The sequence below is a fragment of the Odocoileus virginianus genome, unplaced genomic scaffold (genome assembly GCF_023699985.2).
Source record: "Odocoileus virginianus isolate 20LAN1187 ecotype Illinois unplaced genomic scaffold, Ovbor_1.2 Unplaced_Contig_27, whole genome shotgun sequence".
Lineage (NCBI taxonomy): Eukaryota > Metazoa > Chordata > Mammalia > Artiodactyla > Cervidae > Odocoileus > Odocoileus virginianus.
Window position 1 is genome coordinate 1,267 of NW_027224344.1, and position 1,066,465 is coordinate 1,067,731.

The 1,066,465-nt window shown below is 44.4% G+C and overlaps 19 protein-coding genes, 3 long non-coding RNA genes and 3 other non-coding genes across 59 annotated transcripts; 11 read left to right on the forward strand and 14 right to left on the reverse strand.

Moving 5' to 3' along the window:
* Positions 1 to 16,035: 16,035 nt before the first annotated feature.
* MC5R (melanocortin 5 receptor) lies at positions 16,036 to 20,629 on the reverse strand. Its single transcript, XM_020913699.2, has 2 exons — positions 20,478 to 20,629; positions 16,036 to 19,537 (listed from the first exon to the last, which is right to left on the reverse strand). Exon 2 carries the CDS (start codon positions 19,510 to 19,512, stop codon positions 18,535 to 18,537), a length of 978 nt encoding a protein of 325 aa, XP_020769358.2. The 5' UTR covers positions 19,513 to 19,537; positions 20,478 to 20,629; the 3' UTR covers positions 16,036 to 18,534.
* Positions 20,630 to 21,950: 1,321 nt separating this feature from the next.
* Positions 21,951 to 22,416, forward strand: LOC139034129 (uncharacterized). Its single transcript, XR_011486572.1, has 2 exons — positions 21,951 to 22,130; positions 22,277 to 22,416. It is a non-coding gene; the product is annotated as an uncharacterized lncRNA (long non-coding RNA).
* Positions 22,417 to 33,523: 11,107 nt separating this feature from the next.
* RNMT (RNA guanine-7 methyltransferase) lies at positions 33,524 to 56,738 on the reverse strand. Of its 3 annotated transcripts, none has more exons than XM_020913698.2 (11): positions 56,632 to 56,738; positions 51,526 to 51,980; positions 49,288 to 49,423; positions 46,586 to 46,711; positions 43,941 to 44,056; positions 42,707 to 42,888; positions 42,062 to 42,226; positions 39,068 to 39,185; positions 37,966 to 38,067; positions 36,917 to 36,950; positions 33,524 to 33,852 (listed from the first exon to the last, which is right to left on the reverse strand). In XM_020913698.2, the coding sequence occupies exons 2-11, from the start codon at positions 51,937 to 51,939 to the stop codon at positions 33,815 to 33,817; spliced, it is 1,431 nt and encodes a 476-aa protein (XP_020769357.1). In that variant the 5' UTR covers positions 51,940 to 51,980; positions 56,632 to 56,738; the 3' UTR covers positions 33,524 to 33,814. The 3 variants fall into 3 exon arrangements, with proteins under 3 accessions (XP_020769357.1, XP_070320642.1, XP_070320641.1); XM_070464541.1 differs by lacking the exon at positions 56,632 to 56,738 and adding an exon at positions 56,249 to 56,565; XM_070464540.1 differs by lacking the exon at positions 56,632 to 56,738 and adding an exon at positions 55,879 to 55,932.
* A 58-nt stretch (positions 56,739 to 56,796) lies between these two features.
* On the forward strand, positions 56,797 to 70,860 carry FAM210A (family with sequence similarity 210 member A). 3 transcript variants are annotated; one of them, XR_002317829.2, is made up of 5 exons: positions 56,797 to 56,949; positions 62,450 to 62,966; positions 66,664 to 66,775; positions 68,859 to 69,156; positions 70,676 to 70,860. XR_002317829.2 is itself a non-coding variant. In XM_020913715.2 (4 exons), the coding sequence occupies exons 2-4, from the start codon at positions 62,491 to 62,493 to the stop codon at positions 69,090 to 69,092; spliced, it is 822 nt and encodes a 273-aa protein (XP_020769374.1). In that variant the 5' UTR covers positions 56,797 to 56,949; positions 62,450 to 62,490; the 3' UTR covers positions 69,093 to 70,860. The 3 variants fall into 3 exon arrangements, 2 of the variants coding, with proteins under 2 accessions (XP_020769374.1, XP_020769375.1); XM_020913715.2 differs by having other exon boundaries at positions 68,859 to 70,860; XM_020913716.2 differs by lacking the exon at positions 56,797 to 56,949 and adding an exon at positions 57,014 to 58,385 and having other exon boundaries at positions 68,859 to 70,860.
* Positions 70,861 to 73,504: 2,644 nt separating this feature from the next.
* LDLRAD4 (low density lipoprotein receptor class A domain containing 4) lies at positions 73,505 to 234,098 on the reverse strand. Its single transcript, XM_070464542.1, is given in 8 exon segments — positions 73,505 to 79,273; positions 79,276 to 79,744; positions 81,070 to 81,120; positions 93,040 to 93,194; positions 126,919 to 127,059; positions 137,857 to 138,307; positions 200,900 to 200,997; positions 234,009 to 234,098. Coding segments are annotated over 6 exon segments (915 nt in total). The 5' UTR covers positions 137,897 to 138,307; positions 200,900 to 200,997; positions 234,009 to 234,098; the 3' UTR covers positions 73,505 to 79,214.
* A 16,183-nt stretch (positions 234,099 to 250,281) lies between these two features.
* Positions 250,282 to 347,841, reverse strand: LOC110150681 (nucleoporin SEH1). 9 transcript variants are annotated; one of them, XM_020913721.2, is made up of 51 exons: positions 347,598 to 347,841; positions 344,811 to 344,861; positions 341,992 to 342,138; positions 339,729 to 339,940; positions 332,755 to 332,853; positions 330,758 to 330,898; positions 329,915 to 330,072; positions 328,555 to 328,702; positions 321,715 to 321,885; positions 317,008 to 317,175; positions 315,788 to 315,913; positions 313,570 to 313,745; positions 311,679 to 311,728; positions 310,749 to 310,869; positions 309,155 to 309,303; positions 305,819 to 306,179; positions 305,248 to 305,391; positions 304,217 to 304,281; positions 303,439 to 303,648; positions 301,452 to 301,578; positions 300,222 to 300,340; positions 296,741 to 297,572; positions 296,518 to 296,644; positions 291,015 to 291,186; positions 289,230 to 290,136; positions 288,753 to 288,901; positions 286,445 to 286,675; positions 281,958 to 282,083; positions 281,626 to 281,769; positions 281,462 to 281,525; positions 280,903 to 281,042; positions 280,713 to 280,805; positions 280,144 to 280,262; positions 279,325 to 279,501; positions 277,967 to 278,057; positions 277,643 to 277,819; positions 275,001 to 275,261; positions 274,653 to 274,768; positions 273,045 to 273,154; positions 270,196 to 270,346; positions 267,715 to 267,890; positions 267,068 to 267,191; positions 265,585 to 265,690; positions 264,978 to 265,182; positions 264,143 to 264,222; positions 263,209 to 263,304; positions 259,566 to 259,685; positions 259,061 to 259,182; positions 257,522 to 257,651; positions 257,009 to 257,067; positions 250,282 to 250,728 (listed from the first exon to the last, which is right to left on the reverse strand). In XM_020913721.2, the coding sequence occupies exons 1-51, from the start codon at positions 347,706 to 347,708 to the stop codon at positions 250,587 to 250,589; spliced, it is 8,601 nt and encodes a 2,866-aa protein (XP_020769380.2). In that variant the 5' UTR covers positions 347,709 to 347,841; the 3' UTR covers positions 250,282 to 250,586. The 9 variants fall into 9 exon arrangements, with proteins under 9 accessions (XP_020769380.2, XP_070320633.1, XP_070320632.1 ...); XM_070464532.1 differs by having other exon boundaries at positions 257,522 to 257,648; positions 329,915 to 330,075; XM_070464531.1 differs by having other exon boundaries at positions 329,915 to 330,075.
* A 72-nt stretch (positions 347,842 to 347,913) lies between these two features.
* On the forward strand, positions 347,914 to 362,001 carry LOC110150680 (uncharacterized). 2 transcript variants are annotated; one of them, XR_011486571.1, is made up of 3 exons: positions 347,914 to 348,125; positions 360,053 to 360,202; positions 360,983 to 362,001. It is a non-coding gene; the product is annotated as an uncharacterized lncRNA (long non-coding RNA). The 2 variants fall into 2 exon arrangements; XR_002317831.2 differs by lacking the exon at positions 347,914 to 348,125 and adding an exon at positions 348,150 to 351,371.
* Positions 362,002 to 370,721: 8,720 nt separating this feature from the next.
* On the reverse strand, positions 370,722 to 370,828 carry LOC139034132 (U6 spliceosomal RNA). Its single transcript, XR_011486576.1, has one exon. It is a non-coding gene; the product is annotated as a U6 spliceosomal RNA (small nuclear RNA).
* Positions 370,829 to 378,639: 7,811 nt separating this feature from the next.
* LOC110150664 (uncharacterized) lies at positions 378,640 to 380,355 on the reverse strand. Its single transcript, XR_002317821.2, has 2 exons — positions 380,267 to 380,355; positions 378,640 to 380,054 (listed from the first exon to the last, which is right to left on the reverse strand). It is a non-coding gene; the product is annotated as an uncharacterized lncRNA (long non-coding RNA).
* Positions 380,356 to 380,403: 48 nt separating this feature from the next.
* Positions 380,404 to 443,549, forward strand: PTPN2 (protein tyrosine phosphatase non-receptor type 2). Of its 5 annotated transcripts, none has more exons than XM_020913703.2 (11): positions 380,404 to 380,489; positions 398,992 to 399,082; positions 411,016 to 411,116; positions 416,079 to 416,177; positions 420,302 to 420,439; positions 426,388 to 426,597; positions 427,808 to 427,960; positions 432,768 to 432,949; positions 436,716 to 436,817; positions 437,597 to 437,689; positions 442,141 to 443,549. In XM_020913703.2, exons 1-10 carry the CDS (start codon positions 380,421 to 380,423, stop codon positions 437,646 to 437,648), a joined length of 1,197 nt encoding a protein of 398 aa, XP_020769362.2. In that variant the 5' UTR covers positions 380,404 to 380,420; the 3' UTR covers positions 437,649 to 437,689; positions 442,141 to 443,549. The 5 variants fall into 5 exon arrangements, with proteins under 5 accessions (XP_020769362.2, XP_020769363.2, XP_070320639.1 ...); XM_020913704.2 differs by having other exon boundaries at positions 443,179 to 443,549; XM_070464538.1 differs by lacking the exon at positions 437,597 to 437,689.
* Positions 443,550 to 455,084: 11,535 nt separating this feature from the next.
* Positions 455,085 to 464,528, reverse strand: PSMG2 (proteasome assembly chaperone 2). Its single transcript, XM_020913719.2, has 7 exons — positions 464,399 to 464,528; positions 461,601 to 461,772; positions 460,098 to 460,156; positions 458,781 to 458,899; positions 457,707 to 457,880; positions 456,209 to 456,329; positions 455,085 to 455,383 (listed from the first exon to the last, which is right to left on the reverse strand). Exons 1-7 carry the CDS (start codon positions 464,453 to 464,455, stop codon positions 455,291 to 455,293), a joined length of 795 nt encoding a protein of 264 aa, XP_020769378.1. The 5' UTR covers positions 464,456 to 464,528; the 3' UTR covers positions 455,085 to 455,290.
* Positions 464,529 to 464,609: 81 nt separating this feature from the next.
* SPIRE1 (spire type actin nucleation factor 1) lies at positions 464,610 to 638,504 on the forward strand. 5 transcript variants are annotated; one of them, XM_070464511.1, is made up of 28 exons: positions 464,610 to 464,925; positions 465,524 to 465,679; positions 466,705 to 466,786; positions 467,387 to 467,611; positions 468,843 to 469,028; positions 470,368 to 470,465; positions 471,027 to 471,155; positions 472,582 to 472,770; positions 474,804 to 474,970; positions 476,001 to 476,334; positions 478,166 to 478,383; positions 478,804 to 478,919; positions 508,394 to 508,428; positions 565,261 to 565,494; positions 573,644 to 573,769; positions 599,103 to 599,180; positions 601,255 to 601,419; positions 607,200 to 607,286; positions 608,371 to 608,500; positions 617,756 to 617,928; positions 622,024 to 622,114; positions 626,095 to 626,237; positions 628,870 to 629,043; positions 632,496 to 632,633; positions 633,149 to 633,219; positions 633,736 to 633,763; positions 633,860 to 633,996; positions 635,462 to 638,504. In XM_070464511.1, exons 1-28 carry the CDS (start codon positions 464,863 to 464,865, stop codon positions 635,718 to 635,720), a joined length of 4,032 nt encoding a protein of 1,343 aa, XP_070320612.1. In that variant the 5' UTR covers positions 464,610 to 464,862; the 3' UTR covers positions 635,721 to 638,504. The 5 variants fall into 5 exon arrangements, with proteins under 5 accessions (XP_070320612.1, XP_070320613.1, XP_070320614.1 ...); XM_070464512.1 differs by lacking the exon at positions 628,870 to 629,043 and adding an exon at positions 612,540 to 612,581 and having other exon boundaries at positions 464,613 to 464,925; XM_070464513.1 differs by lacking the exon at positions 628,870 to 629,043 and having other exon boundaries at positions 464,614 to 464,925.
* LOC110150678 (ADP-ribosylation factor-like protein 2-binding protein) lies at positions 502,494 to 503,890 on the forward strand. The gene has a single exon (XM_070464521.1). It carries the CDS (start codon positions 502,758 to 502,760, stop codon positions 503,247 to 503,249), a length of 492 nt encoding a protein of 163 aa, XP_070320622.1. The 5' UTR covers positions 502,494 to 502,757; the 3' UTR covers positions 503,250 to 503,890.
* On the reverse strand, positions 550,615 to 550,686 carry TRNAC-ACA (transfer RNA cysteine (anticodon ACA)). Its single transcript has one exon. It is a non-coding gene; the product is annotated as a tRNA-Cys (tRNA).
* A 9,550-nt stretch (positions 638,505 to 648,054) lies between the features above and the next one.
* PRELID3A (PRELI domain containing 3A) lies at positions 648,055 to 689,305 on the reverse strand. 6 transcript variants are annotated; one of them, XM_020913718.2, is made up of 6 exons: positions 660,775 to 660,883; positions 651,483 to 651,651; positions 650,821 to 650,910; positions 649,703 to 649,773; positions 649,507 to 649,609; positions 648,055 to 648,299 (listed from the first exon to the last, which is right to left on the reverse strand). In XM_020913718.2, exons 1-6 carry the CDS (start codon positions 660,804 to 660,806, stop codon positions 648,246 to 648,248), a joined length of 519 nt encoding a protein of 172 aa, XP_020769377.1. In that variant the 5' UTR covers positions 660,807 to 660,883; the 3' UTR covers positions 648,055 to 648,245. The 6 variants fall into 6 exon arrangements, with proteins under 6 accessions (XP_020769377.1, XP_070320619.1, XP_070320621.1 ...); XM_070464518.1 differs by having other exon boundaries at positions 649,507 to 649,624; XM_070464520.1 differs by lacking the exons at positions 648,055 to 648,299; positions 660,775 to 660,883 and adding exons at positions 648,306 to 648,703; positions 689,217 to 689,305 and having other exon boundaries at positions 649,507 to 649,624.
* LOC110150683 (pyruvate dehydrogenase [acetyl-transferring]-phosphatase 2, mitochondrial-like) lies at positions 661,552 to 665,793 on the forward strand. The gene has a single exon (XM_020913733.2). The coding sequence runs from the start codon at positions 661,658 to 661,660 to the stop codon at positions 663,251 to 663,253; it is 1,596 nt and encodes a 531-aa protein (XP_020769392.2). The 5' UTR covers positions 661,552 to 661,657; the 3' UTR covers positions 663,254 to 665,793.
* Positions 689,306 to 689,478: 173 nt separating the features above from the next.
* Positions 689,479 to 707,739, forward strand: AFG3L2 (AFG3 like matrix AAA peptidase subunit 2). The gene is made up of 17 exons (XM_020913706.2): positions 689,479 to 689,721; positions 693,541 to 693,640; positions 694,032 to 694,109; positions 694,413 to 694,516; positions 694,658 to 694,810; positions 696,844 to 696,918; positions 697,965 to 698,089; positions 699,764 to 700,037; positions 701,207 to 701,344; positions 701,809 to 701,962; positions 702,274 to 702,381; positions 702,483 to 702,608; positions 703,114 to 703,224; positions 703,637 to 703,752; positions 704,120 to 704,320; positions 705,556 to 705,750; positions 707,138 to 707,739. The coding sequence occupies exons 1-17, from the start codon at positions 689,605 to 689,607 to the stop codon at positions 707,375 to 707,377; spliced, it is 2,415 nt and encodes an 804-aa protein (XP_020769365.1). The 5' UTR covers positions 689,479 to 689,604; the 3' UTR covers positions 707,378 to 707,739.
* Positions 707,740 to 709,797: 2,058 nt separating this feature from the next.
* TUBB6 (tubulin beta 6 class V) lies at positions 709,798 to 718,273 on the reverse strand. Its single transcript, XM_020913710.2, is given in 6 exon segments — positions 709,798 to 710,388; positions 710,391 to 711,012; positions 711,014 to 711,108; positions 716,143 to 716,253; positions 717,836 to 717,944; positions 718,167 to 718,273. Coding segments are annotated over 6 exon segments (1,338 nt in total). The 5' UTR covers positions 718,224 to 718,273; the 3' UTR covers positions 709,798 to 710,044.
* A 10,026-nt stretch (positions 718,274 to 728,299) lies between these two features.
* Positions 728,300 to 739,548, reverse strand: CIDEA (cell death inducing DFFA like effector a). Its single transcript, XM_020913712.2, has 5 exons — positions 739,133 to 739,548; positions 733,504 to 733,648; positions 732,508 to 732,654; positions 729,405 to 729,586; positions 728,300 to 728,678 (listed from the first exon to the last, which is right to left on the reverse strand). Exons 1-5 carry the CDS (start codon positions 739,168 to 739,170, stop codon positions 728,531 to 728,533), a joined length of 660 nt encoding a protein of 219 aa, XP_020769371.2. The 5' UTR covers positions 739,171 to 739,548; the 3' UTR covers positions 728,300 to 728,530.
* Positions 739,549 to 747,143: 7,595 nt separating this feature from the next.
* On the reverse strand, positions 747,144 to 768,968 carry IMPA2 (inositol monophosphatase 2). Its single transcript, XM_020913711.2, has 8 exons — positions 768,697 to 768,968; positions 761,800 to 761,933; positions 758,574 to 758,678; positions 756,680 to 756,725; positions 754,789 to 754,897; positions 749,463 to 749,571; positions 748,847 to 748,998; positions 747,144 to 747,640 (listed from the first exon to the last, which is right to left on the reverse strand). The coding sequence occupies exons 1-8, from the start codon at positions 768,790 to 768,792 to the stop codon at positions 747,525 to 747,527; spliced, it is 867 nt and encodes a 288-aa protein (XP_020769370.1). The 5' UTR covers positions 768,793 to 768,968; the 3' UTR covers positions 747,144 to 747,524.
* Positions 768,969 to 781,735: 12,767 nt separating this feature from the next.
* On the forward strand, positions 781,736 to 807,097 carry MPPE1 (metallophosphoesterase 1). Of its 8 annotated transcripts, none has more exons than XR_011486573.1 (12): positions 781,736 to 782,029; positions 782,361 to 782,423; positions 789,071 to 789,453; positions 789,879 to 789,987; positions 791,796 to 791,899; positions 792,444 to 792,518; positions 793,174 to 793,282; positions 793,395 to 793,460; positions 793,547 to 793,669; positions 794,155 to 794,295; positions 805,631 to 805,881; positions 805,976 to 807,097. XR_011486573.1 is itself a non-coding variant. In XM_070464530.1 (12 exons), the coding sequence occupies exons 3-11, from the start codon at positions 789,164 to 789,166 to the stop codon at positions 794,648 to 794,650; spliced, it is 1,029 nt and encodes a 342-aa protein (XP_070320631.1). In that variant the 5' UTR covers positions 781,736 to 782,029; positions 782,361 to 782,423; positions 789,071 to 789,163; the 3' UTR covers positions 794,651 to 794,694; positions 795,201 to 795,286. The 8 variants fall into 8 exon arrangements, 7 of the variants coding, with proteins under 7 accessions (XP_070320631.1, XP_070320629.1, XP_070320630.1 ...); XM_070464530.1 differs by lacking the exons at positions 805,631 to 805,881; positions 805,976 to 807,097 and adding exons at positions 794,639 to 794,694; positions 795,201 to 795,286; XM_070464525.1 differs by lacking the exons at positions 805,631 to 805,881; positions 805,976 to 807,097 and adding exons at positions 784,612 to 784,730; positions 795,201 to 795,806 and having other exon boundaries at positions 781,738 to 782,029.
* Positions 797,122 to 866,900, reverse strand: GNAL (G protein subunit alpha L). Of its 2 annotated transcripts, XM_070464523.1 has the most exons (13): positions 846,087 to 846,218; positions 845,290 to 845,532; positions 844,986 to 845,058; positions 844,266 to 844,320; positions 843,897 to 844,016; positions 815,594 to 815,691; positions 802,157 to 802,211; positions 801,308 to 801,381; positions 800,840 to 800,898; positions 800,475 to 800,595; positions 799,486 to 799,616; positions 798,300 to 798,367; positions 797,122 to 797,829 (listed from the first exon to the last, which is right to left on the reverse strand). In XM_070464523.1, the coding sequence occupies exons 2-13, from the start codon at positions 845,429 to 845,431 to the stop codon at positions 797,683 to 797,685; spliced, it is 1,143 nt and encodes a 380-aa protein (XP_070320624.1). In that variant the 5' UTR covers positions 845,432 to 845,532; positions 846,087 to 846,218; the 3' UTR covers positions 797,122 to 797,682. The 2 variants fall into 2 exon arrangements, with proteins under 2 accessions (XP_070320624.1, XP_070320623.1); XM_070464522.1 differs by lacking the exons at positions 845,290 to 845,532; positions 846,087 to 846,218 and adding an exon at positions 864,250 to 866,900.
* Positions 806,798 to 809,798, reverse strand: CHMP1B (charged multivesicular body protein 1B). The gene has a single exon (XM_020913694.2). It carries the CDS (start codon positions 809,670 to 809,672, stop codon positions 809,073 to 809,075), a length of 600 nt encoding a protein of 199 aa, XP_020769353.1. The 5' UTR covers positions 809,673 to 809,798; the 3' UTR covers positions 806,798 to 809,072.
* On the forward strand, positions 828,685 to 829,308 carry LOC110150659 (cyclin-dependent kinases regulatory subunit 2). The gene has a single exon (XM_020913696.2). It carries the CDS (start codon positions 828,783 to 828,785, stop codon positions 829,020 to 829,022), a length of 240 nt encoding a protein of 79 aa, XP_020769355.2. The 5' UTR covers positions 828,685 to 828,782; the 3' UTR covers positions 829,023 to 829,308.
* A 168,544-nt stretch (positions 866,901 to 1,035,444) lies between the features above and the next one.
* Positions 1,035,445 to 1,035,549, forward strand: LOC139034133 (U6 spliceosomal RNA). Its single transcript, XR_011486577.1, has one exon. It is a non-coding gene; the product is annotated as a U6 spliceosomal RNA (small nuclear RNA).
* Positions 1,035,550 to 1,066,465: the final 30,916 nt, after the last annotated feature.

The window sequence follows — 1,066,465 nt, forward strand, 5'->3', positions numbered from 1 at the left end:
AAGCGACTTAGCAGCAGCAGCACACTGACAGAGGAGAAACTATTCTACAGCGTAAGAAACTGCATTTACCTTAGAGATGAGAATATTGAAGTTCAGGGAACCGTTGCTGAGCAAATGCGGGCTTAGGGTTGGTGGGCGACAGGTGTGGAGTCCTGTCGTCCAGCCCAGGTTTCCTCTCAGCGCCATTTGGACCCCAGGGAGACCAGCTTTCTCTGGATTGCTTTTTTGCTATTGTTTTTTTTTCCTATAAATTCAAGGGAGTATGTTCAATCTTTGACCTTCTTTGACCTTCTTTGTCACATTTTAAAAAACTGTGTTCTCCTCACCCAGGAACTTGGCATAGGGGAGGGGGACAGGCAGGAATGCTACCCTCCTATCTGGTGTACTGACTTCTCATGTATTTCCTGTGAAAGAAAGGTTTCTACCACTTTAAGGATGGGGTGGGGGTGGGGGGAAGGCAGGGATAGTCGGCATGAAAGAAAACAGATGATTCAGGATCTTCTTAATCAATGTTTTCTACATCTCTAACTTCAAAGCCTGAGGAGAAGGAGGAGGAGGAGTAGTTTAGTCTAAGTCGTTTCCGACTCTTGCGACCCCACAGACTGTAGCCCGCCAGGCTCCTCTGTCCATGGGATTCTCCAGGCAAGAATAGGGAGTGGCTTGTCATTTCCTCCGCCAGGGCATCTTCCCGACCCCGGAATCGAACCCGGTTCTCCTGCATTGCAGGCAGATTCTTTACCCACTATAAGCTAAAAGTCTGGGAGTGAACCAATAATAATAACAAAGAGTTGCCTAAAAATCAGTGCTTTGCTGTTTATAATAGCCAGGACATGGAAGCAACCTAGATACCCATCAGCAGACGAATGGATGAGGAAGCTGTGGGACATATACACCATGGAATATTACTCGGCCATTAAAAAGAATTCATTTGAATCAGTTCTAATGAGATGGATGAAACTGGAGCCCATTATACAGAGCGAAGTAAGCCAGAAAGATAAAGACCATTACAGTATACTAACACATATATATGGAATTTAGAAAGATGGTAATGATAACCCCATATGCAAAACAGAAAAAGAGACTCAGATGTATAGAACAGACTTGTGGACTCTGTGGGAGAAGGCGAGGGTGGGATGTTTCAAGAGAACAGCATCGAAACATGTATATTATCTAGGGTGAAACAGATCACCAGCCCAGGTTGGATGCAGGAGACAAGTGCTCGGGCCTGGTGCACTGGGAAGACCCAGAGGGATCAGGTGGAGAGGGAGGTGGGAAGGGGGACCGGGATGGGGAATGCATGTAAATCCGTGGCTAATTCATTTCAATGTATGACAAAAACCACTGCAATGTTGTAAAGTAATTAGCCTCCAACTAATAAAAATAAATGGAAAAAAAAAAATCAGTGCTTTGGCACCTCTCTCTGGTTCTCCATTTTCAGCTCTAGCAGAGAACACAGAAAGCAAGAAACAAGCGGAGCGGAGAAGCAAGCGCTCAGTACATAGCTGGTGAGTCACAGCGGTGAAAACAACTTAGTTCATCCGCACTGGTAGAAAGTTCCCAGCCGCCTCATCTTACCTTCAGGAGTCCAAACATATCAAGCATGTTTCCGGATGAAACCAACCCAGAAGTCTTTAAGTAAACATAAAAAAAAAAAAAAAAAAACAGAAAATAGTAGTTCTCTGAGTATCTCCGGGCTCTTCCGGGAACAACCGGCTGCTCGTCCGGCGAGTGGGAGGCGCCTCGGGGGGCCTGGCCAGGCGCTGGCGCTTGATCACCTGGGTCCAGCACACCGGTCCGCACCCGCAACCAGGGTGTCTGCGCTGGGCCCAGGTCCCAAGAACAGGGCGCGTGGCTTTGGTGGGCCGCTCTGCCGCCTCCTTTCCCTGCGGCACTGGCACCAGCTAGGGAGGTAGAGTGGGAGGCCGCAGGAAGACAGACACCAGCCGCGCTCGCAGCATCTCTGTCCCTCGACGCCTCCACTATCCTTCACGTCTGTAGAGCAACTCGGGGGCGGTTTTCTACACAGAGGAGCCTCAGAACTTCACGTCAGAGCCATGTGGGGAGCAGACACATGCATACCCCCCTCAACTCACCTGCTGCACCCAAGCAGCTCATTCTAGAACCCAGCCTTCCAATCCAGTGGCTCCATCACACCCTGGGACTTGGAGTCCTTCCCTGGTTCCTCAGCGTTTGGCATCTGAGAAGAGAAGAAAGAGGTTCTGAGAAGTAAGCTTGTAGGTAACCTGCCCACATGTCACTGGCTATACAGGACACATGGCTGCTTCCACATGCAGAGGAAGCTAGAAAAGTGTGTCCAACAGGGAATGGGGGCAGCTTGGGCAGCACCTACTAGTTCTACAAAGAGATGTGGACAGCAGTGTGGGTGCTGATGTGAGTGTAGATGGGGGTGCAGGAAGCGATGTGGATGTAGATGTGGTACAGGCCAGATGGCTGGGACATGCCTGTGTAGTGTGGGGACAATGTAGGTGCAGGCATGAATATGCTTATGGGGGTGTGTAAGGTAGATTCTTTCCATAAAAAATGATTCATAGCCTTCATTCCTTTTTATCTAAAATATCTTGAGTGTTTTTCTAAGTCATTAAGTGCTTCATAAAGCAAATACTGTAATAACATGTAGTGATAACATGTACAGAGTCTCCCTCTTAAATAGGAAAGGGAAAAGTGCTAGTCTGTTAGTCCCCTCTGGCTCTTTGCGACCCTATGGATTATAGCCTTCAGTGGTAAAGAACCTGCCTGCCAATGCAGGAGATGCAGGAGAGGTGGGTTCGATCCCTGGGTCTGGAAGATCCCCTGGAGAAGGAAATGGCAACCCACTCCAGGATTTTTGCCTGGAAAATCCCATGGGCTACAGCCCATGGGGTCACGAAGAGTCGGACACAACTGGGCATTCAAGTACAAGAAGATTAGTTTAACAGAAAATAATCCTAGGAAACACACTGAGGATGTACAGGTCTCCACCAGCAGGGAGGGTGGAACGTGGATGTCCCAAGTAGGCAAAAGCCTAGAGGCCAGGGACAGAAAGTGCAGTTCCAGCCCAGGACCAAGAGCCCAAAGTCCAGGGACAGAGGGACATGACTGAGGGGGGAGAGGCGGCACCATGAACTGGCACGGAATCTGGGTGAGGATTTCTGGGGTACAGGGGGAGGTTTCTGGGACCTGCTGGTGTGTGCTCCTGTGGGGTGAGCTGTTTGGAGGCAGGAAAGCGAGAAATGCCAGAGCCAGTTTGTTACCAGTGGGGGTGAACGAGGAGTGGAAGCATATCCTGGACCACTATCTCTGCAGACACGAGGCCGCAGCCTCACTCCCCACTGCAGCCAGCCAGTCCCCTGAGTCCAGTTAGTGGGTGGCTGTGAATTTTCTGAAGCGCCCCCCCACCCCAAGTATCCCCAAGGGGTCCACCAGGACCCGCACCACCGACCCCCTCTCCCACACTCAGCCTCAAGCTCTAAGGAAGAAGGAGGAGAGACACAAATGCAAGAGAACAGGGCAAGCATTTGTCAGAGGAGACCAGGAGCTCCTTCGTCAGCTTCCAACCCAGGGTCCCAGGGCAGCCCTCCCTCTTCCCAGCGTACCTGCTGCCTGGCTCTGCCCTTGGCCGCCACCCATCCCACTCCTGCTTCAGCTTTTATATCTCTCTCTGGGCTTCTGCCTCCTTTTGGGTAAGAATGGTAATGTTTAACTCTTATTTAAGGTGATTGGGGATTTTAAAAAAGACAATCCTTTAAAAAACAAACAGCAAGGAGGAGCCAAGATGGCGGAGGAATAGGATGGGGAGACCACTTTCTCCCCTACAAATTCATCGAAAGAACATTTGAACGCTGAGCAAATTTCACAAAACAACTTCTGATTGCTAGCAGAGGACATCAGGTGCCCAGAAAAGCAGCCCATTGTCTTCAAAGGGAGGTAGGACAAAATATAAAAGATAAAAAGGGAGACAAAAGAGCTACGGATGGAGACCCGTCCCGGGAAGGGAGTCTTAATAGGGGAAGTTTCCAAGCACCAGGAAACCCTCGCACTGGCGGGACTCGGGGAAGTTTTCGGCAATCTAACTGGGAGGAAAAATTAAATAAGGCCCACAGATTACGTGCCTAAAAGCAACTCCCAGCAGAAAAGTACCCCAGATGCCCGCACCCGCCAGCAACAAGCGGGGGCGGAACGGAGAGGAGCGGGTGGCATTGCTTAGGGTAAGGACCGGCCCGAAGACCCTGAGAGCAATTGGAGGGAGCTTTTTTAAACTGTGGGATAGCAAGGGACAAAATTAACCGGCCCGAACACACTGCCGGCGGTTCGCAAAACAAAGGGACTGAGAAACTCCAGAGAAGAGCCGGCCCATCCCCGCTGGAGGTAGGAGGCAGGGGGGAGGGGAAAAGGGCAAACTCAGCCCCTGAGAAGCCACCCCCTCCCGACACTGCAAACAGGCCCCCGGTTCCTATCTAAAGACTTCCTGAGACCCGACTGGCGGCGCGCGCTGGGGCCGCAGAGGGAAAAAGCGCGCCGTACCCGGGGAGAGTGCGCCCAAGCCTCTGGCTGCCTGGGCCGCTCGACGCGGAGGGAAAAGGCGCGCTGCACCCGGGGAGAGTGAATTTGCGCTTTTGTGGAGTACCCGAAAACTGGAAGCGCACTCAACGCAGGGCCCGCTCCATCTAGAGCAGCCGGGAGCCTGAGCAGTGTAGACGGGGAAAGCACTGACACCTGTGAGCGGGGCAAACCCAGTGTGGCCGGAACACGGTGAGTGCTATCCACACAGAGCGGTATCTGTCTGCAGCGCCCCGCCCTCCCCGTAGCAGGACTGAACTGAACTAGCGAACCTAAATAAGAGATCACCTCCGCCCGCCTGTGTCAGGGCGGAAATTAGACACCAAAGAGAAGCAAACAGAAGTCAAATAAACAAAAGGAACCTCTTCAGAAAGGACCGGTGCAACAGATTAAAATCCCTGAAGGTAACACCGACTACACCGGAAGGGGCCCATAGATATCGAGAAGTATAAGCTGGAAAGAGAAGCTATCTGAAATTGAACTGAACCTACACTGACCGCAACAACTCCAGAGAAATTCCTAGATATATATGTTTTTTTTTTTAATTTAAAAAAAATTTTTTTAATTTTTTTTATTTTTTATTTTTTTCTCTTTTATTTTCTTTTAATATTACTCCCCCATTACTCCTCAACTTTCATTTTCATATATTTTTACAATTTTTTTAATTAGGAAAAAAAAAATTTTTTTTTCTTTTTTTTTCTTTTTCTTGTTTTTCTCTCCTATTTCCTTTTAAAGTCCTCTAATACTCCTCTATTATTCCTTAATTTTCATTTTCATTTCACTATAACCTTGCCAAAAAAAAAAAGAGAGAGAGAGAGAAACCCTATTTTTAAACCAAACTTCATATACATTTCTAAATTTTTTGTGTGTTTTTGTTTTTAAATATTGTATTTCAAAGAGTCTAACCTCTACACTAGATTTTTAATCTTTGTTTTTCAGTATGTGATATAAATTTTGGACATTTAAGAATCCAATATTCAGTTCCCATTTCTATTCAGGAGTGTGGTGATTACTCTCCCACTTTTGACTCTCTGTTTTCTACCTCAGAACACCTCTATTTCCTCCTTTCCCCTTCTCTTCCCAGTCCAACTCTGTGAATCTTTGTGGGTGTCTGGGCTATGGAGAACACTTTGGGAACAGATAACTGCGTAGATCTCTCTCTCCTCTTGAGTCCCCTTTTTCTCCTCCTGCTCACATCTATCTCCTTCCTCCCTCTCCTATTCTTTATGTAACTCTGTTAACCTCTCTGGTTGTCTCTCACGGTGGAGAATCTTTTCACCATTACCCTAGAAGTTTTATTATCAGTGCTGTATAGTTGGAGAAGTCTTGAGACTATTGGAAGAATAAAACTGAAATCCAGAGGCAGGAGACTTAAGCCCAAAACCTGAGAAAACCAGAAAACTCCTGACTACACAGAACATTAAGGAATAAGAGACCATCCAAAAGCCTCCATACCTACACCAAAACCAACCACCACCCAAGAGCCAATAAGCTCCAGTACAAGACATACCACGCAAATTCTTTAGCAATGCAGGAACATAGACCTGAGTGTCAACATACAGGCTGTCCAAAGTCACACCTAACACATAGACCCATCGCAAAACTCATTAATGGACACTCCATTACACTCCAGAGAGAAGAAATCCAATTCCATGCACCAGAACGCTGACACAAGCTTCCCTAACCAGGAAACCTTGACAAGCCAACCGTCCAACCCCACCCACAGGGTGAAACCTCCACAATGAAAAGGAACCACAGACCACAAGAATACAGAAAGCCCACTCCAGACACAGCAATCTAAACAAGATGAAAAGGCAGAGAAATACCCAACAGCTAAAGGAACATGAAAAATGCCCACCAAGTCAAACAAAAAGAGGAGGAGATAGGGAATCTACCTGAAAAAGAATTTAGAATAATGATAATAAAAATGATCCAAAATCTTGAAAACAAAATGGAGTTACAGATAAATAGCCTGGAGACAAAGATTGAGAAGATGCAAGAAATGTTTAATAAAGACCTAGAAGAAATAAAAAAGAGTCAATTAAAAACGAATAATGCAATAAATGAGATCAAAAACACTCTGGAGGGAACCATGAGTAGAATAACAGAGACAGAAGATAGGATAAGTGAGTTAGAAGATAAAATGGTGGAAATAAATGAAGCAGAGAGGAAAAAAGAATCAAAAGAAATGAGGACAACCTCAGGGACCTCTGGGACAATGTGAAACGCCCCAACATTCGAATCATAGGAGTCCCAGAAGAAGAAGACAAAAAGAAAGGCCATGAGAAGTTACTCGAGGAGATAATAGCTGAAAACTTCCCTAAAATGGGGAAGGAAATAGCCACCCAAGTCCAAGAAACCCAGAGAGTCCCAAATAGGATAAACCCAAGGCGAAACACCCCAAGACACATACTAATCAAATTAACAAAGATCAAACACAAAGAACAAATATTAAAAGCAGCAAGGGAGAAACAACAAATAACACACAAAGGGATTCCCATAAGGATAACAGCTGATCTGTCAATAGAAACCCTTCAGGCCAGAAGGGAATGGCAGGACATACTTAAAGTAATGAAAGAGAATAACCTACAACCTAGATTACTCTACCCAGCAAGGATCTCATTCAGATATGAAGGAGAATTCAAAAGCTTTACAGATAAGCAAAAGCTGAGAGAATTCAGCACCACCAAACCAGCTCTTCAACAAATACTAAAGGATCTTCTCTAGACAGGAAACACAGAAAGGTGGTATAAACGTGAACCCCAAACAACAAAATAAATGGCAACGGGACCATACCTATCAATAATTACCTTAAATGTAAATGGGTTGAATGCCCCAACCAAAAGACAAAGACTGGCTGAATGGATACAAAAAGCAAGACCCCTATATATGCTGTCTACAAGAGACCCACCTCAAAACAAGGGACACATACAGACTAAAAGTGAAGGGCTGGAAAAAAATATTCCACGCAAACAGAGACCAAAAGAAAGCAGGAGTCGCAATACTCATATCAGATAAAATAGACTTTCAAATAAAGGCTGTGAAAAGAGACAAAGATGGACACTACATAATGATCAAAGGATCAATCCAAGAAGAAGATATAACAATTATAAATATATATGCACCCAACATAGGAGCACCACAATATGTAAGGCAAACACTAACGAGTATGAAAGAGGAAATTAATAGTAACACAATAATAGTGGGAGACTTCAATACCCCACTCACAACTATGGATAGATCAACTAAACAGAAAATTAACAAGGAAACACAAACTTTAAAGGACACAATGGACCAGCTAGACCTAATTGACATCTATAGGACGTTTCACCCCAAAACAATCAACTTCACCTTTTTCTCAAGTGCACACGGAACCTTCTCCAGAATAGATCACATCCTGGGCCATAAATCTAATCTTGGTAAATTCAAAAAGATTGAAATCATTCCAGTCATCTTTTCTGACCACAGTGCAGTAAGATTAGATCTCAATTACAGGAAAAAAATTATTAAAAATTCAAACATATGGAGGCTAAACAACACGCTTCTGAATAACCAACAAATCATAGAAGAAATCAAAAAAGAAATCAAAACATGCATAGAAATGAATGAAAATGAAAACACAACAACCCAAAACCTATGGGACACTGTAAAAGCAGTGCTAAGGGGAAGAGTCATAGCATTACAGGCCTGCCTCAAGAAACAAGAAAAAAGTCAAATAAATAACGTAACTCTACACCTAAAGCAACTAGAGAAGGAAGAAATGAAGAACCCCAGGGTTAGTAGAAGGAAAGAAATCTTAAAAATTAGGGCAGAAATAAATGCAAAAGAAACTAAAGAGACCATAGCAAAAATCAACAAAGCTAAAAGCTGGTTTTTTTTTTTAAAAAATAAACAAAATTGACAAACCATTAGCAAGACTCATTAAGAAACAAAGGGAGAAGAACCAAATTAACAAAATTAGAAACGAAATCGGAGAGATCACAACAGACAACACTGAAATACAAAGGATCATAAGAGACTACTACCAGCAGCTCTATGCCAATAAAAGGGACAACTTGGAAGAAATGGACAAGTTCTTAGAGAAGTATAACTTTCCAAAACTGAACTAGGAAGAAAGAAAAGATCTTAACAAACCCATCACAAGCAAGGAAATCGAAACTGTAATCAGAAATCTTCCATCAAACAAAAGCCCAGGACCAGATGGCTTCACAGCTGAATTCTACCAAAAATTTAGAGAAGAGCTAACACCTATCTTACTCAAACTCTTCCAGAAAATTGCAGAAGGTAAACTTCCAAACTCATTCTATGAGGCCACCATCACCCTAATTCCAAAACCAGACAAAGATGCCACAAAAAAAGAACTACAGGCCAATATCACTGATGAACATAGATGCGAAAATCCTTAACAAAATTCTAGCAAACAGAATCCAACAACATATTAAAAAAATCATACACCATGACCAAGTGGGCTTTATCCCAGGAATGCAAGGATTCTTTAATATCCACAAATCAATCAATGTAATACACCACATTAACAAATTGAAAGATAAAAACCATATGATTATCTCAATAGATGCAGAAAAAGCCTTTGACAAAATTCAACATCCATTTATGATTAAAACTCTCCAGAAAGCAGGAATAGAAGGAACATACCTCAACATAATAAAAGCTATATATGACAAAAACACAGCAAGCATCACCCTCAATGGTGAAAAATTGAAAGCATTTCCCCTGAAATCCGGAACAAGACAAGGGTGCCCACTCTCACCACTACTATTCAACATAGTTTTGGAAGTGTTGGTCACAGGAATCAGGGCAGAAAAAGAAGTAAAAGGAATCCAGATAGGAAAAGAAGAAGTGAAATTCTCTCTGTTTGCAGATGACATGATCCTCTACATAGAAAACCCTAAAGACTCTACCAGAAAATTACTAGAGCTAATCAACGAATACAGTAAAGTTGCAGGATGTAAAATTTACACACAGAAATCTCTTGCATTCCTATACACTAACAATGAGAAAACAGAAAGAGAAATTAAGGAAACAATACCATTCACCATTGCAACAAAAACAATAAAATACTTAGGAGTATATCTACCTAAAGAAACAAAAGACCTATACATAGAAAACTAGAAAACACTGATGAAAGAAATCAAAGAGGACACAAACAGATGGAGAAATATACCGTGTTCATGGATTGGAAGAATCAATATTGTCAAAATGGCTATACTACCCAAAGCAATCTATAGATTCAATGCAATCCCTATCAAACTACCAACGGGATTTTTCACAGAACTAGAACAAATAATTTCACAATTTGTATGGAAATACAAAAAACCTCGAATAGCCAAAGTAACCTTGAGAAAGAAGAATGGAACTGGAGGAATCAACCTGCCTGACTTCAGACTATACAACAAAGCCACAGTCATCAAGACAGTATGGTACTGGCACAAAGACAGAAATATAGATCAATGGAACAGAATAGAAAGCCCAGAGATAAATCCACGAACTTATGGTCACCTTATCTTCAACAAAGGAGGCAAGGATATACAATGGAAAAAAGACAACCTCTTTAACAAGTGGTGCTGGGAAAACTGGTCAACCACCTGTAAAAGAATGAAACTAGAACACTTTCTAACACCATACACAAAAATAAACTCAAAATGGATTAAAGATCTAAATGTAAGACCAGAAACTATAAAACTCCTAGAGGAGAACATAGGCAAAACACTCTCCGACATAAATCACAGCAGGATCCTCTATGACCCACATCCCAGAATTTTAGAAACAAAAGCAAAAATAAACAAATGGGACCTAATGAAACTTAAAAGCTTTTGCACAACAAAGGAAACTATAAGCAAGGTGAAAAGACAGCCCTCAGATTGGGAGAAAATAATAGCAAACGAAGCAACAGACAAAGGATTAATCTCAAAAATATACAAGCAACTCCTACAGCTCAACTCCAGAAAAATAAATGACCCAATCAAAAAATGGGCCAAAGAACTCAACAGACATTTCTCCAAGGAAGACATACAGATGGCTAACAAACACATGAAAAGATGCTCAATATCACTCATTATCAGAGAAATGCAAATCAAAACCACAATGAGGTACCATTACATGCCAGTCAGGATGGCTGCTATCCAAAAGTCTACAAGCAATAAATGCTGGAGAGGGTGTGGAGAAAAGGGAACCCTCTTACACTGTTGGTGGGAATGCAAATTAGTACAGCCACTATGGAAAACAGTGTGGAGATTTCTTAAAAAGCTGGAAATAGAACTGCCATATGACCCAGCAATCCCACTTCTGGGCATACACACCGAGGAAACCAGATCGGAAAGAGACACGTGCACCCCAATGTTCATCACAGCACTGTTTATAATAGCCAGGACATGGAAGCAACCCAGATGCCCATCAGCAGACAAATGGATGAGGAAGCTGTGGTACATATACACCATGGAATATTACTCAGCCATTAAAAAGAATTCATTTGAATCAGTTCTAATGAGATGGATGAAACTGGAGCCCATTATACAGAGCGAAGTAAGCCAGAAAGATAAAGACCATTACAGTATACTAACACATATATATGGAATTTAGAAAGATGGTAACGATAACCCTATATGCAAAACAGAAAAAGAGACTCGGATGTATAGAACAGACTTGTGGACTCTGTGGGAGAAGGCGAGGGTGGGATGTTTCAAGAGAACAGCATCGAAACATGTATATTATCTAGGGTGAAACAGATCACCAGCCCAGGTTGGATGCATGAGACAAGTGCTCGGGCCTGGTGCACTGGGAAGACCCAGAGGGATCGGGTGGAGAGGGAGGTGGGAGGGAGGACGGGGTTGGGGAATACATGTAAATCCATGGCTAATTCATTTCAATGTATGACAAAAACCACTGCAATGTTGTAAAGTAATTAGCCTCCAACTAATAAAAATAAATGGAAAAAAAAATAAAATAAAAATAAAAAACAAACAGCACTACCATTTGCACTCAAAGTATTTTTGAGCAACTTTGGAGCACTGAGGCCTCCAAAGAACTACGCTGGGGTTTACTTTAGCTCCTTGACCGGCTGGTCAGAGGGTGGGATGGAAAGTGGAACTGTAATTCTGAGACATGTTCACTGCCACCTGCTGGCAGAAAGAAAAGTCTGACTTTAGAAGGGCCACTAACCACTGAACCTATGTGAGGGGGGACACCTCAGGGACCCTGCCCTCTCCTCTGCCCTGGGCTATGGTCTTTGAACTGACCATGGTTTTGCTCACTCTAGTCAGGAGTAAAGACAAGAAAAAGGCCAACAGAACCATGATCAAGGTGCCAGGGTGAGGCAAGTTTCCTGCCCCCCTTCATGGTGGCAAAATTCTCATCCAGGGAATGGCCATGTGCTTGTGCTAGAATCACAGTTGGGCAGTGTCGTGCCTTTCTGCTTTGCACAGGAAGCTAGTCCTGCTAGCCCCAAATGCAGCTCGAATTGATTTCTCATTCAAGTATCTATCTCCATTTCTTCCTGAAAATCCATGGAAATGACCACCAAAAGTATAAAGGGGAAGGAATTCACAAAGGTACCGAGACCAGGTTGGGAGAGGATGTTTCTGTAAGCTCTGCTTTCTACCCTGTCATTTCCAGTGATTGTGTCCAGCTCTGCCCATGTGGTCAGGGCTGCTGTAGAGTGAAGCAAAGAAGCCCCTTGTGGACAAGGCTCCCTCCGTGAATCACACCCTCCACTCCAATGCACACGTGACTACCAAGGACAAAGCCCACATGTGGGAAACACAGTTGTCTTTTCCTTAGAACTAAAAAGTTCATTTGTTCTCCAAGTGAGCCCAGGATGCAAGGAAAAAAGGAAGGGAGGGTGAATAAGAAGGAAAGGGACAGATGCAGGACGTTGGAATCTGAAAGGTCTCTGGAAAAGGACAGTTAAGAGTTGCTCCCAATCAGAGGCCAGACAGTGAAAGTTGCTCAGCTGTGTCTGACTCTTTGCAACCCCATGGGCTATACAGTCCATGGAATTCTCCAGGCCAGAATACTGGAGTGGGTAGCCATTCCCTTCTCCAGGGGATCTTCCCAACAGGGATCAAACCCAGGTCTCCTGCACTGCAGGCGGATTCTTTACTATCTGAGCCACCAGGGAAGCCCAGAGGCCATAAACCTTGCCAAGATCTCAAGGAACCTACGGTGGGCAATAGGAGCAATAATGGCAAACTGGAATTCGAGTCCTTCTATGTAAATCTTGGTAGGTAGTTGGTAGACAGAGAGCCCCCTCCTTCAGCCTGACTTCCTGCTCACACCTAGTTCAGGCCCTCAGGCCTGCACCCACCCAACTGTGACAGCCTCCTCCCCTCCACCCCACTGCCCCTGGCTGTCACTTGAATTTGCCGTCAAACTCATTGACAAGCCATGTGTTTTTAAAGAGAGAAGAGAAAGAAAAACTTTCAGTGTCTCCCTAGGAAAACAAGTGTAAAACAGATTCCTCCTGGTCCTCAAGCCCCACATAATCCCCCCTCTATAATTTCCAGCACACTTGAGTCGCTTTCCACTTCTACCCCAACTTATTCCCTCGGCTCTTTTTTCTTCTTAGTCGCTCAGTGGTGTCCGACTCTCTTCGACCCCATGGATTGTAAGCCGTCAGGCTCCTCTATCCATGGGATTTCCCAGGCAAGAATACTGGAGTGGGTTGCCATTTCCTTCTCCATGGGATCTTCCCAACCCAGGGATCGAACCTGGGTCTCCCACATTGCAGGCAGACTCTTTACCACCTGAGCCACCAGGGAAGCCCCTCGGCTCTAGTCAGGCTGTTTCACCACAGACCCAAGTAGCTCCCCACCCCTTGCCTCCTCTCCTCCACAGCAGTGCAGACCTGCCCCATCCTGCAAGGCCTTACAGAACATGCCTGCGCACAGATCACCTCCCCTGACTTGACCAGCTCTCGTGTTTCCTCCCTCAATTGTTACACAACAGAGGGTGGAAGGACGCTAACCCTCGGGGGCTCTTCCAGCCTCGGCCCTCGCGTGCCCGAAGGCCCCACACCTACCTGCGGGAGTCAGTCCTGCCAAGGGGAGAGCACAGCCCGGCCCCACAGACGGATGTGTTTCCACACAGCACCCTGCGGATCCCGGGTGCCAGCCCACTTCTGACACAACAGGCCTGGGGGCAGCTTCTGAGCCGAGGTGGCACCCCTCCCGTGTCACACACTAGCTAGAACTCCAGCTGTCCTTTCTAGAAAGCCACACAGAACTCAAGACACATTTTACATACTGGAGTGTGCACTTATGACTCAGGAGCAGCAGCGGGAAGAGACGAGGAGGGCAAGGTGTGTGGGAGGGGCGTGGAGCTCCCATGCCCTCCAGGTGCCACCAGGTCTCCAGGTGTTCTCCATCCCAGAAGCTCTCGGAACCCTGTCCGTTAAGGGGGTTATAGAGGCTCCCGACACAGGAGTGACTGATTTAAACCTCGGCCCTCAGCAGCTGATCTCCCCTCCCTGACGGTGGGAGAGGGGGTAGGGATGGGACTGAAAGTCCTAACCTCTAACCTGTGACTGATTCCTCTTAGGTGATTCCAGCTCCTTTAGAGGGCATTTCAAAGGTCCCCTCATCAACATAACAAAAGACACCTTAATTGATCTCAAGGCTTAGTAAATTCCGAGAGTTCCAAGAGCCCTGTGCCTGGAATGGTGACAGAAAACCAGATACATATTTCCTGTTATACATCACAGTATAACTTTGTGCTACACAAGTTCATTTGTAGTTACACGGAGTGCACTTGCCCTCTCAAGTGCCTGTTAGAGTGGTTCTTGCCCTGTCTGCTTCTGGAGGACAAGGCACTGATCAGTCACACTCCTGGCCTCATGAAATGTACTGCTTACCCCCGTACAGCTCACCCCTTCCAGGGCCAGAGTAGGGTTGATTTCTCCAGCTCACTTTGATGTTGGGTTACATGGTAAACATGTGATCGGAAATAGGAACTCACATGTGTGTATCAGGATGAGGCTTCTATCGGTCCTGTGTCCCAAGTAGCTAGGAGACTCCTTGCTAATTTGTGCTCAATACATGACATGATGAAAATTAAACCTTTGTTAAGATGCTGAGACTTGGGAGTTGTTTCTTCTACAGAATAACCTTGGTTCTCTAAGTGGGAATCTTTGACCAACAGCAACTAAGAGGTTATTCAAAAGGTGAAATCTCAGTTCCTGCTCCAGGCCCACCAGATAAGTATGGAAATTGTTACTTCAAAGTAGCTGAATCAAAACCAAAAATGGATGCTCAGAGAGCATGGAGGACAGTACCTGTAATGTGGAAGAAGAGAGCTTGGCTGATGAATAATCTACTACAGTTGGCTGCATTTGATGAGATCCTCCAAGGAGATGAGCTATGGCGACAGTGACCTGAATACCAGCAGGAGTGAAAGGGACTCAAGATGGGAGCACAACAATGTGATTGCACCTAACATCCCATAACTGCCGACCTAAAAATAGTTAAGATGGTAGGTTTTATGTCGTGTATTTTACAAGTGTATAAATAAACAAATATGACTCATCAATGATGCATCTAAAACCATCTTTAAAAAAATTTTTTTCAGGAGAATCCGGAGTCAGGGGCTTGAGAAAGGGGAGATAAAGCTCTCTGGACTCAATAAGAAAAAGTAAGCAAGTTGAATAAGTAGTTCAGTTAAATCTCCGATGTGGCACAGGATTAAATCAAGGGGATGGCTTTCACCACCATCACAAATCCTCTGAGTGGTTCCAAGAAAGCTGTCAGTGTAAAGTCCTCAGAGTTTGTCAGAAAGATCCAGTAAGCCTTTCAGCTGGGCAAAATGGTTCAGGAAAAAGAAATTAAAAGCATGACTCCCTCTGAGTCGGAGAGACTCAAGCATACATATTTAAGATGAGAGCAAGAACAAGTCTTGGGAGCAAAAAGGAGAGATGTACAGCAAGCCTGGGAAGTAAACAGGCCAAGGTGGGTCCTGAACAACAGGGTTGCACTGGCCACAGGCTGCCGCTGAGCCCTAGGTGGGTGAGGCCGAGTCTCCTACTCACTGCTCCTGGAAGGGGTTCATGTCTGTGTGGCCCCTCTGCCATCATCATTACATTGGGAAAAATATCGGATAAGGTGGCCTTTCAGTTTATTGGTCTCCAGATCAAGAGGAGCCACATCTGAGCCTGATGTAGAGACTACCTACTGGAAATTCCAGGGAGATTTCCTCCCTGGAAATCTCAACACACACCTGCCACCCACCTGTGAGAACTCAGCCACAGCCCTCTTTCCACAGTGCACACAATCCATGCCTCCTGAATTCACATTTAGTTGTAGGTAGCACCTTGGGCTTTGCACACTGCTTCCACACTTCTTGAGATAATTCATGTCCCCCAAACTGTAATGGCAGAGATCCCTGAATGGCACTTTCTCTACCCCCCTACTGAGAACAGATAATAACACCAAAATACTTCCTGAAAGACAGAATTCTGGAAAGCATATAATGTCACGTGTACAATTTTATTACCAGGAGTTAAATCATTTTGAACTGATAAATGACCATCCTACAGGTGATAAATACCATCAAGAAAATACCATCACACCTCATCAGTGAACATCACTCCTCATTTTGCAGCAGCTGCTGACAAATAGAAGACCCAAAACCCTCTGATTATCAGAAGTCAGAATGGCCAGTTAAAACAGGTGGTCTGTTTTATTAACCTTTTTTTGAACACATGTTTTTACATCAAATAAAGTTGCTACAAAGGCAGAAATAGTTAATATACAATAGCGTACAACAGTTCGGTGGATTTTTTTTTTGGTCTGGGGGCTGTGGGCTGGGATTCCAGGCTCATTTACAGATATTTACTGAGTCTCTGCATTCCGGTTACTTCTTCCAAGTGAAGACTCATCAGAACACTCGGCTATTTCTGCACTACTTATACAGAGATTACAAGATCTTTGAGCATTTCCTCAAGGACCTTTGTAGAGAAGATCAGACCTTGTCTGCAGCCAGTAGCCACCCAGAGCAGCGAATCAGCCTGATGAGAGTGAGTCCCCAGAAGAGCCACAGGGCAAATCACGAGGGCTGAAGTGTGATCTGCCTATGGGATCGCGGCCCTGATGACCTCAGTTAGCACTCCGAGAGTGCTGGCGGGCAGCAGGCTAAGTACACATTTGGTTAGCAACAACGACAAACAACAGCCGAGCACCAGAAACTGCTGTGGTAACAGGGCCCCGAGGCGAGTTGGGCAGCGAGAAGCACATGTTCCTGGAGCCAGGGATCCTGACACAACCCACATAACTCGGACTGGTGGTTCCCAGCACAGTCATGTGGAACTCACTCATGCCCATGGGTACACATGGGAATGTCAGCTAAAAGGACAGGATGCATTTGAAGGGTTAGTTGCCTCCTCAAACCTCAACTGTCAATAACCTGCTAATTTGCCCTTTCCAGAAGATTCGTATGTTTTATGCACTTTCCTGCTTGAGCCAGCACCGTTTTTCTCTGGACTCTGAGCTGATGAGTGGGGGTCATGTCTATAGGTTTTGCTTGTGCCTGGCGCCCAGGGAGGTCTTCTGGTCAATAGACCCTCACACTCACCATCTAGTGACCCTAGTGGGCCACTACTTATTTACATATATTCCTTCATTGGGGGCAGTTTAGACATGAATATTCACAACAAAAGAGAAGCTATTAACATCAAAGACAAGAGAATGGAATTCAGAGCCATAAGAACCAAGCCTTTCAGATGAGAGCCCTGGGACACAGAGGTTAGAGCCATGCCCAAGGCCCATACCTGCTCCATGGCCAGGCAGGCCTCCTGGCTTCCACGCCACTGCTTTGACAGCCCTCTGCATCCTCTCCTAGCACCACCCATCTGCAACCTTCCTTTAAAATAAATAGACAATCTCTAGGGTGCTTTCCGAGTTTCAAGTGTTCTCACACTTTCTCATGCTTGCCCTGTGGGGTCAGCACAGATGCAACCTGAAATGAGATGATTAAGGAAACACTGCCCATTAGGGGCAGAGTTAGGACTGAACTCTACTTTCCCAGTCCATTCTGCACTGGAAAAGATTTGACTTAGGGGGCTAGCGCTGGGTACCTTGACTTCTGGAGTCAGACTGCAAACTGCAGACTGTACAGTAACAGGGCTTCAGACTCCAAGACAGACCCCATCAGAGAAGGTCAAAGATAGCTTGCCTGCAGGTTGTGTTCATGGCAGGTACCTGGGGGGCCCCCCATGCCCCCAAAACACTCACTTGGAAACTCTGGACCGAGTCAGAATAAGACGGTAAGAAAGAGTCACAAAGATGTTCATGCCATGTAAGGGAAAGTTTGTGGCAAGAGGTTTTCTGTCCAGACAGAAATGTTTTGCATTAGTGCAAAAACATGACTGACAGAAATATAATTAAAGAAATGTCATCCCTGTACAATCATGGACACAAGCCATGAAACCAGGAGTTCAGGAAAGGAGAACTGTGGAAAATTCCCATAGCAAATAGACAGGAGATTTCAAATGGAAAGAATCTAATCGCTCTACTCTGCCCCGAAAAGCATGCCAAACTCCCAGGGGCATCATAGAAAGTTAGGCGCTTCTGGGGCAGAAAGTGATCACGCACCGTGGTGTGTTCACAGCTTTTCTCCCAGATCCAGCCACGCTCATCATGCTTAGACTTGCTCACTGAGTGTCACCTCCCCTGAGCACACACTCAGAAGATGGAGGGTGCCGGGGACCCCAGAAGTGGGTGGGAGCGGGAGAAAGTGCAGGAGGAAAGCAGGCAGTAAGAAACTGTCACGGGTATTCTCAAGGCAGAGAAGTGGCACGTGCACCTTTGACCCAACGACTGCCAGTCGGGGAAAAGCTGCCTCTTAGACACAGATTCGAGGTGGAGAAAAGATGAAGGGAATGCATGGCATAATTTCCAGTTCTGACTCTTCCTAATCCACCTTGTCGTAAGAGCGATGAAGGTGAGAAGAGCTGCAGAGAGAAGGACTTTTAGTTTAGTACCTGCTCGGGAACCTACAGGGGGTTCTGAAGCCCTGAAAACAAACAATCTCCTTAAAGGTCTTCCGCATCTCTTGGCTGCGGAAGGCGTATATCAGAGGGTCAATTACAGAGTTGCACATGATGAGGATGAGGTACATGTTGAAGTAAGACATGAAGCAAGAACAGTAGAGGTTCTGAGGACACGAAATCATCAGGATGAGGTGGAGGAAGAAGGGGGCCCAGCACACGATGAAGACGCCCAGCAGCATGGCCAGGGTGACGGCCCCCTTCACGCCAGTCCTCTGCCGCACGGAGCTGTGCCCGGGCAGGGCGGCGATGCGCCGGACGTGGGTTCGAGCCAGGAGGAACATGTGGGTGTACAGAGACGCCATGAGGAGCAGCATGGTGAGGAACATGGCGATGAGGCAGACAACCACGTACGTGGACTCGTAGTACACGATGAAGACCGTGCCGCAGCTGGTGCAGAAGGCCCAGATGCCAGCGATGATGGCCCCCGAGCGCCGCCCCGTCATGATGCGCTGGTAGCGCAGGGCGTAGAAGATGGTGACATATCGGTCCACAGCAATCGCCAGCAGGCTGCACATGGAGGCCACCACGGAGATGCAGATCATGGAGTCGAACACGTTGTCCAGGTGCCGCACAGAGGCATCGGCCATCACCAGATGCTTGTTGGTGAGCAGGTAGATGGTGATGGTCTCCCAGGAATTGGACAAGCTCACCAACATGTCAGCCACCGCCAAACTGCCCACGAAGAAGTACATGGGGGTGTGCAGGTTCCGGTTCCTCACGATGGCCCCGATGACCAGGATGTTCTCCAGCAGGCTGATGAGGCCCAGGGCCAGGAACACCTCCACCGCGATGCCCATGTCCTCACATGGTGAGGATGCATTCTGGACACTCAGTCCCGAGAGGTTGCCTTCCGTGGCGTTCAGCCCAAGATCCAAAAAGTGCAGGTGGAATGAGGAGTTCATCGCTCCTCTTCTGAGCAGCAGATCACTGTAAAACAGGTTTTAATTCATGATCCAGAGGGGTTAGCAGTCTATAGAAGTACATGCATGTGGAGAGCAACCACACTTGAGCAACGTGCCCTGTGTGCCTGGGTCCTGGATCCCGGAATAGAGTCCCTCTGATGTGAAGGCCCCTCTGCCCTTCTCCCCTCCTTCCACAGACCTCCAAGCAGAGTCATCAGACACCTCAGCATGAAACTTTCAGTCTTATTCTTGTCATCTTGGTGTCCATGCGTACTCTCAAAATTGCCCCAGCTCACAACCTGCAGAACCTCTCCAGTCTCCTGGTTGCATACACATGGTGACTGCCCCACTTTTCCTGAGTGGACTGAGTCCCGAAGGACCTGCAGGTCTCAAGAGAGGCAGATAGGTACCTCCTGTTCATCCTGAAGCCCCGAGGATTCATCCCTACAGTTGTCACTAAGATTGTAACCAAGGTGATCGACTAACTTGAGCATAATCACAAATAAAAGTTACCGCCTTCAATACATAAGTTTAGGTTTCACATACACACTCAAATTGAAGCCCTCAATTAAAATTTCCCTAAATTCTGTGTTTGAAATTCCATGGAGTCAGATTAACAGACAGTTGTATAAGTTTCATGGAAATGAAGTACAAACAAATGAGGCATTTAGATTTATCAAGAACTAGAGCAAGATACTTTCCTCCTCTGTTGCCCAATTCCTCTCCCGTGATTTATGTTCAAAACTCTCTTTGCCCTCAAACTCAGAGCATATCTAGGGAGAGGGTCACAATTTCTGTCATCACCTCCATCGTCAACAGTCACTGTGTGTTATTTGTCTAGTTCGGTTTCAGGGATAACGGCCACCACACTGACGTCCCCAGCCAGCTCTTTTCCACATGCAGGTCAGGCACAGTTTGCATCCATTCAAGCCAACTTGAAGCGAATAGAAAGCGTGGCTATTTACCCGTCTCCCTTGTCGCCCTGGCGCGGCTCCTCTTGCACAGCAGCCGTCAGGCTGCACTCGGGACGGGAGCTTGGCCTGGGCACCGGGGGGAAGGGCCATCCCCGCAGGATGAGGACTGGGTGGCAGAGGCGCTGCAGCCTCCCTGCGGCTCGTCCTTTATGCAGCTTCGCAGGACCGCCTCCTGCCCGCCACCACCCCTCCTGTCCCCGCTCTCCAGTCACGGCCTGAGGTACCACCTAGTGGTCAGAGCAGGGCCCTTCCTCTCCCGGCCGACACCTGCACCTTCTGTTTGTGGAAAATCCTTCCCCCAAAGTGTGTTCAAATGCATTCTCAAGCAGGTTGTTCTTTCTGACTCTGCTTCTTGTCTCTTCCTCTTTGAACTATGGAAATACTATGGGATCCTGTGACAGCCCAGGACACCAGTCACTGGTCCCCTGATGGCTGTTCTCTGGAACTGACCATGGCGACCCTCAGCTGTGAGCCTGATCCACCCCTTGTGGGACCAAAATTAGTCCTTTGGCAAGGACTCTGCCAGGTCAGGTCCAAGACAACAAATGTAATTTTGTTGTTGCTTAGTCACCAAGTTGTGTCTGACTCTTCACAACCCCATGGACTGTAGCACACCAGGCTTCCTGTTCCTCACCATATCCTGAAGTTTGCCCAAGTTCATGTCCGTTGCATTGGTGATGCCATCCAACCATCTCATCCTCTTTGTTACTCAAGTAAAAAGGGAAAAGAGACTTTCCTTTGGCTGAACATCCTGGCCTTGGGCAAGAACTTCTGGATCCCCCATTTCTTTGGGACTTAGAACACTGACCTGCAGCCCTGCTGGACCAGGCCTGATAGAAATGCCCAGGGCTGCTCTGCTGTCAGAGGTGTGACCAGACGCCCTTTCCAACCAAGTCGTTGAAACCAACACACTGGTGTCCTAGGGCTGTGCCAAGGGTTGCAGGATGGAATGGTAAGAATGGTGCTGTGTACACACAAAGGGACGGTTGACAGAAAACGGATGATTCAAACCTCCCTTACTTGTTTCTCATGCTCCACCAGCTTGGGCTCTACAGAAGAATCTGGCTTCCCAGTTAAGTGGTAAAAGTGGAGACTTCTGTTAAAGATCATTAACCATCCAGATGACACAGCACAGTTGCCATGGGTGCAGCCCTCCCAGCTTGCGGGCTGGTGACTTTGTGTGTGCTGTACATGAATTGGCTTCCCCGATGTCTCAGGGGGTAAAGAATCTGCCTGCAATGCAGGAGACACAGGAGATGTGGGTTTGATCCCTGGGTTGGGAAGATCCCCTGGAGAAGGAAATGGCAACCCACTTCAGTATTCTTGCCTGGAAAATCCCATGGACAGAGGAGTCTGGCAGGCTACATACAGTCCATGGGTCACAATGGGTCAGACATGACTGAGCAAATAACACACATACATGAATTACCTTCATCATAACAGGAGCCTTAGGAAGTGGGTCCTCCCATCACCTCATTTCACAAAGCAGCAAACCCAAGGTCCCAGGGCTGGAAAGGAGCACAGTTAGGGCTCAAACTGACTGGGCATGAAACTGCCACCAGGGGCCCCTTGTAGTCATGGGACTCACTCTGCACCAGTCCCAGTGGTCACTGGTTTCCTACTGTTTTAATGCTGCTAAATTTGGTATGTGGCGTTCTTGTTTTGTTCCATTTTTATCAGGTTTCGGTATTCAGGTTACCCTGGCTTGGTTAAGTAAACTGGGAACAGATTTCAATTATTTCCTATTCTGAGCCAGTTTGAATGAGGTGGGATTTATCATATTCTTGCAGGAGAGAGATCCCATCGATGCCAACAGGGCTGAGCGTGGCTGTTGTTAACAACACTGTACTGTATACTTGAAAGTTGTTAAGAGGGTAAGATCTTCAGTGTTATCAAAAGGCAATTAAATGACTTGATGGATGTGTTAATACTTTTCTATGGTCATCATTTTGCAATATCTACACGTATCAAATCATCACCTTGTATGCTTTAAGTCTACGTAAGTCATGTGACAATAATATTTCAGTAAAGCTGGGGAAGCAAAGACTGATGCCGCGAGCCATGAACATGGATGCATGCTGCCCAGACCCCTTCAAGGGAGGCCATGCTGCCCAGCTGCAGGGGTGGTCAACAGCCTGCGCCGTGTCATTCCCTCCATTGTGCCTGCCAGACCTCACACCTCCCCGGGGCGTGGGGAGGCTTCTGGTGACCCCTCCAGGCAGAGCAGAGAGGCTGTCTCACTCACCTCTCAGAGCTCTGAGTAGGGTTGACTGAGCTGTGGGCCCGCTCTGTTGCCCACCTGCCCCACTGCTCCCATTCCCCCAGGTTCTGAGCCCAGGTGCTTCCTGACGGACCCCGTGGTGTAAACCCCCTGAGTCGGCATCTGGTAACCAGCTGTGCTGCAGGGCGTCCAGCAGGTCCCACCCTTGGGCCTCACAGACCACCCAAGTGTCTCCCCTGTGCCTTTGAATCGACGGTTGTTGAGTCGTCCCTGCTTGGGCAACAAAACAGAAGGACACAGGATCCTTCACAGAGGAGGGGCACCCCCCCCCCCCCCCGCCAGGTGGAGTTGGTGCTCTCGGGGCGCCCTGTGTGTGGTCTGTATGTTGTTATGAGGGAGGAGCCAGGAGGCAAGAGCTTAGTCTACATTCCTTCCAGTGAATATTCAGGGTTGATTTCCTTTAGAATTGACTGATTTGATATCCTTGCAGTCCAAGGGACTCTCCGGAGGCTTCAGCACCACAGTTCGAAAGCCGGATCAGATGGTAGTACTGTTTTTCAATATTTTGAGGAATCTCCATTGTTTTCCCCAATGGCTACATCAATTTATATTCCCACCAAGTATGAACAAAGGGTTCCTTTTCTCCACACCCTTGCCAGCATTTATCTTCTGTCTTTTTGATGACAGTCATCCTAACAGCTGTGAAGGGATAGCTCACTGCGGGTTTGATTTTCAGCAAACTCTTCTTCGTGCCATCTCTGTGCTGAGGCTCCCTGGATTCCATTTGTGGGTCCAGCCATAGAGGCAAACTTACCCGGGTGAGACACAAGAGACAGCAGCATGTATTCACAGAAGTTTGGTTACAGATTTTTTTTAACTCCAAGGTGTATAAAACATTTTTGTGTATCAACTCACCTGATCCTCCCAGCAGCCCCGGGAAACAGTTTGTGTGTCACTCTCTCTGCAGATGTGGACTTGGAGGCTCCAAGAAGCTGAGTGGATTTTCTGACACTGCTGGGCTGAGAAATGATGCCACCAGCTGTTAAGTCCAGATCTTCTTGCTCCACAGTCCAGGTTTATAAATAGATACAAGCCCTGTACACTAGGTCTGAGCACTAGACAGTGGAGTCCTAAACAAGCACCAAATCTCCTATGAACATTTGTCGAGAGCCTACAATGCCTGCAACTGGTCCACAGGTCTAGAATTTCAGCAAATCCTCCAGCAACATATAGAATCAAAACCTTTAGCACAGGCTTCCATACAAGAAAACCGAGGCTCAGAGGAGACTGTGACTTAGTTATTGATGAAAGCAGGACCCGAATTCAGGCTTTTTGCCGCATCTATGCTTCATACAGAGTCTGGTGTCTTCTCGTGACTCAGTCACATGCCATAGGTGGAAACTAGGGTGCGACAGAACTGCAGAGGCCATGGGAGAGGAGCAGGGAGAACATGAAGCCAAGGGGCAGAGGGGGGCACTGAGGGCGGGGGCAGGGCCCAGCCATGGGGCCACGGGGGAACCCTTGGCTGGGGTGCTAAGGTCTGCAGGCTGTTACTTCCCCAGCCCCAGGGCCAGCATGGGCCGGTCACAACATGCCCTGTGGTTGGCTGGAAGGTTTGGACATGGTTCTAAGAGCAGTGGGAAGGCCTGCAGGGTTTCAAGCAGAAAATGGAAGCAGCCGCAGTGAGGAAATAGGAGTCAGGAGGTGAGAGCGCTGCGAGTTGAGAGCAGTGCCTCATGGTGAGATGTTTAGATCCCTGAGCGGAATTTGTTTATCACCCAGGATCCTGTGATCTGGTTGATTCATGCTCAGACCATGCTCCCCTGAATATCAAGCCTGAAAACCAAGGCAGCCATGAGCCAACAGCTTACAGAGCCCAGACACTTAAAATGCCACACCCACCCATGTGTGTCCACAGTTAAAGGGACAGCTTGGGGTTCGGGGATTCAACATGGGGCTGGGGTGGGAGGTAATTTTGTGTCTCAGGTTTGTTTGGGCTGCCAGGACAGAGTCTGTGAGTTCTCACACATTCAGCATGTGAGTCGAGGTTCTGTTAGTTCTTGGGAAGCTTATTTTTCAAATCCTATGCACTTTTCTTCTTTGAAAAGGACTCAATAATCATCCTTTGATTCAGTATAAAGCTAAGAATCTTAGCAGAAATCTAAATTGAGACAGTCCTTTCCTTCTAGAAGTGTATAAAGCCTAGTAAGCAGGTTGAACTCACTGTGTTCCTATCAGAGGCATTAGTTACATCTCTCCAATATTCTCAGCCTGGCACTTGGATGATTGTTGGGACATTAGCCACAAGCTCTAGGAGGGGGTCTCTGCAGGTTTTAAATCTTGCCTTCCTGTTCATGTGGTTGCCCCACCAGCTTTGTTCAGGAAGGTTTTCTTCACTGCCTGCTACTTCAGGTTTCACAATAGGATTACTGTTTCATTAACACAAAATTTGGGGTTCCCTCTACTTTGCCAACAAAGGTCCATCTGGTCAAGGCTATGGTTTTTCCAGTGGTCATGTATGGATGTGGGAGTTGGACTATGAAGAAAGCTGAGCGCTGAAAAATTGATGCTTTTGAACTGTGGTGTTGGAGAAGACTCTTGAGAGTCCCTTGGACTGCAAGGAGATCCAACCAGTCCATCCTAAAGGAGATCAGTCCTGGGTGTTCATTGGAAGGACTGATGCTGAAGCTGAAACTCCAATACTTTGGCCACCTCATGCGAAAAGTTGACTCATTGGAAAAGACCCTGATGCTGGGAGGGATTGGGGGCAGGAGGAGAAGGGGACGACAGAGGATGAGATGGCTGGATGGCATCACTGACTCAATGGACATGAGTTTGAGTAAACTCCGGGAGTTGGTGATGGATAGGGAGGCCTGGTGTGCTGCGATTCATGGGGTCGCAGAGTTGGACACGACTGAGAGACTGAACTGAACTATCCCAAATTCCTCCCTTTTCTCCTCCTGTGCCCACTGAACTCTTATTCATCCGTTTAGATCCAGGCAACAGTACTGGAGTAGGAGGGCATGGCAACCTACTTCAGTACTCTTGCCTGGAGAATTCCATTGACAGAGGAGCCTGGCAGGCTACAGTCCATAGAGTCACACAGTCAGACACGACTGAAGCAACTAAGCAGCAGCTACCCCAAATTCCTCCCTTCTCTCCTCCATGGCCACTGAACTCCTATTCATCCTTTTAGATCCAGGCCAGCACCTCTTGCTGGGAACCTTTGGGACCAGGTGCTGTGCCCTCTAACCTATGTGATGTCTGTCTGACAATTTCCTGGTTGACTGTGAACTGCCTGGTGCAGGTCTCCCCTCTGGGCCATGAGTACTTCAGAATCCTGCTCAATCACTAAGAAGAAATGAATTCTTTAAATGTTTCATAGTAATCTCTGCCATTGTGTAAGTTCCTTCTCAGAAAAGTCCAGTTTCAGAAAATGAGGTCTGAAATCAGCTGCCAAATAAAAGAAGTAAAATCCTCCTGTTTATAACCTGGATGCTGAAGACACCATGCTGACATTTCTTCCTTATCCCCTTTCTAAACCCGAAGAAATTTAGTTAAGGATGTAGGGAGGGAAATGAAAAAATTTTACATATAAAGAAACAGTCCTTAGAAATAGGGTATGATGAGGGCACAGGGTAGGGAGTCTAGCCAAGTGGAGGAGAGTTGAAGACGTATCATTCAAGGAACTTAGGATCTACAACAGAATTTCTGAGGAGCAGTCTATGAACCATCGGCATCAGATTTACCATGGAGTTTCTTATGGACAGGTTGCAGGCACCTGAATTGGAACTTCTGGGAGAAGGATTTTGTGGTTTTAATTAGCTTCTAGCCTTAGGCTCAGTCAAATTTGGGAATAACTGTGCATTGAATGCATGTTATTTGCCATGTATGTGTTCTTATGTGTAATATCTGTAAGACAGGTGTTACCCCATTTAACAGGTGTGGAAGCTGAGGTTCAGTATGATCCACTTACAGGCCAAGGTCACACAACTAGCAAGTGGTGGCACTAGAATTCTCAAAGTCTAACTCCAAAGTCGCTTATGGAAGAAATTCGGTTCTAATAACGAAAAGGTAAATGGGATGAACTGAGATCTTCCTTCTCTCCTTCAACTGTTTTATTTATGCTATTCTGAACAATCTGTTTTCAATGGAATTCTGTGTTTCTAAGAAGCAGAGGCAGCAACCTCTGTGTATAAATAGCTTCTAATTCATGTGAATGGGATTTAAAATGACAGCCCTTCTCCACTGAAATGAAGTGACTGAGCCTTTAGTGGAGTAAAATGACCTTGAGATAAAACAATTAAACAAGGAAGCATCTTGACATGAATTTCTATTTTCAGAAAATAGAGATGAAGTGGAGGAAAGAAGAAAAGCATAATATTTAGCAAACGTTCCCTCATGTTAAAACCTCTGCATCCCTGGAGTAAAGTATCCCTCTCATGGGCGATCTATAAAAGTATAGACATTATCCTCTATTTCAAGATCTGCCCTTTCTCAGCAAATGGGAGGTCCTGCCCACAGCCTGGTGCTGGGCTGTAGGAGGGGCACAGGGATGAGGAAGCCCCACCACGTCCCTGGGGAGTGTGAGTCAGGCCCAGTGGGATTCTTCTGTGTTGCACACTGCAAACCCCAGGCCCCACAAAAGGCACCATTGCAGGGTGGAGGCTGCAGGACTCTGGGCTGCAGGCTGGGGAGACTAGGGGTTAGGGTTAGGGCGAGGGCTTTCCTGGTAGCTCAGATGGTAAAGAATCTGCCTACAATGCAGATCTGGGTTTGGTCCCTAAAATGGCAACCTACTCCAATATTCATGCCTAGAGAATCCCATGGACAGAGGAGCAGGTTGGGTACAGTTCATAGGGTTGCAAAGAGCTGGTTACAACTGAAGTGACTTGGTACAAGCATGCTAGGGGAGGTGCCCTTGAGGCAACTCAGGGCCTAGTCAACTCCTCAAAGCACCAGGGTCAGCCTCCTGGAAATGTGGCGCCCACACTTAATTGCAGCTCCTGAGCTCAAGAGCTGCAGCTCATGGGCTTAGTTGCTCCGTGGCATGTGGAATCTTCCTGGCCCATGTCCCCTGCATCGGCAGGCAGATTCTTATCCACTGTGCCACCAGCAAACTCCTATCCTGTATTAAGACCATTATAAAGATATAAACTGATCAGTGAAACAGAAGAGAGTCCAAAAACAAACTCACACATATATGACCACCTATTACATAAAAAAGGTGGAAAACTGGTATCATAAGGATGGTTTTTCTCAATCAATGATGCTGGGTCAGCCAGAAATCTGAGAGAAAACTTATACTCTAAATCCTAATTCACACTATTAGCAAAAATCAACTCAGTAAGATTTCTGATTTAAAAGTGAAAGGTAAAACAAAAAAGACTAGGTGAAAACACAGACCATCTTGGAGTAGACATCTTCACCATCTTGGAGTAGACAAAGACTTTTTTTAAAATGCCAGCTATAAAGAACATCAGTAAATTGTATATTAAAACTCAGAGCTTTTCACTTGGAATATACAGGCTCTGTGGTGGGGTTAATGGCGACCTCCAGGGCTTACTTGCCAAGGGGTGTCTCCCAGGACTGCTTCTGCCAGTGGCACTGTCCCTGTGTTGAGCCACTGCCGATTCACACCCCCACATGAGACCTTCCAACACGAGCAGAACCACTCAGCCCCTGCTCCAGCTGCTCTATCAGGAGGTAGACACGTGTGAATCACATTGATGGGATCTCATGCACTTGGACTGCTAGTTAGTTTGGTCAGTGGGAGGCACCAGCAGAAGTGGAAGCAGCATCCACAAGTGAGATCAAGGAATGTCATGGGGAGTGTGAAGCTGGCCTGGGTGTCCACTCCATGCAAGCAGTGATGGTCTACCTTAATCTGTGCTGCACCTCCAGCCCCTTGCCTGTAACCTGGATAGTGAAAGAATATACATAAAATAGACAAATGAACAATTATGAAATGGATGAATAAAATTAAATACTACATGAGCTCTGAAAGTGGTGTTCGATATAAAGGCATATATCACAATTCAAAAACAAAAAAGAAGAGCTTTTTGCCAAATACGTTCTCACAATACATTCAACAAATAACTTGTATCCAGAATATACAAAAAGACAGTCCACCCAGTAGAAAAACAGGCAAAACTTGAACAGACATTTCACAAGAGGACAAAGGCCAATAAGCATATGAAAAGTGCTCAGTCTCATTGAGTGTGTGGTGTGAGTGATAGTCACTCAGTTGTGTCCAACTCTTTGTGACTCCATGGACTGTAGCCTGCCAGGCTCCTCTGTCCATGAATTTTCCAGGCAAGAATACTGGAGTGGGTTGCCATTTCCTTCTCCAGGGGATCCTCCCGACACAGGGATCAAACACGGGTCTCCTATATTGCAGGCAGATTCTTTACCATTTGAGCCACCAGGGAAGCTTATTAAAACAGACATTTCTAAGTATAAAGACAGGTCAACTTAAAAAGTATCAGCAGATACATGCTTGACTTTATCTTAGCTAATCTATAGATAATCTATAGACAATACATTAGAATATGTAATGAATCCATATACAATCTCATTAAGAAGCATTAAAATGAAACCTAAAGCCAGTAACATACCACTATGTGCCTTCCAGAATAAAATGAAAAAGACTGACACTACTGAGTGTTGGTGAAAAAATGGAACAACTGGAACTCAGAAAACCTGCTGGGGCAAGTCCAATAAAGCTGAGCACAATGTCTGTACAGTGACCCAGGAGTTCCACTCCGAGGCAAAGAAGAGTACCCATGCTCTAAAGTTCACAGACTAGAATACCTGAAGCAGTACTATTAACACCTTAATGACCAGAGACTTATTAATATGTTTTTTGTTACCCGAACATTATTGACCCAGGACGTATCAATAAGTTTTTAAGACAGTGATACAATTAACATCACCATGCAAAGTTTCAGAGCTTAAAATTGATCAAGGGTTCATCATACAACTTATGATTGTCATTATCATTCACATTTTGCTCCATCAGGTTTTTGTTCCAACCTTGTACTATAAATGCAAGTTTATTACCAGGAAAATTTTCAAAAATGACATGTGGCTAAATTTTGAGTGAAGAATCTTTTGGTGAAGTTTATGCAGATACTTTGCTTGATTATTCAAGAGACATATACACTGGTATATCAGAAGATAACAGTTCTTCAGAATATAGTTCTGACTTACATGATATGATTATTATACCAACAAAAAGACAAAAAAACCTTAGTGATTGACTCTGATACAGAAAGTGGAAAAAAAAAACTCACCATACTGGAGAAGGCTTTACAGGTATTTCAGGCTTAACTATTGAATGTAATAACCCATAAAGTGTTAGTCAAATAACAGAATTAATTTTTGGCCAGCCACAGGCATTAGCTTCTGCAAAAATCTCCCAGTCAATAATGAGTTAATAGCATTTCCAAACTGGGAATGAACCAAATGAACCAAACATCCATTAGATAAATAACATGTGGTTTATTCACGTGACAGAATACTATGCAGTCATGAAAACCAACCATGTACAAATACATGTGAGAAATCTCACAGTGTTGAGCAAATAAGCCAATACAAAGGAAAACATATTGTTTGATTCTATTCATAAAATGTCCCCAAACAGACAAAACTATCCCATGCTCTTGGAAGTCCAGACAGTGGTTACCCATGGGAGGCAGCAAATAAAAGGGAGAAAGAGGGACTTCTGGGGTGCTGGGAACACTGTTTGATATGGGTCCTGACTGTATGCATGTTTTCCATCTGGAGCTTGCCAGGCCAGCCTGGGAGAGTACTGCTGGGTGCCCCACACTTGTTCAGTAGTGCAGTGAGAAGTAGGCACACATGCCTCAGGCTAAACGGGAACAGAGATGGATGTGAGGTGAAGAGCTGGCTGTTACCCAACTCCAGTCCCGTGTATATCTGCTGAAATAAGTCTATCACTAAATAAATGAGTGCAGCAGCCACTGTATCAGCTACCTTCAAAGAATCAGGAATAATGTTGTCAGAGGGCAGGAAATGAAGAAGCTTCCTATCAGATGTGCAGCATTTGATGTTGACCAGGGAGGTAGTGATATTATACACTCATGCTTCCTGTTTGATCAAAGGGCCAGTAGGTGTCACAAGCATTATGGTACTGTGATTACAGGGCCATGGTCCCTGGGTCTGGCCTCAGGTAGAGGTAGACAACAGAAAGTCAGTTCGTAAAAGTCACGTTCAGTAGCTTTAACATTTACACTGGCAGTTCTTCCCCATACAAAGATTTGCACAGGAAGCCAAATACTCATTAGAAGGATACTTGAAGACTTACCAAACAACACAATGACAATGAGCTAAGACAGGCTGAATCAGTTCCCAGAAGAGCTAAAGGGACTGCAGAGCTGGTCAGCCAACAATGCTCCTGTGATCTCTCCTGTGCTGACCCGTATCACACCCCTGCCTCCAGGCCCTTCTCACTTCTACCTCTCTGTTTGGATGCTCTAGAAACACCATTAACATGAACGTAGATGGCAATCGTACTTCTCAGAATTCCAAGTTTGGTGAGGGGTGAGTAGGAAACCCTGCACTGACAATCTACCTCTCAAGAATCATCACAGCCTCTAATCAATTCTTCTCTTCCTGGATGCAGATTTCTCTGGGGAGTCACACTGGAGTGGAGGCCTGGTGGTCTCAGGGCACAGTTGCCACCTGTAGGCTGCTTCAGCCAGCAGGTCAGGACACTTTCCTTTCGGTGCAGTGGGAAATGGCCAGTTTCTCCTCCTGAACACCGGCCATGCAGTGCCCTTGCTTTACTAAGATTCCAGGCCCAAAGAATTCCATTTGATTGCTCTTAGTTACACACAGCCAGGTTCCCAGTCCATTCCTCCCAACTTCTTTCCACAGAGGCTGTTTCTGATCCTCATTTCTACTTCCATTCTCAGCGGACAGGTCTGAAAGTGCCCTTCAGTCACTCCAATGAGGGCCTGACATCACTGGCCTGATAATGAAAAGCCCACTCTCCTTAACAGTTTCCCCAGGTCTTGGATAGAAAATCATCAAATATTTAGACTGCAGATGTGTGTGGGAAGTCCCATCAGCTTTTACACTGGTGATGGGAGTTCTTCTTGAGTCACTGCCCACCGCTAGCTGCAGCAGGAGACGTCAGGGAGGAGAGCAGGGAAGGCAACAACGTCATAAATGTGCAAAGTGCAATGTACAGGACGCCACACCTTCCGGGGAGGCTCTGAGCACCTCCAAGCACACACCAGCTCGTTCAGAACCCGGAGCCCACCCAGCTCTCTCTGTTCCTTTTTATCCTCCTTTTCCACTTGGCTTTGCCACCACAAATTATTCCACCCAAATTTTCCATGGACTGGAAAGAGCAGGAGGAGGCTAAACATATGTCTTATTACTTGCTTGGAATACACTAAGATCACTACATGAGAACAGTGATAACAGAGAAGCTTTGCATTCTATACCAAACTATCACAGTACTTCCTAGCACTTTCCCCCAGAACTGATGTAATACTAAGAGCTCACAAGCCCACCTCCCAGCACTGTCACCAAACCTCAGCTGGCGAATGGCAGCCACCAGTCAGAAGTGCTATTATTTATTTCCTCTAACAACTTATGGTGGATCACATTTTTATAAACTGGTAACAGCTGGAGATGCACAGATTGTGGAAGGAACAGAAATTAGGTAATCTGTGTTACCTAATAGCTGAAATGTCTGCTATTCTAACATAATGAACAATCAACACATGTAAACAAACTAAGAGACAACAGTTTCTTAACAAGTACTCTGGATAATTACAGAAAGAAATGTCTTTTAAAACCATGCATGAAAGAAATTATTTTTAAAAGAGTATGTATAAATTCTCTGCTTTGCTCTTTAAATTTTTTTCTATATATCAAAACTGGTTAGTTTTGTAAATGGTGATAAATCAAGGACAACAGTTCACTTTGGTGTCAGCTTCAGAAGAGTCATGCGAGAAGCCAAGGCTGACAACTCTTAAGGGTTCTGAAATGGCAAATGAAAACTCCAAGTGGGGATGAGACACCAGATCCTACTGCGCCAAGCACAACACTGTGATGGAGGAACACGTACTGGTTCTTTCTGGGACAGAGGGGAACAGATCGACAGCATGCAGCACCACAGCCCAGACCTCCATCAGGAGGATCCCTCAAGCCTCTCTGTCAGCTCCCTTCACAGCCACACACTGCCCACTGGCCCACCCCCATACCTCCATGCCTGCGGGATCCTTGCCCCTGCCCCACCATCCGCCCCCCCAACCCGGTTCCTTATATAAATCTGAGAAAAATGTGCAAACAGGTTCACATGGGAGACATCCACTAAATCTTGAGAAAAATACCCACGGCATTTTGGTTCAGTAAAGAAATGAATTACATCCTTGATAACTAGAAACATTAACTGCTATCATTGGGAACTCCTATGAGAAAGCCCCCCAAATGCAAAACAATTTTATGCTGGAATCTGAAATGTTCTGTTCAGTTCTAGAACTCAATCATGTTAGCAAATGAACTAGTTGCTATTTAAAATGAAATTTAATAATTGGCTATAATCCTAAGTTAATTAACTTTTATCACCATGTAAATTTTAAACTTATTGAACACTGACATTCAGTTGTACAGAGAGCAATTATTTTAACCCTGAAAAACACTAACCAAACTTCGGAAATGAGCACGTATCCCTGCGAATTAGTACACTCCCACCAATTCTACAACTGCAAAAGTTTAATACTGTAAATAAACACGGGACAAAGCAGAGCACTGGTGAAAGAACTCAGGCTTTAACACGTCATTTTATAATTTTTATGAGCTACGAGAGTGGAAGCAAATGGAATTCTTAGAACGTTACTTAAAAATAGATTTTTAAAGACAAAGGTCCCATCTCATTCTTATATACACACACAAAGTTCATCTGTCACAGACAGCAAAAGTTCCATTTATACACTGACGTTTCCAGCAGCATCCTGCCCACTGAGAATAGTTACATTTAACAAGGGTGTCAGATCTATGGAAGGTAGACCGTTCAAATCTGTATAAGACAGAACACAGTTGTTTTGGTGCCACTGCACGTGTGATGTGCTCACTGCTGCTTCTCAAATGCAAAAACCAAGTAAATACCTAAAAAGAAAACAAATAAAATTAGAGGTTGGTTTCTCATATCCTCAGGGCAACAGTCTTGGTCTCATTCATAATTTGGTGAAAATTCTCAAGCAGCTTTTGAAAGAAAAGTTCCATTATTTATTTCTAAGAGTTCTTCAATAATTGTGAGTCATAGTTAAGTAGATACAAGATCATATCTATTTATGTGAAAACAAATATCCACCTACTGTAATACTCTGACATCAAAGCCATGGAGCAATCCAACTTAGCAGCTCTAAAATCCCTACTGACAGTTTGAGGAGAAAAAAGTATAAAATGAAAACTGGAAACTTTATGATTTAATTATTTTTACCTGGAATGACTACACTACTGAGAGTGCAGGGGTACTCTTAAGCTTGCTACTTGGGGGTAGGTGAACCCTAAAAAAAAACTGTAAAGGAATATAATGTGCATGTTGAAGTTCATCCAATTACCCAGCTGCAGTGCTAAGGGCATGGTAAGAAAAGTGGGCCAAGGCTACCTGATGACTCACAACCCCTGAAGAGACACACCCAGCCTCAAGAGCATGCTCCCTGAAACCAGGCCTCCTGCTCCACATGTGTTCACTCAGACATCCAAATGCACCTGCAGCTCCTCATCCTGAATCACTGAGGTTCAAACGTATCTTCTTCTAAGAGACTGACAAACGTTACAGTTACGAAAACGACAGAGATGACAAAGTCTCGATATCACAAGAATGTTCAGGATGTTCACTAGGACATTCAACCAGCAAGTCAAGATAAGAAGCCATGTGACAAGGAAGCCGTGCCCCTTGGGTCAACTGTGGAAGAGGGGACGGATGAAGGATGGCAGACCAAGTAAGGGCCTCCCAATCCTCGAGCTCTCTGCCCCCCAATCCAGTCTGCACAAAGGCACCAACGCAGTCTCCCATAACACCTCTCTGATCATGCTGCTCTTTACTCCTCATCTACTACCTCCTGAGCCTTTTAGGAGAAATGAAAGATGGCTGGCAGCAAAGCAGACAGACGGGCAGAAAACAGGCAGAGTGATCATTAACACTGTAAATTCCTCTAAAGGGTCAGATAGCAGAGCAACCTAAAGCTCTCATGAGCAAGTCCTTAGGCTCAGGACAGTTCAGCATCAGAGCTTGCCCTGCACTCCAAGTGTTCTCTCTACAACCAACCCTGCCAAATCCACCCCAAACACTTCTGCACCTACTGCAGGTAATCTGGCAGTCCTGAGCTGCTCTGACGTAGGGTCACTGAAAACTAATGCCCGATTTCAGATGAGCAATGAGTAACTTTCTCTCTTTTCTAACTCAAAAATTCTGGAAGTCTCACTAATTATATTATAAAATGCCTTCTGTGCCAGCATTTCAATTGGGATTTAAACAAACAAAACCTGAACCACTTCTGATTTGTCAGCAACACATTTAAAGCATGTTCTAGAGGAACAGCAAGCTCTGGAAACACGAGCTCAATGATTAGATCAGTAGTTTAAAATACAGCTTCTCAGACTGTGGCCAACCCAAAGCCCTCTAGGCTTTAAGAGTGTAACTCGTTACAGAGCGGACGGCCCTGACACGCTGATCCTGGCTGCCCTGTGGCCACTGCTCCTTTCTTAATGCTCTTCTCATCTCTAACCCCCCTCTTCTTCAACTGTCTGGAGGCATCTAATTCATATGCACAGTATCACTAAAGTCCACATTTAGTATAAAAAAAAACAGTCCTGATCTGCAGCCAGCACCACCACCACAACCTTTCCCAAGGCTATCCTGCTGTACCGCCCTCTGGCAGTGACAGGACAGCTAAGGCAGCTGCGTTATCTGTACTCCAGGGAAGCCAAAGAAATGTGTCAGTTTCTGCACACATTCCCACATTCATCAGAGCTGATGTCTCTAATGTCTTCCAATCCCATTTCTACTAAAGGAAACAATATTCTGAAACAAACAAGCTCAAAGTGTTAGCCCTTGTCTTCCCTTGTCCTCTCTTTCCATTCAGCAAGTCTCAACACTCTTCCTTTCACGTGGGCTTCTGTGAGGCGAAGGCTGCGAGTGTGAAGCGCCTGGATTAGCTCTCTGACCTTAGCCAAGCTATCTGCCTGATTGATTATCTGTGAAAAGAAGACATGATTAACAGTAGTCTACTCATGAAGCTGTGAGGATGGAATGAGGCCTAACACATGAAAGCATCCAACAGCGACCAGGCCCAAGCTAAACATTCCATAACACCATCTGTTATTATTTTCCAATTTCTCTAGTTTTCACTGAGCACTCCTTCATCTGTTTTCCTCATTATAGGAACTTAAGCGTGTGGAACAATTTGCCTAGAAGTCAGTTATTTTTGTTTCTTCCACTGCAAGTCAGAGAGGTAGTAATTTTTTTTGTATCCCCCAAAGCCCTTTCATAGATCTTTATGCAACTCAATATTCAAAGTGTTCATCTCTGATTACCTCTGATTTTTTCTTCAATATAATCAACAAATATATAAGCGAAGAATGGGAACTACCTTGTAAGTCCTCAGGGTGACCATATGCGGCACCACCATCACTCCGGCAGGGAGGCTCTGGGACCTTGAGAACTGGCCGGGCTCTAACTGCTCATCCAGAGACGAGTGCCTCACTCCAGAATGCCTCCACATCATGGCTGTTCCCAACCGCACATCCTCCGAGACATCCTGCTCAGTGCTGTTTAACTGAACATCTTAGCATTTACTAAGCCTTCACTGTCAACATCAGGGGCCACAACCAAGTGAAACACAAGGAAGTAGTCCATAAGCCAAAATTCCCAACAGAAATGGGAGGTAAAGATGTAAAATACAGATGGCTTTGCAGTAACGAGCAGACAATGGAAATATTTAAGAACGCTCAAAGTTTACGTTAAGGAACACCCTGCATATGCTTTCTTTTGGCACTGAACAGCCTTGCAAGACAAGGGGAACTAGACATTTATAGGAATTTTGTGTGAACACAATCATCCCCTCACAATCTGTGTCAGAAAAATTTCTAAAGTCTTCCAATTTTAACAATCACTTTGAAGCAATCTTTGCAAATGTCAGTAAATCTACACTGACGATATACTCACTTGTAGCTTCCCATTCTGATTTACTTAAGGTCCCCTAAAATTTAAAAAAATAAGGAAGAAAATTTCAGATTGAATATAGAAGTACACGTCTACTTATTTTTCAATAATGGTCAGAGGTGCCCCAAAACCCTAACTTCATTATAAATATACATACAATTTACTGTTAATATTTCTGTGATCTGAATATAAAATAAATCAATGAGATTAACTCTTAATGCCATCTTCTCATCACTTTTGTGCTCCTGCCAATTCTCTAAACCACTGATTCTCAATCAAAGGGTGAATCCGCATAAACAGGGTATTCATTTGTAACTGGAAAAAGTACTGAGCTTATATTTTTAACTTGGGAGATAAAAGGTCTATCTTGAAACATCAAATAATACTGCAGGAGGGAATACGACTTTTGTGTTTTTACAAAGGAAATCACAAAATATCTATCATACAAAGGAAATAAACTGCATTTAGTAACATACTTGCTATTTTGCAAAGACACTGAGTAACAAGATACAGTGACAAGTCTAATAACTAAGGAATGAAGAAGTGATAAATGTTGAAGAAGTGATAAATAAACATCAATACTATAAAATGTCAGCAAAAATGTGTTACACAAATATCTATAATTTCTATTGATAACAAAGTCACAGCTACAACTAGTAATACCACTATGGTTGTGGAGCATTCATAATTAAGGAAACTTCCACATAGAAGTCTGTGAAGATGTAATTTTTCCCCATCTAAGTTCAAGCTCCTGAATTATATCTATGGAACACTGCTAGTCAGAAGTGTCCAGGCTAAGACACAATGATACAGCAAGAAAACTCTTAAGCCAAGCCAAGAACATTCCTCCCATCCTTACTCTCTCAAATACTGCACCACATTTCTCAGCATTAAAGTACATTTTATTCTGTATTCTACAATTATAAAGTCATAACTTAGGAGAAACAGGCTAAAGTGTATCTATTTATAAGTCAGTGAACCAGTATTGTAAACCAGTGAAATAATTTAAGTTTCCATTTTTCTATAAGACTTGTCAAAGAATGAAACCTTACCAAAGGTAGCTTCACTTGACCGTTCTTCATGTACTTCACGGCATGTTCATAGTCACCCACCTTCTCAGAGGCAAGTCTGGAATTCTCGTTTGCAGGATATGGCTAAGGAATCAAGGGAAATTCCTAGTTAAGTCGTTACACTGAAATTTACAATTCAGAATGAAACACCCTAAATCACTGAAATGAGATAATAATCTTTAAGTATTACTTCAGAAATAGAAACTACATATACTTTTGAAATATAAAAAAAAGGAGTGGAGGGAATCCTCTCTGAACAAAGCAGCTGCTGTGGTCAACAATGAGCATGGCCGGAGTACCTATAATTATAGAGTGTCACAGAGGAACTGAACGTGTCCTGAATCGCCACCAAGACCACCTGGCAGCAAACACCTGTATCTCCGTGACTCCCGGGCAAAGGTTTTTCCTGCCACAACTCAACTCTGAAGGAAGTTATCAAAAGAAGAGTTAAACATTCATTTGAATGTTATGGTGACTTAACCGCCATGGAAGTACGAACAGCAACTGGAAATAATACAAATAAAATGTTCAGTCAACAGAACCTTGGGAGTTTCAGAAGAGAAGGAAAACACTAGCCTCCAATATAGATCGTCTCCACAATTACACAGAATATGAAGAAGGGTCTCAAAAAAATGCTGTGTTTTTAAAGATATGGTGACCAAATGTCTGATATTCAAATTACTTCAAGCATTATTTTTAATCCATTTTAAGTATTAGGTTGGTGCAAATGTAATTGCAGTTTCAGACCGTGAATTTTAAATCATTATAACTAGGCTCAAACACATCTTTATTAATCAAAATAGGAACCATTACAATCAACACATTTTTGCCAATGAGAAATAAGTTTGTTTATTCCTGTAGTGTAAAAATCCATGCTTCAGATACAGAGCAGCCCCAAATGCCGACAGTCCTGACAGCCCATGTTAAAGCTCTGTTCTAGGTGCTGAACAGTCTAGCATTGGCACCAGTTATCTGGGCAGTTTATATAAATACTGAGAGTGTCCACGGCCTTGAAAAGAATCTCAGAAAGAACCAAACAAGTCTGCGATAACCTGGGATTTTTATACAATTTCTAAATACTCACCTCCAGGGCCTGCATTCGTTTTAACAGCATTTTATTTTCATTGTTCTTAATCTTTTCCTCATAGAATTCCAGAAATGTTTTTTTGTAGACTAATTTCATATTGTACTTCTTCGCCATTCTGTCCAAAAAAGATTCTTTCATGAAAAGGCTTCCAAAATATTTGTAATTCTTTACGCAACAGTAACATCTTTCTGGGCTTAACTAATAACCTTACAAATTCACAAGAGGACCATGCAAAATAAGTGAAGGGCAACACCCTAGTGACCTGAAAGAAACATGCAGTTAGATCTCCCTGGGTCACAGGGAACTCCAGTAACCTAACAAACAAGCCAGGAAGTGAAATGAAAATATTCCCTTTCATCTACTGGATTTCCTGGCAAGACAAACTATTAATTTTTATCCTACATCTTGAACTGCGTCTCCACAGTAAGTTTTCTACAGGTCTCTTTTCCCAAATTCTAGATGTCACGGTTCTGAAGAAAGTGGCCCAGATCCTTGCTCAATGTCACTCCCTGATGTACACAGCTTGCCAGCAGCGGTGGCAGCTAAGTCCTGGCTTTTGTCACATTCACTCCATGTTCTCTAGAAATCTCCACCAGGATGATCCCAGGCGTGCAGGGCTGAATCCCACCAGCCTGTTCTCCTGCCAGTCTTTGCTATTTCAGTAAACCATCTAATGCTCCTTGCCGCCCCACCCTGTGCCCAGCATTCAGCATGCCACTGCATCCTCTCCATTAACCTGCAAAATGTACTTGGAACAGGCCCGCTTCCAATCCCAACACTGGCCACCAGCCTGCTCTTTCACCACCACCATTCAATGTGGTACCACTTCGTTTGCTTGTTTCCCTGCTTTTATTCTTACTCTCCCTCAACCAATTTTCCAACTGCAGTCAGATGATGCTTCATAAGCGCACAGGTCATGTCCTTTTAAAACCCTCGTTGGCTCCCCAGCACACTTAGGGCAAAACTGGCCAACTAGACACCCTTTAGATGTTGACTTAGATATCATTTTCTCCCTTAGATGTTACTTTCTCCCAGTGGCTTCCTCAAGTCTAATTAGGTCTATCTTTCCCACCTCAATTGCCAAAGCAGATTACTGCACATCTGTAGACAACAAAAGGGAACCTGAGGATGATTTCAAGCAGCAGATAAAAGATGAGAGGAGAAACAGGAAAAACCCTGAAAGAGGACCCCTGAGGTGACGGACGAGATGACAGAGTGAAGGGAACATCAGAGGGCCATTCAGCTTTGCACGTAAGAGCCGCGTGTACAGCAGGAGTCCCTGCCACTTGCATCAGACCCCTTGAGAAGACAACACAAGTCAATATAAAGCCTCTTCTATTCCAGGCATTCATTTTCTATCAAAAAATATCCAAAATAAACCTTTACAAGGGAAACTGAGCTTTACATCTACAAATATAATTACAAAGAACAGAGACTCAATCTGACCGATTTGAATAGGTCTGCATATGAAAGCTAATTAACAAGACAGAAAAGGCAGTTTGGATCCCTATGCATTTGCAGATCATCTCTCTGAACGAATACCTATCTCAATAAATAATTTATAAAAATTTGAAAATTAAAGTGACAATTTACTACTTGATATGTTTATCATCATTAACAATTACAAACAGAAAAGATTGCTAATGTTTGCTTAGCCATTTGAAAAAAAAAAACACTTTTGTTTCATTCTTTATCTTTTGGGGTATACTCAAATCACCAACTGTCAACCAAAAGCACCAAGCTAACATACCAAACATATAACATACTAAAAACGTTTTAATTTCTTCAAGCATAACATTTCCCCAAAGTTTGCTAATTATAAGGAAAATGTGATATAAATTAAACTTTCATATTTATAAATTGTGCATAGTATTTTCCATGTTTAATCACATGCTACTTCATTTTCTTATTTTCTTTCATTTTCTTCATTTTCACTTTCTTTAAAAGTTTTATACACTGTAGAACTCCTGAAACTCGTACACCCGTAATTTTACAAGCTGACTGAAACACAATTCAAATAAATAATCACTATCTAAAAATAAGCAAAAGAATAAAGCTCATCCTTTTCCTCAGTTAATGAAGGCTTTGTTTGAAAAAGAAGAAAAAATAAAAAGAAGGAAATACACTTTGGTCAGCTGTGACATGGCCCACATATAACTTGACTCTTCCATACTTCCTCTCCGGGAAACCCCCAAGACCAAGCTGTCTCATTAGGCCTTGGTGCCCTACCTGTATAGCCTGAAACCTCAGCTTTCCCTGGGCCTATGGTTTGCCAGGACTCCCAGGAATTCAGGTTCATGAATACATTCCTGAATCAGGATTTTACTATCACCACTGCCATGAGTCAGTTTCATAAGCTACAGTGAAATATAAAACAATTTTTAATATACCTATTCGTGTCAAAAGGAGGATCCCTACTTTGAGACGACTAATTTTAGTTACCCAAGTACCAATAGTTACTTAAAAACAAATCTTTGCTATTTCGAGTTGTCAGTTATTTCATGCCACAAGTTGTAGGCAACAGGCCCCTTTTCTTGCCTACAGGATAAAATAGTTTCAGGAATAAAAGAAACTAAATGAATAAGGCTGTAAGTGACCTATGGCACCAACTGTTGAGTCTTAGTTTTGTCATTATTCAGGCTATACTTCTTAAGATCCCACTTAAAATAAGAGACAAATAGAAATACTGATTTTTCCCCCTTTACCTTCATTCTTACGCAAAAAGAGAATGTGCTATGTGCTAAGTCACTTCAGTCATGTCTGACTCTTTGTGACCCCATGGACTGTAGTCTGCCAGGCTCCTCTGTCCATGGGATTCTCCAGGCAAGAATACTGGAGTAGGTTGCCATGCTCTCTTCCAGGGGATCTTCCTGACCCAGAGATCAAACCCTCAACTTTAACATCTACTGCACTGGCAGGTGAGTTCTTTACCACTAGACCCACCTGGGAAGCCCCCAAATGAGAATAGTAACAGATTAATGACATTCTTACTCATTTAGCAATGGAAAATAGACCAAGAATTCAGGGACATCCACAACACCTTCCAAGTTGAAGTCATATTTGCAGCCAAATAAAGGATAATCTCCTTTCTTCTGAAATTTCACAGTATATATTTCATTTCCAAATGATTCTGTTTCTGAAGCTTCAAGGCGTCTTCTGTAAGTTACCCACCCCCCCAAAAAAAAATCAAATCTATTATTAGGTCAAATTTATTTTGATCAGATTAAATATGGGGAGGAACACACATGATGCAATTTATAGCTGTGAAGTGGGTCTGAGCTACTTTTAAGAAGCAATATGCTAAAATATCATTAACAATATCACTAACGAAATTATGCTAGAAGTAGGCTTCATTATCATGACAGCTGGTTAAGTCTCATCTGATCTGGAGTTTATCTAGCAATACCACCTCTGGCTTTTTGGCTCAATGCAACATCACTCCCCAACTAATAGACAAAGATGTTTTAAAGGTTCATCTGTAAGTTTGACTTTTTAACTTAAAACCAGATTATCTACACAAATACATCATCAAAGTGCTCAGCCCTTCTATAAACTCTATTTCTGATAAACATCTGCTGCTCTAAAATAAGCTTAATTTTGAATATTTTATAAACCACAATATATGAAAGTACTTACATCAATTCAAAGCTATTGGGAGTGGTACCAATAAAATAGCCTCCAGGGCTCAGTCTCTCACACGCATTTCTGAGCATGACATCAGCCTGCTCATAGGACTCGAATGAGTAATGACAGACAAACTGACAACTGCAGATGTCAAAGCACATTTCTCGGTCACGAAACTTATCAGTCAGGAGTTCCTGAGACAAATTATAATGGGTCAAGATTTTGAAGTTGGCTGCAACATAATTAGTGAATTTCTAATATTAGGATCCCTAAAATAAAAGTTGACATGCCCTCCAACCAACCTGTCCTCTATCATTATGTATCTTAAGGACCATAATAAAAATGTTCTTTCTGGTTCAAGAGAATTTGATTCCCACTTTCAGAGTAACTTCAAAAACTAGAGATTCTGGAATCATACTAAAAATACATCAAACATGACATTTAAAGGAATTGATTCTTTAATTGGCTTTACTGGGAAACTAAAGTAAAATGATGTTGACCTGTATACTTGGGTTTATGAAAAACACAAAGCCGGCCTTTGAGACATTTTTTTATTTTTTAGGTTTTGCCATGCAGCTGACAGGCTCTTAATTCCCCAACCAGGGATTGAACCTGGGCTACAGCAGTGAAAGTGCCAAATCCTAATCACCGGACTGTCAGAGAACTCCCTGGGAAATTTTGAAAAATGCAAAATGTTTTTTAAAGGTTTCTAACTTTCTAGCAGTATACTATTACCTCTTTCCACCTTCACAACTGCCAACAAAATGTGTAGTTAAAGGTATCTATAATAATTTAAAGAGCTAACAAGTCAGAATAGAGAGATAAAGTTCAAGGGGGAGATTTTCAGCATTTCAAGTGCCTCTGTAGTCTTGAACTTCAGCTGTCAAAGAGATCCAGAAATAGGTGTCACCGGACTGTAACATGTTGAGAAGCTGGCCAAACAAATTACAGGGTAAACAAAACCTAAACACAGATCTATTTCAAAATACGAGAAAACAGTGTCCAAACAGAAAAGCAACCAACAATTTCCAAAGTAAAAGTATTAAAAGCTAAAAATTATCAGAAGTATTCGGTGGGTCATTTAAGGAAATGTATCATTAATGGAATTTCTAGCTGAAATAAAAAATGCATGTCCTAAGAATTTTAATGTTTCAAAGCACATTTTTAAAAAATGAGCTGATTTTTAAAACAAATCACTTATTAAAACTAAAAATATAAAAAGACATACTTCTAAAAAAACACATACCTTTGAACAATCAGCAGTTATAAATTCTGCACTGAAAATATACTCATTATCACGACAACGATTTTTCATGTCCTCATACCGCTGCTGACACTGTCTGACAGAAACATCAGCGATATCTGGAAGGGGAAGGGGCATCAGTGACGTCAGCAGAGGCCCACAGAGTTACATAAGAAACACAAAACTGGCACAATCTAGATTTCATCTCAACTGTTAAACTCTGGCAAGAAATCTAGCCTTAGAAAAGCAAAAAGGTTCTATTTCCTTCAAAACAAGGGAGAAGGAAGTCTTCTGTACCAATGCAAATGACCGATATTTTTCAGAACGAATTAAACACTTTCTCAATAAGTACTGACAACAGAGAAGTTCTATCATGATTTTTAAATGCTTATTCAAAGTTTAAAGCAGACAGTTTAGATTCCAATTTGAATTATAAAACCTAACTCTGTACATTCAGCTCTTTATATTTTCCTAATACAATGTTATTTGTTTTTTCCGTGTTGAGACTTGCACTGCAGGTACAGAAGCACCAGTGGATGCTGCTATTCAGTCGCTCAGTCCTGTCTCTTTGCAACCCCATGGACTGCAGCACACCAGGCTTCCCTGTCCTTCACCATCTCCTGGAGTTTGCTCAAATTCATATCCATTGAGTCAGTGATGCTATCCAACCATCTCATCCTCTGTCGCCCCCTTCTCCTCCTGCCCTCAATCTTTCCCAGCATCAGAGTCTTTTCCAATGAGTCAGCTCTTTCCTGATAAGTGTTGGAGCTTCAGCTTCAGCATCAGCCCTTCCAATGAATATTCAGGGTTGACTTCCTTTAGAATTCACTGGTTTGATCTCCTTGCAGTCTAAGGACTTGCCTGGTGGTTCAGTGGTAAAGAATCTGGCTACAATGCAGGAGACCCAGATTCAAACCCTGGGTCAGGAAGATCCCCTAGAGAAGAGAATAGTTACCCACTCCCATATTCTTGTCTGGGAGAATTCCATGGACAGAGGGGCCTGGTGGGCTGCAATCCATGGAGCTGCAGAGTCGGACATGACTGAGTGACTAACACAAAGAAATAGCAGTTGATACCGTGTCATGAATATAAGGTAGGAGCACCAATGATATTGGTAATTCTTGATATATTTTTCACTGCTATAAAGCAGCTCAGAAAGAAAAAAAGGGGAAAGGGGGAAGCCAATTTCATTTAGGAATGTTCGTGATAAAGCAGTAAAAATTAATCTTATAAAATCTTCAAAACATTTCTGCTACATAACGAAATCTATCTGAACAGGACTGGTGTGACTGTTTGCGAGCTGTACTGGCCAATTTTTTCATACAAAAATTGTTTTCACTTGAAGAACCACAGAGAGACAAACTGGTTATTCAGACCTGGTAATCTGGCAGACCTTTTCTTCAAAATGAAAAAAGTGAAAACCACAGATGGTATTTGTTACCAATGATAAACCTGAGCGTTCAACTGAAAACTATAGCTCTGAAAAAACTGTTTATATCACAATGGGCTGGGTATTGTCCCAATATTAAAAACTTTTCTGATTGATGGTGATATTAAACCAATGTGATTTCTTGATGCCAACTTGTAGAAGATTTGCATAATTTTAGTGAACAAAACCTCGCAGAGCAAAGTGCAAGACAGATTTAATGGAGTTTCCCATCAAATAATTCCATTTCACTGCTCATCAAATAACACATTACAACATACTGATGCAAAAACAGGGGTGCAAATTCAGCTGTCTTTTATTATTACAGACTTTAAAAGAAATTGCAAAAATATTTTTAAAATGCTAGTCTTCTAAATTTTATTTTTAATAAATTAAAGCTATTTTTAAAATTGTTGGTTTTAATTTCCATAATCAATAGATTTAACTACACACACAAAAGCTTTCTGGGGTCCTTAATCATTTTTAAGAGCGTACTGAGATCATAAACCAGAAACTGTGAGAAGTGCCGATTTAGGCAACATAACTCCACAGGCAGTGCCATGCGTGCCCATGACTCCAGACGGGAAGGAACATGTCATCTGCCTGCCCCTCTTCTGGGTTAAGACTGACTGGGAGGTTCAGATGCTTGATTAATCCAGTTACGTTCCTTTCAACTTTTCTCCTAATAGCTTCAGCTATTAATGACTACGGCTTAGAGCCATTATTTCATCAAGGGTGGAAAGATTTATTCATCATGATTTTTCAATAAACAGGAATTGGTCTTTTCAACCATTTGGTTATGCATGGTTCATATAGGGTTAGAAAAGATAAATACCCTCTGCCTTTGTTTATACATTTCAGAATAACTGAGTAAGTTTCCTTGCTCCCTCCAAGTCTGAACAATGAGATTTTCCCCCTTTGTTTCATGTGTTTCAATCCACTATAATTACTGTTTTTTTAATTTAAGAAACTGTCCTGTGACCAGTGAAAGCCTTTCCAAGTTTGTGCTTCAAACATGGAGTCCAACATGACTTCAATCATCTGTGGTCTTAACACCATCAGTGAATTCGCATTCCTCGTTTAAAAAACACCCGTCTCATGCGCAGCCCCCAGACATCTCATGGCACGGTTATTTCAGTGTTATGCCCATAATAGACCTTTCTCATTTCCATTTACCTGGATGACCACAAAGCATTCTTTCCCATGTCATTCTCTCTCTTACCAGTACAAACTAGCTTGTCAATTCTTCCTTTTTTCCACTTGAGCAAATCTCCACCTTTACCACATCCTAGGTCCAAAACAGTGATGTCACGTTTCTTTTTCTGTCTCACCTTTTCTAAAAATTCCCCTAAAAGAGAGAAATAAGTTATAATAAATGCTCTTCTACATTTTCACTAAAGCATAAACTGTTACCCTTAATAATCTACTAACTTCTGCATGACGTGTAATATAAACACATTCATTTATGTAATTAATTCATAACCTTTGGGAAATATTTCAAATTTGACTAAGAATTAACTTGACTCTTCTTCAGCATTAAAGAAGAAAGAATTTGTCTCTGTTATGTTAGAAACTAAACAGGTTTTTGAAGGTTATTTTCAGAATTTGATTCAACATTATACAGTAAACATTTTGTCTCTCTCATTTGATTAAACAGAAGTTTAACAGTATAGAAACAGTATAGAAAAGCTGCATGATCTTGGCAGGTCAATAGCAAACATTTTAAATTCTAATTAATACAAGAATATCCAACACTTATTCCCGGTAAGAGAAAAATTAATTCATAATTTGTTGTAGTTCTCTTTACAAAGCTAAGTGTTTGGCTTCTTATACACTTAATAAGATGAAAATAATTATGGGATCATGAGAGCGTGACTTTGATAAAAGATGCCAAGCTTACCTCCAAAAGAAACACAAGAACTAGTCAAAAAACTATATAAACCTCTTTACTGTCATCAGAATTCTTAAAACTCTGAAGTAAAAATGGAATCTTTTATCTCAATCTACCAAATCACATTAATAATCAATGGATGATATTAGTAGGTCCCCTACATCAATAGCCAAATGGTTCAAATATCAGTTAAAGGCATATTAATATTCTTAGACAATGAAATATTTAGCAATTCTAACACTGGATAAAATACTGAATCCTAGATCTACTCTATCTTTATCATTCTGAGCTTAATGCTTTTTATTTCCTATGTAATATTTTGCCTGCTAGAATATTCTGTATAAATACTTCTGCTTTCACCGTCCATAGGATTTTTAAGTGATTTCAACAGATGTACAAGTGTTCAATATTTACCTTTCTGCTCTGAATTTAAAAAAAAAGCATAATATGTAATATGCAAAGAGTAAAAAACAGCAAGAATGATAAAACCTCTTTACTTCCACAAAATAAGATTAATGAGGGGAAATCTTCATGAAACATTATTTAAGATACCTTTATCACATTCAAGCATCACATTCAACTATCACTAGCTATAAACAGCAAGGAAGAGAAAATGAATGGCAAAAAATGGGTGCTAAGAAGACCAAAAAAAAGACAGCAAAGGAATCTGGCATAGAGCACATCAATTACAGCAAGACCAGAAAGACAGGTGCAGACAGCAAAGCACCCATTGAGAAAGCTGCTGGAACAGCTGAAGAAGAAACCACCATCAGGAATATGCTGAGAGATACATTTTTGCCTGACATAGTGTTTTTATAATAAAAACTACCTATTTCCCTGTTTATAAAAATAATACAACTAATGATGTGAAAAATATGACTGAACATTAAAATATTTATTCAATGACTAAATAATGAGTAAGTGACACCTAAGGAAAAATACTCAATAAGCCATCTACATTACTAAGGATGATGAAGAAAGGAAGAAAAAAATTGAGAAATTAGGAATAGGGTCCAAAGATTACTTTATGAGTACAGATTTTAAAACGCCATAGTAGTAGCCCTAAAAAAACCCTTTCTTTAAAGAGTTTATTCATTTACCCTAGATGTACAAGTAGCACAGTCAAATAAGCCTTATTTCTGTAATAAAACATAAACATTAAAAACAAAAGAGAGAAAGAAAAATATTAAAATGTATCTGAAATGAGTCTAGTTCCCATTCCTAACACTTTTCAGGATGGATAATTTATTTTTTAAAATTACTAAAATATTGTCAAAACGAGTAGAAAGTAGTCATAAACGGCACTTTACTCTTTTTAGTTTAACTATGAAAGCATTCTCACTTTTTCTGAGGCTGGCTTTTGAAAAAACGAAACAGAAACCAAAACTGAAAAAACTTTTTGTGAAAAACTTCAACATTTACTGGCTTTTATAAATCCTCTAATCTCAGGTAAGTGTCTGACTAACATATTTGATACAGAAAGCAATAAATATTTTCAGAATTAAATTTCCTCTACTGACTTCCATTTTAAATTCAAAAATGAGTTTTCATAGACAAAAATGATGTCCAAAAAGCTGAATGTCTTCATCAATCCTCAAAATAAACTTTATTTCTCCCAAGAAGAAAAGAACAAGTTCAATGGACAATCAATACAAATGATGACCTTTACCAACTCATTAAAGGCCCAGAGATAAAAAATCATGCCACTGCCCATCTTCTTAACTTAATGGAACCCAAATGTTTCATTCAATAATATAGGATTGCTCCAAAACTACTACAGTAAAACATATTATTTAATAGCACTAGGTAACCTTAATTCTAAATATAAAAGCACACTGCCTTCTGAAAACCTAAATAACTCAAAATTAATGTCTTATATAGTCAACCATTTTTATAAAGCCAAGGTCTGATGATTAAATGAACAGTAACTAAAGACTTTGTCACTTTGTGTATGATTAACCACTTAGGGAGAAAAAAATGAAACATAAGCTGAAATTAAAAATTCAAAACTGTAAATCAAAAAACAAACACACCAATGAGGACACTTTTCATCCAATTATTAAAATTTCTTAGGTAAAAAATTCTACTTTGGCTACGCTTCTCCAAACCAACTTCCTGGAGTTCATTGTAGTGAGCAGCCACTGCTGAGCTGTGTCCTTCTTCCAAGTTCTGAAAATATAAGAATGGCATAAAATTAAGCAGCTGAACATGAAACAAATAAGTCTAAAAGAGCATCTGACCTATATATGGATAAAATACTACTGAGATTGGTATACTTCATTAAGTTGGAGTAGAATCACAGAAATTCCACTAATTATAATCACATGAAAGATTTTCCCCTGCTCCCTATTTTAAAAAACATCTCTTAAGAAATTTTCATCTATAGAATTATGGTGTTAATGTGTTAATAAAACCAGTATATTTCCAGAGTTCTGATTTATTCAGTTCAGTAAATGTCAGTAGTGAATGAAATTCCTACAAGAAAATAAAATGGAAATAATATACTTACTATATTATTATAAAATTATTGTGGGCATTACATGAGCTAATATTCACAGAGAGATGGGAACGCAACAGTCTACGTTTGGTGTCAGTGATTTCTATTATCTGCTATTAACCTAACTCAAATTTCAACTTGTACTCTCTAAGACCTTAAGCATTCTGCAAAAATGCCAGATAAGTAAAGGGCCTCAAATCCCCCCACTTTCTGTTCAACCAAAGTGTCTCATCTGGTATGTAAAATAGGTAAAAGGTTGAAGATTTTCCTTTGAAAAAAGGTTTCCACTGCTAGTAAAAGTTTGAAAACTATGTTTACAATACAAGCTTCTCTCTATTACAAAGGTTTGCAATCCACCAATGACAAACACCTGGCTTATCTGCCACTTTCTTCCTGAGGAGTGATAACAGAATTTTACTCATTCATTGTGTAGTGCAGACTCCATTTCAGGTCCCATCACAAAATAGTATTCCCAGATGAAAATGATTTGCTATCCCTTGCTTTATACTACTCTTGTTAAATACCAGGCTTTACGTAACTACACTAATAAAAGTGGAAATAACACAGTTTAAGGAATTACATTAAGAAAGAAATGTAAAACTGGGTATCATCTAGAAATTTATCATTTTAAGTGATAATCTCAAATACTTCAGACACAAAAAAGAGATAAACACCTAGTTAAAAAGGAAAAAGGTAAATCATTTGAAACTTACACTGGTCTTTTTAAAAACACCAAGAAAAAAGCAAACTATAAAAACTCCCTTTCTAGTGTTTAGTCAAGATTTCCAAAATAAGATTAAAATTATCTCATTAGCAGAAGTTTTATATAAATAAAAGAGAAATGAAAATCAAAACTACAATGAGGTATCACCTCACACCAGGTCAGAATGGCCATTATCAAAAAGTCTACAAATAATAAATGCTGGAGAGGGTGTGGAGAAAAGGGAACCCTGTACATTGTTGGTGGGAATGTAAACTAGAACCACCACTATGGAGAACAGTATGGAGGTTCCTTAAAAAACTAAAAATAGAGCTACTATATGATCCAGCAATCCCAGTCCTGGGCATATATCAGAAGAAAACCAGAATTCGAAAAGATACATGACCCCAATGTTCACTGCAGCACTCTTTACAATAGTAAAGATGGGGAAGCAACCTAAATGTCTACTGACACAAGAATGGGTCAAGAAGATGTAGACAATGGAATATTATGCAGCCACAAAAAAGACTGAAATAATGCCATCTACAGTAATGTGGATGGAGAGAAATTCAGTCAGAGAAAGACAAACATATGATATCACTTAAAGGTGGAATCTAAAAAAAATGATACAACTGAACTCATTTACAACACAGACACAAACTCGTAGACTTTGAAAACAAACTTATGATTACCAAAGGAGAAAGGTAGGGGAAAGGTGGGGGAAGTGGTAAATTAGGACTTTGGGATTAACATATACACACTACTGTATACAAAATAGTCAATCAACAAGGACCTTGCAAGTTTCCTGCTATACAGGGGACTCTACTCAACATTCTGCAATAACCTATACGGGAAAAGAATAGATATATGTATAACTGAATCACTTTGCTGTACACCTGAAACTAACACAATACTGCAAATCAACAATACCCCAATATAAAATAAAAATTAAGTTTAAAAAACAGGACCCTTAAGTTATTAAAATTATGTTTTTTAAAAAAGGTATTTCATAACTGCTCCACATTTCAATCTGACATATTCTATTATGAACCTTAAAAAATGCATTCAAAATACCTTTTGCTTTTCAGGAACATCTTCAAGTTCTATTTTTCTCCTTTTCTGAGTGCCATCTCCAGTAGGTTCATCTTTTGGAAAACCATCAGTTTCTATTCTTCTTCTTGAAATGCCTTCATCATCACCAGAACCTTTTTCCTCTGGGGCAATTTCAACATCAAGTTTTCTTTTCTTGGGTGGAGTGTCTTCCCCACAACTAGAACTTTCCTTTACAAGATCATCCTCAAACTCCATTTTTCTCTTTTTTGGTGTGTTTACTTGCCCACAAGTAGGAGCCTTTGCAGAAAGATCAGTCCCAGGAGAGGTTGTATTTTCATTAATAATGAATGATGACTCTGTTTCTGAATCTAATGATGTTTTTACTTCTTTAAGAAGGATTTTTTCATGTTCTTCTGCTTTTGCAGAATTTTCCATTTTTGATTACTTAAATGACGATCAAACTTCATGAACTGACACTGGAATGGTAAAAATTTGATATTACTTGTAAACACAATGTTGAGACTTTAAAAGCAATTTAAATCAGAAGTTGGCATTTAGTTTCAGTGATCAACTAAGAATTTTTAAAAACTCATTAGAGAATACTGAAAGCAATACTGATACATATTGCATATGAATTTCTAAATATGCTAATGAAGTACTAATTATAATCCCCAAATACTTCCACAATCTAATCCATAAAAGTCACCACTGACATTAAAGCTGACATAAGTCATCACAGTAAATGAAGTCAGTTCCATTTCTATCCTGACCCTTACTCTACAGCCTTGGGTCCCAAAATGTGTGCTGGACACTATAACAAATTCATATGGGCACAGCAGGGTATTTTAAAGTTTAATGAAAACCTAGTGATACCTGACACCTAGAAGATATCACAGATACACCATCAAGTAGAGCACAGTTTTAACTGAGTAGCTTGCACTATATTTTTCTTTAAATGACAACAGAACCCTGTGAAGCTAAGACTTTGGTGGTACCACAGAAAATCAATGTAAAACAAGAAACGCAGTTGGTGTCAAATCTAATCTCAAGGCTTGAGAAGTCCAGTACTCAACAGATGTACACATTCCACTACTATGCATTTGTGGTAACTAAGAACTAAACCCTATCTCTTTCAATCTGTGTATTATTTTTTAAAATAAAATTGTTAAGACACACTTAAATTGTTTGGACTAAACCACTTAGGGAAACTATTAGGTATTTCTTTTGGCCTAGGGACACTGAAAACCAAGAGCAGGAAAAGTCTGGGACTAGTAAAATCCTTAAGTTTGCAATGGATGTCAGAAAGTGAAGAGAGTAGAAACAAGTTTCAAGACACAGCCTGCTACTTAATGACCATTTTTGTTGTTCAGTCGCTAAGTCGTGTCCAACTCTGCAACCCCATGGACAGGCTTCCCTGTCCTTCACCATCTTCCAGAGTTCAAACTCATGTTCATTGAGTAGATGATGCCATCCAACCATCTCATTCTCTGTCATCTCCTTCTCCTCCTGCCCTCATCTTTCCCAGCATCAGGGTCTTTTCCAATGAGTGGGCTCTTCACATCAGGTGGCCAAAGTATCGGAGCTTCAGCATCAGTTCTTTCAATGAATATTCAGGGTTGATTTCCTTTAGAATTGACTGGTTTGACCTCCTTGCTGTCCAAGGAACTCTCAAGAGTCTTCTCTAGCACCACAGTTCGAAAACATCAATTCTTCGCCACTCAGACTTCTTTATGGTCCAACTTTCACATCCATACACGACTACTGGAAAAATCGTAGCTTTGACCAGACGAACCTTTGTCAGCAGAGTGATGTGTCTGCTTTTTAATTTGCTGTCTAGGTTTGTTAGAGCTTTTCTTCCAAGGAGCAAGTGTCTTTTATTTTTTATTTTTTTTCCATTTATTTTTATTAGTTGGAGGCTAATTACTTTACAATATTGTAGTGGTTTCTGCCACACATTGACATGAATCAGCCATGGATTTACATGTATTCCCCATTCCGATCCCCCCTCCCACCTCCCTCTCCACCCGATCCCTCTGGGTCTTCCCAGTGCACCAGGCCCAAGCACTTGTCTCACCCATCCAGCCTGGGCTGGTGATCTGTTTCACCCTAGATAATATATATGTTTCGATGCTGTTCTCTCAAAACATCCCACCCTCGCCTTCTCCCACAGAGTCCAAAATTCTGTTCTGTACATCTGTGTCTCTTTTTCTGTTTTGCATATAGGGTTATCGTTACCATCTTTCTAAATTCCATATATATGCGTTAGTATACTGTATTGGTCTTTATCTTTCTGGTGTGTTTTTTAATTTCATGGCTGCAGTCACCATCTGCAATGATTTTGGAGCCTAAGAAAATAAAGTCTGTCACTGTTTCCATTTTTTCCCCATTTGCCATGAAGTGATGGGACCAGATGCCATGATCTTGGTTTTTTTTAATGTTGAGTTTTTCATTCCCCTCTTTCACCTTCAAGAGGCTTTTTAGCTCCTCTTTGCTTTCTGCCATTATCAGGGAATCATCTGCATATCCGAGGTTGTTGATATTTCTCCTGGCAATCTTGATTCCAGCTTGTGATTCATCTAGTCTGGCATTTTGCTTGAGGTACACTGCATATAAGTTAAATTAGGGTGACAATATACAGCCTTGATGTACTCATGTTCCAATTTTGACCCAGTCCGTTGTTCATGTCCAGTTTTAACTGTTGCTTCTTGACCTGCATACAGGTTTCTTGAAAGGCAGGTAAGGTAGCCTGGTATTTCCATCTCTTTAAGAATTTTCCACAGTTTCTTTCGATCCACACAGTCAAAGGCTTTAACCTAGTCAATAAAGCAGAAGTAGGTATTTTTCCAGAATTCTCTTGCTTTTTTCTATGACCCAATGGACGTCGGCAATTTGATCTCTGGCTCCTTTGCCTTTTCAATTCAGCTTGTACATCTGGAAGTTCTTGGTTCACAAACTGCTGAAGCTTAGCCTGAAGGACTTTGAGTACTACTTTGCTAACATGTGAGTAGTAACTGAGCAGTAGTTTGAACATTCTTTCACATTGCCATTCTTTGGGACTGGAATGAAAATTGACCTTTTTCAGTCCTGTGGCCACTGCTGAGTTTTCCAAATTTGCTGGCATATTGAGTGCAACACTTTAACAGCATCATCTTTTAAAGAGCTCAGCTGGAATTCCATCACCTCCACTAGCTTTGTCTCTAGTAATGTTTCCCTAAGGCCTACCTGACTTCATGCTCCAGGATGTCTGGCTCTAGGTTAGTAACCACATCACTGTGGTTATCTGAGTCATTAACACCTTTTTTATACAGTTCTATGTATTCTTGCCACTTCTTTTTAATTAGGTGCCTCTGCTACGTCCTTACCCTTTCTGTCCTTTACTGTGCCCATCTTTCCATGAAGTGTTCCCTTGGAATCTCTAATTTTCTTGAAGAGATCTCTAGTCTTTCCCATTCTATTGTCTTCCTCTATTTCTTTGTTCACTTACAAAGGTTTTCTTATCTCTCCTCACTATTGTTTGGGACACTGTATTCAGTTAGGTACATCTTTCCCTTTCTCCTTTGCTTTTTGCTTCTCTTCTTTTTTCAGCTATTTGTAAGGCCTCTGTTTAGTCTCTTTCAAATGTTCTCATGCTTGTGTATGAATCGGGAGGGGAAAAAATAAATGAGCTATTTACTAGACAAGAATTTATTAAGCCACTCAACAAGTTCAGTGAAGTACTACAGAGAAGCTCAATAAGGCACTGTGTGAATTAGTCCTCAAGAAGTTGCTTCCCCCCCCGACCCCTGGCTTTTTTTTTTTTTTTTTGCAGGGAGTAGGGGCTACTCTCTAGTTGTGGTTGACCGGCTTCTCATTGCAGTGGCTTCTCTTGTTGTGGAGCATGGGCTTCAGTAGTTGCAGGCACATGGGCTCAGTAGTTTTGGTTCCCTGGCTCCAGAGTACAGGCTCAACAGTTGTGGCACAGGGGCTTAGCCACTTTATGGTATGACAGATATTCCCAGATCAGGGATGGAACTCATGTCTCCTGCATTGGCAAGCGAATTCTTTACCACTGAGCCACCAGGGAAGGTCAGTCTTCAAGAAGTTTACAACTGATACAACACTTAAAATGTTAGGCTGAATTAGTCAAACCAGAAAAGAAAAAACAAAAGTCGGAAAGTTAGTGAGATTCCATAAATTCAGAACCTGAAAGTTACTAAGTGTTCCATATAAAGAAACAGAATAAGAAATAAATTTGTTTAATGGAATGGGTAAAAACAAGACACTCTAAATCAGGAAGGATTTCAAAGGCTATTAACTTTCACTATCCAAGGTTTGAGGTAACAAAGTATCAGTAAGTGCCAAAACAAGAATTGAATCAAAGAGGAAAAAACTTACCCAGAAATGCAGTTTTCTAAATAACTGTTTAAAATGATTATCGAGTAATCATTTTCCTAATAAGGAAATAAAATTGGCTTTAATTTCAAATAAAACGATGTAACTTTTCCCTAGCTAATGTAATATCTAAATTCACCACTGAGAATAAGTTATATTTCTCTGAGACATTTCCACCAATGAAACGTCCCACAGACAATTCGGTCAGAATAAATGACACAGATTTCCAAACGACCCCACAGATGGATAAGACTGTAAGCGTGAGAGTCCAAGCTGAGTAATGAGTTAGGTCCCGACACAAGAGGGTTGCCTCTCGGAACCCTCAGGGAAGGACTGGGCCGACACGTACAAGAAGGCGCATAAACGACCAAACCTGCATCTTGGTGATTTGCGAAGCAGTCACACCCGAGGTTTCTCAGGAATCACCCGGCCGAGGGCTGGAACTCAAGCAGGTGAGCTCCACGCCGGACCCACCGTGGGGCAGTGGTGTCCTCGGGCCCGAGGACGCACTGAGCCGTCCCGGCGCGGCCCGGTTGAGGTTCCGGCCCGTACCACGCAGAGCAGGCGGCCGGCCGCTCTGACAGACGGCCGGGCCTGAAGCGGCTCTCGGACCTCTCGAACCCGGGCTGGCTCCGAACCGAGGCGCGTCAGCACCCGCCGAAGCGGCACAGCCAGTGGTTGGAATGCCCCTTCCACCACAGCACCCACGGCTACACACAAAGAAGACGGAGCCCAGCGCTGCGACCCCACACTCACCTTCCAGCCATCCGCGACTCTTGTTTGCGGAAGCCGCACCACGCCACGCGCGCGCTATGACGCCACTTCCGGAGAGCGCACGTCGCTTGGCCCGGAATCCCGAGTCCCGGCGTGCCGCGCGGGGCGTGCGGAGGGCGACGGCTCGAAGGGACGCAAGAACCTGGTTGGAGGGACGGCGTGGCGGGCGGGTGGGAGGCTGGTCGCCTGAGCCCACGGCTTCCGGCGGCCAGACCCACGTTCTGCTGGTCGCTCTGAGGAGTGACGCGGAGGGGTCTCCGAGCGGCTCCTCCGGGCTGCACGGCGGCCTCAGGTCTTGAGGTAACGGGGGTTGAGGCCTCTGGGGGCGGGGCGGTCGGCGGGGCCTCTTCAGCGTGATGCGCGGCGCGAGCGCCCCTGGGCGGACAGAGGTCACCCCGCCCTTCGCAGTGGCCCGGTGTCGTGCTAACCCTGTCCGTGGGGCGGTTTTCCAGCCTTTGGTCTGCCCTTCCTCGGATGCCGGCCGGGAGGAGCCGGGAGCCCCCGAGCTCGGACTTGCCTTGGAAGCGCGCGGCGACCTGCTTCTCACTGCCTCGCGGGTCGCTCCGTTCCGCCGCACTTGGAAGTTCTGGCCAGACTTCCCTCGAGAGGGCCGTGCTCGGTCAGTCTCTGGAGGAGCAGGACAGCCCATACAATTTTTTGAGAAACGCTTCAGTGATAGTATCTGTTGGCTGGACTTTGGTATGGGGTGGCTGGGGAGTCAACTCTTTTGGTTCATCCTCTCCCCCCAAATTTCCACCGGAGTGTCGCACGTTCCTGCTTTCCACCCCCTACGCTAGGGTCAAAACTGTGCCTGTGAAATAAGGTGGTTGACGCCTCAGCACCTTCCACCGAGATGGTGTAAAGACGTGATCAGAAACGTGTCTTCTATTCTTCGTTACCAAACTTGAATCCTTTAAAAGCAGCTGTGGAAATAGGTGTGCTAGCCTGCATACCTGTCAGTAGGCGCAGTTACAGCAGCCTGTAGACTTCGCTTGGGGGAAAGCAAGCAGTGTCTGCAGCATGTACTTTAGAATCCAGTCACTTCTAAATTGTGGGCTTTAACCTTTCTGAGGTTGTTGACTCTTTATAAACTTTGGCCCAAGAACGAAGCCTGTTTTTAACAAATGAGGATGAGCCATCAATTTCCGATGACTGTACTTGTAATTTTTTTTATTATATGCAGTGAGCTAAGTTGAAAATTAACTTCAGTTCATTTTTTTTCGAAGTTGGTTGTTTTTATAGTGATGCATGCACCTTTTAGATCATTACTGTCCTTATATCACAAGGTTACTTTGAGTATGTTTGTAAATACTCCATGCATAAAAAATACAGTGATCCTTCCAAGAAAGTTTAAGTATCAAACCTAAAAATTCAACTAAACATCTTGCTTATTTTTCTAAACATAAATTAATGGCCTGCCACCGCTGACATCTGTAAAAAATCACTATGACAAACAAAATGTGTCTTTTGTTGCCTGGAGAACTCCGTGGACAGAGAAGTCTGGCCTACACTCAGAGGAGTCACAAAGAATCCGACACGACTGAGCAAATAACACTTTCACTTTTTCACTTAAACTGTGATTTAAAAGTACTTGTTACTTTGCACAACACATTGGGGAAATAGGTTTTTCCACATGGCATATTCTTACTTTGATCCTTATTTTTTTGATCCTTAATTTTTATAGTAGATTTTTTGCTCTCCACCTAAAGTTCATTTGCTCTCCACCTAAAGCAAAGGTATAGTGCTGGAGATTGTGCTATCTACATATTCATGCATTTAGAACTGTGTAATTACATATCCATATTTGTGGGTTCTGATGCTAAAGTTTCTTAAGAGAATTGCTACTGTAATTTTACAGAAAATGAGTCTAATTTTGACTTAAGAAATTTTCTCATTAGATTAAAAACCTCCTAACTATATTACCTAGACTTTACCATGAATTGTTGTGCATAAGATATATAGAGGCCTACCTGGTGGCTCAGATGATAAAGAATCTGCCTGCAGTGCAGGAGACCTGGGTTCGATTCCTGGGTTGGGAAGATCCCCTGGAGAAGGGAATGGCTACCCACTCCAGTATTCCTGCCTGGAGAATTCCATGGACAGAGGAGCCTGGCAGGCTACAGTTCATGGGGTCGCAGAGTCGGACACAACTGAGCGACTTTAACTTTTTACCCTAAGGTGAAGGGCTCTGGGTATTTATGGGATAAAGAATAAAGAAGTAGGGCACTCTGAGATGGCAGGGGGAGTGTAGAGAAAGGTGACTGGAAAGTGGTGTAAGGCAGGTTATAGGTGAAATGAATTTAACGATTACCCATTGGTTTCAAGAACAGGAAGAACTCTTGAGGATAGTAGAGATGGAGGGAGTAACTTATTGTTTAGTGAGTAACTTAGTCATGTCTGACTCTTTTGTGACCCCGTGGACTGTAGCCCACCAGGCTTCTCTGTCCATGGGATTTCCCAGGCAAGAATACTGGAATGGGCTGCCATTTCCTTCTCCAGGGAGGGGGTAAATGAGTTAGATTTTAAAAAGTTACCATTGATGTTATTTTTCCCCACTATTGCCTGAGTAATAACTGCTTTTCTGGAAATCGAATTAAAATAGTAATAGCTGATAGTCTGCTAGTACATTTTAGTACTTTTATATATTTGAATTCATTTTTAACTTGTACATGACCCAGTGGGATAGTTGTTATGATTATTTTGTTTTATAGATGAGTGGTAAGTAACTTGCCCAAGGTCATGCAGCTGGGAAGTAGTAGTGGGCTAGGTTTTGGATCCAAGCAGCCTGACTCCAGAGACCGTGGACTGTGCATGCTCAGTCATGTTCCACTCTTTGCAACACTTGGACTGAAACCCACCAGGCTCCTCTGTTCATGGGATTCTCCAGGCAAGAATACTGGAGTGGATTGGATTGCCCTTTCCTTCTCCAGGGGATCTTCCAGACCCAGGTGTGGAATCAGGGTCTCTTGCAACGCCTGCCTTGGTGGGCAGATTCTTTTATCACTGAGCCACGTGGAAAGCCCAGAGACTGTACTGTGCTAATAATGAAACAGTGCCTCTTTAAGGCCAAACTCAGAACTGGAAGTTACCTGGCACGTAGTAGATTTTCAGAAAATGTTTTGATACTTCATACTGCTTGGGTTATTATGTTCAGAGAGAAAATAGCTGGATAGATGTTGTCTTGCTAGCATGTGCACTCTAGCAAGACAGGGATCATCATTTTGTTCAGTGATTTAACCCAGGTGCCTTGAACAGTGCCTGGCACATAGTGGGATGGTTATAGATGTATGAATCACCTAGAAAGATTTTTCAAAATCTCTCTTTTTTTTTTTTTTTTTTTGAAAGGACATACAGGATTTATTTCAACCCATTTATAACATTTCTTTATGTGCTGTTTTGATTATTTGGTCCATTCACCCAGACTGGTTTGGAATTCTCCTGTTTTGTATTAGACTTTTGTCCGCTGACTCTTTGTGACCCCATGGACTGAATTCTCTAGGCCAGAATACTGGAGTGGGTAGCTTTTCCCTTCTCCAGGGGATCTTCCCAACCCAGGGATCGAACCCAGGTCTCCCACATTGCAGGGGGATTCTTTACCACCTGAACCACAAGGGAAGCCCACGGGAAGATCCCCTGGGGAAGGCAATGCAGCCCACTCCAGTGTTCTTGCCTGGAAAATCTCATGGACAGAGGAGCGTGGTAGGCTACAGTCCATGGGGTCGCAAAGAGTCGGACACGACTGAGTGACTTCACTTTCACTTTTTCTGATGAGAGAAAAATGTAGTGGTAACTTGTAAGTTCTCTGGTCAAAGGCAAGCAACAAATTCCGTAGATAACATCCCTTAAAGTGAGAGCACTCAGAGGTGTGTAATTTTAAGGTGTCATTTCTATTGCAGGGTTGAAGATCACATTTTTTGAAACATAAAAATTGTTTTTTAAATGTAGATACAATGTTACAGTTTCCCAGGAATGATACTGTTCTTGGGGTAGGAAAAAGAGGTGGTTGTGGAAGGTGTGTTTCTCTAGACAGTTTTGGAAAAACTGTTCATTCCTCCAGTTCACTCAACCAAAGTGTCCCTACTGAAATTTTATTTCCTTTTTTTGAGCACATAAGATATCATTGTTTAAAAGGTTTTTACTATAGTAGAAAGTAAAGATTTGGTTGAGAAATCTATAAGCTTGTATGTGTGATGAGTAGCTTTGTCAACTAGACCTGGTTATGGATGGTTTCCCTGGTGGTTCATTAGTAAAGAACCTGCCGTAGACATGGCTTTGATCCCTGGAGTTTCAGCTTCAGCATCAATCCTTCTAATGAATATTCAGGACTGATTTCCTTTAGGATTGACTGGTTGGATCTCCTTGCAGTCCAAGGGATTCTAAGTATCTTCTCCAAGACCACAGTTCAAAAGCATAGTTATTTAATCAAACACTAATATAGGTGTTATTTTGATGGTATTTTGAAAATCTGTTAACATCTAATCAACTGTCTTTAAGTAAAGCAGATTACCCTCCATAATGTGGGTGGGCCTCATTCAGTCTAAATTTCAAACTGAGGCATCTCAAGAAGAAAAAATGTCTCAAGACTGTAGCATCAGTTCTTGTCTGAGTTTCCAGCCTGCAAATCTACCTGACACATATCAAATGTGTAGCCCCCACAATTGTGTGAGCCAGTTCCTTAACATAAACATGTATCTATTTAAACAACCTTATAATAGATACCCAATAGATAGAAATATCTATCTAGATAGAGATAAGCCAAAAGATAGGTGCATGCCTGTTAAGTCGCTTCAGTCATATCTGACTCTGTGTGACCCTATGAACTGTAGCCTACCAGGTTTCTCTGTCCATGGAATTCTCCAGGCAAGAATACTGGACTGGGTCCTCCTTCAGGGGACCTTGCCAACCCAGGGGTCGAACCTACATCTCTATGTCTCCTGCATTGGCAGGCAGGTTCTTTACCACTTGCGCCACCTGGGAAGCCCTATAGAGATAAGTAGATAAACATCTGTGTTTTTTTCCTGTTGCTTCAATATCTCTGGAGAACCCTTCTGATTCAAATTTTGGTACTAAGAGTGGTTCTAAAGGAGCAGAATTGTAAGGATGAATTTTCTGAATTGGTTATGGTGTTCCTGGAATTAGTGCTCTAATCTGATTAGACTTAAAAGCACTCTTCACTATTTTCAGTGGTAAAGAGGGCACTGCCCATGATGTGATGTGACAGTAGAGATATGCAAGATATCACCACTGGATACCACTACTCAGATACTTAACAAAAGACCAGGTTCTGGATGACCATGTATTTGAAGATTTAAAGCATTTTTGCCAAATAAACAAGTATAATGAGACTTCTGTTTTCAGAGAAGGGGGATGTGGAGAGTGATGAATTCAGGTCTTGAAATTCCCATCTCAAGTTCAGTCTAAGAGATAATTGCACAGAATTATGACCCCAAAACATTACAGCCCAGCTCTTTTACTTCCAGATATGATTGTCCCGTTATATTACACTACTTCTTTGTAGAATGAGAGAAGCCCTAAAGATACCCCTTTTGTAGCAATAAAACAGCCCTGAAACCTTACTCTTCATGATGTCTGCTGCAGTGGTTTACTGTATCATATTTAAATGATGTGTTTTAATGAAATTTAAAAATTGTGATGTATTAGAACTATATACGTTAACATTAATTTCTATGGATTTGGTAATAGTGTCTGTCTTTTAACTTCCTAAGAGTTAACAATTTATGTTTAAGTGGATGGGTTTACAATGGAAATCTATGTATAATCTATTTTTTTTTAAATCTAGTGTCTATAGAAGCTGAGGTCCATCAATCTCCATTCTTCAAAATGCAATGGAATGTACCAAAGACTGTATTCCGACTGGCACATAGGACGTGCATGGAACCACATAAAGCCGGTCTTTTGGGACACTGTCAAAACATAAAGGGACCGTTACTTTTGTATACCCCGGAATCCAGAGTGGTTGTGGTACAGGGCCCTCAGAAACGATGGCTGCACTTACCCACTGCCCAGTGTGTTGCAAAGGAAAGGAAGCCATTCATTACTGTTCCATCCCAACCAGGGGTCTTTCACCATAAACAGTGGGAGCAGGATATCTTATCCAAGAGAGTTCTGTCATCCAGTGCCACATCCTCAGGACATCCCTCCGAAAAAAAGGAAGAACCTGATCCGTTACAAGACAGATCTATTAGTCTTTATCAACGATTTAAGAAAACATTTAGACAATATGGAAAAGTTTTGATTCCAGTGCATCTAATAACTTCTGCTGTTTGGTTTGGAACATTTTACTATGCAGCCATAAAGTAAGTTTTTGCTTGATTCAGCATGTTTTGTCAGAATGTTAATTATACTAATGAAAACCTTTAAATAGGTTTTTAAATGTCTTCAACTGATAAGAGGATGATTATTTTTCATAGCTGTTTTCCACATTTTAATAACAATAGCTAACATTTCCTTACTATGTACAGCAGATATTATACAAAAATTTTTGTAACTGTATCATCTTATTTAATTCTCATAGCAACCATATGAAGTAGATAATGTAATTATTCCTCTTATTAAGGAGAGAGCAGATTAAACAAGAATAAGTCAAAATACCTTAGTTTTTCCCCAAAATAACTCAGTCTGATTTCAAATCTTTTTTTTTTCTTTTCCATTTATTTTTATTAGTTGGAGGCTAATTACTTTACAACATTGCAGTGGTTTTTGTCATACACTGAAATGAATTAGCCATGGATTTACATGTATTCCCCGTCCCGGTCCCCCCTCCCTGATTTCAAATCTTAATCACTGTGCTCGTGACAGACACATCAGCATCTAGGATAGCACAGAAATAAAATAACCGATTCCAGAAATTTGACAGCACCATAAGTTAGCTTCGTACTTAAATAAATATTGCTAAAAGTGCTAATCACTGTGAAAAGAACTTATTTTGCCACGTGCATGATTTTGGTTGGAAATTAGTAAGATTTTTACAAAGCTTGACTTGTATCTGTCATAGACACAAAAATGAACAAGTTACAGACTTATACCTTAATGTTACATCTGATGAATGTCAAGGTAAGGTCTTTTGTTCTGATCAGAAGTTGATTTGTTGTGCACTTAAAATATAGAATTTCTAAATATACCTTTCTTGATAAATACCTTTCCTTTCTTTTAAAGTGAGTTGTGTTATTCACACTGTTTTAGGAGCAGGAGTTTCATGTACAACCAGATTCCCTATGATTTCCAGTTTGTTTCTGCCACCAGCAGAACTGGGTGTGCCAATGTATGCCTGTTCCCTGAGTGCTGTGTGGCTTTTCTTGCTATGGCCTGGGTGTGACCAAGCGGGCAGGATGCTCATCATCCTGCAGGCGACGAGATGCACAGTGAAGACCATTTTGATGTTTTCCTGAACTCCCCTAGTGGGTTTAGAATTATTCTATACTTTCCAAAAGACTGCTGATTTTTCAGTTTTGGGTTATAGTTAATGTTTGATAGGTATTAAGTATTATAATATAAAGCTCACTTGTTGGAAAGAGCTTATACTTTACTAAATTAAAAGATGATGGAATGGAGACTATTCTTAGGAAACACAAGTCTAGAAATGTTTCTTTGCCAGTGTTCTAAAAAGGATTATTTTTAACCTGTGGTTGATGCTGTTTTGTTTCTTTTCCTTTCTCTGCATTTTGTTCTTGTTACTCAGTTACTTCCTTCTTCATTATGTATCATTTTCTTTAAGAATTGTTCCTTTCTTTGCAGAGGTTTTGTATGTGCATTTTATGGAGTTACCTTTTTGTTTATTAATGACATTTTCTGGACATTTGTAATATAGAAATCTTCAGAACTGCTGTTAGTTTTTTAATGGAGCCTAAAATTGTGTACCATTTTACATAAAAATTTCATAGACATTCATTTCTTCTATTTAATGAATGGCTTTCTACATACCAAATTTTCTTTTTGGAGCCATTGAGGATTTTTCTGATTTGGTTTTGTGACTGATAATGAGTTTCTTCCTTATTTCTTTTGCCTTCCCTAGGTTGTTTTCAATAAGCATGCAGCCTCCTGACCTGAGGGGGAGAAAGTTCAATTTTTAATTAATTGAATATGAGATTCTTATTTGGACTATTAAGAGGACTTTTTTCCGTTTATTTTTCCTTGCCTTCTGTAACAGAGTTCTGTAACCAAAAAATTAGACCCTCAAATAATCTAGTGTTGTTAATTAGGCTTTAAAGTCCTATGCCTTATCCACCACCACCTACCTTTGGCTTTCTGTCAGCATGGAAATTTGGTTTCCAGACCCAGCTCTATTGCCCAGCCATGACTGCTGGTCCAGTTCTGTTACAGCATCACATAGCTCAGTTATATTAGGTAGGATATGTTGCTTTCCAGAACAGTCCCTAATGTTTTTGTTAGATCCTTAACACTTGAGAAATTAAAAGTCAGTTTGTTCTAAGGGAAGTCATACTTAGAAAATATTAGTGTATGTTGGAATGGCAGTAAATCTTACTGTGTAATCTTTGACTGTGAGATGATTTTATTGTAAGGTTGGAGTTGTGTTAAATATAGGTTTTCAATTCAACCAACTAGATGCTGCATTTATCTGATTTGATTTTAGCTGGAAAAAGTTCTCTGATCTCCTAGTATTATATAATGAGATCAGAGAGGGACAACTTCCCAGTTAATCAAATTAATTTTTAATGTTAAAAATAAACTAGGAGATTATAACCACTATAACAATAATGAATCCAGGCTATTCCCCTTCTTTACTATAAAGAGCAAGAGTACTTGTGCAGAGGAGTAACCTGTGGACCAGACCTTAACCACAAGTCAGACTCACATCAGTGATGGGACTGACTGATCCTGGGGCTCCTGCTGTGATGCTCTGACGGCACAGAATCAGCTCTGCAACTTTCTTGTCAGGAAACATTTACCCCAAATCTAATCATGAGGAAACAATCAGGCAAATTCAAGTGGAGGGGGCTGTTGTACCACACAACTGGCCCAGGAGCTTCAAAAGTCTCAGCGTCAAAAAAAGACATCCTGCCTTCCTCCTCAACAGAATATGCTGGGTAGCACTTCTGGAGAAAAGCTGGAAAACATGGAGAAGATAGTGACAAGGGACATGGGACAATACAGGGAATTTTAACATTAAATAACGTACTGTTGTATTAACTATATACTGTCCTATATGTTAAGTTTCTTGTGATGATTGTGCTTATGAAGGAGAAGCACAGAATGAGAACCTTGTGATTTAGGGGTGAAAGCAAAACTTTGGGTTGGCCGGAAAGTTCATTTGGGTTTTCCTGCAATGTTTTGGAAACATTTGGCCAACCCAGTATGGATAGTGAGGGAGAGAGCAGGAGAGCACAAATATGTCAGCGTGGCAGACTCCACACTCAGGGAAACTAAAAAGCAATTAGGGTTTACCAGCTAGATGAGAGACTATATCTACTTTCTCTCCCTCCCTTCAAAAATTTCTTGCAGTTTATGGCAATTGCTTCTTCAGGTGCCTTTTGAGCCTGATAGCAGAAGCATCTTTTTAGAATCATTGACGTTTTATCAAATCCATAGAATCATTTATTCTTTGCATAATAACACAGTAAGTGATGTTATAATATCCCTTGCTTTTATGGTAATAGTATCGTTTGACATGTAATTTTAGAGATAAAAATATTAGGTCTTAAAAGTTTGAGTTGGATCATTCTAAGGAACTAAAGATTCCAAGATCAGGTGAATGATTCTGATTTTCCTCACGTTACCTAGTGCTATTAATGTTGCTCTGATAAATGATTCTACTTTTCTCAGTGTGCTAATGAGGGATGTCCCTGAGCAGAAGCTGTGGACAGTGGGATGCTGGTCTTCATGCACGTTGTTCCTTAGAGTGGAGTTAGTGTATGCTTGGTGATGCAGAACGGACTATTAAACAAAATTTGGTTTTGATGTTTTCAGGTAATCTTTTGAAAATAATTACCCCCAAAAGTTTATATACATATAAATTACTTTCTGTTTCTTTCTTAGAGGAGTGAATGTCGTTCCTTTTCTAGAACTTATTGGGTTACCTGACAGTATAGTGAACATTCTGAAAAATTCCCAGAGTGGAAATGCACTAACAGCATATGCCCTGTTTAAGGTAGGTACTGCTGTGGGTGACGGCTCCTCACACTGAACCTCCATAACACTCCCTGCCTGTTCCCAGGCTTACCTTTATAACTTAGTGTATTTCATCTCTTACATGTCTAATGACTAAAAGTAAAGTATACATTTTTTAAGGGTAAATAAAATGATGGTTTAAGAAGAAGTGCCCTAAGAATAGGTAGGTTGTTCATAGCCTGCTCTGCTGAGACACATGTGAGACTTCTGAGTTTCTAGCAGGCAGGTCATTTCTGACATTTCTCCTATTGACAGTACATTAATTTTCCTTATTCAGAGATCCATATGCCACCTGACATATTAGTGAAATTTAGCATTTATTTTACTATTTATAATAGTGCATCTTCCTAAAAAGTAAAATAATAAAGTTTAAATCAAACTGATTTATGTGATAAACCTTAGACTTAGTTGTTGATGTTACATATATTTCATTTGTTCATTATCTTTACAACTGTTGTCTAGATTCAGACAATGACATCTTTGTAAATAGATAGTTTTTATACTTGTGGTTATTTTGGAAGACTCATTGTAAATTGTGGAGTTTAGCTATATTAATCTAATTTTTCTCAATTGACAAAAAATTATGAGGTTTTTCAAAGCTTTATTATAGGAAACCAGGTAGAAAACATTGGGAAACTAGATGTTAATTTATCTTTGTTATAAAAATACTTAGAATTATGGGTTTATAGTAGTACTTTAATCCTCATTAAAGTCCTCTGAAATACTAGATTTCTTATATGATAATTTTGACTAGAGGCCTAAAGCGTAATTGCTGAGTTTTTCAACATTAAAACTTATTAAATTCATATGAATTTGCAGTTTGTGTAGTTTAACCTTAATAAATCCAGCTGTCCTGATGGTTTAAACCATTTCCCTAATTATAACTCTTTCTTATCTCATACTCTTAATATCACAGTCTGTGTATTTCTTCTTTTCTGAATGTCTGTTGTCTTTGCTCATGAGTGCCTCGGAATTCAGAGTTCTGTCTTCTTCCTCTGCGTTTCCACTGTGCTAGTGCTGTGCTCTGAAGGAACATCAGTGCTCAGTGCCTGTTGGTCTGCTTAGAATTGAAACACGAGGCTGGCACGCAGGTGGGCTGATGTCAGCAATGGCTCTACTCACGTTCCTCTGGGAGGAGGGAGGTGTAAATTGTCCACTTGGGTGTTTCCTGTAACCTGACTTTTCAGGTAGAACATCAGATAGGGAGGTTCCTTGCCTCAGAATGTGATGCAGCCTCTGCTGTTACAGTTCTCCCTTTGAACCAATTAGTCTACTAGTTAGTTCGGGACTAACTAACCTCTGGTCAGTTGACCTGTACCTGTCTCCTACATGTGTGCCATTTTACCATTTGTTCGCCTCACAAAGTTCCTGGTTGGGATTCCAGACTCAGTGTGGACTGTGATGATTAAGTATCATAAAGCCTGGGAAAGTTAAAGAAAAGAGACTTACAAGTGAAACTAAACTCCGTGAAGAACAAACATTTGGCTCATGTTTGCCCCTCAGCTTGGTATAGTGTGTGCAGTTTGACAGGGTTTCTGAGACTGGAAATGCATATGCCTTTGTTGTCGGAGGGTCCTGAGCCCTCACTGATTTTCAGGGCTCCTGTCCCCCAGGTTCATTAGCATGTGAGTACAAACTTCGGTGCTGCTACTGTGTATGTTCTCTGATCCTGGGTCAGTGTCTAGGTGACAAATACTTATGGAATGTTAGGGAAAACCATATAGCATGTAACTATGTTAGCCTTGTGAAGCAATAAAGTAATTGATAGTTATTACCAAGAGTTTTAATTTCACACTGTTTTTGCTTATGTGTGCTCAATAGTGTCCGACTCTCTGCAACCCCATGGACTATGTGGCCTGCCAGGCACCTTTGTCCATGGGATTGTCTCAGCAAGAATACTGGAGTGGGTTGCCATTTCCTCCTCCAGGGGATCTTCCTGACACAGAGATGTGGAACCTGCATCACCTGCATCACAGGCAGAGTCTTTACCACTGAGCCAGCCAGTTTTTGCTTAAGATGGTAGTTATAATCAGTACTAAACTGTCTTGTTTTCCAACATGCAGATTGCAACGCCTGCGCGGTACACTGTAACCCTGGGGGGGACCTCCTTCACTGTGAAGTATCTGCGTAGCCGGGGCTACATGTCGACGCCACCCCCCGTGAAGGAGTACCTGCAAGACAAGATGGAGGAAACAAAGGAGCTCCTCACAGAGAAGATGGAGGAGACAAAGGACAGACTCACTGAAAAACTGCAAGAAACCAAAGGAAAGGTTTCTCTTAAGAAAAAAGTGGAATAGGGTGCCTTATATACCAGGTTTTAGACAGCTCTTGCACTTGAACCTTTGGAGACTATGGACAAAGGTACATGCTCTTGATTTTTTTTTTTGGTTAGCAGCCTAAATATAGCAGTTCTCTTGAGTTAAAGAACTGAGATAACTTTAAACATTACTAGAAAAATCAGTTTTTTGAAAAGAAAAAATGAACCCAGTATAAGAAGCACTATAAGAATTCATGGCAGTAGCAGCATTAAGCAGTGGTCCCTGTCTTCAGTCATCCTTGCTTTGGACTTAGTTGCAGCTGCTGACTCCTTGAATAGCTGGTGTGGCTGTAAGCAGATTTAACACTGGATCTTCATCTTTATTATTCACTGAGGCTTTAACTGTGTTCAGTTCTCAATATGGAGACAAAGGATTATCATCAGAACTGCCTGTGACTGTGAGGATATGTAGTCCTTCTGTGAAGACTATATAATGGTTACATATCAGTTAAAATGTAGACTTCAAATGAAGAAAGCTGAATGAAAGTTGAGTCATATATATATATGTAAATAAGATGTATGGTTACATGTAAATGAAAAATTGACCCTTTAAAAATGACTTTTACCTGAAGCTTGCCATAATCAAATTTTTAAGCAAATCTATGTGGCCATAGCACTTTGTCACCCAGCACATAAAACTCTTGTTATTCCTACATCATGTCCTCTCCAGCTGATCTCTCAGAGGAAAAGAGAAATCATTATACCTGAAGTTTATAGTGGGGATCAAATGCCCACAGCAGTGCCTGGAGCTTGTGTTCTCAGCAGTGCAGTTCTGGGAGTGTGGGACCTTCCTGTCCCTGCCATCTGGTCTCCACCTGCCAGAGTCAGGCTTGATTCCATTATGGAGTATCATTTAAGATTGTAAACACTGTTTGCTCCTTGCATTGAAACATTCTTACTTGAACATTTTACTTAATTTTTTTTAAATAGCAAAGCTTTCATTAAAACCAGCTTCAAATGAAATTCAGTCATCGTCAGATGAGAAAGTTGTCACTTCTAAGTGAGTGTGATTCCTTCTGCTCTGACTGCCTTTACTCCAGTTCTAACCTTAGAATTGAAAGTGGGAACGGCCTCTTTTGTAGCTTGTCTGTTGTGAGTGATCTGATTCAGTAAGAGGATGCCAGAGGGATTGCCAGAAATAGTCCCACAGGCATCACCGTCACTTTGTGTGCCAAAGTGGCCAAATTTAGAGAATATTTTGAAGGGAAAAAAAATGTTTACATTTGATATGTCTCTTGTGTTGGATATGCTGTGGTAACTCTCTTCTTGGTCGGGGAAGGCAGAGTATGAAGGGGCAGAACTCACTCTGCCACACGAAGGGTTCATCAGGCAGGATGGTTTATCTGCTAATGCAGATCAAACGTGTGATTCCAAATTCACAGCCCTTTTTCAAATCCAGAAACAGTGAACCTGTTTTAACTTATTAAATAATTCATATCTTGTGAATGTTAAATGCTGAGATAGATATTAACAAATTTCTTGTTTATTTTTAGTCACTGAGACTGCCTGGTTTAAAAATCATGTGTTAAATGAAACTTTCTTTTTACTTTTCATGCTGCATAGGGCATGTTTTCCAATGAGGATAAATCGTGGGTCTAAGAAGCTGCGTTTCCACCTTTGGTTCAGTCCATTGGAGATCTGCTGCCATCCAGTTTCATAACTCTCTTGTGTTTATTCAATTACAGAAAGTGAGATGCTGGGGAGTGCTTTGAAATTCTCTAGTAAAATGTTCTCTGAAGGTATAAGAAGTTCTTTTATCATATTTGGTATCAGGATTACTTGATCTTGTCAAACACTTCTGCTCTTATCTTGCCAACCTAGTCCTTAAGGGAAGCTACAGAGAGCCGAAAGGGGGACCCCTGGAGTGTCTATATGGAGTGTTTATAGCAGGCCAGTAGCACACATAGTGGGCACTGAGTTAAATTATCCAGAATGTGTATGTGGGGTAAGTATCACGACCCATTTCATTTACAGTAAGCCTAAACTTGCTGTGTCTGGTGTGTGCATCTGTTTTTAAGTAGGATTGCTGACAAGGTAAAGGAGGAGTCATGGCTGAGACTTAACGTCTACAAAATGGAAAAAAGTGCTCAACAAATTAACGATTGAAACAAAAAATAGATTAGGTTAAAAAAAAAGAGACCATTCAAGAAAAATAGTGAAACCAACCTTTTAAAGTATCAAAACAATTTTATTTTTTTTAACTGAATCAACATTTTGCATATAGCGGGGTGCTGTTTGCAGCTTCCAACAAAGGGAAGAGTACATATATTAAGGTCACCTTCCTGCCACTAGTGAAAATAAGACTATGCCTTCAAATATAGTCTTTAGTTTGTTTTAGAATCTACCTTCTGTTTACTTATGGACGGAAGATGTTACTGTAGTCCTTTATGCTCCAGTGAGATATGAAGCTATTGGCTGTCTTATTTCAGTAATATTAGGAGGTAATTCCAGGAATTTTACAAAGATCTTAACAGTTTGGGTAGAAGAGGTATATAAAGAAGAGAGACTATTAGATACATCTAGCTCTTTCAAAGCAAAATGTCAAAACACTATAATGAAAGATCTTTAACTATGATGTTTTAAGTAACAGGTTTGTTATAAACTGTTATGTGCAAGTGTCATCATGGAGAGTCAGAGTACCTGTTCCAAGGCCACCGTGAGTGGATCGCTGAAGGTTCTAGAGGTTTCTCAAGCACACCTTTTTTTTTTTTAAAGATGTCTCCCGAAGGTTCAGTGAGAGGGCTGCCTGAGTTACTAGTCCATTTGCTTAGCAGTTGGCAGCTCTGCTGTATCACAAACGACCCAATGAACAGAAGTCGGTCCAAGAAAGCCAGAGACTGGGGGGTGGGGGTGGGTCTGGGATCCAGTACAGCCCCCAAAGTGCAGTGGGAGCTCCCCATGTGTGTGTGTGGGGGGGGGGGGGGAGGAGCCCATTGCCCACCAAGGAGGGAGGTGTTGGGCTCTGTCACATCTTGTGCTAAGTGTAGCCCGAGCGGAACATGGCAGGTCCAGACCTTGGCATTTCCTTCCCTGGCCAGGCAGCAGGCAGTACCTGGGCTTTGAAGAACCCATGTGGGGTTCCTTGGCCTCCAGTGCTTCAGCTCCAGCCCGACAGACAGCTCCTGGGCCCCTAGCAGCTTCCCGTCCTCTTGTCTGCTTTCGGCCTGGGGCTTCTGTAATCTTCAGTCTTCCAATGCATAGCCAGCCAGGGCTGCAGGAAGGGGTCCCACAGGCCCTTGACGATGGAGATCAGCGTCCCTCCCGCCTGCTGTCCTCCAGCACAGCCCCTTGTTCCTCAGGGCTACGCAGAGCCCTGCTGCCTAGATGGACACCAGTGGGCCCACTCTGACCGTCTCCTGCCACCTCTGGAGCAGCTTGAGGTAACCTCCCTGCACTCAGACCTTAGGCCCAGGCAACCTCACATAGAAATGGGTTTACTGAACCCAACCCAGTAGGAATCAAGCCCAACTGTGAGCAAAGTTTATATACTGGTCTTACTTCACTGAGGGATAGAAGTTTGGGGAAAAGGCTTTAAATTTTCTTAAATAACTGCTGAGTAAGAGATTATAAAATGTATTCAATAGCACGAAGATCCTGCAACCCACATGGTGTGACCAAAACAAAAATGGGTTTATAACTAGAGATTTGTGCCCAGGCAGTTATTTAAGTGGTATTTTAAGATTTCATTTTCCAAAGTTCATTTACTAATGTATAGAAATGCAAAAATATATTAATTTTTTATATTAATTTTTTTCCCTGCAATCAAACTAAACTCAGTTATATGCACTTAAATATTCTTGCTCGAAGAAGTCTATGGACAGAGGAGCCTGGTGGGCCACAGTCCATGTGTCTCAAAAAGTTGGACACAACTGAACGACTAACATTTACACTTCACTTTTGATGGATTGTATGAGGTTTTATACATTCTCAATCATGTGATCTGTGAATCTGTGTACTTACTTGGAGCTCAGAGTTATCATTCTCTTAGAGTTATCATTCATCTCTCAGTGAAGGAATCTTGAATTCCTTTTGCTCCATCATCATGAACTGAAAACTTCTGATACAAATGACCTCAGCCTCTAAGGGCATCTGCTGAACAGTTCCTATTAGTTTCATTCACCAGAAGCCTGAAGTGACACCTGTCAGGTGACAATCCCTGAATGTTCTGTGTAGAAACCAGAACTGTATGATGTGATCTGCCAGTGTTGTTTATAGCAGAATGTAATGATTTCTGAAAAGTCAGAATAATAACCGAATAAGATGGTTATGTGGGAAGCATAAGAAACATTTCTGAGACGATTTTCTAAGTGCTGACAGTCCCCACCACCCCCGGCCAATATATATTGTGAAAGATTTTTTGTAAAAAAAAAAAAAAAAAACAGGAGACACATGTATTACTGATTATTTTTAATGATTTTAAGCTGCAATTCAACCACAGCATTAAAAACTGAAAGGGCTGATTTCGTAACACACAGCACTAGAGCATCATTGTCCTTTAAGGATTGCGATTACAGACCTTGGGTCTAGGAACTGTATCATTGCTCAGTTAGAAAGGCAGGTACAAAACAGCTGGAAATCTTTCTCTTTATAACTGGAAATTATGTTGAACAGCAAGCACAAATGGCTGTTTAAAAAAGACTTCATGATGTTGGATTATCACAGGTCATGTGAACTATGATATTGAACCTATGACTACTGAAAAGTTCAGATACAGCTGTACTTGTCATTATAAAGCAGTCTAGTGAAAGTGAACTAAATGCTATTAATAGTATTACACATATTTTAAAAAAGCTTTTATATCAGAAAATGTGATTTTTGAAAGCCATGAAATGAAGAATAGTAATACAGGAGCAAGCACATTATAATGAACCAGCATCATTAAACAGTAAAGTTTAAGCCTCAATTAGTCCTGTAGAAAGGAAGCCATGCTGTGTACCAGGTTTAGTGCTTTGGACAACATCCTGCTCAGCATCCTCCCAAAGGCAGAGCCTTGGGGGGTGGGTTCTGACAAGGAGAAGCCTCCACCCTTGACTTGCACTACCAGGACCCTGCTGCTAGCAGTGAGCAGACACAGGGGCTGTGGGTGCAGAAAACACAGACCCTCATCATCTTGTGGCCCCTGAAAAGTAGAGCTGAAGGACTGACCTCTGATCTGTTAGCATCAAGAGCTGCAGAGGCACTTTCAGTTTAAGGAGAGTCAGTACTTATTTTGTGGACAAGAGTATGATTCCGTCGTGATTTTCAAATCAGAACACATACCACAGAACAAATAAAAAACAATTAACTAGAATTGACATCCTTTGATGACAGACTAAACTGGAAGTATGGATCAGATGGGCAGAATTTCACCAGTGACTTCCATGGACAGAACTCGGAAGTAGGCCCACAGCCACAGTTTCATCAGTGGTTTTAGTAAATGTTGTCACTTCTTTTTTTACTATTAGAATATTTGAAGATAAACACAAAGGTCACTGTCAGAATCGACAGAGCTGGAAGTAGATGCTTTGTCAGGGGAAATGACGTGGTCCCTGGTCAACGGCAAAGCCTAGTTTGGTTCTGGGGTAGTTATCACCAGGAGACAGCAAAGGGAAGGGCTATAAGACTTTACTCAGCTGACTAACTGCCAGTCTGCTCACTATAACCCGTAACAGACATTTTTCTGAGAATGGGGTCTTCTCAAGTGGACTGGTTTGTCCAGAGTTACTTTTCTGCAAACACTACTGCTCATTCAATGATTCACAGCTTCCATTTGTCAAAAAGGCACAGAGAGACAGATGATCACAAATGCATCTAGACTGCACAATCCTTGCTGCAGGCCACTGTGCTCACTCTGACCTAAGTTTTGCAATTTTAATGAAAAGTGCATTCTTCACTGGGTCTGCCCTCTTCATTCTACAATGTAAGATAGAATATGTTTTCATAAAGCAAGTTGAAAAATCAGCATTTTTTCTGACTATAATATTGGTCCAACTGAACTTGAAGGGATTAAAAATAAGCATCTGGTGGCCCCAGAAGGCTACAGAATTTTAAAAACTTATTTCTTAAAAAGTGTTTTCACAATAAAGATGCAACTCTGATTGCTGTACATAGGCTGCGCTAGCTTGTTCACACTTATTTCCCTTGTTATAATATCAATATTTAATAAGAAAATAAATGACATAGACCTTTATCTGTATGCATCCACTCGCAGATTTCCTTACAAAAGAGGACAAAGCACATAGGCATTCACAAATTCTATGCCATTTCTGTTAAATCTGGTACCTGTACATTATATCACAGTACCAATGTTTTTGTTCCACCCATCGGGTAGGATATGTGCATAATATAGTCAAGTTATCTATACAGCACCTTACAAAATGAATACATGACAGACACTGAAAGCACCGTTATGAGTGAGGCATCACGACGCATCAGCTGAAGTTAGAACATGTACTTCAGTCACTATAGAATTGCTGCACTCTGAGCTCTGTGAAAGGATGAGGATCTTCATCACCTGCATCTGGACAGTTCTCACGCAGCACTGTGCACGCTGAGGACAGCACTGCTCACAAGGCCTCCCTCCCTGAGCCAACCCAAAGGCAGTAGCAGCACATGACTGTCTAACCCTGACCATGAATACAGACCCAAGATGCAGCACTTGGGGAGTAAAATAACCTAAGCTGAGATCCTGATTTCTAAGGAATCTGCGTAAGGCAGTGAGCCGCTGGGACCCTTTCATGGTTGGGGTGAGAGTAGGTGTTTCATCTGCTTTTGTTGGGCCCCTTTAGACACACTGTCCTCACACTGGGGGTACTTGCTAATGCATCTCCACTTCACCAAAGCCATGGTAACCAAGGCGACCATGCAGAAGGGAAACAGGTGTCTGTCAACACAAGGCCACACACCCAGCACCAGTATCCTTCCCAGGTTTTTCCTCATTGACACTGCTGAGGTTTGGAAATTTTAAGAAAAATGCAGGGTAGCAGGGTACACCAACGTGTTGTCATTCTAAGCAGCAGCCTCAGCACCACAAATACAAGGCTTGGGGAGCAGCCCCCAGCTGCCACATCTCAGCAGGCACATAAGCCATGTGGCCAGCAGCAGACAGAAGCTGCTTTGGAGGGGCATACGGCCCCCGCCAGTGTCTGCAGGGACACCCCCACCAGAGCGCAGGTGGAAGTAAGGCCCTGGCCAGCCTATCAGGATGCAGCCTCTGGATCTGAGGAAGGCAGAGACTGGAATGGATTCTGCCAGGTCTGAGCATTTCTGAAAAGTGCTGGTCTTTGAGCCCTTCTTAAGACGATAAAATACAAGTAAAGAGCAGTAACTCGAAGTTGGAGACATGCTTATCTGAGCACAGATCCCTGTGCTGGGGTGAAAGGCCCGCAGTTTCCCGCTGGCCCCTTCCTACTAGCCCCTGTCCTCTCCCAGTTGCAGTTAGTGGATTTAAGTGTCCTTCTCAGAACAAACCTGCCTGTGTTTTGCATGTTTTCCTCTGCTGTTTGGGCTGGTATCCAAGTGTATTTGTGGTGTGGAGGACAGAGAGTAGGCCTGTCAAGCTTTTTAAACACTGAATTTTGGTCACAAGAACTTTGTAAATGCGTGGCTTGTTTAGCAAAATCTCTTTTGTAGGAAAGGACAACCTCAGTGTCTGAGGAACCAGGCTTCCTGAAAAAGTCAACAGATGCGTGAATCTTCCTGTAGGTGGGCCTGCTCAAGGCTCACACCCAGGGTGTTGCTGAGATGGTGGAGCCCAGCCTCCACCCACTGCTCCCTGGTCACCTGACTCTGGCATCTAACCTGGACCCTCAGGCCCCACTGACTAGGCTGCAGCTTCAGAACCATGTCTCCTATACATGCCAGGCCACACAACCTCCGAGAGAGTCAAGACCTAAATCACCTCCCTGTATGGAAGGGAGACTGACCTAATTCAGTTTAGGACCTCAGCTTTTAAACTAATTCATTACAGAGGCCCAGCCTCAGAGACCATTTAAGTCATGCTTTGAATAGTTACAGATGCAGACATCTTTAACTGTTTACATTAGAGGCAGTTATCTAATAGGGTGGCTGAAAGAGAGCAACATCTGTTTTAAAGGACAAAGTTATTTGAATTAATTGTTTTGCCAGTACTGTGGACAGGTGCTAGATGTTCAGGTACTTGCAGAAATTTACTAATTTCTAAGCGTAACTCACCATTTTGAGCTAGAACCGTAGACTGGGCTCACCCACTCTCCCAAAAGTGCTGGCGAAGTTTGGAATGACGACACCATCAGGCAACCTCCTCGTTCTGCACCTGGGAGGATGCCTGACTGACAATCTGCTGCAGACAAGGAGGACAAGCACTTCCCCAAATTCACTGCCAACTCAAGGTGAGGCCTCCATTAACCAAGCGCAGGCTCGCGGTCAAGCCCGTCTGACCTCATGGGGGGATGAAGAGGTCCTCTGGTCAGGACCCCCAGAGCGCTGCCTGTCCTAGAGCTCCCACTGTGGCCCTCAGCAGACACACTGCCCAAAAGGATCTGAAGCATGAGTGACAACTGCTGACCATTTTCTCCTTCTGAGAAAGACAACTACTTGTGTGGATGTCACTGTGAAATGGATTAGGATTCCAATCCTCCAGACAAAACCCAGGACTTACCGGCCAAGAGGGGCCTCAGAAAGGGTAGCAGACAGGATCTGAGGTTGACAGTGCTCTGCCAGTGGCACAAGGGCACCTCGCCAGACAACCACACCCAAGATGAAACACTTGGAACTGAGTGGACACTCGGACCTACAGGTCAGAGACCAAGCGGGGGCTGCACAGAAGCCCCCACTCAGGTGCAGAAAAGGCAGATGCCCTGCAGAAGGAAGTTACTGTGTTAGGTGAGAACGAACGTTACAAGATTTAAGTCTTCCAGCTGAGTTTAGCAGCAGGTTGTGCTTTTCATTTTCACCCAAGGCTCTGAGTCACCCTGCCCAGCTCTGGTCTCCAGGAGAGGCTGAGTGACCCAGGAGCGTGGCTGGTTCTGAGCCCTGTGTCTCTCCCAGGCGCTGGTTCCCATATGGGGCTGGTTCTCTTCCTCAACCCAGGAGTTTCTACACACACAGAACCTGCAGTCAGCATTAGGCAACACTGGGGCAGCAGGCACACGGGAGCCACTGCCGAGTCTCACTGATCAGCCATCCAGGCCTGAACTCAACTATCCAGGGAAAGACAGGCCACAGGAAATCACATGTTTCAACAGTATAAAAATAACCACCTTGCATTTTAAACAATTTATTGCATAAAATAGTGTATTATCTGAGTATATTTCATGCTACAGTGAAAAAAAAAACAATTACTGCAGAAACTGCACTGCTGGAGGACTAGGGCAGCACTGCATGATGTGTGAATGCAGGCGTAAAACACACAGCTGGAGGGACTCGACCCACCAGGGATGCAGGAGTTTCCTCTGCTCCATCCAGTCTGCAGGTGCCTTGGTGATGCATGCCCTGTGATGCTCTCTTCACAAGTGTAAGTTAGCAGTATGTTAGGCTACCTCCCCAAACACCCTTTCCTGCATAATTACGGGGGGAACATTATTATGGGGCCTAATAATGATGCACAGGTGAGAAAACAACATACAGGACTTCACATAAAGCTTCCTCATGTTAAAACAATGAAGATAGTGCAATTTTTAAAAACACAGCATCACAACACAGATTTAACTCCTTGCATTCATCTGACTTCACTTTATACCTTGGCACACAAACCAGGAACTTAGAATCATATTTTTAAAACAAAAGTTCCACAGTTCAGGGGGAAAGCAAACTAGTGAGTCTTCCCCATAATGTATAACTTTCCTCTGTATTCGGTTAATTGTAAACCAGGCATTCTGGCCTCTGCTTTCACAGTTAAGTCAAACACCTCGTGGGTTTTATTTCATGGTGTCTTCAAAGCACCCTTTTGTGTTCTCATGCCCACACTTTGCCAAAACCAACCCTGTCCCATCTCTGCCACAGAGGAATACTGTTGTGGCCAGACTGGAGGTTGGCACTATTCCCTTCTGCATGTGGCTCCCCTGAAAAGAATTGTTCTGTTTTACTGAATTCTGCTGTGCTGCAACTCCCCCATTTCTTTTCTCACATCAGGTGTGCTCGAAGGTCAGACGCACTCCCTGGGCTTCCTGTCCGTGCCCTGGATGGGCAGCTCCGTGCTCCGAGGCCTTCCCGCTGGAGCAGCGGTCTGCTCCCCCTGTGCGCACTGCTGTGCTGGGGATGGGAGGGAGTGGCGCCCGGGTAGTGGCCCATCGCCTCACTGTAGGCCGGGGGCGGCCCCGCCATCCTCCCGGTACTACTGCAGGTGCTGGCACTGATGCCTGAATTGCTGCTGGGTGGGCACGGGCCCCCACTGTACACGGACACGCCTATCAAGTCGCTGTCAAATACAGTTCGGTTGGGCGGTGCCCGCACCGACTCTCGGTTGAGTTCCATCTGCTGTTCAGGGTCCCGGAGCTGCAGGGTGCAGGGCCCCTGGTAAGGAGGCGGCTCCTCCCCGTCCGACAGGGAGATGGTAGGGGGAAGGTCAATCTCGTGCTGCACGTAGGGGTAGGTGGGCTGGAAGCGGCTGAACCGATCCCTCTGGAGAAAAGGCGGGGCAGTCACCCCATCCCTGGACCGCGGGGCATACATGGTCTGCAGGGAAGAGAGGAACGGCTGCGAGATGTTCTCAGCACAGTGATGACCACGGACGTGACGGCCGCAGGGAAATTCACGCCTGGTCTGTTCTCACCCGTCTGAAAACTTCCCCCACCAAAAAAACAAGTAAAGACTATTCCAGAAGAAAAGTTTTCTCATTCCTAATGACTTACATCACTCACCTTGCCAAACCCAGGATGGTTCAGCAACGGATAATTGCAGTTACCTGAAAATGTAGGTTTAATGGAGTTATTGTATGTGCTATGTGTACATTTCCCACTGGGTTAAGAAGAATACAGGAGCCCCCACCCCCAGGCCAGCCCCCCACATGACCTGCTCCAGGTCCCACTCTTTTTTATAAAAAGTAAGGACAGCCCCCTGCTTTCTCAAGCCCCTTCTAGCTTCTAGTCCTATGATTCAGAGAAGTGGGGAAGGGTACAGAATTTCCTTTGTAATTGACAACTCCACAGGCCTGTACTTGGAGCAGATACAAGGCTGGGACAACTTATGACTTATTTATAGGAACTTGTTGCCCTATCAGTTACTTTAAAATATGAAACAAGTGACTTTTTCTTTCTGGCTTCTAGAGTTTTCCAGTTATTTTGGATAAAATTTCCTGTAATTTTTAGCAACCAACATGAAAAATGTTTTATATTCCAAAGTAAAGATGATTATAGATTTTTTTCCCCAAAAGAATCGACATTTCTTAACATAACTTATTCACCATTCGACTTTCTTCTAGAGGAAGACATACGTATAAAGATAAATATTCATCCATCAACTTCTCTCATACCATATTTTCAACTTAAAGGCAAAAAACTTATTTTCCCAATTGTATGTGTGTGTGTGCTCAATTGTGTCCAACTCTGTGCAGCCCCATGGGCTGTGGTCCACCAGACTCCTCTGTCCATGGAATTTTTCAAGGAGGAATACTGGAGTGGGTTGGCATTACCTACTCAAGGGGATCTTCCCCATCCAGGGATCGAACCTGCATTGGCAGGCAGATTCTTTACCACTGCACCACCTAGAAGGCCCCTTCCCAATCATACCAAGTCTTTATTGACTCTGTTACAACACTTTCATGTTTGGGTTATACTGGCCTCCAGGCATGTGGGATCCTAGCTCCCTGGCTGGGGATCGAACCCCTTGCATTGGAAGGTGAAGTCTTAATACCACTGGGCCACCAGGGAAGTCCCTCCTCCACCTCTTAAACCAGGTTATTGGCACACATCTTAGTCTTTGTCTGTGCTGACACATTCAGCCCTTCCACCAATCTTGTTCATCTCCTGCCACCCACACCTCGCCAGTGTCCAATCGCTTACCTCTGAGGTGGGCCGAGGTTCAGAGCCGTCTGAAGGCCACAGGTGCCGTTCCTGGGTGGGGAGCAGGGAGTGGACATCACAGGAAGATAATTAGTTTCACACAGCAGCACCCGAAGCCAAAGGATCACACACACTCCGCTGAACAGAGGCTGTTTAACACCCAGGACCACAAAGCCCCAGCCCTTAATCTGCACCTCGAGGAAAGCTGTGGCCACAAGTACAACAGATCTCCCCACTGTAGCCTTGAGACAGGTCTGGAGTCTCAATCTACATGTGTGTGTGTGTGCAACTCTGGTATCAAGCCTTCCGAGCTGGGGCTGCCCTGCATTAACAGCGGCAAAAGGAAAGCACTGCCCATGCACACCAGTGGGCTTTCAAACTGAAAATTGAGTTTCCCAAACCTAAGAGCCCTCTAGGCATCTTCCAATGAACTGATTCTTCAGTACAAATATTCACCAGGTACGTGGAACCTGAGATTGAGTTGTAGTATCTTTTTTCACAAATGTTTGGCCAGACTGACAAGGTGACAAGCAAACAAGAGGCATGACTAAAGATCATTTCTAAGACCATGAACTTGTCAACAGAGTATTTCCATATGGCATCCCTTCTGAACTCATTGTTGGCTACAGCAGGGTTTGCTGGGCTGTTGTGACTGATAAGAACTGAATCAGAGCGAGGTTAGTGCCCACATTTTTGGATTCCAAAAGAATACGCACACACATGATCTGCCATCATAGCCTCCTGTGACCTGTGACCTGAGAGTGACCACAGGCAGACCTAGCAGGCAAAGGTGACCTTCCAAGGCAAAGGTAACCTTCCCTGCTCCCTGCAGGCCAGTGTCCAGCACAGCCCCCCTCACTGCAAGCAGGTGGCATCCTTAGGTCTGACTATACAACCATATAATGGCGACAGGCCACAGAGCGACTAACCAGGTGTCCAGGCCCCAGGCATCGAGAAGAGCACAGAACACCTTCCACTGTTTCCAGGACTCAGAATTCTACTCGTGGTGACAAGAGCAGTAGATTAAAGCACAGGGAACAGCCTGATGGCCAGAACTCACAGTGCCAAATGAAGCAGGTGAGGAAGGACCCGGGAAAAGGGTGGCACATTTTCTGAAAATGGCAGTAACCATTCTCAATGGTTTTATTTCCCTAGAAATTAGCAAAACTGGAAAAATGCCTGAAAAACATCCACACCAAACCCTGTACACACTCAGTCCTATATTTCACCAAATTCACATCAACCTCTCTGTTTCTAAACCCACTTGCTTCCCAGCCCCTCTCTCACAGTCCCTCCTGTCAACCCCACCCCTCCAGACCTCCCCTCCCCCTGCTTCTCTGGCCACTCAGCCTGCTCCCCCTGGGGACGCATCTGCATCACCACTGCCACAGCAGACTGCGGCAAACACCCTGGGGAGCCAGGTCCTCTGGCCACGGCGGAGTAAGCTGAGAAATATTAGCAGTTAACAGAATTTACAGCAACAGGAATGAAATCAAGCCAGCACCACCACCCAGGCCCATGTGCACTGCGTCTCTCCTAGCTGTGTGCCTGTGAGAACTGCTCACTCAAGCTGTGTCCACAGAGCACCTCTTGGTGACCTAAAGATGCCCCCGTGGGTGCCGCGGGGAGCAGGGCCACCAGGACCCAGGCCCACAATGGCCTTGGTCCACCACGAGGGGCTCCAGGGAATCTGCATGTTGTGGAGAAGGGATAGCACAGCTCTGGATCTCACAGGCCAAGATGTGTGTTTTCAGATACCCTTTACCCTGAGGAATCTGCTTTGTGTTTTACTCCTCCAGCCACATTGGCAGAAAACTTTCCCGTAAGTTGAACCTGACACTAAAACATCTGTATTAAAGATTAAAAAATCACGTGCTCTTCCAAGTGATTGTCTTTACCATCCCAATGATCCAGATATGCCGGCTGCAGACCTGGTGGAACACAATGACTGCATTTCTTCCTTTTAAATCTCACACGTTTTTTGGGCTGGATGGTGAGTGGAAAATCAAAACCGTCTTTTTTAAAGTTGTGGTAAGTTATATGTAACACTTACTATTTTAGTCATTTGAAAGCATACGGTTCTGTGGCATTAAGTCCATCCATTTGCCATGCATTGATTGCCCCATCCATCTCCAGAATTTGTCTTCTTCCCACACTGAGACACCACACTCACTAAACACCAACTCTGTATTCCTTCCACCGAAGCCCTGGTGACCAGCACTCTATCCCCTGTCTCTATGAATCTGACTGTTCTAAGGACCTCATCCAAGTGGAATCATACAATACTGTCCTTATTTCACTGAGCATAATGACTTTATGGCTTATCCATGGTACAGCCAATGTCAGCATTTCCTTCCTTTTTAAGGATGAGTAATAATCCATTGCAGGGACATACTGTATTTTGTTATTCATAGGTACCTTGGTTGTGTTCACCTTTTGACCATCATGAATAATGCTACTATAAATGGGGGTGTACAAATCTCTCTCTGAATCTCTGCTTTTCATGGAGGAGAACTTTTGGGTCATGTGGTAACTCCATGTTTAATGTGGAGGGGCGGGGGGAACCACTACTGTTTCCCACAGCGGTGGTACCATTTCACATTCTCACCAACGAGCACAGGGTTCCAATTTCTTGCCAATCCTGATCTTCTAGTTTCTTGATAACCAGTCCAAGTGGGTGTGATGTGGCATCTCACTCAGGTTTTGGCCTGTGTATGGTTAGTGTGTTAAGTCAGGGTTCTCCAGAGAAACAAGAGACAAACTGATTATAGGCACTGGCCACATGTTCATGGAGGCAGAGAGGTCCCACATTTGCAATGTGTAAGATGGAAAACCAGGAAAGCCAGTGGTATAATTCAGTCCAAATAATGAAGGACTGAGAACCGGGGGGGCCACTGGTATATGTCTTGGATTTCCAAGGCCCCAAAACCAGGAGCTCTGATGTCCAAGGGCAGGAGAAAATCAACATCCCAGCTCTAGAAGAGAGAGGAAGAAAGAACTTGCCTGTCCTCCACCTTCTTGTTTTACCCAGGCCCTCAGGGATTGGATGATGTTCACCCACACTGGTGAGGGCAGATTTTCTTCATTCCGTGCACTGAGTCAAATGGTTATCTCTTCTGGAATGACTGTGACAGACACACCCAAAAGTAATGTTTTATCCAGGCATTGCTTAGCTCAGTCAGTTCAGTTCAGTTCAGTAGCTCAGTCATGTCCAACTCTTTGCGACCCCATGAACCGCAGCACACCAGGCCTCCCTGTCCATCACCAACTGCTGGAGTCCACCCAAACCCATGTCCACTGAGTCAGTGATGCCATCCAACCATCTCATCCTCTGTTGTCCCCTTCTCCTCCTGCCCTCAATCTTTCCCAGCATCAGGGTCTTTTCAAATGAATCAGCTCTTCGCATCAGGTGGCCAAAGTATTGGAATTTCAGCTTCAACATCAGTCCTTCCAATGAACACCCAGGACTGATCTCCTTTAGGATGGACTGGTTGGATCTCCTTGCAGTCCAAGGGACTCTCAAGAGTCTTCTCCAACATCACAGTTCAAAAGCATCAATTCTTCAGTGCTCAGCTTTCTTTATAGTTCAACTCTCACATCCATACATGACTACTGGAAAAACCATAGCTTTGACTAGATGGACCTTTGTTGGCAAAGTAATGTCTCTGCTTTTTAATATGCTGTCTAGGTTGGTCACAACTTTCCTTCCAAGGAGTAAGCATCCTTTTAATTTCATGGCTGCAATCACCATCTGCAGTGATTCTGAAGCCCAGAAAAATAAAGTCAGCCACTATTTCCACTGTTTCCCCATCTATTTGCCATGAAGTGAGGGACCAGATGCCACGATCTTAGTTTTCTGAACGTTGAGCTTTAAGCCAACTTTTTGACTCTCCTCTTTCACTTTCATCAAAAGGCTCTTTAGTTCTTCTTCACTCTCTGCCATAGGGTGGTGTCATCTGCATATCTGAGGTTATTGATATTTCTCCTGGCAATCTTAATTCCAGCTTGTGCTTCATCCAGCCCAGCGTTTCTCATGATGTACTCTGCATATAAGTTAAATAAACACAGTGACAATATACAGCCTTGACATACTCCTTTTCCTATTTGGAACCAGTCTGTTGTTCCATGTCCAGTTCTAACTGTTGCTTCCTGACCTGCATACAGATTTCTCAAGAGGCAGGTCAGGTGGTCTGATATTCCTATCTCTTGAAGAATTTTCCAGTTTGTTGTGATCCACACAGTCAAAGGCTTTGGCATAGTCAATAAAGCAGAAATAGATGTTTTTCTGGAACTCTCTTGCTTTTTCGATGATCCAGCAGATGTTGACAATTTGATCTCTGGTTCCTCTGCCTTTTCTAAAACCAGCTTGAACATCTGGAAGTTCATGGTTCACATATTGCTGAAGCCTGGCTTAGAGAGTTTTGAGCATTACTTTACTAGCATGTGAGATGAGTACAATTGTGTGGTAGTTTGAGCATTCTTTGGCATTGCCTTTCTTTGGGACTGGAATGAAGACTAACCTTTTCCAGTCATGTGGCCACTGCTGAGTTTTCCAAATTTGCTGATATAGTGAGTGCAGCACTTCCACAGCAACATCTTTCAGGATTTGAAATAGCTCAACTGGAATTCCATCACCTCCACTAGCTTTGTTCATAGTGATGCCCACTTGACTTCACATTCCAGGATGTCTGGCTCTAGGTGAGTGATCACACCATCATGATTATCTGGGTCGTGAAGATCTTTTTTGTATAGTTCTTCTGTGTATTCTTGCCACCTCTTCTTAATATCTTCTGCTTCTGTTAGGTCCATACCATTTTCTGTCCTTTATTGAGCCCATCTTTGCATGAAATGTTCCCTTGGTATCTCTAATTTTCTTGAAGAGATCTCTAGTCTTTCCCATTCTGTTGTTTTCCTCTATTTCTTTGCACTGATCGCTGAGGAAGGCTTTCTTATCTCTCCTTGCTATTCTTTGGAACTCTGCATTCAAGTGGGTATATCTTTCCTTTTCTCCTTAGCTCCATCAGGTTGACACATAAAATTAACCATCACATTTAGTGATCCTGAGTTCTTCTCATGTGCTTGTTGGCTATCTGTATTATCTTTCTTGGAGAAGTATCTATTCAGGTTCTTTGCCTATTTTAAATTTGCCTAAATTAAAATTACGTTGACTTACTTTGTTGTTATAAAAGTTCTTTATACTTTTTGAATATCAATACGTGATTTGCAAATATTTTCTCCCATTCTGTGAGTTGCCTTTCAATCTCTTGATAGTGTCCTGTGGTAAGTTTAAGATTTTAATTTTTGAAGTCCAATTTACCAATTTTTTTCCTTCAGTTGCCTGTGCTTTTGGTGTCAGATCCAAGATATCACTGCCAAATCCAATGTAATGAAGCTTTTTCCCTATTTTTTAAGAGTTTAATAGTTTTAACTTGTACATTTAAGTTTTGATACATTTTGAATTAACTATTTGTATATGGTAGCAGATAAGGGTTCAATGTCATTATTTTGCAATGAACACCCAGTTTTCCCAACACCATTTTTTAAGAGTGTCCATTCTCCTTGAATGGTCTTTGGAACACTTGTTGGAAATCATCTGACCATACATGGTAGTTGCTAAGTCATGTCCGACAAATTTGCGACCCTATTGACTGTAGCCCACCACGCTCCTCTGTCCATGGAATTTTCCAGGCAAGAATACTGGAGTGGGTTGCAATTTCCTTCTCCAGGGGATCTTCCTGACCCAGGAATCAAACCTGGGTCTCCTGCATTGCAGGCGGATTCCTGCATTGCCAGCGGAACCTTTTACCGACTGAGCTACAAGGGAAGCCCCTCTGACCATACATGGGGGAGTCTATTTCCGGGCTCTTTATTCTATCCTGTTGGTCTAAATGTCTGTCTTTATTGCTTTCTGGTAATTTTTGAAATCAATACGTATGCAATTTCCAATTTCGTTACTTTTTCAATAATATTTTGGCTATGGGCAGGGGTGGGAGTCCCTTGTGACAGCACATGAATTTCAGGATGGGCTTTTCTATTTCTGCAGAAAAACATCACTGTGATTTTGACAGGGATCATACTGACTCTGTGGTTTGCTCTCGGTAGTAATGACATCTTAACAGTATCAAGTCTTTCGGTCCATGAACCCAAGATACCTTTCCATTTACTTGAGAATAATTTTCTTTCAGCAACACTATATAGTTCTCAGTACAAACCCTTCATATTCTTGGTTAAGTTTACTCCTAAGTATTGTATTCTGTTTGATGCTATTATAAACTGAACTGTTAATTTCTTTTTGAATTGTTCAGTGTTAGTGTAAACAAACACAACTGATTTTAGGGGGCTGATTTTGTGTCCTGCAACTTTGCTGAACTTAGTTCTAGTGGATTTTTTGTTTATTATTAATTAGAATGCTTAGAGATTTCTTAAACATTTTCTTAAGCATTTCTTAAGCATGTAGATATCATGTCACCTACTAAGAGAGGTATGTTTACTTTTTCCTTTCTTACTGAGATACCTTTTATTTCTTTTCTTGCCTTGCTGCTCCAGCTAAAACTTGAATACTATGTTGGACAGAAGTGGTAAAAGCACATGTGCATCCTTTCCTTGTTCCAGATCTGAGAGGGAAGCTATCAGTCATTCACTGTTGTGCATTATGTTCACTGTGGGCTTTTCACAGACGACTTTATTATGCTGTGGTAGCTTCCTTGGATCTTAGTGTGATGAATGTTTTTATTATGAAAGAGTGTTGAATTATGTTAGATTTTTTTTGTATCAATGAGACAATCATGTAGTTTTTTTCCTTTCACTCTGTTAATGAGGTGAATTACATAGATTGATTTCATAATGTGGAACCCTCCATTTATTCCAGAAATAAACCCCACTTGGTCATGGTGATATAATCCCTATATTATGCTGCTGAATTCTTATTTGTTAGTGCCGTTGAGGATTTTTGCATCAATGTTTATTTGGGATGTTGGCCATTGGTTTCTTTTCCTGTTGTGTCTTTGTCTGGTTTTGGTACTGGGGCAATGCTGGCCTATAAAATGAGTTCAAAAGTGTTCCATCCTTTCAATTTTGGGGGAGGAATCTGAGGACTGGTGTCAATTCTTTGAATGTTTTGTAAAATTCACCAACTAAGCCATTTAGTCTAGGAAATTTCTTTGTTGGGAGGTCTTTGATTATTGATTCAATCTCCTTACTTACTAGTTATAGATCAATTCATATTATCTCTTTCTTCAGGACTCAGTCTTAGGAGGGAGTTTCTAGGAATCTGTCCATTTCATCTGGGTTATTATTTTATTCAATATGTTGATATACAAGTGCTCAGAGTACTAATACTCTTTTTTTGTCTGTATCTCTTAGACTTTTTGCACCCAAAGGATACCATCCTTATAGCACTGAAAGAGAGCTATCTGTGCCCATGGCTCACTGGCTGGTGCTGTGAGCTGTGGCTAAAGCCCACTTGCTGTCTTGGGGCCATAGGCACTGCGACCACATGAGACCACCCCATGCCCCGAACGTTCTTGGTGTAGCTCTCAGCTAAACTCTCCTTCCAATACACAGAGGACCACAGGGATCATCAGATTTGGGCACTGGAAACACCCAGTACAGTGTTTTCCATACTGTGAGTTGCAGCCTCTTGAAGAGCTAAGTGGTATCAATTTAAGTGGCATGTCTTTCCCACACATTTGGTTAAAGTGGTCAGACAATCTAAAGGTCTCTGATCTAAGCCAATTCTCACTCATTTTGGATGGAAGGAAACTGAGGCCCAAGGAGGGTACATGACTTGCTGGAGGTGACAGGGCCAGTTTGTATAAAGCAAGATCACTGCTGGATATTTCAGTTTCTATCCAAGGGTTCCTCACAGCGAATGAACATTATCATATGGCCTCAAATATTTGAAATTTTTTTCTACTCCCTGTTCCAGGGTGAAAAGCACAGCTAAAGCTGATGTTGGGATATTTAGCAACACCTTTACCATCTGATAAAGAAGGCTGAGTGCCGAAGAATTGATGCTTTCGAGCTGTGGTGCTGGAGGACTCTTGAGAAGCCCTTGGACAGCAAGGAGATCAAACCAGTCAAACCTAAAGGAAATCAACCCTGAATATTCATTGGAAGGACTGATGCTGAAGCTGAAGCTTCAATACTTTGGCCATCTGATGCCAAGAGCTGACTCATTGGAAAAGACCCTGATGCTGGGAAAGACTGAGGGCAGGAGAAGAAGGGGACGACAGAGGATGAGATGGTTGGATGGCGTCACTGACTCAATGGACATGAGTTTGAGCAAACTCAGGGAGATAGTGATGGACAGAGAGCATGGCGTGGCATTCATGGGGTCGCAAAGAGTCGGACACAACTTAGCGACCGAACAACAACAAAAGTCCATTTTCTCTTGTCTCCTCCCTTTTCCCAGACAGATTCCTCAGTCGTACTGGCTTTTCCACCCAGGTGACACTAACAGCTTAGGCGCTGGTGACTGTCCTCTCCAGCACTTCCTCTTATCCACCTTGGGCATCCATCATCAGACTTCTCAAAGACTACTTCCCTCCCAACTGGATTCAGTGTAGAGCATATCCCTTAAGGGAAAGACAAACAATGAAGGAAGTTCTCCTGGGAGGAGAACAAAGGGACTCCTTTATTGTCCAGAACAATCAACAGCTAGAGGAAGCCTACAGGCCCAGAATCAAACCCAAGAGGAGGACTGTGACGCCTCCTGGGCTGGGGGCAAGGCCGGTGAGCAGTCAGGCTTCTAGAAGAAGCAACCTGGGAACCAGAGAGCTCAGGACCAAACACTGTGAGCCTCCTTTCAGGGCACACACATGCCTTCCCACGGTGGAGCTGGTGGGGGAGGAGCAGAGCCATCCTAGCCACCTCCCTTAGATGCCCAGGTCAGCCACCCCAACAGGGGTCACTCAGAATCAAGATAATTCAGAGAACACTTTTCTTCCCCAGAACAAACCACATCAAGTTTTAAGGACTAAGTAAAAGCAAACTTTACCAGCAGATGAGCAGAAGTAACACATGAACACAGCCTTATCACAAGAGCCTTACCAACAGGGACCAGGCTTCTGTCCACCACCCCCTCCTGGGTCCTGGCCTTTCTCTGCAGCACTAGCCTGTAGCCTAAACAACATCAGGCTTACTAATGGTCACATTTGACTTTGCAGCAAAATCGTATCAGTAACTTGATCAACTGACTCGTGAGATTTAACTCTAAATGGATTTTGGCTGGTACCAAAAATCAAGTCCATCCTCAGAGAACAAATAAGAAAATTCCAGATTCACATAAACCAGGCTCTATAGGGATTCCCTTATGGATCAGTGGATAAGAATCTGCCTGCCAAAGCAGGGGACATGGGTTCGATCCCTGGTTCAGGAAGATTCCACATGCCATGGAGCAACTAAGCCCATGTGCGACAACTACTCAGCTCCTCTAGAGCCCACAAGCTGCAACCACTGAAGCTGGAGCAACTAAAGCCAGTGTTTCACAACAGGAGAAGCCACTGCAATGAGAAACCCATGCACCACAACTAGAGAAAGCCCACTGCACAGCAACGAAGAGCCAGTGTTGCAGCCAAAAATAACTAAATTTAAAAAAAAAAAAAGGTTCTAAAAACTAAGAGCGGACTCCCTCAGAAAGAACACATGGCTTTTTATCACAAACCCACTTACTGCTGCTACCACTACTGAAGCATTTCCTTTTCTTGTAACTTAACTGCAGCCAATTGATTGATAGCTCTTTTTCATTTTCATCCAGAAATGGCTGCTTCTACCAAATTTAGTGTTTGTCCCTCCTACTGCCCTGGCCCCTGAAACGGCGTTTCAGGGACACTGTGGTGATGCAGGCTCACTAGCCTTGCCAAAATAGCCTCCATCTGTCCCTCTCTTGGCAAAGAAGTATGTCCTTCCACAGGTTGTGGGGGCAGCAAGGGGCCACATGAGGAAAGGGCTATGACTGCACAAAGCAAAGCCTCCAAAACTGAGCAAGCTGGGCCCAAAGGGGCCACTGATCCAAGCCACCTTTTCCCAGAGGGCTCTCTGTGAGAACCTGGGCTGTCACAGCTACCGAGGCCCCGGCTTGCCTTTCCCTTCTGGATAAAGGGAAAGTCCATTAGTGCAGAAAAGGAGTCAAGTTTCCTCAACCACATCAGAACATCTACATGTTCAGCCTCTCCTCAAAAACAAAACCTGACTACTGGGCTTCATTGTTCCACCTTGACTATCAACTCTTCCCCCAAGAAATATGTAAAAATAACATTAACCAACAGTGTTAAACCAAACTTCCTAGAAGCTGATAAGTTAGATGCCCAGCCCTTCTCACACCACTTTAAAATAAACACACTCTTTACTAAGTGTGGTTGTAAAGAGTGTGGTTGTGGAGACCTCACATGGTTCCAGAACAAATGGGCCAAAAGGCCCACAGAAGTGCAGGAGTCCCGGCAACGCGCTGGCTCAGAACCCTGGATGCTCAGGCACAGGGAGGCCGGCAGGGGGCGCACCACACCCACCAGCTGCCAACAGCAGGCACGGGGCTTCTGGGATGCAGACAGCAGACACTGCACCTCCGAACCCTGGCCACCTCCAAAGCAGCACAAACCACACGAGGCCACGGGGAGCCCGGCCCCTCTAGGCCCCTTGTGGGGAGCCTGGCTGGATGTTGGGGCACTCAGAAGGGCACCTTGAAGCTGCCTCACCCCACACCCTCCTTCAGTTCTCAGCCTCCTGCTGTGCACCCCTCCCCACACACAAATGGCCTCTGGAGACCCCCAGCCTCCCCCAAGACAGAAAATAGCACCAAGAATAGCCACAGCACTGCTGATGAGGGGATGCTGGGGTTCGCTGTGACGTTTCTTCGACTGGTGGGTACCAGGCCCATGTCCACTCAATGACCTAGGGAACGAAGGCAGGCAGAGCCCACACCAAGACCCTCTGATGAGGCAAGTTCCCTGTGAACACTCCTAGCTTGGGGAACTGCAGGCAAAGGCTCTCACCACTGCTGTCGTCCCCGAGGCAGTCATGAGACCCACATGTATTAGCAGCATCAGTGGGACTACCGAAGGGCCCCTAGGCAGGATGGGGTGGGGTGGAGGGGGTGCGCTCAGGCCTAGAGCATCACTGCAGCAGCGTCCCCGCACCATGACAGCCACAGATCGTCCCCGGTGGGACCCTGACTGTGAGCGGGTCACACTGTTCTCCCAGAGCCACATGAAGGGAGGTGGCACCTCTCAGGAACCCTAAGGGAAGAGGTGGTAAATTAGGGGGAAGAAGTGCTGCCAGGAGGGGGACACGTTCCTGGGCAGCGACCCCCAGCACTCCAGGATCCCATCTGTGTCCGTGTCCTGACTAGACATGAAATGGAGCTCTGGCCTGAGCTGAATGGTTTCTGGTCACTGTGTAAATGTGCATCATGAGTTTGTGAAACCTCTGGGAGCGGTAGTCACACCTCCCTGGTTTTATTGAAGAAAAATCCAAGCCCTGGGACGCTCCTGCCCGGCACGGGGACTCAGGGAGGAAATGCGGCAGGAAGGGGAGGCAGAGGACGAGGGGAAGCGGGGCAGAAGCCTCCCTCAGGGCTGACCTGCAGGCCCCTGTCCCTGTGGGTCTGGAGGCACCCACACTGTCCCTGTGGGTCTGGGGGCAGCACCCAGCAGTCCCACTCTTTCCCAGGCTCTGGCTGCCAGGGACACAGGACACTGGAGAAACCTCAGCTCCACTCAACGGGGACAACAGACCTGAAGCCCACACAACCCGCCGGCCCTCATGCCCTGGCGGCTGGTACCCTCACAGCCCTGCCCTGCTGAGCCGCCGGCTCACAGTGCAGGCAGGGATGCAGGATGCATCGCTGACCATCGCGCCCTGAACTGGGCATTCCTTGCGGTGGATTTATGAGCTGAGCCCAGTGCCGTCCTGGGCCCGTGCTCCCAGCCCCAGTCTCACCCCCAGGGAGACCCAGCCCCAGTCCACACTTACCAGCTGCGGCCTGTCCTCCTGCCTCTGGTCCTGCCCCGGGCGGTGGATGAAAGACCGGGTGGATGCTCTGTAGTGGTTCAGCAGGCAGAAGACAACCACGACCATCACTGTGACCACCACCACCACCACGACCACCTGGGCGAACTCCAGCTCCGCTGTGACGAAAAGGAGAGCCGTCAGCCGGGCATGGGGCCACCCCCTCCCAGGCCCTCCAGGGACAGAAACTTCCCTGGACCTGCTGCCTGAGGGTATCACCATGTGGCTAACAGGTGAGGGAGGAAGGCCCCAGCTGCTTAGACAGGTTCTGTCCTGAGACGGACTCATGTAACACGGGACAGGCAGCCACCACTCGGGGACCTTCCAGGGCAGGCGGCTCCTGGGTTCCATCTCCTGGGACATGAGAGGCTCAGGGCCCGGTCCCTGCCAGACCCCCCTGTCCCTAGAGGTTGAAACTATGATTCCCAAAGCATCTCTCCAAGGCTGCACAGCACCCTGGAGGGAAGAGGCACCACCCAGGGAAAGGACGGGACACGTCTCCATTGGGTTCCCACTGCGCTGTTACAGAAGCCTGTCTAAACCACACACTCCCCACCCGTGCATTCACCAGCAGTGTGTGTGGGGGTGTGGGTGCCAGTGCTTCTGTGGGAAGCGGAGCCCAGGGCCAGCCCTGCGTCATCCTGTGGAGTTAGAAGGAGGGTCTTCCTGAACCCACAAGTCCCATCCTGTGGCACCATCCTCCACCCCACCCTTGGCCCCCACTTCACACCTGAGGGACAGAGACTGACAAATGGGCCTGCCAGGCCAGGCGAGGGATGGGGCAGCGGCAGGGCCAAGGCGGGTGGGCTGGACGCACCCCTGGCCCATGACTGGGCTCCCTACGGTAGCTGTCCGCTCTGCTCTGCTCTGCTCTGCTCTGGACACCCAAGGCCTCATGGCTGGTGGGCAGAGGCTTGTCTGCACTTGTACGTCCCTGGGGAGGAAGCCCCCAGAAGCTACAAAGCACTATCAGAATCATCATGGCAGCAACTCCGGGAAACTGAAATCACTGCCTGTCCGAGGGCAAGGGCTGAGACTCTGCAGCTGGGCTGCAGACACCCACGTGACCTTGTCTGTCCTCACACACTGTGGGCATGACACACCTGTGAGGCAGAAAACACGTCTTTACAACACTCTGCCTGCACACAACTGTCTGTCTAGGACACAGTGGTGCCCGTGTGACTGGACCCCAAACCCCATCCCTGAGGACACAGATGAGGCTGCGTGAGCAATGAGGAGCCCACCTCCATCATTTTGTGTTCCTGATGGCAGGCAAAGTGGTGGACTGAGGACAGATTCTGGAGCCCAACCTGGGTTCTGGGGCACCCATGGCACAGGTGCCCACCTGGAGGATCGCTCCTGCAGGAAGGGGTGAGGCCCACCCTGGCCGCCAAGACCAAGGTGGGCATCTTAGGAGGGGACCACAGTTCCAGGGACAAGCAGACAGGAAGCACGGAATCAAGGGCAGCCAATGCGGCACCGAGACTGAACCTAAGAAAATGCCTTGTTTTACCGACTTTTATTTCTATTTTGTGAATGAACAGCAGAGTATTCAAAACTTGCCTTTCAGGTTGCCTTGTGCCCTGGAATAGACAAATGTTTTCTCTTCTCAAGAAAACTGTACTACTTTTTGGATGACTTCAGTGAGGGGCCTTACATGCCTCTACACACGTTAAGGCTTCACTTGGAGCTGTCAGCCCATGTCATCTTGTTCTGAATATGGAAGGCTATGCAGATGACCATTTGCAGCAAATCAATCAAATTACATTGTCATACTTCTATGGACATTTGGGGATATGTATTGGTTTCATTTGAAACATATTTTTATTATAAAAAAATAATGAAGACTCCTTTAAAATTTAAAGAACATATATGGAAATAGTGTATAATATACAAGTTCCCCTACACAATCTGGCAGCTCTCACCGTGATGCCCACGTCATCCAGGGCACAATTCAGCCATTGTGTGTATCTGTCTTTCCCCTCTTGAATAAGGGCTCTCTTCTTTTCAATGAATGGAATTGCTGTACAAATATATTGTTCTTTTTTTCCACTCAATACATCACAAACATCTTTAAACAAGACCTCATTCCCCAGTTCCTAACACGAAACACTGGACCTTGCATTCTCTAAGCAACTGCTCTTTACTTGGTTGGATTTCTTTTTTCTACCAAGATCAAAAACATTTTGTGTGACCCACACTTGTGAGCACCCCTAAGCAGAGATTCCACACCCTGACACGACCTGTACACTTGCTCTTGTCAGGGAGAGGGAAGGGAATCTCTTGCCTCGTGGCCCCAGATGCTGGGCCCTTTCCATTTGTACTAATTTGGGGAGGGGGGCAAAAACATGTATCTTGTCATTTGTTATTTCCCTAGTTACTAGTGATTGTGATCTTTCTCTATGATTAGTGGTAATTTGTATTTTTCTTCATATTAGTTCATATGTTCAAGTAAGTTCATATGTACATATGTTCATAAGTTCACATGTACAAGTAAAGTACATATAGAACTTTACTTGTACATACAGAACATAAGAACATAAAGTTCACTTTACTTGTAGCTTTCTCATTTGTAAGCAGTCTTTACATATTATGGCTACACATCTTATCTGCTACACGTGTTACAAATACTTTCTCCTGGTCTGTCACTTCTTGAAACTTTTCCGTGGATTTATAGATAATATAAATTTTTATGCCATCAAATATGTTATCAAATATCTTTTTCCTTTATGACTTCAAAGCTTCTCATTGATTAGAAAGGTCTTCTCTCCAATACTCTAAAAATATTTTTCTTCTAGGATTTTTATGGCTTGTTTTTTTACTTGCTCTGGATTTTTATTTCTTTTGGTCTGAACAGGACAACAGCACCTAGAACCTTATGTATTATCTGACTCTTCTGACCTAACATCACACTAAAAAGTTCAGTACAAGCAAGGGGAGACCGTCTTCAGCTATGGGGACTGCACAGAAGCCTTCACCTTTCTCTCAGAGGCAAAGAACCATCTTCAAACAACACCTGCTCTCAGGCCGTCCTGAGCCAGCACTCTGGCCAGCGTGCTCCCTCCCGGGCCCTCCCTCCTGCACTGCTGAGGCCGGCGGCCCTCCAGGGCCCTGGTCCCACTGTACCCTTAAACATGACTCATTACCCCAAAGACAGCTACCAGCATTTACCATATTTGAGCTTAAAACCGAAGATGTTAAATATTTATTCATTAAAAATAAACTCACCACATGTTAACACAAGTAACAGAATCACTTCCCAGTGCCATCTCACTTGACACCATGCGCATCGCTACTCCCTGTGCCCACCCCCGACACGCCCCCCAATGGCTTCACCTGCACCCACAGGATGTGTGGCTAACCATGACAGATGAGTGGTTCTTGTCTGTTCTTCCTTTCACAGGGGCTGTGGCGACCACCAGGGCTGAGCCCCCACCTCTGGCCCCAAGGTTCCCTCTGTGAAGGCCCTCCGTTCACTGACCTGTGTGACACACACAGTCCTGGAGAAAATGCACAGACCTTGAGCATGACTGACCTACAAGCATTCACAGTTGGGTGGGACTCGTCCTGGGTTCTGTCTGCAGACAAAGGGCCCTGAAACTAACCAAAGCAAGTCAGTGGGTCCCGGGGGAACTATTAGCATTCCACTGAGACACTAACTCTCAAAATCTGTAAAGACTCTGTGGCTCTACGTGAGCCAGAGGCTTTTGGAGACATTTATGTGTCTTGTGTGCCTATTAGGGCGACTCTGGTCAGAGGTGATGGCTCTGTCCATTACAGATTCCCATTCTTTGAGGTTTATGACTATGCTATAAAATTCTGCCCTGAGATGAAATTTTCCACATAAAACTTATACCCTGGAATTTGGCCTTTAAAAAATAAAATAGTACATTTTAGTAAGTTTGCTACACTTAAAGTCATGAACGAGGATTTTAAAAGAACATGAACTTCACATTCCTACAGACTCAAAACACAGTAGTAGTTTATTTGATATTTGTGGACATCAGCCTATAGCAAGGAATAATTCACTAATGTATTCTTGGTGTTTAAAAAACTGCAACACAGAGAGCTATTTATCTAGAAATGTTCAATGCCCTATATGTGTTCCAACCACAGTGCCTCATGCCCCATCATTTTGTAAAAACGTTAACATGGTTTTTGACTCAGCTACCAAGCTGACAGCAGATTAAAGATTTCTTAAATAAATCAGTCTAAGTTAAATAACCCTAAAACAGCTGCATAACAGCAATGAAGTCCCTGTGTTAATGCACTATGGGGTTTACCTGAACACTACTGATACCATGACAGTACTTTTTCCCTCTATTGAAAAAAAGAATTATTATTATTCTGTGTTTGTCTCAATATTTACTTTCACAACAGTTAAGCTTCTCCCTACTAAGTGGCTTTTACAGCTTTGAGAACCACAGTTGCTCTTGCAAACCCAGGAGAAAATGGAAAGCAGTATGAAGTTTATACTTCACGTGGATAAATTCAGGGCCAGTTAGACCCCAGTCTGGTTCCAGTTCTGCCATCTGACTCCATCAGCTGCAAAAGCTGTTTCCTCATGTGTAAAACAAAGCCAAGTCCTCCACTGTATGGCCAGTGGGAGCATGAAATAAAATAACCCCTCGAAACTGTCTACTCAAAAGTGTGGTCCAGAGAGATGGTTAGAAACACAGGAAATTGGGTGCCACCCTCTCTTTTCCGGTTTTGCGGTGTAGGGAACCATGAGCAGCAAAGTCTCCCGCGACACCCTCTACGAGGCGGTGCGGGAAGTCCTGCACGGGAACCAGCGCAAGCGCAGGAAGTTTTTGGAGACTGTGGAGCTTCAGATCAGCCTGCCAAAGAACTCAACAGACATTTCTCCAAGGAAGACATACAGATGGCTAACAAACACATGAAAAGATGCTCAACATCACTCATTATCAGAGAAATGCAAATCAAAACCACAATGAGGTACCATTATACACCAGTCAGGATGGCTGCTATCCAAAAGTCTACAAGCAAGAAATGCTGGAGAGGGTGTGGAGAAAAGGGAACCCTCTTACACTGTTGGTGGGAATGCAAATTAGTACAGCCACTATGGAAAACAGTGTGGAGATTTCTTAAAAAGCTGGAAATAGAACTGCCATATGACCCAGCAATCCCACTTCTGGGCATACACACCAAGGAAACCAGATCTGAAAGAGACACGTGCACCCCAATGTTCATCGCAGCACTGTTTATAATAGCCAAGACATGGAAGCAACCTAGATGCCCATCAGCAGACGAATGGATGAGGAAGCTGTGGTACATATACACCATGGAATATTACTCAGCCATTAAAAAGAATTCATTTGAATCAGTTCTAATGAGATGGATGAAACTGGAGTCCATTATACAGAGTGAAGTAAGCCAGAAAGATAAAGACCATTACAGAATACTAACACATATATATGGAATTTAGAAAGATGGTAACGATAACCCTATATGCAAAACAGAAAAAGAGACTCAGATGTATAGAACAGACTTGTGGACTCTGGGAGAAGGCGAGGGTGGGATGTTTCAAGAGAACAGCATTGAAACATGTATATTATCTAGGGTGAAACAGATCACCAGTCCAGGTTGGGTGCATGAGACAAGTGCTCGGGCCTGGTGCACTGGGAAGACCCAGAGGGATCGGGTGGAGAGGGAGGTGGGAGGGGGGACCGGGATGGGGAATACATGCAAATCCATGGCTAATTCATTTCAATGTATGACAAAAACTACTGTAATGATGTAAAGTAATTAGCCTCCAACTAATAAAAATAAATGGAAAAAAAAAGAAGCTGGCCAAGAAATATGATGCCTTTTTGGCTTCAGAGTCTCTGATCAAGCAGATCCCCCGAATCCTGGGCCCAGGCCTGAACAAGGCTGGCAAGTTCCCTTCCTTGCTGACCCACAATGAGAACATGGTGGCCAAAGTTGATGAAGTGAAGTCCACGATCAAGTTCCAGATGAAGAAGGTGCTGTGTCTGGCAGTGGCTGTTGGCCACGTGAAGATGACAGATGATGAGCTTGTGTACAACATCCACTTAGCTGTCAACTTCCTGGTGTCATTGCTCAAGAAAAATTGGCAGAACGTCAGGGCCTTGTACATTAAGAGCACCATGGGCAAGCCCCAGCGTCTGTACTAAGGCACAGCTTAATAAACCATACTAAACCATCAAAAAAAAAAAAAAGAAAGAAATTGGGTGCCACCCTACACTGGCTCAACCAGAGCCTGCATTTTAACAAAACCCCTAGGTGGCTTCTGAAACTTTGGACTAATCCAGAGTCCTCATCTGGATTAAACAAGCAAACTGGAGTTCAGAAAACCTGTGACCTGTGCACCATACAGAAGAAACAAGGTGGAACCAGGGCCCACGATTGCTACTCAACACGACTTTCAAGAGTGGAGCTCTCTTAAAGAAAACTAGAGGTATCAAGGGAACATTTCATGAAAGAATGGGCACAATAAAGGACAGAACCAATAAGGACCTAACAGAAGCATAAGAGATAAAAAAGAGGTGGCAAGAAAACACAGGAGAACCATACCAAAAAAAAAAAAGGTCTTAATGGCTTGGACAACCATGATAGTGTGATCACGTACCCAGAGCTTGATACCCTGGAGTATGAGATCAAGTGGGCCTTAGCAAGCATTACTATGAACAAAAGCTAGCAGAGGTGATGGAATTCTAGCTGAGTTATTTCAAATCCTAAAAGATGCTGCTGCACTCAATATGTCAGCAAATTTGGAAAACTCAGCAGTGGGTTCAGGACTAGAAAAGGTCAGTTTTCATTCCAATCCCAAAGAAGAGCAATACCAAAGAATGTTCAAACTACCATACAATTGTGCTCATTTCACATGCTAGCAAGTTATGTTCAAAATCCTTCAAGCTAGGCTTCAGCAGTATGTGAATAGAGAACTTTCAAATGTACAAGCTGGATTTAGAAAAAGCAAAGGAACCAGAGATCAAATTGCCAGCATCCACTGGATCATAGAAAAAGCAAGCCGAATCTACTTTGGCTTCATTTACTACACTAAAGCTTTTGACTGTGTGGATCACAACACACTGTGGAAAATTCTTAAAGAGATGGGAGTACCAGACTACCTTAACTTCTCCTAAGAAACCTGCATGAGGGTCAAGAAGCAACAGTTAGAATCGGACATGGAACAACTGACTGGTTCAAAATTGGGAAAGTGAAAGTGAAAGTCACTCAGTCGTGTCCAACTCTTTGCGATCCCATGGACTGTAATCCCATGGCCTGAAGTTCTCCAGGCCAGAATACTGGAGTGGGTAGACTTTCCCTTCTCCAAGGGATCTTCCCAACCCAGAGATTGAACCCAGGTCTCCTGCACTGCAGGTGGATTCTTTATCAGCTGAGCCACAAGGGAAGCCCAAGATGCTGGAGTGGGTAGGCTATCCCTTCTCCAGCAGATCTTCCCAACCCAAGAATCAAACCGGGATCTCCTGCATTGCAGGCGGAATTCTTTTACCAACTGAGCTATGAGGAAAGCCCCGAAATTGGGAAAGGAGTACATCAAAGCTGTATACTGTCACCCTGCTTATTTAACTTACATGCAGAGTACATCATGCAAAATGCCAGGCTAGATGAATCACAAGCTGGAATCAAAAGTGTCGGGAGAAATATCAACAACCTCAGGTATGCAGATGACACCACTCTAATGGCAGAAACTGAAGAGGAACTAAAGAGTCTCTTGAGGAGGATGAAAAAGCTGGCTAAAACCCAGCATTCAAAAAACTAAGATCAAGGCATCTGGTCCCATCACTTCATGGCAAATAGAAAGAGGAAAAGTGGAAGCAGTAACAGATTTTATTTTCTTGGGCTCCAAAATCACTGTGGATGGTGACTGCAGCCATGAAATTATACTTACTCCTTGGAAGGAAAGCTATGACAAACCTAGACAGCATATTAAAAAGGAGAAACATCACTTTGCTGACAAAGGCGCATATAGTCAAAGCTATGGTTTTTCCAGTTAGTCATGTATGAACTTAGAGTTGGACCATAAAGAAGGCTGAGCACTGAAGAACTGATGCTTTCAAATTGTGGTGCTGGAAAAGACTCTTGAGAGTCCCTTGGAGAGCAAGGAAATCAAACCAGTCAATCGTAAGGTAATCAACCCTGAATATTCACTGGGAGGACTGTTGCTGAAGCTCCAATAACTTTGGTCAACTGATGCGAAGAGCTGACTCATCACAAAAGGTCCTGAGGCTGGGAAAGACTGGGGGCAGGAGGAGAAGGGGGAGGCAGAGAATGAGATGGCTGGATGGCATCACTAACTCAATGGACATGTTGTTTTTTCAGTCATTCAGTCTTGTCTGACTCTTTGAGACCCCATGGACTGCAGCACACCAGGCTTCCCTGTCCTTCACCATCTCCAGAGCTTGCTCAAACTCACGTCCATTGAGTCGGTGATGCCATCCAACCATCTTATCCTCTGTCATCCCCTTCTCCTCCTGCCTTCAATCTTTCCCAGCATTAGGGTCTTTTCTAATGAACTGGCTCTTCATATCAGGTGGCCAAAGTATTAAAGCTTCAGTTTCAGCATCAGTCCTTCCAATGAATATTCAGGGTTGATTTCCCTTAGGATTGACTGGTTTGATTTCCTTGCTGTCCAAGGGACTCTCAAGAATCTTCTCCAACACCACAGTTCAAAAGCATCAATTCTTTGGCGCTCAGCTTTCTTTATAGTCCAACTCTCACATCCATACATGACTACTGGAAAAACCATAGCTTTGACTAGATGGACCTTTGTCAGTAATGTCTCTGCTTTTTAATATGCTGTCTAGGTTGGTCATAGCTTTTCTTCCAAGGAGCAAGTGTCTTTTAATTTCATGGCTGCAGTCACCATCTGCAGTGATTTTGGAGCCCAAGAAAATAAAGTCTGTCACTGTTTCCACTTTTCCCCTTCTATTTGCCATGAAGTGATGGGACCGGATGCCATTTAGTTTTTTGAATGTTGAGTTTTAAGTCAGTTTTTTCACTCTCCTCTTTTACCTTCATCAAGAGGCTCTTTAGTTCCTCTTCACTTTCTGCCAGATGGGTGGTGTCATCTGCATATCTGAGGCTATTGATATCTCAATGGACAAGAGTCTGAGCAAACTCCAGGAGATAATGAAGGACAGGGAAGCCTGGCGTGCTGCAGTGCATGGGGTCACAAAGGGTCAGACATGACTTAGCAACTGAACAACAATAATGTATCATGACCAACTGGGATTTATTCCAGGACTGCAAGGTTGGCTTAACATCCAAAAATCATTTAAAGTGATATACTATTATAAGTAGACAAATGAAAAAAAGCTGGCTTAAAACTTAGGGGGGGGGGAACCAGAGAAAGTATTTGGCAAAAACCCAACACTTTTTTTTATTATAAAAACACTCAACAAACCGGGAACAGAGAGGCATCTACCAAAGCTCACAGCTAATATCATACTTGTGGTGAAAAGCTGGCTTTCAAACTAGCTCGAAATGAAGCACTAATACATGCTACCACATGAGAGAACCTTGAAGATACCATGCTATGTGAAAGAAGGCTGTCACAAAAGACAATGATGTGAAATATCCCAAGTAGGCAGATTCAGAGACTAGTAGGAGATGAGTAGTGGGCTAAAGCTGGGAGCTTGGGAGAAAAGGTGGATGGCTAGTAATGGGCTTTAAGTTTCTGTTTAGACTGACAGAAATGTTCTAAATTTAGATCATGGTGATGGTATTGCAATTCTGTGAATATACTAAAAACTACTTAATTACATACTTTAAATAGGGGAATTGTACTGCATATGTGAAATGTCGATATAATAAATAAATTATTAAAACTTATATTTATTAATTTATTATTTAATTAATTTATTAATTAAAATTTATTGATATTTATTTATTAAAATTAATTAAATTAAATTATTAAAATTATTAAAATTAAAATATAATAAATAAATAATGCCACTATAATAAAAGAACTATGAAATAAAAGTATTCTGCAAATAGCACTTTGTAAGTTTAAAAACACCTCTACATGTAAATGCTGACTCATAAAACCAGTTTCACCTATGCAACTCAGATAATAAACTCCTAAGAAACACCTCGAACTTGGATTACTTCACCAAGTTCTGGTTTCCTTCTATACTCCAACTTGGAACCATGACTTCCTGATAAACTATTGTAGATGATAAATTTTCTTTTTCATGGCCTTGTTTCTCATCTCAGAATTCCAAGAGTGAAATACAACATTAAAAACTGAAGGGATCACACCACTAATCACCCCACCATGGAAGAATCATACCTATGCTCTTTACTGTGTAAGAATTTTCCTTAAAAGGGTTAAAAGCCAGGCTGACTACCCAGTGACAAGCCCATCAAGCCTACAAGTGACAATATGTCTTATACACTCTACCAGACACTACTCATGCTTCAGCCCACAGCACATCTCCATGTGGCTATGACAGCTCATTCCCTTCCCTAACCGTGGGGTTACACTTCTGGCCTTCAGAGAGAAAGGAAACTAAACAGCGATTTTAAGCCCAGACTCACAATCCACAAGGCAGTGAGTGCAATAGTGAAGGTGTGCTTGGGCTCTGCATGTATGGGTCCGTGTTTGTACTGGGTTGGGATAACAGATGTATTTCTCACTCCAGGTCAGGGTTTAAAAAGTCAGAAAGACACCCACTGAAAAAGTAACTGACTATTCAAGTATTTCATTTCTCCCAATTAAACAAGGTAAGTCATCTTCTTCCCCAAAGCTCCATCGTCATGGGAACATACTAGAAACACACTGATGAAGGTCTGACCTGCATCAGTCACACCACCTTCTTCCTCATCACCCCTTGATGCCCTAAGAGTGTCAAAGGTCCAACAAAGCCACGTGTGCATAGTAAGTGGCAGACAATACAGAGTGCTGTTGAGTCTCACTGGCCTCACCCACAGGTGACCACTGAGCTCTGCAGTGCTGTTTTCATGCCTGCTAACACAATATACATTCTGCAGCCCATGGGTCAAGGAATAAGTTTTGATTTCAAGTCTCAACATTTAAGAAATACATTTCATAAGATGATAGCTACCATGGTGATTCCTCTGATGGATCTGGGCACAGCAAACTGAAAGCCTTCTTGAAGAGATTCACACTCCAGATGCCATTAAGAATACTCATGAACCATGAAAAGAGCTCAAAAGATCAACATTAATAGGAGTTTGAAAGAAGTTGCTTCCAACCTTCATGGATGACTTTGACAGGTTCAAGATTTCAATGGAGGAAGTTAACTGCAGATGTGGTAAGGTTCAGTGCATGAGCTCTGAATGAGTGTCACCATGCTACGTGCCTCTGGACAGCTTTCCTGCACTAGAGTCAGGATAGTCCTCGGGATGATGAAGAGCACTCCCACAAACACCTCCTCCACTCATCAGGTTCCTCAGCTGTGGTGTTTAATCACTGGCAGAAATGGTTTATCCTCTCATGTATTTCTTGAAAAATCTTAATTATCTCATTTACTCAGAAACAGTGCTCAACAATTTAACCACAAGCACACGATCTTAAGGAGCTGTAAAGTGTGCATCTATTTCTTACTGAGAAATTTTCAAAATTCCAAATTTTATGACCTGAGGAAACGTAAGTGGGTGGTGCCCTAAGGAAAGGATAAACTGCAACAGCTACACTGACTGAGGCCCATTTCAGAAGGACCAACAAGACTCATTATCTGCTGATGTCACCCAAATAACTGTACCAGTTCATGTCCAGTTAAAAGCCCCCAAATCTTTCAGCTTTTCAAACACAGAACCTGAAGAACAGCTACAAGATATGGCCTCTAATACCAACTTGGGTTGTCCCCTGAGATGTAAGATCTGCAAACTGGGAGGTTTCACACACCCCTGACATGGGACACAATCAAGGCCAGTTTACAAGTGCAAAAACAGAAGCACAGACACTCTCCTAAGGTCACAGTGGTCATGTGGAAACACAGGACTAGAATCATGGTTTTCCTTTATTCCACACATACTTGAAGGATGTGACAAAAGAGCCGGTTACAGCACCGAACAGCTCATGGCTCACCTGAGGACTCTGTGGTAATTTCGATTCCAGCTCTGCATTCCAGGTTCTATGTCTCATCAACCACATCAATAGGAGCTGCTGCATCCTGAACATTGATACTGAGATTGGAGTCTTTAAAAATTATTCTCAAGATAAAAGTCAAGAATGAAAAAGGAGGCTTGATCGCATGAAGACCCTTTCACAGAGAAGCTAAGATAAACTGACTGATTTCTCGTCTTGTGGAAAAAAGATTAAATTCAAAACTCATGGACAAGGAGAAAATTTTTCTGTTTTCAAAATCCTGTCACTTCAGTGACCTACTCAGACTTCTGGGTCATGTGAAATGCACCTTCTCAGGGGTCCCTGGAAGAGAAGTGAGCCCCACTTCTTCCTGCCAGCCTGAAGACACTAAAAGATGCCAGTTCTCTGGGGGCTAGTGAAGCAGAGTTCTGGCCCAGGAAGCAAGAGCCCAACTCCTTTAGGTTCTGAGATGGTGCCGTGTTATCTATCACTCCAAACACCTGCCCAAAAGCCGCAGAGGGAAAACCAGTGATCTGAGTTCTTCTTGCAGTTGCCTTGCCTACAAAGCAAAGGGGCACTCTTGCCATTACCTGACCCACTGAGGGTTTCAAATCCTTGAAAATCTTCCCTGACTCCTCTATTTGAACAACATAATTTTGGAAAGAAAAAATAAAAGCAAACCAGGAACTGAGGAGTTCTACTCTTTCTGCTTCCCTGGTAGCTCAGATGGTAAAGAGTCTGTCTGCAATGTGGGAGACCGGGGTTCGATCCCTGGGTTGGGAAGATCCCCTGGAGAAGGAAATGGCAACCCACTCCAGTATTCTTGTCTGCAGAATCCATGGATGAAGAAGCCTGGTGGGCTCACAAAGAGTCGGACATGACTGAGCAACTAACACAACACTTTCACTCTTTTTGCTAATACTTAAGCTAAAATCTAGAAAGTGCCAAGCAGACAGAGAGATCAATCAAGGGGATCCTTGGTTATAACACCCAACCCAGTCTATTCTGAATGGCAGACTGGGCATTTCACAAGCAGAAGCTGATGCATTGCCCTGGTTTGAGGGTGCTAAGGCTCTGTCCAGATGCAGCAGTAATCTCGAAAACCACGTGAATATCTTCGAGCTTGAAGAGGCCTAACTAACCAGCTCCTGAGACAAGGAATTTGAAGCCAGGAAAAGGCATGATTTGGCCAAGGTCACTGAAGAAGTAAACTGTGTAGCTTCTACGAGAATTCCGTTTCCCCACTCTCAAGTAGTGTGACCTTGGTATCCAGACTTTGAAGAAATAATCCAGACTCTGAAGAAATCCAGACTTTGTACATATATACATATATGCATATATATATAGATAGATGTGTTTATACATATGTGTATATTTACACACAAACATGATATGCACACACATATATTTAGAAATTCTAAAGAGACTAACATGCTCATTGCAGTTTTAGTGGACTGGGCCGCAGTCCACTATGTAATTAACAGTTCATAAAAATTACTCGGCTGGAGCATCCAGATATTCTCCATGAATGCTGTTTCAAGGCAGGTGCCATTCCCAGGTCCCTGCTGTTCCTTCATAGGTCAAGGAGTGAGTCCCAGAAACAAGCAGCAATGCTTCAGAGTCCTGTTACGAAGCAGATGTTGTTCTAATTGGGCTGGAAAAAGTTTGTTATTAGTCAACAATTATTTTTTGATGAAAAATCATAGTAGGGATTCTCTCTTTCTTTCAAGAGACCTTTAGAGTCACTAATGACAGGGGATCATCGTCAAGACTCAAGTGTTCCTTTCATCCACAGTAATAACCCTCAGTGGCCTTGGCAACCATGGAGGCGATCACATTCTCCAGCAGCAGTGCCTCTGACCTGCTTCAACAGCCCGCCCTGCTGGCCAGAGCAGCTAGGGAGGACGGAGAAGCAGGGCCACAGTTAGGCCCCATCCTGGGCTGGTCTTCCAGGAGTCTTCCTCCTCGTGAGGACTCACTGCTTCTTGTTTTTTCCTGCCAGAGAGATGCCTCTGGAAGGGATGCTTGAGTGCAGCCAATTGACACGGTACAGTCCTGCTCCATCCTCCCTGGTCTATTTTGGTACAAGGGTAAGAATTCCAAACATCTTGGATAACAAACAAGTTGTGTGATGTGCAGACAAATTTGGCAGTGGTTGCTTAGGAACTGCAACAGTGCAATCAAGAGGCGATCTCCCAGAGCAGCCCTCGCCAACACCTCTTAAAGAGACAATCAAAGTTCGCAAAAACCATTCATTATATTTCAATAATGAAATTTGTTATACCTTGAAAAATGATTAAATTTTTTGTCTTAAAACTTTTTTAGAAATTCAAATAAACGTGGAAATGATGAGAACAGTTGTTAAGAATCTGGATGCACTGGTGTCCGGTGTACAGGCTCTTCAGTGATTCAAGGACAAGGAAGATGATGATGATGGAAGTGTTTGTTGCCTGACATTTACAGAGTGAGGACTTCACACCAGACACTAAGACATGTGTTACCTCTAAACTCACTTCTTAACTACTTCTTGCCTCCCTATTAAAACCTTTATCTAAAGGAAACCACCATTAGGTACCAATTTTGGAGAAGGTCAACTTTAGATGAGGATCTTTTTCAAAACGCAGGTAAAGTCTAGCATTTGTTTGCCATTTTCTTAGGCCTGATAACTGGTCTGGAATATCCATCATTTTCATGGATTGGTTTTTATCACAATATGTTGATAATACCTATATTTTATACAGCATCAGTCACCTCTTAAAGGTTGGCTCTCTTTGAATAACGGAAAGAGATTAACTTTACAGTGAAGAGAGCTGACTGACACACGTGACCTCAGCCAGGGTGAGGGCCCCGTAAACAGTCATAAATCACATCAACAGTATCACCCTTCATCTATTACAAAGACTAGGATTCAGTAACAGTCAATCCCCCATCATGGAATTTTCCAAATATATTTCAACTTTTCCCACTGGCATGTCTTTCTTTAACAGCTGAAATTCCTTTCTCCCCAAAGGCATCTCACACCTCTGGAAACCTCTTGACACTGAAGACCAAGCCTCCAGACCACTGGCTCCATGGAGCCATCCTTGCTCTCAGTTAAAGTCCCTACGTGGCCAACTGATCTGGGCCTGTAACTCCTCTTATGAAAAGCTCATCTGTTCAGGCAAAGCCAAGCACCGTGCCCACCTCTCCCAGAGCATCCTTGTTACCCGTGTCCTCTGTATTTCACACGACTCAAGAGATGTACAGCACAAGTAACCACAAGCTTATCTGGACAGCAAAGTTCTTGAGAGCAGAGTTTATACCTATCTCATTTCTGCCAGTTCAGACACACTCACTTCAGCGAGGCCCTGTGGCCTCTTGGAACATGTGCAAAGAATGAGGACCCACCATAAGAAGGAAAATGCTGCTCACTAAAAATGTTCCCCGACTGCCCAGAAACGATAGCCAGGAGTCTCAGAAATTCAAAGTGACAATAAATAACTCATACTTAAATCCAGCTTCTGGACATGATGAACGATAAAAAACAACGTCCATTAATGCTAAAGAAAACAAGTGTTTTTACCCAATTTGTGGTAATTTATGCAAATTGTCACTCTCAGAAACTGGCCAGGTAGGGCAGGAATGCTTTCCAAAATGACTATCAGCCTCAGGCCAGATGAGTAATAAATCTAATGATCAACACAGACTTATGTTCTCTCTAAAATTACAAAGTCACAAGGAAGACACTGATGAAGCTACCAAAATGGAAGAGACTAATCCACACAGAAAAAACTACCTACCCACCTTCTTAGTAAACAACTGTCAAACAAGCTCTGAGTCATCATCTAAGTCTTGATTCACTCCATCTATAAAGTAAGATAATTCAACTATATATATACCCTATAAGCTTCTCTCTCAACTTGTAATTCTGTGTCTTTGTATGAAGACAGTTAGTTTCTCTGAGGCATGCCTGGCTTGCTTATTAGGACAGACCAAGTAATTTTTCAACTCAAATACAACTTATTTACATTTTTTTGTGTCTAAGGTAACAGCTGGTATTCACCTTACTAAGACATACAACAAAATTTAGATACTTAAGGCTGCTATCTTCCAATCCACTTCAAATGAAAATAGCAACCCCCAAATCAGCTATTTATCTAATATTTCATCTCACAGGTAAGAAAAGACTGAGACATTTCATCACAAGTAATCTAGCAGAACAATTTAAAAACACAGAAGAGGAGTAGAGGAGATGAGGAAGAGGAGATGAGGAGGAGATGAAGATGATATGGAGGAGAAGAAGAAGAGGAGGTGAGGAGGAAAAGGAGATGAGGCGGCGGCGGAGGTTCACAGCAGATCCCATCACAGCTGCTCTGGATGCTATGCTGAGCTCAGAAAGGCAGCAAGACTCAACTGATGTCAACCTTCCTCTTATGGATTGTAATTCAAAGAAAAACACCCTGCAGTCCACAGTGTATTTGTATTTGCTTTCTTACATAATGTCCTCTTTCTGTTCTAGTACCTCACCCAGGACACCACATTACATGCAGTCATGCATCTCCTTAGGTTCCCTGCTGTGAGTTTCTCAGACTTCCTTGTTTTTCATGACCTTGGCAGTCTTGAGGAGGGATGGTCAGGCATTTTGTTGAATTCCCCTTGACTGGGATTTGTCTGCTTTTTCCCCATGTGATGAGATTGCAGGTCTGGGTCTGGGGGAGGAAGACCACAAAGGCCCAGCATCATGTCTGTCATGTACCAGGAGTGCTCTCTGCAGGGCTCCCCGCTTCCAGAGGAGCATGTCTTGCTCACAACTTCAAAGACTTTAAAGAATGATACTCTTCAACTATGTCTGCAAACTGCCCTCTTAACACAGAAATAAACTACTGATTTAAATCTTAAAAGGAGTCCTTTCTTGGAAAGTAATTATTTGCATGATTTGAAGTTTAAATTCTTGTCTCACATCTTCAGGGCTTCCCTGATAGCTCAGCTGGTGAAGAAACCACCTGCAATGCAGCAGACCCAGTTTGATTCCTGGGTTAGGCTACCCACTCCAGTATTCTGGCCTGGATATAGTCCACGGGGTCACAGAGTTGTGTCCTACTCACTTTTTCTCACATCTTCAGATGCTTTTCTTTCACTAGACACCCAAAGTAAGTACCGTGAACCCAGCAATGATCAATATGTCCTAGTGCCTTCGTGTGTACACAAGGTCATAAACACTTCAGTGGACAAATAATTTCAATGTGCACAAAACAGGAAACCTTAATTTGTGGAAAAAATACTGATGCTGCTAAGTGATACTGAACAAATCACCAACTATGAATCTTTACTTCCATCTATTTCCCACTCATAAACAATTTTAACACTGTTTCAGGTCTACAAATATTTAGACTCAACTAGAACAGCACATTTACTACAAATGTGTAATAACAAAATACTAACCTTTTATCATTTTTCAATCCTTTCCTAAGAATATTTTAAAAATGGGGGAAGTCCTAACTGACCCACATGATAAAGCAAATAAAAAAGAGACTTTCACGATGGTTCAGTGGTTAAGAATCTGCCTTGCAATGCGTGGGAGGAGTTCGATGCCTGAACAGGGACCTAAGATCCCACACACCATGGACCCATTAACAATTCTGTTTCCTTTGCTCAGACACATAAAAACACAGTTAGGTATCAATGTTTGCTGTTCAAAGCAAATGCCTCTGTGAGTAAAATAAATTTAACAGAAATATTGATCTTTCTGAATCTTACTCACAAAACCTCCTGCCCTTCAGTGCCCAAAACTCCAACTTCTTACTATAAATGTTTAATAAAATCAGCAGGTCATTAAAAACTGCCAGCAGGGAACTTAGTCTTTAAATGCTTGCATGGTGCCTCCCTCTACACCTCAAGGCAAACGTTTCCCCTCTCAACTCAGTTTTTCTGAGGCACCACTGTGCTGTCCCAACCAGGCCTCTCCCAAAGGTGACGGCCTCAGGAGCCCATTACAATGACAGTCAAATTCGATTAGGTGGCTGCCTACTCTGGGGAAATGCAGGAAGTTGCTCTAGCCTGGGGCGTGGGGCCGGGTGGGGGGCGGGGGGCAGTTGGCTACAGCAGAGGCAGCGCTCAGTACTCTGTCCAGGATTCCACCCAGGACTTAGCATGGACCCACTGCTGAACAGTGATGGATTTTCCAACAAGCCTAAGTAAGACGCTACTCTTGCACTCAAGCAGCTTATGCAGGAAGTTAATTTTTCAAATAGTTCTAGCTTTCAAATAAGACCAGAATCTGCAATTCCAACTTTAAGGTATAAGTATAAAGCACACTGTGTTTTAAATGGATGCCAGTCAAGTAAATAACAAAATCCTACATACTTCCTTCCTTTTTACCTCACAGGATGATTTAACTGAAGCTAAGTCAGTCCAGAAAGGAGATTAATCAAGGGAGACATGGTAGCTGAGAGATGTTTATGTGTGCTGTCATCATCTTGCAATCTTACCAGCACCAGCGCATTTCAAGATAACAAAAACAGTCACAACAGTGCACAGCTATACTCACCAACCAGAATTTCAAATGAAACCATTCAAAGTGGCATAAATTCAAGAGAAGGGGATGCCCGCATCAAGAGAAATGGAGTCCCAGCTCCTTCCATGCTCCTTTCCTGGGGTTTCTAATCCTGGGACCCACCAGCACGCAGCCCTGCACTCCCTCTGCCCCTCTGCAGGTCAGGTGAGCAGTGGGGTGGGCCAGCCCTCAACAGCCCCAGACCAGATCAGTCCTGCACCCTTAGTGCACACACGCCCCCTACAGGTGGCATAGAGGGTTAGCACTTTTGCTCCAGATGCCAATTTGTTGTTTAGTGGCTTCAGGATTCCCTTATAGATTAGCTGGTAAGGGATCCACCTGCAATGCAGGAGACCTGGGTTTGATTCCTGGGTTGGGAAGATCCCCTGGGGAAGGGAAAGGCTACCCACTCCAGTATTCTAGCCTGGAGAATTCCTTGGACTGTAGCATGCCAGGCTCCTCTGTCCATGGAAATCTCCAGGCAAGAATTCTGGAGTGGACTGCCATTTCATTCTCCAGGGGATTTTCCCAACTGAAGGATTGAACCTATGTCTCCTGCATTATGAGGCAGATTCTTTACCAGCTGAGATACCAGGGAAGCCTGAGTTTACTTAACATCGACTCAATTTTATATACAGATTCACCTGGCTTCCCAGGGGTGCTGCAAGTGGCAAAGAATCCGCCTGCCAATGCAGAATACACAGGAGACTAGGGTTTGATCCCTAGATTGGAAAGAACCCCTGAAGAAGGAAATGGCAACCCACTCCAGTATTTCTTGCCTGGAAAATTCCATGGACAGAGGAGCCTGGCAGTCCATGGGGTCACAAACTAAACAAAGAATTACAGAATCCTCAGCTTCTTAGCCCCGGTCTCTTACCAGTTTTTCTTGAACTTACATCTTTTCCAAAAAAAAAAAAACAAAACCCTTAAACAAATACAGATATATCAAAAAGATCTGGTGCAAAAACTTAAAAAATCAAACCAAACCAAAAACCAACCCTGTTTTACATAACCTCCACTGGCAGCTGGTCGTTTCATTTTATTTCCTTGTTCCTGGGCCAGGGTTAGGGTTAAAACTCATCTGCTCAGTGACAGTCTCTGTGGTCAAGGGCAAAGGCAGTAATCTTCTGGGGAAGTCTCCAGAGTGTTCAGTGGACAGGGTGGCTTCTCAACCCTCATCAGAGAGACTTCTATGTTTGTTTCTCTGCCTACCTTTCCTCCCTTTAAAGGAGCCAACTGACATGTAACTAAAAAGGATAAGGACCCAGACACCCGACCCCTCCATGGAGGGTGTGAGCAGTGTGGCTCGAAAGACCGGTGAGGAGGGATCTGACTCCAGCCTCTACCATTGGAGGTGCTGCTAGAGCATTTCTGCTCTTCTTTAAGATTATAAAACTTCTAGGCCTCTTTCTTCAAGTCCTCCCTATTTCAAGGTATTTCCCTCCAAACTACAAGGGAAAATAAGCAAACCTTCTCATTTATTTAGATTAAAAAAGTAAATAACATTCTTCTTTATTAAAAAAAAAGTAAAATTTCTGTTTACAGGAGGATTTAACTATGAGCTGCATTAAAAATTTAACCAGCTTTCTGAAAATAAGTTTGACACATGTGGAGCATCATCAGGAAGCCCAATTACCAAACATCCCCAGACCTGCAGTGAGGCAATCACCCTATGATTTTAAAAAGCACTGATATATTCATGCGGACGCTACATTAGGAAGAAAAGAGAGTTATAGGAAAGCACAGGTAAGAACTGCCTTGAAATAAGCACCCATAAAATGTGAAGAAGGCAGCAAAGTGTAAAACCACAAGGCGTTTCAGTGGCAGAAACCAGAAGGAAATGACTGGTTCTGACTACCCACAGGAAGCAAGGAAGGCCGGCCACACGAGAGTCAGGAGGTGCACCGGAAGCTCTTACAGGGAACCACACACAAACAGGAATGCAGCAATCCCATGCACCATTCAAATCAAATGAATTTTAAATAATCTTGCATTTTAAAGAACCGTCGCATAGTTTTCACAACATCATTGTACTTTGCCTCTTAAGAGTCAAGAGAGATGAGCACATTTCCTCAGGCCTCCCTCAGTTCAGGGAAAGACACAAGGTGTTCAAGAGAAAAATGGAGAAGTCCTTTTAATTCCCAAAGTGGAACATCACTCACCTACTGAGGTGAGTCATTAAACTGAATTTTTAAAAAAGCCCACTTCTTTCTCCCTCCTTCCAGCTATAGACACAGACACTTTCAAACCTTTATCACATAAATTTAGACATACTGAATGCTACTCCATGGTAAGGATTATAGCACAATAACAAATCATCAACAGTCCCGGGCAACTAGGGTACCACTCATAAATAAAGTCAATATTCAAACTAAACCCAGATTCGTAAAACCTTGCTAGGCGTAGAGGGGAAATGCTCTGATTTTGTTGCAGGAAGGGAAACCCCTTCCAGGGCCTGAAAGTGGGCTCTGTCTAACACTTGGAAATGAACTGTCCAAGGAGACACATGCTGACAAAGCAAGAGATTTTACTGGGAAGAGGCAGAGCAGTAGGGTAAGGAAATCCAGGAGGACTGCTCTGCCACATGGCTTGCACTCTCAGATTTTATGGTGATGGGATTAGTTTCCGGGTTGTCTTTGGCCAATCATTCTGACTCAGGGTCCTTCCTGGTGGCACACGCATTGCTCAGCCAAGATGGATGCCAGTGAGAAGGATTCTGGGAGGTGGTCAGACACGTGGTGTCTCCTTTTGACCTTTCCCAAACTCTTCTGGTTGGTGGTGGCTTATTAGTTCCATGTTCCTTACCAGGACCTCCTGTCATAAAGTAACTCATGCAAATGGTTACTATGGTGCCTGGCCAGGGTGGGCAGTTTCAGTCAGTGTGTGCCCCGTGCCCCCCCCCCAAAAAAAAACATGAAAAATTACGATCATAAGCTATATGTAAATCCTTAATTCCTTCTACTTTCTTTCCCATTAAGCCTTTTTCCTTGAGATGTTCTACAATCCCCAAATCTACTAGTCTCAATGTTGTTTTATCCTCCCTTCTTACTCTTTCAAAGAAATCATGGAAAGTTAAGCAATCACGTTTGACAATAGTTGAAGACCAAAAATATATCCAAGTGGACTGATGGATTATCGGTCTGAAATAACAACTCTGGTAAGAAAAATATCCCTCTCTGCAGATTAACGTACACAATTCAGTCAGAGGATCTTCAGGCTGACACTACACTTGAGCCTGTAACTACAACAGTGTCAGAGAGGACCTGTTCACCAGCTTACCCCTGAACCCCCAACACATAGCAGGTGCTCAGAAAATATGTATGAATTAATAGCTGTTATTAACCAAAACCAAGAAAAACATGAAGCACACTACTTTGGCCAAGTGAAGCTCATTTCTATTTCACTGTTTTGTTTTGCTTTCCAGCCAACAGACTTGACAGGGGGTCTCAGAGCTCCTGATCAAGGACTCCTTCTGCTGTCCCCACACTGGATGGGTTCCACTGGCCCTGGCCTGGGGCCAAGCGTGCCCTGCCTGGTAAGAACCCAGGAGCAAAGAGGGCTTCGCTGAGTCACTAAGAAGCCAGGATGTTCACAAGTACTCCTGCTATTAAAGTTGTTACACCAATGAACATGCCTCTGCCCTGCTTCTGCCAAGCCTGCCGGCAGCCAAGTCTTCTCCATGAACATAAAACCACTCTCCAAGTGATAAGCATCAAAATCTGGGGTGAGATCAGCCCAGTTTACCAAGGTCATCTGGTTGCCTGACCACTGCATTCCTTGGACAAATGTCTTTATTCCACTCCCATCCACCTGCCTCCTTCACAATTCTTCAGCCCTGAACATTAACATTCAGTGGCATTGGTAATGTTTCTCTATGACCAGTGAAGTTTATGGGAATATGTTTTCCTGGGGACCCTGAAATTACTGAAACTCCAAAACTAAAACCAAAAGCACCCTGGGATTCAATGCTGGGTTTTTATGAAATTGGGCTCATTCAAAGAAGTAAAGCTATCTGCCCCCGATAAAGAAGTCAGCTATGGCTTTGGGCTGACGCCACATCACCACCCCATTCCACTGTGGGTAAGCCTCCCCTGAATGACGTAGACGAGGACCGGCAAGGACTTCCAGCCAGTACCCAGCCCCCAGCACCAGAGAACACACACACAGTGATTTCTTAGGTGGAATTCAGTCTTCAGGGCCATCAAGTGCAGACACGCTGTTAAGCACAGTATCACCTACACAGTATGAAACTGGTCTGGTGTTGAGACTTTCTACCTTCTGTGGATAATGTTCCATCTTGAGGGGCTGCCTGGTGGTGGCACCAGAGGCCCATTTGTTCTGCATCACAGCAAGGCTACCAAATAAGCTGATCCTGGGAGCAAGGATTAGCCTGGTACAGCCAGTGCTCAAGAACAGATTAGACAGGAAAACGGAAGCACTTCTTACTTTAAACCAACTGATAAAACTAAGTCACTCAGTAGTAACAGCACAAAACCTAAACAACATGAAACTGAGAGTCAAGATCTAAGGAAAATAAAGGGTGACTTGGTCTGAGCAGTAGACAGACAGCATGGTTCTCCACAACCTGTATGGAAACTTATGGAAGAATATTTGGTACTTTAAGTGACAACTCAAAGCCTTCCCAGTACTTTCAACTCAAAGACTTTACTTTCCAGCCCAGGTTTGTCTCCTGTGCTGACCCAGAACTTCTACCCTCTATGTAGTACTAATTTCAAAGAGATCTGAGGCCAGTGGAATAGATGGTTTCAAGTATGTTTTCTTAGGTTAGAAGCATCAAAAACCACATTTTTAGTATAATTTCAAATGTTTCAAAATATTATTTTGGTTGCTATTAATCTTGAACTAAAACATCCTTTACTGTGGAACATCCCCTTGTACTTATCATGAATTAAAACAAACCACAACAAAACAAGAAACCTGTTTCATTCACCAGTTCCTGACTCTTAATAAGAGGGGCATGTGTGCCTATGTGTGGGGACATTTGCACACACACACGCACAGAGGTACCTCACTTTTCCTCCTGATAATTCTGACCTTTCAGGTTTCTGTGTGTATTAATACCTGCCCACCTGGCTGGCAGACCTTTTCACAATGTGCCCTTCAAGATTAAAAAAAACAAACACAAAAACCCAGCAATTTGAAAATAGACAATGACAACCCTATGGAGAGCTAAAGAAACAAAGAAAGGAACTAAGGGCAAGACCCAGACAGACAGACAGACACACTCAAAGAAATCACTTCCCACCAGGGTCTGGGCTATGCAGCCAATCAGGCAGGTACACGCAGCTCTTCACTCTGCAGACTTGCTTAGCACTGAAGTCGGCTGTCTGCCCAGGAGAGTGAGGTAATGTCTAGGTTTAATGCCAAAATCTCTCTCACTGGCAGGACATATCGGGTAAATATTTCTACTGCAGGAGACCACATTCATTCGCGCTGCTGCCAGTTTTATTGTTGTTATGCTCATTAATATTTACACTCAGTCCATCGTACCTGGTTAAGGCTGAAGATGGGAAAGTCAGGGTTTCGCTGAAACCATGTTACCAGGTTTGGGAGAAAAAGAGTCCATCTCTCACCCTGCTCCCCACCCCTCCTCCCTGAACCATGAGGGCAGCAGCACTGGCCTCCTGCGTCCCTTCACATACCCCGGGTCACACACAGACCGCCCCCATCAGCCTGTTCTGGTGGCTGTAAATCTGTAAACTGCTGGGGTTTCCTCCATGCCATCCTCTCACCAAGAACAAGAAGGGGCCGTGAAGCCCACTTCAAGCTGCCTTGGTAGCTGTAGTATGTGGAAGCCTTGTAGACTGCCAGGGGCAGGCAGAGGGCTCGCCCCCGCTGAGGCAGCTCTCACTACCCATCTACCCATCTTCTGCTGTGCGTTCACGCATTCCTTTCAAAAATGTTTTAAAGATATTTGTGATAATCATCACAGCAATAAGACTCTTTTCAAAATCTGCTGAAAAGCCAATCCCTCCCCTCCCACTGCTATGTCTCCTTAGGCAGCTGCAAGTTCACCTAAAGCCCACCTGCTCCATGGACAAGGCTGGTCCTTCCAGGGGCTACCCCTCCATAATGTTCCCCTGCCTGTAAAACAGGCTCAGGGCTGGTGCTCGTTAGCACTTGCCCACATTAACTGCCTCGTCTCACAGCCTCACTTGCCTCCTCAAAAATCTTCAATAGGGCTTCCTGGTGGTCCAGTGGTTAAGAGTCTGCCTGCCAGTGCAGGGGACACAGGTTCGATCCCTGGTCTGGGAAGATTCCACACGTCTTTGGGCAATTAAGACCATGTGCCTCAATTACTGAACCTGCACTCGAGAGCCTGGGAGCCACAACTACTGAGCCCGTGCTCCATAACAAGAGAAGCCACTGCAGTGAGAAGCCCGCACACCACGACTAGAGAAAGACCTTGCCGCAAAGAAGACCTGGTGAAGCCAAAAATCAAATAAATAAATAAATCTTTTTAAAAAATCTTCCATGAGTTCCTTCAGAAAAGAGAATAAAAACTGTTTGGCTTTACATCCTGATTTTCTAGAATCTGACCCCAATTTACCTCTCCAGTAATGTTCCTTAAAATCAGCCTTTATCTCCAAGTAAGCTGGCTTTTTGTGACCAATTCCCAATTCCCCCACCTGTCAGGCTGCTTGGGAAAAACAGTCCTCCAAGACATCCCCACCCCAACAACAGGGTCTGCCCTGGGCACCACCCACCGGTGCTGTCCCACACCCAGCACTGGAGAAACTGCCAAAACCTTGAGGATCTTCTCAAGGCCAGTGGGTTAGCATTAGATGGAGACCATACTGCACCCCCACACCCACACCACCTTCCCTGCATACGCTGCATCCTATACTCCTCACAAACCCAACACTCACAGAAATACTCTCCACAAAATAGCCCCAAAGGGTGTGCTATTACTCAGGACACCACTTTCTACAGGTAACCACCCAAACACATTTTCTCTACAGCACTCTCCAGCTCCCTGTCCTGTTCTTTTCAACAATCTGAACATGAATCATTTCTGGCACCTGGTTTTTCTGGGAGAAGCTACCTGCACAGTCCACTGTCCCTGTCACTCCAGCTTAAAGGTCCTGACATGAGAGCAAACACCAAACCACAAGGGCCTAAGGAGGCAGCCACCATGGCTTCTGCAGCCTCATGAGGCTGAAGGTGCCCCAGGACGTCTTCTAAGGTCAGATGGGCCTTTGAGAACTTAGATTCAGGCCAGTCCCCTCCCCAAGGAGCAGACTTGGCATTTCTATCTCCAAAGCACATGTTAACAGGAAGGGGTTGCATTTTCTTGGTTGTCCTGTGGAAACTATGTCAAATTCAAGAAGGGACATCACTGTCTCGGCCTCGCTCAGCCACACCCACCTCCAGCCACATGGAGAGCCGCTTGCTTCCAGTCCAGATGGCAGGAGAGCCTGCCAGTCTGAGCGCCTTCCCAGGAACAGTACCTGTGTCTCCCCCACCTCCCTGCAATGTGTGCCTCCCCCGTTCTTGGGGATCTAAGGAAAAAAGGCTCAGAGGTTTAGATCAAGTTCCTTTTTCTCCCATTTTTTAGAATAAGTGAGTAAAGAAGCACAGAAACTACAGTGAAGATGGAGAGATGAAGAAAGGAAGCAACACGCCCTGGCACTCCTTCAGAAGGTGTTGCCTACCTGAGGCAGGGCCTCTCCCCAGGAAGGGGGCCACACACACACCCCCCTGTCCCAGCCCATCCCCCTAGGAAAGCCTAGGGGGGCTGACTCAGGTACCCCACATCTGCTGATGTGGACAGAACCACTGTGATGGGGTTCACCCTCCAGACGTCCAGGCTGTGGTCAGCTGGCATCACTCCCTTCAGCTTGCCCAAAGTGGGGAGATTCACACTCTCCATGGAGCTGACAGGACATAGGCAAGAGGTTCAGGGAAAGACAAGACTTTCTGAGAGACAGCTGTGCCTTGGGGATGCCTGGGAAGATCTTCTGAGAGCAGCTCTGGGAGGCCGGCCCACTCACTACCTGGAGCTCTGATTCCTCCTTCTCCAGGGATCCTGTGCTAAAAGATGTTTTCATCTCTGATCTTTTCCTTTCCAGGCAGGAAGATGCACAAACCATCTAGTTTCCCCTCTATTGTTCACTCTCAGGACATAAGAACGGATGAAGGAGAGAAAAAAACAATTATTGCTAAATTTAGGTTGCTGGGAGATTTTTTCCAAATGAAAAGCCTTCCTGGGTATCTGCACTGAGATGTAACTATTAATGAAAGAGCCCAGGTGACTGACTCTGGGGTCAGACCCACAGGGTCACTGCATCTCTGCAGGACAGGACACATGCTGTGATGACTGAATTTCAGCTTTATTTCTGCAATTCCTCAAAGAGGGCCCCTTCCAAGGTTTATGGCAGACCCTTTTGGGTAATTTTTTTGAGGCAAATATTGATGCATGGCTATAGACTTAAAGTCCAGCACCCGGGCCTCTCTCTCCCAGTGGAGAAGAGTGGGCTCCTGCTGTGGATGCCCCATCCCACTCAACCACACTCAGACCACGTGTTTTCTGGGTAGAAACGCACTACTTCCATCCTGTAAGCCCCACACAGGCCCTGAGTGAAGTGACCCTCTGAAGGTGCCGGTGTCCCTGTGAGGCCAAGCGCTCTCTGCTGAGGGCTCCACCTCCCTGCCTTTATCCGAGCTGCCGTGACAAGATCTAGCTCTGCAAAGTGCTCAGAGATTCACAGAAAGAAAGCCAGCCAGGTGAGTCTCTAAAACCTTCTATAATTAAGAGACTAAACTCTAGAAACCAACAGTCAGGGCAGACAGTGTCAACCGGAGCAGCATGGGGCTCAGCAACACACACGACCCACCGGTCCAGCACCTGCAGCCTGCTGTCCAGGGCTGGGTCTGTCTTGGGGCGGTTACCCCGCGCCATCCTCTGCACCTCTCCCAGCTCAAACCCCTAACGCCCATACTAGCCGAGTTTGCACAAAACTGACCTGGAAAAGAGAGCATCTTCCCTCCCCCACCGCACGCCCGCATCCCCCTCCCCCAGGAAGCCGGCGCGCATTGATTTCTGTCTGATTACACAGAGCCTGCCCTGACTTTCCCGTTACTCGAGCCGGCGTCTCGGTGCGTGTCCTCAGAGACCGGGCTCCGCAGGCAGGGCGTCTAGACAGTATTCATGACCCATCTGTCTGGCAGGCCCGCGGACGGCCGGCAACTCCATTAGGACTGCAGCCGCGTCTCCGCCTCCGCCCCTCCCCCGCCCGCTCTCCCCTTGCAAAGCAGGAATCTGACACTGAAAATTACTATCATTGTTGCAGTTCTCAAAATAGCACTGCCAGACTGTCATTAACATCCACGCTAGACTACTAAATATTTAAAGAAGTGGATAAATCTCATCTGAAGTGGGACAGCCCGCACACAGGAAAGCAGTAACAGAATCAAAACGTGAATCTTAAGAGGTTGTTTTCATCCAGTAAATTTAGTGTCACAGCAGGAAGAAAGGGTGCCTGGGTTTACTGAAACCCCTTCCTTTGCTCTCTGCCTTTGTTTACTTGTAAACGCAGAGTTGCCTTTCATTACCTTGCAAGATTTTAATTGATCAGAAATCCATCTGGAGAAACAGAGGCACAAACCAAAGGGGCAGGTGAAGGGACCCTCTTGGCTGGGGAGGGGGTAAGCCTGCCCTTCCCAACCCAATCTTCCTTAAATGCCATCTTGGGTCATTTACACAATCCAGGTAAGGGTTTTGCCCATGGATTCTTTTTCCTTTTTTGAACTTGACACTGGAGTGGGCAGCCCTGTGAAAAGAACACACAGTGCAGCAAGGACAGCATGGCTCAAGGCCAGTGGCTTCTCCTACTGGCCTTGACTGAGGCAGGACCACCCCCAGCCTCCCTACCTGGGGCAACACAGCACTCTGGGAGACCTCCCACCCTCCCTGTGGAGGCAACATCAATCTGACCACAGGGCGTCTGGAGGGGCATCAGGGGACCAGAGCTAACGGCCCGCGTCTGGCTAAGGGGTGCTGTGCACACAGCCAAGAGGGGTGAACAGTGGCAGAAATGCACACATTCTGCTCACTGGATCCCACCAGATTGGTGTTCACATTCTCACCTCCTGACAAGAAAGGAGAGCGGAAAGGGGAATGGACTTCCTGCAGGACATGTAAACAGGACACATTGGGCAGAATGAAGGACGGATTCAGCACTCCATCTCAACAAAACCATTGACCCTTGATATCTGAGGGCTCCTGGGTTCAGTTTTCAGAATCTATTTGAAAATCCAGGATGAATCCAAGAATACTATTGTCTATGTATCAATCAAAAACTGCCATATAAACAACAGTCTTCCCTGGAGACTCAGACAGTTAAGAATCCACCTGCAATGTGGGAGATAGGGTTTATTCCCTGGGTGGAGAAGATCCCCTGGAGAAGGAAATGGTAATCCACTCCAGTACTCTTGCCTGGAGAATCCCATGGACAGAGGCGCCTGGAGGGCCACTGTCCATCAGTCCGCAAAGAGTCAGACACAACTGAGCAAGTAACACACAGACATACACACAAACTAACAATTGATCGTGGGGCACTCACTGATATGGTCTTTCATAATAATGCATTGTTTGATCTTCACCCTACAAACCTTTAAAAACTGAAGTATAAATTCTTATCTTATTTTTAAAAATCATGAAAAAAAACAAATACCTAGAAGCTAAAACCAAAAACCCACAGCCTGAGTTCAGTTCCTTGCTCCAATACGCAAGAGCTATGTGACCCTGAAAAAATTATTTAACCTATCTGAGCAATGTTTCCTAGGAAACCTTTGTAGATTTGCAGGATTTTAGATAAATGACAAGATGCATGTAAACAGCCAGCACTCAGCAAATGGCAGTTCTCTGCCCACCTGATCCCTAGCCTAAGAAGCCTGGATACAGGCCTTCAGGTAAACTCGCAAGACTAATTGCCAAAGAAACGGGGCTGCGTCTCCTCTAGTAAGTGAGAATGAGATTCAGGGGAAGCAGCAGTGAGGGAAGGCCCCGCACCTGGCCATCAACATTTAAGACAAGGAGAGAGTGGAAGGAGGGCTCTCCCAGCACCATGCCCTCCACAGCCCTGTTCCGCTACTCATCCTAGGCCCTCTGCTGAAAACACGACAACTACTTAGAAAGACAAGACTGGGGCCACCAGCAAGAGTTTAAGGGGGCCGCCTGTCAGAAAGTAGGACTGTGTCCACATTATGTTTTCTGGCCCCTGGTAACGATACTATGGTTATGGATCAGAATGTCTTTTTCTTAGGAAATACACACTGAAGTACTGTCAGGTAAAGAGACGTGGTGGGTGCAACTTCCTATGTGCCAGGCATTATTCTAACTGCTTTACCTGAACTATTTTAGTAAATCCTCAGAGCAATCCTCTGAGGGAGATAACAAAACTAGCACTGTCTTCATTTCAGAGAGTAGAAAATCAAGGCATGAGGAAGGTGAGCAACTTGCCAAAAGCCACAACCAGTGAGGGGAGACCGAAGACTGCCAACTCAGGGCCTCACCCTGGACTCTATAGTTAGAACAAACTGCGGGGTTGTCCCCAAAAGCCAGTAACAGTATGAAGGCAGTGCCAGGGACATTCTGGTAGGAGGTGGAACCTGTGCTGGGATACTGACCAGATCACTGATGCGACAGGCAGCGTGTCTGCCTCATTTAGTCATGTTTCCTCTGGGGCCCACAGGAGTCAACCCTTCCTGAGCCCCACAAGACTTGTCTCCCAGACTAGGGCACAGGGGGGAACAGCCTAGTGACAGGGAGGGAGCTAGTCCCTTTGGAAAAAACTGAGAAAGGTGGAAAGAACGACATCCAGCTCAGAATTTAATGTGCTGAATTTATCTTATTTGTTTGTTATTACCCTAAATGACCCTAGGCAAAAAAGAACAGTTTCCTTCTGAAAAGTCCTGAAATTAACATCCTGGCTGAATCCAGGAACCTGATCAACCTTGGCTCATTTCACTTTGAGATTTCCAAGGCCACCGATCAAGACCCCAGTATGGACTGAAGTGCCACCACCCTTGACCAGGACCCCATCATTCACTGGAGGCAAAGCTGTCGCAGGGACCCTCAGTCCCCTACTCTGAGGTCTGCGGGGGACTGAGGAAGACCTGCCCTCACCAATGCCGTCACAGCACACAGCACTTTCCACACTCCTCAAATCCTGTTTCTCAGGAGCCAGAGCTGTGGAGCATGTCCAGCTCCACAAGCTGTGGAATACAGGGGCTTCAAAGTGCAGGTTCACAGAGCCAGAGCCCAGCGCGCAGGGCCAGCATTTAGGGCAGCAGGCAGGCCGTGCAGCTGCGGGCCCGCAGGCTGTCTCTTCAGTGACAAGGGCGGAGGGGTGGCGTGACCAGCTTGCCCTCCCCCTCCAGCCACCCTGCCATCCTTGGCCCTGACACCCCACTCGCCTCCGCTGTGAAGCAACCATGACCACGTCCTGGCAAAATGGTTCTCTGTGGACTCCTGGACCACAGTCACTCAGACCGCTCAGCCCAGTACCCTGTGTCCATGCTGACTCATCTCTGCACAAGTCTTTCAGTTCCCCAGTCTGTCTGTCGGCACCTTGCTAATGAAATCTGTTGTCCTTCATTCCCTAGGATGCTGGGTACAATGACCAAAGAAGGCACTTAATACATATACCTGTAAATATAATCATTTGTATTGTAAAATTTTATTTTTATAAATAATAATTTTATTTGTTTGATTTGTATTTGCAGTGCTCAGGAATACAATGTTTTGATAGAGGAAGATACGGAAAAGCCAACACTGAGGCTGACAGTATAGCCCTCTTCCTTGAAAAGATACACCAACCACTTCTTGCAAGATACTCAAAACAGCCCCACACCCACATGTGCAGACCATGGGGCTCAGACCCAGGGACGTACCTCAGTCCACTGGTCAATGAGGCAGAGGAGCAGGTGAGACACACAGTCTAGGTTCCAAAATCGTTTTCAGAAGGATAAGTTAGAGCTGTTACTCTAAGGGCTTCTACTATCATTAGCACTGTTGCCTCACGAATGACAGTGACATTTTCTTTCTAACCTTGCTAAATTTTAGCAAATACAACATGAGAGAGATAATCAAGACACCTGAGTCAGAGCGCATGCCCACAGCCAACAACACAGGCAGAAAAGAGATTCCACCGTGCTTGACCCTAAGTGCATTCAAAGAGTAGAACACAGCCGAGTTTCCTCTATGCAAACACAAAGCAGATTGAGTAAATTGACTCTTATGCAGGAGTAAGGAGAAAGCACGCTTTGTTCTCCAGGATTACACTAATTTAGAGACAAGAAGTCCTGTGATATTCCAAATTCTGAAGGCGGAGAGGAAATGGCACCCCCACAAGCAATCCCCCTAGGGACACTGCCCACCTGCTGCAGACGCAGGCTGGTGGGGCCTACAGACTCCCTCCCCCAAGCCTCGCTGTGCAGCTGAGGGTGGAAGCAGACACTCTCTGCTCTTGGCTACAGACCAAGGGGAGAATAGTGCACTGATCTGATACCAGATCACCCTTAGTACCACAAACAACAGACCAGCCATGGCAAACCCAAATGTGACAAGCAGCCCAGCTGCCTGTGAGCTGGCAGAGAGGCCAGGCCCAGCGAACCCCTTCAGCAGGCAGCCCCCAGCAGGTCTTCCCCAAGAGGCAGAGGAGGCGGGAAATACCCAGCACCTCTGAGGATGAACTGGCCTTTGGACACCTGAGCCCATGCTTCAAGTGAAGGAGGCCCGGCCGTCAGACAGACAGCAGCAGGCACACAGCAAGCAGCAAGATGATGATGCAGACCGCACTCTTCACGTGAACCCCCAGAGCAGCTGTACACGGCAGGAATCATTCCCATTTCATGGACAGAGACACTAAGCCTTAGGGGGTTCAGCTGCCTTCCTTAAGCAAGAGCTTGAACCCAGGTTTAGTTGAAGCCAGAGCCCTCATCCTGCCCTTTGTCGTTCTGTCTCCCGACCCTCCCATCTTCTTGAAAGACAGCATGTTGTTAACAACCTCCCATTTTGGCTACAAAGGAACAAGCCTAGTTACACCTGAACAGTAGGGACCAACAGTTTGCCAACAGGATCTTAAGATTCCTCTGCTGGGATACAAACTAATACAGCATATGTAAGACAGACAAGGTCCTCCTGTAGAGCACAGAGACCTGTTTTACCTGTATCTGTGGTAAACCAACATGGAGAAGAGGAGGAAAAAGAAAATATATATGTATAACTGAATCGCTGTGGTACAGCAGAAATTAAGACAACATTGTAACGCAACTATATTTCAAGTTAAAAAAGAGATTCTTCTCTTCGGACAGACTCTTAGAGGTCTTAGGGCAATGCTGGGCAATTTACAGATGGAGGAAGCTTCACTTGGCTTCTAAACAAAACTAAAGATGTTCACATTTTTAAAATGAAAAGATATTTGGAAATTGGCTTTAAACACCAGGAAATATTCATGAGAAAGGGGGAGAGGCAGGGAGGAAGGGACCTGAAGCAGGGAGAAAGACCCCTGGCGAGGGTCAGTGCTGTGAAGCATCCTTGACCTCGACACACTTCCCGAGGCTCAGGAAACAGGACATAACGAAACATATGACACAACAAGCCACTCTCAGAGTCGCCCAGCCATATTTCCAGGTGCCTTCTCTCTCCTTCCTCTTCACAAAAGCCACAAGATCAGTCAATGAACTTCATACTTCGACTTCATGTTCTTCCAGCTCAAGAAATGCTCACAGCCTCAACCTGGGGCTTTACCCGAGAAACAACCCACTCCAGTACCAAATAGAAAAACACACAAGTACAACCTTTTTAAACTCCCAACAAATTGTTCTTTCTATTTTCTTGTTTTAATTACATGCTTGAACACAGACTCTATATATCCTTCTTTATTTAAAATTATTTTAAAATAGTGACTTAAAATTACTTCAAAAAATTCTCTAAAACCAGGATGAAGAATACTAGGTCAATAATTATTTCTTGGGATCAGTCAGTGCTTCTCAGATACACAGCAGAAAGCCTTTCCCAAACACAGGTCACTCAAAGTGGAAGGAACTTCTGACTCTCAGACACACCCTCTTTCTATCCTAAAAGAAAACATTGCCTTTGTGACAACACAAACCTCTTCTTTTTACCAAAAACAACAACTTTTGCACATCCCAGGGTCAGGACCGCCTACTATTTGCAAACACACCACAGCAGAATGACGCAAAGTGGGCAGGAAGGACTTACAGCTGAAGATGCCGGGAGGTGGGTGCTCTGTCACCAGGAGACAGTTTTCTTCGTCACTGTTGTCCCCACAGTCGTTCTGCTGGTTACAAACCAGGGAACCCAGATACAAGCACTGCCCGCTGGTGCAGGTGAATTTGCACTCTGAAAAAGCACAACACAAAGCATGTGGTTGTCAATGCCAGCCTGAGGCTCAATGCCAGCCTGAGGCTCCCCAGCTGCCACTTCTGCTCCCCCATCTGTATGCTGTGATGGTCTGGAACCCATCTACCTAGAGAACCCAGGGAACCGAGCTCAGACAGGGCCCAGGAGCACCCAGGCCTGCTGGACCTTACTCACCCCCTACCTCTGACCCACAAAATAATAGCACAGGTGCTTTCTTTACACAACATGCCCAGCAAAAGTCACAGTTATGGAACTCTTTGCTTGAAAAAAAATCCTTGTCAGTCTTCACCGCCACCAAGGAAGGAGGAGCCAGTGCAGCAGCAGTGAAAAATGTGCTCTGAACAGTCCAAGGTACTCTGCCTCAGACTTCCAGCCCAAGTGCCCGTAAGAGCAGCCTGAAAAAACTACCCAACTGTCATCAGAACACCATCAGGTATTTTAAAAGTCCTTCAGAACTGGCAAACAGCACTATTTCTCTTCTACGTTCAAAAGCACTGAATGAAAGAATGAATGGATGCTTTTCTGTGTTTTCCTGTGTACAGAATGTGCAGAGGTGTTCTCATTAGCTTCTTAGAACAGTAATAGAAGCACCCATGGAAGCAGATAAGAATGCCTTAACATTCTCTGCAAACAAAAGGTGCAACAGTACATGCAAGGTATCAAATACATGGGAAATAGTCTGAAAGGATGCTCGCCAAAACACAAACAGTGACACTTCTGGGTGCTGGGATCATTGGTAATCTGTAGTTCTTTGTGACTTTTATGTACCATTTTATAATCAGGAAGATATAAAGCCTATTTTAAAGTGAGAAAAATCTCTGAAATCAAATGTTCATAGAATTCGAAACCCACCATAATGAAGTACCTATAACATCACACAAACAGAAGTCTAGACACACAGTTCCAGCCCCACCGTCCCAATCACACTGTAAGGCACAGACCTCACGGGGGCACCCCCAGAAAGAGCAGCAGTAAAAGCACAGACACCAGCTGGCAGTTCCCTCCTGAGGACTCGCTGCAGAGTGCTGGCAGGGGGGTGGGGGGGAGAGAATCCCGCAGAGCCACAGCCCGCAGTGCAGGAGTAATGTCGAGGGCCAGACGGCATGCTGACGACCAAGCTGGTACCGTATCTACAGGCTTTAATAAGGGCCTCTAAAAAGGATCTAACCACACAGCCCTGAGCATTTAATGTACATCCGTGAAGACTAACCCTGCACACCCCACTCACAACAGCTCCACGGAGGAGCAACAAGAGTTCTGAACTGCCCGCTGACATGTGCGCACGTCCCTGAGGACGATACCCAACCTGCAGGACCCACTAGATGGCTGCACAGGCATTCACGGCACAAACCTGGGCCCCGACGGGGGAAACAGGGGTGAAAGTGCAGCGGTGACCCTCAGGTATTGTGACCACTGAGCCTCAGGACTCTTTCCCTCAAGTCACTCTTTCATTCATTCTTGCAAGAGTCCTCACTACTCTGGCAAGGAGCGTGGCCACAGGTGCCAAGGACCGAACAGACAGTTCCATCTAAGAGTTTCTCCTTCAGCTCTTCAACTAAACACTGTGCTTTCCTCAGGCAAGAACAAGACTCTTAGCCTCTCAACTGCTTCCTGGTCAACGTGGTGCTGGGACTAAAGCAGTGACTCTGCATCCTCCTCTGACAGCCCAGGGCCCAGAGGATATGAGGTTTGGGGTCAGTGAGTGTCCCCACAGGATTGCTAAATCTGTGAGCAGGTAGATACCCTCAAGATTTCTCTGCAAGACAGCATCCCCCAGCTGAAAAATCTGACAACTACCTACTGCCTTACATTCTAAAAGTCCTTCCAGTTCTTAGAAACCACAATTCCACAGTTTTAAGAAAGAAATGTTAAAGAATGACACTCTACTTGAGCCCTTCAGTACCTTGAGTACCAAAGGTACTTCCGGTGCTCACTCTTCATTATTCTAATGATTATCCTAATGACAGGTGCTAACTCTGGACAGGGATCACAGTGATCACCAGTGGACACGGTGATCAATACACTGACTGGACACATTGATCAGAACTGGAAATAGTGATCAATACACTGACTGGACACATTGATCAGAACTGGACACAGTGATCATCAATACCACCTCCACGAGATCCTTTGCAGCAGCATCACTAAAGCGCTGTAAACTCCCTGTCTTTTTTTTTTTTTTCATTTATTTTTATTAGTTGGAGGCTAATTACTTTACATCATTGCAGTGGTTTTTGTCATACATTGAAATGAATTAGCCATGGATTTACATGTATTCCCCATCCCGGTCCCCCCTCCCACCTCCCTCTCCACCCGATCCCTCTGGGTCTTCCCAGTGCACCAGGCCTGAGCACTTGTCTCATGCACCCAACCTGGACTGGTGATCTGTTTCACCCTAGATAATATACATGTTTCGATGCTGTTCTCTTGAAACATCCCACCCTCGCCTTCTCCCAGAGTCCACAAGTCTGTTCTATACATCTGAGTCTCTTTTGCTGTTTTGCATATAGGGTTATCATTACCATCTTTCTAAATTCCATATATATGTGTTAGTATACTGTAATGGTCTTTATCTTTCTGGCTTACTTCACTCTGTATAATGGGCTCCAGTTTCATCCATCTCATTAGAACTGATTCAAATGAATTCTTTTTAATGGCTGAGTAATATTCCATGGTGCATATGTACCACAGCTTCCTCATCCATTTGCCTGCTGATGGGCATCTAGGTTGCTTCCATGTCCTGGCTATTATAAACAGTGCTGCGATGAACATTGGGGTGCACGTGTCTCTTTCAGATCTGGTTTCCTTGGTGTGTATGCCCAGAAGTGGGATTGCTGGGTCATATGGCAGTTCTATTTCCAGCTTTTTAAGAAATCTCCACACTGTTTTCCATAGTGGCTGTACTAACTTGCATTCCCACCAACAGTGTAAGAGGGTTCCCTTTTCTCCACACCCTCTCCAGCATTTATTGCTTGTAGACTTTTGGATAGCAGCCATCCTGACTGGCGTGTAATGGTACCTCATTGTGGTTTTGATTTGCATTTCTCTGATAATGAGTGATGTTGAGCATCTTTTCATGTGTTTTTTAGCCATCTGTATATCTTCCTTGGAGAAATGTCTGTTTAGTTCTTTGGCCCATTTTTTGATTGGGTCATTTATTTTTCTGGAGTTGAGCTGTAGGAGTTGCTTGTATATTTTTGAGATTAATCCTTTGTCTGTTGCTTCGTTTGCTATTATTTTCTCCTAATCTGAGGGCTGTCTTTTCACCTTGCTTATAGTTTCCTTTGTTGTGCAAAAGCTTTTAAGTTTCATTAGGTCCCATTTGTTTATTTTTGCTTTTGTTTCTAAAATTCTGGGATGTGGGTCATAGAGAATCCTGCTGTGATTTATGTCGGAGAGTGTTTTGCCTATGTTCTCCTCTAGGAGTTTTATAGTTTCTGGTCTTACATTTAGATCTTTAATCCATTTTGAGTTTATTTTTGTGTATGGTGTTAGAAAGTGTTCTAGTTTCATTCTTTTACAGGTGGTTGACCAGTTTTCCCAGCACCACTTGTTAAAGAGGTTGTCTTTTTTCCATTGTATATCCTTGCTTCCTTTGTCGAAGATAAGGTGACCATAGGTTCGTGGATTTATCTCTGGGCTTTCTATTCTGTTCCATTGATCTATATTTCTGTCTTTGTGCCAGTACCATACTGACTTGATGACTGTGGCTTTGTAGTATAGTCTGAAGTCAGGCAGGTTGATTCCTCCAGTTCCATTCTTCTTTCTCAAGGTTACTTTGGCTATTCGAGGTTTTTTGTATTTCCATACAAATTGTGAAATTATTTGTTCTAGTTCTGTGAAAAATACCGTTGGTAGTTTGATAGGGATTGCATTGAATCTATAGATTGCTTTGGGTAATATAGCCATTTTGACAATATTGATTCTTCCAATCCATGAACACGGTATATTTCTCCATCTGTTTGTGTCCTCTTTGATTTCTTTCATCAGTGTTTTATAGTTTTCTATGTATAGGTCTTTTCCTCCCTGTCTTTAAAATACAATGCTCTGGGCCGCACTCACATGTTTCCACTCCCAGGGCTCAGGCCTCTGTTTCTTTCCAGCAAATCTGGTCAGGCTTTGGCCCCGTCACTGCACACCAGGCCATGGACACCCTCCACATCAACTCCAGTGCAGCACCTAGGCCATATCTCGTCCACAGGGTCACAGAGTCAGATGCGACACAGTGACTGAAGAAGACTGCATGTATGTTTCTGATAAAAGTGGAAGTGGAGCAGCCGTAGCAGCACACTCAGGTCGCCTGCATGGTAAGCAGGTGCTGTCCAGCAGTGAGGCACAGTAACACGTGCATCTGAAACAAGTCCGGGTGCCAACCACAGAGCTCTGTCCCAAACACTCTTCAGAGGTAAAACTGAAGGAAAACTCCCAGAGAAAAGTCTTAAAATCCGCAGCAGCATGTGGTTTATTATCCTCCATAGTGCATCAGACCACATTAAATTTATGGGCCACATGCAAGAGAAAAGGCCAACAGTCCTGGCCTAAAACTGCCATTAACAAACAGTCATTTGCTTTTATTGCTAAATCAGTGTCTGGGCTCCAAAGGTCAAGGGCTCAAATCCACCTTCAGTCATCACACACTGATCTGAGTGAGCACTGTCATGATCCTAACTCACCTCATGGACCATCCGCCTGGAGTACACGCACTGCACCCTGTGACCCACCCTGCATGTCCCCTACCAGTGCACCAGGGAGCCACACCCTGAGGTCCCACAGTGAGCAGGGGTGGGTCTGAGCACTGGGGAGAGTTAGGGTTACGCTCTATCCCGGCCTACACCAGGCTCCCTGTCAAAGGCAGGCAGGATGGCTGAATACGCTGGGACTCCAGAGCGGGCGGGTCCAGCACTACAGAGAGCAGGCTCCCTGGCATGGCTGGGATGAACAACAGACTAGCCCCTCAACATCCTGTCCTGTCTGGGTCCTGCGAATGCCAGAGCCTCTGTCATCTCCGAGACAAAGAAAATGCCTCGCCGGCACTGGTCACACCACTCATGTCACCACTTAATCAAGATGGTTTATAGATGGTTTTGTCATCTCAGAAAGCCACAAGACCTCAGCAACACTTCCCAGTCGAGACACCTGATCCTCACCAGCTGGGGGTCGAGGTCACCTGAGGGCTGGGGACTCAACAGGTGTCAGCAGTTAGGTGGGCGGTCTGAGTCCCAATGACACCATAGCAAGAAACGTGCTGCACAACCAGACACAACTTTACCAGCTGCCATAAAGAAATAGGAAATTGGTGTCTTTAAAGCTATACAAGGATCATCACAAAACTTCACTCCGTCCAGGGGAAAGGACTAATAAGGGAGGAGCTGTCTCTCACACTAAGCGAACCGTCCACGGCAGAGGTGTCAGCGGGACAGGGTCCAGGAGCACAGGGTCCTCACACCCACCCTGCCAGGGAGGCCAAGGCCAACAGGTCTCCAGTGAGACACCCACACACCTGCATACCGGCGCCCTCTCATTCGACATAACCTCCATGCCTGTGGTACTGACGTATGAGATAGAGAACAAGACTTGTGGCTGAGATTGAGTTATCATGCCAGCACTGTCTTCAGAGAGGTGGTGATACCCTCCTGTGAGCTCACGGCCTCCATTCTCAGATCGCACATTCTCGTCAAGGCTACCAGTCTAGTCACAAACTCCAGCTCTGCCATCAACCAACTGCACTGCACGGTCTCCTTCAGCCTCAGTTTTTTCACATATAAAATACCTGCTGTGAGACTGAACAGATGCCATACATGCAGTGCTCAATATAGTGTCTGACTCATGGCATATATACAACCAAACGGAAGCTAACAACACATCTGATATTATAATCATTATCAGCACCTCAAAAAACAGACTTGGGATCATGGAAGTACTTCTGGATTTGACCAGTGCAGATGTGAACTCTAAAACTTTTCCAAAGCTAAATAGGTAACTATCATAAAAAAACAGATTGGGAGCCACAGTTATGATGTCCACGTGATCTCCGCGGGGGGCCCCCTTGCATCAGGGTTGGCATGTCTGTCCCTCATGAATGAGGCTGCCATGTCACAGCTACTTTTATATCAAACCAAAGTATGTCTTCACCAGGTTTCTCTCAAAACTATATTTTTCTTTTATTACTTTTATAACCCACATATTAATGATTTCCATTCTTTGCATGCATTTCTAAAATATTACAATTGAAGTGAACATTAAAATAGTTCCTGAATATGTATGCATGCAGGCTCAGTCGATACAGTCAAGTCCAACTCTGCAACCCAATGGACTGTAGCCCGCCAGGCTCCTCTGTCCATGGGATTCCCAAGCAAGAATACTGGAGTGGGTTGTCATGCCCTTCTCCAGACCTGAATTTGTATAATTACTTTTTAAAAATCTAAATGCAAATTTAAAATAACAACTAAACATAGTTTGGGGGAAGAAAGTTTTATAGAGCAATAGTTCCTGTGGACCATACTCTGACAGCTGACTCACAGTGTGAACAGCTCCACACCTGGCACAGTGGATGCTCGAGGTGAGCAGTCCAGGCCAGAGAGGGTTCCAAGGTTGAGCCCAGATCCGAGGTCATAGGTCACTGCACCCCATGCCCTCAGACTTCTGGACACAGCATCAGGAACACAGCAAATGGCACAGATGCAAAGTGACAGCAAAGCTGCTTGAGACACAGCATGTACCTCTGACAAGAAGGGTTCACAGTGCAAAATCACACATCTGCAATGTTCAAGAAAGGATTCCAGTTTTCAAAGCATGTCTTGGCCCTATAGCATACTGATCAAGAAATAACAGAATTTTAAATCTCTGGCTTTTTAGTAAAATATACTTAAAAGAGGAAGTAAAAGTCATTTCCCAGGCCACACTAACTATGGGGGTGGGGGTTGGAACCATGACATCGAGATTTATCATAAGAAATATATATTTGGTCTCAGTCACAGTTTCTGACCCAGGGCTCCTAAAACCCTTGGAATTTCCTAAATGGTAAGAGCCATGAAGGTCTTCTGTTATTCATGCCAAGGCCCCGGTCAATGAGGTGACTTTGGGAAGCCCCTAACGGTTCCCGAAGGGAACCGCCCATGGGATCAGAAGGCTGGCACTTTCAGCCCCACCCTCAGGCCTCTGTTGGGGGAGAAGGCCTGGAGACTGAGCCAGTCCCAATAGCCAGTGAGCTCACCACTCCTGCCAGGATGGTGAGACATCCATAACACCCCAGAGGACAGGGTCAGAGGGCTTCCAGGCTGGTGACCATGGGAGGTCTGGGGAAGACGGTGCCTGAGAGGATGTCAGGCTCCACACCCTTTCCTTACGCCACTGTGCCCTGGCCTTTCTTGACCAGTAACATTATACCTCAACTGCTTCCCTGAGTTCTGTGAGCCGCTCCAGCAAGTCTACCAAATCTCAGGAGGGACCACAAGAACCTCCAAATGATCAGCCAGCTGGTCAGAAGCACAGGTGATCACCTGGACTTGGGAATCGTGTCTGAAGAGGGCAGTGCCTCGGGGTCTGGGCCACTTCAGGCAGAAAGGGTCAAAACCAACAAAGCTGCAGGACATCAAGCTGTATCGCAGTTGCCTGGTGCGGGAAACACCCACATGTCTGGTGGCCAGCACTGTGAGTGCTGTGTGTAGACACAGAAAACAGAAGAGTTTTTTCCTTTACCAACAAAAACCCTGGCCCATAGCCTGCATGTGGCTCTGAAGCTGACCAGTCTCTTTCACCAAAATGGTCCCTGTCCTCCTCCCAGGCCTTGCCACTCTCCCTTCATTCTGGGACCTATACACAACAGGAAAAACCCATCTTAAGGCCACAGACTTCCCATGCCTTTCTTGTAGAGATGAAACCTATGAGGACCAGTCTGAAGTCTGTTGTTTACACTCCAGGTCCTTCAAAGACACAACCATGAGGTTTCTACAAAGACACCCTCCAACCAAAGACAACTACAGAAGGTTGGAACCCAGTGGTACAGAGTCATCAAATCACACAGGTGACCATCATATTAATTCCTGACTTCACAGAGAAACTGAAGCCCAGAGAAGTTAGGTAACTCACCCAAGGTCACACAACTAAGTAAGGAAAGAAATAGTAATGTACCCCCTCATCGACCTCTGGTAACAAAGCAAATGGCCAGGGGTTTAGTATTTGTTCTCAGATGCACTCTTTTAATATTATAAAGCAGTAATATTAAACTATACTGGACACATACAAATAATTGTTCTTTTTTATCACAAAGAAACAGTAATTTTGGGTTATGTTTATATTTTCAATTTTAAAAAAAGAAAAATTGTAAGATATGGATAAGTAAATCTAAGAAAGGAAACTTCATTATGTATTGCTATCACTTGAAGGTAGCCACTAGTAACATTTTGGTGCACATCTACCTATATTGTCTTTGTTCTTTGAGTATCAAAATAAAAGGATCGCCTTCTTCTTATTGCTTTATGACTTTTCACTTGACTTTTTTCACTTAAAAATATAAGCATTTCTCCAGAACGTGAAACACTAAAACATCCTTTGTAGTAGCTGCAGGGAATTTCATCACAATGACATACCATTGTTACTTAGCCATGTGTTATTCTGGGACTTGGAGAAGGAAATGGCAACCCACTCCAGTTCTCTTGCCTAGAAAATTCCATGGACAGAGGAGCCTGGTAAGCTACAGTCCATGGGGTCGCAAAGAGTCAGACACAACTGAGAGACTTCACTTCACTTCATTCTGGGACCAGTTCACTCTATCTTTTTTTTTTTTGCTTGTGAGATATTAGTTCCCCAACCAGTGATTGTACCCAGGCCCTCGACAGTGACAGCGTGGAGTCCTAACCACTGAACTACCAGAGACTTTCCCATTATATTTTAATATTGCTATATTTCTAAATTTCAATTCTGCCACCAGGGTCAGCAATTCCCTTTAGTCTCCTATCATCTGCAAATCTGATAAGCATGTTTTTTTAATCACCTTCGCCCAAGTGCTCCACAAGAAAGCCTGGAGACACAGCCATTAGAGTCCCTACCTGGCTAATGCTATTCATTCATCGACATGCTTTGAGATCACCAAATAGAAACTCAGGTTATTCAGGAGTCTCCCAGTCATGACAAATATTCAGTGCTTCCTCAATTCACTATATGTATTAAATGTATTATAAGCAGCACTGACAAAGGAGCTATAAAAATGACTGCAAAGAGTTAGGAATATTTACATAAATGAGAACTTTTATGACTCCTGTTTACAAAAAAGTACCTAGATTTGGCATTCCAAAAATTGTTTTTCACTTAAAAATAAAAAAAAACTTTAAAATATTTCATAAACTTCTTTTTAATTAGAAAAAAAAAATCCCTGCAATGCCAGAAACTATTTGGGAAACACATTGAGATGGTTAAAATTGTTTAAGTCACTAGAGATAAAAATCTTTTAATTCAAGATTTAGCTACTGGGCAACTTCCACTGCCAAGCCATGAGCTTTTGGAAACAGATATTCATATGAAAGCATGATTCAGGCCACAGCAGCAAGTCCTGGAACCAGAGCAGTAGCTTGTCGGTTCTGACCCTGTCTGCCTGGACCCACAGCACTGCCCCTTCAGACACCAGGCAGTCACCTGTGCTTCTGACTACCCAGCGATCAATTGGAGAACGGCTTTCCGGGCCAGGCTGGGCGGCTGAGGAGGGTTCTGGAGAGCTGAGCTCCACATGCTCCTCTGAAGCAGCCACCACACTCAACTTCCTGGGCCCTGAACACCCACGGGCCCTCCCCGAGCTGGGCCCCCAGGAGGGGGCTCCATGTTTCACATGCTTGGCTGCTCCAGTCGTGGTTCTCCTGTGAGAGCTGCACATGGCCTTGTTGGCTGTCAAACCAGCAAAGGGAGCAGGGCTGACCCTGGTGAGTGTCCACGAGCAGGGCAGGCAGGGGGGCCGAGCCTCAAGCTCTCTCCAGGCACCTGACACCCCAACCTGCCTGCTATACACAACGGGGAAACCTGCAAACTTGTGGGGCTCTCAGAGTGAGAAACACAGTCACTTCTTGTAATTTCCCCACCATCCCTACCTTAATAGGGAAAAACCTATTTTATGTAAAACTGTTTCCCTGGATTCCATGATGTTCTTCAGCTTCAAGATTCCCATTTTATAAACGAGGAGTGAAAGGCCCATAAGAATTAGTGGCTTCCTGGGATGTTAAGTGATTCAGACAAAGAACCAAGACCCAACTCAAAAACCCCTGATCATGCCCTGGCTCTGTGCACCATCCAGACAGAGTGGTTCCCTTCAAGGGGTGCAGACCAGATGGGGCGGAGAGGGGCTCGTCCACAAGTCCTTACAGGAGCAGGTCAGCGCTCAGAGTTGCCGCCCACTACCGCCTGCATGAGGGTGAGGCTCAGAGGGAGAATGTATTCATCGGCCGTGACTGTTCCCTCCGAGTTCCCCAGCTCTGGGCAGACAGATCCCCTGACATATGCACTGCAAGGGATGGATTTTTTTCAGGGTCAGTGGCTCGTGGGACACTGTGCCCTACGACTCAACAAAGCAGAATCATAAAATGTCTGATGCTGTTTCAAATTCCTCGCTACAGAAAAGGATAAAACACCACAGTTTTGCCAAAATCATTCCCCGTGGCAGCCTGAGTCCCCAGACACTGTGGGGCTTGAGCTCCTAAACACAGATATACATTCAACTCCTACAACTGCTCAGTGTCTCGTTACCTACTAAGAGTTAAATAACATGCTCAGTTCAGCATGGAGGATTCTCACCTGTGAAAGCATTCGTGGCCTGAAAGCCAGCTTCCTGCATACTGCTCCCCAGCAGGCCTGGCTCCAGCTCCTCAGCTGTCCTGTCCCCAGGAACGTCCAGGAGGCCTCAGGTCACCTCCATCTCAGCTTGCTTGAGGCCATCTGCTGCTGTCTGGCTTCTGGGAGCATCTGACACTGACCAGCCTGGCTCCCAGCCCGAGAGCAGGTGGTACCTGACACAGCACCCAGTCCAGCAGCACGCACGCTGGGGGCACTAGTCACGTCAGCTGTCCAGTCAAAGAGTGGAGGCCATGGTGGACCCAGGAGCAAGGAAGCTGTCCCATGGACACTGGCCTTCCCACCTCAGAGGGAGGGCCTGGCAGCCAGAATTCTCCAGAGGTCTCAGCTGCTCCAGGCAGGGGGGCTCAGGAAGGTCTGATCTGCAGTTCTCTGTGCTTTGCCTCTCCCCTTGCTGAAATTAAAAAGAAAGAGATCACTTTCCTGATGATCTGTAAAGCCTGAATTCAGTAGACCACAGAGGCCAAGAAAGAAAACAAAGACACCCCCAGAGCCATGCCTGAAACGACACTGCAGGGACAGTGGGGCAACCTCTCCCGCTACTGTGAGGAGCCGGATGAGGGTGTCCTGTCCCCAGAACAAAACGAAACCGGAGGCTCCGAGAAACTCCAAGAACAGTGACAAAGGTCACACGCATCCAACACAGACACCTGGAGGAGAAACCCATTTCCTCAGCAGGTTCCCAAAGTCTTGGAAATGGATCTGAGGTCCACACCCACTGCTGCCAGCATATCAGAAGGGATGGGGGTTGAGCTGCTTCAAAAAGTGACCATCAGGGGAGAAACAAAAGCCAGTGATAAATTTATTGAAAGAATATGAAGGAAAAGCAAATTTAACCTATAAACTGTTTAATATATATTACATAGAACATGATAATAAAAGTACTTTATAAGTACTTATCAGCTATTTTAATGCTGTTAAACTATATAAGAAGCAACATCAACAACAAGAATGTTAGAAGCCCAAAGGACCAGACTTTTAAAACAGAATCCCAAATACGAATCTCCGGTATTGGAGAAAAGGAACCTTTTTTTCCATTATTATCACTTCATGCTAATCAATTTATAGAAAATATAACTTTATTCCTCTTTTTCAAACTAGAGAAAAGAAAAAAATTTAAGAAACCAGCACATAACAGAAAGAAGCCCTCTGTTAAAATGCTCCTGCTATAAATATAAGGTAATAAAATATCACTCATACAGATGCACCGGAAGGAAGGCCTTATGTATTAATGAAGCACCTTAATTATATTACGAAAGAAATTTAACTGCATTGCCCTCACGTACTTGCAGTAATAATCTCAGTTAATGAAGTGCAGCCCAGTAGGAGTCCTCAAGTTTAATGAATAGGTTAAAAATTTAATTCACAATCATTTATGTAACTGGTGGGTCTGGAGTGCTTGAAAAATGTGAGAAAATGTTCCTTCTCTGAATTTAAACATTCCATACTGAATGACCAATACCCATAGTTATCAGCATCCTGCACGCCGACACCAGCATCTGAAGTGCCATGTGCACTGGAGTCGTCCACCTCAGGGAACAGAACTGCCAGATAAACAGAAAAGTCCGCCTGCCCTACAACCCTGATAACCCTTACTCTAGTCTAGGGTGCTCTCAATGCACAGGAATACCAGACTGTATTTGTTCTCTTTTTCTGATCTCAAAGAGAAACACAAGTGTGGTGAGGCTTTTGCTGCTTTATTGAGGAGTTTTGTTTAACTATCCTGTTTTGTTGCAAAAGGCATGCTACCTCAATTTAAAAAAAAAAAAAAAAGGTTTTTTTTTTTTGCTGTGGGAAAGACTGAGGCTGATATGGACTGAAACAGAAGAAACAACACACTCTTCCTTTCTTTTCTCTTCCTGTCTGTCACAGTCACTAATGCTTAACTTTGCTTCTTCAAAAAAGAGAGATGGAGACAGGTGTGTAACAACTCCCTGAGGTCTTGGGCATAGATGGTCTTGGCCTGGATGTTTAGGGAATGACATGTGTGATTCCCAACACAGGCTGAAGGGACAGCATTTATTTCGATTATCTTCACTGACTGATGACGAGCATATTCCTACATACATTTGAAGTCTCCTTATAAGCATTTTCAAGTGAAAATGAAACTGTAAGTGCCATAAAATGTTTTCTTCCTAACCACTAACAACACAGATAAGATGCCCTTTCTAAAAACACACAGAAAGAGGGGTGGGTCTCCACTGGGCTGGGAAACAAGGCAGGGGTGACTGGGACCCAGGGTCAGCAGAGGCACCACATGTCCATTTTCACAACTCAGCAACCAGTCAAAAATCAGGAAAAAGGTGCAGAAGCGGAACACGTCTCAGTCCTGCATGCCTCCCACCATTACAGACCCTGCTTACCTTCTGGTCTCAGAGATGGACCCTCCCCCACCCCTGGGGCTAAAGGCAGACAGAGCCAGGTGATCTGGTTCAGGGCGCTAGAAGAGTTGTGGCTGCCTGCAAGGTGCTGACGGCTCAGCCATCTCTCCGTGGGCCAACAAGCCCCACAGGGATATTTCCCTTGAGCACCTAAGGTGTTGCCTGGCGGGCATCAGTAGGATGAGCCCATTGAACGACAGAGGAGTGGACCAAGGCCGCTGGTCCACTGAACAACAGGTGAGTGGACCAAGGCTGCTGGTGCTGGGAGGTCTACTGAACGACGGGTGAGTGGACCAAGGCCACTGGTGCTGGGAGGAAGAGTAGAGAGGCTCAGCTGACCCTACAAACCAGCCTGCCGCCCTGAGCGGAGCTGAGAGATGGCATCCGGGCTGATAGGCTGTTCTCCTCTGGCTCTGATCTCTGAAGGGACAGGGCCTCTGTGACCACCCCACGGTCACCACACAGCATAGCGCCCACACAGGCCCACTGGAGCTCACTGCTCTGAACCTTCTCAAACTGCAGGGACGACTCTAACCCTACAGAGGTCACAGACTGCCCTGAAACGAGTGCTCAGGAGTCAGGATCAGCGCCTGGTCTCTGACCCTTCCAACCACTGTTCTTCCCATGCTACTTCTGAGTCTCAGGTTATCTCCAACACCCTGGTAACACTCAAATTAGGAAAACCTGGAGGGAAGAGGAAGAATAAAGAGAGAAAGAGGCAACTTACCCAGGATGCAAGGTCACAGAGTAACCTGGACTCATTCAAGAGCCCCCTCTACACAAGCACACTATCATTGCCCTGTCATGGACACACTCACACACACATGTGCTGTTTACACCAAGAAGAAGGGCAGGACTAACCAGGAAATAAATCAATTCAACACTACACTTGAAATATATGGTTAAGTCCCTCCCATAACAGAGCAACAGTTACTAAGGAAATAGAGCATGCAAGATGGATAAACACTCCCACAGGAAGAGACTTTTTTTAAAAATGTGAACACCCACAAAACCCTAACTAAGTAAGCTGCAGAATATGTTTACCACTTGTTCACAACAATTCATATGAAACGCAGTGTCCCTAGAATCACTAGGGAGAGAAAAGAACTGCATTCCACAGACGAACCCTATCATGAAAGCTCAACTGCAGAGACACAAGGTTCAGGCAACACAAGGTCACACACTGGGCATAGAGGCCAAAGTCAACAGAGAAGTCAAACCTCCTTTTCTAAAAACCTAGCAACATGAGTGCAAGTGCAGTGTATCAGGGATCAGCACCTCAGTTTCGTTTCTGACTTCCGCACACCATGGACTGCTGGCCTCTCTGGCGTGCCGGTTACCTGGGTGACGGCCAAACAGCAGCCGAAGGCTCTGGGTCAAAGCAGCCCCGCCTGAGGCCCCACACTGCTTGACCCTCAGAGTAAGCAGCACTGAGGGGTGAAGGATGGTCCCACCCTCGACAAATCAAAGCACTTGTAGCAGCGTACCACACTGCTTACCAGAGGGAAAAAAAAACTCAACTACTGACTGGTTGGGCTTCCCTTGTGGCTCAGCTGATAAAGAATCCACCTGCAATGCGGGAGACCTGGGTTTGATCCCTGGGTTGGGAAGATCCCCTGGAGAAGGGAAAGGCTACCCACTCCAGTATTCTGGCCTGAAGAATTCCATGGACTATACAGTCCATGGGGTTGCAAAGAGTCACACGCAACTTTCACTTCACTGGTGGGGTCATCAAAGGTCAAAGTGGCAACGGACCCTGAGCGAGACAGAGGTGAGAAAAAAAAAGGACAAGAAACCTGAGGGTCTGCTTCTGGCCCAAGCCTGAAGCCCTCCACCCCATGGACAGACACACAGACCTGGGCAGTGCCGGTCCATCTAGGACTTGCTCACAGGAGCCACCATCCTGCCCTGGGTCAGGCTCAGCCAGGCTACAGCATCCTTGCACACCCTGAAGTGGCAGAGCTAAAGGTCCCTTCTGATCCAAGCAGGCCCCAGTGGCCATGTCTCTGGTCAAGGGAGATAGGACAGATGTGCACAAAAAGGACACAGCAAATAGGCCCAGAAAATCTGCACAGAACCAAGCCTGAGACAAAGGGCTGTCTGCATGACAGTACAGGTCTTTCTCACTGTTCTTCATCTCTGGGATTTGAGTATACGATAATCTGAGCTGATGCTGAAGCTGAAACTCCAATACTTTGGCCACCTCATGTGAAGAGTTGACTCACTGGAAAAGACCCTGATGCTGGGAGGGATTGGGAGCAGGAGGAGAAGGGGACGACAGAGGATGAGATGGCTGGATGGCATCACCGACTTGATGGGCATGAGTTTGAGTAAACTCCAGGAGTTTGTGATGGACAGGGAGGCCTGGCGTGCTGCGATTCATGGGGTCGCAAAGAGTTGGACATGACTAAGCGACTGAACTGAACTGAATCTGCAGCTGTTAAAACACAACCTCAAAGCTATCGAGCTCTGGGCAGCTCGATGGGCTCCAGGCACTCAGAGGTAAAACACTCTTCAAATATGCACACAAGATGCAAACAGGGAAGGCAGCAATTCCATTAGACCATCCTTTAAAATGTCACCTCAGCTAATCCAAACACTTGATAAAACCTAAAGGACCTACAGTCTGAGCTCTACCCAAACTAAGCTGGAGAACACTTCCCAGATACTTAAGCAGGAAAACTGCCCCTAATAAGTCAGCATAGATACCACCACCTGTTCATGCCATCTAAGAGCTGGGGGAGAGGGAGGGTGCTGCCCATGGTGTCGCCGTCTTCCCTTCATTCCAGGGAGAAGGACAAGGAGGCCCAGGAGGAGAGCACACACTCAGGGGATACGGGACGAGGACAGAGCTGGACGAGAATGGGGTGTCAGGCTGGACCTGAGCTGCACGTTCTCCCACAGACACAAACCGGCTGCAGGAAGAGGCTGAGGAGGGGCAGAGTGCACACACGGACCCCCCACCTGTGGGGCTGAGGGGCCCTGAGACAATCCCACTGTCCCAGGCCCAGCTCAGGCCAGGCCCACAACAGCAACTCGCCCAAAGGGGAAGGTGCAGAAGGGCCAGGGCCTTGGTGCAGAGCCAGAGTCCTTGGGCGCACATACACTGATCAAAGGGCCCTTGATCTAGGCTGAGCATGTCAGGTCACCTCAAGAGTAGACGCCAGACAAGGTCACCTCTCCCAGCCTGGAGTGAGGGGGCAGGCCAGCTCCTCACCTAGCACTCTCCCTCATCCCACTTTTCCACATATAAAGTCAGCTTACAATGGGCATGGTAGGCCAAGAAAAGGGGGCCCTGCAGGAGTAACAAGTGTGAGAAGCAAGGGAAGGCGGCTGGGAGCAGAAGAGAACATGGGCCACAGAGTCCACCCCCCACACACACCTCCTACACCCCTGCCAGCCGTCACGGCCACTGGGCCAATGCCTGCACCCCTGTGTCTCCCCCATGACCTCCTCACACTCTGGCCTACAGAACACTTCACATGCTGCATCTTCTCGTTCAGTAACTTGTAGGGTCCCGACTCTTGCACGGCACTGTTTTAAGGTGCAGGGAAGACAGCAGTGAGCAAAGGAAACCCAGTTCCTGTCCCCATGGCACCTGTCCCTATCTCTGTGGAGGTGTTTCTAATGGAAACTTTTCTTGCTAATCTTTGCAGTCATAGCACTGACTACGTGGACTAGCATATAGCAGGTACCAAATAAATGCTGGTTCTACTGCACTAATCGCATTGGGGCTTTGGTCAGTCACCCATTTGTCACTCTACTCCCTCTGCCCTGCCTCAGCTGCACAAAGCACCAAGGGCCTAGGACCCAAGGAGGCTCTGGCCACGAGGTACGCATACCAAGAGGGTGCTCCCCGTGGAGGGTCAGTCTGGGCATCTGGAGCACAAGCAGGGCCAACCCTCTTCCACTCAAAACACACTGGAAGGAGAGCTGTCCATACAGACAGGCCAGAGGGCCAAAGGCCAGGCTCTGAGGCAGACAGCCCAGGATTTACCCCGGCGTAGCCCTCCTGCAGCTCTGCCATTACTTAACCCGGAGCCTCAGCCTCCTCATCTGTCAAGTAGATGGCACCACCCTCAGAGAACTGCTGCTCATTTAATAAGAAGCCATGTATAAAACACATCGCCAGTCAATGCTAAAGAAACAGTACAGGACTTCCCTGGTGGTCCTAGTGGCTTAGACTCCATGCTCCCAATGCAGGGGGCCCAGGTTCGATCCCTGGTCAGGGAACCAGATCCCACATGCTGCAACTAAAAGATCTTGCATGCCACAAGAAAGAACGAAGATCCCACGTGCCACAACTAAGACCCAGCGCAGCCAAATATATATATATATATTATATATATATTTATATATAATAAAATATATATATATATTATATATATTCTTATATATATATATTTTAATGACAGAAACTTGCCTTTAAAAGGCAGAGTCAGCCATTATGGAAACACAGAGAGTTTCCTGGCTCCCTGGAAGGCTGGATGGGACAGTGCACCTGTCCTGAAGAGCAGCTGCTGAAGGGGCAGAGAATTCAGGGGAAAGGCTGCGTGGTATCTGACTAATGGGACTACACTACCTACTGCTGTGCGCCTAGAGGCCTCTGGCCAAGCAAACAGGGCTCATCAGACCCAGTTTCCCCTACCTTGGTAACAAAGGCCAGCATGTGTGCTCATCACACCAGAAGCAAACGAGTGTTATCCACAAGGGAAGCACCACTGTGGGTACCGTGAGTCCCATCAAGCGTCCCCAGCAGGGGAGACAGACCTGTAACACAGGACCGGCCTTCCCACCACCCAGGGGTGGGTGGCGCTGTCCTGCAGCAGCTGGGCCAGTGTGCCTACCGTTGCTGAGTTCCCATGGCTTCAGAGCACACACCACACTACAGAAACCACTGCGTCCTCAACAGTGCACTCAGCCTGCTTCGTGCTCACGGTACTGAGTGAAGCTGCCTGTCTTATGCAGCCACTGTCAGATCTGGACAAGAGAATTCTAGGAATCCAACCAAGAAAACCACAGGGCTCTGGCAGCAGGAGGAGACTGTAAGCACCAAGTCTGGAGCCTGACATCACTGCCCCTGCTCCCACCACTCGCCACAGTGGGCCAGGGTCTGGCAGCCCCAGGACTGAGGGCCCCCCTGCCACTGCACTGACAGCCTGACGGGCGACCTTCTCCACACTGAAAAAGGTGTCTTCTTTCCCTCTAAAACCAGCCCTTTTCTATTCCATTCTTCTCCAGAGCCTCTTCCTCCAGATGGGAGCCCTCCTGAGGGGACAGGAGCGTCACAGCAGCATCGTCATCCCCCCACCCACTCCACAGCAAGGCGGCGGCGGCTTGATCACCACACAGCCTCTCTGAGCCTCAGTTTCCTCATCTATTAAGGGGGATATTAATGTAACCATAAGGCAGCAGTGCTGAGAAAATATATGATGGCATGCACGTAGCCTCAGAACACCTAAGAGGCCCTCAAAACACAGCCAAGACAGGAATGGGGAGTAGGGAAGAAGGGCACAGACAACACTGCCTGGTTGTCAGATCCTTGGGTGCAGTGAGGATGGTGTGGTAAGTCGACTGGGCTGTGAGTGGGTGGGGTCCACTGAACATCACTCTGTGGATGAAGAAATACTCAGTTCCAATCCAGGGCCTCCTAGACCGGAATTTAATATTCTCATCTTCAATTACTTAAATGGGTCACCATCAGGTACACTTCTTTTTCCTTACCACGGGCCAAATGTCCATCTGACTTGGCAACCCCCCACCCCAGCCCTGCTGTTCACCCCACAAGGCCCTTGTCCTGCCCAACACATGAGCCAGGCTCACCACTCACCCACTAGCCGTAGGTAATCCCTACATCAGAGAAAACACTTCTATTAAAGTGATTCATATCTTCACCTCCTTTGAATAAAAACATGTTATTACATTCAACAAAATCATAAAAGAAATAATAACAAAGGATGACATCTCAATAACTTAATCCAACACCCAGAAATGGTGGCCTGGGGGAAAAGGCAGTGATTGGCACCTTCAAGGGTGCTCTAGCAGGTCCGCCTTTCCCCTCCCACACACACCGTCTCCAGGGTGAGTCCCAGCCACACTCAGCGGCTTGCATCCTGAGCTCAGAGGTACACTGGGCAGAAGAGGGTTGTCTGTGAGGACGGGGGTGCCACTAAGACTGGAAAGCAGTCTAGCTGCTCCACTACCATCGTTTCCTTCCCAGTTCCCATGGTAACACAGAGGCCTCAGATCCCCAGAACAGAGTAAGATAGCACCGTGCCCAGTTTCCCTGCAATCTGTTTCCATGGGAACTGGAAGAGAGGGGATGGAGGCTGGGCAGCAGGACTGCCTGAGACGTGTATCTCCATCAGCTGGAGCCGCAGACAGGCTGGCACCCTGGGCCAGTGGTCTGCAGGCCTCTTCAGGAGTGCCATGTCCACTCAGGGATGGAGGCCGAGACACAAGAATACTCATAGCAGGCTAGACGTAGGCTCTCTTGACATATTCAGCAGGTGACATCCCCTCTCTCTAAAAGGCCCCCACAAGCCAGGGGTGACCCACCTCAGACCAGCAGTCACACATCTGGCCAGGTAACCCCAGATCTAGTCATTAGTCTGTCAGGAAACTGGGTCAGGATCCTAACCAGCTCCACAGATGACTGTGATGCTCAGCCGTCTGGGAAACAATGACCTGGACCTGAGCTCCCTGAAGTTGAAGGTGCTTGTGCACCCTGACGAGCCTGGTGGGACACAGGTTTTAGACCAGCAGGTCTGGGAGGCCTGAGACCCTGCATTTCTAACCAGCTCCCAGATCGTGCTGTTGCTGCTGGTCCCTGGACATGTGAGTAGTAAGATCTAAAATCCAATGAGTTTGGCCCTAGAACCTTCTCAGAGACCCAGACAGAGACTCTAACCATTCCCACGGGGCAGCCTATTCCATCTTCAGCCAGCAGTCCACTCCATGTTGGGTCACAAAGGCTCTGGGGTCAGCACCTGCAGAGGAGTTGAGTCATGGTTCACATTACCCTCCCTCTGCCTGTTTTCTGTTTTCTCAGCCTCTGGAGACAATCCTTTCTGGATAAGGTTAACAGATAGTTGGATTCTACATATAATCATCAGGGACAACATGACTGCCTCTTCCAATTCTGATTACTCTAAGAAAAATAAAAGTAAATTCTGCATAGTTGAGCATTAAACTAGTGGTGGAAAATGTTTAAATGGTTAAGATAGTTATTAATATAGATGTATTATCAAAGAAGAATGGAACTGTTCATGTATCACTGTAAAAGATGTAAAAATTTTGGAAAAACTCTACAATTATTATAAGGAAGTAGCTCAGCTAGCCTTAAAATCCCTGCTCTTAAAAAAAAAACTCACAGAGTAAATAAGACAGCCTTCACATTTCAGCTAAAAGTAACATTTATTTCAATACTGAACCCACAAAATAGTTTAAAACACGTAAAATGCCAGTGTGTTACTCAAAAGCAAGTTACTGATTTTCTATTTTAAGAAACCTCCACTTTGCTTATGTATAAAAAGGGAGCTATTTCAGTCTTCCATTACATATACTTTACATCTCTCTTCAGAAAGCCTAACATATATCAATCTTTGAAGATTAAAATATGAGCAAAGAATCCAACTATAAATCACTGAATTATGCTGTAGCTTATTTGAAAGATAATCTTCTAATTCTAAACACAAAAAAGGGAGAGAAACCCACTCTGTGATTAGTCGGCACACAAGCAGCGATGAGAGCCCAGAGTCTGCGGTCCTGTCTGGAGGGTCCTCAGTGGGGTGTCCACTGTGTCTGTGAGTCCACTCTGGGTTGACAAGAAGAAGCAATTCTTCCTGTGAAAGGCTGGATGGCAGGTGGCTCCGCAGGGCCTGAAGTTCTGTCCCCATGCCCCATGCTGTCCTCACAGCACAGACCACATAGCCAAGCATGACATGTAAAAAGGACTTCACTTCACACAGACGACAGAGGCCCCCGAGCCCTGACTTACCACCATGGGCCTAGAACAGTGTCTCACTCAGCTTCTCTCCACAGCTTCAGGGATGGGGAGGGTGGGTGGGCCGCTGGATCTACCCCAGATCTGGTTCCATAGTCCCAGGAGCCCTGGGCCCTCAGGAACCCAGTGACCCAGTGCTTCCTGGCACCTGGACCCCAGCCCTAAGCGGCCACTACTGACAAACTTTCGACGGTCTGCTGTGTCCTGTGCTTCTTCATTCATCCCGTCTCCTTCACAGATTCTAACGGTCCCACGGACAAACCATTTTATTTGCCTTTTCCCTCTGAATTTAACATAGTGTTCAGCAAAAGATACAGCAAAAGCAAAATCCTCCCTCCTTCTCAAGAGGCAGGTAAAAATGTGGCTAAAGAGAAAAACCACCGCCTTCGACAGTGACCCCACACAACTGCAGCAGAGAGGACGATGGCAAAGATCCTGCTCATGGAAACACCTTGAGCTCAACAACACACCCACGGATGAGGAACTGCCTGGTGAATAACCTGGGGTTTGGGAACAGGAAATGCTCCAAAATATCATCCATTTCAACTCATCCTCCCCAATAAGTAGAAATTACGGCTCAGTTATCACAAGTCATACAGAGCTGGGCTGAGAACGGAGTATAAAACGGGCTAAATCCAACACCCTTTTAGACATAACACAAGCATATCTCGTTTTATGGTATGTTGCTGTACTGAGCTTTTGCAGATATTGTATTTTTTTAAATAAATCAAAGGTTTGTGGCAATTCTGCTTCAAGTAAGTCTGTCAGCACCATTTTTCCAACAGCATCTGCTCACTTCGTGTCTCTGCGTTACATTTTCATAATTCTTGAAACATTTCAATCTTCTCATTACTATTATGCTTGTTTCCATGACCTTTAATATTATTATTACAATTATTTTGGGGTGCCATGACCACAGCCATGTAAGACGCCGAGCTTAACTGGCAAATGCTGTATGTGTTCTGACTGCTCCCACATCCCCCTCCGCAGTCGGGTCTAATTCCTGAGACAGAACAGGATTAGAATTAGGTTGATGAGAAACCCTGAAATGGCCATGAAGCATTCAAGTAAAAGGAAGAGTCACACATATCTCACTTTAAATCAAAAGCTCAACATGATTAAGCTCAGTGAGAAAGCCGAGAGAGCCCAAAAGCTAGACCTCCTGCTCCAAACAGCCAGCCACGTTGTGAATGTTAAAGTTCTTGAAGGAAATTGAAAGTGCTGCTCCAGAGAACACAGGAATGATAAGAAAGCAAAACAGCCTTACTGCTGATACAGAGAAAGTGTTAGAGGTCTGGATAAAAGACCAAACCAGCCATATTATTCCCTTCAGCCAAACATAATCCAGAGTAAGATCCTAACTCTGTTCAATTCTGTGAAGGCTGATAGGTGAGCATGCTGTAGAAGATAAACGTGAAGTTAGCAGAGGCTGGTCCATGAGGTGGAAGGAAAGAAGCTGTCTCCATGACATACAAGTGCAAGGAGAAGCAGCAAGTGCTGATGGAGAAGGCATCACAAGCTATTCAGAAGATCTAGCTCAGATCATTAATGTCTAGATGCTACACTAAACACTAGATTTTCAGTGCAGATGAAACAGGCCTCTACTAGAAGAAGATAGGTTTTTCACAGCTAGAGAGGAAAAGTCACTGGCTTCAAAGGGCAGGCTGACTCTCTCATTAGCAGGTAGTGCAGCTGGTGACTAAGGTGAAGCTAGTGTTTATTCGCCATCTGAAAATCCTAGGCCCCTAAGAAGGATGCTAAGTCTGCCAGCCAGGATGACAGCCGATCTGTTTACAACATGATTTACCTACCTAATGTTTTAAGCCCTCTGTTGAAAAAAAAGTTTCCTTTCAAAATATGACTGCTCATCAACCATGAACCTGGTCACCTGAGAGCTCTGGGGGAGATGGACAATGGGATGCATGTCTCTAAGCCTGCTAACACAACATGCACTCTGCAGCCTATGGGTCAAGCAATCATTTCAACTTTCAAGTCTTATTATTTAAGAAATACATTTCATAAGCCAACACTGCACTGACAGTAACTCCTCTGATGAATCTCATCACAGTCAACTGAAAGTCTTCTGGAAAGGATCCATCCTTCTAGAAGCCACTAAGAACACACACAACTCATGGGAAGAGGTCCAAATACCAACAGTAACAAGAGTTTGGAAGAAATGGATTCCAGCCCTTGTAGACTACTTTGAGGGGTTCAAAACTTTGGTGGAGGAAGTAACTACAGATGTGGTAGAAACAGCAAAATAGTAGAAGGGTAGCCTGACAAATGTGACTGAATTGCTTCAATCTCATGATAAAACTTGAACAGATGAGGAGTTCCTTCTTATGGATAAGCAAAGAAAGTGGTTTCTTAAAATAGACTCTACTCCTGGTGAAGATGCTGTGAAGACTGTTGACATGACAACAAAGCATTTAGAATATTACATAAACTCAGTTGATACAGCAGCAGCAGGGTTTGAGAGAACTGACTCCAGTTTTGAAAGAAATTTGACTATGGGTAAAACACTGTCAAACAGCACTGCATGCTACAGAAAAGTAATTCCTGAAAGGAAGAGTCAATCAACGCAACACACTTTACTGTCTTGTTTTAAGAATCTGCCGGAGTCACCCAACGCTCCAACCACCACTGCCCTGATCAGTTGGCAGCCAGCAACACTGAGATAAGACCCTCCAACAGCAAAAAAATTGGGACTCACTGAAGGCTCAGATAATGGTTAGCATTTTTTTTATAAATAAAGTATTTTTAAATTAAGTTTATAACTTTTTTCTTTAGACATAATGCTACTGCATTCTTAATAGACTACAGTCTAGTATAAACATAACTCTTATATGTGAAACCAAAATATTCATGCAACTTGCTTTATTATGATATTTGCTTTATTGTGGTGGCCTAGAACCAAACTTGCAATATCTCCAAGGTATGCCTGTACAGAAATTCCTGCTGTCTTAAGGAATCCTATAACAAATCTTCCCTCATAAATAAAAATATACACTTCATTCAACACGGCTGCAATGAGATACTATCACTCATAGCTTCTATCGTGCCAAAGAGAGCAAATTCTGATCAAGTTTCTGGACACAGCTACAACTTACAGGAATTACAGGAAGGACAAACATGTGCAGGGGCACAACTCTGAGTGAAGGAAACTATGGGTGAACAGGCCCCAGATTTTTAACAAATAATCTTCAAGGAAAACAAAAGGATAGAGGACCTGTATACTAAAAGAAATTTAAAAGATATAGGAGGCTTTTTTTTAATCAGGAAAGATTAAACTTATTAAAGTCACTAGTGGCTGCTTTTGGAAGGAAAAAGGAAGGAATGGGATGTGATGGGAACTCCTGGGCAGAAGGCAAAGCTCCTCTACCACTGACTTCAGATGTGGTCACAGGCACTTTCACCAGAGAACATTTTACTTAGCTATTTGCTTGTTTTACATGTTTACCTGTTTATTTTACAATAAAAACACAATTTTTTTCATCAGAAAAGAACTCATTTTTAATTTTAAACAATCATTCTCTAACCACATGATGATTCCCTATCTCTCAACACTTATGAGATGCACACTGAGGAAGACTTTAGCAAACCCTCCACAAAATGACTACAGAATCTATTTTACAAGAAATTCTGCTTTAGATCCATTAACAGATTCTGGGTTCAGAACACCAGCTGAATAATCTCTGAATCACACAGCCAGAGGCTTCAATGGTTACTTCCACATTCCCCTTCCTCCCAGACAGTACAAAGTCAGCACCCAGTTCTGTCTGCACCTTGATTTACTGGAGCCACAAATTAGTTTGGACTGCCCTAAGTTCTCATCTTCCATCACACAAATAAATGTGTCCTAAATCATAGCATCCAACAGCAGTGAAAGAATAGTCCTGACTTATGTCCATTCCATGCTGTTTGTCCCCCAAATCAGACAGAAATTCATACCACTTCTAAGAACAATTGCCTTTTCTTGAATAAAAAGAAATGTTGCAGCTAAATCAGCAGAATGAAGATTTCAGTATGAGAAATTTTAGTGTAAAAAACTGAAAACTTCATACTGCATTTCCCAAAATATTGATAGTTGAGTAAATTTAACTTTAAATGCTTTCAGTCCTTTGAGTTAAATCACTGATGTATTAGTTTAGCAAAAACGAATATTATCTGGAGAAGCGATGTCAGCAGTACAGCAGACCAAGAGGCTCCAGGCCCTCGTTCAGCCACAGAAACATTTAAAAGGCAAGTTCATATTGGCTACACGAACTTCACAGGCGCTATGGAAACAAGGGTCTACAAAAACCAAGCAAATGTCCAATCAAGAAACCACATTCAGAACAGCAAGAACTTGTGGTTTTTTAAATTCACCCTTACCAAGCCATTCCCAGCCAAGTACAGCCCTGACCTGGAAGAAATGGGAGCCCAGTTCCCAGTTCCTTCCCTTGAACCAGAGGGAGCAGAGCAATCTGCAGGGCTGCCTGAGGGACTGGTCTCAGTGTCGCCCTAACTGAGAGCTCACACAGCAAAAGAGCAACACGGCTCAACGCTAATGTGAGGACAAGCCTGAGGAAACAGGAGGAACAGTAAAAGCTGCCTGTGGCAAGAGATTACAAAAGAGAGGAACACAACAGAATATGTAAGGCCCAGAGAAAAAACCAAGGTAAGACTCTAAGGGAATTAAGACATGTATAAGCAGCCATGTATAAGGGGACATCAAGAGAGCACATACACATGGCCAGCAAGACGCACATCCAGAAAAGGCCTAAGAAGACATTAAGCCCTCACAAATGGTTGATCCCACAACACATGAGGGTCTTCCCTAGGAAGTAGCAACTCTGAAAAGAAATGGAGAGTGACTGTGTTTTTTCCAAATGCATTGTTTTCAACAAAAAAAAAAATAAGGCATGCAAAAAAACAGGGCCTACAGTATGTATGTCAATAATAACACAATAAAACTACAAGCAAACAACAAAAAACCCCAGGAAAACATGACTTATTCAAGGAAAGAAAAAAAAAAATGGCAGACTTTCCAAAGAAACAAAGGTGTAAGACATACTAGACAAAGAATTTAACATAAATTGTCTTAAATATGCTCAAACAGCTAAAGAAAAACACTAAAAAAAGACCTAAAGGTAATCCTCATAGTTCAGTTGGTAAAGAATCTGCCTGCGATGCAGGAGACCCCAGTTCAATTCCTGGGTCGGGAAGATCTGCTGGAGAAGGGATAGGCTACCCACTCCAGTATTCTTGGGCTTCCCTTGTGGCTCAGCTGGTAAAGAATCCGCCTGCAATGCAGGAGACCTGGGTTCGATCCCTGGGTTGGGAAGATTCCCTGGAGAAGGGAAAGGCTACCCACTCCAGTGTTCTGGCCTGGAGAATTCCATGGACTATATAGTCCATGGGGTTGCAAAGAGTCAGACAGGACTGAGCAACTTTCACTCACAAAGGTAAGCAGAAAAATTATACAGCAACAAAATGAGAATATCAAACTGAGAGATAGACACTGTAAAATGGCAACTATAAAAAGACATTTTAAAACTAAATTCTAGAGCAGAAAAACACATTAACTGAAATGAAAAGCTCACTAGAGTGGCTTAACAGTAGACTCCAAAGGTAGAAAAATGAATCAGAGAACCTGAAGATAGGTTATCTGAAATTATGGAATCTGAGAAGAACTTATGGTGTACCATCAAATGGACTAATGTATACACACAGGAGTCCCAGAAGACAAAGACAGAAAAGACAGATACTACTTGAAGAAATAAAAGCCAAAAAATCCCCAAATCTGAGGAAAGACATAGATCTACAACTCCAAGTAGTTCAACAACTACAAGCAGGATAAACACAGAGACCCACACCAAGACACATAATATAATCAAACTGCTGAAAGACAAAGAGAACTGTGAAAATAGCAAGGGAAAAGCATCCTAACACATGCAACAGATACTCAATCAGCGTGTCAGTGAATTTGTCAACAGAAACCTAGAAGGCTAAAAGAGTACAAAGATAAATTGAAAATGCTGAAAGGGGAGAAAAAGTGTGAACTAAGAAACTGTATCAGGCAAAACAGCCTTGTTTTTAAGGGAGGGAAAATTAAGACATTCCTTGATAAACAGAGCTAAGGGAGTTTATTATCACTAGACCCACCATACAAGAAATGCTAAAGGGAGTACTTAAAGTAGAAATGAAAGAAAGGACACTAGACAACACAAAGCTGCTGAAAAACAGGAGGTCTTCCAGGAAAGGCAAATAGGCAAATACATGAACAAATATAAAAATCAGTAACACCCTAATTTTGGTTTTTAATTCCACTTTTAGTATTTCTACAGGATTTAAAAGGGTCCCTGGTGGCTCAGACAGTAAATAATCTGTCTGCAACACAGGAGACCCAGGTTCTTAAAAAATAAATGCATAAAAAATACTTCTAATTCTATGTAAATGGATACAACATACAAAGGTGTGGTCCAGTAGCTAAGACTCCATGCTCTCAATGAAGGGGGCCCAGGTTCAATCTCTGGTAGGGGAACTAGATTCCACATGCCACAACTAAGACCCAGTGCAGCCAACTAAATAAATAAATAAATATAAAAAATAAACACAACTAAGTGGGCAACAGTAGTATTTATATGAAATTGATGTTAAATTAGTATCAATTTAAAAGGAATCACTATAACTGCAGGATATCTTCTATAAACTCCATACTGACAAAAAAAATTCATAGAATATTTATACAAAGGGAAATAATGGACAAAAATGCTATAAGATATACAGATATTTAAAAAACAAAAATAGTCCTTCCTTACTGCAAATGGATTAAAATCCCCTGTAAAAAGATATAGACTGGCAGAGTTTGGAATGTAAAAACAACAATAATAAAATCCAACTATATTCTTTCTATAGGAGACTTACTTCAAATATAAGGACACACACAGGTTGAAAATGAAACAATAGAAAAAGATATTCCACGCAAATACAAACGAAAAGAGAACAGAAGTGGCTATAATAGACACTAAGTCAAAAACAATTACAAGAGACACAGAATATTACATATGACAAAAGGGTTGATAAATTAAGATATAACAATTATAAACATAAATGGACCAGTCAAAGATTAAAAATATGTATCTACATTGACAGAATTAAAGAATTAGCTCTATCAATAATAGAAGATTTCAATACCCCACTTTCAATAATGGATGCAAGGAAGTCAATAAGGAAACACAGGATTTAAACAACCCTACACACCAGCTGTACCCTAGCAAACACATACAGAACAAACACGCCGCTCAACAACAGCAAAATACACATCTTTCCAAATGCACAAGGAATATTCTTCAGGACAGAGTATTTGTTGGGCCACAAAACAAGGTAATGAATTTTCAAAGATTGAAATCATGCAAGGTATTTTTCTGCTCACAATGGGAAAACACTAGAAATCAATAGCAGAAGTGGAAAATTCACAAACCTAAGGAATCTAAATAGCATGCTATTAGACAACCAGTGGGTCAGAGAAGAAATCATAGGGGAATTAGAAAATAACTTGAGACAAATGACAATAAAAAAGCAACATATCAAAACTTGTGAAATGCAGCAAAGCAGTGCTAAAAGAGAAATCTACAGATATATATATATATATATTTTAAATCTCAAGTCAACAACCTGGCTTTACACCTTAAGAACTAGAAACAAAGGACAAAATAAACCAAAAGCTATAATGATAGAAACAGATTAGAGATAAATGAAATAGAGAATAGAAAAACAGGGGGGAAAAAGTCAATGAAACTGGGTTATTTAAAAAGATCAAGAAGATTGTCGAACTTTTAGCTAGACTACCCAAGCAAAAACAGATTCAAAATAATAAACTAAAAAATGAAAATGGAGAAATTACTACCAATTTTAGAAAAATAAGGATCATAAGAGAGTGCGTGTGTGCGTGCTAAGTCCCTTCAGTTATGTTCAACTCTTTGTGACCCAATGGACTATAGCCCTTCAGGTTCCTCTGTCCATCAGATTCTTCAGCCAAGAATACTGGAGTGGGATGCCATGCTCTCCTCGAGGGGGTCTCCTATGTCTCCTGCATTGGCAGACAAGTTCTTTACCACCAGCACCACCTACGAACAATTAAATTCCACATATTGGATACAAAGAAGAAATGCACAAACTCCTAGAAACACATAACCTACCAAGACTGAATCATGGAAGAAATGAACAATCTAAATAGACATTTAACCAGTAAGCCAACTGAATCAGCAATCCAAAAAAACTTCCATTAATAAAAGCCCCAAATTAGATGGCTACACTGGTGAGTTCTACCAAACATTTAAAGAAATTAATACCAGTCTCTCCCAAATCCTTCTAAAATATTGAAGACGAGGGAATACTTTCTTAACTCATTCTGTGAGACCAGAATTACTGATACCAAAGCCAGATAAAGACACTATAAAGGGAGGGAAAAAGGAAACTACAGACTAATATCCATTATGAACACTGATGCAAAAATCCTCAACAAAATACTAGCAAACACAAATTCAACAGCATATTAAAAAACTATACAGCATGACAAAGTAGGATTATTCCCTGAATGTAATGATTATTCACATAATTGATTTAAAAAATTAATGTGATACGACAGATTAACAAAATGAAGGGGAAAAAAAACAAATGATCATTTCAACTAAACGCAGGAAAAATAACAAAATTCAATACTCATCCATGATTAAAAAAAAAACAATCAACAAACCTAGGAAAAGAAGGAAAATATCACATTATAAAGGCCATTTATGAAAAACTCACAGATACTATCACATTCAATGACGAAAGAGTGCATCAAAATACACTATCAAACAAATGAAAAGGCAACCCACAGAACTGGCAAAAACACTGCAAATAACCTATCTGATAAGAGATTTATAGTAAGAACAAAATTCAACAGAGTAAATTTTAAAATGTAGGGTGGATTGGGAAACACCCCATCTAACAGACAGAAAGGAGCTCAGACAAGCTACACAGCAAGAAAGACGTTTACATGCAGAATGGGATGGAGCAAGGAAGCTATAGCAGAATGGACTGTCTGTGACAAGGCCTCCTTCCTTTAGGGGTTCGGGGGTCTATTGGTCAGATTACCTCAAGTAATTTCAAACTGACTAGATTCCACAGGTGGGAGAGGCTGAAACTATAATAAAGTTAGGTATTAGGTCTTGGTTTGGTGATGTGAATTTAGCACAAGTGACTCCACTTTAGAAAAGTTGTTTCTTTTTTAACAATATTCAAAATATATATTTTAAAAGAACACCTACAACTCAAAAATTTTAAAAGCAAACAACCTGATTAAAATATGAACAATGCACTTGAAGAGACATTTCTTCAAAAGAGAGAGCAAATAAGCACATAAAAAGATGCTCAATGTCACAAATCACTCAGAAAATGCAAATCAAAACCACGATGAGACACTAATGCATCCATCATTATTCTCAAAAAGAAAACAATGAAATAGAAAGTAACAAGTGTTAGCAAGGACATATAGAAATAGGCTGGTAGGAATAAATAATGGCACAGCTGGTTTGGAAAACAGATTTTTTTCCTTCAAAAAATTAAACAGAATTACCATATCCTCTAGCAATTTGACTTCTGGGTATAAGCAGTAACTTGAACAAATATATTTACAGCAATGTTCACAGCAGCACTATTCACAGTAACCAAAAGGTAGAAACAACTCAAGTGTCCCTCAAAGGATGAATGGATAAACAAAACAGGATATACCACAGCAGAGTATATTCAGCCTTAAAAAAGAAGGAAATTCTAACATTTAGTACAACACGGATAAACCTTGAAGACATTATACTAAATAAAACAAATCAAACACACGACAAATACTATGATTCCACTCAGATGAGTAGTCAAATTCAAAAAACAAAAGCAGAATGGTGGTTGCCAAGAGGTTAGTGGAGGAGGGAAGGAGGGCTTAATGTTGAATGGAAACTGTGTCTCATGGGAAGAAGAAAAGTTCTGCAGAGGGACAGTTGCACAACTCTGTGGATGTACTTAATGTCATGAAGTTATACAATCAAAATTAGTTAAAATGGTAAATTCTGTTATGCATATGTAATCACAATGTTAAAAATTAACAATTTAAAACACATTAAGATTGAGTGATCTTTATTTCCTTTTTAAAACTTTATTTTCAAAGTATTTTCATAAACTTTTATTATCACCTTAGTAATAAAGAAAAAACCTTGTTGTTTCATTACTTTTCAAAAAAGAATATCAGCATTACACTTTGGCACTCTATTCTAGCCATATATAGTTTTACTTGTGTTTTTAATGCTAACTTTTAACCTTTACATATGAAAAGGACACAAAACTTAAGAAATAGACATATAAAAGGAAAACAGATTTAAAGAGATGGAATGTTCATTATATAATGCCATGAATTTTTTAAAAGCCATCATTTTAATCACTGAATGCTATTCTCAGCTGCAATAGAAAATAGTCCCTGAAATATGGAAAATAAAATTTCAAATGCCTCCCTCTTGCCTACAGATATACGGAGCTATGTCACAGCCTTGCCACAGGTATTATAAATTAAGCATAAACAAAATTTTAATTATCTTATGAATTCTTTAAAAAAATGTGTCTTCTCCCTCATCCAATCCCAAATAAATATTCACAAAAATAATATTAATAATAATCCCTTAGACTCACCATTGTCCTCTTCAGAGGAAATAGTCAATGAGATACATCATTCTGAAGCACCATCATTTTCCCTGTCTACTCTCCACCCTGAGTCTCTCACAAATCTTCCCAGGCAAAACCAAAAAAACACACATTTCAGAATTTATATACAAGACCTGCATGTATAAGCGACTAAATCTGGCCCACAGTGACCTTAACTGTTAGCAATCAAGCCTTCTTTTTTTTTAAAAATAGAGTAACAACTACCAATAATCTCTGAAAACTAGACTCTTCTTCACAGAAATACTAAGATGGAGAACATGGCACAGTTCAATTCTATTTTCACCAGAATCTTATCTTCACAGAGTAAACATATGTGTGAGAGTAACCTTTACACTCTCAGAAACATTCACAAACAAATCCACCAACACTGTATTCAAGAAGGGCACAGCAATGTTCAGGGCTGAGGAGGCTGTCAGAGTCAACAGCAGCAGTTACTGGTTTTAGATCTCTCTGTTTCAAGAAACTCAACCACTCTAAACTTGTGAAAACAGATAAGAAAAGAAACTTGATTTTACCCACTTATCCCTCAGCTTCATAGGAAATCTGACTAGAGGTCCCCTTTAACAAAACAAAGGGAGAACACATATTACATTAATGAGTCCAGTTCTAAAAAGGAAAAATCAAAAGAAAATAAAAAATGAGAATAGAAACTTTACCTACCTATAGTCTCCTTTTTGGGTCACACAGAAGGAAGGAAAAAATGAAAGAAAAGGGTGGGAGGCAGTAAGAAGCGAGGAAACTTGGAAGCTGTAAAAGATCATGAAGTTCCTAGTGGTCCATAAAGCGAAATTTGAAAAATGTTTCCGGACATCACTTGCTGCTTAAGATGTACCCACCTCTATGACAAATATCCAGTGAGACCAAGGTTCCTTTGATCATACAACTACAATCTCCTGTGACTGTATTCCCAGCCCTGAAGAAACACCATGGTATGTATAAGTAACAGAACATAAGCTTTTAAACTTGGTTTTGAATCCTCACTCTGCATTTTGCTGGCTGACAAGGATCAAGTTACTTAACCTTTGGGAAACTACTTTCCTTACCCAGAATCAAATAAACAACAGAATGACTTCCTATCTCGTCTGGATATCAAAAAGACAATGAAAACAAGTTGTATGGAATTTCAAACTCCATTTTCAATGGAACTATGAGACTTAAATCTCTGTAATGAAAGGCTACACAGGGCACCCCATGTGACAAGGAAACTGATCCAGAATGATCAGCATGCAGTAAAATCTAGTAAAATTGGACTTACTAAGTTTGGACTTTCAAAATAATAAACAACTCCTTGAGCTGGGCAAAAAAAAAGAAATCAAGTCACATATCAGAGGTAAAAGCATTAATCTGGCCTCATATTTTTTCACAGTAATATGCAATGCCATGTATCAGTGGAATAAAACTTCAAAATTCTTACAGTATTTAAGCAAAGTGTGAGTAAAGGATTTCATATCCAGTCTGGCATTTCTTCAAGTATAATGACCACAGACTAATATTTCTGAACACACTGGAACTCAGAAACTATGGTCCCTTTGAATCCAAAAGACAACTGGGGAAGTAAAGCCAAAAAAACTGGCAACTGAATTCATTTCACTGTAGAACTAAGATTACCACAAATATAAAGATGAAAGTGATAAGCCAAATGTAAATTTTACAGTGTGTGATAATATAAAAATGATACAACTGACAAAAATGACAACTATGTAGGAGAGCGGAAAAAGATGGCAGGGGACAGGGTAATGCCACTGCCTAGTGGCTGAGAATCAAAAGATATCGATTGTACCAAAAAAGGTACAATCTGAAGTATCAAAAAAAAAATCAAATTTTCAAAAAGACCCCATAACAAGAGACTTGAAATTTTTTAACATAAAACAGCATGACAGAACTTAGGCCAAACATATGAGCATAAGTAAACATGTCACATAACGAAAAAGCCTTAAAGAAAACATAAAATATGTAATGGAACAGATTTAGACAAAATATATCTATCAAATCAATAATGAACTTAAATATAAAGTTCAGTAAACTTAATTCACCAATTTAAAATATTTTCAGATGAGGCCATGAAGCAAAATTCAACTCATTCTCACCATACTAGGAATAGAGGGGAACTTCCTCAATTTAATACAGAACATCTACAGGAGATCTACAGCTAACATCATACTTAATGGTGATAAACTGCCCTTCCTGCTAATATCAGGAACAAGGCAAGGGTGTCTTCTCTCAACACTCCCTTCCAAAACTGTACTGGAAGTTCTAGGTAATTTAGCAAGACCTGAAAAAAGGGGGCCAGGGAAGGTAAACAGACTGGAACAGAAGTAATAAAACTGTCTTTGCAGAGGACATCGTCTATGTAGAAAATTTTAAGAAAGATGAAAAACTCTTGAAACAAGTAAGCGATTATAGCAAGGTGGCAGGACATAAGGTTAATATAAAAGAGTCAGTTACTTTCCCAGTACCAGCAATAAGCAAGTAGAATTTGAAATTAAAAACAATATTTAGATTAGCAATATCATTATCAATATCTTCAGAGTACATCAAGGCTGTATATTGTCACCCTGCTTATTTAACTTATATGCAGAGTACATCATGAGAAATGCTGGGCTGGATAAAGCACAAGCTGGAATCAAGACTGCCGGGAGAAATATCAATAACCTCAGATATGCAGGTGACACCACCCTTATGGCAGAAAGCGAAGAGGAACTAAAGAGCCTCTTACAAAAGGTAAAAGAGGAGAGTGAAAAAGCTAGCTTAAAACTCAACATTCAAAAAACTGAGATCACGGCATTCAATCCCACCACTTCATGGCAAACAGATGGGGAAACAATGGAAACAGTGACAGACTTTACTTTCTTGGGCTCCAAAATCTCTAAAAATGGTGACTGCAGCCATGAAATTAAAAGGCGCTTGCTCCTTGGAAGAAAAGCTATGACCAACCTAGACAGCTTATTAAAAAGCAGAGACATTACTTTGCTGACAAAAGGTCCATCTAGTCAAAGCTATGGTTTTTCCAGTAGTCATGTATGGATGTGAGAGTTGGACCATAAAGAAAGCTGAGCGCTGAAGAATTGATGCTTTTGAACTGTGGTGTTGGAGAAGACTCTTCAGAGTCCCTTGGACTGCAAGGAGATCCAACCAGTCCATCCTAAAGGAAATCAACTCTGAATATTCATTGGAAGGACTAATGTTGAAGCTGAAGTTCCAACACTTTGGCCACCTGATGCAAAGAACTGACTCACTGGAAAAGACCCTGATGCTGGGAAAGACTGAAGACAGGAGAGAAGTCCATATTCCTGGAAAGAAAGACTTAATATTGTCAGATGTCATTTCTTTCCAACTCAATTTATGGATTCAATTAAATCTTAATGTCTCAGGGAACTCAAACAGGGCTCTGTATCAAACCTAGAGGGGTGGGATGGGGAAGGAGATGGAAGGGAGGTTCAAGAGGGAAGGGACATATGTACACCTATGGCTGATTCATGTTGATGTTTGACAGAAAACAACAAAATTCTGCAAAGCAATTATCCTTCAATTAAAAAATAAATAATTTTTTTAAAAAACCCAAAGTACAAAAATAAAAGTTCCTAACCAACACAATACTAAAGGAGAAAAACAAAGAGAATTAGACACTACCTGACTTCAAGATTTATTATAAAGCTACAGTATTCAAGACAGTATGATACTGTTGGAAGAACAGACAGATAAACAGGACAGAATAAAGAGCCCAGACAGACCCACATAAATACAGTTAGCTGATCTTTGACAAAGGAGCAAATGCAATACAATAAAAGGGGAAAAAATACTCTTTTCAACAAATGGTGCTGGAACAACTAAATATCAATATTGTATGGTTCTAATTTTATGACTTTCTGGAAAAGACAAAACTATGGCGACAATGAAAGAAAGAGTGAAAAAAAAAAGAAAGAAAGAGTGGCTACCAAGGGTTAGGGGAGGAATGAAAGAACAGGCAGAGCACAGAGCATTTTTAGGGAAGTAAAACTATTCTGTGAGGTACTATAATGGTGGATATATTTATCAAAACCCATAGAATGCAAAAAAAAACAAGAGTGGACCACAATGTAAACTAAGGACTTTAGTTAAGAATTACGGGTCACTGATAGGAAATCCCAGAACAGCATAAGAAGTAACTCTGATTCTGAACAATGAGGACAACACTGTTCTGAGTCAAACCAAAAATATTTCAAGACTTAGCTAATGGTCCAATAGTTAGGACTCTGCACTTTTACTGCTGAGGGCGTGAGTTCAATCCTTGGTCAGGGAACTAAGATCCTGCAAACGACACAGCACAGCCTAATTATGGCCTGTGAACTAACCACGGTTGTTTTGGTCTTACTTTCTTTTTCATCCCTTCTTTCATTTGGAAATATAAGTCAAGAATTCTTTTATTTGTAAAAGCATCATTAAAAACAATTCAACAAAGTGATCCTAATGTCTCCCGATCTGAGCATTAAACCAATCAGTTTTAGGGCCAGAAGCCAACCATGTCTTGAAATACACATATTTAGAGATCATTTCATTCAGAGTTCTGAATGTTTCAGTCACTTGGGTGCCCTTTTTTCTCTTTCTAACAATAGTTACAGACCAACTGTACTAGTTACTACCAACCTGATTGCCTTGGGGCTGAAAATAAGATTATGTAAAAGGAGAGTTCTTGGTCCCAGAGCTAGAGCTGCCCTAGCTGTTTGGTTTCAGGATCAAGCCCTGTGTGAATTACTGCCCCAGTAAGCACAGATGCAACCATGAAGGCTGAACATCCTTCAAAAGCAGCTGCATCTGCTCTGAGAAGGACATCAAGTAGAGGACTTCTGATGCTGAGCTCCTGAAGAAGTACAGCTTTGAGCCCACACAGAAAGGAAAGCTCTTCCAGCCAAACCCCAAGAGCTTTCCATGCCAGAAGCAGAGAAGCAGTAACCTCTGGGTTTGCACATGACGTGATGATTGCTCAGAACAAACCTCACCAACCGCTAAACCCAGGGAGGGCAGGGAACGAATGGGGAGACATTTCCCTCATTTAGTTTTTGTTAAAGATCTTGACTGCAGTGCCAAAAAAAAAGGAGATGTTTATCTGTACATAAACAGAATTCTAGTATACCAATCAAACTAAAAGCAAACCTAAAAAGAGATAACAATGAAAAAAAAAAATAATCCAGTAATAACTTTTAGGAAAAAACATTTAAACTATTAACAAGTGTCTCAAATGAATAATGCACTTAGCTTCTCTGCAGGGAGAGCATTCGATTCTTGCTGCCCTCAGCCTCTAAAACTCCAGCTCCCTCAATCCACCAGAGGTCCAGAGGCGTAGCCACAAAGTACCACCAGATCAAAGCAAGAAAACTCAGCACTACCCCTACTCCTGCTCAGAAGCTGCAGGGCCCTGGGCAGGCCACCCTACCTCCACACACCTGATTCTTGCCAGTGAACTGAGACTAACATCACCTCCTGTGGCTACTTCACAGGACTGTTGTTCACTATGAGGATCAATTCATGCTTTTATAAACTGTTAAGCCCGCACCAAAAAAAGTGGTACTACAGAGAGGAAGTGAAGTGAAAGTCACTCAGTCATGTCCGACTCTTTGCAACCCCATGGACTATACAGTTCATGGAATTCTCCAGGTCAGAATACTGGAGTGGGTAGCCGTTTCCTTCTCCAGGGATCTTCCCAACCCAGGGATCGAACCCAGGTCTCCCGCATCGCAGGCGGATTCTTTACCAGCTGAGCCACCATGGAAGCCCGAGAAGAACAGCAGTAAATTAACTGATACAAGTAAAGTATTAAACCAATACAAAGGACTTTATGAAGAATAAGAGCATTCCTAAAAATTCAGTGAATGACCTCACATACTAACCAGCTTGATGCGTTACAGATGCAGTGGGACCTGAGTTCATCAACAATTCCTGCTAGCACTGATTTCTCCCTTTTAGCTCTGGGCTTTCCTCATTTAAACCCTGAGTTGTTTATGCAATAGTCAAGTCCTCCTCCACTTCCAAGTCAAGATGAGTGCGTATTAGGGCCAGAGCCAGGGCCAGGCTAGGGAATCAAAGTTGTCAATTTGCAAATGAAGTGACGTGCCTGCAGCTATCCTATCTCCAAAGTGAGTATCACAGAAGACAGGAGGAACTGCCCCAGGAGATGTAACTGCAGGAGAGCTGGGCCCCCAGCCAGTAACCAGAACGAGGAAAAACAAGATTCTGAGGCCCCTCAGAAAAAAAAGGGGTCACTGAGTCAAGAGAAAAGAGGAGACCGCTATCCTTGATGGGAAGGAAACATGATTTAGTCTAAAGCAAGAGGGCTTTTCTAACCTGGTGCATATGCACTGCACACATTCACCCACAAGCCCAAGGGACACAACTCCATCAACAGCTCCAGCATCCTCCGTGGGTCTGTGGCAGCACACCAACACACTGGTCTGTAACTGTTGCAACACCTAATATCATATTAAAAGTTGCATGAAGCTTCCCATTGTCATCCAGGCCCATTTAACAGACAGATGAAGGAAAAACAAGAACTTTTAGTCTTATTGATGGACACTTACTCTAATTTTTGAGGACACACTTAAGATCCACCATGAATCAAAGCTCCATGCCTGAAAATGCAGATGGCCACAGGCAGAAGAGAGTGTACCCCTCACTCACAATGGGCATCTTAGTCTGACACACAAAGGTTCCCTCTGTGTGCACAAAAATCCGTTGCAGTAAGGTGCATATACCCAAAGGTACTCATTGTATAACATGAACAAGGCGATCCTATTACAAGATGAGCGATTTGCTTGTGGTTGACTTAGCTCTGCAATCAGTGTAAACACCTTTAAAAATGGAATCACAGTATGTCATTATTTTACCAGGTCCAGTGGATTGAGGTTTGGGTAAAATAAAACACTTTCCTATTTCTCCAAAGACCACAATTCAAATTTAACAAGAAAGGCTCCTGACAGACAATGCACTAAGACACATCCTACTTCACCCCCCAACACAACGGCACTGGCTGGTCAGCTACAGGCTGAAAAAATTTAGTCAGAGATAAAAACCTCCTCTGAATTCTGACTCCAGTAGAGGTCTTTCTGATCACCAAGGTGTGCTCAGCAGTTATCACTGTTCTTATCACTTTGAGCACATCACTGTCTATTTATCTACGAAATGTTCCTGAGGACACTCTCCTTAAGGCTTTGACAGTGTTTACGTTCTATAAATCAGTACACACAACTGCTCCCCTGACACCTAAGGTACTCAAGTCACCATTTATGTGGTAGGTGAATCAATATCCTCCACTTAAAAGATGTATGTACCAAGATAATTCCAAAGGGAAATGAACATTACCCATTGAGAGGGTCAAAATGCAGGGGATCTGGAAGATGAAAGCCACTGGATTATTTGAAGGCCCAGATGGCTGAAGGCCAAGCTGGCTGGACAAACAGCAAAACGCCATCTGAACATCATTTAGAACCTCCTGACAGCCATACCATTAAAGCTACATCAATCCCAAATCAAAATTTAACCATCAGCTCCAGATATGCCTAGTTCTGAAGTTGCTCAAAAAGTGAAAGAGACAGAATTCCAAGGAAAGATGTGGGGGAGTAGTGAGACCCAAGACAATGGTGAGAATTATTTAATGCATTTCCTGGTCCACATTCACATCTGGAACAAGACAGGGACTAACGAAAACTGAATACAAATCCAAGTTCATTCTGTCTAGGTAACAAAGCTTCCAGCAAGAGAAATATCTCAGAGTTAGGGGGCTCCAGGGTCCACAGCCGCTCCAAGGGCCTCCTCGCCACTCCAGACTCTGGCTACCCACCTCTGAAGCCTCAGGAATGGGTTCAGCGAATTTATTCTTGCGGGGGGAGAGGGCAGCTACCTACTTACATCCCTTAAGCAGGTCTCTTCTTCTCCACAGACTCTAGAGCACACATGCCCACGGTTCACTGCTCCAATCACTGTGTCTTCTGCTAGTGAACCCACTGTACTACATACGCTAGCACACACCACTGGCTGCAAAGCCTGCCCTACACATCAAAAAAAAAGGGGGAGTTCCAAGGGACCTGGGGAATCAGCAGTCTAGTGTTCTGAAGGCTTGTTGACTCATTACTATCTCTTATGGCCTGATGAAAATACACAAGAAAAAGTCAGTGGAGGGTGCTTTCTCAAGCCAGTGACCCAAGACGCCATGAAGCACACCTAGGAAAGGGATCAGCTCTGTGGGTCACACAGAGCCAATCTGTGCCCGACCTGGCAGAGGTCTGCTGACTGGATGCACAGTCACAGGCTTCTGACGGGAAGTCAAACAGCTGGTTTCACGGTCATCCCCGTAACATGCAGCCAACGTGCTGAGCTACGGCCCAAGCAGTTCTGAGGTGCGCTGAGCCTATGGGACTACTAGAGAACTCTAGCTGATGACACCTTCCCAACAAATGTGTGAGTTTTCACGTTAATTTTTAAAAAACAGTTAAGTCATTTTTATTTCTCATACACACATGCATATTATTCTAAGGTTAACAGCCATATCACGAAACTGTTGACATTAAGAGAGCACTTTTAAACTAAATTATTTGGCATGGTATAACTAACTGGAAGGACTAATGCTGAAGCTGAAACTCCAATACTTTGGCCACCTCATGCGAAGAGTTGACTCACTGGAAAAGACCCTGATGCTGGGAGGGATTGGGGGCAGGAGGAGAAGGGGACGACAGAGGATGAGATGGCTGGATAGCATCACCAATTCGATGGACATGAGTTTGAGTAATCTCCGGGAGTTGGTGATGGACAGGGAGGCCTGGCGTGCTGCGATTCATGAGGTCGCAAAGAGTCAGACACGAATGAGCGACTGAACTGAACTGAACTATAAAAACAACTACTTAAAACTCTTGCAAAAACACAACTCACAGCCCCTTGCTACCTCTAATACATAGACCATTTCATTGACTTGGGTCAAAACAGTCTCCTTTAAAATGTCCCTTTAGACAAATCACTTGGCAATGGAGAAATCCCAAGCCATTGGAAAATGCAACAAAACCACCATAAATCACACCAAGATTTTTTCCCTCCAGCCCCACCTCTCAAACTCATTACCAAGAAGATAAGAAGCTATTGCTTTTTCACCTGAAAACAGATGTCTAAACACTGACTTTGGGCTGAATCTCCTCTGACCACATTACTAAGGTATAGGTGGAGATCAATGGAAAGACATTTTTTGTTGCATTTAGTTCATAATAAAACAATGATTTCTCCTGCTTTCTGATTTCTACAATATAAAAACTGGGGGAAAAAAGAACTCTCCTGAACCAACGCATTGAAATATGGAGGAAGGAGAGGAGCAAGCCACCGCAGCATGCAGCTGGGTTGAGAACATGGCCGTGCAGACTGGCATGAAACCATCACAAACTGTCACTGTCCTCAACATCCTTGTGGTTTACAAGAGGAAACATTTCAAAGAAAACAGCGGTGAACAACTAAAAAGCAGCACATCAACAGGTGCAAAATGTTCCTGTTCAAATGAAATGCACACAGGAGTGCCAAGGAGGCTAACTTCATGCTCCCCAACGGGAGGAAGGCAGTCCTTTAAACAACTATTTACCTCAGGGAAATCGGTGTCACTCAGCTATGCAAACACCCCAAACTTGCACTCTTGACACAGGAAAAAAACAGCTCAAGGTCAAGTCTGAGTGGTCCTGGCAGCCCACGTCCATCCCCTTTTCACTGCTCAGCTGAGGCCCAGGGAAATCAGCATGCTGTCTGCTAGCTGGCTCTTTGTGGCACAGTCAGAATCAGGAATAACTGATTCCAGCATCTGCTGCCAGGCTAGCAGAGCATCCCAACAGGCTGGCCAGACCTCTCTCGCTGACTCACATGGGCCTCTGTGCAAATAAGGACACAAAAAGTTTTGCAAGCTTGTCCTTCCAAAGACCAGAGGTAGTGTGAAATGAACCAAGTAACAGATCCTTTCCAGTAGCTCCAAAATTCTATGAAGCACGCGGCCCTCTTTAGCCCTTGGTCCTCAAAACTCCTTCCATACGTAGATCAAGTCCCATAGCTGAATGCAAAGCAGATCACCTCCCTCCTATTTTTAATCAAGTTAGTAAAAAGATGACAAAGAACTAAAAACACACAAACAGAACATTTGTTATATTATCACCATGTTTTTCAAGCTCCAGGCTTAAATAGTCCAAAACATGTCTTTTAAGACACACACCATGCAACGGAGGCTTAAGAGGTTCGCCGGTGGTTTTATGATTATGATTATCTGAGATTTCTCATTCATATACACATAAAGGAAAATTATCCAGTGTTATTTTAACCTTGAAATCACTTTCTTAACGATGCTGTCCTATAGTTCTTCTAGGTACACAGCTACTCCTATGGACTTTTATCGTCAGGTCGGCCAGCGCGGCCTGAATGACTCCCTCTGGGCAGGCCTGGAGAGCTTGCTCCACCACCAGGTTAACCCGCCACCTTCCCTAAGAGGGTGACAAGGAAACCAGAGGCACTGCCAAGTTGTCACTGTGCCGACACCGTCAGCGTTTGAAGACCTCCAGAAAGGTGATTTTGAAATGTTCCCTGAGAAAACTGTAATTACCAACTGAAAACAGCATTCCCTTCAGCATAGTTAGCATTTTTGAGGATGACACTGGAGTCAAAGTCGCCTCTGCTGGCAAAGCGAGGGGTGCCCCTATAACCAGGAGAGCGACAAGACCTGATGGACGTCAGATGGTCCTGCCACCACTACCACTCTGCCCAGCGCTGCCACCAGGACACACAGCCACCTCTCCCACGAAGGATGCCTCTGCAGGCCAAGTTATCACCCACTGCCCTACACTGACAAGACTGGAGTGGGCCCCTGGGCGGCCTCTTGTCAGGGGGCCAGCATCTTATCTTGTCTGAATCCCACCCGTCCCAGGTCCTGGCATAGAGGAAGCACCTCATAAACTGACTAAACAGTAAACTGAACAGATGAATGAAAGATTCTGAAATGTAAATAGAAAAGGTCATGTGGACCCCCGATAATATAGTCCTAGCTTTTCATCTGTTCTCTTCTTTACAAAAGCCCTCCAGTAGGCACTGCTCTCCACATTGTGCGGAGCAGGGACCCAGGTTTAGTGAGTTAAATAAATTATCTAAGACCTCAGTAATACTACGAGTAGAGCACAAATGTGAATTTTTGTATCTCTAGTTCCAAAACCTTTCCAACATATCAAATCATCTTCTTAATAAAAGTTTGCCTCTCTAAAGCTTCCCAAGTAAATCAAGAGAATAAGCAAAAGTAAATATGCTAATTTCAGAATTAAAAACTATTTCTCATACTGTCCACTATAAATAATACAAACCAAAAAACGTCAAAACACAAAACTAAATGGACCCAAACAGTGACTGAAGCCCCGAAACCTCCGGCCCCGTGAGGAAGAGGAGGCATCCGGGGGGGTAAGAAGGAAAAGTACACAGCCCTCCCCCCGAGGAAGGGTTTCCCACTGTTCCATGCCATGCCAGGGCCTCTCTGAAGGAACTGTGTCTTCTACTTATATATTTTCTCTGACCAGATCTATCACCACACTGTATATACCATAAAGGTTCAAAAACAGCTGGATTAGAATTAGCAAGTGAATAAACAAATAGTGAACTCTGTAAGCAAACTGAATAAAGTAAAAGCAAGAAAAAGCTGAGGTGCTCCCTGGTAATAGAAAGGGTTATGCTTCTCTGGGGTTATTGGGAGCAAACACAGTCCTGTGCCTCCTTCTTCCCTGCCTGCAAGCCCAAGTAGACATGCCAGCAACTCCTCTTGGTTCTGACAGGAAAGAAATAGGGAAGGCCAGCAATGCAAACCACAAGGCCAGGCATCTTGGCCATTCATCCAGTGATGAGTGCTGACGCAACATTTGGTGGTCCTGTCGTCCCTCCAATGATTGTCTGAAGTTTGGTGATGGGATGCTTTGAAGTAGGTGTACCCTTGGAGTGGAGGCCACGACAAAGGGCAATGATCCCCCCAAATTCATGCCTGGGTGTCCTCATAAATCTCAAGTAGAAACTGTTTTTTTTTAACTCGATGTCTGGCAGTCGGTTGGAGGTGGGTCACATGGGAATTGTACATCTCACCAGGAGGTCCAAGGACAGCTCTGTGAGCATTTATAGAATAGCTCAAAGCACAGGCACTCGTCCAATAACAGCCTCCACAGGTCAGCCTTTCTTTCCAACAGTGTCTGTGAGGCAGGAATTCTGCCTGCATCCCACAGCCAGGCTGCTGGAACTGCTCTGGCAAAGCTCTCAGCACCCTCCTAAGTTCCAAACCTGACAAGTCTCATCAGGTCCCCACCATGTGCCCTCTCAGAAAGTATGTCATGCGCTAACACCACTGCCCGGCCCTCCATGTCCCGTCTTCCTCTGACCATACACGGCTCTGATACCCTCACCAGCATCTCTTCCTCCACTGGAGAAATGCTACCTGGACAGCTGGAAAAAGGGGGTGTGAGGAGGAGGAACCAGAAGAAGATGGACCATGGGTTTGCTCACTACACCCCGATAACTGCACACACATTCAACCATGTACAGATTTCCTTTTGACTGTCCTATGGCAGAATTCGGGGCCCAACACTGAGAAACAACCTTCAGTTGCTTTATCGCTGTATCTGTTTAAATGATACACAGTTAAGATGGCTACAGGCTAACAGACAACTACAACATGAGCCTCACTATGACTGACATGACAGCACCCAGGACAGGCCGGCAGGAGGCCAGGAGAACAGGCTGAGTCCTCAATAGATCATTCTTCAGAAAGGCAGGCACCAGACCAACCGGTGTTTATCAGTCTTATAATATAATCATCTCAAAGTCCACCTCTCCCACATCACTCCCTGACTCTCTCAGATCCATTCTCATCCCATCTTCCAGTCCCAGAAAATGCTTACTCCACAAAGATGGATCCCACATAAGACCATATAACTGGTCAAGGTCTAAACAGTTTTCTGATTACAGCTGAGGAAAGAAGAGAAGTGAAAGACGAGGAAGACAGGAAAAGATATACCCAACTGAATGCAGGGTTCCAGAGAATCGCAAGTAGAGATAAGAAGGCCTTCCCAAAAAGTACAGTGAAAAGAAACAGAGGAAAACAAGAGAGTGGGAAAGACTAGAGATCTCTTCAAGAAAATTGAAGATATCGAGGGAACATTTCATGCAAGGATGGAACACAGTAAAGAACAGAAGTGGTAAAGACCTAACAGAAGCAGACGAGATTAAGAAAACGTGTCAAGAATACACAGAACTAGATAAAAAAAAGGTCTTAATGACCTGGATAACCACCATAGTGTAGTCACTCAACGAGAGCCAGACATCCTGGAGTATGAAGTCAGGTGGGCCTTGGGAGGCATTACTACAAACAAAGCTAGCAGAGGTGACAGAATTCCAGCCGAGCTATTTCAAATCCAAAAAGATGATGCTGTTAAAGTGCTGCTCTCAATATGCCAGCAAATTTGGAAAACTCAGCAGTGGCCACAGGACTGGAAAAGGTCAGTTTTTATTCCAATCCCCAACAAGAGCAGTGTCAAAAAATGTTCAAACTACAGTACAATTGGCCTCATTTCACATGCTTGCAAGGTTATGCACAAAATCCTTCAAGCTAGGCTTCAGTTGTATGTGAACTGAGAACTTCTAGATATACAAGTTCGGTTTAGAAAAGGCAGAGGAACCAGAGGTCGAAACTACCGATATTTGTTGCATCATGAAGAAAGCAAGGGAATTCCAGAAAAGTATCTACTTCTGATTCATTGCCTAAGCTGAAGCTTTTGACTGTGTGTTGGTCGCTCAGTCATGTCCGACTCTTCGCAATCCCCTGGACTGTATCCCACCAAGGATTCTTCACGCAAGAATACTGGAGTGGGTTGCCATTTCCTTCTCCAGGTGATCTTCCCAACCCAGGGATCAAACCCGGGTCTCCCACACTGCAGGCAGATTCTTTACCATCTGAGCCACCAAGGAAGCCCCTGATCATAACAAACTGTGGAGAATTCTTAAAGAGATGGGAGTACCAGACCACCTTACCTGTCTCCTGAGAAACCTGTACATGGGTCAAGAAGCAACAGTTAGAACTGGACATGGAACAACGGACTGGTTCAAAATTAGGAAAGGAGTACGTCAAGGCTGTATATTGTCACCCTGCTTATTTAACTTACATGCGGAGTACATCATGTGAAATGCCGGCCTGAGTTACTCACAAGCTGGAATCAAGATTGCAGGGAGAAATACCAAATACCTCAAATATGCAGATGAGACCACTAATGACAGAAAGTAAAGAGGAACTAAAGAGCCTCTTGATGAAGGTGAAACAGGAGAGTGAAAAGGCTAGCTTAAAACTCAACGTTCAAAAACTAAGAATCCGGTCCCATCACTTCAGGGCAAACAGATGGGGAAAAAATGGAAACAGAGACAGGCTTTATTTCCTTGGGCTCCAAAATCACTGAGAATGGTGATGCAGCCATGAAATTAAAAGACGCTTGCTCCTTGGAAGAAAAGCTATGACAAACCTAGACAATGTATTAAAAAGCAGAGACATCACTTTGCCAACAAAGGTCCATATAGTCAAAGCTATGGTTTTTTTCAGTAGTCATGTATGGATGTGAGAGTTGGACCATAAAGAAGTCTGAGTGCTGAAGAATTGATGCTTTTGAATTGTGTTGCTGGAGAAGACTCTCTTGAGAGTCCCTTGGATTGCAAAGAGATCCAACCAGTCAATCCTAAAGGAAATAAGTCCTGAATATTCATTGGAAGGACTGTTGCTGAAGCTGAAGCTCCAATACTTTGGCCACCTGATGTGAAGAGCTGACTCACTGGAAAAGACCCTGATGCTGGGAAAGATTGAAGGCAAAAGGAGAAGGGGATGACAGAGGATGAGATGGTTAGACAGCATCACCGACTCAATGGACATGAATTTGAGCAAACTCCGGGAGATAGTGGAGGACAGAGGAGCCTGGCATGCTGCAGTCCATGGGGTCACAAAGAGTCAGACACAACTTAGCAACTGAACAATAACAACAACATCTTCAAAGTAAGAGTGCAGAGAGCCTGCTGGAGATGGGGGGGCTATGTCCTATGGGCCTCATCTCCACAAACCAGCTTCCAAGTCCTCAGTAAACTCACGCAGAGAAAAATAAAATTATCAGTAATAAACATAAAAGATTTGGCACATCTAAAAATTAAGGGCAAGAAAATTGAAGCCAGAATGCACAGAGAATAACCTACTAGGAATTGGATTTTCATGGACAAGGCAGCCTCTCCCAGCATTCTGAGGCCCTGGAGCCACATTCAGAGCCCGCTTCCCAGCAGAGCTCGGTATCTGCCCATTGACACGGCCCGTGCACACCAGGGCGCAAGGCAGGGCATGGCCAGTCACTCAGAGGCCTCCAAGTCAGTACACCAACAAGCTGAACCCACCAGACTGAGAGCATATCTGCTCCAGGTGGCAACTACAGTATCTTTCCAATTATGGGAGCTGGAAAAATGCAGTAAGGATCTCTTATTATATTAAATAAAGTGAAGCAGAGAGGATAAAAGCAAAGTATACAGGAAACAAAAGGCAAATACAACTCGAGTAACCTGTGTTACTTGGGGGAAACCAACAGAATCTCTAAAACCAGTTAATTCTAAACAATAGAGTGGTTCTACAGCCGTGGTGTCAATTCCTTCCAAATGAGAACACAAAATCCAGAAGCCACAAAAGAAAAGATTGATAATATAACCATATAAACATCAAAAACTTCAGCCTGGTAAAAATCAAAGTTTAAAGGCAAATGACAAAAATTTGGAAACAGTAGGTGCAAGTTTTATCACAAAATCTACTTCTCAAACATATAAAATGCTCCTAGAAATCCAAGAGAAAAAAAAAGTACAACAGCCTACATACACAGAGGGCACCAAAACTCATATGAAAGATACACAATCTGACTCATAACAATAGAAATATAAATTAAAACTACATTTAGATACCATTTTCCACCTACCAGGTTGGTAAGCTCCAAAACCGTGTGGCGATACGGTCTATTTCTGAGGATGTGGCAAACAGGCGCCCTCACCCATGGCTGGTGCCACCCCCCACGGAAAGCGACAGGCAGTGTCAGCCAAAACCACAAATGCACGTGCTCTTTGACTTGACAACTCCAGTTCTGTAAACTTATCCTGAAGGCACACTTCACACGCAATTCAATACAATGAAATTAAGCCACAGGTCCATCAATAGAAAAATGGTTCAATAAATGACAGAGCATCTATTAAATGGGACACCAGACGCTGTAAACAGGAGGGGAGGGGAGAGAAGGAAGCTTTCTGTGTGCTCACGTGAAGGATCTCCAAACCACGTCAAATATAAAAAGCGGTCCAGGAAAACGGAGGTGACACCTTCCAGACACACAGAGGTGGTGGTGGTTAACACATTTTCAAGTCTGTCATGAGTGAATGAAATGATTCTAGAAAGACACACAAGAAACTAATGGCCATGATTTTAAGACGGGACAGGCATAGAGTGGACAGAGTAGGCTTTTGAGCCAATACTTTTTGACAACTCATTTTATTTTTGAACCATGCGATGATACTGTCTAATCAAAGCGGTAATAATAATAGTTTTTAAACTCCGTATCGGCTGCAGCTTAGGCGATCCTGTCCCCCACATTGTTTACACCCCCATCTTCAGGGGACCCTTAACATCCCCTCACAGTACTTGGTTTGACGGTCCTCTATCCTCAAGTCTGTTTCCATGACAAGAAGTTTCAGAAAACATAAATTATTCTTGAATATCATACTTCAAAACTAAGAAGGAATACTTCTTCCTAAGTGTGCACCAGGCAAACCTGAAAGGGCTGAACCCTCTTGGATTAATCAGAGAAGCTGGCTGACCTCCTTACACCAAGCAACTTTGGGGGACACCCACTTCCCAACCCCTTCCCATCACTCCAGCCCACAGCCTGCACTGTGCCAGACCTCTGGAACACCTCAGATCAGTTGCCTTCGATAACCAAGACTGGGACTGAGCACAGAAACCTGGAAGCCGCCCACAGCCCTGGTGGGAGAACCTCTGCACTGGAGTCCACAATGACCACCTGGATACAGGTGCCTACATTTCCACTACCATAGTACAGAACTGCACCCAAACCCTTTTAACTGTTCACCTTCACCTAAAACCTCAGAAACAACTCTCACTGCTGACAACACGGTCAGGCCATAGTTTTTGCAAAACTACTTGGCCTCTGTACAATCTAAGTTAGTTCTTCTTATCACCGTATCTTATAGAACAACTAGGACCATTTTAATTCTTTTACTATTAGAGTCTAGCACTCATATAACTAAACCCTTTTCTCAAGAGATGCACAGAACAATATACGTGCATTCCTTTCATAAGAGAATATCTGCAACAAGTTCAATGATGAAGCCTCTTAAACCTGCCCCCAATTACCTGTTCTCCTCCTGGAAAATCAGGCAGCATCAAACCATCCTGAAGCAGTTGCTTCTAGCGCTTTTCTTGGAAAGTCAACACCACCCAAGCAAGCCATCGCTCCCCTCCACAGGGCTGCTGGAAATGAGTCCCCAGGTTTGGCAAACTACAGCTCCAGAAAACCATTAATCTCGCGATGCCATTCTGGAGATCGCCACAAAATCATATTTCCAAATGAAATAAACCCAGTCTCCCAAACTGGGCTGCTTTGGAACAAGGAAACAAACAGCCGGAGACGGCAATGAATTACAAATGGCATGCTAATTACCAGTTACTTCCAGAAATAGCTGAAGACTGCAGGATTTTTGCTGTTGTTGTTAAAATAACTACAGCCTTTATTCTAGGGCTGGGCAAAAGCATCTGATTTATTCAAATGCTTCAGCTTCTCAACATAATCACATTTATATGTTCTTATCTGGAAGGGGGAGTAAGTGGAGACAAACCTTAGGATCTGAGGGCATGGATCCCCAGAAACAGCAGTGGGGGATCACCAAGCCCACTCTGTAGCTGACGGAGGGGGACCCTCCCACTTGCCCTCTAGTGGAGAAAGGAGGGGCCAGGGAGGCCAAGTCTCCACACAGCATCTCAGCACCTTCACCATTTACTCCATGGCAGGTGGATAAGCAGCAACTGTGCCTGGCAAGTTTTAGAGTTTAAAATCCTCCCTTCAAGAAACTCACAATCTGTTGAAAACAGGAGAAAGGGCATGAGTACAGCAGAAACGTGGTCACTCCGTCCACCACCCTTTGGTTCACTAAGGACAAGACACACACCTCCCTGACACGAGTTCAGCTCCAGGGATACACACCTCGCCCCAGATCCCCATTTGTGCTGTGGATGCAGAGCCTGCCAGGTTTAACTGTGGATTGGAGGTCTGAGCCCTGTGTAGAGACTAACCCACCACCCCCACGCCTGCCCCAAACCTTCTGCCACCTCATTACCCCTCTAAATACATCCAATCCGCCCACCCCTGCTCTCAAATTCCAGAATGTTCCAGAAGGTGGTCTCCCTCAAGGTCACCTGGTCTAGCAAAAGCTCCCCCAGGCTTAGCAGAGTCAAATGGAGACAGTTCTTGGGTCAAACACGTTTAAGGAGATTCTGGGTTAAACAACACTACAGTTTTCTCTGCTGCCAAACTTCTCAGAGCCTCTAGTATGCTAAAGGTACATTAAGAATCTCCAAGAAGGTGGTCTGACAGGGAACACTTACAAATCTGATCGACTAGAAATCTTTTCTCCTGCCCCCTCCTGAGACCAGACTCCTCTGAGTGCCACACTCTGGGCTCTGGCCACCTTCCCCACTGCCTGGCAGAGGTCTGGCTGAGTACCCACTCCAGTCAGGCACAGACTGGCTGCTGAGGACGCAAAAATAGAGAAGATACAGAGGCCTCCAGGTGCTCACTGCGAGACTCTGGGGAGTGAGCTGCTCAAAGCCATGTGGCTTATTACTGGATGGTCTCCGAGCTCCAACTAGCGGCCAGCTCCCAGTTCACCACACCCGTGCACACCCAGCTCTGACTGGAAGAGGTGTTCAGCTGTGGTGTGATCAGATGGAGTTCTCCAGAGAGACTCAGCAGCAGCCAAGATCCCCCATTAAAACAGGACACACCGCATCTGCTTCACTTATTTAAACCCTGCTTAGCGTTACTATGACAAGAGAATCCTAGGGTATAGTGGTCGATAATATAAAGATTAAATCATTATACCAAATTCACACCTGCTATCACCTGAGCTTTCACCTCATGGCCAGTTCTCAAATATGTCCACCAAAAATAAGCAGAGATGGTTCTAAGCACCTTCACTGGGACAGATCTGGAGGGAGCTGACCACAGCATGCAGCAGCCACCCAGGACAGGGCCCGGCCCCTACATCACGGCCCTGTCTCTAGATGGGGCTAGTGGGTGACTCCAGAGACACATCCTCAGGACAAAACGTCATCAGAGCAGAGCTGCCCCTCTGGCTCCCAGGTAGGTCCCCAAAAAAACCACGAGCCCCCCTCGAGAAGCTCGGCAGGCAAGGAAGGTGGATAGCATGGCAAGAGAAGCACCAGTCTGCGTTCTACCCACAAGCCCCACCCCGAAGAAGGCACCTGCTGGCTCTCCTGAGACAAGCCAAGGCCTGAAGCCAGGCCTTGGGAGGGCAGAATTCCTCCAGAGCAGCCAGACAGGCTGCCACCAGCTGTTCCTATTTCCATGCACTCCGGCAAGGCGGGCGCCTCTCTCCAGACATAGCCAGCTACTTGAACATGGAGGCACCAGGTGAACACAGGCAGGCAGTCCTTCAACCCACCCCTCCCAGGGGAACACCACCCCCCAGGTCCCAGAGGAGCTGGACTTTCCTTTGTTTCTACACCATTCACTGGGACCCTAAAACATACAGACATCACCAACAGCATCCACTGAAGTCCCTAAGTTGTAATGTCTACTTGGAATTCACTTGTAATTATCACATCAGCCTGGCCTCCCCACTAAAAACTGAAAGTGGTATCACAGAGGGCTTTCATCTCAAATCCAGGTCTGCTACAAGAGTGGTCCAGTCCCTGTCCTACACACCTTGGCCCATGAAGTCAGTTACGGGGCCTTTCTCTTCCTCTGAAGCATGGAGGTTTTGAAGGGCAGCTGCCACTTAACTTGATGATGAAAGGAAGAAACAGGTGTTCTAAAACCAAAATTCTGAAGAAAAAAATTTTAATGTTTTTGCCTTAAGATATCAAACAGGCACACCCTAAACGTGAAAGCTCCACAACTTCTACTGAAATGTGTTTAACTTCCAGCAAGAGGATCTGGCCCAACATTCCTCTCCCACAGCCACACACCCAGCTCCACACCCACGGCAGGAGCACAGCAGGTGATGAGGGCAACCCGGATGCTCTCACTCACTGGAGTGGGTTTGGAAAACTGATCTTCACTTTTCTAAGGAAATCAAGCTCCACCTTCTTTTAAACTACAAACCACTTAAAATGCCAACATGCTATATAAAATCATCACTCTAAGCATTCCATCCTAGAATTTGAGAAGGAAATTCCCCCCAGAATTTCAATAACAGTGCAATTTGGGACAACATATGTTCACATCACATGTGACTTGCCAGCGCGTGCCCCAGCTGTGCCCAGCCAGGCCTCAACACAGTGTTTGGCAGCAGCAAGAGGGACCCACAGCTCAGCAGCGAGTTCCCAGGAGAGGACTGACACTGCTCTGAACACAGCACGGTTTTGTCTAAGCTCCCCAGAACTTCTCCCAGAGTTTACATGATGCCAGCTTCCTGTTAACAAATGCTGCAAGTCTTGTCTGTAAAAGCTAAGCCACTCCTGCACCACCTCACCTGAGGACCATAGGCTTCCCTCACGAACAGGAGCAGGAGGTTCCCCTCCACAGCACCTGGGCTTCCCCATAGCTATGCCAGGGCTCTGGCACCACAGTGCCCTGTGCGGCCCACTGCATGCCTGCTCCAGGGAGCCCTCCTGGTCAGCACCTATAAATAGGACATGTCGCACTCTACTTCCAGGTTCCAAATCCTGACCCCACACCATACATCTTCTTGTCTGAGCAATCAAGGAAAGGCTTGTCCATCACCTTGGACACAGCAGACAGGCCTGGTAAAGACCTGACACCAGACTTGAAGTTCAAGCACCAACATGTGGCTCAGGAGCTCAGGAAACTATGTGTCGGTAACTAGAACATGTACTTCCTTTCAATCTGGCCCCTGTGTTTACCAGGGCTGACTCACCTCAGTCCTCCACAGGATGCTAAAGAAAAGGCTGGATGACTTCCATGGGCTAGAAAACACCAAAGGATATAGCAAAGCAAAGGTCAGCAAAGCAAAGGTCCCTCCAAAATGCACAGACCCTCAGGGCCCTAAGTCACTCAGTCCCAACCCCCTGTGTGAACATTCTCTATGGCCAGCCACAGGAAGTTGGGACTCATAAAGAAGGTGGTCATTTCCCTTCAGACCAGGCAGCAAAAAACACATGCAAAAGGAGGACATTAAGCAGTGAAAGGCACACCATGACAGGCCACAAAGGCCAGGCACTTCCTCTACAACCCCTCTCCACTTTACAAGAATCCTTGAGTTCAAGGTTTGCCTCATTCTACAGATGGAGAAACTGAAATGGAAAAATGAAGGGACCTGCCCAAGGTCGCGGAACCAGGAAGTGACTGGCTGCATAATTCAACCCATGTATTTCTGCCTCCAAAGACCATTAACTCTGCTGAAGGCCATGACTATGACCTTGTAGAAAGCATGTATTATAAGACTCTGAAATATTAAAAAACTGAAAAGCACAAAAATGAAAATAGTGGTTATGTGACAATAATGAAATAATGGCCCTTGTATGAATAATGGCCCAATAATGAAATCTGCCCTTTCCTTTGTATCTAAATTTTCTTGCTTTTATTATTTTAAATGTTAAAAAGATAAAATGCTGTTTACAAATAAAAACTATGTTTATGAGTGAAAGGGTATTTTCCATTAGTTATATTATGATTTCTTAAGAAACCAAAGCAGGACCTGTCACTAGTCAGTGCCACTCCCAGACAGGCACATGGAGGCAAAGACGCTAGCCTCTATGCTTATACGTCACTTCTGGACCAGAGCCTGGACTTGCTGGGACAAGACTTTCCAGAGCTCCCGCTCCTTGTTTCATGCAAGCTGATCTTTAAGAATTCCAAAGTTTCGTTTTGAGACCACCCTGCTAAGTGGAAGTAACTGACTGCATCCTATTCCTGCCATAGCGCACTGGGGCAGGCCACCTTCACCTCAGCACAATGCCCCTCCTCCCACTCCCCCCGCCGTGAGCTGAATCGCAGGGATGGCAAGATGCAGCGTGGGGGGACAGCCTCTCAGGGACACCAGGAGCCCTGGACTGGGAGGAGAGAGCTGTGTCCGCTCCTCCCTCAAGACTGGGGCTACAAGACCCTGCAGTCACTCAGCCTAGGCGTCAGGTTTTCTTCTTTATACAATGCAAAAAGGGAAATCAGTGGCCTTCACAGCTACTTGAAGTTCTAAAGCTGACTTTATTACTTCTGCCTTTGTCAGCGTGTGTAGTGCTCAGTCTTTCACACAAACATAAACTAAACTCTTTCTGTACAATCATGAGAAGCACACATACCAAACTATACACTAGAGTTCACTCCTATTGGGGAAGTCTTTCAGCCTCACAGAAATTCACATATTAGAAAACAAAAACAAAAATACAACAGTGGCTGTGCCCTTTGTTTCAGATATTGAAGAACAGGTATCACCTGAAACACAATGCAAAGATTCTTAACACACCCGGAAATCAGTGCACCCCCTCCCAATGCACTAAGTAGACAGGGCCAACCCCTTCCAGGTGCCACCTGATCCTTTAAATTCATTCTACGTCTACAGGTACAAGCTCACACACAGGCCATCTGGACAGAGGAAGCTGTGTTTCAGGTTAAGTAAACTTCAGTTACAGGCGGCCCTGTACCCAAACCCAGGATTCACAGGAGGGGCTGGTTTTTCCTGGGTCGGGCTCAGGCACATTTGTGGGGATGAGTCTACAGAAGGATCAAATTCTAGGTCTCTCCAGCCACCAGGTCCACCACAGCTTCCCCGGATATTGGGCATACCATGCGAGGTCATGGGTGTTGAGGGCAGGAGAGTAAACGTGTTGCACTTCTACAGAGTCCAGATGCCAGGGGGCTTCACTACTCCTGATGTGTCTGCTGGGGCCACTTCCTTTGGAAAGCACTGGTGTTGGATTCCTCAGCTGCAGACCAAGATGGCACAGCTCATTTCTTTAAGGGAAGAAGGGTTCACCTACAAGTCAAATGCTTCATTTTCACTGTGCCTGATTACTACAATACATAGTGTTTTTATGCATATCCCTAAAATCTGACCCTCCAGTTACCAAAATGTTCTTTGTTCTTAAGCATTTTCTACTAACGAATCAACAAATCTGACAGGATTCACTTTTTTAAAAAAATTAATTTATTTGGCTGTGCTGGGTCTTCGTTGCTCCGTAGGCTTTTCTCTAGCTGTGGTGAGTGGGGGCTACTCTCTAGTTGCGGTACATGGGTTTCTCATCATGGTGGCGTCTCTTGTTTCTGAGCGTGGGCTCTAGTGTTCACGGACTACAGTAGTTGCAGCTCCCAGGCTCTAGAAAGCAGGCTCAACAGCTGTGACACACAAGCTTAGCTGCTCCGAGGCATGTGGGATCTTCCCAGATCAGAGATCAAACCATGTCTCCTGCATTGGAAAGCGGATTCTTTACCACTGAGCCACCAGCAAAACCCCAGAATTCACTTCTATACCATGTTGAGAGTACTGACAATCTCATGGCTATTCTGCATAAGACCAAACTAAAAAGATACACATTTTTTTTACTAAACAAAGGGCTGGCAGGCAAATAAGTAGGCAGGCTGTTCTTACATCAATATGGTATAAAAAAGTGTGCAACCAGAATTTTCCCAGCGATCATTAAAAATATCATTTTCACCTGGCCCGGTAACATCCTTCATCCACATCTTCCAGTGTCAGACAAGGTCTGCAAGGGCACAGGCTGTAGTGAAGGCTCTCGCTTCCAGGTTCACTCCACCACTTAATAAGGGTCTGACCTTAGGCAAGTCACTAAGGTCTGACTTCCATTTCCTTACTTGTAATGGAAGTTTCTGAGTATATGCAATAGCTGTGGTCTCTCAGTTCTAAAGAAAAAAACATAACTTCCTCTCGAGTTAATAACACTACCACAGACATCCATCTGATGACAAAAATCTCTTGCTAAGTATTCAGATTGAGTGATTAACTTTTTAAGAGGAGACCATTTGTCATAATTATTTCCTATTTAAGCCATTTCTGGTCCAGTCCTGATGTGCTCCCAGCTGACAGCCTCAAATTGACAGTCACCTTGACCAACATCAGCCCTTTCAGGATGGGCAGAAACTAGCATTTAACATGTATATTCCTCAGCTTACTATACAGAATTAAATAGCCAGAGGTTAAAAGGAGAGCCACTAGGACAAATCTGTCACTAAAACCTCAGAAATAATTCAGCATGAACTGAGGAAGAGCTAGCACTAAACTTGTACTAAAGGACTCTGCCAGCCCCCAGCCTGTGGGCCTGACTCCCCCAAGATCCCTAAGGAGGATGGGACAAGCTTCAAACAGTGCCATTTACATATGATTTTCCGGGACTGAAAGCAAGGTAAAATGCAATACTTTTTAAAAGTTTAAGAGTAAATTTTTAAAAAGGCCTCAAAGGGTGATCAGGAGAAATGACAATGACTAATAAAATATCTACTTCTGCTTTACTGAGTATGCCAAAGCCTTTGACTGTGTGGACCACAACAGACTCTGGAAAATTCTTAAGAGAGGGGAATACCAGACCACCTGACCTGCCTCTTGAGAAATCTATGCAGGTCAGGAAGCAACAGTTAGAACTGGACATGGAACAACAGACTGGTTCCAAATAGGAAAAGGAGTACATCAAGGCTGTATATTGTCACCTTGCTTATTTAACTTATATGCAGAGTACATCATGAGAAACGCTGGGCTGGATGAAGCACAAGCTGGAATCAAGACTGCCGAGAGAAATATCAATAACCTCAGATATGCAGATGACACCACCCTTATGGCAGAAAGCAAAGAGGAACTAAAGAGCCTCTTGATGAAGGTAAAAGAGGAGAGTAAAAAAGCTGGCTTAAAACTCAACATTCAAAAAACTGAGATCATGGCATCCAATCCCACCACTTCATGGCAAACAGATGGGGAAACAATGGAAACAGTGACAGGCTTTATTTTCTTGGGCTCCAAAATCACTGCAAATGGTGACTGCAGCCATGAAATTAAAAGGCGCTTGCTCCTTGGAAGAAAAGCTATGACCAACCTAGACAGAATATTAAAAAGCAAAGACATTACTTTGCTGACAAAGGTCCATCTAGTCAAAGCTATGGTTTTTCCAGTAGTCATGTATGGATGTGAGACTTGGACCATAAAGAAAGCTGAGCGCCAAATTATGCTTTTGAACTGTGGTGTTGGAGAAGACTCTTCAGAGTCCCTTGGACTGCAAGGAGATCCAACCAGTCCACTCTAAAGGAAATCAGTCCTGAATATTCATTGGAAGGACTGCTGTTGAAGCTGAAATTTCAATACTTTGGCCACCTGATGTGAAGAACTGACTCATTTGAAAAGACCCTGATGCTGGGAAAGGCTGAAGGCAGGAGAAGGAGATGACAGAGGATGAGATTGGTTGGATGGCATCACTGACTCAATGGACATGAGTTTGAGTAAACTCTGGGAGTTGGCGATGGACAGGGAGGCCTGGCGTGCTGCAGTTCATGGGGTCGCAAAGAGTTGGATACAACTGAGTGACTGAACTGAACTGAACTGAATGAGGTAATACTGACACCTGAAAATTCACTTGCAATGTGAAAAAATAAAGAAGGAAGGTGACATTCATCTAAAACTTCTTAGTGAAGCAGTCACTTTTTAAAAGAAAAAAATTATCCTAAAGTTATGATTTAATCCGAAAGTGAACCATAAGATAACTGTATTCCCATTTCTTCTTCTGTGACACAATGAGGGACTGGTGTAAAACAGTATTTCAATCATGCTGAGCATTTGCACAACTTCTGCATGAGTAGTTCTCTTCACACATCTAGATGTATTTAATTTCTATATCTCTTCGGAGATGGAGGAGAGGAAACACAAGCCATAGAATACCACATTCAAACTACTGCTGACTGAGACACAATACGCACACACACCAACACACAGGATCAGCTACGGTTTGTCCACATGGCAAGAGCCTCCCAGCAGCAACCTAGACATTTCTAGATGCTAAAAATGTTTTATAACTCAAGTTTCCATCATCTATACTCATCTCAAGCCATATGATCCCCCGAGGGGATTGGCAAAAGCAACAGCAAGAGAGTATGGGTCATAGAATCTCAAACACACACAGAACACATCCAGGGATAATGTCAGCAGTCAACCCCCAGGTCACTTGTGTTCACACCCAACACTGCTGTTACCGTTTGCCATATCTTGTGAAACGCCTAAGATGCAAGCGAAGCAAAACATCAGACTTCAGAAATGCCTTATTATTCTCTCCATCCACTCCACCATCCAGTGCCCTGAGGCCAGGAAACTTCTGAACCCCACCGCACTTCCTTGTCTCTAGTTGAGCCCTTAATGGCACACAACAAATACATGAGGACTGTTTCAAACACCCAACGTCGAGCACTTCTTTTTTGGTAGCCTATAAGGGAAAATTTTGTTTTACTGAACATTTTCCAAAATTTTATCTCACTGGCTAAAAAGTACCCTAGTCAGTTAGGCCAACAGACTTTGGGGCAATATACCCCTGGTAAACAGGAAACACCCTAAGACGTAGCCTCTCCTTGGGACACCGTGTCTCCACCTCAAGCATAACAAACACAGTGTTCAAAAATAAAACTGTAAGCTTATGGATGCAAGAGAGGGACTTCCCTGGTGGTACAAGGGCTAAGAGTGTCCTCCCAATGCACTGGGCCAGGTTCCATCCCTGGTCAGGGAACTAGATCCCACATGCCACAACTGAAGATTCTGTGCACTGCAATGAAGATCAAAGATCCCACATGCCACCATTAAGACCCAGCATGGGGAAAAAAAAAAAAAAGACCTGGCATGGCCAGATAAATAATCAAAATAAACATTTTTTTAAAAGAATGGAAGAGAAAATTAAATTGGTCATGAGATGACACATTTGTATTCCTCAGAAACACTGCTTTGTTAAAATTCAGGATTCTTAAAGATAAACCACATTTACACTGAATGTGACGCTCACTGCTCCCAGGAATCCTAAGATATGAGCTGCTGAGGTCTGGAACAGAGCAGCTGTGACTGAGACTAGGCCAGTCTGCCAGGTCTGCCCTGAGAGAAAGAAGGGACGGACCTAAGGTGAGGTGACAGGTGCCAAGGCCCCACAGATATGAGCCGGGTCCCTACAGCTCCCGCCACTTATGTGCCCAAGCAAGCCTGCAGCTGCCCAAGTCACGGCCTATCCAACCACTTCGCTCCATCTGCAAAGGCCTTTGCCATGACTAATCAAGTTCTCAGTAATATTTGTTGAGTGAATGAACGAATGAACGAACAAAAAGAACGAAAAAAACCAACGACTGATTTTGCTTTTGAATGTCCCTCCTGGTGGACGAGGTGCTTTGCTGCTGACAGTACTGTTTATCGTTCTGTTTCCTGGAGCACATGAGACTGAGCCTGAGTCAAGAGGTGTGAGGACATCTGTGAACACAAACTGGCTGGAGCACGAGTGTTCACGCCACTGCTCACAAGTACTCTCCGGAGGGATCCAAACTCCATCCAGGCTTGATACACAGTCCACTGCCTAGAAACTGACAAAATACCTCAGAGTTTAGTTAGCCTCAGGAAATTAAAATCCCTGTGTTGGTGGACTCTCAGGGGCCGAGATGCAGAGCAAGGCCTCTGATGTGCCCACTGGTGCTGGCAGTTGACAGTTCTTATGCAGACTGTTTCCTTTTTGTGGCCTACTGTAACTTCTTCAGATATATACAGCATTTGACTTCAAATTAGTTTTATATCTCACTAAGTGTTTTGCTGCTGCCCACGAATAAGTAGATGCTGAGATAGGAGAACACAGACTATAAACACAATCAGGTTAATGAAGAGGTTGCTGCTACAAATTCTCCAGGGAAATGGGACCAACAGGACACACACACACAGAGGAGAAAGATTTATTATGAGGAACTGGTTCCACAATTATGAAGAAGTTCCTCGATCTGCCATCTGCAAGCTGCAGACCAAGGGAAACCAAGATTGTCAGAGGCTTGAGAACAGGCAGAGTCAAAAGACCTGAGCCATTAATGTCAATGCCAACCCAGAGCAGGATATCACACCTGAAGCAAGCAGGCAGGAAGCAGAGGGGCGAAATTCCCCCTTCCTCTGCCTTCTGCTCTCTGCAGGCCTTCAGTGGACTGGACAATGTCCACCCACAGCAGGGAGGCCATCTACTGAGTCTGACTCATCTGGAAACACTCTCACAGACACATCCAGAAATATTTAATGTGAGCACCCCCTGGCCCAGTCACACTGACTACAAGCTAAACACGTTAAGCACTCCAAGTATTAACACTTTTCTATGGAGAACCATGGACAGGAAGGAAATCCAGCTACTCTAACTCTGTGAGGATCATGGGACTAAGGCTGCTGAGAATCATAAGGAAACAAACTCCCGCGGTCTGACGATCAGTGGAAGAAATGGACTCCTCCATCACAACTGTCAGGACCTCACTCACTCCTACAGCCACACACAGTGACGAGGATTCCCCTGGGGCACAGTACCACCCAGTTCATGAGCCCATCACATCCACCAGTGCATAAGAACCGCACGACTGGACACACACAGGGCCAAGAGCCAATCTTGTGGTCCTAAACTGAACACAGAGAATGTCACAGTGGTTCACCCAGAGGAGGCTGCACCTCCACCAAGACCCCCAACACTCTCAAAAAAGGCTAGACAGAGTGTGTTTCTTCCTGAGGTGACAGGAAGCCTGTTCTTGAGCATGATTCTTCACCCCAGGTAGCTGAAGCACCAAACTTCCTAAGGAAGAGTTTTCATCTTGTGGTCAAGCCACAAGATCCGTTCTTTCCGTAACTTTATCTCTGCAGCCATTCCCGCAGCTCAGGACTGGGTAGGTCTGCAGGTGAGCAGCACTCTCCAGGACAGAGACAGATGGACCCCAAATGGTTTCACCTCATCTGTCTTTCCCTTTGCAAAGTGTTACAGTGGACGACTAACTCTCAATCCTGGTCTTATTTATGCTTTCTCCACTGACAACTCAAGTTCCCAAAAGATGGAGTCAATGTTTTTCATTCAACTGTAAATCAAAGATAACATTCCTGAAGAGGGTTTGAAGTTAACTGATTAGAAAACTAGACAAATAACAGTACTAAGTCTTACATATATTTACACATTTATGAATCCTTGAACAGTTCAATGTGCTGCAACCTATGATCCCTTTAACACTGTAAGAATCATCACAGACAGCAGGACACACCTCATATCCTCTCCCATCCTCTCAGTTTACCCATCCGTATGACAGGGACAAAGGAGATAATGAACAGAATGTGATTTTTTGTGGCTATGCTGGGTCTACATTATGGTAAATGGGCTCTCCTCAGTATGGGGATCTTAGTTCCCCAACCAGGAATTCAACTTGTCCTCTGCATTGGGAAGGTGGATTCTCAACCACTGGACCACCAGGGAAGTCCCAACAGGATATAATTTAAGTCCCTATGAGAAGTTATCAATATGCACTCTGGAATGGAGTTCCTGTATATATACAATATATAATATAGTGCAAGCTCAGGGTGTATTTAAAACAACTACTAAACAGTTCAGGTGTTGGGACTCTCACTACAATGTAGAAAACACCAGGCAGCACAGCATCCTGAGTTGCCGCAAAGCAGAACAGAGCCCAAGTTCCTCATGAGGTCTGACTGTGTTTTTAGCAGCCCCCACCTGCCAAAATGCCAAAGTGGTGGCTGCTGTCTCCAGCGTTTCAGTTCTCCTGCCAAAGCGCCATACTTGTTCACTTTTTCCTAGCTGGTGTCTTAACTGCTTCTATGCAGGACAGTTATGTCAGCGAGTCTTAGTGCTTTGTTACTGTCACCATGGTTGCCAGAAGTGTTATTATGACCTTCAATTCACCTTGTAGCAATGGTTTCTAAAGCATTTTTCTAGGTAGTCACAGTACTGACTGATTCCTTTATAGATCCTTTTTTCAGATTATTAAAACTGTTACTATTTCTGCAATATTTCAGTGTGAAATAGACAAAGTTGTATAACTGATCCTACTAGCATCAATTAAACTTTCCTCTGCTAGAAACTCAAGACAGTTTTAGTGTAAATAAATGCTAATATGGATGGCCACATAAATCTTTCCATTTCAATAATCTCTTGTCCTTTAAACAGAAATGGAGTAGACCTTTATTGATGTGATTTCGGCTAACGACAGGGGATGGTTTAAAAAAAATCTTTTTCGTCATCGGAAATTGAGGTCAGGGCACTTGCCCACTTTATTCTGGGCTATATTCTACTTACATACAATTGAGGAATTGTAAAACTCAATATGTTTCATCTATAAAAAATTCAAATTGCTACAGAAGTAAATCTTCACTTCAAAATGTGAGAGAAATATAAACTGATCATCATTCCTTTTCCACCCCCTTCATAGAACAGAGTAAACATTTTGGAGATAACAGTGACAGTAACTAGTTATTTATCTGATATAAATATAAATCTGATATTTATCTGATATAACTGGTTTCTTGGTCTATATTAGATTTTCTAACAACTCAACCGATTAAACTGATATTAGCTATACAGGTACTTTTTTTCTTAATCTCTCTGCCTCCTTTGATACAGGTTTTTACCATATTCTCTGCACTGAACCAATGACAACAGTATTACTTAACTGATCTCCTTTGAATTTTTCTTAATTGCAAGAGGTTTATATTAATTACTAGCATTTTCTCTGAAATAAATATTCAATCATCTGATTTTAACCTGGAGTTATGTCCACTCCTCATAATACACATTTCTCAGTTTCACACGAGATCAAAATAAAAACAGTAGTAAGAATTTGGGCACCCGTTCCACAATGTGAGGGCAGATGGTGCAGAAAATGTAAGAGCTCACTCAATAAAGTCAAGTCTTCACAGCCGGGACTTGAGACAAGCAAGTAATAAGCATGCTTCTTTATCCAAAAGACGTCCCCACTCCCTCACCCACCATCCTATGATGAGCAAGGGCTCCTTTCTCACATCTTTATTTATGAGACCCAACCCAGGAGATACAGAACACAAGCCCCATTTTATCCTTACCTCTGGCAGCACATTAATAAAGTATGTTCTTTAAAATGGAAGCAACCTAGATGTCCGTCAGCAGACATGTGGAAAAGGAAGCTGTGGTACATATACACCATGGAATATTACTCAGCCATTAAAAAGAATTCATTTGAATCAGTTCTAATGAGATGGATGAAACTGGAGCCCATTATACAGAGTGAAATAAGCCAGAAAGATAAAGACCAATACAGTATACTAACACATATATATGGAATTTAGAAAGATGGTAATGATAACCCTATATGCAAAACAGAAAAAGAGACACAGATGTACAGAACAGACTTTTGGACCCTGTGGGAGAAGGCGAGGGTGGGATGTTTCGAGAGAACAGTATCAAAACATGTATATTATCAAGGATGAAATAGATCACCAGCCCAGGTTGGATGCATAAGACAAGTGCTCGGGGCTGGTGCACTGGAAGACCCAGAGGGATCGGGTGGAGAGGGAGGTGGGAGTGGGGATCAGGATGGGGAATACATGTAAATCCACGGCTGATTCATGTCAATGTATGGCAAAAACCACTACAATATTGTAAAGTAATTAGCCTCCAACTAATAAAAATAAATGGGAAAAAAAAAAACGTATTTGTGAAAGAAGAGTTACTGCAAAGTTTCTGAGTATTCTCAATTTCTAATGTTAGAACATCAACAGTGAAGTCTTTCCAATTACATTTAGAGATGAGGTGAGTTTCTTTTTCTTCCAGTTTTACTGAGCTCTCATTGATAAATGGGGTGAAATTCTTAAAAGTACTTCTGAGTAGTTTTAGAGAGAAAGCAAGATACTAAGGGAATTTTGAAACCAGGAGTTCACTGGCCAAAATCATCCAAATTGAACGTTGATGATACTGTGCACTGTCTCGGGTGATTTCTGAGATGATCTATACAAGAGTGAGTGTGAGTTGCAACAGGCCTAAGGTGTCCAGGTATAGACAGGAAATACTAGGGATAATGGGCATGCCAAGGGGACAGTCTCTAAGGCTGTGCTATGACTAGTTAAAATGATACAAAGCACTAAATGTTAAAGCTCGATGTCTGTGTTCTGATAGCTCATGAGAAACAGAAACCTGACAACAAAATCGACCTTCATCACTGTAACAATACAAAGCAAGTTACGTATCTGTTGTCTTTACACCTGTTCCAGGAGGCCAACCCTTGGATTTGTCAGATGTCTCTGGGGTGATTGCGCCTCATGCTGACAACCCCAGATCCCTCTTCCAACCCAGCCTCAGCCTGTGGTCTGACTGACCTCCAGCCTCTCACAACAGGTCCTCCAGGCCTGTCAGCAGAGTCTTATGCTGCAATCCCCACCTCCTAGCCCACCTGTCTCTGCTCACTTGTCTCCCACTTACCCAAGCCTCGAAGTCATTCTGTGTCTCTCACTGGACACTCATGGCCTCTTGCCACAGGGCCCTCTCCTGTCACCACAGCCTGCTCAGGCCGTCTCAACTCTGCCTGGAGAAGCCTCCTCGCTCTTCTCCGGGCTGCTCTTCTCAGCTCTGTCTCCTCCTCCACTCACCCCTCCCACGGCTCCCAGACCCAACTGCCTCAACTAATGACACCTTCTTCCCCAAAAGGTCTCCCCTACCACATAACAACCTACACACAACATTTAGATACTTGGGGTCTGGCCCCCACTTTCTTATCCAGCTTTCTGTTTCTCACCTTCCTTCCCAAGCCACCTCAGCCCCAGGCATATTCACCTTCTCATGGCTGTGCCTCTCACTGAGCCTCCGCCTGTGCCCAGAATGCTCTCTCCTTGCACGTGTCCATCTGCAGACACACAGCGTGTGTCTTCACATGTCACCATCTCCGTGAGGGGTGTGCACAGGCTTCTGTGCCTGGGCCCCTTGGGCAGCACATGCTGAGCACACAGCAACGTGGACTGCAACCAGGGACATGACTGCAGGTCTCTTCCATCAGACCCCCTGTGCTGCAGGGCCTGTTTCCCAGCCATCTCTGAGCCCAAGCCCCCCGGAGGGCCCAACACACAGCTGGAGCTCTGAGGTGGGCTCAAGATGAACTTTATCACCAACAGCTGGTCGTCATCCTGCTCATGTCCCACTGCTCCTCTCCCAACAGCAGCTTTCTGTCTTGGTGACAGAGCATCTTCGCACCCTTGTGAAGCCCAGGTCTGCCGAGACAGAGACAACTCCCTGTACGTCACCATGAGCATCACCCTTGATCTGCCCGGGTGTCCCCTGCCCTGAACACAGGCTCCTGAGGGCGGGCACTGCTACTGCCACACGAAAGCCTTCCTACTGCACAAGATCGCTGTAAATCATTACAGTAAAGAGCTCGTGGAATTCTTAATGCACTATTATCCATAAAAGACCACAATTTTACATGCTTCCAATCTTCAGGAAAAACAAAGAGTCTGACCAGAAAATTCTGCAATTTTTCCATTTTTTTCACATTTTTTGTCAGTTTCCCTTATCAGCAGCCCTGACAACACAAGAGCAACTTGTAGGCCAGGTGGGTTTTTCCTGGAAGTTGGCCCTACCTGGAGTCTTGTCTAAAGAATAATGCTTCACTCAGAACATGTACGAGAGGTCTGCTGATATTATCATTATTAAACGATATTACCTCTAAAATATTATAGGATAATAAAGGACCGCTCCCAACTCTGTTTATTTGTGGGTGTTAAATCACTTCAGTCATGTTCGACTCTGTGCAACACTATGGACTGCAGCCTGCCAGGCTGCTCTGGCCACAGAATTCTCCAGGCAAGAATACTGGTGTGGGTGGCTGTGCCCTCCTCCAAGGGATCTTTCCAACCCAGGGATCAAACCTGAGTCTATTATGTCTCCTGCACTGGCAGACGAGTTCTTTACCACTAGTGCCACCTGGGAAGCTAATTTTAAGAAGATCACCTCCATACTTAAGTATATCTTTCTTTTGGATTCCTAATGGTGTCTTTTTGCCTTTTTATACTGTTCATGGGCTTCTTGAAGCAAGAATACTAGAGTGGTTTGCCATTCCCTTCGAACTGTGTGCTGGAGAAGACACTTGAGAGTTCCTTGGACAGCAAGGAGATCAAATCAGTCAATCCTAAAGGAAATCAACCCCAAATATTCATTGGAAGGACTGATGCTGAAACCAAAGCTCTAATACTTTGGCTACCTGATGCAAAGAGCCGATTCTTTGGAAAAGACCCTGATGCTGGGAAAGATTGAGGGCAGGAAGAGAAGGAAGTGACAGAGGATGAGATGGTTGGATGGCATTACCAACTCAATGGACATGAGTTTGAGCAAACTCCAGGAGATAGCAAAGGACAGGGAAGCCTGATGTGCTGCAGTCCATAGGATCGCAAAGTCAGACACAACTCAGCAATTGCATAACAATAGCATCTAATTGAGAGTGTGCTTTTAAAAATAAATTTTGGAAAAAATAATTTTGGGACTTTATTTTTAAATGAGGATACCCAAAGAACTGAAAGCAAGGACCTGAAGAGGTGTTTATGGTCACAGAAGCACTATTTCCAACAGCCAAAAGACGGAAGCTACCCAAGCACCCATCGACAGATGAACAAAATGTGCCCTATACATACCATAGAATATTATTCGGTCTTAAAAAGGAATGAAATTCTGACACTTGCAGTAACATGAGCCTTGAGAACACTATGCTAAGTGAAGTGAACCAGTCACAAAATGACAAATACTCCACGATCCCACCAGTACCAGGTCTACAGCAGTCAAGTTCCTAGAGCCAAAGAGCAGAGCACTGGATGCTAGGGGCTGGGGTCGGGGATAGCAGTCAGTGGTTGATGGAAACAGAGCTCAAGGTTTTCAAGATGAAGACAATTCTGAGGATGGAACTGCACAACAATGTGAATGTGTTAACGCCACTCAACTGTACACTTTAAAGTGGTTAAAACATACTGTTTTCCCCAGCAGCATGACCATTTCTCATTACCACTAGCAGTGCACAGTGTTTCAAATTGTTATATATTTTCTACCATATTTTTTGAAAAAAGGGAGCAGCAGAAATGTTTGAAAACCAGCTAAAGATCAAAAATTAGGTAACTGACTTAAATACCACAATACTAAGTGGTAACAAGTTCTTAATGACAACCCGAAAGCACTCTCATATCTTGCAAAGCACTAAAAAATACTTCCCATACCCACCCGGACCCTTAAAACAACTTTTCTCAAATGACTTAAGAACCTGAGCAGATTCCCTTATCTTTAAAAAGTCCACAGGGGTACAAAGAGATGAGGAGTGAGGTGACAGGACATGGCAGCTGCCCGACTGGCACCAGGGAAGCAGAACTGCCTGCCCAGTCACTGCCCTGGGCAATCAGGAATCAACTCACGCAGAGAACTCAAGAGAGCCTACATCATTATTATTCTCAGAATGTAACTGCTCAGGTAAACTATTACAACAGAACAGAACTTCCATCTCAGGTAGCAGCTGTGGAACTTTTAAAACATAAGCACAGAAGCAGGTCATGTTTGCGACAAGTCCTGCCTGCTCTAATTCACCCTGGCTCCAGGGCACCCCGACATTCTGCTCTGGAGGAGAGGTGCCCAAGTAACGTTCCTGGCTTCTCCAGCTCCACTCACAGACTCCACACAAACACTTCTGCTCCCAGTGGACCATGAGGCCCAGGCAGCATGGGTACCACTCCCATCCTGGCTGAGGCACTCTCACCCACCTTGTCCTAGGGCAGCTGTAACACTTTGTGTTTGCAAGTCATCAGCATGATTCCCCAGTGATCCTGTCCCCTCAAGGTGACTGGCCACTCAGAAAGAACGTGCAGAAGTGGGAACCTCTGAGCAGTGCCAAAGCTACAGCGAGCAGTGGAAGTGCAGGTGAAGTACCTGTCGCCGAAGGTTTCCGCCATGCCCTCTGACAGCTGCTGGCCTATCATAATCACCCCCGAGAGTCTCCAGAAAAACTGTAGAGAACATGGTACAACAGACCCAGCGAAAGAGGGGAAAACTGATTAAATGTCGGACTGAGGGGCTTCCCTGGTAGTCCAGTGGTTAAGAATCCACCTTGCAATGCAGGGGACACAGGTTCAATCCCTGGTTCGGGAAGATCCCACATGCCAAGGGGCAACTAAGCCTGTGTGCCACAACTACTGAGCCCATGCTCCAGAGCTACTGAAGCCTGCATGTGCTCCACAAGAGAAGCCAGCACAATGAAAAGCCCACACACTGCAACTAGAGAGTAGTCCCTGTCCACTGCAACTACAGAAAGCCCACGTGCAGCAGCAAAGATCTAGCACAGCCAAGAAAGGGGGAAAAAAAAAAAATCAGTAAAAGTTTTTTGTGTTTTTTTTTAATGTCAGGATGAAGTCACAGAAACCCCCAAAAATGTGCAAGCAGCCAGGCCCCCTCCCAAGTGCCAAGCTTGCAAAGGTAACCAAGCACTGGCAACTGGCCTTTGGCAGGAACCACTCCCAATACAATGTTACAGAAAGTTCAAGAAAAAAGCCCACAAAGAAAAACCCCAGCAGATGCGGGTCCCCTCTTGTGCTGCCACATAACTTATAAGCGGACATCCTGCCAACACCTCCTCTCCCCACACTCACTACGTTTCCAAAATGACTTTCCCAAGTTAACTGAACTTTACCTCACCTTTACGGAGATCAAAATCTTACTGAGAATCCCATCAAAGCCCTGGCCTTCTCTACAGTAACAGGCACAATTTCAAAGAACTCAAATTCCTGGGTCCCCTGGAGTTAAAAATCTGTGTCCCAGCGGCTACCTCTTTCCATTTCCTTCCTGCATTGAACCTGAGAAACACTGGGAGACCCACCTCCATCTGTAAGAATTACATAACTAACAAATTTCAAAAATCCCTGAGGGCCCCTTCTGAAGGAGTGGCCTCCCCACCCCGCTGAGATTAAGACTCAAAGGAAAGCCTGGGACCTAAAAAAAGAAAAAAAAAAAAAGACTCAAAGGAGAGGCCAGCTCACAGGGACCAGGAGGTCCAGCCAGCAGACACACAGCACCCCCAGAGGATGTCTCCCAGATCACAGCACCCACGCCTGGCACCTACCCTCACACACGCACCCGTGTGACTCTGTGGAACCGCTGAGGCTCCATCTGCTCCAGCGGCATCTGCTGCCACAGGCACGTCCCCACAATAGTCTAACCTTGGAGATCACATTCACACATGAGCACTGTTCATCCGGGTGATAGCTGCAGGGGGAGGTGGGAGGGGGGGCGGGCAGGCGGGTTGGTGGGGGGTGCAGACAGACAGGCACTGCCTCTACCCTGCAGGCTGCTGGAGCCGCCTCACCCACACACACAGACCAAGCCCACAAAGCCAAATCTTTGAGCTGCTGCTGAGAAACCCATAAAAAGTAATGCTATTTCTAACCTCCTCCACCATGGAAAAATACACACGCCACCAAGCAACCCAGATTCTCTAAAAGATTTATTTTTATACTCTCCTCCACACCCCCCACCTTTACCTCCCCCACAAAAATTTTAGGTGTAACATTTGCTAGCTTTTTAGCAGTTTGACACTGTGCGAGGCATCGACTGACGAAGTTGTTGTGTGTTTTGATTTAACAAGAAACATAAAGGTGTTTTTCTAAGTGTCTCTGAATGTCTACTTGATGAGAAAATAGTCTAGTTTAACAACACAAGGACAGCACCCAGTGCCCAGGCAGAGCAAATGCTCAATTTCCCAGGTCACAGACAGAGATGGCCGAAGCAACAGGACTCTCCTCCCAGTTTCTAGAAGTGGTGTCTGCCTGCTGGCCTTTCCCTTTGCCTTGCTGGGTCTTCCTCCTTACCGTAAAGCATCCCTGATGCCCTTGATGAACTCTAGTAGCTTTTCTCCATGCCACTCTTCACCTTAGAGTGGAAGAATGAGGGGAAAGCAGTGAGATGGGACTCAAATCTGAGTCCCCTGATGCTGCACACATGGCTTGGCGGGGGGCGGGGAGGGAGGAAGGAAGAACACAGAAGGTGGGAGAGCCTGAATGAGACCTGGAGAACCAGGAAACTCTCACAAGCCAAGAGGGACCCTGGACCTGGTCTACCTGGGATCTGTCCCAGGACACCCGCCCCCGACTGGGAATCTTGGTGTCACCTCCCCTGATGACAACCTAGAAGGACAGAGAGGCACCGAATGACCCCAACCTGACGACCAACACTGCCTGGCTTCTCACAGTGCCAGGACATCTTGGTGCAGCTTCCAAATGACCCCAACCTAACTGTGAGGCAGAGTTTAAATCCTCCTTCAAATTAGGGAACCCCCAGCATAAACCTTTCACAGTTTAATCTGTTTTACTGGACACTGGCAAAAACACATCTGGAGAAAGTAAGCATTCCTTCAGACAGTGTGAACAGCAGAGACCTGTACTCGGAGGTGATGCTTCTCCCAACACTACTGATCTTCTCTGATGTAGCCTAAAAGTTTAAATGTAACACAAAAACAGAAGCTCAGGTAAGGCTACATCACCTGTATCTACAGTCATGTTCTGACTGCTGGAGCACCTCCCCACTGGGAACACACGTCTTACACTGGAACTTCCACTTGGCTCCCTGGTCCTCATCATCCACTTCACATTCTTCTCAGTGCTGAAAGCTGACCATGTCTACATCTCATGAAGAGGACAGGAGAAGGTACAAGAAGCTGCAATTCATGACCTGTTCACCCCCATCCCAGCAGCTCTGTCCTCAGCCAGGGCTTCAGCACTTCACCCTCCTGACCCCAGCAAGACACCTCATGGAACTCTTCAGCACACCTCTTACTCCTGAAATCGAATGGGAAGATCCACCTCCACTGTCTTCCTCTGACCCAGACAGCCATGGTCCATGGGTAAGAGCTAGCATTTGGATGAAAAACAAGAGCTGAAGTTTCATCGAGCTCTGACTATGCACTGAATGCTGAATTAAGCATCTTCACAGTAATTCCACAAAACAATATCCTACATAAAGATGAGAAGACCTTAGACCCAGAGGAGGTTAGGGTTTCCCAGAGTAACAAAGTGAGTGAAAGCAGCAAGCACAGAATTTGGGCCAAAGGTCGTGTTTCCAACTATACCTTATAGACGTGATATGGCAAAGAGGCACCTCTGTTCAGATTTATCAAAGCGGTCTAAATTTTAAAACACGTTTAATAACAATCCAGACATGGGAGCTCGACCTGATTCTAAAACCAAGTCCAAAAATTGCACTGTACAGTAAAACAAGCTGTAGTTAATCAAAGTTGTAGTTAATGAAAAGCCCAGACCTCCCTGGGCCTTCCCAGCCCAGCAGACAGAGCACTGTGGTAATGCCACCAGTCCATCCATCAGCATGCATGAATGTGTCCCAGTCCAGCTGTGAGATTCAAGGGACAGAATTTTACAAGTGACAGAGAAAGAATAAACTCCAGAACAGTCAGCTGTGAGAATATATCTTAGGGATAAAAGCTCTTACAGCACCTCAGAATCCAAGTATGTGCCTAAAAATGACCTGCACTGCACCAACCTGCTGCCACACTGCACCAGGCAACATGCAGTTCTGCAGATGAGAATCTGCTCTTAACTCCTGTCATAGTCAGAAGGAGCAATACAGCTTTACTTTTAATTAAAATCCATATACAGTAATGTAGTCAAGAAAAAGTTTTCCATTACCAATTCTGAAAGTTGCTTAAAATAGCTGACAGAATGAGGTAACTCCATATATGGGAGAGAACTGGGTACTTATGTACTTTGCAAGAATTATTTCTACTTCTGTCAAAATTCTGTAAATCAATCACAGAATCACACTCCTTAGGGAATCAGTCCAGTGGTGTGTTCAGTTACCCAGCAAAATTTTATTTAAAAACAGTTCCAGGTTTTGGTGGGTGAAGTCAAAGAGGTCTACATCTGAGATGACAATGAGAAACCACACTGTGCCCACACTCTCTACGGCTCTGTTGGAAACGAGCTACGACGTTCCACCTCAAGCTGGTGGTCAGTGTGCCAAATTGCAGAAGAAAAACAGTACAGCTCAGCAACACTCCCCGTGTCAGGGAAGGTAAGGGATTTGCCAACATCACACTGCCCTGGCAGGTAATGAGAACTTCAGGAACAAGAAGTGCTCCATCGGTGACTGACCACCCGCAAGGCCCTTGGCCTGAGTGCCCCTATGGAAGCGTACCCCGCCCTGGGAGAGACTACCAAATGGGCTCCATGTTTGCAGATCCCTGATGGTGAAACCCACTCAGCAAAGAACTACATAGGAACTGCAAGCCACACTGACTCAGAGTGTCTGTTAAGTACAGCATGCTTCTGAGCACCTTCAATTTCAGGAAGCTTCCAACTTGTGAAAAGTCCATGTAAATCGAAGGGTCTGTGTGCCTCAGTAAGGAAACACATTAAATCCTTCCCGATTCTCCAACTGCCTCATCTACTTCCAACAACCACCATGAATAAGAAGGCTTGCATGAGCTCTGAGAGCCTATCAATCATTCCATCTGACAAAAGGCTCACTGAACTACTCCAAGCTAGCGGGCACCACTTTCAGTCCTGGAGGAAAAAACAAGTGGGAGGGAGGGAAATTCTTGCCCTTATAAAGCTTACATTCTAGTAAGGAATATGGCATAAACAATGAGTCATGCCTGGCACATAAAAATTTAGGGGGAAAAAAATCTTATGTTTTATAGAAGTTTTTTACTTTCCTAAGAGTCTCATATTTCTTCATTTGAAATTCTCCACAGCTTGGGAACTAGGGAGAAGATGAATCATTAAAATACTTAAGGTTGATGAAACAGAGGCACACAAAGGTGAAGAGGCAGACTACTGCCTCTTCAGTCAGGTAGGCTGCTCCTGACACCACAGTCCCCTCTCCCAGGTACCTTCACTGACTGTCCCCCATGAGGGCTGGCTCTGAGGAGGCATCTAAGCTCCTACTTCCAGATACACCAAGGTCAGGCCACTCATACCCCGCCTTTAAGAAGTAAGACAGGAACAAACACAGCAGATTAGGAGGCCAACATCCCCTTACGGTACAGATCACATCAACACAGAGAAAGGAAAACCTGCCCACTGGCTGCTACAGTAGCCGTTCTGAGTGCACTACACGCCAGGTGTCATAGGAAGCACGGTGGCTCCTCACGTCCCATGGCAATCCAAATATTATTTCCATTTTACAAAGTTGGAAACCAAGCAAAACAAAGAATTCAGAATGAGAAAGAAAAAAATCCCACTTCTCACCAATCTTAAATGTTTTTAAACACCTGGGTATTAAATGCCCAGGTGGAACAATAAAGACAAATTGAATAGCAAGATTATTATTTCTCTTTAGCTATTCTACTAAATCTAGAAATATTCTATATACATTCACAGCCCACTATGAATAATACTTGGTAATACTTGGGTATTAAAAAAGAAAAAGTCCCATTTAATCTGATACCATGCAACTTTCCTTCAATCCCGGTTTCACTGGGAAGATATTAATAGTTTTTGTACCTCGGAGTTGGGACCACATTCTTGAGAGGGACACCATCTCATAACAGTCAGTGGTGTAGCAAGCTCTGCTTCACAAACATTATCAAAGAGAAGAGTCTCAAGCTCTACTCACCTTTTTAAGCATAAGCTATATGAAAATTGATGTCAGTTCCTGAAAACAGTCCAATGAGGAGAGAGCACTTTGATGTTACCGACATGGAGCTTGAACTGCTGAAAGGAAAAATAAAGAATTCCAGTGAAACATTTCTTGGCTTCCCTTAGTGAACCATTCCCTTCCCCAAATTCCAGAAAATATTAGAGAGGACTTCCCTGGTGGTCCAGTGGTTAAGAAGCTGCCTTCAATGCAGGGGACACGGGCTTAATCTCTGGTCGGGGAACTAAGGTCCCACATGCTGCAGAGCAACTAAGCCTGCACAATGCAACTACTAAGCTCCCATACTCTGGAGCCTGCCTGCCACAACTAGAGAGTCTACGCACTGCAACCAAGATCCCACGTGCCACAACTGAGACTCAAGGCAGTCAAATAATTTTTTTTTAAAAGATGCCCATTTAGGAGCTTCCCTGGGACTAACTGGTAAAGAATCCGCCTGCCAATGCAGGAGACATGGGTTCAATCCCTGACCCAGGAAGATCCCATGTGCCACGGACCAACTAAGGCCATGCACCCGCCACAACTATTGAGCCTGTGCTCTAAAGCCTGGGAGCCACAACTACTGACCCACATGCCACAACTACTGAAGCCCGTGCACCCTAGAGCCCATGCTCCACAACAAGAGAAACCCCTGCAATGAGAAGCCTGTGCAATGCAACTCGAGAACAGGCCCTGCTCGCTGAAACTAGAGAAAAGCCTGTGCAGCAACAAAGACCCAGCACAGCCAGAAGTAAATAAAATTATTATTTTTTTAAATATATTTTAAAAAATACTAGAGGACTGTCACAATAAAAGGCACAAACACCAAAATGAATAAAACTAGCATCAAATAACAGAAGGAAGAGAGAAGCCCCCAGCATACAATCTGGGGTACACGGCGTGAACTAGGGATAAACTCCCCCAAACAGCTCTTCAGCAGCCACAGGGCCACCAGGTTCTCAGTCTCCAATCAAAGGACACAGACTTGTTTCTTCAAAGTCACAGGCCTTTTCTTCAATGACGGGTGGCAAACATATATAATGGACAACATCTTTATTGGACTAGGTTTTAACTGCAGAGATCCTAAATATGGCTGTAGCTTATGAACCCAAAGTATCTGTCGTCCACACTGATCACTGATCCTTAACTGTAAAGGAAAGAGATTGCATGTTTTTCCTCCCCTGAAACACGTCTAATTTTGTGGAAGCAACAATGACCACCCATGCTTAGACCTAGCTAAAGTGCTTACTTCCAAGATCTGTGTCTGCAAGGCTGTCTTCACCTCTGCCCTCCACCCTGCTGGTAAGACAGACTCCTGGCTGTCTAGTTTCAGTTCACACGATCTGTCACCAGCATCCTCCTCCCAGTTTGATGAGCACACTGTCCTTCACACCATTCCAGGTCACATCAGGTGACTACCTAACGCCTGACAAAGCAGTTCCAGGTCAACTCAGTCAGCTCTGTCTCAAATGGCACAGGCACCTCTCAGCACCCAGCCTGCCAACATGTGGGATTACATTCCTGTCCAAGGGTGAATAAGCCACCATCTGTCTAGCTTGTGTGCTGCAGCAGGAGACCTGCCCCCTGAAGCATGTTCCTGCCATATGTCACTCCTGAGTGATCAGTCAAGACTAAGACATTCAAATAAAAAATTTCTGTATCCAGCCAAAGGACCCTGTGAGATTCCTGTGGCCATTCACCCTGAACACACAAGCCAAATACCCCTCTATTTTTATGTAACTCCTTCCTACCAATACTGTGAACCTACAGACATTCCCTCCTGCCTTCTACTCACTGAGAGAAGAGAACAACCAACTTCTGACTTTCCTGATGATGGTTTTATTCTTCAACTGAAACTGCTCCTGTCAGTCTTCCTGGGATTCAAATTCTGATTTCCTGGGAGCACAAATCAATGGAATAACCAGAAATGTATACGGTGGATAGAATTCTAAGGTGACTGCCAGTGAGGTCACACCTTTGCATAATTCCCTCCTCATAAGTGTTGGAAGAATCTGTGACTTGCTTCTAACCAACAGAACATGACAAAAGCAATGAGATGTCATTCCCTTGATCTGGTTTCACTATTTAAGACTCCATGTCAGCCTACTATTAATAGAAAATGAGGGACTCCCTTTGCAGCTCTCAAGAAGTGCGCAATCATCTCTGAAGGGCCTGTGAGGGGGCCACACAGCAAGGAACCACAGGGGCCTCTAGGCACTGAGGACAGTCGCCAGCTGACAACCAGTGAAAAAACAGGAACATCAGACCTACAGCTACAAAGAATCGAATCCTGGTCACTTAAATGAGCTTAGAAGTGGATTCTTGCCCCACTCACACCTCCAGAAGAGAACACAGCTGGGCTGAAGTTTGTTTGTAACCTCTGAGATCCTTAGTAGAAAACCAGCTAAGCCATTCCCAGACTCCCAACCAATGGAAATCATGAAATAATATGCGGGTGTCAGTTTAAGCTATTAAGTTTACAGTCATTTGTTTTGCAGCAACAGTAAATATATTTAATTTGCTAATTAAACATAGGAGTCTATAATACATGCATATGTTAAATGCACACACTACCACATCAAAACAGCTCTCCATACCTGCCTCATCCGTCCATAAACAAAAACTCATTTCTCCTATTTGAGTATGAGCTTTTTGTGGGCAAGAATGCAAATTACCATCACCCTGGTATCATCAGGCTTGTGAAGAATATGTAGCACATGGGAGGCCCTTAACATTTTTTAAAAATACAGTTAAGTCCCCTACATAAAAACCTTCAAGTTCGCATTCCAGCAACATCACGTGTGAAACTGCAGCTTGCCCTCCATCTCCCATTGCCAATGATCCTTCATCTCTACCATCTCCCTCCAGCCAGTAACTCTTGTTGCTCTTTCACTCGATGCCAGCCTCTGTATGCTAGCTGTTGTAATGTACTACTGTACTCTTCAAGGTACCAAACCGTAAGATTTAAAATGTTTTATTTTTGTGCTTGTTTTTTGTATATTATTTGTGTGAAAAGTATTGTAAACCTATTACAGTACAGTACTATATAGCTAATTGATGGGGATCTAGGCTAACTTCATTGGACTTACAAAAAAATGAGACTTACGAGTATGCTCTCAGAATGAAACTCACTTTTATATAGGGGACTAACTGTAAGCCAAATTAAAAGGGTTATGATTTGTCAATCTCCGGTTACTACAATAAGGCCAAAGCAATAGAATTTGTGCAATCCTTCAAAGCAGAATTCAGAGCCTCAAAATTAATTTCAAAATAGGTGGAAGACACTGAGCATCTTGTCTTATCTCCAAACGATGAATGGACAATTTCTTTGGGACTGGTTATGTCATTTTACCTGTGAACCTGAGTCACTGCTTAGTAGTTCTGCTCCATAGTTACCACTTTTGCCAAATATCCTTGCCAATTCTTGGGCATGGAGCTATTAGCTGAATGTTAAACAAACAAAAAAAAAATCCCTAAGAAAATTTCCAAAGTCAGAATCATTCTTAACTTTCCATTTGTATACGTATTCATTCCCAACCAAAATGGAAAAATCTGTGTAGGTCAAATGCCCTGACTCTAAATCTGAAACAAAACACTACTGTCAACTTCATGACAACCTACTTCAAAGATTCTTTAAGATCATTTTTTAACTGATTTTAAGATCATCATTTTAACGATGATTTGTAATTTTTAAGCAAGACATTAAGCTGTTTAAAAGTTGAATGCATAAATCATCCAGTTTCTGCTATCCTTGAGATTGAAATTACTTTTTTTATTACAAAGAATATTGTTACTCAAGTTGTATCTATTTTACATTTTGAAAGGACTAGTATAAAAAGGAGAGATTTTAAAACATTCAAGTCAGTTAAATTACTAAAGAAAGTACAAAATTAAAACTTCTTTCATCATAGAAACACACCATACTCTTCCGAAATCTATATTCAGGATCTTATTATATATTCTTACTCCCTCATAAACCACTCAATAAATCTGAACATTATTTCCAAGATTTATCCCTGGTGCTCAACCTCTTAGGCAGAAGACTGCGCACACTAAAGCCAAGAAAAACTCAAAACACCAGTTCCATGACAAACAAGGCAGAGAATTTCAATAAACTCATCACTTCTCAGCATAACTAGCTCTCTTGGGCCTATTTCTACATGTGAAAATAGCCAGTGACCCACAGCAGGGAACTCGAGGGGTTACCGAGCCATCCTCCCCCCTCAGGCAGAGGAAGTACCAGGCCCAGAGGACAGAACACACCCAGCTCCCTCCACCCAGAGCTCTGTAAGTGCAGGTCTTTTCCTTCTTCCCACAAAGCACAGCTCCAAACATAGCTCAATGCTTTGGAGAAAGAAGGCTGAGAATGAATAACATGCCCCAACCCAGGAAACTAAGCCTCGGGAGGGGTGGTTCACTCAAGAGAATTAATAAGCACAGGTGCTCACACAAGGTCTGGCAGCGGTCCTCCTGAACTACCCCCAATGCTGAGCACCTGAGGATGGGTCCACCTCCTGACCTCTGATTTCTAGCAATCAGAGGCTGCGGCTGGGGGCGTGAGGAGCCGGTGGAAAGCAGGGCTTAGGCAGCCCTGCAGAGGAGCAGGCCTCCGGGGGCCCCTCGTACATGAAGGGTGCACAGAAGGGCACAAGATTCAGGTCATGGGAGAAACCGAGGAACGGGCCATGTCCTTTTTAATATGTTTGGCTGGGTCAGGCATTAGCTGCAGCTCGTGGGATCTTCACTGCTGTGCGCGGCTACCATTCATTGTGGCACACGTAATTAGATGCCCTCGCGCATATGGGATCTTCGTACCCCCTCACTAGGGATTGAACAGGCATCCTCTGCGTTGGAAGATGAATTCTTAACCACTGGGCAACCGGCGAACGCAGAGCCACAGCCATTCTTAACTTGCACAACTTCGGTGAATTCTCTTTAACGTAATGGAAGACTGAGGCTGGTATGAGGCCTGGCAGCCGGTCCTCTGGAACACGGGCCCCTGAGAACACGATGACCCCCGTGCATGGGCAGGGTTTCAGCCATCAGCAGTAGCTGCGGGCTCGTTACGGAGGGACTAGGGAAGCAGAAGACCACTCCTATCCCAACTGCTCGGGCCGCAGAGGAGCCCACGCGCAGCTGGACGAACTGACACAGGCCAGGTTTCCGGTGCCAGGACCCAGCGATGGTCGCCTTCTCCCCGGGGCTGAGCTGTTCCAGCGCAAACGGCCCGAGGTGATGCCACTCACCGCCCACTGCCACCACGGACAAGTCTAGCCCAGGTGGCCCCTGCACAGGCCAGGCCCACGGCCAACACCAACTCCTGAGGAAGGTCGGGCCTCGCCAAGTGAACGGCCTATGGCCTGACAAGAAACCGGACGGTTTTCCGCTCTGCTCTGGCCCGACTGCCTCGGGCCGCAACATTCAGAAGCTCCATCGTTCAACTTTACACAGGCCAGAACCCCCTGTGAGGGAACCAGGCCAAAGAGCCGCTGGGGCACCGCTGTACTGCGAGGTGGCGCCAACAGCCAACGTGGCGGCCGGGCTGAGCTTCTGAGACGTGCACACAGTACGTACGCAGGCACTCAGGAAAGCACGAACGCACACAAGGGCGCGCGCATGCATATGACGCACACGTAGGTGCGCACGTATTTGCTTACGTGCAGCCAAGGCTTAAAGACCATTAATTAAGGTGGAAGCTTGCGGGGCCTAGACAGAGATGTAATGTTTCAAATCTAGCAGGAAAACACAAACCTAGACAGTCTATTAAAAAGCAGAGGTATTATCGACAAAGGTTCCTATAGTGAAAGTTATGGTATTTCCAGTAGTCGTGTATGGATGTAACAGTTGGATTATAAAGAAAGCTAAGCGCAGAATAATGGATGCTTTTGAACTGTGGAGCTGGAGAAGACTCAGAGTCCCTTGGATTGCAAGATCAAACCAGTCAATTCTAAAGGAAATTAGTCCTGAATATTCATTGGAAGGACTGATGCTGAAGCTGAAACTCCAATACTTTGGCCTCCTGATGCAAAGACCCGACTCATTAGAAAAGACCCTGATGCTGGGAAAAACTGAAGGCAGAAGGAGAAGGGGACAGAGGATGAGATGGTTGGATGGCATCACCGACTTGATGGACTTGAGTTTGAGCAAGCTCCAGGAACTGGTGATGGACAGGGAAGCCTAGCATATTACAGTCCATTGGGTGGCAAAGAGTCGAACCAAACTGAGGACTGAACTGAGAACACGAGTTTTCGGCAAAACTAGTAAAAGCACCTTAAGGAAACGTCAAAGAAGACACCGGCTTTCTTTAAGTGGTGTTCTGGTCCAGGGTGGGGAGTTTACTGCTACAACTGACCCGACCCTTGAACAATGACTTTGAGCAGCGGACCCCCTCAAATGCAGACTTTTTCCAACTTTCACTTTACAGATCTTTAAGGTCACAAAGTGTGCTGGAGTAGAGGTCACAGCACAAGAAATTGAAAGGAGGAGGGTCTGAGTCCTGTTTCCACCCAAACCGTTCATCTTCCTGCCTTTGGCCCTTCATCCATCAGTCCCCTTGTTCCTGGGGGCAGTTCATGGGTTGGCACCCCAGCCTCAGCACCTTGATTTCCAAACTCAAGGGAAGAAAAAAAGGCAAAGCCCGATGCCTCCAGAAAAGATCCCCAAGCATGATGAGGACTGCAGGACATCAAGGCCCTTCTCTGCCTCAGAGCCTCCCTGTCGGTGTATGAGGCCTCCTGGAAGGGCCTCTCATCTAGTGACCTCCATGCAGCAGCCTCACTCACATTCAAATGCGGATGCTATGGGCCGTGTGGGTGCCAAAGTCCTGACCCTCAAAGGCTGGGGGAGGGCGGGCAAGCGCACAGCAGGTTCAACTCAGGCTGGAGAAGCAGTGGCATTTTGAATACCCGTTATAACATCCCAAACTTCCTGCCATGTACTCTCAGAAAATAAGGAGGACCTAGGTTGTTAGTTCTCTGAAAACCCAAAATGTAACAGGGGAAGCAGGACAGACACGAGCAAGCCCGTCAATGTCAAGACCGGTTTTCAGAAGCCAAAGATGAAAACTGTCCTCAGTTTTTTACCAACCTATATTAATAGTTAACATCCAATAGAGACCCAGTTCTTGGTAGAGAGCTATTCCTACTAGCCAAGTGCCTGGTCCTGGGAGGAAGTGAACACTCAACACTGGGAAGAGACTGGAGGCAGGAGGCAGCAACCCAAGAGCATCCAAGCCCACCCGAACCCCTGACCCCTGGACCAGCATCCAGCCCACAGGTGCCATGGAGGCGCCTGTGCCAGCAGACAGGGTGAGCCGGCGCATCCCCCTGAGGCTGGAAGGAGGCCAGGATTTTACAGGAGTTTCTTGGGGTAGGTTCCAGAACAAGGACAGGTGCTGGACACAGTGAACATGGGCAAGGGTCCCAGAAACAAGGTCAGAGAGGTGGTGGGCCCAGGGCTTCTGCACATTCACAGTGACTGGCTTTGACTCAAGTGGAAGGAGGAGCCTTCATTCCACATGGGCTTCCAGACTCCAACACTTGGGACCTGTGCCAGATGCTGAAGCCATGGGAAGAGGCAAAACCAGACTCTTCCACCCTCAGTGGTGGCCACAGTCTCCATCAGTAGACTTAAGTAGTGGGGGCCTGGGAGCCATCGTCCTGTGGGCTTCTCTCCACCTTTATTCACACAGATGCTGAGCCTCTGCCATAGCAACCAGAGATACAGGAAATCCTAAAGGTGTCCAAACCAGCATGAAGAAGCAAACTAAATTCAAGATCATTTTAGTCTTGACTATGCCTCATGGAATTCTCAACATTTAAGTCTATCAGCAGACCCCTCAGCAGAAAGCACTTTCTTGACAGCAGGTATTTAGGTAACACTGCAGCATGTTCACGTTGGCTTCAGGTGACAGGAGCCACCACTGGGGTAATGGAAGGGCCACCTGGGCAAAGGGGAGGTCAGCACCCAAGTGAGGGAGTGAAAGAACACAGGGAGATCAACTCAAAGGCAGGACCAGGCCCGGTGTAGAAACCTATAAACTGTCCAAGGATGGAGAGAGACATGTTATTTAAAAGTCAATAAAACATGTTGTTTATCTGACACTGCAACTCAGATATACTATACGCAAGCCATGTTCCATCAGATGCGCTCACGAGAGCTGCAGCAGGCTGGAAAATGTATATTGATGAGGAAACCATTGTTCAAAGAAACATCCATCTGCCCTACTTCATGTGAGAGAAATACAGATGCTGTCAACAATCCCATGTTAATTAGTCATTTTAACTGAAAATACATCCATGGTTCCACCACCTCATTAGAGGTCAAGTTCATTAGAGGTCAATGTCTTGGTTGGACATCAGCCAACTGCTTATATGCCATTAGGTCACAGTTTTTTCTTAAATTACCACATTCCTCTTCATTTTAGACTATTCTTAGAAAATATTTCCCAACATCTCCATGAAATCAGCAAAAAATAACTACTGAAGTTGAAATTCTACACATTGGGAGGCAACTACTAGCCAACTAGAGTCTGGACATATTGTTCTACATGCTACTGAATAATTAAGAGTAAAAATAAAATTTCAGAAAACATACACAATTTAGTCTTCTTCTTGTTTGACACCATAGAGTCTTTCCTCATTCCTTCAGGTTTCATTAAAGAAAGCAGAGAACACTGTAAACTGATTTGCTAGTTTCCATACTTGCTGCCAAATTTCCACTTCTGCAAAACCAATTTCAACCCGAAAAAAAAGTAAAGCTAATCTTCTAGTTCTTCACATGGTTTAATTTATTCAGAATGTGGGGTAAAACGTTGGAAGAAAGGAAATCGATCATTGGCAAACAATGAAAATTTTAATTTATTAGTTTTATTTTTCAAATCACTACATTGTCTCAGAATAATTTCCTCCTCCAAGTTCTGGAAAGCTTTAAAAACATGAATGCTGCCAAATAATGACCTTGTTATAAGCAGAAGTTCAGTTATTTTAAGGAATTTACTACCTTTTAGATGGAGTTCTCCCGAAAATCCTTCCAAACCACTAACCTTGTTAAGAATTTATACAGGTTTACAATATAATACTGCATAGCTTCCAAACATTTTAGAGTTACACTCTGTGCATTACTTTTGCCTTTAACAAAGCAGTAAAAGCTAAGATGAATGATACAGATAAAGAGAGGGGAGACAGATCAGGAAGTGACTTCAGCCCACAAGGCTAGTCACAGAGAATGAAGCCCAGGGCAGAATGCAATGTGGGCAGGATGCTTCAGCCTCGAAGGACCAGAAGGAAGAGTCATTTTGAAAGCATAATATTTTGCATCCACTGACTTATCAAAATATCTCCCTTCCTCAGCATCTTCAACAGTATAGTCGATAAGCACCAAGTTTTCAGATCCTCAGGTGAAATTAAGCCCCACTTAGCCAGAGCCCGAACAGTTGGAAAATTCAAATAACTGGAATTTTTGTGAGAAGGGAAATTATTACAACCAAAAGACCTAATACAAAAAACAATCAGCCACCTTCCCAGTTACAGTGGTGCCAGGACCAGGAGGGGGAGGGGAGAGGAAGGGAGAAAAGCTGAGCCAGGAGCAGAAAGCCAGAGGAAGGGACCAGATGCCCCCACCTGGAGGGGACTGGGGCACAAGGAGAGGAACAGACTGAGTGGAAGGGTGGGGAGCCATCCCGGCCTGCAGTCTGTTCACAGAGCCACAGAACACTCTGCCACTGACAAAGAAGACAGAAATCACCTTGGCAGTGAGCTCAGCTTGAAAAGTATAAGAATACAAAGTCTGAGGAAAGAATGCCCTGATCTGCACCTGACCTAAACCCAAGCTCAGAAAGGACAGTTACTTTGTATCCCATACTCCTCATCTGTCCCTTCCGCAGTTCCCCTTTCCCTTTAATAACTGTAAATTTGTTACATACTATACAAAAAATAGGTAGACAACAAGGATTTACTATATAGCAAGGGGAATTAAACCCACAGTCTTGTAAGAACCTATATGGAATATAATCTGCAAAGACAAACAAACAAAAAACTGAAAGACTATGCTATACATCTGAAACTAACACAATATTGTAAATCAACTATACTTTAACGCTTAATAAGGGAGAGTGACTCACAATCCAAGGCAAGCCGTTCCTGGGGCCCCAGCACAGCCGCAGGACACTGCCACTCGCAAGGGGTGGGGGGACCTGACCCCAACCTCCCCAGAGCTGACCACAAGGAAGAAGGGGCCGAGGCTGAGGGCACCGCGTGTCAAGGGAGGTGCTCGTCTCAGCTGCAGACAGCAGGAGCCAGGTCTGAGCACAGAAGCAGCGTCAGAGGCACGCGAGCTGCACAGGTTGTTTTTAGAAAGTGAATTATCATGCGTAGGCCGCCCTTGGAAACTCTTACAATCCTGAGAAAACTGTCCTTGTTCCTCTCAAATCCCATCCTGTGTGATGGGGCAGACCCAGTGCTGCTGCCTCCAAACAAGAAAGACAGAGCACCTTCTGGTGACAGCCGTGCAGCGAGGCCACATGTGTGTGTGTGTGTGTGCGCGCGCGTGCACACACACACACACACACACACACACATGCTTCCAGGGGCTGCAGGTACAGTTTTCAAAAGTAACAGCATTCCTTGATAATTTAAAAGTGCATGGACTTCCCTGGTGGTTCACTGCATAAAAATCCACCTGCCAATGCAGGGGACACGGGTTCAATCCCTGGTTTGGGAAGATCCCACATGCCATGGGGCAACTAAGCCCATGTACTACAACTACTGAAGCTCGTGCTCTGCAACGAGAGAAGCCACTGCGATGAGAAGCCCACCCACAGCAGCTAGAGAGTAGCCCCTACTCGCCAACTAGAAAAAGCCAATGAAAAAAAGAAAAAACCAATGAGCAGCAACAAAGAGACACCAGAGCAAAAAAAAAAATTCAAATAAATGAAAGTGCATGACTCTACATAATCACATGCAGAAAATGTTTCGAATACATTTAATTGTTGGAGATTTTTGCAAGTACAGGTATAACTGAAGACTGTTATTCCAGAAGCCATGACTTCCATGACTGGGAACTGCAGCTTGAGGAGCTGCTATTTGCCTCCCCCTTGCCATGGACACCTTGCAGATTCTCACCAAGACCTCAGCGGGGACATGGAAGATGAGGTGACTCCACCTCACCTCTCTCAGCTTCTGGACACAACAAAGGCGAAAACTAGAGTCTCTTCTCCATTTGCGGCAGGCACTTGTCCCCAAGACTATCTGAGCAGAAGAACAGAGCAAATGTCCTGCCTTCAGAGAGCCTCTCCAGTCTCTTTGTAGCAAAGCAGGCTTTTGTGCTTCTGGGTTCTAAGGGAGAAAGGGGAGGATCTGCGCAAGGGCCACTTGCTGGGGCCTAGATCAGGCCTCCTGGGCACCAGGCAGGTCTCAGCTCCCCAGGTCAGACTATCTGGGGAGTGGGACCTAGGAATCTGCATTTGAACAAGCCCCCTAAGTAATTCTTGAACATTACTGATATTTGAAAATCAAGATTTAAACCCAAATGAAACAGACCTATGTGAGGGAGGGAGGGAGGCAGGCAGCTTGGCAGTCAGAAGCTGGAGGAGATGGGAGCCCTGAGCAGCTGAGCGAGGCTGACACCAGGCCACCCTGCCCAGGGGGGCCGCCGCAGAACCCACAACTGAGCAGGTACACACGCCGTCCCCCAAACGACTGACGGAGGCCCTCTTACCTTTCCCAATGATGCAACTGCTCTGGAGAAGCAGAGCAAAGCCCCGTCCTGCCCCAAGTGTGTCATTTCCCAAGAAGCTCATTCCTGCTACACCTTCCAGCAGCTGAAGATGTGCCTAGAGGAGTACTCTCCTCTCCGGGAGATACCCAGCCATGTAGCAGACGACAAGGGCAGCCTCCAGGCAGAGGGGCCAGGAAGGGCGAGGTCTGTTGGGTGATGCCAGAGAAACAGGGTACCATGGGGAGCAGTGGGAGGGGGCCAGGAGACAGAGTCTCAGGTCAGGTCACTGGGATCATGTGGCCAACTGCGAGTCGCTCTGGGGTCCCAGACCAGGGAACATATGAGAACACCTGACAGCTCATAAACTGCATTTTAAGGAGCCCTCCCAATGAGTCTTACACACACTGAAGTCTGAGAGCCTCTCTCTAAAGCACATAAAAGACAAGGGGAGGGGAGGAAAAACCAAAGGTCAAAGGCACAGCAGTCTGTCCCCACGCTGCTGCAGAATCCAAGCAAGAAACACCAGGAATCAAACGCAGGAACTACGAGTAAGAATGGAAATGGCCAGTGAGAGAATACTCTGAAGTACGACCACAGGACTCAATGGCCCCGAGATGGATAAGAGGATCAGGGAGGAGGAGGCAGAGCCAGGAGAAGTCTGGGTTTCTGGATTCGGGACCCAGTTTTAGGTCAGGAAAAGAGGGCTTTTACATCACTGTACAGACAACCCTGCCAACGTCTGCCTCAAATTCTGTTACAAGCTACCTTGGGATGCTCCCGATTCAGGAAGATTTTACTTTAAATGCTTTTCTACAACAGCACAGGTATGAAAGGCACTCCTGTGCCTTCTCCAGCTACAGTCTCCAGCAAGGATCTTGGGAAGATTTATAAACAGCAATCAATCCAGATTCAGTCTTGGACAAAGAGAAAGGCTTAAGAGAAATTACTTCACACAATCCAAATGCAGCCATCTGCAGAGAAAAGTATGAAACAATGCTTAATGCTCACCCCAATTTTTAATAGAAAGGAAACAGCACAAGTTCTAATACAAAACACGTGTTAAAGGCTTCTCTGCCTAAGAGCCTCATTTACCCAAGTTATTGGACTCAGGATATGCACAGAAAGGTCCATTCTTAATTCAGTTCAGTTCAGTCACTCAGTCGTGTCCGACTCTTTGCGACCCCATGAACCACAGCACGCCAGGCCTCCCTGTCCATCACCAACTCCCGGAGTTTACCCAAACTCATGTCCATTGAGTCGATGATGCCATCCAGCCATCTCATCCTCTGTCGTCCCCTTCTCCTCCTGCCCTCAATCTTTCCCAGCATCAAGGTCTTTTCAAATGAGTCAGCTCTTCGCATCAGGTGGCCAAAGTATTGGAGTTTCAGCTTCAACATCAGTCCTTCCAATGAACACCCAGGACTGATATCCTTTAGGATGGACTGGTTGGATCTCCATTCTTAATTAGCTACACTCATGAAGGACACTGTGTAATTGAACAATGATAAATACATATTCATTTCTATCTTTATAGAATGTTTTTATACTCGTCATTAAACTCAGGGTGTGTCTCATGTTCTGAATATTCTCTCTTTAAAGAGCAGCAAGGCCCTGTGAGGATGTGGCTCCAGGGAGGGAGGAAGCTGTCCAGTCTTCAACCTGGGTCCTTCCCTCACAGTTCAGGGGAGGACCAGCTGTCTGGCCTAGAAGAGGAGGCCCATTGTGGCCTCAGTGGTGCCTGCAAATGGCCCACGTGGAAGGAAGGCCAGCCTACTCGGAAGCACGGGTACATTCACCCTGTCCACACGGGCCTCGAAGGGGCTGTGTTCAAGGCGATGAGCTCCTGGTCCCCAGGGCGATTCCATCCACAGATGAAGGGATCTCCTTAGTCAAGTGACAAGACAGAAGGACTTCACGCCAATGGGCAGGTGACCAATCCTGTCCACTGAGAAAGAAGGTCAAAAAAAGACCAGAGCAAGTCCTGGAGAGAAAGACATCCTTGCAGAGGGAAAGAAATCGTGGGAGAAAGAACAGCAGCAGCAAATACTCAGCTGAAGTCCAAGATGCTACACAGAGAACCTCGCATCTGCCTCGCATCATGCACCCCTACACCCCAGCTGTGAACAAATGTGGTCAAGTTGATGTAAAACTTTATCACCCAGCCAGGGTCCTGGGCAAAGAAGAACTAAGGACATGCCCATACACAGGTATCAAGGGCCGCCAGCTAGGAGGACCTGTCTGCTGTTGGGCTTGAAAGAAGCTGAGGCAGCAGGGGCCACTCAATAGCCAACCAGTGACCTTTGATCAACATCAGCGTGTGCTCTTAGGAGGTATCTGAAAATAAAGTATAGCCTTTTCTCTTAGAAGGGAAGACAGAATGAACACCGCTTGAGTTGTGTGAGCAGCACACAGACAGGATATGTGGACAGAAATAAATGACAGATAAAGATGACAGAGATGATTGATAGATAGAAAGAAGGTTGATATAAATAGATAATAAAGATAATGTAGATATAAAGTCAGAAAACAATAAAGAAACACTGGGGAAAAAATGAATGAAAAGCATGTAACAATGTAGGACACACAGAACGTACTAAGGCTTGCAGCTCCTTTTACCAAGGCCCTTACCCAGAGCTACAACTGTGGGACATTCACAACTAAACTTCACTTTACCCAATAGTCAGAAAGTAGGAAGTTGCCATAGACTATGCAAACTCTTTCGTTGAAGGAGATGTTACGGGATTGTGTAACACAAGCACTCCAGGAAAACAACAGCAATCAGGAACACGCGGTCATCCTGATCTGAGGATAAAATGAGGGACTGCTGCCCCTCCAGGGTCGTGGGTCTGTCTGGAGGTGAACACCACAGACCTGCCCTTTCTGCACAAATTATGAGTCTCCTTCAGAGGGCATTTTCTGGGACCGTGTGTTACAGTGTAAAGGTCAAAAGGCCACTTGTTCTGGCCCAGTCCTTTCTCTGCCTGCCTTGGAACACCACTGTGCCCAGCCAGCTAAGGAAAGAGGAACACTTCTCTCGAGAGACCAAACCTCAGCCTCAGAAAAAGGCCAGAAGGAAAGATGATTGGCCTAAACACCGAATTAATGAACAACAAATGTATCAACTGCAGACTTCTATAAGGTGTAATTAGATCCCAAATGCTTTTTAGAGATCTAGTAAAAGAAAGGAAAGGCAACTGTGAGAAAGAATTTAACCTTCAGGGCACAACAGACAAGTCCATATCCTGAACGTCCCTCTTCATGTTTAAACATCTGTTTGAAGTCAGACAGAGGAAGACAAACACTATATGACCTCACTTACATGTGAAATCTAAACAATACAACAAGTGAGTGAATATAACAAAAAAAATAGAAGCAGGATCACCGATACAGAAAACAAACTAGTGGTCTGTTATCAGGGGCAACATAGGGGTGGGGGTGGGAGGTAAAAACTGCTGGCTACAAGGATGTATTTATAGCACAAGGAACACAGCCAGTATTTTATAATAACTATAAATGGAGTGTACCCTTTAAAAATTATATAAGAAATTTTAAAATAAAAGCAAAAGATGGTTTGGGACAATGGAGTTTCTTTTCTGGATATTAAGTGAACAACAAGGAGTAGCAGCGGACACCGGAGCTTTCACGTCTTGCCAGCAGCTGCCCACCCGGCATGTGTGCTAACTGTGACCCACTGTTGTCACTTGTCATCTGCGGCAAGGCTCCTGGCCTCAGCAGTGCTGACACCTAGGGCTGGGTGACTGTCCCTGCCCTGGAGGACAGCTGTAGGCTCCCTGGTCTCTACCCACCCAACACCAGCCCCACCCCTGCCTCCCATTTATGACAACCAAAGATGTCTTCCCCACACTGCCAGGTGTGGCCTATAGGGAAAATCACCTCCATGGAGAACCTGTGCTAGAAAACACCCCACGCAGTGACTGGTTTCTCACAAATCGAGGGCCCAGGCTGCACTCTGGACCCCAGAACACCATCCTGCAGTTGCCTGCCATGAACAGACGGGTGGTGAGGGTCGGAGCAAGTCCACCACCAGGAGGCCAAGCTGACCAACGGGGCCATAAAGGAGCAAAGGCCGCCGAGGGACCCTCTCTGGCCGTCGAAAGAAGGGCTTCGTCAGCTAGCACCTTCACACCAGGCTTCTGGGGATTGCTAAAAGGGAGAAGACTTCCAAAACAGCTTTTCCACAGGATCCCGGCCACCTCACCCTTTACCATTTAATTCACCAGCTGAAGACCCTTAGCAGCGTGTGCCCACTGGGCCTCCGGGCCTGCTCGGCAGGTCCCCCCACCACCCCCACCCTCTCCACTTGGCGGCAGCACTTTTAACGGGAAGTGACTTGTGACAGCTCATAAACTGCTCTGAACACAAACTGTCGTCAAAGGAGGTATTAACAAATTTGCACTTCTGAGTTCCCACACAGGCAATTTTCTCATCATTCTGACAAGAGGAATGTTTAAGGAAAACACAACAAACAGCCCTGAGATCTATGGGCGATGTTTCCAAGTAAGTACACATGGCAAACAGCTGTGTGTCTCAGCAACTTTCTCACCCCGGCAGGTGCACTGCAGCACAGGTGTGATACCCGGGCTCCCCACCCAGACAGCCCCTCTCTTGACCCTTTCCATAGAGAAGAGAGGCTCCCTGCTGTGTGCCAGGGCACACCCCAGCTCACCCAGCTCCCTAGAGAAGTACCTGCAGGTGCCAGGCCAGCGGAGATGCTTGAGGCGGGTGGGACCCTGCTCACAGCCGCCCCACAGACTTCCTGCTGTCCAAGGGTTCAAGCCCAGGGCCCCCGGGGAGATGCCGGCTGGTCCCTCCGTCCCCAGGACCCCATTAAGAGGCAAGTGCTGACAGCCCAGGCAGCAGTTTAGAGAGTGAGCAAAATGCCAAGATACAAAATCAACAGAAGAGCCTGATACAACTGCACAGAGAGGGTGCTAGGAGCAAGGACGGCCCCCCACAGACCCTTCCCTCCAGAGCGCCCCCAGGCTGACTCACACACCAGCCCTCACACACAGACAGAAGCATCGCAGCTTCTGTCTCCACATGACTCAGTGGTTGCCACACGCCTCACCATCACCCCAGGCTCTGCCCTGTGGGGTGTGGACTGAGTCCCCTGAGGACAGTGTGACAGGAGCACACACACGCGTCAGCATCCACCCATGATGCGGCATCCACTCCTGATGCTTCAGATGATTGAGGGAAAAGGCCGGGCCTCATTGCCAGGACCCACCAGGCCGAGTTTCCGCCCACAGCTGCAACACCGCCAGGGTCTGCAGAAGCGCAAGGTGGGCACCACAGGCCTCCTGAGGCCAGTCCTCCGGCCGGCACAGGGCTGGGGTGCTGCCGGGGTCCCCAGCACAGTAAACAGCCACAGGGGGACGAACGCACATCTGCAGCTGAGCTTCAGCAATCACATCAGGTTTCATCAAGCTTCATTCACAGGGAGCAGACTTACTCCATCCACACACACAGTTCCCGCTGGAAGACCCTTGTCCCCTCAGACGGTCCCATTTCCAGGGAAGCCCAGAGGAAGCATTCTTTTCTATTTCCCTTATTTAGTCACCAGGGTTAAGTTTTCATACAAACACTAACTTAACTTGAAGACCAGTAAGAAAAGCACCCCACCTCCTCCACAGCCTGAAGCTCCACAACTCAGTGAAGCAACCATAACATCTTAAAATGTAATAACCCCAAGGGACCAACACTGAGAACTATCTAGCTATCCCCACCTTGGGGCGAAGCATATGCTGGTGGTTCATTCACTCACTCAACTAACAAGTGCCAGATAACAACCTGGGGGGATGTCTGTGTTAGGTACCAGCCATAACTGGGGAAAAGCACCCACAGACAGCTCTTGGAGGGAGAGGGGCATGTCGGATCAGGGAAGGTGGGCATAGAAGTCAGGCTCTGTGCAGAGGTCAGGCAGAGCTGGAGGGGCTCAGGCTGAATAAGAAACAGGAACTTAGTGTAGCAAGGGCCCTGGAGTGAGGGCACCTGCCCGCAAACCCTTCTGCTCGACTTCCCACTCGGGGCACTTTTCCTGGAAACTGGAAGAAGGCAAGAAAAGACCCAACCCGGTTCTCACTTCAGGGTGTTACAGGAGCAACTGCAGAGCATCAGGTCCTCAGGGCCCTCGCAGGGCCCCCAGGCACATGTGGGAAGGGCACCGCTGAGGCCTCGGGCACTGCTCAAGGTCAGCTCATCAAGCAGGACGTGAGCTCCGGTGGGGACAGAAGTGAGCGAGCCACAGGCTGGTCACAGTCGAGAGAGGGAACCACCTCAGATGCTCTGCTCTTCTCTACGTTCATCGTTTGAAATTTTACCGTAATAAGAGGATGAAGATAAGCAGGAGAATAAACATAGCAGTGGCTGAATGCAACACAAATACAGGACTGGGTCTAGGCTTCCCTGGTGACTCAGATGGTAAAGAATCTGCCTGCAATGCAGGAGACCCAGGGTTGATCCCTGGGTTGGGAAGATCCTCTGGAGGAGGAAATGGCAACCCACTCCAGTATTCTTGCCTGGAGAAATCCCATGGACAGAGGAGCCTAGCGGGCTAGAGTCCATGGCGTCACAAAGAGTGGGACATGACTGAATGACTAACCACTGGAAACAGAGAGGGTTTAGTAGGAGCAGTGGTGAGACCCAGCAAGTCTGTGCATTGCACCTGGGATGCAGTCACTGTGAGCTGATGTGGTGTTTCTTTTGATGCGGCACCAAAGTCAGGGAAGCTGGGTGAAGGGCAGGAGGACTCTGTGTAAAAACAGTCACTGCAATGGCACTAATAGAAAGTTTGTTTAAAAAAGCCGAGGCATAATGGTAGAAAGGAGCAGGGATGTGGATTTTAAAACCCTGCAGCCACTCTGAAAACACAACCCATAATTCTCACTACCTCCTGGCAACTAAAAAGCTGCCCAGGTTGGAACCTGAAAGTCTGTGTGGTGAGAATGGATGTGTTTCTAGTTATGACGTTTGGAGACCTGGGGTTTGGCTGGGTCTTTCTCCTCCTTGGTTTACCATCAATGAATAAGCAGTTGCTGTTAGGAAAAATCATTAAGAACCTGTAGATAAAAAGACATAATAGACTTTCAGGAACAAAGGTAACCTAACTTTTAAAATCTTGACATCGTTTGTGACCTACCTGCAGGAATGTTCAACCCCAAAGCTAAGCGCATGTGTGCTAAGTTGCTTCAGTCATGTCCGACTCTTTTCAACCCCATGGACTGTAGCCCGCCAGGTTCCTCTGTCCATAGGATTCTCCAGGCAAGAATATGGAGTGGGTTGCCACTTTCCCCTCCAGGGGATCTTCCCAACCCAGGGACAAACCCACATCTCTTATATCTCCTGCATTGGCAGGCGGGTTCTTTATCACTAGTGCCACCTGGGAAGCCCCAAGGTTAAGTTCAAATGTTCTCATTTACAAGTGTGACCAACAGGATGTCAGAGGTGCAGAGTACCGGAGCCTCCGAACAAGCTGGCCTAACGCCACACTGGGAGAAGACAGCCCCTAGCACAGCGGCCCTCCAGCCCAGCTCGAGACGTCAACAGAAATGGGGATTCCATCTCCATGGGACACGTTTCTTCACAGAACTGCGCCCACTCCTATACCTACGCCAGCAGGTCAACAGCGGCCAGTCACACAGAGAGGCTGCAGCATCTGTGTTCTGCACCACGGACAGACTGAAGGGAACACCTTACGGACACGTGACCATGGATTTCTGCAAGTGGTTCAGACAAGGGCATCCGAGAACCCGCACACGTTCCAACACAAGGCTGCAGAAACACATGAATGTGGAAATTAAAGGTCCCTGGGCCAGCTTTCTGAACAGTCTGCTCTCAGTGGGCAAGGATAGAGCCTCAGACAACATGCAAGGTGGGCTCACAGGCAACCCCAGGTGACCTCAGGCTGAGAGGCAGAGGCTGCAAACAGCATGCAGGATTGTTCATGCTTTTAGATCCAAGTCAAATGGCGATTTGAGGGAAAAAGACAGAATCGTGATCCTGCGTGTGACTGGTTCCACATCTGAGGAGAAAGTCTGTGTACATGGGACGCTCGGGACGCCACTCTCCATGCAAGGTAAACCTCACCATAGCAACTCCTTCCTGCTTCCATGATGCTTAAAAACAGACACATATCACGTTGTTTTCCGCAGTTTTTCAGAAACTGACTTTTTGTTCCATGGCCTGAAGAAACCAAGTTCACTGGTGATTTTCTTGTTATAAAAGTGATCACTGTAGCACACAAGGAAAGGGTAAAAAGAGAGGATTTCAAAAATCATCCTCGGGCAATGCTGGAGACGTCCATACTTAAGGTCCTGGCCCATCCTCTGCAGGTATTCTCCAGGGAAGTGCAGTGCCTGCCTCGTTCCAACAGACTCCTGATGGAGGCAGAGTGGAACTCGGCCCTGAGACAGCCCACCACCGCTGGAGGGGGCAGGACCACAGATGTGTCCCCCAGACATAGGGAGACTCCCACCTCACCCGCAAACACCCCTAGTGTCTGTGACACAACACACGGGCTGAAATCCATCACTGGAAGTGAATCGCTGTGTTACTTGCCACTAACTGGAATTTGTCTTATTCAAGTTTTTTCCTTGTCCCACTCAATAATTTTCATATCCTCATGCATTTGAAACTAAGGTTTGCTGTGTGTGCTAAGTCACTTTAGTTGTGTCTGACTCTTTATGACCCTATGGACTATAGCCCACCAGGTTCCTCTGTCCATGGGATTCTCCAGGCAAGAACACTGGAGTGGGTTGCCATGCCCTCCTCCAGGGGATCTTCCCAACTCAGGGATCAAACCGGGGTCTCTTGTGTCTCCTGTGTTGACAAGTGGGTTCTTTACTGCTAGTGCCACCTGGGAGGCCACACAACTCAAGAAGATGAATCTAACACCAGAACAAAAGCACAGCCAGGTGTCTGGAGGATGAGTCAAGCTCCCGGGGACCTGTTCAGGGCTGAGTCTTCTTTGACAAGATGGGAAAATGACTCACAGGTCGTAACTTTCTCTACTTTGAACTTTTCCTGATCCCAAGGACAGAAGAAAACAGCTGAGAACCAAGGTTATAACAGACACCTGGTCTAAAGGGAAAAATCTACCTATGATGATTTCAAGAACACTAACAAATCTGATGATCTTCCACAGTTGGATTAATTTGCCTGAAACAGATAATTTTTCATTCACCAGCAGTTTATTTGGCAAGTGGGTTAAACTGGGAGAGGGGGAGAAAGGGCGAGAGCAGGTCATTGGAGGGAAAACAGTCAAATGAAAGTTAATGTAGATGAGGAAACACCTGGGGGCGAGGCGGGGTGGTGTAGAGTTGAGCTGTGCCAGGCCCCCCTCGGGCCCTAGCCTGGGCTGTGTGCTTCAGACTTTCTGATAGGTAGCACCGCCTGTTCATGCAGAGGCCTGGCCTGACCCCTGGGGACTGCGCTGGGAGCCCCAGCGCCCCACCCCTCCCCCACCCCAGGAGTGGCTGTCCTGCTGCATCCTGGCTCCGGCCTGTGCCCCCTGGGCCCTGTGCTCCCCGGGTCCTATGCTCGCTGTCCCGGGCAGCGGAGGAAACGGGGACAGGCTCTGGGCAGGACACCCAGCCGAGACCTGAGTGAAGTGAGTGACGGACGCACAGCCCTGGGGAGAGGTCTCAGTAGCAACCACAAAGCCCTGGGGGTGGAGCTGGACAGTGGGGAGCCCCAGGGGACAGCAGTCATGCCCCCAGGCTGGGCACAGCAGCCCAATCACCAGGCCTGGTTCACTCAGCCACTGGGCTGAAACCAGACTATGGGGAAGGGAGGTGAGTGGCTGGTCAGAGACCCCTGCATGAGCCCAGGGGAGGGACACACACTGAGCTACTGGTGACAGAGACAAGTGACCAGATGTAGGGCAGATTCTGAAGGCAGAACAAGCCCCTCAGGGGGGAGGGGGAGTCCCAGGGGGCTCCTGGCTGTGTGTCTGAATCACTGGGTGTAGAGAGGGGATCAGAACACGGCTCTAGTCACAGGCTTGGGGAGGACCAGGGGCCAGTCAGGCCTGAGTGTGGAGTCAGGGGCGAAGGCCTCCACGTAAATACAGAGCCCATTTCAATCCACACGACAGAATTCTATGCTTTCCAGGCATGGGTGGGAGGCTCAGTAGTCAGAAACCTTCCCCACTGACAGAGGGCCAGGTCCCTCAGACATGGCCAGACCCCCAGGCCATGTCACCAAGCACCCAACCATGTCTCATCATGAGGAGGTTGTCAATAAAACCTCGCCAGAATCAGTGACAAAGAACCACAGGAAGGAAGCTCAGGTAAGGGGCGCTCGGTCCCCCCACCAGCTCACCTACCACCTGCCCCTCCTCGCCACAGTCACCACTCCAACAACAGCAGAGAACATCCCAGCAACACAGAAGACAAGCACTCTGCTCAGCAAGGAGGGACCATTTCCCCACACTGCCATTCAGGGTCGGGTCACCCCCAAGTGCCACTGACCCTCCAAGATAGGTACTGATCCACATCCCAAGAGGGCCGAAAGCACTTCCTTTGCACCAAAACCTCCAAGGGACATCCAGCCCACACTGGCGGTTTACTGGATGCCCAAGCAGGGGATGCAAGGAACCCTTTGGCCTCTGCCTCCATCACCAGCTCAGGACACACCTGGACTTGGGGAGAAACAGCACCTCTGGGGCCTGCAAAGGAGACAGCAGAATGCCGCAGAGCAAGCCTGACTCTGCTCATGGTCCAAGAAGGCGAAGGGACACATGATGGCCACAGAAGAGGAGAACCCGAGGAGGAGGAGCTGCCAAGGTCGAGGCGCAGGGGGGGCCAGGCACCGTGAGAGCTGGGGCAGCCTGATGTCACCAGACAGGGCCCCCCCACCCCCAGCGGCTCAAACACTCCTTTGTTAAAAGGGGAGGCAGACCGGCAGTAACCCACACCCACAGCTGAACAGACAGACACCAAGACAGCATCCAAGCCACAAGGGGAAAACCAGCCGGTCTGAAGGACACAGGACAAACGGGGACGTCAGCTCCATAGTGATCACCAGGTGACACTCCAGGTGTGCCAGGACCTGCTGTGATTTAAGTGCCACAGAGGGCTGCCGGCACAGCATCCTCTAACAAGGGAGGTGAGAGCACTGTCCCACAGACCCTGCCGCACCCCACATCTCTTCCTGCACAACTGCGGGGAAATGACCGTTCAGATCAGCCCTCAAGTTGCCTTGTGCTTCTGAATTTGACTAGCATTTGCCCTAACCTCCCAAAATTATGCCTATCCAGACAGCAAGCTGCAAAGCCTGGGTTCCTTCAGAAAACCACCCACCGTGAGGCCCAGATGACTGCAGGGCCCCTCTTCCCATCAGGTTTTGTACATGAAAATAAACTGTGATCTGAATCCCATATTCAACTAACAGCTGCATTAGAAATTAATTACATTTCCACTTACATCTCATTATTTGTTCCTTAAAGCCAAGGATCATGAGATTAAATACTGTCTTTGAAGAGCTTGAAAAAGTTACAAGTGTTTTGCAAACAGAAGCCACTACTGTTACCATGTGAAAGTGACAAGCCTAACTCCCTGGTTTGAGCTGTTTGGAGCATTTAGGCATTTTGTGAAATGTGAACAAGTTCCAAGTCTTGGAGCCCTGAGTTGGGGACAGAGCCTCCAAGGCAAACAACCAGGTGTGAAAACAAGTGGAAGGCAGGTGTCCCCACAGCCCCATTTTACCATCACTGCTGGTTGATTCGGTGTTCAGCAAAGATGGGCAGAAGCTCCGCAAGAGAGTCTGCAGACCTCCACCCAGCGCCATGAAGTTAGACCCACCGAACTCTCCACCTCCAACAAGGACCGTGCCTCCTGCCTCTGAGTTCCACCTCCACTCACGCTCCTCCCCTGAGTCCCCCTCCTCCCTCTACCATGCAGGTCACGGTCACGGATCAACTGCCACTTCCTCCCAGCACCTCCCCAGCAACGCCGTCCACCACCAGCCACGCACACAGACTGGATCTGACCCTTGAAGCTCGACCACCACACACATTCTGCGCTGGCAGGACCCGACCCAGGCTTGCTCCGCTAGTGTTTCCCTGCTCTCTCCCCCTCCACCAGGTGCGGTAGAGCCGGAAACGCAGGAGCCATGCAGTCACTGTGGACCCGCCCTCCTGCCACAGTTGCCTGGACACGCCGTCCCACGGCCAGCAGTGGCCCCGACTGTTCACACACATCCCGCTGTAAGCGAGAGTGGGCAGGATACACTGCACAAGCGAACTGACCTATAACCCACACACGTGACCGTGAGAGCGGAGCCCGTGCTCACAGCGCACGGAGGTCACGCTCAGGTCTGCGCCGTCCGGACTCAGAGCACAGGGTTCCGGGGGCCCGGGACAGAGACCCTCCCCCCTTCCATTCGCCCTGCAAACCACTGTCCGGCCACCTCCCAGCCCAAAGCCAGCCTCTCCCTGAAGTCTCCCCCTGCCGGTGCAGACCAAGCGCTCAGACATCGCGGGCCCCCACGGAGCAGAGGAGAGGGAGGGCGCGTGCGGCTGCCAGCGGTCAGAGCTGCAAGCCAGCAGCCTCGCCCCTGCCCCCGGTACACGCTCCTCCCAGACTAACGGCTCAGACCCGGAGCGTGGTCACAGCGGCCACTTCCGGTGCCCAGACTCAGGCTCCTGGGTCTCCGGTCCGGGGGCAGGAGCGGGATCCCCACTGCACAGGCTGCGGCGCGTGCCCCAGACACTCGGTTCACTGGAAGCAGTCGCGCTTCATCGAGGCTCACCGAGGCTGGACTCTCCCAGCTGGTCTGCGTGAGTTTATACCTCGTTTGATCCCCTTCAAACCTAAGAAGCAGGCAGACGGCTGTTTTAGGGAAGGGCAAGGAAGGGCACGGCCTGCAGCAGAGGAAAGCGACCTCCTCACCACCAAACTTCCCTCCATACTATGCGGTGATGTGTCCCTCGAGCGACTGTGGCCCACACTGGAGCCCGGGGCCCTCCGCGGAAGCCGCTCCCTCAGGCACATAAGTGAGTCCCGATTCCTAAACTCCAGAAAGTGAGCCACGTCAGAACAGGAAAAGGGTGAACATTCACGCTCTATGCTCGGCATAAGGGAGTCCATCAAATAACATGCTCCAAGCCACAGAGGGGCCAGCTTCACTTATCGGAAACAAAGGCTATCATTTCTCTGGACTAAATTTACTACCTAACTGACACAGTTAAGACTGTGTGTATATACTTACTATTTTTACATTACTCTTCAGATGAAAATAAATAAATAAATAAATCCCAGGACCTCTGGTTTGGAAGTAGAAGACTGGTGCTCATATTTAAATGCCAGTAGGATGGAAACTCAGTTCTGAAGGCTTCAATGTTTATCTTAAGATCCCAAGTCACAAAAATACAATCGCCCAGCCAAGCCGCCCCAACTTAGCCACCCTTGAAATCACGCTGAATTCTGTCCAGAAGGCCCTCCTTTCCAACTGAGGAGCGGCCAGCCCCACACACAGGGACCATCAGCCTGGTCAGCAAATTGCTGGTACTAACTCCTCAAGACCCCACAGGGCCGCTCCCCCAGCCACCCCCGCCCCCCACAGTCAGAGAGCTGGGTGGCCACCAGCTAGCCATCTCACTTCCTGGGGTCCTCTGGCTCACTACATCTCCAAGACCTCATCTGCCCCCCTCCCCAGGCCTTGTTCAGGGTGCGTTTCCACCTGGAAAGTGGGGTGTGGCTGCCCATGTGGCCAGCGGGGTGGGGGTGCCAAGCAGGCAAGACAACAGCCAAGGGGGCTCCCACAGGCTGCACCCAGAGGGCCACAGTCACCCACCAGAGCATCAGCGTCCAGTGGGCCCGTGGCCTTTGCTCTCCGCTCACTGGGCTCACCTGCCAGCGCTCCCAAGCACCCACACCTGCCCCCACACCACTGCACAAAGCTGCCTGAGACCAGAATAAGCTCGCTGGGGCCCCATTACCCCGAGACGCAGGTGTCATGACTTGCTCCCTCCAGCTGGTCCCAACCTTTCAACCAAACAGGCTGCCTTTTGAGGAAAACAAAACGGACTTCAGTTAACTGCGACGTACTGAGATGGTTTCCCTTGTCTGGGGCTTCCAGAGTGGCTGGCACTGACACCCTCTGGAATCTGCACTCAGGACGGGCTCCGGCCTTGGCTGGAAGCAGAAATCTGCAGAAGTGTAGCGAGAGGGGCCACGGCAAGGCCCCCAACCCCACAGAGGACACCCAGGCCAGAGGTCTAGCATTAGCCATCAAGTGAAACAGTAAGAAGATGAGTTTCATGCTGGCATCCTTGGGGGAACGACCAAGGAAGAGTCTGACCTCAGAAAGCAAGGGCTGAGAGCGAATAGGATGACTGAGGGGGATGTCACTCAGGTCCTCAGGCACCTGCTAACGGAGCCACCCCGGCCCTGGCCTCCTCCCTCCACCCCCAAGTCCACACTGCCCCCCCCCCCCACCGCCCTGGTTAAGGTGAGGGGGGCAGGGAAAGATCAGACACGGTCTTTGGCCATAAAATCCCTAATTTTCTCTTTAAAATGTATTATTAGACTGTTTACTGCCCTTAACCTGTCTGCCTAAGTTTAATTCAAATTAAAATAGTACAAAGGTCTTATCCCCCTGTGTGGAGCACCCACTAACATCAACGCATCTGCTCACAGCAAAACCCTGATGACAGCAAACTCTCTTCACCTGTGGGTCACCGGATGCTACACTGATTTTCACAACAGAAGGATGGGATGGAGAATTTAAACATACCATTTCATTGCCAAACTTGCAAAGATCTTTTTTTAAAACTATATTCAGCACTGGCAAGGCTGCAGTCACCCCCATGTCCATGTGCAGCATCCCATCCTTTCTGGGGGCCCCTCTGAAAGTTCTCACACCCACCGGCTCCTCCTTCAGGAATCTGTCCAGAGGATGTAACCAGAATGTAACTGGAATGTCTGGTGCAGAATTATTTATAATACGGAAAACTGCCAGCAGACTCAGTGTCCCAAAACAGGCTTAAGAAAATAACAATATAACCACAGAGTGGAATTTAATACTCATCAGCAGTGGTATTTTGGGAGAATATTTAAATTACATGAAAATATGTTCAGGACAGAATGTTAAAGTTGATAAAAAGTATGTAAGTTCGAAGCATGATTTTATAATCAATAAATAAGCCTGGAAAGAATCTACAAAACTGTTAATAGAGGTCATCTTTAAAGGTAGTGGAATTATAGGTAATTTTAGTCATTTTTATTTTCTTCTTGTTTTTTAATCAGGGAAAAAAAAGGATTTCAGAGACTAGGTCTGTGACGCTGATTTCAGTCAGGCCTGAAAGAATCTATGGAATAAAAAGGTTCAAACAAAGTGTGGAGTCTGGTCTAGGGCCCTTGGGCCCCCCACCACCTGACGGGAGGAACAGACAGGAACTCCTCCAGACAGGCGTGGCCTCCACCACAAATGGATACCCATCCACCCCCACCCCAGGGACCACACTAGACTGAGGCCCAACAGTGCCCACAGCCTGTGGGCACCACAGTACCTTCGTGGGGAACAGTACCACCCAGCCACTCAGGGGTATGAAAGGTCTAGTCCCGCCTTTGGCCTTGGAAAAGTCTACCAAGGGCTGGGGGTCATCCTGCAGGCTCCGGACACCCGCACCTCCTGAGGTCTCACTTCAGGCCCCATAAGCTCAAACACTTGGGTCTATCCAGGATGGACACAAGAACTGCATGCAGACACATGTGGTTGATTAACCCAACCCCTCACAAGGCACGACAGAGAATCTGAGAGCTGTGATTATCTTTTTGCTTCACCCCACGTTTGGGGACTGGCTGAGTTCTGCTGCACGGGGAGGGCCTGGGCCACCTCAGCCCAGCCCGAAGGCTTTGGGGGCCAGGAAAATAGGACCGGCCCCCAACAAACCCAGCCAGAGAACATCAGAGAGGCAGTCCCATGGGAGCCCCACCCAACCCCAACACTCAAAGCTGAAGCTGTGACCACAGGAGGACAGGCATAGGAGCTGGGATTACAAATGAGGGGTGGGGAGGGACATGCCGGTTGGTCCAGCGGCTAGGACTCCGTGCTCCAATGCGATCAATCAGGGAACCAGATCCCACCTGCTGCAACTAAGACCTGGTGCAGCCAAATAAATAAATAAAAATATTTTTTTAAAAAAGAAAGAAGAGTGAGGCTAGGAGGAGAGGCATGAGTTGGATCCATGGAGGAAGGCAGGAAGGAAGGAGGAGCACTGGGCCCTGCTCAGGTCATGGAAAGACTTGGTCCTGCTCCACTCCGACTGCCAAGACTGGTCCCCAAAGAAGGCACAGCGTTTCTTCACGCCAGCATCTCAAGCCTTCTTGCTGCCTGTGTGCCTGTGGGGGGCTGAGGGATGGCAGTGCCCATATCCTAGGGCTGCTAGGGGATGAAATCAGCTAACAGGAGCTCTCAGGACGCTGAGGACGGCCTGGCACCGAGGCGCTGCTGCCTGCCCCACCACTTTGACCCCTGGCCGCGGGAGCCCTTCCAAGCACAGCCTGGCCTCCCGCCTTCAGAACAGGGGATTTCACTCTGGAAATTCCCTCTCAACTCTGTGCGGAGGCTGCTGGCCCCAGGACCACTGACCAGCCACCAAGGGTCCAGCCATTCCTGGGGAACCAAGGAGGCAGCACTGGGAGCCTGCACTCTGCAATCCCAGGAGCAGGGCCACACCCCAACATATGCATAGAAGGATAGGGGTGGGGAGATTAGACAGAGCAGCCTTCCTTTGAAGAGAAAGTCTGGGTCCATTTAGGGACCGTGTGGCTCACAAGCACCCAGTTCTCAGCCAGGCCAGGCCTTGGATCCCGTCTGCACAGAGAAGGTCCTGCGAGTCCTTTGGCAGAGTCCCGACTTAGGAGCTGGCTTTGTAATACGAGCAGTGTCCCCACCAACAACTAGAGCAAGTCCATTAAGTTCATTACACCTGTCACGCTGCCAGCTGACTCTCCACATGCCAGGGATGAAAGTACACTGTGCCTAAGGAGTGCCACCGGCCCCCTCCCCGAGGCAGCTCCCAACCTTATCTCGGGCAACCGATTCTCAACTTCTGCAGCTGCAGAAACAATGCAGCCATAAACCTGGCTTCGAGACACCTGAGGACCTGAGCGGCTAAGAACGCAGTTCAGTGTCATCGGAAGCTGGACCCCGGGAGGAAGATGAGGAATCATGTCCCCTGATGCGAAGGAGAGTCGTGCGGCCCGGAGGCGCCCGCGAGGCAAAGCGTCACCGGGTCAGAAAAAATACAGAGCTGCTCCCTGGCTCCTGCCGCCCTGCAGCCCTGACGAAAATAAAAGCAAGAGACACACCCTTCTTCCTTCCAAAGCAAGTCGAAGAATTCCAGGCAGCGGGCGGAGGCTGTTCACGCACCCCCACGCACCCCACGCACTGCAGAGCCTGCAGGCTCCCGGGTGCCCGGCCCCGCCCACCGCTCGCAGACAGCGGTAATTTCTTTTCCCCTGTCATGTAACATTAGCAATCTGTCTGGAGCTTGGCAAGCACCAACTTGCACTGTCATATAAACTGTCTGACAAACTTAAAGTTTTATAAATGCTTCGCTTTTCCAGGAGACAATAAAGCATCATTTAAAAAAAAAAAAGTTGTCATCTCCTTTCTGTTCCTTTTCTCTCTTCCTCTTCCAAAATAAAGACCGGGTTTGGGGGGTGGGAGGAAGAATGAAAAAACAGAAAGCCAACCACAAAAGAACTCCCGCAAACAGAAAGGATCCCTCACCAGGATCCTTAACCTTGAAAGTCTCCACACTTTTCCAATGCCAAGTGAACGCGCAGATAAATGAATGGGGGAGGGGCGGCACCACGGCTGTGGGTCTTGAGGGGTGCAGAACAAAATCTGCAAAACAAAAGTACGGTCATTAAAAATGAATAAAGGGTGTGGACAGCAGCCCCCACCCGCTTCTGCTCTTGGGGATTTGAGCCAGACACTCCGCGTCCTCATTAAGTGGTGTCTGGCAGGCTGCCGGGTTTTAGTGGGTTCTGGGAATGCCAATATATTAACCAGAGGACTCTTTGCAAACCCTTTAGAGTTTTTATTCTAGAAAAGTCAACCATTTGGCACAGAGCAGCCTTATTTTTGTCCGGGAAAGCTCTCCACTGCCAATCAAGGGAGAAATTATAGCTATGTTCTTCGTAATTTCCAAGACTTATCTGGAAAACAAGCTTGGGGGAAAGAAAAGTTCTTACAAAAACAGCTTAAAAGGCCAAAGTACCATTTTTAGTGGAAATTCAAAGAAAAGCAATCCATACTCAAATCACATGGATAGGACACAACACAAGCATTATTTTCACATCCTCCTATGGTAGCGAGAAAAACAGTATTACTTTGAATTACAAACCCAATTATTTCTACAGCAATTAATACAGGTGCTCACTTGTGTCCCCTACTTGACTTGCCTAAAAATGAAACTAATAATGTCACCAAAATTTCCCTAAGATGTGGCAAATCTCATGGCCTAAAGTTTCAGATGGAGGCAGAAGCTATACATTATTGCTATTAAAAACTGAAGCTTCACTTTCCTTCACACGCAGGGTACAAGGTCACAGTATAACTCCAGACTAACATATAACATGAAGGCAGAAAGTCACTCTGACATCAGAAGACTGGAGAATGTCCTGAGACCTGGAGAATGTCCTAAGACCCCTAAAGTAGGGGGTGGAAGCAGGGACAGAGGGCCACTGGGGGGCACTCCACACCATTCTGCACTGCTCACATTTAACAGCCATAATCCATGTGAAGTGCATTAAATGTTTCTAAAAATTTTCCATCTTAACATGGAAAGATCATTTCATTTCTTTCTTCTGTATTAACTCTCACCTCAAAGAGCAGACACCTCACAGAAACCATAAGCCCAGACACAGAAGAAAGATGAAAAGAAACTTGCAAGGGCCACCAGGAAGACCCAGCAGTCATGGGTGCCACTGACCATGCCCCACGCCCTGAGTACCTCCTGCCCAGACCATGAGGGTGACTGCACAGGAATTCAGACAAGCTCAGGGGTCTCTGCTGGACCACAGGCCAGGAACCACAGCGCCCAGGATGCTAAGTCACTGTCACTTCCCTAGGCTCCCCTGTCCGGCTGGGAGGTGCCCCTCCAACAGTCCCAAGGAACAGCAGACTGCATCCCACGAGCCACTGGCCGCTCTGTCAGGCTGCTAAGTCAACCATGACTGCAGCCCAGGACTATAAACACCTTTGCAGGCAGGTGGATACTGCTCTCAGTGCCAGGCAAGAAAACTATTCTTAGAGTACTGTCAGCAGTCTGGGGGGTGGGGGGCGGGGGGAGTGGGGGCGCAATGAAATTTGTCTGTGTATGTTTATACTCTGGTAAGTGGGGGCGGGAGACTCTGACTCTCAAATGATAGAACACCAAATTGGCACGAAATCCTTTAGTAAACAGGTGCCACAGGCCAGGTTCCTCTGCAAGACTGTGGTCATGCAAACAGCCCCAGAGAGGATTCGAGAGACAGCCCTAAAAGCCTGCTGGGGACAGTTTTCTCCATCATAAATACAAGCCTCCACCAACTAGAAGACTCCACCAACAGCCAAGACTCTTCCAGGGTAACAGCAACAATGAAGAAATTGGGGGTGGGGGCGGGGGCGGGGGTGGGAGGCTTTTAAAACAAGGGAGGAAGGCAGCTCCAAGTCTGCAGCAGCAAATCCCTCACTGGCATTTACAGTCTCAGCCCTATTTCCTAACAGTGTGTTCAATGTCAATAGCAAAGGGAAGCTCTTAAAAGAATTAAGCTCTAAAAGATCATGAGGAATATACCCCATGTTCCAAAAAGCACTTCTTTGCAAGGACCATTAAAGGGCACCCATCCAAGGGTTGACAGGAAACCGAATATTATAATTCAATACATGTACATGGATAAGATCCACTCCTTCGCCCATGGAATGACTCAAATTTAACATTATAGCCCTTCACTGAACATAAAGAACATGCTCCAAGATTATTGTGCAGAGTCCAAGGGCAGCTGTGTAGAGGAGACAGCACACACAGTATAAGCCCTGGAAAGACTAAACTCTCCTATGAAAACGCAGACCTGACAGGACACCCCCGGCAGTTTCTCCGTGCAGGGTCACCAGGACCATGTGCCACTCCAGGGGACACGGACTGGAGATCACCCTTATGGTCAGCCCAACAGGCAGAAGGGCCATTTTCAAAGGAATCTTCCTTTTAAAGGAAGAGATGCACCAATCTTCAGGCCACCCACCTCCACTGTAAGAAGCCTACTAACAGCAGCTCCAGGGACCAGCTCCGTGCAGCTCACTTCCCTCGTCCCACAATGCCCACACACAGTAGGGCATCCAAAAATACTCATCACAGTCATAACCCACATTTAGAACACAGCACCGAAATACAAGCCAGGGGTCCAGAGATGTGAAGCTGCCAAATAAGAGAAAGAGAAGAAAATAGATGGGACGCAGAGGAAGAGAAATAATCAAATCAAAAATATCCAATTTCAGCTAATTAAAAGAGTCTACGGGGAAAACAAAACTTAAGCTATTGAATCCACCGCACTCACGGACACTCCTGAGCCTGGTGAGTTTCCGGCTGTGCCAACCCGCCCGGGTTCACTCGGCAAGCGGCCCTAAACCCCTACCTTCTCCAGGTGCTCCCCACCTGTCGCGGTCCTCGTTGTCTTCCTAAACCCCCTCGCCCCCGCCTCATCGGAAGCCTCCTCCTTTTCCAATTAGGAAAAAAGTTTAAAACCAAGCTGATGCCCTGGGGGCCGGCACGGCGAGCGGCCCAGCACCCACCTTACCCGGCGCGCCCAGCCCCCAGGCAGCCGGCGAGGTCCCGGGAGGCATCCCGCCCGCGGCGCCCCGCAGACCGCACGACAAAGCGGGGCGGCCGGGCTGGGTGCTCGTCGCTTCCTGTTTATTCCGCCGCGAGGGTCACAGAAATCCTGCCCACGCCTGCCTTTTTTTCGGGCTCGGGGCGCAGTCTAAGGGCCAGCGGCGCCCGGACCAGCGGGAGCCCCTGCAGCCCCCGCCCGGCGCAGCGCGCGCAACACCCGGAAGCGCGGGGTCCAGGGTCCTCCCGCCCCGCAAACTCGGTCAGGTCCCGCACAACCTGCCCGCGGACCCCGCCTCCCCCACCGCGCCGCGGCGGCGCACAACCGCGCGGGGCACCAGGAAGCCGACAGCTCGGTGGGGGCCGCCGTCCTGCGCCCGCCCCCGGGAGCGCCGGGCGCCGCAGTGCCCAGCGCGACCCTGGAGAGGGCGCCGACGGCGGGGATCGAGGACATCCCGTTCCAGCGTCCCGTCCTCCCGCCCGCGCCCCCGCCCCGAACTTCGCCGGACGCCGCAGCACCCGGTCAGCCTTTACCTGCGGCCGCGGCTTTGCAGTGAGTCGGCGAGCGCCCGGGGTCGACGGGGGACAGCAGGATGCTTTAAGGGCCCGGATCGGCCCGGGCTCCCCGCGCTCCCCGCCCCCTTCCACGCTCCCGGGACGCGCAGTCGGCCTGGCGGCGGCGGCTCCTCCCCGATCCGCAGGGGATCCCCGGCCTCGCTGGCCGGTCCGCAACGCCGGGCGGGGAAGCGGGAGACAGTGCCGTCTCCGCCTCCGCGCCGTCTGTCTCCCGCCGGCCCGCTCGCCGCGGCAGCGTCTGCCTCGCGGTCCGCCGGCCTCTCCACCCTCCCCATCCCCCTCCAAGCGGGACCGGCGGCGGCCGGGCGGGCGGGGCGGGGGCGGGGTGGGCTGTCCGGACCCCGGGCGGGCAGAGCCGACCTCCGCTGACCGCGGCCACAGAGCAGGGAGAGCGGGCGGCCAGGCCGCGGGACCCCCGGCTGCGCACGAGGCTCGCCTCGGCCTGGCGGGGCGCGCGCCCACCGCCGGCCGAACGGGGAACTCCATCCTGGAGCCGGAGACGGCGGCGAGGGCCGCGCACGCCCCTGGTAACCTGTTATCCCACACAGGCCCAGACGCACAGTAGGGCTGCAGGACCCTTCTAGGGCTGATAAATCCTCCTGTTCCCCCGGTCAACCCGTTCGCAGACAGGAAGATCAGATGGATTCTTCCCACGGCAACCCTTTCTCCTTGGAGGGCCTACATTTCTCCTCCTCTGAAGGCCTTTGGACTTGAACTCCACCTGAGTGCGGACAGCATAGGTGCTGTCTTTCAGAAGTACCAGCTTTCACACCCACTAACCTGACCCGTGTTTGACCGAGATTTGGTTATTGCCACAGCACCCGGGCATTTTAACCCAGCTTTATTACAGCCACCAAAATTAGCCACTCACCTAGAGCCAGACATCCTGGACTGTGAAGTCAAGTGGGCCTTAGGAAACATTATTATGAACAAAGCTAGTGGAGGTAATGGAATTCCAGCTGAGCTGTTTCAAATCCTAAAAGATGATGCTGTGAAAGAGCTGCAATCAATATACTGGCAAATTTAGAAAACTCAGCAGTGGCCACAGGACTGGAAAAGGTCCAGTTTTTATTCCAATCCCAAAGAAGGGCAATGCCAAAGAATGTTCAAACTACTGCACAATTGCACTCATTTCACATGCTAGCAAAGTAATGCTCAAAATTCTCCAAGCTAGGCTTCAACAGTACATGAACTGAGAACTTCCAGATGTTCAAGCTGGATTTAGAAAAGGCAGAGGAACCAGAGATCAAATTGCCAACATCTGCTGGATCATAGAAAAAGCAAGGGAATTCCAGAAAAACATCTACTGCTTCATTGACTACACTAAAGCCTTTGACTTTGTAGATCACAACAAACTGTGGAGAATTCTTAAAGGGGTAGGAATACCAGACCCCCTTACCTGCCTCCTCAGAAACCTGTGTGCAGGTCAAGAAGCAACAGAACTAGACATGGAACAACAGACTGGTTCCAAATTGGGAAAGGAGTACGTCAAGGCTGTATATTGTCACTCTGCTTATTTAACTTCTATGCAGAGTAAGTACATCATGCAAAATGCCAGACTGGATGAAGCACAAGCTGGAATCAAGATTGCCAGGAGAAATATCAATAACCTCAGATACACAGATGATACCACCCTTATGGGCAGAAAGCAAAGAGGAACTAAAGAGCCTCTTGATGAAGGTGAAAGAGGAGAGTGAAAAAGCTGGCTTAAAACTCAACATTCAAAAAACTAAGATCATGGCATCTGGTTCCATCACTTCATGGCAAATAGATGGAGAAACAATGGAAACTGTGGCAGAACTTATTTTCTTGGATTCCAAAATCACTGTGGATGGTGACTGCAGCCATAAAATTAAAAGATGCTTGCTCCTTGGAAGAAAAGCTATGACAAACCTAGACAGCATATTAAAAAGCAGAGACATCACTTTGCCAACAAAGGTCCATATAGTCAAAGCTATGGTTTTTCCAGTAGTCATGTACAGATGTGAAAGTTGGACCATAAAGAAGGCTGAGCCCTGAAGAATTGATGCTTTTGAACTGTAGTGCTGCAGAAATCTCTTGAGAATCCCTTGGACAGCAAGATCAAACTAGTCAATCCTAAAGGAAATCAACCCTGAATATTCATTGGAAGGACTGATGCTGAAGCTGAAGCGCCAGTCTTTTGGCCACCTGATACAAAGAACTGACTCACTGGAAAAGACCTGATGCTGGAAAAGACTAAGGGCAGAAGGAGAAGGGGACCAACAGAGGATGAGATGGTTGGATGGCATCACCAACTCAAGGGACATGAGTTTGAGCAAACTCCATGAAGTGAAGACAGTGAAGGATAAGGAATCCTGACATGCTGCAGTCCATGGTATCACAAAGAGTTAGACATGACTTAGTGACTGAACAACAACTGCCAAAGTTAAACCCTATGGACATATCAAAATACACCAACCTGGGATTTCAGGCAGGGTCTAACAGAGGGGTAGCTAATTAGAACAGCTCATTTTCAATGTCTCCACCCCCTGCCAAAAGTTGACCAGCTCATACTTCATAATATCAGAGAAAGGAATCTTTTGAAATCTACAATAATTGACCAGTGACTTTATAGTTAGTGAAATGTTAGCTTAATTCAACTTCCTTTAAAAAGTCCTCAGCAGTCCTCAACCAAGATGGTAACTTCCGGGTAGAAGTTGATCAGTGCTCATAGGCGATACCGTTTAACATTCAGTTCAGTTCAGTTCAGTTCAGCCGTTTAACATTAACTGCCAGTTATTGGAAGCCATGTGCCAAGCCCTGTACTAGGAACTTCACATAGATTATCTGATTTAATCTTCAGGGTAACTGTGGCAGCTGGAACATCCCCATTTTACAGTTAAGAAAGTTGAGGCTATGAAAGATTAACTTGTCTCTAGACCACAAAGTTGTTGTTCAAAGTTGTTGCTAAGTCGTGTCCAACAGTTTGCGACCCCATGGACTGCAGCATACCAGGCTTCCCTGTCCCTCACCATCTCCTGGAGTTCACCCAAGTTCATGTCCATTGAATCAGTGATGCTATCCAACCATCACATCCTCCGCCAGCAGAGGATGAGACCGCAAAGAGGCGAGTGAAAATCTTGGTTCAGGAGCTGAACCACACTGCCACCTGCTGGCGGACTGACATCCCTCGGCTCAGCTCAGCCCAGCTCCTAGCAAGTCGGGAAGGAGGACCTCCGTCTACACCTGTGGGACAGTTTAGACTCTGGTTGCCGGGGGAAATCTCTTTAAATGCCATTGAGCTGAGACGGGTTTAATAGAGGTAATCTGAATCTGACAAGCATCTACTTGCTAGCTTGTTAAATGTTCCATGTTAACAACAGCTGTGGGGTTGGAGATACTGGTCTTGCCCCTCTGAGGTCAACAGAGGAATGGCATTTTCCTTCTAAACCTGACACTGTCCATGGGCAGTAAGGAAAATGTTTTTTCCAAGAACAGGAAACAGTTTGTTCTCCTATTGTGCAATATTTCACTTGTGGATCATTTCCGTGTATATGATTTCATCCTCTTGAGACCTGAATTTTAAATCTTGCCCTCAGCTTTACCTTTTATGAGAATCTTAGTTCATCTTGCTTTCCCTTTTCTTGCAGTCTTCCCTCAGTTATCACTAGAAACTGCAGATCTCTATCTCTATTTCTAAAGAGTAGCTAGGGGTGGAACTCTGTGCTTGTACTTGTTCTGCATTTTAACTGCTTCCTCCCACAGCCCTGCACACACACACTCGTCACAGCAAGGGCAGAACCAGAGGCATCAGACATGTTTGTCCTCTGTAAATCTAGCATGACCTGACCATCTGTCAGCTCACCTGGCGGTCAGTGATCTCTCACCTTCACTTTGAGGGCCCAGGCAGAGGCCAAGAGAGCAGGACTTCATTCTGTTCCAAACAGCGGAGCATGTGAGTCTACTTGACACTCACAAAGGGCTCCAGGGAGATCGAAGGAATGAATGGAGTCTCGTATTGTGATGGATGAGTAAATAATACAGAGGTAAAACCTCACTAAACTGGGTGGAAATCAACTGAAAATGATTTCGAGGAATGAGATGTAGGAAACAATCTTTTTCAGTATAAATCCACTGCAGTTTACCTGGTGTCCATTAAATCTCGATCATACTTAGTCCACAGAAGAAAGTCAGTCATCTGAGGAGACAAAGACAGAAGTGTAAACATGATTTTAAAAATGATTAAAAAAAAAAAAGATTCTGAGGGCCCGAATGAACCACAAGATGAGTGTGAAACAATTCAGTTATTTAACTGTCACATAAAACATTTGAATGAAACTTAAACCATCCAAAAAGATCCACCCCAAATGGAAAAGGATCGAGAGAAGTTTGATAGAGGGCAACTCTGCTCGGAAGTAAGCACCCCCATTCGGACAGGTATACAGGGAAAGGACAGGATGAACTCAGTGCCAGGAGGGAGGCCTCTGTCCCGTGTGTCTTGGCAGCGTCATAGGCATGCTTCCTCATGCCATCTGCACCATCAAACCGTCTCAGTGTCTGGTCTGTAAAATGAAGACAATTCCCACCTCATGTGATCTGTGGTGGGTTGGCGACACAACACCACCTCCATGCAAACACCTCCTCTGGGATTTGGCTGCCCCCCACTGTTCCAGGACCTTCAAACTTCACTCCTTGCTCTAGGGGTACAGATTCAAAATCACCAAAGACAAGAAGGAAAATATTCTGCAGGCAACCTCTGCTTCTAGCCTTGTGCAATAATTTCCTTGGGCCAAATGAAAAACATCTGCTCTCTCTCCTTGAAGGGAAGCAGGGAGAAGAAAAGGAAAAATATGGCAGAAAAAGATGTAAACGGGTCACGTCAAAGACTGTCCATCCAGACACACTTAGGTGTATGGTTTCTGTACATCAGTTATCAAAAGGATGCAACTCCTGCCAGTGGTAAAGTCCAGTCTCCTCTGTTTGTTGAGACCACACAGCTCTTCACATCTCTACCTCCTTTGGTGCCCAGGTGGCCCCCACCCACTTCCCCACATCCAGCAGAGCCCCTCAGGGTGGGCTGACTCCCTCCGGTTTAGTGCCTGCTGTCTGCTGCAGTGACCAGCAGCTGGGTGAAAAGTGGCCACTGCAGCCCCACCCTTGCCCACTGCTTTCCGACACATGGTCAGTCAGCTGTGTACAAACGGTTAGTGAGTTGCTTTCAACACAGAACCTGGCCCAAAATACCCTCAGTAAATATCAGCTTCCTTCACCCTTTCTCATCCTCGCCAGCAGGGACAGGCTTTCTGGTGACTTTGGACTGGGTCAGCTTAGCCACAGGCGGTGGGGTCTGTGCTCCCTGGAATTCCCTTCCTCGGGTTCCAGGTGTTGAAATAACTTTCTGGCCCCAAGATGGAGCTATTCGTGGGATTCCCATCAGCACACCTAAACGTAGATGACTTTCATGTCAGTGCTCGTTTGACAAGAAAGGCAGGGCATCCAGCCAGCAGTCCTCGGACCACAGCCAGCTCTGGGCCTTCTCGCCCTACAAGCAGGCTACATGGGCCTAGGCCCTCGCAGGCTTCCTCTCTACTTCGTTCTCTACTCCTGAGAAAGCTTCTTGCCGTCTGCCCTGCTTTGCAGGTTGAAAGGTCTGCTTCATGACACGTTAACATATTTATCACCTGAATTGTTTTCTTTAGTCTTTCTCAGACGCATGTTAGAAATGCCAGAGAGAGAGTTGTGGGTGACGTGGAAGGAGGCGTTAAGCAGTGGCGGAACCTCCTGTGGATGTGGCGTCCAGGTACAGAGTAGCTTCATACCCCTGACTTGCTCTCCCCTCATCCTGTCCCCTTGTCTTGGGTCGGGGGTGCATGCACAGCCCTCTGCAGAAGGATGCCAGCATCTTCTGCTGGTCACCTGGGTCATTTAGGCTGAAGGGACAAAAGATGGATGGGGTTTGTTTGCTCTGTGGGCCCAGGGGGCCTGTGAGTACCAGTCTGCCCCCCACCCACCCCTTCACATTCAGTCATACTGGCCGGACCCAAATCAGTGCCATTTAGTACGCTGCTCACTACTGCCTGTAGTAAATCTCTGCTCCATATCCCTTTCTAAGGTTCTGCTTTTGTGATCCAACCCTGATGATACAGAGCCATGGGCCAGGGTATCTCTGCCCCCCAGCCAGAGATCAACTGTTTGTGGAGAACAATACCCTCCCAATCTAGCTTCTTTAGGAAAGGTGTTCCCCCAAAACAATCAAACTGCTTGAAAAGGTCCTTTACAAAAGTAGATACGAAATAGCCAGCAAACACATGAAAAGGTACTCGCTCATTATTGTTGTTCAATCGCTCAGTAGTGTCTGACTCTGTGTGACTCCATGGACTGTAGCACATCAGGATTCCCTGTTCTTCACTATCTTCCAGAGTTTGCTCAGATTCATGTCCATTGAGCTAGTGATGCCATCCAACCATCTCATCCTCTGTCACCACCTTCTTCTGCCTTCAATCTTTCCCAGCATCAGGATTTTTTCCAGTGAGTCAGCTCTTCCCGTCAGGTGGCCAAAGTATCGGAGCTTCAGCTTTAGGGTCAGTCCTTCCAATGAATATTCAGGGTTGATTTCCTTTAGGATTGACTGGTTTGATCTCCTTGCTGTCCAAGGGACTCTCAAGAGTCTTCTCCAGCGACCACAATTCAAAAGCATCAATTCTTTGGTGCTCAGCCTTCTTTATGGTCCAACTCTCACATCTGTACATGACTACTGGAAAAACCATAGCTTTGACTATACAGACCTTTGTTGGCAAAGTGATGTCTCTACTCCTTAGGGAAATGTATATTAAAGCCATAACGAATGGTTTTAAATGACTGCAGAGTTTAATCCAAGGAGAGAAATTAATGGGAAACAAGGTTAACTAAGCCCTCCTTCTGCCCTCTCAGGCATCAGTAAACTGCTTGGAAAGATTTTTGAGCTAACTTCCCCATGTTCCAGCCATCACTGGGTGTGAGCAGCTGCCCTTATGAGGCCTCAGTCCTGTGAGCATCCAGGACAGAGTGACTGGTAGGCTGAGGCTGAGTGGCTGATGGCGTATTATTTATAGGATATCCAAGTGTCTGTGGGAAATCAAAGTAGAAGTTGGGAATTCTGGTGAAAGTCTCTGATGTACAAGACGAAGAAATAGGTCAATTATGTTAAAATAATTCTGTGTGGGCTGCCAGCTACTGAGCACAGAGATACCTCTACCAGAAGTTACATATTAATACTAATTTCGTCCTTAAAAGCAAACCTGTCTCACATATATGTAGTGTGTCAAACCACACAACCACTGTGTTCATGGGCCTGAACCGGGTCCTCCTGCCATGCCATGGCTAAAAGTCAGTTGCTCACAGTGGCCGCCCATGCTGGCTTCTCTAACGCAGGGGCATCACTTTCTCCTCACATACACGTAGCATCATGTTACTAGTTGAAAAAGCAGTTAAAACTAATAAAATAACTGAATTGCTGCTGAAACCACCTATGTACGCTTTAGTCTTGGTCATCTCCCAAGCCTGGCCTGCAGGAACATTCTTCTAAAGACAGAGCAGAACACAAGGCAGGCAGGGCCTCTCCTGTAAGATGACTGATGTATAAACAGAAAACTGTCTCTGGACACGAGAACATTCCTTTGCATCCAGGTTTTTATATCTATGCTGCATATGAACATATTCTGAGACCATATACATACTTATATCACTTTGTGTGTTTCTAAACTTTATATAAATGTTATTATATGGTACATTTGACCTTTTCACGCATTACACAGTCAAAATTTATTCAAGTTGACACGTAGTTTTAGTTCATTTAACTGGTACTAGTGTTGCACTATGTGACTAGATCTTCTCTTCTTGAGTACATTTAGAGTTCCCATCTTACCCACTCTTACTCCACTGCAACATGACCATCCTTGCTTACGTCTCCATACAGAGGTGTAAGACTTTTTCTCAGTGTTTAGACACTCAGTACACACATTTAGAATGGGATTGCTGGGTCTTAAGGTTTGTTCATCTTCAATTTTTGGCTGCTTCTTTTCGAAGCAGAAATTTGATGGAATTGGATTTTTAGTGGCTGTCTGTGTGCCCTGCTACTGGCAACCTCACCTCCTCTTTAGACAATCTTTCATCACACCTGCTTGCTGGAGACCTTCCCCTCCCACCCCACTCACCATAGCGGTGACACTTACTCCCACAGGGTTTACGTGTGAGTTGAAGGATGTGGACACAACTGGATGTCCAGTCCACAGAAGGGGCACGTCTGCTGGACCCCAGCTGTGTCCCTGTGCCCAGGCCCCCCATCTGTGTCCAAGCCTATTTCTTTCTCTGCCACTGAGAACATGCGGCAAAATCCCCTCGCACTGAGAGTGGGGCTTCAAGTCCTGCTGCTGGCAGATGAGAATGCTGGTTGATGGATTATAGGGAAGTGGAGAAAAGAAAGAAAGTGAAGTCACTCAGTCTTGTCCGACTCTTCGAACAAGAACCCCACGGACTGTAGCCCACTAGGCTACTAGGCTCCTCTGTCCTTGGGATTTTCCAGGCAAGAATACTGGAGTGGGTTTCCATTTCCTTCTTCAGGGGATCTTCCTGACCCAGGGATCGAACCCAGGTCTCCCGTGTTGCAGGCAGACACTTTACCAACTGAGCCACCAAGGAAGCCCATCTGCATGCTGAAGGGATCGTCATTTCTCATTTTGCAGAGGGGAGAACTGGCCCAGAGGGAAAAAATTTCAACAGAAACAGTGCAGCTAAGACCATCCTGGAACCCAAGTATCCTGACAGGGAAAATCAAGGCATTATCAGAGGTGGAAGGGATTTGGAGATTAATCCACCTCCCTCACTTTTTACAGATGACAGAGAAAGTGTGAAAGTGTTAATCACACAGTTGTGTCTGACTCTTTGCGACACCATGGGCTGTAGTCCACCAGGCTCCTCTGTCCATGGGATTCTCTAGGCAAGAATACTGGAGTGGGTTGCCATTCCCTTCTCCAGGGAATCTTCCTGACCCAGGGATTGAACCCAGGTCTCCTGCATTGCAGGCAGATTCTTTACCATCTGAGCCATCAGGGAAGCCCACAGATGACAGACGGGAGCTCAAGTAGAGAAAGATCATTGACTAACCTTTTTTAATTTTACAGAAAAGATGAGTGTAATTGACTGACTGGGCAGCTGCCCACACAGGATCTGCACTCACTCAAGTGTGGTCATGGTGACAATGGTATACCAGAAGGCTGCAGGGATGCTAGTAAAGTTAGTCTTATTTGTGTCCTTGGCATAAAACATTAACAGTGGCAAAGATGATGATGGCCATGGTAAGGGAAAACAGGAGAAAGCCCAACTCAGAGGCACAGTTCTTGAGTGCATAGTCCAGAATCTACAAGCCTTGTGAGTGCCTGGAGAACCTGAAGATGCGCAGTACCTGAACATCCACAGGGTGACAAAGGCGCCCGAGACATCCTCATTCTTGGGCATGAAGAGAGGGAAGGAGGAAAAAAAAAACAGAGTAAGGATCAGAGGAGAGAGAACAAATGTAACTGCAACTTTTGCCATTTTTTTTTTTTTAATTCAGAGACAAACTTTGCCAAGTAAGCAGGAAAAACATCTCTTCAGCACTATTAGTAAAGCTTTGCTGTCAAAGTTTTAAAACATGTAAAAGGAATAAAAACAAAGCAATTACAATGCACTGCCTACCAAATTCTACACAATGTAGCTTATTTGCAAAAAGAAGATTGTTGCTTCTGATTATGAGTTTTTTTTCCCAAATATCAATACTACAGTACTTTTTACGTAAAACGTAATAACTTTTTCCTTTGTATCCTAATATAAATTGCTTCTTTGACTCCACTAGTAGATAGATTTTTGGTTAAAAAACACCCTAAAAGTAAAGTACCTTAATGTGGTCTATAAAAAGGAACTCCATGATGTGAGGGAATAGTGGAATGAGGCTTTTTTCCCTATAGAAACCAACATTACTGTATAACAAAGGAACTAAAACACTGTTTTGTGCACCTTAGCATGGGCCAGGACTCTGGGGAGCACTCAGCCAGGATGACCCAGGTGTATGGACGTTTCCTGCTCGCCAGCTGACACCACACCTTCTGCAGCCTCTCCCAACATGGCTCTTAACCTCCAGAGCATCTCACAGTATGATGTTTTCAGGATACTGTATTTGCATCTCTTACATGGTATTAACATACATACGTACATGTATGTTATGTATATGTATACATACATATAGCTATACAAAATTGTATTTTCTTTTTTAGACTCCCAAATAAGACTAAAAATAGACTCACAGAGGTTGATTTCTGGGTCAAAAGACTTTAATTTTTAGCCATTATTTTACATCCCCACAACATTTAAGCAGTTGCACTCCTACCAGCAATGTAAGGATGTTTCTCATTTCCTTTTTGTCAATTTGATGAGTTTTAATTTTTTTTTTAAAAAAGTATCTTTCTATTGCTACAATTTGCATTTCTCACACCAATTTCCAGCAGTTTACACTCACCAGTGATGTAGGGATGCATTTTAATTTTCAATCTCATGGGTTAAAAAAATAGTATTTTTCTTGTTTTCATTTGCATTTTCTCATTTTCAGATGTCTACTTTGTTGTTGTTCAGTCACTCAGTTGTGTCCAGCTCTTTGCAACCCCATGGACTGCAGCACACCAAGCTTCCCTGTCCTTCACTATCTCCAGGACCTTGCTCAAACTCATGTCCATTGAGTCAGTGATGCCATCCAACCATCTAGTTCTCTGTCATCCCCTTCTCTTCCTGCCTTCAATCTTTTCCAGCATCAGGGTCTTTTCCAATGAGTCGGCTCTTCCCATCAGGTGGCCAAAGTATTGGAGCTTCAGCTTCAGTCCTTCCAATGAATATTCAGGATTGATTTCGTTTAGGATTGACTGGTTGGATCTCCTTGCAGTCCCGGGGACTCTCAAGAGTCTTCTCCAACACCACAGTTGAAAGCATCAATTCTTCAGCATTCAGCCTTCTTTATGGTCCAACTCTCACATCTGTACATGACTACTGGAAAAACCATAGCTTTGACTAGACGGACCTTTGTCAGCAAAGTAATGTCTCTGCTTTTTAATATGTTAAGTTTGTCATAGCTTTTCTTCCAAGGAGCAAGCATCTTTTAATTTCATGGCTGCAGTCACCATCTGTGGTGATTTGGAGCCTAAGAAAATAAAGTCTGTCACTGTTTCCATTGTTTCTCATTTATTTGCCATGAAGTGATGGGACCAGATGCCATGATCTTTGTTTTTTGAATGTTGAGTTTTAAGCCAGCTTTTTCAGTCTCCTCTTTCACCTTCATCAAGAGGCTCTTTAGTTCCTCTTCGCTTTCTGCCATAAGGGTGGTGTCTTCTGCATATCTGAGGTTATTGATATTTCTCCCGGCAATCTTGATTCCAGTTTGTGAGTCATCCAGCCCAGCATTTTGTATGATGTACTCTGCATATAAGTTAAATAAGCAGGGTGACAATGTATTCCTTTCTCAGTTTGGAACCCCATTGTTCCATGTCCAGTTCTGTTGCTTCTTGACCTGCATACAGGTTTCTGAGGAAACAGGTAAGGTGGTCTGGTATTTCCGTCTTTAAGAATTTTCCAGTTTGTTGTGATCCACACAGTCAAAGGCTTTAGCATAGTCAATGAAGCAGAAAGTAGATGTTTTTCTGGAATTCTCTTGCTTTTTCTATGATCCAACAGATGTTGGCAATTTGATCTCTGGTTCCTCTGCCTTTTCTAAATCCAGCTTGAACATCTGGAAGTTCTCGGTTCATGTACTGTTGAAGCCTAGCTTGGAGAATTTTGAGCATTACTTTGCTAGCATGTGAAATGAGTGCAATTGTGCAGTAGTTTGAACATTCTTTGGCATTGGAATGAAAACAGACCTTTCCCAGTCCTGAGGCCACTGGTGAGTTTCCCATCTTTGCTGGCATACTGAGTGCAACACTTTCACAGCATCTTTTAGGATCTGAAATAGCTCAACTGGAATTCCATCACCTCCACTAGCTTTGTTCGTAGTGATGCTTCCTAAGGCCCCCTTGACTTTGGACTCCACGATGTCTGGCTATAGGTGAGTGGTCACGTCATCGTGGTTATCTGGGTCATAAAGATCCTTTTTGTATAGTTCTTCTTTGTATTCTTGCCACCTTTTCTTAATATCTTTTGCTTCTGTTAGGTCCATACTGTTTCTGTCCTTTATTGTGCCCATCTTTGCATGAAATGTTTCCTTGGTATCTCTAATTTTCTCAGAGGTCTCTAGTCTTTCCCATTCTATTGTTTTCCTGTTTCTTTGCATTGCTCACTTAGGAAGGTTTCTTACTTCTCCTTGCTATTCTTTGCAACTGTGCATTCGACAGGTATCTTTCTTTCCTCCTTTGCCTTTTGCGTCTCTTCTTTTCTCAGCTATTTTAAGGCCTCCACAGCCAGCCATTTTGCCTACTAGACATCTAAAATTATCATTCTGTGAAATATAGAAGTTTATGTTCTCTTATCCATATTCCTATTGGATTATCTTCCCCTTCCAATTTATAGGATTTCCAGCATTTTGGGTGCTAGAATATCAAGTGTTGTAGACTTAATATCTAATCTTTGAATCATACCATCACTTTTGTCTTCTACTAAAACCATTGGTTGCTAACAGTCTCAATCTATTTGCTTTATCCTGACATGTATGTGTATATATAAAAATTTTAAATTATATTTAATAAACCTATGCAATACAGAAAGATACATTTATGTTCTATATAAATGTAAAATATAAAAATAGGCTGTCTTCATGTCCAGAGACTTCAGTGTAGAAACAGGCAACCTTTTTAGTGGCTTTAATGTCAACATTAAATAACAAAGGGAAAAGCAAACTCACAGTGGAAACAAGTGACCGACTGCCCAGAAGGCAGTGGGCTTGCTGACCCTTCTCCTCCAAGGCAGGAAGGTGTGACACAGCCCTACAGGCAAGGCTGATGGGAAACCTTCTAACCTCAGCTCCACTGGGATCCCACCTACAAGGGATCCTCCCCAAAAAGACTCTCCAGGGGCTGCCCTGCTTTCTCCTCCTGGATACCAGACTGTAACACACCTCACAGCAAAGTCAAGGAGGAGCATCTGCTGGGAGGACCTCAAGCATTCCCACCCACAAGCTTCTCCAGAAGGGAAGTCCATCTAGAACTTTACTGAGACATATCATTTCAGAACCTTCTGAGAAAGACGATCAACAGGCAGCATTTGGCTACCCAGTACCTAACATTAATAAGTGATACATTCCCTTAAGTTAACTGGCATTGGCAGAAAAAGTGATGTTTAGATCTCTAAGTATCTTATTAAAACAATTTCTTTTTAAAAAATTTTTATTTACTTATTTTTGGCTGCACTGGGTCTTTGTTGCTGCACACGAGTGGGCTTTCTCCAGTTGCAGTAAGCGTGGGCTTCTCATTGTGGCGACTTCTCTTGCAGAGCATGGGCTCTAGACGTGGGGGCTCAGTGGATGTGGCACTTGGGCTTAATTGCTCCCACGACATGTGGGATCCTCCCTGACCAATGATCGAACCCATGTCACCTGCATTAACAGGCAGATTCTCAACCCCTGGACCAACAGGGAAGTTATGTTAACAAAACTCTTTAAAACATTTTTTTATTACAAAAATAGTTACTAGTTGAACATGGTAAAAAGTTCAGACAGTCCCATGAAAGGCAGCTCCCCCTCCCCACCTCAGGACAGGGTCGTAAGGAGAGAAGGGGCCTCACAGGTGCCACTGCCCAATAGTAGCGCCCAGGTGGCCCAGGCATCACCCCCCCACTCTCCTCCCTCACCAGCCCTGTGGAAAGTGCCTGAGGCAGGTCCATCCTCCTCACTGGAGGCACCTGGAGGAAGGAAGGAAGGGAAGGAGTGGCTCCAGGATGTGCCTGCCTGGGTGTGCTCTGCTCCGAGTCAGAGCCAGGGTGCCTGTCATTCCCACCTAGTGGAGTGGGAAAAGTGTGTGCACAGATACTGTTTTGGCAAAAATGTAAAGAAACAGGAGCTGTTCACAGAAGTCTGGCAGGACAGCAGTTGGGAACGTCCACCAGGTCACACTGACTGCCCTGCCGTCCCATTGACCATGCTGCCACACTCCACCCAAAACAACAGCTACACAGGGGTCTTGGGGTCACTGTCTGTAGTAGGAAAAGACTGCAATGGCCAATGTGTCTGTCAATAAGAAACTTCCAGTTTGTCCTCTGTCTTTTGACTTTGGTTATGCTTTCTCCAATGTGGGAGATGTAGGTTTGATCCCTGGGTCAGGAAGATCCCCTGGAATGGCAACCCACTCCAGGATTCTTGCCTGGGAAATGCCATGGCCAGAGAAGCCTAGCAGGCTACATGTAAATATTACACACATTTCTTCATATGTTTATTCCTGGAGGATTCCTCATGGATCTTTTCTTCCACTACTATTTTCTTATATAGAAAGACTACTGATTTTATGGATCAGTTGTGTATCCAGTTACATTACCAAATTCGCTTTATAATTTTTAAAGGAAACTCTTGGAACCCCAGGTGGACAACTACGTCACTGTCCTGTCACCTCCTCCCCCTCCACTTGCCAGGGTCATGCCTCACGCAGTCGGGGGCTGAGGGTCCCTGCCTGCTCCCGGCTCAGCCCTTCCAGCACTTCGCCATTTGCACGACCTGCTTCTGACTTGAGATGCGAGTAATTATTGTATACATTTACCATGGACTCTTGATACTTCTATGGAAAGATAAGATACACTCATCCATTTCTTCAGACCATGAACCCTCCTCTTCCCCCCTCCCTGCCTGCACTTCACACACTGAGACTTCAAAGAACCAGCCTTCAGTACAGGTGCCTGTCAGTCAGACGGGCCACCTCACCTGAGCACCTGGATGGCAGGAAGAGAAGGTTCCCTGTGGGAGGGGAGGGGATGGAGAAGCACTACCCCTGACCCCCAAGGACAGGCCTGTGGAAGAACAAGTGAGAGGGATCAGGCCTGGCCTCAATGCATGCGGGCCTCTGAGAGTTTAGGAAGCTGCTGCAGAATCAGCCTCCTCACCCAAAGGATCAGGGTGACCCTTGACAGCGATGGCAGCCCCAGGGTTTGGCATGGCAGGTCTGTGGTGCTCCCTGTGAGTCAGCTTAGATGATGGGAGTCCCTGCCCGGATTCAAGGCCTCAGGGAGTAAGTCTCACATGCGGCCAAGTCCACAACATGCCATGTCCCCAGGTCAACTCAAAATAATTTCGTTGGTCAACCCAAGGGCAGGGAGAACTTCCTGAGTGCTGACCTGTGGGGAGACCCAGAGGAGGCCTGGGCCAGCCCTGCTCAAAGTGGGCACACAAGCACCTCCACGTGCCCATGGACATCTTCTGGGGGCAGCAACGGACACACAATACAGGATGTCTATAAGACACAACCGGCTCCTCCTCCACCTGCTGTCAGAGCTCTGCTGCTCTGAGTCCACCACTGCTCTCAGGGCTCAGAGCGCAGATGAAAACTCATAGGCTCCCTTGGTCCCAGACCGCTTCCTGGGGATGAAATTAAAAACCTAAAGAAGAAACAAAACCAGGAAGTATCTGTGTTAAGACTGAAGGGGAAGTTTTAACCAAGAGGATGGGCAGTTGCTGGCCCGCCTCTGCTCTCACCTGTGGACAACAACCCACGTGGCTGGCAGATAAGATGTCCTGAGCTTGCGCACAGGAATGCGTGCACTGTCGCAGGTGGAAACGATGGGGTCAGAGCCCTCCTGGTGGCAGCTCTGCACACGCTCCATGATCCTCCTGCTCTGTCAGAAACATCAGCCATGACACCCACACTGCTGCACAACACATACCAGCAATGGCCACAACTACTGGCACCAGGGAAGTCACAGTACGGGGGCGGATCCCTTCCCCTGGGTCCCAATGGTACCTGGTGGCTGTGCCCTTCTACACCAGGTTCTGGAGTCATCCTGTTCACCTTTAACTTCAATAAATGCTCTCCTAGAATACAACATCAACCTCTCCCATGTGTCTGCACAGATAAGGACACTGCCCCACTCTGGAGAAAGGCAGTTTCTTTGGAAGGAAGCTTTCCTTTCTATTCTGGGCAACTAGCTAAAAGACAAAGGAACCAAGAAGGAACTGCTTAAGGCAAACAAAACTTTGTGATGGAGGAGAAGATTCACAGAAAAGAAACCCAGGAGCTTGGAAATAATTAGCAGAATAAAGTGATATTCTAATTTCTATATGACATCATATAAAAAAGACAAGTTCACTGGAAATTAAGTTTATTTCTGGATATACCAACTAAAACATATGCCAAATTTATTCAGATTATCATCATCAATGCAAAAATAGAACTCTCTTTTCCCCTGTAAAAGTTAAATACAAGACTGTAGGCTAGATACATGATTATTTTAGTCAGGTCTTCAGTATTAGCTTCTTAAAGCAACAAATCTATAGTTATACACATCCAATTTATCATACAAAATATATACAAATGCGTAACTGTAGTGTAGAAAAAATGAAATTACCAAAATGTAACTTAGGTCAATTTACTTTATACACATTGGATTCTAGCTGATGTTTCCAAGAGCTTCCCCAATGAGTCGGACGGCGACACTCTTGCCTTCGTCTGTTTGGACAACAAGCAAAGCTTCAAACTTGCCCACGGACCTGGGCTTGAACTGCACGGGCATGTTGATGTAGTGCTGGGCTCTGCAGAGAAAAAGGGGTGTCAACATGACATCAGGGCACACAGAGGCCCCTAGTCACACGATGCCTGGTAGAAAGCAAGTCTGGTCAAGGAAACGGGAGCTGCAAAGCTTGGAGCCTGGTGCCATGTCTGCGGGAGCAGGAGGCAGCAAGCCCAGGTTGCATGTGCCAGCGGCCTCCCCATGGCTGCAACCAACGTCTACTGGGGCTGGCAGGTTTGCTCCAAAATTCTTAGGAAACTTACTAAGAGTTTCCTTGAAAATTTATGATTGGATTCTACTTGAGGCACGTACAAGTATTATGTTGGCGGGTTTGTTTCTGCTCAGAAAATGAGGTTCCAAAAGCTTCAAAAATACATCTTTATTCCTGAGGGGAATGAGATGCAGGCCCTTCCCACAGCCTGTTTCATGCCACCGATCTTTGGTCTTAATGGTTTTTAAGTGAAACCTCACAGCTTTCAGACTCTCCCCAGAGGGCAGGTCCCTCTGATCTAAGCCACATGTGTGCGGGCTCAGTAGAGGGACCAGACTGCACTTCTGTTTCCAGCATGTTTCCTGACCCGGCACAGTGGGCTAGAAATTCAGAAAACAGGCCAAGTATTTCAAAGCCCTTTTCCTGGATGTAACAAAATATACATATTGAAAGTCTGGGTCATTTTTCACCAATGCATTACCTCATTCTTCCACATCAAACAAAGCTGCTTTTGAAGAACTGGTACCTATTGATGGCACTGACAAATGACAACTTTCTCTTTCATGTTAGCATCTTAATCCTCAGAATAATGTAGTACAATATGACAATCTAAGAGGTTTCGTACCTTATGACTTACTAAAAAGCATTAAAATATCCAAAAATAAATCTTTAGATGATTCCATTATTAACAAAGTTCAACATGGAATGTAGAACTCTATATTTAACTGAGAAGGAATTTTGAAAAACATACTATGACAAATATGTATCACCTGCTTTAGATTCACACACTGAATAAACTGGGACGCAACCTAGGAAGAACCAGGGTCCACACAGCTCCAGCGCCAGCAGTGTGGTGACCAAGGGGGCTTTACACCCACACATACACACAAACACACACAGGAACATGTAACAGGAAAGCATGCTGACACAACGTGGAGATCCTCAGCTGAGGACAACTTTTGCAGCAGAGGCGTGAGAGCCAGAGCCCAACATGCAGAGGCAGGGCTGGCAGAGCTCCCACTCGAGGAGAGGGGCTTGTTAGTCCCAGGGCAGGCAGCCCCCTGGGAAAAACAAAGTGACCACCAGGGATTGGGAGGGTTTCCCCTGGAGCCATGCACAGACAGTCCACCTGCTGAGTCCAGCACTGTCTCTGCACCAGCCCCTACAGCTCATAAGCCCCTCCAGTGGCCTCACCCCTGGGAGGAGTCTACCCTTACACCGGCAGTAGCCCCACCCATTTTTGAGAGAATTCTCAGGGAGCTACGGGAACAAGGCTCTACTTCTCCAAAGTTGAAAGAAGCCATTCTTACGTATGAAGAGGCCAGCTTCCCGCCTTCCTCTATGTAAAATCTAAGCCTTTGAACATGTCACGAGGGAAGACTTTTCTACAACATAAAGAGTTTACTGGTTGAACAGATAAGAGTTACTGCTTTGCACTCATGGTTTTCTTATTCATATTTCACCAAGTTTATACCGAGTTGCTAATTATTAAAGCTGATGCTGGAATCTGTAACATTACATATTTATCCTAAGTTCCATAATGAAATGTATCAGAATAACTTCAGTACCTGCCACCAATAAAGTATAAAATTACCTTATTTAAATCTTTTTTCAAAGTATAAAAAGTTAAAGACATTTTAAAGTAATAACATGTTCAAGAGTATAAAGCAAACATAACGTATCTTATGAGGCAATTTGAAACGCTACCTTATGTACACTGTCCAAGTTTTGCTTCATTAAAAAATATTTTCTCATGTTTCTAAGTTCTCTTAGATGCTGTGACATGACCTAGGCTGCACAGAAAAGCAGCGAGTATTTCATTTAGGAAAGCTAAAAACGTTCTAGCACTGGAATGGCAAGTCATCATGTTCAACTGTATAAAAATGTCTACTTTGAGATGGCAAGAATGAATACATTTTAGATTTTAAAACTGTTTTTTTAGACAAATTGAAACTAAGCAAAATGCCATCTCACTGATAAAAAGTTACATGTTAAGAATGCTTTAAGTACCACCCCCATCACATCTACAGCACTGCAGGCAGCTGTGCGTGAGGAGGAGGAGGAGGAGCAAGAGCTCAGGGACAGGAGGACAGGCAGCCAGGCAACCAGGAAGGATGCTACCAGCTGGCCACAGGGTCAGATGAGGAAGCTGACGGTGGCAATGTGAAAATACTTTGACCTGTTCCCTGCCAAAACTACATTTGCATTTAGGTCATGTGGTCTCCTGTAAGCTCTCCCGGCTCCCAGGCAACCATAAACTGCCCGTGGACCTCCCTCAGCTAGCCTTCTCACAGCCTGACCGGGAACAGAGACTGCAGCGTGTGATGCTACTAGTATTGAACAGAAACAGGTCTTTTCTCTGCAAAGGATCAAGAAGCAGCTGATTTACAAATTTCAGCTATAATAGTTTAAATTTTTTAAAAGTCTGTGAAAGCAAATTAAGTGAAAAATGTGAAACTATAGTATATTCAGGAATGAAAGCTGGAAAAGGAATGTTCATCTCCAGGTAGGTTGACTGCACCATCCTTCAGTCATAAAACGGGCAACAGTAACATAAGGCCTCTTCCCTGGTAGCTCAGCTGGTAAAGAATCTTCCTGCAATGCAGGAGACCCAGGTTCAATCCCTGGGTCGGGAAGATACCCTGGAGAAGGAAACAGCAACCCACTGCGGTATTCCTGCCTGGAGAATCCCATGGACAGAGTAGCCTGGCGAGCTACAGTCCACAGGGTTGCAAAGAGTCACATACAACTGAGCAACTAACACACTGACATAAGGCCAAACAATTTAACAAGTTACTGTAAGTCCTGAGTCTTTATCAAAACTGTAGGTGAAGTGAATGCAAATTTTGTTTCTTAAAAAGCTGTTAGCTCTTCAAATAAATTTTTTTTAAATCTGAAGGTGTCTTAACTTTTTAAAAAAACAAGTATTTTTTTTTTAAAGATAAGTGCTCCTTGAAACAAAGATCTGAAGCCCCTCCAGTAAGTTCTCACAGGTGTATGCTGGTTTACACAAAAGTGTTCCATGACCCCTATGCTTCACACTTAAAGACACAATGCCTGTGAAACACTGATCAAGCTCAGGGATGTGAACCAAGCAGACAGCAAACAGGAAGCAGAGTTATTCACTAAGGCCATTATGATAAGGTTCAAATTCAGATAACAGCAGTGTTCAGGACTAATCACTCACTCAGGATCAATTTGTCCTCAGTTACTAAAAAGGGCCCCAACTGGGAATTCAAATGACTATCTGTTAACAGCAAACTGCTCCTGCAGCTCAGCCTCAGTTCTGCAGAGCCAGCCTGCTCTAAGCACCCTGGAATGTCACCAGTCTCAGGCCCCCGGGGAGGGACCCACAGACCAATAGGAGAGAAGAGCTCAGTGCAGAGAAGCGGGAAAGTTTGGACTGGGAGTGTTTAAGGCCGCCATTGTCCACATTCTCGTTGAAGAGACTGGCTGGGAAAGCGCTAACAGAACTGTGATGCTCTGTCAACACCTGTGGGTCCTGCTGGGACTTCTCGGGACCCCCAGGACTGCCTCTCACGTATCCTGTAACAAGTCCAGGCTGCCGGCACCTTTACAAATTAGGACACTGAGGCTGAGAGAGGTCCAGGTGTATTCACTGCTGACTCCCCACAACTTGTGCCTTTGGGCTAGGCTCCTAAGAGGCAGGTTTCCTAGCACAGAGGATGGGGGAACAGGGTTGAGTAGGGGAAGAAAGGATGAGGGGTAGAAGGAATGACTCATCTTCCAACAATAAGAGGAAGCATAAGCTTCTGAGTCAGCGCTGCTGGGCTAGTAACTCAGTCAGTCCTCGATTGCCTGCAAGGGGCCTAGTTTTCACAGAATAGAACATGCTTCTAGGACCACCTCCTGATGCTAAAGTGAAAGAGTTTATAATAAATGAAGTTTAATTAAAGATTCAAACATGAAGATAAAATTATTTTTTAGTTTTTAAGTGCAATGCAACCCTAATGTTAAAATTGTAAATATCAGTGACAACCCAGTTTGAAATTTCAGCCTTTACAGGTGTCATATGGAAAAATAAAATTAGCAAGACCCCAAAACAATTAGCAAAATTGATAGCACATACCTATCAATAATTACTTTACATGTAAGTGGATTAAATGCTCCAATCAAAAGAGTGGCTGAATGGATACAAACACAAGACCAGCATATATGCTGGCTACAGGAGACTCACTTTAGATCTAAAGACATACACAGACTGAAAGTGAGAGGACTGGAAACAATGTTACACAGAAGTAATCCAAGTGCCATCAACAGGTGAACAGATGAAGATAGGGTGCAGACACAGTGGGATACACCCAGCCATTACCGAGAATGAAATCTTACCATCTGCAACAACATGAATGGACTGAGAGAGTATTATGCTAAACTGAAATAAGTCAGAGAGACAAAACATTGAATGACCTCACTTACATGTGGAATCTAGAAAATGAAACAAATGAATAAACATAACAAAACAGAAATAGAGCCATGGATAAAAAGAACAAACAGGTGGCTGCCAGAGAGGATGGGGTACAGGAGGAAAGAAACAGGTGAGGGAGACGACAAGGCACCAACATCCAGTTCCAAAATAAATGACCACCAGGTATGAGATGTACAGCTAGGGAACACAGTCAGTAACTATGTAATAATGTCTTTGCGTGGTAATGTACCATCCTAGACTTAGTGTAGTGAAATCAGTTTGAAATGTACAGAAACAAAAACAGAAATATAGTAACTAAGAGTGTTGTAGGTCAATTACACTTCCCCCTCAAAAAAAAAAAAAAAAAAACCAATGGTAAAAAAAGTATTAAAAGCAGCCAGAGAAAAAGACACATCAGGCAGAGGAATGAACAGGAGGATGACAGCAGACTTCTTGTTAGAAACAAAGTAAGCCAGACAGTAGTGCAACAGGTTTATAAAATGGGAATGGGGGATAATACTGTCAAAATTATGTACTAAACAAGACTGCCTCTTGGAAATGAAGGCAAGGGACTTCCCTGGCCGTCCAGTGATTAAGACTTCCCCTTTTCACACAGGTGGTGCAGGTTTGATCCCTGGTTGGGAAGTTAAGATCCCACATGCCTTGTGGCCAAAAAGCCAAAACAGCCAAAACATAAAATACAAGGAATATTGTAACAAATTCAATATAGATTTTTTTAAAATGATGGTAAGATAAAAATATTTTCAGACATTAAAAAATGCATAGAAAAGAACAGATTTGTGGTTGGAAAAGTGGTGGTGGGACTGATAAAAAGTACATCAAAAGTCAGAAAGTACAAACTTCCACTTGTAGGATAAATATGCATCAGGGATGTGATATACAGGGATGTAATATACAACATGAAAAATACACTGATCATGTTGTGCTATTTATGAAAGTTGTTGAGAGAATATACCCTAATAGTTCATGTTGCAGAAAAAAAAGCATTTTATTCTGTTTAATTATATGAGATGAGAGTGTTCACTAAACTTACTGTGATAATCATTTCATGATGTATGTAAGTCAAATCATTATGCTATACACCTTAAATTTATACAGTGCTTGTGTCAATTACATCAATAAAACTGGAAGAATATATATAAATACCTTAAAAATGAATAAAAACAAATGCTAAAAAAATAAAATAAGCAAGGATGGCAAGAAAATGAGGCCCTGATTTAAGAACAATAAAAGTTTTTCCAATTAATCTGGGAAGATTTTTGTCCAAATTAGTAAAAACTTAAATCCTTGATTCTCAGTGTGATGAAAGCAACACCTGATGCAGAAATTACTATAAAGTTAATCATAAGACAACGAAGGTTCTTTTTAAGTATACGGCTGTCAAAATACTGGGTAACAGGAATCACACCCTAAGTCCAAACACTGTGAAAATCTGAGTTGTTACTCGCCACATACACCCACAGTCAGACTTTCCCCTGCAGGCTCCTCATCCCCTTCACCATGTGCTTAGTGCTCTGGGTGATGGTGATGAAGATGAGGGGCTGTAACTGAGGGAGACCTCACAGTCCTAGAGCCCAAGAGCAATCTCGGGGTCCTGAACACAAAGAGCTGCATCAGGATGAGAACACTTTATGGTAAACTCACCTCAAAGAATATTTTGAATGTTTGACGTAGAAAGGCTCTCTGGGACTTAAAAACTTGAGCTGGAATTTAATATGAAACACTTTATGAAGTTATACAAGTTAGATATCTGTGCATATTTAAATCAACACACCATGCATTTGCTTATGTATACCCACGAGATGGGAAGTTAAAACAATAAATGCTCCTGAAAACACTTAAGGGAATTTTAGTGAGTTTACTATAGTTCTGACTGGAGTAAATGTTATCCAGAAATATGCTTATAGGATCATACAGAAGAAAACAAGAGCAGAAACTAAAAAATGAAAATATGAAAACAAATAACTAGATAATTTTCAGACAAAGGATCATAAACTTCCCATGAGTTTTTCTTCAAACAAAGTATTAAAGTATTTTAAAAATTAACTATTATACCTTAAATACCATCTATAAAACAATGTTCTAATTCTTAGGAAAATGTTTATCAAATAGAATACATTTATTTTTCCACAACCCACAGTAGTATTTCCAACTTACTGAGTGTGTAATGAAAGAATTATTTCGCAAATTGACTTTCAACGTCCTTGACTCCCCAACTCTCGTTGGCAGAAATTGATACACGTCTTCTGGGGCATAAACTCCACGGTGGGTCAGGTCAAGTTGCCTGCTATGGAGACAGGTTTGAAAGTTAACTATTTGCAATCTACAGAAACTTCCAAACTATTTGTATATAATACATTATACAAAGTGTGGCTTTAATTTGTGTTTTCTCCCACATTTCAGTTAGTTTTGTGAAGGTGACTGGCTGATCAGTATTAACACTGCTTGTGCCAGGAAGGAAGCATCCAGGCATGCCTGGCAGAGCTGATACGGGCAGAAGAACCTCCTCTCTTGGAGAGGTACTTAACATGCTTTTCTTAAAAGCATCTTCCTCCAGAATTAAGTCAAACCTAAGTATGGGTTAACTAAGGACTATAAGAAACATTTTCATGTAAGTTAGAAAGAGAAAGATGAATACTATATGATATCACTTATATGTGAAAACTAAAATATGACACAAATGAACATACCTATGAAACAGGAACAGACCCACAGACATAAAGAACAAACTTGTGGTTGCCAAGGGGCCGAGGTTTGTGGAAGGGATGGACTGGGAAGTTGGGATTAGCACATGCCAGCGTTTATATATAGAATGGATAGACAACAGGGTCCTACTGTATAGCACATAGAATTATATTCAATATTCTGTGTAAACCATATGGAAAAAAAATGTATGTAACATTGCTTTGCTGTACAGCAGAAATAAACACAATGCTATACATCAACTATACTTCAATAAAAATTTTTAAAAAAACACATCCCTGAAAAAAAAAATTTTCATTAGGTAAAACATTTACATATTATCATTAAAGCTCTGCAAGCCACTGATGTAACATACATTTTATAAAGTTTTTAAGAATCTACTTTCATACACTCTTTTTGGGAATGTAAAATGGAAAGGCTACTTTGGGAACATTTTTCCATTTAAGGTTAAGGTTAAAAAAATTCCTACCACATGACTCGGTAATTCTAAGACATTTTTACCCAAAAGAAATGAAAGAATATGTCCACAAAAACACACATATAACAATGTTCATTGCATCTTCATTCACAAGGGTTCCAAGTTGAAAGACACCAAATACCAAAGGATAAAGAAACAATGGTGACATGCCCCTGTGATGGGGCGTGTGAATCTACACACAAAGGTACCCACCACAAGTGGACTCACCAACACCAATGATCCCGACATCACCACCTAAGTGAAAGAAGCCAGGCAAAACCTGAGTGCAGGTGTGCATGAAATCCACAAAACTAAGGCAACATACAGAACAGAACAAACCCCAGGTGAGGGTGGGGGTGGGTGTAGAAGCCACGTGAGAACTCCTAGATGAGAGGAATTGGGAGTCAAGTCTCTACCTTGACTGCAGTGCGGTGACGCATGTCAATCACAGGTAAGCCACTGGGCATTTTGTCGAATGTGATTATACCTCAATAAAGTACTGGGAAAAACTCATGAGAATAAGAGAAATAACATACCCAGGTATGAGGGCAGAAGCTTCGGATACAGCCTGTCTTCGGAGTTTAAGTAAATTATCTATTTTAATGAGGCTATTTGTGGAAATGCGTGAAATTCCAGGCTCACTTTCTGCTCTTACACTCTGTATAAAAAAAAAAAATCATAGGATGGAGGAGGAGAAATAAATACATGGACATTAACCCAACTGAATTTTACTACTTCCTAATTCTTAAAAAGGACACTTCAGATTTTTTAATTCCTTTAATTACAAATGCTTTATCTTGTACTGTTTCTCTGTCTCACACACACACAAAACCTTACCTAATTAAGGCAAACAAAGATTTCACATAGCCAATAAATAGACACACAAGAAAACTAAGATGATAAGCAGCTACAGTAGAATTAATGGGATTATAATAAAACCAGGAACATACTTAGCTTTCTCAGGCCAGTTTTTCAGGCCAGTTTCACCTGGTGTCTTCAAAACACACCCAGTAATTTACTTAAATTCAGTGTAACACTCACATGTCCAGAGAGCTGGAATCTTAAGGTGTGCTTCAGGTGAGGCTCTTTAAGAGGGTGACATTCAACATCCCAAAATTGGGCATAGTCCCCTGTATCTCTGGGCAAAAACATGATGGAGACCTACAAACAACGCATCCAGGAGAGAAATTTAGACTCTGAACCTTACACACACGCACTCAGGTTAACCAATTCGAAGTGTGATATGAAAAAATTGAAGGGAAAAACTGTCTTTGTATTGATTAATTTTGCACTAATGGAAAAGGAATTTGAACATTTTTAGTGGGCTTGTTACTGTACCTGTACCAGATCCAAGTATATTTTTCAAGTCAGGGAGCCCGATTCCTCCAGCTCTATCTTTCTTTCTCAAGACTGCTTTGGCTATCTGGAGTGTTTAGTGTCTCCAAACAAATTAAAAATTTTTTTTCTAGTTTTGTGAAAAATGCCATTGAATTTTCATAGGGATTGCACCTAATATACAGATTGCCTTGGGTAGTACAGTCATTTTAACAATACTGATTCTTTCAATCCAAGAACACAGTATGTCTTTCTGCTTGCATCAGCTTCAATTTCTTTCATCAGCATCTCATTCTTTTCAGAGGACAGGTCTTTTGCCTCTTAAGCAGGTTTATTCCTAAGTATTTTATTGTTTTTGACTCACTGGTGAATGGGATTATTTCCTCAGTTTTCCTTTCTGATAGTTTGTTCTCAGTGTACAGAAATGCAACAGATTTCTGTATGTTAATTTGGTATCCTACAACTTTACCAAATTCATTAATAAGCTCTGGTTTTCTGGTGGTGTTTTAGCAAGTGTATAGCAAGATGTTCCGGTAAAACCCAAACGAACTTTTTGGCCAACCCAATATCCTGTCAAACAGAAACAGTGAGTTTTACTTCTTTTCCAATTTGGATTTCTTTTCTTTCTTTTTCTTCTCTGATTCCCATCATTAGGACTTCTAAAACTATGCTGAATAAAAGTAGAGAGTGGTCATCTTTGTCTTGTTCCCAACCTAAGAAAGAATGCTTTCAGCTTTTCAGTGTTGAGTATGATGTTACCTGTGAGTTTGTCATAGTGACCTTTATTATGTTGAGGTATGTTTCCTCTATGCCCACTTTCTGAAGAGTTTTTATCATAAATAGATGTTGAATTTTGTTAAAACCTTTTTCTGCATCTATTGAGATAATCATACAGTTTTTATTCTTCAATTTGCTGATGTGGTATATCACATCAACAAATTATGATTTGCAGTCAGTGAAAAATCCTTGCATCCCTGAGATAAATCCCACTTGATGGTGGTGTTTGATCCTTCCAATGTATTGTTGGATTCAGTTTGCCAGTGTTTGGTGTTTTTTTTTGACAATTTTTACACCTACATTCAGAGATATTGGTCTGTAATTTTCGCTTTTTGGGTGTGATTATCTTTGCCTGGTTTTGGTAACAGAGTGATGGTGGCCTCATAGCATGAGTTAGAAAGTGTTTCTTCCTCTGTATATTTTGGAACAGTTTTATAAGGATAAGTGCTAACTCTTCTCTAAATGTTTGGTAGAATTCACTACACTACAAGTCTACAGTAATCAAAATAGCATGGTACTGGTTCCAAAACAGAAACATATGTAATGGAACAGGACAAAGAGACCAAAAATAAACCCCCATTTATGGACAATTAATCTGCAACAAGAGAGATAAGAACATAAAATGGAGTGAAAAAGTCTCTTCAATAAGTGGTTCTGGGAAAACTGGACAGCTATTAGTACACGCAAAAGAATAAAATTGGAACATTCTCTAACACCATATAAAAAATAAACTCAAAATGGATTAAAGACCAGAAACCATAAAACTCCTAGACACAGGCAGAAGACTCTGACATTGATTATAGCAGTTTTTTTTTTAAAATCTGTCTCCTAAAGTAAAGGAAATAAAAGCAAAAATAAACAAATGGGACCTAATTAAACTTAAAAGCTTTTGCACAGCAAAGGAAACCATCAACAAAATGAAAAGACAACCTACTGAATGGGAGAAAATATTTGCAAATGATATGACCAATAAGGAGTTAATATCCAACATATATAAATAGCTCACAGAACTCAAAAAATCAGGCCAATTAAAAAATGAGGAGAAGAACTAAATATACATTCATCCAAAGAGGAAATGCAAATGGCCAACAGGTATGTGAAAACATGCACAACATTGCAAACCAGCAGGGAAATGAAAATCAAAACCACAAAGAGCTATCACCTCACAACTGTCAGGATGGCCATCACCAAGAAGAATACAAATAACAAATGTTGGTGAGAATGTGGAGAAGAGAGAACCCTTGTACACTGTTGGTGGGAATGTAAGTTGGTGCAGCCACTGTGGAAAACAATATAGAAATTTCTCAAAAAACAAAACTGAACTACCATATGACCCAGCAGGGCTTCCCAGGTGGTTCAGTGGCAAAGAATCTGCCTACCAATGCAAGAGACATGGGTTCAATGTCTGGGTTGGGAAGATCCCCTGGAGAAGGAAATGGCAACCCACTCAGTATTCTTGCCTGGGAAATCCCATGGACAGAGGAGTCTGGCAGGCTACAGTCCATGGAGTTGCAAAAGAGTCAGACAACTTAGTGACTAAACAACAATAATAACCCAGCAATTCTAGTCTTGAGTATTTATTCAAAAATAAATACATAAATAAAACACTACTTTGAAAAGACAGATGCACCCTAATGTTCACAGAAGCACTATTTACAATTGCCTAGATATGGAAGTAACCTAAGTGGCCATCAACAAATGAATGGATAAAGAAGGTATGGTATGTGTGTACACATACACACACACACACACACACACACACACACACAATGGAATATTAGTGAGGAAAAAGAACAAAATCATGCCATTTGCAGCAACATGGCTGGATTTGGGGGGCATTGTGCTAAGTGAAAAAAGTCAGAGAGAGAAAGACAAATACTGTATGATATCACTTACATATATGGACTCTAAGAAATGCAAGTAAAAAATAAGCAGACTCACAGATGTATGGAACAAACTAGCAGTCACTGGTGGGAAGAGGTGAGGGGCAGTAGAGGATTAAGAGGTACTAACTATTCAGGCATAAAGTATTGATAGAAGGATGTATTTATACAACATGAGCAATATAGCCAATATTGTATAAAAACTACAAATGGATTATTATCTTTAAAAATTGTGAATCATATTACATACCTATAACTTACATAACACTATCATAATCCAAATAAAAGAAATAGAAATACATATGTTAAAATAGTGCAAATCCTTTAAAAAAGTTATTTTAGAGTGCAAGATCAGTGCTGATAGAGCTTTTTGACTGGCTGGTTGACAAAACCACTGTCTGGATCAGTCCCCTGGAAGCATGTTCCCAGCACAGGCAACCGGTAGCCAGGTGACAAGCTCACACCAGAAAGAATGAACACCAATCACACACCAAGCATGGTGTTGCTACCTAGCAAGCGTCCTGCCACAGGAGCACAGTGCAGATTTGTGCCGCTGCCACTTTCGCAGGAGCCTGGCTATGAGCAGCACCATCCAGGTGGAGTGAACTCTTTTGGGTGGAAATGAGGCACTCCTGGCCAGTTGACACTGTGTTCCCACCAGACGGCTGTGAAAAGATGTCAGAACTCACCTTTTGGACACCATGGCGTTCCAGTACACCAGAAATAGGAGAACATCTGAATGCTGCATAAGTAGCTCTAAAAACATCTCCACTCTCATCAACTCCCTACAAAGACACCATTTAAACAATCAAATTAAAAAAAAAAACAGAAAGTCAACAGATCAGTTCCACAGTGACACCACTGCTTTCACGGTCATCGAGGACAAACCTGTTTCCTGGAGACCAGGAGCACCCAGGCTCCACTCACACCAGGCCTCATTGGACACAAACCCTCCTCCCACCCAAGCCGCAGTGCTCTATAAGAGGCTGCACCCTTGTCGGAGGACTGCTGCTTCCTCAAGAACCCTGCTGAGTGTGCGTTCCAATACCCCCACGCAATATCAGCACTTCATTTCCTGTCAGAGGGTCCAGCACTATCTTTTGCACACATATTGTTAACAGTATGGCTCAGAACCATGATGGTCACACCAAGAAGAGAGCAGAAAGGCCATACTACATGTGACAACATGTGACCATGCATGCAGCTTATGTGGTGCCCACTGACAGACTCCACATGTGGGCACACAGGCTAAGACTCCCTGGCAAGCAAAGTTCAGCCCTGCCTCCAAAACACAGCAGCACTCAGAACCAGGAGAAGGAAATGCACACACGTCTGGGACAAAATCTGTATTTACTTTCAGGATAAAATTATATCAGATAAAAAACTGGGCTGAAGGAGACAGCACTAAACAGAGCAAGCACATATTTTCACATACATTCTCTAGCCTGACTCAAAACCACCCTGTGAACAAGACTGGGCAGGTTAGTTCCACCCACAGAAATAATAAAGTAAATGAAGTAGATTAACAAAAACCCAGTAATCTCAACCTATGGTCCTAATCCAGATTTTTAAACATCCTACATAAACATTAAAATGAGTATATTCAAGGCAATTATCACTGACCTTGACGTAAGGTGGGGCTAAAGATGACAGGTGCCACCTCACTTCCGTGTCACCATGATTCTCAAGTTCCAGGTAATTTCCTATAAGGAACACATTTCACAACTTAAACTCTTTGAGGGGTAAGTAAGTAAACAAGCAAATCCCTATGACAATATGTGATAAATACTGTGACTACCTTACGATAGAGAAGAAATACAATCAGATCCTTTTGAGTCCAACAAAAAGGACACTATTTTCTAACTGTTCTATTAGGTTCTAACAGAACCCAACTTTCTAGGTCTGTCTTGTATTTCGACATTATTTTTTAAGTCCTGTTTGACAGATGCCCTATCTTGTATTTAACCAAAGGGAAAAGTTACTAAGGGACTGAATCATGTTCTTCATCACGCACGTACTGAGGAAGCTCAGAGGAGCTTCATACAGCACTTCACTATTCTCAGGCCCTAGATGGAGGGCCAGGTTGGGGGTGGGGGGTGTTGGGGGGGGGGGAGGCGGAGCAGGCAGGGAGGCCCAGAACCTGCAGTCACAGCCTAAGGGATGAGGCCTGGCTCCACCACCTTCCTCTCCTCTCTGGCCACTAACTTAGCAGCAGCTCTGCTCAAAGATCTAGTGAGAGTTGGGAAAGGATGGTTCTGACAAACAGTCTAAGCCTCCTAGAATAAAGAGAGTTACTAAAGGCCTAGTTTCAGATTCCCTGAATAGAGCTGGTCACTGAAACAATTTCCGAGAACTGCTGATTTTCTCTTGAAGTTAACACTGTCTCGAACTACAGTTAACTAGGAGCCGTTAGATCCCACGTATCAACATTTGAAGACGTAACCTTGTGATACAATACCTGAGGTCTCACCAGGTTCTGTTGGAGGAAAAGTAACTGTCTTGTTTCTTAGTTCAACTTTCGTGGAAGATGGCTTTGTTGCTGGTTTTACCAGATTAACTGCAGGCTCGGTTTCTTGGGAAAGGATTCCAAGTGGGCTGGAGGTCAAATGAGTGAAAAGTTCTTCTTGGGTCAAGTCTTCTCGAATTTGAACCCTCACAATTTTCTGAAATGAGACAAAGTGAAGTTATTGTTGTTGTTTTTTTTTAATTCCTATTTTTTAATCATGGTAGACAAAAGTAATCCAAACAACTGAAACACTGATGAATTTAGAAAGTAAAGTCTATTCAGATCCCAAAGTATTTGACTTGATCTTTTTTCCCAACTCCCCTCTTTTTCAAAGCAGAATTTTCAAGTTAATGGTGGCTTCCAGGCCCTACTCCCCACTGCTGCACCAGGAAACTTTCTCAGCTCACCATTGGAAAAATCTGTACTAAGTGCTCTAATTATATAAGCTGTGTGCGCTGAAAGGACCTCAATTTGATTTCTGAAATGTAAGTGCCATCAACAGGATTACAACACTTAAACTGCAAAAAAAATATTGATTAAAAAAAAATTTTTTAAGTACCTTCTGTCCATTGTCACAGTGTATATAGATCAAGCCACTCCACGGGAACATTGAATGTTTTGTGGATAAGGAGGAGTTAGGACTCACAAGAATTTGCATCTTACTCCTTAAAAGAAGAATTGAATACTGAGAACCAAGAATAGTGTAGACCGTAACAGCAGTAACCACAAGAGTTAAAACACTGCACCATCAATGACCACCAAGAGTTTCCCCATTGTTCAGAAAGAGCAGAGAACAGATGTGAGCTCCCATGTGCATCTGATTTTACCTCAATCCCAGCTTGGTGATTGACAAAAAGCTGAGTGGTGTAAAGCCAAGAACCTGAGGGTAAAGCTCATGTGAAAATGGACCACACCACAGAAATGCATCTATACAGTAATTTGGACTAAATATTTCTGGAGAAAGACCACTACCGTGAATACTCTGAGCTGTCACTGTCACAGAGAGTAACTGGAATGGGGGTGGGGAGAAGAGTGCTTCTCTGCTCCCACAGTGGGTCAGGTTTCTGTGCTTACTGTGCTCAAGAGCTATGGGATGACAAAGACTGAAATGTGGAGTGTGACTGGATCTGTCACTTAAGAGACACTACCAGTTACAGGAGAGATCTATACCCACATCCAATATAGCCAAGCTAATAGCTCGACATGAAGGGCCATGCACAAGTTGCTGTGGACAACCTGCCGTGTCACCTCCAGTTTTTCACCCATTAAGAAGCAAATACTTAACTCACTGCTTTGGTCTCAGAAGCCTTTCTCTGGAGTGTCCCTAACCTTACCTCAACCCAGTCTTGGCCAAATAAACTCTTTTGGAGTGCATACGCCATCATTTTGCAAAAGCAAAGAAAATAGATTCCAAGTTGCTCTCATGCAAAGCTGCTATTGCAAAATGTGAAGCAACTTTCAGGTGTGCATGTTCTGTGCCAGTCGGGACTGTTCCCACTAAGTGGAGAGCTGAGGCTTACCCCACCAATAACCGTGCTGCACAGAGAGGGCAGCTGCTCATCACCACTCGGCCCCCAAAGACTTCTTTTTAATCCTTTGTGGAAAACGGTAAGCTAGACTCTAGCTCAGACACAGCAGTAGTCAGGAAGCCATGTCGGTAAAATGTCCTTAGACAAAACCAGCAGAGTAAGCTGCCAGGCGCAAGGTGACACGCCAGGACCACTGGGCTTTGGGGACCACCACCCTCACCTCGCGCACAGATGTATCCCATGCTGTAACTCTGTAGGCATAGCTGTGTCAGCAGATTCCACTCTAGGAATTCTCTCCCGCCTCTCTCAGCTTTTGACCCTCTTAGGCTGATACTGTAACTGGCTGTGGATGGGCCCCACCGCTAAGCAGTATGAGTCTTGAACTCAGTGTGTTCCCACAGAACCACGCACGGTGCTCTGTAGAGTCAGCACACTGCAAAATCCTACTGAGTAAGTTTAAATGGCCTACGAAGCATGTGAATAACACCCAGTGGACAAGGAGGTCATACTTACTCTGGTGCAATAAACCCATGTTGTGGAGTCACTGTAAGGCAGTGTGCTGGCCAGTACAGCTCAAATTTCAGCAACCTAATAGAATTATTTAAAATCTGGAAACGTCCAGTTTTTGCCGTATCACCTATGACAGCAGATAAAACATTACTCACATTTAGCATTAATAATGAAGACCAAGATTAATAAATATCAAAAACAAATCCTACATAAATATACTATAATATCAACTTATTTTGCTTTCTCAACTGCCCCTAACAGAAATTTCAAATTCCTGGTAAAGCAAGATCTTCATTCAGTCTTGGGAACTACAAAGATACTGAATAAGATCAATACTGAGCAAAGACAAAAAAGGAAACCTGGAAATTGTTACCCTTGTGTTATCTTGGGCACAGACATAGGTACTAGGACTTCTTCCTACTGTGGACCAACGGTACCAATGCTAAGGGTAAGAGGCCAAGTGTCAACTGAGTTCTCAGGGTAGGAGGGAGGGGTGGCAGGAGGAAAGGTCTGTACATGGGAGCTTGGCCTGGGGTCCGTGGCCTCATGTCAGGACAACACTCTGGTCTTCCCTACAAGAGCTGTGTGCACAGAGCAGGACAGCCAGGATCCCAGACAGAGTTTCGTCCTGCCGCTGGGGACACACTCACATGAAGGAGCAACCAAGACCAGGTGCTCAGGGTGGACAGACCACACTTCCTCCGAGGCCGAGTTATCCTGAGGTGGGTGAACAGCTTGTGAAAGAAGGGGAGAACCCTGAGGACCCTTCACTGGCAAAACATCCAAAGAAATGTTACCACCATGTGTCTCACAACTGCCAGATTCACTAGAGAGAGAGAAAAGAGATTAAAAATGATAAAAAGCAGATTGTGTCATATTTTTGTATTAATTACCCATAAATCTGAAAACAGATAAAACTACAAGTGGCATTATAAACTGTATATTTTTCAGCAAATAAAAATCCTTAACATTGGGTATTCTTAAAGTAATGTATAAAAAATAAAGTACAGTATAGGTTAAATAGTGTGTGTGTGTGTGTGTGTGTGTGTGTGTGTAAGTGCTTAGTCACTCAGTCATGTCCAACTTTTTGCAACCCCATGGACTGAACTGTAGCCCACCAGGCTCCTCTGTCAACTGGACTTTTCAGGCAAGAATCCTGGAGTGGGCTGCTCTTTCCTTCTCCAGATAATCTTCCAGACCTAGGGAATCAAACCCCCATCTCTGGTGTCTCCTGAATTGGCAGGCAAATTCTTTACCAATAAGTCACCAGGGAAGCCAGATTAAATATTACTAATCTTCAATTAAAATACACAACAATTTCTTCCCTGCTGTAACTTATGCATGCAATCTGAAGTATCTTAAAAGATTTACTACAAAAATGCCCAATATTGAGAATTTAAGAAAAACAACAAAACTCTTTGTGTTATCTTTAAGTGAATAATAATAACCAGCTTCACAATGCTAGTAATACTAACGACTATAAGCACATTGCTGCCTGTGTCCAGGTTTCCAGGTTGTAGAGGAAGTGAAGGATGAGTCTGTGGATAAGTAGGTGCCCACAGGTGCTATGGGTACAGGCACAGGACCGGGGAGCAGCTCAGGGAACCAAATAGTGACAAGGGGACTGGTCCTGAATCCGAGTCCACCCTGAAACACGTGAATAAGAGGGAAAAGGACACTCCTTCCTCAGAGTGGAAAGATAACTACAGAACGGAGAAAGAAAGGTAAAATCAGAAAATCACCAGTCAGCAGCCAAGACAGGAATAACATGGGTCAGGAAGCCACATTCATCCTCACTGGGCAAACAAAGTCTGGCAAGGTACAAGATCATCTACCATCTCTAAGTCACTTGCTGTAACACTCCTTCAAGATATTTATTAACTAACCTTACAATAGAGAAACTTGTCAAACACCATTTCAACAAAGTGATAAGAATCTTCTCAGTAGTGGGACAGCCAGCACAGCTCAGCACCATTGACGCTGTGCTGAGAAACAAATAGCATCACTCTGTGTGTCCTTAAGTTGACACTGAAATTAAGACTATTTCATTAAGTAACTGGCCTGCACCCTGTAAGAAAAGCAAGGTCCCTGGCCTATGGCCTACTTTACCCCTTTTACCAGGAAAGCACAGGAGAAATAAAGAAAGATGGCTTGGTCAAATCACCTGTCATCTTGAAAATGCCAGATCCCACAGCAAACGCACTCAGGGCCTTACCTACAAAAGGCCTGACACAGGCAGCACCTGGTCTGTCTCCCATCGTCCGTGGTAAAGAAATATGAAACTTACTAATTTATGTGGCACAGTTGTCTGAAAAGATTCACACAGGTTACATAATTATCAAGGTATGAAATACTTTTCATGATCAAACTAGTTTCCTTCTGTGTCACATATCAATCCAGAACTTATGGATGTGGTGTTAAACCTGAGCTAGAGGGGAGAGCTGATGCTGCAAAGGAGACCACGGGCAGTCCTAGGTTCTCCTTGTTTCACCCCAAGTCAGCACCAAAGCTTCACTCTGGATAATGCCTTTGACTCTGTAGATCTTACTTGCTAAACAACCTTGTGTTTTCTCAGTCGTGAAAAGAAGACCAAGGAACTCTCTTTACTGAAAGGGAGCGAAGGGACAAGATAACCAAACACGTATAATCTCAGATTTTGGACCAAAGAGGAAGTGGAAAGAGGCAGTGTCCTTTCTGTTGTTTGCCTTAGCTACACAGGGCACCACTGGGGAACTGGCAGGTACATGGGGAATCCACAGACCAGACGGTGGTCCTGGATCACGTCAGCGTCCTAACCTCGACAGGTCTGCCATGGCTATGAGGAGGTTAATTTGCAGCAAATTCAGGGCTGACTGGTCACCATGCCTGTGACTCAATCCTAAATCCAGTGCCACATATACATAAAGGAAAACAGTAAAATGTCATCAACCAGGGAATTTCTGTACAGACAGTGTATGGAAGTTCTCTATACTATTTTTAAACTTTTCTGTAAGTTTGGAATTATTTCAATTTAAAAATAAAGCTGAAATAAACATTTCGAGACAAAAACCACAAAGTACAAGGGAAAGGATCAGCTCTACTATGAATTAAATAATCTTGAAATCTGGTGAAAGATGTTTTGTTAGTTTCACCTTTTGAATTCCAAGCTAGGTTTGGCAGAAGGTGGAAGAAATTCTCTGCTGGAAATGGAATCTCTAAATTCTCCAATTACTGAAAGTATGATTTTACGCATGTTTCCATAAAAGAGCTGGATGTCACTGGGCCGCTGGGGAAGGTCATACACTGAAACAGAAAATAACGTATGAAATACATGAATCTTCACACAATCACACTATTTACATATATTCTTGTACTTTCTTAGTTGGGGTCAGGTGACATTCAGATTTTGACCCTACAGATCAGCATCGATGACTTGCAGCCCAGGTTCTGTCCTGGACTTGGGTGACAATGGCACCAGCGCTCCATGGTGAGCTGTGGCCACCTCCTTCCCTGCCCTGAACTGCAGCCTTCCCCTACTGTAACATGAACAACAAGCGTCCTGCCCCCTGACATAAATTACCCTGCTCAGTTTCTGCAGTGCTCAGAGGCAGCACCGCCTCACTCCAGGAAGTGGCATCTGCAGCGTGGATCTGAGAGACAGCCTCAGAGACACTTAACCTCAGCAAATCCAGAAACCAGGCAGTGTCAGCGTAACTGCATGTATTGAGACTGATCAGACAGTTTATCTAGAGATAAACCCACCTGAATGAATGCATACATACAAGAAATTTCAGAGAACATGCCTGTATTCTACATATAAATTAAATATTAAGAATTATATATTTTTAAAATGAAACTTCAGAAAGAACACAGGAAGTACAAATTAAAATTTATATTAAGATATCTTGACTATAAAAGCCTAATTGTGAAATTATTTGCCACAATCATTACACATTTTGCAAAAGATCACTATGAATGCTTATCACAGTAATATGCTCAAACAAATGTTTTTCAAAATAATCATGTAAAAAGTTCAACTGCAACATTCTCATGGGGATCCACTATACCAATTAACACAAAACCAATGGGCCGAGGTCCCCCTCCACCTGGGCAGCGCACACAGCACCTCCAGGAGGCCAGTACATCCTGGGGTACAGCCTGGTGACCAAGGACCCACCTGAAGCCCCCACTCATCCCCACTGCAGGGGGGCTCAGCAGGTTACCTGAGCGCTCGGCTGGGTTTGTCAGCATGACCCTTAACACATCCCCTTCCAAATGCTTGCACACCAGCTCCCTCTGCCATAACACACCTCCCCAGGCACCATGGTGCACATCTCTTCCTCACAAACGCTCCCCGCTCTCTCAGCAAGGCACACTTCTTGAGGCCCCTGAGCCCTACAAAGGGTCTCTGTCAGAACTTTCCGGCCGCACTTCCCCACCTGTCCTTGGTCTTTTAGCCCCCAGAGGCCAGATTGCCCACACTTTCCACCCCTGTGACCGTGCCCTGTACTCCCCACCCACCAAGTCCATCCAATCCAATGTGGCTGAGCTGAGAGCTGCAGACACACATGGCCCCGTTCTCATCGGGGCTCACTGCTGCTGCACCATGGCGTCCAGGGCACAGTCAGGTTAACCCTGCCACATGGCTTCTTCCATCCTCGGAGGAGGGACACGCAAGGTGAAGCTTGGAGGAGCTGAGTTGAGAGAGGTGGGCTATGAAGTGAGGTTCAGCTCCAAATTTGAGACTCTTTCCAGCCATTTTCAATCTTTCCACTCTTTGTAACTAACCCACACTTGAAGCAGATGATCTAAACTCCCAATCTGCCTGAAAGGTCATAAACTACTCTCTGTCACCTCTACACAGGAATAAATACCCTTTCCTTTATCATTTCCCACTTCAGAAGGAGTATGCACTTCATCATTAAAAAACTAGAAAATAAAAGTTTGGGGAAAAGACAATACTGCCTGAAATTCTACCAGCAGAATATAACCATTCTCAGTATTTTGGTGTGTATACTCCTGCAATTTTACCCACTTAACTATAAATATTATTTTTACCATATGTAGATCTTACATCCAAAATAAATGAGGAGCTTTTCATGTCATTTAATACAGAATCATACTGTTTGAATGGCTTCAAAACATTCTTTTGCAAGATTAAACAATCCTCTACTCTTGGACATTTAGGTTACTTCTAACTTCTTCCTATAATGAACACTGTGATGAAAATCTGTACACGTATTTTTACACAATTTGCATGTCTCCATTCATATATTTTGTATGAGTAATAAATACCACTAAACACTTGAACTGTTCAGCTCAAACAGGTTTAAATATCTAGATTAGAATCACTCAACCACAGTCACGTCCTCCAAAAACTGCACACCCAGCACAAGAGCAGAGAAATCTCAAAATGAGCATAAGTGTGAAATCATGAAACCTTAAGCAGTAATAACTTGAGTTTAATCATGACCATTCTCTGCCCACAAGTCCACCCAAACACTAAGTGCAATAACATATTAATATCTAACATTTACAAGACAAAGCTCTTCTCATCTGAACTCACAAAAGTTCACAAGAACTGTGCAGACAATACAAATATTATTCCTCTCATTTTACAGCTAAGGAAACCGTATTTTCAGTGATGTAAAAAGTCATACAGCAGAGCTGTGACTAATTCAGCCTGACACCATATCTAAACCAACACTCTTCTTCCTTATATCACATCACTGGACACAGAAGATCTAAAAATATATTGAGGGACTCCCCCGATAGTCTGATGGTTAAGAATCCACCTTGCAACGCAGGGGATGCAGGTTCAATCTCTGGTTAGGGAACGAAGATTCCACGTGCTGTAGAGCAACTAAGCCCACATGCTCTGGAGCCATAACTAGAGAACGCATATGCTGCAAGAAAAGATCATACACACTGCAACTAAGACCCAATGTAGCCAAATAACAAAATAAATTTAAAATAAAATAAAATACACTGAAATTCCCACCTTCAGTTACAAGCAGCTCGTCCTGAAATGATTCTGCAAAGTCGATGCTGTGCAGCACGCTCTGACTGGGCAGGACCCGCTCTCTCACCTCCGGCATGTGCAGCACGGCTCTGTCAGGAGAGATTTTATTCAAAGGCGTTTTACAGACAAAAAACCTTCCATTAATTTTATTCATGCATCTGGCAATGACTGGCAAATCCCACTGACATCATGGTACATTAGTACATAGATATTACGCCTTAATTCACAATATACGTAATTTAAGAAAACTTGTTTTGGAAGTTCCCTTAAAAGCTATACATGGTGGTATATATACATCATTTTCAGTTAAACATGTTAAAACAACAACTCTCTAACAGAAGAGCAGAAAGAAGATAAAATTAGATTATTTTCAAGTCATGCATTTACAGTATTTATGATAATTTGGTCAGTTAGCAATTTGTCTCAGGAAAAAATACACCAAGAATATGATACAAATAATGCATCAAAAGAAAACATTTAAATTGCCATGTAATTCTGTCAGTCTGACCTGTTCTAGAGAATTTTGAGGTGACAGAACTGAAAAGTGAATTTCTCTAAAAAACTGAGAAGTTCACAAACAAAAGAAATCTCATTACTATAAATTAATGGCAAAAAGGATTTATAGAGCAGTACACTGATTTCTATATTCCAATAGAGAGAGGGAAAAAAACCAAAAAACTGTGATCTAATTTCTCCAAATGTCAGTTACTATTTCTAAAATACTCAACTGGGAGACAAAACCACATTCCAAGTCGAACCCTCCACATCTGGTCTGTGCTGTTATTATGTACGAACTCATCACTAAACTCTTTTTAAACATTCTAACAGTCCTCCACAGACTGACAGTACAGTTTCCTGAACTGTGTATCAGGAGAAAACACAGCACAACACAAAGCACTGGAAGAAGGCGAGACTGGCCTGCACACACACCACCCTCCCGGGAGGCAGTGACTTCCCATGAACCATGAAATGGCATGACCTCCACTCACCTCATACTCAGCTTTAGGTGAGGAAGAAGATTTTGTGACATAAGAACTCTGATTTCAATTCATAAATAAGTCTAAATCATATTTAGACCTAAATAAATATTTGACAACATGCCAGCATATAAAACTACATTTAAATTGGTGTACTAAATTTTTTTAGAAGCACAAGTTTTAAGTAATTAAACACCCTACAGTGTCTAAAACACAGCTCGATCCATTCAAATAATTCTCAACACTTCCAGGAATGTTCCACGTCAGGTGTGTTTACACAATATACTTTCTTCCAGTAGTTTTTAAATCTTTTCTGAAACTGATCTGCCATCATTATCAAGATGGTCCAAGGATGAAGTCCTATCTGAACGAAGGAGCAGAGGCCACTCTCTAGAAAAGGACACTGCAAGGAAACCTAGAGATGAGCTATTTCTACCTGTATCTCTCCTACAGGTAGCTTATTGGTCACACAAATTTTACCAAAACTGTTCACCTGCCAGTTCACTAATAAGTAGTAAAACATCTGCCATAAATTACAAATGCCAACCAGTGTTAAGCCTTCATTACTTCCATGAATGCTTCCCATCATGGTCTAAGGTAAGTAACCCACCTTCGATACTGCTGACGTGAAATTTCATCTCCACCAAAAAAGTATACAGTTGACAGTTCTGTGGTGGTTTTACAACTGCTTTCTCTGTCTGATGGATTATATATTATAGTAACATCCTGATGCCAAGAAAAAAATCAGGAGTGAATATTAAATATTTCACTCTGAACAAATGTCACAGGAACACAAACAGTGGCTGCAGACACTGATGCACATAAACAGCACCTCCAACATCAGATAAGATCCTATATTCCTTTCAAATAAGATGTTAGCTTTAGCCATAAAATATATAATTTTTACTTTAGCCTAAAAATGAGCTCATATTTTTAGTGCAGATACTTTCATACTTACTTCCTTTGTTCTTTCCTTGAGCACAAATTTGTCTGGAAAAATCCTTAATACTTTCGGATCCAGCAAAACTTTTTTCTGAGAATCCTTAAAACCTACAGCTTTAACAAAAGCTGCTCGAGAGCCAGTGTTACGGACAGAAATAACAACTCTACTTTCCTGGCCAGGTACTAAGTCATTCACTGTTACCATGTAACTGTCAGATAATTTCTTAGCATCTTCCAAAATGAGGTTACTTGTGCCTCCATATCCAGACAAAGGTATCTAAAAACAGAATACAAACATCTAGAATTATTTTTATGTAAGAAGAAAACAGAAGAGCAAATTACAGTCAGAGAAGACAATGAAAACAGATTTACTGAAATTAAAATTATTCGTCTTTGTGTACTTTGCCTAATAGTTACCCCACTGCCAATCAAACCTTATCTATAGTAAAGACTCTGCTTTAAGAGAAAAACAAACCAAGGAGCTGCAAAATTATTTACCTTCCCATGTCCCAAGAATAATTAGTTTTCACTGTTATAGAAACCAAGCTTAGGTAAAGGAACAGTAAGATTAGTATTGATATGCTTGCTTAAGAAGTGTTCAGCATGAAAGACTGATATTTAAATTTATCTTTAAATGCATAGAAAAGATAAATTAATAGATGGTTAAATATGTGATAGAAGAAATACAGCACATTGTTAGGGTGTAGAATCTAAGTGGCAGGGTATGTGAATGTTTGCCAAGTAATTCTTTCAAATTTCCAGTAATTTTAAATTTCCAACATGAAAAATTTTGGGGGGAGAAAAATCTATGAGCATATAATTTTGTTAACTTTTGGTCCAGCAGAGTCAGGAGTGTGCCAAAGAGAAGCCAGAACTCAAATGGGCCTCAGGGGACAGCCAGCCTGGCCATGGGAGTGCAGAGTGGAGGCTCCAGGGTAGAGCGGGCACCCTGAGCCATGGAGCGCCCAGGGGCACAGCACCACCAGGGAACAGGAGTCACTCCTATAAATAGGAGTGCAGGAAACAGGTACCCTGCAAGGATACAAACTTTTCAAACTCTTTAAATGCACTCCATTAAATATGCTCTTTCATTCCTAATTATTAAAATAAATTCCAAAGAATCCTTTGCAAACTTGAAAACATCAGTAGCTTATTTCAAGTTGTTATGTATTACATACAATAATAAAATTTTGAAAAATTAAACTCAGGCTGATGAAAACTCAGTATTGCCTGCCTTGTAGTAAAAATTAACAGCATTTAAAAGGCTTCAGATCTGAACTCCTGCAAAGTCCACCTCATTCACAGTGAGCTCTGTTGGTTCCAAGAGTCAAAAATATTTCTAATTTTTCTTTTCCCATAGAAACTTACCAGTAAATCTTATACAGGAAGCTAGAAAACAACAAGGAGAATCAGCTTTTGAAAACACTCAATACCAGTATTCTTCCTATATTTTCGAAGTCTAAGAAGTCACAAATGACTACTGACTAAAAGGTTAAAAGATGAAGAAAGATTAAATAAAATGAAATCTGAGTAATGCTCACAGACCCAAAGATTCAACCAGAAATCTGCTCTAGAGCAGGCTTCTCAGGGACTTCACTGGTGGTCCCGTGGTTAGGACTCTGTGCTGCCACTGCTGGGGGACTGGGTTTGATCACTGGTCAGGGAACTAAGATCCCTCAAGCCTACATAGCCAAAATTAAAATAAAATAAAAACCCAACTAGAGCAGGCTCCTCAGCCTACGCACAGTGGACCCTGGGCTGGGGCCATCTGATGTGGGGCGCCCTGTACACTGGGGGATGTCTGGCCACAACCCTGGCCTCCACCCATCAGGTACCAAAAGTCTAACTGCGAAAACCACAAATGTCTCCAGAAACCACCAAGTGTGCCCTGGTGGCTGAGAACCACCACTCTGCAGGCTGTTCGGCACATCACAGCTTGTGGGGCCACATGAAGAGCTCCACAGAGCATGTGTCCACCTCCAGCATTAAATACAGTTAGATTTGCCAAAAGTATCTATTCTTTTTTAAAAAACCTTTAGGTGGTGTTAATCTTATGACTTTTCTATATTTCCTCTGTGACACCAGGGCAAAGACCAGCTTTGCAGTCCCAGCTCTACTGCCAAGTAGCTGCTCGGTTCTGAGCTGCTTTCACAGAGCTTGGGTTTCATCCAACTACCTTGTCCCTCTTTCCTCCCCTCCAGGGTTTATCACTTTTCTCTCTTAACGCCCTGAATCTAGCTAAAGAAGTAACTTGAAACCTTCTGAAATTTTGCTGGGAAGAAACAACACAGAAAAGTCCTATCTGTGTATCCTTCGGGTACAGAACAGAGTGTAACAAGTAATGTCAGGAGACACCCTGCTGAACTGACAGAAGAAAATTTACTTGGAAAATCAACAACTTCAATCTGGACTTAACCAAACAATGGGTTCCTGAGAAGTTCAAATTAAAATGAAATAGACAAGACATATTTTACAGTGGCTGCTTTTAAAATGGACAATTCTACAAGGTATATAATTACTCTCTAATCTGTCTGTAAATCTAGGTAACCAACCACATATTTTGACTTAAAAAAGAGTACATGTTATTTACCAATATTTAACCAATAGTTACAATACGTTATAAACTCCATGGTAGAAAAAAAAGCAGAATTATTTTACCGTGAACTTAACACCTGGTTGTGATCGAAATCCAACTTGTTTAATTTCGAGTTTGGCCAACATACAAGACAGGCGAGTAGGTGCAAATAACACGGAGATATAAATGTCTTCTTTTGGACGAATCCTGACCTCACAGTTACTGGTCAATCGCTCTTCTGAGCCAAAAGTGTGCTGCAGCTACAATTCAAAAACAACCTCTGCGTAAGACAGAGCAGCAGCACAAACAAAACATGCCAGTAACACAGACTCTTCAAGGACGAACAACACAAGACAGCCTGAATGCAAAAGAACCTGACACAGAACAGAGCCATGTACTCCACAAACCTGAAAGCAGTCCTGGTCTTGTCCTCTGACAAGCAGGCGTAAATGCTGGGTTGTAGACGCAGAATTGTTTCTTAAAGCTAGTTTCTGAAGCCTAGAAACAATGGCACATATTAAACGTGGTTTTCTTCCATGGATGCTGCTACAACCATAAAAGCAAAGCCAGTTAAAACAGCCTAAAATGCATTGAGGCAGATGGACTGCCTGAGCCACGTGGCGCTCCACAGTCCTCGAACTCCGCATTTCTGAGAACATGCACTCAAGACTCACCACATTGGAGAGGACTTTCAGTTTAATCTCTCTCCTGTTACAGCTCCTTAGCTGCCCTTATTATCTATACTCTATGTGTAGTAATTACCTGTTTTACAAAATCATCAGAAAATACAGATGAACTATTTCATTTAGTCAAGACCATGCTTAGCTCCAAAACCTACCTTTCATGGAAACAAAGGTCCTAAGCACGTTGTGCAGATTTTTTACTTTAAGAGGCTCATCTGTACAAAGTAGTCTTTTAAACAGCATACTGCAATTAACTTTTAAAAAACTTACAATGCAAGTAGCACTGCAGCTGGCTGGCAATATGAAAATCCTCCAGCCTCTGCAAATACATGCATTCTCTCTTCACTGGAGAAGAGAAAATACATGAAAAAATATCTATTTTACACAAATTTTGAAAATTAACAGTTAAATTATCTAAGCTGTGGTCTATGCCTTGTGTACCTTGTATTAAAAAGGAAATGCTGCTGTGTTTAATTAACCTCAGAGTAAAATCAAAGACCTTTGGTTATTAGCACACCCAAGAAAAGCCTTCCACAGGTACTCTGCCTGGGGAAGACTTGCAGAAAAAAATTTTCTCATAAAAACAAAGCCAATTAAAACCAAGTGCAGTGTTCAGAGATGGACTGGCTGCATGGGCACAGGAGCCGCTGGGGAGGGCGGTCCTAAATCCCAGGACCATGCAGGACAGTGCAGGAGTCTAGCTGAGAGTGCTCTCACTAGAGCTACCCACAGAAAACCACTCTTCACCAGTTGGATTGTAAAGGCCTCTAAGAGGCGACATCTCTGTTCCTTCTTCCCACTGGCCTCCAGTGCTTTCCAGAGAAGGAACCAAGATACTTGTAGCTGCCTAAGTTTGGTCATCAGCAAAGAATTCACCAAAGAGCTTAATAAAACTGAAACCTAATTTTTTTGGCTTGTATTTGAAAAACATGAAAAATTTAACTAAAAGATATGAATTCATGGTAGGATGAATATTGAATATAAGATATCTTGTTTTATTTCAGTTCTAAGAACGTGAATATGGTTGTCATGGAGACAGCGAAGAATAGCAGTCGGTGATGATAGCTGCTGTGCATACTCACTGTGTTCTACCGAGGGGGACACCTCCCCAGGCCAGAAACTGCTTGTTGGATAAAATCGAAGGAATATCTGAGCTGAGAGATTCAGGCGCCAGAGGCCTATTTCCCGAAGAAACTATTTCACCTTTTAACATCACTTCATACTGAGGGCCAAATGGCTGCACAAATATTTTCAAGATCCTAGCAAAGAAAACCATCCAAGTTCAGTGTTCAGAACTCAATTCTTTTGGCAACTACTACTGTCCTACCCGCTTCCTTTGTCCAAGAGCCTGAGCCAAGTGCTGAGGACACAATGCGTGCCGTTCCTCAGACCTGATGTCCCAGAGGAGGAAGCCAGTGGGAAAGAAGACAGGCACGTGCCTGAGTGCAGATAAGAGGAGTTCACAGGCAAGGAATCCAGGTAGGGCTGAGGAAAGCCTCTGGGTGGAGACTCTACCCGGCGGGAGGGGGCTGGGCTAAGCTACGTGTACCAGGCAAGTTCATAAGCCGGTGACAAGGATATTATGACCACTGTATGGTGATATTCACTCAGGATTTGGGGAAGGAGTAGGGAAATATCTTTAACAACTAACAAGGTCAACGGATGGTGTCCTTGGAGAGGAGAGGTTAGTGAGAAACAGTAATACTTTCAAATAAATTTGAAAATAGTGATTTCTTACTTTCTAGTCAGTTGGTTTACAAGGAGATTTTCAGTGAACAGAAAGAAGGTCTGAGGCAAAAGGAAAGAGCTGTGCTGTCTGCCACACGAAGTGAAGCATGTTCCCTGTTCTCCTACCCATAGACTAGAGAACAAACTCGCCATGGTGAACAGCTTTACATTACCTTTCCTCATAGCCCGTGGGATCCTTTGGAGAAAATGAAACTATAACTTCATGCTCTTCTCCAGGTTTAAGGAATAGTTTCTCTGGATCCACTGAAAAGTGACTTCCTTGATCTGGGATCTAAATGTTGACGTAGTAAGTCACAGCTTTCACACATTCATGCCCTTATCTCCCACTGACGACCATACACGTTCCTCCTCCTTGTCCACCAGAGCCCCGCCCATCCTTACCTCCTGACTGCGAACATCCCCTCACACACCCAAACATATCATAAGTGACATCTATACACGTGGGTCCTGTCCTCCACCCCACCAGCTACAGGGTAACATGTCCTCAGGAACTAATCTGGGGCTTGGTTCTTATATGTACAATGTGAGGCATCCCAGCTGAAGCTCTTTGTCATCTGCCTTATGCTCGGGCAACACTAGCTCTGATTCTTCCTCCTGACCCCCATGTCCCCGCCTCCCCAGCCCTAGACAAGGTGGGCGGACAGCAACCTTCAGAACCTGAGGGGTCACTGATCATCTCAGTCCAAGAGAATAAGCTACCATCTCTGATACAAATTCTTACCTTGATATCCAGGTGTACATCAATATTCCCAGCATTTTTCAGAGGTAAGTACTGCCTTGCCGAGGAAGCCACACTGGCAAACAAGTGCAGAGTCTAGGGGACGGAATAAAGCAGGCATTTTTTAAATATTATACTTAGCATGGAATCAACGTGGACATATGGTAACAGCAAAGGGAGGAGTCCAGGGTACCTGGAGGTCTTTCGGGGCATGGATGCGGGCAATTCCTGTCCTTGCTCGAAGACTGATGCTTTTAATGACTGGTGTGGGGTTTGGACTATCAACTTCTATATCAACTCTTGCCAAAAATTCTTCTGCTGAGTCTAGAAGCTCTATAAAAGGTCATTCTTTTAGTTCAGACAACAGTTATTTAATCCTAAATGCCACACATGGACCAACACTATGCCCTTGGGGGTACAAAAAAATCTTAAGCGAAATGACTTTTTAAAGAACTCAGAAAGAAACAGAAATGAGTGGAGGAGAAAAAGGAAGAAAATACCTGATAGATGAGATATTATCAGTTAAGAGAAAAGATCCCAAAAGCTTTTCAGTGTTACTTGCTTGGGTTACCCACATTTGGAGGGGTTTGACCCAAAATAGCAAGCTGTCTGCTCAATTTTAAAACATCATAAAATATCTGACAAATTACAGGGAACATCTGACACATTCATTGATAGAAGAAATAAGCCTCAACTTGCTAGTTTATTTAGCTACAGAGTAAAGCAAATACCATAAAATGTAAACATGATACCTGAAGAAGTGATCTGTTTCTTTGGACTATGGAAAAGAACCCAAATTACCAGAAATTCTGGATCCTGTAAAATAAAAAAATGTTTGCATATATAGCGAAAGAAAAGTAGTTTGGAGCTTGACTTCCTCCTTAACTCTAAACCAGTCCCTCCAACTCCCAGTTACCTGTCCGTCGTCACTAGCAGGCATCATGTGGTTGATCACCGATGGGGCGGCCAGCTGCGCAATCGCATGGGCGTAAGGCAATGCTCTTAGAGCTGCGTGGATGGGCTCCTTGGAAAAGGTGAAGCAGCGCCAGGCCACAGCATTCTGTCAGAAACAGGAGGGGCTACTTTAGCAGAGCCAATGGTGTCATGCTGGTGGGAGGCTACATCTGTTCACAGAGCCTTAACAAAAACAGTGACATTCTAGACAGAAGTCAGCCAAGGATGCTACCAGCTATACCTACACCCGTCCACGAAGCTCTGTGAAAGGTCGCTCATGAGCAGCGTACTTACAGCACTGATAATCAGTCTGATGGGGATGTTGGCATGTGTCTTGTTCACCAGTTTTAGAGGCAGAGCTTTCCAGCTTCCATAAGTCAAGTCGCCAAAATCAAGAACACCTTTCTTTTCTGTTTCTACCTAATTATGGGGGAAAAAGAGATTTATAGAAATATATGACTAAATATGACAGTTTATATCACTGCCCTTCTAGCCACAGTCAGTATTAAAGGTAAGCTTACCTGAAATTCCGAGGGCTACTTTACAATTGCTACTTTCTACCAAAAAAATTCTTTTTTTTTTAATACTACAGAAAAAAGTTACAACTGAACTGCGGCTGCTTTTAGAAGACTGCTAGTCAAGCCCTCAGGCTCTTCACTACCATGGATGCAGTCCTGCCTTCATGTGCCCACAAAGCCAAGTCTCCATGTACATCCACACTGAACCCGCAGCACTCCTCAAATCTCTAAGTGATGCTGTCACTAGACATGGTTCCAAGAGAAGCCCTCCTTCAAAGAACACAGGAGGCTGTCCTGGTTGATTCTGTGATACTCCAGACCTCTCACCTAACCACTTACCACACTGCTTCTTAGAGTGCAATCTAAAAGGCAAATGTATAACATCCAACATTTACAAAGCACCAGGAATAATCCCTGGATCTGCTTAAATTTCTCGGTCTCCCCCACTTTTTAAAAAAACTAGTTCTATCAAGTGACTTTATTGAGCATTCCACACAGTCACCCATTCACATGGTCACAGGAAAGCTAACCCTGACCCTCAAGAAGTAAATCTGAAGCAATTTTCCAAGGGTTACTTTTCTGGGGGGAGCAAAATCAAGCCTTGTTTCATGTGCGGGAGATAGGTTCTTGGCTAACTAGGTTATACTGAAAATTTCAGCACAACCAAAGGGGAAAAAAAAACCGTAGTGTTGAAGAACCAAGAAATGGGAGAAAATAATCACAAAGCATAACTACTGCCAGGGATTTATATTCCAGAATACAAAGAACATCTACAAAAATTGATAAAGACGTTCAAAACAAAAATGGGCAAGAAATATGAACAGGCAGTTCAGAGAAGAGGAAGCCAGGACAGATAACAGACACAAGAAACGATGCTCAATGCCACAGTCACACAAGCATTGAGAGTCACAACTGGAACTTCACATCCACGTAGAAAGCAAACAGTTCACAATCTAACAACAACACATCAGCGACAACAGGCACTCACATCTGTTTCCTCGGGGAACACACATCAGCAAGAGGCCACAGAGAGCCAAAATAAAAGCATACATACATAAAATGTCATGTTCATTACAGCCACCTGGGACAGCCTCTAACAAGTCAGTAGGTTACTGGGCGGTCTCACAGATGCAGCCTCTGTGTGAAGTCCCTGAACCACCTCTCGTGGGGATACTGCTCCCCCATCATACCCTGCTGCACCTTCAAGTCCAACCACTCCTCCTGGAAGGCTCTGCCCCATTGGGCTAAGGCTGAATCATCCCTTATACTGAGGTCCCCAGGCTCGTCTGTGCACTGGACTCAGAGCTCAAATGACACCGCGGACCAGTGAAATCACAGTCTCCAGGGCTGGGACACAGCCATCACTGTTTCTTCCAAGTGAGTCATGTGACTCCAAAGAGCAGACCAATCCACTAAGAGTGACTTACATGAGCCTGTCAAAACATGACAGCCTCAAATACTACTTAGTATCTGTTTCTGCTACAAAAATGTAGTCTGAATGTAAAACCAGAATTTAAAACTCTTGGAGAAAAACAGGCAGAACACTCAGTGACATAAATCAAAGCAAGATCCTCTGTGACCCACATCCTAGAGCAGTGGAAATAAAAACAAAAGGAAACAAGTGGGACCTAATGAAACTTAAAAGCTTTTGCACAGCAAGGAAACTTTAAGTAAGGTGAAAAGACAACCCTCAGAATGAGAAAATAATAGCAAATGAAACAACTGACAAATGATTAATTTCCAAAATACACAAGCAACTCATGCAACTCAATACCAGAAAAACAAACAACCCAATCAAAAAGTGGGAAAAAGACCTAAGTGAGTATTTCTCCAAAGACACAGATGGCTAACAAACACATGAAAAGATGCTCAACATCACTCATTATTAGAAAAATGCAAATCAAAACTACAATAAGGTATCACCTCATACCGATCAGAATGGCTATCATCAAAACGTCTACAAACAATAAATGCTGGAGAGGGTGTGGAGAAAAGGGCTCTTGCACTGTTGGATATGGGAATGTAAATTGATACAGCCACTATGGAAGACAGTATGGAGATTCCTTAAAAAACTAGGAATAAAACCACCATATGACCCAGCAATCCCACTCCTAGGCATATACCCTGAGGAAACCAAAATTGAAAAAGACACATGTATCCCATTGTTCATTGCAGCACTATTTACAATAGCTAGAACATGGAAGCAACCTAGATGTCCATCAACAGATGAATGGATAAAGAAGTTGTGGTACATATACACAATGGAATATTACTCAGCCATAAAAAGGAATGCATTTGAGTCAGTTCTGATGAGGTGGATGAACCTAGAACCTATTATACAGAGTGAAGTAAGTCAGAAAGAGAAAGATAAATATTGTATTCTAACACATATATATGGAATCTAGAAAAATGGTACTGAAGAATTTATTTACAGGGCAGCAATGGAGAAACAGAGAGATAGACTTACAGACATGGGGAGAGGGGAGGAGAGGGTGATGTATGGAAAGAGTAACATGGAAACTTACATTACCATATGTAAAATAGATAGCCAACAGGAATTTGCTGTATGGCTCAGGAAACTCAAACAGGGGCTCTGTATCAACCTAGAGGGGTGGGATGGGGAGGGAGATGGGAGGGAGGTTCAAAAGGGAGGGGATATATGTATACCTATGGCTGATTCATGTTGAGGTTTGACAGAAAACAACAAAATTCTGTAAAGCAATTATCCTTCAATAAAAAATAAATTAATTTTTAAAAATGTAGTCTGTTTAAGGACAGGTTCAAAAGCCTGGTCAGTGGAATGCATTGAAACACAAAAAGTCAATGACACTGTCTCAAATAGGGGTAATTTGGTAAAGTCATCACAACTGGGGGAAAGTAGGTGCTACTGACACCCAGTGAGCAGAAACCAGGGCTCTGCTAAGCTCCCCACACTGTACATGACAGCCTCCACCATGTAACAACCACCCAGTCAGACATGGCAATGGTGCCAAAGCTGAGAGTCCCTACCCTGAAACAAGCATGGCACAGCTGATTGAAAAATTCATAAAATGCCACTTAAGCATAATGTAAAGCACTACGAGTTATAATAACACAACTTCCACAAACTCTACTTCCTCCTCCATACCATGCACAAGTAAACTGCTAAGCCCAGGCAGTAAGCACAGCCCCAGGAAGGACAAAGAAAAGCATGTGCACGCAGGAAAGGAGGCCCACAAGGTCCTCATCAGCCTCCTCGGGGAATTCCACCCGTACCTCACCTCGAAACAGAAGCACAGTTAGAGCTTCTCTGAGTCAAAGAACAAAATGGATGCGATGGGAGCAGTTCAGAGCCCCAGTGAGGGTGGCTAAACTCACATCAGGTTCCACCGCAGGCCCTTCAGTCTCCAATCACCGGGAAGAGTGTTCTGCTTGTCCTGCTCTGTACCCAGCCCACCCCCTCGCTGGTTCCTGAATCGTGTTCAGTGTGCTAGTTCTGATTCTACTCACAATCAATAAGAATAAGACACTGCATGTGCAGTCACACACGTTAACTAATGCTACAATCTGTAATCATCCAGTGAGGTTTAGAAATCACTGCTACTTGGCCACGTCCTCCCCCTCCTATGATTCTGATTTAGCTGGTATGGGTGGGACCAGGCACTGGGGTACACCTAAAACCCCCAGTTATTTCAATGTCCAGGGTAAAGAGCCACTGTCCTAAGGAGCCTCCTATCCAGAAGGCACTTCATTGTCCCAACTGGGCTAGACCTAATTTCTTTCACTTCCAGAAAAGAGGAGATTGTAGAATAGGAATGTTTTCAGGTATGGAAAAAAACGGAGGACAGAATCTGAACGTGGTGCTTTACCCCCACACATCAAACTACAGAGTGGAAACCAGCTGGAAAACTGGGTTTAATGTTATACTTTGTTTACACGCTTCTTAGCAAGTATACCTGTGCTTCTGTAAAACAACAGAAATAGTTTTAAGTGTCTTGTTTTTGGCAGTGCTCTGCAGCTTGTTGGACCTGAGTTCCCTGACCAGGGACTAAACCCATGCCCTTGACAGTGGTGGTACAGAGTCCTAACCACTGGACCACCAGGGAATTCCCGGAAATAATTTTAAATTTTGGAATAAGAAGATATTAACAACCAATGTTTATCTTGATTATAACTTTCTGGCACAGTCATCCACAAATTCATTTTACCCAGATATTACTTCTAAAGTTTACATAGCCTCATTAAAATATCAGGTGTGACAAAGACCCACTCACAGACAGTCACCTCGATCATAGGGGTCTCAGCAATGGCCGTGAGGACAACCCTGCTCGCCAGGGCTTCTGCCTGTGCCACGGTCTCTGCGTCGGCTGAGAATGGCCAGGAAGCAACACTGAATATACATCGGAAGATCCCAGGGTCAGACGGTATGAAGAGCACTTTAATCTCTTCTGTGGCATGAGGTCTTATAATGACTCTATTCTTGAAAACTAAACAAGGATAAGCTGAAAAATCCACCTTAAAAAGAAGAGACATGTGGTCTGTTAAGAAATAACTTCACATTGAAAATCAGGAGGAAAAAACAATGAGCTTAAGATCTGTTTTCATAGTCAAATTACCAAATCTAGACATGTTAGCTCTTCAAAAGCACCCATTTCTCATAATCCGATATCTGGAAAAATAAAATCAGTCATATTTATCAGGACTTTTTTTTTTCTTTTTTTGGCCACATCGCATGGCTTGTGGGACCTTTTCCAACCAAGGACTAAACCCGGGATGAGGCAATGAAAATGCCAAATACTAACCACAGGACTCCCAGGGAACTCCCATAAGGACTTCTGAAGAGAAGTTATTTTTACCTCCACTTTTTTTGAAAGGGTGCTGGAAATGGCAGCACTTTCAGCCCTGGACATCACCCTAGGATCCGCCTCCCACATTGGACATCACCTGGGACCTGGTCTCTGCAGCTGTGTGCAGACTAATCTCCAAGGTTCCTCGTCAGGCCTCCAGGTTTACGATTCTGACTCATGCAAACCCCTCCCTCCTCACCCTAAATGAGAATCTTCTTTACTCCCACTTTCAGAGACAACATTACCTCCTATGTACCCCTCCAATCTCACCACCTCTCACCCTCAACCCTTTCCTCCGCCACTTGTTTTCCTCTGCCCTCAGGATCAGAGGGGAAGAGCCAGGAAAAAGGAGAGAGAGGGTAAAGTCTTATTAATCAGGTAAATCAAGGTCATCACTAGGAGCTAAGAGGAAAGAGTAAACCCGCCCACCAACATCTGGATGTGAGGAGCTGCTGACAGTGCTTCCCATCCTCCCCACTTGCTGAAGCCCACAGGATCTAGAGTCTAGAAGTCAGTGGCTGTGACTGATCATGTGAGAGACTCCTACTCTCATGTTGAAACGGCGTTTCCAGATATTTCAAATGGTCATGTAAAGGACTTCCCTGGTGGTCCACTGGTTGAGTGCCTGCCTTGCAATATGGGGGATGTGGGTTTGATCCCTGGTCAGGGAACTAGGCTCCCATATACCTCGAAGTAACTAAACCCATGTGCTGAAACTGAGGCCACATGATGCAATGAAGATTCCAAGTTAGGAGACCTGACACAGTCAAGTAAATAAATAGATAGATATTAAAAAAAGATCATGTGAGAACACAATCAGATAAATTCACTTACCCAAAGCAGGTATAGTTTCCAACAGTAACTTGTTTCTTTTGGGGGTTTTGTTTTGGTTTTTTGGATAAATGCAGCAATTTATATTCAATCACACTGAACAAAACCAGCAGAGACCAGAAACTCAGAGCTCCAGTCAGAGTTTTAAACGATAGCACAAAAAAGCATATTTACATGATTTTATAAACAAGTGACAATAAAGTATTATGGTTAATAAATAAACAGTATTACTTTGCCAACAAAGGTCCGTCTAGTCAAGGCTATGGTTTTTCCAGTGGTCACGTATGGATGTGAGAGTTGGACTATAAAGAAAGCTGAGCGCCGAAGAATTGATGCTTTTGAACTGTGGTGTTGGAGAAGACTCTTGAGAATCCCTTGGACTGCAAGGAGATCCAACCAGTCCATCCTAAAGGAGATCAGTCCTGGGTGTTCATTGGAAGGACTGATGTTGAAGCTGAAACTCCAATACTTTGGCCACTTGATGCAAAGAGCTGACTCACTGGAAAAGACCCTAATGCTGGGAAAGATTGAGGGCAGGAGGAGAAGGGGATGATAGAGGATGAGATGGTTGGATGGCATCATCGACTTGATGGACATGGATTTGGATGGACTCCAGGAGTTGGTGATGGACAGGGAGGCCTGGCGTGCTATGGTTCATGGGGTCGCAAAGAGTCGGACATGACTGAGCGACTGAACTGAACTGAACACCTGGTAATATCAGAAACAAACTCAGGTTTCACTTTCACTAGAAGTACTACAACAAAAGGAGAACCAAGATAAAGACACTTTCCAACACCTCTGTGTCAAGCGCAGGGTGGGGACAAGCTCCCGTCATCAAGGGAGAGGTAGGGAAAGAAGAAGTCCAGCATTAACAAGGTGACCACTCAATCAGGAGAAAGACACAGGGAACTCACCTTCTCACCATCAACACTGACACTGAGAACCCCGATGCTGACCTGCAACCAGCGGTCAGCAGGGTTCAGGACACTGAGGTAGGTTTGTGAAGCAATGCCAACACAGCAAGCATGAGGAAACTTCAATTCCTCGGGCACACTTACTCTCCCTGGAAAGAGAAAAAGCAGAGTCAAAAACCACACCCAACCTAATTAAAATAACAAAAGAACTCCAAGTTCAGAGCCTGAGACAGAACCAGAGAGACAAAGACAGGAGTTTGACCTGCGTTTTTACATTTTTCTAGGGCTACTCTGGGACCCCTGCACAGAAATATGGTCATGTTCCAAATTCAGGATAAAGAAAAAAGCTCACATGAAATTCACTCTAATCATTACTTCCTTGAAACAAACTAGTTTTAAGGTCCCAATTGAGACAATAATTCAACCTTTAAACAACAGCAACCAACAACAAGCAACATCAGAGTAAAAGGGTCTTACCAAGTCCTGACACCACTGCTGAATCCCATGGCTCAATTCCACAGTCTGGATGGAGAGACTGCACAGGAAGCACTTTGGCCGCATTCAGAAGGTTCTGACTGAAGGCGTCAGAGTACAGGTTACAAAGGGAAGAGGAGGCCATCAGCCCTGAGCCAATATCCTGTCCCAGGCAGAGGCCCGCAGTCACCAAGCGCTGGACACGCTCTCCCACAACAGCAGGGTGACAGCTTCCCGGGAACCCACAGGAGAGCCCACAGGTGGTGGCGCCACAGGCCCGGCAGCGAGGCAGGGTGGCACTGCTGGCTGCAGGCAGTGCCCCAGCATGCGGCTGGGTACATGGAGCCACGGGGAGGGGATAGCGCACTGAGGCTGCAGGGTCTGTGGGGGGCATGTGCTGCCTCATGGGTGCAGGGCCACGGCCCTCAGTGCTGGGGACGGACATCTGGTAAGGACCCTGGCCACTGAATTCACTGTTAGTCGCTGATGTGTCTCTAGGAGTCATGTGCCCACCGTCAAGCACAGGTGCCTGGCGGGACATGGGGAGGCACGGTATGGCCAGTGTGGCCGGGTGGAGGCTGGATTCACTCGGCAGAGCCAGGCTGACCTGTTCCAGGTCACCACGGTCTGAGGTCAAACCCGTCGCACTGGTCTGTGACCGATCTTCACTCTTGGAGGAAGGCAGTCTACTGGAGCTAAAGTCCAGTTTTACATCTTCAGGTCTGCTGCTCAGAGAAGTTGTTTCAGTCACTTTTCCTGTGTCCAAGTTCTTCTGGATAAGATACGATAATGCTCCTTTTCCCCTACTTTGAAAAGGACTTTTTTCTCTCAACTTATCCGCAGCCGGCTCCTGAGCTGGAACTGGACTGGCCTGGATAATTGTGGTGCTCAGCTCACTGGTGATATCACTCTGTGTGACAGAAAATGTTTAGAAATTATCCACAGATAAAATGAATATTACAAAAAAAAATTTTTTAATGAGTATTACAAATGCAAACCATGCAGATATACTCTGAAAGAGCAGAGATCTACATAACATCACAACTCTAAAAGAAAAAAAAATAGGGCTATAAGAGTAGTAGCTTCTGTAGCCGTGAAAAGCAGGATTAAGAGTTAGAAAATCTGCATTCATTGTTTTTTGGCATCCCACTCCAGTATTCTTGCCTGGAGAATCCCATGGACAGAGGAGCCTGGCAGTCTACAGTCCATGGGGACAGAAGAGTCAAACACGACTTAGCGACTAAACCACACCACCACATTCCCTGTTTTTACCAATTACAGAACCAGAAACAAGTAGTTTTGTTTAATAATTAAGTGTCTTCAAACTCCCAAATTTTACATCTACGACATCATGGTCTGGCCTCCCCTTCTTCTCTCCACATATACAATTCAGTGTGGCCATGAATCAAATGCAGGGTATGTTCTGTGATTCCCTCTTCCCCCACACCTGACTTCAGGTAGGCCCCATCGAGCTCTGCAGGACATGCCATCAGCTGAGGCCGTCCATTGCCTCCTGAAGCTCCCACAGCGCACTTCACTGCACAACATGTCTTTGCGTGCTCCACCAGACTGAGAGCTTTTTGAGGGCAGACACTAAATATGTATACCTGCAGTGCCAACCTAGCACAAGTAGCTGTTTGAGCACAACATGTGTGCATGCACACACACACACTTACTTTAAAGGAAAAAGAGGAACCAAAATTAGTCAGGTCTGAATTCAAGTCTGAGTCCTACATCCGGAAGACTTCAGAGGTAAGTGTGAGTAAAGAAGTGACAGAAGCTGCTTACCTCGTGGTCGTCAAGGCCATGACGTGAGGCCATGGAGGGACTGATGCTCTCCTGCTCAGACACGTACGTCAGCCTGCTGACACTGGCCTCCGGACACGTCACCTGGGATGACTCCCTCTCACAGGGGTGCTTCTGTGGATGAGCTGCTGAACCAAAAGACTCCAGGGCACACCTGGAAGAGAGAACACCTGTGTCTGGACTTGTCCACCCCTTCACTTAACATCATCTACATGGCAGAAAACCCTTCCTGCTTGCCTACAACCCCATCAACCTTCACTACTGTCTGTCCCAGTTACCATATGCAACTCAACCCTGGATTCACTCTTCTTACCCTTGATTACACCTTCTTACCATTATCTAAATCTGTGAATTATAGTCCTATTGAATGAAGTATCTGGTAAGCTACTGAAAAAAAAATGTTGTGGCAGTTTTATTAATAAATTCATATACAATACCTTAACAGTGTTAGCTTTTCATTCAACAGTTAATGAAGACGTGATAAAGACCAACGAACAGAGTACTCGGCAACTCCTGCCCCAAAGAGCAAAGCAAAAACAAGAATCTCGTGGACGAGTACATAGAAATGGGCAGAGCTGCACCATGGAGGGGAGACCAAGGGCACAGCTCCTGGGTGACCATCAAGCAGGCACAGCCAAACCCCTGTACTCAGGGGCTATACATCAAGAGATGAGTCCTGCAGAAAATATCAGGGCTAACTATAGAGATTCACTAAAACGATATGTCACACACCACTATCAGTACTAAAGCAGGGCATCTTAGATGTCATATAGGAGAAGGAAGTTATGGCAATTAGGGTACAGACATACAATAAAACAATGGGCAACTGTTTTAAATCATGCAACTGAATACTACCAACTGGCTCAGAAAGATGTTCAGGATAGATTAAGTTTTAAAAAGTTAGTATGCAATAAATAGTAAGATCCCACATACATGTTCCACATTCCATCAATCCCCAGCACAGAGCCAGGCCAGCCTGACAGAGGAGGGACCAGGTTTCCTCTCAAGGAGGGGTAGGAGACACACTGGGTGGGAAACACCATCAAAGCCACCTTTGCAAACAGCTGCTGTACCCCTGCAAACTCCGCCACTTAGTTTCAAGTCCGTAATTAATTGGACTGAATTTTACTCCCACCCCCCTTTTTCTCCCTCTCCCCCTCCACCCCCACCCCCACCCCCCACCCCCCCCCCCACCCCCGCAAAGTTTGGAATACTCAGGTGGGCAATGGCTACAGAGAGAAAATCCTATTTTGAATTCTGGATTTTTACAAAGACCAAATCAAGACAGCACTGACCCAACACTAGTGAATCTCTAATCTGTGGAAACAAAATACTAACCAACTTGCTTCAGGCCCACTTTAGCCCGGAAAGACATGCACCTGCGTGGGTTCTGTATGCACATGCACACACATGCGCACACACTCATACTCACACAGACAACATGGGGCGGCATGAAGAAGAGTTCTGGGTACTGTGGAGCATGCTGAGTCTAGTGCCTCTGGTCAAAAGGAACAGAAGCACTGAGGCTGTTATTACCTCAAGCAATGAGAACTGAACTGTAAGAACACACAGAAACAAAAGGAGAGAAATTCAGGATGCCAGACTGGTGCCAGCCACACAAAGACTCAAGGCAGCACTGGTCCTGCCAGAAGGTGACTGGACATTAAAGATCAGCAGCAGGAGTACTGGCAAGTGGCACAGTCAGGAGACAACACGCTCTCACCAGAAAGATGTGGCCACTCAACAGATCAATCTTCTGACCAACATTTCACCGTGAACGTTAAGAAACTTAAAGAAAATGAGTTGGAAGAAACAAGAAAAAAAAAAGACTAAAAACATGAAAGCCATTTTACAATAAAAAAGTACAAGTAGGATTTCAATAAAAAGAAATGAATACAAAATGAATGATCATACTGGCAGCCATGAAAAGCATAGTTGGTACAGCAGAAAATCAGCAATGGTGAAGAAACACTTGAACAGCTAGGCTACTCCATGATACAGGGAGAATGCAGAGATATGAAGATGAGGAGAAAGAAACAGGAACGGATGCCCCAAGAGGCAGTCCCAGCTTGGACATCAACTCTCCTCAGGGAAGAAGAGTAAATGCAGCCATGAAATTAAAAGATGTCTGTTCCTTGGAAGGCAAGCTATGACCAATCTAGACAGCCTATTAAAATGCAGACATTACTTTGCCAACAAAGTTTTGCCTAATCACTATGGTTTTTCCAGCAGTCATGTATGAATGTGAGAGTTGGACCATAAAGAAAACTGAGTGCCGAAGAATTGATGCTTTTGAACTGTGGTGTTGAAGAAGATTCTTGAGAGTCCCTTGGACTGCAAGGAGATCCAACCAGTCCATCCTAAAGGAAATCAATCCTGAATATTCATTGGAAGGACTGATGCTGAAGCTGAAGCTCCAATACTTTGGCCACCTGATGTGAAGAACTGACTCATTGGAAAAGACCCTGATGCTGGGAAAGATTGAAGGCAGGAGGAGAAGGGGATGATAGAGGATGAGATGGTTGGATGGCATCACTGACTCGATGGACATGAGTTTGAGCAAGCTCCAGGAGTTGGTGATGGACAGGGAAGCCTGGCATGTGCAGTCCATGGGGTTGCAAAGAGTCACACATGACTGAGCGACTGAACTGAACAAAGGGAGAGACCACTGTGCACAGACAGCACAACCCAGGAAAAGCAACCACAAGACGCAGACATGTACACTTACACTGATGACAGGAAAAGCACAGGGCCAACAGCAGGAAGATAAACCAGAGCCAGAAGTTCAGCCTTGGCAGGCAGGGCTGTCCTGCAGCAGAAAGGACAGGAGGACGTGGCATGCCCACCCACAGAGCGTGAGGCAGCAGCAAGGAGGACAAGTGACAGCAGAATAAACCTCAGAACCTGCTGTGACCACCTTCTTTCCCACCAAGCCTGCCATCTGGCCCTGGCTGAGCGGTGGGGATGCAGGTGGCTGACCCTCGGAGAGGAGGAAGCTCACCAATCCCATGGTCACTTTAGAAAGGGTCAACAAAGCAGTCGTCAAAGTATCTGACCACGTGCCAAGTTCATGAGAAAGTTTAGCATCTCCCTAAAGTATGTTTCCTACACTTAAAGAATGAGTTTATTTACTTAGGCACACAAAAACAGGTGGGTCCAAGTGTAAGAGCATCCAGCCCAGCACTTTGTCTCTGACCATGCAGTAAAAGCAGGGTGAAGGGAAAAAATCATAATAATATGTCTTTATATGGCACTTAGTTTTTAGTAAATGCCAGCATATACAATTTATTTTTGCATATACAATTTAAAAATATAAAAACCACAGAAAACAAGATAATATTGGAAGGTACACAGGAGTTAAGAAACAATAAAGGGAATACTGAAAGGAATCTAGAAAGCAGAAATGTAAAATGCAAACAAAATGAAAAAGAAATTAAGAAAGAAGCATTACTATTGTGATGGAAAAGCTCTGTGTCTCGAACTGTGGAGGTGGTCACACACATTCACACCTGTGATAAAATGGCACAATTCTAGCTGCACACCATGCCCAGGACAAGTTCCTGGTGGTGATTCCGTGCAAGAGCCAGGGGAGCTGGGGAGGGACACAAGGTCTCTCTATACGAGCTTTGCAACTCCCTGTGGCTCTAACAAGTTCCTCAAGAAAGGGGGGGAGAAAAAGAAAAAAAAAGAAAGGATTAAAGACAAAATAAATGCAGAAGTCAAGCAAAATTTGGTCAGAACCAATATTTTAACAACTAAAATAATAATAATAATAAACCTTTCTGATAAAAGGAAGCTTGACTCCAAATACTAAAAGGGCACTGCATGACAAGGCACTGCAAGGTGACCATGAAGTCAACACAGAGACAGAGCCTAACGAAGTTACTAGACTCAAAAGATCTTATTAGACTCGAAAGCATCTTTAGCATAAAGCGTCAATTGTGAGGTAAAAACTGCTGTCATATAGAAAGTTTACTTTACTAAATGTATGGATTCTTTCTTTGATGGCTTTACAAAAGATCTTTTATATGTTTAAGGAAAGATTTTAGTAAGCTGGAAATTTTACCTAAGCAGCGAAATTATCATGAATATTCGATATTTTCAAACAAACTGAAATTACATTTAATATCCAAGTTACCTACTAAGTGCTGCCCAAGCTGTTCCTGGATTTTGCATATCTTGGGAAACAGTGTGGGTAAGCTGGACCTAAGAATTTACAAGAGCAAAAAGTACGAGAGGAAAAGCTTTCTAAAGACTAGGAACTGTACAATTCATGTCACAAAGGGCCATTCACTCGCTTTAATACATCCAGGGATCCAAGAAACGGAGACAAGAAAGACTAATAGTCCATGAGGGCAACAAACACAAATAGGTATTTGACATAAAGGAAAACACAAAAGATGCTCATCACTGCTCATGATTTAAAGTTACACTGAAATAGTATTTTTTTCACCTATCAGATTTTTGACAATAAAAAGTTTAATAACACTCTGTTGGTGAGGCTGTGGAAAAGCAGGCTCTACCCTAAACTGCTGGTGGAAAACTAGACCAACACAACCTCCAGGGAGGGGCTGCACTAATTTAAATAGGAACATGAACACATATACTCTTTGTCCCAACAATCTCATTTCTAAGAATTTATCCTGTAACACATCCACCTACACATCTATACATAAATACACATAGACACATCTGATAAAGCACTATATTTAGACTGTTCAAAGTTCCATGGACACACACACATACCTATATATGTGTAAACTTTTGAAGCAATGTTGACTCTTACATCATTTTTGAAAAATTAAAAAGTTCCTATAACTTGAAGATTAAGTTAATCTACAGACTGTGTTCAAACATGCAAAATATTAAAATTTTTATCCTAACCTTTGAAAAAGTACCTACCAATCTCATTAGTATTAAGAGCACAAACTAACACTGTCAAGATAAAAAAATAAATACAAAATTAAGTTATTTAAAATGCTGATAAGAAAACAGTGAAATGCACACCTTCATCACACACAGATATAAGAGCAAGTCAGTAACACCCTTTCTGGAAAACAGGTTGCCAATCTGGAAAGCCTGAAAATACTCTTATTCCTGACTCGGTAATTTTACTTCTGAGGAAATCAGTTACAACACAGAGAAAAATTTTATGAGCAAAGTTGTTCACCTCAGTATCATTAAAATGGAAAAAAAAAAAAATCCAGTATCCCCAATACCTACCAAAAGCACCAAGTAAACCATGACAGATCCATTATGCAGTTTATAACATTAATTTTTTTTTAAATACGGGGAATTACTGTAAGTGAAAACAGCAGAGAATGGAAATTTGCAAAGAAAAATGGCTTGAAAGAAACTCACAAAAATATAACTGTTAGCTTTGAGAGATGAACCTATAGTGACTAGTTTCCCTTCCATTTTATTCCAATTTTCCTATACTGAGCATGTATTTTTATTCCTTGGGAAAAAAAAAAAAAGCACCTACCCTGATAAACTAGTTCCTGAAATTTCACTAGGAGAAGAATGACTCAGCGGAGAAGTGGAAGGCCGGAAGCTGTCCTCGCCGTTCTCTGAGCCGTGTCCACCGCGCTCAGGAGAGGGACTTTTCAAATCTATCAGAAGGATGTATTTTCCAATGAGGACAGAAAAAGACAAAACAAAACACTCCATGCAATTTCTTGAGTGTGACCAATTACTCTGACACTTACCAACACTTTTAGGTGAGATTATGGAATGGTTTTCAAAAGCCACATGCTTTTCACTGTTACTTGTCTCACTAATGCACTCATTTTGCCTCTGGTAGTCCCTACTCTCCTGTAGGCCTTTACACTCTTCTGACAGCCACAGAGATGCTACTCTGGGGTTCCCAACGACAGAGCAACTATCCGAGGCTGGAATGGGTGTGGAGGCAGCTTTTTCGCCATCACCGGAATCTGGGGATTTGTGGTCAATGGAATGTGTCTTCACATCAACCGCTGTACCCTCTCTCTTGCCCACATTTGTAAGAACTGAATTTGAAGAGCTAATTGTTCTCAACGATGCCTGATCCACGCTGTCTCCACTTTCACCATAAAAACTGGCTGCAGTGTCCACCTCTGGCTCCCTCACGCTTATGCTAGTAGCACTCCGGTCCACCACATGGATGTCGTGTGTAGTCCGTTCTTTGGACAAAGATAAATCCCAAATACCAGACACACCAGCTCTTGAAAAGTTGTCCAGCCCACCTTCATATTGACTAATTTCTGTTTTTTTAAGGTATCTCTCCATATCAAATGTGCTGGATCCATTACTTTTTTCCAGATCATTAGGTAAGAAATGAGACACGGCAGAATAGTGCCTTTGTTTACCATCTTCCTGACAAGTCTTCTCTCGGGTTTTATTTGAAAGTGCCTTGATCATGGTGGCAAGCTGGAGGGGGTCAGCGCTCACTGATGCTTCCGCGATGGCAGAAGCAATGGTGCTTATCCTCAGCACAGAGTCACTCTCACTGGGCAGCTCATCTGTATGTCTCTGAGGTTTGCTGCTGACAAGGAAAGTGTCCTAGAGATCAAAAAGTTCACATCAGTTCCATATACATGCACATATTAATCTTTATTTGTAAGTGCTACATAAGATCTAACAGCAGCAAGAAATTAATGGTATACCAGTTGAATCTCCTAATGAAAAGAAAAAAAAAATAGCTGCTATCAACTTTAACTGCAGAGTACTAGTTCACTTACAAGGTCTGATCATCAGCTATTTAAAAAACATCTTCAGGAGTTAAACACTAAACTGAATCAGAGAGTAACTGTAAACCAAAAAATTAAACTACTGAAACTGAGAAGCCACTGAGTCACAGTGATTCCAAGTATATTCTTGGTAATTTCAGTCAACTGTTAGAATTATTTATAAGCAAAACAGAAACAGAAGCCATGGGTAAAACAATGAAATGGAACCAACAACAAAGCAACAAAAACCTATTTAATATTTTTTAAATACAAATTAAGGCTTCAGCCTCCAAGAATAGTAGAGTAAGTAATGCAAACCAACTCTGGCTGAGAGTAATCAGAACAACACAGCGTGTCCAAAAACAACTCTGAGAAGGTACTAGACAGCTAAAAAAATGAAATTAAAAACTAAGGGGCCAAAATCCAAGAGAAGAGAGAATCCCAGAGAGGTGAGCCCAGTCCTGGGGATGCTATTCCTCAGGGTCTCTGCTGCAAGAGGGGGCTACTGCTAAGACGTCAGGAAGCTTAAGAAGCTAAGAAAATAATAATTTTTTTAAAAGAAGCTAAGAAAAGCTGCTGTTAAGGGAGTAAGGGTACAAAAATCAGGTTCAGAGTCTGACAATGATAAGGGAGAGGTGGTGATCACAGTGAATATCCATGCTTTAGGACAAGACCACAGAGGGCTACACCCAAGGAGTAAAGGTGGCTTAGCTCCGAACACCTTGATCCCAGGAACTGAATTAAAGCAACGTAAGACTGCTGGTGTTCCTCACTCAGAAGCAAATAAAAATCCTGTCTGGAAAGTATCTCCCATGGACTCAAATATTTCAGCAACTTTTCCTGTAAAAATGTACTCCTCACAATGCTCCAAAGTAATGCGTCCCACATTCCAGAAAAAGAGAACTGCAGAACATGCATACAATGGACTCTCAAGAGTCTAAAACATCAAATCTAACAAAACCTAAAACATACTTAAGGGAATAAAAAGTAACATTAAGGGACTTCCCTGTGGTCCAGTGGCTACACTCCCAGTGCAGGAGGCCCAGGTTTGATCCCTGGTTGGGGAACTAGATCCTGAATGCTGCAACTAAAAAGATCCCATCTGCCATAGCCAAATACATACATACATATTTAAGAAAAACAACAATGACACTGAGAACGCAACAGAAGACGAGAAATTATCAAGAAAGAACTAAATGTAAATTCTATAATTAAAAAACACAATAACAAATTAAGAACCCAAAGGACAGGTTTCACAACTTGGACACAACTGAAAAAAGAATCAGACTTGGAAGAGAAGTCTAAAAAAAATAATCCAGAATGCAAGAGAAAGTAACAGAGAACACAACAGAACAGAAAGAATATCAAAGAAAAAGATACTGAAAAGTCTAATATACTTGTTAACAAACATACACCAAACAAAAATACGTTTCAAGAATAAAGGTAAAATAAAGATATTTTCAGACTGACAAAACTGGATTCATTACCAGCAGTCCCTCACAAAACAAAATTGTAAGGGTATTCTTCAGGCAAAAGAAAATTAATCTTAAATGGAAGATCAGAGATACACATTGGTTGTATGTAATAATAGTAATCACTATCAACATCATCATAATCTCTTATGGGGTTTACAAAGAGAAATAAATATAAACAATATGCACTTATAAGACTGGAATAAAGTAAACTGAATGTTTTATGATACTTTTAATGTTAAGGAAGAGACAGGGAAAACCAAAAAACCCCATCATGGACATGAATTTGAGCAAACTCTAGGAGGTTGTGGACAGGGAAGCCTCACGTGCTGCAGTCCATGGGGTCACAAACAGTTGGACATGACTTAGTGACTTGAACAAAACAACAACAAAATAGCCAACATACTTTTACTATAAAACTACACTATTTAACAGTGTCATACTGATATAAGAAAGATTTCAAATATCCATCAACAGTAGACAGGATATATCAATAGCAGAATATTCAGAGTAGAATACTATACAGCAATGAAAATTACCTACTTATCATAGTTGAATCTTACAAACATAACTGGAAAAAAAAAGAAAAAATTTATGCTACTACATGATTTCTTACATATAAAGTTCAAAATGAGATGAACAGGTGACAGTGTTAGAGGTTAGACAGGAGGAAGTAGTCTTCAGAAGGGACAAAAACATGGCTCCTGGGCTGCTGACAATGTTCTTTCTTGACCTTGGGTGTACATGGGTGTATAAGTTTTGATAGCTGCTGATAATATTCTTTCTTGACCTTGGGTGTACATGGGTGTATAAGTTTTGATAACTCACTAAGTTTATGTTTTATAAACTCTTTTGTACATTTATTACACACTGGTAATATTTAAATGATACTTGTAGTAAAACTGAGTAAAAAAAAAAGTTATACATTTTTACATGTGACCTTATCTTGATCTTGTAAAAAATTATGATAACATGGGTTTTAGCTCTCCCTCATGAAAGGCTTAAAATACCTCTGCTTTTCCTTTATTGGCAGTTAATGTCACATCATTTTCATCCACTTGTGAAATACTCTCCAGTTCTTCAGCCTGAAGTGTAACTGATTCTTCACTTAGCTGTGCCTTTAAATCTCCTGCAGAAAATATATAATACTCAATTTACATCCATAAACTATGTCACAGGGACAATCCGTGCAAAGTGTGAGGTGAAAGTCACTCAGTCGTGTCCAACTCTTTGCGACCCCGTGGACTATACAGTCCGTGGAATTCTCCAGACCAGAATACTGGAGTGGGTAGCCTTTCCCTTCTCCAGGGGATCTTCCCAACCAAGAGATCAAACCCAGGTCTCCCACATTGCAAGCAGATTCTTTACCAGCTGAGCCACAAGGGAAGCCCAATCCATGGATAATGACCACTAAATATAATTAACAAGGAAGAAATCTTTATATACCAAATATCAGTCAGCCTCATAAAAGCTGTTTAAATGTACAGTCACTAGGACAAAGAACCATATCTTTGTTCATTTAGCTGGATTCTTCAAAGTATAAATTTTGAAGAAGATTGTGGATTTTAATCTCTTTCTTGCAAAATACTGACAACTTCATTTAATACTTTTCACTTTCAAACATTTCATGAATATGCAAGTTGAATTTTAAAATGAATAATTCTTTATAATAACAGAAAGTCAATTAATACTATGTACAGCCTCTTTATTCCACTACCCCACCCCACTCCCCAGCCTCTAGAATATAAGCTCTTTAAGGACTAAAGCACATTTTATACCATATCATAATATAATACACTAAGCATTATATTAGCAAAAAGCAGCTGTTTGATAACTGTATATTAATCATTGAAGTATGGCTTTTAATATTCAGAGATATTTATCATATTTATAGTACCACAGCCCCAATCTGAAAACTTCTTTAAAGTCTACCTAAATGATACATATAGTAAGTTATAATTCATTAACTCAGTAGTTTAACGTGCCAAAGTTAAGCCGATCGATCACCTGAACAAATTATATTCCATTCACTTTGGTTTTTAACAGAAGGATTTAGGTGAATTTTGGCTGACTTGTTTCAGCTTTAAACTGAAAAGGCAATGTGAAGTTGTATAAAAATCAAATCAGTAACTAATACTCAAAAAATTCAAATACTTTCTTCCTCATAAGAACATGATCACACAACCACTAATTTACAGGTTAAATAAAATGTTTACTAAAAATTTCATTTAATCCATTACCTGAAAAAAGACCAGGGTTAAGATCAGCCACTTCTTTTCCCAAATTACTTCTTGATAGGTCTGATTTTCTTATTAGGGCAATAGGTTCTCTTTTCTCTGGTGATCTAATAAAATAACCAAACGATGGCTACAAAATAAACATGTGAATTATTTTCTTTATATTCAACTCCTTTGAGAAATTCTAGACTATTTTATCCTAATACTCGTAAACTAGTTAAACAGATTTCAACAAAGTAATTCTGATTTTTCATTTAAATGTTAAGTTGCTAGAAATGAACATTACAAGTCCAGACAGGACCTTTTATTTCCTTACTGCTAGCTATCTGTAATCATCAGAATGAATACTGCCAAATAATCTGCCCTTACTAAGAAATCCAAATGAAAACAACCCAGAAACGACACATTGTTCCTTCAGCAATTACTACTGAGCACCTACTATCTGTAAGGTACTGTTAGTAACATCAGTAAGAAGAAAGATTAAATTTTCTGCCTTACTGGAACTTACAGTACTTAGAAGGGTATTTTATTTTACACAATAAATAGGTCCCCGAAAACCTGTATTAAGATTAGACATGTTCCTACTGCCTTGGATGAGCATTCAGAAGGTCTGCATTCAAGGACCTTTCTCAGGGGCAGGGAATTCCCCATGCAGCTTCTTTCCAGAGCTCTCACAGAACAGATCTGAAATGCAAATTCACTAAAGGCACTCAATTTTCAACTGATCTTCACTTGGGGATTTCTTCCTTTGATCCAGCAACCTGAACCAAGCAACATTTCACAACTAACACAAAGTGACAGATGCATCTTTCCAGTACCTGGTGTTTTGTCCAGCTGTTCAGAAAGGAATTCAGTTACTCTTCAAATTATCTCATAATGTCAAAACCAATCGGTCCAGGAAGAAATATCTGCCTAGGTATTTACTCTCATTTTTTAATTCACTGCACAGATAGGACCCACAGTTCAAATTTTTCTGTAAATCGGCAGTGTTCTAACTCACCAGCTGTTTCAAATTACACTCTCAATGAAGTTCAGGTTTAGCATACACTCACTATGACAGCACCAATTCCCAACACAGAATTCTCCGGAGGCACTCCCACGCCCTAGACTCTTTTGTTTCCTACTGCCATCCTATTCCCTGGCCTTCGTGACACCTACTACGTGGCTCAGTCTCTGCCCACTGATCCTCCAGCTCCTCTCACATCTGGGCCTGAAAACTACTCCCTGCCTCCCTGTCCCCGTGAGATGCCCCCAAGCCCTGCGAGGGCCCCTCACGACCTGGCCCTTGTCTACTTCCACCAGCCATCCGCCTGCTGCCCCACTCACAGGAGCTGTCTGCCTGCTCTCTGCGTCTGCTCCTTGAATGTGCCACTCAAGCTCCACTTGGCATCTCCAGGCCTTCACTGCGAACACGCCGCCTCCTCCCCACCTGTCAGGCACCAGCACAGTACCCCTCCTCAGACACCGCCCTGACCCTAGAAATGACATAGCTTCCCCTCCTGCCTCATACAACTTACCAATAACACTGGCATTTAAAACTTTTTACACGTACATCCTATTAAACCAAAACACTACTATATTTCGAAACATGTTTTTAGACCAGAGGTTTAAAAATTAATGAATCTCTGAATTCTTCCCACAACCAAGGACATAACAACAGCAACAAACATTAAGTACTTCATGCATGTGAAGCTGTGCTGAACACCGTAGTGCACCAGCACAGTAACCCACAAACCCTGTAAGACAGTATTGCATCCTAGAAATCGGAAAATTAAGGCACAGAGGAGTTCCATGACACAGAACTAGTTAAAAGACAGAGCTAGGACTGGAGCAAGGGTACAACCACTAAAAATCGAAATGTTTTCCCATCATCCCACCACGCCCCTATTCTGTCTCTGCTTTAAAGACACTATGATCTGGCTACACTGTCATTGCATTCAGTACATAAGGGCTGGTGCATTTAACCACTCCCAATATACATGGTACTCACTCTTTTCACATTATAACCACCACCAAGGCAACCGAGAGCTTCAGACCTTTGAGCAAAGAACTCCCCTAAAGACAGACGTAAGTAACTGGCATCATCTCTGTCCACATCTGAGGCACTCAGTGATCTCCTCAGCAGACTATAGTTGACCGAAGTTCCCCATGATGTATCTCCAAGGGCAACTGACATGTTCTGGGCATCTATATTTTCTTCCTAGGAAGAAAGTTATCATTTCATTTCTACAGCAAGCCTTCTGTTTTTCTAACACATAAAATACTAATATAACTAAGGAAATTTAAGTACTTAAATTTTTAAAAAGTTTGGACAAATTCAAGCTTAAGCAGCTAAGAAATGTAATGAAGTCCAGAAGAAATTTTTAATACTTAAGTTACAATACACATTGCTTTAATATACTGCTTAATCAAATACTGATTGTCATTGACACAAATCTTTAGAGAGGAATGTCTCTTCAAATAAATATAAATAGCACTACTCAGTTTAAAACATGATTAAAAACTATGGAAATATCTTTGAAGCCTATTCAGGCAGTTTTAAGTGAATTAATAATCATTATTTCAGTAGGCCATTTATTTTTCAATTAATAATTAACTATGTGAAGGAAAAGGCAGAAACTATCTAAACATAAGGAATATCAAGATATAATTCTATACTATGTATCTATGTATTCTCACTACATATTCTCAGAAAGAAATGAACATTTTACCTACATTTAAATACAAGAAAAATTCTGAACTGTTGTTAATGTCAATAAAATACAAACCTGCATAAACTGATGCTCTTTATTAAATTCTTCTTCATCTTGTGCAATCAAATCCAATGCATCAGCTTAAAAAAAAAGTTTACATAATTATATTGTACTAATGCTCAATTAAATACTAGCATATAAATACAGCTTAGCTAGTTAGAAAAATGAAATAATAAAGAAACAAAATTGAAAGAAATACGTGAAAGCTTCCATCACAGAACCGATGACACATCTGCATTAAGCACGTAAGAGTATACGGTTCTGGAACTTTTCGTAATGAACCCCCTACTGCAACTGATTTCATGAGGTACTAACTTGCCCTAACTTACTAACAGGGCTTTACAATGTAAGCTTTTTATAAGATTCACATTAATTTCAGCCGTGCAAATCTGGCACACGAGAGTTACAGCAGTTGTCCATGATATGCATGGAATTTCATCTGGAACCATCAGACTGACAAGCCCCTCTATAAATTCATCATGGTGTGAACTACCTATTCGTCCCAACACCCAGGACTGCCCCAGTTTTTGAAAGGAAAAATCCCATATCCCAATAAACCCCACAGCCTGGGCAAACAGGGACAAGTGATCACCCAGTGTCTGTTCCTCAACGTTTCAACTAAGCAACTCAGCTCACCTTAGGAAACCAACGGGCACACAGCCCTCCATCTCTAGGCCAAGGCCACAAGGCCAGGTGAGTGAGCAGAGGGCCATGTGTAACACCACGGGGAAAGGGACAGACAGACAGGACAGACAGACAGGACATCAAATGACCCTGTTTAAGGCATTAGAATTAACAAACCTGACTGAGGTTCCTAATGCTCTCAGGTGCTAAAGTGACTCACTATCCTAGATTAGGGAAGGCTCAGCTCAGTCCCAGTGATGAGCAATGATGGACATGAGCCTCTGTTCCTAAAGAAACAAGTGAGGAGCTAAGCACATCCTCCAAAAGGGATTTGATGTGGCCAACCAGGATGACAGACTAACCTCAGAAGACCATCAGAAACAATGAAAATGGTTAAAAGCAGAGGCTATCAGAACACTTACAGCCAGATCGGAAGTCTTCGTTCAGCTCATTATTGAGAGACACATTGATATCTTGTTCTTTGTCAAAAGGTGTGTAATAGGCGAGATCAGTGACCCATCTGCCCTCCTCATCCTGATAGACCACACTCTGTGGTGGGTCTGCTTCTAGAAAAGAGAATTTCAGACACATCCAATGACACACAACAAACAAAATGATATGATATTCTTAAATGATTTCATTTAGCTGACTTATCTTGGTTATCAATGGTACTGAAATCTGCCCAAAATTAGGAAACCCATTTCCCCAAAAGAAAAGCCTCTCTCTGATGGTGAAATCGCCAGCCTTAGTCCCAGTAAAGTCCATCACAGAGGATGAGGGAGGAAGGAGAAGACAACAAACACTGACAAAGGCACTTTTCCACCAGATAAGTACACCATTTTTAAATCCACAGATTTAAAACACAGAACATGTATATATTTTAATACAAAAGATTACACAAGTTCCACTTGGAAATACAGTATATTCAAAATGTGTATTTTATATATTTCTTACTTTTATTTAAAAAGAAAAAAGAAACAAAGGCCCACTCACGGTCCTTGGTCTTTCCAACCAACTCGTAACATTCACAGGTTTGCCTTTCACTGGTGGGTGACCACAGAGCATCAGTGGAATTAAATGCATTGTCACTAACAGGCTTCAAAGATGCTACATCCACATTTGTTTGAATGGACACTTGAGGCGTCTCAGTGTCTAAAAATCTATCCACAGGCAAAACGGTTTCTGAGTCTGACGCCAAATGCTTATTTTGATGAGGAGACCCTTTCTCCAGCTTTAGAGAATCCATCAAATCAAAATCATCTTTACTGGCATTTGTGTCATGAAAGTAAACGGGGTTAAGTTTCTCACTAGGAGTCCTAAGAGTCTTCACCAGAACTTCTGCTCTTCCACTTTCCTTTAAAAAGTAAATAATAGACCAGAAATAAGTTTTGTTTTTCATAACTTCTTTCAAAAAAAAAAAGTTATGCAGATGACATAAAATATTTATTCTAGAAAGGAATGGACAACACAGTATTCTTCTAGACTGTATGTGAACCAATCGTAAAGAATTTACCAAAACCAATGGCAAATATACACCAACAGACTCAGATACCAAAAGTATGGCCAAGGTGCTCACTATAGTTCAGGATTTTAGAAGTATAACTCTTGTAACTACCTTCCTACCCTATCTAAAAGGATAGGAAGCCCATCAGTGTGGCTAGACTCAAAGAATTAATATGATTAACAGACTCTGAAAACATAAATGAATGACATTTAATAGGAGTAAAACAGCAAATACTACAAATGACTGTCAGGAGTCCAAGAACAACTGCATCAGACACGACAATTTAACCATGGCCTCGAAAACACACTCTCCAACAATCCTTCCCAAATGGCACTCCTCACTCTTTCCTAGAATAACAGCTGCTGAAAGGGACTTGTGTGCCCACAACACACTTCTCAGATATTCAGCCACTGCTAACTATCAAGTGCCAGCAAAGCCTTTAACAGGCTTCACAGATAAGGCTTTTCAAAGTCAGGATACTACACAGAGATAGCTATATATAAAAGATAAGCCACTAACTTTGAAATAAGGCCATACATTTAAAATCTAGTGACATCATTTATTAACTTGGTGATTTTCCAACAATTTTTTATACAAAAAATAAACAATCTCCACTTTATCTCAAAATAAACTCCAAATGACTTAAAGATTAGATGCAAAAGCACTATGAGGAAATACAAATGGACAGTTTTATATTCTTCAGTGAATAATAACTTCTTAGTGGAACACTTTTGTGGGTTAAACTCTATCTCTTGGAAAAGATGTGTCCAAGTCTTATCCCCAGGTGGTACCTGCAAACTATGGCCTTATTCAGAAACAGGGTCTTTGCAAATGCAACTAAGCTGAAGATCTTGAGACGAGAACATCCTGGATTTGGGGTGGGCCTTAAACCCCACAAGCAATGTCCTTACAAGAGAAAGGAGAAGGGAGACCTCAGAGGGATCAGAAAGACAGGGACAGGCCAAGTGAAGATGGAACAGACAATGGAGTGATGTGGCCATGAACTAAGGACACCAGGGCCACAGAGGCTGCAAGAGGCAGGAAGGAGACTCTGGGGGGCACTTGGCCCTGTCAACATTTTAGAACCATGAGAAAGTAAATTTCTGTTATTTCAAGTTAGAAAACTTTGGTAATCTGTTCTGGCAGCCCTAGAAAACCATCATAAACACCTAAAAAACTACCAAAAGCCTGAAAATACACGAGGACCAGCAAAGGGAGACCCAGTGGGGTCACAGAAGTTGCCGTCTCCAAGGAGAGAAGCCGTGGGAGCCCACCCTGCTCACACCTGGATCCAGACTCACCACCTCCAGAACTGTGAGGAGATATGCATTTGTTGTTCAAGTCAAAAAAAAAAAAAAGTGCACAATGATCAAAGTTATCTCAACATAGAAAGTTTATTTTAAAAAGTTAAAATATGAACATTCCAATGGGGAAAAAAAGGAGACAAAGAACTGACATTTAAAACTATTAAAAAAAAAAAAAAAAAAAAACTATTTTTCATATAGGATACTAGCAAAGACAAAAAAGAACCAGAACGCAGGAAACCAGCTCTCTCCTCCACAAAGCACCTGAAAACAATGCTGAAGAAAGAATGTTCTTGAGGCTAACAGGGCAAAGCTACCACCTATGGGACTGTGACCAATGGTGGCAGGCGGAAGAGGACAGGACAACACAGGGAGGAAACCTGGAGCAAAGCCACTGGTTGGCAACCCATTCCAGGTCAGGGCTTCTAACGGAGCAGAGCAGCCCCTCGTTACAACTGAAAGTCACAAGGCTTTGTGCTTTTTCTTTTTAAAAAAAAAAAGAAAAACAAAGGCAGGGGGTTTACAGCTGCTCTGACAGCTTGTACACCTAAACACAAAAACAGAGGTCTCTGTCTATACTTGGACACTGTAACCCAGCAAAACTTGAGAGTGAGGAAATGTGAGACAGGAAAAAAATAAAAGCAATCCAAAGATCTCAGGAGGTAGGGTTTCAGGAAGAGGCAAAGAAAGCACATGAAATCCCATAGATCACCTCCTGATAACAAAGGAGGAGGAGGAGGAATCTAACCCCACATTCATCAAGATAGCAAAGAGCACCACCAAGAGGAGACAAATGGAATGACAGGCCTTCCCAGAGGCTGTAATCAGAATGCACACCACTGCCCTATGTTTCAACTGTTCACACATCGGGAATGTTTAATCAGGAGGGGAAAGCAGTCACATATATCTAGCATACAGATCATTTTACAAAACAACAGGCCTAAACTTTACAAAAAGTTTAATGACATGAAAGACCTCCATGTCACTGCAACCAAATACAAGTGTGATCCCTGATCAAAGCTTGGATCCAAAACCAAAGAAATAAAGGACATCTGTAGACAGTGGATAAATGTGAACCTGGATTGTGTATTCATTTAAATCACAACATCAAAGTTACACTAGCAAATAGAAATTGTGATTATGTAGGAAAATGTCCTCATTCACAGGAAGTAAACACTGAAGTGTTAGGGTAAAATATCTGCAACTTACTTTCAAATGACTCAGTAAAAAAACTACTTTTTCGAAGGACAAAGAAAACACAAAGATGGCAAAAATGTTTACAACTAGTTGACCTGGACAGGAGCATACAGATGTTCAGTGCATCACTCTTATAATTTTTCTGCAGGTGAAAGAAAGGTAAGAAGGAGCAGGAAAGAACAGGAAGGGTATTTCTCATCAGTTTGTATCTGGGAAAATAGAGCCCAAGGAAAACCAAAAGTTTTATGTTAATAATTTTCTAATGAGTCCAGTAATAATTTTCTAATGTCAAATTTCTGAAAAATCATAAAGACTGGAACATACCTGACTAGGATCACTCATAGGTAACTTAAAATAATTTTCTGGAGGTTCCTGTCCTTCTACGTCTTCATACATCATTCCTGGAATCGCCAGTTGCTCAAAATAAGCCTCCAAATGATCATCATAAAACTCTTCATCATCAATATCATCATCTATCAGTAAAATGGAGGAAAAGTAATCAATAAGGTTGATAAATCATTTGCATCAACAGTCCATGTGATTCTGTCTAAACATTTGACATGAAAAAAACCCATTGTTTTCATCTATAAATCACTAAAAGCGTTCTAATATTTAACCAAACTAAATACTTAACCTTCACGGAGAAGACAACACAGAAGCAGCCACCACCAAACACCGGAAGTTAGGATAGGGCAAGTGTGGCCATGGGAAAGCGCCGTTTATTCAGAAAGCAGTGTGGCAAATGAGCAACTATCAACAAAGGACAAATGCGCCTGCCACAGGAGAAATAAAACTAAATTCCAGTGAATTAATGGTTAATGCTAATATGAAACCTCAAACAGTATATGGTCTTAAGAATAAAGAAAAAAAAAAAAGATGTAACAAAGCTGAGTACTGATAGATATGATAAAAAACTCAACTTCCACTAAACCCAGAAAGCTACAAACAGACAAATAAAAACAAGTGGCAGTGCTTCTCAATGTTCTACACACAGCCTGGCAAGGGCAGGATGAAACTAGAACTGTCAACCATCTGTAACAGTATTGTGAGCCTTTTCAAGAGGGCAATTTTCCTACTGCCTCTGAGAATCTAGCATATTAAAATAAGAAACTATATAAATTCAGGTCAACAATTCCTCATCCACAATTTCATAATCTAAAAATATTTTTAAAATTTTAGCAGCAAAACCTGTTTTGATTTTACAGTTTCAATTTATTCCACTTGGCTCACCAGTCTGGCCTCCAAAGCCATGGATAATTTGGTCTCTGCCTACTTTCTGGGTTTATTACCAAGTTTATCTTTCCACAGGTGCTATAAACCTGCCACACAAAAGCACTGGCTACTCTCTCCAAATGTTGTCTCTATGCCCCCACCTTAGGGTCTCTGCTAAAGCCATTCTTTCTTCTTAAATGTACATTTATCCCAGTGTCTATGTTAAGGCCTATCAGAGGCCTCCTTTCTCAAAGAGGAAAAATGACCTCTTTCATTAAAGCCTCACAGACACCTTCCTCAGTCAGAACTCACTTGTCACCCTCCTGTGACACCCACAGTTTGTACCACTGAGACACACTTCACACAGAGGGGAGTCATGCATCTCTTTGCCCACTTGGCAGGACTTTCCGAGCACAGGGGCAAAATATTTCATTGAACCCCAGTGTCTTAGCATGGTGCTTTATCCATTTATACGGTAATGATACTCAACAGAGAGATGAGACTAAGCCTATCAGGAGTGCTATAAAGAAAAACAATTTAAACTCCCATCGCTTAACGGAAGTGGCCATTTGAGTGCTGGTGGATAAGTGATAAAGAAGGCAAAGAAACAGAAAGCTGCACAATCACTACGGCAACGAGGCAATAGAAACACATGGAACAACAAGCTCAGGATGAGGAAAAGATGAGCCAAGTTTTGTGACGCTACCAGAAGAATCTTCCAAGCTGGCAAGTGATATCAGTTTCTCGTTTTCTAGGAAACTAGTAAGGCTTAAGTTACTGTTTGGATTCCTCTCTTCAAAATGTTTTCCCACATCAGGAACACCAATCTGTAAGAAACAAAACAAAGTGAGAAATAAAATTCAATAATTTTACAGAAATAATGTTAAAAAAATTCTTATGAAAGTAAAATAAAAATTGCGTTTCCTTTTTGTAAGATTTTAAAGTGCTGTGTTTACATTTATAAACATGAGACTGTTGGACACAAACTGTTTATCTGCTCAGCATCTGTCCTCCAAGGAGTCGGTCTCTTTTCAGTTCAGGGGGGCATGCGGTATGATTCAGTCACACCTCTGTATTTGTATACATACACACACTGATGCCCAGAGGCACGCACACAAAGAAGTGAATGTAAGGTCCAGAGGCTCACAGAATGAAGTTTTACCCCAACCCACCACCTGGTACAGTGATTTACAGAGCAGAGGATGGACCCAAGTGAGCTCATTAAAACTGTGATTTTTTTTGTTAAGTTTTTTAACTCTACACTGAAAGAAAGATGACGCTCTTCTTTTTGGTCATGAATGTTAAAAGTATACACTCAGGTTGCCTACAAACAAATTCATCCTCCCTACCATTCAACAATAGAGTGCCTGTGCTGGGGACTCAGAATGCAATAAACCAAACAAAAAGGAACCCTCACCCCATAGAGCCAGTACTCCAGAGGATCTGGCGTGAAGTCAGGCAGAGTAGCAGTGCAGACAGCCCTGGAGACTCAGGGAGTCCCAGGCCTGCCCTATTCCCTACTTCCTGATTACGGTACAAGACTTCTACCTAATATTAACGGTACTCAGCATTCACACTTGTGAAACAAGAACTTTCACTCTCCTAACAATAGAAATTGGTAACATAAAAAAATTACCTCATTCTCTTTATTCGTCCAGGATTGTGAACAAAAATCAATAGGTGAGTCTATTAAGAAAACAAAAACAAAAACTAACAGACCAAGGTATTTTTATCAACTAAATACCTAACAACTCTCAAAAATATTAATAGCAAATTAACAAACTAAACAATTTTTCCCATTAAATAGAATAGAGCACTTTTAAATGATAGTATAGAAGCCCATCACTGGCAGTTAAATTAAAAATCTGTTAGGGTAGAAAAGCTTAAAAAATTATACACATGCCAAAAACACCTGAATAGGAATCTGACCAAATCTTTAAAGCTAACTTCTGCTTTACAGAGGATGTGGGAAAGACAGAATCAAGGAGAATGACACCATGAGTGAGCAAACAGCAGGACAGCTCCAGGATGACAGGCCTAAAGACACCACAGCAAATGAAGCAAAACAAAATGGACCCTTCCTCCGACCCCAATTCAAGCAAGTCAACCGAGATAATCAGTAAAATATGGGCCAGGGTACCATATGCATCAATAATAGCACTGTGGTTATCCAGGAAAATGTTCATACTTTTATTAGAGATGCAAACTAGTATACATAGGAATAAAATGATGTCTGGAATTCTTAAATACCAGAGGAAAAGGTAATAAAAAACAGAAAAGATGAAGCAAGTATGACAAAACTTTATTCTATCAAACTGTGAGAGAGTTACATGGGGAGGTGTTTCTTTTTTTTAACTGATAAACTTTAAATCATCCTTGTAAAGTATACAATTCAATGGTTTTTAATACAAAGCTGTGCAACCATTATCACTCTAACTCCACAATGTTTTCATCACATCAGAAAGAAATGCTATGTCCACTAACAGGCACTCCTCCTTCTCCCTGCCCCCCAGGCTCTAGCAACCACTAATCTTCTCTGTCTAGTGGATCTGCCTATCTGTACCAACAGATAAATTGATTCGCAGTATGTGGCCTTCTGAGTCTGTCCTCTTTCACCCAGATGCTTTCAAGGGTCTTCCGATTATAGCACATACCAGTACTTCACTCAGTTTTAAGGCTGAATGATACTTTACTGAATGGACACACTACATCTTATTTATCCATATATTAGCTGATGATTATTTGCATCAGTAGCTTTTTAGCTACTGTGACTAGTCAAGTTATGGACACTCACGTATATGAATTTTTGTGTGGATTCACACTGTCACTTCTCTTGGGTACATGTCTAGGACTAGACTTGCTGGGTTGTGTGGTGATGCTACGTTTCATGTTTTGGGGAACCGTCAAACTATTCCACAGACACAACATTTGACTTCCCAACGAGTAAGGTGGTTTTCACAAGAAAGGAGACTTCAGCTTAATCAAAAAGGACAATGAAGAGACTGATTAAGAGATCTTCTCTTACAAAAGTATTATGACATTAATAAGTACATGCCAAATCAAAGCACTTTTATAGTATCATAGTTTAAGATAAATACTGGTCCAAACTCAGAGAAACAAGAAAGGAAATTAAAACTGTGTGATATCACCTGTATGTGGAATCTAAAAAAATACAATAAACCAGTGAATATAACAAAAAAGAAGCAGACTCACAGATATAGAGAACAAACTAGTGGTTACCAGTAGGGAGAGAGAAGCGAGAGGGACATTATAGGAGCAGGGGATTAAGAGGAACAAATTAGTAGGTCTAAAATAAGCTACAAAAGCATGCTGTACAACATGGGGAATATAGCCAACATTTTATAATAACTGATAAATAGAGTATAACCTTTAAAAATCGTGGATCACTATACTGTACACCTGTAACTTATGTAACTACACATCAACTACATTTCAATTAAAAAATATATTTTTAAAAAGGAAATTAAAACACACACATTAAGAAATAATTTCTCCCAGTGGCATACCTTGCTCTTGCCCCAGGGGTGAGGCTCTGTCGGAAGGACCCTGGCTCTGGAAGGGCTCTGCAGTTCTGGTCTGCTCCCCTTCTGCTCCTGCTCCATCGCTGGGAAAAGTGGACTCTCTGAGGATAGCATCCGACAAACACTGACTTTCTGTCTGGTTCTTTTTCTTAGCAACAGAACTTTTAAATTAGGGAATAGGATAATAACGAAAATATTAGTTACCTTGCATGTATCTGTAAAATACCCATTAATCATTTATTTCGCAAAAAGAAAAAGTAAACACAGTGGAAAGAAAAATTTCTGGGCCCAGGCATGTCCGGGGGATTTTACCATCATTTTGGTCCAGCAATGTACATCTACCAAAACCAAATACATTGTTACTCTGCCTCTCAAGTGATAAAGTGAGGTTGTTGTCTTTTTCTTCTTTCCCAGATTTGTGAATCTATCATATCTAGAGGAAAGCTCAGGTTTTAAAAAACAAGACAGACTTAAAGGATATTGGGATATTTGCCAAATAGTTACTTCTCTGAATTACAAATGCTTTTAAGTCATACTTCAGTCCCTGCCACTGTTCTTATCCCTGTCTTCCTTCTGCCTCTCCTGTTTCATATACGGATGAAAAGGTTCTTCCTTAAAGGCAATTTTCCACCCAACCTACTACAAAAGCTCCTGGTTCTGTCACCATTCCCCAGGCCATTTCACCAGCAAAAGGAGGGGGAGGAATGGAAGTTCAGGAAAAAGTTGCTAATGTAACAAATTCATCATGTGACAAATGGATACCCAGGGCCAGGCTTTTGTCAGGCCATGATGAATAAAAATAAAATAGTTTTTTCATCAATTCCAAGTTCTAACCCTCTCTCCTAGTTTCTCCACCTTTTTATTACAGCTGCAGTAGATAGCTGAATCAAAAAACAACCTGATTAAAAAATGGGCAGAAGACCTGAATAGACATTTTCCCAAAGACATACAGATGGCCAACAGGTACACGAAAGATACTCAACACTGATCATCACCAGGGAAATGCAACTCAAAACCACAAAGTGGTATGGCCCTTATACCTGTCAGAATGGCTAGCCTCAAAAAAGACAACAAACAGCAAGTGAAGAGAATGTGGAGAAAAGGGAACCCTCCTACACTGCTGTGGGACTGTAAACTGGTACAGCCACTGTGGAGAACAGCATGATGGCTCCTCAAACAGATGACCAGTACAAGTTCAATGCATGAAGCCAGGCACCCAAAGCCAGTGCTCCTGGACAACCCAGCGAGGGGAGGTAGGTGGGAAGGTGTTTAGGATGGGTGGGGAACACATGTTATACCTATGGCTGATTCATGTTGATGTATGGCAAAAAACTATCACAATATTGTAAAGTAATTATCCTTCAATTTAAATTAATCGATTTAAAAAAATCAAAAATAGAATTACTATATGATCCAGAAATTCCACTCTTCAGTATTTATGCAAAGAAAATAAAAACACTAACTGGAAAAGATACATGCACCCCTATGTTCACTACAGCGCTATTTACAATAGCCAAGATATGGAAGCAAACTAAGTGTCCATTGACAGATAAATGGATAAAGAAAATGTAGTTGTGTATAGTACTCGGCCATAAAAATGAAATCTTTTGATTCAAAGCAAATCTAGAATGAATATACAGAGTTCACAATTTTTATAAAGTATTTGTGCATGCGTGCCAAGTCATTTCAGTTGTGTCCAACTCTCTGTGACACTATGGACTATAACCCACCAGGCTCCTCTGTCCAGGGGGATTCTCCAGGCAAGAATACTGGAGTGGGTTGCCATGCCCTCCTCCAAGGGATCTTCCCAACCCAGGTATCGAACCCATCTCCTGCAGCTCCTGCACTGCAGGTGGATTCTTTGTCACTGAGCCACCAGGGAAGCCCCATGTACATGTATATGTGCATAGAAAATTGTCCAGATTAAATAAAAAGATAATCAACATCTATTTTCTAATTAGTAGGTTGACAGATCTTTGCTGTCTTCCTTACACCTGCCTATACTTTATGATTTTTTCCCCAATGAGCATGTATTACTCTTAGAAAAAAATTTTGAAACACTAAAAATGTTATTAATATCATATAAAGAAAATGGCTAAAGGTTCTTAGAATTGATCAGAGACACAATCAATGTTCATCTTCCATCAGACTGAGTGAGACTCGCTCTTAAACACAGTGAAAGCAAGATGAAGTAAGAACTCACTCATCATTGGAGAAGACAAGCCGTAACCTCTCTCTCGGCTCATCTTCACTTTGGCTACTGGGCGATGTCTCCGATGGAACTGAAAACTTCCCTTCCACTAAGTAAGAGGTCTGCACATCAGAATACCTACACATGAAAATTTTGTTGCAATTATTAATAATTAAATTATACATATTTAAAATTCACATGACATAGGACTATATGACCATAAAATCAACGGCCAGGGGTAAAAACAGATAGGGCCCACAGTGTTGAAAACCATCACTGTACCTGCAAAGCACTGAAAAACTGTGTAGCAGCAGCAGCAGAACGTATATTTTCAACAAGAAAGTCGTGGAAATCATAAAGCTAAAAGTTTTTAGAGAGTTAATCCAACCCCTCCATTCCAAATATAAAGGTGATGCTCCATACAGAATGTTTAGGTTGGGCAGAGGATGGGAAAAAGGTTAGAGTTTTTTTTTTTTAATTAAAGATTTATCTGTAGCATGCAAAGCCTTTTTAAAAAAGAAAAATTTATTTATTTTAGTTGTACTGGGTCTTTGCTGCTACAGGGGCTTTCCTCTAGTTGCAGCGAGCAGGGACTACTCTAGTTGTGGTGCACCGGCTTCTCACTGAGGTGGCTTCTCTTGTGGAGCACAGGCTCTAGGGCGTGCAGGCTTCGGCAACTGCAGTGTGTGGGCTCAGTAGTTGCAGCTCTCAGGCTCTCTAGAGCACAGGCTCAACAGTTGTGGTACACAGGCCTAGCTGCTCCGTGGCATGTCATATCTTCCTAGATCAGGGATTGAACCTGTATTTCCTGCATTGGCAGGCAGATTCTTTATCACTGAGCCACCAGGAAAACCCAGAAGTTAGATTTTTAAGCATAGGCAAACTTCACACATTACACAAAATGGGTGAACTACACACGTCACATTTGGGGATGCAGCTCAAATCACCAGCTGCCAGGGGGCTGAACTAATACAAAGCCAAAACACCATGAACAGAAAAACCACTGGTAGGTCAAATCCTACCAGTGCTCAATCCCAAACCTACCCACCCACCACTGATAAGGTGAAGGAATAGGAAAGAGGGCTTTATCTTCTGTGTTGACTTTACATAAATGGTCATCTCCCTTAGATAATGCAAAAGCTCAAGTTTGGCTGAGAAATTTCACAGAAGTAATCAATATATCACAGGCTTTAAGGATCTATAAAAAAATCATCTGTTAAAACAATTCATACCTGTTTTCAGAGTTGGATCTATTTCTAGCAAGTGTGGAAACAGCAACAGGCAGGCCAAGATTTGAAGAAAGAGTGACGTTTTCCAAAATCCCACTATTACCGAGTAATGAACTGGTTAAAAAGCTTGGAAATGACTCCTCAGCTATACCTCGAAAATCTTCCATCTCACTGCAACAATAAAAGTATTCTTATATATCAAATATTACTATAAAATTTTTTCAAAAGACTAAAATAGAAGTCTCATAAATCTTAGAAAACTGCTAAAATTCTATTTGGAACAGCACTAAGGGGATACTATAGCTGAGAATATAAACCTCAAACTATCTTCTAACAACTAACAAAACAATGAGATACAACAGCTTAATTACTCTTGAAGTTTGAATTTACTAACAAAGAATCAAAGAAGACATGACATCAATGGCACATACAGATGATTTCAGGACATTACTTAAAAGTATACCAGTTGAATATACATCCTAACATGGAATAGAAAAAATAGAACTAGTAAAATCTAGCCTCTGATTTCAGAGATTAAGGATGAGTAAACGGTTTAAAAAGTGAGTCCATTCAAAGAAAAATGTTCAAGTTAAATAAAGTATATCTGGCACATGGACAAGACAGAAATGGTAAAAGTGGCACACAAAGGCTAGGTCTGGGGAACCCTGGCACACTCTGTACTGATGGAGAACCTTCACCGCACGCTGGCCACGGGCTCCATGGACCTCGAGCTCAGTACTTGGGAGATGTCACTTAATTTCAAAAATATTTCAGAGTGCGTCTCATGTAAGGGTTGTGTGAAATTCAGTGAAGAAAATAATTAAATCAGGAAAGACAAAATGAGAGGATACTGGCCTTATACTTTGAGGAATGAGAAGGACTTTTATAGGCAAAGTATGAAAACAAAGGAGCTTATAAAGAAGACAAACATAAGCAGTGGTGGGAGAGATTTAAGAGTTATTGCCTACCCACTACCTTAACTCACTTATCCTCAATTTACTGAAAAAAAAACAAACTCAGAGGCTAAACTAGCTAAATTTATCCAAGGTTGTGCAATTAGTAAGATTCATGCCCAGGACTAATTCCAAACTGTCCTAAACACTAAGTGTAGGGTACTCTTTTGCCCCCTTCTGATGCCTATGTCAGAAGCTTTCTATATCTCCTTTATACTTTAAAAAAACTTTATCACACACACACACACAAAATAAAGTCATGAAAAAAAAAAAAAAAAAAACACTAAATGTATGGTGACCATAGGAGGTGCTCCACTGTATTCAGGCAACAGGTAAGCAAAACCATGGAGCAAGTCCCACAAGCATTAAATGGTGTATTATGAAGTCTGGCCTAATCCCATCAGCTGAAAGGAGAGGAAGAAAGAGGGCTTAAAGCCTGGAGGGATATTCTAAGCAGTGCCACTACTGGTAAGATGGACAACAATGCAGGACTGTGCTAGGTTCAGTGACAAATCATTCATCTGTGAGTTCAGGTATTACAGACTAATCTAGTAACTCAACAAAGTAAGAAAAGTCTTAAGATCAGTAGAAACCTACTAAACTTACCTAAGCATAGATGAAGTTATCCACACTCCAGGCAGAAGCCTACCCCTCCTACTCCAACACCAGTCCCTCCTCCTCAACACTGTCCCATCTCTTGGTGCAGTGCCCCCACCCAAAGAAGTCTTCCTCAACCTCAGTCCAGCTATCCCCCGGAGCTACTGCCACCTCTGTCCACGCTCCCTCTGCCTTTCAGACCTCCAGCAGGAGTCACTGCTGTCCACCCGGCTCTAGTCCTCACTGGAGCCCACTCCCAGTTGGCTTTCATCCCAGGGCCTCACCAAACACTTGTCAATATCACCACTGACCTCTGTATTGTCTACTCCATAATCCCACGGTCAAGTTTCAGTCCTAGTCTTGGACCTGACAGAATGAAATTCATGTTCCTTCCTCACAGAAATACTTTTCTCACCTGGCTTCCAAAGTACCTCTGTCTGACCCCCAGATTCACCAGAGGCTGCTTCTCCTCCTTGCCGGGGCCCTCCTCCTCTCCTGGACCTGCACACAGCAAGGCTCCAGGGCTGGGTCCAGGTACCCCCATCTATCCAGCCTCACTAGATGACTGCCCCCACTTTGGAAGTTTTATATCCCAGCCTGGGCCCCTCCCCTGAGCCTCAGATGTTCAACTACCTACCTGACATTTTCACATGGATATCTAACAGACACCTGAAACCTCAACCTTGACTCCACTTCATGGCAACCCCTCAAGACATCTTCAATCTTCAACCCCGCTCTTCAATCTTTCCCAAAGAGAAAACGACAACTCCGTTCTCCCATTGCTAAGACCAAACCTTCAGGGTTCCCACTACCACACACACACCCTACGTGCAATCCCTCAAGCAAACCCCAGTGGCTAACCAGAACCTGCCACTGCCCAAGACTCCCACTGCCACTGTCATGGTCAACTCACACACTCTCCAAGATCCTCTCTGCAACAGCCTTTTGTCTCCACGCCTCTATCTTCCTTCCCAGACTAAAGCTCCACACACACAAGTCATCCAAAAAAGCCAAACACTGTCACAGCTTAGTCAGACCCTCCTCAGCTTCCCATCTAAGAAAGTCAGTCATGCTGGCAACAGGGGACTGAGTGATCTGTGACCTCCATCCCAGTCATCCTTGCTTCACCGCCGCCACGAAGGCTCCTGCTCTTCTCTTCTTTCAGGTCTTTATGTAAAGGTCCATGTCCCCAGCAGCCAGTACAGTCAGGCATGGCATGTCTGTTTCCTGGCACTGCTTACTTTTCTCTTTACAATTCACCCGCTTAACTACCCTCTCCCACATCAGAATGTGAGCTCCATGAGGGCAGAGACTGGGCCTGTGTCACAGTGAATTCCTATCTAAAACAGTGCCCTACAAGGTAGACCCTCAATAAATTTGCTGAAGAAAGGAAGACTTTCAAACTGAGTTAATACAAGCACATTCATCACTACCTATCTCATAAGCACTCACCACCTCTCAGATCACGCCTCAGTGTTTTCCTCTTTTTGACAGGTCTAATTCCTCTTCTTGATTCCTACAAAGACGTTCAAACTTTCCTACATTAGGATGCAGGAAGTGGAAAACCTGTCCCATCCTTCCTCTGCACTTTAGCCCCCCGCCCCCAGCCAAGCATCTCATCTGACAGCCTCCCCTTCTGTGTTAGGGACACCCAGGACCCTGACCTCAGCTACATAAGGCAGTGCACACCTTACACACATGAATGTCAAACTCAAATGCCTTCAACAACACACACTGTCAAACAAGAGGCCTCTAAGAACTGAGATCAGCTAGAAACTAGACTCCACTTGAACCAATTTAAATGCAGTGAAAACACCACAGCCAATCAAAACACATTTGTGAACCTTATTTCTGAGGAAAACACAGGGCTTGTCTAAAACAAACCCAGAATCACTCTTCATCTTTCTGACTCTGCTATGACCACTCTACCCCAACAGAAAGGCCTCCTGACCAGTCTCAACGCTTCAGTTCTCACCACCCTACAATTAACCTCTGCACGGCAATCAAAGGGACCATCAAACATAAGCCAGGTACAATATCCTTCCTGAAAACATCAATGAGCCACCTCATCTTCCACATGTCCCAGCCTCCTGCACCTGTTCTGTAACACCTAAGCCCATCCCTGCCCTGGGGCCTAGAATATTCCTCAAGATGTCTGCACAGCTAGCTCCTTCCCAACATTCACCTCAATTCAAATGTCACTTTCTAAAAGAGGCGATCCCTTATTATTAAGTGAAACCTAGCCCCATGGTCCATCACAGTCATTTTACTTTCTGCTAGACTGATGACTGCCTTTTTGTATTTGTCTTCCACTAAAAAGATTTCTCCTAAGAGCAGAAGCCTTGCCTATCCATCCATCACACTTTAAAATCCTGACCAAGTTGTCCAGGTAGGCTCCTCACTTCTAGTCTTGTAGCTACTAAGTTACACATTTACAAACATATATAACACATCAATATATACATTAACTCTTTAAAAGTGATCTCAGCTTAGAAGGAAACAAATCCAAGAAAATTGAGATATTAAGCAAAGGTCATTCATGTAACAATCATTAGCAAACAGAAACTGTGAAAGACAACTCTGTTTGGCTGCATGAAGCAAAGCAACAGTAAAAAGGTGGATGCCCTCAGGAAGCTGACAATCCACTCCAATATGATACAGTGTTAAGTGTAGAAGAAGAGCTTTGCTGCCAGTGCAAGAGAAACACCATCCAGGGGAAGATTCCTCCAGATATAATCTAATGCCCAATCTCTTTTCCAGAACAGGATTCCACTTATTCTAAGCCATCCTAAAGCTTTCCTAGAAGAGAAGATATCCTAATTTCCATCTGTACTACATTACCAAACCCCCTGCCTCACCTTAAACCAAAACAGTAGGATGTTGTCTTTCCTTTCACTACATTTGAACTAATTAGCCACCTCTGAGATTTCTCTGGGTACTTCCCTAAAGCAATAACTTCAAAACTTCTTGCTCGAGTTTACTAATACTTAATTGCTTTCAGACCTAGATACATAAAATATCATGGGCTGCAGCTGTGGACCAGAAATCTACGAGCAAAAAAATATTAGCTGTGGGGGAAAAGCACTCAAACTTCCCCAAAGTTCTAAGATACTCTTTATCATTAGGTAGGCATTCTAGCATAGTAGTTTTCAAAGCTTACCGTAAAGTCTGCCCTAAAAACTGAAGTCCGGAGAAAAAGTTGATCTTGGAGCAGGAAAAGCTCCAGTAGAGTGACTTCAAAATGGTAACAGCAAGTGAAAACACAGTCATGAAAACAGCTGTCCTCCAGGCGACTGCCTCGAAAGGGACCTCATGCTTCAGGGAACAAAGTCTGCCGTCGGGAGAAAACAAAAGTGGAGCGACCTCAAACACTTGTCTCCTTTCCCGTTTTTCCGTGAAACGACTCGCACGAAGCCGGGAGCCACGGGGACACGGCCGCACCGGCCGGACCGCAGCGCGCGTCACTCGCTCCTGGCCCGGCCAGTGAGCCGGAGCCGTCGTGTGGGGAGAGGGGGGCGGAACCAGGCCCCGAACAAGATAACCTCCTTTCGGAGGCCCCGCTCTTACGGCAGCCCGAGTCTCCCTCCCCTACCCAACTACCCCTCACCAAGCACGCGACGCCAGCCGCTGCAGCCCAGGCGGCTGAAGATCCACTGAGGAATGGGTCAGGAGTCGGTGGGGGGGGGGGGGGGGGGGGGTGGTTCCGACAGCGCGCGTGCGCGCGTCCCCTCACGGCTGCCGGTCGTACCGCGCGCCCTTCGGATTTACGTCGGTTCGCGGCACGGGCCGAGGGGCGGGGACTCCGAGCCGGCTTTGGATTGGGTGTAGCGAAGGGGCGAGCCCGCTGATTCGGTGAGGGCAAGCGTCCGGATTTGAAGCGGGAAGCCGCGCCCAGCCGAGAGGCGCGGCGCCTGCCTTACCTGCAGCCAGAGCTCCGGCACTGTGTGCAGAGACCTGCTTCGGGTGGACAGGACAACTGACACACCACGAATTCGGGTCGGAAGTGTTGGCATTGTCCGTACGGGAGCAGACACTGACGTGTGTGATCACCTGCCGCACGGTTTACACCTAGAGCGCTCCTCTTCTAAGCCGTAAATTGAGCGCGCCCTACACCGAGTCGTCTGTGTGGCGCAGTTAAAGGTTTGTCCCGGGTGGAGAGGGACGAGATGAGACGGTCGGTCCCTAATTACCTTCCTCCGTCTCCGTTCTGCTTAGGTCACGAATCCCATCACCAAAGCCTGCTCAGCATAAGGCCCTGCTATTTTACAGAAACCACTCCTTTCACTTTCCTTTATCCTAGAATTTATTGCATACAGTTCCTCTTAACAAATTTAACTCAACTTCATCCATTTAACGGTTGTTGAATGCTGAGAGGCACGGCACACTTGGGACTTTAACAGCCTCTACTCCTAATTTTAGCCTGGTGGGGAAAAGACCCGCTTACAACTTGATCTTCTACCTCCTCTAAAGTACTGTCCAGTGATCCTCTATGGATGCCCTTTTCACTTTTTTTGTCTCTATCTTTGGAAACGCTGTATCTCTCTATGCAGAGAATAAAACACCCACCCTTCCTTGATTCTGTTTATCACACAAAGACCACTGTCTCTCCTACACTTAATTGCCTCCTTGTACACCTTATTGTCACTCATTCCATGTTTTCTAGCTTGGCCCTGAACACTACTTGCACACTTGTTTATCAGGACTGGCCTGTCAAATTCAGTGATGTCTCCACAGTTCTCTTGCCATCTCTCCTTGAAACCTTCTATCCTTGGCATTCAACTACCCCTAATTCTACCTGTGTCCACACTTAATGAATAAAGTTTAAATGGAGAAAAATCTCAAGAGTTTCTCAATCTTGGAAAAATAAACCAAAGACTTAGCTCTAAGAGCTGAAAAGATGCTACCTGAGAGTAAAAAGCAACCCTTTGTCTACACCACACACTAGTGAGCTACTGGACTGTGTCCATGTGACAAGACTGTCACCTACCCTGAATCCCTTGGACCCAACTCGCTGTCCTTCCATCATAAAGATCAAGTGACCAGAGCTCTCCCCCATGCCATCGAGCAACCTGACCATAACAAAGAGCTATACTCAAAAGTATGTACAGGAAAAGAGCCTAGACTCTGATGCCAAACTGACTAAATCTCAGTGCTCTCACTTCCTAGCTGTGCAGCCTGCCCGTGGCCTCATCTGTAAAATGGGGATCATCAGAGCACTTGCCTCAGAGGACTGCTGTGAGGATGAAGTCACTTAACTTGCATCCAGAAGAGCACTGGCACATGGAAAGCACTCAAGCAACATTAGCTGTTATCTGACCAACTGAAAAGAGTAGACCCCCCCAGTGAATTTCAAAGCTGTAATTCCAGGTAGAGCTTGAAGCGGCCCCATGGCAGGGATTCAGTTAGGAAAGATGGATGTCTCACACACTCTTTACCAACTGCTCTGAGTGCTAACACCTCAACACCAAGATCCAGCACCTTCTACAGTGTGAACACAAGGTATGTGTGCAGATTCATCTCCCACTAGCTCCCCAAACGCATCTTATTCTTTCAGTGGATTAACACTTAATCCTCTCGCCTCTTCTATTTGGGCCATCACCCTGGACTCCGCCCTCCTCCACTTTAAGTATTCCAACCTGTGGAAATTTCACATCCCTTCCAAATCCTGCTGACTCACATAAATCCCTTTCTTTAATGTCTCCTGTACCATTCAACCTTTACTATGAAGCTAAATCTTTATTATTCTTTGTAAATTCTGTAAATGCTTTCTCCCACTAGAATGAATGTATACAGAGTACCTTTTTTACATATCCCAAAGTGTTATCACACACAGTGTCTTGCACGCAGAAGATGCCCAATATTCACTAAATTACCCCAGACTGCTTCCCTGGTGGCTCAGATGGTAAAGAATCCACCTTCAATGCAGGAAACCTGGGTTCAATCCCTGGGTCAGGAAGATCCCCTGGAGAAGGGAATGGCAACCCACTCCAGCATCCATGCCTGGAGAATCACTTGGATAGAGGAGCCTGGGATGCCCAATCCATGGGTCGCAAAGAGTTGGACATGACTGAGCGACTAACACTTTAACTTTTCATCCCAGGTACCTCTAAAATGATTGAAATCTAACTTGAATTCTTTTTTTTAACTTGAATTCTTAATTCTGAGTTAGATCCAGACTTAAAGTGAGACCTCTTGCTTTGAAATAAGTCGATTAGTCTAAAGTAAGTCCTTTAAAAGAAGGACCTCACCTTAAATTAAAGCATAATGAACCTTATTTATCCTTGCATGTCAAGAAGCTCTAGGGGTTTGAGAGGAGAGTGTCTACTGATAGGAAAGTGTCTTTGAAAATTAGATTTTAAGTTATACATTTGTAACAGCTCTACCATCAATGTGTGATTAGATGACAGGCACATGAAATGCTGTTCAAATAATCTAAGTAGACATCTGCTGGATCTAGTTGTTAGTCTACACACTAACTTTCTACCTTCTAAATTAATGCCATGATCATCCCTCAGTTTCTGATTGTTTGGATTTTCCTTTAGCAATGTGATATTTTAGGAGATATAAGATTTACAAACCATCAAATAGAATACATTGTTTTTATAAGGCAACAGATTCATATCTTCAAAAATATATTTTATTAAATAATCTACTTGGAGAATAATTACAAAAGCTTTAAACAGTAATTCCAAGTAGAGAAAGGCAGTTTTCTTTAAAAGAAAAAAAAGACCAGTCTTTATTATGTTTTGCTGCTTTATACACAGGAATGATTTATTTTACAAACTAGTCAGTTGCAACATTAGCCTGAAAAATCAAAAACAGTTCTTAATATGTCTCAAAGGCAAGGTGAACTTTATAATGATATGCTTTCACATTAACCAGTATGACAAACCATAAGAAACTTAACACCATAACAGTTCAAAATAAAATGTACAGAACAGGCACTTTGAAGTCAACCATTTGTGTGTAACTCACAGTTAATGTTGTGTGTACATGTCTCATTATTTCATCAAAGGTTATCAACCAATGAAACAAATATTCCTTTGATGCAAAAGCACGAACACATTTAGGTTCCAAACACCATGTTCTGGTTGTAATACATGCAAGACACACCCTAAATTAGAAAAATCTTCTGAAAGAAAAACAAAAAGCCAGGAATGAAAGCATTTACAAGCACTTGAATAAGGCCTTTAAGTGTTAAATCAGTGTTTTTTAAACCCCTTCATTCTCAGGTAAGGGATTAAGAGGCCGAGAGAGAGATCGTCTGCGAGGGTGAGGATACTGGAGACTGGCAGTGTCAGCATCGCAAGAGTGCTCTACCAGAGGAGGAGGAGGAGGAGGAGGAAGGAGCTGGGCATAACTGGACCATCTCGATCCAGCCCGTGGGGAATCCAGAGGGGGAAAGAAATACCTGAAACAATGAAGACAGGAACAAAACACCAAAACAAAACAAAAACAACAGAGAAAAAAAAAAAAAAAAACAGAAGAAAAAGAGAAAAGTAGTAAATACAAAGAGAACCAAAGAGGGGAAAACACATGCTAGAAAAAAAAGCTTTAGTATATTCATGCCAAAACTAACAGAACATAACAGCAAAATCAAGACCCTCACTCAAATCAGACTTGCTTAAGCAAGTATAGAAACTTGAAAAAAGAAATAGAATCTGTTTAACTTAAAAATGTTTAAAAAAAAATCTTCAGTATGAATGTTACAAAAGAAGACATTAATTTTATAATTTAAAACATTTTCTAATCTCTCAGAAACATACTGATGCTGTCCTGAAATTTACATATCACGTAAGCTTTTCTTTAAGCAACACTTCCCCTGTAGCAACAGCAGTTTTAGTGCACACATGACACTCGGAACCAATTCAGAGAGATGTTCACAGAGTATGGCCAGCTACTGCAACATACTTTCCAAGAAACACAGTCTTAGAATACACTTAGATGTTTTTCTGCAAAAACCTTTGATTAGTACAAAATGTTGATAAATAAAAGGGCTCAAAAATATGTCCTACTGTTAGCCTACTGTTTTATAACTTACCCGTAATACTTTAGCATTTTCTCAAAAAAAGATTTATAGCTCTGTCATCAGAGGGTATGAACTAAATGAAGCAGCCAACAAAATTAAGAAAATCCTGGGATATGGAACCTGGAGGTTTAACATGCACGCACAATTTTAGCAAAGCTTTATCTGCTTCTTATAGTATGTTTCCAAATTTTGACTTGACGGAACCTTAAGCCATGAAATCACACCATAAAAATATACAAGCACATATTAGAAATATTTACCTTTAGTGAATATAAACTGAAAACTTACAACAATGTTTTCATTTTACTACCAAATTATAAATGAAGCAATACCAAATGTTGTCTGGCTACAAACTGTACAGTCAAGTTACTGTCACTACTATTTCTCTCACTTTTCCACTAATAATAGTTTAAACATTTCAAAGAAATAACAGAGTTATACTGAATAGTATCATGTATAAACCAATTCTACAAAAAGTAAACAAATTAGCACTCAAAACAATCTTTATGAAAAATAATTATTCAATCCTCAAATTGAAATTATAAAAATTCATTTTAGCCTACTGTTTTAGAAAATAAAAGACAGAAGTCTATATACATTCTCCAGATGGAATAGTGATATTTTCCCTCCTCCCAACTACTGAGGATGGTAACAACCTTTTAATTTTAAAACCCGTGAGTTTCAGAAACATTTCAAAAAATTGTTTTGGTGACAGTGTCTCAACAAAAAGCCTCTCCATTTATATTTCAAAAATTTTAAATAAGTGTCAATAAACTGGCTAGTACAAAAAAAATGATATACACTGTATTTTTAAAGGCCTTTTGGATTGCGTTTAGTAGTAAGCAGGCTGCTGGTGTATCTTGGGAGAGGTCAAACGGCGCTGGGGAAGGGGAAAAGGAGCTTGATTTCCATTCCTGTGTGCATGCAACAAGCAGCAAAACAGCAAAGTTACTCCAGTTAGCTGGTACTCAGCTGTGCTTTCTGTTAAAGGACATAATACAAATGGAGAAGGGAAAATGCATCACAGATCTAACACACATGGTTATTGACACAATAAGAACACAGATCAAAACTTCAAAGCTCTTTACAAAAGAAAACTGCAGTACAGGCAGCAACCAAACACTAGATTAAAAAAAACAAAACAAAACAAAACACTAGTATCCTTTGCTTCATGAAATAATCTTTATATTCTTTTATCTCCTATGGTACCTGAAGTTGTTTTTATACAAATACTTAAAAATCAAAAAGCAGGACTTCTTTATAAAAATACAACAATATAAAAATGGGAAATTTAAAATGCAATTCTCTTAAATTGACAAAAGAACCATTACAGTATAGTTTGTTAAGGCTGTGCTTTAAATTTTCCTTAATAGTATTCCAAATTATTCACAAAGGCATATTAAAATAATTTTACCTTACAAATTCATATTTTAAATTTGAACATGAAAACAAAGGATGACTCTAATGACATCAAACATGCTTTGCAAATCTAAAATATACTAAAAATTCTAAAAAAAATCAATTCACCATTTCCTCTTATAATCTCCATGAAAGTTTTAAACACACACACCAAAAACACTTAACTCACTCTTCTACAAAAGCCTTAGTTCATGTGCTTTATTTACAATTTCAGTTTAACCTGACTCAAAGGCTACCCACCCAGCACTAGTGGCACTGACTCCTCTGGATTACAAGCCCCAGCGCTGTCCCACGCTTCCTCTTCATCTCACTACTTCCCAGTTACACACATCTCTGGTAGACCACTAAGTATCACAATATCATAACCCACCTGTAAATATTATGACCGAGTAATAAATACAGAGATACTAAAGTGCTTTCTCTTCTAGTTTCACAATTATGTGCCAATTTCTTGATTCAATCTAAACACCCACAAAATAACACACCTTCAGTACAGCTACCTGAATGATTTAAAAAGAAGATAATTGCTAGTTTTCTCACAAAACAGCCTACCTGCCAGAAGATCCATTTAGTGAATTCTGAAGACTTGGGATATTTGAACCTATGGACGGATTTGAGTTTCCCTGCTGAGAACTCCCATTGACAGGGCTCCCATTACCTTTCAGAATGCCAGTACACTTCCAGTTGTCCATATAGTTAGCTGGAAGGAAAGTGGTCAACACATCAACATGACTAACAACTATGTTCCAGTGCACAAATCTACAATTAAAGAAATAAGAGAGACCTACAGGCTATGCATCTCTTAGGATTAACAGCAGAGACATTTTTTAAATGAAACACATATATCTCAATTTTAGCAATTGTTTTTTTTAAGTTTTAAAGAATTACTAATTTAAAAAACAAAACTTTCACCACTCCTTAAAAGATACATATTGACAGATGTAAGCTACCACATTATCACATTAATATCAAAATAAATTGTCTTCATTACAATGAATTTCAAGTATGATGTGTGGGTAACAGAGTCACATTCTCCCTTAAGCAGGCATATGTCATGTGGGTAGCTAATGTCCCAGTGGATGTAGGTAACAGAACCTCTGGGGTCTGCATGGCTTATCCAGCTTGGCCTAATGGTTTGGACGCAACCCTGGTGACTGAAGACACGGAGCCCAGGAAATCCAAGTAGGGAGGCTGCGGGGTGGGGCGGGGCTGTCCTGACTGACGCCCAGAGGGACAGGGCAGCAGAGCCCGAGGCCCGGTTCTACCACAGCCAAACGCTGACCCCAGGAGACTCAGTCACACCGCATTTTGGGAACAGCCACTTCTCAGGGGGAGTGAACTGGGCTGTAATCCCATCCTTAGAAAGGGATGGGGCCAACTAGAGTGGCGCACAGACCATGGCACCCCTGCCCAGTGGATAAACATCCATGGAGAAGAGCAGACCACAACACCCACAGTCAGTGTCAAACGTCCACACCACCCTCTGCTTGGCATTCGTAGAACTTTTAGAATCAGTGGCCTCAAGATTCTCTAACTTTTGGGAGCTGTAGAGAAGTAAGGAAGACCCTAGATTTTCTTCTAAGGGCTAGTTGGCTAAAGCAGTTGTTGAATCAAGAGGTGACTGTATCCTGAGTCTGTAGAGAACTCATACAAGTTACACCCATAGCAAATGGTATCTTTGGAGGTAGTGTATATTCTGTCACAATTAGTTCTACTTTATTCCACATGGAAATGTAATTTAATTAGCCAATCACTGCTATGAACTAGGTAAAATGATAGATTCAAAACAATATGAGACATTAATTTAAAAGTAACCATAGACATTTTTTTCAAAATATTTCAGAGTTTACATTTCTAAGGGAAAATTCTAAAGTAGCAACATACAGCACCAATTCTTCCACTGAAATATTACCTTTCCACAACCTCACACAGCCATCGTCTCCTGAAGATGCCAGCACTGTTCCTGTTATATTCCAACTCACTCGCCAGACCTGAGAATTATGATTATCAAACTGAGCCACAATATGGATTTCAAATTTTGTTGGCCCACCAGAGGAAGTAAGTTCTTTCCTGCTAATTAAAAAAAAAAAAATTCTTAAGGAATTCTGAGTATGGCCACACTCATACACTCTCGTTCTAAATAATAACAATGGTCTCACATACATGCCACCAGAAGGTCATATCCAAATCCACCCCCAACCTCTGTTAACAGCTTACTGAGAGTTGGGCCAAGTCACTTTCATTTGATTCCCCAGTACCTGGCATGATCCTACCACATAAAAGATACTCAGAGACTAAAGAGGATTTTATTCCCCACGAAATACTGAAGAATGAGAGAGATGAAAATGATTACTTTTTAAAAAGAAAAGTAGTAGGAAGAATAAGAAAAGGGAAGAAAGAAGAGAAAAAAAGAAAAACCAAGGTTCCGAATTCCAAAAATTAAAGCTGATTATTCACAAGAATGTCTCAGCACTAATTTTCCCTAAGTAGACTGCCACCTCTCATTCCTTCAAACATGTAGAGCGTCCAATTATATTCAGAGGATCTATTTTTAGTATCTGCCTAAATAAAACACAACTAAGAAAACATATACCTCTCTTTACTCAATTCCCCATTCCCTAAAGTCATATATTTATAGATAAAATGTTCATTAAGAATCTATTCTTCAGATCATTCTTGCCTCTACACTCTCCTCCACAAATGAAAACAAGCAAAAGGTAAGAGAATTTTCAAATTAGTTGTTTCAAAAACTCACCTCACAGGCTTTAATGTAAAAATTCTCACGTCTTTGGTTGCTATGGCGAGAATGTGGAAAGATCGTCCCAAGTTCGGAGCAAAGGCAATATCATGGACAGGGTCTGTGACGGTCAGGAGAGTTTCAGCTTTCGCATATTTCCTAATGAAAAAACAATTTACCTCAAAATTATCATAAATGAAAATTTTAAAAAGCCATGTCTAGGTATCTCCATTATTCCATCTTGCTCATATGTAGCAGTGTTCACCTCTGCTGTGTGTAGTACGTTCCAGCACCAACCTCCAGGGACTGAGACTGTGACCTAAGGAAAGGGGCTTTTGCAGATATAATTAAGGATCTCAGGGTGACAGAGAACAGACATTAGAGGAGAAGCCATGGCAGAGACTGTAGTTATGCTGCTCAGCCGAGGAACTCCTGGAGCCTCCAAAAGCTGGAAGAGACAAGGAAAGAGTATGAAGGCAGCAAGCCTTGACAATTCCTTGATCTCAGATTTCCAGCCTCCAGAGGTATGAGAATGAACTTCTGATTTAAGCCACCAGTTTGCAGTAATTTGTTTCGGCAGCCCTAGGAAAGTAATATAACCTCCCAGGTTTCTTCCTTCAATTCTCTTTAAGTTTAGCTTAAAACAGAGTTAATGAAAAATTAGAATGAGATCTTGCTTTGTTAGCTATTACTATCTTTTTTAAGAAAAAGGGTACCTGAGTTTCCTAAGATTTGAGTGTAAAGAAAAAAGTTGAGCTAATAACAGCAAGAATTGAATTTTTTTAAGTGATGATAAATGAAGCTATACCGGAGCTACCCTGATGGCTAAGTCTTAAAGAATCCGCATGCCAATGCAGGATACAGGGGTTCAATCTCTGATCCAGGAAAAGTCTCACAAGCCACAGAACAACTGAGGCCCATGCGTCACAACTACTGAGCCTGAGAGCCACCACTGCTGAAGCCTGCTTACCCTACAGCTCGGGACTCCGCAAAAAGAGAAAAGCCACTGCACCGAGAAGTCTATGCACTGCAACTAGACAGTAGCCCCGACTTGTTGCAACTAGAGAAAAGCTTGAGCAGCAACAAAGACCCAGCACTACCAAAAACAATAAATAAATAAAATTAAGGAAAAAAAATCTCTAAAAAAAGGGAAGCTATACCAAAGTCTATTTCCACATCTCGGGAAGAGTTAAACAACCATCTGATCCTGTTACCCTTCAATTTGGAAGTCTTTTAAAGGCTTCAGAATACCTTTAAGATAAAGACTGGACACTAAGCAGGAGGTCTTGAAGACATAAGCCCTGTGGGTTTCCCACCACATGGTCTCCCTTTGACCCATTATGTTCCAACCACAGTGAGATTACACTGGCTCACTCTCTCCACATGGAAACTCGCACTCTCTCTGTCTGGCCAACTTCTTCTCATTCTACGGTCTTCTCTTGAATGAATCTTCCAGTTTATAAAATCCATCACCATTTTGCTTGTTTTGTTTTCCCTGCATGATGGTACATACTGGGAGACCAATTACCTTTTCCTTTATATCACTCTAGAGAGGGAAATGGCAACCCACTCCACTCCTCTGACCTGGAAAATCCCACTGGCAGAGGAGCCTGGTAGGCTACGGTCCAAGGGGTAGCTAAGAGTAGGACACAACTGAGCGACTTCACTTTCACTTTTCACTTTCCTGCACTGGAGAAAGAAATGGCAACCCACTCCAGTATTCTTGCCTGGAGAATCCCACGGACAGAGGAGCCTGGTGGGCTGCCATCTATGGGGTCGCACAGAGTCGGACACTACTGTCGGTATGAAGTCGGCACTAAGTTGGACTTAGCAACAGCAGCAGCAACAGCAGCTACATCACTCAATTTAGTTATTACCAGAACAGAGAACTTAGCGTATCATAGGAAATCAGTAAATATGGCAAACAGTGCGTAATTGAATTAACAAATAAAGAAATAACATTTTAAAAAATTAAATGCAATTCAGAACAGTAACTTAACCAAAGCAGTACTGACCTGGTGTTTTCATTATATTCAAAAATCTGGACCTTGGCCATTGCATTTGGACTACTGTCATCACTTCCTACAGCAATCATGGGAGCATGAGCACGAGAGCTGGAAAAGAAGAGAAAAACATATTTTCCCAATTATAACAATCTGATCACATGGACCACAGCCTTGTCTAACTCAGTGAAACTAAAGCCATGCCGTGTGGGGCCACCCAAGACAGACGGGTCATGGTGGAGAGGTCTGACAGAATGTGGTCCACTAGAGAAGGGAATGGCAAACCACTTCAGTACTCTTGCCTTGAGAACCCCATGAACAGTATGAAAAGGCAAAAAAGGACACTGAAAGATGAACTCCCCAGGTCGGTAGGTGCCCAATATGCTATTGGAGATCAGTGGAGAAATAACTCCAGAAAGAATGAAGGGATGAAGCCAAAGCAAAAACAACACCCAGTTGTGGATGTGACTGGTGATGGAAGTAAAGTCCGATGCTGTAAAGAGCAATACTGCATAGGAACCTGGAATGTTAGGTCCATGAATCAAAGCAAATTGGAAGTGGTCAAACAGGAGATGACTAGAGTCAACACTGACATTCTAGGAACCAGTGAACTAAGATGGACTGGAATGGGTGAATTTAACTCAGATGACCATTATATCTACTACTGTGGGCAGGAATCCCTTAGAAGGAATGGAGTAGACATCACAGTCAACAAAAGAGTCCGAAATGTAGTACTTGGATGCAATCTCAAAAACGACAGAATGATCTCTGTTCGTTTCCAAGGCAAACCATTCAATATCACAGTAATCCAAGTCTATGCCCCAACCAGTAATGCTGAAGAAGCTGAAGTTGAACAGTTCTATGAAGACCTACAAGACCTTCTAGAACTAACACCCAAAAAAGATGTCCTTTTCATTATAGGGGACTGGAATGCAAAAGTAGGAAGTCAAGAAACACCTGGAGTAACAGGCAAATTTGGCCTTGGGGTACAGAATGAAGCAGGGCAAAGGCTAATAGAGTTCTGCCAAGAGAACGCACTGGTCATAGCAAACACCCTCTTCCAACAACACAAAAGACGACTCTACACATGGACATCACCAGATGGTTGACACCAAAATCAGATTGATTATATTCTTTACAGCCAAAGATGTTGAAGCTTATACAGTGAGCAAAAACAAGACCAGGAGCTGACTGTGGCTCAGTTCATGAACTCCCTACTGCCAAATTCAGACTGAAATTGATGAAAGTAGAGAAAACCATTAGACCATTCAGGTATGACCTAAATCAAATCCCTTATGACTATACAGTGGAAGTGAGAAATAGACTTAAGGGACTAGATCTGATAGAGAGTGCCTGATGAACTATGGATGGAGGTTCGTGACATTGTACAGGAGACAGGAATCAAGACCATCCCCAAGAAAAAGAAATGCAAAAAAGCAAAATGGCTGTCTGAGGAGGCCTTACAAATAGCTGTGAAAAGAAGGGAAGCGAAAAGCAAAGGAGAAAAGGAAAAATAGACCCATTTGAATGTAGAGTTACAAAGAATAGCAAGGAGAGATAAGAAAGCCTTCCTCAGCGATCAATGCAAAGAAAAAGAGGAAAACAACAGAATGGGAAAGACTAGAGAACTCTTCAAGAAAATCAGAAACACCAAGGGAACATTTCATGCAAAGATGGGTTCAATAAAGGACAGAAATGGTAGGGACCTAACATAAGCAGAAGATATTAAGAGGTGGCAAGAATACACAGAAGAACTGCACAAAAAAGATCTTCACTACCCAGGTAATCACGATGGTGTGATCACTCACCTAGAGCCAGACATACTGGAATGTGAAGTCAAGTGGGCCTTAGGAAGCATCACTACGAACAAAGCTAGTGGAGGTGATGGAATTCCAGTTGAGCTATTTCAAATCCTGAAAGATGACACTGTGAAAGTGCTGCACTCAATATGCCAGCAAATTTGGAAAACTCAGCAGTGGCCACAGGACTGGAAAAGGTCAGTTTTCATTCCAGTCCCAAAGAAAAGCAATGCCAAAGAATGCTCAAACTACCACACAATTGCACTCATCTCACACACTAGTAAAGTGATGCTTAAAATTCTCCAAGCCAGGCTTCAGCAATATGTGAACCGTGAATATCCAGATGTTCAAGCTGGTTTTAGAAAAGGCAGAGGAACCAGAGATCAAACTGACAGCATCCGTGGATCATCAAAAAAGCAAGAGAGTTCCAGAAAAACATCTGTATCTGCTTTACTGACTACATCAAAGTCTTTGACTGTGTGGATCACAATAAACTGTGGAAAATTCTGAAAGAGATGGGAATACCAGATCACCTGACTTGCCTCTTGAGAAATTTGTATGCACATCAGGAAGCAGCAGTTAGAACTGAACATGGAACAACAGACTGGTTCCAAATAGGAAAAGGAGTACGTCAAGGCTGTATATTGTCACCCTGCTTATCATCATGAGAAACGCTGGGCTGGAGAAAGCACAAGCTGGAATCAAGATTGCTGGGAGAAATATCAATAACCTCAGATATGCAGATGACACCACCCTTATGGCAGAAAGTGAAGAACTAAAGAGCCTCTTGATGAAAGTGAAAGAGGAGAGTGAAAAAGTTGGCTTAAAGCTCAACATTCAGAAAACTAAGATCATGGCATCTGGTCCCATCACTTCATGGGAAATAGATGGGGAAACAGTGGAAACAGTGGCTGACTTTATTTTTCTGGGCTCCAAAATCACTGCAGATGGTGACTGCAGCCATGAAATTAAAAGACACTTACTCCTTGGAAGGAAAGTTATGACCAACATAGACAGCATATTAAAATGCAGAGACATTACTTTGTCAACAAAGGTCTGTCTAGCCAAGGCTATGGTTTTCCAGTAGTCATGTATGGATGTGAGAGTTGGACTATAAAGAAAGCTGACTGCCGAAGAATTGATGCTTTTGAACTGTGGTGCTGGTGAAGACTCTTGAGAGTCCCTTGGACTGCAAGGAAATCGAACCAGTCCATCCTAAAGATCAGTCCTGGGTGTTCATTGGAAGGACTGATGTTGAAGCTGAAACTCCAATACTTTGGCCACCTGATGCAAAGAGCTGACTCATTTGAAAAGACCCTGATGCTGGGAAAGATTGAGGGCAGGAAGAGAAGGGGATGACAGAGGATGAGATGGTTGGATGGCATCACCGACTCGATGGACATGGTTTGGGTGGACTCCAGGAGTTGGTGATGGACAGGGAGGCCTGGCGTGCTGCGGTTCATGGGGTCTCAAAGAGTTGGACACAACTGAGTGACTGAACTGAACTGAATTATAACATCAACATACATTTAGTTCAGAGAATTAAAAACTCATCCAGCAAAAAAAAAAAAAAAAAAACTCATCCAGCAGCTGTGCAACCCACCAGTCAGCTGTGGACTAGACCCCCGCTACGCCCAGGAAGGGTACCCCAGATGTCTCACCTGGGGACCAAGGACATCAGCCTTTCACCATATTTCTACATTTTCTTATGGCTGAAATAAAAAGTAGTCCTTTTCCCCAAAGAAAAGGCTTCAAGCATTCAACTGATTAAAAAAACAAAACAAAACACACCTAACAGATCTTAGAATTTTTCTTCCTAAGAAAATCTGGTCATTAACTATTACATGAAAAGTAACTTTATGGTGACCAAATCCATGGCAAAAAAAAACTTTTTTACATGCTTTGCACAAAAAGAATCCCATCCCAATGGAGGAGGAAAGTAGAAAAGACCACCCTTAGGAAGGCATGCCTGTCATTCTTTAAGTCTCCATACTCATTCGTAGCCAACTACATTTTTAAAAAGGCAAAAGATAAGCAACAAGAGAATGAACTCCGAGGTGAACTCTAGGTTAACTTTTTTTTTCCATTCTATGTCTAATTACTTAGATACTAATTTCCCTTGCCTCCCACATTCAGATTAACTAATACCTCTATGAAAGTGACATAGAGGTACTGTTTAACCTTTGGTCTCGATGTTGTGATCTGCCAATCTCATAAAGCTGAAAACAAAATGTAATTGAAAAAAAAACATTTAGGTCTTTATTACTAAAGCTTCTGATAACAAGATCAAATCACCTAATATAAGAAAAGTGCTATAGTGACAAAATAAAATTACAAGTTATATAATTCTTAGCTATTTGAAGGACTGTAAATTACAGAAGTTTCTATATCTCATAAGATTTCTTCTTTCAGTGTCCCACTGATTATTCTTTAACAATGTTAAATATCTGAGCAAGGACAAGTACATTTATGATAATATATTCTAAAATCACTGAAAATATAAATAGTTTGTTAAGTATTCTAAAAAATAAATTATCCAGATAACAACCTGAATTGAGGATTACCTCATTTGTATATTCAGAAAAAAAAAGATCACACTTAAACCATCTTCCAAATATGGCTCATAACTAAACAGTGAGCAAAGCCATCCAACTCTCTGAATACGGGAGACTGATCACCTGCAACTCCTTTCTATACCTCTATGAAATGATGATAGAATATACTGTAAGAGTGCAGAAATCAGAATATGCCATCAGAAATCAAGAAATCTGGAAGAATCCCAGGAAGCAGAAGGACATAAGACAGCAAAAAAGCTAAGTGAAAAAGAGCTCAACCACTACCACTAAAGAGTAAATTCTAGAAGCTACAACATCTAATCAATAAATAAATAAATAGCAAATCAATCAACCAACCAATTATAATGAGTCATGGGGTACTCATGAACAAAAACAAGAGTGGTTGTATTTGTATTATTGTAGCAGGGTGATAGATATATAAGGGTCTATTGTATTATTACTATATTTGAAATCTTTCCTAAAAAAGAAAAAATATCTTGAAACATCCTGGTTATATTTTAGAATTCCACTATCTTAAACCATACAAAGTAATTCCAGGAGGTTTAATGATCTAAGAGTGAAAGTACAAGTGGCTCAGCTGTGTCCGACTCTCTGCGACCCCCATGGGCTATACAATCCATGAAATTCTCCAGGCCAGAGTACTGGAGTGGGTAGCCTTTCCCTTCTCCAGGGGATCTTCCCAACCCAGGGCTCAAACCCAGGTCTCCAGCATTGTAAGGCAGATTTTTTACCAGATGAGCCAGAAGGGAAGGCAAAACCAAAAACCTTTCAGAATTCACTTGATAACATCAAGGTGAGGAAGAATTTCTCAAATTAAAAAAAAAAAGCACAGCAACATAAAAGACTTAAATGTGGCCATATTAAAATTCAGAACTTTCTGCAATCAAAAGTCATCATACTGTCAAAATGGACAAACCACAACGCACAGAATATACTTGCATCTCAAAGAAGTAGTAAGATAAAATCCTAAAACTTTCCAGAAATAGGCTGCCTACAAAAGAGCCAGTATCAGACTGACCGTACACTTCTCACCAACTAAGATTCAAGAATCCTTTAAAACCTCTGAAAGAAAAAAAAAAAGAAACCTCTGAAAGTCTTACATTTTGAACTTAGCCAAAGTTCTAGAGCTAGCCAAACTACAATTAAGCATGGAGTAAAACTAAGACATTTTCAGGTATTCTAGAATTTCTAGTTTGCCATCAACCCCCTATGGAGGAAAAAAAAAAAAAGTTACTTTAAGAGTTACATAACCAAAGGAAAACAAAAAACCCAAAGACAACTCATGATATGAAAACTGTGACACCTAAATATAACCCGAAGTAATCAATAATGAGAAAAGAGCACCTGTCAAAGTCAATGCCACATTATTCTGTGAACTACAGCTATGAAAATAGATTAATTTGTGTCTAGAATGAATACTATCTAGTCTTACAAATTCAGTTGCTACTTAGTATTTTGAATCAACTTACAATCAAAAGATAAAAGTACTTTTATGTGTACTACGTGTTTACAAAACATAAAGACAAATATTATAAATCTTGTCACTATATAGTCAAGCAAAGTAACAAAACATTAGGAAATGAGAGCATTGAATGTGTGACAGAAGCAAAAAAGAGCTAATTTCTTCTTTCTTAAAAAGAGAGGTGAGTCAACATACAGCCTGAAAATTGATAAATCACTAAGCAGAGAAGTATTTGAATTAGGACGATTACATACAACTGAAGAACAACAAATAAAATATCTTGTCACACTTTCACAAGTAGAAAGCTTTCTTAATGTGCTAAAGTCATCTTTCACAGAGTATAAATTCTGTTTAAAGATAACACAGCCAAGAACCAGAGGCATAAGGAAACCACTTAAAATAAAACAGTGACAGTCTTAGAATCACACTCTGCACAGCAAGGAAAGGAGTAAGATAGGACTAGATGCACTAGGACACAGGAAAACACCCACAATGGGGGGACCTCCTTGCTGGTCCAGTAGTTAATAATCTACTGTCAAGAGCAGGTGACGTGGGTTTGATCCTCAGTCGGGAAACTAAGATCTCATATGCCACATGGCAACTAAGCCTGGGCACCACAAGTACTGAGCGCACACACCTCAGCTACAGAGCCCCTGTGCTCTGGAGCCCACACATCACAACCAGAAAGAAGCCCCCACACTGCAATGAAAGATCTCTCGTGCTGCAACTAAGATCTGACACAATCAAAAAAAATTTTAAACTAGAAACTAGAAAAAAAAAAAGCCCACAATGTATTTGTAAGTGTAAGAAACAAACTGCAAAAATGGAAAATGTTAGGTCTATACATGTCTGTGTTTTAGGTCCACATGTACATGATAGCATATACCTATGTGTGCCTGTGTGTGTGTATGTGTGTATTTATAAAGGGAGTAAATATTTACTTGTATATGCATGGGAAAAGTTCAGAAAGTGTACCAGAATGTTTATAGTGGCTAGTTTCTGTGGAGTAGAAACAGAGGGATAAGAGACAGGACAGGGTGGAGAAGAGACAATTTAAATATAGATAAACAAGACCACTTAAGAAAGGCATTTTCAAAAAATAAAGCATCTGATGCTAAGTGTAATGATAACTAGGCTTATATCACCTACCTTGAAGGGTTCCAAGAAATACAACTACAGCTGAGCTTGCATGAGATCTCATGCTGCAGAGACCACTGGCTGAGATTCATGACATCTGGAGCTTCATAGATTCTAACTATCCCATCTGCTGAACATGTTGCTAACATGAGACCCATATGCTTAGGAGCAAATTTCACATCGGTAACGGATGTTCTGCTGTCCACCAGCGTTGTCCTCTTGACCTGAAAATAAGAAAAAATGTAAATTACACACAAAAAGAAAGGACGTCAGGGTGAAAAGGCACAGGCTCTGAATCACAGAGATCCGCTACCACTTCCTCAGAAAACTGTACAACCTTGAAAAGACACTCAAAAATTGGGGAGGCCTCGATTTCCTCCAAAGGACTTGGAAAAACACCATGTACACAAGCTCACAATCAGTGACCTATAATCAGCTGCTCCTTTAATGCAGAAGAAAGAAGACCTTGTGAAGCCTAACTTTATTAGATAAAGTCTTTCTTCTTAAGCAGCGTGTACATGCTAAATCAGTTGTGTCTGACTCTTTGCGATCCTATGAACTGTAGCCCACCAGGCTCCTCTGTCCATGGGATTCTCTAGGCAAGAATACTGGAATGGGTTTGCCATGTCCTTCTCCAAGGGATCTTCCCAATTTTGGATTGAACGCAAGTCTCTTACATCTCCTGCATTGGCAGGTGGATTCTTTACTACTAAAGCCACCTGGGAAGTCCTTAGGCAGACAGGAGAAAAGCAGAAAATGTTAGAATTTTCATATGGGCAGTTTTGTCATGCAAAGCAGCCTGGAAACAGCCTTAAGATCCTTTAACAGCAAAAGGGAGGGAGTACAACTTCTCCTGTCAAGTGTAAGTGCTGGTTAACCCTGCTTGGACCACTAATATCCACTTCTAAAAGAAGGCATGCAGCAGAGCCAAGAGAATGGTAGGAAGCTGGTGTTCTGGAAATTAGGGAACCCCAGCATGGCAGATACCAGCTACTGCCTGACTCCTACATGAGCTGACTTTTGACAGAAACTGTCAACAAAATTTAGAAATCAACAGCTTACTGTCTATAGTTTTGGGACCCAACTCCTATAAGTTGGGTTTAGGAGTGGTGGTAATTACAGGATTATAATATAAATAATTAATATAACACAAAGGCTGAAACACTAAATACAAATCATTAAGTTTGAAGAAAAAAATCCTTCATACTGCCACCACTCTCCAAATACGGTCACTTGATTTTCGACAAGGATGCCAAAGACCATTCTATAGGGAAAAGATAATCTTCTCAATGAAAGGTGCTCAGAGAACTGGACACTGAAGTGTAAAAGAATTACGATAGATACCTGCCTTATGTCACATACAAACATTAACTCTATGAGTCAAAGGCCTAAACATAAGCACTGAACTATAAAACTCTTAAAAGAAAATTCTGGCCAAAGTCTCCATGACAATGGATTTGGCAATGACTTATGATACTAGAAACACAAGGAAACAGAAGAAAAAATAAACTATACTTCATGAAATCCTTGCATACAACCCTTGCACACTCTATCAAGAGACAAGAAGCAACATAACAGAATGAGAAAGAAGATTTGGAAATCACATATCAGTTAAGGAAATAAAGTACATAAAGAATTCCTACCTACAACTCAACAACAACAAAAAATGGACAAAGGACTTGATTAGACATTTCCCTAAAGAAGTAAAAGGGTTCTGGTAACAATTTCAACTCCAGAGAGTGGGGTTGGGGGCTAATCCTCACACCCACAGACAATTCTGACACCAGAAGGGTGTCCAAGGAGAATTCAACTCAGTTTTGACACTAACTACCTGGAGATAACATCAGATTCTGGAGTTCAGAGTTCAGTCCCACAAGACTGTCATTCTTCAGGTACCCGTCCAAAACCCGGGTGTTACCTGTGCTTCTCTGCCTGCTGTAACTCACGAACAGTCACATGGAAGAGACCCATGGGGTACGGTCAAGGACAGGTGTGGAGCCCCCACGCTCCTGCCAGCACCAGGTCCCTGTATCTCCACCAGCCCAGGAGCCTCCAAACGCCATCCTTTAGGGTTTTTATGGAGGCCTCATTACATAGGCATGAATGACTAACTCACTGGCTACTGGTGATCAATCAATCCACAGCCATCTCCCCTCCCTGTAGGTCAGAGGGGTGGGACTGAAAGTCTCACTTCCTCAAAGTGTCCTTAAAAAGATCACAGCTTTTCGGGTGCTCTTGCCTCCACCCGCCCACCCACCGCTAACAAACATCTCACCCAGTGGCTCTGTCCGCGCAGTTTATCATTTGATTCTCCTACTATTTCTTCCCAGACAGCAGCTGTTCGGTCAAAAGAACAGGAAGCCAAAACCTGACCAAACTCAGGATGGGCCCATGTCACACGCCACACAGATCCACTATGTGTCTGAGGAATCAAAAAAAGAAAAAAACGGAAAAAGACGAGTTTACTCACTTTGCACACAAATAAGATGTCACTTGAAGAAATAGAATACAGATATTTTTACCTCAAAAAGTGGAAAAAGGAAAAAAAAAAAGAAAAAAGTGGAAAAAGCTACTCAATTTAACATTTAAAAATTTAACTTCTAGGGTATTTCCTGGTGGTCCAGTGGTTAGAATGCCACACTTCCACCACAGGGGGCACAGGTTCAATCCCTGGTTGGGAAACTAAGACCCTGCATGCCATGCAGCATGGCCAAAATAAAACAAGCTAAATTCTAGAACTTTTAACTTTTAGAAGATACGTCATATTTAGGATTACAGCTCTTCTGGAGTCAAGTTCTTCTAACATTTTACAAATTTAAAAAAAAAAAAAACCCTTCTGGATAAAGTTGACCTTTTTCAGTGCTACTAACAGAGACCTAGTTCAGAGTTTAACCTAACAAAGCTTTTAAACAGAGATTCTATCAGTCCATTATTTTTTGTCACTTGCATATTGCTTCTACAGGGAATATCGACCTAATAAAATAAGCAAGATTAATCAAAATTATATGCTTCAAAAGCATGACAGTATAAGAAACCGTAGCAACAAAATACTTAAAGTGATTCTGATGTCTGGCTAGGAAAAGAGGCAATGAGAGGACAAATACAGAGAAGCCCAAACCTCCGTATTCTGAGGGAATACTTTAAAGCTCAATGGCACTATCTTTATATATGAAAAACATCAAATTACTGTTATTCAACTCTTTGTGTTGACTAAGAAAAAAAAGGCAGAAAACTCTTAAAGCATTTCGTATCAATAAAATTGTCTGTGCTTTCCAATAAAAATACTGTATGACCACAAGCACCAGTCCACCCATGATGCTGACAAAATCTGTTTCAGGCTTCCATGTATCTAGCACATTTTGGACACTCAATCCCAGAACACTTTCATAATTCAGTAATTTCTACATGGTAACAATGTCATCATCCAATGGTAAACTCTGCATCCTTTTTTTTGGCTGCTGGCATGTGGGATTTTCATTCCCTGACCAGGGATTGAAACTGTGCCCCCTGCAGTGGAACACAGAGTCTTAACCACTGGACCGCCAGGGAAGTCCCTGCATCCTTATTTTTATTCTCTGTTCTGTCCCAATCTTTTTATTTCACTTTTCTTACTTATACAGGCTATTAAGTCAAAGATGCACTAGCACAGCGAGATCCCGCTAAACGTTAGCTTCCTGGTAAAGCATGATCTAACTAAATAAGGACTGCACAAAGGATTCATCACAATAAAAAGCAAACAAATATCAATTAGTAAGCAAAATAGGGTATATCTGTTGTCATATTTGTTTTGTTGCTGTATTTATGTTTAAAAACATACCAAAGTACTAATGAAACCTGTTAATTATAAAGCAAAAATACGAGCTTCCTTTTGAAGTGATAAAAATAAGTTTTAGAACAAAAGGAAGCAATTGTACAATACTGTGGATGCAATAAATGCATTAACATTTATTTGTTTACTTGAAATGGTTAACTTTATGTTGACTCTCACCACAATTTAAAAAATGGGAGGGGAGGACAAAAGATTTCAATAGACACTTCACCAGAGAAAGTAAATAAATGACAAACATGCACATGAAAATGCTGTCAACACCGGTAGCGATTAAAGGCAAACAAACTGAGATCCAATGAGACACACTTTACAACCACCAAGATGGCTACTAATATAATCAAAAAGACAGACTGGAACCCTCATACATTGCTGGTGGGAACATACAATGGTTTAGGCACTTTGGAAAATGGTCTGGCATTTTTCAAAAAAGTTAAAACTATACACAGTCCAGCAATTCTACTCCTAGATAGCTAAAAGAATAAAAAATGCCCACACAAAGACTTGTATGGCACGTTCATAACACCATTCATAATCATCAAAAATTAAAAACAAATGTCCATCAAATAGTGAATGAGTAAGTAAATGTGGCTTTATTTATACAATGGACTACTACTCAGTTTTACAAAGGATCAAACCACTGATACATGCCGCAACAAGGATGAACCTCAAAAACAAGCTAAGGAAATCAAGTAGAAACAAATAACTACATACTGTAGAATTCCATTTATATGAAATGTCTAGAGAAAGTAAAACTTTATAAACAGAAAACAGTTCAGTGGTTACCTGGGGCATAAGAAGGGAAAGACAATTAACTCCCAAGCTGGCACAAGGGAAATTTCACGGTTGATGGTAAGTGTCCCAAAACTAGATTGTGGCAGAGCTGCACAACTGTGTAAACTTACTAACACTCATTGAACTGTACAGTTAAAATTGGTGATTCTCAAGATACGTAAAACTCTACTTGAGTAAAGCTACTTTTTAAAGCAAAAAATAAAGCTATGTACAACACATCACAACTATCAAAAAATATGTAAAGGAAAAAGGTTAAGAAAGACATACTGAGATGCTAAAAACAATTAGGTTAAAATGCTACAGAATTTCAAACTCTTACTTTCAAATTTTTTGAAGTGCACTCGCTACTTTAATAGTGAAAAAAAGTAAAAGGTATAAATTTTATAATTCTCAAAACTGAACAGAAAGTCACTAATGCTACCCAATAGTAAATGTTTCAATTTTTTAAAATCACCATAAAAATAAATACTAACCTTCCAGCTAGCAGTGCAGTGCCATTCCCCACTCTCACTTTTATCCCAGACCTGTAAGAAAAAAGATATTTTACACCAAGAATTACTACAAATTAATTGAGTCAGTGAGGACAAAGGAGGGAAATATAAATTCACAAAAGATAAAATCAGTAAATAAACATTCATTCATTCAACCAAATATTTACTGAGGACTGAGGACATGTCAGTCAAGGAACCTTCGCTCCAACAATTAATGGAGACGATAACAGTGCCACTCAGGTTGGGCACTTACAGTGCTGCTGCCCTAGAAAGTCACTGGACCAATACTGACCACTCCTGCCCAGGGGAAACAGATGCAATTCACAGGAGCCTCTGGTCACAATGTATTTATCAACCAACCTATAAATAACCTTGTTTTACCTGTGTATGTTTGCATACACCTTATTTTGTAAAGGTTATTGATTCACTAACACTGAACACTGGAAAAGACACTGATGCTGGGAAAAGACTGAAGGCAGGAGAAGGGGATGACGGGACGAGACAGTTGGATGGCATCACTGACTCAATGGACATGAGTTTGAGCAAGCCCCAGGAGTTGGTGAAGGACAGGGAAGCCTGGCATACTGCATTTCATGGGGTCACAGAGTCAGATGCAACTGAGTGACTGAACTGAACTGAACTCACACCAACACTGTAACTCACGTCTGAATGAAGCTCCCCTAACATACACTTTCTCGGGAAGGCACTCACAGCCTTCTTGCTGTGGGACATTATGCAGCACTACACTTGAGGACCACTTCAGCCAGTGAAATTCACCAACAAAAAGAATGAAAATGTGAAAAATGTGGCACCAAACAGACACTCAGAAGGACACTTCAGAGCGCCACCTGTCCAACCTCAGTTGGGAACACAACCTGGACAACTCCAATTTTTCTGCCACCTAGTCATGTCAACAAATAACCATGAGCGTTGCTTTGGGGGTTACAGATAAACTTTATAAAATAAGCAAATTCACAAATACGAAACTTGCAAATAACGAAACAACTTATATATAATAACCAAGACAAAACGCTGAACCTTCATACCAACAAAAAATAGACATTACAATAACAGGACAGTTTAACCAGTTTTTTTTTAAATGTAATATGTCCCCCAAATAAGTCAATTTATAAAAATGTAATGATAAAACAGTATTGTGGCTCCTCAAAAAACTTCAAAGAGGACTTCCCCGGTGGATAGAATTCGCCTACCAACGCCAAGCCCACTTCCTAGAGCTATTGACCCGCAACTACTGAAGCCTGCATGACCTAGAGCCCATCCTCCGCATGGAGAAGCGCCGCTAATGAGAAGCTTCAAGCACCGCAACGAAGAGTAGCCCCTGCTCTCCTCAACTAGAGAAAGCCCAAGAACAGCAACACATATATAAAAATTATTAAAATTTTTTTCAAATAAAAGTAGAATTGCCATGTGATTCAGCAATTCCACTTCTGGGTTTGCACCCAAAAGAGTTGAAAGCAGAGTCCCAAAGCTCTATTTGTTCACCCACATTCACCGCAGCATTGTTCGCAACTAAAATGTAGAAGGAACCAAACTCCACCAACAGATAAGTGATTATGTAAAATGTGGTATATGCAGATACATATACTTAGCCTCTTTAAAAGTTTTTAGATTATTTAAACGCTTCCTTTCTCGGGAAGGAAATTACGACAAATGCGACAATACGTTTGAACTTCAAGACATTAAGCTAAGTGAAATCAGCCAGTCACAAAAAAAGACAACTCCTGTATGATCCCACTTGTATGAGGCCGCGGGAGTAGCCAAATTCAGAGGCATAAAGTACAAGGGCGGGGACCAGGGGTGGACGCTTCAGGGATAGGTGAGTCATGCTTAATGCGCACAGTGCAAAGTGAGGATGGCGGTGACCGACGCAAAGATACAAACATACTTAATAAAAACGGTTAAGGTGGTAAATTTTGTTACCTGTAGTTCACTGCAATAACGAAAACACTAAAGAAAAACCTGCAATGATAATGCCCGACACGGACAACTATCACACTGATACTCTTCACCGGCAGCTGTAAAACAGGACAACCTTCAAAAAGACAATCTACCCAGTACTCTCAAGAGCTTTTAAAATACTCATTAATTTCTCTACTGGAATGAGCCTAAGAAAAAACTTCTAAAAAACATAAAAAGCTGGATTAACGAAGATCTTGTCACTGCAACACCCCGACAGACAAAAACTCCGCACACGGGACAATCCTCTAGAACACAGCTCTAAGCGGATAAGGAAACCTACACGATTGACGAACGCCAATTATCGCTACGGTCACGCGGCCGCGGCGGGCAGAAGGGCGGGGAGAAAACCCAGGCCTCGCCACAGACCCGTCAGCGAGGGGGTCGGCTGTGAGAACATGGAGGGAGAGAGCCCAATCCGACGGGCGCCCGCGGAGAGCGGGGGGCCGGCGCCCCCGGTCCTGGGTCCCGCCGATCGGGACCCCCCCCCACCCCAGGCGCTCAGGACCGAGCCTGGAGCCCAGGGCAAGTCGGGCCGACCGGCGCGCCCTGCTTCCCCCTCAGCGGGAGCGCGCCCGCCGCCGTGACGCACGCACGCACTCAGACAACCGCGGAGAGGCGGCCCAGGCGGCAGTGACCCCACAATACCCGGGAGGAGGGCGCCCGCCTGCCAGGCCGCGGGGCCTCATGCCCAGCAAGGCGCCTCAAGTCTGGAGCAGTCCCCTCTCCACGCGCCCCCTGCTCGGACAGCGGGCCGCCAAGTTCCCGCCCGCTTCCGGGCTTGGCCCGCACCTTGACGCTCTGGTCGCTGGAGCAGGTGGCCATCCGCCGCCCGTGGAAGTCGAAAGACACATCATGGATGAGATCCTTGTGGTCCGCCGCGATACTGCGCGCCACGAACATGGCTGCGCCGGGCCCCTCCCGCCTCCAACACGGCGGCGCGGCGGCGCGCGGACCGCAGCCCACCCGGACCCGGCGCCGGGGCGCGCACGGCGGTGCTTCCCGCGTGCTGCTCGCGCGCCCCGGGCTGCGCCCGTCCCGCCCCCTGGCCCGTCATACCCCGCGGGGCCCCACCCCCTGGCCCGTCATACCCCGCGGGACCCCGCCCCCGGCCCGTCACACCGGGCAAGTACCCGCCCCCGGTCCGTCGTACCCCGGGAGGCCCGGCCGCCGGTCAAATACCGCAGGCGGGGACCGTGATACTCTGTCGCCTGGCTGCGGCGCAGTCTGTGCCCTGAAGTGAAGTGAAAGTCGCTCAGTCGTGTCCGACTCTTTGCGGCCCCATACAGTCCATGGAATTCTCCAGGCGAGAATACTGGAGTGGGTAGCCTTTCTCTCTTTTTCTTTTTTTTTTGGGGGGGGGGGGATCGTCCCAAACCAGGGATCGAACCCAGGTCTCCCCGCATTGTGGGCGGATTCTTTACCAGCTGAGCCACAAGGGAAGCCGTCTGTGTCCTAAAGGGACTTAAAGAGCTCTCTGTCGAAGTGTGGAGATTAGAGGAATGTGAAGGTTAAGACTATCGTCTGCAAGCCTCGGCCCGGAGTCAGTTTCATCGCTTTGTGGCGTGTGACCCCGGGAGAGGCGCCGGGCCGGGAGTGGGCGCAGAGAGTGGCGGTGCGTACGCAGCGTGTGTCCAGGGCTGTGCGGTGTGGCGGGGGCGTGGCCCCGGCAGTCCCGGTTCCCCCCAGTATCTACAGAAATGGCCTGGCCTTGCTGGAAACGCCTTCACTTGCCTTTCCCCTCCCACTAAAAATGGTAAGATTTTATTGGTACTTTAAGAGGACACACATGTGACAGTGTGGACTGTAGCCCGGAACGTCGAGGGCAAACCCCCAAATCCGTGAGTTACAGGTACGATGACTAAGAACTACTATAACTGCTCTAAGGTCAAAGACTCATTGCCAGAGAAAGGACTCACAAAAGTCATAAAAGCAGAGTGACAGCCTTACAATCAACGTCACACTTGACCAAGTTTACAGACCCAAAAACCCTTGAATAAAGAGGAGGCCAGATCACCTTGAGGAAAGACCCTACTGTGCTGCCAAAAATACACACTGAATCTTCCAGCCTTCCCTCGGGGGACCTGGGGTCTTTTACCACGGTGATTATGCTTTGGGGAAAAGGAAATAATTAGACTTTTCAAGAATTCTGAACACGCAGCTCCAAACTGACCCTGATTTCAGGAGACCCAAAACATCACTGTGATCCACCAGTCAGAGCAGGCCTTGAGGAGGTCAGCTGACCAGAGGATTTCTGGCTCAGGTGTGTCCCACAGTGGCTCCTCAAAGCCATTCTGTGGTTATTTCCCTGGTTCTGGAATGTGGTTGGGGTAGGCATACTCAGCAACAGGCAGAATCCTTGAACTGGTTCCCTGACCTGTGGAAGGAGGGCTATATGCTGGGAAAGGTAAAGTGGATGCCACCGGAGCTGCCCCTGCCGAGGAGAGTAGGGAGCCGGAAACAATACTGCAGAGCCTAGAGCTACCAACAACGGCTTGAAGGATGCAGGTCTGGTGGCACCCACCACATCCCAGTGCTGCTTACCTCCGGCCTGTGCAGAAGGCAGGTGGGTCTTGGAGAATAATGGTGGGTTATTGTATACTTATGCAGGCATTCACTGCAACTGCCCTTGTTATTACAGATATCATTTCATTGCTCAAGCTGATTAACACATCCCATGGGAGCTGGTTCACAGCTGTTGGGTCTGACAGATGCATTTCCCTCAATACTTGCTAATTAAGATTTCCACCAGAAACAGTTTGCTTTTAGCAGGCTTGGCCAGCAATGCACTTTCACCGTTGTCCTGGTCTGCTTGTGTACCACAGTAAGATACCGCAGACTGGGGGTCTTAAAAAACAGATACGTGTTCTGTCACAGGCCTGGAGTCTGGAAGTCCCGGATCGAGGTGCCAGCAGACTTCATTTCAAGGTGAGCATGCTCTTCCTGACTGGCAGACATCCACCTTCTTGCTGTGTCCTCACATGGCCTTTCTCTGTTTGTAGGGAGAGCTCTCGGATGTTTCACTGATGTCTGATGTGGCGCCAATGCTTGAGAACTTACACATCCCCTGGCACCTGGTTTGCGGATGTTGATCTGATAGATGCCATTCTCTCCCTCCCCTGTTAGTAAAGACCCCCAGGAGCAGTTGGCTTTCGTCTGGAAAGGCCAGCACCACACCGTCACTGACCTATCTCAGGCGTGTGTCACTCTTCAGTCCTGTGCCATAATTAAGTCCACAGGGGTCTCAATTGCTGTTCTTTTCTATGAGCTATCACACTCACCTGTTCATGACACTGTAGTGATTGGATCTAAGGGAGAACTGCACAGGACAGTTGTATCATGCTAGGCAGAGGCAGAGCATTGGATTGGTCTCATCCATTCCATTTAAAGCCTCAAGAGCAAAGACAGAGGTTTCCCACAGAAGAAGGAAGTCTGCCTCAAGACTGTAGCAGAGAAATCCTGCCCGAGCCTTCAGCCAGACAGCTGGTCCTATAGACCTCAGCTTGCCAGCACCCACAGTCACATGAGCTGATTCCTCAAAATAAACCTCTTTAAATATAAACCATATATAAATATATATTGACATTCTCTGTGCATTTACATAGGGACTTATTCTATATAAATTACTCTATATTATTATTTTACATGAAAGGGATTTATTTTAAGGGATTTAAAGAATATACTACGGGTTCTGTTTCTCTGCAACACCCTGATACACTTAGTTTCACCTGTTTTTGTGCTTTCATAAATTGTACAATATGTACTTTTTCCTTTTAGCTAGTTGAGCTCTGCATTCCATTTGCTGAGCTTCATCCGTGCATGGTCCCCACCCCACTGGGTGGGCTGTGGGGTACATCACCTGTCCACAGCGCCTCCAGAGACAGCCACCTATAGGTGGCACTAGAACATCTCACACAGAACTTTGAAATGCGCAGCAGCTGTGCAGATTCCTAGCTGTGGGCAAGGCAACGTCTGAAAATTTCCATGATTTCTAACAGAGCAGACAGCATATCATCAAATTGGAAATGAAATCTTCACGTTTCTAAATTCAGTGCTTGTTGGCTCAGTACACTTGAGCTCAGAACTCCAAGACTGAGCCTGCAGCTGCCCTGAATCCAGACCCTGGGAGGGGACCCGACTGGGAAGGGTTGTGCAGGCTCTTGGGTTCTGTGGGGCTTGGGCTGGCAGGAACCTGTTATTAGCCACAACAATCGCAGCAGTCAGAGCACCTGCAACTTCCTGCATCACTCCCAGAGCCCAGACACCGCTGGGGACAACACCACACAGGGAGTCCTAGTTCAGAAGGATCTCTGAGTTGGGGCACCCCAAATATCTGATGATGAGCGGGAGTTCACTTTTTCTCTACCTTCTAAAGGTGTGGGCACGCTGTCTTTTCTCTGAAGAAAGGCTGCTCGTTGGACAGATGTTCTTGAAACGATTAAGCAGAATAAAGAGAAGCCAGTGCCTTGTATGCACGACACACAGAAGAGTGAGATCCAAGAGGAAGAGTGTGGGGGCGAGAGGGCCCCTCCAGAGAGAGAAAAGGGGGTACCTCCAGACTGACAGGTGACCGCCTGGGAAGAGAGGGGCTGGCTGGGCAAGGCGTCTGTGACCCCTTCCTGAGCATCCAAGAGGCAGCCTTCTCCCGCCCTGTCCCCGTAGCAGCTTAGGGAGAAAGCAGTCCTGCAGACAGGTGCCCTCTGCTCCTCTGCGCATCTGATCCAGGTGCAGAGAGCCTAGGGCAAGTCTTCCTTTGGGTTTGGGCAGAAGAAGCCATGCTGGGAAGGGAAGAGGAAGCTGGCAAGGAGGGCACTATCCACAGGGGCCCAGCTGAGGCCTGGTGAGAGGGGAGGCTGCCTCTGGAACACCAGTTAGGATTCACCTTGCCATTCGAGCCTCCCTCCTGGTGTAGAAGCAAGAGCTGGCACTAGGATGAAGGACTCAGCCTCTCTCTCGCACAGGTTCAGAGGACAGCTGTGAACTGAACTGCCAAGAAGGCTCTGTTTCAGGACTAGCGTGGCTGTGGCTGCTGGGCCTAAGGAAAGCACAGCCTCGGATCTGTTTTTCCCACTCTCACTTGAATTACATGTTAAAAGCGCAGGGTAAGGCTTCCCTGGTGGCTCAGTGCCAAAGAATCTGCCTGCCAATGCAGGAGGCACAGGTTCGATCCCTGATCTGGGAAGATCTCAAATGCCTATATGCCACAACTATTGAGCCTATGCTCTAGAGCCCACGTGCCACAACTACTGAGGCCCACATGCCCCAGAGCCCGTGCTCTGTAACGAGAGAATTCATTGCACTGAGAAGCCTGCACACTGCCACTAGAGTAGCCCCTGCTTGCTGCAACTGGAGCCTGTGCAGCAATGAAGACCCAGCACGGTCAAAAATAAATATTTTTTTCTAAAAAAAAGGCGGGGGGGGGCGCTGTTTTCCCCATCTACGCTGCTCAGGCTCCCGGCTGCTCTATATGGAGCGTGCCCTGCGTTGCGTGCGGTTCCAGTTTTCGGGTACTCCACAAAAGCGCGGACTCGGTTGCGCCTGCGTTTTGTGCCTTCCCCGGCCCGAGCAGCTCAGGCAGCCAGGAGCTTGACGGGCGCACTCTCCCCGGGTGCGGTGCGCCTTCTCCCCTCCGCGGCCCCAGCCTCAGTTTCCGCCCGCGCTGGTCGGGTGCGTGCGCCCTGTGTTTAGCCGCGACCCTCCCGGCGGATGTCGACCATCCAGAATCTCAGGAAGTCTTTGGTTAGAAACTGGAGGCCTGTTTGCAGTGTGGTAGGGGATGCCGTCTTTGGGGCCGAGTTTGCCCCTTTCCCCTCCCCCCTGCCTCCTGCCTCCGGCGGGGCTGGGCCGGTCCGCAGCCGGCTAGCTCCTCTGGACTTGCTCAGACCCTTTGTTCTGCGAACGGCCGGCAGTGTGTTCGGGCCGGTTAATTTTCTCTCTCTCTTTTGCTGTCCCACAGTTTAAGTTGGTATCTCACAAAAGCTCCCTCCGATTGCCCTCAGGGCACTCAGGCCCGGTCCTTACCCTAAGCAATGCCGCCCGCTCCTCTCCGTTCCGCCCCCACTTGCTGGTGGCGGATGCGGGCGTCTGGGGTACTTTTCTGCTGGGAGTTGCTTTTAGGCACGTAATCTGTGGGGTTTATTTGTTTGTTTATTTATTTATTTATTTATTTTCCTCCCAGTTAGGTTGCCCTCCGAGATTCGAAAACTTCCCCCAGACCCGCCAGTGCGAGGGTTTCCTGGTGTTTGGAAACTTCCTCTATTAAGACTTACATATTGCAGTGCTCCTATGTTGGGTGCATATATATTTATAATTGTTACATCTTCTTCTTGGATTGATCCTTTGATCATTATGTAGTGTCCTTCTTTGTCTTTTTTCACAGCCTTTATTTGAAAGTCTATTTTATCTGATATGAGTATTGTGACTCCTGCTTTCTTTTGTTCTCTGTTTGCGTGAAATATTTTTTTCCAGCCCTTCACTTTTAGTCTGTATGTGTCTCTTGTTTTGAGATGGGTCTCTTGTAGACAGCATATATAGGGGTCTTATTTTTGTATCCATTCAGCCAGTCTTTGTCTTTTGGTTGGGGCATTCAACCCATTTACATTTAAGGTAATTATTGATAGGTATGGTCCCATTGCCATTTACTTTGTTGTTTTGGGTTCACGTTTATACAACCTTTCTGTGTTTCCTGTCTAGAGAAGATCCTTTAGCATTTGTTGAAGAGCTGGTTTGGTGGTGCTGAATTCTCTCAGCTTTTGCTTGTCTGTAAAGCTTTTGAATTCTCCTTCATATCTGAATGAGATCCTTGCTGGGTACAGTAATCTAGGTTGTAGTTTATTCTCTTTCATTACTTTAAGTATGTCCTGCCATTCCCTTCTGGCCTGGAGGGTTTCTATTGATAGATCAGCTGTTATCCTTATGGGAATCCCTTTGTGTGTTATTTGTTGTTTCTCCTTTGCTGTTTTTAATATTTGTTCTTTGTGTTTGATCTTTGTTAATTTGATTAATATGTGTCTTGGGGTGTTTTGTCTTGGGTTTATTCTGTTTGGGACTCTCTGGGCTTCTTGGACTTGGGTGGCTATTTCCTTCCCCATTTTAGGGAAGTTTTCAGCTATTATCTCCTTGAGTATTTTCTCATGGCCTTTCTTTTTGTCTTCTTCTTCTGGGACTCCTATGATTCAAATGTTGGGGTGTTTCACATTGTCCCAGAGGTCCCTGAGGTTGTCCTCATTTCTTTTGATTCTTTTTTTCTTTTTCCTCTCTGCTTCATTTATTTCCACCATTTTATCTTCTAACTCACTTATCCTATCTTCTGTCTCTGTTATTCTACTCATGGTTCCCTCCAGAGTGTTTTTTATCTCATTTATTGCATTATTCATTTTTAATTGACTCTTTTTTATTTCTTCTAGGTCTTTATTAAACATTTCTTGCATCTTCTCAATTTTTGTCTCCAGGCTATTTATCTGTAATTCCATTTTGTTTTCAAGATTTTGGATCATTTTTATTATCATTATTCTAAATTCTTTTTCAGGTAGATTCCCTATCTCCTCCTCTTTTGTTTGACTTGGTGGGCATTTTTCATGTTCCTTTACCTGTTGGGTATTTCTCTGCCTTTTCATCTTGTTTAGATTGCTGTGTCTGGAGTGGGCTTTCTGTATTCTGGAGGTCTGTGGTTCCTTTTTATTGTGGAGGTTTCACCCAGTGGGTGGGGTTGGACGATTGACTTGTCAAGGTTTCCTGGTTAGGGAAGCTTGTGTCAGTGTTCTGGTGCGTGGAACTGGATTTCTTCTCTCTGGAGTGCAATGGAGTGCCCAGTAATGAGTTTTGAGATGGGTCTATGTGTTAGGTGTGACTATGGCAGCCTGTATGTTGATGCTCAGGGCTATGTTCCTGCGTTGCTGGAGAATTTGTGTGGTATGTCTTGCTCTGAAACTTACTGGCTCTTGGGTGGTGGTTGGTTTCAGTGTAGGTACAGAAGCTTTTGAATGGTCTCTTATTACTTAATGTTCCGTGTAGTCAGGAGTTTTCTGGTGTTCTCAGGTTTGGGGCTTAAGTCTCCTGCCTCTGGATTTCAGTTTTATTCTTCCAGTAGTCTCAAGACTTCTCCAACTATACAGCACTGATAATAAAACTTCTAGGTTAATGGTGAAAAGATTCTCCCCCGTGAGGGACACCCAGAGAGGTTCACAGAGTTACATGAAAAAGAGGAGAGGGAGGAGGGAGATAGAGATGAGCAGGAGGAGAAAAAGGGGGACTCAAGAGGAGAGAGACAGATCTACGCAGTTGTCTGTTCCCAGAGTGTTCTCCGTAGCCCAGACACCCACAAAGATTCACAGAATTGGATTGGGAAGAGAAGGGGAAAGGAGGAAATAGAGGTGTTCTGAGGTAGAAAACAGAGAGTCAAGATTGGGAGAGAGTAATCAACACCCTCCTGAGTAAAAATGGGAACTGAATATTGGCTTCTTAAATGTCCAAAATTTATATCACATACTGAAAAACAAAGATTAAAAATCTAGAGTAGAGGTTAGACTCTTAAAAATACAATGTTAAAAACAAACACACACACACACAGACACACACACACACACACACACACACACACACAAAGAGCATGGTAAGAGTAAAATTACAAGATAATGGACTTTTACTGGTGTTAAGGACTGCAGAGAGGCCCAGTCTGGGAGTTTCCTAACTGGTGTGCTTGGCGGGGCTCCAGAGGCCCAGCTCCCTCCCAGCAGACCCACTTGACCCTCAGGATGTTTGTCATTTGTTGAGGATCAAACCAAACGCCTGGGTCTGGGAGGTCTGGGTGGGAGGAGGTTGGTGAGGTCTGGCTGGGCAGAAGGTGGAGGCGTGGAGCCAGAGGATGGAGTTGGTATGGTTGGAACCCGGCAGCATTGGAGTCCTCAACAGGAACATGAGGGCAGGACATTCCTGATGCTCCTTATCAGGAATTCAGGCAATTAAACAGAGAGGGAGGGAGAGGTTGGGTGTGAGGAGGGAAGAGAGTGGTGGGGCGGTGGGGATCTCCACTCACTTCCTTTTTTTTTTTCCGCTCAGTTCTCAGACTGAGGGAGAGGCGGCTCCTGACTGTCCTCTAGGTCTCATGTTGTCACGGGGCTTGTTGTCCTGGGATCTGAGGGAAAAAATGGAGTTTTCTGTAACTGCCTGGAGCAGTTATCTGGGGCACTGACGTCCGATGCTGTGGTGTCTAGGGAGAGGGGAATCTTTTGCAGGTCACTTTGCCGAGTAGCTGGAGACAGCCGTGGAAACTTCCCGAGCCCTTTGTGTTCCAAGGTTCCAGGAGAGGAGTCAGTTCTCCCTCTGTCATCTGAAAAACTGCACTTGAGCAGTGGATTCAAGGCCCCTCAGGTCTGTCCACGTCCTAATCCCCAGGACCTATTATCTTCCACGGTGAAGAAACTGCTCAGGTGTGATTAAGTTAAGCACCCTGGGATGGGCGAGCACCCTGGACTGTTCAGGAGGTCAGACAGTCCTATGGGGGACTCAGGAGGGTCAGCATCAAGGGCAAAGGTGACCTGATGAGAGACAGAAGTTGGCACAAAGTGACCATGAGCCCAGGAACGTGGGCACCTCCAGAAGCTGGAGGAAGTGAGGAGCAGATGCTCTTCTGGACCCTCCAGGATGAACAAGACTTCTCGACACCTTGATTTTAGCCCCTTAAGACTTGTTTTGAACTACTGGTCTCTGGAGCTGTAAGGGAATAAGTTTGGGTTGTTTTAAGTTACGATGTTGGTGGTCATTTGCTCTGTAGCCGTAGGAAACACACACAGTGAGCGCTGGATTCTTCAAAGGGAATTACACGGCCCTCCCTGCCCCTCCTAGGACTGGCCCCTGGCCTGGCACAGACGCCCCCACCTTCACTTTTACACTGGAGTCACATGGGGAACTTTTGAAGCTCTTCTTGCCCAGATCACACCCCAGGTTAACGGAGCCACACTTTCTGGCAGTATCAGCACCCAGGCCATGCGGCGGCACTTTTTTTTTTTTTGTAAATAGAGAAATAGTCCACATGACAACAAAGTGTCTGTGTCCTTTTGTTGTTCATTTGTGAGACACCCTTAAATATTCCAGATGCAAGGCTTTTGTCAGATAAATGAACTGTGGATATTTTTTCCCAGTGATATGAGACATCCTTTCTCTCAAAGCTCCCTAGGCAGTGCCCTGGTGATGCCAAGGTTGAGACAACTCACCTGGTGCTTGTTCCCTTCATTTCCTAGAGGATGAGATCTGGGTCCACCAGGCAGGTTTGTAGTCAGACAGCTTGATGCTGATGTAGCTTCGACCCTGGCCTGCCTCGTGAACTTCAGTGAATCCTGTTAAATGATACAATGAGGCACAGTACACATCTCAGGAGTTGATCTGAGTGCATGTCATTTGGAACGTGGTAAGGAGTGTGCCACAGCGGGACAAGGGGAGGTTCTTGTAGAGAAGGCTCAGAAGCAACCCGAGGGCAGTATTTGCTTGGCTGCAGCTTCATGGGGGCTCCGTTTGGGGTCGACCTGTGGTTGTCGTGTCACTCCTTTCTCTGGAATGCAGGTGCCCTGGCTCTGGCTTCGGTGTGGGTTTGCTCATGAAGGTTGCCTGGGCATTACAGCCACCAGGTCTGCTGGCTTCCTCATTGATTAATAATCAATTTGCCAGTCAATTAATAGCTCTGTGCCTCCTCTTCTCACCCCTCTGATGGAGTTAGTAATAGTACTCATAAGAGTGTGCAATAATTAAAGGAACCAAATGCAGAGCCCATGGTGCTGACTGGCACTCTATGCATGGATTATGATCTCTCCGGATAGTGTCAGGACTTCAAATCAGGTTTTCTCATATTTACACAGAATCTTCTGTCTTAGGCAAAATTTCCCGGTCACCAACATTTGCCCCGCAGGAAAGCCTGGTGTGAGGGGAGCGGATGGTTGTAACACTTTAGATACAGAAGAAAATCCTTGAAAACAATGTGCTCCACAACAAGGGAAGTCACCAAAATGAGAAGCCTGTGTGTGGCAATGAAAACACAGTACAACTGAAAATTGATAAATAAATAATTAAAAACCAAAAAATCTTCCCCGACAAGTATCAGAGAGTTCAGGCCTGTTGGGCATGAGCTGCCCATTCTTCCTATTGGCCCTGTAATGAACCTTTTCTGCTCCAAACCCCGACGTTGGGTTCGTCAGGCCTCACTGTGGTCAGGAGCTCAGACCTGGCTCGACCACTGTCCTGCCTTGGTTTGGTTCAGATCAGAACACAGCTCCCACCTCTCTTTCCTGAGATCTCGATGCATGGAGGGTCCCGGCTACTCCTCCCTGGAGACATCCTGGGGCCAGGTGGCTGGAGGGCTGAGAGGAGGGCGGGGCTCAAGCAGGGAAGAACTTAGCAGACAAGCTCCCCCCCCAACCCCCCACCACCATTCAGCCGGCTCCTGGCTGTTTCTCCAGGCCCTTCCGCATTTCTGATGCCTCCTCCCCTGGGCCTGGTGATGCCAAAGCACAAGCAGCTCCCAAGAGGGACCAGGGAGGGTGGAGCTGAGCACAGGCTTTGCTGACAGAGCTGTACCTGTGTTGTAGCCATGCGTTCCGGGAAACAAACTCACTCAGAAGGACAATGCAGATAGTGGAGTGCAGTTTATTACACCAGTGGGCCCAAGGCAGAGTCTCCTCTTAGCCAAGGACCCCGACCAGTTTTTGTGAAAACCTTATATACCCTAAGTGTATAAGGTTCCCTGAAACTAGTCTGAACAAAGGAAAAAGAAAGATACAATCAAAGTTAACCCGTGATTCATATGCCTTAAGCCTAGGTAGTTAACAGTGGACAATTATCAATAGGCCTGTGGTCATACCCCAATAAGCATAATAGAATGTATGATTCTATTTGGTTACACAGATAATTAGGGTATTCTTTTAGGTGATGGAGAGCCCTGGGGCTCTTCCTTCCAGGGGCCTGGTTTTCCAGTTGGTATGTCATTTCCATAGATACTGGGCATATAGCTCAAAGTCCACAGTCCGGCCCAAGATGGAGTCCTGCTTTCAGGATGGAGCCTGTTCTGTCTCCTCCTTCACCTGTACCTGGGCCCTCCTGCTGCCACCTGCCTCTCATGTCATTGTCTGTGCCACAGGTGTGTTCAGAGCAGAGGAGCAGACAGAGTGCCAGGAACCGAGCTCACTGGACCTCTCAGCTTGGGAGAGAGTAAGGTGTCTGGGGCTCTTTCCTTTCCACCCAACTTTAGAGCAATGAGGACATTGCTTCTGCTGTCCCCTGAGGCTCTCTTGCGTCAAACACTCCTGATGTGACAAGAATAGCATTGGGCCATCAGAGAATAATTTGCCAGGCAATTATTGTTTTCAGAAAGTGATGCTGCTCTGCAAACTGTCTTAAATTGAATGTGAACTTCCACTTACAGAGAAAAAGCTTATCATTTGGTTTCATTTAATAATTATTTAGATGGTTGTAAGAAGAGCAAGTAAATTCAAATTCAATTATTGATTTTTATGATATTAAATGAGAACTTCAACAAGGATAAACGACAGCTTTCTATCTGAGTAAATTCTGATTCTTAGAAAGTAGCATGAAAAATTCGTATCAGCCACTCTATGTGATGAATGGATATGCTGACATTGTTATTTATAAAGTCCTTGTAGAGCACAGGCCTTTGCCGTGCGTTAGCAGATGGTCATTTTTCTCTGGAGACACTGAGGATGGCGTCCTGGTGCTTCTGCATCTATTCCCGCTGGTCAGCGGCTGCACTGCCTGGTAATAGCTGATGAAACTTGCTAATAATAACTCAGTAAAAATTTAATAATCTGCAATGGCAATAAAATTCAATTCAAAAACAAACCTCAGTCTACATAAATGTTTGCTATTGATCCATCACCATATTGATTCTGTTTCTCCTATTACAGCCACACTAGTTTTTTTTTTTTTCCACACTTTTTTTTGTTGTGGGAGCCCTATTTATACTGCAGGTGGAAGACAGCAGTGAGATGGGAGATTTTTTAGGTGAGATGTGAAATCAGGAACTCTCACCTAGAAACAATGTTTCCACCTCTGGGAGACACAGAGCACTGACTGCCAAGGTATTCCATTCCTCACTGTAGCTAGATCATAGCTTTATCCACCTGGAAGGAATGATTAGTAAATTGGCAGGTGCAATGTGTTTGTTTAAATAGTAAAGAGAATGAAACTCAGCTTCCTGTATTCTTTCATGCTAAAATTTTACATTGTACTCTACTTCCTTCCAGTTTGGTTCCTGGCCTTGACCCCTGCTCTCCTCAGCTACACTTCTGAAAGACAGAGCCCTTGACCTTGTCCCAGCCTTGCCTTCTGAGTCTTCCAAGCAAAAACAGATACATTCCTTTGATTGAGGCTTGTTTTCCCATCTTGAAAATGAGGTAATATTCCCCTCTCAGCGGGTTCTTCAAAGATTCAATAGGGGATTACTTAGATGACAGGGTTTTGTAGCAATTTGTGTTCCTGCTATACCTGTTCTCCACTAAGAACATTCTGGGGTCTCCCTCCTCCCTGAGACGCCCTGAGCCCCAAAGCTCCAGCTGCTTGCCTCCACCCCTGTGTTTGTGCTGTTTCTCTGTGGTCCAACTCGGCTGACCCATGCACTGCACCCACCCAGCCTTTCACACCTCCCTGTTGCCATCATGCACATTTGTTCATATGGGAAACTCATGATCTCCCAGAAGGCTTTGTTCCAAATTTCCATGCTGCATGTGACATCGACGTCAAGTGATGGGATCTCATTGTATTTCCAAAGAACTTATGAACTGAAGTGGGATTTGGTATATCAGCAAATGACCAGACTAATTTAAAAGTTCTATCTTTTATAGTTATGCTGGAATTGAAATACTGTACTGTTTGCTATATAAGGAAATTTTTTTTACCAAATTTAGTGTACATCAGGTTTCTTGGGTGCCATCTCAAACACAGGCAACACTTATTGGAGAGATATTGGCACTCACAGAAACTGCAGGATCTAGAGGATCCAACCTGGAGAAGAGGAAGGACCAGTGGAGCCTTGGGAGTAACAGAAACTGAAGCAAAGCTGAGGCCATAGGAACGCTTTGGTGCACACAAGGCACCCCTGTCATGTTACATAGCAAGAAGCATAAAAATTTCCATTTCTTTCTTAGGTTGATTACTGATGAATGTTTCCTCAACAGGTAGAACCGGTCACCAGCTAACTGCAAGGCTACCAGGAGGACAGTCAGTGGAAGTCAGCGAGTGCTGTCAGTGTCCCCCTGCACTGTTTGTTCTGTTCCCAAGGTGCTCCTCTACCACCCCTCCTCCTCCCAGCAAACTTTCCTGCTCACTTCACTGTCCAGCCTGAGCATCCTGTCCTTTGTGAAGCTCCAAGCTACAAGGAGAGAATGATGGCCTCTCACTTCTCCATGTTCCCAGAAACCTGGTTCACAGCCTGTGGTCTTTAATTTGCAACCTAAGTCTAAATGGGTCACCCTTTCTTTCAAAGGTAAATAAAATAGGAACTTCCCTGGGGGTCCAGTGATTGGGATTCTGCTCTTCCAATGCAGAGGGTATGGGTTCGATCCCTGGTTAGTGAACTAAGATCCCACATGTTGTGTGGGGTGGGAAAATAAATGAATTAAAAAACCTTAAAAAAAAAAAAAGGTAGATAAAACAAGGCTCAAACCAAGGACTGCCAACAAGGCTACCCTGGGGGACCCCCCAAAGTCTCAGTGTTCATTAGGGCCTGACTTCCCTCCCAATCACTTGGCTTCCAAGCTTGGCTACCATGAATCCTCAGCCTCCCTCCCATCTAGCTTCATTTGGTGTGTCAATCAAGTTCCCTAAAATACATGCGTGCAAAGCATTTAAGTGAGGGGCAGAGTTTAGTGAAGGGTTGGGGTTCCTGAGGACATTTGCATCACACAAATACCGCTTAAAATTGAATACCAGACATGTTTGTCCTTTAGTTTTGTTTAACCTTTATATAAACAGTTTACTCTAAATAGCACCACAGACAAAAAACTATATAAATACAAAAGAAGTGATGTGAAAATGAGATTGTTTACTCTTCTATTATACAAAAGTAATAAACACTTATGGTTTTAAAATTCAAAAAGCAAATGAAAAGCTAAATATTGCTTTAGCACTTTCTCCTCTGTCATCCATTTCTGCTCCCCAGAAATAGCCAGAATTACGGGTTTTTTGTTGTTTTTTTTTTTTTACCGTTTTTTTTTTTTAATGTACCCTTCCAGAAATTTATTGCACATGTACATTTTTTCAAAAATCAGATTCTATTATAAATAAGATATTCTGTAATTTGTTTTTTTCACTCAACATTAGATATTGACCCTCTCTATAGGTATATGTATGTGCATATGTATATATGTGTAAACTGCTATAGATGCTTCATTTTATACAAGTGCATACACATTCATTCATTCAATAGGCATTAGTGAGTGTTTGTACATGCCAGGCATTAGGACCAGTCTTCCACTGATGGACAGTTGGGTCCACTGTGCTGCTCTGAATACAGTGCACTAATGAACATCCTTGTGAAGCAGCAGATGTGCTGTGTCAGAGCAGTGCACTGTGAGCTCTGGTGGAATTTGGGGACTTTTTGCAACATGCTTGAGTCAGTCTCACCAGCAGCATTCCTACACCCTGTGGAAGTACTGGGGGATCGTTGAGCGTTTCCATTTTTCCCATGTAGTAGAAACAGTGGCCTTACTGTTTGACTCTGTATTTCTCTCTTAACAAGTGAAGACATGCATCTGTGCACAGGTGCTGGAGACCCTTTGTTCTTGTAAGGCTGGAACTCTGTCATCAGAAACCTTCCCCTGGGCCCTTATGCCCCAGTCCCATTGGGCTGTCGGCCCCTCCGGCTCCTCCCCAACCTTCTCTTTGTTCTCTGGTTGTTCTGCTGCTGCTGCTTCTGCTAAATTGCTTCAGTTGTATCCGACTCTGTATGACCCCATAGATGGCCTGCTGCTGCTGCTGCTGCGGCTAAGTTGCCTCAGTCGTGTCCGACTCTGTGCGACCCCACAGACGGCCTACCCCACCTCAAAGCTGGTCTTAAGGGATGTGGGTCAACAGTTGTGAAACTACTACCATGTAATTGAACAGTTTAGTAAATGGAAGATATTTGGTGGGAACCAGAGTTCTCAATGTTGAAGCGAGAGGTCACAGATAAGAAAATGGGGAAGACTAAGATAATTTTCATCATGATCAAGTGGAGTTGGAAAGCTCCACTTTGGTTTAATGTATGTAGATACAGATTGTTATATTTTGAAATGTTTCTGGATATTAGTAAACACACTTCCCTTGTTTATTCTGGCTTCAAAAATTTGTAAGCTTGTTTGTTTCTGTTTAACTTTCTCACTTTTTTGCTGTTTGGGGTTTTCAGAGCACAGTTGGTGGTTTGGCAGCAGAACTTTTCTTTACAATTCTTGTTAACATTTAGTTTAGCACAAAGATCACAAACGGGCCCAAGGGACACATCACCTCTTTCATTATGGAGGAGTCTAAGTGATTTCAGAAGCTTTTACTAAAAGCCATTAAATTTATAAAATAAAGATTCTTTACTGTAACATTTTATATTATCATAGATCACTGCCCCTTTCTCTACAGTAGTAGTGTGTGTGGTATGAATTTCCTAAACCAAAGAGTTAAATTTCTTTATCTAAATTTACAAACTGTACCAGCATATACTGAGCTGAAGGCTACCAAGTTTCTCAACAGAGGTGGATTGGAAATACCATTGGCTGCACTCAGGCTTTCTTATACATATAATTTTACTTACTTATTTATGAATATGCTGTGTTTTTGTTGCTGTGTGGGCTTTTCTGTAGTTGTGGTTAGCAGGGACTACTCTCTAGCTGGGGTGCTCAGGCTTCTCATTACAGTGGCTTCTCTTGTTGCAGAGTACAGGGTCTAGGTTGCTCTGGCTTCAGCAGTTGTGGTTCCTGGATTCTAGAGCACAGGCTCAGTAGTTGTGGCACGCAAGTTTAGTTTCTCCTCGGCATGTGGGATTTTCCTGGATCAGGAATTGAACCCCTGTCCCCTGAATTTTCAGGCAGATTCTTTATTACTGAGTCGCAAGGAAAGCCTCTACACTCAGGCTTTCTATCCACACAGAACAACCTGCCTGAATTCAGTAAGATCAACCTTTCCTGTGTGTCTGTATAAAGTCAAATAACTTACGTGACTGGTAGACTCTAATTCTTTTTTTAAAAATTTAATGCTAATTTTTGTATTGTGTTAAAATACACATAACAAAGTTCACCAACTTAACCATGTTTAAGCATGTAGTTCAGTGATATTCACAGACTGTGCAGCCAGCAGTACCACCCAGTCCCATTAGACTTTTACCTTGTAAATCTGAAACTCTATATCTATTAAGCATTAATTCTTCATCTCCTCTCGCTTCAGCTTCTGGCAACCACTGTTATAGTGAAAGTCGCTCAATCATGTCCGACTCCTTTCGGCCCCATGGACTGTACAGTCCATGGAATTCTCCAGGTCAAGACTGGAGTGGGTATCCTTTCCCTCTCCAGGGGATCTTCCCAACCCAGGGATCTAACCCAGGTCTCCTGCACTGCAGCTGGATTCTTTACCAGCTGAGCCACATGGGAAGCCCCACCACTGATATACTTTCTGTTTTTATGATTTTGACTATATGTTTCCCAGTGAAGTCATATAGTATTTTCTTTTTTGTGGTTGGTTTAATCCACTTAAGATTGTGGATTCTAGAATCTTGATGCAATGGAATCCAGAGGTAGGTAAAAAATACTTAAAACTGTAGTCCAACTCCCTTACATATCAGATTCTGAGAAGACCACAAAGAGTTGGACAGGACTGAAGAAACTTAGCACTTAGTATGCACAAACAGAAAAATATAAATAAAACTACACCCTGGCATATCATAGTTCAATTGCTGAAAGTGAAAGATAAAGAGAAAATCTTAAGTAGAGGCAGAGAAAAAAAAGATTACATGAAAAAATAATAAGAATGACAGCTGATTTGTCATTAGAAATAATTTAAACCAAAAGGCAATGAAATGACATTTTTGAGGTGGGGGCTGGGCAGAGAAAGTCAGCTTAGAATTTGCTATCACTATAAGAACATCCTTCAAAAAACAAAGGTGGTAAAATAATGATCTTTTCAGTGAAACAAAAACTGAGGGAAATTATACCAGAAGGAAATCTGGATCTAAACAAAGATCCAAAGTGTCAGAAAAAGGTAAAAAAATGGATAAATGTAAAATACATATAATTTTCTTTTCTTAATTTCTTCAAAGTCAATTTACTGCTTAAGGACATAAATAATACATCAAGAGGGGTGGGTGACTGGAAGATTCAAGTATGACTTCTGGGTTTCATGACTGTGGTTATGGGCATGCCATAAGAAGAAATGATTGGATGGCATTACTGATTCAATGAACACGAGTTTGAACAAACTCTGGGAGATGGTATAGGACAGGGAAGCATCCTGCAGTCCATGGGGTTGCAAAGAGTTGGACACAATTTAGTGACTGAACAACAACAACAATGGCCCTGCTGTTTGCTAAGGCTAGGAGAACTAAGAGAAGACACAGTGGGGGGAGGAAGGTAAAACACTTCTCCTTGGACACTGATGACTTCCTAGTCTGCATCCGTTTCACCCGGCCTAAATTCTTCCTTGTGTCTGTATTTACCAGACTTTCCTCTACTCCAAGTGATTCAGGAAAAGCTGGCTTCACCTTCTTCTCCAGAGCTGGCCGAATGGCGCTAAGGGTCAGTTCTTCTCTCCTGGTTAATGGCTAATTTGGGAAACCTGGCCTGAGGCAATCAGTGCAGGGCGTTCCATGCCAGAGGGCAGGTTTAGGAATGGGTTAGGGGACAAGTACTGTGGGGACTTAAGAGAACAAAGTATATTCTTCCCTGAGAGAAATGCATGTCACTTCTTCCTCTGGACACTGTGGTTCGAAGAGGTGAGGCTGGTACTCTGACAACTGTCTCAATCCAGCGTAAGGGGGAGCAGGCCTCACCCCAGCACAGAGCTCAGAGCAGGCACATGACTCCTGGAACTTCTGCTGATGCACTGTCTGCATCAAGACTTTCCCAGCAGACCGTGAAGTTCAAGTTACATCACAGGTAGCCCAGGCCATTGTACCTGTCACAGACACAGTAGGTTTAAGATGCCTTCAGGTTATCTGAGTGGAGGTGTCAACCAGGCTGTTGGGTATCAGAGGTGAGTTCAGAGGGCAGTTCCAGGAGACAGAAGTTTGTATGTTAGCAGTGTAAACAGTGTCTGAATCATCAAGGGGTTAACTGTTGACAGAGATAAAAGGGGGGCCTCAACATAGACCCACCCTTCAGAGTAGGATTGGGATATGATGGGGTAAACAGTGTGTGGGGGGGAGGATTTTCACATTCTTACTTTACATATATTTGTTGTTGGTTTTTTTAATGATCAGATATTATTACTTCCCTGGTGGCTCAGACAGTAAAGCATCTGCCTACAATGCGGGAGACCCGGGTTCGATCCCTGGGTTGGGAAGATCCTCTGGAGAAGGAAATGGCAACCCACTCCAGTACTCTTGCCTGGAAAATCCCATGGACGGAGGAGCCTGGCAGGCTACAGTCCATGAGGTCACAAAGAGTCAGACACAACTGAGCCCTTCACTTTCAGTTTATTATTTTCCTAATTTCAAATAGAATAAGGGAAAACACTGCAAAACTCTGTGTCAAAAAACATAAACAAAATTTTAAAATTAAACAATAAATCAGAAAAATAGTTAAGCTATGTGACAGATAATGGGTTAACTTGAAAATCTCTTACAAATCAATAAGAAAATTTTGACCACAGCAAAGGAAAATAAGCAAAGGTCATGAGCTTAAGACATGTACACACGCATGCTCGCATACAAACACACAAATATTATAAGTGCCCATCAATAAAAAGTTTAATCAATAAAATGAAAAAAAAAGAAAAATTAAAATGAAGGTCTTGTTTTCAACCTAACATACTGTCATGGACAATAAAAATAAGAAGACTGACAACTAAGTTTTTGGAGGACAGGTTTAAACAGGGGCTGTCAAATACTGCTCCTCCAAGTATAAGTTAATTGAAGACAATAAGCAATACAGATTAAAATATCCACACAGCCTAGCAATTCCATTTCTCGGAATTCAGCTCTAGAAAAAAACTGTGGATGCATTCAGAGACATGACTACAAGGATGCTTATAATGCCAAATATTGGAAACAATGGGGGATTTATAAATAAGCCATGCTTGTTTTTGTTGTTCAGTCACTAAGTCCTGTTCAACTCCTTGCAACCCCATGGACTCCAGCACACCAGGCTTCCCTGTCCTTCACTATTTCCCAGAGTTTGCTCAGATTCATGTCCATTGAATTGGATGATACCATCCAACCATCTCATCCTCTGTTGTCCCTTCTCCTCCTGCCTTCAATCTTTCCCAGCATCAGGGTCTTTTCCAATGAGTCAGTTCTTCGCATCAGGTGGCCAAAGTATTAGAGCTTCAGCTTCAGCATCAGTCCTTCTAATGAATATTCAGAGTTGATTTCCTTTAGGATTGACTGGTTTGATCTCCTTGCTGTCCAAGGGACTCTCAAGAGTCTTCTCCAGCACCACAGTTTGAAAGCATCAATTCTTTGGCCCTCAGCCTTCTTGATGATCCAACTCTCACATCCATACAGGACTACTGGAAAAGCCATAGCTTTGACTATTGTTGTTGTTGTTCAGTCACTAAGCTATGCTTGGTTTAGTTCATAAAATGAAACAAGTTGCAGCCTTTACCACCTAGCTGAATATTTAGTGGCATCTCAGGAAGCTTTTAGTTGCTCTAAAGGGGTGTAACCAGGTGATACAAACGCCCCAAGTTCCTGATGACTAAGGATTGGAAAGAACTCAGCTGGGCCACAGTGGGGGTTCCAAGCTATCAGAAAGGCTGCCTATCTCTGTTTCTGGGGACAGGAGGTCTTCAGTTTCCACGACCTTTGTGTGGACCCGCTTCTCTCTCCAGACCACATTTCTCCTTGATGCGCTGAGCTTCTGTCCTCGTCTGGCTGCATCTCCCCAGGGTCTTAGAGCTGCAGGTTATCCTCTGCTGACTGGCTTGGTCTCCAGCCACAAAGTCTTATTTTTTGAGAAGGAATATCTGGCTGGCTTTACTGAGCTGGTGGCCTGGTTCCCTTGGCAGACAGTGTGGTCAAGTCTGGGGTTTGTGGCTCTGAAAACAGTCCCCAGGGATCCCAGCCAGGGTGCCTCTGCCTTATGATTCACAGGGACGTGCCTGTAACACTTGCTGGGGTTGGTTAACTGATCCGGGGCCTGTCTTCTTCAACCTGCTGACCACATAGCCCTCACGGCCCCACCATCTCTGGGGGCAGAGAGCAGACAGGAGCCAGACTTCTAGGGCTCGAGGCCTTCCTTGGCCGCTCAGCTCCCTCCTTCGCAGGAGCAGAAATCCTTCTCTGCTTTGGTGGAGTGATGAGTTCTCAGAATAACAGACCTCAAGGGGTGGGTGGGTCATCACACAACCAATGTTTCAACATCCTGCAGATGTCCAGATTCTGGCCAGGAACCTAAGAGGATTACACGTTTTTCACAGACATCTTTCTGTGAACAGAGAACACGTATTTCTGTATAATGCCAACTCTGAGTATTCATCGGAAGAACTGATGCTGAAGCTGAAGCTCCAATACTTTGGCCACCTGATGCAAAGAACTGACTCATTGGGAAAGACCCTGATGCTGGGAAAGATTGAAGGCAGGAGGAGAAGGGGATGACAGAGGATGAGATGGTTGAATGGCATCATGACTCAATGGACATGAGTTTGAGCAAACTCAGGGAGATAGTGAAGGACAGGGAAGCCTGGAGTGCTGCAGTCCCCAGGGGTCACAGAGTCAGACACAACTGGCAACTGAACAATCAATGACAAATAATGCCAATAGTCTTGATTCTTCCCAACATACTGCCTGGGACAAAGATGTAGCAGGCATGCAGAAACCACAGCCTCTCATCTTTTCATATCCCTGACTCTGATGCTGGTATAGTTCAAGGATCAGGCTCAATCACTTGAAATTTTTAAACTTTGGTTCAAAATTTAAAATCTCCACAACAGCTTAAGTGTGTTTAAATCCATATACTTAAAAGAAAGTATTGACTAGGAAAGAGAATTACTTGCTATTTGGAATTAATATTAGTCCGCAGCAGCCTTCTTGGGGTTGTGAGAAGGCTTTTTGAGTGCATACGACGTTAGCAGCCCTCCTGCCGGGATGAGGGTGACATCAGAGCAGTGTTTAACTGGGGAATTGAGCAGCTCAGCAGTGCGGGAATTACTTCTGTGATGTCATCTATGTTGTGCTGCCAGTAAGTGTTCTGAAAATACTCTGCTCCGGAAAAGCTATGTCTGAATGAGAGAAGTCAGTTTTCCAAAATGATTCTCATCAGCCCCTGCCCCCAAACAACCTAGTCCAGTAGACCAGAGAGGAATACAACAGGCAGGCTTTGCAAGGGGCACTGCTGAGTACTCTGGGGCAGGGACCGTCCTCCGGTTATGACCTTCAAACATAGGCACAAATGGACGTCATTAGATGGACAGCCCATTAACTGTGAACCCAGAAGCTTCTATCTTCCCTCTCTTTCTCTCTCCCTTCCTCCCTTTCTCTCTCTCTTTCCTCCCACTTCCTCCTTTTTTCTCCTTCCTATCTCCCTCCCTTTCTTCTTTTCTTTCTTCCCTGGAAGAGAATCAGACAGGCAGAACTGCTTATGTAAAGTTTTCATTTCAAAACTAATGCTACATGCTGAAGGATGCAGGATGATTAAAGACAAAAACTTTCACCCAGTTTGAAATCTATGCAACAAAGAAACAATTATCATTCTCTCTCACACTATAAGGAAAAGTTCTTACCAGCCCATAAAAGATTAAAAATCAGTTAAAAAATTTATAAACCCTCAGTCTTTTAAACTACATATTTTTGTTAATTAAACCATTATTTTTTCTTTAAAACAATCCCCAGAATATTATAGAAAGCATTGAGACAGCATTTTTCACAAATTCGGATTCTGAATCTTTGCTTGAAAAAGGTCATTATTTGTTTCTGGGAACCCTGGTTTTTTGTTTTTTTATTTTAAGTCATTCTTATCTGTTTTGGCAGGCTCTGTGAAAACATTACCCTTCCTTGCAACGACACTGACGAAAGTTAGTCTGAAAGCCTAGCTAAAGAGAGTAAGTCATCCGTAGCTTATGAAACAGATCCCTGGCTAAAAGAAGATTACTAAAAAAAAAAAAAAATCAACATGAAAAGTTATCTTTAGTAGGTGAGAATTATGTGTCCCCCACACTCGCCTCCCTTCCATCATAAGCCATTTCTGTGCATTTTCCAACAATCTGGTCAATCTAGTGCCTCTGACTGGAGAGTGTGAAACTTCCCATGTTTGCTCAGCTGGTATTAAATTCACCACTGACAGTGGCAGTAAATATAATGGCTCACTCTCAGTGAATATACTGCAGAAGGCATCACCAAAAAAAAAAAAAAAAGGCATCACCAGCTTTTGCTGTGGGTGGTTGTCTGGACTCTGCCTTTGGATCCGGGATCTGGGGCCAAAAGCTCCCTGCATCCTGCCCTTCCCAACATCTTCTGCCTCCCCCTGAGGCTGGGCCACCTGGGTAGCCGCCCTCCACGCAGCCCGGCCCTGTCCTTCAGGGTACACTCTGACTTACTGGCCCTGGGGTGGGGAGTGTTGGGAAGGAGCAAGGGACCCAGGACAGGACTTTGTCTGAGGGTTGGTGATGGGGGGCGGGGTGGTTGGGGGTCGGGGATCACAGCCCCTCTTCTGCTAGCACAGCACTTCTTTATGTTCTCCTCTAGGAGTTTTATAGTTTCGGTCTTACATTTAGATCTTTGATCCATTTTGAGTTTATTTTTGTAAAAATATGGAACGCTTCACGAATTTGCGTGTCATCCTTGCACAGGGGCCATGCTAATCTTCTCTGTATCATTCCAATTTTAGTATATGTGCTGCCGAAGCGAGCACACAGAACTTCTCCAAGGAGGCTGGAGGGCTGGGGTCCACAGCAGTGCCAACACGGGTCTGCATGACTCCGCATCACCTCAGTCCATATGTGTGGCCCTACGTGGCCCATCTGGGATGAATGCTACTTTGGTCACAGCCCTGAGGGCAGAGGGCTGACCCCCAAAGTGGTGGCCTCCGCCCCACTTCAGGCTCCATGCTCCTCTGGAGGCCTCTGCTCCCCAGCCCTGATGTGACCTCCGCTGACTACCAGCCTCTCTCCTCCACTCACCGTGAGGATTCTCGCTTTACCTGATCAGTTTCAAGTCCTTCAGCAGGAGCTTCTCCACATCACGCACCACCCCCCACACACACACATACCAGCTGGTGGGGAGGCCAAGGTGGGGTCCACCGTGAAGCAGATCCCATTCTGAGAGGGCCACGATTATAGCTTAGAGAACAAGAAAAGATAGGGCTGGTGGTTGTCCAGCTTTGTGGCGTAAGATTCCAAAGAGTGTCTTCACCCCTAGAAGATGAAGCTTCACCTGAATCCTCCTGTGCACCCTGGAGAACCTGCTCGGAATGTGTAGGGGGGTGAACATCAGCAGAGTGCAGGGGCTCCACGGAAGCCAGGGTGCAGGCCCCCCTGAGCAGACCCCACCTGGAAGCATGGACAGGCCCCTGGCACTGCGCATGGTCACCACGAGGATTAGTGAAAGTCATTCAGTTGTGTCCAACTCTTTGTGACTCCATGGACTATGTAGAGTCCGTGGAATTCTCCAGGCTGGAATACTGGAGTGGGTAGTTTTTCCCTTCTCTAGGGGATCTTCCCAACCCAGGGATCAAACCCAGGACTCCCACATTGCACACAGATTCTTTACTAGCTAATCCACAAGGGAAGTCCAAGAATACTGGAGTGGGTAGCCTATCCCTTCTCCAGCGGATCTTCCCGACCCAGGAATCAAACCGGGGTCTCCTGCATTGCAGGTGGATTCTTTACCAACTGAGCTATCAGGGAAGCCCCCACCACAAGGGTGCTCTCTCTCAAATGGGAGTCGGGTGGCCACAGAGAACCTTCATGTGCACTAATGGATGGTGAACAGGTACGCACTGCATCTCTTCTCTGGCCACTATTCCAAATCTTTATCAATACATCCATTTACATCACACAGGCCTGTGAATTTTGTGATATATTCCTAAAGCAAGCTGTGCATACATTTGTTTTCAGACAAGTTGTGTCCATTTGTCTAGGGTGCCACAGGTCCTGGATTTTCATGGCCTGTTTGTATTTTCAGGTTTCTGGACTTCAGTCACAGAGGGAAGGGAATTAGGACCACATCTCTGTGGTAACACGCATTGTTTTACTGCTAGTTTGCAATAGTGAAAAGCTGGAAACAATCTGAATGCCTAATAATAGAGGACTGGTTCAATAAATTGTAGTGGGACATTTCAATGGAGCTCTCAACCGCAAATTGGCACTTGCCATCTACCTCTACAAGGATTAAATCATGTGCTGCTGCAGCTGCTGACCTTCAACACCCCCTGAAAGGAGTTCAGGGTGGAGAGCAGAAATGAGGCACTCTGTGCTCAGGGAAAAACTGGCAGGACAGGTCTTCAGATAGATTTTTGAAGAGCTGACTTTATGAGTCCAATTCTTGTATCTCCTCATATTTAGAAAAGCACTAAAATCCTTCATGGTGACAACTGTTCCTTGCGACTAGCAAAGGCTTCACGAGACTAGTAGAAACCTTCTGGAAAAATATGTGCTTGATTGCATGTATTCCCCCTTCATCAAAATCACATCTATACTGACCTTCCCCCTGCTTCTTTGGAGTAGTTTCTCAGAGCTACTGTGAGGGGCTATCTCCTGGGCTGCAGTCTTCATTTTGCCCCAAATAAAACTTAATTCACAACTTTCACGTTATACACTCTTTTTTTTTTTTTTTAAGTTGACAGAACTGTGAAAATGAAACTGAAGGTCAGCCGTTCTATTTCTCAGTTTAAATTAAGGGGGTTTACTTTGTTTCCACGAGACTCAGCATAAGGCAATTTGATGATAAAAACGTTCCTTCTGGCGTCAGCAGAAGGACAGGTGTCCTACCTGCCCTCCACTACAGAGATGCCTGCTTAGTGGAATGAAGGGAGGAGGGGTCGTGTCGGGTCTACTTTACCACAGTAAAAAAGATAACAAAAAAACCCCAGACCAATGAGACAAATACCCCTGTACCTATCACCTGGAATGAATAAATATAAATATATTGTGTCATATTTTACTCAACCTAAGTTTTAAAAGTAAAATATTACCAATTTAAAAAGTGATACAAGGCTTCCCTTGTGGCTCAGTGGCAAAGAATCTGCCTTGTGATGCAGGGGACTCCAGTTCCATCCCTGGTCTGGGGAGATCCCTCATGCCGAAGAACAACTAAGTCTGTGCACCACAACTTGAGTTTGTGCTCTGGAGCCTGGGAGCCAAAACTCTTGAAGCCTGAGAGCCCTAGAGCCCGTGCTCCACAAGAGAAACCACAGCAATGAGAAGCCCAAGCACCACAACTAGAGAGTAGCCTCCGCTAACCACAATTAGAGAAAATCCTGAGCAGCAGCAAACACCCAGCACACCCAAAATAAATAAATAAGTAAATAAAAATTTAAAAAGTGATACAGAAGTCTTAATTTCAGTTAGGGCCCAAGAAAAAATATATATGCAAGTATTCCTACATCCTGAAGTCAGAGAAGGAGGACCCACAGAGAGAATCAGAGGTTCTCTGATTCACTTGGATGAGCAGCTCAGACAGCAAGCGAGTATGGGGGCCGTGAAGATCGAGATCCCAGAGGGCTGTACTGTGATGGGAAGGCAAGAGCCTGGGAAGCACAGTGAGAGCTCACTTCCAACCCCTTTCTTGGCCCAGGTGCAGGTGAACAGCCAGGTAACAAGCGCTGGAATCCATCCATTGCTCAGTGCTCACTGTGTTGGGTGAGATGCGTATGGCTGGGTCCCTAACTAAGTTCAGTTTACACTTGTCCAGCTTTCCCTGCCAATATCCTGCTGGTTTTTGAGGAAGACCACCACCCTCTATCCTGATGTCCTTTCTGATGGTGCTACTCTCCACAGCTCCTCCTAGGATTGCTCCTAACTTCTTTCTTGATGGGTTGGGGCAGTTTCAGAGACTTCTCCCTGTGGCTTTTATTCTTCACATCAGGAAATCCTTATAAGGGTTCTGCCAACTACTATGTAAAATCCCAACTATGCATATGGGAGCTGGGAAATAACCATGGGCAGGCCAAGGACCTGGCAGCGCTGTAGGGTGTTCTTGGACCAGAACTCCACTTGTCACCTGCCTTCATAAGTCCAGCTCTTACTGCAGGAACATAACACTGTTTCAGATCAACCCAGATTCTCTACCCATTTCCCTGGGTCATCGTTACCTACCCTGTAGTGGGGTTGCAGCATCCTTCATCAAAGGAAACTGGCACCTTCCCTTCAGTCAGTGAGCTTTCACTTCTGTGAACTGATTTGACTTTGGACGGTGAATGAGAGACTGCGATTTTCCATTGCCATGACTCATTTCAAACTTCAGCCTTCCAACACTTGGACCCTACTTGGTCAGCTGCCATCTTTCTCACCCCAGAGTGGAGCACCTGGATCTATTGGTCATCAGCACATGACTTCAAAGGTGGAGGAACTTCCTCTAGTGCTGCTGCCCCTGCATCCCCCCAGCCCATGCTCTTCCAGGACCCCACCATCCCCATCTCCAGCACCTTCTTCTGGTCAGCTCTGGCCCACACAGGATGTGTCTCGCCCATCTCTCAGAGATGCCATGCGCATCCTTGTGCTTTATGAAGGGAACGTCCACTGAGTTCTCCAAAGGAGCAGGGCCAGGCAGTGGGGTCTCCGCTTGCACAGAGGGTTCCATTCTGAAGTCCGTGAGCTTTTCCAATGCTTTGCAAGGAAGTTCAAACCTCATCCCATTCACTGTGGATCATAGTCCTGTCTGCCCTTCAGGCAATTCTCCTGGCAGCAAACGAAGAGGGATGCAGGTGCCCCTGCCAGGACTCCCCTGTCAGCAGAGTGCATTTCTGTATTGATACATTCTCCTCGCCTCATCCTCAAAGGTCTGTCCTTCTCTACTCAACACCTTAAGATTTACAACTGCCCATTTCCTCTCCTTCCATTCAGTGCCTGTGAGCCAAGCCCTACGAGTCTTTTGATTGTATAAGCTTTCTTCCTGGAGTGTGACCTGTTTTCTCAACTAAAGCAGCACTGAGAGCGGTCAGGAGGTAAGGCGTGGTGGTGGTGGGGAATCTGGCGAAGTAGAAGCATCATCGTGGAACAGCTCTTCAGGTGAGTCTAGCAAGACACTTAGCACTCCACGGGGCATGATAGAGAGGTCCCAAAGAACCTGGACTCTCAGATGCTATTTGGGAACCATCCATTTGGGCTGCCGGAACCAAAATCCCATAGACAGCGTAGCCCAAATGTTTATTTCTCACAGTTCTAGAAGCTGAGAAGTTCAAGATCAAATGCCAGCAGATGTAGTGTCTGATGAGAACCAGCATCCTGGCGCATAGTTGTGCATCTTTTGTCTTCTTGCCGCACCCCCCCCCCATGTGAAGAAAGACAGCAGCAGAACCTGCTGGGGGTTCTTCTAATGAGGCTTCACCATCATGATGAATCATCTCCCAAAGGACCAACCTCCATCTCAACATACAGATGTGGGGGGAAGCAGATGCCTATGTAGTCCACAGCAGGGCCACATGCACTCCGATGAGAACCTCTAGAAGCTTCTTCAGCTCATGACACATGGGGAGTTGGCAGTTAACACCCTAACCTCCTCACCCTTCAGTCTGGATAACTCAGCAGTAGTTCTGGAACTCTCAGAGTTCTCCAGTGGGACCAGGCCCGGATGCCTACAGTGGTGGCGGGCTGTCAACAAACCTTTCACTGCTTCCTTCCTTGCTTCCTGTTCCTGCCTCCCTTCCAGTGTCCTTCACCAGGGTTCCTGGTGTCACCCACTGTGGAACATACTTGCACTCAAATCTCCCTCCCAGGGCTCGCTTTTGGGAAAATCGAATGGAGTAAGAGTCATTCCTTTCTACCCAATAATTCCGAGTATTTACCCAACAGAAATATGCCTTAAAAAAGAGGGAGGAGTTGTATCCAAAAAGGATATTGCAGCGTTTTCATATGATGGGAAAATCTGGAACAAGCTAAATGTCCAACAAAGATCCATTTAGTCACATTTATTTTTCATCTACCATGTACCAGGTACCATGCTGAACTTGGGATTCCCAAATAGAACATCCCACAATTGGATGGGACAAGAGACAAGGCAGGAAGATGATGAAACCTGAACTAAGGCAGTGGCAGTGGGGACAGACTGGAGTGCAGAGAGGTTCCTTAAGGAAGAATCAACAGAAGCAGGTGAACTGTTAGACACAGAAGAGAAAGGATGGGGAGACAGTGAGGGTGATGGGAAGCATGGTGGTGGGACAATTACTGCTTAGGAGACAATTAGGAGGTATTTTTATGACCACTGAAATTTGAGAAGAAGGAGCAATGTCTACAAAGTCCATGTCTACCTGAGTCCAGGTTTCTGGCTTCAGGGAATGGGAGACAGGAGACAGAAAGTAGGTAGAAAACCAGGTCTCAACACTAAGGTCTTTTCATTTATTTACTTATTTTTGGCTGTGCTGGGTCTTTGTTGCTGTGCAGGCTTTTCTCTAGTTGTGGTGCAAGCGCTTCTCCTTGTGCTGGCTTCTCTTGTGGAGCATGGGCTCTAGGCGCACAGCCTCAGTAGTTGCAGCTCCTGGTCTAATAAGGAACTCTAGAGCACAAGATCAAGGGTTCTGTGGCACGGTTTTAGTTGTTCGTGTGGGATCTTCCTGGATTAGGGATCAAACCCATGTCTTCTGCATTGGCAGGCAGATTCTTTACCACTGAGCCACCAAGGAAGCCCAAAAATAAGGTCTTGAATCCAGATTTGACTGAGTTTGAAAAGCTTTACCAGATGGTTTTTGTTTAATCAGTAAGTTGTGTCTGACTCTTTTGTGGCCCTTTGGACTGTAGCCTGCCAGGCTCCTCTGTCCATGTAATTTTCCAGGCAAGAATATTGGAGTGGGTTGCTGTTTCCTTCTCCAGAGGATCTTCTGATCCAGGGATTGAACTTGTGTCTTCTGCACTGCAGGTGGGTTCTTCACCACTGAGCCACCAGGCTGCTTTAAAATTATTTAACATCTGTAGACCCTCAAGCCACTTCACTATACAAGTCAGGCTCCTGGACTCCTGTCTACAAGAAGTTTCATTCAAAAGAAATGAAAATCCAACTGCATAAGCTTTGAAAAATACTTTACATCTTTCTTATCAGTTTTCTTCAAGTTTTCTTCCAGGAGTTTTCACAGGATAGACCCCAGAAACATTCCCTGAAATCCTTTGTAGACATTGCTCCTTCTTCTCAAATTTGGGTGGTCATAAAAATGCCTCCTAATTGTCTCCTAAGCAGTAATTGTCCCACCACTGTGCTTCCCTCTCTGCTCACTTCCTCCTCTGCCCTCTGCACCCGCCATGTGTCTCACCACTGAAGATGCCATTAGAACCAGCAGGCAGTGGAGGCCACGCTGAGCCTCTCTAGGGAGGCTGAGGGTCCAGGGCAAGCTGTCTCCTCCATGGAATGAGGTAGATGGAACCATGTAGGGAATGTAGCTCATCTTTGTTCATTTTGTTGCTCACCGTTGAGGCAGATGCTGCTGGTGTGAGAACTGCTTGCTGCCTTAGAATCCTAGCTGCACGCAGCAAATGAGGGCAGACCCACAGAGGGCAAGCACTGCGCCCCCAGCCAGTGTTTGCCGGAGTTCCTGAGGGACCATGTGGATCTGGTGACGAGAACTGCTGCTGTGAGGTCAAGATTTGATGAGCCGTTTGACCCCAAAAGCCATGGGGAATCCAGGAGATATTATGCCTTTAATTTAGTCAATTTGAAGGATGGAACTTCAGAAACCAGGACACTTACATTGTGGGGCATTTCTGGAGGGAGAGTGTATATATTCCTCAGTTATATTCTGTAAGGGCTTATTGGCTGCTTAATGTTCTGTGTTACAGTTTCTTCTTGGTCCAACAGCTTGCTGGTTTTCTCTGACCAGTGTTTTCATTATCTTACTTGTGTAAGGACACTTTAAAGTACCCAAGTATTTTAGACCTTTCAGGTAGTTCTTTACCACTGAGCCACCAGGTTGCTTCAGCATTCTTTAACATCTGTGGACCCTCAAGTCACTTCACCAGACAAGTCAGGCTCCTGGACTCCTGAAAATCCCCTGGAGGAGAGCATGGCAACCCACTCCAGCATTCTAGCCTGGAGAATCTCCGTGAACAGAGGAGCCTGGAGGGCTACAGTCCATGGGGTTTCAAAGACAGGACTGAGCGACTAAATGTCAACGTCAAGGACGCTTTAAAATAATGAAGTATTTCAAACCTCTCAGGTAGCTCTGTTCCACAGAATTTCGATGGTTTGTGTGCTCTGCAATCCTCTAGCCACTAGCCTGTGTGGCTACTGAGATTTGAAATGTGGCTAATTCAACTGAGAAACTGAATTCTCAATTTCTGCTAGAGAAAAAATGTATGCCTGTCACTTGTAGAAGATGATGAGGTAAAAGGAAGACTTTATTCCAGCTGTGTGTGGGGGGACTACTGTGACAGGTATAGGGGCCACTGCAATGGGTCTTGTAGTGGGGGAGGGATGGGGTTCAACTCCAAATTCTGAATAGGAACTGGGAATTTATAGTCAAGCGGGGTGTCAGTAGATGGAAAATTACTAAGAGGTGTTAAAAAACAAAATTCAACTGAGTAAAATTTAAAGATTTTATTGGCTTTATTAAATGATTCATGTATTGGGCAGATGCACAGAAGCTCCAAGGAGCTACCCAAAATAAATGACTTACAGGCAGAAGGGAGCTGGAACAAGGGAGTTATTCCAGGCAGAGAAGCAACTGGTTACTACAAGGTCGAGGGAAGTCTATCTAGCAGATCACCTGCCTAGTGGTGATTAGTGAATCTTGATTTACTCCTTTAAATCCCATTTCTGGGAAAGCTAAAACTATCATCAAATCTAGATTGGTGACATGGGGCTTTCCATCAACTTCCTTTTGGGCCTGTAGTCCTGTTTTTAACAGAGGCAGCACAGGGGGTTCTGGGTGAGCCGATCTAATAGGATTCTAGGTAAAGGCAGGGCTGGGAGATCAGATGTCACTCAGCGGATGCAAAGATGAGGAACCTGATTAAATAACAAGAGTGATCAGATACTGAGAATGGGGGCTTCTGGCTAACTGACTCAGCAGGATTCTTGCAAAAATTTGCCAATGCAGAGAGAAACAGGAAAGTCCAAAACTCAAGACCTAGCTGAAAAAGAGCTCAGAGACTCTTGAGTAGAGTTTGGTCAAGAAGAGAATCTTTGCTATTTCATTTAATTTTAATTAAAGTTTAAATTTCAGTGTTGGACAGCACAGCTAAATTTTTCTAACACATCACATTTCTATTGAAGATGATAAGATATTCTAAGAACACAAGTTTCCCTATAATGAATTATCTTACTGTAAAGGGAGATGATTTCCATAATCAGCATGTTTGTTTGTTATCAGATGATTTGTTCTTTTTACAGGTAACAAAAATCTGTATAGTCAAAGCTACGGTTTTTCCAGTAGTCATGTACTGATGTGAGAGCTGAACAATAAAAAAGGCTGAGCGCTGAAGAACTGATGCCTTCGAACTGTGGTGCTGGAGAAGACTCTTGAGAGTCCCTTGGACTGCAAGAAGATCAAACAAGTCAATCCTAAAGGAAATCAACCCTGAATATTCATTGGAAGGACTGATGCTGAAGCTCCAATACTTTGGCCACCTGATGAGAAGAGCCAACTCATTGGAAAAGACCCTGACACTGGGAGAGATTGAAGCAAGCCAGAAGAGGACAGAGGATGAGATGGTTGGATGGCATCACTGACTCGATGGACTGAGTTTTAGAAAACTCTGGGATATGGGGAAGAACAGGGAAGCCTGGCGTTCTGCAGTCCATGGGTCGCAAGAAGCCGGAGACGACTGAGCGACTGAACAACAAAGGTAACACTAAATTTTAAGCTGTATAACGTTTACTTAGCAAGCTGTCGTCTCCAATCTCCAGGACGTTGTCTCTGCTAGTGCAACAGCGGTTTATTTGGCACAAAACCCGCGGGCGGCCAGGCGCAGGCATCAGTCCCGGTTTACATTATCCTAGAGAAGAAAGTGGGGCACATGCCGCTAAACTGACCTAGATGATGTTCAAAATAAAATTCAAACCCCAAGGCGCTCAACGGGCAACTCTCCCTGAAGCCCAGCCTCCCCGCTCCGCCCGGCCCCGCCCCCTCCACCTGGACACCGCCTGGACCACGCCTCCCGCGGCGCCCCGCCCCGCGCAGCGCAGACGGCGCGCTGACGTCACGCACCAGGTACTTTCCCCGCGGCCGGGTCGGCGTGGAGGCGGGGCGGGGCAGGCGTGGAGCGCGCATGCGCGGCAGCGGTTGCGCGCTGCCCGGATCGTGCGGGGCCTGAGCCTCTCCGCCGGCGCAGGCTCCCTCGCGACAGCTCGCTCCCGCCGCCATGTCGGCTGCTATCGAACGGGAGTTTGAGGAGTTAGACGCTCAGAATCGCTGGCAGCAGCTGTACCTGGTGAGTGGCGGGCTCGCAGAGCCGCCGCCGTCCCCCTCAGAGTACCGGGCTCGCGCCCGCAGCCGCCCGCCACCTCCCCCGCCTCCCGTTGGGGCGGAAGTGGCGGCGCGCGTGCGCCGCCCGGGGCCGCTGCGCTTCGGCGCTCGGGTTGGGGGGGGTGGTGGGGAGGCCGCGTGCGCGCAGGCGCAGTGGGCTCCAAGGGGCGGTGCTGGTGGCGGGTGTGGGCGTGGCCGGGACCGGGCAGGGGGCGGCTGAGGGTCGGGGGTCTTGGGAGGGTCGCGGGACCGTGGCTAGGCGGCCGGCTCGCGGCTGCCTGGGCGCCCTTGGCGCGCGGTCGCCCCCTCAGAGCTTTCCGGAAGGAGCTCGGTGAGTCGAGGGAGGCGCCGAGGGGCTGCCGCGACCCCGGGCCGGGCCGGCGGGGTCGGATCTCCGCACGTCGTGAGGCGGCTATGCCAACGCGGGCGCCTGGCGTGATTTCTGGTCTCGGGAGACGTGCCCTGGGACGGTCTCCCGACTCAACCACGGACCTTTCCTGTGCGAGTAGAACTTCGTTTTATGTCTTAACATGATCTAGTTGTCCGCTCCCTCCTGCTAATCATTGCATGTTATTCCCAGGATTACAGTGAGTGGTGTGAGGTAAATGCTGTTCTGGCTCTTCAGGTCGTTCTCTGTACAGTCAGACGACAAAAAGGGCTTTCCTGTAAATCCAGTTGCTCCCGGGTTTTTCCCCTTCCCGTTTAATTAGATGACAGTTCCTCTTGTCATTATGTTCGTAATGTAACGTTTTCTTCTTGAGCACGTTAGCAGGACGTGTAATAAATACCCTGATCCACGTGGGTCATCGTGCGTTAGAATTGGGTACTAACTGCAAAGAATACTGGTAAGGATTTTCCCAGTAATATGAAGTTTTAAATGCAAATTCTCGTAGGAAGCTTTATGTGAGAGACTGCCAGCTGTGTCTTCTCTAGTTACATTTGTTTTAGGAGAGACGACTGTCCCCAGGTTGCAGGCAGTTTATCAGAACCCAGGTTTGAGAAGAGGTGGTGCTTGCTACAGCTTCATTCACCTGGACATTTTGATGAAGCACTTTTGACTTTTTTTGTTTTCATTAGTAAGTACCCTTGAATATTCCATGAGAACTATAATTCATCTCATCAGAAAAATGCATTTATATCCACTAAAAATTGTATTCAATGGCATGGAGTTCAGGAAACTCTTTATGGACTTCTGCCTAGGAGTCCTTTAGTGGGTTGGTCAAAGCTCTTGATTTTTATTTTTTTTCCTAAGGGAAGGACAAGAGCTTTAGTTAGGTCAGTACAAATCATGCAGGTGGTTTGGAAATGCTGAAGGCCGAGGACAGAATCTTGACAGACAACAGTGTTTAAGGACACAGGTAGAGAAAGGGAAGTTTGCAAAAAGAAAGGCTAGAGAGGAATGACCTTAGGAGTGGGGTAAATCGGTGGTGGGTGTGGAGGGAGCTGATGGTCAGTAGGCATGTGCTGTGGGGGGCACCAAGGTCACAATCCAAGAGGCCCATTGCGTTAATGGCTCAAAGATCAACAGGTTCCTTAAAAGGAGCAACTTGAGTGGAAAACAGAAGTCAGATGGGGACAGAGCTGGAATGGTGCCTAAAACAAAGCATGAATGTATGACTTCCCTACTGTAAACCTCAGTGGTTTCCTTTTGCTCACTATGTGGACTGGAAACTCCTGCCATGACTCCTGAGACCTGGAAATCCCTGCCACAGCTCCTGAGACCATGGGTCTTGCCTCCCCATGTGTCTGTCTTCCCACTTTTCCACTGGTTTCTTCTGCCCCTTGAAATGTGCTGTCTGTCCTCTTGAGGCCTTTGTAGAGACAGTTCTCTTTGCCTGCCCACAACTTTTCTTCCCTGTTTCTTCCCACCTTTGCCTAACTACCTCCTTCTCATCCCTGGATTCTCACTTGCTTGAGGAGGTGGGTGGTTTCCTGGCCCTCCCTGGCAGGGTGGGATCCCCTGGATGTACCCTTAGCCTCCCCTTTCAAGGCCAGGCATTGGCCTTTCCATTAAGCAAACCACTGTTGTTTGAATAGGAAAAAGTGTTTCAGTGGACTTTCTGTTTTGTAGATCACAGCAGTGGGTATGTTGATGATAATGTTTGAGAAGAGTTGTGCTTTTTTTGGCAATACTAATTTGGCTAGGAAAAGAAAGGCTTTGCTCTTGAGCAAAAAAAAACCCAAAACTGAATAGAACTAAGAGCTAGACTTGCTTTTAGGACTTTTACATTATACCTTATTCAAAGTCCTGTAAGAAAAGGGAATGTATTATTTTTAGTCTGAAACTCTGGCCACTTACTCCTTTTTATCCTCTCTGAACAGTTGCTTTTACAACATAACTTGTGACATGGGAGGTTTCTGGGAGTGAATGACTGGATTGGAGTTCACTCTTAGCTGCTTGTGTTAACTGCCTCATCAGGCTTCCTGTAGGCTATGCATCTAGTGGGCACTTAATATATGTTTGCTGAACACTGACTCCTACCACATAAGGGTGACTTGATGGGTTACATGATCCAGAAGAAGCGGGGGAGGCTGAAGAGATAGGTTGGAGGTTGAAGAGAGAGAATGGATGAAATTTGGAGCCAGAAACCTCAGGAAGCAGAGGCTGATAGGAAGAGGAGCACAGTGTGGAAAGCCTTGCTGTGAACGGGTGCGACTGGCAGAAGTGAGATTGCTGGAAAGGTCTAATTTGGTCTGAGCGACAAGCTAGTAGCATTAATATAATCTAAGGTTAATTCTGGCTTTTTGAGAAATGTTCACGATCCCTTTCTGCCTTTCCCTGCTTGCTGCTGTTTGCCATGTGAATCAGCAGGGGCATTAGAAGGGCAGAGGAGAGGAATGGAATTTTGTGAGCCTTTCGGGGAAGAGAGTAAAACTGTAGGGAAATGGCAAAAGTTAAGTTATGGAGTAATGTTTCTTGTAAGTGGTAGGTCAGGAAGAATTCGGGTAATTAATCAGAGTTTATGGAACTCTTAACTGACTGGTCATTTTTCTTCAATAGAAATTCATGGTTCAAATATTGTCAGAGTAAGAGCAGTTTTTATCATTTGTGAGTCAGCTGATTTTTAGAGGTAAAATATCAAATGAACTCTATTCTTCTAGTACTTACCTTGTTAGCCAGTGTGGAGGAAAAATCACAGCTGTCTTGTTCTAAAACTGTTCCCTTGCAGTGTCTACTCCATGTTCTGCCAGCCTTAATGTAAGTACTCAGGGCTTGCTGCCCTATTAAACTCCTTGATTTCTTTGAGAATCACTTGCTTTTTCACACCTTGGGGTCTTTGTCTGGACATACTGGACAAGTTGGACATACTCTCTGCCTACCTTATTTGTCTGGAAAATGTCTTCAAGACTAGACATCAGTCATTTTGTTTTTGTTTAGTTGCTCAGTCATGTCTGACTCTCTGTGATCCTGTGGCTGTAGCCCACCAGGCCCCTCTGTCCATGGGGTTTTCTAGGCAGGAAAAATGGGTTGCCATTTTCTTCTCCAGGGGATCTTCCATCCTAGGGATTGAACCCACGCCTGGAGCATTGACAAGCAGATTCTTTACCACTTGCCACTGTGGCAAAGCTATTTGCTCCTTCTCTGATTCTGAATGCTGTTTTATTAGCATGTGAATCTCATTGTTTACAACTGTCTGTAGCTCCTTGGGAACTGCCCCATTTTCCTGTGTTTCCCCACCATCTGCCTCTAGCCTAAGGTGTGCTTGATGCTCAGTTAGCATTCACTAAACACACACAGTGCTGTGAGATGTCAGCACCTTGGTTCTTCCAGCCCCTCACTTGCAGCTGAGGTGACCACGTCCAGCACAAGGTTGTGACTGCTGTGGGGTTACCACATCCACTGGGAGCTCACAACCTGTGCTCCTGAGTCTCACTGCAGCCTGCCCTGCTCTGCCAGCATGACAGCCTCTGTTGCGTCCTTTTATGATCTGCTTTGAGACAGCGGCACTGGAAGAATCATAACATTTTCGATGGCAGGAGAGAGTGGGATGTGCTATAATAGGGTGGTCCTTGTGGGACTGGACGCCTTGAAAACCACATCTGGAACCCATGGATCAAACTGGAAAGGGATTTCCAAGTGCCCTGAAACTGCAAACTTGTTTGAATGCCCCCAGGGGATGTGGTTTCTAGGGGATTCCAGGGCTTTGGTCAGATTCTTAAATGGAACTCTGTGATTCCTCAGAAGGTCAGACCCACCATTTTAAGGAAAAGCAAACCGGAGAATGATGCCCCGGTGAAGGATATAGAACTGGAAACAGTACTGTTTCGCCTTTGACAGGTTCTGTAGGTTGTGTTCATGGTGCTGAGTTGTATCTGACTTTTTGACCCCATGGACTGTAGCCCGCCAGGCTCCTCTGTCCACAACATTTCCCAGGCAAGAATACTTGAAGTGGGTTGCCATTTCCTCCTCCGGGGATCTTCCCAGCCCCAGGATCTAACCCATATCTTCTGGGTCTCCTGCATTGGCAGGCAGATTCTTTACATTGAGCCACTGGGAAGAAGCCCAGTTCTCTAGGTTACGGATACCTCAAAACATGGAATTCCAGATGGCTGCATTGGCCCTGCCCTTTCTAGCTTGCTCTTGTTCAGGGTATTGACTTTAAACAGAATCTCCTGTAGCCCTTTTTGGTTTCTCCTAGATCATTAGTATCCACAAGAATTTGCTACTTCCTGCTGGAAAACTGTCTCAGTTCTTTTTTTTTTTTTTTAATGTATCTATTGATTTATTTGGCTGCACCCAGTGTTAGTTGTGGCCTACGAACAGTTAGTTGCTGCCTGTGGGATCTAGTTCCTGACCAGGGATTGAACCCGGGCCCACTGCATTGGGAGCACAGAGCCTTAGCCACTAAGGCTGAGGAAGTCCATAGCTCAGCTCTTAGTGTCTCTTCCTGCAGTTCTGATCCCCTGCTTGATTGCTTTTTTTCTTACCCTGTTCTCTCTCCAGAGAGTAAACCAGAGATAAAATCTAGGAAAGCAGAATTAAAATTTATATAAGTGCTAAATTAAGTTAAATGCTCTTCACTTTCTCAGCATTCCTATGATTTGTTTCCCCTGGAAATTCTTATCTAGATTCTCCACACACTGTTCCCTGTTGGTCGTGCCATTGAAATTTTTATTTCTTACTGGTAAACTGTTAGGGGCAGAGAATATTTCAACCTACTAGTTTATTAGAACGTTTGATAATACCATTACTTTGCATAATAGTAACTGACCATATACTAACTCAGTTTAGCATATAAATTATAACATAGAAGCTGATAGCCAAGGAACAGATACAGTTCAGCCAGCTAGTGTTACAGCATGTGAGTTCTGACTTGGCTGTTCTGAGTGGAATAGTAAGCTTTTCTGTTACGTTCTTAGTTGGGATGATGTTCTGCCTTGCTGGGCTGTTGTCTGAAATGAGTACAGTGCTATTTTAAATGTATTGAGTATAGTGCTAGTTTAATGCTCTATTTATGGTGTAGTAAACAGTGAAATCCTTGCTTTTAATGATTGTGGACACATTTAAACACCTTAAGATAAAACCTGTGAACAAGAGACATGACCACATACATACAATTCCCCCAGATTTGGTATATGATTTCAAGGGCATCATAGGCCCTGAGGACCATTGGGATTGCTGACTTCCAGGAAACTTGTGTCTGTGGATTTCTGGCATCTTTTCTGTTTGTTTGTTTTAATATGCTCCTACTCTTTCATACCCAGTACTCTAATTTAATAAGCTCATTGTTCTGTCACTTTGTTTGACTGATGTCACGGTCGTTGATAACTTTGTGTCACAGTGCCTGCATTCCTCTAAAGAAAGTCTCATGCTGAATTACTTTGTTTCTTCTTTCACTGTATTCAAACAGTTTTGTATTCTGAAAGCTATCATTTCCTCTTGACAGTTTGCTTAGTCGTGCTTCCAGGAGTTCTTAAAGTGGGCTGGAGTAAGGTTCCTGGACGGTGGTCTGCTCCTCCTAGTCAAGGTTGGGACCTCAGACAGTCCAGGTTCTCCGTGACAGCGGCAACTGTCTCAACCATTGAAATTACAAAACATAGGTGATGTGATGTGAGGTTAGTTACTCAATCATGTCCAACTCTTTGTGACCCCATGGACTGTACCCTGCCAGGCTTGGGGTTGCCATTTCATTCTTAAGGGAATCTTCCCCACCCAGGGATCAAAACAGGATCTCCTGCATTGCATTCAAATAATAAGTTTTTATTTTTTGAAATCCCTATTACTGTAATATCAGGGTAAGAAAATTGCACAATATTAAACAATATTTTAGTACTTGGTACATAGCTTTTTTTTTTACATAGTATATGGAAAATGTATCCTTATACTGTAGAATATTCTACCTTGAGCTGTTGTGATGGAACAGCAAGTAAGAATTTAGGAAATGGGAAAAGAGATGTTAATTTTATGAGGGAAAAAAACCTTTAAGATAATCCCAAAATGGTTGTTTGTAATTATGGGAGAAATACCAGAATTTCTTCCTTTATACTTAAGGACCCTAAGGGAATTCTTAATTATATGATGGCTCTGTGTTCTCTTTATTAGTCAAATGTTTTTGCCTGTACTCTGTATGAAGGTCCTGTGGAAGGACACAGTGAAGTGTGAAGCTAAGTATCTCACATCCTTCAAGCCCCATACTTAAAGAGTGTTCAGGCTTAGTTATGGCTCTGAGAGTGCCCTTCACTGTCTGGGGAGATCAGATTCCTCATGGTGTATGTCTTGCTGTGTATCATGCTTTCTGAGAGGCCCTCTTTGAGTAAAAAGAGTTTACTAAAAATAAAATAGCTTATTTTGCCTGAACCTCCTCCTTTGTATCAGACAGATACTATGTAACTTCATGTGGATTATCTCATGTGAGAAAAACAGAGATTCAGCTTCTCCAGATGTGTGCTGCAGTTAACCCAGCAGGTCCAGATTAGAGCTCGTGTTTTAATACCTGAATAAGTAAATGGCTTGGTTGGGGTTTCAGGAATATGGCAAGAATGAGAAAAGTACAGAAGGGCATGCAATGCAAGAGCAAGTCACTGCTCCTACCATTCCTGGTTCCTTCCTGTGGGCGATCACTGTGTTTGTCCATTCACACCCATCTTTGCCTGCCTGCCTGTCTCCCCTCTCCCTCTCTCTCTCTGTCCAGCCCCGATAAAACAAATGTTAGCAAACTGTTTTACACCTTGCTTTTTCTCTTACATATAGAAAATCCTTCCATATAGATGTCATGTGTTCATTTTAACAGTTGAACAGTGTTCATTATTTAAGCACTCATCTGTGCACATGTAGGTTATTTCTAGTCGTTAGCTGTTATGAGCAGTGCTGCAAACAGCATGTATACGTTCATCAGTGCATATACATGTTACATGCCTAGTTTTTAATCTTTGTTCATGAGGTGGAAAATAGTCTTACTATTGTTGTATTTTTCAATTCTTTTCTTATGAATGAAGTTTAACAGTGCTTAGTTTTAAAAGTTACCTTTCCCTTTTTGGTATGGCAGAGCTCTTTACATGTTAAGGAAGTTAAACCTTTGTCATATATTACAAATATTTTTTCAAATTTTATTCATAATTGTAATATTTATTTGTAATATTTTTCAAAATATCTTTTGCCCTTGTTTATGATAGTTTTTCATGTAGAAAATTTACATATTAATGAAATGAGATTTATCAGCCTTTCCTAAGTTATTGTGCTATAGCTCAGAGAGCCTTTCTCTGTTCTGTGATTACAGAAAAACTTTCTCCAATGTTTTTCAACAATTTTATGGTTTTATTTCTTTTACGTTTGAATCATTGCTCAACCAGAGCTTGATTTTGGTATGAGGAATGAAGTGGGCACCCTGTCAAATTGTTTCTGTGGTTAAATGCAAGTAACAATTTGCCATTTTAATGTATACAATTCAGTGTCATTTATTCCATTTACAGTGTTGTGCAGCCATCACTCCCATTTGCCAAACCCTTTGAGCACCCTGAACAGAAACCCTGTCCCCAGTAAACAGTAACTCCCTATTTCCTCCTTCCCCAGTCCCTGGTGACCTCTGCTTTACTTGGGGTAATGAATCTGCCTCTCTACATCCCTCATACACAAGGGCCCATGTAGTACTTTTCTCTTTGTATCTGAATTATTTCATTTAACATGATGTTGTTAAGGTTGAACAATGTCATCTGTAGCAGCCTCATTCCTTTTTATGGCTGAATAATTTTTTTGGTATGGATATACCGCATTTTGTGTCTCTGCTAATGGACATTTGGATTGTTTCCACCTTTTGGCTCTTGTGAATAATGCTGCTGTGAACATGGGTGTGCAAATATTCATTGGCATCCCTGTTTTGTTTATTTTTCACTGCTCTGGGTCTTTGTTGTGTGCACAGGCTTTCTCTAGTTGCGTTAAACAGGGACTCCTCGTTGCAGTGGCTTCTCTTGTCGCGACTCCTGAGCTCTAGAGCACAGGCTTAGTAGTTGTGGTGCACTCGGTGTGTGGGACCTTCCCAGATCAACAATCAAATCTGAGTTGTCTGCATTGGCAGGCTGGTTCTTATGCACTGAGCCACCAGAGAAGTCCTGGAGTCCTTGTTTTTAATTCTTTTGGTTTGGACCTAGAGTTAGAATGGCTGGATAATATGGTAGTTCTATGTTTAACATGGAAGAGCTGCTAAACTGTTTTCCACAGTGGCAACAACATTTTACATTCCCACCAGCAATGTTTGAGGATTCTGCTTTCTTCACATCCTCACTAACACTTGTTATTTTCCATTTTAAAAATTATGGTCCTGCCTAGTGGGTTTGTCTTTGAGGTTTAGATTTGCATTTTCCTCATGACTAAGGATGTTGAACATCTTTTTCATGTGCTTATTGACTGTTTCTGTATCTTTGGAGAAATGACTATTCAAGTCCTTTGCCCTTTTTTGGTTTGTTTTTAATTAAAGTTTTACTGGAGTGGTTTCAGGTTCACAGCAGAATTGAGAGAAAGATAGAGATTTCTTATATACCCCCTGGCTCCACACCATTATCAGTGTTCCCCACCAGAGTGGTACATTTGTTACAATCCATGAACCTACACTGACAATAATCATCCAGATCCATAGTTTAACATTAAGGTTCACTCTTGGTGTTGTATATTCAGTGTGTTTGGACTAATGTATTATATGACCTCTGTCTGTCACTGTGCTATCATGCAGGGTATTTTCAGATATCCTCTGTGCTCCACCTTGTCATCCCTCCAGCCCCTGACAACCACTGTCTTTTACTGACTCCATAGTTATGCCTTTTCCAGGATGTCATATAGTTGGAATCAGACAGCATGTAGCCTTTTCAGGTTGGCTTCTTTCACTTAGAAATATGCATTTAAAGTTTGTCGATGTCTTTTATGGTTTGATAGCTCATTTCTTTTTCACACTGATTAATATTTTGTCATCTGGGTGTATCACAGCTTATTTATCCATTCAACCTTTGAAGGACATACTGGTTGCTTCCAAGTTTTGGCAATTATGCATAAAACTGATATAAACATCCATGTGCAGGTTTTTATGTGAACATGAGTATTCAGCTCCTTTGGGTAAATACCGAGGAGCCTGATCATATATTAAGAGTTTGTGTGGTTTTGTAAGAAAGCACCACACTGTCTTTCAGAATGGCTGTACCATTTTGTATTTCTGCCAGCAGTGAATGAGAGTTCCTGTTGCTCCACACTCTTGTTATCATTTGGTGGTGTTGGTATTTCAGATTTTGTCTATGCTAGTGTTTGTCTTTGCCTATTTTTTAATTGTCATTTTGTTGTTGAATTGTAGGAGTTCTTTATATATTCTAGTTATTAATATCTCATTAGATATATATAAATATTTTTTCCCAATCTGTGAGTTTTTACTCTTTAGATAGTGTCATTTTATGCAAGTAAGTCTTCAGTTTTGATGACATCCAGTCCATCTATTTTTGCTTTGTTGCCTGTGCTTTTGGTGTCATGATTTAGGATACCATTGCCAAATTCAGCATCATGAAGATTTTCAAACCTTGTGTTTTCTCCTAAGATTTTCTTATGTTTGGCTCTTATAGATAGGTCTTTGATCCATTTTTAGTTAACTTTTGTGTGAGGTGTATTATAAAAGTCCAGCTTCATTCTTTTGCATGTGGTTGTCCAGTTTTTCCAATACTGTTTTTTGAAAAGACTGTCCCTTCTGTGTTGGATGATCATGGCCCATTTGTTGAAAATCAGTTGACCACAGATCTGAGGGTTATTTCTGAACTCTTCTATTCCATTCATCTGTGTCTGTCTTTGTGGCATACCACATGGGGTTGATGACTGTAGCTCTATAAATCTTGTAATCAGGCAAGTGTGATTGCTTCAGCTTTATTGCCGTTTTTCAGTATTGTTTGGCTTTTCTGCATCCCTTGACTTTTCATATAAATTTTGGGATGAGTTTTTCTATTTCTTTAAAATAGTCCTTGGAATTTTGATTGGGATTACATTGAACAAGTAGGGATTTTGATAGGGATTACATTGAAAAATCACTTCTTATAGTTTTGTCATCTTAATATTGTCTTCCAGTTGATGAGCATGAGGTAGCTTTCTATTTTGTTTAGGTTGTATTTAATTTCTTTCAGCCATCTTTTATAGTTTTTAGAGTACAGATCTTTCACCATTTTGGTTAAGTTTATTCTTAAGTATTTTATTCTTTTTGATTCTATTATAAACGGGTATGGTTTCTTAATTTCATATTTTTTTTTGATTATTCATTGCTAGTGTGTAGAAACAGCTGATTTTTGTGTGTTGGTTTTGTGTTTTGCAATTTTTCTGAATGTGTATTAGCTCTAACAGTTGTTTTGTGAATTCTTTAGGTTTTGCTACACACAAGATCACATCTTTTGTGAGTAGAGATAATTCAACAACTTTCTTTCCAACTTGGATTGCTTAATATTTTTTTGGCTACTTCTCAGGTTGAACATCCAGTGCTGTGTTGAATAGAAGTGATAAAGGTAGATATCCTTGTCTTGTTCCTGATCAATGAATTTTTTTCTGAATAACTGTTTTTATTATACTGTGTGTAGAATAATCCATCTTTCCTTGTCCCTGCCCCTCCACTTGTAACACCATCTGCATAATTTGCAGGGTCCCTGTGTGTGTGTTGTGTGAGTGAAGCATGAACAAAGGCCTACATGATCTGATCTCCTGCCACTTGCTCATCCTTAAGTCTTGCATTTCCCTCTCTCACAACACAAGTGTTGTGTTGCTTAATGCTTCTTGCAGGACACCAGTCAGTCATTCTTCATTCATTCCTTATGTATGTTCACATGTTTGTGACTTTGCACAGCTGTTTTGTCCACTTGGACCCATCTTCCCCTGCTCCTTGACTTGGCTTCAGCCTGCTCATCTTTAGGCCCCTAAAGGCACTGTTTTGCCTTCAGGCAAATGTAAATCCTCTTTCTGTGTTTACTTTAAATGTAAACATGCTTTTCTTATGCACTTAATAGACTTGCTCCTTGACGATTTCAAGTTTGAGGTCTGATTTTAAAGAGAAAGTTGTCAGGCACAGTTGTGCAAATAGCAGTAAAAATTGACAGCAAGAAAAAAAATTGACAGCAAGAAGAGTCAGAAAATGAGAAACGGATATGATTTTCTAGGTCTTTAATCCCATGCAGAAGCTTTTTTTGTTGTTCTTTCTTATTGAAATGACCAAAACACAGTGGTAAGGGGAAAAAAAGATTATTATTTGACACTAGAGAAGGGTCCCACCCACATATTTGAGACTTAGGGGATTTTGATAGTAAAGTGTGAGTAAGGGCACCTTCCTGTAGAGATGAACAAACACAATGCTAGAGATACGAAAAACTCAGCACTTGAAGAAAATGAAACTGTGTCCTTTAGGACACGGGAAATAGTATAAAAAAGAGAGAAAAGTGGAATTCAGATCCCCACTATGACAAGAGCAGATTGTAAAAATAAAATAAGCTGAGAACAGGAAAGAGTTCTTAAAGTTATAAAATGTGACTAAAAAAATTTAGGACTCCCTAGCAGAATAGATTGTGCAGAATGCCAAGTTAACTTGAAAAACAAAAACTTCACATTTAGGAATTTAGGGAAAAGATTAATAGGAAGAGAGCATTTAAAGCACAGGAATTTCTCAAATGTCTGATTAAAGTTCTGAAAGAACAGAGGAGACAGATGAAGCAGGAACTGAGGAAGTAGTGAAGAACATCTCTGAGCTAAAGAAAGCCTTGAAATTCAAGGTCAAAGTTTTTACCAGGAATACATGTAAAAAGCATAAAAACTTGGCTCCATCCTGCTGACTTTTCTAAGTATTCAGGGTAAAGAAAAAACAAGACAAGTTATCTTTAGGGAAGAACAGGTCAGATTTGCATCAGATCCCTGGGAAAAGGAGATGTTGGGCAGTCTTAACATAGTCAGTGCACATATGCAAGTAACCTTGAAATACAGCTGAGGAGCTACATGAAAGGTTCTCCCAAATAGCTCAGTTCCGTTTATTGATTTGTTAATGCCTTTGTTTATGTTGTGTATTACCACTCCAAGAGAGTATGAGTTTATGTGACTGCTGGCAGGAATGCCTGCATGGGATGTGCCATGATTTGTTCATGGTTCATATTGTTTCCCTGAAGTGGACATTCAGGTTATTGCTAGCCTTTCAACATCATAAATAACTCCATGAAAGACATTTTGTGCATGAGTTAGATATGTTTTGGATCATTGCCACTGAGATATAATGAGTGAGTCAATTATTCCTGGCTTTTCTGAGCAAAAATCATATAGAAATCAATAGAATATAAATTTTTGGGGAGTCAGTTCAGTTCAGTCATTCAGTTGTGTCCAACTCTTTGCAACCCCACGAATCGGTTAAATTGTTTAAAACAAAGGTCTTCCCCACTTAAATTACCTCTGATTAAAGGTGGCCTTGGGTGTTAGATGAGCTCAGTGGTTCTCAGCTGGGTATTGGTGGGTGTGTCGGTGGTCACAGATTGGGGAGGGTCTGCTGCTGCTAGATGGCCTGCTGAGCACAGGGGACCCTGCAGCAGAGCCAGCCAGCCTGCTGTCAGCACTCTGAGGTCGGGAGTCCTCAGGTTAACAGGTTTACCTTGACAGAAGTATCCTTGGATGGTACTTAGGACCACAGTTCATGGTCTCTCTGCGGTGGGAGGGGGATGTTTCAGCAGGAGGGCATCAGTGGATACTGTGCTGAGTATAGCAGACCTGGGGTATGGTTTAGCGCTTGCCCTCCCCTCCCCATTTTGAGAAATATCAAGTATTTTATTGTGTACACAAAGTGCTTAAAAATTATTATTATTTTTTTTTTTACTAGAAAAACAAATGACTGGTATTTTATACACTGCATTTTCTTCAGAAAATCGAGAGCAAAAGATATGTCTTAGTTCAGTCACTCAGCTGTGTCCAACTCTTTGCGACCCCATGAACTGCAGCACGCCAGGCCTCCCTGTCCATCACCAACTCCCGGAGTTTACCCAAACTCATGTCCATTGAGTCGGTGATGCCATCTAACCATCTCATCCTCTGTCGTCCCCTTCTCCTGCCTTCAATCTTTCCCAACATCAGGGTCTTTTCAAATGAGTCAGCTCTTCACATCAGGTGGCCAAAATACTGGAGTTTCAGCTTTAACATCAGTCCTTCCAATGAATACCTAGGACTGATCTCCTTTAGGATGGACTGGTTGGATCTCCTTGCAGTCCAAGGGACTCTCAAGAGTCTTCTCCAACACCACAGTTCAAAAGCATCAATTCTTCTGCGCTCAGCTTTCTTTATAGTCCAACTCTCACATCCATATATGACTACTGGAAAAACCATAGCCTTGACTAGACGGACCTTTGTTGACAAAGTAATGTCTCTGCTTTTTAATATGCTGTCTAGGTTGGTCATAACTTTCCTTCCAAGGAGTAAGCGTCTTTTAATTTCATGGCTGCAGTCACCATCTGCAGTGATTTTGGAGCCCAGAAAAATAAAGTCAGCCACTGTTTCCCCATCTATTTGCCATGAAGTGATGGGACCGGATGCCATGATCTTAGTTTTCTGAATGTTGAGCTTTAAGCCAACTTTTTCACTCTCCTCTTTCACTTTCATCAAGAGGCTCTTTAGTTCTTCTTCACTTTCTGCCATAAGGGTGGTGTCATCTGCATATCTGAGGTTATTGATATTTCTTCCTGATAGCTGAGGATATTGATATTTATGTCTTAGGTGGTCCTCGAAATCTGTTCTCAGTGTCAGATCTGATTACTGTTGAGATTTGGTTCTGTTGTTTGTATTAGTTACAAGACCTGTGCTATAGCTGCTCAGAAAGAAAAGAAAATCAGGCCACAGCTGACTTAACAAATAAGGACTTCCTTTTGGGATAGGAGTCCAGGCCTGTTCTGTGGCTCCGTCATGCCGTCCATGACCCTCTCCTCCTTCTGCCTAGCCTTCCTCAGAATGTGCTGTCACCGTAGGGTCACAGGACAGCTCTGCCCTTTGCCACCCCCACATCAGAACGTGTGCTCAAATGAGCCAACCCTCTTGCTCACAACTCTCCTGCAAGCCTACCAAGTGATTTCTGCTTATTCCCACTGATTGGCCAGAGCACTGCCCCATGACTGTTCTTAGCTGTCCTGGAGTTTGGGAAATACAAGCTTTTAACTAGGCTTGTTGTAAGTCAAAAAACTACATTCAGAAACCTCTAGTAAGAAAGCGTCTATTGGAGCAAGCAGCTAGTATATACTTCAGCAGCTGTTTTCTAAAGTGCTGGAAAGTGAAAGTGAAAGTCGCTCAGTCATGTCTGACTCTTTGTGACCCCATGGACTGTATAGTCCATGGAATTCTCCAGACCAGAATACTGGAGTGGGTAGCCTTTCCCTTCTCTAGGGGATCTTCCCAACCCAGGGATCGAACCCAGGTCTCCCGCATTGCAGGTGGATTCTTTACCACCTGAGCCCCAAGGGAAGGGGTTCTTCCGAAACGCACTGAAATTAAAGGTAAAGGAGAGCAAATAATAATGATAGCTTTGGAAGTGTGAGAGATTGGACTCTAGAATTCTTTTTTAAAATATTAATCAAGAAAATGTGTTTGTTATAAATGATTTCTTAACCCCAAGCATTTGACTGTTTTATGGTGTTCTGTATATTATGGTATTCTGTACATGTACATTTGCAGTCCATGGCGTCGCCAAGAGTCGGACACGACTAAGTGACTGAACTGGTGTTTTAAGATCACTTCCATACCCCAATACTTGGGACCTCGCCTTCTTCTTTTGTCATATCAGCAGTTTCATTACAGTATCACAAAAAAAGTTTTTTCATGAAAAAAATTGGAAACAGCAATGAACAGATATACTTAACTGTGAAAAATAGTTGTATACACATAACAGAAGTATTGAAGAAGGGCTGGTAGAATGCCCTTTTAAAATTTATTGTATTTTTTAGTTGTATGAGGTTTTTTTTTTTAACATATGCTGAATATTAATCTCATATCAGATGTATGATTTGCAGCTATTTTCTCCCAGTCTGTGGGTTGCAACAACTTTTTGATGTGATTTTAAAACTACATATTAGCATTAAGACTGATATTATACTAGTATTTATTAGTATCTTAGCTAGTTTATTTTAAAGTATCAGTAATATATAAACTGAAGAATATATGAACATATGGTTGAAAATTTAAATGGCTCAAAAGGTCTCCAATTAAAAAAATGGTTAAAAGGATGGAGGGTTACCATAGAAGAGAGAGAAGCAGGATAGAGAAAAGCTGTATATGATGAGCTTTATTTCTTTCCCAAAAAAAAGACTAGAAACAAATATGGCAAAAAGTGGTAACAAATGTTTAATCTCACTGGTGGGAACATGGAGTGTCCTGTTATCTATATTTTTTCTGAAGGTGGCTTAGACGATAGAGTCTGCCTGCAATGCAGGAGATCTGGGTTTGATCCCTGGGTTGGGAAGATCCCCTGGAGAAGGGAACGGCTACCCACTCCAGTATTCTTGCCTGGAGAATCCCATGGACAGAGGAGCCTGGAGGGCTACAGTCCATGGGGTTGCAACGAGTCAGACACAACTGAGCGACTAAGCACAGCACTCCTTACCTGCCGGTTGTTGTTAGAATTTCATATTTTTGTCAACTGTTTTTCTGCATTTGATGCAGAAGAGCTCTTAACAGAAACATGTATGTTTGGAATTGTTTTAATGTTTTCCTTTTGTATCAGTTACTAACATGGAATATAAATTTACTTGTACCCTGTAGTGTTTCAACTCTTCATGTGGTGTTTGAGATTATGCAAATATAAGCCTAGACCTGAATATATTTAATTTTACATATAAAACTTATTTGACATTTTAAAACTTTTTTAATTGGTGGAAATGAAGCTTTTTTCTCTTTTCACCCAGTCACAGGAATTTGTTACAATATGCTTTTATGGAAAAGTGTTTGAAACTGAAAGGTAATAGTCTGTATGGGATTGGTAGAGCTTTGATACTAAAACTGAATAAGTTGTATGGGACAAGAAAATTAGAGGTCAATTCAACTTAAAAATGTAGATGCATTCATCTTAAAATAATGGTGGTATGATCCAGACAGTAGAATATCATTCTACAGTAGAAAGAAATGAGCTATGAAAAGACATGGAGAAACCTTAAATGCATCTCCATGCATATCTAAATGAAAATCTAGAGAACATGGAAGCAACCTAGATGTCCATCGACAGATGAATGGATAAAGAAGTTGTGGTACATATACACAATGGAATATTACTCAGCCATAAAAAGGAACACATTTGAGTCAGTTCTAATGAGGTGGATGAACCTAGAACCTATTATACAGAGTGAAGTTAGAAAGAGAAAAATAAATATCATATTCTAATGCATATATACAGAATCTAGAAAAATGATCCTGAAGAATTTATTTACAGGGCATCAGTGGAGAAACAGACATAGAGAATAGACTTATGGACATGGGGAGAGGGGAGGAGAAGGTTGAGATGTATGGAAAGAGTAACATGGAAACTTACATTACCATATGTAAAACAGATAGCCAATGGGAATTTGCTATATGGCTCAGGAAACTCAAACAGGGGCTCTGTATCAACCTAGAGGGGTGAGATGGGGAGGGAGATGGGAGGGAGGTTCAAAAGGGAGGGGATATATGTATACCTATGGCTGATTCATGTTGAGGTTTGACAGAAAACAACAAAATTCTGTAAAGCAATTATCCTTCAATTTAAAAATTTTTTTAAAAAGGAAATGAGGTATGAATGAGAAATGTTAAGTGTTAAGGAGAAGATAAGAGTTATTACTGTTTCCTGGTATTGAGAAATTCAGAACAAGCTACCAAATGTTAGAGAACTCAGCAAGATTGCTGGGTGTGAGAGTAGTGTTACAAAATCAGTGGCAACGATTGTAGTGTGTGTGTTTCTGTTTTTGTGTGTGTGGCAGATTGCGTTGTCCAAAAGGGCTGCACCAGCATAGGATGCACCCCCTCTTCTGTTACACAAAGAGGCTGTGATTCCTTTCACTGAGATTTGGTCTCTGTTCCCAACTCTTGTTGGAACGCCCAGTGGGTAAAAAGGATGAACTAGAAAGTTACTTGTCCTGGGGCTATTGGGTGGGGGCAGGCAGGCACATGGGAAAATCTTGAATAAACTTATTTATGCTTAATTTACAAAACTGCTTAGTGCCTCATTTTTATTTTTTATTTATTTATTTATTTTTTTAGTGCCTAATTTTTAAAATACTGTTTCTCCACACATGGTAATGTGAGCAAAAGCCCAAATTGTTCTTTGCTGTTAATGTGTACCCCTTTTCTGGAAGGAGATATGCTTCTGTTTTTACCTGACTTCTTAGGGTAATGTTCCATTTGGGAAAAAAAGCTGGTCATGATGGACATGTCATGTAGCTGAGTGCCTCGTGCAGGCATCCTGGCTCAGAATCTTGTCGTGGAGTACCGAGAACCAGAAGGGTCCTGAAATAAGCATTTGTGGCTCTAGAATAAGATTTGAGAATATTTCTGGAGCTCAAAATAAAGTAACAGTTATATGGCTTGAAGATAACAAAATAGATTATAATTTTAAGATCGACACTCTGGAATATAGGCAGATATTATTCGGAGAGTTTAGTTTGGAATTGGAGTGTGGTGTGGTGATCTGAGATTCCTCCTTTGCAGTGTAGGTACCCGAACTGTTTAATGTGGCTGTGGGTGTGAGCACAGCAGAGCAATGCAGTGCACGTGTGTGAGAGTGGAGCCTTCTGCTTGAAGGTCTGTGTCCAACCCTCGGGTCCCAGGCTGTCAGCTCTGTGGACCTGGTAGATCATTCAACCCCTAGCCTGTCACCCTCATACACACAGTGGGGGGAGACACAATGTTTCTGTGGTGTGGTGAGACTTGAAAGAGGTGCTTGACATGTCCTAAGTGCTCAGTGAAAGTTATTTTATACAGGCTGGGAAACTATGTGTTCTGCTATATAAAGTTTAAGAGAAATGTTAAAATATATTTTTGTTATTTTAAGGAAATTCGCAGTGAGTCCCATGACTATCCTCATAGAGTGGCCAAGTTCCCTGAAAACAGAAATCGAAACAGATACAGAGATGTGAGCCCATGTAAGTACTCGTAGGGGGGTGACGTGTGTGTGTGTGTGTGTGTATGTATGTTTGTGTGTGTGCTGGTTTGTTGTAGGACACAGGACATGCCGGAAAATGTTGGGGTCAGGATTGATGAGCATGATGGGTTTTTTTTTTTTGTATCGACATATATATGTACTCTTTAAAGAAAACTTTTGAGACATGAAATTGTGGAAGGAGGGGAAATTGCCTGTAATTACCTCCTCCTCCAACACAGCCACCATTTACTCTTTGTATTTGCTACCGACCTTTTTTCTGCCACTTGATTTTTGTTTTTTCCAAAATAATCATAGTCATATATGTGTGTATGTGTACTCATATATGTCTATATACTTTCCATATTATTCCATAGCTTTTATAAGTATTACTTTAAATATTTATTCGTATAGCTTGCTTTTTCTCCCTAAAATGAAAAAATAGTGTGTGTATACTATAGAAAAGTTTTAAAACATAAAAATGTATAAAGGAAAAATTCTCATGACTTAAAAACAAAAACTTTAGGGTTTATATTCTTTTGGTATTTGTCTATGTAAATGTGTGTCCTTTTAAATTCATCTGGATCTGCAGGTACAGATCAAGCTCTCCTCCCGCGAAGCCGCTCGCTGTGGTGGTTTCCTGTCCTGAGCACAGTCTGTCAGTGGTTGGATTTCAATTCCGCTGTGCTCATGTGGGTACACACATACATGGTTTTGTGAACAGTTGTAATACCAGGGCTTTAAAAATGTGTTCAGGTGATTTTATTTTTGCTCTGGTTGAGGCCTCCTTCACATACTGCCTGAGGTGGCTTCACTGCCCACGGGACTCCCCAAGTTTGGTTTCAGTGGGTGAACGTGGGCGGCGTCCTCCGGGCCACCTGGGTGCTGGGCATGTCTGTGCCCAGGGCCTTCTCCTGGCCTCTCTGTCTGCCGTCACAGCACCACTCTTCCTGCCATCTTCAGCCTCTTTCTAAGAACTCTCTTCCTTTATTGTTCACATGTGCTCCAGTGTCTTCTGACATCATCCCCCATATCCATTGCAGCTGTGACTTTGTCACCTATGTGTGCCCACACATGTACATACAGTCCTGGAAGAATGCATCACACAGTCTGTCTCTCCAGGCTCATCACCCATGCACTCTTCAGCTCCCGGTTCTACCCCAGCCTCCCTACGGAAACTTTTATTCTGAAGTGCTGTTCGCTCTCTGGTTTTCTTTTGCAGTGAGGGACTTTCCGCCATTGTCTTTTCTTATCCCTATGTGATTTTTGACATTGGCAGCCATGCCTTCCTTCCTCAAGTCAGTCTTGATTTTGCTGTCACTCCTCTGGCTGATCACCCCTTTTCAGAGGTTCTCTCCTCAGTTGTCTTCTACTTAAGGGCTCTGTCTGTCCCTCCTGCTCCCTCTCACATCTTTTGTGATTTCAGTTGCCATGTCTCTGCTTGTGGCCCCGGATCTTGCCTGCAGCCTGTGTCTCCTCGGATACAGACCCATTCACCCACTTTTCATGACCTATCTCTGTCTTGCTGTCCCGTGGCCACCTCAGTCTCAGGATTCCTCCCACATCCCTCAGTCCTGGCCCTACTCCTGCTCTTTACCTCTTATACCCCATATTCGTACTCGATCACTAGCCACACACTTGCTGCAGCTGGAAACTTATACTTCTCTCCCATTCAGCTCCCATGTCTGGTTGGTGACTTGTTTAGTCTCTGAGTTGTGCTTTGCAACCCCAGGGACTGTAGCCCTCCAGGCTCCTCTGTCCATGGGATTCTGCAGGCAAGAATACTGGAGTGGGTAGCTGTTCCCTTCTTCAGGGGATCTTCTCAACCCAGGGATTAAACCCAGGTCTCCCGCATTGCAGGCGGATTCTTTACCAGCTGAGCCACCAGGGGAGACTGGGGACTCCTGCTAAATCCAGATGACAGAAAGAGGTGTTTTTTAAAAGCCCTTAAGGTGGTGCTGGCAAACCTATCCTGATTGAAAGTCATCCTATCATTTCCATACATAGACTTGTGTGGTGGTTGGCTTGTTCAGAAAACCTGTACTGAAAACCAGCTCTATGACTGCTCTGTGTGCAAGGACCGTGAGTCCACATGCCCTGCCTGCTAACCGTATGTGTGCAGTGTGGGGGTTCGTACCTGCTGTACTATATGTATTGTGAGGTGCTCAGTTCTTCTTGAGGAGTTAGGGACAGCTATTAAGATAGTAATTTTTGTTTTTTAATAAACTGGTCTACTTTAAACCAGCATTTATTTTTCCCATCCATACAGGAAATAAAAATAGATAATACCTCAAGTGGAAAAAAAGATAATACTGAGTGCAAAGCAGACAATGACATTTGCAAATAATCAAAAAGAATTGGTTGTTTTCTTAATTCAGAGTTTCAGATCTTTCTAAATTTTGATTCAGCAAGTCTGGAAATGTATTTTTAAACAAATTCCTTACACAATTATTATGTATCCAGCTTGAAACTACATTTGGAGGTATGAATATGAGATGCATGTTCAAAGAGGGGTGTTTTGAAATAGAATTTTGAGAAGTACACAGTCTTGGTATAATTGCCGTGACTGAAAGATGCCTCATTTGTCTCAGTTAACCATGAGGTGATTGTAGAAGAGATGGGCAGGAGGGTGGTTGACTGAGAAAATAGAGGTTGTAGTAATCACATTGAGGATTGTATTTGTACTGTCAGAGACAGCTGCCAGGTTCTGAAATCTTCCTCACTGTTTGCTTTGCACACAGAAATCCCAGTTTACTGTTTGATATAAGAGGAGGTACCAGCCTTTTGCTTTCGCTGGCTGTGAAAGAATAGTTTTTTGTTTGTTGTTTTTGTGATTAAAAACTCATACCATAAGTTTACCCTTTTAGCAGTTTTTAGGTGCCCATCACCCATGTTGTTGGCTGTACGCTTGTTGCTGTACCACAGGTCTTGTCATCTTGTGTGGCTGAAACGCCACCCCTCCTCCAGCCCCTGGCTGTCACCATCCTGCTTCCTCTTTTCTCAGACTTTGATCACTTTGGATGCTTCATAGAAAAGCAATCACACAGTGGTTCTTCTTGCGATGGGCTTATTCCTCGCAGCATAATGTCCTCAAGGTTCATCCTTCAGTGTTTAAAGGAACACATGGACTTCAGATTCCAGTTGTGTGGCAGGTTAGAACAGTCCATGGTTTCTTACTGCTGCGAAACAAGATTCTCAATAAGCACACATTTTAAATAAATTACTCGGTGGGGAGGAAGTAAGGAAAAGATACAGGCTGTCTGTTCCCCACCTCCTACAATAAGATCTCAACAAATGGCATAGCTTCTCTGAATGCACAGGCAAGTGTCAGCTGTGACTTTTGTATTCACGTATAAAATAGTCTCTAGGTAAATATATGAGGCAGAAATGACTAGGATTACAGAAAAAAGACTGATAATTCTATGTTCACAGATTACTTAAAATAGTAGTAAAGAAGTAGAAGATTTAGACTGCACAGTTAAGCTTAATTTAATAAGAAAAATATATAGAACCTTATGTCCAGCAATTAGAGAATTCACATTCTTCTAAGACTGCATGGAATACTTGTAATAAATGGACCATTGACTAGGCTGTAAAATTAAATCTTGACACGGTTTAAGAATTACTGCCTTATAGGCCATGTTCTTTGACCGTAATGCAATTAAATTATAGATTATTAATAAAAAGATTAAAATTCCTATAAATTTGGAGATTTATTTAAAGATTTCTAAATGATTCATGGGTCAAGATGAAATCATAATGGAAACTTAAAAATGAACAATAGGCAAAATCTACTTACCAAAACTTGCATAAAGCAGCAAAAACAGTACTGTAAAAAAATACTGTTTTAAATGTTTACATTAAAACAGAAGGTTGAAAATTAAAGTGCTAAGTGTCTCATCTATTTTAGAGTAAAACAGGATAAACACCAAAAAAAAAAAAAAAGGCAGAAAGGAAATAATACAAAAATAAAAGCAGAATGGAAATCAGTGGGACCATAAACAGGACCAAATAAAATCAAATGTTGGTTCCTTCGTAAGGCTAATCAACTAGTAAGATTGAATAAGAAAAATAACACAGATATACAAAAACCAGAGAGACAGAAGCAGATGTATATAAATAGTATTAGGAGAAAAGGGGAACAAAATACAGATGTAAAAGGACTTAAGCTAGACCATTGTAAACAATTATGGCAATAAATGTGTTCACTTAGAAGAAGTGGAACAGACTCCTGGAAAAATAGCATTTACCATTGTAAATTAAAGGAGAAATAGAGTCTAAGTAGGCATGTAACAGCTAAATAAGTTAAATTAATTAATAAACAGTTTTCCACTGAGAATTCACTGAGACTAGCTGTTTCAACAGGCATATCTTATAATAATGAAAGCTCTCCCAGAGAAGAGAAAAAGAAAATACTCCCCAGTTCCTTTTGTGAGGCTGTTAGATAGGTAATTTGGATATCCAAAGCAGAAAAGTTTAGTAAGCGGAATAAAAGTTACAGGCGTATCTGCGTCATGGATGTAGATGTAAAAGTCCTAAAGAAAGGTTAGTAAACTGAATATGACAATATCTATATTAGTTTTAGGAATATAAGAGTGGCTTAGCATTAGACAGTCTTTAAATGTAATTAATCTTAGTATCAAGGTAAAGGAGAAAAAGCCATATGAATATCTTAATAGATGGAGAAAGACTATTTAAAGTCAATTCTTGCTCCTGATTAAAAACAAAACATGTATCAGACAGAAGGAAAGTTCTGTAACTTGAGATGACACCAACAGTCATGTCACTGTGTTTTGTTAAAAAAAATTTTATTTAATTAATTTGTTTGGCTGTGCTGAGTCTTAGTTGTGGCATGTGGGATCTAGTTCCCTGGTCAGGGATCAAACCTAGGCACCCTTCATTGGGAGCTTGGAGTCTTAGCCTCTAGACCACAGGGGAGGCCCCACGTCACTGTTAATGATAACATGTTACAAACATTTTCTAAAACTTGAGGACAAGACAAGGGTGCCCATGAGTACCACTTCCACTTCATATTGTCCTTTGGTGTGGGTCGGGGAACAGAGCAGACTCTAGAGGCCAGGTACTGCCCCCCTCCACCTCCCTGACCACTCTGTTTCATCTGACCACACTGTTCCAGTCGCCTCTACTCAAAGGTCCTGGAGCTTTCTGAGCTCTTGTTTTTGCTGAGTTACTTCACTCCTCAAGTCAGTTATAGTTTCACCTGCTGATATTTAGGGAGGTTTAATAGTGATCTAGACTGGAAAAGATCAGGTTTCATTCTAATCCCAAAGAAAGGCAATGCCAAAGAATATTCAAGCTACTGCATGATTGCTCTCAGCTCATATGCTAGCAAAGTAATGCTCAAAATTCTCCAAGCCAAGTTCAACAGTACATGAACCATGAACTTCCAGATGTTCAAGCTGGATTTAGAAAAGGCAGAGGAACCAGAGATCAAATTGCCAACATCTGTTGGATCATTGAAAAAGCAAGAGAGTTCCAGAAAAACATCTACTTCTGCTTTATTGACTACACCAAAGCCTTTGACTGTGTGGATCACAACAAACTGGAAAATTCTTAGAGATGGGAATACCAGACTACCTTACCTGCCTCCTGAGAAATCTGTATGCAGGTCAAGAAGCAACAGAACTGGACATGGAACAACAGACTGGTTCCAAATAGGAAAAGGAGTACGTCAAGCCTGTATATTGTCACCCTGCTTATTTAACTTCTGTGCAGAGTATATCATGTGAAATGACAGGCTAGATGAAGCACAAATTGGAATCGTGATTGCAGAGAGAAATATCAATAACCTCAGATGCACAGATGATACCACCCTTATGGCAGAAAGCAAAGAACTAAAGAGCCTCTTGATGAAAGTGAAAGAGGAGAGTGAAAAAGCTGGCTTAAAACTCAGCATTCAGAAAACTAAGATCATGGCATCCGGTCCCTTCGAGGCAAATAGATGTGGAAACAGTGACAGACTTTATTTTCTTGGGCTCCAAAATCACTGCAGCTGGTGACTGCAGCCATGAAATTAAAAGAAAAGCTCTTGGAAGAAAAGCTATGACCAACCTAGACAGCATATTAAAAAGCAGAGACATTACTTTGCCAACAAAGTTCTGTCTAGTCAAAGCTATGGTTTTTCCAGTAGTCATGTATGGATGTGAGAGTTGAACCATAAAGAAAGCTGAGTGCCAAAGAATTGATGCTTTTGAACTGTGGTGTTGGAGAAGACTCTTGAGAGTCCCTTGGACTGCAAGGAGATCAAACCAGTCCATCCTAAAGGAGATCAGTCCTGAATATTCATTGGAAGGACTGATGCTGAAGCTGAAACTCCAATACTTTGGCCACCTGATGGGAAGAACTGACTCACTGGAAAAGACCCTGATGCTGGGAAAGATTGAAGGCAGGAGGAGAAGGGGACAACAGAGGATGAGATGGTTGGATGGCATCACTGACTCAATGGACATGAGTTTGAGCAAGCTCCAGGCATTGTGATGAACAGGCAAGTGCTGCAGTCCATGGGGTTGTGAAGAGTCAGACAAGACTGAGCAGCTGAACTGAACTGAATAGTGATCTGTCATTCTAAAAAGATTCCACCAGAACTTAGCAATTTGAATATGAACATTTTGTGGACTTTATTGTATAAACAATGCTTGAGTACTTGACAACCTAGATTGTTTGGATACCGTGCTGGTAGAGTCGCTACAATAAGAGGGAAGTAGATCTCCCTTTCTGTGATAGTTGGATTTAGGAGTTGAGGCTAATGAATCAGCTCAGGATTTCTCAACTCTGAACCTGAATCACAGGGGCTCCTCTTCCCTTTGTTCTTGGGGCTGGTGGCACAGTCTCTTGTGTCCCCAGACCGGAGACCCGTAGCCTTTGGTCTCTGTGCTTGGCACACTCTCAACCCAGATATTCATGTGGCCGACCCCCTCCAAGTCTCTGCTGAAGTGCCAGTGCACAGTGAGGCCTGCTTTGACCACCCTGTTCAGAATCCCAGTCCCCCCAGCCCCCCAACGCGGCTCCCTTTTATGGTGCTCTTTCTCCCAGGACTCTTTTTCCCAGAGGATTTATTGCTGTGTGACATGTAACTTACTTGATTGTTTTGCTCATTGCTGTCTCCTTTCTGAGCAGGTGAGCTTTGGGGAATATGGGTGTGCATACTTGGTCTGAGAGGTTTGCCAGGTGCTCTTGGGTTTGTGGGTGGAAAGGAAAGATATTCGTTCTCCTACTCCCTTTCCCTTCCAAACTATAGGCTCTTTCTCTGAGGAGAAGAAGTTTGAGTTTCAAGGGAAGTGGTGAGCTGCTCACGACTGTGCCAGACCCCGGTGTGGTGTCAGAGGGGAAGGTGTCCCTGTTCTAGCTGCAGTGGGAATCTGACCCATTTTGTGAGGACACTTCCCAAGTCCTGTTTCCATCCCAGAGACTCTGGGGGTGGATTCAAGAGCCCTTTTCAGTTTGAGGGTGTGTGGAGGCAGTTAACACTGTTCTGTCAAGTTTAGGAACTTGAAGTCACGGCAGATGGAGAGATGGACATGCATGGGCAGCTGGCCTGTGGTTGGAGGCTGTGGAACACGTAATGTCTCTGCCCCAGTTGCCTGGCTCCCAGCATATGTGTTGAGGGGTGTGGAAGGTGGTCAGTATAAAGAGCAGATCGTCTGGTGAGGGGATGCAGGCGTGGGGCTTCCATGAGAGGAGAAGTCCTAGGCCAGAAGTTCAGGAGGGTGTCTGTGTGTGTGTGTGCAGGAGGTGGAGGCAGGGAGCAGGGTGGAAGGCCACGCAGGGATGGAGGCTCAAGGCCACCTCTGGGCCTCTGCTGCTGCTTCTCTAGGGTGCGATGGGGACTGACATGCTCACAGCCGTTTGGAGGCTGGGGGTGGAGGAAGTGAGCTGTTCAGGTGTATCCTGTGGGTCCTGCCCAGACTGTGGTTGGTTATATCGTTAGAGAAGGAACCATTCAGCCAGCAGGGTTTTTTTTTTTTTTTCTTTTTTCTTTTGGCAGAGGAAACAACTAAACTGCTTTTGGTTCACTGCTTGATTCATGAGGGAAAGTTCATATTATTTGTCCTCCAGAATTCTCCTTGTGGGCTTCCCTGGTAGGTCAGCTAGTAAAGAATCGCCTGCAGTGCAGGAGACCTCGGTTCGATTCCTGGGTCGGGAAGTTCCCCTGGAGAAGGGATAGGCTACCCACTCCAGTGTTCTTGGGCTTCCCTGGCGGCTCAGAAGGTAAAGAATCCACCTGCAGTGTCGGAGGCCTGGCTTTGATCCCTGGGTTGGGAAGATCCCCTGGAAGAGGGCATGGCAACTGACTCCAGCATTCTTGCCTGGAATGGGGTCTCGAAGAGTGGGACACGACTAAGCAACTAAGCACAGCACACAGCATTCTCCTTGTAGGGTTGAAGGGGGCTGACACTGTCAGATGCTTGCTGCCTCCACAGGGAATCGCCATGCACTCTGGAAATCAGTACTGGAAACGCTACCCCCAGTTGAGAGTGGAGCCTGACTTGGGGGAGATCGGTCTTCTGCCCAATTTCTGTTAATTATTCCTGATCTCTGCCTCGGCATAAATGGGAGCCCTTCCCAGCTTGACCTGGAAGACTTTCCAGAAGGAGATGTCTTTACAGTAATGAAAAAGGGTGAAACTGTGGGTGGGGAGGTGGGTGGGGTGGGAGAAAGAGCTCATTGTGGCTGTATTGAAAGAGGAAGCTGATCTGTGTTGTCAGCTCAGGCAGCTCGAGCCAGTCATTTCTTGACAGATGGAACCATTTCTGAGAAAACAGACGGTGAGGTGGGAGGCCTGGGGACTCTTCATCGGAAGTTTGCCTAATCCAACTTGAGGGCCGTGGTTCTGTGGGGCGTACGTTTCTTTGTCCCCAACGATGATGCCGCTGTGCAGGAAAGTGTGTGTTCTTGGTCGTCCTGCTGCTGGTGGTGGTAGATGTTGAGAAATCAGATTTCCTGTGCAGTGTGGTTTGGTTGCTTTTGTGGCCTCTCATGCAGTACAGTTTGAATCATGTTCATTTTCTCCTTTTGGTGGATCCTGTACTGGGGTGGATCCTGTGACTGGGGAGAGGGAGTAACCCTCCAAGTACACTTAGAATGAGGAGGAGGTGCTGTGGGCTTGATCCTTGCTGATGCGCCAAAGCTATGTTTTTGTTTTTGTTTAGTTTTTGTTGTTTTTAATGTTTATTTATTTGACTGCACTTGTCAAATAAATTTATTTGACTGGTCTTAGTTTCGGCATGCGGGATCTAATCACCCAACCAGGGTTGAAACTGGTTCAAACCCTGCTTAGGGAGTGTGGAGTCTTAGCCACTGGACCCCCAGGAAGTCCCTGGACTCTGGCTTTTGATAATCTTATCTCAGAGGTCCCTAGGCAGAATCAGCTGCTGTGGGAGAGGAGAGAGCAGGTCACTTCCCGGGTTTTTTCCTGAGAAGTCAGAGGTTGGTTTGGAGTGAACTGTTCACAGATTTGGGGAAGACCAGACCTGATGGGCAGGGAGAGGAGACATCAAGCTCGGGCTTTAAGCGGACCTGTGTCACCCTCACAGGTATTTCAGACCACATGGTGAGTGAGTCTTCAGGAGAGAAGAGGCTTTGTCTTTGTTACCATTGCTAGAGAATATATAAATCATAGAGTCACAATTCCTCATAAAAAGGCTTTGATAGTTTCACTTCCTGAAATGTGTATACTTACTTTGTAGACAGTGTTAATTTAACACAAGAAACTCGTTTTTTTCTCTGCACAGATTCTCTCCTGAATCAAAAAGTTACATGAGTTTCATTTTTTATTAAAAAATCTTTTTTAGTGGAACAGAAGAATTAAAATGATGTAAGTATAGGGTTTTGTTTTTTTTAATTGGTCCTGAGGCAAAAACAGGTTCAGCCAACACTTTTAGCCAGTTCTAAATGGCTAGAGTTTGCCAAGCAATTTCCTTCCTTTCTGGGGTGCTGTTTCTGTAGTGTCCTGCTGCTCCCCACCAATCAGAACCAAGGTTCAGGGGAACCTATCTGTGCTTCTCGGGGTATGTGACTCTTGTATTTAATGACCTGAAGTGACACCAGGTGTAGAGTAATACAGGAGGGAAAATAACAGTGAATCCAGTGCAGAGTCCAGAAGGCAGGCCTCAGATGTCCTGAAAACCCCCCTGAAGTCTTTCTCTTGGCTTATGGAAGGTTCTGGATGACCTGCTGGAACTCCCTTTGAGGGGAGACTTGGCATTTATGGATTCTTGCTTCTTTTGCAAATTGCTTCTTCACTTGTGCAATAGATAAGACTAGTCTCCGTTTGTGTTCTTGCTGTGATTACAGCAAGAGGAAACACATTCCTTTGGGATTATATTTTAGCGGAATTTGAATTTTAGGGATGCATTGTTCTTATAATTGGTGTTATCTGGGAGGCATATGGACTTTATTTTGTTAATTATATAGCTGAACTTTTTACTCTTTTTACTCTCTCATGTAACAGTTAAAGAGTGATCAGACTGTTAAAAAAAAGTGACTGTTTAAAAAAAAAGTGACATCATCTTTCCGAGAACACTAGTATAAGTGATTTACTATAACAAGATCTTCGCTTTTCCTGTTGGCCAATGACATGTAATATTTACAGAGGTCTTGGGTTCAATCCAGCAGAAACATTTCATGTAAATTATGTGTGAAACTAAAACTGTTTAACATTTTCTTTCATATGGAGATAATATGAACAACTCTTTTAGTTTAAGAGTGGGGAAGAGAATGGTTATTTGGTATTTCCTTGAGGGGCACAGTTTATACCAGAAGGTGTTCTCCAGCTAGACATCAAAGATGCGCGTAGGTTGTAATTCAGTCCTGTGACTCTGCCAGGCATGTATTTAATATTCCAAGTGAATGCTAATCTTGTTGTTACATGCATGCTTCCTCTCTTAGCATCTTCTCTCCTACCATAGTGATAGAAGGTAAAGTTCTGTGCTCCATCTGTTTACATTAGCACAAATTCTAAATCTGTGAGATCTTCACGTTTAAAAACTAGAAGTATATGACACAGCCGAAGTAATGAAGCACTTGTCTGTTACAGAATTGGAATATTCCAAATGTGTTAAATATAGCTTAGCACTTAATCTAATTAGTTCAGTTCAGTCGCTCAGTCATGTCCGACTCTTTGTGACCCCATGGACTGCAGCACTTCCCTGTCCATCACCAACTCCCGGAGCTTGCTCAAACTCATGTCCATCTAGTCAGTGATGCCATCCAACCATCTCATCCTCTGTCATCCCCTTCTCCTCCTGCCTTCAATCTTTCCCAGCATCAGGGTCTTTTCCAATGAGTCAGTTCTTCATCAGGTGGCCAAAGTATTGGAGTTTCAGCTTCAGCATCAGTCTTTCCAATGAATATTCAGGACTGATTTCCTTTAGGATGGACTGGTTTGACCTCCTTGCAGTCCAAGAGACTCTCAAGAGTCTTCTCCAGCACCACAGTTCAAAAGCATAAAAATTATTGAAATATAGCTGAATGCAGATCTGTTGAGGTAGGAAGAAAATGAAACATAGTTATGGTGGGATCTGTCCGGTCTTAATTTTTGGAGGCCATTGATTTTTGTAGGAAAACTTGTAAGTTCTTAAGCACCAGGAGTCTTAACCATCCTTTCTATTTTGGGAAGATCAGTACTTTATTCCTTTTAGTATGTTTTACTCTTTGATCAGTTTTTCTACTTAAACAGCAGCTAATCTGCCACCAACAGCAACACTTCCTTCTAACACACAGTAACAAACAGAAGGATTTCATCTTTGCACTAACTTCTAAAAAAAAGGAATAATTTTGGATTTGACTCAATTGTGATGCTAATTTATTTTTCTTTGTTTTTTTCTGTCATTTTATAAATATCCAGAAAATTAATACTCAAATAAAAAAGAAATGCAAGTTTGAAGTGACAGTATGGTTTATCATTTTCTGTTTCAGATGATCACAGTCGTGTTAAACTGCAGAATGCTGAAAATGATTATATCAATGCCAGCTTAGTTGACATAGAGGAGGCACAGAGGAGCTACATCTTAACCCAGGCAAGTGGCATGGCATGGAGTGGAGGCCTGACTGCCATTTCCGGGGTCTGCTTTAGGATGGAGCAGAAAGTGTGTCCTGGCTTCTTTTGGCGGTGGAATGGCTGTTTCAGGTTTTTCTGTTGTTTTGTAATGAATGGTGTTATAATGTTTTACAGCTGTGTCTATTTAAGATAAAAGCAACTGTTACTGTACACGTTCTCTGCAAGAAAGTTGTTCATGAGGTCTGGCCTGCTAGTTCTTTCCTGGCCAGCTGTCCGCCTTGCTGTAAGTTTGGTACAAAGTCTCGGTTGGTGGATACTTTGTTCCTTATACTTTTCTTCACTTGAATCAGAACCAGAAGCCCTGCGAAAACTCTTCCCTGCCCTGGCCTGGTGTGTATTTTCAGTATGGACAAATCTTGGGTGTTAGGTGAGGGTGTGAGCCAGGTGCCTGGACCACTGATGGGGTGGTCTGAGAGCCCACTGGCCCCTTGAGCCTCCTCCCTGCTCAACATTCTGGCCACACCCGTGCTGCATTGGCACTGTTCTTTCACTTGAGATAGTAGAAATGATTTGGGTTTATCCACACCAGCTACCCTTTGTTTATCAGATAACAGATTTAATTAACAGTGCTGCCATCTCCTAGTTAGTGATTTTTAATTATTCCAAAGATAAAACTGTATTATTAAGTATCTTGTTATAACTTATAATGGAAAGTAATCTGAAAAAAAAAATATATATGTATGTATAACTGAATCACTTTGTTGTATACCTGAAACTAACACAGTATTGTAAATCAACTATAATTAAAAAAAGATAAACTGTATACTTGTAATGTTTGAGATTTTTAAAGAACCCATTTCAGATCAAAATAACCTGTTACTGAAAGTGAAAACTGTTGAAAATGGTAAGATATTCAGATGAATGTAACTGTCAACTGTTAGGCTATCTATAATTCACAGGAAACAAAAATTAAGTACTCTTTTTTACTTGGTGTAAAGCAGCTCCTGTAAATCAAAAACAAAAAGGAAATCTATGAAAAAAACTGGCAAGGAACATAAAAATTCACAGTTCACAGCAGGGAAGTAATGGTAGGCAATATGTATAGAAAAGGTGCTCAGTTTTTCTAAATTTAAACCAGCAATCATTTACCACTTCTCACCTGTCAGAAAACAGATTTAAAAGTTTATAGTACTCAGAGGTCTAATATGTAAAGACATGAAGGTAAATGTGAGAGTATTTGTTATAAGTTAATAGCACAGGGCCAAAAATAGTAGGACAGAAACAGTCTGTAAGGAGCTGGCTAAATAAATTGCACACATGCTATTAGTACTGATTGTTTTTGGGAATGAGGAAAAAATACAGACTTCATTTTGCCATTTTCTGTTAGATTTGAAGTTTTTCTTATGTTCATTCATGCTGTTTTTAATAGTCATTTTTAGAGTTAAAAATTTTTACTTTCTGTTTTTATTTTATTTATTTATTTATTTATTTAGTTTCTGTTTTTAAAAACCATAATGTTAAAAATAGAAAAGAATAATTACCCTAGATTCCTTATCACACCCTTTCTTATTCTCTTTTTTCCAGTCTTATTTATCCTTTCCTCTTTCTCATCTTAGTCTCTAAAAATATAGTTGTTTCTCAAGATTCTGATTCAGGTTTCGCCCCCATCCAGTCTGTACTCACCACTTCAACTCTCTGGAACCATATTTTGAACCTTTGTTTCTTAAGAAAGAGACTGGACTCTGGACTCATGGTGTCTGTTCTTGAATCCTGTTTGTTCATCCAGCAAAGCTTTGAATGCCTGCTTTGTGGCAGCATTGTGTAAATGAAACAGCCATTCATAAAACTGCTAGTATGAACTTCACATCCTAGAGGGAAGTAAAATTTACAGCAGCTAGCAATCTTTTATTTATTTTTTACTGAACTACAGTTGACTTACCATACTGTGTTAGATACTAGTGTGCAGCAAAATGATTCAGTTGTACATGTATACATGCATACGTCTATATATATTCTTTTTCAGATTCTTTTCCATTGTAGGTTATTATAAGATGTTGAATATAGTTCCCTGTGCTATACAGTAAATCCTTGTTATTTATTTTATATATGGTAGTGTGTATCTGTTAATCCCAAACTCCTAATTTATCCCTCCTCCCTTTCCTCTTTGGTAACCATAAGTTTGTTTTCTATGTTTGTGAGTCTGTTTCTGTTTTGTAAATAAATTCATTTGTATCATAGTCTAGAATCCACGTATAAGTGATATCATATATTTGTCTTTGAATTACTTAGACTGATAATCTCTAGGTCCATTCATATTGCTGCATATGGCATTATTTCATTATTTGTTTATGGCTGACCAATATTCCATTGTATATATGTACCACATCTTCTTTAATCATTCCTCTGTGGATGGACACTTAGATGGCTTCCATGTTTTGACTATTGTAAATAGTAACAGCTTGCAACTTTTAACATTTTTCTATATTTTACATATTTTATATAACTTAAGCCTCAGGATAACCCTTTGTGGTAAATACTCTTATTATCCTTATGTTAATATGAGGAGTCATCTGAAGAGACAAAGGAACAGCAAATAACTTTACCAACGTCATACAACAAGTGGGGTGAGGCCACATGGTCTCCATAGGCTGGATGGTTCTGCTTTTAATTATTCAGATTTGCTGCCCTGAAATTGTGATATGCCCTTGGGTTCATTCCTCAGTTCCCTGAGGTGCAGCATCATCCCGCAGCACCGTGGGGTTTGCTTCCAGGACCCTCTGCAATGCCAAAGCCCACGGGTGCTCATGTCCCATCGTTGTCCCTTCTGTCCTGGCCCCACATACACAGATTCATTGAGTCACAATCATGTATTAAGTTTGCCATCTGAGGTTGTTGATCCTGAGGATGCCTAACTATGGCTAAAAGGGCTGACTGTGTTTATTGAAAAATTTGTCTGTATCTGGACCACTATAGTTCAAACCCCTGTTGTGCAGGAGCCAAGTGTGTATGTTATCAATATGTATCTCTGTGATCTATAGAATAGTGCTAATAAAAACTCATGTAGTGCCAGGCACTATGGTGAGTACTTCATGGAGTGTTCATTGTGGCATTGTTACTGCTTTTTATTATAGTAGTAATGATAGTAATAATCCTATAAAACACTGTAAATCCCTTCATGAAAAAGAAAATACCCGACTAATACCCTAGTTTAAATCTCCTGTCCATTTGGGCATTCCTTTATGTCCTGACCCAGGCCCTCTGCCCTCATTCTAGTGGACTCACAAGCCTGTCTTCAGCTTTGGATTATTTCCTGAGCCCCCCCTACCCCCTACCCCCTGCCCCAGAGCTTCCAGCATCTACCCATGGGACCACTTGACGCCACAGATTCTTCCTGCCCTTCTCTGGAGCTCTCTTTCATCTACACCAATGTAGTAGCTTCTCAACTTATTTCTTGGCCACTAGTCCCTATTTTCTAGTCCATCTTTAACAATTCCTCTAGAGAAATTTTTGCAAGGTACCAATCTGGTCATATTCCTTCATTCTGTAAAGAAGAGATCATTGACTGTTTCCTGGGGTCGAGCACCTCTCACTTGGCAGGTGTGGTTTCCTGTGGGTTCTCTGTGTCACCTTCTTTCCCAGAAGTGCCCTGACACTGGGAATGGACCTGATCCCTCCCCTCTCCCCTTGTTGTGTCAGCACCTCTTTGTTTTTAAGGCTCTTCTCTGGTACCCTTCCTGCTCCTGCATACTCTATGGCTCAACCCTCGCTGTGGTGGGGCTGGGTGTGTTTTCCCTTCTCTACAAGGATGGTGTTTAAAAAAATTAATGCACATTCCTCACCTCCGACGTAAGCTCTGTGACAGCTGGAACTGCTTTTGCCTTTGTCCCTAGTACATTGGGACAGAGAACGTGCACAGAAAATATTTCAAAGGACAGCAAAAACCAGACACACTAAATGTTTATTGAAACTGCAGTTGTTCTGCTTATCCTTTGTTGCTTATAATTTTTGTCATCCTTTTTCTTTAAGTTTTACGAGAATTAAAAATGTATACCTGCTGATCCCTTGGTATAGATCTCTGTTTTGTAGAAGATAATAGGTTGTATTGCTGGTAAATGGACCTCTTCCCTTTTAGAACTACTCTAGAATGTGTGTGTGTGTGTTACACTAAGCAGTGACTTCATTGGAGACCTGATCCATCCATTTTTTTAGATGAAAGAGAAGGCATTCATTTTACTGGGGGTCTTCTCATGGCTGTTTTTATCTTTGCACTGTGTGGTTTTGGAAGTAGCTCAAACTTTGAATAATATGCACTCAGTAAGGGGAACAGCTCAGGGTTCTTGGTCCCTTCTAGCATTGGTATAATTGAGAGCAGGAGTTTATTAGCTCACGTAATATTTCCAGCACATCCACTACAGAGCTGGGATACAAGTGGCCTTGAAGCTGCTTTTAGTGCAGCACCACTTGAATTTCTTCTGTGTGGAGCTGAAGCTCCAGGCAGACCCAGCCCCCGGCATCCCGCAGGTGACTGCTTGTTGCGTTACTCAAGGTATAGTCCAAAAAACAAAAAGTATAGTCAAATCTGTTAACCTGTACGCACTGCAGCCACCTGAGGATGGCAGCGCCCTCCAAGGGTGACAGTGGTGACTGGTTGGGAGTGCTGCCCCAAACTCACACCCCTTGGGACAAAATCTTGTCTTGACTTTTTTTCCTGCCCAAGCCTGGTTCTCCAACCCTCAATTCAGAGAGCCACCTGACGGCCTGGAAATTTTTCTTTTCTGCCTAAGTAAATAAAAGTCAGTTTTTTTCATTGATAATCAGTAATCCAACTAACAGAGACCTGTTTTTAGTTCAGGTGGGTTTAGAGTCTGGATTGACATTCTGTGATCCAATCCCCTGTTCTCAGATGAGAAGCTTCCTGGAAGGCATGTCCTTGGAGCCTCAGTCACCGCTCCTCTCACCTGCTGTTTCTTCTGTCTTACAGGGTCCACTTCCTAATACATGTTGTCATTTCTGGCTCATGGTTTGGCAGCAAAAGACCAAAGCAGTTGTCATGCTAAACCGAATTGTGGAGAAAGAATCGGTGAGTAATACTTGGTATTTACAACTTACTGTACAGTCTGTGATTGTTAACTTACAAATATTTTCTTACTTCTTTTGGGATAGTCATTCATTAGTTTTGGCCTTTAATTACTAAAAACTAGAGTCAGGGTGATTCTGACCCGAACTAACCTATCATTTTCCTTTATTACCTTAAATATTTAAATAACAACTGTGGACCACTGCCCTCCAAATATAAGTATAATGGAGTGAGTACTGGCCAGTTGTGGTACTTAGATATTTGGAATTCCTAGGCTTTATCAGAATTTTTATAATTTATTATTAACAGAATCCTGGAAATTTTATGAAGAATTGAAGTGACAGGTTTCTAAAACCTTAATAAACTACCATTGGCTCTTATGTCAGGAGGTAGTGAGTATTGATATGTATAGGTTTATTGACATTTGAGATGCAGTTTAAAATCCAGTGCTAATTAGTGGTGTGATGGTGGTTAAGTCTTCAGAGTCTGTGGCTTGAGGGTCCTCTTCTGTCAAACATGCAAATTAGAAAGTGTTATCTGTCAGATCTCTTCCAGCCCTGAGGTCTCAGGAGGTCTCAGGCTGTTCTGCTCCTTCAGATCCTAAATTCTTCCTTTTTTCTAAATTAATAGCTGCTGGTTTTCAGTGGTAGTGAAGGTGCTTCTAGTCTGTTTCAATCCACAGTGTTGTTGCCACACCATGGTGTCCTGCAGTGTCAGCATAGTCTCTGCAGTGGTTTTCATGCTTCCACAGTGACCAACAGACCCAAGTGATGTGAGTGCTGTTGTTGGGACATTTGAGCATCGTTGTCAGCTGGAGGATTATGAGTTTCATCTCTCATTCTGCAGAATAAGTACTGTAATAAAAAGAGAAATTGCCACCAGCAGTCAGAAATCACCTTCATCCAGATGTTCAATAAGAGTCAGGTTTGATCGTTTAGGTCGCCTCGTGTGTGGTAATAACCCTGTGTGTCAGCATAATGATGTCAGCAGCTGCTGCTGGTCAGTGTTTAGTTCCTTAATTAATTAGGGTCATAGTGATATTCCAGCTTTATTGTTTCTTCTTGAGTTTTGGTTGAAATTCTTCTATTGGAAAAAAAAAAAGGCTCCCACTCTAGTTACCTACCACCTTGATGTAGGAAAATCAGTTTTCCAAAGAAGTTGATTCCCACATATCCTCAGTATGTGACCACTTAGGTTTTCTTGGTGTGGGGGCGGGAGGGGATCAATGCTGTGAAGTCATGAGTTTATTAAACACCTGATTCAGTTCACTCCATGGCAGTTATTATCCTTGTTGTTTAGTTGCTAAAGTCGTGTACAACTCTTTTGCGACCTTTTGTACTATAGCCTGCCAGGCTCTTCTGTCCATGGGATTTCCCAGGCAAGAATACTGCACTGGGTTGCCATGCCTTCCTCAGGGGATCTTGAGGAATCAATGCAAGGATCTGCCTCCTGTTTGGCAGACGGATTCTTTACCACTGAGCCACCTGGGAAGCCCATTGTTACTCTTACTGGTAGTCAAATTGTCCCTTCTTTGGCCAGAGGAAGCTTTTCAGGTTGGGCCCTGAGTTCTTTTAACAAAAAACCGAAGAGTCTTACTAGCTCCTTTGATATCTGGAAGGACTCCCTGTTAGAGGCTTATCTTTCCTATGTGAATCAGCTGTTTCTTTAAGAAGCCTTGGTTTCTTTTGGTGAGCAGCGGTATTTCAAGATCACAGCAAAAATAGTAATCTTTGTTCTTACTGGGTTGGTCTTTTCAGTGAACAGAGTTAAGGAAAATTATGTTTGTATGTTAAGATAACAGAACACTAGTGTTCGTACTGATACTGATGCCTCTTCCTCTTTTTTTTGGGAAGGGGTACTGATATTCTGATATTTGATACTGATATTAAAATTTAGGACTATAGGATTGTTTCACCATGAATTCTGGTTCTCAGAGACACTAGTGATGTTGAATGTCTTATACTCATTTACTCTGTCCCGTATTGCACACAGAATTTACTTGTAATAACAAAATCAAGTCCATCACTAAAATAACTACTGAAAACAGTTTAAAATGTTTTCTCTCATCCTGTTTTTCTCAAGTTGTGCTTTACCTCCATCATCAGAGTTTACCACGTTTTAGTCTATCTTAAGTCCCTTTTGTGTAGATGTGCATCTGTCGTTGAGTCTCTCTGGTTGCTCTGTGTGTAGCTCACACTCAGAGGATCCTGAGATGGGTGCCCTGGTCCCAGTTTCTTGTGTGTTGATGACAGTACCTCTGCTGGCTTGATGCTGAAGAGTCTGTTTGGCAGAATATAAAATCTCTGGCTCACATTTGCTTTTTGAGCAACTTGACAGTATTACCCATTTCCTTCTGGCATGTTCCTGTCACAAAGGCACATCTTACTCTATTTCCTCTATTAGTTACTTATTCTTTTACCCAAAGGATTTTTTTTTCTTCAGATCCCATTGATTGTACTGAAATGTGTCTGTGCTGGTCATTCTGGGTCAGTTTGTCCAGGGACAGAGCGTGCTATTTCATTATGTGATTTCAGGCATTTTTCTTTCTTTTAAAGAAAAATTTTTATTGAATTATACTTGACATTTATTCTGTTCCCTTGCATGCCTTACTGTTCTTCTCCCGGGGCCTTCTGTTACACATATGTGTTAGATTTTCATTGCCTACTAGTCTCTCTTTATTTCTTTTTTATTTTAAAAATGTCCTTGTTCTCTTAAGGCATCATCTGTCGTGTTTATTCACAGCTCTGTTCCCTTTAGTTTAATTAATTAATCTTTGTTTATGAAATGATGTGTTCTGTTACTTTTGGTTCTTTTTTCTCTTCTGTCACGTCATTTATGAGTTGTTATAATTCATGCTCTTTCACTTCTTATGTCATTTGTTTTTTTAATGTCTTTTAGCAGCTTTTGAAGTATTAGCTCATAGCATTCATTTGTTTTGGAAGTATTTCTATTAATTGTTATTTGTAGCTGTTTGTGATATCTAAAAGAAATGACCATATTTTACAGGGATGTTTTCCTAGTGTTTTTCTCAATGAAGTGATTCTAGCTCACCTCACCACAGCATGCTGGCCTTACAGTTTGGCTTTTGGGGAGATGCTTTTATTGTCACAAAATGTTAATTCCACGTCAGTAGTTCTGCCACATTTCTAGGTAAAGGGGGCTTATCTTCTGATTCTTTCCCTTGACTTTTAGTATGTAAGTATGCAATGTTATCTCTAGATATATAGTATTTAGTAGCAGATTAACAGGTATTTATGGAAAATGTTATTGATCAGTTGCTAAGTCATGTCCAGTTCTTTGCTACCTCATAGACTACAACACACTAGACTTTTCTGTCCTTCACTGTCTCCCAGAGTTTGCTCAAATTCATGTCCATTGAGTCAGTGATGCCATCCAACCATCTCATCCTCTATCACCCCCTTCTCCTCCTGCCCTCAGTCTTTCCCAGCATCAGGGTCTTTTCCAGTAAGTCGATTCGTTGCATTAGGTAGCCCAAGCTTTAGCAACAGTTCTTCCAGTGAATATTCAGGGTTGATTTCCTTTAGAATTGACTTGGTTTGATCTCCTTGCTGTCCAAGGGACTATCAAAAGTCTTCTCCAGCACCCAAAGCATCAGTTCTTTGGTGCTCTGCCTTCTTTATGGTCCAACTCTCACATCCATATATGACTACCGGAAAAGCCATAGCTTTGACTTTATGGACCTTTGTTGGTGAAGTGATACCTCTGCTTTTTAATATGCTGTCTAGGTTTATTATAGCTTATGGTAAGTACTTATGAAATCAAAACCTTTCAGTACTGTTTGAAGATACGATTCTTGCATGAGTTTGATATTTATAGAAACATAAGAGTGAATACCAGTCTGATGTTGAAATACAGGTTATCCTGCTTTAGAAATGACAAATTGATTTTCATTTTATGAACATGATATCTGTTTTCTTAAGTGTGTAAGTTATAAGAACATTTTACAAACTGCATTTATAAGATGTCAATCTTATTAAAATACATTAAACATCAAACATAGTATGACTGTTCCTAGATTTGGGTACTTGAAAATATATAGCTTGTGTGTGGTTCGTTTTCCTTTCCAGCTTTTTATGGTTTCATTATGTTTATGTTCTTAACTTTAGGTTAAATGTGCACAGTACTGGCCTACAAAAGATGACCGGGAGATGCTGTTTAAGGAAACAGGCTTCAATGTGAAGTTCCTGTCAGAGGACGTGAAGTCCTATTACACGGTCCATCTGTTGCAGTTAGGAAACACCAGGGTAAGACTGCTTGTGCCCAGACTATGGGGCTTTATGTGGTGACTTTAAGGATTATTCTTTGTTCTTGGATTTGAAGTTTGGGACAGCCCATTCATTGCAGCAATGCCTGTAATGGTTCACAGCCATAACCATGTCCTCATAGATTTTGTTCTCATATGTGGTGGCTCTCTGAGAATTCTTAAGAAATGCTGGAAACTAAGAATTGTGAAGTTCAGGTTGGTATCTGAGGATTCTGAGCAACTGATCAGTATTATAATTGGTTGAAGATTGAGGGAGAGGGCTTTAGAATTGGGAAGCCTAGGTTTATATCCATTGCTGCTGCTCAGTGATCCCTGCCCAGGCCCCCCCTTGTCTTTAGGGGGAGGCTGTGGTGCCTCCCTGTTGGCATTTGTGACATTTGTGAGGACGTGGGTATCACGTGAGGAGGTATGTGTAAAGGTGCTGGTACAGAGCGCATGCCTGGGAAAAGCTAGCTTTCGTTCTTGCTGCTTGGAGAGAGTTGCTAATTTGAGGGGTTTGTCACATGGAAATTTGTCTTTATTGAGCTGGTGGAATGGTGAAATAAATTTACCGTATGACCTCATCAGTATTTATTTGGATTTTTTCCAAAAATGTAAGACTCGTTCCTTGGTGCCTGGGTGAGAAACAGGCAGTTGGTTGTGAGCCTACTGTTATTGTCTATGCATCGACATAGTTCCCCCCTTCCCATTCACCTCTTTGCTTTCTTTGGTCTGTATTTAGCATAACAAAAAAATAAGAACTAAGAGTGATTCTGAGATGCTCTCAGAAACTAGAAAAACTAGAAAATAAGAAAATGTTTGCCCAGAAATGGCTTCAGGGATGTATCTGGTCTATAAAGTGAGATACTGTTTTAGTTAAGTATTAAGTGTATTGAGTATTAATGTGTGATCATTAATCCAAAAGAAAAAAATTTTGTGGAGAAGGGAGGTATATACACTTTTTAGATATGCCGAATTACCTTTTGTGGTTATCTCCTAAAACACCTGTCCTTTGTGACATAAGCATGGGTGTGTACCATGTGCATCTGACTGGGTCCAGCTTCCATGAGAACATAACTCAGCTCTGAGGTCGTTCAGGGAGGTGCCTTCTTTACGAATCTCCTCACTGTGTGTGTTTTGCACCAGTAATTCCATTTGTGTGTATCTTAAGCTGCACTGAAATACATCAACTGCTACTTGGTACTGGTTGTCCAGCCCTTATTCCCAGAAACAGAACTTCATTTCCATAAACTTCTCATGGTTCTGGGAATCACCTTCTCTTAGTATTTATGTATGCTAGGTACTGCATCTGCTTGTGGCATTAAAATTGATTTAGCAGGAGATGGGCATAGGTGTTTTTCTCTGAGAATTGATTACACTTGAAATAATAAAATACTTTTGTATTTTGTTTATCAGCTTGTGAAGTATTTTCACATATGTATAGTTTGACCCATGGTTTTCCTACAATGTAGATAAACTCCTAATATTCCTGTTTTTCTTAGTTAAAGAAAATAACCTAAAAATCCATTAGGCTAATAGATTTTTCCCATAAATAGATTACTTAGCTGAATTCCAGATCTCCTAACTTCTAATGACATGGGACCAAGTCTAATTGTTGTGGAAAGAGCCTTGGTTCTAAAGTTTCTGAAGCTGAGGCCACCCTGGGAGTGGGCCAGCCCCTGCAATTCAGTTGCTGCCCATGTGTGGTTTCTTACTGGCCTGTGTTCAGAGTCCACTGTAATTGAACAGCAACAGTTTATGTTCTACTTCACAGTCTGTAGTGAGTGAGCAGTGTTGGAAGGATAAGGTAGCATTGTAGTGGATGAGACAGTTGCGTTAGTCACATTTAGACCCAGGAGCCATGTGGCCTGAATCCTGGCTGCTGCTCCTGGCCCCGTGACCAGCCCGCTACTTGATCTCTGTGCCTACTTTCTCTCATCTGCAAAACGAGGGTGATGGCTTGCTGGCCTCATGGGGTTGTCATTGTGACTGCATGAGTTAGCGCTCCTATGGTGCCTACGGTTCTAGGCTCCCCTGGGTCAGGGCTCCTGTGGGAACAGAGTGAATCTGGAGGGCCTCCATGAGCCAGGGTGGTGGAGATGGGCGAGCTGAGGGAAAAGGTGCTAATAAAGTAGGGCCGCCCTCTCTCGTTCTTGAGGTCAGAGCACCAGGTCGCTTCTAGAGGAGTCTCCTGACCAACCTGGGCAGAGCTGCCCTGTCAGGCCTACTCTGAGGGGACCTCGCACCTGACGACATGTTTGACAGAGCAGTGGAGCACCAGCATTCTTTTCAGCATCATGATGAGAGCTCAGTCTGAACGTTTGTCCCCAAGTGAAGAGAGTCCATTCTGCTTTTGAATGGCTTAAGCTGTGGAGGTAGTTTTGAGGGGCTTTTAAAATCCAAGGTCACATGGAGAACTTGCCTTTCGGGCTTTTCTGTTTACTTGCCCTTTAGTGTTTTCCGTGTGTCTTCTGTCAGGTTTAGGTGATTGAGTTCCTGGAAGACAGTGTTGTACTGAGTTCTGTTTCTTCTGCCCCTAGCTTTGACCCCCCCAGGCTCCTCCTCTCCTGTCTGTCCTGTGCACCGTCCGTCCAGCTTGTGCCCATTTCTTGCTTCGGTCACTTAATGTGTTGGGGTTCTTACGGCGGGTACACCAAGTCCCCTGTTCACCACCCTGAGTGCTTGTTCTGAAATGCGGAATCCTTCTCTAAGGCTCTGGATGCCTTTCCATGGCCCTTGCGGGAGCCCCAGTCCACCTACCCTTGCCGCTTGTCCACCCACCAATTCTCCTGCCCGTCCCTGTCTTGGGCATGCCCTTCCCTCTGCTTAGAACTGGGCCCTATGCCCCCTGGCCTGTCACTCTCTTCTGTTCACCACCTGGGGTTCCGGTTCACTCCCAGAGTGACTTTCGGTGACCATGTATTTAGCACGGCTGTTGCAGCAGCCCTGCAAGAGCTGGTTAAGGACTGGACCAGGACAGTGACCTTGAGGGGGACAGGGTCGATACCTTGCTGCTCTCCAGGTGGAGCAGAAACACAGGTGAGGAGACTGGAATTGTGGAGAGGTCATAGTTGATTGGAAGTGTTAGGGTTAAGGCCGCCAGTGAGTGTCCCTGTGTCTCTTCAGGCTTCACTGGTGTGGGGGTTGCCTGTTTATTCCTCGCTGGAGCCTGTGAAGTAAGTGCTTTCTCACACCCCATTAACAGATGGTGAAACTGGGCGTATGAAAGTCTTAGAAACACAATCTTGCTACCTTCTTCCTGTGCCTAAAGTTGGGCCTGGGCCATAGAGCTTTGTAGATTTTTTTAATAATAATTAGAAGATTTATAGTCCTCTTCAAACTGATAATAGTAATAGTTAACCTGAATTTGAATGGCTCTATATGGCACACACAAGTCATCCCCATGCTCACAGCTCCTGTTGTCTGTACCTACTCAGCTCATAGACCAGCTTCCTGGCCTCCATGGACTCTGAGCTTGTCATCTTATTCAAAGACTACAGTTAGAATTCTTCAAAAAAATGTAAATAAGATTTTGCCCTAAGAATGGTGCGTGCTAACGTCTTTGTGCAGGGGTGGTATGCATGATGCAGTGTTTTCTGAAGAAAATGGTGCGGGGATGTGTGGACTGGCAGGTGTGTGCAGGCCAGTTGGAGTCTAGTGTGAGGGACAGCAGCGAGAAGGGATGGAGGCCTGGACTGGGCATCACAGAAGGAGGACCAAGGGCATGGTGACCACAGAGGAGGAAGGGGCGAGTCCACCGGTATGAGACAAGGACTTTGTCAGAAGTTGTGGGATCCGAGTGTAGAGAACTAGGACTCTGTTGGAAATTGTGGGGTCCATGTGTAGAGAACTGGGATTCTGTCAGAAATTGCGGGGTCCGCGTGTAGAGAAGTGGGGACTCTGTTGGAAGTCATGGGATCGCAGTGTAGGGTACCCTATTGGAAGTTGTGGGGTCCACGTGTAGAGATGAATTTTATTTGGCTCTCCCCTCTCTGGAACCCTTCCCCCTTCTCATTACTTTTCCAACGTGAAATGAGGGAAGGGGCCTCCAGTTGTGCACATGAACTTTTTTATACCACAACAGTAAACATGTGGCTCCTATTACTTCACATGGCCCTTTGGGAATTAATGTGATTTTGTGAGCTGTGTTTTTCGAGTCTTGTTTCAGGAGTGGTTAATTAATTAAAAAAAAATTACCTATAAGAAGTCCTTTAGTCTGTTCCTGTCAGGGAAGAAAAAGATGGATTTTCAGAAATCTATTAGTGTAGAAGACTTTATTATATAAACAGTGGCGAGCATTTCTGGGAACTGGCTTTGAGTGTCCCAGACACTGTGACCTGAATTTGGAAGAAAGAAAGAGGCCATTGATCTTGAGCCAACATCATTCAAGCGAAGAAAAAGCAAGTGGTCGCCCAGGATTGTGGGGTGACCTTAGGTTGGGGCCAGGGTGTGACGCAGAGTTGAACTGCACCATATCGGCCATATCTATGGGAGCAGGGTCCTGGCACCACCCCTGCCCAGCCTGGAGCTCTAGCCAGGTCCACCTCGACCTGGCTTAGGCCCTAGAGGACCAAGTCTGGCCAAGTGTGTGTGGTCAGCACAGTGTGGTGGCTGAGGACTGCAGTGGGGCAGTTGTCTGGGGAAGGGTTAAAACACCTCCTGGAACGTCAGGCCTGTTTATAGAAAGATGTATGTTAACCATGTGCCTGGGTTGAATATTGTGCAGAGACATGTTAGTGGGTCCCTGCTCCCTCTGAAGGAGGAGTAGGAGGCAGAGCAGTGCTCCTGGGGACGGGGGTCTGCTGGCAGAGCTGAGGGATGTTTTCATAAAGAGTTAGGCAGAAATAAAGGTTGTCGGGAATATCCAGGAAGTGGTGCTGAGTAGCCAGGCAGGCTGTATGAGACAGGAAGCATTTAGCATGTTGGTAAACCATATTATCAGCACATCAGCCAAGGCCTGTCAACAGTTCTAGGACTGGGAATTGTTTCCATGTGGAAAACAGCAATTAGGAGAGCAGTTTCAGTTAAAAATGTAAAGATTGTATCTTTAATTCTTGAGTTGTTCCTCTGTGCCTGTGTAGCTGAATCTGAAAGATAACTTATAATGGGGACAATTGTATCTTTAAAAGCTTTGAAATTGTTTTTTTAAAAATAACTTTAAATTAAAAAAAACAATTTTATTTATTTATTTACCTTTGGGTATGCTGGATCTTCCTTGCTATGTGGGCTTTTCTCTAGTTGTATCGAGCAGGTGCTACTCTAGCTGTGGTGTGTGGGCTTCTCATTTCAGTGGCTTTGCTTGTGGAGCACAGGCTGTAGGGCCCCTGGGCTTGATAGTTGCGTCTCCTGGGCTTAGTTGCTCAATGGCATGTGGGGTCCTCCCAGACCAGGGATCAGTACCGTGTCTCCTGCATTGGTAGGCAGATTCTTCACCGCTGAGCCACTGGGGAAGGCCCCAGACTTTGAAATTCTTAAACAGGAAACCAATAAAGATGTGAAATTATACTGGTAGAAATTTATAAAAACAGAGAATTCACTCATCATGATGCGTGATTTAAGAGGACCTGGCGGCATGTGTGGTGCAGGTCAGTGGTGGAGACCCAGGTGCTGCTCCAGTCCTGTTCTGCCATTTTCTTACCTGTGACCTTGGGTGCATTACTTAACGCTTGCCTCGGTTTTCTCATCTGGAAAATGGGTTTTAATGGGATTTTTATATGGGTTAATATATAAAAAGCTTAGAATGTGCCTACAAAATAGTAATTGTTACAGAAGTGTAGCTATTAATATATTCCAAATTCTCCTAAAGAAAATCCTCCCAAACTTGTATGTGTGATTATCAACAGCCAAATGAAAAGTCATGGTGCATTACACAAAACACATCTTACTGCAGTAGATTTTTAAAAGAAAAAGCTTAGAACTAACTTGTCCCCCTTAATTTTCACTTTTTAGACTGGTGAAACCAGAACAATATCTCACTTTCATTATACTACCTGGCCAGATTTTGGAGTCCCTGAATCACCAGCTTCGTTTCTCAATTTCTTATTCAAAGTGCGGCAATCTGGCTCCTTGAACCCTGAGCACGGGCCTGCGGTGATTCACTGCAGTGCCGGCATTGGGCGGTCGGGCACCTTTTCTCTGGTGGACAGCTGCCTTGTTCTGGTAAGTGACCTCATTTCAGGCTCCCATACCTTTTTGTTGTTTCCACTGGCAGAAGTAAGTTCAAATGCCAGGATCCCAGAACTGTGCTTTTCAAACTTAAACGTCTACCTGTTTTTTAGAGAAACCAAAAATTCTCTTTCACATCCTTTCAGCTGCCTCTTGCTTGTGATGAGTGGACGGGGTTGTGACCAGGATAATCCTCGAGCTCTGGGAGGAGACTTGTGCTGTTAGCTTCGTGTGCTAAATGATAGGTTGTCTCCCTCACCCACTGTATTTTTCAGACATCAGTTGGTAGATGGTATTGAATTCCTTCTTGCCTTGGTTTCCTTATTTACAAACTGTGGGTAGTGCTGGTATTTCCCTCCCAGGACTATTGGGAGAATTAAGTGAATCAGTGTACTAGGAACACCTACTGTCTAAGCCCCTTGGTCTGTGTGGTGTTGACATCACCCCCTGAGGTTCCTGTGGTGCCCGAGGGCTGTGTGTCGCCCCAGCCCTCCCAGCCCCCGCCGGGGCACCAGCATGTGCCTGTCCTTCTTTTATGGTATCTTAGACGTCACTGTATTAACACCGTGCTTAATACCCTATGCTTCCATCTAAAGCCAGTTATTATGTGTAAGGGAGCTTTGATGTGTTTAAGAACTCTTAAGCATCTGGTCTGTTTATGGTAAATATTAAAACTGGATCGTGTGTGTCAGTTCCCTCCCAAAGTTACTGCAGCAACTGTTCTCTTTTCCACTTGGGGTGGGGTGGGATGGGGTAGGGTCACAGTGGACTAAGCCTGACTGCTGCAGCCAGCGGTCTGCCGTATCATCTGCAGTGTTGTCACCGTGGGTCTCTCTCCTCCACCCCCTTGGGTGCTACCATCCATAGACTTGTGTACAGACATGAGGCTGCTGTGTACAGATATGAAAGCAGGGGGCGCCCAGTGAAAAGATTTACTCCTTAAAAAAGAAGGGCACGAATCTCTGTGTATTTATCCTTACTTTAAGCCAGCACACAGCATAAATCCTTCCTTCAACCAATCACCAATCGCTAGGCTAACACAAGTGAGATGACTATTAGCTGGAGTCAGCCGTGGGTCCTCCCTGTGCTGCCTGGACAGGGAACGGCGGCCTGGGCCGGCTTGCCCTTAGTGGTTATCTTGGATTGCTTTCTTTTCTGGACTCTTAACAACAAAAGGCTTGAATATTGTTTACCTCTCTTGCAGATAGAAAAAGGAGACAATATTAACATTAAGCAACTGTTACTGAATATGAGAAAATACCGAATGGGGCTGATTCAGACTCCAGATCAGCTCAGATTTTCCTACATGACGATAATAGAAGGAGCAAAGTTTATAAAAGGAGACTCAAGTATACAGGTAAACCGTGTGTCAAGTGTATTGTTGTCAGGTAACTGCATTCCGTGTAAGCCACAGGGCTTTTCCCCTCCTCCCGAGAAGCATATTTACATTAATATGGTGGGTCCAGCTGGCTTCTGAGAGGGAAAAGCCTGTGCCCACCTCTTCACATGCTCCTCAGCCTCTTGTTAAATCCTGCTTGTCTCTCAGAAGCTCAGCTGGGAACATGGTTTCATTAAAAAAAGTAGAAGTTTCATGTAGAAGAGAGTCTGAGCATTTACTCATTGAAATAATTGGAAAAATTAGGTACTTTTGGCCCATTAAAACCTGGCCTGGAGTTACACAAGAATACTTAGTTTGTAAATAGATTATCCCATCTGCTGCAACAGTGAGCAAGCAGCTTGAGTACTTGCAGCAGATACAATGCACCAGAGCAGTGTTGTTTTTCTCTGGTTGGTAGCTTTATTCTCATGAGGGTGTTTTTGTTCTGCAAAAGCTAAGATTGGTTTTCAGAAACCTGTGTTTATGTACTAACATAAAATGTAAAATAGAAACAGAAGTGACAGTAGACTCCCCTTTCTTGTCTGAGCCAATCTTGTAGAATTTTACATAAGCAGGTAGATTTTCTTTTTGTTTCTCCTACATAAAACCACTTACTTGCTCTCTAGCTTCTGTGATTATGGCCAAAAGAGCAAGATTCTGAATAAGCCTTGTTTTGTAACAGATCACACCATCTGTGGAATGATGTATAAATAGTTGTGTCGTATAGATTACACAGATATTTAAATACCCCTGAACAATTTTATTTATCAGCTAACGTTTTTGTTGTGATCATTGGTATTATTTTAACTATTCAAGACAGTCTATCAATTAAAATTTTAAGTTTTATTTAAAAGATCCCCCCTCTTTAGCATCAAAGGAAAATTTTTAATGAAGGGAAAGGTGAGGTTCCTCAGTGCCCTCAATCAGTAAAGTGCTTGGTGTGTGAAGATTAAACCCACGAGACGTTAGTGCCTCCCCCAGACGCCGCCTCAGCATTCAAGATGAAACTTCTACTTTTTTTAATGTGTACCAGCTTCAGTGCCAGTGTGTGTGCTGACCCCGTCTGCTGTGCTCATTCCCTGGCTCCTCCAGACAGGCGTTTCCTCAGGTCACTGCCCCTCGCTGCACTTAGAACACGGATGTGCCTCCTCTGAGGGTTGCTTTCCCGGTGGAGGTGGATTTTACGGACGTGAGTCCCATGGTGACTGTGGTATGTGGCTTGGGGGAGTTTCTTCTGTCCCAGTTTATCCGTGCTGTGTGACCATCACGTCCCTGACCCAGCATCTTCATCCCTGCTCAGACCCACAGGTCTCCTTTGCCTCCTTACACAGGGCCCATTGGAAATGCCCCTGTTTCTCCAGTGCTCAGGGTCAGAGAGCCTGTTGCCTTCCAGGGGGCTCAGTTTCCACAGAATTGGTCTCAGCAATCAGTTAGTACCTACTGAATATATGAGAATTCGGAGACTGTGAAAGTACATCAATTACAAAGTAAAAGTCTTCGTTAACTCACCCTCACCCCCCAGCGTGTAGCCACTAATGCGTGTGTGTGTGCTTCCAGGTTTGCATGTCCATGCATCAGTAGTATTTATGTATCACTGTATGGACTTGTTTATTTTATGTAGTTATTTTCAGACTGTTTTCTCCTTCTGGAACCCCTGATGTCTCATGCTGTAACCATGTGTTTGTTTAGTGTTGAGATGTAGCCAGTCTGAATCGAGTTCTGCTTAAAATTTAAGATGTACAAATACAGGGAGAAAGAGTGTAAAAGATCTCAGTAATTTAAAAAATATCATGTGTTCAAATGACAATATTTTTAATATATTGAGTTAAATGAAACATGTTAAAATTCATCTTTTTAAAAAACATGGCTATTAGATATTTTTAAAGATACATATGTGTGTGTGTGTGTGTGTGTGTGTGTGTGTGTGTGGCTTACATTACATTTCACTGGACAGTGCTATCCTAGAACCTTAGTTTAGAACAGAACAAAAATCTCAGAGAAATAGATTTCCCTGAAATCTTAAATCATAAAACTGTCCTGTTACAAAGATCAAGAGTTGCTTTGTTGTGTGGAAACCGCAGAACGCATGGCTCTAAGTGTCCTGTGCCCCAGAAGCATCTCCTAGGACACATAAGGGGGTGATAGGCAATTTATGGGCTCTTTTTTCTCTCCATGCATCTGCCTCCTCCTCTTTGCCTCTGATTTTGGGGGAAATGAGTATTTGTAAGAAGAACAAGGGATGCTTCTCTAGTGTGAGTTGATGACAGTGGGTGCGGGATACTGTCTTTCTGTCCAGTAGCACCGCACTGTGTCAGCTTTGTCTCTGGTTCTTTTTGCTGAACAGGGCATGTGTCTCCACCTTCTGTCTTAATCTGGGCTTATGTGATTCGAGTGGTGTTTTCATTGTTGACTATAGTTTCATGTTTGTTTTCCTGTGAAGATTTCTGACATATGTGGCTATAAAATGATTTAGAACCTGCCAGGACAAAGGAAAGCTGTTAGTATTTACACCTAAAATGACTGTACCTGAAGCTAGTAACTTGTGTGTGATGACCACATAGTGCATGTTTATGCACTGCCATCTCCAGTGTCCTGGGCCCACCAGGAAAGAGGAGATGATCTCTAGCTGTCTTTAAAAGGACTCTGTTTACCTTCCATCTTTCTGGCCTGAGGTTGTCATAAACGTAGTACCATTGCTGGTGTTTCACATCTTTATTAGCGAATCCTCAGTTCTGCCCAGAGATGTGACAGAAAGACATTGCTCTTTGTTTTTCTCCTTTGAAGTTCACTAGCATTGACAGTCCCCACCCACCACCACCCCTGCACCCTGCTGAGTCTTGGTGGATTCTGGGAAGTGGGCCAATGAGTCTTGCTTTTGGGCATCATCTTGTTTATTGACATTGTTGAGTTTTGTCCAAGTATGAGGCCAAGTTGCAGTAACTAGATCTTGGTGAAGAATTGCTCAGCATAATTCTAGAGACAGTTAACATTTTTGTTGGATACTTAAACTCTCTGGTGTCTGACACTGATGGTTATTTCCAAGATGCAGAGCATCCTGAGGATTTCTGGCACTGTCAGCCCAGGCTCTCTGGGTTCACATCCCAGCTCTGCAGCTGTGGAGCCTGGAGCAGGGTGTTTACTCACAGCCCACCTCCCTGTATGACAGGAGGGAGCAGCAGGAGGAACTGCACCTCTTCCGGGGGTCTCATGAGGATAGGGGACCAGTGTAGGTGGAGTCTTAGGTCAGCAGGGGTGTGGTAGTGTTCAGGAAGTAGCTGTCTCTCCACTGCATTTCCTCTAGTATAAAAAATGCTGTTTGGACAGAGAAAAAAATTTTCAATGGTAAAGAACAAAATTGACACAGTCACCTCAGGTGAAAGCATCTTACTCTTGTGTGTTGTTATATGGATTCTCAGCTCTTGGTAAGATAGTCTTTCTGGATGTGATGGAGACACTGCAGGTCCCTTTCGAGAGAACACAGACCCACCCCGGGCGCCTCATGTCAAGGTTGTCTTTCCCTGAGGTCCACCTCCTTCCTGGCCTCGCCTGTCTGGCTACGCTTTCCAGGCTCCCCTTCCTCTAGCCACGCTGTTGTGCTCCAAACACAACTGCCCTCCAAACACAACAATTTACAGAGTTGTACTTTCTGAGTCTTTTGTGAGTCAACTTCCGAGAACAAAAGGAGATCCATTCACACACTGTGCAGCTTCATAGAAGAGCCATGTCAGGGAAGGTGGAGTGTGACAAAATACCTTTTAATTCCTTTGTTGTGTAATGAGACAAGCTGGAAATTAGTTTATTGGTCTGTCAGTGAATTTCCTGAAATTTTTAAATCTAAACATACAGGCATTGTTTAAATAGTGCCATTTTGTACCATAGTAACTGCAGAGAATGAGTGTTCTTCTGTCAGTCCCAGAAGAATGTGAGTTGTGCAGTATTCCTTCTCTGTCAGAATCCTTGAAATTCTCAGATGATGGTTGCAGGGAACCTTACTCATTATTAGATCTGAGACTCCATACTTGCAGGATAGATCTCCAAAGAGGGCCTCTCAGGTCTGTGCTGGAGTTAGAGTTTGAGGTCATGGAAGCCACTGGCTGTCCCAGCCATGCCTCTGCTCCTCCATGGATGGCCAGGAGCTGGGTGAACGTGTTCCCAGCCCTTGGAAGACTTGGAGAGCCTGGGTCTTCCTGCCTCAGAGGAGGAAAGTGGATGGCTCTTCATCATGGTCTGAGTCCTGCCACCCCACAGTCCCGGCTGCTGGGGCCCTTTCTGCCCTGGGTCGGGCCAGCTGCCGGGGCTGCTAGTGCCCGTGGTGGGCACAGTCTTTGGAGTCCTCTGGCACTGCAGGGACTTGCTGGTTCTCTCTAGACTGGACAGTGGCAATGAGCCGGAGGACATGGGTCACATTCATGGGCCATCTTGGTCACCCTTCCTGCAACAGGTGCCTCTGCACTGGGGACAGTACAGTCAGACTTTGAAGATCTTACCATGAGGTCCTAGTGTAGTTTGTCTCAAATGGGCTAAAGTCACTGTGTTTTATTAAGGTGGTTGTGTTCAACTACATACTGATGTGCATCAGTATTAAATGCTTTATTATTATTATTATTAAATTCAACTTCAAGTAGGCATAGCTAGAAGTGGTTTGACAAAACATGTTTTCCTCTTTCATTCATATTTTAGCATCACAGGCTTCTCTTAACTATATAATTGCATTTTGTAAATTTTATTTAAGGAAAATAAAAACTCTAGTGTTTTCATTTGTTTCTCATTTCTCTTCCCTATGTAGAAACGTTGGAAAGAACTTTCTAAGGAAGACGTATGTCCTGTTTTTGATCATTCACCAACCAAAATAATGACTGAAAAATACAATGGGAGCAGGATAGGCCTAGAAGAGGAAAAACTGACAGGAGACAGATACTCAAGTCTGTCCTCTAAAACACAGGAAACTCTGGAGGAGAACAGCGAGAGGTAAGGTTACTGCAGTAATGTGCTTGTAAAGATGAGACTCTTATTTTAATAAGTTTGTGGATATGAACTAATATAGATCCTTTGTTTATTGAATTAATGTAACAATTTATTATTGCGGGGCATTTAAATAGTATATGATGGCGTCATTGAGCTCAAAGAAGACAGTTTATAGACAGAAACCTGTCTATAATGGAAAATGGCTTGACACAATATGGGTTTAGCATGGTATTAGAGTGTAAAAGTTAATATAAGTGGATACTAAGGTGTGTAGTATGACACAGAAAACAAACGGTAATACCTGCTGTTTGTGTAGTTATGCAGTGTTCATGCTCCCATTATACAGTGTAAGTAATAATATTTCTTTAACACCATTGAGGGTATGAGTGCTCAGTTGCTAAGTCTTGTCCAACTGTTAGTGACCCCATGGACTGTAGCCCTCCAGGCTCCTCTGTCCGTGCCTGGCGGGACCTCTGTGCTAGGCAAGAATACTGGAGTGGGTTGCCATTTCCTCCTCTAGGGGATCTTCTCGACCCAGGGATTGAACCTGTGTCTCCTGTGTCTCCTGCATTGGCAGGTGGATTCTTTACCACTGAGCCACCTGGGAATCCCATTAATACCATTATGAAATAGTTAAATGAATATTTCAATTTAAATTTGTTATTGAAAGAAAAAAGTCTTTCTAAAAAATCACATAAAATGCCCTATACTTTCAGAGTTTTGAATCCATATGAATGTCTAAACTATTCAAGTTTTTAAATTTGAAAAATTATACTTCTAGGGCTCCAGGTATCTCACATTGTATGAAGTTGGTATCCTGAGGTGTGAGTTTCTTAGAAAAGTGAAGGAACACCTTTTCTTCCTCTCTTCAGTATCTGAGTTGACTTTTTTTTTCTTTTTGTCAAACATGCTTTTTCTTCTGAAAAATTTTACATTGTAGTCATATTTGTTACTTTGGGATCAAGGGATATGCTGTGAGAACCATTAAGGTCTCCTTACATTATAGCTTCATTTCTGTGTTTCCCCAAGACATAAGGAATTGCAATGCATGGCGGCTACATGTTGTACTTCAGAGTTTGTTCTGACTTAGCTGTGCTGTTCCTTATATGTGATGTCAGTAGTTTAGTCACAAGTTAAAGCATAGAGGTATTTGTCTTTTCTTCTACCTCAGGCTTAATGCTTTTAAGTCAGGAAATAATACTGTGAGCTCTGTATCCTTTTATATATTTTATATGTGCTTTGCCTGCTCTTGATTACAAGGTAATTTTTTTTTAATTGGCAGGTACATACATACTCGTTATATGAATTTTCAGTCCGTAGAGTGAATTTTGAGTAATAGTTTTTGCACATCATTGTAGGAAATACTCAGGTGGAGATCATTCAGGCAGAGCTACCTGTGTCTGTGATAAGGAAAAGTGGAAGGAAGACTGCAAGGCATACGGAGATGGGCAAAACATAGTCCCAAGTTGCTGATACACTTAGAAGACAAAACAAGAACCCAGACTAACATCGTAAATGATTTACTGTAATTGAAGTGCTATAAGATAAGAATAGAAGGACTCCAGGGGCTGAGGGAAGCAAAGAGAAGTGTGTTCTTAGTTTAGAAGGAAACAGACTTTGAGAACAGCAGAAAAGCTATTTGGGCAGGACCAAGGCCATACACAGTAGGTGAACACTGGAGAGTCTTTGTGAGCACGCGTCCTCTCATCTCCTTTGTGTGTTAACTAGGAGTGGGGTTGCTGGGTCACACGTGGTCACTCCATGGGGATCATTTTTAAGCCATTTTTTCCAAATGGCTGCATCACTTTGCCTTCCCACCAGCAGTGGCTGAAGGTGCCTGTATCCCCAAGAATAATTTAACATTAACAAAATAATCTAATATGTAGACTATATTTAAAGTTCTGTAATTATCAAAAACCCACTTTATAGCTTCATAGAAAATAACTGTACTGAGATACATAAAAAGTTGACAGATGTAGAGCATACAGTTCAGAGTATTGAGTATATTTACAGAGTTACGTAGCAGTCACCATAATGTAATTTGGGGACATTTTTTTAATCTTGGTCTGTTCAGCTATTTAAAAAAGTAATTCATGATCTTGTCCAGGGTCATGCAGCATATGAGTGGTTCTTCAGGCTCCTTCCCTGGGACCATGCACCACCTTCTGTTCACCCTCTGCTGGACATTGTTTGCAGCTTTTAGACGAATTGCCTTCTAGGACACCCCATGATCTGGATCCCTCTGACTGTTCCTCATTATTAGATTTAGGTTAAACACTTGGGGCAAGAAGAAAGCTGGCTGCTGATATAGTAAACACTGAAGAGACATTCAGGACTCTTAACCAAGCAGCACGTCAGGACTATGCCTCACAGCGATTGCTGTGGCATAGGCAGCCTGACTGAAGGCAGGGAGGCTGGTTAGGCTTCCGCTGTAACACAGCAGTACCTGAAGGGAGATGGGGTTTGTGAGATTTAGATTTAGTTTCTTTGGAACTGATTTTAGTAGCCCTTACACTTGATGTAATTGTTATGCAAAATATATAAATGAGTACTCTCTTCTTTAAAAAATATATGTTAAATAGGCAAGTTTCCATCCAGTTCACTTCAGTCGTTCAGTCTTGTCCAGCCCTTTGCAACCCCATGAGCTTGCTCAAACTCATGTCCATCGAGTTGGTGATGCCATCCAACCATCTCATCCTCTTAAATTTCCATGAGTTTCCATTAAGTGAAAAAAATTAAGTTTTGCTTTCCATATCATTTGAAGAAGGGAAATTATTTTAAACACTACTCAAGCTTATTAAAAACACATTTTTAAAGTATTATAAAATGGTTAGCTTTCATCAGCTTCAGGGCTTGTGTTGCTGCCAGACTTTCCATATGATTGAACTCTCAGATCTGCTCACACCTGCTGAATTGATTCCACTTTGCATTCTAAGGTGTGAGTTTCTTCGTGCAAGGTTTTTTTTGCTTCTTCCAGCATTTCCCATGTTTTTCCTCAAAAGTGCCTGATGGGAAGATTGCCAGTCTAATATCACTAAGCAGTCCTGATCTACAAGCATGATGTCCTCATAAGCATCTCTAAGTTTTAGAACTGTTTCCTTTTTCTGTTTCTTCCTTCAGCTCTACTTGTGATTCTACTTGTATACTATGAAAATGTGTCTTTTGTTGATCTTCAAAAGTAACAGCATCTGCTACTGCTGCCTTCTTCATGGTGGCTGTCATCTTGGGCTTTTGAGATTTTTTTCTTAAGGGGGAAAAATAGTAAAGTACACGTTACCATCAACTGATCTTTGCCTTGTTCCAGGATTGTGATGTTGGGAGTCAGATAGCTTGCATTGGAACAAAAATTCTGTATTGAAAAGGAAAATGGGAGCTAGTAAAGGGTGTGGACAGAGGACAGTAGGCACTACACAGTGAAACATTCAAGAAAATGTTAAGTTTAGGGGTTTTTGTGAAAAATCAGATGTAAACTCCAGAGGGGACCGGATGCTGAAGGGACACTCTGTCTTCCCACTACTGTTGACTGGTTAGCAAAGAAAGTTAGAACACTGACACCGTGGTTCTTTTCAGGTCCCACTAAAAGTATTTATTAGCACAAAGTTGAACCGGCAATTGTCGTTGAACAATATGAGTGTTATCTCTGGACCATTCAGAGCATCGAGGCCCTTCCCCTTCTTGCAGCATCTTAAGGAGCTGAGGGATGGGGGGGATGTGAGCTGAGTCCCTACCTGCAGCTGAGCCCACCTGCTGATGCTCTGTCTGTTCACAGTGCTCTTCGCAAGCGCCTCCGGGAGGACAGGAAGGCCAGCACTGCCCAGAAGGTGCTGCAGATGAAGCGGAGGCTGAGCGAGACTGAGCGCAAGAGGAAAAGGTGGTTATATTGGCAACCTATTCTCACTAAGATGGGGTTTGTGTCAGTCATTCTGGTTGGCGCTTTTGTTGGCTGGACACTGTTTCTTCAGCAGAATGCCCTATAAGTAACTAATTCTGCCCCGCAAGCTTCGGCCCTAGCTGCTGACAGTGTTGCGTGAGTCACAGAGTTGGTCTGTGACTCCTCACAGACTTCTCACCCACAGAGAAGTGTGGTGTCTGGTCCCCCCAGCACCCCAGGGCACTGCCCACACTACCCGCGCGCCCCCCCCCCCCCCCCCAAGTAAAGACTTGAATGATTCTTAAGAACTGGTACATTTTCCACTGTGTTCATACATGCTAAGTGTAATATTCACCTGACCAGACTGAGAAATCCTTTATCATAAGGGTTCATTTTTGGAGGCTGTCTGGATTTTAACCTGCACTTGATATAAGCAATAAATATTGTGGTTTTATCGACATTATTATTGGAGAGAAAATGACCTTTAAGTAATGCGTGTAATGTATAATGTACTGTTGACATGGGCATCAACATTTTATATTCTTAACCATTTCAGGGTAAATATATTTTATAAGTACCTATTTAATCTTACTTTTGTAGTTAAATGTACTTTTTAAAAGCTCAATTTGAAAAAATCTGTTACCATAAAAATAATAATAAATTGTATGTTGATTCAATTGTACTGGATACGTTTTCCTAAAGAGAAGTTTGATATGAGCAGGTAGAGCTCTGAATAAGTAATTTTTACTATATATTTGCATTTCTTTTATGTTTTACAGTCTTCCCAATTTTAAAAAGAAAAACAAACAAAGAAACAAAAATTTTCTCTAAAAATATCTTTGAAGGAAGGTTCTCCTTACTGGCGTAGTCAGGTAACAGTTGGTCAAGACTTTGTAAAGAAACTGGTTTCTGTAAAGCCCATTATTAATACTGTTTATCTTTCAGGAAAATTTCAATGTAATTATCCTAAGTTATAATTGGGGTAAATCATGATTTAGGAAATCAAAATAAGGAGCAGCATTTTATTATCCATGATTTCCATTTATTTGACTGAAGTTTTGCAGTAAAAATAATTTTCAAGTTCTTTCTACTCAATAAATAGTATAATGATGTTCAAACTTCACACTGTCCCTTTAACTTCTTAATGAGTATTTTTAAAGCATATTGTTTAATGAATTTAACTGCTCATTTGAGTTCTGGTGTTTTAACTTGTTTTATTTAAACTTTAGGTGTTATAAATTTAGTTGCTGAAATAATGAAATCACATTATTTAGGTGGTTTCAAACAATGCTGGTGGGATATCTAAGGGGTCACCAGGAAGGGATAAGGGGGACGCTGAACTTCCAACCAGGCGTCTCTGCTTTATCCACTTTACAGGGTAAGATTGCTGCACCAGGCTGAATTATTTTCAGAGAGCAGTTACCATTTAAACAACAGTTTGAAAAATGTCAGTATAGATAGACTTTTGAGTGGGTTTGAATAGCCTTCTAAGAGTGTGAGAGCAGGACACATGTGGTGCTCTGTGTGGAGGACAGTTGCGTCTGGAGCACGCCCTGCTCAGCACCACTGCGCCCCGTTAGCTTTACACTGAAGGAGGTGAGAGGGACATTTCTGTGTCTGCCTGCTTGACACCTGTGTTCAGGCACCAAGGTCCTTACGTTTTAGGTCATTATTGGTTTAAAATCTTTCTTTCCAATTTGCCTTGGTTTATTTTTGCTAAAATACAGTAATTACTATGCAAGTCAAATACAGGTAGACCTGTTCAATTCCAACTGCAGGTAGCCTTGCTTTCAGTAAAAGTAAAGTAAAAAGACTTCATGGGAAACACAAGCTGGTAATGGTGCCCTTGTTCCCAGGCAGAGCAGGACGGCTGCTTTGTGGGGTTCAGTGCTTCAGCTTTGCTCTCTGTCTGCTTTCTGTCCTTCTGGAGCTGTGTGTCCTAATGTATTCTTCAAGTCACATCCAGGGCAACAGACCCTTGTTAATCAACTTCTGCATAGGTTAGTTGTCTTCCTCCTCTTGGCAAATCCTTGAGGCGAGCATGTCGGTTTTTACCAGGAGTCGTGTTTTTTACCATTTGCTGTGAGTGGGTGGCGAGGTGCCTGACCTTTATTAGAGAAGGTGTCTGGTTGAGGGAGGGCGGACAGGCGGGGTCCTGGCCTTAGGTAACAGCTGCAGGGGTCAGCGGCCACAGTGGTCTGCGTCTTCCCAGGACATGGTCTTGATGGTGTTTCCTAATTAGAACAGATGCTGAACATCAGTTCTATGTTTGACTTTGCTGAGGTGATATTTTCTTAATTAAAAAAAGCTAGAAGTTTTATTATTTTTAAGAAAGAATATTTGCATTAATACCTGGTTCATTTTGTGTTCGTGTCTGTTTCTGCTCGTAAGCAGGCAGCCCTGATTCAGAGCTATCTTCTCCGGTTGCACCATGGGCTCCAACCTTGTGTCCACGTTCATCCAAGCACTTTATGTCATCCTCCTGCTGGTTTTTATCTATAATTGCACGTGTAGAATATCCACAAACCCAATTCTCTGTATTTAGTGGGTCCATATGTATCTTAATGTGAAAATGCAGAGAGGACTATAGTGACACAGACCGTTTCTTGTGTTTAGAGAGCAATTTTGTATTTGTCCTTTTTTCTCTTTGGTCTTTTTGGTCCATTTATGTATTGGTATTTCTACCAAGGAATGAACAAAAAAAGAAAAAGGAAGTAAAGTTGATTCTTTTTTAATATAGCTCTGCCTAACAGGTGTATCAGAGGAAGGAATTGTGATTCAAATTATTAATTTTATGTACACTTGTGCATGTCCCCTTTGTTTCAGATAAACTAGAATTGATGGTTTGAATCAAAAAACACCTGTTAGTTTAAGAGGCAGTTTCTGATGCAGAGCCCTCCTTCTGCTTTCATCAGTTCCACCTTTGCTTTCAGGGTTCTTGGCAGTGACGGTTGTTCCCATTTAGTGGTGGTTTCTGCTGCTCTGGGCTCTGTGTTTCCGAGTGTTCTCTGTTGACCTCCAGCTGATGCAGGTGTTGGGGTCACTGAACCAGTCACCTGAGACTTGACTTTCCCACTGTCTCTCCTGGTCCTCGTGCTGAAGAATCCAGTGTGTTAGAATTGAATTCTCAGAGAAAGGTGTAACTCTGCAAGTCGCTTCTCTCTTAGAAGAATGTCTCAGACTAGATTCTGTGTGAGCCAACACAGGCCAGACCTGATGACTGGAAATCTTGTAGTGACCACTGTAAAGTCTAGGGAAGGCACTTCTGAAGTGCCTGCCTGGTTATTATACAGGGGTTTTTATTTATTTTTTTTAAAATTTTATTTATTAATTTTTAGTATGTGGGATCTTAGTTCCCCAACCAGGGATCAAACCTGTGCCCCCTGCATTGGAAGCTCAGAGTCTTAACCACTGGACCACCAGGAAAGTCCCCTGTACAGGTTTTAGGATCTTGCTGCCTTGATTTTTACTTTCAGACACAGTCTTACAGACACTTTGTAAATGTAGCTCACTGTAAGTCGAATGCTGCTGTGCGTGTCATCCACTTTTCCTGAGTCCAGGCAAGAGTGTAGGAGTCACGCTGTCTGTCAGTGCTGACTGGTTTCTGATTTTGGCAGGTTGGAGAGGGGCTGTCAGTGGGTATGAAGCATAGGTGTGAGCAGGAGCAGTGAGTCTGGGCCCCCGTCCCCACGTCACAGCTGTTTACATCTCTCACGTCAGGAAGTTCTTGTTTGGCTTTGACTTGTTTAGATGATGGGGTGCAGCATCTTCTAAACGCAATTTTGAAAAACAGAAATTAGTAATTTTTTACATAATAATGTGCAGTCATCCTGGCTCACTGAAAATACAGGTCTTGTCTTCCCTGGATGATGTATTCTGGAGCTTTCCCCAAGTTCGCTGATTTGAATTTGAGGCTGCTCTCCCTCACATCTGTCTTCAGAGCCTTGTTTCTGGGCCAGCGGCACCACAGCTCCCGCAGCAATGGACGAGTCAGAAAGGCCAGGCGTCCTCTGTGCTCCTGGGTGTGTGTACGTGCTGTCCCATCACAGACGGTGCCTGGGCGAGTGGTGACTCAGCCAGAGGCTTTATCAGGAACAGCCTGACCATGGACATTCTCCAGCGCCCTCACAAGCTCTGTGCGGTCCAGTGGGAGAATGAACAGTTCAGTCATTGGAACTCTTTCTGTTTTGGTTTTGTAATTTAGAGTGGAATATGGGACTTAGGGGACTCAGGGCAGATATCACTTGCAGAATCTAATACTTTCTGGTTTTCCACCACATAGTGTGTTTGGGGAACTGTAAGGAGAGTGGCTGGGAGTTTTTATCTTTATGGAGACTGTTTCCCACCCCGCCCCCAAAGAAAAACATCAGTTCTTTACTGTTGCTTTCATTTGGTATAGATTTTTTGGACATATAATGACAAATTACTGGTATAAAAAACCTGAAGTTATTTTGAGTTTGGTGAATTCAGGAGAGGGAAACTGGGCAAGCTAATCTTGTCTGTAAGGCAGTGAGTGCCTTGCTCACCCCAGAGAAGTGTCTGTGACTCTTTTCAGTGAAACATGAGTTTGAGCATCTGGTGACTGGAATTACTTTGGGTGCACTTGACTTTGTTCCTTTAGGTGTGGAGCTGGCCCTGTTGAGACCTTAAGTTGTTCTGCTAGTGGAGTTGTTCATCTAGTGGAGTGTGTCTTTAATGCACTGCCGGTTGTGTCAGTCAGTTTAAATACATCTCCCCTACATACACACACACTCCACCTCTCCTAAACACATACACACTCCACCTCTCCTAAATACACACACATACACCCTGAGTCGGAGAACCAGCAACTTGCCTGCGGCTGTACATCTAGTTCATGTCAGAGCTGAGACATGGATTCCCATCTGTAGAATTCCAGTGACTCCGGATCTCATACTTTCCCATTATGTCTCACTGGGCCTGTTTTTATGGAATATTTACATAGAACATTAGACAGCTACTTTTGCCCGTTGAAACCTGAAATAACCCTCTTTTTATGGTTCAAGTGAAACAAACGTTTTTCCCTCCAAAAAACTTTGTGGAGCAGTTTGAACTACTGCTGATCCAGAGGAATCCTGGAAATAATACTACCCTGTGACTCAAACCATGGTTCCATTCACTCTGACTGATGGGCTTTGTTCTTTTGCTTTCATGAGGGGGCTTCTGAAGGTGTGGGGAACACTTCGTATTTGCAACAGTCAAGGTTGATCAGGAGCTCCTTTTCTTATGTCACCCACTTTGGTTCAGGGTTTGGTTTTGTTTCGCTTCCCCGCAGGAAGCACCCGTTGTGTTTCTGTGCCCACAGGCATCTAACGAGAATGTTCCCTTGGTGTCTGGACATTTCTGTGTCGGTGCTGGAAACCTGACACCAAGGAGCCAGCACTCAGGAAGAAGCCAACTCGCAGTGTTGGGGGTTTTGATGGAACGTTTTGGATAAAAGTGTGGGTGCAGTTTATGTCTTCTGTTTATATACGTGGGGACACAGTAATAACAGGTATCGAGATCTGGGCTGGTTTTTTTTTTTTTTTTTTTTTGTCATAGCAGAGGAAGTTGGGGAAAACCAGTTACCACCTCAGAAATTCAGCTGTTTGCAAATATTGTGAAATAACATTAAAATCTCAGTTGCCCTTAAATTAGTTATTTCATCTCTATCGCTTGTTGAAACTCTCATTTATCTTTACTTTTTGGCATTAAAATACAATAAATCTATCAATTATTTCATGTCTGTGTTTTCTTTTAATACTTAAATCATGTCACTTCAGTTCTGCATTGCTGTGATCATTAGTGTTATCCTTCAGGACAAAAAGCACGCTGCTCACAGTCCGTGAGTTAAAGGTATAAGACAACTTTATGTTCAGACGTTACATTCATTAATATTTTTAGCAGTATGATACATTGGAGGTCCAAATTGGATTAGACTTTTGCATTGAATTCCAAAGTATTGGTAAGTCTAGCACATACCATATAATCTTGCTGAACTGTTGTGGGTACATTTTTTTTTAACCTGTCTGTCCGTCAGTATCGCTCACATGGAGGTCATTTCTTGAGTAATACAGGATGACCTACAAAATTCATAGTTAGTTATTCTTGTAAAAGACTTGAGTTATGGTGCTTTAACATAAGTCTGCCTCACACCACCAGTTCTGTTTGAAGAGCAAGCACATAAGCAGCTTTACCAAGATAACAGTGAAGCATTCAGTGTAGTTGAGTGTGATGTGTTGGAAATTTTTTTTTTTTGCCTTTTTAGTTCATTGTTAGTCCTTTTATGTGTGTGTGTGTCTATGTACGTCTGTGTGTTTGGTAAATATGAATTGAATAGATGACTTCTTATTTTATGTTTTAGGCCAAGATTGACAGACACCTAAATATTCATGCCTTGAGAATATTCTGCAGCTATAAGTTTTGAACCATTGATGTGCAAAACAAGACCTGAAGCCCACTCCGGAATCTCAGTGAGGCTTGATAAGCCTGTAGATTGCCTCACATGTGTCTGTTTACAAAGTAAACCTTACATCCAGGGAGCGAAGAGCGCCACCAGCGGAAGACTGTGCAGAAGCCTCTAATTCAGTGCATTGTTAAGTTTTCTAATGCGTGTGTGAAATGTAGAAAGATGTAAAAGAAATAAATTAGGAGAGACTACTTTGTATTGTACTGCCATTCCTACTGTATTTTTATACCTTTTGGCAGCATTAAATATTTTTATTAAATAGACAATGTTGGTTTGTGTGCATTATCTTAGGACAGTTCTGCTTTACTAATGTTCTCCTAAGGGTCTGCTCTCAGGTTTTTGTATCCGGCAATCGACGTTTACAGTGAAATTGGTTCAAGACATTGGTCCCTTGCTTCTTTGAGATTTTTATTTAGTTAGCCACCAGTAGCCTATCAGTGGGCTTCTCTGGTGGCTTAATGGTAAAAACAGTCTGCCTGCCAGTGCAGGAGACCTGGGTTTGATTCCTGGGTTAGGAAGATCACCTGGAGAAGGGAATGGCAACACACTCCAGTATTTTTGTTTGGAAAATTCAGTTGGCAGAGGAGCCTGGCGGACTACAGTCCATGGGGCTGCTGAAGAGTCGGGCACGACTGAGTGACTAACACACACAGCCTATCAATATAGGTTAGGTGATGCAACAATATCCCTTTTGTTAATTGGAAAAGCATTAATATGGATGATGGTATTAAATCAGTGTTCAGTAAGTGTAGCACTTCAGTGCAGTTTCTGAATCACAGTGTTGGTCTCATGTTGAAGGTTATGCTTTCCCCAACGCATCCTGTGGTAAAGAGACCAAAGGCTCCTTCCCCAGGGGTTTCTGGCCTTCTCACCATCTGATCTCCCAACTGTGTGGTGGGTTTGAACTCAGAATGTACTCGTTGTCAGGCTCCTGGTGAGGTTCCCGCTTCTGCATCAGGTGAGCATCACCTTAACGTGTGACAACTCACTATTGTTTCTGGCCACTGTGAAAGTTTTGTAACACCGTTCATTGAATAATTGGTATCATCTTTCACAAATTTAATGACTTTCCCATTTCCTTTTTGCCTTGTTGTCCAGCGAGTTTTGGTCTATTTTAGGAGTAAGCAGACATTACCAATCCCTACTAAATCTTTGCTGAAGAATACCTGGAAAGTCTGTTAGGCCATAAAGTGCATCGAGATGTTCCTTCAGTGTGTCAGCAGATGTTGAACACATTCTCTGCACTCGGTGCCTCTGTTTTCTGACTTGCCCATACTCTCCCCAGGCAATACGTGGCTTTCTCTGGTATCTCTCCAAAAATGTCTCATAGAGGTCATCTTCGCTCATGCTCTACCAAACACAGTGGTGTCTATTTGGTTCTTCCCTTGTTTGACTTCTTGAGGGCAGAATCACCTCCTTTGAAGCTTCTCCTTAGAGTCAGTAGGACTTCTCTCTGGGTTTTCTCAGTCCTCTTGCCTGACTCCTCCTCCTCCTGGAACTTCAGACCTATTGATATTAATTTCCCCATCCCTCCTGACCACCAGTCCCTGGCAACCACCATTCCACTGTTTGACTCTATGATTAGACTATTTTAGATACTTTTATGTAGGAGGAAAATCCATTTGGCTTTCTGTGACTAGGTTGTTTCACTTAGCATAATTCTCTCAAGGGTCATTTATGTTTTTTAAGGCTGAGCAGTATTTACTTCATTGTATGTATGGACCACACTTTTTTAATCTATTCATCTGTCAGTGTTTGTCGCTATATATCGGCTGTTACAAAAAGTGCTCCAGTGAACATGGGAGTGCTCATGTGTCTATAAGATCCTGATTTCAGTTCTTTTGGATTGATACCCAGAAGTTGGATTGCTGCATTGTGTGGTGGTCATATTTTTTAATTTCTTGAGGAACCTCTGTGCTGTTTTCTGCTGTAGCTGTACCGTTTTGCATTCCCACCAGCAGTACATGAGGGCTCCAGTTTACCTCATCCTCACCATCACTTGTCTTTTGGTTTCTTTGATAATAACATCCTGACAGGTATTGGTGATATCACATTATGGCTTCAGGTTTTCATTTCCCTGATGATTAGTGATGTTGAACATTACTTCGTATACCTGTTGGCCATCTGTATGTCCCCTTTAGAGAAATGTCTGTTTAAGTTAAATCTTTTACCCTTTCACTGGGTTTGTTCTGCTGCTGCTGCGTTGTAGGAGTTCATTGTATATTTCGGAGACCAGCCCTTTATCAGGTACATGACTTACAAATATGTTCTCCCATTCAGTAGGTCATCTTCCTTTGTTGATGATTTTTCTTTTTTTGACTATGCAGAAGTTTTTTAGTTTGATGTCCCACTTGTTTGTTTTTATCTTGTTGCTCGTGCTTTAGGTGTGACTCCCTGTCTTCCTTCATGGGCACCCAGGCTGCAACTGTGTCAGAACATTTGGAGTTAGTGGAATCTCCTTTACTCATTCATCTGTTAGGTGAATGTCTATTAACACTTACCTGCCAGGTGCTGTACTATCCATGTTCAGTGACAGGGGGACCATGGTTTGATCTACTGCAGTCTTGTGGGAAGGTCAACAATACACATGTAAGTAAGGAAATAAGCATGCAGTTAAGACTAGTGGTGAGCACTATGGTGGAAATGAACAGGGACCTGCTTAGATGTGAAGAAACGGCTTTGGGAAAGCAGAGGCATCGTACAGCAACTTGGGGTCCTTGCTCTGCTGTACTCCTTGGATAAGGATGTGGCCTTACCAGAAGTTTGGCTCTGAGACACAAAGAGTCAACATTTGAAGGTGTTGGGTTAAAGTGCAGGGTGTTGATTGCCAGCATATATTCTCACAGACTGTCCATGCGGGCCCCAGTTTGGAAAGGGCAGAGTCAAGGCAAGGGTCAAACTTCCCAGGTCTGGTGAGACCGCACCCCATGGTCTCCATCCCTCTGAGATGTCTGGAGGCCCAGGGAAGCTGCTCTGAAATAAGTTTTATCAACCACTGTCTTGTGTGGTCACCTGCTTGTGATAAACATTTATCTTCATTAAATCAAGAATGTAATATAACTGGTAGCTCTTTGGATGGGACTTTTCTCAATATTCTCAGCCCATCTGACACGCTGTAGCATCCCACAAATGGCATGGACATGAAAACCCCTCCATCGGATGGAACGTGGGCAGAGAGTCAGGAAACCAAGGAGACATGACAGCATGTGGCCCAGGACATGGGCAGTTGATGGCCTACCCCCAACCCCATCCCAGGACTTCTGACCGTCTGGTGCCCAGGAAGGAAGCTGAGACAACAGAGCTTGGTGCGTGTTACTCTTTTGCAGCCTCTAAACCAGAACTCCCCAGGGAAGAAGGTCCTGGGAAATGTGTTCCCTGCCTCAGAGTGGGGTGGTGGCACCATGTCACAGCGGGCAGCCGAACCCAGCCTTGGGGTTGGCATCCAGCATGCACTCACTTCAGAGCAACAAGAAGTAAAGACTTCAGCACACACATATCAGATAATCACAGTGTGCACAAACTGTGCTCAGTTCCTCAGTCGTGTCCAACTCTTTTTCAACCCCATGGACTGTAGCCTGTCAGGCTCCCCAGTCCATGAAGTTGTCTAGGCAAGAATAAGGGAGGGGGTTGCCATTTCCTCCTCCAGGGGATCTTGCCAACCCAGGGATTGAACCCACATCCCTTCTGTCTCCTGCACTGGAGGGCAGATACTTTGCCTTTAGCACTACCGGGGATCCAATACATAACAGATAATCACAGTGTACACTTTAATATCTTAAAATTTTGTCAAGTATATCTCGGTAAAGCTACCAAAAAAAGTAAAGATGAAGACAAGCTGGAAGCACCAATATTAATTACTCTCCACCCAGAGGAAAAAGCTGGTCACATTTGGCTGCAGGAATGTTCAAGGTGGGCCTGACAAAGTGGAACCATTTGAACCTCTGAAAGATGGGTGATGTTCATCAAGGGTAAAGCATGTACAGTATTGGGAAGATGAAAAGTTCTGGAGATGGTGGTGGTTGCATGACCGCATATTGTCAGTTTTAAATATTTTTAGCACAATTGTGTGTGTGTTGTGGAAAAGTTCTTCCTTTTTATTCATCTGTGAAATAGGAGGAATAGTACCTATGCTTCAGAGAGCCATTAAAAGGGGTGATTAAGAGGTTGCAGCTAAGATGCTCAGCTCTTAAATAGTTACTGATTTCAGTGTTCCTTTACATGCATGCATGTGTGCTAAGTTGCCTAAGTTGTGTCCAACTCCTTGCAACCCCATGGACTATAGCCCACCAGGCTGCTCTGTCCATGGGATTCTCCAGGGAAGAATATTGGAGTGGGTTGCCATGCCTGTCTCCAGGGATCGATCTTCCCAACCCAGGGACTGAACCTGTGTCTCTTATGTCTCCTGCATTGGTAGGCGGGTTCTTTACCACAACTGCCATCTGGGAAGCCGGTTACCTAAATGGTGTGTTACTTATATTGTAATAAAAAATGCACTAGGCACCCCAATGTTCATCGCAGCACTGTTTATAATAGCCAGGACATGGAAGCAACCTAGATGCCCATCAGCAGACAAATGGATGAGGAAGCTGTGGGACATATACACCATGGAATATTACTCAGCCATTAAAAAGAATTCATTTGAATCAGTTCTAATGAGATGGATGAAACGAGCCCATTATACAGAGCGAAGTAAGCCAGAAAGATAGACCATTACAGTATACTAACACATATATAAGGAATTTAGAAAGATGGTAACGATAACCCTATATGCAAAACAGAAAAAGAGACTCAGATGTATAGAACAGACTTGTGGACTCTGGGAGAAGGCGAGGGTGGGATGTTTCAAGAGAACAGCATCGAAACATGTATATTATCTAGGGTGAAACAGATCACCAGCCCAGGTTGGGTTCATGAGACAAGTGCTCGGGCCTGGTGCACTGGGAAGACCCAGAGGGATCGGGTGGAGAGGGAGGTGGGAGGGGGGACCGGGATGGGGAATACATGTAAATCCATGGCTAATTCATTTCAATGTATGACAAAAACCACTGCAATGATGTAAAGTAATTAGCCTCCAACTAATAAAAATAAATGGAAAAAAAAATGCACTAGGCATCAGCCAGATGATCAAGGTCAGTGTCAGCAGTGATAAGCTGTGTCGGTGGTATGCACTCTTGGCATCGTATGGTGAGAAGACTTTACTTCTGTGGTCCTTGTCCCAGAACACATAAGGCCAGTCTGCTCAAGAGGAAAATATCAAGACAAATTCCAGCTGAGGGTATACCAGACCCTCCCTCCTCAAAACTGTGAAGTCATCAAAAACGTCTGAGAAATTGTCACAGGCCTGAGGAGCCCAAGGACACTTGGTGACTAAAAATAGTGTGTCCTGATAAGATCCTGGAACAGAAAAAGGACATTGGGTGAAAATAAAGGAAAATGAACAGTGTGAACTTTAAGTAATAAGAATGTTTTAATATTGGTTCATTAATTGTGACAAATGTATCTACTATTCTAATGTGTTATTAGAGAAACAGTGTGGGGTGTATGGGGTCTCTTGTTCAGTTGCTAAGTTGTGTCCGACTCTTTGCAACTCCATGGACTGCAGCACACCAGGCTTCCCTGTCCTTCACCATCTCCCTGACTTTGCTCAAACTCATGTCCATTGAGTTAGTGATGCAATCCAACCATCTCTGTCGTCCCTTTCTCCTGCCCTCAGTCTTTCCCAGCATCAGTGTCTTTTCCAATGAGTTGGCTCTTTGCATCAGGTGGCCAAAGTATTGGAACTTCAGCTTCAGCATCAGTCCTTTCAATGAATATTCAGGGTTGATTTCCTTTAGGATTGACTAGTTTGATCTTGCTATCCAAGGGACTCTCAAGAGTCTTCTCCAGCACCATAATTTGAAAGCATCAATTCTTTGGTGCTCAATCTTCTTTATGGTCCAGCTCTCACACCCATAACCTGACTACTGGAGAAACCATAGCTTTGACTAGATGGACCTTTGTTGGCCAAGTGATGTCTCTGCTTTTTAATACTTTTTGTAGGTTTGTCATAGCTTTCCTCCCAAGGAGCAAGCATCTTTTAATTTCATGGCTGCAGTCACTGTCCACAGTGATTTTAAAGCCCAAGAACTTAAAATCTGCTGCTATGTCCACTTTTCCCTGGTCTATTTGCTATGAAGTGGTGGGACTGGATGTCATGATCTTAGCTTTCTGAATGTTGAGTTTTTTAAGCCAGGTTTTTCACTCTCCTCTTTCACCCTTATCACCCTGTTACCATTACTGACTCACAGTTTTCTTTTATATCTGAAGTCATTCTGAGCTCTTCTCTGCAGTCACGCACTCACAGTCCAGAGCCGAAATGCAGTCCACCACACAGGGTCACTGTCGAGTCCGGGATGGGGGCGGGGGTCGGTCACTCCTGGAATTCCCTTCCTGGCGCCGGAAGAGCCCCTTTCCTGTGCATGCACACTGGCTTTCCCGCCTCCTGGAGCACGAGGCAAGTGGGTGCAGCCTGGCAGCCACTCACTGCACACTCTCCTCCCCCAGCTTGTTCGTGGATGACACCAGGTGTCCTTCACGTGGACCGAACACAAGAGATGGCGGGGTGGGGGTGCCGCGCTGTGTTGGTCGTCACTGGTGACTGAAGGCTCTCCGCCCCCAGGCCCACCGGCCCGAGGCCAGGCAGCCCTTCCCACCTCTGCAGATCCATCTCCCCGCAGGAGGAGGGAGCCTCCCCGGAAGAGCTCAGGGAGGAAGGCTATGGCCTGAGGCTGGCCCAGGGTGCCTGGAGTGGAGGCTGGACCAGGAGGCGCTCGCGGGCGAAGCTAGACAGGGCTCGGCCTGCAGCTGGTGGCATGAAAAGCAAGGCCTCCGGACCCCCCAGAGCTTCATGTTTACCCTGAAATCCTCCACCAGCACCCCTGGAGAAGGCGACAGCAGGTCGGGGTCAGCAGGTGATGGACACAGAGGTCCGGGGAGGAGGAAGACATATGCCGGCGTGGAGACGGAGCCTCCGAGGCCGCCATGGTCTTTGCCCGTAAGTCCTGCTGAGGGTCTCACGTCCCTCTTTACATGGTTCCTGGTCTGCCCTCTCGGGACCGCAGCGGTGACAAGGTTCTTTGTCCACTTGACTCCTCGGAGCTTTCAAATGGTCAGTTTTAACCCTTTTTAAACCTCATCAATTGGCTCTTTAATTATATTCGCTTGGGTTCAAGTCCAGAACAATTTCCAGCAGGTGCGGTCATCGCCAGGTTGTCCTTGGGTTGGTCCGCACCCAGACCGGACTCTGCCACACACCTTTTGCAATGTCTGTCTTCTGTGTCCTTCAAGGACGCAGTCAGCAAGAAACAGTTCCAGGAGGAAGTGTCCTTAAAGACCTGCTGATGTTTCCTGCCTCTTGAAGAGGCGCTTCTCGGTTTTGAGTAGTCCTGACCACATTCAGATATACTGTGTGGCCTTGGCTGCCGCCGGGCACAGTTCCCAGAATCAGCTGGATGTGACAGCCACGGCAGAGATGACTGAATAGGATTCTAATTACTTATCTCCCAGACAGGCCGTGATTTAGTTTTAAAGCAAGCAACCAAAAATCCTTCACAGTGTAATTCCAGGCAGAAATAATAGAAAGTATGAGTGGCTGGAAAATATGCTGTCTTAATGTCAAACCAGTTTTATGAACAGTTGAAAGCCAGTATTTGGCTGAGAGAATGACAGGACCGTCTCCATCCTTCTGTTCACTCCTCTAAGAGCAGAATCAAGGTCTGGGACTGTTCAGTTGTGTGCATGTCTTTCCCTGGTGTTTTATGCTTCATTCATTCAATAGCAGGTGCTATTCTGGGGCCTGTCACACACCCAGAAAGCAGCAGAGTTAAGTCCTGAGGTGATGCCCACCCTGTAGGTGGTTCAGCAGTATCACAGCGAGGCCCTCAGTTCAGGGCCTGAATGTGGGCAGCGGTCAGCAAACACCAGGGACCACAACACAGTGCTCAGAGCTTTTGAAAAGCTCTGAGTGGTGGATGTACCCTTGAGTCAGACAGTGTGGGCCTGGCTCTGTGTCTGGGTGTGGTAGGAAGTCAGTGAGGGCCAGGTCTGCATGGACTTTGACCATCTGGCAGAGGTGGGGGGTGGGCTGGGAGCAGACAGAGGCCTGGGGACGCACTTAGGGAGGCACCTGAGATGTTTAGCCTGAGAGCAGGGTGGGGTTGTGAACAGCAAGCTGACTGGTGACTGCACCCCGACCAACCTCCTTTCCCGTTGTGCCCCCCTGCCTTGCCAGACATACTGAGTACGTTTTTACTGTGCTTCCTGTTCATCCAGAATGTTAGCTCCCAACAGGGCAAGGATCTGCAGTGCTGAAACTGTGCCTGGCTTGTAGTAGGTGTTCATTTTGCCAAAGGTAGTAAGAAACTTTGTGATTATGTTACAACTTTTTCCTGAGTGGCTCCATCAAGTCCAGAACTGTCCCCTAAATTGTTATTGAGCTGTGCTGTGCTGTGCTTAGTTGCTCAGTGGTGTCCGACTCTTTGTGACCCCATGGACTGTAGCCTGCCAGGCTCCTCTGTCCATGGGATTTTCCAGGCAAGAGGATACTGGAGTGAGTTGCCATTTCCTCCTCCAGGAGATCTTCCTGACCCAGGGATCAAACATAAGTCTCTCTTTCTCTCTCTCTTTTTTTAAAGTTTATTTTAATTGGAGGATAATTACTTTATAATATTGTGATGGTTTTTGCCATACATCGACATGAATCAGCCATGGGTGCACGTGTCCCCCCATCCATGTGTCTCCTGCATGACAGGCGGATTCTTTACCATTGCAGTTGGCACCTGGGAAGCCCATTTCAAAATGAGTATATGTTAACTGTAGAAAACTTAGACTTTTTATAGTTGAAACAACTAAATAAAGTAAAAACTCACCCAAATATACCTGCTGCTAACATTTTGACTGCCCCACATTTTTCCAGCCCCCAAATTGAGACTCTGTGATAGTATTTTGTAGCCCCCCCCCTTTTTTTCTCTTAACCTCTTAGTTATGCAGATTGACCACAATCATGAGCATAGAAACCCCACATCAGCATAGTGGGCTGACCAAGTTGGCAAGTCCAGTCAGCTCTTCATTGAGAACGGCTGTGAAATTAAAATGTGTATGCCACTCACATAAAATATGGTTGAAATACTCATATATAGAATTTGCCATCTTGGAAAAAAAAAGTATTTTCAGAGTATCTAAAAGTAAATAGTCTCTATTCAATAATACTAACTATTTAGAAGTTTAAATGGAATTACTGCCAGATGAAATATACATTTTATCTTCTTGTATTGTTTTATATGATTTATCTTCCTTTCAAAAAAAAAATTTTTTTTTTCTACCAACAGTAAGGGTTTTTTCCCCATAAGTGTAGCAGTAGCCTTTAAAGACTACATAATTTCAAGGTCAAAGAAAATGAAACAAGCAAACCAACAAGAAAGTTGAAGGGAGAAAATAAGATTTAAAATTTTAATTCAGTTAGTAACTAGTCAGTAGAAATAAATATGTTTATAAATTTTTATACATTCTGCATTGTATAAATGGCATCCTAGACAGATTTTTTCTTAAAGATACATTGATTTTTGCAAAGAAAATAATATAACTTGTATATTAAAAGAGAAACAGTTCCCTCTACTGGATGTTTTAATAGAAAGCTGGACACGCTGAATTCTTGCATCACGGGATTGCACAGGAAGGTCTGAGGGGGTGTGACAAGGTGGAAACGATGGTCTCTGCGGGGCAGTGTTGGGTGGGCATGGCAGGAAGAAGCTGACAGAGTACTTCACATTTGTGTTGTTCGAATTTTTTGGCTGCATTGGGTTTTCGTTGCTGCACGTGGGCTTTCCCTAGTTTCGGCCAGCGGGGGCGTCTCTTTGCTGTGTGTGGTGCACGGGCTTCTCTGGCAGAGCACAGGTTATAGGCAAAAGGGCTTCAATAGTTGAAGTGTGTGGACTCTTGGGTGTGCAGGCTCAATAGTTGTGGCACAGGGGCCTAGTTGCTCCATTCTATGTGGAATCTTCCCGGAGAAGGGATTGAACCCTTGTCCTTTGTTTTGGCAGGTGGATTCTTATTCACTGTTCCTCCAGGGAAATCCTGTTCAAATTTTTTACAGTGAAAGTGTATTCATCACTTTCACAAGTAAATAAAAACAATGCAATATTCTGTCAATATAATGTCTTTAAAATATTTATACATTTATATACATAATGAAAAAAATATTTGGGTTGAATCACACTAGAAGGCTGTTTTTCATTTTGGCTGAAAAGATTTTGAATGATATTTAGTTTTCCTTATGCTCTTTTGTATTCAGTTCAGTTGCTCAGTCGTGTCCAACTCTTTGTGACCCCATGAACTGCAGCACGCCAGGCCTCCCTGTCCATCACCAACTTCTGGAGTCCACCCAAACCCATGTCCATTGAGTCGGTGATACCATCCAACCATCTCATCCTCTGTCGTCCCCTTCTCCTCCTGCCCTCAATCCTTCCCAGCATCAGGGTCTTTTCAAATGAGTCAGCTCTTTGCATCAGGTGGCCGAAGTATTGGAGTTTCATTCCATATTAGTCAGAAAAGATACTTGGTATGATTTCAGTGTGGTTTAATTTGTTAACTTTCTTTTTTGTGGCCTCACATGTGATCTATCATGGAGAACATTCCATGTACACTTGAGAACATGTGTTCTGTGCTGTTGTGTGGAGTGTTCTGCATGTGTTAGGTCCAAGTGGTCTAGTGTTTTCAAGTCCTATTTCCTTACTGGTCTTGTATCTGGTTGTTCTACCCATTACTGAAAGTGGGTTATTGAATGTGTCATGGTCTATTTCTCTCTTCAGTTTTGCCAATGTTTGCTTTGTATATTTGGGTGCTCTGATGTTAGGAGCCTATATATTAATAATTGTTATATCTTCCTTGTATATTGAACCTTTTATCTTATAAAATGTCCTTTCTCTTATTGAGTTTTCATCTGTTTTGTCTTAGTGTAGCCACCCTGCTCTCTTTCAGTTATCATTTGTGTGGAATATCCTTTCCCTACCCTAACCTATAGTAGTTTCCAAAAAGGGAACATATCAGACTATAGAACCCAGAGTAACTTATCAGAAATAAATCATTTACTGAATGCTGTAGAGTAGGGTGGGGCTTTCCTGGTGGCTCAGCGGTAAAGAATCCGCCTGCAATGCAGTAACCTCGGAGACTTGGGTTTGATCCCTGGGTTGGAAGATCCCCTGGATGGCAGGAAATGGCAACTCACTGCGGTATTCTTGCCTGGGAAATCCAAGGACAGAGGAAACTGGCAGGCTATACAGTACATGGGGTTGCAAAGGAGTCAGACACGACTGAGTAGGGTGTGGCCCTTAACATCATAAGCCCTTGTTTTACAGATGAGAAAGCCAAGGCATGGAGGTAAAGTGACAAAATAGCAGGTAAAAAGGGACTGATATGTATTAGGCATGCAAAAATGAAAACCTTTTCTTTCATACTTAAATTCTTTGAGATGGGGCAATTATTCTGGATGGAGGAAGAAGCCATGAGCCAAAGAACACAGAAACTTCTAGGAGCTGGAGAGGGGTCGGAAATGACTCTCTCCAAGACCCTCCAGAGGAAACACAGTCCTGCCAGCACTGTTACTGGCCCAGGGAGACCTATTCTGGACTTCTGACGTCCACAATTTTAAGATAATAGACTTATTTTGTCTTAAGTTACCCAGTTTATGGTAATTTGTTATAGCAGACATAGGAAACTAATATAGAAGTCTGAGTAAAAAAAAATACATGAACACATTTCAGACAAAATTACTTAGAAAACAATTTATTGCACAAAATTTACATTTGTTGTAGATGATGGAAAACATGGTAAAAACAACCTTGTGTTATCCATTTTTCCTGGAGATTTTTCTGTGGAAAGTAAAGCTTTCCTAATACATTCTTTTTATATAGTTGTTTACCAGCTGTGCTGGTAGTTAAGTGTCTTGGGAAGTAAGGTATAAAACTGAAACAGATCAGAAGAGCGCAGGGGGAAGACCACTGCCAAAGAGTAACCTCCAGGAACTCGGCATTTTCCAGGGCAGGGAAGATGCTGTGGGGTCCTCACACTGCAAGTGAAGAACAGAGTATCTGAGTCCTTCAGCTTTACTGCTCCCTCTCCCTTTAACACACACTACAAAACTCTCTTGTTTGTTCCTTTTGGTTTTGACACTTCTAGCTTTTATTGTAAGGAAAAAAACAAAGTCATAAATGTCTGTCTTTATTTATTCATTTTTTTTAAATGTCTGTCTTTATATCAGCTGAAGATAATTCCCTCAAATTCCAAATCATAAAGATATGCCAGAATGGGTGTGAATGGAGTCCACAGAGCAAAATAAAATTCAAAAGAAATAGGGGTTAGGAAAAAAAAAAAAAAAATCAGTGTTGCATGATTTGCATCAGTTTGTTCAGTGAAAAGGCATGAATTAAAAAGACAGTCACCTGCTATATAAAGCAGTCTTCATTTACTTCTGTTATGCCTAAAGGCTAACTGATTTCCCTTGTATAATGCTCTTATTTTGTGATAGAGAATGTATTTTAAAATTACAATGCATATCCAATAGCTACAGTGTTGCTCCCTAGCTATATGTTTTACTTAAAAAAGAAAAAAAAATCCTGAATTCCAAAGAGGACTTGTTTATCCTTATAAACAAGTTGCTATAATTAATGCAACACTATGAATACGATGAAGTATGCAACATCTTCATTTTTTAAAAAAAATCAGTCTTAATGGCTAGCTGCTTTCTTTTCAAAAGTTCAACCTAAATTTTATACAAAGATGTCTATATTTAATATAAACTTTCACTTATGTGGTCTACTTACATAGTATGTAAAAATGCAAGTTTATGAATACCTAACCAGAGCAATCAGGCTTAAGCTTTAGTAAAACTTACATGTGGTTTGATTATCTGAAGCCACTCATTAAGATATTCAACCAGACCCAGAGCATCTGGGATATTGTCTCCCTCTGAAACAAACTTCAGCAGAATCGCAATTGGGATTTCTTTAGAACAGCTGCAACAAGTGAAAAGAACAATCAGGTATTCTTCCTGCTTCCTGATGGCAGTTCCACTGTGCCCGTGTTCATACAGAGATGATCAGCCAGGTCATATGCGAGGAGACGCCACACCTTCTACATGTGGGGACAGAACTAGGAGCCATGTAACACTTTCCCTGGGCACATGCACCTTCCTGCCTCACAGTAAGATTTGTGTGAGAAAACCAAAAGAATGTCAGTTTTATGAGAGATATCTTTAAACAGCATAAACTCTACAGCTGCAGTATGCAGGTATTTACTTCAACTATATTTTAAAGATGAAGAGAAGAAAGCAGACCAAAAAACTGGTCATGGTAGTTACTTTTGGGTGACAGAGCTGAGTATTTTAAATATTGTTTGGATAGTTCTACATTTTCCAAACATTCCATGAGGAGTGTGTTTCTCTCAGCACTTTCTCTAGTGCCACTAACTTTGTGAATAAAGTCATAAAGCTGCCCAGGGACTGCTCTCTGGCCTCGTGGTTTCACCCTGCACTTGTGCACTCAGGGCTGGGAGGCTCAGGCAGCCCCTCTAGTGGCACTAGAGAAAGTGCTGAGAGAAACCTCTTCCGCGGTTGCTGCCCGTCTGGTTCTCTGCCGCCTCCTCTCCAGCCGTGTCAGCTCCTGAACTCGGTTCAGCCCCCTGAACTGTGAGCAAACACATTCCTGTTGTTTCAGCTCCGCAGTCTATGATCTGACAGCAGTGTAGGCATAGGTGATGTGGCCTGAACAGAGCAAGAGAACAGTTCAAAGCTGGTGGTCTGCAGAGCAGGTGGGAGCGACTAGATAGCCAGGGCTTCAGGGCTGTGGTGTGAGAGAAGGTGAAATAATACACTATGGATGTAAGCCAGACAGGAAAGAAGGGAGACAGACTAGGCAAAAAGAAACGTTGGAGGAAATGATGGTTCTAATAAGAGACACACTTTCAGGTATAAGAAAGGAGTTATTACTTAATGAGTGCAGATCTATTTAGAATGGTGGCAAAATCCTGAAGGTGGATGGTGCTGATGGGTACACAACAGAGTGAATGTACTGAATGCCACTTAACTGTACACTTTAAAATGGTTTATTTAATACTATGTATATCTTACCACCACCACCACACAAAGAACTGACTATAGAGGTTGCAGAGAATTAGTGTTAGGCCCCCTAACATGCTACACACAATAAAGCATTAAATATGGCTTCTCAGGAACGAATTCTATAACCACATTTCAGTCTTTCCCTTGAAAGTATCTCAGCACCTATTTAATGAGGGTATTTTCAGAGTTTTAGCAAGTAATCCAAACACTCCTAGGTATCCTGCTTTCATTTTCAAATCATGTGGGGAGCAAAGACACAGGCAGACACACTCACCCTTCGTCATAGAGCATCTTTGTGATCCCTCCTCCAGGGACACGGACACAAAACTCAGAATCATCTATTTCAGGAATGCATGGGGTTTTTTCCATTTCTTCCCAGTTGAGGCTCTGTATTTTATTCTGAACACTTTTTTGCATGGAAGGTGTAAGAAGGTACCTGAAGGGGGTACTGGAAAGAAACAATCATATCATTAACTAAACACTCACAATATGAACATTAAGACAAATAAGAGTTCTTTCAGCAAAAATTATCTTGTTTTCCATATATTTTGTTGCATAAGGCAAAATACAAGTTCTGACAGTTTATGGAAGGATAACGTAGTTATTGCTCTGACTTGCTACTCACATACTTAGGAGACTTTGTTGGGGACAGGAAAACAACCGAAGGCAAGGCCAGCATGAAGACCCAATGGCCACGCCGCGACGAGGCCTCTTACAAGGGCCTCAGAAATGTGGTCTATCGTGACAGTCTCAGAAATTAACTAGTTTTGAGAGGTTACTCTTAGCTAATATTTCTTCATCATGATTTTACAGGTGTGCAAATGACAATGCAATAAATAGTATGGATTTCTAACTCTTGAATATTTTATCTTCTATTAAGAATTCAATCTGACATGCCTGGTAATTGTACTTAAAGGCAGCTGGAGTTCTGCAAATACAAATGGCTAAATACATGGAAATAAACAGAAACACTGATCCAGTCTTCGAAAGACAGTGAACTGATAAACTTCAGGTACCCCTTCTCCTTTCTCGACATCAGCTGAGCCCTGAGGTGCTGTGGGCTCATGACACACACAGCAGAGCATAGTCCCAGAGACATACACAGCAGAGTGCAGCTCCAGAAGCACCCCACTGCTACCCTAGACCCCAGTGCTGCAGCCCTGGGAACACCAAAGGCCCCCAACGCCACTCCCCCTATCTCCCTACAATCTTCACCTCCTTCTTTCTAAATTCCAGGGAGAAAAGGAAAGGATGGCCTTAAAATTTTGTTTTAACCTTTTAGTAAAGAAATCATCCTAATAACTGTACACATCTTAACAAAAATACTTGTCCAGAGACACAGACCTACCTGCGCAGCTGGAGGTCATTACGGTGATACGAGTGGCTGCTAGAAAGAACCACCACTTTTGCGCAGCCACTGCATTTCACCCAGGAGAGCAGTTTTTCACAGAATGACTTTGCCTTATACTTTGTATACCATGGAAAGAGTACAATGAAAATACAAAGTTAGATCTCAGATTGTAACAAGAGTAGTCTACATAGTATTTCATCAGTCTTTGTGATGATACTATTAACAGTTTATGTATACTAAACTTATAGTTTGAGATCCACTTATTGTCCTTGCACTGAGGGTGAAAGATAAGGAACTAATTATAAATTTCTGCCCCAAATCTGATCGGGGCAACAGTTAGGTAAGCCAGAAGGCGAAATGCCTGTCTGGGTCCCTCAGCACAGCTGGTGCTGTGAATCACAGGAGGAAGTCAGCTCCATGCTGAACACCAGTTAAAAAGGTCTGATAGCCAAGGCAATATTCGAACCTTGCCTGGATCCAGAACCGATGGGTGTGTGGGGAGCAGCTGGGGAAATCTGAGTATTCTCTAATGCTGATCTCCTAGGTGTGTGGTGTGCTGTAGTTGTGAAGGAGACTCTCCTTCCTGTAAGACATGTGCTATGTGATGCTGGCACCCACCTGCTTTGGACTGTTTGGCAGAAGGAAACTGTGTGCACCTGCACACAGAGGATCAGCCAGGTGTGGCAAGAGGTGAACAGGTGATTGACCTGGGATGTGGACCTTTCACTCTACTTTTAATGCATGAAACAAAACTTAAATAGCTCCAGGTGTCTAGTGGCTGCCAGGTCAGTGTGGACACATTCCTGCCAGACAGTGGTGAGGGCTATGAACTTGCTTGGAGATAGGAAGCTACTACTGGATCTGACTGAGGTTTCCAGGACCTGGGGTGGAACAGCCTGTGGGGTGAGTGGTGCAGAAGCAGAATTAGGGGCATGAGAGAGGACAGGGGCTGGACCGGAGTGGTGACAGCGGGAGGGGAGAGAAGCTGGATTCAAGAGTGTATATTCAGACATATGTAATTTTTATGCAGATGCCACGGGTTTGAAATGTAATGCAAATAGAATAAACCTGTAATATTCATATGCTTAAATTTTTTCACCCATGGTACCTGAATCAGGAATATATAGGACCCAAGCTATATGTCCCAATATATTCAGGAAATAATAGTGACAACTCTGAAATTTTATGAGTATTTCTCTATAAACTCAGACTGCTTAAGTGCATAAAGAAAGAAAATGATTTTTGAATCTTAATAATGAGTATTTTCTCATTATACTGTACTTTAATAAACTAAGACAAAAGCAATATACTAACCTTAATAAAAATGGATCTTAACTGAAGAGCCACTAGTTTCTTTGAAGGCAATGCATACACTGCAAGTATAAGAGAATGAAACCACATGATAGTTAAAATTAAGGAGTCATACATGAGAAATTAATAACAAAACTGAACTAGGAAAAATTCTGTATCTAAATATTTAAAAAATATATTTATTTGGCTGCATCTGGTCTTAGTTGCAACACACAGGCTTAATTGCCTCACTGCATGTGGGATCTTAAGCTCCCCAAACAGGGATTGAAATCTGTGTTCCCTGAATTGGAAGGTGAATTTTTAACCACTGGACCACCAGGGAAGTCCCTAAAGATTTTTGCCAATTAAAACACAGAACATATGCACTACATCATTTAGCTAAAACACTTTACAAAGTACCTCAGAATTCACCCATGGGCTTTATTCTATGGAATAGATTCATTGCTGAAATTTAACTGTAAGAAAATTATCAAAAACTATTTCTCTTCTTTGATTGTAAACCTAGAGTATTCCCCTGATAACAAATGACCCCATTTTTAAGACCAGGTTTGGTTTCTGATACTGTTCCATCAGCAAGGGTGCTGACCACCAGGCATGTTTGGAACAAAGTGGGCTGAAGCTGGAAGCTCAGGAACCAGGGAAGTGGGCAGGCTGAGTTGATGTCCATGACACCTCACTTCTGCAGCACAGAGCAGCACTCCTCCCCTTCACCAGAGTTTCACACACATCTTGTTTGTTGGTAAGATCCTGTTTCCCAGCGCCTTTCTGCTGCTGCTGCTGCTGCTAAGTCGCTTCAGTTGTGTCCGACTCTGTGCGACCCCATAGACAGCAGCCCACCAGGCTCCCCCGTCCCTGGGATTCTCCAGGCAAGAACACTGGAGTGGGTTGCCATTTCCTTCTCCAATGCATGAAAGTGAAAAGTGAAAGTGAAGTCGCTCAGTTGTGTCTGACTCTTAGCAACCCCATGGACTGCAGCCCACCAGGCTCCTCTGTCCATGGGATTTTCCAGGCAAGAGTACTGGAGTGGGGTGCCATTGCCTTCTCCGGTGAGCCATGACTAACCCCAACTGACAGCCCAGCAGGGAACTGTGGAGATGGGTGGCGTGGGAAGGGCCTAGGCCTCCTGCAGTCAAGTGACTCGTCTCTCTGAGCCAGGTCAGTGTGCATTACGGTGAATGCTACCACTGTGTAACAGATGACTTCAGCCTGCGTGGAACACTGCACATTAAACACACAGGTCTGAACCCAGTGTTAGCAATGCTTACATGTGCCAGGAGGACAGAAAGTAAAACTGAGGATAACAGGGGGAAACCCCGTGTTAAAAATCATTCTATCCAAGGGTACAAATACGGGCATCTCTCTCAAGGGGGCTGTAATCCAGGGTGTGTGCAGGAGAGCAGGGCACCACTGTGGATTCTAAAGAGCCATTCCAGGTGCCAACGGACACCCAGGGAGAATCTGGCTGCGACTTGACACAACTCTGCCTCATGGAAGGATATAACACACCTTCAGCATTTATACTGAGCTCCGCTGAATTCTCTTCTGCAGTTGCATATGGATTGTTTCCAACCATTGGCACAAGACAGTCAGTATAGAAGTAACCAATCTTATGCATATTCAGTGTGGAAATAATCAGATCTATTGCAAGCTGGCCAACATTTCCAACAGATACTGCTGGCTGAAACAGTAAAAAAAAAAAAAAAAATTCATTAAGTTATCCAAATCAGCAGCACTTTAAGAAGTTTAGACAGAAGACAACAATCACAGCACAGGTACTAGACACCAATGCTCAGGTGCATCACACCTGGGTTCTGAGCCTTTCATTAGCTCCACCTGGAGACTACTGACTGCATACTTACTGAATACCTGCTATGTGTCAACCCCTGTTCCGGGCACTAAGGATGCAAAATAAACAAATGGATCAGAGTTCCTGCCCTTGTAGAGTTTCCATCTAGTGAGGGGGTGGTTTGCTGTGGCAAACAAAATAGATAGTAAAATACATAGTGGTAAGTACTATAGAAAACATTTAAGTCAGTAAGTAAGGGTGAGTGTGTTTGTGAGTGACTGCAAGTTCAAAAGGGGTGGTCAGGAAACAGTCACTTCAGGTGACCAGTAACTACAGCCCTGAAAGAGGTAATGGAGACAGTCACACACAGACTTGGGAAATGATGAGGTCAGGCAGTGGGCAAGCAGGTGCAGAGGCTGTGAGGTGTGAACAACAAAGTTCCTGGGTCTTCTTTCCGTTTGCTTCATTCGTGCCTAAAGGTTGGAGGGAGCTTCTTTTCATGCAGCGCACACACACACACACACATACACTCGCTCGCTCTCTTTCTCTCTCACACACACATACATTCTCTCTCTCTCTCCATGACTTCAAACAGCCAACTACCACATCTCCACCTACACCCCAAACGCTTACCTGAACTCCACAGCCAAATGGCTATCTCCACACAGTTATGTCAAAACCAGCAGGTACAAAACAAAGCATCTGCCTAACCTGCTCCCTACTTTGCACTTTAGAAAACAGTGACAATTACTCACCCAGTTACCTAAACCAGGGACCTGCTTCCCTTCCTCTCAGCAGCCACAGCAGCAGAGGACTAATTTTCACTGATCCTGTCTCCAAAGTTTCTCTTCACTATACCTCCTCCTCTGCACTCTTCCAGCAATTGCTAGTTTTTGGCCTCAATGGGTCCCTCAGAGCAGCCTCCCACTTTGTGCCCTCACATACCAATCCCCTGGTTACCTCCTTTAATTCCCTTTCCCTTTTTTGAAGATTCTGCTACTTTGGTTAGACCCTCACTCTCAAGTATCGTTCGTTTCTTCCTCACTACTGGATTCTTCCCATCAGCATATTCACACCCTCTAAAATCTTTCCTTCTAAAAAACTCCCTTTTCACACGCTGTCACTTCTCAGTGTCCCTCCAGAGCCCAAATTCCTTACAGTCCGTCCACTAAGACACAAGCAGGAACTTTATCTCTGAATTCAGGAACAAAAGCACAAACATACACATCTCCATGTCTTCTCCCATTTCTTCAATCCAATATGGCTTCCCTCTTCACCGTCAAGGGTACTGCTAGTAACCTGTGGATATTATTTTCTATATGATGTTTTCTTTCTGCCAGGTATCTCCTGCAAAAATACTTTTTCCCTTTTGTGATTAACGAATATTTTTCAGGGAGACACTTTGATATGAAGTCAAATTTTCTTCCTCAGTACACTATATCATTCACTGACACTTCTTTTTTGCTTTGAGCTGCACAAGTAGGACCTTAGTTACTTGACAAGGGATCAAACCCACGCCCCTTGTAGTGGAAGCACAGAATACCAGTTACTGGACCAGCAGGGAAGTCCCCACTGACATTTCTTGCATTATGATAAAAATTGTCAATAAGTGACTTTTCTATTACCATCGTCCTTTTAAAAATGGATACATAGTTGACATATATGTGTTTCAGGTGCACAACATTGTGATTCGACATCTGTACGCACTGCAATATGATTATGGCAATAGGTCTACTTAACATTCATCACCACTCAGTCATAAAATTATTTTTTCTTGTGATGAGAACTTTTTTTTTTCATTTATTTTTATTAGTTGGAGGCTAATTACTTTACAATATTGTAGTGGTTTTTGTCATACATTGACATGAATCAGCCTGATGAGAACTTTTTAAGATCTACCCTGTTAACAACTTTCAAACATACAACACAATGTTAACTATAGTCATTACGTTTCAAATTACATTCTAGGACTTATTTTTGACTAGAAGTTTGTACTTTTGACCCCTTTCACCTATTTCATCCAATCTGTTCTATATTGTTTTTTTTAATTCCACATACAAAGCTTTTCTTAACAGGTCTTTGTATCCCTCCCCTTCCCAATAAATCCCAGGGTTTTTCTGTACCCTTTTCAACGTTCTAACTTGACTTACGTTATGTTCCCAACTAGACTGCAAACTCCTTGAGGACAAGAACCTGGTCTTACTGTTACACTCTGACACAGCACAACGCTCACTGAGACAATGAATGAACCGCGATAGAACCGCGTGCTGTCGGCAAGTCTTTACCAGCCCGCCTGCAGTTTCCTGAGTAATGACAATCACTCCCAAGCTTAAACACGGTACAGAGCTAGCTGAGAAACGATTTTCCAGGAAGAAAGGTACAGCGAGTGGCCCGCACGGCACCAGCGGAGCGCAAGGTCACGTCCCCGCACCTTCCGCTCTCAGCCACCAGGACCCGGCCCCGCAGACTCGCGCGCGTCCGGGGGCCGCTCTGACGCCCGCCCCCTGCCCCGACTCACCATTAGGAGGGTGCACCCCGCGAGGTCGGGGACCGAGTCCCCGGAGGGGACGAACATGATTTCGCCGGCGGCACGAAGAGCCAGCGGCCGGAAGTGCGGGTGGACGGCTCCTGGGGTCCTTCGAGGCCCCGGTCGCGGGGTCCTTAGGTGCCCGTCACACTGCCTGCCGGGGCGGCGCGCGGGAGGGGCTGCGGGCGGGGGTGGCGGCCGGGGCGGCGCGCGGGAACCGGCGGGCGGGCACGGCGCGGAGTCTGCGGGCGGGGCCGAGCCGGGGCGCCGGCCGAGGGGACTGACAGGCGGCGCGGGGGCAGCCCGGCCGCCGTTTGGAAACGGCAGTTGAAGCCGCCCGGTTCCCCCGCCGGCCTGACGCGGCGGCCCCGGGAGCGCGCGAGGCGAGCGGTCGCGAGCTTTGGCTCCGCCGCGGAGACGCTGCGGCCGCCGGCGCGCCCGAGGGGGAGCACAGCATGTCGCTGCCGCCGGAGAAGGCGTCCGAGCTGAAGCAGCTCATCCACCAGCAGCTGAGCAAGGTGAGGCGGCCGGCCGGCGGGCACCGCGGAGCCGCGGGCAGAGGGCTGTGGGGCCGGAGGCCGTCATTCACGGGAGGTGGCATGGAGGGGCTGCTGGTCCTCGGGGTCAGTAGGGCCTCCAGCCGTCGCCCCGTGCCGAGTGTCAGCAGCGTCTCTGCCCCGCTGCAGTCCTGACCCCCACCGTCTCCCCCAGACTCGTAAAGGGTCACTCCGTTAACCCTCGGCCACATCTAAAAGGTTGAGTTGCCTTTTGGCCTTTGGTCGCTCCTCCACTGCTCTGCTCTACTCTCAAAAGATTGGTTTCAGTCGAGTGTTATTTGTGGGAAAGTGCTAGCAAATGTAATAGATAAGCTTAGAGCTTATTTTTAGAGTTAAAAATATTTATCCTTAAAGTTTTTTTTTCCTTTAAAAAATCTTACCTTTATTCTCAGTGAATTTCGGTAACAATCTCACACTGTTACTTGAGAAACCTTCCTGAGTTTAATCTAACTACTTATTATTATTATTTTGGGGTCAATACTTTGGAAAGATGTTAGCTAGTTGGCTGTCTTTGACTGCCCTATAACGTTTTAAGTCCTAATGCGAGTTTTCTACCTAGATGGATGTCCATGGCAGGATAAGAGAAATCCTTGCTGAGACTATTCGGGAAGAATTGTCACCTGATCAACAACAGCTATCAACCGAAGATTTGATCAAAGCCCTTAAACGCCGGGGAATCATTGATGATGTGATGAAAGAACTTAATTTTGTTTCTGTGAGTAATCTTTTAGAGGAAAACATTTGAGAGTCTTAAGTATATTCTCATGTTTAACACCACTCTTAGGGTCCAATTTGGGGCCTCTGTTTAGTGAAACTACTTTTTAAATAAGACCGTTGTGTCTAGTAATATCCACTGAGCTGGTAGGATTATGTATCAGTGAGACTGAAATTATGGACCTAATTATTCCCTCTACAGTGAGAGTTTTCTCTCATTCTCTAGGTCTAAAACTTTAAGTGTGTGTATTAGTCAGATTAGTTCACTCCAGCTATATTTTTTCTAAATTAATACTCTGGAATCTTTCTACACAAAGCTTATTATTGAAGTAAACATATTGTTTGGTGCTGTGTTCCCTAAGATGAACACATTGTTAGTTTCTTTAAGGAATTAATTGTCTGCATAAGAACTTTCAAATCTTTTCGCACAAATAGGTCAGTAGTGAGGTGATGCCTCTCAGTGCACAAATTAGTAAGTAGGTCTTTTGAAAGTGAGGCAATAATGAGAGACTGTGACCTCAATACCTGGGTAACATAATGTGGAAATTGGATGGACTTCGTAATACACCAGAGAATAAGTATTTTAGTCCAGCATCCTTTTTTGGTTTTTGGGGTTTATAAACTCATTTGTTATAAAAACTGACCTAGTAATAGCTTCTGCTGTGTGAATGTCACTTCCTTATTAAAATCAGTTCTGTTCCTGGTGGAACCACAAGCCAGATGTCATTTGAGGTTTGGAGAAAGTTTAACCTTCTGTAAAGTGTTAAAAATTTGCTTTAGCATTCTGTGGACATGGCTTGAAGATCATGAATTCTTTCACGTTAGACTTTAGGAGTGACCAATTAGTTGCATTACTGTTTCAGCAGACTTTTCATTATTCTACCTGTGGTAGGAGAGTAAGGGCATTTTGAGGGGGTTTTATCCTGTCTACTTTTGGTCCAGTTCATAGTCCCATTATTGGCATTTTCTTACTTAACTGTAATTTTTGTTTTCTAATTTGTTTTGATTTTTTTTCTGCCATTCTAGGATAATGTTGATCAAGAACTCCCTTCCTCTCCAAAACAACCTGTTTGTTTTACTGACAGACAATCAACGTTATTAAAAAAAAGTATGTTTATTTCTTTTTAACATTAATTTAGTTGTGGATAGTATTGCATATAGATGTGCTTAGTGTTTTGTATTTGAGAGAAAGCATTTCTATTATTTTTCCAGAATGAGGTACTTATATTTTTCTGATAAATCATCCAGAAAACTTAGATTCTATTTTGCATGAAGTGTATCAAAGATTTAATGTATAGCTGAGTGGAAACAAAAACAGGACTATCTGTTTTTCATGTTTTATTAATATATTTTATAAATTGTACAGCCTTTTTTAATGGCAGTGTAATTATCTAATAAGTATACTTACTGAGTTGGTAATTGTCCGAGATGATTTGCTGTATAAGAAACTAAAGAAAAAAAGATATACTAAACCTTGGCTCCAACTCCTGTCTAGCTGGAAGAAAGTAGCCAAAATATAAATCAGAAAAAGATATCCTATTACGTATTTTTCCTTCCCTGGGTACAGATGAGCCTGGTATATGGTAGACTTGTTACTCTTCCTTTTTTTAGTCTTTGGTTTTATTTCTGTCAAGTTATTTCCTGTTGTCTTGATCACATTGCTTAAGTTGATTGGCAGTTTCCTCATATGTATTGCTACACTTTACAGCTAATATTGATCCAACACGGAGGTATCTTTACCTTCAGGTTTTGGGTGGAAAAGCTTTCTTGGAACATCTGCAAGAACCTGAGCCTTTACCTGGACAAGCTTGTTCAACCTTTACTTTATGTTTACATTTTCGAAACCAACGTTTTCGTTCTAAACCTGTTCCGTGTGCCTGTGAACCAGATTTTCATGACGGCTTTTTACTTGAAGTACACAGAGAAAATTTAGGTAAGGAGCAATGATAAACTGTCATTTAATTTTGTAAATCTTCGTTAAATCTTATCACAGAACAACTTTAACAACTTTTGCTTAAGAGATTTATAATGGATGAATCTCCCCAGTCTTTTGTTTTATTTGTTTTTTCCCTTACTGCTTTTTTCCTATGTAAATTAGTACTACCTACCTTCTTGCTTTATTTTTGGCTAGTTTTCCCTGAAGGTTACTTTTGACTTTTAATGGTTGATTGTTTAGTAGTAAAAATTTAAATGCTTGTTAGGTGGAGAATGAGACGGGGTCCTCTTCATTTCTGAAAGATGGCTTGATTTACGATGTTAGTAACTTTTACAAGTAAGAGTTTAGACGTGAGTCTATAACTCATTTTTAAGACTTTAAAATTATGATACTCGATTACTATAATTATTTTACATTTTTTCTTCCTGTAAAGGTGTCATATCTTAGTTGTGGATGTCAAAATGTTTATATTTGTAAATTTAACAAAGTTGTAGCATTATAGATTCAGAATTTTAGGTTGCTGAAATAGCTAGTGCACTACTAAAATTTTATTTTTTAAATTTTTTCATTTATTTTTATTAGTTGGAGGCTAATTACTTTACAATATTGTAGTGGTTTTTGTCATACATTGACATGAAATTTTATTATATTTTACCGGGTGAAAAGTATTACCTTAATAAGGCAGTTACTGGCTTAAATTGGTAGCTCCAAGGTGCTGGATCTTTCACTTTTGTGTAGATAATACAGTGTTTTTTTTCCTAGAGGTTTCAGTTCAGTTCAGTTCAGTAGCTCAGTCGTGTCTGACTCTTTGTGACCCCATGAACTGCAGCACGCCAGGCTTCCCTGTCCATCACTAACTCCTGGAGCTTTAAGGATAAAGTTATTTTGGGGAATAATGTTGACATATTTCAAGGATTTTTATAGTGGTAGCATATACTTAATTTATGTACTTTTGAAGAATAGACTTAACCTCTTAGAGGTTAGAAAACACCAATATGCATAAAGAAACTAGATAACTTATCACAGTTCCACCAGTCTTCTGAAAAGTTAGCAACAGAAATGGGACTATTCTTTATTCCCACTCTGTTGTATGCTTTCTGAGGCATTGCTGACTTATTCTGTTGGTTTTATATGTTTATTATTAGTATCCTTTTCAGTGAAAATATTCTTTTACCTTGTCCTAACTGGATATGTCATGTGGTGTAATGTTTTTGGTTTATGTTGCTAGGTGATGGAACTAGAATGGCTGACTCTACCACAATGTTATCAATAAGTGACCCAGTTCATATGGTGCTAATCAAGACAGACATATTTGCTGAGACCACGTTAGTTGCATCCTATTTTCTTGAATGGCGATCAGTGTTGGGCTCAGAAAATGGAGTGACCAATCTTACTGTGGAACTTATGGGTGTAGGTATGACGATTAATATCACTGTTACCTTTTTATAGACACAGTTTATATGTAGATGTATTTTATGTTTTAAAAATGCCTTTGTAAACCAGGAGGGAAACACGTAGGAAGAATTTGTTGGAATTACAGTTGGACTCTAGTATCGGAGTCTGGGGAAGTGTCTTGAGTAGTGTGAATATTGGACTTCTCTGTCACTCTTGCCTTGTTTTAAGGAAAAAAAAATTTCTGGGAGATACATAAATCTTGAGGGCTTTTCCTCTCAAGATTTGCTATAATATATTTGCTAAATATAATATATTTGCTAAAAATAAAGTTAAGATTTCTTTACACAAACATGTAGGCATGCACCCATACATGATAGCTTGTACCCCAGCCCTGCCAGGGTAGGTTCTTACAGAATCTGGAGTAGATGTTCCTCTCACCTCTTCCAGGTGGGACAGGGGCTCACACACTTGCTCAGTGCTGCTGTCGTCGGTGTCCCCTTGGAGATCGGACATGGTACCTGTATTGTCACCATTGTGTCCCTGGGTTCTTGCGGGTTCCCTGATATATAATACATATTTGCTAGTGGAATGAAAGGCAAAATAAAAGCTGCACTGTTGTAAGCACTACGTATAATGGAATTATTTTGGTATTAAAATTTGATTACAGAGTTAAGCTTGACCAGTGGACAATAGAGCTTTAGTAAGTTAGATTTTGATAGATTAGACCCAGAATACATTTTTCCTTAAGTAAATAGTAGGGAAAAAGCTTTATGTAGGAGATTTATTTTCAAAAGAGATACCCATTGTTTGTTTTTAAATATAAGCCTAACAAAATAACCATAGTAATGACCTGGAAATTTCTTATTTATCACAAAAATATTAAATAGTTATGGTGTGAAGTATATTTGTTTTCTAATTCTTTAAGTCCAGGAGTGGATTAAAAATTTGTACTCATATGTAATGTGAAACATGGGAAGGGATAAATGGAAATTACTATATGTGGCAAAATGTATAAATATTTTCTGAGAATGAGGCATTAACAGTTGCTTTGACTTTGTTTTTAATGAAGATAAAAATCAAGACTCATAAATCCTTTAGGTCTGAAAAAGTCCCTTAAAAGTGATTGAGAAGCTAGGAAAACAGGTAATCTCCTTATAACTAGATAAAAGTCTTTGAACAAAATAAAAACCAATTTGAGTTGGGTTGTTTTTAATATGAATATAAAAGGTGTTTGAATATTGTCTTTATTCCGTGTAAGTGATAAAGCACATAATTCTTAAATTAGTTTGGTTAAGCTTTGATTGACTAAATATACTGAGTATTGAAACTTCTGAAGTTACATTTATTTACATTTACAGGCACAGAATCTAAAGTTTCTGTAGGAATTTTAAACATAAAACTTGAGATGTACCCACCGCTCAATCAAACATTATCTCAAGAAGTAGTGAATACACAGGTAAATAAGCCTGAGTTTCTTTTCTTTGTGTGTTTTCATACTTGTAAATCCTAGGAAGTGTTCTCTTCTTAGAAAATTATCGTGTATTAGTTGTAAGCAAGATAGTGATAGTATGACGTTATTTAGAAATTTTTGTCTGGATCAAAAAAGGTAGCTCTGACTGGTATGGGGTCTTCCCAGGTGTCTCACTGGTAAAGAACCTGCCTGTAATGCAGGATACACAGGGGGCTTGGGTTTGATCCCTGTGTCAGGAAGATACCCTGGAGGAGGCAGTGGCAGCCCACTCTAGTATTCTTGCCTGGAGAATCCCATGGACAGAGGAGCCTGGCAGGCCAGAGTCCATGGGGTCACAGAGAGTCAGACATGATTGGCATGGAGACTGGATTGTCCTGGGAAGTGTGAGATCAGGGAGGCCAGTTAGGGGCCCTTATGGATGACAGATGATGGTGTCCTGATTGAGTAGTGCTAAAGATGGAGGAGGTGCATAGACTTGTTCCATATTTTGTGATCATTGTTGAAGAGAATGAATATAAATTGATAAGTATATTTTTAAATTTCAAGCTTGCTTTGGAACGTCAGAAAACTGCAGAGAAAGAGCGGTTATTTCTTGTGTATGCTAAGCAGTGGTGGAGAGAATATTTGCAGATTCGACCCTCACACAATTCACGACTGGTGAAGATTTTTGCACAGGTTTGTAAATTGTATGAGAAGTTTCACAGCTGTATTTGAGATTTACTGGTTGTAAACATCAATTTCAATTAACTTTAATTTGTAAAATGTATTTATTCCAGACAAGTGAAAATTTATTTGTAAAACAATATGCTGATTTTGTAATAATTTGACAATAGTAAGTAGGTGAGTGACATATCACAATCTTTGTTTTATTATGCTTTTTATTTTCAGTTACTGTTTTTCTAAACCATTTTTGAGCATGTTTAATTTAAACTAGATGAAAACTCATTTTGTTTAATTTGGAGTGTGTCCTCCATTGATACTTTGTACTAGATAAGTAGTAGGACACTTTGCAATTGACATGTAAATTCAGCTTTCAGGTGTAGTATTGGTAGTGTAGGCATAAATTTTTTTGTTAGGGTATTTTTTAAGACAAAGAGTATTACATGTAATGAGTCTATTCAACCAAGATCTCTAAGCTGCTAACCACTCATATTTAACTATAGCATTTCAGTTATGTATCTCTGCCTCTGTTTTTTTCTGTATCCTAAGCCCTTTTTCTGTCATTAGTAAACCAACATAAATAATCAGATCCAGATCCTTTTAATAGCTTCCGAGGAACCATTCAGATATTTTTCTATGTATTCAGTCTTGTGTAGGTGCTATGAAAGCATATGAGTGTAGTGTTGTGAGTACTGTGCCTCAGATCCTGTACATTTGTGTAGCTTTTCCCTACATTCTCTATCTTTTAGGACAGGCTGAAGGTGGTTCACTTTCTAGATGAGAAGCTTGGGAATGGAGGGCATAGTTGGTTGGTGATGGGAATGTGGGAATGTCTTCTGACTTCCTGACAGCCTTGTCTGTATGTTGACTGACAGGCAGGAGGGGAGCAGCGACACTGGGACAAGGGCGAAGAGAAACCAGCCCAAGTATAACTGGCTCCCTCTTGTGTGTGTAGTCTGGAATGTGGTCATTCACTGCCCCGTTGGAGCAGAGAGGACAGGGAGGGAGGGGGAAGTGGACCAGAGAAATGGCCCATGGAAGAGCTGAATAATACCCCATGCCTTCTTTATCAGCTCATCCATTGACATCCACTTAGGTGTTTCCATGCCTTGGCAGTTGTGAGTGATGCTTAAGTGATGGGATGGGTGTGTAGCAGTGTCTTTGAGACACTGACTTAAGTTGGTTTGGACACATATCCACGGGTGGGGTTGCCAGGTCATATGATGATTTAAGTTCTTAATGTCATAGGCTTTGAAGCGAAGTTATGAGAATTAAGAGAAAAATTGTATATACAACACTCAGTAGCCTTGTGCTGGATGCAGGGTAAGCAAGTGCTCAAGTGGTGTCCAGGATTATTTTCTCTCTGATGTGTTCTGAGCAAAGTGTTAAAATTAGAAATGATTAACTGTCACTACAGATAATGTTTTCCCTTCCCCTCCAGGATGAAAATGGGATTAACAGACCAGTCTGTTCTTATGTCAAACCACTTCGAGCTGGAAGGCTTTTGGACACTCCAAGGCAAGCAGCAAGATTTGTCAATGTCCTTGGTTATGAACGAGCCCCTGTTATCGGAGGAGGAGGTAAACAGGAGCAGTGGTGCACTCTGCTGGCCTTTCTCTGTAGAAACAAGGTATCCTGCACACATACTAGAACTAAAAACCAGTACATTGTAGTTACTGTGAGTTGATGGTATATTTGTAAAAGAATTAACTTAGGAAAAAAGTATACATTGGGGTATTTTCTAATTTCCTGTGTCAAAATTGTTGATAGTATTATAAAAATTAGACTCTTCAGCATTCCAACTCTTTTGAAACAGAATGAAAAAAAATTTCTTTATTATTGTTTTGAAATAATTTTTAGTCTGAAGTTGTATAAGCAGTACATATAGGTATGCACAAGGCAGAGCTTACAGAATGGGAAAAAACCACTTAGATTAGAGATTGATTGTTGATTGGAAGGATTTTATCTTAAGACAGTTGAAAACAGTTAAACATTATTTATTGAAAAAATTATTTATTTCCAAGTTGTAATTCCCAAAAGTTGTATGTATAGATTTAAACTTAAAATAAGAACTTCAAATATAGTAGGAATATATTATATATATTTAAAATGATTTCCTAAATAATTCATTTGTAATACAAATAATCACCCCTTTTGATTCACTCTTTCCTTTTCTTGAGTTCGTTTGAGGAGAAAGCACATCTTGAACTTTGAAAATTATTAAAAATATTTTTCTTACAAAACATTAGTTTTATAATAGAGGTGAAATTTCACCCATAATTCTATTTTTCATCTATTTATATATTTTTATGTTTTTCTCCCATGTATATATTTTCCCCATAACTACAATTGATATAAATAGAATTGTGTGCCCTGCTTTATAAATTAGCTTTATGCTATGAATGTTTTCCCATGTGTTGCTCAGATACTATGATCTCCAGCTTTGAATGTCTGAATGAAATTTTTATTAGCTAATACATAAAATCTACCTGATGGTTTTGCCATCATAGGAACTGTTTCTTTTGGGTGAGTTAGGGTTGCTTCCAAATTTTTTATATCACTGTGAATGAATTTTTGCATTGAATATCTTTGGTTATATTGTTATTTTTTCTTTTGAGATTTTTTTCCTAATATAGAATCTCAGTGTACAGAAATGACTAACTGGGTCTTAAAGGTTGGGTATTAATGGTTTTCAAAAGTCAGTTTAACATTTATAAGATGCTGTTTGTTTTATTATTGTTAACTAAAAGACAGCAGTGTAGAGCTACCAGTGCAGAATTTGGGGGCTGAGAGCTCATCCCTCGTTCTAACTCTGAAATCAGTAGTTATTTTGCTTTTGTATGTTAACTGTAGTCCTACACTGAAGTACATATCTTCATATAATTGTGGCCTTACTGTGTAACATTTAAATAAGGTTTTTCACAGAAAATGGATATTTTCTATTATTTTTGTAGTTTTTGTAATTTTTTTAAATTGTGAAAGTAATATAACATTATCAAAGAGAGTTTGCACAAGAAAGAGGGAAGCTGTATATAACCTGCCCTAATGACAGCCATTGTTGTTTTTTTATCCAGTCATTTTTTCTGTGTATTTCCTTAAAATGATCAAGTATAGATACTTTAAATCGTTGTTGTAAGCTTGAGTGTTTTCCCGTTTATTGGAATTTCCTCCCCATGACCCGTCATCTTGTGTGTTCTTGCCCTTTAGCTATTTATCTTTAAATTCTTACTGCTTTGGGGGGACTTCCGTGGTGGTTAAGGGGATGAGGGTTTGGCTTCATGTGCCTTAAGGCCAAAAACCAAAACATTAAACAGAAACAATGTTGTAACAGACTTAGTAAAGACTTTAAGAACAGTCAACATCAAAAAAAAAAAAATCTTCAAAAAAATTCTTACTGCTTCTATGTTGTGTGAGTTCTTTGTAAACTATGGAGTCTTGAAGTGTATGTTAAGACTGTCAGTTTTGTAGGCACTGACTTTGTAAAACGGGTGCTTCTAAAATGCACATTGTATTTTCCCCTCATTGTTTTAGCTTAACACTGGACTAAATGATTAAAAGTAAAAATTTAGTTAACACTTTTTAATTGCAATTTTGTATTTAAATATTTAATGTGGAAACCATGTGAGGGAGTAAGTACTTCATGTTGCTTCCTTTTATTTGCAGGGAGACTGTGAAGACCATGCCAACCTTCTCTGCAGCCTCCTGCTCGGGTATGGGCTGGAAGCTTTTGTTTGTGTTGGGACCAAGGCCAAGGGCGTGCCCCATGCATGGGTCATGACGTGTGGCACTGATGGGACCGTGACTTTTTGGGAGAGTTTAACAGGACACAGGTTTGTCAGCCACGTTTATAGGGATATTAGCACAAAGGTGTAAATGTTGTCAACTGTAGGTTCTGTTTTATTGATGGTATCAGAAGGCACATATTAATAATTTGGGGTATGTTAAAAAATTACCTCAATTAAGATAGCTATGAACTAAGCTAAGAAAATTTGTATACCTAAAATATTCTTTACCAACATGATATTAATAAAAAATATATTATGCTTACTTTTAATTTTGTATAATTGCCATATAGTTTTGGGCTTTTTTTGGGGGTGAGGGGTGGGCCATGCGGCATATGGGATCTTAGTCCCAGACCAGGGATTGAACCCACACCCCCTGCAGTGGAAGCATGGAATCTTAACCACTGGACTGCCAAGGAAGTCCAGGCATATGTGTTTTCTGATGATTGTTCCTAAGCCTAAAAATAAATTCAAGTTGTAAGTCATTTCTTTTGAGAACTTGACGTGGTTACCAACTCCTTGTTGGTAAATCCAGTTTACATTTTCTTGGTGTCATCAGATTTTGATAGATTGAAATGTTCCCTCCTTCCTGGAACATTCTCTTTCTTAGCTTCTCTCATAGCACTGTGTTTCAGCTTTCATAATTCCTCTCTGGCTGTTCTCTGTTTTCCTTCTTTTTGCCTCAAATGTGGGAGTTCCTGAAGGCACAGCCCTGAACCCTCTTCTCATTTTCCTGGATTTTCTGTTTCCTTGGTTGATAATCATTTTAGTTAGTTGTGCCTAAAAATGTGTGGCTAAATTATTTTGTTACCTGGATAATGTTTGTGATCTTAATGCTATGCATGGAATATATTCTTATGTTGAAGGAATAAAATTGGTTTCTGTATCATAGATGTGCCATCCAGTGTATGTGACGTAATCAAATTGTGGAAATACAAGGAGAAACAAATATTAAACTTGAGTCTTGGGAAGTAGCTATGACCTTAAGTGTTAGAGTAATTTTTTTCCTCAGTAAGCTGCTGCTGTCGTCTTAATTTCTGAGTTCTTACTATATAAAACTATGATTAACCTTTTTTAGGTACCTCCACAAGCCTATCAACCCTGATGAGCCTCCGGCTGCCGAACAGCCCAAACCATTGTACCCGTATCGAACAATTGGTTGTGTTTTCAATCATCAGACGTTCCTGGGAAACTGTCAGCCCTCTGACTCAGTGGAAAGCTGTGTGTTTGATCTGAATGATGAGTCCAAGTGGAAACCCATGAGTGAGGAAGCAGTTAAATCTGTGTGTGCTCCGGGGGCCACCACATCCCTCCCTCCCTTTCCTCCGCTGTGTGCGTCCACGATCGACGCTTCTGTGACAAGCAATGAGATAGAAATGCAGCTCAGGCTGCTCGTGTCGGAACACAGGAAGGTAATTAACACTGAGATTTGGGCTTTCCTGTATTTTTCGCATGTTTATGTATTTAAAAGATATATATTTTTTTTGGTGTATAAAACAATTTCAATCAGTTTCTAGCCCTAAATAAAACAAATTCAGTCCCTTCCTTTATGAGGGTTGTGGTTTTGAAAGTCATAGGAGTAAAACTCTGAGATTCAAAACTTTCTGAATTCACCAGTACTTACAGAAATTATTACATCCTTGTCCTTGTAGGAATGAAGGATGGTGGACTTGTTGAGACTTTTTTGAATACTAGTGTTTGGATTTTTTCTTTGTACTTATTTAAATCATTCCCCATTGACAATATTGGGTTACGTTTTTTCATTTTCATTTTTTTTCCAGGTTTGTTTAGTTGTTTTATTTTTCTGTTACATTAAACTAGGTAGGTGTAAGATTATAGCCTCATAGTGGCTTTGATTTACATTTCCTTGATTACTAACAAGATGAAGCTTTTTAGTAGCCATTTAGATTTTGTGAAGGGCCTTAAAGGAAACATAAAAAAGCACTGATCATAATGGAAAAGATTAGTGTATGTTAATAACTTACTTTCATCAGAATTCATTAAGAGAGTGAAAAAGCAGCCTTGGAGTGGTAAAAGTTACTTGCCACGCATATAATCAACCAAAGACTAGAGTCCAGAACTTGCACAGAAGGTTGATTTCTAATTCACCTTTTGGGAGTCCCTATTATTCCCCTCCTTGGGTGAGCCCTGATTCTCATGTTCCTTGAAACCATCAGAGACACTCTGAGTTATCAGCTGTGTTCTCTGGGCTCCCAGTTACTTTTCCCTTTAGCCTATAAAATCTTAGCTACTTGCCAACTTCTCAGGGTGCTCAAGAGTGTGTTTTGGGAAGTATTGAATGTGGTACTTGTAGTGTGTTTCCAGCAGTAGGTGGGCCAGGGCTCCATCTCCTACCTCCATCGCTTGTATTGCCTTTTACTTTCTTAGCTTCTGTCTGAAAATGAAACTGACATTTTAATACATTATAAGAACTACATGTTTAGAAAAAAGAGAACAAAGCTGAGCTGAATGCCATTGATGGTTGCTTGCTAAGTTAATGGTGTCTATAAGCCCGCAAGTAACAGTCAGAGGAAGAAGATAGGTGATCCCTTGGGATCACTTGAAACCAGTTGTAACAGAATGTGAGATTAGATCTGTTATAATAATCAAAATATTTAGAATTTTTAGTTTGTAGCATTTAAAAAAATTACATGTCTAGGTAGCAATGGTTCATTTGATGTCATAAGTGAAATTATAATTGCCTTCAGCATGTCTTAAGCTCCCAGAGGGCCTGTAGCTTCTGCTTTTTGGTGCCTTTTGCAGAATAAATGCTCAGTAAATGTTTGTGTTTAATTATATGCACAATTTGTTGACATTTCTCCCCTACTACAGTTGAATTTATGGTGGGAGCAATCAGGTTAAGCAGATTCAATCTCGTGAAAGTCTTTAAAGTTAAATAAAATCTGACCTCAGAATTCATTGACATGTTGTCTTCCTCAGTAAGACAATTCCTTATGGTCTTTCCTTGTGGATATTAAGGGAGTACAGGATTTGCAGCCTTCACTAACATCATTGCATTAGCTGCCTTTTGTTATTTCTCTAAGAAGTTAAACCTGATAGATACCTGTTTTTCCTTTTATAATTTTTACTTCTTTGTATCCTTATAGTAATTAATAAGAAGTTAAGAAAATTATGACAGATTTTAAAAATCCTTTCTTGGCATACATTAAAATAATCAACATTATAATTATAATTAGTTTTTTTAAGTATTGTATTTTGCTTTTTCCATTTCGATTGCTGTAGGACCTTGGCCTCACTACTGTCTGGGAAGACCAGCTTTCTTATCTCTTGTCACCAGCTCTGGCGTCTTATGAATTTGAGCGTACAACAAGCATATCTGCGGGCAATGAAGAGTTTCAGGATGCTATCAGAAGGGCTGTGCCTGATGGCCACACATTTAAAGGGTTCCCAATACACTTCGTGTATAGAAATGCGAGGCGCGCGTTTGCCACGTGTCTGCGGTAAGGTGGAATTTATGGTGTCTTGGTGTTTTTGACATAATCTCAGCGGACACTTGGTGCTAATTTAGGAATGACTTCAGAGTCACACAGGGAGCTTCTGTAATGACCTGTCCTCTTGCCTCAGACTGTGATTCATTAGGGCCAGAGTAGCTCTTGAGAGCTCCGGGTTGTTTCCCCAGTGATTCTGTCGAGGATCACTGATCTTGTCTAGTGTAATTTTAAAAACTTAATAGGCTACGAGGAAATAGTTTTTTTATTTTTTTGAGGAAATAGTTTATAATTTGAATAGTTTCACCACAATTGCAGAGTCCTTGATAACAGAGACAGTATTTTTAAAAATCATTTTAAATACTGACTTTCTTGGAAATAAAGTAAAACCTAATTTCATTTCTTAATTGAATCCATTTTCTCTTTTCCAAGGTCTCCTTTCTGTGAAGAAATCATCTGTTGCCGTGGAGACCAGGTGCGCCTGGCAGTTCGTGTCCGCGTGTTTACTTACCCTGAATCTGCTTGTGCTGTTTGGATCATGTTTGCTTGTAAATATCGCTCAGTACTATAGGACTAAGTTTCTATAAGACTATACCTGTGTTTTATTAGAATTTTACACATTGTATTAATAATAATACTAGGTGTTTCGAGGTTCATTACTTTAAAAATCACAATCTGGCTTTGATGTCATATTTAACTTTTGTATAAGCCTCACTAATAATGTTTGAAAAGTATCATGATATGTGTTTAAAAATTAAGGATGAAAAACTTGTATAAATTTCAGAGGATGTTAGTATAAATTAAGTGTTTATCTTATTTTAGTAAATATTACTTTGCTTATAAGTAGTCAGTAGTTTAAACATGAAAATAAAATTTACTTAGTTTTCTTTGCATTAACAGGTAATCAGAAAGTTATTTGCCTAAGGATTTGAGCCATAGTGAATTTAATATGATCATTATTTTTCATAGAGTAATGGGATTATTTTATATAAATTAGGAGAAATTAGCTTCACAGCATTTATTTATTATATAGGTGAAATACATTTTGATGAATTTACCACTTTTGTGGTTTACCCATAACCACAGGGATATTTGTGACTCTCTAGAGAGTTATGGGAAGACATGGATGCAGGAGCAGAGAAAAAACTCATACCAGGAAAGCATAAATATTAATAACAAACCACACATGAAAGTATGCAAATAATTTATAAATATTTGTTAGTTTGATTCATTGTAAAAGTGAATTATGTATTTTATTTTATTTTTGGTTATTTATTTTTGAATTGAGTATTAGAAAAAATTTGTCATACACTTTTGTTGTATGTTGAAATTGTTTTCTGTAATTGATATTGGCAGTCTGTCGCTGATTTTCTGTGGTCAGAGCATTCTTTACTAGCCTCTCATGGAGTCTGTCTTTTGAAATCGGTTTTTGTTTCTTTCTTTTCTCTTTATGACAAAAGCATCCATTTGTATGTGGCGAATGTAAATCAGAGAATCATTATGTGAGGCCACTGAAAAATAAGCATCCGTGAGCGCCTCCATGCTGATGTTTGTTTTTAAGTTGAGAACAGTGCGCTTTGAAGAGGTTATAGGGTTTAAATTTTGTGGGAAGCTGCCTAACAGGATTGCCTTGCTGTCCACCCGCCTCTCTGTACAGCTCTCATTCATTCCTGCACCCACTGGGCTTCTTACGAAAGTGACTATACCTAGCGGCTGTGCAAGTTATGCTTTTCATCGCTAATTCAACATGGCAAATAAAATGATTTAATATTTTAGAAATTAAAATCTAAAAACATTCTAAAATTTACTTTTTAATTTTTACATATGTAATTATTTATGATATAACTTGTTTAAAAAGTCTGAAAATATCTCTCGTATCAATTTTTATTGAAAATGACCAGAAATCAGAAGTTTCTTGAGACTGACATGACTTTAGAGAATCAGCAAGATAAGAATTAAGACTTTTTGGTCTGTTACCAGAGTTACTTGCAAAGCTATCAACAGGGAAAATTGCTTGTAATTTTCAGCTTTTGGAACAAACTATTTGTGAGGCATGTCCTAGGAGGCAGATTGATACATGACATCACGGCTGTCTTTTCTTTGAGGCTGAGCTTCCTGTATTACTGTGTCAGAGTAACACATGTACTTGTAATGCGCCTTTGGTGTAAATTCTAAAATAAATTTCCTTTTTATGCACTTTAATAGAGCCTGGCATGAATTAATATTTTCCTTTAAAGGTGGTTTATTTCCAAATATTATTTCAGTCTTTTTGTCACTAGAATTCTGCTACTCTTCTTACTAATAATTTTTCTTTTTAAAAATTAAATTTACATTGTATATTTAGCTCTGTCATAAAAGTTGTTTTTCTATTAAAATTGTAAACTTTTTAAAATATAATGCTTCTAATGTGTTCATTTTGACAGTATGTGCACTAACATAGTTCTCTAAACATATGTAATATATAATAAGTATTTATATAATAGAATGTCAGAAATTAGAAACTTCATTACTCAAGCATAAACTTGTTGAGTAAAACTTATTAAATTCAGTTTCAACCAACTGAACACTCTAGGTGCCCTTAAGATTGTTTCTGACAACAACAAAAAGATTGTTTCTAACAATGAGGTGGAAATTTTTAGCTATGATCGAAAACATCTTTAACCTGTTGGTTCTGGGAGGTACACACATTTGAAACCCATTTTTCTACTTAACAAAGACAGGAGTTGAGTCAAAATGCAGGCTTTATATTTGAAAAATAGTGTTGCTCATAAAATAGTATCTATCCTGTGCTTGATATCTGACCATTGGAAGGCATTAGTTAATGAACATGAGTTGCTTAAACTAATTTATTTACACTTCTGGTTTATAAACAAAATAGGTTAGACTACAGTTTGCAGTTTCATAATTTTTTTCTTTACCTCAGATGACAACTTTGTACTTTCTACTTAAGGTAAGTATAGGAGTTAGATCTGTTTTTAACATGCACGTACCTTTTATACCAATGAGAGTAGCATTGCTTTCCAGCTGTTGGTAGCTAAGAAATTACTTGAGACTAGCCAAAACCTATGTAAAATCTTAACAAAATAACCACATAAACTAGAAAGCATCCAATTTTGAAGAACCTTATCCTATTGCTCATAGCACACTCTGCCTGAAGTGCAAGTTTGTTTATAATCACCAACTTGTATTCCTGCTGTACCAGGCTCTTCTGCTGTGCTGGTACCTGACATTTTGGGTATCACTACTTTGTTGTAAGTTTTGAAATTGGGAAGTGTGAGAATATTCCAACTTTGTCCTTCAAGATTGTTTTGGCTGTTCTGGGTGCTTTGCAATTCCATATGAATTTTATAATCAGCTTATTGATTTCTACAGAAAGGCAGGCAGGGTAGCAGGGTTGTCTCAGGTTTGTGGAGTGTCACTGCCTTAGTGAATGCTAAGCCTTAGGATCACGAGCATGAGTTGTCTTCATATTTGTTTTAAATCTTTAATTTCCTTCAACAATGTTTTGTGGTTTTCCGAGTGTGAGTTTTATATTTCTTTTGTTACATTTATTCCTGTTATTCTTTTTGATGCTATTGTAAATGGGTTTTATTTTTTTGGATTGTTAATTGCAGGTATATAGAAATACAACTGATTTATGTGTATTGATGTATCCTGCAACCTTGCTGGACTCATTAATTCTAACAGTTTTTTTGTCTTTTGTTGGATTCCTTAGGATTCTCTTTATACACAATCATGTTGTCTGCAAGGAGAGAGAGTTTTTCTTCTTTTCCGATCTGGATATCTTTTACTTATTTTTTCATTTATTTGCCTAACTGCCCTGGCTGCTACCCCCCAGCATGGTGTTGAATCGAAGTGGTGAAGGTGGACATCCTTGTTCATGATCTCGGAAAATAATCTATTCTTTACTATTAAGTATGACGTTAACTGTTTTTTTTCATTGATGCTCTTTATTAGGTTGAAGGATTTTCATTTTACTTCCGGTTTAAAAAAAATGTTTTCACAAACGTTTACTGGGTTTTGTCAAATACTCTTTCTGTGTCTGTTGAGGTAATTGTGATTTTTGTTTCTTATTCTATTGATATGATGTATTACATAAATTGATTTTCTTTTTTTTTTTTTTAAATAAATTGATTTTCAAATGTTAAACCAACCTTGAAATTCTGGAACGAATTGTACTTTGTCAAGGTGTATAATTCTTCTTGTATGTTGCTGTGTTCATTTTGCTAATACTATATTGTTGAGGATTTTTGTGTCTATATTCATAAGTGATACTCATTTGTAGTTTATTTTTTTTGGTGTCTTTGGTTTAGTGAAAAGATGTTAAATTGGAATCTTCAGCTTTTAATAAACCTGATCATAAGAATTGGTTAAATAGCTTGTATATTACAAGTAGAGGTTGTTTTAAATGTGGCAAATGAAGTTAATTCAGTAGTTCCTCTTTGTAATTTTCCGTGGAAATACTAGGTTTTTTTTCAAAGACATGTTCACAATTAATTGCAGTCTTTTTGAATGTGTCTGTACATGGTATATTTTTATTCTGAAATATGTATAATAAGATTCTAGTCAGTTGGTACTCTACTTAGTCACCAACTAGTGATTGTTAGAAAAATGCTAGTTTTTGTGCTGTGATCTGTACAGGTAAGACCTGATGGAGGTCTCATGTCTGACTTGATAACTCTAACTGCAGCGGGCTGCTCTCTCTGGGCTGGGATTCATTTGCCTGTTTGTAAAATGGGATTATGGGAAGGGCCCTGCCTGGAGTTGTGGATGATCCCTTGTCATGTTTTACAACACTTCTTTTATGTTATAAACTCTTCTTAGTTATTTTACACATTTTTAGGTGCTTTGAAAGAGTTTTCAGTTTTAATGTTGTATTTAAAATAATTAAGGCAAACTTAAGATGCTAAGTATGTGCTATTAGGTGTTTAATTTTGTCATGTTCATTGTCTTGCATGATGACATTTTTTGCTGAGTGAAGAAAAATCAGTGTAGGTATAAATAGGTAGGTAGCTGAGAATTTCAAATATCCCTAGATGTGCTTGTAGGAATGTTTTATAAATAAATGTCTTCTATCTTATGTGTTAAATCAAAATAAAGGTTGTGGATAGTTGGCATAAAGTATCTGGGTGCTGACTTCACTGCTCTGCTTTAGATGAGGAAAGTTGACCCAATATTTATAATCCTGTAACATAAGTAAAATTAAAATTTGCTTCTGCTAAAAAGAAGATAATCTAGTTAAAACTTAATTTTTGAAAGTGTTACAGGTGAAGAGTGATCATTACTTACCAAATCTTGCAATGGAATAATAATAATGTTAATACTATTAAAAGAATAGTTAGGAAGTTTGTTTAAAATATTGTAGAGTTTCAGGTTGAAATCTGGGAGTCATGTCTTTATGAATTTCAGTGTCAGTGATTTTCTTCTAAAGACTCTTTAAAAGGGTTTGATGACTAGTCAGAAAGTAGGAGCAAGGGTTGCACTTTCAGCTCCAGAGACAAATGAGCATGCATAGCAAATAGAAGAAAGGAAGACATTGTGCTCCATGAATGACCCTTGAGAAAGGATTAAGTGGCCATAGGAATTCAGGTTCTCAGGACAGTGAGTGAATAGACATGAAAATACAGCTATACCTGTAACCTTGCACAAAAATCACGAAGGCAAGAATTTAAAAGATAACTAGAAGGTGGTTCATTCATTGCTCAATTTAATTAAAAGGCAAACCATATGTGTGCTGGTTACATGTTGACTTTGGAAAAGAAATGAGCCTTTCACAGGGTCAGAGAAAAATTCTAGATCTGAGGGCAGTTCCACCTTTTATCTGTGTACGTTAGGGGAAAAGACAAGGTTTTTGAAGTAAAAAGAAAGGGCCAGGTTTTTTTTTTTTTGTATAAAGATATTAACAGAGGTTTGAAAAAAATAGTTTAGCTTTGCTTTATCAGTAAGGTATGACAAGTCTGAAAATGGGTTATGTCTCTTTACCTTAAACAACCTGAAAGTCTGGTCTCTTAAGTTTCGTCGAGAATTCTATATTTTCAAGTGATTACTGTTAAACATCAACATCTTTATCAAATACAGATACTTTTGTGCTGTGTATTATTTTCTATTTCCCATTGGGATTAAGAAGTAAGCTACTGCTTATCTTAACTTTTGAAATCCAGTGAGAACTAGGTAACATGGCTAAAACAGAGGATCTGGAAAGCTTATGTTACAGGAAGTATATTTGGATTACTTTGGCAACTGGCAGTAATTTAAATCATATAACCCCTGCAGACTCAAATTTCCCTAAGAGTGAAATAGTGACTTGGCTAAAAATTTAGGTCTCTTGAGGTCTTTTCCAAATCAAATCTTAACTAATTGAAGCTAATAATTTCACTAACATTCAGGATAAGAATACCATCTTTCTTTCTTTGTTTAGAACTAATTGTTTCAAAGAAGAATCACATTAAGAAGTTGAAATATAACTATTGTTTGACTTTGGGTTTTCCAGAGTCCCCCATGGACATACCAATATGCTACTATTTATATATTTCACCTCACTGCTCTACTTTTCCTCATTTTTTATAGGTGGGTGTGTAACTTCATCTCATCAAGGTGGGTTAGATAAACTTATAATGTATGATACAGAAAATGTGGGAAAACACTGGTTTAGGTTATAATTTAGTAAAAGGATAGTAATGGATTTTTTTTTTACATGTTTTGCAATAAGCATATTTCTTTACCATAAAAAAGAAAAGAGCTAATTCTTTACAAGTTTATAGACTTGAAGAAACCAATTTTGTTTTCTTCTTAACTGGCTGATGTACTAGTTCTGCATATAAGGTTTGCATGACTAATTTTAAGGATTTCTGGTTAATATTCAGTCTGATAACCCAGTGACAAGAGATGAGTTTCAAATTGCATTTAGGATTGTTGATGGAATTCGCCTCCTTAGAAGAGTGATCATGTATGGCCTTTGATGGGGATGGAGTCATGTAGATGGTGGTGAAGATGAGTGCTCTGGGGGTAACCGCTCGGGTGGAAGTAAAGTGCTGATGAATTCATCAGGGAGATGGGGCATCGCATCATTTATTTAAAGTGTTTTAACTATCAAAAGTTTAATCGATCATATTGCTGCTGCTGCTTAGTCGCTCAGTCATGTCCGACTCTCTGACCCCATGGACTGTAGCCCACCAGGCTCCTCTGTCCATGGGGATTCTCCTGGCCAGTATGCTAGTGTGGGTTGCCATTTCCTTCTCCAGGGGATCTTCCTGACGCAATTGATCCTATTGGTAGATATGAATTTTATAGCATCTGCTTTTTATTGTACTCTTAATTGGTGCAGGTGGGATGAAGTGTCAGGACTCTTTTTGTGCTCTGGGTTAACTAAGAGAGATGTTTTAGTGCAGCAGAAAGAGCTGGGCTGGTCAGGAGGTCTGGATCCCAGTGCTGCATCTTTAGTCACCAACCCTGTGTTTTGTTGTGTCTATGATGTCATCTGTAAGATAAATAATATCTGACCTTCAAGTTGTGTAAGTGAGGAAAGCACTTTGAAAGTATAGTGTAAAGTTATAATTGTGGGCAGAGAAAATTTAGGTGATAACACTGAAAAAAATATGCTGTTCTATTTTTTTCCTTTTTGGTGCACTTTTCTAGGTGAATGTGCCTCTTAAGAGCAGTTGTCTGAGAGTGTCTGGGATAAGCGTGGGCTGCACAGACAATGTGTCCCCTGAAAGGCCGTGCTCCCTGAAAGACTCGGAGCAGCTCAGCCAGCATGTCCAGAGTGTGAAACACGAAGTACATTTATTCTGCGAAAATGATAAGTAAATATAAGATGATAAAACATCTCAAAGATTCCATTGTTTAATAAATATAACAGCAAAATCAATAAAAACTAAAACTATATTCAGGGGAAATAACACAGGCCACCACTTTTCACAGACCACAGCACCTGAAGATGGCATTCAAATGTTGATCTGAGTTGTGCAGACATTAATTACATAGAGTGATTTTTTTTTGAAAGTAGTGAAGCCACAGAATAAGAAAATAAAATCAATGACAGAAATTGGAACAAAGTATACTATACATAAAGATGTTTGAATTTGAGTTGAGAATGAGAAACTGGGAAGGTTCCGAGCTACACCACAGTGTTTGTTGAACCTGCAGAGGTGGTGTCAGCCTCTGAGAGCCTCTTGAGAGCCTCTGAGTTGTCAGTGGTCACTTTCTAAGAGTCCTGGGGGGATGGACATTTGGGGCTTATCCAAATTGCAAAGGGTTCTGAAAAATCATATAAAACTTAGTACAATTACACTGTATAAAAAAGCATCAAGTGTTCAGGATATACAATGAATGGATTTATAACAGAAGATAGCTAGGATTTTTAAGGATTTACCTTTTACTTTTTTTGCATACAGAAGGAACATCAAACATTTAACTAGTCATCTTGCCACAACTTAATTCCTCATATGCTCACAAAGAAGAAATTTAAACACAATATATCAGTAGTAAATTTGTTTGACAAAAATAAAAATCCAATATTGTATATTCCTGTGATTTAGTGCCAAAATATTTTTCTTGCTAAAATCTATTCATATTTTTAAAAATTATCACTGAGGAAGGGAAAACAATCCTGTTGTGAATCTGTTTTAAAGACTACATCTTTTAAAGTTAATATTGAAGATAAAATTTGGATTTCTTTTCCTCACTTCTGCTCCCTTTCTTCTTTCTGTCATTGTTCTCCTGAGATTTATTTACTACCCTATGCCAGGATTAGCAGGTGTCTGGCTCATGGGTTGCTCAGTTGATTAAATCATTTGGTGTTTTTTTTTTTTTTTTTTTCAGTTCAGTTGCTCAGTTGTGTCTGACTCTTTGTGACTCCATGGACTGCAGCACACCAGGCCTCCCTGTCCATCACCAACTCCCAGAGTTTACCCAAACTCATGTCCATTGAGTTGGTGATGCCATCCAACTGTCTCATCCTCTGTCATCCCCTTCTCCCACCTTCAATCTTTCCCAGCATCAGGGTCTTTTCAAATGAGTCAGTTCTTCACATCAGGTGACCCAAGTATTGGAGTGTCAGCTTCAACATCAGTCCTTCCAATGAACATTCAGGTCTGATTTCCTTTAGGATGGACTGGTTGGATCTCCTTGCTGTCCAAGGGACTCTCAAGAATCTTCTCCAACACCACAGTTCAAAAGCATCAATTCTTCGGCACTCAGCTTTCTTTATAGTCCAACTCTCATATCCATATATGACTACTGGAAAAACCATAGCCTTGACTAGACGGACTTTTGTTGGCAAAGTAATGTCTCTGCTTTTTAATATGCTGTCTAGGTTGGTCATAACTTTTCTTCCAAGGAGCAAGCGTCTTCTTTAATTTCATGGCTGCAGTCACCATCTGCAGTGATTTTGGAGCCCCCTAAAATAAAGTCTGCCACTGTTTCCCCATCTGTTTGCCATGAAGTGATAGGACTGGATGCCATGATCTTAGTTTTCTGAATGTTGAGCTTTAAGCCAACTTTTTCATTCTCCTCTTTCACTTTCATCAAGAGGTTCTTTAGTTCTTCACTTTCTGCCATAAGGGTGGTGTCATCTGCATATCTGAGGTTATTGATATTTCTCCCAGCAATCTTGATTCCAGCTTGTGCTTCTTCCAGCCCAGCGTTTCTCATGATGTACTCTGCATATAAGTTAAATAAGCAGGGTGACAATATACAGCCTTGATGTACTCCTTTTCCTATTTGGAACCAGTCTGTTGTTCCATGTCCAGTTCTAACTGTTGCTTCCTGACCTGCATACAGATTTCTCAAGAGGCAGGTCAGGTGGTCTGGTATTTCCATCTCTTTCAGAATTTTCCACAGTTTATTGTGGGTTTTTGAGGAAGGACAAAAATGTTTGTGACTTTCGGCTGTAGTTGTCCGAGTGCAACACTGCAGCAATATCCCAAAAGGCCAGAAGATGGTGCTATTGTCTACCAAAGTAGACCATTCCTCTGTTTCTCTGCATTGTTCAAAACTAGTACTTTAGGGGTCTCTCTAGAGGCCAGTTGTTAAGACTCCAGGCTTCCATGGCAGAGGGTAGGGGTTTCATCCCTGGTAGGGGAACTAAGATGCCACGAGGCAGAGTCAAAAACAAAACAGTAATATTTTATTTTATTTTTTTTTCAAATATCCTATTAATTAATTTATTTTTTTTCCCATTTATTTTTATTAGTTGGAGGCTAATTACTTTACATCATTACAGTAGTTTTTGTCATACATTGAAATGAATTAGCCATGGATTTACATGTATTCCCCATCCCAGTCCCCTCTCCCACCTCCCTCTCCACCCGATCCCTCTGGGTCTTCCCAGTGCCAAAACAGTAATATTTTAAAGCCATCTGTATTTTCAAAATTCACACTGGGTCTAAACTTTTCAAACAGCAAAATTTAGCATTAGTTTATGTTTTTAATTAAGAGGTTTTGTATATCTACATTTATCCTATCTGTGTCATCATGTAAGGAATTAGACTGTCTTTTCAGGGATGTGGCACACATAGTGCATTTTTTACAAATTGGATTATGAGCCAGTAATTAAGTGACATTACTTTAAAGATTTGTTTTGTATCTCTTGTAATGAAATTGTAATAGAGTGCCTAGGGAGAAGCTTTTCTTTCCTCTTTCAAAGTCATCTGTTCTTGCTTTTTGTCTTCTCCCTATTCCTGCTTTATGTACTGTGGTGTCTTAGGCATTAAGAATCGATTTGTATTAATAATTTCTACCATAAGATGCAGTTGTTGATGGTGCAATATCTAACAGTGCACATGAAACTGCCTTAAAATGTTTACTGGTATTTATTATTAGATACATCTCTTACTGATGGATGCTTTCAACTCTGTAAGGTTCTCATACAGGACTAGTCTGAGAGTGGAGTGTTACCAATTAAACTCATTTGCCAACGAGCGATTGTTTTATCCAATAACTCTCTTTTATCGCACACTTAATGGTCCATCGCGGCCCAGGAGGACTTTTTCCTTTTCTTCTATGGGTAAATGCCCGTGTGATAGCGGTTCATTAGGTATGAACAGACTGGGTTAGCTGGGTTATGAGGCGTGTGGTCACTGGGAACATAATCTTGGTGGAGTTGTACAAACGTCACAAACGAATCCGAAGGACGTCTGCGATTGTTTGCTACAAGCTTGTACCCCAGGTCTTGATCCGTGCGCTTGGGAGAAGCCAGTGAGCAAAACCCATAAAGACCCTGTCCTCCTGGGGCTTCAGTCCCTCGTGAAGTTGGGAGCAGAGAAGGTTATCCGAGCGAACGGCCCGGTGCGTTGATGGCGACAGTACCCAACCAAGCAAAGCAGGACGCGAGGGACGAGGCCAGGTGACTACGAAGTCTGTCCCGGCGCGGAGGCTGGTGGAGGTGTGATGTAGGTGCGGCTGCAGGAGAGGGGCGACTCCTGACTGCGGAGCCAACCTGGGGGCGAGGCTCGGAGGGCGCGGAGAAGCCGGGACAGAGGCGGGGCGGAGCCAGGCAGGCCATGGAGGCGGGGTTCTGGGCGGGGCGCGCCCCTGGGGCGGGGATTGGAGGGCGGGGCGAACCCCAGGGTTGTGCGCCGTGGGGCGGGGCCGCGGACGCCATTGCGCCGCTACCGGCTGGCGGTGGTCTCGTCAGGCGCGCGGCCCACGCCTAGTCCCTCGGCCCTCCCCCAGCGTAGCTCTGCAGCCGGGCCCCGGCCTGGTCTCCGCCTAGTCCCCGCGGCGACGCGCGCGGCACGAGGGGCGGGGTTCCGGGGTTGAGGCGGCGGCGGCGCGCAGAAACGATGCTCCGCAGCTGAGGCGACGCGGCGCCCTGAGCGCGGCGCGACCCGCGGGATGGCTCAGCCGGTCGGCCCGGAGGGCGGCGAGGGGCCTCCGGACGCCGGGGCGGCCGCGGGCTCGCAGGACGCGCTGAGTCTGGAGGAGATCCTGCGGCTGTACAATCAGCCCATCAACGAGGAGCAGGCGTGGGCCGTGTGCTACCAGTGCTGCGGCTCTCTGCGCGCCGCGGACGCCGGCCGCCGCCAGCCCCGCCGCCGGGTGCGCTCGGCCTCACAGATCCGCCTGTGGAGGGACGGCGCCGTCACCTTGGCGCCCGCCACCGGCGACGCGGGTGAGCCGTCCCCCGCGACCCCCTTCGCCCGCAGGAGGCCCCACCGCGGGCCCTTTCCCCGCCGTCCGCGACCCTCAGTTCCCAGCTCCGGACCCCGGACCCTTCCGCTTCGCGGCCCCCATTTCCCACGGTCCACGGAGGACCCCCCCCCCGGGCGCCGGCCTCACCAGGACCCTCCCTTACCCCAGCCTTCGGCCCTCCGCCCTGCTTCTCAGTCTCCTACTGGAGGACCTTAGCCGAGGCCCCGGGCCCTTCCCCCACCGCGGCCCCCCATCTCCCACGGAGGACCCCCACCGCGCCCCGGGCCCTTCCCCCCAGCGCCCCCTCCCCCGCCCTGAGAGGCCGGGGACGCGGGCCAGGTCTGCGGCCGAGCGCCGCTGTAGTGGGTGGGAGCGTGGGCGAGGGTCTGGCGACGGCCCCAGGACGGGGGTGTGGGTCTGAGGGTCAGTTTGCGGCCTGTTGGGGCGACCAGCCCGTGGCCGGGGGAAGGAGCGGAGTCGGTCCCGGGATGCGCGCTCGTGCGAGCCGCACGAACCGAACTCAGGTGGGATGCGCTCGGCGCTGCCCAGGTTCGCCCGCACCTGGTCCCCGGCTGCTGCGCCTTCGCCGGGAGCTGTCGGCGGATAATGCTTTTCAGAGATGGGCAGCGATATTCCCTCCGTTGGAAATGTAAAGAAATCTGAGCCCTGAGGAAAATTCTGCTATTTGGGGAGAAATGAAGAGACTGGTTAAAAACAGACAATATAATAAGATTTCCCTATACGTTAAAATTTGTTGTAATGAAAAACAGGCTTGTAAAGTAAAAAGTTGACGGGATGTCAGATAGAATGGGTTTTAACTTAGGTTATTATCTAATGTAAATTCTTTGGGAATGTCACCTGCCCATCAGCATATGGCTGCAGTTTATCCAAATATCTGTCGATGTTAAGGAGATTGGTAATAGGTTTCTTCTATCATTTTTGTCTAATTTAGTCTTCTGAGAGACAAATCTGTTAAAAACATTTTAAAAATCTACTGTTGATTTTAGAAAGTTGATGGAAGTGTCAGAATGCTTAAGGTGAAAGATGTACTTCAGAATAGAGTTGTAATGAAACTCCTTATTTAATTGGTTAAAGTAGAGAACAGTCAAAAGAGTGTGTTATCAATTCTGTCAATTCCAACAGAACATATATTATTTATATTTGGTGTTGGGTAAACAGATTTTTAGAAGTTTATTTAAAGCCAGTCTTTTAATGATTGTTCTGAAATTATTTCAAACAAATTTTTAGTTTATTTGATGTGTCTATTGTTTTTAAACTTGGACAATGTTAGTGGGAAATAGTTGCAGTTATAATTTATTTACAGTGTATTAATATGATATGAAAATATACTTTTATAATACTTTTTTTATACAGCAAAACCATGCCTGGAGATCCAAGATTTCAAGGGGAAAAGTGTTTGTGTGCAACCTGCTTTTAGAAGTCTCATTAGTCGTGATGACTTCTAGAAAGAACAAACTTCTTTTAGTTTACATTATCCTTGAATTTAATCCCAGATTTCAAGTTGTGTTTGTGAACCTACCAGTAGTTTAATTGTCAAAGATTGATAGATTCTGGTGGTAGGTTTTTAAAAAGTCATAACCTTATGTTGAAATGATTTGTAAATCAATTTAATCATTGATGTAATGCATCAGTGGTGTGAATGATAATGTATTGATCTCTTGGAATACATTCTGGCTCTCTGGAGAGAATGGCGGAGTTGTTTCCCACAGCAGCAGTATTGGACTTGTAATCCATCCTCTTCCTCCTCTGTTGTGGAGAGAGCCCCATCAAAGTTGCTGAAATGATCTTGAGCTTTTTGGGTCAATTGATTGAAAATCTGGGAAGTTCATACAAAAATATTGTTTATATTAGATAATTTATTTCCTTCTAGTATTAAGAGTAGTTGTGTGGTGGTGGAAGGCACCATACCTTCTGAAGGTTTACTCTTGATTCTTAAAAACGCTGTACAGTTGTAAACTTGGTACTCTGCACCCTTGTATAAATTCTGTTTTTAAGGAGAAATGATAATCATGAACTTCCATTCTAAGAAGCACTTTGTTTTTTGTTATAAGATGTTTAACATAATTGTTGACATTTGACAGCATTTGTATTTTCAGATGTTATCCATTGACTTACTTTCTAAATGCAGATTGAGGAAGTCAAGTGCTGTGCTCAAATTCATATTGGTAACTCTTTGAATCAAATCCTGGTCTTTTAGCCTCTAGCCTTTGTGGAAAGGAACAGATTTGGTTTGATTTGGAATCATAATTCCTTCCATTTCTGGATGAGTGACCTTGAATAAGTTCCTTAATTTTCCTGAGTTCAACCTTCTCATCTATAAAATGAGAATAGATCACTTTTCTCCCATGGGATGGAGGTTTAAGTGAGATGGTATTTGTAAAGTGCCTAATGCAAGGCTTGATAGGTAGCAAGTACTCAGTAAAATTTAGTTCCCTCCCTCCCCTGATCTTGTGGTCCTTTCACAGCACCATGGTGCTTCTGTATTTTTTTACCCAGAATTGAGACACATGTTGAGTTTATGGATTCTCAGCCTGTGCACTGACATTTTTGACTGAATAGCTCTTTGTTGTGGGCACTCTCCTGTGCCTGTGTAGGGTGTTGAGCATCATCCCTGGTGTCTATCCACCATATGCTGGTCATCACCCGCCCCCTCCCCCAGTTGAAGTCTCCGGGCTTGGCCAGCTGTCCCTGGTTGAGAACCCCTGGTCTCTCAGGTGACAGGTTGTATTTATGGGGAATCTTTCTGCTGGTCACTGTTGCCTCTGCCGTTGTTGAATAGTTCTTACCACTATCAGCAGTGTCACTCCATTTAGTCCCATAGAAAGAAATAGCACTTCCCATTTATTCTTGACTGGTTTTGGAATTGAATGTAGTAGCAGTAATTGATTTTAGTCCTTGTTTTCTTTTAATAGTATCAGCACATACAGAATATCCCCATTTGGGTTGAATTAAAAAGTTAGAAATGCATTGTAAGAGAAATAGAAAAATGTAGGAGGCATGGAAATGAAACCAATATTAGAAGAAAACAAGAATGGATAATTTTATTTAGTGTTCAGATGTAACTTTAATTCATTTACTAACACATTCATGATAGTAGTGTGACATAGAGCTGAAGGAGATTGAAGAAGAAGGAAAAATTAGTCCTTTAGAGAATATTTTAAGAGGCAGAAAATTATGTTATGAATCAGGATCTTAAAGTGGGTTGTATGTTTATGAAGTATTTATGTGATGACAGGAGGGTGATTTGTTGGTTAGAATCAAGAGGGTATGTGATTTATCTTAGGTAGCTTACTTAAAATTTTAATTTTCCCCAGTGTTTATGTGTTTGTAGTCATAAAAAGACCTTATTGCCTGGTAAAGTTTATTATATACATGTTGATGAAGTTTTCATTCACATCATTAATTCAGAAGTTAGACACTCACTCAGTCTCCTGATACACAATCTGTTATTTATCACCGGTGCACTTGACTGACCTTCAGACAAGTTTTAATATACCCATTCTTTAGAGAGTAGTCATTGATAGGATTTAGGTTGTATTCCCTGCTCCGCTAGAGTAGAATGTGTATTTTCTGGGATCCACAGGAGTTACTAACAGTAGTTCTAGAGCTGAGAACCGCTGTGTATGGTCTTAGCAGCCCTGTGGACCTTAAATAGCCATGTGATGAAAATACTTGTTTCAGATTTGGTTTCAAATTTTTTGATGTACATTTAGCTTTAGATAAGTAAAGAACACTTTCAAAATTATGAGCACATCTTGGTTAAAATAATGGTAAGTTTGGTAATAGGTTTTCCCAGAAGGAACAGTGGACTGTGCATTTTATTAAAGACATCCCTTGATGTAGGGGCCATTGGGGCTTTGTTTGAAATTTGAGAAGAGATATGATCAATGAGGCTTCTCAGCAGGGTTCATGCCATTTGGTGGGTATTGAAATAATATCCTTTTTGAATTTAAAGAGAGACAGTAGTGAAAACATGTTTAAAAACATTAATTTTTGTTCACTCTTGGTATTTTTTTCTTGACAGTACACATCCTTATTGTTAAATGAAAGGAATACTTGAGATATATGTGCCCAGGGTAGAGGTCAGGGGTGAATGACAGTGTTATGGGTTGGTGAAATACCTTGTCATTTATAGCAACAGATAAGAATTATTACATTTGAACAATATGTCCAGATGTGTGTGCTTAATTCAATTTTAAAAACATGCATTGAGTCCTTTCTGTGTGCACGCAGTGTTCAAGTTTCCATGGGTGATGTAAACATAAATAGGTTTAGTCATTATAGAGGAGAAAATAGAACATAAACAGAGTGACTAGTTTACCATGAAGCTACCACAGCTGAACTTGGAACCTGCTTCTCACACAGTCCCCTTCCAGGCCTCTGGGAGGGGTTTTAACCATGTGTTAAGATAATTGTTTGCAAGATTAAGATATTTTAGCTATAATCAGTTAAGATTGCTGTCATCATTGGCTCCAGTTTACTTTCCAACAACCAAAATCCCATGGACAGAGGAGCCTGGCAGGCTACATTCCATGGAGTCACAAAGACTTTATCATGACTGAGCACGCGCGCGCGCACACACACACACACACAACCTTCCACACACACACACAACCTTCCACACACACACACAACCTTCCACACACACAACCTTCCACACACACACACAACCTTCCACTTGGGTATTGTGAGAGTGGCCACAGACACTTTTGGAAGAGATAATGAGAGCCTGCTGTGGCTCAGATTTCCGTAAAGAATCTGCCTGCAATGCAGGAGACCCGGGTTTGATCCTCGGGTCAGGAAAATCCCCTGGAAAAGAGAATGGCAACCCACTCCAGTATTCTTGCCTGGACAATCCCATGGACAGAGGAGCCTGCCAGGCTACAGTCCATGGGGTCGCAGAGAGTTGGACACCACTGAGCGACTAGCGTTAAGGTCTTGAAATAATTGGTTTGTGGTTTTGTATCTCTATTTCTGCCTCATCCAGAGGGTGGGCAAGTATTAGTCATATATAGATACTGGTTTGTAAGTTGGAACTCTGTGGGGAAGCTATTGGCTTTACTAAGAGTTTTTGACTAAGTTTAGAAGGGAAAAAATCATCTGCCAAGGACTGTGGGTTGATAAGAGACGATGAGTTGCACTCTGACTGTCTTGTCTGTAAACTCGAAATCACTTTCCTGCTTGGTTTCTGCAGAATGGCAACAGTTCCCATCCTACCTTCACAGTAGTGTCACTGAGTTGTACGGTATTTCCCGTTTGCTTCCTGTTGGCTAAGTAGAAAAAAGGAAACTTCCCTCTCCCAGATAGAGTACTTGTTTAAAACTATGAGGAAGATATCCCTGTTGCCAAATTGCCAAATGTAATTTTTTTTAAGTAATTTTTAAAAAAGATGATTTTAGAAGAAAAGTTGCACAGAGAGTGCAGAGGCTTCCTGTGTGCCTCTAACCCTGTTCCCTCCTGTTAACATCTTATATTTCTGGCTATATTTGTCAATATAGCACATTACTGTTAAAAGTCTAGACTTCATTTGGATTTCCCTAGTTTTCCACTGGAGAAGGCAGTGGCAACCCACTCCAGTACTCTTGCCTGGAAAATCCCATGGGCAGAGGAGCCTGGTAGGCTGCAGTCCATGGGGTCGAGAAGAGTTGGACACGACTGAGCGACTTCCCTTTCACTTTTCACTTTCATGCATTGGAGAAGGAAATGGCAACCCACTCCAGTGTTCTTGCCTGGAGAATCCCAGGATCGGAGAAGCCTGGTGGACTGCTGTCTATGGGGTCGCACAGGGTCAGACACGGCTGAAGTGACTTAGCAGCAGCAGCAGTTTTGCACTAGTGTCGTTTTTGTGTTCCACAGTCTCGCCCAGGACAGCTGGGTGCATTTAGTCATTATGGCTCACTAGTCTCTTCTGCTCTGTGGCAGTTTCTCAGACTTTCCTTGTTTCTCATGACCTTCACTGTCTTGAGGAGGGTTGGCTGGGGGTTTTGCAGAATGTCCTTCCGTTTAGGTTTGCCTGGTATTTTCTTGACTGGACTGACGTTTTGCATTTGTAGGGAGAGTACTAGGAAGGGGCAGGGCTCCCCTTGTCACCTTGGATTTGGGCGTGTGGTGTCCAGACCACACCTCTAGCAGTGTGAGCCTTGTTTGCCAGGCTTCTCCACTAGAATTTTTACTGTTTTTGCCTCTTCTATATTTTATCCTTTGAGCTGCATTCACCGGGGCCTCCTTCTGGAGTGGTGAATATTTACTTAGTATTTTTTGAAATTTTTTTGTAAGGAAGATTTGACTCTTCTCCCTGTTTGCTTGCTTATTCTATCATTTATTAAGTCTGGAATCTTGTATATTTTATACTTTGTTTCCTGTTACCAGGTTATTTCTTTTGTGGCTCAAATTGTTCCAAGTGTGGCCATTGGAGGCTTCTTCACATTGGCTCCTGTGTCCCTCTGTGCCCCTCCCTCTTGTGTTGAGCACTTACTTTCTGCACTACACAGTGTTTCAGGGCTTATCCTGTATATTTTTGTCCCAGCCCTGGAATCAGATGTATCTCCAAGAAGGTCAGGAGTGGGTGTCCCTGTTGCTACTGAGGTGGTTTTATTTTTAATACAGAAGAAGAATGAAGTGGTAAAAGGTTTCATACTTTTGTTGTTCAGATTTTGTTAGATTTGAAAAGTATCTCTGGTACCTCGCCTTTACTGGCTTGCACCACTATCTGCCTGTATATTCATTCCTCTGTTCAGCGGTTGTTTTATTAAATACCACAGAGCCAAGTTGAGTAGGACTGTTCAGAGAGCAGTCTGCCCAAGCTGTTTATCATAAGCGAGCGATACCTGGGAGCTGAAGCCAGAGGAGCCTGTATTGGGGTACAAACTTGGATGGATTGGAGCTGATGGGAGGTCAATGAAATGTGGCCTGGATTGACTGAGATACTCGGATGCTCAAGAACTGGTTTGGGATAAATCTTGGGGACACTGGCCTCCCTCTTGCAAGTCCTTCTTGCATCTCTGGGCTAGAGGTGTCCCCAAAGCAGCAGCAGAACCATGCAGAATGGTGACTGGTAGCACAAATACCAGATGTGAGGTAGTTCCCTGTTTTGTGAACATGTGTCTTCGTTATAGCTCTGAAGTGCATCATGCAGATAAAATGTACTCATCATGATATCTTAAACCAAACAAAAGAGATGAAAACTTAAGTATAATTGGACAAATGGTTTTTGGTGTTGTCTACGTACTTTACTCCATTACATGGGATCTTGATTACTTTAGAGACTAGAAAAATATTGATATATATAAATAGTAGTGCAAGTTTATTAGGAAAGGTAGGAGAAGGAAATGACAACCCACTCCAGTGTTCTTGCCTGGAGAATCCCAGGGATGGGGAAGCCTGGTGGGCTGCTGTCTATGGGGTCACACAGAGTCAGACACAACTGAAGTGACTTAGCAGCAGCAGTAATGTTTTCCCTACTTCTGACTTCTATGTAGTTACTTTTTTAAAAAATGTAGTTACTTTTGAGTGGCAGTATAATAAGGTCAGGACTAGACGAGACTTTTTTTTTTCTTGCATGGCTTTTGAGTATATTCAACTTACCTGGTCCAGACTTTGCTATTCTCAGGGCAATATCTAACTGGGATTCTATTGATTTTAAATAGACATACTGTTTTGCTGCTTGCACTATCCTCATCATACAAAGAAAATACATCAAGAAAATGGTATACCAGATTTTTAGGCAGTTTGAGCAGGTTTCACCTAGGTGCTCAAGAGTTCAAAAGCCGTTTTTGGTTTTAGTGATGATAGGCTGATAATCAGAATCTCTTAAAGACTCTTAGGTATGTGTTGTGTCTATTTGAAAATAATTAAATCATCGACAACTTCTCTTCTGTCTAAAAATCTAATTTGACATTTCTTCCTCAAAACTTTTTTTTTTGGGAAGTTCAGTATACATACAGAAAAGTGCACAAATCATTAATGACACAGTCTTGTAAATACTAACCTGATTAAGAACAAAAGAATGTTACAAGTAGCGTCCACATATAATCAGTGTCTTAGTTTATCACCATACCTTGGACATGCTTGCTTGTGAACTCTATTTGTGTGGAATCTTACATTTTGTGATGTGTGTGTGTGGCTGGCTGGCTGGCTGCTTTTGTTCAACATCTTGTTAGATAAATTATTTGTTGTTGCATGTTGCTTTTCATTGTTTTTGTTGCTATACAGTACTCAGTTATATGAAAATACCAAAGTTGATTTACCCGTTACTGATGGATGTATGAATTGTTTGGAGTTTTTGGCTATTTCAAATAGCATTGCTATGAACTCTTCTGAATATCTGTATCTGCTTCTGTTAGGTGTGTATCTAGTAGACTTGCTGGGTTGTTGCATGTATCTCTTAAGTTTTAGTAGATGGGCCCAAGCAGTTTTACAAAGTGCTGGTTTCTGTTTACCTTTCTTACTAGCAGTGTATCTGTTGCTCTGCATCCACCCTATTACTTGGAAATGTGGTTAACAAATGAGAAGTTTAGCTATTTGGGTTGTACATATCTTTTATTTTTTTTATTTATTTTTTTGTACATATCTTTTAAATCTTCTAATGGTTTTAAGTTTCATTTATCTGATGGCTAGTTAGGTTGAGTGCTTTTTTTATGTTTGTCATAAGGATCTCTTTTGTGAAGTTCCTGTTCAGGTCTTTTGACTGTTTTTCTATTATTATTATTTTTAATATTTGGTCTCACCCACCTCTCTACCTGTGAAACTTAGTTCCCCAACCAGAAGTGGAGCCTATGCTCACTGCTCCTTTGGAAGGCAGAGTCTCAACCACTGGACTGCCGGGAAAGTCCTAGTCTTTTTTCATATATGTATAAAAGTTAAAGTTGTAACTAACTTATTGGGATTAATTACATTCACAGTGTTTTACAACCATCACCACCATCTATTTCCAAAATTTTTCATCACCCAAACTGAAACTGTAATCATTAAACAATAATTGCCCATTCTTCCCTTTTTTAGCCTCTGGTAACTGCTAATCTACTTCTGTTACGTTTTTTGTCTCTTCTTATTTTCACATATTCTGATTTTTATATACTCTGGATTCAAGCCATTTGCCAGCTATGTGTATTGCAGATACCTTATCCAGCTCTGTGACTTTCCGTTTCACCTTGTTAGTATTGTGTTTTGATGAATAGAAGTTTTTCACTGTTTCTGACATCACTCTCCTAGAAATTTTGGTATATCATCACATTTTTATTAAGTTCAAGTATTTTTCTGATTTTCATTGTAATTTCTACTTTGATCCATGGATTATTGTTAATTTTTATTTATCTTGAGACTGTATTTTTAGGTGCATAAAACTGAGAGTTGTGATAACTTCTTGGTAGAGGTAGATTGATCTGTTTGTGTGTTCATAGTTAACGTGTGTACAGTCACATTGGCTTTCTTTGACTAAAATTTACTCACTATGTCCCTTTTCCATAATTTCACCATCAGTTTTTAATGTTCTCACATTTAAGATATATCTTTTACAAGGAGGATATAGGTTGGATTTGTTTTTATCTAATGTAATCATCTGTAATTTAGGTTGGATTGTGTATTTTATTTACATTTAATATAAATACTGATTTTTAAAGTCAGTAATTTTCTTTATTCAGCCTGCGGGGTTGTAGTTCTCTGAAGTAAAAGCAATCCATAGATTCAGTGCAATCCCGTATCAAGCTACCAACAGTATTTTTCAGAGAACTAGAACAAATAATTTCACAATTTGTATGGAAATACAAAAAACCTCAAATAGCCAAAGCAATCTTGAGAAAGAAGAATGGAACTGGAGGAATCAACCTGCCTGACTTCAGGCTATACTACAAAGCCACAGTCATCAAGACAGTATGGTACTGGCACAAAGACAGAAACATAGATCAATGGAACAAAATAGAAAGCCCAGAGATAAATCCACGCACCTATGGACACCTTATCTTTGACAAAGGAGGCAAGAATATACAATGTAGAAAAGATAATCTCTTTAACAAGTGGTGCTGGGAAAACTATTCAACCACTTGTAAAAGAATGAAACTAGAACATTTTCTAACACCACACACAAAAATAAACTCAAAATGGATTAAAGATCTAAATGTAAGACCAGAAACTATAAAACTCCTAGAGGAAAACATAGGCAAAACACTCTCTGACGTAAATCATAGCAGGATCCTCTATGACTACCCATCTCCCAGAGTAATGGAAATAAAAGCAAAAATAAACAAATGGGACCTAATTAAACTTAAAAGCTTTTGCACAACGAAGGAAACTATAAGCAAGGTGAAAAGACAGCCTTTCAGAATGGTAGAAGATAATAGCAAATGAAGCAACTGACAAAGAATTACTCTCAAAAATATACAAGCAACTCCTGCAGCTCAATTCCAGAAAAATAAGCAACCCAATCAAAAAATGGGCCAAAGAACTAAACAGACATTTCTTCAAAGAAGACATACAGATGGCTAACAAACACATGAAAAGATGCTCAACATCACTCATCAGAGAAATGCAAATCAAAACCACAATGAGGTACCATCTCATGCTGGTCAGAATGGCTGCTATCAAAAAGTCTACAAACAATAAATGCTGGAGAGGGTGCGGAGAAAAAGGAACCCTCTTACACTGTTGGTGGGAATGCAAACTAGTACAGCCACTATGGAGAACAGTGTGGAGATTCCTTAAAAAAACTGGAAATAGAATTGCCATATGACCCAGAAATCCCACTGCTGGGCATACACACTGAGGAAACCAGAATTGAAAGAGACACGTGTACCCCAGTGTTCATCACAGCACTGTTTATAATAGCCAGGACATGGAAGCAACCTAGATGTCCATCGGCAGACGAATGGATAAGAAAGCTGTGGTACATATATACAATGGAATATTACTCAGCTATTAAAAAGAATGCATTTGAATCACTTCTAATGAGGTGGATGAAACTGGAGCCTATTATACAGAGTGAAGTAAGTCAAGAAGAAAAACACCAATACAGTATACTAACGCATATATATGGAATATGTAATATATACTAATATATGAAATATATATGGAATTCCATATATATATATGGAATATGGAATATATACTAATATATATATTAGAAAGATGGTACTGATGACCCTATATGCGAGACAACAACAGAGACACAGATGTAAAGAACAGACTTTTGGACTCTGTGGGAGAAGGCAAGGGTGGGATGATTCGAAAGAATGGCAGTGAAACATGTATATTATCATATATGAAATAGATCGCCAGTCCAGGTTCGATGCATGAGACATGGTGCTCAGGGCTGGTGCACTGGGATGACCCTGAAGGATAGGATGGGGAGGGAGAGTCAGGATGGGGAACACATGTATACCCATGGCTGATTCATGTCAATGTGTGGCAAAAGCCACCACGATATTGTAAAGTAATTAGCTTCCAGTTAAATTAAAAAAAAATAAAGTGAGTGAAAGTCACTTAGTCGTGTCCGACTTTTTGTGACTCTATGGACTATAGTCCATGAAATTCTCCAGGCCAGAGTGGGTAGCCTTTCCCTTCTTCAGGGGATCTTCCCAACCCAGGAGTCAAACCCCAGGTCTCCCACATTGTGGGCAAATTCTTTACCAGCTAAGCCACAAGTGAAGCCCAAGAATACTGGAATGGGTAGCCTGTTCCTTTGCCAGCGGATCTTCCCAACCCTGAAATTGAACCTTGGACTCCTGCATTGCAGGTGGATTCTTTACCAATTGAGCTATCAAGGAAACCCTATAGTTCTCTGACTAGGTATCAAACCCAGGCCCCTTAAAGTGGCATTAGTGTAAATATAATAAGGATTTGACTCGTGTCAAGTATATGGAAAGGCTGTATCCCTAATAATAATAAGATTTAGTAGTCCATATTTAGCTTCTGAAAACTGACTCTTTGATCTTTTTATACTACTTTTGCTAGAGCACTTTTTAAAGAAATTGAGTGCGGTAGCGGTGAGTTTAGCTAGGCCTGGCAGGGCTGGGAGGCTCGTCCGGCGTGTGGCCGCAGCCGGGGAGCCTGAGGCCGGGGCGTCGCACGCAGGCGCTACCCGCCTGGGCTGTGAGCCGGCCGCGGCCTCGGCGGCGAGGCCTCCCGGATGCCGGTTGGAGCTCTGCGGTGCAGAGCAGAGGCTGCGCCCGGGCCGCAGGCAAGGGTAGAAGGCCAACGGGTCCGCTCTCCGACGCGCGGTGGATGCGGCGGCGGCGGCGGCGATGGACGCCCTAGAGGAAGAGAGCTTCGCGCTGTCCTTCTCTTCCGCCTCTGATGCAGAATTTGATGCTGTGGTTGGATATTTAGAGGACATTATCATGGATGATGAGTTCCAGTTATTACAGAGGAATTTCATGGACAAGTACTACCAGGAGTTTGAAGACACGGAAGAGAATAAGCTTACCTACACACCTATTTTTAATGAATATATTTCTTTGGTAGAAAAGTATATAGAAGAACAGCTGTTGGAGCGGATTCCTGGATTTAACATGGCGGCTTTCACTACAACTTTACAGCACCATAAAGATGAAGTGGCCGGTGACATTTTTGACATGCTCCTCACATTTACGGATTTTCTGGCTTTTAAAGAAATGTTTCTGGACTACCGAGCAGAAAAAGAAGGCCGGGGACTGGACTTGAGCAGTGGTTTAGTGGTGACGTCACTGTGCAAATCATCTTCTGTGCCAGCCTCCCAGAACAATCTGCGGCCCTAGGTCTCACCTTCAGGCTCCGGGCTCTTCCTGGACGTCACCAGCTCAATAGACTGGGAGAGGCTTTGGCTAATGATGTCAGAAGAATACATTTTGGAAAGACTGACTCTTCTGCAACTCTTCATTAATGTTAAGTATTGATGGGTCAGAAGACAAATTACCTGACCTTTCTGGCACAAGACATTCTTGGTTTTGGTAACCCTAGTACTCCTCCCCGAGTAGACCCCTCTCTCAGGCTTCGGAGTCTGGCTCCTGCAGCAAACCCGAGTCCAGCATTCTACCTGGGATGCCTGTCCCCAGCATTCATGTCAGGGTGTCTGTGTTGGGAAAATTTACCATCATCAACCCTTGGCCCAGCAGGCCTCACATGTCCCAGGAGGCTTTTCATGCACCCACAGCTGATCACGGTTTGAGTCCTACAGCCTCAGTGGGGGTTTTGACTGGGAGTATTTATCTAGGAGTTAACTGCAGCTAGCTGCCCATCTCAAGATTTCTGAAAATCCTACCATCACAGCTAGTAGGAATCAACTTAGAGATTTCCTTTACCTAAAAGCTACATGTGAAAATCAAATCCTAGTCTTACATGTGCAGTCTTTTTACCACTGTCTTCTACAGGTCCAGATGTAGTCCCATTGTTTTCATAACCCTCGTTTGTGCGTTTTTGAAAAAATATTTTTATAGATGAATACTCAGGCTAACCTAGTGGATACAATCTTGGAACTTCCATGATTACCCACTTCAAGATCAAAGTATTATATGCTGTGTGCTTTTTAGCTGTTAGTGCTATGAAAGCTAAAATGCTTTCTACCTTGGTCCATTTTACTGGGTGCCAGTGAATGTATGCTGGAAGTAGTCTAAAATATATCCTTTTCTTAGAGCAAAAAAAAAAAAAAAATTGAGTCAGTTTTTTCCCCTTGTATTTCTCATTTTCTCCACTGACTAATCTTAACTGGAAGCCAAATTCCTATTTAGTATACTTCCTTAGTAGTTTATATTTCTGAGAGATATAGATATATATGGAAATATATGATGAGTAGTGGTATAATGCCAGCGACAGTCCCCATAGGTTGTCTGGTCCTGGCTTTGCCATATCTTCCTGGATTTTAGTGAAATAGCATGTTAGAGGAATCCTCATTAATGTCTTTATGTATTCGTTTCACCAGTACTTGGGTGTCTTCTAAGTGTACTGGACTAAATGTTGAAGATACAGAGGGAAAGGAAGTGCACTCATACCTTCAAGGTCACAGGAGCATAAATTAACACTTACAGTCCAATGATTCCAAATAATAGAGACGTACAGAAAGCTGTGTGAGTCCAGGGAGAGAGGGACTGATTCTGCTGGTGTGACACCAGGCAGGTTCACAGGGGAGCTCTGTTGATGGGGTCTGGAAGGATGAGCAGTGGGATCACAGGAGAAGAGCATGCTCAGCAGAAGCAGAAGTCAGCACAAAGGCTTAGAAACGTGGAAGAACTGTCACAGCAATAGTACACGAATTGTGGTATGGCATGTGTGTGACACCCACGTCCCCATACCACAGGCAGGCACTGCGGAATCATTCACATTTTTGCTGCTAAATTTATAAGTATCTTCAGTTCTCAGCAGGGTGCTTCAGGCAGTCACTGCCAGTTGTTTGGAGTTGGCACACGAGACTGAACCTGTCTGTCCTCTCTGCAGTGGGCGTCCACTGTGCCTGGAGCGTCGGATGTGTGTGGGAGGGGTGGACGAGGAGATCAGCTGGAAAGGTATGTGGGAGGGCTCAGGTGATGAAGGCCTTTTTGTGCCTCACGACTGAGTTTGTATTTATAGTCTGTATAGGTGGTGGATAGCCATAGAAGCATTTTAAGCAGGAAAATGATGTAAGCAGACTCTTCTGTTTGGGAAGATAAGCTTTGTAGAAGATGGATTGAACTGAGTAAGCTGAGGGCAGAGACACTACTGGGCATTTCATACTATCATTAGGTCTTAGTAGCCTCTAAGTTACCAAACCAGTTAAGAGTACTATGGCTGTTCAGACCAGAGGTAATGGAGGTCTGAATGAGGGAGTAGGAATAGGGAGAAAGAGTCTGAGGGTGATTTAAGAAATAGAACGGCACGTGGCTGTTTAGTTGTTGATGTTACAGTGGGAAGAAGGAAGGAATCTTGGGAGGCTCTCAGGCTTACCACCTGGGTGCTTACGGGGTGGGGAGGGTGGGATGCACAGGAAGGGGTGGGAAGATGATGACTTAACCCTTGCTGGAAACTAAGTTGGCCCAGAAAAAATATTTTTCTTATGGAGTCATGTTGATTCCTATCAAGTTCCTTTACTCTTCCGAAAGGTTGCAAATCAACTGTTTAATGTCACATGGTATCGTGGTAAGAACATAAAGAGTTGCCTGTAGAAGATGTGGTTCGATTCTTGGAAAGAGACTATCACTTAGTTCTAACCTCAAGCAATCCATATCACCCCTCTGATTCTCTTTCTTTCTCTGTAAAGGGGAAATAATATATGTCCAGCCCTTCTTACAGAATTGTTACGAGAATCAAATGAGGAAATTTATGTAAGGGTATTTTGTCAACACATATATTGCATATATATTTTAACTGAGTCATTTCTTTCCTTTATAAAAAGATGAATGTTTCAAGATACTCTGATTCCAGATTGATAAAGAACTACTAAAACAGTCTTAAGTAAATATATATTTGGAGTCCATAAAGTGATTCTTGAGTTTGAAAAAAAACTGGTGGTGTTTTTCATATTGTCATTAGATCTTAGTTGCCTTAGGTTTTGTACTAGAGTTTTAGTATAGATTATAAGGGTCTGAGAAGAGTTTAGCAGAGTATCAGAGAAAGTTAATTAGTGTTTGACCACCATGTATACTAGCTTTAAATTGAAAAATCATATAATATTCTTGAATTTAGCTTTTTTTCACTTTATCACTTTCAAACTTGATAGTCACTTATTCATACTTATATTTAGCCTCTTTAAATCCTTGGGAGAGTATTGGGGAGCTTATTTACATTAATAGTAAAAAAAGAATGTAAATACAACTTTTTTGCCCTGAACTGTTGGAACCAATTTCATTTGAGAACTGTAAGACAAGTCATAGTTTCGATGAAACATTTGGTTCATTCTGTTGTCTGATGTGTACAAAATTAAGTTTTATTGATGGGAAATGATGAAAATCTGTTTAAAAATTGTCTAATGATAGTTGCTCCCTAACTCTGACCTCCTTTCATGATTAAGAATCGTTTTGATTCTATTTGCATTTGAAGAACTTAGTATGTTACTCATAAAATACTCGTAAAAGTGTATTAAAATTTAAATAGTGAGATGTTTGCCTAGGTAGTTTTCATAGTGTAAATCTGATATACTCAGTCCCGATAGAGGATAGGTAACTCACTGGGGCAGATGATCTAGATGGCAGTTTAGGGTGCTGTATCTAAAGGAGGTGCCTCTTGCCTGGGAGGGTCTCGGCTGTGAGCAGAGGCCACTGTGGGGAGGAGACTCTTAGGAGAATATGTTGATAGGAAGCACGAGAACATTTGGGATTGACGCTTGGCAGTTGACTTTGTTTTATGATTTGCCGTCAATTTTGACTCCCCTCCAAGTTCTCGTTGTTCTTGAAGAAAGTGGTATAGTGCTGTGAAGTCTCATGAAATTTAGACAGTTAATGTCTAAGGGGAATTTTTGTAACCCAGATCCACACTGTACATAAAAGTGTCAGAAGTGTGGCTTCCATAGGGCCCGTCCCTTCTGTGCCAGTGGAAACATCATTGAGTGGTCCCGGGTTCCTGCCTGCAGTCCCCCTCAGAACTCTTCCGGAGGCAGCATGCTGAACAGCCGTTACCCTTCAGCTAGAATCTGCACAGAAGGGAAACCTCTGTGCTACGCAGACTTTGAGTGTTGCCAAATTACGCGCAGTAGACAAAGATAATTTTTGACTTTTGTTGAAAATATGCTGAAACTGAAGTAACTATTTTTAGTGGAAAATACTTGTCGTTTAATGATACTTGTTCTATGAGATAATATAAAATTTAGTTAATTAAGGTTGCTAAATAGAAAGAAAAAAATAACACTCTTGATAGTTAGCAAAGCATATTATTAGACCTTTGATTTCAGAACAGGTTGTTATATTTGGTTCTTCTGGTGCCACAGAATAGGTTGGGAGGTGGTGGAGGGGGGACAGACATCGGAGTGTTAGGTCTGTGAGGCTGTCAGCTGGCCTTACTCACTGGTGAGCCCATAGAGCCAGCAGTATTGTTGTAGACTCTAAGGTGTATAAATCAGACTGATGAACGTTCCCTATAGAGTAGGTGTAGGGGTCCTGGGCTGGAAAGGAGGAGGAGTGAGTGAGGAGGGGAGGGAAAGAGGTCGAGATAAATGTGTATTTGAACTTAGGATGATGAGATTTAAGATGTGTAGACTGGGAACATTTTTTACTATCCAGTGTAAATGTATGCTATTTACTCTTTTTGTTAAAACATTTTCATAAGTGGTTCTCCTTTAAAATAACTGTTTTAACCACCCAAGTTAACAGAAAAATATAACCATACATGTTCTCTGGTATTTTGATATCTCAGTGATGAGAAAATATTAATGTTTGTACGGCCAAATATTATTCAATCTGGTTATTCTTTGGTTGATCTTCTATTGGGAGAATTGCTAAATTAATTATAGTGTGTCTATGTATTATAGAAAAACTACTGTCATATGTTAAATAAGAATTTAAAATATTTCTGCCTTAATTGAAATGATCACTGTACCTTTAAACTGGAAATATATTTAGGGAAGAGACCAAGAGTCTTTTCAAGACTTTTCTTACAAGTGTTTTAAATGGTAGCTTTTAAGTGCCTTTAAAGAAAGCAAGAAAAAATATTTTTGTTTTTGCTTTCTTTAATTTATATATGTGTAATATGTTTTGTATTTTATTATAATTAAGTGTGTTCTTTGCATCTTTTTCTTGATGATTTTCTTATGAAACTTTTTAAAACTTAAATCTCTAAGCAGAAACTTCTAGAATATTTGGTCACACTAGAACCTTTTTGTGGCACAGATTTTCATAGACATAATGAAGCTGTAGTCAGAATACTTCAGGTATTTTTTTTGTCAGTGATTAAAAAAAAACCCAAATCCTCTGAAAAGTAACTTTTTGTATTTTTATTACAGGTAAAGTGGAATATTCACATTGCACAGAAACTGAGGTAAGAGAAATGTTAAAATATTTCTTAGTAATAACCCAGCTTTACAGTTCTGTTCCGACTAACTTGAGTACTGAAATACCTCTCTGTGGGTTTTTGGTCTTCTGATAAGGATGTGTTGAGAACAGGTATGTATTTATTGTATTTAGGAAGAGTAAAATGTAAAGAAAAATCAGTTAATCATGTCCATATATTTAAAATATCAAGGTATGTTATAAAAATAAACTGTATCATAGTTTAAAATTTTTCCTGTGTTTGTGAAATGGAGTTAAGATTCAGAGCCCTTAACAAGAAATAGGTTAAGTTTTTTAAATAATCTGATCTAGTTTGTCATATAAATCATTTAAATATGTTAGACTCCTGTGGAGTCGCTTTGGAGTGGGAAAAAATAGGGACTTAGGAAGTCATTCAGTAACATTACTGATGAATTAAATGCTTTGTCTTTGTATACAAGTATGTTTACTATTTTTTAAATAATTTAAAATTCAGTTTGTGAAATTTAAGGGATTTTCGTGTGGCTCCATGTGTCCCTTGCAGAAGTTTCAGTGGTAAAGCTGAAGTATGAGGGCAGCATCAATGAATTATGTATATATGGAGGTTTTTTCTGTCTGGAGCTGTTGCGTCATTACATGTGGAGTTTTAGGTCTTTTGTTAATACCTAATTAAGAATTTAAGATGTTATTTTTCTAATTTTATAATGCATCTACAAGTTGATGTCAGTTTTATTAAATTTTGATTGTTATTTTAAGTAAGATGCAAGCTTCCCAAGGGATTATATTGTATAACAAGCAAAAATAATTTATTCTTTTTTGCATCAGAAGCTATTCAACTAGTTCTATATTTACTGACAGCTTTTTTATTTTTTTTTATTTTTTTTATTTATTTATTTTTTTTACTGACAGCTTTTTTAAAAAAATTATTTTGTTTATTTTATTTTTGGCTGTGCTAAGCCTTCACTGCTGTGTGCTAGAGCTTTCTCTAGGTGTGGCAAGCAGGGGCTTCTACTCTCTGGTTGTAGTCTCGGGCATTTCATTGTGGTTACTTGTATGGTTGTGGAGCACGGGCTTTCGGGCTCAGTAGCTGTGCTGCTTGGGCTTAGTTGCCCTGCAGCATGTGGAATCTTCCTGGACAGGGATCGAACCTGTGTCCTCTGCATTGGCAGGCGGATTCTTAACCTCTGGACCACCAGGGAAGCCTTATTGTGACAATTTTTGATGTATTGTTCAATGTGATATAAAGGAGTGGGATATGATTTGAGTCAAAAATAAAAGTTCTGCCTGTGGTTTCTGGTTTGCATCTTTCTAGCTATGTAATTTCGAGCAACTAATTCTTTTTCTCTCATAATTCTGGCTTTCTTATTTATTAAATGTTAAAGATAATTTCTACTAATTTCATGGGTTGTGAAATTTCAAAGAGATTATATGGATGAAAATGTTTTATAAACTCTGAAGACACTTATTGATATCAAATTGATAAAAATATAATCAGCATTGATCTGCATTTAGGTGATGAAATGTGAGGACTTTACATACAAGGCATAGTCATAAGTCTCATTAGCACTTGTTTGTGTAGGAATGTCACTCTCTCATCTCCTACGTGATAGCTCTATCCTTTGATGCATAACTTATCATCAAAAGACTTGAAATCTAAACAGAACTCTTTTTCAGAACTTTTTTTTTTTGGGTCTAACTATTTGAAGAGGGAAAATATGAGAAAATGAGAAGTTTGATCTGATAGTTTACAAAGTGGGTTTGGAGTATCTTTTACAGTAACTGGTTTTTACCTCTAGGGAAGATATTGGGGTTGTGGATGGTGATTTATCTTTATTACTTAGATTTTTTTGAGGTGACAATGTTTCTTTGTATTACTTTGGTAATTAAAATAATAAAAAGGAGGGGCAGTAGGAGGAGTGGGAATTTTAAAAAGAACTTACTCAGGTGAAGGAGGAGATAGTTTAAGTAGGAAGTTTTGTTTTTTAGGTTGGGGGAAATTGTCCATTTGGTGCTGGTAATGGTAGTCTTCCCTGGTGGCTCAGATGGTAAAGAGTCTGCCTGCAATGTGGGAGACCCGAGTTCGATCCCTGGGTGGGGAAGATCCCCTGGAGAAAAAGAATGGCAACCCACTCCAGTATTCTTGCCTGGAAAATCCCATGGACAGAGGAGCCTGGCGGGCCCCAATCCATGGGGTTGCAAAGAGTTGGACACGACTGAGCAACTAACACACACAGTGATAGTAAGGGCTTCCCTTGTGCCTCAGTGGTAAATATCCCCTGAAGGAGGAAATGGCAACCCATTCCAGTATTCTTGCTGGGATAATCCCATGGACAGAGGAGCCTGGTGGGTTGCAGTCCATGGCGGTGGCAAAGAGTCAGACCTGACTGAGTGAGCATGCATGCATGCATGCAGTGGTAGTAAGGGGGAAGAGAGAGTGAGAAAGAAGATGGGGGAGAGAGAAGGGGAAAGAGAGAGGGGGTGGGAAGAGAGGTGGAGAGGGAGAGATCCAAGGGAGAATGGGTGCCTGCCAGCACCAGAAGTGGTTGCAGCTAGAGGTGGCGGGCTAGAGCGGTATAGTTCTCCAAGGACAGTGTGAAACCTCTGGGGGGTTCTGACACCCTTTCGTGGTCAAACTGTCTTCAAAGTATTACTGAGACATTATTTGTCCTTTTACTCTTATTCTGGCACGAGTGTGTGAAGGTGCTTTCAGAGGCTTCATGGCTACATGATCCTGACTGTCCTATCAGAGTGGCTGTAGAAGAGCAGATGTAGCTGGATTTTATTAAGCATAGCCTTCAGGAGTTTTGCAAAAATATGAAACAGTACCACCCCTTTCACTATTTTATTGACTTTTTTTTTTTGCCACCCTGAGTGGCATGTGGGATCTTAGTTCCCCTACCAAATCTGAGTCTCCTGTATTGAAAGCTCAGAGTCTTAACCACTGAACCACCTGGAAAGTCCTATTTTTTTTGGAAAATTTTGAGCATTTCTTTCTAAAAAAATGTTACATGTATTAACATTTAATAGCATTATTTTTCTTTAATTATTTTATTTAAAAAATTTTATTATAGTTTTACAATGTTGTGTTAATTTCTGCTCTATATTATTTTTGAACAATTTAAACAATTCAACAAAAAACTTTCAGTTTTAATCTCTGATACAGTAAATGTTTGATTATAGCTCATATACACAAAAGCTCCATGGACTCCCTGGTAATTTTTGAAAGTAAAAGGACCAGAAAACTAACCAGTTAGAGTTGGGCTGGGTCTGGAGAGCAGAGGGACTTCTTCCTGAGAAATGGAGTTTAGGGTAGGGAGAGGTCAAACCAGAGCCCTGAGCTGGGTTGGTGGAAAGCGAGGAAAGCCTTGGCATATGAATGAAGCCAAAATTTTTTACTTTAATAAGCAATTTAACTTTTTCTTACACCATTTTCTATTTTTTTGAAGATAAAATTTATATACAGTAGAATTTAAACTTTTTAGTTAAAATTCTTCAAGTTTTGACAAATACCATCACCACAGTCAAGTCTCGTCACCCGCTAGGATCCCCCCATCCCCAACTCCCCACTAACCACTAATCTGTGTTCTGTCCCTTTGGTTTTGAGGAGGACCTGTAATGTACATAGTGTGTTACCTGCGTTGGCCTCCTCTCTGGGAGTGGTCATTTATAAACTGTCACATGACTGACCTGTACTTGGGATTTGCTTGTCAAGGGAAGTGGTTCCAATCCACAGTTTAGGGAAAGTTTCACTCCTAGTTTACAAGTTTTTCCTTCTGCCATTACTTAAATAGTCTTGTGGGTGATACACTTACATTTGAATAAAAGGCTAAGCACTTAAAAATACTAAAACATAGAAGATTGAAATTTCCAAGTATCTTAATTGAGACTTTTCCCTTGTTTTTAGCTTTCTAAATTTCATTCCATTCTGTCTTCTATTAACTACAGTTAATTATGCAGCACTCAGAGGCCCTTTCCCTTTAGCAGGCACAAAGGTTGAATGAGTAACCAGAACAACCCTCTTCTGTTCTCTTTGATGGATTTGCTGTATTTTATGTGAAATTGGTTAAAGCATTATATGAAGTTAGATAACTTTTGTCGATCCTTTAATCTTGATAGAGCTAGTTTGTAAAAATCATAGCATAGCAGAAAGTGTAAGCTTTACTGAGGGGAACTATGGAAAAGATTTATGCTCCTGTCTTAGAAATAAAGCTCATATTTATGAAGTTCAAATAAAGTACCATATATAAGTGCTTACTGTCTTTCATTCCCACATCTTTAAAAAACACTTTAGCTTTTCCTCTGTGCTGAGTACTGTTAGATACCTTAATTTAATCCTCACAACCAATCTGTGAAGTGGGTTCTGTTACTAACGAAAGCTGAGGTGTGGCGAGGTTGAGGGACTTGCCCAGGGCTATAGAGCCAGTGTGTTGCACAACCACCTCTCTTAGCTTTTTCAGGTTTGTCTGAATCCAACCCTTGGTTGTCTGTATCTGCAGAATGCTGACAATTTTGTGCCCATGAAATTGTCCTTGTCCTTTATATGTTTCTCACCTGTGACTCTTTTGGTCCTGGCATTATGCAGTGAGGGAATACATTCCTGTTGTATGGAAACCAGGCAAAGAAGGAACAGACTCTGTCCATGAACCCCCAGCCCCACTGTTAGGTGAATACAGTCTGTACTGGAGCAATTTGTGAATTAGTCTGATTCTGAATTACTCAGAATGACTCAAGAATTTTGCTATATATTTCAATCTCCTGGGAAACCGCACCTGCAATTAGTCTGCTTTGTGGGGAAACCCAGGGCTTTTGGAAATGAACCAAGGACACATCAGAGGTAGTATTTAGACTTACTCCATTCTCGTTATATACAGATTTTGACAGAAACTGGACTATGTGAAGATTTTTCATGTTCCCTGAGCAGCCTAAAATAAACTGCCAAAGGTAATATCTGGGTGCTGACTGCTTTAACAGAATACAATACAAAATAAAAGAAAAAAACCCATTTTTGTTTAAAAAATTTTTTTTTTGCCTATGAGACTTGTGGGATCTTAGTTCTCTGACCAGGGATTGAAGCCAGGTCCTCAAGCAGTGCAAGCGCAGAGTCCTCGCCACTGGACTGCCAGGGAATTTCCCCATTTTGTCTTTAGCTGAATTAGCCCCTGTACTTTGATTTTACTTCTGGCTCATGTAGACTCACAGGGATAATTTCTCACAGGGATAATTTGATGAGTAGTCCTTCTTTTAATTGACATTTGATAGCCCTGAATTAATTTCAAAAGTAACTGAAAAATTAGCATGAAGTATGTAATATTTTTACAGAAATATTTGTATAAACTGTAGCTGCATAGTGAGCCTGTTTTATATAGTTGTGAAATTAGTATTTGATACCAAACTAAGTAGATCTAAGAATATCTAGCGGGAATACAAAGGTATTACTATCAACCTACCCTTTCATTAGAAAGCTTTGTGTGATCTAAAACCTTGATTTAAGCGTTTATAAATAGGATTGTGTGGCAAGAAAGTTAAAATGATATGTGTTCTTCAAAAGGTTTGGGGGGGGGTAAATGTTATTTAACTGTTGGTGACAACAGTGTTTTCTCCTCAGTCAGCAAGCTGAAAGGAACAAAATACACACATTCTGCTTCCTGTCTTTTTGGATTAAAGACCTCAAACATGCCTGATTTTGTATGGCTATTTGATTGACATTAACTTATATGGCCTGGAAATTGGTTTGTGTGTCCTTAGTGTAAATTGTGTCTACCCATGAGTTGTTACTTCTGAGTGTCAGTACTAACAGAGGTTGGTAGTGAGATATTGATGATGTGATAAATAGTTAAATCTCCAGTTATTTTGTGTATCTTCAGATGCAGACTGGAGGCATTATGGCAGCTCCTCTGATTCTCTCCCCTGCCCCCTCTGTCCTTTCTCTCTCTGCTCTTCTCCGTCTGTCTCAGATAATATTTATTACCCAAATGGCCTTTCTGTGGTATTGTCATAGATGTCTTAAATACAGGCACATTGTTTGACCATAGGACACAAAATTTGTAACAAGTAGTGTTCCTTTCTACAGTTTTTACTGTATTTGAAGACCAGTGACAGTTGTACTCTGTCTCGCAAAGGATTTCAGAATAACCAAATTATCTGAGATTAAACATTTTATTCCTGAAGGAACAGAAAATTTATCTTCCAAGTCTGAGTACTTGGATAATAGAGTAGACAGTTTTCATAATAATTTGCCACCAAGGGCCAGATCTATCTGCTTTAATGAATAGCTTGAATTTTAAATGTTTTTAAGATGAAACAGAATTTTTTTTTATTTTGATAGGATCAAAGTGGGAATGGGCTCAACTTTTATTTCCTTTTCAAAGTACCTTTATTCATTTGTAGAAATTGCTTGTTGTATTTTATATCACAGAAAGATACAGAGAAGAATGTAAAAATAACTTCATACTCTACTATCTAGTTATAATGACTGTTTAGAATTTTCTTCTAGACATCTCTTCCTATATGTACACGGTAGAGGTGACTTACCATTGAGCATCCTTTATGTGCTGCTCTTAGGAGTACGTGCATCTTTGCGTAAATGACAGACGTGGCTTTAAGAAGTCAGCCAGGCTGATGGAAAGGGTTTAGACATGAAGTGGAACTTTCCAGGCAAAAGGACATCATAGTGAAGTGTCAGAGAGCAAGCTGTTTTTGAGACTGACAGAACAGCAGGATCCCAGCATGGTGTGTGTGAGGGGAAGGTGTAGAAATTGGATGGGGACAAGTGATGCCAGTTCTCTTTTTTAATGTTAGAGCAATGATTTTTTTTTTTTAATTCGACTCTCCTGGCTCTTAGTTGCCAAGTGTGGGGTCTTCATTGCAACATGTGGAATCTTTAGTTGCAGCATTTGGGCTCTTAGTTTCGGCATGTGGGATCTACTTCCCTGACCAAGGATCAAACCCTGGTCCTCTGCGTTGGGAGCATGGGGTCTTAACCACTGGACCACCAGGGAAGTCTGGTGCCAGATCCTATATGCTGTATTAAAGATTGGATGTAGGTCCAGTTTCTCCTCAAGGGAAGAAACATTTCTTTCTGAAGTTTTCTTCTGTTTCACAGGGTCATTATTATTTTGATGCCTATCTTCATTTGCTGTTTACATGTAGTTTGGCAGGGAAATGTGAATGCATATATTACATTTCATCAGTTAATACATCATTTAATTGAACTATTTTTGTAATCATATCAGTAGGGTTGCACGAGTAGGTTTGGGAACAGACCCAACTGATGTGTGGTAAATGTTCAGCTCCCCCTACCAGGTGACCTGAATGCACTGGTGACTCATGGTTAGTAGTTGTCATGGAGATCAGTCAGGCTGGTTGCTGGAGGACTTGGGGACCATGAGATGGTCAGCTAGATAAAGGCTGATTAAGAGAGCTTCTGCTGTTTCGAGTAGTGTCTTTTAACATCTTCCTTCAATTTGGGAGAGGTTTTACTATATTTGGCAGATATTTAAAGATACTTAAAAGAAAAATTTGGTATCAGTAAATATAGGTATTTACTTAGTGTTGTGATAATTACCTAATATCTTTTGATAATTAGTGTTTGTTAATTTTTTGTTAGAAGTTTCAGTTCAGTTCAGTCACTTAGTCGTGTCCGACTCTTTGTGACCCCATGAATCGCAGCACGCCAGGCCTCCCTGTCCATCACCAACTCCCGGAGTTTACTCAAACTCATGTTCATCGAGTCGGTGATGCCATCCAGCCATCTCATCCTCTGTCGTCCCCTTCTCCTCCTGCCCCCAATCCCTCCCAGCATCAGGGTCTTTTCCAGTGAGTCAACTCTTCTCATGAGGTGGTCAAAGTATTGGAGTTTCAGCTTCAACATCTGTCCTTCCAATGAACACCCAGGACTGATCTCCCTCAGGATGGACTGGTTGGATCTCCTTTCAGTCCAAGAGACTCTCAAGAGTCTTCTCCAGCACCATAGTTCAAAAGCATCAATTTTTCGGCACTCAGCTTTCTTCACAGTCCAACTCTCACATCCATACATGACCACTGGAAAAACCATAGCCTTGACCAGACGGACCTTCGTTGGCAAAGTAATGTCTCTGCTTTTTAGTATGCTATCTAGGTTGGTCATAACTTTCCTTCCAAGGAGTATGTTTACTGAAATGTAATTCACAAACTTTACAAGTCAACAGACCATTTTAAAGTGTGTGACTCATTGGTTTTTGGTATTTTCACAGAATTATGCAGCCATCACCACAGTCACTTTTAGAACATTTTTGTCACCTCTGAAGGAAATCGGGTACCATTAGCTATCATCCCCATCTTTCACCCTTTCAGCCCCCAACAGTTCAATTCAGTCGTTCAGTTGTGTCCGACTCTTTGTGACTCCATGAACTGCAGCACACCAGGCCTCCCTGTCCATCACCAACTCCCAGAGTTTACTCAAATTCATGTCCATTGAGTCGGTGATGCCATCCAACCATCTCACCCTCTGTCGTCCCCTTCTCCTCCCACCTTCAATCTTTCCCAGCATCAGGGTCTTTTCAATGAGTCAGTTCTTTGCATCAGATGGCCAAAGTACTGGAGTTTCAGCTTCAGCATCAGTCCTTCCAATGAATATTCAGGACTGATTTCCTTTAGGATGGACTGGTTGGATCTCTTGCAGTCCAAGGGACTCTCAAGAGTCTTCTCCAGTGCCACAGTTCAAAAGCATCAATGCTTTGCCGCTCAGCTTTCTTTATAGTTCAACTCTCACATCTGTACAAGACTATTGGAAAAACCATAGCCTTGACTAGACAGACCTTTGTTGGCAAAGTAATGTCTCTGCTCTTTAATATGCTGTCTAGGTTGGTCATAACTTTTCTTTCAAGGAGTAAGCGTCTTTAATTTCGTGCTGCAGTCACCATCTGCAGTGATTTTGGAGCCCCCAAAAATAAAGTCTCTCACTGTTTCCACTGTTTTCCCATCTATTTGCCATGAAGTGATGGGACCGGATGCCATGATCTTAGTTTTCTGAATGTTGAGCTTTAAGCCAACTTTTTCACTCTCCTCTTTCACTTTCATCAAGAGGCTCTTTAGTTCTCTGCCATAAGGGTGGTGTCATCTGCATATCTGAGGTTATTGATATTTCTCCTGGCAATCTTGATTCCAGCGTGTGCTTCATCCAGCCCGGCATTTCTCATGATGTACTCTGCATATAAGTTAAATAAGCAGGGTGACAGTATACAACCTTGACATACTCCTTTGCCAGTTTGGAAACAGTCTGTTGTTCATGTCCAGTTCTAACTTGCTTCCTGACCTGCATACAGATTTCTCAGGAGGCAGGTCAGATGGTCTGGTATTCCCATCTCTCTAAGAATTTTCCACAGTTTGTGGTGATCCACACAGTCAAAGGCTTTGGCGTAGTCAATAAAGCAGAAATAGATGTTTTTCTGGAACTCTCTTGCTTTTTTGATAATCCAACGGCAATTTGATCTCTGGTTCCTCTGCCTTTTCTAAATCCAGCTTGAACATCTGAAAGTTCTCAGTTCATGTACTGTTGAAGCCTTGCTTGGAGAATTTTGAGCATTACTTTGCTAGCATGTGAGATGAGTGCAATTGTGCAGTAGTTTGAACATTCTTTGACATTGCCTTTCTTTGGGATTGGAATGAAAACTGACCTTTTCCAGTCCTGCAGCCACTGCTGAGTTTTCCAAATTTGCTGGCATATTGAGTGCAGCACTTGCACAGCATCATCTTTTAGGACTTGAAATAGCTTATCTGGAATTCTGTCACCTCCACTAGCTATGTTCGTATTGATGCTTCCTAAGGCCCACGTGACTTCATATTCCAGGATGTCCAGCTCTAGGTGAGGGATAATACCATCGTGATTATCTGGATCATGAAGATCTTTTTTTGTATAGCTCTTCTGTATATTCTTGCCACCTCTTAATATCTTCTGCTTCTGTTAGGTCCATACTGTTTTTGTCCTTTATTGTGCCCATCTTTGCATGAAATGTTCCCCTTGGTAACTCTTAATTTTCTTGAAGAGATCTCTAGTCTTTCCCATTAGTTGTTTTCTTCTTTTTCTTTGGGTTGATCACTGAGGAAGGGCTTTCTTATTTCTCCTTGCTCTTCTTTGGAACTCTGCATTCAAATGGGTATATATTTCCTTTTCTCCTTTGCTTTTTGCTTCTCTTCTTTTCACAGCTATTTGTAAGGCCTCCTCAGACAGCCATTTTGCTTTTTTGCATTTCTTTTTCTTGGGGATGGTCTTGATCCCTGTCTCTCCAATACAGTGTCATGAACCTCCGTCCATAGTTCAACAGGCACTCTGTCTATCAGACCTAATCACTTGAATCTGTTTCTCACTTCCACTGTATAATTGTAAGGGATATGATTTAGGTCATATTTGAATGGTCTAGTGGGTTTCCCTCCTTTCTTCAATTTAAGTCTGAATTTGGCAATTGTTTTCTTTATCTGTAGATTTGCGTATTCTGGACCTTCCTTCCATGCAAGTGAATCATATAATATGTGGTCTTTTGTTACTGATTGTGATTATCATTTCACATAATGTTTTCAGGCTTCATCTGTGTTGTGGCATGTATTAGTACTTCATTCCTTTTTATTTCTGCACATTCAAATGAATGGATATACCTTATATTTTTTTAATTTAATCATTAGTTGGTGGATGTTTGCATTATTTCCATTGTTTGAATAATGCTCCTACAAACATTTCTATATAAGATTTTGTGTGGACATAAGTTTTCATTTCTCTTGGGTATATATGCAAGAGCAGAATCGTTGGGTCAACTGGTAACTCTGTTTTAACTTTTGAAAAAATGCCAAACCATTTACAAGAGTAGCTCCAGTATTTGACAGTCCCACCAGTAGTCCTTGCTTAACACCTGTTGTCATCTTACTTTTTTATTCTGGCCATCTTGGTGGGTATGAAATGGCATCTCGTGGTATGAATTTGCATTTCCCTGATGACTGATCAAGTTGAGCATGTTTTCATGTGCTTATTAGATGTTTGTATATCTTTGTAGAAATGTCCATTTGGATCCTTTGCCCATTTTTAATTGGGTTATTTGTCTTTTTACTATTGAGTTGTAACAGTTCTTTATGTATCCTAGATATAAGTCCCTTGTCAGATACAAGGGACTGCAAAGTCCCTTTGCAGATATTTTATCCCATTCTGTGGGTTTTCTTTAAATTTTTTGATGGTATCTTTTCAGACACAAAAGTTTTTAATTTTGATGAAGTCCTGTGCTGTGCTTCGTCACTCAGTCATGTCCTGCTTTTTGTGACCCTATGGACTGTAGCTCTCCAGGCTCCTCTGTCCATGGGGATTCCCCAGGCAAGAATACTGGAGTTGGTTGCCATGCCCTCCTCCAGGGGATCTTCCCAACCCAGGGATTCAACCCAGTCTACTGCATTGCAGGTGGATCCTTTTTAGCCACCTTCTGTTTTTTCTTTCTTGTTTTGGTGGCATATCAAAACCCATTGTTAGGGACTTCTCTGGTGGTCCAGTGGTGAAGACTCTGTACTTTCACTTTTGGGGGTGTGGGTTGGATCCTTGATTGGAGAACTAAGAGCATGCCACATGGTGCAGCCAAAAAATAAATAAAAATTAATTTTTGGATATGGTATGAAGTAAGTAAGGGTCCAACGTCGTTCTTTTGCATGTGGGTATCTATTTGTTCCAGCAGTGTATCTTTTTTTAAATAAAACTTTTTATTTTATATTGGAATATAGCCAGTTAGCAGTGTTGTGATAGTTTCAGGTGGACAGTGAAGGGACTCAGCCATACATATAACATGTATCCATTCTCCCCCAAACTCCCCTCCCATCCAGGCTGCCACATAACATTGAGCAGAGTTCCCTGTGCTATACAGTAGGTCCTTGTTGGTTATCCATTTTAAATATAGCAGTGTGTACATGTCCATCCCAAACTCCCTAACTATCCCTTCCCCACATCCTTCTCCCCCAGCCCCCACAAGTAAGTTCATTCTCTTAAGTTCCAGTGCTATATCTTGAAGAGACTATTTTTCTTCATCCCTTGTCAAAAATCAGTTGATCTGATCCTATTATAAATGAAATTGTTTTCTTAATTTCATTTTTGGATTGTTCACTGCAAGTATTTAGAAGTACAGTTGATTTTTGTGTGATGATCATGTACCCTGCAATCTTTCAGAACTCATTTATTAGTTTTATAGTATCTCAGTAGATCCCCTAAGAATTCCTATGTACCGGATCATGCCATCTATGAAAAGAGATAGCTTTACCTTCTTTATTTACAGTTTAGATGTCTTTGATTTCATTTTCTTGCTGTTTCTTTTTAAAAATTGTCTTTATGGAACTCACAGTCCAAGGGTAGAGTGAATCCCCAAACTCTTTGGATAATTTCCTCCAGGTCTGTTCTGTGAGAGAATATTTAGATATTTGAATACTGAATCAGGGACTTTGTAGATGATCTTTATATAATTTATATTTCAAGTAGAAATACATTTTTTTATGTGTTGGGACATACTAGTTTGTTCTTGTTGTTCTGTTGCTCAGTCATGTCCAACTCTTTTGGACTTCAGTGGACTGCAGCATGCCAGGCTTCCCTGTCCTTCATTATCTCCCAGAGCTTGCTTAAACTCATGTCCATTGAGTTGATAATGCCATCCAACCATTTTGTCCTCTGTCATCCCCTTCTCCCGCCTTCAGTTTTTCCCAGCATCAGAATTTTTTCTCATTAGTTTGGTCTAGTATAATTGAAATTTGAGCTGTTGTTTTGTTTCCTCTTAGGATCATTTTCTATTTAGAGTATCAAATTTATTGCAAGAGTATTTTCTAGAATATAAGATTGGTGCCTGACTTTGTTGAACTCCCATGGTTTTATTCATAGAAGTTTTATATGACATAACTGCTTATTTTCTTGAGAAACAGAGTTCATGAGATAGTTTTATTGATGTGAAGATTGTGACCTTCACATCTGTGGATAACTAATAAGCACCTTGCCTTGTGGTTTGGATTATTATCTGGGGGAAGCTTTCATGAGTAAATAGAAATGGATCTTAGGAAAATGAAGAGTTGTGAAAGGGAGGAGGAATTACGGGTAAACACGTCAGAACTTAATTCAGCTGTCGCTGGTTGAGCTCTTGCTGTGTATGGAGTCTGTGCTGGGCATCAGGACACAGTGCTGTCCATGAGAAATCTTGTTGCGAGAGAATTACCTTTATAAAATGAGTAAAAAGAATTGTTGCTTTATTAGGAATCTTAACAAAAGGCTGCACAATAAAGACGTTAGGTAGCTGAATAGGAGAACAGAGCCTGAACTTGTTCAGTCAACCAGTGTCTTTGCTAGTTTTACTTTTTCCTTCACACAGGTTTTGAGTTCAAACACTTGGTCAGTCCTGAGGCTCTCCTTTGCTCGGTACTTACGCAGCGTAGCAGATAAGCACAGTGTAGCAGTGGAAGGTATTTTAAGAAGTGTCTCTGAAAGGATCTTACAGTGAACACAGTTTATAGGTTTTAATAGCATTTAATAAAATTATCAAAATTTCCTTTTTAAAATTCTTCAACTCCTCATCCCTGTAGCTACTCTGGAACCTTCCACTCAACATTTCTCTCAAATGAAACCACCCCACTGCACCCTCCCCTTCTTCCCTGAAGGCACACTTGTCCTTCACCTTCTCTTTCCTCTGAATTTGTTCTTTCATTTCAACTGCTATCTAGATTCTCCATTCCAAAGGAGTGTCCAAAATCAGAGTGCTGACATCTTGTTTCCTTTTCCCTTTCCTTTTCTTCTTCCTTCACCTTGGTCCTGGGTCTTTCTTTTTGTTGTCTCGATTCTGCTCCTCAAAAAAGTTAGAAACTGTGCTACCTAACAAGGCCTCCTGTGCCTACAGTGCAGAAAGCTAAACTCTTGACAGTGGGTGTTCACAGCAAAGGATTTATTTGCCGGCGCCAAGCAAGGAGAGCAGGCAGCTCATGTTCCAGAGACCCACACTCCCTGATGGCTTTCAGGGTTTTTAAAAGATGGTATGAGGGGAGAGGGTTGAAGGCTGCACGAGAGGCTGGTGGACCTTCTGATGGGTTGTTGTGAGGAAATGGGGTGATGTTCCAACCAGTCTGGGTTTTGCATGCTGCGGTCAGCATGTGGTTACCATCCTCCACCTGGGCAGGGGTCTTAGTTTCTACAGAACTTCTTACAGGTATGCCTCAGGGTCCAACAACCTGTATTCCTTCAGGAGGAGCTCAGACAGTAAGGTGACTTGCTTATCCTAATCATGAACTACTAGAGCTTGGCTCTTTGGAATTTGGGGAAGGCCTGGGAGACTAAAGCCTTTTTTTCCCCCCCTCAATAAATAAGAATTGGGACACAGGCGCTTTTGTCCCTGGGAAGGCCCCACAAGATTTTGGTTGGATTCAGTCCTATTTTTTCTTTGATGCTTCTCAATCCTGAGGGGAACAGGGGGCAGGACAAGAAGGGGAATAACGTTTTGTAGAGAGAGAGAAGCAGGAGAACACAGTTTTAGGGGGACTTGTCTTTAGCTGGACTGGCAAAAGGAGAACTCTCCTTAGATAGTGGGGAAGAGTGATTCTGTGTGTGTGTATATATGTAGGTGGCTGGGGATAAGGTAATGCATCTTATTCCGTTAGATTTTATAAATAAATCATTGGAATCATTAACAAGGCCATACCCACCAGCCTGTCCATTTTGCGTTGGTGACATGGTGACTGTGTAAATGTGTCTCACTTATTTTAGTGTGAGGTGACCTTCTACCCTTTACTCCTGTGGCTGCCCCCCCACTTCACATTCAAGCCCAGAAAGGTAAGATAGGAGAAAATGATGCTTTTAGGGATGTGGCATAAAACTGGAGCCTGGGCACTGGCCCTAATTGAGTACATGCTTCAGTCAGAAATAACTCCCTCTTTACTCTCGAGGCAATAGTACCTGTTTTCTTAAACTTACTTATATGAATTTTGGTTTATTAAACTTGGAATTTCATTTTTCCTTCAGCGTGGCTAATTAGGTAGTTAATACCAATGTAATAAAAATGAGCAAGACAATTATTATTTGTATTATTTGATACTTATTAAGCTGTTTGCAAATATAGTCTATTACTATTATACAGCTTACACATGAACTAATTGAATAAATTAAAAAGTGGATCAACAACCTGTAATTGTGAAATGGGCTCAGGATCTCATGGTATGGGCCAACAGGTGTGATCTTTAATTATAACTGCAGGTATTGTTAGAAGTGTCCACTCTTGTTTTTGCAGAGGCCATAGCTACCAGATCTGATTTTACCTTGGAAAGGGAGGTCGGCAGCATGCTTAGAGCAAAGGAGCTGGCAAAGAACTGAAGGAGACTGTGAAACCTTAAAATTTTCATTTAAAGAGCTTGTTTTCTGTTTTAAGTTCTTTTGTTCTGGACAGGGCATGGGCCCTTTCAAGAGTGGAAGATTGGGAAAATTCTGCAACCCATGACAAGCCGTAAAAGGTTGCTAAGGAGATTCCTGTGAGCAGGGTCAGTATTTAAATAGTCTGTTACTGAATTCTGACTTTAAAGGGAGGAAATGAAAGGAGGGTGCTTTTATTTCGCTCTTTTTAAATTTTAGGAAGCAGGCAAAAGCATTCTTTTTCCTTAAATATAGAATCACTTAGTTTGGATTAAATTAGTGTGGTGGTATATGATATAACATTAAAATATTTAAGTTTAGGACATTGAGAAGCGTGCATGAATCACTAGGTTATAGCTTCATTAATTTTTACAGATTGTGGTGATATTGAATTATAATGTCACTTAAATATACTCTATATGTGTCTTTGAAAAATATTATCTTAAAATATTCAATTTCAAGTTATGATCAAAGTGATAATTTCAAAGCATTACGGGTTTTGTTTAGTTTTTATTTTTAAATTGCATGTTGCATTTCCTCCATTCTTTCGCAGTCTCCTGCTTGTTAAAAGCTAGGGGAAGAATTTCTTCCAGGGAGGAAGGAATCATTTTGTTTGAAAATGGTTTAGAGCAGTGCTCTCCATTAGAAATATAATGGGAGCCACAGGAAAAAGTAAAATGAAACAGGTGAAATCAATTGTCATAATATATTTAATTTAACCCAGTATTTCTTTCTTTTTTTTTTTTTCTTGTTCTTTGTATTTATTGAGGGGTAGCTTTTGGTACAGATTTTTCTTCAGTGAAAAGAACTCTTTAAGTTGTCTTAAGAATTAAGAAATGGGACAAAAGTAGAAATTGTCTAGGACTTCCTTCTCTTATGGACAAATGCCAGAACTGTTTTTCAGAAGTTCATTTTTATTTATTTATTTGTTTATTTTTAAATTAACTTTACAATATTGTGGTTGTTTTTGCCATACATTGACATTAATCAGCCACATTAACCCAGTATTTCTAAATTATCATATCAACATGTAATCAGTATGAGAATTATTGATGAACCATTTTGTATCTTATTTTCATATCAAGTCTTTCAAATCTGGTGTGTATTTCACTCCTGTGCTTCTCACTTTGGGCAGCCACACTTCAAGTGCTCAGTGGCCACATTTGGTTAATGGAATAGGGAGAAGAAAGGAAATGTTTAGGGGTTTGAAGGGACCAGAAAAGTTTTAGTTCTGAATTATCTTTGAAACAATCATGAGGCTTAGTGGGGAGGCCGTTAACAGAATGTTGAGGGGCTTGGTTAAAGCCTGGTGAAGCAGGAAATGGCTAGTCTCAAAGACACTGACTGGTTCCAGGCAGGTGGGGGAGGGGATCACGGGCGTGAACAGCTGTGCTATTGGAGGAAGTGATTTCAGCGGCACTGAGGCAGAGTTGATGGCCAAGCCCTGGAAGAAGCTATGGAGGGCTAAAGTCCTTTCACAGCATACATATCTTGAGCACCTGCTGTGTCTAGGCTATCTTCAGGATTTGGGATACATTGGTGAACAGAACAGACAAAAATCTCAGCCCACAAATACTTGCATTATACTTGGAGAAGATAAAGAATAAATATGATAAGTAAAGGTTAGTATGTGGAAGGTTATGTGTGTGTTGGAGAAAAGTCGTATGGAGAACTGTGATGGGGAGCATGGTGGTAGTGGTGATGGTGGTGGGTTTGTACTTTTTAACAAGGTGATTAGCATTGACCTCCCGAAGTGGTTACAAATGATCCAAGTCTTGATGGAGGTTAGGGAGCAGGTATCTGGAGAAGAGCATTTCAGACTGATGGGTTGGTACTGTTCTGATCCTAAGGGTGGGCGTGTACCTGCTGAAATCCCTAGATGGCCGGAGCCCAGTGTGGTGGGAGCAGAGAGCGATGGGGTACCAGATCACAAAGGCAGTGCCTCTCAAACTTTAATATGCATACATACCCCCAGCGGTCTAGTTAAAATTAGATTCTGATTTGGTTGATTTTGAGTGGAGCCAGAGATAAACTCTCAGGTGATGCTGCTGCCAATGGACCACAATTTGATTAGCAAGGATGTGAGACCTTAAAGGCCATTGTCAGACTATATGAGTTTTTTGAGTTCACTGAAGGAATGTGGGGAGACAGAGAAGAGAAGGGGCTAAGGGCTGAGCACTGAGATACTCTAGCGTTAAGAGAGTGGTGAGATGAGGAGACACCATTGGAGAATCGATCAGAAAAGTAAGAGAAGAACCATGAGAGGGTTGTGTCCAGGAAACTGAGTAAATGAAGTCTATCCAGGAGGAAGAGATCTACTGTATGAAATGTTTAACAGATAAATAAGATGAGAACTAAGAATTGATTATTGAGTTTGACAATGTGGTGGTTACAGACAAGTGGTTTTGGTGTAGTGGTGTGGGGGCAAAATCTGTACTAGAGTGAATTTAAAAGAAGAAAGAAATTGGAGACAGTAAATAAAGCTTATTGAGGCATTTTTTGTAAACCGTAGGTTAGTTATCTACTATATGACAAATAACTCTGAAACTTACTGGCTTAAAACAGTAAAAATTTGCTCTGACACCATTTCTGTGGGTCGAGAATTCAGGAATGGCTCTTGTGAGTGCTTCTGGCCCAGCTTCTCATGAGGTTTTAGTTAGGATATTGGCCAGGGCTGCAGGCTCTCTTCCATGGCAGCTTCTCCCATGGCTGCTGATAGGGCCTTGGTTCCTCGCTGTACTGGCTCCCCAGTTGGCAGCATGGCAGCTGGCTTCCTCCCAGACATGTGATCTGAGATCCAGAGGCTAGACCGTCTCTGATGACCTGGTCGTAGAAGTAACAGGCCATCACCTGAGCTTTTTTCTGTAGATCCTGGGGACACTGGGAGGGACTGTGTAAGAGTACAGGAGCCAGGTATGGGGATCATTGGGCCACCTTGGAGGCCAGCTGACCCTGGGCAGCAGGGGAGTTGGGATGAAAGTTGGAGAAGAAAGTGAGAGCCCAAATAGTTGCTAGCTTCGGTTTATTTTTATATTAATAAAAGAAGTAACTGTATTTATACCTTGATCCAGGAACAATTCAGCATAGAAGGGAAGACTGCTGGTGCAGAATAGAGGGAAGAATTGTCCTTGGGGGTGGGGGTTGAGCACAAATGAAGGCCCTGGGAATTGGGGTCACACAGGGCGAGGACAGTCCATGCAGAGTAAGGAAGACAGAAAGATGTGCATGGAAGGTGTTCAGGGCGGTCAGACGTGATGGTGGCATTTGTGGATGTGCTCTTCTCAGGACTGCAGCCCTCACAGTGTCCTTAGCAGCAGGGTCCTTGTTGGTGCTTGGGGGATGGGAGAGGAGGCAGGAAGATGGTGAGGTGGGACAGTGGGGCAGTCGATGGGCTGAGGAAGTGTCGGTGGCTTCTGGGCTGCATTAACCAGCCATGTAAGATGCAGGATTGTAAACTTAAATGAATTTAAAGCAAGATCAGTTGGTGTAGTTTTCTGTTTTGCTCCAGGCACATTCACTTGTCAAAGGCAGGTGGTGAGTTGGTGAAGAGTGGGGTTTAAGCAGAGTATGGTGTAACCAAAGAAGATGAGGGAGTGAAAAGAACACAGGATTGGTGATCATAGGTCCTGATGGGGTCAAGAAATGATAAGAGTCAGATCCTAAAGGGAATAAACTGGAAAGCTGGAGGGACACTCTTGAGATGGGGGTGATGGGTAGCCGCACTTTTGGGGAGAAAGGAAGTTGCCATATTGCCATGGCGCTGGCTGGCTGAGGTTGGGTGGAGGAGACCTCACTAGAGTAAAGGAGGGGCCAGGGTGTGAAGGGTTCCTTTGACACCAGGGAGAGTGGAGGGGGAGCAGGACAATGAGGCAGCAGGTCACGTCCTGGTGCTGAGAGGAGTGTGAATGTGGTCTGGGATGGGAGAAGCAGAGCTGGAGAGCTTTAAGGAGGAGGCACAGAGGAGGCAGGGAGAAAGTGAAGAAGCACCTGGGAAGCAAGGAGCACGTCTTCCCAGTTCAGGCCGGTGATTGAGAATTGTTACAGAAAGGCCAGCCAGGGGCAGCACTGCCCTCTGGGGAGATCAGACTCAGGTTGGAGCAATCAGGGAAGGGGGAGGCTCAGGGAACCCCGACTGTGCATGACAGGAGGGTTCCAAGAGTAGGGAGGAGTGGGCGCTGACCTAGGGCGGGCCTGTGGAGCCCTGTGGGGTGTGAGGTGGCGAGATACGTCATGGGCTTCTGTCCCCATTGCTGTCAGTGGAGCACGGGCAGGGGGTCTTAGTGCTGGTGCTCTCATGGCAGGTGAGGTGCTGGGCAGTGGGTGCTGGAGAGGAGTGGTTGGGGCTCCCTGAGAAGCTTTCACCTGGAGACCCTGCTCCTCCCTGGCTGTGGAGCCAGCAGCTGCTTAGGGAAAAGATGAGCAGCCCTTCTCTCCTGGGTAACGTCCAGGTCGGTGAAGTCAGACTTCATTACTTGAATTTGCTGTGTTGGTGAACAGGCTTTCAGAACAAAGCAGCACTGATTTCTGTGGTCTGAATACTGCCACTTGGCCAGTTTTAAGCTATCAGAAATTTAACCAGCCAGCTCCAAAGTTCTGAGATTTTGCACCCAGGCTCCTGACCAGCAAGGTGGGCTCTGCTGTAGTCCGTGCGCGGTGGGGCTGACTCCTGTCTTCTCTTTGAAGTCTTTTCGCCCCATTGGGAGCTCTGGAGTTCGGCAGGCCTGGGACTAGGGCTAATCCTCAAATATACTTTTAAAAAAAATTTTACTTATGTATTTTTGTCTGTGCTGGGTCTTCGTTGCTGCTCAGGCTTTTCTCTAGCTGTGGCAAGCAGGGGCTATTCTTCATTGCAGTGGGCAGCTTCTCTTGTTGGGGAGCGCTGACTCATGGCTTCAGTAGTTGCAGCCCATGGGCTCAGTAGTGTGACTTCCAGGCTCTAAAGCACAGGCTCAGTAGTTGTGGCGCATGGGCTTAGTTGCTCTGTGGCATGTGAGATCTTCCTGGACCAGGGATCAACCCCTGTCTCCTTCTTTGGCAGGTGGATTCTTTACCACTGAGCCACCAGGGGAGCCCTCAACTTGGCTTCTTTGTAACCCTTACCTTAGAGAGCCCCAGTTTCCTGTCTGTCAACCAAGGGTTTTACTGTTTGTCCCGGCTGGCCTGGGTGGCTGTAAGGATTAGAAATAAGGTAGGGAAAAGTGCTTTCACAGCTCCTGGAATGGCAGATGCTACTGCTAGGGTTATTATCGTCCACACCTTAATGTAAAGCTTTTTTGCAAAGAACTTTTTTGCAAAGTATATACCTGTATTTTCACATGCAGATGCAGGAGGAGAGACTGCAATTAATGTTTTGAAGGGCAGTTTATCACGCATAGAAAATGATGGATTTAATCCATTAATTTTACTGCTAAGAACTTTTCCAAAGAAAATAATTCAATGTGTGTAAAAATGTAGCAAGAAGATATTTATTTAAAGCACTTAATTTTTAAAAAATTTTATGTTAGAGCATAGTCAATTAACTGTTACATTAGTTTCAGGTGTACAGGCAAGTGATTCAGTTACAATGCAGCACTTTTTATAAGAGGAAAGTTAGCATCTGTTTAGATGCCTCACTGTAGTGTAACCCAGGACTCTACAGTATTAAAAATAAATGGATGGAATAGAATTGTTAATGTGAAAAGATGGTTTGTATGGTATAAAACAGATTATAAAATAGTACGTACTTAATGATCCAATTTTTATTAACAAATATGCACAGGACAAATATAATTAAACTGTTAACAGTGAGATATATATGATATATATATAAAGTTCTTTTGTTTTTACATTATTTCTTAATGTTGAAAATATATTTAAAAAATTGGGGATTATGCTTCCATTTATTGGGTCATGTTTTTCACTAAATTTTTTTTTTATTTGACCATAGTTGATTTTTTTTTTTTTTTTTACTATAGTTGATTTTTTATAGGGATTTCCCTCATAGCTCAGTTGGTAAAAAATCTGCCTGCAGTGCAGGAGACCTGGGTTTGATTCCTGGGTGGGAAGATCCTCTGGAGAAGGAAATGGCAACCCACTCCAGTATTCTTGCCTGGAGAATCCCATAGACAGAGGAGCCTGGCAGGCTACAGTCCATGGGATCGCAAGAGTTGGACACGACTTAGCGACTAAACCACCACTACATAGTTGATTTACAGTGTTGTCTGAATTTCTGGTGCAGAGCAAAGTGATTCAGTCATGCATACATACATGTTTTCTTTTTCATTATGAGTTATTAGGGAATCATGGGGATATAGTTCCCTGTCCTATACAGTAGGACCTTGTTTATTTTATATATAGAAGTTTGTATCTACTTAATCTCAAACTCCCAGTCCTTCGCTTATCCCTCTCCCCCTTGGCAACCACACAGTTCTGTTCTCTATGTCTGTGAGTCTGTTTCTGTTTAATAATTAAGTTCATTTGAATCATATTTTAGATTCCACGTATAAGCAATATCATGGTATTTGTCTTTCTCTGACTTCACTTACTATGATAATCTCTAGGTTCATCCTGTAATGTTCTTTTTGATTTCTTGTATGTTCTGAGATTTACACTGGATGTGTTTTGCTTTTGTAATAAGAGATATCGTAAGTGTGTGTTGGGTGGGGAGGAGGTATGTGAGGTGAGCATACACCTTGTTATCTTGTTAGTCCTTGTTTTCTTGTTAGTCTGCACTGTTTGTCCAAACTCAGGCCCAGTCCTGAGACTGAGCCCAATGATGAGCAGGGGGTGCAGCGAGCCATGCTCAGTGCCTTAGAGTCTGACCACAGGTCAGTAACAGTTTAGCTGATTACCATAAAGTTCAGCATCCTTAGGAATTTCGATGATTTTCACTAGTAGAGAAAATCAAAATAGGGTTGTGGAAAGCACTCGTCAAGGTGATTCAAAAGAAAAGCATGTGAGACATGAGGGAAAGTGAGCAGTTCCAGGACTTTCTAAAAAGAGATGCTGTTTGCTTTAAAGTCTGTCCAGGAATATTGTTGAATTAGCACAGTCCATGTTCAAGAAACAGGACCTTGTGATTGTCACAAGTTACTCAAGCAGTTAGAAAGCAGGAAATTTGATCTTATGTAAACCAGTGCATGAGTCACAGTTCAACAAGTACAGTAAGGAAGCCGTGAGATCCAGTGTGGTTCTTATATCAGATGACTTCTCAGATAATTAAAATATTTTCTGAAATTTGTTTACCTTGAGCTAACTAAAAAATAAGTTGCATGTCTTAACAAAGTTATATTTTATTCCTTTGTTCAGCAGATGTGAGAGGAAGTCATGTTTTTAATTATGTGTATAGTACTAATAGAAGTGAACATTATCGTTGTTAATTGTGAAAGTCAGGTAATTAAAGGGAGAAAATAATTGACTGGTTTTAGTAAAATAAGCAGCCCTGGAAACAGGCTAGACCAGGGGAGAAGTCCTGAGCTAGGGGGGCACAGAGACACCCCCTTCCCCTCCCCTCCATCCCTCCTCCCCTTTTTTCGCCTGCTCACCCTCCTTCCTCCCTCCCTGTATTTCTCTTTCCTTTTCCTTCATTCTACAGGAAAGCTCCTACCCTGTTGGACACTATTCTCGGCATTGAGAGCATAATACTAGACAAGACAGATGAAACTTCTGCTCAAGTGGATTTACGTTCTGTTATCTGTAGATGATAATATGCAAATAAATGTATATAAAATAATATGTGGCATTAAGTGCTATGAAGGAAAATAAAAGAGGCCAAGGGGATAGAGCATATGTGGACAGGTGGAGTGGACAGAGAAGAGCGGGTGTGTTTTGGAAGTGAAGTCTCTTATGGTGATAGTGAAGCAGAGATGGAATGAGGTGAGGGAGTAAGCCTGGCAGGAGAGAAGTGAGTGTGAAGACCCTGCAGGGAAAGGTTCCAGGTGGTCGCAGAACCTCAGGGAGGCCAGTGTGGCTTGGGGAGCTGGCGGTGAGGTCAGCCGGGTAGCCGCTTGCCTGATGCTGCCGGGCCCATCAGCCGCAGGACACACTCACCCAGCGAGCTGTGTCTGTTACAGCAGTGAGTGCTGCTCTCATTGTACAAACACAGATGCGCCTTTGCAGCAGAGATTTATTGCAGGCCTACTGCATAGTCCCTCTTACCTAGGAATAATCCAGCTGACAGATAATATAATTGTATTATTACATACAGGTCACTTATCTCGATAGTTGGTAATGCATGAGATTTTTAATTGCATTTCTGAGTTTTTCTCTTATTGCTGATTTGCTGTTGTCGTTTGTTTTGTCTTCTAGGATTGTTAGCAAACAAAATAATGTGATTTAAAAAACACATAAAATGTATCACCTTAACCCTTTTTAAGCTTACAATTGAGTAGTGTTAACTGTGTTCATATTGTTGTGCAGCAGGCCTCCAGAATCTTTTCATCCTGTAAGAGTGAAACTCTGAACCACTACCAAGAAGCCCCCTTCCCTCAGTCCCTGGCAACCACATTCTACTTTGTGTCAGTATGAACTTTACTGTTTTAGGTACTTCATATAAGTGGGATCATAGAGTGTTTGTCTTTTTGTGGTTGGCTTATTTCCTTTAGTATAATGTCTCAAGGTTCATTCGCGTTGTAGCATGTGTCAGAATTTTCTTCCTTGCTACAGTTGAATAATAATCCTCTATATGTATAGACCACATTTTGTTCTTTTGTTTATTGGTGGTCACTTGGGTTGATTCCCCACCTTGGCCATTGTATCAGTAAATACTACTACTGTGGATGTGGATGTGCAACCATTGGAGAGTTTTGAGTAATCTGATCTGGTCTGTCTTTTGTTCATAAAAACAGACAGCACTCTGAAAAAAAACAAAAAAACAGACTGCACTCTGGTTCTTCTCTTTCTCCAATAATAAATAAGCAGAGATCTTATGTTTATTTTTACAAATTGTCTGACACTCAAGACACATGAGGAAATAAATGATGGAACTAAATACTGAGCTGCAAACCCTGGAGGCCATTAAGTGACTTGTGTTGTGTCAACTCACACATGTATTGGGTCAGTGGTCCTTTACCATTTGGGCATCACAGACCTCATTGTGAAAATCTGAAAAACATGGAACTTTGCAGAGTTATAAAATAGAATGAAATTAAAACTCTAATCTTTTTTTGTTTTTAACTTCCCTTTCCTTCTTAACTGGAGAAAGGAAGGGCTTTTTATCTCATCTCTGATGTTGCTGTCTGTATGAGCTAGGATGGTTTCAAATGCAAGAAACAAAAAGTAGGCCAGCTTTTTATGTCTTTATGTATGTGTATATGTGTGTGTGTGTGTTCATAGAAGCAGATTTACATGTACACATACACGTATTACCAAAGGGCCTGGAAGCAGCAGGGGCACCCTGGTAACACTGAGCATTTCTGACCACCTAGATCTTGGTTTCCAGACAGCCTTCCCCACTGAAAGTAGCCAAGGTTCCTTGGAGAAATGGCAGATCCCAGGGCTGGGGCAGGAAAAGTACAAAATGAGCCCAAAACATTTTGGGCTGAGAACTAATGGAGCACACAGACATTAGGCAGCATGTCCACACAGTGAGATAGTAATTGCCGATAAAAAGGAACAAGTACTGCGACACATGCTATGTGAAAAATATCCAGACCCAAAAGACCACACTTCATGTGATTTCAACCTGAACTGTCCAGAAAAAGAAATCTGTAGAAACAGGAACTAGATGAGTGGTTTCCCAGAGCTGGGACTTGGAAGGGGAGTGACTGCACATGGGCATGAGGTTTGTTTTTTGAATGATAACAAATTAAAATTTGAGAATTAGATTGTGGTGGTAGTTGCACAATTTTGTAAATATACTAAAAATCATCAAATTGTATACTTTAAATAAGTGAATTTTATGGTTAGTAAATGACACCTCATTCAGGCAGTTTAAAAAAAGTTATAGGACTTGTCAGAAGGACTCAGGAGTTAGCTTGAATTAGTTCCCACTGGAATCTGGTTATCTGAGTATCCCGATAAATCCTGAGAGTGAATTAAATCTGCTAGGGAATGAAATAAGTCTATGAGTGTGTTTGATGTGTAAATAAGTACATGAGTAAACAAATGGGGAAAGGGAAAGTTCTTCTTTCCCCATTTTGCCAACTAATAAATGTAGAAGGAAGAATGGACAGGACATCATCATTTTCAGATACAGCGGTGGTAGTTGGCCGAGGCAAGAATCACCAGTGATCATTAAGGCTGTGAAAGTTTGATGAGGCCTATGATGTTGGCATAGTCACAGAGGATTTTCCCATAAATTATATATTGATTTCAAATGGAAAAATAGTACACTGGGGTAATTTGGCAGAGCTACCTTAAGTGTGACTGTATTTATTTTCTATTGCTGTCTAACAATGCCCAGGAAGATATTACCACAAATATAGCAACTTAAAGTTACCTCATAGTTTCTTTGAGTCAGAGGCCTGGGTGTGGCTTTGCTGGATCCTGTCTCTGGTTAGAGTCTGGTGCAACTGGAATCCAGGTGTCAGCTGGGGCTGGCCTTTCTAGAGGCTCCACTGTGGCAGGTCCACTTCCTGCTCGGGAGCTTGTTGGTTGCATTCTATTCCTTGTGGTTAAAGGTTGATAGCTGCTCTATTTTGCTGGCCATTGGTGGAGGATACCCTCTGCACATAGAGGCCGTCTCTGCTTGTTTGCAGGCAGCCTCCCCAGCATGGGCACTGGCTTCCTCACAGACAGCAAGGTGGAATGTAATTGCTTATTGTAATCATGAACATCCTGCTGTCTTTGTTCTCTTGGTTAGAAGCAGGTCACAGGTCCTGTCCACGCTCAAGGGAGGGCATACAGGGTATGAGCACCAAAGGTTGGGGCCACCGGGGCCACCTTCCATCAGCCACAGTATCAAAGTTCACATCACCAGTATTGAGACAGACCAGCACTTGTGCCTCCTTCCCATGAAAGGGACACAGCACCACTCTTCAGGCATCCTGCTGGGTGTGCAGAACCCAAAGAGATATGAGAGACTCTGGGCTGTGCTCCTCCCTGGTGTCACTGGCAGGCAAGACAGAAGAACTGCCCCAGGGTAAAGGAGATTGACGAGATGACAGCAGACGGAATGTGTGACCCTAGGTTAGGAGAAATAGAGGCAAAGGACATATTTGGGGACAGCTGGTGAAATTTGAGTATAGACTGTGGGTTAGATTGTATCAGTGTTAAGTTTCCTGATTTTGATAATTGTACTGTGGTCCTCTAAGGCAGGTCCTTATTTTTAGGAAATAAACGCTACAATATTTGGAGAAGACTGGGCAATGATGTATGTAATTTACTCTCACATGGTTTGCAAAGATTGTGTGTGTATTTGAGAGAGAGAACATAAAGCAAATGGGGCAAAATGTTAACTATTGAGAAATGTGGGTGAAGGGAAAGGTTAGGACTATTGTTGAGACTTTTCTGTAAGTTTAAATTTATATAGAAATGAAAAGTTCAGAAAAACTCAAACTGATTTTTTTAAATGCTTTTTTAATTTCAAATTTTATTGCCATTTTTTCTGTTGTTACTGAATAAAAAAGTTGTTTAAGCCTTATACATGCTAATTTTAATTCTTTAAAAATTCAAGCTCGTTTTTCATATTCTTTTCTTAAGTATATAAATATATTCACAAGTACTACTTTTGATTCATTTTTTCAAGCCATCCAGGCAGCACTTTTATTTTTTCTTTAATTTTTTAATTTTTCATTTATTTTTGTTAGTTGGAGGCTAATTACTTTACAATATTATAGTGTTTTTTGCCATACATTGACATGAATCAGCCATGGATTTACATGTGTTCCCCATCCCGATCCCCCCTCCCGCCTCCCTCCCCATCCCATCCCTCTGGGTCTTCCCAGTGCACCAGCCCTGAGCACTTGTCTCATGCATCCAACCTGGGCTGGTGATCTGTTTCACCCTTTGATAGTATACTTGTTTCAATGCTATTCTCTCAGAACATCCCACCCTCTCCTTCTCCCCTCAAACTGATTTAAATGGTAAGGGTGTTATTGGCTCAATAGCTGGAAGTCCAGAGGTGTGGGCTTTAGGGTTGGCTTGGTTTAGCGGCTCAGCCGACTTAGGAAATAGCCAGGTTCCTTCTGTCCTTTCACTCTGTAGCCCACAGGGTCTGCCTTGTCCTGAAGCTGGTGCTCTTGAGGTTGTAGAAGTTGCAAGGAGCCGCTTGGACTGCCTGCTTTCTCATTGAGCCAATAAATACCCTTGTCATTTATGTCAGTTCAGGTTTTTTGGAAGTTTTTGTTTTGACATAATTTTAAACTTAAAAGTCTCAAGAAAAGTCTAGAGAATTTATGTATTTCCTTATCTGGAGTTACCCAACTGGGCAGTTACTCCCAGTAAACCTTTGTCTCCAGCTGACGTGGATATTGTGTTCCTGAATCAGCCCTTGATAACAGATAGAGGATTCCAGTGTGTACCCTTCCAGGGGTGTGTGTGTGTGTGTGTGTGTGTGTGTGTGTGTGTGTAAAATGTGTTATACATGTAGGGAGTTACACATATTGCTTTGGAAATACCTTTTTCACTTGATTCATTTAAAATATTTTATGTATCATTAAATATCTGATAATATAGTAGTTATGCAGCATTAACTTGTAAGGCTGTACATTTATCCAGTTTTTTAGGGTATACAATGGGATTCCAATTTTTTTATATTGTAAGTTATTCTTTGGTAGATCACAACACACTGTGGAAAATTCTTAGAGATGGGAATACCAGACCACCTTATCTGCCTCCTGTGAAACCTGTATGCAGGTCAAGAAGCAACAGTTAGAACTAGACGTAGAACAACGTACTGGTTCCAAATTAGGAAAAGAGTAGGTCAAGGCTGTATATTGTCACCCTGCTTATTTAACTTCTATGCAGAGTATATCATGTGAAATGCCGGGCTGGATGAAGCACAAGCTGGAATCAAGATTGCTGGGAGATATATCAATAACCTCAGATATGTAGATGACACCACTCTAATGGCAGAAAGTGAAGAGGAACTAAAGAACCTCTTGATGAAGGTGAAAGAGGAGGATGAAAAAACTGGCTTAAAACTCAACATCGAAAAATGAAGATCATGGCATCAGTCCCATCATTTCATGGCAAATAGATGGGGAAACAATGGAAACAGTGACAGATTTTATTTTCTTAGGCTCCAAAATCACTGCAGATAGTGACTGCAGTCATGAAATTAAAAGATGCTTACTCCTTGGAAGAAAAGCTATGACCAACCTAGACAGTGTATTAAAAAGCAGAGACATTGCCTCAGTTCAGTCACTCAGTCGTGTCCAACTCTTTATGACCTCATGGACTGCAGCACTCAGGGCTTCCCTGTCCATCACCAGTTCCCGGAGCTTGCTCAAACTCATGTCCATTGAGTCAGTGATGCCATCCAATCATCTCATCCTCTGTCATGTCATCCCCTTCTCCTCCTGCCTTCAATCTTTCCTAGCATCAGGGTCTTTTCCAGTGAGTCAGTTCTTCGCATCAGGTGGCAGAAGTGTTGGAACTTAAGCTTCAGCATCAGTCTTTTCAATGAATATTCAGGACTGATTTCCTTTAGGATGGACTGGTTTGATCTTTTCCCAGTGCAAGGGTCTCTCATGAGTCTCTCCCAACACCACAGTTCAGAAGCATCAATTCTTCAGCTCTCAGCTTTCTTTATGGTCCAACCCTCCTCCATACATGACTACTGGAAAAACCATAGCTTTGACTAGATGGACCATTACTTTGTCGGCAAAGTAATGTCTCTGTTTCTGCTTTTTAATATGCTGTCTAGGCTGGTCATAGTTTTCTGTGATCCAATGGATGTTTGCAACTTGATCTCTGGTTCCTCTGCCTTTTCTAAATCCAGCTTGAACATCTGAAAGTTCTCAGTTCATGTACTTTTGAAGCCTCACTTGGAGAATTTTGAGCATTACTTTGCTAGCATGTGAGATGTGTGCAATTGTGCAGTAGTTTGAACATTCTTTGACATTGCCTTTCTTTGGGATTGGAATGAAAACTGACCTTTTCCAGTCCTGTTTCCAGCCACTGCTGTTTTCCAAATTTGCTGGCGTATTGAGTGTAGCACTTGCACAGCATCATCTTTTAGGACTTGAAATAGCTTATCTGGAATTCTGTCACCTCCACTAGCTATGTTCGTAGTGATGCTTCCTAAGGCCCACTTGACTTCACACTCCAGGATGTCTGGCTCTAAGTGAGTGATCACACCATTGTGGTTATCTGGATCATGAAGATCTTTTTTGTATAGTTCTTCTGTGTATTCTTGCCACCTCTTCTTAATATCTTCTGCTTCTGTTAGGTCCATACCGTTTCTGTCCTTTTTTGAGCCCATCTTTGCATGAATGTTCCCTTGGATCTTGAAGAGATCTCTAGTGTTTCCCATTCTATTGTTCTCCTCTATTTCTTTGCATTGATCACTGAGGAAAGCTTTCTTATCTCTCCTTGCTATTCTTTGGAACTCTGCATTCAAATGGGTATATCTTTCCTTTTCTCCTTTGCCTTTAGCTTCTCTTCTTTTCTCAGCTATTTGTAAGGCCTCCTCAGACAGCCATTTTGCTTTTTGCATTTCTTTTTCTTGGGGATGGTCTTGATCCCTGTACAATGTCACAAACCTCTGTCCATAGTTCTTCAGGCACTCTATCAGATCTAATCCCTTGAATCTGTTTGTCACTTCCACTGTATAATCATAAGGGATTTGATTTAGGTCATACCTGAATGGTCTAGTGGTTTTTCCTACTTTCTTCAATTTAAATCTGAATTTTGCAATAAGGAGTTCATGATCTTTGTAGACTTTACCTACATAGGTCAATATAGTTAAAGCTATGGTTTTTCCAGTAGTCATGTATGGATGTGAGAGTTGGACAATAAGAAAGGCTGAGTGCCAAAGAATTGATGCCTTTGAACCTGTGATGCTGGAGTAGACTCTTAAGAGTCCACTGGACATCAAGGAGGTCAAATCAGTCAGTCCTAAAGGATATCAGCCCTGAATATTCACTGGAAGGACTGATGCCTAAGCTCCAATATTTTGGCCATCTGATGGGAAGAGGCAACTCATTGGAAAAGACCATGATGCTGGGGAAGATTGAGGGCAGAAGGAGAAGGGAACGACAGAGGATGAAATGGTTGGATAGCATCATCAACTCAATGAAGATGAATTTGAGCAGACTCTGGGAGATGGTGAAGGACAGGGAAGCCTGGTATGCTGCAGTCCATGGAGTCACAAAGAGTCGAACATGACTGAGTGACTGAACAGTTTTCGGTAAACAGACTAAATCTTCTCTCTATGAATTTATCATAAGGAATATTCAGAGAAGTGCACTGACTAGACCAAAGGGTATACACATTTTTTAAGAGGACATATTCCTTAATTGTTCACCGAAAAGATTGTGACAATTTATAATCTTACAAATGATGAGAGAATGTTCTTTTTCCTGAACAGTGATAATTTTGAGTATCAGCATTTAAGAATATTTTTCTAAATGACTAGGCATAAATGACATCTCATTAAAAAAATACACACTTCTCTGTCAGTGTGATTGAACTTTTAATAACAACAGAAACCTTATTTTTGATTATTTAAATACTTACGTGATTTGTTCCTTCATGTCTTTTGCTTGTTTTTCTGTTGTGATATTCATCTTTGTGTTGGGTAAGAGCCCATTATTTGTTACATCTTATTTCTTTGTTCTATCAATTTCTTGGCATTTTTACGTTAATAGGGTATTTTTTGTCCTATAAAATTTTGAAAATGGATTATTCTTAAAATAGGTGAGAACCCTTGTCCATAGCACTGGCAGATAAATTTTCATGTTTTTCTAGTACTTTAAAAGGCAAATTTTAGTCTTACATGAAAATTTGGGACTAGTTCATGTGAAGGATATTATTTTGTTTTCTAAGATGTTAACTGATGATTCTTCTGCTTTTCTTAAGTGACTTGAAATGGAAAGTTTTGTTATGTACTCTATTTATGTTTACTAAGGTTAATTTATGGGCTTGTTTTTGTTTTTGCCCTGTTGATCTTAAGGTAGTAACCTTAATTTGGGGCATCTATTTACAGATGAATTACGGTAACTTAAAACTGTGTATTTTCCATCAAAATAGATTTTACTGGTAATATTATGTAATAATTACATTTTAAAAGCTTATTCTGTTATTTAAACCTTCATTAAATTGGTAGTTATTCTTGCTGGTAAAATTTCATTGTTTTTTTTTTTTTAACCAAAAAAAAAATGTAGCTAGTGATTTATTAGAGATATGTTGGACAGATACAGCCTGAAATCTAGTGGTGATTAAGTACACTTCTTCTGTGTGATCATTAAGATGAACTTTGAATTTTATGTGCTCCCCAAAGGAGATCTTAGGTAGAAATCAAAATACTGCTTTTAATAAAGAATCAGGAATTTAGGGAGTATTCTTTAAAGAATTATTGCTTCCAGCATAATTTGAAAGGAATTTTAGGTTTGCCGTATCTTAGAATCACTGTAAAATTTTAGTTTGAAAAATAAACGTATATATTTAGGGACATAATTATACCAAAGACACAAGAAAAATATGTTACGAGTAAATGGTATAGGTATTAGTTTGTTTTCTTATTTTATACCACATAAAATGTATTTGAATATTTAGTTAAAATGTTTTAATGTCTCGGATAACATACCCTCTAGTGTGGTGACTCAAGTTAGTGTCTTGTGCAGAATCCGAAGTATGTGGTGGCTCTGCTGCCTCTGCACATGCGCGCTGGCCCACGGCCCTGGCGCTCCTCCTGCCGCCTCCTCGCGGGGCTGTCCAGTCCAGGCTGGATCGGAGCGGAGGTGGGAGCCGAGCAGGCAGGGCCCACACGCCGAGCTATGCCGTCATGTGGTCATCTGGGCCATCTGAGTCCACTCTTCTCCCCTTCTTCCAGCCTGCATGTTTAGTTAGGCCCTCTAGACTGCAGAGCAAAGAAACTAAGCAGCTGTTTTAGGCAGGTGAGCAGATGTTTAAAAAAAAAAATAGTGGGGTCCATACCTACTGAGCTTTTTTTGAATACTCTTGAGTGCAAGAGGAGCCAGCTGTGGAAGTTGTTAGTATTTAATTCTCAGCAGATTGTCACTGTGCAGCATTGTTTCCTGTTTTCCCCAGACATTCCTTTAAGCAGTTTAAGTATTTTTGGAGACCCTGAGGTGAAACCATTGTTTGAGAAATGCTGAAAAGTGGCAGGTACAGCGATAATAGTACAGTTTCTCCTTAGGTTTTGGCATCAGTTTGGCAGAGGAAAGCTGTTCTGAATCATATCTGTTTGGGTGAGTCTTCAAGCCATCACAGGGATTCCTGTCCAACCCCAGGTGGACATCTGGAGTCCTTACATTCCACCCCTGATGTTCTGTGGGTGGTGCGGGATTTGCTGGGGTTTCTCACCTGTCCCCTTCTTTAATTCTTTTTCCTGCTGCTTCCAAAACAGGCCCAGGAGAGCAGGAGTGGCCCAGTGGGTGGACTCTGTTCCTGCAGGGGACTGCAGAGAAGCTGCTTAATTGAGAGAAGTGTGTGTGTGTGTGTGTGTGTGTGTGAGTGAGTGAGAGAGAGAGAGAGAGAGAGAGAGAGAGAGACAGATTATGACTGCAGAGAAGCTGCTTAATTGAGAGAAGTGTGTGTGTGTGTGTGTGTGAGAGAGAGAGAGAGAGAGACAGATTATGACTGCAGAGAAGCTGCTTAATTGAGAGAAGTGTGTGTGTGTGTGTGTGTGTGTGTGTGTGTGTGTGTGAGAGAGAGAGACAGATTATGACTGCAGAGAAGCTGCTTAATTGAGAGAAGTGTGTGTGTGTGTGTGTGTGTGTGAGAGAGAGAGAGAGAGAGAGAGAGAGAGACGGATTATACCAAAGTTGCAGAAATGAAGAGTAAGGGTTTTGAGATAAGAGATGATGAAAATGGGGTGCTTTGGTTATGTGAAGGAGCCAAGGAAGACAGGAAGGCTTGGGTCATGAGCTGTTACTGGTGACAAGAAAGTAAGAAAGTGGTGAGGACTGGGGCAGATTTCTCGTGGTCACTGCTTTCAGGTGGAGGAGGAAACGGAAGCGTAGTAGCAGAGCATTGCTGCCCCTGTGCTGTTAGGTCTCCCCTCCACGTGGATCTTCAGGAACATGCAGTATACAGTCACAAAGGCAGTGACAGATGTCATGTCTCCCAGCTGTGTGTTTTGTGAATTGACACATCATTTTAAGTATTAATATTAACCACATCAGAACAAAATTAGGTGTGATTTTTAATTAGGTTCAGTGCCACAGTTGTTACAATATTTGAATTTTATATGTCATGGATTTCTCCTCCTAATATTTCAAGTGATTGACGTGAGTAATAAATTACAACTGCCTATGTGATTTACATTGTTAGGCTATTTCCTATTTCTCTTTGCACTTTGTAGGAAAAAAGGATTTCTTCCAAAGTTTGTGTATAGCAAAGGTTTAAATAATCAAAGTGGCCACATTTGATTGTTCCTACCTTATTTTAAAAAAAATTGGAACTCGTATGGTAAAGGAGAAAAATGAAGTGTCTGTGAAGCGAAAAGGCAAAACAAGTGTAGGAAATTAAAATTATTTCAAGCATTAGTGATGAGTTAGGGTGAAAGCAAAGGAAAATTATTATTTTGGTTTATCTAGCAGATGAAATAAGAGCAGACTAAGCTTCTTTCCTGGCTTTTGTTTTGCCCCTCACTTCTGTATTCTTTCACTGAAAGATGGGTAGTACTGGCCTTCCTCTTTTCTGGCTCGTTGGCTTTGCTAGAACAGTCCCTGTCCCATACATTCGGGCCCAGCCGCGTGTCTGCCCTTGACCTGCAGAGTACTGGGGACTGGAGGAGGCTCTGGTCCACTCCCTGGCAGACCGCTGTGCCACTCCCCCAAAGGCTTCTTGTGAAGCAGGCTCACGGTCGTGAGCGCCGTTAGTTTGTGTCATCTGCTCTCTCCAGTCCCTCCCACCTCTGTTTTCTTGGAACACACTGGTCACGGTGATGTGGGATAAATGTGCCTTACTGGGTGCATGTGGCACGTTTTAAAAAATTGAGGTGCAGTTAATGTATACTATTATGTAAGTTTCAGGTATACAATGTAGTTATTCACAGCATTTGAAGGTTATATTTCATTTATAGTTATTATAAATATTGGCTATATTCCCTGTGTTGTAATGTATTTCTTTGTAGCTAGTTTATTTTGTGCATAGTAGTGTGTACCTCTTAATCTGGCACCCTTATGTTGCCCCTCCTTCCCTGTCCTCACTGGTAACCACTAGTTTGTTTTCTGTATCTGTGAGTCTGTTTCTTTCTTGTTATATTCTCTAGTTTGTCATGTTTTTTAGATTCCACATATGAATGATATTACACAGTACTTGCCTTTCTCTGACTTATTTCACCCAGCATAATGCCCTTCAGGTTCTTCCCTGTTGTTGCAAATGACAAAGCTTCATCTTTTTTATGACCGAGTAGTATTCTGTGTGTGTGTGTGTGTGTGTGTGTGTACACTGCATTTTCTTTACTCACTCATCTGTTGATGGACACTCAGGTTGCTTCCATATCTTGGCTACTGTAAATAGTGCTGCTGTGAACATTGGGGTGCTTGAATCTTTCCGAATTATGGTGCTTTTTTGGATACAAACCCAGGAGTGGAATTGGTTGTCATGTGGTAGTCCTGTTTTCACTGTTTTGAGGAACCTTAAGGCACACACTAAGAGCAGCTCCTGCATTGCTGGAAGCAGTGTGTGTGTCACACAGCTCTGACCTTCCCGCACAGTCTTTGTCCTCAGTGCTTCCATAGCACTGTCATCTCTGCAGCATCCCTCACCCTTTCATGCTTCCAGTTTGCATGTCTGTCTTCTCCATTTGACTGTGAGCTCTTCCAGGGCACGAACTGTACCTCATTTATCTTTGTGTCTGTATTTTGGTGCCTGGACAAGACAGGCGTTCAGTAAAGTTTAGTTGGATAATTGTTGTCAGAACAGAGATACAACTCTAGGTATCTGCCCTGTGTGAGAGCCTGTGACAGAAGATTTACCTGTGTAGTTTTCTTTAAATTATGCTTGACCCTATGGAAAGGCTTCTAATCTACTTTGGATTATTTGTACTATGATAATAAGTGGGAAAGATTAGAAAATAAAGATAAAGAAGAAAAATTATATGTAACTCCATTTCCCAGCAGTAATGCTGTTAGCATTTTGTAATTTTATCTTTGTTCTCAAGGACATTTGTATGTTTTCCATCATATGTGAAGATACTGGTTTGCAACTTGATTTTTTTTTTTTTTTTGGTCTAACTAGCTCAGTGAATAATAGATGATCATTAGATAACTTGTTTAAAAAATACTTTTCGGGACTTCCCTGGTGGTCCAGGTCCAGTGGAATCCATGTTCCCAATGCAGGGGGGCCCGGGTTCCATTCTTGGTCAGGGAGCAAGATCCCACATGCTGCAACTAAGAGTTCTCATGCCACAACTAAAGACCCTGCATGCTGCCACTAAGACTGGTGTAGCCAAATAAATATTTGAAAAAAAAAAAAAAAAAGAATACTTTATGTTATCAAATGTGTTTTAGCATCATACTTTATTGTTTCATATTATGGTATTCTGTTATATGGATATAATTTATTCAACTAATCTTGCATTCATTACTCACTGTTTAGTTATTTATTAATTTAATCGTGCTTGTCTCCCCAGCTTCACCTCTTTCCCCTCCTGTTCTTTACTTTAGTAATATTGATTCACCTGAAGGCTTTGAAAGCTTCATCTTTCTTTCACTTCCAGATTTTTGCATTGCTGTTCCTTCTGCTCATAACACACTTCCTTCTTTCCCTAGCTAATGCACATTTTCTAAGCCTAAGCTTATTATTCCTTCCTGAAAGTTTCCCTAGGCTGGATTAGTTGTCCCTTCAGTGTGCTTGATAGGTGGCATTTTGTATTTACTCTTAGAAGTGTTCAGTCTGCTATGTTTTAATTGCATGCTTTCTTAAGTATGTCTCCCACTGGACTGTGAACTCCTTTAGGAAAATAACTATGTTTTATTTCTACTTGTATTACCTAGTCCTAAGTGTGGTGCGAGTGTGTTGGAGGATCTCTTTAGGAAATACATTTTTGAATGAATGAATGAATGAATGCACGAATGACCCCTCAGTTTCTAGTGTTTACCACTCAGCAATGATCTTTGTTTTGTATTTTTATTTATCAGATAAGCATGATAATTGATAATACCTTTCATTTGTAAAGTGGTTTATAGTGTATAAAATATTTTCAGAGCTATTATAATTATTATTTTTTGATGTGTTGAACTTTATTTCTGATGCTTTGGGAAAGTAGGAGAAAAATTACACGGAGGTAATTCTTCCCTCTCTTGAAAATGGAGGCATTAATGGTGAGGAGGAGGAAGCAGCTGAGGGAACTTTTCTCAAGGTCAAGGGATTAAGCAGTCAGGTGCATGTGTGTGCACGTGTGCGCACACTTCTGATTCTGCAACCCCATGGACAGACTTGCCAGGCTCCTCTGTCCATGGGTTTCCCAGGGAAGAATACTGGAGTGGGCTCCCATTTCCCTTTTCCACAAAGCTATTATTTTAGATTGTTAAAGTTATTGGTGTTTCATTATCAAATGAACTGATCAGTTTTGTAAATAATATATTAGCCTTTATTAATAGTTAAGTAGTCATGTTAGTAATTCTTATATCTGTGCAGTTTTAACTTTTCTAAGTAGAGAATTTGCTTTCTAAGAAAATGTCAATTAATAAGTTATATCATTTATATTTTAAGCCTGTTTTAAGTAGTAATTAGATATTAACTCTAATGAAACTTTATTTTGGTTTTAATTGATTTAAAACTACAGCACGAAGCTGAAGGCTCTTATTTTTTGTACCTAATGGCTCATAATAATTGGGCTTTGCTCAGATAACAAGAAGAATAACCATAAAACAAATATTTGGATAGGGATCAGGGAACCTAACAGTAGCAGAAAATAAAGAGTGGTTGATTAGGCTTATGGAACAATAGAAATGAATTCTTCAAGGTTCTCTGTATTGTCATTAAATGCCAATTATCCTTTCTTTTCTTCATTTTTTTTTTCATCTAAATAACTCCTCACAGTAGTGATTCCCAATGGGAAGCGGCATACCCTGACGGTGAGGGCAGTTCTGAGAAGAGGGGTCCTCAGAGGAGACTGTTAACTGCTCTGCCTTCTGCCACTATGAGCAGTAACATGGCCATCCGTGCTGAGTGTGGACCAAGCTCAGGTGTATGCACACAGGCTGGGGAGCCATTGCCCTGCAGGAAGACCAGCGCGTCAGGAAGAGCCTTGTGGTAGGGTAGAAGGGACGCTGGGCATGGGTCTGCCCCTGGATGGTTGTGTGAATTTAGGCAGGTTGTCCAGCCTGTCTTCACCTTCACCTTCCTTTCCGTAAAAGAAAGGAATTGGATTAGATGATCTGTAAACTCACTTTTAGAAATATCTGATATTTCTGATGTTCAAATATACAAGCAGAATCTTGCTCTTGAGAGAAAGCATATGAATGGAAAATGAGATTGTTCCTTTCCTAAAATGTGATAATACTACATTTGTTTAACAGATGATTAGCATTTCTATACATTTTTGAAGCCCTTCAAATGAATCTTCTGTAATTAAAAATCGCTGACAATTCTTTATTATCTCAGAAAAAGGAAAATCCTGGTGAATTTTTTATCTGTGCTCAAGCACTTGAATCTAGGACAGTGATCTCATCTGGCCTCATTGTTTTAAATATCATCTCTGAGCTGACGACTTACAGCTTGTTATCTGTAGTCTGCATTGCTCCCTTGAAACTACCTGCCAGTTTACTGGTCCTCTGAGAAATCTAGTGGGCGTCTCAGACTTAATCTGTCTAAATCTGAATTCTGTTTTGCTTCCCGAAAAGTCTGCTGTTCCAGGAGTTTTCCGTATTTGATCAGAACAGAGCTCTGGCGCCCTCCTTAGTCCCTGGTACAGCTGGCACTGCCCACCTCTCTCTGGTACCCCTTCCCCCTGCCCTTATTCCTCTGTAGTCCAGAGCCAGCGCTCTCATTTTTAGTTGTAAGTTGTATCATTGTCACTCCTCTGCCCAAACCTTCAGTGGGTCCCATCTCCCCTAGCAGACAGGCAGGGCCCTCACAGCGGTCAGCATGGCCCCCCACGCCTGGTGCTCCTGACTCCTCATTCACACTCTCCCTTACTTCCTTTTCTTCACACATCCTGGCCACCTTGCTGCTCCCAGGACATTCCAGGCACACTTCCTCCTCAGGGCCTTTGCACTGGCTGTTTCCTCTGCCTTACACTCTCTCCACAGGCCACCCTCTCATCTCCTTCCAGCTGCCCCGTGCAGCCCTCTAACTGGAAGGTCTTCACTGACAATCCTGTTGAACCTGCTCCCCACCGCCACCCCCTGCCCCCCACCATGCCCTGGCTGCACACAGCCTTTTCCTCCACAGTGCATGGCGCCTTCTAGAAACTCTGTAGTTTATTAGGCTTGTTTGCTGTCTGTCTTCTAGAGTATCAGCTTTGGAGGGCAGGGATTTTTGTTTGTGTCACTGCTGTATCACTGGCTTTGTGATATTTGGTAAATAACCTAATCTGTACAGTCTCTTTCCCATCTGTAAAAATAAAGATAATACAGGGTTATGTGTTGTTTATAGACATCTTACTATAAATCTCATACTCCCCAGTGATGTATAATGAGCCTGAAGAGATCATGGGTGTTGCTTTGCCCATTTCACAAACCGTATATGGTGGCCCCTGTAGAGGGAGGTCCTTGACTGAGAGAGGCTGTCACCCCCCCTGCCTCGCCGGTGTGACTGGGAAGCTGAGGGGCTCCTGGTGCTGGGAGGCTAGCCGCCCCCCCTTGCTCCCCCTCCCCCACTCATGTGCCTATGGGGCCTTCTGTGCTCAGGCTTCAAAGTGGACATGGGCCCAGACAACTTTCGCACTTTATTTTCAATTTAAACATTTGATTGTGGCCTAGTACTGGAATCATTTATAGCTTTTTTTTTTCTATTGGAAAACTAATTTCTAGTTTTCAGACTGCATTGAAAGGGAACTTTGTAACAGCTCATTTAGAAGCTAGGAGTTACATTTTAGATTGACCTTTCTGTGGTTATATAGGAAAAACATCAGTAAAAGAGGCAAGATTAAAATATCATCATATCCCAACCAGTCCTGAAAGTCATGCATCTAAGCTTTTAAAAATGCAGTCTCTCTTCTTTATCAATACAAATTTGCTCTATAAAGATAAGTTGAATATAAACAGACAGTGGAAAGTACTTATTTTTTTATTTTATTTTATTTTTTGTTTTTTTCCATTTACTTTTATTAGTTGGAGGCTAATTACTTTACAACATTGCAGTGGTTTTTGTCATACATTGAAATGAATTTTCCATGAATTTACATGTATTCCCCATCCCGGTCCCCCCTCCCACCTCCCTCTCCACCCGATCCCTCTGGGTCTTCCCAGTGCACCAGGCCCAAGCACTTATCTCATGCATCCAACCTGGGCTGGTGATCTGTTTCACCCTAGATAATATACATGTTTTGATGCTGTTCTCTTGTAACATCCCACCCTCGCCTTCTCCCAAAGAGTCCACAAGTCTGTTCTATACATCTGTGTCTCTTTTTTCTGTTTTGCATATAGGGTTATCGTTACCATCTTTCTAAATTCCATATATATGTGTTAGTATACTGTAATGGTCTTTATCTTTCTGGCTTACTTCACTCTGTATAATGGGCTCCAGTTTCATCCATCTCATTAGAACTGATTTAAATGAATTCTTTTTAATGGCTGAGTAATATTCCATGGTGTATATGTACCACAGCTTCCTCATCCATTCGTCTGCTGATGGGCATCTAGGTTGCTTCCATGTCCTGGCTATTATAAACAGTGCTGCGATGAACATTGGGGTGCACGTGTCTCTTTCAGATCTGGTTTCCTCAGTGTGTATGCCCAGAAGTGGGATTGCTGGGTCATATGGCAGTTCTATTTCCAGTTTTTTAAGAAATCTCCACACAAGTACTTATTTTGATAACCGAATGTCATTGTTGCATTAAACCCCTCTGTGTAGCAAAGGTAATTTAATCCTTAAAAACACGTGTTTCCTACTTCTGCGTCTTGACACAGATGAGTGTGAGTGTTGAGGTGGTGGCTGTGGCTTGATTAGAACCAGAAGGAGCTGGAAATTGGTTCCTAGCAGTTGTCCTTGCCCTGACTCTTCTCAGATTGTCCCTTTTTGTTTGTTTTTTCAGTTTAGCACAGAAGCTTTTTGCTTCTGTGAGCCATTCACAGAAGTTATGAGGTGTGAGCCACTAAGAATGTGTTCCTTTTACGTAAGAGCAACTTCAGTAGCCCCTGGGGCTGAGAGAGACATTTCATGTCTTGTGGAAATTTTTGTGCCTCTTCTGTCCTCTCCATGTTTGAGGAAAGGTTACAGGAGTATGCCTGCCTTCTCTACTGAAACCCCAGAGGGCCAGGCGGCCTTCTGACCTCCTCCTCAGTCCCCAAGCACTGTGATCTGTGGTCACGGGTGTTCTGCCTTTTGTGCTTTCCTGTCTGGCTTTAGCTCTGTTGCCTTTGACTTTGTGACTAGAGCTACATAGGTGGTTAAGCTCACTGGCTTTGAGGCTGACCTGGCTTTGAGTTCTGACTGTGGCTTACTGAATCTCAGTTTCTTCATCTTTTGAGTTGGGGGGCTGGTGGTAATATGCATATACTGCTGAAGGGTACTGTGATGAGAATTCAGTAAGAAGTGCATGCAGATGTGTAGGGCAGGCCCCTGCCTGTGTAGGTAAGCTCCCAAGATATTAGCTGTACGATGGAAATCTGCCATAAGCTACGTTTCTGTTACTCCTTCAACAAGGCTGTGACCAGAGCAAGTGTGTCCCAACCACAATGAGTCCAGTGAAAGGGGTGGTTGTGCCATGGAACTTGTCAGTTAATTAGAAGCAAGCTTTTGACCTAATCTCAAGTGGGAAAAAAATGTAAATTGAAGTAGGGATATGGTTTTAAATTCAAAGTCTAATAAAGAATTTGAAATTTAAAAAAGATTTAGGCATATCTGTAGTTTTCCACAGTTTTGAATAAAAGTGCTTCCACAAACTGGCAGAGTTGCCTGTCAGGACAATTAGTAGGTCAGCACTAGACAAATAAGAAAGGGAGTAGAGAGAACAAGGTCTGTGAAGTAGACTGGAGCAGGTCCATGGAGCTTAAAAAAAGCAAAGTGGGACAAGGAGAGTGATTGTTCTCTGGAAAGTGAAGATAGTAGTTTTCCAGCACAGAAGCCATAACCTTCGGTGGCAGAGTCACAGTTTAACAATTGGTTTTGAAAGAAAGTATTTGGTTTAGGAATAAAAGCCTCTTCTATTAGACATACAGTAATCATATTCATATTAAATAGTTTTGTAGCCTATTTTATTTATTTATTTATTTATTTTGTAGCCTATTTTAGTAGTGTGTGAAAGTGTGCTATTAATTATTTACCTGGAAAAATCTTAATGCAAAAATTTTTTAATCTAATCTTTTTTTCTCTATTAAAATTAGGCAATCTTAGAAACAACTAAATAGTCATCAGCTGATAAATGGATGGCTAAAATGAGGTCCCTTCACAAAGTGTAGTGTTGTTTGGCAATAAAAAGAAATGAAGTAGTGATACATGGATGGATCTTGCAGTGAGACATGCTGAGTAACAGAAAAATGAAGTTGCTCAGTCATGTCTGACTCTTTGCAACCCCATAGACTGTAGCCCACCAGGCTCCTCCATCCATGGGATTTTCCAGGCAAGAATACTGGAGTGGGTTGCCATTTCCTTCTCCAGGGGATCTTCCCAACCCAGGGATTGAACCTGGGTCTCCTGCATTGTAGGCAGACGCTTTACCGTCTAAGCCACCAGGGAAGTTGAGTAACAGACTTGTTGTATGACTCCATCTGTATGAATTGTTCAGAACAAGTACCTCAGTAGAGATAGAAAGTAGTCTGATAATTGTCTACCAGCAGGGAGAGGATGAGGTTGGGGAAAAATGATGAGTGACTGCTGTTGGGTGTGGGGTTTCTCTGGGGTGAAGAAAACATTGTAGAATTGATTGTGGTCATGACTGCATAACTCTTAGGATATGGAAAACCACTGAGTTATGTATTTTTAGTGGGTGAATTGTATGGTATGTGATTATATCTTAAGAAAGCTGTTAATTAAAAAAAAAATTAAGCAATTTTAGAGAGTCCCTGACTTCGAAAAGCAAAGGCATTGAATAGATCATTCACTCTGAACTGGATCCTCCCTAATACCTAACCCAGGGGGCACCAACTGCAGTGCATGCTGGTCACTGAAGGAGTGGTTCCAGTGTGGAGCCCAGACCCACAGGCACCTGAGGAGTCCGCTGTTCTTTGTGTTAGAAATTGAGAGGAGCCACTCAGGGAGAGTTCTCTTAGAATATTTTCCTGTGTCCATTGACCCAGTCTTTATTTTTATTCAGTTGCTTTGGCTGCCTCATCAGTACTAAAATACATATATTTATCAATTTATTTAGAGTGTGAAATTACATCAGAACCACTCTAGCATTGCCTTATTATAGACCAGGTAGCTGAAACCAGCTAAGTTGAGTTTTTTCTTGATAGTCTCAAAGCTGCTAAGTGGGAGAATTGGAATCCAGGTTTTGGTCTGCTTAAGTCCAACCCAGTACTTTTTTTTTTTTTTCCTTAGTTGTGTTGGGTCTTCACTGCTGCATTGGAGGCTTCTCTAGTTGTGCGAGTGGGGGCTACTTACTAGTTGTGATGTGTGGTCTCTCCATTGGGGTGACTTCTTTCGTGGAATACAGGCTCTAGAGCATGGGCTCAATAGTTGTGGCACACAGGCTTAGTTATCCCACAGTGTGTGGAATCTTCCTGGACCAGGGATCGAACCCATGTCCTCTGCATTGGCAGGCAGATTCTTAACCACTGAATGGTCAGGAAAGTCCCAATCCAGTACTCTTTTCATTTGTGTTTCAGAATCTTGTTTTGTATCTAATAATAATCCCTTAACCAGGCTGAGACCACCACAGGTTTAGGTTCTTTCTACCTGCTCTTAAGCAGCTCTTCCTCTTTATTGGCTCTGAGAGTTTGAACAGATTGCTTAACTTCTCTGTGCTTCAATTTCTTAATCAGAAGGAAGCAGGGTAAGAATAATGCCTACTTGATAGAATTGCTGTGATGATTTAGTGATTCAGTACATGTGGAGTGCTTGGCAGACTCACTGACATGGTTCTTTGCTAAGTAAATGTTAGCTATCATTTCTGATAATAGACTCAGACTCTTTCAGGGTCTAAATTCAGGAATATCTTTAAAAGAACAGTTAAATGAAATATGCATTTTCCTCAACTTATCTGTGTTATAATTTTTCTAATGGGCCTTAGTAGGTAATTGTCAAATGATTGTCACATTTATTCAGAGGATGGAGCTACTGTGCCTGTTACAGAACACATGATAAACTGTCTTAAAAATTGGAAATAATTTTACTAGCAGAGAATGACTTTATTCTATCTATACAACATAAATTCACTTGAAGCATGCATAGTCATGAGAAGGCTGTGGAATAAGCATAATCTTGGATCTTGGGGGTGCTTCGTGCCAGCCTGTGGGATGGCATGGTAACCCAGGGTCTTGGGAACCATTGTTTTATGGGCATAGGAGTGAGGGTAGACATGGGTCAAGCCAAATTATTTCTGGGAGTAACCGCTTGCTCTGTAGGGCTTTGTTTTAAGACTATGATGGCAAAAAACTTGAGTTGTGAAGAAAAATGATTTTTATGGTTTAATTTAAAATTTATAAAAGTTTTATAGGTTCTTAAAAAAACGTTCACGTAATACAGAAAGAGACTGTTTGCCAAGCTCTCCTGGCCTCACTTACAGAGGTAACTTAACAGTTTGTCTATTCTTCAAGATAAATGTATAGTACCTGTATATACAGGCATATATTTATTCTGTACATATTTATTGTGTATATCAGTTTTCTTATGCAACTGCCTTTTGAACCATGATACATGCTGGGCATCTTTTTACATGTTGGTACACATAGAGCTGCCCCGTTGTGTACCTCACTCGTGGCACACTAACAGTTTCAAACGCTGCCGTATGCTAGGCACTGTTCTAAGCTCTTTGCATGTATTATTACCTCACTTAATCTTCACAAGAACCTTATGAAGTAGGTACAGCTACTATCCCCATTTTGTACATGAGCTGACAGGCACAGAGATATATGAGGCAGTTTTTCCAATAACACATGAGTAATGGAGCCAGGATGTGAACCCAGGCAAGTAACTTCAGAGACTGCCTTTTTAACCAAAGCATGACATTTCCCCTGTGGATAGACATCACATTATTTTCTGTTTTTCATTATAACTTATTTTTTGGTAAATGGTTTATTAAATTTTCTAAACTTACTCTTATTTTTATATGTGTAGAAGGAATAACTAGCTTTTAGCAAAGGAGAGAATTATCTGATTGTTACTATTTCACTGTGACATGTCAGTTATTGCCGTCTGTGAAAGCCTTCTGTCTGGTGGGATCCTATTTGGCCCTTTCTCTTCCTCTGAAAGCCTTCCTCAGTGATCAATGCAAAGAAATAGAGGAAAACAATAGAATGGGAAAGACTAGAGAGCTCTTCAAGAAAATTAGAGATACCAAGGGAACATTTCATGCAAAGATGGGCACAATAAAGGACAGAAACAGTATGGACCTAACAGAAGCAGAAGATATTAAGAAGGTGGCAAGAATACACAGAACTATACAAAAAGATCTTCATGATAACCCCAATGGTGTGATCACTTACCTAGAGCCAGACATCCTGGAATGCGAAGTCAAGAGGGCCTTGGGAAGCATCACTCCGAACAAAGCTAGTGGAGGTGATGGAATTCCAGTTGAACTACTTCAAATCCTAAAAGATGACTCTCTGAAAATGCCACACTCAATATGTCAGCAAATTTGGAAAACTCAGCAGTGACCAGAAACAGGACTGGAAAAGGTCAGTTTTCATTCCAGTTGCAAAGAAAGGCAATGCCAAAGAATATTCAAAGTACCCCACAATTGCACTCATCTCACAACTAGCAAAGTAATGCTCAAAATCCTCCTGCTAGGCTTCAACAGTATGTGAACCATGAACTTCCAGATATTCAAGCTGGATTTAGAAAAGGCAGAGGAACCAGAGATCAAATTGCCAGCATCCATTGGATCATAGAAAAGCAAGAGAGTTCCAGAAAAACATCTACTTCTGCTTCATTGACTACACTAAAGCCTTTGACTTTGTTGTGGATCACAACAAACTCTGGAAAATTCTTTAAAGAGATGGGAATACCAGACCATCTTACCTGCCTCCTGAGAAATCTGTATGCAGGTCAAGAAGCAACAGTTAGAACTGAACATGGAACAACAGACTGGTTCCAAATTAGGAAAGGAGTACGTCAAGGCTGTATATTGTCACCCTGCTTATTTAACTTCTATGCAGAGTACATCATGCAAAATGCTGGGCTGGATGAAGCACAAGCTGGAATCAAGATTGCTGGGAGAAATATCAAGAACCTTAGATATGCAGATAACACCATCCTTCTGGCCGAAAGCAATGAAGAACTGAAGAGCCTGTTCATGAAGGTGAAAGAGGAGAGAGAAAAAGTTGGCTTAAAACTTAACATTCAAAAAACTAAGATCATGGCATCCAGTCCCATCACTTCATGGCAAAAAGTTGGGGAAACAATGGAAACAGTGAGACACTTTATTTTTTTGGGCTGCAAGATCTCTGCAGGTGGTGACTGCAGCCATGAAATTAAAAGACGCTTGTTTCTTGGAAGAAAAGCTCCGGCCAACCTAGACAGCATATTAAAAAGCAGAGACATTACTTTGCCGACAAAGTAATGGTCCATCTAGTCAAAGCTATGGTTTTTCCAGTAGTCATGTGTGGATGTGAGAGTTGGACTGTGAAGAAAGCTGAGTGCCAAAGAATCTATGCTTTTGAACTGTGGTGTTGAAGAAGACCCTGAGAGTACCTTGGACTGCAGGGAGATGCAACCAGTCCATCCTAAAGGAAATCAGTCCTGAATATTCATTGGAAGGACTAATGCTGAAGCTGAAGCTTTGATAGTTTGGCCACCTGATGTGAAGAATTGACTCATTGGGATAGACCCTGATGCTGGGAAGATTGAAGACAGGAGGAGAACAGGATGACAGGGGACAAGATGGTAGGATGGCATCACCGACTCGATGGACATGAGTTTGAGCAAGCTCCGGGAGTTGGTGATGGACAGGGAAGCCTGGTGTACTGCAGTCCATGGGGTCACAAAGAGTCGGACACAACTGAGCGACTGAACTGAGGTGGCTTTAAAATATACTGATAACTGGCGCCATAGCCTGGAGATTTTGATTTGGTGGGTCTGATATAGAGCCTGGATACATATGTAAAAGTGCTAAGTGAAAGTCACTCAGTTGTGTCTGACCCTTTGCGATTCCTTCCACTGTAGCCCACCAGGCTTCTCTCTCCATGGGATTCTCCTGGCAAGAATACTGGAGTGGGTAGTTTTCCCTTCTCCACAGGGTCTTCCCGACCCAGGGATTGAACCCTGGTCTCCTGCATTATAGGCACATTCTTTACCATCTGATCCACCAAGGAAGCCCATATATGAAGAAAAACAAAAATTCCACCAGAAAATGTGATTTTTCAGCTAGATTTGGAATAATGTATATTGCTGTTTTATGGGCTTTTTGCACATCTTGAGACAACCTGTGACTCTGGATACAGCCGTGTCTTTTCATTGTGCTCTCTAGGAGACAGTGTGGCTTAACATGCCTCATGCCTTTACGTCAGCAGTGTCAGTTGGAAACATTCAGCGAAGAGGATGAAAGTATGAAATGAGGGGTTGGGTTGGTGATCTCAGGCTTCTTCCTGTTTTTAAAATCGTGATTTTCTTAGTTGATATTCATCATGGTTTATAGTATGTAAAACTGGTTGGGATTCAGAGCTCCTAATTCAGATTTTTGTTTACTCTCTTGTTCCCACAGTATTGTTTTATTTGAGTTGAGTCATTTGTGGAGTAAGGAAATAAACTTACTGTCAAGGAGCAAACTTGTGGGAATGTGCCTCTTTTAGTTGTCAGCAATTGTTAGTGAAACCTGTGATTGGAAAAGTAGTTCATCAAGTCCCTTGTCTGTATTCTGGAACTAAGCATTTAGAACCTTAGTCTCTCATAATGAATTTTGATTTGGTAGATAGAGTTAAGCAAAAATATTAGTAGGGATGGAATTTTCAGATGTAACCAAGTTAGAGTTAAAAAGTGTGACTTTTTGCTTTTTTATTTTCACCTTTTAATCTTGGTTATTTACCTTTCAGTGCTTTGGTTTTCCTGTTTTCAAATGGAAATTATACTTTGTACAGTATGGAACCTTAATTAATGTTTACTCGTCAAATGCTTTAGGCAACTTTAGTGAAAGTTACTTTAGTTCAAAGTACTATAGCATAAGATTTTTTTTTTTAGGATAAGATTTTAAATAAGTAGTTTGAGAACTTTCAGGGGAAATGACTAGCATAGGATTGTTGACTTAAATGTCAGGATTATTTTGGTGACATGGGACGTATTCCCCGTTTTCAGGAATTCCTGGTCTTACCTGTGGGTTGTTCTTGAGTTCTTGTCTGTCATCCTTGGCTTGGAAGCTCAGTAAAGAGTTGCTCACTGTAGTTTAACAGCCGTTTATAGAGTGCCTGCCATGTGCGTGATTATACCCTGCTCTTCCTTTTGTCTCCGGATTGTGTAGACTCACCAGAAGGCATTGTTTTCCTTTCTCTAGACTTGTACTGTCCAGGATGGCAGCCACTACCCTTCTGTGTCTCTTAAAGTTTAAAGTAATTAAAATGAAATAAAGTTAAAATTTTATTTTCTCATTCCTACTAGCTACATTTCAAGTGTGGCTATGGTTACAGTATTGGGCAGCACAGATTCAGACCATGCTGTCACCCAGAAAGTCCTACCAGACAGTGCTGCAGTTTAGAATAACTGTGCTGCTTGTTTTTATCTATACCAGTTGACTCCTGTGGACTCTCTCATCATATCTGTACTCTGAGTTACGATCTAGACAAACCATCCTATAATGCTTAGCCTTTTCCCATTTCTTATCTCAATATTCCTTTTGCAGTATTTAAAATACTATTTTTAATATGGTGCTTAGGATTTTTGTTAGGACACCACGTCATTCCATTAATACTGAGTTTTATTCTAGGTTTTTTTGACTGATACATTTCAACTATATTAACATTCTGAGTCCCATGCTTTGAAATTATCCTGATTTCAGTTCATTGTGTGTGTGTCATTTTTTTCCTCTCAAGAAAGAAAAATTCCTGTCTTGGTCTTAGTATTTTTCAGATTTGATCATCCTTGAGGTGTTTTTGTAGGTATGGTTTTTTTTTTTTCCCTCTCCCGAAAAGTCCTTTGTTAGCTGTGTTAGCGTTAGTTGCTCAGTTGTGTCTGACTCTTTGTGTCTATACACCTCATAGACTGTAGTCCACCAGACTCCTCTGTCCGTGGAATTAATTCTCCAGTCAGGAATACTGGAGTGTAGCCATTCCCTTCTCCAGGAAATCTTCCCAACCCAGAAAAGTCCTTAGGGTCTGGGTTTTTTTATAAATTAATTATTTTATATTTGGTTGCCCTGGATCTTTGTTGCTGTGCACGGGCTTCTCATTGCAGTGGCTTCTCTTGTTGCAGAGCACAGATTCAGTAGTTGTGGCCCACAGGCTTAGTTGCCTCATGGCATGTGGGATCTTCCCAGACCAGGGATCAAACCCGTGTTCCCTGTATTGAAAGGCAGGTTCTTAACCATTGGACCACCAGGAAAATGTCCCAATATTGTTTTTGGAAGAGCAGAGTTTTTTCTTTTTTTGGCCTCACTGTGTGGAGTGTGGGATCACAGTTCCCTGACCAGGGACCGAACCTGTGCCCCCTGCATTGGAAGTGTGAAGTGTTAACTGCAGGACCACTAGGGAAATCCAAAGACCAGAGTTTTTATTTTTTATGAAATCTAACTTGTTAATTTTCTTCTTTTATGACAAATGCTGTCTCTTCTTCTTTTATGACGAATACATTTTTAAATTAGTTTGTCAGTTTTTCCAAAAGTCCTAGTAGAGTTTTGGTTGTGATTTCATTGGCTTTTTGGTCAACTTGAAAGAACTGACATTGTAACAATGTTTAGTCTTTCAGTTATGAATTTGGTGTATGTCTTTGCTTGCTTTGATTTTTAATTTCTTTCAGCAGTGTTTTATAGTTTTCAGTGTTGGGATCTTGCAAATTTTGGTAAGCTGTGCCTTCTAGGGAGTTTGTCTATCTGAAGCTATAAATTTCTTTCTAAGTAGTGCATTAGTTACTTCCCACAAATTTGTTTATATGTTTTTATTATCATTAAATATTTTTAAATTGCCCTTGAGATTTCTTCTTTCAACCAAGAGTTTAGAAGTGTGCTATGTAATTTTTTAGTACTTAGTACTTTAGTATAAAATAACTTAGTACAGATTGCTTTGTTAGCTGATTTCTGGTTTCATTTCATTGCCAGAAAACATAATTTTTGATATTTCAGTCTTGAAATTTATTGAGACTTGTTTTTTTCAAACAGCATAGGCTTTGTCTTGGTGAACATTCCAGCTACACTTGAAAAGAATGATTTATTTTGTAGTTTGGGATGCAGTTAAGAAACTGTCACATGTAAAAGTTGGATAAACAGAGCAGGCAAAGATGGTAAGGTTGAAAATAATCAACTCTGGTCATAGGGCTCTGGGTTTGAAGAATAAGAATACTGGTAGGATTTGTCAGACACGGGTGGGGAGTGACATGAGTAAAGAAAGGTAAGCAGAAGGAAAGTGAGCGTAGTGATCAGCTCATTGTGGGGTTGTGAACAGAAAAGTTCACTGGGCTCAGAATGTAAAAGGCTTAGAATGGCATGTTAATGAATTTATCACCTAGGAAATGCTTAGGAAGTAATACTGAATAGAAAGAGAACTCTCAGGCATGGATAAATGGACTCTCTTTTTGTTCTTTTTTTTTTTTTTTTTTTTTGCTGCTTTATGAAAGGAAAAAAGCATATCTAAATTTCATGTAAAGATTTTTTTTTTTTTTTGAGAAGTGAGTGACCTTAGGTCTGACACTTCAGACAAAGGTCACTGTTGGTAATTCTGATCCCTTATCTTTACATCATCTCCAGTGTTTTCCTTTCTGTATTCTTTCCATCACCCTTTAAAATGCTTAAGACTTGAAGTCTTCAAAGGAAAAGTAATAATAATAAAAAAAAACTGTACCTCTGCCCTGTCTTCCTCTCTAGCTGCTGCCATGTATTTCGCTCCTCTTCCTAAACATTTCTGCGTGTGCTGGGTACACATGGCACTGTTTGTTCACTCAGTCTGACCCTTGCTGAGGTCACCGTGACCTCCTTCTGGAGGAATCCAGCTGTGTGCCCTAGGTCTCTTCTCCCCTCTAATCCACATTCAGTGCCGGGACCATGACCTCCTTCTGAAAGTTTTTTCTCGCTCTGATTTTTGTGACTTTCTCCTTTCCTCCTTCCCTTTATACTCTTGCTCCTTTACAGTCTAGTCTCTTGATTTCTCATCCTCTGGCCAGTCGTTAAATGTTTACGTCTGCATTTCTCGTGTAGTTTTTCTCCTTAGACTGTCCCATACACTTTCATGGCAATGACTGATTTTTATTTTCTCTATAGTTTTGCCTTTTCCAGAATATCATATAGTTAGAATTTAGCCTTTTCAGATTGTCTTCTTTCACTTAGCAGTCCACTTTAAAGTGTCCTCTATGTCTTTGTAGTTTGGCAGCTCATTTCTCTTTATCTTTGAATAATAGTCTGTTGTACAGATTTAACATAGTTTATCCCGTCACATGTTGAAAAATGTTTTGGTTGCCTCCAAGTTTTGACAGTTCTGAATAAAGTTACTTTAAACATTTGTGTAGGACTTCCTCGTGGCTCAACAGTAAAGAATCCACCTGCCAATGCAGGGGACATTGGAGATGCAGGTTCAATCCCTAAGTCAGGAATGATCCCCTAAAGGAGGAAATGGAAACCCACTGTAGTATTCTTGCCTGGGAAATTCCATGGACAGAGGAGCCTGGCAGGCTACAGTCCATGGGATTGCAAAGAGTCAGACATGACTTAATGACTAAACAACAACAACAAACATTTGTGTACAGATTTTTGTGTGGATGCTGAGGCTGAAACTCCAGTACTTTGGACACCTGATGTGAAGAACTGACTCATTAGAAAAGACCCTGATGTTGGGAGGGATTGGGAGCGGGAGGAGAAGGGGTTGACAGAGGATGAGATGGCTGGATGGCATCACCGACTCAATGGGCATGAGTCTGAGTAAACTCCGGGGTTGGTGATGGACAAGGAGGCCTGGCATGCTGTGATTCATGGGGTCGCAAAGAGTCGGACACAACTGAGCGACTGAACTGAACTGACTGAAGTTTTCAGCTTGAGTAAATATCAAGGAGTAGAGTTGCTTGATTGTATGGTAGGCCTATGTTCGACTGTGTGAGCAACTGCCAAAATGTCTTCTATGGTGGCTGAACCATTGGCATCTTTACCAACCATTGATGAGAGTTCCTGCTGCCCCACATTCTCATCAGCATTTGATGATATCATTGTTTTGGATTTTAGCCATTCTAGTAGGTATATAGTGGTATCTTACTGTTTTAATTTGTAACTCCCTGATGACGTGATTTTTTTTACATTCTTTTATATATTCTTTTCCATTATGGTTTTCCATAGAATATTAAATATATTTCCCTGTGCTATATATAGGAGGACTTTGTTTTATCCATTCTATATATAATAGTTGGCATCTACTAACCCCAAACTCCCAATCCAGTCTTCCCACTCTCTCCTTTGGCAACTACAAGTCTGTTCCCTGTGTCTGTGAGTCTGTTTTGTAGATAGGTTCATTTGTGTTGTATTTTAGATTCCACATAGAAGTGATATCACATGGTATTTGTCTGACTTACCTGATTTAATATAACAATCTCCAGGTTCATCCATGTTGCTGCAAATGGCATTATTTTGTTCTTTTTTATGGCTGAGTAGTATTCCATTGTATATATGTACCACATCTTCTTTATCTACTCATCTTTTGATGGACATTTAGGTTATTTCCATGTCTTGGCTGTTGTGAATAGTGTTGCATTGAAGACTGGGGTACATATATCTTATGAATTACAGTTTTCTCCAGGTATATGCCCAGGAGTGGGGTTGCTGGTTCGCTTGACAACTCTATTTTTAGCTTTTTGAGGAATCTCCTGATTATTTTCATAGTGGCTGCATCAGCTTTCATTCCTACTAGCAGTGTAGGAGGATTCCTTTTTCTCCACACCCTCTTTAGCATTTGTTATTTTTAGACTTTTTAATGATGGCCATCTGAGAGGTGTGAAGTGGTGCCTCATAGTTTTGATTTGCTTTTCTCTAATAATTAGTGGTGTTGAGCATCTTTTCATGTGCCTGTTGGCTGTGTGTTTTCCTAGGAGAACTGTCTATGTAGGTTTTCTGACTGTTTTTCTATTGGGCTGTAAGTTACTTTATTGTTGCATTGTATGAGCTGTTTGTATATTTTGGAAATTAAGCCCTTGTTGGTCACATCATTTGCAAATATTTTCTCCCAGTCTGTAGGTTGTCTTTTCATTTGTTTATGATTTCCTTTGCTGTGCAAAAGCTTGTAAGTTTGATTAGGTCCCACCTGTTAACTTTTGCTTTTATTTCTGTTGCCTTCGGAGAGTGACCTAAGAAAACGATGGTACAGTTTATGATGACATATGATCTTGAGCATCATTCCACATTTTCGTTGCCATCTGTATATCTTTTTTGGTGAGGTGTCTATTCTGATCACTTGCCCATTTTGTAATTGGATAATTGTTTTGGGGGGGGGTGTCAGATTGGATAGCTTGTGGGACTTGAGTTCCCTGACCAGGGAGTGAACCTGACTTATGGCAGTGAAAGTACTAGGAAACTCCAGGAGTTATTTTCTGCTTGGGTTTTAAGGTTCTTTGTGTATTTTGGATACCATTCCATTATCACACATGTGTTTGGCAAATATTTTCTTCCAGCTGTGGCTTGTTGTTTCATTCTTTGAACAGTTCCTTTCATGCAGCAGAATTTGTTAATTATAATGAAGTCTAACAGCATACCAGTTTTTTATTTCATGGATCACTCCTTGTATCTTTAAAAAATCATCAAACCCAAAGTCAACTAGATTTTCTCCTACGTTATCTTCTCGTTTAATAGTTTTGTATTTTACTTGTAACTTTGTGACAGGTGTAAGGTCTGAGTCTAGACTCATATTTTTGCATGTGGATGTTGTTGCTCCAGCACTGTTTGAAGAAAAGCCTGTTCTTTTAAATTGCCTTTACTCTTTTGTCAGTGCTCAGTTGACTCTTATCTTTGTGAGTCTGTTTTGAGCTCTGTATGCTATTCGATGAATCTCATTGTCTATTCTTTTGCTAGTACCATCCTGTTTGATAACTGTGGCATGATATATTTTAAAAATACTGAAAAGACCCTGATGCTGGGAAAGATTGAAGGTGGGAGAAGGGGACAACAGAGGATGAGATGGTTGGATGGCATCACTGACTCAATGGACATGAGTTTGAGTAGGCTCTGGGAGTTGGTGATGGACAGGGAGGCCTGGTGTGCTGCAGTCCATGGGGTCGCAAAGAGTCAGACACAACTGAGCGACTGAACTAACTGACTGATGCTTTAAAAATGAAAATATCATACTGACCCACTTCCCAAAACCCTTCAGTGGCCTGCTATTACTTGATGAAGATTCAGGCTTCCCTGGTAGCTCAGATGGTAGAGTCTGCCTGCGGTGCGGGTGATCCAGGTTCAATCCTTAGGTGGTGAAGATCCCCTGGAGAAGGAAATGGTCAACCCACTCCAGTATTCTTGCCTGGGAAATCCCATGGACGGAGAAGCCTGGCAGGCTACAGTCCATGGGGTCGCAAAGAGTTGGACACGACTGAGCGACTTCACTTTCACTTTCATTTCAGACCTGTCAGGGAGCCTTTGAGGCCTCATGCGATGTGTGAATATATTCCCACCTCACAAGCCTCATCCTAACTGTCCTCTTGTCATTAGGAGTTTTTTTCCTTCAGTCATTCATTCCATGTTCTTCCTTATCTCTAGGCCTTCATACTCACTGTTGCCCATCTTTGGAATTCTTCTCTAACCCCCTTCTTCTTGTGGTTAACTCTACTTAAAATTCATTTTCTTAATGAAGGCTTCCCTGATCTTCAGACTAGTTAGGGCTCCCTATTAAATTATGCTCTCATAACACCCTTCCCTTCTTTATTATAATGTGTAGCACAGTCATTTAGCTTATTAATTATCTGTTTTCCCTAGGACAAAACTTTGTGAAGGCCACAGGTCTCTTCTCCTCATCTGTTCCTTCATTGGCACATACACTTGATTCTTAGTAAATATCTGTGGACTGAATTCATAAGTGAAAGGAAGGGTGCTTAGTATAGTGGACATTAGCTGGATTAACTAATAGAAAATTATTCCTTGGGGGGATAAATTTTACTAGATATGAGAGTACCGCAGTTAGTATTTAGATATTGTAGCAAGAAAGTGTAGTAAGTCTTTTACAGTATTTTTGTGAACAAGATGGAGAAGTGTCAGGTTGATATTTATACAGGTAGATTATAATCAATGTCAGCATGCAAAAAATGTCTCTAATTTTCTGAAGGGCTTCTTAGTTGGAGCTCTCCTACTTAATACTTAAATCACTTTCAGACATGACTTAGCATCTGAACAAACACCATAAGTTTTGAAAAATGACTTTCTAAAATTAGTAAGTAAGTATTTATAAGTAAGTATTTATAAGTATAAATAAGTAAGTATTTATGTAGGCGAGTTAATGTGTCCAGGTACTGTTATGTTTCAGTTGTCTTTTGGGTGCTCATCTGTTATCACCAGCTCCAGACTGTGTAGGTAGATGCTTCTCTAGCACAAGGCTAGAAGTTCCTGGAGTCCGTGAAAGTGATGAGTCAGCTAGTCTAATAATGCCCAGCCTTGTTATGTTGTGTTTCTGAGAGGTTGGATTACATATAGGACTGCTTCATGGCTCAGGTTTAAATGAGGAAAGGTAATAGATTTGGGACATTGAAATCAGGTGCGTGTAGTTTATCCTGGAGCTGGGAGACCCTCCAAAATGTTTTAGGACATCCTTTCCAAGGTCCTGACTGCAACCAGAAAAAAAGCGCAAAGCCTGGTGAAATCTGAATTTTGAAGGCACATATTCCTCGAAGTGTGTTGTATTACTCTAGCCCATTTGCTGAAGGACCCAGAAAGCTGCTAGTTCTGAGCTGGACCCAGGACAGGAAGAGCTCTGCCACAAATGCAGCTGCCAGGCTGGCTTCTCTGCTATACGGGCCTGACCCTGCAGATGTAGTGGTGCTTGCTGTGTCAGTGGCAGAGAGGGGTACAGTCTGAACCTTGGGCATCCCTGCGGGTGTGTTGCAGTGCAGGCCCGTAGGGTTCTGGAGCAGAGCCCTGCAGCTCTTTGTGGAGAACTGCTTTCCTTTTGAGAAATAGCTCTTGGTCTGATGCTGGTCCACAGTCAAGACTGAACTCTCAACGGTGGGCCACTAAGTTACCTGAGTCCTGAGCTGCCCATCATAAACTGGGGGTTATTGACCCTTCTAGCCATGAGTTTGGGTGTGTACAGAGGCATCCCATCATCCACTGGAAGCATTTTACATGTGCTTGGCCCAGGTTGGCCCTGGAGGCATCACGCAAGTGCATGCTGCTGAGCCACTCTGTCTTTTCCAGCCTGTACCTGTTGCCCTGGGGGAGTTCTCCAATCAGTTGACAGAAGACTCCAGCCTGGTTTACAGATGGTTCCACCTGATGTGCAGGCAGCACCTTAAGGTGGAAGTTGCAGCATTGCCAGCCCCTGTCAGAAGGACACGGCTGTAAATAGATTTGTTTGTTTAAGCTTAAGTTAGCTGCTAGCAGTCACTGAGTTTTCAGTCTCAGATCCTTGATATGTCTATGAAATCCCTAATTAGATAAGTGTTGTCATAACAGTTCTGAATGGATATGTTCTTCTGTAACTCTGTCTATTCTGAAAAAATATGGTTTGAAAATGTGGAAAGTCAACCTGGTTGGTATTGCTGGTATTTTATATAAATGGAGAATATAGATTCTAGTGTTTAACATGAATTAAGAAAACATGAAAAGGCTTTGTGTATGTGTTACATACTGGTTTGAAGAAATTGCACAAATATTTCCATCTGAGATTTTTTTAAAAAGCACAGGTGAGACTTTTTTAATCTCAAATTTAATGTGTCACATTTCTGAAATGGAATAGATTAGACCTAGCTTAAATATCATACAAAATATTCTATGCCTTACAGTTAGTTCTATAAAGCTATTCAGTTGTCTCTATTAACCACCTTCCTTAATGTTCCTAGGTTATCGAATCTTTGGGAATTATTATTTATAAGGCACTGGACTATGGCTTGAAGGAGAATGAAGAAAGGGAATTAAGCCCCCCACTGGAGCAGCTCATTGATCGAATGGCCAACACGGTAGAGGCTGATGGCAGCAATGATGAGGGCTACGAGGCTGCGGATGAGGGTCTGGAGGAGGATGACAACGAAAAGAGGAAAGTCTCAGCCATCCGGTCCTATAGAGATGTCATGAAGGTAATGTGTACAGCAGTATCTCTTTCTTTCCAGAGTTGTTATTTCACTTTAAAAAATTGAATGGTGATCTAACATTTGATAATAGTTCCTAGACTTTTGGCTTTCAATGAAGTACATTGTTGTTATTTTCTTACTAAGTTGTGTTCAGCTCTTTGCAACCCTGTGGACTGCAGCATGCCAGGCTTCCTTGTCCTTCACCATCTCCCAGAGCTTGCTCAGTTTCGTGTCCATAATGAAATGTATAAGAGTGTTCTAATTTCATTCTTTTACATATAGCTGTCTAGTTTTCCTCCTACCACTTATTGAAGGCTGTTTTTTCTCCAATGTGTATCTTGCCTCCTTTGTCATAGATTAGTTGACCATAGGTGTGTGTGAGTTTGCCTCTGGGCTTTCTTTCCTGTTCCATTGATGTGTGTCTGTTTTTGTGCCAGTATCCTACTGTTTCGATTACTGTAGCTTTGTAGTACAGTCTGAAGTCAAGGAACCTATTTCTTCTAGATCTGTCTTTGTTGCTTTTCTATTTTTCTCCCCACAAAAGTGCTGTGGCTATTTGGGGCCTTTTGTGTTTCCATACAGATTTAAAATTTTTTGTTCTAGTTCTGAAAAAGTGAAGTGAAAGTGTCTCAGTTGTGTCCAACTCTTTGTGACCCCATACAGCCCATGGAATTCTCCAGGCCAGAATACTGGAGTGGGTAGCCTTTCTCTTCTTCAGGGGATCTTCCCAACCCAGGGATCGAACCCAGGTCTCCCACATTGCAGGCGGATTCTTTACCAACTGAACTATCAGGAAAGTTCTGAAAAAGGCTATTGGTAATTTCATGGGGATTACATTGAATCTATAGATTAGAGCAGTCTCTAATACCATACATAGAAACAAACTCAAACTGGGTTAAAGACCTAAATGTAAGTCTGGGTACTATAAAACTTTTAAAGGAAAACACAGGCAGAACACTCTCTGCCCAAGATATGACATAAATCACAGTAATATCTTTTTTGCTCCACCTCCTAGAGTAATGAAAAAACAAAAATGAACTGTGGGTATATTTGAGACAATCAGGAAAATTTGACGTTTTACTCTATAGTTGGTGATATTAGGAATTATTCATATTTTTAGATATTATAGTAGAATTGTGAGTATATTTTTAAAAAATCATTTAATGAGTATATGCTGAAATATCTACATGTGAAATTCAGATATCTGAAATTTGTTATAAAATTATCCTGGAGGGTGAGGCTTAAGTGGATGAGGATGTAGATAAAGCAAGATTGGCCATGAATTGATCATTGCTAAATTGGGTGATGGATGGTAATTCATTATACTGTTCACCTCATTTTGTGTGTGTTCAAAATTTTCCCACACAGTAATACTACTATTAGAAATTTTTCAAAGAGGTCAGTTTTTTAAGCTCAGGTATAATTGACATGTAACATTATATTAGTGTCAACTGTACAAGGTAATGATTCCTTGTTTGTATAAATTGCAAAATGATCACCACAATAAGTCAAGTGAATGTCCATCACTACACATAGTTACAGATTTTTTTCTTGTGATGAGAACTTTTAAGTTCTATCTTTCAGCAACTTTCAAATATTCAGTACAGTATTGTTACCTTAGTCACCATGCTATACATTACATTCCTAGGACTGACTGACTTTATAACTGCAAGTTTGTACCTTTTGACCACCTTCACCCATTCCACTCTGTACCCGCCCCCCCCCCAAGCCCCAACCACTGGTATCACCAGTCTGTTCTCTGTACAAGGAGATGATTTTTAAAATGAAATGTTACATAGATAACAAGGAGATGTGTATCACAGCATTAATTACACTGTTTTGAAACTGGAAATAAATGACTTCCAGAAAAATGGTGTATCAGCTACATGGATTATCATATGGTCTTTAAAATTATAATCATGTAGTGTGGGAAATTTTTAATAAATGGAGAAAAGACCACAAAATTCTGCATGTACGGTCTGGGGTGTGTATAGAGGAGAGACTGTGTACGCACGCAAAGAGAGCAAACTTGTGGACACAAGTCTGTAGAATTTCCACTCCTCCACAAGCGTCACTTGTTTGGTAACTGTAGAGGTCATTTGGGGCATGCTGCCTGTATGCTGTGTTCTAACTGTTTTCAGCACTTGAAGAATATTGCTTTTAGTGTAAGACCATTCAGCTGTTAGACTGCCTGGGTTCACTTCCAATTCTGCTGGCTAGGTATGTGGCTTGGGTAAATTCTTAGTTATTGTAAATCTCTATTTCTTAATCTCTAAATTGGGTTGACATAAGAATTAGATGTGATGATGCATATAAACACAAAGAATAATCATCAGGTAATTCATTGAAACTGAAATAATTATGGGGTTATTTTTCCTCTAAGGGATTATTTCTCCTATGTCTCAGTGGAAACTTCATGAAATTTCATTGGCTTTAAAAAAAGTGTGGTTTTTTTTGTACATTAAAAAATTGTGGTAAGATACACATAACAAAGTTTACCATTTAAAGTTGCACAATTTAGTGCCATTAAGTAATTCACAATACTATCCAGCTATCAGCGCTATCTCAGTCCAAAGCCTATTCTTTATCTCAGATGGAAACCTATCCCTTCTCCTTCAGCCCATGGCAGCCACTGATCAGCTTTCCGTCTCTGTGGATTTATGTATTCTTGTATTTCATATAAATGGAATCATATGCTATATGCTTTTGGTGTCTAGCTTCCTAGACTGAGTGTAATGTTTTTAAGGTTCATCCATGTTGTGGCATGTGTCAGTACCTTCTTCCTTTTTATGGCTTAATAAGGTTCCATTTTATGAACATACCACTGTTTATCCACTCCTCAGCTAAGAATACTTGAATTGTTTTCACCTTTTTTTTTGGCTACTGTGAATGGTGCTGGCATGAACATTTGTGTTTCAGTTTTTGCTTGAATACCTCCTTTAAATTCTTTTGGAAATACACCTCAGGAATGGAATTGCTGGATCACATGGTAATTCTATCTTTAACTTTTTGAGAAACCATCAAGCTATTTTTCACAGTGGCCTCACCATTTTCATTTCTACTAGCAATACACAGGGGTTCCAATTTCTCCACATTCTTGCTAACATTTACTTTCCATTTTCTCTTTGCTTTTATAGCCATCCTAGTGAATGTGAGTAGTATCTAATTGTGGTTTTGATTTGCATTTTCTTTTTTTTTTTAACATTTCATCTTTTTTTTTTCCATGTATTTTTATTAGTTGGAGGCTAATTACTTTACAATATTGTAGTGGTTTTTGCCATACATTGACCTGAATTAGCCTGATTTGCATTTTCTTAATGACTCATGATGGTGAGCATCTTTTTGTTTGCTTTTTGGCCATTTGTCTACCTTCTTTGGAAGAATGTCTATTCAGGTCCATTTTTAAATTAGGTTGTTTATCTTTTGTTGAGTTTAAGAGTTCTTTATGCATTCTGAATAAATAGTAGATCCTTATTAGATACATGATTTGCAGATATTTCCTCTGATTCTCTGGATTGTCTTTTCATGCTCTTGATAGAATCCTTTGATGTACATTTTTTTTTTAAATTAGAGGATAATTGTTTTCACAAAGTAGTACTGGTTTCTGCTCTACAACAACGTGAATCAGCCATAAGTATACATATATCCAGGTTAGGCATTACTCTGCCGACAGAGGTCCATGTAGTCAAGGCCATGGTCTTCCCAGTGGTCACATATGTTTGTGAGAGCTGGACCATAAAGAAGACAGACCACCAAAGAATTGATGTCTTCGAACTGTGATTCTGGAGAAGACTTCTGAAAGTCTCTTGGACAGCAAGGAGATCAAACCAGTGAATATTAAGGGAGATCAACCCTGAATATTCACTGGTGGGACTGATGCTGAAACTGAAGCTCCAGTATTTTGGTCATCTGATGTGAACAGACGACTCATTGGAAAAGTCCCTGATGCTGGGAAAGATTGAGGGCAGAAGGAGAAGAGGGTATCAGAGGATGAGATGGCTGGACAGCATCACTGATGCAATGAACATGAACTTGGGCAAACTCTGGGAGATGGTGAGGGACAGGGAAGCCTGGTGTGCTGCAGTCCATGGGGTCTCAAAGAGTCAGACATGACTGGGCAACTGAACAACATACATATATCCCCTCCTCCTTGAACCTCCCCACCCCTTTCCCACCCCTCTAGGTTGTCACTGAGCACTGAGTTGAGTCCCTGTGGTACATAACAACTTCCCAATAGCTGTTTTACATAGGATAATATAAATGTTTCAGTGCTGTTCTCTAAATCCGTCCCACCCTCTCCTTCCCCCACTGTGTCTACAAGTCTGTTCTCTATGTCTGTGTCTCTATTCCTGCCCTGCAAATAGGTTCATCTGTACCGTTTTTCTAGATTCCACACACACACACACACAGACACACACACACGTCAATATACAATACTTGTTTTTCTGACTTACTCCACTCTGAGTACAGTCTCTAGGTTAATACACCTCAGTTAAACTGCCTCAAATTCATTCCTTTTTATGGCCGGGTAATACTCCATTGTATGTATGCACCACAACTTCTTTATCCATTCATCTGCTGATGGACATTTAGGTTGCTTCCATGTCCTGGCTATTGTAAATAGTGCTGCAGGGAATGTTGGGATACATGTGTCTTTTTGAATTTTGATTTTCTCACGGTATGTGTCAGTAGTGAGATTGCTGGATCATATGGTAGTTTTATTCCTAGTTTTTTAAAGAATCTCCACATTGTTCTCCATAGTGGCTGTACCAATGTACATTCCCACCAACAGTATAAGAGGGTTCCCTTTTCTCTCCAGCATTTATTGTTTGTAGGTTTTTTGGTGATGGCCTTTTTGACTAGTGTACATTTTTAACTTTGAAGTTTAATTTATCCATTTACAGCCATACCTTGGGGGTAGTGCAAGTTGAGCTCCAGACCACTGCAACAAAGCAAAGGTTACAGTAAAGTGAGTTACATGAATATTTTGGTTTCCCATTGCATATAAAAGTTACATTTATACTATACTGTAGTCTATTTTAAAGTGTATAATGGCATTATATCTAAAAAACAATACATACTTTAAAATGTAAAACAAAAAACCAATTATAATAGTAGCATCAAAGATCACTGATCACATTACCACAACAAATAATAATAAAATAATAAAAACTATTATTATTAATAATAAGATAGTAATAATAAATTAATAAAATAATAATAAGAAAAAGTTTGAAATATTGTAGGAATTATCAAAATGTGCCACAGAGCCAAGAAGTGAACAAATGGTGCTGGAATAATAGCACTGATAAACTTGCCTAATGTGCAGGGTCACTACAAAGCTTCAATTTGTAAAAAACACACTGTCTGCAACGCATAATATAGTGCTGTAGTAAAGTAAGATATGCTGTATCTAGTGCTTTTGGTATCATGTCTTAAAAGCTGCTACTAAGTTCATGACCATGGAGGTTCACCCCTATGAAGGTTCACTTCACCTTTGAAGAGGTTTATAGTTTTGACTCTTAAATTTAGGTCTCTGATCCATTTTGAGTTAATATTTATGTATGGTGTGAGGTAGGGGTACAACTTTTTTTTTTCCCCCCCATGTGGATATCCACTGTTCCCAGCATCATTTTGTTGAAGAGACTATTCTTTCCCTCCTTGATGGTCTGGGCACTTTCATCAAAAATTAATCAACCATAGATATATGGGTTTATTTCTGGACTCTCAGTTCTGTGGCATTGATCTATATGTTTGTTGTTATGCAAATACCACTTTGTTTTGATTACTATAAGTTTGAGGTAAGTTTTAAAATTTGGAAGCTGGAATCTCTAGCACTCTTCTTTTCAAGATTGTGTCAGCTATTTGGGGCCCTTGCAATTCCACATGAATTTTAGGATCAGCTTTTCCATTTCTTCAAAAAGGCCTTTGGGATTTAGTTAGGAATTGCATTCAATCTGTAGATCATTTTGTGTAGTATTATTATCTTAAGAGAAGACTCTTGAGAGTTTCTTGGACTGCAAGGAGAGCAAACCAGTCAATCCTAAAGGAAATCAATCCTGAATATTCATTGGAAGGACTGATGCTGAAGCTGAAGCTCCAGTATTTTGGCCACCTGATGCAAAGAGCCGACTCACTGGAAAAGACCCTGATGCTGGGAAAGATTGAAGGCAGGAGGAGAAGGGGACAACAGAGGATGAGATGGTTGGATGGCATCACCAACTCAATGGACATGAGTTTGAGCAAGCTCTGGGAGATGGTGAAGGACAGAGAAGCCTGGTGTGCTGCAGTCCATGGGATCGCAAAGAGTTCAATACGACTGAGTGACTGAACAACAACAACAACCATCTTAGCAATATTAACCCTTCCAGCCCATGAATACAGCATGTCTGTCCATTCATCTGTCTTCTTTAGTTTGTCAGTGTGTAAGTTTCACACCTCCTTGGTTAAATTAAAAAAAATTTTTTTTTACTATTTTAAAAATGAAAATAGAATGTTTTTGTGTTGATCATGTATCCCCCAACTTTGCTAAAATTTCTTCTTAGTGCTAATAATTTTTGTGGATTGTTTACATATATGATTATATCATATACATTAAAAAGATTTGACTTTTACACCAGGTTTTCCAAGTTACAGGGCACAGCCTGTTAATGGGTTGTGAAATCAGTTGATTGTGTAAGTTTCATTTTGTAAAATGTTTGTGTATAAAACATATACTTACACATGTGTTTGAATCCTTATGGTAAATGCATTTCTTACTATGAATTACAGTAAAAAATGTTATGCCATATTTCACAGTATGTAATTGGAGTATAAAATTGTGGGACGAGTGAAAGGTGGAAGTCCTAGCAGTTGCCTTTCATCACCTTGGAAATGATAATTTTATGTGAGAAGCTCTGTTCTGCATATAAAAGTAATTGAGCAAAAAATACACTCTGTTCATTGGTTGCTCTGTGAATAGTTAAATTTGTGCAGTTTTGCTCTCATGCTCCCAGTGCGTCTGTTCTTAACCTGTTTGTGAAGAAAGTTTGTTGCTGACACACTTGCCGAAACATTTCCCTGAGAATGTATTTTATTAAAGATAGTAATCTATTAAATTGCATACAATACTTATTACAAATGAAAAATAACAGAAATCCACATTATGAAGGATATTACAAGCTACAAAGATATCTTTTACTCTCCAAAAGATACAAGTTATTAAATATAATAAATGTATGTTAATGTCAAGCATATGGTAAATAATAAGGGAGAACTTACAACTTTTTAATGCAAATATGTTAAAATATAACTACTGTACACAGATGCAAAATTATTATAGAAAGATAAAATTATCCTAATGCATTATAGTCTTAACAGGACGTCTTTTTCAATCTAATAAATTGTTTGATTTTTCTAAATTGTTGTGCTTTGTATTAAATTGCATCTTTGACCCATAAGTAGTTATGCGCTGTGTACCATTGATGACATTAGGACTGGAGGTATCACAGTTGCCCTCTGCCCTCTTTCCACCACTGCCCATCTGATGATGAGGTATCTTCCCAGTGGTTCACATGTCTTCTTGGGATTCTTGTTACCAAACTATACAACTGCACGTGTTTTGGAATGAGCTTGGGCTTCAGAATCAAATATGACTGTGTTGAATCCTCCTCCCTTACATTAACTTTATGACCATGGACAAGTCCCTAGCTTCCTCTGAAGCCTCAGTTTCTGTTGCTGTAAAGTGGTGCTAATTCAGGGCTACATGGAAGAGTAAATGATGTTATGCTGTGTATATAATATGTCAAATGTAGGACGTGGCTTGATAAATAATAAATGGTAGCTATTAAAATACCTGAGTTATGATCAGTACTCTGTAAGTGGTTGTCCCTCTTCTACTCCCAGGCCACACTTTTACACACGTGCTGTCATTGTCAAATAGAAGCTAATTCTGAAAGCTCACCTGTACTGGGAGGTGGTTAGTCATGAACCTCTCTTTCTGTATAATTGTGTGGACTTCCCTGGTGGTCTTGTTGTGCATTCAGCTTTGGGTCATGGGAATCATGGGGTTGCCTTGCCGTGTGATGTGAAAATGGGCACTACCAGGTTTGTCTGTATTTCAGGTACCTTAAAACCACAGATAATAAGCAGGCACCATTGTTTTCCTCTTCTGTAGTTGTGTGCGGCTCATCTCCCGACTGAAGCAGAGGCACCAAATCATTACCAGGCAGTATGTCGTGCACTGTTTGCAGAGACGATGGAGCTGCATATGTTTCTGACCAAAATCAAGAGTGCGAAGGAGGTGAGTGCTGCTGCTCCCTATTTCGGGCATGTGAAAGACAGACCTGATTTCCAACATTGCCCATCATGGTGTTTAAAGTGTTTATCTCTGTCCTTCTGATGAGTGCTGAAAAGTATCCAGGAAAGAAGCAACTTAGGCAAAATGAAATCTGTTTCTTAAAATGTTACTGTGTGAATCCATCTGATAAAACAGATTTTCATAAAGCTTCCTTACAGATGGAAAATAAATATTGCTGAACTGGTTAAATCAGTTTCCCGTATGATTTTATTTATTTATTTTTTTACCTCTTTCTGCCTCTCTTTTGTCTATTTTAAAGCATGTTAGTGTGTCTTTCAGGAAGGGATACAGACTTGGAAAGGAATCTGCACTTCTGGTAATTTAACTTATATAGCAGATGTGAGTAGATATTTAATGCAGGAGATGTGAATTAATATTAAGATGATCCAGAGTCTCATGTTAGCTATTTTATTATTTATCATTGTCTATAAATTAAAAATACTATGTGTGGAGTCCGAAGAGAATCACTCTAGTTTATTTACAAGGTGAATTGCCATATTTTACATCCCACAGACACAGTTGTAAAGATTCTTGAGGTCTGGGTAAAGCACCTGGCACATAGTAAAAGCTTAGTATATGATCAGTGGTGGTTATCATTTCTTTTATGACTAAAGTATGGAGTTTATCTGAGACACTAGTTTAAAACTCACAATGACACACAGCTTGGGGAGGGACACATATGAGATGTGTAAGGGAAGAAGGACAATACTAACTTGTATTAAAGTGAGACTCCTTAGCTGTGCTAATAATGGAAGATTTGGGTATCTGAGCCAGATCACCCTTCATAAATCACCCTGAATGGATCTGTTTTGTTAATATATTCATGAATGAGAGCTCCAAGCATTCTCCTTTAGGTCTGATCAGGATTCTGCTTGTAATTTGCCTTTTTTTGATAAGCTAATGAAAAGTTTTGTCTGTATTTTTCTAGGAATTTATAGAATTGGACCCAAGGGGAAAGTCTTTAACAGGGTGGAAAGGGTGTACTGAATCTCGTTTGAAGAATAAATATAAACACGTCTCATGGGCTAGCTTTTCCTCCTGGAGAGGACCAGAGGACACAGGGTCTGAGGACACACCCGAAAGATAGCCTCAGTTAAGTTTTGGTGAATAATAGGTTTACTAGAAAGATCACTTTTGGTAATTATCTTCCCCAGCTTGTTGGAATTGATGTGGTCTTCTTCTGAGATGCTCCTGTTATTTTCAGAGTGCAAGTAGAGTCCTGTGCAGTTAGGGTCAAGTAAATGAGCTTGTAGAGTCCTCCCAACACAGATGTTCTTGGGAATCATTTCTGAATTAAAGAACAGTATTAATAAATACTTTTTCTAGTCCAGTGAGCATAAACAATTGTGTTTCTTTTCTGCTCTTGATGAAAACTTTGTTTTGCCAAACAAATTTTCAGAGATTTTTTTTTAAGTAAAAGTCTATTTAAAGAGACATCTCACAAATGGAGTAAAAGAACATGAGTATTTGGGACCATTAGTGGCTTTGATGCCCGCAGAGACTGGTCAGGCCCTGGTAAAGGTTGGGGACCTTGGGTCAGGGTTTTGGCTTTATGTCCCACTGTCACCTCCAGCAGCACCTGACGTCTGGGTCTTTATAGATACTGGTTCTGTCCAGTTTGATCATCTCCTGTTCTGGTTCCTTACTTTGCTGATCTCTTCTCAGCTTTTTCCATCCTTCTTTCTAGAAACCGTGTTTCCTGTTTAGAAAGATCTCCTCTCAACCTCAGTCTCCTCTGAGGACTCCTGCTCCCCTAGGCAGTGCTTTCTGTGCCGCCTCTGTTCGAGGCTGCTCTGCCCTCATGGCTGCAGGTCTCCAGGCTGGGTGGGTGGGTGACGGTCTCGGTCTGCTGCTTCTTAGTCGGGACTCCTCACACTTGTACCAGGACCCCACACCATCCACTTCTGCTAGTCAAGCCCATTGACACTGTCATCTGCCATCATCTCAACTGATTTGTTTGATGAAAAGCATCTCCGGCTGTGTATCCTTGACCCTCCTCTACCTCAGCACTCTGTGTACCTGAACATACCTTTGAAAGTGAAAGTCACTCGGGTCGTTTCTGACTTTTTGTGACAGAATTCCACAGTCTGTGGAATTCTCCAGGCCAGAATAGTGGCGTGGGTAGCCTTTCCCTTTTCTAGGATATCTTTCCAACCCAGGGATCAAACCTAGGTCTCCTGCATTGCAGGCAGATTCTTTACCAGCTGAACCACAGGGGAAGCCCGAACATACCTTTGTCCTCATGATAATCTGCTATCATTCCATCTTGTAAATCACCCCTGATGTAGCTCTGTCCTTCAAACTCATCCCTCACTGCCAGCTGAACTGGTTTTGTCTCTTGACACCCACCCCCCACCCCTTTTCTTCCAGTTTATCAGCCCTTCCTGGATTCACTCCGTGTCCTCTGTGGATGAGGGTCTGTTTATCAAGAGTTTAGTCCACATGTGCAACCTGGAGTATTCCAGTTGGTGCCTCCTGGCCTCATCACTGTGAATTCTCTCCATCCAGTTCAGCTTCTGCTGTGTCTGGGAGTGATTTCTGCAGATCACAGATCTCACCTGAGGGGTCTGACTCTAGGCCCAGGCCTCCGTGTGGTCTTCTAGGCCTGAGCCGAGGCCTGCTTTCCCTGGCAGGCCGCCCTGCCTGCACGGGACTTGGGTACTGCACTCTGGTTTTCTGGAAGGGACAGTGAGGACTCAGGTGCTCTGCCCGTGGCCATTCATGTGCACCTACCCTCATCGTCCAGCGCCTCCACTCCAGGAGCCTCGGCTGAGGCACGCCTCCCCTCTTTCCTTCCCAGCAGCCTGGGCCATGACATGTTTGCAGTGAGGAAGCTCCCCACCTGCACTGCCTGTCATCTGACTGTGCTGGTGCCATCTTGGGAGGACATGGAGTAGGGGAGCAAAATACCCTTGTTGGCCTCTTGGCTGCACGGACACAGAGGGGAGTAAGGGCGAGTTGCTGCTTTCATTTTGGCCCTTCTGACCCCTGGACACCTGGCAGCTTGACACGGGCAATTTGCTTCCTGGTTAACGTGACTCTGATTGCCTGGAGGGTGAAATTAAACTCCATTGTGTTGCTGTGAGACCTTCATGGCATTTCACCTACTCGTGTTTTATTCTCCTTTTCAAGTCTCCCTTTGTTGCATTTTTATGCTATCCAGTCAGAATTATTAGTTTCTGAATATGCTATGCTTGCTGTATGTTCTGGGACCCCAGTATAATACTTCATGCTTTCTGTCTGGAGTTCTCTCCCTGCCTTGTCTTCTTGGTGATCTGTTGACCCATCTAAACCCTGCTCATGTGTCATCTCCCTCCACCCTTCACTTCCTCTGTCCTGTACTCCCTGCCCTTCTCATGCTCCCTGGGAGTTCTTATGTCGTTGAGCTCTTTCTCCATAGTCGGACTGGACACTTCTTGAGACAAATGACTGTGCTTTAAGTCATCTTCTTGTTAATGACTCACTGTAGTGTGTGCATGCAGGAAACACTCTGGAAATGTTTGTTGAACTGAAATAATTTATGCATTGTGTTTTTTTAGAATATAAGAAATTTTCTGGTGGACGGCATTGTTGACTTTTGGAAACATTATAACCCAGATATTTCTAGTAAATATGAGAAGTTTTATGGCTGTTATTGAGGTCTTGGAATGCTCTTCATCCAGTTTACACAGAAGAGCTTATTTAACAGGGAGTCTTGAGAAGGCAGGCTGTGAAACCTGTGGAAATCCTGACGTGAACATTCTGTACTGTTTCATTACAGGCTTTATACTCATGCATGGCCTGTCAACACTGAGGTTTTAAGAGTAAAGTTTTACAGGGTCCAAGTGGATTTCTCCTTCCTCTTTGATGTATGCAGTTTTCTTGAAACTAGAGAAAATTTTTATGCATATTAGTTCATGCTTGTATGTTAGTCATTTTAACCTTTAACCTAATCTCAGGAGTGCTAAGTCCACACTAATAAAATACTCCGCTAATTTGGTATTTTTCCTGAAGATCTCAAAATATACAATTTAAGAATCAGACAGTCTTTGTTCTATGAGTTAGTGTATATCAACTGGAATTTTCAAAGTAATAACCTGATTCAACACGTTGATTATGGATTATCAGTGATGTTTCAAGCAACCATATATCTGTGTATATGTGCATGTGTGTATATAAAATTAGGGTAAAATATTAGTGTCAGAACATTTTAGCTCAGTGTTGATGTTCTTGATTTGATAGACCAAAAGTACTTTATGTTAAACTTCTTATATGCTCAGTTTATTAAAATGTAAAACCTATAATCAATTTCCAAGTGTTGTAATTGTATTAGGAGGTCATTACATTTACTAGACCTGGCTGCTCTGCAGAGCACAAGGCCTTTAGTTCATCTGTTTATTTAGGAGGCAAATTTATTTTCATTCTAATCCCTTTTCATAATGCAATGATTTCCTTCTTAAACAACGAATGAGACCCTTGAAGGTGGTTCTCCAAATGATAGGATTTGAATTGGCTGCTGTTACTGTGTCTCAGAGGCAATTTGATACCCTGGAAAACGAGCACATAGTCCAGTGTCTCCTAAGCAGTTGTTACTCTGGAATGCAAGTGTAGATGGAGGGACTGTCCTTTCAGTGCCGTACACTCAGCGCAGCAGGTCATATGAAAGATGAGACAGCCGTGCCCTCATGCCAGTGAACCCCCTACCCCACCACAGCCTGGTCCCTGGTCCCGACTGTCTGGTGTGGCTGGTGAGCAAGTGCAGTGGGGAGGGGAGAAGTGAACTTGGAAATTTCAAGTGTAAATTATTTTGGCTGAAGAAAGGAAATTATATTAATTGCAGTGTGCTTTAGTTCAGTGCTGTCTAAGTAGTTTTTGAGCATCCGTCCCTGATTTTTTTATTGTTAAATGAAATTATCAATTCCTCAGACTTTAAGCCCTGCTGCTTCCCCAGTTATTTATGCCCACAGCTGCAAAGTGGACACTCTTGCTTGCTTCACTTAGTCTCCACGAACAGCCCTGTGATGCCCACTTTGCAGATGAATAAACTGAGGCTTAGCTTAGTGGTTCCCACAGAACGACGCTCTCAGCATTTCTGATGGTTGCGTTTTTATCCCACGTGCTCTCCAGCCTGGCACCGGCACCCTTGGCAGTTATTGCTGTCTCCCTGCAAGGACAGTCACCTGTACTGCAGCTGTCCTGAAAGGTGACTATCTAGAGTCCTTGGAGGAGATTCCTCATGTGCACTCAGATTCAGGCTCCTGAGCAGCAGGGGAAAAGGGCGTGTGAGTCAGAATAGAATTTGGTGTTGAGGAACAAGGAGGCTTATGAGGGAATGTGTGTGTGAGTGTGTGTGTCTGCCTCACACATGCACACAGATGGGAACAGGACGGGAGGAGGAGTGGTGTCAAGTTTAGGTGTGAAGTAATATGGAAATGAGAAAAGAGAGGAGTGGCACAGAAATGTCAGAGATGAGATAAAATTGTGTTCAGACTAGAAAGTCAGTTGACTGGTGTGGTGTGTTCCTAGATGCTCTGACACTACTGTCTCCATGTAGAGTGTGTGGTGAGCCCCAGCCCCATTCCCCAGAAGGCACTTTGTTTCACAGAGGAGGTTTAGCTGTTTACTTTAGTTGGAGAAACTTGATGTGTCAGAGAAGTGTGCTGTTTAAAGATAATTTTTCTTTTGAAAAAATCTTTTCTCAAGCAAATAACTTTTTTATTTATTATATATCTAAAATATTTATATCAATATTGACCTTTTTAATTAATTTTAATTGGAGGATAATTACTTTACAACATTGCAGTGGTTTTTGCCATACATCGACATGAATCAGCCACCGTTGCACATGTGTCACCCCTCCCCGAACCTCCCTCCCCACCCCATCCCTCTGGGTTGTCCCAGAGCACTGGCTTTGAGTGCCTGCTTCATGCATTGAACTTGCACTGGTCATCTATTTTACATATGGTAATATACATGTTTCAATGCTATCCCCTCAAATCATCCCACCCTCGCCTTCTTCACGTAGTCCAAAAGTCTGTTCTTTACGTCTGTCTCTTGCTGCCTTGCATATAGGTCCATATATATGCGTTAATATACTGTATTGGTGTTTCTCTTTCTGACTTACTTCATTCTGTATAATAGGTCCCAGTTTCATCTACCTCATTTCATCCATCTCATTCACTGACTCAAATGCATTCCTTTTTATAAATGAATAATATTCAATATCCCATTGTGTGTATGTACCACAACTTCCTTGTCCATTCATCTGCTGATGACATCTAGGTTGCTTCCATGTCCTAGCTATTGTAAACAGTGCTGCAATGAACATTGGGGTACATGTGTCTCTTTCACTTCTGGTTTCCTTAGTGTGTCTGCCCAGCAGTGGGTTTGCTGGGTCGTATGGCAGTTCTGTTTAAGAGGTTTAGGGAACCTCCACACTGTTCTCCATAGTGGCTGTACCAATTTGCATTCCCACTAACAGTGTAAGAGGGGTTCCCTTTTCTCCACACCCTCTCCAGCATTTATTGTTTGTAGACTTTTTGATGATGGCCATTCTGACTGGTGTGAGGTGATACCTCATTGTGGGTTTTTGTGTGTTTTTCTTGACATTGTCAGATTTGCATTTTATTTTATTTTTTTCATTTATTTTTATTAGTTGGAGGCTAATTACTTTACAATATTGTAGTGGTTTTTGTCATACATTGACATGAATCAGCCATGGATATACATGTATTCCCCATCCTGATCCCCCCTCCCACCTCCCTCTCCACCTGATTCCTCTGGGTCTTCCCAGTGCACCAGGCCCGAGCACTTGTCTCATGCATCCAACCTGGGCTGGTGATCTGTTTCACCCTAGATAATATACATGTTTCGATGCTGTTCTCTCGAAACATCCCACCCTCGCCTTCTCCCACAGAGTCCAAAAGTCTGTTCTATACATCTGTGTCTCTTTTTCTGTTTTGCATATAGGGTTATCGTTACCATCTTTCTAAATTCCATATATATGTGTTAGTATACTGTAATGGTCTTTATCTTTCTGACTTACTTCACTCTGTATAATGGGCTCCAGTTTCATCCATCTCATTAGAACTGATTCAAATGAATTCTTTTTAATGGCTGAGTAATATTCCATGGTGTATATGTACCACAGCTTCCTCATCCATTCGTCTGCTGATGGGCATCTAGGTTGCTTCCATGTCCTGGCTATGATAAACAGTGCTGCGATGAACATTGGGGTGCACGTGTCTCTTTCAGATCTGGTTTCCTCAGTGTGTATGCCCAGAAGTGGGATTGCTGGGTCATATGGCAGTTCTATTTCCAGCTTTTTAAGAAATCTCCACACTGTTCTCCATAGTGGCTGTACTAGTTTGCATTCCCACCAACAGTGTAAGAGGGTTCCCTTTTCTCCACACCCTCTCCAGCATTTATTGCTTGTAGACTTTTGGATAGTAGCCATCCTGACTGGCATGTAATGGTACCTCATTGTGGTTTTGATTTGCATTTCTCTGATAATGAGTGATGTTGAGCATCTTTTCATGTGTTTACTAGCCATCTGTATGTCTTCTTTGGAGAAATGTCTGTTTAGTTCTTTGGCTCATCTTTTGGCTGGGTTGTTCGTTTTTCTGGTATCAAGCTGCATGAGCTGCTTACATATTTTGGAGGTTAATTCTTTGTCAGTTGTCTCATTTGCTATTATTTCCTCCCATCCTGAAGGCTTCCTTTTCACCTTGCTTATAGTTTCCTTCGTTGTGCAAAAGCTTTTAAGCTTATTTAAGTCCCATTTGTTTATTTTTGTTTTTATTTCCATTATTCCAGGAAGTGGATCATAGAGGATCTGGCTGTGATTTATGTCAGAGAGTGTTCTGCCTATATTTTCCTCTAAGAGTTTTATACTTTCTGGTTTTACATTTACATCTTTAATCCATTTTCAGTTTGTTTTTGTGTATGGTCTTAGAAAGTACTGTAGTTTAATTCTTTTACACATGGTTAACCAGTTTTCCCAACACCACTTGTTAAAGAGATTGTCTTTTGTACATTGTATATTTTTGCCTCCTTTGTCCGCCTTCTCCAGGGGATCTTCCCAACACAGGGATTAAATCCAAGTGTCCCGCATTGCAGGCAAATTCTTTATCAGCTGAGCCGCTAAGGAAGCCCTTTGTTTCTTTAGGTAAATTTATTCTTAAGTATTTTATTTTTGTTGCAGTGGTGAATGGGATTGTTTCCTTAATTTCTCTTTCTGTTTTTTCATTGTTAGTATATAGGAATGCAAGGGATTTCTGTGTATTAATTTTATATCCTGCAACTTTACTATATTCACTGATTAACTCTAGTAGAAGAGTTAGCACCTGTCCTACTCAAACTCTTCCAGAAAATTGCAGAGGAAGGCAAACTCCCAACTTATTCTATGAGGCCCTGATACCAGAACTAGACTAAGATGCCACCAAAAAAGATAGCTACAGGCCAATATCACTGATGAACATAGATGTAAAAATCCTCAACAAAATACTAGCAAACAGAATCCAACAACATATTAAAAAGATGATACATCATGACCAAGTGGACTTTATTCCAGGGATGCAAGGAATCTTCAGTATTTGCAAATCAGTCAATGTTATACACCATATTAACAAATTGAAAGATAAAAACCATATGATTATCTCAAAAGATGCAGAGAAAGCCTTTGACAAAATTCCACACCCATTTATGATAAAAACTCTTCAGAAAGCAAGCATAGAAGGAACATACCTCAACATAATAAAAGCCATATATGACACACGCACTACAAATATTATCCTCAATGGCAAAAAATTGAAAGCATTTTCTCTAAAATCAGGAGCAAGACCCGTACTCACTACTCACCACTGCTGTTCAACAGTTTTGGAAGTCCTAGCTATAAGCCATCAGAGAAGAAAAAGAAGTAAAAGGAATCCAGATTGGAAAAGAAGTAAAACTCTCACTGTTTGCAGATGACATGATCCTCTAGAAATAGAGAATCCTAAACATTAATCATTTTTAAAAGCCCCTTTATTTTTGGTGATTCATATTCTTTGACTTAGGGCTTCCCAGGTGGTGCTAGTGGGAAAGAACCCACCTGCCAATGCAGGAAACATAAGAGATAGGGTTCAATCCCTGGGTTGGGAAGATCCCCTGGAGGAGAGCATGGCAACCCACTCCAGTATTCTTCCCTGGAGAATTCCATAATCCCACGGACAGAGGAATCTGGTGGGCTATGGTCCATAGGGTCACAAAGAGTGGACATGACGGAAGCGACTTGGCATGCATGCATTCTTTCACTCATCATATGACTGCATAAATCAAATAGACATTGCTAGATTTCTTTATTCTTCATTTTATAAAGGGAAAAGGGGCCAGTTAGACATGGTAAGATCCTTCTTGTCTTAAAATGCTCTGCATAAAGTACAATTCACGTGACTATTCATTCAACAAGATTTTCCTTATTTTTGTACAAGTTTTCTGTAGGTAAAATGTATACAGATACATGTTTTAAGTGCATTCCCACTAAAATTTGCTCTGAATTTAATGTACACTATTTTATATATTTTATGCTGTTTAATATTTTAAATTTGAGATGAATTTTATAAGAAAGCTCAGCATTGTCAACGTCGAGCTCTTAAGTCAGTACTGATTACTACTGTACTGATGTCAGTGGAGACTAAGAACTTGTGTATTTTAAAAATCTAGTGGTAAACCAATCCCTGGAAAGAAGAAATTCCTAAAACAATTATCAGTCACAACTGAATGAGGAGTAAAAATAACCAAGCATTCTGAAATATTATATGTTCATATTGTTGAAGTAAGAATGCTAAATAGAAGGCATGTGAAAGATTTTTAAAGTCTTAATTTCTGTTAGAAGATTATGTACTCCAGATGACGAAAATCTTCTCTCCTTGAAGTGTCTTGTGCCATACATACAATCCACCCTAGAATGCAGATAGAATACCCCCAAACATTTTGATCCCTGAGGGATGAGACGTTTGATAAGAGTAGAGCCATCTTGGATTTCTTCAGAGGCAGGCTCTCACGGTGTAGATTGTCATTTCTGATTATTGCATCAGAATGATCTTGAATCTCTTCTCAAGTGTGGCTGCACCTCTGGTGCTTCATTATTAAGTTTTGCTGACATCTTAAACCCTTCTTACGAATGCTGTGTTCATTCACCCTCTCAGTTATGGTTCTTCTCTTGTATCCTCAGTCCTCAGCTGAAGGGTGTCTGAGGCCTCCTTAGATGCCCTCATAGGGTGAGTGTACTCCCTGTTTCCTTGAAAGTCACATTGCTCTGTGTATTTCCTCTTTAGCAACCATCACAGTCCAGAGCTGTCTTGCTGGTCTCTTCCTGCTCACTGATACCTGCCACCAGGACACATTCTCAGAGAGGACAGAGACCTGTCTCTAGTTCACTTGCTGCATCCCTAGTGAATTAATAATAGAGCCTCTGTAAATATTTGATCAGTGGCAAATGACATGGAGAACCTGTGGTTTGGATGTTGGACCTCTCTAGTTTCTCACCAGGTCTCTAGAACCCTGGTGCCCTGACCCCTGACTTGTCTGCAGATACAGAGCTTCTTTAGTGTTTCCCTGTGCTTCCTTGGGCAACAGTCTGACCTCTTGCACCTGAGCTGTGGCACAGCCTCCTCATGTGGTTTCCCTGTTCACATATGGAGCCTGTCCTCCAGTGCCCTGTGCCCATGTGAGGATGGTGCTGGCTTCTCATTGCATGTAGATGGGACGTTTAGACCCATGAGCACGGCAACAAGACCGTGCACAGTGAGGCCCCATCTGAGCTGTGAGGCTCTTCATTCCCCATGCTCACCATTGTGCAGGCTTTGCTGCCCTCCCTCCAGCCCCTGATGCTAAGGGCCTCTGCATCTGCCCAGACTGTCCTTTTCCTCTTATCACTTAGAATGTGCCTCCTTACTCTTAGCTCAGATGCCCACTGTCCTGAAATGGTGTTACTGATGGAAATTAATTTCTTTATTCTCTGTGTTCATTCATAGAGCACTCTGCTCTGGCTTCTGTCACTTATCACACTATTGGGATGACTGTTGACATATGTCTCCTCGCTAGACTGAACTTCTTAGGACAAGGACCATGTTTATATTGCCAACCCTGTCATAGATTTAGGGAGCAAGGATATATCTCCTGTTGTCTTTTTAGGTGTGCTTCCCTTGCTGCTTCCTTGGCCTCAGGCAACATTAGGGTCCTTCAGTAATGAGATTTTTTTTTTCAACCTGGTTGATGGCGTGTTTTGTTCTGTAGTTCACTTTTTCTAAGTGTTTAATGCATTGACTTTCAAGAAGAAATGGACCAAAACAAAATTAGCCTTAAGTCTTTTATAGTCACTACATGTATTTGAGCTGCTGTCCAGGGAACCTGAGAGGAGTATGGGTAAGATGGAGTGCTCCTGGATTTTTATTAATTTTTCAGAGATATCCAGTCTAAGGAAATTTATGTAGTTTAAAGGGAAAAAGACCCAAAGTCCTCAGCTGCAGCTCTGGGCTCAAACAATTTATGTCACTTTCACATGAGCACTTACAATCCCTGAGTGTCTCTTGCTCATTGCTCTGATAAGGATGTTAACCCTCTACCTTTTGCCTCCTGCTCACCTCACAGAGAGGAGTCTGAAGCCCAATGCAGCAGAATATGCTGTTAGCTGCCCATGGTGACAGAAGTGGGATTAGTACCCTTCTTATGTTGTAGGAATAGTGACAAATGCCAAAAGTGGATCTGGCGATAGGAGATGAGAAGGTATGGGAGGAGTCTGTAAGCCAGAGTGTTGGACTTTGCGGACCTGTAAGGATGCAGCAACTATATTCAGCCAAGCAGTTCCTGGTGACTGAGGAAGACCTAGGTCCCAAAGGAATTAGGATCAATGGGCAGAATTTCATAATTCATGCACTACATCTCTTCTGTTTGGCAGTTGCAGTGAATGACAACCAATATTTCTTGCACACTCATCGTGCGTAGACAAGGCTCTGAGACTGCAGTGCACAGTAGCTCCGCAGCTCTCCCAGCAGCTGTGCATCCCCTGAGGACACAGGCTGAACATGGTGCTCCAGTAGGAGCTGGGATCCAGGAACAGCTGCCCGGGCAGTGGGTGTGGGCTGTGGCGTGGGAATGGAGGCACATGGGGCCCCTTTCCTGTGCTCAGAGCTCCAGAAGGAGCAGCATTACTCCAGGGCCTTAGTTTTCTAAGTGTTTGAGTGATTCTTGCTCACATGTGACTGTTTTACTCCTTATTAGTCAGATTCTTCTGATTGGATAAATCTTACCCTACGTATAATAAAACCCTGTAATGGGAGGATGATTTCTCAGTGTCCAGGTTAGAGCCAGTCTGTTTTGAGATGCTAGTATTTGACCATATATTGAAATTGTGGGCTAAGAAGGTGAGTGGAAAATCAGCATGGTTTGTTATGAATTTTCGAAAGATTATTTGAGTAATTTTACACTGTATCATCAAAGCTATTGCTGTAATACATTATTGAGGATTTACATGTATTAGTTCAGTTACTGCTATACAAGAATCATAATTTTATGATGAAATCCTTGAGCTCAGTTAATCTTAAATAAGATATTGCTAAAGTATTTTACTTAAAACAGAATATTATATATGCATATATAAAGTATCTTTTCCTTGCTGAGGGGAAAAACACTTTTTATAAACAATCAAGCTGTTATGAAACTGTCTTTTGTTTGTTTTTTTAAGTTAAATAACCACATTTTATAAACTGTAATTGGTTGAAAAAAATCAAATATTCCCCCTCCCAGTATCTCACAGCCAATAATCACATCCACCTGTATCCTGGTGCCATCACCAGTCAGCACATTGACTCCTTGGACATCTGCTGTGATGCGGCTTCAGGCTGTCTTGCTTGAGCGCACTCACAGAGATAAGCCACAAGACCTCTGTCTCATTCACATGTTGAAGTATATTTTAATTAACTTTCTTATATTCCTGGCATTCCCTCTCATGTCTGTTCCCAATACCTCTAATAATAAAACTGCGACGACATTTAGTTCAGTTCACTTCCTCAGTTGTGTCCAACTCTGCGACCCCATGGACTGCAGCACGCCAGGCCTCCCTGTCCATCACCAACTCCCGGAGTTTACTCAAACTCATGTCCATTGAGTCAGTGATGCCATCCAACCATCTCATCCTCTGTCGTCCCCTTCTCCTCCCACCTTCAATCTTTCCCAGCATCAGGGTTTTTTCAAATGAGTCAGTTCTTCGCATCAGGTGGCCAAAGTATTGGAGTTTCAGCTTCAGTGTCAGTCCTTCCAATGAATATTCAGGACTATGACGACATTTAAGTTAACTGGAAATTTCTCGCTATAGCCAAAATGGATTTCTAGTTCTCCAAGTGGTGAACATATTTTTTGAAAGAAAGAATCTACCACCAGATGTCTGTTTGTAAGGTTGCCATTTGTTCGTTTTAATTAAATCATCTATCACTGTAACTTTTAGAGTCCTTGTCAAAGTCTCTCTCTTTTCTGTTTGATATGTTGTTTTGTGAATGTGAGTAAATCCCAGAACACTCACCTCAGCAGCAATGGTGAAATTACCCTCTCTTTGTCTTTAGGTTTCTTTGCCTTCATTACTACCCTCCCTATTAAAATGTTTTCAGAAGAATCCTTTCTTTAAAAGATCATGTCAGAACTCTTCTACCTATCAGGTCCTGTAACTTCATGAACTTATTAACTTTAATGAATAAACAAATTCACATACTTCCAGGAGTCCAGGAGTAGTTCAGGAAGCCTCACCCTCTGTCTCAGCCACTCATAGTCTCCCCTGCAGAAGAGACCGTTAATTTCTTCTGTGTACTTGCACAGACAATTTATGTATACCTAATAGAAAAATAGCAATATTTTTTCTTTTTTATGCTATTCTGAACCTTCCTTGTTTCATTTAATATTGTATCTTGTAGGTCATTTCATGTCAGTTTGTAGTGTTCACATTTAGTGTGTCTTCATGATGTTCTGTTGTGTGCTTAAGCTGTAATTGATGTCATCTGTCATCTATTGACAACAGATAAGTTGCTTCCAGTCTTTTGCTTTTTACAAACAATGCCGCAATAGATAGTTTTTAACTTATTTTTCATGGGTGCGATTTTCTTGTGTGTCTTAACATGTGTAAGACAAATTCCAAAAAGGAGAAGAGCTGGGTCAGAGAAATTGTGCATTTATAATGTTCATAAAATATTAAATTATCCTCCATAGATGTTTACTAATTGATACTCTCTGAAAATATGTAAGAGTGTTTATTTTTCTACGTCTTCACAATGTGTTTCCTAAGTGATAAGTAAAAATTTATCTTTCATAGTTTTAGTTTTTGTTGTTCAGTTACTAAGTCTCTTTGTGACCCCGTGGACTGCAGCGCATGCCAGGCTTCCCTGTCCTTCACTGTTTCCCACAGTTTGCTCAAATTCACGTCCATTGAGTCAGTGATGCTATCCAACCATCTCATCCTCTGTTGTGCCCCTTCTCTTCCTGCCCTCAATCTTTCCCAGCATCAGGGCCTTTTCCAGTGAGTCAGCTCTTCACATGAGGTAGCCAAAGGTATTGGGGCTTCAACTTCAGCCTTCAGCCTTCCCATGAATATTCAGGATTGATTTCCTTTAGGATTGACTGGTTTGATCTTGCTGTCCAAGGGACTCTCAAGAGATATAGTTTACATTTTACTTTTAGTTTACATTTTCCTTATTATGAATGATATTGGGTACCTTTTCACATGCTTAAGAGCTGTTTGTATTTTTAAGTTACCTATTCATATTCTTTGCCCATTTTTCTAATGGAGTATTGGTCTTATTGGATTTGCATTTACTAAGAAAATAGCTTTTTGTGATGTAATTTGTAAATATTGTCTCTGATATTTCAGTGATTATTTTACATTGATCATCACTGATGTCTGTAGGTATGAATAGTTGATGAGTATAAAAACTGAAAAGACAGAGAGAAATGTTTAGGGAGATACTGTGAGTCCAGCCATCTGTGGCAGAGACAGGCATTACACTCTCGACCAGTGTGTATGTGTGTGTGTCTCTGTCTCTGTCTACAGCAGTATTGGGAGAATTGAGGAACAGTATTCCTTTTCTAGAACTTAGAAATGAATTTCCTTTATTTTGAAGACTTCATCTATACTTTTTCTAATTTCTCTGGTGAACTGTAGAAATCCAGATTAAGCTTTGTTTGGTCGGTTGCTCAGTCGTGTCCAACTCTTTGTGACTCTGTGGGCTATAGTCAGCCAGGCTCCTCTGTCCATGGAATTTTCCAGGCAAGAATACTGGAATGGGTTGCCATTTCCTTCTCCAGGAATCTTCCTGACCCAGGGATTAAATCTGCATCTCCTGCATTGGCAGATAGATTCCTTTACTGCTTTGCTATCTGAATATAAATTTATAGTTTAGAATCTTAACATTTTTCATTAAGTACAATGCTCGGATTCTCATTTCTTCTCCCTCTTCCATCCTTCTGGGAGAAGGAGCATGTTACAGCTTTAAGAAAGTGTCTAAAGGTTGAAGAAAATATAAATCATATTCTTTAGTAATTATATGTTAGCTCTTTAATATGTGTGAAAGACTTCCATTTATCGCAAGAATTGCTGTAACTGGGGGCTTTTTATGCTGTAATTTCAAAAATATTAATTTGGGCTGATAAATATGATAAAGTCCCTTTTCTTGCTTTTCTGTGGCAAAAGTATCTGAATTAGGAAGGATATCATGGCTTTTACTCTGTGGAGCTGATATACATGTTCTCTTTATTATAGGCAATATTTGTATAAGCAACATTATCACTTGAGATATGCATTTAATAATCTCTATGTAAGTAATTTCTTTAAAAGTATATTAGTATCTTTTAACTGAGTAAATTTTTTCCAAGGAATTCTTGAGACACTCATTTTTACACATGTAAAAGTTTCTAACTGAAAACATACCCATTTCACAGAGAAATACCATTAAATAACAGTTCTAAATGGTTAACAATATGGAGGAAAAGGGTGATCACTAAAATGCTATTGTTAAAATATTATTTTAGTACATGAATTGTATTCACGTATATATTGTATTATAATAATCAATATTATAATTGTACGATAGTATAATCAATATTACATTAATATAATTGTATAATAATAGTATATTAATGTAATTATATTATTGTATGTTTTGTATAATTTGTATAATTGTATATTAATATAATTATATTCATGTATATATACATGAGTGTGTATATTTTAAGGGTGGTTTAACCTAAAAAGAGGTATTTATGTGTGAGCTGATGTTATATCTATGCAAATAAATTAAAACTACTCTGAGCATTTGATGTACTTGTGATTCACAGGGTAGATTTTATTTACTTTTTTTTTCCTTCATTTATTTTTATTAGTTGGAGGCTAATTACTTTACTATATCGTAGTGGCTTTTGTCATACATTGACATGAATCAGCCATGGACTTACATGTGTTCCCCATCCCGATCTCCCCTCCCACCTCCCTCTCCATCCGATCCCTCTGGGTCTTCCTAGTGCACCAGGCCCGAGCACTTGTCTCATGCATCCAGCCTGGGCTGGTGATCTGTTTCACCCTAGATAATATACATGTTTCAATGCTGTTCTCTCGAAACATCCCACCCTCGCCTTCTCCCACAGAGTCCAAAATTCTGTTCTGTACATCTGTGTCTCTTTTTCTGTTTTGCATATAGGGTTATCGTTACCATGCTGGGAACTAAGATGCTGGGAACTAAAAATGTTGGCAGAGAGCAGTTCTAATTGCAAGCTTGAGAATGGTTATGTCAGAAATGGGGAGAGTTAATTGCCATGTGGGTGCTCTCTGTTAGGACTTTCTCACCATATTCCAAGCACAGGTTGGCATCTGTTATTACATTTGTGCAAGCAAAAAAAAAAAACCCAACAACAACTTATTCAGAACTTAGACTATAACTGACAGAAGCTTGTCTCTAAAACTATAAAAATCTGTAATTTATTTTCTAATAACTCATTTGTTTTTGCTGCTAATGACAAAATCTGAGATTCTTCATTGCACATTTGTTCAGGTTTGTTCAACTGTAGTATTTACAGATTCTCAGATATTTATATTGATTTATTGCTGAGTTAAGATTTTTACTTCACAAGAGGCTAAAGAGATCCTATTTGGTAAAGAAACAAAAAATTTTTTTTGGAAAAAGACAAATGTTTTTGTGATAGACTGAGAGTGTTCACAATCAAATCTTCATAGATATTCATTGGCTTGTAGTAACTTATCTCTCCTTGCTATTCTCTGGAACTCATTTGGGTATATCTTTCCCTTTCTCCTTTGCCTTTCATTTTACTTCTTTTCTCAGCTATTTTTAAGGCTTCTTCAGATAAACACCTTACCTTTTTGCATTTCTTTTTTTGGGGATGGTTTTGGTCACCACCGCCTGTATGATGTTACAAACCTCTGTCTATAGTTCTTCAGGCACTCCTTATCTACCAAATCTAGTCCCTTAAATCAATTCGTCTCCTCCACTGTATAATTATAAGGGCTTTGAATTTAGATCATACCTGAGTGACCTAGTGGTTTTCCCTACTTTCTTCAATTTGAGTATGAATTTTTCAGTTCAGGCAAAGGATAAAGGGAAAGATATACCCAACTGAATGCAGAGTTCCAGAGAATAACAAGGAGAAATAAGAAAGCCTTCTTATCTTTGCAAAGAGACAAAGGAAAACAATAGAATGGGAAAGACTAGAGATCTCTTTAGGAAAATTGGAGCTACCAAGGGAATCATTTCATGCAAAGATGGGCACAATAAAGGACATAAATGGCAAAGACTTAACAGAAGCAAAAGAGATTAAGAAGAAGTGGCAAGAATACACAGAAGAACTGTACAAAATAAGTGCTAATGTCTCAGATAACCACGATGGTGTTGTCACACACCTAGAACCAGACATGCTGGAATGTGAAATCAAGTGGGCCTTAGAAAGCATTACTATAAACAAAGCTAGTAAAGGTGATAGAATTCCAACTGAGCTATCTATCAAATCCGAAAAGATGATGCTGTTAAAGTGCTGCACTCAATACTGACATATTTGGAAAACTCAGCAGTGGCCATAGGACTAGAAAAGATCAGTTTTCATTCCAATCCCAAAGAATGTTCAAACTACTGCACAGTTGCACTCATTTCACATGCTAGCAAGATTATGCTCAAAATCCTTCAAGCTAGGCTTCAGCAGTATGTGAACTGAGAACTTCCAGATGTACAACTGGATTTAGAAAAGGCAGAGGAACCAGAGATCAAATTGCCAACGTCCATTGGGTCATAGAAAAAGCAAGGGAATTCCAAAAGAACATTTACTTCATTGACCCTGCTAAAGCCTTTGACTGTGTGGATCACAACAAACTATCGAAAATTCTTTAAAGACATGGACATATCAGACTACCTTACCCGCTTCCTGAGAAACATGTATGCAGGATAAGAAGCAATATTTAGAACTGGAACTGGACATGGAACAGCAGCAGACTGGTTCAAAATTGGGAAAGAAATATGTCAAGGCTGTATATTGTCTCCCTGCTTATTTAACTTATATGCAGAGTACATCATGTGAAATGCCAGGCTGGATGAAACACAAGCTGGAATTAAGATTGCCAGGAGAAATGTCACCAACATCAGATATGCAGATGATACCACTTTAATAGCAGTAATTGAAGAGAAACTAAAGAGCCTCTTGATGAAGGTCAAAGAAGAGAGTGAAAAAGCTGGGTTAAATACAACTTAAAAAAAATGAAGATCATGGCATCTGGTTCCATCACTTCATGGCAAATATATGGGGAAAAAATGGAAACAGGGATAGACTTTATTTTTTTGGGCTCCAAAATCACTGAGGATGGTGACTGCAACCACAAAATTAAAAGGTGCTTGCTCAAGGAAACCAGAACTGAAAGAGACACCTGCACCCCAGTGTTCATCACAGCACTGTTTATAATAGCCAAGACATGGAAGCAACCTAGATACCCATCAGCAGATGAATGGATAAGAAAACTATGGTACATATACACAGTGGAATATTACTCGGCCATTAAAAAGAATACATTTGAATCAGTTCTAATGAGATGGATGAAACTGGAGCCCATTATACAGAGTGAAGTAAGCCAGAAAGATAAACACCAATACAGTATACTAACACATATATATGGAATTTAGAAAGATGGTAACAATAACCCTATATGCAAGACAGAAAAAGAGACACAGATGTATAGAACAGACTTTTGGACTCTATGGGAGAAGGTGAGGGTGGGATGATCTGAGAGAATAGCACTGAAACATATATATTACCAAGTCTGAAACAGATCTCCAGTCCAGGTTGGATGCATGAGACAAGTGCTCAGGGCTGGTACACTGGGATGACCCAGAGGGATGGGATGGGGAGGGAGGTGGGAGAGGGGTTCAGGATGGGGAACACATGTAAATCCATGGCTGATTCATGTCAATGTATGGCAAAAACCACTACAATATTGTAAAATAATTAGCCTCCAACTAATAAAAATAAATGAAAAAAAAAAAAAGTAAAAGATGCTTGCTCCTTGGAAGAAAAGCTATGACAAAACTAGACAGCATATTAAAAAGCAGAGACATCACTTTGCCAACAAAGGTCTATATAGTCAAAGCTATGGTTTTTCCAGTAGTCATGTGTGGATGTGAGAGTTGGACCATAAAGAAAGCTGAACACTGAAGAACTGATGCTTTCGAATGTGTGTTAGAGAAGACTCTTGAGAGTCTCTTGGACTGCAAGGAGATCAAACCAGTCAATCTTAAAGGAAATCAACCCTGAATATTCATTGGAAGGACTGATACTGAAGCTCCAATACTTTGGCCACCTGATGTGAAGAACTGACTCATTGGAAAAGACCCTGATGCTGGGAAAGATTGAAGGCAGGAGGAAAGGGGATGACAGAGGATGAGATGGTTGGATGGCATCACCAACTCAATGGACATGAGTTTGAGCAAACTCCAGGAGATAGTGAAGGACAGGGAAGCCTGGTGTGCTGCAGTCCATGGGGTCTCAAAGAGTCAGACATGACTGAGTGACTGAACAACCACAACAGTAGTAACTTAAGTCTACCAAATAACCACTAAATGACTTATATCTAATGTGCTTAATATGAGCCAATTCAAATGCTGCATTTCTTGGGTACTATTTTATGTAATGTTAAAATAATTGAAAAGGTATTTACGAACACCTGCATTTTACAGTGAGAAGATCAAATTGAGGACTGGAGCAGTTGTGATTGTCCAAAGTGACACAGCAAGGAAGTGTCTGTTCAGAAAAATGAAGTATGAAATTCTCAGGCCATTCATTTAAGTTATCATCACTGTTACAGAGAGCAGATGGTGGTTCTTAGCATCAGGGAGCTGAGGGTTTTGTCACAGCACAGGTAAAGATAGCAATGTGTGGAGTCTTGACAGGCCGTCCTGGCTACACTCCTCAGGGACATGTCAGAGCAGTAACGACTACGGTTGGATGGAAGGAGGGCCTGTGCTGTTTGTACTGTTCCACCAGACCACCCCTAAGACACAGAAGCATGAATTCATGTTTCTGGATTAAGGGGACATGTTAGATCATAATTCTTTCTGTTGAAAGTGACAGAAATTCACTCAGATTAGCTTGACGGGAGTGGGAGGAGTCTAAGGGCAGGGCTGGATCCAGTACCTCACACCCAGTAATCGGGATGGCGTCCTCTCTCTGGACGCCCCCAGCATAGGCTCTTCCTAAAAAGGCCAGCCAGTTGACAGTCTGCACACATCTCACTCTATCAGCTCAGTAACTCCAGCAGGAAGTCTTTTCTGTGAACTGAGGTGAGAAAGTCTGGGAGGAAGACAGGGGTCAGGTACCTACTTGGGAGCCAGCCATTGCAGGGGGAGATGGCCTGGGCTGCCTGTCAGGGTGCTGTCCCCACCTGTGATGGTGATGAGGTTCTGGGCCTGGGCCTGAGCCTGAGCTCCGTCATGTATCCCCGGGAAGAGGGACCGTTGCCAGGGGGGCAGAACGGGACTTCTAAAACAACAGCAGTGCCCATTCAGCGTCTCCAGCACTTGATGTGAGTCAGAATATCTTTAAATAGTGACTTTTACCTTTCAAGTTCATGTCAGTTTTGTTTCTGATATATGCACATTACAATATCTGTAAAATGTTCCATCTGTGGACAGAATCCCTCGAGGAAGTAGACTGAGTTGAAATTTGAATTCATAAGGTTTATTGGGGTTACTTGGGGAACAACTGCAAGGGGTAAGGGAAAAGTTAACTGTGATGCAGGACAGCAGGTCTTGGCTGATCCCACGGGGATCTCAGGAGCTGGGGGTGGGGGGCCTGACCTATGTACTTCTGCAGGGACCAGTGACTGGAGGGGCTGCCCAGAGGGTTGGACTCCTTGAAGGGCAGCTCCCTTGGCTAAGCCCAGCTTCCAGGGGTGTTATATACTCTCTGTGCAGGTGGTCAGCCCCAGATGCTGAGAACCTAAAAATAAATGGTTTAGAAATGTTTCATAGTAAGTATTCATTCAGTATTTTCATATAGAGTAAACCAGATTTTATACAATGCCTTTAAACCCAATCCAAACACAGTCAGACAAATAGGCTTAGCAAGTATATTAAGGTTGAGTTACTGTGAGTTGAAGTGGTGCAGTACAGATTTGTGACTAACATGTGAGTGTAGCTGAGCCTTGAGCAATGCAGGTTTGAGCTGTGAGGATCTGCTTATACACAGTCCTTACACGATGCATCCATGGATGCAGAACTGCAGATGCAGGGAGCCAACAAGGTACTTGAACACCTGCAGATTTCAGAGTCCACCAGCAGTCCTGGAACCAAGCCCCAAGAGTACTGAGGGATGGTTGTGTATGTTTTGCCTATCAATGTTTTCTTAAAATTACGAACATTGAATTGATGAAACTGAAAGGGTACAAACTTTCATTTTTAAGTTCTGGGCGTGTAATGTACAGCATGATGATTGCAGTTCATGATGCTATATTACATACTTGAAAACTGCTAAGAAAGTAAATGTTCTTACAACAGCAACAACAAAAGGTAATTGTATAAGGTGGCAGAAGTGGTCGCTAACCTTATTGTGGTAGCCATTTCACAATATATACAGATTCCATCAGAAATAAATAAAGGGCATTTTATATATTGAAATTCCTCCATTAAATTAATAGATAGATATTGAGCTTCAAAAATGCCAATATTTGTATTAGCTTCTGAGAGTAGAATTCTGCCTCATGAAGTCTAGAGGGAAAGTACGAACAAATGTAAAATTATACAGTTGGTGACGGCTATAGAGGAGAGGTTTATGGTGCTGCAGCTGGTATGATAGGAAGACGTGGCTTAACCAGGAAGGAGGGGAGGGCTTCCCCGGAACACTAAAGATTCTTTTAAGCCTACTTCTGGAGGAGGAGACAGTGAGGGAGACAAGGCTGGGGGCAGGGCAGCGGCCAGACGTCCAGGCAGAGTCAGATGGTGTTTGGATTAAAGGATTTGCAGTGAAGATAAAAACAGGACTTTAGTTAAGAAGAAAAAAAAAAAAACAGAGAGGAAGTTAAATCTGTGTGATTAATGATGGATACAGTGTTGAGTTGATGGAGATGCAGATGTCAATACAGCTGAGATGTGAATTAATGTTGTGACTGAGGTTCAACCACAAGGCTGAAAAGGAAACCAGAATAATCTCCTAGTCTGTCCCTCTGTGGTCCACCGTCTATTTTATTTTTTTTATAATTTTATTTATTTATTTATGACTATGCTGGGTCTCCATTGCTGCACAGGCTTTTCTCTGGTTGCAGTGAGTGGGGGCTACTCTAGTAGTAGTGTGAGAGCTTCTCATTGCTGTGGCTTTTCTTGTGGAGCACAGGCTCTAGGCACACAGGCTCAGTATTTGCAGCACATGGGCTCAGTGGTTGTGGCTCCCAGGCTCTAGAGCACAGGCTTAATAGTCACCATCTGTTATTGAAATTGGCTGTACTATTTGCTTCAGAATGTTTTATCTGAAGGTGGTGGTGGTGGTGGTTCAGGTGCTCACTCATGTCTGAGTCTTTGTGACCCCATGGACTGCAGTACGCCAGGCTTCCCTGTCCTTCACCATCTCCTGGAGCTTGCTCAAACTCATGTCCACTGAGTTGGTGATGCCATCCAACCATCTCATTCTCTGTCATCCCCTTCTCCTCCTGCCTTCAATCTTTCCCAGCATCAGGGTCTTTTCCAATGAGTTGGCTCTTCCCATCAGGTGGCCAAAGTATTGGAACTTCAGCTTCAGCATCAGTCCTTCCAATGAATATTCAGGGTTGATTTCCTTTAGGATTGGCTGGTTTGATCTCCTTGCAGTCCAAGGGACTCTGAGGAGTTGTCTCCAACAACCACAGTTCAAAAGCATCAATTCTTTGGCGCTCAACCTTCTTTATGGTCCAACTCTCACATCCATACATGACTCTTGGAAAAACCATAGCTTTGATTATATGGACCTTTGTCAGCAAAGTATGTCTCTGCTTTTTAATATGCTGTCTAGGTTGTCATAGCTTTTCTTCCAAGGAACAAATGTCTTTTAATTTCATGGCTGCAGTACCATCTGCAGTGATTTTGGAGCCCAGGAAAATAAAGTCTGTCACTGTTTCCATTGTTTCCCCATCTATTTGCCATGAAATGATGGGATCAGATGCCAGGATCTTCGTTTTTTGAATGTTGAGTTTTAAGCCAGCCTTTTCACTCTTCTCTTTCACTTTCATCAAGAGGCTCTTCAGTTCCTCTTTGCTTTCTGCCATAAGGGTGGTATCATCTGCATATCTGAGGTTATTGATATTTCTCCCTGCAATCTTGATTCCAGCTTGTGCTTCATCTAGCCCAGCAATTTCACATGATATACTCTGCATAGAAGTTAAATAAGCAGGGTGACAATATATAGCCTTGACCTACTTCTTTCCCAATTTGGAACCAGTCCATCGTTCCATGTCTGGTTCTAACTATTGCTTCTTGGCCTGCCTATAGGTTTCTCAGGAGGCAGGTAAGATGGTCTGGTATTCCCATCTCTTTAAGAATTTTCCACACTTTGTTGTGGTTCACGGAGCCAAAGGCTTTAGTGTAGTCAGTGCAACAGAAGTAGGTGTTTTTCTGGAATTCTCTTGAATTTTCTGTGATTCAATGGATGTTGGCAATTTGATCTATGGTTCTTTTGCCTTTTCTAAATCCAGCTTGTATTCCTGGAATTTCTCAGTTCACATACTGTTGAAGCTTAGCTTGGAGGATTTTGAGCGTTACCTTGCTAGCTATGTGAAATGAGTGCAGTTGTGTGGTAGTTTGAACATTCTTTGGCATTGTTTTTCTTTGGGATTGGAATGAAAACTGACCTTTTCCAGTCCTGTGGCCACCACTGAATTTTCCAAATTTGCTGGCATATTGAATATAGCACTTTAACAGCATCATCTTTTAGGATTTGAAATAGTTCAGCTGAAATTCCATCACCTCCACTAGCTTTGTCTGTAGTGATGCTTCCCAAGGCCCACTTGACTTTGGATTCCAGGATGTCTGGCTCTAGGTGAGTGGTCACACCATCATGGTTATCTGGGTTACGAAGATCTTTTTTGTATAGTTCTATGTATTCTTGCCACCTCTTAATATCTTCTGCTTCTGTTAGGTCCATACTGTTTCTCTTTTATTTTGCCCATCTGCATGAGATGTTCCCTTGGTATCTCTAATTTTCTTGAAGAGATCGCTAGTCTTCCCATTCTGTTTTTCTCCTCTATTTCTTTGCATTGATCACTGAAAAAGGCTTTCTTATCTCTCCTTGCTATTCTTTGGAACTCTGCATTCAAATGGGTGTATCTTTCCTTTTCTCCTTTGCCTTTAGCTTCTCTTCTTTTCTCAGCTATTTTGTAAGGCCTCCTCAGACAGCCATTTTGCCTTTTTGCATTTCTTTTTCTTAGGGGTGGTTTTGATCACCACCTCCTATACAGTGTTGCAAACCTCCACCCATAGCTCTTCAGGCACTCTTGTCTTCTGAAAATATCTAGAGCTTCCCTGGTGGCTCAGCTGGTAAAGAATCTGCCTGCAATGTGGGAGACCTGGGTTTGATCCTGGATTGGGAAGATCCCCTGGAGAAGGGAATGGCTACCCACTTCAGTATTCTGGCCTGGAGAATTCCATGGACTATCCATGGGGCTGTAAAGAATCAGACACAACTTTCACTTTCATTCAGAATTTTAATTTGAGAAGGTAGTTCAATGAAATTTGATGCATAAATGTTTTATTTGAATTTTAATTCGTAGAATCTAAAGAAGATTCAAGAAATGGAGAAGAGTGATGAATCGAACACAGACCTGGAAGAGCTGAAAAATGCTGACTGGGTAAGATGGCTGGGTATTGTCTCTGTGCTGTTTAGTGTTGGAGAAATCATACCATGTTATTAAAATGCTAGTTTATCATAAGGACTACCATATGAATTGATACTATACCAATTTGCAAACTGTCTGATTTTATTAGAAACCCCCCAGGGTCTCTGAGAATTTCAGTGTTTTACACTATTGACCTTTCTAAGTGTATGGGTACCTTAGTATCTTATGTGTAAGTCAGAGTTGAAGCTCTGTTTAAGGATTTAGTGAGGCTGTAGTGGGAGAAGGCAATGGCACCCCACTCCAGTACTCTTGCCTGGAAATCCCATGGACGGAGGAGCCTGGTAGGCTACAGTCCATGGGGTCGCGAAGAGTCGGACACGACTGAGCGACTTCACTTTCACTTTTCACTTTCATGCACTGGAGAAGGAAATGGCAACCCACTCCAGTATTCTTGCCTGGAGAATCCCAGGGACGGGAGCCTGGTGGGCTGCCGTCTGTGGGGTCACACAGAGTTGGACACGACTGACGTGACTTAGCAGCAGCAGCAGAGGCTATAGTGAGGCCTGTTCATTATCCAGTAAATAGTCAAACTGGATTGGGGCCTGGGAATGCAGATGGGTCATGCAGCGTTTCTGCCCCCGTGAGAGAGAAGACAGATTTCCAGGACAGATGACTGTGTATTCATGTGACCCTGCCAAATGTCTGCTGTTTCTTCAGCATGGTGCTAGATCCTAGGCCTGCTGACCTCGAGGGTTGCTGCCTTCCTGTAGGACTCAGAGTCGGGACAGGACAGTGAATATATGAAGCTGGACTGAGCTGCGTTCAGCTGTTAGTGGGAAGGCACATGGTAGGGTTCTGACTTTTCATGTTAAAGGTACTGGATAAATAGTGACACATGAAGTGAGGAAATCAGAAAACTCAGTTTAAGAGGTTATGAACAAGTTGCTTTTGCCCTTGATAGATTTTGTCATTTTCCAACAGCTTTATTAAGGTGTAGTGTACATAACAGTAAGCTGCATATATTTTAAAAGTACAGTTTGATAAGTTTGACATACATTTATGTAGCTATTTGAGCCACTTGTTAATTTTTAACATTGTATAATATTTCAGTTAAATATATTAATTTTCTCTTTCCTGAAGTTGAGACTGACAGCTTACAGGCAGGATAACAAACGGGTTAAAGTATAATAATAACATATTTAGTATGTTTTATTATAAATACTTCACATATATCTCATTTTCTTGAAGGGCAGTAAAGCAACTTGGTGTTACTTATAGATAAGGAATTTGATATTAAATAATTTGTAAAAAGACATAACAAAACAAAAATTGTCATTTTTTAGCATTTTCTCTGTGTAGAACACTATACCTCCGCTCTCAACAAGTTATAAAGTATCACTTTTTTTATTGATGAGGAAGCCAGGGTTCAGAAATTGGAAACAAGTTGCTTGGATGTCCAGGGGCAGTTGGTGGTTGTCCCAGTTAGCTGTGGTTACAGTACCGCTGTGTAACTGAACGTGACACTATACCTCGGTCTGAAGCAGTAGTGTTTACTCAGCTCATGCATCTGTAGACCAGAGTGGTGGCTCCACTCTGCTTCATCTCTCTCCCAGATAATCCTGCCAGAGGGCCTTGTGCCAGCCCACGCTAGGTGTTTCCAGGGAGTGACAGGAGCAGAGTGACATGCCCTTGTGCATTTGCTGTTGAAGCATTTGGTTGTGTCGTGTCCACTAATATTCCAGTGGCCAAGCCAGATGTAGAGCCATACCCAGAGTCCAGTGTGAGAAGCTGGCGCCTTTGCGGTACACAGAGCCACATGACGGATGGGACGCGAGGGGCACTGAGGCTGGATGCAGGTGGCACAGGGGTGAGTTAGGGTTTTATCCAGATGTCTCCACAGTTAGAGCTGGTGGATTCTCGACTGGCTTTCCACCAGCTTTTTGGTCCCTAATTTTTAAAATAGTTTTTGTTTGGTTTACTTGGTGTTTTGTAATCCAAGCTCTTAATTTCTTCTGTATGACTATAACTATTTAGAGTAAATTAGTAAATTTACTCACGAATGTTTTTCCACACTTGGCTCCTTCAGGCTCGGTTCTGGGTGCAGGTGATGAGGGATTTGCGGAATGGAGTAAAGCTCAAGAAGGTCCAGGAGCGGCAGTACAACCCACTGCCTATTGAATATCAGCTCACCCCATACGAGATGCTAATGGATGACATTCGATCCAGAAGATACACTTTGCGAAAAGTGATGGTAAGTAACAGGAAACTATTCATGGATTCAAATGGTTGGTTTTTGGTAATCTTGTTAAAAATCTTTTCACTATTATGTTTTAAAAATTATTGCTTCTCATAAAATTAATGCATGGTCTTTATAGAAAAGTTGGTAAATATAATAAGCTCAAGAAGAAAAGTTACAAATGTGTAATTTCACAGTTGAGACAGAAAGTTTGCTAACAGGCTGGTGCATGACCTTCAGTCTTTTTTCTGTCCACTTTATTTGGGCAAAATGGATTAATATTGAAAACTTTGTCCTGTGACCGTTGTTTTCACATAACATGTGAGTGTTTTCACATAACGTGTTTTCCTGTGTCATTATTCAACATCATCATTTCTAAGTGACTGCCTCTTTCCCAGCTGTAGCTGCACCAGAGTTTATTAAGCTAATCAAGTTGTCTAGTTATAAGCAGGCTGTTTTGTGTAACCTTGCATATAAGTCTTTTTCAAAAGCTCCAGTGAAATCCTGAGTTAAGCTTTTAGACTCGGAACCCTGCTAGCTCTACCTCTGCATCCATTTCAGAGCCCATCATCACCTCTCATTTAGACTATTATTGTGGCCTCCAGGTGGTCCGTTCTTACTCTTGCCCCCAAAACAGCTTGAGTAAACCTGTTAAATTGAAAATGTGACCATGTCATCACCCTGCATAAAACTTTCCACTTCTTTCCATCACACTCACAATAAGCAGCCGTTTTGATCTTGGCCTCAGAGTCTGGTGTGGGTTGCCTCTCAGCCCTCACCTTCTGCCACCTTCCTGGCTGGTCTCCTCTTTACTCCCCTGGTCTCTGCCGCCACCTAAAAGGTCCCTCTTGTGACCTGCAGCTGAGCCCTTGCTGTCTCTCTTGCTGGAGGCCTCTTACACGTCTGTGTAACTCACTTCTCTTCACTTCTCAGGTCTCTGCTCAAACCACCCACTCATTGGAAGAGTCCTTACCTACGTGTGTCCATGGCTCGTGTTGCCATGTATTTTTAAATTTACTCTCTTACAAATACAGGGACGTGGTGAAAACAATTTTTTTGCTCTTTTTGCTGAGCTTATTAGCTAAAATAGTTTTCTTGAGTTATTTAGGGTATTTTATTTGATATATATGTTCATGTTATCTGTGAAACGGGATCCATTTATTTCTTTGTTTCCAATCTGGATGCCTGGTGGTCACCCTGGTTAGAACCTTCAGTTCTTTGTTGAATGGGTGTGGCAAAAGCATGCATCCGTATTGTCGGATTCCTGATTTTAGGGGGAATGCATTCAATCTTTTCGCAAATGACTTTTATCATGCTGAGGAAGTTTCTTTCCAGTCCAAGTTTGTTGTGTGTTTTTATCATAAAAGTGTGTTGGATTTTGACAAATCCTTTTTCTGCATCAATAAAGAAAATCATGTGGGTTCTTTTGTTTCATTCTGTTAATGTGACATATTACATTGAGTGATTTTTCATATGTTAAACCACCCTTGTGTTTATGGGATAAATCCCACTTGGTCATGATGTATAATCCTTTTAACTTGCTGCTAGAGTACTTCCTGATACTTTCTTGAGGATTTTTGTGCCCATGTTCAGAAGGAATTTTATCTACTATTTTCTTGTGAGGTCTTTGTCTGCCTTCATATTGGGGTAAGACTGGCCTCACAGTAAAATGGGGAGTGATGCCTCTTTTTCTAATTTTTGAAACAGTTTGTGAAGGGTGGGACTAATCCTTTAAATATTTGAGTAGAATCCACAAATGAAGTCTTCAGGTCCTGGGCTTATCATTATTGGGAGATTTTTGATTGTGGATTTAATCTCTCTCCCTGTTACAGGTCTGGTTAGGTTCATGTCCTTCCTTTCTTTCCTCTCCCCTCCTTCCTTCCCTTCGTTCCTTCTTAGTCTTGGTAGTTTGTATCTTTATACGAACTTGTCTGTCTCATCTAGATTGTTCTATATGTTTTGTACAATTATCACAGTATTCTCTTGTGGCTTCAAGTTACGGTCTACTGTCCTTTTCTCTAAACCTAAGTGACTTCCTTTAGCATTTCTTGTAGGTCAGGGTTACTAGTGGTGAACTCTCTTAGTGCTTGTTTGCCTGAGGATGTCTTAATTTCTTCTTCATTTTGAAGTAGAGTTTTGCTGGGTATAGTATTCTTGGCTGAAATTGTTTTTGTTTATCTTTAAACATTATCCCACTGCCTTTGACCTCTGTTTTCTGATGAGAAATCACCTGTGAATCTTTTGAGGATTCCTTCTATGTGACAGTCATTTTTTGCTGCTTTCAATATTTTCGTCTGTCAACAATTTGAATATAATGTGTTCTGTTATGGCTCTCTTTGAGTCTTTTTTTTTTTTTTCCTTTCTTTGAGTCTTTTGCTTGGAATTTATAGATGTGACTCATATGGTAAAGAATCTGCCTGCGATGCAGAAGACAGGTTTGATCCCTGGGTCAGGAAGATCCCCTGGAGAAGAGAATAGCAACCCATTCTGATATTCTTGCCTGGCAAACGTTTCTGTGGACAGCAGAGCCTGGTGGGCTACAGTCCATGGGGTTGCAAAGAATCAGACATGACTGAGCAGCTAACACTTTCACTTCATTTTTCTTGGATGAGCAGATTTGTTTTATTATCAAATTTTGCAAGTTTTCAGCCATTAGTTCTTCACATTTTCTTTATCTTTTCTTATATTTTCAGTCCCTGTGGGACTCCTCTTATGTGAATGTTTGTACAGTTTGGAGGTTGTGAGTAGTAAGTAAGGAAAAACGTTACTGCTCTGTGGTACCCATTGTTTTTTTCCTTTTTCTGTCGTTCTCTCTATGGCTAATTCCATGCAGTTCACTTGACTTAAGTTTATAGTGAGCCCCTCTGTAGGGAACTGGGCAGATGGCAGTTCTAATGGTGATCGGTTTTGTGTGGGGTAAATTTTCATGTTTAGTCCAACAGGCTAAGCTTCTAATTAATTCCTTATTATATATATTTGTACCTCCTAAGTGAGAGTGGAAATTCAACTGCTCGTATTTAATCAGTCAAAAACTAGATACATTTTTAAAAAATTTTACTGTTATCAATGTAATGCCACTTTCTAATTTTTTTAAAAACAAATATTGTTGTAAAAAGTAAACATACACAAATAGGATTTTCACATACAGTCTGTATCTGAGGCAATATTTTAAGATGGTCTTAATTTAATCTTCAGGTTTAAAATGCATAACTACACCATAGTAATCCACCTTTTTCTGTATATTTGTGAAGCTGATGGTGGGAATTGAATGACTTAGCCATATTGGATCATGTTCAGAATATTAAATTATAGAAGTACAAAACATTTCAATTGACTTCTTTCAAAGTGTTTTGGTAAAATAATTGTAACAAATAACTTCAAATAAGTCACCTTTAGAAATAACAATGTAGAAACTTAACATCTTTTGTTTAGAAGTGTTATTTTTTTTTAAGGCATTGTGACTCAAAAGTAAGATTAAGTTATGTAACTGTCTTATTTACTTACAGGTCTACAGTTTGTGTTCATTCTAGAAATTATCCTTACAACTCAGATAACTTGTTTCAGAATGTGTTCTGTGTCTATATTAAAAAAGTAATCTCACTGACCCAGTAGTAGAGTGGAATTTGCACACTTTCTCTCCTGCCTATATGGAATAGACTGACTCACGTTTGCACTGGCCTGAGGTTTCTCTCATGAGCAGTGACACACGCTGGATAACTGGGATCCAGGATCCAGCTTCTGACTAGTGAAAACACTGACATTACTGTGCTTGTTTGGGGAATGGAACTTACAACCTTGGCCTTATTTCAGGCATTGTCTTCCTCAACCCTGTTGTGATGGAAAGGACATTAAAATAAAAGCAAGTGAAAAATAGCTGAAAAGACATGTATTATCCTATTCAGGAGTAGAATAGAAGATTCTGATTAAGTTGTTCATACAAGGTTTAAAAAGAAAAATCGTGTAACCTGAGGTCCATGGGTAAAGAGTACTGTGGCGGGCCTTCAGCTCCACTGGTATAGGCCTCCTTACACCAGGGACTAGCAATCCCAAGTTGGATCGGTTCAGGTGGCTTTCACTTCTGACACTCACATGGGGCATCCAGTCCTCACTGGGGCTGGTTGGGTGGGCACAGGGAAGAGGACCCTGGATGTCAGGAGGCTTGTCATACACCTGAGTGGCCACATTTGCAGGGGGGGTACTGGGTCTGGAGCAGCAGTTCAGGTTCTTTTTTTTTTTTTTTTTTAGTCAACTTTATTTCTCACTCCATTTTAGTCATTCAGTCGTGTCTGACTCTTTGCAGCCCCATGGACTGCAGCATGCCAGGCCTCCCTGTCAGTCACCAACTCCCAGAGTTTACTCAAACTCATGTCCATTGAGTCGGTGATGCCATCCAACCAGCCATCTCATCCCCTGTCTTCTCCTTCTCCACCTGCCTTCCATCTTTTCCAGCATCAGGGTATTTCTCAGCTGACACAAAAATAGTGACATTAACAGAAAATAATGCAAGAGTATTCAGCAGCAATAAAAAATTAATCAACAGTTGACTAATGACCATGAGCAATTAAAATATATTTAAGATTGGGAGACACATAAGAAAATTGTTCATGCCTTGAAATCTTACAGTTCAGATAAGAAAATACTTCTAAAAAGTTTAACCAAATTTTATGATAATTCTAAAATTTTACATGACATTTCCCATAGCAAAATGTGAAGTTTAAAGAAACCTTCCTAACCTGTCCAAAAAAACAATCAGACATAGGTGATAAAGGAATAACTGAATTAGCCTTTTTCCCTCCAATAAAACTGATGTATTATACAATTATTAGAATATGATAAGATAAAAGAGTGGGTCCCCAAAGTAGAGGGGGAAGTACAGAGGCTTTCCAGGCAATTCATTAATCAAAGCAGCATGCTCATTTTCTGATCTTGAGAAGTTTAAAGTGTTCTTCAGTTTTCAAGATGTATAATTCGTTAACATTTGGTTTTCATCATTTATGAGAAGCATAAAGCATGTTGTGCTTTGTGAGAAGCACAACAGAAAATGCCTATTAGGTCTGTCTTTGTTTTCATGTGAGACTGGGAAATAAGTATGACTGACGGTCAGAACTGTGCCTCCTGGGGGGTCAGAGTGTGAGTGTACTAAGGTGTGATTTTGTGGGTTTCTGGAGTTTCCTTAAATTTCTTAAAAAATCTTTGTGACATGTTGCTTTAAAAAGAGAGTATGTTAAAGCAGGAGTCAGACAGACCAGGACTCTGCCAAACTCTGCTTCTTACCAGTTCTATTGATATAGCAGACACCCTCCTTGACCTGAACCTGAATTCTGTCTACAGAACATGAACTGTCCCCAGCCCTTCCCCTTAATTTGTATTCCCAAACTTTGTACAAGGATGAAAACAAGAGGTGAAAGACTTTCTAAATTATATAATAATTAAGCATAGTATTACTTATTCCATTCATAGTCATAATTTTAGAAAGTTTTTGTTGGAAGCATGTATCTTACATATAATTTCCCAGAATAGTAGAATTGCAGTGTGCTTGGCATTTCTTCAGTCCTACAGTTGTTTTTGCTCTGAATCACTCAGCCATTTGCTCTCCATTTTATTGATTTGAAATTTGTCCTTGGTGGAGCCAGATTCCACTGCAGTGGCTTTGAAGTGATGTGTGTGGATGTGTGTGCCCAGAAGCTTGTACAGACAATCGTGTCGTCACATGAGGTATGTGGACGTGTGTACCCAGAAGCTTGTACAGACTGTCCTGTCGTCACATGGATCTTCTGCTTTCTGTCTCTTTTCAGGTGAATGGTGATATTCCCCCTCGGTTAAAAAAAAGTGCTCATGAAATCATCCTGGACTTCATCCGATCAAGGCCTCCTTTAAATCCAGTACGTGGTCTGACACCTCCCCATGGCTGGCAAACATGTGGCAACATGTTCCGCCCACAGCCTGTGGCCACAGAACACAGCTCCTGGAGGAGACGCTTTTCTCTCCTGATTGTGAAGCCCGACTGTGAACACAATGCCACGTAGCTTGCGTGTGCGCTGCCGCCCTGTACTTAAGGGTGCAGACACCTCACCTTGGTTACAGGAAATTCACATTGCTGCCTCTTCTTTCACAGTAGCCATGGTCCTCTGTTTGTGGGGTTCTTTCTGGAGACCATGGATCAGGGTGTTCTGATCAGATCTCAGTGTTGGTTTGTGTTTCCTCTGCTCTACACTTACCTCCCCTGGCTCCACAGCCAGCACTCACCAGGGCCTCTCAAACCCCTTGTACATTCAGTAACTTCAGTAACTAGAAAGAAAGGGTATTTCCTTGTTAGTTTGTATATATCTAAAACACAGTTAATCATTCCTCTTATAAATCTTTCTCTAATAAGGGAAAGAGGCCACGTAGGAAATGATCTTAGGAGGGCAGGTTGTGTAGAGCAGAGAGAGCATGGAATCAGAGCCCAGCTCTGCACACCCACGCACAGTGTGGTGAGCGCACGTTTTTTAGCAAATTCATCTTTTTGAGCAAGTTCATCAGCCTTCCCGAGCCTTTATTTCCTCAGCTGCAGACTGAAGTGAATGATCTAAGAAGGTTGTTATGACTTAACTCAAAAACGTTACTTTCAAAAACAGTAATAGAGATGACATACTGCTTGCATTTCAGCAGCTTGCCTGTCATGGTAGCGTGTAGGGAGCATGACAACAGGTCACTGCAGTTGCTTAGTCGTGTCCAACTCTTTGCAACCCGTGGGCTGCAGCATGCCATGACAGTAGCTGGAGCACAGCTGACTCATTAGCGTGGCTTGAGTTCATGTGCTTGAACCACTGTGCCATCCAGTCATCTTCCTATGGCTCGAAAACTTATCAAGCAGTATGGCAGTCAGTAAGATACAGCTTCATAATACTGTGCTATATGAATGGACTTCAGTAAGAATTATTTAAGGATAACTACTCCAGCTCTAGCTATTACTTTTTTCCTAAGGCCTCAGCCAGAAAACTGAAACCTACTCCACCGCGGCCCCGGAGCCTCCACGAAAGGATCCTGGAAGAGATCAAGGCTGAGAGGAAGCTGCGGCCTGTGTCCCCCGAGGAGACCAGACGCAGCAGGCTCGGTGAGTCCCAGGCGGGAGAGTTGCCTGCCCTAGAAGCACACTTGCCTCACTCCTCTCCCTCCCTGTCTCTCCTTCTCCTCCCCCCACACACACCCTCACAAGTGATGTTCATCTCGAAATACATGAAGTAGGAAGTTCCTCCCTTAGATGCCAAGTGTAAGGTCACCACACCATGGTGTGGGCGGAGCTCTGCAGATCCCAGGGTATGGTTTTAGGACAGCCCTTCACCTCTCTGAGCTTCCATTCCTTGGTTGGCAGGAAGAGGATACAGATTCCTCCACACGTTCATGTGACTTCCATGTAAGAATGAATCAAATAGGATACTTTATAAACAGTAGTACACACATGGATAAGTTACATTTTAGAAATAGGAATAATAGATACATCAAGTTTCTATTGTCTTAATTATCATTTAAAGTTATGTGTTATGTGATGAGGGACTCTACTGATAGCACTTATTACTAAACTTCCTTTATAGTTATTTTATGTTTTTTATAAGCACACACTGATTTCCATTTAGAGCAAGATCATATTATGACACGTAAACAGCTCTCCTCCAGTTTGTAAAATGAAAGATGCCCAAGATATTCAGGGAGATAGTGTCTGGTAGCACCTGCCTGGGAACGGAGCTGGTGCCGAGACCCTGTCTCCTGGTTTCTCTTCCCATCTCTTCCCTCTCCCACGCCCACCTGGGCCTCAGGTTGCTACCACAGCTCCTTCTTCTTGAGCAGCCACACACTCCCCTTGGTGTGTTTCTAACTTCCTCGGCTCCCACCCTGCGCACAGGCTTCTCTGAAAGTTCAGACCCACATGTGCAGCCAGCCGTCACTGGGCAGGATCTCCTCCCCCCACTTGCAGGACAAGCCCCACCGCAGGTGACCTTACCTGCTTTCCCCCAAAACTGTCTGCCACTGCTCCCATCTCAAAGCCCAGGGCCAAGAATGCAGTGTCCCCTGTGACTGGGTCCAGCAGCCAAGCGTTTGATCTGACTGCTTCTGATCTTCAGGGTCGTCCGCTCCTCTGTCTGCTCAGTTGCACCAGCTCTGATGGCTCCCCCGCCTCCTGTGACTCTCGGTCACTGTGTCTGCTGCTGGGCCGTGGCCACAGGGCCCACTTCCGTCTTGCTGGCTGCTGTGTCCCCATCTGCACTGTAGGTAACAGCAATGGAAAGTGCTTCCCGGGGTGCTAAAGCAATGGGATAGCTTCCCTAGCCAGAGCTGAAGAGTGAGGAGAGGCGAGGTGCACGTATCCCTGTTGATTTTATGCCAGCAAGTGTTTCCCTTTAAAATGATTAAAACAAATCCATATGAGCATGTATATAGTAATGAGCCAAAACTGTACAGGATGTAAGTGGAAAGTTCTTATCCTAGGAGTCGTTGAATGAGCCTGAGGAAGGTCTGTGCATCCTTGCAGTGTAACACATTTGTACGTATTGGGGGTGGTCCATAGTTTTCCCCAGATTTCTAAAGGATGCACAGTCTAAAGGAGCAAGAACCACTATGGAAAAATAAGGAGATGGTATTATAGAATGTCAGCTTAAGACAAGATTTTAAAAGAATTACTGTGTCTTGAGATGGAATAATAGGGTAATAGGAAATATTTCAACAGAACTATAAGGTAAAACCCACATGTTACCCTGAGAAAAGTAAGCTTCATGCTTTACAAGTGTAAATTCCAGTGGAAGCACCTGTAGGGCAGAGAGGAGCAGGACAAAGTGCCAAGTGATGGGATGGTCCTTCTCACACAAGTGCTCTGAACCCAGGGTGAGGGGCGAGCAGGTAGGAGTCCTGCGCACAGGCACTGACCGGAGAGAACAGCCACAGCAGGGGTGCCTGTGAGCCCTGACAGCAGCCAGTCAGGTGTGCGGTGCGGCCAGGGGCCAAGTGTGCGGGAGGCCAGCGGTCCTTGTGGTCAGCAAAGGGACACTGCATGTGGTGTTACATGGCCTCATTGTATACATATTCTTCTGTTTCATTTAAACAAATTAGATACTAGCTAACAGGAAACCTGCTTTAGAATAATTAAATACCAATTTTGTGTTTAGTTTGTCATACTCTTTTGTTTTATCCTTATGAATTAGTGTGTCACAACAACCAGAATTGAGCTGTTGTTGAAAGTGATTGTTCTATGAGAGTCTTACTTTTAAAATTGATCTTGAACCTTAACTAGAAAATAAGAGATTGGGCTTTTCTCGTTCTGCTGGTCTACACTGGTTCTTACTACACAATTTCACTTTGAGAAGTTTGGATAAAGTTGACAGGATTATCTTGAAGAAAATAAGTTAAAGTGTTAATCACTCAGTCGTGTCCAACTTTTTGTGACCCCGTGGACTTTAGCCCACCAGGCTCCTCTGTCCATGGGATTCTCCAGGCAAGAATACTGGAGTGAGTTGCCGTTTCCTTCTCCAGGGGATCTTCCTGACCCAGGGATCGAACCTGAGTCTCCTGCATTGGCAGGTAGATTCTTTACCATCTGAGCCCATCCTGAAGAAGTTTCCCTAAATATTTTTATAACCTTTCCTCTCCTTGTAATTGCAAATAGAAACCCACTATAGAAATTGGGCAAATGTTTAAAGAAGAAACGCTCCCCGTGATTTCAGCAGCAGCAGCATGCGCCGTGACAGGGCTCGTGTGTCATGTGGCACACACAGGAACTACGTCCTCATGCGGAATCGTGGCAGCAGGACTGTCTTCCCACGTGGGTGAACATGACCCACAGCGTGGTCTCTGAGGATGTGGTGACTGACATGTGTCCAGATTGTCTTATATTCTTATGTGTCCCTGTTATTTTACAGGCTATTTCCATATTTTTTTCCTATTAAGTCTGAAATTACTGTTCTTGTGCATCAGTCTTTGCTTACAACTGATGATTTTCTTTTTCCTAACACTTTTCTGACTTCTCATGCTATGTTGAGATTTGAGGCTGTAAATGGTTCTTTTAACAACATCTGCCAAAAACATATGAAGAGACTTCATTCTGTTTAATATGGGTATTAGAACTCTACACTTGTACATCTGCCTCAGAAGCATGAGGACCTTCGGGTCTGCCACCTTCTGACCACACAGGCACCTGTCTTCCCTGATGGTGGTGAGGTGAGGTAGGATGGATGGAACTGGTAAGAGCTTGGGACTGCAGTGAAAATGGGTAATTCTCACTCTTACAAATATCCAAATTCTTTTATCAGCTTTATTGAGATATAATTTGCCTACCATAAAATTCACCCATTTGATGTTTTTTAATGTATATAATAAAATTTTTAAAACAGATGACTTCCAACAGGAAATAAGTTTATTCTTAAGAAATTCCATTTGTTTAACTGTTACTAGGTGCACTGCTCTGAGCACCTTTTTATTTGGTATGGAAATCGTTTAATTTTTCTAACAATCCCTTGAAATAGGTACCATTATGCCCATTTTACACTTGAAGTAATGGAAGCACAGAGAGGTTAAGTAACTTGTCCAGAATCACAGTGCATGTAAATGGTAGAGCTGAGGTTCAAACTCAGGCTCTCTGGCTCCTGAGGCCTTGCTTTAAGTGCCAGGTCTAATGGCCTACGGTGGAGAATTAGTGATGCTTTGTGATGCTGGTAGTGCCTGAATGAGATTTTTTACAAGATGTTTGACCTGTATGCAGAGACCCAACTTCTCATCCTGAAATAAATTAAGAATTCATCTGTTCTTAAATTTTAAAGATTTTGTATATTCCCTAAAAGCATGTTTTAAAACGTGGCTCGTTTTTTCTTTTGAACTCTTTTATATTTAAGTAAAAAGTCCTATGTTGTGATTCTAAAGCATTTTTATCTTTATCATGCTTTCATTCTTGTTCTTTAAAAGTTGTTTTTTTCTTTTATTGTTACTCTGTTTCAAGTCTTAGTGATACAGTTAAAACTAAGATGCCATATTGCAGATAGTTTCTTGGTGCCTTCTGCCTTAAAGTGTGGAGTGTACCACCGCAGGTCTTGAACCCTCCTCCCTTTTTCCTCCCTGTAAAGCCTAACATCTGAATTATTTTCCTTTTATTGTCTGTTTTCTTTTTTCAGCAATGCGGCCACTTAGCATGTCTTACAGTTTTGACTTGTCAGGTAAAGCACTTTCACACCTGACGTGGGTTTTGTGGTCTCTGTGAAATACATTTCATTCATCTGCTTGTTCAAACATGTCAGAAAAGAAAATTGAAAGGCTTCTTCTAAGCTGTGGTCAGTCATACAAAACAGCCTTTCTTTGAAAAAATAAAACTGTAATAAATCTCTTGCTTTCCAAGGAAGGGCCTGTGAAAGAATCTTGATGCTTGTGGTTGTGAAATGTGCTGCCCATTACACCCAGTCTCATAAGGCAGTGGAGAGTCTAAGAGAACTCCGCCTTCAGAGCCTAGAAACAAGAAAGAGTTTTGACACTTGTTACTCTTTGAAGCATTCATTCAAGCAGCTAAACTCGGAAGTGTCAGCTGCTTCTGAAGATGAGTGCTCCACAGTTAGGGGACGAGAGCCAACTCTATACCCAGGGCTTCTGTGCATGGGGCTTTGTCATGCTGGTGGTGTGCTAGTTAAGAGACTTTGGTTGTAAAATACAATCATGTGTCCTGGGTTTGTAGTACAAGTTTAGAGCCCTTCTTTTAAATAGACAGATTATTAATATGGTGAAACAAGTAACGATTCATGACAAAATTTGATCTGTAAAATCAGCCCCGTTTTCAAATTGAGTTTTAAAACTGTATGTGAGCGAATTTTCAAAGCCAACTTAGTCCCAAATTAAAATGTTTTGCACATTAGAATTTTGGAGTTTGGAAGCTGCTGCTTTCAATGTGAAATGAGGTAAGACATTGGCACTAGTATTTCCTTCCAGAATTTTTGTGTGTGTGCCATGAAATTGTTGGCATATCTTACACACAAATTCATATTTAAAGAACCTGAGAGTTCTAGTATCATATTTTGTCTGAATATTTGCTGAACATCTTCCAACTGCAAAACTAGTTCCCATCTGCTTTTTAAATTTCTGTATATTTGTGGTTCTTTTAGGCATGACTAATATTTCCCTTTCAAGAAACTCAGATACATCAGTCTTCACTTACTACTTCTGACTGACCACTGAAGAGCTTTTTCTGTTTTCTTTATCCATTTGGCAATTTTTATTTTATCAACCATTTGCAAAGTAACTTTGTAAAAAAAAAAAAAATTGATCTGGAAAATAAACTCAGCAGTGTTTGAGAACCTATATGTTACTGCTGATCTCCAAAAGTTGGCAGTCCATATTAAGATCTGTCTCTTCTAAATACCTACTAAAGGTGGTCCTCCCCAGTGGACTCTAGGAGCAGCTGGCTCCCGAAACACCCTGACTGTAGGCACAGGTGGCTGCCCTGGACCATCTGCATGCCCACACACGTGTAATTGTATGTAGGTGTGTTTGTGTCTTACCAGTTATATGATAGATTCCTGTGCTGGGAAGAAAATTCTTGGTGCTGAGCCTCCTTGATGTGAAGGAGCAACAGGAATTTTGATTTGCTATCCCTGCTAGCCATTTGATTTGCCATCAGTGCTTATCATTTGCCATAATCTATTTTGTACCTTAATGTACTTTGTAGTTTCCACATGCTTCATTTTCTGTTTCTTGTGTTTTCATGTTTTCTTTATGACCTTTTAACTAATCAATTAAAATGTTTCAAATTATAAATCGAAAAGATTGATCCATTCTTCTGACCTAAATACAAGAGCTGGAATGTGTTTCTTCTTTAAGTTGCGACACTAGCAAACTAAGGAGTAAATATTTAAATCTGTAGCATAGATAATGCATGTTAGAATAAGACAGAATTGATATATGTCCTGCTGCTTAGGTATGTTGTAGAAATACTAATCCTTAGTGGAAATCTTAATCCATCAACATTAAGGTAAGTATAATTTATTTTTCTGATGCAAATAAATATACTATCTGTATTTCAGTCATATTTCCTCCAACTAAATAAGGCAGCAGCTGGGTGTATCTAATAGACATAATTATTACACTATGTGAAATATATGTGAAATAGAAGTAATTACATATTTAATACTGTGGTTATGCATTTTAAATTCTGAACCTAAGGCATGTGACTTCTAAAGCTATATCTAGCATCTTGAATAGTTTGCTTACTTATAAATATCATCAGAAATTGTCTTATGTAGAAGAAGTATAAAGTCTTATCCAAGGGTTTGGTTTTCTTATCAGATACATTGAAGTAATAAGGATTTATTCATTTGAATGGAAAAGTATATGTAATCAAACTGCTTAAAAATATCTCTTAAAAGTATGTCTAGCTGGAACTTTTACAAATATGCAGTGTTAGAGAAGATCACACGTACTTAGTCTTACATATGGAGATCACCCTGAAGCCTGACTGTGACATAATGTATTTTTCTATTAATTCCATTTATCTCAAAGCTTTGACCTTAGTATGAGGTTTGTTTCAGTAGTTTGAATCACCGAGCTCAAATACAGTTATGAACCTCAGCAAGATCTCCAGGCAGTGAGAGAGCTGTCAGGTAATTTCTCAGATCCCTGTGTTGAGACTGGAAGTAACTCATGGCAGCCACTGTCACATGTGTTCCCAAACCTTCAGGGTAGGCATTACCCTCACAACTTTACCAGACTTACGTGACACCAGTACTTTTCAAACTTTCAAAATCTACCCTGTGTGTGTGGTAGCCTCTCAGTCGTGTCTGACTGTGTGACCCCATGAACTGTCGCTTGCCAGGCTCCTCTGTCTATGGAATTCTCCAGGCAAGAACACCTGGGTTGCCATTCCCTTCTCCAGGGATCTTCCCAACCCAGGGATTGAACTCCGATCTCCCATATTATAGTCAGATCCTTTACCATCCCAGCCACCAGGAAGCCCAAATCTACCATAAATGACTTTAAAAATTTTCTTAAGCAAAAGCATCCATAAAATCATGTATCTTATGTAGTAATTACATTTTTTCTGAAACACTAACTATATAACCATTAGAACTGTGGTGATGTCCCTCCTCGCTCCACTGGGGATTTTGCACTGGGAGCCTGGACTGTGAGCCCCATGCCGGGGATGCTCACCTGCCTCCAGCAGAGTTGCGGTTGGGGCATGGAGAGCTGGGCCAGGAGAAGCATGTGCCTTCTGCCGAAGCACAGGCCCTGGAGGACGTGTATGGAGAGTGTGTGCTGTGGAATACAAGTTTTCAGAATATACTTCAAGATCACTTTAAAACACTGTCTTTTTTTCCTTTGGTAGGAATTAAACAGCCCAGTCATTTTCTCCCTTCTCTCTTGAGAGCTTTCCAGTTACTCCTGTGAGTGTGGCAGCCTGTAACTCTCCTCCTCTGAAAGGTCTATTGAAGGGTTTTAAGCTTTACAGTTTGTGTGAAAACCTGCTGCTTCTGCCTCTTTGTCCCCTTCATCACACCCCTCCCCCAATTAAACATTTTTTCTAGCTGCTTAATACCTGGAGAGGTGATAACAAAGTTAACTTGGGTGTTGTCAGATTTTCTACTCAACATTTTATGTAAAATGATAAATGATTGACAGGTCTGTCTCTCTCCTTCCCTTCCTCATTCCTTTCCTCTGCTCACTCAGACCCTTCCTTCTAGTTCACAAGGACAGTTCTAGTTCTTGAGCTCTAAAATCAGGCAGAAATTGTGAATATTAAGTTAGATATACATCATTTATAATAAATAGTTTACGTAATTCTTTTAAATCATGTCAAGGAAGGCTGTACTAGAGTACACTTTCTGAATGTTACCTGGAAGCCCACGTCTTCCACTTGAAGCCTGTGAATATTATACAGTGGGGGAGCTACTGTAAACAGAACCTTACGTTCTATGTTAATGTCAGGTACAGCGCTTCCTACCAGAAATGAGCAGTAGTCGTGTCTTTCCAGCACTCAGTACACTCTTCACCTCTGACTCATCAGGGGAGTTTCACAGACTGCTCCATGGCTATGGGCATACTGGAACTGCTTTTTCTCATTTTTAAATATTTTAGTAGTTAATTATTAAAAATGTTGATTATTGAAACACTGAAGAAATTTATCTTCACTTGCACTGGAAGATTACAGGCCTTTGGAACTGGTGCTGCCAAGGCTCCTGTGTCAGCTCTGCTGCAGTGGCCATGAGCGGCTGAGTCACGCTGAGCTTTAGTCCACTCGCTCACGAGTGGAGATAAAAGTCAGTGTTAATAATTGCTAACGTTTATTGTGCACCGCCTTTATTACACACACTATTAAGTGTTTTATATGCAGTTGTTAACTTATGTAATCCTCACAGCGAGCCCACTTCTGCTGTTAGCCCTATTTAACAGATGAGGACTGAGTATGCTGTAATTGCTCAAGGTCAGACAAGTAGCAGCTGAGTTAGACTCTGAATCCGAACCATTCTCGCCTTGCTGTTCTGTGTGCTCTAAACTCTACTCTCCCTACGCAGTAGCTTGTGTGCTGTGCTGCGTACGCGACGTACGCACTGTGCTCTGTACCTTGTGCTCACACCCTCTGTCCTCCCACCTCCTGTGCTGTGTATAATCTGTCGTCTGTACTCCCCACTCAGTGCTCTGTCCTGGACACGCTCTGTGCTCCCACCCCATGCTCTGCAGTCTCTGTGGTCTGGCCTGTATTCCGCACTCTGCGCTCTGTGCCATGTGCTCTCTGCTCTGTCCTCTATAGTCTATAGTCTGCGCTCCGCACTTTGTGCTCTGTATCCTGCTCCCACACTTCTTTCACTGCCTTTCCGTCCAGATTTGATCTTGGGATAATCTATATCAGCTTTATCAGAAGGAATGTATCCCAGATTCTGTGTGTTCATGTTTATATGTGTATAGGTTATTGACTGTTTTTATTTTACTCAAATCGCCCTCAGTCTTGTAGCCCCATGCCAGAGGCTCGTGTACACCGTCACTTCCATCAGTCCATCACTCACGCTGCAGAGACTCAAGGGAACTTGAGCCTCCCTGGGCCTCTGGGAAGTAAAGTGACTGGAGTTGGTTTTCTGTAGGATTTCTCCCAGTTCTAAATTTTAATCTACACATATAGTGAATATATAGTTATTCATGGAAAGGTTTCCTTTATTTGAGTATGACAGTTAATGTCAAATACACATGTGTTATATGCCCAGGTGTTACTGTGTGTGGCCTCTGTGCTGTCTACATGACGTAGGAATGCCTTTCAGCTCAGTGCAGTTCCGAGTGCTGGCACTTGAAGACTGCGTTTGGTCCACTGACCACCTTGCTGTGCTCAGGGAAAGGTCAGCTTTTGCCTTTTTTTCCCTAGAGGTGACAACCCCTGAATCTCCCAAGAATGTTGCAGAATCGTCCATGGTGAATGGAGGTGTGGCGTCACAGCCCAGAGAAGGTGGGTCAGGAGCCGCCCAGCAGGTGCCCGTGCCACGGAAGAAGCTCCTTAAAGCCCCAACGCTGGCTGAGCTGGACAGCTCCGACTCGGAGGTGAGGCCCACTCCCGTTCAAGGTCAGGAGGCCAGCCCTCCATGGGCCCTTGTGTCGCTCCAGCCGCTGCTTGTCCTCCTCCCAGTTTTCAGCCAGTTTTCAGTCACTCAGTCATGTCCAGCTCTTTTGTGACCCCATGGACTGCAGGGCTAGGCTTCAAACTAGGCTTCCTTGTCCATCACCAACTCCCAGAGCCTGCTCAAACTCATGTCCATTGAGTCGGTGATGCCATCCAACCATCTCATCCTCTGTCTTCCCTTTCTCCTGCCTTCAGTCTTGTCCCAGCATCAGGGTCTTTTCCAGTGAGTCAGTTCTTCACATCAGGTGGCCAAAGTATTGGAGCTTCAGCATCAGTTCTTCCAGTGAATATTCAGGACTGATTTCCTTTAGGATTGACTGATTTGATCTCCTTGTAGTCCAAGGGACTCTCAAGAGTCGTCTTCAACTCTCACATCCATACATGACTCCTGGAAAAACCATAGCTTTGATTATATGGACCTTTGTTGGCAAAGTGTGTCTCTGCTTTTTAATATGCTGTCTAGGTTGGTCATAGCTTTTCTTCCAAGGAACAAGCGTCTTTTAATTTCATGGCTGCAATCACCATCTGCAGTGATTTTGGAGCCCAAGAAAATAAAGTCTGTCACTGTTTCCATTGTTTCCCCATCTATTTGCCATGAAGTGATGGGACTGGATGCCATGATCTTAGTTTTTTGAATGTTGAGTTTCAAGCCAGCTTTTTTACTCTCCTCTTTCACTTTCATCAAGAGGCTCTTTAGTTCCTCTTCACTTTCTGCCATTAAAGTGGTGTCATTTGCATATCTGAAGTTGTTGATATTTCTCCCCAAAATCTTGATTCCAGCTTGTGCTTCATCCAGCCTCTCATTTCACATGATGTACTCTGCATATAAGTTAAATAAGCAGGGTGACAATATGCAGCCTTGACGTACTCCTTTCCCAATTTTGAACCAGTCTGTTGTTTCATGTCCAGTTCTAACTGTTGCTTCTTGATCTGCATACAAGTTTCTCAGGAGACAGGTAAGGTGGTCTGGTATTCTCATCTCTTTAAAGAATTTTCCACAGTTTGTTGTGATCCACACAGTCAAAGGCTTTAGCATAGTCAATGAAGCAGATGTTTTTCTGGAATTCTCTTGCTTTTTCTATGATCCAGTGGATGTTGGCAATTTGATCTCTGGTTCCTCTGCCTTTTCTAAATCCACCTGGAAGTTCTCACTTCACATACTGTTGAAGCCTAGCTTGGAGGAGTCTGAGCATTACCCTGCTAGTATGGAAATTAGTGCAGTTGTGTGGTAGTTTGGATATTCTTTGGCATTGCCCTTCTTTGGGATTGGAATGAAAGGTGACCTGTAGCCACTACTGAGTTTTCCAAATTTGCTGGCATATTGAGTGCACACAGAAGGGTTTTGTTTTTGAACTAAGATTGTTATAAAGTAAATTATAGAGACAGATCTGAAACCCAAATCTAAGCCCAAAATCTTCATATCTCATAAACTTTCTAGTATTCCAACTAGCAGTATATGAGAATGCCTAAGTGAAAATAATTTAACTGGAAAAGGGGCTTAGAAATTGTGTTCAACATCATTACTTTGCAGTAAGAACACGGCCTAGTGGAGGCAGAGGCTTAGTTTACAAAGTCAAGACAACAGAAAAGTAACAGAATCCCTACCAAACTATGAATAGACCTCCCAGCACCAGGTCTTCTTTCTTTTCTCAAAATTCTTAATCTCTGTGTTTTTTTTTTTGGTCTATCTTTAATAACCTCTACTAGCCAGACCCAGGTAACATTGTAAAAGTCAAGATAAGCTTTGATTGGCACTATATCAAAGCTTTCAGTAGGGAAGCAAAGCTTAGGAGCTGTATCTGTGCCTTAACTGGGCATCTTGTCAAGAAAAGGGAGATTTTCCTTCCTGCCCAATGAGTTCGGTGCCGAGGCTTGTATCTGAGATGACTCTGGTGGCCTTAGGGACAGCCCCACCCTGGGAGCACAACTGTGGGACTTCGGACAGTGATAGGGACTTCTGACAGTGGTGAGTGTCAAAGGCTAGTATGATGCTGCTGTGAATAATAGAGCACATGTATCTTTTTGAATTAGTGTTTTTGTTTTTTTTCAGATACATACCCAGGAGTGGAATTGCTAGGCCATATGGTAGTTCTGCTTTTAGTTTTTTTGAGAAACCTTCATACTGTTCTCCACAGTGGCTGCAGTGATTTACATTCCCACAAACAGTGTACAAGCGTTCCCCCTTCTCCACATCCTCTCCAACATTTATTATTTGTGTTTTTTTTGTTTTGTTTTGTTTTTGGTGATAGCTTTTCTGACAGATGTGAGGCAATAGCTCCTTGTGGTTTTGATTATAATTTCCGTGGTAGTTAGCAGTGCTGAGTATCTTTTCATGTACCATGTTGGCCATCTGCATTTCCTGTTTGGAAAAATGTCTGTTCAGTTCTTCTGCCCATTTTTTCATTGTTTTTTTCTTGATGTTAAGATGAACTGTTTAAGTCCTGTTTGTTTATTTTTGCTTTTATTTCCTATTTTAGAAGATGGATCCAATAAAATATTGCTACAATTTATATCAATAAGTGTCCTGCTTACATTTTCCTCTGGGAGTTTTATGGTATCCGGTTTTACAGTTAGATCTTTAATCCACCTTGAGTTTATTTTTTAATGGTAGGATTAGTTTTCAAGTAGTCTGAAAGTAGGTCAGCTCCCTAAGGTGGGCAGGACAGAAGCAGGGGGCAATCCACGGCTTCTGGGAGAAAATCCCAAGAGGTGCTGAGCCACATCCCTCCCCACAGCAATCCCATGCCCACCCTACCTGCCCAGGGCAGACTCCTCACTGCTCTCAGAGGAAGCGTTTCAGACCCTTGGGAAGGAGGGAGGCTGTGCAGCATGGACATGCCTCAGACTTCAGTAAAATTAGCTGTAACAGTGGTTCTGGGAAGGTTGGTTGAAGGATGTACAGCAGGGATGGTTTCTGCTGTTTGAATCAGGAGCTCCCACCTCATAACTGCTGAGAAATCCTCTTTTCCTCTGAGATATTCATAGCTTTACTTCCTTTTGACCTTCCAGAAGCAGGAGATAAGCTAGTTCTCACTGACTTTTCTATAGATGTGTATGATGTCCTATGTATGACCTCTGGGTGAGGCTTGGCTGATGTCACCTGGTTTGTTCTTGGCAGTGAGCACCAGGAGGAGGTGGCTTCTCAGACCGTCCTTGTGTGGACTCTGTACACGGCTTTCTTCTTCTCCTGTTACTTGACTAGGTCCTTTATAGTGGGGCTTGTTCGAAACTAATGCTTTCCACACTAAGTAGGTCAGAAAGGATTTTCACTATTTGTCTCACATAATCATAGATTAATATATTAACCTAGCTTTCTTCTATATTTAAAAATATTTAGCAGTTTTCTCTATGTATTATGGAATTGAGTTGTCTTCCAGTTAATATATATCTCCTGTCACATAGTAAGTAGTAAATTTTTCATGAATAAATATTGTACCTCACTTTGGCATAGTCTAAAACAAATTAAGAAGGTCTCTTCTCACAAGTAATAGGAATTTAAATTCTATTTGACACAGTGCAGACATATTTCTCATGAAATATGTTTTCATTCATTCAACAAATATTTATGCGTTACTTAGTAAGGGATGGATTTGGTAGTAGGTAACAACAATGAACAAAACACATCTACCTCTGTAGGGGTTATAAGTCTATTAGTTTTTTAAGTATGTTAAATACTTGACTGATGATATTAATCACCCTTTGTTGTGTGCCAGGTGATGTGTTAAGCATCTTAAATGTGTTGTCAGATTTTTCCTTGTAGTAACCCTATTGAAATTATGAAACTGAAATAAGAAACTTGCTCTATGTCACATCACTCTAATGAGGAACAAAGCTGGGGCACACACTCAGATATGTCTAATTTTAGATCCCTTCTAGTTTGTCTCCAACTTGCTTTGAACCTTGGACATTAAAATGTGGTGCCTCACGTTACTCTTACGAGTGAACACCCTTAATGAGCATGAGAGCAGTAGTATCTAAGAAATCTGTCTCTCCCCCTTGCCCTGTGTCTTTTTCAGGAGGAGACCCTGCCAAGGTCTGCCAGCAGCAGCAGTGCATCTCCCTCCTTCCTGGAAGACCCCTTCCTAGAGACTGTGTCCACAAGGAAGAGTGAGTATTTGTGGTACAAGAACCAGTGTCAGATGCCTTAAAAAACATGTTTAACCTAGAAAAGGGAATCCCAAAGTGCCTTGTTGTCATTTGGGGTAACTAAAGAACCAGTCCTGGAATTGCACTGGTCAGGAGCAGAAATAATCATTTTTTTCCTAGAATAACATCATAAGATAGGGCTAAACTGGTAGTTGGGTCTCAGGTTCTCAACTTAACAACAAACCAGTCACCTTTGGGCTTACAGATAATAGCTGTTGGGAGTAGGTCAGCCTGTGTTTACTTTTTAGAATTACCTCATTATCTAAATTTAAGCCAGAAGCCCTGAATAATCACACTTGTTATCATTCCTTCTACACACACACAAATACACCCCCACACACCCTTCCCCCTTACCCACGTAGGTAATAAAAACACGTTTATAACTCTTCAGGTTATAGGTTCTAATACAGAATCTAAAGTGAAGTGATTTTGAAAAGTACTATTGGCCATCTTTTTGAAAGTTCTTACTTGGCTGTGTCGGGTCCTCACTGGGGTGTGTGGGATCTCTGTGGGGTCTCTCCCTGAGGTGCCCAGGCTGTCTAGCTGTGGGGTGTGGGCTTAGTTGCTCCAACGCATGGGGTCTTAACTTCCCAAACCAGGTATTGAACCTGTGTTCATGGCATTGCAAGGCAAATTCTTAACTAGTGGACCACCAGGGAAGGCCCAGTGTTGGTAATCTTTTCATTTGTAAGATTAATATAAAGGATTAACAATTAAATATTAGAGGGGAAGATTCTGGGCAGTCAGCAGAGTAGCAGGCACCATGTAGTTGTCTTTCCAACTAGACAATAACTGCAGTGGCAGAATCTGTCTAATATAATTATATTTGGAATGCTAGAATCTGTTGAATGTTTACAACTTCCAGGGGAAGATGGTGAATTGTGGTTAACTTCAGTAACCTTCAGTAAGATTTCAGCTCTTAGTGAGTGGCAGCCATTCATTCCCCTGTCCCCATCCACATGACAGGCAGCTGTGTGCCGTTCCTGAAACAGCTTGCACACAGCTGGCGGGGCCCAGACGGACAAAATAACCTGGCCCTTCAGATCTTGGGGCTCTGTGTTCTGGTCACTGCTGCTGATTTCAGAGGTGCAGACAGATGTATACGGCCATTGCTGAGCTGTTGTCAGCTTCCCCCTCACCCCTTCATATTCCAGGGGATATGCGAGAATTGGAAAGTGACCATGAATGCCCAGGGAATGGCTCATCAAGGACCTGAGGAGATGTTAAGTTAACATCAGCCTGATCTTCAAAGATCAGCCTTCAACAGTAAGAGAAACAGTGAATGGAGACAGTAACAAAACTCAGCAAACTCTGGGGAAGGGTAGAATCTAATTTCCAGAATTACCACATTGATAAATTCAAATGTCCAGTGTTCAACAAAAAATCACAAGGCACATAAAAAAACAGGAAAGTATGGCTCATTCAGAAGAAAAAATAAGTCAACAGAAACTGTCCCAGAGCAAAAGGGAGGTTTATTTCTATAAGCATTTATGTTAAAAACAAGACTTGTGTTGAAAAACAAAATTCAACAGGTAGTCACACAATAAATGTTCTGGTTTTAAAAACAAGAATGATGTCAAATCAAAAAAATATATATAATTTGAAAATATCTTTTGTTTTCTGGGTTGTCTTTTCACTTTCTTTTTTTAGCTTTTTATTTTGTATTGGGGTATAGCTGATTAACAGTGTTGTGATAGTTTCAGGTGAACAGTGCAAAGGGACTCAGCCATACATATACATGTATCCATTCTCCCCAAACTCCCCTCCCATCCAGGCTGCCACATGACATTGAGGAGAGTTCCATAGCACTCTGAGGCTTTCAATTGGAACATTTAGTCCATTTCCATTTAAAGCAATGATTAATATTTGTGCACGCGTGCTTAGTTGCTCAGTTGTATCTGACTCTGCACTCCCACAGACTGTAGCCCACCGGGCTCCCCTGTCCATGGAATTCTCTAAGCAAGAATACTGGGGTGGGTTTTCATTCCCTTCTCCAGGGTATCTTCCCAACCCAGAGATCAAACCCAGGTCTCCTGCATTGCAGGCGGATTCTTTACAGGCTGAGCTACCAGGAAAGTCCATTGTTGGTATTTATTGATATTAATAGATATGTATGTACTACCATTTTGTTCATTGTTTTGCAGTTGTTTTTATTTCCTTTTATTCCAAGAAAAAAGGAATCTTTTTCCTTGATGACTATCTTTAGTGTTACATGGAGTCCTTTCTCTTTTCTGTGTATTTGTTATATAGGCTTTTGGTTTGTGGTTACCACATAGGTTCATATATTGACAGGTGAATATTTTAAGTTGATGACCTCTTACATTTAAACACATTCTAACAGTACTACATTTTTACCCTGCCAAACACATTTTGTTTTTAATAATCACATTAAAAAAAATAATAATAATCACATTTTACATTTTTATTTATTTTTTTAGCCCTTTAGACATTCAATTTATTTTATATCCATTTAATATATCGTCTGGGACTTCCCACGGTCCAGTGGGAAATGCCCCCAAATACAGGGGGCCCAGGTTTGATCCCTGGTCAAGGAACTAAATCCCACATGCCACAACTAAGACACAGCTCAGCCAAATAAATAAATAATAAATATTTAAAAATATACATATCATCCAACAAAGTACAATAAAGTTTACAACCAGGTGCATAACAAGGTAACTGTAAACAATTTAATACCGCTGAACTGTATGTTTTAAAATGGTATAATTGGTAAATTTTTACAGTGTTCAGTTGGGTTAGATGGTAAATATTATGTTCAATTTAAATAATTTATGCAATTATTTAAAATTTTGCTAAGAAAAAACATATTACAGTATCTTTAGTATATTGACTTCATTTTTTGTATATGTATATGTGGAGGTTTCAGTGGTTAAAATTCTTCAAATGGTATTTTGATTTACTTAAACAGATTACATCAAAAACAATAGGAGCTGACCTTGGTTATTATCTGTAATTGGTATTTGACCAGACCCATTAAATATTATAGAGACTTCATTAAATCACATGATGGATTTCTGTACCTTTTCTTGATTGAGGGAATTATATTCTGTTTTTTTTAAGTGATTTATTGCTCGGACAGTCTAAGTAGATGGTCATCTCCTCCTCACTGTGCTGACTTTCACTTTTCCTCAACTTATTACTGCGCAGAGGGTGGGAGGAAGGACGGAGAGACAGACAGCAGAGTTCTTGATGTCCTCCTGTGTTTCCACAATGTGAATCAGAGCCTGAAACATTGCCCATTTAAACTCTGTCCCCAGATATTCCTAGACAGAGGAGCAGTGGCATATATAGTATTAACATTGAAGGTGAAACTTATTTTTTTAATTTAAATAAAGCTTGATTTAAACTAAGGATAAAATGTCTTGATGCACATCAAGAAGAGTTTTCCTATTTCCTTTTAAAAGCAAGGTATACATGACAATTTTGGTATGATTTGACACAAACAATACATAATTTTCACATGCTTTTAAAATAAAGCCCAAGACCTATTCCTTGAATTCTTTGCCCTTGAAATTGTTTATTGAATACAAGTCTTTTGCCCAATTAAAAAAATAATTTGAATAAAGCCTAAGACTCTTAATTGCAAAATTCTGTGGAAAATAACAGGATGGCATTTGTATTATGAATCTGAGACTCCATTTATGTTGCCTTTTATGCATGAATTTGAATATTGAACACTTTTTCCTTTTCCTTGCTATTTCAGTAGCAAGTTTATCTTGCAAAGATTATTCTATAACAGTCTTCCAGGGTCCCCTAGTGGCCTCCAGTCCTAATGTATCACTCAAACAAAATCAACGCTTCATCTCTGCAGTTGGTCACACATGGCAGAGGGTTTTCTGTTAGAAATTTGAAACCTAAGTTGCTTTTTTTTTTCTTTTATAAGAGAATTGATTTCAGTTTGGTTCATCCTGTTTCTTCAGACCCTCCCAAGTTTTTGCCCATATCCTCCACACCTCAGCCTGAGCGACGGCAGCCACCCCAGAGACGACATTCCATTGAGAAGGAAACACCCACTAACGTGAGACAGTTCCTGCCGGCATCCAGGCAGAGCTCCCGGTCTCTCGTAAGTAGCCCACAGACTCTGCAGAGAAACTTGTAAGCAGTTAGAGACCTGGAATCATTAGTTTCCTTGAGAAGCTTCCAGAAGCTAGAATGAACTTTATAAATAACCTTATTTGTTATTAGCTGAAGAAAACCAATTCTAAGAGTAACCAAGTGAAATCTGACATTCTTTGTTCATTTAAAGTACTTTTTTCCCCCTGGAACACTTATTTATGGTTCAAAGTATAGATATTTAGTAAAGAAACATTTTTTTTCCTTTCAAATGCCACTTAAAAATTGTTGAAACTAAACAGAAAACTTAGTGAAGTCTGACTACAGTAGACTTTTATTGAGGCAGATGTCCAAAGGGAGAATTTTGATTCATAAAAATGCATTATTCCATGTTTTCAAGCATGTTTTGCGATACTGGAGTCACTGCAGCTGTTTGGATGGGTTGACAGTTTGCGCTGTTTTCCAGAGACATCCAGGCTCACATCATGGCTATTCACTTCTCAGACAGGGGATGTAGCCCACGAGGTCCTTCCAGGAAGAGGCAGTGGATCTGCCAGAGGAAACCTGCAAAGGTTCTTTCTGTCCCACTTGACTTCCCAAATACCTGCAGGCAAAGTACAAGGATTCAGTCAATAATTCTACTAGCAGCCAACCTGTGTTTCTTCAGATTCTCATGAATAAAACACTATAGACTCTGCTGAGTCCATACTTTAAGGGTGTAATGAATCACCAGTGTGGTTCAAGGAAGCAATGATAGAGGTCCCTCCCTCCAGTGGTGTGGTTTTTGTGAAGAAACCAAGTTTGAACTGCACTGATAGCGTTGAATTGATCAGTCATCTCTATTCCCAAATAATGTGATTAAAGAATTAATGATTTTGTGGCAACTCTTGTTAGGATTCCTCTAAGTCCTATTCCTCACACACTGAAATATGCTGAAATACAGCTTTATCAGTGGTTTACCACCTGAAAAACAGAACTCTCACCAGACACGTTCAAACTTTAAAATCCAAAGGCTTTTTTTGTTAATACGTTATTTGACAAAATACATAGTTAACTGCTACAACTGAAAAATACATGAGAGGGAGCGCCTTTGTGATTTTTTTTCCACAAGCCCAATGATTAGAAGGTTCTTTTCTTTACACAGCTTTTCCTAGAAGTCAGTTTGTCATTCAGTTGTGTGTGCCTGGCCTTGCGATCATATGATGTCACTGTTGAGGTTAAAATTAACAGTGTAAAGACACTGTCAGATTAACTACAAGCAGTATTTGGCTGGTGCATGTGTGCTAAATTGCTTCAGTCATTTCAGACTCAGCGACCCCCATGGACTGTAGCCCACCGGGCTCCTCTGTCCATGGGATTCTCCAGGCAAGAATACTGGAGTGGGTTGCCATGCCCTCCTCCAGGGGATCTTCCCAACCCAGGGATCAAACCCATGTCTCTTATGTCTCTGGTGTTGGCAGGTGGGTTCTTTCCCACTAGCACCACCTGGGAAGCCCTGTTGGCTGGTGATAGAAACTTCACCAAGGAAGGCTATGAGGTGTCTTCCTGGCGCAGGGGAGCTCAGTGTGTATGGTCAGACTGTGAGCTGTTTTTGTGGAGGAGGAGAGCAAGGTACAACCAGCATGCCTTTGATTAGAAGGGGCTTAGTGAGCAGGCAGGGGAGCCCTGTGGTCTGTGCGGACTGGTATTTGTTCACAGAACTCCACCCCTTCAGTGCCTCTAGGGCCCAGCTGAGATGCAAGAACCTCCAGATCAAAGTCCTGACTTTTCTTGCCAGTAGCTTATCATGGGAAATCCCTAAAATCCCACTCCTTTAGTGGCAGTGGCGTCTGGTTTTGTAAGTATTGTTTTTAAAAGTATGATTTAGCTATTTTTTTAAGAAAACACTGAAGCATTTTGCATTTATAAGGTCTCAGCTAAAGACAGCAGAAAAGTCTTTTGTTGTTACTGATTTTCATTTATTTTATTTTATTTTTTTGATTTTCATTTATATTGGACCTTCCTCCCTTTCCTCCTGGGGTTTCCCAGGTTGGCACTAGTGAGAGCTCACCTACCAATAGTGTAGACACAGGAGATGCAGATTCAATCCCTAGGTCAGGAAGATCCCCTGGAGGAGGGCATGGCAATCCACTCCAGTGTTCTTGGCTGAAGAATCCAATCCCATGGGCAGAGGAGACTGGTGGGCTACAGTCATGGGGTTGCAGAGTCGTATACAACTGAAGAGACTTAGCACCCTTTCCTCAGGATGTTGAAAGTGTACTTTTTTGCATCATTTGGTCAGATGATTGGGGGCAGCGCCTTCCGAGTAGGGGAGGGGTGGCTGCTGGGTGTGTTTCTGCTGTCGCCTTGGGCCTGCATCCCGCAGACCTATGTGGGAGATGGAGTTCACAGGACAGCTGAAGTGTTGCTGTGTGAACTCAGATTCTCCAGCCGTGACTTCGTGGTTTGTTTCCTTTTGACACATAATGGATGCAGATGATGGCCTGGAGACCCGTGTGGAATCTAACGTTAATGCCCTCTGTGGTGTTTTTGTCTGTTTTTCTTTCATGCTCTATAATGGTTCTGTATCAGTCACTCATGTTCAGCAGTATTTTCTCCATTTCTTCTCCCCTGCCGTTCTCTTCCCCATACGTATTGTTCAGGTTCCAAGGATGACCAGAGCATGGCCAGCGCCGCCTTTCCGACCACTTTTTTCTACCCTCCAAACAGCTTCTCTGCTCGGCTCTCACCCTTTGGAGGCAGCCATGCTGGGGGTAGCAGGGGCTGTTTATTATCTGTGTGAGAGAGCTTTTACCAGCAGGTGGAGACACACACAGGTTGGCCTCCTGCGGGCTCTGGGAATTACCTTCCTCTGTCTCTGGTCGTGATGCCTCAGCTGCCACACTCTGCACAAATTAACAGCTTAGATGGACACTTTGCTTCTGACCGTTGATTCCAATCTTTGGTAGATGCATAGATCACACCATGATCTCAAATGACAGGATGATAGTGAAAGGACAACAAACTCAGAATGCAGCAGCGTCAGGGAGCCTGTGGGCGGAGCTTCTGAGGGACCTGATGGAAAGGCATCCCCGCCAGCCTCCCCCAGAAGCTGTCCACACTCAGCTGCCCAGCCAGGGAGTCACGGGGATTCTTCCTCTTCTCCAGCTCCTGTGTGGCTGTGTTACGATGGTCAGGATGGTTGTTACAAAAATCCACGCTGCTTCTCTGTACAGAGAAATCAAGTTTTCTTTTATCGATGTGATTATTTAAAATATTTTAAATACTCACTTTGTATTGTCTTTTGAGATTTTCATACAGAATACACTTTTTAGACAAAGTATAATTCCCAGACCTCAGTGGCATAAAAAATCTTGGGGACCGTCTTCAGGCTTCCCCTGCCCGCAGTGCAGCCGATGTGGCAGCAGCCCACCTGGCTCCAGGATCCTTCCTGTTGACCAGACCGGTCCTTGACAAGCAAACTGCCGCTAGTTTCTTTTTCTTTATTACCCATCTTGGTTCAGAAAAGAAACTGAATGTAAATGAGGTACAACAGATTACTTTCTCTTCATTTGGCATGAAATTCAGGCTTCATCCTGTTTTTCGTTTTTGATGTGGCCATGTGAGCCGTGGTCAGATGCAGGAGTGGCATTTAGTACCGCCCCTCCTACTGCTGTTTCTGAAGATCTCTGACATTTTGTTTTTATTGTCAACCCTCCCCAGTCTGTCTACTGAGTCTATAGATGACTTTAGATAGATAATTTACCTTGAATTTTAAAGATGAACTTGGATAAAAGAGTTACTATTTGCTCTTTTTAAGTGTGCTTTCCTTTGGTTTATTAAGAACTCAAAAGGCTGTTTTGGATAATTGTCAAATCTCTCCTACTTATTTATGAGGTTTTGGCTAACCAAAAACACTATAAAGTGTGACTGTTTCTGTTTCTCCAGCTCAGTAACAGATGATATACTGTGCTCTCTAATTTCTGTGCTGGCTTAACTCTGATGCCTTTTGAATGGTAAATACAACCAGAATATTTAACAGAAACCCAGCCATTTTAGTGACATATGCACAGTGAGTTCTAAAGGCACAGCTGCCCTGTAGTATATTGTGATCTCTGAAAACTTAAGATTTAGCTTCCCGTTTCTAAATTTGGGAGCCGTCCTGTAGCACAGAGCAGCCAGAGAATCAGTCGTGCTGCTCTGGCCCCCGGCGTCTGTGCCGGGCCAGGGCCCAAGTTCCGTGCCTGCTGTAGTGTGGCCAGCCCCTCGTGACAGAGGGGACAGGGGCTCAGCTCGGGGTGGGGTGCGAACCCTGAGTGCCCTTCACATTTTGCAGCATGAGGATCTCAGCAAGATCTGGGGTAATTTGGCTTTGGGGATGTTGAATCAGTATTTTTTCATCAGTTGAAAAAAAAAATGAAAGCTAGTCTATAATTATTTATTTTCTTTCATGTTGCATTAAAGTTTTGTTGTCCTTGGGAAAGCACCAGATTTAAAACATTAGCATTTGACCTGATGGAAGCTATTTACCAAAGGATAATCTGCTTGAAATTCTAAAAAAAGAACATGAACACCAAAAAAAACCCCACCATTTCTTATTTTATCTAACAGAGCAGTGGATTTGGGTATGGTTCAGAGCAGAAAGTCAAAAGTAGGCTCTGACTGAGCCCGTCTGTGACTCGAGGCTGAGGAGAGGGCAGTGCCTGCTATCAGGGTTGCAGCACATCTCACCGCCTGCGTCACACTGTAAGGTTGCCATCTTCGTAACACACGGCCACCAATCTCAGGGAACAGTTTCTGCTTGTTTGCTAGATTCATATATAGGTAGTCATGCTCGTCGCTGGTGAATAAAGACGACTGTAAAGACTTCTTAACAACATGTCAGAAGCTGAGAAAAGTTGCTGTTCAGTGTGTGCAGCCGGCACATTAGTCTGAGCACAGTTGTGATGTCCAGCACTCAGAGGCTATCCTGTCCCAGTGGACACACACACACTCTGTTCTCAGGGCCGAGCAAAGCACAGTAAATATTGGACATGCCAACTGAAGCTTATTATCTTTGAAAGCTCTTCTTACTGAGAGAAAATTGTGTGATGGTGGGATTTTTTGAGTATTTATACATCCTAGAGCACATGATATAATCTAACAAGCTATCCTCCCATCCTCCAGATGCTAAGCTGTTCGTCTTAAAAATTCAACTGAAGGATCTTTTCTAAAACATTTTTAGCAAATTTAATCTTCCCTAAGTTAGCTTGAACAGAGATAATTTTGTAATGACTATAAGCAGCAGTAATTCTGCAAGCTTTTTTTTTTTAGTAAATGCTAATGTTTGTCAAGTTTGCAGCCTAGAATTTTGTTTTTCTCTGATTAGAAGACAGAACTGAATGTTAAATCTCCATGAATTGCATCCATAGTTTTGTGCTTTCTTGTTTGGCTTGTCTGACTCCAGAATGCCTGTGCACAGCGCTGCTCTGTGTGTGGGTGTGAGTTCGTGTGTGCACACCGAGGGCACGGGTTTGTGAGGCCCACGTGTTGTGGGCGCACAGGATGTTTCGGTCTTTCTGCTGGGTCCACAATCAGTGCAGGGCCAACTGGGAGCAGGCGAGAGGCTCTTTATTCAGTGGGATCAGTTACGTCAGCGTCATCCTCCACAGTCCCATATGGAAAAGTGACAAGGGCTCTGGAGCGCATGGGGCAGCCCAATGTGAATGTCTGCTGGCCTTCAGGTCCAGTTCACTCACACCGTTAGGAGTTTTCAGGCTATGCTGATGTAACTTAACCACTAAATAACGTTTCTCAATGTCAGTTACTAACCATCTTCTTTGGGCCGTTCTGGGTACCACAAATCAGTGTTTAAAACTGTACCAGTATTGTAGATTTGCTCTTTATCTTTGAGCAAATAGTATACAACAGAAAGCTATATGTACTGTCTTTGTGTATCAGGAGAAAATGGACATAAATTTGGTTTAGAACAGTAACATTTCCCCCAGATTTCAGGACACAGATACTCAGCTCCCCTTCAGGGACTGGATGCCTGAGATGCATCTGAACACACATGAGAAACTTCTGTTATTGGAGGTCTTGGTCGGCTAGTGCTACCTGGGACCTGGAAGTCTTGCTACCTTCTGGGTGTGATCAGAGATTGTGGTCCCCAGAGCGAGCTAGCTCTGCCCCAGGGTTTCCTGGGAGCCTCTTTCTTCTTTGGAGCTACTAACCAGGGCCCTGATATGGAGGGGACATGGCCCTGCCGGAGCGGGTGGGGCTTTTTGCTCACATGGATTCTGACTTTCAGGAGGAGTTCTGCTACCCGGTGGAATGCCTGGCACTGACTGTGGAGGAGGTGATGCACATTCGTCAGGTCCTGGTCAAAGCAGAGCTGGAAAAGTACCAACAGTACAAAGATGTCTACACGGCTCTGAAAAAAGGAAAGGTAGAGCCCTTTCCAGTTGGCGGGTCACGTGGGCACTATCTGCTGCCAGGTGGCACGGGGCTTTGGGGGCTCCAGGGGCCAGAGGCTCACCCTCTGCCAGGCAGTCCCTGTTCCCTTGCTCACAGAAGCAAGTATTATTATTTCTCCCATAGAAATTGAAAACTGTAAGGTTTAAAACCAGGTCTGCTCTTAGTTGTTAAACTTTTAAAGGATTATTGAGAAAATATATCTGAGAAACACAGGGCACTTTTTTAGAATCTTCTTCAGATTGCTTCCATGATGGCAAGACCCTTAAGAGCTGTGGCCTTTTTCTGCCATTTAAAAGTAGAATTATAATCAAATACAGAGCCAGATTGTAACTGTCACAGAATCAAACTTAGTAAAAGGGTCTCTAAATGCTCTTCTCCCTTTGTGTCTACTAAGACTTTCCACATACAAATACGTGTTTAGATGTAAAAATTAGGAAATTAACTGTTGGCAATTCTTTTTTCTCCTTTAAAATTTCTGTTTTTTAGCTCTGCTTTTGTTGCCGAACCAGAAGGTTTTCCTTCTTCACCTGGTCTTACACCTGTCAGTTCTGTAAGAGGTAAGGCTTTTTGTAATTGATGACAGTAGTCAAGGAAACATCTCCACTATCTCATCATTTTTCTAACAGGAACAATAGTAGAAATAATTCAGTGTGTTATCATGTGCCATGCTTATGAGTTACAATAGCAATTGCTTCAACAGTGGATGATTATTTGATATTAAGCCTGGAAAATTTTTCTCTGCATGTATTTCTTTTATGTATTCAAGATAGTTCTAATAATAATATGTCATGTTAGAACAGAAAAAAATAGATGTGACTCTCAGGTGAACCCACAATAGACAAGAAAATCCCGGACATTAAGTTGATCCTTTCATAGGACATAGCATTATGTTTTACAGACTGATGGTCTTTTTGGCAAGCCAGTTATATCAGTTTGTTTTTCCTTCTGGTAGAAGAACTGGAGTTTGGGGGACCAACTGTAGACAGGTAGAGGCATGCAGCCTTTGGCTTCTCTTAACTCTCCAGTCGTATCCATGGAATCACGCTAAGTAACCCTTCTGATTTTGTGTACAGGCCGGTGTGCTCACAGTGTTGCAAAAAGGTAAGCCGAGCTCAGTAAAGTCACAGCTTGTGCTGATTTCAGTGACTCTGCCTCTCCAGCAATCCTGCTCATTCTCAGTTTTATTTGGGATCACAGATGCGGCTGCCCTCCAAGCCATACTCCACCCTTCCTATCTTTTCACTGGGACCGTCTGCCTTGCAGAGAGGGGAAAGCTGTATGAGGCCAGAAAAATCCTCCACTGGCCACCATCGGCCACTTCGGAGCATTGCCAGGTGAGCAGGAGGCCTGGGTCTCCAAAGTGTCCTTTGTGAAAGAAGAAAGCACTTTCAAGGACTGTGGTGACATGGTGGGATATTGGCTTGAGGAGGGGCATGTGTGGGGGTTGGTTTTAATAGTTTTGACCTATACAAATCTCCAGCAGTAGCATGTCAAGGATAATGGCTAGCTCCTTGAAAGACACAATCTCCTAGTTTAATATTTTTTCTACTTTGGAAATAATTACTTTTATGTATCCTTTAAAAGTTATCTTTAAAACTATCCTTTTCTGTGGAGTTGAAAACTTGCACATAAGAGTCTAATCTTTCTTTCCTTTAGTTTTGAAAAAAATATTTTTAATCCTGTGTTTACAGTGGTCTGAAATAGCCGACTTAAATTCCTAACATAAAGACAGAAATAAAGCTTTATGCCAAGAGCTGGCATTTTAAAAGGAAAACATGCCTGGGTATCAATTGCTTTGTGTTCAGGTTAGTGTTGGTCTTTAACAAAGATAGGAGAAAGGCAGACCAGCTCAGGTCCCAAGCTGGCAGGGCCCAAGGGGCAGGCTTTTACACACCAGCAGCCCCTCCATCTGTGAGGGACAACTAGCATTGGTGTCAAATGCTGGATGGTGGCCATTCAGCATGTCAAGGCCTGTGGACAGTGAGGTGAGGGAGTTGGAAGCTCCTCAGACCTGTGTCCGAGGCTTCTGCCCTGTGCTCAGCCCCTATCCTGGGCTCTTGAGTTTGGGCTGCTGTCCATGGGCTCAGGACACGCGAACATGGCTGCTATTCTTTCCTGTACTTAATTCTACGTTCCTGTTTGGTTTAATTAAAATAGTGAGTAGATGATTCATAGTTATTTCCAAAAACTATCCAAAATATTTATGGTGATGTTGGTCTAGTTAACTCCAGCTCTCTGGAATCCAAATAGTTACCTGGCTAAAAGACAATTGCTGTAGTCAGGGGGTATATTTGATAAATACATGTGAAAATAAGAAAGCTAGTCCAAAGATAATTTTTCAGGTTGTGTCACAGGATTAAGATAAATTTACTTCAGTTTCCTGTAGTTTTCTGACCTACCATCAACAGTTAAGTAATGTTCATTAACTGTGACATGGGGTCACTGAGAAAGAACTTGAAGTTTTGTATCATCAGTGGGGCGTTAGCAACATGAACTTCATTTCAGTTGTTAGCGTTCATGATCTGTGTGCAGTAGGTGAATACTCTGAATATTCTATTTTACAAAAATTCTATAAGGGGGTACAAAGATTCTTAATAAAACATGTTTCCTGGTTTGTTTTTTTAAAAAATATTTTGAACGTTGTCACCAGTTATAACTTCTTTGGATGAATCTGAGATGGGCCAGTCATCACCTACTCCATTATATTTTGGCAACAAATTTGCTTTTTCTACATGTATTTTCTTAGTATTTCAGTAGAATTCTTAAACAATAATGGATATTTTAAATGTTTTTTTCAAGATTGTCCTCAAAATCCAAGTCGGTGGACAAATCAGATGAAGAGCTCCAATTTCCCAAAGAGCTGGTGGAGGACTGGAGTGCTATGGAGGTGTGTGTGGACTGCAAAAAGTTCATTTCTGAAATCATCAGCTCAAGCCGCCATAGTCTGGTGTTGGCCAACAAGAGAGCCCGATTGAAGAGGAAGACGCAGTCCTTCTACATGTCTTCAGCAGGCCCGTCAGAGTACTGCCCCTCAGAGAGGACCATCAGTGAGGTCTGAGCCCTGTGCCTTCCTGTGTGGAGTTGCGTTCCTGTGAGGACACTGAGAGGGCTGTCACTGTCTCCTCACCGTGGTTAACTGGCTCGGGTTTGCATGAGAATCAGGGTTTTGCTGTGTCACATTGTTCCACAGACTAAATGCTGTGTTCATGTCAATTGATAACACGTGACCAGTCACCAGTTGCTCATCTGCACTAAGAGGACAGTAGTTTGAAACGTTTGTGTGATTATAGATTTAGAGGCCAGAAACTTTCCTCTTAGTTCTTTACTGTGCCTGAAATAATGTTCTGACTAAGGCAGAAGGGTTCTCGTGTGAGGAATCAGTCTAGCGCAGGCCTAGAGGCCAGCACGGTCTAAGCAGTAAGTCATATTGGCATTTCCACTGACAGTGTTCCTACCTGATGCACACAGACCCTTGGAGGCCTCACAGCACAGAACCTGCAAGGGTTTGCCTGTGCCTCAAACTGGTTTTAAGTTATTGTTGCTCTGAGACACTTGGGAGGGGCTCTCCACTGCCTCCCAGGACAAAGCATCTGGGCTGTAGGCCCAGGGTTGGTGCCTGTGTCCCTGGGCAGCAAGGCAGTGTCTCCTGAGCAACTGCTAGGCTGTCCTTATCTTGAATGTATTACAGTTACTAGTAGTTCTGTGTTGGAGGTCTAAGAAAGTTTTGTGGCATCATGGGACAAAGGCAGGGTAGAAGTTTGTCCAGAAGCTCAGTACTTTGGCCAGAAGAAGGGCTGTGAGCACCACGGGGAGCGAGCTGGAGCACCCACCTTTCCAGCCACAGTTTTCATAACTTTATAGTCTCACCATCATGACTAAATTAAGCCACAATTTGGTACATAAGGTCTCAAACTGAAATTTATTTTTATAAATGAATTTTAAAGGAAAACCATGGTCTAGTCTTTTAAAACTACTAGAAAATTAACCTGCCGATAAGCTTTTTGGATGCTTTTTGCACACGTTTTCCTTGTAAGCAACTTGAGTGGGTGGGGTAGGCTTTGATGAAGCCAAGCTGGAGGCAGCACCATACACCTGTCATTTCTCAGCTGTGTGGTCCGTTGCGTGGCATATCTCTATCGTTCTGGTTGGCTTGGTGGTGACCAGTCAGTCACATTCACAAGCCTGGTTAATGCGCCAGGCCGCTTTCTGACGCTCTCTAGGACACCAGCACTGCTCACCAAAAGGCATGGCAGTCATTCCACGCCCCCTCAACATTTCTATAGGGAATTAACAGTAATACCTCAGAACTGCTCTGGTAGTGGTTTTTCATGGTTGAAATTTATAAATTAGTAAATTGTTTAAAATTACTTACACTTACAAAATAAACTTTACCAACTGACTAAAGTAATTAATGCATGTTAACACTTTGTATTTGCATGTAAAAGTGGGCCACCAGAAAACCCTTATTATGGAAATATTTAGATGGTTTTAAAGAGGCTCAGGTAAGAGCTTCAAATGTTACATTGAGTGAATCTTGTTTGTACAGTTTTCCAAGGTACGGTTTCAACTGTAGACCCCTGATGGTTTGGCCTGAGCCTCTAGACTATCCCCAGGACAGGTACAAGGAAGACAGTGAGGGGCGGGGGCAGGTGTTTGTGTCCGTGGAAAAAAAGACCCAGGAGAGTGTGCTTTTTAAAATAATGACTAGTTTATAGGTGTTTCTAAAATACAAAAAGCTAACCCCTCCCCCCAAATGAGAATCCCATTCACCTGTCAAAATCTAGCCCATCTGGTCCTTGACTTCACTGCTCCAGGTTTGTGACACTGTTCAGCTATTGGGACATCGTGAGTGGCAGGTTTCCATGGGACAGTTTGCAGAAAGGGTAGAAAAGGGCACATGGCATAGCTGAGATTATAGAAATCAAATCCTCATCCCTTTCTGGTGCCAAACAAATCCCCGCACTCAATCCTCCCGCATCCATGGCATGTGTCCGCCACCTCAACCAAACTGGGTAATTCCGAGGGTCATACACTGCTGGCCTGTGGGGCATGCTTTCACAGTCGCTGCCTTGCCTGTGCCCTGCAGCCCCCCCTCCCCTACTCGTTCCTGGATCCCAGGCTGCTCTTCGTGCTGCTTCAGGCACTTACTTCTGGTCTGACAACAGCGTCGCTGGCTGGCCTTGGGTGGAATCTGATGTGTGTCTGTGTGCCGGCCCTCATTCTCACCTTCTCCCTCCAGGCTGAGAACACTTTCACTTCTCACAGTTTAACTTTGTCAGTGTCAGGAAAGATAGCAAAGCTTGTAAATACTGTAATATATTTATTGGTATTTGGAGGGCATTCATTCAGTGGAAAATAAGAATTAACTCTCCCAACACAAGTAAAAGTTAACTACATCAACTTAATAGTCTAGATTTCAAGTCTTAAGCCTTTCAAATTAAACCAGAAAGTTGTCATGTAGGAGTTTTTAAAATGATCTTACATTTGATGAGATCCCATGATCTCATAAACTCATATCATGTGGTCAGCTCCGTGAACTCATGCCATGAATTTTTTAAGACTCTTATTTTTCTAACTGTATTAATAAATGTCAGACTGGATTTTAGGTGTCACATAGGAAAGTTTTAAATTATGTTGCTATTTGCTAGAGCAAAACAGCAGACAATTTTGTACATGCAGAACTGCTGAAGGGCCATGGAGAAATGTGTACACGTTGACCTGGCTTCTTGCGTGTATAAAGTCCAGACACTGCTGGCATTCAGCGTAACATGATGCTACCAAACATTTTCCATTAAAGTCTTTTAAAATTTATTGAGAAGAAAATAAATGACTTTCCATCATACATTCCGTGTGGAGTTCCTATTATAAAATGGTGTTATCTTTTGGTGACTAGCTGTTTGAAACCACCTAGGTTGGAAACACAAGATACATTTGTGTGACATCAGCAGTTGACGATCAGCTTCAGAAATACAACCTGCAAAGGACCACACTGGAAAAATAAATGAAAATGAGCTGCCACTGTAACTCTGCTGTGTCACCAAGCACCCTGCCTTTGTCACCTTGCAGGGTAGGAAACTAAAATCTACAGATAATTTGTCTCCACAGTTACACTATGTTGAGAAAGATAAAGCTTTTTTTTTCCTAAATAGAATTCCTTATGGTATGTGTTCTTAAAATGTCCCATGAAACAAATTTCTTGTTGTAGCTCTTAATGGCTTGAGTGTAAACCCAGAATGAATTTATGAAGGTCCTGTCTTTATGTTAACTAGAGAGCATCCTTGGCCCTTTACGTGTCTTAAACCTTAGGTGATACTGAATGTGATATGAATCCATTACTTATTTGCCAGATGTACTTTAAGCTCTTCTTGCACTAGGTACCTGTGACAGGTGTGTGACAAGACCTCAGTTCGTAATCCACATGCTCACTGACTGAGTCCAGAGCACAGCCCTTGCCTTGTTAACAGCTCCTGGGTTCTGCAGACATCAGAACCAGGAAGGGAAGCTCTTGGCCTCCCTTATTCAACTGCGTCTTTCTTTCTCCTTTCCGGCCCCTAGTGAGGAGAAGCTGTAGAGTTGCAAATCATTAGTCTATAACTCCATAAGGAGAACTGTTGTGGGTAAGGGCTGGATTACAAACTGATGTGTCAGGACCCACAGTTCTGCTCTCCTCAGTGTGTGCATACATACATACACACAGCCATCAGAATGCGCCTTTTCCCCTCATGCTGGCCTCAGGCCCACATCTAGAAATGTCTCCTTGGCTCATCAAAAAAAAAAAAAAAATTTAAGAGCCAAGAACCTACTTAATATAAAGCTTTGCTTACACTAGTTAAATGCTCAGGTGCAGTTACCTGGCAGATTGAATTCACAGTGCTGTCCCACCTTGTTCCACTAAACTGTGCATGGTGTATTTTAGAATAGATGTCACTATGTGGAACATTCTCCAGCTGTTTTTGCTGTGGGGTTTTGATGCCAGTGGCACAACCTGAGCCTCTTACATGTGCAATATGAAGCAGAGGATGTGAAAGGGCTCCAGCGCTGACAGGACACAGTACTTGTGAAGCAGGCTCCTGAAAGCTGGGGCATCAAGGTGGTCACTTGTGTCCCTGGAGCTTAGAAGCTGAGGGATCACCTGGATGTTCCACTCACCTGGGGGCCTGACAGTGGTTCCTGTTTTGGGATGCTCTCAGAGCAGCTCTGATGCATCTATAAACTGAAGGAAGGAGGGAGCTTCCTCCCCTAGGGAGCAGTCAGCACCGAGGGGCAGCCTCACTAGAAGGCGCCCTTCTGTATGTTCTTCTTGGCCTTGGTGTCCTGTCATTGCAGGAACTATCAGTCAGTCCCTGGCCTACCTCCCCCGTTCCTTCCCCTGCGGTGACACAGCAGAAAATATCACATCCAAACTTTGCTGGGAGCGCAGTGTTTGGGAGAGTGGGAATGCCAAAGAGAGGATTTCTGGAAAGCTTACCTGAGTATCAAATTCCTCAGCAAACTGTAAAAGCTGTGGGAAATCACAGAGAAGGAAGGGGGAGCAGCACGATTCTGCAAAGGTGGGCAGACCTCCTTAACAGTGTAGCTCCTGCAGAAGAGCCAAACGTGAAACAGAAAACAAAGTAGCTTCTCGTTTAAAGGGAAGAAACTTTGATCTTAGACACCCCAAAAGCAGAAGATGCCTGAGAAGATTTCAGCTGTCCACAAGAAAGAAAAGATGACTTGGGTCATCCTACCACAAGGTCATCTCAGGAGTCAGACCCATAGATTGTGAACTTGAACTGAGCACCATGAACTTAATGGCTAGACATCCCCACTTCTGTGTGGCTCCCTGCAGCAGCCTGAGGTATTCTTCACGGTGCATCTGGTGGTGGACACAGCTTCATGGTAGAAACTGGGGCTCACTCTGCTCCACAATGGTAGCTACTGGCAGAGAGAGCTCTGTAGGACCTAAGGGCTTCCACCTTGATAATTGGGGGAAAAAACAAGCATAATTAGTGAAGTAGAGTCTGGTCTCAAATATGCGAACTGGCTCTGACTCAGTTCCTCCAGCTTGGCAGTGGAACAACCCTCAGTCCTCACACGTTGGGAAGGCCGAAGCAGTGCTTCCTGACTTCAGCAGTGAGGGTGCTGGATGAGGTGGTCTTCGGGTCACTTTAATCAGGAGAAACATGACGTGGGGTCAGAGTACCCATGCTGCAGACACTGAGCAGAGTCACTGAGAGCCCAAGTCATGGAACAGAAAGTGGGAGGGATCTCTGCAGTTCACACTCACCCTTTCACCGAAGCCAAGTGTCATTAAACAGTACTTTTCTGTATTGACAAACCTGATTATGGCAAAGAGAGGTTCAATTTTACTATTTGCTATAAAAAAATCTGAATTCATCGCCAAAAATTTAAAAAGACAGATGCATTGACATATATTAATAACAAGCAAAAAACAAACAACCCCCTTTTCACCTGCTGTTTTGTGCAGGCACCATCCAATTACTGCGGTTCATCTCCCAACCTGCTGGATGCAAAGGCATGGTCTGTTTTGGTAGGTCCCGTCCTGCAGTGTGACATGTGCCCCACTGAGTGACGTGTCCCACTGCAGACGTGAAGGGAAGCAAGTGGCTGGGTAGGGTGGGGAGTGGGTACATGTAACAGACTGTTTAATTGCATTAAATGGAAACAAATGTACACACAAATTTTGCTGTTCAGCTTAATAAAAAAAAAAAACGGTCACCACACCCATGGAGCGGGGTCAGGGTTGGGGGGGGGTCTTAGTCTACACACCTCCCATTCTGGTAAGGGATCCCAGCCCAGAAGCTTCTTTGGCCCGCTCAGCCCTGATTAAAAACATCCAGGGCCAGGCATATGCTCTTTCCCTGCGAAACTCCATCAGTGAGCAGGTGCAGTAGTGGATTGGAGCCCTCGTGTCATTCATGCCACTGTTCACCTCCTGCTTCTGCGTCACATGGCTGCACAGAATGTGCCCCCTCCCCTGGCACAGCTGCTTCCGGTAGTTTCTGGACTCCAGTGTCTGCAGTACCTGCTGCTGCTCCTCTTTCCTCCACCGCACGTAGCATCTACTACACTCTTTTATGAAGACACGGATCTTTGTCAGATTTCTTCACTGCTACGTCCCTAGATTTAGAAAACTATCTTGCATGCAACAGGTGCTCAATAAATGTTTCTGGAGTGAATGGATGAATGAGCAGGTTCAATATGGAAATGAGAATAAGTCAACAATACAAAGATAGAACCATTAACATGTCTTCCAAACAACTGACATAGTGTGTAGTCAATGCTCTTTACCACGTAAGTGCCACGGACAGCCATGTTCTTCCTTTAAGGCAGGAGTACAACCCAAAGTCAGAAGTCACTGCAGCCCAAAGGTAGCTGATTAGAATTGGCAGGCTTGAGGCAGCAGCTTCTGCAGCTGCTGGTTCCCTGGAGCCTGCAGAAACCCCTCTTATAAATGCCACTCACCACATGCTCCTCTCCAGGCTCCCGTCCACTCCAGGGCCCTGGTGGAGCCACCATGCACAGCCCGGCCTCTGGACCAGCTTTTTCCATTAACACATCGGTAAGCAGATATCAGAGACCCTGGAGACCTATAATCGAACTGCTGTGTGACTGCAAATCATGTGTGCATCAGCACTGAGCTCATACTCAGGACCTTTTTACTAATGCCCCTTTCAAAGGATGGTAGTTAATGCTTACTAATCATAACATTTTGATTAAAATGTATGTGCCAACTGGGCTGAAATAAAACATCCCAAACGACTTCAAATTTGTCATATTAAAACAGTTTGGCCAAGAAAAGAAAATAAGGGAAGGTATGAAGACAAGCTTTATATTAGATAATACGTTTTTAAATGTTTTGCTGGTATTTAGTAGCCAATATTAGCTCCCAGTAGTTGAGCATGTTACTGATTTCACTCGCCCGATGCACAGTGAAACCACCCTGCCGACTCCAGGCTGTGAAGGAAAGTGCAGCATTTATTGCAGGGCACCAGCACAGAGAACGGGCAGCTTGTGACCAAACACCCAAACTCCCTGACAGCTTTCAGCTAAGCGTTTTTATTTTTTTATATATTTTTTAAAATATTTATTTTATTTGACTGTGCCAGGTCTTAGTTGTGGCATGCAGAATCTTCAGTTGCAGCATGTGGGATCTAGTTTCCTGACCAGGGATCAAACCCAGGCCCCCTGCATTGGGAACATGGAGTCTTAGCCACTGGACCACCAGGGAAGCCCCCAGGGAAGCGTTTTTAAAGGCAAGGTAAGGGAGAGGGTCAGGGGTGCCTGATCACTTGTGGACGTTTGTCCTGACTGGTGGGTGGTGCAGTAACAGGGTGTATTTCTAGAATCTACATCCATCAACCATCTGGTTCCAACCACTCGAGGGGTCTGCCTGCTGATTGTCAGCATGCAGCTAACTTCTCCACTTGATGGGGATTACTATTGGCAAATCATCTCAGGATAGGGCTCAGAATATTACCTATAGCCCTTGGGGAGGAACTAAAGGTCCCTGACTTTGTTTAATGACTAAACTATCATTGCTTTGACCTGCTTGACTGCTGCACTTGCTTCTCCATTTTTGCACTTCTCTGATTAAATCTGCTCTTTGGAAACTGGGCAAGGGCTAAGAGGCTAACGTTTTTCTACCAACGAGAGGTGGGGAACACAGGATGGTGGGGTCTGTCACCAAGAAGACCCAAGATCCTGCTTGGTTTCAAGCACTTTTCCACACCAGGTGCTGTGTGAAGCACTCAGCCACAATCCTGATACTCAGCTCTTGTTGTTTATCTGACAACACGCACTTGTTGTCTATCCGAAAGATGGGAATGTAGCCAGGTGGGCATTTGCCCAAGGTCAAACCACTAGCCCAGCAACACATGTGAGGTCCAGCCCTGTGCTCATAGCCCTGCTTTCTCTCCACCTGCCTTCCCCACTGAGGGCTATGATTCTGAACCCAGTTCTCAAGTCACCACATACTCAGTGAGCACCAAGGGCTGTGCATGCAAAGTAAACATCTCATCTCTGCTTCTGATCAGAAAAATATGTACGTGAATAGTTTAGAAAAAATGGTCCAAAGTGATATAAACCTCTAAGAATTTTTAGTAAGCTGCGAGCTGGTGTCAGTCAAGAACACCTTCCTGGAAACAGATTTCAAGGAGAGAGGGGACCCAAAGTGTGGTCTGATGACACCTGGGTCAGAATTGTCTGGGCCAGTGCTTAGACCTTGGTTTTGACTCCTTCCAAAAGATAATGAGTAGGCATTGAGGAAACTGACCACAACATATTAAACACCACATACAACAAACCTACAGCTAACATCATTCTCAAGGGTAAAGAGCTAAGAGCATTCCCTCTAGGATCAGGAATAAGACAAAAAATATCCACTGTTGTGACTTTCATTCAACATGGTGTTGGAAGTGCTAACCATGGCAATCAGAGAAGAAAAATAAAAAGAATCCAAATTGGAAAAGAAGTAAAACTGTTACTGTTTGCAGATGACATGACACTACATAGAAAATCCTAAAGATGCTACCAGAAAACTGCTAGAGCTTATCGATGACTTCGGTAAAGTTGCAGCATACAAAATTAATATACAGAAATCGCGTGTATTCCTGTGCAATAACAGCAAAAGATCAGAAAGAGAAATTAAGGAAACAATCCCATCTACCATCTCATCAAGATAAAATAGGAATAAACATATCTGAAGAGACAATAAACCTGTACTCTGAAACTTATAAAATGCTAATAAAAGAAATCAGAGATGATCCAAAGAGATGGAAAGATATATACCATGTTCTTGATTGGAAGAATCAATATTGTCAAAATTACTGTATTACCCAATGCAATCCATATCAAATTACCAATGGCAGACTTCCCTGGTGGCCCCGTGGTTGAGACTCCACTCTTCCAAAGCTGGGATCACAAGGGATTAATCTACAAAATACACAAACAGCTCATGCAGCTCCGTATCAAACAGAACAACCCAATCAAAAAATGGACAGAAGATTTAAACAGAGATTTCTCCAAAAAAGGGATACAGATGGCCAAAAAGCCCATAGGACACCAACATCACTTAACTATCAGAGAAATGCAAATCAAAACTATAATGAGGTATCAGGTATCATTTCACATAGGTCAAAATAGCCACAATTTTCTTCCAGAGTTTTCTTTGACATACACAGGGATTTATTTTAAGGAATTGGCTGCCCTAATTTTGAAGGCTGCCAAGTCCAAAATCTGCAGAGTGGGTTAATTAAGATTCATTCAATACCCTACTGGTTAGTTTAGGTATCTTGACTAAAATCCAGAGTTCTACAAAAGTTGGTTCCGTTGTTTTGGTTTTGTTTTTTTGGCCAGTTTATTGTTTGTTTCAATGGGAGGATTGATTCTCAGAGCACCCACCTCTGCCATTTTCCATGATGTCACTATTTTTGAAAATTTTTAACCTTTAATTTTGAAATGAATGTAGACTTACTGGAAGCTGCATACCCTTCACCCACTTTTTCAGTAATGTCTCACATACTTGTAGCACAGCACCACAGCCAGGAATTTAACATGCACAGTGCAGCACAGAGCGCTTTTAAAAGATCACTTCAACAAGGCTTGGCTGTATGAAATTTCACATCAGGGACAAAAAGACCCTAAAAGCTTTCAGAGAGAAAAAAAAATAAAGCCATATACAGAGGCTCAGGAAGTGAAGTGGAAAACAATGAAGCAGTGCCTTCAAAATTCTGAGACCAAGTATTTTTATCTACATTTATATGTCCAACCAAACTTTGAGTGAAGAGTGGGAAGAGAAGGGACATTTTCAGATGTGCCAAGTCCTGGAAGCTACTGTGGCATGTCCTTCCCCATTTTATGGTCAAAGAGAGAGGTGGCAGAGAGGCCAGTAGACAGGGCTCCAGGAGGGAAGAAAGGCCAACAGCCATTCGGCTGCTAGTCAGAGAGTGAGATGGGCCTTCAGGAAGGACAGCACCAGGGAAGTGAGAAAGGGGTGTGCAACCTATGGGGTTTGACCTGCAGCAGAGGACACTGTAAGGTGCTGCAGAGAGCAGGTGAAGAACGTGGGGGCATTCAGCCAGGGACTTTGAAAAAATAAACAGATGAAAAGGAAAAGACATTACCTTCAAGGGGGAGAAAAGCTACATAAAGAAAATATAGAGACTCCCTTGGTGATCCGAAGCAGGGGCTGGTTCCATCTCTGGTCAGGGAACTAGATCCATATACCACAACTAAAGATCCCTCATGCTACAACTAAGACCAGACCCAGTCAAATAAATGTTTTTTTTTTTTTTTTTTTAAAGAAAATGTAATTAACATATAGCTTTTCATTTGGTAATAAATAGTAGTTATGTATGTTTTAATTATAGAAACAATGTGATTTTAACCATAAGTTACAACACAGCTATACTGGAGATGGGAAGATGTGAGAGAGAAAATAACCATCTATCATAGCAGGAAGTCAACAGATTTTGTCTAAAATTGTTGAATCAAGAAATAGCAGAGTATGCTCATTTATTTTAGGAGTCTAACAGTAAATGCCAAAACTGCCAAGAGTGTCTACAGAAGGGTAGAAGCATGCTGTGTGAAAAGGGTTAGAGGGATTGTTTTTGTCATAAATCTTTTACCTTTAAAAGCTATGTACATAAAAGTCTCAAAAATGAATTTTAATTTTGGATTGGAAGTATTGATATCAAAAGAAAAGCAGTATCTAAAAAAATGTGGTAGAATACAGTTCCACCCCTCCTTTATGGAGGAGAGCTTCTCTAGAATTATCATTTAAAACACACAAAAATTTTATTTTTGAAAATTGAGAAAATTAAAATCCTGGTTGGAGGTACCTTGATGTCAGCAGAACAGCTGAGAGCTTGGAACCACCAGCCCAGGCTGCAGTCCAGGTGGCGGTCCCAGACGGTGCATAGTCTCATCACAGCCAGAGGACAGAGCAAATGGCTCTCCAGGCCAATCCTAACTGTCCCTGTGTCCCCGTCAGGGTGGAAGCCCGACTCTAGCATGTGCATATCCGTGAAGGGGTAAGACAGGGACACACGTCAGCTATGTCTGAGGTAACAGCTGATGGCCAGATGTGTGAAGAGACAGGCAGTGAGCCTGTGGATCAAGGGCAAGGGAGGGGAATAGGGTATCCTCTGCAAAGAGAAAGCTCTTTAGCAAGACCCCAAGAGTTGGCAGGAGAACTGAGACTGAGGTGGGGACAGATGAGGCCCCATAGCCGTCTGAGCAAACCAGGCTCAGGCTCAGCAGAGCAGGCGTGTAGGCTCGATGTGCAGTGGGCAGCATGGCAGCCTGCCCTGCTCCCAGCAGGTCTGCCCCACAGGCAGAGCCACTGGTCAGGCCTGCTGTGCTGTAAGGTCACGGCCGACCAGCCTGATGGTGGCTGGTGACGATGGCTATGACCCGGGAGCTCCCACCTCTCCCAGTCCAGCCAGGACCATGCTCCAGACTCGCTTCTTCCTTCGCTTCTCTTTCTTATTTTGGTGAGGCATCAGATTAAAGATTGAGGCAGCTGAGCTCTAGTTTGTGAGGCAAGAGAATGTGATAGGGTCCACAACAAAGCAGCAGCATCAGACACACACCAAACACACATGCACACATGCAAGTAGGATGCTCAGCAGTCAGGTAGGCTCTCTGCCTGTGATCAGCTTAGTGGTGCATTCAAGGAAGAAGGCCATGACCTTGGGTTCAAGGTGAAGGTTCTGGCAAACCTATGCATCAGTGCCTTAGGCAAAAAGCAGGAAGCTCTTTAAAGGAGCCCAAGCCATAGGGCTCATGCCTGCTGACTGAAGCATCAAGTGTGCATATGTGCTGCAGACAGACCAACTGAGGGTGGGAAGTGGGGCCAGAGCTTGAAAAGCCAAAAGTAGGAGGAGTTCCAGGGCAGGAGAGGAAGGATCCTCTCAGCAGAGGGAGCAGTGAACCCTGACCTTATGAAGCAGAGATGACTGCTGACCACACCAGCGTCAAATCTGCCCTGACACCCCAAAGGCTCAGGAGAAGAAAACAGAGTATTTGAGAAGCTCAAAGAGATGCTGGGAAATGACTTCGAGCACTAAAAGTTCAAGCACTAAAAACAAAGGACCAGTGATGGCACACGGCTGGCAGCAACAGGAAGGGTGGCCTACTGGTCACAGTGCTGACACCTGGGCCCAGGGCATCCGCACAAGATCATGGGCAGGCACTCCAGTCTTATTCTCAATAAAATCCCCTTCAGATCAGCCCTCCACACTGGACCTGCTGGTGAGACCCTCCTGCTAAGGATACAGCAGTCCCAGAACACATGACTGCGTGCTGAGAACCGCTTGCAGGAAAAGCCGAACTGCCCTTGGAGACGAGATGACAAACCTGAACACAAATCTCGCCACAAAACAAGCTGGTGCATCAGGACAAGGATGAAACCAGTTCGGTCTTTCTCTACAGGGCGGGGCCCCGCACAGAGGTGCATCCCGCAGACCCCTCCCAGCACGCAGGCCGCACACGCCGCTGGGAGCCCTGTGGGCGCCACATCCTCCCGGTTCAGGAATCCTGTAGTTACCGCCGCTAAGCACAGGGGACGCTGCAGGCCTCGTTAGCTCAGTGCACGTTCCGCATTTTCAATTATCCACTCAATAGCAGCCCAGCCCTAGAGCAACACAGAGAGAAGCCAGTGCGCGGTCAGAGGTCGTCCTGCTGTCTCACTGAAGAGCAGACAGGGAGCTACGCGGGTCAGGTGAACGCAAAGGAGACACCAGGCCCAGAAACAAGGCAGGCAGCGCACATAATTCGAGCCCCAACCAGAGCTCCACAGAGCCCCACCCGATCCCTGCCGTCACCTCCTGAGGCCTCTCAGACCCCTCCATGAGTGGCCCCTAACCTCCGCTCCTGAACCTCGGGTGTGGGGTAACCCACCTCTCCACCTCCACCTCCCCCACCATCAGCTGGTAGCTAGCTGCCCCGGGGCACCCCTGACCTGGCCTGGGGTGCTGTGGGATGGTAACGACAGCTGAAGAAGCCGTGATTCTCCACAGGCCTCCAGCACAGCAGCCCCTAAACACAGGAAATGAGAGGTCTGCATTTAACCTCACCGAGTCTCCCCTGACTTTTCTCATAAAGGGCTAAGGGACTCTGTCTTTGCTGAGAGTTGCCTTCCTCATAGAATATTCTTCTCCACAAACACTCAGGCCTGCCCTAAGCCAGACCGTGGACAAACAAAGTGAGTTGTGTGTCTATCCTCTGGGCTCACAGTGTGGATGTGATAAGTGCTGCTCTGGGTTGGAAGCGGGAGACACTATCCTGAGCTAAGCTACTCTCAACCTTCCTCAAATCTGGATTTTTCTAGAAACACGACAGACTGGTTCTGTATTGTGACTGGACTAATGCGCCTAAATGCAAGCATAAACAGCTCTCAGCCAAGCCCTGACCTGAGTGCACTAGGAAGGGAAGGCTGAGGTGCCGTGCCATTGGTCGCAGACAGAAACCAAGGGGGAAGGGAGAGTGGAGGATGGCAGAGAGGGGACTGTATGCCCTGGCAAAGGGTTAGGCCCTGGCACCTCATCCTTCCCAGGGTCCCTCCAGAAGGCTCACTCCCAAATCCTGCCAGAGGTACTCAAAATCCCAGTTAAATACAAAACTGCTAAAAATCGTGAATGTCCTGCATGCCTACGCCCACACTTGTCCTGGATGTGTGGGGTCTGTCTTGTTAAGAGTCCAGGTAGCTCAGCTGCTGCTGGAAGTGGTGGCTTGCCTCGCTAGCCTCTGCTTCCCGCAGGCCTGGGGCCCTCCCCATTGCATAGGCTCAGTAGGATGCCCGCTCCTTTGGCCACCCCCCCCCCAACAGTGAGAGGTGGTACCTTCTTTGCGTTGGACGATATCGTGTTGGCCATTAAACTCTCCAGATAGCTGCCCAGGCTGACTCCCTTCACGGTGATGACAGCTTCCTGAGTGAGCACGGTCCTGCAGGAGAGCGCGCTGGAGATGAGAGGCTGAGCAGTCTGGAGGGGGAGCTCCTACCCTGCCCCGCCCCACCCAGGAGTTCAGTCCACTTACTTTCCTGGGTCCTCCGGGTGGGATGTGTACACCAGCCTCTCACTCACCGACACCAAGTTTGTGAGTGTGATCTTAAAAAAGTATACAATGGCTGTAGGTTCTACTTCTCTTGCATTTCTTCCCAAACTGCCCACAGTCTCACAACTCCACACCTGCACTTACTGGAGCCAGAGCAGAAGGAACGCCGAGGCCCACACATCCAGACCGCTGTTCTGGTGATACCACCCTCCCTCCACACCCCACACAAACCTGAGGCTGTCTCATGAGCAGTCACCACTGTATATGCAATGTTTTTACGCAAGACGCTGTTTAATAAACCTTATTTTCTTTCCTTGATCCTCAACCACACTGTGAGGTCTGTTCTTTCTTTTTTAAATGAGGAGCATGAGACTCAAAGGCTGATCACTAACACTCACAGCCACACAGCAACTTGGTGATCACCTGTCCTCCCCAAAGCCATCCCTTCAACCCTCCTCCCCCCCTTCCTCCTGAGCCAGAACTAGCCCCCTCTACTGACAACTCGACTTTCCGCAAAGAGGAAGTGGAATTTTCTGAGAGAGAACAATATATAAACCATCAGGAACTGGCCAATGTGCAAACACCCGGCCAGCTCACTCTGCCTCTGTGGAAGGGCTGCCTGGCCTGAGGGAAGGAGCCATTGACTAAGGTCCAAAGGGTCAACTGGGAGCTTGCACCTGCAGTGACCCCACCCACAGGGTAAGGGGATGGCATAACCATGCTCCAGCCCACCCAATTCCCCCAATATGCTCTCTAAATTTGCATCAGGCCAATATCAATGGTTCCTGATTGTGAGACAGGAGAGAGGAAGGTGGGAGGAAGTGGCTGTTTCAGTGGCTGCTAAGAGACACATGTGCTGCTGTGGGCAAGACAGCAGCTGAGAAGGGGCTGGGGGCAACAGGGAGGCAGGAGTCTGTCCCCAGGTTACAAAGGTGTGTTCACATCATTATGTGTGTTCTTCAATATGTTTTTACACTGTAATAAAAAGACAAGATACTGCTAAAGCAAACTCAGCCTTTCTATTAAAAGATCACAGACCAAAGGTGGGCTGGAAACACAATTGAATGAAGACATTATGCACCATTGTGGCTATTGCTTACATTGGTGGAGCAGAGCTCCATTTTCTTTTCCACTGGATCCACGATAGAATGTTCTCTGATGTATGTCAAAGTCCTACTGGTCCCCAAAATCTGAAAAAGAAAGTGAAACCAGCATGGTGACGTTGTCATGCCCTCAAACACTGCATGTCACTTCAGATCAGCTACTAATTTCTTCAATCAGGCTGCAGCAGCACCTCCAGCTCCTCCAGCAGCTGTTGTCCAGCAGGTGGGACAGACAGACACATGAATTAGGGATGGAGGAGAAAGTGGGGCAGGACCTGGGGCACTGAAGTCAGGGTCTGGCTGGTAAGTCAGCTGAGGACCAACCTTGCCCCCTGCACCGCCTGCCCACCCCAACCACCAATGTGCAGAGCCAGCTCTGGGGCTCAGGCCACACCTGGCAGGGCAATGGAGCTGCAACGGGGCCTTCAGAGGTGGGAAGCGGGGGCTGTGAGGGTTTGGGTTTCCTGTGGGGGGTGTCACTGCCATAGGTGTGTCAGGGGACATGCTGAACACTCAAGTGAACAATTAATTCACAGAGAACAAACTATCTCTCAGGCTTCCCAGAAAGCCCAAATGGGAAGGTTGATACTCCCTACGTATGGGTGCCACCCAGGTGTAGACAGGCTGTGTTGGTGTAGCTGGGCTCCCAAGGTGCTCACCGCTCTCACGAGGCTGGGCAGCCCCCACTCGGTGCTAAGGAGGCGGTGGCTGTGAAGCCGGCCCCGGCCATCCACACTGCGCTCCAGCACGTCAACACCCACAACACAGGGGTTCATGGGATTCGGGTACTTCCTCATGGCCGCCTTAATGACCGTGTCCCATGGGTGGCTGGAAGAGACACAACCACCAGCACTGAGTGGCAGTGTGTTCAAAGTCAGGTCAACCTGATCCTCGAGCTTGTTCCAGATCCTGGATCCCTGATCCTCCCAGTGACCAGGGGGTAGGCAGCGAGGGGTACAGAGTAGACTCAGGCTGGGCCGGCCCTGCTTAACTGAGGATCCCTCCTTCGCCAGTCCCCCATAGCCTAAGGAGGCAGGACACTGGTATTCGGCTTCTGGACAGCGACACAATGTTCCCATTCCCTTCCTGTCACCACCACTGACCTCAACACACACACACTAACTATGCTGCTCCACAGGCTGCAAGGCCAGGGCCCATTTCTGCCTCTGCCCACACAGCCGCAGTGACTGCAGGGGCCCTTTGCTGACCACCCACCTGCCTCCACACTGCAGCCTCGTGCCACAAGCCAGGACGGCACACCTGCCTAGCTATGAGGTCCAGAGCAACTGCTCTGCTCCAACTTCTAAGCAGTATGTGACCTGAAATGGCTATATATTTTTTTCTGATTATTAAAGTGTCTATATTTTGAAAAATAATGAAAAAGATGAGGAAAACAAAAATCCACAATTCCACTACCTGGAGACAAATCTGTGCATGTGTCCCCATGCTGCCCCTAAGGCTTGTCCTGCAGACGCCACCCCTGCCTCTGGTCTTAATCCCTGGAGAGGGGTGGACACCAGCATCCCTGTTGGTTTCCTGCCGTCAGAGCCTGCACAGCTGCCCCTGCCTCCAGGGTTTCAGGCCCGCTGAGGCCGAATGCCGTAGGACCACAAAGGGCGCAGTCAGGCCCTCAGGGAGGACCTTCCCCAGGCCTTGCTGTCCTGACCGTTCCTCCAGGGGGCGCCAGGCAAGCATCCAGCCCCAGAGGCAGGTGTCTCCACAACATGTCCTTCCCCAGATGACAGTCCAGACTCAAGACCTGGAGACAAGCATCCATGCGCAGACATGCACACACTTAGAAATTAAACTGGGGTCATGCTCCATGCATGCACAAATCACCTCCTTTTTATATGGAACAGATGATGAGCATTTTCCTGCATCATGAGGCTATTTTCAGGAATACAGGACTGTAACTAGCGGCACAAAAGGTCACCCTGTGGTATAGCCAGTCCCCTCTGGCAGATTATTTTGATTACATCCAACCTTTACTGTAAAATGAAGGCAGAAGTGAACATGTGTGCACACCAGCCTTTCAACATGTCTATCTGTCCTTAGGATAAATTTATAGAGTGGAATTACTAAATTAAACATCAAAGATCATGAACATATTGAAGAATGTTCCATATTTGATGTCCTTTTTAAATATAACTTTATCGTGGTCACTGACCATGAAATTTACTTTGTCAAATTCACTGACCATGAATTCACTTTATCCTCATAAAAGGCTCAGTTCAGTTCAGTCACTCAGTTGTGTTGACTCTTTGCGACCCCATGGACTGCAGCATGCCAGGCCTCCCTGTTCATCACCAACTCCAGGAGTTTACTCAAACTTGTGTCCATTGAGTTAGTGATGCCATCCAACCACCTCATCCTCTGTCGTCCCCTTCCTCTTCCCACCTTCAGTCTTTTCCAGCATCAGGGTCTTTTCAAATGAGTCAGCTCTTCCCATCAGGTGGCCAAAGTATTGGAGTTTCAGCTTCAACATCAGTCCTTCCAATGAATATTCAGGACTGATCTCCTTTAGGATGGACTGGTTGGATCTCCTTGCAGTCCAAGGGACTCTCAAGAGTCTTCTCCAACACCATAGTTCAAAAGCATCAATTCTTTGGCGCTCAGTTTTCTTTATAGTCCAACTCTCACATCCATACATGACTACTGGAAAAACCATAACCTTGACTATGCCAAACCTTTGTTGGCAAAGTAACATCTGTGCTTTTTAATATGCTGTCTAGGGTGGTCATAACTTTCCTTCCAAGGAGAAAGCATCTTTTAATTTCATGGCTACATCATCTACAGTGATTTTGGAGCCCAAGGAAATAAAGTCTGCCACTGTTTCTCCATCTATTTGCCATGAAGTGATGGGACCAGATGCCATGATCTTTGTTTTCCTGAATGTTGAGCTTTAAGCCAACTTTTTCACTCTCCTCTTTCACTTTCATCAAGAGCCTCTTTAGTTCTTCACTTTCTGCCATAAGGGTGGTGTCATCTGCATGTCTGAGGTTATTGATATTTCTCCCGGCAATCTTGATTCCAGCTTGTGCTTCATCCAGCCCAGCATTTCTCATGATGTACTCTGCATATAAGTTAAACAAGCAGGGTGACAATACAAAGCTTTGACTTATTCCTTTTCCTATTTGGAACCAGTCTGTTGTTCCATGTCCAGTTCTAACTGTTGCTTCCTGACCTGCATACAGATTTCTCAAGAGGCAGGTCAGGTGGTCTGGTATTCCCATCTCTTTCAGAATTTTTCAGTTTATTGTGATCCACACAAAGGCTTTGGCACAGTCAATAAAGCAGAAATAGATGTTTTTCTGGAACTCTCTTGCTTTTTTGATGATCCAGCAGATGTTGGCAATTTGATCTCTGGTTCCTCTGCCTTTTCTAAAACCAGCTTGAACATCTGAAAGTTCACGGTTCACGTATTGTTGAAGCCTGGCTTGGAGAATTTTGAGCATTACTTTACTAGCGTGTGAGATGAGTGCAATTGTGCAGTAGTTTGAGCATTCTTTGGCATAAAAGGCTCATCCCAGGTCAAAAAGTTAGCAAGAGGATGCAGATTAGAGTCGGGCCTCCCAGCCCCTACTCCACAATCTTTCAGTCACACAATGGCCTCTGCACTGTCAGGTCCAGACACCCTGCTCTTTAACACAGAAATGTTTTTTCAAGCTGTGGAATTGTGTCATTGTGCTAAACACATCCACCAGATCCAACATAAGGGGATGAAGGAGCAGAGACAACTGGTTCCAATCACTCAGCAGAGTACAGGGAGACTTTCTCCTTGGGAAACCACCATCAGGGCCACAGTGCACCACACTTTGGGGAAGAAGGGAGCACCCACAGACTCACGAGAACACAAGGGGGAGCTTTCACAGTGAGTGAAGCTGTATGTGCATTTTGTAAGTCAAGCTCTCAGAGAGGTCCCATAAAAATCATTATGCAGAATAGGCTATGCCTCCTAAAATTACTTGAAACTATCTAAAAGTTGACAAATATTTGTAATATAAGCACATCTCACACAAAGTTTCTTTTATATAGAAACTGCATCTTTCTAACAGATGATTTCAACTAAGCACAATGTGTTTAAAATATTCATAAAAATAATTCCAGACATCAATAGAATGACACAGGAAAAGAATAAACATAGTATTTTTTTTAAATTACAAGGTTTAAGTGCACAAGTTAGTATCACACACTTCTTGGTTAAAGAAAATAGCTCAGGGACTTCCCTTATGGTCCAGTGGTTAAGAATCTGCCTGCCAAATGCAGGGGACATAGGTTTGATCCCTGGTCCAGGAAGATCCCACATGCCACAGAGCAACTAAGCCCATGAGCTGCAACTACTGAGTCTGTGTACCTATAGACTGTGCTCCACAACGAGAGAAGCTACCACAATGAGAAGCCTGCACATCACAACAAAGGGCAGCCCCTGCTTACCACAACTAGAGAAAGCCTGAGCACAGCAAATGAAGACTCAGCACAGCCAAAAATAAATAAATTTTAAAAAAGAAAAGAAAATAGCCCAATACTCATTTGCTTGGCTAAAGCTGAGGAGTCTAAAATGTCAAGTGTCAGGAGAACGTGAGAGCAGGAAGCCAGGCCTACGGGTGAATATATGAACCGGCCCCACCCCTGGGAGACTCTGGTTGATGAAATTCATCCTTGGAATAAAGGTCCCCAGCTGAGGCTCAGAGTGATACAGAGGCCTGGGAGCTGCCCCGGGAGGCCTCTATGCCTGCATTTCAAGAACGTGTCAGCAGCAGCACTGGGGCTGGGGGCAGATGGCTGGGCTAGCGGTCAGGGAGGGGGCAATTCTGGGTGCCACACCAGGGTACTAGAAAGGAAGAACAAGGCAGCTCTATACTCAGATAGAGTGTAGGAAAGAGGAAGTGGGGTGAGGTCTGAGGTCTTAGCCTACAGCAACCCACGGTAAGGGGCAGTAGGCTGAGCAAACATCAGTCATGAGACTCCCACAGCCCAGGGGAGGGTGCTGGTGCTCATTATTCCAGCCTCCAAACATCCATAATGACTCAAAAAAAAAAAGACGTAGGAAAATTCCTGGAGCCCAAGCAACCCTGGGTCAGCCCAGCGGTTCTTGAAGTGAGGACAACAAAGCTAGCTCCCAGGCCCCTCTGGGAGCCTGGCTGCTGCTGAGAGGGCCTGCCCTCCTAGCTGCAGGACACCAGTCGAGGTTGCAGGAGCCCCATTGAGGCCACAACTGTTGGCCTCTCCCCAGGAGTGACAGCCAGGCTAGGCTGTTTGGTGCTCACTGCTGAGTGGCGCATTGAGAAAGTCCACCAGCACCGGGGTCTGTCCCTGATAAGATAGTAAAAGGCCTCATTTCCCACGCCAGGACCCCTGGCTCTGGGCAAGGGCACAAGAAGGACTGGGAGGCCTCACTGTGGTTGGAAGCGCTGGTGGCTGCAGGATGGGGAGGGCGGGTGCTGGGTAGAGGGGGGAGTTCAGTGGTCCAGTCGAGTGCTTCCTGGCTATCACTTCTCCTCTAAACCACTAAACACAAACTGTAGTCACTCAGACATGGGTGTTGGACAGGAGTCTGCTTAAAGATCAGTGAAGTGATCCTGTTACTTACAGGAAAATACCTGACAGCATTTGCTGCCAAAGATAGAGTTTGAGCTTCACAGAGACAACTGGAATTTTAGAAAGCCGGCATCACTATCCGATGCTTGCCCCACGTTGTACCCGGTAACCACACAGCCTAGTGACTACTGCAACATGTCACAATTCACAGGGAGAAGGAGTCATTCAAAGTACCAGACAGGCCAATTACTCTGGTCAGTCGTGGTGTCGGGTTTCCCGCTGCAATTAATCTGAGAAACTATGGCTTGTTTTGCTGTAGTAGCAAAGAACAGCCATGACTATTTTTAAAGATTTCTGAAATACTGCTACCTTTCCCACATAGGCTTTACTCACATACAGTGTGTTAGGCTGGGTTTTAATCATTTACTTGAGCCAAAACAACAGAGTGCAACACTGAACACAGAAGCTGATGGAAGCATCAAGTCAGCATCTACGCTGCCTGACATTATAGAAATTAGCAAAAAATAAACAGTGCCACTCTTACTACTTTGAAAAGTTTTGGAAGATACAGGTTTTTTAAATTAAAAAATGTTACTTATGTTAATGTCATGTGTTTATTATGGTTAATTTTAATAAATATTTTAAAATTTATCAGTCTTAATTTCTAATGTGATAAATATTAGTAGATTTAACCCACACCAATATTTTCTAAGAGTGTAAGGAGGTCCTGATGCTGAAGAGTTTGAGGACTTCTGGCCTAAGTAAGCTCTTGATTACATGAATCACAAATAGATACAGAAGTGGTCACCACAGCTTGATTTTTAATAAGGGAGAAATTATGTCCCTTCAATAAGAGAAAGAAGAAATGGTGTATGTATATACATATACACACAGATCTCAAACAGATACACACATACATCTCAGGAACACACTGTTGAGAAGAAAAGGAAACTGAAAAGCGCTGTCCAAGATGGTACCAGTCATTTCTACTTTAAAACAATGAACAATAGTTTAAGGGTGAAAACAGAAACATCAAGTGGACCTTCAGGAGGCTGCCCAGCAGGTTCATAACTGAGACTGCATGTGGGAGCGAGGAGGGAACACCACTGGGGTGGGGACAGCGGACACTGGGCACTGCAGCTCCTGCCTGCAGAGCCTCATTTCTCTTATTTAAAAAGGATGGGGGGCCTTTCCCTGCTCCCAGCCAGACAGCAAGCCCGCTTTAGGGTAGCCTCTCCTCCAAACCCTACTTCCCTGAGATGACACTGCCTACTAGATGGCCATCATTAAAAGTCCTGGGGTCGGCTAGAACCCACGTAGCATACATCCTTGACTCTGTTAGAAATCTACTCATACTGGTTGTGCCAGTAAAGATTTTGTTATAGGTCCACCTGAAATCTCAGGTGTGAGGATGGGATTTATAAACCTGTAATTATAAGCCTGTTAATTTTTAAGTACCCCCTTCTGTATGTTTTTATTTCAGTCCTGTGTTTTCCACTACTATTTAAACTACTTTAAGCCAAAGAGCTCTCCACTACTTCGGGTTTACACTGCTCTCAGCACTGTCTGATCTCTATTCCTAGGGTTTCTTCAGTGCATAAATACTGGAGGAAAACTTGATAAAATCAAAATTTTTTGCACCTCAGCAAAGGAAACCATAAATGAAAGGACAACCTACAGAACAGGAGAAAATTTTGCAAACGATGCAACTGGTTAATTTTCAAAATATACCAACAGCTCAATACAGAAAAGGGGGGAGGGGCAGAAGACCTAAGTAGACATTTTATCTCCAAAGAAGACATAGAGAGTGCAGCAACTATACTCCAAAAAAAATTGTTTTTAAAAAACTTTAAAAAGAAGACATACAAATAGCCAGTAAGCACATGAAACAATGTTCAACATTGCTAATTATTAGAGAAATGCAAATCAAAACTACAATGAGGTACCACTTCACACTGGTCAGAATGGCCATCATTAAAAGTCTACAAATAACAAATGCTGAAGAGTGTATGAAGAAAACAGAACCCTCCTTACACTGTTGGTGGAAATATAAAGTGATACAGCCACTATGGAGAATAGTATGAAGGTTTCTCAAAAGCTACCATATGATCCTGCAATCCCACTCCTGGGCATATATCTGGAGAAAACTATAATTCAAAAAGATACATGCACCCCAATGTTCACAGCAGCACTATTTACAATAGCCAAGATATGGAAGTAACCTAAATGTCCATCAACAGAGAAACAGATGAAGAATATACATGATGTAATACTATTTAGCCATAAAAAAGGATGAAGTACTGTCATTTGCAGCAACATGGATGAACCTAGGGATTATTATATCAAGTGAAGTAAGTCAGGCCAAGACAAATACCATAGGATATTGTCTATACGTGCAATCTGGGGGGAAAAATGATACAAACAAACTTACTTACAAAAAGAAACACACTCACAGACATAGAAAACAAATTTATGATTACCAAAGGGGAGGATGGGATTAAATTAGAAGTCTGGGATTAAAATATACACACTAGTATATATAAAATAAATAACAAGGACCTGTGTAAGCATAGGGAACTATACTCAGTATCTTGTAATAACCTATAAAGGAAAAGAATTTAAAACAGAATATACATACACATACACACACACTGCAGTCCAGGGGTTAAGATTTTGCACTTTCATTTCAGGGAGAGCAGATTCAGTCCCTGGTCAGAGAACTAAGATCCCTAATGTGGCCACAAAAAAACAAAACCCCAAAACGAATACAGCATTGTAAATCAACTGTATTTCAACTTAAAAAATTTAAGTCTTTGTGCCTGATTATTTTTGGCCTTTCAAGAGTAAATTTTAATATTTCCAACCAAATATTCAACAAACATATAAAAAGAGAACACGTGTAGAAAGAAAAAGAAATATATAATTCTCAAAGGAAAAAATCAGGCATTTAAAGGGACTAAGCAAGGGGAAAGTCTATAGTAAGCTCAGCTAGAAAGTCAGGCTTCCAACTCTGCACCATCCTGCAGGTACAGTGCCACCTGCCACACAGCATCTCATGACCCACCCTGGCAGCCGTGTGGCCTCCTCTCAGCTGTCTTTCACATTTGTCAATTTTCATCAAGGCACTTGGCTTTTAAGTTCACAAATCAGTGACAGGAGAGCCATGCCTTCCACAGCAGTTCGTGTATTGATGGGAATTCCTCTGGCGAACAGCCACCCTCATTTCAAAGGGCACCTGGTCCCTATGATATTCCTCAGTCCCTCAATGAGTAATAACTATGTGCCAGGGACACAAAACCAATGAGGTGAGGACATAAGCAGGAATGCAGGCTCCCACAACAATGAAGCTAAATAAAAGCAGCCAGACACAAAAGACCATGTGGTATATGACTGCATTTATGAGAAACGTCCAGAAAAGGCAAATTCATAGAAACACAAGCAGATATTAATCTGCCTGAGGAGACTGGAGTGTGACTGCAGATGGGCATGAGGGGTCTTTGTAGGACGAGGAAATGCTCTGGACTACAGAGATGCTGTACAACTATGTAAATTTACTACAAGTCTCTGATTTATTTGTATGATTTGAACTGTATGATTTAAATGGGTGAATATTATCACGTAACTTTTCAGAGCTAACAAATCACTTCTATTTATCAGCCAACATCTCCTGAACTTGTAGGGCAGTTCTGGCCTGAGCTGCACAGCTTGGGCATCCACCATTCCCAGGACTTAACTTGTACCCCTTGCATCCAGATGGTGCTGGCATGCCCCATCCTTGGGAGAACTGAGAAAATCTCTGGAGTCAGTCTGGGAATGGAATCCAGTTGAGAAAGGCTACATGCTGTACAAAAATCAACACTAAAATTGAATCCCATCAAGTCTAAAGATTTCATTAAAATAATTTCAGAGGTTTTAAACCCATTGATAAATTTTAATTAAATTTTACATGAAAAGGACAAAGTACTTTTTTAAATTACAAAATGTAAATGCTATTCTAAATGGGATTAGAAAATTTTAAAATCTGTTACTTTAAAAAAATATGAAAGAATGAGCTCTGAGTGTCACAGATGAAGTAGACAAGAGACGATACCGCCTAGGTTAGGAGAACACTTGTAAGCAGCTGGAGGCTTTCCATGCCCACCTGCGTTCGCGGCCACAGAACCCCACGTGCCCAGGCTAGCGCCCTCTGGACCCGGTGGTCAGCCGCATAGCGGGTCCTGACCCCACCCCGAGTGATGGCCCCGCGCGAGGTGAGACCAGGCCTGTGGAGCCGAGGATGCCGTCCCCTCACCCTGGGGCCTGGAGTGCATCACTGCCCTTCCCGCGGCCCAAAGAGTAACAGAGCCCGCCCTCCTCGAGGCCGCAGGTCAGGCCCAGGTGGGTCTGGACCCACTGAGGCCTCAGCCCGCTCACCCGAACACATGCTCTGAGCTCCAGACCCTCATCACACCGCAGAGCGCGGCCAGGGATGCTCCAGACCTGGGGATGCTCGGCTCCGTTCGGGGGCGGAGCGAGAGCACGCGGAGGGCGGGGCGGGACTCAGCGCTGAGCCCATACATCACGTGAGCGGCGGTCCCAGGGCTCAGCAGAGGCGCGCGGAGTGCAGCCGTGTAGGTGGTGGGCGCGGAGCGCCACCTTCCGGAAGTGGGCAGGGTTCACTCCTATAGGTCAGATGGTCCAGATTCTGGGAAAGCCCCTTCCATCCAGGCAGGTTCCACCACAGTGGGAAAGGATGCGTAACTGTGTCCTGCCAGCCCGACAAGCCTCTCCACCGAGTGGAGGAGGAAGGAAGCAGAAGGTGTAGAAAGGCCTTAAATCAGAACGTGAGACTCCTCGCAGCCCCTCCGCCTCAGGATTTGAAGACTCCAAGAAATCCAACCCTTTACGTAGCCACATTGCTGAGACCCTCTCGACCCGTTCTCAAGTATGAGGACTGACAGCACTACTTGTCAGAGCTCATCCTAAATTCACCCGGCCACTGGAGTGGCTCCTCGGATTTGCTACTTGTCTTCACCCAAAGGAGAGATACATTTCTCATTCCCATAGGAGGTGGGGTTGCAACTGGAAGCCTGGTGCTCTCTGGAACTTAGGCTGACATTTCAAAACGATGACTCCTTTGTCATCCAGATCCCTGAGAAGAAAACATTCCTAGGTTGTTCAACTAGCTAAAGGCCTACTTGGCCTTTTAAAATGTTTATATACATCTCAGAGCTAAATCAGCAGCACTAGAGGTCCCTTCGGGGAGATTTAAAGAACCCTTTTGCGGAAGGAACATATTCGCTTATACGGTTTCAGAATGTCAAGTACTGTGTCCTACTGGATTCTCAGTTCTGCAAGGAAGACCATTGCCACATTACAGGGGGGACAACGTTTATATTCAAGGTATGCCTCAAATAGGATTAAATCAAAATGGAGACTCTTTCCTCAGGGGCCAGCCACCCTAAAAGACAACGCCGCTGCATGTGGTAGCATTGCTCTGCGGAAAGCCTACAGACACACATCAACGGAGGAAGAGGACTTCCACTTGCAGCTCAGCCCCGAGCAGGTAAATGAGGTCCTGCGAGCTGGTGAGTCGGCCCACAAGATTCTTGACCTTGTCAGCAGAGCTCCAGATTCAGTGTTACGGTTTGAGAGCAACCAGCTAGCTGCCAACTCCCCAGTGGAGGACCGGGGAGGTATAGCTGCCTGCCTGCAGACCAATGGACTGCTGTTTGGCATCTTCGATGGACATGGTGGCCACGCATGTGCTCAAGCAGTGAGCGAGAGGCTCTTCTACTATGTGGCTGTGTCACTAATGTCCCAGCAGACTCTGGAGCAAATGGAGGAGGCCATGGAAAGCATGAAGCCCCTGCTGCCCATCCTTCAGTGGCTCAAGCACCCAGGGGACAGTATCTACAAGGATGTCACGTCAGTGCACCTTGATCACCTCCGTGTCTACTGGCAGGAGCTGCTAAACCTGCACATGGAAATGGGGCTGAACACTGAGGAAGCATTAATGTACTCCTTCCAGAGACTGGATTCTGACATCTCGCTAGAGATTCAGGCCCCCCTCGAAGATGAGATGACCAGGAACCTTTCACTCCAGGTTGCTTTCTCAGGGGCAATGGCTTGCCTGGCCCATGTTGATGGGGTTCACTTGCACGTGGCAAATGCTGGTGACTGCCGGGCCATCCTTGGTGTCCAGGAAGACAATGGCATGTGGTCTTGTCTGCCCCTCACCCAGGACCACAATGCCTGGAACCCAGCCGAGCTGTCACGGCTGAAAAGGGAGCATCCTCAGTCCGAGGACAGGACGGTCATCATGGAAAACAGGCTGCTGGGTGTCCTCATGCCCTGCAGGGCCTTTGGGGACGTCCAGCTGAAGTGGAGTAAAGAGCTGCAGCGCAGTGTCCTGGAGCGGGGCTTCGACACCGAGGCCCTCAACATCTACCAGTTCACCCCCCCACACTACTACACCCCACCTTACCTGACAGCCAGGCCAGAGGTCACCTACCACAGGCTGAGGCCCCAGGATAAGTTCCTCGTGCTGGCCTCTGATGGGCTGTGGGACGTGCTGGGCAACGAGGATGTGGTGAGGCTGGTGGTGGAGCACCTGGCTGAAGAGGGTCAGCACAAGCCAGACCTGGCCCAGAGACCCACCAACCTGGGACTCATGCAGAGCCTGTTGCAGCAGAGGAAAGCCCAGGGCCTCCACGCAGCCGACCAAAACGCGGCCACACGTCTGATCAGATACGCCATAGGGAACAACGAATACGGGGAGATGGAGCCTGAGCGGCTGTCGGCGATGCTGACGTTGCCAGAGGACTTGGCGAGGATGTACAGGGATGACATCACAGTCACTGTGGTGTATTTCAACTCAGAATCGATTGGTGCCTCTTCCAAGAGGAGTTAAGAGTCTCCCACCCTGTTGCCAAGGTTAACTTCAATGTTCTTCTGAGACATTTTCCCTTACTCTGAACCTGGCTCTTTAGACCCTATGGTTGAAGGGCAGGCGGATAGATGCAGCTTGCTTAATTATAGACTAATGTGAGGAAAAAACAGCCTTAGGTTAAAAACAAATCTAGTGATTTTATGTGCCTGAGTGTTTTGATCACCTCTTCTACGCAGAGACAGTAGAGCACAGAGATGATCTACTTGTCTTGGGCTCATGTAACCCAAGTCCTTTTATAAAGACACTGTTAAAACTGTCTGCCTGAGCCTGGAAAGGGTAAATTTAATTATGATTCTAAGAATATGAAGAAGTCCAGGATCTTCTGAGCTCTTGCTGCAAAATCTGCAGACTGATAATTCTCTCTGTGTAATCATGGACTTCTACACTATGAAGAGAGGTTTTTGTTTTTTATTCTGAAGTTACTAAAGACCTAGGTTTACAAAGCATATTACAGGACACTTTTCTATGCAAAATTTTAACTTGTGTGTTTTTAGTTGCGAAAACATTTTGTAATGCTGCATTCTAGTTCTGATTTAGTTTGTTAACATTGAGTCCTAAAAAAAAAAAAAAAAAAAAATTTGAGTCCTCAAACTTGCAAAATAGGCGTGCTGTGAGCGAGCATGCTTGGAATGAGTTTTCTTGGTTTTTCAGCTGCGGGTGAAGGTGGCCAGGCCTCTGGACCAGCTGAATTTGTGTAGCTTTCAAGCCCTTCCTCTGTGTCCCACCTGTTGAACCTTTGAGCCATGCTAGGAGGTAACTTCTGTCTGAGCCTTAACTCCTGGCCTTTCCTTCATTAATAAAATTTCCTCCAGTGTTCAGTAAATCTCTACAGATTTACTCATAGTACTTAGCCTTTCTGATTATACTTCTCAAACATTCTTCTAATTCCTCCAAATGCTCCTTCCCCCTCTGCTATGCTGAACTCGCTCACCCTGCTGACTGTGCAATACTGTCTAGGAAGAATGCTCTCACTTCACACGGTTTCAGGGAAGCAGGAAATTCAAGACTGCATGTGGTAATCGTGACAGTTTAGGCAGGACTGGCTTATGCAGTGGATTCTAGACTTTAAGATTCAGCTTGAATCTGGAGAGCTAAAAATGTGAAGGACCTGAGAACAGTTGCTAACCAAGGCTCCCTGGCTACATCCCCAGGGGTAGTGGGGAGGAGGGAGGAGGGAGATTTTTTTCAGATGGGACATTTGCCCATAGACTAGTGGGATAAATGGCCATTGCTACTCCTCAGTAACTAGGCCTTATTTAGTATAGGAGTTGGGGCAAAAAACCAATGTAACCTGTAGTAGCTTCTGTGGGCTGCACAGTCTGTGTTTATTTGAAAATTATTTTTAGGGGGATGAATTTCATGTTCTGAAATTGCTGTAGCATTTAAACAGGAAGTGTGTCTCTAGATGGAAACAAATATAATCCTGCAAAACTGACTTCATTTTCCTGCACTATCTTCCTGTTGATGGTTCCCCTCATCTCACCCCCTCGAGCCACCCACTGAAAGGAAAGCAAAATAGCTAGGTATGACTTTCACATTCGGGACAAGGGACATTCAAGTGTTGAGACAGCCTAGGGATGTTTCCCTGTACTTTTAGTGATATTGCTTTGTCTAAGAAATTCTCTTTTGAGTGCTTAAGACTTTGTCCTTTTATTCTGAAAAATCTTAACTCAAAAATAAAACCTGAATCCCTATCATTTAGCTTGCATGAAGGTTCGTTACTAGAGCTGAACACTACTTGTCTGAAATCCCTCATTCTTTATGCCAGCTAAACCCTGGCACACCCTCAGAGCATTTACTGGGGTTACAGAGTGTTTGAATCCTGTTTTGGAGCCTCTCATGAGCTCGTAAATATACCTGATTAACTTGTGGAATAGCTGAGAGAATACAGACTCCCAACCTGTTCCTTCAAAGATGTCTGCGTTTTTTCTTAGCCTAATAGATTTGCTTTCTAATTGGCATATTGAGAGAAAAGAAAGGCTGGTTTATTCTCTGCCCTTTTTCCACTGTGAACTCTGCCATGAATGCTTTGAGGAGCAGCTCCTGGTTAACCCCAGTGTGTCTGACTCCCTGACTATCATTCTGCTGTCACTGGCCTGAGGCACATGGGCTACCACTTGAGGATGGACAGTGGGATTTGAGAGGGGGTTGGTGGTACTTGTCAGGTCTTCCAAAATACTTATCATTCCTTGTATGTAAATATTTTGATATTGAGACTTCTAAAATGAACTAAAAAATGAGATTGTTTAAGGTGTCACTTTTGAATAAACTATGCTTTATTAGTGCTTTAAATGGCATATTTATTTTAGGTAAGAAATGTTGGTAATATTGGCATACTTTAGATATTGTTATATATGTAAATAATACAGTTCTGCTGATTCTGGGGATTGATCAAAATGAATAGAGAAGTTCTAAGTTCAGGTTAGTATGTTAGGTCAAGTTATGTGTACAGTCTTCTGAGATGATATTTGGAACATTAAAGCTAATTTATTATAATGAAAGTGTAAACTTTGAGGTGTATTAACATTTTCCCCAGAAGTATGATTGGCTTAAAAAGTCGACAAGAAGATGTTCAGAATGGATCTGGCTTGACTTGTTCATCCATCAGTCCCTAGTGACCTATTTTTCATTTGACATTTTCAGTGGTTCATTTGTCTCTGAATGTGGCTCTCATCACAGAGGAAGCCCTGGTGTGGCTTTGGGACTAGGAATAAAGGCTGGTGGCCCTGCTTTGTCCTCTGAGCTGCCACATGTGTCACCAAGTGCAAAACACAGTTGGCCTGCAGTGTGACCGTCTCCTGAGCAGGCTCGAGGCTCTTTCCCTGACACCTCGGACATCTGACATTTAACTAGCCTCCTGGAAAATATTTCACATCAAGCATTTACTTGGAAAAATTAACCATGTTCTTTAATATATACTGATATTCGTAAACTGTATACCAATGTTCTTTTTGACATTGATTTTCTCACCATGAGAGATATTTAAGTGAAACTTGTAAATAAAAGAGGCAAAATGCGAAAATAAAATAAAATAAAATGTTTATATACATCTCAAAAAGACAACCTATAAGGATTCTAGAGTAAATGCTCTAAGAAAAGGATAAGGAGAAATTCCTTTTGCACTGGGAAAAAACGATTTTTTTTTCTTTTTAAATTTCTGTTTACCCCCCAATACAAACAAATACAGTTCGAGTGCAAAGAAGCAAGATGTTAGTGTGAGAACAGGGTGACCCTCTGCTGAATGTACTGGCACAAGGGAGCAGCCAGTGCAACACACACATGGAGTGGGTGCCCAGGGCCTACCTCTGTGACTAGTTAGTGAAGTTGGGAGAGCGGGGAAGCAGCCAGAAGACCTGGGCTACGAGATCCCAGCCCACCATCTCCACGCTCCACACACTCCACCTTCACCACCTGCAGCTGGATGGATGCTCAGGGCGATCTTCCCATGGCAACAGTGCTCCCTGTTTCACTGGTGAGCAGACTGGGGTTCATGGAGGTGGAAAACCACATCCAATGATCACAAGCTGAGGACTGAGTTGAGATGACACCAGGTTTGCAGGAGTCCCCCATAGCCGTGTGCAGTGACTGGCTGCTGTGGCCAGGCCAGCTGTGAAACATGACCTGCACTAGGCTCTGAGCTCAGGGCTGTCATTTGGCTTTAAAAAGCATCATCTTTTAAAATCAGCATTTCCCACAAATACGTATTGAGCATGAGGCTAAATAAATCAGGCTGGATGGTGACAGAAGACATTGTAGTGAGAATCTGTGGGGAAACTGAGACCCTAACCAAGACATTGTAGTGAGAATCTGTGGGGAAACTGAGACCCTAACCATGAACATGACTTTTAGCAAACTCTGGGAGATAGAGAAAGGCAGGGAAGCCTGGCATGCTGCAAAGAGGGGTTGCGAAGAGTCAGACACAACTGAGTGACTAAACAACAAAAAACCAGGAAACATCTGGGCAGAGATACTACTTAGTGGTGGAGATGGGACCTGAGGGCGTGAGTCCATAGAGGGTGACCTCCTGGCTCACTGCACCTGCCTCACTTTCAAAGCCATCTCACACACAGCTGCCAGGTCCCAGCACCTCAGTGGCTCCTTCACTGCTTATACATACTCCCCTCCAAGACTTACCACAATGTGTTAAGACCACGGGAACTAGGTTACCATCATCCTTGGCAATTCCCGAGTCAGAAACCCAATAGGCGCATAATAAATCACTGACTGTTGAACAACAGATGAAAGTCACGGCCCTGCTTCAAGTCCTATACCACTACCTCCATTTTTGGTCAAACACCACCCTTTCTCTTGTCTGTTCCACCAAGTCTGGTCCAGGAGCAGCAGCAGCTGTATCACCTGGGAGCCTGTTAGGAATAGAGACCCCTGGCCCCACCACAGCCCCACCATGCAGCATCTTGGCAGTCTTACCCCACTGGAACAGGCTCCCGAAACCTCTCATCAGTCATCACTGTGCTTCCAGTGTGACAAGCGCTGTTCTGTCACCCTCCCCACGGGCCTCTGCGCTACGAGAGAACTACTGGTCTCTCTCTCCCGGAACCCTGCTCCCTCTGCATCCTCTGTTCTGTTCCTTCCCATCTCCCCTGCACACACCTTTTGCCCCTCTGTTCTTCTCCCTTTACACCTGCTCCCCAAGTGACTCACTGAGTATCCTGGTTTCCACTGACTTCTCACCTGTCTCTCCATCTCACCCCTACCCATCTAGGTCCTACCTCAAACATATCATGGTCATACATCTCCCACCCTAAGCAGATTCCTCATCTAGGAGTCAATGGCCAGGACCCTGGCATCACCCAGGTGCACCAAGCTAGAGTACTCCCCGACCCTACATCCAGCCAGTTACTGAGTCCTTAGGGATTTACCTCTTTCAGATTGTTTTAATCTACTCCACCTTCCACATCCTTTAAGAGCCAATTTGATTTAACAGTTGCAGCTGAAGGCATGCATTTGAAGAGGAAAAAACCTGGGTTCCAGTCCTGGCTCCCCTTTTGCAAATTGCTAATCTCCTGAACATTAGTGTCACCATTCTTGACATGGGAGCACTACTACTAATATTAAAAAAAAAAAAAGTCCTTTTGGCCTAGTGGGAATTAATGAGGACAGAGTACATGCCTGTGGTTAAAACTGCTGTGACCATCCTTGCTGACCTGGCTCAATCCTAGATGGCCCCTCATAATGCTGTCCCATCAGCCTGCCACATCCCCTCCAAAGCTTTGTTTGGCCGTGCCCTAGGGTGCTCCCCGCCCCCTCACCCTCCTGTGGCTGCTCCTGATACCTCTCTCGTACTCTCAGGAGTGTTTTATAAGTACCACACCTGTTTGTGTTTCTGTCTCTCCCACCAGATCACCCTTATTAAGGAAGCAGGTATCTAGGCTTCACCCCTCTCTTAGCTTTTGAATTGGCATCTCTGGAGTGAGGCCTAGGAACAGGCAGGGCTGATGAGTGGTCGAGGTGGTCACAGCGCTCTGGAGTTTAGAAAGGCATCCTGCACACACCTGAGCTCTGGGGTGGGACCCAGGCCTGGCTCGTTTCTGTGTGCCCAGGATCGGTCCCTGTACTTGGCCAACAGTGAGCTCCAGATAACTGCTTGTTCAGTGAGTCAAGGATGACTCCGAGGGCATAATGAACCTGTGAGCGGCTTGGCCCAGGGGTGGGTGGTGCTCCATCTGTTGTCATCACACAGAGCCACCTGGTTGAGTTTCAGGAAACCTTGCCATTTTCAGGAATCACCTGTGCAGTAAATCGGGAGGCTTTTCAACCAGTGGTCCTAGTCTTTTTTGCTATTTTATTCACATTCTATATATTGAGATTCCATGATGAAATATTACTGCTACAAGAGGCTGCAGCTAAAAATAAGTAAGTTTTAAAACTGCTGTGCCAGAACAGATTTTTAAACTACAAAATTAGGGAGAAAAATCAATCTCCCAGCAGGTAAGGAGTCTTGAAGAACGTTTGAAGGTGTTCCTTTCCCACTGTGATGGATATTCTTCATGGCTCTGATGTTTAATTGATCCTCAGATACAGTGATCATGAAGATCTGATTTACAGGGACTCCTCAAACTGCCATGCAGTCAGAATAGGAAGGCAGGAGGCCAGGGTTCCAGCTGCTGCCATCAGCATCTGGATCTTCCAAGATCCTATGCAGGAATATTATTGGGATCCAGGGACAAGTTCTCTAACCAGAGTCAGAACTATCCTGAACTCCAATGCAACCCAGATATTCTCACATTTTATTAAAACAGAGTATACCTCTGTGACTCTTTACTTTCTGTGATATATATTTCTATGTAATTAATTCCTCTTCCAAACCCTTACATACAATTCCTGAACTAAGTCTCTCCCATAAATAGCCTAAGTTCTGCTCTGTATTTCTGCTTCTGGGCACTTTTAATTCTATCCATTTCCCATATGTTTTCTGGCATTACAAAGATGGCTCATGACCAGGGGGTCTGATGTCCAAAACAATCATCAGTTTTCCCTCAAGAAGACACAACTAGGAAAAATCTAGGGACTTTATGATTTCTATCAACTATTGTGGCTAACACTTTTAGAAAAATATTTGATCACTACAAAGTAACATAGTAGAAAAGACGCTGATGATGGGAAAGACTGAAGGCAGGAGGAGATGGTTGGACGGTATCATCAACTCAATGGATGTGAGTTTGAGCAAATTCTGGGAGATAATGAAGGACAGGGAAGCCTGGCGTGCTGCAGTCAATGGGATCTCAAAGAGTCAGACACAACAGCAAATGAACAACAGCAAAGTAACGTGGTGATTAGGAATATTCTAAATGTTTTGCTATCGTCATTCATAAAACTTGCATTTTTAGAGATTGATGTTGTAATTCATTCTTTTATTGGTTGTCACACAGAGGATATTAACACTATGTCTTTAGATTCCTTTACTTGGGGCACATTACCAGAAACAGCAGCACAGGTTATGACCACTGACTGAAACTATTATATCAGTTTCACCTTATAAAAATAATTAACATTGTTACAAATTAACAACAGTAACATCATTTAGGAGGAAACAATATCCAGACCAGCCTGTGAACAGTTTTTTGAAATGCATGAGGCACAGTTGTCAAGATTAATAGACCTCTCCTGCCACCTTGTGGGCAAACTGTGCAACAAAGCTCTACGTAAGCAGTCTTAGGGTCCCTAGCCCCTCAAACACATGTAACTTATTTTTTTTTTAATGTTTACTAAGCACTCTCTGCTGGGAAATTATTCTCTGAATATGTATTGGCATGTATGTGTGTGTGTATACACATATCAATAATGTTCACTGTAGCATCTAAAATACAAATAAATTGGGAGCAGTCTAACAGATTCTTGGTTAGAAACTGTTACACTGTTCCCACAGAATATCAGGAAGCTGATTAAAGAACTGGGGTGGAACTATAGGTTTTTAACATACAAAAAGCAAATGTTAATCAAAAAAGCAAAGTGTATAAACTACAATTTCATTCACATTAAAATATACTTTATATGCTTGTAAATATATGTAAACCATATAGACACATACACAGCACACCAAAAAAATCTCTAAGAAAATTACTTTTATAAGCAGTGAGAATGAGACTCACTTTCACTCCCTATTTTGTATCCTCAACTTTGCTGAATTTATTTATTAGTTCTAGCAACCTTGAATGATTATGATTTTCTATTAATTATAATCCTATCATATGTGTATAGAGATAGCTTTACTTCTTCCTTTCCCATACAGATGCCTAATATTTCTTTTTCTTGTCTACTTGATGTGACTAGAACTTCCAGTACAATGTTAAATTGTAGTGGTGAAAGTGGGCATTTTTGATCCTGTTCTTGATATTAGAGGAAAAAATTTCAGTCTCTTTCATTGAGTAAGAAGTTAGCTGTGAGTTTTCCAGAAGTGCCCTTTATTATGTTGAGAAAGTTACCTTTTCTAGTACTCCAAGTGCTTTCTCTCATGAAACAGTGTTGGATTTTTGTCAAGTGCCTCTGCTGTATCAATTGAGAATATCATATAATTTTAAAACATCATTCTATTAACCTGATGTATTACATTGACTAATTTTCTTATGTTGAACCATCCTGACATTCTGAGATAAATCCCTCTTGGTCATGGTGTAGAATCCTTCAAATATGATGCTGACTTTGGTTTGCCAGTATTTTGTTAAGAATTTCTGGATGTATATTCATGAAAGATATTGCATTATCTACAAATACAGTCACACTGGAAGTTGGGGCTTCAAATAAGAATGTTGGGGAAATCTACAGATTTAATTCAATTCCTGTTAAATTACTCATGACGTTTTTCACAGAACTAGAATAAATAATCCTAAAATGTATATGGAACCATAAAAGACCCAGAATCGCTAAAGAAATCTTTAGGAAAAAGAAGAAAGCAGGAGGAATAACCCTCCCATACTTCAGAAAATACTACAAAACTAGAGTAATAAAAAAATGTGAGGATTTCCCTGATGGTCCAGTGGTTAAAAATCCATCTGCCAGTGCAGGGGAAACAAGTTCAATCCCTGGTCTGGTAAGATGCCACATGCTGTGTGGCAACCAACCCCACACGCTCTAGAGCCTGTGCTCTGCAACGAGAGAAGCCACAGCAACTAGAGAAAGCCCATGAACAGTAATGAAGACCCAGCATAGTAAAAAATAAATTAATTTTAAATTTTATTTTTTAAAGTATAGTATGGGAACAAAAACAGGCACAGGAATCAATGGAACAGAATAGAGAGCCCAGGAAAAAATCTCAGACACCTATGGTCAATCAAAAGGCAAGAATACAAAAAGGGGGAAAAGTCTCTTGAGCAAGTGGTATTGGGAAAGTTGGACAGCTGCATGTAAATCAATGAAGTTAGAAAACACCCTCACACCACACAGAAACTCAGAATGGCCTAAAGACCTAAATATAAGACATGACACCATAAAAATCCTAGAAAAGAAGATCTCCAAAACATTCTCTGACATAAATTGTACCCAAGGTTTCTTAGGTCAGTCTTCCAAGGCAATAGAAATAAAAACAAACGAATGGGACCTAATCAAACTTAAAAACTTTTGCTCAAAGAAAGCCATAAACAAAATGAAAAGACAACCTACAGAATGGGAGAAAATATTTGCAAATGATGCAACAAACAAGGGCTTAATTTCCAAAATATACAAACAGCTCATACAACTCAACAACAAAAAAACAAATGGCCAATCCAAAAATGAGCAGAAGACCTAAATAGACATTTCTCCAAAGAAGAAATACAGATGGCCAATAGGCACATGAAAAGATGCTCAACATCGCTAATTATTAGAGAAATGTAAATCAAAACTATAATGAGGTACCACCTCACACTGGTCAGAATGGCCAGTAAAAAGTCTACAAGTAAATTCTGGAGAGGGTATAGAGAAAAGGGAACCCTCCTACACTGTTGGTGGGAATGTAAGTTGGTGCAGTCACTATGGAAAACAGTATGGAAGTTTCTCAGAAAACTAAAAATAGAATTACCATATGATCCAGCAATCCCACTCCTGGGCATGTATCTGGTTGTTGTTTAGTCACAAAGTCATGGCTGACTCTTTTGCAACCCCATAGAGTGGAGCCTGCCAAGCACCTCTGTCCATGGGATTTCCCAGGCAAGAATACTGAAATGGGTTGCCATTTCCTTCTCCAGAAGATATTCTCGACCTAGGGATCAAATCTGTTTCTCTCCTGCATTGGCAGGCAGACTCTTTACCTCTGAGCCACCAGGGAAGCCTGGGCATATATCTGGACAAAACTGTAATTCAAAAAGATACATGCACCCCTATGTTCATAGCAGCACTATTCACAATAGCCAAGACATGGAAACAACCTAAATGTCCATCAACAGATGAATGGATAAAGAAGATGTGGTACATATACACAATGGAATACTACTCAGCCATAAAAAGAATGAAATAATGCCATTTGCAGCAACACAGATCCAACTAGAGATTATTATACAGAAAGAAAAGACAAATACTCAATAATATCACTTAGATGTAGAATCTAAAATATGACACACACACACACACACACAAATATGACACAAGTGAGCCCATCTATGAAACAGAAACAGAATCACAGACATAGAGAACAGACTGGTGGTTGCCAAGGGGGAGGGGGTTGGGGAAGAAGAGGAATGGGAAGTTGGGATTAGCAGATGTAAGCTTTTATATATAGAATGAATAAACAAGGTCCTGCTATATATCACACAGAACTATACTCAATCTGCTATATAGCACACAGAACTATATTCAATATCCTATGATAAACCATAATGGAAAAGAATATATACATATACATGCCTGAATCACTTTGCTGTATAGTAACCAAGACATTCTAAATGAAGTACAATAAAAAAAATACTACTGAAAACTTGGTAATGGAAACTGAAGGTAATTCAAAGAAAGGGAAAGAGATCTCATGCTCCTGGACTAAAGTAATAAATACTGGTAAAATGGCCATATTCCCCAAGGCAATTTACAGATTTAATGCAATCCCTATCAAATTACCCATGACATTTTTCACAGAACTAGAACAAATAATCCTAAAATTTATATGGAACCATAAAAGATCCAGAATTGCCAAAGCAATTCTGAAGAAAAAGAACAAAGCAGGAGGCATAACCCTCCCAGACATGAGACAATACCACAAAGCTACAGAAATTGAAATAGTGTGGTACTGGCAAAAACAGACCTATGGATTAATGGAACAGAATAGAGAGCCTAGAAATAAACCCACACACCTATGGTCAATTAATCTTTGGACAAAGGAGGCAAGAATATACAATGGGAAAAAGACAGTCTCTTCAGCAAGTGGTGCTGGGAAAGTTGGACAGTCACATGTAAATCAATGAAGTTAGAACACACCACACACAAACTCAAAATGACTTAAAGACTTAAATATAAGACATGACAACATAAAACTTCTAGAAGAGAACATAGGCAAAACATTCTCTGACATAAATTAGCTGATGTTTTCTTAGGTCAGTCTCCTAAGGCAATAGAAATAAAAGAAAAATAAACAAATGAGATCTAATCAAATGTAAAAACTTTGCACAGCAAAGGAAACCATAAACAAAATGAAAAAACAATCTATGGACTGGAAGAAAATATTTGCAAATGATGCAACTAGGTTTAATTTCTTAACAAGGAAGCCTTAACAAGGGTTTAATTTCCAAAACATACAAACAGCTCATACAATTCAATAACACAAAAACAAACAACCCAATCCAAAAAATGAGCAGAAGGAGGGTGTTTAGGGGAGAATGGATACATGTATATGAGTCCCTTTGCACTCCACCTAAAACTATAACATTGTTAATTGACTAACAAAATTGTTAACTGACTGTACATGCTCAGTTGCTTCAGCAACTCTTTGACCCTATGGACTGTAGAAAAAAATGAACAGAAGATGTAAATAGACATTTCTCCAAAGAAGACATATAGTAGATGGCCAATAAGCACATGAAAAGATGCTCATTATCACTAATTATTATAACAATGCAAATCAAAAGAACAATGATCAAATCACCTCACACTGGTCATATGGTCATCAACAGGAATTTACTGGCAGTCCAGTGGTTAAGAAAATCTGCCTGCCAATGCGGAGGACATGGGTTTGATCTCTGGTCTGGGAAGACTCCACATGCTGTGGGACAACTAAGTCAGTGTGCCCCAACTATGGAAGTCAGCACATGCCCTAGAGTCTGTGCTCCACAAAAGAAGCCAAGGCAATAAGAAGCCCATGCACCAAGACTAGATTGTAGTCCCTGCTCAATGCAACTAAAGAAAGCCTGCATGCAGCAACCCAATGCAGCCAAAAACAAATAGTTTTTAAAGTCTACAAATAATAAATGCTAGAGAGGCTGTGGTGAAAAGCAAACTCTCTTATACTGTTGGTAGGAAAGTAAACTGGTCCAGCCACTATGCAGAGCAGTGTGGAGGTTCCTTAAAAAAACTAAAAATAAACGCAATAACAGTGGGGGACTTTAATACCCCACTTTCATCGGTGGACAGATCATTCAGACAGAAAATTAATAGCGAAACGTGGGCCTTAAATGACACTTTAGACCAGATGAACTTCACTTATATTTAAAGAGCATTCCATCCAAAAGCAGCAGACTACACATTCTTCTCAAGTGCACACAGAACATTCTCCAGGATTGACCACATGCTGGGCCAAAGGCAAGCCTTGGTAAATTTAAGAAAATTGAAATCATATCAAGCATCTTTTCTGATCACAACACTGATATTAGAAATAAACTAAACACTAAGATATCAGAAATAAGGAGAATAAGAAGGAGTAGGTGGACATGGAGTACATCTCTCTCCACGGATACATCAAGAATACACCTTCAGACACAGAAGTGCATGCACAACACCAGCTGAGAGCATAGAGGAGCACCTGATGAGTGGAAAACAATATATAGAACCACTCAAAACTTGGTAGGATGAAGGAACTAGGGGGAAAAACAGGAGTGTTAGTAGGACTGGACCTGCCCTCAGCAGGTGGGGGAACTGAAGCAGGGGTCCGATCCCCACATCGGGGCAATTGTCTGAGTCAGAGGAGAAACATTTAAGGCTGACCATGAAACAGCTGATCTGTGGCAGCCTAAATGGAATGAGAATCAGACAGTCCTTGCCACAGCCATACATACCCCAGACAGGGATGCAGGTCCCCTGGAAGGCACAGTGGCTGGGAGCTGGAGTTTAGGGATTGTGGAGCAATCCCAGGGTGAGGGCTGCTGTTGACTGTGGAGAGATGGATCAAGGGGATGTGAGGGAGGAGACTGTGGAGGGAGGCCGGGCAGCCAGGGAAACAAGGTGATACAGCCGAGTCACGCATAGTGGGTGGTGCCATTACCATAGCCTCTCTCTTCCTACACGCCAGAATCGGCAGCTGAACAATAGAAAGTCTGGCCCATCAAACCCCTGAGGCACCGAAGTACAGAGCTGACTCCAGACAGGGGGGCCCTCTATGTGCCTGATGCCCTGAACAACAGAGAAGGACCCCAGGCAAGGGAGCCCTCTAAGTGCCTGAATGGGCGGAGCTATGGAGAAAGACTGGCCAAAGAGGCCTTCTGATCCCAGCTACAAGAGGCTTGAAAAAAGACTCTGATAGGGCCATAACTCCTGTGGTGGAGGCAGTCCATGTCCCTGCACACTTGGCACTGCCAGGGTCCCTGCAAGCCAAGCAGCTGCACCACCTTCATGCTCAACTCTCACTGGGGCAGAGCTGCCACAGGCAAAAAAAGTCTTGCATCTATGTGCACAGGGTCACTTTGGTAGTGTCCGACTCTTTGCGACCCTGTAGACTGTGGCCTGCCAGGCTTCTCTGTCAGGGAGGGGGGTTCTCCAGGCAAGAATACTGAAACCGATTGGCCAATACTGGTTGCCATACCCTTCTAGAGCACTATATTTCCTGCTGCCCTAGCTGCCAACTCCCCTGAGTACCTGGTGCTGCCAGAACCCCTGCAACCCAAGCAGCTGCACCACCTCCACACCTGGCCCTCACAGGGGCAAACCCAAGTCCTCCAGGGCAGCCTCAGGAGCAAACCCCAGTGGATGACCCACATGCAGAGGTGGAAATAAAACCACAATTGAAACCCAGGGGCAGTGTGGCTAAGAAAGAAGACCCAAAACCTTCCCACCAGCTGTACAAGCTGCAGATTAAATCCACATGATCAACTAGGCAGACTCTGTGTCTATGGAATATATAAAAGGTCATTGAGAGCTCCCACAAAAGAAAATGCACTAGTTCTGATAGCTGTGGACATTGGAGGCAAGAATACACAGGAGTAGGACCAGATTAGAATCTGAGCTGCCCCCACAGCAGGTCCAGAGATCAGCACAGTGTTGGAGGGCATCCTAGGGAGGTGAGGTGGACTGTGACTCCCAGCGAGGGAAAGGACTCTGACAGCAGTGACTCAAGAAAAACATTTATTATTATGTTTTGACTTGTTCTGTAGATTCTTTTGGATATTCCCCCTGTCTGTTAAGTTGTCAATTTTATTGGCACTATGAAATCTAATTAAGCTTTTGAGCTTTTTTTTTTTTCAGTCACATTTTTTATTGTTGTTATAAACCTCTGCCTCTACATTGGGCTTTTGCAGTTCTGTGGAGCTTTCCTTTTCTTTTCTCTTTTCTTAATTTTAATTTTTTAAACCTATTATTTTTTCTACATTTATTCCTTTGTTTGCTTTTCCTACTGTTCTTTTCCCCTTGCAGTTAATCTTTAATGTATATAAATCTTCTTTATCTACCTCTATTTAACTTTGCATATCTATTCAGTCACACTTTTTATTGTTGCTATAAACCTCTGCCTCTACATTGGGCTTTTGCAGTTCTGTGGAGTTTTCCTTTTTTCTTTCTTCTTTTTTTTTTTTTTTCTCTTTTTTATAATTTTAATTTTTAATTTTTTAAACCTATTATATTTTTTCTACATTTATTCCTTTGTTTGCCTTTCCTACTGTTCTTTTCCCCTTGCAGTTAATCTTTAATGTATATAAATCTTCATCTACCTCTATTTAACTTTGCATATCTATTTTTTTTCTTTCTTTCCTTTCCTCTCAACATATTTGTTAGTTTTGTTTTCATTGCTTTATTCCCCACTTGGCACTTTGCTTTAGTTTTGTTTTCCAGTTTGTGCTTTAGTTAGTTTTGTTCTTAACTGGTAAATATAATTTTTGATTTTCTTTGTTCGCCAGGTCAATCTACTGTACTTTCATGGGTGTATATATATGTGTGTATATTCCATTATTTTAATTATTATTTGCCTGATTTTGTAACTGCCATTTGTCTGGGGTTCATCTTTGGTTTCTTGTTTTTGGATATTTGTTTTAATCTCACTTAATGCCATAACAAACCACTTGTGGAATCTTCGTTCCTGACCAGAGATCAAGCCCTGAGCCTTTGGAGTGGGAGCACTGACTCCAAGACCCTAGACTACCAGAGAACTAACCCTAGGGAGTATCAAATAGTGAGAACTCACACAAAGGAAACCACTTGAATACAAGACCTGGCATCACCCAACCACCAGTAGCACCCTGTGCAGGATGCCTCATCTAACAGCAAGTGAGTAAGTGAAGTCACTCAGTCGTGTCTGACTCTTTGCGACCCCATGGACTGTAGCCTACCAGGCTCCTCCCTCCATGGGATTCTCCAGGCGAGAGTACTGGAGTGGGTTGCCATTTCCTTCAAACAAACCAAAAATACAAATCCAATCATCAGCAGGCAAGATTACCACCTCACTCAGAGGAAAACTAAACAAAAACTCAGCACAAATCTCACCCTATAAGAAGCTTACACAAACCACTGGACCAACCTTAGGAGGGCAGAAACCAAAAGGAAGAATTCAACCTTGAAGCCTGGGAAAAGGAGACCTCAAACACAATAAGTTAAAAAAAAAAATAATAATGAAAAGGCAGAGAAATACTACACAAATGAAGGAACAAACTAGAAACACAGAAGTCCAAATAAATGAAGAGGAAATAGGCAAACTACCTGAAAAAGAATTCAGAATAATGATAGTAAAGATGATCAAAAACCTTGAAAACAAAATGGAGAAAATGCAAGAATCAATTAACAAAGACCTAGAAAAATTAAAGAATAAACATACAGAGACAAACAACACAATTACTGAAATTAAAAATACTCTAGAAGGAATCAATAGCAGAATATCTGAAGCAGAAGAACAAATCAGTGAGCTGGAAGATAAAATGGTGGAAATAACTTCTGAAGAGCAGAATAAAGTAAAAAGAATGAAAAGAACTGAGGATAGTCTCAGAGACCTCTGGGACAATATCAAATGCACCAACATTCGAATTATAGGGGTCCCAGAAGAAGAAGAGAAAAAGAAAGGGTATGAGAAAAATTTTGAAGAGATTATAGTTGAAAATTTCCCCAACATGGAAAAGAAAATAATCAAGTCCAAGAGGAACAAAAAGGCCCATACAGGGTAAATCCAAGGAGAAACATGCCAAGACACACACAACTAATCAAACTAACAAAGACTAATCACTAAGTTCAGTTCAGTTCAGTCACTCAGTCATGTCCAACTCTTCGCAACCCATGAACCACAGCACACCAGGCCTCCCTGTCCATCACCAACTACCAGAGTCTATCCAAACCCATGTCCATTGAGTCGGTGATGCCATCCAACCATCTCATCCTCTGTTGTCCCCTTCTTCTCCTGCCCTCAATCACAAAGAAAGAATATTAAAAGCAGCAAGGGAGAAGCAACAAGTAACATACAAGGGAAACCCCATATGCTTAACAGCTGATCTTTCAGCAGAAACTCTGCAGGCCAGAAGGGAATGGCAGGATATATTTAAAGTACTGAAAGGGAAAAATCTACAACCAAGATTACTGTACCTGGCAAGGATCTCATTCAAAATTGATGGAGAAATAAAAAGCTTTTCAGACAAGCAAAAGTTAAGAGAATTCAGTACCACCAAACCAGCTTTACAACAAATGTTAAAGGGACTTATATAGTCAAGAAATACAAGAGAAGAAAAAAGATCTACAAAATCAACCCCAAACAATTAAGAAAATGGCAATAGGAACATATATATCAATAATTACTTTAAATGTAAATGGATTAAATGCTCCAACCAAAAGACACAGACTGGCTGAATGGATACAAAAACAAGACCCACGTATATCCTGTCTACAAGAAACCCACTTCAGACCTAAAGACACATAGACTGAAAGTGAGAGGATGGAAAAATATATTCCATGCAAATGGGAAGCAAAAGAAAGCTGGAGTAGCAATCCTCATATCAGACAAAATAGATCTTAAAATAAAGAATATTACAAGAGATAAGGAAGGACACTACATAATGATCAAGGGATCAATCCAAGAGGAAGACATAACAATTGTAAATATCTATGCACCAACACAGGAGCACCTCAATACATAAGACAAACACTAACAGACATAAAAGGAGAAATTGACAGTAACACAATAATAGTAGGAGACTTTAACACCCCACTCACACCAATGGACAGATCATCAAAACAAAATTAATAAGGAAACACAAGTCTTAAATGATACATTAGATGAGGGAGATCTCATTGATATCTTCAGGACATTCCATCCAAATGCAGAAGAATACACCTTCTTCTCAAGTGCACATGGAACATTCTCCAGGATAGACCACATCTTGGGTCACAAATCAAACTTCAGTAAATTTAAGAAAATTGAAATCATATCAAGCATCTTCTCCAACCACAATGCTATGAGACTAGATATCAATTACAAGAAAAAAACTGTAAGAAACACAAACACATGGAGATTAAACAACATGTTTCTAAATAACCAACAGGTTACTGAAGAAATCAAAAGGGAAATAAAAAAATTTCTAGAAACAAATGACAATGAAAACATGACAACTCAAAACCTATGGGATGCAGCAAAAGCAGTTCTAAGAGGGAAGTTTATAGCAATACAATCCTACCTCAAGAAACAAGAAAAACATCAAATAGACAACCTAACTTTACACCTAAAACAACTGGAAAAATAATAAAACCCCCAAATTAGAAGAAATCATAAAGATCCAAGCAGAAATAAATGAAAAAGAAATGAAAGAAACAATAGTAAAGATTAATAAAACTAAAAGCTGGTTCTTTGAGAAGATAAACAAAATTGACAAACCTTTAGCCAGACTCATCAAGAAAAAAGAGAGAAGAATCAAATCAATCAAAATTAGAGATGAAAAAGGAGAGGTTACAACAGACAATGCAGAAATACAAAGGATTATAAGAGACTATTATGAACAACTATATGACAATAAAATGGATAACCTGGAAGAAATGGATAGATTCTTAGAAAAGTTCAATCTTCCAAGACTGAACCAGGAAGAAATAGAAATTATGAACAACCCAATTACAAGCACTGAAATTGAAGCTGTGATCAAAAATCTCCCCAAAAACAAAAGCCCAGGACCAGATGGCTTCACAGGAGAATTCTATCAAACATTTAGAGAAGAACTAATGCCTATCCTTCTAAAACTCTTTCAAAAAATTTCAGAGGAAGGAACACTTCCAAACTCATTCTATGAGGCCACCATCATCCTGATACCAAAACCAGACAAAGACACCACAAAAAAAGAAAACTACAGGCCAATATCACTGATGAACATAGATGCAAAAATTCTCAACAAAATTTTAGCAAACAGAATTCAGCAACACATCAAAAACGCTCATACACCATGATCAAGTTGGGTTTATTCCAGGGATGCAAGGATTCTTCAATATATGCAAATCAATCAATGTGATACACCATATTAACAAATTGAAAGATAAAAACCATACGATCATCTCAATAGATGCAGAAAAAGCCTTTGACAAAATTCAGCATCCATTTATGATTAAAACTTCAAAAAATGGGCATAGAAAGAACCTACCTCAACATAGTAAAGGCCATATATGATAAGCCTACAGCAAACATTATTCTCAATGGTGAAAAACTGAAAGCATTCCCTCTAAGATCAGGAACAAGACAAGGGTGTCCACTTTCACCACTATTATTCAACATAGTTTTGGAAGTCCTAGCTACAGCAATCAGAGAAAAAAAGAAAAAAAGGAATCCAGATCAGAAAAGAAGAAGTAAAGCTCTCACTGTTTGCAGATGACATGATACTATACATAGAAAACCCTAAAGATAGTATCAGAAAATTACTAGAGCTAATCAGTGAATTTAGGCAAAGTTGCAGGATACAAAATCAATACACAGAAATCACTTGCATTTCTATATACTAACAATGAAAAATCAGAAAGAAAAATTAAGGAATCAATCCCATTCACCATTGCAACAAAAGGAATTAAATATCTAGGAATGAACTTACCTAAGGAGACAAAAGAACTGTACACAGAAAATTATAAGACACTAATGAAAGAAATCAAAGATGATATAAACAGATGGAGAGATATTCCATGTTCCTGGGTAGGAAGAATCAATATTGTGAAAATGACTATACTACCAAACACAATCTAGAGAGTCAACAAGTTCCTTATCAAATTACCAGTGGCATTTTTCACAGAACTAGAACAAAAAATTTCACAATTCATATGGAAACACAAAAGACCCTGAATAGCCAAAGCAGTCTTGAGAAAGAAGAATGGAGCTGGAGGAATCAACCTTCCTGACTTCAGATTATACTACAAAGCTACAGTCATCAAGACAGTATGGTACTGGCACAAAAACAGAAATACAGACCAATGGAACAAGATAGAAAGCCCAGAAATAAACCCATGCACCTATGGGTACCTTATTTTTTTTTGACAAAGGAGGCAAGAATATACAATGGGGCAAAGACAGCCTCTTCAATAAATGGTGCTGGGAAAACTGGACAGCTACATGTAAAAGAATGAAATTAGAATACTTCCTAACACCATACACAAAGATAAACTCAAAATGGATTAAAGACCTAAATTTAAGACCAGAAACTATAAAGCTCTTAGAGGAAAACATAGGCATGCTAGAGGAAAACTCGATGATATAAATCAAAGCAAGATCCTCTATGACCCACCTCCTAGAGTAATGGAAATAAAAACAAAAGTAAACAAGTGGGACCTGATTAAACTTAAAAGCTTTTGCACAGCAAAGGAAACTATAAACAAGGTGAAAAGACAACCCTCAGAATGGGAGAAAATAATAGCAAATGAAACAACTGACAAAGGATTAATTTCTAAAATATACAAGCAGCTCATACAACTCAATGCCAGAAAAACAAACAACCCAATCAAAAAGTGGGAAAAAGACCTAAACAGACATTTCTCCAAAGAAGACATACAGATGGCTAACAAACACATGAAAAGATGCTCAACATTGCTCATTATTAGAGAAATGCAAATCAAAACTACAATGAGATATCACCTCACACTGGTCAGAATGGCCATCATCAAAAAGTCTAAAACAATAAATGCTGGAGAGGGTGTGGAGAAAAGGGAATGCTCTTGCACTGTTGGTGGGAATGTAAATTGATACAGCCACTATGGAAGATGGTATGGAGATTCCTTAAAAAACTAGGAATAAAACCACCATATGACCCAGCAATCCCACTCCTAGGCATATACCCTGAGGAAACCAAAATTGAAAAAGACACATGTATCCCATTGTTCACTGCAGCACTATTTACAATAGCTAGAACATGGAAGCAACCTAGATGTCCATTGACAGATGAATGGATAAAGAAGTTGTGGTATATACACAATGGAATATTACTCAGCCATAAAAAGGAATGCATTTCAGTCAGTTCTGATGAGGTGAATGAACCTAGAACCTATTATACAGAGTGAAGTGAGTCAGAAAGAGAAAGATAAATATCGTATTCTAACACATATATACAGAATCTAGAAGAATGGTACTGAAGAACTTATTTACAGGGCAGCAATGGAGAAACAGACATAGAGAATAGACTTATGGACATGGGGAGAGGGGAGGAGAGGGTACAATGTATGCAGAGAGTAACATGGAAACTTACATTACCATACATAAAACATAGCCAACGAGGGAATTTGCTGTATGGCTCAGGAAACTCAAATAGGGACTCTCCATCAACCTGGAATGGTGGGATGGGACAGGAGATGGGAGGGAGGTTCAAAGGGGAGGGGATAAATGTGTACTGATGACTGATTCATGTTGAGGTTTGACAGAAAACAAAATTCTGTAAAGCAATTATAGTTTAATAAAAAAATAAATTAATAAAAGAAAAGTTCTCCAAGCTAGGCTTCAACAGTACGTGAACCGAGAACTTCCAGATGTTCAAGCTGGATTTAGAAAAGGCAGAAGAACCAGAGATCAAATTGCCAACATCCGTTGGATCACAGAAAAAGCAAGAGAATTCCAGAAAAACATCTACTTCTGCTTTATTGACTATGCTAAAGCCTTTGACTGTGTGGATCACAACAAACTGTGGGAAACTTTTAAAGAGATGGGAATACCAGACCACTTTACCTGCCTCCTGAGAAACCTGTATGCAGGTCAAGAAGCAACAGTTAGAACCAGACATGGAACAACGGACTGGTTCCAAACAGGAAAAAGAGTACGTCAATGCTGTATATTGTCACTCTGTTTATTTAACTTCTATGCAGAGTACATCATGCGAAATGCCATACTAGATGAAGCACAAGCTCGAATCAAGATTGTAGGGAGATATATCAATAACCTTAGATACACAGATGACACCACCCTTATGGCAGAAAGTGAAGAGGAACTAAAGAACCTCTTGATGAAGGTGAAAGAAGAGAGTGACAAAGTTGGCTCAAAACTCAACATTCAAAAAACAAAGATCATGGCATCCAGTCCCATCACTTCATAGTAAACAGATGGGGAAACAATGGAAACAGTGGCAGACTTTATTTTCTTGGGTTCCAAAATCACTGCAGATGGTGATTGCAGCCATGAAATTAAAAGACACTTGCTCCTTGGAAGAAAAGCTATGAAAAACCTAGACAGCATATTAAAAAGCAGAAACATTACTTAGCTGGCCAAGGTTAGTCTAGTCAAAGCTATGGTTTTCCCAGTAGTCATGTATGGATGTGAGAGCTGGACCATAAAGAAGGCTGAATGCCAAAGAATTGATGCTTTTGAACTGTGGTGCTGGAGAAGACTCTTGAGAGTCCCTTGGACAGCAAGAGATCAAACCAGTCAATCCTAAAGGAAATCAATCCTGAATATTCACCAGAAGGACTGATGCTGAAGCTGAAGCTCTAATATTTTGGCCACCTGATGCAAAGAGTCAACTCATTGGAAAAGACTCTGATGCTGGGAAAGGTTGAGGGCAGGAGGAGAAGGGGATGACAGAGGATGAGATGGTTGGATGGCATCACAGACTCAATGACATGAATTTGAGCAAACTCTAGGAGATAGTAAAGGACAGGGAAGCCTGACATGCTGCAGTCCATGGGGTCACAAAGAATCAGACACAACTGACTGAACAATACAGTCCAAAAGGCAATTTCAGAATACGGAAGTCAGGTTTTTCAGGCTCCCAGTCAAGAAACTGACTCCCTTCAGGTTTAGCTGGGTGATTTTGTCCTCCTAAAAACATGGAGAGAAGGGTCTCCCTCTGATCAATTACTGCCCAAGTGGAAGGGTCATTACTAAGTCCTTCTCAGCACCCCTGTATGTGTGCATGCTAAATCACTTCAGTCATGTCCAATTCCTTGTGACTGTATGGACTGTAGCCCACCATGCTCCTCTGTCCATGGGGATTCTTCAGGCAAGAATACTGGAGTTGGTTGCCATGCCCTCCCCCAAAGGATCTCCCCAGTTCAGAGATCGAACTTGAGTCTCTTATGTCTCCTGAATTGGCAGGTGGGTTCTTTACCACTAGTACCACCTGGGAAAACTCTTAGCACCTCTATGGCAGTAAAATTACATGGGATCAACAACTGCATTCACCTGTTCCAAATCAAGCCGGTTCCTCTTGAATCCACACAGGACTCTGGCTATGAAAAGGAAGACACCCCCAAGTGGACCTGTGAGCCCACTGGAGGCCTGAGGTTCCTATTTAAAAATCAACAAGTAGGGACTTCCTTGGTGGCGCAGTTGATAAGAATCCTCCTGTCAATGCATGAGACATGGTTTTGATCCCTGGTAAAGGAAGATTCCACAAGCTGTGGAGCAACTATGTCCGTGTGCTACAACTACTGAGCCCACGCTGTAGAGCCTGCAATCCACAACTACTGAAGTGCGCGTGCCTAGAGCCTGTGCTCCACAACAAGAGATGCCACTGCAGTAAGAAGCCCACACACTGCAACAAAGAGTAGGCCCCACTCACCACAACTTAAAAAAGAAAGGTCCAGGCAAAACAACAAAGACCCAGAGAAGCCATAAATAAAAATATAAAGTTTTTTAAAAATTACAAATCAAAAAGTTGAATACATATATTTAAAGGACAGACATTGCTGGCAGGTAAGTAAAATGAGTTGGTGAGTTGGACTCCTAGTTGTCATTTTTGCTATTATTCTTACTTATTCCAAGTCAAGTTAAACACTCTTCACTGAAAGCTCACTGCTGCCACCCCAAAACCATTATTCATCTTAATATTTCTCTCCCTCCTATGGGTATCCATACAAGGGGGATGGAAGAGCAACTCCATAGTACAAATTTCCTTCACCATAGGAGAAAAAATGAAAATCTTACTAACTGTTGTATCTGCCACAACAACCCTCATGAGGTCCTGGGGTGACCCATCTTCCACTCAGCCTCAGCCAACATCTCTTTCTATATCCTTAACCAGTCTGACTAGTCTTGGACACCATCCATAGAAGGGCTTCTCTCCATGGTCAACTGGACATGCTTTAACCTGTCCTCAGTCATCTCTGCATTAACTTGACTGGCAAAGTACCCAGCCTTTTCTGAAAACCCACAGGGATCGAACTTTCAAGACTTCAATATCTGGTAGCTATCTTTAGGGACAGGACATGACCCATATGTCGAAAGTCTGTTCACAGATAAAAATGCAAAAGAAGGACACCTAAAGTGACCTCAACAGAGATAGATGGGACCAGAATTCCACCCATTGTATACATCTGGGATCCTGGTAGTGCACGACCTACCCCCATTTTTGAAACTGGAAAGGGGGGCACTCTATCTCCTTCATTCACAGAATGTAACATAACTGCCTTGCTTGAAGAGGAATCTCTTCCCCCAGATAAGACCCACTTGCCTAAGGTAGAGATCTGAGGCAAATCAAGGCCCCAGCTGCACCTACTCAGCAGACTCCACCCTCACCTGGCAGAGCCAGCTTCTTCAGGTAAACAGTACCCAGACATGGCTATGTGCTCCAAGACAGGTTAGTTTTACCCTAACCTCAGAAGTCCAAAAGGAAGGCTGCAGGGTCCCATTCACGTGAGTCCTCTCTGAGCGGCGGCTACCAATGCATACACAGATGATTATCATGGGATCCTGCATATTTGCCTTTTTAGCCCCTGGTGGGGACACCGGTATATAATGTCTCCATTCCCTGTCCCTGGCTCAAGTGTGTGGCTGGCCTCTCTTGGCAGGCAATGGAACTGTTCATCTGGTGGCCCCACAGGGAAATTTTGCATACCACAAGGCAAGGCTTCATAAGTAGGCAATTACTCTATCTACTCCAACCAGAAGCACAAGGAATGTACTCTCCAGACTCTCAACCTCCCTTCGGTTCAGTTCAGTCCCTCAGTCATGTCCGACTCTTTGTGACCCCATGGACTGCAGCACACCAGGCCTCCCTGTCCATCACCAATTCCCGGAGTTTACTCAAACTCATGTCCATCGAGTCGGTGATGCCATCCAACCATCTCATTCTCTGTCGTTCCCTTCTCCTCCCGCCTGCAGTCTTCCCCAGTATCAGGGCCTTTTCAAATGAGTCAGTACTTTGCATCAGGTAGCCAAAGTGTTGGGGTTTGAGCTTCAGCATCAGTCCTTCCAATGAATATTCAGGACTGATTTCCGTTAGGATAGACTGGTTGGATCTCCCTTAATCCCTAGCCAATGTAGAAGACTGGCCTTGGGCTATCACCTGGCAGAGCAGGGAGGGGTATTAGCAACAAACCATAAAACCACGTTGCACCTACATCATCACCACTGGCCAGGTTTAAGAAGATATCCAAAAGGTATATAAAGCAGGCTCAACAGCTACACAATTTTGGAAAGGGTAACCCCAGCATGGACTTCATATGGACCATAGTCAGAGGGGTATTGTTAATACATATCCCTGGTTTCTACCCCTACTTGGACCTCTGCTTCCAACAGTATTTCTGCTGAATTTTGGCCCCTGCGTTCTAAGCCTGCTTGTTAAGTTTGTTTTTTCCAGATTACAAATTTCACCTGCAGATGACCATATGCCAGGGATTTCAACCTGGCCCACATGAAGATGGAGACAACCAACATCACCTGGACTGGGCCGCAGCCTCCTACTCCCTGCGCTCCATTTGTGTCCCGGAGACCCTTACCTCTGACAACAAGGTGGTCTGGACCCCACAGGTAGGGACAAGCCCCCACTCGGCTTGAAGCAGCTACAGAAGGTGGACCACCGACCCTTCGACCCTTAAAAGATTCTAAGGGTCCAGACTCCTTGAGAGGGGCAATCAATGTTAGAGCAGGCAGAATGAGCACAGAAGGGGGCGTGGGCCGTGTGACAGGAAACCCTACATCCTGAGACCACGGGGTCCTTGAGGATACAGACAAGGGCGGGAACCTCCGTGTCGGATAGTAACCTTCTGCTAGTTAAGCCCTCGTTACAACAGAATCACCACCGCACCAGGGCAGCGCCCGTCCCGCGCCGGCCACCATGACAGACCCGAAAGACCAAACGACGAACAAAACTCGCTGCCCCTTGAGGAGGCGGCGACGGGAAGATCCAGAGGAGTCCCCCGAGTCCCGTCCGTTAGTTACCCCTCTTCCCCGCCGTCCCGCCCACGTTAGCGACTCGCGGGGAGAAACTTGGGACGGCCACCCCCCCAACTCCCGCCCCGCAGCCTCTGAATCCTCCCCGTGAGGAAACGACCCAGCCTCCGGGGCCGCGGCCAGGCGGCGAGACTCAACCCTGAACTTAGCTCCCGCTTCCCGGCTCTTCGGCCGCTGAGGAAAGCCCGTGCTGCGTACACCTCAGTCGCGGTCATGCTTGCTTGCTCAAACCCAACCGAGAAAGAACGCGCCCGGGACCCGCTCCCCCCAGCAGGGTCCTCACGACTTGACCGGCCACAGTCTCTCACGCCTCTTCCCTCATTTCTTCCCCTCAGGCCCCATGGGCCTACCTCGCCCGGGTGCACAAGTTCCCCTCACTGTGGGAGCCTCACGGCCGTGCCGCTTCACCTGCCGTCGGCCGGGTTCCTGACGACACCGCCACTGACAAGGCCCCACAGAACAGACGCTCAATAAAGTATGTGACGAGGGACCTACCGAGAGAGGCGTCCGAAGGGTCAAAGATAGCCCCAGGCTGAGGGAAAGGTACACCGCGCGGGGCCTCAGCAGCGTCCGCTGGGCGCACCAACAGGTGCAGCGCCTCGGCGCGCGCCTGACCCGGCCCCGCCCCCTCCTGAGAGCGTGTCTCCTCAGCCCCGCCTCTGGTCCTGATTGGTGACGCTCCGGAGGCGGGGCCGTGGCCCGGGGACCGAGGGCGCGGCGCCGTGCGGCTGACGTCAACGCGCTGGGGCGGGACAAGGCGTGAGAAGACGCAGACGAGCGTGGGGTCGCGGGCGGGCGGTCCCGTGGCCTCCGCTCCGGGTCCTCTTGGCAGTCTGGTGCCGCCCCCGCGTCCGCTCCGGGCCTGAGCGGCGCGCCGGCGGCCATGGCGCACCGCTGCTTGCTGCTGTGGGGCCGGGGCGCCTGCCGGCCCCGCAGCCTGCCCCCGATGCTCGTGCCTGGCGGCCGCGCGGGCTCCACCGAACGGCTCTACCTGCGGACGGTGAGTCCGACACCCCCGGCCCGCTTCCGGCCCGGCACCGGGCGTCAAGGTCACAGGCCCCGCTCTCGGTGTGGGTCCTCGGGGGGCGTGAAGACAGGTCTCGGGGCGGCGGGGCTACTCTGCGCCCGGGAGGCCTGCGGAGCGGAGATCCCTGGGTGGGAGCCTACGGTGCGGGCTCGGGGGTGGGGCTGTCGCCGCCCGGCGGACAAGACACTAGTAGATGGGGTCTTTAACGGTGTCCCCCACCCCCACCCCCGAGGGGCGCTGCTCTGTCGCCGTCAGGGCCGGGATTCCGGAGCCGAAGTTGGCCGTGCCCACGGCGGACACTCCCAGTGCAGACTGAGCGCGCGCGAAGCCCGGGCGGTGGTGGGCGAGCCCGGGGGTCAGCCCAGGAGGTGTTCTCGGATCTCCACGGAAAGGGCGTTCCTGATGTTTCCTCCTCGAAGCCGCCTTCCCTGCCCGGCTGTCGGTCTTCCTCTCTCCCGCTCGGAATGGCCCTACATGAGGCCTTTTTTCCGGTTTCTGGCATTGCATCCGTTTCCTTGTCTTACTTGCTCTAATCCCTCCTTCTCTTGCTTCTTGTGAGTATTGGACTCAGACCTGTAACAGGCAGGTAGGGATCTGCCCTGTGAGTTTGCAGGGTTTTTGTCAGGAGTCTTCTCTAAAAGGCCTTGATTGGGAGTGAACCTCGAATACCGAGGTGTGAGGAAGTCTCCTGCTTGTGAAGGTGTGTGACACACATTCCTTGGTCCTGCCCTGAAGATCTGGGTGGGGGCGCTGGAGAATTACCCTGGATTTTCCTGTAGGTTTGTGCATCTGTTAAGTCTGTTCTCATAATGAGGTTCTGGGGAAAAGATTTCTATGTGTGTTTTCAGGTATAATCCTCAAATGGTTAAAACTGATGTTTCACAACTGAAAAATACATCATCAAACATAAAACCTAATTGTCTAAGTGAGGTGCTCTATATTTAAGTTTTGCAAATTCATGTCTTTTATATGTGCTATTTGGATGGGCTTAGATTAGATAGAGAAAAAAATTCATCGATGGTTCTTTTGTGGAAAATAATCTTATCATTAAATGCAGTCAGAGGTTATTGCTAGAGGTATCCTTGCTCAACACAATTTGAAAAGATCCTAAAGGAGGCTTATTATTCGGCAAACTAATAATGTTTATACTGTGTACCCAGCTCTGCACTTCATTGTCACACGAAGACTTGCTTGGTATGATCATAGCAATATTCTGAAAGCTGCTTACTCTTTTTTTTTTTTTTTTGGAAAGCTGCTTACTCTTAAGTGGTTTTCAGAATAATTGGAAGTAATTTAAATGTGGGTATTGCCACACAGTTTTAAAAGTGCTTTCCATGTCTTATTACTTTTGATTCTCACAGTAGTATCCTGGGGCCACTCATCTTCTCCCGTGGTAGATGTGTGACTTTGAGGCCCCCAGTATCTTGAGATGTATTGAAGATCATCATGTAAAAAATCAGATCTCCAGCTTTACCAAAATTGAAAGTTCTAACACCATTTGCCTGATGGAACTCTGGGTCCTTCAAGTTCCAGGCTAGATGTCACTTCCCTGTGACATCCCTGGCTCCCTTACACGTGACCCCTTCCTTCTCTGTGCTGCCTCTCCACCTTTATACTGAAGGCTTTGTATTGCATGTGTGGTACCTTTCTGTCGTTTCTGAGTTTCTTCCGGGCAGCGCTGCTTCTGGTCCCCTGGTGGATTCCCTCTGCTTGGCAGTACCAGGCCTGGAGCAGAAACTCGGTGACTTGTTGGCCTGTCCAGCGTGGATACCAGGTCATTTCAATCCACACCCTTAAAGGATTTGGCATTGGGAAATATTTATTCACATACAACACACTCTTATCCATTGTCAATGGTTATTTCTTAGGCTAAATGTTCTCAGCCATCAGGGAGGGTCCAACACAACAGAAGCTCCAGGTTCTCTCAGACCAGCATTGCTGTCACCCAAGAACGGTGTCCTACTTTGCAAGTAATTGTGTGTTGATTTGGTGTTAAATCAGCTCATTCTTTTTTAATTGACATTTTCTAATTCAGATATCATGAAGTCCACTGTTTTAAAGGGTACTGTTCTGTGGCTTCTCGTATATTCACAAGGTGGTGTAACCATCACCCACTATCTGTGGCCCGAACATTTAGAAGAAACCCTATGACTGTTAGTGGTCACTCCCTGTTTCTCCCCAACTATTCCTCCAGCCCAGGCAACTGCTGACCTACAGTCTCTATTATTGGCCTGTTTCAGATGTTTCATAAATATGGAATCATGTAGTATGTGATCTTTTGTGTCTGTTTTTTTTTAACTTAGCTTAATGTTTTCAAGATTTGATGGTAGCATCTATCTACTTCATTCTTTTTTTATGGCTGAATAAAGTTTCGTTGTGTGCATATACCACATTTTCTCTGTTCATCATCAGTTGATGGACATTGGGTTGTTTCCACTTTGGGGCTATTATGAAAAATGATATTATAAACATTCAAGATTTTGAGTGGACATATTTTCATTTCCTTGAGTAGGAGTGAATTTGCTGGATTGTGTGGTAACTTAACTCTTCATTTAATATTTTGGAGAATGCCAAACTTTTCCAAAGCGCTGCACCCATTCCCCAAGCAGCGCATGAGGGCTCCAATTTCTGCCGATCCTCACCGGCACTTGATATTGTCTCTCTTTTTTTTAATTATAGCCACATTATTGGGTGTGAAGTGATTTTGTATGGTTTTGTGATATTTTATTTTTCTCATGGGACCATAAAGGAGGCAAATGAGGATGGGTCTAATGCAGATAAGCTTCACTTTAAACACTCTCTCCTGTATGTAAAAGCTTGTCTTCCAAAAAAAAATGTTGGTGAACTTTTCACTTTGCCAAAGGATAGGATCACTTGAACTTCTTTTTTTTTTTTTTTGAACTTCTTAACTGTCAGATTCAGCTATATCCCTTTCATTGCCTCTACGCCTAAACATTTAATAAGGAGCTTGTTCAATTTGTTTATGTTATACTCTAATAAATCTAGGCAGGGCTTCCCTTGTGGCTCAGCTGGTAAAGAATCCTCGTGCAATGCGGGAGACCTGGGTTCGATACCTGGGTTTAATCCCTGGGTTGGGGAGATCCCCTGGAGGAGGGAAAGGCTACCCAGTCCAATATTCTGACCTGGAGAATTCCATGGACAGCCTATGGAGTCGCAAAGAGTCAGACATGACTGAGCAACTTTCACTCAATCATACCTAGGCGGTATTTACAGTTTTTAGCAAATATGTTACTTAAAGCAGAGATGTATCTATAAAGGGACTTAGCAGGATGACAGTGTATCAAATAGCTTCAGCAAATGCTGCTGCTAATATAAGGACTGTCAGATGTTGGACCATGACTTCCTTGTCTTTGAACCCAGGTAAAGTTAGTATTGTGCTCACAAACAGCATCGTTCTGTAATGTCAGATAAATGACCTTGCAGTGTGATAGACCCTGCAGGTGGGGTGGCAGATGTTCATGGGAGTTTACCTTTTGAATGCTACACATCAAGGAAACAATGCCAAAGCCAATGTGTTGGTAGGGAATTGTACTCAGGCTGCAGCTCTTAATTAGGTTTCTAGGTTGGAGGTGCTCTGGTCTTCTGGGTAAAGTGTGTGTCTCCTAGTTCTCACTGGACTGGAGCAGCCCAGTGCCGGACAACCCTCATGCTTCCTTCATGGGGGGCCGTTCTGTGCTAGTCCGTAATCACCTGTTTGAAGGGTAAAATGAAGCTCGTTTTAGACTCACCTTGATGTGACCTTCATGCTTCTCTCTCTTTGTTGTGTTGCAGCTTTATCGATACGCCACGACTCAGGCGAAAACCAGCAGGAATTCCCTTCTGACAGATGTGATTGCTGCTTATCAGAGACTCTGTTCTCGGCCTCCAAAAGGTAAGTGCTCACATGTGACTGTGACGAAGGACATTGTTACACAGACTCACTCTTGGCCTCTTCAGCGGGGCAGGTGCAGAGGTGTGGTTTCAATTGGTTCCTAACCACCCCACCTCCTCCCTCTCATGTGATCAAAGCCATGACATTGTGTTGCCTTCAAATGTGGCACCATTGTCAGTAATGACCTGGGCAGGCCAGCAAGACTTCTCGGACTCCTCAGGGTTGTGACTGTACCATCTAGACTGTAATTTACTCCTGCACAAGCAATGCTGTATTTGTAGCTTTTTCTTTTTCATGATGAATCAGCTGCTTTAAAAACAAAGAACATACGTACACAAAACTTGATAAATTTTAGTTTGAAGATATTAATTTTTTTTTCCTTTTCTAACAGGATTTGAAAAATACTTTCCCAATGGAAAAAATGGAAAAAAAGCTAGTGAACCTAAAGAAGTTATGGGAGAAAAAAAAGGTACTGTTTCAAAAGACTATGTTTGAACTTACTGTTTTCTCCTGGTTTATGACGTTTCTGATAGTTGTCACTGACCAAGGAACATCTTAGCTTAAGTCAGTTCTGAGCCCCCTGTGTGTGAAGTGCCTGGAGTGTCCCTGGGGGCTCCCCACTCTTTCTTAGTCTCAGGCTTCCTCATAGCACTGTGTTTAGTAACTGATCAGCTGCCACAATGCATTTTGCAATGAGTTCATTAAACAACGTTAATGGAGACATTGCTGAGAGATTCAGATGCTGCTATGGACACATTCTGTCTATTAACAGAACCCAAGCCAGCCGCTGCCTCGCGTCCTTCTGGAGGAGTTGGTGGCGGTGGAAAACGAGGTGGCAAGAAGGATGACTCTCACTGGTGGTCCAGGTTCCAGAAGGTTCGGTTCGTGGCTTTGGCCCCTGCCTGCCCCTGGAAAGACTGAGTGGTGCTCACGGCCCTGGGAGGGTTCATGCCCCGCACAGCAGAGACTGCGTTGTCTCATCTCACCCTTCATACAAACGTCTGCTTCCTCGCTCAGGGTGACATCCCATGGGATGACAAGGAATTCAGGATGTACTTTCTCTGGACCGCTCTGTTTTGGGGAGGATTCCTGTTTTACTTCCTGTTCAAGAGCTCCGGGAGAGAAATCACATGGAAGGACTTTGCCAACAACTATCTTTCCAAGGGAGTAGTAAGTATCGTGTGGGCCACAGGCTGCAGGGATCAAAGGGTGAGTTCAGGTTAGGCCAATAAAGTGATAAACAGCCAGCATGTTGCCAGACTTGTTCGTCATCAAGTCTTGTATTGGATGTTTCTAATGCTGGAAAGTACAGCAGCCAAGGAACCTGTGAGTTTTGACCCAGCAGTTTCCAGACTGACCATGAACCCCCTGTATCGCTCGCCCTGGAGAGCCTAGTTCTGGAGCCGCTGCTCCTGACCTGCTCTAGCGCCTCGTCTATTCGGTCCTCTCCTTCCTGCCATCAGCTGCCTCTTTTCCCTTCCTGGTCAGCCCCTCTGGGCTCCAGCACAGCATCACTGCTGTGACCTTCTGCAGTCCTGAAAGTGGGTGAATAAGTGAATCAGGTTTTACTGCGAGAGCGGATGGACTCTGAATGAGGCCCCAGGCAGGAGCTCTGCCTCTGGGCTGGGTCTTTGCCAGTTAGACCCTGTTTCGGCTCATTTAAGATGCAGTGGGCTATAAGGCACATATTTACATGTGACTTAGACTGAGTGGACTGCCAGTGACACTGTGACATCTTGTCAGCTCTCACGTACATTCCGTGTCTGAGAGGTTAAAATATGGAAAATGTCCATCTTAGAAGTGAGGAAACAAAGTGATAGTAAGAGAAGCAGGATTTGGCCAATCTGAGCCTCGGGGAAATGACTTAACCTCTCATTACTGAAGTTTTTTTAATCCATGAAATGAATAAAATAAGGATATTAGTACTTAAAAAAATATAAAGAATCTAAAATTAGTTTTAAAGTTTGTCTAATAAGGTGAGGACAAACAGAATGGAAACAGTCTTTCAGATTTTGAAGCAGGTGTCTCGCTCATGAAAGTGAGGCTCTCAGGTGTGTAATTCCCAGGTGTCGTGGAGAACCTGCACTCTGAGCAGTAACTTCTGTCCTCTGAGCGTGGGGACGGGCCTCAGGGAGGGTTCTCTGTCGTCACGTCTCCTCCTGACCAGCTGGTTCTCCGCAGTCGGTCTGCTGTTGACCCAGCAGGTTTAAGGGGGACAGAGTCCTCTAGTCAGTGCTTTTCAGATAGTGTGCCCCTGTTCTGACTCTTCCTGGGGTTTCCCAGGCTCCCTCACTTTGCATCCTGGGCTGATACCTTCCAGACTCCCTGCCAGAGTGGACTTGATGGCAGCAGGGAGCGGGCCCCCACTGAAGGCACTCAGCTCCCAGCAGCCTGAGGCCTTGGGATGAGGTGACAAGTGACCAAAGAGTCCATAGAGTTAGGAGGGTCCTGGGAAACAAGGTCAAACCATCTCAAACCTCAGAGGGGCAAATTCAGGAAGTTTTGTAATGGCAAGTGAGGACCTAGAGCAGCGGGAGTGTTTCAGAGAACGTTTGGCGGGAGCATGAGTCAGAGAGCAGTGTGCGGCTCCAGCAGAGCTGAGGGCATTTGCCCCTGCAGCCCAGCCGGCTGTGTTCACACAGGCACGCACTCCAGGGAGCTCCGGGAGACAGGCCCGGGCGTGGTGCGTAGCAGCGTCCACGGTAGCATTGTTGGTGTTGGGGGAGTGTTGGGAACAGTCTGAAGGTCTTTGAACAGAACGCATAAATAACTTGGGGTGTGCTTTGGGGTCTGTGCAGAACTGACATGTCAGCAAGGAAGGGTGTTACAAATACAGAGATAGAAGAAAAAGTTGTAGAAAAACATATGCCAGACGAGATCATTTGTAAAGTTTAAGAACAGGCAGAAGTGAATGTCTGTTTAGGGTTAGGTCTTTGTGGCCCAGGACCAGGCCGTGCTTTGAGGTGGCCAGCACCAGTGCACAGCGGCACCCCCCCCTCCCCCCCCGGGGTGTGGAGCATGACTGGGGGCTTCAGCTGGTTGTGATGTTTTGTTTCTCAAGCTGGAGGGGAAAACACAGGGTGTCTTTACATTATTCATCATTTTTCTCTGTGTGTCTGAAATACATGCATTTCAGATGAGCTTAAAAAAATGTCTCAAGTCTTTCTGTAGATTTATGTTTGAATATTTCTTTAAAATTCCAGGTAGACAGACTGGAAGTTGTCAACAAGCGATTTGTTCGAGTGACTTTTACACCAGGAAAAACTCCTGTTGATGGAGTAAGTGATGTTATTAAGTGATGTGAACTAACTGTAATTAAGTTCTCATATTTAAAATTGAAAAGCCAGGGTTCCCTCACACTGGCTGTGTCAGAGCCGGGCAGCAGAGCAGCTGTGATCTGCACTAACAGTGACAGTGTGACCCTTGTGTCCATCACATGTGCAAGAATTGGGTCAGTGGTTTGGGTTTGGTGATCACATTGGCTGTACATTTAGGAACCAGTGAGTAAAACCTGGTTTTCAGTATTCCAGTATCTATGGTTTTTCAAGACTGAGAACAACTGGTTAAGAAGAAAAATCCGAACTGCTTATGTCTTGAGACAGCTTTTGTCAAATCAGTTTAAGAAGTGTTCTGGGGGGGGGAGGGGGGGGAAGCGTTCTGATCATATGTCTCCCAACTGTTTTGCGATGTTAATTTCTATTTCTGTTCTTATTGTTTATTTTATTTATTTATTTTTTGTTGTTCTTATTGTTTAAAAATATTTGTATTTCTTGTCCAACCAGTTTGAGCTCTGTTCCAGAGACACCAGGTTGAGTTGAGGGGATTATTGGTGAGGAACAGGTGAGGTTCCTGGTGATTCCCAGCCCTCCTGGGCCAGAGCCCCAGGCCCAGCCCCAGTCCTGGGCATCCTACGAACTTCCGGCTCACTCAGGGCCAGAGCCCATCCCGACACTGAGGAGTATCATTGCAGCTGCACCCTGGTGTGAGACCAGACAGCTGAGAAGTCCTGGGGAAAGGATGCTTGTTTGTTTATGAAAAGGGTTGTCTTTTCAAGTAGAGTTTTTGTGTTTCTGAGTTTATAGTATTAGGACCATAGAGGAGTGCTGGAACTGTAGAAATACTTATTGGCCAAGGGTTCTCACTGAGTAAAACTTAGTCACTCTGGTTGTTAAACCAGTCTTGAGTTAATTAATCTTAATCTCATTGTTGGGTTTTTTAGCTTGTAAATTTGCAGTATTTCTGGAAAATTCTTAGGAAGTTAAACCCTTTGTTTCCTTTTGTTTCCCTAACAAAATTAGGACATTTCGCTTTCCTGTCTTTACAGCAGTACGTCTGGTTCAATATTGGCAGTGTGGACACCTTTGAGCGGAACCTGGAGACTCTGCAGCAGGAACTGGGCATAGAAGGGGAGAACCGGGTCCCTGTGGTCTACATTGCCGAGAGCGACGGGTGAGCCTTGGGCAGTGGACTTGGGAGGCTGCTGGTGTGCCCCAGGCTCTCGGTGTATTCTGTCACCAGGGGGCAGCACATTGCACTTTGTATTCTCTGAATCTGGCCTGAGTTCTTTGCAGCCATTGGTAACTTACTAGTTTTTGCCAGAGACTGGTTGGTTTTTTGCATGTTGATATTTATCTTGATTAAGCAGTGGTGTGGGGGTCCATGTCCAATACACTGACCTTGAGTAGGATTTTAGCATAAAAAGCCCCTTTGTGTTAAAGAGTGGCATGCCTAGCTTTTAACTGTCCTTTATGTTTATATTTCACAGAATTTTCAGGATTTTTAAGTAATGCTTCTTCCTCTTTGGTCAGAGCTGCTTCTTCCCTTAGAGGTTATTTGTCTTTAGAAAGACCAGCTCTGGGCCTTGAGGAAGGGCTTGTTGATTTCAGGGGTTGCCTGTCTTTGGTTTTACTTGGGAATGTATGGCCTTTGAGTTCTGCCCACAGATGCCCAGGTGGATCTCAAGGCAGTCACCCATTTGCATTAAATGCAGAACACATACCTTGATTAAGAGTTTGGGAGTGAAAGTAGAAATAAAGCTTGATTTTCTTCTACATGTAAAACAGCATGTTAACGGAGCTGATGGTCTTACTCAGCTCTGGGGACTCTTGAGTCATGGTTTGTGTAGCCCTACAATCTCCCCGCGGTATTTAGGTCTCACCATCTATCAAAGTTGTTTCACACTTGGGGTGATGTGTCCCTCAGTCCCTGAGGTTATCATACAGTTACTTAACTTTACAAGCTGGTGCTAAAACATTACCTAGAGTCTTATTGCATGTTCTTTAAACCTTTATTGTCAGTGCATTGTTTTTTTTTTCTCTAGAAGTAAACCAAAGGTAAATTGTTCATGGTTCTAGCTGCCTGCTGTAGCAGCCTTTACAGTTTTGTAATAGATGAAAAATTAGAAAGCGAATCCTTATTTTATTCTTGTTTCGTTTTTTTACCTAAACTGTGTACCAGGTTTTGACCTAAATTTCGTAGATTAAGTTAAACTAAATTGCTTTATGTTACCCAGTATACATCTATGTCCACAGTTTCGTGGAAATTAACTTAAGACAGACAGACAGAAGGCAGAGACTGTAAATCATCTCTGAGCCACTCCCCAGAGTGGGTGAGAGTTGGTGGGCACCTTGCCCCCGGGCCTGTGTGAGCCTGCACAAGCCACCCTACCATGCTGGGGAGATAGCGCTCCCCACTGCTGCCTTCGCACAGATTAGATATTTAGAAGACACCCCTGCAGAAATAGTTGATCCATTCCAGTAAGAGAACTGGAATGTCTACCCAGGCTAATACCAGAATTGTATTAAATTTATTAAGTCAACAACTTTCTTTGAAACTCATATGTAGTGACAGTAGGTCATGGGTCTAGCCTGTGTGTGTACTGGTTCTCGGGTGGAAGTGATGCAGCCCTGGAGAGTGTATGCATAAGGAGCAGGTCTTCCTTTGGTCTTACTTTCTGAGCATCTGCTTCAGTGACACTGATGCACGCAGACTCCCTTGTGCCTTAGGTGAGGTGTTGGGGTACCTAGCTGCCCAGGTAGGGCGTGTGCATGTTCTACCGAGGCAGGTCCCTGGCAGGGCAGTCTGAGCAGGCGCTCTCTGAGTTTTGCTTTCATGTGTCTGCAGCTCCTTCCTCCTGAGCATGCTGCCCACCGTACTCATCATCGCCTTCCTGCTGTATACCATCCGGAGGGGCCCAGCCGGGATCGGCCGCACAGGCCGGGGCATGGGCGGACTCTTCAGTGTCGGAGAGACCACCGCCAAGGTCCTCAAGGATGAGATCGACGTGAAGTTTAAAGATGTGGCTGGCTGCGAGGAGGCCAAGCTGGAGATCATGGAATTTGTGAATTTCCTGAAAAATCCAAAGCAGTATCAAGATCTGGGAGCAAAAATCCCAAAGGTAAATGAACATTCGGAAGTCAGTTTTCAACTTATTAACCCTAAATCTTTTGAAGTGTTTCTTGATCTCTGAGGTTATAATTTTATGAAGTTTGATTACTTCCACAGTAGCTGCTCTTCTCTCCTTCCTCTATGGTAACCTGCTAGTCTTTGTTTAACTCCTGAGTCTTTTCAGTCGAATTGTGAATGTGTCTCCTTGCAAATAGTGTGTCTCTTCCCCCAGGGATGTGTGTTCCCTCCCTTCGTTGTGCTGCTTTCTCCCCACAGTGTGACTGGACGCCCTGTCTTAGCACTGTAGTCCCCGGCAGGCTGCCTCTGCTCTGGCCCTGCCATCCCTCCCCCAGCAGCTTGAGTGGACTGTCTGCCTGGTCTGGCACTCACATTCCAGGCGAGGGGCTCCATAGAGTGCGGACCTCCCTGTCCCTGCCCTCTTCCACCACCACCTACTGCTGGTCTCGGGCAGCCTTGCCCATCTCTGCTCCCAGGACCAGGCTCAGGCATTAAGTAATGAAGAGAAAATGTTTAGTTAAGGTTTTAAAAAACTCGTTAATAAAGTTACATGAGGGAGTCTTTTTTAAAGGGAATCATCACTTCCTTGATTTTATGTCCTGCCTTCATGGATGAAAAGTTACATTTTACAGTTTTATAATTTGTACTTACTTAAGTATATGTTCACATCATACTTAAGCATTTCCACGACTTAAGTGGTTATAGTGTTTGAGCAAACACATGTTTTTCTTTTTAAGTTCTTCATTGATGATTAGATATTTACTTCATCTGTGAAATTTTAAAGGAAAGGAAATAAGCAAGATGTAAATTGGAAGTGTAATATTTGAAGTTAACCTCAGGTGGTTTTTTTAGTATTGCTAGATTCCCAGTGTAAATCACCCTTTATATACTGTTAGGTCTAAAAAGCAACACTAAAAATCTTAAAAAGTAAGGGAAGTATTTCACATTCTTGCCAGGTTTTTTGAAACAAAGTAGTTTCTAATAATCTTTTCCTTCTCTTTTTATTAATGAAAGCATTTTATCTTTGTTTACATGTTTAAGAAATATTTAGGTTATGTCACTAAAATTTATAGACAGATTATACCTTTAAATTATTTATGGATATGCAGTTTATTTTTCTGAAATTGTAGTTTAGTATACTTTCCCTCTTTTTATCTGAAGGGTGCCATTCTCACTGGTCCTCCGGGCACTGGGAAGACACTGCTGGCTAAGGCCACGGCTGGAGAAGCCAATGTCCCTTTCATCACCGTTAGCGGGTCTGAGTTCTTGGAGATGTTTGTTGGTGTGGGCCCAGCTAGAGTAAGTCTCACCTCTCGCTATGTTAACTCAGCAGGTTGGAAGGTGGGCGTGGGACCCCTGCCACAGTGGGTCTGGGGTATCGCCCACCTTGGGGCGATGGCTGGGTGGGCTTGAGGGGTCACACCTTTGCTGTGTGCCTGCATGGCTGGGTCTGTGAGTGACTATTATAAAGTCTACAGCTCTACCCTGTTCCCTCTTAGTAGGACATAGGTGTGTATCATCAGTTTGTTGGTGTTCGTGCTTCTTACACAACAATTGACAAGATTTTAGAAATGCTTGCTTACCTTACATGAGTTTCACACCATTTGCGACATGACTTCTTTGCTGCTTGCACCTTTTAACATCTGTGCTGTACAGTGCTGTACACAGATGGACTTCCTGGGGGCAGGAAGATTGGTGTCTGTTTTTATTAGGATAATACTACTCACTTGTTAAGTGACCCCAGTGCTTGGATTTTCATCCAGGTCCGTGACTTATTCGCCCTTGCTCGGAAGAACGCCCCTTGCATCCTCTTCATTGATGAAATAGATGCGGTGGGAAGGAAGAGAGGCAGGGGCAACTTCGGCGGGCAGAGTGAGCAGGAGAACACGCTCAACCAGCTGCTTGTGGAGATGGATGGTGAGTGCTCTATGTCTGTCCTGTGAGACCTGTGTCTGTCCTGTGCTTTCCAGTTGTTCTTCTGGTGTCTAAAATGAGAGTCCTGTGCTGGTAATTTGTCTTTAAGTAGTTGATCATTAAATCTTTAGGTGTTAGGTATGATAAGGGCAAAATGAATAGTAGGAAAAATCATTTAAATTTGTGACTTAAAAAAGCCACTAGATAATGGGAAATAAGCAGTGATGTATCTGGTGCTCATACATTCTTAACTGAGACACGTTATCTTCCTCCTCACAGCATGTAACAGCAGTGATGCCTTTGTCTATCTCCAGGATTCAACACAACCACCAATGTGGTCATCTTGGCGGGCACCAACCGACCAGATATCCTAGACCCAGCTCTGATGAGGCCGGGCCGCTTCGACAGGCAGATCTTCATTGGTGAGATGGCTTTCTTGCCCTGGGTTCAGGCCAGTTCTCACAAGGAGAGGTTGCAGCAGTTTCATTATGATTTTTTCCTTCCTTAAAAATAATTTCTCAAGGACCGCCGGACATTAAGGGAAGAGCTTCTATTTTCAAAGTTCACCTCCGACCTCTGAAGCTGGATAGTGCCCTGGAAAAGGAGAAACTGGCGAGGAAGCTCGCGTCTTTGACCCCGGGGTTTTCAGGTGGGTGAGCTCGACCCTAGGTTCTGTCTAGAGGACGCGACCCTTCCTTTCTCGTTCCCTCTGTCCATCCTTGCTGACTCAACATGAAGCAGGAGGGACCACCTGCAGCCGGAGAAGAGTGTATTCATGGGCACAGGTGCCTCAGAGTTCCAGGGGCCTGGCTACTTAAAATTTTTTGTTGAGCACATACGTTGTGTTGTGGCTTGTTTGTGTTGCCATATACTCTCTCTGAGAAGTTAATTTACAGAGAACTAAGCATTAATTGGTGGGCATTTTAAAGCACAGTCTTGGTTTGCTTTCATCATATGGTCTGTGGAGATAGATTACTGCCCATGGGTGTCTGTCCACTGCTGGTCCTTGCAGTGTGCTTGAGGGGCCAGGGTTGTGCTGGGCAGGCCTGGGCACTGGAACCTGCTGGTGGTGGGGACCTGGTCTGGTCCATCTTCAAAACTGTGGCCCGTGAGCTCGGGTGTATCTGGTGGAGAGCTGGTGTGTTCTTTCACAGGAGCCGATGTTGCCAACGTGTGCAACGAAGCTGCTTTGATTGCCGCAAGACACCTTTCAGATTCCATAAACCAGAAACACTTTGAACAAGCAATTGAACGAGTGATTGGCGGTAAGGCAGCTGGTGGACCGCACAAGGGCTGACGGTGTGACTCTGAAGCCAGGGAGTATGTCCAGCCAGGCCTGGAGCTCGCAGGCACCTTGGAGTGTCTGCACAGACGCTTCCATGTCGGATGGGTCTGAGACAGGGTGCAGGCAGGGAGAGGTTTTCTACTCAATCATAGCAGTCTAGTTGTTTTCTTTTAAAAAGCACTCATAGCCTTCCTGTTTTCCAAAAATTTCATCGCGTGAGTCTAATGTGCTCTGAGTGAGACGTAGGTGATGGATAAACAGCTGTAAAACCAGTTAGACTGGGAAGGCCTGTGATGTGTGTTCTTTGTGAGGCCCTGAGTGGTGGTGTGTGAGCCTCTCTTGATGATGTTGTCGCTAAAGCAGCAGGTTTTGTTTTCTGTTCTGTATGTCAGGCTTAGAGAAGAAAACCCAGGTCCTACAGCCCGAGGAGAAGAAGACAGTGGCATACCACGAGGCAGGCCACGCAGTTGCTGGTTGGTACCTGGAGCACGCGGACCCCCTCCTGAAGGTTAGTGGCTGGGGAGGACGTAGTGGGAACGTCTGCCAATGGCACTGGGGGGATGCATCACACATGGATGAGTTACAAAGTTTGGAAAGAAAAGTGGAAGCTGGAGGGATTCACTCCAGGGTCAGGTTGGCAGGGGAGCAGCCCTACTGTCAGGCCTGGACATTCGCAGACGGGTTTTGTAAGAGACAGAAGCACTGTGTAGGAGTCACTTGGGGTGAGGTTATCCCAAGAGGAAATGCTCTCCTGGACCAGCTGCCTGCCCAGCTGCCTGGCTGAGGCCATGGGGTTGCCCAGCCATGGTACTCTGCTCACCAGTGAGTTTGTCGGCTCCAGCGGCCAGTGCTCAGTGCTGCTGTTCCCTCGCCAGGTGTCCATCATCCCACGGGGCAAAGGGCTGGGCTATGCTCAGTACCTGCCCCGGGAGCAGTACCTCTACACCCGAGAGCAGCTCCTGGATCGCATGTGCATGACCCTGGGCGGCCGCGTGTCCGAGGAGATCTTCTTTGGCAGGATCACTACTGGTGCCCAGGACGACTTGCGCAAAGTGACCCAGAGTGCCTATGCCCAGGTGAGAGGATGGGTGGGCTGCCTCCTCGCCGCCATGCAGGCTCCGAAGCAGCCCTAGCTCCACTGGCTTCGGCTGACCAGGCGAGAGTTCCTCCTTCAGAGAGGTTCAGTGTAAGGTGATCAAAACTTAGGAATAGAAACTTACATTTTGGTCACTCAGTATTTTGGATTTACTGAGAGTGTGTGAAGCGTGTCTGCAGAGTTTAAGTCTAGTTTCAAACCTGCAGGACCCCACGTGGACTCCCCTTAAGCTGGAGCAGTCACCCCGTGCACCCACCCCACACGCACCCCATTTGCCTCCATTCCCAGAAACGGTCAGGGTGCTCTCAGAGCTTGATGTCAGTAACTTTGGGAACTCCTCAACTGTGATTTTTTTTTTTTCCATTTTCCTGTGTTCTAGCACCTCATCTAAGTTTTCCCAACTCTGACTTCTGTTGTTATTTCATATTTTCCTCACATTCCTGATTTTGGTTAGTCTTTTCTGAAGTTGGGTCACAGTTTTCATCTGTTTGTGGATGTCCCTGCATCCCACTTTCTTTATCTGCATGAAGTTTGTTTTCCTGATCTTTTAGGAAGAAGGTGGATTAAGACAGTGTTTCTAGTTTCATGGTTTTAGAGTATCTTTTTCTGTTGTTTTCATGAACTTTTGAAAAATGTGCTTCCTGCTTTCTGAGCTGTTGCTGCTCCCCTCTCTTACCTACGCCTCCTCTTTTCTAGTCAGTTTGGATTTTACTTCTGGACGTTTCTTTTTAAGGTGGGGCTCTGTGTGGTTACTATGGGGGTCTCTCTACAGCCCAGCCAGGCCCCAGGGACTCAGGGAGAGTGCAGTCACCCCCCTGGGTTCCTGGAGCAGCCCAGGTGACACAGGAGCAGCCTCTGGGTGCCCAAGGTCGTGGCTTCCGTCTGTCACAGGCTCTGGCTCCTCCTGCCGCCCCTCGTGCAGAGTGATCTCACGCACGTGTCGTGACTGCTGGGGTCTGTCCCCACCTGTTTGCTGCCTGTCTTGGTTGTAGATATTGTCTGCTGGTTTCTGGTCTTGTCTCCACTGCCCTGTCTATGCAGAACACCTGGTCTACTTGGCCGACTCAAGGCTTCCATGTCGTTTTGCTGGGTTGAAGAGTAGTTCTGCAGTAGTGTGTGCATTCAGCGTCCATGTTGCCCTGTTGACATTTTATAAAACCCATGAGCCTGTGAGCAGAAATGGATGCCCACCACTGGCTACGCCTTCTTCTTTAGATTGTTCAGTTTGGCATGAACGAGAAGGTTGGGCAGATCTCCTTTGACCTCCCACGTCAGGGGGACATGGTGTTGGAGAAGCCTTACAGCGAGGCCACCGCCAGACTCATAGATGATGAAGTACGAATCCTTATCAACGATGCTTACAAGAGGACAGTGGCCCTCCTCACAGAGAAGAAAGCTGACGTGGAGAAGGTAGGTGGCAACTGTGGGAACACTTCTCTGCATGGTTTGCAGAGGCCGTTGAGGGTGATTGGTTGGCTGTTTTGCAGATGGCACCATTCCCCCTGTGCCCGGTGATCCCAGTTCCTCCCTCCGTCCTGATGCTCCGTTGGTGGGGATGACGGAGAGCAGAGGCGGGCACGATCTTGGCCCCTGCCTCATGAGAACTTGAATGTGGGATTAATGAAGTCTGCTCATAGTACCAGACACACAGCTGAATCTGCACTCACCTTGCCAGGTGCTTTGCAGGCCTACTGGCCTGGTGGGGTTCCCCATTGCTTTTCCCCTCTGGAGCAACGGGGATCTTAGTTGCCTAGTAGGGACTGAACCCAGGTCCTCAGCATTGAGAGTTGAAGAGTCTGTGTCTCGTAGAGTTAGAGACAAACATGTGGATAAAACGACAGGACATCTGGGATTTTCTCCAAAATAATCCAGGGAGCAGGTGGAACAAAAATGATCTTGAACAGTGGTTAACATGGGGTTGCATGGGGTTAGTTATCCTTTTTTTCTATGTATTTTTGATACATATTTGAAATGATCCATAATAAAGTTTAAAAAAACTTTAAAAACAGAAGAAAATTGCTTTATTGTTTAGAATCTTTAAAAACAGCATTTAACATAAACTACACATGTGATGAGTTTCCAAGTTGGCAGTCACCTGAGGAACTGCGTCTACTAGGAGGTCCATGTACAGTTTAACTGGCTTCATTTCTTGGTGACAGAGGCTCTCATGTGAGCTGTTTCCTGCCCATGGACACCATCGCTTACCTCCCCTCTAGTAGCTGGTGGGCCCCCTTTTTCTGTGGCCATGTGTCCTGTCACATTTACAGTTCAGCCACACAGGGACCAGAACTTGGAGATGCATGTTTGTGTCTGTCTCTTTTTTGTCAGCCTCCCTTTAAAATCCACCATTTCTATCCTTTCCTCATCCCCACCCCCAACTTGTGTCACTTCTTCCTGCAGCCTCCCCAGAGCTCTTGCTCTGGGAGCCATGGGGAGCTCTTGCCTCCTTTGGAAGGGGGTGGGGTCCAGGGACACAGCTTCTTGCTCTTCCTTGGGGTTGTTCCTCCTTGACACGTGTGCAGAGCTCCTTCCCCACCCTACGTCCCCAGCAGGGCACAGAGTCACACCACATTGCATGCCGCCCTGCCCATCCTGGGGACATGTGTTTTCCAGGATTTTTATACTTCTTATTAAAAGTTAGTGTGGGTGAAGAGCTATTTTAATAAGATCTTCTTATTAAAAGTTAGAGTGAAGTTCCTGAAGCCCTGTTTTGAAAGGGGGTTGGTTGTAAATAAAAGGTTAGCTTGGAGCGATGGCGCTGGATGGTTGTATTTAATCGCAGGTGTTCACGTTCCAGGTTGCTCTGCTGCTGTTAGAAAAAGAAGTGTTAGACAAGAATGACATGGTGGAACTTCTGGGCCCCAGGCCATTTGCGGAGAAGTCTACGTATGAGGAGTTTGTGGAAGGTACCGGCAGCCTGGACGAGGACACCTCGCTCCCTGAGGGCCTGAAGGACTGGAACAGGGAACGCGAGGGCTCGGAGGAGCCCGCAGGCGAGAAGGTGACCAGCCAGGTCCAGGGTGCCGGCCCTGCGTAGCTCCTGGTGCTGCACCCTCAGAGCCGCCCCAAGGGCACGGCAGGAAGGGGTGCTTCGTCCTTGGCCTCGGAGGTCACAGGGGCAGGAGTGCGTCCCCAGCCTCCAGTCTCCTGTACCCTCACGTGGGGGTGTACTCAGCATCACCCGCCCTTCACTCCCACCTCCCTCAGAGTCTCCCTCTGTGATGGGCTGTGAAATTAAGAGTATTTCTACTTGATTTAAATTTTAAAGACGGAACACAAGCTACATGCTGCTGTTCTGTGATGGAGTGGTTTTCTAGGAGAGCTGTGTAACATATTTAAAAATATGAATGTATTGTGTAAATACGGCTTCTTTATGTCACAAATAAAGTGTAAATGCTGCGTTTTTCCTTCTGAACACACAAGGGTCACTGGTGCTGCTTGGGAGACATCCCTTCAGAAAATACAACGAAAAGGAACTGAATGACATCCACGTTTAGTCTCAGACTGGCGGTTCTCTTCCACTCCCATGAGACTCTCAGTGACGCTGCGACCTGTCCACCCTGAAGGGTGAACTCGGTGTGAGGCGTGTAATGGCATCAGGGCACACACTCGCTGAGCCAGTCACGACCCAGCCTCGGTCCCCTCTGTGGGTCTCCAGTAGACGTGTGACCACCACAGCGGGCTGAACAGCGGAGAGAGCGTGGCCCCTGGGCTGGAGAGCCGTATGTCTTCATGAGGTCACTTTAGCTGTTAGAAGGGGTGATGTGCTGCTGCGTCACCAGAGTAACCAGGGCTGCAGGGTCACAAACCAAGGTCAGAACCAGGCAGAGCCCCAGGAGGACGTCGGTCTCCAGTGCCTCCTCTGGACTTAGAGACCCCCCACATCTTTGTGATTTTATTCTTCTTAGCACCTTCCTTTCGTGCTGTCCTGACTTGGTTGTATGTTCTTAATGCAGGGGAATGCATCGTGGGGCTGACTTGTCTGACCTCAGGCATCCCTGGAGGGCGCTGGACCAATGGGGTGGCCCAGGCGGCCCCCATGTCCTGGGATGGTTCTCCGAGACTCTGGCTCACCAGGCCACAGCAGCGCCAGCAGCATCCTGGGAGCCAGGGCCGCGGGTACCAACCACAGCCCCCATCCCTCAGGGGTGACGAGGTGCTCCTTGAGCAGAGCCTGTGGACCCGGAGGGCCCTGTGGATAGAGGAGCCAGTGAGCGCCGTCAAGGCCAAGCTCCCAGGCAGTGCCAAGTATGAACCTGACCTGGCTCCGGGCTGTGCGTGATGCCCCTCAGGAGGGACCACTTCTCCCTGGCATTGTACAAGGGTCCTGCATGGTGCCAGTGAGCCCCAGTGTGGCTGCCACAGCCTCAGTGCAGTTCCCATCTATACCTACCGATTATGAGCGAGTCAGGGCCTGGCCACCAGCACATGCGCAGGACACTGTCTCTTCAAGCTCCATCGGGACTTGCAATGCAGAGGGATGGGGAGAGATGTTCACTGTGGTCTCACGAAGTATTAGTTCAAGTTTCTGCAAAATGGGATATGTTCTCCCCTCAGGTCAAGTCATGCTGTGTGTCTGAGGGAGTGCGTTGTGCAAGGCAGGGTGAACACAGAAATGCATGGGGACTCTGTGGGCTGTGGCTCAGCAGTTCCTGGAGGCCCACAGCAGGTTGGGAGGCTGGGCAGGGGTCCAGCACTAGCCTCAAATGCTTCCACGCACCATGATACATCACTTGGGCTGAAGCAGTTGGGTTGACACTGCTCACCAGGGGAGGAGCCAGACTTCGGGAAGGGAGCCTGCTGCCTGGAGAGACTGGAGCCTCAGAGGGCAGAGGGCGCTTAGCGTGGGGTGGGAGGGATCCTTATTTAGTGCCCATTCCCCCTCCCTCCAGCCCTAGCCACCTCCCAACTCCCCATGGGGCCTGCCTGCTGGCCTGCAACCCCCGGAGGAACCACAGCAACTCCGCCCAGCCCCCCACCCAACTCAGCCCTGGCAGGAAGCCTGAGGGTCATTTTCTGTGGCTCCTCCAAATGCCAGCGGAGCTATTAGGGGAGGCTGGGCGGACTAGCCCAGGGCCACACGCAGATGAAAGATCCTGTGGGGATGTAAGTGTTGGCTGGAAACCAGGACACAGGCTTTTATTTGGGCTGTATTGCTTCCCAAGGAGTCATCTGGCCACCAGTAAGTTTCAGGGCCGCCTGAGGGCCTCTGACTGAAAGGAAGCCCTGCCCTGAGTGGAATGGGCTGCTTCCCGGGAGGTGGGGGCCCTGTCAGGAAAGCAGAGTCCGAAACACAGGGGAGCGCTTAGGTTTACCGTGTACAGGCTGTCTACATTGAGCGCTGCACATCCATTAAGAGACGGCACCTCGAAGCCCCGGGTGTGGTCACGGGATGAAAGCACATCGTTTCTAGCCCCTAATTCCCAGACACAGGTGAACACGTAAGAGACGGTGAGGTTTATTTATTTAGCCCTTTATTTACGGCCCATGAGTTCTTTTGTGTCCCTTCTGGTCCGATGTTTGGGCAGGGATGCCAGTTCCCGCTCTTCTGACGCCCTCCATCCCAGATGACGGATAGGACAGTCCGCCGCCCCTGTGAGAGGCCTGTCCCCACACTCAGATGGGACTCCCCTGGGCAGCCAGGAGACACACCAGGCTTGGAGAAAAGACCTCTGAGCCTTGGCGTCCAACGCAGGACACGCCCCTACTCATTGACCTCTTCCTCGTCATCCTCAAAAGCTTCCTCGCCCTCCTCGGCCGTGGCGTCCTGGTACTGCTGGTACTCGGACACCAGGTCGTTCATGTTGCTCTCGGCCTCGGTGAACTCCATCTCGTCCATGCCCTCGCCCGTGTACCAGTGCAGGAAGGCCTTGCGCCGGAACATGGCCGTGAACTGCTCCGAGATGCGCTTGAACAGCTCCTGGATGGCCGTGCTGTTGCCGATGAAGGTGGCCGACATCTTCAGGCCGCGGGGCGGGATGTCGCACACGGCCGTCTTCACGTTGTTGGGGATCCACTCCACGAAGTAGCTGCTGTTCTTGTTCTGCACGCCAGCATCTGCTCGTCCACCTCCTTCATGGACATGCGGCCCCGGAAGACGGCGGCCACGGTCAGGTAGCGGCCGTGGCGCGGGTCACAGGCTGCCATCATGTTCTTGGCATCGAACATCTGCTGGGTGAGCTCGGGGACGGTCAGCGCCCGGTACTGCTGGCTGCCGCGGGCAGTGAGCGGGGCGAAGCCGGGCATGAAGAAGTGCAGGCGTGGGAAGGGCACCATGTTCACGGCCAGCTTGCGCAGGTCGGCGTTGAGCTGGCCCGGGAAGCGCAGGCAGGTGGTGACCCCGCTCATGGTGGCCGACACCAGGTGGTTGAGGTCCCCGTAGGTGGGGGTGGTCAGTTTCAGGGTGCGGAAGCAGATGTCATACAGCGCCTCGTTGTCGATGCAGTAGGTCTCGTCCGTGTTCTCCACCAGCTGGTGCACGGACAGGGTGGCGTTGTAGGGCTCCACCACCGTGTCCGACACCTTGGGTGAGGGCACCACGCTGAAGGTGTTCATGATGCGGTCGGGGTACTCCTCGCGGATCTTGCTGATGAGGAGGGTCCCCATCCCAGACCCGGTGCCCCCGCCCAGCGAGTGGGTCAGCTGGAAGCCCTGCAGGCAGTCACAGCTCTCGGCACTCCTTCCGCACCACATCCAGGACCGAGTCCACCAGCTCGGCGCCCTCCGTGTAGTGGCCCTTGGCCCAGTTGTTGCCGGCGCCAGTCTGTCCTGGGGTCAAGCAAGAGAGGGGACGTGATTCAGACAGGGCTACAGGGATTGCCGTGAGGGGCCATCAGTACGGTTAAGACAAGTCATGAAGCGAATAGATAACAGAGTGAGGTGTGGGCCCTAGGCCCCCGGCACTGCTGGACCACAGGAGGGTGGCCAGCCGCTTCAGACAAGGGAAATCTGCCAATTCTAAGATGTACTCACGTTCTGACTTGGTAATTCCATTCTTACTCTTAAAAAGATAATTCTCCCTCAAAGTAAAAGACAAAGGGAACAAAAAGTATAAATTAAGAAATAAACTTCCTTCCCCTATCCTTTGGGCTCTCTTGAATTTTGAACTAGGTACAAATACTTCCTTTTCAAAACAGTAATATGTTCCCTCGTTAATGGGGCCCCTCATTCATCATCATCAGGAACTATATTTTTTCCATTAATTCATTTATCCAAGTGTGAACATCAAATATTGCCAGATTGAGACAAGGTTTGGCATCCATATTATTCCTTATTCTTTGTTTTTACCTATATATCAACAAATACTGAGAAATCTTGTTCACATAAACATGTAAATAGAATTAACTATCTAGCAATTTCGTTCAATTATTTGATCTTCAGAGTTAAATGCCAAAAACTAAATACTGACCTACACCATCAGAAAGTATTTTTAACCACCTTTCAGCCCCAAAGTCAAGTTTCTGGAAAGCAGAATTTGAAACACCTGACTTGCATCAATAACTTTCCTTCTTCAGCAGGAAGATTCCAAAAGGCTTTGCACCAAGATTTACCTGATGTTCTTTCACTGAAAGGCTCTTTATGTGGTCTAGCATACTTCGAAAGGTTGGAAAATTTGAAATCTTCACTCCAACACAATGTTACCAGTATGATTTTTAATGAAATATTTCAAATATATTTTTGTCAATGCCTTAGGCTGCAGATTTAGCTCATTCCGATAATGAAAACTATTGGCGATATAGCCTAATTGGCAAGGCAGCCCTGTTACCAGGTGGATAATCCAGATTGCACCTGTGTGGGTGCTCAGTCGCTCAGTCACGTCCAACTCTTCGCAGCCCCATGGGCTGTAGCCCGCCAGGCTCCTCTGCCCATGGAATTTTCCAGGCAAGAATACTGGAGTGGGTTGCCATTTCTACTCCAGGGAATCTTCCCGACCCAGGGATTGAACCCACGTCTCTTGCATCTCCTGCATTGGCAGGTGGATTCTTTACCACTTGCAGCACCTGGGAAGCCCAGATAACACCTACTTTCTGTCAGAAAAACATGGTTTAGTCTTCAACTCAAATCAATATGTTAATATGCATTTTAAGGGACATTAGAGAAACCATTAAGAACTGAATTCTAGAGCACATTGTAAGGTACACTACAAAAAGCAATAAAAAAGTAAATGATAAAAAAAAGTAAATGATGCACAGACCTATTTAATGACAAGTTAAAAAGATAAGGCACTGCTGTTTCCTGTTCATTGGTAAGAAGGCAGTGTGGAGTGCAGCTGAAAAACCCAGCTGTAGAGGAAGCCAGGAAGGCTCTTTAAGGCAGTATATTTCTTTAGTATGTGGGTATTTCAAATTTGGTTTTGAAAAGAAGAATCATGTATTATAAAAAATGAAAAAAGAGATCCATCAGCCTCTTTATCAAAGTTTCCCCACATATGGAACAAAAGAGACTGTGGTGGTCCCTTGGCTGAAGGATGAGGGGGCAGGGCGTTTGGCTACGTTAGGTGGGCTCAGAAATAAGAGGACCTGAGGGGCCAAGGCATTCCTGGCACTGCGCTGTGCGCACCTCTCCCCCTTACACCAAAGACACTACCCTGATTTCTGTCTACACCTGCTGGTGGCAACAATTCACCACCATCCCACCCCCACCCCCATGCACTGATGGGGAAAACAGAGCTGGGGGTGGTGACACAGCGGGACGGACCATGGAGACCCTCCTAGCACCACAGCAGAAGGCAGGCACTGGGCACTCGGGGGCAGGGCCCACTCAGGACACCCCTGGAATCTACAGTTACCCCCAGGGGCCGGCCTCACACCAGGAAGGAGTCTTAGCTCAAACGTCTTTGGATGTACCACAGCATTTGTCAGTGCTAAGTTCAGTGGTGCAAAGTGCAATTCTGCAAAACAAGAACCACCAAAATGCTGTGATTCTTCAGTAAGTTTAAGAGGTACTGATTATTAGTGATTAAACATCTAAAAATCCATAAGGACGATGACAGCCTCTAGGAAGACTTGGGCAAAGGATGGGGGGTGGACGCAAGTGACAAACACGCAGCGTATTCCTCACTATACTTCCCCACTATAGTGAGCAGATGCACACTAACCTACGGAGATTCAACGCCTCCCATGAAGCTGACGGAGCTCAAGAGCTTGGAAACACAGTGAAGACGGGAGTCTGGGGCAAGGCCCCCCCCCACAGTAGAGCCGCTGGGGGTGCTGGGGGGATGGGCCTCCACGGAGGGCAAGTCGGCAACATGGATCACAGTTGGTCCCATAGGCACAGAAGGCGCAGAATGATGCGTGGACGAGACTCACCAGATGACAGTTGGTAAGAGTGAAGAGAAGAGGGAACCACCTAAATACTGTGAGCAGAGTGACATCACCAAGGCCAGTGAGCCTGGGCTGAGAAGGACAGACTCCGGAGGGCGGCCCAGCCTCCTACAAGGTGCACAGCCCCTCAGACGTGCCTCCCCAGGAGGTGGCTGCATTCTTGCTCACAAACATTGCCTCTCCACAGTGAAACCTGGCTGGGTGCCTTCTTGTATGAGGCTGGAGTACCATCATGTCCTTCCTAGGCCCCGAAGACTCTGCCACCTCCCCCTGAAAGCCAGCACATGGCTGGCCCAGCTTCCCGCCTGGAGCTGGGTTAGAACTGATGTCCCTTCATAGCTGCCCCAAGGACAAGGACTGAAACCACGTGGAAACCAATGACCGGGGGACAGTGGGGACTCAAGGCGACATGTAGCCATGGTCAGTGGAGCCCCTTGGCCTGGACCCTCTGCTGCCTCCAGCTCACACAGTCCCTTGGTCTCCTGGGTGTTTACAGTTATCAGATGTGAAGTTTTCTCTGCCTTCGACCAAGAGGAGGAAGCTGGAGGCTTCTGAAAATATTTTGCCACTGTCTCATAGCAACAGACGTTCCCAGTTAAATATTTGGGGGTCAGGAGTTGAACGCCTTCTGCAATCAGAGTTTGGGACATTAACCAGCGGCTCCAGATTGTAGAAGCAGTGCTGCAGCGATCCCTGAGGCCTCAGAGCCAGCCCCTGGTTCACCTCCAGCTCACACAGGGTGTGGGTTAAGTCTCAGGGCTCCAGGCTCTTTGACTCCCTTCCAGCCCTGAATCTGGGAGAGAAAGTTACATGTACAGAGAAGCCCGAGGTCCGCCTTCCTTTGCTCTGTCCCACAAAACTCTCTCCACTAACAGGCATAGCTGCCATGCAACCAGCAGTTTGTTAAGAAAAAGGTGTGGCTTTCTAAAGCATAAACTCAAATGCAGAGAAGTTTCACTTTTAAAATTATAGTTACTTCAAGTCAGTGTTTTTTTGTATCACTTCAAACTATATCTGAATACAGAATGACACTTTAAAAAAAAATTCACCCACCCTGAAGGCAATGGGGTGAAACTACAGTTTTCACCTACTGTGAATCCACAGGCAACTCAGACTCTTTTATTAAGTGGATAATGACTTAAAAACAATAGTTGAGCCAACAGCACACACAGTAGGTTCAGACATGCGGGGTCCTCTCAATTCTCCATGGCAAACATGTTATTTTCTTAGTTAAAAATAGTGTCAACTGTTAAAAATCACTCTTAAAGCTAGTTTGTATTGGTACAGTCTTCATTCCCCTAATCTGGTAGAATATCTCTTTTAAGGCTGTGAGCACTGCTGTCTGATAACAACTTTCTGCAGTGACATTGGACAGGGCATAGCTAGACGTATTCTAGCTGTGCCCTGTCCAATGTGGTGGCCACCAACCACACTTGGCTACTGAGCACTGGAAATGTGTGGAGTACAACTGAGAAAGTAGACTGATTTTATTTAATTAAATTTAAATAGCCACATGTAGCTAATGGTGACCATGTTGGTGGCAGGATCTAGAAGCACCTTTGCTTGAGAACAATTACCAAAAGTCTAGTTTAGGAAAAGATAAAGAATGTAAATGTCCCCACTTGTGGACTATAAAAGTATTGATAATTTAGATTTTTTTTTTGCCATAATAAAAGGGGCACCAGAGCTTTTTGTCCTGGTCTATTTGAAATATCAAAGGTGACAAAAACCCTTGAATAAATTACTAGAAACTTCATCTGTCCCACTGTTTGTGCAGGTTGCCATGGTGATGGGGAAGCAGATGATACTGAGAGGTCTTTTATTCATGAGCATGTACCTTGCTGAATCACCTTTATAACAGGTCACATGGCCTGAGTCCAATCCAAGGGAATCAATTTATGTACCAATAAGATCTCCCAAGACTCTGCCTTGACTCCCCAAAACCATGACTTGAAGGTGATGGAGGCTGGTCACATTAACCAGTGCCACTTCATTTCACTTTACATAATTTTCTTTAGGAGTTTGCAGAGGAACAGGTGCTTTCATCATGTTCTGGGAGAAGAAAGAGGAAAGGAAGATTTGCCCAAACCTGATAAAACAATTCATATGGTACCTGCTTCTGGAAAGAAAGGAGAACAGCCTATAGACAATGGAACAAGAAACACAGGTATAAACACACTGACGAGCAACATAGGAACCACAGACAAATTATCATTGTCTTTTTATGCTAGTAATTTATGAGAGGGAAAAAGAAGTTAATGTCTAAAATGTTTCAAAATCATGAATTATTACTAGTAAGCATTTCATTTAGAGAATCAAAGTTTACTTTCCTTCAAGAAGCTGCCTTGATGGGGTTGGCGACTGTTGATTTCCATTCTAAGCTTTTCTATGCCATATGATGTTTTTAATCTTGCACACAAATTAGCTGGAAGTTTAGAAAATAAAAGAGGAAGAAGAAAGCAGGAAAGACGGAACCTACCGAAGATGAAGTTGTCAGGCCGGAAGAGCTGCCCAAAAGGCCCAGACCTCACGCTGTCCATGGTGCCCGGCTCCAAGTCCACCAGGGCGGCCCTGGGCACGTACTTCTGAGCTGAAAGAGAACAGAGCCCACCCATGCGAGTCAGTCTCTGGTTCCTGGGACAACACACTTGCCCAGAGCAAGTCCCACCAGCACAGCCGCCTGTGATGTACAAAGCAGGCTTTCTGAGGGTCACAGAGTCTCAGCCCTGGGGGAGGGGAGCCTCAGAAAACACAATCCACCCTGGACATGTCCGGGTGAGGAAGCCAGCCCAGGCACAGGGCACAGGAAGTTCCCGGAAAAGGCAGGATGAGAAGTGAGGTCTCGGGACTTCCTGTCGCCTGAATTTCCCAGCCCTCCTTCGTGCACAGTTCAACTCTTTAGTTCCACAGAAATAACGCATACATGTTGCAGCAAGCGGCCATGCTGCCAGGACACTTTTGCACCTCTCTCCCTCACATGCATGTGAACCCACAAGTAGGTCTGTGCACCTGGTTCAGGTGTGCCCACAGCTGTTTCCTGGGGGACTGTCTCATTTATGGACAAGTGAGCATGTGCTCATGCCAACTGGCAAGAGAGGTTCCTGTGAGGGTGGGGTCACAAGGACTGCACTGGGAACTGTCCTACAAGTCCTGTTCTGCTACTCACACACTCAGGCTGAAGAGAGAATGTCAGTAGGCTGGTCTGAGGGTGGCCAGCAAGTGCCATACATACTGGCCTTTTCTCAGTGCCATCCAGGAATCTCACTGCTTACGCCCTGCTCTTCCAGACCTTTTATCATAGCTGCTTAATGAATAAAACCCCATGGTTTATGTGTCCTGCTCTTCCCAGCTCTCCTGTGGATGACCAGCAGTGACTCTAAGGACAGCATGATTATCTCTAAAGCTGGGGACACAGGTGCATATATTGAGGGGCAGCACCTGTCACTTCCTGATTGTTCTTTCAACATCTTCCTTTTGTGTTTGTTCTGTGAATGTTATGTATCACTTTTACAATAAACATTGTTACAAAAATAAAGTACAGGAGTAACCAGGATACCTATGAAGCTCCCCAGGACAGGGCTGGCACTAAACTAAACTCCTCCAGATAAAGACCCTGCCTGCATGGAGGTCCATCTTCCAGTGGGCTTAGTAAAGTCTTTCTGGAGGTCTGCAAAGGGACAATCTTTTGAGGTATTGTTTTTCAAATTTTTAGCCAAAAACCTTCATTAGGAAATAAATTTTAAACCGGAAAAAAAAAAAAAGAGCCGGACATGCCCCACTAAGCTGATTTCACAGCACTAACAGATCAGATTCAAGAGCTCAGACCAGGAGAGGTCAAGAGCCTGTTTGAAATCAACCGACGGCGGATTTCCCGCCCCAGAGGGAGCGAGGGAGGAGCCGGGCGCCGGGCTACATCCGGGAGGATTTTTCCAGCGCGAACCACCCACGCGCCGGGGGGCCCGCGGGTGGGGGCAGGGGATGGCAGGGGTCCCACAGGGCGGTGCCGTGGTCCCAGAAAGGGATGGACGGGGTGATGGCGGAGTTCAAGGGGGATGGCGGGGTCCGGTGGGGAGGATGGCTGGGTCCGGGGGGATGGCCGGGGTCCTGGGGGAGATGGCGGGGTCCGGGGGGAAAGGCGGGGTATGGGGGGGATGGCGGATCGCGCCACTCACACGAGGACTCGTTGTAGTAGACGTTGATTCTCTCCAGTTGGAGCGCAGAGTCACCCACGTAGCCTCCGGCCGGGTCGATGCCATGTTCGTCGCTGATCACTTCCCAAAACTAGCAAAGGGCGGGGAGGGGGACAGACGGTCAGCCCGGGTCCCCCAGGGCCGGCCCGGCGGGCGGGGCGCGGGGAGCGGCCGCCAGATTCCAGGCGCGCTTGAGCCGCTCCGGGGCCGCGGGGACGGGGAGCGGGGCAGGGTCCCCGTGACGCCCCCTCGGCCGCCCGTGCCCCGCGCGGCCCCGGCCCGAGAGCTTGGCGTGGGGGGGGCGCCCACCCACCTTGGTGCCGATCTGGTTCCCGCACTGGCCAGCCTGGATGTGCACGATCTCCCTCATGGCCGCTCAGCCCTCGCTGCTCTGACGGCGCGGCGACTGCTGCAAGGGCGCTCGGGTCCCCCACCCGGCTCCGGCCGCCCCTCCCAGCCCTCCCCCTGCCGCCCCGGCCAATGGCCGGGCCCGCCCCCCCCCGCCAGGCCGCGCCCCCTCTGCCCAGCCTTCCGGGCGCCCTGCCCACACCCGGCGTCCCCCCGGCACCCGGTCCGCTTGCTCTTCCCTAACTCCCGAGCCAGACCAGGTCCTCCTCTCCCGCCCCCGTACCCCCTCGCCCCTCCGTCCCGCCTCCACTCCGGGCCCCATCCATGGGTGCGCCTCTATCCGCTCGTCCCTGCCTCTGCTCGCCGCGCCCCCCCCCCCCAGGCCTCCCCCCGCCCCGGGCACCCCGCCCCTGCGCGCCCTCGGGCGGTCCTCCCCGGGCCTCCTCCACCCTGCGCGGTCCCAGAGGGAGAACCGACTAGCGAACAGTGGAGGGACGCCCGCCCGGAGGCCGGGCTGGGACAGAGCGGGTTCCTGGGGCGCCCATCCGAGCGGGCGGGCGGGGAAGCGGACAATCTCCCCCCAGTGCCCCCCGGTTCGCTACGCTGCCCGGAGGGAGAACGGAGACTCCCCGCACTTCGGTCTCGTGGATCTGACTAGGGAGGCGCGCCTGCCCGGAGCCGCCGGCGTCGGTCCCGGGACCGCAAGGTCCACGCGCGCCGCGGGTTCAAACCCAGCCGGTGGAAAGGCCGGGGGACTCGGGAGTGGATCTTTTCGGGGTGACTCTGACCCCTGCGCTCCGACTCCGCCGTGGGCACGAGTCCTTACGTCCCCGGCCTACTGCTTCTCGGTTTTGAAATACCCTTCAGTTCTGACAAGTCCGAACCGTTCGTTGTGGAGTCAGGTTACAGTGAACACACGGCTAAACCTGAAAACGCACACACACACACACACACACACACACACACGCCCTGCACAGCCTACACACACACACACACACACACACACACACACACGCCCTGCACCCTACACACACACACACACACACACACACACACACACACACACACACACACGCCCCCAGCCTACTACACACACACACACACACACACACACACGCCCTGCACAGCCTACACACACACACACACACACACACACACACGCCCTGCACAGCCTAGCAGCCTCTCCCTCCCGAGTCTGGAAGGAAAGCTTCCCCCCTCCCCCACGGTTCCCTCACCTTCCCCGCCCCTAAGTCACGGCTTTCCTTCGCCAGCAGAGGTGGGGGATGTGAACGCGGGTGTCCCGCCTGGGCACAGGCGCGAAGCTAGAGGACGGAGGAAGTGTCAGTCTTAGAGAGATCCGGTGACCCCTCTCTCCCCGGGGCCACGGAGCGTCGGGGATTCCCTGCGGAATGATCTCAGCCCTCCCTGGCCTAGGGGACTGTCCTGCTGTGCAAAGCGTGGTTCCCTGTTCCCTCGCTGACAAGGCGGCAAGGCGCAGCGGGACCCCTCCCCTTCGCCATGTTTGTCCACAGCCCCTTCAGCGGAGAGAGGCTTCATTCCTCAGTTGCTGGCATCAGGGTCCTGGGCCTCCACCCTCCCTGCTTAATGGTCCTCGCCCCCAGGGACTTTCACCCCAGCAGCCTGGACCCCTACTGCAGGCTTCTAGGGCTTGCTCTCTGACTGACACCCAGTACCCTCCAGGCCACTCCTGTGGGGAGCCCAGTTGCCCAGGCGGCTAACAGGTATTCTGAGCCACAAATGTCTCTGGTGTGCCAGGCAGGCATGAGTCAGGGTCACTTGTAGGGGGGAGTTAGGCTCTCTGGAGCAGCGGCCCCAGTCCAGATGGCCTTGTGTGGTGAAAAGGAAGGACCACTTTTCTGTGAGTCAGGGTGACTTGGATCTCAACCCTGGCTCTGTTTCCAGTTAGCTGTGTTACCTCAGGTCCTCTGGCCGCATCTGTAAAGGAAAGCTTGTCCTGGGGGGGGTCTGAGCCCTGTGACATTCTGTCTTGAGTGTGCCCAGTTTCCCTGTGAACACTTCAGGTGAGAAGACTGGAGACTGGTGGCTCCATTCACCCCCTCCCCAAGGCCAAGTGGAAATGCCATATGGCGAGGAAGTGGCCCTCTGTCATTAGAACCAGCGGTTTCCTTCTAGGTACATGAAAACTTGGGGAAAGTCCTAATGTGTGTGGTTCGAAAAAGGGGGACAACTGGAAAGTTTTTCTTCTGGAGTTTTTCAAACATTCCCAGTTTCAGGCATCAGTTTCTTTAACCTCAGGATCCCTGCCCTGCCATCCTTGACCTCCAACCGGCCCCCGCAGTTCTGCTTCTCTGCCTTTCTGTAGGTCCCCGCGCGTCTCTACACAGGGCACCTGGGGAAGCTTAGGTGTGGGGGGCACAGCCCCCCAGGCTCCTGTCAGAGCCCAGGATGACCCAGCACCCGCCCTTACTAGGCTTGTGTGTTGAGGTTGCTCAGTTTCATGACTGACTCTGGGGAAACGCTCCCTTTATCAAAGCTGGTGCAGAGTCTGGTGCAGGCAGCAAGGGCCGGTCACGCCTAGAAGAATCTCTCCTCAGCTCTGGTCACTCAGTCCCTGTGAATCAAGCCCCTTCTTGGTTTAAAGAAAAGTGTCCACTTCAGCAGCTTTAGCGCTTTGCCGAAATGACCACCTTGTCAAATCTCGTCCTTTGGGTGGAATTTCAGTCTGAGGTTCTCACCAGAGCCAGAGAGTAGGTGTCAGTCTGGCTTTGAGGACACTGCTGTCACGTGGATTTAATGGGAGGAGGCTGATTTCCTGGAGTTTCTGATGGACACTCCCTGCTGACCCACATGTCAGCCTACCACCTGCACCACAAGGGGGGTCGGGCAGTGACCAGGGCTCAGTGTCGGAAACTTGGGAACTGCGCTTCTGGAATCTGCACAACAGGCAAGGTGGGACTGAGAGGCTCCCACTGCAGTTGAGGCCGCCCCTAACGTGGATGGGCCAGAGCAAGGGCACACGCAGGCCACAGACCCAGCAGCTGCCAGTAAGGATGCAGGAGCCATAGAGCCTGTTATTAAGAGCAAGCACCAAAAAAAAAAACAAAAAAAACACAAACAAGAGCAAGCACCTTCCTGTCTGCAGTGCTGGCTTCACTGTGTCTGCACACCAGTGGCAGGGATGGAGGCGGCCCCCCTACGGCTGTCCCCAGGCCATATTCCATGTCACAGTCACCAGTGGGAGGAGGAAGGGCCCTGAAGCAGGTTCAGGAATTTGGGGCAGGGAGTGAGTTCTGAGGCCCCCATGTGCCAGCAGTCGTGTGATCCCCGAGAGCCCCGAGTGGGAGGGGTGATACCCAGGGCCGGATCTAGACAGAGTTCTGGGTCCTTGCCTCCTGTCTGCTCGCCTTCCGCCTCCCTCAGCCTCTCACCCTGTCCTGTCTCCTCCACAGTCACCACGTGGGGTGAGGACCCAGGGCCAGTGTCCCAGCCCTGGGACAGGTCTCACTGCTCCCTGCCCGGGTCCAATGCACAGTATCAGGGCAGGTGGGGCCCATCCTTTCCACATGCTGAGGAGTCCACATGCTGGGGAAAGACCTTGAAGAGGCCAGGCTGCTGATGGCCACCTGTGACCTGATTTTCAGCTAAAAGTCCAGGTTTTGACAAGTTTTATGATATGGGACCATTATACCCTTATGTAACATGACGCTTGACAGAGAGATGGCTCTTGGGGCAGATCCCTCCCAGCTCTCACATCCTATGACTGATCGACTCCCGTCCTAGCTTACATCAGACAAAACCCAGTTCACCTAAAATGCAATCTGATTGTATGAGTCATCTGTTTTTAAGGAAGAAGTGAGCATGTATCCAGGAAGTGCACAATGAAGAAGAAATTTATGTGTAAAAGCTGAGTCTAGTAAATCAAATTTGTAACAGATGTGATTGGATGATAATAGAATTGTTGCCATGTTCTGTTGCAAAGAGGAAAAGTGTCTCACCTGTAACTAACCCAATGGCTTTCCCCAGCCACACCTCTGCGTTTGTTATTTTTTGAGACATAGCATGGTCCGCTCTGACCTGACCATCTTCTCTGACCTCTGACACAGTGTAACAGTCTTCAGTTCTTCTAGAAGGAAGGGCTCTGAAGGGGATGACAGGACCCTGCGATCTGGTTCCCAGTGACCCCCTGATAAGCTGTGTGACCTCGAAGCCCATCTCTCCCTCTGTGGCCCAAGGGGGTGGGGGACCTTCCGTCCAGGCGTTCAGAGCTCCCCTGCACCCTGACCCCTATCTCACACACACAGGGCAGGGTGTGCGGGGCTGGGGCAGAGGCAGCGGCCATCAGCCGGGAGTAGGGGGGACACAGGTACTGGGTGGGTTGGGGGCCCAGGGGCTGCCCAGGGAGACCATCTCTGGAGGGTGAGGGTTGCCGGGGGGGAGGTGAGGAGATGCACCTTCACCGGGGCTTTTAAACCGGCCGAGGCCCGGCAGCTTTCAGGCCTAGCTGTAGGCAGGTCATATTTTTAAAACTGTCTTGGTATCATTTTCCCATTAAAGACTAAGGGATGAGTTTTGCCAGATGAGAAGTCTTGGATACCTGTACTCAACAATGTGGATGAACTAAACACTTAAACCTGGCCACAGTGGTGTATTTCAGGTGATATGGTTTTACCACCATTTTTAAACACAGGGAGTAATAGACAAGCTTCAGGAAAGCTGGAAAAGACTGAAAACTAACAAAAAACAACATCCAACCCCCAAACATCATTACTTGATTAAAAATATTTGGACACATTTCCTGCCCTCTCTCCTTGGCCCCAGTGTTACCCCAATCAGAGGGAAGCCTTCACCAGCACTGGGGGCCAGAGCCCCTCCAGGTGGAGGTGGCCTGGGAGCCGCAGGACAGCATCAGAGTGGGGGGCTCTCTTGCCAGCTCTGCCCTGCACCCCCCACCTTTTCTTCTGTGTCCCCTGCACAAGGACGGTCCTGGGGGCTTCACTTCGTTCTCTGTCCCATCCCCTCCTCTGTGACTTTTTTGTGTTCTCTCCTTGGGGGCACAGAACTCGCCACTAAGAAAGGTCAGTACTGCAGGGAGTCTGTGGTCTGTTAGGTGGGCTTCATTTTGGCCCTCCCACATGGGGACACGGCTGAAGCTGCAGCCTTGCAGGGCCGCTGGGCAGAGGGTGGGGGTGTGGAAAGCCTTCTCCCGGCGTGGGGCACAGAGCAGGCACTTGACGGAGAGCTGGTACCTCTCTGTTCAGGGTTGTAGGAGACAGGCTTGCTTGCTTGGTTGGGACCGCTGAGCTCTAAAAAATTCAGGTTACATTTAAGCAAAATAGAAACTGATCTAAGTGATCACGTGATTTGGAAGGTAGTTGTGTGTGTTAAGATGAAGAAATGTTAATATACACACTTTTAAAAAAAAAAATATATACATTCTTTTATTTAAAAACAGGAGAACTTCTGGATTGGTGAACTGGTGCCCCTTCCCTGCGCCCTGCCCTGAACACCTCTTCCATCTGACTGTCCTGAATTACATCCTTTTGTAATAAACCAGTGATCTACCCAGTAAAAGAAATACAAAATAAAACATTGACCTAGGTGACGGAACGAGCAGTAAGTTCCACCTTTTAGTTTCGGGAGGGAAAAAGAGGGCAGAGAAGGGCAGACACAGCACCATGCTGAAGGGATGGGAAGCACAGAGAAGATGATACGTGTGTTTATATGGAAACTGTCCCTAGGACCTGCCTGGCTCTCAGACCCACTCGCTGGCAGCAAAGCTGCTGAGGTCAGGTGCTGGGTTCTGCCTGCTCTGGTGGTGGGATACTATTTGAGTAATTAATGATGATTCATGGATTTACTCCCTCTTTTCTTTGACAGTCTTTACTGTGTTGTGAACACTGTTAGGTGTATAGGGAAGCCTGGCCTGCTGCAGTCCATGGGGTCGTAAAGAGTCAGACATGACTGAGCAACTGAACAACAATTAGGTGTATAATCCTATAATCCTCATGAGGTTTTAGGAACATCTGTGTAGACAAAAAATAACAATGACAATATTGCCATGAGTTGGGAGCAAATAGCAAGCACCATCATGCTTACTGTTAAAGCATGGAGATATTTTCATGTTAATATTAAGGAAGCAATGATGGGAAAAAGCTGTCCATGAGCATGTGAGAGCATAGGCCTGTGGAGACACGGCCAACAGAGGATCAAATGGGACCTGTCTGCACAGGAAGAGCAGAGCCCCCAAGGACAGCATGGGCAGGGCTGGCTGCATGGCATAACCAGCCAGTCGTGGTAGGATGTGGGTGCCATCCGTGCTGGGCACCTCTGGCCTTGACTTCTAGCCTGGAGCGCAGAGGAGCTGCTGATGCAAGCAGTCTTGGGGCAAAGGCCTTGGACCTCTGAACACTCAGAGGTCAACTAGTAGTTTCCAGTGCTTTGTGAGTAATGAATCCCATGAGCATTTGTACTCAAACCAGGGTACATTTTTTGGTGGTAAATGTTATAGGCCAGAAACCGCGTCCACCAATTAGTTGTCCTTGCTTTGTGGTCTCATTGGTGGAAAAAGACTTAATTTTGTGTGTCCCTATTCTGCCCTGACCTTTGGGCCCAGTCATGAAACAGTTTCTCTGTTTGGATGCTGTTGTTGGTCCCAGCCTGAGTCTGTTAGGCTTCTTGAGTCTGGCCGAGCCCCTCCCTGTGAAGCCACCACTTCTTGTCTCCTGCCATCCTCGGCCACCACCTCTCTGTGCTGTGTCTTCTGCTCAGGCCTTGGACCCCTGACAACAAACTCTGTCCACTTTGGGGACCCGATCCTCCTGCCTATAAGAGACTTTCAGGCCACCTCCTCACCCCCACCCCTGAGCTTGCAGCCTGCCTGCTCCTCCCCTGCACATCTCTGGATCCTTTAGACCTGATTGTCTTCTCTTCCAGCCCCTCTTATCACCCACTGGGCTGCTGTGTGGTGAGAAGCTGTCAGGAAAGATATTTAAAGCTATGTTGCACTTTCACAACTAAAAGCACAAATGAGATAGTTGGTTTTGTGCTGCTTAAGCCTGAGGATTGGATTAAGTTAATCTGAATCGTCCCCACTGCAGGTGGGCTGTTCTGATGGGCCCTTGTTCTGGTCCCAGATTCCAGTTGGATGTGATTCACTCCCCTCCCCCTCCTCCAGCAGGCGTGTCAGAGCCAGCTCTCATCTGCCCCTCCTCCATGTCTCAGCAATCCTGAGTGCCACGTGCCCACAAAGTGCTCACCAAGCTGCCAAGGCTCACCTCCTGGGTTGGGTTGTAAACTCCTCAGGTTGGAGACTAGACTTCCTGCCTGTAGTCATACTCAGCACATAACTTAACTGAGCAGTAGTAAGTGAAGGAAGAAAATACACAGACACAGATATCACAGCCTCAAGGGACTTTCCTTTTCTGATAGAGGGGACTCAGAATATTACGATGGGAAATGAAGAATTGAATAAGATCTCCCTAAGCAAAGAGGTTTCCACCACCGATTTTCTCCGAGTTAAATATAAATTCAGGAGGTGCTTTGAAAAGAGTCATACCCACGTCACAACTGATTCTGATGCACCAGATATTTGCTGGAATTCCTTTTCCACCACTCAGGCTGGTTTGTGGCTAATCCTGACTGCTCTCTGCAAGGGTGGTGGGCGCAGAGGGCATGTGGGGAGGGGTCCGGCCTGCCTTTCCTCCTCTGCTGCTCAGGGGTGGGCAGCTTTCTCTGCTGACTGGCTTGCCAGGAGGGTGCCTAAGAGAAGGTGTGTACCAATGCAAAGCCATGTGAATTCTTATTACTTCTTCCCCAACAGGAAAACCCTTCTATTTGGAAAGCCAGACTCAGCCCAGCCAGCTCCCTCCTCAGCTGTCCCAGCTGTCCTCAGGAATGCAGTGGCAGCCGCGCCCACAGGCCCACTGGCCCCAGATTCAGAAAGCATCCCTCCCCACCCACCTCAGCAGCTCACCCCACGATGTGTCCCTTCCCTGCTAAATGTGTGTGCCCCCCACCCGACCCCAGACACCTGCTCCCTGGCCCACTTGTCCACTCCAGGGAGAGACAGAGGTCTGTGCCCACTGTCCCAGTCTGGGAGGGGCTGACAAGTTCACCCATCATCCTGTCCAGGCAGGTGCGCCCACACTTGCACAGGTGAGGAAGTAACCAGTCCTGAACCACACGTTTGACTCCAGCTTCTTTTATTTTTTAAGTTCATTTGACTGGGATTAGAATACTGAACGTGAAGCCTACCCTCTCCTAGTTCCCAGGTGTGTTGCTTCAGGTACAACCGCTGCCGGTCGAACGTCTTCCCCTGGCTTCACTGACTGGTAACCGCTGCCTGGACCCTGGCTTCCTGACCCTGGTTGTGGGCCAGCACCCCGCAGCTCTGCTGTCATGACCCGTTTCAGGTGCAGTGGGGTTGATTGGAAAGTGATAACCAGGAGAACCGTCCGGTGAGATGCTCCTTACCCGGAGGGCTAGGGGGTGGCAAGGCTTTCCTATCGGGTGAGCACCCCACCCCCATCCCCATTGCCCACTTCTGATGCAGCCGCCCTAGGCGGCCCTCCCCACCCTCTCATCTGGCTTCCGCTCAACAGAACAGCCGGCGAAGTGGTACCTCGAGGCCCTAGACTATTTTTATGCGGCCATCTGCATCCTGGGCCAGGCCTGGCGGGCAGCAGCAGCCCGAGGAATCCCACGGCAGGTGGTGACAGCCGGACAGCTGGGACCCGGCCCTGCCCGCGACTGTCCTGAGGATGCTGCAAGTGTGTCGTGAGGACCGCTCAGGGCGACGTGGTGTCCGGCCCCCTCCACCTCTGCAGCCCTGAGGCCGGTCTGGGCGCTGGGGTGGTGTGGGCCGAGGGGAGAGCACGCCCCCACCCCACCCCCACACACACTGCGTGTGCGGGTCAGACGCTCTGGCCAGCCGCCAGTCCCCTAGAACAGCCCGGGAGCCCTGGATGTGAAGAGGAAAGGGCGCTGAGTCAGGCGGCGGCTGAGTCAAGGCACCGGGCGCTGAGTGAAAATTCCTTTTTTGGAAGTGAGGCCGTCCCTTTCCTGGTGGCCGAATCCCCGGGAAGTGACGCCGTCTCACCCGCGGAGGCAACAGCGGCCCCTGGCGGAGGTGCTGGGAGCCGGGCGCCGTCTAGCCCCGGGAGCCCTGGGTACGCCCCTTCCGTCCGCCCGGACCGTGGGGAAGGGCTTCCAGCCGCGCTCCTTGTAAGGGAAGCGCGCAGCGAGCCCGCCGGCGGGGTGGTGTCTCCCCTATCAGCGAGAACGGGACCCTGAGATGCCTGCGATTTTTTTTTTTTTTTTGCTGAGTTTGAAAAAAGAGGCTGTGCTTCCAGGAATACGGCGGCAATTGCTTTACCTCTGCTCCTCCTCCCATCGACCCCCCCCCCTCCAATCCCGCCCCACCCCGGCCTGAAGTCCTGGCTGCCGGCCCGGCTGCTCCGCGTGTGAAGTGGAGAAAGGGTGGGAGTAAGGTCCGGTGGGCGGGGAGCAGGGGACTGAGGGGACTGAGGGGCTCCGGGATGCGATGGGAGGATGGGGGCGGGGCACGAGCAAGGGCCCAGGGGTCTGACTGAGAGCGGGTTTGAGCTTCCGGGACGAGCCGTGGGTCTCCCACTGTCCTGAGCCTTCAGACTGGAGGGGGCCAGGCCTCCGCGCCAGCGGTTCTCAGGAGGAAAAGCGCAGAATGAAGGCACCTGGCACGTGCGGGTCCCCTGGTCCAGCAGCCCCCAACCCCCACCCCATTTCTCCCGGGAGCCGCACTAACCCCTCCCAAACCACGTGATGGGGCCTGGGGCCCAGCCTGACTCGGCCACGCCCACCCTAATCAGGACCGATTTCCAGCAGCTTCTTGTTCTGGAAAGGCTGGCAGAGCAGCCTATTCTCCTCCGAAGACTGAGGCTCGCAGGCTTTCCGGTCTCTGGGCGCATTAGGAGCCGGGTTAAACCCCCAATAATGTCTGACCCTCCTGTTCCGGCGGCATCGGCTCCTGATAGAGACTTAGGAGCGATTGCCTTTGTTAGCGGAGAGTTTCTGGTTGATTCAGCGTCTGTGAAACTTCCTGAGATGAAGGAGACAGGAGGAAGAAGTACGTGTATCATAGCAGCTTTCCTGGTGGGTTTATTGTGGAGCGGAAGGCACTGTGCAGCCCCTGGATCCTGCCGTCCTAGCCCCCACCGCAGGGACCACCACCCCAGGGACCCCCGCCCAGTCCCTGATAGTAGCTCAGGCCCCTTTTCTTTCCTGAGCAGGTGATACGTGGTGGGAACACAGCATTTTCCAAATTCATCCCCGAGAGGGACCGGCTGGGTCAAGGCTGGCTGGGTGTGCCCCCTATCCACTCTTGATCCCTCTCCGAGGGCGCGAACCAGGCACCGCCTGCTCCTCGGTTTCAGCCAGCACTTGGAGCATGTAGGTGCCCATGTGGACAAGACACTGGCCAGTCACCTGGGCAGCGTGAGACAGGAACCGTAGCAGGCTCCTGCAAGAGAGGCAGTCAGTGGTAACAGAACCATGTGTGCGAGTCCTCATCGAGGTTTGGGGGCTACTCTGCACAATCAGGAGCATCCCTGATACTGGGCAGTAAATAATCTGCCTGCAGTGCAGGAGCCACAGGAGACTTGGGTTCAATCTCTGGGTCAGGAAAATCCCCTAGAGAAGGAACAGGCTACCCAATCCAGCATTCTTGGGCTTCCCTGGTGGCTCAGGTGGTAAAGAATTTGCCTGCAATGCAGGAGACCTGGGTTTGATCCCTGGATTGGGAAGGTCTCCTGGAGAAGGGCATGGCAACCCACTCCAGTATTCTTGCCTGGAGAATCCCATGGACAGAGGAACCTGGTGGGCTACAGTCCATGGGGTCACAAAGATTCAGACATGACTGAAACGACTTAGCACACACAGCACAACCAGGTCAGAATTTCCTTGGGTCTGAATTTAGTCCTCATTTCTGAGAAATAAGGTTTTAAATGCATGACCCTGGTTTTTAAAAGGAATTTGGTTCTTCTATTTCTTATATAGGGTTTTTGTTCCATTTTGGACTTAACGGTCTTTGGAGAAAACTATGTATTTTGGCTCAAGTCTCAGTTTTCTGAATAAGTCTGTGGTGTGACAAGTTTTTACGACAACACGAGTGTGAGTCAGGCCAGGGCTAAAGGGGCTGAGGAAGGGCAGTAGCTGTGTCCAGACCCTGCTTTCCCGGGTGCGTTACCTGAGCATGGCCTTGAACCCTGTGCAGTGGATGTCGTAGGACACGGAATACATCTCGTACATGGTGGCCTTCACATTTAGGCAGCCAATGACATCCTTCGGGCTCAGCTTGTATAAGTCGAAGGTGATTTTCGCGATGCCCCGTCTCTGAGGCGGCCGGCCGGCTGGGGTGTGGCTGCTAGCCTGAGGCGGGGGGAGGGCAGAAGCTGCAGTGCATCCCAGCTGCCACCTGCAGGGCCTGCAGTGCTGGGTTTACCCATCTGCTTAAAATCTGAGCGTGAATAAGCAGCTAACTATTTGAGGACTGTTTTCAGCCAGTCAGGGTGCTTATGCGGCCACAGGGTCCAAGCCCATAAGAAGTGACCTCCTCCAGCAGCTCTCTAGGGACTGGGGGTGAGTGTGGTGTGGCCTTAGGGTCCAGGGCTCAGTGGACAGTTGTGCCAGTGATCGTGCTCACCCTGGTCCCCCAAGGCCACTGCGGCCGCCTGGTGATGTGGACAGGCCCATGACAGCGTCACAGTCCATTTAACCAGTGGGCATACTATTCCACTATATGAGAGGTGGCCAAAGAAAATGCCAGAATCCTATGGCCAACCAGGGCTGGTGTGAGGGCCATCCCCTGATTTCTAGTTCCTGCCCTGGAAGAAGGTTGGCCTCTTGGGGACACTTAGCAGACTCACTCTCAGTCCGCTTGAGACCCTTGGGGTTGAGAGAGGTCAGAGACCTCTGAAATCCCAGGTTTATAAACAGCATTTTCACATGGTCTTCCTTCAGAAGCTTTGAGGAAAAACAGGAGAGAACAAAGCTGTCCCAGGGCCATGTCCCGGGCATACCTCGGGTGGGTTTGCTCCACACACGGTCCTGCAGTGTACAGGATTCAAATAGAGGAATGACTTTCATAAACCTTGGGACCTGGGAGTAGCTGGGGCTCTGAGTGTTAAATTCACCGACAAAAGTCTAGTAAATTTGAAGTTAAACTGTAATCTCCCCTAAAAGTACCTAAACCCTTCTTGCTGGTGCCTCTCTTCTCTCCCCACCCCCAACTTGGACACATCATGGTCCCAGCCCAGGTACTAACACACATGAGGTCCTGCTGCCTTGGAGGAGGTGCATATATTGTTTTGAAAACGTTATTAAAAATTGACTCAAGGCAGGGTGTTCCGATCACAGCTCCTCTCTGAAGCATGAAAGTTTTGATCTCACTCTGCCAGCATCCTCGGTCTTGAGTCAGAATCGAGATGCCTCCCCAAACTCAGAATCTAACTGTGGCGGCAGTGGGGTGAGGATGGGTGTGTGGGTGGCAGGAAGAGTTTCCTCATTCTCCCTCCCACCCCTCCACAAGATGCCTCAGGGGTGTTGACAGGCACCAAAGCTGCTTTGGACTGAGAAGGGAGACCCCTGGTGGCTACTTCTTGGAAGTTCTGTCCAAGTCAAATCCAGGTGGCCTCGTTGAGAAACTCCTACAAGTGGGGCAGGACCTCCAACCTCTGGAGGAAGGCGGTCCAGACACGTAGGACCCTGTGTAAGACTCATGTCAACCAGACTGTTACCAGACGGAGAAACATCCTGCCCCCAGGAACCATCACTTTGGTGCCACTCTTGTCCACTGCCTCCTGTCACCACCCTGACTCGCAGCTCAGTGCCCACTGCCGTGCCCACCACATGGGGGCTTCAACCTGTCATGTGGCAACCGACTCCCCCACTGAGTAGAAGAGCATCTCACAGAACAAACAGAAAAGACACTTCCCCTCTGAATTAGTGTCCTTGGGCTTCTAGGACCAATGGCCACAAGCTGAGTGAGCATACAGACTGATGCTCTGACAGTTCTGGGGGTGTGGGGTGCTGAATGAACTATGGGCTGTCCTGCTGGGGCTTCCTGTCCTGGATCCAGAGCTGCCCGTGTCCTTCAGCCCCTGGCCCATCCTCTTGTCACCGCTCCCTGCTTCCACCCTCGCTGGCCCACCTATGTCCCTCTTACAAGGACCTGTGATGACCACCCAACCAGCTAATCCAGGGTCATCACCCCTGTGAAGATCCTTGAGGCAGTCACACCTGCCAACTCCCCTTTGCCATGTAAAGTGACACGTTCCTGGGTTCTGGGGCTGAGGATGTGGGTCATGGGGGCTGGAGGGAGGGACCAACTGGGTCATGAGCATCAGTGGATAATCTCTGTCCCTGGTCTCTGTAAACTACACTCAGCTTGGGCGGTCTCAGATTCAGCAGACTCTAAAGACTCAGGGGGAAGCTTGAGGCCGATGCTTGGGAGAGACAGGTGGGCAGCCATCTGCCCAGCCTCCAGCAGCGCTGGGGTCACTGGCTGCCCAGAGGGGGGATACCAACTTCGGCATCTCCTTCTGCCTCTGGATTCTGGTTCCCATAGAATGTTAGCCTCTGAAGATTTCCCCTTGTTGAAGGACAGTTGTGTTAGTTGCTCAGTCATGTCTGACTCTTTGTGACCCCATAGACTGTAGCCCACCAGGCTCCTCTGTCCATGGGATTCTCCAGGCAAGAACACTGGAGTGGGTTGCCATTCCCTTTCCCAGGGTATCTTCCTGACTCACAGATCAAAAACAGGTCTCCCACATTGCAGGCAGGTGCTTCATCATCTGAGCCACCAGGGAAGGTTAGTTAGGCATACAAAAAGATGTTTGAATATTATGCTTTACATGCTTTGGTGTTTTATGGTGGGAATGTTTTTCAAGATTTATAATCTATAGTTTTCTCAGAAATAAAACCCTTTATGCCACTTCTTTGCTTGTCTAACTCACTGGGTTTATACCCTCACATACCACCCTAATTTCACCGGCTGTGTCATCTCACTGCCTCCGAGGTCCAGGTCAGATCCACACGCCCTAACAGGGTCTGCAGCTCCTCACTGGCCGAAGCCTGACCCTCAGAATTACTGGCTCTAAACCACACAGCCCAGGTTTGCAAAGATGCCAAGTTTCCTAGAAATACTTAGAAGCATCCCTGGAGGGCAGCAGATCCAGTTACTGGGTGAACACAGAGGAAGTATTCAGAAAGTGAGCCAGTCGACCCCAAGTGGGGACCACACTTACTCAGGTGAGCAGCCTGCCCAGCTGCCGCCCAGATGACGCACTTACCGGTGTCCATTTCTGCCCCTGCTCCAGGACCATGAGGTGTGTGTTGTCCCCGAGGGTCTGGAAAAACTCCTCTGTGTCCACCACAGTGCCATCCTCCTCCAGCACCAAGGTGACCAGTTGGCTGGCGACCACCAGCGCATCCAGGGTCTAAGTCAGACGGAACACACCAGTGTCACCAGGTGAAGTGACTCTGTTTGGACCCATCAGTGGCATCTATTAAGTCATGGTCCCCGAAGTGTTGGCTGACTTTGAGGATCTAAATGGTAAAGATGTACCTTGGCTGATGTCTATAACTCAGACTTTGCTTGGAAGAGAGATGTTGAAAAGTTGAACGGACCTAACTTCTTTAGAGGTTTCAACATCGTGAGGTAAGGAATTACAGTGAACAATATTCAGTTTCTAAAATGTCTTGCTTATTTGGACAAATAAAAAGAACGACCCTGTGTCCATGATGCTTAGATGTCTCTGTCGCTTCAGAGACGGCGTGTTGGATGCTCAGGTCCTGTCTCTGGTGAAAGTCAACAATTCTTCCTTATTGGGTGATTGAGGGCACTGTTTGAGATTAAGAACAATTGGTCCCCAGCCTTTATAACCAAAACCAGATTTCTAAAGTTGTGCCTCCTATATTCTCCCTTGTCAAGAAACTAAAGCCACATTATCAAATGATGATTGTTTCCTTCTTATTTTTTAAAATTTATTTTTATTTTCTTTTTATTTTTGACCATACCACAGGGCTTGTGGGATCTTAGTTTCCTGACCAGGGATCAAACCCTGGCCCACAGCAGTGAAAGTTCAGAGTCCTACCCACTGGACCACCAAGGAATTCCCAATTAATGGCTATTTTGAGGGCTCTTGTGTCTGTACCTAAGTCCTGTAAGGGACAGGGACACAGCAATGTTCCCTTTAACCCCAGAAGGCTCCCCCAAGCTCCCTGTCTTGCACTGATTTGTCCCCAAGACCCTGTGAGTTGGGGGCCCTCGTGGCTGATGGGGGTACCTTGCTGAGGAGCTCCTGCAGGCTACTGGCCATCACCCCTCGGCGGCTGCTCCGGTCATGGTTGGAGACACGGAAGGGGCGAGCGGGATGCATGAGGGGTGTGAACAGCACCTTCTTTGTCTGCAACCCCATGAACGTCAGGGGCCTGGAAAGGAAGGGTCAAATGAAAGCAAACTGGGGTTACTTTAAAGAAGAGTCTTTAAAGAGAGGTTTAAAGTATGTGGAAATAAGACAAGATTAATATTTGCACCTAAAGAAAGGAAGTCAATGGTTGGGGATGATGAAAAATTGTGTACCTGATACCCAAGAAACAAACAAATATGTAAAATTAACAAACACAGGAACATTCAAAGCCCTCGAGGTAACTATTTGAGAAGGAGAGGTGAAGGCACCAAACTCAAAGGAGAAATAAGGATATTATTCTGCAAATGTTGGCTTTAGAGTTGAAAAGCCCAAGTAAATGATTTCTTCAGGCCATGGAGCAGCTGAGTAGACTTAAAGAATCAGGCACACACACACACAATTATAGATTTGTACAGTAAGACTAAGGAAGAAAAGGCTACCCAGCCAGTATTCCTGCCTGAAAAATTTCATGGACAGAGAAGCCTGGCATGCTACAGTCCATGGAGTCACACTGATGGGACATGACTGAGCAATGAACACGTTCACTTTCATACACACCTCTGCATATGTCAGTCATTTATCTATCTATCTATATTTTTTTTAATCTATTTATATTTTATATCTCCAACTAGACTGGACTTTCCTTACAGACAAAGGTGACAACCTAGACTTGTGACTGGCATCTAAGGTGCAGGCAGGGGGTAGTCTTGTGGGGCTGAGCCCGCATCCTGTGGGATCAGACACTGTCTCTGAGTAGATGGGGTCGAGACTGAGCTGAATCCCCGGGCACCCCACCGGCGTCTTAGAAATGCCTGGTGCTGTGTGGGAAGCCCCTCCCCCACCCTGGTACGCCGGAACCTGTGCCACAGCCTCTTTACCTAGACTGCCAGCAAGGATTTGGTCTGAAGCTTATTTGGCCGGCATCAGGCTTGTGCCTTGTGACTGAAGGCATCTAAGCACCTGCCATGGCCAGCAGCATGCTAGCTTTTAAAATATATCAACTAATTTCATTACAACCTTACAAGGAAAGTAATACCCCATTTCTCAGGTAAGAAAGTCAAGGCTCAGAATGATTTCTCAAGGTCACCCAGTTAATAAAGAATCTTTCTGAACTTCATCTTAAGCAATAAACATCAGCTGGAGCTGGTGAGGGAGAGCTGCCCGCCAGAAGGACAGCCCTGGCTCCTCTCCAGGGTCACCACCCGGCCTGTGTCCAGCATAACAGCTGCAAGGGGACTGGTCACTGGTCTCTACGCAGCTCTCCTCCAGACCAAGGCCAGCCCAGTGAGGGAGTCCAGGCCTGAGCTGACCCAGTGGAGGGCCTGGCACATGGCCTCTGGACCTCTGCCCCCATTCCAGGGATTACACAGGCTCCTCAGTTACACAACATGACAACCAGGGGCCCACGTCTGCCAGGGTGACGCTGCAGGGAAGTTGCTTGGTGCCTTCCCTCCTGGGGAACCCAGCAGACAGGACAATGAGGATAACCCACATGATGCTTTACACCTGGAACCCAGCTCTATTCTCAGCCTGATCCAAAACGAGCTCGCTGTAAGGAGCAAAGAAAGGAACAGGTTCACTGCCTGATCAGTACACAAGCTCACAGCCGAGTGTGGGGGTTGGTGCTCAGGGCAGAGGGAAGGGTCGCCAGGGTCGGGGTGGGAGGAATGCCCTTCCCACCCTCCCTCCCACTGGTGAAACCTTCCTCTAGTGCAGAAGAGCCCGGGGCCTGCCAGCAAGATCCTCCCTCCCCCCAGAGCCATTCCTTTGTTCCTGAGACAGGAAAGACTCAGGCTCAACCAGAGAAATAGGAGGACAAAGTTCACGTCTCAGAACCCGGCCCAGGGCCATGGGGGATCAGTGCACACTGTGGGCCCTACAGCCCTGACCCAGTTAGTCAGGGCCCGAATCTCCTCATCTCTGCAGACGCTTGCACCTCTGTGAGCACCAGTGATCCGCTGACCTCCCTCCGCCATCACAAAGCCTTCATTGTCTTTTAACTTCTGACCAGATAAGCGCTGGCCTTCCTCCTCACTGCTCTGAGATCACCAGTTGTGATAAAGGAGGACATTCAGTTATTGCTGTCCTTAGACCTTACGTTTCCCAACCAAGAACTGGGTCAGTGTTGAGAAAAGGCTTAGGTACACCCAACCGGCTCACCCAACACCAGGTGCTTACTCTGCCCCAGCTAAGTGGACAGCGGGCTCAACTAGCCACATGAACAAAGCAACACATTAATCCAACTCAGTCTGGTCCTCTTAGTGGGATCATTTGTGTCACTGGCCATCAAACAGCCCTGCCCCTCCCCCGCCCCCAACCTCCTACAACCTCCTACAGGGACGTTGTCCCAGAAGCACTGAGAAGTCTTAGAATCCAGCTTCTGGTGACACGTCATGTTGGCCACCCTCTAATCCCCAGGAAGGTGCAGGTGATCACATGAAACAGGAAGGGGAAAGGCTCAGGACACGGAAAAACAAGGAAACAGGTTCTTCAAGGAAATAATATTTTTTTCAGGGAAATCAAGATAAGAGAAGTCAGACTTCATGGAAGGTTCTTGGAAACTGTGGAGGGGCACAGGTCCCAGAACTGAGGGGACAGGGATGTCTACCTTTTCCTGGAGGGACTGAGGAGACCTTAACACACACAGGTGGGAAATAAAGCAATAGGCATTGACTGACCATGGATGTGAACTCCACTGCAGTGGAGCAAAGCTGGGCCTCCAGGTCATAAGATGGCATCTTTCTAGGCTGCACTCTGAACTGGTGTTTATTCTAGAAGTGATGGGGGGGCAGCAGGGGGCCCAGGAACAGGTTGTCGTGTGGACAAGGAGGGTCCATGGGAAGTGATAAAGCTCAGACAGATCCTATGCCCACAGTCAGGTGATAGGACAGTGCTGGAAGGGACATGCGACCCCAGCTGTAGGATGGCAGAGAGGGACAGACCTTGGAAAGCATCCATCAGGCCTGGCAGGGCCTCCAAGAACTGCAGGGACAGCAGGTGAGTGACAGTGTTTGGGGGTAAGCGTGTCTGACTGGGGCAGGAAGCAGAGCAGTGTTGGCCCCAAAGAGGCTTCTTGCCCTCCAGTGATGCCTGGCCAGCGACTAGCAACACATGGGACATGGGGCACCACCAGGAGCTCCCTGATGGGACTGTGACCACTCCTACTGTGCCTTGAGCCCTGACCCACCCCCCCACCCCCCACTCTGGGATAAAATGCTTGGCTAGAAAGCACATCCAGCACATGGCTGTGAAGTCTCTGTACACTTTGAATGTTATTAACATAAGAGTTTAGACCACAAAGGAGTAAGCATCAGTAACCATAGAAAAGTCAATTCCTCCCTTGCGTCACCTACAAGACTGGTCAAAAAAAAAAAAAAAAAAAAAAGACTGGTCAAATTTGTCCCCAGAGGCAGCTATTCAAAACCGAGAGATCTTTGTTCAAGGAAAGAGGACCAAACAGCTACTCTGCACAAAGTGTGACGGAGATGAGCTCTGTAGCTATCTCAGTGTGCGTGTTATCGCTGCCAGGACACAAAGTCAGAGCAGGCTGTGTCTGCAACAACACACGCACTGTGGGGATGGACATCCTGGGCATCTGGAGCCGAGCCAGGAGATCTTGGGCTGCTTCCACTACAACCAAGGCCTCCTGATCAGACAATGAACAAACTAACGACTGGGTTAAGATCATTGTTTACCCACATCTGATGTTAAAAAAAACAAAAAGACATTAGGTTCCTGCTTTGGCAACATGCAGGTACTTACTAACAAAAGATAGAGTTAGGAAAACTCTACCAGGACCATTGAGAGGCGACAGAAGTCCAGCAGTCACCTTGCCTGCCAGGGGGACTCACGCAGCCTGGACATAGCTTTAAGGAAGGCAGAGGATGAAAGTTTTCTTTTCAGCAAGTGTTACAGGTGGGCAGAAGCAGGTGGGGTCCCATGAATCAAAGCAGCTCAGCGTGGAAGCAGGACCTGGAGACAGTGTGTTCCCAGGATGGTCCTCCACCCAGAGCCCCGATCTCAGGGCTGGCTAAGCAGATCAGTCCTTCCCCATGAGCATTTGCGCAGTAACTGTGCAGAAGCAAGACTTCAGAAGCAAGTCCTTCCTCCTCACACAGACGTTTTGGTTTTGGGATCTTCAGTTGGGTCAGGTGTAAGGGCAGGGGCAGCCTTAATCTTGCAGGTCTCGCCTTGTCCTCCAGTTCCAGGCCACACCAGCCAGGAACTCGTGCTCCTGTCATCCTTCCAATTTGGCCTACCAGCTCAGTGCCCAGAGGACCTCAGAGAGGTCCTTGGGAGAAACATTTGGAGGATGCACTCCAAACTGTCAGCATTTGTTACCCCAGGAGTGGGATTGGGGGCGGGGGAGGCTTGTGAGTGGAGCTGGAGGAAGAGGAATAAACCAGGAAAACCCCAGGGCCCTTCCTTTAGGCCTAAACCACAGGAGAGAAGAGGCATGAAAAAGTCTGTTTCTCACCTTCCTGGGATCCCAATTTTAAAGAGACAACCCCAGCCAGACAACTCCCCTTCTATCTGGGAGCTCTCTAACCCTGGAAATGGCAGGAAGCCCCCTTTAAGGACCCAGGTTCAGAAGCTCACAGTTCACACTACCTCCTCACCCACCCAACCCCTCCACCCCAGTCACCTGGGAAAACCTGCATTTATATGTACCCCTATGACTGATTCATGTTGATATTTGACAGAAAACAGCAAAATTATGTAAAGCAATTATCCTTCAATTTAAAAATAAAGTAAGAAAAAAATAAAGCTCCCAAAGGCTTCTCCGCTCCTTTTGACGATCTACAGAGAAGCACGACCCTCCCTTAAATCTACAGTCACTGCCACCAGGATCGTCAGGATTTTACAGAGGAGGAGTGGGTTGGGTTTTTGGACGTTGAGACGAACCCAAGAAGGAAAAGTGATGCAGGACCTCGGTCACCGTGCGTGTGAGGCGGGCGAGGAGGCCCCGGGGTCGCAGGCCCCTCTACCACTGCCCCGCATCCCCAGCCCCGGCCGCAGTGTCACAGCTTCCCCCCAAACTCCGCGGTACAAACCCGGGAGCTCAGCCAGCGCCATGAGGTAGCGCCGGAGCCCGCGCGGCCCTGAGGGGTGAGCTGGCCACTCCGAGGCCCCCCAGCGTCCCACTGGCGCCCCTCGTCTCGCCCTGGCTCCCGTCTTGGTCGGGGACCCGGAGCAGCCTGGCCCCGCGCGCGCCGGGGGTCTCCTGGATCCCGCTTCGTCTGCTCCCGCGGCTGCAAGAGATGCGGCTCAGGCACTCACCACGGTCACCTGTTCCCGGAGCCCGCGCACCTGGCGCTGGGGGCGGCTGGAGACCTGGGAGGGGACGCGCGCGGGCTGCGGGTGCAGGGTCGCGCAGAGGGACGCGGGACGCAGGGGGATACCGGGCGTAGGGGGCCCAGGGGGGCGGGGAGACGAGGGGCCCCGAGGCGGCGGAGGCGCCAGGGGAATGCGAGGCGCCGGGGGCGCAGGCCAGCGCGGCACTCGCCTGAGCAGGGCTCCGGCGCAGTCCCGGGCCGTCTCCATCGCTCAGTCTGGTCAGCCCCGCCGGGCCGGCTTCCTGGCGCTCTGGCCTCTTAAAGCGCCACCGCTCGCCCCGCCCAGGTCCACGCCTCTCGGGCTGCGGAGGTTTGCACCCGACCGCCGTTCGGCCGCCAACCCCGGAGCTCAGCCCGTCCCCGGGCCTTCGAGGGTCGCTGGTCGGCCTGTCCGATGGGTCAGTGGAGACATCGCCTCGCCGGCAGCGCAGCCTCTGCAGTGGAGGGGCGGGTGCGGCCCAGGATGCGGGACTCGGGACGTGGGAAGGGATGGGCAGGTACCCCGCTGCCGGAAGGGGTCAGACCTCAGAGGGGCCGGGCTGTCCGCTCTTTCGACTCTTAATTGCGAAGCCGACTCTCTAGAGCGGGTTAGGGGGTGGGGCACTGACCCTGACCCTTCGGAAGGAGAAACCGGGCCAACACTGTCCAGCGCCGCCTGCGCTCGGGGTGACTGGCCCCCGTCGGCGCGCTGCCCGCCGGGCCGCGTGGAGCCGGCTCCCAGAGCTCTGTCGCCTGACCTCTGCCTCGGTCCCCGGACTCACGTGACCTGCACAGCTGGCCCTGCTGCCCGAGTTCCCCCTCCTCCTCCTCCCCCATCTCAGAGACAAACACACGTCCTGCCCCGAGGCTCATGGTGTCACCGAGAGGCGTGTGGGGCCAAAAGCAATCCCCTGCCAGAGTCCTGGCCTCTCGGGGTCCTGCGGGGATCCAGCCTGGATGGACGACGTGGGGTTCGGGCCCAGAGCCCCAGCTGGACCCCTCCCTCTGCCAATTGCCTGAATGTTGTATACCCCCCACAACTCATGTACTGACCTTCTAATGGCCAGTGTGCTAGCTTTAGAAGGTGGGCCTGGGTGGGGAGTGGGTGCTTGGGTTATGGGGCCAGTTACCCCATGGATGAAGTTACTGTCCTTGTAAAAGAGCTTCCTCACCCCTTCTGCCTCCTGAGGACACAGGGAAGGAAGGGACGGTCTGCTGTGAACCAGGAGGCGGTGTCACCAGAACCGGCCCTGCTGGTCCAGATCTGGGGCTTCCAGCCTCCAGAACCTTGGGTAGTAAAACTGTTGTTCATAATAAACCATCGGTGTCCAGAACTCTGTCAGAGCAGCCCCACCAGACTGGACATGCAGCTTGACAATGAGACAGTAGGTCCAGTCAGTTCAATCAACTCACCTCTAAAAGAATGCTCTATTGTAAAAAATTTCAAATATAAAGACTTATAGAAAGAACATGCCATGAGCATCTTTATACCCAGTGCGTGGATTCAGCCACCCTTTAATATTTTGACATAATTGCTTGTTTTTTATCCACATTTTTATTTGAACCCCAAATGCTTCAACTTGCATCTCTGAAGAAACCAGAACTTTGTTACACGTAACAGTGACGTTTCCTCTCCTAAAGAAATAAAAATGACTCCCTACTGCACCTGATGTTCAGTCTACAATCGAGCTCCCCAGACCATGGGATCACTGTCGCCTTGTGCATATACATGGCCTCCATGCCTGAGGTCCAGGTGGGTCGGGCCCAGACTGGAGTAGCGAGGGTCAGGTTCACAAGAGCCGTGTACACGGAACCAGGCAGCAGGTACAGCTCATTGACTCACTTCTGGGGCCTCGAGGGTGAAGGCTTGTTAATGAGTGAGTGAGTGAACAAGATGCTATGGCAGCAGCAACACATGAAAGCCGATTTCAAAGGGGGCAAAGGTGTGAATTCTACCTTAAAGTGCCCTGGAAGGGACTTTGGAGCTGGGGCCAGGTGAGGGTGGGGGGTCGTGTGTGGTGGGGGCTGTTCTGTGCTGTTTCAGGAAGGGCAGAGGCACACCAGGATGCAGGGGGTGTGGGGGGATCTGGAGGAGCCAGGGTCAGGGAGAATCTGCATAGCAGTGCCATGGACGGGGCCTCACCCCACTCACACCTATAGTCCAGTGGCAGCCAAGGAAAGCAGGTCTGGGAGCCGGGCAGGCTTCTCTGTGTAGTGGGAATTCCGCACACAGAAGAACCACAGCCAGGAGGGGTGGAGCTGGCCCCGGGTGCCAGCCCTGCCACTGGCTGGGGTGAGGCCCTGGACTGGCCTTCCCATCTGCCCGGGGCCTGGCTGGGAGACAGCAGGTCAGGTTGTATGTAAGGCCACAGGGGCAGGAGCTTGTGTAACAGCCCTCAGTCGAGACAACTGTCTCCCCAACTGGACTAGGAGCAGAAGTCCTCCTCTTCCCGACTGGACTTCACAACCTCATGGAGTCTATGTAACCAGCATGAAGACCCCGGGGTTGACTTACAACTCATGCCCATGATGCTCACTGAGATCTTGGAGCAGTGGTTCTCAGCCCTTGGGGGTTCAAGACCCTTAAATATAGTATCAATGCAAACTGCAGCGTCTCCTCAGAAACCCCTATACCCAGGCCCTCTGAGGGGTCCATGGGCTGAGGAGCCTAGGGGACCAGGATTCATATGCCCCCTACCCCCGGGCCTGCCCACCCCCCGACCCAGACCAGCCTGACTCTCCTCTCCCTGTGGTTGTGTCATTCCTGGGCATGGATGTTTCCTTTTCTTCCAAATGTAGGAACAAAGGTGATGTGCTGCTCTGCTGACTTCTCTGCAGAGAAAGGGCCCAGAGAAGGCTGTGTTTTGAGGCTAATTCCTGGTCTTTCCCAAGTGGGCGGAAGGGCAGAGCGGAGCTGGGCCAGCACCGCCATAACACGTGTACACAAACTGGTGCCAGACGCTTTCCACAAAGCTCTCAGCGAAACTTTAACTCTGTAAAACACGAACACCTTGTTGTGAGGTGTTTACATTAAAACCTTACAGAAAAGGTGAGGTGTTCCCAGACTACTGTCACCAGTTCTGCCCACCTCCTCACTTGACCTGAGTCCTGCCATGGGATTATTTCTACGTGGTTAAATACACGCACAACATGAGTATCACTGCGTGTGGTCTGTTTACACAGATGGTACTGTATTACACATATTATATGCAGTGTTGTGCTTCACACCTCAGTCATGTCTAATGCACACTGATCGACTTCAGACTTTAACGCTGCATAACATGTATCAAAGCATGAAGATAACACACTGTATTCAACATTTCCCCTTGACAAATATTGAGCACTTTCCCTTTGTTCATGTGTATAAACAGCACTGAACTAAGCATATGTCTTTCCAAGGTCGGGCAGCCTAAGCCTGCCTGCAGCATGGGCCAGACAGAAAGGACTAGTGTGAAAGGACTGTTTTGACTGTTCAGGAGGATTTATTGATACATTAGAGCAGTCAATGGAGTCTGTGTTTGCAGCTCTCATTTCGTGAATTCCTAAGCACTCACTGGGCTTCCCAGGTGGCACTAGTGGTAAAGAACCCCCCTGCCAATGCAGGAGACGTAAGAGATGCAGGTTTGATCCCTGGGTCGGGAAGATCCCCTGGAGGAGGGCATGGCAACCCACTCCAGTGTTCTTGTCTGGAGAATCCCATGGACAGAGGAGCCTGGTGGGCTACAGTCCATAGCGTTGCAAAGAGTTGGACATGACTGAAGCAACTTAGCATGCATGCATGCAAGTGCTCATTAAACGATGTGTCTTGATTTAGTGGTCAAGAATTCAGAAAGAGGGCGGCTTTCGTAAAAAACGAAATTGTGTTAATGGGTCAGAACCTGCTCTGTGTCGTTATGGGGGCACCCAGGATGCCACCTTCCTCTTTATCACTGAAGCCAGCCTGCAAGAGTGGGATCTCCACATGAGCAGATGATATTAAACCTCCTGATGAAGATAAAGGAACACAGCTGTCCGAAGACTGCATTCAGCAGACATACTACATGCAGGGTTTTTTTTTGCTTTTAAAGAAATTGTATCCAAATTATTATTAGCGTCCTGAGCCCCTCCACCTTTTTCTTATAAAATTTGCAACTCTGAAACTCATTTAGCCTATGAGTGCATACCTGCTCAGTCACTTCTGTCTTGTCCAACTCTTTGCAACCCCATGGATTGTAGTCGGACAGACATCTCTGTCCATGGGATTTCCCAGGCAAGAATACTGGAGTGGATTCCTTCCCCAGGGCATCTTCCTGACCCAGAAATCGAACCTGCGTCTCCTGCATTGGCAGGCAGATTACTTACCACTAGCGCCACCTGGGAAGCTCATTTGGCATATAGATCCCATGAACTGGTCAATAAATATTGCCAAAAAGACAAACAAAAAGCTTATCACTTCTGCATAAATTTAAAACTCAGTCATCCAATCACCTCTATTACGTGATGGGGGAGGACAGATCTAAATCAGATCTGTCAAGTGTTCTTAGGTGTGGCTTGTAGTGCCTTAGGTGGAGTCTTAGAAGGAGCGAGGAATCATTCATAATAGCAGATCATGCTTTGCACCTGTGACACACACGCACACACTCACACTCATACTCACACATGGGCCCCCATCAGCATCTCCATGGTGGGTCACACAAAACCTGTCATAAGTTGCTCTAAAACTATTAGTAACATTTGCCTCATTAGGGACATGAGAGACGAGAGGCAGAAAGGAAATTTAATTTTTATCTCTTAGCTTTTTGGCACATTGTGAATTTTGTACCTTTTAACTTAAAACACGTGTATGAATTACTAATTCAAATATTAACTGGTCAGTTATTTTAAAAAAACTAGTTCAGAATGCTCTTCAATTATGTTCAATGCTCTTCAGAATGCTTCTGTGTAAATGTACAGACTTAATTATGGAGGATTCTTAAAAGAAGAGAAACACCAACAGAGGGGCCAATTCAACTTCACTAACATGGCTAAAATATCAAAAACAGAAAGCCAAAAAATGGATAGAAAATATCAGAGGTTGACAAGAATATGAAGAAATCAGAAGCCTCATACATGGCTGGGGGATGTAAAATGGTGCAACTGCTATGGAAACAGACTGGCAAATTCCTCACAAAGTTAGACAAAGAGTTACCATGTGCTCCAGCAATCCCATTCCCAGATATACACTCCACACACACACACAAAAAGTCGAAAACATATATTCACACAGAAATCTGTACATGATTATTTTTGCAGTGTTACCCCAAATCACAAAAAGTGGAAATGTAATCAAAATATCCATCAGCTGATGAATGGATAAACAGAATATGCTATATCCATACAATGGACCCGTTTGCAGCTATAGAATAAAGGACGGACACCTGTTGCAAGAGGAACCAACCTTGAACACATCGTTCTAAGTGAAGGAAGCCAGAAATGTCCAGAACTGTCAATGCCGTAGAGAAAAAAATAGATCTGTGGTTGCCAGGGCTGGGAAAAGAGGGGTGGGGAGTGATGGCTGATGGTTCAGAGGTTTCTTTTTGGGGTCACGAATGTTCTGAATTAGACAATAGTGATGGTAACACAGCCTGGTGAATACCTGAAATTCCCTTGTGGCTTAGCTGGTGAAGAATCTGCCTGCAATGTGGGAGACCTGAGTTCGATCCCTGGGTTGGGAAGATCCCCTGGAGAAGGGAAAGGCTACCCACTCCAGTATTCTGGCCTGGAAAATTCCATGGACTCAGTCCATGGGATTGCAAAGAGTCGGACACGACTGAGCAACTTTCACTGAACTGTAAATTTTAAAACTGAGACTTTTATGGTATGTGAATTACACCCGAACTAAAAAAAAGAAACAAAACTTTACAACTAACATGATACTAATAGTGAAACACTGGAATAGTCAACACTCAAAAACTGAACATACCAGAGCGGTGGAATTTATTGTATGCAAACTATGCCTCAATACAAAATGATGTAAAGATATAAAATACATAAATAATGCTGCAAAAAGAGAGAACAGTAAGACCAGTAGGCATCGTATTTTAAAAGTAATTTTAAAATATTTTAATTGTGGTAAAACACATAACACAGAATTTACCATCTAAACCATTTTAAGTGTACCGTTCAGTACTGTTAAGGATATTTACTGTTATCTGTATATTTAAATACTGTATATTTACTTATATACTGTTAAGTACATCTATGCTCATGCAATAGATCTGCATGTTTCATCTTGCACAATGGAATCTCCATACACTTTATTTTTAATAAAAAAATTCTATTGAAATAGAGTTGACCCATACCCTTCAACAGAGAGGGCAATGGCAACCCACTCCAGTACTCTTGCCTGGAAAATCCCATGGACAGAGAAGTCTGGTAGGCTACAGTCCATGGGGTCGCGTAGAGTCGGTCGAGACTGAGCGACTTCACTTTCACTTTTCATTTTCATGCACTGGAGAAGGAAATGGCAACCCACTCCAGTGTTCTTGCCTGGAAAATCCCAGGGACGTGGGAGCCTGGTGGGCTGCCGTCTATGGGGTCGCACAGAGTTGGACAAGACTGAAGTGACTTAGCAGCAGCAGCAGCCGCACATCCTTCAAACAATAACCCCTCATCCCTCTCTGAGGCCCCGGGGCCTACTTCTGTCTCCATGAACTTGACTGCTTTGTCAAGTTCGTTGTTGGTCCTTTTGTGTCCGCTGGCTTCACTGAGCAGAATGCTCATCCACCTGGTGGCAGGTGGCAGGATCCCCTTCCTTTTTAGGCTGAATACCATCCCGACCATGTGGATGGACCACATTCCATTCATCCATTGGTTGTCAATGGACACTGGGGTGGCTCCCCTCTCTTGGCGACTGTGAACAGTGCCACTGGGGACATAGGTGGACAGATGTGGCAACATCATTTTTAAAAATATAAAGCCAGGTGGCCCAGGCCTTTTCCTTTCTTTTCTGCAATGACCTCTCTGCCAACTAGAAGTCTGTTGCAGCCAGAGCATGCTGGCACCCATGCCAGCATCAAGCTGTGGCAGTGAGCCAGGTGAGCAGAAACTCAGGCTTTTCTCCAAGTCGAGAGATGGCAAAGGCCCAGGGACGAGACCCTGGATGGTCAGGAGTGGGGGTCCAAACCTCTTGCCCCACACATCTACCCTGGCCCTATCTGGCTCTGCATGTGGTCTCCACCCCAGGGATGGGGAGGGGGACCAGCCCCCCCAGTTGCAACGGCAGTAAATGGCCCCTCCTCCAGCTGCTGAGGCCCCTACGCCCCAACACAGCCTGTGGCTATCAAAGTTGGGTCTTTGTGCACAGGGGTGGGAGACTCGTTAGCTCCAAAGGAGACCACAGTCCTCATGTGTCTGGGCCCTTGAACATTGCACCATTTAGGGGTTCACCTGGCACCCCAATTCAGATAAGGAAACTCCTTCCTAAAGATAACAAACTTATCAATCCGCAACCCAAGGCAGGGTGGAGATGAGCCCTCTGGGGACTTGGGAGGGGATTTCCCGGGAAACCCCCTGGGGTCTATCCTCCAGGGGTCTGAGTGGGCACCTGCCCTGTGAGTGGAGGGCAGCGGATGGTGAGGGGGAGTCAGCGTGCAGGGTTGTGAGGCTCCGCGGTGTCCACAGAGGCTCTCTGGGCGCAGTTTGGTGACAAGGCCTGTGTCATTATACGGGCTGAGCCCTGGAGTTCAGGCGCCAGAGGCGGCAGCTGCCAGGCGGTTCTAAATGCTCTGTAAATATTGTTGACAGCAAATTAGGATACAACGGAGAAAGTTAAGCATGACTGGAACTTCCTCTGTCCTAAGACTGACTTTCTCGATTCTTAAACCTCAGTGAATGTTTAAGTTCAGCCAGAGAATGTCCTCATTAGAATTATTCTTATATAGAATTCCTCTTTCTAAAGAGAAAAAAATAAGGCCAAGAAAAATACTTTTCTTCATTAAACTGATCACAAAAACAATAGGATTTAAGAGATTTGAGTTTCGTTAGGTTTTCTTCAGTCTGACCCATGCCTCAGATTTTAAATACAGATGCGATAATGACTGAAGTTGTCATCACCAGTGGCAGGCAGACAACAAACCATGTGTGAACTCTGGGCTGTAATGTGCCAACTACTTCCCTAAAGGGCCTGCAGATTTTGGGGTCATTAGGGGAAACAGGAGACACACTTGTGGAGGGAAACATAAGCAGAGTGGCATCACTTGGTTTATTGTATTCTGAAGTGTCATGGGGGGCCAGGGAGGGGTGCTGAGAACAATCCTGCTTTATCAGCAGTTCTAAAGCCTTATCACCTGAGATTTGCATTCTGGAAACAAAATCATGATTGCAGTATTAGTACATATGTCCTGTGAGATCTGGTTTCCGGCCCTGGTGGATGGCTGGACTAACCTGATTTGAGGTCACAGAGAGAAGACACCAGACAGCAAAGGAGCCCAGACACGGGCTCAGCCGGACAGCCAGGCTCGGCCTGACAGCTCCTCTGGGGATCAGGAATCCCTGTTGTTCAGGGTCTCGCCAGCTCCAGGCTCCCGGTAGGCCCCATCCAGGGTGGCCCTGGGTCTGCTCCCCTCACCGCTCATCGTCCCGCCCGTAGTTAATTGTCTGCAGGGCCTGGGCAATGAGCACCGCCATCTCCCGCGTGCCTGCAGCAACCACCCTGCATGACATGAGGTCCAGTGGCCCGCCTGTGGACAGAGGGACAGGGCATCGGGTGAGGGGTTAGCCTCAGCCCTGCTCTGCCTGACCCGGCCCATCCAGCCTGTAGGCCCAGTGTGTCCTGAGGCTGTGCTAGGGAATACCAGCTTCAGGTGCAGTGCCTGAGGCTCAAGACAGGAGACAGTTCTCAATCTCTGTGTGCTTGGGGCACCGGGGATCCCGTAGGCCTGGGGAGGCTGGGGGGTGACCTTTCTGACAGGCCCCTGAAATGGATGCTCTAGGCACCAGATATCTGGGGAAGGATGAAGGACCTCAGCCTCCTGGAGGTGTGAACAGGCCTAATGGACTCGTTGGAGACCTTGGTGCACACGTGTGTTTGTGTGTGCTTAAAACCTGGAGCCCCTGGTGCATGTGGGTATTTGCAAGTGCATGTGCTCATGTGGTCACATCCAGGAGACCTTGGTACACATGCATGTTTGTGTGTGCGTGTGCTTGTGGTCATGTCTGGGAGACCTTGGTGCACATGCACGTTTGTGTGTTTGTATGTGCTCACATGGTCATATCTGGGAGATTTTGGTGCACATGTTATGTTTGTGTGTATGCATGCTTGTGTACTCACATCCAGGACAGACATGTCTTCAGCTGAGATGGGCCTCCCTGTCCTTGATGCCCAAAGCCAAGGCGTCTTCACATCATGCCCCACCCCCCTGCAGTTCCACCAGGCCCCAAGGAGAAGGAGCAACAGGGAAGGGCCAGCACAGGCCCCAGAGGTTATTCGGGAGCCTGGCATGTCCACAACAGGCTCTGGAGCAAAGGTGGGGGAGAATGGGCTCCACTAGAAACCTGACGTAAGAGGTGGCTGCATGGGCGTCCCTGGAGCGGGACTTGCCCCTGTGGGGCCAATCACTAGGGTGGTGACCTCAAGGCAGAGGGATAGGTCACCTCTTGGCTCACCAAGTAAAACCTCATCATTAGATTGGGGGGCACATGGCCAGCTCTGCAGTCTTGGTGGACGTGAGAGCTTAGAAAACACTGCCTGCCCTCCCCCCACCCCACCCCTGAGTCCTGACCCTAGGTTCATTTTCACAAGAGGAAGAGGGAGAAGCCCTCTGGCCTGGCCCACTGTCCTCCCGACCCATCTGTCAGGAGAGGAGGGAGGATGTCCGTCTGAGCTTGTGGGTCTGTCTGGGGGACACACCCCTAGGGACAGAGAGCAGCGTGATGGCCAAGCTCACCTGATGTGTCCATCACAACGCCCCCGGCTTCCCTGATGATGACGGTGGCTGCAGCCAGGTCCCAGCAGTGCAGGCCAAACTGGTAGTAGGCGTCGGCGGTGCCTGCAGCCAGGTGGCAGAGCGCCAGGGTGGAGCTGCCGATGACACGAACCCTGCCAGACAGGAAGGGGGTGAGCACACTGAATGGCCCTGCTCCAGAGGTGCCCCTTGAAGGTCCCCTGACTCAGGAGCTGAACAGGAGCCCAGGGCCTCTTCCCACAAGCTCTACTCTGAGCTCTGGGCCCAGAGCCGTGCTGCCCAACAGAAGCACCTGTGCTGACGGACCAGCCTCAGTTGCAGAGCCTGAAGTGTGGCTGGTGCTGCAACGGAAGAACTCAGCCTTCACTCTGCGAACCCTTGATGACCTTGGATTTAGACCACGTGGAGCGGCTGCTGTCACAGGGCAGACCCAGGGGAGACTGAGGGGGTGGGGCATCGCTGATGTCACAGGGGTGCTGAGCTCAGGGCCCTGCCCCGACCCGGGGCTGTGGATCGGCTGGCATGTGTGTCCCCTGCTCCCGCCCAGGGGGTAGCTGGCTGCTGTGCCTGTCTGGGGGTCCCAGGAGGGGAGGTGTACCCGTGGGCCCCTGCATGGAGCAGCCTCTCCATGTTGCTCAGGAACAGCTTGAGGGTCGCGGGGTCCCGTCTGGGTCCGATTTCTGTCAGAACCAGGGCCTTGGACAGGTCTGCGTGGAGAGAATACCCGACCCCCCCATTAGCAATGTCATAGCGCGGTTCCCACCACACAGTCAGGGTTCTCCTTGAAGTGAATGTCGCACCCGCCTCCTACTCCTGCTCACACCCCATGTCCTCCCTTCATGGTTGATGCTGCAGAGGTTTCTGACCTGGAAAAGGGAGGTCGGGCTGACAAGTCACATCCTGACTCTTACCTCCCAGGCCCCAAAAAGGCCTGGATGCCAGGGGAGTGACCTCCCAGTCCTCTCGTTCTAGGGACGCATAGCACGGAGGAACTTGGAAGGGTATGGTGGTTACAAAACCAGCATCACTCACTCACAGAAACAAAGTGACTCCAAACAAGGAGGAAAAAAAAAATGCCTCATCAAATAAATCTGCCTTAAAAGCCTTTCTCCTGCTGCTGTGATGACAAAGATGGAAACATCACTCCCAAAGAGGAGGTGACATCTAAACAACGTCTTTGGAAAGGGGTCCCCGAAAGTAATCCCCCACACACCCCCACATGAGGGAATGCTGCTGTGTGGCAGCCAGATGCAGGCAACTGAACTGGCTGACTCCCTGTGGGGCTGTAGCACCATCCCTACTTGGCCACAGACCCCCTCACACCCAGATTTCATGTCCTGTGCCCTCAGGCCTTGGGGCTCACCCGCCTGTGTGTTTGGTTGAGAAAATGAAGCCCCTCCATGAAGTGGAGGAAAAACTTGCCCAAAGGTACCCCCACTCCTGCAGTCACCTCCCACCAGGGATAGACCACCTGGAGGAGACACTGATACTATTGTTGTCGTTCAGTTGCTCAATCATGTCGGATTTTTTGCAACCCCATGGACTGTAGCCCACCAGGCTCCCCTGTCCTCCACAGTCTCCTGGAATTTGCTGGAATTCTTTTTGCCTTTTCATACTGTTCATGGGGTTCTCGTGGCAAGAATACCAGAGTGATGTGTCGTTCCATCCTCCAGCGGACCATGTTTTGTCAGAACTCTCCACTATGACCCATCCGTCTTGGGTGGCCCTGCTGGGCATGGTTCATAGCTTCATCGAGTGATGCAAGCCCCTTTGTCATGACAAGGCTGTAATCCATGAAGGGGCCATGACTTCTAACCATTTGAAAACCTTTTTCTGGCTGAGGATCAGAGCGAGGGTGTCTTGAGAGAGGTTTCACAGCCTAGAGGCGAGGGAGGCAAGTCCTCAGGCCTGAAACGCGGCCTCACTACTCCAAGCCTTCACCTCTGAGCAGCGAGCACAGGCCTGGCAGTTCCCCCTGGCACCGTGGCCCATCGCGTCACACGCGTGCTCATCCGCGCCTCCAGATCCTTACAGGCCGTGAGTCCCTCACGTGAAAAGTAATATTAGCCGTCCTACCTCACTGAAAAGCCCAGAACTAGACAGAAAGCAAGCTGGGGGCTGGGAGGAGGGGCACTTGGACTGAGCCCAGGACCCCAGAACTGCTCAGGTTACATCAGTTAATTTCATGTCATGTGACCGTCATTTCAATACTTTATGTTCTAAAGAAACAAGTAACTGGGGGAAAAAAACGCTGTTGAGAATCCTGGAAAGACCGCCATGGACACCCACGTGACTTCTTCCAAATATCCTCTGACAGAAACAGCAGCTTGGAGAGTAAAACACAAAAAACAGACGAACCCATGCACAAAACCTGGCCACACCCGGCACTTCCCCATGCCGACACCAGGGGGCAGCAGACGCCCGTCGGCGACACGGCCTCGCGGCCCGGAGTGGGGGCGGGGGAGGAGAGAAGGTGGCGGGTCTCCTGGACCGAGAGCAGTGAGTGAAGTGAAAAGTCGCTCAGTCGTGTCTGACTCTTTGCGACCCCATGGATCCAGGCCAGAATACTGGAGTGGGTAGCCTTTCCCTTCTCCAGGGGATCTTCCCGACTCAGGGATCGAATCCAGGTCTCCCTCATGGCGGGAAGATTCTTGTACCAGCTGAGCCACAAGGGAAGCCCAAGAATACGGGAGTGGGTAGCTTGTCCCTTCTCCAGAGGATCTTCCCGACCCAGGAATCGAACCGAGAATCGGGAAGGACCCCGAGCAGGAGACCCTCAAAATCTGCAATAGACTGAGGGGCCAGGGGAGCACCTGATAGGGGGCGAGGTCTGAAGAGCGGGCGTCGACAGCCCCACAACCGCTTGTAACTGATGTTCCAGGGCTTCTCCGGGCAGGACCCACGGAACAGACACTCATGGGAGTGAACCCCACGCTCACTGGGCTGGAATCAGGGGCGCAGGACAGAGGAGATGACGGCCGCCGTGCGGGAGGGGCAGAGCCAAGCGTCCAAGGAGGAGCCAACTTTGCAGACACTTCACAAACACACCAAGAGAGGGAGCCCCAGAGCCACGAAGTGACAGAAAGTGCCTTCCCCCGCCTACCCGATCCCCTCAACTTCCAGAGCTCAGGACTACAAATTTTTCAAGTAGCAAGAATGTAGAAGAATGATATTTGAATCTCCTATGCCATTATCACAAGAAGAAAGAGAACAGGAAGCAGAATAACATCTCTCCAGTTGACTAAAGATTTCCTGAAAGATCTGCCAACAAAATAGAAGCAGCTACAAGTGAAAAATGGAGAATGTACGGGAGAGCATCACTCATAAGTACAGGGGAGGGGTTCCAGGAGAAATCAGGGAAGAAAACTTTCAGAAAAGAAAGTCAGACTAAATGAATAAGATAAACACACATGATGGGGCTTCCCTGGTAGCTCAGCTGGTTAAGAATCTGCCTGCCAGGCAGGAGACCGGGGTTCGATTCCTGGCTGGGCAAGATCCCCTGGATAAGGGAATAGCTACCAGTCCAGTATTCTTGCCTGGAGAATTTCATGGACAGTTCCATGGAGAATTCCATAGGGTTGCAAAGAGTCGGAGTTGATTTTGAGTGACTAAACACAAACAAACACAATATATCATGCTTTACAAGAAATGTACTGTGAAAAGGAGAAAATTTTCAAAAATTAAAAAATTGGTAGAAAGGTTTAAACCTTTAAACCTTTCTCTTAAAGGTTTAAGAGAAAGTGACATATTGGAATGGACATGTACACACTGCTATATTTAAAATGGATAACCAACAAGGACCTACTGTATAGCACAGGGAACTCTGCTCAATGTTATGTGGCAGCCTGGATGGGAGGGGAGTTTGGGGGAGAATGGATACATGTATATGTATGGCTGAGTCCCTTCACTGTTCACCTGAAACTATCACAACATTGTTAATCAGCTACACTCCACCATAAAATAAAAAGTTTAAGAAAAGACAATGCTGAGATAAAAAGAGTGACAGAAAGATGTGTACTGAAATGTTGGCTAAGGGGCTTCCCTGGTGGTTAAATGGTAAAGATTCCACCTGCCAATACAGGAGACACGGGTTTGATCTCTGGTCCATGAAGATCCCACGTGCCACGGAGCAACTATGCCCGTGCTCCACAACTATTGAGTCTGTGCTCTAGAGCCCAGGAGCCACAACTATTGAGCCCACACACCCTAGAGCCTGAGTTCTGCAACAAGAGAAACCACCACAGCGCCCACACACAGCAAGGAAGAAAAGCCCCTGCTTGCTGCAACTAGAGAAAAGCCTGTGCAGCAATGAAGACCCAGCACAGCCAAAGATAAATAAATACTTTAGAAAACATTGGCTACAAAGTGCCTGCAGAAACGTATCCCAGCCTCAGCAACAGGTCACAGCTGGCTGATTCTGTGCAAAGACCCAAGTTCCTCCTTTGATTACGGCTCTCATTCAGGGCACCAGCCCTAGGGCCCTTTTCGAGCAGTAGAATGCAGGATGTAATGTAACCCTCACAGCTGTCGTCAGTGCCTCCCTGCATGTATGAACACCGAGGTTCCAGGAGCACAGGTGACCAGTCACACACGTAACCTATCACAGTTGGGACAAAGCCAGGTGTGTAGACATCCAAGGGCTGTGCAGCTGAGAGGAACATCCTGTCACCTCCGGTGCAAACCAAGTCACCCGGCACACAGAGGACAAGCAGGGCGGAAGCTGTCACCCTGGACTACATGAGTCAGAGTCTTAAAACAATTGCGGGAGAGCTCTGGAACAGAGCATGGAAAGACTTGGGCTTCCGTCTTGCAGAGGGGGCGGATGGTGGGTGTGAGCCGTGGGAGGAGGGCTGGATACGGGAGGGTCTAGGAGGGGCGTGAGCGTGGGCACCGAGCCGCCTGTCACAGCACATGAATGTGGAACAAAGGTCACCCACGAGTTTAACAACGCGCTCCCTCACCCCAGCGTTACACAACCGACTGCCTGGCCGCTTCTGGCAGGCGAGGCTGTAATTAACGCTGCTGTCTACACGGCCAAGCCAAACTGTCCTGGGGCGGGAGCCGGGGGCCGGGCAGCAAAGGCAGTGGCTGGTCCGTGGTCCTACCCCACCCACCCTGCCCAGCCCCTGTAATGTTCCTCCCATCCCCACCCACACTCTGGGCACTCAAGACCTCCACGCCGCCTGCCCGCCCTTGGTCCTGCTTGGCCTGTTCTCCACATGGTGGTCATCTCCCCTGCAGGCCTGCTGCTCATGGTCATGGTCATGGGGCTGCCATCCCCTCTCCCCTAGCATGGGGATCCACATGGTTTGCCCTCACTGGAGCTCAGCCTGGTGGACCTGGCCTGGGCTGGAGGCCCATCTCCCCACTGCCGTGGGGAGCTGTGGGCAGGGACACCCCTGACCCCTCTCACTGCCTCTCAGGCCAGCTTGCCACACAGACTGTGAGCCTAGCAGCAGGCCCTCTGTAAAGGCCACCGTGTCCTCTGTCCTACTCCAGGAATGACAAGGGCTGGCAGCATCTGCACAGTGTATGACACAGCTCACGATAAGGTTACCCTGGCCAGCAGTGTTCTCACAAGAACCAAAGTCAACTGCATCTGGGAGCCACAGTCCCCACCCAGGTGCTGAATGCCAGAGCATGCCTCTGACTCTGCCCTCGCCCTGGCCGGCTCACCGGGACCACTCGGGAACAGGTGGCTGGGACCCTTTCCTCGTTTGGGATGAAAGGTGAGTGAAGAACAGACCCAGCCCATCAAAGGCTCCTGGCCACAGCCAGGGAAACACAGAGACACAGGCTGGCTCGACGTCCAGTCCCACAAGGATGCGCTGTCCCCAATGACACTAGACCTCGGCAAGGGACCCCCGTGGCTGCCCGGAGAAGCAGTGACTCTTGACAGGTTCCTTTCCCATGAGAGGGCCCACCTGTCTCCCCGGAGACACGCAGTTGCTGACCGTTGCAGAAGGCACCCTGGCCCCTCCGGCCCGTGTACAGCCGCTCCTCCGTGCAGTGGTAAATCACCCCAAACTCCAGCTGTGGACAGGCAGGCAGGATGGAAAACAAAGAACGTGACACAGTGACCAAAGGCCACAAAGCTCCAGCTGTGACGCTAATGCAAGGGGTGTGGGTGAAAATTAGCTTTCAAAAGGGAGCTCAACAAATCAGAGTCCGCAGTCAAACCTAGACCTGAATGTGAAAGCAACTGTTCTTTTCTTAAATCACTACATTTAAAGATATATTTAAAGGAATAAGACTATATTTTAAATTGATATCGTAATTGAGCATTTCATTTTGATATTTCATTTCAGCATTACTGAAAGTAACTGGAAAGACTTCATTCTTCAAAAAGATCTCTTTTGTTTTTTTCTTGGGAGGTGAAAAAAGGTTCTCACAACTCCAATCAAACCCTACAAGAAACTCAAAATTGCTGACATGTGAACTCAGAATGTCTCTGGAGAGCTGAGATCATGACAGAACCGAGAGTGAGGGGGGAGGGGAAGCACAGGAAGAACTGTGGATTCCCGGAGGGGCTGGCCCCCCACCACACACACGTCAGGGCACACAGCCTCGGTCCCCAACAAGCTGGTATCCAGAGGAGGTGAGCCTCCTTACATCTCTTCCCCCACCCCTGGCCGCCTCTCTGTTCTGGGTTAAGAACAGCACATGTGCCTGCCCTGAGGTACGGAGGGCAGCCAACAGAGAGAGAGAAAATGGGAGAGACGCTGGCAGATACCCAAGAGGAATCTGGGCTGGCAGAAAAAGAACCCACTCCTGGAGGACCCCCAGTCAGTGTCCACCCAGAGCTGGCAGCACGTGAACTCCCCCTTCCCCTTTCCCATGACCCTGGCTTTATAGGGCTTCCCAAGATCAAGTCAGTCCTGGAACCGGGCTGGCCTCCCTGCACCCATCAGAGGCCGAGGCCTGGCTGGTCAGCGACCCTGCGGCCAGAATGAACCTTCCGCCTCTCTGTGCTTACTGCTCCACGCGCACATCTCAGTGACCACGTTTAACACAGAAATAATGTGAGTGACTGATTCCCTAACCAGGATCAACATTAAGACTCTCGCTTATCATCACCTTAAAAACTAAGTTCTTTCTCATGGGCAGGACTCTCTTCCTGCCCACCATCTGTGCTCACGCCGAGAGTGAGGACAGGACGTGAGACTCTAATGAGGGCTCCTTCTGCACAGCTCGAGCCCTCGACATAGGCAAGGGTAACTGTGGTGACTACGCGGAAGGAAAGGCCCTTCCTGCCTGTAATCTCTGAAGTTGACTAATGAAGCTAAAGCCTACATCCCGGCCTTCTCCGCAGGTCCCACAATGTGGCCCAGTTCCAGGGTCTGTGGGAACGGAGCGACAACCACGCTCTCACCCAACAGCAAGAGGAGGATGAAGGACTAACAGAATATTGGGACTAGAGATGTCCTCCCAAAATAGGAGCTTCTTTATTGTGTGACTCGATCACACGCCCCAGGGGTCAGATGGAGACTAACTGGGAACACATGCCCAGAATGTTCCTTACACCCGGCCCTGCTGCAAGCCCTGGGGGTTGCGGCCGGTGGAGCCCTGAACCCTCACAGCCTAAACCTTCACACCCCAAACCCTCACACTCCAACCCCTTATGCTCCAAACCCTCACACCCCAATGCCTCATGCCCCAAACTGGTTTGCACCTGTTTCCCTTCTTGGATTTGAAATCAATACCAGTCACAATGAAGGCTTAGTACAAGGACAGGAAAACAGGTTAGAATCAAGAAGTGAGATAAATAAACAGCAGCCAAGGGGCCAGGCAGCCAGGGCCCCACCCACCACGTACTTCCTGGTTCACAGCAAAGCCAATGCTCACCGCCACGGTCGGGAACCTGCAAAGGAGACAGATGGTTGATGCTGTAACATCATGGACTCGTGCAAAGTCAGCAGCCTCTGTGCAGCTGGAGGCAAAGATGACCTTTCTACAGCATGGCTGAGTTTGTTTTGTCAGAAGCTACTTCCCACAATGGCACCGAGTGCTTCCAAGACCAGCAAGCCGAGCTGACCTGTGGGACAGCGACCTTGACAGACAGCTGTATTGACAGTTGTTAGGATGGACAGTGACCACAGAGGACCCGGTTGAGAGCTTTCTGGTTCTCAGTGGCCAATGAGATGGAGGGTCCAGGTCTGAGACAACCAGGCCCTCCTGACACAAATCCTGTGTGAGGCTCACCCAGAACAGCAGGTGTGGTCGTGGCATGGAAGGCAGGCAGAGACCTCGCAGCCTGCTTGTGGGTTTACGTCTCCACAACCATCTCTCCTTTATGTGAAGACTGTCAGAGCTGAACAGGCAGGAACAAGGAAAGGCTGGTTCTAACCCAGAAGTCTTGGGACCAACCATTCCCAGGCTGTGGGGTGCCGTCCCTATGGGGCCACTCATGACACCCCATGGCCCAGCAGGGGTCCCCCACCCTCAGAAGGCCCTTCCCCACTTTCTCTAACCCTGACGCTGCAGGACACGAACAGGATAGGTCCTGTCAGAGCTGCAGGGTGAGAGTCACCATGGCCCTGTGACCCTGGACAGTGTCTGGAGACTAAAGGTCAGCCACAGAGCTTATTTCCCAAGTGACGCTCTAGTTCAGATTCTCTCTCTGGTCCTGGGGTAGACACATGGCCTTTGTCCACCTCGGGGCTTGGCCCCTTGTGTTCCCAACACCCACACACAGGCTCTACTCGGTGACCCACAACCTGGTCCATGTGCCCCCGGTCCCACATGACTCCCCAGGGTGTCATATGCTAATTAGAATTAGAGTCTGCTGGCACTGTTGGGGTCACCAGATCACTCTGTTCCACTGCCTCCAATAGGGCCAGCCATGACAAAATTCTCAAGGTGACTCTCATGCAGGAAAGGGTGATGATTCACATGACGGGCAGAATCACTTTCCACACTTACATGTAAACACTCCAAGTGAGGGCTCCACACCCCAGCCCACTCACCTCCTTACTGTAAGGAAGGAAGTGGGTGTCTGGGGTCATCTATAGGAGGCCCTCCCTAAGCATCCACTGCAGGGGTGGGGGGGACCTGGGCCCTCCCTGAGTATCTGGCTGGAGTGATGCAGGTCATGGGAGCCCCCAATGCAGGATGGGGACCTGGGACAGGGCAGGAGCTCTGGGGGCTGCACGCATGTCCTCGTGGGAGAGCTACCCTCTGTGGAAATCACGGAACCCTCGGTGTCCTTAGGGCCCTGACCAGCTGCACAACCCTGATGCCTGCCCCTGGTCAGTGCTTCTACAGCCAGGCTACACCATCATGGCCCCAGCTCACTCCCTTCCCCACGAGGGCCTCTGACCCCCCCCAAAACCTGCTGTTTGGGGCCAATATTTGCCATCAGATCAAGCTGGCAGCTGGCGGGTTTCTCACCCCCAAGGCCACTGTTCACACTGCATGTTCCTGAGGCTGCCGGACCAGACACCTTGTGTCATTTACAACCTGTCCGTCTCTCCAGGGGACTCCTTAAGGGTCCTTCTTAATTCAACCCAACGTTTAAATGTGACAAACACAATAGTTTTTAAACAAGTGAAGATTTCCTACATGCTTTGAATGAATCTCACAAATGGGAAACTTTAAAAGTATCAAGACTTGATCATCTTGTGAGTGAGACCAAAACCTGCAAGAGGTCTGCTGACTGGCTGCTGCCTCAAAAAATGCTGCTTTGGAAAAGACGGGTGTGCCCGCTTACCTGTGCACAAAGTTGCAGGTACCGTCAATGGGGTCCACAATCCAGGTGGGGCTGGGGGTGAGCACGCACTTGGCCCCGGCAGCTGCAGCCTCCTCTGCAATGAACCTGCAGTGGACAGAGCTCAGCCTGAGAAAACCTGTCAGGTACCCAAGACACAGCATTTCAAAGCCCAGCTGTGAGACCAGCGGGCTTCTTTGGGTCAAACAGGGGCAGGATATAGTGAGCTCTACTTCTGACCAGGGATGGAACCCCGGGGCCCCTTGTGCTGGGAGCTTGGAGTCTTAGCCCCTGGACCACCAGGGAAGTCCCTCATAGGCCTGTGGGAGGTACAGAGGAAAGAGCCCAGGGACAAGGTTCACAGCTTGAGACAAATTAGACCAACCCATTTCACTTTATTAGTTTTCTCGAAGAGTTGTTAAAAACCCTCCTTGTGATTTTTGACAGCCCGGTGCACCCAGACCTTCTCTTTGGCCAGTTTGTTGACTCTGTGACAAGGTCACCTTCAGTCCACCAGGGAGCCAGCTCATGGTCCTCAGCCTCAACTGTCAGGCCACAGCCCAGCTCCGCTGCCTGATGACACAGCGTGAAACCAGGGAGCCCATATCAAGTTGTTTCTTATTTTATCAAAGTCAAAGCAGTTGCAATCTATCTTTTTTTTTTTTGCAATCTATCTTTAATACTGTTTTGTGAAAGACTAAAAAAAAAAGGAAGAGCAAATAGTCCGAAAGAAAGTCCTTCTTAAGAAAGGGTGACAATCTTACATCAACTTGTTTAAGGGACATTTTAAAATACTTAGATATGCAGGGAAATGACAACATACTATTTTATCTTACAATACATATGCAACTTTTTTCTCATCACAGATTTCTCAATTTGTCTCTGATCTAAAATACTTTTAAATGCCCCTAAATTCTGGTGCTACTGCTAAGTGCTAAGTCACTTCAGTCATGTCCAACTCTTTGTGATCCTATGGACTGTAATCCACCAGGCTCCTCTGTCCATGGGATTCTCCAGGCAAGAATATTGGAGTGGGTTACCATTCCCTCCTCTAGGGAATCATTCTGACCCAGGGATGGAACCCACATCTCTTACCTCTCCTGCACTGGCAGGGGAGTTCTTTACCACTAGTGCCAATTCTGGTACTTTCTCTTAAATCTTAGTCATTGGGAAAAGACCAAGTCTGGCTTCGAGCTACTGAAAGATGATCTCAGATACCTGGATTTTCTAGGCAACGGAGCAGAGAGCAGTGTCCTGGAGCTGGCCCAGAACTGAGAATAGGGTGGGCAGAGCCGGCTGATCCGAGCAGCCAGCCCCCGCCCCATGTAGCCTGCAGCTTGGGGACCCTTGGCTCTTGTTGGGGGGTCGGGGGGCACCTGCATCCCTCAGGGCTTTGTCAGGGGGGCTGGAGAAGCTCCAGGGAGCTTGGCGCCCACCATGGGTGGGGGCCACTGCTCTGGGTGGACCAGATGGTCTTCTGAAGAGGATCCCCCATGTGACATGTTGACTTCTGCCCTGATATTCGGCAAGGAGTATGGAAATTCACACTGCGCAAATGGATACCAGGCCCCATGTTAACACAACAGTGGATCCAAACCACCGGGAGCTGGCATGTGATTCCAGGATTCAGCCTGTCAGAGCAGTCTGACCGCAAAGTGCCAGAAGCCCTGGTACCATCTCTATGCGGAGCCCTGGTGCCATTACCACACAGAGCCCTGCAATGGCCAGAGCCTCTACCTGGACCCCCGTAGGCCCAGCCCTGACACCTCACTGCTCTTGGAGCCTCTGGATGACACATGGACGGAAGGAGCCCCTGGACCAGAACTTGTGGTGGTTCCTGAGCTGCACTCTCTCAGAATCCAACCCCTGGAACATGGTGGGGCTGGGGCGCCGAACTGCCGGCACTCCACCTGCATCTGCAGCGTTAATACTGAGTGACTGATTGACTGACTCCACATCTGTGTGGACCTGCATGGCTCAAACCCATACTGCTTACGGGTCAACTGTGATTCCTTGGAGGTTGCCAGTTAATTTAGATTTTTATAAACTAAGAAATCAAACATTTCAGAGCCTGTAACTATTATAACAGATGTCAAGGTCCTGACTTTACACCAAACAAAGAAACAGGAAGAGATGCTGAAACACAAGGGTTGCCAATAGGAATATGCATGTACACACCTACATACACACATCACACAAACACAAACACACTCACACAACACACACACACACACACACACACACCATACAACATACACACATATCACACAAACACACACATACCACACACACATACACACCATACACACATACACATGTACCCATACCACACACACACAACACACATGCACACCACACATGCACACATATACCAAACACACACACACAGCACATACATACACACTTACCCAACATACACATACTATACAACATACACACATACACATACCACATATACATACACACACCACACAAACATACACACCACACACACATACACACGTACAAATATCACACACACCATAACACACATATACACCATACAAACATATACCACATACACACAACATACACATACACATGTACACACACATACATACACACAGCATACACATACACACACCATACACACACCACACATGTACACACACACCATACACACATTCGCACACATACACACACAACACAAACACAAGCACACATAGTACACACCACGCACACACACGACCCCCGGGTGAGGCAGGTTAAAAGGAAGCAGCAGTGAGAAGGCTCGAGTGTGGACTGGCCTGTCCCCCAACCTTGGTCACTCGCCGGGCAGCTGAGGAGGGAGCCCCTCACCGGTCCAGATGGACAGCGGCCAGGCCGACACGTCATCTACACCCAAGAACCCAGTGACTGGGCTCCAGGGTGAGCGATTCCCTAAGGAAGGAGAGGACCCTCCTGCTCAGGAAGCCCCCTCCCTCCCCGAGGTCCAAGCGTCCCCCGGGGCCCCAGGTTCCCCCGGAACTAGACGCATAGTGCTGGATGAATGCCGGTCTTTCTCAAGGAAAAGATGAACAGTTGCATCAGATTCTCCATGCGGTGACTCATAAGGTCGGGGACACCTGTCCTGGAGAGCAGGTAGCCCTGGAGGACAGCCTTCCCTGGCTTGGGCTGGGGCTGCGTCTAGGCAAGTCTGTGCGGCCTGGGGGGACCTCGGGGGTGGGGTGGAGGAGTAGGGTGTGCCTACCTGTGGGAGGGAAATCTGGTCTGCAGCTCTTGCAGGATCAGGGCCTCCACCACGTGGTCCGTCTCTGTCACCAGGTCCGCGGCCGATGTCTTGGTTGAGACACGTTTTTCCTCAGAAAGGGCTTTTCTGATGATCTGCAATGAAAGTTGGGATGTGGGTGACACTGGCCGCCCCTTCCTGCTCCAGGGTTGGGCCCCTCCCCCATTGCCAGTGGACAGACAGGACAGATAGGCAGACGGGCAGTGCCAGGCTCTCTGTGGGTTCCTGGGAGCCTTCACTGCTGCCCCCTCTTTTCACAAGAAAGCACCTTATGGCTCCCATCACCCCTGATGGTGGCTCGCAGTGGCCTTGAGGACTGGCCTGGAGCAGAGACAACCAGACCTGAGAAGCCGGCCCTCCTTCCAGGAACAGAGCCCAGCCCAAGGTTGGTAGGCACCAAGCCACCTGGCGGCCCTGCCTTGGCCTCCTGTGAAGGCAGGTGTGGCCCTGGGCCCAAGGTTGGCCCAGAGGACATGAGGGGCATCGATGTGTGACCTCTGAGTCACGTCCTCAAAGGGCCACTGTTCGCTCAGTGCTTCCTCCTACCCATCACACTCCCCCCTTGCCATGATATGGGTGTGCTAGGGGGTCTGCTTCTGTCTCCTGGGTCAGAGCAATGGAGATGGGGCCCTGGGAGGCTTCAGGAAGCAGAGCCTGCCCCCAGACTATAATTGGATGGGGGTGAGGAAGGACCTCCACCTCTGATCCCCTCTCTGCAGGAGCCAGGCCATCCTCCCACCTCTGCGTCCTCAACTTCCCTGCCCCTTCTGCTTCACTGAGCCATCACTCACCCTCCAGCCCTCTCCCATGGGGGTCCTGTGGTCATCTGGGTGTTTTTTTTTTTCTGTGGGGGTGGGTGGAGTCGGGCCCCGGGCCACAGATCACGCAAAGGACTGTGAGTCGAGGAGGATGCCAAGCCTGTCCTTCTGTAAGGACTTCTTTTCCATTTCTACTAGCATTTACTATTGCCATCCTGTAATTGTTTCATTGTAGGCCCCTGTCCTTCAGCATGGGGCAGGCCACAACATACCTGCGTCCTCCACCACCCGTGGTGCCGCTCTGGCTAGCCCTCTTCACCAGCTGCTGCTCCCCTGGGCCCTGGACACGTCCTCTCATCCAGTTACATTCCCAGATATTCAGACCTCATTTCTGAATCATTGCCCCGAACTACGCTGCCCTTCAGACAAGCTGGCCGCCACTAGCCCCAGGGGTCCTTTTTCTCTCTCCTCTGAAGGTCCATCCACCCAAGGGGCTGAGGCCTCACAAAACTTAACAACTTATGGCAAAACCCGAAAATCTACTGCACACACGATATACAAACCTTAATACTAGGTTAACAAAGTTCAATTTCAGACATCTTCTACACTGAGAGGAGAGGTGGGGATAGTGTCTTAGAATGTAAATCCTTATCAGGCTCAATCAGTCTTGCCCTTTAGCCACAGTCCCATCCTTGGGGGATAATCTGTGGTATTCCAGGTGAATTACCCACTAAAACCCTTGACCACATCTGTTTTCTTCCTGTCTAAAGGATTTTAAACATTCTCATTCTGCCAGTAATAAGTTAGTGTGTGCTGTTTTTTAATTGATGTTTTTCAGCTACTCACTAACTAAGCCTGCACTTCACAGACCTCCTGGCCTGGGTCTCTCCCTCCAAATAACATTCTGTTAATGTTTAATAGATAAAATATGGGTCTTAAGTCACTGAAGCCTGAGTTTCAAACCCCATCAGCTCCAGTGTCTGGGGCTATCATTCAGACACATGACCAGACGTCTCTTTCTTGTCTGTGCACTACCTTGGTTCTGTGCTACTGTCTCCAAGTCGACCATATGGTTATCATCCATCCCCAAGGAGCAACTCATGTGAGCTCCAGAACCGTAGAGTACACTCGGAGAAGCCTGAGCAAGCGGGGTTTGAATAGGCAGCATCTTTCCTCTGCAGGTGTGGGCCAGGCAGTACTGTCACATTTCAGGTTCCAGACTTATGAGTGTGATGAGATGGTTAATCTTATGTGTCAGCTGGAGACCCAGATACTGTGTCAAATGTTATTCTGGGTGTCGCTATAAGGGTGTTTTTGGATGAGATGAGCATATAAATCAGTAAAACAGCTTGCCCTTTGGAACGTGGGTGGGCCTCATCCAGTTAGTTGAAGGCCTGAACGGACAGAAAACACAAACCCTTCTCTGTGTGAGAGAGCTCTCTACAGACTCCCCTGGGCCCTTGGCCCACATGTGCCAATGGGGATGCTGGGGCTGCTGCTGCCAGTGACTATTTCACAAGTTCTGTTTGGGCTGAGTTTTCAAATGTTGGCCAAAGTGTTACAATTGTCAATGCGGGTCACCCCCATCCTGTGGAAGCTGGGGGTGCCAGTGCAGGTGAGGCCAGCTGAGGCCAGGACTGATAGCAGAAACACTGAGCTCACCAGCCACTCCCTCCATCTGCAGGCAGGACAGATGGAGATCTCCCAGAGGAAATGCCAGGGCTTGACCTGCAATCCACCTAAGGAGAGCTCAGGGCGGACAAGCCTACTCTGTTTCAGGGCAGGACCCGGCCTAAGACACCAGCCCAGGCTGACAGCTCCCAAACTCTACTCTCAGCCTCTCCCGTGAACTCCCCACCACAGGGCTCCACGCAAGAAGAGATCCACTGGCAATTCAAGTTCAACAGCTCATAGCTCGGAACACAATATCTGACCTCCACCTCCAAACCTGCTCCCCACACCCCCACTCCACCCCCCCCACAGTTCTGGCAAATCCATGGACCAGTTTTTCAGGCCTGAATCTTGCAGGCGCCCCTGGCTCTTCTCACATCCGCCTCCAATCTGGCAGCAAACCTGCCTACAAAATCCAACTGCTTTACTGCCCTCTTCACCATCCGCAGTCAGACCCACCCTCACCCCTCACTCGGACAATTCTCACAGCTTCCATCGGAAGCTTCTGCCTGAAACCCCTTTGGTGTTGCAGGCCCCCCACCCAGCATCAGTCAGGTGAACTGAACTCCCCTTCATCTTGTAGGACTCCACACAGAACTCCAAACTGAACCTCAGTCATACTCAGAGCAAAGGTTAAAGTCCTTTCCAGAGTTATTCAAATATTTGTTGAGTGAATGAATATATTTCTAATCAGTTTAGCACCATTATTTTAAAAACAGAGGATCTCCAGGAAGTCAGTAAACACATAAAAAGGCACTTAAATTCTTTAGTCATATAGCACATACAATTAAAACTACCATAAAAATACTGCCTCAAACCCGTCACAGAGGCTAAAATGGAAAGACAACATCAAGTGTTGTCAGAGAATCCCCAACTGCTGCTGGGGAAGCGGGAACCCATGTGGCTGCCTTGGAAAAGCACCTGGTGGAATTTCCTACCCCATGACACAGCAATTTCACTCTTAGTGTTCATCCAGCTCCAGCATAAATGCATATGGACGTAACCAAAAGACACATGCAAGAGGGCTGGATGAGCAACGTCATTCCTAATCATTCCAAACTGGACATTGTACAAAGTCTCAAGAGTTGAGTGAATGAACTGTCATGTCCTCACTCACACAACAACGTATTACGTATAGCAGAGCCTCTCAACCAAGAACACCAGCTGGGGATTTGTTGAAGGTGCTTGTTCCTGGCCCCTCTTAGGACCAAGCAGGTAGGAACCTGGGGGTGGACTCAGCCGGCCACAAAGTCCCTCCTGGTGCTTCTCATGCACTTGAAGATGTGAGGACCACGTCTCCCCAGGGGCGAGACCCATGAGTAGCTATACCGAGGAGACCATCAAAAATTCTATTGGAAGATGGAAGTAGGTAGGTACACAGAAAACTAAGCAAAAGAAAAAAAAAATCCACTTTTTTTTAACTTTAAGGGAAACCACAAGTTGAGTAAGAAAGCAAAGAATGTGTAATACTGTAATACAACCATGCTGCTCGGCTTGACCTTGCGATACGTGTGGTCATAGCACGTGAGCCCAGGCACCAGTGGGACTGACAGGGAATGCAGCTACACAGCACAACAGCGTCTAATGTGGATGATGCAGAAAAGAGCTACTATTTAGAAGATGGGTGTAACTATCAGAAAACTGAAGACAGCAAGCTCTGGGGAAAAGGATGAGGATGACACAGGACAAGACACTTCTGGCTCCATGAGAGTCCCCTTAGTGGTATCTCACTTATCAAATGTCCCCATGTGAATAATTGATAAAAAATACAGTCACAAACCAGACAAGTGGGGCTGCTGGGTGAGAGCCCCCGCTGTGCCCCTATGCTCCAGGCAGCTTGAGGTGGACAGGGGGCACCCCACCTTAGAGTACACCAGGAAAGTTTTCCCTGTCTGACAGCTAGAATGTTAAAGGAAACGGACAGGATTCTCAAATTTGAGGGCAAGCCTAAACATTTATAGGAACCCACCAGTAACAAGCCTGAAGCCTAAATAAACTTTTAAAAGCTATTAGTAATCAATTTCAATGAGCCACCCTACAGAAAAGCTTGAATTAATCTTTCTAGTCTGCATAGAATGTACTACTAACTCATCATCATTTGAAGATATACAGTATGAAGCCATAACGTGAAAAAATACTACAGAAGGTTTTGCGAAGTGGTTAAAAACTTATTTGTATGTATCCTGTTATATTTGGGAGCATCTTAAAATGTATATTGTTGTGACCTTTTTTATTCTAAATAAACAATTTTTATGTCTAATTTTGAATTTTGTATATTTTTTCTTATAGAGGGCCCCTAAATTATTTAAATTTCAGCTTCAACAAAACCTGGATCTATGCTGCAGGACAACTTAAAAAACATAGTTTTCTTAGACACTTTTGCTCACACATCACATAAAAGATGATAAATACCCATTTTGATGAATATCCCTCTTTGTACTTGTGGTGGTAATGGGGGGGTGGCTGACATCACACTGTCCCCCAAAGCCCAGCAGCCAGGGCAGGGCTCCTGCAGCTGTGGGGCGGTTGGACTGGCCAGGATGCCCCCCCACCCCCCACCCCGAGGCACCTCAGGACTGGGTGGTGGAGAAGCAAGGACGCAGGGGTCCAGGCTGCCCTGACCTGAACCCATGACTGAGAGATGGAGGGCCACAGTCTCCTGGGAGCCAGTCCTCCCTCTGGCTCAGGAACTGAGCATACACAGCTGCGTCGGGGCAGCAGGATGGGAGGGGCAGACACAGGGGCTAGGAGGCCCCGGAACCTGCAGCAAACACACCTCTGGCTGAGGAGGACTCAGGGTGAGTGCTCAGCACCCTCTGTCCTCCCCACCCGGGGCTCACTGGCTACAGGCAAAGCTTTCTCCACTAAGCGCCTTGTGATGTTACTGCCAGAGCATCACTAAGGCACTCTGTCCCTCTTCACATGGGATAGGACGACCCTGGGTGGCTTCTGTCCAGTCCCAGCCTCAGACCAGACCACTGGCCCCTCCCCACCCCTGCTCTGGCCAGGCAGGCAGGGAGCAACAGCATAAAGCCCAGAAGGGAGGCTGCAGTCCTGGGCCTCCTGACTAGACCCCTAAGGGCAGAATCCTTACTGCACCCTCACCCTACTGTCAAAAAATACTTTTTCTGTTGTTCTTGGCAAGTTGCAAAAGCAGAAGAGATCTCTCAGATAAGTTAAACTTCCCAAGACCCTTAGAACGGGGCCTGCTGTGTTGCAAGTTCTGTGTAAGCACTTGCAAATTTGTTAAAAAAAAAAAAATGTTTCAAAAACCCTTCTGTTTCCTCGAGGATCTAAATTTGAAAAACTACAGAAACCCTGTAACAACCCAGCAGGGTTTACACAGTGGTGTCTGAATTTTAGACTGGCTTCTTCTCCAAGGCTAAAGGAAGAAAGTTGTACGGTGGAACCTAAAAGTTACCATTATACCCTGAGGACGCGCCTCCGGAGAGGAAGTAAGGGTTGGGGAGGGGCGGGGCAGTGCCCCCGCAAGCCGGCGGAGACCCGCTCTCCAGGAAGGACGTTAGCCCTGCAACCCCGAACTTCCTCAGGGTAGCAGGCGGGGTTGGGGTCCTCCTTCTCTCCAAGGATCAAGGCTCACAGCGCCCCTTGGAGTCGTGAGTCCTTCAAACTGCAGAGGAAGAGCCCCCAACACAGAAGGCGTCCACTAGTGTTGAAGTTAACTGTCAGGGGGACGAGGCACGGTGTCAGGGCACGGTGACTGTGCGCTGGGGACGCACTTCTACTGCAAAACTGGCGACAGCCTGACTTTAGAAAAGGAACTGCCACAGAGATAGGGCTCCTCCTCCGTCCACCTTCTGTTCCGATCGCGGCAACGCAGCCGTGCGCCTTGACGCGCCAGGGGGGACCTAGCCGTCCCTGCGCCCCGCCTCCTCCAGCGCCCCTAACTTGGCGCCGCACGTGGCCTAAGGACCCCAGGCGTGGGGCATCGAGGAAGGGAAGAGCGGAACATACACGAGAGCGCGAAGAGAGCGCTGCCCTTCGCAGGTTTCTTCGACTCTGCAGCTCTAGTTCATCCTTCCGGTGCGGGCAGCAGTTCCTCCATTCGCGCAGCGGAACCCTCTCGCCTCCGGACGCGCGAGGACAGACCGTCCGCCTGATCTCCACGCGCCGGGTTCGAACTCCGGGCAACCGCACCGCGTCCCGCCCCCTGGATCAAATCCGAGGCAGTCCGCGTGCCCTGACCCCCCTCCCCCAGCCAGGCCGCCATGCGCCCCCAGACCGAGGGACTCCGGGCGCCAGTCCTGGCGCGGGAGCGGCAGGTGCACAGGTGTGCCGGAGGCGCAGCGGACCCCTCGGCTGTTCGCGCCCCGCGCCTTCCTGTCCGCAGGGTCTCCGTCCGCCACGCCCTATACCCGAAGTGCCCCAAGTCCCCGTGCGCCCGCCGTGCGCCTTGGGCCGCTCTCACCTGTCCCGCCCGCAAAGCCAGCTGCACCGCCGCCTCGAAGCACTCCTCCCACGGGCCCCCGGCCGGCGCCTCCCCGTCTTCGCCGCTCGCCTTCATCGCAGCCTCCGGGCCTGCCGGCGCCCCCGGCCCCGACGCCAAGCTCTACGATCTCCCAGCGCCTCTGGCCGCTCCGCGCCTGGGCCGCGCCCGCCCGCGGGTGCGGACCTGCAGGGGGCGGGGAGCGGGAGGGGGCCGAGCTGGACGGGCGCCTGGCTGGGGAGCAGCGCCCAGAGCCCCGCCCCGCCCCGCCCCGAGACGAGCCGGGCGCCGCCCCTTTACAGCCCCGCCCTGTCCAGACCCCGGCCCCGCCCTTCTCCCCGAGCGCCACCCCACCCTGTTTCATCTCATCTGAATCCCAGTAGTGGACCCAGGGTGACGTCTGGCCATTCTCTCAACCTCGGGTGTGCCTGGTCGTCATCTGGACCACCCTCCTCCACACTGACCTGTGGACAGTGTATCTCAGAGACACTGGGACCATCCTAGGAAAGCGTTTGTTTGAATATAGAAGCCGTGCAATAACAGGGCGGGCTGTCAGGTGGGCTTGGGGTGGGTGGTGAAGTGTGGTCTGGGAAGGCCTCACAGAGGAGGGATGGGGTAGACGACCGGAGTGGGGAGGGGTAGAGGAGGCATCCACAGATGTAAAAGGGGAGAGTGTTGTTTCCAGGCAGAGGACATATTCCCAGGGCGATGTCGAAAGGTAGCAGAAGCAGACCCACACACAGGGTTCTGAGCATCTCTATTTCAGCGCTGTCGACTTGGCAGCGCTGCCCCCAGGGGACATTTGGCAACATCTCGGGACATTCCAGGCTGTTGCAACTGCAAGCACCTAGTGGATGGAGGCCAGGGAAGCCGCCAAATACCCACCTATGTACTGGACACCGTAGCAAGGGATTGTTCAGCCCAAAAGAATAATAACCCTGGGGTTGAGAAATCATGTCCTACTTTAACTTTCTTCCCAGGAGTTTCGCTCCAGGTTAAAATTCCATGTGTGATGTTTCAGACCTGGCCACAGGCAACTACAAAGCTTTACCTGGCAAGTCTCATGAGGGTGGGGTCCACCTTCCTCGCGCTGGACTTGGGACCCTGCCAGCACGCTGCCATTTTCTGGAGGGAGTTCAGCCCAAGACTCAGAAGCCTCCCCCTCCACTCCCCCATCCCAGCCATGCTTTGGGGCACGTCTCCACGTCCGGCCCAGGCACCTCCCGTCCCTGGGGGCGGGGCCTCACCTGAGGCCTCTCCCAGGGTCTCTGCCAAGACCACCTTGTCCGGGGGCCTTGAAAGTGTCTCCTCCCCTCTGACTGAGGTTTGGTACTTTTCCACTCCAAGCCTTCCCAGGCCCCCAAGTCCCAGCAGCTCACCTACTGGCTGCAGACCTAGTCATGTTGTGCAATTATTTGCTTTTCTTTGTCTTTGAATCTAGTAGGTACTTGATTTTAGAACTGAATGAACAAAAGCATCTGTCAGTCTTGAGCTGACAGACCAAAGAGAGATAATCCACAGTAGATGACAGAATAAGGCCTCAAGGAATTTTGTGGACAGCTTTTTGTGGCAAAGGAGAACGCACCTGGAATTGAAGTTAGCACCTCTGTTTTGATCTCAGAGAGTCACTGCAAGTGTGAAGCCTGGGCTGAGGAGTAGGCGTTAGGACCCCTGATATTAGAGCCACATTGGCTAGCATCTGGGGTTCCCTGGTAGCTCTGCTGGTAAAGAATCTGCATGCAATACAGGAGACCCTGGTCCAATTCCTGGGTTGGGAAGATCCCCTGGAGGAGGGATAGGCTACCCACTCCAGTATTCTTGGGCTTCCCTGGTGGCTCAGATGGTAAAGAATCCACTTGCAATGCAGGAGACCTGGGTTGGGAAGATCCCCTGGAGGAAGGCATGGCAACCCACTCCAGTATTCTTGCCTGGAGAATCCCCATGGACAGAGAAGCCTGGCGGGCTACAGTCCATGGGGTCCCAAAGAGTCAGACATGACTGAACGACTAAGCACAGCACAGCACAGGTTAGTGTCCAGCTGTGCTCTGGCAGTCCTCCTAGGTTATCTTGTTCAGTTTTTAGTGTGCTCCAAAAGTTATTTACTTAAACATGTGATTAAGGGCATTTCGGAATGGGCTTTCTCGCACATATTCAAACCAGAAGGAAGATAGTTGGTTTAGTTTGCAGAGGACTCTGGGCCCTTGCATGTTGACTTCTCAAACTCAGCTGCAGGGCCTCCAGTGCCCACCTGGGAATGTTCATTGCTGCCCTAATGGTCAAGGGCCACAGCCACTTGATCCTTGAGACAGGCTTATTGACACATCATCACAAGGAAGCAGGGATGATCATCTGCCTGACAGTGATGCCACTGAATGCCATGGTCACCGAGAACCACTTCTCAGCATCAGGGAGCCCTGCACTGCCCTCAAGGCCCGACATGCCCGCATCAGTCCCGTGACTTGACGCGCGAGCCTGCTTCCTGGGATCATCACTCCCAGCAGAACATCAGTCAGGGTCAGTCAGGACAATAGAAACCACCCTGAGTGTTTCAACAGAGAGAACTGAATATAAGAAATTGAACAAGCAGATAAAAAGGCAAAAACAGAAAACCGAGGCCACAGAGATGGTAAGTGCAGGCAGCAGCTGCCACCCTCAGGGCTGGGATTGCCAGAACCTGTCAGCTGGGAGGGGTGCCAGGATTCATGGCCAAGAAGGGCCTGGAGGCAAGGCTGCTACTGTGGGCGCTACTGCCTCTGCCAGGCGCAGGCAGGCTGGTTCAGGGTGTAGTGCTGTCAAGACCAGCAGGTGAGTGGGCCCAGTTCCTCTGGGCCTCCTGTGGGTGGAGCCTAACGGAGCCAGCTGGCAAAGGGGCCTGCAGAGCCTTAGCCCCACGTGGAGCTGCAGAGAGGAGAACGTGGCTTTGATAGTAGCTCAGTGTCCACCACAGCCTCCCTATCTGCCTTTCCCAAGGATGCCCACACTCATCATCAGGGTCCCCTACTCCCCTGGGAAGCTGCTCTCCATGGCTCAGGTGGAACTGGTGGTACCCCCTCCCTCACGCTGCTCTGAATCTGCTAGGGGAAGCAGGAAAGTCCCTGAGGACTTCTCTTTATGTTGACATGTCTGTTCCCTCAATTAAAGTTCCTCAGCCCTTGAGGAAAAGAATGACTTGTCATTATTGAATCTCCAAAGCCAGCACTGTGGTTGGCACATAGTAGGTGCTTGAAGACCATTTGTTGAATGAATGTCTCTTAAGTGTTTGCCCAATTATAGCACTAATATTCTCATACTGAGACGCATTATAAAACATCCATATACAAATTGAAAGTCTTCAAAGGAAGGTAATGGATATTGGACTAAAATTAAAAATAAAAAGACTTCCCCAGTCTATAGAAAACCAGCATAACTTCCATTTAGCCATCCAGTGCAGTGGGCAGCTCTTCAGGAAGCTTGATTCTCTGGGCGTCTAAAAGTCTCCCTCTCTGCATGAGATGATTAACACACGGAAAATGCTGGTGGTCTGAGAGAAGGAGGTGTTTCTGTATAGGGTAAGTCTTTTTCTCACATTCCTTTGGGAAAGATGATAGAAACAGCCCAACCCTACTAAATTTCCAGGAAAGGCAGGACCTTCTCCTGTCTGCTCTCTACAGAAGGACTCAGTGATGTCTTTGGGCTCAAGACTGTCTCAGCTACAGCTGTGGAGGCTAAAATATGCTGACTTAGTAATAATTTGAAAGGCATGCTTGTCAAGGGGTACAGATCCTTTAAGGATAATGGGGCTGCTACTTCTGCCCATTCGGGCCAGGAGGCCAGGCAGCGGACTGGACCGCACAGGAAGCAGGTGTGGGTGATGGGCAGCGGGTGGTGAAGCTGCGTCGGGGTTAGAGCAGGTCTCCAGTAGGAAGCGGGTGTGAGCGAGTTAGGGCTGGCCATGCAGCCCAATCTCGGGCTAAAATTCCCAGCCAGGAACCAGTCTGCCCACAGAGACGCCCACCCCACACAACAGAAACATGGCCACGCCCAGAAGACGTCCACTCAGCTAAGTGTATCTCATGCAAAACACTGTCCTTAGCTAAGGTAATGTCCTTTCTGCATTTAAGTGATAAAATATTGTTTCTGTAGTAAAATGATTCAGGGGGAGATGGTAGGTTTTATTCTGTTTTTCCCTCTCACTTGGCCACATGAATGAACAAACTGACAAATCTATGTAGGTCACAAAAAAAAAAAAATTTTTTTTTGAAGCAGTTGTTGATGTGTGGGATTGAGAAGTCTGGAAATCTGGAAAAGGGCTCGTCCCCAGGGCCCTGTCATGTGTGTTTCCTTAACCAGGATGGGAGGGATCTGAGGGACCAGGGAGGGCGCGCTGCATCAGTGCTGAGAGGAGAAAAACAAGTTGCTGAGAATCCCTAGAACTCAATTAGCTTTTCCAAGAACTGAACAGGGAATGCTCTCACTCTCAGAATGCCTTTTCAGCAGGAAAGAAAACACCCATTGGAAAACACGACTATTACATAAATGTTCCAGAAATTGTCTTAATCAGAAAAAATCAATCATGCGATCATCAGGAAGCGGGAGCCCGCGCCTTTTCTGGGGCGTGAGTGGTTCCATCTCCTCTGTTTGTCTCAACTGTGGCCAGAGGCCTGTCCGCTGCATGTGTGGTAGGGAGGGAGTGTTATGGTCAGAAAAGAAAAGAAGCTGGTGTTTTGTATCAGTGCTTAATGAACTAAAATAATAAAATTCAGGATCTCAATACCCTAACCAGGAATTGAACTGGACCAGAGCTCTAACCCCTAGGTGACCAGGCTTTTTGGGGAGTGGCATGTGGCATGCAGGATTTTAGTCTGCAACCAGGGATTGAACCCATGCCTCCTGCAGTGGAAGCATGGAGTCCTAACCACTGGACCTCCTGGGAAGTCCTCTTTGACCTTTATGTTCACTTTGTGAGTCTTGTTAATCTATCCAATGGCCTGATAATGTCAGCAAGTCCAATGACTGTTCTGTAATTAACCGTCAACTTGTGCATAAATTAGACAGAGGAAGTTCTCCCAAACAACAGTGTTTCTAAACTTGACTAAGTTACTGTAGATAGTTCAGGCTGTAATGATAAATGTAGCACCTTATTCTTTCAAACACTTCCACGGAGCATGTTTATAAACGTCAGGGCAGAAAACCCCTGCACATGTCCCTGTTCTTTTCCACCTGATGAATCAGACTTCAAAACCAAGCAAGTCAGGTGCCTTGATGTCATCAAACAAGCTAACAGCAGTTGAAGCAGCATAAAACAACATGTGACTTGACAACTGGCTACCACAACTGTACAAACATAACTGAATCTAGTCCCATATGGTATGCGCTGGACTCCTTTCTTCATTCCAGAGTTAAGCCCCAGAGTTAATCCCAGAGTTAAGCCCCCAGCCCAGGGATGGGGGTCCTAGACCCCAGGTCCTGGACTCAAGCCAATATCTACTCAAACTTGGGTAATTCTCCTCTACAACTTTTCAGTATTTTCAAATGTCTTGTGGTTAACACATTACTTTTACATTTTAAAGTATCTTTAGAAAGTGAAGTTTTAGGGACGAGCTGACAGTAAAAGCAGCTGCAGAGAGTTAGCCACATCAGTGGATGGGAGGGGACAGAGGCTGCAGGTGCCGACAGCTTAGCTGTTCACTGGAAATAGTCACAGTCATGAGCTTCCAAACTTTCTCTGGAAACTCGTGAGCACAGATGTTTAAGAAGTGGATTAACAAAGCTCTACTCTCCGGCTCAGATTTGGGGATGATTCCAAAGAGTACATGTCATGTTCCCTGCCTCTTGTGTGGAGACGTCAATCTTTCCATTCTGCTGTCTGCTTGCTCGTAGACAACGCACAGCCCAGAGCTCAGGATGCAATAGCCAGTGAAGCAGCAGGAACACTGACTGGTCCTAGTAACCCCCAGTTAGTGTCACCTGCCCTGAGGTTTCCTTCTGAACTGATTTATCTGTTACGGGAAACCTCTCTTCACTATGAGCCCTGCACCAATTATCCTGCCAGGAAAAAATATTTCCAGATGTCCTAACTCCTAGTACTTTGTTGTCCTTTGGGGTTTAATTTAAAGCTCTATTCTGGAAGAATTCTTAACTTTTTCAGAGCCCCAAATGACGTGAATGGAACAGGTTATTGGTGTGGTCAGTACATGTTTTTAACAGCTTAACATGAGAAATAAGTGTAAAAGCCTCCAGGTTTTGTCTTCTCTACTTGGTGTCCCCCGGGGTCCTGCTGACCAATTTCTTTCCTAACCCAGTCTCTTACCTGGTTAGGGTCCGTTGTCTCCACCATCCCAAGAGGAGAGAACCTATTTTGACACTAACGGAACCTAGGGTGAGGTCCCATCTTGGCAGAGGGCAGCGTGCGCCATCTGCTGGAGATGCTGAGTCTTTCCTTTTGGTCGTGAAGTAATGGACTCCCAACTAGTGAGTTCATGACCCCGGTTGCCTTACTGCTTCTAACCAGACTATTACTTGTCTTGAACCCCACTGTCTTTTAGAATATGTTTCAGAGAAAAGCAAAGAATAGTTGAGCCTAGTGAAAGTGAAAGTTAGTCACACAGTCATGTCCAACTCTTTGCAATTCTATGGATTGCAGCCTATACTACTCCTCTGTCCATGGAATTCTCCAGGTAAGAGTACTGGAGTGGGTTGCCATTTCCTTCTCTAGGGGATCTTTCCAACCTGGGGATCAAACCCAGGTCTCCTGCACTGCAGGCAGATTCTTTACCAACTGTGCACTAGTGGCAATCTCTAGTTGAGCTAGAGATACAAATAATGTAAACCCCATATATGCAGAGTTATCTCAACCATTATCTTTGATTACCCTAAAGGATGTTTCAGGAAGGGCTGAGATGGTAAGTGTAGCTGGCAAATAGCTGATTTTAGGGTGATCCTAATGTCCTGTGTGTGTGTGAGGTGTGTGTGCAGTGTGTGTGTGGTGTGTATGTATGTACAATGTGTGTGTGGTATGTGTGGTGTGTCCAGTGTGTGTGTGGTGTGTATGTATGTACAATGTGTGTGTGGTATGTGTGGTGTGTGCAGTGCGTGCGGTGTGTGAGATGTGTGTGTGTGTGGTGTGTGCAGTGTGTGTGGTGTGCATGTATGTACAATGTGTGTGTGGTATGTGTGGTGTGTGCAGTGTGTGTGGTGTGCATGTATGTACAATGTGTGTGTGGTATGTGTGGTGTGTGCAGTGCATGTGGTGTGTGAGATGTGTGTGTGTGGTGTGTGCAGTGTGTGTGTGGTGTGTATGTATGTACAATGTGTGTGTGGTATGTGTGGTGTGTGCAGTGCGTGCGGTGTGTGAGATGTGTGTGTGTGTGGTGTGTGCAGTGTGTGTGGTGTGCATGTATGTACAATGTGTGTGTGGTATGTGTGGTGTGTGCAGTGTGTGTGGTGTGCATGTATGTACAATGTGTGTGTGGTATGTGTGGTGTGTGCAGTGCGTGCGGTGTGTGAGATGTGTGTGTGTGTGGTGTGTATGGTGTGTGCATGGTGTATGTGTGGTGTGTGTGGTTTGTGTATGGTGTGTGTGTGTGTTCCCACCAGAATGATGTCCCTCCCTCCCTCCTTTTTTTCAGCTGTCTCTCTTTCATTTCTTTCCGTTCTTCCTTGCTTTAACAGGTCCACTGTTTTCTCTCCCCATCCCCCTCCTCCCATCCCTCCTCCTCCCTGTCTGTCTCTCAGTCTTTCCCTCTCCTTTCTAATTAACAAAAAACATTTCTGGAGAATCTGCTGTGCACCCAGAAGAAAGGCGTGAGTGCGAGAGCTATGTGAGTGTCCTTCTGTTGACAAACATCCCACCTTCACAGGTGGCACAGGTGGCAGAGGGTGGTGATGCTCTGAGGAAGGACACCTGCCAAGGGACTCAGGCTTCTTGTGGTTCCGATGCTGGGCTGGGAACACCTGTCACTGCCCAGTCTGGCGGGGCCTCTGCTCCCTAGAGAGAGAGCACAGGTGCGGGCTTGGACCTGTATTTATCAATTGTTCCCCTCACCACTGTCCAGTCTGCAGAGATGCTGAGCTCCTGACCTGCCTGCTGTCACCTAGATCCCTGCCCCCACCCTGCCCGAGCACCCCCGAGTGGCGGTGTGAAAACTGCCTTCACTGCTCAGCCTTCCCTGCTCCCCATCCCAGGCCTTGGCCATGGACCCAGTTAACTCCCTGTTCCTCACAGAGGGATTCAGCCAGGGCGTGACCCTCTGTGGATGTTGGGTCCACTGCTGTTTCTGCTTGTTCCCAAGCGGTTGCCCTTCTCAGCCCATCCAGCTGCTCTGGCTGAGAGAATTCGAACACTTACTCTTCTCCGGATGTCACGGCAGTGTTTCCACAATGATGACACCAGCAATTTCTACCTACAGAGATTTTAAAAAATTGTCTAATATGACCTGGAAATACAGTGAACCAAGCCTAGAAGCTCTGGGTCTGCTTCTGGATTGTTTGTGTCTGTTTATAAAAGTATAGTCTACCAAACTGCTATAAATTATAGAAAGGTTAAGAGAGAAGAGAAAAAGTTTCCCTGGATCTCTAAAGAAAACATTAAAGAACCAATCACACTCATTTTTCATCAGGGCCTAATAGAATTACAATGAAAGTGAAAGTGGTAGTTGCTCAGTTGTGTCGGACTCTTTGAGACCCCATGGACTGTGGCCCACCAGGCTCCTCTGTCCATGGAATTCTCCAGGCAAGAATACTGGAGTGGGTTACCATTCCCTTCTCCAGAGGATCTTCTCAACCCAGGGATGGAACCTGGGTCTCCTGCATTGCAGGCAGATTCTTTTATTAACTGAGCCACCAGGGAAACCCTCAATATCCCATAGTTATAATCTGCTTCATCCCCTCTTATACAAGCAACAGTGTTAGAATAACACTATCAATAACATTGCTACCAATATGCTATTGAAAGCAGGAATTTGTTTCTGCATTTTTGCTTTCCATTCTTCCTCTATCAATAAAGAGCTGTATACATCTATTTTGTCAGAGTGTATACCATTACATACCACTCTCTCTTTTAACCTGAAAATGGTCTTAATTCAAATGACACTGTGACTTTGATGTTCACCTCCTATTTTTATAGGGCTTCCCTGGTGGCCCAGTGGTTAAAGCGTCTGACTGCAGTGAGGGAGACCCAGGTTTGATTCCTGGGTCCGGAATATCCTCTGGAGAAGGAAATGGCAACCCACTCCAGTATTCTTGCCTGGAGAATACCATAGAGGGAGGAGCCTGGTAGGCTACCGTCCATGGGGTTGCAAAGAGTCGAATACGACTGAGCTACTTCACTTTCACTTTCCTATTTTTATAGCAATATCTCTCCCTTGTCATTCTGATGGTCTGAAGCTTGTTTTTTGGAAGAAATTATGGAAACGAAATTCTCTGAATTCCTGCATGTTGATAACAGTTGTCTACGATCTTTATATTTGAAATTCACTTTTGCTGCATGTAAGGTCCTAGGCTCATATTTTCTTTCCTCACAAAATCTTAAGTACATGTACATATTCTCTGCTGGCATAAAGCTCACAGGGTCTGAAAGTGTTAGTCCCTCAGTTGTGTCTTTCCCACCTAGGGATTGAACCCGGGTCTCCTGCATTGCAGGCAGATTTTTTTTTACCATCTGAGCCACCAGGGAAGCCCGTTAAACTAAATCCTATTCCTTCATAAGTCACTTACTGTTTTTGCCTGGATGCCCAAAGATACTTCCTTTTCATTTTTATTTAAAACTCAGTAGTTTTACTAGAATACGTCCGGCGGTGTGCACTCTGAATTGATATTCTCTGGTATGCAGTGTTTCCCTTCCTTATATTTCAAGTATGTAGATTTCATATTTCAGGAACATTTGTTTCCTTGAATTGCAGGTTTTAGAACTGTTATCTCATGTCACTTTTATCTTCTGGGACTCCTGTTATCTGCTGGATGCTTTTGGCTGTCCCCAGTATTCGTTGTTCTCTCTCAAACTCATTTGCCTCTCTTCATTTTTAAAAAAATTTAAAATGATTTTCTTCTTTTCAGTTTCCATTTCTCCTAAGGTGTTGTTGGTTATGTTTAGTTCCTCTCATTCCTTTACACTTTATTTCTTTTATTTCTATTTCTTCCTAATTTTGATTCACATTGTCTCTCACTCTCTAAATGTCTTTAGTTTGTTCTGAAATAGCAGGTGACAGCTTTGGTCTGTTTTGTGGGCATGCCTCTGTGGTATGCTTTCATCATCTGGAAGAATGTTATTCTACTTTTTTTTTCCTCTGATAACTTTGCTGACTTTTGACCTCACTTCTTTCCTGATGCTCATTCCTGAACTGACGTCAGCTGTCGCAATGCCTTCTGTGACAGTCATCGGCGGGCTAACATGTGAGGGCTTGCCTTCTGCGAATCCCTCGGGCCCATTGTGACCGGCATGTCTCCTTACTGTCTGTCTCTCCTCCATGTCCTGCAAGTGCTAATTCCCCCAGGGCCTCCCCCTCCATGTGGGGTCTTGTCCTGGAAGAAGCATTGCTCCAGCCCCTCAGGCCTAGAGGAGGAAAAACCCTTCCTGTGTTCAGCTGCTGTCCTCTTCACACTTTCTGGGGAAATTGATGCTGTCTGGTTCCTTGTCTTCAGGTCCATCAGGTTCCTCACTGCTCCTGTTTCTACCTGCACACACACTGATGTCTCCTAGGCTGCAGCGCTCTGTGGTTCATCCTCACTCTCCTTCCATCTAGGGGTCAATGGGGACAGCTTGTCAGATTGTTTTCCCATGAGCACTGTCTGTGGGTTTTGAATCTGCTACCTACTCATTTAATTCATAAAACCTTATTTAACTTATATGCAGAGTACATCATGAGAAACACTGGGCTGGAAGAAGCACAAGCTGGAATCAAGATTGCCGGGAGAAATATCAATAACCTCAGTTATGCAGATAACCTTTATGGCAGAAAGTGAAGAGGAACTAAAAAGCCTCTTGATGAAAGTGAAAGAGGAGAGTGAAAAAGTTGGCTTAAAACTCAACATTCAGAAAGCTAAGATCATGGCATCTGGTCCCATCACTTCATGGCAAATAGATGGGGAAATGGTGGAAACAGTGAGAGACTTTATTTTGGGGGGCTCCAAAATCACTGCAGATGGTGACTCCAGCCATGAAATTAAAAGACATTTGCTCCTTAGAAGAAGAGTTATGACCAACCTAGATAGCATATTAAAAAGCAGAGACACTACTCTGCCAGCAAAGATCTGTCTAGTCAAGGCTATAGTTTTTCCCATGGTCATGTATGGATGTGAGAGTTGGACTGTGAAGAAAGACTGAGCACCGAAAAATTGATGCTTTTGAACTGTGGTGTTGGAGAAGACTCTTGAGAGTCCCTTGGACTGCAAGGAGATCCAACCAGTCCATCCTAAAGGAGATCAGTTCTGGGTGTTCATTGGAAGGACTGATGCTGAAGCTGAAACTCCAATACTTTGGCCACCTCATGCGAAGAGTTGACTCATTGGAAAAGACCCTGATGCTGGGAGGGATTGGGGGCAGGAGGAGAAGGGGACGGCAGAGGATGAGATGGCTGGATGGCATTGCCGACTCGATGGAGGTGAGTTTGGGTAAACTCCCGGAGTTGATGATGAACAGGGAGGCCTGGCGTGCTGCGATTCATGGGGTTGCAAAGAGTCAGACACGACTGAGAGACTGAACTGAACTGAATGGATAAATGAGTTGACATGGTTAGATAGCATCACTGACTCAACAGACATGAATTTGAGCAAACTCTGGGAGATAGTGGAGGACAGAGGAGCCTGGTGTGCTGCAGTCCATGGGATTGCAAACAGTTGGATACAACTAAGGTACTGAACAATAATAACAATCACCTGACATCCATTCCAAATCCAAATTTCCCAATCTTCTATTACTTTTTTTTTTTGCTATACAGTGCGGGTGGAATGTGGGATCTTAAGTCCCTGATCAGGGATCAAACCTGGCCTCCTGAAGTGGAAGCATGGAGTCCTAACCACTGGGCATCCAGGGAAGTCCCCAAATCTAAAAAAAAAAAAAAAAATTTTTTTTAAGCTAGTTTGTCCCACTCATGACCCAACCCAGGCCATGATCTGCTTTGGCTGCCTTGTTTCCTGTCTGATTTGCAAAGATAGATCCTCCTCCCTTCTGCTGTGATGCTACTTGTTTGTGGAATAAAGACAGTGCGCCATCTGCTCTCTACACTTACTACACCCTGGGTTCACTGATCACTTTCTGCTGTGTCACATAACAGGTTCATTTGGTCTCTGTACTTCCTTAGGCTTGTAGTTCTAGCCCTGGCCAGATTTCATATTTTTCCTTTTCTTTCTCAGTGAGAACACTTTGGTGTGACTGATGTCTACCTCCTAATTGCATCATGAAGAGTCCGGTTGTGTTGGTGGTGTTCTGGAGATGTTAACATTGTTCATCTGGGCATATTTGGAAATACTACAACATTTTAATTAATACCACTTCTGCTATCATACCCCAGGCATCTTTCTAACTGCTTTCTCTGTGATTTCTCATATTACATCTCAGTACATTCACTGTGTTCAGACTTGAAAATCGGCCCAGACTTGGTTGTTTGGAAGATTCTGAATCACTGCTCTGAGCTTCTGTTTGCTTGGCATAGTGATGCTTGCTCTTGATTTACAGTGTCATTTTGGGGATTATTTGAAGTCATGATGTGAGAGCATTTTGACAAAGGAGAACATGCCAGCTATAAAAAATTTAAGAGAGAAAACCCCAGATAAACAGTGACTGTGATGTCTGTCTCACTTGTTCCGCATCTGTTTCTTGAAAGCGCTGAGCCACGCAGACCAGGTAGAAAGCTGCCGGGTGCCAGAGCCGTAGGCAATCCCGGGAGCTGCAGAGGTTTTACAGCCAGTCCAGCGCCGCGCACAGCCTCGTGCGGCGGGAAGCCCAGGTCCTCTCGCGCGCCCCGCCCCATGTCCCATACTCCCCGTCTCTGAGCTCCCCGCCCCTACGCCCGTACGCCCCGCCCCCGCCCCTGCGCCCCGCCCTCCCGCTTCCCAGCGGCGCTTGGGCCCCGCCCCGCGCGCCAGCAACCGGCCTCCTGCAGCATGGGGGTGCGGATCCGAGCGAGCGTGGCGCCGCGGGCAGGTCTCGGCACGCGGCCCTTGGAGGCCGCTTGAAGGAGGCGCACGGAGCTCGCGGTGGAGCCCGCGATTCGAGGTCGGCGCGGGGCTGGGCTTCCGGGACCCCGGGTCTATCCGCCGGCCCGCGGAGCAGGTTGCGCGCAGCGCTCTTGTGCTTCCGTTCGCTGCTGTTCCGGCTCTGCGAGCCGTGGCCCCCACGCAGGTTAGTCAGTGCATGAGATACTCTGCTCCGGGTCACGGACGGCAGCTACTACTCTTTGAGTGTTGGGCCACACAGAACGATGTTGTATATGCGCTTTTTATGCAAATACTTACTCTGTAATTTAAGGAACTGTTCTTGACCAAAAGTCACGTAATGTGGGTCATCAGCTGCTGGATTATCAGCGCATTTTACTTCCCGCCTGGCTCAGGCTCCTCGGTGTCCGAGGGGGTGGCAGTCACTGTGCCCTCCAGAAAGTGATGCATTTTCCGCTTTAGTAATAGTTGACGAAAGATTATTCAGCCATAAAACACACGTTTGTGTTTTATTTCAGGTAAAGGCGCTCTGATTTGGGGAAGCACAAGTCAACCTTTAAACAAGTCTCATTCTTTAAAAGGTGAGAAAATGAAAAAAAAAAAAAAGAAGTGAGAAAATGACTCAGTGATATTCCCCTAAATCCAACTTCTGGAGACTTTTCCTTTTTTAAAATATAAAAGTAGTGAATTTAACTCAGAAAGAAAGCCTTTGTTATAGGATATTCTTAACTTATAGGGTCCTCTGTGTGCATGTGTTTGTCTTCTTTTTAAAAAAAATTGTGGCAAAATCTCCATCAGTTCAGTTCAGTTGCTCAGTTGTGTCCGACTCTTTGCGACCCCATGGACTGCAGCATGCCAGGCCTCCCTGTCCATCACCAACTCCCGGAGCTTACTCAAACTCATGAATTGAGTCAGAGATGCCATCTAATCTCATCCTCTGTGGTCCCCTTCTCCTCCTGCCTTCAATCTTTCCCAGCATCAGTGTCTTTTCAAGTGAGTTGGTTCTTTGCATCAGGTAGCTGAAGTACTGGAGTTTCAGCGTCAGCATCAGTCCTTCCAATAAATATTCAGGGCTGATATCCTTTAGGATGGACTGGTTGGATCTCCTTGCAGTCCAGGGACTTTCAAGAGTCTTCTCCAACACCACAGTTCAAAGGCATCAATTTCTTTGGCGCTCAGCTTTCTTTATAGTCCAACTCTCACATCCATATATGACTACTGGAAAAACCATAGCTTTGACTAGATGGACCTTTTTGGCAAAGTAATGTCTCTGCTTTTTAATATACTGTCTAGGTTGGTCATAACTTTTCTTCTAAGGAGCAAATGTCTTTTAATTTCACAGCTGCAGTCACCATCTGCAGTGATTTTGGAGCCCCCCAAAATAAAGTCTCTCACTGTTTCCACTGTTTCCCCATCTATTTGCCATGAAGTGATGAGACCAGATGCCATGATCTTAGTTTTCTGAATGTTGAGTTTTAAGCCAACTTTTTCACTCTCCTCTTTCACTTTCATCAAGAGGCTTTTTAGTTCTTCGCTTTCTGCCATAAGGGTGGTATCATCTGCATATCTGAGGTTATTGATATTTCTCTTGGCAATCTTTTTTTTCTTCTCTTGGCAATCTTGATTCCAGCTTGTGCTTCATCCAGTCCAGCATTTCTCATGATGTACTCTGCATATAAATAAGGGTGACAATATACAGCCTTGAAATACTCATTTCTCGATTTGGAACCAGTCCATTGTTCCATGTCCAGTTCTAACTGTTGCTTCTTGGCCTGTGTACAGATTTCTTAGGAGGCAGGTCAAGTGCTCTGGTATCTCCTAAGTTTTACCATTTTTAAGTGTACAGTTCAGTGGCTTTCAGTATGTTCACATTGTTCTGCAACCATCACCTCCATCCATTTCCAGAGCTTTTTCCTCTTCCCAGATAGAAACTCCACATCCACTAGGTAATAACTCTCCGTCTTCCCCATCCCATGCCCTGGCATCCACTGTCCCACTTCTGTATCTATGGGACTGACTGCTGTAGGGCCCTCATGTACCTGGCCCTCATGTAGCATTTGTTGTTTGTGACTGGCTTATTTCTCTCAGCATACTATCCTCAGGGCTCATCCATGTTATGGTCTGGGTCAGAATTTTTTTCCTTTTTTAAGGGCTGAATGATACTCCATTAATAATTAGAAGTTTATGCAACATTTTGTTTATCCATGATTCATCTGTCAGTGGACCCTTGGGTAGCTTCCACATTTTGGCTCTTGTGAACTGTGCTACTATGAACATGGGGTAAAAATATCTGAGTCTCTGCTTTCAGGACATTTGGGTGTGTTAGGAATTATTACTTAATAGATGTGGAGTTTCCATCTGGAAATGGATGGAGGTGATGTTTGCAGGACAATGTGAATATACTGAAAGCCACTGTGTACCCAGAAGTGTGTTTGCTGAATCATATGGTAGTTCTACTTGTAACTTTTTTGGGGAGCCACCATACTGTTTTCCATGGTAGTGGGAGCCTGTATGGCAGCCTGTATGGCTCTCCTGCTGGGTTAAATTTGATTAGCTTAGTAAAACTGACAAATTGAACATGGAGACAGAAAGCAGTAACATTTTATTAATTTTGCCTTTTGAGCCCAAACCTGCTAACGCAAGGAAACCTAATATAGACAGAATTATTCATCATTTATCACGAGAAGGCAACACAGAATATACATACATATATATATATGTATATATATATGTATATATATAAAAACCTCCCTCTTCCTCATTTTACAGACTGGTGATACAGATGGATAAGCACGTCTTTTCCACATGTTTTCCAAGTAGACAGGAAGGGTCAGTGGCATCTGGGCCCAGGCAGCTCTGAGGAGGGACCAGATATCCCCACCACCCAGGTTAGTCTAGAAAAGGACACATTTTCTCTGCATTTGCCTCTGAGCGCCTGGACGTGAAGGGGACGGTAGTACTTGGTGGTTAAGGCAGTGTATGTGTTACAGAAGGGGGACCCCTCCCAGGCCTGAGGGTGGGCTCTTGTCTTAACACTCAGAAGTGAATTGTCTGAGGAGACAATAAGAGTCAGGCTCACACCCTGAGGTTGTGATAAAAGCTGATGAAGCAGATACTGACGAAGGGTCACCTGGTGGGAGGACAGTGGAGTCAGGGAACCCAGGAGACCTGCTCCGCCGTTTGCTCCCAGTCTCAGGGTTTATGGTGATGGGTTAGTTTTCTGGGTCATCACTGTATAGTCATCTTGTTTGGCCCGTGTCAGGTCCAATTCCTGATGCTGAGGGCATCTCAGACAAGGCTTATCCCAGCTCGAGGACTTCTGGGAGGTTGGTGGGATGTATTATGGGTTGGCATCTTCTCCCTCCTTTTGGCCCCTCCCAAATTCTTTCTTATCCTTATTGGGACCTCCTGTTGTGAGATAATTCATACAGGCGGTCAGTGTCCTGCCTGGCCAGGCAGGCGGCTTCAGTTATTGGTTCCTAAACCTCTGTGGGGATCTTAGATCATTGGTTTTGTTACGGTTGAGATAAAATATGAGGCTTACTTTCAGTGAGTCAAGGATCTGGGGCTTCGGGTGTGAAACGTGAGAAGCACTACGCAGTGAGTGGTGGAGAAGTGGGTTCAGCCCTGTGGCCATGGCTCCTAGGCCCTCCGGTCACTGGCCTTCTTTCCCTGGACCCGCTGGTTCCTCTTACCAAGCTGGAGGGACTCTCTCAGGGTGTAAGCCTGACTCTTATCTCATTCTGATAAGCCTGCCTCTTGGGAATGAGATGAAATTCACAGTTGATGGCAAGATGAGGAAAACCTCAAAATAAAATTTTTCTCTGCCCATTTGGGCCTCCTCCCCCCTTTCGTGCATGCTCTGCACATGCACTGACCAGCTCTCCTGAGAGAGGGGCTTCCTTCTTCTTCCTGTAGGTGACCTGGTGACCCTCCACCCACCAGTTGTATGTACAGGTCTGCATTGTGTAAACTGTCAATGAAACATTTGATGCATGACCCCTTGCTCAGAAGCAAAAGGCCGAATCCCAGGCTGGCTCGAGTAAAATTCTCCCATTTCTTTCTTGGATGAACTGTTGGTTAATTTTCCCATCAACAATAAAAAGACTTTTTTTTTTTAAAAGCACTTTTGTGAACATTCTGTCAGTGTCCAAAGCAGCAGTGGGGGGTGGGTGCTGTGACCCTGTGAGACCCAGGGGTTCGGGGACTCACTGAGGACCCCAAGCGGAGCTGCAGTCAGTTCTCACAGGTCAGTGCAGCTCTCTCTGTGTGGTGGAGGGTGAAGCATGAAGAGGAGCCAGGGCCGCTCGGTCTTGCTCTTTCTAGCACTGCTGGCCTCAGGGCAGCGACTGGTCATCCATGGCGGCAGTTTTCCTTCCAGCTGGGCAAGGAGGTGGTGAGGCTGACTGTAGGCTCCATGAGAGCAGGGAGCTGTCAGAAGCAGCTATGGTGGGAGTGATGTCCGGGCCCCTAGTGTGGGTCTTGGAGTCGAGCCCAGCCCTGTTCCCCTACCCCATCAGCCCTGGAAACACTGCCTTCACTTTAGAAGCTGAAGAGGGTGAGCTGTGGCTATGACGTTGAAGACAGTGAGGGGAACTCGACTTTGATGGAAGGTACAGTGGGTTTTGGAAAGAGGAAGAGCCGTTTCCAAGATTTGAGGAAAAGGAATTCTTTTGGAAGGATTCAGTGTCAGAAGTTGTCAAATACAGTTTCACTCTTATGGGGAGTTTTGTGTATTTTTCAGTGATCACACACTACCAGGTTCACGTGGCCTTAGGGTGTTCTTGAGAAGACATGTCTCAGTACCAGCAGGCTGGCCTGCTGCCCCTCATTCCTTCTTTTCTCCCTCCTTCCCTCTAGGTCCTCTGGCTGAAGGGCTCTTTATGGAGGAAAGAACACAGGAGCCTGGGGAAGGGCAAGGCCCTGGGCCCTTATCTAAGCTGACAGCTGTGGGCGGTACCCAGTGGCAAACCCTGTGTCCTCCTGCTCCTGTCCCCCCCACTCCTGTGTCCCCCCCCTCCTGTGTCCCACCCCACTCTTGTGTCCACTGCCCAGCTAAGCAGCTGCTGGGGTGTCTCCCCTCTGTACTCTGAGGTCTCCGTCCCTACCACGACTGCCAGGAGCAGGGTTCCATGACGGAGCAGTGGGCGTGGAGGAGCCACTCAACTTGTCTTTCAGGCTTCCTCGCTGGGAAGCCAGGAAGCACAGCACAGAGGCCGCAGGGATGGGTTCCCTCCCTCCCAGTCCCTCCCAGTGGGACATCAGGTCCTCGCAAGTTTCAGCTGCTGCTGGGCCTTAGCTTTCAGGATTGTAGGATAGTCTAGGCCTTTTGAGAGAAGATGGGCAGTGAGAACAGATGCCTTTCATTTATTTTTTCTTTGTCCTGTTTTTTTAAAAAATTAATTTATTTTTTAATTGAAGGATAATTGCTTTATAGAATTTTGTTGTTTTCTGTCAAACCTCAGCATGAATCAGCCATAGGTATACATATATCCCCTCCCTTTTGAACCTCCCTCCCATCTCCCTCCCCATCCCACCCCTCTAGGTTGATACAGAGCCCCTGTTTGAGTTTCCTGAGATGTACAGCAAATTCCTGTTGGCTGCCCTGTTTGTTTTTAGGTGAGGTTGTGCAGTTTTCCGGAGAAGGCAATGACCCACTCCAGTATTCTTGCCTGGAAAATCCCATGGACGGAGGAGCCTAGTAGGCTACAGTCCATGGGGTCGCTAAGAGTTGGACATGACTGAGTGACTTCACTTTCACTTTTCACTTTCATGCATTGGAGAAGGAAATGGCAACCCACTCCAGTATTCTTGCCTAGAGAATCCCAGGGACAGAGGAGCCTGGTGGGCTGCTGTCTATGGGGTTGCACAGAGTCGGACACGACTGAAGCGACTTAGCAGCAGTGCAGTTTTCTGTGTCTTGGTGGTTGTGTATTATGAGCACTGCTGTGGAGCAAGCTGGGCTTTTACTGGTGCAAGAGGACCGTTCTGCAAGCTGGACTTAGTGGAGATTGTTTTAGGCTCTAAAACAATGTGTCCTGGTCCCCTTGGTGTCGACCATATGCAGGTTGCTAGATCATCCTGGAAAATCGCTTACCCAGAAAGGGTTTTCTGCATTTATTGGCTCAGTTAGGACCCATGGTCAGCTTCTCCACAGCCCAGCCCATCTGCCCCTCCAGGTTTCTGGGGCGTCTCCCATGTCTGAGCTCTCTGTGGCCCCCAGGTCACCACGTACAGGATCCTCGTCTTGACCATCAGTGTAGGACCCTTCCATGGAGGACCGGCTCTCAGAGCCCCCTTCAAGCCCCCCTTGTGTTGACCTTCACTTCAGATGTGTCAGAAGTGGATGCAAAGCTCATCTACAATGAAGGTGAATCTGAATGTTTGAAAGGCTCCTGAAGAGAAACCACTGCACATAAATGTTTCATGAAGGAGGGTCATCCAGAGCATAAGGTTGATATGCAGGTGAAAAATCATGTTTGTGGACACGTATGTAATCCTCACACAGAATTCATGGCTGTGGCTCTGTCCAACCCCGACTCTGAGCCAGCAAGGGGGCACCTCGCCTGTGAACATCCACTTCTTTTGTGGAAAACCTGTGTAGAGAAGTGGTGAATTCACACCAAAGGCAACACACTATAGGGGGCTACATACAGCCTGTTGATTTTTGTGGAGGTGGGTGGTGGGGAATCCTGAAATTGGCACTTACTTGTTAATTGTTGACTTTTCCTGTTTTTTTCTCTGACTTTAATAAACACCCTTCCATCAAACGACTTCTGAAGGTGAAAGTGTTAGTTGTGCAGTCCTGTCTGACTCTCTGAACTTGTGGACTGTAGCCCGCCAGGGTCCTCTGTCCATGGGATTCTCTAGGCAAGAATACTAGAGTGGGTTGCCATTCCCTTCTCCAGGGGATCTTCCCAACCCAGGGAAGGAACCCAGGTCTCTTGCATTGTAGGTGGAGTCTTTACTGTCTGAGCCACCAGGGAAACCAAGTGACATTAAAATAGTGATAAAACTGTCATCTTGTTGGGAGAACCATTCTAGTAGCCCCTCTGGCCCTTGCAGATGTAGAGACCTCGTACGGAGCCATGACAGCTTGTCCTTGTGAAAGTATAGGACAGTGGGTCTGGGAAGGTGACAGGCTCTGGAAGTCACTGGTTCTTAGTGGCGGTGCCTGACGGTGGCTCCTCAAGGGAGACACATAACCTGGTCCTTCCCTTCCTTGCAGATACACAGTGGAGACGCGGACACCACTGCACCCGGCCAGAAGCCTGGCTCCCTCGTGGAAAGTCTCTGGCTGCCAGCATCCCTGGGCAGGGATATGGCCTCAAGCCGGCTAGGGGCCAGGGGGCAGTGCCTCCGTTTGCTGAAGACGAGGGGCTTCTTGCTGCTGAAGCTCTTGGCCGCTGTCTTGGCCGTGCTTCTCTTCTGTGAATTTCTGATCTACTACCTCGTCATCTTCCGGTGCAGCTGGCCCGAGCTGAAAACCCCTGAAGGTGCCGGCGCCCTTGGGGCCCCCAAGGCCCCTGAGCCTGTGCTCAGGGCCATGTTCTTGGCTGACACCCACCTGCTCGGGGCCGTGAGAGGCCACTGGCTGGACAAATTACGGAGGTAACTTGGGCCGAATTCAGAGTTTTTTGCAGGTCTGTAGGCCTCTTCTCACAGGTGGGGTCTCACGGTCCCCCATCTATTTCTGTCTCCACCACCTCAAGTGCTTGTGGGCACTGGGTCACTTCCACCCTTTGACCTTTGTGGGTGACGCCACCAGAGGGTTGATGGGGGCACCTCCTGCCCCGGTGGCCCTGTCTCCGACCCCTTCTTGTCATCCTGGCTGCACTTGTGCCTCCCCAAACAGGCCTTACTCCTGGGGTGGGTGGAGTGTCCTGGGGCGCTGGGATATCCCAGGGTGGGGGTGGGGGAGGCCGGACAGTTGATGGCAGGGCTACTGTGTTTCCTCTCAGAGCTTTAAACCCTGGGAGGTGTGAGGTAGGCAAGAGCTGGGACACACCCACCCCTCCTTTCCTCTCGGCATCCAGGGAGTGGCAGATGGAGCGAGCCTTCCAGACAGCACTGTGGCTACTGCAGCCGGAAATCGTCTTCATCCTGGGGGATGTCTTCGATGAGGGGAAGTGGAGCTCGCCCGAGGTGGGCATGCGACCCTGCATCTGAGGCTGCACTGAGGTCCAGGGAGCCCAGGGTGTGCGGAGTCCTGGCGCTGGGCGCGGGGGCTGCAGTGTCCGAAGTCATAGGCTCCGTGTCCCCGCCGGTCCTGGGTCCTGTTTGTCTGTGTAGGAGACGTCTGTGAAGGTTGGCAGATGCTTCCCATGACCCTCTCGGAAGGGAAGGTCCGCAGGAGGGAAGCATCTGGGTTGTCCCCAGAGTTCAGGATGCCCGCTGAAGTGTGGTTTGACTTAACACTTATGAGGCTGTGCTGCCTATGAGGTCATGGCCTTTTTCTGAGGGAGGTGGGGGGTGTTGCTGGTGGGAGATCCCTCTGCCCTCAGGTGAGACTAGGGCTCTTCTCACGTTTGCTGGCAGAACTCTTGGCATACTGTATTCTTGGGATTAATGGGGGAAAGAAAAGCACCATTCTTGCTGCTTAGTTAAAAATGATCAGTCACTGATGGTTTGAAAAGTGAAAGTGAAAGTCGCTCAGTTGTGTCCGATTCTTTTTTTGTGTGTGTGTGTCCGATTCTTTGTGACCCTATGGACTATACAGTCCATGAAATTCTCCAGGCTGAAATACTGGAGTGTGTAGTCTTTCCCTTCTCCAGGGGATCTTCCCAACCCAGGGATTGAACCCAGGTCTCTGACATTGCAGGCACATTCTTTACCAACTGGCTATCAGGGAAGCCTGATGGTTTTGGAAGATATTTTAAAAAATTAACTGAAATTTGCTGGGACACTTCAAATGCTGTACAAACAAAGTCCTGGTTCAGATCAGATGGGAACCCCTGTTCATGGGGTTGCAATGTTGGTTGTTTTTCTTCCGTCACTAAGTTGTGTCCGACTTTCTGCGACTGATGGACTGCAGCACATCAGGCTTCCCTGTCCTTCACCATCTCCTGGAGTTTGCTCAAACTCATGTCCATTGAGTCGGTGATGCCATCTAACCATCTCATCCTATGTTGCCCCCTTCTCCTTCTGCCCTGAGTCATTGGTTTCATCTAGTCTGGAACTAATTGTGAAACCATGGAAACACTGTGTGTAAAAAGCAACTGGTTGTAGAGTGAGCTTGGATATAAATGCTGCTTTAGAAAATTAAGGGGAACATGTTATATTTTTCTAATTTTATGTTTTTCTAACTTTAAGTATTATTTGTTAAAGTCTTTGTAAAGTACTGAAGGAATCTGTCCAGTTTATTTCTCTAGGTTGGGCCACATTTAAGACTTTCGGACAAAGTTGACTATTGTTCAGCTAGGTATCATCCAGCCTAGAGTGTTTGTCCAGCTTGTTTTTAGGCTTAATAAAAATAAGGACTGAAACATCATCTCAGGCTTTAACAGTAAAGTCAGAAAAGCCTGGAGAGACCTTTTGGCTTCCTTCTTTCCCCCACATCTTGTCGGTCCCCACTGCGCCCCCCACCAGCCTCAGGGAGCGTAACCCTGAGGGAGGCACTGGCCCTCATTCCTGGGGGGCTCACCCTGAGCTTGATGTTTCTGTATCCATTTTTAGGACATGTCCCAATCTGAGGGGATCCTCAGCCTGGGGTCTGTGCGTGGCTGTCAGGAGACATTGAGGTAGCGGGGGTGTGAAGAGGATGGTTTGGGGAGATAAACTGTTTCATTCAACCTTGGCACCAGGTTAAATGGTTAGGTTCGTCTTGGGAAAAGAATGGTAGGAATTATGCACATTGGCTTTATGGTTGCCTGATCCTGGCAGGAAGCGACCTTCCCATCCTCACAACCTGGCAGGGTGGTCCCCCGGGCTGAACTGTGCACTTTTCTCTGCAGGCCTGGGCGGACGATGTGGGGCGATTCTGGAAGGTGTTCCGACACCCGCCTCATGTGCAGCTATGGGCCGTGGCTGGCAACCATGACATCGGCTTCCACTACCAGTGAGTGGTCAGCGGAGGCGCCTTCCCCCTGCCCAGCCCAGGGGGGCCTTGCCTGTGGGGTGAGGTGCTGAGGGCTCCTGCACATCACTCACCAGTCCCACCACTGAGCTGTGTGTGCCCCAGAGTGGTTCTCGCTTGAACTTAATGTTCTGTGACCCGTTTTCTTTGGGAATCAGAAAACAAGACGATTTGGGCTTTAATAGCTGATGTTTACATGGCGCCGGCCTGTTGGGAGCACAGTGCTTTTGTACATTCAGTCTCTTTGTTTACCTGTTATTTTTACTGCTTTACCCACTCTACAAGTGAGGGAGCTGGAGCTCTAGGGATAAACTCAATCACCCTGGGCCCCAGATTCTGGACTCCAGGCCCCTGGCTGGACAGTGGTGGCAGCACCCTGCTTACCCAGGGTGAGTGGGAGCTCAGAACAACGTGCTGGTTGGGCCTTCAGGTCCTGGATGTTATTTTTCCTGTGTTCTTGTTAATTCTGAGGATGTTTTAAGAATGACTTGTCCTGAAAAATATTTCTTTTCACAATTGAATGTAGGATGGACACATACAGAATAAAACGCTTTGAGAAAGTTTTCAGCCCTGAAAGGCTATTTTCTTGGAAAGGAATTAAGTGAGTATTATCTGTGAATTCTTAACGAAGACCCCTAGAATGTGACTTAAGAAAGTCTGGTCGTCTTCCAGATCATGGGGTTAATCGACTCCTGACCTCTGAATTCTTTAAACGCCAGGCACCTCTTTGTGGCCAGTGGACATGTGTGCAGGACACGATGGCACATTTAACGGGTCTGTGACGATGTCCCTGAGGGAGGAGGCACCAGGGCACCTCAGCTGACCTGCTGTCATCTGGGTTTGGGCTCCTTGGCCCAGTTAGCTTTGCCAGTCCCCCTCCCCGCCTCCCCCCCACCACCACCCCGCCTGGTCTTAGGCTCTGCTCTGATGTCTTATTCCACATTACCCCCACAGGGAGCCAGGGCTGTGGTGGCTGTCATTTTCCCACCTTACATCCAAGGCCCAGGGACACAAGGTCAGGTGCTGAGTGTAGTGGTCACCTGGGGCCTCTTACTAGTTCAGGGTGGAAAAGCCTTTCCCGTCTTGGATTCGACTCCCAGAAATGCTGTCTTGTCCTCTTAGCATCGTCTGCAGCTGCAGGCACAGTGCAGCAGGACTGGGATGTCTTCTCTGTGGGGTGCAGCTTCTGGGTCCCAGAGCACAGGTGCCCGCAGACAGCGCCAGTGCCCATGGTTTGACCTCCTGCCTCTCTGCAGTTTTGTGATGGTCAACAGCGTCGCGCTGGAAGGGGACGGCTGTGACATTTGCTCCAGGGCAGAGGCTGAGCTCCTGGAAATCTCTCATTGGCTGAACTGCTCCCGGGAGGTAGGACACCCCCCAACCCCTGCCCCACTCTGGGGGCACGGCCATCCCTGCTTCCCCCTCCCTCCCACCGTCCAGTGTCCAGTGAGTGAAGAGCCTGGGCTCTGACCTGCAGGAGCATCGCCCCCGCGGGTGCAGAGACAGACAGCGGCTGCCGGCCTCAGCCCCCATCCTGCTACAGGTGAGGGGTCCCCACCTGGTGGCCTACAAGTGTATGGGGGAAGCGCTGGGTCTCACGGTCCCCTGACCCCTCTCTGGTCTGGACAGCACTTTCCGCTTTACCGGAGAAACGATGCCAACTGCTCTGGGGAGGATGCAGCGCCCCCCGACGAGAAGTACACCCTCTTCAAGGAGCGCTATGACGTGCTGTCCCAGGAGGTCTCGCAGAAGGTGAGCGGGGACGTAGGGATGCAGGGATGTAGGGTGGGGCAGGTGGCACCTACACAGGCATTTCGTCCTCTTCCCCTGTGGGAAACCCACACCTGTTCCTAAGATCTGGGTGATGATAGTCTAGTCTCAGCCCTTGTTTATTCTGTTTCCCACCAATATGTATCTAGGACAGTGAATGAGACTCAAGAGTAAAGTCTTTAAGACTTAATCAGAATGTCCTTCCTAAATATATTACACACTAATATTTGTATACTGTATGGTGTATGTAATATATAAAACAAAATATACATTTGTGAAATGGATTTATTAAAATATTTATAAAAAAGAAAATTTAATTAAAACCATGCAATCTAGGATGGAAAAATAGATTCTCCCTGAGAGCCTGGGTTACTTTTGATGGCATCTGAACAGACTTGAGGGCAGAGGGAGCTGGGTGTGTGTCCCCAGGCCCCGGCGACCTCTCACTGCCTTCACTGCCACCACAGCTGCTGTGGTGGCTGCGGCCGCGCCTGGTCCTCAGTGGCCACACGCACAGCGCCTGCGAGGTCCAGCACGGGGCAGGCATCCTGGAGGTCAGCGTGCCGTCTTTCAGTTGGAGGAACAGAAACAACCCCAGTTTCATCATGGTATGTGAATGTTTATTTTCATCTCAAAGCTTCCACAGTATTTAAATCAGCACAGTGATCACCTACTGAATTGCAGCATGAATTGCTGCAATCTGTGAAAACATACAGAAGCTGTAACCACACCCCTCCCAGCACACCCAGCAGCGTGAACCCCTCTAGGGGGACAGTTGTTTCTGGTGGGGTGGTGAGGGGACCATCTCACAGTGTCTTGTCCGGCAAGGACAGCAGTGCCCCGGGAGCTCTGCCTTCTGTTTTCTAAGGAGATGGGGTCATCCTGTCTTATTTTCCACACATGCCTATTTGTGCTGATAGACAGATGCTGCGGGTCTTGTACGTTTTTCAGGGACATCAGTGATGACCTAAAGCTTCAGCTCCTTTGAGCCCTGAGTCCATGTCCAGGTAATAGTGCTTTCACATCAGGAGTTTTTACTTAATAACAAGATGGGGAAAACCTGCTTTCAAATTGAAAGTAAAAGAACGTTCCCCACCATCATTTCACACAGCAAAATTTGTCTACCAAAAAAAAAAGGCCCATTGAAATGCCCCACGCACATGCATTTCTAGGTGATAGGCTGCTTACTTCAGCATCAAGTGGCATGAAAAACAGCCGTGTCATCTTTGTTCCTGGATGACCACTGATCTAAGTTTCCAGGCCTCTCTGAATCCTCTCCTGCATGGCCTCTGGGTTTAGAGGACCTCCCCACCCCATATTAGGTGCTAGATTCAGTGGGGGATCAGCTCCCAGGCCATGTGCACTCAGCCCCCGGGACCCAGCATGTGGGATGGCGGCAGTGTGGCCTGCAGTGTCCTTGGTCTCAGGTTCGTTGGGCCTAGCGGCTCACTCCCTTGCTCGTGTCTTTGTGTTGGTGCTATCCGGGCAGCTGATGGTCTTGCTTGCTTCCCAGGGCAGCATCACGCCCATGGACTACGCCCTGGCCAAGTGCTACCTGCCATGCGAGGACATGGTTCTGACCACGTACTGTGTGGCAGCTGGGTGCCTCATGCTCATCACGTTAATCCCCACTGGGCTTGTGTCTGCACCTTTTCATTTTGGTCGGAGGGTGCTCAGAAAATTTAAGACCATGTGAGTAGCAGCAGACTTTTGCTGTTAGCAGTATTAAGTCCCAAAGCCAAAGAAAAGAAACTTTGGGCGGTGCTCATGGACGATGAGACTACAGTGGGCTGTGGGCACCACTCCTGGGTTCCGGATCACTTGTGTCAGGCCCTGCAGGATCAGTGCTGTTCCCAAGCTGCAGAAATGGGACCTGTCTCTACACCGGGTCTGTCTGCTTGTTTAACAAGTGTGTGTGTTATCAGAGACTCTGTACAGTGTGCAGAAGCTGCGTGTGATCCTGGCATGCACTGGACAGCCTCCCTTACCCAGGACTCTTTCCCAGGATGGAGGGCCAGCTGTACACATATGTGGGGTCTGCGTCTGCCCTCCTGTGAATGTTCTCAAGTTTCTGTTTTATAAAGTCGTGTGCTTAAAATACATATGCTACAAGCAAGAATATATTGTTTTCACAGACTTCTTTATTTCTGTGCTAAATTAATGGAATCAGATTTTTAGATGAGTGTAATTTCCTCTCCAAGTTGTTAAATCTGATTGAATGCCTGTCAGTGATCAAAAGAAACTAAAAAAAATGGACCAGGAAGAGGCTTTTGGTATTTAAAAATAAATATGCTGTGGTAGTTTTAAGCCTCAAAATCTGTGTGTGTGTTTGAGAGAATCTAGCTCTTCAATCAGACTTCTCTAAATAGGAAGTTTAGTTACAGGGGAATTGTTGAATTATAATTCATATAAAAATAGTTTCATTCTTTTGGGTATATAGTGGGACTGTAGCTCTTCAGATTCTCTTCATGTTGTACTGTGAAAATGCAATGGAAAACTGAAGATTGTGTCCCCTTTGTAAGTCTCAGTTCATCTGAGAGTTTAATGGAACAATCAAGGATGGCAGGAGCCCAAATTCAGTGATAATGATTCAAAATATGTGATGGTGCACTGTCTGTAAAAGCTGTCATCCTTTATTTCATGGAAAACTAGTGTGTAAATGTGGATGAGTTTACAAAAGATTGTAAGATGCTGCTTTAGAGAGTAAACTTTAAAACATTAAAGACCATAAAGACAAAATGGAAGTTAATGTCGGCATCCATGTTGTTGAAATATGACCTCAGACAGTTTTAACAGGTTATTCTTGACCTGAGAGCACCAGCCTTGGGGCGGTGGACAGACGAGGCTGGCTTTTGAGGTCTTGTGCTGGATGGAGCTCACAAGGCTGCATTTGCAGATCTTTCAGGGTTGAGGAACAGCTGTATTTGTGTTTCAAATAAAGGTTTTGTCATGTTTCTTCTTCAAAAGGCAAATCAGAGTCTGTCCTTTGACTCCCCACAGGCCAGACATAGCCTGAAACCCTTGTCTTTTCTTTGCTATTTATTTATGATGGGACCTGTGCTCAAGGAAGTAGTTCAGAAACTTTGACTAGGGGAACAGGTGGCCTTGAAAAAGCCTTTAAATAGCCAGATAATGGAGAAACATGTTTTCTGGATAGAAAAATGTCCCTGGTTCCCTGAAAGAGGCTTGTGGGCATGGCATTCTGTGAGAGGTGGAGGATTACTGTGTGTCACTTACAAATATTTATATAAACGTATATACACATATCTATTGATCAATGAGTATTATAAAGAGTACCAGCCTGATATACCCCTAAGCTCTACATAACACCATTTGTTCTCTTCCTCAAAGCAAGTGCAGTGATGAGGATGACTGTTCAGCACGACAGAAACGCGTTTCTTTACAGGGACAGCCACAGTCAAGGCACGAAGATCTATAGGGATTTTCCTTGAGTAGTTAGTTATCAAAATAATATTACATCTTGTGGTCTGTACAGTGTAATAAACCAGCAATAAAACAGCAACAGGAAGAACCTATTACAGGAGGTGGTGCCACAGCAGTGGAGTCTGGGGGACCACAATGGATGGGACTCATGTTAACTGGAGGAACGTGGCCCCAGTGAGTGGGGGCTTTCTGCTGACACGTGGAAGATTAAAGGGCTCCAGCAACAAGGCTGAAGCTGGCCTCCCCTGGAGATGGAACTGAACCTCACTGCGGCTCAGGGTCTCCCCTGAGTCGGGGGCCCATCGGATCAGGAAGCATGCCTGAGCTATCGTGTCTCCCCATCTTCCAACTTCTCCACGAGTCAGGGGGCCCCCACCCCTACACAGACCAGGGTTGGGGAAGGAATGGGGACAGAGGTGGCTGGGGGCCCGGTGGTCAGGAGAGCCCCGCAGACAGCCCCAGGGCGGATGAACAGGACTCCTTCTTGAGTCGTGCCTGGCAGGACTGGGATGGGGGGGCGGGGCGGGGGCGGGGCAGCGGGGGGCGGGGTCTCACAGGAGCTCGTACTGCTTGAGGTGCATCCGCTGGATGATGTCCCTGCAGTCGTTGAAGACGCGGCGGATGTTCTCCGTGTCCACGGCGCACGTGAAGTGAGGGTAGCAGTAGTGCTTGCCGTCGCCGGTGGCCGTGCTGATACGCTGTGGGGACACAGCCGTCAGCTCCGGGGTGGGGGGACGGGGGTGCTGGGATAGGGGGTGTCTGTGCCAGGGTTGAGCTCCCCAGAACCCCCTTTCTATGCAAATTTGAAATCCTCTCAGAATACAAAGTTTCTTTTCAAAATGAGGACATTTAAACCTGAGTGGGTCTGTTTCTATATGACGCCTGAGCCGAGGGGGAATAAACTCACCCCCCACTCCCCCGACTCCGTCCCTTTGGGAAAAGGCGACACAGGGATGGGTGGCTGTCTCGGGGCCGCCCTGGGGCCTGCACCCTGCTGCTGACAAGCCGTGTGACCTGAGGTCATAAGTCCACGTCTCGGAGGCTCGACGGGGTCATCACTCCGGGGAGAGGACGGGGAGAGGAAAGGAGCCGTGGGAGGCTGAATGCAGAGCCTTGCAGGCCGTGCAGGCCGAGGTAGGGGGAAGGCAGAGGGTGGGGAAGCGCTCACCAGGAACAGGTCCCGGATGAAGAACTTCGCTCTGGTGACTTTGGGGTCTTCTCCCGCATCCGGCGTCGCTGGAGGAGATGAAAGGAGCTTTAAGAGCCGCGAAACGGCTACAGCTTAACGGAGGGCATGAGAGGCGGAGGGCCTTCGGCCATGCAGCCGAAATCTTCCTTCCTCCTCCCAGGTCATTTTGATTTTAGTAGTGGTTGGCGTCTGCTGCTGGGAGACGACGTCTACTCACATCAGATAAGTGTCTCACTGACGGGGGAGCCCTGCCCCCCGACCACCTGCACCCCCAGGTCATCCTGCGGCCTCATCCTGAGACCTTCCCAGGAAACGTGCTGACCAGACAGGGTGAGGGTGGCAGGAGGCTGGTTTCCTGGAGAGGTCAGAGCAGGCCTGGCCTGTGAGGTGGACGGCGACCCCACCACAACGGTGGGCAGCGTGGGGCCGGGGTGCTGCCTCTGGGCAGCTGCTCCCGGGCCTAGGGAGCCCCCGCCAGGCTGGCTGAAATTGATGCAGAGACCTAGACGGGTTTCTTCCCTTCTAACTGAAGTCTCTGGGAAAACCCCCTCATTCTGCTTCATCCCGTTTGGGACTAAACCATGAGGAGTGGGGTTATTGTGTTCTAAGCAAACCCCTCCTTGCAGACTCGGGGCGGGATGGGGGGTGGCCCAGGAAACTCAAAACCCAGAAACAGTCCCTAAAAAGGGGCACAAATCCTCCAAGGTTTGCCGGATGGGACCTTCTAGGCTACAGCACTGACTGACTCCTGGGACAGTTGGTTGCCTGATGAAGTCACCGTGCTGTGGCCAGAGTCATCGCTGTGGACGGAGGCCTGGCTCGGGCAGCTCAGACAGTGGCTCCCTCAGTCTGTGAGGGTCAGCAGGCAGGCCCACGCGCACAGACCCACATAAGCCCAGGAGGCAGAGTCTCTGTCAACCCTCACCCACACCAAGCTGCCCTCCCTCCGCCTGCCCAGCGTGGACCAAGTCAGACTGAAATTTTCACACATGGGACCCTACGGACACTTGAATGCTCTAGTAGCTTAGAGTGGGCAGGGGTCAAGGAGATGGATCTAAATTAACTGAATTTCCCAGATTCATCAGAATTGGGAATTACAGTCATAGTGCTGCTGAAAGAGCAATTCTTTCCCATAATTCCAAGATAACTTGTTTCAGAATCTTACCGTCTTCAGGAACAGTATAATTTGCATACTCTGGGAAATAGTCTTCAATTTTTGATTTTCCTGCCAGCACTTTTTCTGCCAGCATATCCTGTTTGTTCAGGAACAAGATGATGGAAATGGTGCGCAACCACCTGGAAGGAGAAGCAAGCACACAGATGCAGGTCCTTGGCAGGAGCAGGGTGAGGCGACCTGCCACCCTTTGGACGAGGTGAGGGGCTTGGATTTCTCGACAGCCCGGCACCTCGGCCCCCACTCCATCTGCATGCAGGACACTCCCATAGGATAAACTCTCCACTAGGATAACTCTGCTCCACCAGGCTCTACTGGCACCAAAACTAAGCTTCTGTAGGGAGTAAGTGCACTCGGATTTGTGTGGTGTAATTTACTAGTGAAAGTGAAAGTGAAGTTGCTCAGTCGTGTCCGACTCTTTGCGACCCCATGGACTGTAGCCTACCATGCTCCTCCGTCCATGGGATTTTCCAGGCAAGAGTACTGGAGTGGGTTGCCATTTCCTTCTCCCAGAGGATCTTCCCAACCCAGGGAAGGGTTAGAAAAGCAGGGGAAGTTAAAGCTCCATCAACAGAACAGAGAGGTGGGCATCTGGGGCTATCGGTTGAGGAGCTGGCATGTGGGGGGTCTGAGTGGGGACACATCACTTGGCCGACAAGCCGAGGGAGGGGCTCAGGGGTCATCTAGTCATCAGTGGATGCTTTGAATGGGTGCTTTCTGAATGTTAAAATCCAAACAAGGTCAGTTTTGAACCATATATATGCCTTTGAGATTTCCAACATAGAGATCTGGATTTTCCTGACCGAGTCCTATCAGTTCCACCCCCATCGAAAGTCTCCACATTAGATGGGCTGGAAGGGATGCTGCTTATGGTTTGAGAAGATTTATCAAGAGGAAAGACTCCCTCGGAAAACAAAGATGGCCATGCTGAGCAGCATTAGCTCTAAACCCAGGGCGAGGTCGAGTTCACCACCTCTCACCTGTTGTTCCAGATGCTCTCGAAAAGGTCCAGTGACTCCCGCAGGCGGTTGGTGTTGTTGTCTTCCCGGATAACCATGTTGTAGCTGCTGCAAGCGGCCACATAGATGATAGCAGTGACGTCTGGGTGGGGAAGAGGGGCACCTGGGTGACTCACAGCAGTGATGCTCCATGTCTCCAGGGAGCGCTCCCTCAGTGACAGCACTGGTGACCCCGGTCCCCAAAGCAGCAGGGACAATGTGACCCAGGATGCCGGACTCCCGTGTCCAGGGGACCCTTGGTCGAGGCGCTTGATGATGAGCTAGTGGGAAGCAGCGGGAGTGGAGGTGGGTTCATTCCCATTTTCTTGAGAGAGTGGAGAACTCACCATTGAAGCATTGGATCCATTTTCTTCTCTCATCCCTCTGGCCTCCGACATCAAACATGCTGGGGAAGAATGGGGTTGGGGGGTTAACCAGGGGTGGTGGATGCTCCTCCTTTGCTGCTCCCCCACCTGGTCCAGGGCTCTCCTCACCTAGTGACATTGTGGACTGGCCCCATGGGGCCTCCCTGGTCTGGCTCCGGCGGGTGTCCACACCCAGTGTTTCTCTCCTCCCGGCCCTTGCCCTGTGGTTGGTCAGTAGCTCTCGGCTCTTGTCCTCCCGGGGCAGCCCCCTGCCTGCGTCCTGCTCCTCTGCACCTGCCCAGGCTGGCTCACCCTCTCAGCATGTGGAGCTCAGATACCTTTCTCCCCGCACTGACCACCTGCACTCCAGGGTGTGCACGGGCTGTGGCAGTGCCTGCCCGCCCAGGATGACCCACCGCCCAGGCCCAGGGGTTCTGCCCATGCACTTACTGGAAGTTGACTTTGTCCACTTGGAATCTGGTCTCGAAAATCCCTGAGGTCAGAACTCTGCACCTGAGGAGGTCCTGGGGGCAGAGAGAGGGGAGCAAACCCAGTGACCCTGTCCTTAGGAGTTGTCCTGGGGCAGAGAAGGGAGCAGACCCAGAGACCCCGTCCTTTAGGAGGTGGCCCTGGGTCAGCCACAGGCCGTGAAGTTCTTTCCATCAGAAAAGAAAATTAAACACTTGACAGACATTCTCGGTCTCACTCCCCAGAGAAAGTCACAGTTATGTGTTGGTCTGGTTTATAGTCTTGATGGCTTAGCTTTCTTTCTTTTAGGAATTTCTTCTAATATCTCCTGCGCGTCTTCTACTGACACAGGTCCCTGACAGCCACCTGGGGTCTGGGGAGCGGGGCCTGTCCTGCCGGCTCTTGCTCCGGGTCAGGTTCCCATGGGTGCTGGCTGGTTTCAGACTCTGTCTTCTCCTGTATTTCTAGTCTCTAACATAAAAGATGCTGTATTCCCAAGGGGATGAGAAGGCCATACGGTTTCACAATCCGACACCTCTGCAGGCCAGTCAGGTGTCAGTGTTTCTTTGCTGGTGACCAAATCCATTAGGATGTCAATCAGCCACCGCAGAATCCAGAATTGGGGGGACAGTGGCCCCTCTGAACTGATGAGGAGTCTGAAGACAGACTCCAGGGGCTCAAGACCCGGGTAACAGCTCCTGGGTCAGCCTCACGGAGGGATGGATGCTGGGGTGAGTGAGGAGCCCAGACCTCTGGGTGGTGGGAGGCAGGGAGCAGAGACCCTCCAGTCTTCCCGGGTTTGGGCTGTGGTCGTGGCCCGACCCCACCTACCTGGTCTGTGGGTGTGTAGTCCACCAGGCTGACACTGTCGATTCTCTCCAGGAAGCTGGAAAAAAAGCAAGACATGATGGGAATGCCTCTGGGCTGGGAGGCAGGTGCCCATGTTTGGGGGGCCCCCTTGAGCCCAGGGGAACTGGGAAGCCATGGACCAGCAGGTTCACGCTTTATTCCTCAACACACGTCTCCGCAGCAGGTCATGTCCTCACGGTGCTGAGTGGGTGCCAGACCCTTCCCTCCCTTTCTTCCCCTGTGCAAGACTGGGGTCCTTGCAAGGTTGAGCTGGTGGATGGCCGCTGTGCAGGCACATAAAAGGCCAGACTGGCCCAGTAAGACCGGGGTTCAGTGGGAGTCGGGTGTGCACAGGCTGAGCCTGAGTCGGGGGATAGTCTGCTCCCCATGGTCTGATGCATCACCGGTGGAGGGCTGGAGGGAGGGCAGGACACGGCATATGTGGGTCCTCCCACCCCCCACCCCCATTCACGTCCACCTTCATGCCCACCCAGCTTTCTCTTCCTACATAGCGCTTACTACCACCTGACAGGTTCTACACATATTTGTCTACTATCTGTCTCTCCCTCTGAATTCAGGACCCACCATTCTGTCCCGTTGGATGGGTTTCCCCAGCACCTGGCTCGGCCCCTGCGTGTCTCTGGGATGAGGCGAGCAGGTGCTGTGAGGCCTGGGAGGACACGGGGGGACCTAGGGGATACAGGGGGACCCCGGAAGACATGGAGCTGGTAACCAGTGAGCACAGGACCATGTTCCGGGTGGGAGGAGCAGAGCGTGTGAGGACCAGGAGGGGACTGGCCTGACATTCCTGCTGAATGGCTCAAGTCCACTGCTCTGATGTGGAGTAAAGCCACGGAGGCTTCCCCTCAGCCTGTGTGCTCAGGAGCTTCTGCGCAGTGATGGGTGGGCACCTCCCCATGGCCACAGCAGCCTCCCTGGCCAGCACTGCAGGCCCTGGAGCTGCTTCCTGGAGGAGGGGCTCAGGAGAGGACACCTGATAGCTCAGCCTGGTGTGAAAACCACAGTGGGTTTCGGCCCAGTCCTTGCTGGCCTTGTATCTGGTGCATCAGAGGGCCCTCAAAGTCCACCCTGACCACCTCACGGGGAAGGAACAGGGCAAGAGCCTTGTGTCTGTGATGGAGGGGGAGAGGTGTCTGCACAGTGGTGGTGGGGCTCCGGACCCTGGGGGCTCTGGCAGGGGTGGGAGATGAGCCGCCTCCCTCCCCACTGTGGGGCTGTGATAACTTGAGGCGGTCCTCCTTTTAGCAGGGAAATCTAACATGAACATGTAACAGATGCTGATCCTCTCTGAAAGGGCTGGAAGGAACTGAAAATCAGACCAGGCAGGAAGTCCTTCAGCTCCAGTCAGAGTTTAGGGGGCACCCACTGGATGAGTTTACGGGGCACCCACTGGATGAGTTTACGGGGCACCCACTGGATGAGTTTAGGGGGCACCCACTGGATGAGTTTAGGGGGCACCCACTGGATGAGTTTAGGGGGCACACACTGGATGCAGACAGAGAGGAGGAGGTGAGTGAGTCTATTAGATGGCAGTGACTGGTACAAGTAGAAACAATGAAATGTGGTCAACAAAAAAGACATCAAGCCTTCCTGAAAGATCAGAGACCACCATCCCAAGGCGGATGCTGTAGGAGTACCCTCCTGACACAGAAATAGGAAAGCTGTCCCTCACACCCCTACTCCTGAGCCCAGGCATGGGTGTTAGGGTTCTTCCATGCATGCGTGCTAAGACGCTTGAGTCGTGTCTGACTCTTTGCAACCCTTAGGACCATAGCTGGCCAGGCTCCTCTGTCTGTGGGATTCTTCAGGCAAGAATACTGGAGTGGGTTGCCATGCCCTTCTCCAGAAGATCTTCTGAATCCAGGGATTGAACCTGTGACTCCTATCTCCTGCATTGGCCGGCGGGCTCTTTACCACTTCCACCTGGGATCTGACAGGCATCAGTGAACATTTTCCAGGCATCTTCTGAACTGTCACTGGTGCAGGATGGTCCTCTGAGTTCACATTTGTGCCACAGAAGCTGCAAATCCCCCCAGATGGCTGAGAGCCTAAGGAGTAAAAACTATAGCAGTCAGTTTCTGCAGGCTTTCCACCTTAATCTTTGGTTCAACTGGTGTATTACCCACATGGTATAGAAGGACTTCTTAAAATTGGGGCTCCTAAAATAATATATAGAACAGGAATTTTAAAAGAACTTCCCAAATTATGCAGTTTTGTGTGACTAAAATTTTTTATGGTTTTTAAAAAAAGATATTTTTGGCTGCACTGGGTCTTCATTGCTGCATACTGGCATTCTCTAGTTGGGGAGAGCAGGGGCTCCTGTTGTGGCACACAGGCTCTAGGTACACGGCATCAGTAGTTTTGGCTCATGGGCTCAGTAGTTACAGCACTTAGGTGCTCCTTAGTGTATGTACCAGGGATTGAACCTATTTCCCCTGCACTGGCAGGCAGATTTTTAACCACTGGACCACCAGGGAAGCCCATGACTAAATTTTAAAGGGTTGACTCCCTAAACACACCACTGCCTGTGATGTGGAAAAATTCACAAGATCTAAGAGTCCCACTTGTAGACCCTTCACTCCCACTAGACACAGAGCTGCAAGACAAAAACAAGTTACTATTGTAGAGTCACTCCCATCACAGTCACTTTAAGAAAAGCAGTTAAAGAGCAATTTACTGTGCTCTTTTAACTGCTTCCTACTACAGCTGAGGATAGTTCTGTTTGCAGTGTTTTTACTCTGGACACTGGGATCCCCTTCTGCTGGATCCTGGCACAAGACAGCCATTCACTGCTCTTTTCTCCTCTGTTGGCCGCCCCACCCCAGTATCTCAGAATCGCAGAGTTCTTCTGGCTGGGGGGTGGGGGTGGGGGGATTGTAAAAACATGAAATTATTCTGTTAAATGCCTTTGAACAACTGGTACCAAAGACATTTAAATAAAATGTACTTAAAATGATTTGTTTTGTGAAGAATGCAGCAGGTCAGAACTCGGACAAATTGAGTAAAGCCTTTTCTCGGTGTGTTATCAAAATTCACTTCAAGATGCTTATTTACTTGATGGAAAAACACTGGAGGAAAGTGTTAACCAGAAGTGACAGCAGCCTGCAGCAGGGCTGAAACCGAGGCTACATAAGTGGTCCTTGACCAGAGCTGGGGCTTGGGAGTTGCAGCCAAGTCACAGTTGGGGTGGACGAGTGACCCTTGTGCCCCCACCCAGGTTGTCCCTGCCCCTCACCTGCGGGGCACACCTGCTGACTCACGTCCTGCTCTTCAGGGAGTGAAGTTCACATTGAATCGGCCTCCACACCTCTGCGATCCACCCCACTTCTTCCCTGTTCCCAGTGGTGTCAAACCTTCCACCCCAGTCAAATCCACATGGAGATTTTCAGCTTTTCAGACCTTTATGTAATCCCCACTTTTTTTTCCCCTTGGCAGCCTCAGATTGAACCCAATCTCTTCTAAGAAGCCAATTCCAGAGAACAGAATCAACAGCCCAGAAACAAACCCATAACATAAGAGACAACTAATTTATGACAAAGGAGCAAAGAACGTACACTGGAGAAAGGATGGTCTCTTTAAGAACTGGTGTTGGGGAAACTGGACAGCTCCACGGAAAATAATCAAACCAGACTGCTACCTCACACCCTACGTAAAAATCAAACTCAAAACAGATTAAAGACTTGAATGTAAGACCTGAAACCACAGAATTCCCAGAAGAAAGCATAGGCCATGTTCTCTAGCACTGGTCTCAGTAATTTTTCTTTCTGGATGTCTCCTCAGGCAGGGGGAAGAAAAGCAAAAATAAACAAAAGGGACTACATCAACCTAAGAAGACTTTGCACAGCGAAGACCACCAGCAAAACAAAAAGACGGCCTACCAGATGGGAGGAGGTATCTGTAAATCATGTGTCTGATAAGGGGTTAATAATCACAATATATAAAGAACTCACAGAACTCAGTAGCTAAAAACAATCCAATTAGAAAATGACACTGTCACTGGGGGGCTCTGGGTGGGGTCAGGAGCAAGAAAACTCAGGGGAGGTCTGAGTTCAAATGGACCCTCAGCCGGGAGCCCACCGAGCTGGGCACCATCCAACGCCCAGGGATGGTAACCCAGACTTACCCGTCCTGCTCCAGACGGAACCTAAGCATCTGGCTGTAGGAAAACGAACCTGGTAAACCAGGCAGGCTGGTTTCATTCCAACCAGCTGATTAAAAGACGACACAGAGGCCTGTTTATCAGTGTGTTTGATGTCCATGGGCTTGAAGCTTGTTGCCAGCAGCACCTGAGGTCCTGAGCTCTGGATTCTGGCTGTGGAAACGCCTCCAAGAGGGTGTTGTAGCTGCTGCAGGTGTCTTGCTCACGCTCAACAGGTTGAGGTGGTCTGGCTGACCCCTAGACTATGTTCAGTGAATGGGGTGGTCGGACTGGCGCTTACTTTAGGGGGTGCTTTTCCAAATCAAATATGGCAGGGTGGGCATGTGACACCCCCACCTGAAGGGCACACCAGCACTAAGGCTCCTTTAGGGAGAAGCAGCTTTAGTAAGAAGGGTCTCCAACAGCACACTTCTCATCTGAACTGAAATAAACTGAACAGCTCATAAAGTGAACTTAAAAGTTTATTCTAAACCCATCTGGAAACTGCATTTGAAGGCAGAAAAATACAAAGGCGAAATAAGAGGAGAAATTGTACTAGTGGTTATATGGAAGAGGAGCCATTTCCTTGGTTATGTTTGAGCTGGGCTTAGCCTGGGGCAGTTTCAATAAGGAGGAATCTTGTTGCCTTGAAGAAACTATTACAGCAAAGAAGTTAACGACCTGGGCTTCTAGAAATGGGCATGCAAACAGAAATTCAGGTGCTAAAACTGAGTCCATAAAAATACTATGCTTTCTGAACCAAATCAACCTCCGAATCATTTTTCCTTAAATAGTTTTGTAAACAGCATGTACACTCATGTGCAATAACATGCAATTTAAAATGATTTATTTGACAAACTTCTGTGGTTCATATTCCAGCATTTCATCAACTGCAAAAGTGAGGAAATAATTCGTGGGCCTGATATGCTTTTGAAAATATGTATGTTTTATAAAAATGTACATTCATGTAGTTTGAAATGAACATATTTTAAGAAAGGCCAAGCATATATAAGCACTGTTTAATCTCACAAAATATATTAATTTTGTTGGGAATATCTGCATTATAAAAGGGTCCTAAACATACCAAAGGATCAACACCAAGCTATTTTTAAGCTGTAATAATTTTTTCAGTCTGAGGAGGGTTAGGGCTCATTATGTGCTCACATACAGCTGCTTCTGTGCAACATGCAGATGGGAGGAGACACCTAAAGGGACAGGTTCTAGACAGAGGACGTGGGGAGACGACTGGCAGGTGTTGCTCACAGAAGACTCTGGAACAACAGCCAGTCAGACTTAATGACACTTAAATATGAGGGTCAGTTCTCATCTGCACACACCTCTGCATTTCTCCCCCTGCTTAAACACACACATTCATACAGGAGGACATGTTATAGTGGTGAACACTTGGTTCTCAACCATCCGAAGGGCTTGGAAGAGTCCTCTGAATTATTTCCTGAAATACTGGAATTGTCTCATGGAGAAATCTTCCAGTGAAGGGAAGGGGGAATTAAAAATATCCTTAAGTATTTAACTTAGATTAATATGCTTGCTGAGGCAAAAGCAAGTCACTGCTCTCTTTGTTCAAGGATCAGAGAAAGTGGTGGCTACAGGCTCTACATTTTCACTTTTACTTTGCACACCACCGTTCCAGAAAGACGGAAGGCAGCACAGCTGGGCTCTGGACTGAGAGGGTCAAGTCTGCACCTGTCCTTCCCACACTTCCAGACGCTGCATGAGAATGTCATGGATGTGAAAGGCTAAACCAAATATCCCAGCTTGTATCAGTACTCCCAAGATTTTAAAGAGTTGTCGCTTTAAGACAAGATAATAAATGCGAGTAACTAGAACCTAAAATTTTATTTCTAGTTTTGATTAAAATCTAAACAAAACTCGCTCTCACACACAGTCCCAGGGCTTCTCAAACCCATCAACAGTTCTTTGGCAACATTAGAGAAATGTGACTGTCATGCTAACTGGTATATTTTAAAATAAATCTAATCACAGTCTAATGAAATAGGAAAATAACCAGAAATGTGTGAGAGAAATTCACTTGGAAATACCCATCACACATTAAGCCTTGTAAATCTTAAAACCATAAACAAATGATTTTCTCTTATGTTATGTGGAAGTTAGGTAGCATTTTCTTCCAGTTATAGAAAGGCAACTACCACAAGAAATTTATAGGCCATAAAAAGTAAAAGAGTATTACACGAGAAGGTACTAAAGTAATTTCAGTGTAAGTTATGAGAACAGATTAATAGTCAGCTGTAGACTGCATTTCACGGCAACAAACAAAGGATACACAGAATGGCGCTGCCCATGAAATAAGTCGCCGAATGAAGAGTAGATAGCCCTGCAATCGACCTAAGTAATCACCACTCCTCAACTCCAGATATTATCAACTACACAAAATAAAAAGAAAACTGTCAACTTTGATAATTCGGGCAGAAAACTGAATACAAGGGAACTAGAGTTTTGACCAAATTTTTGAGAAAGATTCATACAAGTCGAATTAACTAGATACACTTGATCACAAGCCATACAGAACTTTCAAATCCAGTTAAGAGTTACGAGAAGGCCTGGGAATTCTTCGTGTGTCTGGAGAGCACTGTAAACCCGAAGGGAGAAGCATCTTGAGTAAGAGCAGTTCAGCATTCTAGCCGGTTCCGAGGTTCTAGTGTAGAGTATCCGTCTTCGGAAGGGCGCTTGCGGCCGGCTCGCCTCTGAGCGGTCCCACGGTCACACCTGGTCCCGCAGGCGGGCCAACCTCTGGGACAGTTCGTCCTGCTCGGCCGAGGCCACGCTTGTGCCCACGGAGCCGGTCTGGCCCTGCGGCAGCTCCATGTTGAGGTCGAGGCCGGCCTCGTCTGCCATTTCCTGCAGCAGCATGTCCACCTGGCCTTGGGGAGTGGTCAGCGTCGTCGTGCTGCTCATCGTATCCTCCATCTGCTGCGTCTGAACGTCCAGCGTCTCGAACTGGTGCTCGAACTTGTCCATCAGGGCGGAGATCTTCTCGAGGTTCATGGTCTTCAACGTCGCGTCCATCGACTTAACCACTCCGGCCATCGACTTGGTCACCTTGCCCATCGTCACGGCCGTCTGGACCCTGGCGGCCACTGCGTCCACCCGCGCGCTCATCCTCAAGAAATTCACCGCCTGGTTCTTCTGGCGAATCGCGTTCTCGGCGTGAATCCTCGCAACTTCCATATTGCCCTTCTGAATGGCCTTTTTAATCTTGGCCTTTTCGGCCTTTTCCTCCTTGTCGCATTTTTTGGCACTCCTGCCCAGTTCTTTGGCCGCGAACTTTAAGTTGAACAGGTGTTTCTCCATGTTGGACATGTTCGGACAGCTTCCGAGGGTCGGCGGCCACGGTCGAGGAGGAGGCCGGAGGAAGCAGAAAAACAGAGACCGTTCCCCGCCGCCGCTCCTTTGTTTTGGTCTCACTTCCTGTTTCTGCCGCCCTAGGCGCAGGCGGTGACGTCATCTCTCGGCGCCAGGGCGGGGCCCGCGGCTTAGCGGGTGGGGCCGTGAGACGCACGGCGCGGCTCAAGGGACGCACGGCGCCAGGGGCGGGGCCCGTGGGACGCACGGCGAAGGGGGCGGGGTTTCCGGACATGGCCCACTGAGACCAGGAGTCCTGCGGGCTGGATCCTCCAGCGAGGACTGCGGCTGGCCTCGCCGACTAGGGCACTCGCCCCCTGTACCTAGTTCTCGCCAGTTGTTAAAGCACTGAAGCATTAGTAAATTCACAAAAGTGCGTGTATGCACACTTTCTTACGCACGGACAGGCTGGAGGCCGGAGGTGTCCAGTTAAAGACTGAAAACCAGGATGCTTTCCCGAGGTCAGCAGACTTTTCCACCTACTCCTGCAACTTCCACCTTCTCAGGGGGAAAGTGGACCGTTAATAATTAAAAGTACAAAACACAGAAAGTTGTGTCACTGACCTGCACCTCATTCTTTGGGGACAGTCTGGCTGCAGCCTGAGACATCCTTTTACTGCAGTGGATGAAAATACTTTCCAGTCCACGGACCACCTCATCTATCCCGTGGCTGAAGGTCAGCTAGTACGTGAATTGCTAATAACGACCATCCAGAAATCTTTCTGAAGTTTAGTAATAAAAGACCCACCTTTTGCTGATAGGATCCTATTTGATATTTTATAAATATCCAAGGAACTTCATTCACATTTAACTTTGACAGGCAAAACTCTCATTTTACATGATGCAGGCAGATGATAGTGAAGTGCTGGGATCCACACCCATTGGCACATATCAAAACTGTCACCATGTATCATACCCTTCAGAAGTGTAGGCTTGGAGGTGGTTGCAGCTGGTGCTGCGGTTTTTTTCTTTTAGGAAGAGTCCTTTGGTACAGCAAGGACAGCATAAAAAGGCCCAACCTGCCCTAAGGAGCTCAGCTGAAAATGGATTCTGAGAGTAACTGTTTGAGATAGTTTTAATCCAGAGGCTCACCACCCCTCTGGGCCCCCTGTGATAGTTGGCCATGGTGGTGCTGGCACGTGCATTTTCCTAAAACACATCTCTGGCTATATCACTCTTGCTCCAACACCTGGGCAGAAAGGCATGTGTAGACACGGTCCCCACCCTCTTCTTTCTCTCCACACATAGCCAAGTCAGACTGAGCTTGAAGGCTGAACACCACTGTGTCATTTGTCAGTGTGGATGGGAAGGGGTGGTCACTTGTCAGTGTGGATGAGGAGGGGTGGTCACTTCTCACTTTGGATGAATCGTCTCTGCGGACACTGTCCCTGCTGTGTGGGCTTCCACCCCGTACATCTCCTTCTGCTGAGATCCTGCCCCCGCCTCACACTGCTCCTCCAGAACCTTCTCCAGGAGCCCCTCTGTGCTGCACTCTCCACTCCGCACAGCATACACAGCAGACCTCCTGGCATGGGTCTGGGGACCTATAATATCATGAACCACATGGAGGCAGAGAACAGCCTTGTTCCTTTCCCCGCTGTGGATCCCAGAACATGCTCTGCACACAGCACACACTGAACCCCAGTGATGCTTTGCTTAGTTGAATTTGACTGAGAGGGGCTAGGATGTTACCCTCGTCAACAGCTTAGCTAAGATTTTCTCTCCCTAAAGTAGCACTCTTTTCTTCACATGAGACGTTTCTAGAAGGTGGCTCAGATGGTAAGGAATCTGCCTGTAATATGGGAGACCAGGGTTTGATTCCTGGGTGGGGAAGATCCTCTGGAGAAGGAGATGGCAACCCACTCCAGTATTCTTGCCTGGAGAATCCCATGGTCAGAGGAGCTTGACAGTACAGTCCACGGGGTTGCAGAGAGTCAGATATGACTGAGCAACTAATGCTAACACAGCTGTGAATCACTTCACCTTTCCCACTATTCTTTTTTCTTTGGGGGGCATCTTTCTTCCAGAGTATTCTAAAACCAATTATGTACATGGACGTGTCTGAAAGGTATCATGTAAACACAACAGTGCAAAGCATGAGACCCTATGTACACTGCAGAGTTTCAAGTTAGATTAAGCGAAGTCTGACTTTATAAACCTGTTCTGAAATCCAATTTTCTTTGATTTCCTTTCTCCCAAAATAGCTGTTTCCATGGCTACCTAATCACTTATTATTAGCACTTAGAGGAAGTGCATTTTTGGGGATAATGCAGTAGAGATTGTTTTTAATTTTCACAGTGGGCACCGGGGACCTCTTATAAAACAGAATCTCTGCTAATTCGCTCAGCTTGCTTGATACTCCAAAGACACTCATTTTTACTGACAGGCCAACCCTTAAAGCTCATAATATGCTTATTCCCAGGCTGCTCCAGCCGGGTCCTCTGTCAGATGGTGCAGGGCCCACCCATTTCGAACCACTCTCAATTTCCCCTCCCCAGCTGCCGGCAACCACTAATCTGCTTTCTGTGTCTATGAGCTTGCCTGTTCTGGCCATTTCATACAAATGGAGTCATAGGGCATGTAGCCCTTGTGCCAGGGTTCTTTCACTGAGCCTCATGTCTTCAAGTTCACTCACGCTATAACATGCGTCAGAGCTTCATTCGATTTTATGGCCAAATAAGATCCCTGTGTGTGGCTGGACCAAGTCTGTTTATCCCTTCATCCTTTCATGCACATGTGGGTTGTCTGTGCTTTTGGCTACTGTGGATGATGCTGCTGTGAACATTTGGGCACAGTTTTTGTGTGGACGTATGTTTTTAAATCTCCTGGGTGTACCCGAGAGAGAAATGCTGGGTTCCTCCATGTTTTAAGTTTCTGAGGAACTGTGGTGAGACCATTCTTGGATTCTTCACTGGAAGTTCAGGTCCCCAGGAAGCATCTCCTCCCTTCAAATATTCCCATGGTTTCTGCCATGGAAGAAATGACTTAAAATGAATCCCTTCTTAGTTAGCATCTGGGTTCAAAATACAAGACTGCTGAACAGACAACGTAGTGACTTGGAGTCACGCCAAGATGTCAGCAGATCTTTTCTCGAGAATTCAGAAGAGAAGGGAAAAGAAGATGCCTCAGAACCCTGGACTCTGCCAGGGCAAAGCTCAGTTCCCCACCAACCCCATGCTGGGCCCTGGGCTCCTGATTTCAAACAGCTCTGACTTCATGCAAAGACACCCTCCCAGGAATTGAGCCTCCAAGGAGGAACAAGACACATTCTCCAAGCAGCTGGAAACCTGGGGGTTGGGCAGGCGGGCTTGAGTGTCCCAGTCCCAGGACATTCCCAGCTGGACGCTGGAATGTCCTTTCTTCCATGAACCACGGTGATGGGAGGTAGAAGCAGCTACTTTCCTTCAACATGTCATTTGGCAACATAAACACATTGGGTACCATGCGTGCATCTAACGAGTGTTATGAAATGTTACTTGTTCTTGAAACCCCTTGGCCCCAGACACAAAATCCGTGTGCAGAGGGAAAACAAGATTGTGATCCAGCCCAGGTTGGATGCATGAGACAAGTGCTCGGGCCTGGTGCACTGGGAAGACCCAGAGGGATCGGGTGGAGAGGGATGTGGGAGGGGGGACCGGGATGGGGAATACATGTAAATCCATGGCTAATTCATTTCAATGTATGACAAAAACCACTGCAATGTTGTAAAGTAATTAGCCTCCAACTAATAAAAATAAATGAAAAAAAAATTTTTTTTAATAAATAAATAAATAAATAAAAAGAAAAGAAAAAAAAAAAGAGACAACGGTTGCTGATCCCACTTGAGTCACATGCATATTAAAATGGATTAAGGAAGCCAAGCTGGGGATGTTAGGATTAACCCAGATAGTGATGTTTGGGGGGTGGTGGGGGGCAGAGTCCAGAACAGGAGTCGCGGTGTTGATGTCTGACAAGCCTGCAGTCTTCACCTTGGGTCTCAGTGTCGCTCTCCCTAATTTGAAAGGAGAGAACTGAAGGAAATAGCAGATCGTGGCTGGGGTCCTTCCGGGTGGGAGTGCTGATCTCAGGCCCCTCAGGGGACCCCCTGAACCTCTGTCCCACATGGAGACACGGTAGCAGGAGCTCAGCAAGGGCCCCCAGGTGCCAGGCATGCTCTGAGGTGTTTGGGTCTCTGCTTAGTCAATCCTACAACAACTGCACGAGAACACAGTCCGTGACTTTATTTCCATGAAGCACCCTGCCCAAGAGAACATCTGGATCCTGACTGCCTGCCAGCAAAGCTCAGGCTGCTTCTTTTTGTCATATGTGCCTTGCATATTCTATTTTAAAGTAAATCATTAATTCTATCACTACGGTGATGGGCTCTTTTCATAAGAAAGAGAAATTCCTAAAGGGATACTGAAGGGCGCTGAAGGCCCAGGAGACTTCACTCAAGAAATGCTGGAAATGGCGATCAGACATACCCCCATGAACCTCAGATGCAAACTTATATAGGTTTTTTTTTTTTTTTTAACTTATGTAGGTTTTAATGTTATTTTGAGCTGTGCTGGGAATTCCAGCTGCTGGCATTTTCTTAATATGACATTCCCATCTCTACAACATTGTGATTTAACATATAATTCCACTGTGGTTTTTAAGTGATGGTGACATGGCCTTAGAAAAGAGCATGAGAGGGTCTCAGAGGGGAGATGAGGGCCCCTCTGGAAGGGGTGGCCCCCACGACCCTCTCAGGTTGTGTTCAGCTCCACCAGAACTGTCCCCCACACCACACCCACACCCACATCTAAACCCCCCAGCTCTCTGGACTTCGAAATCCGGCTGTGGAATAAGTGAGCACAGGAAAGCAGTCACAAATGTGAACCAAGAGCCTGTGTTCTATTTACAAGGTGATGTGGATTCAAGGCAAGTCTTGAAGGAACTGTTAAGCATGGCAGGAAAAGAGAAGTTTTAAGTACTGCTCTAGTTAATTAGCAAAGAGTCAGAGGCGACTGAGCATGCACAACTAGTTAACTATAGATCCTTATCAGTAAATAGACTTTCTCGTACAAAAGGGAAGATCATTAATGCTGTTGGTGGTCATTCAGGGCGCCTGGGGCAGGTGTGTGGGCACCTCTGGCTAACTTGGCCCTGCTGGACAGCCCCAGAGGCTCCCTGAATTGGGGCAGCTTGCCACCTGCCAGTAGCTGAGGGGGTGTGGCTGGCTCCCTGGCACAAGGGGGATGAGGTGAAGTAAGGTCCCATCAGCACCATCTGTCTCTGTCTTGGCCTCGAGGACTGCCTGCCTCCTGGGAGGATCCCCTCTCTTCCCACTCCTCCATCCTCTGCAGACTTAACATCATTGCTTAGCACCTCTCCTCTGTCTATACTTGCTCATCTTGTCCAGGCTCTACAGTCATCAGTGGGCAGGCACCGTCCACACCTGGGTTGCTTCTTCTCATCTAACACCAGCTCCTACATCCAGCCGCTTGCTCCATCTCTGTCTCTGCTCTGGTATCTCAGCCTGGCTTCTCCAAACTGGAGCCGGATGGCATCCTGTCCTCCACTAACGACATCTCCCAGGTCTCCACCTGAATAATAGCATCATGACGCACCTGTGGTCATCCTGACCCCCTCTTTTCTCCACCCCTCTCATCTGATCTGCTGCCTGGCTCTGCCCCCATGGACCAAGGCTCACCTCTAAGCCCACCACCTGCCCCGAAGCACCCACAGATCTCTGTTGCCTCCATTCCACCCTCTGAGCAGCAGCCAGAATGACCTGACAGTCTGGGTCATCACATATCCAGGTGATGCTACTTGCTGCACGGGGTGGGAAGGCTGGACTCCGAGGGGCAGTGCGGTGGGAGCGCCCACCCCAGGCCAGGCCTCGTGGGCAGACTCACTATTGGGCGCAGTCGATGAGCTGGTACTCGTTGGACCGTTCGAAGCAGGCCTTCACGCCTTCATCATCCCAGAGCTTCTTCACATGATCGAAGAATTCCTGAAATTTGAAAAAGTTATGGGTAAGAAAACATGTGCTACCCATCTTCCAAAAGTTAAAAGGAAAAAGAAAATGCCAAAACCATCTGCAGGGTAGGTCGGCTCCGCACAGGGTGGAAGGCCTCATTCCTCAATCTACGTCAAACACTCTCATAGTCCCAGAGAGTTCCCAAAGCGGAAGTGACAAGTCCAAAATTTATGACATTCATCAACTATCCATACCACTAAGAGTCTACAGTTCTTAAGACTCAGTGACTTGACTAGCAGAGTGGCCACTTCAGCCATGAAAAAACACACTTGTTATAATGGCAAGGTCTGTTTCAGCTGCTTCCCTGGTGGCTCAAATGGTAAAGAATCTGCCTGTAATGCAGGAGACTCTGGATTTGATCCCTGGGTTGGGAAGATCCCCTAGAGAAGGAAATGGCAACCCACTCCAGTATTCTTGCCTGGAGAATTTCATGGACAGAGGAGCCTGGCGGGCTACAGTCTATGGGGTTGCAAAGAGTCAGACACGACTGAGTGACTAACACTTTCACTTTTAATTTTCTAGGTGAGAATGAAGCCACGATCATGAACAGAGACGACTGACCAGGTGAGTTATGTTCTGTCCAGAAGCATTAGGTACATGAGAAAGAAACTTTTAAAATTACAATCTTTGGGGATAGTGATTTATTGTCTTCTGGTCTTTTAAGAAACTCTGAGGTAAGCATGAACCGGGAATTTTCATTCAAGCCCATCCATTATGGCACCAGCAGCCTCTGAAGTGGGAAGCTGGCCGCCTGGGTAAAGGTGACTTTGTGAACCTGTATTTCCAAAATTACCCATTTTAAATGAGCAGCGCTATGGCAGCAAATGACTATACATTAGCAGCTAAATATAAAAGAACTTATGTAAATGTTCAAGAAACTCTTTGTTAGAATATTTATATCCCTTCCCACGCCAGGAAGCACTGACTTCCACCTTCGATCTGCAGGGGAGGGTCTGGGGCAAACCCTCCAGGAAGCAGCTGAGGCCACTCTCCCTAAGAATCAGCACAGGGTCTTTGCAGAAAAAAAAAAAAAAAACACCTGAGTTGGCACATTTTTTAGAGATTCACAGTTCCATACAAGGGTGGATCCCAGTTCTGAGGGGCCTGACACTTTTACAAGTTTTAGGCCCACTACGAAAAGGGAAACACAGAATTACAGGTACAAATTAGGTCCAGAACCCAGGAAGGGAAGTGGGGGCCCTGTGTGCAAGCATCACCAGATTCCAGTATGTCTCATTCTGACTCCTAATATCAGGAACAATGTTTAAGCTTACGCCATGAGTCTCTGTGTCGATCATGTCTGCCTGCCTGTTGGCATCAACAAGTCCATACTGTCCACAGGGGACAGGAGTGGATAGCGTCCATGCAAAGGAGAGGAGCTGGACCCTCGGCTTTTATCCTGCCCCCTGAACTGATGCTTCCTTGTGGAACCTTCCAGGGCTGCTCCCATCTCTCCAGAGAAGGGGTCTGTCTGTGGGCTTCCTTAAAAACTTCTTTGTAAGAGCCAAACAAGGACACACACACACACACACACACACACACACACACACACACTCTTAAAGAGCTGCCAGTCCTGGCAGGCAGTGATGCCACTGTCTCGGTGATGCTGGAATTTGAGTGCCTCCTTTCCCCCACTGCAACCTCTCGTGCAGTGGTCCTGGAACAAAGTCCCTTCCTGTCTTTAACAAGGATCAGCACTAAAAGCAGGATTAATTATAAAAACAAAGTATGGCAGAAGAGAACTAGGAGCAGGAAAGCGAGTGATGTGAAGCACACTGAAGTAGGCGCCCAGACATTAGGCAAGGTCTACACACAAGCTCGGACCTGTGCCCAGACAGGGTTTCTGAGCTTCTGTGCCATCAACTCAGTGATGTAAGTGAAGTTTTTCTTTAACAGTCTGAGCAGAAGCCTTGGAGACAGAGTCACAAAGGGGTGCTCGGCCCAAGGAACAAAATGCACGGTTCTTGGGGTGATGCTGACGACAGCAGAGAGGTAGGAACCTGGTTGCTGTGACCTTACAGCAGACGCTGTGGACGACACCAAGAAGACAGGGGCAATTTCAATCTGCTTCATCTTCCTCCTTGGGGAACAAGACCTTAGGCAAGACCAAGGCCAGGTGCCCAGGAGTCTCCACATTTACTCTTTAAGGAGTTCTCAGACCTTTGTGGAAAATTCCAGGGTGGCTGTGTCTGTGACTTATTTACCTTTTCATCAGGGAAAACGTCACGCAGAAGCAGAGAGACTGCCTCCGAGTACTCACTACCCAGGGGCAGATTCCACGCTCATCGTGTGGCCGCTCTCTTTATCTGTATCTCAGGCCTTTTCTCCCACCGTTATTATTTTATAGCAGCTCTCTTACACCATTGTTTTATTTCAACATTATTTCTAAAAGATAAAGGTTTAGAAATCATAGCCACAATGTGCGTGTGTGCTAAGTTGATTCGGTTGTGTCCGAGACTTTGCTAAGTTGCTTCAGTTGTGTCCGACTCTTTGCGACCCCATGGACCATAGCCCACCAAGCTCCTCTGTCCATGGGATTCTCCAGGCAAGAATACTGGAGTGGGTTGCCATGCCCTCCTTCAGGGGTATAGCCACAATACCACAAGCACAAATAAAAATATACAAACCAGTAAAGAAACAATTCTGTGACATCATGAACCACTGCAGCTTCTTGAGCTGCAAGCAAACATTTGTCCAGAGCCTGGCTAGAAACCTGCTATATTTGCTAAGACAACTGGGAAGTAAATATGAGGAATAACTTTAGTCTGTCTCCCTTAGCAACTAAAATGAACAATACTAAATAAAAATAATTTCAGTGTTGTGTGTGTGTGTATCTAAAAAGAAAGGGTGATTCACAGTGAAGTGTCACTTGTTTTTGACATCTGGGAGTTGAGAGAAACTGAGAGAATAAAGAGAAAATTACTAAGTCATACTTCCTATTTTTTCTGTATTACAGAATATGAGAATCACCTTGTGATCTTCATATATTTAGCAACTGAAATACATGGAGATTTATGTTACTCTTATTCAAAGAAGTTTGAGTTGTGTTACAGAAAATAAAAATGATAATGATACCAAATTAAACCTAAAGTAAGGCTTTAAATTGTTACAGCATAATCTTGATGTTGAAATCAAAATTTAAGCTAAAAATATTAAATACCCAACTTCTCCATTTCCTAGCACAACACTTGCCTTATGGTTCTGCTGTTTACACCTCTCTGTAGATATAACATATACTCAAAGCTAGCTTGGAATTCTCAGGTGAGTAACTTTTTTTTTTCTTTTAAATTCTTCATTACTGCTTTAAAATAGAAATAGATGTATGCCAATAAGAAATGTAAAAAAATCCTTGCATGATTTTTCTCCTAATACAATAAAACAACTTTTTGGTTACACTAACTCTTAAAATACATTTTTCATTTTGGAAATAAAAATCAAGTCAAAAATATTTCTTGTCTGGTGAGCTGAATGTGGTCCAGGGGTCTGGAGGGCACCCGGGTCTCAAGTGGGGCTGCTCCCACACTCCATGCCCTGTCCTGAGGCTGGTGGAAACCTTCTATGGGTGGAGTGAAAAATGTTATTCCTAGGATGACTTATGGAAAAGATCCCTCTTTAATTTTAGTGTCAGGAATAGTTTTTTGCATCTCTTGGGCAATTGCTCTTTCAATTTTATTATTAATTTTTAATCCTCTGGGATCCTGTGACTCTTCTTCACTTACATCACTCAGTTGATGGCACAGAAGCTCAGAAACCCTGCCTGGGCACGGGTCCGAGCTTGTGTGTAGACCTTGCCTTATGCTCTGGGCACCTACTTCAATCTGCTTCACATCACTTACTTTCCTGCACCTAGTTCCCTTCTGCCATACTTCGTTTTTTTAATTAATTTGTGTTATAACCTTGTGAGTGGCACCAAATCCTTTATGGAACTTGTTAAGCAAAAGTGAAAGTTGTTCAGTTGTGTCCGACTCTTTGTGACTCTTTGTGAATTCTCCAGGCCAGAATACTGGAGTGGGTAGCCTTTCCTTTCTCCAGGGGATCTTCCCAACCCAGGGATCGAACCCAGGTCTCCTGCATTACAGGCAGATTCTTTACCAGCTGAGCCACAAGGGAAGCCCACATTGAAGCAAAATAAATGATTAAAGGAACCGTCCCGGGTAACGGAGTGGACAGTGATCATCACACCATCAAGTGGGCCTTAGAAACAGGCAGTTTGTTTCAGGTGAGTAGCCGTTTAAATGGAATTTTCTGAAGCTCAAGTTTGAGTCTGATCCATCTAAAATGCACCTACTTAGTTTTACCCCTCAGAAAGCAGGGTGATCTAATAGGCTCCTGTCATTTCTCTTTTCAGATATCTGGTGGATGTCAAGTTGAAAGTACGTGTGGGATCCGTCATGCCTGGTTATTTATAATTTCTGTCCATCCTCAGGTCTAAGTGAATACAGGATACCTCAAATTCTATTTAGAAACAGCATTCAGAAACCATGCTAAAGGGGACTTACTTCCCTGATGGTTCAGTGGTTAAGAATCTGCCTTCCAATGCAGGGGATGCAGGTTCAAGCCCTTGTCGGGGAGTTAAATCTCACACGCTGCGGGGCAACTAAGCCCATGCTCCACAACTAGGGAAAGCCCACGTGTTGCAATGAAGACCCAGAAAAAAACCAAAGTATTAACAGTAATCGGGGGTCCCCAAGCTTGTGTGTCTCCTAGCATGAAACACGGCCTCTGTGGGCATAAAACCACAGCAAGAAACCAAACATAAGGTGGGGTCACCTGGCCCCTCCTGGGGCCTCATGTGTCCCAGGCAAGGTTCTCGGGGTCTCCTGGCCGAGGGCTCATTTCGAGTCTCAAGTGTCCTGCTGTGCAGGTGATGCAGCTCCTGTTCTACAGATGACAAAATGGGGAGGATCGCGGATCCTTCGCACTTGTCCGAGCCCCATGACGAGGAGGTGTCTGCCTGCATCCGGAAGCAGCTCAGTGGGCTGGGCCAACTTCCTGTTTCCCCATATGTTGCAGCTCCTCGTGGCTGGAGACCACTGAGGGCAAACCCACGTTTACAATAAATACCACACTCGCCTTCCCCTGACCCCCCACCTTGGACAGCCTGCTTTATTCTTAGAATCATTTCTAGCAGCCTTTGGAGGTTTACTTTATATGCCTTAAAATTCACCCATGTAGTTATCCAGTCATACACCCACCAACACAGTCAAGTCTCAGAGCCTCTCTACCACCTCCACGCCATCTCCCCCATCCCTGCCCCAGTCTCAGACAACTGACAATCTACTTCAGTCTCTATCAGTTCAGTTCAGTTACTCAGTCGTGTCCGACTCTTTGCAACCCCATGAATCACAGCACGCCAGGCCTCCCTGTCCATCACCAACTCCCGGAGTTTACTCAAACTCATGTCCATCGAGTCAGTGATGCCATCCAGCCATCTCATCCTCTGTCGTCCCCTTCTCCTCCTGCCCCCAATCCCTCCCAGCATCAGGGTCTTTTCCAATGAGTCAACTCTTCGCATGAGGTGGCCAAAGTACTGGAGTTTCAGCTTCAACATCAGTCCTTCCAATAAACATCCAGGACTGATCTCCTTTAGGATGGACTGGTTGGATCTCCTTGCAGTCTAAGGGACTCTCAAGAGTCTTCTCCAACACCACAGTTCAAAAGCATCAATTTTTCGGTGCTCAGCTTTCTTCACAGTCCAACTCTCACATCCATACATGACCACTGGAAAAACCATAGCCTTGACTAGATGGACCTTTGTTGGCAAAGTGACGTCTCTACTTTTTAATATGCTATCTAGGTTGGTCATAACTTTCCTTCCAAGGAGTAAGCGTCTTTTAATTTCATGGCTGCAATCACCATCTGCAGTGATTTTGGAGCCCCAAAAAATAAAGTCTGACACTGTTTCCACTGTTTCCCCATCTATTTCCCATGAAGTGATGGGACCAGATGCCATGATCTTAGTTTTCTGAATGTTGAGCTTTATTTTTATTTTTTTAAAAAATTTTTTTTATTAGTTGGAGGCTAATTACTTTACAATATTGTAGTGGTTTTTGTCATACATTGACAAGAAGCCAATTTTTTCACTCTCCTCTTTCACTTTCATCAAGAGGCTTTTAGTTCCTCTTCACTTTCTGCCATAAGGGTGGTATCATCTGCATATCTGAGGTTACTGATATTTCTCCCGGCAATCTTGATTCCAGCTTGTGCTTCTTCCAGCCCAGCGTTTCTCATGATGTATTCTGCATATAAGTTAAACAAGCAGGGTGACAATATACCAGCCTTGACATACTCCTTTTCCTATTTGGAACCAGTCTGTTGTTTCATGTCCAGTTCTAACTGTTGCTTCCTGACCTGCATATAGGTTTCTCAAGAGGCAGGTCAGGTGGTCTGGTATTCTCATCTCTTTCAGAATTTTCCACAGTTTATTGTGATCCACACAGTCAAAGGCTTTGGCATAGTCAACAAAGCAGAAATAGATGTCTCTATAGTTTTGCCTTTTCTAGAAACTTCATGTGAGTGAAATCACATAGTCTTTTGGGTCTTTGCTTAGCCTGAGTTTTCTGGGATTCACCTGTTTTGTTATTAGTAGCTAAAAAAAACCTGCTCAGTTTTATTACATTGTATGAATAAGATCACATTTTGTTTATTTACTCACCAGTGGATGGACACTGGGTTATTTCTGGGTTTTGACAGTTATGAGTAACACTGCAGGAATATCTGAGTACCAGGCTTTGTATGGACTTCTATTATCATCTCTTCCAGGTTAATACCCTGGAGTGGAATTGCTGGGGTACATGGCAGGTGTATGATTAACGTTAAAAAAACTGCTAAATTGTTTTCCAAAGTGGCCATTCCATTTACACTGTCAAGAGCAATGTTTTAGGGGTTTGAGTTCCTTCAAATCTCAAGTTCCTCAAAACCTTGGTTTTTGTCAGTTTAAAAAATTTTAATTATTCTAATGGGTGCATGCTGGCATCTGGCTGTGGCTTTAGTTTGCATCTCCCTAATGGCCAGTGATGGTGGACATCTTTTCACGAGATGGTTGGCCACTTGCATGTCTTATTTTTGAAGTATCTGTTCAAATATTTTTCCCATTAAAAATTGAGTTGTATGTCTTCTTATTACTGTTTTATTTTCTTTATGAGAGTAAAATATTCTTGGTCTTCTGAGTTCCCACATACATCTGAGAATGGGCCTGTCAGTTTCTAGAGAAAAGCTGCTGGTATCTTGGCTGGAATTGCACTGTGTTTCCAGGCTACTTTGGGGAGAATGCCATCTTAATAGTAATGAACTTTCTATCCATGGACATGGTATATATGTTTATTTATGTCTTATTTTCTCTCAATAATGTTTCCTAGTTTTCAGTGTACCACATTTTCCACATTGTTAGATTTTTTGCCTAAGTAAATTTTTGGTGTTATTTTGAAGGTGTATTCTTTTTAAAAAATCATTTTTGGAATTTTTAATGGTTAGTACAAAGAAATAGTTAATTTCTAGATTTGATCCTGTATCCTACAACCTTGTTAATTTCATGTATGACTTCCAGAGGCTTTCACTTCCTTCCTGTGTAGCTGAGCACAGAATTACCCATGTAGCTTTAGCCTCTTTTTGCCTGAAGCATGACTCACAAGGTCTGGGGCAGAACTCCCTATGGTTCCAAAGTGCAGAGTGACTGAGCCAAAGGGGCCTTTGCTAACCACAGTGGCCAGGCTGCACTTGGTTTAAAGGTTTTTTTTTTTTTTTTTTTTTAAAGATACAGTAATGGGACTTCCCTGGTTGGTCCAGTGGTTAAGAATCCTCCTTCCAATGCAGGGAACATGGGTTCAATCCCTGGTTGGGGAACTCAGCTCTTACATGCTGCAGAGCAACTAAGCCTGCAAACCACAACTTAAGACCTGATGCAGCCAAACAGAAAAAATGTCCAGTAAGATTTGTCTAAGGACTTTCTACCTTTTGTTTCAAAATTATAGTCTCACAAAACTGATAAGTATAAAGTTTTAGTAATAAGATCCATGACCCACAGTACAGTTAAATAAATCTACCCCATTGTGACGGGAACATATAATTTTCCTTAAAGTATTCTTTCCCATAAAATTAATTCCTTAGCTTTTGATTTTTCTCGTTCACAATACTCCCACTCTTATATCTGAGATTCTCTCTCTAAAATCCTAATTCTCGTGCACTTGAAGCATGCGAAAGAGACTCATGGGAGAAACTTATTTGTGTGGGAACAGAGATAAAATAATTATGTATTTTCATTAGGGGTAAGACACTCAAAGAATCACGACTTTGGTCTTTACTTCCAGACAGGCTCTGTCAAGTTGTCTCCCCAAAGTTCTCCGTGGTGTCAACTTGATTATACAACACCTGGAGGTATTATTCTTGGTCTCTTAGTCACTCTGAGTCCTGTCTGCTTTACGTGCTAAGAGGCAAAGAGGAAGAAGAAGGCCGACTTTTGGGGAAGAGATCAAAGCAAATGTCTGTAAAAGAGTATTTGCTGCATTCCCACAGAATTATATATATTATGTATTTGGGGAAACTTTAGTGTAGGACATAATAAAGGAGCCTAATAAGGAATCCTGAGACAACATTTGATCATGGATTTTAGTATCTGAGGGCCTGGATTCCAGTCTGGTGGGGTGGGAGGGCTCCTTCATTCTGGCCACTGTGCCCTGTTCCCCGGGGACAGGGCAGTCCTTCTGGATAGCGTCTAGAACACGTGGCCGACAGGTGGAGGAGGTGGGTGAGGATGTGCCAGTGAGGGGTGGGGCAGGAGGGGGTGGTGAGAGAGTGGTGGGAAGATAAAACCAGAAGGTGGGGGTGGCACAGGGAGGACAGACTTGGCGAGAGGTTGAGGACTGGCCTGTGAAGTGCTGCCAGGGGAAGGCTCGGGAGTCCTTGGCTCTGGGCACCAGGACAGGACCTGAACTCAAGGGTGCAGATCTGGAAGCATTGTGACTAGGCCGCCAGGTGCCAAAAGGCCCCGACGGGAGCACATGGCGGGGAACAGGAGGCCGTGCAGGCTTGAGGACACCCGCTGGTACAAGGCATCACCAGCTGCTGGGGAGAGGGCGCGCGTTCTGAACATGGGGTGGGGGGGTGTCCGGGTCACTGCATGAGGCTGGCTATGGTGGCAAGAATGGGCCCTGGGGACAGAAGCCCTGAGGGCACTACTGTTGGGCTGAGCTGCAGCCCAGCTCCCAGACCCTGCAAGGCCCGAGACGCCTGACTTACAGCAGGGGAGAGGTAGGGCTGGCTGAACAGAACTACAGTCACTTTCTAGAAACAAGGGCTGAGCCTTCTTAGGAGAACATGTGCAGCCCCCTAAAAAGGCGCCTGGGAGCCAAGCCCCCAAGTCTCCACACACTGGCAAGGGTCCCCAGGGTCGTGGATGTCAATACAGTTTATAATGCATGTATACAAAGGACCATAGCAGACAAAGATGAACAATGAGTGCATACTCAGTCACTCAGTCGTGTCCAACTCTTCATGATGCTATGGGCTGCAGCCCGCCAGGCTTTTCTATCCTGCAGGCTGCTAGGGGGTGGGGAGGAGGATGGAAAAGAGGCTGGGGGCGCGGGCCCAGGATCCCCAGTTGCTAAGAGGGCTCTTTGTAATTAACTAGGCGACATGTGTACCAGGCACCCACAACAGGCTGAGGGTGTCCTCAGCAGGACCATGCAGCCTCCGTGAGAGAAAACAACAGCTATGAGGAAACATGACACCCTTGGTGCATTTCTGGAGGGATTAGGGGACTCATGTTTCCACAAAATAACAGATCTCAAAGGTGCTGCTGATCTCTGCAATTTTGCAGCAGCTGAGAATCTGGGATCTGACACTAAAGGGAAAGAAAACTGTCCAGAGAACCAGAGACCTTGACATTCTGCACTCGTGAATTTGAGAGAAACCATCTTTAAGATTTCTTCCATCTTTAAGATTTCTTCTGAGTTTTGTATTTTCCCTCTTTCTATTTTTAATGGAGCCATTTTATTGACCTTTAGTGCACATACCATACAGTTGACCTATTTAAAGTGTACAAATCTGGTTTTTAGTTTATTCGTGGAGTTGTGCACCTATCACCATGATCACCTTTAGAACACGTCCATCACTGGTAAAGAATCCGTCTGCCAATGCAGAAGACTTAAGAGACGTGGGTTTGATCCCTGGGTTGGGAGGATCCCCTGGAGAAGGAAATGGCAACCCACTCCAGTATTCTTGCCTGGAGAATTCCATGGACAGAAGAGCCTGGCAGGCTACAGTCCATGGGGTTGCAAAGAGGTCGGACACAACTGAACACACACACACATCACCTCAAAGAAACCCTGTACCCAGGAGCAGTGACTCACTCCTCATTCTCACCTCCCTCTGCCCCTGAACCATGAGTCCACCTTCTGTCTCCAACAACCTGCCTGTTCTGGACATTCCACACAAATGGACTTCATACGCTATGTGGCTTTTTGTTAGGCTTGTATCATTTAACAAGTTTTCAAGGCTGTAACATGGGTCAGTGCTTCATTCTGCTTTTGACCAAATAAGATCCCACCGTGTGGACAGGCCACATGTGTTCATCCACTCATCCTTTGATGGACATTGGGTTGCTGCACTGTTTGGCTGTTGTGAACAGTGCTGTTATGAATGTTCCTGTACAAGTATTTGTGGAAATGTGTGTTTTTAACTCTCTTGGCTGTATACCTAGGCGAAGGCCTCCTTTCCCAAGAGAAATGTGTAGAACCATTTTACAAGAGTTATTGAGTTGGAACTTTTGATTCATCATGCTTAATTAATCTCAGTACTTAGTAGCTTTATTAAACATTTATTCATTGGAAGGATTGATGCTGAAGCTCCAATACTTTGGCCACCTGATGTGAAGAGCTGACTCACTGGAAAAGACCCTGATGCTGGGAAAGACTGAAGGCAGGAGAAGGGGGTGGCAGAGGATGAGATGGTTGGATGGCATCACCAACTCAATGGACATGAATTTGAGCAAACTCCAGGAGATAGCGAAGGACAAGAAAGCCTGACATGCTGCAGTCCATAGGGTCACAGAGAGCTGGACATGCCTTAGCAACTGAGAGACAACAACAACCTTAATGGAGTTGAGCAGTGAGGCCTGTGTGACAAAGTTTTCACTCTCATCCAGCTCTTGAACATGAGTCTGATTTAAACTTGAACACAGATAGTTGTTGTTCAGTTGCTTAGTCATGTTCGACTCCTTGCGACCCCACAGACTGCAGCTTCCCTGTTCTTTCCTGTCCTTCACCATCTCCTGGAGTTTGTTCAAACTCATGTCCATTGAATCAGTGATACCATCCAAACATCTTGTCCTCTGTTGTCCCCTTCTCCTCCTGCCCTCAATCTTTTTCAGCATCAGGGTCTTTTCCAATGAGCTGGCTCTTCGCATCAGGTGGCCAAAGTATGGGGGGCTTCAGCTTCAGCATCAGTCCTTCCAATAAATATTCAGGACTGATTTCCTTTAGGATTGACTGGTTTGATCTCTTTGCAGTCCAAGGGACTCTCAAGAGTCTTCTCCAACACCACAGTTCGAAAGCATCAATTCTTCAGCACTTAGCCTTCTTTATGGTCCAACTCTCACATCCGTACATGACTACTGGAAAAACCATAGCTTTGACTATATGGACCTTTGTTGGCAAAATGATGTCTCTGCTTTTTAAATATGCTGTCTAGGTTTGTCATAGCTTTTCTTCCAAAGAGCAAGCATCTTTTAATTTTGTGGCTGCAGTCACTGTCCGCAGTGATTTGGGCCCAAGAAAATAAAACCTGTCACTGTTTCCATTGTTTCCCTGTTTTTTTCCTCTTTTATTGGCCACACCTTGCAGCACATGGGATTTTAGTTCCCCCACCAGGGATCGAACCTATGCATCCCCTGCAGTGGAAGCATGGAGTCTTAACCACTGAACCACCAGGGAAGTCCCATAAACATTTTAAATTTTGATCAAGTCCAATGTGTTTATTTTTTCTTTTGTTGCTTGAGTTTCTGGTGTCACATTCAAATCACTGTCAAATCCAAAGTCATGAAGACGTATGCCTATATTTTCTTCTAAGCATTTGATGGTTTTAACTCTTAGATTTAGGCTATTGGTCCATTTTGCATTAACTTCTGTGTGTGGTGTGAGGTTATGCATATTGTAGGATTAGTTCAACCTAGGTTATTTCTCAAATTCACATGAATTTTTGTTGGAAAATGACATATTTCAATACTATAACAAGTCCTTACTAAGTCACATTAAAAATTTTTGTCCTGCTCTCTCTCCCACGGAGAAGGAAATGGCAACCCACTCCAGTATTCTTGTGTGGAAAATCCCATGGATGGAGGAGCTTGGCAGGCTACAGTCCATGGGATCGCAAAGAGTCGAACATGACTGAACGACTTTCACATTCATTCTCCCACAAATGAACTCTCAAGAATCTTGCATGGAATGTTCACTGTGATAATGGTCTGTCAAAGATATTGTAAAACAAGGATGACCTTCTCCCTCAAAATTTGTCATCATAGCCAAAGTATTTTCTGAGGGCCAACAAGCAACCAAGCATTCACCAAATATTTACTGAGTTCCATTTCTGTGCCAGGTTCTGTGTCGGGGGCTGGGAGACTGTGGTGAGTGTGGAGGTGGCCCTGTGGAGTGTGGAGGTGGCCCTGTGGAGTGTGGAGTTTCAAGGGGCTTGAAACTGTGTGGATTATATCCCCAGGACCCAGCAAAGAGCTGAGGAAAGCGACCACCAGAATGAGCCACGACTCCTGGTCCCAAGAAGCTAACACAAAATGACTCATACACCGAATAACTAGGTGACAATGAAGGGAGTAATACTGGGTATAACACAGCGACGGAAGCTAAAGCCACAGGGAAGTGAAAGCTGCAGAGTTCAGGAAGGGGAGAGATTATCCATTTCAGAGCAGACTGGAGAGGTCTCCAAAGGAGGTGGAATTAAACTCAAAGAACTTGAGTCGAGTCGTCGCTTTCATCTGACGCAGATGTGCCCTCACCTGCGCCCTGTCTTCGCGCCGCGTCGCTCTAGTCGGCTGCTGCCCACCGCCCACCTGCAGGATGGCCCATAAGCAGATCTACTACTCGGACAAGTACTTCGATGAACACTACGAATACCGACATGTCATGTTACCCAGAGAACTTTCCAAACAAGTACCCAAAACCCATCTGATGTCTGAAGAGGAGTGGAGGAGACTTGGTGTCCAACAGAGTCTAGGCTGGGTTCATTACATGATTCATGAACCAGAACCACACATCCTTCTCTTTAGACGGCCTCTTCCAAAAGATCAACAAAAATGAAGCTTATCTGGGGATCATCAATTAAATCTTTCTCAAATTTAATGTATATGTGTATATAAGGTAGTATTCAGTGAATACTTGAAAAATGTACGAATTGTTCATCCATACCTGTGCATGAGCTGTATTCTTCACAGCAACAGAGCTCAGTTAAATGCAACTGCAAGTAGGTTACTGTAAGGTGTTTTAAGATAAAAATTTCTTCTAGTCAGTTTTTCTTTTAATATAAGTGCCTGTTTGACTTTATCTGTTACTTTTGTTAAATAAAGTTTGTATGTTGCATTTATTACTCTTTGAAGTTAGTGAGGTTTGTTTTCTTAAGGTTAACTTGTGACTGTTGAGGATGTTGGATGATTTCAGTTTTATAGTCCTGAGGAAATAAAATCACTTCAAAGGAAAAAAAAAAAACTCAAAGAACTTGTAGGACCTGAGCGATGAAGGTGGTAACAGTTAGGAGCATAGAACAGGGTGGCTTCACTGACTGGGTGGGAGACACAAAACCAGGGAGCCACCAAGTCTTGGTGACACTTGCAAGCTAACCTGGCTGCTCTCTAACGATGACGTCTTATCTAAGTGGGTCATGTGCTCTATACATGCGTCCATGTATCTCCATCACCCCCCACAAGAAAACCTAGTTGCTGATTTCCTGGCATGGGGAGGGGGATACTACATGAGGGAGGGGATAGTACACGGAGGAGGGGTATTACATGGGGGAGGGAATACTACTTGGGGGAGGGGATACAATACGGGGGTAGCATCTTATTTAGATTGTGTGGTGTTGGTTATAGGCTTCTGAATTCTCTCTCTCTTTTTTTTGAAAGCTGTTAAAATGTTTTACCAAGAAAAACACCCAGGAGAGAAATCAGCTCATTTGTTTCAAACAAACAAGCGTGATCTCTTGATAATCAGCCTTCTGCTGGGAAGGCGCTTCGGGTCCCTCGGCTCCTCTGGGACCCCCTACCGCCTGGGTGCCTACAGCTCTGCTATGGCTACAGAAAACACCTTGCTGGCCCTGTTCGGGTGGCTGGCAATGAAGCCTCACTCTCCTGGAAACCCTTGTTAGGGTCCCAGGAATGGTTACTGCGTCCAACCAGCCTCTGACCCTGAGCTGCCCTTCCCAGCACTAAAGGGACACAGCACCCTTCCCCTAAGGGCACCTTGCTCTGTGCATCCTGAGTGGTCCTTCCCTTCCTTTGACGAAGCACTGAAACAGTTTTGATAGAAAAACCAACAGGCTGCAAACCACAGAGTTGGACATGATAATAAATGCCCAGGGGTCTCACAGATCAAGGTCAAACAGGCTCACCCACCCTTACATGCCCCCCACCCCAAGTGGAGTTGAGGATTCACCCCCTCAGGCACCCCCTGCCCCACGCAGAGTGAGGATTCACCCAGAGACAGGAATCCTGAAGCATCTGCACCAGGACGTAGAGAATCCAACTGGTAAACATCCCCCTCCAGGGACTCAGTAATGTCACAGTGGGAATCAGAGCCATGACAACTGTCCTGGAGGACTCTCCTGTCCCAGGCAGGGGGGTGAGGGCCCAGGGTGTGGCCCCCCCCCCCCCCCCGATCTCACACAACACTCAGTGATTCTAGTCATGCCATTAGAAACCATTCCCCACTTTAATTTTTTGACCTTGAATACATGTGGTATCTCACTATATTTTAGAAAAGAACACCTTTCCTGGGCCCTTTTCCATCTCTAGCAAACTGAAACCTTGAATTTGTTTACCTAGAATTTTCTTCTCATGTTCGCATCAGTGACCTGAGTCCTTCTATCTTTCTTACTTATTTTCTATTCAAGTTGAAGGTGAAAAATAAAAGTGTTAGTCACTCAGTTGTGTCTTGACTCTTTGCAACCCCACAGATTGTAGCCCGCCAGGATCCTGTGTCCATGGGATTTCCCAAGAAAGAATACTGGAATGGGTAGCCATTCCCTGCATCAGGGGATCTTCCTGACTCAGGAATCAAACCTGGGTCTCCTGCACTGCAGGCAGATTCTTTACCACTGAGCCACCAGGGAAGCCCTGATATGCAATCCACTGTGTCCCCATAGGTCTGGCAGGGGTGGGAGCAGAAGGACAGGCCAAGGAGGCTCAGGCGACCCTGCCTGGGGCTGGACCATCCACTCGAGGGGGCACAGGTGTCCTACTGGAAGAAGTGTCAAGCCCTCATTATGACCAATCCTTCATATTTATCACACATTCTGTCTTCAAGCAAAGTCAGCTGTTGCTGACTTTGAATGAATCAAGATCTATCCTGAACTTTAAATATAAAAATACCTACAGGGAAGTGTAGTTATCACTGTGATGGTGAAGTATAGCTACATTTATGCCCAGCAGCCCCCATACCCTGAGATTAGGAAGCACTGCAAGTCTACTGCCGCAGCTGGGCCCACCCAGGGCTGAGAACCACACAGGAACCCATCTCTACCTGAGGGCGCAGTGGAAACCTCTGGGAGCTTTTCAAACACACAGATTCCTCGGACCTTCCCCTGAGAGTTCCTACTCAAAGTCTCTGTGAGCAGGCAGAGGGATCTTGCTTTAAAAGCTCTCTAGATGATCCTGAGGTGCAGATCTGGGAATAATGCCTAGACTTCGGGGCTGCCAAGTTCTCAGGCTGCTTCAGAGCTCAAAGGCTTGATTATGGGGTCAGCTCAGGGTTTGCTCAGAGTTTTTTACTGGGGCAGCAGGAGAGAAAAAGGGAAGTATGTGGAAGACAGTGGGACCAGGGCCCCCAAGCACCCTCTCTGTCTTTCCTGTTGAAGAGCTGGCCCTGCACATGAGCCCACTGAGCTTGCCAAGTACACAACAAGAACGTCACCACATAAAAACTGACTGAGGCAGGTCATCGCCAACACAGGAAACCACCCATTCAGGTTGAGCATTTGTTAGTTAATGAGGCTGCCCAATGACGCCGAGGTCTTCTATATATATAAGCACATTCATACTTGGGCTTTCCTGGTGGTTCAGATGATGGCAAAGAATCTGCCTGCAATGCAGGAGACCCAAGTTCAATCCCTGGGTCAGGAGGATCCCCTGGAGAAGGGAATGGCTACCCACTTCAGTATTCTTGCCTGGAGAATTCCATGGACAGAGGAGCCTGGTGGGCTACAGTCTATGGGGTTGCAAAGAGTTGGACATGACTGAAGCGACTTAGCATGCACACAGAGACAATTTTAGACTAGGATTTGGTGAAATCCTAGGATCTCTTGATCTGCAGCTTTTCATGTGTGCTGGTCTCATCTTTCTACTTTTTAGACCATGAGCCTGAGAACAGGGATTATTTAAAAAATCTCAACTCCACTCCCTGAGCCCTTAACCTGATGCCCCGAGCATAGTTGGGGCTCCGTGAGCACAGCCTGAATTGTTTCATTAGCTTGGGATACCAAAAGGTGAGCTGAACTAACGAATTATAAAATGATCCTCATAAAATACAAAAGATGTAAATGGAGATGTGTGAGGACCATCAGTATCATACAATCCTGAGTCATGTATAAAAGTACCATTACTTCTCATTCAGATGGGACCCCAATCGGATTAATTTCCATTGGCGGTTCTAGGGCTCAAGGGGTGGAGACATCAACTGAGTCTCCCTTCCTTCTCCTATATTCTCCCTCCTGCATTTCAGTTATTGGGGGTCTCTGAGTCGTGCATCCCCTGCTCTGTTTCAGGACCTTGGATTCTGAGCCGACCAGGCACGTGAGGCAGCTGGGACTGGCCTCCTCCTCCTGGTTTCTGGGGCGGATGCTCCTGACACCCCATCCCGCTCTCCCCAGGTACAGAGCAGCATGGGAGGGTCACAGCCCCCTCTTCCCTCTCCTTTTCAGAACAGGGAACAGTCATTTTCTTTCACTTTAATCATTTTCTCCCTTGAGAAACGAATTCAAACGTCTTTCACTTGCCAGCAGAGTGGGCGGGAGGTGGGTGGAAATCTTTCAAGATTCAATAACAGCTCAACACGGGGCTCAGCCGGAGGAGCAGGCGCTGTAACCCCTTCAGGGCCGACACTGCCTGATATTCTGCTGGAGGGGGGACTCACTCCGGGTCTCTGGTCAGAACCACCCCTTATGGCCTTACATATGATGACGTGGATCCAATTCAAGAGAGACATGTGGCAAGAAAACCAAGATGAAACAGAAACAATGCAATTGACTCCTTTTACCTAAGATGATGAATTGTATGCTCGAGAGAGAGAAAAAGAAAACCCTTGGAAAGTCTGGGTGAGGAACTCCTTGGGACCAAGGTGCTCCATGAGTCCTCACTGGCTGGTGCTGGGCTGGGGCGGAAGCACCTGGGCACCCAAGCTGGCACCTCTAAGCACAGCCCAGCACCCTGTTTCCTCAGATCGTCAGAGTGCTAACATATACCGCTGCCACCTGTTCTACCCGTTGGGTGGCTCCAGGCACACAGATTTGCCCTGAGCAGTCCAGCCCTCTACCTGCCCCAGGATGCCTCCTCCCTGCCCCCTCCACCCCCAGCACCTGGGCGGAGCTTCCCAGGGATGAAGCCAGGGGAGCCCGCAGAAGCCAGGTCTACCTACCCAAGCTCTCCTCTCAGACGGTAAAGAATCTGCCTGCAATGCAGGAGACCTGGGTTCAATCCCTGGATTGGGAAGATCCCCTGGAGAAGGGAATGGCAACCCACTCCAGTATTCTTGCCTGGAGAATCCATGGACAGAGGAGCCTGGTGGCTACAGTCCACAGGATCACAAAGAGTCAGACATGACTGAGCGACTGAGCATGCACTCTCCTTCTAGACTTGATCTCCAAATCCCACTGGGGCAAAAAGAATGATCTGGAAGCCGTTGGTGAACTGAAGCTGGGAAAAGAAAGGGGCTCCTTTAAAATGGCTGATAAGGGACAATAACTAAGCACGGGACAGATAGAAAGTATGAATCACAGCAATTCCAGACTCTGGAGAGACTAACGAAGCTACAGTATCTCGAACTTTCTCTCTGCAAACACCATGTGCTCATTGTCTTCTGGGCCCCAGTTTTAAATAGTAGCGACTGAGTAATGCTTCTTGCTCATCCCCCGTTTCCACACTTGAATTCTCCGCACACTGTGAGTCACTCACTTTCTCCCACGTCTCTGACTCCCTCCTGGACAGACACCCAGCCCCGCTCACTCTCACAATCCAACTGAACAGCACAGTGAGTTCCTTTAAGGCTCAGGAACTGGGAACTGGCTTTTTTCCCCAGTGAGCTGAAAAGGAATCCCCCCAACCATGTATCCTATTCAGATTCATAACACAGCCTTTTCTAAACACACACAGACCAGAGCCAATTTTGTGGCTCACAAGTACAATGCTAATTTGTATGTTTTCAGTGAATTACTCAATGCCCTAAAAAAGCGCACGCATAAGTGACAATGAAAAGAACAAAGCCCCACAATCTGCCTCTGCTCAAGTGATCCAGACGGTGTGGCTCTTCCTTGGCAGTGGTGTCCAGAAGGACATGAGGACACACAACAGTGCGGGGCATGCGGCGGATTTCCATCACAATGGTGTGGAAAGGCAGGTCTCACAGGTAAACCAGGCTTGGCCGCTGTTAGTCCACCTACAGACATGGACAAGGGTCACATGGCTGACTGTCCCTGAGACAGGCGATGGTGGACAATGAGAGACAGGGATGCTGGGAGGCGGTCAGGGCCATGCCAAGCGGTGGACAAGTCCCCCACCGCCCAACTTGCAGAGAAGTGCGGCTGAGGAAGCTCTATAAGAGAAGCTCTGGTCAGCACTGGGAGGGTGGACGGGGGGTGCCTACTCATCAGGGAGGATGCACACTGCCAGGCCCAGGCCAGGCCCCCTCCTCACGGGCTGTCCCTCCCCACCAGCCTGGGCTCTGATGGCCTCATGGACATCAGGGTTGCAGCGTGGGCTCGTGGAGGCCCAGTGAACAGCCAGTGGCCTGCACCTGTCATAGTACCACCGTGCAGGCTGGCGGAGAAGAAACCTCTGTTTCCTCTGCCCCAGCCTCAACTGTCTGCTGCAGCAGCCATGGTGATGCGGTCCTGGGGCACCTGGCATGTGGCTTCCTCAGCTTGAGATGTCTGGACGTGTGCAGGGCACAACAGATTTTGAAGACTAAGAAAAAAGATGATAAAATATCTCAGAAATAGCTTCTGGAGATTGCATGTTACAGGAATATGTGGGGTATATCATGTTAAGTAAAATATCTTGTTAAACTTCACTTGTTTCTTTTCATTTCGTAAAAACGTGGCTACTTGGGGGTAAAATTACACACATGGTTTGCATCTGTGGCTTTCATTACACCTTCATTTCCTGTGTGTGGTCAGCGTGGCGTGGAGGACGTGCTGACTGAGAAAGGCTTGGCCGTGGTCTCACGTGGTGATGCAGCCATTCTGAAATCAGCAGTGTTTCGGCTTTGCAGGCACATAACAAACATTTGATTAAAAAACGCTTCTCTTCTGCACAGCTAATCAGGGGTAGAGAACAGCAAACGTGGAGCCCAGCCTTCGGCATATATTGACTCACTCAACCAAATCTGCAGAGTCCTGGGAGGAGGGAGCGCTGTTATGCTCACTCTAGAGACGGACACGCTGAGGCACAGGGAGCGTGGCTGCCGGGAAGGGGTGGGCGGCCTCTGGCTCAGGAACGTTGAAAGTTTAAAATACTTTCAAAATCACCTGGCTTATTATATTCATAATAAAAAAGGAACGGGACAGCATCAGCCTCTGGAATTAGAGTCCCATTAAGCACAAGAGTTGACTGCCAGAATGTGACATGGAGCTCCTGGAAGGACAGTTATTCCAGCACGCAGGGATTTATCTCCCACCGTGTCTCCTGCACACTCGGAGCCTGTCTTCACGAGGAAGCACCTCAACCACGTTGTGCCAGCGAATCTCACAGCATCGTCCTCTATCACAAGAAGTGCAAGTCCCAGTAAAATCCTCAAGGTTCAGGATTTTCTTGATCAGGCATTTTGCTCACATGACCCCCTTGAGATCATCTCATAAACTTCCCTCTGAGAGGGAGCAGGGCACAAAGAATACAGGCTAATAAATTAGAAAATTTATTATTTTCTAAGTATAAACATGCTTGCTCCTTGGAAGAAAAGCTATGACCAACCTAGACAGTATATTAAAAAGCAGAGACATTACTTTGCCAGCAAAGGTCCGTATAGTCAAAGCTATGGTTTTCCCAGTAGTCATGTATGGATGTGGAAGTTAAGACTATAAAGAAAGCTGAGCACCGAAGAATTGATGTTTCTGAACTGTGGTGTTGAAGAAGACTCTTGAGAGTCCCTTGGACTGCAAGATCAAACCAGTCAATCCCAAAGGAAATCAGTCCTGAATATTCATTGGAAGGACTGATGCTGAAGCTGAAACTCCAATACTTTGGCCACCTGATACGAAGAACTGACTCACTGGAAAAGACCCTGATGCTGGGAAAGACTGAAGGCAGGAGGAGAAGGGGATAACAGAGGATGAGATGGTTGGATGGCATCACCAACCTCGATGGACATGAGTTTGAGCAAGCTCTGGGAGTTGGTGATGGATAGCCAGGGAAGCCTGGTGTGCTGCAGTCCATGGGGTCGCAAAGAGTTGGACATGACTGAGCGACTGAACTGAACTGAAATTAGGAGACTCCAATTTCTCCTTACCGTGGACCACAGGTGGCCAGAACTGGGGGGTGACACAGGTCATCACTGGTCCTCACAGGGTCCTCTTTTGCTTTGCTTTGTTATGTGTTTGTCTATAACACAGTGAAAACAATGCACCCCTTCCGTCCCCCACATCGGAACATTCCACATGTCTCTCCCACTTCCTCTCTGTTGCCCCGAACACTTTGATGCTCATTCTCTTCTCTTTTACAGAAATTATCACAAATATATTGGGTTGGTCAAAAAGTTTGTTTGGGTTTTTCCATAACATCTTATGAAAACCCAAACAAACTTTTTGGCCAACACAGTATGTGTGCTGAAACAGCACAACCCTTACTTCTGCTTATTTCTGAACATCATAGAACGGTGTTGTTCTTTACATAGACTTCCATCATTTCAGTTGGTTCAGCATCAACACACGGAAACCCACCCACGTCGAGGTGCGAGTGGAGTCCACTGATGCTGCACCCGTCTCTCACGGGTCCCCACAGGGTCTGAGTCCATGTCCCACAGATGGGCATTTGGGCTGTTCCAGCCTTTGGTTCTAACAACTGGGCCACTATGTTTCCTGTTACACATTCCTAATGACGACACTAATTTTATTAATTAAAACAAACAATCTTGAAATCCATTGTAATCTCTGCCCCTCTGGCAATAGCCAGACATCTCCTGGGTGTTCCTCAAAAATGGCAGCATGAAGAAAAAAAGATCTGGTACTTTGATGAGTCTACTGTGTGCAGCTCAGAATCTCCTTCCCGTTATTATCAAATACATCTTTTCAGTCCTTGGTGGTATACAAGGACAAGGTTTATCTTCAAAGAACTCAGTAATTTGTTCATTATGTAAGATGATGTTTTTTTAAAGAATTATGCAATTAGCCAAGAACATGTCTACAACTGCTCTTTTCTTTTTTTTGAAGCAATATGATGTTTAATTTCCCACAAAATGCTGTATTTCTTCCACTCTGGATGTACTACAGTTTTAATAATAGATTCTTAGGGGTGAGGGGGTGTATGGGAGGAGAATGCTGTCACATTAAATGTGCGTATCTATTATAAGACACATGGCAGTTTCAGAAATTCCACACTTTGAAGGTGCAGAATGATAAGGTTCCCTCAGCCCTGGGTTGGTCTCCCTGGCTTGGGTGACACAAAGGACCCTTCAGAGCTACTCAGAGCTGCACTCAAAAGTTAGGCATTTCTGAGTCCAGTTTCTTATGTACAGGTCAAGAGATGCTTTATCTGCAGTGGACGTGGATGTGATGTTGAAAAGATGCCTATAAGAGGAAATGTTGATAATGAGAAAGAAAACATATTTTCCCTACACGTAAATCTTAATTTGAAGCAACCATAAAAAGCCCTGAGAAGTTTTAGTCATTCACTGGTTGACATTTAAAATGGAACTTGTAGGGGACTTTCCTGGTGGTCCAGATGTGTCTGGGACTCTGAGCTCCCAATGCAGGGGGCCTGGGTTTGATCCATGGTCAGGGAACTAGATCCCACATGCCACGACTAAGACCAGGAGCAGCCAAATAAATAAATAAATAAAAATATTAAAAAAATAAAATGGAACTTGTAGAATATTAATCCTGTGGTCCCAGGCTCTGAGTTGATTAAAAGGAAAGATACTTGGGAGTAACACCTATCATCGGCTGCTTAGGCCTGGGGGTGACCCGTGTCTTCTGGGCCAGCAGGGGGGTTGGCAAAAATATATATGTCAAATTGAATTTCCAGCACATTTTTATTGTAACTAAAGTTCCTTTCTGGTTCTCGCATTGGTACTTGGTCAACAGTAATAACCATAATGATTCATGGCTCTTCCAGTCTTTAAATTCCCAAGCTTTCTCACCGGATATGACTCATTCTCAAGTAATGTCATGAGGCTGATACTACTGTCCCCATTTTACAGATGGGAAAATTCAAAGGAAGTCGGCTAAGAGGCTGTGTCCGGCCAAGAACTGGCTCAAGTCCATTAGATCTTGGATTCATTCTGCTGCATCCCAATTCATTGGGGCTGGCTAAAATAATCCTAAAAACTGTTTGGAGAGAGGCCCTATCCTTTCTGCTTATAGCTGCACTATTTTATTTTCAAGGGCCAAAGAGGTTCCCACTGGCACTGAAGTTTTTCTGCAGACCTTAAAATATTTAAAGTCCTAGAGTTAGCACATCTTAAATTTGACCAAAAAAACCCCCAAAACAGAAAACATATCCTCTCTAAACTATCAGGGACATAATAAAAACTTTTTATACATTTTCTCTGAAAGATGGCCTTGTGTAATGGGATTCAAACATATCTCAATAGCCCACAAGGATAAATGCCTGGTGAGAAGCACACGGACGTGACAACACAAAAATGCCTCTACTTAAGGGATTGGATTCAACTCCCAACAGAGTAATGCCAGATATCAGAGTATGAAAAGAAAGCTACAAAAATTTAAAATAGAAACTTACCACAGAGATATTTTTATACTACATCCAAGGAATGTAACACAGGCCATCTGAGACCCTGGGGAAGAGTATAAACCAAAAGCCGGGAAGAGGCCCTAACGGGGTGATGTCCACGTTCTAATGGCCTATTTAGTTCAACAAAAACAACAACAACAGGCTACTAGAGGTGTCTTTGACCAGCTCAGGAAGCCGCATAACACTTCTTCAAGGGAGCGGAAAAATAGTCCCTTGTTGATATTTTTCATCCTGATTAATTAATTGACTGTGCAGGTAAATGTCTGCAATTATGATGCAATGGGACGAACGAAACTGCAAGAGTGTCCCATGAAAGTGGCCAACTTGCAGCAAGAATTTGGTGGATAAATTGTTCTTTAGGGCAGGTCTGCATCCTGGTCACTGGAATATTCCTGTTTCCAGGCCACCGTACCCTTCACCTAAGACGCCTCTGAGAAATTTTACTTGAATATGTGAATGACCCAGTAACTCCCAAAGTTTCATTTTCAACTACTTGCATTTTTGCTCCTAAGAGAAAGGGGTGGCCGCCAGAGCTGACTGTCTCTGGCATGCTGGAGGCTGACCCCAGTGACTCCAGAGACCACCCTGCTCTTCTGGGAAACTTTCTCTTGCCAGGCTGTTCCAAGGGTCTGTACCCGGCCTGATTACACCTATCCGCCCACAGTTGAAACCAGGCTGACCTGGCGATGGGGTTGGACCGGCGATTCCTGAGCCCAGGAAGGCCACATGGCAGGCTTTGGAGTCAGACCACTGGGCTCCAGTCCTGACCACCTGTCAACTCTGACCCTGGAGCAGCCAACCACCTCCTCTGAGCTCCCATCCCCGACGAGGGCTGGGAGCTAACACAGATGTTGTGACCACTGGATTCAGGACACGGCCTGATTCGGGAGCTGAGGCCTTATTTTCACTGGTATCAAGCCAGCGGACTGACACCACCAAAACAAGATGAAAACCGAGGAAGAGAAGATTTTTTCTGATAGGCTCTTAGGTATTTTAACATCCCGCTTTTGTTTTTCTTTACATTTTTACTATAAATTTATCCCAGATCAAAATATTTTCTGCAGAATATAGTATTTTTGACTCTCAGATGGTAAAGCAACTGCCTGCAAATGCAGACAACTCAGGTTCGATCCCTGGGTATGGAAGATCCTCTGGAGGAGGACTTGTGATGAACATCCACTTAGGAGACAGGTGATGACGACAGAGCCCTGACTGACCTGACTGCTCTCAGATTGCTCATTAAGTCTCACTTATCCACCAGCCCTTAGAAATGCTAGCAAAATACACCTTTAAGGGAGCTAATATAATACCCACATTTTGGGAAGAAAACACCAAACAAACCAATTAATACTCCACTTTAATTCATCACTGATTGTCTATGGGCTTCCCAGGTGGCACTAGTGGTAAAGAACCTGTCTGCCAATGCAGGAGACATAAGAGACACAGGTTCGATCCCTGGGTCAGGAAGATCCCCTGGAGGAGGGCATGGCAACCCACTCCAGTATTCTTGCCTGGAGAATCCCATGGACAGAGGAGCCTGGCGGACTACAGTCCATGGGGTTGCAAAGAGTCAGACACGACTAAGCAACTTAGCACACTGATTGTCTGGTATTGTGCTAAGAGTTTTGGTGGAGCAATCGCAGCATTGCTCCACTTTGTAAGTGATCAAATAGCGCATGTTCTGTCATGCCCACCACCTGGCATGTGTGTCTTCTACCACTTCCTGAGCAGACTGGCTGGGTGCACAGACAGGGCATCAACCAGTGAAGGGTTCGAGGCCATGTGGATGTGTGCTCATGAGCAAAGCACTGTGAACAGGAAGTGGCCAGCAAGCTGTCCACTCCAGACTGCCCGGTGTCTCCATCTGGACTGTTCTAGGTGCCTCCAAGATGGTCCCCCCACTTCACCTCTCCCTCCCCAGAACCTGTTCCACCCACAGCCAGAGTGACAGTGATGCAACACTCAGGTCTCCCCTCTCAGAGGTTCCAATCCCTCCCAGGTGGGGACAGACCAGGCCTGAGAGGCTCCCGCCCTCACCCTGACCTCCCCAGGCACCCTCTGCTGGGCAGGCCACTAGCCAGCCTCACTCCTCTTCCTGTTAAAATGTTAGGGCCGTTCATGGGGTCACAAAGAGTTGGCTACAACTGAACAACAAGGGTTCAACTGAGATTAACTCAGGAGTCTAAGGTGAAGAATAAACCTAGGCGTGACATTCTTAGAGGAAATTCTCAGGACCCTCTGAGATACTCTAGACTTTTCATTATAAAGAGCAACCTGATGCAGAATCTCAAATTCTTAATAATGAACAAGAAACTCCAACTTTCTTCTAATTTTTCCTTCTTAAATAATTCTGAAATTAATTTTTATGATAGGAAATATTTGGTTCAGAAATTATTCTAGATCTATAGGGAAACAAACTTAAGACCCTAAAGGAATTGGACTGTGACACAGAAAGATTTTCTCAAGGATTTAATCTGAAAGTACTAGATTTAGTAAATTCGTGTTATGTTTACTATTAACGTACTTGATTTAGCTTTACTATTATAGTTTTTATTATTTTTTATTTATTTTATATTTTATTTATTTATTTTTACTATTATAGTTTTTAAAATGGACATGTTCTTTTTTTTTAGACATGTTCTTTAAACAAAAGTTAATTGTCTTCAAATGAACCAAGTGTTATTAGTATATGTCAGACATTTGCCTTAACATCACCCTTATGAGGCTCATCAAAACATAAATTCAAGAACTATTCAGTCTAATAAGTGATGAATATTTCAGAGCACAATAGAATAAACATTACTGAAAGCTGCGTGCACATTAAAATAAAACAGAATTTTCAGGAAGAAAGTTAATATTAGACACTGATTTCCTTTCTTATGTAAGTGCTGGCTCAATTGTAAACATAATCTTATTTGATACAGAGACCCAGTATGACAACAGAATGCAGGCTTAAAAACTACCAAAAAAAAAAAAGTTTTGCTTCTGAAAAAGCATTACAATTCCATCTGCATCAGCTGGTTCCCAATGCTCTTTTATTTTAATGACAGTTAATTATGACCATCATTTCACAATGGCTTCAACATACCTACATGAAAATATATGTCTTCAGTGCAAATCGTTTCTTGAGCTTTATGGGTTTTTTTTTTTAATTATTAAAAATTGTTCTATAGCTCAAAAACACATTTGCAAATTAGGTGCTTTGGGTTCCTTAGTAACCCACGTGGGTGTTACTGTTTTTGGATTTCAGATGGAATCTGGCATGGCCTTGTCACGTGTGTGTTCATCATAAGCAGAAGAACATATGACAGATCAATCCATCTTGATGTTAATTTCTCATCATATGCTGAGAATAACTTCTCCCTTCATCAGAACCACACAGAAGGTGTTTCATGATTACTTTTAGACGAGCATGCAGGACAAAATTTAGAACTCAAATGTGTATCTATAAATAAAGTGAATCTGAAGGGGATTGAGAACACCTGATTTCAGCTAGGAGCCTGCAGTTCTGGGGGACTTTTCCAGTATGTAAGCCATTGTAGCGTGCTAGAAGGACCCAGGGCTCTAGTAGGCTGAAGCCCAGCTTTGTTCCCCATCGTTTCCTTGACACCTCCCCTCTACGACATCCAGTTAAAGACACAGTTAAGTAAACAACAGTGTGCCTGCCATGCCAGACGCCACAATCACTTTTTCTAGGTGGTTTGCCATCGCTACCTTTGCCTTCTTAGAAATTCTAGGGGTTTCATTGGCTATGTTGGAATGCTTATCAGAAACAAATGTCATGTGAGAGGATGCAGTAAAAAGCTTTAAAAAGTAATTCTTATCCGCCATCTGGACACAGAGCCTATGGGCAATTGTGTTCTACTGAAGGGGGCGGGGAGGGGGATGCACACGGGCCCATCTGTCTTACACAGAACCTCCTGTGTCAGCTTCCCTCAGAAAAGAGAGTGCTGAGAATGAAAACCATCTCAAGGACACCATGCCAGGCAGCGGGAACTTTGAAGTACTTTTTTTTGGGGGTGGGGGTGGGTACACACACGCACACACACACTCTTCTGGCAGAACTAAAAAAAAATGATTTTCTGAGAAACCAAAGAAATATTTTCTCCTTTGAAACATGCTACATCAAATGACCAAACAACAGTATTTTAAAGAAATGTATGTCCACCAAACAAGAGAAAACTCATATATTCACATCACCCTCTTGCATAAGCAACAGTGCCATCCAAGTGATTTAAAAAAGCAGCCCGAAATTCTGTGGACATGAAGGGAATTACATTTTCCCAGGAGACAGTCGACATTCAGAAGTGATCCAGGTGTGACCTACAGCTGGCCTGCGCCCCTCACGTGAACTGAAGAACCCCTATCTTAAGAGTAAACTGGGTTCTGTTCTCTTACTCCCAAGGATATGATCACCTACCATAAAGCACTTCTTTCTGCTCATGTAATCTCTACTCTTCTGGTATTTGGGAAATGGCATAATTGTTGATTTAGAAATACGCAGGGGAAAAAGCACCACCAGTATTTCTTAGAGGTATGCTGTCTTCCTGATCATCACCTGCACCAACACGCTCATTAAAACATTTCTTACAATCTTCCTGTCTTTACTATTTTTAACACGTGTTAATATTTTGGTATAGAGGGAAGCACTTCTCCCTGGCAGAGAGCTATAATTTTGAAGAAAGTCAATAAAGAAATAATATTAACACTGGTTCTCAGTAAGCCACCTGGTTAACAACTGTTCCATCTTGCACCGTTTAAAATACTTTGGTAAGGATTTACTTACCTGGGAATATTCAAAGTCAGTGATGGGGGCAATGCTCTTGATATAGTCTGATCGAAACTGGTTTTCCGGGTTGGCCAGTGGAACGGGGGGAATTATGGTGCTCATCGCCGACACAATTGTCTACAGTGGAACGAAGGAAAAGAATGTACGGATAAATAAACCACTTAGGCGCCATGTGTGATAATCTAATCTGTGATTTTTGTCTACACTGTTTGAGGGAGCAGAGGACACAACCTTTTCACTGAACAAATAATTAAGAAATCCCTGGGACTTCCCTGGTGGTCCAGTATTTGAGACACCAATGCTCCCAAATCAGGGGGCATGGGTCCAGTCCCTGGTAGGGGAAGTAAAACAAAACAAACTCCTTACCACAATAGCATCCTTAACGTTTTTCCGGATGTCCAGAATTTTCTGTTTCTTCTCTCTGTATGAAAAGAGAATGGTTATTAATTAACTTTATGCAAAGCTGGCTGAATGCTGAATGAGACTTTAGATTCCCAGATACAGTGGGGCTGACATAGATGATGGGGTTGATTAGATGTCAACATTAGCCCCAGGACAACAGTGAAAAGTTTTTTTTTTTTAATCTGGGCAAGAAAAATACCTACCTTTTTCAGGTTTGGACTCTAAATAAATTTGAAGGGACGCACCACAGACTCTAGCTCTAGACAACCACACAGGTTAACCATAACAAGGTAAAATGGTCATGACTACTGCTACAAAAAATATCGGGCTACACTTGCAAACATATCTATCCATATGTTGAATTGAAATAGAGGCAGACACAGAGAGAAGTATATATACTGACACATTAAGTGCGATCAGAGCAATAGTAATAACACAGATCAATACCTCGAGTACCTAGTAAATCATACTTTGTTAAGTAAATATTTTGATGTAGGCACCACCAGAGGAAGGATTTGCTTAAATACGCCAAATTGAACAACTCGCGTCTATATTTTCTGTCCTTAAAGGCTGACTCAAAGATCAAACTAACTGTTTAGAGAGAACATTTTTGGGGAGGCCGGGAGAGAAAGGACAAAGTTTGCATGCGGTTGGGAAGCAAGCCCGGAATGGTTCATTCCTTACTCTGGATTAAATCCGTTGACGTGCAGGATCCTCATTTGTTTGACGATAGTGCTTTTCCCAGACTCACCAGCCCCTGAAAATACACAGAGAGAACGCTGTGACCAGGGGCTGAAGACCGTGGCCATCTCTCCCGCCACCAGAGACGCACCAGCGTCCTGCCCGCGCGCGGGCGTCTTCAGGCGCGCGCTCGCGGTCGGCGGGGGCACTGGCCCCGCAGCCCGGCCCTCTCCGAGCCGCGCGGGCCATGCACCCGGGTCGTGCGCTCTGCTCTGGCCCGGCGCCGCCGCGCACCCCCCGGCCTTACCCAGCAGCAGCAGGCGGTGAGTCGCTTTGTAAGCCAGCCGCTCCTTTTGCAACTGCTTCTCGATCTTTTTGTTGGCCTCGCGCCGCTCCTTTTCATCGACGCCCTGGTCTTCTGACGTCTTGCTGTTGCCCAAACACCCCATGCCTGCCCGCTCGCGTGGACCTCAGGCACGGTTAGGAATTTGCACAAAAGGCGGCAGACAACTGTAGGTGTGTGTAGACCCTGCGGCGGCCTTTCTTCCCGCTGTTGAAAGAGACGTTCCGGTCTCTCGGTGTTTTCGACCAGAGCAGGCGTTTCTTCTCCCTCCCCGTGCCCACCGCGAGCTCCCAACTCAGAGAACGCAAAGAAGACGCGCGGAGCCAAGTGCTTTTTAAAGACAATTGTTTAGAATGATCTGCTGGATAAACAGCAGTAAGTGGAGACAAGGCGGAGAGCGCCGGTTCTCCGGAGCCGGCCGGGTGGCGCTTGCCCTCCCCGCGCCCCGCGCGCCCCTCTCCGCGCGCCCGGCTGCTCGCGCCCGATGAGCTGCCGGGGAGCGCCTAGGGGGACCGGAGCATGGACGCTCTGCCGGGTGCCCGAGCCCCGCCGGTGGCGGCCGAGCAAGGCGCGGTGGGACGGAGTGCGCCGGGTCCCCGCCCGTGACTGTGGTCACCTGTCGGCCACCCGCGCCCCATCCCATGTCCTAGCCCCTGAAGCCTCCTCGCGGCGGGGAAAGGGAGCCGACAGGGCGGCGGGGCAGGGGGTCCTGGGGTCTGGAGGGGTGGCGGCCGCCCTCGAAGGGAACCGCGGAGGCTCACCCGCGTGCAGTCCTAACGCGGCGCGCGCGGCTCCCTCGCAGCCGGAGCGGCTCTGGGTCTGGGCGTGCGCTCCCGCGATCCCGCACCGCCTCCGGCTCGCGGCGGGCGAGGCCTCGTGCTGGATCATGCATATTCTATCAAGGGGAGGGTCCGTGCAGGGCTCAGGCACCCCGCCTCCCCTCGTTCCCGTTCTAGACGGTTCCAGCGCTCCCACGCCGCCTCCCGCCCCCGGCTCTCCTCCGCGCGCTCTGAGCAGCTTGGCTACTTTTCTGGAAGACGCCGTGGCCCGGAGCCTGGCTCCGCCGCCTGAACCAGTGAGGGCGGCTGCCCGTTCCCACCTGTTGCGCGGGTGCCAGCCAGACACTACCCCGCTGCTGCGGTGGTGCTCGGCGTCCTCGCCGCTGGACGCCGGGGGTCACCCCGCTGTGCGTCTCCAGGCTCGGGACCCTGTCATCGCGCGCCGATTTCTCTCAGGGCTCCTCTCGGCTCTGCCGTCCAGTCCCCTCCAGCCCTGACTTTCCCTCGCGGTCCGCACGTCTGGCCTCCTGCGCCCACCGCTCCGCGGGCCTCACCCGGCTTCCCGCTGTTTCTTCCCTTCTCTACAGCGCGGTCCCCCCCGCCCCCCCAGGCCGTACATCAGCCCCACCGTGTCTTGCTGCCCACAGGCTCCGAGTTAAAACCTAGGACTGACTCCCCCCGCGCCTCGCGGTTCGCCCCACCTCGGTTCACACTTAAGCTCCTGGGGTCAGGCTTTGACCCACCCTTCACTGAAATACTCTCTCAGAGCCATCAGCGGACCCTGTGGGCCGGACTTCCCCCAGGTACTGTTGTCTTGACCTTCACTGACTCCCCTGGAGACTCCTTCGGCTTCCCCTTCCCCCCACCGTGTCCTTGAATTTCCCTCCCCTTCCACCCGGAGCAGGCGCCTCAGCCCCAGCTCAGCCCCCTGTACACAGCGCCCCAAGCACACCTCCACATCGGGGCCTCCCAGGATCTTCCCTTGCCCACCCACACCGCCAGCCGCTCCTCTCTCTGGCTCTGTGAATCAGGTCCCTGATTTCCTGAACCAGGACAAGGTTTGATCCCCTCCTTTTCCTTCTTTCAAACCCAGTCACTGTGTTCCTTGGGTCCCTTTCCTAAACATCGCTCCTGTTCTTTCCACCGCATCTGCCAAAGCCACGGTCACTATCCAGCCTGAATGTCAGCAGTGGCCTTCTGCTCACTTCCTCCTGCCCCCGGCCCGTTGCCACAGTCACAATGCAGATCTGACCACCTCGCTGTCCCCACCACCCCCACGTCCTCAGCCATGGGCCATCAAGACTGTTTCCCGGTCAACTGTGCAGCTTGAGCCCTCATGTACGTGCTTCCTGGAGCTCCCCAGTCCCCCTTCGGCCCCTGTGTGTTAACACCCCAGGACATGGTGTGGGCCCCTGTGTGCTGCTCTCTCTGGGAGAATTGTATAATGGTTCGTTTACTGCTCTTTCAGAAGTCCACTGGGCTTGGGCTCAGTGAGCGCCGAGGTGGAGCCCGCCCCTCACACCTGCTTCGCTGTGCCCAGTTCAGTGCCTGGCCGAGGAGGGAGAGGCCCCATGAGTCCTCATTGGATGGATGTATGAATGAATTCCCAAAGGCCAAAGATAACTCCCTTCAAGTGTAGGTTCTCATGAAAGGAATTTCACCATCAGATTTTAAATTCATAAGATACTTGTCCAGTTTAGCACCATATCCAAACAGGAATACTCTTTCAAAGACAAAAGCAGTGAATCTTTCTTTCTGTCAGGGCAGAAGCAAAGATACAGGATGAGCTGGGTAGGAGTTTCAGCAAGTGAAAGGACACTATTCAGCAGTGTCCTGAGGCCTCCCTCTTTGTGTTAACACAAATATTTACCCAGAGCAGCATCCACACATCCTGGAAGGTGGTGGATGGGGCAGTGCGAGGTGAGAACAGATGCACAAATACAGCAGAGTGTGGTGGGATGTTTTAAAGGATATGTCTATTTTTTCTAATGCCAAGGTGTCTATAATACTGTCAGCTGGAAGAGAAGGGGACAAAACAAATTCCATGGAAGCTTGCTGTGCTTAGTCGCTCAGTTGTGTTTGACTCTTTGTGACCCCATGGACTGCAACCCGCCAGCTCCTCTGTCCACTGGGATTCTCCAGGCAAGAATACTAGAGTGGGTTGCCATACCCTCCTCTGGGGGATCTTGCGAACCCAGGGATTGAACCCAGATCTCCCGCTTTGCAGGCAAATTCTTTACCGTCTAAGCCATCAGGGAAACTGATAAAGGGGAGAAATAAAAACCTGTAACCCTAAAAAATATAGCAAAAGTTTTCACTTGTTCAAATTTAGGAATTAGAATTAAAATAACTCATTTCTATGACTTGTCAAGTGATTGCTGGCACTGAGCTAAATCCTTTCCATGGAGTGATTTATTTGGTATTTGCAATAACCCTGAAAGGAACTATTGTGACTGTTGTTTCATAGAATGCGAGAGGGTGAATAAGAGGTGTGTATGGGATCTAAACCTTTGCAGCCTGGCTGCAGCATCTGCACTATCCATCCACAGAACACTGTTGTTGTTGTTGTGTAGTTGCTCAGTCGTCTCCGACTCTTTTGCAACCCCATGGACTATAGCTCACCAGTCTCCTCTGTCCATAGAATTCTCCAGGCAAGAACACTGGAGTGGGTTGCCATTTCCTTCTCCAGGGGATCTTCCCAACCCAGGGATGGAACCTGCATCTCCTGCATTGGCAGGCGTGTTCTTTACCACTGAGCCACCTGGGAACCAGTCCAAAACATAAAAGCAACTTGTTTACATGGCAATGCAACATTTCTGATGAGAAATGCCAAGGTGATATTTGCACAGTCTATTATCAGGTAGGCGGTCAAGACACTTAAAAACAAAAACCAGTCATGTGGCCTTTTCCTAGTCTGGTCTAGGTGACCAGTCCTCCTTTGAGTTTTGAACCCTGGGCTCAGAATGCGGAATCCCATCTGGCTCACCTGGAACACAGCAGCGACTGTTGGGGAGCAGCTGGGAGCGGGTGATGCCCGCATCTGTTGCCAGGCAACGGCAGCACAGCAGCATCACCACCTTCGCTGCAGTGCACGCCCACCTGCGGATGTGAAGGGCCGCTGAGGGGGCAGCCAGGTGGGGGGATGCTGGGGTGAGGGGAGGCCCCGGGCAACGAGGAGGGTTGGGAAGACACGGAGTTTAGGGTGAAAGGGCAAATTCGAAACAAAGTGGTTTTCCTGCTCTTGTTGATGTTAAGAGACAAGGAGTCTTGTGAAAGTGAAGTGACTCAGTCATGTCCAACTCTTTGTGACCCCATGGACTGTAGCCTTCCAGGCTCCTCTGTTCATGGAATTCTCCAGGCAAGAATACTGGAGTGGGTAGCTGTTCCCCTTCTCCAGGGGATCTTCCCAACCCAGGGATCAAACCCAGGTCTCCTGCATTGCAGGTGGATTCTTTGCCAGCTGAGCTACCAGGGAAGCCCCCCAGTGCATTTGAAAGTTGAATTATTTGAATTTCTTTTGTACTTAATTTGTGAATTTTGAATAACGATTTTGAAATTTGTTTTTTGTTTCAGCCCCTCCCCCCACCATTGAAGCTGGTAGATGTCCAGAAGTTGACAACTATTTTCTGGTTAGCTGGACCTAAGTCTCTGCTAGCAATGGGAACAAAATTCATTTTCTGTTATATAAGGAGGCCCTCCACAGAAATTTAATTAACAGCAAGATGAAAAAAATTCAAAGCAACTGTCTCACATCACCTCAGGCCTGGATTCAAGAGATGCTGAGCTCATTTGAAAAGTGACCAGAATGCTGTGGAGCACAAGATCGTGGATATATTGAATTAAATTTAAAAAATCAATGTTTTAAAAAGTTAATGACTGGTCTCGAATTTTATGGGACTTCCCTGCTGGCTCAGTGGTAAAGAATCTGCCTGTAGTGTGGGAGACGACCAGGGTTCAGTCCCTGGGTTGGCAAGATTCCCTGCACGAGGTATTCTCCAGTATTCTTGCCTGGAAAACCCCATGGGCAGAGGAGCCTGGCAGGTTGCAGTCCTTAGGGTTGCACAGAGTTGGACATGGCTGGAGTGACTAAGCAGCAGTAGAAGCAGGCCCTGGTGGGGAAGGGGATGTACAGAGAGCAAGAGAACAGCTATCTTAAGTGGCCTGACCATACGCCCCTGTAGATGAGAGACTGCGGCACCATACAGATGTTTTAAAGGATTTCTCAGAATAAAATGTTAGAACTACCATCTTTGGAGAAAACACATGGTGATGTCTGATATCTGGTGCAGTCTCCTCCTTTATGTACTAACTACAGGTGTGGCTCAGATGGTAAAGAGTCTGCCTGCAATGTGGGAGACCTGGGTTCAATCCCTGGGTTGGGAAGATCCCCTGGAGAAGGAAATGGCAACCCACTCCAGTATTCTTGCCTGGAAAATCCCATGGATGGAGGAGCCTGGCAGGCTACAGTCCATGGGGTTGCAAAGAGTCAGACACGACTGAGAGACTTCACTTTCTTTCTTTCTAGCATTTTTTTTCCCTGGCATTTTATACTGTAGAGGTTACTAAAGGTTAAAACCACACTCTAAGACGTTTGGAGCAGGAGTATAGAAAGATTTAAAAGAGGAGGAACAAAGCAGAGTGAGAGGCCAGCAGTCCTGACTCAATGCAGTGATATTGACCCAGGTAACTAAAAGCTGTGCCTGTTTTGCAAACAGACTTGGTGGGGTCAGCATGGGGGTGGCTGAACGGCCCCAGGCAGACCCGGCTCTTGTGCTGCCTCCTGCCTTTTAGCACTTTGCAGCTGTTTTCTTTCTTTTCTTAGGGTCTCGGTGGAAATGGTCCGTGTGGATTATCTTCATTCTCAGCAGCAAAGCTTGCTCCATGACCTAATCACATCACACTTTAAGCATCTTTTTTTTTTTTTAACATTGTTAAATAGAAAAGTAGGGAAACATTTTCACCTTTCCCTTTCTGTACACAGCACTCTGCAATCAAATATTGTAGAATTTATGGAAATAATTTCTCTCCCACAGCAAAGCACACTGCTGAGCCATCAGGGATACCCCATGAATGTACATAAGACCACTGAATTGTATACTGAGAAATGTTAAGATGGTAAATTATATGTTTAACTACAAAAACAAGAAAAAAAATTCACACTCAGGATCTTCATCATGACAGTGGTGGTTTCCACTGTTTGTTTTGAGGCGGTTAATACTGTAATAGTCATGACCAACCTAGACAGCATATTAAAAAGAAGAGATATTACTTTGTCAACAAAGGTCCGTCTAGTCAAGGCTATGGTTTTTCCAGTAGTCATGTATGGATGTGAGAGTTGGACTATAAAGAAAGCTGAGCGCCAAAGAATTGATGCTTTTGAACTGTGGCTGTTGGAGAAGACTCTTAAGAGTCCCTTGGACTGCAAGGAGATCCAACCAGTCCATCCTAAAGGAGATCAGTCCTGGGTGTTCATTGGAAGGACTGATGTTGAAGCTGAAACTCCAATACTTTGGCCACTTGATGCGAAGAGCTGACTCATTGGAAAAGACCCTAATGCTGGGAAAGATTGAGGGCAGGAGGAGAAGGGGAAGACAGAGGATGAGATGGTTGGATGGCATCACCGACTCAATGGACATGGGTTTGGGTAGACTCCGGGAGCTGGTGATGGACAGGGAGGCCTAGTGTGCTGCGGTTCATGGGGTTGCAAAGAGTCGGACACGACTGAGCGACTGAACTGAACTTAACTGAATGTTGTAATCAACACGGGTGCCAGTTCCTTGCTTACAAACATCTCCTGAAGTTATAGTTTCTGACCAGGTGGCGGCGCAGGGCCCAGAGTCAGAAGGAGGCTCCAGACACACCACTCATTCACCATAAAGCGGGTTTCCAATCCTACACTCAGGCGACCTTGAGGTTACCAGGATGAATTCCTTGTCCCCGATCTCAGACAGTTTAGTGGGCCAGTAGAGAGGGGCAGACTTGCAGTCAAGTCTTCAGGGTTCTGTGGAGATCACAGTGGGACACTGAGGGATGAGTGTGGTCAGTTATGAATGTGAAGGAAAATGTCACTTGATCCCCTAGAGGATGTGTGCTAACCTCTGTAAGTCACCCTCCGTTTTCTTAGAAAAGACACTGAAAGGTGCTCTGTTTCCAGTAGCTCATCTGATAAGGTCATCTCAACAGCTTCAAGATTATCCACACTTTGCAGAGAAGGCTGTGGTCTGAAGGTCCCACAGGGGCCTGACCAGCCCTGTCTGATCCCAAAGCCTGAGCCCTTTTCAGAAGGAACTCTGTCAAGTGGGGAAAAAATGTGCACCGTTCTCTCTTCCGGAAGGAAAAATCAAACAAGCACATCTCCTTGTGAACACTGGCAGGTTAATCTGCATATAATGACTGATGAATTCATTAACTCTTTGCTCAGTTGCCTTAGCAACTGGTTTCTTTTAGAATTTGGCTTAGTTACAGACTATAAAGCAACATTTTTCCTTGTAATAGAATGTCAACCTGTGTATGAAGTTCAACAGAACTTGAACCTGCTCTATGACAGGTGGGAACTATGGGCCTTTCCCAGGAAGTTGGACGGGCTCTTCCTGAAGCTTGCAGACTATGAACCAGGGAGAAAGAGTCTAGTGTGTGTCGTTGTCATTTATTTTGTCATTAGGTAGGAACCATTTGATGAATTTAAACAACAGGTCAATTCAAGACCGATGTTTGAGAGGTAGACTGAGTGCGGACAGATCCCAAGCCCATAGATACATGATTGACAGGACAGAGGCATGCGTGGAGGTGGTTACTGAGAAACAGGATTTTCAGAGAGACAGAGAAATCACAAATATGGAGTGGGGAAAGGCAAGGCAAACCTGTGGGATGGACCGGAATTGTAGCAATTGGAATGAGCTCACGGTGTCAGAGTATGTGTCCGTGATTGTCTGTACGTACATGTGTGTCTGTTGTATGACTGTATACATGTATAGCACACACATGCATCTATTCTCTTGTTCTGTCTGCTGAAAACAGCCAGGTGTTAGACACACTAGTAGCTGTGAGTGCATCTAGTGCCCAATCTTGGCCTTCAGCATCACTCACCACCCAGAGGAGCCAGAACTCCTCAGAGAAACGGCAGATTCTGGGGTGGGGGTGGTGGAGTCACAAGATAAACCTGGAATATGGTTACAACAGAAAGTGAAAAAAGTGAAAGTCCTTCAGTTGTGTCCGACTCTTTAGGACCCCAAGAACTATACAGTTCATGGAATTCTCCAGGCCAGAATACTGGAGTGGGTAGCCTTTCCCTTCTCCAGGGCATCTTCCCAATCCAGGGATTGAACTCAGATCTCCCGCATTGCAGGCAGATTGTTTATCAACTGAACCACCAGGGAAGCCCAGAAAATAGGAATATGCTTTCACATGGTGGGGCATGTCCCTGAGAATGCAGAGCCATACTGAAGGCACTCCCATTTGGCCAAATCTGGGATGATTTCAGCACCAAAGGAGTTAAGGTCAGTAGTGAATTCTAAGTCATAGAAAAATATAGGAATACCACATGTCCATGCCAGTAAGAGACAGAGCCAAAGCAAAAACAACACCCAGCTGTGGATGTGACTGGTGATGGAAGTAAAGTCCGATGCTGTAAAGAGCAATATTGCATAGGAACCTGGAATGTTAGGTCCATGAATCAAGGCAAATTGGAAGTGGTCAAACAGGAGATGGCAAGAGTGAACATCAATATTTTAGGAATCAGCAAACTAAAATGGATTGGAATGGGTGAATTTAACTCAGATGACCATTATATCTACCACCGTGGGCAAGAATCCCTTAGAAGAAATGGAGTAGCCACTATAGTCAACAAAAGAGTCCGAAATGCCACACTTGGATGTAATCTCAAAAATGATGGAATGATCTCTCTTCATTTCCAAGGCAAACCATTCAATATCACAGTAATCCAAGTCTATGCCCTGACCAGTAATGCTGAAGAAGCTGAAGTTGAATGGTTCTATGAAGACCTACAAGACCTTCTAGAACTAACACCCCAAAAAGATGTCCTTTTCATTATAGGGGACTGGAATGCAAAAGTAGGAAGTCAAGAAACACCTGGAGTAACAGGCAAATTTGGCCTTGGAGTACAGAATGAAGCAGGGCAAAGGCTAATAGAGTTTTGCCAAGAGAACACACTGGTCATTGCAAACACCCTCTTCCAACAACACAAGAGAAGATTCTACACATGGACATTACCAAATACCGAAATCAGATTGATTATATTCTTTGCAGCCAAAGATGGAGAAGCTCTATACAGTCAGCAAAAACAAGACTGGAAGCTGACTGTGGCTCAGATCATGAACTCCTTATTTCCAAATTCAGACTTAAATTGAAGAAAAGTAGGGAAAACCACTAGACCATTCAGGTATGACCTAAATCAAATCCCTTACAATTATACAGTGGAAGTGAGAAATAGATTCAAGGGATTAGATCTGACAGAGTGCCTGAAGAACTATGGATGGAGGTTCGTGACATTGTACAGGAGGCAGGGATCAAGACCATTCCCAAGAAAAAGAAATGCAAAAAAGGCAAAATGGTTGTCTGAGGAGGGCTTACAATAGCTGTGAAAAGAAGAGAAGTGAAAAGCAAAGGAGAAAAGGAAAGATATATCCATTTGAATGCAGAGTTCCAAAGAATAGCAAGGAGAGATAAGAAAGACTTCCTCAGTGATCAGTGCAAGGAAATAGAGGAAAACAATAGAATGGGAAAGACTAGAGATCTCTTCAAGAAAATTAGAGACACCAAGGGAACATTTCATGCAAAGATGGGCACAATAAAGGACAGAAATGGTATGGACCTAACAGAAGCAGAAGATATTAAGAAGAGGTAGCAAGAATACACAGAAGAACTGTAACAAAAAAGATCTTCATGACCCAGATAATCATGATGATATGATCATGCATCTGGAGTCAGACATCCTGGAATGTGAAGTCAACTAGACCTTGGGAAGCATCACTATGAACAAAGCTAGTGGAGGTGATGGAATTCCAGTTGAGATATTTCAAATCCTAAAAGATGATGCTGTGAAAGTGCTGCACTCAATATGCCAGCAAATTTGGAAAACTCAGCAGTGGCCACAGGACTGGAAAAGGTCAGTTTTCATTCCAATCCCAAAGAAAGGCAATGCCAAAGAATGCTCAAACTACTGCACAATTGCACTCATCTCACACACTAGCAAAGTAATGCTCAAAATTCTCCAAGCCAGGCTTCAACAGTATATGAACCGTGAACTTCCAGATGTTCAAGCTGTATTTAGAAAAGGCAGAGGAACCAGAGATCAAATTGCCAACATCTGTTGGATCATTGAAAAAGCAAGAGAGTTCCAGAAAAACATCTACTTCTGCTTTATTGACTATGCCAAAGCCTTTGTGTGGATCACAACAAACTGTGGAAAATTCTTCAAGAGATGGGAATACCAGACCCGCATGACCTGCCTAGAGAAATCTGTATGCAGGTCAGGAAGCAACAGTTAGAACTGGACATGGAACAACAGACTGGTTCCAAATAGGGAAAGGAGTACATCAAGGCTGTATATTGTCACCCTGCTTATTTAACTTATATGCAGAGTACATCATGAGAAATGCTGGACTGGATGAAGCACAAGCTGGAATCAAGATTGCTGGGAGAAATATCAATAACCTCAGATATGCAGATGACACCACACTTATGGCAGAAAGTGAAGAAGAACTAAAGAGCCTCTTGATGAAAGTGAAAGAGGAGAGTGAAAAAGTTGGCTTAAAGCTCAACATTCAGAAAACAAAGATCATGGCATCTGGTCCCATCCCTTCATGGCAAATAGATGGGGAAACAGTGGAAACAGTAACAGACTTTCTTTTTGGGGGCTCCCAAATCACGGCAGATGGTGATCGCAGCCATGAAATTAAAAGATACTTGCTTTTTGGAAGAAAAGTCATGACCAACCTAGAGAGCATATTAAAAAGCAGAGACATTACTTTTCCAACAAAGGTCCATCTAGTTAAGGCTATGGTTTTCCCAGTAGTCATGTGTGGATGTGAGATTTGGACTAAGGAAAGCTGAGTGCTGAAGAATTGATGCTTTTGAACTGTGGTGTTGAAGAAAACTCTTGAGAGCCCCTTGGACTGCAAGGAGATCCAACCAGTCCACCCTAAAGGAAATCATGGAAGGACTGATGCTGAAGCTGAAACTCCCAATACTTTGGCCACCTGATACGAAGAGCTAACTCATTGGAAAAGATCCTGATGCTGGAAAAGATTGAAGGCAGGAGGAGAAGGGGATGACAGAGGATAAGATGGTTGGATGGCATCACCAACTTGATGGACATGAGTTTGAGTAAACTCCAGGAGATGGTGATGGACAGGGAAGCTGCAGTCCATGGGGTTGCAAGAAGTTGGACCCGACTGAGCGACTGAACTGAACTGATGCCAATAAGAAAGAGATAAAGAGGGGAGAAGGGAAATATTGTCATGGAGAAGTGAGAACCCCCTCAGTTCCTTTTCTTCCTCCCTGTTGGTGTGTTGGGTTTCATTTGTGTCCAGTTTATCATCTGTCTCCCCAGGTGCTTATGCAGTGCCCACCCCATGCCAGGTGCTGCCTCAAGGAGACAGGACTCACACTGTCGGGCTGTGGGTTCCCCTCAGTTCAGTTGCTCAATGGTGTCCAACTCTGCCCTTAGGGGTGATTATTTATCCACAGGTTGGCCAGAAGTCATGCTTATTAGAAGCATGGCAGAGACCGGGCCAGTTTTATGTGGAGAACTGATGACAGGCCAACCTGGAGGTGGGATGCCCTGCCTCGGACAGAGAGGACAGGAGCAGATGGGCAGAAAGGACAGGTGCATGACCTGTCTGGGGATGAACAGTCTCTCACGGGCACACAGAACAGATATTCCCAGAAGAGAGAAAAGGGACCGCACCAAGGAGGGGCCTCTGGAGGATCCACCAACCCTGGGGGATGGATGCTGCTGTGTGGAGGTGTGTACGGGTGTGTGCAGGTAAGAGCCCGGTCAATGGGGTTCCCGCCTCCGGGCCCAGCTCTGCCCCTGGTTGGCCATCTTTCGCCTTCATCTTTCTCCCAGCATCACCATTCACACCTGGGAGCGCAGACCCAGCCGGTTTCCCTGCTACCAGCGGGCAGGCAGCGAGGACCACGGTTTGGGAGTGACCGCCCCGCATCCATCAGGTTTCCCGCGCCGCAGCGCCACCTGGCGGCCGCCTCAGGAACGACCTGAGGAAAAACTTGGCATTATTCTCTACAGAACAGAGAGCCCCGCAGGTTAGGACCGCAGGCGCAGAGTTACCTGCGGTTAAGAATGATAGGCTCCAGAAGCTGGAATATTGAAGAGGCTACTACTTAAATTGTTGTGTTGCTACTACTACAACACAACAGAAAGACAACCCAGTTAAAGAAGGAACAAAGTATTTGAACAGACACATCTCTAAGGAACACATATGAATGGCCAGTCCGCACATGAAAAGATGTGCAACGTTAGTGACTCTATTAGGATGTAATCTGATGGTGGATTTCAGCTACACTTGTATCTAAATAGAAGGTAAAAAAGTATTCTAAGGGAATTACATATAAAATGAGGGGACTCTGCTGACAGAGGGGATCAGGAAAGTCTTGGAAGAGTTGACACTGGAGACGACCTTTGAAACTGAGGGTGAACAGAACACTCAGTGGTGTTGGGGAGAGGATTCCAGGGTCAAGGGCGGGAGAAGCCAAGGGGCCTGCAAGCAGGTGGCACAGACTGTGTGATGTGGCAGGTCCACCCACAGGCAGAGGGGAGTGGGGCTTGAGAAATCAGAGGGAGATGAAGGGTATAAACCCTGAGTTGTGAAACGAAGTCCCAGGATGCCGTGCACAGCACGTGACTACAGTTAGTAACACTGTGCTGTGTACTTGAAAGCCGCTAAGAAAGTAGATCTTAAAAGTCCTCTTCGCACACAACTTTTTAGGTAACCATGTGTGGTGATGGGTATTAACTAGACTTATTGTGATCACTTCACAATATAGACAAATATCGAATCATTTTGTTGCACACCTGCAACAAATGCAACGTTTTCTGTCAACTGTATCTCAATTAGTGTCTTTTATCAAAGACAACAAGAATGAATTTTCTCAAAGTTCGAGAGGCTGGAAGGTCCAAGAGGGAGGAGCTGGCAGGGCTGGCTCCTCTAGAGGCCTCTCTCCTTGGCTTGCAGACACCCACCAGCTCCTCCCTGTGTCTTCACATGGTCATCCCTGTATCATGTCTTTGTCCAGATTTCTTCTTTAGAGTAGGATATATAAGGATACCCATCAGGCTGGATCAGAGTCCACCCTAATGACCTCATTTTACTTTTCATTATTATTTTTGGCTGTGCTGGGTCTTCTTTGCTTTGGGGGCTTTCTCTAGTTGCCATAGGCAGGGGCTACTCTTTGTTGTGGTGTGTGGGCTTTGCATTGTGGTGGCTTCTTTTTTAGCTGAGAGCAGGATCTAGGTGCATCGGCTTCGTAGCTGCCTCCCTTGGGCTCAGTTGTTGTGGCACATGGGCCTGGTGGCCCCAAGGCATGTGGAATCTTCCCGGACCAGGGATGGAACCCATGTCTCCTGCGGTGGTAGGTGGATTCTCATCAACTGCGCCCCCAGGGAAGACCTTATTTTAATTAGCCCTTTCAAGGCTCTGTCTCTGAGTACAGATGTTGGGGGCAGACTGAAAGGCCATTTTATATAAGGGACTTGGGCATCCTCAGGTTTTGGTGTCTGGAAGGGCCCTGGAACCAGTCCCCTGTGGATTCCTGATGGCAGTGACCATGGTGTGACTCAGGTTGTGACCACAGTCTTTGGGTGGTGTGTTCACTTGCTGGATATGGAGGTCACCATAGAAACCCATCCTCTTGTTTTCCTAAGTGAACACTCAGCTGCACTTGATGGAATCGGGTACTCTTTGCTCCCAGGCTGACACACAGAAATTAAGGTCACAGACAAATGGGCAGGGGCACCGCCCTGGGGCGCAGTGGCATCACTGAAGCCCGTCTCCCTGGATGCTCTCGGCTCCACACCAGATCACGCCCTACACCGAGGCCACGGCCGAGTGGGACTAGTGACCTTGGCCTTTAATAATGAGCCCGTCCAAGCTCATTATAGTGCCCAAGCCCAAAGGGGAGCTGTTTCTTCTGAGAAAACACCACTCGCCAGAGGGGAAGTGGGTCTGAGTATTGAATACACATCCTCCATTAGTGCATCAGAGCAGCTGCGTCTCCGTTGCCTCTCAGGCCAGGTGGCACCAATCAATGGCTGGCTGGAGTGCAGGATGTGCTTACATTAAGAAATGACTCTAAAGTACCAGTTACTTCAGAGCTTCCGAGAGAGCGGATTACATCACCATCCTTCCTGGTCTGGGAGGGAAGGACAGACAGAAAATAGCCACCTCCCCGCCTCGGGGCTTTGCTGATTCTTCCCAGCACATGGAATTTCCTCGTATGTGAAAATCTCTAACAACCAAATAAGAGAGACTGCTCTCATCCCCTGGGGGGACACCACAGAGGTTGCTGGGGCTTTGGGACTGGACCATGGGGGCAGGGGCGAGTTGATGGTGGAAAACGTGCTGGCATTTTGCTCTGCATCTGCCCTAAGTACAACCTTAATACACCATTCTCTGACAAGCCCCGCAAAGTGGAAAAAAAAAAAAAGAACCCCTGGTCCACTTTTAAAACAAATTTATTCAACGAGTGTACTTTGATGTCTCGGTGACCTCCACGGCGCCTCCCTCTCCCAGGCCCCACTCCTTCCTGCACGTGCAGTGCCCATGGGCCGGGGCGATGGCGCTGGTGTTCTGGTCTCCGCACAACGCCATGCGGACACCTCTCTGCTGACCTCTGGGCATGTGAGTGGCCCAAAACACAGCCCGACATCCTTCTGAACACAGGCCACCCCACATCAGACGGTGGGTTAAGTCCAACTCATGCCCTCCAGGGCTGTGCTGCCTTCTGACTGGGGCTGTGGGTTCAGGGTCCATCCACCCTGGCCCAGGAGGCCCACAGTCCTCCTGCTGTTATTTCTGCGCCGTCTCTCGGCCACACCTGCTGCCTGAGTCTTGCTTCACCGATGGAAATGTGGAGCTTTGTGTCTGAGGTTATGGGTGATGGTTTATACAACAGACTGATGCAAGGTGGTGACTGCAGCCCCTCCAGGCTGTGAGGACACGCTGTGAGCGTGTGGCTCTGGAAAAGCGAGGCACAGCCAGAGCATCTGGAATTTCTCCTGATGACAAAGCCCACAGGGCTCCAGTAGGCCGGGGCGGGGCAAGGCAGCACACTGAAGAGGAGGTGTCCTGGGCATCCACCCAGCTCACGTCCTCTGCACGACTCAAGAACCAACTGCTATCTTGGTCAATGTGTGTGTGTCTGTGCGCTAAGTTGCTTCAGTCCTGTCTGACTCTCTGTGACCCCGTGGACTGTAGCCCACCAGGCTCCTCTGTCCATGGGATTCTCCAGGCAAGAATACTGGAGTGGGTTGCCATGCCCTCCTCCAGGGGATCTTCCTGACCCAGGGATGGAACCTGTGTCTCTTATGTCTCCTGCATTGGCAGGTGGGTTCTTTACCACTAATGCCACCTGGGAAGCCAGGTCACTGTATCATTACAATTAAGAAGGTATTTATATAAAAAAAGAAACCGATCAACCCCCACCCCCACCCCCAGTGGAGAACATTGTTTTTCTGTGATTTCACCAAGTACTCCCTCCTAGAGGAACTAGACATGGACGGGGGTCAAGCCAGAGTTCTGGTTTATCCCAACAGCCAAGCACAAGGCAAAAGTACAAGTATAGCAAACGTCCCACAGAGATGGCCTCCTTCTGGAAAGATGTATCGCTGGTGGAGAAAGACCACACACACAGGAAAATAGCAGGAGATAATTGAAGGAGGCAGAAAACACGAATTCTACTCATAGTTGTCCATTTTTAATTTGAATGGTATCTGGAAAATGGATAACATCAAATGAATACTTTTCTAATCAGAGTGTACTGAACAGAGATTTACATCAACAGGAGAGGTGGAAGAAGAATCAGTGGCACCTACTATGTTGTGGGACATCGACTATAGTGAGAGGCAGGGAGACCTGGTGTGCTACAGTCCATGTGGTCACAAAGAGTCAGACACGACTAAGCAACTGAACAACAATAACTATGTCATGACTGTGAGTTCAGCAGCTGAAAGGTACACTTGAAGGGTGGGGACCCAGCTTCAATTGCTGGGTGTTCAGACGATGTATTCTGAGCCCACACCCAGTCTTGTCAACTGTGTTTTTGTTGGCGGTGGCTCATGGGCCGAATCAGGCATGGAGATTGTGTTTTATTAATATGTGTGTGCTCAGTTGCTCAGCCATGTCTGACTCTTTGTGACCCCATGGACTGTAGCCCCCCCAGGCTCCTCTGTCCATAGGATTCTCTAGGCAAGAACACTGGAGTGAGTTGCCATACCCTTCCTCCAGGGGATCATCCTGACCCAGAGATTGAACCTGCATCTCTTCTGACTTCTGCATTGGCAGGCGGGTTCTTAGCTACTAGCGCCACCTGGGAAGCCCTTTATAAATATGAGCCAATGGTTAACAATAAGGAGGTTTCAGGTGAAAATGGGTCTTTCCCTCTTATTCCAGAAATTCAAGATGGGCAACGCTGGACCTGCCTTTAAATTTTTTCTCCACATGGAGCATCTTTCGCTTCACATATCCTTTTAAATGTTTCTGTCTGGCTGTACAATCACATTAAAACATTAAGCTGCCAGAACTCTGGACCGTATTTGGTTTTCTCTTATTTCTTGAGACCACAATTCTCTCCTTTTAGAGTTCATTTGGTGCATGAAAAGAAATTTGGCTGGAGTAATTTCTAAGTGATTTCTTTCCAGAAAATTATGTGGGTGGGGATATCCTTTGACCAATTGTGTATCTGAAAATCTATTTTCCCCTCACACAGACACAGGTACACACACACAGACATATGCATATGCCCACAGTGGTTTAATGAGGTGCAAGAGTCTAGGATCACCATTCAGTATTTTCAGACCTCTGGCAACATTGCTCTGTCCTGTGGGGAAGTCAGCAGTGTACATGACAACTCTGCTTCTGATGCCTCCTCTTCCCTTTTCAGGTAACCTGATCCCTTCCTTCTGTATTTTTTGCACTTTGATTCTCCAAAAATGTTTCTCTTTATATTCGAATTCAGATATTTCACTGGAGACAGCAGCTAGGTTTGTGCCATTTTACTTGTTCATTCTTGCAATGGTGAGCCCTTCCACACCGAAGTTTTAGATGTCCTTAAAGAAAAGCCTCTTTTCATTTGTAAGCAGGATCTTCCTCCATCGTAGGCTGGGTTCTCTCTTTGTGCGCCGCTGGGCAGAGAACAATTATTCTTTAGAGCTCACAAAATTGGGGTCAGAAGCCCACGTCTTACTTTTTTTCTCCCTAAACTTTAAAAGGCACAAGTATTTTTTTTTTTCATTTATTTTTATTAGTTGGAGGCTAATTACTTTACAACATTGCAGTGGTTTTTGTCATACATTGAAATGAATTAGCCATGGATTTACACGTATTCCCCATCCCGGTCCCCTCTCCCACCTCCCTCTCCACCCCATCCCTCTGGGTCTTCCCAGTGCACCAGGCCCGAGCACTTGTCTCATGCATCCAACCTGGGCTGGTGATCTGTTTCACCCTAGATAATATACATGTTTCGATGCTGTTCTCTCGAAATATCCCACTCTTGCCTTCTCCCACAGAGTCCCAAAGTCTGTTCTGTACATCTGAGTCTCTTTTTCTGTTTTGCATATAGGGTTATCATTACCATCTTTCTAAATTCCATATATATGTGTTAGTATACTGTAATGGTCTTTATCTTTCTGGCTTACTTCACTCTGTATAATGGGCTCCAGTTTCATCCATCTCATTAGAACTGATTCAAATGAATTCTTTTTAATGGCTGAGTAATATTCCATGGTGTATATGTACCACAGCTTCCTCATCCATTCGTCTGCTGATGGGCATCTAGGTTGCTTCCATGTCCTGGCTATTATAAACAGTGCTGCGATGAACATTGGGGTGCACGTGTCTCTTTCAGATCTGGTTTCCCAGAAGTGTGTATGCCCAGAAGTGGGATTGCTGGGTCATATGGCAGTCCTATTTCCAGCTTTTTGAGAAATCTCCACACTGTTTTCCATAGCGGCTGTACTAATTTGCATTCCCACCAACAGTGTAAGAGGGTTCCCTTTTCTCCACACCCTCTCCAGCATTTATTGCTTGTAGACTTTTGGATAGCCCCCATCCTGACTGGCGTGTAATGGTACCTCATTGTGGTTTTGATTTGCATTTCTCTGATAATGAGTGATGTTGAGCATCTTTTCATGTGTTTTTTTAAAAGGCACAAGTATTAATAGCATCAGGGACCCAGGCTTTGAGTCACAGAGCACGTCCCCCGATTGTTCGCCGTAAAGGCTGTTCCGCTCGCTACAGCTCCAGCTGGAAGCGCCGGCGGGCGGCGCGTTCTGCACCTTTGTGCCGGCGGCGTCGCTTCCTCTTCCCTGTGCGCAGGGGGGCCACAGCGGACGAATCTGAAGGAGGAGCGGGATTCTGACGGCACCAGGGTTGAAGCCGACTCAGTGAGGCAGAGGGGCCGTATTCCAGGCTGTGAAATTATTTCTCAGAAGCGGACAAGCCACACCGCCCTCCCGCACCCCCCGCCCCGACGACCCCGCGGTAGAGGCCTCCGGCACCTGCTTTCCTAGGCGCGCTTGGAAGAGCTGCCGCAGCAGAGGAGGTGAGATGCTCCAGGCCCCGCGCGGGGGCACGCAGTGGGGATGAAACGAGTGGGCGCGAGATCCCCGGGTCGGCTCCTCCGTCCGTAACACGTGATCCACCGGCCGACGAGGTGTGGAAAAGAGCAGAGTCGCCGGGCAGCTCGTTCGCGGCCCACTCAGGTGGACGCTACCCAGTCAGAGCTGCTCGGGACCCGAGACCGAATCCACCAGGCCCGTGTGCGCCCCTTGCCGCGTGTGCGCCGCCCAGCGCCCGGTTTCCCGCGCCTCCCGTGCGCCCCTTGCGCCCTGCTCCGCGCGCAGTTCTCTGTGCCCCCGTGCGCCCCCAGCCCAGCGCCCCGAACCCACCGAGCAGCAGCAGCCGGTGAGTCCGCCGCAGGTCGCGCCTCTGCTCGCGGAGCCGGCGGTCGATGCTTCTGCTGATCCGTCTGGCCTCGCGCTCCTCCGCGCGCTGCTGGTCGGTGCGCCGCCGCCTCTCCTGCTCCGCAGTCCGGACCCGAGCCAGGTCCAAGTCCGGCATCGGGTCCAGGTCGGACCGCGCGCCCTCCACGGGCGGCTCCGGGTCCCCGAAGAGAAGCGGCCGGAGGCTGTGGCACAGCCCCATCTGGGCGCGGGGCGCGGGCCTCGGGGCTCAGGCCCGGGCCCCTGCCGAGGGGCGGGAGGGGACTGCGCGCGGACCCGGTGCGGCGCTGCGGCCGGCAGGCTGGGGCGCACAGGTGAGTCGGGGCCCCGGCCCCTCACCGCCCCCCAGGGCCATTGCGCCTTTTCCGCTGGTTCAGGGACTGGCTACCTCTTTGGCCGGAGATCACCTGACAAAGAGGACCTCTGGCCTGACCGGCTGCCGCGAGCCCGGCCCCGGTTACCGTAAGTACCGCCACCTGCACTTACCCCGTTACGGTATTTACTGCTGCCGGCCCAGCGCTCCTACCGTAAATACCACCGCCTGCGAGTCCCCCACCCCACCACGCCCGTTATCGTAAGTACTGCCGCCTAGCCAGGCCCCCTTACCGTAAATACTGCTGCCCGAGCCCGGCGCTCAACTACAAACAGTGCCACCTTGGCCTTGGTAGTGACGCCATCGGCTAGAGCTGCCATTGCCTTCCTTAGAACTTCTCCGTGGGTTTGATCTTGGGCAGTGGGCAGTAGCAACGCAAAGCCGGCTAAAGGGGTGGGATGCCAGCTTTGAGAGCTTGAGTTCCCCGTGTAGGGTAAGGGAGTTAGAGAAGGCGAGGTTCGGAAATAGAACGAGACTGGCACTGTAAATTTACAGGAACAGATCACCTTTAATGAGATAAGGGGCAGCAGTCAGATTAGTGAGCTGCTGCACTAACCCAAGAAAAGAGTAAGTATATATAGGCATATATGTGGAAAGCTACTGTCTTAAGGGGGCCTGTTCTCCAAGGTTGTGGGGAGTAGTTATCTCTTAAAAGGCTGGGGCAAGGAATTCTGGAGACCGGCCAGAGGCTGGGACCGGCTGGGACCGGCTGGGAGCTGGGCATAATCAACCTTAATGTCCTTTTTTTTCTTCGGGTGAGAGAGTTCTTTGTTTTGCATAGAATGGTGGGGAGGACCTGGAGGGGAGTTTTAACTCCAGGCTATTTTGAGCAGTGTAACTTTCCTTCACCCTGGGTGTTACACCTGCCGAAGTCCTTCACCTTCCTGCTGGTCATATGCACCTGTGCACACACCTCTGCACACTCTCGATCCCCACCTCAAACTATTACACCTTCCATCTCGACATTATTTTCAACAAGTTCTACACTTAGTAAAGAACTGAAAGCAGGTACCTAATTGTCAACAACAACAGTTGTGATGTACTGTTTATATTTGCTACAAGAATATGGAATTACACACTGCATCCGATTTTTTAATCTGCAAAGTAGTGCAGAGAGGAGCCGGGCACTTCCAGACCCAGCGCCTTCTCTCCATGCCTCAGATCCACGAAAGATCCCCATTTTCTCTTAATTTCTCACATAACGTCCATTATCTTATAGGGCTTCCGCAACATGTGAAAATTTTGACATAGCTCTTAAGAACCCTGCTATAACCCATATTCCTTAATTTTGATCAAAGTGGCATGGGATGTTATAATTGATAGGTAAATATATCTAATAGGAATCCCTGTTAAGGAGCAAATTGAGCTGTTTAATGCCACATGGGCCTGGGCACTTAGATTGTATTCCTCTGAGCTACAAACTGAGGGCAGCTAATAATGACAAAACCCGCACAATTACATAGTTTGTGTGTCAAGAATGATAACTGGATCTGGTAAGAAGTGAAAGTGAAAAGTGAAAGTGAAAGTTGCTCAGTCATGTCTGACTCTTTGCGACCCCATGGACTATACAGTCCATGGAATTCTCCAGGCCAGAATACTGGAGTGGGTAGCCTTTCCCTTCTCCAGGGAATCTTCCCAACCCAGGGATCGAACCCAGGTCTCCCTCATTGCAGGCAGATTCTTTACCAGCTGAGCCACAAGGGAAGAAGTAAGGTGTTTGCTAAATCAGATTGATCAGGGTCTGAAATGGTTGCGTAGTTATAAGGGGAGACCTTTAGACTAGAAGGTTGAAACTGGCAGCGACCAGCAGCTACTGTTTTGAGAAAGTCTGATGGTGTCTTTGAGTCTGACACAATTCAGAATATTCAGGTTTGTCAGTGATCCAGAAACGAGTCTGGAACCACATCCACAGTGGCCACCCAGCTCCATTTTCCTGAACCAGAGCTACTCCATTTCAATTTTAAACACATTCTTGCCTCCTTTGTTGAAGATAAGGTGTCCATAGGTTTGTGGATTTATCTCTGGGCTTTCTATTCTGTTCCATTGATCTATATTTCTGTCTTTGTGTCAGTACCATATTGTCTTGATGACTGTGGAGTGTGGAGATTTCTTAAAAAACTGTAAATAGAACTGCCATATGACCCAGCAATCCCACTTCTGGGCATACACACCGAGGAAACCAGATCTGAAAGAGACACGTGCACACCAATGTTCATCGCAGCACTGTTTATAATAACCGGGACATGGAAGCAACCTAGATGCCCATCAGCAGACGAATGGATGAGGAAGCTGTGGTACATATACACCATGGAATATTACTCAGCCATTAAAAAGAATTCATTTGAATCAGTTCTAATGAGATGGATGAAACTGGAGCCCATTATACAGAGTGCAGTAAGCCAGAAAGATAAAGAACATTACGGCATACTAACACATATATATGGAATTTAGAAAGATGGTAATGATAACCCTATATGCAAAACAGAAAAAGAGACACAGGTGTACAGAACAGACTTTGGGACTCTGTGGGAGAAGGCGAGGGTGGGATGTTTCGAGAGAACAGCATCGAAACATGTATATTATCTAGGGTGAAACAGATCACCAGCCCAGGTTGGATGCATGAGACAAGTGCTCGGGCCTGGTGCACTGGGAAGATACAGAGGAATCAGGTGGAGAGGGAGGTGGGAGAGGGGATCGGGATGGGGAATACATGTAACTCCATGGATGATTCATGTCAATATATGACAAAACCCACTACAATATTGTAATTAGCCTCCAACTTATAAAAAAAAAAAAAAAAAAGACAAAAAAACCACAACACATTCTTGCCTTCAGTGGTTCAGGCAGATGGACATTGCATGTTTGACAGGTCATAAGACAGGCTGTTCTAGTGAGCATAAAGTTCATGTTAAATTATGCATAAGCCATAATGACTTACCCCACCTCAACACCAATTATTAGAAAAATAGGATTATGTGATATGTGCATAGAATAATTCAGAATAAAATGTTTAATATTTATATGTAACTACTAGAAAAGTTTAAGGTTTTTTAAGTGATTTAAAATCATTGGGTTATATATATGGACAATTTCTAATGTCAAAGATTGATTATGAATCTGAAAATAGAAACCTTGAGGGGAGTCCAAGTAAATGTAACATTACAGCAGGTTGATATAATATGTAATCTTGTGTAATCTTCACTGCTGCAGGTAGGATTTTTCCATTCTTAATTTGTCTTCCTGTGAACTTCCTTTCTAAGAACAGATGGTTAGGATGTAATGAAAGGGTGTGTCTAATGTCTTTGTGTGGGTATATGTTTAATTGATGAATGTGGCCCTTTATTGATGCCAGTTTTGCACATTTTAACACCATTCCATTGGAAACTTCAGTAAAATTGTAGAAAAGAGGCAGGATCAATTTGAGCTTCTCTCCCCCAGGTTGGGGCTCTGTTTGATTAGTCTGATATATAGTTTGAGAGGATTCATTAAACAATGCAGTGAGGAAATTTTATAAAAACATAGCCATTTAAAGTGAAAGTGGAGGCCTAGCTTCCTATAATGCAGGACTTGCCAGCCTCTGCACTATCGACCTTCGAGGCTGGATTATTTGTTGTGTTGGGGCATGTCCTATGCATTGTGCGATGTTACGAATATGCTCAAAGATTTCAAATAAGATGTAGACATGATAAATGAACTGATGGAGAATCTCAGCAAAGAAATTGAAACTGTTGAAGGGAAGCAAATGGAAATACTAAAACCGAAAAGTGCAATAGCATAAAAAATTCATTGGATGTACTTAAGAGCAGGTTGAACATGAAAGAACAATTTGAAGACTTAGAAAGCAGATGTATAGAAATGATTTCATCTACAGGGTGGGGTGGGAGGAAGCAACTGAGGAGAAATGAGCAAATTCCCAGAGGCCTGTCGATGAATATTATCTCATCTAAAATAAGTGTAATTACAATTTGTATGGAAATACAAAAAACCTCAAATAGCCAAAGCAATCTTGAGAAAGAGGAATGGAACTGGAGGACTCAACCTGCCTGACTTCAGGCTCTACTACAAAGCCACAGTCATCAAGACAGTATGGTACTGGCACAAAGACAGAAATATAGATCAGTGGAACAGAATAGAAAGCCCAGAGATAAATCCACGTACCTACAGACACCTTATCTTCAACAAAGGAGGCAAGAATATACAATGGAAAAAAGACAACCTCTTTAACAAGTGGTGTTGGGAAAACTGGTCAACCACTTGTAAAAAAATGAAACTAGAACACTTTCTAACACCATACACAAAAATAAACTCAAAATGGATTTAAAGATCTAAATGTAAGACCAGAAACTATAAAACTCCTAGAGGAGAACATAGGCAAAACACTCTCCGACATAAATCACAGCAGGATCCTCTATGACCCACCTCCCAGAATATTGGAAATAAAAGCAAAAATAAACGAATGGGACCTAATGAAACTTAAAAGCTTTTGCACAACAAAGGAAACTCTAAGCAAGGTGAAAAGACAGCCTTCAGAATGGGAGAAAATAATAGCAAATGAAGAAACAGACAAAGAATTAATCTCAAAAATATATAAGCAACTCCTGCAGCTCAATTCCAGAAAAATAAATGATGCAATCAAAAAATGGGCCAAAGAACTAAACAGACATTTCTCCAAAGAAGACATACAGATGGCTAACAAACACATGAAAAGATGCTCAACATCACTCATTATCAGAGAAATGCAAATCAAAACCACAATGAGGTACCATTACACACCAGTCAGAATGGCTACTATCCAAAAGTCTACAAGCAATAAATGCTGGAGAGGGTGTGGAGAAAAGGGAACCCTCTTATACGGTTGGTGGGAATGCAAACTATACAGCCACTATGGAGAACAGTGTGGAGATTCCTTAAAAAACTGGAAATAGAACTGCCATATGACCCAGCAATCCCACTTCTGGGCATACACACTTCTGGGAAACCAGATCTGAAAGAGACATGTGCACCCCAATGTTCATTGCAGCACTGTTTATAATAGCCAGGACATGGAAGCAACCTAGATGCCCATCAGCAGACGAATGGATGAGGAAGCTGTGGTACATATACACCATGGAATATTACTCAGCCATTAAAAAGAATTCATTTGAATCAGTTCTAATGAGATGGATGAAACTGGAGCCCATCATACAGAGTGAAGCCAGAAAGATAAAGACCAATACAGTATACTAACGCATATATATGGAATTTAAAAAGATGGTAACAATAACCCTATATGCAAAACAGAAAAAGAGACACAGATGTACAGAACAGACTTTGGGACTCTGTGGGAGAAGGCGAGGGTGGGATGTTCTGAGAGAATAGCATCGAAACATGTATATTATCTAGGGTGAAACAGATCACCAGCCCAGGTTGGATGCATGAGACAAGTGCTCAGGGCTGGTGCACTGGGAAGACCCAGAGGGATGGGATGGAGAGGGAGGCAGGAGGGGGGATCGGGATGGGGAACACATGTAAATCCATGGCTGATTCATGTCAATGTATGGCAAAACCCACTATAATACTGTAAAGTAATTAGCCTCCAACTAATAAAAATAAATGGAAAAAAATAAAATAAGTGTAATTAGAGCCCTAGAAAAAAAAAGGGAAAAAACAGGGCAGAAACAATATTTGAAGAAATAGTGGCCTCAAATTTCTGAAATTCGATCAAAGATATTCAGTAATAAATCCAAGAAACCCAGTGAGTCACATGCAGGATGAAGACACAGAAAAATGCACATGGGCACACATGATCAAACTGCTGAACCCTCAAAATAAAGAGAGAATCATAAAAGTAGCCAAAGAAAAGAGACCTTAGACAGAAAATAACACATGGAAACACATGTATAGAAAATATTGGCTTTTCATCAGAGAAAATGGAGGCTAAAAGGCAGCAAAACAGCACAGTGGAAGTGCTGGAATATAGAAAAAAATCACCAACTTATAATAATTTGATATCTTGAAAAGTCACTTAGTATTTGACTCTGCGATCCCATCCATGGACTGCAGCATGTCAGGCTCCTCTGTCCTTCACTGTCTCCAAAGTTTGCTCAGATTCATGTCTGTTGAGTTGGTGATGCTGTCTAACCATCTCATCCTCTGCTGCCCCCTTCTCCTCCTGCCCTCAATCTTTCCTAGGATTCAGGTCTTTTCCAGTGAGTCTGCTCTTTGCATCAGGTGGCCAAAATATTGGAGCCTGAGCATCAATCCTTCCAATGAATATTCAGAGTTGATTTCTGATTTGATCTCCTTGCAGTGTATTGTGAGTTTATAATATATGCAGATGAAATATATATGAAATATGTGAAGCTGTTGCAAAGGATAGGATTTGGTGAAGGAACCACCGTCCAGAGTTCCAGTTTGTAAAGCAGTGTAGTAGTGATGCAGATACATTGTGATAAGTCACCCAACAGCATCTTCTTCAGTGACAGAAATGTGGAGTGAATGCTTGGAATATGGGTGTTGTTCTGAAGAACTGAGTTTAACCTCACTTAATTCTAATTAGCTTAAAATTTAAATTTAATAGCTACAGGTGGCTAGTGACTACCATTTGTACAATGCAGCCCTAGAGAAACCACTGAAAAATAATAAACGGTGGGATACCTAAAATGCTAGTAGGGAAATAAGACTGAAATCGCAAAAAACCACAAAAAACAAAAAACAAAAAAACCCCCAAACCCAAAACTTCAAGTAAGCTCAAAGAAAGAAGAGATACAAACGGTGAATCAAATGGAAAACAAATAGCAAAATGGCTGCCTTAAATCCAAGCCGTTTATAATTAAATGTAAATGGCCTAAACTTTCCAATGAAAAGGCAAGAATTTCAGGATAAAAAAAGACTGACTCTTTTGCTGTTTATAAGAAAACTTTAAATACAGATGCAAATAGGTTGATAATAAAAAGAAGGAAAAAATGTGTGTGATGGCATATCAATTTCCTGTAGCTGTAGTAACAAGTGACCAGGAAGCTTAGAGGAGCAGATATTCATTCTCTCCCAGTTCTGGGGGTGTTGGGGACACAGCTCCTGCCTGAAGCTCTAGGGAGAAACTCTTCCAGCTTCCGGTGCTCCTGGTGTTTGCTCATCATCACAACCGTCTCTGCCTCTTTTTTCACCGGTCTGTTCCGTGTCTCCTTGTGTCCTTTTCTTTGTATACAAAGTCTCACTGGATTTGGGTTCCACTCTAATCCAATATGATATCATGTGTGGGTTAAATAGTGTTTCCCAAAACACTATTTTCTTAGCTCTTATTAAAATTAAAAAAAATCTTATTCCTATGTTTCCATTCCTGCTGCTTGATCGTTCAATTCAGGCCAGATCTATGAGCTCCCCATTAGAGTTGATGGAACCTCAGCTTTGTAACACCCCTGCTTTCTCCCTGCACCCCAAACCTGACCCATCAGTTCACTTCTTAAAAGTCTATTTGTACTAGAGTACAGTTGACTTAAAATGTTGTGTTAGTTTCTGTGCTTAGTCACTCAGTAGTGTCTGACTCTCTGCGACCCCATGAACTGTAGCCCGCCAGGCTCCTCTGTCCATGGGGATTCTCCAGGCAAGAGTATTGGAGTGGGTTGCCATGCCCTTCTCCAGGGGATCTTCCCAACCCAGAAATTGAACCCAGGTCTCCTGCATTGCAGGTGTATTCTTTACCAGTGACTCTGTTATACATGTGCATTTTCCTATTTTTTCCATTGTAATTTATTGTGCTAGTGCTAAGCCACTCCAGTTGTATTTGACTCTTTGAGACCCTATGGACCATAGCCTGCCAGGCTCCTCTGTCCATGGGATTCTCCAGGCAAGAATACTGGAGTGGGTTGCCATTTCCTTCTCTAGGGCATCTTCCCAACCGAGTGATTGAACCTGCATTGCTGGCATCTCCTGCACTGGCATGTGGGTTCTTTGCCACTAGTGCCACCTGGGCAGCCCTATAGTTTATTATAAGATATTGAATATAGCTCCCTGTGCAATACAGCCGGTCCTTGCCATTTATCTGTTTTATCTATAGTAGGGTATGTCTGCTAATCCCAAATTTCTAATTTATCCCTCCTCTAATTTATCCCCTCCACCCTCACATTTATTTTTTAAAGTTGAGATATAATTGATATAATTGTATAAAATACAACATTTTACTAGTTTCAGGTGTACAATGCAGTGATTCAAAATTCTTACTTATTGTGAAATGACCACCACAATAGGTCCAGTTAGCATCCATCACCACATACAGTTATTAATACAAATGAGAACTTTAAAGATCTATTATCTCAATAGCTTCAAACATACAGTATTGTTCACTATAGTCACCATGCTGTACCTTACATTCCCAGGACTTATTTCATAACTGGAAATTTTTACCTTTTGACTCTTTTCACCCATTTTCCGCACCCCTGAACTCTCTGCTTCTGGTAATCACCAATCTGTTCTGTAGCTATGAACTTGGGTTATTTGTTTTATAGATTCCACATATAAGTGATAACATACAGTAGTTGTCTTTCTCTGACTTATTTCACTTGGCATAATGTCTTTAAGGTCCATCCATTTTGTCACAAATGACAAGATCACAGTCTTTTTTATGGCTGTGGTGTATGTACGTATCTCATCGTCTTTATCCATGCATCCATCTGGGGGCACTTAGGTTGCTTCCAGGCCTTGGTTGTTGTAAATAGTGCTGCAGTGAACATGGGGGTACATGTATCTTTTCACATTCATTTTTCATGTGCTCTCAAAAATCCCTCAGAATTTTATTGAAATTCAGTTCAGATCAGTATTTATGTTACTATGACTAGGTAAATCCTTTTTACGATTGAGCTTCTTACCATATTATAATCACTTTTCCATTCCTCTGGGTGAGCAATCTTCTTTGTTCTGGTTTTCTGCACTCTTATCACTAACTGAGCAATATGTTCTATACCCCTGCCCCATCTGAAAAATCACCTCTGAACACACTCAGACACGTTAGCATCCTCACCCCCATTGTCTGCTTCCCTCTTGATGGGCTGCTCCCTCAGCCTGTTACAGGGTGCGGCTGTCCTTTTGGTAGAAAGTTTCTCATCCCTGTATTATTTTCACCTCTTTTTAGTTCTCCCCCCTATTTTATTACATAAGATTTGAAAAAAAGCAAAATTCAATTACGACATAACATTTCATCATTTAGACATACATGCTTTCTCTTAATCATTATATTTTCTTTAGGAAATATTGCAAGAAGCAGTATTAAGATTGAAATGAATTAGTTTAAAAAAAATAAGACTATTTTAAAGAGCACGTTTGGGTTCACAGCAAAACTGAGCAGAAAGCCCGGAGATTTTCTATCACTCCTGTTCCCACACATGCCTGGCCTCCTGTATTATCAACATCCCTAGCAGAGTGATGTGTGTTTTACAGTCAGTGAACATGGACCCAAAGGTCATGGTTTATGTCATGATTCACTCTTAGTGGTGGATGTGCTGTGGGTTTGGACAGACATACAATGACATTTACCCATCATTAATTATGCATAATAGTTTCATTGCCCTAAAAAATCCCTGGTCCTGTCCATCTTTCTTTCCCCCAAGTCCCTGACAACCACTGATGGTTTTACAGATGCCATTTCTTTGCCTTTTCCAGAATGTCATATAGTTGGAATCACACAGTATGTAGCCTTTTCAGATTGGCTTCTTTCACTTAGTAATATGCATTTAAGTTTCCTCCATGTCTTTTCATGGCTTGATAGCTCATTTCTTTTTAGCTCTGAATAATATTCTCTTGTCTGGATGTACCATAGTCTATCCGTGTACCTACTGAAGGACACTTTAGATTCCAAGTTTTCAGCAAAGCAGCTGTAAACATCCATGTACAGGTTTTTGTGTTGACGTTGAGTTTTCAGCTCCTTTGGGTAAATGCCAGGGAGCAGGGTTGCTGGATAGTGTGGTATCCTTTCTGATGTGTGGAATTCCCTGTTTTCTGGTTGCTACCAGTTTTTATTTCTTGACTTACTCCCTCTATTTTGTAGAAAAGAAGCTCGTACATTGGAAGTGAATTTTCTGAGAACTTGCATATCTGAAAATGCCTCTCCACCATGCTTAATAGCCACCTTGGTTGGATATAGAATTCCATAAGAGAAATATTTTTCTCTTAGAATTAAGAAAATTTCTTCTCTTTTATTTATTTGTCTGAGCCACGTGTTATATGGGATCTAGTTCCCATAGAGATTGGGAGCTGCATTGGGAGCTCAGAGTCTTAACCACTGGACCACCAGGGAAGTCTCGACTCCATCCTTTTGTCTTCTCAGCACTAATGTAGCAAAGTCCTTTCTCCATATCCTCACCTGTAACTGCTGTTTGCCTTTTGGATTATAGCTGTCTTAGTGGGTGTGCCGTGGTCTCTCACTGTGGTTTTGATTTCCATTTTTCTGGTGATTAGTGATGTTGAGTCATTGATTTTTAAAGTTGGCTCTCAAACTCTTCACTTCCCGGTGCTGTTTCCCCTTGGTTATTGTTCGGATGTCTGCATCTATAACCAGCTAAAAATACAAAATCATCCTGCCCTTGCTCACTGGGGACTAGCTTTGCTTGCCTCTCTGAGGATATTAATGAGAATGTTTTGACATTTGCCTTTTCTTGAATCTCTGTATGTTTGTTTTAGCGTCTTCCACTCTATTTTTCCCTCAAATTTTCCAGCCATCCTTTGAACTTCAGAGCATGTTGAAAGCCCTGTGCCTGTGGGCATTACAGGTCCACAGGGTCTTCCCTGCAGGGTGGTGTGGCCAGTGTATTCCAGCACCTGTGTCTGTGGTCCGATTCTCCAAAGTTTCCTGCACACTTCTGCCCAGAGGGTCTAAGCTGGAGCTGGGGCCCTTGCATTCTAACAGCTTAGTGGCGGGGGCTCATCATTCAGTGCGTAAACTTTCAGCAAATCCCCCTATTTTCAGAATTGCAGTCCCTCCTTCAGTGTCCAGCTCAGGCCAGATATCCTGATTTACCTTGCCAAAGAACAAGGCTCAGGGCCCTGGCTGGTCCAGGTGAGGGGCAGTTGTTTGGGGTGTTGAGTGGTAGAGAGGATGGAGGGGTCTCACTGCTTCATGAAAGATCTGTGGCCCTGTAATTAGCCTCATTTCTGGATCTATTGTGTCTGTTACATTCTTGCATTGTTGGGAGTCAGGTGCTCTGGGACACCTCCCTTCCACCTCGCCCTGCTCTCTGCCGCTCCAGCCTTCTTGGGCCTCCATCTGCCTTTCTGGCTTCCAGAATTTTGTTTTCCTCTCCTACATACTTTTTAGGTTTCTTCCAATCTAGTGGAATCTGTTAAATGCTCTTGATCAGTTTTGAAATAGACACCAACATGAAGAACCAGCAGCATACTCTGTCCCTGTTGGATCACAAAAGTCACATATGCTAACATGATATCAAAGAGGCCCTACTGTGTCCCACTTTAGCTTAGATGGTAAAGAGTCTGCCTGCAGTGCAGGAGACCTGGGTTTGATTCCTAGGCAAGGAGATACCCTGCAGAAGTGGCTACCCACTCCAGTATTCTCACCTGGAGAATTCCATGGACAGAGGAGCCTGGTGGGCTACAGTCCATGGGGTCACAAAGAGTCAGACACAACTGAATGACTAACACTTAAAAAAAAAAAAGGACATTTTCATCTGACAGTGTCTACCAAACCAGGCCTGCTCCTTTGTCACCAAGGCGTATGAAATGGAGAAGCCAGTCCAGGTGAGCGTTTGTCTTGACACCAAAGTGATGACTGGAGGCTAGTTTGGTTCATCCAGAAATGGTACAGTGGCCTGCACATAAGTCAAGAGAACAGAAGCCTCATCTTCTCTCGGCCACATGTGCAAGCCCATGTTCACCTACCACTGTGTCTCCTGTTTTCTCTCTGGGGGCATCTCTGTTCCTAGCTCCCTGCATCTGCCCAGGGTCACTCCCTCGCACTGTCTCAAGCATTTGCCTTCCTGCAGTTACCACCTCTCTTTCTCTTGAAACATTCTGAGCAGGATCTCAGGCCTCAGCCCCCTCCTTCTGGCCCCTTCACCTGCTGGCCACCGGCGTGGCCCTGGTTCAGGTCAGCGAGGCCCCTGTGCTGCACACCTGCCGGGCATGTCTATATCCCCATCGGACCCAGCAACACTCAACACAGTTCTGAGAATGTGCCTCGCTTTTTGTGACCACACTCTTCCCCACTTCCTTTCTTTTCTTGTGGCTTCTCCTTGGCCTCCTTTGGGTCCCTGCACCTTTGGCCTTGTCTCCTTTGTCAGTGGTGCTGAGTCTCCAGGTGCAGCCCTTTCCAGGTTGTGGTTAAGAAATCCAGCCACCAGTTTAAATCCTGCCTGCATGTGGATGACCCCAAGTTCCAGGTACCTGTATTTCATGAGCTGCTTGGCATCTCCCCTTGGAAGTCTGACAGTCATCCCACTTCAACCTGTGCAAATGGAGTGCCTGCTCCTCCCCTCAAACTCATTCCTTGTTCTCTCTTCCTTGGCTCAGGTGAGGAGACTGGGCCTCATCCCCTCATGACAGGCACATGGAGCCTCCTTTGTCCCGCATCCTGTCGTGCTCCCATCCATCTGTCCATCAGGGATCAAGTCCTGTTGAGTCCTCCGCTGTGTCCCTCCGTGTATACCACCCCCACCCTGGTTCACATCATTACTGTCTTTCACTTGTATTTTTTTCCTTTTGCAGGAGGCTGGTCTGAGTGTCTGCTTCCCCAGGGGCTGCAGGAATCTTGTAACGACGTAAATCCACTGATGTCACTGCTCCTCACAAGCCTGCAGTGATGCCCTCTGCATCTGGGCCCATCCCGCCCCGGCTGTGCTCCTGCCTCCGCTGGTCTCTGCTCCCCTCTCTGATGTTCACTGTCCACAGCAGGCACGGGGCCACCCTCACTGGCTGTGCTTCTGTGCCTCATACTCCAAGGGCCAACCAAGGTCACTTCTGCCTCAGGGCCCTTGCACCTGCCCATTTCTTGCCTGGAGAGCTTCCCCAGGTGGCCAGCAGCTCCATGGCTGAGTGGCTGGCATTTGGGACCAGGCGCTGGACCTGGGCTCCAGGGCAGGGTGGAAGCTAGTTTTTCTAGGTCACTGTATCCCCATGTCCAGCAGGGTGAATGATTTAATCATCACTTCCAAAAGGGAGGGCACACGGTGCCGAGAAGCGTTCAGAAAGACGGGGGGTCCCCTGGCCCCCACGCCACCTCACCTCCCCTCTCCAAACCGGGGCTGCATGGCCGTCCGTGAGAGGAGGCTCTGACCACAGCAGTGTGGCCGTATCATGGGTGTTCACGGTAACATAGCAAACCCGGGGGTGAGGCTGGGAAGGAAGGGGCTGGAGCTGGCTTCCCACGCCTCCTTCCAGCCCCTGGTCAATGACATCGGGTAGGGGGTTGAGACTGGCTGTCATAGGAGTGTTTATGTCATGGAAACTAGCAACTGCTAGACATCAGGACTTCTTTTCCCCCCATGGAGATCCTGGTTTACAGTGCACGCTTGGGATTCATTCAATCTGGGGGAAACAGGCTGTCTCAGTGGAGGCTGGCTGGGTTATAGGAAGATGCGTGCTATTCTCTGCAGGCTTGAGGTTGAGCTAGCAGTTCCTTTCTCTCTCTTTTTTTTTTTTTTTTTGGTGTTGGGGCATGAGGGATCTTAGTTCCCTGACAGGGATTGAACCACTGGACTGCCAGGGAAGTCCCTATCTTTCATGCTGGGAATCATCTTTCATGCTGGGAATCATCAGACCCCGAGAGATTTGGATACAAGGGACTTGTTAAGGAAGTTCTTCCAGGAGAGGCTGATGAGAAAATGGGGGCCAGGCCTGGTGGGCTTTCCAGGGATGCCTGCGCCTCGTCTGACCCTGGGAGCCCGGGTGTGGGTCGCAGGGACCTCCAGCTCTCAACACAGCCCAGAGGTCATCTCTGAAGGAGGTCGCAGAAGAGGAAGCTGGGGATGGACTTTGGTCCCTAGAAGCTGGGCAGAGGGGCACCAGGGTGGCTCCAGAGGGGAGACCCCTCTATCCTTACTCCTTGGTCCTTGGCCCACTATCCTCACCGGTCTGTGCAAGGCGCCCCCGCCCCCCTCACTGTCCTTCCCCACCTTGTCCTCACCCCACCCCCTGTGAGCGTGCACAGGGGGCCGGATGGAGGTGCACACCCGTCACAGCACGCTGCAGAGGGCACCTGGAGGATCACGTGTACAGGTATTACCTGTGTGTGTGAGGAGGGGGCAGGGATTCATGCAGGCTGTGTTTCCTGTGGGGACCCACCTAGGCCAGGGGTGGCGAGGAGGAGCAGGGTGTCTCCACCCTAGGACTCAGGAGGCAACCGCACCCTGCAGGAGCCTGCGCTGCCGTGGGGGCTGTGGGTACTAAGGGCAGGTGACAGGCTAGCAGGCCCCATAAGCAGTGCACCTGCCACACTGGGAAGCGTGGCTGTGGTAGGGAGGTGGTCCGTGGGGGTGGGGGTCTCCAGGGAAACCAGGGCTGGCTCATCAGCTGCCGGAGTGGCTGCACCTTGCGCTGTAAGGGTGCCTCTGTCCTGGGCACCATGTAACAGTGCTCAGGAATCAGCTCGGGCTTAGGGCAGGTGGTTGGCTTGCGGGGGGTGGAGCATGAAGGGGGCAGGGAGGGAGGTGAGTCCCCGGGCCACACACACATTCCCCTCACTCCCAGCAGAGGTGTTCACAAGTGCCTGGTGACAAAGGAGACTCAAGAGTGAGACAGGGCTCTGGGGTGAGGGGAGGTCAAGTCTGGTAGGAGATGGAGTTGGTCATGTGAGCAACGAGCTCTCTTCAGCACCTGCTCTGGGGAGGCCCTGCCCACCCCCTCATCTGACGGGGGCCTTGGGTCCCTACCTCCAGGCCCTGCTCTCCCTGGGCTTCCCCAGGTGTGGCCAACATGCCCCCCCCCCCCCCAACCCCTGCCATGCCTAATTGGGTCCAGGAGGAGCCTTGACCTTCAATGACCAACGTTAAAGTCAAGATGTATAAGAGAGTCTCCAGTCTCAGCTTTCAGACGCAGGGGCAGCCAGGGCCCAGGGGCTACAGGAAGCCTCTCTGCGGAGAGAGAACATGATAGAGGTCAGGGGCCTTTTGGGGCCCAGCTGTGATCCTGGCTCTGGCTTATGAGAGGTAGGCCCATGAGCAGTGCAGCCACGGGTTTGCTCCTCCCATTTTCTGTCTTTTGGGACTTCCTCCTGGCAGTCCCTTCTGTGTGCGTCCCCCCAAGGACTGGGACATCCTGGAGGGGCCACATCTCTCATCGCATCTGTATCTGTCTTATGGCGCATGAGGGCTCAAACAAAGTTTTAAAACAGGGTGCTCGACAGAACTTGCAGCCCTAGGGATGAGAACGTCCCTGGTGTCTTGAACACATGATGGTGTTGACCACACTGGGGGTGGGGAGTCTGATCACGTGGATTAGACACTGGTCGGCAGGCAGGTGAGGAACCAGAGAACAAACTGAGCAGAATTTTCTAGCAGTTTGGTTGTGAGGGGAGGAGAGTGTAGCTGATGTCCAGCTGCTGCTGGTGGAGGGCAAGGACACGGAGGTGGGCAGGGCTCCTGGACCCCGTGGGCCCAGCTGGGAGAGAGTGGGTGTCCTGGGCAGAAGTTGGGTGTGTTATTGCCCCCATCCTGACTGTGCAGAATGTGAAGTGATTGGTCCCTGGACATGGAGTCAGGATGTCACAGCTGGTGGTGTTTGAGACAGAAGTCTAGTCTGGTCCCAGACTAGACCCTAGACCAGCCTTGACAGGGGTCCCCCAGCCATAACAGTACTCTGTAGCTTTGTCCTTTTGAATAAGTAGTTTTGTGTGACACTGAGCTTTTGGCAGAGTAGTTAAGTGTGTCCTCAAAATCCTGAGTCTCTGATGAATGCTGTTGCCCAGTGCTGGGCAGCCTGGAGAAACTCCTGGAAAGAGGGCCAATTCTGGGCTGGAGCCCAGAGGAGCCCAGGAGGCAAAGCCAAGATGCTGGAGGAGCTGAGGGTCTGGCCAGTATGGGGAAGGGCTGGGAGGGAGGGCAGTTCTGAGTCAGTGGCAGTTACTAGGAAGCTGTTGATGGGAGGGGGGTGGGTGAGGAGGGGGAGTTGGAACCCAGGCAGTTGGAGGGAGCTGGTTCTAGCAGCCCAAGTAGGCAGGTGCTGCTGGCATCCTCTGGGTGGGACAGAGGGGACGTCGGGCCAAGGGCAACTGATGTCTTGTCCTCCTTTGGGCTTTGGAATTTCCCAGCCCTGAGTTTAGTCTCAGCCAAGTCCTGAGACATGAAGAGCTGGAGGGGGCAGGCATGGGTGGAAGTATGTTCTTGGGGGGGGGGAAGCTCAAGAGGGCAGTGAGGGGAAAGCCTGGGAGGAGGGGTTCCCTGCCCTGAGGGCACCCTTGAGCCTATCTCTTGGGAACACCTTCTTCAGGAGGTTGTGGGCCTGGCGGCAGCAGCTGTCCAAAATATGTACTTGACATGGATGTTCGCCCCTGTCCCCCCCGTGCCCGGCTGGATGGAGGGCAGAGGAGGGGAGGGTCCACAGGCACGGATGGCCCCTGGCTTCCTGCACTTCTCAGCGGGGCTGTGCCTCCTGCCTGTAACCGAATCTGCACAAAGCAGCTAGAATGTAACAATGGGAGCAGCCTGGTGTCCCCCCTGGCAGCTCTGCAGCCTTTCTGCAGCCCTGTCCCCTGTCCTCCTCCTGTATCCCCAGGGTCCCCAGCCCAGCCTCAGACCCCACAGATCCTCCAGCCTGGCCTGCCCACCCTTCATCTCGAAGGTTTTCCTGTCTGCTGGTGCTTCCCCGGGGAGCTCCGTCCCTCGAGTGCTGTAGTTCACCTGCAGTTCTCGTTCCCAAGAAGTTCTCAGGGCTTCCCCCAGGGGAGAGACTTCTTGGCGGGCACTTGGCACGGAGCTCTGGTCTCTTGCTGCATCCACTCTATGCTGGGTCCAGAGGAAGCACCGCTTGTCCTGAGCATCTGCTCAGATGTTTTGGAAACTTCATTTATGAAATGGACAGGGTCTCAGTCTGACTTGCAAAGGTGCAGGCGTTTCTTATGCTCTGGCTGGGAGTTGGGGCTGGGCATCCCTCCTACACAACAAGCCAGCTCTGTCTGGGCTGTGTTCCCTGTGGTTCCTTACCCCTGCTGGATGCCCCTCTCTTCCCTGAACAAGCCTCTTATTCCAAACCTGCCCTCATTTCTCTTCTGAATTATTTTCAGGATTCATTTTGAGACTGTTAACTTTTGTCACTTGATCGTACATCTCTCATTGGCAGTTATTTTTGTGAGTATCCACAGACCTGTTTTTCCCCAATTACTTTAAGTTAGAATAAGATAAAGGCTGTGCAGTTTGTACTTTTCACGGTGCTTTGCAAGCACATGAAAGAACACTTCCACAAACCCTTAACTTGAACTGGTTTATGAAAAACAAGAAGAAAAAAAGAAAATACATGATTCCTACTAGAATGTTTGAGCACATGATTGAGGGCAGAGATGTTTTAAACTTTTTTGATTATTTTTTACCTTTGGGGCCTGGCATGCTAACATTAGTTGAAAGAATTACTCTTTGAAAACATTGTGGGGAAAATAACCTTATTCCATGAAACTTTTATATTTTCTGATAATGAGAAAAAAGCCTACATGGAGCTAATGCTCCTGACTTGCCCACATCAGTAGTGTTACGTGATTTTGGACATTACTGTAATTTGTCAATTGATTTCTATCAGATTAAATTCAACCAAATCACCTGCTAATAGTAGATTCGACATTTCATCAAAGAAGTAAAAAAGGGGTATCTGAATTATGTAAATTTGGTTTATGGTCAGATATTTCTGGGGCACGATTCTGGGCAGAGTATCACATTGTTAATGCAGTCGGGGTGGTGTGGGCAATGGGATCTGGGAGGGGTTGCTGGGACTGAGAGCACGGGTTCGGGGCGGGGGGCAGCGGGACCTGGGAGGAGGCACCAGGTTGAGAGTCGGGGGTGTGTCCAGGCTCTCTGTGATTGACGAGCTGCGTGACTTTGGATCAGGAACTTGTCTGGAGCTTGCTTTTCTCATAAACACTAGGTTCCTCTAGTTTTAACACTGGGGGAGTTATTTTCAGATCATGTCAGCTGCCTCTGAAGATCACCCTGGTGGAGCAGAGAAAGAAAGAGCTGGACTGGGGTCCAGGAGCCTTGAGACCTTGGGGTGACAGGAAGAGGAACCAGGACCTCAAGTTTAACTTCAGGGACTGGGAGGAGCCTCGTGCACAGATCAGAGGGGATGGGTGGCCTGGGCTATTCTCAAGATTGAGTTTCTGAGCCTTCCAGGCCAGAGGTGAGACCTTGAGGTGCAACCAAAGTAAAGATCTGGGTCCCAAGATTTTGGGGTGATATGACCCACATCTAGAGTGGCAGATTGCACAAACGGTCTACAAAGAAAGGGCCGCAGGAAGTCTGAGGAGGACGGTGTTTCGGATCCCATCCCTCACCCTGTGACTGGCTGCCCCTGCCTTCACCACACCCTGGAGGGTGCTGTGGTGCCTGCCCTCCCAGGACACTGGGACACACACAGCATCTCTGGACCACATATTCTGTAGAATAAGGGATTGGAACATGCACTCCTCCACCTGGCTTCCAGCTCTCCCGAGCGGTGATAGAATATGATGTCCCTGAAACAACAGGCGGCGGGTGCATTTGGACTGGTCTTCCCTCTCCGAGGCATGGACGTGGTAGCTCTGCATGGTGCAGATGGTCACGATTGTGGCAAGCCCCAGACAGCTGGATGATGCCCACTGGGCAGGGGGCTCCTCCACCCAGGCTGCCTTTACCAGCACCTCTGGAGAAGCTGCTGGTGGCTTCTGCAGGCAACCGGCAGGTGTGATGCCCAAGAACCACTCCCCACCCCCCCGCTTGGCTCATGAGACCCCTTTGGATCCCCGATCAAGACCGTCCCTTGTGTGATGTCTGTCTTTTCCACTGAGTGGGTGGCCCCCTGTCCTGCTCAGTCCCTTCCTCCTCTGCCCTCCTGAAGCACCCTCACCTCAGGCTCCTCTCCGCCTTGCTGGCACAGCCATGCTGATCATGAGCGTGTTAACCCACCCACCTTACCAATCCATTGCCCCATGTCTAGCAGCAGTTCTGTTAATAATGGTTGATGCTGTGTGTAGTAACCATCACAAAGTATTTTCAAGATGCCGTGATCACATCATTACTTATTTTCCCTCTACAAAACATCTAACCATACACTAAAAACCCTGGATAATCATGTACCGCTTCATAGGTATCCGGTCGTGGTTAACACTAGCTTTAAAAAGGCTCTTGGTTGCAAGTGACAGAAACCCTACTCAAACTTGTTAAAGCAAAAAAAAAAAAAAAAATTTTTTTTTTGGACCAGATAATTCAGGAGCGTTGGGGAGTGATGGTTGGCCAGTTGGACTATATCCAAGGGCTCCAGTGTCGTCAAAACACTCATATCTTGCAGCCTCACCTTCTCTCTGTTTAGCCTCATTTCAAGTATGTTCTCCCTAGCTGATACCTCCTCCTTCCAGCTAGTTTCCTGTGCTTAAAGGAGCTGTTTCTTTTCTTGGGTCCATTCCGTAGCTTCCAACTGATCCCCTCAAGGCCTGAATTTGTCCTTTTGGTTCCCAGGTGTTTGCTGATCCCAAAGTGGATGCATTTTCTTAGAAATGTCTAAGAACAGGTTTGGGGTGAGGTAGGAAAGCCCCAGTTCTCAGGCAGGGCCCCTGCCTCATCCTGAGACCTCCATCCTTACCCCTTGGTACTCAGGGCCCAGCCATCTCACCTCACTTTCCCGGTTGGTGAAACGGGGTGACCCACTCAGTTTACTCCTCCTCCTTAGAGGATTTCATGGGGATCAGATGAGGTTACACATGGGCCATAAGATACAGACACCCATCAGTAAAGGCCTGAAGTGAAGTGAAGTGAAAGTCACTTAGTCGTGTCTGACTCTTTGTGACCTCATGGACTACACAGTCCATGGAATTCTTCAAGCCAGAATACTGGAGTGGGTAGCCTTTCCCTTCTCCAGGAGATCTTCCTGACCCAGGAATCAAACAGGGGTCTCCTGCATTGCAGGTGGATTCTGTACCAACTGAGCTATCAGGGAAATCCCACTTTTAAATTATTTAACACTAGTAAAGGCCTAGTGTTAAATAATTCAATATATACATGATATGCTTGCAAATATTTGCTTGAGTGAAGGGACCATATTTTAAATACTTTGTCTACTTTATAAAGCTTATGTTTATGTTCAGTCAAGATATCACCACATTTTTTTCCCTCTAAATTTTACCCAGCTTAGTATTTTACTCACTGTTTTTGTTTTTCATAGCCCAGTGTCTCTTTGCAACCCTTTGAACTGCAGCACGCCAGGCTTCCCTGTCTTTCACTGTCTCCCAGAGTTTGCTCAAGTTCATGTCCATCAAGTCGGTGATGCCATCCAACCATCTCATCCTCTGTGTCCCCTTCTCCTGCCTTCAATCTTTCCCAGCATCAGGGTCTTTTCCAATGAGTTGGCTCTTTGCATCAGGTGGCCAAAGTATTGGAGCTTCAGCTTCAGCATCAGTCCTTCCAATGAATATTCAGGATTGATTTTCTTTAAGAATAAGTTATCAAATCACCATAGAAGTTCAAGGCCCAGAGTGGCCCAGATGGGAAAAGGAGTCCCCAGTGAGAATGGGGGAGCCCCGCGAGGGCTCGCAGGGGATCTGGGATTGTAACGACACACCTGGCTGCAGGCCCCCAGCAAGATCTGAACTGTGACAGCCCCCACCCCAAGGTTACTTGTCATGGCCTCTGCCCCTCTCCCCAGATGCTGGGCCATCATTGAGGCATTTCTAAAGAGAGATATATTTTGGTAACCTAAGGAAATTCCTCCATTTTAACAACTGTATAAAACGTCATTTTCTAAAAGCAAAGGAGCCCTGAGTTTGACAGTTGACCTTAACAAGGATCTCTACTTGGCCTGACATGGGGTGGGGCAGGGGCGATGCAATTTAGGAGTCGTCTGTGACCCCAAGGGTCTCCCCAGGACACCAACATCCACTGGGAGGAAGGTCAGTCCTTGGAGTGACCTGAAAAGGCCAGTGTTAAAGGTCGTGAGTTTTACCCTCCCTGTTATAATGATCTAAAAGGAACTGTGTGATCGTGAAGCTCCCGTGTTTTGAAGCTGAGATTGAGAGATGATTTGGGGATTTTTCCCACCTTGCTCCCTGTCTGAAAACAAAGGGGGAGATTCTTACCTTTCTAAGGAAAACATTCATTAAAGCATTAGCCTGAATGACAATCAATCTGCCCCAGTAGCCAATTTCAGGAGAACCCTTCAATGTTCCTGCATAGTCCTAAGAGATGAGATGCTGTTGTGTTTTGCCTGAATCTGTGTGAGGGGGCCTTGGACCATGTCCAGAAGCCTGAACCACGCCAGCCCCTTGGTGGGATGCGTGTGTGTGTAAACATCGACGAAACCCTAGGAAACGCATGATCCTTTTGGGTCCCGTCCAGTCAGCTGGGATGCCACACTGTGTGGACCACCTGTTCTCTGCAGCAAAGCCATGGAGTGGGAGCTGGAAGGGTTAATTGCTGCCAGTTAGAGTGCCTCAGTTAACTAGTACTTGCTGAGTGATGGTATGACTGCTGACGCTCAAGGGTCCTCCTTCAGACATGGACCCCATGGGAGAGATTTGCTTTTGAACAAAAAGCCAAACCCTGTATTTCTTAGTCAAACCAGAATTAAAACTAAAACACTGAAGCATAGAGTGTAAAACACAAAGCCTTATCTGTAACGTCTGACCACAGGTGCTGTCTGTGGTCAGGGCACAGAGTGGGGTTTGCTGGTGCAGCCTCCAGTGAGGATCTGGGGGTCCCCGGCTGTGAATCAAGGAGCCAGGGAGGCTGGCGGGACACTGGGTTGGATGCTGCCCCCTGCCGCTCAAGTGCCCAGGGCATGAGAGGGGACATGGAGCCAAGGCCAGGTCCCAGGTGGACATCCAGGCCTCGGGCAGGAAAGGGCAGAAATGGGGCCACAATCCTGTTCCCTGAGGAACAGTTTGTAAAGTCTGCATTGCTCACCAACGCTTTTGTGTGAGTTGGTTCTCCTGGGGAAACTTGGAGGAAATGTAAAATTTCATAGCCCTTGTGGTGGGGGTCCAACGGGCGTGGGGGTGACCCTGGAGATGGGGCGGCAGGGACAGAGGGCAGAGGCCCCATGAAGAAGGATGTGCCTGGAGTCTGCAGAGAGGTGGGCAGGGGTTTCAGGGGTCCAGGAGGCTCTGAAGACTTGAGAAGACACCTTGATTAAGGCCTCTCTCAGCCGCCCTTGACCTTGATGACTTGAGAAATGCTGGACTAGAGGGGACTTGGGTGAGGGGGTCTCAGCATACTCACTACTGATGTCCTGGTGACACCAGCGAGTTCAGGCTCCCCCCACCTTCCCTGTTCACAGTGAAGGCCAGCCTGCCTCCTGCCCTCCACCCCCAGGCTCCTGGGCTGCGTTCTGGGTCTGTAGGCAGATGGGCAAGGCTAGGCCCGTCCACCCCACAGTGAGTAGAACAAGGGGTGTGAGCTGCCCAACTGGATGTGCAGACTCAGCCAGAGGGCTGTGTATCAGCTTGGTGGGCTCCCAGTCCTGAGGTCCACCTGGGTCCTGCCCTTCCTGCAATGGGCCCCGTGGTTCTACCCTATCCCCTTGACAGCAGTAGGAGTGACCTTTGACTTTGCTCCCTAACCCTGCACGCCCAGGCGAGAGTTTCACTGGAAACCCACTGCCTCCCCCCCTCCCCCTGCAGACCCAAACTGACGAGTGTGGGCCCTTTCTGTGGGAGAACATGACCCCTCCCAGCCAGAGGCACACGCCTCTTGTCACACGTGTGTGTGTGTCTGGGTTGCCAGCTCTGTGCTCGTGCTCAGGGATGCCCGCTCCTGGCCTGAAAGGCAGGTTCCCTTGCTCCGAGGGGTCCTGACTCAGCTCAGTGCAGACTCTTCTTCCGGCCCACCTGCTCCTTTGGCCTCTGTCTGTTCGAGGACAGCCTGGGTCGCTCACCCGTCCACCCCGACATCACACCCCAGGAAGGTGTGGTGTCCGGCCGCTCCATCCTGAGGGGTGGCCCAGACATGCCCCCTCAACCCTGCAATCGCATCACCATCATGCGGGCCCCCAGGTGTTCGGTCAGCCCTCCCAGCCAGTGTCTTGTTTCTCTGACTAGATTGTAAGCTCTTGAGCACGATGTGGACTCCAGGCTCCAGGAAGTGCTGGATGCTTGTTCACACATGTTGCGTGTGGTTGGCCAGTGCTGGGTCGATGGCTTGCTGGTTGGAGAGGAAGGAGCATCAGGTTGCTGGCGGCCGGGAGCACAGGGGTATGGGGAGCATGCACGGAGCATGGGATGGGGGTGGGGAGCACAGGAGGGTGGTGGGGAGCACTAGGCGGGTTGGTACAGAAACATGATTTGGATTTTAGTTCTGTTGCTGCCGCTGGCTAGCTGTGCGCCCTCGGGAGTGTTTTCATGTGTCTCCTAAGGAGTCAATCTCTCTGTCTGCCGCTGTCTGCCTCAGATCTCACCCCCTTGATTCTGGGATTAGAGGAGGGGCTTCGTTAAGCTCCCCTCAACCCCCCAGCTCTGGGTCGGGACCCAGTCCTTGGAGGCCAATGCTGCCCCCCATTGGCTTTCCAGGTGGATGTAAAATGGATGCTGTCACCAAGTCAACCTCATACTGTTAGAAGGATCTTTAGAGAAGGTCCAAGGCTAAGAGACCGAGAGAATTCCTCCAGGCCTGAGTCCAAGGGGTGGCAGGGGTTGGGGGGGGACTCCAAACGTGGCGGGTTGTTCACGGTGAGGACTGACCTCAGAGAGACACAGTGATGTGGGTGAGAAGGGCGATAGGCGGGTACAGTTTTATTCCGCAGTGACAAGTCCCAACACAAACTTCACTGAGAGAAAAAGCTGCCTCCTGAACTTCCTGCTGGGGTCCCCAAAGTGCAAGTCCTGTGCCTCAGAAGGGCTGGGGTGGGGCTTTCTGGGTGGACAGCGAGCTGCTTGCAAATAAGAAGGAAGATTCAGGCCCATTGCGCATGAGGTTTCCTGCCGCCCCCCCCACCCCCCGAGTCCCCCACCTGTCTCCCACCACCACTTCCTCTGGCTTCTCCATTGGTTCCTCTTCCCTGTGTTCCTCGACTGATCCTTCTATTAGGTGTGAGGGGTACCCCGTGCCCATGGAGGCCCCAATGCACCAGGCTTTGTTTTCTTTTTTTCTGCCGAGTCCTTGCGGTCTGTCTGAGTGGGTCTGTCTCTGCCTGGCTTCCTTTGCATCTCCCCCATCAGCCTTGCAGGCCCTGAATCTCCAGCTTGTGTGCCGAGGACCCGGACCCCTGTCCTGAATTCTTGGTTCTCTTGGCAGAAACGTGCTGGCCCCTCCTCCAGTGTCTGGCACGAGGGGACGGTCTCTGTCAGCCTCACACTGCTGCAGTCAGCCCCTCACCTGACCACAGTGGCCGGCTGGATGTACCAGGACCTGGGCTGACCCATCCCGCTCCCCTGGCTGGCATGTCACCTTCTTCCTCTCCTTTCTCAGAGGCTCCTCTGGTGACATCTTGGGTCCAAGCTGTACTGGACAGTGATACTGCCCCGAGTAAGGAGGCCCCAAGGGAAAGGCCTCCCAAACTCTGCCCTGCTGGTGTGGGAGGCTGGCATAAACTTTGCCTCTGAGTGTTCACTTGTTTTAAGTGAAAAAGAAGTGACTGATGACTTCAGAAATGATCCATTGAAAAAGAAATGAAAGAAGATCACCTGATTTCAGAGAAACTTGCTGCCCACTAGGCAGTGGAATCTGGAGATGATAGTGTTGTGGCCAGAGGAGGGGTCGTGTTCGCGTGGGTGGGTCAGGTGATGAGCCAGAATGTTTGTGGAGAACTGCTCTTTGCATAAGATTTGCTGACTAAGCGAGTTTGGTTCATTCACCTTTCAGTTGCTTTCTCTAACCTAACAGTTGAAATGACTGTTTACCCAATGTGGACTGTGGGATCCTCGGCAGGAAGGTGGGGCCAGGAGTCGCCCAGCCCTGCTTGGGGCCGAGCTTGTCCTTTCCCGACTGGGCCCTACTCCCAGTTTTCTGACTCTTGGGTCTGTCTTTGAGCCTGATGGGGATCTCTGCCCAATCTGGCCCCCTTTCACTTGTTTTCATTCTCTCCCAAATGTCTGGAAGTAACCCTGGCTTCAGTGGGTAGTTCTCTGAAAAGTGAAGTCTGAGGTAGAAGGAAGAGGCAGTGGGATACATAGGAATAAGGGGTGTCCATGGCTGGGAACTTGCTGCTCCAAGCTGCTGATTTCTCAGTCCACCAGACATGCCAGCCAGGCCCCACCCCCAGGCTGTGTGGGCACTGGTGAGATCGGTGGTGACCTCTCCAGGGCCAGGGACCACTGCCTTGCTGTGTCTGCACCAGATTGGCTGGGTCACAGGGGATCATGTCTCTTAAGGTTCCACCCGGGATCCTTTGGAGAGGGAAGCGGACACGATAATGATGCTGAACAACCGGGGAGAACTGGGGCAGGCGACCACCTCCTTGGAGCCTGCGGAGAGCCAGCTCGAGGATTCAGACCTTGGGAGAGAATCCAACACAGCTCTGCCCGCACGATGGTCTGGGCTGAGGGTTTGTTCACTCTCCCAGAAGATAGTTGTCGAGTCCTCAGGCGACCCTGTGGGGCCAGGCAGCCCGGGTCTCTGCTCTCCTGGAGCACATATTATAGGACAGCATACACCCACTTAGCAGGTAATTCAGGAGTGACCCAATGCCAGCCACGGGGCTACAGAGAACCTGGTGGACAGTGGCACCAGGAAGATGTCTCCAGGAGGTTACACTGAACATAAGACTAAAATATGGACAGAATTGGTCCGGCTGGGCTGCCTGAGAGGGGGCGTGATGGCAAGCGGCCTGGGCAAGGCAGGCCTTGGGTGATAAGAAATGCAGCCCATGTGTCCAGGGCACGGGGTCCAAAGCCGGGGATACGGGGTGGAGGCTGGGGTCAGGTGGCTGGGGTCGTGTGTTCAGTGATTCCAGCATTTGGAGTAGGGTCCCCGCCACCAGCTGCTGCGAGTAGCAGCTCTGACAGGGTGGGTGGGTTCACTGGGGAGCCTTCAGGATGCTCTCTGGCGCAGAGGAACGTGTGTGGTGGGGTCACAGGTGCTTTGGTTTGGATGGTTGAGGTGGAGACAGTGGGTGGGTGGGTGGGAATATACTTGGGAGGTGGGACTGGCAGAGCTCAGCAGCCCTCTGGATACCAGTGCAGGGATAGGGGTGAGCTCCTGCCGAGGGCATGGATAACTTCTCCACGGAGGGACCCTTCTTCAGGGGGGGCGCTGTCTGTGTCCTGGGAAGACACAGGTGCTGTGACATCATTGGCTTGGGATCGACGGAGACTGGGGTGACACAATGGGCAGTAGGTGGGTGACTTGCTGGGCAGAGATTTGGACCTGAGGTAGAAACTTGCTTGAGGTGTTGACTAAGGGCAAGACTTGCAAAGAAGAGGGGGCAGGAAGGAACCTTGGTCCTGATTTTGCAGGAGGGGCTCGAAGGAAACTGAGTAAAGGAGGCCAGAGCATCAGAAGGTGAACAAAGGGAAGATCTCCTGGGGAGTCCGAGGGGAGGGGAGTGGAGGTCCGAGAAGGAACAAAATGGTCCCCTGAGCCCAGGCTTCTTAGAGGCCAAAGGGGGCAAGACAGGCCAGGAGCAGGTACATCCACGAGCAAGAGTTGGAGGACAGAGAAGGGGGAGCAGGGGACAGGAGGGGCTGAGGGAACACAGACGTGAGCCTGGGTGCATCTGGGCGAGGCTGAGAGGAGGAGACTGGGGAACAACCCCCTGCCTCCCGGCTGCCCAGGGACGCTGTCCCAGTAGATGGGGTGGAAGCCAGCGTTTGGAGCTATCTGGTAAGTTCTGTGATCTTGAGACTCACAAGGAGCCCAACCAGTTCCCAAATATTCATGATTACTTCCCACTCCCACTTGGAAGTTGACCTGATCAACCGGCGGCTGGGAGTAGGGGGAGCTTACTTTCTCGGGTCTGTCTCCAAAAGAAATAAAAGCAAAAATAAACTGATGAGACCTAATTAAAATGAAAAGCTTCTGCACAGCAAAGGAAACCATCGACAAGACAAAAAGATGACCTAGGGACCAAGAGGAAATATTTGCAAATGATGTGACCCACTGAATTCTAGGAGGGTGTAGACTGTCCTCTGTTGGCCTCATGCAGAAGCCCCTGGCCAACAGCTGCCCCCACCCCCCTCTCTGCCCCGTGGTGCCTCCAGGGAAAAAGGAGTGGGTGAATCTAGGAACTTAAGCCTCTTAGCCCTAGGAAGGTGCAGGTGTGAAGTTCCTCTGAGGAGTCAGGTGGAGGTAAGTGCTCAGTATTGTCACTGGGGGCTCCTGGTCCAGGGTAGCACCACGTATGGCTCAGGGGCTTGGCGAGGCTGTTCTCTGGGGACTGGGGCTCACACAGAGGGGAGGGGGCAGCTGCCTGTGGGGGGCCTGCCCTGCAGGACATCTGCTTGGCTCCTGGCTCCTTCTCAGGTTGGGTTCTTCCTTGTGAAAAACAGGGTAGCTTAACTCCTACAGCTCAATTCCAGAAAAATAAATGACCCAATAAAAAAATGGGCTAAAGAACTAAACAGACATTTCTCCAAAGAAGACATACAGATGGCTAACAAACACATGAAAAGATGCTCAACATCACTCATTATCAGAGAAATGCAAATCAAAACCACAATGAGGTACCATTACACGCCAGTCAGGATGGGGGCTATCCAAAAGTCTGCAAGAAATAAATGCTGGAGAGGGTGTGGAGAGAAAGGGAACCCTCTTACACTGCTGGTGGGAATGCAAACTAATACAGCCGCTATGGAGAACAGTGTGGAGATTTCTTAAAAAAACTGGAAATAGAACTGCCATATGACCCAGCAAAACCACTTCTGGGCATACACACCAAGGAAACCAGATCTGAAAGAGACACATGCACCCCTATGTTCATTGCAGCACTGTTTATAATAGCCAGGACATGGAAGCAACCTAGATGGCCATCAGCAGACGAATGGATAAGGAAGCTGTGGTACATATACACCATGGAATATTAGCCATTAAAAAGAATTCATTTAAATCAGTTCTAATGAGATGGATGAAACTGGAGCCCATTATACAGAGTGAAGTAAGCCAGAAATATAAAGACCATTATAGTATACTAACACATATATATGGAATTTAGAAAGATGGTAATGATAACCCTATATGCAAAACAGAAAAAGAGACACAGATGTACAGAACAGACTTTGGGACTCTGTGGGAGAAGGCGACGGGGTGGGATGTTTCGAGAGAACAGCATCGAAACATGTATATTATCTATGGTGAAACAGATCACCAGCCCAGGTTGGATGCATGAGACAAGTGCTCGGGCCTGGTGCACTGGGAAGACCCGGAGGGATCGGGTGGGGAGGGAGGTGGGAGGGGGGGATAGGGATGGGGAACACATGTAAATCCATGGCTGATTCATGTCAATGTATGACAGGAACCACTACAATATTGTAAAGTGATTAACCTCCAACTAATAAAAACAGAAAGAAAAAAAAACACAGAAAAACAGGGTAGCTTGATTAGAAGATTTCTAAGGACCCTTCCAGCTATGTGTTTGTTGTAGCTTGAGCCCCGGGGTGGTGGGCAAGGGGGACGGTGGGGGCAGCGGGTGACCCACCTGGCCCGTGCAAGGCATGGGGGCGTGTCTGCTGGGAGACCCGCGCACACACCTGGGCCCCCCTCGCTCCCCAGAGCTGGGCAGGAGGTGTGGGAGCCTCTCCTGCACGTGACTGGTTCCTGCGGGTCACGGCTGCCCCATCCAGTCCCCGAGGAAGCCTGTCCCTGGTGCCCCTTCCGTCTGCGTTCCCTCGCTTGTTTCACAGCCGAATTTCTTGAAAGCAGTGTCTACATTCACTGTCCCCCACCCCACCCATCAGTCCCCCCATGGCTCCATGGTCCCACCCTCCTCCTCGGGAGCCCAGGGTAGAGGACTTGGCAGTTCCAGTTCTCCTGGCCCAGTGGGCCAGTTTTCATGCCCTCCCTGACTGGGTTCCTCTCCAGGCTCCTGGGTTCTTGCTCCAGACAGCGCTGGTCCTCCTGGCCTTGACCCTGGGTCCTGCCGCTTGTCTGTCCTTGGGCTCTGTCTGTCCCATACCCATCTCTGTGTTGCTCCTGCACGTCCCCCCTTGGAAGGGGTTGGAGGACAGAGGTGGAGGCAAGGGCAGAGCTGGGGAGGTGTCTTGGGAGGGGGTCATCTGAAAAGCCCACACTGGATGGGGGGTTTGGCTCTGCTTCTCTTTGGGAGCTGTGGAAGGGGTGGGTGCAGTGGGGGCAGGGCACAGACACAGAGCACTGTCAGCTCCTGGGGCAGGGCTCCTGTGGGGAGAATCTGAGAGCTTTGCTGAGGAGTTGCTCTAGAGGCAGCGGAGGTGGGGGAGGAGACTGAGCCTTGATGCCTTGAGACCTCAGCACCCCTTCAAGCCCAGAGGCCCTCCTGGAGGAGGGCAGGGGATGGGAAGAAAATGAAGAATCTTATTACCCCCAGGGACATGGTTACATAAATTGTCAAGTGAGAATATTCAAGGAGTTTCTGGCAGGTAAAGAACCTGCATTTTCTTTGCACACTTGTTCATAGAGGGAGAAATTAACAAATTTTGCAAGAAATTTGAAGGGAGTTAAAAATGCTTTAAAGTAAACCTCTGTAATTAAGTGAAGTCTGTGGGTCAGCACAAAAAAACCCCACAAGGAGTAATGTTGAGTGAAGAGTACAGCCTGTGTGTTTGATGTTGACCATGGGAGACTGTAGGCACTTGAGTGAATTCTGGAGTGGAAGTCCAGTGGGGAGGAGGGCACTTCTGGGGCAGCCATGTGCATGGATTAAAAAAGGGTTCACTGCAAATATTAAAAGCAGCAAGGGAGAAACAATAAATAACACACAAAGGGATTCCCATTAAGGATAACAGCTGATCTATCAATAGAAACCCTTCAGGCCAGAAGGGAATGGCAGGACATACTTAAAGTAATGAAAGAGAATAACCTACAACCTAGATTACTCTACCCAGCAAGGATCTCATTCAGATATCAAGGAGAACCTAAAAGCTTTACAGACAAGCAAAAGCTGAGAGAATTCAGCACCACCAAACCAGCTCTTCAACAAATACTAAAGGATCTTCTCTAGACAGGAAACACAGAAAGGTGGTGTAAACGTGAACCCCAAACAACAAAATAAATGGCAACGGGACCATACCTATCAATAATTACCTTAAATGTAAATGTAAATGACATTTACAACCAAAAGACAAAGGCTGGCTGAATGGATACAAAAGCAAGACCCCTATATATGCTGTCTACAAGAGACCCACTTCAAAGCAAGGGACACATACAGACTAAAAGTGAAGGGCTGGAAAAAAATATTCCACGCAAATGGAGACCAAAAGAAAGCAGGAGTCGCAATACTCATATCAGATAAAATAGACTCTCAAATAAAGGCTGTGAAAAGAGACAAAGATGGACACTACATAATGATCAAAGGATCAATCCAAGAAGAAGATATAACAATTATAAATATATATGCACCCAACATAGGAGCACCACAATATGTAAGGCAAACACTAACGAGTATGAAAGAAGAAATTAATAGTAACACAATAATAGTAGGAGACTTTAATACCCCACTCACAACTATGGATAGATCAACTAAACAGAAAATGAACAAGGAAACACAAACTTTAAAGGACACAATGGACCAGTAGACCTAATTGACATCTATAGGACGTTTCACCCCAAAACAATCAACTTCACCTTTTTCTCAAGTGCACATGGAACCTTCTCCAGAATAGATCACATCCTGGGCCATAAATCTAGTCTTGGTAAATTCAAAAAAATTGAAATCATTCCAGTCATCTTTTCTGACCACAGTGCAGTAAGATTAGATCTCAATTACAGGAAAAAATTATTAAAAATTCAAACATATGGAGGCTAAACAACACGCTTCTGAATAACCAACAAATCATAGAAGAAATCAAAAAAGAAATCAAAATATGCATAGAAATGAATGAAAATGAAAACACAACAACCCAAAACCCATGGGACACTGTAAAAGCAGTGCTAAGGGGGAGATTCATAGCATTACAGGCCTACCTCAAGAAACAAGAAAAAAGTCAAATAAATAACCTAACTCTACACCTAAAGCAACTAGAGAAGGAAGAAATGAAGAACCCCAGGGTTAGTAGAAGGAAAGAAATCTTAAAAAATTAGGGCAGAAATAAATGCAAAAGAAACTAAAGAGACCATAGCAAAAATCAACAAAGCTAAAAGCTGGTTTTTTGAAAAAATAAACAAAATTGACAAACCATTAGCAAGACTCATTAAGAAACAAAGGGAGAAGAACCAAATTAACAAAATTAGAGACGAAAATGGAGAGATCACAACAGACAACACTGAAATACAAAGGATCATAAGAGACTACTACCAGCAGCTCTATGCCAATAAAATGGACAATTTGGAAGAAATGGACAAGTTCTTAGAGAAGTACAACTTTCCAAAACTGAATCAGGAAGAAATAGAAGATCTTAACAAACCCATCACAAGCAAGGAAATCGAAACTGTAATCAGAATTCTTCCAGCAAACAAAAGCCCAGGACCAGATGGCTTCACAGCTGAATTCTACCAAAAATTTAGGGAAGAGCTAACACCTATCTTACTCAAACTCTTCCAGAAAATTGCAGAAGAAGGTAAACTTCCAAACTCATTCTATGAGGCCACCATCACCCTAATTCCAAAACCAGACAAAGATGCCACAAAAAAAGAGAACTACAGGCCAATATCACTGATGAACATAGATGCAAAAATCCTTAACAAAATTCTAGCAAACAGAATCCAACAACATATTAAAAAAATCATACACCATGACCAAGTGGGCTTTATCCCAGGAATGCAAGGATTCTTTAATATCTGCAAATCAATCAATGTAATACACCACATTAATAAATTGAAAGATAAAAACCATATGATTATCTCAATAGATGCAGAAAAAGCCTTTGAGAAAATTCAACATCCATTTATGATTAAAACTCTCCAGAAAGCAGGAATAGAAGGAACATACCTCAACATAATAAAAGCTATATATGACAAACCCACAGCAAGCATCACCCTCAATGGTGAAAAATTGAAAGCATTTCCCCTGAAATCAGGAACAAGACAAGGGTGCCCACTCTCACCACTACTATTCAACTTAGTTTTGGAAGTGTTGGCCACAGCAATCAGGGCAGAAAAAGAAGTAAAAGGAATCCAGATAGGAAAAGAAGAAGTGAAACTCTCTCTGTTTGCAGATGACATGATCCTCTACATAGAAAACCCTAAAGACTCTACCAGAAAATTACTAGAGCTAATCAATGAATAAAGTTGCAGGATATAAAATTAACACACAGAAATCTCTTGCATTCCTATACACTAACAATGAGAAAACAGAAAGAGAAATTAAGGAAACGATACCATTCACCATTGCAACAAAAAGAATAAAATACTTAGGAGTATATCTACCTAAAGAAACAAAAGACCTATACATAGAAAACTATCAAACACTGATGAAAGAAATCAAAGAGGACACAAACAGATGGAGAAATATACCATGTTCATGGATTGGAAGAATCAATATTGTCAAAATGGCTATACTACCCAAAGCAATCTATAGATTCAATGCAATCCCTATCAAGCTACCAACGGTATTTTTCACAGAACTAGAACAAATAATTTCACAATTTGTATGGAAATACAAAAAACCTCGAATAGCCAAAGTCACCTTGAGAAAGAAGAATGGAACTGGAGGAATCAATCTGCCTGACTTCAGACTATACTACAAAGCCACAGTCATCAAGACAATATGGTACTGGCACAAAGACAGAAATATAGATCAATGGAACAGAATAGAAAGCCCAGAGATAAATCCACGAACCTATGGTCACCTTATCTTCGACAAAGTAGGCAAGGATATACAATGGAAAAAAGACAACCTCTTTAACAAGTGGTGCTGGGAAAACTGGTCAACCACCTGTAAAAGAATGAAACTAGAACACTTTCTAACACCATACACAAAAATAAACTCAAAATGGATTAAAGATCTAAATGTAAGACCAGAAACTATAAAGCTCCTAGAGGAGAACATAGGCAAAACACTCTCTGACATAAATCACAGCAGGATCCTCTATGACCCACATCCCAGAATTTTAGAAACAAAAGCAAAAATAAACAAATGGGACCTAATGAAACTTAAAAGCTTTTGCACAACAAAGGAAACTATAAGCAAGGTGAAAAGACAGCCCTCAGATTGGGAGAAGATAATAGCAAACGAAGCAACAGGCAAAGGATTAATCTCAAAAATATACAAGCAACTCCTCCAGCTCAACTCCAGAAAAATAAATGACCCAATCAAAAAATGGGCCAAAGAACTAAACAGACATTTCTCCAAAGAAGACATACAGATGGCAAAAAAACACATGAAAAGATGCTCAACATCACTCATTATCAGAGAAATGCAAATCAGAACCACAATGAGGTGGCGTGTGCCAGTCAGAATGGCTGCTATCCAAAAGTCTACAAGCAATAAATGCTGGAGTGGGTGTGGAGAAAAGGGAACCCTCTTACACTGTTGGTGGGAATGCAAATTAGTACAGCCACTATGGAAAACAGTGTGGAGATTCCTTAAAAAGCTGGAAATAGATCTGCCACATGACCCAGCAATACCACTTCTAGGCATACACACTGAGGAAACCAGATCCGAAAGAGACACATGCACCCCAATGTTCATCGCAGCACTGTTTATCATAGCCAGGACATGGAAGCAACCTAGATGCCCATCAGCAGACGAATGGATGAGGAAGCTGTGGTACATATACACCATGGAATATTACTCAGCCATTAAAAAGAATTCATTTGAATCAGTTCTAATGAGATGGGTGAAACTGGAGCCCATTATACAGAGTGAAGTAAGCCAGAAAGATAAAGACCATTACAGTATACTAACACATATATATGGAATTTAGAAAGATGGTAACGATAACCCTATATGCAAAAAAAGAAAAAGAGACTCAGATGTATAGAACAGACTTGTGGACTCTGTGGGAGAAGGTGAGGGTGGGATGTTTCAAGAGAACAGCATCGAAACATGTATATTATCTATGGTGAAACAGATCACCAGCCCAGGTTGGATGCATGAGACAAGTGCCTGGTGCACTGGGAAGACCCAGAGGGATGGGGTGGAGAGGGAGGTGGGAGGGGGGACCGGGATGGGGAATACATGTAAATCCATGGCTAATTCATTTCAATGTATGACAAAAACCACTGCAATGTTGTAAAGTAATTAGCCTCCAACTAATAAAAATAAATGGAAAAAAAAAAGGGTTCACTGTGTTTAGAATTAATGAAATGACATTACGAACACAGTCATTTTAATAATCACGATATGCTTTAGAATAAGTAATGAATAAGAATCATATTTTCATTTTTTTCCCAGTTGGGTAGTTCTGCCCTACACCTTTTTTTTCCTCTCCTGGAATTAGTGTTTCTGTTCGAAAATCACCCACAATATGATTTTCCATAGCCATTGTTTTAAAAATGTCTTAAGAAACATAAAACTGATGGGTCACTTCCTTTTGCTCTGAAAAGATGTACGCATTTTGAGTGTCAAGTGGGCATCAGGATAGAACGTGTAGTGGGTCTCATTTACATGGAATAGCTGGTGGTGTCAGCCCCCAGCACCTTGAACTCTGCTGTGCCTTCTTTGCCTCCCTGTGTCTCAGTAGACTTGCTTCTGTAAAGCTTTTATTATGAACTGTATTAGTGATCTCTTATTTCGTGAAAACCACACTGACCCCCCCCCCCGGGGGGAGGGGGGCTTTAAAGAGCAATGGGCGTCTGGGCCTCACTCTGAGCCTGGGGATGGCTCTGCCTGATGTTCTTGAGCCTGCAGTCAAGACCTCGGCCAGCACTGCAAAGCAGTCGTGTTTGCAGCTGAATGGTTTCCAGCCCTCCTGTCTGCTGGCATCTGAGGTTCAAAGGCCACTGGGCGTTTGTACACCTCTAGCCATGCCTGCCCAGCTACAAGAGCAGTCCTTGCAATTCTCTCCAAGTCTCGGTGGGTCTCCGCCTCAGCAGGTTGACTCTTGAGGACACAAACCACGCCCCACCGTCTGCAGGACAGGCCTTCTCCACCCTAGGCTGCGACCAGGACTGTGGGAGGCAGCGCCTTAAAGCCCTGAGTCACCCTAGATCGACAGCCCAAGGCTGAGCAGTTCTGTGAGGCCAGTACAGAGCATGCTGAGCTGAGCTCTCAGCATCATGTTTTCGAGACAGGTCCCTGGTGTGACCTTTGCCCAGAAGCAGTTTCCCAGTCCCAGCTTCTGTTTCATCTGGAGAGTGGAATTTTCAGACCCTACTCTTCCTGGCTCCATGTAACACTGTTCTTCCTTTAGCTGTTGAGTCTATGGTTGCATTTTATTGTGATCAGAAAGGAAAAAAAAAAAAAACAAAAACCAAAACAGCATCCCTTCAAAATTCATCTAGATGACTCAGTCTGTGAGTGAGTCCTGTGGGTGGTGGTGTCGAGAGATCACCTGCCACCAGGTGACCTTTGGTCTTTAGGAATGTCGCTCTCCTTTTTGTCCAGGGCCCCTGCCCCTGGCCCTTCTCAGATGTCACCAGGCTTTGCCAACAGTTCTTTCAAAGCCCTTTAGGCTCTTAGGAGCCCCTTTGAAGCCTTTGCAGCTCCTTCCATGTCTTGGGTTTCTGTGTAGTAACCTCCCCTTCACATGCCCACATCATGTTCTTGTTCTCTGCCTGGCAGGTTGCCCACAATTGAGGTGCCCCTTTGCTCTCTCACTTGTTTTCTGTGGCTAGGAGCTAGAGATGGCTGAGTCGGGCAGCCTGCCTGGGGTGAGCTGGCGCTGCAGTCATATGAAGGCTTTTCTGTGTCTGGTGGGTCTGGTGGGAGATGCCCCATTCTCATGGGCTGGTAAGTTGCTGCCAGCTGTTGGCAGGGAGGCCTGGGCTCCTGGCCACGTGGACCCTCCATGAGGCTGCCTGCAATACAACAGCTGGCCCTTCTTGGGCCGGCTGAGAACTTGCTTTCTGGGACCTGGACTCGTCTGGTTTGCACTGACAGAGTGCCCTGCATTCCGTGGGTGGAGTGGGCCAGGCGACACAGCGGCAGAAAGCAAGCCCGTCAAGACTGCTGGGGAGGCTGCAACCATGGGGAAACTGGAGTCAGAAGAACATGATCACACACGCGTGGATCCACGCATATCCACCCCAAACAGAAGAGAGCATGTGCATGCACACCGCATGTAGAGAAAAAGAATAATTCAATGAAAAACGAGTGATCTCTGCTAAGCATGAGAAACAGAACATGACCAGTAACTTCGCCATGGGGGTTCTGTGCCCCTTTTCCTGCCTTTCCTGAAACGTGAGGGACTGAGTTTTGTGGTCATGTCACTTTGGCCATCTTTATAGTTTCTTTGAGAGGTGATACTCAAAATATTTAACAACCAGTATAATGCGGGCGCCGACCTCAGGGGTGAGGCTGTGGACACCCAGCACAGCCACGTGTAGGTCCTGGCCATGGTCACACTGAGGGCTTGTGTCTGTCAACAAGATGTGTTTCAGCTTTGGATGTTTTTATTTTGCTTTTTCTGTTTGCTATTTTATTTCTGAGCTTCCTCCTGGCGTCAGCAGCGGGGTGTGGTTCACTTGCACAGAAACCGCGGGGTGGACAGCCCTCGGTCATGAGACAATATGTGACTTTACGGGCACTTTCCCCTTCTGTGTTCTTTTCACTTTCCCCCTGCTGTTAGAACAATGCTGGTATGGACCTCTCTCTAGTGCGTGTCTGCTGGGATAACTGTGCAGGGTCCTCCCCGGTACCCGCCTTGCAGAGAAATCCCTGGATCTCAGAAGGCACCGAGCGCTCAGCTGTAGCAAGTGATACTCAGCTGTTTTTCCAAAGTGGACATAGGGATTTATACTGTCACCACTGCTTAAGAAGGTTTTCTTAACTTTTGTTTCTTATTTTTGGGGTTTGGAGGTCATCTTTCTGTATTTTGGCGGCTGGTCGTTCTTGTTTCTTTTTTTTTTTGATGTCAGTTGGTCCTTTGCTTTGCTTTCCTATAGCGTCGCTCCCCTCTCCCTGCCCCCACCCCCAGGCCATACTCAGGCGGCTACCTCAGACAACTGACGTTCAAATTCGATGACTCAGTGATGTTGCCCATGACCTGAGAGCCTGGTCTGTCTGTCCCGTCCACCTTCTGTGCAGTGTCTACTGCACTCCACGTGGCGGCCTCAGGGTGCTCAAGTGGCTGCCAGTGCTCTCACGCACCCGCTCCGCACCTGCAGAAGTAGCAGAATGTGGTTCCCGAGGCCGTGTCAGAGGGCGAGCTCTTGGAGGCCTGTCTGATCAAGGATGTGTTTCCTGAATTCGATGCTTCTGGTGCATCGTGGGTGTCCGGGGCTGGGGGCATGTGTTGTAGGGATGGGAATGGATTTCTTGGGCAATGCTTCCTCCGAAGACATGGCCAGGGTCAACCTCAGTGAACTGGGTGGATGTCAACTTTTCTGCAGGGCTGTTGGGACTTTCTACCTCCCTGTTCTGTAAAAAGTCGAAAGAGAGTCACTGCAGAATCCATGCCTGGATGGAGCCGCAAGCCGCCAAGGCAGACAGCCTCGCTCTCCCTGAACAGCAGGCAACAGCCTAGAACTTGCTGCAGGCAGCCCCTCCTGCCCTGGTCCCCTCTGCGAACTGGTCCCCTGGGAGCCTGATGGGTGGTGCTGACCCTGTGTGTTGCTGATGGTGGGGCAGGGTGGGGCACTTGGCCCAGCTCTCTGCCCTGGTCAGTGTCTTCAGCAGAATGTTCTCCTGCTCTATCTGGTAGCTTCCAGTTTTCAGCTCTCTATTCTCTGCAAGGATCCACTTCCTCTCTGTGGGCATCAGAAGTCCCACATCTTTTCACCAGATCCATGGCTTGTTGCCTCAGGGTCCCGGGGCTCTCGCCTTGGCCAGGGAGGACTTGCAAGTCCTGAGTTCCCAGACTTGCCAGGGATCTCAAACCCAGCACAGAGGAGGGTCTTTTCAGACAGAGAAAAGAACCTCTGTGAGCATGTGGGAGAGTCTGTCTTTTTGGGTTTTGTTACCCCTGAGGCTCAATAGTGATTGTACTGAAAATCATAGAGGATGGATTGTTCCCAAGGGAACACCTGTATTTGACCAGGTGACCTGATTCGATGAAGGAAATATCAGTAAATTACAGGGGATCACCCACCTGGATGAGTTATACAGTAGGGCAGTCTTTTTTTTTTTGCTCATTTACTCTGGTTTTATTGAGGTATAATTTTATAAAATAAACTGTACTTGTTTTAAGTATATAATTTGTTGTGTTTTAACATATGTATTTACCCATGGAACCATTGCCACAGTAAAAAAAAAAAATGAGCATATTCATCACTCAGTGTTTCTTGATGGCTCTTTGTAATCCATTCTCAGGTAGTCACTGATCTGTTTTTGGTCACCATAGCTGTTGTTGAGTCGCTAAATTGTGTCTGACTCTTTGAGACCCCATGGACTGCAGCACACCAGGCTTCCCTGTCTTTCACTGTCTCCCAGAGTTTGCTCAAACTCACATCCATTGAGTTGGTGATGCCATCCAACCATCTCATCCTCTGTCATCCCCTTCTCCTCCTGCCCTCAATCTTTCCCAGCATCAGGGTCTTTTCCAATGAGTTGGTTCTTCTCATCAGTAGGCCAAAGTATTGGATCCTTAGCTTCACCATTGTCCAGTTTTACATAAGTGGATGTCAATAGTTTGTTCCTTTTTTATTGCTGAGTAGTATTCCATCTTATGGGTATACCATGATTTACTGATCCACCTGGTATTGGACATTGGTTATCTTCCAGATTTTGGCAACTAAAGATAAAGCTGCCATAAACACTCATGTCCCAGTCTTTGTTTGAACATATGATTTCATTTCTTGGTTAAATACTTAGCAATAGAGTAGCTGGGTCATAGGGAAGTTGTATGTTCAACTACTGGGGCTTCCCAGGTGGTGATGGTGGTAAAGAAACCGCCTGCTAATGCAAGACACAAAAGAGACTTGGGTTCGATCCCTGTGTTGGAGAGATTCCCATGGCAACCCACTCCAGTATTTTGCCTGGAGAATCCTATGGACAGAGGAGACTGGTGGGCTACAGTCCATAGGGTCTGACAAAGTTGGACATGACTGAAGTGGCTTAGCACACACACACACACTACACACACACACACACAGACATGCATACTCAGCTTTTAAAGAAACCGTCAAACTGTTTTTCAGATTGGTTTTACCTTTTTACATTTCCACCAGCAGTGTAAGCAAGTTCCAGCTGCCCCCCACGTTCCTGCCAACGTATAGTCTTTTAGTTTTGTCTGTTTTCTTGGTGTGTATGGATGTCTTATTTAGTTTATATTTCCTCGAACACTGATAATGTTCAGTCTTTTCATTTGTTGTTCATGCTATCCATGCTGAACACTGATAATGTTCAGTCTTTTCATTTGTTGTTCATGCTATTCATGCTGTGTGGAAATCTCTTAAAATATTTTGCTGATTAAGGAATTCCCCGAGGGTCCAGTGGCTAAGACTCCAAGCTCCCAGGGCAAGTGGTCTGGGTTTGATCCCTGGTTGTAGAATTAGATCCTCTGTACTGCAACTAAGAGTTCCCATGCTGCAATGAAGATGCACCCAAGACCTGGCACAGCCACGTAAGTAAATATTAAAAAAATATTTTGTCAATTAAAAAAACAGTAAGCTGTTTGTCTTGTCACCAAGCTGTTAGGATTCCTTATATATTCCAGGTACAAGTTCTTTGTAGGATACGTGTTTTGGAAACATTTTCTCCTAGTCATTGGGCTGTCTTTTCGTTTTCTCAATAGTTGGAAGCTCAAAACATTTGAGTTCTGATGAAGTCAATCTTATATATTTGTTTCTACATTTCTCACTTCTCGATTGAACTTATTCTTTGGCTGAAATTTTCCATAGACCAAAGGCAGGCAGAGGACATGGTGGAGGGAGGGCAAGGACCACAGGGTCTGGTCCTTTTCAGTTTTATTAATTTTACTAATGATACTCTATATAATGTTTACTTAGGGTTTATGGTATACATCCGTTAGTGGTCCACCTTTACATAGCATGAAAAGTTTGTTTTTCATATGGGTGACGGAATGCTTGTGTTCCCCCAAAAGTCACGTACTGGAGCCCCAGTGTGATGGGAGGTGACTAGGGTCAGATGAGGTTATGTGAGTGGGTTCATCCTGGGTAGTGCCCTTGGAAGGAGAGACCTCAGGGAGCCTGTGTGTGCTCTCTCTCTCCACCCGTGCACACCGAGTGAGGTCATTCCAGGATGCGGCGAGAGGGCGGCCTTCACGCTGGAAAGACAGCCCTCACCAGAAGCCTGCCCCGCCCAGGGCGCCGATCTCCCACTTCCAGACTCCAGAACTGTGAGCACGTGACTTTCTGCTGTTTAAGCGCCCAGCCTGTAGTACTTTGTAATGGCAGGGAAATCGACTAAGACAATAACATTACAATTGCACACCTTTGTTTTTCCATGTCCTAGTCTTTGTGCTGTTGTATACATTTTCCTTCTAGATAGGTTATAAACTGTGCAGTGCATTATCATTAATTTTTGCTATAAGCTTTCAGTTGTTTCTTATAGAAATTTTTAAGCATCAGTGACTGTCATGTTTGCCAACATGTTTACAGTTTAGTGTGGTCTGCATTCTCTCTGTAAATTCGGATTTCCATCTGGTATCATTTCCCTTCTGGGGGGCTTTCCTACTTTTTCCTATCATGTTGTTCTGGTGATGATGAATCATTTCAGCTTTAGTGTGTCTGAAAAAAAATGATCTTAATTTTGCCTTTGCTTTTGAAAGAGGTTCTCTTTGAAGTAGAGTTCTAGGCTGATAATTTTTGTCCTTCCAGTGCTTTGAGGATGTTGCTCCACTGTATTCTGGCTTACATAGTTTCTGCCAAGGCATCTCCTATCATCTAAATCTTTACAGCAGACCTTGTTGTGTTGTATTTTGCTTTATTGTGTTTTTCACAAATGAAAGTTTTATGGTAATTTTGCCTCTAGCAAGTGCACTGGAACCATTTCTTTTTTTTTTTTTTTTTTATTATTCACAACATTGCAGTGGTTTTTGTCATACATTGAAATGAATTAGCCATGGATTTACATGTATTCCCCATCCCAGTCCCCCCTCCCACCTCCCTCTCCACCCCATCCCTCTGGGTCTTCCCAGTGCACCAGGCCTGAGCACTTGTCCCATGCATCCAACCTGGGCTGGTGATCTGTTTCACCCTAGATATACATGTTTCGATGCTGTTCTCTTGAAACATCCCGCCCTCGCCTTCTCCCACAGAGTCCACAAGTCTGTTCTATACATCTGAGTCTCTTTTTTCTTTTTTTTGCATATAAGGTTATCGTTACCATCTTTCTAGATTCCATATATATGTGTTAGTATACTGTAATGGTCTTTATCTTTCTGGCTTACTTCGCTCTGTATAATGGGTTCCAGTTTCACCCATCTCATTAGAACTGATTCAAATGAATTCTTTTTGATGGCTGAGTAATATTCCATGGTGTATATGTACCACAGCTTCCTCATCCATTCGTCTGCTGATGGGCATCTAGGTTGCTTCCATGACCTGGCTATTATAAACAGTGCTGCGATGAACATTGGGGTGCACGTGTCTCTTTCAGATCTGGTTTCCTCAGTGTGTATGCCTAGAAGTGGTATTGCTGGGTCATATGGCAGATCTATTTCCAGCTTTTTAAGGAATCTCCACACTGTTTTCCATAGTGGCTGTACTAATTTGCATTCCCACCAACAGTGTAAGAGGGTTCCCTTTTCTCCACACCCTCTCCAGCATTTATTGCTTGTAGACTTTTGGATAGCAGCCATCCTGACTGGTGTATAATGGTACCTCATTGTGGTTTTGATTTGCATTTCTCTGATAATGAGTGATGTTGAGCATCTTTTCATGTGTTTTTTTGCCATCCGTATGTCTTCCTTGGAGAAATGTCTGTTTAGTTCTTTGGCCCATTTTTTGATTGGGTCATTTATTTTTCTGGAGTTGAGCTGGAGGAGTTGCTTGTATATATTTGAGATTAATCCTTTGTCTGTTGCTTCATTTGCTATTATTTTCTCCCAATCTGAGGGCTGTCTTTTCACCTTGCTTATAGTATCCTTTGTTGTGCAAAAGCTTTTAAGTTTCATTAGGTCCCATTTGTTTATTTTTGCTTTTGTTTCTAAAATTCTGGGGTGTGGGTCATAGAGGATCCTGCTGTGATTTATGTCAGAGAGTGTTTTGCCTATGTTCTCCTCCAGGAGTTTTATAGTTTCTGGTCTTACATTTAGATCTTTAATCCATTTTGAGTTTATTTTTGTGTATGGTGTTAGAAAGTGTTCTAGTCTCATTCTTTTACAGGTGGTTGACCAGTTTTCCCAGCACCACTTGTTAAAGAGGTTGTCTTTTTTCCATTGTATATCCTTGCCTCCTTTGTCGAAGATAAGGTGACCATAGGTTCGTGGATTTATCTCTGGGCTTTCTATTCTGTTCCATTGATCTATATTTCTGTCTTTGTGCCAGTACCATACTGTCTTGATGACTGTGGCTTTGTAGTATAGTCCGAAGTCAGGCAGGTTGATTCCTCCAGTTCCATTCTTCTTTCTCAGGGTTACTTTGGCTATTCGAGGTTTTTTGTATTTCCATACAAACTGTGAAATTATTTGTTCTAGTTCTGTAAAAAATACCTTTGGTAGTTTGATAGGGATTGCATTGAATTTATAGATTGCTTTGGGTAGAATAGCCATTTTGACAATATTGATTCTTCCAATCCATGAACACGGTATATTTCTCCATCTGTTTGTGTCCTCTTTGATTTCTTTCATCAGTGTTTTATAGTTTTCTATGTATAGGTCTTTTGTTTCTTTAGGTAGATATATTCCCAAGTATTTTATTCTTTTGGTTGCAATGGTGAATGGTATCGATTCCTTAATTTCTCTTTCTGTTTTCTCATTGTTAGTGTATAGGAATGCAAGAGATTTTTGTGTGTTAATTTTATATCCTGCAACTTTACTGTATTCATTGATTAGCTCTAGTAATTTTCTGGTGGAGTCTTTAGGGTTTTCTATGTAGAGGATCATGTCATCTGCAAACAGCGAGAGTTTCACTTCTTCTTTTCCTATCTGGATTCCTTTTACTTCTTCTTCTGCCCTGATTGCTGTGGCCAGCACTTCCAAAACTATGTTGAATAGTAGTGGTGAGAGTGGGCACCCTTGTCTTGTTCCTGATTTCAGGGGAAATGCTTTCAATTTTTCACCATTGAGGGTGATGCTTGCTGTGGGTTTGTCGTATATAGCTTTTATTATGTTGAGGTATGTTCCTTCTATTCCTGCTTTCTGGAGAGTTTTAATCATAAATGGATGTTGAATTTTGTCAAAGGCTTTTTCTGCATCTATTGAGATAATCATATGGTTTTTATCTTTCAATTTGTTAATGTGGTGTATTACATTGATTGATTTGCGGATATTAAAGAATCCTTGCATTCCTGGGATAAAGCCCACTTGGTCATGGTGTATGATTTTTTTAATATGTTGTTGGATTCTGTTTGCTAGAATTTTGTTAAGGATTTTTGCATCTATGTTCATCAGTGATATTGGCCTGTAGTTCTCTTTTTTGGTGGCATCTTTGTCTGGTTTTGGAATTAGGGTGATGGTGGCCTCATAGAATGAGTTTGGAAGTTTACCTTCTTCTGCAATTTTCTGGAAGAGTTTGAGTAAGATAGGTGTTAGCTCTTGCCTGAATTTTTGGTAGAATTCAGCTGTGAAGCCATCTGGTCCTGGGCTTTTGTTTGCTGGAAGATTTCTGATTACAGTTTCGATTTCCTTGCTTGTGATGGGTTTGTTAAGATCTTCTAATTCTTCCTGATTCAGTTTTGGAAAGTTATACTTCTCTAAGAACTTGTCCATTTCTTCCAAGTTGTCCATTTTATTGGCATAGAGCTGCTGGTAGTAGTCTCTTATGATCCTTTGTATTTCAGTGTTGTCTGTTATGATCTCTCCATTTTCGTTTCTAATTTTGTTAATTTGGTTCTTCTCCCTTTGTTTCTTAATGAGTCTTGCTAATGGTTTGTCAATTTTGTTTATTTTTTCAAAAAACCAGCTTTTAGCTTTGTTGATTTTTGCTATGGTCTCTTTAGTTTTCTTTTGCATTTATTTCTGCCCTAATTTTTAAGATTTCTTTCCTTCTACTAACCCTGGGGTTCTTCATTTCTTCCTTCTCTAGTTGCTTTAGGTGTAGAGTTAGGTTATTTATTTGACTTTTTTCTTGTTTCTTGAGGTAGGCCTGTAATGCTATGAATCTTCCCCTTAGCACTGCTTTTACAGTGTCCCATAGGTTTTGGGTTGTTGTGTTTTCATTTTCATTCATTTCTATGCATGTTTTGATTTCTTTTTTGATTTCTTCTATGATTTGTTGGTTATTCAGAAGCGTGTTGTTTAGCCTCCATATGTTTGAATTTTTAATAATTTTTTTCCTGTAATTGAGATCTAATCTTACTGCACTGTGGTCAGAAAAGATGACTGGAATGATTTCAATCTTTTTGAATTTACCAAGACTAGATTTATGGCCCAGGATATGATCTATTCTGGAGAAGGTTCCGTGTGCACTTGAGAAAAAGGTGAAGTTGATTGTTTTGGGGTGAAACGTCCTATAGATGTCAATAAGGTCTAGCTGGTCCATTGTGTCCTTTAAAGTTTGTGTTTCCTTGTTCATTTTCTGTTTAGTTGATCTATCCATAGTTGTGAGTGGGGTATTAAAGTCTCCTACTATTATTGTGTTGCTATTAATTTCCTCTTTCATACTCGTTAGCGTTTGCCTTACATATTGCGGTGCTCCTGTGTTGGGTGCATATATATTTATAATTGTTATATCTTCTTCTTGGATTGATCCTTTGATCATTATGTAGTGTCCATCTTTGTCTCTTTTCACAGCCTTTATTTGAAAGTCTATTTTATCTGATATGAGTATTGCGACTCCTGCTTTCTTTTGGTCTCCGTTTGCGTGGAATATTTTTTTCCAGCCCTTCACTTTTAGTCTGTATGTGTCCCTTGCTTTGAGGTGGGTCTCTTGTAGACAGCATATATAGGGGTCTTGCTTTTGTATCCATTCAGCCAGCCTTTGTCTTTTGGTTGGGGCATTCAACCCATTTACATTTAAGGTAATTATTGATAGGTATGGTCCCGTTGCCATTTATTTTGTTGTTTGGGGTTCACGTTTACACCGCCTTTCTGTGTTTCCTGTCTAGAGAAGATCCTTTAGTATTTGTTGAAGAGCTGGTTTGGTGGTGCTGAATTCTCTCAGCTTTTGCTTGTCTGTAAAGCTTTTGAGTTCTCCTTCATATCTGAATGAGATCCTTGCTGGGTAGAGTAATCTAGGTTGTAGGTTATTCTCTTTCATTACTTTAAGTATGTCCTGCCATTCCCTTCTGGCCTGAAGGGTTTCTATTGATAGATCAGCTGTTATCCTTATGGGAATCCCTTTGTGTGTTATTTGTTGTTTCTCCCTTGCTGCTTTTAATATTTGTTCTTTGTGCTTGATCTTTGTTAATTTGATTAATATGTGTCTTGGGGTGTTTCGCCTTGGGTTTATCCTATTTGGGACTCTCTGGGTTTCTTGGACTTGGGTGGCTACTTCCTTCCCCTATTTTCGGGAAGTTTTCAGCTATTATCTCCTCGAGTATCTTCTCATGGCCTTTCTTTTTGTCTTCTTCTTCTGGGACTCCTATGATTCGAATGTTGGGGCGTTTCACATTGTCCCAGAGGTCCCTGAGGTTGTCCTCATTTCTTTTGATTCTTTTTTCTTTTTTCCTCTCTGCTTCATTTATTTCCACCATTTTATCTTCTAACTCACTTATCCTATCTTCTGTCTCTGTTATTCTACTCATGGTTCCCTCCAGAGTGTTTTTGATCTCATTTATTTCATTATTAATTTTTAATTGACTTTTTTTTATTTCTTCTAGGTCCTTGTTAAACCTTTCTTGCATCTTCTCAATCTTTGTCTCCAGGCTATTTATTTGTAACTCCATTTTGTTTTCAAGATTTTGGATCATTTTTATTATCATTATTCTAAATTCTTTTTCAGGTAGATTCCCTATTTCCTCCTCTTTTGTTTGGCTTGGTGGGCTTTTTTCATGTTCCTTTAGCTGTTGGGTATTTCTCTGCCTTTTCATCTTGTTTAGATTGCTGTGTCTGGAGTGGGCTTTCTATATTCTTGTGGTCTGTGGTTCCTTTTTATTGTGGAGGTTTCACCCAGTGGGTGGGGTTGGACGATTGGTTTGTCAAGTTTTCCTAGTTAGGGAGGCTTGTGACAGCGTTCTGGTGCGTGGAATTGGATTTCTTCTCTCTGGAGTGCAGTGGAGTGTCCAGTAATGAGTTTTGCGATGGGTCTTTGTGTTAGGTGTGACTTTGGATAGCCTGTATGTTGACACTCAGGTCTATGTTCCTGTGTTGCTAAAGAATTTGCGTGGTATGTCTTGTACTAGAGCTTATTGGCTCTTGGGTGGTGGTTGGTTTTAGTGTAGGTATGGAGGCTTTTGGATGGTCTCTTATTCCTTAATGTTCCGTGTAGTCAGGAGTTTTCTGGTTTTCTCAGGTTTTGGGCTTAAGTCTCCTGCCTCTGGATTTCAGTTTTATTCTTCCAATTGTCTCAAGACTTCTCCAACTATACAGCACTGATAATAAAACTTCTAGGTTAATGGTGAAAAGATTCCCCACTGTGAGAGACCACCAGAGAGATTCACATAGTTACATGAAGAATAGGAGAGGGAGGAAGGAGATAGAGGTAAGCAGGAGGAGAAAAAGGGGACTTAAGAGGAGAGAGACAGATCCACACAGTTATCTGTTCGCAGAGTGTTCTCTGTAGCCCAGACACCCACAAAGATTCACAGAATTGGACTGGGAAGAGAAGGGGAAAGGAGGAAATAGAGGTGTTCTGAGGTAGAAATCAGAGAGTCAAAAGTGGGAGAGTAATCACCACACTCCTAAATAGAAATGGGAACTGAATATTGGTTTCTTAAATGTCCAAAATTTATATCACATACTGAAAAACAAAGATTAAAAATCTAGTGTAGAGGTTAGACTCTTTGAAATACAATTTTTAAAAACAAAAACAAAAACACCCAAAAAAATTAGAAAAGTATATGAAGTTTGGTTTAAAAATAGGGTTTCTCTCTCTCTTTTTTTTTTTTTTTTTTTGGCAAGGTTATAGTGAAATGAAAATGAAAATGAAGGAATAATAGAGGAGTATTAGAGGACTTTAAAAGGAAATAGAAGGCAAAAACAAGAAAAAGAAAAAAAAAATTTTTTTTCCTAATTAAAAAAATCGTAAAATATATGAAAATGAAAGTTGAGGAGTAATGGGGGAGTAATAGGGAATTTTAAAAGAAAATAAAAAAGAAAAAATAGAAAATATACAAAAGGAAAGAAAAAGAAATTTTTTTTTTCCTGATTAAAAAAAATCGTAAAAATATATGAACGTGTAAGTTGAGGAGTAATGGGGGAGTAATAGGGAATTTTAAAAGAAAATAAAAGAGAAAAAAAAAAATAAAATAAAGAAAAAGGAAAAAAAAAATTTTTTTTCCTAATTAAAAAAATCGTATAACTATATGAAAATGAAAGTTAAGGAGTAATAGGGGAGTAATAGGGAATTTTAAAAGATAATAAAAGCGAAAAAAATAAAAACTAAAAAAAAAACAAACAAACAAACAAAAACATATATATCTAGGAATTCCTCTGGAGTTGTTGCGGTCAGTGTAGGTTCAGTTCAATTTCAGATAGCTCCTCTTTCCAGCTTACACTTCTAGATATCTATAGGCCCCTTCAGGTGTAGTCGGTGTTACCTTCAGAGATTTTAGTCTGTTGCACGGGTCCTTTCTGAAGCGGTTCCCTTTGTTTGTTTTGGCTTCTCTTCGGTGTCTAATTTCCGCCCTGACACAGGCGGGCGGAGGTGATCTCTTATTTAGGTTCGTTAGTTCAGTTCAGTCCTGCTACGGGGAGGGCGGGGCGCTGCAGACAGACACTGCTCCGTGTGGCTAGCACTCGCCGGCCACGCTGGGTTTGCCCCGCTCACGGGTGTCTGTGCTTTCGCCGTCTACACTGCTCAGGCTCCCGGCTGCTCTATAAGGAGCGGGCCCTGAGTTGAGTGCGGTTTCGGTTTTTGGTACTCCACAAGAGCGCGGATTCGGTTGCGCCTGCGTTTTGTGCCTTTCCTGGCCTGAGCGGCCCAGGCAGCCAGAGGCTTGGGCACACTCTCCACGGATGTGGCGCGCCTTTTCCCTCCGTGTCGAGCGGCCCAGGCAGCCAGAGGCTTGGGCGCACTCTCCACGGATGTGGCGCGCCTTTTCCCTTCGCGTCGAGCGGCCTAGGCAGCCAGAGGCTTGGGCGCAATCTCTCCGGTATGCCGCGGTTTTCCCCGCCGCGGTTTTCCCCTCCGCGGCCCCAGCGCGCGCCGCCAGTCGGGTCTCAGGAAGTCTTTAGATAGGAACCGGGGGCCTGTTTGCAGTGTGGGAGGGGGTGGCTTCTCAGGGGCTGAGTTTGCCCTTTTCCCCTTCCCCCTGCCTCCTACCTCCAGCGGGGACGGGCCGGCTCTTTTCAGGACTTTCTCTGGAACCATTTCTTAAAGAGCTTTTGTTCACTTCATGTTGTGAGACTGTCAAGACTAGCACCATGACAGGCGCCCTGAACTAAGAGTAGGCCTAAGTTTCAGTTTCTCCCGAGGGTAGGGTAATTATCTGCCCTCAACAGGCCACCAGAGACCAGCTAATCAGTACGCGCCCAGTAAACCTCCGAGAAGGTCCCCTGGAAAGTCCCGCGCGCGCGAAAGTTTGTACCAATAAAATTGCTTTGCAAACATGTAACCAATCCGCTTGCGCCCACTGCCCACTGCTTATGTTTGAAATCGAGCACCCTATAAATGTGCGTGGAAACTGGGGCTCGGGGCTCTCTGACTTTGCACCACTGCGTTGGTTGCAGCAGGGGCCCTGGCTCGAGTCAGCAATAAATTTCCCTTCCTTTGCGTGTTGCATTGTCATGGAGGTCTTCTCTTCCTGCTGGGGGATTCGGACAGCGGGCATAACACATGTCTTTGTGGCACATTTTGGTAATTCTCACAGTACTTTGGACCTTATAAATTTTATTATATTTGTTATTATATTATATATTGTTATTATATTAATTACATTTGTTATTATATTTGTTATGGTGATCTGTGATCAGTGATCTTTGATGTTACTATTGCAAAAAGAATGTACCTTGCCACAAGAGCTCAGATGATTAGCAATTTTTCTTTTTTTAGCAATAAAGTGTCTTTTTAAAAAAATTAACAACTTAGAAGTCTTTCCAATTCAATGGTGCCATGCTGCAGGGTGTGTGGGAATTTAGTCCTCCGACAGGGAAGCAGTATCATGAGAATGCATGTATGACAGGCAAAATATCTGAACAGGCCTACATGCCTGGAAATATATTCTCCCTTCATTAGGGTTGACAGTTTGGAGAGAGCTGTAAAACTGGAATTTGTGCACACCCTGTCCTCAGAACTTTTGCACTGCTGTGTTGTCTTCTAAAATTGTTGTTGTTATTGTTTAGAAGTTGAGAAAATTCTTATTCTTGATCACTCTTTTCATTGAGAACATTTCTAGTTTTCTTTTTTTGGGTAAGGTTCTGAAATTTTATGGCTCCATGCTTTTTGCATGGACTTTATTGTTTGATTTGCTGCACACTTTCACCATTCTCACTGGAATTACAGTTGGTCACAGTGTATAATGCTTTTATGCATTGTTGGGTCTGATATGCGTCTTTTTCCCCCCACAACTGATTGATTTTATCTTAACTATCCTCACTGGTATACCCTGTAGGTGTAAGATTTGGTTTCTATGAGGCTGACTTTCTTTTCAGCCCTCCCTGGTAATGCAGGAGATGTTTCTAGGTCTCTGGGTCTCAGTCTGTACAGTGTAAGTCCTAGTCTAGTGTCCACTAATAGAATTTCTGGTTTCTGATGATTTCTCATTCAGTTTGTGGTAATAAGCAAATATTATCGACCTTACTTCTCTCTCAGCTTTTTTGAATGAGTGGGAGATGTTTCAGATGGTTTTCCCTGCCTGTGATGAAAGGGGTATTTTCACTTTCACGACTGTCTTCTGCATCTTGTCCTAGTCCCTGGTCTGGCACCAACAGGGGTCCTTTGCCCCTTCCTCTCTTGTGTTCTTGTGTGCCTGTAGTTGGTTGTTCCATACACCTGTGGCTGTTTTATGATTGTGGTTGCTTGTTTGACTGCTAGTACTTTGCGAGGATTTTTGCATTTATGTTCATGAGGGCTATTCGTCTGAGATTTCCCTTCCTTATAAAGTAATATCTCCCTTTGGCTGATATTATTATTAGGGTAATGCTGGCCTCACAGAGTACTGGAGTGGGTAGCCATTTTCTTCTTCAAGGGATCTTCTTGACGCAGGGATTGAATCTGGGTCTCCTGCGTTGCAGGTAGATTCTTTGCTGTCCGAACCATCAGAAAAGCCCCACAGAGTGAGTTGCTTGCATGCATGCTCAGTCGGTTCAGCTCTTTGTGACCCTATGGACTATATAGCCCACCAGGCTCCTCTGTCCATGGAGTTCTCCAGGCAAGAATACTGGAGTGGGTGGTCATTCCCTCCTCTAAGGGATCCTCCTGACCCAGGGGTGGAACCTGGGTCTCCTGCATTACAGGTGGATTCTTTACTGTCTGAGTCACCAGGGAAGTCCTATAAAATGAGTTAGAAAGTATTTATTCCCTCTGCATCCGTTTTGGGGAAAAGATTGTAAAGAACTGTAATTCCTTAAGTGTTTGGTAGAACTCAACAGTGGGCTTGGTGCTTTCTGTTTTGGATGGTTATTAATTATTGATTCAATTTCCTTAATTGATATAGGGCTATTCAATTAATCTGTTTTTTCTTCCTTCTGTGACTTTTGCTAGATTGTGTCTTTTAAGGAATTGGTCCGTTTCATCTAGATTATCAGATTTATGGGCACAGAGGTGTCCTTATAATCCTTTATTATTATTTTTTAATTGGAGTATAGTTGATTTACAGTGTTGTGTTAGTTTCAACTGCACAGCAAAGTGATTCTCACACACACACACACACACACACACACACACATTCTTTTTCAGATCATTTTTCCCTTATAGGTTATTACAAAATATTGAGTATAGTTCCCTATGCTATAGAGTAGGTTCCTGTTGGTGATCTGTTTTATATTTGTATTATCTTTTTAATGTCCATGAAATCAGCAGTGATGTCATCGGTTTCATTTCTGATATTGTAAATTTGTATTTTCTCTCTTTTTAGTTTAGTTGGCTAGCAGTTCATCAGTTTTACTGATTTTTTTTTCAAGGAGCCCAGCTTTTTGTTTCATACATTTTTCCCTGTTGATTTATTATTTACAATTTCACTGATTTCTGCTTTACTTTCAGTGATTTCTTTCTGCTTACCTGGATTTTATCTGCTCTTATTTTTCTAGTTTCCTAAGGTGGATGCTTAGATTATTGATTTTAGATTTTTTTCTTAATATATGCATTCAGCGCTATAGAACTCCCTCCAAGCATTGCTTTTGCTGCATCAACAAATTTTGATAAACTTTATTTTCATTTAGTTCTAAGTATTTAAAAATTTCTCTTGAGATTTCTTGAGCTCATGTTATTTAGACGTGTGTTGTTTTATCCCCAAGTGTTTTGAAGTCTTCCAGCTTTCTGTCAATTATTGATTTGAGTTTCATCCCGTTGTTTTATGTGTGTTTTATATCCCGTAAGGTGGTCTGTCTTAGAGAATGTTCCGTGTGCGCTTGAGAAGCATGTGTGTTCTCCTGCCGTTTGGTGAGGTCGCCTCTAGATGTGCACCAGACGCAGTTAACTGATGGTGCTGTCCTGTTCAACTGTGTCCCTAGTGATATTCTTCCTGCTGGGCTGTGTGTTGTCAGAGGGGTGTTGAACAATAGTGGATTCACTTTTCTTCCCTTACAGTTCTATTGGTTTTCGCGGCTTGAATTTTCATGCTCTGTGTTAGGCACATGCTCTTTAGGGATTTTTATGTCATCCTGGAGAACTGACCCCTTTTATCATTATGTGATGCACCTCTTTATCTCCAGTAATTCCCGCCTTCTCAAGCTGGCTTTGTCTGAAGTTAAGCCAGCCGCTCTAGTTTTCTTTCAGTTAGTGTTAGCCTGCCGTCTCTCTCTCTCTTTGGTTTTAATCTATCTTGTGCTGAAAGTGGGTTTTTGGTAGATAACATATAATGAGATCTTGGTTTTTAAAATCTGGTGGTTTTTTGTCTAAGGGTCCTCCCAGGTGGCACAGTGGTAGAAAGCCAGCCTGCAGTGCAGGAGACACAGGATTCTTGGGCTCAATTCCTGGGTCGGGAAGATCCCCTGGAATGGGAAATGGCAACCCACTCCAGTGTTCTTGCCTGGGAAATTCCACGGACAGAGGAGCCTGGTAGGCTACAGTCCATGGGGTCCCAGAGTCAGACATGACTCAGCACACACACACAGTCTCTTTGTCTAGACCGTCGCTTTAAAGTGACTAATAAAGTACCTGGGTTGATATCCACCAGATTTGTTGTCCTTGTTCTTTGTTTCCTTCTTGTTTGTTTCGGCCTTCCTTTCTTTGACTCCCTTGTATGGTTTTAATTTAAAATTTTATAGAATTCTTGACTTTATTTTCTTTCCTCTCTTTAGCATACCAGTTATCCTTTTTTTTTTGTACTTTTAAAATTTATTGCCCTAGCTTTTGCAATATACATTTGCAACTAATCCAAGTCCTCTTTCAAAAAAACACCGAGAATGGTAATTTCTCAAAAAATGATGCCTCTATTTCAATTGTTTTTAAAATGCCAGTAGGTAAATTCATTGAAAACTTACTATATGTTAGATGTTGGGCCAAACCACTTACATGTATTATCCCATTTAAAACCCATCAAAACCATACAGAGAAGAGCTGCTATTATGCTGGTTTCACATATGAGAAAAAGGACGCTCAGAGAGGGCAAGCATTGCACTCAGAGTCATTCAGTTAGCAAGTCTAAAAGCCTTGATTTGAACCAGGCAACTTAGCTCCAGAGTGCGATACCCATGGGAAACAGAATGCCAGTGCTATAAAGTGCTGACGTTAAAAATTCAAGTGAGGTAGAAAACTTTGAATCTCTTGTTCTTCTCATCTTTATCACGGAAATGTCATTCTGTTCCAGAGGTCAGAATACTCTGTTTACACAATGGCTCTCCCATCAATCTTTTAGGAATAGGGACCAAGTTCCCAGTATTGAACAGCAGACTGTGTATTTGGGATGATGCCACCAATGAAGAAAATTAAAAATACTATATCATATATCTTTTTTAAGGAATCAGTGTAAGAGAGTAAAACTTGGGCTCAAATTCACACAATCAGTCGAAGGGTCAAGACCACCTGAACCATCAAATTCCAGAGCTCATGTTCCAGCCGCTTTACCGGGCAGTGATTGAGGTCTTGAGAAAGTGTCAGCCTCCTGGTGTGAAGAACAAAGATAAAAAGTTTACCTCCCTTACCCATCAAACAAAAGCCCTGAAACATAGCTCATCACACGGCATTGGCTGTTGAAGCATCTCTGCACGTTAGCTGGTGAGTCACAGATGATCATAAAAGATTCTGTCCAGAATCACAAAGGGAGCCTCCGCTCTTGAGCCTTTTTCGAAGGGGTTGCCTTCGAAATATACAGCCATGTTGAGAAGCTGAAGCAACATTTTGGCTTGACCTGCAAAGACTTCTCCCTCTAAATTCGGTCTGGGCTGTGGCTCTTTCCAGAGCATGGAAAACTCCCTCCGGCAAGTGAAACCGTCCCAGGACTGTGATGATGAAGACACATCTTCGTCGTCTGCTCAGTGGCTCCCAGGCCATGGCGGCTCCTGTCCCGGCACAGCGCTGGTCTGTGCAGACACACTTTATTCCAGAAATGAAGATTTTATCTTTTCTGTCCTGAAGGTTAAAGTTCAGTGTGTTCGAACCTTCTGCTGCATCTGTGAAAACACGGCAGCTGTCAGACTGCCTCAGGGAAGGTTGTCATCCCAAAACACCCTGCCTCTAGGAAGATAACTCAGTAGGTCCTTTAGTCTAGTTTTCCTTGTTGAACCACGTGACCAACATGGAGAAAATGAGAGCCCTTTGCTGGGATCCTAAGCCTTCTGTGTGTCTCTCAGCCTGGCAACATGTGAGGGAACAGCATTCCCCATGACATCATTCAACAAACCCTGCTCAAACAATCCACATGCTTGTAGGGTAAGGGATGCGGCAGGGTCATCATATTGTTGTGTGGTTGAGTCGCTTAGTCATGTCCTACTCTTTGTGACCATGGACTGTACTCCACCAGGCCCCTCTGTCCATGGGATTCTCCAGGCAAGAATACTGGAGTAGGTAGTCATTACCTCCTCCAGGGGATATTCCCGACACAGGGATTGAACCTGGGTCTCCTACACTGCAGGCGGATTCTTTATGACTGAGCCATGGGGAAGCCCAGGGTCATCATATGAAGATGCTATGACTTGACCACTCCCCCATCTGCTTTAGGTGCTGTCTTTCCTTTCTGAGTGACTCAGCCATTCCATGTTTTGGCTAAACTTCTCAAGTTTTTTTCTGGTGGATGACTAGGCTCTGCGAGTTCATGAGTACACTCTCACTGGGGAAGAACGCTCCTCCTTAGACCTGGGTGGCGGGTGGCCTGAGAGCAGGTGGGCGGCAGCACACCTGTTAGTCACCTACTGGACATCACCCACTGGCTGCCTGTTGGCCTTTTGGGCTCCAGAGCCTCCCTGGGCTGCTGCTCTGTGATTCTATACTTTTCAGTGGTTTGGGGAAAGAAAATGAGACCTTCCACCTTCCTTAAAGATATGGTTCGTGGATGCAGTAAAGATTTTCTGGTTAAAAGGCTGAGAAGTCAGGAAGTAAATGAAAAAAAAAAAAAAAAAGGCTGAGAAGCCAGGAAGAAACAGAGTACCACCAGGGGTAGTTAGAGGATACCCAGGAAAGAACATCAAAAAATGCAAATACAAACCACTTGCTTTATCATCAAGCAAGTGCATGTGAACTCCCTTGAGCAGAGAGCAAGAGAGAATGGACAAAAAGAATAGGAATACAGGGCTTCAGTGATAAAAGGCATTTGCTTGGCTTGAGTCTCAGCAGCAGGTGTGAACACATAAGATTAACATAGAGTGTTTGCACCAGGCTTGTAACTCACTCCCACCCCTTCTTCCTGCATCACTGTCTCTCAGGTTTCTTTGTCAGCCTCAGCCCTCCACCACAAGCTCCCAGACTCCATTTCTTCCTCCTGAAATGTCCTTTCCCACATTCTTTGTGTTATTTGGTTCCTTCTCAACTTCCTGACAGCAGATAAGAAATGTCTCTTGGCAGACAGAATTTTTATGGCCACAGTCCAGGGGAGGGCGGGCGCCCGGCTGGGATGTCCACTGCTGCTGGATGGTTAGCCTGGCAATTTGCAGTGCACACACCAAGTGCCTATCTGTGCTATTCATTTAGCTCGTCCTGCACTTCCAGCTGCTAGTGTCCTTCCCATGGCTCAGATCACTCACCGTCCCTTTGCTGGTCCTTGGGGCTGGTGGGCGGCCAGGTTCCCTCGGGACTGGTGAGATGGACCCTGAACTTCAGGGTGCTGAAGAAGGGGCTCCCGGAGTCTGGCCTTGGTCCATTCTGCCCTACAGAGGTCCTTGGTCAGCAGGATTTTCAGTTGGAGAAATAATAACAGCCCTTTGTTTAAAAATCTTTGAGGAATATACTTGAGAAGTTTGAGAGAAATGAAGATTTAGAAACATCCAGTCTATTGAACTTCTGGCATAAACATAGTTTCTGGCTCTGCCCTGAAAGAGTTGTTTCATCTGCATAAATGTGGCCCATTTTCATGCACTGGAAGCTTTTGCTGTTCAGTGATTTTCCTGAGATTAACCAGGCAACTACAAATAAGCATGGTAATCCTAGTAAAATTTATTTATTTAATACTGGTGGGTTTAAAAAAAAATCTGTTCATCCAATGCTGTGTACTTACTGGGCTCTAGGCACCCACCTTTTGGGGGGCGGGACATACTGATGGATGGACCTCATGGGGTCCTCACCCATTACCACCTGGACATGAGGAAACGTGTCTTGAGTCCAAATTCACCCAGGCAGCTGAGACAGGCAGGTGGAAAGACCTGCTGAGCTATGAAGTCCCTAGTTTGAGATGTCCTTCCTGATGCCTCTGCCTCACAGCACGCCTCCCCCAGCCCGTGGCTCAGGGTGGTCAGGACCCCGTTTTTGTTAAGCTGCCCACATTTCAGATGCTGCAGGGCTCACACCCAGCTGGTGCCTGTGGTCCCACAGATGGTCATCCCTCACAGTGCCCATCGGGGCCTCTTCCTGGGGCCTCCATGCTCTCCTGTTCTTCATCCTGCCTTCTGCATGGGGGTCAAAGTATGGCGGTCTGTTAAAGGTCAAAGCAAAACGGGAATGTGACACAGGTTTTTAGGTTTTTTAGTAGAAAACCTAAATCTACACACATGTGAACAACAAAAACCCCATGTTCATTCTGTAGCAGCAGAGGGTGCTGTGGGCTAAGAAAGGGAGGTTTTGGTGTAACCACACCTTTTCAGCCTTCCCAGGGCTCCCTAAATGCATCCTCAGACCTGGGAGCCTGTCCCCCACGTGCGCTGTCCTCTGTGGCTGTGAGTGAGGGGCCAGGTGGACCCCAGAGCATCTGGCCTTGGTCCAGAGCAGGGCCCCTGAGAATCAGAGGGAGGTGGAAAGAGTGAGAGATCAAATCTGTGTCTCCGGCTGGCGGACAGCCTTCCCTTTGCTGGTCTGGGACTCAGGCTCCTTCCTGAGAGGTCCATCCACTCTGCTGTCCCCCACATCAGCCTATGGGTTGGGGGTGGGGCTGCGGGAGGGTGAGCATCGTGGGCCAACCCCCATTCCCCAACTCCATCTTGCTCCTGCCCACCATGCTTTCCCCACAGATGCCCTGCAGTTACTCTTTTTCCACACATCATAGCAAAATGGGCTCATTTCTGTTCCATCTGTCAAGGTGAAGGAAGAGGGCGTTATTACCGGGACGGTCTCTGCAGAGTTGGCTGGTCCCAGTCACAGTACATGCCCGTGGTTATCCATGAGTGTGGGCATCTGAAAGCTGCCCACTCCTCATCACATGCCAGACGGCCCTCGGGGTGGTCTCACGGTGAGACCCGCTGAGACCCTCGGCGTCTCCAGGTGGTGGATCCTGTGGATGAGGCAGCAGCGCTTCAGAGGTGAAGTCGCCAAAGTGAGTATCACGCACCGCACAGGAGCCTCAGTTCAGCACAGGAGGGAGGTGGGCGGGACACGGGCTCCTGGAGGTTTACAGACGTTTCATGATGGAAATAACAGCAGGAACAGGGTATGTCGCTGGACTTTATCTCCTGAGGACACTTTAAGATAACAACTATGTCAGGGACAAGAGGGGCCAAGCCCTCTCTGAGTCAAAGATCAAGAGGTCACATGTTTCCCATCCTTGGGGCAAGGGAAACACTGCATACACGCAGAAAGCCTCCTTGGGGTCAAAGGGGAGGGGGCGACATCCTGGAATAAGTGATGGCAAGTTCCCTGATCCCCCCATAGGCCTATGAGCGGAAATCCATCTTGAAATAAGTTGGGCACCCTTCCCGGGTGGCTCAGTGGTAAAACCTCTGCCTGCCAATGGGGGAGCCACAATCCCTGAGTCAGGAAGATCCCCTGGAGGAGGGCATGGCCATGCACTCCAGTGTTCTTGCCGAGAATCCCATATACAGAGGAGCCTGGTGGGTTACAGTCCATGGGGTCTCAAAGAGTTGGACATGACTGAGCATGCACACACACAAAGAAAGGCTTGGAAGAACTGCCCTATATAAATGACTTAACCACCTCTTTACTGGGCTTCTCCTCGCTGGAGGGAACACCTACACCCTTTCTCTCTGGGTATGCATCTCTGCTTTTCTTCTGTCTTTTGACTCTTTAAAAAAATTTTTTTTACAGTGTTGATTGGTTTCTGCCATACAACAATGCAAATCAGCCATAATTATACATATATCCCTTCCTCCTATTGCCTCCCTGTCCTCCTTCAAGTGCTATTTCTCTGTTGTGCTCTCAGTGGTAAAGAATCCACCTGCCAACGCAGGAGATGCAAGAGATGCGGATTTGATCCCTGGGTCAGGAAGATCCCCTGGAGGAGAAAATGGCAACCCACTCCAGTATTCTTGCCTGGAAAATCCCATGGACAGAAGATCCTGGTGAGCTACAGTCCATGAAGTCACAAAGAGTCAGCCCTGACTGAGCACCGTCCACCCAGTTCTTAGTTCCTGGGCAGAGAACTAAAAGACCTCACTTCAAGCCTCTGCTCGCTTCTGGCTCTTGATATCAGTTCAGTTCAGTTCAGTTCAGTTCAGTTCAATCACTCAGTCGTGTCCGACTCTCTGTGACCCCATGGACCACAGCATGCCAGGCCTTCCTGTCCATCACCAACTCCTAGAGTTTACCCAAACTCATGTCCATCAAGTCGGTGATACCATCCAACCATCTCATCCTCTGTCGTCCCCTTCTCCTCCTGCCCTCAATCTTTCCCAGCATCAGGGTCTTTTCCAATGAGTCAGCTCTTTGCATCAGGTGGCCAAAGTATTGGAGTTTCAGCTTCAACATCAGTCCTTCCAATGAATACCCAGGACTGATCTCCTTTAGGATGGACTGGTTGGATCTCCTTGCAGTCCAAGGGACTCTCAAGAGTCTTCTCCAACACCACAGTTCTTCTGCGCTCAGCTTTCTTTATAGTCCAACTCTCACATTCATATATGACTACTGGAAAAACCATAATCTTGACTAGACAGTCCTTTGTTAGCAAAGTAATGTCTCTGCTTTTTAATATGCTGTCTAGGTTGGTCATAACTTTCCTTTCCAAGGAGTAAGCGTCTTTTAATTTCATGGCTGCAGTCATCATCTGCAGTGATTTTGGAGCCCAAAAAAATAAAGTCAGCCACTGTTTCCACTGTTTCCCCATCTATTTCCCATGAAGTGATGGGACCAGATGCCATGATCTTAGTTTTCTGAATGTGAGCTTTAAGCCAACTTTTTCACTCTCCTCTTTCACTTTCATCAAGAGGCTCTTTAGTTCTTCTTCACTTTTTGCCATAAGGGTGGTGTCATCTGCATATCTGAGGTTATTGATATTTCTCCTGGCAATCTTGATTCCAGCTTGTGCTTCCTCCAGTCCAGTGTTTCTCATGATGTATTCTACATAGAAGTTAAATAAGCAGGGTGATAATATACAGCCTTGGTGTACTCCTTTTCCTATTTGGAACCAGTCTGTTGTTCCATGTCCAGTTCTGTTGCTTCCTGACCTGCATACAGATTTCTCAAGAGGCAGGTCAGGTGGTCTGGTATTCCCATCTCTTTCAGAATTTTCCACAGTTTATTGTGATCCACACAGTCAAAGGCTTTGGCGTAGTCAATAAAGCAGAAATAAATGTTTTTCTGGAACTCTCTCGCTTTTTTGATGATCCAGCGGATGTTGACAATTTGATCTTTGGTTCCTCTGCCTTTTCTAAATCAGCTTGAACATCTGGAAGTTCACGGTTCACGTATTGCTGAAGCCTAGCTTGGAGAATTTTGAGCATTACTTTACTAGTGTGTGAGATGAGTGCAATTGTGCGGTAGTTTGAGCATTCTTTGGTATTGCCTTTCTTTGGGATTGGAATGAAAACTGACCTTTTCCAGTCCTGTGGCCACTGCTGAGTTTTCCAAATTTGTTGGCATATTGAGTGCAGCACTTTCACAGCATCATCTTTTAGGATTTGAAATAGCTCAACTGGAATTCCATCACCTCCACTAGCTTTGTTCGTAGTGATGCTTCCTAAGGCCCCCTTGACTTCACATTCCAGGATGTCTGGCTCTAGGTGAGTGATCATATCTTCGTGATTATCTGGGTCGTGAAGATCTTTTTTGTACAGTTCTTCTGTGTATTCTTGCCACCTTCTTCTTAATATCTTCTGTTTCTGTTAGGTCCATACAATTTCTGTCCTTTATTGTGCCCATCTTTGCATGAAATGTTATCTCTTGGTATCTCTAATATTATCTAATGTTATCTCTTGGTAACTCTAATAATATCCCTTGGTATCTCTAATTTTCATGAAGAGATCTCTAGTCTTTCCCATTCTATTATTTACCTCAATTTCTTTGCACTGATCACTGAGGAGGGCTTGTTTTTTTTTAATCTCTCCTTGCTATTCTTTGGAACTCTGCATTCAAATAGGTATATCTTTCCTCCTCTCCTTTACTTTTTGCTCCTCTTCCTTTCACAGCTATTTGTAAGGCCTCCTCAGACAGCCATTTTGCTTTTTTGCATTTCTTTTTCTTGGGGATGGTCTTGATTCCTGTCTCCTGTATAAAGTCACGAACCCTGTCTATAGTTCATGAGGCACTCTGTCTATCAGATCTAGTCCCTTAAATCTATTTGTCATTTCCACTGTATAATCATAAGGGATTTGATTTAGGTCATACCTGAATGAGCTAGTGGTTTTCCCCACTTTTCTTCAATTTAAGTCTGAATTTGGCAATAAGGAGCTCACGATCTGAGCCACAGTAGCAGTTCTTATAATCCTGTGTTTACAGGATACTCCATTTGTTGAAAATTTCATTATATTGCAAAGATGTCTAGGTTCAAGATGCTACCAGGGAAAAGAGCCACTTTTAAGGAGTTGTTTGTTTTAACTAAATCCTCTGAAATCGATTCCATTTTAGGTAACGTATTTTATCTGAAAACTCTCCTCTCAGATTTGTAATTAGGATTGGTCTGAACAGACAGATGGTCTGAACAGACGTCAATGGCCATACCACCCTGAACATGCCTGATCCTGTCTGAACAGACAAATAATAAACAGCCTAATTATACCCATTTGGAAGATTGGAAACAGAATTTATTTATTAGCTTTGGCTAGTTAGCATGGAAACACAGATCCTATTTGCATATAAAGGAACACTAATAGCTAAAATTGGAGTTGAAAATTGCATTTCCCTATATTTAACAAGCTGAATTGCTCCTTCGCGTCAATGAAAATGGATGTTTCTCCCAAGCTGGGCTTTTCTGAGAGCAGTCCTTGGCGCAAGCATAGTTGTGTCTGCAGAAGATTTCTCGGGGGGTTTTAATACCAAAGTTTGTGTCTGAGGTCAAGTTAGTGTGAAACAATGGGAAGTCCAGTTGAAAACTGTATTAGGTTCCTGTGGCTGCTGTCATAAACAACCATAAATGAGGTGGATTTAAAAATATCTTTAACAGTCTTGGAGGCCAGAAGTCCAAAATCAACATTCCTGGGCAGAAATTAAGGGGTCAGCAGGGCCATGCCTTCTCTGGGGGCTCTGGGGAGAGTCTTCCCGCCCCGTCCAGCTCTGCGCAGCTGCTGGCACTTCTCAGCTTGTGGATGCATGCCTCCCAGCCCTCCTCCCTCTTCACAGGGCCTCCTCTTCTTTCTGCATCAACCCTTCCTTTGCTGCCCATGAGGACACTGTGATTGCCTTAGTCAAGGATGACGGTCAAGACAATCTCCTCTCTCAAGACTCTTAAGTCACATCCACAAGATCCTCTTCATTGTTTGAGGTTCTAAGCCTCAGGGCATGTTCACCCTTCTACCAAAGTCCGCTGACTGGTACAGTTCAGCTAATGCCAGGGAGACTCCATACCCAGGTGGAGCCCAAAGCTCTAGGAGCTCAAAAGCCTTGATGCAGGAATCCCTATGGGATTCCAGCAGGGCAGAACAGAACCCCAGGGCACCTGATGCCTGGAAGGTGTTTCCCCGCATCAGGAGTGAGCACATCCTTGGGAAGGAGGCTCTGACTCACTGTTCAGAAACCCAGAGATTCAAACCCTGGGTGGAATTCCCCAGGTGGTTTGTGTTGAATTAGGGAGCCATTTTTTTTGGCTAGGGTTGCTTGTCACTGTCAGACTCCGAAAGTTCAGGGCTCAGTTCTACCAGGTGGTCCCCACTTCAGATGCCAGCCAATCCCCAATCCACGTGCTTCTGACTGACTGGCTGTAGTTAAGCGGGTCCCATGACCCCCCTCCTCGGGCTTGATTAATTTCCTACAGAGGCACATAGATCTCAAACAGTTTACTTTCCAGATTACCAGTTCCTAAATTTTATTTTTTAATTGAAGAATGAAAAGTAGTGCATGCTCAGTTGGTCTGACTCTTTACAACCCTATGGACTGTAGCCTGCCAGGATCCTCTGTCCATGGGATTTTCTCATCAAGAATACTAGAGTGGGTAGCTGTTTCCTTCCCCGAGGGATCTTCCCAACCCAGGGATCAAACCTGTGTCTCCTGCATTGCAGACAGATGTTTTACTCTTGAGCCACTGGGGAAGCCAGTATAATTATGTATATATTATATGTTTCAGGTGTACAATATAGTGATTCACACTATTTAAAGGTTATACTCCATGTATAGTTATTATTGGGCTTCCCTGGTAGCTCAGCTCAGGTGGTAAAGAATCCACCTGCAACGCAGGAGACCCTGGTTCGATTCCTGGGTTGGGAAGATCCACTGGAGAAGGGATAGGCTACTCACTCCAGTATTCTTGGGCTTCCCTGGTGGCTCAGATGGTAAAGAATCTTTCTGCAATGTGGGAGACCTGGAGTTCAATCCCTGGGCTGGGAAGATCCCCTGGAGGAGGGCATGGCAACACACTCCAGTATTCTTGCCTGGAGAATCCCCGTGGACAGAGGAGCCTGGTGGGCTACAGTCCATGGGGTCACACAGAGTTGGACACGACTGAGTGACTAACCACATAGTTATTTTTAAAGTATTGGCTAAGCTCCACATGTTGTACAGTATATCCTTGTATCTTATTTTATACATACTTGTTTGTACTTCTTAATCCCCTACCCTTATATGCCACCTCCCTATCCCTCCTGGCCTCCCTAGAATGAAATTTTGCCATTTCCAGCAACATAATACTTGGAGATTATTATCGAAGTGAAATAAATAAGACAGAGAAAGGCAGACACTATATGATATCATTTATATGTGGAATCTAAAAAGTACAACACACTAGTGAATATAACAAAAAAGATGACCAGTTTATTTTAAAGGATAAAACTCAGGAACAGCCAGAAGAGAAGGCCAAGACAAGGCGTGTGCAGGGAATGGAGGGATCCATGCCCTCCACGTGGTCACCAACCTGGAAGCTCTCCAGTCCAGTCTTTTGGGGTCTGTGCAGACATCACTGCTTAGGCACCACTGATGGAATCATTGGCCACTGGTGACTGGCTATCCCTCAGGAGGTCAGGGGACTGGAGCTGAAAGTTTCGACCCTCTAATCACTCCCCTGGTCTCCCTGGTAACCAGCTTTTATCCTTGGGGGACTTTCCAAAAACCACTGTTACTTTAAACTCTAGTGTAATGGAATAGGGCTGGTGATGAATAAAAAAAAAGACACCTTATGTCTCTTATCAGGTAGGAAATTCCAGGAGTTTTAGGAGCTCCTTGCCAACAACCCCAACCTGGGAGGAAGACCAAGTGTATATATATATATTTTTTTTTCCCAAGTGTATATTTAATCACAGTATCACAGGTGAATGACATCTCATACCTCACAGAGCGGTTGTGAGGGTGAAATGAGATGATGAATGTCCGACACATAGCCTGGGGCTGGGACAATGCAAGTTCTCTGCATGCTTAGCTTTTTTTAGGATGGAGGTTCTTTCCTTTGGGGGTCTTCAGTCCTCCCAGGGAAATGGATTTGAGGCCCCACCCATTCTTAGCCCCTCTGTGGGGCAATGTGAAACCACCACCCCCCCAAGCTGTAAATAAGTCACTTTTTTGTTATTGTTGATGCAGTCTTTTTAGATATTTAAATATTCATGTGTTTGGCAGATGCATTAGGGCTGGAGTGGTAAACCTGAAACATATGGACGGTTATCTCAGACATTAAAGGGAGACAGATGGTCTTCTGGGCATCGGAGATTGACCAAGTTCGCATTAGGAAGTCAGACTGTTACATGTCCTTAGGTTTCGCTCTCCTATCTGGACGTTGCTGCACTGGGTGCCCTGTATCGATGAACAAAGCAGAAAGTGACCTACATGATCAGCTTTAAGGGGAGCTGGGAGTGCAGAGGGTATACACCTTTTAACAACTAATTTTTCTTTTAATGGTAAGTAGCTTTATTATCATACTTATTGGTTAGCAGTTACAGTTTTTATTTTCTTAAGGAACATTAAAATTATACAAGCAATTTCATTTTATGGGGAAGATCCTTTGGAATATAGTGTTAAAAACAAGACCTCAGGCCCCATATGGAGCTGCTCATGGCCGGCTAATGAGCTGCCCTGGTAAAGAATCTGCCTGCAATACGGGAGACCCAGGTTCAATCCTGGGTCTGGAAGATCCCCTGGAGGAGGGCATGGCAACCCACTCCAGTATCCTTGCCTGGAGAATTCCACAGACAGAGGAGCCTGGCAGATCGCCAGGAGTTGGACACGACTGAGAGACTAACACAACAACAAGCTAAGCCCCACGTCCAAACCGTGACCTAATTAAGGGTGCAGTTTTCCCAGGAGCGAACCCTCACCAGTCACCTGCCCCATAGTCCCCACCATCCCTGGAGGGAACTCACAACCCACTCTCCTGTCCAGGGTAACTCCTGCTTCTGGCTCCCTTCTGCCTGGAAAAGTCTTTCATTTCATACAGCTGGCTCCTCAGACCTCCCTTCTATCAGCTGGCCTGGATACTGCCTTGTTTGAATTGATTTTTGCTTAAATAAACTCTTAAAACTTCTAATACGACTCAGTTTATCTTTTAACAAAAGAGAAAAGGAAGAAAAAAAAAAAACTTCTCATCGTCTTTCCACTCCAACACGCTGCATGCTCAGTCGTTTCCGACTCTTTTGCAAACCCATGTAGCCCCCCCCCCCCCCCCCCAGGCTCCTCTGTCCATGGGATTCTCTGGGCAAGAATAGTGGAGTGGGTTGCCACTTCCTACTCCAGGGGATCTTCTTGACCCAGGGATGGAAACTGGCATCACTTATGTCTCCTGCATTGGCAGGCAGATTCTTTACCACTGTGCCATCTAACTCCAACATACCATTGAAAATATTTGACTGGGAAATTCCCTGGAAGTTCAATGGTTAGGACTCTGTAGTCTCACCGTTTGATCCCTGGTCGGGAAGCTAAGATCCCATGAACCACACAGTACAACCAAAAAATGAAAAGAACATATTTGGCTTCAGTTTCTTCCGCACATAAGGCTTTTCTGTTCTTTGTTATGGTGACATCATATGCATCATTTATTTTCTAATTTTCTTCTTCTTTTTTTAACCCATCATTAGCACGTACTAAACATTTGAAACCCACTTTAATGCTAATGAATAATAATCCTAATAGCTAACATTTTTGAATGCATACCATGTGTCAGGCATTAATATTGGAGTGGGTTGCCATTTCCTTCTCCAAAGGATCTTCCTGACCCAGGGATTGAACCTGGGTCTCCTGCTTTGCAGGCAGATTCTTTACCATCTAAGCCATCAGGGAAGCCCTATTTAACCAATGACTTGAATTAATAATCTATTCTTCACAACAATCTTAGTGGACACTCTTACTAGTTCCATGTTGCAGATAAGAAAGCAGGGCCGGGAGACATGTCAGGAAAACTTTCAAAATCACAGACAGCAGAGTGGCCCAGGTTGGGCTGCAGACAGTCTGGATGCAGGCTCTGATTTATAACAGCTCTTCAGGTCACTCTCCATCTAATCATTGGTGAGTTGATAGGTGACATTTATTTGAAGCAGGGGTACAGGCAGTTTTCACAGGTCTAATCATATTATATTCACGTTTCCATATCCATCACCAGGTACCAAAGCTTAATACATTTCTTTTGAATGAGAGAATGGATTTCTGGTTTGGATACCAGGCACTGACCTGGTAAATTCTATGGTGGAGGAGTGTGTCTGTTGGCAGTCAGCTGGACTGCTGTGTGGACTGTGGATGGGGGGAGACACGACCAGGGGACTGGCCACGGTAGCATCATGGCCACAGTCAGGGCTAAGGATCTGTTGAGTGGACATTTCTGAATGACCCCAAGGTCAGAATACTAGGGAACTGAGACTCAGGGAGCCATCTGGGTTGCTGTCTGTGCTCAGACTCTCCTTTCACATCTGAGCTGGGTTCACCCCTTCAGAGACTTTCAATGAAATGCAGGTGAGAGTGGTCACAAGTCTCTTCTGTGTGAAGACCTGGGACTCTCAGCCTCCATGGTAATGCACATCACAACCATCGTTCACAGACTGACTTTGGATAACAACCATTTCTAACTGCATTTCTATGGGGGTAATGTGATTGAGGTCTTCAATCACCCGTGGAAGATGAAGTTTTGGAGTATTCTTGTTTGTATTAAGTTAGAAATGTCTCTACTTGGGGTAGGAAAGGAAATTCAGAAGGATTTCCAGCAGCAGAAATAACACAGGCTTCTGGTCAACCAGCTGGTTCAGCCTGAGATTCGTAGCAAATACAAGGTCACTTGTTGGAAAAGCAAGCTTATTTTCTCCTTTGTCAGAGGTGATATTTGGAGGAATTCCTAATAGAGCAAGTAGTAAAAATAATGACAGAGACTTGGACATATGTCTGAAATTGGGAGAGGTAGGCTGTGAATTAGGGATGTTGATACAGTGAAATGCACAATTTAGTGCTAAACTTGAACTTGGGCACAGAATGTGTGTGATGAGTGTCACCCTGTCCAGCCCACACCTTTCACAGACAGCTACACTTCTTCCTGAAGTTTTCAATAAGGCAAACTTAGTTTTGGAAAGGAGCCTCTAGGAAATGCCATTTTTTTCTTGAATCCTTTCATTTATTTCAACTTCTTAGTTTAAAAATTCATCAACACTATCACTAAAGTACACAGGGCATTTTGATAAAGAAACATTGTTTTTCATAGGGACATTTAAATATAATTTTTTTTTTTGCCTTCCTCAGAGTGCTAAAATGTGAACATTCCATAGGTGTTCCAGCTTTAGACATGAATAAATATATGCTTTGAATTGGTCTCTTTGTACCTGGTCCCGCATTGAGAACAAATTGCCAAGTTAACAGTCTAGCAAGCAGAAAATACTAACCCTCTGTTGATTTTTGGACAAGTTAAAAGGAGTTTTAAAAACTTAGTGTTTGAGCCCAGGAAGCAAATTCCTAGAAACATTTATAAGTGCGGGTTTAATTTGTGACTCCTGGTGGATGCCAGAGTTTAGGGGCGGCCTGCTAAGGTGATGGCAGCTGGTTCTTCACAGCCCTGGATGGGAATGTGGGGGTTTGGGGCAGGGGTAATGGGTCTGCTTAAATTGTTTAGCTGGGACCCCCAAAGGCTCTCATCCTTTTCTCATACAGATACTTGTTGAAAACACTCATTAGGAGATAAAATATTTTAGACCATCAAAATAAGTCTTCTGGGGAGGCTGGGTGGCAGTATGAGGCACTTTTTTTTTTTTTCCTTTAGGTTAGTTTTTCTTTATTTATTTTAAATTGAATGATAATTATAATATTGTGAGATACATATTTCTATATAATTTGACACAATTTGGGCCACTTGCATTGAAGTGAGTGCTGAAAAGTCAAGTTACTCGTCAGACCGAGAGCGTTCCTGTCCTAAAGGGTTGTCTCAACCACCCTTGAGGATACGGGTGAGAGAGAACAGCATTCCTGCGGGTCTCCGGATGTTAGTCTTTCAGTCACACAGTCCTGTCTGACTCTTTGTGACCTGTGGACTGGAGCCCGCCAGGCTCCTCTGTCCACAGAATTCTCCAGGCAAGAATACTGGAGTGGGTAGCCATTTACTCCTCCAGGGATGGAACCTGGGTCTCCCTCAGTGCAAGCCTGTTCCTTACTGTCTGAGTCACGAGGGAAGCCCCCCAAAATGTGAGGACCCAATGAGCATTCAGAAAGTGCCACCAGAGGGTGCTCACCAGCCAGACTACTCTCCAGCCTCTGCCTGACTGCACAGCAGACCCTCAAACAGTTGAGACTCAAGAGAAAAGGCTTCTCTGCATTTTTTCCCCCAACCAGCCCTCTCAGATAGCGACATCAACAGTCAACAGTGGCCGAGTCCTGTTTTCTTCGATGCTTTGCATTAGCGTTTGTGATCTTCACAGCATGAACTCAGAAATATTAGTTAAGAAAATAAAAACAAATTGCACTACAATATTCTTTAGGTTTTTGGATTTTCATCATGTTTGCATTTTATAAAACCTATTTTGAATCAGTGTTATTTAATGGGATGTCTACTCAGTAGTAAATGACCTCGGGAAAAGGTAATGAGATTATGCTTTCTCATCTGCAAAGTGGGCTCATGTGCCCGTTTCACAAGGGTTCTGTGATGATTAAGTCAGGATGTCTGTGAAGGAACTTGGCTCAAAAGAATAGCTAAAGAGTTTACTAAATCAGAATTAAAGGCTTTAATATTTTAATGCTTTTCTCTATCTTTCAGCATTCCATATTATGTATGTCTTGAGTAAATAATTTATATAAAAATTTATAGATGAAAAGAAATTTCTCTTTCTGGAAAGTCAAAATTTTCTGCTCATCAACAACCAAGAAGCTCTTATCCAACATTCCATCTCATTGGAATTAAACGTCAGACAGAAAGCAGAATGTATTTTCCAACATAGGGTGTTTATAGCTTTGATTTTAGGGCCAATAATGATTGAAAAGGGTCTTTAGTATCCAATGCCATAAACTCGGCATTCTTGTCCAGTGGGTCAGCTTCACCAGTTCAAGAAAAACACTATTAATCATGATAATTTTAACATGAAATACATTCTCTTATTAACAAGAAAACAAAAAGCTTTGCAAATCTTATGTTACCCTTTGTTCCCATGAAAGTTATAATTTTGGTAGGAAATCAAGCCTTTGCTTTCAGCACAGAAGGACACTGCCAGGCTTGAAAACTCGCTTCAGAACTTGGACCAGCCGAGCTCCCTGTGAGCTGAAAGTGCCTCTCTGCTGGGCAGGCATGGATGATTAATTAGGGGATTCAAATCGTACTCTGGAGAAAAAACTTAAGTTGCCAGATTTCAGAGTGCCCTTCATCCAGAGTTAGAATACATCCAGGCACTCCTTTTAACACCAAAAATGGGGAGATGTGTCACGCACAGGGAGGGGGTGGAGCAGCCCCCAAGGAACCTCCTCCAGGCCTCCGAGTCCCTTTCTGTCAAGGAGAGGGTCAGGTCGAGCCCACGTCAGGACCACCAGGCAGCTTGAGGCCCCTGAGATGCTTTTCCTGGAGCAGCGCCTCCTCCAAACTTCTTCTTTAAAGTGACTGGCTCCCCAATCCCCACCCAGTATACGCCCAGTGCCCAGGGATGAACCTGACCCTGCCAACACCGTCAGTGTCCGTCAGATGAGATGAAAGAGGACGCGTTTCCTTCTGTCTTTCTCCTGCAGGAAGGACATCTGGACCTGCGTGCATGTGGGAAGCCCACATCTGCAGCATCGGAGCGGAGGGGGAGGCAGAGCGTGGGGCCGCTCAGGGTGGGGGTTGATCAAGTAGGAGCCGACCAGGCCTGGTATCAGCCTCTCAACCAGGGCCCGGCAGACTCTTCTGTCCAGGGCCAGAGCGTGAGAACCTTCAGTCTGGCAGCCACGTGGGTCCTGAACCCACCCCACCAGGTCCTGTAGGTGAAAGCCACCTTGGACAGTAAGTAAGAGAAGAAGAAAGCTTGTGTTCCCAATAAAACTATTGGTAAAAATAGGGGGTGGGACTTCCCTGGTGGTGCAGTGGTTAAGAATTCACCTGCCAATGCAGGGGACACAGGTTCGATTCCTGGTCTGGGAAGATCCCACATGCCTTGGAGCAACTAAGCCCTCGAGCTGCAGTTACTGAAGCCCACATGCCTAGAGACCATGCTCTACAACGAGAGAAGCTACCACCATGAAAAACCTCTGCACTGCAACTAGAGAGAGTATCCCCCCTCCCACAACTAGAGAAAGACTGTGTGCCACAATAAAGATCCAGTGCAGTCATAAATACATAAATATAGGTTGTGGACAGAGTGGGCTTAAGCACCCCAGAGGTGGCCCCAGGGAAACCTGGTGAAGCTGCTGCCTGACAATGAGATAGGGAGGAAGACAGGACAGGCATTTCCTTTCCACTCTGAACCCTCCCTCGGTTGGAGCTGCCTCTCAGGGCCTCTGAAATCTCTGCAGACACCTCCCAGGGTGTGCGATCAAAACCTGCATCTGGGACAAACTGGGAACTTCCTGCTCCCCTGGTCAAGCTTGTTTGTAGACTTTTGTCTTGTCCACTGTGGGGGCCTGTGGGCCACTTGTCTTCACACAATGGGCCTTTGCCCCACAAAATATCTGCAGAGAGACACTGGGCTTTTTCCTCTCTCCTTAACGGCACTACAAAATATGCTCGGTGGAAAATTCTCCAACTAACACTTCATCAAGTGGCCCCCCAGGTCATGTTTCCTCCCAGCTGGCGTCCAGCTTGGAAGATAATCAGAGATACTACGCCAGGATTCCTGGGCTCAGAGGTGGGCTGGGGGTCCTCCTATCCAACCCTCAGCCAGCCAGGGATGGCCTGGAGTGTCTGTGGTCTGGGGACCCAGGTGACCCTCCAGGGATTCTATTTGGTCATTCGTTGATTAAGACGGTGAGTCCAATAATGTAAAGAAACCCGGTTTTGCTCCTTGAGTGGCCTCCAGATCAGGTGATGGGGTCCTGAGCACAGAATGCTCCAGGAGGAAACCTTGAGGACAGGCAGCGGACAGAGGGACTGACCAGATAGCCGGAACCTGGGACTCCACTGAATGTTTCCACGTGTGTCATTAAATAGTCCTCCCAGGGTTGTCCTCCCAGATGGACGGAGGTCTGCACTGAGGAGCTGTCAGGGCCGCTAAAAGTCCTGGGCTGTCGCTGCTATGGGCACAGGTCTTCTTCCAAGAAGCAAAATCTGCCTTGTGGATGTTATTTCCATCATCTTCAGTCTTCCTTTGAATTCTAAATTATGTGGCCCAGAAAAATAGCAAAAGCTCTCTTTTGTAAATTATTTCAATATCATTGTTTTTCTTTTTTTGGAGGAATGTTTATTTTCCACAAATTCTAATTTTTATGAGCAACCCATAATATACCCATTTCTTTTATATGAAAATAATAAACTCATTTCTTTCCACCCCTCTTTCCCCCACACTTCAGCCAAATTTTGATTTCTTTTGTCCTTTGGTCCCATTTCCTCAGTCCATTTCCAATGAAATCGAGGAGGAGGCAGAAGTCTGTGGCCTCACATCTAGTCTTTCCCTGGTGCCCGTATCCAGCCACCCCTCCCTGGGGCAAATATGGCCAACGACCACCATGCACAACACAGAATGAGCTGTCCTTTCTGGGTGACCCCTCGTTCCCACTGTCCTCTGCATCCTGTGGTTGGTCCGCCTTTCTCTGGTCCCAGGGGTAGAGTCATCCCTGCTCTGACATCACGTCTGCTTGATGCTTTAGTCCAGCGCATCCTGGAGGACTGAAGCAGCTTTCCTTTCCCTAAGGTCTCCAGAGGCGGTGCTCTAAAGAGGAGGGGGAGCCCTGAGAGGAGGAGTCACCCTGTCTAGTTGCCTAGTTTGCATGCAGATGCTTCTCTGCTTTGTGCTGACGGAGTCCACAGCCCCTGAGGACTGACCTCCTCTGATGCTCCCTCCGAGGCACTGCCCCATCCACCTGCCTCCCTTTTCGCTGTGAGCGCATTTGGGGGAGGGGCTATGGCCCACTATGGAAGTTGTTCAGACCCATTGAGTAATCCTGATGGTCACCCCAACAGGAGAGGCCAGGCCTATTTGCACTGATCTCTCAGTTTATTAATTTGATGTGAAGGTGGAGGCGGAAGCTGTGGTTTTACCATTCAGTTCAGTTTAGTTCAGTCACTCAGTCGTTGTGTCTGACTCTTTGTGACCCCATGGACTGCAGCATGCCAGGCCTCCCTGTCCATCACCAACTCCAGAGCTTACCCAAACTCATGTCCATTGAGTTGGTGATGCCATCCAACCATCTCATCCTCTGTCGTCCCCTTCTCCTCCTGCCTTCAATCTTTCCCAGCATCAGGGTCTTTTCCAATGAGTCAGCTCTTTGCATCAGGTGGCCAAAGTATTGGAGTTTCAGCTTCAACATCAGTCCTTTCAATGAACACTCAGGACTGATCTCCTTTAGGATGGACAGGTTGAATATTCTTGTAGTCCAAGGGACTCTCAAGAGTCTTCTCTAACACCACAGTTTAAAAGCATCAATTCTTTGGCACTCAGTTTTCTTTATAGAAAACTTTATAGTTTTCTCACATCCACACATGACTACTGGAAAAACCATAGCCTTGACTAGACAGATCTTTGTTGGCAAAGTGATGTCTCTGCTTTTTAATATGCTGTCTAGGTTGGTCATAACTTTTCTTCTAAGGAGTAAGTGTCTTTTAATTTCATGGCTGCAGTCACCATCTGCAGCAATTTTGAAGCCCTGAAAAATAAAGTCAGCCATTGTTTCCACTGTTTCCCCACCTATTTGCCATGAGGTGATGGGACTGGATGCCATGATCTTAGTTTTCTGAATGTTGAGCTTTAAGTTTTTCATTCTCCTCTTTCACTTTCATCAAGAGGTTGTTTAGTTCCTCTTTGCTTTCTGCCGTAAGGGCTGTGTCATCTGCATATCTGAGGTTATTGATATTTCTCCCAGAAATCTTGGTTTTACTGTACCCTCTGTGTTGTGGTTTTCCCAGGTTGCCTGTAAAACTCCAACATTTGCATGAACAAACCCTGCACCAGATGTAGGCATTTCCAAATGTGCTGAAAGAAACACCATGAGCAGTGTTTCTAAACACTGCAGTGATCTAAAGTTACTCAACTGACATGATGTTAGGGAAAGAAAGGCCTTGGCAGCCTTGTCTCAGAGCAGGCATGGATCACCTGAAGCCCACTGAGTGAATCCATGGGTGTGATGTAGGTTGCAGGGACACCCGTCCCCGCCCACCCCATAACCAGGCCCCATGTGGCTTGAGAACTCACTGTAGATCACCCCAAACATCCCTGGGAATTCTTTCAGTTGTCCTCTGAAAGATCCATCTCCTGAGACACTTTTCTTGATGTCATGTTTCTGTAGGGACTCTCTTGGTCCCTGGGAAACAATTGCCCTGGAGGCTCAGCTTGGCCAAGTGATAGACAGCCAGCACATTTACAGTAAATTAATTTGCCGTCTTAAGGTGAGCTCTTTCCAGTCTCCTTCACCTCCTCAGTGGAGCTGGAGGATTTATCATTCTCATGTTAAGAAAGGGCTATTTTTCCAAGCCACTTTATTTTCCAACTTATAAAGACACACAAAGTTAGGTGTCTAATGGTTTATGATGTCTATCTTCTTTGTGAATTGCACCTTTTATCATTAAAAATATTCATCTTTGTTTCACTTAAAAATAAATAAATTTAATAAAAAAAGATTTCAGCTTGAAAAAATTAAAGACAAAAAAAAAAAACACCTGAATAAAGTGATATTTTTTGGCAGACAAGGCTCCACTGACATGTAAATTCAGTGTTAGAACTAAGGGAGGATTCAGGATGTAAATTGGGTGATCAAAGCAGGTAGAAAGTGCCTGGCAGATATGGGGAAGACGATGAAAAAAAATGAAAATGTATCTGGGAAGGCAGAAGCAATAGGCACACCCATTTATACACAGTGGTGTGTCCATGAGGTGGGTCAGAGGAGCGAAGCACATAGAGCAGCATTGTGGACAGGCTCAGAACCACTCCTGGAGGTCAGTGACAACTAATCCACACCCCAGAGTCCACGACAGGAATTCAGGGAGTGTGTGCTCACCCTGTTACAGTGGTGGGCAACAGGCTTTCCCTAGAAGTAGAAGATCAGATGTGTCAGGATCCCTGTGGTTTAACTCATCTTTTATTGTTATACCATGGGTTCTCGTGTACTGTAAAAGGTACACATAGGCATAAATGCACAGACACAAACAATAAGCATCATAGAATGAGACTGTGCATTTGCACTCAGTTGCTCAGTCATGTCTGATTCTTTGCGACCCAGTGGATTTGTAGCCCACCAGGCTCTTCTGTCCATGGGATTCTCCTGGCAAGAATACTGGAGTGGGTTGCCATTTCCCTCTCCAGGGGATCTTCCTGACTCAGGGATCAAACCTGGGTCTCCTGCATTGCAGGAAGATTCTTTACCCACTGAGCCAGCTGGAAAGTCCTAATAAAGATCACAATACAAGTTGTTTTATTGCAGCTTGAAAGATCCTTTTAGTTCTCCTTGAAAAGACCCAATGACTTAGAAAAAGGAACCGTCTTGAGATATTAAGGGAAGTAGAGTCTAGAGAGTGCAGGAGGAAGCCTAATATAGTCTCTTTTTTAGAAGTGGAGATTGCAGGCAATTTGTGTCCAAATTGTAGACTGTGTCCACAAGTCTGTTATCTATGTCTCTGTCTCCATTGCTGCTCTGCAAATAGGTTTATCAGTCCCATCTATTTAGATTCCATATATACGCATTAATATGTGATATTTGTCTTTCTCTTTCTGACTTACTTCACTCTGCATAATAGGCTCTAGGTTCATCCACCTCATTTGTGTTCATTTTTATAGCGGAGTAATATTCCATTGTGTATACCTATCACAGATTCTTTACCTGTTCATCTGTTGAAGGACATCTAAGTGAAATCGAAGGCAATGTGAGACATGCTTGGACTCAGTTGTTTCTGAAGCCTGTTCTTCCCTCTGTGGAGTGAAGTCAGTCACACTGCTCTCTGGAGCGTAATGAGGGTTGGGGAATGCTCTGCCCTTGACAATGTGTTAGGAGAGAGGGCTTCCAAGCCAGCCCTGGTAAGGTGATGTGATGTCCTGGTTTTTACAATCTTGGTCTCCTTCTTGGTAAGGAAGACCAACAAAGATAAGCTGTTTGTCACAGATTTGCCACGTGTGCGTTTGGATTGGACTCCCTCGACTTGATGGGGATGGGCTGCGATGACCTCAGGCTCTCAGTCTTTTGTGGCCCCAGGTCCACTCCTGTCCACTCCTCTGCGGTTTCAATGGGATATGAAGGCCCAGAGAAACTGCTGAGAGCCTTGATTCTGCAGCCTGAGCCAGGCAGGACTGTGATAAGAGTGGAGATGGGAGGTCAGGAGACAGGGTTTCATTAAAAATGTTAAAGAAAAAGTAGTTTTATGGAAATATAACACAGAAATTTTAGAAAAAACAAAACTCCAAAAAGGAGATTTTTTTTTTTTTAAATAGTACTTCACTCTTCTGAAGTGTATGAGTTCAATGAGACTCCCCCTGCCCTCTAGCTGGCTCCTGGAATCACCATGGCTGATAGCTTGCTGTCACACTGGACTGTCCTCTGTGCCCCTCCATCGAACCACATGCATGTCATATACATGGTTTTATGGTGCTTCTACTATACTGGATTGCACTGTATACATTGACAGACAATATATTTGCTGTCGGTATATTTTTTGCTTAACAGTATATTTTTTCAAATCATTCATATAAACCTACTTCATGTTAAAACATTGCTACACAGAACTATAGCACACTTGTATACTGGAATTTACTAAATCATCCCAATTTTGTTGGATCTGTGGGTTAGTTTTGAGAGAAGCACATTACAAATAACCAACATTTAGATCCTGGAGCAAGTTACTTTACCCCAGAGCGAGGAGCTTGGAGGAAGGACGCATCAGTCGTGTGGCCCTGGGAGGGGACAGGGTTAGTGGTGGCCCTGGTGTGGCCTCACAGGGTGGCCTTCACAGTGCTTCCTGGGCACCCACTCCGGAATGCAGACTCATTTTAAAATTAGCAAAGCAAGCTAGAGCCAGCTGCCAAATGCTCATTCACTACATCAGAAGGTGAAGTGGAAATAAATGGTTTTTCTATGAATAATTTTGTTTCCATTGAAGCCACAGGGCCATAGCAGTCATAACCCTTCTGCTCCTGTGAACACATGTCTAAGGGGGACTTTCCTCTTGGCACTGGACTAGCCCCTTTCCAACCGGGAAGGGGCTGGTGGTGGGGGGTGGGTCTTCAGTGTTGGGGAGGGGAGCGGAGGGAGGAAGGAGGAGAGCCCTGGTGGGAGTACTTTGGGTCAGCCACAGCCCCTTGGGATGAAGTTGAGCTCCTTCAGAGCTGAGCTTTGTCATCTTCAAAACAAGAGGTGATGGGGGGAAGGCTGAGACCTCCTTTGTCCTCACCTCCTCCTGCTTTGTGGATGGACCACCCCCAGCTAAAGCTGGAGTCTGAAGTGGTCCCAAAGCTCTTCCAGCCCCAACAAGTGGTGGACAGGCCAGCAGGAGCTCCTCGGTGGGGATGCCCCCCAGGTGCCCAGGCCAGCCTGTCTGTGTGTCCTGGAGTGCACCGCCTATCATTGTGGCAGCTTGTGGCTGGTTATTAGTAGAGTCAAAGTTCTATTATAAAAATGTCTTGGATTGAAAAGTGACACAATCAAAAGCAAGCCTTCAGTCATACCAGATTTAAACTGGAGTGGGTAGCCTATCCCTTCTCCGACAGACCTTCCTGACCCAGGAATTGAACCGGGGTCTCCTGCATTGCAGGCAGGTTCTTTACCAACTGAGCTATCAGGGAAGCCCAAAGTGTTTTTTAAAAGGAGATAAAACGACAGAGTTGGTTTCCTGTCACTCCTTTTCTGCCCGAATAAAGGCAGATGCTTATGAATGAGCTTAATTGCTCCTAAGAGTTTGGGTGGCCTGGTCTGTCCTCTCATTTTCATACCCCCAGGGGTGGGGTCTTGGCCCTGGTTCATCTAAGCTGTGCCTTCTCCATCCCAGGAAACCCAGATTCTCAGGAAACCTGGAGGTTGACACAGCCAGCCTGGACCTTTGTTTCTTGTCTTGTTTCTTCCTGTGGAGGTGCCCCCTCTCATGCAGGTCCAGTAAGTCCATAGAGGCTACTGTGCAGGGGTCTCTGGGAATGAATGACTTTGCTGGGCCCCAGTTCTCCTCAAATTGTGGACGATTTCCTTCTAATTGTTTCCAGGGTGAGTAAGTAGGTGAGAGAAGTGAGTCCTTTGTCCTGTCCTCAAAAGACAACGTAGCATAATTTCCTCCTCATAAGCTTGGCCACACAAGTTACCCATTGAGGTTGTTGTTGAAAATGGAAGGCTCAGATCTGTCCAGCTATTGCAGCTGCCATGGGAACTTGTGCTTTTATTTCTTTAGGTTCTTTGGAGAAGGGCTCCCATGTAGCTCTGTGAACCAGAGGGGCTGGAGAAGTCATCTCCCAGGGTCCTCAGCATTTAATGGTGCTAATAATGCCTAACTCATACCTGAAGATTAAATGCTCCCTGTAGACCATTCTGTAAATATAAGAAAGAATTGCTGAAGTCTTACAGAACTAGTTAGGGCAGTGTGAGTCAGGTGGGGAAGCTTGATTTTGTTGGATTTTGGTATTCTGTTATTTCCTCTCTGTTTTCCTGAACATTGTAGAAGCCCAGCATTGTGAACTGGGCTTGGTGTGTGCATGGTCTCCTACGCATGCAGAGAATGACCAGTTAGCCCAGAGCAGAGATTCCCTCTGTGTGAAGATTTGAGGTCTGTATCATAAAATTGTGACCAGATAAACTTTTATCACAGTATAGACCTTCTGCCCAAGCACCACATTATCTTGAAAATTGGTCTGGTGTCTGGAAAAGGCACATTGATCTCGTCTTTTGCACAAACCTCGTGAGCAACGCCAAAGCCTGAAGAGGTGTCTGGGTCCTCGGGTTAAAGGGCTTCATTCTCGTCTCTTCTGCTTTTCTGAGGTTTCAGTTACAGTGTCGAGTGTCCCTGAAATTGCTGTTAGTTACAAGAGGAAAATTCTGGGGAAAAACAAGGTATCAACCACTGAGGGAGAAAGAGGGTTTGGGGAGGTGGTCCTGGCATGGTGTGGATGGGAGCTCCTATAGATTCCGAAAATGCTTCTACAAATGTGACCCCATACATTGAATCTGGGCTGGACAGGTGGACCACAGTTTGATGCAGTGTGGGAACAGATTTAATGAGAGCCAGAAGCCCTGATGCCACGTGAGGAGGGAGCCTGTTGTGTTTCCAGTGCAGCCTTGTTGGATTCGGGGCTCAGGTCAGCCTGTGCCCATCTGGGTGTGTGCTGTGTTCTGTGGTTCTAAGGTGAGGTGTGGGGCAGGATCACTTACCAGCCTCCGTGATCTTCCTGAGCGCACAACATCCCCCTCCTGTGGGACCATCTACATTTTGGCCAAATGTTAGGAACTTAATATTTAATGTTAAAAGAGAAACTGTTTAGAAAGTCTAGGAACCTCTCATGTGCCTTGTGGCAATTAGGAGATCCCTGGGCCCCCCTTAAACAAAGAGCTTTGTTCTTCTAGAGCTATTACCAGAAGTAAAAAAGCAACAGCGCCAGGAAGACTTCTTAAAGGCACCTCTACAGAAAGAGGACTTGGGTTCAGGCCGTCTGTGGGCAAATGGACGGCCGGTCATGGACCTGGAAGGGCCTGTGGTTGGGAGTGCCTGAAACCTAGGTACCTGCAGCCAGGGTTCCTTTGAAAGCTGGGCTGTGGTTGGCTGCCATGCTGGTGCCAGCTGGGACAGTCACTTGCACCTGGACCACCTGGATGGAAGTCTGCCATCCAGCCTGCTGGTATCTTCAGAAGCAGGCTATAGTTAGATGAGCAAAGTGATGGAATTCACTTAAAGTGGTTGAGCCTCATGAAATCACTCCAGTATTCTTTGCTGGGAAATCCCATGGACAGAGAATCTTGGCTGGCTGTAGCTTATGGGGGTGCAAGAGTCAGACAGGACTTAATGACTAAACCACCACCATGAAATCACTTTGCTTCTGATTCTCCCTTTGCTTGTGCTCAAGGATGCTCGCGTCCTGGCTTCCACACCTTCCTCTGGTCCTGAGGACGCACCTTTCCCGCATCACCTGCACCCGGGGCTTCCAGGGAGCCACGCCCACCGGAAGTACCACCCACTCGGCTGCTGAGGGTCCTTCAGTCTGGCCTCTCCCTCGAGGCACTACTGAGCTGCTCGTGTGATCCTGGGAGGAAGGGGTAGGGAGGTCACTGGAGGTCGGGGGTCTCATCTCTGGAGACTGTATGCCTCCTCTTGCAGAAGGTCCTGCCCTGTGGCCTCTGGTCTCCTCAGGGCGCGAGACTTGCCTGGTCTCCTTGTCCATTCTGTGGGTCATCCCTCTCCAAAGTTTCTTTTCCTCTGTTTTTCCTTTCTTCCCTGTAATTCAGGTTCTGGCCTTCCATGGGGAACGCGCTAGACTCACCTTCTTGGCCAAGCATTGGTTTCTGATGAGACCAGGACGCCTCTCCTGGGCTCTTCATCTTTACCAACCTGATCAGTTTATGCACGTGTGTGATGGGGAATGGTAACTGTTATAATATCTTTAAAAATTATACAAGTCCCTGCAACTTTACTTTCATCCCTGTAAGCACATGAATCATTAACCTGAAAAAAGAGGTAACACGCCATTATAGTATATAAGTATTATAACGAGAAATAATACTAGTATATCTGTGTTTTTCTGTCTTCAGATAACATTATATTTGATGATCCTTCCGTGTTAGGACATAGAGATTAATTTCTGCATATATGCTGTTCTTGTTGTTGTTTAGTCACTAAGTTGTGTCCAACTCTTTGTGACCCCATGGACTGTAGCCCTCCAGGCTCCTCTGTCCATGGGATTTCCCAGGCAAGAATACTGGAGTGGGTTGCCATTTCCTTCTCCAGGAGATCTTGCCCCCCCCAGGGATTGAATCTGCCTCTCTTGTGTCTCCTGCATTGGCCGGAGGATACTTTACTACTAGTGCCACCTGGAAAGCCCTTTAAGATTCGTACTTATTTTTCTTTGTTTGACTTATCTCACTCAGCATAACGCCCTCGAGTTTATTCCATGCTGTTGCAAATGGCAGGATTTCCTGTTCCTTGCAGCGTTATTCACAACAGTCAAGACAGGGAAACTAAGTAAGCGTCCAACGGTAGAGGGATGGATAAAGGACATGGGTCTAGCCATACAATGGAATGTTATTCAGCCACAAAAAGAAGGCATTACTACCATTTGCAGCAGCACAGATGAACTTTGAAGATATAAGGGAATAAGTTAGAGAAAGACAAACGCTGTAGACCCTCTTTCTGAGACGGCTCTGTTCTGTGTGACTTCACTGTGGCTGAAAGATCTGCATCCCTTCCAACTGAAAATTTCTTTTTCCTTAACATATTTTTCTCTTTTTTAAAGTTTTATCCTGACAGAGATGACCTGAGGTCAAGCATTTTGAGGTCACCCAGGTGAGACAAAAGCATCCTTAAAACCAACAGTAATGGAATCACCTCTTTGTCTGCAGTGAGGCTCTCTGACCAACCGGTGACTCCTGGGCCCCCTTCCCCCGACCCCACCCCAAACGTTCATGTTGCCCATGGATCCCTGCTTGCTGTCCTGGCAAAGATAACTTACTAGGAGTCGGCTGTCCTGACTTTTCCCTTTTCAGAGGATAAAAAGAATAATTTGTTTTTAAAATGAAAAAAAAATTAAGGTGATTAAGTATCCTTTTAAATTTTAGAGCAGGAACTTAATTCCAAAGCACACTTACAAATTTATAGCCTGTTGCTGAGGCTAAATATGACAATGTGACCTTTTATCGTTTTATTACTTAGTTGGCTGAAGAATCTGAACCCGTGTCAAGCCGATTCTTTCCAGCACCGCGGGGTGACTCATGTAGGGTTGCAGGCGGGGAGCCCTGGGGCATGGCTGTGATCTCCGTTCCTGGTCTGTTCTCCTGAGGCCTAGGGATGATGTGAGTTCATGAAACCCACAAGCTCACTTTTTCAGGGATTTCGATTGCTTCCCCAGGAAAACACGTGCAGTACTACCAGTAAGCAGGAGGGGTCCATGCCCCTCTCGTCTATCTCTGAAGGACAGGTTGTCTCTGCCAGAGGAGCTGGAGATATTTGGTGACATTGGTGACATCAGGTTGCTTAAGGGAGTAACTGGAGATATTTGTGTCATTGGTGACATCAGGTTGCTTAAGAGGCGGGACCTGCTGGGCCGGTAACTCCAGAACTGACTCTCCACTCCTGAGTGACCCGCTTCACGTCACGGAGTCTGCAGGAAAAGGGGGAAAACACCCACTGATATTCATTCAACAAATGTTTATCAAGCACCTACTATGTGCCAGGCTCTGGCCTGGGCCCAGTGGATTTGTACAGGACTTGGAGGACCAGGCATGGTTCTCACTCTCTTGGAGCTTAGAGTCCAGGGTCCTGGAACCACATAATCCCAGACACAAGTGGAAAAGGACAGTGGTGGCAGGCAGGGCAGCCAAAGGAAGGCAGAGGGGCTTGGAAGGCACTGTGAGTGGCCCTGACTGGACGAGGGTTTAGGAGCCATTGTCTTGGGAAACCTGTTTCGGCTGAGAGCTGAAGGGGAAATAGGATTCAACTGTCTGAGGATGAAGGATGCCTTTCAGGCGGAGGGGAGTGCCCTGGGGCCCTGTGGTGGGGGTGGGGAGCACTGAAGGCATGGAATCCTGGGGTCACGACAGAGATGAAGCTGATGGCCGAGGGAGAGGCAGACCACTGAGAGCCTGTGGGCCTTGGGAGGGGCAAGGTGAGCTGCCCATCGGTTTTAGGCAGAGGGTGATTTGATCAGACTAGTAGTCGGTCAAGAACTTTGTATCCATCAGGTAGAGAGCAGATGCAGGGGACCAGCCAGGTCTGGTGGGACCAGTTAGGAGGTGGGGGCAGAGGCAACCATGGATTCCAGGAGGTGGGGACGTGAGGATGGAGACGATGGAGGCCCAGGGAGGCAAGTCCCCTTGACTCGGAGATGGGTCGTCCCTGGAAGTGAAAGAGAAGAAGGGTGAGGATCGGTGTCCTCGAAGTCTTCGGGTCTCCACATGCGTTGGTGGTGGTTTTAGTCCTTCACTTTGACATCCCTGGAAGAAAATGGGTTTATGGAGGGGAGAATTATGAATTTCGATGTGTGCAGTGTTGAATTTGGACTGTATATTTCTGAAAACCTTACAGAGACTCTGAGGACAATGGCCTGTGTATATAAGGATCTCAGAAGAAAGTGAAGCTGGGGTTCAGGAATTCTCAGGCAGGGATCGAGTGTGAGACAGTGAACTGCAAGTGAACTTGGAGAAGCCTCAGAGTTTAATGACTGGGCGGAGGAGGATGAGCCAGCAGCGAGGATGGAGAGGAAAATGCAGGAAGGAACCAAGAGAATAGAGTTTTCCTGGAAACCAACAGAAGGTGTTGTTTCAAGAGGGAGGGATCGTGCACATGGAGCCAAGTGCTCCAGATGGTCGGATGGGAGAGGAAGGATCGGATTCCACTGGACTGAGCAACTCGGAGAGTCCTGGTCACCTCGGGAGGATGGACTTCAGAGACTGGTGGGAAGTCCGAGTAAAGGGAGCTTCATACCCAATACAGAATGTAACAATGTCTTCGGAGCACCAAACTGTAAGTTTAGACCACAAACAAAGACTGACCTCTGGCCTGGTTGAGTTCACAAAGAAAATGTTTTGGAAAGAAAGGTCTTACCTTTCTGGACAAACAGTGGTGCAGAGAGCAAGGTGGACATTGGAGCGCAGAGACAGGTGTGATGGGAAGACCAGGCCCATGAGCCTCGGTCTGGCCAGCTCTGGCTGGGCTGTAGGCAGTGGGTTCACTTGTCAGGTGCGGCTGCAGCTCCTGTGTGTCTGGGGCTGCAGATGAGGACGGAGTTCCCAGAGCCCTTCAGTACTTGCTGGCTCTCACGCTGGCTCCACACCAAGGTGGGTGGGATTGATGCAACTTCTTTGGGTTTCCATTTTTTCACTTCAAAACGAGGCTGCTCTAGGTCACCTGTGACCAAGTGAAATCCTGTGGGGTCTTCCCAGGACAGACCCCCCTCATGTCCTCTACCTGCCTCTCTTGTTTAGAGGAACTTTGGCCTCCTAGGGCTTCCCCAAGTTCCAAACAGTAAATTTCATCAGAGAAGTGAGAAGACACAGAAAGAAAGGGAAGCAGTCAAGTAAGACAAAATAATAATATTCAGCCATTGAACAAAGTCATGGACCTTTAGTTCCTCCTCAAGGGCTGAGCCATGTCCTATGAGCTGGGTTGCAGATAGGTTGAGCTGGTTGAAACCGCCCCCTCCCCCCCCAGGTGGAAAGAGTTGTCTGTATGTTGACCACAAAAATGCAGACCCCCTAGACTACCTGGAACCAGAAGGTTGATGATGTTGACTCCCGATTACCTCACCACCAGCCAATCAGAAGAAAGTCAAAGAGGTGATCACACATCCTAAAACTCTCATTCCTTACCCTGAAAGCCATTGGGGAGTTCAGATATTTTGAGCATGAGCAAACTGGACTGCTTGCTTCAGGCCTGCAAGAAACACTGTGCTTTCCTTGACCACGACCTGGTGTCAACAGATTGGCTTTACTGATTGGTGAGCAGACCCAAGTTTGGTTTGGTAATGACCCCCCCTCCTCCAAGGCCATTTACAATTTTGAAGTTGTAATAATTAGTTTCATCAAGGTGGACAGCTAATTTTGTCTGCTCAGTTAAGCAGATCAGGAGTTCACTCTAACATCCTTATCACTGGATAAGCAAATTCTTTGTACACTTTTCTACAATCACACAACTTTCAACTTTTCCCCTCCTTGCCTCTTACTTCTCTGGCTGTGAGCTGTCTTCATTGCTTGCTGGTGGGTGAGATCAAATTTACCCTTGTGGGACCATCTCTGTGTAATTGTGGTCTCTCTGTAACATCAAGGCCCAATTTTCAGGAATAAATGCAGTAGGGATTGGACAGTGATTCCCTGGTTTCATAAAACCTCTGAGGAACATTAGATAATGCTCTTGATAGGAGTAAAACTCAATTATCTTCCGTGCCAGAGGTTTTTATGTCTCATAAGAGATTCCATGGGAGGATCACTGGGCACTTCAGGGATGTTTGCAAACATCACAGTGATGTCGTTGTCTTCAGTGGGGGTGTGATCATTGCATGGTTTATGACATGGTTTATGGTGTTTTATGACTTTTGGTGGGTCTATCAAAACCACCTATCATTGTTATATTTTGGACTCAATTAGGAAAAAACTCATTGGAGGGAGCTAACTTTGCAGCAAAGGAATAGATACTCTCTTTTTTAAAAAAAGATAGTACATTTGTTTATATCTTTCTTTTTTTAAATTTAATTTTATGTGTTTAGATTTAATTTTAATTTAATTAGTTGATTTAATTTTAACTTAATTGATTTAATTTTATGGGAGTTTAGTTGGTCTACTTCTGCTTCATTGACTAAGCTAAAGCCTTTGACTGTGTGGATCACAAGAAACCGTGGAAAATTCTTCAAGAGATCAGAATACCAGACCACCTTACCTTTCTCCTGAGAAATCTGTATCAGGTCAAGAAGCAACAGTTAGAACTGGACATGGAACAACGGACTGGTTCCAAATTGGGAAAGGAGTACATCAAGGCTATATATTGTCACCTTGCTTATTTAACTTATATGCAGAGTACATCATGCAAAATGCCAGGCTGGATGAAGCACAAGCTGGAATCAAGATTGCCAGGAGAAATATCAATAACCTCAGATATGCAGATGATACCACCCTTATGGCAGAAAGCAAAGAGGAACTAAAGAGCCTCTTGATGAAAGTGAAAGAGGAGAGTGAAAAAGCTGGCTTAAAACTCAACATTCAAAAAACTAAGATCATGGCATCTGGTCCCATCACTTCATGGCAAATAGATGGGAAAAAGTGGAAACAGTGACAGACTTTATTTTCTGGGCTCCAGAATCACTGCAGATGGTGACTGCAGCCATGAAATGAAGATGCTTGCTCCTTGGAAGAAGAGCTATGACTAACCTAGGCAGCATATTAAAAAGCAGAGATGTTACTTTATCCACAAAGGTCCATATAGTCAAAGCTATGGTTTTTAGAGTTGTCATGTATGGATGTGAACGTTGGACTACAAAGAAAACTGAGCACCGAAGAAGGGATGCTTTTGAACTGTGGTGTTGGAGAAGACTCTTGAGAGTCCCTTGGACTGCAAGGAGATCCAACCAGTCCATCCTAAAGGAAATCAGCCCTGAATATTCATTGGAAGGACTGATGCTGAAGCTGAAACTCCAATACTTTGGCCACCTGATGTGAAGAACTGACTCATTGGAAAAGACCCTGATGCTGGGAAAGATTGAAGGCAGGAGGAGAAGGGGATGACAGAGGATGAGATGGTTGGATGGCATCACCAACTCCATGGACATGAATTTGAGTAAGCTCCAGGAGTTGGTGATGGACAGGGAAGCCTGGCGTGCTGCAGTCCATGAGGTCACACAGAGTTGGACACGACTGAGCGACTGAACTGAACTGAATGGATTTACAATGTTGTGTTAATTTCAGGTGTATAGCAAAGTGATTCAGTTATACATATACATGTGTCTATTGTTTTTCACATTCTTTTCCCATTTAGATTATTTAGCTTCCAAAGAACCTAAGGCTTGCTCATCAAATTTCCAGTCACAGTAACCACCCCCGCCCCCAACCCAGAGTCTGGAAACCAAGGAGAAGTTTCAGGTGACAGGTAAGTGTCCTGTAGGTTTCCCATTATCTCAAAATGGACCCCCCATTCATATTTCAATCTGTGACATACTGACTTGAGTGCAGAAAGACAGGCATCCAGAAAGCCGATCCCGTAAGAAAACATGCTGCTGTCTGTCCCCAGTGTTTGGAGAACTGATTTAACATCCTGGCATATCTCTGCTCTTCATGGATGAAGTAGGCAGGGAAGTAGATGTCCTTACCTCTTCCCAGAAAACGGAGACAGTTGGTATCCATCTGTCCCAAGGCTGCAAAAGGGTCTGGATGCCAAGCCACAGTCTCCACTGCTGCCACAGGGGAGCTAATATCCTAGTTAATGTCATCATTCCCCCTCTTTATGGCCCATCCAAGGTCTCCCTGCTATCAACCTCCACTTCAGCTGCCCTGGGTGCTTGCTTGGTGGGGTAATGCAGACCTTTGACCCCAATGTCTGACCTCCCGGTGGGCTCACTATATCAGGCGTGTGGTTTGGATGGTGCTGTTTTTGGCCTCCATGGAGTGTGGAGCTACTTAGAGGGGCCAGTTGGGTCCTTCAAGTGCAGATGGCAGAAGTGAAGGTGTGGGGAGACATGTAAGTAAACCTGACCCCATGACCCTCTGTCCAGGGGCTCACGCTCCTTGACCTGCCACGTTTCCATGTCTTGTTTCACAGCTTCATTCCCAAGGAGCTACAGAAACAGAACCACATTAGAAAACCATCACCCTTGGCTTCTCTGCCGATGCGTCAGCCTCTTTAGTCAGCCTCGACCCCTTGATATGTGTCTCCATGGTGTTTTCTGGCTCTCGGAGCATCCAACTTACTGGGGTGAAACCTCCGCAGGATCTTTCCAGCTGGACATTTAAAAGTCAGGGAAACGATTACATCTGAGGCTAAAAAATCCACTCGACATTGTATCAGCTTGGAAAATGAAGAATACAGAATTACAAAATCTCAAAACCAGACATCTCAATCATCATCTAAACTTGTTTTAAAGATTAAAAAAGATTTCCAAAGACTCGAAATGACCTACTTTACCATGATCATAAAAAGATGTGCTGACGTGTAGGTGCTTAATATATGTGAGGTGCTATGTTGAGTGTTTTATGTGTATGACCTTTCAATCTACAGATGAGAAATATCTCTAAGCAGAAGCAGAGCTGGGCCCCAGAACCAAGGTTGTGTGATGGCAGAGGCTGGGCTGACAACACTGTACATCTGTACCTAGGGTCAGAGAGAACAGGTGACCCTGGAGGTGTTGTGTTGATAGGTATGCACCCTAGGTCCTGGCAGGAAGAGTCATGCCTGGCTGCACCTATGTGAAAAGCACTGAGATGCCAAACATCAAAAACCCTTAAAAGTGCTGTGATCTAAATTCAAGAACCAGACCTGGTTGCAGCACACAGCCCCTAGAGTCACAGCCCTCCACTTTTTAGGAAACATTTTGAAAGCACTTTGTCTCCAAAACAATGTAGAAAGATTCCCAGCAACTTGATGATTTAAACTATATGTTGGCTTAGTTAAAATATTTATATCACAGGCAGGTGATTATTATTTCTCTACTGAAGTCTTTTCCAGAAGGATACCATCTTTGTCAAGTAGCTTGGTAGACAGGTGACGGTAAAATATCTGATACCTGGGTTTCTTTGATGGATAAAATTGATCATATTCCCTTTAAATGAACAGAGTTATTGTGAGATGATGACCAGGATGATCATTTACTCATTTATCTAGGATTTATTGAGTGCCTGTTATTTGCCAGACTTGCTGTTTGTTGCCGTGGACACGAATAGCATAGAGCTGTGTTTTCCTAATTCTGTACGTTGCAGATTGTTTTAAAATGTTATTGGGGAAGTGTTCCCAGGGTGCCTCTGAAGAAATAGTGCTCCTAGAAATTTCCCACTCTCTATTGTAATTTTTTATACTACTGAGAGCTTGAAACAATTATATCAAAGGCCTGGATGCGATCCTGCAGTTATAGAGTGTTAGATTTGGAAGTACATCACAGATGCTTTCTAAAGAAAGCCTACAGATAAGGAAATGGGCCAGGGCATAAGGAGCAGCTGGAAGAGGACCCAGGGCTGGTGGGGATGTGGGAGGAGTGGAAACTCAGGCTTTTGATTCCCACCTTGTTCTTACCTTACCACACTACTTGAAAAAAGTCGTGTGTAGTCACATGGATGAGATAAGCTTATTTAATCCATTCCAGGTGTATGATAAAGTAATGTTTTTAATGAAACTCATCATCCTTCAAATAATTTCAAAGGGTTGAACATGCATTGTCAAGAAATTCACTATAAGTAAATGAACTATCTCATTAAATATGAAATTAAACTTTATAGGTAGCTTAATCCCATATCGGCTTTGTATTTTTCTTTAGTGAAAAAGAGGAACCATTGATAATTAGATTAATTTTATAAATGTTCATGATGATAGCAATAAATTGCTTCAACTTTTATAAATTTGGGGGATGTATTTTGAGGCTTATTGAAGCAACAAGTCATCATTTAGCTTTAAAGTAGACACACAGATGTCAGGTCCAGGCTGACTCTACCTTTGCTGCCTTTCCTTCTCTATTACATACACAGTACTTTGGTTTCCTTCAGAAACAGACTGAGATCTATAAGGAGAAGGTTTGATGGAAGCTCAGTCACACCATCTGTCACAGGTGGGGGGTGCAGGGATGGGCTGGAGACCGTGAACCTTCTGTGATTGTAACCCTGGTGCCAGGCTCTTCTTGAGACTTGAAACTCGGCCCTACTCTTGGGACCCCACACTCTGCCTCATGGTTGGAGGGGGTTGCCCCCGGAAAGGGAGCATGAACTGGGGGTGAAGTGAGTCTTCCAGTTGAGGACAGTTCCTGGAGCAGCTGGGAGGGTGGATGCTGCTGTCTCACGAGGGTGCATGGGCAGGACCCTCAGAGGGATGACACTGGTTTGGAAACTGTCTGTTTTTCCATCAAACAACCTTTGGAAGATGAGTGACTGAAGTCATTGAGGAAATGGGAGCTGGGGTGGTTGCTGAGTTATTGCTGCTGTTATCATTACTATTAGTGTTATGTTTAAAATGGTTAATAAGGTTGAGGGTGGAGAGATGAGTTATAACTTGAGTTTGCCTCTTCTGCAGTTTCACAAGGCGGTCGTTGTCTTTTGCCAGGAGGAGACGTGTGAGTGGCCTGAACAGCCCCTTTCTTGATCGACTGGAGACATGGCTGGGAAGTCTGATGGACAGTGACTGCAGAATGACTGCTGCATTGAAACTCTTTTTTAAAGATCAGCTTTCCAGAAGGATTTAGGAAAGGGTTCAGTTCTCCACTGACTTACCAAATGCCTGGACGATGAGGCTGAAAAACTAATAAATGAAATCGCTCAGAGCTGTGATAGGGTGGCTCCAGGCCCTGGAAAAGTGTAGGAAAGAGAAATCGGGAAAGAAATGAAGGCTTTTTTCCCCCAGAGAATAGTTGTATATTTAGGAAGGTAAAATATTCAAAATATCAACTCTAAAAATTAAAAAAAATCTCCAATGTCCATTTTTTTTGGGGGGGAGGAAATAATGCTTATTTTCTACCCAAGTCCTGCGTTGTAATTAAAGATACTTGTAACCATATTTGCGCCACTTGATCACATGTAGTACTCAGTAACCTCTGCTCTGATCTGATCCTGCATTTTGCTGAAAGCAGGTATTAGAGATTTGCTGTCAAAAAAAGTCAGGAAGAAAAACACAGCAGAGGGTCCAAGAGAAAAAGCACTGTGTGGCCTGATACTTCTGCCGTCAAAACCAGACAAGTCATCTTCCCCCTAAATTGCCCCTGTGGTCCTTACTTCTCTTGTGACTCTGCCGTGTCTCCATCATCCATCTGGGGTAGGAGCAAAGCCGGGCCTCTGTTGTATGTCCTATTTCTGGCAGACTGACAACTCCAACACTCATGTAAGGAAACAACCACCTTACATACTCTCGAGTTCTGTGGGCAGAGTCCACACAGGACATGGGCAGGGGCACCTGTCTTTGCCGCACACTGCCCGAGGTGTTGGCTGCAAGATTCAGTGTCTGGGAAGGGTTGGCTCCTGGAGGTGTCATTACTCTGGGGTCTCCCAGCTGAGGCTGGTGGCCGGCAGAGCCTCGTGTGGGCCGTGGCTGGACCGTCTTCACGCCCTCTCTGTGTGGCCTGGGCTCCTCCCATCGCGGTGGTCACTGGGCGGTCAGGTCCATACTCACTGCCTCAGGGCGGCCAAGCAGAGTGTCCCAGCTTAAGAGGCAACAGCCGTGCTTCCTCGGAACCCAGGCCATGAGTCGCACTGCCCTGTTGGTTCAAGGTCACAAAAGCCTCTCTGACTCAAGGGGGAGGGATCGGCATCAAGGTCTCGGTGGGGAGATCAGTGTGAGAAGTCAGAAGAGCATGTGGCAGGGGAGACATGGTTTGGTCATCTTTGGGAAACCCAGTCTTCAGCCTCAGTGGTACTGAAGTTAGTATTTGCAAAACCGTCAAATACCCAAGTGGTTTCTTTCTTTCCACCCATTTCATTCTTCTACAGTTTTCCATCCTGACTCTGCTCAGTCCACAGGTGGGGGTGAGAGAAACATTGTCCTATGGTCCAAGATGTCATGTCATTAAAATGGAGACAACAGTCCCTACCAATTTTTTTGATAATTTACAAGATGCTCTTGATTAGAAAGACTAGCACAGACGCAACCAGATTGCAGAGCTCCAATAGCAAACTTCCAGGAAGGACCGTCTATCTGATTTCCCAAATTCAGATCTGGTGTGGTTACTAGTTTAGGCGTCTGCGGCTGGGGCCGGGGTAAGAGGCCTGGCTGGGAGCTCAAAGACTGCCCTGTGAGCCAGGCAGATGGCAGAAGGGGCCTAATATATTCACTGCAGCATTTTACATACCCCCGCCCCCACCAGTTTGTTTTACAATTGGATCGTCAGACTCAGAAATTCTCTTCACCCATTAAAAGTGAGTACCCTCTTAGAATTCCCCAAGTGCCCTGTGCAATTAGCAAGGCCTGTGTAAATAGTTAATGAAACTCATCAGACTCACGGTAGAGATGGCAGTGCGGCCTCAGCAGAGCACTCAGTGGGCACCAGTTTATTTTTGTTTCTCCTTCCCACTTGAGGGGAGTCTGGCCTGGGATGAATCCTGGGGTGGCAGACCTGCCGCCGTATTCTTCCTGTGAATGCTTTGCACGTGTGCGTGAATCCAGGTGTGCGTGAATCCATGTGTGCTAAGTTGCTTCCGTTGTGTCCGACTCTGTGAGACACCGTGGACTATAGCCTGCCAAGCTCCTCTGTCCTTGGGATTCTCTAGGCAAGAATACCAGAGTGCGTAGCCATGCTCTCCGATCTTCCTGACCCAGGGATTGAACCCATGTCTCTTATATCTCCTGCATTGGCAGATGGGTTCTTTACCACTAGTGTCACCTGGGAAGCCCAAATGCTCTCCATGTCTACTCAAATATGATCAGTGCATGGGTGCACAACACACACACACACACACACCCCCCACACACTACAGACACACACATACCAGACACACTGTACACACAAACAATCACACACACACACACACACACACACACACACACCCTTGTGTTCAGTGTCCAGAGTCTTCAGACGCCTTACCTCCCCAAAAGTCGTGAAGACTCTCCAGGCTATGCCTACCATCTTCTGGATGCAGTTAAATTCCTAACTCTTATGGCAGTGTAGTTCCAAGTGGGCTGTAAAGACAACCCTGACATCAGAGACGTTTTGTGGTTCATAATCACAACAGAACACAGACTCCGTGGGGCAGGACTTCTGTTTGTTGCCTTTGCTTCTCTAACTGGATCCAGAGAAGTGCCCAGTGTGGACCCTTGGGGAGAACTCCCTTGACGTGGGACATGTGGGTGGTTTGATGAATCAGCTTTCCAGAGGATGGTGGCATTTTGTGTTCAGTGCTTACAGACTAAAGGATGCTGGAGTGGGTTGCTGCTCATAAGCATTAAGGGGGAAGTCTTGCTGGATCTGTGTCCCCTTGGACCCCTGCAGCATAGTCAGGGAGCTGCTATCACCTCTGCCCTGCCTCTGCACGCACCATGCCACTTGCCTTGTCTCATTCTCAGGGACCCCTGTTCAACTTCAGCAAGAGGACGCAGGATTCAGAGTTAATTGTGGGCCAGGGACACAGCCGGCACAGACTTGTATGCCTGGGTTGTCTTGGGTTTTGCCTGGACTATGACATGGCATGGTTTCTATAACTGGGAAGCCTGGCAATCATCCCCCATTTGGTCCCTTTGACATTTTTCCCCCTCGGGGAGACAGGTATTAGAAGCAGAGAGTAAAGTTAGTGTTTTCATGAGACTTTGTAAGGCTTCCGGTACACAGATTGCTGTGTTTGGGTTCAGGTGACAAGTTCTGTACAGAACTGGGGAGAATTCTATTCATTTCTGCCTGGACTCAGAACAGCGTTGATTGCCCAAATAGCCTCTTTGGGATTCTGAGCCCGCTCTTGTGGCTGGACTGCTGAAGGCTGACATGGCCCAGGACAACCTCAGGGATGGACTCTCAGACACAGAGTCTGCAGTCACTCCTCTGCAGCTCCCTCAGGACCGCAGATACTTGACTTCTTAGGAGTTCACTTATCTTATACAAATAAAAAGCCAGAAGGAGATGTGCAGAGTTGATGATGTTATTTAAAAATTACCAAAGAAGAATGCTATCGCGGTTGTTTCATACAAACATTTATTGTCTTATTCTTCAGTTACATGGTCAGAGTGATCTGTTGTGATCACTTGTATCTTGAGAGCAGCAATTTTCAAAAAAAATTTCTGTAAATCATCAGTCACGTATGATGCTCCCTCAAAAGTAATTCTACATAAGTTTTTGGGGTGCACAGCATATCATGGGAGTTTTATATGCATTAGCGTATTAAGTCCTAAGGAAATTGTTAGAAGGGAATTATTAATTGTTAACCTGACAATATGCAAAAGTTACATGACCAGGTGAACTGCCCCTCACTTTGTCTTTTCTTCCTAAGAAGCTGTTACTGTCTGGGGGAACTGATGACTCAGAAGACTTGTGGGGAACCCCTGTCTTGAGGAGCAGTTGTTTGTATAGTTCAAAAGTGTGTCCCAAACCCATTTTTGTGGTTATAAGACTGTCTGGGGAGTGTTGCTCTTCCTCTGACTCCGGCCGCTGTGGCTGTGCACTCACTGCGTCCCTGCTGTGGATCACATGCAGGTCCAGGTCCTCTCATAGACTTTCTGGAATCCTTATGATATCCAGACCAGGAGAGGATGAAATATCTTCTTGACCAGTGAGGCAACTGATGCCTGTGGAGGGGAAATCATTTTCACAAAGGCTGCGTGAGCCCCAGTCTGTCTGTACACACACACTTTGATTATGAATTGATCCCTTTCAAATGATGCTCTTTTCTCCAGCTCAGGGTCACCCCCAGGCTAATCAATACACAGAGTCCTTTCTCACTATTGAGAAGGAATTGCTTTTTCTTCTTCTGCCCCTTCCTGTAATCCCTCACTCAGGGCTGCTTGCTTGTGCAGTAGGAAGTGGGCAGGAAGGTGCCTGTCTGGATGGGTTATGTGTCGCCTCCTTAAATAATGGATCACAGCAGGGCACTAGAGGCTCTGTGTGTAGCTGCTGATGTAGCCTGAGAAAAGTGAACGATGTGGACCAGCAAGGGTGAGGGCAAACACACGCCTCTTTGTCTGTGAACTCGCTGAGCAGAAGTCTGACAAACTTGCCCCTTTAGTTCTCCTGACAGTTTTCTTCCCATCTCTCCCCACTCCAGCTCCAAACCCGCCTCTGCAGGCAGCTGAGGGGGCCTGGGTGTGCTTATGACCATCCCCGTGGGTGGCTTCCAGAAGGCTACTGCTTCTGAGATGCACTAAGACCGAAGGAAGGATGGCTGGAGGCTGTTAGGATTTCCTGTAAGTGCTAGGTGTCAGCACACTGGGAAATCCACTGTAAGCAATTATACCACACGCATCTAAGTGGGAAACACTTTATTCATTTAGTTTAAAGCAATTTCCTAGGTATTTTAGGAAGAAGAGTTATTAGGCTCTCTTTTGAATACTTGCATGTGACGCAGGTCAGTTTTCTTTTTCAACTGAAGAAAACTAGGCCATGGTTTCTCCATGGGCTCAGCTCCATGGTCCTGTGATGCTGTGATTTGGTGACAATTTGTGATCAGTGAGGGGTACTCACATGTCTTTCAAGATCTCCTTCTTGAATGTGTTGCCAAGAGTGGTGATTATAATCGTTATGTAGATCTGTGGGTGAGTCTCAGAGAGACGACACCCAATGGGTCGGTCTATGGGACACACACATCAGATGTGTTCTTCAAGGTCACCTGAAAGGTATGTCACCTGCAGTAGTTCATCAACAAAGATGCTGAAGTTTAAAGCAATTACTCCCAACAATGAAGTCCAAAAATGCATCATAAGAGAAATTTGAAGTACCATCTCTAGTATATATATATAAAGTTACAAAATACCAAATAGTAAATAACAGAGAAGTGAGAACTCAACTAAAAATCCCCTAAAGGACAACACATTTTAATTTAAAAAAGTATGTTATTTGGTTGTTGCTTTTGCCCCATTATCAGGATTTCCTAAATCCTGACAAAGGCCTATGACAAATTTAAACCTGGATAGAGAACCAAATTGAGAGGTAAAGCACTGCGTCCAGAAGTTCATGGACAACTTCTGGAGTCCACGTTGTTCTCACATCCAAGTACTAACCAGGCCTGATCCAGCTTAGCTTCTGAGATCAGACAAGATCTGGTGCATTCAGGGTGGTATAGTTGTAGACTGTGGCAGTGCTCAGCATCAGTAATAGGAAGGAAAACCAGTAAAGCTCCGAGCTTGGCTTTGTTTTGATTTCCCTCTGAACCTGTTCTCTGGTCTTCCTATTATCGTCTATTCATAAGGTACTTTAGAAGACAATCCTTTACCTTAGTGGAAGGTTTCCCATTCATTTGTGTCAGGGGTGGCATGGACAATAGACCTTCTCCAGTTGCTCTTTCTTAGAAGGCGAGCCCTTCCTGGAGGCTGAGGCTGACCATGAAGCAGTTATGGTCTGGATGTTCTCCCTTCCCCCTCCCTCTCCTGGTCCAGGATTGTTGTTTTGGGCAGTGGGGATGCTGTGAGACTGTGGGCCTTGAAGTAATTCCATCCCACAATGTGAGCTGACTCATTGGAAAAGATTCTGATGCTGGGAAAGATTGAGAAGGGGGCAACAGAGGATGAGACGGTTGGATGGCATCACTGACTCAATGGACAAGTTTGAGAAAACTCTGGGAGATAGTGAAGGACAGGGAAGTCTGGTGTGCTGCAGTCCATGGGGTCTCAAAGAGTTGGACACGACTTAGCAACTGAACAACAGCAACAGCAGCAACATGAGTAGAATCAAATGTGTGAACCCATTGAAGTCACTCAACTAGAAATTTAAAAAATAAATATAGGAAAATTTCCTGGAAGTACTTGATACTTTTTCTATCCCTGAAACAAAATCTCCATAAGTCTTTCAGACATTTGGTTGGAAACCAGAGAAGGAAGAGAACAGATACTCGTTTTCACCTGGGAAGGATGTTAGCTTCCTGTTTTGGAGGAGAGGAGCCACGAAGAAATTGCTAGTTTCCCAAGGAATCAGACTCACTTGGGTGTTTGGTTTCTGTGTTTAGAAGATTGAATGCCTCTCAAGTAGCTAAATGTCTACTGAACATCCGTTATGTCATAGAGATACAAAATATAAGAAAAAGAAGAGAGTTTTCCCTTGTAATGAGAACTCAAGATTTATTCTCAATGACTTTTCTATATAACATACTATGTTACATCCCTAATACATATCTTATAACCAGAAATTTGTACCTTTTGCTACCTTCATCCAATTTTCCCTCCCCTTAGTTCCTGCTCTGGTAACCACAAATCTGGTCTCTCTCTCTTTTTAAAAAAAATGATTTAGTTTGTTTTTAAAGTAGAATTGACTTTCAACACTGTGCTAGTTCCTGTTGCTTTTCTGCCATCACTGCATGTGGCAACAAGGCAAGGAAGGCAAATCATGTCCGGTTAGTATTATAAAACTTGTCGCAAAGATTATACAAGTTATAAAAATAGATTCAAATGAAATAATGAAAACATGAAAGGGCACTGGGGAACCCCCATGGACTATGGCCCACACTTTCAGGACCTCTGCTCCTGGGGATGAGTTAGTTACACACACAATGAAGTGGCACCAGGTACAGGGGGCATACAGAGAGCCCTGGGTCCCCATCACTAACTCCTGGTGCTGATGCTGCAGCAAAAATGCCTCAAGCTCACAGATGTGTCTGGATCCTGTCTGAGGGACATTGACAGTTTGTTTAGATTTCCCTGGGGAGACCAGACTAAGAATTAACATTGAAAGGCAAGGATATAATTAGACCATTCCATTGTACTATTTATTGTCACCATGGAACCTGTCTTAGGACGGTCTTATTGTCCATTGGGTTGTTCAAGTATTAGCTGCTCAGTCATGTCTGACTCTTTGAAACCCCATGGACTGCAGTCCACCAGACTTCTCTGTCCATGGGATTCTCCAGGCAAGAATACTGGAGTGGGTTGCCATTTCCTTCTCCAGGGGATCTTCTGGACCCAGGGATCAAACCTGGGTCTCCTGCATTGCAGGCAGATTCTTTACTGTCTGAGCCCCAGGGAAGCCTGTTGAGACCTTACTGCTCACTACTTCTGCCTCGGGCCATGACTTGTTCATTCATCCAGGGAGTGACCAGGACATGAGAAGCCAGCAATACATACTCACAAAACTGACTTGTGGCAAAAAGGCAATTTGCCCTTTGTGATGGGTGATTAAATTTCCTTCTGGGAAGACCCAGAGGATCACATTCCCACCAAGGGCCCTGAGGGTTTGCTTTCTTCGAGATGTATTTCAGAGGAGTGTGAATTACATTGAACCATGTTATGTCCAGAATAGTAACTCCTTAAAACGCGCCTTATTTTAAATATTCTTTTGGATTTGGATGGCTTAGACAAGGCATGGGATATGCAGGTGCTCGTATATGCATGGAATTTGTTAGGAATTTCATTATTTACATGATTTCTTGATAAGTTTTGGAAGAGATGAAAAGAACTGAGTTGCTCTCCCCACCTTACATTTTGTGAAGAGCATCCACGTGAAGGGAGGAAGCCAGCTGGTCCTCGGTAATGTGCACTCAGGCTGTTCCTCTCTGGGATGTCAGCAGTTTCTCTGCCTTCCTGAGGGAGCACTTGCAAATAATTTGATCCAGATAAGATTTATGCTTTTAGAGTAACATTCCTTTATCTTGCTAATCATCTATCTGATTTCAGAAACATAAACAATATTAGATCATCTCTTAAAGTAAAGGCTTTGGCCACTGAAGCTTTGGGCAAACACTGAAATATTACATAATCTGAAATGTGTGAACCAAAAAGTGTCTTAGAAATAGAAATTAGCATTAGAATACAGTTGAATAAAATGTTGTTTTAGAATAACACATATATGAATGAAAAGTACAACGTAGATCATAACTTCCTATGAACATGCCATTTTTGAATGTGGTTGAGTGTTTCACTATAAAAAGTGATGCTTTGTGGTGATAATTGCTAAAATTCCTCATAGTTAAACATTCTAGCCTTCTTTGATTTCCATCACGGTTCACAGGTGATATTGAGATGTTGCTGTAACGCTATGTATGCAGTGGCCCAGACCTTGAAGATGAGCCAGCTTCTTGCCTGTGATACTAGGGGTATCCCTGGGAACATGCTGTGGCTTCTCTTGGTGCTTCTGTCCCACCACAGTCACCCAGATGGTCCTCATGGAGGCACAGAGGAGAAGTGATGAACCTGCTGGGTTTCTTTCCACACACGCTGTGTTCATGGCGCATGCACTGACCTGAGGAGTTGCCCCTATTCAATCGGCTCTTTCTTTTCCTTGATTGGTGCCATGGGACCTCAAGACCTCACATTTAGTTGTGGTACTTCCTTACTTCCTGGGATACTGGGCTATTCCTTCTGGCTTTTTATGACATAATAGTTTTGAGGACTTCTGCTATTTTGTGCAACGTCCCATAATTGAGATCTGTGTGAAGTTTTTCTCGTCATTAGATTTGGGTTATGGATTTATGTAGAGAATAATCAGGGGACTTTTTGGAGTGATGGAAATATTCTGTATTTTGACTGAAGTGATGGTTACTTGGGTGTATACAGTGGCCCACACTAAAGCATAGCATGAAATGAGAACGTTATTTATTGTATGCAAATCATACCTCAATGAAACTCTTGGAAAGAAACATTTCATGCATATGTATATACATATTTATGTCCTCACATATCAATCAGTCAAACAATCTGGGTTAAATAATATTTAGTTGTCTGTAATTGCAAGAACTTCAGGACCTTTAAGTTTCTAAATACACAAAAATTCCTCATGATTCTCCAGGCATCAGACATTGTAGGGGTTACCAGACTTTTTGGGCCATGAGACCCATTTCTAGTACCTCATTGTGTCTGAAACACAGATTGGGATATGCTGGTCTGAATACATTATGTTTAAGTTTATAAGAAAAGTAGCAAAAGTGTGGGGAATTGTTTGATTTTTTTACAATGGCCAAAGACTAGGAAATGTTTTTGTCCATCAAAGTGGACATTAGCACCTTGTATCTATGAGTGTGAAAAAGTAACATCTTCTCTTAGCCTAATGGCCTGTGTACATGTGCTGTTACCACAAGTTATCTTGGAGTTTATTTGGACCCAGGCAAGATGAAGGGATAGAAATAGATGGGGAAACAATGGAAACAGTGACAGATTGTTTTCTTGGGCTCCAAGAATCACTGCGGATGGTGACTGCAGCCATGAAATTAAAAGATGCTTGCTCCTTGGAGGAAAAGCTATGACAAATCTAGACAGCATATTAAAAAGCAGAGACATTACTTTGCCGACAAAAGTCTGTGTAGTCAAAGCTATGGTTTTTCCAGTAGTCATGCATGGATGTGAGAGTTGGACCATAAAGAAGGCTAAGTGACAAAGAATTGATGCTTTTGAATTGTGGTGTTGGAGAAGACTCTTGAGAGTCCTTTGGACTGCAAGGAGATCCAACCAGTCAATCCTAAAGGAAATCAACCCTGAATATTCATTGGAAGGACTGATGCTGAAGCTGAAGCTCCAATACTCTGGCCACCTGATGCAAAGAGTTGACTCATTGGAAAAGACCCTGATGCTGCAAAAGATTAAGGCAGGATGAGAAGGGGACAAGAGAGGATGAGATGGTTGTTTGGCATTACCGACTCAGTGGGCATGAGTTTGAGCAGACTCTGGGAGATGGTGAAGGACAGGGAAGCCTGATGTGCTGTAGTCCATGCGGTCATAAAGAGCCGAGCTCGACTGAGTGACTGAACAACAAGATGAAGGGAGGCATCGTGTGGTCACAGCTCTGAGGAAGTTGGGCTCCTGTCCTCTTCCCTTTGCTGAGCACTGAAGCTTGAGATCTGGACAGACAGGGCTGAGGGCCTGAGAGCATGGCTCTTTACTCACAAGGAAGAAGGAAGTGGGCTGATGCTGAATTCTGGAAGATGGGTTCCTACCTCAGCACACCCCATTTGGTCACATGGTCATTTTTTTCTGTGTTTCCAGTGCTGACCATGAGAACCTACCTCCAGCTGCACAAAAGGCCACCCATGTCTCTGGGTGCTCCCACACTTCTCTGTTTGGAGGCTGGATTCATGGGTGAATAAGCCTCTGTTGATTTAGGTTTAGGAGAAAGACCCTCTTATCTCAAGTTGCATTTTGGTGCTTTGACAAGACTCACAGGCGGGCCATGATTTATGACTTGTGTCACATGATTCATGGATCGTATTTGCAATTATATCGATAAAAGAAACATCCTTTGTCTATGCAGTTCCATTATGCACTTAACTATTGAGATAGTATTGAGTACTTTCAAGTTTTTCTCCTAGGCCTCAGACCCAAAGTCTGCATTAATAATGATTTGTAATGTTTGGAGAGGCTGTAAATGCAGTTAAAAGTATTCAACCTATTATAATGGTGCTTGTTGCTTCCTGGCCAGTGCTGTGTCTTGAGATGCGGCCAGGCCTGGTCCAGGTAACCATGGTGATGATCCAGATAACCGTGCTGATGGTTCTGGTTACTATGGTGATGATCCAGGTAACCATAGTGATGGCCCAGGGAACAATGATGATGGTCCAGATAGCCATGGTGATGGTTCAGGTAACTATGCTGGGTTGAGGTGGATGCCAGGGCCTGCAACTGAAGTTGCTGACTTAGATAGGGCAGGTTGGGAACTGAGACACAGGCTCAGATATTGAGCAAAATTCTCACCTGGTGATTAGATGTGGGATTTTAAACCAAAGGTGCATCAGGGTGTGAACCTTAATGTAAGGATAAAGCATACTAAGGGTCTTCCCTGAAGGGAGGTGGAACTCATATGCTGTGGCTTGGAGGGAACAAATAATGAGACCAGCAGGAATTCCAAGCAGAGAGAGGTCTCCCCGGGGGGCAGGAGGCAGGAGAGCCTTCCCTCGACCTGGGCTTCCTGAGCCTCAGATGTGAGGGCTCATGTTCTCAGAAGTAACTGGGCTGAAGGAGTCGTGGGGATGTATGGTAGTGAAACCCAAAATGCCTGTTTATTCCTTTAAACTGAGAACATGAAGCGGTGTAGGTATGAGGTGTACCATCCAGTTCATTTTCTCTTTGGAGATAAATCTACATGGGAGCTGAATGAGGGTCAGAGGTTGCTTGCAGAGCTTGGGCTCTTAGCAAGGGGAAGTGTTGGTGTATTTGTCCTATACTGTCACTCTTGTCAGTTAGATGCTGACACAGATGCTGTGTCTCATGAACAGGTCCTTCTGCCAGGCTGGGGCATCTGCTCTCTTGCAAAGGGCAGGAGACATAGGCTCAGGATTTCCTTTCACCCGCCTCTCCCCTGCCTGCATCACCCATCACCCCACTTTTGGCACACTGTTTCCAGAGACAGGCTAGCATCTCTCTGGTTTATTTGGGGACCACTGGCCTGAGAGCCATGCTGTCTCTTGATGGTGAACTGGCACAACTCTGTTTTGATCCATTAACTCACTGTGGTAAAGTTTTGCTCTTAGAGATCACCTGCTTTCTAAGTTCCTGGGGTGGGAAGGTGGAATATTTTGGGAGAATAGCTCCTTCTTGCTGAAGTATTACTTGCACCGAGTAGAGAAAAACAACCATGCCTAAAGACCACAGCCACAGGAAGGTGTGTGATAGAGGCGCAAACACCATCGTATTTATGGGTAGGCCACTTTTGGTCTAACTGGCGAGGCACAACCCCATCTATGACCAGATTCCGTACTGCAGATGGCAGAGAGCAAAAACATTCCCCCTTCCTCCAATCCAAGGCTCAACAGTATCCATATACAGTTGCTAAAAGTACAAATCCTATTAGTAACAATGTGCCTTCTATATCTGAAACCCTCCCTGTTGACCTGATGCTGTTTGTTGTTAAGTCCTTCCCTGTCTTGTGTTTTTCATCAGGTTGACTTTGCGATGGACAGAGTAGACACATTGTCCATCTAAGATAAGATTCCCCTTATCCATCAACTCCATCTCGATTTGCTCCTCAGGAGATGTTTTTGTTGTTGTTTACTTTCTTTCCTCCCAATGGACTAGTGCTGGATGGATGCTCACTTTCTTTTCACTGATTGCCTCACTGAAACGTTTCCATCAATTAGAGAAATTGACAAATCTAAAAGCTTCTTAAATATTTCAGAAAAATAAATGGCATGTAAATTTTCTAAATAGTTAATTGTTGGGGGACTTCTACTTCTGGGAAGGTAGGGTAGAGGTAGTTTTCCCTATACCTCTCAGTAAGTACAACTAAACCCCCCAAATGTTATATAGGAAACCAGCATAAAGAGGCTCTGCAAGGTGAAGTAGACAGCAGATAGGCTGGGGATGTGGAGACCTAGTCAGTGGCATGGTGGTGGGTTCCCTGGGTTTTCCTTTGACTCCTATATTCCAGACTTGCAGCTGAAAAAACTCAGCAACCTGGAAACCCCACTGGCATGGACCAAAAAAAAAAAAAAAAAAAACCACAAAAAAAACACCAGAAACCTCCTGTCTCTGGTCAGAACTCAGGAAGGGAGCAGCCTCATTAGAGAGAAAACGTTTACATAATAACTCTCTACTGCAGACAATGTCACAGAAAAAAACTGTCCATTTCTCCACTCCTCCCCCCATCATTGAACAGGTTGAACAAGGAGCCTGGACTCCAGCCCTTGTCAGACTGCAGTAAGAGTCCAGTGTCCACACAGTGGTGGGGCCCAGGAGCCCCGCTGGCACTGGAGCGCCCCTGGAGGCCATGTGGGAAGCCTGCACTTCTTCCCTCCTTGGTAGAGATGAAGCAGTGTCAAAGGAGGCCCAGGGGACACTGTCCATGAGTCAGGAGGTGCATGGGTCAGTAAGGCTATGTGGAGGGCAGCATTGGCAGAGGCCAAGTAGAAGCTGGGCCTGAAATTTTGCCCAGGAATATTGAGGCTCCTCGGTCCCTAGGGATTTCCACAGAGCTTGAGTGGAAAAGTGAACTTGTATTTCTTGTCCAGTTGTAATGAATCATTTGGAATTGTCTCCTACTCACCTTATTCCTAGTTGTGAATAAAAATGAATTTCCATTTGAAAGAGTTTGGGTTTCATTAAAAAAATTTTTTTAATCTACCTATTTATTTACTTACCAGCCTTGTGGCATGAGGCATCTTATTTCCTGGACCAGGGATTGGATCCGTGCCCCGTGCAGTGGAAATGCAGAGAGTCAGGGAAGTTCCTCATTTTTATACTTAATTTATCTACTTTCAAAAGTTCTCCCTTCATAGTATTGATTATTCAGTAGAAAAATTTTAAATGGTAAAAGAAAAATGATAAAATGTAGCCAATGATGTATAAATTCGAACTTGTGAGACTGAAAATTAATTACACCTTGAATGTTAGATTTTTCTTTTCAAAATGATATGGATTTCAGATGGTAATATTTGTTACCTTTCTGTTTTGTTTTTAAAGGTAGTACCTACATTTTCACTTTATGCACATTCCATCTGGAGAAAAAAAATTGTCAGGCATCACCAAAGAGCAGAGGAATGTTGGGTGGCAACGATTTATAATAGCCAGGTGAATTGGCATAAGCAAGAGAAATTTCACCAGAATTTGAGCCCTTGTTTGTTTACTAACTGAGCAAATAAATCCAGAGTCCATAAAGTTGGTAATATAATATCTCTTCTATTGAATTGGGAGGAATGTTCATGTGAAGTGCTCTGTGGGTGAAGTGAAAGCAGTTTATTTGACTCAAGTGGACATGATGAGTTGAAAAATCTCCTTCATGAAAAAGGATGATGTAATAGTTGTCTAAATTTTAGATGACAAATGGAAAGGTATCCTTGAGTAAGTAAAATGTGAGGTCACTTTGAAGTATTTTGCTATTGGAATATTGGAGGGGGTGCCAGATGATGAAGGATGTTGTGTGGGAGGGGTTTTCACTTGCCCCCAGTTTGGCCCTTAACCACACTGATGGGTTACATTGTGTCGTTCAGCTCACTTTTTAAAAAATTGAAGCATAGTTGATTTACAGTGTTGTGTTAACTTCTGTTGTGCAGCAAAGGGATGGAGTTATATCTATACACATTCTTTAATGTTCTTTTCCATTATGGTTGATCATAGGATACTGAATATAGTTCCACATTCAGTTTACTTTAAAAAATGTAGCAGACATGGTTGAACATACTCCTGAAGATTAAAAATTCACCTGAGGTTCTCCACGCCTTTATCCATGTATCTTTTGGGGGCATTAGTAAGCTTATTGATTTTTATATAATTTTTACATATCTATCCTCTGTTATGTTTGCTTACACATATTTTTCTTTTTTTTATTTAAAATTTTCAACTATTATTGTTAGATGCTTGGGAGTTTTTCATCTTTATGTGGTGAAATTTTATTTTTCTTTGCTGGTTTTTCCATGTCTTTAAAATATCCCAATGATAATTTCAAATATACATTTTCTTTTCTTTTTAGTAATTTAAAATTGAATAAATGATTTGTAATTTTATTATAAAATTAAATAAAAATTTAAACTTGTTTGCTTCTTTTTAAAATTTTTTACACATTGCTTAATCCATCTGTCATATCTTTGAGCTTATGAGGGTAATAGCTGCCTCATTTTAACTTCCAAGTGTTTGTTTTACGTGTAATATCACTATAAGTACTCTCAGTTCTTGATCAGTTGTTATACCTGTGGTCAACATAAGTGTATAAATATTCATTCATTCAGTAGCTTTAACCGTTGCCCCCAGAAGACTTTCATCAATATACAGTACTTGACTGAAAACCGAATACATTGACATGCTTACTATTTTCTTCTGCTGGTGCTGTTGCAAATAATCATTATAATCTTTCTTTACAAGAAGGTCCCTCCTGAAGTTATCTGTGAAAGTTTGAACAAATGATGAGGTTTTTTTTTTTTTTTTCTGGGGCAAGTACTTCTTTTTCCATAGGAATTCAGTTATACATGCTCTGATATCGTAAAACAGAAAGAAATGGAGACTAAAATAATTGTTAGAGACAAACTCCCCTGACCCACCATCCCCGAACACAGGTTTTGCTGATTCAGCTTACTTTATTATTGGGTTCTTCATGTGCAGGGATTTTAAAAGTGGGCTTATGAATCTTTTGGTACATATAAAAGAGAAGCAGTCATCATCTGTTCCTCTCTAATTTATTCTCTTTTGGTGCATTTTGAATCTCCCTACAACTTAATGATTTTCACATTAAATTAAAATGAGAGAACTTGGCTCAAAATAGGACTGGATGGCAAGCAATTTGTGATCATATTGGAATATTCCTTTATTTATACCTATTTTATTGAATGCCTTATTGTTATTAGCATTTCTTATGAAAATAATTCTAGATTCTGTTAAAGGAATGTTTAAACTATTCCAACATCTCTTATTTCTATAATTAGGTGATGTAGAACCAGTGTGAATTAGGTGCTTAAAAATTTAGTATGGATGTGGTTAGGTGTGTTAGAAAGGGGCTTGCTTGTATGCACTGAGATAATTCGTTTAAGATTCAATGACTAAATAGCCTCCTCTCTCAAATACACACACACACACACATACACACACACATACACACACACACTTTTCTCTGGAGGTAGAGGTGGGAAAGAGGAAAAGAGGTAAACAACTACTTATAAGCATGTCATCATAAACTATTTTTAAAGACACTATGCTCAAAAGGTTTCAGATTTAGGTAGTCAAGAAAGTTAGAATTATTCATACTAAAAATCCTAAAGTTAAAATCACAATTATTTGACACATCATTAGTAAGGCACTTTTTCCCCCTAGTATTTTAGTATTTTATTTAGTATTCAGTATCTTTATAGACTAGCCAATATCATCTGATAATTTCAGATGCTGTATGTATTCGCTGTGCTGTGCATCACACCCTTGGATCTGATTTTGTACCCAGTATCTTGTTCATCTTCATCCCCTTCCCCTATTTTACCCTCTACCCCTTCCCCTACTGGGACACTAGTTTGTTCTCTGTATCTATGTGTCTGAAAGCACTTTTAATTGCTTCTTTTCTCCCCTCAAGAATTTCAGTATTCTTGCTGGAGACGCTGACGAATGGTTGATGTGGAGCCTTCCGAAAGGCACGCAGTACTTAGATAATAAAATAAAATTGTTTGGTGGAGAAGAGATTGTTTATGCTTTTTTTTTCTTGCTTACTTAAGGCCAACATCTACTTTAGAGAGATCGATATTCTTGAATTGCAAACTTTGTAGAAGCTGAAGGAAATGGTCCTTGTCAAGCTGAAATGTTAACCCTCTCTCTGATCTGCTATCCCAACCCACCCTCTTTTCCTTCTTAGAAAACATGAGCTGTGTCTGGGCTCCTGAGAGTTCATTGCAGGGTGGGAATATTTGCTGAGGCTGCATCTGAGTCATATTTTGAATGCTTAGTGTCCTCAACTCTCCAGCCCTGGTCTTCGTCATCTTCTCCTGAGGAGGCCTCCTCTGACTCGGGGACCAGGTGGACTCCCTTGGATATGTTCTCAGCACAATCCAGTTTCTTCTCTCAGAGCCTCCTCCTATTTCATGGTTTTACCTGCCTAATTTTCTGTCTTCTCTGCTGCACTGTAAAATCCACAGTGCAGAGATGCTGCCTGTCTTGTTTTCATGGCCAGTGTTGGTTCAGGGTAAGACATGGCAAGGCTGAGTCTTCCAGTCATTTCTCAAGCTAAAAATGCCCAACTGTTGAAAGTTAATAATCCGTGAAACCTTTTTACTGCTTCCAACCACAGCAGCAGCCATAGGCTCGCCCACAGCCCTCAGAGCCAGAGCTGCCAGAAGCTACCCTCCTTCTCTCTGGGCTGGGGTTCCATGTCTCCAGGGGCCATGTGGAGTGACTTTTCTGCCACGGCCTGTGTGGTCAGTTCGACATGGGTCACTCCCATTCTCCAATACACAAATCAGGTCTTTTCCAAGTTATGGGTGGAAAGAAGTGAATTTCTTATGGGATTAAGTGGAGAAGAACAGTACAGTGAAGGGGTAACTAGATGTTTCTGTTTCCTTTGCATGTCCTGTTAATGTTTCCAAGTAGTGTCAAAGCAAACTGCAACCAGTATACTTGATATCCAGACCCTAAGTGATTAATCACTTAAAAATAATGTTTTCTCTTATAACATGAGCAATTGTGGAAGCAGTTACTAGGAGTATCACCACATAGAGAATCTTTCTGGAGTTGAAATTGTTTTTTACTTAAGTAATGGATTTTCAGCCTTACTTTGCTTAAATAGCTTGAATTGAAGGCTATTGTTATTCAGTTGCTCAGTCGTGTTGAGCACTTTGTGATCCCATAGACTGCAGCACACCAGCTTCCCTGTCCTTCACTATCTCCTGGAGTTTGCTCAGACTCATGTCCCTTGAGTCAGTGATGCCATCCAACCATCCCCTCCTTTGTCGACCCTCTTTTCCTCCTGCCCTCAATCTTTCTCAGCATTAGTGTCTTTTCTAATGAGTTGACTCTTTTCATCAGGTGGCCAAAGTATTGGAGCTTCAGATTCAGCATCCTTCCAATGATATTCAGGGTTGATTTCCTTTAGGCTTGACTGGTTTGATTTTCTCACAGTCCAAGGGACTCTCAAGAGTCTTCTCCAGCACCACAATTTGAAAGCATTAATTCTTTGGTGCTCAGCCTTCTTTATGGTCCAACTCTCACATCCATACATGACTACTGGAAAAACCATAGCTTTGACTAGATGGACCTTTGTCGGCAAAGTGATGTCTCTGTTTTTTAAAACGCTGTTTAGGTTTTTCATAGCTTTTCTTTCAAGGAGCAAGTGTCTTTTAATTTCGTGGCTGCAGTCACTGTCTGCAGTGATTTTGGAGCCCAAGAAAGTAAAATCTGCCACTGTTTCCACTTTCCCTGCATCTATTTGCCATTTGGAGTTACCAATTGCCTTATATTAATTGGCAATTTGGGATTCTTGGGTGGCAATAGTGGTAAAGAACCTGCCTACCAATGCAGGAGACATAAGAGATGCAGGTTTGATTCCTGGGTTGGGAAGATTCCCTGGAGGAAAGCATGGCAACCTACTCCAGTATTCTTGCCTGGAGAATGCCATGGACAGAGTTGGACATGATTGAAGCGACTTAGCACACATGCAAGTGACAATTTATCCAAATACATTTAGATATAAAGCCTGTCTACATTAAAAATATTTAATCAAAAATTATTATGCCTACTATGTGAGGTGGTATTTAATCCATCAGGGTTAGGGGACTACAGAGAACAAACACAGACCCCTGTCCCTGTGGAATTTATATTCTCGTGAGGACTGCATATTTTGATTTTATAATGCTGATGTGACTTAAACCTTTTAAATAGTTTGAATAGTTGGATAGTTTCATGACGTAAATGCTGCATTTCACTTAGGTTTTTTTGGGGGGAGGGTATCCATGAAAATAATTCTATGGCAGATCTATAAACCTGTTGGTTAGGATGTAAAGTTATTGAGTTTAAAGCCAGTTTAGACTGTCCACACTCTATCCATAGGACATGGATCATTTACCTTTATAGTGTCTGAAGGGGTTTGGAAGAGAATGAAGTAGGTTTGCAGAAATTCCTCTCCTTAAATGGGGAAATGTTTCTTACCTCCTGTATCATCTTCACCTGTGTAGGGCATTTTCTATTTGTACAGAATGAGGGAGGTTTAGAGCCAAGAGCTTCTTCACTTATCCACAAGAAGGTCGAGGTCTCCATGTGTGAAGGGTTCCACGTGGTTCCCTCAGCATATATGTGAGTCAACTGGAATTAGCCCTTCAGTGTCCATGTCAGAGCCCCATGAGCTCTGGGACTTTTATGCTCACATTCAATTTGAAGCAGTTAAAACAGTGGTTGGCACATAGAAAACACTTAATAGACACTTTGTCAAATGGGTGAATGAATGCTTTTTTTTCCCCTCTGAGTACTCTATGAATAAATTATCCTTCATTGACTGAAATAAACTGAGGACATTTTTCTAATCTGTTGGTATCTGGGTTAGGCTTACAAGGAAATATACCTACATACCTTCAAGGAAAGAGAGAACTTTTCTAACTGATTTAGAGAAACATCTCTTCCTGGAAAAATCTAATTAATAATATTGCTGCCTGTGAATATAAAACTCTGTTCTATCTGCAGTTTGTCAGATGAGAGCAATAAGGATGTTGAACAGTTGACATGAGGATGTGATTATTTTCCTCAAATAATTTTAGATTCTTCTAGTTTTAAAATATTCAAACCTAAGCCCCAAATGTACATTTGCATTGTTGTATTTAAATATTGGGACGTTTTTACTCTTGTTGAATCCATTTCCTCATTATCCATGCCTTTTTTTCTAGGAACTCACGCTCCTTGAAGAACAGATCAAGTAGAATTAGCTCTGAAATATACTCTATGTAAAATAAAAGCCAAATACACATTTCTTATGTAACTCTTTCAGATGGTTTTACTCCTAAAACTTAAACTTGCTTATGATGAGAAACTTAGCCACTGTCACATCCATTCACTGTTTATTCAGAACATCTTGGATTTACTTTTCATCATGTAGGCATTTCATTATCTAGAAAAACACAACAAAACCAAACACTAAATATCTTCCTTCTTGGAGATTTCCCAGAAGATACTGGGGCCTGGCGAGTCTCTGCTTTGAATCAATAGCTGGGTAGATGACTTCTAGGTTTTGTCCTAATGTTCAGGGTCCTTGAATTAGTCAATAAGGGGGATGCACACTTACTGATCACTGAGCAAGACCCACCTCTCCCACCTCTGATGGATGCCAGGAGTCCCGGGTGCTGGGAGGCCTCCACAGTTAATGTGAAGTTTGTAAATGTACTTGCATTTATGAGCAGGACAGCAGAATGCATTATTAATGCCTGCCTGAGAAGGATAACAAGAGGCTTTTGTGGTTTATGCAGTAAACTGTGTTTCCACTTAGGAGTGGATGATAGTAAATAGAAATTGATGATACAGGCAACAGTGAGCAGAAAAACCACAGTGCAGTCGCTGACAGCAGTGGGGAGCCACCAATTCAGGGGTAAACATTTGCCTTTAAAATGGGTCTATCCTCCACTGGTGAAAGCACACATTTTTAGCACTTTAAAAGTTTTTCACATAAAGATCTCTGAACTTCCATGGTGAGAAAAGCCATATATTCCATAGGTGAATGTGTTCTTCTTCCGTACTGTGGCTTATGAAGTTGACTGTTTTGATAACACATTCTTTTTCATTTTTAAATAGTGTATTTAAAAACATAATGAATTGAAACCAATTTTTCTTTCCTTCTTTTGGTATTTCCAACAACGGAAAAAGGCTATCCTTATTGCGACCATGGTATCTTACCCACCTTGTGGTTCTGAGAGATCGTGTTGTTTGGGACAACTTTAGGGCTTTCTGCCCTTGAAGAGTACATGTGTCAACAAAGATGCTGCCGGGAGAGCCAGGCCTCAGTTCTGGGACCTGGATTTATGAGCAGTAGGCAGCACGAATAGATGTTTCTGCTGCTGCCTCTTTGCTGAAGCCACAGCTGCAGGACCCATGGCCTGGTCAGGAATAAAAGGGTTTCTTCAGGCTGGCCAGGGAAACTCCCCAGCCTGTGGTTACCTGGGGAAGAGACTTGATGGCAAACAATCAAGTTAGGAGGGAGCAATGTGAATGCAACTTGTTCTTGAGCTGGGAGTGGCCTTAATGCAACATATTCCTATCCCTCAGGGCCATCACAGGCAGGCTTCCTCACAAATGTCGATCAGGATAGCTACCAGCGAAGCTCGTAAAAGAACACTTAAGGTTATGGTTCAGAAGTCCCATGGGGTTCTTCTTAAAAAACAAGTCGATTCTTTCTGTGTATCCTAACAGCTAATTGTCTAAGAGTTGCCGGTTATGAATGCTAGGTTTATGAATTATTTTCCCCTCATACTTGTCAGTCTCCTGTGCCCTTTATGAAAAGAAAGAAAACACACCCCAAAAGAAGCTTCCATCTTCATTGCATTCAGCAATCAGCAACCAATTTTAGGAGCAAGAAGAGACCCCTGTGAACATGGGAGGGATGGAGGCTGATTGATGGTGTTTTTAGCTCAAGCAACATGTGGTGTATGTGTGCAAGTACACAGCCTGAGAGATTTTAGTCTCTGCTGTTTGTAACTTATTTCTAAATGATGCATTGCTTTTATTTCCTTAAAGACAGAAGATGGTCCAAATGATCACAAAAAGAATTGGGCAGCATCTTGGGGAAATTTCTCCATAAATCGTAGAAAACACATTTCACAAACAGTTTAAAGGTCCCACTGCAGCGCCAGCTGGCTCCAGGAACGGTCTTCCCAATTCCTTCCAAGTCTTTGCAGCACACTCTGCTCTGTCTCTGTCTCTGTCTCTGTCTCTGTGTGTCTCTCCTCTCTCTGTTTCTCTCATTTGGGAGTTTAACATATACTCTGTAGTGATCTTCACAGGTAGAGGCCTAACAAAAATGTTTGTGATTTTCATCTGCTTCGAAGAGCTGACTCATTGGAAAAGACCCTGATGCTGGGAAAGATTGAGGGCAAGAGAAGAGGGCAACAGAGGATGAGATGGTTAGTAGTATCATCGACTCAACGGACATGAGTTTGAGCAAACTTCGGGAGACGGTGAAGGACAGGGAACCCTGGTGTGCTGTAGTCCATGGGGTTGCAAAGAGTTGGATGTGACTCAGCGATTGAACAACAAGCTACTTTTCACAGACTGCAAAGAAGTGTAAGAAGGATGGATATCACTGAATCTCCTTGTTCAGAAAGCAGGGAGGGAAGTTGGCTTCCGTGGCTGTATTTCTGATCTCTGAGGATAAGCGGCTAAACTATTTAGAAGTGAAAAATATATGCTTTAATGTTAGATTATGGTTTTGCATTCTTCAGTTTGTCATAAAATTTATTGCCCTGTGGAATGAGTACATGATGTTTTCGGATTAGGCCCAGATGTATATCCAGAATGCAAAATTGCAGAGAGAAATGTTTAACATATGGTCTGGATTCTTAGGCAAGTTATGAAACCTCTGGGTCTCAAGAACTATTATGACCTAGAATTATAAAACAGGGTAATTTAGAGGATATTTGTACTTTTTCATTATAGGTGCGTTGTGAGTGAGATCCCAGCAGGTTTGGGGAAAAACATTTCAGTGACAATAAGTTTTGTTCTGCAAAGTGTTTATCCCACCCCAAGCCAAGAGCCAGCAAGTATGGTGTGCCGTTTTCCCTCTTGAAAGAGAAACAAAAGCTGCTCTTCCCACAGCTAATTCCATGTCTGACAGAGCTGAACTCAGAGACTCAGTGATGAGTAGGGAGTCCTGGGTTACTTCCCTTCACGGAGTTTGTAGTGCTGAGCTAAGTCACTTTAGTCATGTTCAACTCTTTGCGACACTATAGATTGTAGCCCACCAGGCTCCTCTGTCAATAGAATTTTCCAGCAAAAATACTGGAGTGGGTTGCCATGCCCTTTTCCAGGGGATCTTCCCAACCCAGGGATTGAACCTGTGTCTCTTTGTCTCCTGCATTGGCAGGCAGGTTCTTTACCATTAGCATCACCTGGGCCCTTGGAGTTTGTAGTTGGGCATTTTTAGTTCCGAGCAGTGTTTGGGACTGAATGTTTGTGTCCCTTCAAAATTCACATGTTGAAATGCTAACCCTCAGAGTGATGGTGTTTGAAGACGGGTCTCTGGGAGGTAATTAGGATCAGATGAGGCTGTGAGGATGGGCCTCATGGTGGGATGCGTGTCGTTAAAAAGAGATGCCAGCATGAACTTAAGCACGAATGAAATGAGGCCACATGAGGACACAGGGAGAAGGTGGCCATCTGTTAGCCTCAAGGAGAGGCTTCCCCAGGCTGGTCCCTTCAGCTTGACCTCCAAGCCTCCAGAGCTACGAGAAAGTAAACAAGCTTTTGTTGCTGAAACCATCCAGTTATGGCAACTTGAGCAGATCAAGACATCCAGTGTAATAAGAGAAGACTGAATTAAACAAAGGAAGATCTTCTTACCTTTTGTAGTCACTTTGGGTGAATAATGGCCACCCAAAGATACCAGGTCCTAATTCCTAATTCCGTTAAGTGAAAGGTAGAGTGAGTGGTAAAGAACCCGCCTGCAAATGCAGGAGATATAAGAGACACAGGTTCAATCCGTGCATTGGGAAGATCCCGTGGAGGAGGGCGTGGCAACTCACTCCAGTATTCTTGCCTGGAGGATCCCAGGGACAGAGGATCCTGGTGGGCTACAGTCCATGTCACAAAAGAGTTGGACACTGAAGCAACTCAGCACACACACAGACAGGGATTTTATCCTAGATTATCTGGGTGGGCTCAGACCCTATCCCTATCCCAATTGTCCTGGTAAGAGAGACAGACTCCCATGAAGAGGAAGAGGCAAGTTGACCAGGAGGCAGAGGTGGGCTGATAGGGCCACCCAGCAGCTGGAGCAGGACCACAGCGAGCCTCCCCTGGGGCCTCCGCAGGGAGCATGGCTCAGTCCACAGCTTGACTTTGGGCTTCTGGCCTCCAGAGCCATGGGAATCAGTGTCTATCGTTTTGAGCACACATGCTACCTGTCACAGGAATCGTGTACCCTATCACTCTTTACTCTCTTTGGATACAGAGCTTGTTAACCAGATATGCAAGGCTCTGAGCTTGAATTTGGGGGTGTCTGTCACCCCCACAGCAGGAGAGCAAAGTGCAGGGAGGGTGACTTAGGTCTGAAGCTGCCTTCCCGCAGGATGAATGGGACAGGTGGGAGAGAAGGCCTTTTGGCTTCCAGGTCATCGCGAACACCAGCTGGCCTCCTCTTGCCCTGAGGGCAGACCCAGGGCCCGTGTATGTGAGGGGTTTGGAGGTTTACCCCTGCAGCATTTCCAGATGCTGGAAAAGAAACTCTGTCTGGGCTGAGAGGAAGAGTGCCGGCTACTCTGAGAAAAGTGCTCCTTTGCCAGGTCACACCTCCATCCTGTGAAAGGTTGATGTGAAGCTTCTTATCAACATTTCCACTCTGCTTTATTTCTATGACAAAGAATGCGTGGGTGATGCTTCTGAGGACAAAGGCTTTAGTGTGGTTCCAACTCAGCAGAGAAAAAAATGGGGGCAGCGACAGGGTTGGCATGGTCTTTCTCTACTGGTTTCTCTCAAACTGGGCCTTGAGGAGAGCCGTTTTTTGCTGCAAAGCCCACTGTGTTCAAGGGACCAAGAAAATGGGGTGCTCTGAGAAAACCTCTGTTCAAAAAGACCCACTTGCTCAAAACCCAGGTCGTAATTAATTGACTGAAAGTTTAATTTTGCGCCCCTGTCGGGGGTTTGGCTGAACACCAGCCCTGTAATAGCTAGCACATGTAGGGATGTCCGCTAACTCCACCTTCTCTGGATTTCTTTCCTTTTTTCAGAGACACATCTAAGGTTTTTTGAGTTTCTCTGTGTGTTGTTTGTATTTGCCAGGAAAACACAGTGCTTGTCTTATTCTCTTACCCATCAACTTCGTGTGAACGATATGGATGGCTGGGCCGGTTGCCCAGTTCCCCATTTTTCTGTTTTAACTGATCAAAACTTAAAGCATAATACTAACAAATACCATCTGTGTCATCTTTCTAAAATCTGTCTCATAATCTAGAAAGCTTGTTAATTACTCACAAAGAAAATAAAGCATAAAGAAAACCTCTGCAAATCTCTGCCTTCCTGTTTATGATGAGAAACTTTGAACAAATAAATATTTTGCAGAGTAAATGCCTGAGAAGTTATGCCAGGAAGGCCAAGAGATTACATTAAAAAAATAACATACTGCACACAGGGGATTCCACTATGAACTAGAGACACTAATTATTTGTTGAGTTACTTCCTTTCTCTCTCTTTGACCTTTCTGGGGAGTTACCCACAACATGTTTCAAGAATCATTTATATTTTTAATTCATTTAGCATCTGAACTTACACCTTTACTATGTGTGCATTAATTAAAGCATCCGAAGTGTCGTGAAAGGAGGAGGGACGGGAAGAGAGAGAAGGCCTCCCACATAGGTGGATGTCTAGCATCTGTGGACCAGAAGAGCCACGGTCCTGTGCCATGGCACCCAGAGGGGCAGGTCTGCTCTGGGCCAGATCTGAGATGCTCAGTCCCAGCATGGACCCGTCCTGGGGGAACAGCTGGGCATGGAGCAATCCTGGATGGGGAGATTCTAGGGATCTTAGTTGTCATCTGTATTTGGACTCAGTAATTCCAGGGTGAGTCATAGAGGGCACTGAAAAGTCCGTATTAAACTCAGAAAGGGGGAAGACAGAGGACAGAGAGAGAAGGGAAACAGGAAACCCATTCAACAACAGAAATAAATGAAAAAACACTTCTCCATAGGATTTAGAAACTTAATACAAGTTATTAATAGTTTCTCAAAGGAGAAACTATATTAAAAATGATAATGCAATAGAAATTAAAAATATCTTCTTAATTAGGCTAATAGAGCCCAGTGGTGAGTGGGAGAGAGAAGAATAAGTGGAGTAGTAAAGTATATTAAAGTATTCTGCTCAGTATAATTCAAAAATCGACTGTCTTTTCTTAGGACAGTGTAAGAAGAATGTTAACAAGAAATATAGGTTAAATATAGTTTTGAATAGCTTAAAAGTAACTGGTAGTTAAAATAGAAGGCAAGATACATTGTTTGTGTAAGTATGTATATATATCTGTCATTTGTTTATGTATATTAAAACATCAGTTATGATAAAAGCAAGGGCTATACAGTTTATTTGGTGAGTAAATGAAAACAAAGGAAATAGTCGATGAAGTTTAAAAACAAAAAAGGAAAGAGCAACACAAAAAGATGACTAAGTATTTCAACTCTGTGTGCTAATTGGTTGAACTACCTCATGAAAGGATAGTCTTTCACACTGGATATAAGACAAAATGTTCAGTGTAAGGCAGCATATTTAAAACAAAGTCATCTTAAAGAGAATAGAAGCTCGAATGTGGACTCTTGTAAATTATGAAAATGGAAACAACCCAAATATTAGCATATTAAATATTAAAGATAATAATTCAAGGCAAAAGATTTAAATGAGAGAAAAAGGAATATTTTATACTGATAAAGTAAAATTCTTGTTTTACAACAGGTTATCAATGGTTTTCATACTGCATGTATTTTTCTGCACTTATTTTTCCTAAATATTTTCAATATTTTCATGACTTGAAAGATGTCTTAAGAACATTCATTTTCATTGGTTCATGAAATTCCACTGCGTAAAATACTGCCATAGTATATTATTTTTGGACCCATAGCTAACAAAAGTATGAGAAAATTTATGAGAAATATAAACTTAAGAAGTAGTACAAAGGTTTCAGCTGGGGAGGAAGGAAGATAGACAGCCCAGGGGAGGGATCATGAAGATGAATTAACTGTGTTGCTAATGTTTTGGTTTTCAAATATTTGTTGCATTGTTTTTATAACCTTATATTTCTTAAATACTGTGTAATACATAGGTAAAAATTTTAAAATAATACGGTAAATTCTTATTTTGTCCATATAAGTTCCGTGAAACTCTGTGCTAAAACAAGTTGCATTAAAAATTAAAATATATAAAGCATGAGAACTCAGTAATTCAATGGGAAATTGAAAGAAACCAGATAGGGTTAGGGGACTTAAAAAAATCTCAGCACCCAAGACTTGAGGCAGTAAAGAAAATTTACCAAATGACTAGAGTCCTCTGTCCATGGGGATTCTCTGGGCAAGAATACTGGAGTGGGTTGCCATGCCCTCCTCCCAGGGGATCTTCCTGACCCAGGGATTGAACCCATGTCTCTTGCGTCTCCTGCATTGTGCAGGCAGATTCTTTACCACTGTGCCACCTCCTGGAGTTTGCTCAAATTCATGTCCATTGAGTCTGTGATGAGATAGCTGAATATACAGTGATTTTTTTCTTTAGCAAGGGTTATGTGAAAAGATGGGAGTGTAAACAAGTTAACAGTTTACCTAAGAGAGGCAAGGATAAAAGAAAAACAGAGAGAGAGAGAGAGAGAGAGATGCTCATCGTCCTCCAAAGTAATTACTGAGCAAAAATAGTGCACAATGATGAAATCCAGCAATCTCATCACAAGATTGGGCAACAATGCCGCTAGAAATACATCATTGAGTTTTTGCAAGTAACAGCTGTGGTCTCCTTTAAGGACAGGGATAAAAAAGCACGAATTCCCCCATTCACACTATGGTAGCTTTGCTGTTCACACCAAAAGCACTGTCCAGGCCAGCTGCCGGTCTGCAGAGGAGCAGAACCCAGTGGCGGGATCCTAGCGGCTAAGATCTCCCGACTCCATAACTGCCCTTGTGGACACATTCCAGGAGATGGTTTAACTTTATAAATAATGCAGTCTTTCTACAGTTTCCTTTCTCTCTAGGTTTTGGTCTCTTTAATATCAAACATTATTGGGCAAAACCATTATTCATTGTTACTACACTGTCTGAATCTGGTTGGGGGCTGGTGCCTGCCTCATCACTTAAGGGCAGCAATGGACCTGAGATCCTGACACTTCCTGCCGGGCTCTGTGGTTTGCACTGAGCATCATTTGGTAAAATAAATTGTGAAGATAATGTTATTTGGAAGAGGTCTTCAGCTCCACTTACATGTGTATTTTCTTTGGCTTTCTTTCTTGACTGCATTTCTTCCTGAAACTCTGTAACAGGAACACCCAGAGACCTCCGCTTCTTCCATTTCCTTGTAAAGGGAAGGCCACTCTTGGCCCAGTGGATGCATGGGACCAGTGTAACAACAGGAAATTCCTGGTCTCAGCCCATTTTGACCTGGAGCATTCTAAAATACAAACTTTCAAAAATCATAATTATGCCAACATTGATACATTTTTTTTTTTTTTTTGGTCAAGAATGTGGCTTTTACCAGAAACTATCAAACTCCTAGAGGAGAACATAGGCAAAACACTCTCCGACATAAATCACAGCAGGATCCTCTATGACCCACATCCCAGAATTTCAGAAATAAAAGCAAAAATAAACAAATGGGACCTAATGAAACTTAAAAGCTTTTGCACAACAAAGGAAACTATAAGCAAGGTGAAAAGACAGCCCTCAGATTGGGAGAAAATAATAGCAAACGAAGCAACAGACAAAGGATTAATCTCAAAAATATACAAGCAACTCCTCCAGCTCAACTCCAGAAAAATAAATGACCCAATCAAAAAATGGGCCAAAGAACTCAACAGACATTTCTCCAAGGAAGACATACAGATGGCTAACAAACACATGAAAAGATGCTCAACATTACTCATTATCAGAGAAATGCAAATCAAAACCACAATGAGGTACCATTATACGCCAGTCAGGATGGCTGCTATCCAAAAGTCTACAAGCAATAAATGCTGGAGAGGATGTGGAGAAAAGGGAACCCTCTTACACTGTTGGTGGGAATGCAAATTAGTACAGCCACTATGGAAAACAGTGTGGAGATTTCTTAAAAAGCTGGAAATAGAACTGCCATATGACCCAGCAATCCCACTTCTGGGCATACACACCAAGGAAACCAGATCTGAAAGAGACACGTGCACCCCAATGTTCATCGCAGCACTGTTTATAATAGCCAGGACATGGAAGCAACCCAGATGCCCATCAGCAGACGAATGGATGAGGAAGCTGTGGTACATATACACCATGGAATATTACTCAGCCATTAAAAAGAATTCATTTGAATCAGTTCTAATGAGATGGATGAAACTGGAGCCCATTATACAGAGTGAAGTAAGCCAGAAAGATAAAGACCATTACAGTATACTAACACATATATATGGACTTTAGAAAGATGGTAATGATAACCCTACATGCAAAACAGAAAAAGAGACTCAGATGTATAGAACGGACTTTTGGACTCTGTGGGAGAAGGCGAGGGTGGGATGTTTCGAAAGAACAGCATCAAAACATGTGTATTATCTAGGGTGAAACAGATCACCAGCCCGGGTTGGATGCATGAGACAAGTGCTCGGGCCTGGTGCACTGGGAAGACCCAGAGGGAGCGGGTAGAGAGGGAGGTGGGAGGGGGGACTGGGATGGGGAATACATGTAAATCCATGGCTAATTCATTTCAATGTATAACAAAAACTACTGTAATGATGTAAAGTAATTAGCCTCCAACTAATAAAAATAAATGGAAAAATAAAATAAAAAAAAATAAATTAAAAAAAAAAAAAAGAATGTGGCTTTTGAAACAGATTCCATTATGTCAAACTAAACTCTGGAATCAATGTTTTATAATAGCACAAACAGTTTCCATCATTCCATATAATTTTGATTGAAATAATTATTTAAATATATTTATATACTTCAGGTTTTTATTTTATACTGGAGGATGGTTGATTAACAATGCTGTTTGTTTTAGGTGTACAGCAAAGTGATTCAGGTGTACATGTGCGTGTGTCCACACTTTTTCAGATTCTTTTCCCATATGACCGTGCTGTGCTCAGTCTTTAAGCTGTGTCTGAATCTTTGTGGCACCACGGACTATAGCCTGCCAAACTCCTCTGTCCATGGAATTCTCCAGGCAAGAGAGTGGGCTGCCATTTCCTCCTCCAAGGGATCTTCCCAACCCAGGGATCGCATCTGTCTCCTGCTCGGCAGAGGAATTCTTTACCACCGTGCCACCTGGGAGCCCCTCTTTTCCCATATAGGTTATAACAAAATATTGAGAAGAGTTCCCTGTGCTACACAACAAGGCAGGTCCTTGTTGATGATCTATTTTATATATCATATTGGGTATATGTTAATCCCAACCTTCTAATTTATCACTCTACCCTAGCAGATGTATACACAAATTTGATTCATTTAACTAATATTTTCTCCCATCAACATTTTGGATTATCAGTTCTATTTTGGATTGTCATTTGTCGTCACTATTTTCTTTGAATACAAATGTTTATAGGTTAACTCTTGAAGTTCTAAAAGTGACATCAAGTTATTGTCATTGACCAACTGGTGTCTGAGCAGTAGAACACATTATGAGGTTTCAACCAGTGTCAATTTTATCATTTTATTGATCATTTTCATCAATATTAATTACTGTAAACTTGAAAAAATTACTTATAGGATTTTTTTTGAATCAATGAGAAATTTGGGAGACATTTTATCAGCCAAAATGTGGGAGATAATTGTAGAATAATGCAGGAGGGGAGAAAGGTGTGAGGGGTGGCGTTCTCTGGAAAGGAAGGGAGGGGATCCCAGAAGGGGGAAATGGAAGGGCTGGCGGAGAGAGTGGAGGGTGAGCTGGGGGTAGAAGGGATGAGGGGCTGAGGCAGTGGAGGGGGGCCAGGTGAGGTAGGGAGGAATAGATGAGGTGGGGAGAGAAGGGGCATGAGAGAAGAGAAAGGAGAGGGTGGGAAGGGGTCCAAATAGACTTAGGGTCAGCATGGTCCCTTCAAATAAATCACTCTGCTTCAGAAAAATCTTGAATTTCTCTAGGCATTTTATGGTATTGCAGAAAAAAATTATTCTGAGAATTACTGGTTGACAAATAGTTTTTAAAGATATGGTGTTGACATCTTCTACCCTCCCTAGTAAGATCCATATTGTCCTTTATCACTAATTCTTTGTTCTGCTTCTCCTTTGAGCCTGGAGTCAAGGGTCAGGGGCACCCCTGTGCTCAACCTGGGGCAGGAGAGGTACAGAGCCTGGGGACATGGGGCAGAGGGCCAGGAGCCCTGTGAACTCTGGCAGGTTCCTCTCCAGCAAAGTGATTGCCTCCGGGAGACGTGGACGATGGGAGATATGGACGGTGGGAGACATGGACCGCAGAGTTCTGGCTCTCAGGAGCCCACAGCAAAGAGCACTGTGAGCGGGGATGTGATGAGAGGAGGGTGGCGGCCAGGGTGGATGTCCATCCTGTCCCAATCCTGTGACACCTTCTCTTTGTTACACACCTGGTCCCCATGAAGGACAGCACCGTGGACTTTCTTCTGCATAGGCAAGTGCACGTGCATTTCCTTTTTTTGTTTTTTTAACAGAAATTATTCTTTTTTTAACATTGAAGTATAGGTGATTTATAGTGTGTTAATTACTGCTGTGCAGCAAAGTGATTTAGTTATACAGATATATACATTCTTTGTAAATATTCTTTTCCGTTATGGTTTATCACAGGATATTGAATATAGTTCCCAGCGCTCTACAGTAGGGAGCTCCTCATTGTTTATCTATCCTATATATGATAGTTTGCATCTGCTAAACCCAACCCCATCTCCCTTGGCAAGCACCAGTCTGTTCTCTGTGTCTGTGATTCTGTTTCTGTTTCATAGATACAGTTCATTTGTGTCATATTTTAGATTCCACATATAAATGATATCACATGGTATTTGTCTTTCTCTTTCTGACTTCATTTAGTATGATAATCTCTAGTTGCAGTAAAAAGAAATCATTCTAATGGCTTTTTAATAAGCTGCTTTTCCTTCTCAGCTTTTTAAGGGATGTATCAGCATGTTTATGATAAACATTGTCATTTTTAATAGCTTGGACATACAATATACAAAATGGCCCAGAAGTGTGTTTTTTACAGTGCTATTGCTAAGTTGCTTCAGTCGTGTCCGACTCTGACCCTATGTGTAGCCTGCCAGGCTCCTCTGTTCACGGGATTCTCCAGGCAAGAATACTGGAGTGGGTTGCTGTTCCCTTCTCTAGGGGATCTTCCCAATTCAAGTATCAAACCCACGTCTCCTGTGTCTAATGCATTGGCAAGCAAGTTCTTTACCACTAGCACCACCTGGCAAGCCCTTTTTACAGTATCTATAGCCAATTATGCATATGGTAATATTTAATAAATTGCTAACTACATAGGCACAACCTTTATGTTTATCTATGAGTTTCTTTTTTTACAATACAATTTGTCACCTTCTCTTATATTTACTAGCCATTCTCAAATTGCCTATCATGTCTTATCCAATTTTCTATTGATATGTTTCTTTTGATTGGTAAGATCTTTCTGTACCTTTAATGTTAGAGGTCTTTGCTGGCTTATAAAATGGAAACACTTTCCCAGTTTGTCATTCATCTTTGATATGAAATGTTTGAAGAAAATTAAAAGTTTGATATAGCCCAATTTATCATTCATTCTCTAACAGTCTCTGTATTTATGTACTGAGGAAAAAGTTCCTATTCCCAGGTCATCAACAACCTGAGCTGTTTTCCTGGTTGTACTTTTTCACATGGTCATTTTTTCATATCCCAAATTAATCCACTTGGAGCACATTATATTGTAAGGCTCAAGTCAGCACACATTGTTTTTGTTTGTTTCTAATGACCAGTCATTTGTCTTCCCATTATTTATTCAATAATTCATTTTCCACTATAGAGCTAAAATGCTATGAATATACTTCAATGTAATTCTTTAAGTCCTCTTTTTTGTTCCACTTATTTTTCTGTCCTGCACAATAACCACACTGTTTAAATAATCGTTTTCACTTAATTTAAATTGTTAAATATACCTTGATATCTGATGGCATCAGTGGAGCTTATTGTTCTTCTTTTTCAGAATCTTTCCACACTTTGCCTTCCAGACACATTTAAAAATCAGATTGACAGTTTTCAAATACCACTCTCCTCCAAAAAATAACACTGAAATTTAGACTGGAATTGCACAGCATTTATAAATTAATTTGAAGGGAATTTTAGAATCTTTTCCATTTTGAGTCTTTCCACCCAATGATGAACTAGATTCATTAATTTACTTAATCCATTAACTTGTTCAGTACACATTTCTAGTTTTTTTTCCTTATAAGCCTTAGATACTTCATGTCTATGGTATATGTGTATTTATACATACATTATGATTTGTTGGTTTTGAAAAGGGAAGTTTTAGTCATAATATTTCTAGCTATTCACTGATATTATTGAACATTTTTAATTTTTATATTTTATTTATAATTATCCATTTTGCCAATTTTGATTATTGATTCTACTAGATTTCAGATTTTTACTGAAATCTCCTGGGCATATCAGGAATAGAGAGTCCCTTGGACAGTGAGGAGATCAAACCAGTCAATCCTAAAGGAAATCAACCCTGAATATTCATTAGAAGGACTGATGCTGAAGCTGAAGCTCCAATACTTTGGCCATCTGATGCGAAGAGCTGACTCATTGGAAAAGACCCTGATGCTGGGAAAGATTGAGGGCAGGAGGAGAAGGGGGTGACAGAGGATGAGATGGTTGGATGGCATCATGGACTCAATGCACATGAGTCTGATTAAACTGTGGGAGATAGTGAAGGACCGGGAAGCCTGGTGTGCTGCAGTCCCATGGGGTTGCAAAGAGGTGGACATGACTTAGCGACTGAACAACAACTGAGTGCATTAATAGTTTACTCTTTGTTACTGGAAGGTAGTATTCCATGGTAAGGAGATGCTGCAATTCATTTGTCTGCTAAGATCTGCTATCTATAAGATCTGCTATCTTATAGACAAAGCTGCAATGAATGTTAGTATATCCCCACATTTGTTTACATTATGACATATGTTTCCCTTAATCTTGAGGAAGTACTTAGGTGAGGAAGGGCTGAATTATATACTGGGTTCATGTTTAATGTTTTAGAAATTGTCAGATGACTTTCCAACAGGATTGTACCATTTAAAATATCCACCAGCACCTTATGCGAGATTGAATTGCTTCATCTCCTCCCAACACTGGTTGTAATCAATCCTTTTAATTCTAGACATTCTAATGGGTTTGCAAGGATAGCTCTTGAGGTTTTAATTTGTGTTTCCCTAAAGACCAATGATAGTGAACATTTTCCCTGTGCTTATGTGCCACTAGCATATTTTCATACACAAAATATCTGCTCAAATTACTCATCTATTTTTAATTATTTTGTTTTGAGAATTCTTCATCTATTCAAGAAAGAAGTCTACAATAAGTGGACTTCTGACATAGGATGCAATGATTTCCCCCCTCCTTTTTTTTTTTAGAAATTGTATAGTTTAGGTTTTACACCTAGTTCTGTAATCCATTTCGAGTGATTTTTTTTTTTTGTATATCACAGAAGGTTTTTGTTTTGTATCCTTAAAAATTTTTTATTTTATTTATTTATTTATTAAATAAAATTTTTTTAAATTTTATTTAGTTATATGTGTTGGGTCTTCATTGTTACATGTGGGCTTTCTCTAGATGAGTGGGCTTCTCATTGTAGTGCCTTCCCTTGTTGGGGAGCACAAGCTCTAGGGTACACAGGTTTCAGTAGATGCTGCACATGGGTTCAATGGTTGCAGCTCTCTGGCTCCAGAGCTCAGGTGCATGGGCTTAATCGCTCCGAGACTTAATTTCTCCGAGGCATGTGGGACCTTCCTGGACCGGGGCTGAATCCGTGTACCCTGCATTGCAAGGTGGGTTCTTAATCACTGGACCACCAGCGAAGCCCTGTTTTGTGTCATTTTTGTGTATGTTGTGAGGCAGTGGTTGAGGTTAATTTTTCTCCCAAACTGATATCCGGTTGTTATATCAACCATTCTTTGAGATGACTTTTCTTTCCCATTGAATCGTTTACCTTTGAATCTCTGCCAAACATCGATTGGCTGTAGATGCTTGCATCTGTTTTGGAATACTTTTGTTCTGTTCCATTGATGTGTATGTTTACTCTTATGCCAATAACATTCTCTTTCAATTATTTAGATTTTATGGTAATAGAGTAAGTTCTCTAAACTTGTTCTTTTTCCATTTGTTTTGGCTGTTCCCGGTCATTTTCATAGGTTCTGAGGACTATAGCATCAGTAGTTTTCAGTATTTATTCTTCCTTTTGTCCTTTGGGTCACAAGCCTACACACTGTATCCTGCCAGAACAGCATTTCATGGCACTCTTCATTTTAGATAAACACAGTCATGTGACAATTTCTGGCCAATCAGGTGCAAGCACAGGTGCTATATAAAACTTCCAAGAAGGCTCTCTCAAAGGTGGTGAGAGGAGCAAGTATGCTTTTGGTTTTCCTTTACTTTTTTCCTCTCATTTGTTTGCAATGGAGAGGTAATGACTAGAGCTTTAACAGATACTTTTCACTCTGAAGATGTAAGGAAGCATTGAAGAGCAGAAAAATAGGAACTAGAAGTCCTTCGTTAGTTTTTATTTCCTCTTTTAATCCACTGAGTAACCATACAGACCTTTCCTGCATTATTTTATATAATAAAAACACTTGTATCTTATGCTTGCTGCTGCTGCTGCTAAGTCGCTTCAGTTGTGTCTGACTCTGTGCGACCCCAGAGATGGCACCCACCAGGTTCCCCCATCCCTGGGATCCTCCAGGCAAAAACACTGGAGTGGGTTGCCATTTCCTTCTCCAGTGCATGAAAATGAAAAGTGAAAGTGTGTCACTCAGGTGTCTCCATCCATGGGATTTTCCAGGCAAGAGTACTGGAGTGGGTCGCCATTGCCTTCTCCAATCTTATGCTTAGCTTACTAGTATTTTGTGTTGTTCTGCTGTGTATAACCAAACCCATTCCTAATCGACATAGATTCTATGATTTTTTTTTTCTATCTACTCATTTTAGAATGGATGAGTTTTAGCCTAGCCTGTTTCCAGTGCAGTATAGCTCAGCTTTACTCTTCTTGGGTTCATTTCTTGATCATCGGAAGTTGATTTTAGTTTCTCCAATTGTTGTTGTTGTTTAGTCACTAAGTTGTGTCTGACTTTTGTGACCCCACGGGCTGTAGCCCACCAGGCTACAATTCCTCTGTCCGTGGAATTCTCCAGGCAAGAATACTGGAGTGGGTTGCCATTTCTTTCTCCAGGGGATCTTCCCTATCCAGGGATCAGATCTGGGTCTTCTGCATTGGCAGGTGGGTTCTTTACTACTGAACCACCAAGAAAGCCCTGTAGTTTCTCTGATAAAATGAGGCTAATCAGTTAAGTAATGAAACAGTGATTTGAATTCAATTATTTCTGAATCCCAAATCTAGTCCTTTTCTGCTCTGCCAAGCTGCCTGTAATTCATATAATTGTTAATTCAACATCCATCTTGTTGCAATATACAGTGGGTGAGAAATTGCCTGGAAGGAATGGATGGGCTATGTCATGGTCTCACACTTTGTGTTTATTATCTGATATCGTTACTAGGTACCATCTGGATGGAGTTGGTTGAGTAAAACCAGAAGAGCCTGCTCAGAAGTAAGCAGCATTTCAGGAACGAATTTACATGTATAGAATAATCCATAGTTGGACACTGAAGCAATTTAAGAAATCGCTTTCCCTAAAGAAGTTAAACTCTAGGATGCTTTCCCATCAGCTTCAATACTGGGTCAGAATCTTGCTTTGAAGACAATGGTTGAGACAATTGACATCTTATGTCCTTTTCTAATAATTAGACCAGAGTCATCTTTCACTTTTTTTTTAAAGAAAAATTTTATTCATGAAATCTTTAATTTCATGACTGTTGCTAAAGCTGAAGCTCCAATACTTTGGCCACCTGATGAGAAGAACTGACTTATTGAAAAAGACCTTGATGCTGGGAAAGATTGAGGGCAAGAGAGAAGGGGCGGGCAGAGGATGAGATGGTTAGATAGCATCACTGACTCAATGGACATGAATTTGAGCAAACTCCAGGAGAGAGTGAAGGACAGAGAAGCCTGGTGTGCTGCAGTCCATGGGGTTGCAAAGAGTTGGACATGACTTAGTGACTGGACAATTATTGTCAATACTGTAAAACAGAGAAAATAGAATTAACCATGCCCAGTTAAGTCAAGTATTTGATAAAACAAAGATGGTGGGTCCATTAGTAGTGTTACAGTTGTTGCTATTTTTGCTCTGGCACTGTCTAATCTTGAAAGGGCTTCTCAACTAGAGTTAATTGACTATGGCTGGTAATCTGATTCAGCACATGGAACCTGGTGGAAAGAGAAAGCTGTGGGTGGTCTCCTGTGAATCTAATTTTTGTGACCTCCCTGGGCTGGAGCCCTGAGCTGTGGTTGTCTGTCTAGAACATTGTCACATGGCCACCAGTTAAATTCTCGCTGCATCAGATGCACATATAGGATGGAAGCACAGAAACCTAAACACAGACTCTAGGCTTACGGAAATAAGGTATTTTTATTGGAATGATTTATGGCCTTTTTGGATAGGAAATGTTAAAGGAAGGGACAACCGAAGTCATTTTAATTATTGATGTTTTTATTGCAGCCACGGAATTCTCCAGTCTAGCTTGGAGATGCTTGGAGATGCCTTGACAAATGCCAAGGGAAGAACTCCTGACAATGGAGACTCAATGCTTGTGTTGTCAACCGAAGACATTACTCATGCCCATCAGAGAGCTTCACATAGTCTGTTAATGTGCTCTCTCAGGAAAGTAGGCCAACTACACGGATGGTTTCCACTAATGCATTGTGAACAACAGTGGGCAGACTGGTCTTTGCCTTCGCTTTGAATTCTTTGTCTTTTTCTTTGCAATGATAGCTTTCATAAATATTTCTCTTCTCATTTAGTAAGTATGTAACTCCAAACCTCATACAGTCCCTGCCCAACTTCCCAGCTGACTCACAAAAATCCCCAGAGAAAAGCAATAGCAACACAGAACAAACTTGATCATGATCTGCCCAGAGAAATCTGTATATGGATCCAGGAAAGAGCTCTTTGTGACCAATGATAATCCTGCATGATGGTTCATTTTCAAGATATTTCCTTGAATCCAAAAACTCATTTCATCCTGTTTAAAAGAAAAAAATGCTCTCATCTCTCTTGCTTTCACCCTTCAGCATTTCATAAGATGGAAGAAGAAACCAAGATATGCGGTTCCATTTTCATGGTGGTTTTTGTCCCTTCTCCCAAATGCACTGAAGTTGAGCCCACACAATCTTCATGGCTCACTCACAATGGATGGGAATTTTCTGGAAGACTTGGGTCCTCCCACCCTCATTGTATAATCCTCTCCACTTCTGTTTCCCTTTGGTAACATTTGGACATTTTGTAGACAGTCTTGTCTACACGATTCACTTTTTCTCTGCTTTCACACCAGAGACAACTGGGAGCTAAGGAACGCCCTTCTCTCTGTAGGGCGATGTCGGAAACTCTATGTTATTTCGCAGCCCTCAGACCCATGCGTTGGGCTGACCGCCAGGTTTCTCCCTGAATTAGAAGATTTCCTTCATGTTTGGCTTTCGCCTCCAAGTTCCCTGGGAAAGCACAAAATCATAGTTCTTGAAAAGTCATTTTTCTATTAGAAAACAGATTTTTCCCAATCATTTTGTACTCAATTGCTGATCTTTTTGAGAGAAAAGCAAGTACAGAAAGTTCAAAAGTTTGCTGTTTATGAGAAATGTTGGCCTAACATTTCCTCACTGCCCAGCTCCCCGCCCTGGCCCATGGCTGGTTTCCTGTAGTAACCTTGCCCTGTCCACCTCCACCCACAAGTTCAAGGACTTCTGTAAATCCTGCCTTCACTGAGCTCTACCCTCATCACAGGTGGGGGAGCCACCTGTTCTTCGTGTCACAGCCCAGCTGATCCATATCCTCAAAGAGCCCTCAAGGCAACACCTACCCAGTCTTGGGAGCCAGGAGGACAGGGCTATGTTAGAGCTGTGGCCAGCTTCCCTCTCCTCCTGCTGGGATCTGGTCCCTGGTGTTGGTCTGGAGGAGTCATTCTGGTCCACAGAGCTGTACAGATGTAGGTCTTCTCCTCCGTCATCCACCTGTCTCAACCCAGCAACACAAGCAGGCCCAGCGCTTGCTTCTGTGCTTGTTTGTACAAGAAAGGAGACCCCCTGACTCTCATTCCTCTCTCCCTCCCTCCCTTCCTTCTCTCCCTCCCTCTATCCTTCTGTCTTCCCTCCTCATAGATGAAGATGACGGGGGTGTCCTGGCCCACAGGATCCTGCTCCCCCATTAGTCCTGCATTCCCACTAAGATGCTATAATTAACCATAATGATAATAATAACAATACAACAAAATCTTTATGTCTTCATTCTGAGAAGAATTTCCTCTTATTGACTCAGTGCAATGTTTCTTTATTTCAATTAACTGTACAAAATGAAAGAAACAAGTTAATGGCTCAGAAATGAGCTGGCCCCAGATGGGTGATAAATATGAGAAAACTAATTGAGAATACTAACCGCTCCACAAGGAGCTATGCTGTCCCAAAAGAAGCTCTTAGAATATTTATTGTGATTTGCATGTTCTTGGAACCATTATAGTTTAAAGGGTGCTTTGTCTGTTTCGCTGAATGGTTGGAGCATGTGGTTTTGGATGGATTCGGACTCTTCTGCAGGATTGCACATTCATTCCACTTGCAGTCATCTTCCCCCAATAACTCCAATTTCATGATTCCACTTTGTAGATGAGTTTTCTCTTTCTGGAGGGAACATTTGTTCTAGGCAGCACCTCCCTGAGCCAGGGCCCACATGCTTCCTGTCTCTGTCCTCACGCCCGGCTGAGCCAGGCAGGCACAACTCCTGCTGAGTCCCCGGGGGGCACCCGGCGCTCTGCCCCTGGTGCCCTGGGTTGCTGCCTGGACTGGGGTGGGCCTCCTTCCTCAGCCATGTGATGCCAGAGAAGTGGGGCTCCCACCTTCTTCCTCTGAGGGCAGGTCTATCTAGAAATAGTTCCTAAATCAAGAAATAATCTACGTAATGAAACTGACGGAGTTTCTTAGAGAAGAGAATATTTCTCCTTCATTCAAGAACTTGATTTGAATGGCCCTGGAGTGGCTGCCTGATCCCTGTCGGACACTCGGATCTTCCATAAATACCAAGGGTTTAGCCACATCAAGAGAAATCTCGTGGGATGCCCGGCAACTCTGAAACAACATGCAGTGCGTTTTCTGATAGATCAAAGATTTATACCATTCTGAGTCCTGCTCTGTGCCCTGTTCTGAGCCCTGTTCTGAGCCCTGCTCTGAGTCCTGCTCTGAGCCCCGTTTTGAGCCCTGCTCTGAGTCCTGCTCTGAGCCCCGTTTTGAGCCCTGCTCTGAGCCCCGTTTTGAGCCCTGCTCTGAACCCTGCTCTGAGTCCTGCTCTGAACCCTGTTCTGAGCCCTGCTCTGAGTCCTGTTGAGTCCTGTTCTGAGCCCTGCTCTGAGCCCTGTTCTGAGCCCTGCTCTGAACCCTGTTTTGAGCCCTGCTCTGAGTCCTGTTCTGAGTCCTGTTCTGAGCCCTGCTCTGAGCCCTGTTCTGAACCCTGTTCTGAGCCCTGCTCTGAACTGTGTTATGAGCTGGGATGGTGCCTAGTCTTCAGGGCCTGCTCTGCTTCCAGGTTGGAAAACAGACAAAGAGGCTCTTGTGCTGGTTCCTGGAGTGGAGCTGAGCAACCCGCCCCCACTCCCCCGGCCATCACGAGGGTTCAGGGGCTTTTCTGGAATAACCTGGCAGCCTCACCGTCTGTAGGGGAAGTTGTCGTCTTGCTGCAGTATTGCTGTGAGGCTTTTTCACGAGTGGATGACAGGGAGCCCTGACAGCCTTTCTGTCCGGTTCACTGGGCAGGAGCCACCCCTATCTGAGGGGGGCAGAGGACCCATGCATGTGGCAGAAGGGCCGGGGAACCGGGCCGGCCCCAATGGCCTGTGTGACTCTGAGTCCATGGCCTGGGCCTGGTTCTACCACCGGGGCTTTGTGTGTGGCCGGCAGAGGACAGCCAGGCCTGGGAGTCTCAGGCCCTCCCCAGGCCAGGTTGTCAGCGAGCACTGAAGTCCAGAGCTGAGGCTTTGTGTGGGGTGGATTAGCACATGACTTGTCTGTCCTTCCAGCCCCCGAGAGGCCGCTGTCACCTCCGAGGAGGGTGGATTTGTACACCTTTGGCCCTAAGCCCTAGCCAGTCGCGGGGAGCCAGGCACAGACCCACGTGTGGCCCCAAGCCCCTCCACGGATGGATGCGGGCTCTGGATCCGGATGGGAGTGGGCATCTCCCTCCTCTGGCGTCTGCTTGCCCGTCATGCTCTTGTCCTCTGCGCCTGGAGGGCCCTGTGTGCACTGGGGTCTCTGACTTCTGACTCCCTTTGGGCTCAGCTGTAAGAACCCCCTCGGGGGTGGAGTGGGCAATGAGGGGAGGGGAGCTGGGATGCTCCCTGGCTCAGGGCCAGCTGTGCTTCTCCGCTGGTGGGCTGCTTCCCCTACAACCCTGCTGTTCTTCTCTGCCAACTCAGGCCTTTGTGTCTATCCTGCAGTCCTTCTGGGCCCCTGGGGCTCCCTGTTCTCCCCCCAACCTTGTCAGTCCCCCCTCACTGATCCTGCCAAAGCTGCTATGTTGGGGCCCTTGGCTCCTGCTGGGACTCACGGAAATGCCTCAGTTGTGTCCTAACTCACTCCAAGCCTGTCCTCGGAGGTCATGGTGGGTGATGCCAAGGTTCTGCTTCTGCAGAGGTCTGGCAGTCTGTGGGGAAGTTAGTATTCAATGTCATAGGTGGATACATTCTTAAGTATTCTCTTTCCAAGATGCCAAAACTACCATATCCTCTGATAGACACCAGGTGAAGAAGGCCTGGTTCAGTTAATTTATAAGCAAAAACAGTGTATTTTGCAGATACACTATTTGGCACATTTTTTGGTTAAAAAACTAAAGCTGTGCTGACCTAGATGCTCCAGACTGGCTTCAGGGCATAGGCAACCCCCCTCCCAGTACCCTCTCCTCTCGCTTCACTGGGCATCCTATTCCCACTCCTGGTTTCTAGCTATGCTGCTTCTACTGACACCTACTTCCACATTCTTCTCTAAGAAGGTGAGCAGAACTCCTGGGGACGTGATCCATCCCATCCTGCTAGCCACATTACACTAGACAGAGTCTTCTGCCTGGAAGACAGTAATTGTCCTCGTGTTAGAGCAGTGCGATGATGTGCATGGGACTGAGAACCGGCTTCAAGGTCACAAAGGTCAACTCTTCCCCCTTCAGTTCCCTGCTCAGCATCTGGGGCCTTTGTGATGATGCAGGAGAACAGGCTGAACATGATGGATCTGGAGTATTAGCTAAGGCATGACAGCGCGGGTTCTTCACACCATGGAGACAGGTGGCTGAAACCAAAACCCACTAGGAAGCAGACACATTGGGGTCTAGGACCTTACTTCAGTGTGTGGTTGTGTGTGTATGTGTGTGAATGTATGTATGCATACATGTAGATGTATACTTCTGTATATGTGTATACACATGTATATGCATGTATGTGTGTGCATGCACATGTGTGTATGCATGTGTGTATGTGTATATGTATGTTTTGTGTGCGTGTGTGTGAGTGTTTATGTTGAGCAGAGCTTGGCTGCTGTAAACTTCCTGCTCCTCCCCTGCCAAGAGTCCCCATAGCATCACCAGGGTATTTCTCCTGTCATAAAGGATCCTAAGTTAACCCAGGAATTGTAATTGTTGGAATGCATTACTTTGATTCATTTAAGAGAGTTAAAAAAACTCAGGTATGCACTCAGTTTGGAAAATTAAATCTCCTTCCACTGTATTAATGAAAAAGCCAGTGCTGTATAACTTCTTAAATAAATACTCAGTTTCATATCAAAAAGAAAATATTACAAATAAACATAATTTGGTTCAGAGATTCAATGAAATGGCAATTATGGTTTTTTACTTCTTAAAAATATGTGGTTTGATGGGTCCTGCCTTCCTGGGAGATGAAGAGTAGATGAGTCAGACCTGTCTTTTCTACAAGACATGGAGCTTCATTCTTGCTGGGCTAGCCCATAGTCATCATGTGTCTCTGTACACGCGTGGCATCTGTCCACTGCCAGAGTGGAAAGAAAACTGACTGAGGTTCTGGAAACCTGTAAAAAGCTGCCTCTTGATACCTGAGGTCCTTGTGGGCAGTTACTGTACTTTCTTCCCCTGAATGAAAAGGCCAGTATCAGTAGTTTTCTGAATTTTCAGTGAAAAACTATTATTCGAATAAACACAGGTGCCAAATGCATACAGCTGGCATATGGGCTTCTGTTTAAGAGGACCATAAACCAAAAGCGCTCACTTTCCTACCTGACCCGACCCCCACCCCTGCTCCCACCCCATCAGTTAAATTCTCCTGTTCTCTGGACCAGAGGCATGGCTAAATCCCGCCTTGCCGAGTATCCCTCCCTTTCTGATGACAGTCCCTCTCCCACATATATGACCGGAGTAGTGGGCCAGCCACAGCCGGTGGAGCGGCAGTCAGGAACCTTCCCCAAGTTTCTCTGAGCCCTCACATGTGCTCTGTGGTGTCAGGAAGAGGGAGCCTCTGGAGAAAAGTGTGGGGGACTTAGAGATAGGTGATAAGCCTGACGTTGAGGTCCTTCCCTGAAGGGTGTTCCTCACCCCTTGCTCTCTGCCCCTCACTCTCAAATGCAGGGCTTGTGTTTTCCTACCAAATAAAGTTACCCAAATGGTAAAGGTCGAACAGTCAACCAAGTTATTCTTCCTGTCACGAGTTAAAAAAGAATAAAGAGCCCTCTGTGTTCAGCAAAAATCTCCTCAGAAAAAGGGGGACTGGGAGAGGGCAGCCTGAATGTCATAGTATTTACCTTTTGACGGAAGAAAATATTTTATTTTTTTCATTGTTCTGTCTGTCTCTCTTTCTAACCGTTTATATTTGCCTTTATAAGTTCAAAGGGGGAAAACTAGATTGAATAACTTTGATTTTTGGCTGTGAGTGATTTCTAAAATCTCTGCAAGTATGAGTCATAAATTACAGCCTAAGCTGAAACCTTTCTTAGATGCTGTCATGACCTAAAGCAGAAATGACCCAGGACAAAACTTTCATTTTTCTTCAACATGTTCACTCTGTGTGTGACATTACGGAACACAGAATAGGCAGGTATTTTTACTAGACTTTCATCATATTATGATGAGGTTCTTATAAGCAAGTGGGAGCAGCCAACAGGGGTAATTACACTGAGGACCAGCCAGCATGTGGGCGAGGCTGCCCTGGGCTGGACTGCATCTGATGCACAGACTTGCTTCGTACACAACTTCAGCTTCTAGAACCCAGTTTCTTTCACTTACTAAAAAAAAAGTTACACCTAAAAAAAAAACCTCACACAAGTGGGACAATTTAACAGCCTTTTCTCAGTCCTTGATGAGGAAGTATCTAATCAGTACATACATAGAATATTTGAGTGTAAAAATAAGGTTTACCAAATAAATCTAATATATGCTGAATGTATACCTTATATACTGACACTGAATGTTCACTTCAAATATTCATGAAACATTTATAAAAGCTAGCAAAGTATTATGTTACAAAGAAATAAAATTGTGAATAGACAGAGTAAACATTGTGTATTTCTGGCTATGCAATGATATTATGAGTAAGTGCCAACCGTGAAAACAATGTAATAAAACCCCTTCCATTTTAATATTATACAAACATCTGGAAAGTAAGTTTAGGATCAAAGAAGAAGTCAAGCCTGAAATTGCAGAACATTTAGAAAATAACAATAATGGGAAAACTCCAAATAAAAATCCACAACTTATTGCCAAACCTGCACTCAGGGGAAAGCAGAATTTATCATAAAACTTAGGTTGTTAAAAAGTAACATAAAGCAAACCTAGGAAAAGCAGGAGGGAAAATTATTAAAGTTGTGAAAATAAGTCAGAAAAAGGAAAAATAAAAGAACTGATATCCATATAAAGGGTTATTCCTTCAATAGATAAATAAACCTTAATCAGATAAAGCCCAATAAATAAATCAATCAGGGAATTGGTAAGGGAAGAGTGTAAGAATGACAAAATAGAAATAAGAATAGGAAAATAACTAGTTTAGACAAATTTGAAATCATTATGAGTCCTTGACAGAAATCTGTCCTAAACAAGATCAAATATAGGATAAAATGAAAGTACAAATAACACAAAACTGATGAGAGAGAGGGAGACAGAGAGACAGAGAGAGAGGGAGAGAGGGAGGGAGGGAGGGAGGGAGGGTGGGAGGGGGAGAGATGTCTAAAAGATCTACATCTTTAAAGAATGAAGAGGAAATTCTCCCAAGCTTAAAAGAAACATGTTTTCATTTCTTTTCAACTGTTCTAAAGTGTTTTGATTACTCTTAGAACCCCTGTATAAAAGCTATACCCAAACCAGATGAAGGTAGCACAGAATATAAAAACTATAGATCAGTATCACTTATAAATATCGATGACAAATAAAATATTAAGAAGCAGAATCTGGCAGAACAATGAAAGAATACATAATAAAGATAGTAACGGACCATAGCCCATTGGTGGAAAAGGAATCCAGGTGTCCACAGACTGGGAGGAAGAATGGAAGCAAGGGAAGGAGGAAGGAGGGGAGGGAGAAATGGAGTGACTTGGGGAGAAGAACAGCTCTTCCCTGTAGTAAAATGACAACCAATAAATACAAACAGAAATGGGAGAGTTTGAAGGACCATGTTGCTGCCAGCATAGAAGTATTTGATTCAGACAAAAAATCACTAAGGGATTCTAAAACTTGTGGGTGAGATATAGATGAGGAAAAAGCTATTACCAGTCCTGGATATCTGTCTGCCTCCACAGATTACTTACTAATTGCAAAGGAAAAATTATGAATATTCATTGGAAGAACTGATCCTGACTGAAGCGCCAATAATTTCGTCACCTTATTTGAAGAGCCAACTCATTGGAAAAGACCCTGATGTTGGGAAAGATTGAAGGCAGGAGGAGAAGAGGGCAACAGAGGATGAGATGGTTGGATGGCATCACCGACTCAGTGGACATGAGCTTGAGCAAACTCCGGGAGATGGTAGAGGATAGGGAAGCCTGGCTGCAATCCATGGAGTCGTGAATAGTTGGACACTATTGAGTGGCTGAACAACAACAACAACAGAGGGAAAAATGGTCATGTTATCTGGCAGGTATGTTATCCAAACTCACGTGACTGACCACAGACAGACTGACTGACACCAAGTGTCTGTTGTGATGACTGAAGACACATCATTTCTGTGAATTCCTGCCCCAAATATAGAAGCTAAAACTAAGCTTTAGGACACAGGAAAAACTCAGTTTGAGAGATAGTCTATAAAGCTCCTGTCCTGTGCTGTTCAAGACTTCAGTGTCATGAAAGAAAAATAAATTCTGAGGAAAGTTTTCACATTAAAAATGCTAAATAGACAAGATAACTAAATTTAATGCCTGATTGGATCCTGGATCAGAACAATAAAATATATAAAGAACATGATGGGGATGACTGGCAACATTGGAATATAGACCATAAGTTAGATAATAGAATAGTGTCCGTGCTGCCAGTCTCCTAGATTTGATCCTTGTGTCTGTGGTCGTATAGGAGAATGTTCTAGTTTTTAGTACCTACACACTATCAGATTTAGCAGAACATGTTAATCACATCTACAGTTTTCTACCAGATATTTCAGCACATATGAACATACAAGGGAGTGAGTAAGTGCAAGTCACTCAGTCGTGTCTGACTCTTTGCAACCCCATGAACTATACAGTCCATGAAATTCTCCAGGCCAGAATATACTGGGTAGCCTTTCCCTTCTCCAGGGGATCTTCCCAACCCAGGGATTGAACCCAGGTCTCCCACATTGCAGGCGGATTCTTTACCAGCTGAATTGCAAGGGAAGCCCAAAAGCATACAAGGGAAGGGAGAACAAATCTAGTAAGAGATTAAGAGTAAATAAATGTGGGCAAGGAACACAGAGAAATTTATGGTGTTATTCTTACAATTTTAACAAAGCCTTGCAAGTTTTTAACAAATAATTAAAAATATAAAAATTAAGTATTCTGAGAACTATAAAATGGTTCATAGTTAGGAATAAATCTAGTAAGATAATAAGAGTAAATAAATGTGAGCAAGGAACACAGAAAAATTTACCTACTATTAGTAAAATTTACCTACTATTCTTACCTCACTCTAGTGTAAAAATGAATTCCAAATGTAGAAAATTTGTATATTTAAAAATTGAAAAGATTTTACTAGCAAATACAGTTATTTAGTATTTATGATCATGTACACATGTGTGTGTCAGTAGTAGATGATTGTGGTGATGAAAATTTTTCCAAGAAAGTCAGAAAATCCAGATATCATTAGAAAAGGGTAAATAAATTTACTTCCAAGAGAATAAAACTTCTCTATGTCAAAAAAGCTTTATAGAAACTGAAAGAAAACCCCCAAAAGAGAAAATATTAATAGTTTGAAAAATTAGCATGTAAGTATTAACATAAGATTCACATGTAAATATTAATACAAAGATGAAGAGGGTTTCTAAAAAACAATTAGAATAGGCGAAGGATGTACCTAGACGTCTTGAAAAAAATGAAACAAAATCTAAAAATTATGAAACTAAAGGAAAAATGGGAAGGCAAGTGCCATAACCACATTCCACTGTATTATCTGACAAGTAAAGTAGACCAAGGTGCCTCACAAATAGGAGGGGGCACTGCTGGCCTTGGTGCAGCCTCCTGCATGCTAAGTTGCTCAGTCATATCCAACTCTTTGTGACCCCATGGACTATAGCCTGCCAGGCTCCTCTGTCCATGGGATTCTCCAGGCAAGAATACTGGAGTGGGCTGCCATTCCCTTCTCCAGGGGATCTTCCCGACCCAGGGATCAAACCCATGTCTCTTGCATCTCCTGCATTGACAGGCAGGTTCTTTACCACCAGTGCCACCTGGGAAACCCGCACTCAGCCCCTTAGCCTATCCTTTAAGAGTGAGAACCAAGATGTGGTTATAATAGGATTTCATAGCAGCTTTTACTCATTCCCATCAATCCCATGATCAAGGCCTATTTTGCTCACCATCCAATTATATTTTCATCCTAATTCCACTCAAATAGATACAAATACCAGGGCTTTCCAAGTCTCGTGGGAGCCCTGTGGCGGCGGATCTCAGCGAACTCTGTCTGCCTTAAAAATAGAAGCACCATCAGAGGAGCAGCTTTCCTTCCCAAAGGGGAGCAGGACAAGGTTTAAGGCCACCTCCAGGGGCAGATGATGTTGGGAACTCGTCGTGCACAAAAGTCTCCCGATGCTGAAGGTAACACAGGTGAGAAGGAGAGAAGGGAAGGCATCAGGGACCGCGAACTACCGGCTGCCTCCAAGGTCACTTCCCGGAGGCTGCGCACGCCGAGCCACACCCCAGAGACTAACCAAGAGCAGAGCTCACCAGCCAGACCCGGGCCGGGAACCACATCAAGTCCTCAGAGGAGTGACCCTTCGTTTCTCATCCCACAGAATTCCTTCCTCACCCAGGAGGCTGATAGCTATTTTCACAGGGCCGTCCACGAGAGGAAAATAAATTGGATCATGACTCATCTGCTAGCAGTACCATCTTCCTAGGTCACTCCCCTTGATCCTGGAAATAACAACATATAAAGAGAAATTAATTTAAGGCAAAAATTGATCAGGGTTAATGAGGTTAATTGTATATAGAGAAGATGAATGGTTTACTAGGAAGATTCTGTGACTCTGACTTTTATTAAAGCCTGTAGTGCAAAGACTACAAAGTCATCATTGCTCTGTGCCACCTATTGGTTCAGAATCTTCTGCTTTAAGTAATTGGACCTTGGCTGTGGGGTTTTTTTTTTTTTGTATTTGTTTGTCTCTCCAGATGTTGGTGGGGGTTTGCCCTTTGACCTCATTATTATGAGGCATCTACCAAGATTCATTGATTTTAAGTGTGTTCATCTTTTTTTCTGTTGGGGCGAAATGAGGTGACAAACTCCAAGCTCTTGTTGGTGAAACTAGAAATGGGAATTAAGCTTTGAATGTTTTCAATATTTGTGACTTACTTGAATGAGAGGAAGGGAGGGAGGAGAGGAGAGAGGGTTGAGTAGCAAATTCCCAAATCTCAGGGGCTGAAAGCTACAAAAGTGTACAGTGAACTTCCAGGGTGTTGTTGTGAAGAGCAGGGCAGATTTTTTCCCACAAAAACAACGATAAAATGGAGAAGAATTGCAGGACTCTAGAAAATGACCAAAGGCATACAAAAATTGAGAAACTTTATTCAAGAAGAACAACTGAACCTTGACAAGAGCCATGGGAGTCTGGCATCTTAGCCAAGGGGCTGCCACCATGCCCCCCATCCCCACCTCCCTCCAGATCATGGGTCTAGGATGTTAGTCCAGGACTGGGAAAGGCAGGTAGTGAGGATGCCCAGCTTCTTTGCTGAAGGGGTTAACTTGGTTTGCGGGGGGCGGGTGGGGTGGGGTGGGGGGACAAGGAGACACTCCTTCCCTAGGTGTTCCGTTTAAGGATGGAGGTGGCAGATGACCAGGGAAGGGAACGTCTCAGATGGCTTGAGCTGAGATTCCAGGTGGGATGGGAATAGACCTGTAGAATGTTAACAGAGTAACCCAGAGTATAATAAATGGCCATCCTGGGTCTTGAAAAGATCCCACATTCCCGGGAGGTCTTTCATTTGCTTTAATCTCATTAAAAAGCCTATAAAGTGAAACTCACCCTAAGTTTGCAAGAGAGCAAAGATTCCAAACCAGCTGTGGGTGATTTAAAAAAAAAAAAAATCACAGTATTTTCTTCACTGTTCCATGTTATCTGAAGTAAGTAAGTTAGATGTTCAGGGAAAAAATTATTTTGGGTTAAGAAGCTATCAGTTAAAGTACAGAGGCAGGAATGGCTTTTGGAATTGCAGAAGGAATTTATTGAGCAGATTCCATCTTTTTTGGAAAACTAGAGTTAATACTCCTAATTTATTGAGCTTTAGACAGGAAAAAGCTATTTACACTGTTGTTCATTTTCTTTGTACAACTCTGTTACTTTAAAGGAACCCTTCTGTGATTGTTTTTCTAAAAAAAGTCCCACTCCAAGCACTCCTTGTCTTAGATGGGTGTGACTAATTTACATTTTTGGAGCTCTGAGGTGTAGGGAGTGGAGTGCATTCTGAATTTCCCATTGATTTAATTGCTCTGGGCATGTGCATTCCATATGTTTTATGTTAAATACTCACAGAGCTCTGTACTTCATCAAATGAAACAGTGAGGCAGTTGGCGACCAGAATGATGATCGAATGGGAGAATTAGGCAAATAAGGGTTAGAGCGCTGGCGTGATGATATCAAATATCCAAAAGCCACAAGAATTTTAATTACTTTCAAAACACTGCACAGACTTCTTAGAAAACATGAAGCGGAGATTTATTTAGTTACATCTCTTATGCAGCACTGCTTAGCCAATAAGGTTTCCTTGGATGAGAAACAGTTTCATATATTGTAAATGGCTTCTTCTTTATAAAAAAATTCAAGTATGGTTGATGGTTTTTTGTTGTTGTTTAGTTGCTAAGTCATGTCCGACTCTTTTGTGACCCCATGGACTGTAGCCTGCCAGGCTCCTCTGTCCATGGGATTTCCCAGGCAAGAATACTGGAGTGGGTTGCCATTTCCTTCTCCAGGGGATCTTCCGCGACCCAGGGATCAAACCCATGTCTCCTGCCTTGGCAGGCAAATTCTTTTTCCACTGAGCCACCAGGGAAGTCCTATAGTTGATTTACAATGTTGCATAATTTCTGCTGTACCACAAAGTGACTCAGTTATACATACATATTCTTTTTCATATTCTTCTTCATTACAGTTTATCATAGGATGTTGAATATAGTTCTCTGTGCCGTGTTGTAGGTCCTTGTGTTTTACCCATCCTGTGTATACTAGTTTGCATCTGCTAATCCCGAACTCCCAATTCATCACCCCTGTTCCCCCCATCCCCCTTGGCAATCTCAAGTCTGTTCTCTGTATCTGAGTCTGTTTCTGTTTCGTGGACAAGTTCAGAAAACGGCTACTTGTAATGCAAGGGGCGATTTCTACTGAAATGGTCTGTTTCTAATGGAAAACCTGCTAAAGCGCGGGCTTGACTGGTAACTGAAATTGTTTTAAATTTACAACAGCTTGCTCTTCTTATCACAGTGAATGTATTATGACTTATTTTATCACTGTTTTCATCAAACTGACAAAAATGGACCTACTCCACTTCATGCTCCATCTTTCATCTTTTTTTCTGGACTGTGTAAGTACCGCAGTCCTTATGTGCAGTCTAGTGTTGCAGTATTACTGCTGCTGTCGTGGTAGCAGGAGCAGTACCCACACACAGTGGCGCCTGATGAAGAAAGCGCTCTTTCCTCAGCAGGCTTAATTTAGACAATAAGCTAGTGAACATATACAGAAATATTTTCAAATCATGGAGAATTCTGAAAAAAATTCCGGAGGGTGATGGGGAGGAGCCAACAATATATGCTTATCAGGGAGACTCTCCAAAGGCTCATGACCTTCAGGGATGCATCCTGAGGGATGGAGGTGAGCCAGGCTCCACTGGGAAGATAGTCCTCACTTTGTGTCTTGTATTTGATGTTATTTCCTACACTGAGTGGCTTACATCTTGGTCTATATGGTTACTTCTGAAAACCTCAGTCTTTATTCTGTAACAACAAGATTGTTAACTAATAACTCATTAACTCATCCATGACATGTTTGTAAATAAGGATTTCACATGATAATATATAAAAAAAGGACTTGCCATACAGGATGCATTGAATTATGCATTTCATATTAGTGCATTCTGTCCCTTTTCCTATTTAACCACACAAGGTCAGAAATAGTCATGCAGATTTATGAGTAAACTGGTATCATCCAAAACCATCCGCTAGTATCTGGGCGGACCTCACTTTGCAACATTCCCTTGTAAATTCCTGTCTCTTTATCCCTTGGATTTTTTTTCCCTCTAAATTCACCAGTCACTCTCAATTTTTCTTTCTGATATTATTTGTGTAAAATAAACATCCACATTGCTCCTCTAGTTTTTTTTTTTCTTTTTTCTTTAAAGTCAACAAACCATGAGCAAAACCCAAATCCAAACCCACAAAAACCCAGCAGCAAAACAGTGGTAGATTCAGATGCAGACTTGTGTAGGCCTGGCGCCAAGGCTCTGAACCCTTCAGTAAGAGAGGGTTTTGAAGTTACAGGATTTCCATAATACTTACTTTCATAAAAATGGCCCAAATTAATAGGTTGATGGTAAATTGATGATAATCTAGTTCATATTTCTTTTTCAGCCTCTCCCACTCCCAAATTTATAAATTAGTACTTTTTATATAAAGGGATAGTAACAGATGAACGTCAAGGCTGTATATTGTTACCCTGCTTATTTAACTTATATGCAGGGTACATCATGTGAAATGCTGGGCTGGATGAAGCATAAGCTGGAATCAAGATTGCAGGGAGAAATATCAATAACCTCAGATATGCAGATGACAATACCCTTATGGCAGAAAGTGAAGAGGAACTAAAGAGCCTCTTGATGAGAGTGAAAGAGGAGAGTGAAAAAGCTGGCTTAAAACTCAATATTCAAAAAACTAAGATCATGGCATCTGGTCCCATCACTTCATGGCAAATAGGTGGGGAAACAATGGAAACAGTGACAGACTTTATTTCTTGGACTCCAAAATCACTGCAGATGGTTACTGCAGTCATGAAATTAAAAGATACTTGCTGCTCAGAAGAAAAGCTATGACCAGCCTAGACAACATATTTAAAAAGCAGAGACATTACTTTGCCAACAAAGGTTGTCTAGTCAAAGCTATGGTTTTTCCAGTAGTCATGTATGGATATGAGAGTTGGACCATAAAGAAAGCTGAGCACTGAAGAATTGATGCTTTTGAACTATGGTGTTGGAGAAGACTCTTGAGAGTCTCTTGGACAGCAAGGAGATTCAACCAGTCCATCCTAAAGGAAATCAGTCCTGAATATTCATTGGAAGGTCTGATGCTGAAGCTGAAACTCCAGTACTTTGGCCACCTGATGCAAAGAGTTGACTCATTTGAAAAGACCTTGATGCTGGGGAAGATTGAAGGCGGGAGGAGAAGGGGACAACAGAGGATGAGATGGTTGGATGGCATCACCGACTCAATGGACATGAGTTTGAGTAATCTCCGGGAGTAGCTAATGGACAGGGAAGCCTGGCCTGCTGCAGTTCTTGGGTTCACAAAGATTCAGACATGACTGAGTGACTGAACTGATTTCACATATACAAAATCTCTAAGGTCTTTAGGTAGAGATGTTAGTGCCAATGCAGCATGGTTGTAACAGAAATTTAATTTTTAAAAACCTGAAGAAGTTTTTTTTTTTTTTCTATAAAATTACTGGCCATTTGATTATCAGATGTGTTGGTCTGATTTTCACCACATTGCTTTTGTGGAGTTTCATTGAGGTTTGGGATCTGTGGGTTTACAGTTTTCATGAAATTAGGAAAATTTTGAGACATTGTTTTTTCAAATATTTCTTTCTGTGCTGTCTTCTACAGGGGCTGGAATTACACATGTATTAGAATGCCTGATGTTGGTCCACAGTTCACAGCTACACAGTTTCATCGTTTTGGGTAGTTTTTGTTTCTAAGTCTTTTCTTCCATGGTGTCCAATCTACTGTTCATCTCATTCTGTGTATTTTTCATCTCAGGCAGTATATATTTTCTTTAACCTAGAATTTCAGTTGGGACTGTTTTATATCATGTTGTTGCTGTTCAGTTGCTAAGTAGTGTCTGACTCTTTGTGACCCCAGGGACTGCAGTATGCCAGGGTTCCCTGTCCTCCAGTATCTCCTGGACTTTGCTCACACTCATGTCAGTTGACTTGGTGATGCCATCCAACCATCTCATCCTCTGCCATCCCCTTCTTCTCTTAACCTCAATATTTCCTAGCATCAGGCTCTTTTCCAATGAAACGGCATCAGGTAGCCAAAGTATTGGAGCTTCAGCTTCAGCACCAGTCCTTCCAATGAATATTTAGGATTGATTTCCTTTAGGATTGACTGGTTTGATCTCCTTGCTGTCCAAGGGACTCTCAAGAGTCTTCTCCAGCTAAATAAAGGCATTTTCAAGTTTTCTCAGCTCTCTGTTAATATTAAAAAAAAAAATCTCTAAGAACAAAAAATATCCTAAGTTAATCATGGCCAAGAGGCTTGTTTTAATTTCAGTGTACTCAGAATTTCCCTACTTGAAATATTTTTAATATTTACACATAAAAAATTATGCAGTTAATTAATTTTTCTTGATGTTGTTTAGAGACTTCACACATGCACCTGGAGTGGCTCTTTAGAAAGGATTTTACTGAGATGGTAAAATGGACAGTCTGCCAAAAACAGAGGACAAAGTTTCTTATAAATACAATTATTTTTCAAATAGATTAAATTTGTCAGGGACAAGGATTAAGTTGCTTCAGTTTTATCTGGCAGTTAGGAGAAGACTTTTTAATCCTGACCTCCCCCAAATTTCAAGACAGAATATAAGGAAAATTTAATTTTTAGCTAAATACTATATTTACATATGACACTTTGATTGAATAAAATTAGAGTTGTGCAAGAGTTGGATATGACTAAACAACAAATTAATATGTATATATATTTTTTGGTTTCCTCTATAAAGCTCTTCTATGTCAAAGAGATTGAAAAATTTTTGACATTAGAGCCAATCTCAGGCAGGCTAAGGCTTGATTCAATGCTGTTCATTATCAATATTTTCACAGCTTGAAATATTTCAAAGAGCTTTAAATTTGTATATGTACGTTAATTGTTAGCGATTTTCTTCTGTATACTGGCTTCTGGTTCCGAAAGGACCAAGAGGTTGTTTATGGCTTTGAGATAAAGAATGTACCTTCAGCGACTCAGGATCATATTTTAAAAGAAAGAAACAGTTTTCTACTATTATTTTGTGGAATTTTGCTTCAGAGTACTCCAAAACTCTTTTCCATAAATTTTATTATCTGACTTCTAAAGGGAGCAATACCAAAGGCATTTGTTATTTGTTCTGACCTGCTATGGGCTTCCCCGGTGGCTCAGCGGTAAAAAATCCACTGGCCATGGAGGAGCCTCAGGAGACGTGAGTTCGATCCCTGGGTCGGGAATATACCCTGGAGGAGGGCGTAGCAACCCACTCCAGTGTTCTCGCCTGGAGAATCCCTTGGATAGAGGAGCCTGGCAGGCTACAGTCCATGGGATCACAAAGAGTTGGACAGGACTGAAGCAATTTAGCATGCATGCATGCTAATCTGCTATAATTTCTTACAAAATGTATACTGTTTGTTATTTTAGGGAGAGAGGCAAATTAGATAGAAAACATAACACTGTTTTCTACTTTTAAAGAAAGTTCTCACTTTTAAAGGCTTTATTGCATGTTACAACATTGCTTCTCTTTTATGCTTTGGTTTTTTGGTTTTTTTTTTTTTTTTCAGCAAGGCATGTGGAATCTAAATTCCCTGACCAGGGATCGAACCCACACCGTCTGCATTGGCAGGTGAAGTCTTATCCACTGAACTGCCAGGGAAGTCCCAGCTCTGCTGTTCTTGCAACAAACCTTGGCCTTGGTGCTCCCCTCTGACTGTCTTTCAGCTTCAGGAGATGAGGGCTTCATCCTGTACCACCACTGGGCCCCGTCACATTCCGGTTTCTCTTCCACTGCTGTCTCCCTCCCCAGCACTAGGAAAAACTCCATCTTTTAACAGCTCTGGAGGCTCCCTTCCAACAGCAATAGCCCAGCAGTAAGCAGAGTCTGCAGAGAATCGACCTTGGGCCATGACTGGACCATGCCTGACCAGCTCTGCTCAGAGAAGCTGACTCAACATCTGTGCTTTGATTGCTACCGAAGGCCTGGCCCTGGCTGATAATCCATCTTGACAAATGTCGTCCGTTTCCTCAAATTCCTATTTTTCTAACTTTGCTGGTAAACGGCTGGACTCATTCAAGGCAGTATGTTGAAAAACCTATCAAGTTGAAGTGTGTTAAATTTAGGTACAACCTGCAAAGCATCCTCCGCTGCTCAGACCCCTCCTCATTTGGCTGAGAGTAGATCTTTCTTTGTGCTATTTGTCATTTTGTCACTGTCACAGGCCATTTACATCCCCCAGGGCTCCAGCTTCATGAACTGCAGTAGCTGAATCAGAAATGCACAAAACATTTTAAATTCAGACGTTGGTCTCACTGTGCATGGAAGAACAATGTCTCCACTCCGACAGGTGATAGGCAGGTGAAGGAGGAACTGGGCTAAATGCACCGGACAGAGCACCTGGTCATAGCTGACCACCTTCCTCTGTCCACAGCCCCATGAGGAGGGAACGCTAGAGTCCCTCCGGGGCAGTGAAAGGGACCTTTACAAGCATTGGAGGCTCGGCTCTCTCGGGCCCTCCCACCACCAACCATGGTTCTACTTCTAGTGTTAGACGTGGACTTCATTCTCTGCCCTCCCCGATCACATATCTTCTACAAAGTCCTGCTTCATCTTTAGCAAGGCTGCAGGGCTTCACTTTGCCCTGACTCACCGAATCAACAGGATCTTTGAAATCCTTGTGGTTCTGAGAGAAACTGCAATTCTTGGACAAGCCAGCTGATCACTTTGAAACTGACAAAGCAGAAGTTGGGGTTTTGGAGCTCACAGACCTCTCGCCTCCCTCGCCAAGGGCCCCCTGTCTCCCCAGTTGTGTCAAAGTTACAAATGCTATTGGGCAGCCTGGAGGCATCCCTGGCTGTTTGATTCTTGCCCCTTGACTATAACTGCCTGACATTTGAACCGTGAAAAGTCTGGCTTGAGTTTAGAAACCTTCCTCTGAGAAACATTCCTGGCTTTCCGAAGAGCAGTCAGCAGTTCTTCAGAACTTAATATCATAGTGGACAAGATTAATTTATGCCATTAGGAATGTGTACCTGGCTGACTGTGATACACTCCCCTGGAAAAAATAATAGAATCGATATAAAATATTGGTACCGTCTGCTATTTGACAGAGTGGCAACATGGGGCCAAATATTTGTAAAAATTATGCGCCTGCATCTGCGGCTTTCAGGGCAAAGGGTTTGAAAGACTCATCTTGAAAGTATGATATTTCCCCCTCCCTTCAGGATTTCTCCACTGGGAAAGAACAGGAAAACCGGAGCCATTCGAGGGCTCTGAGGCCGCATAGTTTTAAGTGGACCCTGGCGGCCGCCGTGGCTCCGATGACCTCCTGCTTGGAGAGACTAGCAGACCAGCTCCTCGGGACAGGCCCGGAGCTGCACACAGGAGGAAGTTTGCCGCCGTTTCAAGTAGTTGTTGAAATCTTCTTCCCTCTCCGCTCATGACTACAGCAGGCAAAACCGAACAGTCCCTAAATCATCCTCTTTAAACAACTGAAAAAAAAAGATGCTGGACTGAATAAGAGGCCTTTATTCTCCCCTTTGCCAGAGACTTAAAAAATAAGAGACATAGGGTTATGCTTTCATCTTAGTTGTTTTCTCAAAGACGTTTAAGAAAGTGTGACCCTCTTCTGTCACAAGATTTACGGTGACAACAGGCAGGTGAACGTCTGACAAAGAGGCAGACTCTAGGGGCTGATGTGAGAGGCATCATGAGATACTAGGGCAGGGTCCCTCTGGGCCAGGTACCACCTGGCTGAATCTGAGCAAGTGCTTCACCTCTCTGCCCCCAACACTCACCTTTAAAAGGCAGTGATGCTCCATGTAGGTGTGGAAGTGATGTGATGTGCCCACAGGGGCACTGTGTAGATTATTGTATAGTTGCCTGCGTGGTTATGACTTCTTACATCCCCAAAGCTGCATGAGCAGTTGCTCATAATGTAAGGAAGTATAAGAGCTTCTCGAGGTCCTAAGGAAGCTTTCTCATTCTTAGGGGAAGAAAGACATCCCTTTGGCCTCTCTGGGCTGACCATATAATTTATAGTCCAAAATGTACTGTGCAGACTATGAGTGGAAATGCTCAGGGTGTTAACTGTGTTCTGATAGCAGGTATCACCCAGGACCATCCTGGCAGCCAGCGTGTGGTCACCCTGCATCACATCCAAAGATTCCGGCTCTCCCTGGTTGAGGTGGGGCCCCTTGCCCCACTTCCACAGCCTCTGTCCTCCCACCAGAGCCCTAGCCACATTGGGTGGAACTCTTTCCTATGCTCTGTCACATCTACTCCCAGATAAGCACCTGCTCAGGTGTCAGGTGAGCGCAACCTCAGGGTCAGGGCCTGTGTTCATCTGGTCCATCCTGGTGCTGGGCGTGTAGTCGGGGTTCAGTAGTTAGTTGTTGAGTGACTATAACTTCAGGGGGAGTGGTGTCTATGGGTATCAGTAGTCAGACCCATTTTCTGTCTCACTGGAGTGTCTGGATGTGTGTGCTCCTGTGTGTAAATTAGGGTGTCTAATGCCCACGTGTGTGTAGGGTAAAGTCCCAGATACATCCATTCTGACACTGTGCAATAAACGGCCACAGGTGACTATTTAAATTTAAGTGAATAAAAACAAAGCAATATAAGGATTCAGCACCTCATTTGCCTGGGTCACACTCCCACTGCTCTGACGGCTGCATGCAGGTCCTGGAGACACAAGGGGAAGCACTGATGTGGGCAATCCCATCACTGAGGCCGGTTCTGTGGACGGTGCTGGCCTAGGTATGTGTGCCCATTGCAGAAGAATGCTGAAAAGCCAATCATTATCAAAGTGCCTCTAAATAAAAGGCTACACTCCTACATTTATGTCTCTTGACCAAATTTCTGCAGCAGGATAAATCTGTGTGACACCCTATGTGCTTGATCTCTCTTTTTGAGTTTTCTGGATGCTTCCTCCTTGGAAGAAAAGCCATGACAAACCTAGACAGTGTATTAAAAAGCAGAGATATCACTTTGCTGACAAAAGTCCATCTAGTCAAAGCTATGGTTTTTCCAGTAGTCATGTATGGATGTGAGAGTTGGACCGTAAAGAAGGCTGAGTGCCGAAGAATTGATGCTTTTGAACTGTGGTGCTGGAGAAGACTCTTGAGAGTCCCTTGGATGGCAAGGAGATCAAATCAGTCAATCCTAAAGGAAATCAGTCCTGAATATCCATTGGAAGGACTGATGTTGAAGCTGAAGCTTCAATATTTTGGCCACCTGATGAGAAGAACTAACTCATTAGAAAAGACTGGGAAAAGATTGAAGGCAGGAGGAGAAGGGGACAACAGAGGATGAGATGGTTGGATGGCATCACTGACTCAATGGACATGAGTTTGAGCAAACTTTGGGAGACAGTGAAGGACAGGGAAGCCTGGTGTGCTGCAGTTCCATGGGGTCACAAAGAGTTGGACATGACTGAGTGACTGAAGAACCACAAGAAGAAATGATAGCTGGAAGTGAAGATGTTCAACAACACAGGATTTTTCTTTACCTCTGTCGATGCTGTTGCCTGGCCTGCTTCCTCTCAAGCTTCTCAAATTTAGAGTTTAGGAAGTTACGCAGATTCTGCAGCTGTAAGCCAAAGTATTTATTCCTTATGGGAATTTTCGTTCTATAATGCTCTTTATTTACTGTCCTAAAACTTAGTAAAAGAAACCCTTGAGGACTAATATCTTTTTAAAATTATTATTTCTTTGGTAATAGCAAAGAGTCATAACCCAGCAATGCAGTGGTATCAGGCATTAGAGCATTAGCTGACTTTCCTAGATGGTGGATTATCTATGAGCCTGAACTTACCACTCATATGTGTGTGCTGTGTGCTCAGTCGTGTTCAACTCTGTAACCCCATGGACTGTAGCCCGCCAGGCTCCTCTGTCCATGAGAGTCTCCAGGCAAGAATACTGGAGTGGATAGCCATTCCCTTCTCCAGGGGATCTTCCTGACTCAGGGATCGAACCCATGTCTCCTGAAATGGCAGGTGAATCCCTTACCATCAGCTCCACTTGGATAGCCCATCACTCTCATATCAACTAGCAAATCAAAGCCTCCTGTAGTTTTAGTACCTTTGGTGGCTATTTAAGTTAAAAATTCTTTCATGTAGACCCTATGATGAAAATAACCTCTTAGACTTTTCTTCCCAAAGGCTTCATGAAGCCAGTGGCTTGAAGGGGAAATGTTCCTGCAGCCATATCCTGTCCCCTGGTCCCCCTTCTGCCAAAGACACAGCCTTGGGTTTACTCTTTGATTCTGGATCATAATCGTGTTCAAATTCTGTCTCTGTGCCTGGGGTTCTGGATAAAATACTTTAGATGAGATTTGATCAGCACAGTGGGTGCCACCAAGGAAAAATATTTTAGTTTGTTTTGGTTCTACAATTTTTGTGTCTGTATATGTGTGTTTATTTCCAGGGGCTGATAGATTTGCTTTTAGACACTTTAGTGTTGGAGCCACAGGGCACAGATTCCTTTCAGACCGAGCCAATGCTCAGATGTTGGGGAAGGACGGAGACATAGCCAGTTCCTGGACTTATCTTCGGAAAAGAGATTTATGGTTGTTAATGACACTCAGAAAGAGCATCTGTCTTAGATGTAGACAGAGCAACTGGTCACCAGGTGGATAGAGGGTCTCCAGGGAAGCCTGCTCTTCCTAAAAATTAAGTCCTCTTTCTTTTCTATAAAGTTGTGGATGCCGCAGGTGGGGAGGTGGTCTTTTATCACGAGGACCCTTGTCCCACGCCTGAGCCTTTCATCCATGCATCGTTATGCTCAGCTTATCAGCTCCTTTCCCAAAGTAGGTTTTGAAGAGTGAAGAGGAAGAGAGAACAACAGGGGGAAGTAAGTTTCCACAGGAGCAAGAAGAGGGTGGAAAATGCAGAAAAGTGGAGGGGGTCGATGTCCACGTGATATAACAAAAATTATATGTTTTTGGCCTTTGTTCATTTTTATATGTTTGCCTTTTAAAATTTATTTTTGGAAACTTTAAATTAAGATTAACCTTTTTAAAATGTTAAGTTCCCACTGTTTCATTTGTCTTTTAATTTTTGAAATGATTTTCTGGGCGAAATTGTTGGAGTGAGGTTGCCATTTTCTCCTCCAGGGGATCTTCCTTACCCAGGGATCAAACTCTCATCTCCATGTCCCCTGCAATACAGACAGATTCTTTACCACCTAGTCATCAGGGAAAGCCCATACGAAGACTTTAAATCGTAGCATGGTCAAATCTTACCTTCTTTAAGGTTTTCATGTTTTTTAGCTCACTTCGGAAAGGCCTCTCTTTTGAGTGACTTTCTTATTCACAGAGGACAACAGCAAAGGCATTCTTTCAGATGAAGATTAAAAAGTGTTTCTATGTCATTAATTAGGTTTTAAGGGTCAGTTGACAATATTACCCAATTATATCAATTATGTTAGACAGCAGTTTGGTTAGACTTCTGCCAGCATTTTATTGCTTTTGAGTTCAACTCCCTGAGTTCCCTGGAAACACACTTTTAAACTGTTCTATCTTGGTGAGAGCATCAGGCAGTTTTACTGCTCAGTGTCAAATACTCTATGACAGCTTTATTGATTTTTTTTCAATTACAAGGTGGGTGTTTGTTCTTGATTTTAAAGATTCCTGGTTGTTTATGTCACCTCTAAAGAAATGGGTTTCTGGGGCTTGTCAGAAGGGCGGCTGTGGGTTAGCTTTTTTGGACTTGCTCTCAGGTGCCAGGGCCCCCATTAAGGGCTGTGGACTTCATTCCCCTCAAAGGGGGAGACATGTCCATCATTCTGGTGCTGTCAGGCATCCACATATAATTCTATTGGGATAAAATTGCCATTTTATCTAATTGCCATAACTGCCTTGAGAACGTGGAAAACTTTTAATGAGAGAACCGAAAACTTTTAAAGGTGACCCTCCAGTGTCCTGATCTTCCCAGGCGGCTCAGTGGTAAATAATCCACCTGCTAATGCAAGAGACATGGGTTCTATCTCTGGGTCAAGAAGATGCCCTGGAGAAGGGAATGGCAACCTGTTTCAGTACTCTTGCCTGGGAAATCCCATGGACAGAGGAGCCTGGCAAGCTACAGTCCATGGGGTCGCAGAGAGTTGGACACAACTGAAGCGACTTAGCACGCTTGCATGTGCCATATGACAGGCTTTCTGTGTCTGCCACGTGTACAAGGGGCTGTTCTAATTTACCCTTGACCGTGGGTGAGCGTTTTCTTTCAGGCATTTCAAGTCGTCTAACTATTATTTCCTTCTTTTAATCAGTGGCCAAAATGCTCAGAGCCTTTAAAAAAGCTAGACTAGTCATAAATTATAAATAAAAAACCTCACACCATGAGTTGGGTTTTATCTTTATTGCTGCTTCCTTGCTAGCATTACTTTATTGCTTTTCTCATCACTTTAATTTTAAATTTTGTTAAAACAGATATGCATTTATGCAAACTGCCTACATTCCCTTTTCTTTAATTTTATAAAGGGAGGTATAAAATATAAAAATTACCATTCAGGTATAAAGTAGGTTACACTCAAGTCAGTGTATTTGTACTTTGAGGCATAGCAACTCATGAAATGTTATTTCTGATGATTAAATAGAAAAATTTATCTCACTCTTATGTGTGGAGTCATACATGCCAGACCCTGCCCTGACCCCTCCACCTCGGCCCCTACCTTTCAGCCCACTAATCAGAGAGAGTGGTAGTGTATGTGAGAGGGTGGGGTGGGGGGTGGTGTGGTGGTCTTGTGACTACATTTTAATAAAGAAAACTCAGTCTCCTTAAGTAAAAGAAAGGAAACATGTATTTCACTAGTGTCACCACATCCTGGAAAGAAGGGAAAAGTTGAAAACAATATTTAAAGCGTTTTTTAGAGATTCAGATTAGGGGACTGTACTCAACAATTGAAAGCTGGCGTCTGGGGTCGGGCAGCTCAAATGTTCAGGACAGTCCTCATTTCCATGTTCTGGTCTGTTATCCACATCCTTGTCACATGTCTTCACTGTTCAGAAAAACTGGCGCCTCCACGCACCTATGAGGTGTGAATTGAGAATATGGCTAAGAGGGAACATATAGTAACTCAATTTGTAAACAGCCTTTCTTTTAAAGAGACTTTTGCAAACACCCTGGGTTAATATATCACCCGGCACAAGTTTGTCCACATTGTTATATACATGGTAGATAACCAACAAGGACCTACTGTATAGCATGAGGAAATTTACTTAGTATTTTGTAATAACCTAGAATGGAAGAGGATTTTAAAAAAGCCGTCTCCTCGGTGCTGTGATAAACATCAGGAAAGGAAAACAGACTGAAAAATGCACACTGATTTATGTTTTTCTTTTTATTGATTAAAATTTTTTTTGATTATATAAATAATTGAATCACTTTGATGTACATCTGAAAGTAACACAACACTGTAAATCAACTACATTTCAATAAAATTAAAAAAAAAGAAAAAGGTAAATCAGTGTGCGTTTTTCCACTGATGCTTCTCACTGTTGTTGACAGTATAACCTAGTATTTTCCTTAGAGGACTGTGAAATAAGGGTGCACATGGGGATCCATGGTGCCTTAGATTCACGAACTGCACTTGTTAAATAAATAAATGGAGTTAGTGAGATGAGCCTGTGAATTAACCAGGACATGTTCCAGTTCACCTTAGAGGAGGTGAACTCCTTCAGGGATCCCTCAGGGAATTTAGAAATTAGCCTTTTGACTCGCTACCTGATTTATGAACATGAAACTTGGCTTCAAAACCCACAAATGCCTTGGTTTAGAACGGCACCCCGGGAACTTCACCCAGGAGAACGGGCTGAGGTCTAGTCACGCCCGGCACCACGAGGTGAGCCGGGGCTGAGCAAGGGGCAGTGAGGCTGGGTTTGTGCAGGTGGACCACCTGGGGGGCTAAGGCAGGCGCTGCTCCCACCCCTGTTCCCAAGTCTCTGTTTAAAGCGGTGTTTGCCTGTAGTTGTAGCACACGTGGACGTGCCCAGCCTCTTCCTTTTCTGTTTTTCTTGCTTGTGGTTCAAGACGTCACTTCTCTGGCCAGGTGGCCTGGCAGCCTCCGTCCCTAAAACAACACCTCGCTGTTTTTCACTGTTTATCCCGGCCCCTCACCTCTAAACGGCAGGCTGAACCCAGCGGCTGGCAGAGCCCTGCCTCAGTCCCTGCACATGTACAAGAGCCCCCCCCCTCCCCACCACATCCCCCCACCTTTCCTGTCCCTGATCTGACTCTGGCCAGAGCTCGGACCGCCAGCATCTCCTGCTTACATCTCCCTAGTGCTGTGATAACTATTAGGAAAGGAAAACAACTACAGCCTTTCCCTCTTGTGTATCTGAGGGAGGGTGTGCTCAGGGCTGATGGAGAATCAACACGTGGATTTAGGCATACTTGCTCTGCATCTGGAGAGGAAGTCAAGTCTGGGGACTCCTGTGGAAGAGAGATGCCAGCTTTCATGTGTACTTCCGGTGTCACATTCATAGGGTGCGGAGGATGTGTTCCTCCCACACGTACAGTGCAAACATGTTCACAGAATCAACATTTTTCACAGGTGGCGTTAACTTTGTGATGTTGGGATTCAAACTACATGACGCCCTGCCACATACAAACACTGTTCCTCCTTTTTTTTTTTTTTGAAAAAAATGTATGCATTTTTTTCTTAGAAAAGCAATATGTGGAAAGCATTAGAGTATTTTTATTTAAAAGGGGACCATGACCTTTTCTACAGAAAGTGAGGGAGAACTTTAGCAAATTGCAGCATTAAACTCTAAAAGAAACTTTGTGGGAAGATTTCTGTTAATATTCTCCATGTGTCAGAATACACAGCTCAACCTAAAATGACTAGCTGTTGCAGCCTTGAAAAAGATTGCCCAGATCATTCAGGTTCTAGGAAGCTTAGGTGATTTGAGTCACAAAGCAATCTTTTTTCTTCTTTTAAACAAACAGTACTGAAAATACAACAGAATTGGGCAAGACTATTGGATTCTTGAGTGGTCAATGGTGGGTTTGCTGGTTTTAAAAGCAGAGCTGTGCACCATGTGGGTAAAGAGACTTGAGATTCAAGCCAGGTTGGCTGGGAGGCTTTAAACATGGGCCAAATATTGAGGAAACTGGGGCCGAGGTTTGGTTTAGATGGAGGCCAATGAATTCAGGGTGTAGAGTAGAAGCAACAATTGTGATCAACATGGTTTCCATCCAGAACAAGGTAAGACTTCAGACTGCAGAGCTCCGGGAGCCAAATCAAGGAGCAGGCATCACAGAGACATCGTGGAGCTTGGTGATCATCCAGCGAAGGTGAGCAGCAGGCCTGCCTCAGGGGGGACGGTGGCTGACCACGGCCAAGGATGTGGAGGGTGTCCTGCTGCTGTCATGCCTGCGTGGGAAGAGCCGGGCAACAGGGGGATTCCTCCAGACAGTCACGTTGTGATTTACCCCAGGCATTGTTTGGCTTCCTTGTCCCACAGTGACTGTTGTGGTCACACTTGTCACCTATGTATGCCAGAGCTCCTGGTGTGGAGGGCGGGAAAGCTGGTCAGTGAGGCCAGGTTGGCTGCCTGCTCCCAGGTATGGATTGGTCATCTTCATCAATGTCCACGGGCATTTTTAATGAAACTTCACTATTGACAAAATGTTTTAAAACACTCTGTGAATTGATGTATTTCCTTATAAGCCTGAGAGCATTCTGTTGTCCAGGTCCTGTACATTTTAAATGAAATTTGTAAAGGTCCACATAAAAATGAAATGATGACTATTCTTACCTGCACATGTGGCTCCTGTTAGAAGTATGAGTCCCTCATTTTTCTTGAGCTTGTATCATGACAGTCGTCTTCGGTCTGTGGTTTATCAGTTAAATCTAGATGATACGATTGGTAAATTGCGGGGACACGCGGCCACCGATGCATCACAGGAAGCTAAACCGACATGCCTGTACCTCTGCGCTGTGTGACAGTGTCCGACGCACACTCGGGGGGTGGAGGGGACGTGTGTCTGTCCTTGTTCCGTGGGAAGAGAGCCGAGCCTTTCCTATTTTCAGGTGGAGATCACAGTGGGGGGATGTCAGCTGAGGTTCAGGCACCTACCCCCAAGCACTCTATTTTGTGCCCCCAGATACATGAGCACCTTAGGAGAGCTGGCTTCTAAATCTCCAAGAGTAAGTTCATGGTGGTCTGACCCCATCCAGCACTGCTTCTCAAGGCCTTGCCCCACGGGTGACCCTCCCTGTCACGGCCCCTCTCCTCCTCCTCTTCCCACCGGGGTCTCAACACCCCTTCCTCAGTTTGCTCTGAGCCTCTGCCAATCTTCCCCCCTGCCCCCTACCATGTATTAATCCCACCTTCTGGTCTCAGCTTGGGGCCGTTCCTGCCGGAAGCTTTCCTGGGGCTCCTACATTGGATCAGATGCCCCCATAAACACACACCGGTGCCTATGTTTTCCCTCGTAGGGGTCATCGTCATCTACTTCTGTATGCTGTGATTATATGGTTCATGTTTGCTTCTTTAAAGCAAATAAAATAAGGGCTAGAGTTAAAAAAAAAAAAGGACCATCTTTGCAAAATATTTAGTTCCTTTGACAGTGCCCCTTGAGGACATAGCTTGTCTTTTATTTTCAAGGAACTAGATGAACCATTTCTGGCTCAATGGTTCACTCCCCCCAGACCCCTCTTACCCTTCTTCTGGGAGGCGAGCAGTCACTCGGCCAAGGAGACAACAGGTGTGTTCAAGAAATATTGTACATGCCTGCATCCAAAAATCCAAAACATTAAAACTCACTCAGAATTATTAATATATTTTCCTCTTCTCATGACCAGGGATTTCTCTTACCTCCATCCGGGCCCAGGGACACTTCCTGATGAACTCTTGTTGTGGAGACAGTGCCTGTAGACAGGTCAGTAGTGGGTAGTGGGTGTGAAATGTGTCGGCCTCTCTGCTCTGAAAAGGGGATCGGGATGGGGAATACATGTAACTCCATGGCTGATTCATGTCAATGCATGACAAAACCCACTGCAATGTTGTGAAGTAATTAGCCTCCAACTAATAAAAATAAATGGAAAAAAAAAAAAGGCTGAAATCTTGCATGAGCTTGTTGTGCTGTGTTGTCTGTTTGGCTATAAAATATCTGGTGGACAATTAAAACACAGGTCTTTAGTAACTTCCACAACTAAGATTTCTCATAGAGACTATAGGAAGTGGCCCTTCTTGCAGACAACTCAGTCCCCAGGGGACTTGCCTAAAGGCATCTAGCTCTAAGGCAGCAAGGTTGTGCTCATGAGGTTTGACCCTTGGCCTCAGCCCTCTTCACACCGTGCCTTTGACCCCTGAATTGCAAAATGATGCTTCCTTTGGACGTCAAGGCTCTCAGTGGATGAAAAGGTGGAGACCAAGTTTCACCTGAGAGTTTACTAGAAAATGACTTGGTGACTGAGAGGACGTGTCTCGCAGGGACGTGGTAGTGGACACATTCTGTACAAAGTCTTAAAGGCGGAGCATGTGGTTTAGGAGTGCTGCCTGATGGTGCCACGCTTTTCCTGATTTGGTTCCCAGGAACTTCATTTCCTAACCTACATCTTCCAGCAGCAGGAGACAGTTGATAGCTCTTTACAGCCTTCTCTGTTTGATGGTGAACCCTACTGAGTGGAAGGGGCTGCAGAACCAGGCTGAGAAGGCAGTGTGTGGGTCCAGGGAACCTCTGTCCACTCTCCCCCACCCCAGTGGCCCTGTTGGTGGAGATCGTTATGTGTTAAAACGCTTTGTCATGCATGTCATTTTGTTCTGCTACCATCATCCAAAGAAAAATATCCCTGAAAGCAAAGAAGTTCAAACAGGAAGGAATCAACTAACGAACAAGTAATTCCACTGGTTCCCAGGTCATGAGGTGCTGCCCCCAAGGCATCTAGACACTTGGGCTTCAGTTAGGTTCCAGAGGTGGGTTAGGCACAGTTTAGGATTCTCTTCAAATTATTTAGCAACTGAAACTTCTGAAAGCCTATTCCCAAGTTTCAAATCCTGAAAAATTCTCTAGTTTGAGCTCTAAGAAAGATCAAATTAGGAGGTATGCTATACATCTTGTTAAAACTGACATATTCTTATAAATACATTTCTTTCTGTTTTTGAAAGGTTTAAGTAAAGACCGAAGCCATTATTCAGGATGTTTTAAACTGATCTTGTTACTTGTTGGGGAAAAATTGCCTGAGTTAGTGATATTATAGTATTTAATATCGACTGTCTCACCTAAAAAAAAAAAAATTCCTTGGGAAACATTCCACGGCAACATTTGGTATTAACCAGAAGTCAATTCAAGTAGATTCATAAAAGTGAAAGTGAAGTGAATGGGAGCTTCTCAAATATGGATTAAAGTAGTGAAGGCAGGTTTGTGTTTTTCTTGGTAAATTTATTTTTCATGGAAACAGGCAATGGGAATCAACACTCCAGGTAATCTGTAAAATGCAGAGAACTTAGAGAACTTAATTTTATACTTTGCAATTTTTTGTTTTGTGTATGTGAGCTTTTAAGAATAACTGTGTTTAACTGAATGCATCAACATCAAGGTAACTATTTAAAATACATATTCTTTTTTTCAAGATTGTTCTTGATTCTGTATTCATTTTTTTAAGCAAGAAATGTTTAAATTGTTCTCAATCTAAGATTTAAATAACATAGAAATGCATCAACTGCAATCATTTGAAACACGGCTGAGCCATAGAAGAAAAAAAAACAAAATTACAAGATAAAAACCAAACCACTAGAAGCCCCAAGTTTGGTTCACTAGGGCTCTTCAGTTCCTTCTTAATGCTAGGAAAAGGTTGCACTCACCTAGGAGTTCTTGGTAAACAAACTTGGGCCTTTATAATACCCTAGGAAAATCATTTATATATATTTTGGAAATCAACCCATGAGGTAACTTGGTTTCTTGTTCTAAAACCAGCAGTTAGATGTAGAAATTACAGCTCTAGGAGATTGCCTGAAGTCAGAGGTACAGTTCAGTTCACTCACTGAGACGTGTCCAAACCTGTGACCCCATGGACTGCAGCATGCCAGGCTTCCCTGTCCATCACCAACTCCTGGAGCTTACTCAAACTCATGTCCATCAAGTTGGTGATGCCATCCAACCATTTCATCTTCTGTTGTCCCCTTCTCCTCCTGCCTTCAATCTTTCTCAGACCCTTTCTCAGCAGGGTCTTTTCCAATGAGTCAGTTCTTTGCATCAGGTGGCCAAAGTATTGGAGTTTCAGCTTCAGCATCAGCCCTTCCAATGAATATTCAGGACTGATTTCCTTTAGGATGGACTAGTTGGATCTCCTTGTAGTCCAAGGGACTCTCAAGAGTCTTCTCCAGCACCACAGTTCAAAGCATCAATTCTTTGGTGCTCAGCTTTCTTTATGGTCCAGCTCTCACATCCATACATGACTACTGGAAAACCATAGTTTTGACTATATGGACATTTGTTGGTAAAGTAATGTCTCTGCTTTTTAATATGCTGTCTAGGTTGGTCATAGCTTTTCCTCCAAGGAGCAAGTGTCTTTTAATTTCATGGCTGCAGTCACCATCTGCAGTGATTTTGGAGCCCAAGAAAATAAAGTCTTTCACTGTTTCCATTGTTTTCCCATCTATTTGCCATGAAGTGATGGGACCAGATGCCATGATCTTAGTTTTCTGAATGTTGAGTTTTAAGCCAACTTTTTCACTTTCCTCTTTCACTTTCATCAAGAGGCTCTTCAGTTCTTCTTCTCTTTCTGCCATAAGGGTGGTGTCATCTGCATATCTGAGGTTATTGATATTTCTCCCGGCAATCTTGATTTCAGCTTGTGCTTCATCCAGTCCAGCATTTCTCATGATGTACTCTGCATATAAGTTAAATAAGCAGGGTGACAATATACAGCCTTGATGTACTCCTTTCCCAATTTGGAACCAGTCTGTTGTTCCATGTCTGGTTCTAACTGTTGCTTCTTGACCTGCATACAGATTTCTCAGGAGGCAGGTCAGGTGGTCTGGTATTCCCATCTCTTGAAGAATTTTCCACAGTTTGTTGTGATCCACACAGTCAAAGGCTTTGGCATAGTCAATAAAACAGAAGTAGATGTTTTTCTGGAACTCTCTTGCTTTTTCAATGATCCAACGGATGTTGGCAATTTGATCTCTGGTTCCTCTGCCTTTTCTAAATCCAGCTTGAACATCTGGAAGTTCATGGTTCACATACTGTTGAAGTCAGAGGTACTTGTAAGTTCAAATCTTTGATCCTAGTCAACCAGGATGGCAGTTCCTTCATGGTGAAAACAACTTTTGTAGAGAGTTCTCTGACAAAGGTTAGATTTCAGTGGAAGATTTAAAAAAATCACAAATGTGGAGAAGGAAATGGCAACCCATTCCAGTACTCTTGCCTGGAGAATCCCATGGGCAGAGAAGCCTGGCAGGCTACAGTCCATGGGGTTGCAAGAGTCTGACATGACTTAACAACTAAACCACCACCACCACCACGTGCTAAATATTAGTAAGTGCTTATGAATATGGAGAAGGCAATGGCACCCCACTCCAGTACTCTTGCCTGGAAAATCCCATGGACAGAGGAGCCTGGTCTGGTGGTCTGGTCTGCAGTCCATGGGGATGCTACGAGTCGGACACAGCTGAGAGACTTCACTTTCACTTTTCACTTTATTCATGCATCGGAGGAGGAAATGGCAACCCACCTCAGTATTCTTGCCTGGAGAATCCCAGGGACGGGGGAGCCTGGTGGGCTGCCGTCTATGGGGTCACACAGAGTTGGACACGACTGAAGCAACTTAGCAGCAGCAGCATATGAATATGCTAATAAATGATAATCATTCAATATTATCTTTTTAAAAAATAAAAAAATAGAAAATCACAAATGTTTTTGGTTTTCCAATAAAGATTTCACCCAATGTGCTGGCCTTATGAAGCTGAACTGAGATCCTCCAAAATTCAGTTCAAGCTGTTCTTGGCGGTGTCACTGATTGAAGGATGAAAGGCGTGAATAAGGGGTTTCATGAGGCACACACTGCATCTGGCGTCTGCCTCATCTTGAGGAGAAACACGACGCTCCGCAGTCAGGCTCCTTTGTCCACGTGTTTCCCATGGCTGCCCCCTCGCTGCGATTGGAGTGGGGCAGATGCCACTGTGAGAGCCAGAGAGCCCCAGAATACACATCTTTACAGGAAAAAATGTGCCAACCCCTCGCCGAGACACCAGGGACGTGAGCTGTTCCCAGAGCAGTGCCAGTGGAATATCTCTGCTCCCAGCATCCATCCTGGGCACCACTTGTCTACATGGGAAGGTGCCTCTTCACCACTGATAACTCAGTTTTTAAGTTTGCTTTTGGTGGGGGGCTTTAGAGTTTGCGTTTGAGATTTTTTGCCACTGTCTCTAGGCTTGCGTCTACTCTGTTTTGCTTTACAAGTTTCTTTCTGTTTTCAAACCTGAATTGGGAGTCTTGCAGACTTGTACTCCCATCTGAGCAGTGTGAGCAGAGTGACGGGGATGGTGCCCGTGGCCTGGCGTCCCCTTGTGTAGTCCTGAGGCCAAGGTTGGGGTATTAAATCACTCTATTCTGTTCTGCAGGTGCCTGGTGGGGAGCCTCTTGGAGGAGATAAGCCCCCTGCATTTATTTCTATGCTGTTATGAGAGTGAGACAAAAATGTGGAAAAAGTTTTGGAAAACTTGGAGTGCTATTTTATTTTAATGAGGATTTCTGGAAGAAAGATATGGAATATTGTCAGAAGACAAAACCAAATTAGCACATCTTCACTGAGAGCCTCCCAAAAGAAAAACGTGGAGGCCAGCAGCGGAGGAGAGTCGAGCCTGGAGCCTCCTCCCTGGACCCACTGGCCTTCCCGGCCTCTGGAGCCTTCCCATACTCGTGGGACCTGAGCCGCCCGACCTGGGCATCCTCTGACGACCCTGAGACTCTGTCCTTCCCTGGAACGTTTCTCTGAACTTCCTGCGCTTTAGTGACCTTGGAGGCAGAATGCTGCGTCTGCACTTGGCTTCTCCCCAAACATGATCTTAGCTGGTTGGAACCCTTGCAGGCAGGGCCTCCAGTTTCATCATGGACACATCAGGGAAAACTCAGCCATCTCGCCCAGCTGGCAGTAGAAAAGCAGTTAAGAGCAAACCCTCTGCAGTGAACGCGCTGCCAGCAGAAGCGATTCACAATGATGTGTCTGCATTTTTAACGCCGACATTGACCAGGAAGGCGCGGCTGGGGGCTGCGCTGTGTCGTCTCCTGGATTCAGCCAGTTTCTCCTTTGAAATTAAGTGACAGCTTTGTAGGCTCCACAGTTCCACAGATGTTGGTTATTTTGGAATGTTTTCTTACTAAATGCTCAACAGCATTAAAATAGTCTCTGGGGAGCCTTTTCTTCTCTCCCTCTCTCTCTTTTTTTAAACACACTCTCATTTCAGACAAATGGCCAACTTTTCACTCTTTCAATTTCCTGAAAATTCAGTGGGTGTAAGCCATAGTTCCCAAGGATGAAGAGCAATACAATCAGAAGATTATTCGCTTGGTGTTTTAATGGTGGAAAATTGGTAAAAACGTGTACTGCTATTTACTGTGTAAATAGACACCCAGCATGTGGATTAATCTGCTTTTATGAGATGTAAATAGGATGACTTTTCTGCCACGTGAGCCCCCGCACCACTAATGTTCACTGTAGCTCTGGGCTGAAGTTTGGTTTCCAGGACTGTGCACACACAGGAAATAAAAACCGAAAATCCTTCTGTATTTTGCTTACGCTCTACCTGGAGAACAGAGGTAGCAAACAAGATCACTAACAGCTAACGCCCTGAGTTTGGTTTTAGAATCTGGGTGATCTGTGAAACTCCAACACCTCTCCGTGTAGTCAGAAAGGCAGGATAACACTACCTCCACCCGCTACACCCGCTGCCCTGGTCATCGAACCCGTCTACTCTCAGCATCAACATTGCCTCCTCCCTGCTCGGCCCTAAAGCTGTCGTTGGTTTACACGGCTGAGAAGTCAAGCAAGGAAAGTTTAGGAGGAGAAATGAAGGTGCTGATGGAGCAGCCAAGTCCCCCTGGATAGTGGCGTGGACTGTGAATGGCTTCTTCTGTGGGTCAGACATGGAATCCATTGACACATCTCCAAAGGGTCCCCCTTCCTTGATTTCTAGCTGAAAATTCCACAAAAGGAAAAATTAGGAAAGATAATCTTGAGCATGTATTCGAGTATCAATGTTCTGGTCAGGACTCCTGGGGTTATTGGGGAGCAGAAGCCCATAGGTCACCCTGTCCCCCTGCCTGGCCCGGACATCAGGGTGGACCAGCAGGGCGCTGAAAGGCATGCTCCACGAATAGTGCATTTGATGTTTTTCCTCACATCCAGGCCTGTGTTGGTTCCAATCCACCCAACTCCATGGCCCAGATCTGTTAGACTGATGGCTAGAGGAACCTTCTTACTAGGGAACCAAGAGTAAATGCATCTATAGCTTGTCACCAGGATACTTCCTGTCACTTCCATCTGAGCAGCCGTGCAAGCCTCGTGACCTGTCATCACACCCGCTGTGTCCCAGGGCCAAGGGGGCTGACCTGCTGCTTGGTGCCTGCTCAGCCGCTCAGAGCCTGGGAGTGTGATTCCAGGTTCTGAATCCCAGGGCTCCGCTGCCTTCCTGCTGGGGGTCGGCAGGGAGCAAGAAGAACCCGGTCACTCGGGAGAAAAATCAAGCATTCACATACTTTCAGTGTCAGATGTCAGTGTCTGATGAGAGTTAAATTAGTAACAGAACGGGAGCTCTGGGAAAGATCGTCCTGTGTTTGGGGGTGATTGGGCCAGTGGTCTAGATCTTTCCTTGAGAACAAGTTTATCTTGTGAGGGACAGTCTTGCAGACACAGGTTGCGAGTCAACCACGGTGGGATGTACCGGTGGATGAGGGAGTCGCTGTGAGAGGAAGAGAGCAAGGGTCCCCCTGCCTCCCCACCCCCCCACCCCCAACTCCTCTCAACCCCCATCCCATGATGCCAGACCCCCACTCCCTAATCCTGGCTGAGGACGTGGACTCTGGAGACTTCTATCTGAGAGCATCTCCTCTCATTTCCAGGTGGCTCAGAATCTCACTATCTAACTCAGCTGAAGGAGCTGATTCTGCAGAAGAACCGTCCAGTGTCCCTGCCCTCCCCTCATGTCCCCCAGGTCCTTCCTCCCCTGAACTTCCCTCGTGGCCCCCAGGCCTATCTGTCCATCAGCCCAGCCTGTGTACCATCTGTCTGTCCCTGCAGGTATTTCTGACAATGACTTGAAGCAGGAAGAAGATACTATCATCAAAGTGATCTGCATTGCATATTATACACTTTCTTAATAAGACAGGAACATGGATGGTTTTCATTTTCCTCTGTTTTTCCATCAGATTAACCCATCAGTTCATCAGAAAATTCAATTAATCAGCACTCCACATTCCGCAGGTTAATCAAATCTTTGCTATGCTTTGGAAAAAAGCTGGGATGGGGGCTGTTTTGTTTTTACAGAAAAGTCATAGTTTTGTTTTATGCACCAGTTCCTTCAGGGTGACTTTATGTTATATAATTTCAGATACTGTCCAGAGCCACCACTATGTGCTTTGACACAGGTTATGCATTGAACATTTAAAAATTGACAGTGGTTACAAGTGTGATGGGAACAGTCTCTGTGGTTTGACCTCAGAGCAGCAATAGTGACTGTGTGAAAACCCAGGTTGTATCATGTCACCTTTTGAAGGAAGGAGGGAAGAAGGGAAAGATGAAATGCTTACAAGTTTAATTTAGCATAATTCTACCTGATATTTTTTTAGTGAACTTTTAGATATTTGAATATCCAATTCTATTTTGGATATTATTTCCATGTTGAATTTATGAAGTTTCTGAAGTATAACAATGTAAAATTAATCAGTATTGTTGTTGTTATTTAGTTGCTAAGTTGTGTCTGACTCTTTTGAGACCCCATGGACTGTAGCCCATCAGTTTCCTTTGTCCATGGAATTCTCCAGTCAAGAATACTGGAGTGGGTTGCCATTCCCTTCTCTGAGGGATCTTCCTGACTCAGAGATTGAACTCGAGTCTCCTGGATTTGCAGGCAGATTCTTTACCACTGAGCCGCCAGGGAAGCCCTAATCAGTGGTACTTGCAACAGTCGTTCCCACATGTGGGAGTGAAAACTTGAAGAAAACATCAGATGTGCTGTGATGAACAGCTCCCTGGCTGTTGGCAGATGGGGTTGGAGTCCACAGCTCAGCGTGTATTCTGTGGGACCGAGGGAAGCCACAGTCCACATTCACGGAAACAGGGCTTTCTCTGCACCTTCTCTAGAAGGAAGCCTGTGGCCCGATACCCCCTGTCTAACTTCCTCTTCAGCCACTACTGAATGAGCCCGACAATTCCTCCGCTCATCTCAGACAAGGTCTTAGCCGTCAGCTCCTTGGCTGGAAGGACCCTGGCTTTCCAGAGATGCAGGGGCGTCTCCTGGGAGACCCCACAAGTGGCGCCGAGTGGCATTTCACCCTCTTCCAAAACACTCCCTTTCCAGGAAGTAGCACTCTCCTTAGCATCCTCTGGAGTAAAAAAAAAAATGTAATTGCCATAACAAATCGATTAAAAGGAGCACGCACAGACAGACGCTGCTCGTCCCTCTTTCAAGAGAGCCATGAAATATTAAAAGGAATGTGCAGAGGAGTGGAGCAGAGTCTGGAGAGGTGGCGGTTAGGCCTTGGGGGAGATGCTCTGCAGGGGACGCTGTAACCAGAAGCAGCCCGGGGAGGAGGCAGCGGGAACTGGCTTTTTGAAGGGTCTCCACCGAGGGTATCACCGTGGAAACTTTTCATCAGATGGGGCCTCCTCGTGGGCACCAGGCAGGGACTCTGGCAGGGAGATGAGCTGTCTTGGGTTTTCTGTGCTGCTGTTTCTGGCTTTCTCTCTTCTCTGTAGGATCAGGCTCCCCTCTGGCTGCGGGGAGAGGCCGGGTGGTTCCTCCTTTGCTGTCAGACCTCAGTTCCCAGATACTCTCGGGTATCATGTCAGGACAGGTTCATTTGTCTCTCTGAATTCTGTGGCATCGCAAGTGTCTAGCACTTTCCACCATGGCAGAGAACTAGACTTACTTTTATTTCACTTCTGAGAGTGTTAGGGGAAGGGGAACTTGGACTCATATGTATTTGTGTATTGGTTTAGGAATACTGGGGGCTGAAAATAGCATGTCGGTGTGAGCAGATATGAGGTGGGGGAGGGGAGAGGGCAGGACGAGAGACAAATATGATACAGTAACACTTACATGCAGAGTCTAAAAGAAACGATACACGTGAACTTATTCACAAAACAGGAACAGACACACAGAGAGAACAAAGTTATGGTTATCAGGGGGAAAGGGTTGGGGAGAGGGAGGGATAGATTGGCAGTTTGGAATTAACACATGGACACGCTGCTATGTATAAAATAGATAACCAAGAAGGACCTGCTGCTTTAGCACAGGGAACTCTAGTCAACATTCTGTAGTAACTTACGTGGAGAAAGACTGAAAAAGAATGGACATATGTATATGTATAACTGAATCATTTTGCTGTATACCCAAAACTAACACACATAATTAATCAACTCTACTCCAGTATGAAGGAAAAACTTTTTAAAGGAGGGCAGAGTGAGGCCTGACCAGGTTGGCTTCAGGCAGGTGTGTGAGTTGGGATTCAGGGCCTTGAGGGGGCAGGAGGCCGGGCTGGTCTTGGTGCTGGTGTGGGAGGGACTGCACCACGGGGGGTTGCCAGCTCGCCCTCAAGCCCTGGTGTCTCCCAGACCTCTGATCAGGTCTCCCAAGGATGGAAGCTAGATGGACACATTCTAGATACCCAGAGACTGAGCATCTCTGCCCAGGGGGAGGGAGACAGATTCATGGTAACTGGAGTAGGAAGGTTCTATTGTGGTCCAGGCAGGAAAGGCCTCCGTGGGGCAGGGGGGTGCATGAGGTGACCAGGGGACCAGGGGCAGGTAGCATCTGGAGAGGGGCCGGGGCACTGATGGGGAGGGGCGGAGGCTGAGACACACTGTCTAGTCTTCACCTTTACGCTCCCTGGCGCTCTACCCAGGAAATGATGCCCGAGGATCATCATATTGTTGGTTCTGCAGGAGAGAAGCCCTGGTTCACACCTGCCCTGAGAGCTGACCCTCCTGTGTGCTGACCACGCCCATGGCACTGGAGTGAGTCACTGCGACAGGTGGTTGTTGGCAAGCCACGCACAGGTTTTAAGAAAGCCCTTACCAATTTCCAAAGCCTTAAATCTCCCTATGGTCAAAGTTCCTTTAATAATGTAACTAAGGCTTAGGAAAAAAGTGTAATTTATTGAAAAGCAATATTTCCAAAGGTCTTTTTATAGTGTAGTAAAAGGATTAGGATGAAAAAAGCTATGATTCATGGGAGATATGTCTTACTGACTGTAAGAAATAAAAGTTCCTTCATAATCTCTGCATCAGAACCCACAGGTATGTCATCAACCACTTTTTCCTCTGACTCCTCAGAAGTGCCTCTAGCTCTCACACAGATGCACACACTCGCTTCCTGACAAACATCCTTACCATCTGGATGGCAGGCAGGTATTTATGGGAGAGGTTGATGGACTCAGGCTGGCCCTGGTCACTGGCCAATGACCCCTGCAGAATGAAAGGATGGCTCTTGGCCAGCGAGGCCCCTCCCACATCCCTTCATCCTGACCGTAATTTGTGATCAGTTTGCTTCATCTTAGAACTCATGGCATTGCCTCTAAAGAGACATCTCGTGGAAATAACAGTCAAAGGACATGGCTCAGAATATTATCTACAGCCCTTGAGGAGGAACTGGGGCTTCCTAGGTGGTGCTAGTGGTAAAGAAGCTGCTGGCCAATGCAGGAGATGCAACAGACGTGGGTACTATCCCTGGGTTGGGACGACCCCCTGGAGACAGAACGGCACTCCACTCCAGTATTACTGCCTGGGAAATCCCATGGACAGAGAAGCCTGGCAGGGTACAGTCTATGGGGTCGCAAAGAGTCAGACCCGACTGAGTAACTGAGAATGCACACACTGAAGAGGAAGTGAAGGTCCTTGACTTTGTTTAATGGCTAAACTATTATTATTTTGTCTTGCTTGACTGTTTTCCTTTCTTTCTGCATTTTCTCACTTCTCTGATTAAATTTATTCTTTGGAACTCATGGGAGGCCTAGGAGGTTAACATTTTTCTATAGGCCAGAGATAGGCAACGGCATGGAGTGGCGGTCTGTCCTGGAAAGGCCACGTAGGATCCTGCTTGGTTACAGTTTTATCACTGGAGTGAGGTTTCAATTGTCCAGGACGAGGAGCATGAAGTTTCGAAGTGAAGGAAAAGCTAAAAATCATATGTTTAGTGAACACTTCTTGTTTCCTTTCTTTGATTTCAAGGATGTCACTGATTACTTTCATTCTTGAAATGTCTTTCTTGTACAGAATCAGAATCCATCCATGCCATTTAGAAATTCATGGTGGGAGATGGAGGAGTTGAGAGACATGGTCTAAGCCTACTCTTAACGTAAGGCATTTCTCAGCCCTGGTTCTGCCCTGGTGACAAAATGCTGCCCACTTCCTCTGACTGTGATGGGTAAACTATGCCCAGGGAGGACTGGCTAGAAGTGGTTCTGAAAACGGAGAAGTATGAGCAAGAAGAAGCAGCTGTTCCAGAAATCACAAACACTGTTATCTCTATTGGCTGTTAGGCATACTTTACAAAAGAAATCATGAAGTCAGCTTATTGGGTAAGATAAGAATTTAATGAAGTTTTAGACAAAATATTTAACTGGTTAGAGGTCAAGGGCTAGCATTTCCCAATGAACTTCCTTTGCTTAGATGTTTAAGAAAAAAAGAGTTTCACTTGATAACACTGACTCATTCTCTCATGGTTCAGGCAGTGGTTTCCTGAGATCAGCTCTTGAGCCTGCATTTGGAAATAGACTCTGTCTATTGTGTATGTGTGTGTGTGTGTGTGTGTTAGGGAAAAAAGGGTTGGTATAAGCTAGGCCTAGGAAGGAAGAGAAAATACTACTGACGGTATAACCTATAGTGGAGACACAGAGGTAGACTATTTTGTCCAGGATTCATCAACAGCAGCTGTAATGGAGACCAGCAAGAATGTTTGCTCAAGAATCCCTCCCTTAAAGTTACTGCTTCCAACCCCTGTTCACATGACTGTTGTGGAAACTACTGCATCGATCAGGTAACGCCACCTGCAAGCCGGCTTGTGTGTTTATCTAGCCCTGGGAATGAGGTCAGTTCAGGTTAACACAAATGTCTCTTTCATGAATTTTGGAATGAGAGATCTAGAGCCTCAGTCTCTTCTGGGTGCCCTCATTCCATGATATGAAGGGATGGGACAGGTGGTGGCCAGGCCGACTGAGCAGCAGAGGGGCCCACATAGAGAAGGAAAGGCCCGGATGCGCCAGGGCACAGGGAGAAGGGAGAGGAGCGATGACATGGCATTGGCTGGTCTCGTCGCCCTGAGCCTGAGGCTTAGCTCTGATCTGGTCTCTGAGGCTTCAGGTTTGTCCCTGGAAGTTTGCTGCTTGCTTTGTAAAGTTTGAGGTGAGTTTGTATTGTTGAAAAACCAGAGTCCCAGCTGTTGTGTATCCTTCAGCAAAGAAAAGAATGTGATCTTGAAATCAATTTTATTTATTTTTTAAAGATTTTTTTGATATAGACAATTTTTTTTAAAAAGTCTTTTTTGAATTTACTACAATATGGCTTCTGTTTTTTTATGTTTTGGTTTTTTGACCCTCGAGGTGTGTGGGCTGTAGTTCCCCAACAGGAATCAAACCCACACCCCCCTGCACTGGACAGTGAAGTCCTAACCACTGGACCACCGGGGAAGTCCCGTGAAGCCAATTTTAGACCCAGGAAGTCCTTGGTGACCAGGGGCGGGTGGGCACTCCTGCGGGAAGATGGAGGAGCCAATGCCTTGGGCTGAGGCTGTTGCAATTTGTACTGTTTCTGCTCAGACTGCCACTTGTACTAACAGATCACAGAGAAAAGAACAGAGTATTCCTAATCTTGTTACATGAGAAAAAAAAAAAACTCCTAATTTGAGATTGCCAGGGGAGGAACTCCCCTGCAGAAGGTTGAGGGGAACAGAGTTAAATATACAAGGGAGGAGAATGCTCTGATAGCTTCACAAAAAAGAGCCCAGAAATGCTGAGACTGTATGATTCTTGGCTTCAGAGTTTCTTGGACCTGATAAGTAGGAATTTGCAAAATGAGCACATTTTCCAAGAAAGGAGGATTTTAAAACTCTCAGTGAAGGCCTCCAATGAGAAAGCCCCAAACAAACAGTAAATTCTTGGCAAGGAAGCAGAGTAAGAGATGTGAGAATGAAGAAAAGTGTCAACAGTGTAAAGAAAGACAGAACACCACAGATCTGAACTCAAAAGCAGTGGCTCCCAAAGAGCGTGAACAGAGGAAAGCCAGTTCATCTGTTATTTAGGTCCATCTGTCTGTCCATACTTCATAGCAACAGTAGTTGTGTGGTATGTGTGGGTGTGTGGCCTAAAGCAGAGGCTTGGCTGAAAACCAGTTTCCCAGGAAGTGGGGTGTGTGTGTGTGTGTGTGTGTGTGCGCGCGCGTAGGGATCCAGGTGGTGATGGGTGTGGAGTTGCTAAGTTCACTGAAGCTCACTGTTTGCCCAAGATGTTGGACAGACTGATTCAGAGAATCCCTTCTGGCAGCTTCCCATTACAGGTAGCCCACATGTATGGATATGAGCGTAGGACTATAAAGAAAGCTGAGCACTGAAGAATTGATGATTTTGAACTGTGGTATTGGAGAAGACTCTTGAGAGTCCCTTGGACTGCAAGGAGATCCAACCAGTCCATCCTAAAGGAAATCAGTCCTGGGTATTCATTGGAAGGACTGATGTTGAAGCTGAAACTCCAATATTTTGGCCACCTGATGCAAAGAGCTGACTCATTTGAAAAGACCCTGATGTTGGGAAAGATTGAAGGCAGGAGGAGAAGGGGACGACAGAGGATGAGATGGTTGGATGGCATCACTGACTCAATGGACATGAGTTTGGGTAAACTCCAGGAGTTGGTGATGGACAGGGAGGCCTGGCGTGCTGCGGTTCACGGGGTCGCAAAGAGTTGGACATGACTGAGCGACTGAACTGAACTGAACTGAACCCCAGATGTACAGAAGGCCTTCCTCCGAGGGGTTGTATTTGTGCAAAACTTGTTCACACACTCACTGTTCAATTATTATTTAAGTTACGGGACACCAACTTAATGTGATGGTTGGATAGCATCACCGATTCAATGGACATAAACTTGGGCAAACTCCAGGAGATGGTGAAGAACAGGGAAGTCTGGCATGCTGCAGTCCATGGGGTCACAGAGTCGGACACGACTTAGTGACTGAACAACGACAAAACAACAACTCATGTGCTGACTCTTGAGGTAAAGACAACGTAGTGAAGACCCAGGAACATCCGATTCCAGTACAGCCAACTGGGTGCGTGTAGACACTCTCATGGCAGGAGTCTGGGTGCTCTTAGGAGAGATGCCCAATCCAGCCTTGGAGGCAGCAGAGAAGGCTGAACGGACGAGGAGGAGGCCTCTGATGTGCACTCTGAAGGATGACAAGTCGGCAGGGGCTGCTGAGGAGGATGCAAAGGTCGAAGAGGCTTGGAAACACAGCCATGTCAGCATGTGTGTGACCCCAGTCAGTAGTGTGAAGAGTGTGTGTGCACATGTGCATGTGTGTGATATCCAGGTCATTCGTGGGGCTCACAGTGACCTCCACCAGCAACAGGAGCAGAGGGTGGGGAGTGGGTTCTTCCAAGAGCCACCCCTTCAGTGGCAGGTCTGGACGGGAGCCTCATGGTCACCGTGTGTATTTTGGTGACCTTGGGCTCATGGTCCCTCTGTTCTCAGCTCACAGGGATAAGAAGAGAAAGTAGAGTTCGCTTCGGCAGCACTTATACTAAAACTGGAATGATACAGAGAAGATTAGCGTGGCCCCTGAGCAAGGATGACACGAAAATTCATGAAATTACTTAATTACATGAAATTACATGAATTTTTAATTACATGAAATTAAAAATTCAATCTTTTAGAGGGAAGGGACATATGTATACCTCTGGCTGATTCTCATTGTTGTATGGCAGGAAGAACACAACATTGTAAAGCATTTATTGTACAATTAAAAATAAATAATATTTTTAAAAAATTAATAATATTTTTTTAAAAACTTAAAAAAATTTAAGAACAAGAAGACAAAGTAACTTTTGAGTTTTGCCTCTTCCTCTCTCTCCCAGCCAGCCTCTTCTGGAGAAGACATCATCAGGGCCTTTGATGAAGGCAGAGGTGAGGGGGTTGGGATGGGAGGATAAGAGAGGAGGAGAGTGAAATCCATAAAGCACAGCCCCTCGATCACTGAGCGTTGGCTGCAGAATTGCATGAGGACAGTATTGAAATGCTGCCCAATTTTTAGTTAGTAGAGTCAAGAATGAATAATGAATATCCTGTCCACAATCGTAAGGTACCAGGGAACACCAGACTTCAGCCCCCAAACCCCTTTCAGGGGCTGAGATACAGCCTCTCATCAGGATCTCGAGCATCCACACGGAGACGAACAGAAACCATCACTCACGACCGCTCACCCTGAGCACAATCACAGGCCCGCTCACCCTGAGCACAATCACAGGCCCGCTCACCCTGAGCACAATCACAGGCCCACATTTTCCCTTGGTGACACCGTCTCTGGCTCAGCAGCCCGGCATCAGCCCTGTATTCCACAACTGATAAGACAGGGTTGATGGAACTGGTGCACTTGAGGGTTTTCCCTAATTTACATGCTGCTTCTTCACAGTTCCTGTCTTCCCTCACCTGCGCACACACACATGCACACACACACGCTGTGTACACCTGAGGTAGTTTGTGACTTCTAGGATTCCTCATTTAAAAAGGGGAACAACATTTAAGAAAAACATACCATATAAAACATACAGTACAACACCTGAGAGCAAATCCTGGACCAAGAGCTAGTCAGGAGTGTGACCCTAGGCTCAGAACTCACAGCCTCTGGGACTCATTTTCGCGTGAAGCTAGTGGTGCTGGATGGAATGTCCTTTCATGTCGCTAAGGGATTCTGTGCAGTTCAAGGTCACACGAGCTCAGTGAACTCTGCGAACCCAGGGCATGGAGGACGTTCATTTGATGCTTTAGGTTGGAGTGTTCTTTGCTCTCCAGTGGCTGGAGATTATTAATTGCAAATCCAAAAATACTATGTGCGGCCCAGCTTTAGAGATGAGACACTTTGTAGATGGTATTTCCATGAAGTCTGCTGGATTTATTAGCTGTGGAATACAGACGGCTGGGCTTGTCTGAACCGACTTCAGGAATGGGATTGGAGCAGAACTGACTCCAAGAAGCCAGAACCACCTGGGAAGAAAGAGGTGACACTGATCCCATGAGACCTGGGATCTCAGTTACCATAGTAACAGGGGCATGAGTGTGAGCCACTAATGAAGCTGAATATGAGACTTTTAAATCTGAATTCTTACCAGAAATAGAAAAACATTTGTTTTCAATCAGCTGGAAAAACTTTATTTGGACACATTCAGGTCTCTTCTCCAGCAGTAAATTTTATTTTCACTTCCATAGGCAGGTCTATTACATAAGTTTAAGCAAATGATGGGCTTCCCTGGTGGTTCAGTGGTAAAGAATCCACCTGCCAATACAGGAGATGCAGGTTTGATCCCTGGGTTGGGAAGATCCCCTGGAGATGAGGAAATGGCAACCTGTTCCAGTATTCTTGCCTGGGAAATCCCATGGACAAAGGAGTCTGGTGGGCTACAGACAATGGGGTAGAACAGAGTCAGACACAACTGAGCACACATGCATATTTTCTTAATTGAACTTGTGATTCAATAAGTATAACAGAATAATTTCAAAATAAATGCGTACTTTCCTCCTGAAAAGCTATCCCTTTCTTTCACCCCAACCAGACAATGAGTGACATAATACAAAAGAGCTCGAGGGCTGTCTGTTGTCAGCGGCTGGAAGTGAAACTTCTGGCAAGATGATGTGTCTGAACATTAAAATTCAGCAGCAGCATCAAGCCTCCTGGTCTGGATGTCTTTTGTTTAGACCCCTTCCCCCCCCTTTTTTTGGTTTCGGTTGCCTCGGGATGAAAAGAAAGAAAACTCAGCCTGAGATAGCTTAGCTGGCCCTTGGCACCAAGACTCTAACTCAGAGAACTGCAATGCTTTTAGCTTTTGTAACTCTGACCTAGAGGAAGGCAGGATGACATCAAGCTAACAAGAAAAAGGTGTTGGAGGTAAGACTTGGATGCAGCGAAACATCGAGTTTATCTCCTTCACTTCAGCCCATTCGTAACTCTTCCCAACAGCAGATACAGATTGAGGAGATGTCTCAGGTGGAATAAGGGAAAGTGCTGGGGGTCAGCTCCACCCAGGAAACCTATTCCATGGACTGGCACAGAATGTGACCCTAGGCAAGTTCCCTAAACCAGAGACTCTCAGAGTTGGATTTCCAAGGATGGACTCTTGGAGTTTCTTTGAAGTTTTCAAAAAATTTGTGAAGGCAAAACTATTATCTTAATAAAACTAAAATGCTATTTGCCCTTTTTAGCTATGTTGACTTTGGTGTTTAAAAGAAGAGAAGAAATGTTAGCTGCTGGGCAGGAGTGGTGGCAAAACCAGAAATCACTCCTGTGCTCATCATGGCCACAGGCTCACAGTGAAAAGGAATGTCCCACCTGAGAGCGTTGTGGGTGAAACTGCACACATTATTAACTCTGTGACATTGTGTCCCTGAGCACACCTTTTGGATACCTCGAGTGGAGAGGTGGGGAGTTCCGTCTGCTTGAATGGGAAGCATGGGAGCCCTGCACAAGGCTCTCACTCGATTCCTTCTAATGCAATCAGCGTGACTGTTTCTGACATTCCTGACAAACCTCAGTTTCCCAGACCTGGGTTTTGGCCAAAAATGTCCTCAAAAGAATTAAACCTCTTACCTTAAATAAAGCAACCGGCAGTATTTGTCACCAATGATAAACCTCAAAGTTTCGAGTTAAAAAACAGAAATCTTGAAAACTTGGAACTAGCTTATATGTGTGTGCTCTTGAGCTGTGTGTGTGTGTGTGTGTGTGTGCACGCACACGCACACGCTCAGTTGTGTCTGAATCTTTTGACCACATGGACAGTAGCCTGCCAGTCTTCTCTGTCCATTCCACAGTCTGTGAACCTGAACACTTGGCAATTTTAAAGAAAGGTGAGATTTGCAATGAAAATAACAATTGTCAATTTTTTAAATTGTGTAATGAAATATATCAACATTTATAACTCTGTGAATCAGCCAGCTGATGAATGCATGATGTAACAAAATCTTATATAGAAAATGATCCATTCCAACTGAAACACAATGATTTTTTTAAATTGAGGTATAGTTGATTCACAATGTTGTGTTAGTGTCAGGTGTATAGCACAGTGATTCAATTATATATGTTTAATATATATAATATATATTATGTAATGTATTCTTTTCAGAATTGTTTCCCTTATAGATTATTATAAGATGTTGAGTCCAGTTCCTTGTGTTATACAATAGGATCATGTTGGTCACCTATTTTATATGTATTAGTGTGTATCTGTTAATTCTAAACTCTCAATTTATCCCTTCCCTAACTTTCTTCTTTGGTAACCATATTATTTGTTTTCTATGTCTGTGAGGCTATTTTCATTTTGTAAATAAGTTCATTTGTAGTCATTTTTTTAGATTCCACATTTAAGTGATATCATATGATATTTGTCCTTCTCTGTCTGACTTATTTTACTTTAGTATGATAACCTCTAGGTCCATCTATGCTGCTGCAAATGTCATTATTTTATTCTTTTTTATGCCCAAGTAATATTCCATTGTGTACATATACCACATCTTCTTTACCCATTCCTCTGTCAATGGACATGGGTGTTCCCATGTCCTGGCTATCGAAAACAGTGCTGCTAGGAACATTGGGGTGCATGTATCTTTTTGAATTATAGTTTCTCCAGATATATGCCCAGGAGTGGGATTGCTGGATCATATAGTAATTCTATGTTTAGTTTTCTGCCCATAGTGTTCTCCACAGTGGCTGCTCCAACTCACATTCCCACCAACAGTGTAGATGGGTTTCTTTTCATCAATATGATTACTGATTCTTCGCTGCAATTATACTGTGAGAAATAACCATTTGTCAGATTTGGGTGTACTGTCCATGAAAACTACCTATAATAATCTGGGAAAAACTCTAAAGTAATCTTGTGTTTTCCACATCCATCGTGCATCTCTGTGAGGCTGGGTGTTTTTTCTCCTAAACGGCATGTCACAGCACTTTAACTGTGGAAGCAGATATGAGAACCCACCCACTCTGTCGGTGAGGAGGCTGCCCTAGATGGGGGGACCAGGGAGAGGGGAAGCCTTGCCTGGAGAAGAATGGAGATTGTGAATCTGGGGAGGGCTGAGCGGTCGGACTGCGCAGAGACGGATCCCTGAGCCTGAGCCACGGAGCTCTCTGCCCTGAGTCTTCATCTGACTGTGAGTCACTGAGTGAAGTAAGGAAAATACCAGGTGCCGGGGGAAGACCCACCCAAGAGGAAAAGAGGAAATGAAGCTGGAGCTGCAGGCAGGTGGGGACGCTTCCTGCTCCCAGCGGCCAGCGAGGACACCTCATAACTCACCGGGCATCGGGCAGAGTGTGCAGAGCTCCATGTGGACGTGTACCAAGACTGACCATATTCTGGGCCATGAAACAAATCCCCGCAAAGGATCCAAGTCATACAAAGTGTGTCCTTTTCCCACAATGAAAATAATTTAAAGGTCAATAGCAGAAAAACATCAGGAAAATCCCCAAATATTTGGAAACTAAGTGGCATACCGAATAGTCCACGGAAAGAAAGGGGTTGTGTGTGTGGGGGAATCAGGATGGGGGAAGGAACAGAAAGTCTTTTGAATTTAATGAAAATGAAACTGACAATCACCTATTCAGACTGATAAGGAAAAAAGTTCATGCACGTACGACAAATATCAGAAATGAGACAGGTGACATCACAATAATCAAAGAATAATAAGGGAAACTTATGAACAGCTTTATGATAAACAATAATGTGGATGAAAAAGTCAATTCCTTTTGACAAAAGGACAAAACTTGATCCAGAAAAAAATGAGAAACTGAATTCCACTAGATTTACTCATGCAGCTGACAAGGAAACTCTAGGCCCAGATGTCTTTACTGGCAAATTCTGCTAAGCAAGTAAATAAATAGCAAATTCTGCTATTTATTTCTTATTAAAGAAATAAATAATAGCAATAATAAACAATTCTTCCAAAAACTTGAAAGGGGACATTTACGAACTCCTTCTATGAGGTCAGCATTACTTTAATACTAAAAACAGGCAAGAGTATTGAACCACATTGCGGTAGATTTCTGGGTTTTCCTTTACCTCTCAGGTACCCCAGACTAGGACCTGGGATGGTTTGGATCTCACTATTTAGGGGAAAAGGAGTCATACTTGCGATATTCCCTCATTCCTGGCTCTCATTAACTGTGCCCCCTAGATCTTTGGTGCTTGATTAAGCGGGAGTGTGTTCTTCCTTTTGCCTTTCGTCCCCCAAAGAGCAAGGGCAGTGAGGGGATCTGCCAGTGTAGATGCCTCTTGAACTCCACATACAGCAAGTTCCTACAAATGGCAATTGTGGTGACTTTTTAAATTAAATGCCGTCATCCCTCCATACCTGTAGGGGTCAGCTCCAGGATCCCCTGCAGATACCAGACTCCACGGATGCTTGGGTCCCTTTGAAGTCTCGGGTTCCTCCTTCGTGGATTCAATCAACTGTGAATCTTGTAGAGTTTTCCATCCCCTGTTTCTTGAACCTGAGGATGCAGAGGGCTAACCATGGCATGATGGACTCTTCCCACGATAAGGGTTTTTATTCTTCCTTCAAGGATACTTACTCGTAATACAATCCCCATTAGAAGTGTTCAGGTCCAGGGGGTTGTTACTAAACTAAATTGGGACTAGAAAGACTTTGGCAAAATGATGTTTTAAAAATCCAAACATCCTTTTACCCACCCAAAGTCTTCAATACACATATACATTAATTACTGATATATATTTAAAAGTAATCTCTATGTAGAGTTGTTTACCATGCACACATTCAATGTGGGGACTTCAGATCAATCATACCGACCTTAAAATTCAACTAGCAATAAAACTTACCTTCTCTTTGGCTTTCCAGACCTAATGGGTACAGGAAATTTTAATAACACTTAGGTCAGCAGTCTACAAAAATTTATAGACAAACATTTCAGATGAGCCAGGTACTGCCAAGGCTTGAGATGGCTGCAGTTGCTAAGAAATCTTCATTAAACAGTGGAGAACGCCTGCTTTTCCTTCCGTCCTGTGCAGAGTTTGTTACTGCTGACAAAGCTTCTATTTTTTTAAATCCTTCCCTTCTTCTAGAGTTACTACAGTTGAACTTCAGAGTCCCAACACTAAAAATGTCTTTCTTTTCTTTATCTTATAATGTAACATTCTTTCTTCCTAAAGAAGATGAGGTAAGCAATGTTTCCCTCTGTAATTATCTTTTCAAACCAAACATCTTGGTAGTGAATGCTGCATAAGAAACAAATCTGATCATTTTTTGTAGATATAATATCTTAGGATTTTAAGTAGGGCCTATATTTTCTATGGTAAGGGAGTGGCCCCTCCCTGGGGTCTCCTCTCCAGCCTTGCAATCCTCCTGAACTGAGGTCTTAGCTGCCTGGAACACCTCAGCCCCCATCACCCAGCAACCTGGAGACAATTTGCAATGCGCATCCTCAACCAAAGTTAATCCCTTTATTTTCTTCATTTTGTTGGCAGTTTGGGTCTTTGTAACACATGGCACTTTCTTCCAAAAGCAAATCCGAAGTCAGCTGCTATTTTTTTCCCTCTTGCTTGACTTTTGGGATATGTAGAGCAATTGTGAGGTAGCCTGTGTGTGTGTATGTGTGTGTGTGCACACATGCATATGTGTGTGTGTGGGGGTGGGGTGAGGTGTGTGTGTAGCGTGGATTTATAGGTAAAACCTACTTTGTAGGTTCACTTCCAAAGGAGAGAACTACCAAACAGTTTTTTTTTTCTTTTCATAGGAGGAATAATCCCTTTGAAAGATAATACCCTGAATACTCATTGCAAGGACAGATGTTGAAGCTAAACCTCCAATACTTTGACCACCTGATTTGAAGAGCAGACTCATTGGAAAAGACCCTGATGCTGGAAAAGATTGAAGGCAGGAGGAGAAGGGGATGACAGAGGATGAGATGATTGGATGGCATCACTGACTCAATGGACATGAGTTTGAGCAAACTCTGGGAGATGGTGAAGGACAGGGAAGCCTGGTATGCTGCAGTCCATGGGGTTGCAAAGAGTCCCTGAGCTACTGAACCACAATAACAACTCTGTTGCATAAGGAGAGAGTCCATGTCACTGAAAACATGAGGTATAACCTCAGAGAATAATTTCAAGTATTCATTTTTGAGGGAAAGTTAAAATTCGCTGGTAGGAAAAAAAAAACATGTATAACCAAGATATTTTTTCTTATTTAAAAATTTTAAGCTTATATTCTCTACTGAACTTGATATAGAGTATCATCATTTGGGGGGAAAAGAATCAGAGCTGTGATAGTTCCTCATTCCTAGCTTTCAATATACGTGCCCACTTGATTTTTAGTAATTTATTGAGTAGGAATGTGTTGTTCCTTTTGCCAGAGTCAACCTCCCTCTTCTAAGACTAGTTTATCAAAATAGGTTTTTAAAAAAGCTTAAAGTCTAGTGAAAACAAAGTTTCATTGTGGTGTTCTGATGTGATTCATGGCTTTTAGAATGAGGAGAAAAAATTTTAAAGACATTCTTCAAAGATAGTCTCTTGTGAAGATTTGTGACACTTTAGGAAAAAAAGAGTAAGCCTTTTCAGATAATCTGTTGAAATTATGCCTTTAGTGGGTTTACTTACTAAATCTTTAAAGTTATGACATTTCTCTGACACAAATTATTTTTGGAATAAAAGATGGCATAGATAAATATTACCATATTGTGACATTGTTAGCTTAAAGGCTTTTCTAATGAGCAAACGATGATGAAAGACAAGAACTTGAGAAGCCCAAATTCTCTGTCATCACTCTTAAATCTGCATAAGAGCAAAGTTAGTGAATTCTGCCTTTCTAACATTTGATATGAGATACATAGCTTTTCTTCTACTAAATGATGTCCTCTCCAGTAAGAAACTAAAAATATTCTAACTGTAGAATCTCTATTATAACTTGAACATTAAAATGAAGTGAACTCAATGTACCTAATATACATAAAATCTCTTTCTTTCTGACACTATTCTCCTTTTCATTTCTGAGTAGCTAGAAAAGCCTTTAAGGCTCTGATGGAATTGAGCAATTGTTCGATTTCCCATTCTTTGTTTAGTGAGAACAGAGCTCCTGCCTATGGTGAACAATTCAGTCCTTGTGGACAGGACTCCAAGAATTAGACAATGCTTTGGGTGAGATGAGTTGAAGATGCATCCTGGTCTATGTTGGTGATGCGGCACTAGCTTTCATAGGCTCCAGAATTCAATAAGCTCCTCTTCATGATGCCTGGCATATCACGAGAGCTTGATGAGTATTTGTTGAGTATGTGAATTGCTGCTGCTGATTGTAAGGTTGCTGAGAGCTTGTCTTTATCTTTTTTTGGTTGTTGCTATAACAACCAAACCTGTTACCTGCCTTGTTACCTGCCACATAGTGGGGGCTCAATAAGTGATATATTTGGTGAATGTAACAGCCATTGGCCAAGCAGAACCATGGAGGGCCCCAAATGCAGGTGTGGGTGTTCAAGTCACACCTCAGCCACCTGGCAGGTGTGTGGCCTGGGACCAAAGACTATCAATGAGGGTGAGAATCAGTTTTCATGCAGGTAAAGCGGGCATCAGTTCTATACCAAACTCACCAGCTTGTGGGGCTCCCTTGGTGCCTCAGAGGGTGAAGAGTCTGCCTGCAATGTGGGGACCTGGGTTCGAACCCTGGGTCAGGAAGATCCCCTGGAGAAGGAAATGGCAACTCACTCTAGTATTCTTGCCTGGAGAATCCCCGTGGACAGAGGAGCCTGGTGGGCTATAGTCCATAGCGTCGCAAAAAGTTGGATATGACTGAACGACTTCACTTTCTTTCTTTCACCAGGTTGTTGGGAAGTATATGGGAAGACCCTGCCCAGGGCCTGGTGCTTGGTAAGCGCAGTAAAGATGCACAGCATGAGCATTGAGCTGGACCCATTCTCTGCAGAGTATTCGAAGCCCCACCTACTCCCTGGCCTTCTGTGGAGCAGCTCACGTGGCCCTTCTGGAACACCCTTGGACCTGCCGACTCAAAGGGCTGAATAGTTCAGGATGTTTCCTGTTTTCAGAGCCTTAAAGGCCCTAATGTAACCTCTTTATTTGACACATAGAAGATCTCAAAGAGATTTTGTGACTCATGCCTCACTGCTTCTACTAGCTTCTTTTTTTTAAAGATTTTTACATTAAAATTTTTTTTGATCATGCCACAGAGCAGGTGGGATCTTAGTTCCCGAGCCAGGGATTGAAACTGTGCCCTCAGCAGTGAAAAGTGCAGAGTCCTAAACCACTCTACTGCCAGCAAATTCCCTTCTAACTAGTTTTTAATTCCTGTTTTAACAAGTTACCACAAGCTTAGAGGCCTAAGACAACAAGAATGTGTTTTTTCACAGTCCTGTTGTTTAGGGTCCAACACAGGCCTCCCTGGGCTGAGGTCGAGGTGTGGGCAGGCCTGTCCCTTCTGGCGGCTCTGGGGAGGACCGTTCCCTGATGCTCCAGCCCTAGGGGTGCCTGCATCTGGAGTAGGTGGTCACTCCCCCGTGTCCAGGTGAACAGTTCAGCATTTCCCTTACCTGCCCCATCATCACATCTCTCCTCTGACTCTCTTCGTCAGCTTCTTTCCTGTTTGTAAGGACACTGTGATTACATTGAACCCACCGAAATTATCCAGAATCAGCTGCCTACCTTAAGATCAGTTGATGGCAAATTCTCCTTCCCTTTCTCCTCGTAGCCGAACATATTCCCAGGCTCTGGGGATCAGGACATGGATGTGTCTGGGGACCATTGTTCTGCCTAGGAACCAGGCCCTCGGGGCCAAGTGTTCCGACTCTAAATCAGATGATTTTTCAACTATGCACAATATTATTTTCAAACCAAAGATTTACTTAATGGACATCAAACTACTGACTTTGAACAATGACGAACGACTATAGCCCACAGGTAACTGAGTTCCCTGCACATGGATGGACGTAAAGTCAAGGTTCCAAGTAAAACCAGGACCTGATAGAGAACAGAAAATGCAGCTCACCAGCTTGGACTTCTGACAGAGCAATCCTTGAGGGATTTGAAAACTCAGCGAATCCAGCTCTGGTCCTCTGGTTCACTTGTCCTTGCACTGGGCTATATCCTTATGGGTTATTTGAGAAAGAAAACCATCTTAGAAGATGCCATCATGTGCATATGCTCCAAAGCCCAGGCCTCTCCTCATGTTCAAGCTTTTTTTCAGCTAAGAGACCGGCAGTGGCTGAGGCATAGTTTAGCTGGAGCCTAGCAGGTTCCCTCCAAGGGCAAACAGTGACCATGTTAGGTGTGTCCAAGAGTGATGGACAAACATGAAAGGAAGGTGAGTAGGGGGAAGAACAATGTGATCTACTTAAACGTGGTCATTTTATCTTTTGATATTGATTTCTAAAATAATCCCACAGTGATAAGAGAACAGACTGCATATGATTTCATACCATTAGACCATGACTTTTTTACACCTTGTTTTATGTCCCTGGATATGTCCTAGTGGCTCCTGGTTTATAGTCTATGGGAACATGAATAGAACTTTTTTCCTGCTATTGTGTGAAAAATAAATTTTAATTATGTTGAATTGGTTGATAGTGCTTTTCAGGTCTACTATATATCCTTCCACTTTCCTGTCTATACATTCTATTGTTTTTTCAGAGTTTGATATTGAAATTCTAACTAAAAATCTTAATTTATCTACTTACGAAAAAATTGTAACATATAGTGGAACCATACAGTGGGCTTCAGTGGGCTCCCCTGGCGGCTCAGATGGTAAAGCATATGCCCACAATGCAGGAGACCTAAGTTTGATCCCTGGGTTGGGAAGATCCCCTGGAGAAGGAAACGGCAACCCACTTCCAGTACTCTTGCCTGGAAAATCCCACGGACGGAGGAGCCTGGTAGGCTACAGTCCATGGGATTGCAAAGTCAGACATGACTGAGCGACTTCACTTTCTTCCTTTACTTAAAGTGGAACTATATGTAACTTTGTTCTGTATTTTCCAAGTCTCTTGTAAATGTGTTATCATACTTTCATAATTTTAAAAATTAAAAACAAAAACTGTTCATTTTTACGTTTTTAATTAAATTTTTCTTCCTTGATAAAACTCTCAAGTCTTATATTATTTAACTCAGTATTTCCTGTAAATCCCTCAATAAAAAGCTAATTATGTGATTACATTAATACCATCTATTAACACAAACTTTTCTGGCTTAGAGAATGACTAAATAATAATGTTTTCCACAACACTGTATAAATAAGATTGTTTTTATTAGAAAAGAAAACAAGCAAAAACCAAAAGGCAGCTACCTATAGGATTTCTTGTAATACATCCCTCGCTATTCTTTCTGCTAAATAAACAAGATTTTCTTAGATTACTGCACATTTAGGCTGTCATATTATGGTTATAATTTCCTTCAACCTTAACCTCAAAAGTGAATTAAAGGCTTTGTAGATATCAATTCCTTGTTGATTTGCTGACTGTGCAGAGATCTGTGTAAAAAGCTGGCACGGCTGAGGAAACATCCTTATAGAACAAAGGCAATATGTCTTTACATATTGACTTCTGTGTGATTCAATTTGCAGTAAGTATGACAGTAACCTCTCTAAACGGCTCTGTGTACTTAAAAGCAAGTTTGCATTTTGTGGTTAACTTTGCTTTGAATTCCGGAGTGATGACCCAGCTTCTCTGAGCTCCATAAGCCTTTTAACTGAGTGATGGAAATGAATGACTTTCCAAATGCCGAGAGTCAGAATCTAAACACTGGAGAGAGACTTGGGGGAAGACAGACTCTATTAATTTATAATTGTAATAATTAAGTTAGTAAAAGACCAATTGTACTTTAATTCTTTGCATAGGAAGCCAATAAACATTTAACCTTAAATCTGTCATTCTAAATAAAGTCATAATTTCTACAGTAAGTAGAAGTTTTTCATCTGAAAAGCCAAAGTGAATCCTTCAGTATATTAGTTTTAAATTTTCTCTTTTTATTTTAGCCTCTTTGGCAACAGGTAAACCTTTGCACACTCAACTGATTATTAAGCATTATTCAAATTATATTCTGAATCAGTATTTCCTCTTAACCATGGATTATGTTAAGAAAAAGAAATACTGATTTTATGCTTTTGACTTCACTATTTTCTTTATGTCTCATTGGTTCACTCTGGGCCATCAGAGATCTATTTGAAAATTGTGGGATTTTCCCTATTGAAGTTCATCATTTTATATCTTTTGAAGATGGCCTTTTTATACTAGCAAAATTTCAGCTAAAATTAACCAAATGAAGCTAAATTAAACATTTGAGTAGAAGATTAGGAGACTATTCCACAGTGTTTCCACAAGCCTAGTTCAATTGTCATTTTACATGATCTGACCCTAAAAAGGCGTACTGTGCTTTGCATCACATATTTTCAAACATCCTTGCTCTCCAGAATTTCATGGTGCTTCCTTAGAAGTTTGAAGTTCTGTAAGGGTAACTGATGTGAGGAAGAGTTTGCTGCTCACACTAGTGTCTCGATTCAAAGGAAAATGAATGTGATGAGGCTAGAGCAGATAATCTGTAGAATCCCTTTAAGCTTTAATGTTCAATGATTTCTACAATGCACAAGGAGAAGTAATTTCATTTGTTTTAATAGCTTGTCTTTTTTACTGAAGTATAGTTGATTTATAGTGTTAGTTTCAGGTGTGTAGTAAAGTATTCAGTTATAAAAATATATATATATGTGTGTGTTTTTCATATTCTTTTCCATTATGGTTTATCACAGGGTATTGAATATAGTTCCCTGTGCTATATAGTAGGACCTTGTTGTTTATCTATTTCATATATAGTGTTCTGTATCTGCTTATCCCAAACTCATAATTTGTCCCCCTCCTCCCCACTTCCCCTTTGGTAACCATAAATTTGTTTTCCATGTCTGTGAATCTGCTTCTGTTTTGTAGATATGTTCATTTGTATATATATATATATATATATATATATATATATATATTAACACATTTCACATACAAGTGATATTATATGATATTTGCCTTTGTCTGATTTACTTCCCTTAGTATGATAGTCCCCAGGTCCATCCATGTTTCAGCAAATGGCATTATTTCTTTCTTTTGTGGCTGAGTGATATTCCATTGTGTATATACATATATATACCACGTCTTCTTTATCCTTTGATGTATATTGATGGACACTTACGTGGCTTCCTTGTCTTGGCTATTGTGAATAGTGCTGCTATTGGGATGTATGTATCTTTTTGAGTTGGAGTTTATTATATTTTCTTATCCCTCTTACACAGTCTCATTTTATTCATCCTTTTCAAAATTCTAAGACTCACAGATCTTAGAAATATAAGTACTTATTGCACATGTACCTAATATCCTTCCAAATTACCAGACTCCACTCTCCCTGTGAGCAAGCTGATGCCCTGCAGGGTGAGGCCAACAGGGACCCTGACATCCTGGAGCTGGCAGCCTAGTGGGAGAGAAGGCATGTGATGAACAGCGATAAACAATCTATGATTTTATGCATGACAGGAAAGCACATTCAGTTCTCACTGTGAATCAATCTTTCCACTAAATATTTCTCAGGTTCCTGCAGAAGACCTTGCTTTCTTCCCAGGACCATCCCCTCGCCACCCCCCAGCCCGTGTCTCAGCAATGACCTGCCTCATCTTCCCAGGATCTCCCCCAACCCTGGAGCTTGGGTCTCAGTAACGAATCCTCACCCTGTCCCCCAGGGTGGGAGTCAGCCTGGTGGGAGCTCAGTGCCCCTCAGATGCCACACTCCAGCTCTCTTGTGAGGGGCTGAGGACATGTGGGATCAGCATTTCTCCTAATAGCCTGAATTGGAACCTAAAGCTAGTTGTTCTAGAAATACTGTTTTAAATGGTGGTTAGGCTTTTAAGTGCTCTAATTTAGTTGTACAGTAATGGATTAAAATATCATGAATGATTTGGCTTATTTATTGTTGTACTTGTAACCCATCTCTTCCTATTCTGGATTTTAAGCACAAACAACTAAAATATAATTAAACTTTTGGAATACACATCGTTTTGCTAATTTGTGTTCTTCTCTTAGATGTTTGATGTAGATTATTCTCTAGAAGAAAGTTATTAGTGATAAAACTGGTCTATTAGTCGAATGGATAGATTTATTGTTGTGATAGCACTTTTAGAATCATGAAAGATCTTTGTCACCTTATGTCTCTTTAAAGCAAAGGCTATATTATGAAAGCTTGTAAATGTGGCAATATCTTATTAAATTATTCCCGTGTTTGATACAGGAATCTTCAATGTAATGGGCGAAAATTGTGTTCCTTGATGTGATGCTCAAAATTCTCCAAGCTAGGCTTCAACACTATGTGAACTGAGAACTTCTGGATATTAAAGCTGGGATTAGAAAAGGCAGATGAACCGGAGATCAATTTGCCAACATCTGTTGGAGCATAGAAAAAGCAAGAGAATTAAAAAAAAAACCATCTACTTCTGCTTCGTTGACTATGCTAAAGCCTTTGTGTAGATTACAAGAAACTGTGGAAAATTCTTCAAGAGATGAGAGTACCAAAACACCTTATCGGCCTCCTGAGAAACCTGTATGCAGGTCAAGAAGCAACAGTTAGAACCAGACATGGAACAACGGACTGGTTCCAAATTGGGAAAGGAGTAAGACAAGGCTGTATATTGTCATCCTGCTTATTTAACTTATATGCAGAGCACATCACTTGAAACCCTGGGCTGGATGAAGCAGCTGCTGGAATCAAGATTGCCAGGAGAAACATCAATAACCTCAGATATGCAGATGACACCACCCTAATGGCAGAAAATGAAGAGGAACTAAAGAGCCTCTTGATGAAAGTGAAAGAGGAGAGTGAAAAAGTTGGCTTAAAACTCAACATTCAGAAAACTAAGATCATGGCATCTGGTCCCATCACTTCATGGCAAATAGATGGGAAAACAATGGAAACAGTGAGAGACTTTATTTTCTTGGGCTCCAAAATCACTGCAGATGGTGACTGCAGCCATGAAATTAAAAGATGCTTGCTCCTTGGAAGAAAAGCTATGACCAACCTAGACAGCATATTAAAAAGCAGAGACATTACTTTGCCAACAAAGGTCCACCTAGTCAAAGCTATGGTTTTTCCAGTAGTCATGTATGGATGTGAGAGCTGGACTCTGAAGAAAGCTGAGTGCCAAAGAATTGATGCTTTTGAACTGTGGTGTTGGAGAAGACTCTTGAGAGTCCCTTGGACTGCAAGGAGATCAAACCAGTCAATTCTAAAGGAAATCAGTCCTGAATATTCATTGGAAGGACTGATGCTGAAGCTGAAGCTCCAATACTTTGGCTACCTGATGTGAAGAACCAATCTCATTGGAAAAGACCCTGATGCTGGGAAAGACTGAAGGCAGGAGGAGAAGGGGACAACAGAGGATGAGATGGTTGGATGGCATCACCAACATGAACATGAGTTTGAGCAAGCTCTGGGAGCTGGTGGTGGACAGGGAAGCCTGGCGTGCTGCAGTTCAAGAAGTCACAAAGAGTGGGACATGACTGAGTGACTGAATTGACTGACTATGTTCCTTGAAAATGAATTTTTTTTTTTTGTAACAAAGTCTGGATGACAAGTGAGCCTAAAATGATCTGCAAAATGTTTGATTTCTTTCTTTTCTGAGTCAAATTTAAAGTAAAATCAGAGAGGAATGAGAGCTTGAGAGTTTGCTGCCATGAAATCTGCTGGGCTCAACAAAGAAGGTCTGTGTGCTTGGAGGGGGTCTTAGGCCCCTCCCCACACCCGCAGCCTTTGGTAGCAGTGACTTATGGGCTCTGAGGTGCTATGCCCCAAACAAACCCCAAAACCGCCGAGAGCTTGACAGGACCATCAGTCATGGCGCCCACTCAATTTTGCACCCTGTTGAGTCAGCAGCCTGAATTTAAGCACTGGGTTTTGTTGCATGTTTCATGGGGCTGGGCCAGAAATTCCTTCTTGTATTTAACTGTGGGTTTCTTGTTCACAAAGCCTGGGCCAACTCATGTCCTGGTGGCTTCTACAGTCTCTCTCTCTTTCCCATTTGCTCTTAAACTACAGGTGTTGTGACAGGAAGATTTTATTTCACAGGTAACAAAACCTTTCTCTTCTTTTAAGAATTCCCTAGAAAGAGAGAAGTGAGGTTTCAAACAACAACAAAAAAATTCAGATTGCCCAATTACCACAAAAAGAGAATGCCTTTCTTTTTTTTAAATCTGCGAAGCCCTCCCTGTGTCTGTAAGGTTCTGTCATGCGGGGAGCCCCACAGATTGTCGTCGTCTGGACGTCACCCCACCTCCACTAGCACCACCGGCATCCTTGAGTTCCAACCTCACTCTGCAGGATCTGTCTACACGGCAGCCTAGGTTGGAGTGACCGCGTGCCCACACCCAGCAGGCAGCCGGTGCTGGAGAGAGCCCCACCTCACGGCAGCTGGCCTGACTGCAAAACCCCGGCTCTGGCCGCAGCTGGTACCCCACTGCAGGTGCCCCTGCTGACCTCCATCCTGGATGGGAGCTCCGAGTGGTGCTTTGCAAATCACCCGGCTTCCAATGCTTGGAGCCGGTATTACCTGCCACTCGCTGACCTGAGCAGCCACCTGCAGGGGCAGCAGCTCGTTTCTGGAAGGCGTCTGGCTTCTGGACACACAGAAAAGGCTCCTTGACCCGGGTTTGTGTTCCTTCCTATGTTGAGAGCCACTTGAGCCCAACTGTGTCTCCTTCTCAAACTCCAGATGGGCACTTATTCTATCAAACTCCCTAAATTTAAGACTCCATCACCAATACATGTTTGGCCACAGCCTTGCCATCAGTGACAGGGGCCATGGTCCTCACTGAACCTGGCGCCATGCCTCTTCCTGTGTCTTCTGATGGCTTCTCGAGGTTAATTCAGCCAGAGGGAAGCCTGACAAGGGACAGGCAATTGGGGCTGGGGAGCAGGAAGCTCGGTGGCTGGGGTTTCACCAGGGGTCCTGCAGCAATGAGCTGGGGGACCTGTGACATCGCCCGGCCTGCCTTCTGACCCATAACCTTAAAGAGAAGGTTGCCTGGTAAGCACATACGAGCTCATTCTTCTAAAGCAGTACTGACCATGTTGCTTTATTTACTCTTCAAGCTCATCTAGTCCTTTGCCAAGGGCCCCTCTACCTCTACAACCAGCCCTCTCCCTCTCTGCCCATCAGCCCCCAATCATCCATCTTTTTGCCAGTTTTCACTAAATCTGGTCCACATTCTATCTCCAGGGCCAATCCCACTGCTGCTGGGATCATCCTCCTGACCCGCAGCTGGGTGAGCCTGTCTGTCCATGAGCCCGTGGGCTACTTTCCCTCAAAGGGCATTTCCAGGGTGGCTGGCATCCACCGTAGGACTGGCCTTGTCCTCCAGCCCCCTCTGCATCTTCCTGAAGATGTGCTGATGCCAGATGCTCACCCTCATTTCCCTCAGCCCCTCACTACCCAGCCTGGACACCCGTCACCCTCTTCCTCATGTCCCATCAGCCCTGAGTCCACTACAGTCTTGCAGGGGTCAGAGTGAGGGGTCACCCTGGCTGTGGGTCACCTTTATTTCCCCTTGGGGAGCCTTGGGGTGTATCTGCCACCAGGGATGGATTTTCATCCCAGTTACCTGCCCTGCTCCCCTAGGCAATCTTGGCTTCTGTCCTGCAGAGCTGTTGCTGGGACTAGAAGAAGTCGTCTTCTAGAAGCATTTCTGAACACATGGCTGATACAGAAGAAGAGCTCAAAGCAGACTATTCTGACCTTCTTTTCCAGCAGAGAGCTGACGAGCCCCCGTCCAGTGGACCTTTGCTTAGTAGCTCTTCCTCGAGTGTCCACTGCGGGCTGAGGACCTACTACCTGTATCACATGAGACAGTCTGCCCCCTTGAAGGAGTTTAGGGCTGAGTGTGGGGCAGGGCAGGTACAGGTGTATGAGAAGGTACACAGGGCATCTCACAGAGTCGGGGGCAGGTGAGATTACCTGCTGGTTGGGGATAGAGGGGAGGAGGCTGCCCAAGACACAGTAGGTGCTCAGGGAGCATCTCTGAACACGCCAAATGTTACCCAAGTGTCTGACTGAAGGAGGACAGGACGCAGGGGCAGGCAGTCGGAGGCTTTGTGGCCTCACTCCCTTGGGGAGGGCCTTTTGGGTTCCTTCTAGGGGGCAGCCCAGTGTTTTTGTTTTTCGGGCTGGAACTCCTGTTTGGCACTTCCAGGGGGAGCTGCCTGACCTGGACAATGACAAGGTTATTCCAGGACTGACGATCAGGGAAAAAGGCGTCATCACCTGACAATCCTCTGGAGTTTTATTCAGCCTCGCGCTGAGTCCTAATGGTTTTTGCAGGAGGTGTGGGATGGAGGACTGTCTGAGTCACAGGGAATCTCTTCAGCTGGCGATCCTGAGAGGCCTGTGGAGGGAGGAGGCGGTGGACTCCCCCAGAACATCCCGGGATGTGCCAAGCGGCACAGCCTGTGAAACACGAACCTTCCAAGAGACACTGAGTATCCACTCTCCTGGAGAGGGTGCACATTCCAGGACGTGCCTGGGGCCTGGGTCACACATCACAAGCTACTATTACAGGTGTAAGATTTTATGAAGACCATCTGTGTTCCAAGCGCTGAACTTAAAGATGTTGGCTGCCCAACGCAGTGGGGCTCGGGGCTGTTGGGAGCCTGCCTCTCTTCCTTGGGGCTCGCAGGCCTGGAGGGCAGTGTGGAGAGTCACCGTGTGACTTAAACACAAGAACAGGACCAGGGGTGACTGTGTGGTTTTCTTTACTTTGCAGATCACGTTAATCCTAATCCATCAACTGAAGCCTGGGTTTTCTTATAAAACATCAGTTGAAGATAGGGTCAGTGCGTTAGAGGTTGGTGACTGTATCTTGAGTGGACTGAGTGTAGCCACGCATATAGAGAACCCAAAGGACGTTCTCTAGGCACTGCAGTTTCAAAGGTTTCTTCCCGCCTCTCTTCCTTAGGCTGGGGTCACTCGTTCCCCTTCTGAATGACACAGTCGGACCTTCGGGGGTGAAAGGAGCCAGAGAAGGGATGGGCTGAGATTCCAGTATCGATGCTATATCATGCAGCACATGTGGCTGCAGCTTGAACTGAGAGTGGCAGTGGGGTCACAGAGGAGGGAGGGACAGAGGGTGGAAGCACAGAAGGAGAGATGAGAGCGGGCAGCACAGGGCTGCACTCTTACGTGCAAACTGCAAGTGGTCCACGCGACCGGTAATGCGCTGGCCAGTGAACTTGTGCTTACTGACTCCTGTGTCTCTGTAGCACCGTCTATCTTTGATTCCCCCAGAAATCTTTCCCTCTGTCATCTTCTCTCATGGCACAGCCTCAGCCACTTTTGTTCCCCCAGTTCCCATTTTTGAAGATGCTCCAGAGACATTGAATTTGAACTTTGATAGTGAGAGCTGTGAATTGGGATGAGGGAGGAAGAGAGAGGGAGAACGGGGGTAGGAAAAGAAAAAGTGGGATGGAGAATTAGGTGAACATTTTGTGGCCAGGGAGCGTCAAAGCTCAGAAGAGTTCCTTTATCTGCTGAATTTACAAATTCACGTGAATTTAATACAGTGGTCTCACTGTTGTAGTGGTATTTCTCTTTTCTTTGGGAAAAAGTGAGATGAAAACCGGCTTTCTACTTTTCTTCTTGGCTGCAGAAGAGCACAAGACAATTACAAAACTGTGCAAGTATGATGTGAAATACCATAGCTCTGTAATTAACCCAAACCCTAGGTGCCTTCCAGGCTGCTCTGTCACAAAATTGCTGCATAGTTCTCACAAACTTCATCAACCCTTAAGATAATCTTAATCTTTTCAACTTTTTATAGTTTTGAAAGTCAGAACAAGCTTTCCTTTAGTTATGAGACATGAAAAGTCCTAAATTTTAGAGTCACTTAAAAAATATGCATATATGAAAAGGGACAGACTGTTTTAAAATTAAAAGACATTTTGCTTTCACAGCACTTTAAGGGCTAAAAATTCTTGCAACATACTTGTCTCAAACTTGGGAAGATCCCCTGGAGAAGGAAATGGCAACCCACTCCAGTATTCTTGCCTGGAGAATTCCATAGACAGAGGAGCCATGGGCTACAGTCCATGGGGTCACAAAGAGTTGGACACGACTGAGTGACTAACTTTGCTTTACTTGTTTCAAAATCTAATCCTGTGAGCAGTTTGTCACCTGCACTCAACAATACTAGAAGGGAATAGTCTGAAATCAACAAAGCATTATTGAGCATTTTCTTTTTGATGAAAACCACTGTTTTCTATTTTTTTTCTATTGTTCTAGAATTATTATTTTTTTCTGTTTTTTCTATGTTCTAGAATTATTTACTACTGAAAAGAGATATGTAAAATTTTCTTTTTGGAATATAGAAAATACTCATATGTTCCACTTACATATCAAAATTATATTAAAATTTACACTCAAAGAAGTCTTGCTCCCACATAAGCTCTCAGTTTCTGATGATCCATCTGTATTTTTTTTTTTTACATAAATAAGCAAACACATACACACACTTCCTCTCCTTCCTTTCACAAAAGATTGGACACTAAATTAACTGTTCTATACCTTGTGTTTTTCACTTAACAGTGTATGCTCTTATCCATTGTTAAACTGAACTACATTGTTGTAGAATTTACTAAAATATGATCTTATATACAATTTTAAAATACATTTAATGGTTTTTGTTTAGTAGAATTTATTTATGTGATAAGTTTATGTGACTCAAGAATCCAAACAACATAAAACTGGTATATTGAGAATTCCAATCCAGTTCTTCCCACCTCCCTCCCCACCTCTATACACTTAGCAGCACCCTCTATTTGTACTTGTGAATCATTTGGGTTATTTTATTGTAAATATGACTCAGCTATTATTTGGCCCACTTCTATACACAGAACAGGTCATTCTATAGGTACATTCCGCCCTTTGTTTTTTCACTTAACAATATGTGTGAGAGTCTTCGAATCAGCCTACAACTCACCCTTAGTCTTTTCTTGCCGGTCCACGGTGTTCTTCCTCATCTGAATGGTTGATGCCAAATTCAAGGTGCAAGCTGGGCTGTATGAGTCCCCAGCCTTCCTTACATCTTCCCCGTGCCCAGCTGCTCCCTTTCCCCTCTTCTCCCGAGGGCCCCCCTTGGCCAAGCCCTTGTAGCAGAACCTCCCCCGCCCCCACCTCCAGGTTCTGCTCCGTGAGGCCGTCTTCTTCCCCACAGGCTCTGCTCTCTGCCCAGACTCACCCAGGCCCGACAGGCATTTCCCAGACTTGTGAGCCTGGGGATTTCATGTTTACCTCTGCATCCTTGTGCCAAAAGCTACCATCCAGGGAGACATTCCCTCTAGGAACTGCCTTGCTAATGGGACCAGCTACTGACGGTATTGAGCGCCCCTCCTGTTTCACGGCACAGAGTTTATCTGGTCACGGGGATGAATTGCTCCTCGCCCTCCATATGTGTCTGTTCTGTTTAGCTGGCATGTTGTTTAGATGTGTTAGTATCTTCAGTCAGGTCAGTGGGGTCATGTTGACTGCTGCTTATCTTGTGTATTTGAGGGGACTGAAGATTTCTGGCTCTATCACTTTGGGGTTCATTGTACAGTGAGCTCTCAAAAGGCAATCATGCTCCATCACAGCCTGGTGCCCAGGCAGGAAGCTCACATCTGCAACAACTCAGTACCTGGGTGGGCATGAATCTCCCACTGTGCTTCTGGGAGCAAAACCCTCTAGACACTGCCATCATCCATCAATCAAGGAGGAAGACTTTTGTTACAACACGTACATTGTGGAAGATGTGTGTTACCTTCATCGGCACATTGACTTTCCCTGTGTGTGATCTGAGTAGCAGTGTTTCTGTGCCCAGAAGGTGCATCTACTGGCAGATAGGGCATTTCAATCTTCGGCTCTGAGTAAAGCTTCGGGTTAGAAACTTGTCTGGCTCCCTTCCTACCTAACTCCCAGGAATGAATTGCAAACTCATGAGATAATGTCTCAGAAGCACCCTGAGCTTTTAATGGAAAGGAACCGAGGGTGCCAGGTATCATCCTTGTAGCCCGAGGTCTGGGTGACGCCTCCTCACTCTGCACCATTTCTGGGAAAGAGGCTGGACCCTGGTTCTTTCCAGGGGCCATTTACCTGAGTGGCTGGATCCTTGCTTTCCACACAGGTGGTGAACTGAGCATCCCCACTGGCCACACTTCACCTTCATTATTTTTTTGTTTTGTTTGTTTCAGAAAGAAAAACACGTCATTTTAAGCAACTGCCATGTTCGGCAGCTTGGAAGTGCACAAGCTGGGGTTTGAAGGTAGGTCTGTTTAACTTCAAATCCCCTCCACGCCCCCAACACACATCTTGTTTTTCTACTGTGGAGGCTGAGAGGGCCTCCTGGAATCAACCCCCTGCTCCCACAGGAAGGAAGAGAGGAGGAGACTCTGGAGGAGAAGGGAGGGCAGGCAGCCAGGCGGCAGTGCCAACTCTGGCAGGTGTGCCTACCTGAGCTCAGGCCGGAGGCAGGGAGACATCACTGCACAGTGGGCTGCTCCTTCCCCAGGATTCTCCAGGATGGTCGAAACCCTGCATCCCAGCACTGACAGGCGGGTCCATGATGAGCAGACCATGCGGAGCTGCATCTCTGGGGCCCAAGGGCTGAGCCCAGGCCTGCACACTGTGCTTGCCCACGAGGACACAAGTGCCACCATCTTGGTGAAGATGGATCCTGACTCTGCTCCACGCTTGCCATGACACCTAGAGAGGTCCACCTGCCCAGCCAAGGTGCCACATGAGCCAGGAAGTGGGGTGAAAAGCCCAATTTGGAGTCAAAGGAAAGGGAGACAGTCACAACCTCTTCACCTGCATGTCGTCCAACTGTGCATGAACACACGGAATCGAGGGTATTCGACTCCCCCCTTGGCCACAGGTTTCTTCTTCCAGCCCCTTTGCCCTTGTCTTCTTCCCAGGCTTCCATCATATGAGTGGTTGGAATTTTTGGAACTGAGTTAAATGTAGGCTGACCCAATCCCGAAGACGACACCTGGACACACAGTTGGTGAGGAAGGGCTGGATGGGGTTGCGGGGAAGGTACACCACTCCCTCCTGGGGGGCTCTGTGGGGGACCCACCTGACCACGCACAGCTCTCCCCCACCCCTAGAGGGTCCTGCACTTGATGTGATGCCCCTCCCCTCAGCTGTGTATCGAGGTGTCGTCCTTGGTGTTGGGTCAGCTGACATCTAACTCGGTTCCAAGAATTTCAACACATCCTATACCATTCCTGGTTTCTTCCTTTTGAATTTTGTAGCATGTTTCGCTTTTAAGATGTCCACTTTTCTCAGTTTTTTTTAAAAAACAGAATATCTAAAGAGGCATTTCCTACCCTGTTAGGAAGGGAAGGAAAGTTGAACGTTGAGGTAGCTGTGGGCAGGGGAGTTCAGACCCCTCTCCACCAGGGGATTCTGATCCAGAAGCGAATCTCTTCAGACTGGGGGGAAGGAGCCTAGTGTTTTTTATTTATTTTTGTAAGAGGGACCATTTTCTCACATCTCCAAACAAACAAGCAAAGCACTTGTTTGAAGGACCTAAAAGAATCTTGGCAAAACCCATGATGTTTATCGCAATCTTGGACAAGCTGAAGAGATGTTCGTGCTGATCGATCGAGAAACGTGACTGGGCTTTTCAGAGCCAATGACGTCTGTTCTGCTTGTGGGCTCACAACCGCCGATGCCGTCTATCTGCTGAAAAGTCGTGGAGAACACGGGTAAGTTCTGGACCGAAGATCAGCCTTTCAGAGGCTGCAGTATCCACAGCCCAGAGAACACATGAATATGCTCTTTCTGTAGAAGGAATTAAAGGAAAGTCAATTAAACACACACAAGAGTTTGCCTGAGCTGCAGTGCCCTGGGGGCTGGGATCTCCCAGAAGTGGTCAGTGATTGAGTCTTACCTGAGTGCCCTCCCACACTGACCTCAGGCTGGGTCACAGGGCTGCCGTGAGCAACAAGTCACAGAGGGTGGACATCGGTCGACCCACGAATCCCAGGTTTCGGTGGCTGCAGTTCTCACCCCTGTGACATGCCTGTAACATGCCTGAGTGTGTCTGTAACATGCCTTTAACATGCCTGAGTGTGCCTGTAACATGCCCACAATATGGCTGGGTGTGTCTGTTGCTCCACATGTGCTTAGTAGGTGCTCATGTGAAGAGCCGACTCATTGGAAAAGACCCTGATGCTGGGAAAGATTGAGAGCAGGAGGAGAAGGGGGCAACAGAGGATGAGATGGTTGGATGGCATCACCGACTCAATGGACATGAGTTTGAGCAAACTCCAGGAGATAGTGAAGGACAGGGACGAGCCTGGTGTGCTGCAGTCCACGGGGTCGCAAAGAGTTGGACATAACTGAGCGAGTGAACGGCAACAACAATATGACTGTTACAAATGAATTAAAGAGAAGACAGAGGATGTGGCTTGAAAGCTGCATGATCTGGTTGAGCTGCAGGTGTCCCCCTTTGGCGGAAAGTGGAGACTGTGACCTGCTGTCATCGACCACGTGGTCCTCCCTCTGCCTCTAGGACGCTGACCGCTCTTCCTGCCTGGGTTGCTGCTCCTTCTCTACCTGCCTGGATAAGTCCTTCACTCGTTTAACAAGCATTTACTCAGGGTCTGTTCTGGGCCACCTCGTGTCTCAGGTTCCAGCCACGCAGCGATGAACAGAAGAGAGTTCTTGCCTTCACGGAGCTTATACTCTGCAGAATCCACAGCCGTCCTTCAAAGTGCAGCAGGCACCACCTTCTGGAGAAATCTGTCCTGAACTCCCTGAGAACAAACGAGGTTCACCACCACACTCTCCTGTGGTACCTGATTCTCCCGCTCAGTCCTCTGCGCTCGGGCCTGGTTTCCTTAACTATCTACAGTGATCGATTCATGTCTGTCTTTACCGGATGGTCTCTGCATGAAGGTGCCGCTGCGTGTTTGAGCCCATCAGTCTGTTGCTGGCTGCAAGAGAGGGTTTTTGGTTGTGCCTAATCGCTTGCTTTACGTACTTGTATTTTTTCATTATACTTTTAGCCAAAAGGTGGCGCTGCAGGAGAATAAGTGAAGGAATCTCAGAACGTGCTGACTTAGTCCCTGAAGGGCCTGAGACAGTCCCGGTTGCAAGCTAATGTAGGCTAGCGTCAGTAACTAGAACTGGCCATTCCCCAAACGTGTACACACCCCACACAAACACACATCCCAAAGATCTTAAGAGCCAAGAATGAAAATCAGTTTGACTCACCAAGAATATTCACATTTCAAAGACCATTTAAGAAATCCTGATGGAGTTCCAGGAAATGAAACTGGAATCCAAGTCACTTTGAAATGTGCATTTATTAACTAATAAATGTCTATAGAATACAGACGAGGAAAATTTTCCTGTTTCAGTGGATCCAAGTAAAGAAAAAAACTTGCAAATTTTTTGTTTAGTAACTTGCTTTGAGTGACTACGTTTTACTGCTAAATTGCTCCGCAAATTCCCTTTAGACTCTTTCCAGAGTTTAATTTAATTTTTCTGGATGAAATGAAGCCCTCAGCTTCTTTAAAGCCTTCAGGAGAAATGACACAGAAATCAGCTAAACAATCCCGAGATAAAGATCTGCTCAGAAACCTGGCGTTGACTGTGAATAATACATGGTGGTTCCCATGTTTTAGTGTCAGCCATCTGGGCCCCAGTGCCCAAGGTGAGTCACCAGCCTCCACAGAGCACTTTCACCACAGATTCATAGTTGCTTCCTTTATGTGTCAGTCCTGCAAAAATAAATAGAATTGTACATGCTCCTGTGTTTTCATATGAGATCTTTCTTACCCTGTAATAGATATTTGTGTGTGTGTGTGTGTGTGTGTGTGTGTGTGTGTAATGGGCACAAGTAACCAGAACACAATTTGGAGACAATATTTTGCTGTATAGCCTGCTTCATAGCTTGCTTTGTAGGTGGAATTCCACCCATGCCCTGAAAGCCTAAAATCTGATTGAAAAACTAAGGCATGGACACGTCAGTTGGCTGAGTTTTCAAAGTTCTTGATCATCAGACACAAAACCAGCAGTTGGCTTCAGATTCTGAATCCACATGACAACTCAAAAATTGCACTTTGGGCCAAGGTGTAAACTTCTGTACATCCCGCAGAAAGATGGCAGGTAAGGGCCAGATGCTGCAGATGGTGAAACAGGAATACACATAGGGATTTGGTTCATTTTTGCTGTAGATGACTGTGGGGGAGACCACCTGGGGGAGACTTTTTTAGAAGAAGCATAGCACAATGATGCCTCCCACAAATTATTAGAAGGTGTCTGGGTTTTTGGAATTTGGAGACCTTAAAAATACTTCTGCTGTAAACATCAAACTGACAGCTTAAAAAATGTAACCACAGAATATATTAGCAAAGAGAAGACAGGCTTTCATTCTGCTTCCAAGTTTTTCAAGTTTAAGAGCCAAAAACCACGTGGCTTCTAACTAAAATCACTTTTAGACGAATACTGTGACTTACAAATGAAAACACAGAAACGCGAATCTCTGAAAATATGAAGTGAGTACATATGTCGACAGAACACACATTACTGATGGGAGAAGAGGGCCTTAAGTTGGCTGGAGGCACCACTTTCTCTGCAGGCTCAATGGCGCCTATGGATCTTGGCAGATTTCACTGGGAGAAGAAAATGCCAAGTTGACAACTTTTATACTCCTCTGGGAAACACTGGTAAAGTTACCATTTGAGACTGAAAAAGGTTATTAACTCCATGTTTGATTTTGAGCACAGTAGAGAAAATTAGCCTTTGGGACAAGGATGGTGTTTCCGAGTGATTTTGTCAACTGGGGGGCATCGGACCAAGTTCAGAAAGATGAAGCCTAAACAGGTGAGACGAAACCCACAGGCGAGACAAAACCCACAGAAGCCATAGTGCCATATTCTCTGTGGCTAAATCTCAAACACTCAGGAGAATGTCTCTCAGTGGATGGTGGGGGCAGTTTTTAACATGTTATTGAGGCTAGGACATCTTTCTGAGTATCAGAGCAGGTTATCGTGTTTTAGCATAACAGCCTCAGAAATGCAGGAATAGTTCTTGTTTCTCAATAATAGCAATGGCAATAGCATGAATGCTAATATTAGCTGCTACTGTTCATCGGATGATAACTGTGCTCCAGGCATCTCTGAGGGTTCTCTCCATCTACGTAGCACTTCATATGAGCTAGTGTGTACTGCTTTCCTTAATGTATGGAAGAGGAATCCAAGGCATTAAAGTGTCAGTAATGACCCACCCATGTGGATGCAGAGACGCCTGGAGTGACCAGTGCCTGATTCATCATGTGGGCAAAAGTTGGGGTCATATCCTTTAGGTGCTCATCAGATATCAAAACAATGTGTTTATGAGTATCCAATGGAGTTGATTTTCTCCTTAAAGCATTTTCTACCTTGTGCCAGGTTTCAGGCAAGATCATACTCAGATGGAGGATGAAAGTGGCTGGCCAAACAGGGCTCCTGACCAAGGGGAGCCGTGTCTTGTGGGCCAGAAAATCCTTAAAAATCAGCCGGTCTAGATATTAGCTACTGCTCCTCACACTGGGGAAATTTTAGGGTAAAACAGCCCATGTAAAGACAACACCTCTGACTACTGCCGTGCAGGCCTGTGTCACCACAGTATGAAAATACAGCTCCAGAAATGTGGCGTTGCTTGGGCGAGGCAAGTTTTGAAAACCATGGTCTATTTCTGGAGTTCTGACATGTGAATGAGGAGAGTGGTTCTCTCCTCCGACTGCGCACCTGAGCACCACCTCCTGGCTTTTCCAAGTACACAGGTGTGGGGGCCGAGAACAAGTCAGAGTCAAAACCAAGGGTTTGGTTTAATGGAGAGATCCCAGGTGCCTGCAGCATGCAGCCAGGGAGAGCACACCTTCTAGTAAAATGCAGACAACTAAAACTCCTTGACTGTATGTGTGGGTGGACAAAGAAGTGGGATCCAGGTCTTAAAGTCTCTAAAGACCAAATGGTCAACTTGGTACACAGAGGGGCAGGACAAGTAGGAGGTGGATTAGGGAAGATCGTGCCTCTCCTAGCCAGGTATCTGAGATAGTGATTCAGAGGACATCTAGACAGGTCTAGGTCCTGTCTATCGGACAGGCCATAGTCAAAGCCATGGTTTTCCAGTAGTCATGTATGGATGTGAGAGTTGGACCATTAAGAAGGCTGAGTGCTGAAGAATTGATGCTTTCGAATTGGAGAACATTCTTGAGTCCCTTGGACTGTGAGGAGATCAAATCAGTCAGTTCTAAAGGAAATCAACCCTGAATATTCATTGGAAGGACTGTTGTTGCTGAAGCTGAAGCTCCAAGACACTGATACTGGGAAAGATTGAGGGCAGGAGGAGAAGGGGGTGACAGATGGTTGGATGGCATCATCAACTCAATGGACATGAGTTTGAGTTACTCTGGGAGGCAACTAAGGACAGGGAAGCCTGGTGTGCTGCAGTCCATGGGGTCACAAAGAGTTGGACATGACTTAGTGACTGAACAACAACAAGAAAAAGACAGTGTTGGAAACCTACCAAGAACATGACGAAATATTCAGAGTAAACTGAGGATTCATGTGGTGACACAATGTTACACAAAATTCAGGAGGGCTTTGCGACCTCCCAATTAGGTCCCCAAAACAAGTTGTATCAGAGAGTTCGAGAGAGGGAGAACCAGAGGACACCACCTGTGAGCATCACAGTGCTAGACTTGGAAAACAGGTGCAGATTGTCATCAGGCTTCTATAAAACACAATTCCTGGGAGAGGACAATGATTTGCTGATAATTTAAGTTCCTGTTGTCTTCTCTAGCCCTAGCGCAGTGCACACTGACATTTGGAGTTCTGGTGGTGAAACTTCTTGAGGGTTCCAGAATACAAGGATGGTCTGTTTTGGTGTGACTTTGCAAGATCTGACTGTATCACGGCTTCATAAAAAGGTGTTGGTTCACAGTGTATTTGTCTTTCTCGGGAATTTGTGAAGAAATCTGGGCTCAAAATGCAAGCTTATTGTATCTCTAAAGGGAGACCTTGTTGGTTATCACAGAGAACTAAGGTTTGTGTAAATTTCCATCAGCAGACTTCTCCATCATCAAACACCAGTTCAAGCCCAGAAGGCTGGTGGAAGTCAAATTCTTGCCTCTCTGCCCTCCTGATGGAAATGCCAGTTTTGAAGGGTCCTCCCTACAGGTCAGATCACCTGTTTCAGGTCTCCAGGGTCCCCTCAGTGACAAAGCTGCTGGATAATTGAGAAACGAGCATCTCCCAGCTAGAACCAGGTATCTCTAGATCTTACCTAGAGAAAGAGAAAACAGGAGTTATGAGTAGAGAAGAGATAAGTATACTCTCTTCCCAGGGGCCACGACAAGCAACAAACAAACCTGAGGCAAAAACAAGACGTCTCCAAAATCTACTAAGTGGGCGCGCGTCTGATCCCTATGTTCACTCGCAGATTTCCCAACGACCCAATGAATTTGGAAAGACCCAGGATTTCCCAGTGCCCCGTCAAAGCTGAAACTTCTCGCTCCGTTCAGAATGCGCAGGGATACTGGTCTGGACGAATTCCGCTTTTCTTCCTCTCAGTGCGTGCAAGTGGGCACGTGTGGACCTAGCACAGTGACAGTCGCGCCAACTTCTGCTCTCCTGTCGCCTGTGCACGATTCCTGGAGCCTTAAAGGACTCCCCGGGCGGGGGGTGAGCTCAGGGCCGCGCCTTGGGGACCGGATGGTTCCTTCAGTCTGCAAAACGACTGGACCCAGCGGCCCTGAGGGTCCGGGAGCGAGCGCGCCAAGCCTATCACTCGCAGGCTGGGGGTTGCCTGCGCTGGGTCCCCGCACTCGGGCCTCGCGCCCGCCTCCAGCGGTCCAGGGGCGGGACCCCGCACCGCCCCGAGTCGCCTCCCATTGGCCGGCGCGCACGCCCGTCCGCGAGCGCGGCTTCGAAAGTTTCATTGAAGGTGGAGAAGTGCGCGCCCGCCCGGAGCCGGGGCTGCGCCGCCAGGGCGAGGCTGCATCGCGCGGGGCGGGGGCGCGCTGGCCGCCGGGCGGCGTTCGTTTTTCATTTTATTCCTTTAAGTCGAGGCCGAGGAGGAGCGAGTGGAGGCTGCCCCCTCGCGCGCCCCTCTGCCCACCGGTCAGGGAGCCCCGAGCAGGCGGGAATGGTTACGCGAGTCCGGGCGCCCGCGCCCCGCTGTCTCCGGCCCGAAGCCCGGGGGCGCAGAGGCTGAACCGAAGACCGCTGAGGGAGCCACAGCGGGGCCGCTCGGGGCCAGGGCCGCTCCGGGAGCTCAGGTCGAACGAGGGCCACGCCGTCACCTCTATTCTGAGAAGACTCCACGGAGAAGGCTCCCCGCTGACCGCGAGCGACATCCCGGGAGCCGCCGAAAGGACAGCACGCCCTCCTCTCCCCTTCTCTCGCCGCGCCGCCTCGCGGGACCCTCTCGAAGTGCCAGGTCCCCAGCTCCGGCCTCCGGCACCCGCTGCAGAAACCTCCTGTACCTT

What these genes read in the sequence shown, in the direction of transcription:
- MC5R (XM_020913699.2), bottom strand. Translation starts at nt 19,512, where the DNA reads ATGAACTCCTCATTCCACCTGCACTTTTTGGATCTTGGGCTGAACGCC.
- RNMT (XM_020913698.2), bottom strand. Translation starts at nt 51,939, where the DNA reads ATGGAAAATTCTGCAAAAGCAGAAGAACATGAAAAAATCCTTCTTAAA. An exon ending in CCCAATAGCTTTGAATTGAT is followed by an intron (nt 42,227 to 42,706) that starts GTAAGTACTTTC and finishes GGTAACTTACAG; the next exon opens with AAGACGCCTTGAAGCTTCAG. An exon ending in AACGAATGCAGGCCCTGGAG is followed by an intron (nt 38,068 to 39,067) that starts GTGAGTATTTAG and finishes TTGATTCCTTAG; the next exon opens with CCATATCCTGCAAACGAGAA.
- FAM210A (XM_020913715.2), top strand. Translation starts at nt 62,491, where the DNA reads ATGCAATGGAATGTACCAAAGACTGTATTCCGACTGGCACATAGGACG. An exon ending in TTTTACTATGCAGCCATAAA is followed by an intron (nt 62,967 to 66,663) that starts GTAAGTTTTTGC and finishes TTTCTTTCTTAG; the next exon opens with AGGAGTGAATGTCGTTCCTT. An exon ending in CAGCATATGCCCTGTTTAAG is followed by an intron (nt 66,776 to 68,858) that starts GTAGGTACTGCT and finishes TCCAACATGCAG; the next exon opens with ATTGCAACGCCTGCGCGGTA.
- LOC110150681 (XM_070464531.1), bottom strand. Translation starts at nt 347,708, where the DNA reads ATGTTCGTGGCGCGCAGTATCGCGGCGGACCACAAGGATCTCATCCAT. An exon ending in AGCAGTGGTGTCAGGACTTG is followed by an intron (nt 288,902 to 289,229) that starts GTAAGACCCTTT and finishes TTCTCTTTCCAG; the next exon opens with GGAGAGTAAGTGTGCCCGAG. An exon ending in CTGAGACCCCTATGATCGAG is followed by an intron (nt 282,084 to 286,444) that starts GTGACTGTCTGT and finishes CCCCATAATTAG; the next exon opens with GTAGAAACAGAAAAGAAAGG.
- PTPN2 (XM_020913701.2), top strand. Translation starts at nt 380,421, where the DNA reads ATGTCGGCTGCTATCGAACGGGAGTTTGAGGAGTTAGACGCTCAGAAT. An exon ending in ATACAGAGATGTGAGCCCAT is followed by an intron (nt 399,083 to 411,015) that starts GTAAGTACTCGT and finishes TTTCTGTTTCAG; the next exon opens with ATGATCACAGTCGTGTTAAA. An exon ending in TGCAGTTAGGAAACACCAGG is followed by an intron (nt 420,440 to 426,387) that starts GTAAGACTGCTT and finishes TTCACTTTTTAG; the next exon opens with ACTGGTGAAACCAGAACAAT.
- PSMG2 (XM_020913719.2), bottom strand. Translation starts at nt 464,455, where the DNA reads ATGTTCGTCCCCTCCGGGGACTCGGTCCCCGACCTCGCGGGGTGCACC. An exon ending in AATGACCTCCAGCTGCGCAG is followed by an intron (nt 457,881 to 458,780) that starts GTAGGTCTGTGT and finishes GTTTCTTTCCAG; the next exon opens with TACCCCCTTCAGGTACCTTC. An exon ending in TTCAGATAATCAAACCACAT is followed by an intron (nt 455,384 to 456,208) that starts GTAAGTTTTACT and finishes CTTCACTTGCAG; the next exon opens with TGTGAGGACCCCACAGCATC.
- SPIRE1 (XM_070464511.1), top strand. Translation starts at nt 464,863, where the DNA reads ATGTCGCTGCCGCCGGAGAAGGCGTCCGAGCTGAAGCAGCTCATCCAC. An exon ending in ACACTTTGCGAAAAGTGATG is followed by an intron (nt 601,420 to 607,199) that starts GTAAGTAACAGG and finishes GTCTCTTTTCAG; the next exon opens with GTGAATGGTGATATTCCCCC. An exon ending in CAAGGCCTCCTTTAAATCCA is followed by an intron (nt 607,287 to 608,370) that starts GTACGTGGTCTG and finishes TTTTTTCCTAAG; the next exon opens with GCCTCAGCCAGAAAACTGAA.
- LOC110150678 (XM_070464521.1), top strand. Translation starts at nt 502,758, where the DNA reads ATGGACGCCCTAGAGGAAGAGAGCTTCGCGCTGTCCTTCTCTTCCGCC.
- PRELID3A (XM_070464516.1), bottom strand. Translation starts at nt 660,920, where the DNA reads ATGTATGGGCTCAGCGCTGAGTCCCGCCCCGCCCTCCGCGTGCTCTCG. An exon ending in CACCCGGAGGACCCAGGAAA is followed by an intron (nt 649,625 to 649,702) that starts GTAAGTGGACTG and finishes TCTCATCTCCAG; the next exon opens with CGCGCTCTCCTGCAGGACCG. An exon ending in TATCGTCCAACGCAAAGAAG is followed by an intron (nt 648,704 to 649,506) that starts GTACCACCTCTC and finishes TCCTGTGTTTAG; the next exon opens with GGGCTGCTGTGCTGGAGGCC.
- LOC110150683 (XM_020913733.2), top strand. Translation starts at nt 661,658, where the DNA reads ATGTCAAGTACTGTGTCCTACTGGATTCTCAGTTCTGCAAGGAAGACC.
- AFG3L2 (XM_020913706.2), top strand. Translation starts at nt 689,605, where the DNA reads ATGGCGCACCGCTGCTTGCTGCTGTGGGGCCGGGGCGCCTGCCGGCCC. An exon ending in GCTGCTTGTGGAGATGGATG is followed by an intron (nt 701,963 to 702,273) that starts GTGAGTGCTCTA and finishes GTCTATCTCCAG; the next exon opens with GATTCAACACAACCACCAAT. An exon ending in TTTGACCCCGGGGTTTTCAG is followed by an intron (nt 702,609 to 703,113) that starts GTGGGTGAGCTC and finishes GTTCTTTCACAG; the next exon opens with GAGCCGATGTTGCCAACGTG.
- CIDEA (XM_020913712.2), bottom strand. Translation starts at nt 739,170, where the DNA reads ATGGAGACGGCCCGGGACTGCGCCGGAGCCCTGCTCAG. An exon ending in TGCGCCGGAGCCCTGCTCAG is followed by an intron (nt 733,649 to 739,132) that starts GCGAGTGCCGCG and finishes CTTCCTTTCCAG; the next exon opens with GCCCCTGACGTTCATGGGGT. An exon ending in AGGGGCAGAAATGGACACCG is followed by an intron (nt 729,587 to 732,507) that starts GTAAGTGCGTCA and finishes CCCCCGCCTCAG; the next exon opens with GCTAGCAGCCACACCCCAGC.
- IMPA2 (XM_020913711.2), bottom strand. Translation starts at nt 768,792, where the DNA reads ATGAAGGCGAGCGGCGAAGACGGGGAGGCGCCGGCCGGGGGCCCGTGG. An exon ending in CTCCATGCAGGGGCCCACGG is followed by an intron (nt 748,999 to 749,462) that starts GTACACCTCCCC and finishes CCTGTCTGGCAG; the next exon opens with GGTTCGTGTCATCGGCAGCT. An exon ending in CGTTGTGATGGACACATCAG is followed by an intron (nt 747,641 to 748,846) that starts GTGAGCTTGGCC and finishes CTCTGTCCACAG; the next exon opens with GCGGGCCACTGGACCTCATG.
- MPPE1 (XM_070464525.1), top strand. Translation starts at nt 789,164, where the DNA reads ATGGCCTCAAGCCGGCTAGGGGCCAGGGGGCAGTGCCTCCGTTTGCTG. An exon ending in TGGCTGGACAAATTACGGAG is followed by an intron (nt 789,454 to 789,878) that starts GTAACTTGGGCC and finishes CTCGGCATCCAG; the next exon opens with GGAGTGGCAGATGGAGCGAG. An exon ending in CCCAGGAGGTCTCGCAGAAG is followed by an intron (nt 793,670 to 794,154) that starts GTGAGCGGGGAC and finishes CTGCCACCACAG; the next exon opens with CTGCTGTGGTGGCTGCGGCC.
- CHMP1B (XM_020913694.2), bottom strand. Translation starts at nt 809,672, where the DNA reads ATGTCCAACATGGAGAAACACCTGTTCAACTTAAAGTTCGCGGCCAAA.
- LOC110150659 (XM_020913696.2), top strand. Translation starts at nt 828,783, where the DNA reads ATGGCCCATAAGCAGATCTACTACTCGGACAAGTACTTCGATGAACAC.
- GNAL (XM_070464522.1), bottom strand. Translation starts at nt 864,505, where the DNA reads ATGGGGCTGTGCCACAGCCTCCGGCCGCTTCTCTTCGGGGACCCGGAG. An exon ending in GTCAACGGATTTAATCCAGA is followed by an intron (nt 844,321 to 844,985) that starts GTAAGGAATGAA and finishes CTTTTCATACAG; the next exon opens with AGAGAAGAAACAGAAAATTC. An exon ending in GTGGACAAAGTCAACTTCCA is followed by an intron (nt 800,899 to 801,307) that starts GTAAGTGCATGG and finishes ATTCTTCCCCAG; the next exon opens with CATGTTTGATGTCGGAGGCC.